Source organism: Rhyacophila brunnea, unplaced genomic scaffold (assembly GCF_057557595.1).
Source record: "Rhyacophila brunnea isolate RB1 unplaced genomic scaffold, BYU_Rbru_1.0 scaffold_6, whole genome shotgun sequence".
NCBI lineage: Eukaryota > Metazoa > Arthropoda > Insecta > Trichoptera > Rhyacophilidae > Rhyacophila > Rhyacophila brunnea.
Window position 1 is genome coordinate 28,877,267 of NW_028233276.1, and position 1,122,734 is coordinate 30,000,000.

General features: G+C 32.3%; 15 protein-coding genes, 2 long non-coding RNA genes, 3 other non-coding genes and 1 pseudogene across 26 annotated transcripts in view; 9 read left to right on the top strand and 12 right to left on the bottom strand.

Moving 5' to 3' along the window:
- Positions 1–58,937: 58,937 nt before the first annotated feature.
- On the bottom strand, positions 58,938–59,053 carry LOC147065497 (5S ribosomal RNA; annotated as a pseudogene).
- Positions 59,054–158,557: 99,504 nt separating this feature from the next.
- Positions 158,558–211,384, bottom strand: LOC147065498 (semaphorin 5c-like). 3 transcript variants are annotated; one of them, XM_085956735.1, is made up of 18 exons: positions 211,168–211,366; positions 202,209–202,346; positions 194,629–194,722; positions 191,048–191,255; positions 183,830–183,981; positions 179,561–179,717; positions 176,733–176,932; positions 173,697–173,849; positions 172,104–172,389; positions 170,608–170,815; positions 169,958–170,110; positions 166,065–166,268; positions 164,811–165,017; positions 163,843–163,919; positions 163,191–163,413; positions 161,927–162,064; positions 160,271–160,443; positions 158,558–159,282 (listed from the first exon to the last, which is right to left on the bottom strand). In XM_085956735.1, exons 2-18 carry the CDS (start codon positions 202,330–202,332, stop codon positions 159,163–159,165), a joined length of 2,877 nt encoding a protein of 958 aa, XP_085812861.1. In that variant the 5' UTR covers positions 202,333–202,346; positions 211,168–211,366; the 3' UTR covers positions 158,558–159,162. The 3 variants fall into 3 exon arrangements, with proteins under 3 accessions (XP_085812861.1, XP_085812859.1, XP_085812862.1); XM_085956733.1 differs by having other exon boundaries at positions 210,885–211,366; XM_085956736.1 differs by lacking the exon at positions 202,209–202,346 and having other exon boundaries at positions 210,885–211,384.
- Positions 211,385–220,413: 9,029 nt separating this feature from the next.
- Positions 220,414–220,851, top strand: LOC147065499 (uncharacterized). Its single transcript, XM_085956997.1, has one exon. It carries the CDS (start codon positions 220,414–220,416, stop codon positions 220,849–220,851), a length of 438 nt encoding a protein of 145 aa, XP_085813123.1.
- A 2,264-nt stretch (positions 220,852–223,115) lies between these two features.
- On the top strand, positions 223,116–239,452 carry RASSF8 (ras association domain-containing protein 8). 3 transcript variants are annotated; one of them, XM_085956561.1, is made up of 12 exons: positions 223,116–223,441; positions 223,754–223,881; positions 224,336–224,446; positions 225,038–225,189; positions 225,285–225,368; positions 226,296–226,499; positions 228,605–228,866; positions 233,642–233,758; positions 235,373–235,572; positions 236,355–236,469; positions 236,596–236,722; positions 238,268–239,452. In XM_085956561.1, exons 2-12 carry the CDS (start codon positions 223,810–223,812, stop codon positions 238,366–238,368), a joined length of 1,545 nt encoding a protein of 514 aa, XP_085812687.1. In that variant the 5' UTR covers positions 223,116–223,441; positions 223,754–223,809; the 3' UTR covers positions 238,369–239,452. The 3 variants fall into 3 exon arrangements, with proteins under 3 accessions (XP_085812687.1, XP_085812688.1, XP_085812686.1); XM_085956562.1 differs by having other exon boundaries at positions 226,299–226,499; XM_085956560.1 differs by having other exon boundaries at positions 223,118–223,441; positions 225,285–225,374.
- A 5,952-nt stretch (positions 239,453–245,404) lies between these two features.
- Positions 245,405–252,258, bottom strand: LOC147065501 (inhibitor of growth protein 2). The gene is made up of 5 exons (XM_085956563.1): positions 251,999–252,258; positions 251,682–251,906; positions 249,996–250,205; positions 248,418–248,681; positions 245,405–248,142 (listed from the first exon to the last, which is right to left on the bottom strand). The coding sequence occupies exons 1-5, from the start codon at positions 252,132–252,134 to the stop codon at positions 247,805–247,807; spliced, it is 1,173 nt and encodes a 390-aa protein (XP_085812689.1). The 5' UTR covers positions 252,135–252,258; the 3' UTR covers positions 245,405–247,804.
- A 3,777-nt stretch (positions 252,259–256,035) lies between these two features.
- On the top strand, positions 256,036–541,342 carry Jupiter (microtubule-associated protein Jupiter). 2 transcript variants are annotated; one of them, XM_085956316.1, is made up of 3 exons: positions 256,036–256,199; positions 535,460–535,785; positions 539,612–541,342. In XM_085956316.1, exons 1-3 carry the CDS (start codon positions 256,144–256,146, stop codon positions 539,746–539,748), a joined length of 519 nt encoding a protein of 172 aa, XP_085812442.1. In that variant the 5' UTR covers positions 256,036–256,143; the 3' UTR covers positions 539,749–541,342. The 2 variants fall into 2 exon arrangements, with proteins under 2 accessions (XP_085812442.1, XP_085812441.1); XM_085956315.1 differs by lacking the exon at positions 256,036–256,199 and adding an exon at positions 491,887–492,333 and having other exon boundaries at positions 539,612–541,341.
- On the top strand, positions 435,021–435,746 carry LOC147065503 (thioredoxin peroxidase-like; the record flags this gene model as incomplete). Its single annotated transcript, XM_085956855.1, has 1 exon — positions 435,021–435,746. A coding segment is annotated over one exon (183 nt), but the record flags the coding sequence as incomplete, so codon positions are not given.
- Dtd (D-aminoacyl-tRNA deacylase) lies at positions 538,516–559,627 on the bottom strand. Its single transcript, XM_085956317.1, has 5 exons — positions 559,434–559,627; positions 557,303–557,393; positions 553,946–554,181; positions 550,113–550,272; positions 538,516–539,919 (listed from the first exon to the last, which is right to left on the bottom strand). Exons 1-4 carry the CDS (start codon positions 559,474–559,476, stop codon positions 550,154–550,156), a joined length of 489 nt encoding a protein of 162 aa, XP_085812443.1. The 5' UTR covers positions 559,477–559,627; the 3' UTR covers positions 538,516–539,919; positions 550,113–550,153.
- Positions 552,862–593,224, top strand: LOC147065505 (trehalose transporter 1-like protein). 2 transcript variants are annotated; one of them, XM_085956313.1, is made up of 7 exons: positions 552,862–553,133; positions 579,871–580,006; positions 582,349–582,577; positions 584,192–584,348; positions 588,272–588,673; positions 589,532–589,827; positions 591,371–593,224. In XM_085956313.1, exons 1-7 carry the CDS (start codon positions 552,993–552,995, stop codon positions 591,768–591,770), a joined length of 1,761 nt encoding a protein of 586 aa, XP_085812439.1. In that variant the 5' UTR covers positions 552,862–552,992; the 3' UTR covers positions 591,771–593,224. The 2 variants fall into 2 exon arrangements, with proteins under 2 accessions (XP_085812439.1, XP_085812440.1); XM_085956314.1 differs by lacking the exon at positions 552,862–553,133 and adding an exon at positions 572,632–573,048.
- Positions 593,225–600,210: 6,986 nt separating this feature from the next.
- On the top strand, positions 600,211–611,295 carry LOC147065506 (facilitated trehalose transporter Tret1-like). Its single transcript, XM_085956998.1, has 5 exons — positions 600,211–600,316; positions 601,719–601,947; positions 604,933–605,089; positions 607,729–608,024; positions 610,938–611,295. The coding sequence occupies exons 1-5, from the start codon at positions 600,226–600,228 to the stop codon at positions 611,293–611,295; spliced, it is 1,131 nt and encodes a 376-aa protein (XP_085813124.1). The 5' UTR covers positions 600,211–600,225.
- Positions 611,296–613,589: 2,294 nt separating this feature from the next.
- Positions 613,590–642,113, top strand: LOC147065507 (facilitated trehalose transporter Tret1-like). The gene is made up of 7 exons (XM_085956999.1): positions 613,590–613,598; positions 621,063–621,198; positions 622,029–622,257; positions 633,603–633,759; positions 635,457–635,595; positions 637,473–637,581; positions 641,732–642,113. Exons 1-7 carry the CDS (start codon positions 613,590–613,592, stop codon positions 642,111–642,113), a joined length of 1,161 nt encoding a protein of 386 aa, XP_085813125.1.
- A 7,797-nt stretch (positions 642,114–649,910) lies between these two features.
- On the top strand, positions 649,911–660,109 carry LOC147065508 (uncharacterized). The gene is made up of 6 exons (XR_015071751.1): positions 649,911–650,039; positions 650,184–650,319; positions 651,977–652,205; positions 657,163–657,319; positions 658,193–658,594; positions 659,972–660,109. It is a non-coding gene; the product is annotated as an uncharacterized LOC147065508 (long non-coding RNA).
- Positions 660,110–671,025: 10,916 nt separating this feature from the next.
- Positions 671,026–785,288, bottom strand: LOC147065509 (neuropeptide SIFamide receptor-like). The gene is made up of 5 exons (XM_085956756.1): positions 785,245–785,288; positions 775,869–776,050; positions 720,217–720,473; positions 672,847–673,038; positions 671,026–671,592 (listed from the first exon to the last, which is right to left on the bottom strand). The coding sequence occupies exons 1-5, from the start codon at positions 785,262–785,264 to the stop codon at positions 671,026–671,028; spliced, it is 1,218 nt and encodes a 405-aa protein (XP_085812882.1). The 5' UTR covers positions 785,265–785,288.
- Positions 785,289–898,486: 113,198 nt separating this feature from the next.
- On the bottom strand, positions 898,487–937,509 carry LOC147065510 (serine protease inhibitor 42Dd-like). Its single transcript, XM_085956833.1, has 7 exons — positions 937,193–937,509; positions 916,121–916,481; positions 914,751–914,930; positions 913,388–913,604; positions 911,856–912,070; positions 901,818–902,003; positions 898,487–900,173 (listed from the first exon to the last, which is right to left on the bottom strand). The coding sequence occupies exons 2-7, from the start codon at positions 916,472–916,474 to the stop codon at positions 899,889–899,891; spliced, it is 1,437 nt and encodes a 478-aa protein (XP_085812959.1). The 5' UTR covers positions 916,475–916,481; positions 937,193–937,509; the 3' UTR covers positions 898,487–899,888.
- On the bottom strand, positions 902,951–903,042 carry TRNAY-GUA (transfer RNA tyrosine (anticodon GUA)). Its single transcript is given in 2 exon segments — positions 902,951–902,986; positions 903,006–903,042. It is a non-coding gene; the product is annotated as a tRNA-Tyr (tRNA).
- A 17,769-nt stretch (positions 937,510–955,278) lies between the features above and the next one.
- Positions 955,279–995,077, bottom strand: Spn100A (Serpin 100A). The gene is made up of 7 exons (XM_085956856.1): positions 994,812–995,077; positions 972,651–972,772; positions 969,349–970,228; positions 968,774–968,973; positions 965,280–965,465; positions 963,930–964,068; positions 955,279–955,841 (listed from the first exon to the last, which is right to left on the bottom strand). The coding sequence occupies exons 1-7, from the start codon at positions 994,828–994,830 to the stop codon at positions 955,654–955,656; spliced, it is 1,734 nt and encodes a 577-aa protein (XP_085812982.1). The 5' UTR covers positions 994,831–995,077; the 3' UTR covers positions 955,279–955,653.
- TRNAY-GUA (transfer RNA tyrosine (anticodon GUA)) lies at positions 962,916–963,010 on the bottom strand. Its single transcript has 2 exons — positions 962,974–963,010; positions 962,916–962,951 (listed from the first exon to the last, which is right to left on the bottom strand). It is a non-coding gene; the product is annotated as a tRNA-Tyr (tRNA).
- On the top strand, positions 963,174–963,267 carry TRNAY-GUA (transfer RNA tyrosine (anticodon GUA)). The gene is made up of 2 exons: positions 963,174–963,210; positions 963,232–963,267. It is a non-coding gene; the product is annotated as a tRNA-Tyr (tRNA).
- Positions 995,078–1,008,757: 13,680 nt separating the features above from the next.
- Positions 1,008,758–1,085,915, bottom strand: LOC147065515 (uncharacterized). Its single transcript, XM_085957164.1, has 14 exons — positions 1,085,473–1,085,915; positions 1,065,377–1,065,483; positions 1,063,052–1,063,234; positions 1,060,341–1,060,557; positions 1,056,495–1,056,706; positions 1,052,111–1,052,296; positions 1,051,506–1,051,656; positions 1,049,804–1,050,007; positions 1,014,495–1,014,808; positions 1,013,079–1,013,292; positions 1,011,741–1,011,952; positions 1,010,989–1,011,174; positions 1,009,999–1,010,620; positions 1,008,758–1,009,762 (listed from the first exon to the last, which is right to left on the bottom strand). Exons 1-14 carry the CDS (start codon positions 1,085,498–1,085,500, stop codon positions 1,009,737–1,009,739), a joined length of 2,862 nt encoding a protein of 953 aa, XP_085813290.1. The 5' UTR covers positions 1,085,501–1,085,915; the 3' UTR covers positions 1,008,758–1,009,736.
- On the bottom strand, positions 1,066,015–1,069,491 carry LOC147065516 (uncharacterized). Its single transcript, XR_015071780.1, has 3 exons — positions 1,068,249–1,069,491; positions 1,067,720–1,068,182; positions 1,066,015–1,066,232 (listed from the first exon to the last, which is right to left on the bottom strand). It is a non-coding gene; the product is annotated as an uncharacterized LOC147065516 (long non-coding RNA).
- A 19,304-nt stretch (positions 1,085,916–1,105,219) lies between the features above and the next one.
- Positions 1,105,220–1,122,734, bottom strand: part of ss (aryl hydrocarbon receptor spineless) — a 313,191-nt gene continuing 295,676 nt past the window's right edge. Inside the window, exons 6-11 of the mRNA XM_085957000.1 lie at positions 1,111,605–1,111,814; positions 1,110,643–1,110,830; positions 1,109,480–1,109,586; positions 1,108,070–1,108,211; positions 1,106,290–1,107,568; positions 1,105,220–1,105,240 (exon numbers count right to left, since the gene is read on the bottom strand). Coding sequence (XP_085813126.1) covers positions 1,105,220–1,105,240; positions 1,106,290–1,107,568; positions 1,108,070–1,108,211; positions 1,109,480–1,109,586; positions 1,110,643–1,110,830; positions 1,111,605–1,111,814 — 1,947 coding nt within the window. The remainder of the gene's footprint in view (positions 1,105,241–1,106,289; positions 1,107,569–1,108,069; positions 1,108,212–1,109,479; positions 1,109,587–1,110,642; positions 1,110,831–1,111,604; positions 1,111,815–1,122,734) is intronic.

A 1,122,734-nucleotide genomic window follows, 5' to 3' on the forward strand; every position in this document is an offset into this window, starting at 1 on the left:
AGATATCTCAGAGACCGCTAACGCAAAAAATTATAATTTTTATAATATTTTTTTATTGATTTTTGAATTAATAACAGATATATAACAATTTCATTGCAAATAAAAAATGTAGATCATGAAAAGTATATTGTTACTTAATTGAAATAATAAAAACCGGTAAGTCAATGAAATCTGCTGCTGCATCTTAGCAGTTGATAATCATAACTTCAGTGCTGTTTCGGAAAGATAAAATACTGCATTGATATCCATTCAGTTTCTCTGTTTCGTTTTTATTACTAACATGGTCGAAAAAATCTTCTCAGATGAATAAGTAGTCGAAAATATGCACGACAATTTAATATCTTTGTAATTAATAATGTCTGTATTTTTTCTCTTTTGATTAACATCTTCCATAAATGGATTCCTTTTTTTTAATAAGGATTTACTTGAAATTTTTGGCATCATATACATGTTAGAATAGAGGACAACTGGGACAACTATTTTCCCGCTATTTATTATTATTATTATTATCTAACTATTTTTTATCAACCCGCGGTTGGGAAACACTACTTTATTCAAAGTTTTGGGAATTTATTCTTAGGATGTCCCCAATATAACTCTTATTTGTGTAAATGCTTCAGAATTTATTACGATTTAACTATGGATTTGGTTTTAAAATATATATTATTAATTTTATTTTCACTATTAATACCCAATGTAAATTTAATAATATGCTAATAAAAATAACATATACTTAAATATGTTTAATAATATTTTATTTACGTAGGTACTTGTTGTCACAAGTACATAAATAAAATATTTCGAAACTTATTGAAGTGTTTAATTATTAATTGTAATAAAGTACGAGTATATTGCTGTAAAAATAGTTTTTTTCCCTTATACTTATATATGTATATATATAATAAAGGACCATGCTTTTGGTCGTATAATCCTTATACGCCTTCACTTTAATTACTAGAATGGTCAATAAAATCGTAGAATTAATCATAGCAAGCTTCCAATCATACCAAATATTGTAAATATTAAGTTTGTATGATACTCCAAGTTAAGATCAACACTGTTCTTGTATTTATTATAAAATTTCAATTTATAAATTGTTTATATTAATATTATTTTTATATTATTATGAAGTTAAATACTTAAATAATACATTAAAATTTAGTCCTTGATTAGAGTGACTGTGGGATCAATATTCTCTGGAAATATTGATAGTTAGAGGTTCAGTAGAAATTGCATTCTACTAAATTATAATTTGATCAAGTTTTCTTTTAAATTACATCTACGTAGGTATTGTGTTACATTAACATTACATAATTGTATGTAATTTTTTGGTATTTCGGGTTGAGTATATGATAGTAACTATAATATATAATTACTACACTATATCAAATTGATGCGTAACATGGCCCTTTAATCATAGTATATATTATGCTATATTTAAAAGCCTAAATATGTATCTATATTTTTGTGAATTCATTTCTCAATATTGTTTAAAAAAATGTAACATACAACCTTGTAATGTAGTAAAACCATTTTTTATATTACTTATAATAATTATAATCTTAAAATCACATTTGAAACACAGGGTTGTGGTTTTAATCTTAAATCGATCTAATAAAAGATCGCTGTGCTTCTAGTAATTTGTCGTAAATTCTAAAAATATTTCAATGCAACATAAATTGAATTATAAATAAAAAAATTCAGTATGACCAAAATCTAATAGAAAATATTAGTTGTAATAATATAATACTGGTTAAATTAATCATCATGACATGCTTGTTCCACTATAAAAGCAACATTTCATGTATTATAATATATTATACTTATTGGCTTTTTTTTGCACATATTTTTCTAATATTGATTTAAAACATAGTTGATGGCACTAAAATACTCTTAGTTTCCTAAAAATACTGTAAAAATGTAAATAGATACATAGTGTACGATATTAACTAATACATTTTAAATGGATCAATTTAAGAGAGTAGGTCTATAGGAATTAATTAAAGTTAAAATTATTAAGACAAATTAAATACTCATGGAGATGTTAAAATTAATAAAATATTTAAATAAAGTTAATAATTATATTCCATTTATATTTTGCCTAGTAGAATTGTTGATATAGTTCGAAAACTGACGCTAACTTATGAAAATATATTTTATTCTTTATAATTTGCCCCAAGAATGTGCCAATAAACAATATTTTATTTTTTATATAATCAATTAGTTATAAAAAAAAAAATATGTTACCAAAGTCTTAATTCTGTGTATTAAAGAATGTATAGTTTTTACTTTTCCAATTTGGTACTTGTCCTATAAAATGTAGAAAACAGCTCTGTTTTGTAAATACATATTTATGTAAACCAATTAGGCACACATAGTCACCTAAAAATATGAAATATAATATACATTATATATATTCACAAGTATATACCCTGGTTTTATTGAATTAACCCCTGTTTAAATGAAGGAGTCTACTGTGTTTTGATTTTTTTTACTTTAAACGCTTTAACGCCCGAATATTAAAGGGGGAAAATATTTTAATTTACAGTATTCTCGGTGTGGACACCATGTTTTTTATATAATATTCTCAATGACTGATAATGTCTCTATCGTTATTTCCCTTCTACTACTACGACACTACTGCCATAATGCTTTATGGCTTGTTGTATTGTTAAAAAGAATACATGTAAGTAATGAAAGTCCTAATAAATGACCCCGCTCTAATATATCAAGATCTATTCATCAAATTTTTTTAACTTGATGAATTTTGTTAGAAAATGAACTTCACCTACATTTCAAAATGGATCATTATTGCAAATTTCATTTTGTACAAATTTATCAAACGCAGCTGCACGTGTATACTTAAATATTGCCACAAATGTACAATGTATTTGTATATACTCTTACCTACTTAGATGAAAACTGAACTCTATCTACGTTGCAATGATGGTGATATTTTCAAATTTGTTTTAAATTATTCTTAAAACGTTTCCAGTTTATTATTTATATTTTGCATCAGAGAGTGTTCTGGTAAACATCAATATTTTTTACCATATCAGATCCTAAGAATATCATATGGGCCTCCGTAGATTGAAGGTTTGTATTAACAGATTTTTTGTTTTTACGAAAAATGGATGTTAGCGACATGCTCAACTTAATAAGTGCATACTCTGACTCCATACATACATTTAAAAACAATATGTGTTTTTCAAGACACAGGATTCGATCGTTGGACCCACAACAACACAATAATTTACACAATAATATAATTATATATATGGCATGTTTATGATACAAGTAATAGAATAATAATTACTTAATAAAAACTTTAGATTTTACAAGTCCTGATCACTTTCGACAGCTTAACATTACTCTCATTAGAGGTCTACGTCCCCTGACTACCTGACCCCCGACCCAAGCACGATAGTTTTTTTTTTTACCTAGCACAAAATCCTAACCTACACAAAAAACTTGACAGAAGAACGTTGCAACTTTTTATATAAACCTTAAAACCATAATATTGTAATTAATATGTCTCAATATAAATTTTATAATTAAGCCCCGTTTTACATTAATCAAATGCTTAGTGGCATTTCAAATTGACTTGATAGCCTGTAGGTATAGCCGATACTTAAGTCATTAAACAAGCCACTCCGAGAGCCTTAAGTATCAAGATCACTTGGCCAGACTTGAGAAAGCCGTCACGTTCTGTATAAGTCCCGAACACAATGCCTAGTAGAAAGTTCAAGGTAAAGGCACCCTTATCATATAATTTTATCGTAATTAATCGTTAATACGGTCTTAGCTAAAACTGCGGATCACTTTGATAACCTCAGAGTCAAACAATGGGGGAAGTTCCGGATAGATTTTAAGTAAGTGTAATGATAGAATATTAATAGAGTTTCATTGAAAAGGGTTTGTCGGTAATAAAATGGATTAACATAAGGTGCATTAATTACTTATAAACAATAATTAAAGTCATTAGCTTATAAATACTAAAATGTAGTATTCATAAACTATCGATTTTATTAATGTTGATTCTTTTGTATCGTTGTCAATATAAAAAGTACTAAGACTTATTATAATTATAAAAAAATTGATTCCTTCGATATACCTATCTAAGTAACAAAAATAAAATAATTACCAGCTTAATCACAGTATTTTCTTGTTTCCTCGGCATTTTGGGCTCGTTGTAGATTTTATTCTGTGGAGACAAATCACATCAAGAGGTTCTGGTATTATGATGATAATTTATAAAATAAGTTTTCAATTGGTATTCACCATAAATATAAAGATTGCTTTACGATTAGTGTTTAGCTCAAATAGGAGACTTTATCGAGTATGAACATCGAACTTTCTTTTTGAGTTTTGTAACGTTTTAATTGTTGTAAATACTGTGTGATTGGGTTAGTAAATGAGCTATGTAATATACAAAAATGGAATAATGAAATAAGAGTGAAAATTGTTAGGAGTGAGAGGTTGTTAGAGTTTAAATATTGGTAATTATTATGATATTAACTGTATATCATGTAACACCAATTAATCAACCAATTAAATGCGCCGATTATCTTATGACATATCATAAACTATGTAGGTATTTTAAGAAAACATTTTTTTTAATAGTGTGAATTTGCTAGAATAGTTGACAACTGTGGTTTTAATGTTGTTTCAGAGATAGGAAATAATGCATTGTCATTTATGTGGGTGCTTTGCTTCATTTTTATAACTGACATGGCTAAAAAAGTCATTTCACATGAACAGGTAATTAAAAATGACAAAAATTAGTTAATGACTTTATAACTTAGAGATGGTTATCCTTCTATTAATAATGGGCGACAACTACTTTTTGGACTGTCAGAAAATATCTGCAGGCCATCAGTTGAAAAACACTGCTATATACTATACTTTTGTATAAGTATCCTACTGGGTTTTAATCGTGTTGCATAAATTTATTATTCCCATCACGCATATATGATGCAGTGTACTGTTAAGTTAGTATAATGTTAGATGTACTTTCTGGAAATGTTGTACTTCACATAGGTAAGTACTTAGATGTGACAGTATATTTTACCAGAAGATACACTTTTCCGAATCATAACATACATCTTTGTTCAAATCAAAACGAATATAACTTTAAGATCAATACTTTTCAGATGAGCCAAAATAATATTAAGTTTTGAAAACTTTGAATGAGAATTTTTATATTATATCTACCTCAAATTCACTAATTGTCTCGTTTATTTTTATACACATATAATAAGGGTAATTTAACGTATTCAATTAAATTTAAAGTGTTGTAGATCTTCTTTGTACTTTGCACACACAAATAATCATGAACATATCAAGCAATATTATGACAAATAAACAAGTTCACAGTACCTACATATTCATTTGGTGAAATTTGACAGCTAATTTTTAAAACTATATACATAAAAGATGAAAGATTTGTATGAATAAGTAACGCCTAAAGTACGATATTAATTATGTGCATTGTAATGATTTTAAATATTCTTTTATCCATAAATTTACCATTGAACCTGAGTTGACTTTTTCAAATTAATTGATATTTTTTAAAGTAAAATTACTTTATAACTATTCTTTATTCAACGAATAATGTAACATTTTTTTATTGAACTTTACATAATTTGGAAACAAAATCAATTGGTAAAGAACTTTGGTCAGAATCCAATAAATGCGGGTTCGCGTTTTATTATAAGATTTATTCTGACGTGTTTTCAAATTATGTATGTAAACTTATTTACATTTTTTTTAAATATAGCATAAAAAAATAATTAAATCACAATATTAAAATTTGAATGCGAGCATGGGGCGATTTTTAAATTATGCTACCGCACAAATAGTCGTTAATTCTGTAATAGTCATTCTGAGTACATCTTTTGGCGGGCTTGATTTATGTACGTACATCTTCAAATGTGTTAATAATTTGTCTCTTTACCTGCTATGCGTTTGGAAACAACAAAATATATTTTTAAATATCATAAAAAAATCCCATCTGTCAGTAATGATTATTTTTTGCTAATTACTCATAGTATACAATTCACAATACAAAATGTAAAAATTATAAAAATATCGACTACGTCTGGAACGATAAAAACGTAAATTCAGCTATGAATCTTAGTCTAGACCAATATACATTATTATCAGCAAAAAAAGTATACAATTTCTATTGTAACATTTCGCCAATACACAAATGCACGTACAAAAACGTTTGTTTGAAACTCAACGCATGTCCAGACCTGCAAGCATTGACATTCAAATTAATTTGTTTGGACAGTTGAAATTTTACACGCTTTAATCAAAACGACATTCTAGAAAAACAAACTCCTGTCCTGCAACAAGACTATTAATGTAGAGAAAATATAATGTATGGTTGTATCCAGAAATCCGGAACGAATGAAATTTTTAACACACAACATTATATTTTTTACCACAAACAATTATTTAAATCTCTATGAAGATGCGTATAACAAAGAGTTGGGACGATGCAAGATGACTATTGAGTGACCGGGATTTTTGTCAACTAAATTACGGATGTGGACTAAAAGTGGTAAGTAAATGACATATTATGTAGGTATATAGTATTGTAGACGTCGGAATCCGGTTGACTCGAAGAACAGGCAAGCTAGGTTGAAGTTCTCTTCTGGCGTCTGCAGCACGTGGCCGAGCCAGATCTAACGTCGCCTCTTCACTCTCACCATGATGAGAAACTGCTTGGTTCGCTCTATAATCTCATCGTTACTCCGAAAATCATACCACCCCACGCACACCCAGTATCCGACAAACATCAGCTGTTCTCAAACCTCAGTATACGATTGCTTTGAGATTTCATAAGGTGCCATGATTCAGTACCGTAAAGCAGCATCACCAGAATACAGTTATAAATCCCAGATACTCCGCATCGAGTTGAATGTTGATCCAGCCATTTCCATTCCGATAGCAAGTTTTTTTTTGCAAAATTGTGTGTGATGTCTACCCCTAAGTATTTGAAGCTTTCGACACTCACGATGTTTTATCTGTCGCTAATTGGTGGGAAATCTGTAAAATGTTAGTTTTATTGTGCATGTAACTATATCTTCGTTCAACGTTATTTTTTATTTCCGGCGCGATCCTATGAATGAATGGCTTTTCATTGACTGCTGTCATTCACAAGAATATTCGTTTATTAAAAATAGTTTGGTCGAATAAGCATACCGATTTTTGAGTAGAGAATAATTAACGAGGTTCAGTGAAGTGCCCGTTAATTGTTTGCAATCAGATGCCTGTACCGACGCCGGTGACGCCGAGCGACGCTCGTTCGTCGCTTGGGCTACGTCACTCTCGCATGACGTCACTGAGCCTCTTCTAAGCTCTCGATTCGAGTTTTTGCTATATACCACGCTTTGGTTGCTATATAAAGCAAACCTTTTTATGTTGCGTTCATAAATTTCAGCTTTTCATCGCATTTAAGTACAAGTAGGAGATTTATCATTTTTTCATATAATAAAATACTTTACTTTATTTATTACACCAAGATGTTTAATATCGTGAAGTTATAAAAGGCCCGCATAAAATTGACATTAAGATGTACCGACGTTGACAACGTTCCGAAAAAATGAATAAATATTTAACGACACTAAATTTATAAACCTTCCTATATTGTTGCCGCCGCCCGGAAAATAATATACACGTATTATTACAATATAGGGTAATAGTGTGGCAAACGGACACTCTAGTGGGTTTTTATGATATATTTAACTCAAACAAAATGATGGATCAAATTATTTTACTTCATTCAGTAGCTCAATCATTAGTTCATAGATTCCGGACAAAAAAACGTGTAAAAATTAAAAACCTTTTAGGAAAATTAAGGAAAAACGACACTAATGTCAAACTATCCATCTGCCCTACATCTGCGGGGAAAAATATATGAAAAATTATGAAATTTTACTCAAGAATAATTCTCACAACGTCACCCTTAATATCACAATAATAACATTTTGAAGCCATTTTATGCATGTAACGCATTGAACCCTTTCCTCACTCAGCTTGTAAATATTTGCATTTCGTGGCATAAGAAATAATTTATATTTATAAAAGTATCGGAATATTGTTTTTTCCACTGCTTCTGTAGTTTAATCCTATTTTCTTCACTCCAGTTACATTTATCCGTTGTTCTAAGTCGGTTTCTTACCATTACTATGTAAGAAAATAGTAATTAATATGTCTGTCCGTTTACCCCCAAGCAATGTGTCCGTATCCTCCGTATAAGTAATAAAAACAAAAATAGTCAGAAATTAAAAAAAAGAGATGTTGCCATAAGCATCAAAGTGTGTGACAGAATGCTGAAATAACGTATTTACATTGAATATCATGTAAAAACTCTATAAGCCTTACCAAAAAAATTTGGTTGCATATGATACACAACATAAATATTATAACACCATATTTCCACATACCTATTCTGTGCACCTCATGCGTTTGAAAAATCATAATACACAAGGATTGCAACGGATTTAACAGATTTATTCATAATTTACACCGCAAGATGTCCGCACTTCATACCAAAGCAAAAAAAAAGAATAAAACATGTGTTGAACAGCTGACGATCACATTTGCTTAGCTCCTGTCCGTTTGACCTACTCTTACCCTACATATAATATTCTTCTTATTCACAGTTATTATTATCACTACTCACGGTTGCTATCTCCACTGACAAAAACAACTACGTCACCCTCGATAATCATCTGCCATTCCTTCCTACATTCCACAACTCGTAGGACAATTATTAAAAAAAAAAGCAGAGGTGGGTTTAAGAAGTTGGAGGCCCGAGGCACTAACTGATTTTCAGATATATCATGAAAAAAATAATTATATACCGACCTACCTAGTATAATATTATTTTCAACGTATCTCTTTCTAAAATCACATCCTGTCTCTAAGAAAAAATATTATTGAAGATAACAGTGATGGCACATAATATAAATATTAGTTGTTCATTTTTTTTGAATATAAGTCCTACGTATAATATGTTTGAGTGGTTATATTATTTGTCTTTGTTTGCTCTAGTTGCAAGAATTTTCGTGTGCTTTGGGTAGTTACATAATATATTTGTATCGATTTGTGATAAATAAGCATCTTTTTAATATGTCGGTAAAATTTAATAATTATGACAGGTTTCAACGGCTTTGACGTCTTTTTTTAAATATTCCAAGGAATTCATTGCGTCAACTGCATCAAAGAAAATCGCCTTTCATCCATATCATCCTTTTCACCTAATCACTTTAGCGCAACGTAAACCTTCCACGTCTTCTTATTCATTCGCCTTTTTCGATACATGCAACCCCCCTCCATATTTTGGGTACTCATGTGACCAATATGGATAAAGACACTGAGAATGCGTCTTACTTGATTAATATGAAACTCTTTCAAGGTAAAGGAATCCATCGTTTGTACATACATGGATCGTCTTACTTCTGAACCACATCTCAAAACTATCTAGTGATAATCATGTCATCGACACACACGGGGAAGACTTAGCCGGCTCGCACATATAAACTCATCTCGTCTGCAACATATCGAATACGTCGATGAGACGTAAACAAACACACGTTATCTTATGGACCTTCGCACACCGCCAGAATGAAAAAAAATAGTTTGAAAAAGAGATGGTGTTGCTGGAAACAAATTGCTTGCAACTAGGCTTGATCGCTGTTTCATCGCATTTTTGTTGGGCGTTTCATTTTTTTGACGATTTTAACGTTTTGAGAGATTTCAATCGTTACTATCGCTAGGTTCATAATATATGCGCGGCCGGTTTTGAAACATTTTCGACTTATACGAGGTATTAATGACAACTCTGCCATTCTGGGCAGTATTGACCTGTGTGTCCGTGATAACTGTCTTAGAAATAGAGATCATCAGTTGTTTATTCTCCCAAGGTGCAGAACCAACCTGCCACTGGTAATGTCAATTGGGAGGGCGATAACTATGTTCAACGAAATTACTTCGGGTGTTGATATATTCCACCTACGTGAGAATGAGTTTAGGTGGACGTTGTTTTACAAATTCGTAAAATAGGGTCTGCTTAACTCATCCGGTGTACTTCCTTGTACCTATCTAATTTATCTACTGATATATCTCTTTTTTTATGTAATACTGTTTTATATATCTTTGTTTCTAAATGTCATGTTGTGAACGTCTTAAACTTATAATTTTTAATGTCCACAATATGACTAGGCGAGTTTAGATGTGCAAGCCCGCTAATAATTGTACAAAGTATTTTTAAGTCCGTATATTCATGTGTTTATTCTATCAAATTCTGTCTAGCCTAGACATGGCAACTTTTGATTTGCCATTCCTATTCTACTGACATCAAAATCATTGCTTACATTTTACGTTAGATATAAGTTGAGATAAACAAAGAAGTAAGTAAAGTAAAGACCGCTTTTTGGCATATCTGTAATTGCCGCTAGCTTGTTCGATTGGTCTATTTTATTTCATAGTCCATCAACCTACTTTATGTTTCGACTTTGTGAAGAAGTTGGACCATTATTTTCTGAACTTGCCCATCAATGTAGTACCATTATCATAAAAGACATTGAAAAGTATTATATTTCTCTATTCCAATAATTATCTAGACTCTATACCATACCACATTATATCCTTCTTAACACATTATATTCTATTATATTCTTATTTTTATTTTTCAATTGCTAATGTTATTTCATTTTAATGTACATGTTCAATATTCATTTACGACATAATTGTAACAATTGGTAGGGGTGCCGGCTGTCTTGGTGCAGTGTATAAAGTGCTAGCTTTCCATCCGGGAGCTTTGCTTTCGATTTCCGGCGACGACATAATATATTTATGTGATTTTCTCAAAGCCTGGGTGTTTGTGATTGCTCAAAATTAATACAACCGCCTTGCACGAAAAAGCAAGGACATGGTTATTAATAATATTAAAAAATGGTAGGTATACGATTTTAGAATACTTATATTATTTTTCAAAATATTATATACAACCTATTATTTATTGTAATATGTTTGTGTAGTTAAAATCAATGTTCAATACCTACTAAACTCGCTTAAATTGATTGATCAGTGATCGTCAATCATTTTAACGGTGAACTACGCCGACGACTTATTATACTACGTTATAATATATACGTTATATATATTATATATATACGCCAAAACAGTACATTATAATATATACCACGTCTTTAGATAAAAATAATTGCTGTATTTTTAAAAAAAAATATATTATACCTACCGCCTGTAAATCTTTTAAGTCTATAAAAAATTATGACATAAATTATCATTTAGTTATGTTTTGTTTTTAATATACTTAAACGACAATATTCAGAGAGAAAATATTAATAATTCTGATATATCCACTGAATTACATAGAGGGTACAATAATATTATGTACGATAGCGCTCCAGGCAAAAATTAAACTCAACTTCCTGACACGTATCGCCATATTACCTCTTTACTTCGTCACTTTTTAAAAGCTGGCAGCTCTAAACAGCTTTTATTCACTACAGATCATTCATTTTTGATAGATATTACGTACCACAAACAACAGTATTATTGATTCAAGCTTTTAGGTTTTCCCATGATTTATCAATCTGTAGTATAGGTATCATTAAGTTTATCAAAATCATTCGAAATAAAAATAAATATTCAAAACATCTTCAGGGTGTTATAAGTCTATAGCTATTTCGATTATAACACCATTATCAAGACAACAAAAATAAATGACTTGTCTACGCTTTATATAATGAGACGGAATAATCTCTCTCCCTTACCCAGAGTTCAGAACAAGAGAGATTCTGTCTCATTCTATAAGTTTTATACTTCAGCATAAAAGACAAGTCATTTATCATAGTCTTGATAATGGTGTTACAACTAAAAAATATATCGGTGAGAAAACATCCTGTAGAATTTAATATAATTTGAAAAAATGGAATTCTACCAAGTAAATGCTGACTCAATGATGAATAACTTCAGATTAGGGTGACATTGTTTATGACACCATTATATATTAAATATTTGTAATAGTAAATTTCTATTTTTTTAACTATTCTGTTTTTAAATACTGTATTTGGAAACAGAAACAGATATGTTAAAAAATTAGAGATTTTTGAATCCTGTTGAATTCAACCCCCTTAAAAATTGCACGCAGGACTAGTTTAATCGATGAAGCAAGTAAATTACAGACTTATGATATTTCTCTGGTATTTTCTAGTTGTGTATCAATAATCTTAAATAAAAAATATTTAATTAATATTCGCTTTTAAATAATATTATGTATAAAATATACTGTGTATAAAATATAATATGCATCAATTTTTGTAAAACAATACTTACATATTTTTGTATGTGGTTTAATAAATATTCACTTTATGAACGATAAGGGTTTAAGGGTGTGTTTAAAGGTATTATCATACTATTGGGTCACCTTCTGGCCCGCATGAAATAAAGTTACCAACTACTCGCTTAGATTGTATCGTATTAAATGTCAAATTCAGTTGACAGTCTCCAAAAGACTATTGTATCCATTTCAAAATATCTACAGAGACACTGGTCCATATACATGTGAATATATGTTTCCATTTTCCTATTCAAGGACATGGCTGTAAATAAATCCAAGCCTTGTGAATTATTGTTCTTGCGAATTCCGCAAAACGAGGCGAACTAATAACAAAATTTAAAGGGCGAATGATTCCAGTCGGATGGGCGATTTTAATGAAGGCAAATTAGCTCATAAAATTCAACGCTGATTTTCAGAGACGAATCATGAATATGCAGATAAGTTTATTGAAAATTTTGAATGAAATTATTTTATATTGTTTATTAATTGAATTGAGTTAAGACTTTAAATAAGATAAAAATAATCTTGTCTTCGTTGTTCGATATCGATTTATTAAAATATTGAAAATCATGGGTCTTTAAAAAAAATCAAAAAATATTATACAACAAAATAAATAAGATTGAGAATAAATTAGTTATATTTATAGATTACTTACTGTACCATCATCAGCTGTGGTCAACCTACTGCTGGATGGAGAAATCCCTTATTTACCTTTACTCTTATTGAAGCCTAGCTCATCGTTGCCACGGACTTAATGGTTAACCCAGCAGATTTTAGGCGTCCCATTGGTCATTTAATTCCCTTCTGATACCACTATATCCATCGATTCATTACCTACAAAGCAATATTTTTGGCTCATTCTAATTTCATAAGCTTGCCAATCTCTATTAAATTGCGTCTGTCTCCTTATCCATTGGTGTTTTTCATTTGCGAAATCGATCATGATGATTATAAAACAATATGAAGTGAGTACTTCATAATATATATTGTATTTTATTTTAATTAAGAAAATGGTGGTGATAAAAAATATCAATATCATCTCAAATTGAACCGCGTGTTAACCGGAATAACGTAGTTGACATCGTGCTAGCCTGTTTATCAAAAATTCATGCGGATATTTTATTTTTCCATTCTCATAATAAATCATTAAACTTTTTCGTCACACATCAATGAAATCCAACCTATGTACCACGCAAAAAAAATCTAATAAACTTCTTAATTTTACAAGCAATAATTAGTAGGATACTTATAAAATTTGCAAAAATGTACATTCATAACATAGTAATTAAAAGTTTGTGATGTTATTTAAAATATACACATTATTTATATTATCAAAGAAGAATTATTAAGAATAATTATTTGCTTAATAATATTGTGTCGTTTCTAAGCATGAATATAATACCAGGGCTTCAAACCGTTATTTTTTTCGTTTTTGTTTTCGTTCCGGTTTAAGTAAAAATACATAAAAAAATAACGGTTACGGTTTTTTCGGTTTTTGGTTCAGCTTCGAGTGATTAATTTTTAAATGTTCATAAGACTTAATACGTAAAACGTGTTGCGTCTACGACAACTGAACGACAACTGAAGTGTGGAGTAAAATCATGTTAACGCGCATATTTGAACATATTATACCAAACCGAAAAAATATATTTTTTTTCGGTTCGGTTCCGTTTTTCGTTCCGATAAAAATAACAATTTTTCCGGTTTTCGGTTCAGTTCCGGTTCGAAGCCCTGTATAATAACGCGCATTGTATTTTCAAGTATAACTAACAGAATCTATATCGAATATATATTTGAACATGACTTGAAACTCAATTAGTATTGTCTAGTTAGTATTAAATGGAATAAACAAAGGGAAATCTTACAACTTCCCTACTGTAAGAAGATTAATTAATCAAGTGAACTGTGTTTTATGTTTAGCAATTAAGATATACTAAACATTGTCGTGGTGTATTAATAATCATGACGTACTTACTACTACTGTTTATACTAATTAGTTAGTTTGCTTTCTGAAATGTAATATTATATAAAATACACTTGATAATTATTATAAACATAAGGATTAGTAAGTACATACTAAACAGAATGTTCTATTCAGTCAGTTTAATATACCGAACTGGAAAATCTTGCATCACTATGAACGTTGATCGTATCATCACATCGTATTATTCATTTATTCACCCATTATCACTATTTTTTCTTCCTCCTCTGATTGCTGGTGCTGGACACCACCATCGCTATTTTATTGCCTTTAAGACGATACATCAGTGAAACGGCAAATAATTTTCAACTATAGGCGCGACGAAATTTTGGACTCGCTGGCATTCGGAGAGAGAACGTCGAGCTGGAAACACGTTAATTTGTTTCGTGATGGCGACGGGGGTATTTATTCTTAAATCGTGTAGAGATGACTAAAAACGTTACCCATTTACTTGAAAAAGAAAACATGTCAATGAATATATTATTATTGTTACTAATAAAACAATAAACAGAACATTAAATGGACCCATTTTGGATTTATATGACAAATTATATTTCGTTTGGCATGCGTCATTTGCACCCGTGACCCGCAATTTTCGCATCGCCTAGCCACGATCTTCTTAGACCGTGCCTCAACTGAGGTATAGCCTTAATGCAATTGAATGCTGTATTTCGAAAACGTTACATGTCACATTTTAAAAAAGAGTGACGTAAGTAGCAAAAATTTTCATATTATATACACAAATGTAAGGCAACTTTTTATCTTTTTTTTAAAACAACACTGCGTAGTAGCACTTTTAAGGCCAATTATAAACTTTTTTTCATCGTTGACCTGAACAATAATCAATCTAAAGTCTTTTACCCTTGTTAAATTCTGTCTATGTATTACCTAATAATAATATGTACATTGTAAATATGTTAATAAATATTAATAAAATAAGACAGTATAATTAGAAATATAAGATTTTTTTTTAATTAAAAACTTTGATTAGAAAAAAATGAAGGACGCTTTTCATAACAAAGGTCAAGATACTAATTCTTTCCAATTCTTTTTTTTTTGTTGTGTAACCAAATACTCGTGTCTCTCAAGAGTAAAATGGAAATAGTACGGATACAAATAAATGTGACAGAATTCACACTAGAATTTTCCTGAATCGAATATTCAACATGAACGAACTGAAGTAGAATCTTTTTGAGTATTGTATCTTTCTTTGAAAATTACTTGAAGCGTTACAAATCAATTTGATATTTATATCTTCACACATATTACAATGTTGTGTTGGATACATTCTTTATGATATATAACGTTTAATATTCATTCTTATCGGTTGAATAGTAATATTTAATATTAGGTATATTTTCCATAATATTATGTAATATACTACATTTTTCCTACGACATGTTATTTCACTTAGTTAAAACGGTTTTTTTTAAATATGTTATATCATCAACTTACTCATTTGAGCAAGAAATTTATAAAACACATGAAAATATTTTTTATTCTATATAGTGTCTATATTCTATTACAGTGATAAGAACTTTATCTACGTATCCTCCCCTCCAATGACAATAATCCATTTGAAAAATATTTTTCTTTTGGTCCCAAACCATTTTCTTTGAATCCTCTGTCACTTGAAATACGCTATCGACAAAGATTTTTTCAAAACATTTAACAAAAATTAATCCAAAAAGCTAAATCAGTAAGTATCTACTGTATAGCGGGTGGTTTACTTACTGAAATCCACAATTTTAGATGGAAGGATGTGCTTTTGTCGACACGTGTATGCACTTGTTATCGTGAAAAAGGACCACGTGTGATATGAGCATTCGATGCATTTCTCTTTGTTATGGTTATATTATATGGATGACCTTCAGGAAAAATACTCTTTTCTCATCTCAGAAGACAGTTTCAATGATGTTTTCATGTAAATTTTCCCATCTTAAAATTTTTAGGAGTAGATATTTTGACCACATATACTCAATTTTCTTAATAATACATCCATATATCGTCTCTAGTTATCAAACGATGAAAAAAAATATTCGTCATCTCTTATCAAGTTATCTAAGGCAGAATTGATGCCTGGTGTCCTTTACTAAGGCTCAGAGTAACCGTATACTGAGTTTCAAGAACATATTATGTTTGCTGCTGATATTGTGTGTGCGGTAGTATAGCTTTCAGAGTAATAAGGAGGTAAAAGAACGGACCAAGTAGCATCGCATCCCGCTGAGAGTGAGGAGGAGATGATAGACCTGATTTGGCCACGTACTGTAAATGCCTCAAGAAAATTTCAACCTGGCTTACCTAGTCCTCAAGCCTTAATTCTGATTTCAAGTTAATGGTTGCGGTTGCCTTATGTACGGCATATAGTAATTTGTTGAAATTACATCTCGTTCATTCGGATCAATGTTAATTATATTTTTAGAAAAAAATCATCGATCATGGTCCGGTAACGATATTCATATACCGTAACGTACGCAACCTCATTTTTGAATAAATAAGGTCCGATAATGCCACCTCCGTGTAAACTGCACCAAGCAGTATTTTTTTCTAAATGTAATGATGTCTGTATAGTATAAGATCTCTTCTAGATTGGTCACAATCCGTATGTGGCAATTTTGCTTATTAAAAAACCCGTTTATCCAAAAATTAGCCTTATCATCAGACGCAATTTTGAGGTAAAACTACGTCTATAAATGCGCGAATCGACGACTAATTTTGAAAGTTTCAAAATTTGGATAGTTTGGTAGCGTTGTTTAAATGCAACTCTACCCATTATAATTTTTCAGACTATACTGATCATACATATCAAGGCAGCATCATAGCTACGTTTGATAGTTAACCCTTTTGTAAGTTCTATCTAAGCAAAAAAATACGCAATATATTATGTAAAATATATTTATATCACTCATGTTGAACTTGTATTTTTCTAACAATAAAGTGAGGTGTTCTTACTTTCTTTATTTTTTCAGCCTTCTGAGTATACTCATGTCAAGTAATTCGTAACAAAAAACCTTTTTTTTTTAGTCTTCATACATATATATGAGCATTGGAAAGAAAAATTTATTGAAAAAAACTGAAATAAAAACTTATGTAATCCAATGAATTACTAATAATTATACAGACGGAGTTATTTAAGGTCATGACCGCTGAGTAATTCAATATGATGATAAAATACCATATGCAAAATAGCGTCAGTTCATCGACATTAGCAGTGGAAGTGTTACGTATTTCCCGGTAAACAAAATCAGTATGATTGATGTTTGTTCCCAGTGGCAACACTGTCACTCAACGCTGTCAATATCTTATAAAAAGTATTTTTAAAACCCTGATGAAAATAAAATAAGTAAGATGAATTGCGTGGTGGTGACATTTGCTGGAAACTCCGTATAATTAAATTTAATTGAAATAGAGCTTTTTATATTGATAAAATGTGTCAGAGTTTAAAAATATATTAAAATACTGTATTGATTTTAATTTATATTATACAACAAAAAATATACCTACATGAAAAATACAATTCAATATGAATTACTTCTAAGGTGCAAAATAAGCTGAACAACTAGTTTTATATTTAACTTTTGATTTTACCTTGTTCCAAAAGATAAAGACAAAAAAGAAATAAACCAACAGAGATGGTTTATTTTTAATTATCAGCTTATTTCGTGTCACTGTGTATTTATCTTTTGTTTTTAATATAATTTAGGGGTGAGAAAGGAAACCAGTAAACCGATGTACGTTTTGGATAAGTAAATGGTTATTTGAAAAAAATCTAATTTGATCGCGTTAAAAAAACTAAGTAAATTAATCTTCTGCAGGAAAATTCATATGCTGAAAGTAATATTATGCACAAAAAAATTGGAGTATTGCCAAATTTAACAAAGAAACCTTGAATGAATTATTATTTTTCTCAATAATAATGACATATTATATCATTTGTAGACCCAGTGACCAAGTCTTCATACTTAGGTGCCACAGTTCCCGACGATGTCAGTCGTGGCCTACACTTCCACAGTCTGTTGCGATGCTAAAAAGGTGATAATAATATTTTGCGGATCGTTTATGTCGGGAGGCGAAGACTCGATAATGTACCGTGTAAAGTAACGCGACCTTGTGCATGTTATATACTTCAACGCTGGAGAATGATGGAATGAGTAAGTAAGAAGTAATGACATTGAAGAAAAAATTCCCTAATATAACAATAATTGCTTAATCACAAGTACCTACATACTTTTCGTTAAATATAAATGCTAATTTAAATTGTACATTTCAGCAAGTTATGTTTGTGAATGGTAATATCTTAAAAGGATTGATTATTTCAACCTACGAAAGCTCTTCTCCTGATAATATTGATATAATTAATGGAACTGCTATCGTTTGTTCACTGTATTGGCAAAAATTGATATCTTCCAATCATAATTACTATAACCATTTAAAATTTTAATTTCATGTATTTTTTCCAATATATATGTAATAAACTATTTTTTTTATTCAACAAATAATTTAATAATCAACAATAATCACAAGATTTAAGGCATTTTTTATTGAACATACATAATTTTCAAAACATTTCTGAGACAATATATAACCAATAGGAAAAAACTTTTTTGAAAAAAATACGACACGGTTCGATTTCTGCTGGGTGTCGTATCTTTTTCAAAAAGGATTTTTTCTGTTGGTTGTATATTTTCTCAGAAATGTTTTCAAAATTATGTATCTACGTAATACTTAATAGTCATAATTATTGTTGGACTAGATTTGACTATAAATGATCATTATTGTTTAAATTATTTCAGAACTTACTTATTTTAGTTGTTTAATGCATTGTTTTTCAACATTTTACACCTGCAGACCACTGAAAATAGGAGAAACATTTTGCGGACCACCAACGCAGAAATAAAAAATATTATTTATATGGTAACGTATAATAACGTCTGACCGCGGTTGATTTCGTCACGTAAAACCAATAATATATTTTTTAAATAAAAATACAAAGTGCAAATACTTGCAGCTCCACGGGTTGTGTAGATTTTATTGGAATTTTTAGCATAGGCATTTGAAACCAAAAATTTGCGGACCACTGACCACTACAAATTTGGAATGATTCTAGAATTTCTTTAAATATAGTATCTTTAAATATCAGTATACTCGTATTTTAATCATACTTAGAAATTACACGTTGTCTTGAAACAATTGAAAAAAATCAGTGAATCCCAATTTTCCTGTGGCGTCCGGCTCAGATCAGTTCAATAGAAGCCTCGGCATGGGCAAGATGCATATTACACAGTCACGTACAGAAATCCAAATTAACATCTTTATATAATCAAATCAAAAATTGTTCACACGTGTTTTACTGGTCACCCAAAACAATCTCACAATAGTGACCCCGACATAATCTAAATATACAATTTTTTGATCTGGAGTCAGACGCTTTATTCTTTTATCGGTATATAATATATATTATGATTGTTTCTAATTCGTTAGGGCATATACTAAGTAACAGTAAATATAATTCATGACTAGATATAGCTTCAAATGATTGTTGTATGCTAGGATCTAATTATAAAGTATTTAAGTGGAAAGAATTTGACGCAAGAAGTCAGGATCCAACCCAGGTTACTCCACCAATGATAATTAAACCATCGTTTCCAAAATATACATTTTATTTACAGGAATGTTTTATTACGTTTTAAACTTGATGGATACCTCTGCGTACTATTTAAATAAAATGTTTTCACACTTTTATAGACATGTGTGTGAAAAACATGTTTATACATTTTCTAGAACACTATTTTGTGACAAAGGTAAATCTTTACATAACATGAATGTTATATTATTCTATGTAATGTGCCTCCTTTGTGTGAAAGAGGCTTTTGTTTCACTTGAAATAGAAATGTGAAAGTTTTTCTACTCATTTTGTGAAAACAATGGTCCCTTGAAACATGTTTAACTTACAATTTCAAAGTCCTGTTTGCCGAGAATATTATTTCATAGAGTAAGTAGAAACTCACTGCACGTATATTTATAATATACTTTAGTTAAGTGCCTTGTATTTATTTTGTTGGAGGGCCACCTTTTAAATAATGGATTTTATGGAGTAGTATTAATAGTCTAATGATCGTAGTTCAGTGTCATTCAAACTAAGTGACGTGGCATACTAGTGTGCCGCGAAGGAAGAATTCTGTGAATTTGTCCGTATTGTATATGACAGTATATTTCTGTCCTGTGATTAATTGTTCGAAGGAGGTTATGAGGACCATAAAAGTTAAGACATCAAAGTTTTATTATTACCCAGGGGGCAGACGCTTCCTCAAATGAATTTATAAAATGTTAGAAGGGCAGCATACAGTAGAAAACCTCTCTGCAAGTATTTTTCATCAATTGACTATCAAATTTACAGATAGGTTATTAATCATTTCACAATACAACATACCTGACGTTATTAGTAGAAACGATAATGGATTCAAAAAAATGATCACGTGATCAAAGCCTCATTTGCTGAGTAAAAATTAGAATTTTAGATTTCAGTTTAAATCAACATATTTATCTTCTGTGAATTAGGTTTCTCAGTTTCTATGAAAATAGGAGTGATTGCAGATGGTATATGAAGATTTAGGTACACGTTTATTTATCTAATCTAGAGCCGCATTTTTCAATTGCTTTCTTCTCACTAATAAAATTGTTATCTATTATGTTGATAAAACAATATTATTTTATTGTTTCTTATACCTAGATTTTATTTATTTTTTATTCACATTAATAAATTAAATTTATTGTTTGGGGGGATTTTCATTTGGTGTGCCATAAAATAAATTTCCTTTCTACGGTGTGCGGTTTGGTTAAAAAGTTTGGCAGACACTATCGTGGATGCCGGTTCAATAGATGCGTTTAAGGAAAAATGCATTTTTCAATTATTATTGTTCAGTTCAGAACAAATACCCAATGGCTAAAATCTTTCCTTATAAAAAAATACTGTTAGTTATCCTACTTAATTTTTCATAAACTTTTATTGAACATACTTAATATGGAAACACCTCAGTAACATATTTATTATAAAAAAATATATGATAAAATATGATGCCGGACGGCGAGAACCCATATCCATCAGATTCCTAGTCGTTAACACTATAATTTGGAGAGAACTTGACCACAGTTGCGTTTTACAGTACCCCTATTGTGATGGTTGTGGGTTCAAGTTCCATTTGGTGAAAATATTCTTCTATTTTTTTTAAACTGATATCCATGCTTCTGATGTGGACAAAAAAAACTATTTATCGTATGTACCAACCTATTCTACTTGATTAATAACAATTCTGACGGATTTCACCCAATTAGTTGGACACTTTCAAATGAAAACTTTCGTTAGTCGATATATACTGAGTATACAAAACTGATCCTGACCGTTGTCCTGAAAGTAGGTAGGTACAATATATATTACAATTATGGTAAAATTATTACATATATTTAATTGTATTTAAGCTTAACAATGTTTCTCCTCTAAGAATTAACATATAGCATTCAATCCCGACTATAATCAGGAGCTGGGACACTAAATTGCGAGTTATGATGGTAGTGCTAGTTATTGATTATCTTCGAATGGAATGAGGAAAACCGCTTACGATAAATGAAGATTTTCGATTAAATATTTCATTCAAGTTAAGTAATCAATATCATTTAAAAGCAATCATCATTTTTTACAAACAGTTAATCAATAACTAACAATACGATCGCCATTTAAAGCATCATGCCCGAGCCTGAATATATTTGGCATTTATAAATACCGTGAAAGAGAAAATTACATGTATGATATTTTAAAATAAACAACGCCAATGAAACAGTCATATTAATGCAAATTTCATGAAAAACACTGTGTTGTATATAAATTTGTTTAAAAATAAAAAATCAGGCTCAGAGAGAAATAAAATATATATAAACACACAGTATTAATTTTTAAGATGAATTATAGATCTAAAGGGTAGCTATATTTTGCCTAGAATTTATTTAACACGTATGTTTGAAGGCTGTTTATTATAGCTATTTGTTATATAGTTTCGATTAAAATTATGTTATATTCTTAAATATACTAATTAAATTAATTATTATCAGCAAGCGCAAAGACATAGTATCTAACATAATTAAATATTTGGATCATTCTATCGATTTAAAATATAAATTTACCTCAAATAACCAATACAATTCCATGTCCGATTCTAATTAAATCATATGGGCATCCACAGAGTTTAAGTTTGTATTAACAGATTTTTGTTTTTACAAAAAATGGATGATAGTGACTTGCTCAATTCATTAGGTCTATACTCTGACTCCGAACATACATTGAAAAACCATCTGTATTTGCCATACCTAGGATTTAAAATCTATGACATTATAAACCGACGCTTTAGCCACTCAGACATCGTCGACCATAGTTAATAGAATAAAACATAGTTATTACCAATTATTTAATATTCATATTGACACTTAACTGTATAATTATTCTTATTTCGACAGTGAAAGATATACTTATACCTAAGTCACACATTAGTTTTATATTTTAGTACATATTTTTATTATTATAATTCTATATACATTAAATCAATATTTTGAATAATGAATAATCTTCAAATATACATTCATGAGCATGTCTTTCGTTGACATACCGACTGAATTTCTCACGTTTTTCAGGGTAATATTCAATATAACGTTGGAGGATTCCACCCCCAGCGATTGAATTCTGCGATTCTGCAACTGACATTTTGAATTGCGTAAAACTCAATGCCTGCCTGCGTCTTGCCGTTATACGTTCTCAAGGCAAATTCTACGTAAACACTTCTGACTCACGGTCAATGTTGTTGAGTTTTCAAGGTTTTTATCCATAGCCGAGGTAAAAGGGACAACTTTCTTACTCGGTTAATTTGACGGCAAAGAAAATTTAATGCGAGAATACTTAAACTTCATCTTTTGTTATTTAAATTACCCGGATAACTTGCGGAAAGTACGAAATTCGTCGTCACCGGTTTTATGACATGGCTATTTTTACAAAACTTGCCAGATTAATAAAGTTTTATGAGTACCTTATCGGATAATACTTATACTTCATAATTGCTTATAATAACTCACGTGGAATATTATTCGATTGCCAGATATCCATGTTAAAAGAACCAGAGTCGTCACCTACTTTTTGGTAGTAGATACTAAGGATTGCAATACCTAAAGAAAATACTGATACCGGTATTTCTTATTAAATACCGGTATTAATGAAATATGTGTGAAATATAGGTGTAATAGGGCGTTAAACGGCCACGGAAGTAACCCAGACATTACGTAACATGACAAAAAATACAGTCATATTATTAAACCGTTTACGTTAATCAATACATTTTGTTTCCACTTTCAATACCGAATATATCGGTATTATCTTATTTTTAAAACCGGTATTTCTATATTGAAAAATACTGGGATACCGATTTTGAAATACCGGTATTGCAATCCCTAGTAGATATTTATACAATTTAATTAAAATTATTTAATTTCAAAAATTAATCACTCATGAAATATTTTTATTTATATTCAGTTGGTAGGTATGTCAATACAAAAGAAAGTTTTGAAACACTGAATTAAATCATTATTATTTTTAATGCCATGATTCCGTGATAACATAATATGTGATTATTTCGTTAATATTACGGTATGTTTTCCCAAACCAATAAAATTGTGAGATTAATAGTATTTTTTGAGTTTTTCTTCTGGACTTGTGATGCGGTTTGTGTATGCTTGATCATTTATACGTGTCATGTAGATTGTAGACGACAAATCGCAGACGTCGATTTTTTATAAATCTAACAACTCACGATTATTATGTAGCGTCGTCAAATGAATGCCATTCTCGCATATTGGGCTAAAGACCCTTTGTCGGGTATTAATTGGCCTCCTCCAGAAACTTTCTCCATCCCGGATGTTCCATCACTACTACTTTTTATATGTTGGCTGATTATTTTCAAATCCCCTACTCATCTCAGCCATGTCAGTCTAGTTTAGTTTAACCCTGAGGTGTTTCATAAATACCCTACCTGGCTAGTAGCTTTGTGTATAAGCTGATCCAGCTCAACCACGTGATCGCTTTTGATCGAATATGTTTCTACCTCCAGATTCCACTTTATTTGACACCCGCAAACCCTTATTATATCTTTCGATGAATCATATTTTTTTATAAAGAGTGATAGCATATTGAAAATATAGTACCTTGAATCCATACAATACATTTTTTTCTGTCTTGAAGGAAATTTCCCAAGCATTGTTAAAATGAATTTATACATACGATACTTTTTTAAATAGGTTATAAATTTTATATTTTTATTCTTACTTCTGGCGTTTTCACTCGTGTCATTTTCTAAATACGCAACAAATAATCGTAGCTTTTTTTAGATTTCACCCGTAACTTGTCTCTTGATGAATATGCCATATATATATATGTATATATTATTGTTGTTGCTTGATATTCTTACTATTGTTCTTGTATCTCTGGTAACTGATTGATTATGGTGGATAACGTTTGTATCTAGTTCTTTTCTTTTCAATATTTTGGTTTCAATATCGAATCTATTCTCAATGTGAATAAGGGTGTGAAGAAATCTCGTAGGTCACTACTTCTGCTCTTGAAATATTTTTGCCTGTTATCGCGTGGGATGGCGTCCAATCCCGATGTCCTACAATTTGAATCCTTGAATTTACATGCGCCTGTCAATTAATTACCTACGTGGTCGCAGACATGATTTATTCTAGATCGGAACCGTTTCCTCGTTTCAAGTCTATCAGGCATCATTATCAGGGGGTGCAAGACTAGTCAATGCGCTCCCCAAAGATGTAAACATTTTTAGTGATGTTATATGTATTTTGTATTCAAAATTTAGTTTTCTATATAAAATTGTATGTTGTTTTGTTTTCAAAATTTTATTTTCCTGTATAAAATTAGTAATTAATTAAGTATGTACTATGTTTTTTTTCATTATCATATAATAAATATTCTCTTCTTCTCTCTTGTGAGGATAATATTCGTTATGATGTAAATCTCATGTTGTGAATATTTTGAATTTAGATTTGTTATGTCCACAATGTTTTGTTTTGTTTTCTTAAATAAATAATTAAATAACATGCAAAGAAAGCTCAATTACTACAAAATTAATCAAGTGTAGTGTATGTTATCAATGTATCACATATTGAAAAAAAACACTTAAAAATAACAGACAGTTATTTTAATGAAATATAAAATAAATTGAATATTGTGTCGCCATGCTAAAGCTCGCAAGCAAAATTTTTCGATCAACTCCCTATCGGTTTATAATAGGCACTCACCTTTTTTCGAAGCCCAATAACATATCGTTTTGCTCCGGTAGAGCGAAAAGGAAAAAACTTCGTTTCTTAGTTTTGGCATAATAATAATATTACTTACTTTTATAATGTCCAAACTTGCCCTTTCCATGAAAATTTTCTGTATTGACTAAGTGATGCTAATAGGCAGGATAACTTTATCAATTTGCATAGTGTGTCAAAAAAAGTTTCGCGGCTACTGAACTGTGTTAGGGAAAAATTTGAATAAAATGAAAGTTAATTCATCACATGGAAACCAATTTGAGGGATTGTAATATAAAACTTAGGCTAATAAATCTATATATCTACTATTTCTCAGGTGATTTTTATATTTAATTTATTTTGTATGATTTTAAATAAATTCTTTATGATTTTTTTATTATGATGATCTCTTTATGATGAAATTTTGACATAAAGTGGCGCATTCATACTAACTCGTAGAATAAACCAATACAGTTGATACTTCGTGGACTAAAAGACTCAAACTGATAAATGCAATGGATTTAGAATTGTCTATATAATTTATGAAGAGTAATTCCAGTATGCACTCGGCTGCCCCTTAGCCACCCTCAAAGAGATTAACGGAAATAATCAAGAAAGGTACAAATTTACTGAGATTTCTGTAGGATGGTTGTGCAGTTGGCCATGAACCAAAATCAATGAAATTTAGTTCTACTCTGATACAATAATAGCATTATGTAGGTAGGGATGTCAAAATGTATTGATACTTTTTTTTCGATAGCGACACTGATTTTGCATTTTTTTTTTAGAAATAAATCTCTCGCGTCCAAGTATCTATCATTTACCAATACCGATACCAGCGCATCTTTTCTATACACAACGCTGCTATCGGTCGCTATCAGCTCTATCAAGGGTAGTTTATCATATTTATGTGTTGAGGTATTATAATTGTTACAATATTACGTAACATAATAAATTTTAAATTTTAATTAATCTCATTTTTGTAATGTTCCATTTCTGATTCAGATTATACATTTTAGCATAATCAAGCTCTGTTCTTTCTATTCCTCTATTGTAAATATATAACAGGCATAAATTATTATAGTCGTGCATAACTTACGTTACATATTATAAGAAAGGAATAACTAATAATTTGTTCAATTCCAACTCATAAATTGAGTAAATAAAAAACAAAAGACTTCTTTTTTTTAAATACACGACACAGTCACAGTTTATTATTATTTCAAAAAATGGTCAAATTAGCTCAGTATACCTCTCAAAACTGTGTCATTATTGATTATATCTATGACCGTATCTCAATATGTAAGTGATGGAGGGAAGTCTTTTTATTTTTGACGTACACAATTTTTACTAAGTAAAGCTGAAGTAAAAATAAGCATCATTTAAAGCATATTATTATGAAATATTGAATATCCAAAAAGTTTAAGTACGTAGACACGTAGGTATTATTATTAAAATAAATACCTCTTATTACATGATCAAACAGCGCGGCAATCCCACGAACTAAATAAAATAAATGACATTTTGAGACAAAATGGCGGCGAACATGACGCGAAACATTTGCGAGACTCATTAATTTCTCTAAATTCACCGTGAGTTAAAGGAGGTCAGCTACATATACAAGGAAATAATATATATATCACGGCTTTTCTTCGCAGTCTCGTTAGCATGAAAACTAACTTTTGGCTGCGGTGAACATTTTCACAATATTTACCGACAACGTTACTTGTTTAGCATTATGGAAAGCCTTAACAGGGTTTAACTACAATACCTACGTTCTAACTCTGGGCTTAAATACCTCTCACACGTGCCTGCGGCTTATTTATGCTGTTTTTTTGTTTTATTATAACTTTCAAGTATTATCATTTTCATCGTATTTTATGGAGATTAATGTTTAGAGTCGGAGGAGGTAATTAAATCATCATCATCATCGTTGGATAATTAATCCTACTATATCCATTTTTTGTAGTGAAACTATTTCAGTCCGAAAATCGAAATGAAATTTAAATCATGCTGCTTGCTTCGGTGGTAAGAAAGGTGAGTAACACTATCTCTTTTACGTTTTAAGCGTCAGCGATCAATGATGCACCAGTTATGTAAACTACGGAGTTTATATAATGGTATATAAACTCCGGTTTGAATGAGGTGGACGCGTTGTTTAAATATATATTTATATTTACCACTAAATCTCAGACTACGATTAACGCAACATTATCTAGATATATATTATAAGTATTACAATCGATCCCATACGTATTAAAATTTAATTGTCATATAAGTACGCCTACGTTGGACGAGCGGCCTATGCGTCTGCTTATAATATCGTGGATCCCAGGTTCGAGTTCTGGGTCTGGTAAATACACATAATGTTTTTCAATTTGCGTTTGGAGTATGGACAAAATAGGTTGAGCAAGTAGCTATTAACCATTTTTCGTAAAAACAAAAAATCCTTAATACAAACCCCCACTCTGTGTAGGCTCATAATAATAATAATATGGTCTTATTAGGATCACACATGGATAAATTATATACTTACTAATTTTCATGATATAAGTTAGTGAATAATATTCGTCTGAAATTGAAAATATAATCTATTCATATAATAATTACAAGATAAAAAGGACTTTTTGTATACAACATTTTTAAATTGTCTGTTGAATTATTATGCTGAATATGCTTAAGTTTTTAGTTGATAATATGAAGTAAATAAAAAACAAAAAAACCAACAAATATAGAATACTGAAATGTCATTTTGACATTTCATTTTGATTTCCATAGTAACGCACGTATATATTAATAAGTTAGTTGCTAGCAGCACCCCCTTAGCAACCAATAATAGTCTTTTACTTTATACGGATTTTTCTGAATTAACTGAAAAGTAATTCAATTCTGCTTAAAGATGGCTAAAAATATTAAAAGAATGCATTGGTATAGTGTTCTGATATATTCTAAATGTTTCAAATATCTAGCTAGTTGGGAAGTTAGTTAACAATCGATTACAAGATTTGTACTAGACAAATAACTACCGGATAAACAAGAATACGATCTAATTAACACGTTGTAAAAATGACTGTAGATCATAGTGTTCGCGATCTTCAGCCATGGAGATAAGACCAAGAAGAAGAATAAATGTATTAATATAACTATAAGACATACGTTCATTTTTAGTAGTGGTACTAGATAATCTAGTCTAACGAGTAAACAAAAACAAATAACCATTTATTTAACACGCGAAAAATATTTTTTTTATATTTAAACGTTGTAAGGAATTTGTAACAAGATACGTTTTTTGTAATACAATTTACATTCATTGTAAAAAGGAATTTGTGTCTCAGGGGGTAGAGGTAAAAATGAGAAAAGGGAAAAGTCCATAATATATTCTTGATCCTTTGGGATCCTATTTCACCGTGTATAAGAATATATCTCTTCCGTTAAACAGTGGAGAAAAAAAATCTATCGAATCGTCTGAGAAAATTTTCTCGGAAGAATGCTTTTTTCGCTAAAAAAATTTTACGAATTGCCTTCGCAATATTTGAAAAGGACGTTACTCGAAGGAAAAATAATATTCCTAAATCAGAGTATTTTTTAACAGTAGAAATTACTAGGAAAGGAGGAAATATTTTTATTTACGATGGGGTTACAATTTTTTTTCATTTTTATGAAGCGATAAATTTTATTGATACATACCTTTTATTAATCCTTTAATTATTAATGTTAAACACTTTAAGCTTGCTTTGATTAATCTCTGTCGTGAGCACAAGACAAGAAATCCTGGAGGTAAGCTGTGGTACAATTATAATACTCTACATAAGGAGAATACAATACCTATTGATAAATAAGAAGATTTTCTAAGATCCTGATTGAAATATTATTGATCTTGAAATTCCAACATCCCTAAATCATTAAATTCTCATTACATTAGATTTATTCTATAATACAAAAAGATAAGCTAAAATCTGCAACGTTTTTTTGTGAAGTTTTTGTGAATGACAAGATATTTTTAGACTCAATGATAGGGACTGGAGTAGGGGGTAGAAACTTTACCTGTGGATTGGTCGATGGAGTCTCCTAATGAAGAATTGGGATGCCAAAGGTGTAAAATATCATTGTTTTTTTTAACTCGTTCTACATTTATTTTCTCACTCCTACGGGTCAGTGATTTTAATAAATGAAAATGTTTTTCTATAGATGATGGCATAATACAAACTAACTTCGCTTAAAAAAATTCAAATCGATTTAAGCTGAATATATTGCTCGAAGAAAAGAAAATCCTATATACTTGATCGACAAAATAGTAGTTATATACTGCGGAAGTCTGTGGCAACAAAACGTATAGGACCAAGAGCAGAAGAATCATCTTCGAGATATTTATTGAGCGATGAATAGATTCAGACAAATTTGCAGCGTCGTATGGGGAGCGGGATAGTCCCGACTCTTCTGTAGACTCATCCATTTTAATTCGTAGTACTCAGTATGCGGGTACACAAAGCGCTTAACGTCAGCGGACAGCAGAGCCAGTCCAAAAAACAAAAAAAAATCTTTCTTAACTTTCTTCTTTAAGCACTACGGTGCATGGTTGCAGCATCAGTCCCGTGCGGCTCCGTCTCGGAACGGAATGAGCATTTAAAATCACTTATTTCAGATACGTTTAAATCGTCATAGAAAGCGGCTGTGCATATAAGACGGGTGGTGGTGGTTTTGTTTAGCTTAGGTTAGGTTAGGTTGGGTTAGGTTAGGTTAGGTTTGGTTAGGTTAACCTAACAAATAATCTAGTTTATCGGCTATTTTCAAAATGCGTTTTCCGCTATATTCCGTGTAACGGAACAGTACCTATTTTTTATATTTAGTGAAAAATATATCAATAAAAGTAAAATATCGTCATATTTTTTGCAACAATTAATATATAAAACAAAAAATAAATAAAACCTACATTTCAACATTCTTGGACTGGAATCGGGATTTTAAATAATACCCTCAAAATTCCACTACTAACATTCCTATATAAAATTACAATCTTTTTAGCCTTGATATTAAAATATTACTTACTGTTTTCTTAAATTCGAATATGAGTACACATTTAATCTTAGAAAACAAATATTATTATTTTGTTGTTCAATGATAATATACAAGATGTTTTGAATTTTACATTACCATCTGAATTATTTATTCAAATTACTTGGGGTAATAAAACACGCTAAAATATATAATATGAGTGAGTCAAGGTCTAGACAAAAGAGTGGTAAGAATCAACTCATTCAATAATAAACATAATAGAAAGAAAATTGAAGGTCCATTGGAAAAAAATAAGGCTAATGTCAGATTATTATGACTTGTTTTTCATTAGGGTAAAAAAATACAATCAATCAATATTGACACTACATCGCTAATAAAATTAAGAACACTTTTGTCTGTTCAATTTATCCAAAACTAGCAGTACTGCATCTTAAAATTTTATTATGCAAATATTATTATCCTTTGCCGAACATATTCACGTCAGATTTTCTTATGAGAACCATTAATCATTTAGATAGATTACCTTTTATTGAAAATCTCAAATGTTGAGCGATGATTTCATCTCCAAAATATATTAAGCCTATTGAATACTTCGTGCCTAAGATAAATCATTTTTGTCCATGCAAAAATATAAAAAAAAAATCTTGTCTCGTACCCTAAGTAGGACCGTATTTTATTTAGGTCACCATGTCATATTAATGACACCCTACTCTTTAAACTATAAATTATAAAATATTATAATTATATTTTTACACACTATTACGTAGGCTTTCAAGATTTGGTTGAATAGATGCATTCTCACAACTGAACTCTTGAACTGACTGGCTAAAATATTGGGGGGTTGCTGCCAAAAGTTGATAATTTTGATATTTTTAGTTAACAACATTATTATGACGTGTACATCTATGTATAAAATATGTATGCTAGAAAAAAAATGTCGACTGAAAAGTCCTGCCTAATATCAAAACCAGAAAACTACAGTACCTCGAACACATTATGGGAGGACAAAAGTACAGCATTATTCAACTTGCTATCCAAGGGAAGATTAATGGTGAACGTAGCAGAGGACGATGCCGAATTCGTGGCTTGATAATGAAGAATTCTGTTATTGGTATGAGTGCAGCTCCACCGAACTATTATTGGAACTAGCAAAGGACGGCGCCGTATTTTGTGGCTTAATAATCTCCATTATTGGTATGAGTGCAGCTCCATCGAACTATTATTAAAGCAGATGATAGATTTTTGATTTATTAGATATAGTTAATTATTTTATATTATATAGAATACTAGCTGAAGTACCCGGCTTCGCACAGGGTCGCTTCGTGGTTATATTTATCTTAGATATTTAAAAAATAATAAGAGGTAATTATTTTTTTAATATTAAAATATCTGTGTAATACAATATATCAATATGAAAATAATTCTAATAGGAGTAAAGGTCAAACAAAAGAACACTAAATTAAAATCGAATCCAAAATACGCAAACGTTATTAATGTTATTAATATGCACTAACAAACCAAAATTGGATTAAACGAACTTTGTATTTTGTATAATACTAATTTAGAAACCTTTGCAGGTGTGCGCACAACAACTTACAAAAATTTCATCGCAATCAGATGAATGGTACAAGAACGCATACGAATAGATGAAAAAGAAGAAGAAATGGTTGCCTCAATTCAGAAACCTTGGCGGGCGTGAGCACAATACTTGATCAAAATTTCATTGCAATCGGATGAATGGTATAGGAACGCATACGAATAGAAGAAGAAGAAGATGGTTGTACTAATTCAAAAACCTTTGCGGGCGTGCGCACAACAACTGGTCAAAATGTCATCGCAATCGGATGAATACTATATGAACGCACACGAATAGAAGAAGATAGAATTGAAGAAAAAGATGAAGAAAATAGTTTTATCAATTCATTAACCTTTGCGGGCGTGAGCACAACACTTGATCAAAATTTCATTGCAATCAGATGAATGGTATAGGAACGCATACGAATAGAAGAAGATAGAATATAAGAAGAAGATGGTTGTACTAATTCAGAAACCTTCGCGGGTGTTGGCACAATTACTGACGAAAGTTTCATCGCAATCGCATGAATGATATAGGGACCATACGAATAAAAGAAGAAATAATGAAGAAGAAGAAGAAGAAGAAGATGGTTGTACTAATTCAGAAACCTTTACGGGTGTTACCACAAAAACTGATAAAGGTTTCATCGCAATCGGATGAATGGAATAGGAACTCATACAAATAGAAGAAGATAGAATATAAGAAGAAGATGGTTGTACTAATTCAGAAACCTTCGCGGGTGTTGGCACAATTACTGACGAAAGTTTCATCGCAATCGCATGAATGATATAGGGACCATACGAATAAAAGAAGAAATAATGAAGAAGAAGAAGAAGAAGAAGATGGTTGTACTAATTCAGAAACCTTTACGGGTGTTACCACAAAAACTGATAAAGGTTTCATCGCAATCGGATGAATGGAATAGGAACTCATACAAATAGAAGAATATAGAATAGAAGAAGAAGATGGTCGTGCTAATTCAGAAACCTTTGCGGGTGTTATCACAACAACTGACGAAGGTTTTATCGCAATCGGATGAATGGTATAGGAACCATACGAATAAAAGAAGATATAATGAAGAAGACGAAGAAAATGTTTGTACAAATTCATAAACCTTTGCGGGTGTTGGCACAACCACTGACGAAAGTTTCATCGCAATCGGATGAATGATATAGGGACCATACGAATAAAAGAAGAAATAATGAAGAAGAAGAAGAAGAAGAAGAAGAAGAAGAAGAAGAAGAAGAAGAAGATGGTTGTACTAATTCAGAAACCTTTACGGGTGTTACCACAAAAACTGATGAAGGTTTCATCGCAATCGGATGAATGATATAGGAACCATACGAATAAAAAAATACATATATAATAAAGAAGAAGAAGAAGATGGTTGTACAAATTCAGAAACCTTCGCGGGTGTTGGCACAACCACTGACGATCGGAATCGGATGAATGATATAGGGACCATACGAATAAAAGAAGATATAATGAAGAAGAAGATGGTTGTACTAATTCAGAAACCTTTACGGGTGTTACCACAACAACTTATGAAGGTTTCATAGCAATCGGATGAATGATATAGGAACCATACGAATAAAAGAAGATAGAATGAAGAAAAAGAAGAAGATGGTTGTACTAATTCAGAAACCTTTACGGGTGTTACCACAACAACCGATGAAAGTTTCATCGCAATCGAATGAATGGTATAGGAACAATACGAACAAAAGAAGATAGAATGAAGAAGAAGAAGAAGATGATGATTTTTCTAATTTAGAAACCTTCATGGGTGTGCATACAACCACTTACCAAAATTTCATCGCAATCGGATGAATGGTATAGGAACCATACGAATAAAAGAAAATAGAATGAAGAAGAAGAAGAAGATGATGATTTTTCTAATTCAGAAACCTTCATGGATATGCATACAACCACTTACCAAAATTTCATCGCAATCGGATGAATGGTATAGGAACGCATACGGGACAGACACACAGACAGACAGACATACAGACAGACAGACATTCATTTTTATATATTAGTATAGCCTATACTCTTCGCGAAAGTGCAAGCAATAAGTTGACAAAGTTTTATCGCAATCGGCTGAACGATATGGCAGTGCATTCAAAACGAACAAACAAACAAACAAACAAACAAACAAACAAACAAACAAACAAACCCACAAACAAATATTATTTTTTATATATTAGATTATTGTATTCCAAGAAAATATGTAGTTAGATATATAAATTTTTTGTAGGTTTAGTTTTACGTCTTAAATATTTATCATGATATATACTTTATAACGTGAGTTATGCTATCTCATAAAATATGTTTTACTCGTACTTGCTAATGGTACTTTCACTACATTCGCCATTTCATTGTTGTATATTTTTTACAAAATGTGCCGCCACATACATATTTCTTTACCGTATGAAAAATATGCGATGTCTACATATATAGGCGTTTTATTGCCACTTTTGAATGTGTCATATACGCTATATTTGTATAACACATATTCGGTGGCGTTTGGGCATAACCTGTTAACTGCAAAATGTTGAATTTACAGGAGAGCCATTTTAAGCTCTGAATTGCCCACATAAATTTCAGTTCATTTTTTTGTTTAAAATTGAAAAAAACATTTTAAAATAAATAACTGAAGAAGAATATGACAATACTTACATTGTCAATTATTTCACTAATTAGGAAAATAAGGTCACTTATCAGTGATGTAACTATGACAAGGTCTTTGGTCATGTTTTGACCAAACTAACCACTGTGTTTGTTCACATATCATCATATTATTACAATAGCGTTTTGAGCATTTTAAGTGAAATATAGATATCGGGTTATTACCAAATAGAAGATAATACTATAGTGACCCAATTTTTACTCTTAACATAAAATGACCAAAAAAGCAGTTATCAGGTTATGCCCAAACGCCACCGAATATATATGTGTAACATATTATATATGAGTAACATATAGGTATGTATAATATGTATTAATATAATTTTGTATCACAAGAATAGTTTAATGTGGAAGAGACATGGGGATATTATTATGTCAGCGTTATTGACAACGACTGATAATGATAAGATAAATAGGATAATATGACAGCGACAACATTTCAAAATTCCTTGGATGAAATAGTATGGTAATTATTTAGCAATATCAACAAACCTATCATACCTACCATACAGTGTTGCCAATTTAGAAATATTTCGTCTCATATACGAGTAGTATTATTGAAAAGCTATCATCAAACAGCTTAAAATTACTTTTAAAACATTATAATTCCACATTTTTGTATCTTAATAATTAGTTTTAACAAAAAACAATTTCCGTTTCCCATATTGCAAGATATATATCACACCAATAAGCATTAACCCAACTTTGTACCATAAACTAATTGGTGGCGCTTTCCACAGTGGACTGTATAATTTTGAAGGTGATGTGGATGCCGGATCTAGGGGTGGTTAACAGAATGCCAGATACGGACCTTTATGATGATTTATGATGGCTCCGTGGTCTGGTTGCACTGTCACTCGCGCGGTATTGTTTGTTTTAGGTCATCCGGTGCGCGACACTTGACGTACACAGTTTATGGATGATAATGAGGTTGAAGAATGATGATGATTTGTATGATTGAAGAGGATGAGAGCCGGTATCACGACTTGACAGGTATTTGGAAGTATTCGACGGTCACACTTATCAAGCTGACGAACTATTTCTGAATCAGTCTGTATTTTCAAATGAATTACTAGCGACGGTAAGCTATCAGAAGCTCGCTTACGTCCGCTATGTGGATGTAACTGAATGTTATATAATTGCTGATACTGATTAGGAAAACCACATTTTTTAAATATCTACCGTTATTTTTAATATTTCCACATTAAAATGTAAAAATGTCCTTTTATTCTCTTGATGCAGACTTATATAAAATATATCTCTCTTTTCTGATCCAGTCGTTTCATAATACCAACGTCTTGAATATTAATCCACTTACGGATATTACGAAACAAATATACGCCATTGCAGCTATATACATTCTCTTCCATGACGAGTTGGAGAGTAACGTCATATTTACTGTTGTTAAGGAGTACGAGATATTTGTGCGCTTGGTGGCAGTTTTAAGCTATCTTGACGCATTTGCTCGTCTTAAGAACTCCGGATTGGTGACGTGATTAGACCAGGAATTAGTCGTCTTACGTTAAGATATTCTTATCTATATAGCTTCTACTTCATTCATTTAATATCCATATTTAGACTCCGTAGACTAATTATTACATCTAACGTCGTCTAAAGCAGGCATGTCCAACGCGTCGATCGCGGAACGGCTTTTGACCGATCGTACCATAAGCACATAAGAATTCATTCGTGGAAATGAAAAAAATATTTTGAAGCGGAATCATTTACTATTCCTATTTTCATTTCCTTAGCCAGCCTATTTAAAAGTCATTTTCAAATTAACCATGATAGACCATGTATCATTTGATTCGTATTTCTTTATGCATGACCTGCCGCAGGAGTAAGAGAAAGTGAGGATGTGAATTCTTATGATTTCAACTGAGTCATAATTTTCTCTTATCATCAAGCAGTAAACTTGTTTCACAGTAGGATAATGGTTTGACAATGAGTGTCCAAAATAAAAACATAACTTATAATTTCCACGACGAATGGGAAATTGAATATTTCTTTGTGATCATTAAACAGATGCCGTTTAATATCATATATCTCAGTTAAGGATAGCAATACCGGCATTTCAAAACCAGTATTCAATTATTTATCGATACCGATATACCGGTCTCCAAAAATCAAAATACCGATATTTTTGGTATTAAGAAAACATATACATGTTTGTCAACATGTTAATACTATTTGCTACTATATTGTATATTAAAATTAGTATATAATCTGTATGCTGCAAAAACGCAAATATATTGACCGAAACCAATAAAAGTTATATAATATTAAAACAAAATCACTCTAATTGTCGCGATGAATTAACATAGGTATTTCGAAAACGAAAACATTCGTTGCAAATATTTCCTATTAGTATATAACTATTGATCCAACGTTGATAGTACATCAAACAAACGCTAAATTTCAGAGAGATTTTACTGTAACCGGACGTACTAAGAGTATTTGTAAAAATTAGCAGTTCAAACATAATTATTATTATGATCTATGTCTGAGTATACATATTTATAAAGGTCAACATAATAAAAATGTAGATAGGTACTTTAGGTTGCTATAAAATGGTGCTTTAAATAGATTTTAATAGTTACATTTATTGATAGGTAATTCTTTCTTTATATAATATGATTTGACGAATACCGATATTAACACCGGTATTCAATAAAAAATACCGAAATATCGGTATTGATATATTCATTTGGTATTGCAATCCCTAATCTCAGCCAAATAGGTATAATATGTTTATTCAAGTTATTGAATGATAATGGGAGTATTTGGCTTGATAGATCACTACTAGTTTTGATACGGATAGTAGATCACAATACTATATACTTAAAGTTGCCTGATCTAAAGGATACAAAAATTTGATAAACTTCATCAATGTAAAACAGTTTCTTAGTTAGTATTTTGGTTTCAGAAAACCTGATACTTATTAATACTAAATAAATAGGTACCTTATTTTATTAATTAAACTAGAAAACATATATATGGCGTATAAGGATAAAATAGATAATGCAAGAATGCTCACTTTTCAAGAGAGCTAAAGGAAGCTTGAAATTTGGTCAACTTTGTATAGGAACTTCTATGTTTCTATGTAAACTTTAATAATTCAGCAACTTCAGTGTGAAAAAAAAAAGAAAGATGATATGTCAGAAATCACTATTTTTCAGTAAAGACCTTTATATGGGAAGATGTTTATTTATGAAATTTAGTAGTCCAGGGAGATTAAGGCCTATGGGTTCATTCGTAAGAATCAAATTTGACGTAAGCGCCTCAACAATTAGCCATAATTAACTATTTCTTTTATTCAAACGAATAATTCACAAGATTTAAGAATATATCATTCTGATTATTGAACATTATATTATTTAGAAAAACACTAACTGAGAGAGTATATCACAACCAATAGAAAAAACTTTTTTGAAAAAAGTAAGCCAACCGGTCGGGAATCGAACCCGGCATCTCCAACGGGTAAACGCCCCAAACTAGTCGCATTCAGCCATTATGCTACGGAAGACATACTAATGACGACAAATATTTAAGCTATTGGCTATTAAATACCTACCACTCAGCGCTCTTCGAAATCATGTTACTTCGGCAATCGATTTTTGTTTATTAAATCAAAGTAGGTAGTTATTTTACTTTTTTCAAAAAAGTTTTTTCTATTGGTTGTGATATACTCTCTCAGTTAGTGTTTTTCTAAATAATATAATGTTCAATTAGCCATAAGCTTCAGCGCATATCAAAGCAAAAAAACAAAAATCGCTTCGCTCCGCGTCTCCGGGAGTAGATACGAAATCAGAGGTTTTAAAAGTGTTGAATTAATAATATTTTTTTTTCTAACATATTTTATAAACATTTTTGTGGTAGGTAGAATAAATTATAATAATAAAAATAGTAGACCTCCAAATAAAAACCTCATATTATTGATATGCTGAATTTGTGAAGTGACACCTTTTCTTGAACTATCATATTGTAGGTTCAAATTCAGTCCAAATATTTTTCAAAAAAAAATCTAATACATAAGTATGTTTCTGAGGGTTTCAAATTGGTATATTATTTATATATATCGGTGTGTACGAATACAAAAGTTATTCATTTTTTCATGAGCTAACATTACAAATTATAAGTTTAAAACATTCACAAGATGGCATAAAAGATGTCTGTTATTATTGCGTTTTTATTGAATTATAAAAACATGACTCATAAAAGAAAGCAATTCAATGAATATTTGTCGAGTACGCAACAATCAAGATTTAAGAAACCATTATTATAAAAACGTGTATTTGACGGCAGTACGTTTTGGTCGCCGCGGAGGATTTCGGAACATTAGTGTATAGAAAATTGATAATTGTATGTATTAACGGTATGTAATGTATTAGAATAACTATTATAAATTATTATTTTTTAAATTTTTTTTCTTCTCTATTGATAGCATCTAATATAATTATTATATTGAGGGTTTCTTATATCCATCAACCGTGTTAGTCTAGGATCAACGAGTTCAGGCAATATACAATTCATATAAATCTTGTCAGTTGTGATGTAAAGAGTAATATTGTTTTTATTATTCAATGAACTAGGTTCTTACCTCATTATATTTTTTACTTGTGTTAAATAATTACTAATAAATGCCTAAGGTGATTCCATTCAATTCAACTCGGCATTAAATATATTAAATTCTAATGGATTTAAGTTTTGTACTATTTCATTTGAGTCGTTTTATGCGATCCTGGTTTCGCCTTTCGACATCGTCAGGCACTATGCGCACTCATCAAATACACACTGACAACGAAAGCAGCTAATTCTCACTTAACAATAAATTAATACAATAAAGTAAGGTAAAAACTTTATCACCTACCTATTAAGTCAAAGATCACTATGAAAAATTTAACAAACAATTAATTATGAATAGTTGAATTGTGGCAGTATGAAAAAAAAGATTTTACCACAAACCATCTGAAAAATACATATATCATAAAACATATACGTGAATTGTGCCCCAAAAGATTTTTTTTATTATTATTTTAACGATTAATAAAATTGTGACACATGTTTCAGTGGCCATTACGATGACAGCATTCGAAAACGTATTTTACTTTAAATTTTCGGTACTGTTCGGTTAAAGCGGATACAGCGGAATACGCATTTTGATAATGCCAATAAACATACTCCTGGATACGTACGTCCCTTTGAAAATAACAAAACATGGCCACCCAGGTACATAAAAACTGTATTAAGTACATGCAAAGTTTTTCAAATCGCTTAAAGCCTAATCAAGTAGGTACATATTTATTAAAACAATTAAAGTCCACCTATATTTTATCTAAACTGCTCAAGACCAAAATATTTTTTTTTTATAAATGGGTCACCGAACGAATACCTTCAGTACTTCCTTGTAGCCATCGTGGTTGTTAGATTCAATTATCTTACAATATCTCACATGCTGCAACCATTTCAATTACAAGATATTAAATAATATAATAAATATAATAAAAACTACATTTTTTTCAGTTTGACATTCAGTGGTGCTATAATGATGTTTGATATTTTAGTCAACACAAATTATAACACCTGGCATGCGTCCTGTGTTCGGAATAGAACGATACAAATAATTGCGACTTGCCAATTTGATTGTTACTGCAAAGAGAGTAGAGGTCATTTTTCCATGAGTCAAATAATATTGCTTCGGACTAAATTTGGGGAAAAAAAAAGACGTCCTTACCCGTTGAAATTCCAGATCGTACTAACCATGTACTAACGTTAGAAATAAGAAATTAGAAAAACTGTATAGATTAATCGATCAAATGGTCTCTTTTTGTTAATTTTGCAAAATAATTATATTTCTAAATTGTCTGAAAACAGGTTAAATACATGAAAATGTACGACGTGTTTTGGTAATATAGCGTCACTAATTGTACCGAATTTATGGAGTTTAATTTATTTTTTTATTATAAATTATTATTTATAGTATTACGGAAATGTTATATTATAATAAAAAAATATTTTTATTGTGCAGTATATATTATTTTGTGAGAAAAAATCATTCAAAATTGGCTGATGTATACTCAAACTAAAATGGCTTTAAAATCTTTATTTTTCTGAAATTAAAAAAAGTACGTGAATTTATCAATGAAATGTATTGTTTTACCCATTTCTCTCATACAATATATACCTGCAAAACTATTATTAAGTTCAACATTCATTGTGGCGTGACAGTCGTTTTGACCAATTTCGAAAACAGGACTTACTATTTGTCATTTATTTTAAAAAGTAAAGCGATTCGAAAAATTTTAATGACACAGAACGTTTTAGTTAAATACTATTTATTAGATTTTAAATAAATAAAGAGTTTATTGTGTATCAATTCGTTTTAAACATGCTTATCATTTCCGCGATTCCGAGAAGACAGGAAAAAACGGGTCCAATGGCCTTAAATTGACTTTTTTTCTCCTGTACTCAAACATTATTATGTATTTTTGTTAATTTGCAATTTTTTTTAATTCAACTGCAGAGATTTTGTCAACAGCTATTAATTGGCAACACTAACCAAATGGCTCATGACGTTAATGTCGAATAGCTGTACCTATACCATGAATGAGGCTTGTGTGGATACATGTTGTACGCATCTTGGAATAATAATGAAAACTGCGACGCTAGTGACGCCGAGGAAACCGACGTGACGTCACGATGAACTTCCCAAGCACAAGATGAGCTAAGCAAATTACGCAAATAATGGGAAATGGCCTTGTAAACTGTTATACGATTCGCATGATCCACATCACGTATCGTGCGGTACTTATTAGTTCATTAGCAATTATTAAACTTACTTTTAATTATTTTATAAATTTATTAATATTATTTCTTGGTGGAAAAACAATCAAACTATACCCGATAAAAAATAATACAATTAAATTAAGTTATCTGATCCAGAATTCACCCTGATTAGCAACGGGCAAATTATGTAAACAGCTTCAAACATCTGAGGGTACACATCATGGAAGATGGCATTTGGAGAACAGAATTCGCTATCCGAATGGAAATAGCTGGAGTAGCATTCAACTCTATACGAATTTTCTGGGACTCGCAAAAATGAAAGTGAAGAGGCGATAAACTGTAGATGCCAGAAACGAACTTACGTAGGCTCGCACATCAGAACTCGCCGCATGCGTCTTACGACGAATTCGTCGATGAGACGTCATCGTAAACCAAGAAACAAACGTTATCAAATGGAGCTTTGCAGATTGGCCGATGCAACTGCAACGCTGCGACGCTCTTGCATGCGACGAATTGCGTTTGATAGAGCCTGCATGTCGATTTCGAAAAATGTCGACTCCGCGCATGCGCACAGCCGCACAATCGGCCATCTTTGTCTACACTGTCATTGCTCGCTCATCTCTGGTCACCGCGTTTGACGTTTGTTCATACAATCAACACAATAAAAATGGCAGACGAGAGACTTCTCCTTTTTCGCGTTTGACGTTTGCCGCTAGGCAGATGTGCGAGGTTGTAGTATGCAACATTCGGCGGCGGTCTCGGAAGTTTTGATTTATGGCCGTCAGGCACACAAGGCGAGTTGTGATGTGCGAGCCGGCTAAGGATTACAGCATCCTGGAAGGCTGCAAAATACTATCTATAGAGTGTATACTTGGAATGACGCAAGAAAACCAGTGAGCAACAGGGATTCTTGGAGGTGCTATGTGGTATCCATACGTACCAGCTATGAGCGGACATGACCGAAGAAGAAGATGTTACATAAATATTTTTGTTATTAGTATCTTTTCCACATTTTATATAATCCTAATTTTGGCATCGTCTTAGGACCACATTGATCTGATTGAATTAAATCTTGTTAATATTTTCTTTTCAACTGCTTTATAATATATTATTTTATTGGGTTCAGGTATGTCATCCACGATGACCGAGCGGCAGCTTATCGGCTTATAACGTGAGTTCGAATCCCGGGTCTAAAAAATTCACATGTTGATTTTAATTGTATGTTTGGACCAGAGTATGGACTTAATTGGATGAGCAAGTGGATAACATCCATTTCTCGTAAAAATAAAAATCTGTTAATACAACCTTCACTCTGTCGAACATTCCTATACTCAGAGCATTTAAAGAGTGCTAAACCAAAAGCGTCAGGCGTGTTCCACAAAAATCAGTACTTTATCGGGTAAGATTGTTTATAATGTCATCTTCAGCGTCCAAAGAGTATGAGCACTTAAAAATCACTTCTTTCGGACACGTTTATAGCGCCATGGAAGGCGGTCGTGTATATTCACGGCTTCACATACATGACGGGTGATAGTGGGAACCTAAGTAATCCGGTGCGTAAGGAGCTGGCCTTTCATCCAGCCCCGAGTTTGATCCCCCTGGTTTGATCTTGGTGAGGGCACAACATAATTATTAAGTATTTGATTTTCTCAAAGCCTGGGTTTTTATGATTATTTCTATTCTATTACTAAATACACTACTGTTTCACTACACTACTGTCATAAGGTCTCATGGCCTATTCAAAAAGAATATTTATATTGTTTTATTATGACAGCAAGAATTATTCTGTGACGATATTATTACGTATTTTTAGCATGCTTCGGAAATAGAAAATATAATAGTATTATGAAACCAATAAAATACCCTTTTCAAATTGCTTTCGTCACTCACGACTTTTTGACTTCACCCCGTTCGTATAATATTGAGCAATAACTGTGTTTAAACAAATTGCTTTGGATATTGACACAATATAGCACCTGTGTAATATTAAACTTAGACAGATGTTATCTTATCAATTGATCAAAAATTCTTTATTCAAACACCTGTAGAATCTGGGAATCCCTGACAGTTACCGTATATGCCTGTGAATCGTAACATAATATTTGCCTCAGCATAGACAGTAAAATCCTTAAAGTTAATATAAATTGACATTATGTACTATATAAATCAGTGGCGTGTGGCCCATAGACGCTGTAAATATGGAGCATTTACAAAAATAATCGATGAATGACTATTAAATAATATTATATAGATATGTATTGTGCAATTTTATGGTAAATTTAACTTTACTTCTTGAAATAATTCTTTACTATTAATGATAATGTAAATGTAGCAATCATATCACTCAGCATTTAAGGGTGACACACTTTAATATGTAAAATTTATTGTCAAAACAAAACAACGTAAAGGAAATGATCGTCAGCATTTTCTCAATCATAATTAATAGGGTTTATAATGATTTGTTAATTGCGACCATGTTTCTTGTAATATATGAACTGCATTTGTATAAATAGCGCAAAGACAATCCATAAATCCTCACTCCACTCGAGTCCATCACTCGGAGCACTATTCACATCGAGTCCGGTCACTCGACACAGTCAACCGTCATTCCATTCGAGTCCAGTCTCTCCGTTATATTAACATCTCGATACATCGCTAGTCAGTTTTTTAATATAATCAATCTCATCAGTAGATCCGTACCCGCGATTAAAACATCACTCTGTCGTCTTTATCATTGTTTTGATTTATTATTGCAACGATAAATAAACTCTCTCTTTACACATCCAAGTAACAACGACCTTGTCTCTCTATACCCCATCATCCCCAAAGTGGTGACCCCGACGTGATCTGAACACGCAACCTTCTTATTTTTAGAATATCGTAAAACTCTCGCTGTTTAATACCAGAGACCACTTTTACCACAACAGCCGCCCGTCAAAGTTCAATTAGTGACAAAACTTTTAGTAGATAATAATATGTAGAAAATATTTACTGCATTCCTACAATAAAAAATCTATCGATATGTGGGAGTGGTCGATGTGAGGGTCGATGGTGTTTTAGATGAAAGACGATCGTGGTTATTTGTGATGATGGCGAAGTGAGAGTTTATTTATGGTTACATAAGTACAAGGGTACAATCGGTACAATAATATAAATAAACTGACAGTACATTTATACTGAGATAGTAACGGATCAGGTACTTAGATTCGAGTGATATCTCCGATGAATTATTATTCGCTATTTATACAATCAAAATAATATTCTTTTCATTGAAATAATCGATTCAGCTATTATCTGGCGGTTGCGTCAATGGATGACTGGCTAAGTGAAAAACGGATATTAAAGAGTTTAGAATTTAGAATTTATTTTTGAGTTCGCTATAATTTAACACTACGAAAAATAGATATTTAATTTGTAAGTCTATATCTCTATAGATATAAAAAATATTTAATTTTAAAATGTGATTTATAATATTTAGGATTTTATTTGTAAGCTTTATATGGTTGTGCATTACTTGACTACGTGGATCACATACGTATTACCACCATCATCATCAACAACATATTCAATTATGTAACTTCCCGAAGTAGGCACTAGCCTACTTCAGTCTTTGTCCCGATTCCCATTTAACCTCCTTCAATCCAAGATGTCAATGGCTTACGTATGTATCTTAGGCCACGTCATCCGAGCACCGCATATTATATCAAAGTCGTCCGTTGAACATTATCATGATCGGTATATTTTAATATCCCCAAAATCAGGGGTTTTTGTTGTGACGTATGCGCCAAAGTCTAAGAATCTTTTATGTTTTCTAATTTCAGTACTGTGGCCTATTTCAGACTTTTCACATCACTATAAAATCATGAATAAAATAATCTCGAAATGGACTAAAGCGCACCGGTTCCGGTTTATAAATTCCCCAAAATTATCGCTCCGTCTCGTGGAAAAAATAATTTGACCATCTGAGCTAGATAGGTCAAAAACAAATAATCTAACACACTTTGTAAAATACGTGTAACATTAAAGAACTAGGTATGTTGATATGTTTGTAAAATTAATAAGCGCTCCGGTTCGTAAAACTTTCCATTTTAAGCGCTGTAATAAAATACAATATTCTACATTCTTGTACTGTACCAAAACACTAATATAAACTACATCTATAATAGCTCAATAAGTTGATTTTTATTTTTTTTTAAATCCGCAATAAATTAAATAAATTCTCACTAAAACATAATATTGTAGCAATCTCTATTACGTTAAGTTTGTCAACCTTCCCAAGGACGTTTAAAGTTAGCGCGGTCTGAGAATTATTATAATATTATTTACTTAGTACGTTTGAGAAGCACCTTTTCTTTAGTTGGCGGCACAATACAATGAATTATGTATATTCGGTGGCGGTTGATCCCCAAGGCAAACTAAAATGTCAGTTAAATTTGCAAGTTTAGGGACCACAAACTTCTTTCTAAGTTAGTAAACTAGACTTCTTAACTGATATGCAAACTAAATGTAATATTTAAATAATAGGAAAATCGAAATTTAGAGGTACAAACAGAATAACAAAGCAAAGTTAACAATAAAAATATAATCTATATTAAGTAACTCAGAATGACCTAACATAGAACATTTAAATGATCTTTTTAAAATTTAAGTATTGTCTGATACTAAAATAATTTTGATAATAAGTGTAGGTGGTACTAAAAATATTCGTTTTAATGAACTAACAAACCGCTTTCTGGGAATCAAATTGAATAAAAGGAGAATAATTATGGGAAAGAGGGAATAAAAAAAATCTGTTTATGACGAGCAGTATCCAAAAGAATACTGGTTTTTACACACCACCGGTTTATTCAAGGCTATACCATAGAAATGACCACAATATAATATATTTTTGTTTTGATTTACCTGTAACGCGTGAGAAAAATATATGTAAATGTGTGGGCGGGAGCGAGATAAAGAAAATACGTTCTGAAAGATATAAGGTGAGAGAAAACATACAATAAGTAAAAAATAAACGTACCTATACGTAAATGAAACAATGGCTTATTTTAATCTTGTCGTCAAAGAAAACAAATTTAATGATCTATACTCTTTTAATAGTTTTACTAAGAATTTTTTTTTTCTAGATGCCTTCATGGATACCTCGCATTTACTATCGAGGTTTCTTAAGGACTTTGGCACGCAAACTACTCTACTTGATGCTAGTCAAATGAAAATTGTGCCGGCTGAGAGAATATGCCTTATTGAAAACTGTTCTTCTACCCGCATCGGGTATTGCTAATTTAAATTCGGAGAATATTGACAGGTGGCCATGTCACCTGGTATTTTTTTCTAGTCGATGAAAGAGTAATTCAGTCGTTAGAATGGGTCTTCATTCTTCGGCTGAAAAGCCAGTGCTCATTTGAAAATAAGATTCTATGTTTGAGTGGGAAATGAATTATAATTTTATACAATATTGCAAATTGTATTCATAATATTATGTCGCCGCTGCACTACAGAATTTTGTTTTATTTGCTCAACGGTCTGTAGTTAATTGGTTTTTGGATCAAACACTTTAACTATTCTCAAATTATAAGTACCATCCATACATAACAGACGGTTTCAATCATCATAAATCTAGAGTTGTTCTTAGACATTGCTAAAGCTTTCGATAAAGTTTGGGTCGAAGGACTCGTAGTTAAACTCTCTGAGGCCGATATCGAACAGCCAATCATTAAAATGCTACACTCGTTCATCACCGACAGACACTTCGCAGTCAAACTGTTTGGAGAAAAATCCTCAATCAGACTCACAAGCGCCGGAGTCCCACAAGGATCCGTGCTCGCCCCGTCTCTGTATAACCTATATACAAGAGACATTCCAATCCCCACAGATACCTCAGCAGATTCCTGCATAATAGCACAATATGCAGACGATACAGCGATCCTCTCCCGATCGATGAACGAAGACAGAGTTACAGAATTAGTCCAAAGGTCGGCCAACCAGGTTTCCGCCTGGTGCGACAAGTGGCGCATAAAAATAAACGCAGACAAAAGTAACGCCATTTGCTTCAAGCGCAACTTTAAAAAACGACCACGAAAACGTGCGCAAATTTCCATACCTGGTAATGCATAATACTAAAATCCCTTGGACCAATACGGTCAAATATCTTGGTCTAACGTTAGACATCGCACTCAACTTTTCTAAACACATTAGCGATAAGAGACGCCAAGCCGACATAGTCTTAGCTAAGCTCAAACCCATGATAGGTCATAGGAGCAAGCTTGCCTATCGCAGCAAGCTGCTATTATCTACAGCTATCGTTCGCCCCATTATGACCTACGCGTGCCCCGTCTGGGCATTTGCAGGCCTAAAATATATCAACAGACTTCAAATCGCACAGAACAAAACTCTCAGAGCAATCACAAACGCTCCCTGGTTCGTCAGGAATACCATACTCTACAGCGATCTTAACTTGGAAACCCTCCAAACCCACATCCTCAAGCTCACGAAGCAATTCTACAGCTCCATCGACAACCATCCCAACACGACAGTTTCAAACTTATTACAATACGACATACACGCTCATTCAGAATTTGACCGGCCCAGGAGGGTACTCCTTCTGATGCCCCCCTAACTTACCACACCCCACATTTTTCTTTTTTTCTTTGTTTTTTTGTTTTTCTTCATTTCAGACCCTTTTCACGCTGCCAAGGCCGATCATCCCTGACGACCGGATAACTAATAAATTATATTCCTTTCAGATTAAAACCACAGCGGAGGGGTTTTTGGCCGGAGGTGGGTTTGCTCACCTCCGGAGTTTTTCCCCCCTCTGCGGCTCAAATTTTGATGAGCAACCGGGCTAAGACCCGGAAGTAACAGATGATAAAGATGCGATTACTGCTGTAATGTTAGATATCGATTGACTACGTGCCTCTCTCCCGGTCTCACTGGGAGCACACGCCTGGATGAAGAAGATGACCCCAGAACTGGAACCAAACTGGACCAAACGCTGGACTCCACGGACTGAACGCTGGATTCCGCGGGGCTGGACGAAGGCGAGGTGGGGGGTGGGGCGACGACGGTGGCCTGTGCTGGTGGCGGTCCTCGTTGTGATGTTTGTTCGTCAGAAACACTTTTTTAAAATACTTACTAGACCTTCCCTTCACCTATACTATCCCTTCACCCAGGCCTCAAACCTGGCCTCGCCAAAGCCGCCGTAGCCGGGTCCTTTCTTTCTCAATCATGCTTCGGGAGTGCCGATAGGTACTACATATAAAGGGGCTAGACTATAAAAATCGTCTAAGTGGCCCAAATATATAAGCACAATACCCTAAGTAAGTAAGTAAGTACCATCCGTCTGATTTAGGGATACCGAATACCAATACCGAACGACAATGTCAATACCGGTTTTTCGGTATTTCTTACTGAATACCGGTATTTCGTAAATATTAAAAAAAAACTGAAGTAGGTGCTTATGAATCAATATAGCTATTAAAATATTTTAAAAATATTATTTTATAGCAAAAACCTACATACCTACATTTATTATGTTGACATTTAAAAATATATATTGATCATAATTGTGGAACTAGTGATTTTTACAAATATTGTGAATATATTGATAATTTTAACTAAAGCCCTCAAAAGTTCATCAAGTGCAAATAAGTCCGGCTGCAGTAAAAGCTTCTTAAATTCAACGTTTGTACAGTCATCAATAATTATGGAATAATTTAACTTTTTATCACGGATGTTTTATATTTTACTTATATACTTTTACAATTACTTATATACTTAAATATATTTGATGAAATTTGTTTTATTATTTTTTCACCTCTGTTGGATTCACTCAATATATTTTCATTTTAGCAGCACATAACTTATAATTCATTTTCAAAAACGTAAATGAGTGCGCTGTCTTAATACCGAAAATTCCGGTATTTTGGATTTTTAAAACCGGTATTTCGGTATTGATAAATACTGGAATACAGGTTTTGAAATACAGGTAATGCAATCCCTAGTCTAATTATCATCACAAAAATAGTGATCGCATCGTCAAATATCAGGAAGAAAAGATCAGTCGGATATCCTCAGTTATTCTTGGAGAAAAATATGAAGAAATATAATATTCCAATATGCTACTCAATTTTAAAACTGGAGAAAGGACTGTTTTGACGAAAGCGCTGGAGAAAAACAAAATAGCAACGCACTTGTTATAATGTACCACATAAGCGTGAAGTTTGATAGTTTTGACAGAAAATAATATGACGTAGTTAGAGCGAAAAAAGATGCTATTTGCTTAAAGTAAGAACAGTCGGAAATATTATTAACAATAATTAAATTTAGCATTTGTAATTGGTGCGCACTAGAAGAAATCGCAATGTGCGAAGTTTAAGTTTTAGCTGTTCCACTATAAGAATCAACGTTTAACTAATTCATTTGGAAATATATATAGTATGAAACTATAATATACCTACATCGTATTATTTTATCATAACTGTGTTTGAAGACTAATACCCCGTTTACAAAAAAACAAGCAAAAAAACTAACTACGAATGATTTTTCAAGTTGACCGATTTTCACTACCTATCGAATAGTACGAAATAATAGTACCATAAAATGACAACATCGCGTCTCGCTCACTCTTAAAGAATGAATTTTATTGGAGAGACAATCAAACAGTTATTGTCACGATAGTTTAAAATACTCACTTTTGCTGCCAGTAAATCCATGCACGTGTACAGGTGCTATAAATGTATTATCATACTAGAAATAACGTAACATTAAACATATTTTCTTTGAATCAGTAAAATAGTATTCATGTCATTGTTATACACAAAGTCCGATGATTCTGAAAATGCCAAACCTGAGTTGTGAAAAACGGGAATTTAAAATAATTGTTAAATTAGATTAATATCTCGATTCATCTTCATCAATTAATAATACGACGTGAAACAGAATCCTTTCTGAATAAAACGGCTTCATTGTTAACTTTCATTATTAATTTTGATTTATATATAAATCCTTTTTTATATACGCGGAGTTTTCAATTAGTGAAATTAAAAAGTTTATTAAAACAAACGGATCGATCAATTAACAAAAAATGTATTGTTCAAAATCAAAAAACAAAAAGCTGAAATACATTTCTCAAACAAAAGAGGCTCAAAAGAAAATCATACCTACGTACTTGCCGTCTTGCTATTTTCTCAGAAGTTCAAGATTGGCTACATAACGTGAAAGCAAACAATAGGCCGCAACATTGAAAATATAATCATTACTAATTAAAACTCGAATGAGTTCTTTTGTTTCCATATCCTTCCAAACAAACAATGCTTTCTGGGATGAGAACATTTGTAATACGAATAAAAAAAAAATATTAAACGAGTAAAATTAATTATATACGCTATTTACCATGGACAACGGGTTTATTATGGGTATTCTTATATAACTCCAGACTATTACCATAATAAATTGTAATTCATATTAAAATAACTGAAGCTAAATCTAGGGCTCAAAATTTACCAGAGCAGACCGGAACGGCACGCCAATTCGTGAAATACTCGAAGATATCGCTCCTTATGATATTGTATAAAATAGCGTTCAGATTTGCGAATTATAAAAAAAAATGGGTTAAACTCGTGCCTGCTCTAAATTTCGGTAGATGTGAATGTTACAGCTCTTATTACATGTTGTCCATGTGAAATAAACATATAAAAAACTAACACACTTGGATATGTTTGGAAAACAATCAAACGTTCCGGTTTTAAAAAAATATATTTCGAGCAACGGCTTAATCACTTATATTAGTGATATTGTCAATGTGGCCTCTGTAGCGATTAATTTTCTGCGCCCTCATTTGACTCACAACTGTTATCTTCAAATGAAAAACTAGCTTTCCTACATTCCTATTCCCCTAATAAGTATTTTAAAATCCGATAAAAAAAATACGATTTTGTGCCTATTGAATGTATTATTAGTGATCAGTTCTAATGATCTATTAGGTACAGTTTTTTATAAACACTCCAACTATTCATGTGTTTGTTATATTTTTTTATTATAATCCTTGACTTATTAGGTAGGTATGTGATAAAGTTTTTACCTATTTTATTATATTAATTTATTATATAAGTTAGAATTAACTGTGCTAGTTGTCAGTGTCTATTTACCGTTGATGAGTGCGCGTAATACCTGATGATGCCAAAAGGTGAGACCCGGGTCGCAAAAAAACGACTTGAATGGATTAGTACAAAACTTAAATCCATTAGAATTTATTTCCTCATAAATTTGTTGGATGTATAGTAGAAAGATACCTCCTCCGGGTCCTATCAGGACTTGTCTCGATATTAGTTGTTTTGTTTCATATAAACAGCTAATATGAAGATATTTTGTACTAATAATGATGCTAGCAGAGGACTTGAATTCATATCGACAACTACAAAGAATACCGAAAAATCACAGTGAATGCAGTACCTAATCAATTCACTATAAAAGCCTTCACACGTCTCAATAATATTTATTTGAACAATGTACATAAAACTAAATTTACAAACATCATATTTATTACCAATTGACAGCAGTAAAAAGTATACAATTATATTTATTTATTATATTTTATATATTATTATATATTATTATTATAATTATATTTATTAATTTTATTATACAGATGGCATTCCTCCATGGCTATTAAAAGGATGCAAAAAACTTTTAAGCGATCCTTTGTTGTATATTTTCAATCTATGTTTAAGTAAATCTACCTTCCCTGAATGTTGGAGCTCAACTCGTATACGACCGGTGTATAAAAATGGCTCGGTATCTGAAATAACTAACTTCCGACCAGTGGCTGTTCTCTCTGCACCGGTCAAACTATTATAGTCCATTTTACATAAATATATATATACACATGTGGATGGTCAGCTGACTGACGCTCAACATGGTTTTCGATCTACTCGATCAACAGTTACCAACCTCATGGAGTACACTGAATACATATCTCGTTCACTAGACAATCATTGTCAAGTTGATGCAATTTATACGGATATGTCAAAGGCTTTCGATCGAGTTGATCATGATATTCTTTTAACTAAACTAAGTGCAGTAGGCGGATCTATTAATTTTGTAAATTTTTTCAAATCTTATTTTTCGCATCGTTGTCAATATGTCGAGTACGCTGGGTGTGCATCTGAAGTCTTTCAAACTCTTTCAGGTGTTCCCCAAGGATCAAATCTTGGACCAATTATGTTCTTCATATTTATCAATGATATAGTTAAAGCCATGGATGGAGTAGAATTTTTACTTTTTGCGGATGATTTGAAATTATATGCACCAATTCGGAATGAGTTGGACTGTTGCATGTTACAGAGAAATCTCTGTTCAATTGAAAGTTGGTCAAAAAAGAATAAATTAGAGTTTAATACTGACAAATGCTTTTGTATTACTTTTTCTAGGTCAAGAACTCCGATTAAATACAATTATATTATGTCAAAAATTTCTTTAAAACGTCAATCTGAGGCGAAAGATCTTGGGATAATTTTTGATTCTTCATTATCCTTTCACTCGCATATAACTTCCACGGCTCTACGTGCGAGTAAGCTTCTAGGATTCATCATGCGACAATCCAAACCATTCAAGAGTCCTAATGTATTACGTACACTCTACGTCTCATTAGTGCGTAGCATTCTTGAATATGGGTCGATTATCTGGTGTCCTTATGAGGTTTCCTATAAGCTTATTTTAGAACGCGTCCAGAAGAAATTTCTTCGATGTCTTTATTTTAAAACATTTAACTATTTTCCTTTCGACAATTCGTCAGATGATTATTTTCCGACTGCCTTTCTACAAGGCATGCTTACTTTTCACTTTCTTGAATCTCGTCGGTCTCTTCTGCTGTTGAAACACTTTTGCCTGTTATCGCGAGGGATGGTTTCCAATCCCGGTGTCCTAATGAATTTGAATTTCCATGCGCCTGTCAATTACCTACGTGGTCGCAGTCATGATTTATTCTGGATTGGAACCGTTTCCTCGCGTCAAGCCTATCAGGCACCATTAGCGAGGGGTGCAAGACTAGTAAATGCGCTCCCTAAAGACATAGACATTTTCAATGATGTACTTTGCATTTTATTTTTGAAACTGTATTTTTCTGTATAAAATTGTATATTTTCCGTTCTCAAAAATTATATTTTTCTGTATTAAATTATACTTAAGTATGTTTTGATTATATATTTTTTTTTGTTATTATTGTTGTTATTATATATATATTTCTTTTTCTATATTCTCTTCTCTCTTGTGAGGGTAATGTTTGGCTTATAATGTAAATCTCATGTTGTGTACGTCTTGAATTTAGATTTGTTATGTCCACAATGTTTTGTATTCTTAAATAAATAAATAAATAAATAAATATAATTATATAATTAGGAACATGTCCGACAGTTCGAAAGAGACAGAGTGAAAGGGTGGCATTTTGTGTGAATTTTGTATTTTTCCCTCCGGACTAGCTATGTACGGGTGCCGCGGGATTGTTTCTAGGGTTCCGCCTTGTAAATAGGGTGAAAATTACTGACCTAACCAATCAGATGTTGTCAAATCCCAAAAATGGTTTCAGTCAGCAGTCAAACGCGGTGATGTCAAAACTTTTTTGTAATTACGGGTGTTTTTTTTTTTGCATAGATAAAACTTACGAAAGTGTTAACTGTCCAACCGAGCTGTGATGTATAATCAATATAGTCTGGAAAATCATCAAAATTAGAGTCACAAAACACGCCAAAAGGCGTATTCAAAAGTTGTGGAATAATATCAAAATTTTTCGATTCGTCGTCGGTCTCAACAATTAGGGCTCTGTCCGTCCACTACGTGGAAAATTTTGCGCAAAATTCTTGACCCACATTCGTACAAAATCGAGCTGGTGCATGAATTAAAAGCCACAAGACCATCATATGCGTTGTTTTTTCACCGATTTGGCTCTAGAGCAATTGGAAACTGACTCGTTGTTTTATAGCAAAATTGCATTCATCAACGAAGTTCATTTTTGACTTAATGAGTTTGTTGATTAGCAAAATTGCCACATACAGACATACATAGATCTAACAGACTCTGTTATATCCACAAAACTACTGCTTGGTGCGGTTTATACGCTGATGGCATCATCGGACTAATATGTCTTCAAAAATGAGGCCGATTATCGCGGTACGGTCAATTAAGATCGTTACAGGTACATGATCAATATTTTTTTTAAATATAAATGACAATGACCTGGACAAGATTTGGTTTCATCAGGATGGCGCTTTTGTGTCGATTGTCGATTTTTGTGAGATTTCATACCTCTTCATTATTTCTGCTTGAATTCACTGATTTATGCTGATAAATCAGCAATAATATAATTGACGTCTTGGAACGTAACATTGTTTGCGTTATTCGTAATATACGACCAGCAGTGCTGGAAAAAGTGACCCAAAATCGTACTTCCAGAATGCGCTTCGACAACACTGCGACGGTAGCCATGTGCCGAAATCTTTTTTTAAATGTTAATACCATGTACTGATCTTTCGAATAGAAACATTATTGAAAAAAAAAATGTGCTATTTTTACATTTGCATGAATAGTGGAAATCGCGTATAAAAATCATTCTTGCTAGATGTTTACATAAGAAGATAAACGTACGTTGTATGTTGTACGGAAGGAACCATTATTTAATTTGCATTTAAACTGTGTTAGCCTCTACTGAAATGGTGTGACCTCTACTTCAGAGTTTCTTTGATATAAAAAGTCATATAATAGAAACTAAAACCTCGTATTGTAGCTAACAAAAGAAGTAATCACCGACTTAAACTTACTCGTAGGTACTTGCAATACAATGCTATTTACAACAATTGAATGCTAAAAAAATAATGTGTACCTCTCTATATACCAGAAGTTTCCAATCTTATTTTCATCAGGACCTCATTTACATTTTTGGTTGCACATTTGTTTCCAATGAAATTTTAAACTTTCAATGATATACATAATTATAAATTTGGAATGTTTTAATTAATAGAAAAATATAAGAAAACAGAATGATATTTTAATTATTCTATGGAATTGGATTTATTTTCTTCAATCAATTTTGAGTTGTTAAGAATGTATGATATTAAAACTCTTAATTCTTTGCGTGTGAAATATGGACCTTAAGTAAAAAAAAGATCCAAAACTTAGAGTAGCATAGCGTGGTATGGAGAGGTGCATGCTGGGCATAACACAAAAGGACAAAAAGTGGAATGATTGTATAACAAAACAGACAAGGGTTTGCATTGTAATAGAGTTCGCCAAAAACCTCAAATGGAAATGGATTAGACACATAACTCGAAGCAGGGACAATCGTTGGACCAATCTAGTCATCCAGTGGTACCCAAGAGGTACAAAACATCCGCAAGGTAGACCTAGAAGCCACTAGAACGATACAATTGTTAAGTTCTGCGGAAGTACGTGGCAACGCAAAGCACAAGACCGAGGGAAGTGGAATCGGTTTGGAGAGGTCTTCATCCAGCAGTGGATAGATTCAGGCTGATGATGATATTCTTAAACAGTCAATCAGATTTGCATCAGTGAGTAGCGATCTGTATTTCGATTGTATTATGCTCACTGTTGAAAATAAAGTACAAATGAGTCCGTGGGCGCACGCAAAAGAGCTCGATAGCACACGTGGGTCTACGGGCAGAGGGTTGAAAATCCCTGATATATGTGATAAACATATACCAAACTACTCACAATAGGTATCTACTAAGGTTTTATTAAATAAAAATATACAGTGTTCCCTCAAGTCCTTCCATCTCGTTAACTGCAAAACATTTCCCATGAAAATGTGGGGGATTTCCCTAAGGTAACAAACGGAACAGGAAACGTAATATAGGACTAGAATAAATAATATCAAAATATTACGTTGCACAATCACAATCATACGGATTCCTACCGCGTACAACTGTTTTTAAAATTAGTTTTCTAGGTTCATTGTCATTCTGTTTTATTACGTCTCAGTTTAATCAGTTTTACTCTAATTAAATGTGTCATATTCATTTGAACATAGAATAATAAAAGCTCATTCTAATGAATTGTCAGCAAGTGACCATTTCACTCACATAAAGGGACAACAATTGAATATTCTATGATCACATGATGTATACAGCTCTATTCATACTTTAAGCTTTGAGGATTAAATAGAACTCACCCCACAATATTCCACAATACTCAGAGATAATAAAATATATAATATAGAGACATTCAAAATATTACATTATTTTTCACTTGTCATGAAAACATAGTTTTAGTGGAATTATTATGTATATCTACCCGTATATTATATAATGAAAACTCCATATTTAAGTCTTCCTGTTTACGGGTTTTCAACCCATGTGTCTCGGTATTTTTTGAGGGGTCGCCAAATAAAACGTAAGCCGATAAAAAAATATATAAGTTTCTTTTTTTTCAAAAACTATATCATCGAAAACCGATAGTCGATTAAATTCGTCGGCCAAATTGATTTTTGAGCGTGGGAACAAGCAGTTTGAGTATACAATTAAGAAAGGTGCAACGAAAGATTTATTTATCTAAACTCAAACACTGTATGTTACCAGTGGAAAAGATAAAATATTGTATTCAAAAGACTCGAAATAGAGCAATGTTTTGACAGTAAACAAACAGAAATTAATGAAGTAAAAGAAAATGTGATGTTATCATAAATAGCATTATGTCTTAAGCTAGAGATGCATTACGATCACGTCACGTGAGCTTACATCAGCTCACGATAAACTCTTGCCACCGGTAAAAAGTGTGCGATGTTATTTTATTTTTAAATGTTATCAGACAGATACTCCCGCGATGTTATAGTATGGTGTGATACGCGTCAGATGTTCAAACTTTTGAGTAGTGTGATTCTGATACATTTTAGCATATTTTGCCAACAAACACTACTCGTATTCAGTTCAAAATTCACTACAAGATAGGATCATCTGTCTGATAACATTTTAAATAACAAGTACAACAAAATTGCACACATTTTTTCCCGTGGCGCGAACTTACAGTGAGGTCACATGCGCTCATGCGAAGTGATCGAAATGTGTATCTAGTACTAATCACTCTATTAAATGAATTAGTATGCAAATGTGGCGGGAGAGCGACAAGAATTATTTGTGTTCTAGTTATATAATATGCTTAGGTTTTTAATAAATTAACTGCCAAGAGCAAAAGTATTTTTCCACGAATTATCAAGTTAACTTTCGCGAATATCATAAGGATATTCCTTCTTCTTTTGATAAGACAAACTGCAAGAATCATTATCCTGGCTTCCATACAATTTTCTATTCTTAGTATGTTTGATTATAAATGATTTTTGTGACAAAACCTAACTATTGTAATATTTTTAACCCCAATATGATATATCCCAGGAATCCGTTTAATAGCAAATCCGGCCCTGACTCAACAGTACCTGGCACTGATACATATAATATAGCGATATATTTGTGTATGAGTTAAAAGTGTCTATGGCCATTTTTCAGAAACAACGTCCCATATAATACATTTATCATCGTTTTTTTAGACAATGGCAGAAAACCATTAATATCTCTCGCTAGGAATAAAAATATATTATTCGCATGTTTATCTTCCTTTAACCGTATGAACATTTCCATAATCACGTAATTATGCTAGAAACACATTACCATTACATCATGTGACCAACACGTGAGTTCACGGTAAGCTCGCGCCACGGTCAAATACTATGTAAAACATTTTTCTTGGTATTTAAAATTTTATCGGACAGATATCCATATCTTGCAGCACATTTTGAGCCGAGAATGAATAGGTATTACCAAAATCTGCCAAATGTATCAAAACTGGATTAAGCCCACCTCACGGGTGTTGGAATTTAATTTTTTTCGGCAATTTTATACATTTTTGAATCCTGTGATCTTTGATTTTAATGGTTTGGAAGAGTGCCACCAATTACAGGTTTTTTAAGTTGTCAGTTTTTATTATTGAATGTTCTGATAGTTCTAGGATATGACCTCACGTGACGTGATATTTCTAGCATTATTGTCACGTCTATTATTTTTAGAAATTAAATATTTATACTAAGCTTAGTATCATTTTTTTTAAAAAATACATTATTTCTGGGTACAGTATTTTTTTTTATCATAAATTATATTTTTAGACATAATGCAAAGGAAAATTAAAAAAAGAAACACGCGGTGTTCCCAAGCGGGCACCCACCTAAGTACTATCCGCGCCCAATGTTGCTTAACTTCGGTGATCGGACGAGAACCGATGCTTTAAACATGGTATGGTCGTTGGGAAACGCTTTGCATGTTTAGAAAGTCAAATTTAAAAAAATGATTGCATACATAAGTACATACCTAGTAAATAATAATAAAATTATAATATTACTAGCTGTATCACCCGGTGCTGCTCGGGAGTGGAATGGTTTAATATTTGAAAATAAAAATTCTAAATTTAATACGTAGTGTAAAGGATTGAATTTAAAAAAGTAAAAAAATATAATATTAGAGTTTTTTATTTTTAACATAATATATAATATATCATCATATTATCTATATGCAATCTGTCAGAACTGAAAAATTGCACCTAGGGTGAGTCTCGCTGAGCCTTTTTGAATTGGATTCATTAGAAAATGTGGCAGCACTGCGTCGCTCGCGCTGCGCCGGCTCGGTTGGCACTTGGCTCCCTGCAGATTAGCGATTCTATTATGTAACATAATTACTTGCATCTAGAGTTGGGAGTTTCGGGAATTTCCCGACGGGAATTCTCAGGAAATTTTCGAGATTTTCCATCCCGAATCTCGAGAATTAAAATTTTTAACATTTCGGGATTTCTTTATTATCAAATATTAATTGAAAAAAATTTTTTTTTGAAGTTGCAGCGGATTCTATTCTCAAATTTTTGTTCACAAAATTGTTCCTATCCAGCCTAAAAAGAAAACTAAACAGATCATAGATCTAGCCTTTTGTTATCTTTAAATACTTGCCCGGTAAACAACTGTTGTGACCGTGAGAAATCTGCGTTCTTCCAGACGTGTTCCATAACAGAATTAATTAAAGAAGCCAAAGCGTACCTGCTCCGTCTTTTTTGCGAAAGCATTGAAGAAAACCTAGCAGTTTTCGATTCTGACGCTGATGCAGTGCCTGTAATTGTGAACAACAGTGGACATGGTATGAAAAAAGTAGACTGAAAACACAAAACGTTCAAACACCGATCGGGGCATTTAACACAATTAAGCCAACGTCGACTCAAAATGCGCAATTTTTAACATCAGGAAATTTTGTGTCTCAAAAGCGTACGCAATTGTCAGACGCAGCCATTGATAGTCTGTGTTTTTAGTAATGTTTTGAATTATTTATGTTTTCCTACTTCTATTTGTTTGGCTTCTTACTTAAAAAAAAATCATATTTTTTTAATTTTAATTCGCCTGTTTTTACAGGTTTTTTTTTAAAATTTTCTCGATATCTCAAGAATTCTCGAGAATTTTTTTCTGGAAATCCCGAATCACGAGAATTCAAAATTTCATCATTTCGGGAAATCCCGAATCTCGAGATTGAGATATTCTCGGGAAAAACTCAACTCTACTTGCATCTAACTTTGCCATTTGACCACCGATCGAGCTGAAATAAACGTCAATGTTTTTTATATACACATTTTAGCGACATTTTTGTGGGGGTTAAAATGGTGGTTTCAGCATTAACTTCCGCGCTTCAAGGCCCTGTACGCGGCGGCCTTTTCCGCAAAAACCGTAAAACTGTCCCCGGGGTACAACGGGTTAAATCTAAAATTCCCCAACCACGCACTTCGGCTCATCGACCTCCGTCTTCTCTCCAAATTTTGTCGAAATCCGACTGCGTATGTGGATTTGTATAAAGAAAAACCGACGCCAGGACGATACATACAAACATCCAAATAATCTCTTCAAATTATAGTATAGATCTACCTATTATTTATTTGTGAACTTTTTGTTTACTTATTATTAAATATTAATACTGTCAATATTACATTTATATCAGTTTATATACGTTGATGAGCTCATTTTATAAATTAATAAAAAAAATATTGGCGATGCTACGATATATGAGTACTTAGGTAAATAAATTTAAACTGACAACAATTTATTTTACTTTGGCTGAATAGCCGAATATATTGATAATAGAGTACTTGAAAAAAAGTAAGAAAAGAATATATGGGCCCCAGCAGAGTGGAGGTTATTAACTTACTTGTTTTGTGAGACAGACGTTTTTAACCATTTTCCCAACATACAGAAACCATGCACTGGATCAAACCCACGTTGAAAAAGAACAACGTGTTTTTTTACCGACCGCGGAATTGAACACATGACCCAATGCTGCAAAGACGTTGGGCACCAACTAGACCATCGGTGCACTAAAAACCATTGAATAATTGAGGAGCAGATGATTACATGAGTACAAGTGGCATATAAGTAAAAAAATATTAGGAACAGTTTTTATATTGTTTGATTACAAATAAATATTAATGAATAATTGTTTGAGAATAATATTATCTTATGATGATATGAAGGAAATATATAACCTTCTTTAGAGAATGTTGAAAATACTACATTTTTTTACAAAGCTTGAAGCCGATTTACTAAACGTATCATATAACAAAATTTTCCGGCTTATATATTGGTATAATACCTATGTATTTTACTTTTAACTAAGTATTTAATTCATAAAACAATAAAGTGATTGAAAATTATATAATTAAATAGAATTATGCCTAAATTCAATGAAATTATTTAAAATTTGGAACAACCACATAAACATAGGTATATATTCGAGAGAAAAAAAATCTGAATGGAATATGAACCCACACCCACCGCAATGTGGACAGAGAAGTTTGCCAATTAAGCTATCCATACAATTGATAATCATGAGTCATTATCATTTAATTACTAAGCATCTGAGATGTTACTACAAATATACAATATACATAATATGTATATATATTATTTTATGGTTATTTCTATCATTTAATTCTAGTTTGACTCTGTTAAACACTGTAGGGAGATTTTTAAAAAGCCAAATTTTTTTGTTTTGTTTGATTTAAAAATCCCGACTTTTCTAAAAAATGTAAATGTGTTTAATTTGAAATTCTTTTTATTTATATAGACATTTTCATTTTATAGAACAGACATTTGTAAATTTAAAAAAAAAAACATTAAAATGGTGCAGTATAAAAAAAATCGGTTCTATACGTTTATCCTGGATACAGCGGCAAACACATTTTGAAAATAGCCGATATATTGGATTATTTGTTAGTTTGAGTTAGGTTAAGTTAGGTTAAGTTAGGTTAGGTTATCCTAACAAATAATGCAGTATATCGGCTATTTTCAAAATGCTTTTGCCGCTATATCCAGGATGACCGACTAGTAGCAAAAAATCTTACTACAGCGTTAGAGAGAACTATTAATCCACATTAATAGAGATTAATAGAGAATTATAAGATCAAATAATTCAACGAACGCACATTTTATAATAGTTTTTGTATTGTTATTCATATTTTAATTTGAAAATATCTTAATGTTTTTAAACACGAACGATTATTTAAAATGAAAATTATTACAGTTTTCGCTAGACGTAGCATTACTCTGACCCTAAATGTATATATATGTATCATTATTTTACAATACCAATTATCCAATGATTTGAATGATAATTTTGTTTAGTTGTATACCTAATATTCGAATTAACGCTCATGTGCGTTTGAAACGAAAACGCAAATTAATCCTTTGCGGGTTTGCTTTAAAATCATTCGCGCCATTCATTACACGTTACAATAATCACTCAAACGGTATTACAGCTACGCGTTCGGAATCCATAATGCAGGATAGTGTTATCTTTTAGGCGCAATCGTTTGGGAATATTAATAAACTCATAATCCATGATTAAAACCCATTTACTTATTTAAAGTATTATTAATCAATCAACCAAATGTAAGTATATTAATGAATAATGAACTCTAATATTTATTAATAATTAAAACCTTTATTTCAAACTCCTCGTTAATCAAGATTAACCGATTAGTTATACAATGTATTAAAATAATAAAGTACACCTGCTTCTGGTGAATGTGACTATATATATATATACATATTATTATATATCCTCACTTCAATACTACAACTAGATAAATTGATTTATACTGTTTTTGAGATAGCTATCGAATATGATTTTACATTTCCTTTTTTGCAAAATGATACAATCAGATAAGTCAGAAGTTAATTGAAACTGTATTCATTTTGTGTTTGAAAATATCAGGTAACTTTAAAACCATAGATGCATTAAATAAATAACGTAATATATTATCTAAGTACAATACTTTTTCGTACAATTGAACATTATTTAATTGTTCCCAATTAGACAAGCACAATTTTCCATTTTTATTTAAAATAATAATTATAGTCTAGATATATGTTAATCAAGTAAAGCTTAAATTTCATTTCCCCAACAATGACCAAATCAAAGTTACCTAGTTGTAGTATTGAGGTGACGATATAATATGGATACTGTGCGGGTTGGTATTGACTTATAAGACCAAATCTGCCCTACAAAGTAAAAAGATAGTGTTTTAAGTTTTAGTGAAATTGTAAAATAGGAGATTTAAACTACCTTTCATCTTATATAATGTGAAAACAATCCTATAATTTTACATAATTAAAACCAACAACACTGTATTTTTTACTTAGCAGGGCAGAAATTGTATAGGACTTTTTCACTGACATCCCTAGGCAAAGTACCGCCCTTAAACAAACATAGTATACTGCTCCCTTTATTTTTTTGTTTCAAATTGTCTGTAAATTCGTTAGGACTTATTTTATTATTTATTTTAGGTTATCTTATACGGACAAATAAACTTAAAATAATAAAAGTATTTCAATTAACATACCTACACACTATTCTTCTTCTTCTTTTGCCATATCCGCCCCTTAACTGGAGCATATGGACACCACGCGGCGCCTCCAAGAATCCCTGTCGCTCGCCAGTCTTCTTGCTTCGTCCCAGGTCAAACCAGCATCCCGTAGCTCCGCCGTATACACTCTGTAGATTGTATTTAGCGGCCTTCCAGGACGCCGGAATCCGGTCGGCTTGAAGAACAGGCAAGCCAGGTTGAATTTCTCTTCTGGCATCCGCAGCACGTGGCCGAGCCAGGTCCAACGTCGCCTCTTCACTTTCAGCGTGATGAGAGGCTGCTTGGTGCGTTGTCTTATCTCCTCGTTGCTCCTAAAGTCATACCACCGCACACCCAGTATTCGTCGCAATCATCTGTTTTCGAAGCTCAGTATACGGTTGCTCTGAGCTTTCGTAAGGTGCCATGATTCACTACCGTAAAGCAGCACCGTCAAAATTCAAGCGTCGAATAGGCGGCATTTGGTTTTGACCGAGTATAATCGTGAGTCCGAGACATTCCGCATCGAGTTGAATGTTGCTCCAGCCATTCTCATTCTGATAGCGAGCTCTTTCTGCAAAATGCCATCTCTCGTGATGTGTACTCCCAGGTACTTGAAGCTGTCGACGCTCTCGATGTTTTGTCCGTCGCTAATCAGAGGGAAATCTGGATCAGGACAGTTGCTATTACACAAGACGTTGGTTTTCTTCGCGTTGATTTTCAAACCAACGCGAGAGGAGTTGTTATGCAACCTGTCGATTGTCTCTTGAATGCCCTCGATTGAGTTGTCGAATAGGACAGCGTCATCGCCGTATTCCAGGTCACATAGCTTCACCGTGGGGGTAACAGGTATGCCTCGGTCGGGTGGTATTGACTTACGTAGTATGAAGTCAAAGAGAATGATGAAGAGAAACGGTGCAAGGACACAACCCTGTCTGACTCCGGTCGTGACCCCGAACCATTCCGTGACAGTGTCTCCAATTCTGACACAGCATTCGCTATTCTCGTGCAGGCTTTTGATTATGGCAATTATCTTGGGAGGGATCCCGTATGCTCCCAGTATCATCCAGAGGGAGGGGCGGTGCGGATTGTCGAAAGCCTTCTCATAATCCACAAAGCAGCAGGCCATCGGACTCTTCAGCTCATGGCTCTGCTGGAGAAGACATTGAAGGTTGTGGATTTGGTCTGCACACGCTCGACCAGGTAGAAACCCGGTTTGGTTTTTCCTGAGGACGTGCATTATTGGGTCCCTTATTCTCATCAAGAGAATGTTTGCCAAAATCTTTCTCGGAACACTGAGTAGCGTAATGCCTCGGTAATTGTCGCAGCTAAAAGGGTCACCTTTTTTATGAAGCGTGATGATTTCACCGTTCACCCAGTCCCTTGGACAGCGCTTTTCTTCCCACACCTTTGTCATCAAATAAAACATAGGATGCAGGATTGCGCTCAGGCTGTACTTGAAGAATTCAGGATGAATCCCGTCTCCCCCCGGTGCCTTTCCGTTCTTGAGCCTTTTCACAACCGATTTTATCTCAGTGTGCGTGGGCGGGCAATCGAAAATGTCGGTCGTTTGGGGAATGTCCAAAAGTAAAGCTTCTGCAGATATGTCAAAGGGATCCAAAGGGGGTGGGCGGTTCAGCACTCCGCAGAAATGATTCTTCCAAATCTTCTTGACATATTCTGCGTCAGACTCTATTGCTCCACTGGGACCACAAATGAGTCCAGGAGTCGGTAGTCACCTGCCGCAGACTTCACGGGTGATTCGGAAGAGTTTCCTGGTGTCATTTCTGCTTGCTACCTCCTCTGCCGCTTCAATTTGCCGGTTCATAAAATTGCGCTTGTCCAACCGCACGGATCGTTTGACTGCCCTGTCTTGGGTTTGGTAGTCAGTTCGGCGGTCCTTGGTTTGGTCGGGGTCTGTCTCCTCGTCTCTCAGGGCTTTCAGCCTGGCTCGTTTTCCAATTTCAGCCCACGTTTTGTCAGACATCCACTTTGGCTGCTCACACTTTCTGGTACCAAGGACGGTACGGGCCGACGACACAATCGCACTCTTTATGAGGCTCCAGTCCGCCTCAATGAGGTCGGATTCAGATGTGTGCCGCTCGTAGATACGATCTACACTATCTCGTACAGCAGTTTTGAATTCGATCCGAATTCTGCGGCATCGGAGCTTCTCAACGTCAATTTGTTCGCGCTTTGGAGGCCTCGCCTGGCGACTGAGTTTTACTCGGATGTTTCCAATGAGTAACTCATGATCGCTATGGATATCGGCGCCTCTGTAAGTACGCACGTCGAGAAGTTCCTTTTGGTGCTTCAAACTGTACAAGAAGTGGTCAATCTGCGTCCTAGTGCGTCCATCAGGAGACGTCCACGTATATTTGTGAATATCTTTGTGGGGAAAAATAGTGCCTCCGATGGCGAGCTCGTTCAGAGTGGCAAACTCTACGAGCCTGTCACCATTATCGTTGGGGTCAGCATTTCTATAGGTCAGAAATGCTGACAGGTTTGGAGACCTTTTGCAAAAAAATAAGCTAAAAACTGCCATTGGGTGTAAAATAAAGCAACAATTGTAATGTTTGCAGAGTATTTTTAAAAAAATCGAAAGAGCATACCGCGTACCAAAATTTAGGGAACACTGTTTTATTTGATAAATAAATTTATAAAACACCATAATAAAAATCTTCCCTGCAAAATAAAGGAGAGAGGCTTAATATTTTTTACTGTTCACTTACTTTGGTCATATTACAAGCTGCTTCGGGCCGCAAGTTGGACATGACTGTATCAAAGTTTAAAATTTATATATATATATCACAATATCAGAAGTATAAAAGTGTGTGACATTTGATTAGGCACTATCCTTGATTGTATGTTACTAATTCCTACATGAGGGTATGTGCGAATCCACGTGATGCTAAAAACTTGAGAAAAGCAGAAGTGATTTGCAATTGACACAATTACTTGGAAGCTACATGTGGTAGGATGTCACTTGTTCCATTTGCAGATATAATATAACCGAATACCAAAAATAACCATTCAATAGGAACGCGACAGTGACTTATTTTAAAATAGTTTAAAATTTATAGATTTTTTAACTCAGTTAATTAAAAATACAAGAAATACTTGAGTTTTAGTTAAAAGCTTTCAACTTAACAGTTTGAATAAAATTACTGAAATGTACTTAAATGTTCTAAATTTAAATTGTTTACTTACATACAGTACATTTTTAATGAAAGTATGTGTAGGATTAATGTCGACTCTTTTATAGCATCCAGTATCATAATCATAAAGTACGTACGCACTTACAAAAGAGCTTTGATATATCTCAAGTTTTGTTCTGTAATACCTACTTAAACTTGAATGATGTTGACATTTTACAAACTTGACATTTTACATTAAATTAGAGTGGGATAAACGGAGGTGGGTATACGAGTTCGCGTATTATCATAAATACACATATAGCGAAAGAAAGGTTCCAGAAGTAAAACTTATATAAAACGTGTTAAAATATTTTTTTTTCTTTTTCTCATGCCATCCCTTATCGAAGGTCTATCGTCTGCTACACAGAGCAGTTCGGTATTGCTACACTCTCAAAAATCACAGTGATTCTTAAGCCGCTAAATTTTGTCGAATTCTGTACTTTTACTCAAATTTTATAGCTACCTAGAACTTTTCGATCCTTTCCTATTCATCTGGAAACGACCACATTTATCACCATATATATCAAATTTTAATACTATATACAGCCACGTCTCGAAAGTCTCAACGCTCTATGGCATCGTTTGGTTTATCATCTATAACTACATAACATTGAAATGAATTAGGAGAACCAGCACTCGAAATGGATCGGAGAGGACCGAAGTGTGGTTCCGTTTTGTTAAATAATCGAGACTATCGTTCCGTCTCATGGAAAAAAAATAAAATTTGTGTTTTGTGAAATCGTTTACTTACTCTGTTGGGAAGATCATGTTTCAATTACTAAAGACACCTATCTACTCAAGAAACTCTTCTTGGATAAAAACCGGAAAGATAGTCAGGAGACCTAGAGTATGGTGGTTCAACTGTTTGTTTAGTTTTGTGTGGGTTTAACACATTATACGAGTTTTCCGGTAAACAAAGAGAAGTAGCGATGTTTTTTAATAGTGGCCAAGACTCATTCTAGTTTGTAATGCTGGTTTACTAACAAATATTTTATAGACAAGTAATTAGTTTTATCTTCTGTCAATATCAATCTAAATTTTCTTTATACCAATAATAAATTATTGCTCCTAGTTTTTTTTATTTCCTTTGTGGAAGTTTATATGTAATTCACTTTAAAAAAATTGAAACATTTTCCTTTTCGTTGGAATTTTGTACTTATGCCGTTTATGGGATAACTTGTTTAATAAAAACTTAAATAACAATTCAGTGAACAAAAAAATCCCTCGCAGTAGATGACTTACCTATGCTTTTACTTGAAACTAAGTTTTGCAATACGTATGCTTTTGACTGCGTAATTTGTATTTCTGTTAGAAAATGGCAGTTTTCATAAAATGTGTACTGTGAAACTTTTAAGTTAATTTTCAAATTTTCTTAAGAAAGAAAGTATTCTTCGCTCAACGGCTTAAGAATAATTTGTTATTCTGAATATTTAAGATTTTCTTAGTAAGCTGAATTCTTAATTAAAATATTACTTCGTAGTCCATACACTCTATGGGCACATACTATATTAATAATATTTACTATGCAATAAATAACTTACTGACTTCCTACACTTTATCACGCCTCAGTTTTAGGGAAAATTGTAAGCACAAGGTTGCGCCACTTCAATCGGTATCCACGTCTCATGTCTCCCGCAATGTGACACCTGCAGCGCGTAGATTGTTTTTTTTAATCACCGCTGCAGAGTGAGAAAGGGTTGACCATGGCAAGGGTGCCACAAGGTTACGGGGTGTTGCACTCTCTGGCGGCATCCGGAATACATTTCTTAACCACGTGAAGCATCACTTCATGATTATTTCATTCAGCGAGGGCTGCCATGTCCACTCACGGACTCGAGTGTCTGTAACACTAATATTAGGCAGAGTCTCAAAGTTTCTCAAACCTCAAACGTCGAAACCTTTGAAGCTTAGGAAGATGCCATGTCTCACAGCCATACATGATCACAGGTAGCACGCACGTATTAAAAAAAGTGGCATTTGGTCCTCACAGAATACTGTTTTGACCTTCATGTAACTCCAAGTTGTCTGAATCATTCGACTCAGCCACACCCATGCAGATTTCATGTTCACTAGAAAGACTTCCATCGTCGGCAACTGTGGCACCAAAGTATTTAAACCTGGTTACCAGCTCAATGAGCTGACCGGAGACCCGCAGAGAAATATCGGCGTCAATGCATGCAGCACTACATATTATGGATTCGGTCTTCGCAGCATTCAGATGAATACCTACACTGTTCAAGTTCGCGGCGAGTCTATTCACGGTTACCTCCTCCAACCATTCGATCGTTGAGTCAAATATGTCTGCGTCATCTTTATTCTCCGAATCGCACGGTCCTGTTATATGGCATCCAAATTGTGGTGGCCTGGCTGGTAAATTCATATGTAGATATTATATATGGAACGCAAGTAATAATTATGTAAAAAGTATAGTATAAATAACGTATTTTTGAATATTTACGGTAAATTTAAAATTTTTGGAATAGAGGGAATATGTATTAAATATATGTACATAGTTATCAACGATGTATTTAAGGCGAAGAATATATTTTTGCTGCAATATTAAAAAATAATGAATGCGCGTTTCGTTTACGTGACTAACTCTAATATATATATATATTGAAAATAACATATTTTTTGATACGTGTTTAAGTTTAGCCCTTATTTAGCCAGCCTCTAAAATTGTAAATGCTTACAGCCAAATCTAGAAGGTAACCCACTTCCCTTGTTTTTGTATTCGCTAAATAAATCTATATAAATATATAATATAAATATAAATTTTATTATATATTATATAAATTAAATTTCTTATTATCAACTATTTTAATAGATTATAAATTTTCCAATCACGAAATGAAATCGAATTTCATAAAAAACACTAACATTTATTTTCTATGTTTTGCATATCAGAGGATGATAAAATCACAAACTTACAATGTTCTATTCAAAAATCAGATGCGACAATGTGTATGCAAAACAAACGAATGTGATTACTTAGAATCCTTGATAACAATAACATGACGTGATAATTTAGTGTTCTGTGTTTCAGTGCCATCTGTACAACTTTGTATTTGCTATTTTCATAATAACATTCGTATTACTGGTTGAGAATATCTAGAGGCCAGGCGCTTTTCATTTGCTTAGACTGAGCAAAATTCCCATGGCGTAGCCCTGCCGTCTCAGTTTCTGGCCGACTAGGTATACTCTTGGTTTCAGGGTATGCGATGACTAATAAGCAAGGATAAAAATATAATAGTACCGAAATCCTTCATATCATTGTTTACATTTCTTTAAAAGTTATTTATTGGGTACATTATTTTAGTTACATATTTTTAAATGTATAGATTATAATCTCATGACTCTGACTATCTAACAAATTCTCCATGACTTTCTTTAAATTATAAATCCATGAATTCAGTAAGGGTTATTAAAGTCAATGCTGATTTGGAGACAATGCTTTCTACATCAAAAGCCTAAAATAGCATTGAACAACTTGCCAAGAAATATCACTGTCTTCATAAAAGAGAAATTTAGGAAACTTTCAAAACACCTTATACACAAAAACACTTGAAACAGTTCTCGAGAATTTTTATAAGAATAAAAGGATTTAATATTATCGATAGATATTTAACACTATTGGTTTAGTTAAGAAATGAATATATCTGTGCTTTTTAATAAAACCACGTAATTCTAAAATATTGTTTCTGATTCAATTATACAAAAATTAAAACGTAATTAAATTCACGCATGTTGAATCCGTAGCGATTTACTTGAAACAGTTATTGCTTTCAAATACCAGTAACATGCAGTGTAATACTACCAAAAATAAAAAAACTTCTCTTTTACACCGCGTATTACTTTGAAAATATATAATATATAGTTAAATAAGTATCTTTTCTAACTTTTAGGCTACAGTATATAACATTATTTAACAGAAGATAAATCAATAGAAAGTATTCGTGTAGTCTAAAGTAAAGGAGGTTCAAAGTTTTCTTTTGAACCTCTCTACTATAGCGCCGTAGTTCGACTGTTGCAAAGCTATCGACAAACTCTCAATAATTTTCTTAGAACTAAGGAATTGCAATATTGTGTCCTATGTAAGTATTTGTAAATTTCGCTCTACTACATAATTCATTGTACAATGCACTTTAAAAAAACTTCCAAAAAATTTTACTAGCGTAGTGAAACGGTGAGTTTATGAACGTAGGACTATTTTACGTGGGCGGTTCTGAGTGAAATTAGCGAATAAAAAAATTGATTTATTTAGTTTTTTGAGTGTGCGAATGGTTTACAAAGTACAATACAAATATCTGAGTCGGTGGACGGGGCGGCTTTACCTTAAGGGTTCAAAGGGACCATCCCCACATCGTTATTATGTCGAAAATGCATAAAAAAGTCCGACATTTTTATCATTGTCATAATATACCTACTTAATTAAATGATTAAATGAATTATTTAATTTATTTCATATATATAAACCCGTCACAATTTTAGAGAGATATTTATTATTATTATACTAATAAATAAAACTATAATTGTAAATTATGTGATAACATAATGATGATAACGCGGTATTAAAATAACTTATTAAATTAAATTCGCCCTATTTCACGGTGACACCTATGTACAAATTAAGAAAGCTATAGCGTCTATTTTTCGCTGATCGGGGTCACTTAGTCCCATCCCGTCGCTGCCGTAAAAATCTCTTTCTACAAAGTATTTGAATGCATTAACGTTACTATACGCATACTAGGGACCGAATCAAATGACCCCATAGGTTAGTAAAAACGCTCGTTGTATGTTGTTGTTCAAAACTGATAATGGTAAATCTATAATAATTATTATTATTAATTAAGTTAATATTTTAAAGCACGATTTTTAGATGTGATTAAGTAACGACTCAGATAATCATATTATTTATTCTGAAAAATTACTCATTTCCTCATTATAAAATCGTATTATTATAAGTTAATGTATAATAATATGAGAATGTAGACAGGTATGTATTTGATAATAATTAATCGCTAAACCCCACCACCTAGAAAGTCATCGAGCCGCCACTGTCAGTCGAGATTTTTCAAATTGACGTGCATAAAATGGAAGCCGGAACGCGGTTATTGAGGTCTATTATCTCCCACTCATTTTACTTTGAGGGTCAACCAATTTAGACCTGATCTTACGGTAAACATTTTTTATATCATTACTGGTTGGCAACTTGCCGAATATAAAGGTGTTGTTCTACGTAAAATAACAATTTTCATTCACTACCTATTCCATACTGTAGCTGTAGCAATTATATTTGTAGCTACAAACGATAATATCATAATTTATTTGTCAAGCACTATGTCATATTTATACCCATATATTACTATTATTACAAGCTTTGTCAGCCTCGTTGATAGTTCTAATACACTGACAATTACCTTTGATTCCATATTGACAGAGACGACCGTGTTTGCTCGATGAATAATGTTTATTTATGATATAGATACAGTACCTCCATTATAAATAGGATTTGTTTTATTATGCAATACTGAATATACAAGACTTAAGAATATTGGATAGAAAAAAACATAATTTTGAAAAACCTCAGATTAAAAATAATTAGACAGAGTGGGAGTCGAACTCACATCGTTCACTTTCCGAGTGAGTGATCTCACCTTTAATGTAATTTTGTATTTCACATAAATTCCACCAATCAGAAGACAATCTGCTTTGTGATAAATTAAAGTAAATGACGATACTAACTTCATCGTAACAGACGTCCGGCGCGACCCAATTTTTCATTGTAGACATTACTTTATTCAATACTGAATATACACAAATAGGGAAATTAATTATCTGCACTATATGCATTATGATCAGGGCTCGAAGTGGGCCGGAGCGCACTGGAGCGCCGTTCCGGTTCGTGAAATCGGTAAAATTATCGCTCCGTCTCATGGAAAAAAAAATTGACGGTGTGAGCTAGATATCCTGTATAACAAAATACCTAACACACTTTTTTTATTACACATAAAATTTCATAACTAATAAATGTTAATAACTTCAGCAAATTGTCGAGTGCTCCGGTTCGTAAACTTTTTTTATTTCGAGTGCTGATTATGACAGTTGACAAAGCATATCAAGTCGTACTGTTAATTTAACTTTGCTGCAAGCGATAAGCTACCTACTTATATTTTATAAACAAGTCATATTTAAATACAAGTTATTCGGTAATTTTAAATAAATATACAACGTAATAAGCAAGCCTTTTCAGTTAACTGTCAATAAAATTTTGGCTGCTTCATCCGGAAACTTCCTAATTAAGGTTATGTTTTATTAAGCTTACAGCTATTTCAGCAAATTTTGTATTTCGCAGTGGCTTGTTACGTCAGAGTTGTTCTATGCAACACGATGCCTTGATGTATCACAACAATGAACCATAGAAACTGAAACAATACAAGTCATTTTGATAAAGAGAATTCATAATAGACTTTTCATTAACATCAAATATTTGGTTTTTCAAACATCAATAATTATGTTATTATTAATTCAAGAAAAGCAGACTTTAAAATAATATACTTTTTTTTAATAGACGCAGTTTTCTAAAAGTGTTATTAAAGTTAATTGTAGTAATTCACCATCCAGAGTTACTAATTTAGCTCGACTTAGTTAAACGTGTCTTGGTCATATTAAAATGATTTCGTTCTGGGCCACTGCCTTTTTCCATAAATTATTTACTAACTGCTATATGACGTATTGTGATGTATGGGTACTTTAGGCGACGCAATCTAAGTTACCGATATTCGCATCTTAAAGATAGATGCATATCTTATGGACATAATCTCTTAGTATGTTTTTGCATCGTGCTCTCAGACCAATTAAGGTGGATGTATGGGATCGAATCTAGAGTAGACATAGTCGAAACCAAATATACCTATGTTGCGAAGCCTAAAATAAGAAACTCATGCATTGTAGAAAAACTCTCAGAATCACATACAAAATAAACAGATCCCAGAAATTTGATAAATTGGGAATATTGTCAGATGGAGAAAACAACGAAGAAAATCCTACAATACACACGTTGATAGGATGAGAATAACTAGGATCTCATAATATATTATCACGCGATTGTTTATTGAAATATTCTGAATAATGATGGTTCGGCGTATTTTACTGTCTATATAATAATGTACAATAATATACGCATTGTATACCTACTTATAGTAGTAGTAACGTGTAGTTATAGTTATATTGAATTATTATTTGAATCCATTGATTCCGGTACAATTTGAACTTGTTTAGTATGTATATAGTAATTAATAAAATAAAACTTTCCATTTCTTACAAATTTTAGCTTTAGAGATTATCTTGATAAAATCAGTACATTTAATAATTTATAACATGAGTCAATCTAAAATTTTCTTGAAATACTTACGACTTATAGACGTATAGCTAATATAATCATTAGTCTTAGTAACATAATTTTTTAATTTAACTTATATATGTCTACTTATGCTCTATATCAGCGGTTTCCAACCTGGGAGGCGCGATCTATTGCCAGGGGAGGCGCCAAAATTTTTTAATAAATTAATTTTTATACCATAATATCTACAAATAAATAAAACTTCATATCTTAACGGAACAGTGAAAATTCAGTGCATGAATGTTTATTTTAATGTATAATACATAATACATATATTTAAATCCTATTAAAAAATATTTGGAGCGGAGAAATTTAAAAATGGCGCTTTTGCAAACGCTCTGTTTTGGTAATGCACAAAACGACCGCTGGTTGCATGAAAACAATAACCTCAGATTTAAATGTCACTCGTAGCTAAAGTGTCAACTAAAGCGTGTAGGCAGGGTGTGATATTGTTTTTTTAAATTGTTTTTGACGTGATTTCTTTAATATAATATAATAATAAAATATTTTTTAGTGGAATGGATACATTTTTGAGTGGTTGTAAGAGAAAAGATGCTGATACTAGTGGGAATAAAACCGAAATAGAACAAGGAAGTAAAGCTCCTAAGAAAAGACAATACAGTTCATCCTATTTATCATTAGGATTCACTAGTGTTAGTATAGATGGCTTGGAAAAACCGATGTGTTTGTTGTGTTCGAAAGTTTTGGCTTCAGATAGTATGAGACCAGTCAAATTAAAACGGCACCATGAAACTCTACATTCTGAATATGTTGATAAGCCCATAGAATTTTTTCAAAGAAAATTAGATGAGCTTAATAACCAAATGCAAACGTTCAAAAAAATATTTTCTGTAACACCAAATGCATTATTATTGGCTTCGTACCATGTCTCTTACCGAATCGCAAAATGTAAGAAACCACATACAATAGGAGAAACTCTAATTTTACCAGCAGCTATTGATATGGTTCGAATAATGTTCGGCGAATCATATGAAAAACAGTTGCGACAAATTCCGCTTGCTGATAATACAGTCGGAAGAAGAATTAATGATATATCTGAAGATATTTGCGATCAATTAGTTTTTCGGCTGCGTACTTCGAAATTCGCCATACAAGTAGATGAGGCGACTGATATAGCTAAAGATGCCCATTTAATTGCATATGTTCGATATGTTGGGGAAAATAATATATTACAAGATATATTATTTTGCAAACCCATTCCTGGAAGGACCACATCCATTGAAATTTTTAATATAATGGACAGTTTTTTTGAAGAAAACGACATAACGTGGAATAATTGCATTGGACTGTGTACTGACGGTGCTCACTCAATGTCCGGACACAAAGCAGGTCTTCAAGCATTAGTTAAAAAGAAAGCACCACATGCTATCTGGACGCACTGTGTGCTTCATAGAGCAGCTCTAGTGTCAAAAAATATGAGCGAGGAACTTAACAACATTTTTACAAAAATTATAAACTACATTAAGAACAGTCCGTTGAGATCTAGGCTGTTTGCAAAGTTGTGTATAGATATGGAAGCTAATTATACCTCACTTCTGTATTATTGTGAAGTTCGCTGGCTATCTTGTGCAAAAGCGATTCAAAGGGTATTTGAACTCAAAGAATAAATAGCAACCTTTCTCGAAGGAAATCACCATGAAGAGGCACATTTGTGGACGAACGATAATTTCCTTGTTAAACTTGCCTATTTGATTGAAATTTTTGGAAAATTGAGCAGTTTGAATAAATCAATGCAGGGATCACAAATGCATCCACTTGTTCAAAAAGACAAAGTAAAAGCTTTCATTAAAAAGTTGAATTTATGGAAGTCAAATTTACAAAAGAATGAGTTGGACATGTTTTCACTGCTAAAAGATTTCACAGCCAATATTGAAACAAGTAAGAATTTTTTTATTGAACACTTGGATGGTTTAGTGCTGCATTTTTCAAATTATTTTAAAGACCTTGATTTTTCAAAGTTTTTGTGGGTACAGAATCTATTTATCGACAATGAAGATGACGAATTTGAGCTGACAACCATTGAAAAGGAAAAGCTGATAGAATTATCATGCGATAGACTACTAAAACAAAAGTTTCAAAATGAAACCTTTATTCAATTTTGGATGAATCTTAGCGGAGAGTATGTATATTTGTATTACAAAGCAATGCAAGTACTTCTACCGTTTGTAACGTCGTATTTATCCGAAACGGGCTTTTCGGCACTGGCTGCAATGAAAACCAAATATCGAGCTAGGATAGTAGTCGAAAAAGAGCTACGAGTGGCACTCTCCACATTGCCCCCAAGATTTGATAAACTTTGTGCCAATAAACAACAACAACCCTCGCATTAAATTTTTATGCGATAGATGTAGTTGGTTTAAATGTTTAAAAATATTTTTTTATAAAAAATAAATCTACACGTATGTGTATGTTATAGTTAAACCTTGTTATTATTCTGTTAATTGTAGTTTTCAGTTTTTTTTTTATAATAAAGTTTTTATTATTTAAAACGTTTCTATATTATTTAATCTATTAAAACAATAAAAGGTAAGGGAGGCGCGGAAAAAATAAATTTTCTTCGGGGAGGCGTAGTAGCATAAAGGTTGGAAACCGCTGCTCTATATAGAAAAGGTTTTCTCCTAAGCTCATATTTAATCAAATTACTTGTGTTATTATTATTGTATTAATTCGATCTAGCTATCACACTATAATATTTTTCTTCATCGGGACTTCATGGTTGGATTTGGTCGTCCAGATTTTCCATCTCAAAGCCTTCTCCACGGGTTGGCTCCATCCTTCTCTGCATCAACGGAACGCAGAGTATGTGTTTGTAGTTTGTTTTCCGTGCTCATCTCACACATGGACACATTTTATTAAAGAAGTCAATTTGACATCAGTTTTAGATAACCGCTCCTAAGACATTATCAGGCTTAAAAACCTGCCGATACTTCACATCCAAACGTAGATTCTCTTTATGGGCTCAGAGAGAGTGGTGCGGGGCGAGTTGGTTTGATGGGTCTATATGTGATTTGACCTTCGACCTAACCGACCGAACCTCGATCTTTTAGTGCGATAATATTATAAGCATAATATTGTAAATTATAAAATGAGTTATCGTATGTTGCACAAAAAAGTAAGTGGACGTTGGCACTAGTTTTTAATTATACAAAATACATTCAATCTGCGAAGAAAATACATAAAATAATAAAAAATATAGTTTCCGAATATTCCGATTCAAATATTTTACAATAATTTATAAGCCGCCAAAACCACTAATACTTAATGTCTTCTCAAATTATTTAATCTACGTTTTTATTCCAATAAATAACAATATTAAGGTGTAATTCAAGATAGGTACATTTTTTTGTAAAAAAAAATACCCCAATCTGTTAAATAAAAACCATTAATCTTTTTCAAATGCAGAGAGCTCTGTATTTTTTGATCTTGTGGCACTTTTCAGATAAAACTGTTTGGACCTAAAACGTGCGGACCTAATCATCTGCTTCGAGCAGATGTTTTCATAAAACAATTCTATTCACTTCACGTTGTGGAGATAGCTGACTTGCTTTTGCTTTGATTATAATTATAATAACCAACACATATATCATATTGTACTATTCCACAAATTCATAATAGTGAAAAATATGTTCTAGTGTGTATTTAATAAAATGCATACCATAAAATTCATAACATTATTATTAAAATAATATTGTGCTTTACGTACCTACGTAATAATGATAAATTTGTAAAATAAAATTTTGTATTTACTGGGTACTTTAGTTGACTAATCGATTTTATAACCTTATTAACACATTTGATTAGTTTTCATATACAAAGTATATAGTACTTAATTCAATTACCTGCAAGGTATGTATTATCACTTATCACTGACTATTTTTAACGGCAAGCATGTGGAAACACTTGAAAAGAATTCCTCTCGCCCGGTCATAAAAATGACGATCAACTGTGACCGTAAACGTATGTGAGAACACGTAAAAAAGTTTGCCACCTCCCCCAAGCAGCTAAACAAATATTTTATATGTTCAATATTATTTACCTTTACATAGTAGACGCGATCTAAGTACATCGATACTCTGTCGTTATAAACGTGTTTTTATAAGGAAATTAATCCCGTATGTTATTTTATTTGATGCCTAATCAACATAAAACAATTCCACCCTTTCCAAAACATCAGGCTTGATACTGACACCAGTGGCGAGAGGTAGAGATAGGATGTTAAGATCCGACATAAATAGTTCATACAAAATTTTATCAGTCAAACGTATTTGTTTTCATTGAACTATTACTGCAATGTGTACCTACATATTATTGTTTGTTGGTTTTTTTTAATTCAATTAAACCCTGCCTAATTCAAGCAAGGTAGATAATAGTCAAAAAATATTCGTCTATCTAAAAAATATCTAAAATTATGCCATTAAATTATACCTGCATCATTTTAGATATTTTATAGAAAGAAGAATATTTTAAATTTATTATGGTTTGATTTAGGCAGGGCTTAATATTTTTTTTAAAAAAAACTAACCTACACCATCTGTAATACGTATTCTTAATTATTCAACGACAACAAATGAGCATGACTGAAAAAGTTTACACTATTTTTGCCGGATCCTCCGTAGCATACCTAAAATATTATGGCTTGGTTAGGCAGAATTTAATTAAAAAAAAAAGCTTACTTGCACCGTCTGCAAATTGTAGTATTATTTCAATGGAAACAAATACGTTTGACTGGCAAAGCTTAGTGTGCACTATTTTTGTCAGATTTCCACAGCCAACCTCCACCATTCGCCACTGACTGATACCAATCCTTCCCTCTACACCATTTCTCCCTAATTCGTCCGAAGAACAGAGAGATGTTTGTTAGTATCATTGAAACGTTTGTTTATTTGTTATGAATATATTGTGTATTTCCATAGAATGTTATAAAAACTTTCACTCTACAACTTGTATCACGAAAGCATAGTCAATTCATGAAAATATCCAATAATAACCAAATAGTTATACAGAATATTTATTATATTCCTGCAAAATAATAACGAGAAATAGCGGTGATCAATCAAATATACATTCTATTTATTTTCGTTTATCAACCGTTCTAATTAACAACTGGGAGTATATGCGTAATCAATTTTACCATACAATTACGGGCTATGTTGTGATATCATTCCATGCTCGTAATTTACATTAATTAATTCCGTGGTATGTTTGGAATTACTAAATTGAAATCGATAATTTTTGGAATGTAATATAAAAATATCATACGTATTTAGAGAATAAACGTACGAAAAGTACGAAAACAGACTATTTGGCAGGAAAAAAACGCCAGATTTCGTGAACATAAAATTGCACGTAGGTAAATTTACTTATTCTACTAAGAACGAAGTCAATACCTTTCTTTTCGCGTATTGAAAAAATGTCTATGCGTGTAAAAGTCACACATTTTAACAGGAATATATTTCAAAATTGACAACAAATGCCTATATTGTGACAACGGCGTTCAAATTTCGTTTCATGTCATTCGGATAATCATCAAATTGATGTCACATACCTAATCAAATCACACATTAAATTATAAGATACCATTTCACTATAAAGCCATGAATGCTCATATTGTTTCAAGTGTTAATATGTTGTTTTATTTTTTACTAAAATATATACCGACCTACTTGCATTAAGTATGTACCTGATAGTCAGAAATTTGATGCGCAATAAATTTAATAAACTAAATATCTAGCGTATTTTCAGCACATTTAAAAGTTGGTGGAGACATCAAAAAATGCTAGTAAAAACGCCACAAGCCAGATGCGTTTTTGCAAGCTAGATGCCTATAAAAAAAACGCTAAATTGGCAACGCTGATCATAATATGTGGTTTAAGCAAATTGTATATCTCGTACGTTTGAATTTTATATTCGATATACTTTTTATCGTATGGTTTAACTATTACATATATATATATGTGTGTCTTAGGACATATTTGCAGTGTCAAACAAGTTTTATTCAAGGATTAAATTAATAAAACCACGATTAACGTTTTATTGTTTCATAATAATTCCAGTTCGTTCGAAGCCAATATGACAGACAGATAATACCGCTGTTTATCCCTCAACGACTATAAAGTCTTACATATTATACGTCTCCTTGAAGCGACCTTCTACATCAAAATAATATGTCAAAACATTTAATCAAAAATCACAAAAGAGATGGCGTTGTATCGAATTAATTATGATGTTGAAAAATGTGTTGTATATTATTACTGAGAAAAGCGCCTTGAGCGAAACGTTTTTTTTTTTTTTAATAAACAACAAACTGACTTTTATGCAATGATTTTTGTCAGACGTATTTCTTATGATATAAATGTTAGTAAATATAACATGACTACTAATATTACTAATATTTTAGGCTATTTCTGACTGTAGAATAAAAAAAACGTTCGTTTGAACAACAGAAATGCCATTACTTTTTAAATCATTATTTATCACTATGAAACTTTTTCAATTTCTCAGTCGCGTTATTTCTCTGTTTTTAATTTAAAGTTTATATACATTAATCTATTTCATAATATTTTCTGTTTCATATCGCATTATGGTAATAGAAACAGGACCATGCCATAGATTATTTTGTTACATAAAATATAATATACCTACGTCTATTGTTGGATGAATCGAAAAATCATATTTTTATTAAAAAAAAATATTAGAAATTTTTAAAAAATGCTGTTTGTTCTTTCGAAATGATTAATATAAATTTATATACTACTATACTAGCATATATACCCAGCTTTGCTTGGGGGTTTTTATTGGTTATTGTGTATTTTTACAATTCCGTATTACTTTACGATACTCAAAATAGTGAATGAGTTGTTAATTCTCTCGAGTGTCAAGACGTTATAGGTTCTGATTGTGGCGTTTGCTTGGTTAGATAACATTATTTTCCTCGAAAATAATCTTTCAGATTTTGACAGAAATAATCTTGTATGGAAATTATTCTCACCTGCCGGTAGGTTTTTGTATTATCCGTTCATTACATTGCAGCATAAAATAGACCAATAATTCATCTTGTAAGTTATTTCTTGTCATATTGAACGATTGTCATAGTTATTATTATGGCAAAAGCAAGACAAATCGAGAATTAGTGCCACCTGAAGTTATATATAGACAAATCGCTTGAAATCAATGGGATTACGAGAATTTTCCTTTGGAACCTCTCGATAATTACCATCGGGTAAGTTTCCATTGATCAGCCTGCTCAAAATCCATGCTGTTCATTTATTGTAAATTTTAGAGAAATTACGCTTTCCTTATGATTATAAATGTCAAGAAGTTTTGCTGGTACAGAGACAACAACTACCAGCCGTAGTTATCTACTAATGACTCTGTAGGTATCACTCTTATGAATTGGAAAAACCTTTGACATCTTCCACTTTTCTGGAAAGGTAGAGGAAAGGTGTTTTATAACTTTGAACATTGTTTGCACTTTTGACTACACTGATACGCCTCTTTGTCTGATTATCTGACATAAAATTAGATCAAATGGTATAAATTTATATTAACATATGTAGTAATAGAAAAATAAACAGTTTATATATGTAAAAAAACATATTTTTAGAATATATTACATCATTTTCATCCTAGAGCCGGAGTGCAAAGCTATGAAGCATATAATATACCCATCGTCAGTTAGATTCCTGGATTTTTGAGAATGTCGTCATCCATTATTACTTGATCGTAAAATTGTGTATACATACTGTTAGTAACTGTCGGTGAATTCTCAATTCAAATCGAGATATTTCGAATATGTCAAATAATGTTTATGGACAATTTTGTTGTTTCCTCACCAAGGATATGGATTATTAAAGAAATATACAATGAAATAATTCAATATTTTGGTAATTTATGTTTGGAAAGCTTTAAATGTTCTGATGTCGTGAATTAAATTATTACACAAACACTCAAAATGCGTGCATTCATCCTAATTTTGGCAAAAAAACCTCCTGTAAAAGTTTCAGCGTTTTATAGCCCGCCGTTTCGAAGTCTAATCTCGAAAAAAACTTTGTGTTTTATAGTCGGTATAGATATGTATAGAGATTCCTATTATCAATCATTAAATTTATTACTTTGCATATTACATAATACTCTTCATGTAAACTGAAATTATATCGTAGTGCTATTATGAAAATCTTAATGCGAGCGGTGAACCATGGTAGATTTTTTGCTAACACTATTGGAAAGATAAATTAGTGATTAGGTAAGTACATACTTAAATTTCTTTTCTAATATATACTTTTTGTCTTTCATTCATTATATGTAGTCTATAGTTTTTTATATCGAATATTATTAACTCAATTTTAACATCAATGGTTTTCCATAGTTGACTGGAAATTTACATCAAAAATTATTTTAATTTATCAATATGTAGCTAAAGTCAATAAAATAAATAAAAATATACTTATTTAATTCAAAGACATACTTTAAATTAAAAAAATCTTATGAAACAAGCGTTAATTAATTATGTACCTTTCTTCTTCTTTCTTTCGACCATGTTCGATCCTAATAGGATCATATGGGCCTCCACAGAGTAGAGGTTTGTATTAATAGATTTTGTTTTTTACGAGAAATGGATGTCAGCCTAGGTACCTTTAACTTATTATTACTTGCAAATTACGAGTATTATATGATTGTTATTACTCGTATTAATGAAAATGTAGTTTGATAATTAATTCTCTCGAATTATTTCTAAGGTTTTATTTCATAACTAATTTATAGCTTTATGTAAAGATTTTTTATTACATTTAAAGGACATATTTTTTTATAATATATAAATGTGTTACAAATTTTTTATATTTCTATAAAACATAATGGAATTAATTACTATGATAATAAATTCCGTGGTTATTATATTATGTTTCCAGTGGTACTATGCTTCCTCTATAAGTTTTCTGTAAATGTAAAAACTAAGCTCAATTGTTATAAAATAATATTATATGAGTCTTTATGTTTCACAGAATGCGGGTTCCAACGGCTGGTGGGAAACAAGGTTTTCTGCTATAAAGTTTCCACTGGTAAAATGTTCCATAAACAAAACCAACGACAATATAATAATATAATAAATAGTGTGAAATGCTTTTGAGTATGCGATAATATTACATTCAGATAACATGCTGCCGAGTGGAAAACGTATTTATATTACAGTTAGTTTGCGAACGCGAGATGACTAAGCTCCATAAAGATTAATGAAAGTTATCTAACCGTATATCTAAATACCTACATCCGTGTAACCAGGCCCGTCCAATGTCAATGCGTCCAAACAAGCATTGCACAAGTGCGGCCGAATTTAGAAGGCGCCCAGAAATCCGTTTTGTTTCCATTTTATATTAAATAATACTTAAGGCTATACTTCAGCTGAGGCATGGTCTAAAAAGATTGTGACTATTCGATGTGCGGATTGTGTAAATGACGCGAGCCGAACGAAATACAATTTGTCATAAAAATTCAACATGCGTCCTTTTAATGTTATGTTTATTATTATATTCGTAATAATAATAGTATATTCATTGACATGTTCTCTTTTTCAAGTACATTCGGAACGCTTTTTAGTCATCTTTAAACGATTTAGAATATATTCCTTCGACGCCATCACAAAACAAATCAGTCTCCGATTGGCGACGACTGCGAAATTTCGTTCCACATACTGTTGAAAATTATTTGCCGTTTCACTTATGTACGTTCTTAAAGTTTTCAACAACTAACTTTCATAAATATAGGGTATATTATCCCATCCGAAATTAAAAATCAACAAGAATCGCCATAAAACAAAATAAATTCATTCATAAATCATCTTTATAAGCGAAGTTCTTTCGTATTAAATGTTATATTCCTTACAGATAGCAATGTCGACTAAGCCAATTTACGTAATATGCCAAACACTATACTTAGATACTTAAATACTTTAAACACAGTGTAGCACAGTTAAATTTAATACTTAGATATTTGGGATATTATTTTCTAATTGGTTTTCTTTGTTCGTGAAAATTTTCATTTTCTTCGGAATCAAGATGTAACAGGGGCGGCCATGTCCCTATGGGTGAGCCTGCTTAGAACCATACTATTATATGTACATACCTATATCATTATTATAATCTATTCAGCAAATATCTGTAAATCATAAATTTTCCATATTATATAAAATATTATAAATAATATACGCTTCTCAATTAATAACTCAATTATATGTAAATGCCTATTTCGATACAAGTGACGTAAATATTGTGTGGGTCTTACATTTGGCAGTGAAATTTATATTACACAAGAGTCAAATAGTATTATCATATATCCATAGATACAATAATCTGTAAATCAAATTTAGCTTGCCCACTCCACACATAAGCAATGACAGCAAATTTATTTTTAAAACCTTTTACCATTGAAAACTAAGTAGATAAAAACGGTAAAATATGCGGCTTCATAAATTTTACATCTCAAAATACCCTTATGATTTTAATATAGTATATAACTACACTACATTAAATTAACTTATAATGAGTGAAATCCATGCTATTTTTTCGATATTTTTAATGTTCATAGATAATTCAACAAAAAGATTATTATATTAATACTATCGACCGAAGGTACTTGATGGAATTTAAATTTAAATAATCTAATCGACTTCAGTTTTGTATTTTTCCATTTGAGTCATTTTTTGCAACTCGGGTTTCGCCTTTCGGCATCTTCTGGCACTCACCAAATGTTAAATACACACTGACAACGAATACAACTTACTATTCATAATTTATTTGTTATATTATTTGTATTGTGACCCTTGACTTAATAGGTGGTGATAAAGTTTTTACCTATTTTATTGTATTAATTTATTATAACTAATTGTATTCTTTGTCATAGTGTCTGAAGATGCCGAAAGGCGAAACTCCGGTCGCAAAAAACGACTCAAATGGATTAGTACAAAACTTAAATCTATTAGAAAAAGACTATTGTTTCTTTAACGAATTTGTTACTGGCATGACTATACTTATACTTGTAATATAATCATAATATTATTCTGATGCTCAAAATCCACATTTACATTAATTTATAACCACGTTATAGTCATGATATGATGTGGTTGAATAATTTTGCTATGATAATATAGACGGCGATGCTATCAACGATGTAATAATCACAACAGAATTTTGTTCGCTCAAATTTTGGAATCAAATTTGCTTTACGAAGCATGCATCTATACTCCGTCCCACTTAAACGTAGAGTTTACGAATGTCAGTCACATACGTAGAAATTAATGTAAAGTGTCATTGGATCCTCTTCCAAAAGTTTAAAATTTTATCATGCATGTATGTAAATATGTTTAATAAAAATAAATGAAAACCAATGTGTAGATTGGCGTAGAATATCACAACGAAAATCTATGGGAATAATACCTGACGACTAGCTACTTGTAGAGATGTGCGATTAAAATTGATTCTTCAGATCGATTTTTTATTCAAAAATTTAATTCATTTTCTTTGAAAAGTAAAAGAATCAAATCGACGTTATCGTTTGTTTTATTTTTCCTTGATTATTTTTTGTCTTCTCTAGACACTGTAAAAGTTGTGAATTAATAAATTATTTATATATATATATATATATATATATATTATATATAATATGTATATTAAAAGTATTGATTTGAAATTTTTGATTCTAATGATTTATTTATATGGGGACTATAAAACTCAGTAAACTGGAGTATTGTGGATAGGTTATGCCCGATAAAAAATACCATACCTATTCCTTTTTATATAATATGGAAGAATTCCTGAAAAAAAGAGTTTCGGGAAGATGATGAAAATATTGGTTGACGAATCTAAAAAGTTGATCTCAGAAGGATATAACATCGTTATTCTGGACCACTTTGATTATTCGGACGGAATGGTCGACAAGATGGCACTTGAAGAAGGAAAACTTTTTGTTTTGTTTTTTTCTTTCAAATCGATTTTCAGATTTTTCGGCAAAAATGGAACATCCTTAACACTGAAACGGTATAATAACATATGATTGCTGATCTTTGGGATCGAGAAATTGCATGAACATGAATTAAAATCGTTTATTTTAGAATATCCCGTTTGATATTTTTACCTTTTTTCATTTTTGGATTTGTTTCTATTATTTTTGTAGCATTTAATATATCAAAGAGGTAGGATTTAATTTTTAATTATGCATTATATTTGATTCCATTATATTATTATGTATTAGTACTATTACGACTATTGTATGATATAATCTCCTGAAATAATCCAAGAATAATGAAAGTTTACCTGACTTAAGATGGATTAAACCTACTGTATCAATAGACAACCATAAATTAGCTTTAACTTCCAAACATATTCTCATGTTTTGAACTATATGTTATTATATTACGTATATAATATACCGACATTTATTACAGTATCTTTGCACATCTGTGTCTGAAGGCGTGGGTCACGAGATTGACTACCTACTGAAAGTTTACGTCAGGTGTGTTAATCTACTAACTCTCAACTGAAATACGGCATACTGATACAGCTATATAAAAAATCAGAATCTGAAATAACAATTTTCGCTAAAATTTGAGATAACATAATCCCATCTAATCTAACCAAATCTCACCAAAAATATAATACACACGACCAGATACAACAAATCACCGATATATAATAATTATTCTACCTATATATCCATATACAAGATATTAAAAAAATTTGGTTAAAAAAATTAAATACTGAGATTTCTGGAATAGTGTTTTTGATCGTGATCTCGATTCCTGTATATATCTTTAATATTTTTTTTTCAAATATTTTTTTATTGTTTTTACCAAACTACATATTATTTAGTGTAAAAATTTGTATAAAGCTTAATAATTTCAAATGTCTTTTTTATTATCGTTGATTATGAAAGATGTGTATTATACAAAAAGTTATCAATCTTGGAACCCCGAGAAAATAAATACATGCACTAGGTATGCATTGATTAAAACTTTTGTAAAAGTTACAACCCCAATTATTATTATAAAATTAATAATAAAAGATAAGAAGGTCAACTCTCTTATTTTTTTAAATATGATAAAGTTATCGTTATTTTGCAATACATATTATTACCAATTTCAATCTCGGCAGTTCATCCAGGATTTCCAACCCTAGTACTCTTGTTATTTTGTGTTCATTTCACTTACGTAGAACTTATGTACAATAAATTCAAAATAGCATAAACGTGGGAAAATGTAAAAGTTTTCATATTATTAAGTACACATAAATCATCATACACATAAACTCAGGTTTTGCTTTTAGTAATAATTACACCTGTAGGTAGAGAGATATAATCTGTAACGATGTGTAAATAATTACTTTGACATTAATGAATGTATCCGCATTAAAATATACATAATACCTGTGGAAAATTAACAAACTTTACTGTTGCTTTTATGGCGACATAATATTGCGTTAGTTCTGTGGATTTTGCAGAATTACAATTCGCACCCCTAGTTTTAAAGTATGACAAGTCAAAAAACAGCATTCTGAGATAATTGGATTTAAAGATTCAAACCCTCTCAACTAAATCTAAAAATGTATGTACCAAACTGATTTTCTTGCTCGATGTGTATCAGGGCTTATATTTTTGTATGAATTTATTATTATATTGAAAAATCATACAGAACACATATTTTTGGTAGTTTTTTTGAAATGTCATAGTCTAAAATTGGACTATTTTGATAAATTTTGAAATAACCCATCATGCACACAATACAAACTAATATGAAACAACATAAAATCTCTTCAATATATTATGCATATCAAGTAAAATAATAAACGAAATGGTTATTTGAAATTTTTATTTCAAAATAAAATAACTGGAACAGGTAAACCATCACATACCTACCGAATTTTTAAAATATATAATTGTATAAGATTATGATTACCTATTCAAGATTCTTGCACATTACGTAATGAAAATTATTATATAATTTAGAATTAATCAGAGTAATTTCCATCACTCTCTTCATGAACCAAGTCATTTCTTGTCACTTGAGTATTTCTAGCGACTTTCAAATTATTGTAAAAATTGTGGTACGTCATCGGTATCAATTTTTTTGCATGTAGTTAAAAGATCTTGCCTTTTCTGCATGGTTATTCCTGGTGGCTCATTATAAGCTTTCTGTAAAATTATCATATTCATGTGAACCGGACGACCCGTCATGCGATGCCTTATATTAATTTACTCGTAGGAAGTATCAATAAAATTGGTTTTAATGAAAAAACTATACGGTGATTCTCTTTTCAAATGCATGACTTTGATTGCTTGCCATGTTACCTTTGTACCTACGGTAGTTATAACATAATTTTGTTCCAGCTCATCGGACAGCAATTTCAGGTCAAATATATCATCAGTTGCCATTGCATTAACTCTATAAGGTTCGCCATTCTTTTCAGCCATGGCTATAATGGGTATCTATATTGAGCTGGTATGAATACTGAAGCACTTTTAGCATTCTCTTTTTTTCTTTTTCAATGAGTGAGTGCATCGCAATCCACTGATCTTGGGTGTGACCCATCAAATATTTTAGCTTTATAGACTTTACATTTTCTGTTTCCAATGATAAATATCGCAACTAAATATTTATTCTTATTCTGTCTAGCACAGTTATCGGACCAAAAATGCACATTCTTATTTAGATTTTTTTCAAGTAATGGTATGTAAATATAACTACCAATTTCATTAGAACCTCTTTTAGCAGTCACTTCGTTCCAGATACAACAAAACCCTTTTTCTCAGCAATATCAAAGATGGTGAAATATGTTGCAAGTTTTCTGGTGTAATAGAAGTTTGAGACTTCACCACAAGGTTATGAGAGAACTGCTTGCAAATAGAAACATGAAACTATCATAATAATATCTGGATCAGGGATAGCTCCATTTTTCACACCATTTTTAGGATATGACATTGAACGAAATTATTTGTTTTGCTTTTTGTGTATCATTTAAATTTGTATATGCTGTGCTGACCATTGATATTTTTTTGACTGAAAGCGCCCAATATTAAATTCTGTATTAAAGATCGTAGAATACTGAGATAACTTCACGAAAGGTCGATCATTTTGTTGACACTTTCCTTTGTATAGCCTATAGTGTTGCTAAATTTAAAGAGCCATCAATAAATTGTCTGGTAGTTAGTCTGGTGTAAGCGTCGTGGATCATAGGTTCAAATCCTGGGTCTGGCAAGTACACATATTGTTTTTCAATTTGTGTATGAGTCAGATTATGGACCTAATAGGTTGAGCAAGTGGCTGATATCCATATCTCGAAAAAAAAACAAAAATCTGTTAATACAAACCACACCGTGGAGGCCCATATTATGATCTTATTAGATCGGACATGGTTGAAAGTTTGAACTCTCAGGAAGTGGGATTCTACCCTAGGAATGCAATTGATGTGATCTCTAAAATATTGTTTTAATTCGGTATCAATTTTCTTATGGTTTTCATGTGTTCCTCTGAGATCCTTTTCTATGATTCCATCACTGTTTGTTTTATATATCATTGTATTTATCAACAAACTACTGTTCAATTTTCAGAATGGCTAGTCAACAGTGTGACCACAACACAAGTTTTATTTACTTTGTCCATTCCTGACCTATGATAATTCAAGATGTCATAGTCTTAAACTCGCTAAAATTTTGAATCCTAATTTAAGACCATAACAACTCAAAATAGCATAGTCTTTAAATATCACACAATACTATTTATAAAAATGATGGACTATTCTTTCTGTCCTGTATTTCGGTAGAATTTATTTAGACTTGTGATAGTCTTTGACCAGATAAATAATGATATTTTCAACCTTTCTGCATTATTAACTCAAAATGTCAGTTTTTTGACTTGTAATAGTTTAAAACTAGGGGTGCGAATTGATTTTACTTCACCATTAATATTTACGTGATATATTTGCAATATTAAAGGAAATTATATTAAACTAATGGCAAGTTATAATATCCAAGGATTCACATTGGAATAAAGCTGGGATAGAATGGTGTTTTCCACTTGAATAGCATCACCTCTCCATTATGCCAAAAATGTTTTCAACCAATGTGTACTTCTCGTAATTACATAATATGCATTCAAAACTTTGACCCTAAAAGTGTAAAAGAGATATTCAGAAACTAAGCATAACGCTAAGGTACAAACAACGGAATGCTTAAATAAGTAAATAAACAAGGATATACAATGTAAAACAGTTTGCCAAAAACCCTAAGTAGAGATGGGATACAAACAAAGATCCCTCAAAACAAATCTGCCCTGCACCATAACTGGTCTTAAACGGATACATCACAAGATCCTACGTTAATGTGTGAACAATTTATAACTTTAAACATCTCAAGAGTTACCCAAGGCTTGAGTCGCCATGCAAGCAAGTGTACTTTGACTGAGTCTACTTTAAGTTTAAAAGAACCGACAAAACTAAATTATAAAATATCATTCAAAAGCTAATATAAAACTTCCAACCGATCTATATGAAGAGATCTTCACGCTTGCAGTATCACGGATTCGAGCGTCTTTTCTCGTTTGGTATACATCTCAAGGCATTTCTAGAGGATGTGATTTGCATCCTGTACCTCTCCTCTATATGAAAATATTGATGAGATAATATATCCAAAACTCATAAAGCTTTCAACAGAAATCACTATGTCCACTCAAAAATCTACTGGTGTAGTAAGTACGTTTATTATAGAAATAGATATGGGCACTACACCTGAATACAATCGCTAAACAAATCTAGTTATCCAGTAATACACAAGAGTTAGAAAACGCCCAAAAAGCATATCTAAATGTCTATATACAGACGAAATATGTAGTTGGAAGTACGTGGCAATGCAAGATACAATATAAGAAAATTGTAAATACTTTTAAGAATTCACAATCTAGCAGTCGATCAAGTCAGGCTTCTGATGATGACGACTATGATGGCACACCTAACATTATGATATAATAATATGTGCATGTGTATCAAAGATTTAAAGTAATGATATATTATAAAATTCCCCTATATAATGTATCGTAAATAATATATTATATTATATATGGCGTATGCGAAAAGTGTTCTCTTTTCTTTGATTTTGTATCTGTTAACACAGCTATTCTCAACACCTGCATATATCCTGAAAATATTATATATTACATGACACTGTCTATATTCAAATACCATGATTTTGGCCATACACCAAGAACCTCTACCACAAATAAATCTCGATATAAGCATACTTTCAACTTATTCATTAAAATTTTAGATTATTCATCATTATCAGCCGGGATCTATCTACTGCTGGGTGGAAGCTCCCCAGTATACTTAGTCTACTTATCTCGATTCCTAGATCTTCCCTGTTACCTACATACTTCTGCTGACCGTCGATCCAACGGGTTTAGAACGTTCTTATAACTGTTTAGTATCTCTCGGATACAAGAAACTATGGTTGAGCCAATTTTCTGTAATACCCTCTGCAAACAGTCTTAAATTATGCTAGTATATGTATACAAATTCAAGAACAAGCAGTTATTAAATATCAAAAGGTAAATTCGTCAAAACTATCTAACATTAAAAATACAAGGCAGCCGCGCGCAATGGAGCATACCCGTGACAGTGTGTCTGTGAGGGATTGTGATTTAAGAGTGCGTGACTCACTCTGCTCACCACCATCAAGGTTAGTTAGTGCCAGAGTCTCCAAGTTTACCCTACACCACCGAACAACCCACCAAATAATACAGTCGATTTAAAGTATCACCATACTACATAAGTGCATTTTTCAGCGGTTATCCATTCACCTATTGCCATTTCATCAACTTCGTTACTTTCATATTACCACGTACTCGTATTACTATAATATTCCTTATCATTAACGCCCACGATGACCGAACGCCTAACGCGTCTGCTTACAATACCATGGCTCTCAGGTTCAAATCCTGGGTCTTGCAAATACAGATATTGTCTTTCAATGTGTATTTGGAGCCAAAGTACGGACCTAATACGTTAAGCACTCATTTTTCGTAAAAACCTCCACCCCGTGGAGGCCCCTAGGATCAGACATGGTCAAATATATATATATTCGATATAAAAATTTGTGGATACTAAAAAAATTGACAACCTCGAAAATATTTATTATAATTATTATCGTTATTTACTTTACCATAAATATTATTATAAAGATTTCTTGTAAATATAACGGTTTCATTCATATTATTTTCTTTCCAAGTATTAAGTGGTAAGCCAAGCCGCGTTCCCGTTTATATGGTGTTGCAACTCCAGTGTGGACGCAACTTAATGGTAGTTAAAATAATCTTACAGCACGTTAAAGTGTAAATTTTTAATTGTCTGCCAATTTATCATTCAAAAATACACATTATAATTAAGGTATTTTATCATATAACAAATTCTTTTGCGTTTAACACAGTGAGATGATACAATTATTTTGATAAATTTTTAAGATAAATAAGACACCCAGAGGGACTCAAACCGCACCCACAGAATACTCGGCGGTGTGTTTTATTAATTGAGTTATGTGCGTTCTACATAAATTACAGTGAAATTAAATAAAAATTAAAAAATTGAAGCGTTCAACAAATTGCATTAATTTCTAACCGACGTCTGGATCTCTCCACATTTTTATTATAACGTACTTGTACTTGTTAATAACATTAATAAACTGTTTTTTTACTCAACGAATAATTTTGAGAATATAGCATTGTTCATATATTTTGCATTTTTAAATCAATTAGATTAATTATAATTACGCGTGAATGATTCTTTTATTTTTATTAGACACTTCTTGGAATTATCGAGAGAAGAAAATGTTGATGTCAACTGTACAAAGTCATAAATTATTAAACGAAATAGCTCACTACGGCCCTTGATAACAGTTCAAAGCGAAAATTACGAGGGTGTATAAAAAATCCCGATCAATACTTTATCGGGTTGTTTATGAGGTGCGTACTCAAATGAGGCCTTGGGGATATTGCTCCATAAATGTTTTATCCCGTAAGATTCCTCCCACGTGTGTATCCAATACTTTACTTGATCAAATACATTCTGCGAAATAATCCACGGTAATGGAAATGGTTTGAATTAAATATCGTATTCTTAAAATATAGTAAACATATGGCTGAGGCTGTATCAAAGGTCAACTGGAAAGGCCGAGTGCCGAGCAACACAAGTACAAAAGTGTATAAGAAATATTCTCAAGTAATGTAGTTCTCAATGAAATGCCGCGTAATATTGTTTACCTATAAAATTCTTTTTTCTTTTCGAGCGCATTTTCTTCGAAGGAAGCGATACCTGTCAAGGTGAAGAAAGCTTCTAAGAAAGCTTTTGTTATGCTGTCATACTGAAATGTATAAGCTTTTATTTCTTATTTAATTATAATGATGAAGGAACCCTTGATTGAATGTTTTCATAATGCAATAGTAGGTAAGCTTTAACAAGCAAGTGTTCATTTCGTATACCGGTATGCGATAGAATTTGCTAAAAACCTGAAATATACATGATTAGTAACTTTTTTTCTCACTATATTTATTCCTTGTGAATCACATGGAATTAATTTATTATATTTTACTATTTACAGATTTGGCAGCGCTCGAAATGGAAAATTTTACAAACCGGAATGCTTGATAATTTTCGAAAAATATTAACATAGTTTTCTATTTAAAAAAAATCTTTTGTATTTTATAAAAATAAATGTCTTATATTTTTTTTTATATGACCCATCTAGCCCAGATGGTCAAATTATTTTTTCTATAAGACGGAGCTTTAATTTTAAGGATTTCGAGCTCCGGTGCGCTGCGGTTCATTTGAAACCCTAAGGATTGGTTAGAAATCATGCAATGAATTATAATTAACTCATATGAGACAATCGGCGCCAATTTGACAATTTGACGCCACTGTTGAACAAATAATTCTGGACAATCGAGGTCAATTTGGCATTTTTGTCCTTAATAATAAAAAAATATATAATATATTTCTTCAAACCTAAATATTTTACACCATTTTCGAGCTTAATGAGCCTCCGTAAAATGGAGATGAGCCACTTGCTTAACCTATTAAGTCCATACTCTGGGTCTAAATACATAATTAAAAATAAATCAGATTTTTTGCCAGACCCGGAATTCGAACCTAGTATCCACGATATTATAAGCCTAACACATAACCGCTCGGCCACCATGGGCGTTACCGCAAAAATACACACATACTTCAATATCTGAACATTTTAAAAATAAATATTCAAATTAAACGCATAGGTAATAAAAATATTGTAGCAGTTTTAAAATTTTCTTGTCAATATACTACAAAATTAAATCTGGCTGTTCATCTTTTTTTCCTTTTTTGTCTTCAATGGTTAAGAAGTCTAGAAAGGAGGTGAGGAAAAGAAAAACATTACAAACATGATAATAACGATAATAAAAAAGCGCAGAATAAATAACATAAAATACATTTTAAGGGACTTCCGTAGCATGAATAAATAGTATACTAGATCAGGGGTTTCCAACCTGTACGCCTGTACCCTCTAAGGGTATTAGATGGCATTGCAGTTAATTCATCAAAGAGGAAAAGTATGTATCGTATACATAATAATAATCCTGTGAGAATATGCATAGGTACATTTATATTCACAGGTACGATCGCTAAAAGCAGAAATAAGGAAGTCATAGAGATTGATAATTATAACTTCGGTCTATAATTTAACGTTCATCATTGGGATTGATAAATGTCGATAGTCTACAATTTTTTTCACGCACGTTAGCTATGTAGCACTGTATGTGGTTAAATGCATATTTTCAAATCTGATAGAGGGTGCTATCAGAAATATTTCCGAAAAGAATGCGGGGTATTCTAAAAGTTGGGAGCTTTTGGATTAGTCATATACGTGTGACGCGTTACGTGTTTTCTATTTTAACATATTACCTAAAATGTATAATATTATGATTATGTATAAGTATATTATTATATTAAACAGATGAACTGTTCACCTGTATAAATGTATTGTTTACCTCAGTTAGTAACGTGTTAATATACTGCACGTGTTTAAACAAGTTGCGATAATATCAGACGAAGGTCGGATCCAGTAAAACTTTTCGCGTTTTAAATGTTTCATATATGGCTTCAAATGGTAATTGTTGTTTTCCTGTTCTCTTCTCAATCCCACCCAACCTTTTCTGGATTTGTTGGCTTCTATCGGGAAAATGCTTTTTAAATAAGTATTTTTCTTTACATTAATGGAGGTTATGCTAAAGTAATGTGAAAAGAATAAAGTGTTTTATACTCTTAAAAAACATTACTTCTCCCAATAATGGAGTAAAACTCTATATATCAGAGTAACCCTATATATTTTAAACTTTCTTTTCAATGTGTAAAACGATTATTTGATGATAATTCATGTCATTCAAAATTTGGTTATCACTATATTATAATTATGTAAGGCATAGTTTTACCCACATGATATGCTTTATCAAATAAACTTAAATTAAAAATAATTTATTTCAAATTTTAGTGGACTGTATGGAAAGGGTCGGGTAGTAATGAAGACGGGAAGTAAAACTAAATTACTTAATTTTAATTTAAGGATTTTCAATTACATAGAGAACAGTAAGAAATCAATTCTTATTTTACTAAATTGCAATATAATTTAATTAGAATTAAATTACATATATTTTATTATTGTTGTACGGCCAGGAACATATTTTTATAAAAGGGAGTTTGAATGTGAGAATTGGCGCAAACAATAATTAAAACTGCTCCTCTCACTATTTTTTCGTTTCTATTAAAGTCATACTACACGGTATTTGTCAAAAGTATTTATTTGCAACCCTCAGCATACAGTTACTCTGAGCTTTTATAACGTACCATGACTCTATACCGTAAATCAGTACTGGCTGAATGCATAAGTAGAATAGGCGGCATTTGGATTTAACCGAGTAGATCCGTGAGTTTTAAGGAGTTTTTGTATTGGGAGTACCAAAAAAATCTCACGCGTTCAAAATCTTTGAATAGTTAGCGATATTTTGCTTCAGTTTCTCAGTTTATTGAGTGAATCTAAAAAATGTTCTAGTAGACAAAAATCATTAATTTCATTAAGTTGTTCTTTTATTCTGATACAGATAGCAGATAACAATGTTTTATTATGATTTATCACCCCTAACATGGAGTACTTTGGATATCTATAAGAGGAAGAAAATATGAAGTCATACATATTATGATATATCAAGGGTACTTATCAAGGGTAGGTGAAGGAACACCCGATAAAAATTCCATAATACATACTCGTACGAGTTACGGAAAATATAACCAGGCTTACTGTGCAATACTGAACAATGGCATAACAACCCCTGACCTCTGCAGGAGGGGTCTTCTTACAATGAAGAAAAAGAATTAAATGATTGTTGTTTTGTATTTGATTCAATTATAATAATATACGTAAGGATAATATGAATATATATCTCTTGAAAACACAAAACCTGTACGGAAAATTTTTATTTTATACGAGAATTATTTCCACATTTAAAATGAAGTAATAATTCCGTTATGTCACACAAATCTGGATTATAAATGGATTTAGACTATCGTATTTTCTGTGTCTACGAAAGATTTGAATATGTTTGGAATTAGCGGGAGTGATATGTTAAATGCCCTCCAGATGTTCCATTCAAAATACATTTTAAAATACATCAACTTATTATATTTCTATGAAGGTGTCTAAAATCTCTGATCTATGACTAATGTACCTATCATGATTGTATTAAAAAATACCGAAAATCATTCTCCCGAAGTCTTGTTATAATTTGTCACTGTCATAATAGAATCATACAAAGCGCTGACTGAATCACCGAGTTATAATGTTTAAAAGAGAAATTTTATTATGAATTTGTTACATACAAAAAAGTCGCCTGCGACACAATTTTGTTTAATTTTTGCGATAAATTATATTTGAGATATAAGTAAGTACCACCTATTTTTAATGTAAGGCATAGCTATATAAATAAATATTATTTGAGCGATTAAAGTGATGTTGAAATAACATAATATTATAAATGCATACTACTTACTGTAATACTTTGCTTTACGGCTATTACACCACCCTTTAATGTTGGTCGTTAAACCATATGCCATAATATATAACAAAATATTTAATTACGTATAAGTCCATACAATTTCCGTAGTATCTGTATGACACCAAGTAACTATCGTAATGTTAATACTGCATACCAAAAAATCTGTAAACGTAAATGTATAGACACGAAAAGATAGCATATTGTATCGAACATTGTCGAATATTAAATTTGAATAATGTATGTATTTTTTCTCAATAGGTTGACCTTAACATAACAATATCTTAGATGAAATCTCTTAACAAACGAATATTCGCAAAAAGACCAACTCGATATCTTACACAAACTCAAATCCGATTATCCATTGTGCGCCATAATACGCTGATAGAAAAGAAATTTTTGATACATGGCAGAGTGACACGAGAGATATTATTTGGTCCCGGGGCTGTGAACAAAATAATTTCCTCTCTCGCAAAATTTCCATGTTTCTTCCTTTCTATCGGTACGTACGTGTAAACGTGGAAACCACATTTTTTTAAACACATTTTCCAGCGGCCGTGTCATGTTTGAACATGAAATGTGATAAAGGTCAACCAGATAGATGAGCCAAACAGGAAAATTTAGATAAAAGGTATAGTTTAAAGATAAAAAACTAAAAAAATGTAAAAACTGTTTATTTTTTTTAAATAAAAGTTTACCGATATATAAATAAACATAATATCTGATATCCGATCCAGGTATATTTGTAACTCAGCAATATGCAGTTTTTTATTTTAATTGACATAACTACAAAAACTTTTTTATTCATCATCATCATTATTACAACCCAATGTAAAATGAAATATTGCTAAACGAGATATTTTCGGAATATTAAATGTTACCTACTACAGCGGTATGTATTCATTATTGTGGGTCTTGGCCGCTTGAGCCAATTGGGGGTAGTTTGGTGTCTTCCATACTTAAGACATGGCCTGCCCAGCAGTTATTCTATTTAACTTTCCAAATGTATGTTTGTTTACGCATTGTATCAATGTCGACTTAACATAGTATGAAGTTGGGTATTTTGGAGATAGAAATTGAATAAATTGTAATTCAATCTATGTCGATAATGTTGATATTATGATGAATTGTATTAAGTATACATCTTTTTATATTATTAAAAATGCACACTAATCTTTATTGAACTAATTTATTCATAACCTCGCTCTATCAATTTAATGAACAATAAATTAATTGAATGAATAAAATATTTTAATTAAAATTTGGAGAGATCCTAGCGTAGTTTAGGAAATAAGGTAAGTAAGTATTGTTAATACTTTGGTTGAAAATCACAAAAATGGTTCAGTGTGATACTGGTAGCTTAGCCGGAATCCGATGGATGCGAACTCCAAGTTCCGGTTGACGATAATATATTTTTCGAAATATTTTTCTGAGGTGTTCCGAATTATTATATTTATATGTCCATTTTTTTCCGACCATTTCCGATCCGAATAAGATCATATGGGCCTCCACGGAGTGGAGGTTTGTAAAAACATATTTTGGTTTTACGAGAAATGGATGTCAGCCACTTGCTCAACCTATTAAGTCTATCATATTCTGACTGGACTATTCATGCACAAATTGAAAAACAATATATGTACTCGCCAGACCCAGGATTCGAACCCGGGACCCAAGACGCTATAGGCCAACGCCAATCTTTAAAAGATGGATTTTTTTGATATGAATAACGAGGGGTGCAAGACTAGTCAATGCACCCCCCCCCCCCCCCCAACAACGTAATTTTCAGTGATGTGGTGTGTATTTTCTTTTTGAAATTTTATTCTACTATATCTAGTGAAGGTGATATTTGTTATAATGTAAATCTCATTTTGTGAACATCCTGAATTTGATTCGTTATATCCACATTTTTTTCTATAAAATAAATGTATTAATAAATGATTATTTTTATATACTTATGAATATCACAATATATTGACTCATTTTCGTAATCCAGTTTTCGCTTTTTGTTCAATGTAGAAGTTTCCAAGTTCCATAAATTTGAATATTTGTACAAATTTCGTTAAGTACACTTAGTCAACGGTATTTTTTTTTATTATAATTAGTCATGAATTCCGATTTCTTCCTATATACTAAAATAAAGTTAGTAAGTAATGAAATCATCGAGAAAAATGTTATTTATTAGATAAATACCTATGACTCACCATCGAAATACATTTTTTTCTTAGAAAAACGTCTGGATTAAAAAATAGATCGGAATATCCAATGAATACTGATAATGTTCTGATGTATATTAATTAATCTTATACTGCGAAGTTTCAATCAATCTCTACGTTAGCAATATACGAATTGAGGGATTGAGCTTTGGAGGAGTACACGTGACATATAAGTCAATAACATCACTACGCCTATTTATACGTGAAAAGTAATTAAAAAATGTAAATAGTTTGATACTAAAAAAAGTTATATTTAGCATTTTATTACGAAATTTATATTATACGCAATAAACTCATGTTTATAAAAAGTTAATATTATTATATGTACAATCAATTCAGAAACATTGTAACAAAGGAACACGAAATCACGTCCATCTTAATACGAAGAGTGAACTTTACTGATTATGATATCGATGTAACTATGCGGAAATTTCCTAATAACTCTATGCACTCTGGTTTTTTTTTCATCTGTATTATTAGTAACCGGATTTGTAATTTTAAATCAAGGTATTCAAATAATACCCATGAAATAACTTAATTTTGAAAAATCTGAGAAACATACATATTTGAAAAAATCTATAAATTTGGACTGAATGGGAGTCGAACTCACTTCTTTCACTTTTTGTGTGAGTGCTTTGACCTCTAAGGTATCGATACGTCTATGATTCATGCGTGTTATTTCTTATATTTACGTTTAAAGTGAGGTACTTTAAATTCCACCAATCAGTAGCCAATCTGCTTTTATCATAGAAGACATAATAAAGACGTGAATTTTCTATAATTTTCAAGTATGTATGTTTCTTTGTTGTTAAGGTTTCTCAAATTTATGTTATTCATATAATAAAGAATCAAACATTCTTAAACCTTGTGTATATTCAATATTTAATAAACAAAATAATACTTACTATGATTATAGTCAGAATCAGTTAAATGTATCATTCAAAATTATGTATTTTTCATCGAATATATATTTTTTTTAAATAAGTACTTATATAAAAAATTGTAATATGAATATGTAACCCAAAACTGTAACACGAAGAACATAATTCGTGGCGCATTAACCCGATTCTTCCAACACTCCTTCGCCCAAACGGCTTCGTATCAAAAAAAATCCAGTTTGGTCACCCTGGTCCATCTCATGATCAACAGATATTAATTGGGAAATTTTGATTGTTTGAATTATGTTGGGTTCTCCAAATGTCTCGTAGATTTCGTGGTTTTGACGTACGCTCTATACTCCATCTTCATTATTTGCTCCAAATATAACACTAAAAATAATTATGAATATTTTAGTTTGCCATAATTATAGTGTATAATTTGAGAATCAGGTCACATTTAAAGAATGTAGAATTTATAATCGCATTAGTTTTTTTTTAAGTCGTCTTACTCAACACGGTTACCTATGCACTTGGAACCTTTTAATCCTCAGCTCCTAAATTACAGTTCACAAATTTATCCCGCTGTTCAAACTACGGAATGCCTGTGACAAGCTTATCACTTTGAACCAAATTATAGGATAGGGGCTTCACAAACTAGTAAGCGAGTATAGAGCTGCTATAAGGCATTATGTGCCTAATAATTATAATGAAAAAGCTCTGCTGAACGTAACAAAAAATACGCTTTGTAATATAAACGTACTTAAAAAAACGTGTGGCCTTGCTCTCGATATCATTGTTATCAGCGTAGCGTATCTGAGCATATGGTTGGATGAATGGATATTTGATTGACAATTTCGATCATCTAAAGGTACCAAAAAGGAACAAAAGCTAGCAAATTGAGAAAAATGGTCATTTAAAGAAAATCTGAAAGTTCATAGCCATCGAAAATATTATGTGTTTTTCTTATATATCGGTGTTTTTCGACATTTTTAACAAAACGACACAGTTAACCTTCTTATTGTAGTTAATTATTTGAAGATACATTTTGTGCAGGCCAAACCAAGTTTTTTTCTTTGAGGGTATTCCAAGGTTATGGGAAACCTAGGCTAAAGCCTTTATCTCCATCAAATCTAGTGGTTAATCTTATGTGTTAGTTAAGTTTTTGCAGTTTTAATAAGATGAGCTGAAAGAGGGTGAAAGTGAACGTGAGATATAGGAGACGAAGAGAAAATAAGGCTTATATGTGCAGGACAGTTATTTGTCGTTTAAAAAAAGTTAACCTTTGTTGCCTTTATTTATAGTAGCTTAAATTTTAACTGAACCAGAAAGGATTACAGGACTGCGAAACATTTCTGGTATGTCTTTATCATCAGTGATTCAACAACGGATGACAATGTTTGACTATAGTATTCTTAGTATTTTTAAATCCAACGCTAGGAATAAGAAATTTTACGAATCGGAGCGCTAAATAAATTTCCGAAAATATTGACGTAGTTATCTAATTGTATGTGTATTTTATAAAAATAAGTGTGTTAGATTTTTTTGTTATTATGCGCTATGGCCAAATTACATTTCTCACGAGACGGATCGATAATTTTGGTAATTTCATAAACCGGAACGGCACTCCGGTCCATTTCAAACAGTGTTTAAATCATACAGTTTATGCCATATCCGCTCTGTAAAATTATATAAAATCAAAATCGTTGGAATATTGCAATATATTTATTGCTAAGTACATCTTATCCAGTTTTTAATAATTATTCTTATTCACGAGGAGGTGTGATATTAGAATTAAAGTTAGAAAATATAAATTAGAAAATTTACAAGTATAATATTATTATATATAATTATTTTTATTAAAATATGTAGGTAATTCATTAAAATGAACCGAATAAACGAGTAGGTAAATAATTACCAGTAAAAACTGCTCATCATAATGGGACTATCTTTGCCATTTTCAAATTTTATTTTAGTGTAAAAAAACTGTACCTATATAATCAAAACTTCTTCTTTGGCCATATCCGCCCTTTAGTTTGAGCATATCACCCACGTCAGACACCGCGTGGCGCCTGCAAGAATCCCTGTTGCTCGCCAGTCTTCTTGCTTCGTTCCCGGTTAATCCAGTAGCTCTGCCGTATACACTCTATAGATAGTATTTAGCGGCCTTCCAGGACGCCGAAATCTGTTCGGCTTGAAGAACAGGCAAGCCAGGTTGAGGTTCTCATCTGGCATCCGCAGCACGTGGCCGAGCCAGCTCCAACGTCGCCCCTTCACTATCAGCGTGATGAGAGGCTGCTTGGTGAGTTCTCTTATCTCCTAAAGTCGTATCACCGAACACCCAGTATCCGTCATAAATACCTGTTTTTGATGCTCAGTATACGGTTTCTCTGAGCCTTCGTAAGGTGCCATGATTACCGTAAAGCAGCACCGTCAGAATACAAATATCGAATATGCAACATTTGGTTTTGACCGAGTAGAATCGTGAGTCCTAGACATTCCGCATCGAGTTTAATGTTACTCCAGCTTTTTCCATTCGGATTGCGAGCTCTCTCTCTGCAAAATGCCATCTCCAGTGATGTGTACCGCCAGGTATTTGAAGCTGTCGACGCTCTCAATGATTTGCCCGTCGCTAATCAGAGGGAAATCTGGATCAGGACCGGTGCTATTACACAAAACGTTGGTTTTCTTCGCATTGATTTTCAAACCAACGCGAGATGAGTTATCAATAATTATCATGCAACCTGTCGATTGTACGAGTATCTTGTTACTTGAATGCCCTCGATCAAAACTCATCAATGTGTATTAATATTAAAAATATTTTTATTACACACCGATTAAATTTAAAACAAATGCGATTTATAATATGTAATAAAAAAATCGAATGAAAAATAATAGGTTTAAATCAACCAACAGTTTATGCATTGCTGTTTTATCGCTGATTAATATCTTTATGTGACATCCAAGTCTGTTTTCCCTTAGTCAAGTCTTAGATGGAAATTAAATTGAAGCACATAGATGTTTATCATTTAGTCGAGAGAAGAATATATATTCTTTTTAAAACTCACGAAAGAATACTCCTTGTTCGCAAATGTATGTGCTTTCAAATGTGACTATTATCTTGTTCGTGAAACTTGTTAAAACCACATTTTATTTTGGAAAGTTTCCAATGAAAATACATCATTTAATGTTTCATTATGTTATTATTTTACACGCGTTCGTTGTTTAAAATGACCATATCTCTAAGTGGCTATAGAAAAGTATTTATTATTACTTTTATTCATATAAAATTATTATATTGAAATAATTCAACATACGGGCCGCATCAACCATTTATATATGTACTGTAAAAATGCACGCATGGCTAGAGCTTCTCGAATCCAAGAATATTTTTTTCGTTGTTAGTTTATTGATTTCTTGAGATATCTCCGTACGGTCCATTTTTTTCGTCCACAAACTGGTTTTTTAGCTCATACGACCCAATTTTAACCGAATTTAACAAATTCCATTTGAGATAAAAGTCGAGATTTTTTTTTAATCTTTTCTTGTGATTTTACTGGTGAGCGAATTCCGATCAAAATTATCTGCAACGTTATTTTTTCTTGTAACAATATCTTTGATTCTCGAGATTCTTAGAGATAATTTATCGAGAAATAAGAATCTAAAAATTGCCAAAAACCAATTTATCTAAATTCGAGAATCATCTTTTATTATTATATCTCGAGAATTCTAGAACCAAGAAATCTCGATCACAACCTCTACGTGTGGGCCGTAGGTTACAAATACATTGGAATATTCTGCTAGCATCTGGCATAGGCATTGACATTCAGTTTGTAAAAAAATCATGTGTTATCTTTTCAATCAATGAAAATGGTTTTTATATCCAGGTCATAAATATTTGTAATCCATTCTTATTAACTCTCTTATTTCTAATTTAAAGTTAAATGATTGGCTTATCACCAATTCTATATTATTTATTGTGCAAGCTTAGGACCTATAATATTATAATGAATGGGTTACTTGCGTCCTTGAGCCGGTTCACCCCTGTATCGATAGGAAGGTTGATGCAAATTAAATGCATTTAGATGCAGTAAATCTCCTCACAAATTGATTGCTTCGCACACTGAAAGCTTAAATTCAAGCAAAACATGCACAAAACTTATTACTCCACTATATCACGTGCGATATTGGTTTAGCATTCAAGCATCGAAAATCAGGAGAGCTTAGTTCTGACGAAGAACTTTCACAAAAGCTCTCCATCATTATGTATCAGCTGAATAATAATTCAATGTTGACGTAGTAAATAAAATACAATTTTTAATGATGATATTTGAATAAAACTAACAAGACCAGACTGTTTAAATAAGTAGTTGTTTCGTAAAATACTACTCGTGAGTTGTTTATTAACTCACTATAGTGATAAATTGATTAATTACATACAGCGATAACGCTGAGAGTTTTAGTTTAATTAACGTTATAATCACAGACAATTAATGTTTAAATATTAGCTGCCTAATTCGTAGTTTTGTTCCATCATAACAAGCTTCTATGTAACATCATGTTTTTATATTTTGTTGGTTTACCAGTATAAAAGTTATTTATAATTTTAATTATTATAAACCAAACTCTTGTTTTTGCTTACAAGGTTCTTGTTTTCATACCTTTTTCTTTCTCATGCCGTTAAACATTTTCATTAAATATACTTTTTACAAGTAATACAAGAAGAGATCTTGAAGATACGATACTATTATTACATAGAGATATGAGATTATTTTTTCATACAAAATATTAAACCAATGCTAGGCGAAGTGGATAATATTAAGATTTTAACTAAAGATTTTTTTGTATGATTTTATGGTGGTTTTTTTATATATCAGAGTAGAGCAGTAATTTATTTAGACTTTAACCTTTTTTATTTAGCAAAACTCTTGAATGAATATGTGAAATATAGGATAATGTCTGGTTGACAAATGCTAAATTACAAATCATATTTAAAAGAGTAACATATTAATTTATATAATAGTACTACCATCACGCAGGCATCAAATGTAGCCCTACTACCTATTTTAATTTAGATTTTTGTGTACATTCTTTTTTTTCAATTATATTTTATTATGTCTCCCTGGATATCTTAAACAGATTCATTCAATGAAAATCTGTATTAAACTTATACTATACACATTTATAAATGCAATGATTGTTAGTGCCGAAAGCGCAACATTTATTATCGTCACCATATTATAAAAATTTAATATAGCTTATGAGTTTTCCCAGTTATCTATAGTATATATCAGTTATATACCAGCAATCCTGGAAAATCAGGCTGACGACCATTGGCTTTAAGAATATGCAGATCAAGCAGTTTATCGGTCAAGTTAAATAGGTATATACATAATATTAACAGCATACTATACAAAATATCGTGAAATAAGACGAAGTATAGTTGGATAGTACCTACCTACTCTATAATACAATATTACGTTTGCATGGTTTAATAACATTCGTGTATACTATCGTCTCAGGTAAATGAATGACAAACGTAACTGCGTCCCGCATAATCTTCTCTTTCGGCCAAATACGCATCACACGGCGCCTCCAAGAATACCTATCCAGTCTTCTTGCGTCATTCTAGTTCATACCAGCAAGTATTTAGCAGCCTTCCAAGACACCGGAATACGGTTGACTTGAAGATCAAGCAAGCCATTTTAAAGTTCTCCTCTGGAATCCGCAGAATGTTCCCGAGCCAGGTCCAAGATCGCCTCTTCACTTGGCGTGATGAGAAACTGCTTGTTTCGCTCTCTTATCTCCTCGTCACTACTAAAGTCAGTATCCATCGCAAACATATGTTCTCGAAACTCATTATATGGTAGCTCTGAGCCTTCGTAAGGTGCCATGATTGGCACCGTCAGAATGCCAACGCCGAATAGGTCCCTCAAATTATATATACCTAACTACTCATTTCACCCGCCTATGATAGCCAAAATTTTATTCATTGAAATACATAAACGAAATAATTTTATTTTGGTGTAGTCAACAGAGGTAAAAACATGGAACGAAATTTTGAGATTGTTTACGTTTCAATATATATATATATATATATATCTATAATATTAATATCTGTTTATCATATTATTAATCATCAAATGTATAATTATCTCAACGCAACATGTAATAATAATAATCAACACATTGGCTGTGTTCGATTTTGTATAATATTATATTATAATGTGTTTGTGTTATCTCAAAATCTACCCATGCAGTCATGCACAAATTCATAGACTAATACACCATAATATGCGAGTAAAGTCGATAGTTAGTTGGTATGTAGACACTATAGTGTGTATTATACAAGTTAGTATCAGTTCCTTGCACGGAAAACTAGTCGAATGTACCTAGGTATAACATTGATGGTTGGGTGTATAATGGGGGATTATGTAACATGTTTTTTCAGTCTCGAGCTTTAAAATACTTATAGGAACTATTCAAATCGGCAGATAGACTTACAGATCTTCCATGTAATGATATGAAAATGTCGCAAAGAAAAAAATTGTAAAGGACGCTGAGCAAAAATTAGGGCTATAGTTTGGAGAAAACCCAATGATATATTATTTTTATGTACCTAGATGCTATTTTGTTTTATTTTCGATTTTGGAATGTTGATCTACAAGTTTGCTGAATTGTATTTCATTTTCATTTTTAAATTAGAAAATATAGAGAGATGTACATCTTAAGATAGTATCAGAAGTTTTATGAAGACCCTTGAGATTATATTTTTAAAATATTTTTTTACATTAAACTATTTTTTAATCAATACGGAAATCAATATCCACACAAGATTTATGAATATAACATTAACACGATATATAACTTGGAACAGTCGCAAAGCCATATAAAATACTTGTATATAAATCATTTGTCTTATTCGGTCTTGAATAAAAAATATAAAAGTACGGAAAAAAAATAATTTTGAGAAATCCTGTCAGAATCATCCTGATACCATCTATGGATCAATGTCGGTATTGTTATAATAATGATTAAAAATGACAAAATACTTAGCCATTATAATATAATGTTTGAGTCTTTCACGGTTGTTTTTTATCGTAGTAGATTATTGGGTTTCCACCGGGTGTCCTTATTCCTTCTTTCCTCGACATGTCGGGCTCATTGCAGATGTCATCATATCATCTCTTGATAATGGTCTCTGCAACGAGCACGAATCGTTGAGGAAAGAAGGAAGAAGGACACACGGTGGAAACCCAAAAATCTACTACGATGCTTAGCCATTATTAACGGAATTCCTAAACACTATGATTTTTAGTTGTAGGGGTCATCACTAAGGGTCATTTTTTTCCTATTTAAAACAATACTACTTCACCATGTTCGATCCTTAGAGGATCATATGGGCCTTCAAAGGGTGGAGGTTGTATTAACAGAATTTGTTTTTACGTGAAATAGATGTTAGCCACTTGCTCAAACTACTATGTCAATACTCTGACTCCAAACACAAATTGAAAAACAATATGTGTATTTGCCAAACCCAAAATTCGAACCTGGGTACTATGAAATTATAAGCCGACGCTTAAGTCGCTCGACCATCGGGGGCGATATAACAATACTAACATATTTAAAGACAATACTGTAATATGTTTGATATTTTTCGTTTTTTGTTATCGTAATTTATTTTTGGGTTTTCACCGCATATTCTTCCTCCTTTTTTCTTCGTCATTTTGAAATTCTTTTGAGAATTGCCTGTATTTCTTTTTTGACTTTTTTGAAACATTCAAGAGAATAGCCAAAACTGAAACAGATAATAATATATTTTTAAAAAAACATGGTCAAAAACAAAAGGGAAAAAGTACTTTCAAAGTTATTATACTTTTGAAACCAAACCATGGTATACCAATAAAATGTTAAATAGGGAAACAATAGTCACAATCAATCGCTGTAGAGCGGACCATTATACCTGCCTCATCCCTGGCCCGCTTGGTTATAATAAATGACCCTAGGTGCCAGTGCGGGAATGAGATTAAAGATGTTAATCACGTTGTTTGGCAATGTCCTCTGTATGATACCCAGAGACAGCGGCTTCTTGAAGATCTAAGTAAACAAAAGTACCAATTGCCACTGGATGTTGCGATATTTTTTGCTCGGCCTAATATCAAGGCGTTCCAGTGTGTCCAAGTGTTTCTGAGTGAGTGTGGCCTACAAGTGTATATTGTTTTTTTTTCTCTCCTGTAAATTTGTATTGTAATAACTGTACGAGTAATTATTGTAATAATATGTATTAATAGTGTATGTTTAAACGTAAGGCTAAATAAGACTCAATTGAGACTTCGTAGCTTAATAAATAAATAAATAAAAAACAAATTGCCTCTATGACAAGCCTACTACGATCGTAATAATATATATGTATAATTAAAATATATGATAAATAAAAATTATATAATATGGTTATAGAAAAATTATAAAATATCAAATTTCACGAATGAAGTACTGCACTAGCTTTATATTATACCCTTTTGACAAATAACGAGGTAAAATTTTCCTGTGCACCGATAAGGGCTGTCAATATTTTGAAGCGAACCGTGGACAGCCTGGCATGTATTTGGAGAGGACTTTCACACACAAGTGGTATATTTATTTTTTGCCTAATAAATTCATCCGAAAATTCGAGCAAACTCTTTCGGCAATATTTATTCAGGACATACTGCCATCCTCGTCGTGTTTACATTTGGGTGAATTGTTTATTGACACGTCGTAAGATTTTTCCCTACTTCCGAGTGTACATCTCAGGAAAACCTTATTTGATCATGTTTTCTAAGCCTACGAATAAGAATACCTCATGCTTATGTTGTTATTATTGAAGTTCGATACACGTATCTAATTATTTTTGTTGTATTACGACATAACCATAGAATCATTTTATCAGAAAACCATTCCATTCAAACCAATGTTCACCATTTTAAAGTTTTTTTTTTTAAATTATTAATACCATTAAATTTGCCATATTATTATTATAAGACAACAATAGTTTTTCGTTTCGATTGTATGTAATTATTAAGTTGTTAAGACGTGCGGATTTTACTTATTCGATTATCGATCGCAATACAGGTACATACATGAATTGAATGCAACTGCTCATCGAATCGTTAGATTTACAATAATTATCTTATTTGGTATCAATATACATTTATTTTAATTCAGCAGTCGTATTAAGCAAATAACAGAAGAACAAACAATTAAACAAAAACGGCAGTTTCAATTCTCATAAAAGCAGGGCTCGAAATGGACTGTAGCGCACCGGAGCGCCGTTCCGGTTCGTGAAATTGCTAAATTATCGCTCCGTCTCGTGGAAAAAATAATTTGACCATCTGAGCTAGATAGACTATATAACAAAAAATCGAATACCTACACTTATTTTTATAAGATAGGTACACATAAAATTTGTTAATATCTTCAAAAAATGTTGAGCGCTCCGGTTCGTAAACTGTTCCATTTCGAGCGCTGCATAAAATCCAGACGAATCAATCTTATTTCTATCTTATCATCATCATCATCAGCTGAGGGTGATCCACTGCTGGATGAAGGCTTTCCTAGCTCTTTCGACTCTTCTCGGTCCTTAGTTCTTTGCTGCCACGTACATCCACTGAACTTTATGAGCTCGTCTATCCAGCGGGTTCCCTGCGGCGTCTCTGTGGGCGTTTAGTGCTTTTTGGGCACCACTTTATGACGGCATTTGTCCAGCGGTTTTCCACTCGCCGAGCGAGATGTCTGGCCTATTGCCATTTCATTTGCTTAGTGACTTCAAATAACATATATTTCTATTTCCGATATTGTTTGTGATACCCAAAAAAACATCAGTTGAACGTCATCCTTGCGAACACGAACAGGCATTCCATTCAAATTAATATAGATAACATTTATATCATGTTAATTATATCTAATGGCCAATTAATGCAAACGCGCCAGTCGCGTTGTCAGCACTAAATGAGTTAAGCTTGTTTTTTTTTTTAAATAAAATCCAATTCCATAACCACCGCATAAATTGTATAATTATCATCTGAATATGATTTGTCAAAATGTGTAATTAATTAATACCGAAATAAATGTGTTTGTTTGAAAATTACTTACCCCTCGATTGGGGATTGTGTCCAGTTTCCTGCCATTCCTCGCAAAGTACCCTAATTCCAAGTATCAAACAAAAATACTTCAATTTGCATAAATTATCACGTGGCAAAAGTACAGGTCATGAAAAAAATACACGATACCTTCTATGTAGTAGGCACTGGTATTTGTTTGTTTTTTCCAGCGGTAAACCAGGAGCAATTGTTTATGACGTCACTCGTCACGCAATAACCGCCGCGGGTAGATGGCTGCCAAAATTCCAGCGGCATTTTTACATTTTTTATGACGTCACAACGCTCCGGAGCCGGCTTGATCTGCGGTTCCAGGTAAAATGTGAAAATCTGATTTAGATGAATAGGCAAAATTAAATCAGTAACCTTTGAGTCAGCATTTTCCTTTGTAAAGGATTTAACATGGAAAATATAAAAACAGATAATAATCAATTAGGTATCACGCTAACAAGATTAGGTAATAAAAACAAAATTTTATTTTCAGTAGCACTGGTAGCATGATGGTATAAATATAAATTTATCGACCGTTATTTTTAGCTAAATTTAATATAGCATATATTATAAAATATAAATCATATAAGGTCAAAGCTCACATAATATCAAACTGTGACGTCAATATTTCTCTCCGGAAGGTAGGTATATATATTGTTTTATACCATATTCAATTAGATTTCTATATATATATTTAGTAACGTCCAGTGGGGGTAGTCATACCATGTGTTGTATAGGAGTAGCACATTATAAAGGGGAACGAATGAATGAACGAATACAAATTTTAACTTTTGAGAACAATAACGGATTTATATAAAGCAGACGATGCGATCGCTTCATTAGAAAGTATTTACATCTAAATTTAAAAAATATATATTGAAGGATAAAAAATCCTGTTCTCAGTTGTTTCTGTAAGCATACAGTACGTTCGAAAAGACAGTATCATACCATTCTCGTTCAAATTCTTAGGAATAGGCAGGATTGGCTACATAATATTTTCCTCAGTCGTGTAAAAACCTCACTAGCCTTCTCGACTCGGCATTTCACCAAGAATGTCACCTAAAAATAATTTATAAGAATTTATTTTTTTTAATAAAATATGCATGAAAAATATGTTTTAACATATTTTTGCAATAACATATTGTGGGTGTCAACAACCCCAGGTCGTGTCAGCAAATAATGCCCCGTGGTTTTAATAATGCAATAATCAGCGAATTTCTCCGTTAACCCATATCATTTCATCTACTGTCACCACATTCTTCAAGTGACGTCAGTAAGGGTCGACAGCCCCAAGCCTTGTCAGAAAAACGCTGCGATGTAGCAGCAATGCGACAGTAATTACCCAATTGTGACAAACATCAATAATAGTTTGCTGCAATTTAACGAATATTCATTTCAATAAATAGGTAGTCACAATTGATGGGATACGTCACTCTACCAACACGCCTCGAACCATCGCCAACGCCAACTAACCTCAGGCTGAGCATCTCTCAACGAGTATTGCATTGAATTTTTCTAACTGTCGTACCTGTTATTGTTCTATGTATCCAGTAAATATTCCTTAATTCACTCAAATAACTTCCAACCAGTTTCATTCATCATCATCATCATCACTCCCAAAGTGGTGACATGATCTATTATTTTAAAACTCCCAAAATCGAATTGATTGGCTGTAAACAAAACTGTGTATTTTCAAAAAAAATATTTAGTAGTCCAATTAACTTTAGTCTTTTAAAATAATATAGGTAAATAAATCATTATCTTGGTAATAAATAAGCTATTATTTCTTAGCTGTGAAATATTTGTTATTTTCTTGTATTAAATAATAATATATTCATATTTCATAACATTTTCATGGCAAAAATTCATGTTTTCATCAATCCCGGGATTCTGGATTAAGTTTGGAAATGCTAATCCCGAAATCCTGGGATAGAAAAATGTCTTTCCTAAATTGCTATCCCTAGTACATACGTATTCACGTGTAAGCAATTTCGTATTTACATACAAGAAAATGCAAATTGTTTTTTTTGGACAGAACTTTATTGTTCTGATTAAAGAAGGTGGGTACAAACATTACGAGAAAACGATTTTTTGAGATTGTGTGTACCCACGCATGCTAAAAAAAATGGTTTGAGACAAGCGCATTAGCCTCAAAAACATCACTCTGTACCCAATTTCGGAAAAAAGGTTCACCGTTCATTGAATTGCTTTTGCTTCCTTTTATATTATAATACAATAATAATAAGATTTGTCAGTATAAATCTTATAAAAGTCTTTTGAAAATATGATATTATTATCGCTCGATGTTCAAGGCGAATAGATTAAACGTTATTCACTGTCAATCATCATTATCCTCTATCATACAATATTTTGCCATCATTTACAACGTATGTACTTCCAACAAGCCTGAAAAACTCTCATGGGCATATCCATGGGAGTTAAATCGATTAATAAAACAATTCCAATTAATTTTTTGTGTTTGTTGTAAGATAATAATTTTTATCGTCGATTTGTGTTTGAGCAATCAACTTAATCTACTTTATAAATGTTTAAAATTGCATAGATTTGGCACTTTTAAAGCACAATCAGCATTGCTGCCGCCTAAAGGGATAACGATGCAGATTTAATCTATTTATAGCTGTACGTGTGCTCGCTTGTCACTATACACTGATTTTTTTCATTTAACACAGTTTCTTGGAATCGTTAAAAAAATTAAGTAATATTTATTTAACATTGGTACATAATTTTATTTAAAATACAAAATATAGAACCACTATATAGAGAAAATCCTGCTGGGTGTCAAAATGATTTGTGTTTTCAAATTACGTATGTTCAATAAAATAATGTTATATTCTTAAATCTTGTGAATTAGTCGTTCAATATAAAAATAGTTTAATATAGCGTGTCTCAGTCTAAGTCGAAGTTCCATGGAATGTTTACTGAAGACACTAAGACACATTATATTTATGCCATGTTGCAGACAAAACACAGAAGGCGAGTACACCATGTTCAGAGAGAGTCACTCGATATGCCTTCGAATTCACCAAGAAGCAAGACCCCAAGAAGGTGACGAAGTGAAACTGTATTGAAGACATTAATTATGCAGTTTTTTTGGTAATTTCGTTTGTACAACAACAAACACTATAATAGCTCGAATTACACGAGGAGATTTTCAGATTGACACAAGTCGATTGTCGTAATCAATCGTCAACCTTAAATAGCAATTAAACACAATGATTCAGTTACCAATTTGATCGTGTGGACGTTTGTTATAATTGATTCCTAAAACACGTTGTATTGCTTGTAATAAAAAATATTATTTAGTTTAATTACGGTACCTACCCAATGGAAGTTTCGTTGGGGGAAAAAATCCTTCATTCCATTTTGGCAATAAATGTGCTCTTGGTGAAAATAAGGATGGGTACTCTCTCTGTAGTATAGGAACCTTAGACTATAGTACATCTAGACGCCACCCATTGCATTGCTAAATGAAGCTACGTGCCGTGCGTTTGGTTTGTGAGCGAGCGAACGCATTCGTATACAAATGTTTAAAACCATAGACCATTTCGCTGGTGTTCGCCCAAAGTGCTCGCACTAGACGCTCAGATTTAAAATATAATTTTCTATTTTTTTACGTTATATAGTATTTTTAAGCGGTCAAAATGCAACCATTAGGTAAAAATATCCATAACTTAAGTTATTTTAAAGAAACACTAGGTCACTTGATATTAAAATATATAATAATATACAAATAAATTATCACGAACATGTATCAACTTACCTATGAAACGTAATACCACCTTCTTGCTTATCAGTACGGCTACCATATTTTAATACAACACACTGAACCATCTTCTCTACTTAATTAACTAAAAATATTTACCACTGACTTTATGTTTAACACAAAAAATTGCAATTTTAGCAACACGCGCTCGCAGGTTATCGACGCTTAGTTAAGCAACAAACTAATATTTGGCGGCGACACCGTAGCAAATCATCTCACATATCTGTAAACCTTTTATCTTACTCTAGCGCGTGTCGCAGGGATTATAAGGGTGCCGAATACTTTCTCACTCGCACTTATGCATCGTTTTTGTTCAGGCCTTGATAGGAACCCATATTATAAAATGTAACGGTAATGTACACATTAATTAACTCAAGAGATATCATATTAACTAATAAACGAACCGTTTTTTGTCTGTGTGTTTGATTTATTACCTAAATTAACTAATATAATCTATCAAAATTATCAGAAATCATAAATCCAGCACCGGATTGAGTCTTAGTTTCCACTTCTATGTCTAGTTATTTCTTAATTAACGGGAGATTTCCTTGTTCAAATTTTATTTAGCCTCTCTCTACCTTTACCTTCGTAATATATTTCAGTAGTCGGTACTTGGACTACGTATGAAATAAATAATGATGGCAATTAATTTTCTTGATTTGGTCGTGGACCATTAGTTATCTTTTCTACACCAAAGATACACAGTATAAATCTTCACCGTTATCTAGCGAAGGCCGATATTAGACTATAAAAGATTTTTGCCAAAGACCTTTTACCTACATATTCTATAACATTTCTTTTAAGAGCATTCTTCAAAAAAAAACACAAGAGACATAAATTAAACTGCGCAAAATATTTTGTAAAAGTTAAGTTGAGAAAATGAACAACCAATGCGCGTTAGTTTCATAGTGGCATCAAGCGGGGGTGTTAGGGATGCGAAACACCCGGGCGGCAGGATTCATGGGGTGTCCGAAGTCCGAAAAAATATTTAAATGATACATATTAAAAATATTTTATTCAAGTAAATACAATGAATTTTATGATGAAAATTTTCTCTTTCTCATTGATAATTTATGTTACCGTACTCCATCGATACATGTCTATTGATTTAAGACGCTTTACATTATATTTTAAAATGCTATAAATGCTATAAAATTATTAACTTAATAGGTAAAATACACTTATCGAAAATTTTGTTAAATATTTTAATGACAATAAAATAATTCTTTGACTTCTTTTATATTTCCGAAAAAATATTTGGAAGGGCGGCAATTTTGGGCCGGCACTTGGGTGGCAGTTACCCTTGGCGCGTCCCTGGTTGGTTTATGCATTTATCTTTCTAGTGATTTATTTCTATTTCTTAACCTCGATGACAAGTATTAATATGTCATCTGACAAAAACCAGGAGCCGCTGCGTTTGACCCCCCACACGCCTGTCGACCCTTCCGCTATAGCAATTGTAGAAGCTAACACAGAAATTAAAGTATATTAAAATACAGAAATTAAAATAATATGTGAGACTAAAATCAATATTTTACTCTGATTAGGTAGTTATGTCACCGCCAATTGCTTAGTACAACCGACGACCTTGTAAATTATCACCTGGACCTTAATATTGTAACGTATCAGCCAACTAGAGGTTGTTTCAAGGGTTCCGTCAAATAAAAAAAGATTGAGAATTATTAGATTATATAGTTAAAACGATCACCAATAAATTGATATTATTGCTTTTGTCTTATTTAGTGAACTACAGAAGCTTTTCTCGTGTGTAAATCTTAAATAAATGTGACTTAAATCGAGCTTATTGTGAGTATGCTAAGCTTTTAGTATATTGATGGCTGTTCACTGAGGTGTTTATAAACACTCTTATGTTAAGCTACTTAACTTCGCTATCGCAAAATGGTGAAACGTTACTTCACTAATCACACTATTTCACGATGTCTTTAACTTAATTTGCCATTAATTTATCGGCAAAATAGTTATTGAGTTTACCAAATTATCGATTCAATATAAGCCGTAGGTATATTATTATATATTAATAATACTATGAATACATACGTAATATTTTTCGAATTAAAATTTAAATATGCATTGCGAGTTATGCGCCCTTTCACAATATGAAAAGAAACTGGTTACGAGTAAATTGTACGTATTACATTTCGCCGTAGCACAGTTCACTGTGAGCTGTCTTACTGGAAAGATATGGCCGTATACCATTGAGATCAAGAATCAACACGTTGTTCGTGAAGCATTACATACACTAATCTTTCAATTTTATTAGATCCAATAAGAATACTTATGAGCACTTACCAGATTTATTTATTATGATATAATTGTTTTCCTAATTTACTGACCTGCCTATTTTCTCTTGTCTTTCCGTTGTATTCCGGTTGTTTTTATTACGATTGTGGCGATCAACGAGTGTCCTGTAAAAACAAGCATTGTCAGCAAACTATTATACTATATCTTATAAAATCTTATACCTTACCTTATAATCTTATCTTCAACCAACGTGAGGATGGATATTATTTTATAGGTGAACGCTGTTTTATAAATTCTTAAAACAGGGTCTACTTAGCTCACTTAGTGTAGGTACCTTATAATTTTTACATTTACTGTTTTACGAATATTGCTTCTTTATATTTGTTTTCATTTCATATTGTGAACGTCTTGAATTTGTAATTTGTAAATTTCATTATATTATTATGATATTAATAATATGTAGATAATTTTTTTGAAATTTGATTTTGAGATAATTCTGCAATTTTTTATTAACCCAGCCGTTACTATAATGTTACTGTATGTAGTTACGTAGGCTCTTTGATTGCAAATATTTAGTTAATATAGTTCATCATCTGAATATTTTAGATATTCCTATAATCGCCCGATTAATACCGGGTGTGGTTTGGTGGGGCCATTAACTTCAATTATATTCCGGTAATCAACAATATTACATCCAATTAAATTATGCTACAAGATTGTATGGAAATACACGTATGATTAAAATTATTAAGTTTTGATGCCTTTTTGGTCGTTTTATAGACAAAATAAATAGCAAATAATGACAAAAAACCTTATTAGTATTGTATAATATGTTGCCAAAATAAATATTTTCTATTGCAATATTATCAATTTCGTACGGTAACCGATGGTGACATTACCGAAACAGACGGAAATTTTTAAGATCGTCAAGGAAAAATTTAATACCACTACACAATATTTCTTTATTTATTTTTTAAGTGTTATTACGACATAATTTTATATTTCTACTTTTTAGTGACGCCTAAAGTTCATATATCAATACATAATCAACATTGCCATCAATCTACTTACTTAAAGAATTAACGGATCAACTATAAAACGGATAGAAATTATGAAACACACGGATTAAATAACATTGACCACAATGTGAAATTTAATATTGCCATTATTTTGAAATGAATTAATAATAATTTATAATAATATATGCATAGAATGTATATTATTCCTTATGAGTTAAGCCAACCGCAAGGCTCTGTTGTAAATGAAAACAAAGACCCTTAAGGCTTTACTCAACCTAGTTGAATCCCTCGATGGAAAACGTTTACGTGAATAAATTAATCTGCTTTGTATTATATTATTTCGAACATTCACTAGCAAATGCTACAAACAATGAGTAGGTACATATTTACAATAAAAATGTGGTATCATTTTCTTAATCAGACTTATGTACACTATGTATATATGTGTGTGTATTTATTTAAAAAAAAAAAAAAAAACATTGTGTATATAATCCCGAATGCAAGACGTTCATAACATGACATTTAAATTTATAAAAAAATGGTTTTGGGTAAGTACGAATAATAAAGTAAGTTAAATAAAAATGTGAAGTAAGGATTAATTTCAGAACAAAAAGGGAAAATTAAAAATATATAATATTAAAAATTAAAATAATTAAAAATAGCCAAATACTTATTTATTATACACAGAACATCACTGAAAATGTTTGTTCTTGGGGAGTGCATTGTCTAATTTTGCAGCCCTCTCCAATGATGTCTGATAAACCTGATAAGAGGAAACAGTTTTTTTTATTTTTAAATTTGTATAGGGTGCATATATCGCACCATGAGTGTAAAACCAAGGCATCTGCAAATTTTTCAATTTCGAGATTAAATGCAAAACAACTGCAAAAGTCGTGAACTTGATAATGTAAAAGTGAAGTAACTGAAAGAACATGCAATATAATGTAGATAGAAACCAAATATTATGGTGTTTTTTTTAGAAACTCTTTTCTCCTAACAAACCGAAGACTTCAAACCCTAATATATCCATAATATGTCTTTTGCAGGTGCCTTGGTTTTACACTCACGGTGCGATATATTTAAAAAATTCAGAACGTCGGGATTGGAAACCTATGAGCTTGCAGAGAGTGAAAAGTGCCTGTGATTTGAAGCAAGACAGTCGGAAAACAGTCGTTTGTAGATTTATCGAAAGTAAAACGGTATTAATAGGAGGACTAAGAAATCAGAATTATTAAAAAGTTTCTAAACCAATCTTTGCTAATTAAATCAATAAGTATGGATAAGTAAGTACAGGTACGTCAACACTACAGTTATACTAACTCTGACATCATTTAATCTAGTTGGTAATGTTATTCCCTGATTTTAATTAGAAAAACGACAGTGATTCGTTATTGACATGATTTTAAAAACAGTTCATATATCGTAGTTATTAAGTAATATCTGCAAGGTTGATATATGGGTTAGTAGTTCAATGGTTATAGTGGCATACAAAAGAAGTGTGTTAAAATCCCTCGGTCGAAGACGTCTTCTAAAACTTTTCCAATTGATATGCAGGTACATAAAATATTAGAGGTCAAGGTAACGTTAAAAACGCGTCGATAAATGAACAATATATTACCTTATTGTTTAACTATGTTATTATTACTGTACTATGTACTATGAGATTAATTTGAATTGACTTATAATTTAACATTTACAAAATATTCAATCAAATGGCACTTTAGTTGTATACTAATCGTATTCATTATCATGAATATACTAGACGCCTACGTAACACTATTATATATTTTATAAAAGAATATTCAAATATTAAAACAGTATTAATTCATATATTATTCATATTCTTATTCTTTCTAACGCTATAACCCTATGTGGGTGTGGGTCTGCCCTAAGCCGCTTTATTCTAGTTTTGGACACCCAATGTTTTTTTAATTTAATTCGACTCTTCCTGGCTGTTATTTATCATGCGAGACCCATCCATTATAATTTACATGGCCAATAGGCAATATAGGCTGTACAATGTGTGAGTATCCTTGATCGGTCCAAACTAAATATTCCCAACACTCTTTCTGTGTTTAGTCATACAACAGGTTTCGGTTCCATACATTATAACTGTTTTATTTGTATTTTGAACAAGTTGCTTTTCAAGTGAAGATTCAATGCCTTAAAACGTAGCACCTTGGTTAGACCTATTTTTTAACATGAAAAAATTTTAGTGCTTAAAAAACTGAGTGGTTTTGTGGTTTTCAAACTTTTCCGTTTCACAGATCTCTCGATGTACACATTTTTTTCGTGGCACCCTAAAACATAATATGTATATAAGCCAATAGTATGGGTGAGTATATCAATTTCTTCACGACGCAGTTTTTCAACTCTTTAAAACACACAGTTACCCAGTGACATACCTAACCACTATTATATGTACCGTCTCCCACTATTTTTCATCTCAAACTGTATGTAAAATTATTATCCACTTATCTTCTTCTTTAGACTGCGATATAGTGTTTTTTTTCATTCATACATATTTACAACATCATGAAATACGAGAGTACACAACTCGTAACTGCATATATGTATATGACGACTAGGTAACTCAAACCATCGTCATCCTTCCTCCCAGTTTCCAACGAGGAACATTTTAATAATAGTGTCTCTGGCATGGCCTACCCAGTTCAGCATCAGAAGTTTTATTTACTCAAGTTTGTACATTTTATTAATATATATATATATACGTACATAATATTTTTAAACATACATAACCTCTTAGCGGAAAAACTCCAACATCCTAATCTACTCTTAAAAGTTTTATTATCATTTCTTACTTCATTTTTAATCCCCGTGGCATGTGCCAAGCAACACATGACTTATCTATCTATATGGGACATCACTACATTTACCCACATTTCTCTCAGTGTGCTTGTGAACTTATTGATATTATTTACTTCAACCTTCTCTTTGCTATGCTAATAAATTACGTCCATTCCAGTGATATAACATTGGGTTACCATACGAGATTGACAATAGTACAGTTAGTAAAAGGGAAATGCCTCTTTTCGCAGCATAAAAAAATATCAAAAGGCATCAAGACGTTATTATAATCGTACGAGTATTTCTATACATTCTTATAGCCTACAAGACAGCCGGTCATAATACAAGACTGCGACGGTTACTTTCAAATCTCTTTCTCACAAGTAAGTAGGAATGTCTCTTTTTGTCACACATGGGTACTTTTAGATCTATTTCTTTTGTTTATAATGGAATGAGATGCTCTATTTACAATGTGTATTTATAATTTATTTTTTTGTTAACAGGTAAATGAAATTTGACGGATATCTATCAATTCTATGTATTTACTGGATAAAGCTATCGATTTTGTTAACAATATTAGTTTAAATATTAGATGTAAATTGAATGGGAATAGCTGAAAGTGGATATTAATTAAATATTTGTAATTTAATGGGCTGGTTAACCTAAGATTACTTACAGTAACGAGAGTGTTAAAATATTTTGTAACCAGTCACTAAGCTAAAATAAACCCGGTTAGAAAACAATTTAAAACATCTTGCGGCGCCCCGGGTGAAGCATCTCACACTTTGAATACCACTAGGCATTGAGTAAACCCCTACCGACTTTAATATACGATATGTTTTTATTAATAAACATTGGAATAAGTACTTATATACTCAAAGGCATTCTGTAATGTTGATAAGATTGTTTTCTGAGAACAAATAATAACAAAACTTAGTTTAGTAAGCATTTTAATATAAGAGATTCATCAGCAAACGGTTTATTGAGCAAAATATATAATTCTGAAGGGATTTATATTATTTTGCTGACAACTCGTGTATTAGAATCTCAGACAGATTTTGTATACAATAGTAATATATCTAAAGATGGAAGAATATTTCTGAAAATTATATTATAGAAGTATAGGTGTAGACTTAAAGATATAACTACAAATATAATATAAACTTTATTACATATCTAGAATAAAAATCATATTCTTGAAATGTATTAGTACATAATTTGCGTTTAATTTGTGTAATTTTGTTTAACCGTGCATGCATTTATTCAACGAATCAATGCATGCACGATGTAGTTTTGAAAGTGAGTATGTATATTATTTGAGGCTTCAATTTCAATTTCAATTTATTTATTTTACATATTGTGGACATTACAAATTATAAGTTTGAGACGTTCACAACATGACATTTAGAAACAAAGAAATATTATTAAAACAGTTTTATGTACATAACACAAGAGATAGATCAGTATTAAGTTATTATACAGTATAAATGTGTAAATACAAAAAAATATTAAGTATATAGGTACAAGGAAGTACACCGGATGAGTTAAGCAGACTCTATTTTAAGAATTTAAAAACCACCTAAATTCACCCTCACGTAAGTGGAATATATCAATATCCGAAGCGATTTCATTAAACATGGTTATTGCCCTCCCAATTGGCATTACTAATGGCAGGTTAGTTCTGCACCGAGGGAGAACAAACAACGGATGCCCTCGATTCCTAAGGTAATTATCAGAGACACACAAGCCAACACCACCAAGAATGGCAGAGTTCACATTTACGCCGCGTATAAGTCTGAAAAAATATGTAGCTAAATAAAGATCCCTTCTAAATTTTAAGCTACAGTATGTAAGCATCCCTAAGAGAAAATCAGTCGGATAGAGCCACGGATAATATCCATTTTAAGGCTTGCATTAGTTAAAGCACGGCTATATGGTAGAGAGGACTCAAACAAATTTTCGGGACATATTTTTACTTGCTGTACGGATACTACCCGTGGCCTTATCTGACTGAATTTCTCTTAGTTATGCTTACATATAACTGTCGTCTAAATTCTAGAAAATATCTATTTTTTACCATGTTAGAAGATCATAATATGGATCTCCATATAGTGGAGGTTATATTAAAAATTGTTTATTTTTACAAGAAATGGATGTTAGCCAATTGCTCGACATATTAGGTCCATACTCTGGACATGTGTTTTTTTCCAGACCCGGGATTCGAACCAAGAACAAGGATATTGTGGGTCGACACATTACCGCTCGGCCTTCATGGGTAAGACTCACAGAAGCGATTAATAAATATAATTCAGATAGGCTATATTCCAATATACTACATTTTGAAGCAGGGTTTTGAATGTGTGTGTGTCATACGAAAATTAAACCTTCAAATACGCCAATAGTGAATGAGCGTGAGTGTATAAACCGTTGTCAAAATGAAGACAAGTTTAGAATGACGTATTATTGATACGTGTTTAAGTTTATCTCATATTCTTCCACACTCGAGATCGGTTGCCTGTAACTCCACACCTGTTTGGTATTTCAGTTCCCATTAATTCTGTGATCCCTGGTAAAACTTATACGCGATATAAACGAGAATTCTGCTAGTCTTGGTAGTAATAACTTATATATCCCTGATAATAAATTATCTTAGAAATTTGATGCATCATCAGTAGTTTTCTGTCTAATCTGCTCTTAGCAATTTAAATTCGGAGGGAAATAATAGTGTTTAACTAAATAGCTTCGGATATTGATATATTCCACTTGCGTGAGGATGAGCTGTAATGGAGTTTGTTTTACACACTCTTTAAATTGAGTCTACTTAGCTCATTCGGTATACCTACTTTCCTGAATTACTCTTCTTTTAATACTATCTTATTGTTAATACTTTTACCTATTTCTATATTTGTCTATGATATATTGTGGATATCTTAATTTTTTATTTTTAATGTGATGGGACTATATAAGCACAGCCTACACGTGGGAATCAAAACAAGAATGATCTTGTCATTCCTAGTATATTGAGTGGAGGCATGTAGACTCACAAAAACAATTCTCAGAAAACGTAAAGCTTTCGAAATGCGATTGTACACACACATGCTCTAAATCAGTTAGAAGGACAATATTATTACTATCAAGGTGAAATCGATAATGAAAAGGGTGAAATAAATAACATAATAAGTTAAAACTAAAAACATCGCATACGTTTGCCACAGCATTTGGCACACCGAGAGATATCAACTTCTGCAAACACAAGAAGATATTTCCCCTGACAATAGACCCGGACAGAAGAAGAAACTTTTGGCTCAAGAATCTCAGTTACTGGTTTGATTTCGGCTTTGTCATCACTGTTTAGAACAGGATAAAGATGGTAAAGATGAAATTATCGCCGAAGTCCGTTAGCAATATGTCACAGAAAGAATAAGTCCGGTCGCACATTGAAAATCGTCTCGACTGAGATATAGTCATGCATCGAAACTGGGCGCCATGTTGCAACTTTCTTCCGTGAGTTTAGCCCAGGACAGTGACAGTGGAAGCAGTTGCTGCACATGTGTCGTTGCAACATTTCCAGTTTTCCCTTTCTTGAGTGAAATTTGTTGCTTCCGATACCAGCTGCTTTGTTAACTAAAATTTCACATTCGAGCTGTGTGCGGAGGTAGGTACATTAAATCATATTTGTTTTGTGAACATCAGCTAAATCACATCGATAATATATTCGACGTGTTGCATTTGAGATGTGCGAAAAAGCTTATACTTTATATGGCAACCGGTAGCGAGTGAGGTCTTTTCACATAGAGGATTGACCGTAATATATTATAACAAAATAGATATCACGTACGCTCTAATACACGCCAACCAAGGTCATGGAAAGTTGCTCCTGGGTACTTCAGCACAATATTGTAACGTTCTAATGGATTTAAATTGTGTACTGACGACAGTGTGTATTTTCTTTTTGGTGAGTGTACATAGTGCCTGAAGATGCCGAAGGGCGAAACCCGGGTCGCAAAAAACGACTCAAATAGAATAGTACAAAACTTACATCTATTAGAATTTAAATTCAAATTCCAGCAAGTACCTTCGGTCGATAGTATTAATATTGTTACTTTCGTTACGCCATATCTGAAAGATACTATATTAATTATTGTTACTGCATCACTTTAAAATTTAAATTATGAATACAAAAATAGTTTGTAATGGTTATAACATAGGTGTTAGCCTGTATGAAAATTGTTCGTGACTAAATCCAAAATTTTAAATGAAAAGTGTGGGGAAACTCTCAAACAACAACTTATTGTCCACAATTTGGCAGTCGGCCGTCATCATGGGAAATCTCTATACGTAAGCTTTTTGAATAAATTATATTAATAGTCCAGCGAGTTGGTATCCCTAGTCAGTTTTATGAACCAAAACAAAAATAGCTTCATGACATAGTTGAATAGAGCAAAGTCTACAATATTGGCCAAATAATAAGTCACATGGGAAATTATATAATTATTATATTCATATTAATTGAAATGACAATTATTTTTAATTCCTCCATAAAAATAAAAAAATCTTTACGTATTGATGAACTTAAAAATTAACAAAAGTCATGTTTCATTGCATTGCGAGAGATCCTCATTAATTGCAATCAACTCAAAAGTGTACTACATCTATCTTGTGTATGGATATAATGAGGTGTCTATTTTCAATAATCGATATACCCATAACTCTATATGTGTGTTAAATAATGTTCTTATGTAGCAAACGTAACTGACTATTTTTTCCATAATAATATAATTTAAAATTAGAACAATAATATGCCCGTTTTTATTAGCTAGTAACCCATATTTTATTGCAATAAATATAAGCATGGCCCCCACACCCTGAAGCGGGCCCCCAGGCTACAATCTTTGGCGGGCCCCCCTACCTATCGCTAAGGATAAAGGCACTGTGATGCTCTACAGTAGCGTAAATGTATATATTTAGTGTTTTTTTGTATATTTTAATACATCCATTTGAATTATGGAATTGCCGAGTATCGATACACAATTAAAAATTATATCGTACAAGCACATAATTTTAAAGAATAAAATTATTGAAGGAAAATAGCGACTTTTTTTACTATTAGAGAAAGGTGTGTTATGTGTGTTTATCTCTTTTATCTGGTCGACTCGCCACACCGGGCCCCTCCTGAGTCCGGGCCCCCAGGCTAGAGCCTTATCACCCCCCCCCCCCTTGTGGGAGCCATAAATATAAGCAGAATAAAATATATATTGACATTTATTTAGTTAGTCGGTTTCTTTGAGTATGTTTTTAACGAGTTTTATAAGTTATATATTATTTTTCGATTTTTAAAATAGACGGCATATTTTTTGATGAAATTGTACCCAGATCAAAGGCAGAAGTGTTTTAGCTGCGTGGATATCTTCAAAAGTTACTTTCAATTGCAACCAAAATTCAAAGCTCTCAACAATGTAATAATATAAAAAGATACATATTATAATATGCATGCAGATTAAACGTTGTGTTGTATGGAGAGGTGAATGCTGAGAATTACGAAAAGAAACTAATAATAGAATATTTCAATAAAGAAACAATCAAATGTATGCGATGTGTTAATGTTTTCTAAAATCCTTTAACGAATTATGCCAGAAATAGATTGAAAAAGAAACAATCTTTTGGTAAATGTAGTCAACCAAATGTTTACAAGAAGAAGAAAACGTTTGAAAGTGATCGACGAAACAGTTTACGGAAGATCGTGGCAACATAATTCACGAAACCGAAAGGAATCGAATCGGCTTGAAGAGGACTTCGTTCAGCAGTGGATTTATCCAGCTTATAATGATAATACTTTTAATAGCTTGATAGCATAGAGAAAGACTTGTGAATACTGAAAGCCATTAACTGGTGATGGAAAGATGAAGACCGATAAGAATGAAGGAGTCCGCTTGAGGCAGTCAAGGTCCACCCCGAGATGTAGCGCCGCAAAAGAACAAGAACTTTTGATAATAAATATTGAAGTAATATTAAGGTGTTCGCTATAAATTTCAATTAAATAATGTTTTCAGAGACACTAGAAAACAATTATAGCAAAATGAAATATGATAAAAAAAAATGTAGGTAAAACAACAAGTTTAATAATTGCGTATGATTTACATTTTGATACTGTGCGCCGTTAAATGGATTTACTTGTACGAACAAACTTTTAGTATATTAATCTTACTCTATATCAGATTTGTGGTTAGGTTACATAATACACCAGATTCAATTTACTAACTCAACACTGTAGATTATTTTCCATTTTTTTTCAGCATTTTGCCAAGGTTATATAACTTATTCCACATTCTATGAGTAGGTACGTGGAATAAGTACTATAATATTGTGATTAATTTAACTAATATAACGGGTGGAGATTTTAGAGGTATAGAATTTTAAAATTAAATAAAACACGTAAAAATCGTGGTAATGGCCATGGTATTGCTCTATTGGGAAGAAAATATATATACCTAGTGTTAATATGATTTCGGGTATATGAGCGCCGCGGCTGGCTCGAAGAAAGCGCAATCTGGAGGTCCAATTTTCAACAACTTTTTGGAACAGCTAAGGCTATATATCGGCAATAACGCGTCGAATGTTGGCTTCTAAGTCGTCTATCATCTATGGTTTATCGGCGTAGACTAGCGATTTTACATATCTCTACATACAATAATCCAAAGATGTTAAATCACACGATCTTTGCGGCCAATTCACAGGTACATAACGCCAAATTATGCGCTCATCGAATGTTTCCTTCAATAAATTGATTGTGGCGCGCCCTCTGTGGCATATTTCACCGTCTTGTTAAAACCATAGCTCTTCCACATTAATGCCATTCAATTTTGGAATGAAAAAGTCAGTAATCATGGATCTATAGCGCTCTCCATTGACTGTAACGTTCTGGCCGGCATCATTTTTGAAGAAATATGGAACAATGATTCCACCAGCCCATAAAGCAGACTAGTGACTTTTTGTGGATGTAACGGCATCTCAATATTGGCTTGTGGATTTTTTTTCCTCCAAATCCGGCAATTTTTTTTATTGACGTAGCCATTCAACCAAAAAAGAGCCTCATCGAAGAACAAAATTTTGTGGACGTAGTGCACGGTAAGTTTCGCGAACTGAACCACGATTTTCGAAATAAATTTGCACAATTTGCAAGAATTGTTCTAGCGTAAGTTTATTCATGGTAAAATAGCAAACCAAACTGACCACAAATCAGCTGTCAGCTGTTAAATTGACTGTCGCTGGAAAAAGTGTTTCCAATTTGAAAAACAAAACTCTAAACGAACACCTTTATATGGTTTTTCTTACTTTTTTATTTATTTCGATGTAACCTTATTTATTTTTGGTACTAGGGCGTACATGCTGCACACCGAGTAGAAAATAACATTACATTGATGGATAAAAGTCACATAGACCCAAGGTATATTAAACGACCATAAGTTCACTGGATCAACGAACTCACGAAGAACTAAGTAACAAAAGAGATGGAAGGAGCCAAGAGTGATCTTCATCTAGCGGTGGATCGACCACGACTTTCGTACATATCGTTTATAAATAATTATAGACGGTACGAGTAACTTAATATATAAAAAATATATTGAAGGCGAAACTTACCAGACCATTCAAACGAAACGGTACAATGCAAGGCTTCAATAATTTTCTCAATTTAAACTTTTGTTAATAGCCTCTTAGTTTATCTTTAATGACGTTACGCAGTGTTCGTTTTTGATTTGTGGCTTTCTAATTTAAATGAAAACTTTCCGAATATTCAATAGTACCTTTGAATATTTCACTAAGGACAGTGAATGAAGATTTAAATTTGATAATATTCAAATTTCAGTCCTTGTAGAGATTTTTCAGTGAAAACTTCAAGCGAGCTTTTTGTATTCGAGGTCAAAGCTTCTTAATCATAAGATAATAATCGTACGTGACAGAGATGAAAATGAAAAAAATGATAAATCAAATATTTCTTCTGGTAGATATGTTTCTCAGTTTGTTTCAAATTATATAATATATTATGTTCTTCAATATTAGTAAGTTAGTTAATAAAACTGTAACATTTTAGTTAGACAGAGAATAATAGTATGTACTTACCAAATATATGTCAAGCATTAATATTGCATATTATAATATCTGTACCTCAGAGGCAGACGGATGCAACTCCGTTTTTGGGGAAAATGAGTTTTTTTAATAATCGTTATGCTAAAGGCTTTATTTATTAGAGGCAGAGAGATGAAAGTCCTAGTTGCTATAATAAAAAAGATATAAAGAATAGCATAAAGATGCAAATGCCATACCTACTTTAGAAGCAGAAAGATGCAAATCCAATAATCTGCAATGTATGTATTAAACGAGAACCAGCCGAGAGAAGAAGCCGGCTTTAGAAGAAAATAGAACTATGGACCATATCCAAGTCATCAGAGAAATCGGAGCGGTAACAGGAATACAAGCTGCGCCATCCATAAGTTTTATAATAGACTATGAGAAAGCGTTCGATTCCATAAAGAAATTTTCAATACTCGATGCACTCAGAATTCAAGGAGTCCCCGGGTGATATATAAATATTTTCAGTAATATATATAGTAGCGGCAAAGGAGTCCGACAAGGTGATACGATCTCACCTAAACTATCTACAGCTACCCTTGAAGACTTATTCAGGCAACTTGACTGGAATGACAGGGATCCCCATAAATGGAGAATACGTGAGTCATCTGCGCTTTGCCGATGATAATACATAGTAGTTTGCAAGACTCAGAAGACCTCCAAAGCAGAATGCAGGAACTCGCTGAAGTAAGCAACAAAGTAGGCTTGAAAATAAATGTATCAAAGAAGAAAGTGATGTTCAACTGCTTTGCGGGCCAAAAATAGATCCTCATCAATGCGATTCAGCTCTAACAGATGAAAAACTACATCTATCTGGCACAACAAGTGTCTATAGATGTATGTATATTTGATAAAATTGTTCGCAAAGTAAAGCTAGGCAGGTGTGGTTTTGGCAGCCTGAATAATGTCTTCAAAAGTGACCTTCTACTGTGCCTAAAGCGCAAAGTTTTCAACCAGTGTGTGCTTCCCATGATCACATATGCGTGTAAAACATGGACCCTAAGTTAAAGAGAGATCCAGAAACTTAGAGTAGCACAACGTGGTATGGAGTGGTGCATCCTGGGCATAACGCGAAATGACAAAAAGAGGAATGAGTGGATAAGGAAGTAGACAAGGGTTTGCGATGTAATAGAGTTTATTAAAAGCTTTAAATGGAGATGGGCTAGACACATAGCTCGAAGAAGAGACAATCGTTGGACAAATCTAGTAATCCAGTGGTATTCAAGAAGTACAAAACGTCCGCAAGGTAGACCAAGAGGCCGCTGGATCGATGAAATGATAAAGTTCTGCAAAAGTACATGGCAACGCAATGCACGGGACCGAGAGAAGTAAAATCAGCTTGGAGATTAGCGAGGCCTTCCTCCAGCAGTGAATAGATTCAGGCTGATGATGATGACATAATAAAATATAAAAAAAAAATATGTTTTGCTTTGTTATATTTATACTTATAAGTTTTTTTAACTTATAAATTGTTTTATTTTGGCTAGGTAACTAAGATACAAGTCCACATTAACAAAATATCTTTAGAGGCAGAAGGATGCAAATCCATACTACGTTTTTTATTTTATTTTTTTAGACATAAAATTGTATTATATTTCTTCCTTTCTTACATATTCCAGAAGTACTTTAATTGAATTAGAAAAATAATGATCATTCTATGTATATTTTCTTGGAAGTTATGAGTAGGGCCCGGATTTATATGCCAGTGCATGTTTTGTTAGGGTGTATGCACAGCTATGAGAGTTGCACAAAAATCTGTTTTGAATAACACAGAATCCAAAAATAAAATTGTATTATGCATATAAATGCATATTTGAGGCGTTAGAGCATATTTGAGACATTAGTACATATTTCATAAATAAATGCATATTTTAGAGCTTTTGAATTTTAATTTTAGTATTTTTAAATTATTTTATCGAAATATAACTAAGTTAGGAAGGTGGATAGTTTAGATGCACTTGCATTTTAATGCCATCTCTGAGCTGTGGATCTATCAGAAAAAGTGAATTAAACTCAGCCACTTTTATTTAAAATTTGCCCAATCACCTCTGTGGACACTGAGAGGTCGTTTTCCGCATATAAACAAAATACTGACAGATACCTATGCGGAAAATTTAATTCCAGAGCATCATAATATTGAAAAAAATATTATTGTACTTAAAAATATTTTTTTTCGGGCGAAAAACAGAAAATAGTATTTAGGATAGGAATAGTTAAGTGTGTCGTTTTTGTTTTCTAAGTTATGTTTGGTTTTTCAATTATTTGTACTTGTAAAAAAACTATTTTGAAAATTGTAATTGATTTACTTTATATTCATTGTTTGTGTTTTTTTGTTCTGCTATCGCATTATGTTGAAAACATATTATTAACTAGTTATTCGATTTTTTGTCAGTAATATGGGTAAAGTGGGTATTTACATATTTTCCCATAAAAAATGAAATTTATTAACTGCATGTTTCTTCGGTTTTAGTGCATATTTTAATGATTTTAAGTGCATACGTGCATGCATACAATCATGTTTTTTGTTGCATATAAATCCGCTCCCTAGTTATAAGTATTCATTTAAAATTAAAATTGTTTTTGTTTGTTTTTTGGCTTTCCTGAACAATTGGGAATTTGGCACTTGCATCTGTCTGCCTCTGAGGTACAGATATTAATATGAATAATATTACAATATTTATAGTATTTGATTCCACCAATCGAATTGATTCCACCAATCGTAAGGATTGATTCCACCAATCGAATTATTATAACAACAAAAACCTTATAACCAAATAGACGGGTCTTGAAGCCCGGTCGCACACACACAATCGTCTCGACTGCGACATGGCCATAAATTATAACTGCCAGTAATGTTGGTTCCGCACCCACAGGCGGGATCATGCCGGGAAAGTGACAAAGCGCAACACCTACGCATGTGCCGCTACAATTTTTTTTAGAAATAACAAAATGTCGTCTGAAATGTGTTGCATGCGACGACTGCTTTTTTTCTACCGAAATGGTGCACATGTTGCAGTGGAGACGAGTTTCAAGCGTACGTCGAGCTATTGAGAGTAAGTACTAATGAAAAAAATACATAATCATAGGTCAACATATACAATTTTAAAGAAGTTTAGATCGAAATACCAAATAAATAAAACATTTTAAGTCCGTTTTATTCGCTTGTTTGTAGTAGATAACATAATGTTAAAATTAAGAAAAAAATACTAAAAACTCAACTTGCATTCTAAAATGGAAGCATTCCAATTAATACAGGCGGACCTCGACTTTCGCACAATTCGCTATTTCGCACATTTTTATAAATATAAATAAAATATTTATATTAATATAAATATAAAGGATTTCAAGTTATACACATTTATATTTTTTATAAAAATCGATGTTTTTTAAAATAGATATAAAAAATAATAAAACTATGAATTTGTCAAAAATCGCTTAAGTGATGCTTAGAAAACTTAATAAACTAAATTTTAATAATAAATATGACCATAAAATATATGTAATAATAGGGTGCGGACCGATAGAACAAATTCACATTTTATTACATTTTTTACAATTGTAAGTTTGTCTTTGACTTAAAATAAAAAATATTTTTATTTTTAATGTTTTCAGATACATATGTATTCATTAATACAGTTGAAATTGTAAATTATCAAAAAAATGTCTCAAATTGCAAGCTTCGTATTTTTCCGCTAGGTGCCTCTTTAAAAAAGGCTCAGTGAAGACTTCGCCTTAAACATCTTATATTTACTTGATACATACATATTTCAAAATACACACAATTTCATTTTTTTTTACTTCCCTCTACTTTCGAACATTCAACATTCGCACACCTTTTCAGGAACCAATTATGTGCGAAAGTCGAGGTCCTCCTGTATTAATCCCAGCACAAAAATAAAGCTATGAAACTACGATTAGTTGGTTTTAGTACACAAAAATTCATTATTTAACACCCCATAATATTATAGCACAGTCTTATATTCATACAATTACATCAGCGGTGTACATATTATTATGGATCATTTCGACACAAATTTTTGATACCCCTTGTATTTTTTATGCACTGTACCTAACTAGGTATAACTTTCCATATTTTAATTATTATTCTTCATTCAAAACTGTTGCTACCTTCGCTACATAATATAATATTTTTATTTCTTATTATGAATTATTTAGTTTAATTATTATTTATATTTCAATTTATATTATAAGAAGTTCATAAAACTAAATATAGATTATAAATAATAATCTCTGTTACATATTCAATTGGACAACATATTATATATATTTACTCTATTAAAGTTCATTACAGAATTAGTTCTGTATGTTTTTTTCTTGAGAAAGATGTCCGTAAAGAAATCTCATAAAACGTGTTTAGATTTTATGTTAGGTAGTACTGTTTGGTTTTTACATAAAATAAAGTCACTAGAGCTTTGAGTCTCTCATACATTATTCAAAGCTTGTTTTTATTTGCCGGCGAGACATAATTAAAAAGTTAACCCGCGAAAACACAAAGCGGTGAAGCTTATTAAATCATCACCTTAACTTACATCATCACCCTCTAACCCGCCCTGTCTTCCAAACGACATACGTACATAATATATGTATATAGGTACGGCCTGGCCTTGACATTTTATATAGATGCTTCTTTAATAACCATTTTATTAATAATTTTCAAATTATTCTCTAATCTCGATTACTCTACTACCGTATAACATTGGCAAACACCTACTTAATTATCAAACGATTACTAAGTGGAGGGATGAGACGATTCTGTTCCATCGACTGGACGACAGACGTCCGGACGCCGCTAGAAATGAATCCAATGCGTAAATAAATTCATCTAGAGTATATTATATGACTAAGCGATAATATAAACCAATAGAATTAATATAAAATAAATATATTATTTTTATTCAAACTCTATCAATCTAAGTAAATTTATTTTAAAATCCCTAATATAAACAGACAGCTTCAAGTACCTGGGGGTACACATCACGGGAGATGGCATTTTGCAGAAAGAGTTCGCTATCCGAATGGGAATGGCTGGAGCAACATTCAACTCTATGCGGAATGTCTGGGACTCACGATTGTACTCGGTCAAAACCAAATGCCGCCTATTCGACGCTTGAATTCTGACGGTGCTGCTTTACGGTAGCGAATCATGGCATCTTATGAAGGCTCAGAGCAACCGTATACCTACTGAGCTTCGAAAACAGATGTTTGAGACGAATGCTGGGTGTGCGGTTGTACGAACGAGGAGATAAGAGAATGCACCAAGCAGCCTTTCATCACGCTGAAAGTGAAGAGGCGACGTTGGACCTGGCTCGGCCACGTACTGCGGATGCCAGAAGAGAACTCCAACCTGACTTGCCTGTTCTTTAAGCCGACCGGATTCCGGCGTCCTGGAAGGCCGCTAAATACAATCTACAGAGTGTATACGGCGGAGCTACCGGATGCTGGTTTGACCTAGAACGAAGCAAGAAGACTGGCGGGCGACAGGGATTCTTGGAGGCGCCGCGTGGTGTCCATATGCTCCAGTTAAGGGGCGGATATGGCAAAAGAAGAAGATATAAAAATATACCAAGCGCATAATGTAAAGCAAATACAACTAGGTTCATATTCATACGACAATAATTCTAGAATAATAATATTTTCTTAGTTTTGCCTTACAATGATTTGCGCTCATTTTGCCTACTATGCATTTATTTGCAAATAAATAACTTGTCTGTAAATAACTTAATAGTGTTTAGCTTGCCCACTTCATACGCGATTTTGTTGGTTGTCAATTGTTCAATCAATGCCGGGCAAAAAAACTGAATAAAAAATTATCACAAGTCGACAAAGAAATACATTTAAAAATTAATGTACGTCCAATGCTCTCCATGCAATGCAATTTATATTTTGCACATTAGAAACAGTATAACATATGCGATGTGCATGCCATACTTATTTCGCACGTGAATCTTTTACCGGATTTTTGTCAATAAAGAGAGTGGGGCTACATTCCTGCCAAATTTCAGCTCACTACACTAGAGGCCCACCCCGCCAATACCTACATGTTTGATAAACTTAACTGGTCAACTCCTGAGTTTAGTGTTACTAACTGTGTACCAAAAGTTATTCAATAAAATTAAAATATAATATTGCTCTGCAATCGCCATGTAATACGATCTAAGCAAATAAAATGTTTATGGTGCTATTTCAAACTATAATACTATAATGATTTGTATACGTTTTAGGACTTCGTCAGTATTGTAACTACACTTTTGAACTATATTATTATACATCTACATGACAATGTTAATTTATTATTATCACTCTGTCGGTTTTTACATCTCATCAAACATGATTGCGTTTTTCAATCGACACTTTTTATTACGCAATAATAAAAAGGCCATAATTGCGGGAAATAATATTATCCAACTTTATTGCATGCATATGAACGGCAATGAAATTTTTAAAGCGACCCGCGCAGATGTCATAAAAGACACGTGGAACGCAATGCAATCTGTCATAACAGCATAATAATGATAATAAAATTCAATAGAGTCGTCTGAAACTGAGTTGTCTGTAGGGTCGTCATATCGAAAGAAAAGTATTGATATTTGGTACCGGTATTGTATCGATGAAAAGTATTGAAACTTTTTATTATTACTACAAAAAAACAGTGTTTTCTTAGGTAATAATAAATTTATATAGTCATGCACGGGGAACTCAGAAATAATCCCAACACTCCCGTTACTGTAATGTCAGATCACCCAGCCCATTAAACTGTAAATAATTCAGTTGATATTATGTACTTCTTCTTATTCATAATTTCGAGTAATCTTAGAATCAACAATATTACATCCAATTAAATTCTTATTATTTTCAAAATCGATAGCATTATCCTGTCAATACACATAAGTTATTGATATATATCCGTCAGATTTCATTTACCTGTCATAAATAATTAGAAATGCACATTACATACAGAGCGTGGTATTCTATTACGAACAAAAAAGATACTTACCTAGATCTAAAAGTACATGCGACAAAGAGAGACATACTCAATTGTGAGAGAAAGATATGAAAATAAGGTGTGAGATCAAGATAGTATTATAACGTGTACATATGTAGGGTGTCAGTTGAGTTTTGATGGATTTTCGATAATTGTATTTTGATAAAACAAATATTTATTGATAACGAAACCTTATTAGACTTACTCATATTTCCAAAATATGCATTTCCTTTTTACCTACTGTAATATTGATTGTCAATCTCATATGGTAACCCTAAGTGACATCACTAAAACGGACGGAATTTATTAGCATCGTCAAGGGAAGATTAAGATATGCATTAATAGTGTAATATAAATGGTTACCAATCATTCGTTAAGTCTATGATCTTGATTCAAGCACATATTGAAATTACAGGTTGTAGCGGCATGACTTCGAAAAGAGATGGATTAGGATTTAACCCTATATTAACTCCGTAATTTTTATCTCACAGTCTTACAGCCAGTTAGCTTAGTCTGATTATCTCTGGCACTTTTAATCATGCAGGTCCTCTATTTTGAAACTAAGCACCTTACACTATCGAGATTCATTTCTAGTATTAAGTGTGGTTATCTAGTTGTCAAATGTGATACCTACCTGAACTGAACTAATTCTTTGACAAGTTCATCTGGTTACTTGGTCGAACGAGTCATCTTATCTTGTTAATCTATTTAAGTTAGTAAAGTATTATCTGTTGTTGTTGATTAATCTCTGTGAACTCTGAATAAATACTAAAACTGGTAGTGTTTCTATTTTATCAATAAAACCAATCTATAAGGTACAATATTTTCAGTCGCGGTATTCGAATCCGCAGTCCACGGAAACAGACATTCTGCCGGTCGACCAAAAAGTGTGTTACCAATATAGATATCATAAATGCCTTTAATAATATTGATAATGTATGTTCAATACAATATAATATTTACCTGTAGCAAGTAAAACGAACCGTGTTAGCGGAAATGGGTTAACTGTCTACCCTTCTGGCAAATTATTGGCTAGTTCTCTGTTAACGTCTCACATAATTTGCGTGCAAACATAATTATCCCCACATGCAATAATACCTATAATACATTCACGTAGAAAATTACATATAATATTAATATAGTGTGGTACTATTTCGGTTAATTCTGAAATTAAAGCAATCATTTTCGCTAATGAAACTGAATATTATAACAGTAGAACTAGTAATCAAATAATAACATTGAGGTCGGGCGCGCACACAAGGGAGAGGTTTTCGGGTTCGAACCCCAACCCCGCCAAATGTTACTTGTCCTTCTAACTCATGGCATTATGACTAAGGATCGTGACCCGGATGATTTGACTGTCGAACAGTCTTCTCAACGGGTTGTGACTACTCCTCGTGGTAATCTACGACACGCAAGGCAAGTGATCACTGGAAAACTTGTGGTATTCATAAATTGATACAACCATCTGGGGCATCCAATGTTTTCTTTAATATTACGATGCGTATGTCCAAATGACAAGATAGCGCAAACGACACGAACGGACATTAACGAAGCGATCCTAAAAAATATGATCGTATGCCACGCGTATTCGATAACTACTAGTGGGTGCAACAGCTCGCAATAACTCGTAAGAAAACACCCTTATTTATACTTGGAGGTCAGGTATTTGGAGCTAGACCCAAAGTCTGGAGTGCCTGGGTATGTGGAATGCAACCGTAAATCGTGGCGGTGTGTGGTTTAAGCGACGAGAAGCTATTTATAAGTAGTCGGTGGAATAAATGTGGAAGTCAGTGGCCCTGAGCTACGGGTATCTTATCTAATTACGCACAGTAAAGCACATTGGCGCGAATCCAGTGGTTACAGGTTCAAGTTCCGTTTGTGTCGTATTTTTTTTCAAAAAATGTTTTTTCTAGTAGGTGCATTACCTGAGGTATTTTTAAATTACGTACGTTCAATATTATTAGGTACATAATCCACTTCATGACTATTTATAATTTCATATTGTACGTAGTTTGTATTTTATTATGTACTAGCTGAAGTACCCGGCTTCGCACGGGGTCGCTTCGTGGTTATATTTATCTTAGATATTTGAAAAATAATAAGAGGTAATTATTTCTTTAATATTAAAATATCTGTGTAATACAATATGGCAATATGAAAATAATTATAATAGGAGTAAAGGTCAAACATAAGAACACTAAATTAAAATCGAATCCAAAATATGAAAACGTTATTAATGTTATAAATATGTAGTAAAAAAAAAATCAAAATTGGATGGAACAAACAAACAACAAACTTTGTATGTTATACAATAATAATTTAGAAACCGCACACAACTGACAAAAGTTTCATCGCAATCGGATGAATGGTATAGGAACGCATACGAATAGTAGAAGAAGATGATTTTCTAATTCAGAAACCTTTGTGGGCATGCGCATGACAACTCACCAAAGTTTCATTGCAATCGGATTAATGGTATAGGAACGCATACGAATAGAAGAAGAAGAAGATGGTTGTACTAATTCAAAAACTTTCGCGGGCTTGCGCACAACAACTGGTCAAAATTTCATCACAATCGAATGAATGGCATAAGAACGCATACAAATAGAAGAAGAAAAAGATGATTGTAGTAATTCAGAAACCTTTGCGGGCAAGGGCACAACAACTCACCAAAGTTTCATTGCAATCGGATGAATGGTATAGGAACGCATACGAATAGAAGAAGAAGAAGATGGTTGTACTAATTCAGAACTCTTCGCGGGCGTGCTCACAACAACTGGTCAAAATTTCATCGCAATCGGATGAATGGTATAAGAACGCATACAAATAGAAGAAGATAGAATAGAAGAAAAAGAAAATAGTTGTAACAATTCAGAGACCTTTGCGGCGTGAGCACAACAGTTGATCAAAATTTCATTGCAATCGGATGAATGGTATAGGAACGCATACGAATAGAAGATAGAATAGAAGAAGAAGATGGTTGTACCAATTCAGAAACCTTCGCGGGTGTTGGCACAATTACTGACGAAAAATTTGTTGCAATCGAATGAATGGAATAGAAACGCATACGAATAGAAGAATATAGAATAGAAGAAGAAGAAGAAGAAGATAGTTGTACTAATTCAAAAACCATTGCGGGTGTTACCACAACAACTGACGAAGGTTTCATCGCAATCGGATAAATGGTATAGGGACCATACGAATAAAAGAAGATAGAATGAAGAAGAAGAAGAAGAAGATGGTTGTACTAATTCAGAAACTTTCGCGGGTGTAGGCACAATTACTAACGAAAATTTTATTGCAATCGGATGAATGGAATAGGAACGCATACGAATAGAAGAATATAGAATAGAAGAAGAAGAAGAAGATGGTTGTACTAATTAAAAAACCATTGCAGGTGTTACCACAACAACTGATGAAGGTTTCATTGCAATCGGATGAATGGTATAGGGACCATACGAATAAAAGAAGATAGAATGAAGAAGAAGAAGAAGATAGTTGTACTAATTCAGAAACCTTTGCGGGTGTTGGCACAATTACTGACGAAAATTTTATTGCAATCGGATGAATGGAATAGGAACGCATACGAATAGAAGAATATAGAATAGAAGAAGAAGAAGAAGAAGAAGATGGTTGTACTAATTCAAAAACCATTGCGGGTGTTACCACAACAACTGATGAAGGTTTCATCGCAATCGGATGAATGGTATAGGGACCATACGAATAAAAAAAGATAGAATGAAGAAGAAGAAGAAGATGATGATTTTTCTAATTCAGAAACCTTTATGGGTGTGCATACAACCACTTGCCAAAATTTCATTGCAATCGGATGAATGGTATAGGAACCATACGAATAAAAGAAGATAGAATGAAGAAGAAGAAGAAGATGATGATTTTTCTAATTCAGAAACCTTTATGGGTGTGCATACAACCATTTACCAAAATTTCATTGCAATCGGATGAATGGTATAGGAACCATACGAATAAAAGAAAATATAATGAAGAAGAAGAAGAAGATGATGATTTTTCTAATTCAGAAACCTTTATGGGTATGCATACAACCACTTACCAAAATTTCATTGCAATCGGATGAATGATATAGGAACGCATACGGGACAGACACACAGACAGACAGACATACAGACATACAGACAGACAGACATTCATTTTTATATATTAGTATAGCCTATACTCTTCCCGCAAGTGCAAGCAATAAGTTTACAAAGTTTTATCGCAATCGGATGAACGGTATGGCTGCGCATTAAATACGAACAAACAAACACACAAATATTAATTTTTATATATTAGATTATGGCACATTGGCCAATAGCTATACTAATATTATTATTATCAAGACATACCAAGCATACGGCACGCTTATATCTTTAAATTGAATTAAATATTTTTTGTAAACGGTGCCGATAAATATTGATTTGAATGACTACATTCAGTTAAAAACTGCGAGCACGTGTTGCTAAAATTAATTGTTTTTGTGTTAAATATAAAGTAATTGGTAATTATTTTTAGTTACTTAAATTTACTATTTGGTAGCCGTACTGAGAAGAACATGATGGTATACGTTTATACGTATAACGTTTCATAGTAAGTTATTAATAATACAATTGTTGAGGTTCTACTGTGCGTTATACGCAAGAAACACGGCTTCATTTTGCCGAACAATAGCCACTTTCTTTGTATTGTTAATTACTCTGAGCATTATACTCTTTTTTCTATATAAATAAATAATTAGAAAAAGCGAATGGCAAAACAAAATCACGTAAAAGTCTTTATTATTTTCAAAGATCGAACAATATAAAAAATGGTGATCGGTATATTATATTCATCGCTTTGCAATCAACATCCGATTTAACTGTTTTGCTAATAAAGGGACCATGATTTTATAGATAATCTATATGCATACGATGTAAAAGTACTTAGAGAACTAGAATCAAGAAAAATATTTGGTTGGGCCAAATATGGTGGCCTTCCTTTTTTCTTACCTACCAAAAATCCCAGTTATTGTCACAAGACCAGGGTGACCAGCAGTCACGGGTCATGAGGCGACCGTGGAAAAAGTTACATTCGGTTACTTCAAGACAGCGGACGCGCCTAGGCTTGTTAAATCTAAGCCGTCGTTAACCACACTGTGACTCATTTAAAACGCATCTGTTCGGCCTTTGCACTAAATCTTATACGGTTTAGTGAACGTCTATCATCCATTCTGAACACTTCATCATCATTTATCCCAAACACCAAGTGCAACCATCAAAGTGACATTCCGAACCAACCGTCCATTTACCAGTGCGTAAGTGCACACCGTAACACCGAACCAGCTCCAGCGCGCCAGCCCTCTCAACATCAAAGTCGGTGCCTGGCATACTGTTTAAACCTCCTCCCCTAGATCCGTATTTTTAGTATTTTTTTAAATGTATGATTTTGGTAAGTTTTTGATAATATTATCAAATTATAGATATGTACGCATTTTTATAAAATTTTGACAATGTAGGTGACTTTTCGGTTTCCCATTGAAAATAGATGTCTCAATATACTGTTGTTAGTATCATGTAGGTTCAATAATACTAATGTTGATTCAGGTATTCTTGATTTGGAACCCATTTCTTTGCATATTGAGCGCTTTCGAAAGGGGACGAAACGTCTAGTCAATAAATAATTGCAAAAGCTCACTGAAGCTTCGTGGAAAGTTTGATCTATGTCACGAAGTCTTGCGGAAAATACCGAAAAGTATAATGCCGTGCCGCCTGGAGCAAAAAATAACAATTTGAATTTTAAATTCACGCAAATGCCTGCGGGAACGCCGCCCTTGGTTAGCGTTAGTGTTTCAGTGTTATATTAATGACAGGTATATCAGTGAAGCCAAAAACTAGTTTCATTAACAAAACTTATTAATGTTGTCAGGCAAATTTATATTCAATTCTTTAATTAAATTATTTTTTATCAGGAAACCTGTCAAAGAAATTCATTGATTTGGACAAATTCAATCATATTATGTTCTCCTTGTTTATACCTACATAGTAGTGTGTTTTGTGAATGTTATTCTTCAATTTAGAAGCTTAACATTATAATCTTCAAAATATATTAGCTCATATTTAGACTTGGACAATATAAGGAGCTAAGTTACACAAAAATAATAGCATATATATCACAACGTTTTCCAAGTATTTTCATATACAGTGATGCAACAGCTAACCTAAAACTATATAAGCAGTTTGGCAGGTTTTCTATTGACAAGGGTATCCGGCAAGGTAACATGATCTTACACAAACTAACACTATTCTGGAAAATCTATTCAGGCGAATTGATTGGAAGAATGGAAGAATTGTGGAATTACCATCAACGGCTTTACAGGCGACATTGATTACTATAATATATATTCTTTTTAACACTTTAAAATACCATGAGATCAATGACAGTAGTGTAGTGAAACAGTAGTGTAATTAGCAATTAATCAGCAGAGATAAAAAATCGAGACATTTTTTTGGCCTTTCTTATGATAAATTTTGTTCTATTAATACTATCGACCGAAGGTACTTGAAAGAATTTGAATTTAAATTCTAATGGATTTAAGTTTTGTTGGAATAGTACAAAACTTAAATCCATTAGAGTTTAAATTTTGATGCGATTTAAAGATGCGAATTTTAAAAAAAATCTGATCAGGTTTGACGAAGCTTTGTTTTCCTTTTTTAACTTTTCTTTTCAAAATAATTCACATGCTAATTTAAGAAATTCTGTTCCGGTTCGAAGTCGTGAGCTTTATGCAATATTGAAACAAACACCGGCAAATTCATGAAATTCGGTTCTTGTTCAAAACTGAAAGCATTTGATTAAGCTTTTCTTGCCATAAAGCTTTTCACCCGCGAATTTAAGAATGTTCCTTTTTTTATTTTTGCCCAGTAACAATTTCTCGCATTCTGAAGATTCTCATTGATAATTTCTCTAGAAATGAGAATTTCTGAAATTTTATTTCTCGAGTTTCGAAATACACTTTTTCTGGTTATTTCTCGAGAATTCTCGATCACAACCTGTAATAATGGATATTATAAAAATTAAAAATAATTAGCACTGGGGATCTCGGCAGTTATACATGAAATTAATAATATCATCAATGATAACTAATTACCTTACCAACGTAAGTTTCCTTACTATTCAATGACAGTTAATTACTTTGTAATTTATAATTTAACTCTGACAAAGTTCTTAATAAATCCTCTTTTTGCGAACGTAATAGGGCTTCAAAAAACTTAGTTTAAGTAGGTACTTTTACTTCATTATTACTTCGCTAAATATTTACAATTTGGTATCTTGTAGAATTCTCATATTATTATTCCCTATTTACTTTGTGCAAATATTGAGAAGTTCCGTGAGTGTGAGTTTGCTTCACAGTTTGAGACAAATAGCGAGGGAAGTTTTAAATTCTGCGGCCCAGAAAATTTCCATATCATTATAGACAGGAAGTCCCGCAGGTGAGGTGTGCGAATAAATAAATGTGCAAGGCGAGGAATAAAACCTACCCCATTCCCACATAATCTTAGGCTATGTCTGATACACATATAGAGGCGTCATTTTTCAACATTTTTATTCATGACTTAACTGTTTGAAAACTTTCTACGATAAAAGATAAGACATTATTTAGACAAGAGCGACTTAATGAACTGGCAATTCGAAATACATATGATTTTTCAGACACTTTTTTGTTAATTAATTAATAATTAAATTTGCTGGTGTTAAGATAGTTTATTAAAAAAATATATACTTATATAAAATAAGCTGAAATAAAAATACCCTCTCTACTCGTACCATATTTTGCTCTATCGTGTGTTACCCATAACAGTTCGGTGTAACTGAACTCGTGCTCATCACGGGAGTTGTTAAGCCATAACATTCGGCGTCCTCGTTTACCAGTGATCTCTCCTTGGATAACGAATTAATAATAATGCTGAGGTACTGGAGTTGTCTCGTTAATCAACTTCTTGGTCCTTTCTAATTCATTTGAGGACGTCAACATTTGTCACTTTATCAGTCCAAGAAATTTTCAGGATACCTACATCCAGCACTCGAAATGGAGAATTTTACGAACCGGAGCGCTCGGTAATTTTATGAAAATATTAATATAGTTATCTAATTTTATGTGTTTTATAAAAAATAAGTGTGTGATTTTTGGATATATTATGGCCATTCTAGCTCAAATGGTAAAATTATTTTTTCCATGAGACGGAACGACAATGTTGCTGATTTTACGACCCGGAACGGCGCTCCGGTACGTTCCGGTCCATTTCGAGCCCTGCCTACATCTATACAGCCATATCTCGATCGTCTTAACTCTTCGTGATATCTCCTGGTGTATATATCGTCCATGCCTCCCATTCAATAGAAACGGATTAATCTCGGGTATATAATTAAAGTCTCGATTGTTAAGGAGGTGCCCAGAGAACATAGAATTAAAATCTGTTCTGTGGAGGCATCTCATTTTGAGAAAGACACTCTTTACTATCTCTTGAAACTGGTCCCAATCTCATCCCATATATGTTCCTTAATATTTATACTGAGTCATAGGCTAAATTCGTTAATAATTTAGTTTTAAATCTAAAATTTTACATTGAATCTGAAGGGGTGACCTTAAAAGAGCGGCTAACCCGGGCGTCACATTTTCTCCGTAAAACCCTGATCACACCATTTCGTATTCACAAGTCATTTTGTAGTCAGCTCGGTCTCACACACAAACTCGTATTGATTGTAATACGTCGAATCTGTTGATATGATTGTATTGTAATTCACAAAACACATATTAGCTACTTAATGTACCGCCGCACATAGCGTCGGTACATGGTTGGTGGAAAAAAAACACCTGTTTATCGCATGTAAAAAAATGCACTAGACGTGGGCCGTAGATAAAATAATAAAATGTTGAAATCAGCCCGTGCGTGAATGCTGCTTTCTCATTCATTTCGGCTAACCACGTGACGTCGCTAACCTGGCATGGTCCTACCTGTGCGTGTAGAAAGGTGTTGCAATATTGCTGGCCGGTTTGATTTATGACCGTGTCTCAGTCGCGACGATTTTGTATGTACGACCGGACTTAAGTTTGAAAAATCGTAGGTATAATATCAATTTTAAATCTTTAAAGCGTTTGTAAAAAACTCTAAAAAACAGTAATACCTGATTCTTTACTTAGGTAATACGAATGGTGAGTGCGCATAGTACCTGAAGATGCCGAAAGACGAAACCCGGGTCGCAAAAAAATACTCAAGTAGAATAGTACTGACACTCGAATCAATTAGAAATTAAATTCAAATTCCAGTACCATCGGTCGATAGTATTAATTTACTATGTTTGTTATTTTTTTAATTAGTGCGTGAATCCGTCTTGCGTAGAATTATCCTGGTACGATAAATCTTATATTTTTAATAATTTAATAATAATATTTATATACTCAATTTTCTCATATTCTCAACCTTTTTTTTCAGCGGTACCGCTGAGACATTTTATAAAATCTCGTGGAATAACTTTAAATTATTAATAATAGAATATGTGTCTAAATATATTACTATAAAATAATTCAAAAGAAAATTTTGAGATTTGAGGTTGTATAGATACTATCTGTGGTTTTATCCAACTGGCTTCCTCTTAGGTATGCTTCCATTCTGTAGCTTGAACACCAGACGATATTTATATTTTTTGGCCATGTATTTTTTCCGACTTATACGCGGTGAAAATGAGAACTCTGCCATTATTGGTAGTATTGACATATGTGTCCCTTATATCTATCTTAGAAATCAGGAGCAACAGTTGTTTGCTCTCCCAAGGTGCAGAACTGACCTGCCATTGGTAATTCCAATTGGGAAGGCAATAACTCTGTTCAACCAAATCACTTCGAATATTGACATATTCTACCTGCGTGAGGATGAGTATTAATAGGTGGGCATTGTTTTATAAATTCTTAAAATAGGGTCCGCTTAGCTCATTCGGTGTACTTCCTTGTATCTATTTAAATTAATAATTTGTAATGATCACTATATAAACTAAAAAATGATTTTAAGAACAACCATAGTATGTAGGTATTTATTTTTTATTTCAGACGTTCTCAAGTGCACAATAATATTAATACCCAACTAAACTAACTTCTTTTTGCAATATTTAGTTAGCCTTGAAGAATAATATATGTCATAATGAGGTTAATTGGCCGGCCGTCTGGGGGAAAAATATCCCTTCTGTTTAATAATCACGGATTGTGCCAAGAAAGTTTTCACAAAGGAGAGAAAAAATAATATTTTCTTAAAGTTTTGCTTTATATATTTGGAAATAATTTAGGTTTGTGGGTCACAAATTGTAAGAAAAGAAATAAAATTTATAATATTATATAAATAAAATCTCGGTTTCGCAAACAACTTTTTCTGGATACAACATTGTAAGTAGATATTACGTGTCATTTTTTGTTTTTAATGTCTTTAGCTTCAGAATTTTATTACTAAGATTTTTTTTTAATAATGAAGGTCATTTCTATAAAATGAGTAAGTATCTAGGTGTATATGTGCACATTTTCAAAACGCCTTCTGCTTGTCAAGTTGTCAGACCAATTTCATTCAATTTCCTTGAAGACTCGGGAGTGAATATAGGATGACCATATTGCGATAATGAATTTGATTAGATACTTGATAAAATGTATAATATTACAAACGTGACAGTATAATAATATTATAATAAGCATGATTAATTCGGTTGGTATGTAATATAATCGAAAATTCACAACAATGTCACATTGAAGATACCCATATAGGGGAGCAAGGGGGAATTGGAGCCTACTAAGAAAATTGTTGAAAAAAAAGTAACAAAATGTTCTATTCGTTTATTATTAAGACTTAAAATGAGTCCTTTGGTTACATAGTAATAATATTACTGCGATTTCCACTCAAAAATTCTATAACTAAGGTACAAAAAAAACGTTTTCCCAAAAAACACATTTGGCTCCAATTACCCCACATGTAGGGTAATGAGAGCCAAAAATTTACCAAATATGTAATGGGAGCTTCATATTTTAATATGCTTACAAACACTTATACACATTATAACAGACATAGGTACAATAAAATGTTAAATATTTACTAATGTAATTCAACAAAAATATGCTCTTGTGCTAAAAATATCAAAAGAATCAACACGTCATGTTATGGAACTAAGGAAAAACACAAATATACTCTTTCTGGTTTCGGAGGGCAATTTCCAACGAAGTCACCGTCCAACCAGCCTTGAAAGTCGTCAGCTTTCTATTTCTGGGCATCTGGAACAATTAAAATCTTTTCTACTAGTAAAAGAGGTGTAAAATTTATGTAGGGGTAATGGGAGCCACCTAGGCTCCAATTACTCGAATGTCAACCACTTTGAAGATTGATAAATAACGTAACCAAACCATTTTAAACCTTGATTCTGAAACTACTAAACAAAAATACATGTATCTGGCTATACAATGGACACAAAATATGATAAAATAAGTAAAATTTTAAGTACTTACGTTGATGTTTATGTATTGTAAATTGATATAAGCACCTAGCCCAAAACACACTTCCACTCGCCACGCGCGTGCACGTGCCACTAAGTAGCCGACGATTGACGAAGATGTTTTGGTTATTTCCGAGTCATTTTAGTGTTAGATGGTACATGTTTTGCAGTCGCTCCCATTACCCCACGCTCCTCTAACACAATCTTGATTCAATATTATTGTATAGAATGAATAAATATTAATATCCTTAACAACTCGGTTCGAATTCAGATATGAACATTCAACATTGGTTCAACAGTAATTTCCAAGACAGTAGCAGTTGAAATACCCCTTGTCACAGATATTTTATAAAATGTACCAACCTCCAAAAATCAATTTTAATCGAAAATAAGCTTTGAAAAATCTAGAATTTGTTTTTTGTTAAGTCAATTCTCAGAACTATTTAAAAAAAAATGCTTCATAAATACATAAAATACCTATAAGTTATTTGTTGAGCACATTGACATTATACGTAGGGCTTGTGATTTCTCGACTTTTGACGTTTCTCAAAAATCTAGAATTCTCTAATTCAAGAATATTTTTGTTTGTTCAAGAATTCGAGATTGGTTTATTGATTTCTCGAAAATTCATGAGAATCTCGAGAAATCAACATTATAATCAATAATTTTGTCTTCCGGCTAATTAATAATTTGAAAATTGTCTTCAGAATCAAGATTGAGGAATTTTTAAACTTTTATGGTTATTTTTAACGGCGATTTTTTTAAATTTTTGTAATAAAAAATTATTGAATTCTCGAAATTGATGATTTCTTGTGAAATGGGAATTAGAGAGTTTCAAATAACTATTTCTCGAGACTTCACGATCACAGCCTACAATTTATTGTACTACTTACTCATTCCAATTTTCCAAATATACAAAATAATAAATTTGGAATAGCATAATATGTATATTATGCAAGCACGAGCGTGCGCAGTTTACCCCAAGCCTCACGAAGTTAGGATCTCAATTTTCAACTCTATTACAAAAAATGCACATATTTTTTTAATAATTTCATTTTCTTTATTTTTTTCAAATAATAATAATAATAAAGTTCTTCAAAATTACCATAAATCACGACTCCCACTCCACAGCCCTTAATTACATCATTTCGTCAACTTGTGTGGTCGCCCCCATGCGGAATACATTTTAATTCAATTTTATGCCACTCCGGGAAGATGCAATTCCGGAATGTGCATCTACGTAGGTGGATACCTACTAAACTTGTCAGGTATAGGTAAGTTGCAGCTACCTAACACTGGTACGGCATATCTACGAGTACCTTATCAAGGTACTTCGCAACACCTGGCTTCAAAAATGTCAAAGTTCAATCGATATACGGCGTGGTTGTTTGTGTTAACTCTTTTTTGTAAAAAAATAAATAAGCCGTATATTTAGACTAAGATGTCCGGTCACGTTGTTAGGAGCGATGGATCTAGAACTATCCATAAGGTTTGTGAAGGAACCCCAGTAAGCACTCGGCTCCTGGACCGCCCCTGGAGGAGTTGGGTGGACAACGTTAAGAGGAATGCAGGGAGGCTGAATGTGACCGACTGGATAGAGATTCTGGAGGATGATTGTACAGTCAGCCATAGACCTGAATGGTCTGTAGCGCCATCTTAAGTAAGTTTGTTTTTCCACCACTAAGAAAATGGTTTAAGATAGATATGCGGCTACCTGTGCTCCTGTATGGCTGTGAGACATGGCATCTTACTAAGCATCAAAGGTCTCGGCTTTTGAGCTTTGAGAATCGATGTCTCCGCCTAATCTTAGGGGTACACTTGTACGACCGCGTAACAAACACCCGAGTTCGTGAGTAGACACAGCAGCCTTCGGTGATTGAGGTGATCACGAAGAGACGTTTTACGTGGCTGGGACACGTATTCCGGATGCCTCCAAGGAGTGCGGCACTTTGTACCGTCGTCGTCGTGGCCGGCCCTCCCTCACCCTGAAGCGGTGCTATGAAAGCGATCTACGCGCTGCAGGTCTGGAATGGCGGGAGGCGCAAGATTTAGCGATGGATCGAGGGAAGTGGCTCAAACTTGTGCTTGCTCTATAATACCCCAATGCTGGGTGGTGACAGGGTGAAAGAAAGAAGAAGAAGACCTATTAACATTACTTCAAATGCCATACCAGATCATACTATTGCTTCGCAATCAAAATAATATTCATATCGATGATAGAACATTAGGTTATCTCTAATAAAATTATATTTGAAGATTACTTAGTTGGAGCATAATGGAGACCGCGTGGTGCCATCCATAATTCTTGGCGCTTCCACGTCTTCTTGGATCTTATGGATAGTATTTAGCGACTTTCTAGCACACCGGAATCCAGGTTGAAACTCTCTTGAGGCATCTGTAGCCGCAGCCGACCCAGGTCCAGTCACATCTTCACTTTCAATATGACAAGAGGCTGCCTTCTTGTCTCCTCGTTAATCATAAAGTTATACGACCACACCGCCGCCGGTATGGTGGTATAACGCCGGTTATAACGTATAACGGTGGTTATCCGCCGCAGGTATCTGTTTCTCAAAGCTCTCTATATGGTTGCTCTGAAGCTTCCGCGAACCAGGGAGAGATCTGGACCGGGAAGGTGATATTGCACAAAATGTTTATTGTCTTCTCATTGATTTTCAAATCTACTCGACGAATTATTATGCAGCCTGTTGATCGACTCTTGAATGCCCTCGATCGAGTTGACGAAATAGGACACAGTCATCGGCGTCCTCCAGGTCACACTTCGCCCCGGTCAGGTGATATTCAGAAGTTGAAAAAGATGATAACGGAAAACGGTACAAGGACACAACCCTAACTATCTAAAACAATCTAGAAAAACGTAATAAAGTAGGAAGGTGCAATGTTTTGTTACGTACTCGTACCTATATCATTTTTTAAATTCCATACATTAAAAGGTGATTAACGATGACTTTTGCAAACACACTGTGATTGTAGTATTATTTTTATTTGACATCGTAAATCAAAAACACCGACATTCTAGAATCATAAAACTGCTGTATAGAGAATAAAAATAAGCTCATAATAAAATAAGTTGACACAAAAACTTCTTCTAACTGCTTTTTCAAGTTATACTTCTTTAAGCCTCAATTACATTGAGCTTATTTACGAGCTGTTTGTTGGCGAATTTATAATCTGCCTGTAAAGTCGCCCAGTGTAATCATCGAACAAATTAACATGTTCGATGATTACACTGGGCGATTTTACAGGCAGATTATAAATTCGCCAACAAACAGCTCGTAAAGAAGCTCAATGTAATTGAGGCTTTAGACGCGTTTGGAAAATCAGATCAGAGTGTATTTTTGGCGTGTGACATGCAACACATAATTATTTTTTTCACATGAAAAAAATCGCACTCCATTGGATTCGAACCACGATTGTTCGGTTATCAACCGAGCGCACTGCCATTACGCCACAGTATGATAATGCAATCGTAACTATTATACAGCATGGCCCCCACATCCTGAAGCGGGCCCCAAGGCCACGATATTTGGCGGGCCTCCCCAACCTATCGCTAAGGTTAAGGGCAGTGTAGTGTTCTATAGTAGTGTTTCCGAAATGATATTCCGTGGAACTCCAGGGTTCCGCGTAAAATAAAGGGTATTCCGTGTATTTTTAAGCGATTTTTTGTATTTTTAAATAAATCAGCTTGAATTATCGGCACTCACCATCATAATATTATGAAGCACTGAGCGCGACCCTCTTTTGTGATAGCCAAGTTACATCTGATCCTTCGCCTTGTTGGATAAATAGTAATTTTCATTAGTCAGGAGACACTAAAAATAATTATAAAATAAAATTCTACTCGTCTTATAGCGCCGCAGGCGACTTTTTTACTATTAGAGCTTATAAATTTACATTAGCTGATCTGCCACGCCGGGCCCCTCCTGACCCCGGGTCCCCAGGCTAGAGGAGCCCTGTCAGCCTCCCCTTTGTGGGGGCCATGTTATACAGTATAATATTATAGTTTAGAATTGTTCCGTTACCTAGGCAGCGAATTTATTAATATATGTACGAAGAATTTATTCCGTTCCCTAGGAAACGAATTTACTATTGTTGGCCAAAATAAAATAAAAGAGAAATAATTAAATAATTTATTTAGTGATATAAGTTAAAGTGTCTAGAAATAAACCAGCGGCACTCCATTAAGCGGCTATGCTTTATTCTAGTTTTTATTGATATGGGGCTATTAAAACGTCAATTCTATCTTATATCATAGTTTATTATTTGACAGATCTGAAACATGACATCTCACGCAATGATATGATCATAGCCGACCATAGTGACCATAGAATAAGGAGTATGGATTTATTTGGTGAAAAATATTCTTCTGCGTTGTGAATAATTGTACCTATGTGATTAGCTGTCAAAACTAAGCTTAATATTTTTAAGCGTGTTAGGTACCTACGTTACTTTTGTTTGGTATTACATATTTAGTTTATGTGAAAACTATTTTCTAACTATTTGAATATTTTTGGTTGATGTGAATTTTGAATAACGCGGTGTGCGATTATTTTATTTTGTTACGCCAAAGAAGTATAACTTCTAACGTGCGTACATAAGTACACACACCGATTTTTTTTTAATAGAGGAAAGGAAATTTATGGACGTCTTCGAAATGTGGTGCTATCAACGGCTGCTGAGAACATGAACAGAATATGAACTAACGTCTGTCTGATGGAATTCAATATCAGTGAAAAACTGTCTTCTGTGTGAGACAAATGTTCCGAAATGTAAACCGAAAGGAAAGAGCTATTCAACCAGCTATCGCTGTGAGCTTTCTATCGGAAAGAGATGACCGTATACTATAGTGTTTTATTTAGACATCAATTTTATGTCAGTACTAGTCTTTAATATACAGCCATCACGCTGTCCGACATGGTCGCCACTGGGCACATTAACGCTTGTTAACTGCTATAAATGTTTACTATTTTCCCATTGGCCTTTTCAATATAAAAAATAATAGTAAAACTACACACGAATATGGGGCCCATTTTCAGCTTTAAAAAACTACATGCGCCTCTCGCCACCTGTTGCGCCTCGTGATACGCATAGGAATGTCAAAAAATATATAAATATTTTTCTTTTGATACATATTTGGTTTTTTATACGACTTTCTTAGATATGAGCGATGAATAGGTACTTACCGGGTATACCACACCCGTGTGGGTTGTATTCGCAGAACAGATTAATAAATATAATTCAGATAAGCTATACCCCAATACCCACGGTGGCCGCGCGACTTAAGCGTTGGCCTATAAAGCCGTGGGTCCCAGGTAAACCCACGGTGACCGCGCGGCTTAAGCGTTGGACTATAAAGCCGTGGGTCCCAGGTTCGAATCCTGGGTCTGGCAAGTACACATATTGTTTTTCAATTTGTGTGTGTCAGGGTATGGACCTAATAGGTTGAGCAAGTGGCTGACATCCATTTCTCGTAAAAAACAAAATCTGTCAATACAAACCTCCACTCTGTGGAGGCCCATATGATCCTATCAGGATCGGACATGGTCGAAAAAAAAATACCCCAATACACTACATTTTGAAGCAGGGTTTTGAATGTGTGTGCCCTACAAAAAACACACATATTGCAACCTTCAAATACACCAATATTGAATGAGCATCAGTCCATAAACCGAGAGCAGTTGTCCGAAGGACATGCTTAGAATGACGTATTCTTGACACGTGTTTAAGTTTATCCCATATTCTTCCACACTCGATATCGGTAGCTTGTTACTCCACACCCGTTAGGCATTTCAGTTCCCATTAATTCTGTGTTCCCTGGTTGCATTATCAATGCCCGGTTGTATTAAATCTTGTGCCTACATCGCATTATGTGATCCTTTGGACATACTATTCGCCGAGATTCAGAAAACCTCGAAATGTCAATTTTTTACCACGAGGGTGACCATAAATAAGGAAGGGAGAAAATAAAAAAGGCAGAATTTATTACATTATATTTTTTGTCATAATATACACATTTTTCATAATAAATACAATGATAAAATAAATATCAATTCTACCAATGCTGGTAGTTACAAATTAAAACTCACCGGTGTATATTCATAAAAATAAGCAATTTTATTAGGTTCATAGCTGTACTTCCAAGATATACAGAAAAAACATTTTAACCTAATATAAAATAATCTGCACAATAAAGTCAATATTGGAAAAATAAATAAAATTTAAAAAATAAAAAATAAATGACAATATTCTGATATATTCATATAAGTATAATATTATTGATTCATCTTATAATTATTATATTATTCAGACTAGTTACCTAATAAATATATAATACCAAAAACACTGCAAAAGCATCTACAGCTCGGAACAATAATTAAGTAGACAGTTCAAGATGAATACTCCACCTACCAAAGGCACCTAGCAAAACAATACGAAGCTTCCAATTTGAGACATATTTTGAGAATTTAAATTTTAAAATAAAGAATATTTTTCTTTTTAATGTTTTCAGATACGTACATACCTACATATTTATTAATTAATAAAGTTGAGATTGTAAATTATTATCAAAAAAATGTCTCAAAGAAAATATGACTATTAACTATTTCCATAATGAATAGTATGTACCAAATTTATTTATAAATAAAATAAATATAACTAAAATAATATTTGACTTTATTTAATTAGGTATCTTGAAAATAATTTAGAAGGCTTGTACCATAGATATAATAATATCATGTAGGATACACCACATTTGATAGTGTTTGACTTTTACGAATAATAATTATTATGACATTACACACAAGGCCGTTTATAGTCTGGATGTGGCACTGAATGTGCGAATCCCGATGGTAGTGCTAGTTATTACATAACTTCAAATGTAATGTGGCAACCTATTCACAGTAATTGAAGATTTTCAATTAGGTACATACCCACCTACATTGTTTATATTAATTAACATATTCACATTTTTTTCAAGATAAAACAATCATCATTTTCCACAAACAGTTTACCATATTGCAATTGAAGTATACCTAAGCAATAACCACCACTACGAATAAAAATCACAGTTTCATGCTGTGGCCGGAATATAGTGGACCTTGGTTTCACAGAAGGCCATTGAGAACATTGATTGGTCGGCACATCGGTATAAGATGGTGTGCAGCTAGAATCACGATAGTAAAAACTACTAGTAGAATCTGCGCGATTTTTGCGTATATGGACATCTTACATAAGCAGCAGCGACAAAACTTCAAACCTCATTGACTCACCGTATTACAAAAAAAAATCTTTTTCACCTTTTATACATAATAAATTAGAATTACACCCGATCCTCTTTTTGCAGGGGGGAAACGTACTAAAGACTACCGTGCAAAACAAAACCGTGTAAAAAAAGATAAGGTACCCATACAAAAATGGTACATAGGTTCCATTACTTAAAATCAACTCAAAACATGAAATTCTTTAACTCAAAAATAAATCGAAGTTATTTATTATTTATACATAAAAATACATAGTTTTCAATTTAAATTACGTTTAGCATGGAGAAATATCGTCATTCAGTGTCGCTACTTGACAATAAACATGCCCATTTAATGCTGTTTTTCGCTGGCGAAAAATCACTCTCATCGCTGGAAATATATAATGATGCTGACGCCGAAGCATGCCTCTCGTATGAAACCGAAGTGACTGACTAGTGGCGCCATGTACGTACGTACATATTATGTATGCACCAGTGTCGTGCGGTTCATTCCAATGTAATTTTTTGATAAATTATGTACATACATACGTATTTTTATATTTTTTGTTTTTTTAAGCCGCGTTAAAGCAAAAAAATCAGTGTAAATAAAAAATAATCGGTATTTTATTTAAACCGTATTATTAACCATGCAAAAAGAGGATCGGGTGTATATTCAAATATACGAATTAGTATAACTTTGCTTAAAAACCGATTTGCTTAGGTAACAATGTGTTTAATAAATTCAAAGGTTCAGAAAAAAAAAGTAAATAAAGTAATTTTAGTGAAAATTTTTAGTCTAAATGAAAGCGGTGGAGGAGGCTAAGGCGAAATAAGTTTGCCTTTTGTTTATTTGGCGAAGAGTATTGATACATAATTTATTACTTTATAACAATTTATTTCATAGCATATTATACGGTATAATAGATCTCTTTTTGCCGATAGCAAAAAAAAAATTACACTGAGTAAATTTTCAGTCTTTCAGTCAATTATTGGCCTCTCGGGTCCAATCTATATTTTTGTTTTTTTTTTATATAATCGTTGACATTTTGGTCTGTTCTTTGTTATTAAAAATACATATTCTACCATGATAATATTATACACGTTTGCTCTCCTGTCATAAATTCATAATGTGAAAAAAATTATTTATTTATTTGTTTGTTAAAAAAAAATATTGTGACATAAAGTTGATTCAAATTCAATTCCATTTCTTTACATTACAGATTAGAAGTTCAGGATGTTGCCATGCCATGAAACATTCTCAGAAAAATAATTAAAACATAATATGTAAAATGCACCAATGCAGTGTGTAATAACTTATAATATCTAAATAATACACGTAAAGAGAAATGAATGGTAATAAATAATATGAAACATGAAAATGAATAATGTATTAATTATGGCAAACTGACATTAAAGCGAAAGTCCGCCCCAATGGAAAAAAACTGCAGTGGCATCCTTTCTACCTATTACAGAATGTAATCAGGCACCCCAAATAACTACACGTAATTATTAGAATAATTTCATTCCACCACTCTCTGGTTAGAGCGCCAAGCTAACTGCAAAGTCTAGTGAACTGTCAGAACTGTGTTGAACAAGCAAGCCGTCACCAGCTGGAGAGAGCAAGCACATGGAATAAATCTTATTAGGTCCTAATTTCGCATATACATACAAGCACGTCAAATGCAGTCATACTCAATACATACTTTATTGTTGATTGGAATATGTAAAATCCGTATGTTGATCAATGTAGAAGCAAAATAAATTAATATTTAAGTACATTTTAACACATATTATAATATTATATAGCGTTAAAAATAATGTCCTAAAGGTTTAAATTAAACTAAAATATACAGGGAACATCTGGGCAAACTTTTCAAGTCTTTTTGAATCACATATTTCCAAATTTATACAAAAATACTGTATACAGTCAGTAAATACAATGAGGAACATTGTTTTTATGTAACGACATAATTTGATTAACATTCGCCAACATCAACTTACCTTTTACTCAGGGTCAGTTGGTGTACAGTGTGTACACCATAAGACAGGTGGGGAGAACTCATATTGGAATAGAAATTTATAATATCTATTAAAAAAAAAACACTTTTAAAACTATAAATGATTATTAATTAAGTGTTGATAGATACGAGAGTACTTATTTTTAGCTATAAATAACATCCTTAATATCACTACAAATGTACGTTCGTCGTATCCATAAAAATCTCATGCGTACTAGTAGTACGAGTACTAACATCCAAATCAGAAAGCTGGGCACTAAACAAATGAGTGAGAAATGTATATCTTTGATGGGAATCTTTGGGAGTTGTTGAGGTAGAATTAGGAGCTCTAGACAATTTATGGAGGCAAAAAGATCACATGGCATATTATAAAGATGCAGAGAAGATACCGGTTCATCCACATGCATAGAATGTGGGATGAGTAACCAGCAAATCAGGCTATGTCCATATCTCCTGAAAGACAAGAAAAAATCTGGATGCCCAAAATTAGATGGCCAAGATACCCCAACAGTAAAGTTCTAGTGACACAAATGATGATATTATACATTTTGCATCACTGTTTAAAAAAAAAAAATTATAAACTACACAGATATCCTCATAATATGTTCACCTAGAAAAGACAGTTGATTAAAAAAAAAAAAAACAATATTACAGACTACATGAAACTCTTTGGTGATTACAAGTATTAACTACTTTGGATAATAATCCCTCCTGTTATCTAAACATAGATTACCAGAGGAGCTACCATCAAAATGGGCTATATAATCAATTAAGGCTAAAAGAAGACCTGGACAACCAAAACCAAGATGGCTGTACCGGGCCACTGAGGATTTGAAGATTATCAGCTAAAAAAATTGGAAAGAGGCAAAGACCCACCGAAGATTGTTGACACATAAATGGTGACAATTAGTGTTTAGACAGAGCAAAATAACTATAATCTTTCAGTCGTGAAAAAAAAGAAATTTGATTACTTGTAAGGTGCTATACTCATACCTTGAGTATACCCACTGACTCATCTCCTTTCAGATATGGAAATAAGATGCCCAATGGTTGCTGTCTAATCACTAACTGCGTAAGACCAGGTTAGTGTAGTACACCAGGCCGCACTACCAGACAAACAATGTTGGCAATAATTTTCAACTGTCAAAACAAGCAAGTCTTTGAAGTCTTTTTCATTTAAACTATTTTTTTATTCAATTGAATGTTTGAAGTTTAAGCACAAAAGAAACCAATGAGTAAGGAAGCAGACAGGACTACAGATGTGATAGAAGTCGCTAAGCAGATGAAATCGCAATGGGCTGAACATGTCACTCGGGACGGACTCGGGTGGACAACCGCTGGACGAATGCAGTCATGCAGTGGTATCAAGGGGCACTACACACCCGCGAGAATGCCTTAAAACCCGCTGGATAGATGAACTCATAAAGTTCGGTGGATGTGCGTGGCAACAAAGAACTAGAGACCGAGAAGAGTTAGGTTAGGGTAGAAGCTAGGGGAGGCCTTTATCCAGCATCGAATCGTATGATGATGAATACAGTATTCTTAAATCTTTTATTGCATTCTTTTAAATAAACAAATAATAGTTTAATAAAAAATCATCAGAAAGCACATGATACATTAAAACTAAAATTAAAAAGAGATCCTGACGCCACCAAGGAATCAAAGTTAGTACATATTGTTAATACCTTGATTCAAAATTAGAAGATGGTCGCCAATGTTAAGAGAATTTATAATAATACCCCCAGTTGCATATTGTTATTCATCATGATCAGAATAAATTGCACCCGTCAGTTAATTAGTAAATCATATTGCCCGAAATACGACGGATGCAGGTTCAAGTCCCGATCGGTACAAATATTTTTAGTAGATATTATATAAAACATAATATTCTATACAGTCTTTTCATTGATATTTTATATCAGTAAAAGAAAATTTTATTCTTAGTTAATTAATACAGTGGAACCCGATCTACTGTCCATGCATAAATCGTTTTCCTGCACGGATCGTTAATTTTTGAAAGTCCCGCCAAACACCCGTAAGAACAATGTTAAATAATCCCGCATTGACCGTTCCCCGATTTATCTTTGTCCTCGATCTATCATCTAAATATTATGGTCCCGTCACAAATATTATCCCAATTAACCATTTTTGTTGAATATTTTTCATTTCGCTTTCCTAGAATTGTTTATGATACATACGGACCTTTCAGTCGTATCGATTTGTTTGCACAGGTTGGTCGGCACGCAGGCTTGCCTTGCATCTCGTATCGTGAATTTTTATATGTCGCAACTAAAATGCCCCCCATAAAAAAAACTAGAACTCTAGCTGAGAAACTGAAAATAGCTCTAAAAATAGCTCTCTAGCTGAGAAGGAGAAAAATGAGTTTTTTTTATATATCCCACATTTATCGTTTCCAGCATTTATCATTTTTTTAGGGTCCCTTGAAAACCGTAGAATCGGGGTTTCACTGTAAAGATATTATATTTTTACTATAGAAAAGGGCACTCCTAATATATTTTTTTAATTATATCAAAACCATGTCTATTTATGATGATGATGTACATTGGACACCATCATATTACGGTAGAAAAAAAACATTAGCATTATTTGTCCATGTACCTACTCTTATATCCCATTTGATGTTTTTAGGTCAAGTAATACATAGTATTCTGGTTAATAATATTTTTCTTTTTTCACATCAACCGTGTCATCTGGGTTCTGTTTCATTGTATAAGTTTCATATCCATCGGTCATGGCTCTAGGATAAACTTTTGAAGTCGCAGCCGATATTTGAGTCATTGTTAATCTTGTTTTTGTTCAACTTGGAAAGAGCGAAATCATCTGTACCGGATATAGATGCGTGATATTTATTCGAATCCTGGAATGAAGAAATACACATCTACAGTTGTAATACAGCTGATGCATTATTGTAATGATGCTAAGAAACCAGTAAAATATACGGTAATTTGATGTCACATGATATCAGGGGGTGTATCTTTCATACAGCTGTCGTGATTGCGTATACTCGGTTATCCAAATAGATGACATTACGGTCACACATGAAGTCTCAATAACTTACACATGGTCAATTCAATGACCAATCAGAGTTTCGAGCTGCCAAATACTATTTATCATTAATGTCATGTCATGTCAATTATACATAGACATCATTCTATAAAACAAAAGCAATCATGCAAAATTTGCGAGTTGAAATTGGTGTAAATAAAATAATATAATACCTATACTAGCGCCTGTACACGTGCATGGATTTACAATACCGTATAAATTAAACTATCGTGACAATAAATGTTTACCTGCAAAAGTGCCGACTGTCATGGCCATAGACTAATATACTATATACTAGTCATGGCAATCAAATTCTACAAAAGTGAGATGCGTTTGTTTTGTCATTGTGTTTTGCTATTTGACAGATTGTGAAAATTGGTAAATTGTCAAAATCAAATTTAGAATCAAATTGGAGGGATTTTTTTAAACTTTTCTCATGTCAATATTGTTTTTTAATATTCACTTATTTAAAGTGACATAAATTATAAACATTGACACGTTCAATTTTATTTTCATTTATTTATTGCAGTTTGTTTTAGTTTGAAAATACTAACATTAATATCAACCAGTTACAATTGACACACAAAAACGTAATTTATGGACTGTGGAATTATTGGAATTGTGGAAAATCTATTGAGCCATCATTGTTCATTAACAATAATGAATTTACTTCGGCAACAGATCATAGTAATTTTTACCAATCGCAGTGCCGCCTGTTTTTTTTATTTTTTTAACTACACATCTCTATACAAAAGGTATGTACCACTATACTTATGCTTGATATAAATTAATAAACTTACTTCTATGAGTGGCGCTTCGGCGTATATATTTGTTTGAGCAGAAACGTGTGTTGGCGCTGACGCAGAACGTTTTTTCTTCACATATCTCTTTTTGATAAACAATATTATCAGACCAATAATTATTCCAACCACTAAGCATATACACACGAAAAGTTCTGGGTTGAAACCGCCAGCTAAAATACAACAGGAAAAATTAATGTCATTAAAAACACACAAGTAATTTATCAAAATAAAATTGCATAAAATACTTAAATTACCCACTACATTCCATAATGTGTGATATGGATGGGTCTATTTTCATGTTGCTGTACTACATAATGTAGTCCAATTCGACTATCCATCTTTATTTATCGAAGCATGGTCCCAGTTGTCTTCTTATGGTGCCAAATGAGAAAATAAGATATTAAAACGACAATTTCTACAGTACCTCTCGCACAATGGTGTGATGTTGTCGCAGATTTCCAGGGACTATTTTGCTTGGTGCAATTACTTTTGGCTTTGTAAATTTCGTCCTTTTTCTATGTTGCAAAATATTTTTGTCAGTGACTAGTTACCAAAATTAAGTTTACTTATATTTTTAAAATGTGATATGCAAGGCCTGAACAAAAACGAATAAATGCGTGTGAGAAAGCATTTGGCACGATTATATCTCCGCATAATGCGATAGAGTAAGATAGAATTTCTACGGCAAAATTAAATATATTTTGTACACATCGATGGTAAATATTAGTCATTTAAAAACTGCGAATATGTGTAGCTGAAGTTTATTGTTTTTGTGTTAAATATAAAATTAGCAGTAATTATTTTTTGTTGATGTAGTATAAATATTATGGTGATGTTGTGTATAAATTCGGTAGCCTAATGTTTCATAGTTAAGTTAATAATAATAAAATTGAGATTCTAATATGCGTTATACGCAACAAACACGGCTTCATTTTGCCGAACAATACCGACTCTCTTTATATTATTACTCTGAGGTGATATGTTAATTTTGTTTGATGTTATTTAATTTGTGTGAGAACTATTTTGTAAATGTTTGAATATTTTCTATTGCTTTGAATTTTGACTAATGCAATGTGCAATTAATTCCCACCCTTTTATAATCAGTATAGATTGTTTTTGGAGATCCTTGGCCGGCCTCTCCATCCAGTCTTTAATATTACTTTATAATTGTTGCTTACATTAATAAATCGTTCGACAATCTGCAATATGTCGTAACCCACAATTCACAAATTTTACAGGAGGCACAAAACACTCTATATAATGCAATGTGTGATGAAGCAGTAAATACTGTATTCTGTACATTTTTGTAGCATATGACACAGACCAAGTAAAAATCTAACATACGAAATGTTCTATATCTCACATATGACATGACACATTGGAGTTATATTTTGGTCTTGTATAGAATAATATCACAATTTGATTTTTTAATTTTTTTAAAGAAAACTATTCATCGAACCTTTCTGATATTTTACACAGATGTGTATATGTACCTACTTACTAAAACTCTTCGATCGAATCGACAAAAATGTTGATTGATCCGAATTGCTGGGTTATGACATATTGCTGTTTGTTGAATGAAATAGTTAATACTGAAGTTTACGCTGTAACTTACATGGATATTTAGGTATCAATGATAAAATATAGTCTTACGTTCGCATGGAGGGCAATTTCTGTATTCCACCGAATCTCCTTTACAGCTAGTTGTTACGCACGTGCGTTGTCTTTCAGATCTTTCTGTGTCACAAGATTCTGAACATAGGGACCAGTCGCTCCAGCAGCCCCATCCATCTGCCAAAAAAGCGTATTTTCTGGTTGACGCTAACATTTATTTTCTAAAATTTACTAAACAAATATGACTAGTATTCAATTCATAAACACAACACACAAGCAATCATATATAAATCAAAGGAGATTGTAACAATAGCGAATGGTGGAGGTAGGCTGTGGAGATTCAACATAAATAGTGCACACTAAACTTTCTCAGTCATACATATTTGTTTTCATTCAACAAAAAATACAAATTGCAGATGGTATCGGTTAGTTTTTATAATTCAGATAAACCATGCCTAAAGCAAACCATAATTCGAGATCACGACCGGAGTCAGACAGGGTTGTGTCCTTGCTCCATTTCTCTTCAACATCGTCTTTGAATGCATACTATGAAAGTCAATACCACCTGACCGTGACAAACCTCTCACCCCCACGATGAGGCTGAGCGGCTAATAACGAATACGCCGTTGACTCTATCCTATTCGACAACTCAATCGAGGGCATTCAAGAAACAATCGATAGGCTGGATAGAAAACCAACTTTTTATGCAATAGCACTTGTCCTGACCCTGAATAGCAACGGGAAAATCATCGAGAATGTCTACTTCAAACACCCGGCGACACACATCACGAGAGATGGCATTTTGCAAAGAAAGTTCCAAATGGAAATGACTGAAGTAACATTTAACTCGATGCGGAGTGTTTGGGAATCATGTCCGTACTCGGTTAAAACCAAATGCCGCCTATTCGACGCTTGATTTTTCGCGGTGCTTTTGCACAGTGATGTCGGATCTTAACAGCCTACCTCCATCCTTCGCCACTGCTATAGAGTGTATACGGCGGTGCTGACATGACCTGGAATGACATAAGAAGACTAGCGAGTGGCAGGGATTTAAAAGGGTAAATTTTCTCTCACTTCTTGTAATCTTTCAAAGTAAGCACTATATTGTTTAAAATATATCATCCTGAACACTTTAAACTATTTGTTTTTGCCAAAAAGGTTTAAAGTTGTTGGCACCAACTTTTTTGTGAAACTTTCGGGAATTTTCGCAGATGATATGCTCGATTTTACGGTGGAAATAGTGATACTTCTTTTTACCATTGTGAATTGTGATTGATAATTTTATGATTATATGTATATTTACCGATGCAAGAATGTGTGTTGCAGACCTGCTGCCTTACAGTTTCTGATTCTTGACATTGACTTTGGAGACATTTCTTTGTCGATGTCTGATAGCCTCCGCCGCAATCAGCACTGCAAGTACTCCACGGTCCCCACTCTGACCCTTCATCAAGCTTCTGCAGAGGGGTTAAGCTGCAAGATTCTGTACTATTGCAATATCTTTCTTCTTCCTTTGAAATGTTCAGCTGAAATCAACAGTACATTCGTCCATATATGACATCACGCTCTAACGGAGAAATCTAATATATTGTCATGATTTATCATGGTGGGGTCAGGGGGAGATTGTGGAAAATATGACATTACAAAACCAAAAAAATATAAAATCATTTTTTTTTGAGAAGTTTTACATGAGAATAAATTATACTTGCTGAAATTGATCATTTTCAATAAATTTCTTTTTTAATGAATAACATAATTTAAATTTAAAATTAAATAATTTGAATCATAAAAATTCTTGGGATAAAATTATTGTAAGAGGAAATCTTAAACTATTTTGTATGACCAGACTTCATAGTGTGATTGATGTGAACAATACTTTTACATTATATATTACTATAGTTCTTATCCACGATAAAATTACATACATTATTTAGTATTAGAGTGATTTTTACTACCTCTATCAAACCAGTCGCCTGTACACTGCATGCTATTTCATATCGTTTTTCAATATAATTTCCATCATTTGAACGCTCTGAAATAATAAACAAATCAATATGGTAAATCTATGACCGTAGGTCGATAAACGTAAAACGATTTTTTTTTTCGGTGCGGTACATGTTCAAACACGCGCGTTAACATGATCTTACTCCCTACTTCACTTATAGTTTGTCAATTTATGACTACGACCGTATATTGTAGCCTAACCACTGGGAAATGCCAATAGAAATGGCGTATTTCAAAAAAATACTACCTTATTCTTAGGTCAATAATTACTATAACACAATCATCATATCACTTTTGAATGGTCAAAGACGTAGCTTACAATCAGTATCTTTAGAATTATCTTCAAATGTGGTAATCTTGCCCATTTTTTGAATAATAAAATGTCTAATTCTTGTCAAATTTGGGATCACAGAGATTATAAATATAATTTTTTATCGTAAATATTTCACTATAATAATGTCAACAAAAATTTTACTAATGGTTTTATAAATGCGTGTAAAAATTAATAAACCTAAAAAATCTTAACACCACTGCACATGGATGTACTGAAATATGACTATTTCTAAGACATTAGATCGAGAGGTTTAAAAGAATACTATTTTATGTAATAAAAATACTTTATGCAGTCATCAAATGTTTAAAATAAATATAAAGGATAAAAAGGCTTCAAAATTATATAAATAGATAACCTACAGCGTTTAAGAAATGTTCAGGCTAATGCTTTGAAAATACCATAAAATATCCATTTTGACCTACGTTGGGCATGTGGGCCGTTAAGTACCATGAGTTTAATTTACAATGAATAAGCATGCCCACTTTTTGCTTGGATTTTTTCATTCAGATGTATGTATGTCAACGATCATATTATTATTATGAAATAGTTGATAGTAATATAATGAAATTATTATAAAAATCTCACCAAATGACATTTTTTGCCATGGCGTCATTTTTGATGTCTGCATTGTTTTACATTGCGGATTGTAACAAAACCCAATTTCGGTTCCGCATCCAGAACAGTATAAGAGAGAATCACAACTCCTAGTGCGCCATTTTGTGCCATTACCGCAAGTTGATGAACAGGGACTCCACGTACTCCATGCTGACCACTTTCTCTCAGGCGGGGGTGCTGAGAATCATTTAAAACAAATAATTTTTTTATAGTATGAAGTGAGTAATATAATAATGTCCAATAAAATGAATTAACTAATCCACTGTAGCCTGTGGCCAGACACATAATAATAAACATATATAATTTAGAAAAACACTTTCTGAGAGAGTATATTATAACCAATAGAAAAAATCTTTTTTGAAAAAAGTAAGCCACCCCGGCCGGGAATTGAACCCTGCATCTCCACGGGTTTAAGCCCCATCCGTCGCATTTAACCAATATGCTACGGCGTGACATACTAATTGCGACAAATTTTAACTATTGGTCAATTTTTAATACCTACTCATCAGCACTCTTGCAAATCAAGCTACTATGGCAATCGATTTTTGTTTCTTAAATCAAAGTAAGTAACTATTTACTATTACTTCGATTACTAACCGACATCGTGGAATTTCTCCAATATTTTTTAGATGTAACTACTTGTACTTGCTAATAATTTATAATTAACTATTTCTTTTATTCAACGGATAATTCACAAGATTTAAGAATATATCATTCTGATTATTGAACATATTATATAATTTAAAAAAACACTTTCTGAGAGAGCATATTGGTTGAATGCGACGGATGGGGCGTAAACCCGTGGAGATGCAGGGTTCGATTCCCGGCCGGGGTGGCTTACTTTTTTCAAAAAAGATTTTTTCTATTGGTTATAATAATATACTCTCTCAGAAAGTGTTTTTCTAAATTATATATGTTCAATAATCAGAATGATATATTCTTAAATCTTGTGAATTATTCGTTGAATAAAAGAAATAGTTAACATAATAATAAATTTATTCTTATTGAATGTAATGTAAAGTTTTTGCATTAAATTTTGACATTGGATTTTATTCTATCGAAACAATCATTGAGACCTTAAATTATTTTGGTTGGGGTTGGTGGTTCGAACCCCCCAGAAGTCATTATGGGAGTCATTGGGATGCTTTTTCATTGCATATCAGTCAGTTTCACCAGATTCAAACACTAAATAAGTCTCACTTCAATGCATCATGATAAACTTACTTGGGCACTGAGGATTCTGTGTACAGTACTCAACCATGCGATCTTCTCCTACACACAGGCGGCCTCCGTTGGCTGGTCTGGGCGCTTCGCAAGTCCGTTTCTTCAATTGAGAGGCGACACCGCATGTTGCACTACAAGGTGAGACACTTGACCATTCAGTCCACCCACCGTGCACTGTACAGTTCGCAACATTGATCATCACCCCTGTGTTTTTAAACATACGAAAAAATTACAACCAGGGGTCGGCAACCTTTTATGGACCACATTCAACATTTAATTTTGATAATCCTATAGAGTTTAACCCATTGAAGATAAATTAACCAGGAAAAAATTGGACCAACAACTAGATCAAATTTTGTAGTAAATTTTACAAGAATTTACTAAAACTTCTACAAATTTTTTATTATAATATTATGTTAATTCAACAGCGGCATCAAATTGGCGCCGACTGTCACCAATGGGTTAATAATGATAGTTCATTGCAAAAATAACTTTTTTTGACCTTTTTTTTCTCCAATGCAAAATGATTTAATTATTAGCTGTGGTAACTTTATTACCAGTGACACTTTCATAATACCATATTTCTTCGATTATAAGACGCATGTCTTTTCCTATTTTGGTGTCTCTGAATTCGGAGTGCGTCTTATAATCAATGTCGTAGTACAATATGATGACCCTACATAACCCACTGAGTATGTTAATTCTTGATGCTTTTCGTGGACATCTAAAGGTGCATTTAGACCAAACGAACAAGAACATAGAGCGAGAGCTAGAGCATTCTCTTCCTGCTCGCCTGATGTAAACTCTTAGTGAACAAAATCCACAAAACAAGCTTAAACTAAAAGAGCTAGAATATAGAACATTGAGAGCGAATGCTCTGGCTCTCTTTCCGTTTTTTTGTTTGTTTGGTTTAAACTATCACATTTGTTTGTTCGTAAGTGCGCGACTTAATCGCGTATTTTCTGGTCAATTTTTATTCCCGCGCAACATGTAACAATATGAAAGTGCATATAGTAATCGTATAGGTAGGTATGGCAGCGAGCGAAGAACACTTTAATGAAACCGCTCTACGAGCTAGCGCGACAGAACGCAAAAGAATGCTCAACGTAACTGTGCTCTCGCTCTAGCATGCGTTTGGATCAAACGAACGAGCATTCTAGTGAAATGCAGTGAATCTTCGTAGAATCCAAAAGAATGCTCGCTCGCTTGACAAAGAGCATTTACATCAAAAGAATTTTGCTGAAGTGGGGGAAGAACAAACATTCGCTCGCTTGGTCTAAATGCTGCTTAACTGAATAGATAAAAAATAATCTTGTTGAAATTCGCAGTAAATTGGTTGTTATTCCCGGTGGCATGACTAGCCAACTGCAACCCTTTGACGATTTAGTCAAAAAACCATTTAAAGATTATTTAAGAAATGAATACGAGTCTTGATTGTGGACTGACAACCATCCGTTGACACCGTCTGGTGAAAAAAACAAAATGAGCTCACTGCGTCATAAATAAGGTCGATAATAGAACCGCTGCAATGACAGGTAGATATTTTTTGATATTTCAGTGTTACCATTGATACCGGAAAGAATGGATGGAGGGACTCACATGTATACTGGCAGAATTCTTCATAAGCATCACTTCGATTGGGAGTGTGACATCACGAGATATAATTATAGATAACACATATTTTTGATTTATCAGCTCTGCGCAGGCTGGATTTATTTACACTAAATTGTACAGACATCGATTACATTACAGGAGGATAAACGTTTTTCAATAGGATGCTGAGAGCTTTCACCTCGCACGGCGCCGACATTCAAGGGCAGGTTGGTTTGTGGCGCGTTACACAGTATTGTTTTCTCCACGGGGACGTATTTACGTATCACTTAATTTAGTTACGCGAACACTTTGACATTCATCGCAATATTTATTGACAATTAAAAATTGATTTCGTAATTGGCTAGAAACACGGTTGATTATACTATTCACGCGGGTGACGCCGCGCGCCGGCATAACACTTGTTTTATGTTATCACTTCATTGTAGGGTAGATCTGAACTGACGCTATTTTAAAAGGCATCTTTTAATTTTGGCGGGGGGTATTCTACGGAGGGGAAGAGAAAGGGGCAGTTCACCGACTAACGGGACAAACATTTGGGACCGGCCGCTTCTATCCTCGGGCCGGCTAATAAAAATGCATCTTTGTGAATGACCGTTTACAAAATGTTATTTGTAATATTTTCGTGTAAGTCAGAGGTTCTAAACATTCTTCAGGGGAGCTGGATATTTTTGTTGTTAAATTGTTGATTTGGAATTTGAAACTTCATCGCACCATAGTCTTTTTTATGTCTGGTAACACCATATAACTAAAAATATTCCAACAGGAAATATATTATCGTCTGGTTTTAATGGAAAAAAGTCACCTAATACTGGCAATCCTTTCACAATATTATATCGCAGCGCCACGACAGCGGCCATGACACTTCAAGTTATAATTTTCGCACTCTATTTTAAAAAAAATTTTATTATGACTGTATGACTTTATTATAATAAAGTTTACATAATGTTTTTATTTTTTATTAGATACAAGCTGAAGTACCTGGCTTCGCACAGGGTCGCTTCGTGGATACATTTATCTCAGATATTTAAAAAAACAATAAGAGGTAATTATTTTTTTAATATTAAAATATCTGTGTAATACAATATGGCAATATGAAAATAATTCTAACAGGAGTAAAGGTCAAACAAAAAAACACTAAATTAAAATCGAATCCAAAATATGCAAACGTTATTAATAGTATCAATATGTAGTAAAAAATTCAAAATTGGATGGAACGAACAAACAACAAACTTTGTATTTTATAATAATAGTAATTTAGAAACCTTCACGGGTGTGCGCACAACAACTTACAAAAGTTTCATCGCAATCGGGTGAATGGTATAGGAACGCATACGAATAGAAGAAGAAGATGGTTTTTCTAATTCAGAAACCTTCGCGGGTGTGCGCACAATAACTCACCAAAGTTTCATTGGAATCGGATGAATGGTATAGGAATGCATACGAATAGAAGAAGAAGATGGTTGTACTAATTCAGAAACCTTCGCGGGCGTGCGCACAACAACTGATCAAAATTCATCATCATCCGAATCATCCAAATGGTATAAGAACGCATACAAATAGAAGAAGATAGAATAGAAGAAAAAGAAGAAGAAAATGGTTGTACCGATTCAGAAACCTTTGCGGGCGTGAGCACAACACCAGATCAAAATTTCATTGCAATCGGATGAATGGTATAGGAACGCATACGAATAGAAGAAGATAGAATAGAAGAAGAAGAAGAATATGGTTATATTAATTCAGAAATTCATTTCGCGGGTGTTGCCACAACAACTGATGAAGGTTTCATCACAATCGGGTGAATGGTATAGGAACCATACGAATAAAAGAAGATATAATGAAGAAGAAGAAGACGGTTTTTCTAATTCAGAAACTTTCGCGGGTGTGCACACAACAACTCACCAAAGTTGCATCGCAATCGGATGAATGGTATAGGAACGCATACGGGACAGACAGACGGACATGCATTTTTATATATAAGACCTACTTACTGTAAGTTACTATGCCTATAACCTTTGCGCAAGTGCAAGCAATAAGTTGACAAAATTTTATCGCAATCGGATGAACGGTATGGCAGTGCATAAAATACGAACAAAGAAACAAACATTGATTTTTATATATTAGATTGATATATTATAAAAATAATGGTGTGTCTTATAATCGAGGAAATAAGGTACACCTATATAGAATTCACCTTCGTAGAAGATTTTTCTTGAGCATTTCTGGGTATTAACATTATTAAATATATAAATCGTACATTATGTATGTGAATGTTTTAATACCTTGACATCCCTTTCCACCATTCCTCGGTACCGGTTTGTTACACTGTCTTGACTGACACCGACAACTATCTTGGCCATCATTATCATATAAGTGTGATCCATTAACTTGACTGCAATCAGACCACTCCGACCATTCAGACCAACCGCCGTCCACTGCAAAATTAACGAATTATTAAATTAATAATTTCCAATTATAATATCAAACCCATAACCAGCCAATGAAATCTTTAATTCCCTAGCCTCTATTGTAAGATGGTCAACTTTCAGTGGTTAGGTCGAATTCACACGTGGTTTTTCAACTAATGTCTGTATTTGGATCTAGCGCAAATATCGGCAAACTTTTCATAATGTGTCATCCAAGTATTTAAGAAAATATTGGAACTGGATTTTATTATTAATCTTTAAAAATGCAAAAATAATTAAAGTACTAGATATGAAACATACATGATTTATAAAAGCAAAGCTCAATAAAAAACATTAAATATACTTACATAATTTAAATACACCTTAGATATTTTTACCTACTAGAAAAAATGGGTCGCAACAAGTACACATTCGGGCTGTTGAATACGCAATCAACCACGAAAACCGTTGTGATTGACATTTTCCTAACCACTGGTATAGATCAACATGATAATTGAACAACTTACATAGTATATTAGTGTCTGGACAAGCCGGAGTATTCTGCTCGAATTGATCTCTCTCGTTCAATGCTACCTGTTCGCATTTCTTGGTTCTTTCAATCCAGCCACACAATGGATCTTGGGCTGCGAGACAACTAGCTCTCGCATCAAAACGGTGGCATCTAGCTATGGCTATTTTTATCACAGAACTGACAGTGCCAATATACAGAGATTTCTGGAATAATCACAAATGATCAATCAAAATTCAAAGACATATAATATTGAAGACAATAATTACATTCACCATATTCTGGTAATTCCTGGTAATACAATCTTGATTTGAAGTTTCTCATGTTGGTAAATGGGTAGATAATTATTATTATAAGATATCTGTCATCAGTTTGAAATAATATATTAACTACTTATATTTGAAAATTGAAAAAGATTTCACTTTCATGAAGTAGAAACATTTTTTAATCTAAAGTATGTACTTATATAATTATATTAGTATTAGGCCATCTGCTCACGTGTATACCCAAAAAAGACAAGACTGAAACTCCAGTATCTAGCTAATGTATTTCAATGGCGGCTCGTTGACGGCAAGACTGGAATCTCTCAGTTTCAAAACGTCCACGGCCGAAACCGAAGAGATGCAGCATGCTAGTCTCCCAGTTTCTCAGTTTCCAGTCACCCATAAAACAGTGGTACCAATATCCGTAGATTCGATGAGAAATCATATTTTCTTACCAAAATTGGTAGCACTGAACTGAACTAAATAAGCAATAACAAGTCAAGACGACAAAATTAAAGATGGTCAAACCGATTTTTAATTTAAAATATGTTGCAGATGTTGAGAAATACTGTCTGTATAACTAGAGGCTGCCAGAATATTCCCGTAAAGATATTATGAAAAAAGCTTAGAATGAAGTAGGAAAGACAATGGGTTTGACAGTTTGAGGTTATGAGATTATTAGGTTTCAGTAGCGCCACGTTTATGAGTTCCATCACCAACCAGTTCGTCAGATTTTAGTTTCTGCGTGAGCAGATGGCTTTAAAGTAAGTTAAAGAAGGTAGTAAGTATAAGTATAGTAACATCTATCAACGTAAAATAGGACAAACGATCTCAGTCGATAGGTAGGTAATGAAGTATTCGTCACAAAAACAGTTGACATATACTAACGTTAAAATATATATATATTATATAGATTATAAAGAATAGTTGATATCAAACCTTTCAATCAAACAGTTCACAAATAATCTCTCAATTGAATAATCATTCCTAGCATACCTACTGTGTTTGTCATAGGTAGTCATAAAACTACCATAATAACAAAGCCATACTATCATGTAATATTAAAATAGACATGAAACAATAAGCAACCATAAAGTACCATAAACAATTCTGTGTTTCTTAATCAAATATGTATCCATATAAAAAAAACTAAACTTAGCAGTTAGGCGTAATACCAAATAAAAATATAATTTAAGTAACCAAGAGCTACAGTGGTGATTTCATTATTTACCGTGTAATCAAGATATCTCATCGTTTTAATCGGCGACTGTATGTTTTCCAAAACTGGCTTCCAAATCTCTATCAAGCAGATTGTATTGGTCTTTGGACTAAAAGATAACTTCTTGATAACTCCAGCGTCGTTTACGACAAAGAGAAGATGCATCTGGGAGAAATCTGTCACTGGAGCAACTGTAATTTGAGAATACCGCTCTAGGACTGCAGTGTGAAGGGGTTTAGTAGTAGTTGGCTGGATTTCCGAATCCATAATCTGATATAAATCTGAACGATCAACTGAACTGAAATTGAATAATATTTATTAGATAATATGAAAAATTTGATTCAAAATAAGAGACACCAACATAATAACAGTAAACTAAAGAAAGGCTGCAGAGTCGCATTTATTGTGAGCATTATGTTAAAATTTTGAAACTATACTAACACCATTCTGCCCTGTCCAAAAATCACATGGTCAAACCCATAAAATTTGTGAGGGAATCAAATATATTGAGGAAGTCTCGTTTGGCATTTCAATAAACTGTTCTTTTCATAACTTGAGCATGCATAATAAAAATTACAATTTGGCAATTATTTATATAATAGTTTTCAATAGATACTTAGGGCGTTGGTCTACAATAAATGACGAAGGTTGTGTTCAGCATGATGCCGTACGTGGTCGGTGAATGCTTACTATAAAAATGAACTAATGTGATCAGTTTCTCTCACACTTAACGCGGTATATAATATGGTTACATGTAAATTGTACATAAAATTTTTCACCATGGCACAGTGAGCTTTCTTATCGGAATGAGATGATTGTACACTATACGGACTCCAATTTTATTAGATTCAATATGAACATTAATTCAATTTTCATAGCTGATTTTGGCAAAATTCATGAATTCAAGAATGAAAACCTAACCTAACCTAACAAATAATCCAGTATATCGGCTATTCTCAAAATTTGTTTGCTGCTGGCTTCTTGTAAAGTGTAAACCAACAAGAACCGTGTTTTATTCAGACATGAATTTTATGTCAGTACTATATGACCCAAATAGGTTGGACGGTCTTTAATATACAGCCATATATTTCCGATACAACATTTCATGGTGAAGTGTCATACGGCGAACTGCATATGTACAAGTTTCCAGGCACGGTATAATATATCATTATTTTTCAATACTTTACCCACTGCGGTCCGTGAAAAATTAGAAAATGGATAAATTGGCCCTTCTTTCAAATAGGTTGTGCACCACTATTGTAGACCAACGCCTCAGCAAATATTATGATATTATGATATGTTTTATTAAATTTTAATTAGTTGAATTTTTTGGAGGCCCCAATAAGTATTATCCCAGGGGCCCTTGAAGTGTAAATTCGCCAATTTAGTGACTTGAAAAAATTCACGGATAATGCATCAAGGATAAAAATTTCAAACAATCATCGTCGCTTCAAAAGTGTACCAAATATGATGACAAGAAAATGAGATCTGATAATTAATTTCTCTGCTTCAGCCCACTTTATATTCAAAACATTATGATTAATATGGTTTCTGAAATAATAGTCCTACATTACATTTCCAATTAGATAACATAATAATATTTACCCTGATCCGCACCCTACATGATAATTGAAATCCTTTTCATTGCGACTTTCCCAGCAAGAGGTTCTGGGAAGATTATACTTAAAAGATCCCAAAAATGCTTCATTAATTGCTGAAATATTGAAAGCACAGATGGCTGACCCAGCTATGCTATTCCTGCAAAAAAATAAATCCAAAAAATATATGAAAATTAATAAAAAATTAAATATTAACAGACTTTACAGACAATAATTTATTTAGTTGGCATTATTTTCTTGGCCTTCGTGCTATTTATTGATATGTTTGCATTTCCATAGGATTTGGTCTCAAATTATTTTCTATTGTCATTTTAATCTCAAGGTGCACTGGTGGCAGAGTCAAATTCATCATAAGGCGAAATCACATATTGTTTTTTCAATGTGTGTTGCACGACATTCGCTCAATTATTAGATTCATCCTAAAGCCGGGTACTCATTAAACTCTCACTGACTGCGCACAGTAATGCATTGTTTGTCGGTGTTTGCATAGAATCAAAAGGAGGCTCGCACTCGATCGTGGACGTAGGTCGTAGAATGTGACGCCAGTTTCTCGCCGCGAACATTAAAAATACTCCAGTACTGTTGTACATTTTTACACCTTTGGAAACTATAATTATTACTCCCCTTGTAGTATGTAGTCGGATATAAATATATATGATTTGGTTTGATGTATTTTTTAGTAAATAAGTATAGGTATATTACCATGTTCTTTCAATCCATCGATGATCGCCTGACAGACTTCCGGGATAATAGTGCTGATGGCCTGTTTAGATATGAGAAAAAGATACTGCAAACTTGTGAAAGAATCCCCAGTAGTCAAATATCTTAAGGATACAGCTAATCTATCATGCATTGATCTTCTCGAAACCTAGTGTTTCTCTCTCAATCTTAGGTCCAATCAAATTAATTACATACTCAAAATCTATACGACTTATTCATGTTACATTCTTGTAAAGACCAATGATATGTTAATATTTTAAAACAGTAAGTAAAGAAGAACTCCCTCTTTTATAGATGTCATGACTTCACCAACGTCATCGACAACATTTGTTTTTATCACGTAAAAAATCTATAAAACGCTTACACGCTGCACTAGTTATCAATTCGTACATGTTTCAGCTCAGCACAAACGATACGGCAGCTTGCCATCGGTTACATGCAGAGCATTGACGTCGCGTCCACATCTAGAGTTGGTTAAAATATCTAGAATGGTTACAGTTATGACTCGCTAATGAGCATCCGGCTTAATATGTTGAGCAAATGTCTAACAGCCATTTCTTAATAAAAAAATCTGTGAAGAAACCTTGTCGGGAGGTTAAAATTCTATAGCCAACCAAATATGATGCAATTTGCATAGAAATATAATGTTATTAAAAATTTTCTTATCCAATTTGTCCATCATAAACCAACTTTTCATTGTTATCAAAATGAAGATTTATGAGAACATTTGCATAATTTTAATATTATAATAATGTCTTTTATGGTGTAAACTGTCAATTTTTGATGAAAATGCATTGTATTAATTAAAATAAAACATTATGTAGTACTAGCTCCGCTTATTTTAATATTACAGAGGGCCCTCGACTTTCGTACAATTCGCTATTTCATACACTTCTTAAAATTTAGATCTTTGTTGACAATGCAAAAATTGTGCGCATCCAAGCAGTCGCTCCCTCTCCACAAAGAAAAAATCTCTTAATAATAAAGGAAACACCCATCTGTTATAATATGCCTCGTTAACTTTATTATACCCATTGATAAATAAATATTTTAAAGTACACTTTTTAATGTTTTTTTACGTTACTCTACTATCGTACATTCAACATTTGTACACATTTTCAGGAACCAATTACATATGAAAGTCGAGGGCCGCCTGTAGTCAGGATCGGTTTAACCATTTCAAATTCAACTGAGGGGTCGTGAACATATGACGTCACACGATTTTATCTATTTTTACCCCCCATCGTCACATTTCATCACATAACCTTTTACCCCCTTGTATACATTTATTGTCCAATTTGCAGAGTGTATAAAAAGACAATCCGTCATGAGTAGATAAGCAGTCAATACTAAAAATTAGTATAATAGTGCCTATGGATTTACTGGCAGCAATAGTGTGTATTTTAAACTATTGTGACAATAACAGTTTACACGTAAAAGTGCTGATTGTCTCTCCAATTTCATAATTCAAGAGTAAGCGAGACGTGATGTTGTCATTTTATGGTACTATTTGACAAGTCGTAAAAGTCAGTTAACCTCAAAATAAGTCTCTCCGCGGTGTAGTTCGTTTGCTTGCCGGCAGGTTCGCCATAATCGTTCTACTGCACAGGCGCAGATCAAAAAAATCCCAACTGTCGCGTAAAAATTCAGAAGCTTCCGTACTTTTTTGATTCATGCATGCAATCTTGCAACTGCAGGATATTACATGTTTACACGTACATTTTCTTGTTATGGCCGCAATAATACATACTGTCAACAGTAAAACCATGCACGTGTAAACGGGGTATAAAACCGAAACAGCACTCGAATAAGTAAACACAATGAAAATAAAAAATGTCATGAGTAACAAAGAAAATCGGAATGACAACTGAGCGATGTTAATATTTGTCGAGTTTACCCACTTAACCAATACAGAAATAATGTATAAGGCTCCTTCTATTTACAGTCCAGGTTTAGTCCAGGTTTAGACAGTAAATAAAGGAGTAAAAATAAATATTTAGTATTTTTTTATACTTGATAGTAGGATTCGTATTGTTAGATGCAAAGGATCTAAAGTTTTCCATCAAGTTTTTTAATGAACCCCTGTATTCACTAAGCCCCTGGAGGCGATGAGCCGATCTGGAAGACGGTTATGCAGTCAGTCCTGAACTCGAAAGGTCTGTTTGCGCCAGTTTAAATAAGTAAGTATTTTTAAAAGACAATTAAACACCTTTAATTTTCTGAATGTCAGTATTTCCTATTATTTCTTACTGAATAATGATTATATTTAAATTTAATTTAATTAAAAATCCAAAATACTCACGGTGATGTAGTGAATGCAGCATAAAGAACTTTTGTCTCTGGAATATATTGCATTCCCTGGATTTCATCATAAAAGAAAGGATAGTCTCCTTGTACTGAGCAGCTTAACCGGGCCTTCACGAAGGTCGACCAAATCTTTTCTGTCTTTCCTGACTGCCCCATGTCATTTTTACATATTCGTGCAATACGAGAATGTATCATCTGAGATAATATTGCAAAAGTCGTATTTAATATGATAGAAAAAATAGCAAGTCGATTAAAAATTATTGAACAAGTAAACACCAATCATCGTTTCAGTGTGAATAACAATATAAAATATACAATAAATATTATACAGTACACCATCAGTAATCCGCCGCTCGATTATCCGACAACTACTATAATCCGCCGTTAATTTTACTAGTTGAAAGCACAAAATCAAGCTCTTTAATTCGCCAGTATTCGATTGTCAAATTCACAAGGTCCACCGCGTACAAGTATACAACGCAGATGAGACGGGTTTATTTTGGAAACTTTTCCTACGTAAAACGTATGTTCATCGCGAAAAAAGTAATGTACCAGGGAGGAAAGTGCCCAAGGACCGCATCACAATTATTATGCCGTGCTCCAATGCAACCGGGACACACAAACTGAATCTTTTGGTCATAGGGAAAGCCAGGAATCCTAAGCCATTCAAGAATATCTGCCTCACTGAACAACTGGTTGTGTCAAGTGATTTACCGTTTAATATTTAGTTAATAAACATAGTTTATAAAACTGTAATTTGCTGGTAAAAATTTTTACGAAAAACCTGTTTTAATTTTTCCATATTTTGTATAGATGCAGTATAATCCGCCGCTTTCACTAATTGGACACTTGTCTAGTTGTTTGAGTGGCGGATTACTGAGAGAGTACTGTATATTAATTATTAAAATGGTAAAATCGGAGCTTTTTCCATGTTTTTATCACATTGGATTAATTCTATATGCACCGTGTTGTACACGTTGAATCATGTGTAAACATCCCATGTTCACATAAGATTATTTTAATACTTATATATTGCAGCGGACACTCACATGGGATTAATTATGGTGCATGAATTTAATATCGATTTTATTTTTTATTTGAACTTTCCATTCGTGATATAATAAATGGTAGAGAAAAAAAAATGCGCATCACGTGGTAACAATAACTCATTTTTGACAAAATCACCACAATAGAGGTATTTAATAATATACAGCGACGAATGTATTATATTAATATGAATGACTATATTGATTACTGGTCATTGTACGAGGGTGGGTCAATAATTCCTTAGAAAAAAGCATTAAAACAGTTTTTATTTTTGTATTTTTTTTTTATTTCTCAACATAATCTCCTTGGAGCTCAATACACTTGGTTAGACGTTTCTCAATTTTTTTAAACCGTCAGAAAAATAAGTTTTCGGAAGGTCCTCAAAATAAGCATTTGTCCGATCGATGACTTCTTCATTTGAAAAAAAACGTTGTCCACTTAGCCATTTTTTTAAGTTTGGGAAAAGGAAAAAGTCACTGGGGGCTAAATCTGGCGAATACGGTGGGTGGTCGACCAATTCGAACTTCAATTCTTCAATTTTAGCCATTGATCGTAAACATGTGTGAACACGGGCATTGTCCTGATGAAAGAGGATTTTTTTCCTGTTTAAATGAGGCCGTTTTTCTTCAATTTTGTTTTTTAGCTGGTCCAATAAAGATGCATAATAATCCCCTGTTATTGTTTTTCCTTTTTCCAAATAGTCAACAAAAATAATTTCACGTGCATCCCAAAATACAGTAGCCATAACCTTACCAGCTGATTTTACGGTTTTCGCCTTCTTTGGACATGGTTTGCCTTCGCAATCCACTGCTTTGACTGTTCTTTCGTCTCGGGAGTATAGTGGTGTATCCATGTTTCATCCACAGTCACAAAGCGACGAAAAAATTCATCCGGATTGCGTTGCATGAGCGACAACAGGGCTTTAGAGGCCACCACCCTATTGCGTTTATTGTCGACTGTGAGCAAACGCGGCACCCATCTTGCAGAAATATTTTTCATGCCCAATTTGTCATGTAAAATAGAAATGACGCTACCTTTTGAGATCCCTATAACCTCAATTATCTCACTCAACTTTAATCTTCGGTCACTTAACACCATATCGTGGATTTTATTGATCATTTCTGGTGTAGTCACCTCTACAGGACGTCCTGAGCGTGGTTCATCCTTTGTTGATGTACGACCACGTTTAAATTCATTTAACCAGTTATAAATAGTTGCAAGTGAAGGAGCAGATATGCCGTGAACTAAATCCAACTCATTTTTTATTTCCTTTGCTGTTAACCCTTTTATATTAAAATGTTTAATAACAGCTCTAAACTCAATTTTCTCCATTTTCCATTTTTCCATTTTCCACAAGCAAATTTTTTTTTTAAATGTACGAGAAACACACAACAACCCGACCAATCTGATTGAAACTTCGCAGCATACTGAATCGGTGGTGCCGCTGCATGAAAACAAACCGCTTACAGTACTAGTCGCGCCACCTGTCGGCTTTTCTAAGGACTTATTGACCCACCCTCGTATGAACGTTTTTACATTTTTGTTTGGAAACTGACAACGAAGAATCGAATGGTAAAAATTTGAGATTAATATGACCGATTAAGTAAAAGATGGACAAGTGGCATGGGTGGCGTCGTCGTTTAAACTATAGGTAAGTATATCATTTACGATTATTTATTTCAATTATCTCAAAATATGACTCAAACCACATAGGAGGTATTTAAAATACAACGACGACATATAAATAGGTATAATATAATATAAATAAGAACCTACCTTTCCAAAACTGGAGTACTCAAGGGTGATTTCTCGAAATACGAAATAAACAAATTTATCATCCTCAAATGATCCTACAAACTGAGGTTCGTTAAGTCCTTTTTCAATAAATTTGTTTGTTCTCATATATTCTGGTCTTTCTTCAAGCGTCTTGAATCTATAATGAATAAAGATATTATTTTACATTTTTTATACAACTTCTTAATGACAAATATTAGTGCATTTACTTATCGACTGCTTAATCCGCAAACCAGCTAATTGCACTTTTGACCAAAAATGAGATTTTGATGGCATTTTGTTACAAAGCGTATTTTCTACGCTCACACAAAATTTCAAATACCTAAACCTATAAATAAATGCTATGAATAAAAAAACAGCCAACTGCAGGTGTCAAATTTCCAATATCATGGAATATAATGGAACAACTCCGCTCTTTATATAAATTTTCTTTATATAATATAAAAGGGAAACTAAAATAGTGTATTAATTCATCTTTTTTCTTCTTTGGCCATATCCGCCCCTTAACTGGAGCATATGGACACCACGCGGCGCCTCCAAGAATCCCTGTCGCTCGCCAGTCTTCTTGCTTCGTTCCAGGTCAAACCAGCATCCTGTAGCTCCGCCGTATACACTCTGTAGATTGTATTTAGCGGCCTTCCAGGTCGCCGGAATCCGGTCGGCTTGAAGAACAGGCAAGGCTGGTTAAAGTTCTTTTCTGGCATCCGCAGCACGTGGCCGAGCCAGGTCCAACGTCACCTCTTCACTTTCAGCGTGATGAGAGGCTGCTTGGTGCGTTCTCCTATCTCCTCGTTGCTCCTAAAGTCATACCACTGCACACCCAGTATTTGTCGCAAACATCTGTTTTCGAAGCTCAGTATACGCTTGCTCTGGGCCTTCGTAAGGTGCCATGATTCGCTACCGTAAAGCAGCACCGTCAGAATGCAAGCGTCGAATAGGCGGCATTTGGTTTTGACCGAGTACAATCGTGAGTCCCAGACATTTCGCATCGAGTTTAATGTTGCTCCAGCCATTCCCATTCGGATAACGAGCTCTTTCTGCAAAATGCCATCTCCCGTGATGTGTACCCCCAGGTACTTGAAGCTGTCGACGCTCTCGATGTTTTGTCCATCGCTAATCAGAGGGAAATCAGGACAGGTGCTATTGCACAAGACGTTGATTTTCTTCGCGTTGATTTTCAAACCAACGCGAGAGGAGCTGTTATGCAACCTGTCGATTGTCTCTTGAATGCCCTCGATTGAGTTGTCGAATTGGACAGCATCATCAGCGTATTCCAGGTCGCATAGCTTCACCGTGGGGGTAACAGGTATGCCTCGGTCGGGTGGTATTGACTTCCGTAGTATGAAGTCAAAGAGAATGATAAAGAGAAACGGTGCAAGGACACAGCCCTGTCTGACTCCGGTCGTGACCCCGAACCATTCCGTGACAGTGTCTCCAATTCTGACACAGCATTCGTTATTCTCGTGCAGGCTTTTGATTATGGCAATGATCTTGGGAGGGATCCCGTATGCTCCCAGTATCATCCAGAGGGAGGGGCGGTGCGGACTGTCGAAAGCCTTCTCATAATCCACAAAGCAGCAAGCCATCGGACTGTTCAGCTCATGGCTCTGCTGGAGAAGACATCGAAGGTTATGGATTTGGTCTGCACACGCTCGACCAAGTAGAAACCCGGCTTGGTTTTTCCTGAAGACGTGTATTATTGGGTCCCTTATTCTCATCAAAATGATGTTTGCCAAAATCTTTCCCGGAACACTGAATAGCGTAATGCCTCGGTAATTGTCGCAGCTTAGAGAGTCACCTTTTTTAGGAAATTCATAGTGCAGCTTATTTGTAAAAAAAAAAAAAATCTAAGCGTATTTTTGAAATTGTTAAATTCCGCTCAATAGTTACATTATTAAGTTTTTTCTGCTTCCTGAACAATTTGCCAAATTTGGAGTTAGCCGGTTTGCAGATTAGGCAATCGATATGTATTAATTATTGTAACACACATTTTTTTTAAGTATAGGGTAATTTTTATCTATTTCCACATAATAAGCGAAACCTATCTTTTGTATCCACCCATTTGCTCATTTATGCTCTTTTCTACCTAAAATATATGTTAATTTGAAATAAGTACCTAGGTAATTGATTATTGTTTCCAAAAAAATATATACATACCTAATACAGTTTAATACAAAGCCAACATTGCATAATTATATTAAGTGTAATTATAGTTATTTGTTAAACAACAATAAACGCATAGTGTTACTTTTTATCCTGTACATCCTTGACTACTGACATTTCATATAAAATTCCCGTTTCCCATATGCATGATTTATCGATGATGTCAAAAAGCTTAAAATATTATCAAATTAAAATGTTACATTCTGTCTAACCAACTATCAGTGTTATCACGTCATATCACTTTCAAATAAACCAGACAATCGGGAATATCCCATCCAGCCTTCAAACAAAATCATGACTAATACTTAATTTTAGCAAGCTAGCATACACTGTAGGGTCGACAACAGTGTTGCCATCTTTTTCTTTCCTGAGTATTTATAGTACAAAAGTGTAAATGAATAAAAAAAAATATAATACGAGGGTGGGTCAATAAGTCCTTAGAAAAGCCGACAGGTGGCGCGACTAGTACTGTAAGCGGTTTGTTTTCATGCAGCGGCACTACCGATTCAGTATGCTGCGAAGTTTCAATCAGATTGGTCGGGTTGTTGTGTGTTTCTCGTACATTTTAAAAAAAAAAATTGCTTGTTTACAAAAATGGAGAAAATTGAGTTTAGAGCTGTTATTAAACATTTTAATATAAATGGGTTAACAGCAAAGGAAATAAAAAATGAGTTGGATTTAGTTCACGGCATATCTGCTCCTTCACTTGCAACTATTTATAACTGGTTAAATGAATTTAAACGTGGTCGTACATCAACAAAGGATGAACCACGCTCAGGACGTCCTGTAGAGGTGACTACACCAGAAATGATCAATAAAATCCACGATATGGTGTTAAGTGACCGAAGATTAAAGTTGAGTGAGATAATTGAGGTTACAGGGATCTCAAAAGGTAGCGTCATTTCTATTTTACATGACAAATTGGGGATGAAAAAAATTTCTGCAAGATAGGTGCCGCGTTTGCTCACAGTCGACAATAAACGCAATAGGGTGGTGGCCTCTAAAGCCCTGTTGTCGCTCATGCAACGCAATCCGGATGAATTTTTTCGTCGCTTTGTGACTGTAGATGAAACATGGATACACCACTATACTCCCGAGACGAAAGAACAGTCAAAGCAGTGGATTGCGAAAGGCGAACCATGTCCAAAGAAGGCGAAAACCGTAAAATCAGCTGGTAAGGTTATGGCTACTGTATTTTGGGATGCACGTGGAATTATTTTCGTTGACTATTTGGAAAAAGAAAAAACAATAACAGGGGATTATTATGCATCTTTATTGGACCAGCTAAAAAACAAAATTGAAGAAAAACGGCCTCATTTAAACAGGAAAAAAATCCTCTTTCATCAGGACAATGCCCGTGTTCACACATGTTTACGATCAATGGCTAAAATTGAAGAATTGAAGTTCGAATTGGTCGACCACCCACCGTATTCGCCAGATTTAGCCCCCAGTGACTTTTCCCTTTTCCCAAACTTAAAAAAATGGCCAAGTGGACAACGTTTTTTTTCAAATGAAGAAGTCATCGATCGGACAAATGCTTATTTTGAGGACCTTCCGAAAACTTATTTTTCTGACGGTTTAAAAAAAATTGAGAAACGTCTAACCAAGTGTATTGAGCTCCAAGGAGATTATGTTGAGAAATAAAAAAAAAATACAAAAATAAAAACTGTTTTAATGCTTTTTTCTAAGGAATTATTGACCCACCCTCGTATATTGTTTGATAAAACCGTGACACCCTCATGTGGTTGATACCTCTCCTCAGCATTACGATTTTTCGAGCCAGGTCCTATCAATAAATGTATTGTACGTTAAAATGTACATCAAGTATTTTTTTTTTGATCCTGTCTGATCCCAAAAAGATCATATGGGTCTCCAGAGAGTGGAAGTTTATATTAACAGATTTTTGTTGATTGACATTGAAAATGGATGTCAGCCTATTTGGTCCATACTCTGACTCCAAACACACATTCAAAAACAATACGTGTATTTGCAAGACCCAGGATTCGAACCTGGGACCCACGACATTATAAGCCGACGCGTTACCCGTAAAATGGATGGGTACATCAAGTATAAACATGTAATACTAACCTATGAATGCCGGAATCCGATTCAGAAAAGTCGGTTGCTGTCCCCACATAGTACTCCCCAGTTGGTGTCAATAACGATGTGATGTTTGCTTTGGGATTGACTGGACATTTTGAGTCACCAGCCATAAACTTTTCTATTTCCAAGTTGTCTAACTGAAACATTCAACATATATAATATTATTAGACATATTCTATTCTGATAAATAATTATTATCTTTCTCTTTTAAATAAATAGCGATTTATTCCTCAGTTGCATGAGTAAAAGTACTCAGGAAAATCATGTGACTGGATTTTTCTTTTAATTGTTACAGATTAAGTAACCGGGAAGAAAACCTGCAATACTATTTTTTTGATCACTAATTAGTCAATGTTAAAAAGGAGCCTTAATATTCAAGGCGTCCAAATGCCTTACACCACCACTGGTCATATAAGTATGTTAATATGTAGTTATCTATGTCATAAACATATATTAATAAAGGATCCTGGACACCGTCATGGCTATTTTTCAAAATAATGAAGGAAATTTCATAAACTAAATCGTTAAACAGTTATCCTGAAATCACTATTGAGAAACGTGTAACAAGTTTCTGTTGAAATTCCATTGTCTCTAAAATAGGCAAAGTAATAAACACAGAAGAGAGGGAGGCAACTTTTGTAGGGGGTAAGCTTGATAATATATCATCAATTAACCCCAGTACCATTTTCATATCTCATATTTGATAATAGTTGATTAACATTGGATGTGCAAAACTTGGCAATTGTAAGTATTCTAAAAATATGTAATCACTATAATCCCCACACAATATGTTTTATAAGTCATAATGTATACGGTAACAGCAGGTAGTATTTAAGTTAATAGGTACGTACTATACGTGACGGTACGAGCCAAGTTTCATCTTACAGGTAAAATATACATGGCAAAATCTGGGTCACTAAAATTGATTATAATGGAAAAATTGGGTAGGTAAGTGTTTTAATAGCTCAAATTTATGTATCTCCTACTAGAGCTAGGCGATGTGCGGTTGCGTGAAGTCAGAATAAATTATGATTTTATTTTTAATCTGGTTCTGATTATTTTTAGGTTTCCAATATTCAGGCATTTCTTTCATATCGTAAATTTGGTATCAGTAAGTAGCTACCTACTAATCATTTTGTTTATACAATAAATCTATTTATATACCTACTTGATACTGATATTGTTTATCTTATACTGATATTATGTGGTTGATTTATGAAAGTAAATATTTGTGCAATGAAATTTTTGATATTTATAAAATATCAATGTATAAATAATTGTATTTCATTTTGCATATATATTTATTCTACTTTGCAAAATAATATTGTGATTATATTGTGAAATAATAAGTGACCATACGAAAATTTGATTTTATACAAATAAAAAAGATTTCAAGTTATACTGTCACATTTATATTTACTAGCTGAGCCAGCTGGCTCTCGCCAGTCTGTCTCGCTAGGTCTTGCAGACAGCTTTTCGTCATGATGACATGGTGTTGGATTTTAATATAATTTTAAAGTATGTATATATGGCGCCATAGTTTTCCCTTCGGGATGGATTTTCATTCACGTCAGACAGTTTGACATTTCGCTGATTTGTCAGTTTTACGATTTGCATGTCGTCACTGCCAATACAAATTTGGAGTCATATGCGTAGTCTATTCTAGAGTCTGGCCTTCACAATATCATCTGACACCACTTCAGGCTGCTAGGCCTAGCAGAACAGCTGACAATCGCCGATTGCTACCAATGACATTTTAATTTTAATACAATATATGTGTAGGTATGTGCATTTAAATATGATAAATAATTATACATCTCATTCATTCGAATATACAGCAATATTGTGATTATCATAAAAAACGAACCAATATATCCAAATATTAATCTCTTTCGGGACCCATTTGCATAATAAAAAAAGGTTAGCAGCACATTGATTTGTTTCATTGTCTATAAAAAATAAATGCTTGCAGCCATAGAATAATATTTAAAAAATCTAATTTTGAATTCAAAATTAACCTTAACCAATATAGTTTCCCGGTGCGGGACATTCATATCGAGACAAATGTTGATAAATAATAAAGCAATACATATTATATCTGAGAGGAATAGACCAATTCTGATAAGAATAGGAATTTATAACACCTAAAAACGTGGAATCAGCTTAAAGTGGCCTTCATCCAGCAGTGGATTGATACAGGTTGATGACGATAATGACGATATAAATGGGTAGGTATATAAAATCACAAATTTAAAAAAATATGGCAGTTTATATGACTAAGAAGAGTAGAATTAGGTTGGGATAACCTTCATCCAGCAGTGGGTTGATTTTGGTTGATAATGATAATGACGATATTATGAATGGGTAAATATAATATCAGCAATTTTGATAAATATATAAATTCATATGACCGACAGAAATACAAACAACTTAGAGAGGCCTTCATCCACCAGTGGATTGATTCAGGCTCATGACGATAATGGCAATATAAATAGATATAATATAATATCACCGATTTTGATAAATACAGCAATTCATATGACATAAAGGAGTAGAATCAGGCTAGGGAGGCATTTATCCAGCAGTGGATTGGTTCAGGTCGATGATGATAAGGACGATAGAAATAGGTATAATATCACAAATTCGTTAAACCTATAGTAGTAGAATCAGGTTGCGGAACCCTTCATACAGCAGTGGATTGATCGTGGTTGATGATGATGGCGATATGAATATGTAGATATTTATAATATCCCCGATTTTGATACATACAGCATTTCATATGACAGAAAGGAGTATAATCAGGCTATGGGAGGCCTTTATCCAGCAGTGGATTGGTTCAGGTCGATGATGATAAGGATGATAGAAATAGGTATAATATCACAAATTCGTTAAACCGATAGTAGTAGAATCACGTTGCGGAACCTTTCATCCAGCAGTGGATTGATGATGATGATGAAATTCAAGACTGTCAAGAATACAATCAACGTAGAGAGGCCATTATCCAGCAGTGGATTTATTGAGGCTCGAGATAATAATGGCATTATAATAATATAGATAGGTAGATAGTATAATATTACTGATTTTGATAAATATAATAATTCATGTGTAAGTAAGGAGTAGAATAAGGCTGAGGAGGCCTTCATCCAGCCATGGATAGGTCCAGATTGATGATGCTAAGGATGATAAAAATAGGTAGATATTATATAATATCACAAATTTTGTTAACTATAACAATTCGTATTAATTTATTTCATTGTTTGCAATGGCAACTTAATATGACTATATTATAATCTATGGAAATTAGTAGCCTACGTAATTATTCAATTAAAAAGAGCGCATGAACAGCCACAAAGAAGTATTAAAAAAAAAAACAAATTTGGAATACAATTACGTTATCTATGGAATAATTGCATATCATCATACCATATAATCAATAAAATTCTCTATGATTATTAATTAATAGAAAACTCATCTTACAATAAAAATGACTTGATTGAAATTGATTATTTAATATGCTAATAGAAATGTCACATTTTTTCGATTATTTCTGCAAATTCTAAATTTGAATTCTGATACGTCAAATGAACTTGTTTATATCACAAAAGAAAACAATTGAAAATCAAGCATCTATTATTTCAGTTTGACAGATAAATAGCAGTGACATAGTTTTAGATTATATTTTCGTAGTAATTAGTGAGGAAATATGTATTTATTTCTTGTTCGTACGCATTGGCTATTTGAATAGTTTTATGGAATATTAATTTAGATATTTTGCAATATTGATTATATATAAAGAATTAAGCGACATTATAATCGATTTGCGGTAGACGAAAGGCAAGATGCGAAAATGTATGGTGACAGATATAAAACGCGATTTAAAAATGATATTATCTGTGATTGTGTCGAGTTTTATCAGATTGTGCCGGATTCAAATTGAAGTAGATTCGGGAATCCAAAAATTGAAGTGAATTCCTTTAATAATCAACAAAGTGGTATTTAAATAAAAAAATTGACGTATTTTCCAAAATCTCTTAGGATAATAATATATAGGAGACTAGCTGACCCAGCTGGCTCTCGCCAGTCTGTCTCGCTAGGTCTTGCAGACGGCTTGGCGGTATTGGATATTAATATAATTGTGAAGTATGCATAGGCGGCGCCATAATTTTCCCTTCGTCATAGATTTTCATTCACCTCAGACAGTTTGATATTTCGCTGATTTGTCAGTTTTACGATTTGCAAGTCGTCACTGCCAATATAAATTCGGGGTCATATGCGTAGTCTATTTTGGAGTCTGGCCTTTACAATATCGTCTGACACCACTTCAGACTTATAGGCCTAGCAAAACAGCTGGCAATCGCCGATTGCTACTACTGACATTTTAATAGAATATACCTAATATGTTTATATATTGCACTTTCTCATTCATTCTTATTTATTTTCGTTAAACTAAGAACATACATTACACGTCATGTTGTTGGTTAGTTTTTTATAATTCATTGAACCCTGCCTAAACCAAACAATAGTAGTTAAAATATTATTCTATCTATTAAATATCCAAAATGATGTATGATTTAATGGCATAATTTTAAATATTTTATAGACAGATGCGTATTATGGCTTGGTTTCCCAGGGTTTAATTGAATTTAAAAAACTAACCAACAACATGACGTGTAATGTATGTTCATAGTTTAACGAAAATAAATATGAATGAATGAGAACACTATCTGTAAATTGTAGTCTTAGTTCAATGTAAATAAATACGTATAACTAACAACGTTTAGTCTGTACTATCTATGGTGGATCCACCCTACCTCCACCCATCGCCACTGCAGGATAGTCTTATTTTTCATACATTTAGATTATTGCGATATAATACGTTTTATTTATTCAATGGGATCACCTTAGATTGCACCCACTATTTCTTATAATAAGTCTTTTAAGATACTCGTAATTACCACTCTGAAGAGGTGTGTCCATATGCTTTGCTTAGGAGCAAAAATGGTACTTTATTTTAAAATTCGTAAGTTCTTAATATACTAATGAATAAATTTCAACATGCTAAAATTATTATTTAACAAATTATCTTTGTGGGGAAATAAAAAAAATATTATTTTTATCATGTACAAAAATGGAAAAAGAAACAGGTAGGTATTTACTTATTGTACCTAATTGTGTCGTATAAAGGTCATAATCGACTATATTTGACTATAAGTATATATTTCACTTAAAAGAAATAAAAGATGAAAATAAATAGCAAACAACATGCATAATATCATTATCAAAAGAAACATTATTGCAATTTAATTTTTATTAATATTAATAGTTACTAATGATATAAAATAAGAAGAAAGGTTACTGTAATTTTATATGTAATTATTATTATAAAATATATACCTAAACATTATTAATGTTTAATTACTTGTATTAAACGTCACATGAATTTCATTTACCAACGAAATGTAAAAATAATACAATTATTACTGAATCACGATAACTACCTATCTATTTTATATGGAAGTGTGTGATACTTCGACGTTGATCTGACAATAGTATATATCTGACATTTATAGTCAATTTTTCAGGGGGTTCAAAAAACTGTTTTTGTCGGTATCAGTATTATTTTTATTTTTCAAATGAAATGATTTAATATTAGTACTAAAACAGTAATTTAAAGATGTATGAAAATTGTAATGTCATAATAAAATAAATCACGCAGATAGATAATATTTCTTTTTAGTTTCTAGACACTTCGATGCAGATAGACACTATTTTCCACGTCAAATTTGAGCATTTTAGGATTTTTTTCGTAGAACAATAATATTTCCATTCGATCCGTCACCATTTTGTACAAAATACACCAATAACCTAGAATTTGCCAAAACTGCAGATAGATACTATTGTCAGATCACAGTCGACTTACTATAATATTGAGAAGAGCGTAATATGTACCTATATAATGTAGTTTCTTATTTATTATGTCTGAAATTATTCAATTTATTGATGGAATTATTAAAATTATCTTCATCTTACAATAAATGTCTTGATTGAAATTGATTATTTATGGGTGCTAATAGAAATGTCACATTTTTTCGATTACTTATTCCTGCAAATTCTAAATTTGAAATCTGATACGTCAAATGAACTTGTTTTGCGAAAGAAAACAAATGACAATCTAAGTCTTTTAGTTTGACAGATAAAAAGCAGTGACGTGGTTTTAGATTATATTTTCGTAGTTATTAGTGAGGAAATATGTATTTATTTTGTGTTAAAACTCAAGAATACGCCAATGTGCTACTTACAGATTTGAATAATTTTGTGGAATATTAATTTAGATATTTTGCAATATTGATTATATAAAAAGTATTAAACGACATTATAATCAATTTGAGGTACACGGACTGCAAGATGCGAAAATGTATGGTGACGGATATAAAACGCGATTTAAAAACGATAGTATCTGTGATTGTGTCGAGTTTTATCAGATTGTGCTCGATTCAAATGGAAGTAGATTCGGGACTCTAAAAATTGAAGTGAATTCCTTTAATAATCAACAAAACGGTGTTTAAATAAAAAAGTTGATGTATTTTCCAAAATTTCTTAGGATAATAATAGATAGGAGATAATAAAAATCAATGTTTTTTTAAAAATATACTTATTTAAAAAATTAAAGCTATGAATTAGTCAAAAGTCGTTTCGTGAAAACTTAATAAACTTAATATTAATAATAAACATGACATACTTTAATGTTTTTACATTTTATAACAGTCATATTATCAAAAAATGTCCTAAGTTATAAGCTTCATAATTTTCCGTTAGCTGCCCCTGGCAGGTGGTGCATTCACCTTAAGCCTCAAAAATGGTTAAACAGCCATCCCGGATGATTATATAAATTTAGAAAGTATATTATAATAATTAAGTACTGCTTTTCAGAAAAATACTCAATATTTGGCATATTTCGGCATCGGGTACCAAATATTGATATTTTTTCTTTCAATATGACGACCCTAATAACGTCAGGTCTCAAATTTGCTAACTAGTTGAAACCTTCGATCTGAAAACATAGATCGAAGTAGTATTGCATTGATCGAAAACTTTGGACAGTGACCGGTGAAGAGTTGTTGAAGGAAACCAGAACTTACCCAGGGTCATGTTTCTAATGTTGAAGATAGTAAATAATAAATTATTATTGATGAAGTCACGTACCTTTCTCCACGAGCATATTGGTGAAAACGCATATGTTCCACAGACAAAAAGCCTCTTCCCATCTGATTGTAAAACTTTTACATAGTTATGGCAATCTTTTTCTGACTTCCCTTTTATCATACATGTATTCATAGATGCATTACTAGGAATCCAAGACTCTCTATTTAGCTGCTTGAGTTTATCCGAAGAGAGACGGTAGATATTGTCCCTTGAAACGAAAAAAACAAAATGTTATAGAATAAATTATTGATTTAATGAAACAAATGAACACAGTAAAACACAGGCACAAGGGGCAATTTTCGGGTCTGGCCAGAAACAGAAAAAAATACAAATTATTTAGGAAAAGGTAGGTTAAGACTTCAGAGTTTTTTGGCGAATACCATCTATCTGTAAGGGATATTGGCATTACGTTTGAGAGTAAACTGTCATTAAGGGCCCACATGCCCAACGTAGGTCAAAATGGAGATTTTATCGTATTTTCGGATATATAACTGAAGTAGGGAGTAAGATCATGTTTACGCAAGTGTTTGAACATGTACCTATAAAAATTGTTTTTTTTTTAAAACGACAGAATTCTGAAAGACATTCTGAAGATATTCTGAAAATACAGTACAGGAACATTAAATGTTCACAAAAAATGTGAACAAAATTTTTTTGTCGCGAATCCTTCAAAATTATAGTATTTTTGGCATATTTGCATAAAATTATAGTATTTTACATTTTTCGCGAATTCAAAATTATAGTATTGTACTATAATTATAGTACGGTTGGCAGCACTATTTGGAACCCCCGATGTAGAGTATACGCATTATAACTTTGCACTTTTTTGCACTTTTTACTATACTGATACTGATACGCCTCTTTGCCTGATTACCTCGCATAAAATTAGATCAAATGATATTCATTTGTAAATATAATAATGTAATACCTACATAAAAAAAGGATAATTTATGTAAAAAATATTTTTTTAGAATACCTATTATAATTAGGTAGGTACATTTTCATTCTATAAAGTTATAAAGTGACACTCTACCTACGATATAAAAAAGGGATAGTAACTAACTCAAGCAGTCTTTTTGTCACCGAATTTATAGTACGCGGTCTAAAAAATAAAATTATAGTATTTCGGTAAAAATTATAGTACGCGTTGGAATTTGTTGAAAATGTGTAGGTGTTTTGTTTCTCAGAAAAAAAAATAACGGAGAATTTGAGAAATTTCCAATGACCTTTTCATTTGGGCACCTCTTCCGACCAAAAATTCTTATCGGCGAATTCAAGAAATTTCATTTTAAATCATCACAGTGCAGTGGCGCACCCGTGATTTAATATTGGGGGGGGGCAAGGAGGAGAATGTAAATTAGTCCCATAGGATCTTTTTCTTCTTCACAGCCTAATTTCTCGTTTATCGGCCTTTTGTCTATTGCACTTGTCTATTATCGGTGTACCTACACCATGGTCCCCACATCATGAAACGGGCCCTCAGGCTAGGATATTTGGTGGGCCCCCTACCTACCGCTAAGATTAAAGGCAGTGTGAAACACTACATTAACGTTTTTCAAATTGTGTTTTAGTTCAAATTAAGGGTACTCATACAGTGATGAGTGAATTATTGGCGATTTTTAATACATCTACTTTAATGAGTGGACACCGAGAAATTTTTGACAGTTCCATTAGGGATTGGGTTTCTGAAAAAACCTGACATTAGTGTTTCGAAATATTTGTGTTAGAAATTAAAATCTAAGAAATTTTTCTAAAAAGGGTGCTGGAGAATTACAAATCATTTTGTGTCGTGTTTTTATTTGTCTAAGCCCAAAGGTATAGTTTATCGGCTTTGAATTTCAATGTTTAAAATCATTCTGATAATTTTGGGGAGTGCCAGGGCCCCTTGCCCCCCCCCCCCCCCCCTGGGTGCGCCACTGTCACAGTGAAGAGCTTCTTTTTTCCTATTTGGAGCAACTTTTTTATCGTCTCGCCAAATTTCCTTCTATTACGAAATCATGCACCATTTTTAAGGCCATACATTAGTTGAGGCACGGTCTAAAAAGATCGTTGCTAGGCGATGTGCGGATTGCGGGTCGCGGGTGAAAATGACGCCTGTCAAACGAAATATTATTTCTCATATAAATCCAACATACGTCCATTTTATGTTCTGTTTATTATTCTATTAGTAACAATAATAATATATTCATTGACATGTTTTCTTTTTAAAGTAAATGGGTAAAGTTTTTAGTCATCTTTACACGATTTTAGAATTAATTGGCTCGTCGCCATCACGCAGCAATGTGACGTGTGTCTGACTCCACGTTCTCTCAATGAATGCGAAGCAAGTACAAAATTTCGTCGCGCGTACAGTTGACAATTATTTGGCGTTTCACTGATGCGTCACCTTAATACGGAAATTGTAGTACTTTTAGCGTATTTTTTAATATCGAAATTAAATCTTTAAGATAAAAATATTTATTTTTCCGATTTATAAAATTATAGTATTTAGGGCGTAAAATTATAATACAAATAGGTACTATAATATTATAGTACGGTTGTCAACACTGGTCTCAAGTAAGCTCAGTACTCAGTCAGAACGAATCAGGGAATGTAATTGAGACAGACAATTTGCATGAATAATAATTATCTCGCCGCCAATAGTCATTGACTAAATAAATACACACTACATACACGTACATACTTATATAAAATACGAATGATTAGAATGAGTAATGAAATTGATAATTTAATATCAGACATCAGACCGTGTACTGTGCTCGAATCCGTATACATAATTAGGAAGACGCAATTGCATTCGTGATGCATCTACACAAGACGATAGTAGATATACCTACACGAAAAGTCGTTGTGCCAGGCTCAGAAGTGGGTGTGGCTAGAGTTGGATTTCGGGAATTTGCCGACGGGAATTCTCGAGAAATTTTCGAGATTTTCCATCCCGAATCTCGAGAATTGAAATTTTTAACATTTCGGGAAATCCCGTATCTCGGTATTCGGGATTTCTTTATTATCAAATATTAATTGAAAAAACGATTTTCTATATGAAAAAAGTGGACAGAAAAACAAAACGTTCAAAGACTGATCGGGGCATTTAACACAATTAAGCCAACGTCGACTCAAAATGAGCGCAAATTTTGCAACATCACGGAATGTTGTGTTTCAAAAGCGTACGCGATTGACAGTCTATTTTTTTAAATTCTATATTAATAAGTAATGTTTTGAATTATTTTTGTTTTCCTACTTCTATTTCGTTTGTCTTCTCATATAAATAAAAAAAAATCATATTTTTTGGAATTTGTCTGTTTTTACACTGATTTTCGGATTTTTACAGGTTTTTTTTAAATTTCCCGATATCTCAAGATTTCTCGAGAATTATTTTCCGGAAATCCCGAATCTCGAGAATTCAAAATTTCATCATTTCGGGAAATCCCGAATCTTGAGATTGAGATTTTCTCGGGAAATACCCAACTCTAGGTGTGGCTTCCGCTCCTCACCATCGTAATGTTCAGAGTGCTGCCTGGAGCCAAGTCGTGGAGTGCATAAGGTTAATACTATTAAACAGACATTATTATTAAGCATACCTTGCTCCAACGAATACATATTTCCCTTCTGTGTCAAATAACATTTCGCTGAAAGAGGTGACTTCCGTGAATTCTTCGATGTCATTTTTAAGTTCTGAAAAAAAAGAGAAATAAATTTAATTGGTGCAGTTAATGAAATCAAATAAACAAAAAACAAACCGCAGGTACTTATCTAAGAGAGGGCTACGCAGTAGCGGTGCTACAATTACGCAAGAACCTACAGTGCAGGTGGGACGCGGTCATGGGGGGGCACTTATCGCAAGTATTGCAAGAATATTTAATGAACCTTACATTGTTTGAGATAACTTAAATTTTTCTTATAAGTACATTTATTGTAAAACGTCACAACACAATATGATACTTACCTAAAACATTTTCAAGATCTCATCAGCAAATCTTGGTACTTTTTCTTATAAATTGTATGCTATGTTCATACTCAAAAAAATTGTCACAAAAAACGCAAACGATATAAGCGGTACTATATATTATGTAGGTAAACATTTTTACGTTTTAAGCTTTTCAGCAGTTTTAATATATTATATTTATATCGTTCTGGAGAAAGTGTTTATAACCATTGATTTACCATATTATAGGATAGGCTTTTCACTACCCGCCTACATCACTTTCGAAATTTCCAAAATCAATCACGCCCGTTCATTGGTCGACCTGATTAGACGGTATATAACTATATAAGTCGTCTGATTGGTATGGAACAGTTTGCAGCCAATGAGGTTTTATATCTACTTTTGCTATACGGTTACTATATAACACCAAAATAATATCAAAAATATGGACAGGGGAAAATGTGCTAAACGAATAGAACCTCTGAATTACACGCCCTACTCATAAAAATGAGACCCCGTCGACTGTACAAATTTTAGAGGTATAACTCTTCCGAATACCTACGGTCTTCAAAATACTCTTGAACCTGATATATGAGCACCTCACCCAGTATACTACCAGTACACAGAATTTATATGTCTTTAAGTTAAGAGTACCATGGGAGAAATGAGAACGTAGAAGCAAATTGTAGTAAGTAACAAAAGCTAATACAAAACTGCCGAGCATTCTAAGTGAAGAGATCTTCACGTTGGCAATATCACGCCGTAAATTTTCTAAATGCAACAAAATTAGACTTTGTGGCGACCGCGTCAGACGGTCCGATAGGCCCACAGCTGGTTGGACCGACTTAAGCATATCTTCCGTCTTGGAGCACATTCTCGGACATTCTCAGAGGATGTTGTTTGCATCATGTAGTTCTCAGCCACATGGACAGATCAACCAACCAAATTTTCACCCTGAGACAAATTTTGGAAAAAAAACATAATATAGTTTATTATCCAAACCCATCAGCTGTTTATAGATTTTATAGCCGCATAAGATACATTAAACAGAAACCAATTATAAATGGCGCCATGAGGGAGCTAAATATACCCCACAAACTTGTGAATATGGTAAAATTAAACATGTCAAGTGGTGAGTCAAGTGTGAAACTGGATGTGATTACTGGCAACTAATGAAACGTTTTTCAAAATGTCAATGCACGCATTACGCCAATGCTTCTCAAATTGAAGGACGCGATCCACTACGCGTCCGTAAAGGTTTTTCCAGATAGCCGCAATATATTTCAGAACTTGATGATTAGTGTAACTGTAGGTAGCTACTTACCTACATGAAAAATTAAGATTTAAAAAATCATATTTTATCGTGCATTCGATAGCCATACGTTTTAGTCGCCAGTGGATTGCAGTGATCATATCGTGACTAGTAGTCGTAAATATAAAACACAATATAACCTGTTAAGTCATTTAAAATTGTTGAATCAAATCTGAAAATTTTAAATTGTTATCCATTTTTTTGGCTTTTCTGTGTTCAAAGTTTTCCAACACCGTGAGCTTATCATCGGCCCATACAAGAAGAAGAAGAAGACAGTGCGGACAGTTACAAGGAGAGGTAGGTATATAAATGGTGGGTGCGTGAAAACCAAAACGGCGTGGTCAGTGATCGGACATATGAGATAGGTGTTCGCCGTTCTTGAAATAATTCTCCTGATATGGCGATTTCATTGTTAAGCCGACAACTTCCACAGTGACGTCCCGTGGGGGCAGGCAGGCCATGCGTTGCATAGGGGCGGCACAATTTATAGGGCGGTGAATAAAGAAACGAATTCAAATATTTGACGTTTACCTAAATAGCAATGGTGATTTTTAATGAAGCAGACGATGCGGTCGCTTCATTAGAAAGTATCGACATCTTAGTTAACAAATTATCGAAGAATAAAAAATCCTGGCAACATATCCTAATTTTATATTTTAATGCCCAAGCTAACTTCTCACGAGGGGGACTCCAAACCTGTCAGCGCCTCAGACCCTCACGTACCTAAATCGCCACTGATTGAGAATATGATTTTTTGGAAATGCTCTAATCCTGGTGTGTATGTCATGTTTAGAAAGATTTATGTTGCATTTATTTGTTTAAGATAATATACTTATGTAGGTACAAAACAAATCTGTATACAACTGAGACTAAAAATTAAACACGATGGCATTCTAAGTCATACATGGGGGAGGGGCGGCTCTTTGTTTGGGGACGTCATTGAACTTCCACGTCAATCGCAATTAGCTACTTTTATAAGCCAATTAACCAAGTTACGCATGCGGCAAACCCGAGACAGACGCCGCGCTGAACACGACACGACGGTCATACGTCAAACCGCGTCTATATTATCAAAAGAACATTGCATTTCGGGTGCTCAATGACATGTGACAGCTCATATGCGTCTTAGATGACAACTATGACTAGATTCACGGTGTGGTGGGCTAGTGGAGCGAAAGACCCAGCGCTCGAAATGCAAAATTTTACAAACCGGAGCGCTCGATCATTTTACGAAAATATTAACATAATTATCTAATTTTATGTGTATTTCTAAAAAGAGTGTGTTTGATTTTTTGTTAATATAATATGGCCTATCTAGCTCAATCGGTGAAATTAATTTTTCCTTGAGAAGGAGCGATAATTTTGGGAATTTTATGAAACGGAACGGCGCTCCGGTGCGCTCCAGTCCATTTCGAGCCCTGGAAAGACCGTCACCTACAACCGTATAGGATCCAACTCACGCAATAACTAAATTCAATGGATCACTGGTGGTGCAGATCCGCCGATTGGGTCTTGGAAGAGCAGGCAACCGATGATATTTCAATCTCGAGATTCGGGATTTCCCGAAATGATGAAATTTTGAATTTTCGAGATGATTGAAGGAAAATCATCTTCTGTGATAAAGCATATTTTGCCTCCAATTAGTAGGTACGTTAGTCGTTAATAAGCAAACTGCCGCATTGGGGGGAGTGACGTCCCGTGGGGGTAGACAGATTGAGCGTCACTTGGGGGCGGCAATAACTCGAAGGGCGGCAAATGAGGAGATTCATTTGATATATATAGAAATAGCTACCTAAACTTAGTATATACCTAATAACGATAAATTCAGCTCACTGGTTGGAAACAGAATGTATTAATTAACATTACAGGTCTGTAATTTTTTGTCGGGTTCGCGATGTCTAGTTTACTTCCGCGACACGTGCAGATTTGTGAATATTTAGATTAACCCGTGCGCACAGAAGTTGCGTTGGCTGTCTAAAATAAAGATACACCCCCCCCCCCCCCTTTTACAGAGCGTCCCACCTACCGTTCATTGTTCACGATTAAAGTCTGTATCGAAGCGTCGCGCTGTCTTTTTATCGATTATCGATTTAATAATGCCTAAAATTTTGCGATATCCGGCTAAAAATATTTCTACAAATGTTGCCAAAAATGTTCTAAAAATAATGTATCGCAAAAATTACATATAAGAAGGTACTGTGTTACCAACGTCAAAAAAAATCCCGCTTTTGGGGAAAAAATATTTATAATTTTAATTTTGTCTATTTTAGTGGTATCTATATATTATATTGTTAGTAATGTATGCAAACAACACATTTTTTTTATATATTGGAGTGATGAAAAGGTGATGAAAAGACAAAAAATGGGGCGGCATTTTGTCTAGGGACGTAAATGGGGGGGGGGGGGGGGTAGTGATACAAGCAGTGATGCCAACCGTACTATAATTATAGTACAATACTATAATATACCAAAATACTATAATTTTTAAGGATTAAAGACGAAAAATGTTGCTGTACTATACATTTATCAGAAATACTATAATTTTTACACCTTTGTACTATAATCAGCATAGAAAAAGATGGCAACACTGGATACAAGAGAGGCCGTTTGGTGGTCAATGTTTGACACGGTTTTTGGGCTGGAGGCGTCACAGGCCCGTATTTCTTAAATAATGATGAAAGAGCGACCAATGAAGAGAGGCAAATGATAACTGATTTTTTGTGATCGGAATTGGAAGGTTTCGATTTGGAAAACATGTGGTTCCCAACAGGATGGAGTCAAATAATGCCATACAGCATGCGAAACACTGGCTTTAAGTACATAATATGTACATATCATAAGATATTATTATGAATCATTGATGACACAGCACGATAATATTAGGTATGCGGCGAGCGACATAGTACAGCATCCCAAATTTGGAAGTAAAATCTCAAAGGCTATTTTTAGAGGCGGAATTTGGGTTTGAAAGCTTTTTTGCTCGTTACCGCCGTTTTTTAAGTGAATTTCATTGTTGGTCTCGACAATGTCTCGAAATGACTTTTTGATTAGCTGTTTGTTATAAATCCAGTGGCAGATTAATAATTTAGCCACTCATTGATGTTGATGTGAACGCATAAAAATACAATATATGGACCTAGCAGGAGGATGAATCCTGGAGCACAAGATATACGGAATATTTTTGAAGATCGTGACCTACATGATTAAATTGTCTGTCAAGTCTGTTGCTTGTGACACCAGTGGTTATTTTTCAAAATAAAATCAATGCATATGAAATTAGTTGCTTGCAACACGAACTGTTTTTTTTTATACGAAAATGTCGCATTCGATATGTGTGCGGAGGTACATTATATTATATTTTGTGAATACCAAGTTGTGTTGCAGTAGAGACGAGTGTGTATGTGAGACCCAGTTAATTCGAATTTACCAATATTTTGTAATCAGATGAGATAAGTTAACAAAAGTGCTGCCGCCAAATGTTAAAATGGGGAACTACAAATTGAGAGAATACAATTTATAACAAATAGTTGATATTATGTAGGTAGTATTTTGCCTAATAAAAACCCGATTAAATATAATTCGGCCACAATGGACCCAAGCCAGTGTTGCCAACCCTACTATAATTATAGTACAATACTATAATTTTGATTCTGCGAAAAACGTAAAATACCATAATTTTACGCCAAATATGCCAAAATACTATAATTTTAAGGGATTCAAGACGAAAAATGTTCCTATACTATATTTTTTTCAGACATACTATAATTTTTACGTCTTTGTACTATAATCAGCACATGAAAAGATGGCAACACTGACCCAAGCTCAAGTGCGTAGGTACACACACAATCACAAAACTAATATTGAAGAAAAATAATTATCGCCAACAAAGACTAATAAAATTTTCGGTTCTCTACATATTATTACGTTGGAGCAGAGGACTTGTTCATAAATTTAAAAAATATATAATTTAAATTCTTTACAATAAGTTACTTTAGTATAACCACATCCTTTGGTTTCGGGAAATTTGAATTGTATTAATGCAGAGAGAGCTAGAAATTTTTGCCTTGATAAGTAGTGCACTTCCGTCCGATTACTTATAGGCATAATCACTAATCATCATCAAACATTAACCAAAACAATAAAACTCACCTAATTCCCATAGAACCTGAAGGACTCCCGAACCAGTATCGAGCTACATAATAGCAAAAATGATCAGAGTTGGCTGAAAATTTTGTATAAATAGCATTTTATATAATTTTGAATATTAAAAGTCTAATATAACGCGGCTATGCGGCTCAATTTACATAACATTCAAAGAATTACATAGTTTATACTGACTTACTTGCCAAATTAAACGAAATTAATTTGAAGCTACAAGGTGATCAATTAAATTTAATCAAAACTAAAAGTATATCAGAGGTTATTTTTCAAAACTGGACATGTCCACTATTCACTCCTCGAGATAAATGAACTTTTGAAATAAAAACACAGAACGAAAACACGCACGCGACAAAAACGAAACAGTCAGATTGTATGACAACATACTTGGTCACGTGACTCTATACAGTCGCGCCATTAGCTGAAAGTGACATGTCTCATTTCGAATGTTAATAACGTTGGACGTCTCCCTATTTGAATGCCAACCTACTTTTTGAAACCTCTTTTCAATATGAAATTGGTGTTTTGTGGCTATTTTTGAAAGTCATCAAAGTGTGTATGAAGTTATAGAATGATATTCCGATAATAACTCATTTTCGGCATATATGGGACATGTCCAATTTTGAAAGTTAACCACTGATGTGTCTGCGTTTGTTGCGGAAAAAAATCTATACAAACAAAACTTGGGGAGAGGAAAATGCTCTCAGTTTCCAAATATTTCAAAAATGCAAAAACGAGATGATGATTTGCTAGCTTATTGTCAACACTTAACAGCTCTTCATTCTGACCTCAGCTAAAGATTTGAAGACTTTGTTCACTTGGTTATCCCAGATTGAGTGTTGGACCTTTTTGCAAGCAGAACCACAAACTCAGGTGATACCATACTAATACAGCGGTAGTCATATGCCATCTGCAAATTTTTCTGTTTTTAAATTTTGTTCTAGAAAAGCTTTGAAATGCATTAATCTTCAATGTAATATCGATTTCCAAAAAATATGTAGCATTGATCTATGCATTACATTTGTAGAAGGTGTGTTAATGCTAGTGTATTATTTATCACGTAACGTATCCATTCAAATCAAACCTTTACCTGTGTGAACACGACAGACGCGTCAGTATGAGCACTCTATAAAACAATAACAGGCAATGACAGTTCACACATAGACAAAAACGGGAGAGGCGGAAAAAGTAGGACCAGTCGTTGTGAATGCATCGGCTTTCTACTTGAGTCGGCAATGGGTGAAGGCATTGTTTTGCTCTAATTTGTGTGTTCACGTTTTCCAATAATAATGTGATTAAGGCTTAATTAAAGGTAAATCGATCAATTTAGGGTGCATTGGGGGAAAATGCGAAAATACAATTTGCATCAATTAAAAAAAACTAAAACTTTGAATTACTCAAAAATATACATTAGAAAAACTTACTAATAAACTAAATTTAAAAAAAACATTACAATAAAAAAATGTAATAAGATGGGATCCTTTAACGAATTCACATTCTATAACGTTTTTTTAATTGTAACTTTGACTTTAATTGATATAAGTATATTTTTTTCTTTTAATGTTTTTAAATAGGTACACACTATAAATAAGCACTATAATAAAAATAAAAAAGTAAGTACTTAATTATCAAAAAAAAAAAAATCATAATCTCAAATTACAGACATTGTATTTTTTACATTCGGTGTCTCTTGTAGGCGGAGTATTCGCCTTAATTACTTGCACTAAATTCAGCGATATAATGTACTTATATTTATAAATATTTACCTTGGTATGATACATATCGGATATCGTCCTGGATATTTTGTGGCAACGGATCTTCGCATGACGACAAATTAATGAAAAACAATCCAGCAATGATTACTAATCCATAGTTTTTTCTCAGTAGCATCTCTGCTAGTTAATCTGCAAATAAAAAAAAATGAAGGTACTGTTCGGTTATACGGAATACAGCGGAAAACGCATTTTGAAAATACCCGATAAACTGGATTATTTGTTAGGTTAACCCAACCAAAAATAACCTAACCTAACCTAACCTAACCTTGAATATTACAACATTAAATGTATCATTTTCAGTGGACATGCAATAACGGGAAAATGTAAATATATTATTGTATAGGTACTGAGGAATTAAAAAATCATTGAGATTGTTTTGTTGCATATTTTGGCTTGCTTAAAAGTTTGATTTTTTAACATTCTTTGAAAAAAACGTAAAAATGATGTAGGTAAACAATAAGAACGAAAAATGCAACTGTAATATTTGACCCACACCAAAAAATAACAAAAAATAGATTGTACACACAGTTGACTAAAGTAAAAAAAAAAGTAAAAGATCACCCACCAGGGAACACAGAATGAATGGCAACTGAAATACCTAACGGGTGTCGAGTAACCGGCAATCGATCTCGAGTGTGGAAGAATATGGGATAACTTTAAACACGTGTCAAGAATACGTCATTCTAAGCTTGTCCTGTGTTCTGACAACTGCTCTCGGTTTATACACTGATGCTCATTCAATATTGGTGTATTTGAAGATTGCAAAAAAACAGTGTGTTTCATTTTCGTAGGACACGAACACATTCAAAACCCTGCTTCAAAATGTAGTGTATTGGGTGATATCTGAATTATATTACTTATTAATTTATTAATCTATTCTGTGACACCCACTAACTACATTTCGTATAAACTTAGCCTTGTACACTACAATATATGTGTATTTATAAAAATAAATGCAGTGTCCACAACTTAAAATGTCAATTATTATTGCCCCCCTATATTGTACATGCATACGCAATTATTATTGAATGTGTTAAAATAAATTTAATTCTTATAATAATTGGAATTTTGAATATGTATTTCAGACGTAAAATGCTGGAAATAAAAGTCAAATTTTCTCAAATAAGACCACACGCAAATAGCGGGATAACATGAATTCGGGGCACGTAAAATCGAAGATCAACTTTACTGTATGTAGGTTGTGTTTACATTTATTTTACATTTCGATTGATTATTTTATGCTAATTGATTTTTACACCCAGATTGTGGAAAATATGCATATTTTTAAGATTGTTATACGTTGTTGTGACTCATCTGGTTCACGGAAAATCGCCGCTAACTAGTAAAGCATGGTTATGACTAGGGCCAGGATTTATATTATGCTAGTGCATGTTTTGTTAGGGTGTATGCACAGCTATGGGAGTTGCACAGAAATCCGTTTCGAATGACGCAGAATCCATAAATAAAATTTTATTGTGCATATAAATGCATATTTGAGACGTTAGAGCATATTTGAGAAATTGGTGCATATTTCATTAATGAACGCATATTTTAGGGCTTTTGCATTTATAATTGTATCGAAACATAACTAAATCAGGTAGATGCACTTGCATTTTTAATGGCATCCCCAAGCATTTCACTAATTTATCAGAAAAGGTGAAGTCAAATCGGGCACCTTTATTTAAATTTTGCGCTATCACCTCTGTGGACGTTGAGAGATCATTTTCCGCATATAAACAAAATACTGACAGATATGCGGATAATTTAATGCCAGAGAATATTGAAAAAAATATTGTAACTTATTTTTTCGGACAAAAAAACAGCAAATAGTATTTAGGAATAGTTAAGTGTGTCGTTTTTGTTTTTTTAAATTGTGTTTAGTTTCCATAGTTAACATTAACATTTTGCATGTCTTGTTCAATTTTGAAAATTGTAATTGATTAACTTTATATTGATTATTTGTGTTTTTTTGTTATTGTATTATATTGCTTAGGATTATTAATTTGTTATTCGATTTTTTATTTGTAAAATTGGGTGAAGTGGGTATTTACAATATCTCTATATACGAGGGTGGGTCAATAATTCCTTAGAAAAAAGCATTAAAACAGTTTTTATTTTTGTATTTTTTTTTTATTTCTCAACATAATCTCCTTGGAGCTCAATACACTTGGTAAGACGTTTCTCAATTTTTTTTAAACCGTCAGAAAAATAAGTTTTCGGAAGGTCCTCAAAATAAGCATTTGTCCGATCGATGACTTCTTCATTTGAAAAAAAACGTTGTCCACTTAGCCATTTTTTTAAGTTTGGGAAAAGGAAAAAGTCACTGGGGGCTAAATCTGGCGAATACGGTGGGTGGTCGACCAATTCGAACTTCAATTCTTCAATTTTAGCCATTGATCGTAAACATGTGTGAACACGGGCATTGTTCTGATGAAAGAGGATTTTTTTCCTGTTTAAATGAGGCCATTTTTCTTCAATTTCGTTTTTTAGCTGGTCCAATAAAGATGCATAATAATCCCCTGTTATTGTTTTTCCTTTTTCCAAATAGTCAACGAAAATAATTTCACGTGCATCCCAAAATACAGTAGCCATAACCTTACCAGCTGATTTTACGGTTTTCGCCTTCTTTGGACATGGTTTGTCTTCGCAATCCACTGCTTTGACTGTTCTTTCGTCTCGGGAGTATAGTGGTGTATCCATGTTTCATCTACAGTCACAAAGCGACGAAAAAATTCATCCGGATTGCGTTGCATGAGCGACAACAGGGCTTTATGGGCCACCACCCTATTGCGTTTATTGTCGACTGTGAGCAAACGCGGCACCCATCTTGCAGAAATATTTTTCATGCCCAATTTGTCATGTAAAATAGAAATGACGCTACCTTTTGAGATCCCTGTAACCTCAATTATCTCACTCAACTTTAATCTTCGGTCACTTAACACCATATCGTGGATTTTATTGATCATTTCTGGTGTAGTCACCTCTACAGGACGTCCTGAGCGTGGTTCATCCTTTGTTGATGTACGACCACGTTTAAATTCATTTAACCAGTTATAAATAGTTGCAAGTGAAGGAGCAGGAGTGAACTAAATCCAACTCATTTTTTATTTCCTTTGCTGTTAACACTTTTATATTAAAATGTTTAATAACAGCTCTAAACTCAATTTTCTCCATTTTCCATTTTTCCATTTTCCACAAGCAAATTTTTTTTTTAAATGTACGAAAAACACACAACAACCCGACCAATCTGATTGAAACTTCGCAGCATACTGAATCGGTAGTGCCGCTGTATGAAAACAAACCGCTTACAGTACTAGTCGCGCCACTTGTCGGCTTTTCTAAGGACTTATTGACCCACCCTCGTATATAAAAATCTCGTGTCACGATGTTTGTGGTCGAACTCCTCCGAAATGGCTCGACCGATTTTTATGATTTTTTATGTATATTTGTTAGGTATGAGAATAGGTCAACAAGTATATTTCATACCGCTAGGTGATTAGGGTATCTCTATCCAGAAAATTTTTCTTTTATTTTTTTGACAATTTTTTTAAAATATTTTTTTTATTATTTGGCATAAAAAATACATATAACCCCAAATTTTCACCCTCCTACCTCCACCTTCCCATTTTTTAATCGCGATTTTATTATTTTTGTATGAACAAATTTAACCGTCGTTCGTATTTCAAACAGAACGAAATTATTTATGTTGTTGAATGACAGATGGCGCTACGTCCGAGAAGAATTCAAGAGAAGCGTCGCGTCATTTTGACATTTCATTCGGCATATCACAACGCAGTGCATGCAAAATTTTGTACGATTTATTTTAATTTATCTATTTTTATGTACGTGTATTACAGTGCACAATGCCAGCAAGACGCAAGGGGGGGCATTTGGGCCGTCGAACGAATAAAGCAACAAACATGCGAAATAGTAGAGCAGAAAGAACAGACGAACAAATCCAACAAGATAACAAAAACGTGCGTGTAAGCATGTCGCAATTGCGTGCATCTCAATCACAAGAGGCACGAGCTGAACGAAATCAACAACAACAATTGGAACGGAGCCAAGCGCGCCGGTTCGTAGTTAACACACGCAGAGCAAATGACCGACAACGCCAACAAGTACATCGAGCATTTACATCCGCTTCGTTCCTTCGTCTCGCATTCGAGTATGAGCCAGATATTGAATATTCCGCTCATCCGAAAGTGCTGATTGGTGCTATGGACAAAGAATGTCCCCATTGTCATGCGCTCAAATTCAAACATGAGTCAGCCGGGATGTGTTGCGCATCAGGAAAAGTGCAACTACCAGAAATTGAGATACCACCAGAACCATTGAACGGCTTGCTCATCGGCACGGTTCCAGATTCAAACCTGTTCCTGAAGTCCATTCGCACATTCAATTCATGCTTCCAAATGACTTCGTCCGGAGCAATAGAAATAGTTCACAATACTGCGGCAAATGGTCAACAATTCCATTATACGTTCAAAATCAAAGGCCAAGTATACCACAAAGTAGGCTCATTGCTGCCAATGCCAAACGAACCACATACATTTTTACAAATCTACTTCATGGGCGCGGCGGCGGTGAGGACATCAATCATGTTGCGGCTACAATAGCCTCAATTCGCGTAATGCCAGGCGCATCGTCAGCGAATTGGACGCCCTGTTGAATGAGCACAATGAATTATTGAAATTCTTCAAAGCACACATGCACGAATTGCAAAGTGACAATCACGCTATTGTCATCAATCCTGATAAAACACCAGCTGGAGAGCACGTACGTCGATTCAATGCGACTGCTGTTGACGACATTACTGGAGTCATGGTTGGCGACCGCACATCGACGCGAGAAATCGTGATTCGAAGAAGAAACAATAATCTGGAGTTCATCGCTGACACACACCGTTCATACGACGCTCTCCAATATCCGCTAATTTTCTGGAAGGGACAAGACGGATATTGCATAAACAGTAAACAACGAGATCCTGTCACAGGTAATTCATTCATTATGAACATCATTACTCATTTTGAATTGAGAAAATGAATGGTTGATGTTTTTTTGTTTTTATCGGCGGTCATCGTCTACAGCGCTTTATTCCTCTTTCTGTCATAGATCCCATCCCCACACACTTACGATACATTCGTTATTTTTTATTTAACAACCAAAATATTCACTAGAAATAATTTATATGGCAGAACAACGTATGCCGGGTCAGCTAGTTTTTCCATAAAAATGTAAATTTTTAACTGCATATTTCTTTGGTTTTAGTGCATATTTCAATGATTTTAAGTGCACATGTGCATGCATAATATAATCATGTTTTTGTTGCATATAAATCCACTTCCTAGTTATATTTTTTTATACCTACTGTCCACGCAAAATTAGCTCGCAATACAGAATTCTCATCAACATTATCTAATTATACTTAATACATAATAATATAACATTATGAATGTATTTTGATGAGCTGACGCACGCAAAATCATCATTCAAAGTTGCAAAATACAGCAGTATACATTAAAATAGCAGGATTATCGTTATCGCCTATACTTCAAATAGTTGCCTACGCCGTTCTGTGAAAATGCTTCAAATTCAGGGCTGGAAATACACCGGAGCGCACTGGAACGCCGTTCCATTTCTTGAAATCCCCAAAATTAACGCTCCGTCTCGTGGAATAATTAATTTGACCATCTGAGCTAGATAAGCCATATATTAAAAAATCTAGCACACATGTATTTTTATAAAATATACTTACATAAAACTAAAGAACTACAATATTATGCTAATATTTTCTGTTCGTAAAATTTTCCATTTCGAGCGCTGGACTCAAATTCGTTGCGACCGATCATGCGTGTCGCTTTCGGGTGTAGTTACGTTACAGTTAGTAGGCAATGCCGATAACCAGCAAACGTAATTTAACTTTTTTGTACAGGATAACCCAGGCAAGGTGGGATGGTAGTGTGATGTTTTACAGCACCGTTTCCCAACAGATATTCTACAAATTAAGAGTATTCTGTCTATTTTTAGAGATTTTTTTGTATTTGTAAATAAACCCACGTGAATTATTTTATTGCGTTGCTGCACTCAGCATCATAATATTATGAAGCACTGGTCGCAACCCCCTTTTATAGTAGACAAGTAACCTGCCTCATATTTTTAGTATATATTATCAGTTTGACGATCCAGTAAGATTGAAGAGACCACAAAACAACAATGAGCACGGGAACATACAAGAAAAATTATTCCAGCCAAATGCTGTAACCCTCCCTAAACGTAAGCAACAGGGTACGTACATTGTAAGCCACTCAATTTGTAATAAAATAATATGTATACAATAATAAATAAATCCAATGGCCACGGTTTTTTTCACTTCGTGAACAATTTGATATTTGAGGGTTACGCTACTTGGCCTGTACAGTGACGAATAGTATTATAATACTCAATTAATTTCATTGGCAGTGAATCTAGCCCAGTGTTTTCCAAACACCCACAAGTTATATAGTTTTTTGGCGTTATATAGTATTTAACTACCTACTTATTTAAGTTTATTTAACAACAAAAAAATATGCGTATTGATTATTTAAATTGAAATAAGTTATCAGGAAAATGTATGACACTGCTTTTTGCTAAAAACGTTACTCATACCCTCAATGCTTACGACCTAGAGGCGGCAGGTTATATGAAAGTATGGTGAAGCAGGCTGGTATGGTGAGGCGGGCTGGTATGGTGAGGCGGGCTGGTATGGTGAGGCGGGCTGGTAATCAAGTTGCTTATAATGACCAAAGTAAATCCTCCATGATGCCCTGATTTTTTTTTGATCGCGGCGCTATTTCTCGTAAGTTGTCGGCTATTAATTGTTGGCCTGTTTCATTCACTTGTATGAGAAAGCCGATTTTCTGCTCCTTTATTTATTTAATATCTCTATGCTTACGAATATGCCATCTCAAAACATATTCAATTTAAAATACATATAGGTACGGAGGAAACCACATGAATGGGATGGGATATATGCTCATTTACATTCTCACAAATATCTAATCAGTAAAATAATACACACCATCCGGTAAAATTAACTATACTAATGCAATGTTTGCTCATTTAAATGCTCGCATCTCGGTGATTTTAAAGGGGAAAAAATAACATAATATGAAGGAACACCATATCAGTGCGATCTTTGGTCATTCAGGTATTATTATGCGAATTTGGGATGTACCTAACTCGCGACTACTTTTTGTTGCAAAAAGTAGATCAAAACAACAAACAAATTGGCCGACCTTGGTATATGAGGCGCCCAGTATCAAAGTGAGCCAAAGGTACCTTGATGTGTTTTACAGAAAGGCCGAAAAACTGTAGTTTTACTATTATATTTTTCTTAACACAATGCTTACGGGCCCTTTTAATTAATTTTGTAATTAACGTGTCAATTTGCATTTGAAAAGTAATTAGCAAAAACACAATTTTGTGCGGTAAGCTATGGGTTAACTCATAGGTAGGTTATTTTACAACCTTTCCTAAATACTAAATTTAAGTGTAACTTTATTAACAAACCTCAATTCGACATCTAAAATATGCTTTGATACTGACTATTCAGTTTGGCCGTTTTTGATGATAAGTGATGATCTTTTGGCCGAGTTTGAAACTAATTATGCAGATGGCCGTATTTTTTTACCGAAACTTATTGGAGTATGTATTAATATTTTTTTTATTAAAAACTTGAATAAAACACGGTTAAAAATAATTTCCATCTTCAATTATTGAAACATGACAGGTCTTGCAGACGAAAGATGTGTTATGGCGGCCATAATTATATTTTGTATATTTTTAGGCCTGTGATTAGCTCGTCAATCCTTTTGCCGTTTTTGATATACGTGAACATTTTAAAAGTCGATTTAGCATAGGTTCTGGCAAATTATGATGCATGAAAATTATAGAAGTGGTAGATATTGATATAAAGAAATTGTTGGCATTAAAATGTAAAAAAAACGCTGAAAAGTGCCTTTGGCCCACTTTTATACTGGGTGCCTCATATTATTATGTATCTACTATATACCTATTAGGACTTAAAATACAACGTTGTAAAACTCCATGATAATAATATCATAAACTTTTTTTTTATTCAACTAATAATTCACAAGATTTAATAATGTAACATTCTTTATTGAATATACATAATTCAGAAAGACCTCAGAAACATACATAGGTACCTATTAGAAAAATATTGAAAAAATATCAAATCACAAAAGCCGGTCGCCAATGTTAAAGGAATTTGAGAAACGCGTCAGTCACGTGGATCTTAGTTTATTTAGTCGTAATTAGGTATGGGGTAGGTATATATGCGGAAGCTAAATTCATAAAACATGTTGACCGGAATCCAATAGATATGTGGGTTTGAGTCCCACCCGGAATCATATTTTTTCTAATATTATGTATGTGCCTAAGGTGTCCGAATTATGTATGTTCAATGCTATCAAACTATACTCAATAAATGACCTAACAAACTACCATGCAAAATAACAAAAAGAAAAAAACAAATCAATAAATTTTCGAACGGTAGGTAAGTAGGTAGGTACATCCATTGTGACTCACCAGGAAAATTAAAATCCTAATTTCTTATTTATTTCTAATTTCAATATCAAAATCACTTCGGTTTAAATAGGTACTTACCTTATAAAAGTAATCACGAAGTTTTGGAGCGAAATATTTTGATGCGGCCCTGTTAAAGCCCCTATTAGTAGTCCTATAACTTTTATTGTCACAAGGTAGGTATATTATCTGTAGTTCATATCGACAACATTGAATACAATATAACTGTCGATGTACCTATGTGAAAAGTTTCTATAGACATTATTTTGCTGTCTTTTTTCCACAAAACTTTTTATGAACTCTTTATGAATGGTGTTATTATTATTACGTTATTAGCCTTGGCAATAAGTAGGTACATACCTACCTAGTAAGGAGTAGATAATAACATTATTAACTTTTATCACGAAACACGGTTTTATCACTTCACACGACTACGTTCAGTAATCATTTGCGATTTTACCACACAATGTAAACAACGTAGGTAGGTACGGAAAAATATAAACAAAATGCACAACCCACAACACATTGAACCGACTCAGCATGGACTCAGCCATAGACAGACTAATATACCAATCAGTGTTGCCATCTTTTCAAAGTGGAATTATAGTACAGAGCCCAGTGTTGCCATATTTTTCTATGCTGATTATAGTACAAAGGCGTAAAAATTATAGTATTTCTGAAAAATATGTATTACAGGAACATTTTTCGTCTTGAATTCTTTAAAATTATAGTATTTTGGTATATTTGGGGTAAAATTATAGTATTTCACATTTTTCGCGAAATCAAAATTATAGTATTGCACTATAATTATAGTACGGTTGGCATCACTGACAGAGCCTCCAAAATTAAAGTAATTGGGGAGAAAATATAGTACGCGTTGTTATCTGTTGAAAATGTTTAAGTTTTTTGTTTCTCAGAAAAAAAAATAACGGAGAATTTGAGAAACTCCGAGACCCCTTTTATTTAGGTACCTCTTCCGACCAAAAATGCTTACCGAAGAATTCAAGAAATTTCATTTTATACCAGTCAAGGGATTTTTTTACGTTTTTCGAGCAATTTTTTTTCCGAATTTTCCAAATCTTATATTGCAAAATTATAGTACTTTGCACGGCTCTATGTTACGACCGTACTCCCTGGATAAACGTCAGATTTTTAATGTCAATACTTGAAATTCGCAGGTGATGAATAAAATTATTCACGGTAATACAGCGCCACCACGGAGCGTACGGGAAACGAGTGTAAAATGTTAAAAGAAAACAGTAAAATTTAGAATAACAAATACTTAATTATATTAATTATTTTTTTAAACTTATTATCACAATCATATTTGTAATAAATGAGCATACTTGAGTGTGTCCTAACGACAAACCAGTCATGGAACTAGTTTAGTGCCATCTATCGGTGCACTTTGTATTAAATTAATGATATTTATTCTTGTATGAATATTCACCCTCGAAATTAAAATATTCTATGCCAAAACGTCATGCGAATAATTCTGATTCTCAAAATAAATATTACAATTATACTAGGTATATTGTAATTACATCAATTTAAGTTGAAGAGATTTAAATTTAATGATATAATATATTTTCTGACTACTGTTCGGAATAATGAGGGCAACAGAATCGAATGAAAACGTCCTTTTTCAGAACTTGACACGGATGTCAAAGGCAAAATGGATGTCAGCCACTTGCTCAAACTATTAGGTCTTACCCTGACTCACACACAAATTGAAAAACAATATGTGTACTTGCCAGACCCAGGATTGGAACCTGGGACCCACGGCATAATAGTCTAACGCTTAAGCCGTGCGGCCACCGTGGGCGTTATACATAATACGACACATCAATACTACAATATGTCATTAAATAGGTAGGTACCTACAATAACTAGATAATAATATTATATTCGATACAACACAACAGTGACTCGTATAAGAACCACGAGGGTTCATTTTTGCTGTAGCCCCAGCTCAACTCATTGTTGTTTCCTTAGCCTTGTGGAGCTCTTTTGAAAAATACGAACTCAAGCTCTCAATTTTATTTTTAACCCCTATTATCGACATGCCATTTGACTCATGTCTCATATGCAAACCACGAGGGTTCATGCTTGTTGTCAGCCACAGCGCCACTCTTTGTTTCCTTTGTTTTATGGTACTCCTTGGAAAAGTAGAACCGTAAACATTTTATTTTTACCCCTAAAACTGACATTCCAAATTTTCCTGCCAATAACATGTAGGTAGGCATCATTGCGCTTCAGTTTGTTCGTATAGTCTTTATGGTTATATGCCATAATGCGCAATGTGCCCCTACTCTCAATAAAATCTATTGTAATCATTTCAGTCGACATTTTGCAAAAAATCGTAATATTCCAATACTAAAATGCATCCAATATGATCAAATAGACTGAAATAAATACATTTATTGGCAACGCAACTGACAGCCAAATGCACGAACGACCCGAATCTTACCGAAAAAATACGAAGCTGCTGGGGTGTTGAATAGAAATCCAAGCCGATCGGATCGCAGTGCGTTAGTACTTTCATCACAAAATGGCGGCCATTTTCGAACCGATTTCAAGGTCGACGACGCATGCCCTGAGTTCAATTCGTGAGACGTATGGAAAAGTCCCGAGTGTAGACCCGGCTAATGGGAGCTTTCGCAACAGGCTATGAGCATATGTTTACAATCATCACGCCATGTATGCGCGATATGTAGCGACATCGAATTACATATTATCAACATTAATTATGTCTTAATTATCTTAATTATTTTAATTACTACATATTACTAACGCCCGTCTATACATCTCGCTTTATTATTCGACTAATCCATTGCCTTTCTATATTACATTTACCCACTATATTACAATTTATATTACATATTACCATTACAAATAAATCATATTTTACATTTAATTTAATTTAATAACCCCTTTACCTAAGCATATATTTAATTACTATTTAATCCTATAACCTTATTACCTTATATTTACATGGTGCTAACACTCGACAAGGCAAACTGTGGGACTTCTGCATATATTAATATTGTTCAGCTTTGTCGAGGGTCGTAATCATTTCACCGGTGGCACATTGACTACCAGGGTCAGACCGAGCGGCTGGGAGGCACTACTCCTTATGGGAGCGCCCCCCACAGGGGCGGAAAATTCAGTGTGCGACAGTAGGTTAGGTTGGGTTAGGTTAGGTTAGGTTAGGTCAGGTCAGGTCTGATTAGGTTAGGTTAGGTTCAAAAAATACAGTTATACAATCTTATGACGGCATCTGCGCCACATTTACCAAAATTTATATCGATGAACCGAAAAAGATATACCGAGGTGGTGTTATTTGGTTGTAGATTTACATCAAATAATATATGAACGATAGCAGCACGAATATATACCTATTTATATAACTGCGTTAAACATTAAATATATTGACACCTTAGCATCATTTTTGCGATTGCCTTCTAATAAATTGTATTATTCGCTACAGTGCTCGAAATGGACAATTCTACGAACCGGAGCGCTGCATAATCTTCAAAGAATATCAAAGAGTGTTCGATTTTTTGTTGCAATCTTAAACCGATGAAAGAAATAAAAACAATCTTTGAATTTTTGACATTCACAGCATTATAATCAAGTTATGAGTATGAATACTTAAATTTTTTCCACGTGGTAACTTTGATAATTGTATCTATTTATATCATTTATTTTCCGCCCCTTAATAAAATGGCACTATTGAACAGTGCCATTATCTGCATACTTTTTTATCATACGTATGGCATCACAAGTCCTGAAATTTTGTTATACCATATTAATTTAAATATCTAACTTAACCGTTTTATGGGTAAAGAAATTACAAGACCATAGATAAATTCTTTTTTTATCGACCATGTCCGATCCTAATAAAATCATATGGGCCTCCACAGAGTAGATGTTTGTATTAACAGATTTTTTTGTTTTTACGAGAAATGGATCTCAACCACTTGCCCTACCTATTAGGTACATACTCTGATACACAATATGTGTACTTGCCAGACCCAGGATTCGAACCTGGGACCAACGACACTATAGGCCGATACTTAAGCCACGCGACCATCGTGGGTGTTGTATATTTAAGATTTTGTAAATATGATATAAAAGATATTAAGTAAATTCTCTCCTAAAAATACACTAACTAAAAGTATCATATATTTAAAATTAATAATCATTATACATAAATACATTTGTAACCAGTGTAACATGCAAGAAAGCTTCTCTTTGTCAATATTGTCAATTGTTATTGTAATTGAACATGTGCTAAGCGAAATAATTTGTTCCCGAATTTCAAGGTATGATAAATTTTAATACGTTGGAACGTCATTCATACAGTATATTTTTATATTGGATTAATCTTGAACAACAAACAAATTAATTCACAACTTAACATTACCTGTTGTATTAACTGTTGTACTGTATTTTGTAAATAATACACATATTTTAAAATCTTGGCTTTATTGAATTTATACAATGCAATGAAACCGAGATTTTGAGCCGAGTTATAGACTAATTGTTTTCAATAAAAAATGAACAATACTGTCCAGATTGACCACGTGGAGGTGTAAGCATATTCCTTACCAGGAAAGGAATACTTTAGGATAAGGGCGTTAGTGGAGAGAGGAGGGATCCAAGCAATACATTATTAATTAATACAATTACATATTATTATGTGTGTGCATTCATAATTATTATACATATTTATATATAGATAGATAGTATGTATACATTTATATATTTACTACAAGGTTTACGTAGTGACACGTTGATAAACAATCATTATGAAAAATAAGAAATGCATATCCGCATTGGTTTGTTTAATTTTTACAATAATTTCCACAGGAGGTCGTACGTTTTGTCATATTTCAATTCTCTTTTTCGACTTGCCGTGTCATCCGCTGAATGCCGACCTTTAGCTAACCATGACCGAACATATTTTTCAGGATTAAATTGCCTCAATGGCGGACATACACTATTTATAAATAACAACGTAGTACACGTTTTAATATTAAGACATGATCTTGGTGGTGTCATTATCTCATTTAAAGCGCTAAAATTTCTTTCGCATTCAGCTGTTGATATTGGGATCGTCGCTATAGCTTTAAGAAGAGGTTTCAAATCTTCTGGAGTTTTATTAGAATCATCACACATTTAAAAAAAATCTAAAACCGCGCCTAATATCCAATTCATTTAAATGAAATTGATGGCATAATCTGATAATGTTATCCTCTCCATATCGTACCACGCCGTCATCATCTGATTTGCGATAATTATTACGATCCAGTACTTGTATACTCTCTAATAAATTGTTATATAGATTAATGTTTTCTTGGTGAATGTTTGCGTTTCGACTGACATGCGATGAACTTGTTGTAATCATTCGATTTCTTAAGTTATTGGCAATACTTCTATATAATTGAGAAACATTAATGGCTTTAACCTTACCTTCCTGAATAATTAGTCCTTTGTATATCTTTTCATCTATGGCTCTAAGAGCGTCTAATAATTTTGGACCGGGATCATTTGCCATCGAATCAAGGACACGAATGGTGGTTTTAATCGCTTTATCAGCATCAACTAGTGTAATATTACGCCTTTGAAGATAATTCGATAAGAAACCTAATTCATCTAGTGCATCTGACATTGTATTTAAATTTCGAACAAATTCCACACTTGTTAACATTTTTCTAAGGCCACTATATTTGCATCGTTCTGATTCATCCCTAGTATTATCTTCGGATGCTTTATTAAAATGATCGTATAGTGCCGAATAATTATTAATAACGGCATTTACTGTAAGCATACTTGAAACCACCCACCGCACTGATAAAACTCTTCCAATTTTTAATAACTGGGTTTCTAGTGAATTGGCCGCTTGTCTCTTGGGAATATTTTTAAATAGTTTCGGTTGGAACTTTTCGATCATATAATTTTTTTTTATGTGCAGATATATTAGTTTCTTGTGTAATGTTATTGCCTGCTGGTATTTTTAATCAAATTTTTAAGAGAACCCATTTTCTTTAAAATGTAACTTACATATATATAAAACAGTTAACATTTTAAATTGAAACACAAAACTTACCAGAATGTAGCGACGTCAGCATAAAAATAATTATTATAAACTTATAAACAATCAAATAAAATGACCTACTTTTAGTTAAATTGAAGTAGGTATGCAAGTACCTATACAAAATACATACAAAAAAGGTATAACATGACATATGGTATATAATTTAATAGATAATCACACGACACAACACTTAAATATAGGTATTACCTATAACCGCAATGAATAATTTAAATTATAAAATAAAATTAATGTTTTTGTCTAGAAATTTATTAATTGGTGAATTATTAAAAGTGGTATGAACTCGCCAAAGGGAAAAAACAAAACTTTATTAACAATTACATATTTAATTTTTCTATAATCTAAGCATATTTAATTTGAAATATTTCAACCCCTTAAAAACATAAAGGTTATTTAGGGAAAACTTTTTACTATTTACTACAAAGGCTTTTGTCAGGGCACACATTTTGTCGGTAATAAAATAATTTAGCGAACTCATCTGCGAAGGTCTAACTACCTAGTTAGGTTTTTTCATGTATGCAATATTTATTTAGTTTACACTTTACAGCTTTATGTCTTCAGACAATGCATTTCGGCCGGTCGCCCGGAAGAATACGTAGAAGGTGAACACAAAATTTATGACATGCATTTGTTTTTATTTCGGTGCGTACCAAATTCTTCTTAAAAATGCAATGTTTTTTCTGTGACTATAAATGGAAACAATTGAGAGAAATTATACAATTCTCTCCAGTACATATGTTCGTGTTTTAAAACAATCTTTTTTGAAGTCCAGTTTCATATTGTCTTGAAAAAATAATATTTTGTAGTTTACCCACCGTTTAAAACAATTTCGGACATTCTTAAGTACGTAATATGTACGGGTCATAGAAAATTCAGTGGTTCTAAACCAGTAAAATTATTTTTTAATAAAAATTAATTTTCGTCAATTTTAAATCTGACCCGGAACGTAATAATATTAAGTATGACGCTTGAGGATTTTACTAGACGACTCGCTGTCCGTCGGATATTTTACGAACCGGTACGCCATTTTCGAATTTTTAATGAACAGGAACGCCATCCTCGGAAATCCCACGAACAGGAACGGCGCTCCGGGGCGTTCCGCTCCATTCCGAGCGCTGATTCGCTATTGACTCTGAAGTCCGTCGAGATGTTGATCGTATTTTTTGCCTTGTGTTCTTCTGTGCTGGTCCCTTTTTTACCCCCTTTTCTTCTCGATTACTTATCTCTCTGGTTGCTCATTTTGTTTTACCGGCTGGCAGGACTGACGCTTCTATCGTAGCGTGCTTTGTCTTTGGTTCTTCCATAGTTGATTTTTTTCCCTTTGTTCAGAAGCGAAAAAAATTTTGTCAAACGTTTAAGTGCAGTTAAATTGTGAAATTTGTGCAATAATGGAGCCTAATGAAGCCAGCAACGTCGCGGAGGGACTAGCGATGGAGACCGACTCGAATGAGTCGGAATTGCTGTTGGACGATCCAGTGGGTGAACTGAGGGCAACAGTAATCTCTCTGGATAACAAGATATCACAGATTTTTTCAATCTTGACCCAACAGGGTCTGCCTGCAGTGGTGCCTACTCGGCAGAGACCGACGGTAAACATCGACTCTCCGGTAAGTTTTTACGGCCACCCGCAAGGGCTGAAACAGCGGAAAAACCCAACAGGATTCCGTTGCCTGTATTTAGTGCCATAGTTCAGGAGCCTGCTTTTCCGACGCCAGACAAAGCTCGGGTAGCGGAACTTACCAGGCTCCAACTGTTCGACACAGATAATTGGGCGGGGGTTCGCTACGCTGAAACCCAAAAACAATATTTCCTGGCCCCGTCCTTCGTTGAGTTGGGACTCAACGATGAGTTACGCCCCTACGATCGTTCATCGCAAACGATACATCTAATGGAGCGTACGATCGCCGGCCTCCAAAATGCGATGCTCGCTCAAAAGGAGTGTATTCGGGACGCGTTACAGCGAGTAGTCGACTCTGTCAGCGACCACACCATCGGTACGGCTCTTTTTGAGACGGTCGTAAAGGAGTTCGGGCCCTCTTCTGCACTCAACAAGTGACTGAGGACGTCACCCGAATCCGTTGTGGAAAACGGGCAGAGTTGGTTCAGACGAGGCGGAAGAAAATCCTCTCCGGTATAAAAGACACCTTCACCCGAGAGGCTCTTAACAAGATCCCACCTAGCGCCGAATATATCTTCAATAAAGGTAAACTGGCGGGGTTCCTAGAAAGAGGTGGGGGTAGTGAGAAGGTCTTCGATCAGACCACCAAAGTGGTTGACCAGGGCAAGAAGAGTCAACCTAGCACTTCGCCAGGTGGACACAAGAACACCTTTCGGAGGCAGGGATACACGAGGAAGATACCAGACCAGGTTAGGGGTGGCTTGCCGAGAGGCCCATGTCCATCCAACCGAGGTTTTCCCAGAGATAACCGAGGTGGTGCGAGGGGCACTTACCCTAGACGCAGGTGACCGGGTCTCCTTCACCACGTTCAAAGGGGGACGCCTCCAGCATTTCCAGGAAATCTGGCAGGCCAAGGGTGCACTACCACCATTATTAAAAATAATAACGGGAACCCGTATTCCGTTTATAAAGAAACCCCCTCTAATAATGCTTTCCGTACAATTCCAGAAGGATTTCAAAACGCGACAATCGCCGGAGATCACTTCACAAATCACGTAACTGAAGAAATCGGAAGTATTGGAATTGGCAGAACCATCTCCGAGCTTCCTCTCAACCCTCTTCCTAGTAAGGAAGAAAAACGGCAGTCAACGACCCGTCTTCAACCTAAAACGCCTAAACGATTTCCTACAACCAAGGCCGTTCAAACTGTTCCACCATTTCAAGGTCCCAACATTCCTGCAAAGGGAAGACTGGTTAGTAAAAATAGACCTAATCCAAGCGTACCTACATGTACCTATAGCTATACAACATCGCCGATTTCTTCGGCTAGTTTACCAAGGAGAACTCCCTCAATTCACGTGCCTTCCGTTCGGACTGTCGGCAGCACCAAGACTGTTTGCCTCATTAACAAACTGGATGGCCGAACACCTCCGGGAAAAGGGTATGAGAATCGTCACTTACTTAGACGACTTTCTGATGGCAAATCAGTCCAGAGATATTCTTCTGTCGCAACTGACTTATATGAGAGATTTCATGCAGGCACTAGGCTGGATAATCAACAAGAAAAAATCCTGTCTGATTCCAAGCCAACAGCGGGAGTTCTTGGGTATCACGTGGGATACTCACAACAATCGGAAATATCTATCAACAGAGAAGTGCACATCACTTCGTCACCACCTGCAATTGCAGATCGAAAAAGGCAGTTGGTCGCTCAGGCAGGCCCAACGCCTCCTCGGGCGACTCAACTTTGCAACCTTCGTCACTCCACAGGGGAGTTGCATTGCCGACGTCTACAACGTACGAGCGCTCAATTATTAAGGAGCCACCCTCACAAATCAACATCGATTCAACCACAAGCTCGAGAGGACATCATGTGGTGGATTCGAGCGGTGGGCTCCTCAGGAAAGATTCACAGGGCAACCTACAATCATTTCCTTACCACAGACGCAGCCGATTCAGGCTGGGGAGCGCAGTTAGACGAGTGCCACCTATCAGGTACATGGACAAAACGCCAATCCACGTGGCACTCCAACCGAAAAGAGCTGTATGCAGTACTCTCAGCCATACAACTCCGGGAGCAAACGCTCAGGGGATCAGAATTACTCCTACAAACCGACAACAAAACAGTGGTGGCCTACATCAACAACGAAGGAGGCACAAAGTCTGCAACCCTACTAAGTCTTTGCCGACAGATCCTGGAAATCGCCAACCAGGCCAGTATATCATTGACTGCACAATACCTTCCAGGAAAATACAACTCCGTGGCAGACCATCTCTCACGCAGCAAATTATCCCAGAATGGCACCTAGTTATGGCGGCTACAGCTCCCCTATTTTAAAGATGGGGACTCCCAGACGTAGACCTGTTCGCGTCCAACACATCCCATGTTGTCGCACCGTATGTCTCACGAAATCCGAACGATGCCCTTGCACTGTTCCACGATGCCTTCAGTCGACAGTGGGACTTCAAACTAGCCTGGATATTCCCGCCACCGAATCTAATTCCACAAGTATTGGCACACCTGAACATGGCAAGGGGAAAATATTTACTAGTGGCCCCATGGTGGAAGAAGTGTTTTTGGAGCGCAGACCTACAGCAGAGATCACTGGAACCCCCCTACCCGATCCCGCACTTGGAGTCATTTCTAGTGGATACGGTGACAAACCATCCACCTCCACAAGTCCGGGACCTATCACTCCAGTTATGGATAATTTTGGGTGGACAGAATTAGTTTCTAGCTGGTCGGTAGAGGACAGATCACTTCTCACTTCCGGCTGGCGACCATCCACTTTGAAGACTTATAGACCTGCATGGGACAAATGGAAGACATGGTGCATGGACAACACGATAAGCTATAATACCCCCGAGCCGATTGAAGTGGCTAGATACCTGGGTCACTTATAGAATAAGGAAGGTCTTTCATATAACACTATTCTTGTACATAAGTCAGCCATAGCTACTTTTTGCAAACCTATGATCAGTAAAGACATCAGCAGTAACATAGTAGTGCCTCATATCTTAAAAGCCATATCCACCCGCAAGACTAGACCTACAAAACCACCGATTTGGGATCCAAGAATAATCGTGGACTACCTCAAGAAAACAACACCACTAGTATAATACAACCTATATTAAGTTTCACGCAGAACAGCTATATTATTATAACTCACATCGGGACGACGGGTTCATGACCTTACCCTACTCAGTGTAGCGGATAATGGCCTAGTCGATAATGGCGACCATATAATTCTATGGCCAGTGTTTGGTTCCAAGACAGACACATCAAGGCACCGCCAATCTGGATGGAAATTAAGCGCTTCCAGCTGCCAAAACATCGATCCAGTATTTTGGCTACGAAAACTTATCTGCGTTTCCAATGAGAGAAGAGAAGAGGGTGGTAATATTCCGGCATTATTTATCTCGTCAAGAAGCCCCCCAAAACCTGCGACTCGAGCAGTCATCGGAAATTGGGTGAAGTCAGTACTCGCTGATGCAGGGGTACGGGAATCACCAGACAGTACTCGATCAGCAGTCGCCTCTCTACATTGGTTAGAGAACTACCCCCTAGATGACATCCTGCAGAGAGTTATTGGCGCCAAGAAGCTACTTTTAAAACATTTGACCAGAGACCGACAGACACACAGACTTCTACAGCGGGGGAACAAAATATGATGACCTTTCTGTTCAGCCCGGTGCACTGAGCCTAAAAGCAAGGAGATGTTATACCTAATTCTCATGTTAGGTTCATCCACCTTATCTTGCATGATCTATCTTGCTTTACCAGGTGATAACAAACAGATATCTCAAGGGACTTCAGAGTCAATAGCGAATAATGAAAGGAGTTTTACCTACCTACCATTAAAACTCTTATTAATCTTGTTGACTCTGAAGTCCAGAGAACACCTACCTGGTTTCCTTGAGACATATCAAATTGAAGAACCAGAGACAAAGCACGCTACGATAGAAGCGTCAGTCCTGCCAGCCGGTAAAACAAGATGAGTAACCAGAGAGATATGTAATCGAGAAGAAAAGGGGATAAAAAAGGGGCCAGCACATAAGAACACAAGGCAAAAAATACGATCAACATCTCGAGGGATTTAATAGTCAACAAGAATAATAAGAGTTTTAATGGTAGGTAAAACTCCTTTCATTGCTGCTACAATTATTAGTTTGACATTTGTGAATTTCTACATTTTCTTTGTGCGATATATTATTTATTTTATCGGTGAAAACAATTTTACAAATGTGTGCAGTTGTCAAAATTGAGTGAATTTATATTTACAATGAGTGATTCATGATTTTTGTTTTGTGAAACCAACTATTTTATGTGATTTCATCTATTTATTTGTGAAATCATTTAATATGTGTGAAAACTACTTTCCATAAGTTAAAGTTATTTTTTTTTTGTGAATATTGATTATTGCAATGTGCGATTAATTCCCACCTTTATTTATAAAATAAAAGTATCCCCATTATAACGAGTATTATTGCATTAAAAATATTCCATCTTAGGAATTTACGCAGAAAAATTAATATGTGAACTGTAACATATTTATTTAATAAATTTAAGTATATTGTATTAGATGTAACGAGAAGACTTATGAAATTGATGATATCAATATATTAAAATATTTTTTAAGTTCAAGTTCGCCGTTTACGTGGCCTTCTAATTTTAAACGTCAAAACCATAAATGGCCGACTAGTGACATTTGCTAGCAAACATAAACGCTTGAAATACATTTTCAATAAAATATATCACCAGTTCTTTGACACGACCAATATGTTAACGCAGTGGTGGTTTATTTAATTTTAAACTATACTTAGTTTAAGAAATGTCGCACGCGGAAGTTATACCGTTGCTGTAGAGATTTTTATTTGGCGTAACCTCCATTAAATTTGGTAAATAGTACACATAATACAGTTTACCATTTGACCTTATTTTAAAGTCTTTTGTCCAGTCTTGAAACGAACTAAATTAGGGTTTTCTAAGCACTCATAATTACATTGACATTTGCATAAAATTTCGATGAAATCTATTTTTATATTGAATTTGCCTTGATCTGTTTACGTTGTATCCATTTTTTTGTTGTTGATACTCTTATTATTGATGCTTTTCTGCAATAGAATTTCGTTAATTATAATGCCAATCAATTTAATACCATTATACGGTTTTAATCTAATGTCTAGTATACTTGATATTTATAATTTTAGCTCTGTGTGAAATGTACTGATGACATACATTTAACAATCATTTTGAGAAGAATTAAATGGAGCTGAAAGTCTGGGTGGAAGGTATTCAGAGGATCGTTTGTGGTGTTACTGAACTAACAACATGCCAGGTATCTAATATGGCACAAAATGATTTGAAATATATACTAAACAGAGTTGTTTTGATTGATTTTTAAGTAGGTTATGACTGACACATATTTTGTGCTCATGCGAATTCCCTGCCAATTATTTATTTACTTCATATGAATTATGCCTATTCCATTAAAAATCTAAAGAAAGAAAAAAAAATCCAAGGTTTATGAAGTCCGTAGGTACCTACCAGCGTTCATTACAATAAACAACTTCTTTTGTAGTTTATGAAGGCCTTGCTTGTTTCAGGGATTTTTACGAGGATTTTCAGATTTTTTATTTTCGACTTTTTTGTTATATGACCGCTCATTTAAATATACCTATTCTCTGATATAATGAGTACCGCTTATAGTGAGCAAATTCAGTCGGTCCCATCTTCCTCGTAATAACCAAGTTGACTGTATTATTATTATATCGATTTTATATTTCCCACAGGATGTGGTGTTTGCGTTAGCCCATGCCACAGGTAAAGTCGGCCGCTTTACCCTCATCGAAAGATGGAGGAGTAACGAGCGATTACTAGCTCCACACGAATTTCCATTGAAGGTAATAAATACAATTTTTAACATAAATCGTAAATTAATTAACCTTCTTCTACGCCTAATTTTACATCAGACATTGCGCTCACTAAATTCAAAACTAAATTTAACACCATCCGAAAACCACAGGAGTTACTAAACAGTTGTGTTCATTAACCTCAATACATTGGTAATTCAATCTATGCCTATATTTGCCAGTCGTTAGAGAAGGATTGGCCCAACGGGACATTGGGAGAAATCGTGATAAGCCAATAAATCATCAATCTAGTGTTTGTTTTACTAAACTTTTTGATTCATAATCTTGAATGTGTATTTAAATTTTATGATATTGCTGAAATTTTAAACTATTAAATCAAATCATAGGTACTCTATAATTCCCGCCACCTTTTTTTATTAGGTTTATTACATTTTTATCGCCCTCTCAGCTGTCCGACAATAGGATTCATACGTTATCATGCTAACACTTTGTTTTGAAAAACAACTTTTTCCGGTATTGTTAGTATGACTTAATTTTTGATCGAATGCCTAGGAAATTTCCCGGGTCGGTCTCATTTATTATTAATATATATCTTATATAAATAATATCTTGTATTTACAGATTCTTATGAAATGGGGAGAGTATTCCAATGATGTTCAGTTCATTCTTCAACGATCTGACTCTATAAGCCAAAAAACTCTTCAACAGCAAGGCATCGGACCACCTATTATTAACACTCTCGGACTGAAGCAGTCGAATCTTATTTCTAACAGGTAGATAACTAAACAAAACTGTTGATTTATCTCGAGAATAACAGGTTTTCTTTTGTATATGAAACGTGTGATAATATTATGATTTATAAAATTAGATCAGCTAGCAGTCAATCTGGCGGGAGTAATGATGCATCACCTCTTGGATTGGATAGACTGAAAGATGTCAGAAAGAGTCTTACGTATGGGTAATTGATATTATTTCATTAATTTATGTATACGTAATTCAACGCTTAGTGTGTATGGTTATGTATAGTATGGTATCCATAAGACCAATAAATGATTAATACCGTTTTATTAAAAGTCCGTGAAAATGACCAAATATTGTTATAAAGTCATATAGAAAAAATCTGTAGATACTATACCTAAATATTTTCTATATTTTTTCATTGCGATTGATGTGTCTAAAGCCTAGTTTGACAACTCATGATTTTGCCTGATACTTCAGCTACGCGCATGTTCAAAAATACGTAGCATATTATAATGCTTATCAATAACAATAACACATATTTCTCCATTAAAAAAACCTATATGCCACCTACAAACCGGCATGCGTGAAAGAATTTATGCACTACAATATTTTGCAAAATCTAGCCGGTTCCAATACATTGTGTCGTGCATGTAATTTTTTGTGTTAAGTTATTCATTTCGCTCGCGTCGGCTTCATTTCTTTAAACAACTAAATGTAAAACTATATTTATATATTATTTCTACTTTATTTTATACATACCTAATCAAAATAGTTTACTGATAAAAAATCCAAATAATTTTTGTAGGTAACAAATTAATTTTGCCTAGTTAAAAATAAATTGCTATGTAGGTACTCTATATTGTTTTACAAAATATCTACTTTCCGCATAAAGTTATATCGATTGCAATTTCAAGTTGGAAATATTTTTAATAGATAACTAATATGTATGGCTGTAATAATTGTAACCGATAATTTATTCAAAGTCCTTATTTTAAAGATCATCCCTAATGTCACAAGGCATCACACATCACACGCCACCCGTATAATTGGAATAGATTAAAATACTGAGCAGATTTGTTGAAACCACAGGAATCATAAATTGCTTTAAAAATAAGACTGGGTTTTAAAATATTTCTAGCAGTGGCAACAGTGCTTCCAATCCAAACATTCTAGAAGGATCAAGTGCCTTGCAACCTGACAACAGTCGCAATTTGAGTCCTCCAATGGGGCTGAGTAATGTCCTACATAGTGGAAATCACCCAATCGGAGTTGTCAGGGGTGTGCCCCAGAGTAAAACGTCCCCCCCAGTGCATCAAACACGGAAAGATGTCCCACCTTATAGGCAAGTGTTTACACTGAAACATAATATTTCTTTTTTTCTTCTATGGAGTCCTTGTTATGTTTGAATTGTGGCATAGTATATATTTTGCATCATACATTATGATTATCCGTTTGACTTTTGTTGTTATCCAAAATGATAATATAAATTATATTAAATTCTCCTATATGTTTTCATTGTATTGTATTGTAAAATAGAATTCTACAAAGTTAATGATGACTTAATACAGAATCATAACATGCCAACATATTCACAAAATGAAATGAAATATGTTAATTATGAGAGATGGTTTTAAGATGCAGTTTTTTGGAAGTCAGTGGTGTAGCGGAATAATTTGGATACTTTTCTAATACTAGGATTTTCTTGAAGAATCAGTCGATAAATAAATTTGCAGCAACATTGCAAGACGTCTTCGCAATTTAGACATATAATTAATCAGTATTTATTATAAAAAACAGGGTTTTAAATCCATCCGTAAGATAAACTAACCAGGCTTTCCGACACAAAGTTTGGAAATCTTATAGATATTACGAGGGTGGGTCAATAATTCCTTAGAAAAAAGCATTAAAACAGTTTTTATTTTTGTATTTTTTTTTTATTTCTCAACATAATCTCCTTGGAGCTCAATACACTTGGTTAGACGTTTCTCAATTTTTTTTAAACCGTCAGAAAAATAAGTTTTCGGAAGGTCCTCAAAATAAGCATTTGTCCGATCGATGACTTTTTCATTTGAAAAAAAACGTTGTCCACTTAGCCATTTTTTTAAGTTTGGGAAAAGGAAAAAGTCACTGGGGGCTAAATCTGGCGAATAAGGTGGGTGGTCGACCAATTCGAACTTCAATTCTTCAATTTTAGCCATTGATCGTAAACATGTGTGAACACGGGCATTGTCCTGATGAAAGAGGATTTTTTTCCTGTTTAAATGAGGCCGTTTTTCTTCAATTTTGTTTTTTAGCTGGTCCAATAAAGATGCATAATAATCCCCTGTTATTTTTTTTCCTTTTTCCAAATAGTCAACGAAAATAATTTCACGTGCATCCCAAAATACAGTAGCCATAACCTTACCAGCTGATTTTACGGTTTTCGCCTTCTTTGGACATGGTTTGCCTTCGCAATCCACTGCTTTGACTGTTCTTTCGTCTCGGGAGTATAGTGGTGTATCCATGTTTCATCTACAGTCACAAAGCGACGAAAAAATTCATCCGGATTGCGTTGCATGAGCGACAACAGGCTTTAGAGGCCACCACCCTATTGCGTTTATTGTCGACTGTGAGCAAACGCGGCACTCATCTTGCAGAAATATTTTTCATGCCCAATTTGTCATGTAAAATAGAAATGACGCTACCTTTTGAGATCCCTGTAACCTCAATTATCTCACTCAACTTTAATCTTCGGTCACTTAACACCATATCGTGGATTTTATTGATCATTTCTGGTGTAGTCACCTCTACAGGACGTCCTGAGCGTGGTTCATCCTTTGTTGATGTACGACCACGTTTAAATTCATTTAACCAGTTATAAATAGTTGCAAGTGAAGGAGCAGATATGCCGTGAACTAAATCCAACTCATTTTTTATTTCCTTTGCTGTTAACCCTTTTATATTAAAATGTTTAATAACAGCTCTAAACTCAATTTTCTCCATTTTTGTAAACAAGCAATTTTTTTTTTAAATGTACGAAAATAAAAAACAACAACCCGACCAATCTGATTGAAACTTCGCAGCATACTGAATCGGTAGTGCCGCTGCATGAAAACAAACCGCTTACAGTACTAGTCGCGCCACCTGTCGGCTTTTCTAAGGACTTATTGACCCACCCTCGTACTTCTGACTGTCTGTCAACAACAACAAAAATTTAGAGAAGTTTCTCGTATTGCTTTCTTGGGTGATTAACGGAAGAGGACAAAATGTGTTGGACGTTAGATCTTGAACCGAGATTTTTTTTCACCTGCCGCTTTTTTTTGCTATGCTAAAAATATTTAAGGAGTTCTGTTATGTTTTACAAAATATACAATAGTTCTGTTACTAAATTAAATTGGGAAACGCTGGTATGTGGCATAACAGCTGTATCAGAATTGACAATAACATTCATTGATATTGCATTTTCAGAGATCCTCCTCCGCCTTATCGATCACCGCCACCACCGACCACCTCACCTGCAAATATAAAACCCTCTTCGGATATTTCACAACCCAATCAGCCAATCAGAAACATTCAAATGGCTGGCATTATGACAAACAACATAACACAAGATAGTAACTCACATATGTCCACGGAAGCTGTCGCCTACAATCATCAATACAGAGAATTGATATCATTAGTAAACTACCAAAGGGAAAAACTTTCCAATCAACAAGCTGATCTCACAAAGGTAAACAGTTCATAATCATTAGTTCGTAAATTAAGGTTCACAATAAAAGATTTTTACAGTAAAACCCTGATAATACGAACACGCTTAATTCTAAATTCACTGTAAATCAAAATTTTCGCAAAAATTCGTGAAATTTATTTGTAGTGATTTCAAATAATGTTATAAAATGTGAACAAAAAAGTTTTCTAGTTTTATGGGTTTTTTTTGCCATATTTCGTAATTCTATTTTTTGATTTTCTGTCTCGTTGATTTCAAATCAACAATCATCATGTACAAATTGTATAACAATAAGATTCATTTTTTAGACGCTAAATTACTTGAGCAGAGCAGAAACAGAGAAACTCTTGTACAGTCGGCCCACCTCGTAAACTGTGCAACACCAGATATGCTTGATGCATAAGAGATACTGAAAGTGTTTCAAATGTCACCCCACTACTTTGTTTACAAGATCAAAGCCCTTTCTTTACTGGTGTATTATCATCATCAGCCGGGGTCGATCCACTGCTGGATGATGTCCTCCCCTAACTCTGTCCACTCTTCTCGGTCACTAGCTCTTCACTGTGTGTTCGTCTATCTAGCGGGTGTTTAGGGGGTCCCTGTGGTCGTTTAGTGTCCATTGGGTATCATTGTATGACGCAGTGGTGAAGGGTGACTTTTGGAAAGAGGTAAGCTGTGGAGATCAGAGAAAAAGAGCACACTTGTCAGGTAAATTACGGGAAATAAGAAGATAATACTTACGATATTACTACTGATGAATAGGTGCACACTAATGACAACGACACACTGGTCATAGGTTTCACCGCTGAATTTGTCAAATTATTTAAATCACTTATGGCAGTAGAATTCCACGCATACTTTCTTTACCAAACAATACGCATCGCCAACAAAAAAGTTTGTTTAATGTATAACTGCCAGTTAAAAACAAATATTTATCATTTATAAATTGTTGTGAAAATGTCTAATATAAGTTTTTTTGCTGTATTCAAATCTAAATGAACCCTTGGAAGGTCAAGCTTTGATAATTTTTAAATGCAATCGTTCGCACATTTTCTACCGGGACACTACACAATTTAATAAATACTTATATATTTAAAGCACTGGCGAATGATTTCGGTACAATATGAGATAATTTATCCACATTCACAGTAACACAATGAATTTTGTATTATAAAATAAACCTTTACCACCGCTTTGACATGTCAAAATGACATAAACTGTGAATAGCATGTTATGTTTGTCTATGACTGAAGTAACCTAAATAATAATCGCGAATTAATACAATATTTATTTTTAATAACAATTTATAAATTATATGTGATCGAACACAATAGTTATTATTTTTTTTAATCATCCTTATTATTTATTATTTGCTTTTAAAGATAAGCGAAGACAATAAACAATTCAACATTTCGAATAAGCTTGTCTGTTAACGCTTCTGAGTCTCGAACAAAAACCCAGACATGCATGAAGTTGGCAACTGAATTTCGGTAGAAAATTCGGCTTGGATTATCGTTGAAATAATTCTAAAAATAGCACTCACGTTGGACGTTCCGTCATTTATTTTTGATTCGAAACATGACTAAATTAAAAGCTCTACTTATAAATAACGACGATAGATGGCAATCAATATTTTTATTATAACCTACAATGTCCTACAATATAGATATTTATTTATATAAATTAAATACTTGAAAATAGAAGGTAAGCTTTAAATAATCGCTTAGTATGGAGCCTTCGCCACTGGTATGACGGCACTTGTCCAATCGCCGAGCGACATATCCAGCCCATCACCATTTCATCTGCTTACTGACCTTTATCACATCGCTTTCTTTTGTGGTCTTTTCGTGTGATGCCCAACATGCACCTTTCCATACCGCGATGTGCTACTTGTAATTTACTTGTAAATAATGTATGATTGTATTATATTTTTATTAATATTTTTACCAACATATTAAATTTGTATTTTTTTTTATATACGTATTGTACTTTTTTGTAGTATAGGTGTATTATAACATATTATCTGTACCTCAGAGGCAGACGGGTGCAACTCCATTTTTGGGGAAAATGATTTTTTTAAAGAATCATCATGCTAAAGGCTTTATTTATTAGAGGCAGAGAAATGGAAGTCCTAGTCCAAGATATGCATAGAATAAAGATGCAAGTGCCATACCTACCTTAGAGGCAGAAGGATGCAAATCCAATAATCCACTAAGATAAAATTCTCTCAAACCGTCTGCAATATGTACTAGACGAGAACCAGCCATGAGGAGGATTTAGAGGAGGATACAGCACTATGGACCATATTATCCAAGTCATCAGAGAAATCAGAGCGGTAACAGGAATACAAGCTGCCGCTATCCATGGGTTTTATAGACTATGAGAAAGCGTTCGATTCCATAAAGAAATTTTCAATACTCGATGCACTCAGAAATCAAGGAATCCCCGGGCGCTATATAAATATTTTCAATAATATATACAGTAGCGCAACAACATCTCCATAAACCATCGCGCATTTCCTATCAGCAAAGGAGTCCGACAAGGTGATACAATCTCACCTAAACTATTTACAGCTACATTTGAAGACTTATTTAGACAACTTGACTGGAACGACACGGGTCCCCATAAATGGAGAATACGTGAGTCATCTACGCTTTGCCGATAACAATAAATAGTAGTTTGCAAGACTCAGAAGGCCTCCAAAGCAGAATAAGCTGGAGTAAGCAACAAAGTAGGCTTGAAAATAAATGTATCAAAGAATAAAGTCATGTTCAACTGCTTTGCGGGCCAAAAAGAGATCCTCATCAATGACATTCAGCTCGAACAGGTGAAAAACTACATCTATCTGGCACAATAAGTGTCTATAGATGGATGTATATTTGATGAAATTGTTCGTAGAGTAAAGCTAGGCTGGAGTGCTTTTGGCCGCCTGAATAATTTCTTCGAAAATGCCTAAAGTGCAAAGTGTTTAACCAGTGTGTACTTCCCGTAACCACATGCGTGTGAAACATTGAGCGTAAGTAAAATAGAGATCCAGAAACTTAGAGTAGCACAACGTGGTATGGAAAGGTGCATGCTGGGCATAACGCAAAAGGACAAAAAAGGAATGGGTGGATAAGGGAACAGACAAGGATTAATGATGTGATAGAGTTTGCTAAAAACCTCAAATGGAAATGGGCTGGAACATGGCTCGAAGAAAGGACAATCGTTGGACAAATTTAGTTATCCAGTGGTATCCAAGAGGTAAAAAACATCCGCAAGGTAGACCTAGAGGCCGCTGGATCGATGAAATGATAAAGTTCTGAAAAACTTGGCAACGCAACGCACAGGAACGAGAGAAGTGGAATCAGCTTGGAGATTAGCGAGGCCTTCATCCAGCAGTGAATAGATTCAGGCTGGTGATGATGATGATGACATAATAAAAATTTAAAAAAAAATGTGTTTTGCTTTGTTATATTTATACCTATAAATTTTTTTAACTTATAAATTGTTTTATTTTGGCTAGGTAAATAAGATACAAATCCACATTAGCAAAATATCTTTAGAGGCAGAAGGATGCAAATCCACACTACGTTTTTTATTTTATTTTTTTTAGATATAAAATTGTATTATATTTATTCCTTTCTTACATATTCCAAAAGTTCTTTAATTGAATTAGAATAAAAAAAATAATGATCATTCTATGTATATTTTCTTAGAAGTTATGAGTATTCGTTTAAAATAAAAATTGTTTTTTGGCTCTCCTGAACAATTGGGTATTTGGATTTGCATCCGTCTGCCTTTGAGGTACAGATATGTATCATCATAAATATACCACATTATTAGTAAGGTTCGATAGTTTGGATAGAAAACAAGACCTGCGGCGCTAATTTCCTTCAGGCGTATTAACATTTTAAAATATGTGGTTGAGTAATTGCATTTTTTGGTTAATGTTTGTGGATACACTGAATACCCTTCATTTTACCTCAAACACCATTTGAAAAATGCTACTATAGAGCGTCACACTGCCTTTAACATTGGTGATAGGTAGGGGCCCGCCAAAGATCCTGGACTGGGGGCCCCCTTTAGGCCACCCATGGAAATCACTATATAATTTTATTTAAATATATGTTTTTAAATTTTATTTTTTACAACTTTTGTAGGTACCTAGTTTATTTGTATTTGTTTGTTTGCTTAATTTTGTATGCGCTTCGTGGCATAGGAAAAGTTGTTTTGAAATGATATTTGAATATAATTTTCTTTAGTAGGTAAGAAGACAGAACAGATAATAAATAGAATACCGATAGGCAATATTCAATACACCGGATGGTGAAGCAGGCTTTTGAATGTGTGAGTGTCCTACGAAAATGAAGCACGCATTATGCACGTGCAATAGTGTGTGTAATACACTAACATTAAATGAGCGTAAATGCATAAACCGAGAGCAGTTTTTAGTATTCGACGTAAAACGTATTCTTAACACGTGTGAAAGTTTAACCCGGATTCATCCTTACTCGAGTCGGTTACCTGCTATCGCCTTACCCGTTGTGTATTTCAGTTCCCATTATTTCTGAGTTCCCTGGTAAGAAGTTTGGCAGGAAGTGAGTTCCGGCACCTATATTTTTTTTAAAAAAGCCCTGAATATACCTATACAATAATATGATTGTATTTCTAATTTACTTACCTACCTATTTTCTTCTATCTTTTTGTTATACAGCCGTTGGTTTCTGATACAACATGTCACTTTGCTTACTGTGCATGCGATGGTTGTGTACTACAGTCACTTTATTTTCTTTTAGTATGATGCAGAAATCGGGTTTTGGGAAGCGAAAGGAAGAGAACAACAGCATCAAGTACAAATGATTCAGCAACAGATCAATACTAGTGATTCACAACTGAGAATCAGTACTGAGCAGGTACAGACTCACATTATTTTGTATACATTGGAACCCCGATTTTACGCGTTCGGAATTTACATTGTACCGATAATTGCGTGTAGTTTCTGCAGTCCCGTTTCATTTTAGTATTGAAATTAAAAATCCAATTTATTTGAACACATTCAAAATTCAACGTACGGCATTAATTGAAATGAATTCCAGACGCATGTGTGCATTTCTATTTATAGACATGTCTACAGTGCCCAAGAACAAGGTTACATAATGCGATTGTATAAGTTTTTCGTTTACACCCGTTCAAATTTCGTCTCAGCAAAGAATAACACTGTCGGTGCAAGAGAAAAGGAACATTCTCTAAAAGGTGAAAGAACACGTTGACATAATATGCTCCAAACTATCTGGCACATCAGTATGCGTATTCGAATTGAAGACATAGGCCTAGGCAATTAAATACTTTACTGTTACTGTTTACAGCAAGCACTTGATAAACTTGCGTATTTTAACATACATTGACATTTCGTAAATTTACAGCAAATGGGGCTACATAGACCGGAGGTTATATTGCCACCCTTTTACGAATAATGGTTGTTAGCCATTCGCCTAACTCATTGGGTTCATACTCTGGAAAAACAACATGTAATTTGCCAGATGTGGTATTTCAATCTGCAACCCATGGTTTTAGATGGAGATACTACTCGACTGTGAAGTTAAGAGTCATGTATATCTGCGGTGTAAACAGAATATTTCATTGATAAACATCCTTTTAATATCAGATACATACCTATTAGAAAAATCTCACATTTATTTGGATTCTATATTTTTGTTAATAACATGTCATATTCCTTAAACCACTAGAAAGTTCTAAAATATTTTTGGCATAAGACCATTTTTGCCTGTTAATCTTCAATTGGAAAAGGTTACACTACCTATGAATGGTAAATGATAAAAGCAAGTGTAAAATACAAGGCCGACTATATTCAGGCTGTGTCACTGAATTGCTAATTACGATGGTAATGCTAGTTTTTGATTATCTTCGAACTCAATGCGGTAACCCAGTTAACTTGTTCACAATAAATGAAGATTTTTGATACATAGCATATTATTTCCTACAAATTATTACCATTTACTTTAATGTGAAACAATCATCATTTTCTACATACAGTTTATCATAATGTATTCAAGTGTGTCTTACTATAATAGTCATTTATAAGCTTTTTTAAAAATAAAATGGTTAATAACACTTTAATCCTTTCTATGCCGCAATTAGTTAATTGATAGTAATTAACGTAAGAATCGGTGTAATTAAGGCGTCCAAAGACGCTCTGGGCACTTAACCGGTTAATTATTGCTTGGAATATACATGTTTTCTTCAAAAAAAGCAGGAAAAAAGAGAGAATTGCCTTTGCATAATTTGTTTAAACGTCATAAAGTGTAGTTATTAGGAAATATTCACAAGAAAGACACTTGGGTCGAGCGAAAGATATGTGTCGGAATTACCATTTTCCCCAGGATTTTTTTTTAGTTTTTCAATGAAAAGAAAGAAGATGCATAGTTAAATCTAATCTGATTTAGATAAAAAATAGTTTGATTTAGTCTTTCATATTAAATTGAAATCTAATATATTGTTAATTTTAGGTGCAAGCATTGTCATATATCGAGGATGAAAATGAAATTGCAAAACAAGCCGAGAAGACGCTGAAGTCTGAACTCACTCTTGTACGATCCAAATTGGCAAACTGTGAAACTGAGCTTTTGCAGTGCAAGAACAAGATACTGAAATTAGTTGACGATATACAATACGAACAAAGGGCTTCCAATAGAAACCAAGATACCAGGTATGTTGCTTAATTAAAACAAAGTCAGTGAGACTTACATTAATTTGACATGAGTAATTTCACTTCACTACTTTTAACAATGCACAACTAATTGAATTTGGTTTAGTGAAACTTTTTTTATCCTGCGTAAATTCACTGACTGACTGACTAATTTGACCAATCTTTTTACTGTTCATGACGAACCAAGTCTGTGATTCATTCCGTTTTGTGATTCAGTAGTAATTTTAGATTATGAAAACAATTTCTCATGGATTTATTTCATTGGATAGATAAATAGTTCAAAGGTTAATTTGTACAGTATAAAAGCCAGTACTGACGGTCTGATATCATAATCAATGATTTTCATTGACAAAGTCCCGCCCTTAAAAAGACTCAAATTGCTGTTCTTATCATCTTACTTTTAATTTGATGTAAATTCTATAACAATACGTGTAATACATTTTATTATTTCTCATTGGCTATCTAAAACTGTTGACTTATTATAATAATACAATGGACATTGCATTACACACTGTGTGACACGTTGGCAGAATATGATAGTAAACCATCTCTTCTCCTTTATGGATAATTTGCCATCATTATTCAGTGACCAAGTAGAAGTGCACAAGTTACGAAAGAATGAAAGAATTGATTGCAATGATAAAAAACACATCTCCACCTACTCTCAAAAATATAGTATTTGCATTAATTTATCGCCCATTATATCCGGCCCCTAAGCAGTGTATGGCTTGCCTAGTCCCATGAGACATTGCTATATTAAATGTGTAACCTATTTTTTCCAGGCAACAGTTGGAGCGTTCGCTTTTAGCTGAAGTAGAAAGATTGCAGAGTGAAATACAGCAAGCCAAACATGCTACCGAAATGAATCATCTAACAGCTGATACTCTGAAGAGAGAGGTTAGCACTTGTATATAAATTCCCAAGATGTGCCAAATAACATTCATCATATTATATTTCACTTGATATCAAACCTTGTACTACTTGTACATATATATATTGTACAATGATTTCTCTTTGTCGTAGGTTGGTATGCTAGAAGCTGCAATATTAGACAAGAAACGACAGGTAGAGCAACTGGTGAATGAAATGAAAGAAGCAAACCTACAAAGCCTGTCGGGAACTACTGACGAAATCAGACATCTGTTGGAAGGTAAAGTCATAGACCTCAATATTTATCTTTTCAATAGATTCTGTGTCAACTTCAGCCCTGAACAAATAAATTACGGTTATGTATTTGTGCTGGGATTATTGAGTTATTTCATAATATTATTATTGATGTATTTGTGAATTACACAATTTTTTCCATCATAAACAAAGCAATACAGGCTAACAATATTGATAGCTAAAGAATGCATTGATTTGAATACGTGAAATGTAATAATACGAGGGTGGGTCAATAATTCCTTAGAAAAAAGCATTAAAACAGTTTTTATTTTTGTATTTTTTTTTATTTCTCAACATAATCTCCTTGGAGCTCAATACACTTGGTTAGACGTTTCTCAATTTTTTTTAAACCGTCAGAAAAATAAGTTTTCGGAAGGTCCTCAAAATAAGCATTTGTCCGATCGATGACTTCTTCATTTGAAAAAAAACGTTGTCCACTTAGCCATTTTTTTAAGTTTGGGAAAAGGAAAAAGTCACTGGGGGCTAAATCTGGCGAATACGGTGGGTGGTCGACCAATTCGAACTTCAATTCTTCAATTTTAGCCATTGATCGTAAACATGTGTGAACACGGGCATTGTCCTGATGAAAGAGGATTTTTTTCCTGTTTAAATGAGGCCGTTTTTCTTCAATTTTGTTTTTTAGCTGGTCCAATAAAGATGCATAATAATCCCCTGTTATTGTTTTTCCTTTTTCCAAATAGTCAACGAAAATAATTCCATGTGCATCCCAAAATACAGTAGCCATAACCTTACCAGCTGATTTTACGGTTTTCGCCTTCTTTGGACATGGTTCGCCTTTCGCAATCCACTGCTTTGACTGTTCTTTCGTCTCGGGAGTATAGTGGTGTATCCATGTTTCATCTACAGTCACAAAGCGACGAAAAAATTCATCCGGATTGCGTTGCATGAGCGACAACAGGGCTTTAGAGGCCACCACCCTATTGCGTTTATTGTCGACTGTGAGCAAACGCGGCACCCATCTTGCAGAAATTTTTTTCATGCCCAATTTGTCATGTAAAATAGAAATGACGCTACCTTTTGAGATCCCTGTAACCTCAATTATCTCACTCAACTTTAATCTTCGGTCACTTAACACCATATCGTGGATTTTATTGATCATTTCTGGTGTAGTCACCTCTACAGGACGTCCTGAGCGTGGTTCATCCTTTGTTGATGTACGACCACGTTTAAATTCATTTAACCAGTTATAAATAGTTGCAAGTGAAGGAGCAGGAGTGAACTAAATCCAACTCATTTTTTATTTCCTTTGCTGTTAACACTTTTATATTAAAATGTTTAATAACAGCTCTAAACTCAATTTTCTCCATTTTTGTAAACAAGCAAATTTTTTTTTAAATGTACGAGAAACACACAACAACCCGACCAATCTGATTGAAACTTCGCAGCATACTGAATCGGTAGTGCCGCTGCATGAAAACAAACCGCTTACAGTACTAGTCGCGCCACCTGTCGGCTTTTCTAAGGACTTATTGACCCACCCTCGTAATATAATGTATTGTTTATATTCTAGGGTCGAGTAAACCTGGAAGTACCCGTCGCATTATTGGTTCCCCAAGGCAACTGGAAAACGCTGTGCCGACCAATAAGAATCCGCACGGCGTGTGGGTCTGATTGGGAGAGGCAGTAAACAAACTAACAACCTATTTATTTTATTAACCACATTTTTATGAAAGACTTTTACTTTAGACATTTTTATCAAATAATTATTATAATATCTGCTGCAATTAGAAATTCTGTACACTCCGAGAGTGCGTTGATTTCTTAGTTTGTTTAGAAGATAAGCTGCCAATATATTGATAGGTTGCATATATACCAATGAGTACATTTAGCTTTAGTATTATGAGTTAGTATTACAATCAAATTAATATTTTCATTATTTGTGTTTGTTAGGTTTAGTTGGATATTTTCCAATGTTTCTATAGAAACTTCCGAATATTATTATGTAATAATATATAGTTCAAAACATGAATGGTAATTCATACATTCTTAATAAAAAGTTATTTTTTCTGATGTTTCAATTAAGTAATACAATTTGGAACTTGTTAATTTAAATACAACTTTCTTTAGAGTTCATTCTCAATATCAAAATAACTTACTATTGGCACAGTAAAAAAAGCATCATACATAATAACATGTATATTATTTTGTTGATATAGTTCGCTACGATGTGGGCAATTGTGTGGCATTTACAGTATTGCATATTAAATGTATTGTGCCATTTCCAAATTCTTTATATCGACAAATTTTAATACATCCATATTAATTTATCACATGCATGAAGAATATTTTATTTAATAATGAAATTATTAGAATATTAGTATATATATGGGCATTTTTAGCCACATGAAAATTTTTGAAGCATGCAGTAATATAGTACACCTGATTATTTAGGCGCGGTAGGTGTCATTGCCTAGAAAGTATTATCGGTAGGGTTGCCGACTACATTTATTTAAAATAATTCCGGGACACGAATATTACGTACCAGACTATTTGAAACCGGACTCTTTAATGTATTCCTTCCTTTTTCCGAAACGGTAAATTCTATATGCTGGACTGTTTGAAATCACAAACTGCAACCTCAGAGAATCCGGTTTCAAACAATCCAGCATGTGGAATTCGTGTTACTTTTTACCATACCGGTCTATTCGGCCCATACTCTGGAGTATAATGAATTGTAAATTGCCAACTCGGTTTAGGTAGCAGTAGTTAAGACTGCATGTAATATAGGTATGTTAACTGGCGGGCAGGAGATTTTTTTCTTCCACAAATTGTAACTGTACCTAATCTTCGACAGGGACTTTCCATTCCCGAACAGTTGGCAACCCTAATTATTGTAGTGTATTATCATCCTTAAAAATACATTTGTTTTGTTTATTGATTAGAGTAAGCATGTATCTTATTGTAATTCAATTTATTTGATAACTATTACGAAATATTCATAAATTATTGTTCTAAGGTTTTTTACCTTGTGTATTTGTCTGAAAATTTAACCATATTATGTAAATAGTAACATGTTTCTAGTCCAATACATTTTGCCATTTACACTAATACTAATTAATTAGAAAAGCCATCAATCACCAATTTACTTTTATCAAAAATTATTGTGCTTTTCACTGTGAATAGGTACAGTAGATGTGTGATGTGTGTATATCAGTGAAATATCGGGATCAAAATTTATTATAAAATGTCATTTGAAATTCTATTATAGAATGTTATGGATCATATTTTTACACTTATGTATTTATTAAATTTGAATTCTCTGACCTACACCGAGATGTTTAATGTTGCGTACAAGCATGTATAATATTTTATTCCCGAAAGTTAACATTTCCCGATTATTATTATCTTATAAGGCACAAAAAATATTGAATCTGTAAAAGATTATGAGTATTTAATATATAATTGATAAAATGAGGCTGTAGTTTCAAAATAATATTCATACATAATAAAACAGAAATCCTAATATATTTAATGCTTTGATTTGTGGTGGAATGTTAATAATATGTTCTTCATCCGGTCAATACCTACTGCAGATTATATTTGATGAGATTAACATTATGTATTGTATTATATCACTATTACCATAATAATTTGATGCCCTGCATTTCTGAAAATATGATCTCCTTTAATTTTAAATGTTATTTTTGTTATAAATATTTTTATTGTGTGTTTAATGCATCTCGCAAAATGGAATATATAAGGAGGCGTCATGAGCTGCTTAGTTATTAAAAATATACTATTTAAGAAAAATATAAATTAAATTGTACCCATAGTACAATTAAATAAAACAAATGAATGATTAAAGTGGCTTTCAATCATAAAATATAAGTACACCTGAAGACATTGAAAAAACATTTTCAAGAAGGTACCTAAATATAAAATGAAAGTGAAGATAAAAAAATGTATTATGTAATAGGACTAACATTTAAATTAAATATGACTTATTTTGCATCACAGATTGATTTGTAGCAAATTTCAGTTTTTGTCTGCGTCCCCCAAAAACTGCAACCGTTTCAATACAATCTTAAATTCACTCAGTTAATTACGTAAACTATTAACAATATACAGATGCTGTAAAGATATACTCTGAACATAAATGGACGGTTACTGCATACATTGAACATGTCGAATACGGAATATTATGTCAGCTGAATGCAGAACTATTCTAACTAACATTTGAAATATTTTACAGAAGTGTTCTTTGAAACGCCCTATTTAAGTTAGTTATTTATTATTTATTTAGACACAATATGTATGTATACATCATTATTTTCATCAATAGGCATAAAGCCCACCAAAGCGGCGCTCGGTGCGCTCTCTACGGAGTAGGCCCCCTCCCACCCGCGCATTACCCTTCACCTATGTAATAAGGGGCTCAAGGAGCACAAAATAATTATTATTATCAGCGTCTCTCATAACAAAGCAATAAAAATATTATTAAATTTCTCGGGGCTTGTAATTAATATTCACGATGACATCATTCTACCAGCGAAATATCGGACACGCAATAACTAAACAAAGAGTTCACTGTTATTAAATAATGCCTTCTCGCCCGTCTATCGACGACGCTTCCAGGAGCGGACAGAAATGAATGGACTACGTTGTATTTTCGTTAATTCGTGCCGCTGAGAAGCCACACAACGATGACTCATGGGGCGAGCGGGCACAATGCGTCGTCAAATCCAGTGTGCGCTGGCGTATTTGATTACGTTGTATTTTCTATGATTCACATAGAATATGCGCGAGCGCCCCGCAAGCCCGCTTCAGTGGACTTTATGCCTTAGATCTACTAAAACACAATGTATACATTTATCTATACAAATAATAAATAATTTAAGTAGGTTGTTCCAAAAAACTCCCTTTTAAAATACCCACCTCAAATATGTGAGTTAGTTACCGTATGTTTGTACCGGAACTTAAGACATTTACATCGTAATGCATATTATATAGTTTATATTGTCTATAATAGAACTGACTGTATCAATTACCGTACATTTGTATGTACCTTTATTTTATTTAAATAAACAATCATAAAACTGCACAAACCATACTTAAATAAAAACGAAACATACATGGCGGGGTATTTGAGATTTTACAGTTAACATTTTTTAATACGCCGCCAACAGAATATTAATTTTCAACAACGGGTGACAGATCAGATGTGCCGTGTGAAATACAAATAAATAATACATGAAACAGACGCACACATACGTATATCTTTTTAGGCGAATTAAAATAATAGTAGGAGAGCCTCGAAATTAGTTATCACCTGTACTCCACATACTTTAACCCCCACCGCATATAGATCTTAATCTAGCAGTGGATCAAAGGTTACACTGCTATAATATTGCAACTAGAGCGCAGTTTTTTAATCTTGGAACTATGACTTGGCTCACCAGGCTTCAGTTTTAGCACCCCAAGCAACTTAAACGAATGTCGGCTGAGGATAATCACAAAAACAACCATATTATATAATATGCTCATAAATTTCCTCTTCTTTATCCATGTCCACTATTTAAGTCGAGCATGTAAACACAGTGCTACCATACCAGTTAGAATGCAAACATTTAACATCAGCATTTGGTTTTTGTGGAGTATAGCCATGAATGTAGACATTTGGCACACACAGGCGGGGTGGGGTGGTGGTTGCTGCTCGGGTACCAACTCAATATTGCCCCTCCCCTTAAATAAAATTAATATAGAGAATGGTTTTCGGTATTTTCTGTACACCTGTGATGCATTAGTCATTTTATACTCCTTAATAGGAATATATTCTTGTACCTATAGTGTGAATATCGATACCCTAGTTCTATAAGGAAACAACTCAAAATTTTGCAGTTTTGAGTTAATAATGCCATTTGATAAAGAATCGTGACAGCTACACAATACAATTTTTAAAAAAATTCTAAAAAATCTCAATCATTAATAAAAGCAAATAATTCCATATGGAATTTCTTTGTATTCTACATGTTCACAGTTCTATAAGGAAACATTTAATGTGGTTCCTTATTGAACTAAAAAATTTGAACCACATTGAGCTTGTCATAGTTCTATAAGGAAACAATTTTAAAAAAATCAAACCAGTGACAGTCTATTCATTAACGCAATTATTATTCAGGAACCATGAGGCTATTTTTTAAATAGATAATTAATTTATCGTAGTTTTAAATAATTTATTTAACATTATTCTATCGGACGAGTAATAAATTCATGATTTAAAACAGAAATTACTTGAATTATTATTATTAAAAAGTAGGTATCAGGTAAGAATATTATTGAAAATTTTTGGGTTAACTAATAACTTTTTAAAGACTAATATCATAGATATATTACCATTGTTCCAAGAAGGTGATAAGTTGTTTTACGGGTAATTAAGTAAGGGGTTTTTACAAACACTTCAACTAGGTATTCATAATTTTTGTTTGTAATATTCTTATTGTGATCCTTGACTCAATAGGTATGTATATGTTTGTTAAGTATATAATAATATGATAGAATTAACTATATGTGCACATCAGTGGAGAAGGGTGGAGATGGGCTGTTAAAATCCAACATAAATAGTATACATCAACTTTGCCAGTCTTTTGTATTTGTTTTTATTGAACTACATATGACTAAAATAATTTACAGATAGTGTTGGTTAGTTTTTAAAATCAATTAAACACTGTCTAAGTCAAACCATAATAATTTTGATATACTTTGTGTGATACGACAAAACGGTGCACACTTTTTCATTCATACTTTTTGTTTTCGTTGGATTAAGAATACATATTACCCACACATATTGTTGGTTAGTTTTTTTTTTACTTCATTAAGCCCTGCCTAAACCAAACTAGATAGAAAAATATTGCACTATCCATAAAATATCCAAATTTTTCTATAATTTAACTACATAATCTTAGAAAATTTATAGATAAACAAGTATTTTTGACTATGATCTATTATGGCTTAATTTTCGCAGGGCTTAATTGAATTTTAAAAACTAACCAACACCGTCTATAATTTTTTGTCTTATTTCCATGAAAACAAATACGTTTGACTGACAAAGGGTAGTGTGCACTATTTATGGCGGATCCAGTGACGTCCTGTGGGGGTAGGCAGATTGAGTGTCGCTTGGGGGCGGCAGTTACTCGAAGGGCGGCAAATAGAGGAGAATCATTTAGTATATTTTATTATTTCGTTATTATTAACTAAATTTAATAATAACGAAAATAACCTTCCATTAAAAATCAGCTCACTGGTTGGAAACAAAGTGTATTAATTAACATAAAAGGTTAAACAGGACTGTAATTTTTTGTTGTGTTCGCGATGTCTAGTTTATTTCCGTTGCCCTTTGATGTCGTTGGTGACAATAAACGACATGTTCAGTTTTGTGAATAATTAAAATCTGACTTATTAACTTATAATTAAAAATATTTATAAATTTAATTTGGTATGTTTTGTCGTATATATTTTGTTAATAGTGTATCCATACCACTCATTTCTTATATAATGGAGTCATGAAAGGATGATAAATAATACTATATACAAAATGGAGCGGCATTTTGGCACTGCCTAGGAGCGGCATTCTGTCTTGGGACGTCACTGGACTGATCTGAACAGCCTACCTCCACTCTTCGCCACTGGTGCACATAGCGCCTGAAGATGCCGAAAGGCGAAACCCGGGTTGCAAAAATCGACTCAAATAGACAAAACGTAAATCCATTACAATTGGAATCATATTTTGTTAGTGTATTATGACATTATTACTCTGTAATAGGGTCCTTCTTTTTGGTATGTGAATAAAAATATATAAAAAATTTTAGCAACGTTTAGTAAACAATAAAAATGACATAAGAATTATTATAAAAATATTTATACTTAAAAAAAGATTTAGATACTATTCAAGTGTATCAATCTGCCTTAAGATTTTCGTAAAAATCCCAATGGATCATAGGAATAACATTGCTATCGCATAATAAAATTAAGTCCTTCTTTTTTGTTGCTGATATTTTTGGGAGTTTTTGGGGATATTTTTGTTTAATGTTTCTATAGGCAAGCAGCATTCAAACAAGTTTGCACAGGCAAACATATTTCTATAAGGAACCATTTGACTTGTTTCCTTATAGAACTATGAATGTAGAGGATTTATTTGTTGTCACTGGAAACAAGTCGAATAGTCTTTAATTTTTATTTAAGTATTAATAATATTATGAAAAAATTAAACCTTAATAAATTACAATATTATATCTATCACTATTTAATAATGCTTTCACTAAAAAAATCTTCGGAACTAAAGGAACCATTTTATGTAAAACTTCAAATGCGATTTACTCAGAACAAGGATTTTTGAGTTGTTTCCTTATGGAACAAGGGTATCGATATGTTGGCATGTCGAAAAATATTATTTCCCAGGGCAGCTATTTTTAAGTTAGGTTTTTTGTGATAAATCAGGGATGTTTCAAATTAAGTACGCAACATAAACATAAAGCGTTCAATATATTTTTAATATTACCATTAAAAATGTGTTCAAGCATTTTTCTGCCCCCTGAATCCTGCTGCCCGGGTGTTGCATACCCTGAAGGCCCCCATTTGATGCGGGCCTGCATACAGGCTTCTCAATATCGATATCAAAGATTGAAAAAAAATAAAGACATTGTTTTTATTTACATACTTTATTGTTACAACTAAAATGAAAATGTTAGAACTAATACCAAATGTTTTAGTCACACAAATAAAACAAAAATTCGCATCTTATCTTATATATAACTCTACAGCAGCAGGTTAGAAGAAATTACTATATTTTAAACAATATACAGTTAAAAAACAATCTCCTAACAACTTGTTATTTTGTACTCATTAATATAATTAGAAATACCATAAAAAATGTTACACAAATGATATTCAAAGTTTTTAAAAACTCAAAAATAAAAATACACCCCTTTAAAACAAATACTATAATTGGGTGCAGCCCTTGGATGCAATCCAAGAAATGCTGATGATGAGATGCCGATTCTAGTACGGTAGGTATGATCGGGGAATCCGAAATAGAAGTTTCCAATGAAAAAAAATGAGATCGACAAACCTGTACACATTTTCATTATATATTTTGGAATCGTACAACCTTAATTCTTGATATGTAATCATTGTACAAGCAGTTATGCAGAATAATAACATGTATGTACTTGAGAATGAACAATTGAATAATATATCGGACAATATTTTTATCAAGATGTCATACCAACCAGAATAATTCAAACAATATGAGGAAAGTGAATATTTACCCTGTTGAAAATTTTAAATAAAAAGAAGAATAAAAATATTAGCAGTTCTAAACGGACTTATCCTGAATATTCAATAAAATTTGTTCATGCGAAGGAAATACTGACAATACATTAAGGCTCCCCTAGACCAAGCACCAATTAGCAAAAAACACCCAGTTCAGTCTTCCAGCAGTCTACAAATTACAATTCACTTTTTGGTTGATAAAAACTAAGTAAGACAGTACGCTCTTGTGTCCGCAATTGAGTTTTGTTGGTCTGTGGGAAACTTTTTATTAAGCGTTACATTGCCTGTGGGAGAAAAAAGAGAAAGGTGACAATGAACAAAGAAGAAAGTGAAGAAAAGTAAACATTGAGATAACGAAAATAAAAATACATAACTAATAGAGTTTTAAAAATATGAATCTTTGTAATATTGAGACAGAAATCAACACCGACAAAACAGTATTTATGTTAACATGTTAAGTATGAACTTTAAGTCCAAAGAGAGCAATAAAAATACAAGCAATTTTATTTTTTTATTCAATACGTCATACTGAATATACAGAGTTTATAAAAATGTTGGATTCCTTATTACATATTAAAAAAACAAAATTTTGAAAAGCCTTAATTCATATACGGAATAGAAAAAAATCTTAGAAAAAAAGTTGATCCGAATGTGATTCAAACTCACATCTTTCACTAGAAGGGTGAGTACTCTCTTTAAGCTATGATTCATGTAAATTACTTCTTATAACTACGTATACGTTCCTATAACTGAGGTAGAATGGTGTCAGATTCTTGTAGCAGTGTAGGCGACTCATGTGGGTGTATCGTTACTTTCAAATGACATCAACACCGTTTCAAAGTAATTTTTTCGGCTGCAATGCCAGAAGAATCTATCCTCCCTCTGCTTCAAATTTCGCCAGACAGCTTTGTAATCAGTAAATGACATTATTAACTTAAATCATAACCGACGTCCAGTGTTCACTATTGACGTTCATGTACTTACAAAGCGAGACCACTCACCCGGCAAGTAAAAATGTGACTTTGAGTCCCACTCGGCCAAACTTTTTTTCTAGGATTTTTCTAATAGGTATGGTTTCTGAGTTTTTACAATTTATGTTTTTTCTGTAATAAAAAATACAGGCAGTATGATTGTCACATTGCACCACTAGACTTGTTTTATGAAGTGATGCCTTTGAAACTTTTTTTGTTACGCGGAGAACCTACTATATTTTAAATTAAAATCGTCTCAAAGAATCTTTTTGTACATTCGAACATTTTTTATTCTTTAAAATTTCAGTCTTACTTTATGCATTTTGGTAAGATACCATTGTTTAAATTGAGTATATATATTACATATTATATAGTATGTAAAAAATCACTCGCTCAGCAAATGATAAATCCAATTTGTCCTAAGGTTTACTTAATCGGTATGTTTCTGGAGCTTTTCTGAGTTATGGGTTTATTATGTTGTTTTTTTCTCTGATCTTTTCTTGTGTTCAATATGCCAAACGAAAATTCTGTCATTTTGGTAAAGTTGAAAACTCCATTTCAATTGACTGATAGGGTGAGTTAATATGAGCAGGGTTTGGTATTAGTTCTACTTTAAGAATTGCCTGAGTTTTTATCGCTTTACTATTTAGGACACTGACTTCATACTTAGTGTGAAAACACAATGTAGATATAGAAGAAATAATTTTTTAAATTTATTAATTTTACAAATATTTTGCACAGTATTGAAATTCCATTATATTAATCAGACTTCTGACAAATGTTTACTCGATCCGACGAGAGATTCAGTGTTATGCTTTTTCTTCTTTTTCTTTATTGTATCTTTCTAATTCCTTCAAAAATTGCACTTTGGGCTTCATAACATTGGGCCGGTCACCCCTACACTTGGGACAGAACCACTTGCCCTTGGGTTTAGTGGAGAGGGAGACACAAGAGAAGTGGAACCATTCAATGGGACAAAGGTCATTGTCACAGAGGATCATTTCACCAAAAGAAATCTGATCACAGAGGCAATACGTTGGCTCATCTGGGTCGATGGTGTCCGGATCTTCAGGAGGAGGCGTTTCGTCCCGTTGAGATGGCTGAGCTGCCGTTTGGCGACATTTCCGCTTCTTCTTTTTGCCAGTACCTTTGAATAAAAATAAAATTTCAGTTACAGTAGCCGAACAACTCGTATCTGTATATTTTCTTTTCATTTAAAATTCCAAACAATTTGATTTGTCTCAGAAAATAATGCAATCATTATATTATAAACATACAAACTTTTATAGAGCAATTTATAACATTCAACAGCTTAGGTTAACGATGAAAATTTGTAACTACGATAAAAACAAAATTCTTTTGAATGTACATTTTATCTTATCATGCTAATTTTCCACATGATTATGAGGATAAAATTCTGACCGATTTTTCCAGCCCCAGTTTTCTTGTGTGAGGAATTATTGGAGTTGGCAGTGGTGCGTTGGGGTGGATCGGGTGCGGGCGAGATGGCAGGAAGAGCGGCCGTCTCTCTTTCTGCTGAGGCGGCTCCCGATGCCACACTGACACTGCCACTGGCCCCGCCACCGCCGGTCGTGCTCACTCCAACACCGCTCACTCTTTCGTTTACATCATTGCCAGAAATAGTGTCCGTTCGGCTGCGTCTAGCGCGCTTCGAGGCTCGTTCTCCTATAAGATAATAGAAATCAACATATTATAACATCCTCTTTCTACCAATTATTATTAACTATTATAACTTTTATTATTTCTTATTAAGAATCTTTTCTCGACATAGGCTTGTCTAATACAAAGAAACCATCCCTATCTTCATCAGCACAATGTATATGGTTTTCTTACTTGGCTTTACCTGGATACTTGTAAAATTACAAAAATTATAGGATTATCAAACAGAACTGTTAGAACACAACACTTTTAGTTCCAGTGGCAAAATCGAATAAGGGCTGTTTCCGGTTCTTTAAAAAACCACTAGACTTACCTATTTATACCTAATAATAGACGGATATTTTATAAATGTTAATTTAAAAACTCAATAAGTATGTAGTGAAACCAATGACATTATTAATGGACGACGCACTCAATACAGTAGCTAGCAAGTAAATTCGTGCATTCGCATGTATAGGTAGACGTCACGCAATTTCGATTATGCGATATCACGCATCGGGAATTTATAGCAATGTGACCTTTATTGTAATGGCGTTAGAGCAGTGTTTCTAATGCCAATGTTCATTTGAGCGAACCCGTTCGAACCAAACCATTCGGCAGACCCAACAAAAGGCATCAGGAATTTATAGCAATATCACCTTTATTGTAATGGCGTTAGAACAGATTATGCCATTCGGCAGACCCGACAATAAAGTGAGTGTCATTTTCTTTTCCAGATGATTTGTCCATATTAATGTCATTGAGTGAAACCCTCCGAAATTCGTCCACACTTGAACCTGATAACATCTCATCGCGGTCGCTCAGATAGCGGCTGTCGATCTTTATAACGCTGTAATTTTTTAATATAAAACAATGTAATCACCGCAATAAATATCTCATCGTCTCGTTGTCTTGTCACAATCCGATGTTCTTCTTTATTACCCGAAGTATCCAAACAGCAGCAGACGACCATTCTTTCAACCATAAACACCATGCCCCCAAGCAAGAAAGAGCCCAACTCTCCACTATTTTCTAGAGATAATAAATATCTCTGCATATTATCGACACCACAATTTTTATGCACCCAACCAATCAGTAAAAATATTTCTAAAAATGTTAATAATTTACATATTATGTATAATAGGTATGTAAATTAATATTTTTTTTCTAATAACTGGCTCCAGCATGAATCAATGATAACCAAAAATATATATTAGTATGAAAATATCACAAAATGATAAAAACAATGAAACCTCTAGAGCTCCGACATCTTCGTAAGTGTCGTAAGATATGGAAATGAGGGCTCCAGATTAATTTTCAGGTTTATTCACGAGTTATTACCTGTTCTGTCCTTGTCGTTCCGGTCCCTGTCTCTGTCTTGGTTGTGTGGTGGGGTAGGTGGTCGCCCGGCTGTTGCGCCACCGTTAGCTCCACTCTGCTGCTGAGGAGTGGTGACTGCGCTGTTCAGGTTTGACTCTTTGTTTGTATTGGAGTTTTCCACAGAAGACAGCTCTTCTTTTATTCCACCATTGCCGCATTCTAAACACGAAGCTGCAGAAACGACATTTAATTAGCACATAATTAAAACTGTCGAACTCATACGTTTTTTGAATGTTTGGATCAGGATACTATCCCATAATACGTTCAAACTTTTCATGATTAAATTAAGAAATTATTTTCTCAACTTATTAATAGTTTGTAAGTACTAGTAGTTTAATAAGTATTTTACAGAATTCAGAAACAAAATATATGTAAAGTAGAATCTTATTAATCTGGCAGCATAATATATAGAACCTGATGGTGCTGGATTATTAGAATTCTTGGATTAGGTACTAGATTGTATGCAAAACTGAAAAAATTTATATACAGGCAATGTGTAAGTGCATATTTCAAATGTTACTAAAAGCGTCATAGCGAGTCGTGAGACAAGATCACCTGCCTCGCTTTAGCTCAGATAGTGCTGGATTACTGAACGCACCGGACCTCGTTAAATGTCACATTAGTGAGATTCTACTGTATAGACGGTGGAATTCTGATTTTTCATGGATGGAATGCACGTTCACCTGATATTTACGTGTATTTTCTGCAGTCCCATTACATTTAGATAGGCACATTAAATTCCTAGTTTTACGTTTTTATTTCCCGCAGTTTACGTCTAAAGAAATAAAATTTAATTTCAATTTCAGATTAAAATTTCAATTTATTTTAACACATTCAATTACATGCATTGAAATGGATTGTAAATACACGTCTGTAGTGCCCAAGGCTAAGGTTATAGAACAAGGTAGGTGGGCGATCCTTTATTTTGGCCAATTAGCAGTGGTTATTGCTTGCCATTTTGTGTCTTGGCTATGTTAAGGTCGCTTGTTTTGTCATTCTTATTGAAAGATACTTAATTTTCATCTTTTGTTTGTTAAATTTTTAGTTATGTGTTATTTTTTTTCTCACTATGTCTCAGCAAAGAAAAAATTTAATGAATTGTATTTAAACTCACTGCACGAACTTACATATATACATCATCTGGCGTGTGTTTTGAAGTTACATTAGGGGTCATTCATACATGACACCTGATATAATGTGATGATTTATGAGGTCAACAAAATGTACTCATTTTTCCGGAGAATAACATAGGTGTTCTGTAGGAACATTATATTGAAAAACAATCATTTTCAATGAGATTTGTTTATTGATGAATGGGGGGAGGGAAGGTGAAAAATGTCACATAATTGAAGCAGGGGTAAAAGATTTATGGCAAAGTGTGAAGATGGGGAGAGTTGATAAAAATTACCTTGTGAAGATCTTGTGATGTAATTTATGATGTATTAGAAAGACTAATTTACTTACAAATATACCTATAGAATTTTAAATTGTATGTAAAGCAATGTTGAGGGTTAAATAAAATTGACAGCAAAGATTAAGAAATAGGTTAAAAAGGTGATAAAAACGTACCTACCGAATCCATCAAGAAATTGTACATAAATAAAGATTTTTTAATAGTTTATTTAGCAAGGAAAACTGACAACATACCTAATTTTCTGTAATCTCCATCCAGTTGACGTGAAGTGTTATCGATGATGTCTTGGATTACTTGAACAACCTGAAGTTTTTCATCGCCAAGCTCTTGGGCCGCTATCAAAGATTGCTGAATCCTAGCAATGGCCCGCGTTCGTTTGTTGGATTGGATATGAGATGTATCTGATTCTTTCGCAGTAAAGCAATTGCCTAAATTGTTTTCCACATCTCGGAGACATGCTGAAAATATTAATATTTTGAGTAAATGAGTATACATAACAGTAAATCAAACATTAGTTGCCAAAAATAAACAAAAGCAATGGTAAACATACCTCTATAACTAACGTCCAATTCTCGCATACGCGTCAAATGCCGCTGGAGTGCATCTGGTAGGTTTTCAACGCAATCCAAGTAATTTTCTACATAAGTCGCAGAATACAATGCCTCAAACGGCACTTGATTTAGCATTGTGTCTTCAATTCATACTATTTTAATATTTTGAAGAAAATTCAATCGTTTTTGAAAGTCGCAAATGAATACAAGATTTAACAAGCCCGCTGACAGTTCTACATTATTTGCTGCTGTTGCCAATGTATTGCCATTATCGATACATTATTTTACCAAATTTACCATGGCAACATTGGTGATTGGCAACTCAAGGTAAAACAGGGATGTAAGCAGGCGTTAGAATACACATTCAAATTGGATCGCGGATTGTGAATTATTTCAAAGAGATCCAGCTTATCAATCCACCTACCTACTAAATAAACGTTCAATCTAGATCACTGATTCGACCGAAAAACTCATGATATGAATGAAAATTACTCCGTAAACTACTTTTTTTACTATCCATGAAACAAACTCATGAGACAAATTGCTCTTTCTTCAAAAAAATTGTAGCTTTATCATTATTTGCTGGCGCCCTTTTTCATTATAAAGAATTATATTTTTTCAAAAATGTTTTATGTATCTACCTATATTAATTATATTACATTCTATGACATTGAACCATCCTACTGAGACACGATATAATAATTATTTTATCACAAAATTTAGTTAAATACCCACCTAGGAATGTTAAATTAGTTATGACTAACTAGGTACCTACTTATGCCTTTTTATGAAACGTAATTATTTATATAGGTCATCCAAGAATCAACTCTCGCAAGACTTCCAAGACCTTACAGACTCACAATTCCCCATATCCATCATTGCTGGTGACTTCAATGGTAAACACTCCGCATGGAACAGCACTACCACCACAGCAAGAGGAAAATTGATTCACCAATACGCAGAGGACTCAGACTCAGTAATAGTAGCCCCATCCAAAGCCACCATCCACACCCCAGGCCGTCAATCAAACATCATAGACTTTGCACTTTTAAGAAACACTAGCTACATCCCGATAATTATAGTTACAGACGAGCTTAACTCAGACCACAAACCCATCCTACTGTATTTGGGAGACCCAGTAGATCCTCTCGCCACACTCCCGGACAACACCAGATATAAAACATCTTGGGAAGATTTCGGAGCATACTTGGAGGAACACCTCACACCACACACTCTACTCACAAACGAACTAGACATAGACACCGCGATTATGGATCTAACCCACAAAATCCAAGAAGCAATTAAGACAGCTTCAATACCCGCAAACCCAATCACTAAACATCGATTAGATTTACCCAAACACATCAAACTTCTCATTACAGAAAAAACCGACGCAGAAAACTAGGACAGCGCACAAGCGACCCAGGAATTCGCACGAGCCAAACAGCTCAAAACGAAAATCGACCACGAAATCCTAGACCACGTCCGTAGTAGATGGATTAGCAAACTACAAGATTTAGTTAAAAGCAGCCAACCCTTCTGGTCTCTCACCAAACTACTAAGACTTAAAAAAATGCCCAATAACACCACTAACTGGACCCAGAGGGCCAGTATTCACAAACACAGACAAAGGAACACTATTCGCGGACAGCATTCAAGAACAATTCTCACCAAACCCCATAGATCACTCGGACACTGAAACCAGAAGACACGTAAACTCAATTATTAGATAAGCCGGTGCCATTCTCAACTCAACACCTAGTCCTCCCCCAACACTACTAATAGCTGTTACCAAAGATGAAACAGACTATCTGATTAAGCGACTAAAGAATCGCAAAGCACCAGGCAACGACGGGATCAGTAATCTCATCTTAAAAAAACTCCCAGATAAAGGCACTGAGGCTCTAACAAACATCCTAAATGCTTGTTTAGACCTACAGTATTTCCCAGATGCCTGGAAATCAGCCGACGTAATACCTCTGCCTAAACCAGGCAAGAATCTCAAGCTCCCTCAGCTTCCTCACCACGGAATACATCACAGATGCCCTCAACCACCGCACATTCACGATAGGACTATTATTTCTAGACATAGCCAAGACTTTCGACAAAGTCTGGATTGACGGCCTCATAGTTAAACTAGCCAGAGCAGAGGTCGATCTCCCCATGATTAAAATCCTAAATTCATTCCTCACAGACAGACAATTTTCGGTCAAGTACCACGGTACCAGATCAACCACACGGACTCCCACCGCTGGAGTTCCCCAAGGTTCAGTACTTGCCCCAACTCTCTACAATTTATATACTAGAGATATTCCCATTCCACACAACTCCACAGCAAGATCCTGCATAGTAGCCCAATACGCCGATGATACCGCAATTCTAGCCAAGTCCATTAACAGAAACGACGCCACAAAAATAGTACAGGAAGCAGCAGATAACATCCCCACGTAGTGCAAGAGATGGCGCATCAAAGTCAACGCTGAAAAAGTGCGGCAATCGTATTATCACACCGCACTGACCTACACAGTAGACAAGCAAAATCTCTGCGCATGAACAACACGACCAACCCCTGGACCGACACAGTTAAATTCTTAGGCTTCCACTTGGATAAACATCTTACATTCTTCAAACACATCCATATAAAAGATAAACAAGCTAGAATAGCCAGGGCATGACTCAACCCAGTGATAGGTAAACGCAGCAAGCTCTCCCTCAGAGGAAAACGCTTCCTATACACGGCAATTATATAAAACCAATAATGACTTACGCCTGCCCCATATGGGCTTACGGAAACCTAAACTTAATAAAAAAAACTACAGACAGTACAAAATGTAGCTTTACGCTCGATCACCGGTGCCCCTAGATACGTCAAAGTAAAGACCCTTCACAACGACCTAGAAGTAGAACCCTTAGCAGACCACATACAAAAGTTAGCAATAAAATTCAACTCCTCCATGACAAACCACCCCAATCTATCAATCAGGAACATAAACGACATCACTGACTTCAACAGACCACGAACCATACTAAGACGCAACCCCCCAGAACCACCGTAAAATCAAAACGAACCACTAAAAATCTTCTCTAATTACAGATCTACAGACCCGAAGCAGCAGCAGACGCCAACAACCAGGACCTTCCGACACTTCTTATGCTTTCAGACCCCCAGCAGACAATGACGACACACCCAACCAGGGATCACCTACAACCAGGACGCTCCAACAACACTACCTCTGCAATCAGAGCCAAGCAGCCCAAGGCGACCAACACAACCAAGGACCACTAATGTCAGTTCCTTTTCAGAAAAAATCACAGCGGTGGGGTTTTTGGCCGAGAGTATTGCACACCCCACTCTCGGAGTTTTTCATCCCACCGCGGTTCAGTTTTTAATGAACGAACAGGTTTTAACTGGTTACCTGACAAAGTGTTTCTTTTCTTTTTCTCATCGGTCTTCACTTCGAGCTGGTGATTGGTGCACGCCTGAACTCCAAAACTCGCAACCTTCTCATCCCTCATGTCGAAGAAAAAAGAACCCAGATGCATCCTTTAGAGCCCGGTCGGGCGGCGTGACGATCGTCACGATGGGAACAAAAGCGGCAGCGCGGTCGGTGCGGTGTGGGCCGGAGGGTGGCCCGAGACGCCGAGGATGTGAAATAAAATTAGCGTATAAAATCAATTATCATAAAACAACACCCTTGCATTTGGAGGTATAAACCTCTCCCGGTCCTCATCAAGAACCGGGGAAAACAAAACTAAAATCGCACACGTAAATTCATACAAACCTTATATTTCAGATAAAAATACAGATGAAGGGGATGTGGGACTAGCCCGGGTGCCCTGAAACCGAGGAATATAAAAAAAAATAAGTCATATTGTATCAGTTCTCTCACCACGAACGCAATCGAAAATTTATTATTTCATTTATGTTTTTTTTACACTAATCTGTGAGAATGGCAACATTTAGTTTGTTGTGAACCCTACCGGAGATATTTTGAATTAAAATTTGACCAATAAAATTTGTTGCCCGCATAACAACACACTGTTTGATTTTACGGTTAATGTACGATCGTTATTCGTTATTGTTTCGCGATACGTGAAATTATTGTGTTGTTTATACTTTGAAATATCTGTTTTTATCGTGAAAATGACTTCCACAAATATCTACGTTGGATTGGCTGAGGGAGGCAAGAGTTCAATCAAGTAAGCATACGTTTATCTTTTTGGTTGTAGGCATTATTAATTTAACATGACAGTTGAAAAGTTAGACCAACTTTTGTTTTTTTTTCAAAATGAAGTCCAGTAAAACATTTTGTAAATCTTGATATTATATTATTTTCATTAAAGATATTGAAGTGTAACAATAATCTTATATTACCCGCTCCTCCAATTGCAAACATTATTATTTAATGACCAGCTACTTATTGTTTTATTTATAATTATTAATTATAATGAAAGTAACTATAGGTACCTAGGGTATGTACTTGTAATTTTGATATTGTTGTTGAATGTCAACATAGTAATTTTTGTTTATCATTTTGTAGACATTATATTATTGTTTTATCTCGACAGAATCGTGCATGGCAATTAATTAATGATCGAAAGTATTCCGAGATGGATGTTATGGACTTTTTATAGTACCCACATATGCGTCGTATCAGCTCTACTTACATTTATTTTTTCTCTGAAAAGTCATCTTTTTATTACACAAAAATCTGAATTCGGATGCAATAATGTTAATATTGTAGCTGTCGCATATTTTGTTTTATTGCATTGTGTACATTGTACAATAGAGTATAATGTACACAAGTACTTTTGGTAGAATTCGCCGGCTAGAATAATTATTGATCAACACTAATTTTATTTCTCGCTCCTTACCTTCTAGAATAATCTATTACGAATTGGTTTGGAACATCTGCCCACATAAAATACCCCCTATTATTTCGTATTGTATGTATTCCATTGCTATTATTAATATGCGACGAGATATTAAAAAACACACGATTTGCACGCGTAAAGACTGATTTTGTTGATTCTCTGATACGTTCACTTCGATTTATTCACGTCCGCGAGAGTTTTCCATTCACTAGCACATCTTTTAAAAGAAATTAACACATTCAAACATATCGTGTTTTAATCGTCTTAATAATATTATTATGCAACTCCATGCTTTTTTCTGGAGCTTTGTATTCATGTCAAAAAATCATTCGAACAAAGCCATTCTAAACAAATATTCAAATTATGTACCTAGGTATAGAAGTACGTATTATCGAATTCTTGATTTCATTACTCCAATGCGATTTAATTTGAAACATGTACCTATCTAGTGCTTTATAGTATTGCTATTTATGTATGCCTAATATCCTAATAAATAACTCTTAGCAATACATAATGCCTGGTCCACACCGGCAACAAGTCGCGCGACAACTCGTTAAATTTTACGATAATTATCATGCTTATCGTAAAATTTAACGAGTTGTCGCGCGACTTGTTTTCGGTGTGGACCCGGCATAAGGGTCGCGTAGTCTAATCGTATTTAGGTCCTATGTCATAATAATTTTGTCATATGATCGAATTAAAGCCTGTCTTGTATGTATATAACTGCTTATGTATATATTATAAATTAATAATAGTATTTATATTATACCTCCATCCTGATGATGATATTGTGCCTAAAATACACTGAAACATTTAATTCTGATCAAAAAAATAAAAAAAATGTAAGTACTCTGTAGTACTTTAAATACCATGGCTTCACATCTTGAATCGGGGCCCTAGGTCAGGGTCTTTGGCGTACCCCCCTACCCATCGGCAGAGTTAGGCATAAGGCATAAAGTCCACCAAAAAAGCGTTCGGTGCGCTCACTACTGAGTAGGCCCCCTCCCACCCGCGCATTACCCTTCACCTATGTAATAAGGGGCTCAAGAAGCACAAAATAATTATTATTATCAGCGTCTCTCATAACAAAGCAATAAAAATATTATTAAATTTCTCGGGGCTTGTAATTAATATCGGACACGCAATAACTAAACAAAGAGGTCACTGTTCTTAAATAATAGCTTCTCGCCCGTCTATCGACGACACTTCGAGGAGCGTGATTTTGCTTGCCGTGCTCAATGAATGGACTACGTTGTATTTTCGTTAATTCGTATCGCTGAGAAGCCAAAAACGATGACTCATGGGGCAGGCGGGCACAGTGCGTCGTCAAATCCAGTGTGCGCTGGCGTATTTAATTACGTTGTATTTTCGATGATTCACATAGAAAATGCGCGAGCGCCCCATAAGCCTGCTTTAGTGGACTTTATGCCTAAAGCCCACCAAAAGTGTCGGATCAGGGCGAGCGGGGCGCAGTCGGCATGCGAAGCGTAAATACATAACCATAATCACACGCCTCTTGCCGCGCATTACCTCTCACGTATGTAAAAAGCGGCGCCGATCACATTTCGCCTCGTGTTTCTTTGCAAAGCTATAAAATTTATTAATTTATTTGTCGGCTCTAAATTCATTTTCACAATGATGTCATTGTGCTAGCGTAGTAAGTTATTATTTGCAATAAACGATGTAAGCGCACGGTGTAGAATAAATTATAATATGTATGCGGAATAAGCGCGCGCCTGTACGACGACGCTCCCGCCACCGAGTAAATTAGAGACCGTCGCGACCCTTTCGCTGGTCACATCCAATGGGCCCTGACGTATTTGAATACATGGATGGTATTTTCGTTTTATTGTCGTGCTATGACGTCAAAGGACGCCGCGCTCAATTCTGTGTGCGTTGAAATATAAGGCGTGCGAGGCGTTATGTTCGGCATACGCCGTGTACCTTCTATTGTATTCCTGGTGATTCACCGCCCAAATTGCAAAAATGAGCGAGCACCTCGCACGCCCGATTCTATATGCCCGGCGCCTTAAAGGCAGCGGGACGCCCTACACTCTACAGAATCGTTTTCTAAATGTTGTTTCTAGTAAAAATTAAGGGTACCTATTTGGTGCAACGTTCCCTCTAATTTTTCTATTGTGTGTGCGGATCATCAACGCATCTGTGCAGGGTTGGTGTCATCCGGTGCGATAAATTTACACCCCTCCCCCCCAAAACACACACATACAATTTCTTTTTTAATGACAAAGTTTAAAATTTAAGTCAAAGTTCGACGAATTCGAACGCATAATATTCGGGAATATTTGTGAATTTAGACATGATTATGAATATCTTGTACAGAAAGCGTAGAAGCTTATAGTAGTACATTATCGATTTTTGCGCTCAGCGATCTCAATCCTATTCTTTCGTTCTAGTCTACCTCTTTTCAAATTTTTCAATTTCGTAACAGCATCCCGGTTCCGAATAAACAAAATATCACCAATTTTTACATTTTGCGAATGCATTGAAGATGGCATTTCTGTTTCGACGATCTCAGAGAGCCATTCCAATTTAAATTTATCGCAGGATTTCTTCTTAATGATCGCATTTTTGAAATATCACATCCACTCATTTTTGACATTTTAGGGGATAAGTTTTCTATAATTAATAAGAATAATAATAATTGTACTATATATTATGTAACTGTGCAAGCAATCGTATTGTTCACTTGAATTGTTAAACACACCCGTAGTTATTTATTACAAAAATTGATTATTAGTTTTGTATTAAAAATATTTTATGTAAAAAACACTACTTTTTGGCACGAACACTTTTACCGTTAAAAAATATTGTAAGAACTGTGATATTTTCACAATAAGGACTACTATGAGACTGTACTGACAATGTTTCTTGCAAAGTTGAAACATGTCAAAGACTAAGGAATGTAGAGGACCCAGCCCATAAGTGGTCATTACTAAAATACGTATCTTTTTTCGTATGCTTTGGTATGCGATAGAACGGGACGGATATGGTGAATCCTTCTTGAAACTTTCTTTTAGAATATTTTTGTGTGAGGATGTACGGGGGATGAAAACATGTGTGCGGACATATTTTGGTAGGTGTGCGCGCGCACACCTTAAGGCGAATTCTTTGCCTCAATTTACGATCAAATGTGACTTCAACGCCATCTAAAGGCATCTACCATGAATTTCTAAAAATGTGTTACTAAAAACTTTCGTCGATCGCAACCAGATGGCAATAAAATATAAAATAAAATATTGTGTGTCGCCACATATTAAAAATCATAAGCTTGATAAAAATGCATTTAAATTTATTATATATTTACTTACCTATGTAAAAATATTTACAATTAATATTTTCCTCATAAAATATTTAGAATTCTAACATGTCTATTTGATTTGATTTAAAGTGTTTATGATTTTTACATTTTGTTTACCGTAGTTTTTTTTACAGTGGCAATACAAGGGTATCCTGTCCAGTCAATGAACCAGATTTTTTTACGTTGTCAATACGAATTAATATAAATATTTTTCTACAGTAAAATTCATTTATAGTAGTAAATGAACATTTAAGTACAAATGTTTATAAGATTGAGTTTAATCTTGTACAATTGACAATTACATCGAATTTCTACTAGAGGTGGAATAAAAGAATGATATGAAATGAATAGCAAAACAAATGCCATTCGAATTATTATTAAGGGGGGACATGCTCGTCGAAGGTCAAAATTGAGTTTTTATTGTATTTTCAAACCATGATCCTGGACACTCCTTAAACGTTGTATATAATCTATTTATATAATTTTAAAGCCTTATTATCCTTTATACTTATTTTAAACATTTGATGACTGCATGAAGTATTTTTGTTACATAAAATAGTATTCTTTTAAACCTCTCGCTCTAATGTTTTAGAATATAGTCATATTTCGGTACATAACTGTGCAGTGGTGTTAAAATTTTTTACATTTATTAATTTTTAAACGCATTTATAAAACCATTAGCATAATTTATTACGAGATAATTTTTGTAAAATATTCACGATAAAAAATTATATTGATAATCTCTGTGATCCCAAATTTGACAAGAATTAGACATTTTACTATTCAAAAAATCGGCAATATTAAACATTTGAAGATGATTCTAAAGATACGTATTATAAGCTATATCTTTGACCATTCAAGTGTGATAAACATCTTATGAATAATGATTGCTTTATAATAATTATTGACCTAAGAATAAGGTAGTGTTTTTTTGAAATACGCCATTTCTTTTGTCATTCCCTAGTAGTTAAGCTACAACATACGGCCGTAGCCATAAATTGACAAACTCTAATTAAAGTAGGGAGTAAAATTATGTTAACGCGCGTGTTTGAACATGTACTTAACTGAATTTTTTGAATTTTTTTTTTTAAACGGTACATGTTCAAACACGCGCGTCAATATCATTTTACTCCCTACTTTAATTATAGTTTGTCAATTTATGGCTACGGCCGTATGTTGTAGCTTAACTACTGGGGAATGACAAAAGAAATGGCGTATTTCAAAAAAACACTACCTTATTCTTAGGTCAATAATTATTATAAAGCAATCATTATTCATAAGTTGTTTATCACACTTGAATCGTCAAAGACATAGCTTATAATAAGTATCTTTAGAATCATCTTCAAATGTGTTAATCTTGCCGATTTTTTGAATAATAAAATGCCTAATTCTTGTCAAATTTGGGATCACAGAGATTATCAATATAATTTTTTATCGTGAATATTTTACAAAAATTATCTCGTAATAAATTATGCTAATGGTTTTATAAATGCGTTTAAAAATTAATAAATGTAAAAAATCTTAACACCACTGCACAGTTATGTACCGAAATATGACTATATTCTAAAACATTAGAGCGAGAGGTTTGAAAGAATACTATTTTATGTAACAAAAATACTTCATGCAGTCATCAAATGTTTAAAATAAGTATAAAGGATAATAAGGCTTTAAAATTATATAAATAGATTATCTACAACGTTTAAGGAGTGTCCAGGATCATGGTTTGAAAATACAATAAAAACTCAATTTTGACCTTCGACGAGCATGTCCCCCCTTAAACAAAATAAGGAATATACAGTTGTACTTGGTTATTACTAGGAAGGTTGGACCGGCTGAATGTGCTCGTTATAAGCGGTACTCGTTATATCAGAGAATAGGTATTTTTATTGTCGGCGAAAACAACAATTAGACACTTAACTAGTGTCATAAACGTAATCTGTCCCCGGCGGCATCCTGTCCGATCGGATTTTATTGCTTAGGGTCGAAATGTCTTTAAACGATCAACACATTACCAGTATTTTAGCTCGGAATATCCGATAAGTATCTCGTTATAACAGTGAATAAAAATGTACGGAGAAAATCATATACCAAATGTCAACGACTGTTTCTTCATTACATCCGAGATCTCGCTATGTCCGAGATTGTAATAACCGAGTTCGACTGTAGTTATAATTATGACAATGTCGATATTATATAGACATCCCAATTCATTTCGTTTCAACCATGTCCGATCCTAATGGGTTCATATGGGCCTCCACAGAGTGGACGGTTTGTATTAACTAACTAACTATATCTGAGATAAGAATAAAGTAAGACACGCAACGAATTGAATAAAAAAGAAGTTGGAGGTAAGAAAAAACGTAAATAAACATGCGAACAAATCTTGATAAGCAAACCCAAGGACAAAATAAGTGACAAATTAAAAAAAAAATTGTAAAACGTAAGAAAAAAATTTAGAATTTGAAGTAAGTGCACCACTGATTACATAATATTCTAAGAAAAAGACAGAACGTTATTTATTTGAAAAAATCTAATGTCGATTTTAAAGAACAGTGCAAAATAAAATAAAAGATAGTTTTATTTATTTTACCTATAAATGTGTAAGTGAAATGGATTTGGAGATATAAAAAGAAACCTTATTGGCCCAGTGGTTTCTAGGTGTGGACTTTTGTAATTCTCTGAAGATCTCGAATAAATAATTAAAAATTATCAACACCTATACCATATTCCTAGGTATCTACTATGATTGAAAAGTAGATCTTAATTTTTTGTATTTATGATTGCTTCATAAAAAAACAATATTTACGACTTTATGATGTAGCAGATAAATGAGCAACTAAATAGTGATCCAAATATTATGAAAAGTTCAACTATCAAAGCATCACGGCATAAAATTAGTAATACCACGGTTATACACAATTTATTGTACCTACCTATTGTTATAATTTTCTTAGTTCATTTAATCGTTTTTAATTTAATTTATTTTCAAATTCACCTCTTATGTGTTCATTCACTGAATTGTTTACCCTATATTTTATGGAGACTAATAATAACTTAACCTCCACTTTTTGACAGGACGGCATACAGTTATATAGGCACGTAGATAATAATTTTAAGGCCGTAGACAGGAATGAACGTTTGATGGCCCAAATATAGTACAATAGTATGTATGTAATTAAAGTTAGGGTACAAGTCGGTTATCCTGGATACAGCGGCAAAGACATTTTGAAAATAGCCTATATACTGGATTATTTGTTAGGATTACCTAATCTAACTTAAACTAACCCAAACTAACAAATAATCCAGTATATCGGCTATTTTCAAAATGTGTTTGCCGCTGTATCCAGGATAAACATATAGAACAAAAGTTAGTGAAGTGGAAGTTTGTCGAGGCTGTTTTGATCGGGTTAATTTGTCTTTGAATAATATTGTGACTAGAAATTTTAACAATTCTTATTATTTTTAACATTGTATATTGTTCATAATTTTCGCGACTACCACGTGAATAGACGATTTTTTTTTTACTTATAACATTTTAAACACTTAACATAAATATGGATAAATTGTACAGTTACTAGACAAAGATTAAATTTGATTTGTGTCAGAAGTATCTTAGGCATTTTCGCTCGTATGCTTTCTTTATATTATTATGAAACTATATATATTTTAAAATCGCTTTATAAAAGGTAGGTACGTCAAAAAAGGTAATAAATATCTGAAATAATTACACAACACTATTTCAGAAAGTGGAGGTTGATATATGTAGTCCATTGACATATGCTCCAATATCGCAAACAAAAATTATTGACAGCAGAATTAACACAGTTTTTGTCTTCGTACCTGGCGAACCTTTATTTTCAATGTATGTGTGTGTGTATGTATTTTTTAATCTATGCAAGTACTGTTTCAAAAATAGTTCGATTTATTTCCGCGTTAGCAGCATATGTCGATAAAGTCTTGTCAAATATTCATTTTATTTACAATCGATTCGTTAATATACAAAAATACAAGATTAAATTTAAATAACTAGCCTAAAAATTATTAAATAATATTTTTAATAGAAACGCTAAGCGTTTATTGCGATAAATTACATCTGAACCGAGATGTTTCGATTTTAATTGCATGCTTTCTAACCTCTAAATCGATGTTTTTTAAATTTGAAAAAAAAAGATATAAGGATATAATAAATTACAATTAACGTTTAGCGTTTCCCTAGGTAATAGATTTACGTACATTTTTATCGTAATTTTGATAATAAATCTTATGTCATTCATCCATACCACCCGATAGAAATGTACCGAATTTGACACGTATTTTTGGTATATAGAACTCCACGATACATCTTAATTTTTTATTTTATTTTTCTCATTACTTTTGAATATATATTTACCGATTAATAAACTTTTCTAGCTATTTTTCGATAATAACTTTACCTAGAGACATCACCTTAAAGGGAACATTGATTTTTTGTATTATTAGCGATTTTTTTGTATTGTTGAATAAATCCACTTGAATTACGGAGTTGTCGAATACACAATAATCAAAAATTGAATCACACAACTAGATATTTTAAAATGTTAATATTTTTTAAGTAAAATAGCGACGCAGGCGACTTTTCCCCCAAATTTGTGATGTGTGTTTACCTCACAGGTTGACCCACCAATCACCATGCCGGGCCCCCTAGAGCCCGGGCCCCCAGGCTAGAGCCCTGTCAGCCCCCCCCCCATAACTCTCCCATAGTGAAAGATAATTTTCTAACTATTTTGCTGACTTTCATTGTTTAATTAATTGAATACAGAATATTATACAATGGAATAATTAATATTGTTAAATTGAATTATTATATTATGTTATATTATTGGTATATTATAAATTATATCCCCAGTTTTTAATTTACTTCTTTTGCGAATCTATGCATGGGTCTTACGAGTCTTTCGGATAAGTCTGAAGACGAAGGCATTTCTTATAGTAGGTACCCACCTACTTATGAATATGATTCATGATGAGATGACATACATTAATCTTGTGAAATCATAATAAACAATACATAAAATCATTATCTAATCTCCATTATTACACCTATGTACCTAGTACCTATTCGACTTTGAGTGAGTTATTTAAAAAAATGCGTATTATTTTCACCTATTTATAGGTAGGTACTTATTTATTTTATAATGAATGAAAATCAAGATAGGTACCTATGTAAGTAGTTATCTAATACAGACTGCAATCGATCATAATAATATGGATTTCTACCGACAATGCAGAATGTAGATGGTATCTAGATTTTACGAGAATTGCTTGTTAGTCATTCGCTCTCTGTACTCGATACTCGGCGCACTCAATCCATGGGTTTACGTGTCATAATTTTATGTAGGGTTTAATGGATTCAGCAGCTAGGACAGACGTTGGAAAACTTTTGACGCGTAAAAACTAAATAATGTGAAGTACGAAAAGGGGCTTAAAAATATCTCTAAGAATGTATTACGAAAATATTTTCATGAAACTTGTTTACGTTATCAGTAGTAGTTGTCGTTGATCCATTCCTGGGTAAAGACCTCCCCAAGTTTTTTTACTTCATTATTGATTCATGGTCTACCGTTGGTATATCCTTTAAACATTGGCAATATATAAATGCATCGGAGTATCGCAAACGATCAGAAAAAACAATGATTTAACAACCAATGTTCAATGACAGTAGGTCGTCGAGTACCTACCTATACAGACCTCGATTATCCAGTTCCAGATTACGGATTATCCGGATATAATTCCCGACCGGCTGTATAATATTATATTATCTCGACAATATTCTCTCTCTTATTATTCTTCTGATACCATTCTGCTATTGTTTCGAGAACGAGATGGCGATACAAATGAAGCATTTCAGCCAAATTCCTCATTTCTGGGTTGGATTAATTTATTTTCTTTGACTAAGTTGGTACTTACTGCTCCCGAAATAAACGTATATGTCACTTTTGTAAACACAATTAGGTATCTGTGAGAATATTCATGCCACTTCAGATACGTTTCTCGACAAATTTGTGAATGTTCGGTTATGAGAAATGGCTGAATGACAAATAAATGTTTTGTAGCAGAAGATATTTTTCATCTGTCAATCATTATTTACAATTTACATCTATGTAAACCTCAACCGAAATAAAGCCAGAAGTAGGTACATTTTATATAGGTATTGTGTGTATACGAAGTTATTATGTAGCTAACTAAACATAATTTAAATTCATTGAAAACGTGATGATTAGTTTTGGAAGTTTATAATATGAATTGAATTGAATAACATTGCTTAGCCTGCCTAGGCCATAATGCGCCCCTAGACACTTGAGCCCCAATCGATGGTATCTGTAAAATAATATAAGTAGATAGAGTAAGACCCGAATGGGTCAACGGGAGTGGTACACTTCTGGGGAGTAAATTTCCCGCTTGATTACATTTTTCTAATTTATTAGTAGGTATGCCTAGTTATCTTTCAGTAGATAGGACTGCACATGTCGGAAATATTCGTCAATCACGATACTAAAGTTCTTTGGCTCATCTGCGATTTGCATAAAGCTCCGGGTAGGTACATGCATTGCGTCAGGGCATGCATCCGATGCAGATCCGAGTTTCTGCTGGTTTATGAAATTGTCCCTGCAAGTGCCTATGCCTTATTGGATATTTGTGCGTCGCCCACGCTTGCATCAAAATGCGAGCACAGCATGCACTTGTAAACGAATATTAATAAGTGGTTTCTGAAACGAGTTCTTGGCATGGCATATATAGTGATATTAAGATACCTTTCGGTTAGAGCCTTTGAATGTCTCTCGAATGCTGGAAGGGCATCAACATGCACAACGTGCTGTACTTTTACAGGTGTAATTATCATTTCTGATTCGATACACACGAAACCACTCGTATCGAGCTGTCAATTCCGTGTAGGGTAAGGTAAGGTAATGTGGGGATACAGGTAATTTGGTGATAGTTTGTATTATTACGTGTATTCAAATAACCTGCCGTCCAAAAACTTTCAAGAATAAGTCATAGATGTATATACTATTCTTTGACATGGAAAAATTATTTTCAAAGTGTTATCAGTTATAAGTTGACGTACACGTGTTTGTATAGAACGCTTTTCGGAGAATTGAGACATTTTTCAAATAAAATCTTTCTTTTTCCAACATTTAAGCTATATTAAGGTAATATTTATACTATTTATGTTTTTATAATGGTTTTTCATAGTGCATGGCCTATTATATTTTTCCATTAATACGGTTTTGTTATTATTTAGTGAATTTAAACATTACAGGCTTACAAATATCATAGAAATTTTAGGAGGTTTGTCATTTTTAGGCCACTATTAGGTGTTTTAAAAATGAATAAACCAGTGAAAAAAATTACAACAAATAATTTTATATTGTCTTACGGGTGTTTAATTATGTTTTAAAAAATAATTCCAGGTTATATAGACTATCACCAAATTACCTACCACATTTTTGTTTGCACCTAAATGAGGAAAGAGAAGTGAAGGTGACAACAAATGTTACAGAATGTATTCATTTGTTGATATACAAAAAGCGGCAGACCTGGTGAGGGATCAAAAATTGACATTATATAAAGCGGCAAAAGCAATGGGTATTCCATGGTCGTCTTTAAAACAACATATTTCTAAGAACGAGGGAGAAGACAGAAATTCAACGAATAATTTTTTTAAAATAATTCCATTGACAGTAGAAAATGAGCAAAAAATGGTCACATATATAAATAACATGCAGGTGTTGGGCTTCGGATTGACCGTTTTGGAGATAAGGGAGATGGCTCATAAAAATTCCAAGTCTGTCGGTCGCGATCCTTTGTTAAGCTCGGAAAGTGATTCAGCCAGTAAGTGGTGGTGGAGTCAATTTTAAGCTAGATATAGTTTATCAGTGCGTGTGCCTGTAAAAAAGAAAAGATATTCTTCGGCAAAATGTCTTACTCCAGTTGGAGAGGAGCAACCAGAGACGTAGCTGCAGAAGAACGAATAGTTGTGGTAAAACAACATGGATGCTCTCGAGTTTCTTCACTTCCTCCGCAAGCGACTTCAAAAAACCAATCACAACAAAGTGACCACGAATGGATTTGTGGAATATCTGAGAAAACAAATTCTCATGACACTAAGAAAATGGAGCAAAATGGATTGAATGTTGTTTTTGTATGGAAAAATATCATGAAAAATATCAAACTGGTGCCTTTGACAACGTATTCATGTGCGATTTTGTGCAACTTATGATGCTGCTTTATAAATAGGTAGATAGTTAGTCAAATCTTCAAAAAAACTCAAAATCATACAATATCACCAAATTAAATACCCACCATCACCAAATTACCTATGCTATCACCAAATTACTTATACTGTTCTTAACTAATTAAACTATAAAAAAATCGTGTATTTCCCTGGCTTTTGTGTAATATGTATTTATTGTAAGGATTTAATAATATAGGTATTGTCCTGATATTTCGACCTCTTTTATTTTTCTATACAAAAAAATAAGATTGTAAATTGAGCTTTTTTAAAAATTATCACCAAATAACCTTACTTCACACCACTAGGTACCTATTGATATTACAATATAAGGATAAGACATCCATTTTTATGAATTGTGTCGATAACATCGATGCAAGGCTTACTATAGTATAGTCAGGCAGTGACACGATACTGTGAATTTTGATGGTAGTACTAGTTTTTTTTTTTTGTGATTTTACCGAGGCTTTGACTGCGACTCGCTGTCATATCGCCTCTACTAGTTATTGCTCATATTTTGACTACAAACGACTATAAACTGTTTGTAGAAAATGATAATTGTGTCTTATTGAAATAAGTAGTAATACACCTACGTCAATAAATTTGAACGAATTAATATGCAATAGAAAATCTTCATTTACAGAAAACAGATTATCATAATTTAGCACTACCACCGTAATTCGCAATTCAGTCCCACGGCCAGATTATAGTATGGGTTCTGGTCTGCATGAATCCTTGTCCCGGCCAGTTTTCTATTCCCTGTGAGTTGAGGTCGCGATTGACATTATCCATCCATTTTTCACGTAATCGGATAATACTTACTTTCTTCCGAAATGTCGTTGTTTATCCGTACATGTCCCGTTCATACTGTCTACATGACTCAACTATCTGATACTTTGATGATATGCGGGTCCTTGTATAAAACATTGAGTTTTTCGTTGTAATCTATCTATCCTGACTGACTTGTTAATCTTGTTATTGATTGATATGCTCGAAGATAACACGGAACACTATCTGTTCAGAAGTTTCCAGAATGGTATCTATGATTTTGGTCATGCATTAGATTAGGTTTCCGAGCCCTATACGACAACTGACCCTATCAGTGTCTTATACAAGATGCAGTTCAAATGGCGGCTCAACGCTGTGCAACTTAGAAATTTAGGAGGACATCTTTATTGTCAAGCATTGATCGACCTAAAGTTGAAATTAATTTTTATTATGCGGTACTTAGTCACAAATGTTGACGTAAGCCCCGTAGATATTATGACACGTTGTTGGTGTTTCATCTCATCTCAATTGGTTGCAAAGTGCCTCAGTGGGTATAAAAAGCACCACGTTTAAGTGTGGTCCTCGTCTAATGATCACGGATACTCTGTAGTTCGTTCACAATGAATAGCTCTCTTCATGTCGACTTAGATCTGGAAACTACCCACGGGTCTAGTTATGAAGTTATGAACAAATCTATATCATGGCTCATGACAGCGGACTCACCCTATCAGTTGAACGAATATTACGATCCGATCATCCCAACCAATTCCAAGGATGCTGCTCCTATGCGGGGGCCCCTATGAAGGCAATTGTCCATTTTTTGTCTGCTGCTTGAGACAGACTAACATTTCGTTCCATCTTTATTCTTATTCTTCTCGCCCTTCGTCGTGTCTTTACTCGCAATCAGAAGTGTGAAGTACATACTTACTACATTTTCCCCCTCCTTGCATTCCACCTTATGCAATTTATTTGTACCTATAGTGTAAATAATTTATTTAGAAAAAGAGTATTACGGCATTACAGCGATTGGCCAATGCGCCATAATACATAATAAATACAAAATTATAAAAATGTCTTAATAACAACTAATATAACAAGAAAATAGAAAAGACAGCATGTGTTTATGTAAATATTAAGAAACATGATATACCTATACAATTATAAATTTAACCTATTTAACACGTCCACAAACATATAGATAGTTAATAAACAATAAATCAACCTTTATGGTGCCATCAAATAAGTTAATCGCGCGATACACAGCATCATGAAACCTAACATCTGTTCTGCTACAAGGTATCATGAAGACAGTGGAGTTACGGGTGATATTGGTAGGAACATGAAAATTAATATTTGCCAGTATACCTATACGGATTGTAAATGAACCCACGAAGAAGTAAAAAGAAATGCTTTAAGAGCAATCACTCTTCGGGTGGACAGGGATTGCATTGATAGCATACCCAGAAGAAAACGAGTCGGGAAATTAATTTTATTATCATTATCATAATGTAAACTGTAAAGGGCACCGAGGTCTTCACCAATGGGTATGCAAACGTATTATTGGATAATATAAAGTAATTTAGCTTTGGTTTCTCACACAATGCTTAAATATAACCATAACCAAATCGAAATGTTTTATTTTTACTTTACTTAGATACCTACCTATCTACAAATAGGATAATACAACAGTGATGCGTTATAGAATATATATCGAAATCATGGTGATAAAATGATGTTCGTAAATAATCGATCACAGAACAGAAATTCTGTGTTCCCTCTTATCCTAATCGATACTTACCAAAGAGATCCAATCTTTTTGATACTTACCATAATATATTTTAATCTTGCCACTCCGTTTCGCGAGAATTATATAGCAGCACTGCTACATAGTCGCCAATATTATTTTATGAAGATTAGCCGGCGTATTAGTCTTTTTTGTTGTTGTTTTTGATAATGTGAAGTGATACTTGCGAGTGACATCTGTCACGCCTGCGCTAGTGTGCATGTCTCTTTTATAAGTGCATTTCTAATTTTAGGATTCTACATACTCTCGAATTTGATCTTGATGCACATTAGTGATTTCTCGGCAGAAGAATTTATTTTTCTTTTATTCAGCGGCCGACGATATCACGTTTATTAACATTGGCGCCTACTTTAAATTCAAGTCGTTGCTGAGATGTAAAATATTTGCATTCAACTATTGTTTAGCTGTAAAAACATGATTAGGTAGATGCAAGTCTTTACTTGGTATTGTTATATGATTCATGTGGTTAATACCTACATAATAAAAAAATATACGACGTCATGTTCGTTCAAAGAACAAAGCCTTTTGCAATAGGCACAATATTTATATTTTTGCCAATATCCTACGCCTGTACTTGACTAAAAATGTGCGATTTTATTAACCTTTAAACTACGTGGCAAAGTGAATTATATATTATTAATACTATCGACCGAAGGTACTTGATGGAGTTTGAATTTAAATCCATTAGAATTTTAATTCTATATAATACCCATTTACTTTTACTCGCCAATTTTCCAAATGCAAATTTAATAAGATAGATACATACTTAAATCTGAGATCTATTTAGATCTGCCACTGGTTCACTATGCTCTCTCAATCCATTTCTATGGTCTGGACTCTGAAGGTATGGTCTCAAAATCAGATGTCACGTTGAGGTTTTCGAGATGTATTTTCAAAATGTCATAGACAGACCGGGTGACAAAACGTTCTCAATCGAATGGGAAATGACCAAGAAGTTTTGCATAGTATCAAAACCATAAAATTACAGTACCTACCTTATTCAAACAACACAAAAGTACAAATTGTAATCCAAGGAAAGATCCATGGTACACGTACCAGAGGACGCTGCATTTCGTGGCTTTCGTGATTGGCGAACTGTTCCGAGTGGCAGATGATGGCTGACCTCCGTCAGGGGATGGTAAAATAAGAAGAATACTCATACAGATAAAATACAATTTCGAATAATCACAATGGTTTATTATTGAGTATTATAATTGTTGACTAATTTCAATCAATGATTGCACATGTCCTTAGTAAAACATCGAATGAGATAAGATTTACTCGTACTTGCTTGTATACCGTACACCTTTCTACACCCACAAGACGTGTTCTCCTTTCGACTTTATTGAATGCGTATGCACGATCATAGACCCATATCAATACCTGACTCATTGTTATAAGACGAGAACGAAAGATATAACCTGTATAGTGCATATTATGTAGAGATAAAGTACCCAGAAGATGAATACGAGACTTTCCACGTGTCTAAATATTCTAATGCGGATGAGTAATAATTTATTTACATTTTGCATATTAAGTACCTACTTGCCTTCCTGTAAGTAATCAATAATACATTCGAAGCATTCCCTTTTCTTTTAGAACTTAGCAATTTAATTATTGGATGCTAAGTTTCACTCGCACATAAGTACCTGCGTACTGTTGGCCATCTTTTTTGTAAGGTAACTTGTTAGATGACTTCTCTATAAATATTGCTCACGCCCAGGCCAATGCACTCTTCTGTTGCAGCGGAATTCTAGAGACAGCAAAGCAAACATTGCAACTAAAATTTAATATAAATGCATGAATATTATTATTATTTAAGTGAGTAGGTATGCAGTTTGTCATGTCGTGTGCTTAAAATATTGAGGCGACTGGCCTTTTAACTTGACCAATGTACTTCATTATTCATATTGTATAAAGCTGCATTTGAATTATCTTCTAAATATATTTTTGGAATTTTGAAACCTGATTGATGTAAAGCCGTGGCAAAAACTCTTCGTATATGGAGAATTGACTTGAAACCGAGAAAGGTTTACTAAGGCTAATGATTAAATTACTTGCAAGTTGTTTCCATTGAAGATTCTTCTTCTGTGATATTTAATTGCCAAGAGTGCAACGAGATATCTAAAACGCTATGCTACAAAACGGACTGAACAATTACCTACCGATTATCCTGAGCGGAAGAGGAAGGAAGTCAGATGATGCTAAGTGATTAATAGAATTTAATTTACTAATGAACATAAATCATTTAATATCATACACCCAGTATTGGCACCGTATTTCAACGATATATAGAAAGGTTAGAATAAATGATTTATGTACTTATATTGTTTAGTATTTTAGTTATCAGTGTTATCACTCATCAGTAAACACCGGCCAGCTCACGTTTTTAACCGTCAACCCATAAAAAAACACATTAAAATGGTGGACGAATCCAATATCCTAAGGAGACTTTTGCCCAAATGATTCTTAGTATGGATTTCTACAATTTGTCAGTTGTTTTTTCTGCCAGCTCAGGTGCGAAGGTACTTATCATAATTATCTTGCGAAAATAATTTTAGCTGAGCGGCGTATTGCAAACAATTAATAATAATATGAACCAATTAAGATTCTCGAGTTACCGCTTTTATTGTTCTTTTTATCGCAGCAAATTTATTGTAAGCAATAGTGAACCATTTTATACAATGCGTATAAAAATACATGTTTTAATAATTATATTTCTAAGAACTTTTTCGTAGGTACGTACAACTACTATGCATACAAATACCAATTAATTGATACCTACAAATATTGAAAGTTTTTGTGCGTGGACCTTGAAATATTCTAAAAGTATCATATTGATACCATTACCAAGTATGTGTATAGTATCAAAACAATAGGTTTTCTGGAAATATTCGTTTGAATAATTATTATATAAGTAATTATAATATATTATGTTATTATATATTGTGTATTGCGTCAGCCGTAATTGCATTCTTCTAAAGGTTTTGCACTTATGTTCATTATAAATATTACGTTAATACATTTAGATTTAGAATATTACAGAGCTACTAATCCGCAATGCCACACATTTTACTACTTACCGTGATTAAATTAGTTATAAAACCTTAAGTAGATAAAATGTAGGTTACCGTTAATTTAAAAAAAAAGTCACCGCCCGTCCCATTTAAGGTTACATGTAAATTGTACGTAATGCATTTCACCGTGGCACAGTTTGCGCTGAGCTTTCTATCGGAAAGAGATGACCGTATACTATAAGATAAGGTATCCAATTTTATTAGATTCAATATGAATATTAATTCAATTATCATAGCCGATTGTGGCAAAATTCATAAATTCAATAATGAAAACCTAACCTAACAAAAAATTATCCAGTAATCGGCTATTTCCAAAATTTGTTTGCCACTGGCTTCCTGTAAACCGACAAGAACCGTGTTTTATTTGGACATGAATTTTATCTCAGTACTATACGACCTAAACAGGTTGAACAGTCTTTAATATACGACCATATATTATTACCCATACAATATTTCGGATACGGCGAACTGTGTATGTACCTACAGATTTCCAGACACGCCCATTTATTCATGTATTTAGGTATTATTATTTGATTTAAATGCACATAAAGAGTAAAAAAAACTATTCATGATATAAAACGACAGGTACCTAGACACATATTACTTTAATAAACACTTAATATGAAAGTTTTAATTTTTTTTCAACTTTTGTAATTTTGATATACTTACAACATATTTTATCGTAACAGACATTTTCAATTGAATAACACAATAATAACGAAATATATGTGCATATTGTTGCGTACATAAAAATTAACTTTAATAAAAAACTAACTGGTTGGTGATATTTGTACTTATTTATTAAATGACTGATTTATATAGATAAGTACGTTATGAGATGGGTAACTTTATCACTGAAAAATTTGCTATGTTTAAAATTCATCAACTGTAGGTGTCAAAAAAGGTTCTCTATCGATGACAAATTTTGAATTGCTTGTGATCGCTTCATAAATGAAGGAAGTGAACAACTTTAAAATGAATTATTTTCAATACAATATTATTTATCATCATCAGCTGTGGTATACACCAATATAGTATATATTTTTTATCGAAATACAAGATTTTGTACACACGGCGGCTGATGTAGCGTAGCCATCTATGAAACTGTGGGTTGCGGGTTCAATCCGGCAGATGGGAAAAATAATGCATATTGTTTTTTCAGCGTGTACCTACTCGATCTACTGAATGAAGTTAGTGGGTTGGGCGAATGACTAAATAATAATTATTCCTCGTAAAGAATGGTACGTTAATAGGTGGGTATAACTTGCACTTCGTAGAGATATGTTTTCAAATTAGGACTGAAAATTGTATCCATCTAACTATCATTATTTTATGTATGCGTATTGTTCTTAAATCAGTTGTTTAAGACAATTCAGTGGCGTAACAGAATATAGAAAGCTCCATAAAGACAATGTTTTACTTAACTCCCTTTTTATTTAAAGGATATTGTGTACATATAGAATTATTAATCCACGACGTTCACAAATGATATGTTATTTAAATAAGGGTAAGTGAAGCAATTTATAAGAATACCTAATAAAAAGCAACATGTATACGTCTCTAGTCAGAGTATTGATAAGTTGCGCAGCCCTTGTTATCGGTAGGTACTTGAAGTGATATAATATATATTATAAGCGATGATGGCATCGCATGCACAAGTAAAATCACTGCCATTTGAATTCACACATTCAGTTCGGATGCGATGATCTCTGGAAGTTCTCACATACTTGTTATTTTTTTCTCCGCCGTAGATCACATTAAATAGTTAATGAACTACTGTGACTGTATTCTTCAATAATTTGTCTAAATAAGTAGGTACTAAGCTATACTAATACCATCGCTTCTACATAATGAAAATTCCTCGGTATTCATAAAGATACTATAACAATAATATTTATTTCATAATAATTCAATGTACCTACTACATCGTACACCTTATTTTTCTGAAAAACATAGGTTCCATAAATTATTAACGCATTTTTTAATTAAAAAATGTTGTAATATTAGAGTCCGTCCCCAAAAAAAAAGAACTCCGGCTGGCCGGAGTCTACTCATCAGTTATCGGTGTTATCACACTGACTATTTCTGGAATTCAATCTGATATTATTATGGACATAATATCTTGTCTCGGAAGTCTCACCTTTATTAGGGCGCGTACACACATACACCCATTTTGGACCATCAATATGTAGGTACAATGAAATTTAGATTAACCGTAAACAAAACGTCAAACAAGTCGCTATCTTTCAATGTGCCAACGCTAAAAACGTTCTGGAAGTGTTGTAATATTATAAAGGTTCATATAGGTAGGTAGGTAATATGATAAACATGTTGTTTTAGGTATAGTTCAAACTCTTGAAAATAGCGATACACTATTTGAAATATAATTAAGATCACTCAATATTGTTTTATGTACCTAGACGTCATAAATTTGACACTACTATATCAACGTTATGGTAATATTGATATAATCGAGTCATTTTCAAATTATTTTGTATGAAATTAGTTGTCATTTTATTAAACATCTCCACGTTTGTCATGCTACTGTGGAGTCGTGTAGTTAATTTACTTCAAGTTATAAAAGGTATCTACATATTATACAATTTAATGAATAATTACTTAATAACCTATTGAATAATATACTCTTGGAGCGCGATGCAGGACATACGTAGGCGCCCAAGTCCCTAAAATACTCGCATCTTTAGGAGGCCAATAGCGGCAACTTAGATTGCGTCGCCTACAGTATCCATACATAATAATACGTCATAGCAGGTAGTAAATCTACGGAAAAGGGCAGTGGCACAGAATGGAACCATTTAAAATACGGCCAAGACACGCCTAACTAATTCGAGTTAAATTAGGGACTCTGGGTGGTATTTATCGCCAAGTTAATACTGATGGTTTTGCATCGCGCCCTTATTATTCTCAAAATTGTTCCTTTCTTGGATGGTTCTATTAATTGTAAAGAATATTAACTCATTTTGTTTTCATTGATGTATTTGTTATATTGTTGTGTTCTCCTTGTAATAAAATACCCGACACAGAATAGCATAGTAAGTAGTTGGCTAATTCATTTGATATTGTGAGATATTATACACCCACTTGCCTTTGGAATGGCGACGTTGTTTTAAAAGTAGCGGTGTAAATACATTGTACCTATTCGTTAGTTACCTACACGTTGTCAGGCCATAATATGCATTCCGAATATTCACCGATTTGCTTTTAGGAAATCGGAATCAAAGTGTCTAATTATATGAAAATACTATTAATGCACTCATTCATTTTTTTCAAAGCCGATATGAATAAAGCACGCTTCGTCGTGAAGCGGGGTTAATTAAGAAAAGAAAAAAATGTTCAGATCACAACAGAGTAACAGCATAGAATTTCAATGCTGATCAGTCTTTACTATCTTAATGTATAAATCTCTTTAGGTAGGTAATATATATGTTTGTCTGTGCTGTATAGGGGAAGAAAAACACCTGTGCACATATGACATCAAAATATGTAGGTATATAACTAGTTTGGTTTTATAGTTCAGACCCATTATAATGTAATAATTAATACTTACAACTAAATTTTATGCGCATATGTTAAAATATAGCCTACTCTCTCATCCGGATACGCTATACCTATTATAGAATTATTCACGATTGTAAAGAAGATAGAGATTATTGTTTTTCAAAATTTTAATAAAGACTTGTCTGTGGATATGAAATAATTTAAGCTCTCTGGGTAAGGTATGGGTAACTAGCAGAAAGTTTACGATTTACGACATGCACAGGCAAAACACAAATTTTCTTGGACTCATGGGCTATTTTAGCTCAAAATAAATTCGACGGAAATGAGCAATGTCAGTGAAATTTATAAATTCCGGAATGAATCCTTTCTTAAAGTATTTCGGGAATATTTATAATGTGGTAAAACCAGAAACGAATGCTTTCAAAATACAAATACATTGCATGATTTCGATCAGTATTATACCTAGGTACCTACTCAAGGAGTAATTAAAATATCAGGTGACAACAGCTTCTACTTAGTATCACCATAGGTACAAGGCACTGAAAAATATTTTTTTGACAAAAGATAAATTTCACACCTAAATGCCTTCTCCCATTTACCACGTGCTACTGCACCATTAAATAAATCAATCACACCGTAGCTATTATTATTTGATCAGTTCGCCAAAGTTGCACCGTTAATTGCAGCTGTCTACGTACGAAAATACACTTATATTTTTTTGCTTTCCATGCTATGTTTTTATAGTAGCTCCTACCCACAACGCAGCATTCAAACATTAATATTTCAATGCTTGCTAATTGTTCGTCTGGCACAAAGAGCAATTCTTGACCTCTGATGATTGACCATTCTCCTTGTTGACCCAACATCTTCAATATAATTTACGTATATAAGTACCTACGTATGTAGAAGAATAATACTCAGACAGGGAATGTTGAACCTTCCCCTGTGCATAAAACAAGGCATTGCGTATAATATCATTGATTTACTATTACTTTTCATGCACAATATAAAAAAATCTGTTGACATTTGCATATAGCAGACTAAAAATCTTCTCTGAAAAAACTTCTTTGTTTTTCATCCGAATTATAAAAAAATACGTGGTAATAAAATAGTTCAATCATAGTTTGGTATAATACAAACAGTATTAACTAAAAATAATTAACTGATAATAACATAAAAATGAAGGAAACTCTTGAACCTAAACTACACCTCTATAAAAATATTAATTATTTTTTCTTTCTTTCTTTCTTTCTTTGTATACATATGTTTTTATGGATTTAAGTAAGAAATGTTTTTAACATTGTTTCACACGAATTACGTCCAAAGTTTTATTTTTTAATATGTTTTAAGTAAATACATATAGGTACTTAATATTTACTATTTATTATATTGTATAACCCAACCTATCCTGTAATTGAATTTTTAAAATTTATTATTTAAGAGGCATCACAAGTATTTTTTTTAGATTATGAATTAATTTAAAAGACGGTAATTAAATTTATAGTGGTGTACCTATAATATAATAATTTATTATTTAAATGCTTTATAGCTATTACACTTCATCTTTCACATGTTTTTCGAATAGCAAAACTCTTCTTCTCACCGAAATTGTAAATTTCGATCTTTCATTTCAATAAACCAGTACAATTTTTATGTCAATAAAATACAACTATTTCACTATTCATGAAGTAGTTACGCTTATATGGGGCCGTCCCACCATGCGACGTCTTGAACACCGATGCTTTGAATATCGTTCACGTCGTAGACTATCGAATATTTTTATGATAAGGTTTTTATTTAATCTATGCATATGATTAAATTCCACTTTGTGAGAGATTCTACACTTTGACTGGATCAAGTGCATCCTGTGCATCTGTCATTTTTTCTACTATATTTCTCAGACTCCTGGCAAATATTTTTGCAACTCATCTGATGAGGCAAAGAGTTCATGATCTCTCTTTAATCTCCCTAGCTACCGAAACCCTCCAGTTTTTCGACGATTTACTCTGATACGAAATGTATCATTTATGTACCTACCTACTTTATTTAACATTGCCAATCCTTTTTATTACAAATAAATTATTGAATCGAGTTTTTGAAAACAACACATTAAGCATCCTATTTATAGTTTATACTACGCATAACATGAATGTTGTTTACTATTCATCCTTGATGAAGTGTGATAATTTCAAAACACATATTATTATCATAATATCATATAAATGCCGGTTATTTTGTTATCACAGAAAGTATTTATTTTGCAACCATTTTTTACTGAAAATCGTCGTTTATTTATACTAATGAATACTTATTATTAAGACCTTGCTACTGGTTTCTTTTGGTTTGTTTTCTCTGACACGCCCGATGGGTTCCACCAAATATTGTACATCATTTTTGTTCATCAAATTTTGTATGCGACATCTTTACCCAACAAAAACGCCGCTATTATGTAATAAAAATATAACCACCTAGTTGCGATCCGTTCGTTTGATATTACAGGTACCGCGAAATCCTACGCTCTGGAAACTACAATGAATTTTATAGGATCATTTTTTGCATGTAAGCCTGATTGAAACAAAACTTTTACCCAGGCATTATTAAATCAAATAACAGGCGCGTGGGTGAGAGTAAGCTTTTGTTCGACTCAAGGAAACATATTCTTTGTCTACAAAACCTCTGATTAGGTATATTAAAAATACTTGATTAAGTACTGATTTTTGTATATGAACTTCGTTTATCCAGTATATTTTTAATTTACTGTATACTTAGTTCATGGATATTTTAATGTTAACGTTTACTTAATTGTTGGTTTTCGAATAGATTATACGATATCTGATTGCTTGTATTAAATTTCTTGGTATGAATTCGTGTCCGTGGGTAGAAAATATACATAATGCAGCTACGCTACATCGTAAGTTGCTCGGCTTGTACGTGCGCGCTTTCAGCAGGCAACAAACCCGACCTTTCCCACATGTATCTTTCTTTTCATGTAAACTTCATGAAGCCTCATTGTGAGTGCCTGTGCAAAATTGAGCTTTATTTAAAACGGAAATCAATGTTTTGGTTTTGAATGCATCTTTTCGCCAACCTATTTCATATCAACAATTACACTATAGAATAAAATATATGTACAAAAAATGCGTAGATCGTACAAAAGATATGAAAATATCACGATAAAAAGACGTGACGCAGCTCTACAATATAAACGCGCAAGTCAGATTAAAGACAAATCAACGTAATAGTGCCTGTACACGTGCATGGATTTACTTGCAGCAATAGTGTGTATTTTAAACCATCGCGATAATAACTGTTTACACGTAAAAGTGCTGACTGTCTCGCCAATCTTATTCTTCAAGAGTTAGCGACACACGATGTTGTCATTCTATCTATTTGACAGGTCGTGAAAATCGGTTAACCTCAAAATGAGTCTGCGCGGCGTAGTTCGTTTTTTTACCGGTAGGTTCGCCACTATCGTTCTACTGCGCATGCGCATATATAGAACAAACCCCAACTGTCGCGTGGAAATTACGAAGCTTCCGAATTTTTTGATTCATGCATGGAATCTTGCAACTTGCATGTAATATATGTTTACACGTGCATTATCTTATAGTCGCGATAATACGTACTGTCAGCAGTAAATCCATGCACGTGTAAACGGGGTATAATACTGGAAGGATGTAATTTCGCGGATACTGATGATGGTGATCAACGGACCGGTAGTTTACAACCAAAATATTATCTACGTGACTTTAAGTAGGTACCTACTATCATGATGATCCTAGTACTTATAATATAATTTGACATACCTAGTCCTATGACATGACCCGGCTCACGGCTAGCTCAATAATGCTACCGGGCCGTCACTGAGGAGACTAGTGATGAACTAGGAGAGGTGGATCTCCTTTGTAGTATCACAACTTTTGAATTCCCGAATAAAACTCTCAGCTGGTGTGGTGCCGAATTTATTCAGGTACTAGAGTTCACGGTCACACAATAAGGTTAACTGTCATTGTTCCCGTAATTAAATCTCATTAAAGTATCAGCAAACTATTTATTTGTTCACTATAGGATCTCTGTGAAACCTTTCACGAGTTCCCAAAAAGTCACACCTAATTCAGAGAATGTATACGCCGATATTCTTTGGATATTTTTAATTCGAGAAATATTTTCCCATAAGAAAGAAAATATAAATTATTCTTTGGTCACACAGTATTAGGTTTATAAAAAAGAATAGAAATTATTTTATTGTTGTTTATAAAGTTTATTTATGTTCACAGTACATTTACAAATATTTATTTGTGTTTACAGACTTGTTTACAAAAGGTTTGCTTAATGTTTACAAATTTATTTACTAAAATTTGTTTTTATGTTTATGAATTTGTTTACTAAAATTTATTTTATGATTATGTTTACTTAATAAAGTTTCAAAAATTTATTTTATAATTCCGAAAAAAGATTTGTAAAATTTATTATTACAAACTGAGTTTATTAATTTGTTTTTATAAAACAAATCCGATCACGTAATTTATCCCGATTACGTCACCTCGTATGATGAGTAATGAAAAATGAAATTACTCCGCGAGCGCGTTACTATCGACAGATACGTGGTATTCGAGCTACGTTTTAGCGGCCGACGTCACTACCGACAGATACGTGTTATTCGCGCTACGTTTTGCGGCACACGTCACGACCGGCAGATACGAGATATTCGCGTTACTTTTTGCCCGTCGATGGGGACTTATTGTAGGTAAATTTCACGAATGTTACTGAGAACCGTATCTCGTATCCGCGGAAGGACTGCTGCTTAGTAGGAGATCGCTGGTGAGAAGTGTAGAAACTAATGATTTTACGGGAAAAGTGGTCGCCTTTTATACCCTTCGGATAGAGGTTTAACAGGAAACAGTCCGTAAGGGATAGCAGATGTATATCTTTCTCTCACGGGATAAATTTACGTATATCTCCCGTTCCTGGCAACTTTCTAATAGAGATATCTTCTAATTAAATCGGGTTAAAATTACTCTACCTTATTTTCACAAAATAAAGTTTCAATAGGGGTGTTTCAAGTACCCTCTAGAACGAGTCCCTTAAATACGCCGTTGCGATGACGTAAGCAAAATAGTTAATTTTATATGATTTTTCGTGTTCAAACGAAGGGGAAAGTTTCTAGCTTTCCATCGAGGTATCGGAATAAGTATTCGGGTACCAAATAAGGGAATGGCAGTCTTTAAATTTAAAATGTCAAAGCGAAAGGTTGACACCCACGTACTAGTCCTTTCCACCACTCTTGGCCTTTTTAGGCCAATAGAATTTTACTAAGTTTTAATAAAACTATTTGGAGCCGCAGAAAACGTTTCATTCGATATTTACCTTTCGGACGAACATTATTACGTGAAAATACTATAATATTATACTTAACATTTCAACTTAAATATATAAATGCTTAATCCTAACAAGATATTATTTACAAGCGACTACAAATTTATTTAGTCTTTAATAGTGGCTTTTCCATAGTAATCTAAACGTAACCTTGAATCTATTTTTATCTGGCAACTCAACACAGCCGGGCCGTAAATTCTAGTCGAACAGAATTCAGTTAAAGTTCAAGGTCACACGTCAATTTGTGTTTTTAGTTGTAGTATTTGATTCTTTTATTACTTAGGAGGCAATTAAGATTTATTATTGTTTATGGGTAGAAACCCATCTATACCAGAATCTTAAGTTTTTCCAATTGTTACTTTTACAATATTCATTATAGTTAGCGAGTTATAGCATTAACAAAATCTATAATTATAATTACGCGTCTATAGATATAGATACGCGTTTACAATATTTTTATAACGGTAGTTAACTTCTATCTTGTATTGATAAAATTAGTATTAAAATTCTTTATTTACAATTATACAGTATATAAATTTATAAATATTCAATTTTCTTTTCCAATTTTCATACACTTCCATTATTGCTATAAAAGTTATTGAAGCATGTACTTGCTAAATTTTACGTAAACAATCTCTCCCATAACTTATTTTCTAAGTTTAATGGAGATTTCCCGGAAATTATTTTCAAATGAGATCGCGCCCAAATCTACGCGACGTGTCATCTCGAGGCCTGTGGTCACAGCGTTCCAATTACACTGGAGCACTCTTGATTTTCGGAGGCGAAAAATTTTTTTCGTAAAATTTTATTACATTTACAAAGAAAAGGTAAACAACATACATTTTACTTCCTAATACTAAACGATTACGCTACTGGTTACCTGTTCATGGTCTTTTTCGACCATTTCTTCTCTGCTTCTTCCATAGTTTAGGACCATGGGACTTATATATTCTGTTTGTACCTTGTCGTGAGGTTGTCGCACGGCTATTGAGAAGTAGAATTGACTACACGGCTAGATTTGTATAGTTATGTCGTTAAACCATACTCTGCCATAAACACTAACTGAAGGTCGGCGTTTTTGTTCGTGTCAAATGCCCACCCTTAATAAAGACATAACTGTATATGTCTAGTCTCAATTCACCATTGCCACACCTCAGGACTCAGTAATATGCAAAGCGATAAAGCAACAGTAAAGCATATTCAAAATAAAATACACAAAATCTGCGCATGCACACAAAGTTTTTCTTTTACTTTTTGTAATTAATATTCGCCCAGATTCGGGTCTTAAAATTCTAATTAATAAAAGAAAATTATATAATTCAATAATTCTGAAGTTAAAAATTTTATTTCGAGGACGGTGAGTGCTGTATGGGACGACTACTGCTTTTCCTGCCGAGGGACAACCGCAAGGAAGAGGGCTCACGGAGACGCTCCCTTTACGACCCATGGACAGAAGTAGAGTTCGACTTCCCGTCGCGAATCACGTTCCCGCTTACTAGAAAATACGGCATAGTACCATGATATGCCAGGGAGACTCCCCTGACAATACCTTTAATATTAAATTACATAGGGTCATTTAAACCTATTTAATCTAACGCTCAATACTCCTAGCTATATATTACATTCTACAGAATTTGAAATCAATCCCAATCAAGAGACTTATTTTTCGCAGCTCCGAATACTAATAAGGACTTAGCGTGAAAGTTACGAACTTCCCCACGCCTAAATTAGCAACGCTCTCTTCATTTCGCAGCTCCGAATACTAATAAGGACTTAGCGTGAAAGTTACGAACTTCCCCACGCCTAGATTAGCAACACGTCTTCATTTCGCAGCTCCGAATACTATTAGGGGCTTAGCGTGAAAGTCACGGACTTCCCCACGCCTTAATTAGCAACACGTTCTTCGTTTCGCTCTCCCCGAAGACTTATTTCTCTTTCGCTTCGAGAAAAGACTTGTTTTTCGCTTCGATCAGAGACTTATTTCTTTATCGCTCCTCTCGAAGTCTTATCGCTCGCTTCGATAATAGACTTATTTCTTTATCGCTCCTCTCGAAGACTTATAGCTCGGTTTAGTTAGAGACTTAGCTTACAGGCGATGGCGGTAGCGATCGCTTTGAGCGACGCTTACCTGATCCCCATGCCCTAATTAGCAACACTTTCTTCGTTTCGCTCTCCCCGAAGACTTATTTCTTTCTCGCTTCGAGAAAAGACTTGTTTGCTTCGATAATAGACTTATTTCTTTATCGCTCCTCTCGAAGGCTTGTGGTTTGCTTCGATAATAGACTTATTTCTTTATCGCTCCTCTCGAAGACTTGTGGTTTGCTTCGATAATAGACTTATTTCTTTATCGCTCCTCTCGAAGACTTGTTGTTTGCTTCGATAATAGACTTATTTCTTTATCGCTCCTCTCGAAGACTTGTTGTTTGCTTCGATAATAGACTTATTTCTTTATCGCTCCTCTCGAAGACTTGTTTGTTTCGCAGCTCCGAATACTAATAAGGACTTAGCGTGAAAGTCACGGACTTCCCCACGCCTTAATTAGCAACACGTTCTTCGTTTCGCTCTCCCCGAAGACTTATTTCTCTTTCGCTTCGAGAAAAGACTTGTTGTTTGCTTCGATAATAGACTTATTTCTTTATCGCTCCTCTCGAAGACTTGTTTGTTTCGCAGCTCCGAATACTAATAAGGACTTAGCGTGAAAGTCACGGACTTCCCCACGCCTTAATTAGCAACACGTTCTTCGTTTCGCTCTCCCCGAAGACTTATTTCTCTTTCGCTTCGAGAAAAGACTTGTTTTTCGCTTCGATCAGAGACTTATTTCTTTATCGCTCCTCTCGAAGACTTATAGCTCGGTTTAGTTAGAGACTTAGCTTACAGGCGATGGCGGTAGCGATCGCTTTGAGCGACGCTTACCTGATCGGCCTATACGCTGATACTGACGTTTGGGGGGCGCATTCCGGATGGGGGCGTCTCGTAAGACAGCGTCCAAGGCATCCCGCCACTCGCCAAAGGTAGTACCTTGATCTTTGCTCCAGGGCGTCGGGAGGTCGGTCCGCGCAGGGCGCCGCCCTCCCAACCGTCCTACTCTCCTAAATTCTCTCTTGGGGGGCGCTATCTTGATAGGGGCGTCTTGTAAGACTGCGTCCAACGCATCCAGCCTCTCGCCAAGGATCCTCTCTTCATTAGATATTGTCGAGTCAACAATTCTTTCCACTTCAGCTTCCCGATCGCTAAGTTCGGAATCTGTTCCTGAACTCGCCAGTGGTTCTTCCCGCGCACATTCCTGCGCATCCATACGACGTTCTGACAGGGCGTGCACTCCCTCGTCTCTGTCGTTGGTAGCTTTGGAAAGCGGCGTAGGTGATACCACCGGGTCGTCTGCTCTTTCATTAGCCAGATTCTTCTCAAACTATTTCGCACCGCAGCTCCGAATACTAGTAAAGGACTTAGCGTGGAAGCCATGCGCTTCCCCATGCCTTAACTAGCAACACTCTTTCCGCTATTAATTTAAAATATATTACACTTATCACTGATATGTATATCACGCTTATCATAATCATGTATATCAATTTAACACTAGTATTTAAAACACTTTTAACACTAACATTTTTATCAAGTATAATATTTAAATCTTTATGAGGTAAACTATTTTTATTACGGGCAATTGCAGTAGTTGGTAATTTCTCTTCACCCGACGCATCCAACGTACTACCTACAATTGTCCACGTACTTCTGACTACGCTATTTGGACGGTCTGCAGTCGTTACAGATGGTAGTGTCTTTTGACACGCCGCAAAATTCTGTCCCCGACTACACCTGTCCCTAGGATCTAAAATATTTACAGAACCGAGAAAATCCGTAGATATTTTGCTTTGTTGGTTATGGGCAGCCGTAGCTGAGTCCCACAACTCTTGTTCTCCGTCATTGAGTATATCACCGCCTTTGAGACGATGATCATACACAACAACTCTCCCGTCACTATATCTAGCTTTATCTATATACATTAAGTTCATATTTCTTAGTTCAAACTTAACACTATCAAAATTGATCTTATTAAGCTTACATAACTTATTTTTAACATTTTTAATACTAAAGGACTTACATTTACTTGATTTTTGCTTAAGATACCGATTATAGTCATCTAATGCTATGAGCTCTTCTTCATTAAGTTTATTTCGCCTTAATTTACCGAAGGTATTAATGTTTTGTAGTCGACGATTAGTTCGACTTTTCCTAATAATATTCTTAACGTCAGCCTCGGGGGGTCTGTTCGCTAATTTAAAAGGTAAGTCCCTTCCTAAAGTTTCGTTGCTGGATTGCAACGACGATCGACTATCTAAACTACATACATCGCTATTAATTTCAAGTAAACTGCCAGCTTCGGCTTTAGTATAGTTAGTACTATTAATATTTTTACACAAATGGTTAGCGGAAGCACAATAATTCGTTAAATCATTTGTTACAAGAGATCTGTCGTTAGTATCGACGAGACTACAGTTACTTACGTTTGCCGATGTTCTCAGCACACCAAGAGCGCCACTGCTTACGCCTTCGCCGCATCCACTGCTAGCTGTCTTTAATTGTTTATCTTGATAACCTTCTTCCTTGCCGCCAACATTTATTTCATAACTCCCTAATTCTAATTTATCTAAAAACTTTTTATATTCAAATTCGCCGCCGGTAAAAGGATTAAAATTTTCTACTATTTTACTAGCAGAATTCTTAATATCGTGTTTGCGATATTTCTCCGGTCTTACGCTATTATCCTTTACAAGAGGACCTGTACAAAGATTAACTTGGTTACTGGGGCCAGCTTCGACCTCACAGTGAACCTTAGGGTTAAATGATTTCACCGGAAGGGCGTCCTTCAGTCCACTTTCACAGTTAACCCTATTTGCCAGAAGAGCGTCTATGTCACTAGCTAGAACTCGGCTGAACGGCGTTCGAGGAACGTTCGTGTCACCTTCTTGAGTCTTCTCTTCGGCGGTCCGCCAGTGTTCGTCGTCTTGGAGCCATCGACGATCAACCCGGTCCGCGAGCCGTCTTCATGGCTCCTTTCTGGTCTGCTGAGCTGCTTGCCTGTCTGGGCAATCCTTGTTTTCATGGAAGCCAGGACAATGTTGACAACGCCTTTGTCTGGCACTGCCTCGCTCTTCAACGCGAGGACGTGGGCGGTACGCAGGTCTTTCTGAATCGTTTTGCTGGTCTGATTGCCGTGGAGGCCTTTTATCAACAGCCTCCGTGGTCTTATCAGATTTCGCGTTAGTCTCTTGTACCGAACGCGGCTTCTCGCGCCAAGTATTTTGCTGAGCGGGCCTCTTTTCATTGTTCGCCTTGACGGCATTTGCTGGAGATGGCACGGAAGCCAATGCCGATTTCAATGGTCGAAGTGTATGAGCTACTTCAAGCAGCTCGTCCATCGTCTTCCATTTCTCTTGATTAACCCTTATCTGATCGCTCACAGTGAGTAGGTCATAAAAGGTCGAAGCCAGGGTTTCCGACTTCATCTCTGGAAGGAGTACCTCGGCTAACTCCATCTTCTTCAGGAGGAAACCATAAGCTCCCTCTTGAGGTCCTTGCTCTTTATGTTCGAGCTCCGTTCGTTGAGCACGACGTCTTGAAGGCGATTCGAAGTGCTCTTTCAGGTCGTTACTAAACGACCGCCAACTGTCTGATGTGTCAATATTTTTGGCCCAAGTCTTGGCCTCTCCTCTGAGCTGACGCATAGCCAACTCTGTCCAATTCTCAGCTGGGTACTTCACAGCTTCGCAATATTCTTTGCAGCGTCGGAGAAAAAGCTCAACGCTCTGCTTTGGGCTACCCTCATAGGTGGAATGGAGTTCCGGCTTAACATGGCACGGGGTACATACGGCCGGTTCTGGTGGTGCCATTTTTTGTTTGGGATCCGACGTGCTTACTTGCAAAAATGAATCCTCTTCGGGGAATACTTGCGCGTTTTGCAAGCCTTCTTCCAATATGAAGTCTTCTTCTACACTCGGACCCGGAACAGGGTTCGGCATAATTTCTTCGAATTCCTCCGTCCCCTGGAGTTGGAAGAAGCGGACCTTCGACCGTAAATTCATATAAAAATTCAGCTATCGATTGCGCCGGTTTTCAGCTTCCTACGACCACCCGTTCGTCCGCAATCGACGTTTAAAGTTTTTGGAGGGCATGCGCTGCTTGTCGCTGATAACCCTGAAGGCTTGCAGCTCCTGTTACAAGCGTCCAATCTTCTCCGTTTAAAATCTTATATTGTAATAGGTACAGGCCTTCATGTACCTACACCCATGACGTCACGGTAGTTATGATAATTATCGAGATTTTAATATACAAAGTAGTATCAATTTATTTTTTTCAAAATTTTTTTTCTTTGTCTGGGTTCTTGTACCTATACTTGTATGGTACTCAACTTTAATTTAGAAAAAAGCTTAAAAATTCACACGAAATTTTTATTGTGCATTTTATTCTTAATTCTATTATTTCTGTTACGGTGAGTAACACAATTTATTTTTATACTTTCTTTATGGCTTAAAAGGGTCAGAGAGATCCTTTGGATAGTCTCATCGACATACTTTTGCTTAATGTCGGTATCTGACTCTAATAAATTACCAAAAGTATTTATTTTATTTATTCTTTCCTTTTCCAAGTAAATCAAGAAAAGTATTCTATATACAGTCGCCTTTACGTATATATTCTTCTCCAAATTATATTTTTAAAAAGTATTCATCACTGGTTCCTCGTTAATGCGAGTTACACTTTATTTCATTGTACTCACATTTATAAAGTTGAGGTAGATCGCTCTTGTAGCTCCGGTATAAGGTTCTTAAAACCTCTCAGGTAACCACAATTCATTGATACACTTCACAATATATTGTTTTTAAAATCTTTTAGTAGATCTTAGTTGTAGGATCGTTCAGGTTTTCGCAACCTGAAGATGCCGCACGCATTTGGGCGCCATAATGACATGACCCGGCTCACGGCTAGCTCAATAATGCTACCGGGCCGTCACTGAGGAGACTAGTGATGAACTAGGAGAGGTGGATCTCCTTTGTAGTATCACAACTTTTGAATTCCCGAATAAAACTCTCAGCTGGTGTGGTGCCGAATTTATTCAGGTACTAGAGTTCACGGTCACACAATAAGGTTAACTGTCATTGTTCCCGTAATTAAATCTCATTAAAGTATCAGCAAACTATTTATTTGTTCACTATAGGATCTCTGTGAAACCTTTCACGAGTTCCCAAAAAGTCACACCTAATTCAGAGAATGTATACGCCGATATTCTTTGGATATTTTTAATTCGAGAAATATTTTCCCATAAGAAAGAAAATATAAATTATTCTTTGGTCACACAGTATTAGGTTTATAAAAAAGAATAGAAATTATTTTATTGTTGTTTATAAAGTTTATTTATGTTCACAGTACATTTACAAATATTTATTTGTGTTTACAGACTTGTTTACAAAAGGTTTGCTTAATGTTTACAAATTTATTTACTAAAATTTGTTTTTATGTTTATGAATTTGTTTACTAAAATTTATTTTATGATTATGTTTACTTAATAAAGTTTCAAAAATTTATTTTATAATTCCGAAAAAAGATTTGTAAAATTTATTATTACAAACTGAGTTTATTAATTTGTTTTTATAAAACAAATCCGATCACGTAATTTATCCCGATTACGTCACCTCGTATGATGAGTAATGAAAAATGAAATTACTCCGCGAGCGCGTTACTATCGACAGATACGTGGTATTCGAGCTACGTTTTAGCGGCCGACGTCACTACCGACAGATACGTGTTATTCGCGCTACGTTTTGCGGCACACGTCACGACCGGCAGATACGAGATATTCGCGTTACTTTTTGCCCGTCGATGGGGACTTATTGTAGGTAAATTTCACGAATGTTACTGAGAACCGTATCTCGTATCCGCGGAAGGACTGCTGCTTAGTAGGAGATCGCTGGTGAGAAGTGTAGAAACTAATGATTTTACGGGAAAAGTGGTCGCCTTTTATACCCTTCGGATAGAGGTTTAACAGGAAACAGTCCGTAAGGGATAGCAGATGTATATCTTTCTCTCACGGGATAAATTTACGTATATCTCCCGTTCCTGGCAACTTTCTAATAGAGATATCTTCTAATTAAATCGGGTTAAAATTACTCTACCTTATTTTCACAAAATAAAGTTTCAATAGGGGTGTTTCAAGTACCCTCTAGAACGAGTCCCTTAAATACGCCGTTGCGATGACGTAAGCAAAATAGTTAATTTTATATGATTTTTCGTGTTCAAACGAAGGGGAAAGTTTCTAGCTTTCCATCGAGGTATCGGAATAAGTATTCGGGTACCAAATAAGGGAATGGCAGTCTTTAAATTTAAAATGTCAAAGCGAAAGGTTGACACCCACGTACTAGTCCTTTCCACCACTCTTGGCCTTTTTAGGCCAATAGAATTTTACTAAGTTTTAATAAAACTATTTGGAGCCGCAGAAAACGTTTCATTCGATATTTACCTTTCGGACGAACATTATTACGTGAAAATACTATAATATTATACTTAACATTTCAACTTAAATATATAAATGCTTAATCCTAACAAGATATTATTTACAAGCGACTACAAATTTATTTAGTCTTTAATAGTGGCTTTTCCATAGTAATCTAAACGTAACCTTGAATCTATTTTTATCTGGCAACTCAACACAGCCGGGCCGTAAATTCTAGTCGAACAGAATTCAGTTAAAGTTCAAGGTCACACGTCAATTTGTGTTTTTAGTTGTAGTATTTGATTCTTTTATTACTTAGGAGGCAATTAAGATTTATTATTGTTTATGGGTAGAAACCCATCTATACCAGAATCTTAAGTTTTTCCAATTGTTACTTTTACAATATTCATTATAGTTAGCGAGTTATAGCATTAACAAAATCTATAATTATAATTACGCGTCTATAGATATAGATACGCGTTTACAATATTTTTATAACGGTAGTTAACTTCTATCTTGTATTGATAAAATTAGTATTAAAATTCTTTATTTACAATTATACAGTATATAAATTTATAAATATTCAATTTTCTTTTCCAATTTTCATACACTTCCATTATTGCTATAAAAGTTATTGAAGCATGTACTTGCTAAATTTTACGTAAACAATCTCTCCCATAACTTATTTTCTAAGTTTAATGGAGATTTCCCGGAAATTATTTTCAAATGAGATCGCGCCCAAATCTACGCGACGTGTCATCTCGAGGCCTGTGGTCACAGCGTTCCAATTACACTGGAGCACTCTTGATTTTCGGAGGCGAAAAATTTTTTTCGTAAAATTTTATTACATTTACAAAGAAAAGGTAAACAACATACATTTTACTTCCTAATACTAAACGATTACGCTACTGGTTACCTGTTCATGGTCTTTTTCGACCATTTCTTCTCTGCTTCTTCCATAGTTTAGGACCATGGGACTTATATATTCTGTTTGTACCTTGTCGTGAGGTTGTCGCACGGCTATTGAGAAGTAGAATTGACTACACGGCTAGATTTGTATAGTTATGTCGTTAAACCATACTCTGCCATAAACACTAACTGAAGGTCGGCGTTTTTGTTCGTGTCACCTACCTAATATTATATGACGTGTAGTCATGTATTTTTCTATTATGGGTAATATTATTATAGCGCTACGTACATACGTAATATAAATATTATTATGTACATACATAATATAAATATTATTATCCTTCACAAACTGGCGAAAAATGCGATTAGGGCAAGAAAACAAAATATATTAAGTATGTTGAATTGATATATATGTAAACATCACCCACTCGCTTCTTTTCACCATATTGGCCTTGAATAATATCGGTGTCAATGACAAATAATTGCTTCTAGAATACTGAATACCTTCGAACTACGGTTGAGCGAGGCGTTTTGAATAGGTGATTGAGCAAAATTTCCTGTCGGCAAATAAATAATCGATAAGTAAAGTAAGTAATCGACGAATTGGTTTTCGCTTTCGCTTTCGACCAACTCCGACAACAAAGAGACTATTTATTATTACTTTGCAACGGTGCAATGCTTGCTGCCGAAGACGGTGATCAGACCACCGTTTGCGCATTATATTTCTTCATCGGTGGCCGATCAAAATATACGTTTTTATTATGTAATTAAATAAAACTAAGAATAATAAATTATCATCGAACTCCTGCTTTATTAGTAATTGTGGGAAGTGTAAGACGTGGGCATACGGCATCTTTTCTTTTAGATAAGCAAGTGATTCCCAATATTTTTCGTAAGGAGAAACCCCCTGATATCTTTTCTCGAAGTAACAGCCTACTTAGCTGTAACAGTATTATTGGAGTTTGACACGTACGTGATTGTACAAGCAAATTTTTTTTAGAAGAAAATCTCTCTCATGACAGCACCAAACTTTGAATATTTCATGTCCAAATCCATTATCAACATTTATGAAAGCGAGCTACCTGCAATTTATCCCTTCCACAAAATTACGGTAAATTTTCAATTGTTTTAATAGTATGTACCTACCTACTTACTAAAGTTTTGTGTTTTGGGTGATTCTGAGTTTCAAAAGTCTCAAAACGTTGTTAGGAATCCAAAGGACGAGATATCCAGCATAGTGACCGAATTGGCCGCATTGTGATATAATAAATTATGATGTCACTTGTTTTTTAATCTTTTTCGTTTTATACGAAAAGTTTACAATCTTTTTTTGTAAATTTTAAGTTGTCTGAAGGCGAGAGTGCTTCTGCTGTTCACATTCGACATGCAATTATTGGGATTGCAGATTTATTTGGTTCTCTTAAATAAAATTATGAATGAAAATCATTGCAGATTTTTAGGTAGGTACTTACTTACGTGTGATGCCATTGTGTGTATGGTGGAGATGTGTGACGCATATCTTTGGATAAGGCCCGTTTCAGACGGGACACCGGTGTCGCGCTCGTATATAATAAGGAGGCCTTTGTATTCGGATAAAAGGGCCTTTGTATTATGTTTATGAACGCCCCGAGCTAATGAGTCAAATCGTGTCCGGTACACTTTTCCGGCGGGCGCTACATTCTCAAGCCGCCGATACACATGTTTTTACGACCGCAGCCAGTTTTATGTTCTAATTTATATCGCGAAATTATGCGTTGACTCATTAGCTCTGGGCGTTCATAAACATAATAAAAAGGCCCCTTTATTCGAATACAAAGGCCTCCTTATTATATACGAGCGCGACACCGGTGTCCCGTCTGAAACGGGGTAAGACTTCGCTTGGTAATTTCGTCAGGGCATTGTTGAATGTATACAAACGTTTCTGCTAAAAAGTTTATCACGGTTTGATAAAGTTGACAACAAAAACACAGCAGTGTGCTGTCGGCGGGAGCAAACAAGCTTTTTCAATTTCTCGCGTTGCCAGGTTTGGAATCACTGTTATAAGCTGATGTTAATTTATTATGGTCAATGTTTTTTCAGCTGAGTTGCTTCAATTAAGAGAAACTTAAGTTTTATTTTTGTATTGTTAAATTAATTTCCATACAATGAATGATCCAATCGGATTGGTATCAGATCAATGTTTTCGAGAGAGATAACTTACTGTTGGCCACCGAATACGATTTTTTGATGAAACAACTTCAAACCGAACAATCGAAACGTTGATTCATCAATCAATCGTGTACCTTACTCACAACATTCACAACTCACAAGTAGATGACATTTTAGATGGAATCTTGACGCGTGCTAAATTTTATGATCTGTTCTTGAGAATCAACTTGGTCATTAGTAATTTTATTATAATTATAAAAATACAATAAGTAGTATTTAGGTAAATATTATTAAGTGCCTAATTGAGTTGGTTTTTACATGGTAGTCCAATTATTATTGTTAATTACGATATTTGGTATGCACATATTGTAGAACGAACAAAAAAGGATTTTGAAATCATTATAAAATAGTATGTTATAAATTTAATGATTATCAATGGTTATTGTTATTTCTTATTACCTACTTATTATAATATTATATTTCGTAGTGTATTCTTCCGTCAGCTTAACTTAAAACTATGTTAAAGTACCTACCTAATTACACTGAAGCCTTTAATTTCATTTTTAATAATTATTAATTCGTGTAAAATTGTTATCATTGTTATTATTGTGTGGTAAGAAATATACATACAAGTAATTGTATTTATTTTTGAGGGATGCAAGAAAATAAACATTCATGAGAAAGATATTCTTGACATCAGATTAAATACAAATTTACTGATTAACTATAACTTTTAATGTCTGATAATCTATTGAACTTCATATTGCTGGCAAAAGCAGTCATCTGGTATTTTCGTTTGTTCTAAAAATATTATTTGAGAAATTATAAAATAATTTTCTGTAAAAATCTTTTTCGTGGTATCTATATTATGGAAATGTCTCCAATTTTTTTTTGTATCTGTCGAGACATGTTATTTTTGATGTGCATCTCAGACTGCCGCGTTCTCCCGTTGCTATTTTCAGTACCTACCTAAGATGTCAAAATAATTTTCTTAATAATGTTTATTTGACATGGGTTTTTACACTTACTAACCATATAAATAATATCTGGTAAACACATAAATCTAAAATAATTCATAATAGTTTAGAATAGATGAAACCCAACTTTGTGGAGGCCCACAATATGATCTTATTAGGATCGGACGTGGTATTTTATATTCAGTTTATTTACGCTCTCTGCAAAGTATCGAAATCGGCATATTTTGTGAAATTCCCTATTTTACTATATATGTGTCGCTACATTTCAAAATCAACCAAGTCCGCCTTTAGGTATTTTTGACTTTTTTGTGAATTGCTGAAGAACTACTGCTTTCTAACATTTCTGCATTATCAAAATGTGGAGTTTATTAATTTTAAATATTATATACTCAAAATAATATAAACGTTCACCCTTGTGACTGTATATTTGAGAAGACAAAAAGCTAATTTTCTCCTATTCATATATTATGGACTTGGCTGATTTTGAAATCTAGGACACTATTATAGTGTATGTACCTATAATATAACGATATGAAAACAGTAACTTATATTGTGAGCAATGTTTCTTCTATATTTTTTTTACTTGTTACTTATGCGGAATAAAATATTTTTGGCCGAAAGGTTTTGGTTTTAACCATTTTTTTGGCATGCTCCAAGATTATTCAATAAACCAGACTTGGGGAGGATGTTTTAATGGTTATTGATCATAATGAAACGCGAAGAATTCAACAACACAAAGTTGAGTGGCCGCGCAGCTTAGAGTGAACTATACCTAGTGGTTAAGTATAATGACATACTATAATTCACTTTAGTCGCAAATACCACTCGATATATTGAATGTTTCATTTTTAAGTAGGTGCACATGATAGATAATTTATTTCCTCTGTAATATAATAATTATGTCTCGCTAAGAATCTACAGCGGCATTTTTTTTGTTAAAAGTGTGAAATGGTGTGAACGACCATTTTTTACATTTTCCAAATCGGCACAAAATCATTCACTGAAATATTACGAACATCAATGTTCATTTGTGGAAATCAATAAGTAAATAAATCTAAAAAATGTTCCGCCGTTTGATGGCAATAATTATTCAAATGAAATATCGTTTTAAGTTTCATTTTAAACGCTTAAATCCGAAAAAAAATATTTCGCAAAATCATTCAATCGTAATATTATGTAAACTCATTCTGTAAAGGTTGAGTAAATAAATTATACCCGTGTAGTTTTGTTCATTATTCAATAAACGTCAACACCAAAATTTCGATGATAATATTATTATAGCATAAGTATCCAGTTTGAAGATGGTAGTTTTTGGTCAAAATGGCGCTCCTCTGTTTCGCGCATACCGCGGGAGTTTGATTAAAACATTATTATTTAAAAAACAAGTAAAACCGGATGAGGATGATAAGATTACTACCAACTACGAGATATTATTGGGACAATGGCCTCGTGACCGCCGCAACATGCCCTCTCGTAAATAATATTAGCCACAGCTGATACGTTGAATGATGATAAATAAAGTTGTTAATGAAATCAAATACACATATAGTGACACTCGTGTACCTACGAGTTTTATATGTAATCCTTAATAAAATACTCTTTACCCTATTCCGTTCATCGCCAGATCTTGTGCTTTTTGCCACGTAACACTTGCATACCATAGAATGCCATAGATCGATGTTGTAGCTTTACTGTATGGTGAGACAAGATCTGCCAAGGCGACGGAATATATGCGATTGTGTCACTAGGGTTTGTGGTGTGTTTGCTCGCGAAGTCGTCTTTTTGTCCACGGAATTAACCAGTCTGCCTCCAAGGTTCGGCGGAGGCACCGATTCTCAAAACTGGAGACCATGGAGTTATGCTCAGATGCCGTCTCACAGCCATACGGGAGGTTAAACTTTAATTTGCGTCTGACTGTGTTCATTTAGTAGGTGTGTCAGTAACTCGAACATACTCCTGCACAGAGAGCAAATACATGATTTCATAAACAAGCAGTAACTTTATTAGATGTGATAAATTCTCATCGCGGTGGTTTCTGTATTACCAAAGAAAATGTGAGTTATAATGATACATCGGTTCCCCTAGTAGACACGTAAATACCGTTAGCAAAAACTGCATAAGAGAAAGTATAATGCATTGCATATTTAATCAATCTTTCAATGTAAATAATTTGTCGTATTGTAAATCCCTCGTCTTATGGATTTTATAGAGATAGAGAGATATAATATCTACGATAATAGATACTCATGAATAGAGTTGGGTATTTACCAAGAAAATCTCAATCGCGAGATTCGGGATTTCCAGAAAAGAATTCTCGGGAATTCTCGAGATATCGGGAAATTTTAAAAAACCTGTAAAAATCCTAAAATCAGTATAAAACTGACAAATTCCAAAAAAATATGATTTATTTTTATTTATGTAAGAAGACAAACAAAATAGAAGTAGGAAAACAAAAATAATTAAAAACATTACTTATTAAAATCCAATTTCAAAAAACACAGACTGTCAATCGCTGCGTCTGGCAATCGCGTAGACTTTTGACACACAAAATTCCCTGATGTTGCACAAATTGCGCTCATTTGGGAGTCGACGTTGGCTCATTTGTGTTTAATCCCCATCAGTCTTTGAACGTTTTGTGTTTTCTGTCCACTTATTTTATATAGAAAATCGTTTTTTCAAATAATATTTGATAACAAGGAATTCCCGAATCCTGAGAAAAAATTCTCGAGATCCGGGATTTCCCGAAATATAAAAATTCTCGAGATTCGGGATGAAAAATTTCGAAAATTTCTCGAGAATTCCCGGATCTCCAGAATATTTTCTCGGAATTCGGGATTTCTTTATTATCAAATATTAATTGAAAAAACGATTTTCTATATGAAAAAAGTGGACAGAAAACACAAAACTTTCAAGGACTGATTGTGGGGCATTTAACACAATTAAGCCAACGTCGACTCAAAATAAGCGCTATCTTTGCAACATCAGGTAATTTTGTGTCTGAAAAGCGTACGCGATTGTCAGACGCAGCGATTGACAGTCTGTGTTTTTTGAAATTCTATTTTAATAAGTAATGTTTTGAACTATTTTTGTTTTCCTACTTCTGTTTTGTTTGTGTTCTTACATAAATAAAAAAAAATCATATTTTTTTAGAAATTGTCTCTTTTTACACTGATTGTAGGATTTTTAGAGGTTTTTTGTAAATTTCCCGATTTCTCAGGAATTCTCGAGAATTTTTTTCCGGAAATCCCGAATCTCGAGAATTCAAAATTTCATCATTTCGGGAAATCTCGAGATTGAGATTTTCTCGGGAAATACCTAACTCTACTCATGTATACATATAATTTATCTTATACGCTAGTCATAAATAGTGGACTAACAGTGGTCTCCGGCCATAAATTTTAGACAGAGTGTAAGTTAATTATCAATATTGACAATATGAGAGAGAATTAATTAATATTCATAATCACCTAAATACAATACGTTACATGTGCATATCAGGTTTGACAAGAACTGTTTATGCTTGATGTAAATCTCTGGAAGGATGCGCTGTGATAAAATAATCCTAGTCCAAGTTCCCATACGTTACATTTTTAAGTAAAATTGTTTAGTGTCTCTATGAATTGTAAAAAAAAATATGGTTATCTTTTGATCCCCTATTTCCGACCAATGCGGCTTTTCAAAATACAAGATCGTTTCCCAAGCCTTTATAACATAACAAATGAATTTCAGAGAACGGGTTATAAATCATCGATTTATTATGGGCGACGAATATATTTTCAATCCTACGCCTAGCGTTAAATATTAATGTCTATGGACATTTATTTTATATATTTGGTGTAAAACAGATCGTTTGATATGTAAATTACTGGATCAAGAAGAACAATGTATTTAGAAAGAATATAATCCGATTATACGGTATCACAATATTCACATCTTGTTGGTTTACTGTCATTTCAGTGATATGGGTGAAAACTTCACTCAATAACATTGGTAAGATGTTTATAATCGCATAATAAGTTTTTTTTAAAATTCGAATGTTCGTCACTAGACTTATTATTGTCTGTATATACTATATTGTATTACATTTATTAGGGTATGACGTGTCAACCACGAGTTTTGTTTAGCAACTTTAGCTTACTTTCTTAAATTAACTTATTCACAGCCTTACAAGATCTAGAACAGTCTCAAAGTAAACATTGTATTGGCACCGCATGCGACAAATTTGACGGGATAGTTATTTTAACATACGCTTTGTCAGAGATAAAATTAACAGTGCGTAGTAGGCGGTGACCTTTCTTACTTACTGACATCTATAATCCTCAATTTTTACTTTAAACTTTAAAATACTTCATTGTTTAAAAATGATAAATCCTTTTTTACTCTATTAGGTACCTACAAAAAGTTTTTTTGCGAATTCTCGCGGAGCTCTGCGGAAACTCGGCTGGGTTATCACTGGCTTAATGTGACAAAAAAATATGTATAAATTAAAAGCCGTTTTTATTTACATTCAATAAACGTAATGAATACACCGATATTATTCCGAAGTTTGATTTAAGTCTATCTATAGCTGAAGACTTAACCCTTAAGTTGTTGGTGTTCTTTCTTCACATTACCTAGGTACCTATACTGTATGTATGATCCTTTTGAGATATACCTTCTGTAGATGATTTATTTTTTCATATTAAAACATATGCAGTAGTCCCAATTATTAAAATTGGTGTCTTTGTAATAAGCGAAAGTACAATAGCGCAATATTCGCCTACGTCGTTTGGAATATTTGGATAAATCAAAGAATCATGGCCCCCGTAAACACTCAATCTTTCAAAGACGTTAAGGATTGTAATAAGTACTTACTGGCTTATATTATCTTCTATTCCAGTCTGTGTAATTTTATCCTATAGAATGTTTTACGAATTTACTATGCTAATAGGTACATCAAGTTGTTTCGTAGTAAAAACTAAGATGTCATGTCAAATTGGTTTTCGAACCTGTGTATAGGTAGGTATTTGGTTATTAAAATGGTCTTCAGCGTATTCATTCACATATTGTTTGTAATAATTGATATTATAGTGCAGTTACCTATATTAGGTCAAAATGACCCCTTACCTGAAAATCATTCGCCCAAAGGTGAGACTTTGCATTTATGCATAATGTTAGTACACACAGTAGGTACGCGTACACGCTGTGCTATGGCCGTCATCTGGGAAAATAAATTACAATTTTTAGTTTCTCTTAGTAGGTATATTAATGGCAGAAAATATCGAAAAATGTTTCATATAAAAGTTGAGAATATTAAAAACAATATTTAAGTTTAGTCGTCCTACATAATCTGCAAAGTTACCGAGCTATACTATACGATATGAATTATAACGTAAACATATAATTTGAATTTTGGATCTAATCTTTGAATGTATTGACGTGATGATTTGTATTTTAATTCACTTTGCATTTCATGCAATATTTAAAAAAAATAGTTGAACTTTTTAAATTGGCCGCAGCTTTTCAAAATTGCGGCAGTAGAATACTGGAAACTAATGCTATGCATATTGATCGAGTGTTGGTTTTCGTACTGTACATTAGCACTATGCCTAACATGCAACGTATCGCGTTTAGGGGAATTATTTCCAGGTAAACCCTTAACATGGTTGGACTACACTCGTATTGTAATTTTTGTTATTTTTGTTTTCTGGGCGGGTATTAATAATTCAAGAATTCTTACATGAACAAGACTAATAATTATTTAAATTACGAGAATTTGACGAGGAATTTTCTCAAGATTTTAGATTGTTTAATTGTATATTTTTGCTGATATGTATATAATATGAAATATGTACGAACGCATTGACTTCGTGAAGCTGCACGCTTGTTCAAGAGTTATAAAGCAGCTGCCTTCGTAATCAATCATAATAGTTAAAAACTACACATTATAGTAGATGCTTGAGCACTAGTAGGTGGAAGCATGCCACTATAAACTATTAATTTCTTCTTCAAACTAGACAGGTCAGAACACTTGAGGTTGAAACAATACGTCAAGTGGGTTTTTAGTTCATTTCAAATCAAGAGATGGCCATAAAGAGAGCGCTTTTTATCTGAGCACGCACTCCAATAATTACTAATTACTTACATAAAGTCTTTTAAAGCGGTGGTAGTAATTTCAAGCACTTTTATATTGTTGCATCCGTTTTGTTGTCGGTAATTGAAAACGCATTTCAAATCTTGTGGTTTTTCAAGCGTCAATTACCCATTATGATTCCTGCATTATCTTCCGTCTACATTCCACACTGAGTGTTACTGAAGTCGTTGATAGCATACTCTTGATAGCAATACCATTCCAAACAATATGTAGGCATACCTATAACTTCTGGCTATTTTAGTTTCTAAACAATCTGAACCAATTTGTATAACATAACCACAGCCCAGTTAAGAATGTATTATGTATATACAATATAATTTATATTTATGGCAGACACAATGCATTGAAGCAAAGGCCAATTACATACAGGCCGCGGCACGAAACTCTGAATATCGATCGCTGTACCAGTTATTATTGCTTATACTTGAACTGAACTGAGCTAGACTGAACTGTTTGTAGGAATGAAAATGATGATTGTTTTAGATTGCAAGAAATGGTAATATTTACATTAATTTATATTAACGAAATTACTATGAACATGACATTACCGCATTGCATTCGAAGGTGAAGCACACTACCATTGGAATTTTGTGCCGTGGTCTGATTTTAGTTCGCTGGTTTTTAATGGTAGACACCTAATTAATAAAACGGGAGTGCAAGAGTGCATGTTGTACATACACGAAGCGTATATCTGAGAAGTGGCCATGACATCTGCCGAACTCCGAACGTAGATTTTCAACCGTCTGGGCACGGCTTTACTGATTCGGAAAGTTAGTTTACGTATGTATTTATAGGTATCGGTGAACCTCACAAGACTATTTTTTATGAGGGTATGACATAAATAATGGTTTAATATGTGTATTGAAGAACCACATGATTGCATAGGTAGGTACATTTTTCTTTGTTTATGATTGGTTTATACCAGCGTTTCCCAATTAATTCTAGTAAATGAACTATTTTGTACCCTTTCATTATTTTTGCGTAGTATTTTTGCATAAACTGCAAATTTCTTGGTCAAAATCCATGTGTTAAAAAAATAATCTTATTGTATACCACAGATGGGGTCGAAAATTCTAACATATTGTTATTAGACAGTGAAAATACAAATTTTATGTAGGTATCATAGTATTTTGTTTTTACGTTTTTTTCTTGGAGTTTGCTGGAGTATTTTTAACTTTGTTATGTGAATAATATGTCGGCAAGATAATATATAATTTTACATAACCACGAAATGTTTTTTTTATCCAAGTCTATGATTCAGAAAATATTCCTATAACTCTTAATCTCGAGATACCACCAGACTTCACATAATATGATTAAAAATAATCGTGACTGTAATGGTCGACTTTTGTTTTGTGGGCCATAGTTAAAATGGTGATTTAATATTTTTTTGCAAGTCTTCTTCAATCATATTATCATAGCAACCCTCGTGGGGGAACCCTATTTGGAAAATGCTGTCGTTTACGGTTTTGAATGGCATGTCATGTCATTCATAATCAGAATAAACTTAGTCAACAAAAGTTGGAGTCGGAGCCGAACGATTTACTAGGAATATCATTGAGCGATGAAGACCTAATTGTCACGTTATTTATTTTATAACAATAATACTATTATACCTAAGACAAAACATACATATTATTTTTTCTACAATGGTATATAATATACAATATGAGTTGTCGTAAGCGACTATAATAATGACATGCAGATTGGTAGGTATTATTATCAACATCCCACCAGTTTTCTTGTAACTGTCATCGTCCATCATTTGCTAGACTCCGAGCGTTTGCTGTTGTGTGCTTTCAAGTAGGTAAATAATATAGCAAACACTCGAGATAATAGTAAATATTACATCCATAGTTTTTTTTATATATTTTTTAAGTAATTATATTAATTTACTACCTATAGTAGAAAGTACTACAACTGAACTAAGCTTCATTTCTGTGAACTTTAGTTACCGCTGAATTAAAACAGAAAAATTACATATTCTATGGTAAACTTAAATCACTATTCTCCCGCATTTTGTGACGTGCAGCGCGTAGATCGCTTTTGTAGCACCGCTGCTGGGTGAGTCAGGCGACGGAATCCACGAGGCTGTACATTGGTGTGCGGAGTGTCTCAATTTATTGTCATGTGAAGCAAGAATAAGCTGAAATTAATAGTTTTTTTTTTTAAAGTTAAATCGCCTTTACAAAACTCATATTAAATTAATTAAAGTCAATTGTTTGCTCTGCAACATGATCCAAGTCGTTCATAATAATAACTTACACAATGTGGAATAGCTCAGAGAACCTTGTCCAGTATATTTTTTTTATAGTTTCTACTATTGTATCGTCGTTTTTTGACCTTGGTTATTCCGTTTTGGTTCACTTCACAAGTTAAAAATCCCTGACCTATGTGTTAACTCTTGACGCTGTTTCAGGGGACGATAAATGCAAACAGATTAGGCACTCTCTCTCTCCAGCTGCAAATTGAGATAATATGTGGATTGTGGATACAACTAATTACCTACACAGTTTTATTTTTTTCCCGGCAGAAACGATAAATAGTGAACATGCCAAAGAAACAAAATTAATGTTAACAATTCCGTCCACAATTACCACAGAAAGCCAAACGCACAAAAATAGCTGCCCTGAGAATTTATGTTTTTAGACTTATGAATATATTCACGCCATACACGGAATTAAGATTTATTAATCCTCCTTTCCTTTCGCACACATATATTATATTAATAAAAAAAATCTTAGATTATTGTGTAATCTAAATTTTACAGCGTTGAGCTTAATTTGGACTTTATTAGATAAACCATGTGTTTTTCTGTGACTAATTTTAATATCAGAAATCTTTTCCTCGAGGCGTAAAGCCTACCGCCAGGAGAATCGTATCAAATTCTCAGCACGTTATTTATGTGCATGCGGTTTGAAAGATCAATGGGATGTGAGATGCAATTGTTTATTAGAAGAATAAAATCCTGTATTCAGTGATGCACGACTCATACCTATACCTTCCGAAATCAGATGCCACTGGTCGGATTCACTTTTCTAATATTTTGAAATGTAAACGGTTTACTGACACTGTACTGTGGCATTGCAGGCTTATCATCTCGGTGTAACGAATATTATTAATTTAATAAAAAAATTTGCTCCACGTTTCAAGCTCCCAGATTTATTTTATGGATAGCGTTGGAGTTGTTAAATTCTTATTTATTGTTATTTTAATTTCGTCGAATAAGACTGAAGAGATTTATGACTTCATTGAAGCATATCATTTCAATATCTCGCTCGACAAAAAAAAAACTATTAATTGTAATTTTGTTTATTAAGTCTGTGAAATTGGTCCCAATCCAAATATATTTTTTTGAATATATTATCACCCTTTTACGGCTACTTGGTATTACTCCGTGCGACCTTGCCATCTATCAGCATGCAATATATTTTAATAAAACAGTGGATAGTATGCCAAAGGTGATTTTTTTTGTTATTTTTTTGTCATTTCTGTGTACAAAAATAAAGATTTCCCATTATATAGCGAACAGTTATGTAAAGATAGGCAGGCGTTCGCCAACGACCATACCATGTTGAAAGCACCGGTTCTCGTCCGATCACCGAACATTGGGCGCGGATAGTAGGTACTTGGATGGGTGGCCGCTTGGGAACACCGCGCGCCGTTGGCTTTTCTTTTTTTACTTTCCTGTACATATTATTTCCTACTAATTAATCATAGGTTTTCCAACATTTTAATTTATAACCACGCATTGTTAATAGTAAAATTGACGCGGATTTTTTAAACCTACTTTTGTGAATAATGGGTTGTATTGTAAGGTGCAATATTGGAATAGCCTGTCTCCAATGAAAATTGAAGCACCCAAGAAAATACGTATTCACACAAGGTTTATAAATTATTGTCGTGGTAGATATAAAGTCAGCTGTTTACGTTGGCGTCGCATCCGTCGTCCACAACTCCTTATATGACATTCAGCAAAACCGATGCCCAACACACAGGCATCGTACTTACATATCGATACCTACAATAATTATTTGTTGTTTGCTTCGATTAATTCGCGTCTCCGCTCGAGACTATGACACACGAATGAGTCTTTCTTATATCTAATACACGTCGTATTATAAGTAAATATACTTATTTTTAATATAAACCAGTTATATCCAAACTTTTCTCTTCATCGGAAGTTAGACACTGTTTCTCACACCCTTTTTGGAGAACCACTGTCTTGTTCAAAGTTTTAACTATTCTAACAACAATATAATGTCATGACCGGGGCCGAATTTACCATAGGACTAAAGGGTAGGGTCCCCGGAGCCTGAAAAATTCCGTGAACAAATCTTGAGGCTGAACAGCCTCCCGCGCTAATCTCGTCAAAAGTTGGAAGGTAATTTCATTTAAATATAGCATTGAAATCAATAACTCCTAATCGTACAAATACAAAATACTTACATACCTACAATTTGTGAGTGAATCAGATAATTATTATTTAAAATATTATTTGAGAAAGGCTTGTGCTGCATTTCAGTTTGCTATTTTTGCAACGTGAGGATGCATTCTATCACTAGAGTAATAAAGTTCACACGTTGCAAAAAAATATTCAAATGTTATAAGTTTAGTTTTTGGGCCCCTCGGCTGAAAAGTAAATCCATCACTGATCGTGACTGAGATTCCAGTACGGTATGTAACAATATATGAAAGTGGCTGTCAGGGTTTAGATATCTACGTTAAAGGGCAGGAAATTTGTAGTTCCACAGGTCTCCGTTAAGGTGGCCACAGCACAGCCATGATATAACGGTAAAGTTTCCTACACATAAAGATTCACAATCAGGGCTCGAATTGGACCGGAGCGCCGTTCCGGTTCATGAAGTCGAAAAAATTTCCGCTCCCTCTCGTGGAAAAAATATTTTAGCAATCTGAGCTCATATAACGAAAAATCTAACACACTTATTGTTATAAAATATACATAAAATTAGATAACTGTCTTAATATTTTTAGAAAATTATTTAGCGCTCCGGTTCGTAAAATTTTTCATTCCGAGCGCTGTATCATAATAATAATACACCCTGATTTTCAAAATAAGTTTGACCGGTTACATATTCTATTGACTGGAGAGGGAAACGTCAAATTAAGATGAGAAATTGTTTACGGAAATGGACATTCAGACATTAAGGTATCAGTGCTCGTCATCATACTCGATGCACGGTGATTTAATTTAAATTTCAACTACATGCCGACGATTTGTAAATGTTGTCAACCTCCAACAACTACTTAAAGTTAAAACTCGGAAAGGTTTAAGCTGTGCCTTAATGCGTAGGTGATGTCGTTTAACACCTGATGGACTGAGTATTAAGTAATAATCGAAAACATAACTTTAGAAAATAGTAGATATTAGGTCTTTGGAAAATAATTCACATATTACGATATTACTTAAACTTAGATTTTGACATCCTACTCATAATCTGTTGATAATGTATCACATGCTATTAATCATGTCATTGAGCGATTATGAATCACAAAATAATACTTTTTCACCTTTGTGTCATGTGTGTAATGTAAACAAAAACTGCGTCGTGACTCGTGATGATGACGTTTTTTTATCACAATTTTGTTTGGACTAGATTACTAGATTACCTGTCAATCTTTTTATAATAATATTATGATCTTGATTACAATGATCACACTAACTATTTATCCTTGTTTTTAAATGCAATTAACCACCATTTTAGATTAAATAAATTATTGCATGTTAGTAAGTAACCTGTTTACTAAGATATCTTAATTTTCTATTCCACGTGGGAAGGTTGCCGAATAATAATATGTTTCCAGTGACGTGCGTTAATTAGAATAAAACATAATATTAGATCGCTTCGAATTAGTGGAAGCATATTTAATAACAGTGACAGAGATTTATACTTTGGAATGGCAGGACGGCGATTCCTGAATGAAGCAGTGCAAAAAACGTCACCGAACCGCTTCAACTGAAGCTCATAAAATTTTTAGGTTTACAGTAGATATTATGTGTATAGAGCTTCGAGTGAAACGGTTAAACGGCATATAAGTGCGAGTGAGAAAGCATTCAACATGCTTATACCTCATGTCCATGCGTTAGAGTAAGATAGAAAGTAAACATGTCAAGACGGCACTATTGTCAATGTCATGAAATTAAATAACATTTTTATCCATTTTGGCAATGACTTCATATTTAATCAGTACTTACCGTTAACGTTGCATGATTAAATCATTCATTGTTGAAGTACGTAACCAATTAATCTTTAAACACGCTAGTTACGTCTCCAATATAACAATATTACAACAAGATTACAACACGGAATTTCCGTTGTATTTTGCAAACAAACATGTGTGTTTCTGTATTACAAAATCACAATAAATACATCCTTAAATGAGAATTGAAACACGAAATAATAATTTTAGCGGTAATATGTGGTAATAAGTGGTAAATGTAAAACAATAGATCAACAGCTTTCTCCAATATTACGTACGATACGAAATCTGACGTTTATTATGTCAAACGGAGAGTTGCGAGCGCCTCTACCGTCAAAGTATGTGTACTACCAAAGCCTGGCCTAGTGACACCCAGCGGTTGACTTTTAATATGCTACAGTTGAAGTATGTTGTGTAAATGTTTGCGCAACTGGTCACTTGTGCTTCATAATGCTTCAGTCGGGAATCGCCCTCCAGGGGTACAACGGTGCAACGCGAGACATGCAATGCTTTTACGAGTAGAGATTGTCATATTTTCTTTCGCAACATTTTTATATTCTGAAGATTTCCATTTTCTTAGAATTGGATTTCAAAAATTCTATTTTTGTGTATCTTGTAAACCATTGTTTTCTAGAATGTCTAAAAAAGTGAAAGCCTTTTTCGGACTTCAAAGTAAAATATAATCGTCAAATTGCAACTTGTCAAGTTTTATCATTTTGGAGAGCTTTCATTTTTCGTGTCTTCTGGGAAAAAACTTTTCAATAATATTCCTCTGCATATTTAGGTATCACGGGAAGATTAATTTATTCAGCTAGAATGGGGAATATCAGTGCATATCTAGAACCTCGAACCATTTTCAAAACAATATTCTTGAAATTGCATAATAAAATTATTTCTAATTTATTGGGAATTCTCGTACCAGCAAGATGGAAGCACCGTGAGTCCAACACCATAGTAAGTGCAATTTTCGTTTTCGAGATTCAAATGTTATTTTGAACAATTTTGAAAAGTCACATACAAAAATATGGATAATATTATAAACGAATATGGCATAGTGTCGGTGCCTATAAACCAAATATTGTCGTTTTATTTTGAAACTCTAATTTTATTGTATATATTACATTTTTAAACCATGATATCTCTAGTGTCTAGTCTAAACTATGTAATTTGCACTATGGGTTTACACGCACGGTGAAAATCCTCTATGATGGATGTCATGGGATGAGACATTTGTGCTAACTATAAATAGCATTTGATTGCAGAGACAAACGAAGCCAAATCTTCACCATTAATAATTAGTGAATTTAGAAACTACATAGTATTCTCGCTATTAGTGACATTATGTACAGTAAGTTTTACTTTTTTCGGGTCATCGTAAGACGTAAACGATCCATTTATGCTTCATGTTCCATCATGCATCTCTTTCATTTTCAAAAGTCAGAAGTATTTTTCGTACAAGTTGGTTTACGAGAATCCAGACGGGAACCGTGCCAATTTTCGTAGCCAATTTTGTCAAAATTCATGAATTCAAGAATGAAAATCTAACCCAACCTAACTTAAGCTAACCGAACCCAACTAATAATCCAGTAGGTATATCGGCTATTTTCAAAATTTGTTTGCCGCTGGCTTCCCTTAAACCGATAAGAACCGTATTTTTACACACTTTCCCTATGCACGCCTTGGCCGTGAAATGGTGGCATCGGTCATAGGATGTGACATATGGACAGGTCCTCGGTTTCTGCAATGCACAGAGTTTGTGGGATCAGTAACCCCCAGCACCCTTGTATTAATTATGACAATAACTATTACCCAATATTAAAATAGTATGTGGTATAGACGTCACTGCTTCTGTCTGCCCGGTTTCTACCGAAGACTTATTATCGTTGTAACATAATGAATCGGCCGTGGTTGCGGCCTTCTACACCCACATTTTGTTTTGCCATTTTGTTTTCACTGGAAGGAAAAAGAGATAGCCAAGTGTAAGTGAAATTGACGCCTTGGAAGTGAAAAAAAATGCAAATTGACAATTAAAATGCCTGGTTGATTCAGTTTATTCAGCGATAAGGTCAAAAGGAGGTGTTGAAGGACCCAAAAGTCCCTTCCTTGTCAAACTATTTCAGTAAATAAAGATGAGAGCTTTTAGATCGCTATGCGTCTCAGTTTGTGTGTATAAAAAATGTTATCGATACAAAACGCATACATAATATTATAACATGTTCAAGTGCTGTCAAATATATTGTCTATGCTATTTGGTAGATACCTACATACATGCTCATGCTATTTCAAAGGATCAGTACTTACAATGTATTATAAGTGGCCACTTAAGATCTACGTACTCTTTGTGATTTAATCATTTTGATGTTTTATTTATCTTTCTGCTGAAAGTTGTCCTTAAATGCATGGCATGAGAACTTCCATTTATGTGCAGTGTATCGGGGTTTGCTTAGCACCTACGTACTTATCCTCTTAAGAGTACTGAGTATAAAATTATTTGAATGCATTATTTGCACACTGCATTATTTTATGTTATTTATCCCATTTCTATGAGGTATATTTTTAAGGTGGACTCTTGCTTTCATTGGTTGCGTATAATATAATAAATATTGTTGATGTTTTTAATTTTTCACACAACAGCCGTTCAAACCTCTTTATGGTGATGCGTGTCAAGGATTTTTGATTTAGGTATAGCACATTTTTATATCGATTATCGAGAGACTTACATATCTGTGTTTGAAATATTGTATGGAAAAGCTTTCGATTATTTCGACATTTAAAAGAATACATTTTAAACGAATAAACTATGTGCCTAAATAATAATGACTAATAAGGTTTTATTCTGGAGTTAGTACTCACCCACTTTAAATATTGACCAATAGATGCTATTACTTACTAATTTACAGTCTAAATTTCTATTGTAGTGTATCCGGCTGAAATACTGACCATTAAAAGTTTAGCATATATTTTTTTTCTTTGACCATGATAGATCGGATCTAACAAGATGTAGTATGGACCTCCAGATAGGAGAGGATTGTATTAACGAATTTTTGTTTTTACGAGAAATCTCAACCTATTTCGTCCATACTCTGGCTTCAACACACATTGAAAAATGGTATATGTTGCGTCAGCCGCTCGGTCATCGTGGGTTATATAGCGAAATATAAACTCTATTCGGTTTATTATCTCAATAAATATATATCGGTATTTATGAATGTTAATTTCTTGGTAACTTATCTGTAAGCCTTGTGGAATTCAATCATTTTTATGGTATGGATCATAGATTCGCTACCCAATTCAATCAGCGAATAATTATTCCGACTATAATAAATAATAAAATAAAATAATAACAATGCTGACTGGTAGTTCCCTACGATTATCACCTGTCAGACCATATCATTTTAGAGTTGAACGTCCGATTAAAACATTCCGATATGAATAGGGCCCAAAAAACTCGCCCGCTGGATGATTGTTTTGACCGACTGGTTTTCATGGCACTCTTAAATTTATTTTATATGTGTTGCAGAACGTCCGATGGGTCAATGTCATTTAAAGTTGTCAGACGGCTTATCAGTGGTTGGGTAACAAGTGTTGACTGTTATTCTTGTTGATTCTTCCAGGAAGTATCTTCTTCGATCATCGGTGTGCCGTTAGAAGAACGTTTACAGTTTTTCCTTGTTTTGTTAGACACCAATAATAATAAATTAAACGCAAATGGTCTTTAGCTTTAGGTCTCGCCACTAGGCTAAAGATTATATTTTTAACGGAACTTGCAATGGTGCGAATATATGAATATTTGACACAGAGGTGAAGCTATAGGTGTGGTGTCATTATTATATACATTCTGTTAAATGACTGCTGATTTTACCTACTTGGTATTATATACTTCATAAGAAAATTTCAGTAGTTTCAAATTTCTATCGCTAAAACTGTTATTGAAAGTTTACGGATAAACAGGGATTTGAGCCTGGTTTGTTGTTGTTTCAAATTTTTCGGCTATCACGAGTCTGTGGAGGGGGTCGTATTAAAATAAGCAGGACTCATGCAATTTTTGTTAAACCCATTAAAATATGACGCTGGGACCACATATTAATTATTTATTAATTGATAACAACTGAACTAAATATAATCTAAAACTAATTTGTAGAGGGTTTTAATCAAATTACAAGAAGATTTATTATTATAGTTGAATTAAAGAAAAAAACACCGTCCTTGTCATTTATGTTCCTGAGTAGGTACTTACATGGATAATTCTTGTAAGAATCAAACTCATTAAAGAAATTAAGTTGCCTTCGTCATGGCATTGCTAGCACCTAATTTGTATCCAACAAGGATTTTGAAAGCAACTTTATTTTAACGGATTTGGATTTTCTATAATTATTGTATTGCACTGTGCCAAACGGACCGCGGTGTGCAATAAAATAGTGACTACATAAAGTGACGTATCCATAAAAGATATCAGTGACAGTCCAATAATCCCACCATTTATCTAATCTCGTATCGATACATGGTTTCAATCGGGCGTATCCAGAGGCGCAACAAATGAGAACGTCTGCAGTTTTATTTTACGTCAGGAGCATTCCCCCAAGACACACTTTAGCCTTAGAGTATACATTTTTATAACTTTGCACTTTTTACTACACTGATACGCTAGTTTACCTGATTACCTCGCATTAATTTAGATCAAATGATATTCACTTATATTAATATTTGTAGTATCTAATCAATAAATAAATATATAATATATGTAAAATAAATATTTTTAGAATATACCTCATATTATGTAGGTACACCATTCTCATCCTAGAGCCGGAAGCTAAGTATATATCGTCACCGTTTTAGCAAAACCATCTATGTGCACTTTCTCAAATTGTGCAGGAGAAGGATAAAACTGAATAAAAAAATAGTGTTACATTTAAACATTAAAATTATGAAGAATGCTTTATTATAATCAGAAAATGGTCTAAGATTATTATTTTGTTTACAAAAATCTTTTATTTTTAATACAAAAATAATAAATATACAGTTTGTGATGTCACATAAGTTGTTTTGACCGTTTTGTAAATACACATAGTTTAATTTATTCATCAAAATGTGAATAATAATAAATTCATGAAAAACTGTTACATAAATAATAGTTGAAATATACATAGTGCGTTAGTGATAAATTGCAATATCATTTTATTAATTATTAATGCAATAGTGAGATGATATTATATTTATAAGTTCGTTTACTTTCTATTAGCAGCTTTAAATGTTAGGTTATCGTAGAAATAGTGGTGATCTTTCTCTATTACACTTTTTAATTCCTGAAGATGTATGTATTTCGACTGCGATGTTGGAAATGATTCATTATATATATTACAAAGGCAGTCAAACGGTTGCACTGATAAAGTTGAGTTTGTAAAAGATTGTTCCATCTGGTAGATACTGTAACATTTTAATATCATATACAACAGGATCTCCGATTCGTTTTCCTGGTCTGATTGAACTTAATCCAGATTTAATCTTATCCATAATTCTTAAAAATTTAAAATCAATGACATTAATTTTATAAGGTTGTTTTGGTCTTGCTAGCCGCATATGTGCTATATAATCAGATGGTGAATATATTGGAGGCTTAAAATACTTTTCTTAGGTGGCATGTGCACTATCGGCCTCTATCATGGTGTGGCCTTTTTCCTGAAAAAGCTGTTGAATCTCGATGTTTTTTCTCTCTAAAGATATAACTTAGAGCAGTAGCGAATAATTTATTTCGGTTTTGATGTCCACACCCATCCGATATTAGAATTATTTCATTGTATTGTCCTGCTTTCGATGAGATGAGACAAATTCATTAGAAGATACATTATGAAGAATGTATATGGTGAAATTGTGTAGTTGCAGCTTTTGTTTATAATACATGTGTGCCTGTGTTTTAGACATAGCAGCATACTTTGGAGATCCATTGTGATTACTAACCGTCCAGTAATACTTCTGGTACTCTCCTTCATTTCATTTTTGGTCTTCTAGCATCTTTTTTTTTTTTAATAATGTGGCTATTGTATTTCATTTCTGAAAAATTCTTCATTTTATAACTACAGCAGATGGCAGTGATGGCACACTGATCTTTACGTGGTTGGTGGATACTGATTTTTTGGTGGTAAATATACTGGAGTATATTCTGCTGCTTTATGACCATTTTCCAGAGACCATTTTTTATATTCATCATGCATTTGTATTTTGGATCGGAAACACGATTCCACATACACCCTGGAGGTATTTTCTATGCAATAATGGCTGGGAACTTTGGAATTAGATCCAACCATAATGTAACATTTTTCCACAAATCTCTCCGTTTTGATTTTTGGTTGCACTACCAATTATTTATCTTCAGTCAGATTCTTATTACCTGTCATTGTTGCTTTCAATTGGCCACTGTCATCGAGACGTTTGTAGTTTTTTATCCAACTTTTAAATTAATTCTCGCCTATACCCTATTGACCATGTAGGCATCTTCCAGAAATTGTTGAATATTTCCTGTCTCTCTTTTTGAGAAAGCATCTTTCAAACCGTCGTGCAATAGCATATGCGTATGCATAGCATATAACATAGAAACAAACTATGTGTAGCCAAACTGTAAAAAAACATTACACTCTCGATATCAAAATACCATCTATATGTTACTTTAATATACACATAGTTGTTTTTGTGAACCGTGGTTTTTGAACCTTACACATAGCTGTTTTTTATTTTTTGAAATAACTTCGGAGCGAGTTTACCCAACACATAGATCATTTTACTGGCCTATAGAGAAAAAAATAAGGAATGACTTGGTATTTAAAAGTCATTTTTGATAAAAGTGACACATAGATGGTTTTGCTAAAACGGTGACGATATAGTGAACCTGAAGATAGGTTACTACGGCAAATGATTAAATAACTTGTAAGTAATTTCGAGTTGAAGATTCATTTGTAACAAGCATTACATTTATATCGTCTGATACCTACTTATTTGCTAAAATCGGGTAAAATGCATTGCTTATTTCGTACAATGATCGTTAGAATATTTTGTTGGACAACTTATTTATCTCACCAATGCTGCCGAGGAATAGATTTTTTAGATGCCTACAACACAGTCATACTAATCTTCTAGAATGGCAATAAAATATTTTAATACAAACATCACACGAATCACTCTAGGTATAATTCAAACCCATGGCGCCTACTGAATTTGCTATAAATTCTGTCGGATTTCACTATGCTAATAGCGAAGAAAATAGAATTGCAAGTATGGAGAAAATTAAAAGTGACGGGATCTTCTAAGTGTGATGAATTGTGTAGTGAATGGCGAATAATATGCAGTAAAACATTTAAATAATCTAATAAAATTATTAATAACATGTGAATTGTATCAGTGAAAATGTTTTTTTTACTGTTACTTATCTTTTCGCAGCTGATTACAGCGTATTACATACCTACCTATTAAGTTAAAATAAATCTCGAATGTTATTCTAAAGAAAAAAATTTCAATTGGCTGCTCAGAATAATATATTCTTTTTTAGGGCGTCGTAAAACGAGAATGTTTGAAAACCATTGGATTAATCTATACACAATATAGTTTAACGCGGTTCAATTAATAGTTGTAGGTTTAGTCTGGATTGTAGTTAACTCTTACGGTTATTCCGTCTAAAAGTAGATAATACCGTATGATTATCAATACAATATTAAGATTATTTCTTGTATGTATACCTCCTCACTGTTTTGTTCATTATGCAAATTTGTTATTTCATCAAAACTCGCATCACTGCTTTATTAAATTATTGATTTATTATTGGCAGTACCACTATCTCGAATTCCATTCGCAAATACAGTTAATCGGTAGTGAAGTTGTTAATTTCTAATTTGCATAACAAAACGACCAATTATCAAGTCCACTGGGCCGACATCATGACCTTAGAGATTTATAGCGCTGACCCAAGATTTCTCTCGACAACGAAATCATTATAATATTTTCTATAACAGTCAAATAATTCAAAAAAATCTTCATTCTAATTTGATGGAATGATTCTATTATCAATTTAAATAAAACGCGATTGTATAGTACTAATTCCACTTTTATTAAATATTAACTGTACCCGTTTCGTCCGCCTCAGAGGAACATTGATTGTCATTGCGTTTTATTAAAATTAATTATATAATGCATTTCCACCATGAATACTTGACAGTTAACATCATAAAAAAAGGAATGATTCTATCTATTTACATTTCACAAAAACGCAAAGCAGTTAGGTACTCCAATTATGAATAGTATAATAATTATTTTATTATATCCACTTCATTAGCATTATTTTCTTCTTCCTTTTGTGCACTATCGGTTTCGAGTTTTTGTGCAATCTTTCACTTGTTTGCTGATTTTCTGTACTTGGTAGGGTTGGGATGCTTAGTTCAAACCAGTCGCCAAAATTTCTGAGCCCAAGATGTTCTTGGTATACGTACGTACATACTTCTCTGGATGTCACATCATTTATATCCTAAGAAAACATCCATATACCGAAACCGTATGCGGTTTAGAACCGTGTGCTATACTAAACTTATAAAATTATATTAGAAATCGAAGTTTAATATTGCAGACGGTTCTAAACCGCATACGGTTTCAGTCTATGGATGGCCTCTAAGTAAGTACCTACGCTTAGTTTTTCCAAAGCATAATTTTGTGATACTGTGATAGGTACTGGGCATATTGTATAATATTATTATGTATGTTAAGAATTGTCTTCAACGGAGCACTCTCTCGGATTCCATTAATATAAAATAGTAAGGGCCGGGGTAATGTTGGATGTTTATAATAATATATTTTTTTCATAATAATCGTGAAACGAAAAAGTGGCACGACTGCAGTAGGTATCTACCACGATAATATGAAGCTCTGCGGGACAATAAATAAACCTATGATGAAATGTAATATAATAATTAATAATATACTGTCTGATGTTACAATATTGATTGAGATAAGCGGCGATCAATTGTAGGGAATATCTAATATTGACTTCCTGATATTATTTAAAAATTTGGGATGTGAATTGATTTTTTTTTTAATGCCTGACGTGGACATTGTCACTTTTAAGCCGTCGATCAGAAGTTTAACAAGGCTACGACGCATTTTATATTCCTATTCTGTTACTTACAGATTTTTATTGTAATACTAGTTGTATGGTTATAATATCGTTCAATATATTTATTATATCCATAGCATGTCAGTATTCTAATGATAAATATATTATGGAAAGCGTTTTTAATGTATTTTAGGTGATTGTGGATAACTCCATTTAGTCGGAGTAGATAATTGATACAATAACTAACTATTGCTAACGTATTATGTGTTTAAATATTGACATTATCATTAATGACAATAGTATTGTTTGTTGTAATGTAATATATATATATAATAAAAATGAATTAACTAAAAAGTTTTCAGAAAAGCCCGGAAATGAATCATGGTATCGAATGAAGTTTCAGAATTTCCCGGACAGAGGTCGCTAAAACAGATTTGTATCAACCAACGATAGCGTTATTTTTAATACAATATTCTGTGGTTTGACTTCTATACCGACGTTTCCACTGTACAGCTTACTGAAATATCCGCTGTGAACATTCACAGTAGAAGTAACAGATGTCGCTAATGTGAGTTTTTTCCACTTGAAGAAACAAAATAATATTATTTAAATAATTATAAAATAATACTATAATTATGAATTATTAAAGTACGTAAGTGGGTACACATTCATAATTTGGAACACAAAATAAAACATTTAATTTAATTTAAAAAATATAATTATAATATACCTAATCATGTTTTTTTTAAACGACTAGAATTAAATAAATTTTATTCTATCGATTACGTACCTACGAGATAATTACTTACATTAACTTTATATATTTTTTAAAAGTCTCATTTATATTTAACAACATTTTATTATACATCATTAAAGATTTTACAGAATGCAAAAGTATCTTTAGTCATCAATTTGCAGATTCATATTCGTCGTCATGGTGGATCAATCGAATATCTGTTTAAATAATGGGGTTTTCACAAAAATACTTATTGCTGAAAAATAAGGAAACACTTTTGAACATGTTTGTGAATTTTCAACGACTTTCGTATTGTCGTTATTTTATGACGTTTTCCGCGCTATTTATTCAAAATTTAATTGATATTCTTGCTGATGATATTAAATAATAAAAGAATTGGCCATAGTGACGAAAACATCTCGATTTAGGTACGTACTACCGACGTCCAGTTGTCTTACTTCTGACACTTCCATTCAGGCGAGTTTTTTCCCTTCATTATTTACCTGTTACCACCTGCATTCTTCAACGTATTTGATCGGCTGCGCTGAATCGGCTTTGCCAATCGACTGTGACGTTTTAAACTTGCACCAATACAATCAATGCATTTCTTACACACTTAGATGTACAATAATTAAGGTATCTATTTTTATTGGCATTAATAATTTAGTATTCTAGTAGGCACTACATGGTAAATTTCACATAACCGCATTTTAATAATGTTTGGATTTATAACTATATAATAATAATATGTACTACTATGGAGATCCATAATATGCTCTATATTGTTGTGGTACTGATAACATATTAGATCTTTTATTTTGTAGAGTAGTTCGACAATATAAAGACATACATAATTTTTATAGTCGAGCTGTAATAACTTGTGATATTAAGACATCAGTGATTAGTATTAACTTTCCCGGAAACTGAGATTTCACAAAGATAATAAAATAGCCAATTGGGTATATATAGTAGGAATTATTGATTATTTCCACGACAAGCCTAGGTTATATCTAGGTACCGATTTTGTGCAAAACCCGTATAAAAACAAATGAACACGAAATTGAATTGAAAATAACATACTTACATAATTATATTATAATCAGTTCAGAACTTAACTTGTGAAAGGTCGACTTGTGTCAAAAAGATTTTCTGGATTATAAAAAGACGCCAGGAAAACCTCTATGAAACTCTAATAATTTAGTAAAGAGTTACCTAGTCTATTTATATAGGTACATTTATTTATTTTTATATAGGTACCTGTTTATATGGAAAGATTTTCGGCTGTTGGTAATAAAAGCGAATAAGAGCAGCTAAAATGAATGTCAACGCTGCGATTCGTCTCCCCGAAACTATACCCAAGCCACGGTTATCTACTATTCTACCAAATATGTGGCAGCATATATCGCAACAATCGGTACTGATCGGTTTCTGATTATTTCAATAATTGTAATTACAATAATTGTCATGTTATATTTTTTGTATTTGCAATCAGACTATTATGTCTGTTATAATGAGTTTCAAAAGTATGAAACAAAATATTGTTTCATACTTTCGGGTCGGCGCTCTGTGAAATATTTAACCGGAGGCATGAAAAGGTTGGGAAAACTGATATTAGAGTATATTTAGTAGTGTACGATATTTACTGGTATAAAAAAATGACTAATCAGTTTACTTTTAGCTAAGAATAACTGATTTTTCATACGATTTGAATGGCTTCGTAATCACGTCTACGTTTGCGGGTGAGAGGGATATTCCCTGTCCCTCGGGACAATGGATTATGTGGTCAATCACCCTACTCTATAGGTAATGATTGTTTGTTTCGTGGGGACTTACTTCCATTGAATATATCCCCCCATTTCGACTGGTCAAGCGTGACTTCGTAAAACACCTGTTTGGCTTCTCGCTTTACTTTAAGTCAAAATATGAACATAATTTTTAATATTCTGTAACAAAACTACTTATTATGCTTACGCTAGATTTTACTAGGTAACTATTATACAAACTAGCAAGAGAGTTTACTCTGACATTAATTAGCACATTTATGATTTCTTTGATTTCGTTAGACCAAAGTTCACGACTCTTATTATACCGAATTATTGTCTACCGAAGTAGGTACCTGTCTACCTGTCCACTTATATTTTCATATTCTCACAACAGTATTATTAATCGACATTAAATCATAATATATAGGATGATAACAATTGATTGGTAGGTGTTAAGTATGTACAGTACATGGTACTCCGCAGTCCGCATATACATTTGTGATTTAGGTAGTAGGTATAATCTCCCTCCATAAACATAAAATTAGTAATAATTATAGAATATAATTTATTCCGTTTTATTGGTAGGTGTTAAGTATGTACAGTACATGGTACTCCGCAGTCCGCATATACATTTGTGATTTAGGTAGTAGGTATAATCTCCCTCCATAAACATAAAATTAGTAATAATTATAGAATATAATTTATTCCGTTTTAGTACCCCAGTACATGAATATTTGTAATGTTTTATCACTTATGCAAATCATATATTAGGCATAGACGGTAGGTATCTTTCATATAATATTATAATGTATATCTAATTGTCCATCAAGAGTTACTGTCTTTATTATTTTTGAGAGATTCTATAATATGTCGGTTAGATACTGTCAGTGTTAATAGGTATAACGTCAATAATCACATATTATGCATACCTATCATGTTTAAAAGTTAGTGTACGCTACCTTTGTATTTATTCGCTTATTATGAATAAACTATTTTTTATTCAATGAATAATTTACAAGTTTTCATTGTATGCTCTTATTATTAAATTGAATATTTTTACTCTTACGAAATATTTAGCTATATTCCAAATAAACATAATCAGTTTAATCAGATACGTTATTCTCCTCTGGAAAGAGAGGTGAAAAATATATTGTGTCTCACATAATACTATTATGTAAAAAAAATGTGTCTAAATATAGCAACATTGACACTAGATATCATTCAAATTAAATACTTATCTATACTAGCAGAGCCAGCTGGCGGTCGCCAGTCTGTCTCGCTAGGTCTTGCAGACGGCTTGGCGGTGTTTAAATTAATATAATTGTGAAGTGTGCATAGACGGCGTCATAGTTTTCCCTTCGGGATGGATTTACACTCACCTCAGACAGTTTGACATTTCGCTAACTTGTCAGTTTTACGATTTGCAAGTCGTCACTACCAATATAAATTTGGGGTCATATGCATAGTCTATTCTGGAGTCTGGCCTTCACAACAGCACCTGACACCACTTCAGACTGATGGGTCTAGCAGAACAGCTGGCAATCGCCGATTGATGCCACTGACATTTTAATAGAATATAATATGTTTATAATATATTGCACTTTTTCATTCATACTTATTTGTTTTCATTGAACTAAGAATACATATTATTACACTTATGTTGTTGGTTATTTTTTATAATTCATTAAACCCTGTCTAACTAAACAATTAAAAGTAGTAAACAATATTTTTCTATCTATTAAATATCTAAAATGATCTATGGTTTAATGGCATAATTTGAAATATTTTATAGACAGATGCGTATTATGGCTTGGTTTCCCAGGGTTTAATTGAATTTTAAAAACTAACTAACACCATATTATTATGTAAATTGTAGTCTTAGTTCAATGTAAACAAATACGTGTAACTGACAAAGTTTAGTCTGTACTATCTATGGTGAATCTACCCTACCTCCACCCATCGCCACTGCAGGATAGTCTAATTTTACATACATTTAGATTATTGCGTTATATTACGTTTTATTTATTCAATGGGGGAAGATCCCATTAGATTGAAAAAATGTAAAAACTATTTTTCATGTCTTTTAACATACTCGTAATTAACACCCTGAAGGGCTGTGTCCATATGCTTTGCTTAGGAGCAAAAATGGTAATTTATTTTAAAATTCGTAAGTACTTAATATACTAATGAATAAATTCCAATATGCTAAATTCATTATTTAATAAATTATCTACGTGGGGAAATAAAACAAATATTATATTTATCATGTTCAAAAATGGAAAATGTAGCAGGTACTTACTTATTGTACTAAATTATGTCGTAAAAAGGTCATAATTGTCTATATTTGGCTATAAGTATATTATATTTCACTTAGAAGTTTAGTGATCAAAGAAAAAACACATGCATAATGTCATTATTAAAAGAAAAATTATTGGAATTTAATTTTTATTGAGTATTAATAGTTACTTATCTAATATATAAAAAATATTATTTGTTTGTGTGTTTGTTTGTTTGTTTGTTCGTATTGAATGCACTGCCATACCGTTCATCCGATTGCGATAAAACTTTGTTAACTTATTGCTTGCACTTTCGTGAAGAGTATAGGCTATATCTTATATATAAAAATGAATGTCTGTCTGTCTGTATGCCTGTTTGTCTGTCTGTCTTTCTGTCTGTCCCGTATGCGTTCCTATACCATTCATCGGATTACGATGAAATTTTGGTAAGTGGTTGTATGTACACCCGCAAAGGTTTCTGAATTAGAAAAATCATCATCTTCTTCTTCTTCATCATTCTATTTTCTTTTATTCGTATGGTTCCTATACCATTCATCCGATTGCAACGAAACTTTCGTCAGTTATTGTACACACACCCGCAAAGGTTTCTAAATTAGAAAAACCATCTTCTTCTACTCCTTCTTCATTATATCTTCTTTTATTCGTATGGTTCCTGTACCATTCATCCGATTGCGATGAAACCTTCGTCAGTTGTTGTGGTAACGCCCGCAAAGGTTTCTCAATAAGTACAACTATCTTCTTCTTCTTCATCATTATATCTTATGGTTCCTATACCATTCATCCGATTGCGATGGAACCTTCGTCAGTTGTTGTGGTAACATCCGCAAAGGTTTCTGAATAAGTACAACCATCTTCTTCATTATATCTTATGGTTACTATACTTTATACATTATTCTTTATACTTTATACATTATTCGTATGGTTCCTATACCATTCATCCGATTGCGATGAAACCTTCGTCAGTTGTTGTGGTAACACCCGCAAAGGTTTCTGAATAAGTACAACCATCTCCGTCTTCTTCTTCTTCTTCATCATTCTATCTTCTTTTATTTGTATGTTCCCTATACCAATCTTTCGATTGCGATGAAACTTTCGTTAGTGGTTGTGCCAACACCTGCAAAGGTTTCTGAATTAGTACAACCATCTTCTTCTTCTTCTTCATTATATCTTCTTTTATTCGTATGGTTCCTACACTAATCATCCGATTGCGATGAAACCTTCGTCAGTTGTTGTGGTAACACCCGCAAAGGTTTCTGAATTAATACAACCATCTTCTTCTTTTATTTTATATTCTTCCATTCATCCGATAGCAATAAAACTTTCGTCAATAATTGTGCCAAAACCTGCAAAGGTTTCTGAATTAGAATAACCATCTCCTTCTTCTTCTATTCGCAATGAAACTTTGGTGAGTTGTCGTGCGCATGCCCACGAAGATTTCTGAATTAGAAAATCATCTACTTCTTCTATTCGTATGCGTTCCTATAACATTCAACCGATTGCGATGAAACTTTTGTGAGTTGTTGTGCGTACACCTGCGAAGGTTTCTAAATTAGTATTATATAAAATACAACGTTTATTGTTTGTTTGTTCCATGCAATTTTGATTTTTTTTACTAGGTACATATTAATAACGTTTGCATCATAGACTATAGATACACCTAGACACCACCCGTTGCATTGCTAAATGAAGCTGCGTGCCATGCGTTTGGTTTGTGAGCGAGCGAACGCATTCGTCTACAAATGTTCGAGACCATAGACCATTTCGGTAGTGCTCGCCCAAAGTGCTCGCACTAGACGCTCAGAATTAAAATATAATTTTCTATTTTTTTACGTTATATAGTATTTTTAAGCGGTCAAAATGCAACCATTAGGTAAAGATATCCATAATTTAAGTTATTTTAAAGAAACACTAGGTCACTGATAATATATATAATAATATACAAATAAATTATCATGAACATGTATCAACTTACCTATGAAACGTAATACCATATTCTTGCTTATCAGTACGGCTACCATATTTTAATACAACACACAGAACCATCTTTCCTACTTAATTAACAAAAAATATTTACCATTGACTTTATGTCTAACACAAAAAATAGCAATTTAGCAACACGAGCTACGATGCTACGTGAAGCGATTCTCCACGATTTGTTGGGGATACTTTTGGAAACTAACGAAAACATATGTAGACCTTTTATCTTACTCTAGCGCGTGTCGCAGAGATTATAAGGGTGCCAAATACTTTCTCACCCGCACTCATGCATCGTTTTTGTTCAGGCCTTGGTTTGCATACTTTGGATTCGATTTTAATTTAGTGGTCTTTTGTTTGACCTATACTCCTATTAGAATTATTTTCATATTGCCATATTGTATAACACAGATATGTTAATATTAAAAAAAAATTACCTCTTATTATTTTTTAAATATCTAAGATAAATATAACCACGAAGCGACCCTGTGCGAAGCCGGGTACTTCAGCTAGTGATATATAAAAGAAGATGAAAGGTTGCTGTAATTTTATATATAATTATTATTATAAAATATATAAACATCATTCATTTTTAATTCATTGTATTAAACGTTACATGAATTTCATTTACCTACCTAAATGTAAAAATAATACAATTATTACTGAATCAGGATAGTATGTGATACTTACTATAATATTGAGAAGAACGTAATATGTACCTATATAATGTAGTTTCTTATTTATTGAGTCTGAAATTATTCAATTTATTGATAGCAGTATTAAAATTCTCTAGGATTATTAATTAATAGAAAACTCATTAATAAAATACAATAAAAATGTCATGATTGAAATTGATTATTTATGGGTGCTAATAGAAATGTCACATTTTTTCGATTATTCCTGCAAATTCTAAATTTGAATTCTGGCACGTTAAATGAACTTGTTATAGGCGAAAACTATTGACAATCATTAGTCTATTAGTTTGACAGATAAAAAGCAGTGTCGTGTTTTTAGATTATATTTTAGTAGTAATTAGTGAAGAAATATGCATTTAATTCTTGTTAAAACCAATAGTACGCCAATGTGCCTCTTACAGATTTCAATAGTTTTGTGGAATATTAATTTAGATTTGTGAAATATCGATTATATAGAAAGTTTTAAGCGACATTATAATTAATTTGCGGAAGTTAGACAGTAAAGTAGCGAAAATGTATGGTGACGGATATAAAACGCGTTTTAAAAATGATATTATCTGTGATTGTGTCGAGTTATATCAGATTTGTGCCCGATTCAAATTGAAGTAAATTCGGGACTCTAAAAATTGAATTGAAATAGTTTAAAAATCAACAAAATGGTATTTAAATAAAAAAAATTGTGCGTTTTCCAAAATCTCTTAAGATAATAATATATAGGAGATTATTTTTGTATCTGATCGGGTAGATACCGGCCATAGATAATGTAATGAGTAATGACTAATGAATAATGATAATATTATTGCCATTTTAAATTCGTGCTAATTTTATTAACATTAATTACTGAGATATTATTTTGACACTTATGTCAGTTAGATAATTGAACACCGGATATGTAATGCATGATCAATCAATCATTTTAATTGACTCACCAACACTTCTAAATAATGCCATAAACGTAGACAGTGAACACCTTACTGTAGATGGATATTGCAAGTCAAGGCGTTTTTACACGCTGAGATAAATACACACTTTTCCCACTGTCACGCCTAGCAATATACTTACATTGAATCTAGCTTTACACGGCACAGTAATAAGTTTATGCAAAATACCTGCAGATGATCTGCGTACCGCTCCAGTTTTTATCTACGTTTACTGCCGAATAATTGCAGCCCTTGCCGTAATTTTCTATCGTACGTTTAGATTTTATAATGGTCTTGTAATTTTGCTTAGTAATGTACGGACTAGGGATTGCACTCTCGTACAGAATTTTCATTCTCGGGATTAATGGATTTGTATTTTGCTTCCACATATTACATAAAATGAAGATACATACTACCAATGACATTATTAATGGACGACGCACTCAATACAGTAGCTAGCAAGTAAATTCGCGCATTCGCATGTATAGGTAGACGTCACGCAATTTCCATTATGCGATATCACGCATCGGAAATTTATAGCAATATAACCTTTATTGTAATGGCGTTAGAGCAGTGTTTCTAATGTCAATGTTCATTTGAGCGAACCCGTTCGAACCGAATCATTCGGCAGACCCAACAAAAAGCATCAGGAATTTATAGCAATATCACCTTTATTGTAATGGCGTTAGAACAGATTATGCCATTCGGCAGACCCGACAATAAAGTGAGTCTCATTTTCTTTTCCAGATGATTCGTCCATATTAATGTCATTGCATACTACGCATAAAACTTGTTTTAGTGTAGTATCCTAGGGGCGGCAGGTTATAATGAAAGTATGCTGAAAAAGTATGGTGAGGCGGGCTGGTAATCAATTTGTGGCACAATTTCCACGTTAACATTATATTATAATATGGGTACGTTATAATGACCAAAGTAAATCCTGATTTTTTTTATCGCGTTGCAATTTCTCGTAAGTTGTCGGCTATTGTTGGCCTGCCTCATTCAGTTGTTTGAGAAAGCAGATTCCTTGCCCATTTTTTATTTAATACCTCTATGGTAGTATCTGTTGCCGACATAATCTGGTTACGATCCTATTATAAAAAAACCTACTTTCAATCTCACATTTAGTGGCACTCAAGCCATAAACTTAATTGATTAATTAAAATAAAACACAGTATAAAAGATTTGTCCCACAAAATTCACTTACTTAAATAATTATGTTGAATAATTATTATACGAGGGTAGTCCCAGAAGTACCCGACCTAACAAAGAAAACACGAAAAAATTGGGAAAAAATATTTTTATTTCTCTACATAGTCTCCTTTTAGGTCGATACTCTTTTCCCAGCGATGTTCAATAGCTTCGATACCCTGTTTATAGTGAAAATCGTCGAGCTCCTCAAAATAGCCATCAACCCCAGACTCCTCCTCTTCATTGTTGGCAAATCTTTTACCACCGAGCTATTTTTTCATGTTTGGAAACAGAAAATAATCCGAGGGGGCTAAATCTGGCGAATAGGGTGCGTGAGGAAGCAATTCGAACTTTAACTCATTGATTTTGGCCATCGCGATAACGGATGTGTGAACTGATGAATTGTTCTGATGAAATGAAACTTTCTTTTTCGCCAAATGCGGTTGTTTTTTCTTGATTTCATCACTCAAACGCTGCAATAAGTTTGCATAATACACGCCGTTGATTGATTTTCCTTTCTGAAGATAATCAATGAAAATTACCCCACGGGCATCCCAAAAAACTGACGCCATGACCTTTCCTGCAGATGGAACTGTCTTCGCCTTCTTTGGAGCCGATTCTCCCTTTTAAGTCGATTGTTTTGACCGTTCTTTCGTCTCAGGTGTGAAGTGATGGACCCATGTTTCATCCATGTTTATGAATATACGCAAAAAATCTGCTTTATTGCTGTGAAACTTCGCCAAACACTCGATTGTAACATCCTCACGATACTGTTTTTGTTCCATTGTGAGTAATCGCGGCAGCCACATTGCGCACAGCTTTCTCATGTCCAAATTTTCAGTCAATACGTGATGTACAGCACTTTTTGAAATGCCTACCAATTAGCTCGCACAATTTCAGTCAACGTTCATCCAATACCATTTTGTGGATTTTCATCACCATATCTGGCGTGGTCACCTCATTTGGTCGACCACTGCGATGTTCGTCTTGGCAGCTCGTCCGAGCTCGTTTAAACTCAGCCACCCAATATGATACTGTTGTAAACAAAGGAGCAGACACCGCCAGAGTAGAATCTAGCGCCGCTTTGATATTGGTTGGACTGAAGTCTTTCAAATGAAAGTATTGTATCACATAACTATGACCAATTTTGTCCATGTTTACAAATTCACTAAGAGCGTTCACTGTTGATTGCTGACAAATAATTACTGAACAACGTAGCGTCGCCAAACTTCAAACTTATGCTTTATAAGGTTGGTCTATCATGGTCATTATTTTCAAACAACAACTGCTATCTATACGTCAGGTCGGGTACTTCTGGGACTACCGGTATTATCAGTTATCATCATCAACCTGAATCGATCTACTACTGGAGCAATGCTTTTCAAAGTTAATTCCATTCCTTTTGGGTCCCTTGAGTAGTGGTGCCACATATTTCCACAAAAAAAAAACTGGCTAGTCAAAACAAAAATAAAACTGAGTGATTGGATAAGGGGATCAACAATAAAAGTACCGATACGAAATCTGAAATGGTAACGGGCAGGACATAATTATAGCTCAAAGAGGAGATAATCGCTGAGAAAATCTAATCATCTAAAATTCTAAAAGGCAAACCTAGATGACGGCTAGATCAACGAAATAGTCATTACGTATTAAATATTGTTATATTTTAATTAATACAATGTCAATGTCCTCCCATTGCGTTTAAACGAAGTGTTATACTTATGTAGATATATGTATAACTTCAGTTCCCGTAATCTTAATGGAATAGTATAGTTATTATTTATGTAATTTAAATATATTTAAAATTATTTAGTAATTAATCAAAAAGACAAAACAATGCATTGTTTGTTAAATATCATCAACAGCATTGTCAATCTCGGGATTTCGAATGCCAGCCCTGATACAGACAGATTCTCTTATATCGAGATTTGTTATCGGGCCGCATGGGAGATCCGCTCCGGGGATATCATTATAATAAACGCTAATTCTCGTTTTTATAATCTTATTTGTACTGCCCGCCCCGAGGTGATCTGCTCTGTTTTATTAGTAAAGTATTTCGAAAGTCACGTTTTCCACCCATTGTAATATAATATGTTAGATGGCGTACCTCTCTCTGTACGGATCCCGCCGGTTATGTGCACTATAAACAATGAACTCGCCTCTTTTTATATGGCCAGCCGAACGGTATCTTTTTACTAACCTTGTATTAACTTCACTTGTTATTAATTTGAAAATGTTATACATAATGATAATAAGATGTACCGTTTACTTCTTCAAAGTTTACAATAATGAGCATGCATATATGCATTCGTATATAAATAATAATGCGCGAGTTGTTTCGCCGTGACCAATTAGATTTTTAATGATGTTTTTTTTCAAAAACCCCCAATGAAATGTCTTACGATTTACATTTTCTCGAGATCAATGTTTCTGCGACTAGCAAAAATCATTATAATTGCACCTTTATTGACGTTCGCAAACGGTTAATATTAATTTTATTGGCTTCTGCACAAGATTCCGGCCGAATTTTAAGTGGAAACACAAAATATCGTAGGGTTTCGAGACACAATATGTTAGCATCGCATACGAATAATGAATAAAACGTAATCTGAATATTTTTAAATATGGGTATATTTCCGTGATATTTTTTGAGTTTTCATTTTTACATGTGCAACGAAATATCAATAGTATGCCTCAAAATATTAAGGAAATGAAAGCGGTACATAATCAAATTTTATTTGTACTCACTATATCGTAATTCGTAATAATATGAATTCTAGGTATCTTGTTTGATTCATTTAAAAAATAAATCGATGCGACATTCATAATTGCAATTTGACGATAGGTACTACTATTTTCTCGGCGGAATTATTACGTACCAATGGGACAACATCTGTGCTAAAAAAATCGTTGTAATAGGTAGATGTCGCAGCTCGAAAGTAGTGATAGAATAGTATATATGTTTAATAATATTGTAGATACAGCAAAAATGATTATTTGGGAGATCAACAACACAGTGCCAAAATTCTTGCATTCGTGCTTTTACGTTGACGGGGTATTACGATAATTTTTTGACTAGTGGACAGCATTGTAAGGAATACATAAAGCGATCATTTTGTTTTATGTCATTTCACGGTAATTCATTACTTTTAAACTTCTATCTGATTTATTACTGCTTCTAAACAGTATAACGATTTATGATTTTTTTTACGCAGTTAATCATTGTCATAAAAGTTTATCAAGCGACCCATTTACAATTTTCGTGAAAAGTTATAGCAGTAGTATTTTTGTTGGATCAATTTGAAGCACAATTTTCTGAAATTAATCATTTAATATAATAATAATACGTGTACCTACGTACGTCGACAATCTTAGCTCTCAATCTTAAATCAGGGTGCGCTGAATAATTATGCGAAGTTAAAACAAATTAAACGTAGTTCAGTGCCAATGAAGCCGCCAAACCTTGACGTAAATTGTCATCAATCGATTTATTCAATGTTATAGGGGGCTGGCCATCGTTTCACCCGTTATTTTATTATTGTTTGTCTTGAATGGAAAGCGGTCAGTGCAGCGGAATGGGCTCTTGATTTAATTGCAGTGTCCGGTAGTACATTGTTTGCCGTCCGGTCCCATTATTCATAAACCTATTTATCTATCAGCCACTCGGCGTAATAATTAATTAAGATTAATTTAGACGACGAGGTAAACCACGCTCTCTTTTTCACCACCGTCAGAGATAGTTACTAAATAAACTAAACTATTATAAAAATTAGGATGTGACCGCGTGTTAAGGCCATTGGACCCGTTTTTTCCTGTCTTCTCAGAATCGTGGAAATGGCAAGGACGTTTAACACGAATTGACACATAATAAACACTTTATTTATTTAAAATCTAATAAATAATATTCAAATAACACTTTTTGTGTCATTAAAATTTTCTGATTCGCTTTACTTTTTAAAATAAATGACAAATAGTCGGTCCTGTTTTCGAATTTGGCCAAAACGACTGTCACGCCACAGTGAATTTTTGAACTTAATAATAGTTTTGCAGGTATATATTGTATTAAAGAAATAGGTAAAACAATACATTTCATTGATTAACTCACGTACTTTTTTTAATTTCAGAAAAATAAAGATTTTAATCCATTTTAGTTTGAGTATACATCAGCCAATTTTGAATGATTTTTTCTCACAAAATAATATATACTGCACAATAAAAATATTTTTTTATTATAATATAACATTTCCGTAATACTATAAATAATAATTAACAATGAAAAAATAAATAAAACCCTATAAATTCGGTACAATTAGTGACGCTATATTACCAAAACACGTCGTACGTTTTCATGTATTTATCCTATTTTCAGACAATTTAGATATATAATTATTTTGCAAAATTAACAAAAAGAGACCATTTGATCGATTAATCCATATAGTTTTTCTAATTTCTCATTTCTAACCTTAGTAGGCTTCTAAATTTCAACGGGTGAGGACGTCTTTTTTTTCCAAATTTTTATCCGTCGCGAACAGTATTATAACTCATAGAAAAATGACCTTTACTCGCATTGCAGTAACAATCAAATTGGCAAGACCACATGACGTAGACCAGGTGTTATAATTTGTGTTGACAAATCAAACATCATAAAATACCAGTGAATGTCAAACTGAGAAAAATGTAGTTATATTATATTATTTATTATCTTGTAATACAAATGGTTGCAGCATGTGAGATATTGTAATTTAATTGAATCTTATAACCACGATGGCTACAAAGAAGTCCTAAAGGTATTCGTTCGGTGCAACATTTATAAAAAAAAATATTTTGGACTTGAGCAGTTTAGATAAAATATAGGTGGACTTTAATTATTTTGATAAATACCTACTTGGTTGGGCTTTAAACGATTTGAAAAACTTTGCATGTACTTAATACAGTTTTTATGTACCTGGGTCGCCATGTTTTGTTATTTTCAAAGGGACGTATCCAGGAGTATGTTTATTGGCATTATCAATAGAAACAAAATAATATTATTTTTAAAGGTCTATTTATTATCGATCTTAAGTGGTTTATGTCACAAATAGTAAATTTGTAGAAAATTTAAAGTAAAATACGTTTTCGAATGCTGTCATAGTAATGGCCACTGAAACATGTGTCATAATTTTCCTAATCGTCAAAATAATAATAAAATAAGTGTTTTGGGGCAGAAAATCACGTATATGTTTTATGATGTATGTATTTTTCAGATGGTTTGTGGTAAAATCTTTTTTTTTCATACTGCCACAATTCAACTATTCATAATTAATTGTTTGTTAAATTTTTCATTGTGCACTTTGACTTAATAGGTAGGTGATAAAGTTTTTACCTTACTTTATTGTATTAATTTATTGTTAAGTGAGAATTAGCTGCTTTCGTTGTCAGTGTGTATTTGATGAGTGCGCATAGTGCCTGACGATGTCGAAAGGCGAAACCAGGATCGCATAAAACGACTCAAATGAAATAGTACAAAACTTAAATCCATTAGAATTTAATATATTTAATGCCGAGTTGAATTGAATGGAATCACCTTAGGCATTTATTAGTAATTATTTAACACAAGTAAAAAATATATTGAGGTAAGAACCTAGTTCATTGAATAATAAAAACAATATTACTCTTTACATCACAACTGACAAGATTTATATGAATTGTATATTGCCTGAACTCATTGATCCTAGACTAACACGGTCGATGGATATAAGAAACCCTCAATATCATAATTATATTAGATGCTATCAATAGAAAAGAAAAAAAAATTAAAAATAATAATTTATAATAGTTATTCTAATACATTACATACCGTTAAGCCTGTACACTAATTAGAGAACCAATTATTAATTTTCTATACACACTAATGTTCCGAAATCCTCCGCGGCGACCAAAACGTACTGCCGTCAAATACACGTTATTATAATAATGGTTTCTTAAATCTTGATTGTTGCGTAATAAATTTAAAAAAAATTGTACCTCGACAAATATTCATTGAATTGCTTTCTTTTATGAGTCATGTTTTTATAATTCAATAAAAACGCAATAATAACAGAAATCTTTTATGCATCTTGTGAATGTTTTAAACTTATAATTTGTAATGTGAGCTCATGAAAAAATGAATAACTTTTGTATTCATACACACCGATATATATAAATAATATACCAATTTGAAACACCTCAGAAACATACATAAGTATTAGATTTTTTTTTGAAAAATATTTGAATTTGAACCCACAATATGATAGGTTCAAGAAAAGGTGTCACTTCACAAATTCAGCATATCAATAATATGAGGTTCTTATTTGGAGGTCTACTTTTTTTATTCTTATAATTTATTCTACCTACCACAAAAATGTTTATAAAATTTGTTAGGAAAAAAAATATTATTAATTCAACACTTTTAAAACCTCTGATTTCGTATCTACTCCCAGAGACGCCGAGCGAAGCGTTTTTGTTTTTTTATGCGCGCTCCGCGTATTGCTATTTTGTTGTGGCGCTTACGTCAAATTTGATTCTTACGAATGATGAACCCATAGGCCTTAAGGTTGCTCTGCCTTCATCCGTTAGAGATCGGATGGAAATATAATTATAATTTCGGTCGCCTTATGCTGCAAGTCGCAACGACTAGTAGGTGTGCCCAATAAGTAGTTGTAGTTAACCAGATGTCTTTCGTTAGGGTAAAAGCGTAGTGTCTGGGCATGGAGAATGTAGGCGGGAAAAGTGCGGGAGTGTTGAAGATGGGGTAAGAGGGGTCTTCAGTCGCAATGACTAGGCGTGGATTTGCTTCTGTCGCATGCTAATATGCATGCTAGCGTGTGATGACGTTCCGTCAGTGTTGCTAACCGTACTGTAATTATAGTATTTGTGCTATAAGTAAAATACTATAATTTTGAATATCGGAAAAAATACGCAAAATGTCCTAAAATTTCGATATTTCCATACTATAAATGGGTGCAAAGTACCTACTATAATTTTGCAATATCATAAAGGTAAAAAGACTTCGGCTTAAAATAAAAATTTATTGAATTCGCCGGTAAGTATTTTTGGTCTGAAGAGGTACCTAAATAAAAAAAGCATTGAAATTTTTCAAATTCTCCGTTTTTTTGGTGAAAAACAAAAATCATGTACTTTTACTGTAGGTACAAGGTACAACATAATGACAAGCGTTCTATAATTTTTGCGGAAATACTATAATTTCTTGAACCGCGTAGGTACCATAATTCGGTGACAAAAAGATGGGAACACCATCAACATATCATTAATTAATTTGACATACTTACACTAGGTTACATATTATTTGCTATGATTTTTAAGTGAGGTCGCGTAATGTTTCCATTTTCCCGGATTAAAAGTGAAGATACGCAAGCCGCAGAACTAAATAAATTGCTTTATCTAGTGCTACCTACCCAAGATATGCTAACATACCTAAAGTGCAACCACAAGATAAGATAAACCAGTTTTGCTGGAGTTGGTATGTGGCAATGTAACACCGAGTAGAATGGATACAGCAAGGAGATGCCTTCATATGATCGTGTTTGCGATTATGATGATGACTAATTTATTGTTATTCTTGTGACGTTGAGAGAATATTCCATCAGATTTTTAGTTTTTCCCTCTCTATTTTTCTCGGAAGAGGCGTGGAAATGCGAAGCGAATTGCCAATGTTGTGGTCAACGATTTTAATTGCTTTATTGTTCATCCACCCGGAAGCCAAGACTCGATTGATCGACAATTATTTTTATACGGTGAAATGTTTTTCTTCTTCTTTCAATTTCGTCAATCCACAACGGTATATGACATTTGACGGGTTAAAACTGTTCACATCAAAATAATAGAACTTGTCAATGCCAAGCTGATTTATTATTGTTTTTATATTTGCACCTACGCTGATCTAGTTGGTAAAGCGAGTGTTTATGAAGTCGTGGCTTGCCAGTTGGATCCCGTGGCTGGGTATAAAATAAAATTCATGTTGTTTTTGATCATGTGTAAGGATGCAAGGGGTTGTGCGAATGTCTAAGAACATAACCTCGACGCTGTGGAGGCTCAGTGAAAATAATTATGTTCTAGAATCTAGGTTGTTTAAAAGAAAATGTAATTGTTTCATTCTCAATATCCCTTAACATCTCAGATTAATACTTACGAGTAAATAGCTTCTTATTATTTATTTGCGTCAGTTATTTGTGAATGGCCCATTGTTATTTTATAATGGGGCTTCTCTCAAGGATTGTTTACGTACCTATTATAAGCTGAGGTATGTATCTTCAACATAGTAGCGAATTCTGTACCCTGGGCTATCGACAGCGAAGTAGTGGTGAAAAGTTATTTTTTATCTCTGCATACTTCAGCCCTCAACTAGATTGTCACTTGAATTCCTAGAACAATTTTCTCTCGATCATCGTGTAATGTCCGATAAGGCCACTTATAAATGCTGGCTCCGATTTGATTGCAGCGGGACAACTTTTTGCCAATCGGAGTTATAATTACACCGACATCAAATACTACTTACCTACTCTTGTGTCTTCAGTGACTACTTACGGAAATGAATTATAATACAATTATTATGTCTCCTAAATTGTCAAATCGACTTGGTCCAGTGCCTTGGTTGGATTAAAAATTAATAACCATTCTTGATTTCATTCGAGATTTTGCTAAACATTATGTGTTCTTATGAGTAATGAAAATAATTATAACGTGTAAAATCGGCGACTTCTTTCAATGTTACGGAATAATAATTATCGGTCTCTAACTAAACTAATTATACGTAGGAAAATCACTATCGCCACGCTTTGGCGAAATACAAGAGTTTCAAGATGTTATAAGTATTATATTTTTTTTTAAATTCAGTAAAATAAACTGAACATAATATTCAACTTACTTTGATAATTTAATGCTATGACGAATATGTCAGAATAAATAGCCCTGGATCACTTTTCGTTGTTATAATACTGTTACAGCTGTAGGTATATTATTTATGACACAATGGGAACTGTATAAGAGCTGTTTTTATTTTAGTTAGTTCTAATCGTTTACCTCCATCCAACAGACAGCATTTGGTACTGATATTATGTGATGAAATCAACCACCCTCTGTGGGTAATATTGAGTAAGTATTATCGAAGCTTCACGGTAAAATAGGCGTGATAAATTAAATAAGCAATAGCTTCTGCCATAATAATATAATGACTGAAGTTTTCCGTTTAAATTCATTGTTTTCAAATCGCTCGCACTTCTTCAATTTTCAATATTCTAGTAATGCAAGCGTTAGTGTAAGAAAAATATATTTACACAATAATAATATATATATATGTAAAAAATACTAAAAACCGTAAACGTTGAATATTCGAAGTATCAATTTCTCACAGTTAAAAGTTTTGGTTAAATATCTAAATACTAACTATTCCATTTTGGATTTTCTGGGTTTCTGCGTATTTTTTTTAAAGGTTCGATATCTTAAAAATGACCCATAGGACATAATATGCCCATTGATCGGGGTCTAGGACGATTCGGCGCCAGGACAACTGCGCACCACGCAATCGAATGAAATTCGAAAATAAATAGACGTTCGTGAATTATAATATGTACTTTTAAAATATATAATTAATATTAATATTTATATAATTATTTAATACTTGGTGAAAATTTAAATATGCACACGTAAATAATGATTTAATTGTGCATATTATGTTTAAGTTCCAACGAGAAGAGTCCTTTTATTTTTATATAAAGCCTCAGGCATGGTGCTTCTTAATCCGCAATAAGAAACATAATGTTAAGAGCAAAATTAATTAAAACTAAGTACTAAGTAGTGGATAAAATCTGATAAAATTTTCTAGTCTACTTTTTGTATAAAATCGTAACGAACGTCTATTTATTTAATTCGATAGTGCGGCGCCCAGTTACGTCCCATACCCTATTGATCATGCGAAAGTTTATGCTTTTATAAAAAAGCACACAAATTTTTAGCTGTCGTTAAACTTTTATTATCATCACTGTTTCTTCAGGACTTCAACACAATTATAAAATGAGTCACCCAGAACCAGTATCACTACCCAATTTAGTCTTCACTTTTCATAGTAATTATCAATTAGAATTATAAGATGGTGATCAGTTGATCACTGATAAACTAAGTATGTATCACTATCACAGTATCACCAATTGCTTACGGCGTTTATTTTCTTCCTATGTAGGTATGTGTGTGATACACGCTATATTATAGTGATGTTAAGCGCCTTTTGTTTAGGTACCTACTATTTCCTATTTACCAGATGTGGTGAATGGTACCTGGTGAATTTTATCTCGCGTGAAATTTACTTAACTACTGATTCTATATTTAAACTTTTTTCTAATTAGTCTTCGCTGGCAGGAATGTGTATCGATATGTGGATACTTTCACACCACATTGCCTTTATGCCTTTGACGGCAAGTAAACAAACAGTACGGTTCACCGAATTGCAGCACCCTTCGCTAATGATCGTTAGCATTGCTGCCGATGAGAGCTCACCGAATCTAGTGTGTAGTTTTTTTTATGGAAGTTTTGTGATTACAGTGCGACTTTATATTTTGGGGGATACGTCACGATCGCTGTAGATATATAAGGAGTGGGAGACGGGGTGTGTACTTAAAAATGGGGATTTTAGTACCCGAGAAGGCCGTGATGAGATATCGCTCAAAATATAAGTCGCAATTGCAGAAATAGTTAAGCTGTAGTTACATGTTCACATACAGATATATACTCGGGTTTTCTGGAAGTCTTTCAATAGGTATTAAAAGCCACGCCAATTTATCACGATCATGATGTTGGTTATTATTGCCATAATATTTAGTTATTTCGTGGAAGAATGCCATTCGATTTAATCCAGCTTAACAGTTTTGAAATAAGGATTTATGTTAGTTGTGCGATATTATTTATTATTAATCACAACTTTAAACATCATTATAATAAAGTTCTGCTTCTTAAAATAATGAATCTATCTTGTTAACCATTGCTAAGTAGGTACCTACATATTTTAGGCATGATAAAACAATGGTAATTAAATGGTAGTTCAGTGTGTGAGCCACTAGCTTCTCACCCGTGGGGTTCGGAGACGATCCCGGTGAGTTCACACTATATTTATGTAATTTTCTCAAAGCTGGGTGATTATGTGATCCTTTAACTTTAACTTCTACTACTACACTATTGTCATTGGGCCCCATGGCCCGTTGTAGTGTTAAATATTTCCATACCTATGTGCAGTTATTCAGATTAGAATGGTACTTTTGATAAATTGCTTTTTTTATCTAGATTCTAAAAAAATGATTTGATGTGGGTATATCATTTTTTATAATAATATAGGTTCAAACAATATAAGTAATTTCTTAATTTATTTCTTTCATTATTTATTTTTTACATTGATTTTGTAGATACATAGAAATAGTTTTGTCTCCATAAAATTGACAATCGAAACTAGATATTAAAATATTGAGTTGAATTTATAAATTGTATCTATAATATATAATTTTATTACATATTATACATTTATAATAACAGTTTTGTCTTGTTATATTCATAATAATTTTCAGTTACGGCTTTAAACTGTTATATAAATAATACATTTTACCATCCTTTTATGTTTACTTAATTTATTTTATGGTTTTGTTTTCAGATATCAATGCACAGCTAGATATTGCTTTTACAGGTGTGTTCTAGTAGGGTTTATGTACCCCCATTACCATAAATAAACCCGTCCACAAACAATTTCGGTTTTAATGCCTTACCTGTGTCAACATTTAAAAAAATATTTGTCTAACTAAGATGCATCGCGTGTTGAGAATATCTTTACACGAAGAGGAAGATCGTAATATTATGTAGTATGTGTATTATAATATTAATGGCGTTTGAAAATATATCAATGTACACATATATCAATGCAGGGGATTGTTGTTTTAATGTTTTTAACCTCCACCTACCCACCCCATTCATGTCAATGAACTCTCAATAACGTTTTGAAGAGGAAAGCTCGTTTCGATGTTATCTTTCACTATTATGGTATACCAATTGTTATAAGTGTCTTAATCGGAAAGCTTTTACACTTTCTATTAAAATATATTATTCGTACATAATATGTCGATTTTTGCGATCTCGGTTTTGCCTTTCGTCACGTCTTTTTATTTATATCTACACCGGCGGGTCTAGGATGATTTGGCACCGGACAACTGGACGCCACGGAATTCGAAAATAAATAGACTTTAGGTACTTATAGGTACTTAAAAAAAATTCAATATTATTATTTATACTTCAATGATTATATTATGATTTAATTGTAGGTAAGAATGTAAATATGCAGACGTAAACAATGATTTAATCGTGCATATGTTTAAGTTCCAACGAAAAAAGAGTTTTTTATTTTATATAAAGCCTTAGGCATGGTAATTCTCAATCCGCGATAAAGAATACATTATGTTAAGAGTAAAATGAATTCAAACTACTAAGCAGTAGATAGAAACTGATTAAAATACCTCGTCTACACGTGTCTACGACAGTGTGGCGTCCAATTGTCCGGAGGCCAGTCGTCCCATTCCCACACCGGCACAACAGTATGGCTGTGACCAAGACATTATATAATTGACGTAGAAATGAAAAAATCTGATTTGGAAAATATCTAAGGTATCTAAGAACGATCGACATGGATATTAATAAATTTCCAATAATTTTGAATATAAATGAGACTTCAATCAGGTACATATCGCCATATTTTCAGTAGATAGTATATTTTTAAATATACGTAGGTACCTATCACTTCATTACGTTATAACTTCATAATATTAAGTTATTATAGATCTACCATCATAAATTGGCATTTCAGCGAGGGCGCTAGTATGACATTGAGAATATTACAATAACTAACAAAAAAATGGTAATTTATAATTTTTTATTGATAGTAGATTTCTGTACAAATACTATGCAATCCATAATTCGAGAAACATGTTGTAAAATTAAATGGCATTTGTAACAAATTTATCTTCGATAGACAATTTTAGTTTCAAATTCGACCGGCTGCCAACTTATGATGGTAGATCTTTACGTTATAAGTCATCTACTTAGACGATGCAATTCGGTATAAATGTTATAAATCATTCATATACTCGTATTATCGCGAATTATCAATTTCCGTTGCAATTTAGTTCTGTTGCTACTGTTAGTATTTGCATCTCCTTGGTGTCAGTTAAAGTTAATTTAAGTAAAGTTAAATTAAATTAAGTTATTGGAGAGACGTTGTTTTGTACATACGTACCCGTTTCGTAATATTATATTGCTTCATGCTACTTAAGATGATGCACTTGCATATTATTATTGCCACTTTTCTATATATGAAGGGTCCACTGCAAGACCGGTGAATGGCCGAGTAGTGATTTTGAGATATCAGCATTTAAAGGTTTAAAACGGTTTCAAAAAATATAGGTGTCGAGAAATAAATGAATGTATTTTTTTTACGCATATAAGGGTATCAATTGTTATCAATCGTAGTTGACATTCTTGTCACATTCGTATCAGAAAAAAACATAAAAAAATACAAAAATACCTTCTAGGTGTCCTATTTCTACCTTGTAGGTTTTCTATTTCTATAAAACGATTTGCACGCGTTCGTTGGTAAATATTATTAGTTTACTACCCTTCTATAATAAATAATTATCAAAAGACACTTCCTTAACTGGCACTTTCTTTTATGAATTTAGCTTCTGTTTTCCCTGTCATGCGATGTATGGGACGTAGGTACTGAAGATAACACACTATTACTGTGTTGGGAATTTGAGCCCCGTTGGGGGCTTTGCCTCGACTGAGGAAACAGTGCAGTATTTGAAATGAAGTTTCGTGTTATTCGATCGATGATTGGTCAAATCGACTCCTGGTACAAAAACCGTGCGGGCGTCTGAGTAAGAATGGCTTCCATTATCACGAATACCCTGTCACGGTTTAGGTGGATATTCTCCTCTTATCTTTTCCTCTTGAGAGATTGCCAATTTCGATTGTGGTATTAATATTCGAACGGAAAAAATATTAATATCGGTAGAGAGCGCTGGGATCTTGTTCTGCTGTCAAAAGGGGAAATTATAGATTTATCAGTTTTGTTGTAATTTCTACTCGTTCGATAATTATGCGCACCGGTCAGAAGGTAAGTACTTCCCAAATAAACTGCATCCAGGTCATCTCATATTTTTAAAACGCCGTATTACGTTTTGGTACAAAGGTATCTACCATTACAAGAGGCTTTTTAACTATGGTTAAAATTTACGAAGCCAACTAATTATACGGTTTCGTATTGTACTTATTCGTTATATTAATAATATTAATCTTATCCATCTTAAATCTTAATTTTCTTAATCTTAACAATATACTATGTAATTGTGCATGTTCCAAAATTTGAAGTTTGCAGTGCCCATAGGTATTCTGCGCCAATATAAAAAAATATATTATTTTGAAGTCGATGACAGATGATCAAAACAAATAAAAATAGCGTTGCTGCCATTTGCATTACGCACTGAAAACATAGCCAAATATTTTTTTTTTTTGCTATGTATGAAAAAGATTTATGTGTAGGTTATAGAAGATATTCTGACCACTTGGATGATTTCGTTTATTATTAATTATTGTAGAAATGTTACGTTTACATATGCAAGACATTTTCCTTGGTAGTGGTAAAAAAATGACGAAGCGATTAAGTAGAATGCTGTCAGATTATTCTGGCAGTGCAGGCGATTCGTTTCGGTGTTGGTATCGTTACTTTCAACTGATAGTAATACCGTTGCAAAGTGATTTCGTTGTGGTCGCAAAGAATCTGTCCTTCCTCTATTAACTGCATAGGGGACTTGACGCCACCCTTTTCTGTATATATTGTAGATGCTAGCATAAAGTTTCTATGATTGACAAGAATTTATATATTGTTTCGTACATCCCCAGATGGGCGTCCCATCTAGTTTATTATAAATACGTAGGTAATTACTAGTTACTTTATTCGAGGCATCATTTTAATGGGGTCAATAAAATTTCAACTTACAAGAACTCTCAGTCCAGATGAGTTAGTGTATGTTTTACGAACTGGCGTTTATTTTTGTAGATAGCGCAATAAAAGTAATTTTAGATTTATACAATATATTAATGGTTACATTTTAGGTGACAATGGTTTTCCAGCAATGATATTATGTAGTTGCTGATGCGAGTCGGGAAAGTGAAGTGCGGTAGATGCCATTTCTAATTTGTCGAAGCGTTGTGATTCGAATTACGACTTCTGGCTCGCCCCTTGGACCTACTAACAACGCGTGATTTGACGATGGTCGTGCTATTTATATACTAGGCATATTACAAACTTTGTTGGATTATTGATTAAAAAAATGCATAGGTAAAAAATTGGCGAAATATTTTAAAGCTGGTAGTAACATTTTAATTCAGAATTTCATTGAGGGCATTCACTTGTTTTCGAATAGTCTTGTCGATGTAATTGTGGACCCGCTTGGGAAAATACACAGATACTGTCAGAATAAAATATGTTATCAGTCTCACGGAAAAAGATTTATTATTATTTGGACCACCAACGTCCCCGCCTTTTCATTATTCCTTGCAATAGTAAAGTTGCAACATATCTGTAGACGTTTTAAGTTTTACCATAATACCTAAATAATAAATCAATTATATAGTATTTTTTCAGTTCACATAGTAAAAAGTGTCAACGTTCGTTCTTGGATACAGTTTTAGGGCTTAGGTGATGCTAGAAAAAATATTTTATCGATATTATAATAAGTATATTTTTCGGAATGGCTACTTTTGAAAAATAGTTTACTTTGCTGCAATCTCTGATGTCGTTTTTCTTTGAACATCTAACTTTCTCTCAATAATATCGCATCCTGGACATATTGTGCATGAGGTTGCAAACAGCCTGCTACAACCGACGCTAATCGATCTTAATTCGTATCTATTATTGTATAAAGATATAGCCAATCTACAATATAATATCATTACCACTCTTTTATTATGTCATTTCATTCGTGTAATAAACATTTTTTTTTGCTTGATTACTGAGAATTTGGATCGCACACCTTTCCACAAGCTTCCTCACTCCGTTATGTTTCTGTGTTGATGTACATTGTACACTGTACAGTGCTCAATTTTCCGTCGTTTCATCATTTAGCCTTTTATCATGATCGTTCTTTTAATACCCACGTGGAATACGATTTGAATTAATATCTTAATTTTCTCAAAAAAATACATTGCTGTTTGTTTGTTTGTTCGTTTGCTGTGCAGTTAAAAACTAAACGCTTCTAAACAGTATAATTCAAAACTAATCGTATAACTTGATAACTATTACTACAGGTACGATATTTCTCGTGGCTTTAAGTTATGTACTATTCCATTTCATCATTCCATCCACTCAAATGGAATAGTTCAAAACTTTAATCCACTAGAATTTAAAGTCAAATTCCACCAAGTACCTTCGGTCGATAGTATTAATATACGATATTTGTTTTGTTTCTACGTGTAGGTATAAGTAAAAAAATAAAATAACACTTTCGGGATTCCAGAAATGGACTAATGCCACATATTTCTAGTGGTATAAACCATGTCCATACATACAGTGTTTCTTAACCTTTTTACATCCGCAGACCACAAAAAAATCAAAAAATGTTTTGCGGACCGCCAACATTCGAATAAAATAATAATTATTTATATTTACAATATTTTTGAAACAATTGTCGAAATAAAATACAACCCCACTTCAAATGTTAGGTTTTTAGGTAACGCTTCTTCTGCACAAAATTTTTGCGGCTCACTCAAAAATCTTCTCTCACCACCAGAAGGGCAATTCACGAACGAAGCAGTGAAAAACATCGCTTTAATTGAAGCTCGTAAAATTTTTAGTTTTACAGGAGATATTGTGTGTATAGAGCTTCGAACGAAATGGATACGTGCGAGTGAGAAAGCATTCAGCATGCTTATACCTCATGTCCATGCGTTAGAGTAAGATAGAAAGTAAACATGCCAAAACGGATCGTTTGTGAATTTCATAGAAATTAAATAACATTTTTATCCATTTTGGTAATGACTTCATATTTAATCAGTACTTACCGTTAACGTTGCATGATTAAATCATTCATTGTTGAAGTACGTAGCCAATTAATCTTTAAACAAGCTAGTTACGTCTACAATATAACAATATTACAACACGGAATTTCCGTTGTATTTTCCAAACAAACATGTGTGTTTGTACAAAATCACAATAAATATTTAAGTGAGAATTTAAACACAAACTAATACTTTCAGCGGTAATAGTTATGTAAAAGATAGAAAAAAATAGAATAACAGCCTGTTCACTACGTACGAATTTTTGACGTTTAATAATATGTCAAACGGAGAGTTGCTAGCGCCTCTACCGGCAAAGCGTGTATAGTTAAATTGCATACTGTACTCGACACCACCGGTCGACTTTTAATATACTTCGTTGTAGTAGGTTTGCGCTTAGGTTGCGCAACCGGTAATACTTCTTCATTCGTGAATCGCCCTCCAGTGGTCTGCGGACCACCGGTTATGAAACTATGCTCTAATAGTCATTTTTAAAAGCGGGATTCACGAAACCCACCCCTGACGTTTATTAATTGCGGCATTGTCAAAGACGAATACACGAATGAATACATCTTTGTTCGCCATTACGCTCTTTGTCTGGTCAGTTTGGGTGCAAAACATTGTTTTGTTTTGTGCATCCGGTTTCCTTTTGAATCGTCGGTAAACAAATCGATGACAAAATAATTAATGAGAGATTTGTGCTTTGGACGAAATTAACCATCTGTGAATATTGTCGATTGATCAATGAAATATGCATTGCATTCACACAATTTATGGGATGCATTGTGTCCGAATGCATCCAATTTCAATACAAAATTTAAATAACGATATCTACCAAAACAATATATCAGTCAGTGATGCCAACCGTACTATAATTATAGTACAATACTATAATTTTAATTTCGCGAAAAATGTAAAATACTATAATTTTACGCCAAATATACCAAAATACTATAATTTTAAACGATTCAAGACGAAAAATGTTCCTGTACTATATATTTTTCAGAAATACTATAATTTTTACGTTCTAATTACATTTTCTTTGTCCTCTCCCATACAAGTCATTGGGGCTTTGAAGTATTAAAGAATATTTTCCTTTAATGGGCGGCTAATTACTTTTATCACGTACTTCCTTTCTGCTTATGATTCTATTTAATGACTACAGTTTTTATAGGTAGCTGCGGGTTCAGTAGTTTTTGGTTACGGAAAAAAAATGTATACTTATGTCCAATGCTACCCTTTCAATGCTGACATGAATTCATAAATGGGAAGATATTATTTAGCCTCGTTTTTATTATATCGCTTAAATAGGCACACACGTCATAATTATATTCTATAGGAACTTGTAATTTGTAGTGTCCGCTCATGTAGATGCAGGTATACATAAATAAATATGAATTAAATTTGGTCCTTTTTATATAAAAAAATACAAGTTTTCTTATATCAGGTAAACGATTAAATATTATTTTACCCGTATTTATAATATCTATGTTATTTTTGGCACGCTTTCAATCATCTGGCGAAAGTGGCCGTATCCACTTTGCATTAATTTGCCACTGCATAATACGGTCGTGACGTCTCTTATCAATGACGTGAGGTGTTTGTTCATCATGATGCAGTTTGCTAGGATGCAACGATAATGCACCGAGACACTTATGCAATTTATTTGACCCATTGCTTTAACAGCAGGTAGGTAGTAAGTACTACTCACAATATTATTTAGTCTTCGAGTATAACATAGCAGTTCCTGGTATGTAAATCGACTTCAATGAAATTACATATTATGTACTGTATTTTGCTATTAGGTTAAAAAAGCTCTATACACGTGCATATGAACAATACAATGGTATTTATTACACGGATGACCATTAGATTCTCTGTGCATTTTAATGTTGGTCAGAATTTATTATCTATACAGTAAAGGTACGTCTTTTTGCCGTTTAATCCTCCGATATAACATTGTTGTCATTATATTTTTTTTTAAATATTGGACCGTATAGTTTATGTAATTATGTAATACAAATTTGAAAATGTGAGAACCGGACATTTTCAATGGGAATGTTTTTTCTAAACCACCTAGTCTAGTTATACTAGTAGTATTACTGGCGTCTCTGTGAATGGGTAATAATAAAAAAATGTGTTTTTCAAATCATTAAATATTTTATTTTACAAAATGGAACAGTATTTTTTTAGATTTTAGTCATACAAGATTGTATTTTTTTGCAATTGTGGAATTAATATTGTTTTGAATATCAAAAATTAATATGTTTGCTGTCTTAAGCTGAAGACACACGGCATTGCAGTAGACATGCGTAGACAGTTGGAGAAAATATTAAGAAACGGGACATGTCCCGTAAATGTGGACGTAAGCCTGGCCACGAAAAAATAATATAATTAATTACTTATATAAATCTCTGACGTAACATATCTCATTTTAATAAAACCGTAATACCAACAATGCATTTAGTTATCAGTGTTATCACATTGGAACTATTGCAAACTCGATGATGACGAGCTCCTCATTACCTGTACCGTTACCTTTTCAGATACAGTTTTTTTGCCTCTTCTGTTTAACTTCAATTTTACATCTTGGGTTTTAGGTAATAGTTACATATAAGTAGCATTAAAAAGAAAGGTCGTTTATATCGTATTTATTTCAAGCCAAAGTTTTTTTCATGTCCACCTAACCCTACATCTTAAATTAAAAAAATGTGATAAAAATGTATGAAGCTCTATTAATCTAAGCATATTTTTTTGAAAATGACTAGGTACGCACGTTCTGCATTTATAGTAAAGACAACAGACTGAAATCAATATTTCTTGTACAATATTTCACGTTCTTAATATTCTTTCTTAATTATTTTTATCATTAAATTTAGTGTAGCCTGTACTCACGTTTGTCCAATTTTCTCTTCGCAATAATCATTTGACTCAGGGTGTGCTTTGAATGTTTTGATAGGTGTGTGAAAGAATACTGGTTGCAGTTTGCCTCATCGAATTGGATAATGCACCTGGTTTTTTCGAATGCGGTAGCGTTGGCAGTCAGTGAGCACGCTCGCCTCAAATTTGACATTCGTTCAGTGTGCAGTTATGCCAATTTATGATTGAAGCCTCTTGGCAACTGCTTCCAACTTGCTCGTTCGATTTAACCAGGCATAAGTCACGTATTTTGACAGCTCGCTCACGAAGCATCGCATTTTATGTTGCCAGCCGATAAAGTCTTGTGGAGCATTTATTTATGTTTTGTAGATGTGTCAGAAAGATGAGTTTTCAGTCCAATCTAAAGAATAATACTAACCGACATAAATCACGGAAGATCTTATTGAGGTGTCATAAAAGATCATAAATACGCTACCAAGAGTTAGGGTAGAAATGTGAAAATTTATTTTGCTGTATGGGCCACGGCTCTAACATCTAACTGTATTGATTTTTAAGTCAGCAAAATGAGTCAATCACAGAATAAATAATTCTGTGTTTCCTGGAGCCAATGTATCAATAGTATTTCTAGACATTGATAGACAAAAATAATCAAAATAATAAATGAAACCAAATTGCCAACAATAATAATTTTGTCATAGCAGAAAACACTAGAAAAGCGTAATACAAGACATACAAAAAAAATAATATTGCCTGATATAAATGTGTTTACCGATGGAATAGTAGTTGCTTAATACTAGCTATTACCCAGAAAATAACATAATTTAACATGTGTGTAATAAACGAGAAAATTAATTACTTAGAGAAAATAAATTATGCATAGAAACTGCTGTCCCTGTCAGATTAGTATAAATCGTTTCTCTCTGCTTCCATATGAACATTAATTAAGTGTCGAGTTGTGGATTGACATTATTAATAGATTCAATCAGCGTACTAGACAAATGGTACTTACTATGTAGGTAGCCGTTATACATATTATAATATATTATACAAAACTTGAGGTTCGTGGAAATGACAGTGGACTGCAATGACCAGATAGCCCGATAGTACTGACATACCTATGTATGTAAGACTAAATTGCGAATTCACGATGCAGTCGCATGTTTTGTTGATAGCATCCCCAACTGTTATTAGAATCAATTTGAATGTGATTTAGCATTCATGTATTCATATAGATATCTCCGTGATAGTAATAATTGCACCCACTTCGAAAGCTCGTTTCTCTACGACGTTTTTGTATTACTAAAAATACCCCGTGGTTTCGAGAGATATGAGTTAAATTCTCGAAGAAAGTTTGCAAGATGCGAGGGACGTCCTAAAAAATTAACAGTCAGTTATTTCTGTATTCAAAATAAATGATGCATGAAACATTGTATAGAACTGTTTCTTCGTTGGCTTATATTATTGTGTTGTTAAATAATTAATAAAATCATAGTAATTGCATTGACATTTCAACTAATTATTGATTGGTGAGTAATCGATAGAGCCAATGAATTAATAATATCTTTTTTAAATCCAATTTTTTTCATTATTGTTGCCTTTTCACCGAAGCGTGAATCTATAGGTAACTGCTGTGCATCTCCGTGAAGCGATGTCTTTATAGCTATCATAAACAAGACTGACAAATAAGAATATATCATTTATAGAGAAGAATAATAATTCATAACTTATAGGCGCTCAGGGTAACATATTATAATAATTATTCGTTTCAAAAATCGAATAAATCGAGACCAAAAACTCAATGTCATTAAATTTATGTAGGTATGTTAGCTGGTTTACCTGAAGGAACATTATGATACAATTTAATACGGCAGTGTACCTAGCGTCGTCATAAAATAATAAAAGTATCAATACTCTCAAGAATCGGTATCTTAACCATGTATAATATATATTACTTTTCTCATTGATTACATTTAATGTTTATTTAATAGTGATTAATTGATTGTGACACCTGTGAATGAAAACTATAACAATTTTAGCAGGACACTTTGTCCACTGCAAAGAACTGATAGTTGTTAAATAAAATTTCATTCACATAAAAATATAAAGTATAATACAGTTTGTTGCTGAAAGGCAACATCATGCCCCAGTGTACCTGGGAAAATAGTGTACATTCGACTTGGAAAATCTTACATTCATATTATTACGGTAACAGCAAAAATGAAAACGTTTGGGTCGGTATGTACATACTTCTAAGTGGATATTATCCATTGACCATTTCTCTGTTTATGAGTAATTATTATTGGAATATTCTTCAGACACAATATTAAACGCCCCTCGTATGGGAGCAAAACGTGATGTGATACATTTCCCCGATAATTGAGTGCGCATTAAATCTGGATGCACCGGCAGTTAGCGCTACACACAATTATTCTGAATAAATTTTCTCATTTCACAGTGCGCGATTCGCGTTCGTTCGCCAAACAGTTAGCCGATTGCGAACGGACATTGCATTTTGAACTTTTTCGCATCAGCTTTGCAACGGCTAAAGTATCTACAATTTTATTGCCACTTTCGTGCTACACGGTGCTAATATATCATACTATACCTATTATCTAGAAGGAAAGCGTACCGCTATTTGACAATATTTTATTGCAATCATCGCAAACACGAGAACTCAACTATTTATTGGTTTCGATTTACTAGTCACTAATGGGTAAACTTATATTCAGTACATGGTAGAATCAATGTACTCGTAAGCACATTATTATTTGTTAATCATTATTATACAACAATTAGGAGATTAGGACCCGTTCAAGTAATGTTTTGCTGTCTCACCATGAGCCTTGTCAACTTGGCCTAATAGCTGTATGTCGGTTGAAAGAGATGAACTTCTCAAGTCGGTCCGATTCTCAGTTGGACCTACCGACTTGGTTTGTTTGAGGGAAAAAATCAAAATTTACAATGTTTCTTCTCATCAACGTTTGGCCGTAATAGTTCAATCAGAATTGTAATCATACACGGTGTGATGCACGCCAACCAAAGTCATGGGACGCCGTAGGTGTGACATTCTCATCCCATCGTTGAATAACGGGTATGGGGACGTGACACGTTGTTAAGGGAAAAAATAATGTGTAGTGCTGAAGTAATTTTCTTGTAATGTTAGAATTTCTGCACTATGTGGCAGTAGCATAGAATACATTATGTGGACGAGTTAAAATACTGCGGTATAAAGTTCGTCAGATTACAAACGTGTTATGAGAAACGCACGTGTGTGTGTTGTTGACAATAAATTAATATACGTATATCGGCCATTCGTTTCCTCATCTTCCTAATTCCTTTTTGGAGATATGAATATAAACATAAAAAATGCGAGACTTAATCAATGGGTTGTGGGGAAATAATTTGTCTACAGTCATTATCTTGTAGTAGTCGATAAACGTGTTTTCGCAAGCTTTTCAGTATACTCAGTGTGTGTGATTATATTGTAGAATGCAGGTGGTTGTGATTTCTAGTGAATGAGTGACATAGTCACTAACCATTCTACAATTTTATCTGCCCTTCCCATTTGGCGGCCATAGACGGACAGTTTTCGTAGCAGTTTGAACATGGCACAGACAATAACTGTTCAATAACTGTACGTTAGTCGACACACCACAGATCAGTTTAACTACCCCATTTAAATCTGTCGAACTGTCAACAGACTTGCCCATATACGTACAGTTATTGTCTGTGGCAGATCAAGTGTCAAAAACTATAAAGGTTATGTTCGCCGAGATCATACACAGGGGTACCATGTGTTAAATTAGTTTTAAGTAGGGTATACTTGAACGAACGATTGATCTACGAATATTTTTACTTTGTTAGATTTATTATGATTACAATTTATTGTTTGTGTAAATATATGTCCAGATTCTTTTATTTTGAATAAATTATTCATAGTATACTAATTGTTGTTTTAATAAAATTTAATTAAGATAAAATACATACGTATTGTTTTATTTAAATCAGGGTTATATACATTAAATTTATGTAATATGTTTTATTCAATCACCAAAACAATTTACTTATTGGTTTTGAATAATATAATATATTAATTTGGTACAGACATATTAACAACACACAATAAATATTGTTTGCGGTACCTAGTTGACACTTCACAATATTCGTAATTATATAATATGAGTAGCAAAAGAATACGCAACAAAAATAATATACTTCTTATCGAACGAACTTAGAAGATTATGACAGAACTGTCAAAATTTGCCGCCAAATCGCGCCAGCTACTCCTACTTTACGACACAGCTAGCTAACGTCACCCGAAAACTTTCGGTGAGTTGAAATTCCAACAGTTTTACAAAAACACGGGAGTGGGAGGTCGCTGGCAGTTTGAACATGGCACACATCTGAAAGGTCGAAAAGTGTCCGTCTATGGGCGCAGCAGATTATCTACCAAAGATAACTGTATGGTTATTAACTGGCATGTTCAACCTGTTACGAGAACTGTCCGTCTGTGGCCGGCAATTGCCTCGACCATTAGTAAATTGTATGGCTTCGCATACTTTTCCTGCTTGCCTATGCATAATGCAATTATACGAACATTACTCATGATTTATGGTCTCGGCGAAAGCTTCAGCTTTTAACCCATCACAAACCAAAATTGGATTTTTCTTTTACCGGGTACGAGACAATTTCAACGGTTTCTGGAACGAGACAATACAGTCATAACAAGATTTTTTGCATTTGAATAAATCAGGTACCTACTTACTTTAATAATAATTCATTTTGTTGCCGACTTCATTTATAAACTGCATAGGTATCTTTTCAAGAGATTCAGTGTTTATTTTATGGTAATTCATAATAATTTATAAATAATACATTCACAATCACTGCTGAAGTTTTAAGTACATTTTAATTACCACATTTAAATAACACGTTAATTATATCGAATGGCCAACTGCTCCAAACCGCGCCAGTCGCGGTGTTAGCACTAAATGAGTTAATAAACACCATTTTAAACCCTAATTGCTCCCCACTCCCTGCGATTTTCCCATAAAACTTTTCTACCCCTTCCATTCAATTATGACTTCGAATTATACAATATCCCTTTACTACAACACATTACCTCTCTTTCTACCCCCGCCACACAGTGTTGGCAATAGTATAACTCTACACAACCTCAAATGTAATTTTCGCTACCGACATTAAAAAAAGCTCACCTAGTGAGCGAAACACGTGTCGTAGAAACAATGTCTATATGCGGTGAATATCAAGTGATCATCCATTTATATAAATAACTTATAGGTAGTTGGTGTAGGTACTACAGTTAGATACAATTAATGAATATAATTTTCCACATTTTTAATTTACGTTCCTGTTATTTTACACTGATCTCTGCAATAATAATTATGATAGTGCAAAGATATCTTTGGCAATTACCCAGCGTAGTTGTAAAATTTACTATACGTTATAAACTTAACACACATGCAATTAAGTTTAATGGTTAAATGATAATATATTGTTATACATTATCAAATGATATGATAATTACAAACCCATTCATGAATTTTCGTAAGGATATAAAAGGTGAATTTTATTGTTTTAGTGGTGTCTTCAACTCATAATAAGTACATTATATGTACCTACCTACCGAGATGCTAATAATTGATTATGAGCTATATTGAAGTAACAATTTTAATGATAGGTACATTTTATGATTGTAATACATATATATATATGTTTTCTATTTATTTAAAAGTCGACATTATTGTAATATATTGTGTTTTTTTTGTTTCAGGTAAGTGCCCTCCCCCCGATCGCTATCAGTGCTTCATTCAAAACAGGAATTTATATGTTAAAATATGTTGTATTTTGAAATATTTACTTAGGCAGGGATCGGTAAACTTTTCCGCGGCGTGAACGGTAGGAAAAAGAAGAAGAACACCCGATTGTTGAAAATCTTTGCATATATATTTTGTAGCAGCATCGCATGCTCTGTGAAAACAGATTGCTTTTTTGTTTCTCTGAGTTTTCATATTCAGTACCTATACGTACCTACAATTAATGTAGAGTTCTATACTATGCATTTGGTAATTATTATTACAGTTGCATTTTGATAATGCCCCTATAAATACGTATACAATAGAGAAAAACTGTCTTATTGATTGATATTTGCTTTGCGACGATTTGTAAGAAAATATAAGATCTCTATATTCATGAATTCCAGAAACGTTCACAAATAAGATTATTTTCGGCTTTAAATAACCGTTCAGAAATAATAAACGTTAATGGCAAGACAAGTTTTAGAAATTGTAGTTTTATTTTCATATTAAATAGTAGGTAGGTATATGCCCGCGAGTCGAGATTTTCCGATCACTAAGGTAAGGTTTCATTATCCAAAATGGCATATTAAATGGTTACTTTTTGCAATTACTCAACATTTATAATTATTATAACACGTGAAAGTTTCGAATATAAAATCATTAAACTGATTGGTGGTTCACTCAGGAGTGAAATGCGATAATAATCTTCCTTTTAAATCGTATAAACGTTTTCTCATGTGTAGCTGATCTGTGAAATTTCATTACACGCTCAATAATAACCGTAACTTAACAGACCTATGATTGATTTAATGTCAGTTATGTTATAATATAATTGATTAATTGAAAATGATTTATTTTTATGTAAGTGGATGGTTAGTTAAAAAAATAATCAGAAACATACGCCTAATTTATTGCTCATTTAAAAACTGTACTCCATTTCGTATTTAATCAGAAATATGTTATCTACTTACATCTATCTGTTTCACAAAGATCGTCATTAAAACTTTTTTCTTTCAATTTATTTCAACTCAAATAAATCTTATGGCAATTTTATTAGTTAGTTGATCGACTGTGGAGTAAGTTATTTTTAACACTATTTATATTAAATTAAATAAGAATCAAATCTCACCGCGCCTCTATCATAATATGCATGGGACGAAGCAGATAGGTTTAAGGTTTGAGAGGACACACTGTCCACAATGACAAGATTTTCAAAAAGCGACTCTACGTTCACTGCTTAACAGTGTTGCCATCTTTTTCTATGCTTAATATAGTACAAAGTTGTAAAAATTATAGTATTTCTGAAAAATATATAGTACAGGAACATTTTACGTCTTGAATCTTTTAAAATTATAGTATTTTGGCATATTTGGCATAAAACTATAGTATTTAACATTTTTCGTGAAATTAAAATTATAGTATTGTACTATAATTATGGTACGGTTGGCATCACTGCTGCTTAACTTTAGTTATAACATCGTTAACTCAAATATTGTGAATTTTCTAATAAAATCTTTCTTTTCGAACTGTTGTAATATGTTGCGTAACCGTTTGCCGAATAAGCCTTCAAACAATACTATCTGTATACTTAATTTACTTTTAAATTTAATTTCCCATTATGTCTAGTAATAGTTAATAGATTCGGCGTATTTTTTTTATATTTATAGAAAGTACTATCAACTTGGATTATTCTTGTAATTCGGCCTAGTGAAATTTATTTTGTAGAAGTAGGTATCCACCATATTTTTTATACTACAATGGACTAAATATGTAACTATTATTTTGTACTCGGTGCTCAGTTGGCCTCATTGATTCTTGAAAACATATTGCTATTTCCACGTTACTCGGAAATAATTTTATCATTTGCTGGTAGCATAAAATTATAATTCGATTTTTGTGAATGTTATTTATATTTGCGAATTCCTCGACTGTGCAAACTTTATCATTACTCTCGAAAAAATATATAAAATGTGAGATTATCGTTTTTTATTTGTTTTTCTCTTATTATGTTATCATTCAGAATTTTTTAGATTATTCCCAAAAAAAAGTTAATCAACATAATAAATAGACCAGAGAATGATGTATGTACAGAAATATTCACAACAAAATGGATTATTGATATTCTGCCCTATATCAGGATAGCAAAACATTATTTTTTTAAATATAATTGTTTTTAGTAACAATCTAGTTAGTGGTCCTATTACAGTTACACTATTGTTATAACATTTTTTACATTCATAACATCATCAATTCCTCTTTATAAATTATTATACACGTAAATTAAGGCATATCATGTAAAACGGTGGAGACTTATCAATTTATTTCAAATACAAATAAATAAAAATAGTTAGTAACCCTTGGTGCAGTTTTCAAAATATATGAATATTGTAGTGAAACGCAGGATAAAACCGCTCAATCAAAATCAGATTGAGTTGATCCATAAACACCTACGAGTGATGAATATAAATATGTCACCATTGTTAGAAGTGTACAGTATTTGTGTTAATGATCATTTCTCCTTATAAATTAATATTCAGAATGACTTTTATATTTTCTATTTAGAATAGTTGTAGCAATTATATAAAACCATCTTACTTACAATTGATTCGTAATACCAAAAAGAACACAAAAACATAAATTGTAATATTATAGTAAAAATAGGCGGAGTAACTCAATTTGACAGTAGGTACCTATGTTAAAAGATAATGAATACTTTCTTTGTAATAGCTATTGTGAAGATTAGGCGGATGCCCTATGGTCCATTCTCACAAGACACTTGTTTTTAATATTTTTTTAATATAATTTACTATTAATAATTATTTGTATTCATAGTAACTGTGTGTAGTATTCATAAAATAAGCTTAACAGTTTCATCACGTCGCTGTGCTGGGTGAAATTCGAGAAAGTATCTTACACAGTTATCGTTATTGCCAAGTTTTGTTGAAAACTCATAAAGCATTCACGTGAAGCGTCTCGGAGTGCTAATCTCCTTCAATTTTTAATAATGGTAAAGACTTGTGCTTTGGCCACCCGCCAAGTTTTCGCTCTTATCGTGTTGTACTAGTTTTCCACAGCGTAAAATAAGTCAAACCAACCCCCCCAGGAAATTTTGATGATGATGATTTTTATAATGTTTACTTAAATGTCGTTTATTAGCAATGATAAAATGGTATTCACCACATAAATTATTCATTGACACCTGTTTCGCTCATACAGTAAGCTTCATCAAGTATTAACACCAGCATTTGACGTTCTAGGTTAAGTTTATACATACCTAATATATTTGTATAATTAATTACAAAACTTTGAGGTGTGGGACATGAAGGAGCTATAATATCATTTAAGAAAGGGAATAAGTACTGATAAATTTTCCGAGATATAATAATTGTGGTGGGTATTTTTAATGGGAGTATCGTAAGCTGTCGTCCCCAACTAGGTGATAGAAATTTTATTTAATTGTTTTTAATTATTTGTTGGAATTATAAACAATTAATTTTAAGCTTAGGTGCTTTAATTTGTGCAATGAAGAGTTTAAAATTACTATCGTAAATGTATAATTATTTCTGATGGTGGTTTCAAAATCTGGTTAATTGTTACTTCTAATAAATTTAGGTTTTTCTAATTTGAATTTTATTCGGCCAACGCGATTTGAACTCTTCACCGACCAACTGAGAGTGCAGCGCAATAACCTATGCTCCAGAAAATAATGATAATCAATTGTAATTATTAATTGAGTTAGCATTTATTTGGTAGAATTTCATTTTCCAAATGATATCTGTATTATAATAATCCTACAGGCTGGAGTGTAGTTACAATATTTAAGCAGAAACAAAGCGTTTTTAGTCTTGATAATGGTGTGAAAATCGAAATAACTATGGACTAATTATAATTAATCAATCTGTAGAATTATATTACCATTTTGCAATATAAATTTCTTATTTATCCTACGCATTCATTTCTTCAAGTTCTTTTAGTGATATGAGTTTTGATAGATGCAAATTAATTTTTCTTTCTGAAGCGACCGAATAATGTGGGTAGTTCAATAAAAATCAGGTCCTAGGGGGCGCTAGAGAGTCATTTTGTTATAAATAACTTTACCGAAAAACATGTTTAAACTACATATTTATAATCTATATTCTGTTACGTTACAATTTAGTATTCGATTAAATACCCACGTACTTGGTTAAACCACTTAGGTATTTTATGATTTTACCTATTACATTCTGGAGTTGCTTTTTCGATTGAAATTTTCTGTTCTTATTCCTACTTTGTATAATATTTCCCATATTTGAGAAGCTCTGTAATAATCAAAGGTTCATCTTTACTATATCGATTTCATTGCAAAGGGAGCTTTCATTTTATCGCTGTTATTAAATTTTAATTATTGTGGAGGTAACTATTTCGCACATGTATGGTAATTGAAGATCTTTAACATGTTTAATACAATCTGTCTGTTTAGATAATATTATAGAGTGCGCAGTTGAATGCAGCTGATACTTATACAATGTGATAGCGGTACATACTTATCATAATTTATATGGATATTTTATAAGACACATCCATCATTTTTGGTCTCATGATTTCGCTAAGATTCAAATCACGATTCATTATTTAAATATAGTTTTTTCGTCTCTATGTTCATACTGTCAAGACGTCTACGTAAAAACGACTTACGAAAGTTTGTTATTTTTATGAACGCGCGTGTTGTATTTTTTCAATGCAAAAAAACCTGAGCGCCGCTTAACTGTTCGCTGTAAGAAAAGTTTTAACCTTCTTGAACCCAGTTTATCTGTATTATATTTATTATTATTTTAATTACTTACCACTTAATATTTACAATCGTATCTTATATCATGTGGAAAAACAGCTTCTCGTGCTCCAACTATGTTATTGTTTTATAACAATTATATAATTTTAGGTTATCAGTCATATCGTATTTTCTCTCATTTTAAATTACAATACGTATCTACCGTACGATGGTAATCTTTGTGGGTACTGACATGACCCGGCTCACGGCTAGCTCAATAATACTACCGGGCCGTCACTGAGGAGACTAGTGATGAATTAGGAGAGGTGGATCTCCTTTGTAGTATCACAACTTTTGAATTCCCGAATAAAACTCTCAGCTGGTGTGGTGCCGAATTTATTCAGGTACTAGAGTTCACGGTCACACAATAAGGTTAACTGTCATTGTTCCCGTAATTAAATCTCATTAAAGTATCAGCAAACTATTTATTTGTTCACTATAGGATCTCTGTGAAATCTTTCACAAATTCCCAAAAAGTCACACCTAATTCAGAGAATGTATACGCCGATATTCTTTGGATATTTTTAATTCGAGAAATATTTTCCCATAAGAAAGAAAATATAAATTATTCTTTGGTCACACAGTATTAGGTTTATATAAAAAAAAAATAGAAATTATTTTATTGTTGTTTATAAAGTTTATTTATGTTCACAGTACATTTACAAATATTTATTTGTGTTTACAGACTTGTTTACAAAAGGTTTGCTTAATGTTTACAAATTTATTTACTAAAATTTATTTTTATGTTTATGAATTTGTTTACTAAAATTTGTTTTATAATTATGTTTACTTAATAAAGTTTCAAAAATTTATTTTATAATTCCGAAAAAAGATTTGTAAAATTTATTATTACAAATTGAGTTTATTAATTTGTTTTTATAAAACAAATCCGATCGCGTAATTTATCCCGATTACGTCACCTCGTATGATGAGTAATGAAAAATGAAATTACTCCGCGAGCGCGTTACTATCGACAGATACGTGGTATTCGAGCTACGTTTTAGCGGCCGACGTCACTACCGACAGATACGTGTTATTCGCGCTACGTTTTGCGGTACACGTCACGACCGACAGATACGAGATATTCGCGTTACTTTTTGCCCGTCGATGGGGACTTATTGTAGGTAAATTTCACGAATGTTACTGAGAACCGTGTCTCGTATCCGCGGAAGGACTGCTGCTTAGTAGGAGATCGCTGGTGAGAAGTGTAGAAACTAATGATTTTACGGGAAAAGTGGTCACCTTTTATACCCTTCGGATAGAGGTTTAACAGGAAACAGTCCGTAAGGGATAGCAGATGTATATCCTTCTCTCACGGGATAAATTTACATATATCTCCCGTTCCTGGCAACTTTCTAATAGAGATATCTTCTAATTAAATCGAGTTAAAATTACTCTACCTTATTTTCACAAAATAAAGTTTCAATAGGGGTGTTTCAAGCACCCTCTAGAACAAGTCCCTTAAATACGCCGTAGCGGTGACGTAAGCAAAATAGTTGATTTTATATGATTTTTCGTGTTCGAACGAAGGGGAAAGTTTCTAGCTTTCCATCGAGGTATCGGAATAAGTATTCGGGTACTAAATAAGGGAATGGCAGTCTTTAAACTTAAAATGTCAAAACGAAAGGTTGACACCCACGTACTAGTCCTTTCCACCACTCTTGGCCTTTTTAGGCCAATAGAATTTTACTAAGTTTTAATAAAACTATTTGGAGCCGCAGAAAACGTTTCATTCGATATTTACCTTTCGGACGAACATTATTACGTGAAAACACTATAATATTATACTTAACATTTCAACTTAAATATATAAATGCTTAATCCTAACAAGATGTTATTCACGAGTAGTTACTAACTTATTTAATCTTGCATAGTGACTTTTATATAGTAATATGGATGTAACCTTGAATCTATTTTTACCTCGCGAGCCAGTACAGCTGGTCCGTAAATTCTAGTCGAACAGAATTCAGTTAAGGTTCAAGGTCACGCGTCAATTTATGTTTTTAGTCGCAGTATTTGATTCTTTTATTTATCCAAGACGCGATTAAGATTTATTATTGTTTATGGGTAGAAACCCATCTGTACCAGAATCTTAAGTTTTTCCAATTGTTACTTTTACAATATTCATTATAGTTAGCGAGTTATAGCATTAACAAAATCTATAATTATAATTACGCGTCTATAGATATAGATACGCGTTTACAGTATTTTTATAACGGTAGTTCGCCTCTACCTTGTGCTGATAAAATTAATATTAAAATTCTTTATTCATAATTATACAGTATATAAATTTATAAATATTCAATTTTCTTTTTCAATTTTCATACATTTCCATTATTGCTATAAAAATTATTGAAGCATGTACTTGCTAAATTTTACGTAAACAATCTCTCCCATAACTTATTTTCTAAGTTTAATGGAGATTTCCCGGAAATTATTTCCAAAATAACATCGCGCCAAATCTACGCGACGTGTCATTTCGAGGCCTGTGGTCACAGCGTTCCAATTACACTTGAGCAGTCTCGATCCTTGGGGGCGAAATTTTCTACGTAAAATTTTATTACATTTATAAAGAAAAGGTAAACAACATACATTTTACTTCCTAATACTAAACGATTACGCTAGTGGTTACCTGTTCATAGTCTTTTTGACCATTTCATTCTTGATTCTTCCATAGTTTAGAACCATGGGACTTATATATTCTGTTTGTACCTTGTCGTGAGGTTGTCGCACGGCTATTGAGAAGTAGAATTGACTACAAGGCTAGATTTGTATAGTTATGTCGTTAAACCATACTCTGCCATAAACACTAACTGAAGGTCGGCGTTTTTGTTCGTGTCAAATGCCCACCCTTAATAAAGACATAACTGTATATGTCTAGTCTCAATTCACCATTGCCACACCTCAGGACTCAGTAAAAATGCAAAGCGATAAAGCAACAGTAAAGCATATTCAAAATAAAATACACAAAATCTGCGCATGCACACAAAGTTTTTCTTTTACTTTTTATAATTAATATTCGCCCAGATTCAGGTCTTAAAATTCTAATTAATAAAAGAAAAATTATATAATTCAATAATTCTGAAGTTAAAAATTTTATTTTGAGGACGGTGAGTGCCGTATGGGACGACTACTGCTTTTCCTGCCGAGGGACAACCGCAAAGAAGAGGACTCACGGAGACGCTCCGTTTACGACCCATGGACAGAAGTAGAGTTCGACTTCCCGTCGCGAATCACGTTCCCGCTTACTAGAAAATACGGCATAGTACCATGATATGCCAGGGAGACTCCCCTGACAATACCTTTAATATTAAATTACATAGGGTCATTTAAACCTATTTAATCTAACGCTCAATACTCCTAGCTATATATTACATTCTACAGAATTTGAAATCAATCCCAATCAAGAGACTTATTTTTCGCAACTCCGAATACTAATAAGGACTTAGCGTGAAAGTTACGGACTTCCCCACGCCTAGATTAGCAACACGTCTTCATTTCGCAGCTCCGAATACTAATAAGGACTTAGCGTGAAAGTTACGAACTTCCCCACGCCTAGATTAGCAACACGTCTTCATTTCGCAGCTCCGAATACTATTAGGGGCTTAGCGTGGAAGTCAAGGACTTCCCCATGCCCTAATTAGCAACACTTTCTTCGTTTCGCTCTCCCCGAAGACTTATTTCTTTCTCGCTTCGAGAAAAGGCTTGTTTGCTTCGATAATAGACTTATTTCTTTATCGCTCCTCTCGAAGACTTGTGGTTTGCTCCGATAATAGACTTATTTCTTTATCGCTCCTCTCGAAGACTTGTTGTTTGCTTCGATAATAGACTTATTTCTTTATCGCTCCTCTCGAAGACTTGTGGTTTGCTTCGATAATAGACTTATTTCTTTATCGCTCCTCTCGAAGACTTGTTGTTTGCTCCGATAATAGACTTATTTCTTTATCGCTCCTCTCGAAGACTTGTTGTTTGCTCCGATAATAGACTTATTTCTTTATCGCTCCTCTCGAAGACTTGTGGTTTGCTCCGATAATAGACTTATTTCTTTATCGCTCCTCTCGAAGACTTGTTTGTTTCGCAGCTCCGAATACTAATAAGGACTTAGCGTGAAAGTCACGGACTTCCCCACGCCTTAATTAGCAACACGTTCTTCGTTTCGCTCTCCCCGAAGACTTATTTCTCTTTCGCTTCGAGAAAAGACTTGTTTTTCGCTTCGATCAGAGACTTATTTCTTTATCGCTCCTCTCGAAGACTTGTTTGTTTCGCAGCTCCGAATACTAATAAGGACTTAGCGTGAAAGTCACGGACTTCCCCACGCCTTAATTAGCAACACGTTCTTCGTTTCGCTCTCCCCGAAGACTTATTTCTCTTTCGCTTCGAGAAAAGACTTGTTTTTTTTTCGCTTCGATCAGAGACTTATTTCTTTATCGCTCCTCTCGAAGTCTTATCGCTCGCTTCGATAATAGACTTATTTCTTTATCGCTCCTCTCGAAGACTTATAGCTCGGTTTAGTTAGAGACTTAGCTTACAGGCGATGGCGGTAGCGATCGCTTTGAGCGACGCTTACCTGATCGGCCTATACGCTGATACTGACGTTTGGGGGGCGCATTCTGGATGGGGGCGTCTCGTAAGACAGCGTCCAACGCATCCCGCCACTCGCCAAAGGTAGTACCTTGATCTTTGCTCCCGGACGTCGGGAAGTCGGTCCTCGCAGGGCGCCGCCCTCCCGATCGTCCCATCCTCCTAAATTCTCTCTTGGGGGGCGCTATCTTGATGGGGGCGTCTCGTAAGACTGCGTCCAACGCATCCAGCCTCTCGCCAAGGATCCTCTCTTCATTAGATATTATCGAGTCAACAATTCTTTCCACTTCAGCTTCTCCACCGCTAAGTTCGGAATCTGTTCCTGAACTCGCCAGTAGTTCTTCCCGCGCACATTCCTGCGCATCCATACGACGTTCTGACAGGGCGTGCACTCCCTCGTCTCTGTCGTTGGTAGCTGTGGAAAGCGGCGTAGGTGATACCACCGGGTCGTCTGCTCTTTCATTAGCCAGATTCTTCTCAAACTATTTCGCACCGCGGCTCCGAATACTAGTAAAGGACTTAGCGTGGAAGCCATGCGCTTCCCCACGCCTTAACTAGCAACACTCTCTTCGCTATTAATTTAAAATATATCACACTTATCACCGATATGTATATCACGCTTATCATAATCATGTATATCAATTTAACACTAATATTTAATACACTCTTATTACTAACATTTTTATCAAGTTTAATATTTAAATCTTTAGGAGGTAAACTATTTTTATTACGTGCAATTGCAGTAGTTGGCAATTTCTCTTCACCCGACGCATCCAACGTACTACCTACAATTGTCCACGTACTTCTGACTACGCTATTTGGACGGTCTGCAGTCGTTACAGATGGTAGTGTCTTTTGACACGCCGCAAAATTCTGTCCCCGACTACACCTGTCCCTAGGATCTAAAATATTTACAGAACCGAGAAAATCCGTAGATATTTTGCTTTGTTGGTTATGGGCAGCCGTAGCTGAGTCCCACAACTCTTGTTCTCCGTCATTGAGTATATCACCGCCTTTGAGACGATGATCATACACAACAACTCTCCCGTCACTATATCTAGCTTGATCTATATACATTAAGTTCATACTTCTTAATTCAAACTTAACGCTATCAAAATTAATCTTATTAAGCTTACGTAACTTATTTTTAATAATCTTAATACTAAAGGACTTACATTTACTTGATTTTTGCTTAAGATAACAATTATAGTTATCTAATGCTTTGAGCTCTTCTTCATTAAGTTTATTTCGCCTTAATTTACCGAAGGTATTAATGTTTTGTAGTCGACGATTAGTTCGACTTTTCCTAATAATATTCTTAACGTCAGCCTCGTGGGGTCTGTTCGCTAATTTAAAAGGTAAGTCCCTTCCTAAAGTTTTGTTGCTCGATTGCAACGACGGTCGACTATCTAAACTACATACATCGCTATTAATTTCAAGTAAACTGCCAGCTTCGGCTTTAGTATAGTTAGTACTATTAATATTTTTACACAAATGGTTAGCGGAAGCACAATAATTCGTTAAATTATTTGTTACAAGAGATCTGTCGTCAGTATCGACGAGACTACAGTTACTTACGTTTGCCGATGTTCTCAGCACACCAAGAGCGCCACTGCTTACGCCTTCGCCGCATCCACTGCTAGCTGTCTTTAACTGCTTATCTTGATAACCTTCTTCCTTGTTGCCAACATTTATTTCATAACTTCCTAATTCTAATTTATCTAAAAACTTTTTATATTCTATTTCGCCGCCGGTAAAAGAATTATTAGCTCGCGAAGTCTCAACATTGGACAACGTCTTACCGCTATTCTTTTTATTAAGATTTTCTACTATTTTACTAGCAGAATTATTAATATCGCGTTTGCGATAATTCTCCGGTACAAAGATTAACTTGGTTACTGGGGCCAGCTTCGACCTCACAGTGAACCTTAGGGTTAAATGATTTCACCGGAAGGGTGTCCTTCAGTTCACTTTCACAGTTAACCCTATTCGCCAGAAGAGCGTCTATGTCACTAGCTAGAACTCGGCTGAACGGCGTTCGAGGAACGTTCGTGTCACCTTCTTGAGTCTTCTCTTCGGCGGTCCGCCAGTGTTCGTCGTCTTGGAGCCATCGACGATCAACCCGGCCCGCGAGCCGTCTTCATGGCTCCTTTCTGGTCTGCTGAGCTGCTTGCCTGTCTGGGCAATCCTTGTTTTCATGGAAGCCAGGACAATGTTGACAACGCCTTTGTCTGGCACTGCCTCGCTCTTCAACGCGAGGACGTGGGCGGTACGCAGGTCTTTCTGAATCGTTTTGCTGGTCTGATTGCCGTGGAGGCCTTTTATCAACAGCCTCCGTGGTCTTATCAGATTTCGCGTTAGTCTCTTGTACCGAACGCGGCTTCTCGCGCCAAGTATTTTGCTGAGCGGGCCTCTTTTCATTATTCGCCTTGACGGCATTTGCTGGAGATGGCACGGAAGCCAATGCCGATTTCAATGGTCGAAGTGTATGAGCTACTTCAAGCAGCTCGTCCATCGTCTTCCATTTCTCTTGATTAACCCTTATTTGATCGCTCACGGTGAGTAGGTCATAAAAGGTTGAAGCCAGGGTTTCCGACTTCATTTCCGGAAGGAGTACCTCGGCTAATTCCATCTTCTTCAGGAGGAAACCATAAGCTCCCTCTTGAGATCCTTGCTCTTTATGTTCGAGCTCCGTTCGTTGAGCACGACGTCTTGAAGGCGATTCGAAGTGCTCTTTCAGATCGTTACTAAACGACCGCCAACTGTCCGATGTGTCAATATTCTTGGCCCAAGTCTTGGCCTCTCCTCTGAGCTGACGCATAGCCAACTCTGTCCAATTCTCAGCTGGGTACTTCACAGCTTCGCAATATTCTCTGCAGCGTCGAAGAAAAAGTTCAACGCTCTGCTTCGGGCTACCCTCGTAAGTGGAATGGAGTTCCGGCTTAACATGGCACGGGGTACATACGGCTGGTTCTGGTGGTGCCATTTTTTGTTTGGGATCCGACGTGCTTACTTGCAAAAATGAATCCTCTTCGGGGAATACTTGCGCGTTTTGCAAGCCTTCTTCCAATATGAAGTCTTCTTCTACACTCGGACCCGGAACAGGGTTCGGCATAATTTCTTCGAATTCCTCCGTCCCCTGGAGTTGGAAGAAACGGACCTTCGACCGTAAATTCATATAAAAATTCAGCTATCGATTGCGCCGGTTTTCAGCTTCCTACGACCACCCGTTCGTCCGCAATCGACGTTTAAAGTATTTTGAGGGCATGCGCTGCTTGTCGCTGATAACCCTGAAGGCTTGCAACTCCTGTTACAAGCGTCCAATCTTCTCCGTTTAAAATCTTATATTGTAATAGGTACAGGCCTTCATGTACCTATACCCATGACGTCACGGTAGTTATGATAATTATCGAGATTTTAATATACAAAGTAGTATAAATTTATTTTTTTCAAAAAATTTTTTCTTTGTCTGGGTTCTTGTACCTATACTTGTATGGTACTCAACTTTAATTTAGAAAAAAGCTTAAAAATTCACACGAAATTTTTATTGTGCATTTTATTCTTAATTCTATTATTTCTGTTACGGTGAGTAACACAATTTATTTTTATACTTTCTTTATGGTTTAAAAGGGTCAGAGAGATCCTTTGGATAGTCTCATCGACATACTTTTGCTTAATGTCGGTATCTGACTCTAATAAATTACCAAAAGTATTTATTTTATTTATTCTTTCCTTTTCCAAGTATATCAAGAAAAGTATTCTATATATAGTTGCCTTTACGTATATATTCTTCTCCAAATTATATTTTTCAAAAGTATTCATCACTGGTTCCTCGTTAATGCGAGTTACACTTTATTTCATTGTACTCACATTTATAAAGTTGAGGTAGATCGCTCTTGTAGCTCCGGTATAAGGTTCTTAAAACCTCTCAGGTAACCACAATTCATTGATACACTTCACAATATATTGTTTTTAAAATCTTTTAGTAGATCTTAGTTGTAGGATCGTTCAGGTTTTCGCAACCTGAAGATGCCGCACGCATTTGGGCGCCATAATGACATGACCCGGCTCACGGCTAGCTCAATAATACTACCGGGCCGTCACTGAGGAGACTAGTGATGAATTAGGAGAGGTGGATCTCCTTTGTAGTATCACAACTTTTGAATTCCCGAATAAAACTCTCAGCTGGTGTGGTGCCGAATTTATTCAGGTACTAGAGTTCACGGTCACACAATAAGGTTAACTGTCATTGTTCCCGTAATTAAATCTCATTAAAGTATCAGCAAACTATTTATTTGTTCACTATAGGATCTCTGTGAAATCTTTCACAAATTCCCAAAAAGTCACACCTAATTCAGAGAATGTATACGCCGATATTCTTTGGATATTTTTAATTCGAGAAATATTTTCCCATAAGAAAGAAAATATAAATTATTCTTTGGTCACACAGTATTAGGTTTATATAAAAAAAAAAAATAGAAATTATTTTATTGTTGTTTATAAAGTTTATTTATGTTCACAGTACATTTACAAATATTTATTTGTGTTTACAGACTTGTTTACAAAAGGTTTGCTTAATGTTTACAAATTTATTTACTAAAATTTATTTTTATGTTTTTTTTACTAAATTTTTACTAGAATTACTAGAATTTGTTTACTAAAATTTGTTTTATAATTATGTTTACTTAATAAAGTTTCAAAAATTTATTTTATAATTCCGAAAAAAGATTTGTAAAATTTATTATTACAAACTGAGTTTATTAATTTGTTTTTATAAAACAAATCCGATCGCGTAATTTATCCCGATTACGTCACCTCGTATGATGAGTAATGAAAAATGAAATTACTCCGCGAGCGCGTTACTATCGACAGATACGTGGTATTCGAGCTACGTTTTAGCGGCCGACGTCACTACCGACAGATACGTGTTATTCGCGCTACGTTTTGCGGTACACGTCACGACCGACAGATACGAGATATTCGCGTTACTTTTTGCCCGTCGATGGGGACTTATTGTAGGTAAATTTCACGAATGTTACTGAGAACCGTGTCTCGTATCCGCGGAAGGACTGCTGCTTAGTAGGAGATCGCTGGTGAGAAGTGTAGAAACTAATGATTTTACGGGAAAAGTGGTCACCTTTTATACCCTTCGGATAGAGGTTTAACAGGAAACAGTCCGTAAGGGATAGCAGATGTATATCCTTCTCTCACGGGATAAATTTACATATATCTCCCGTTCCTGGCAACTTTCTAATAGAGATATCTTCTAATTAAATCGAGTTAAAATTACTCTACCTTATTTTCACAAAATAAAGTTTCAATAGGGGTGTTTCAAGCACCCTCTAGAACAAGTCCCTTAAATACGCCGTAGCGGTGACGTAAGCAAAATAGTTGATTTTATATGATTTTTCGTGTTCGAACGAAGGGGAAAGTTTCTAGCTTTCCATCGAGGTATCGGAATAAGTATTCGGGTACTAAATAAGGGAATGGCAGTCTTTAAACTTAAAATGTCAAAACGAAAGGTTGACACCCACGTACTAGTCCTTTCCACCACTCTTGGCCTTTTTAGGCCAATAGAATTTTACTAAGTTTTAATAAAACTATTTGGAGCCGCAGAAAACGTTTCATTCGATATTTACCTTTCGGACGAACATTATTACGTGAAAACACTATAATATTATACTTAACATTTCAACTTAAATATATAAATGCTTAATCCTAACAAGATGTTATTCACGAGTAGTTACTAACTTATTTAATCTTGCATAGTGACTTTTATATAGTAATATGGATGTAACCTTGAATCTATTTTTACCTCGCGAGCCAGTACAGCTGGTCCGTAAATTCTAGTCGAACAGAATTCAGTTAAGGTTCAAGGTCACGCGTCAATTTATGTTTTTAGTCGCAGTATTTGATTCTTTTATTTATCCAAGACGCGATTAAGATTTATTATTGTTTATGGGTAGAAACCCATCTGTACCAGAATCTTAAGTTTTTCCAATTGTTACTTTTACAATATTCATTATAGTTAGCGAGTTATAGCATTAACAAAATCTATAATTATAATTACGCGTCTATAGATATAGATACGCGTTTACAGTATTTTTATAACGGTAGTTCGCCTCTACCTTGTGCTGATAAAATTAATATTAAAATTCTTTATTCATAATTATACAGTATATAAATTTATAAATATTCAATTTTCTTTTTCAATTTTCATACATTTCCATTATTGCTATAAAAATTATTGAAGCATGTACTTGCTAAATTTTACGTAAACAATCTCTCCCATAACTTATTTTCTAAGTTTAATGGAGATTTCCCGGAAATTATTTCCAAAATAACATCGCGCCAAATCTACGCGACGTGTCATTTCGAGGCCTGTGGTCACAGCGTTCCAATTACACTTGAGCAGTCTCGATCCTTGGGGGCGAAATTTTCTACGTAAAATTTTATTACATTTATAAAGAAAAGGTAAACAACATACATTTTACTTCCTAATACTAAACGATTACGCTAGTGGTTACCTGTTCATAGTCTTTTTGACCATTTCATTCTTGATTCTTCCATAGTTTAGAACCATGGGACTTATATATTCTGTTTGTACCTTGTCGTGAGGTTGTCGCACGGCTATTGAGAAGTAGAATTGACTACAAGGCTAGATTTGTATAGTTATGTCGTTAAACCATACTCTGCCATAAACACTAACTGAAGGTCGGCGTTTTTGTTCGTGTCAGTACCTTTGGTGATCATAAGGCGCAAAGCCCACTGGAAGCGGCGCGCGTGTTTTTAATGGCGCCGAAAGCTCTACCCGGATTTTTTCTGCGCACAACAAACACGTCGTTTCCAGCGCGTTTTGAGCATGATACCATTTCTGTTATTCCTTCCTGAATTTTCTGAAGACCATTTGTCGATATAAGTCTATGGCGTTCTTCGCCTGGTCATTCTAGCGAGCTGGTACCTATTAACTTCCGCTTTTCCTTTAAAATTTGGCTAGTGACAACTGACTACTAGACTCTCCAAACTAGTAGCTCCGAATTATAGAGGTGTTCATACACGTATTGGTCGTGCATGAAATTCTCTTGCCCCGAGTGCTGTCTATGTTATCAAGCTACGAGTATGAAAGCATACGGAGACAGTTTTTGCCATTTATTTATTTACTTTTTATTCGTCGAATAGCTCACAACTCCAATTTACAGTTACCTACACTTACACTTATAATATCTGATATTCGGTTATATTTTGTCATGCGACGTATTAGTAGTAAGTACCTACCTACTTACTTTCTTTTTTTCTTTTATTTTGTTAACTTACCTAGCTACCCACTTTCATTTAAATCTTGAACATTTTCTAATCACGATTATTCACTAGGTTTCAAGATGTTAATAAGTACTTACATAGTTTTTTAAACAAATTATGCATGTAAGTTCTCTGATTTTCTTCTAATTTTGATGTTGCCATTGAGATCAATGTGAAGAACAGCGGGGGTCCAGCTATTTCTTATCAAACTCACGTCTTATATTGAATCATTCAAATTTAGTTTCGGTACAATGTTTTTAGAAAGTCAGCCAAAAGCTCTCTTTTACATTTCGTAATAATTAATCGTTTCAATAGTTGTGATTGACTATTAGCTTAGATTTATTTGTTAAGACGCCAAAGAAAGGCTAACCCTTTTTTTAGTTTTTATTAATTTCACCTTGTCTTTCATTCCCCGGTGCTATATTGAGATGTTCTTTGACGCTTAATTAATATTATCGCGATGACTGAGAGATTAATCGCGATCATTTTGCGATCAATCACGATTCTTGATTATTAGATTTGATCGTCTGACTGACATAGTATTCATGTTTTTGATGTTGTATCTACATGACCGCGGGTCATTTTTTATTTATTTAATCGACCGCTAATTTAATTTACGTGTGTTTTGATAGTATATTGAAGATAGTTAATTATTTATATCCGATGAATAAATGATTGATCTTATGAATTATGATCTTCAATTTCTATTATGTTTTGTTATAATCGACGTGGTTTCGATTGCCATCTTGGAGAAGTCTGTATACACAATTAGTTGATTTACTATAGATCCACCAGTATAAGTTAACTGCTGAGTGAGGGCGCCACATGCTAACATTTTACATACCATTCAATTTTTTATACTGTAGTGAGCTTAGTTCTAAATTCGAACACCTGACGATTTATGATGGTTTACTCGTATCTATATATCGTTTCAAAGCGTAAAGCTAAGCGATAGACAAGTCTAGATGATTTTGAAATCTGGTGCTGAAGGTGGCTCTTGGAGTTTCGTCAACAGCCAAACGAGATCGTCGTCAGCGGGCTTGAATATTTGTCCAGGTTATGACGAGGAAGGGTTATTTGATGAACGAATCAAATAAAAAATCCCACATGTTTTCCACGACCGGCTTCACTTGCCGCTGAATGCCAAGAGCGGTGGATCCGAGTCACGGAGAAAGCTGCTGTCCTATGGCTGAATCATGACTCGTGGGCTACCGACGAAGAAGAAGAGTATCTTATATGCTTCTATAATTCGTTAAATTTCCCATATTATAATCTATTAACTTATCACTGAACGCTTTCGCTGTCGGTTCGTATTATAATAATAGAATGCAGGTTAATTTTGTTGACTTGATCAGTTCTGGGCAGGCGGTGAAAGCTTCTACAAACCGCAAAATAATCCCAAGAAACCTCCTATGCAGGTACATTGGATCGCGTCTCATGACCCTCATCATTTCTCGGAAAATGCATTACTTGTCGTATTTCATATCAATGGCCCGATTTGCATTGATTTGTTGACCGCAGAAATCGCATAAACCAACTATGCTAGAAGTACCTATCTTTGCATCAATGATGGTGTATGAGCTTTCTAAGATTATGCAAACTGTTGATATCCATTATCCATACATAGTATGTTAAGTATTATATAAGTATTAATAATTACAAATTTGACGCACACAGAAATAACAATATCTGTCATACTTTTACTATCGACTAATGTTTAGTCATGTAATCATAACCATCAATTAACTTTTTAAATTGAAAACTGTCTTCAAACTAGAATGCAATTATTATTATTTATTATACGTAGGTACTTATTTTATGGTTAACGTTTTAATTATTGCTGGAACCTGTTCAAAGTAAGTTAATGCAGAACTTATTAAGGCTTTGTTGATAATGACTAGTATGTTAAAGATGTACCTACCTGAGTTAATATTTATATATCGATCCGGACCGTTCTCACTCTTAGAAGGCTAATAGGTATACCAAAACAATGATTATGGAACCGTACCTAATTGAAAATACAATTAATTGTTTATTTTAATAATCTTGTTTAAAAATCACGGTATTTAACCAAAATATACTAATTTTCTATATACATTGTCGTTGCTGACCAATGTTATTAGCTATATGATAATAATTAATTAATCGCAGTCTGGAGATTTTTTTCCTTGGCAATTAATTTCTCGACGCCCGAGAAGTTGCATGGAGGCTTATAAAGTCGTGGTTCTCGGGTTCGAATGACGATTCTAATAATTCATATGTTGTTTTTTTCAATGTGTGTTTGAATTCAGAGCATGGACCTAATAGGTTGAGCAAGTTGCCAACGTACATTTCTTGTAAAAACAAAAAAAAACTGTTGATACATCCTCCACTCTGTGGAGGTCCATATTTTGCTTAGGATCATTATGGTACCTTACCCTTTAAGACATTTGTACTAAATTCAGACCTGATATTAAATATCCATAGTAAATGCTTCAGCTCTTTGGATTCATCATATTATTCTAAGAGTAGGCTATTGCGACAATGACATGAATGGAATCTAATCTTCATTCAATGTTATTTCATTGCATTATAATTCAACTATAATCGCTTCAAAATAATAAAACAAAAAACATGTGGATGTCTCAATTACTAGCAGCTTTGTGCTGGGTTATTCGATTGTGTGTATAATTTCTTGAGCAACAAAATGGTAAGAATAAAGAAAAAGATGCTGCTTTGCTATTATATTATATAATATTATACCTACATGTTTGTTTTTAGTAGTCTGGCGTCTTTATTATGAAGTCTGTAGGTACTTCGTGTAATGTCTTTGCATTTCCTGGCCGCAATAGCAGTTCTGTGACAATCGACGAGCAATGCGAGTATTAATGAGAAACCCATCCTCGGCTGAAAATCACGTTCCTAGTTAGCAAAATGTTGCCGGTTTTCCTGGCGGGTCATTCATCCGGATAATATTTCTTCCATGTATAAATAAACGATTCAACTAACGAACTGGGTACCCTAAAGATATCAATATATTATGCATTGTGGCCAAAACGATGTAGCGATGTGTGTGGGAAACGATTTTCGGAATTGCATTTATCCTGTTTTCTTTTCCCAAACTGCTAGTAGGTATACATTTTCTATTAGGGTGTTTCTTTTCACTTGAATATTTTGACATTGGGTCAAGGAAAAAAAATATAGCCACCTACATATTAAAACAAATAGGTGACTAGTTACGTCGCAGTACCACCTTTAGAGCAATCAAAATGTTAATATTATAATTATCTACGCAATATTGCGTTTGTTACGATTCTAACCATTGTTTCATATACCTACAACAGATTCATATTGATACATTTTTATACGTTTATTTATTCGTAATTTATTAATATGATATTTTAAAATAAAATTGTTGCTTTCAAATACAATATAATTAGTTATTTAAAAAAAAAACCTTCTCATGAATAATTATTGTATCGATACCAAGGTCGTATATTAATAGTAGTGTATATATGCCGTATAGGGCCTTGTAACTAGGGATTGCAATACCGAATGAATATATCAATACCGGTATTCGTCAAAAAATATTATAGTAAAAAATAAGTAATTACCTATGAACAAATGTAACCATTAAAATCTATTTCAAACACTATTATCTTCACTTCTATTATCATGCTTATCGTAAAATTGAACGAGTTGTCGCGCGACTTGTTTTCGGTGTGGACCAGGCATTATGTTGACCTTTATGCATATGTATAGATCATAATATTTTAGAACTGATAATTTTTACAAATACTAGTCAGGGTACAGGAAAATCTCTCTCAAATTTAACTTGTTGGATGTGTGCTATCAACGTTTGATCAATAGTTGTAGAATAATTGGAAATATTTTTTTGTAATATAGATTAGATAGAGTTAATTAATCACGACAATTCTGTAAGTATATATTAGAGGGATTTTGTTTTAATATTATTTAACATTTGTTAAATAATATTATTTAAATAATAATAATGTTTAATATTATTTAACAATATATTTGCGTTTTGGCAGCATAAAACTTATACATTATAATTATATTTAATATACAATATAACATTAAATTCATATTCGATAAATATAAACGTATATGCTTTCACAATACTGAAAAATACCGATATATTGGATTTTTGAAACCTGTATTTCAGTATCGATAAATAATTATTTAATACCGGTATTGCAATTCCTACGTGTGACGATATTATGTTATATCGTACCCGGTTTCTAACTTGTTACAAGAGGAATAGTACTCGGTCGCTATCCGTTCCTATAAAAATGTTTGTGTGGTTTTGGCCTCTCCTTACTAGGTGTCATCATAATAATATGTAATCAATCGGGTTAAGCCCCGGAATTCCACTTTGCTCGGATCCTCTATTTCGATTCAGTCTTCAAATTCGGTTAATTAATAAAGGCACACACATTTTTTAGTGTTGTTTTGTATTGTTTTTATTATTATTAGGAGATTGATAATAAATCGCTAGATTTGAACTTCATTGGCTGGTATTTTGTCGTCAGACTTCATTGGTTCCAATTATCGCAATTTGGTTGCCTCCTACGCGATATGCTCCTTCATTTGTCACCAGAACATTAACAGCTAACGACAATTTGATGAAATTTCATCACGCGCCTTGTTATTGTTAATTAATAAAATACTTCAATTCGACCCTTATATAACTTACTTTAACATAACGAATATAATATCAATTTATATTATTATTATGAAATTATTATGTTATTCTTTTCATTTCTGGCGCTACACCCCCAACGTGGGTCTTGCCGTCCTCCAGCGTACGGCTTCACCCAAGCCAATTAGAAGCTGATTGCTTCCTGTTTTGACTCCCAATGTCTTCAAATCCAACCTATCCTAACCTAACCTATATTCTTCGCATCTTACCTATACTGGTGATGTAGAAAAATAGGCTGGAAATATATATGCGTATGTGCAATTTTAATGAGATTTATTGAAGATAATAATATAACCTATATTATAATATGTGTGATTAAATCCATAGTTTTTAATTCTTGTTCTACTCTATCGTCGGTCGGGTTCCATCAGGGCGATCTTTGATTTGTCGTCTGCTATCCGAGACAGTTCAGTCGATCTGCACTCAAAGCAATCACGGCGCTTCTTAAAGTACGTAATGCACCGTCTGTCTCTGATACGTATGTATAACGTTGATCTTTCCTTGGACAGTGAGTTGGGGAATACTGTATTTTTGTCCTCTCACAATGTATACTATAGATTTCTCGTTCTGGTCCTTTCCAATTAGTTGATGACGTCTCGAAAGCCTCAAATCATTTTTAATTACATGTAATTAGGTACCTACTTATTACATGATTCTAAAATATTTGTTATTATTTCTAATCCAGGTTCGGTTACTATATGTAAAATTAATCTGATATGGTAATTCACGAACTGTCCTAAAATATCTTTTAAATATTATTCTCGATATATTGCGGGATTCACTTTAAAATTCATTCTATAATAATGTTGTCTGAGGGTTAGAAATTAATGTTAGAACACTTACCATTCTTCGATGAAGTGTAGATTATAATAATATGTACTGCAGTCTTATTGAGTTGGACGTCATTAGATTAATTGGTAAGACAAATTGCTCCTAGCTTCTATTAATTGTTGGCTATGTCGTTTGTTTAACTAAGTCTATTTCTATCTGATGATTTGTTTCACATTCTTCAAGCTTTTTGTATTAAATTCCTTTGAGTTTCCTTCTTGTGTATTTTTATAATGTGAAATGTGACAGCTGACTTTCTTGTTTTGATGTGGGTATTTACTCATATAATATGTATACGATTTTGAGTAAGAAAAATGAATGTTGTGAAAGTAATATTACTTAGTAACCGATCAAAACTGAATGTTTAAATATTACCATTGTAAAAATACCTTTGTGTGCATATACCCTAACCGGCGTAACCAATGAAAGTGCAATGCAGATACATTTTTGGGTAGCTTTGCAGACACATAAATATTTCGGGGCATAATATAAAATAATATCCATACTAATGGTTCAAACAAAGCTTTTTTTCGAAATCATTATAGGTACATATTATAATGGAGTTCTACCACGTAAACGTCAAATCAATTAATATGTAGTATGCATACATTGTTGTCCAGGTACCCACGTATTGATAAAATTAATTGTGTAGACTGGGCGATACGAGGAGTTGAGTACATACATACATACATACATACCAGTGGCGAAGGGTGGAGGTAGGCTGTTAAGATCTGACATAAATAGTGCACATTAAACTTTATTAGTCATGCGTATTTGTTTTTATTAAACTAAGACTACAATTTACAGATGGTGTTGGTTAGTTTTTAAAAATCAATTCAATCCTGTCTAAACCAAATCATAATAGTTTTTGTCTATTTTGGGCTATCAGACAAAATTGTGCACACTTTTTCATTCATACTTATTTGTTTTCGTTGAATTAGAAATACATATTACACATATTGTTAGTGATTATTTTTAGGTTCATTAAGCCCTGCCTAAACCAAACTATAATAGATAATAAATATTATTCTATCTATAAAGTATCCCAAATGATGTATGATTTAATGGCATAAATTTTAGATATTTTATAGATAAACAAATATTTTTTACTATTATCTATTATGATTTGGTTTCGCAGGGTTTAATTGAATTTTAAAAACTAACCAACACCATCTGTAAAGTGTAGTCTTAGTTAAATGAAAACAAATATGTATGACTGACAAAGTTTAGTGTGCACTATTAAGAAAAAAAAAAATAGCCTACCTCCACCCTTTGCCACTAATACATACATACATACATAACAATATGAGAGACGTAATTTATTTTGTCATTCATCTTTCTGAGATGATATTATACACTAAGAATCATGTTGCCAGCTCCGGAAGTGGCCGTGGCTCCTAATCCCCACCACTAAATTTAGTACGTCTCAGGTAGACGAATCATAAAAAAAACTATGTCACTCATATTATATTATGTATAATCAATTCTAGTATCTACAAGTGTAGAGTTTAGCAGGCTTAGCTTAAAGACGACATCGGTTCTACTGGAACAATATTTATGAATCTTAGGAATTTCAACAGGTAAATATACCAATTGCCATTTCCTCGCCAGGTTAGCGAATAGTATAGATAGACAATATCCACAATGTGGAGTTATTGGTTCAATCACCTGCTTGCTACCGCAAAAATAATATTTTACTCGACTTAACATATTATTATTTCAATATAAACGAAATTATTTTTTACCCCATAATTCTATCCATATTTAGAATTTAATGTTTTTTGTTGGTTTACTTTTTTTTGCGTGGAGAGCAAAAAAAATTGCCAGACTGTAATAGGTATAATGACTAATTGAAGATTGGATTGATTATAATGTTTTTGTTCACCATCTACCCGGAAGCTCGTGAATCAGGCTCAGAAGCACTCGAGGAGAACCATCACACCGATAGACATGCCCAATCATTTCAATTTTCGATGCTGTTTCAAAGAATCCATACTTGTTATTCAGCTGTCTCTAATTCGACAATGATTGCTCTGCTTGTAATAATTCATAACATTTTGAATCATTATTGTCAATCGCGTGGTTTTGGCCGTCTGCGTAAACGTTCGTCATAGTTTTAGTCGGAATATTAAAAAAATATCACCGTAGTCATTGTTTACATCAAAGTATGTAATCATTGTTATTATTTACGAAAGAAGTGACTGGAGATTCACGAAGCGTGGATTTAAACAATTTCATAGCAGTGATAATGCGTTGATTCTCGGTACACAATTGAATGAAATGAAAAATGACTAATGTGTATGTATGTATCAACTGTGATTTGAGGACCCAAAATGGTGTAAAAAAGGTAAATCATCATTTACGCGCTGTCAAGCAAGGAGATTGTGTGCCGCCATATAGTAGCTGATGTTATTTCTGTTGTTAGACTTTTTACGAGAAACAATTATTAGCCAAATTAAACAAAAACAACATTATAATTATTTACCAGACGCATGATTCAATTCGGGATCCAAGGATTTAGAGACAGTCACTGCCATTAGTTTAAAATATAAAATACAAATTACATTTATTACACATTTCGTAAAAACACACTCGAGTAATGTACTAATGTAGGTACCAAATTAAAAATTAAAAGTGGTGAAATATTGGTTTCAAAACCTTTTATATTTTTTTTTTATTATAGCGTAGGGTAGTTAAGTTATTCTATTACCTGAATTGGCGTTTACGTGGTAGAACTCCATTATAATGGTTTTTTGTAATGTTATCCAATCATTGTTATGAAGATGCCTGAAACAGATTTCATTCAAAATAACCCAAATAGGTTTGATAGACGTAACAGAAAAAGTCTTTTTCAACCGAGATACATACAGAGTAATCCGGCTGAAAAGTGAACTCTATATTCCAGTAAGGCTGATCAATGAAAACCGCGTTCATGTCTTTACAACGCTGTTGTCCTATTCTGCTAACGTGTTTGCACGTGTCCGCAATTTGTAGGTAGGTACTGCACAAGCATATTGTATATTTGTAGGTTGAAAAATTAACACTATCCACACATTTCACTAAGGGTGAGACTAGGTGGGATCTATTCTGCTAACGTGTCCACTTTAATATTGAGATTTTCAATGCAGTGAAATAACGCGATAATAAATTTATTGAAGCCAAATGAACGAGTATCGCAGTCGGATTTTTTAAAGATTTTATTTATATATTATGTGTTGGTTTGGTACAACAATAAAATACAGTTTTGTTTCGCATTGATAGTGAATAATATCTATTATTTTGGCGATCGTTATCACTTATCACTATTATCAGTGCTGGCGAAGTGCTATTTTCACAGATTTTTTTTACTGGACCACTTTCGTAATGACAAATCACCTCAACACTACGTCGCTCAATTCGTGACACATCATTTAAAACTTTTTTTCTTCCATCTCATTCAATTATGTATTCAATTTCAATTTTGTGCTTGCATGCAATAGCACGTCTCTCGCTGCATTAAACTTTAAACGTCAGTGTAATTGTTTTTTTTTGTGCTCAGCGGAACATTCAAAATGGCTGCGTGAGTACCGTTTTACAAAATGCATCTCCACTTTTTATATGCGCGTAAAAATATGAACTTCGACACTGGGGTCCAACTTGCGCGCTTTTTGCAAGCTTTGTGCGAGACTACGTTGCCTTTGTAATCAGGTGCATTGCTGGTCGGTCGGTATTCTTCGTCTCCTGAAATCTTTTCGTTAAACCTCTGACTCTTCATACGTTTATTAAATATTCCATCATTCCAATACCCATAATGACACGACGTTTTAAGAAGTTTTATTTGCCCTTTTTCATGTACTTAGTTGAATATTTCCTCGGATGTATCAATTAGAACAAAAATGTCTGCGATAAAGTTTGACAAAGATAATGCGAAATCATACCGTGCGCGTATTATCAAACGTAACTAAGGTAAAGTGTGTATGAACATGGAACAACACAGACTGAACGAAATAAATCCGATCATAAAAAAGTCATAAAACAACATCCTCCTGTCCCGAACTCACCCTCGTGTAAGTGGAGTAGGTATATCAATATCCGATTTAATTGTACACAGTTATTGCCTTCCTCCCCAATTGCCATTAGAGTATCCTCCACGTGACTTTGTAATTGTACACAGTGACAAGATTTGTGTGTAATACTCACTGCGTATTAGTGTATTAGTAAATGCCAGGCGCCTGATTGGCTGATTTCATCAAATAATTCAAAATAATTTAAAAAAATCTATTCCAAATTCTAAGGTTACGTGGAGTGTAGTCTACGAATGGCAGTTTATTCATTATACAACGGGTGTACTAGGTAGAAGTATCGATTAGAAATGCGTCTCAATCTTGCGGTCGCAGGGCAAATACCGAATCTGATGAACATTGTTCAAATGGGTAGCGTGAACTTTGTGCATCTGGGGTGCATCGTAAACCTAAAATTAGTGGCGAATCGGCTTTACGAGCGACAGCGGGACTAGAATTGCGTAATATGGGTGCCGTTCTAAAAAGGCGGTGTCACTACTTACAAAAATCAACGCGAGAAAATTTTCTACCTGTCCACATTAAATAAAAACACACATAAATATAATATATCAGTTATGTGCTTTTTAATTTATGTGGATTTATCATTCATCGGAGTGATGGTATTGAAATCCAATATTTATGGTTTCATATATCGTGCATTGCAGTTAAGGGTAAAATAATTCTTCCTCTCATTCGCAATTCTTACAACCGCAAATATGCAGTTATGTGAATAAACCAATCGTACCGCAGTTAAACCGCATGCGCTATAACATTGTCCGTTTGTAAACCGAGCTTCTGGACACATCGCGGTTTTAATTTACAGTTTCATCTCATCGCATATTCATCGAGCTGTCTCCGTGAACACGCGCCGTCTCGCTATCCAGCTTGCATTTCACACTGCTGATACAATGGAGCCCATAAAATATATTTTGTACCATTGACTTTGCAGTATTTTATTAATTATTATTTTGCTTTTTAATTTCTATCAATAGTGAGTTAGTTGCCTTGTAATGAATTTCATTACTGTTATGAATAAGGCGTCGTAAAGATATTTTATTGATATTGCTGGACTGTCAGGTAGAGTAGGTATACGCTTTATAACTTTGAACTTTTTACTACACGGGTAAGTCTCTTTGCCCGATTACCTCGCATAAAATTAGATCACATACTTAATGATATTCATTTGTATTGATATAAGTAAGTAGTAATAAGAAAATAAAACAAATATTTTTAGAATATGTATTCATCCTAGAGCCGGAGTCCAAAGGTATTAGGTGGCAACTCTTATCTGGTGTGTAGCCAGCATAATTCAAGTATATGTAGCTAGTAGTTTCCCCCTGGACCTGGTATTTTCAATAATATGATTATTGTCGTCCACGGAGTTTGATTATTTTCCCAAAATGTCATGCATTGCCACGAGTCGCGACCATAAAATATACCCATTATTAGATTAAATGGACACAGCCCAATTTATTATTTTCGTCACAATATGAACGGAAAAATCCGTATCTTCATTATTTTTAAACATTATTGTTCAACATACATAATTTTGAAAAACACTTCTGAGTAAATATGTATACCAATAGAAAACATCTTTTTGAAAAAAATAAAACACCCCGGCAGGGAATCGAACCCTGCATCTCCCATCTACTTTGATTTAATAAACAAAAACCGATTGCCAAAGTAGCTTGATTTAGAAGAGCGCTGATGAGTGGGTATTAAAAAGGCCAATAGTTAAAATTTTTCGCAATTAGTATGTCACCTTGTAGCATAGAGGATAATGCACGGACGGGGCGTAAACCCAGGAGATGCAGGGTTCGATTCCCTGCCGGGGTGTCTTACTTTTTTCAAAAAGATTTTTTCTATTCGTTATAGGGGCAAGTTGTGTTCTTCTGGACAGTATTGTTCCTCTGGACAGCACATAATCAATCATTTTTAACTTAGGAATAACCTATATATATAAAACGATATTATTTTGTTACTCAGAGGAACATACATGGACATGTTCCTCTGGACAGTTTAGGGGTTTTTATAAAAGTGTTTATATCTCGCTTGTTGAAAAACATTCACTGAAACAAAAAATAAAAAGTGATGCATCATTTATCTGAGCTCGAAATAGTTTAATCTTTTTTTTAAATTTTTTTTTTAAATAGTTTTTGAGAAAAAAATCAGGAAAGCTTAAAACTGGAGATTGTCCAGAGGAACACAACTTGCCCCTAATATATTTTCTCAGAAATGTTTTTCAAAATTATGTATTTTCAATAATTAGAATGGTACATTCTTAAATCTCGTGAATTATTCTTTGAATAAAAGAATTAGTTAATTATAAATTATTGTTCAGTTTATCATTTATATATTTACAAGCATACATTACAATAAGTATATAGGTTGTATTATATTATCGTCCCAACCATGTCATAGTCACCAATGTGCAAAATGACACTCCTGAGATGATCAAGTAATTTTTAGGAATTCATTACCTTATCCTAGGATTACTATGAGCTTTACAATTTTGATGTAAGTATATAATAATATTACTTATATTGTTTAAGTAATTTCGTTTATTTTTTCATACACGAATGTGTCACATTAGTGCATTTGGCAATTTTGTACTACATATCGTCGTTGTTTTGTAAAAAGGGCGAATCAACCATTTTGGCGAAATCGAGTTTTTAATGAAAATACAATATGTACCCCACTAGCTTTGTTGTGTAAAAACGGCGAATTTTTATCTCCACAGGAAAGTACTTCAAAACGATAATCGACTAAAATTAAATTAATTAAAATTACGAAATAAAAAGCAAATGTGACATATTAGGCCATTTAAAATATTATATAATAATACCTATTATAATGACAGTATTCTTTCTTAGCTTTATTATATACTTGTTAGATATTTATAATCATCTACACGTAAAAAACAAATAAATGTCAAAAGTTAAAAACCCTCCTCCTGTAAAGTAGCATTTTGGTTGATTCGCCCTTTTAACAAAACACCGACGATATTTAGGTGCGCAGTAGCGCAGTTTAGTGAAAAGTAAGCTCATTATTTCGCTCATTTCTAGAGACAGTAAGCACTTATGGTTTTTGGCATAATAAAATTTGGTCAATTTCTAGCATATCCATGCACTTAGGTCCAATTAGCCGAAAAGGCACATGGCCATTGGGACTATATAACACTGGTTGCACATATAATTTTATGATATTGTAGTAATAGGCAGTGGCGGCTCGTCCATATGCACTGCGGTACTGCAGCACCCCCAAGCAAATTGAGATAAATGTAATATTATAATACACATACATTTATGTATATTGTATGAAATTATATTTATTTATATATATTATATGATTTCAGTACATATTTCTCCGCTTCTGCGTCGCGCGTGAGCACACGCGCCACAACGAGGAAAGAAATATAGCTACAATGATTTATTAACATTGTTAAAATTTATTTCTGCAAGCAGTTTATGCATAGTTCTTTATTGTAACTATTAATATAATTCATTATTTATATTTAATTTTGATGTTAATAGTAAAATATAATCGAAATAAACATTTATTTTTAATCAACCGCAGCACCCCCAAATATCTTATCATAAATATTCAATGTTTTATTTATTTGAGTTAAAAATAACCGAGTTTCAAAAATGTGTAATGTTTGTAGTTTGCAACCAAGCATCTCTTTTTTCATCCAGAATAAGGTTTGACAATAACAAATTGTTATTGAGATACGGTCTACATCAGAGGGGGGCAAACTTTTTGGATGGAGGGCCAAATTCAAGATATCAAAATGAGCGGCGGGCCGCAAGTAAAATACCATTTTTAGATATACACTATTTATTATCACGAAAAATAAACATTACAAAAAAATTAATGAGAAGAATGAAACTGTTGTACATTTTTTTTTAAATTCAGGTGTTAATTTTGTAGTTGATATTCTCAAAACTGCTTGTAAATGGGCATCGGAGATATTTGATCGTAAAGAATTTTTATTGAGGTTCATGATCGAAAATGTTTGTTCACATATATAGGTTGATCCAAAAATAACGAACATTTTTCTTTCATAATCTTTAAGTTGGTCGAATTTGTCTCAATTAAGGGCATTGTAAAATTTGTAGATTTCTTCACGACGATGCAATTCTCTTAAATCAGTGTCACTGCAGATCAGTAATCTCAAGTTGTAGCTCTGTCGGTATACTATCAACAGCTATTGAAAATGGATCGCGTACTATTGCTAAACTTGTCTCAATTTTTCGGATGTCGCCAAATCGTTGTGAAAAATCGTCATTCAGGGCTTTAATAATTTTACCATATTCTTCAAATTTATATTCTGGTATATTTATAAGTGGTCCACGTTGTTATTCGATATTTGTCGAAGGAATAACTTGAGTTTTAATTGAAATCCATTCAAACTTTTTACCATATCATGGGCATATATTTTTTTTCATACAACGCGGAGTTAAAAGTATTTAAATGTGTCACGATGTTCAACGTAGAAAATAGTGGTTACATAGTGTGAGATGAGACGCAAGGAAGACGTACTGAGATAATACATTTACGAAACAACAAATTCTTCAAATTTTAATCTATTGTCAAAAGTTATTCGTAATCAGAAGTACAATTAATGATGGCGGGCCGCAAAAAAATACCCGGCGGGCCACATGCGGCCCGCGGGCCGCAGTTTGCCCTCCCCTGGTCTACATTTACATGGCAAGCAGTTATTTTTTTTTAGAGGCGTTTGTGTCTCTTGAAAGTCTTATCATCGTAGCTATCTACATTTATATTATGCTAACTCTCTCTGAATGTGAAAATATGGATACGCAATCTAGAACAAGTGTGTTCTATTATCCCAGTGATAGACAATAACAAGTAATATATGGACGCTTCTGGTCATACAACACTATGTAAATGTCCCGATCGTTGATAAGGGATATATCTCTCTCTGATTGATAAAGTAAGTGTGGCGAATACGACGATGATGATGATGATATATCGACGAAATCGATTTGACTGGTGTCACTATCAGTGTCAGCAATCGCCTTCCAGCATGCTTCTTCTTCTTCTTCATTTTAACGCGCTTTTACCCATTTAGCGTGTCGCGACGAGATTTATCAAGTGATCAAGGCGACCAAACACGTTTCGCAGTGTCGCCGGTGGTTTATCGCACACGAATCTCAGTCTACTTTGCCTTGCCTCCACCTCGTGGCGTCCGTTGTTGTTTTTATTGCGCTCTTATCACAGCGCACCTACAGCGCATGCGTGCCAAGGCATGGTCATTCAGTTTGTGTCTACAGCAGAGTTTCCCAAATATCATGCTTCTGTTGTAGTCCTTATAAAAACGTAGACGCTGGTTTTCGATTCACATGCTATAAAATTGGCTAAAACAAGGGTACCTACTAATATCCACTAAATTGATCCCCCATTCGGGGTCTGGGCCGGAACTGGCTTCTGACGGTCTTATAACAAGAATTGGCGGCACTGTCCATATATTATTTTTGCCTGTTTTCACGAGGGATGGTTTCCAATCCTGTTATCCTAAAGAATTTGAATTTACATGCACCTGTCAATTACCTAAGTGATAGTAGCCATGATCTAATCTGGGTCGGAACCGTTTCCTCGTGTCAAGCCTAGCAGGCACCATTAGGGAGGGGTGCAAGACTAGTCAATGTGCTCCCCAAATACATAGACATTTTCAGTTAGATGTTATGTATTTTGTTTTCGAAATTAAATTTTTTCAGTATAAAATTGTATGTTTTTTGTTTTCAAAATTTTATTTTTCTGTATAAAGCTGTACCTACTTTAATTATATATACATATTTTCTTCTCTCTTGTGAGGGTTGTAAATCTCATGTTGTAAACGTCTTGAATTTAGATTTGTTATGTCCACAATGTTTTGTTCTCTTAAATAAATAAAATAAACGCGAATAGCAAACGAGTGCTTCGTCCCTTTCAGAGGAGGGCACTTGATTTGAATTTTCGAAAATTAACATTGATATTTCATAGAAAAAATGTATAAATTGAGGAAAACATACTTTTACATAATTATTGTTACTACATATTATCAGTAGGTATATTATATTGATCATTGTGGTCAGTGGCACCAGCGGTCCACTATCACCAAAATTATCATTGGGGTGGCACCAACGATGGTTTAGTTGTCAAACCGCACTGCGTTTCTGAAGCCGTGGGATGTTGTTTTATTAATTATCGCAATTGATTTGGCGAATAGCTAACAATCATTTCTCATATAAAGTTTAACCTTCACTCTGTAGTGACCAATTTGCTAAGCCTATGAGAAAAATGGTAATATGTATACCCTGTTCACTACCTAAGTTGATAGTGCCCTTCGATGGAGTAATGCCAGAAGACGGTGGGTGAGGGTTTTTTTTATAGAATTATTAATAACCATATCCTTGCTTTTTCGCACAAGGTGGTTAGTAATTTTGAACAATCACAAACACCCAGGCTTTGAGAAAAACACATAAATATTGTGTGTCCTGACCGGGAATCGAACCCAGGAACTCTCGGGTGGAAGCCAAACGCCTTACGCATTGCACCACGAGAGCCGCCTAAGTGGGTGAGGGTTCCAATTCGACGGTCGCTCTGGGTTATCGAATAATTCGGATTTATATCTCAATAGTAGTGTTTTGGCAGTGACGTCCCGTGGGGGTAGGCAGATTGAGCGTCGCTTGGGGGCGGCAGTTACTCGAAGGGCGGCAAATCGAGGAGAATCATTTGGTATATACAGACATAGTTGAAATTATTTTGTTTACATGCTTACAATAATAGCATAGTAAAAATGGTGTGTAAATAATAAATCTGTGTATTGCTAAATTTAATGGTACAAACCAAATGTGTATAAAATATGACCACATAGAACCTTAGACTGATGATTTGGGTATATTTATTCACTTTTTATATCTAAATTTAATTTTGTATGTTTTAGTGGTACCTACCTATATATTTTATTACTAATGTATCCATACAACAGATTTATTAGATATTGGAATCATGAAAGGATGATAAAAGATACTGTATACAAATGGGGCGGCGTTTTGGCGCTCCCTAGGGGCGGCAATTTGTCTAGGGACGTCACTGTGTTTTGGGAAATGTTTTACCTGCCACATTCTGAAGACATTATTTCGTTAAAGTTTTAACATCTTTGAAAGGTTGCAGGTCTAGGTAATTGTGGCATCATACTAAGTGACAGTTTTCCGAAATCTTTACAGTAAATATTTGAATTTTCTAATATACTGTACTGTCAATATTGAAAACATATCTAAAAACACAAGTGCTTAATAGAACTAGATCCTATATACCCATAAGATTTTATTGTCGCCGGTTTTTAAATATAATATAGATAAACTTGCTAATTTGAATGCATATCTCCGATTTCTTCGCTTATTAATTAGCTATTGTATGAAGGTTGTGAAATATTTTCTGAAGTTAGTCGAACGACTGGTATAATATTACTCTCACCATGATGTTCATTTTCACTGGTAACTGCTACATTCCTACAATACTTTAACCACATGATGATATGCGTCTCCGTAGATCTTTCTCTTCGGGGCTGACATGCCATTAGTAGTCTGCGGAGAGAATTAGTAATGATGCTTACTGCCTTGATGACATGTTATTATCTTCAATAATATTATTATTATCTGGTCGTTTTACTGGCTGGGGGAGACTTGACAGATGTGTGCGTTGTCTCGCTGCAGCGAAAATGTAAATTGAACTTCAGCGTTTGAAACGTTATGTTTTATTTTATAGTGATTTTCAGATATTATGTTTGGTTTTACTACTAATCGCAAGGCTTTGAATGAAAATGCTAAATCAGAAATTCAGATTGTTGTATGATGTCCATATCACTTTAATAAGCCGGTAAGTGTATACGTAATAATTGGATTGTTTCATAACTCAATACTTGCAATTATCTTCATTCGTGATTAGCGATTTGATTACTGATTATGATTATTGATTACATACTAATAAGATCAACACACCTTATCGCTCGCAACTAAATAATTGGTTCCGTGCCTACCTGGGTAGGTACGCAATAGTGATTGCTGTTTCCATAATAATAGCGTGGCGATACGTGGGAGATTTTCCGAATCTTTTTCCTTCTCGGTAATAAGGTATATAGGTACGTAATTTATGAATTGTAAATATATTAGGGAAACAAACTTACGTGTGTAGTGAAAAATCATGTTTTATATTGTTTTTTTTTTATTATTTGTACTTATTGTGTGCCATATCAGATAGTTACTCGACTCTTATACCTAATTCCATTATAATGGTGAAGTTTCCTCAGCATGGATGTTAGTCAGGTACCAGGTTCTTGTGTCCCTTCATTTTCCCCTTCAGTATGCCCTGTAGAAGATAGTAGTTATTTTTCGCTTGCAAATTGATCACCCATCATGCACCTTTTCAATAGTACATAATTATCAATTATTTTTCACATCAGCTCTTTGAAAAACTTCTGTCGTGGTGACTATACCTGGTCATAGCACCTTTTCAATAGTACATAATTATCAATTATTTTTCACATCAGCTCTTTGAAAAACTTCTGTCGTGGTGACTATACCTGGTCATAGGGGTACGCAACAATCTTAAATGCAACCATATATCAATGCATCCAGACTGTTTAACATTATTTGTCTCTTAGGCATAAAGCCCACCAAAAAAGCGCTCGGTGCGCTCACTACTGAGTAGGCCCCCTCCCACCCGCGCACCTATGTAATAAGGAGCCCAAAAAGCACAAAATAATTATTATTTCAGCGTCTCTCATAACAAAGCAATATAAATATTATATTATTTCTCGGGGCTTGTAATTAATATTCACGATGACATCATTCTACCAGCGAAATATTGGACACGCAGCAAACTAAATAATGGGTTCACTGTTATTAAATAATGGCTTCTCGCCCGTCTATCGACGATGCTTCAAGGAGCGTGATTTTGCTTGCCGTGTTCAATGAATGGACTACGTTGTATTTTCGTTAATTCGTATCGCTGAGAAGCCAAAAAACGATGAATCATGGGGCACACGGGCACAATGCGTCGTCAAATCCAGTGTGCGCTGGAGTATTTGATTACGTTGTATTTTCGATGATTCACATAGAATATGCGCTTTAGTGGACTTTATGCCTTAGGCATAAAACCCACCAACGCGGCGCTCGGTGCGCTCTCTACGAAGTAGGCCCCCTCCCACCCGCGCATTACCCTTCACCTATGTAATAAGGGGCTCAAGGAGCACAAAATATTTATTATTATCAGCGTCTCTCATAACAAAGCAATAAAAATATTATTAAATTTCTCGGGGCTTGTAATTAATATTCACGATGACATCATTATACCAGCGAAATATCGGCACGCAATAACTAAACAAAGAGTTCACTGTTATTAAATAATGGCTTCTCGCCCGTCTATCGACGACGCTGCCAGGAGCGTGATTTTGCTTGCCGTGTTCAATGAATGGACTACGTTGTATTTTCGTTAATTCGTATCGCTGAGAAGCCACACGACGGTGACTCATGGGGCAGGCGGACACAATGCGTCGTCAAATCCAGTGTGCGCTGGCGTATTTGATTACGTTGTATTTTCGATGATTTACGCGCCACTTGTGAAATTTTGCGCGAGAGCCCCACTTGCTGCGTTAAGTGGGCTTTACGCCTTAGGATCATGTTTGCTCCACAAAGCAACCTAGACAAGACGTAGCGTTGTTCATTTCATGTCTCAGTTTTAAATTCACATTGTGTACAACTTCAGGTAGTATTTTTAATGTATTTATTTGTGCAAATTGTTGTTGACGTAATATGTGTCCACCGCAAGCAAAGCGTGCAGTACTGGTTTGATTGCTAGTAGCCAGCATTGTTTTAAGTTGTGATCGAACGCCAAGTAAGGTTAGGCCATCTGTCTCGGTGAACTGGAATGGAACGACGCGGTGTCGGCTGACAATCTAAAATATTTTATTGGCCGATTTATAGGCGATTGAAACAATGACAAATTACGGACGACTTCCGCTTCCTATCGGGCCGGTCACGTGACATCCTCGCCGGAATATCCAGGCCACTTCCTCAACGCATTCTGCCGCGTCATTCTCGCATTGTGCTGTTGATAGTAATTTAAATTTACCTATGTACTAATATACGTCGTGACCTTGAGTAATAATTTACTAATCAGTATCACCAATCAATCACTGTCGTCTAACATTACCTTACTACGTACATTACCTACTATCTTGCACTATTGGTACAAGCATGCTATAGCAGAAGTATGGTGTAAATACTGTAAATGTAAAACATTTATCAATCCTTTGAGCCTTGATAATCTCTTGAGCATTTTGTAGAACTAATCAAGAGATCAACTTTACTGATCTGCATAGAGTAAGTTTTCCTAAGATCATGGTAAAAAAAGTTTTCTTATTCTTTAGGTGTTTTCGAAAGCTTTCTCGCATGGTGCTGCAGCCACTCACCACATTAACGAATGACATCGTATTATTTATCTTCTAAAATCTAAAATTAACCAATATTGGTAATAAAGTCATCGAAATAATTTTTATTGATTTTTTGACATTTTGCTAAATCACATTTGACATTTTGCTACTCACTAACAATAAAAATGGAATGTATGGCTATAGATTGACTATAGTATAGATTGTATTGTTGATACGTCATAATTTGTAGACTTTCTTCTCATTTCTTGTCTTCTCGAAAATAACGCACTTGCAACAACATGTGGTGAGATGCAGGTTGAACAGCGCGCAACTAGATATCGAACAATTAATGTTACAAGTTGGTCTATTTCTTCATTGTGCATATTGTTATAAAATATTAGATATAAGACATTAATAATTAATCAATAAGTAAATTTATGATCGACCGAATTCCAGCGGTATTGTGTTATATTGTAAAATATTATATTACCTATGGGATGTTTGAAGTAAATTAATAAGGGATACCTTTTAGATTAAGTACTGATTATAGAACAGATTTATTACGGAATTTTAAGAACTAACTATGTTTCCACAATGTTGTGGAGGTTGTAATAATATAGTCGCATCATGGGGTCGATAGTCATGACGTTTTTGTGGAACATCTGGTGTTTAGAGCACCAACATATTCTCCCCTTAACCCTTGTCCATGGGAATATCGCAAGTCCGGTAAATCTTTATCCAGTGTCCAAACTATATATCGCACATGTAGCCAATATAGCAGAAATTGTTGTTTCAGACGTCCATACTGTTAAGTATGTTAAATACCTGATTATACAATTATCTAATAAATGGATCCAATAAAGTGAATAAAGTATTTTTATAAATTAAATCGTTAATTACTAATAATGATGGCAGCCTGGTCAAACTGTGCTATAACAATATAGGTAAGCCTACTTTTTCTTTTTATATTTCACGCTGACGAAGTCGCGTGCGATCGTTAGTAATGACTAATAAACATATGATGATGTGTTGAGTAAATTAGAAATTCTAAACTTGAAGATTATGACGGGTCTTCTTATAAGTTATAAACTGTGACGACAGCACTTTTGTGTAGTCGTTAATAATGCTCCTTTGTCAATACTTACATTGAATTGAATTGAATTGTGTTTCATGCCTAATCATGGACATTGTCAATAATCGATAGAAAAAACTACGCGAGACAATAGGTACAAGGTGAAAGTGTTAACACTGTTAACTAACAAGTAAATATAATTTTACGATTGCGCAATCCGGCGACGTCCGATGTCATGCCGGGGTATTGATGTGCTACGTGCATTATGTCCGTAGTTATAAATAGCGTTTAGATTTGACCATTCTTGTTGCCAGTTGCTAGTATGCATTGACTTATTATCTAGTTAAATTCTAGTATGTGACTTGTAATATCGCGACTCACGTGACCTTTGCCATCTCAGGTAATCTCAGAAGTAATTGATGTTTGCCTTCCTGTATCCGTCCGTATGATGGTGGATGCATTATCTGTCTGCCATCTGCCGAGATATTGTAACGCTTTATTCGAAGTTTACTTACTTACGGTAAATTATTAGATTTTGAACATATCACTTCGATATTTATCTGTGCATGTTCAACGATTCATCGGCGTGGAAGTAGATAATATATGCACATAATGCAAACAAACCGAGGGAGTAAGTAGGTGCGGTGTATTGATGTTATATTCAGTCCTGCCAATTATCCCGAAAAATTACCTCAGCTATTGTTTTTTGCTGACGAAAAAATGTCAAAGGAATAGAATGTCCTTTATAGTTTCGTCTTCTGGGGCGAAATCGACATTGCAACCTAACGTTTTTCTTCAGAGAAAGAAATCCGGATCGAGGTCGAAACCTTTTTTTAGCAGCATTTTTATCACGATTTTATATCATCAGTCAACTCACACTACAACATTGTACCTACCTATCAAACTATCCCTTCTATGACTGTTGACACGAGAAAAATGTTTCATCTTATGTCTCTAGACATTATATCAGATTACTTAATAAAGATGTGTTATCTCTATAATGTGTTATCTTTACCGCGTTATCACTTTATCGAACTGCGTAAGGAATATACCGTTAATATTCGTGATAGCAATGAGTGTGATAAAACCTATTTAGTTACATAGCCTCTTTATTATCGCTGCATTGGACAACATCTTCGACTTAGATTACATCTATTATGATTGCTCTTTATTGATAGAGATGCAAAAGCAGGTTACTGGCTGAATTGAAATGTATCAAAGCTTCGACTGCTAGCCGGTTCGGTAAATGAGAATATAAACTTTATGTTGCCAATACCTGATTACAATCTTATCTACTTATTATTGCAACATTTGTAACGCAGTATGGTCAAGATCAGGCCTGGGCAAACTACGGCCCGCCAAGTATTTCTGTGGGGCTCGCGATCTTTAATCGTATTTTTGAAAAAAAGTTACTGTTTTCTACAGTTTAACGCTTTTTTTTTTAAATTTGAATAGGTGGTATACATGAATTTATTATTCCACTGTCGAGAAGAAATCTGCAAATTTTACAACACTTTTAATTCGGACTAATTCGAACAACTTAGAGATTCTGCTCGAAAAATGTTATTTTTGGGTCAACATACATAATATTATGTGAACAAACATTTTCAATAATGAATATCAATACAAACTCTTTACGATCAATCATCACCGAGAAGGTAGTTTTAAGAATCTCAACTACAAAATTAACACCTGAAACTAAAAAAAATTTGAAAAATGTTGAACCGTTCTTCTTATTAAATTAATGGTTATTAGAGAATCATTTATTCTTTCATGTTTAAATTACTTTTCATGATAATGAATAATGTAGGTATGTCTAAAAATAGTAATTTACTTGCGGGGCCCGCAGTTCATTTTATATTCCAAATGTGGCCCTTCATCCAAAAAGTTTGCCCAGGCCTGGAAGGTCTATCCGAATGACCATAACAGTAATTTTCAAGAAAAATCCTGAATAAAATTTTAGCGCAGTATCGTTTAAGACGTTTAAGTGATGAGTTCAATTATTATCGTACATCAATATTATAATGACGTGTTCTTATTGTATGTAAACAAAATTACTATCTTTTCCCTTACGCCAACCGTGCCGTTTCCAACCGTTTTAAGCTGACGTATATTGTGATGTAATAAACGGAGAGTGTCTTTAAAAGTTGTGCTGGGAGCGTCATGAGCTTGCTTGTAATCGGCGTGCAATTGAGTATGGAGGATCAACAATGCCATTTGCAGAATGAACATAAGTTTTTTCTCGCTATTGCTCTTGATTTTTTTTTTAAATATACTTGACTAGGGAACACAAAAATAATTGAAAGTGGGTTGCCTTAATCTGCGTGAGAATATGCGATAAACATGGGCACGTGTAAAGAATATGTTATTTTCAATAGTTACGTCTGTATCCATAATACGTACGCATATGTCACGTAAACGAAGCGCGCATTCAATTCTGGTAGTAATATTTGAGGACATCCGGAGGCTTTGTATTTCTTGAATTTGATGGCTGACTTAATGACTGTCATTAAGTTATAAAGGAAATCTCGTTTCCAATTCTTGGTCTATGGCGACTGGCTTTACATTTCAATTTATTAATAATCTGTTCTGCGCATTTGACATATTCCCCAACTATATAGAAGATTTTTGACTGCAGATCTACCTCTACCAGTATAAGTTGCTTGCTAACTAAGGGTGCCACATGCTAACATTTGACATATCATTCAATACTTTTATACTCTGATGAGCTTAGTTATAAATTCGAATACCGGACGATTAATGATTGTACCAAAAAACAAACATTTTCTTTCTTAACTTTCTTCTTTAAGCACTACGGTGCATGGTTGCAGCATCAGTCCCGTGCGGCTCCGTCTCGGGATGGAATGAGCACTTACAATCACTTCTTTCAGACACGTTTAAAGCGTGCATATCCACGGTTGTGCATATATGACGGGTGGTGGTGGGCACTTTAACGTATGTACCTATATCTCTATACCTTACCTACGCCAAAATATTTGGTATTATTATTGTCTGGAATTAAATAATTCACCCTTCGTTGTATGCCCATGTTATAGAAAATAATACAACTGAACAACACAAATTTTACAACTAGATAAGTCATTTTTAATTCATGATTGAAAAAATTAATTCACGTAGGTACCTACCTAAATACGCTATTTAAACAAAAGAAAAAACAATAAACATTTTTGATCTTAAGGGTTATATTGACAGAATATTAGCCATTCGCCCAAGCCAATTGGTTGTAGACCTGCTTCAAAGTCTAATCACACACTAAACATGTATAGTAGCAGACGCAGGACTGAATACGCATAATCGGCTTTAGAGACGGGGGGCTCTACCAACTACGTCACCATGGGTAAAATACATTATTTCGATACATACCTACCTGTTATTGTATTTATCATATTATTTCGGACTACCACAGTGCATTCTTTTATTGTTTGCGTTCATGATTTTTAACTATGAAAATGTAATGTATCCGTGCGTAATTTCCACGTATGTAGTAATTATGAATATCGACTTAAGTAATTAGATTACCGCGATCGTTTCTTTGCCTTTCTCCGCGATCCGAGCGCCATCCGCAGTATACGTGTCAGACTAATTATTTATCGAATAGCTTATAGAATGCGCTGCGTATCGATCGATTTATAATCGATTAAAGTCGTCATCGTGATCTTATTATCTTTGCCGCTGCCGACGAGCAAAATTCTGCTCCAGCAGTGGTTTTACAAAAGAAAATATGCGGTCGATTGGAATCGATGCATTTGCCAATTCATTTAAAGCAACCTTTGAAATTTGATTTAACCGTTGGACCTACATATTTTTGGATAACATTAAATTTGCTTGCAAATATTATGTGAAATATGTGAATGAATTTCTTATCAAGGAGCTTTGATATCATATATCGCACCATCGCAACTAAACTGCCACAATCCAAAATTCGTCAAACAGAGAAAATCAGCTTTGAAGTTTTTAGCTTTCGCATTTTTGTACTGTGTTTTTGAAATATGTTTAGATATTGAATGAAGTTTTGACTTGAATTTGATGACTTAGAGATATGAACATCTTAGAAGATATGAACAACTTAGAGATATGGACGGTACATATACTATGAACGATAGACAATGAAACGTAGTAATTAACTCAAAACACGTAAATTTGGACTTGTGGCGGTTTAGTTGCGAGGGTGCGATATATTTCCTGACTCAGTTCTGTGAATAATTGCGAATTCTGTATATATCTTGGTCGACACGTCATCATGACCATTTAAGCCGCGTTGACACGATCCAAATACGATCCAAATACCATCCAAAAACCATCCAAGTTGACTTGGACCGAGCGCACTTGGATCGTATTTGGATCGGACGCCGTCATCCAAGTGCGCATTCGAGTAATTTGTATGAAGCTGTCTCATACAAATGCGTTTGGATGGCACTCTGTCCAAGTGTACTTGAATGGTATTTGGATCGTGTCAACGCGGCTTTAGGGAAATAAAAATCTTCCCCCATCCCCGCGCTTTCAATTAGATATATTTCAATACCCATGACTATCCGCTTCATTGCACATACAGAACAGATTAATACGTATAATTCCGATAGGTTATACCCCACCCCAATACACTACATTTTCACGCAGGTTTTTGAATGTGTCATACGAAAATGAACCACAAGTGAACCACACATTATATGCAATAGTGTATGTTGCAACCTTCAAATATGCAAATATTGAATGAGCGTCAATGCATAAACCGAGAGTAGTTGTTAGAACGAAGGCCAAGCGTATTCTTGACACGTGTGAAGTTTATCCCATATTCTTCCACACTCGAGATCGGTTGCCTGTTATTCCACACCCGTTAGGTATTTCATTTCCCATTATTTCCGAGTTCCCTCATTGCACACCATAATAATATTATGTACTTCCATACAGCGCTCTGACGTATCGGGAAAAATATAGGAGTCACAGTTTCATTCTTAATCACCATAAACCTTAAGCCTATTATTATTTATCAACTTCTAATTTTGTGTATGTACCTACTTACTTTAGGTTTTCCCACAACATGAATCCGTTTTTTTTATTTTTAATTAAACCATGTCCTTGCTTTTTCGTACAAGGTGGTTGTTTGTAATTTAGTAATTTGAGATAAACACATAAATTTTTGTGTCGTCACCGGGTCGAACCCAGAATTCTCGGTTGGAAGGCCAGCGCCTTGTGCACTGCACCACGAGAGCCGCCAGCATGAATCAGTTCACCAGCACTTCCAATGAATATATCAGATCTGTAGTTTTTATCCGTCTTATTAATTGCGAATCGAAATGATAACATTTTATCACAAGCGTAAAACAATGAAACATATTTCGATTTGTAGGTATTTTTATTATCAAAATGTCATTAATAACTTTTAGACACATGAAAGCCTACTATATTGAAACGGAACCCGGCTGCTATACCTACTGTACATTTTCTCGAATTATTTTGATCTGTAAATGATATTAGTTAGTATGGATTATTTACGATCAAGTAACGGTACCTTCCTATATTCAATAATATATATTGAATTCATAAAAAAGTGAATCAATTCAATTCACTATTACAATACCATAATATGATTCTTACATAACGTTCTGTCATAATCAAATCATCTTCAAGTCAATTCCTATTGCATTATTATTTGTTTTGGAATCATTGAATCAGCGACCTGTAATAATTTAATTACTACTGCGGTTTGGATTTCATTTCGCTCCCTCTTGTATGCGAAAACGCTATCTAATCGCATCGCATTATCAGATTCATTATTTATATTATTTGATGCATTCTTTCTAAGCGGAGCTTTCGCCTCGGGCAAACTACACAAAGTGCCGAGAGAAAGCCGCCTTGCTTCAGTTCTCTTCGGACCACACCCTTTGGGCCCTTCTCTCGTAATTCAAAACACAACGCGACGTGTGAATACACTTTTATTGTTGTTACTGTTATTACAACAGATTTCTCATTCCGAATGGGATTATAATTTATCGTCTTCGCTTTTCGGATGCGATAGGCCCCGCCATGTTATTATTTCGTCGGTGAAACAACAATAATTGATTTAAACAATCGAGACAATTGCCGAGAAACACGGCCCGGAAAAAGTACCCCATGCTGCTGACACCGCTGTCGATATTTTACAATTTTTAAATTAATATGTTGCTTGCAGAGCCGGCCAGATTTGATTTGTGATCGATATAGTGTTCCATCGTATCTGCGTACAATCTCAATCATTGATATCATCGGTTATTCACAAAACATTGACAGATAGTGTAAAATGCTAGATTTTCTCAATATTTTTTTTTCCGTTAAATTTCATTTCAAAACAATACGTCATAATAATTATTTTCACAGGAATAAGTATTGAAGAAACAATTTATATATTCTTTCGGAACTACTAAAGATCTACCATCGTAAGTTGGCAGCCGGTCGAATTTGAAACTAAAATTGTTTATCGAGGATAAATTTGTTATAAATGCCATTTAATTTTACAACATGTTTCTCGAATTATGGATTGCATAATATTTGTACAGAAATCTACTACCAATAATAAATTATAAATTACTATTTTTTTGTTAGTTATGGTAAAATTCTCAATGTCATACTAGCGCCCTCGCTGAAACGCCAATTTATGATGGTAGATCTATAAAGCATTACAACTATAAATGCAAACATAACATTTTGTCATGACTCAATTATTGTACCTAGGTTACATTTAGTTTATTGGTAAGATGTAAGATATTAAGTACAACAGACAAGCATGTTGATTTCCAAACAAATCTGGAGCAATATTCTATCTAGCTTTTCATTGGAAATTTGAAGCTGTTTGCGGTATAAAAAAGATTAGATTTAACGCGATACGCCAGATGCGTATTTTGCAAGTTAGATGCCTATTCCATAATGATAGATCTGGCTAGAAAAGCACAAAGTTAGTAACGCTGATCTCAATCGAGTTGGATGTGTTGAAATATACCTATATAATATATGCGTTGTGGATATCTATAATTTCTTATTCTTCTCCCACGATAGCGTTGACACTAATATGACCAAATTTAAGGTCACATAATACAATTTATTGACGAAATGTTGTTAAATACAAATTTAAATTATAACTTCAAACTGGTAGGTGTCTAGTAGGTGCCTACGTTTGTTTTTTTAGATATGTATTTCGATTCTGGAATATGCCTAATTCTTTTTCTTCTGATCTGGTTTGGTAGCTTCACTAGGACGTTCGTTTATTAACTTGGTTTTTAAAACGAGAAATTCCGTGTTCTATCTTTTGGATTCAAATACCGACACGTTGAAATTTACCAGACGCGGGATTTAAACCTGCGCGCCCCATGTTGCCAAAAGCGTCGACTCTGCCCTTCATCCATGGCGGCGCATTTTTACATAAAACAACGTTTTATTGCATTCAAAATTATGTAGTTAGGTTACATTATTTTGTAAAATTATATATAAATTACGGAAATGCATAACGGAAGAGTTGTATTTTTTTTCCGATAATTTTCATGCCTAAAGTCCGAAAATGAGGAATTATATTTGAGATAATTTTGTATTTGACATTAATTAATAGTTTTAATGTTATTTTATAACCCCCGTTTCAGACGGGACACCGGTGTCGCGCTCGTATATAATAAGGAGGCCTTTGTATTCGAATAAAGGGGCCTTTGTATTATGTTTATGAACGCCCATAGCTGATGAGTCAACGCATAATTTCGCGATATAAATTAGAACATAAAACTGGCTGCGGTCATAAAAACATGTGTATCAGCGGCTTGAGAATGTACAGGCCGACGGAAAAGTGTACCGGACACGCTTTGACTCATTAGCTCGGGGCGTTCATAAACATAATACAAAGGCCCTTTTATTCGAATACAAAGACCTCCTTATTATATACGAGCGCGACACCGGTGTCCCGTCTGAAACGGGCCTTAGACACTGTTCGTTCAGCGACGTTCGGACGCCGCTATCCAATGTGCATGAAACGCATTCAAACGCATCGCGGGCCATTAGGCCGGATCGCCGCACGTCCGCATCGCCTCACTGGCGGTTCCGATTAGAGCTTTCTTTCATTTCTATCATTATTATCGATTCCTAATGCTTTTTGTTGTCTTTGTGGAGCTTTTCTCGCCGCAGACGTGTCCGTCGGTTGGCCGCTTTCTCCGCCGTCACGGGTTTATGTAGAATCCTGCACGTCCGCACTAAATTTGGGAGTATCCACTTTAACCCATTACTCTCCTGTTTTCTACTTGAGATGTTGGTACCTTACACCTTACTATTGTATGTTAAGTACGCTAAATCTTTTAACTATGTATGTATAATACAAGAAATAATCATCTGTCACACGTAAAACAGTCAGACTACTAATAGCAATAACATTATCACGTATTTTGGTGGAAATTCACACCAGCACAAAACGATAGAGTGTATACTTTATTCTATTCTGTTTTTCTTTGCACGTACGTAAATAACTGCAGTGAAGGTAAGGTTTCACTATCGCACATGCACGTGAACATGGTATTTAGCGGCTTTCTAAGATGTTGGTATTCAAATTTAAGTTCACCCAATTCATATAATATGTGATAAGAATTTCCCTTCTATAGTCACATGGACCACCCGTGTTCCTTAAAATTTCGAGACATGCTGTCTTGCATTGTTATACCACTGACCATGAATTATGTGAATAACATAAATCATGAAGAAAGCTACAGTGTGCCTTCTGGGACTGTCATGATTAACCTTTTCTTAATTATTTCATCTTGATTTTGGGCCTTGACATAATATTTATAGTAAAAACAAATGGTTCGAGGCGTGTTTGTATTTTTTGCAATATCTAATATTATTGATGTTATGTGATGACATTTTTATCATGTTATTTGGTTTGGTTTTATATCCTAATACTATTTTGTACGGCGTTATAATATCATCCAACCGGGGGCGAATTTAACCAATTTGGCCCTGCTCGCAATATGAATGGGGCGGAGCATAGAAAAATATTTATTGTGTATAATATACATTTTTTCGTATTTTGTTATGAAATATATTGGGTCCGAAGAGAGGAGGTAACATCGATTATAAGATAATTATTGTGTTATTGTGTCATTATATTATTTTCGTGACAATTCTCTCGATTTAGTGTGGTCGAGTGTGTGTGCTTCACAGCCGAACGAAACCTCCACCGATGTCTTTGTCACCGTCACCTTGGCGTAGACAGACGACAATGGACGACAGTGGTCAACCAAGAATTAGTCTTCTGTCTCGTCACGGTGCGGTTACCACATAAATTATTTTACTTAATGTTATTTTCTGAACTGATTTTCTATTACTATCTACAATGTTCTGATTTCAAAATTATTTAGGCCATCACTTTGAGTTTTCACAATTCTTTGAGGTTAATTGTGAATTGATTATTTAATTCAAGAGTTAACTTTGGGTGTTGGTAATATTTTATGATTATTTTTTACGTCAATACTTACTATCGAGTTTTGAAACCAATTATACAAAATTTTCCAAACATTAATTTTTATACATTTATAAACTTCATTAAAAATAGATATACTTAGGTAACTGTCTTGCAGCAAAAAAATACTTTCACGTCTTCAAACAAACGATTTATGGTTTCAACACCACCAAGAAAATTATTATTTTTGATAATTTTTCGGCTGCCGTTCTGGAGTTTGTGATTTTATTGTATTTGTACAATTTGAGGCATCCGTGCTGCTCTAACTTAAAAACAATCTTATTATACGGTGTACATAAATAATAATTACCTCTGGACCATTTTTGTTCCGCTCAACGGTCACCGGGCGAAGAAATTGGAGAGAAATAGTTTTTTCTTTCTCCCCTCTACAATCGCGCCGACTCATTTGATCGGCCGCCAGTTTTTACCTTTTTTCACTGATCCGTCTGTAGGTTCTTCTTAAACATAGTGGCTACCTACTCAAAACAGTAATTGTAAATTAATACTATAATTTAGAAATCATTATATCGAATTTACCTACATTAAATGGTTTTATCGCCATATGAATTAACTAGTTATGTAAAAACTTCGTTTAAAATTATTCTTTCAATAGGTATATAAAAGTATTTACATACTTACAAATAAACAGACATTGATAATGAATGTTCTTATTTTCGTCGCGTCATCTCTTTCAAGTTGCATTTGCTTCGTATGCAACATAATATGACTTTTTTGACACGTGCTTGTAATTTAAGTTGTTTGGCATTATTTCTTTTTGTCAATTAAAAAATATGGCTGCTGCAATTCTAAATAAAAATTTAAATGGGTCTCGGTTTATGTACGTACCTACATTCTATCTATTATGCATAAATAAGTAGTATCTACTGTTATGTTAAATCTTAGCAATCTCTTTTACAGCAATATATGAATTATAAAATATTTAGGCCAGCTATTAGAATTGGTGGCAGATTCTCGACGCTTGCTTCGTTTTATTTAGTCAAAATTTGTTAATTAAAGATTTAAAATTTCTCACATTTTCAAAGGTAGAAAAACTTGAAGTTCTCGGAAGACTTGAATGACTGTCGCATTTTTGATCGAGCTTAGGTGTGCTTTATTTTTTAAAGTTTTTTTTTCCATTTCCGGGAAATGTTTTCAGAGCGTGACTCTCTTTTCACCGGCACTCTTGACTTTTTTGTGCTCGCTCCCTTGACCCAAATGCGATGCCATGCAGAGGTGAATGATGCATCGAAGAATATGGATAGGTACAGCAGTATGCCTTCAAATAAAATGTCACAAAGCATTGCTCTGATTTTAGGTGGCAACGTTTTTTTTCATTGTAGCTGTTAGGTTTTGTAATGATATTTTAACGATTTTAATAATTTTATAATCACAGCTCAGGATTGCTCCCCTCGTCTTTGTAACACTGTTGACACTTTGTGATTAATGATGACATTAGATGTTATACAACTTGGAATAATGGTCGATAATTGTTGACTTATTCCATCCTAAAGAAATCTTCAGTTTTCTAATGCACTGTACGCCTGGTACATATAAGTAAATGGCTCCATCAAACTACACCCGGTCTTTATCAGACGTATCACGGGACTCTGCGTTTGGCATGAAGCATCAATTTTGGGAATGCTTCAGGAGAAGTTACCCAAGACTGAGTTCGTCATGCACTTAAGAGCATACTTCAGTGAAACGGCAAATAATTGTCAACTATAGGTGCGACGAAATTTCGGACTCGCTGCCAATCGCAGAGCGAAAGTAGAGCTGTGAACACGTAAATTTGTTTTGTGATGGCGTCGGGTAAAGGGTCGGGTAAATCGTGTAAAGATGACTAAAAAACGTTACCCATTTACTTGAAAAAGAAAACATGTCAATGAATATATTATTATTATTACTTAAATAACAATAAACATAATATTAAATGGACGCATGTTGAATTTTTATGACAAATTATGTTTTGTTCTGCACGCGTCGTTTGCACAATCTTCGCGTCGCGTAGTCACGATCGTTTTAGACCGTGCCCCAGATGAAGTATAGCCTTAAGTGTCGTTAACTGAATTTACATGACTTTAAATGAAGGGGTGCCCCATGGGAGAGAGGAGTACAAAGAAGCAATTTTTTTATTAATGACAAAAGCTAATACAAAACTGACGAACAATCTGAGTAAAGAGATCTTCACGTTGACAATATGACAACAAAATTAGCCTTTGCGGCGACCTGATCGGACGGGCCGATGGGTCCAAAAGGTGGTTGAACCGACTTAAGCAACTCTTCTCCTCCCCCCACACATTATCCTATGAGGATGTGGTAGCGTAGATACAGTACAATTGTATGTTCTTTATGACGAATTTACCTGTCTAAAGCATTTCATAATATGACTCTAACATGACATGTCTTTACAATGTTGCCAACCGTACTCTAATTATAGTAATTGTACTATAATTTCCGGCTGCTTACTATGTACGATATAAAACAGGTAAGTATAGTACCTACGCCCAAAATACTATCATTTTCAAAAATTAGAAAAATGGTTGGCAATAGATAATAAATAGCTCTAAAGCTGTTCCAACAAACTAAAATACGTACCTTTTGAAATTTTGTCTAAAAAAACGAGACGTTAATCACCATACATTTGAACTTTTGTCTAAAAAAAACGAGATGTTAATTACTTTACACTTGAATTTTTGTCTAAAAAAAGGTGACGTTAATTACTTTACGCACAATTTTTTGATAATGCAAAAAAGTATTGGTCATTCAACGCGTGCTATATTTTTTGCCGAAATACTATAATTTTGGGGGCTCGGTACTAGAGGTGGGAAAACTGGTCGATTTTGAAGACTAAGTATACTTACTACCAGTATAAAAAAATACTTGGTATCTAAACTTGTTCCAAAATACTTACTAGTATTTGAAATATCAGCTTTAATAGAATCGTTAAAAATACGTCGGCTTTTTGAAATGTCCCATTTTCGAGACAGGTACAGCTAGAACTGTGGCGCTAGTCACTCATGTTTCAGTAGTTATCCATTTATACAATCACGCATATAATTTGAATTCAGTTTATGTTTACAAATTACAATTATAACACTAAAAAATCGAGAAACTTGACGTGACGAAACCAGATAAACGCGTAGTCAGTTAACGTTATCAGAACTCCTTTATTCCGGCTTGCGACTGACGTCAATTCGATGTAAATGTCTTACTCAACTAAAACTAAAATTAAAACCCGTCGCATACTAAGCATACGCGAGTCGCGACGCCGAAGCGATGATTTCATACGTGGCAAAACTGCGAACTAGCTAGCGGTCGGCGAGATCTCATACCATGTGTCGAACTCCTGGACTCGATAAAGTTTCATACTCAACTAAAACCAAAAACCAAAAACTCTTTTAAACCTAAAACCCTAAGGCGAACTCAAAAGTATCCTATAAAACGAACACGTGACCATTTCTGTCCTTCACTATACCAACTTTACAACAGAGGAGAAAGGGAGAACAATGACAGTTGAGTATAATATCACGGCTAGACATACGTGTATCATGATATCTCGCTCGCGCGCATTTAATATCAATAGCGCTGAATAGCGAGTCACGGCGCATATATTAGCGAATGCGTTCGAATTCGAACATCTAATACGTTTCAAGTTTCTTGAAACAAGTTTATTGGGCAACAAATACTTAGTATGGGTATTTTCATCCGAAACTTAAGTACACAAACTTGTGACAGTATTTCCAACTCACCTCTACTCGGTACTATAATTCCACTTTGGAAATATGGCAACACTGTTAAGTCTTTATGGTTTCAGTAATTAAAGAGACCTTGGGTGTGCCGTGTTTCATTTCATGAATTTGAATATGTGCTACACTTTGACTCGAATTTGATGAAATTGCTGCAAATTGGGTGTTGTTGTTTCTGTTCAGTGATTTTCCGGGCGTCGGAATCGACGTCGCTCCGGTCGATTGCGCCGCGTGTTCATAATTCACACAACTCTAGCGTATTCCTTGAACTGTGACTTCAAACATGTAATGGTACATAGTCATCATCTAGAAATATTAAGAAGCCTCAAACGCTGTGTGTCGAATCGATATTAATTAATCATCAACATAAACTAACTAAAGAAATCATAAGGTTATATAGAAAATTAATATCTACATTTAGCCGCAATAATTATTCATCTCTAATCGGACGCAAGAAATCTTCTATGAATTATTCTCAATTCCTCCACTCAGATATTGTATTTCAATTATTACTCGTAGTTTCTCCTGATGTCCCCATGGTTGTGTTAGTTTTCTTCTTCTGTATCCATGGCCGCTATGCAGGTGGAGCACATGTGCACCACGCGGCGCCTTAAGAGTAGTAAGAATCCTTGTCACTCGACAGTCTTCTTACGCTTTCCTAGACCATGTCAGCATCCAGTAGCTCCGTAGTATATACACCCAGTACCTAGATGATATTTAGCTGTCTTCCAGATCGATAGCATCCGTTGCAAGTGAATGAATCGTGACTCATGACCGACTTTGCATACTCAGTTATTACTACCTGTTGTCAAATTATGAAAATGATGCGCGATACAATTTTGTAAACACTTGAATTATCTTCCAGTATGATTTAGGTACACTATTTATTAACGTCTTGTTGTTTGTATGTGGTTACTCATGTAGTCTACACGTATTATTTAAAATGCATGTGTCAGAATCACTGTGACTATCGATAGATTAATCACAACCACAACCCAGCAAAAAAAGTAAAAACAACAGAATGTGTTCCGTGTATTTATAACGCAGTCTACGTTGACAGTTAGTTACACGCGGGACTTTTTTCCGGTTTCGGTTCGATCGCAATCGGAACTCGTTCCATCCCAAGACACCGTCACCGTCTCATCACACGACATTTAATATCTCATCTCTTTTCATCTCTTCTCGTATAATTCATTCTCGTCTCATCGCCGCCTGTCTTCGCATTATTATATTGCCATTCATAAACGGTCGCCGCCTCGTCTGACCGGCTCCACGAGGAATCTGACTTAGCCTACTGCAGGAAAAACTTCGGCATCGTACATTACCTGTTTTGTTAGCTTGTCTCGTGAACTTGTCGCGTATTTTATCAAAGATTTATTGCACGTCTCTGGCTGTAAATTAAATGACGTTGATAATAATCGATCCGTTTTGATATTGTACATTGAATTAAAGTTGATAAATTAAGACGATACGCAAATGTACGGAAGTAAAAATGACCACGTGACTTCGTTTATTACATCCGAAAGAATCGCAGTTTCTTATCGTTATTTTCGTGCTGAAGAACATATTCATTGGCTTCCTTTCTTTTTCGAGTGCATCCCTTAGGTTTTAGTCATGTTTTTGTATTTTTTTTTGTTGTATTTACAATCAAACGCGTGAAAATATTGGACATAGGGTTTGCATCTTGCCTCTAAACCGATCGTCTGTCAAAGTCAAAATCTGTCAAAATCTCGTATTCTCATCGGGAAAATTTAAACAATGTTATTGGTGTACATATTTGCAATCTTATGTTTTATTATATTTAAAAAAATCGTTAGATAGTTTAAAACATGTTATTTCCGCATTCAATATAAAATTTTAATATTTCGGTTGACATGAATGAAAATGCAAATAAATATTTAATCGATATTACTCGAAAGAATATATAGAATATATATAGAATATAGGTATTGAAATAGTTATGTATTAGGTACATGTAGTTAGCTATCTTATAGGATGTATTTTTTGCATGTCTAATTGTACAAAGCAATTCTTAGAAGTGTTACGATACTATGATTGCTTTCGCATAAAATTGTTAAAGAAAAAAAATGTTGCCAGAAATGTCGATAGTGATTTCCAAGTATGCCGAGGTTCGGATTCTCGCACTAAAGCGTTTGAAAAATCGAGTTTTATGCTCGTAGAAAATTCCTTTCCGTCGTTTTATGTTTATTAAATTAAACCGAACGTTTCCTTGTGTCGATAGAGAAGTACAGGTTATCGAACGTACCAATTTTTTGTTAGACGATCATTGTTTTAGTTCGGTAAGTTTCCGCGTTTTATTATCGCTAATGATGTTACGTAAGATACTATTTACCTACGTATCTATTATCCAATATCATTACACAAAAATCACGTAAACTTAAACTTAGTTTAATTTTTTAATGAAAACTTCTTATTAACTAAGCAAAAATATTTTTGTTATTGGCAGTTGGCTATTAAATGGTCATTTATTTGACTCTTATTTTCTTGTACTTATTGTATTGTGTGTTTATCTGTCTCTATATATTATATATACGTCTATAAATTATATATACGTATCTGTCTTATGTTTAATATTACATGTTCGTATACTTTCCTAAACCTACCAAGTTATGGGTTTGAGAATAGTGTGAGGTATTCTTACACCGTGACTTAGTAGGTATGCTGTGAAATGTCTCATTAAAGTTTCTAAGTTGTTTTCCCTCAACGCTTAGCAAGTATTTATTGCCAGCCTTTCTAGTACTTAAGCACTATGTAGGTACACAAATCGTAGGGAATTTGTTCAGTTAAGTGTGAGTAGGTTTAGATTTTGTTAGATTGACCGAAAGCACTATTGCATATAGATCGGGAATTTTAGTAAACAGTTAGACGTGTTATAGGCAGTCGCAGCTGCTATCTCCTATTTGTTATTCCGATATATACAATTAATTGTGTTAGTAGATACTGAATTGATGGTGAAAAATAAAAGCTAATTCATTTTCACAGATTCGTACTTCCTGATATGTATAGAAATTGAAAATACATTTGAATGCATTCGATATTTTTTGATTATATTGTGTCACTGGACTTTCAGTGTGTTAAATCAAATTTAATTGGTTAAAAGGGGAATACAATTTAAATAGCCACACAGAAAATGAAAAATACATCGATGGGTTAGTGAGATAAAATCTTCTGTGACCTAGGTACAGCATTTTTAAATGATACAGCCATGATGTAGACGGACGTTATTTTGTATAATAATTCGATGTTGGTAAATACTGGGCAATATACATACAATATGTATATTCTGTGAAATCACATATTTACATGTAATTATTAATGGTACTGTTATTGCATTTTCCAGTCTGTTTATTATTTTATTTCATCATATATTAAAATATCACAAAAATGTTTACGGTTAGATACCTACCTGCAGGTAGGTATTAATTTTATTGTGTTCATTTTCAAAGCGCAAAGTGGATGATGAAAGAAGCTTAGATGAAGGTTATTTTCGGTATTGAGACGTTTGAGTACTTCTGTAGTTCAAGTTTAACATACCTTTCATTGGTCCTTGAAAATTGCTGCTCGTTTCCTTTAAAATAAATCTCTCCTCCATGGAGTACCTATACCAGGAAGTGCCTGCATGTTGAGTCTGTCAGGCGTAGCAAGTAGCATTATCTTCATTATCCAGGTGTGTTCCTTACTCGTGGTGCGATAATGAGTTCGTGATCAAATTAAAGAAAAGTGCCCTAGCCTTGCGTGAAAATTATTTCGCCCACGGATATCCACAGTTAGTCGCTATTAGCGTAGGTTTGCTTTTATATCATTACACTCCGCACTTTTTTTTATTCAACTGTATTATTTTCCGTAATGAGGCTTTACATTTCTTCAACTTAAATGATTGTTGTTGCTCTCTTTTTATATGTGTTGAATTTATATTGAATTTCAATTTTAAAGATTTATGAAACTTTTATTATGTTTGAGCTCGTTGTAATCGATACTATGAAATATTGATGAATGCATATATTATTTGAATGTAGTTAGTAATAATGTATTGTGCAATTAAAATTAATCTTATCCAATCTTGAGCAACCTCAAGTCGGTCCAATCAGCTGTTGGGTCCGTCGGGCCACCTGACCTGGTCGCCACAACGGCCAATTGTATAAAATGCCAATGTAAAAAAATGTGGTGTCTACCGCAGACATTCATAAACTGTTGATGGTTAATAGCCAAACGTAGGGCCTCGTGAGTCGTGATAACTCATAACGCTCGATTAAGACCGACCATGGTGTGGGGCGGGTTGGTTTGGTGGTACATGTTAAATCTGTCTATAATCGGGACATCAGTTTCAAAATCACTTAATTTTCTTGCATTATCAGAGTGTTATTTTATTATTAGTTTTAGTTGTTTTCTTGAGCTTGACTAGACTATGCTATCGAACAAAACATCACATCGATATTGATATTAACATTTATCTGAACAATTAGATAGATTGCTTTGTTATTTTTGGGAGTACCTTTTCTCTCAACTCAATCTTCTCACGAATGCTTCAGTTTTTGCGAAGGTTTGTACTTACTTTTTTACGAATGACGGCATAGAGAGCGTGGTGGAAAAGCGTAATCACATTATTTGCGGTGTAATCCCGAAGCTACTTCTCTATTTCCGTTGCGATCGGTTACGTCTAATTTTCCTCGTTTTATACGATTCTAACTTACTATTTTCCGATTATTGAACGGAAATAATTTGGAACCAACCTAGTAGAAAAAAATGTACATAATTTGTTTTGAACCCATAATTAGTATCTTTTGCAATTCGGTATATTTTTTATTTCTCTTAAATAGGTATGTACGTTTCTGAGTTATCTATGTTCAACAAACAGTGTTAAATTCAATGTGAAATTGTATTATGTATATACATATAGGTACAGATAAAACAAATCATTCATTTATTAAAATACTGACATTTTCCTATTATTTTTTTGTGTTTGGTACCTAATTGCCGAAACTTTGCATGGAATACCTGTGGTCCTTAAAACGGATAATGAGAAATAGTTTATTTTTATATATCTACTAACATATTGTGGTTGTTTTATTGTTTGTCTTTGATACAATATAGGAAATTTTCTTTATCTGAATCAACCGTGGTGTACCTACAGCATTGTCTGCCTCTAAAGGTCCTATTATATTATTTTCTATTGGAAAACATTGCGGTTTGAGTGAGGCCTGCGAGTACGATGTTATGCGGTATGTCGCAGACTGTATACGTTTGAAATCGACTTCGATTATGCTGCGATTTCTACCATCATCATCATGATCATGGTTGCTGTGGCATTTGGTGGGCGGGTCCGCCAGACCCGTGACCCAGCCACGTGCTGCCTGCACGCCGCGTGCACGCGTGATTCAATTCGCAAGTAGCAGCGACGTTAGATTTAATCTTGCGGAACGGAGGGGTGCAAGATTCGATTTACCATTCGAGAAAATGATGCCGAAATATTATTGAGCAATCGAACCGTATGAACATATTAAATATTGTCAGTTTGTTTTTCTCTTTGTCGAAATAGTTTGTGTAGGTAATTTTTAATTAGTATGTCGCCTAAATTACTATAGGTGATTAGTTCGTACTTTGAAAACATACTAAGTATATTACTCTACACTTCTACTGTCTACAGCTGGCCGGAATCCCGAATGTGGTATATATATTATATATACCATCATAAACCTTCCGGTGCTCGAATTTAGAAATAACCTCATCACTGTAAAACAAATATTGAATGATAATGTCAAATATTAGCATGTGGCGCTCTCACTTAGCAGACAACTTATATACTGGTGGATATATAGTAGAAATCCCGAAAGCCGTAATCCTGAAAAATGAAATTTTATGTATCTTTAAATCGGTAAAATGCATTCGCACTACTTAATTTATTACAAAATCTCTATAATATTTTATATTGATACCAATTTTTGAAACATCCTAGATTTTTGCGTTATTTTATTCGAGTATTGTGTCTGCAGTTGATTATTATTTGTAGCCTATGTCAATATATAATATACTTATATGGTTCATAAATTATTTATTTGCCATACCGAAACCGTGGGTGCTCGATTGATCCCTCACCCGCGGTTTGCTAAAAATAATATAGGTATGCGTCTAGTATGTATCCAATTTTAACTTAAATAACTTAATTACTACGAAAATTACTTAAAAGAATAGATCAAACAGAACACATGTTTTTTACAAGCAGGTAAAATTAAATCTAGCTATTCGTTATTATAAAATTGATTTATACATGTCAGCACCAACGCAATGTTAATGTGAAAAAAATACCATGCTAAAAATAGTAAAGATATTGCTATACATTATTTCCATCAAAATCGCATCTGTCCAGGATAATGAGTTCAACTCTTTTTAATACGAGTGACATCTTTTCATTCTCACGGTTGCGATTATTATGTATTCGCCCCAAATTAATACGATATTAATGTATTTTTGACAAAGGTTGTTAATTTTCCATTAGCGTTTTTGATTGTACGTTTGAGAAAATCTAATTTACTTGTCGTTATGTGTTAGCAAGATATACACGATATTAGGGTCATAACATTACAATAGAAACCTGTTTCATTGACAGTGTAATTATATTGTTATCTATATATATCTCGATAAAAATATTTCCTTATATTAGGTATCTGCCTACTCCAATGTGGTCTAGAATTCACGTTTCCTTTTGAATTTGTATTATTTATTTTTCCGATACAATTATTTTGCCGTCCCATTCATTCTCGTTATTGTTGTATTTCAGCTTTGATAATAATAATAATATACCCAATCACAATATTAAAAGGTTGTTGACCATTTGATCGACCCCTATTCGAGGGGTGAACAATTGAACAATATTCGAGTACAGCAAAAGCTCATTCTCTTCGTAATGACGACACTTCGTGCGATATAAGCAAATCGGTGGTAGATTGAATCCTGGTGATGCGTGACGATAAAACGTCATGACTATCTCGGAAACCGAAAAATGACGTATAGTCAGCGGTCGGGATCGAATCTGAGACCTTCCGATTTGCAGACGCACGTAATTATTTACGCTATTTCGACCATCGCGCGCTTTATAATTAAATATTTTATTTATTCATTGGTTATTCATAATAAATAACGTTTCCCATGTTATTTAAAATATTTATTACAACTCTGAATAAAGAGTACATTTTTTTCGGTGCAGGGCCATCGTTTCTGTGGTGCAATGGCTGGTACTTTTTTTTACTTTGAAATCGGTGCAGCAATTCTAATTCAAATCCCGATGTTTTCTTACTAAATAATGCGATTCTTAGATCTATTTTCTATGTAATGAATAATGAAAATTGTAATAAATACCTACAGGTCTTTTGAAAATAGGAAAATGGTTTTTTTTTTAAATTAAATGATGTAAAAAATATTTGCATTTCCTATCGCTTATACCTATTAATAATCTTTATTATCTCCGATTATAGAGAGCAATACAAAAAGTTTTACTTCCTTCGCGTGTCCTCACCAAACAATAAAGATTTATAACATATAAGCAGTTATCACTTGTCACAGAATCGCTGTGACACTGGGGACACGACGACATTACATTCAATTTAGGTTTTTTATTGTACGAAAATCGTAAAATTACAATATCAAGATGTATTTTGGTCGCTTAGACCCCCCCTACTCCCCTGTGTCGTCGAATTGAAGCCTTACTTTCCTTGTTGGATGGTCGAGCTGCGGAAGTGGGAGGATTTTTTTGCATTTTTCCGCTCGGACTTCTCATGCCTCTAACGACCCGTGAAACTATTCGAAACTATTATAGCGACGATCCCGCGGCCCACTTATAAATTCTCTTTGTGACTGACAGTGTACAGTGTACATGATAAAGATGTTTTAAATTGCGATTGACAGTCTGTGATTATCCTGGAAACATTTGCGTAAAGAATGTGTGTGTTAACGCGTCATTTGATTATGATACTATGTCTTCTATGTCGAATGTTTTCCCTGAATAACTTATACACACTTACACAACCACTAACGGCAGCCAATGGTGGCAACCACACTCTGCGGACTGCATCCATTACACATACGTTATTATACATACGTTGTGTAGTGAATGTTGGGAAAATCCGACTTCCTATAGGTACAGCTAGCCGACTCGTACTTTGTCTACTACCTTACCATGCCTCGTCGCTTCCACCGTGAATCCTCGCGCTTTATCACTTACATTTCCCATTTTCAGATAATCTGCGCCTTGATGTATCGATAAACACCTGACCTCCAGCTATAACCACTGGTTTGACACACACCTCCCAGTCACTGCGGCTTGACACACCCGTACGTAGTTATCGTTTGTGCGTGAACTTACCTAGAAGGGGAAGGCACATCGACATAATAATGTGTTTCAACAGTTTTCATATTGAATGGCTTTTTGCCATATTTATTATTGTTTCAATCCTTGGGTATTCTGGAATAGTATGTTTCTATTCAGTCTATCTATGTTGTATTCATTTATTTGACCAGTTAATAAAATTACAGCCTCTTCCACATTCATTCCATTAAAAACAAATAAATAATGTTTTTTGATTTTGTCATTATTGTTTTGGTCGTTTTTTTTTATCTAAACCTGAACGGAACCACTCGCCCCGAAGATATTTGAATACACTTGAAATGTTGTCGATCTTTATTGATAAACTGATTGCAAAATCGTTTAGTTTATTGACATGTAGTCATCAATCGGTATTATACAAATGTATTATGTTACAATATAAAGCACTGCCTCATATATCTGATCGCGACTGATTCTTGTGCTTTCGTTTGTTATGAACTTTCGTAAATGTCATTTTGGTTAGATATATCTTTCGAATAGTTCGATGTACGATTCGAATAGTAGAATATAATATATTACATATATTTAACAACAGTAATGACATTTTATAATAACAGTTACTATTTATAAACAGTATTTGCCATTATGTTGTCATATTTTTTTGTTTACATTTTAAGATAGAATTAAGTCTGCCAAACTGAATGGAAGAAATTCTATGTTTAACGAACTTTTCTCCCATAAGATAAATCACCACAGTTCTGTGATCTTGACGTTTTGACTAAATTAAATTATACAGATCAATACATCGCGCATTTTGATATACTAAGCCAGGGATGGCGAACCTTTTTACGTACGCGTGCCAAAATTTCCCAAATAATATTTTTCGACTGTCTGACGTGCCAAGCAGTTTTTTATGGCGACAATTTTTTTTAAGTTTTCTAAAAAAATAGTTTTTAAGAATTCTATTAAAAAGGTTTCAAAATTACAACTGAGTTGTTGGTATTCTCTCTTTCACCGTATTTCTAGCCGAAGGCTATTCTTTGGATATCTTTTTCATTTTCAAATTACTCAAAGAGATCGTGGAAGCATTTAAACCACTTTTCTTTCATATTATATTCTCCCATCATTGAGCGGTATTCCATTTTTAGAGATTATGTTTGAGGTAAAGTAAAAAACAGTTAATATATTTGAATGGCTGCCGATAATTAATTTCATAAGGTTTGTTGATTGAATATTTTTATTTTCAATTCCCCGATCCTAAGGACCTGCCTATGCAGTCGTATATTTACATTAAATGTAATGATTATTCTTCAAAATGATTTACCTGCAATTTTTCATTGTCATTATTTTGTAATATTATATATAAGTAAGTACTTAAATAGGTATAAGTATATTTATTTGTAAAACATTTTTATTAAAAAAAACATTTTTTTGAATATGTGACTTAGTAATTTCTTTTCTCTTCAAGATGAAGCATTCGCGTGCCATGCAAAATCATCTTGCGTGCCACTGGTGGCACGCGTGCCATAGGTTCGCCATCCCTGTACTAAGCGCTCGTCCAGCGTACGCGCGTTCGGCTGAGCGTTGAGCGGCGCGCGCAACTCAAACGTAAACCGTATAACCAAAAAAAGACATTGTCTACGAACATTTTCCCACACGGTTATACGTTTAAGTTGCGCGTGCCGCTCAACGCTCAACGGGGCGCATAAAGTGTTGTATGTATATGAATAACGTTAAATAACGTAACTTATTTATATAATATTATGTTACGCATTAGATACTATCTGCCATATTAGAAGCAATGTGCATCAATCGCAAATCATTGCATGGGGTATACAATATGTATCACATTGAAAAAGTCAATCCGAACGCAAATTTGCCTGGCCGCGGTCACTTTTTGCGGTGTTATTTCTCACGAAGCTTTCTGTGAACGTTTAGTGTCTTTTTACCGCATTATGCTTACTTTTTTAACGTACCTACTTACGTTATTGTGAACTTATTATGTAGGTTGGTACATACTATAAACTGCGCACAAATAAAACGTTAATTGATTTAAATAAAAGTAGAACAATAGGCAATTTTGCGAATCATCCATTGTGAAGACATCATAGCAAACATTTTGCTGCGCTTAGTCGTTGGACATTCCAACGTAGCATGACGTATATTTTTCGTACTTCATAGATTTTCTCTCTAAGTCAGGTTTTCAATTTATTTAAAGCAGTGTTAAATTCGAATTTACTAGGTTCATTTATTGATTTTAGTGGGTAGTGTATAAAATAATCATTTTTGTAGGATTCCGGCGAGTCATCAATTTATTTAGTGCTCATTATATTAAATTTTTTTCTGTGCCTAGAAATTGGGTTACTTTTCAAATCAGTTATTGCTACCATTAATTGTCAGTACAAATAGCATCTGGCCTGCAACCGTTCCTACTTAAAGATTTCAATCGAGGTTATTAATAGTAATTAATTGGTAACAATCATCGGGCGATATCGTCTCATCTGCTATAGTTACATAGACAGTATTGTATGTATGCATCTCAAACACGGCAACGTTTTTTTGCTATAGTTAATTCTGAAAATAATATATATGCAGCACTACCATCTATTTCTATCTCAAGCAAATGTTATCTATGTGAAAACATGATGATATGTAATTTGCACATCACATACATTAGTTATTTATAAGTATCTGACAATAAATAAAATGATGGCAGTTAGTCCGGCAGCATATTGTTTAGTTAATTGTGCACTTTGTTTAAAAGCATGAACTTTGGCAATATAAATAGCAGTGGCGAAGGCTCCATACTAAGCGATTATTTAAAGCCTACCTCCAAGAAAACTATATCTTCAAGTATTTATTTCAAATTTAAACACATTAATAAAACGAGGATTATTTTAAAATATTGAGTCATTTATGGTCAGAATTTGCATTTAGAATGGCGACTGTTTATTAGTCAAGTTTAGAATCAAACAAAAAATTACGCGCGAGTAGCGACATCTGTTTTTGTTCTTTGAATGACGATTATTGACATCATAATCGAAAATTGTTTTCTATACTTATGATGACTCATCTCTTCAGGCAAGTCTACAAATTTTGTCTCGTTTGGTAAGCGCTCCAGACACCGCTTATAACTCTTTATGCAAATTTTATTGTCTATGCCTGCCGCTTTAAGCAAATAATAAATAAATAAGATGATCTAAAAAAATAATGTCTATTGGGTTCAATCAGATATAATTATTAATTGTTTTTAAAAATAACAAATAATTGTATATCTTGATTATTATTTAGATTAGTTCAGTCATAGATAAACAAATTATATCATTTTAATTCAGTCAGATTGTTGTTCGAAACACGGAGGTAAAGTTTTATTTTGTTAGACAAAATTCAGTGATTTATTGTGTTCTGAATGTGGATAGATTATCTTATTTTGTACCCTAAGTTATTTGTCAGTGCTTTAAATATATAAGTATTTATTAAATATCTAGTTTTCAGATTGATTTTGAAAATTGTTTTAAGTACGACAGACCAAATTTTAAGAATATCATTCTCGAGTTTGACGTTTGTTAAAAAATCATATATTATCAAAGCTGGAAGGTCAAGGGTTCATTTAGATTTGCACACAGCAAAAAAACTTAATATTAGATATTATCACAACAATTTATATGACAAATATTCTTTTTTAACTGACAGTTGTAAAATGATTCAGTGTATCGTTGTCATTTTAGTGTGCACCTATTCATCAGTAGTAATATCGTAGGTAAGTATTATCTTCTTATCTCCCGTAAGTATACCTGACAAGTATGCTCTTTTTCTCTGATCTCCACAGCCTACCTCTTTCCAAAAGTCACCCTTCGTCACTGAATTAAATAGACATATTCTAAGAGAGATATATTGATTCGTTTCAAAATTTACCCGGGCGCCCCTAAATTCTAAAACAGCGAAAATAATTTAATTTCCTATAAATTACTGTCTGATTTGATTGATTTTCAGTTTGGACATGTATTTTGTGCTATTGAAGTTAAATTTGATATTTTGCAATTCGAAAGGCGATAAAATACCAAGATTGTGGTCATAATTTAAATTTTATTAACTGTTGTGTGAGTTTGATAGATTCTTAGTTTAGACATGTATTTTATCATGCTAATTACTAATGCGAAAAACTTACTATTTTGTAATTGGTCCCTACCCTATAAAATCAAGCTGGCCAAAAAGTCTGTTTGTGTGTAATTTCTGATTCGATTATTTTTCATATAAATATAATATTTATTGTATTAAAAGGTTTTATACTTTTTAAATCGTATCATTTATCAAAGGACATATTATAAAGGATTAAAAAAAAAATACTCTGCAGTTGGTCACTTTTCATCAAAGGATTTTTCCATTAACTCTTAGGCATAAAGCCCATTGACGCAGCGAGTGCGGCGCTCGCGCAAAATTTCTACAAGTGGCGCGTAAATCATCAAAAATACAACGTAATCAAATACGCCAGCGCCCACTGGACTTAACGATGCCTTGCGCGCCGCCTGCCGCATGAGTCACCGTTTTTCGCTTCTCGGCGATACGATTTAATGAAAATACAAATAAGTCCATTCATTGAACACGGCTACCAAAATTACGCTGCTTGAGGCTTCGTCGATCGACGGGCCAAAAGCAATTATTTAATAACAGAGAACCCATTGTTTTATTTTATTCCGTGTCATTATATTTCGCTGGTTGAATAATGTCGTCGTAAATATTTATTACAAGCCCCGAAATAATATAATATTTTTATTGCTTTGTTATGAGAGACGCTGTAAAAATAATTGTTTTGTGCTGCTTGGGCCGCTTATTACATAGGTGAAGGGTAATGCGCGGCGAGAGACGCGTGATTATGAATACGCCGACTTCGCCCGCTCGACGCGTTCTGTGGGCACCATCGCTTAAAGCTATATCGGCAACAAACAAATGTCTCGTTTCATTGGCATTTAATTTTGTTCATTATACTTTTATTGGTGTAACCGTAACCAATTGATCCGCATAACCTTCTCCTTCTACGGCCATGTCCGCCCCTTAGCTGAAGCACATGGACACCACACGGCGCCTCCATGAATCCCTGTCGCTCGCCAGTCTTCTTGCGTCGTTCCAGGTCATACCAGCATCCCGTAACTCCGCCGTATACACTCGATTATCGAAGATCGCATGGTCTTCGTGAAATTCCATCAGCAACATACTACAAATTTATAAACAAAAGTTTCTTTAGTGAAATTATTGCTGGATATAGAGAAAGTCTAAAAGTAATTCCAGTCAATAAAAGCAATGATAAAATCTATCAATTTCTAAAGGTGCCTGCGCCTCAGATATCGACGGTTTTATTTGCAGATCACAGTCGCCCATCTATCTGTTCACGTCCATGACACCTGAACCCCCTTTCAGGTGTGCGGTGCGTTGATGATGATCAGGTTATCCCACTTTCTCCAGTCCATTTATAATTCAATTCAAATACTTACTCATTGGTTTTTTTGCTCACTGTCAGCGAATCAATCCGCAGCAGGCCGGCAGATTGGATGGAATTGTTGAATTGCAATCAGATTATAGCATTTCTATACAATAACATACAATGTCATTTCTAATCTTTAATCTCGAGTAGAATATTTCTATTATCTTTTTTTTCACCGACCACTTTAAATATTTGATTAGTCCGTCTGAAACACCTAGGCATATAAACGAATCGTATAATGCTATTCAATGGCACCATTTATAGATAAATAATTATATTCTATTTTTTAGGCTCATTCCTAAAGCGAAAAGTGTTTTCTATTGTTGGTCTTTTTATTGTTGATGAGTTTTAATTTTAATAACTCGTTTTTTGCTAATGTTATACTTATTTAGTGGTTGATTTATTTACAACAATCACCTACCAGCTTTTATTTTTATAAAATACCGCCTGTCAGCGCTTTCTGTATTGTGAGTACGCTACTGCCTATTCTACTTGGTTCATGTGGGTACTATAACTATGATAATGATTGTTTTCTTTTTCTTTTTCAGGTAAGTGACCATATACCTACATCACATTACCTATAAGCGATAAAGCACACTGCAAGTGGCCGTTCGATTCGCGCATGGCGCGAGAGACGTAAAAAGCACTTGCTCGCAAGTGTCGTTTAGGGGCCCTGCTCCGTGCGCGCATCGCTCGGCTGCTTGCAGTGTGCTCCGCCAATAAGGATTTTAAGGTACGAAACAGAAAACCGCTTTAACACTAAACGAATCTCATGGTGACTTCCTGGCTAAACTTCACGGTGTTCGATTAGATTTAGAACTGGCTAAAATAATGCACATACTGGCACGATTATCAAGATGTTGATCACGCCGACTTTATATCGACCATGGCTTCATCACTTTAAACCTTCGATTGCTGTGTTTTGAAGAGTTTGAGAAAATCGGGTACAAAGGGCGGCAGAGCAGGTCACAATATATTTTTATAAATGTAAATTATTTCTTTAAGCACTGCGATGCACGGTGATACATCAGTCCCGTGGGGGTTCGTTTTCAAACACATTCGGTATAATATTTTTTTAAATGTTTTATATTCAAACAAAAAACGTCCGTCTGTGGCGCCCCTAGCATTATAATTCGGTTGTTCCGTAACGACTGATATGGTACTTCGGTATTATAATTTATCTACGTTTCACATCCATCAGCTTTATGGCTCAATCCCCGTCGAGCTCCGCCTAGATCCAGTTGCCATTTCCCGCGTCTTCTGATCGTTATTATAATAATTCTCTTCATTGTAATTCAGAAGTATCTGAATAATAATCGTTCAGCATTTTTATGACGGCGCCTGATCAGTTACGATTATAATCGCCTGAATGGATCTCTGCATCATAGAATTTTATTTTTAATCTAATGTTGTATGCATCATCGATTTCTAGGGTATATTGAATACATGTAAGTTCCCTGGTAAATATCGATATTTTTTTGTTTAGTCGTAAGGTGTATCCTCACTGATAGGTTTTCTTAGTCGTATGCTCAGATTCACGGTTATTGTCGTCTAAGGAGGTTTTTTTTAATACTTTAAATATATGTTATATATTATACCTAATTACTGCCCCCGCATCAGTGCATCTCGCAAGCTCAAGCTCGCGCATTTTCCTTGGTCATGTAAGACCTGCAGCCTGCAGCACGTAGATCGTTCAGAACTGACGTATCTTGTTAGCAGTGTGTTCAGATTCGTAACAGATCGATTTTGTAACATCGTTACAGGGTAAGGGAGGTCGGTCACGGTGACGCTATCCTTGCAGTTATGACACAAGGATACGGAGCTCCACGCTCTTGGGCGGCATTCGAAGCACACGGTGACTGACGTGCCAGTTTACGAAACTGAAAAATTATAAGGCGGTCGTCCGGTATATGTACTTCTAAGATTCTCAAAGCTCATAATATATAGGTATTTATATCATTTGAAAACTTATAATTTTGAACAATCTTCATTCTATATTCTTCTGGATGAAGTTGACCCCTATCCTTTTCCATTCTTCTGAGTCCCTAGTTCTTCGCTACCACGTACGTCCATTGAACATTATGTGTTCGTCTATCCAACGGGTTTCAGGGCGTCTTTATGGTCATTTAGTACCCCTTGGGTACCACTGTATGATGCCATTTGTCCAGTTGTTGTTTTCTTGCCGAGTGACATGTCCAGCCCATTTCATCCGCTCTCTCTCTATACTTATATACTGTACTATTATGTGCGTAACTGTGCTCACTCAATATATAGGATTATTTATCAAGAAACCCATCTCTTTCGTTGTTTTTCTTCATTTTTGTATCCCTAACTGTTGAGGATCGTTACTCCTTTTAAATGTCCTAGTTATATCTCTATCGATTTTTCATTCCTGCATTCCGCCATCCACATACATGAAGGTATGTATCTGTAACCCGCAACGTCCTTCACTTAGTAGGTGTCCCCTCTCGCGTTGCCCCTTGATTTTTACGCTGACGAAGTCTTTTATAATTTTCCATTTGCCATTTTCTCTGTGACAAAGAACTGCACTCTAGGATACATATTTTAGAGAGCTGGTCTTTTACTTTTATTTCTCCTAGAACTGAAATATCCATCCTCTTTACCATCCATTGAATTCTTAGTATCCGCCTCTGACACTAATTCAAAGGCATCATTTTTGAGACATTATTAAGACAACGTTGATATATGAAAGATATATTATACATGTATGGGTTTCTAAGTCTATAAGTAAGATGGGTGACTATGTAACTATTTGAGTTAACTTTACTGTACTTTTAAAAATGAAAATATCACTGTAAGCAGGTACTAACCCAAAGTTCTGTTGTATCACTATCTTAATTTACATCTAACTTTATATGAGTTTGAATATTTATAATGAATGGATCGGCATGACATATTTCAATTGAATGAAATCAATTCTATCAATCAAAAACGATTCGTTATTTTCACTAGGTAAAATGATTGATTTATTATTTAGTTAAATTAATTGAAGCCTTTTCTTTTATGGAATATATTTGACGTAGGTATTTACTTACACTGTAGGTACACACTATAATTTTATGACAGTGTAATTATATTTATATTTTTTTAATCACAATATAAACATACAGCAGAATTATATACCTACTTGATACCTGTATGCATTTACAAATGATTGAATAATAGTAATTTAACTGATAACATGCGATTACAGTTATTGAAGCACCATTTGATATTTCTTTCATTTACTTTTAATTAAAATTATACATGCATTCGCTCATCTCTAATCACATTAATACTATGTTTATGAAGTCGATGAATTCGTACAATGTTCGTGGCATCTTACACATTTAACATCGATTCGTTCATATTGCATCGCATACACATCTTTTAACGATTAATGGTGACCGAAATTATCATACCGATATGTATACTTAGGCGATTAATTAAATAAAATCGTGCAAATCCATTAATAATGCTTGTCAGATTGTAAAGAATCAGGAGGGGTTGGTCGTGTTTAGAATCGATACAGCAGCCATCCGGGTTGCACGGCGCTAGCTTTGCATCCACCCCTTCTGCGCCTCCCACTTTGCTCTACTTCTCTTCCTACCCCACTAAACCATTAATGGGGATGCAGTTTTGCCGAGGGAGGGAAACTTTTATTCATCTCTTACTTTTTGGGCTAGGATATGTCTTAAATATCGTGAATTTTTGTTTTACATACGTCCCACAAAATCAACTAATTTCAAACTATTGAATTAATTCATGGTTAAATTGTCTGGCTCATGTTTATTTTTGTTCAATTAAATATTGCAAAAACACTGTCGACATCTATACGATTTTACCTACTGGAACTAGATCGACTAACTGTCAATATTCATTGGGGTACTACAACCTCATGTCTGCCGCCTCCGTTGTGCGTCTTCACTGTTTAGCCTGAAGGATGCTGCGTGTCATCCTATACTTTCCATGTCTCCAGACCATTATTATCCCTTGCGGTAATTTAAAAGGAACCTCTTGGGTGATTGGGTATCTTCCATACATAAGACATGGGTTGCCCAACGGAATGGCCCCACTTTGTATTTTAGTTCAAGTTGCACAAGTAAGTCCTGTAACTGGACATTGTCATACGTATCGTTTTAATGGCGATGATTTTGGCTTACTCCGTTGAATAGATTTTTGAAAATATGCGCATGCCCATATACAAATACAGTAGGGGAGGATTGTGGAGGGTGACGTCATCGTTCAATCGGGAGGGAGAGGACTGCACGACCTTGAAATCTGCGTAGGTCAGTACCTACTGGATATTTTTTCGCTGGGGTATTGTGGATCGCATTACAATATGATCTGACAGGAAATGGTCGTATAATTTTGTATTTAAATCATTGTGACAACGGTAAGCAGAATTAATGGGATTCACTACACCCTCAATGTAGGGATATCTATCGGTGGATTTTTATTGCATGGCTTTTCTCCCTATATTTTTTACCCTCAAACTAAGATTTACTGTTAATATTTTTCGTTGTGTGGCATAATTGAATTAATGTGTTTTTTGTATGTAGCATCAAAATGTATTGTCTGGAAAATTAAATTGTGAAAAAATATGATACAATGGGCCTACAATAATTCATTGAAATCTAAATGCGTGATCAAGAAAAAAATCAACAATATATCTTTGTCTGTTTTTTTATATTACGTTCAGTGAATAATTAATTGATGTGTCGATTAGGGTTAATTAACCTATACTCATTAATTCATATATGGAATAGAAATCTGTTTATATGACTTTAAATTTGTAACTAGATTATTTTGTCTCTATTATTGAATGAATCTAATTAATAATACTTATGTTTTCAGTAAGTAGGCATTTATTTAGTAAGTACTTATGTCTAGTTCCATTTTTCGTTTATTTTTTTGAGAAACACTAAACTTATTCTTATGAAGCAATTGCACGCAAAGCATTTAATTTATGAGTCCATTTGGGCTGTACGTTTATATAATAACTTTTGGCCCATTATGACCAGTTGCCAAACGATCCAGCCAGGAGCCTTTGTAACTCTTACAATTTCATTATTTTGAAGTGACACAAGACACTTTATACTCGACTTCTGCTCGTGGGTTTGTTTCTATTGAATCTTGTTTAAATGGGTAGCTTGCCTAGATCACAACACAGGTGGAAAGATCTAAACCATTGCGACAGGTGTGATAACAGATAATAGAACCGAGAGTGCTGCTATTTCAAATTGACTCTCGCGTATTGCATTGTTATATTTGAGCGTTCTTGGAAACTGTCATATTGTACTAAATATGAAAGTAAAACTCAAGTAGGTATAAGGCCTTTCTTGATCTCTTTGTTTAATGTAAGCAAGATGAAAAAGGCTCTGAAACTTTTATAATCATTCTTATTTTACAAGCATCTAGTAGCCAATCGAATTTTATTGTTATCAAGCTTTTAAAATAATTGTATCTGTTGATTTAACATTTATAGAGAGTTATTGGTAGTTCCGTTCTCCATTTTTTCTTTCTAATTGATTGTTCTAGTTAGACTAATAATAATAAAATGTAATTGATACTATCAATAAATTCCAACTCGCTGTGAATAATAAAATCAAGTTAACATTGATGTCTTTCAATGTTTAAAGTAACTTTATTTTACGTGAACTGTTGTAAAATAATTGACTGACTTATTGCTACCAGTAGAAAGATTTGATAGTAAAAATATATTGTATAAGTAGAAGTGAAGGTGAGCACAATTAAAAAAAAATGAGGAACTAAGAATTGGACGTAGGTATACAAGTGCATCAGATTATGTATATCTACTTCATAGTTATATACAAAATAATTAATTCTACATAATTCTTTTCAACATTCAATTAATGAAGTGTTGTTTTTAAATCGTTCATTAATGTCTATATATATTTCATTTGTGCTAATGTTTGATGGATGATAAGATTGACAAGTCAAACCGAAACATTCAAATTACATACTTGCTATGAAAATAATAACATAATTTTATTTGTACATTTTATTATATTATTATCCAACGTTAGCAATACAATTATAATTACTTTTCATGCACCGCACTTATTATATATTTGCATTATGATTCGCGCATAATATCTATAATATATGAATGATGTGAAAATTGCTCCTAATTCATATTGTATGTCACTTCAGAATCGTTTAATCCTCTCACTCAAACTCAATTATTCTTGAATATGGATCGTTTTTGGTAAAACCTACTAAAATAAAGCGAATCTATTTTTGTTTTAGTATGCTCATGTCTTATGTATTATTTATTAATAATAAATCATTCTATCCTTTATACATGACTTATTAAAATCATTAGTCTGCAGTACTTATGTTAATTAACGAGTATCTACAAAACATACATTTTGTCGTTTTATAACTAAAGTAGAAGTTTTGAGATCGTGAATGGGCAATTTGGTAAACTTACTGTTAGTTATTTGTTTTTTTTCTTTTCTTTCAAAATAAACCGCTTGAAAAACACGGCTTCACGATAATAAATAAACACACTCTGTTGGCTCTCTTAATAGCTCTCCACGTAGGAGCACTTGTTTCACGGGCCTGGACTAATTGCATCTAGGATGCACTAATTGCCGCATCCGCTTGCCATAGCCACTTTTCCTTCAATAATGTTTTTCTGCACCAACTTCTTATCTTTTTTTCTGCACTTGAATCGTTTTATTACAGTAAAATTGTACACCTAGACCTGATTACTTACTAGCGTCAAATCTTCAGCAGTTAGTGATTTTTTCATTTCCATTACGAAAAACTTAATCGTACTCATCAGGAATGTCCAACTTCACGTAGGTTGTGATATACTGTCAGGCACCCCGACAAAACCGCCCGGATATTGCCGCTAAACCAAATCCGCCCGTACCAGTGCTCGTCAATACCGCCCGGACAAATCCGCCTAGACAAAACCGCCCGCAAAAAATACAAAATTATATTAAACAAGTGCTTTTTTCGTTTTTCGAATTGCGTACCGATACATATTTACATACTTAATCAGTGTAATTTTAGATTTAATCCGTTGCAGCTGTTGGTAGAGTAATAACTTAAAAACATCAGCTTTTAACACTTTGTACTAAAAACAAAAAAAATGTCGATAATACGTGTTTAATCCAATGCAGCTGCATAGCTTGTGCCGGAGTTCACTAATGGAATACCTGGAATATCTAATATTTTTTTACATCTTTATTCGTATGTTTTTTTATTTGTATACTTACCTAAAATATACTGTGTTATGTAAAAATAAAAATTGTACATTTCAAAATTGTTTTCTCGAATTTCCCAAAATTTCCCATTCGATGTGAAAACAATAATTCTTGGTCATCTTTTGGGCGTTCCACTCACCGTAAAACTATTCTCATACCGTACAGAGTCTACTGCGCGACCGTACCTACTGCTTAATTTAAAGCGTGTGGATTCACTATCTTTTACGGTAGGCCATGACTGATGCAATACACATAAAGTGATACGATGAGGTCACGTGGGCTTCTTCGTGGTTAATTTGAAAACTTTCTCATAAGTTGGTTAATGAAATAAAAATAGGAATGGTTAATGCTGCATCTTCGAATTCTCAACGGAATCATATAAAGCCGGGTACTTATTAGCGAGCCGTATCTGTGACCGTTGCAGATACAGTAACTAGTAAGGACGACAAATAATTAGTTCGTATCCAGAGTTGATTTCAGTATCTTGAACGGTTACAGTTACGACTCGCTAATGAGTACCCGGCTTTATATTACAACTGAACGCTTTTTTATATTTTCACTACTCAATTTTCGTGGCATATGGTGCGATCGACCAAATCCATCCCGCGATCGACGCGTTGGACATGCCTGGCATACATCGTGAAACATTATAACTGAAATAGCAACCGACTGTAGGTATACGTTAAATGTGAAATTAATATTATTAATATTATAAAATGGAATTATACCTACTGCCCAGTAAATTTTACGTAATATAAATAATAATTATGCAGGTACGATATTACATATTGCAGCAGTAAATGCATATGCATTGTTTCCAAAAATATGTTCTGTTCTAAATTTAATTAAAACATAATACCTAACCTGTTTTTGGATTACTTAAACGAAATGCATAGACCAAAATAATAAGAACACAATCCATTATTATTGAATTTTTTTAAACGGTGTCCGATAATAAGATCATAATATGAGCCTCAACAGAATGGAGAGGGGTTATATCAACAAATTTTTGGCTTTACGAGAAATGGATGTTAGCCACTCTCTCAACCTATTAGGTCCATACTCTTGACTCCAAAAACATATGTATTTTGCCTGACGTATGATTCGAACCAGGGTTATTATTGCTTTACAGGTAATATTAATTATTAATCGGCATTCCGTTGTGTGGGTTAAGTATTTTTTAAATATATTTTCTTATATGCTGTGTGATATAACCTAATTACATTTTGATTTCACAGTTTAAGGTAGGTATATAGGTAATTTTTTTCATTACTTGAGAAAGTTGTTGAACTATATTTTTCAATTATATACTGAATATTAGGTAGGTACTATTAAATTCCAGAGATTTAGTTTTATAGTCGATAGATATTTAGATTGTTATGCCATTATTAAGACTATCAATGTTCAGGTAGTCTTTATAATGACGTAACAACGAAAATATCTTTCGACGAAAAAACTAAATTTGTGGATTTAATTATTATTAATAGTAGGTGGGTATACCTACTATTGTAGTTTCTTCCTACATAATGTTTCGTAGGCTTGGGTTTAGATGACCGTTGTCAACATCAATGAGGATTAAAAAAACTGAATTGGGGTCATTCAACAGTAGACAACAATGGTGGGAAGACGCACTGTAAAACAAAAATGTCGCATTGAAGAGAAAGTAGTGCCTTCCCAAAACTAATTTTTCATGCTCACAGTTTTCCGCAGTCATTTATCTTTGTTCGTATATTTTTTTCTCCCAACATTTTCCTTACTAAAGGGTAGGTTTGAAAGATAACACTTACAATAGCTAAAATGAAAGGTAAAATATATCTGAGTTATGTATGATTAATTTGTTCGCATAGCTTTACCTTATGGTTACTTCTAAACTTAATGACTATTGTATCTTATTTGGAGAGCTCTAATCGACAATTTCCGTGAAATGGCCATCATGAAGCGACCACCTAGATTCTACACTAAATCTAATAATGGTCACAGGAAACATTTTAGCCGGCTCGCATTTTGATATTGAGATTAACTCGTACACATATTCAATGATAATGGTTCGCCGTATCAGCGTATCATTTGATGACAATTTACTAATACCAGTATGTATGCTAATGATTCAAACCCAGCCTTAAAATTTATTAGACATTACTGAAGATGTTGACAAAATTTATTCTACAGAGACGGAGTTCAAATGTATAATATTGAAGCAAAAAAGGTCTCCTGGTTTACTGATTAAGTTAGCTACAAGTGATTTCGTACTACAGGTAAATTTGAAGAGAACTTTAGACTACTACTCTCACATGTGGCCATCGTAGTCCTTTGCGTAAGGCATTGGACTTCCATCCCGGGGCTCCGGGTTCGATTACTGGTGAGGTCACAATATTTATGTGATTTTCTTAAACTCTGGGTGTTTGTTTCATTTCTATTACTAATTGCATTACTGTTTCAATACACTACTATCATTGGGTCTCATGGCGTGTTGTAGTGTTATGTATTATATTATAAAAATAAAAAAAGAATGAAAAACCACTATAATTTCAGATTCACCAAATTAAACAATTACGTAAGTTCATGATTATATATGCAGATTTTGACAAAATAAACCTTAAATACGTTAATTATAGAATTGGATAGTGTATAATTAAATGGATATCAATTTCACATTTCACGCATCCGACATATTATTTTCATATCGAAGCAGACTGTAGTACAGGGATGGCGAACCTATTACACGCGTGCCACCAACGCGAGATGATTTTGCATGGCACGTGAATGTTTCATTTTGAAGAGAAAAGAAATATTACTATTTTATAATATATTTAATTTTTTTTTTTAAATTAGTTAATAGTTTTGTAAATAAAATATATAAGTACCTACTTGTACTTATATAATACAATATTAAAAAAAAATAATGACGACATAGCCATGCGTATTTTCTTCGGTTTTTCATTATATGTTTAGGTACCAATCGATGCGCAAACGGAAACGATTCATGCATAAATTATGACAAATCGCATTGTGTAAAAAATTGCAGGCAAATCATTACGTTTAATGTAATCATACGATTGCATAGGTCAGTCTTTAGGATTGGGGAATTAAATATAAAAATATACAATCAACAAACCTTATGAAATTAATTATCCGCAGCCATTCAAATATATTAACTGCTTGTTATTTTACCTCAACCATAATCTCTAAAAATGAAAAACCGCTCAGTGATGGAGAATATAACATGAAAGAAGTGCGGCTAGAAATACGGTGAAAAGATAGAATATCAATAACTCAATTGTAATTTTAATAGAATTATTAACTAATTTTTTATAAAACTTATTAAAAAAAATTTTTCGCCTTAAAAATCTGCTGGTACGTCGGACAGTTGAAAAATAATATTTGGGAAAATTTGGCACCCGTACGTAAAAAAGGTTCGCCATCCCTGCTATAGTATATACAATCTAACTATAGGTACAATAATACTGTGGAAAGATACTTCCTAGTCGATTGTAGGTATGTAGGCAGCCAAAACAATGCATATTATTTTTGAGATGAATTCACGTTAAATACCGAGAAATGCTTAAACAAAGCGACAGACTTCAAACTAGAACGCGAACCGCCGTTTTCTTTTTGGGGCTGCCAACAAAAGTAGAAACTAATGAACTTGTTACTAATACTATTACTAATCGTAATAACTAATACTACTAATCGTTCGGTTTGAAAATCGAACTACTTTCAGAATTCATAATGCCTTATATAATGCGCACAAGGCTCCGTCTATCTAGAATCAAATTTTCACGAACATTACTTATAATTAAGTTAATGTTTCATTTTGCTGATGTCGTTGGCCCGAGAACACAACCGAGTCTAGAGTTTAATCACTCCTAATATTACGCTTTGCGATTTTTCACCACTTTTGTATTGCATTTCCACCGTGGCCGTACTAAATAAAGATTGCATCGTCTCTCCGCGTACCTATCTACTCTGTTCGCTTCGTGCGCCCTGTGCAGTAATTTTCTTTCTTCTAATGATGTTTTATGTACTACCTCTAATTATAGGTATTTTGTATATTGTGCATCTGTAAGTTTATCGTAAAATCAGTTTTACTCTCGGAATAGTAGGTATGCCCTATGGATAGCGTTTTGCAATGATTGCCGTAATTATCTACTTAACGATTCTACAGTATCGTAACACAAGATAGGTAGTATATTTGTGACAGGTGAAAATATGTCAATTTAATCCATCTAATAATATTTAATTAATTTATTACATGACACTTCCGTTATAAATTGAGTCTGCATTAATTGATGGAATTCTATTTTACAAATTATAATATAAGTTTCTCCGTTTTATAATTACGCGCTTGAGATTGGTTTAATTATTAATTTGTTGGCCTCACTGAGTTGTCGGCATTGTACTGGTAAGTGTAAAGTGTAACCAATATTTAGGCGAATAAATATGTCAATTTTTCATAGAAATGCACAATCGTGTTTCGGATATCCTACATATTTTTCTACGCGATCCAGACGCAATGAGAACCATTCATTCTCTTCAGTACATGTATCTCTTCCATGCGATGCTCATGACTTGCTCAGTTCAGCCTTATGGATTTTGTGAAGGTGGAGAGTTGGAGAGTTTTGTATGCGGCAGGTGCGGAGACAGGGGGGGGGGGGGTACAAATTATTTAGGTAAATGGAATATTACTTTTACGTTATGACTTGCATGTCTTAGGATCGTGACCCGGATGATGCGACTGTCTAAAAAATAAGACAGCGCGTACGACAAAAACTGACAACAAGGATTTTTAATCCCGCCGTTTTAAAAACCAATTAAAAAATATTATGGGTTTTATTTCAATATGAACTCCCCCAAAAAAAATATATTTGCGCTCATGGGCTATGCGGCATATCATTCTACCAGAATCTCCACACATCCGCCACACATGTGACCATTTTTCGCGTCATGCCGACGAAAAATGTCCAACTATAATAAATAAAAAAAAATGAAAACACATTTAATTCAGGGCTCGTTTCAAATTCACCGAACGTAAAATATATTGGGTAGGTATGTACCCTGTAATAGATTTTTCAATGTATAATATCATAGTGAATGCTATAGTTTTATTTATGTTTTTATTTCAAAAACTTCTATTCACTGATATGGTACCACAGTAGACAGGTGTTTGTTTTTGCTATGCAAATACTTTACAACAGCATCAGACTGCGTGGCGACCACTTACTGGGATACAGTGAGTAACTGGGTAGTCTTCTCAATTCTCGCTGACAATGTACACACTAAAAATAAGTACATTATATACATACTAGTACTCACTTAAACCCCGCCAAACTTGATTTCATTTTCATGACTTCATAGCCGTATTAATAAATAATTAAGTACCTACTCATCTTTAAAAAAAATATGTTCTACTAGCATTTGTTACTTTACTTTTAAAAACTTTAGTTTGTATCACTGAGTTACGTTATACTTACCTATACATACTTACAATTGATTATTATAATTTTGATATTGACAATTACTATTACAGAATTTGTTTTTATTTCCAATTCTTTAATGATAGGAACGATTTCCATCTCGATTGTTTTCGATTATGTCATCGCGTGAATTGATTACGAGAAGATCGTGATCGTTCATCATCCTCATGCTAATTCGCCGTTTTCTCGGCGAAGAAAATCGCTCGTATCTCTCCAATTGAAAGTAAGTCAAACAATTATAAAATTGAATAATCAGTCATAATAGGAAACACGATATAAAATAAACATCACAGACAACTCTGCAATCGTGCCCTTTCTCTTGTTAATCGCAAAATCTTAACTGACTTGTTTAAAGTAAGGTTTTGACACCCTCAAATCAGAATGTTGCAATAATGTTTAGAGTGAACAAACTACGTGTAAAAAATACAGTAACATTAACATTATATATTAGGTACAACGTAACCTATGTAAACTTACTCTTCTTTGTTTAGTATTTAATTAAGCTTGTTCTTAATAACTTGCTGTATTTGTAATGACATTATTTTTATTTATTAAATTTATCTGTCACTTGTTATTCTCCACATATAAAACTTAAAAAATATACCTGGTCTTGACAGAGCAGAATTCAGACTTTTGAAAACAATTTTGATAAAATGCGACACCACTTCTGCCATCGAGACATGTCTGGGTACCTACTCGATTAAGGGCGATCAGATATATCGGTATTGGTATACGGAGTAGAAACCTGGACTTTAAAGAAATAAACCTTCAGAGGATTGGATGCTTTCGATGTGTTGCTGTAGTGATACATGGCGAACGATTAAGATTTTTGGGGTCTAATTATATCACCGGTGCGAAGGTTTTAAGACGAACCAAGATCACTAAAACCTACCATCATGCGCATAAAGGTTGCTTTTTTCCGCAGTGAAAGGTATGATTTATTTCAGCTCATAAATGCAGGGAAGGTAGAGGGTTTCAAAGATATATATTAGAATATTAAGGTGACTCAATGTCCATGGTGTTTGTGACCCAGAATAGGCAAATTTACTGAAAGTTGGCCAACAATCTTTGATGGAGACGGTACCTATCAAGGAACTTGATTATTTAGTGAATGTCAAATAATAATATTAAATTAGTTCATTTTAATAAATCTCCATGATTTATTAGGTACCACTCAAACGCCGCATATCTTCCAAAAATTATGATAATCTTCATTGGGAATAATAAGAATCGTCTACCATTTCTCTATCGTTCAATGCTTTCTTATTGAAATAAAAATGTTCTTTTACGGAACATTCTATTTGCTTTCTTTCTTTGTCTCTTTGACCATCATATAATTTTATGGATAAATAATAATATGTCGTCATGTGAGAGTTTCACAGAAAATTAAGATTTTCCTTTCGTTTGTTTTCTTTTTAAATCGTGGCCACGTTAATTTGTTTGTTCTCTATTAAAAAAAACAATTTTACGTTAATGTCTTTCTTCTGCATATTTAAAACAAAAATGATAATTATAATAATCTCTATACTTTCTTGTGTGCGGAAGCGTATCCAAGAGACTGTACAGTCCGAATGAAAATTGTCGCCGTTGATTTTCACCACTGTGCAGTCATTGTTTATCTTAATAAACGTGAATCCAAATCGGTACTTAAATAAATTAGTTTTATTGGTCAATATGCATAGTAAGCGTACAATTGTATTATATTATGTATGAAACTGTTTTATTTTAAAACTATCGAGCACCGTTTGAGCGTTGTAATGAATATATGCACCAAGCCAACCACAGCTCTGTTAATGTTAGTAAATTAATCGTATTTTAATTATTAAATTCTGCTGCGTTAATCATTCGATTATTTTATTGGTTTAGACATGTTTAGAGTATGGATACATAATAATTATCTTTATTAATTTATATTGCAGATAGTTGTCGGAAAATCCAGTAAAAGTATCGTAAAAAAGCGATCGTTTGGAAAATTGATAAATTGGTAGGTATCTACTTACAATATCTTATAGATATTTTGTGTGATACATAATTTATTATACCGTGTATTGCAGTTTTAGTTTCTAAAACTACTTACCTACCTACATATTTGTGTGTGAATGTTAAATAAATATAGAGTAAAAACTTTCTAGAAATGCATTCCATGTAGGTATAATATTATATAAAAAAATAATCGTAACAAATAATAGCGCCTTGGAAAGAAAGTCTTTTGTCCGCGCGTTCGTGTTTTTATGCAAGTAGACAGATAATAGGGCTCAACAATATACCTACCTAGTATACATTGACTATTTCATTAACCACAACAACTACTGTTTGATACCAGTTTTCTCCAGTGAATCAGCCTTTTTGATATACTTACTTATTTTTAAGTAAAGAATATTATAATCTATCAGGAAAGCACGATGTGCGAGGAGTTATTTGAGTGTAAGGTAAACGTACTTGAAAAAAATAAGACAAATTTCAAATATATACTATTCAAACAATTGAATAGAATTTTATTGTTTGATCAATGAATTAATTATAAGAAAAAAACATAATTTTGAAAACCTCTGAACCGAGTGGGTCTCGACTCACGTTTTTCGCATTCCGGATGAGTGCTTTCGCCATTTTTTTCAATCAAGATTTTTTTCTAACATGTAGGTATGTTTCTGAGGTTTTTATAATAAGTAGGTATATTATATTTTTTTTATTATAATAATATGCAGGCATGTAATTGATTGAAGTTGGTTTAATGCTTCTGATCTATGTATCCCTTGCACAAAATAACGAACTCATTTCAACCATTGCTGAGTGGAGAATTATGCAACATTTCGTATCCATGTTTTCCAAGTAATCCTATTTCCATACATTAATAATGCAAATAAGAGCCATTGCTCCGATGCTCGTCCCGCTATTATCAAACCAGGCCATACGGCACCAGATTTTTATGAAGATTTGAATTTCATATCTTGATTGCTGATATTACTATATTTTTATTTTACAGACTTTATACTGCTTATTTTCCCTCTTTGCTTGTGCATTACTGTACATAAATAATTTCAGTTGAAATTTTATTCGAAATATTATACTTACATGGCAACAGAATTTTATTTCATGGAAATTTCCATAAAGCTTCTCAATATCAAATTTCATTTTCAATAATGAATTTGTTTTTAAATCAATCAGTTCCATTTGTATGTTACTAGGCATCTGCATTAAATTTAATAACAAATATATTATTTAAGGTTTAAAAGAATACTATTTTATGTAATAAAAATACTTTATGCAGTCATCAAATGTTTAAAATAAATATAAAGCATAATAAGGCTTCAAAATTATATAAATAGATTATCTACAACGTTTAAGGAATGTCCAGGCTTATGCTCTGAAAATACCACAAAAGCTCAATTTTGACCTACGTGGCGCACGTGGGCCGTTAAGTGAAAATGGGTTTATAAATGCGAGCATGCAGTTTTCTTCTTCAGCAAAATCTTGAAAACGACTTTCAAATTAATGACCCTTGCAATATCTTGATTTTTTTTCAATATATTTGGTCAAATTGCTATTATCCGCAGCACATTTATCCTGCTCTTTCAAGTGTGAAAATTGACTCAAATCCTCATTTTCTAACTGAGAGATGAACGGTTTTAATTTCATTTTATTCCTACAATTGTAAACTGTCAAAAAAAATGGTACGAACTGATGAGTAAGAAGGCTATATGACTTGAACTGAGAGCACTCAGGTATTAAAAATATGAAGATGGATTCAGTAATGGCGCCCACTTCAAAAGAATAAGTAGGAACAAAGATGCAATCCACCACTTGTAATCATCCAATGCGCCACGGTTTGGCCACCCCTGCTGTAGACTGTAGGTAGAGGACCACACTGCCCTTAACCTTAGCGATAGGTAGGGGCCCCCGGCATACATCGTGGTCTGGAGGCCCACTTCAGGGTGGGGACCATGCAAATAATGCACTTACTTAAACACACTTACGACAAAATGAAATAATAGTACAAATCGGTAAGTTTTTTCTTTGTGTATGGTACCCATTAGTCTCCTAGTTCTTTTCGGGTTTAACGTGGACGAAAAGTCGTGGACAATCGCTATCTACTACATACCATGATGGTCTGATTTTGCTGTGTAAATTTAATGATTCTTTCTAAGTGTTTGGTGGCTCTCGTGGTGCAGTGCGAAGGCGCTTGCCTTCCATCCCGGAGTTCTGGGTTCGATCCCGGTGAGGTCAAAATATATACATAATCTAATATGTAAATTCCTCAAACCTGGGAGTTTTACCACTATTATTGGGTTTCACGGCCTGTTGTGTTTAATAAAGAAACAAATAATAATAATAAAAAATATATCCATAAACTGAATACCTATCAAATTAAACGACAACTATGGGAAAATTGAAATTTGGGTTTGCATCTTGTTTTATATCGTTGCAGTTTGCGAATTTAAAATTTTTGAATAATGTATATGTATGTAAGATGTAATATTTTCGTGCTTCTAAATAGTCATTTATTGATTAAATAAGTCGAGCTTCTGAAATAAATTCTCGCATTTCACTGAATATTGGATTACCCATTGAATGAATAATGGCCCTACAAATATAACCTATCGTGATCATGTTTTCCTGATGTTAGTTACTGATAGAACGAGCATCGATATTGCGCCGTCGATTTATCATATGATATTTAAGACGGCATTCGTTTTTTTCTGGGATTATCATTTTCACACGATGGAGAAAAGTTGTGTGTATGTCTAGATTAATATACTGACAAATTTTACGATTGTCTTGAAATATAACGGTTTCTGGTTGGCAGTGGATCTGTGCATCACGTTGTATAACATCTAGGAATGGATTGAATAATGAGCCATCGTTAGAGTGTAACGGATTCATTGTATAATTTCTTCTGGACAAGGAGATATTGATGATTGAAATATATACAGCTCTCAGATACTAAACCTTCCTTGTAAATTGGCGCATAGTCATGGGATTGGCAATCAATGTTAATAAATATATTGCTATCTCTCAAAAATTAGTGTGCATATGTACCTAGTACTTCGTATAGGACTTACATAGCTGATGACATATTATATTATGTAGTTAGGCAAACAATCCAATGTATTAACAATAGGTAGGTAGGTACTACGCCAGATCACCGTCAACGATTTACCAGTCGGCAGGGACGTGGACGAAACCTTGCGACTGGTCCAGGCCTTTCAATTCACCGACACGCACGGCGAAGTGTGCCCGGCCGGATGGAGGCCCGGCCAGAAGACCATGAAGGCCGATCCCAAGGGAGCCAAGGAGTACTTCGAGTCCTCCAACTAGCTCGACCGTCTCGATATAGTTCTCGACTTTTGAAATCCTTCGTTTGTTTGCACCGCAGTCTTGAGTGATCGGATCGACAAATAACTGAACAGTGTGATGTAACACGGGCGAGAAAATTTCCACATTCAGCTCATTCGTCATATTAGTCAAATCATGTCTTTTTTTCTGTCATTCTTATTTAAAAAAATCATTTTCACATTAGTTAGTTAGTATGTAGTTTTCGTACGATTTATTTTTGATTTGAATCTTATGTTTTCTATAATTGAATCTGATTTCTGTTTAATACTCTTATAATATAAATGTAACGTAACACGCGAATGGTTTAAACTTTTCTTTTCGTCCTCTGAAGAGCACAGTATTTCATGACAATAATTCATGACATATCCCAGGACTGCGAGTTTGCAAATGGTATAAAAAAAATCTCATTTTTCTTTCGTGTTTGTTTAAAGTGTAATGCAGCTTTAGTTTGGTCATATTAGCTAGAAATTATACCCCTAAAGACAATACTGCATAGTGCTAGAAACCAGTAATAATAAGTAACCTCTTTAAGAGAATTATTTGCAGGTAACCCTCTAATAAGACTGGATTTCTTTTAATTTGTTTTTAATTTTAATTAATCTGGCTATCAAAATTTTTACATTGTCTCAATTGAATTGAAACGAGGTTCTCATTTTTACGTTGTGAGATTTTGTTGATGTTACAACTTGCACGTATACGTATCTTACCTTTGATGAAGTAATCTCATTTTAAATTCTTTTAATGATATTGTTTTACGTTATTGTTATTCTATAGTTTAGTGAAAATATCCTAAACGTTTCTCCCACGCTGGCCGAGTGGCTTAAATGCCGGCCTATAGAGTCGAGGGTCCCAGGTTCGAATCCTGGGTCTGGCAAGTAAACATATTGTTTTTCAATTTGTGTATGAGTCAGAGTATGGACCTAATAGGTTGAGCAAGTGGCTGACATCCATTTCTCGTAAAAACAAAAATCTGTCAATACAAACCTCCACTTTGTGGAGGCCCATATGATCCTATTAGGATCGGACATGGTCGAAAGAAAAAAGAAGGTAGGTACATGCAACTAGCGATATCTTCAGTTAACGTTCGAGTTAGGCTGCGCGTTGATTTAAGTTAGGTACTAAAAGATTAAATTTGTTACCAATCATTTTCTTAACACACATTCAAGGAAAGAAAAGAAAAGAAATGTAACTGATGCCATCACAAATATGTCTGCCATATATTGTAGTTTTGCAATTTTACCCATATCCTCTATTATAATATAATTTATGTACTGATTCTACTTAGATAAAAACAAGTTTTCACTGATTTGGTAAACAAATTTTAAATTAATTATAATAATAAGTAGGCAGGAATTGTACGAGTATGTAGCAGTGTTGTAGTATGAGATGACTGGCTTTGCTTTTTTATAACATTTCGCCAAATTGGAATCCTATGTTAGTACCTACTCCCCACCAAAATTGATTGCAACCTACTGTACATCTATTAATGTTGACATATTGTGTCAACATTTGACGTATTTTATCATTGGAAACGTCTTTGCACACAGATCTGTGCTGCTATATTGGTATAAATAAATACTCCAGCATAATATACTCTTAATTGATCATAGTCATCGCTTTGAAGACGTTTATAGAATTCAGTTAGATTCATCTCTTCAATTGCTTTTTACGTGTTATTATCACACTGCAGATTTATTACTTTTAATAATTAAGGATTAGGTGGAAGCTCTTCCAGTTATTGTGTAGAGTGCTCAGTCTGGTAATGATGAAGTTCAAAAGACTCCATTCTTGGCTTCCGGGTCGTACAAAAAGATGCGGGGCCGAATTTGGCCCGTGGGCCGTAGTTTGCCGATGTAGTATTAATTTAATAACTTTATACCAGCATGCAATATTTTTTTTAATAAATGCTAAAAATATTATATTTTCTATTACTAAAATTGTCGCTGTGGATATCAGCTGTGCGCATCTCAGCTGTAAATTTAAATACAATTCAAAATACGATACGTCAGGCAGATCCTTCGAGTGATCGCTTTCGGATGCAGCAAGAAGATTCCGTGCGGGAAACGCCTCACGACTCCAGCATCCCACACCGACCGATCCATTTCTCACGGGACGTGTCTATCGAATCGCGCATTCATCGGTTTTAATGGAAAACATTATTGGCATTATGAGGTCGTAACTCGCGTTGCGTTTCGTTTCGCCCGGCGAGTGAAAAAGTACACTTTTCCGTCCGCCATATATTTTATGGCCGCTGCAACAGTTTAACCTTACGTCAAAATGCACGAAAGCGAAATGAGAAAGTTTCCCTTTAAGTGTTACAGATATTTTTTTTATCGTGACGAGTTAGACTCGTGTGTCTTGCTGTTATGAAATCACAGAATCACGCATTTTAATGCATGAAATTAAATTGACCAAAATAATTATTGTATTTTTATTTATGACTGTTACTTAGAATGTAATAGACTTTCTCTGTAATTTAACGTTCCTAACCGTTTTGAGAAAGAAAATCAGATATGATTAATAAATGGCTCGTTGCTGTAATTTTACGATTACAGAGTAACGGTTGTATTTTGATTATTAACAAATTACGCAGTGCAACTGTATTTATTCGATATTTCGTATATTTTATTATTTTGCTATTGTAAATTCACCAATATACCTAACGAAACGTTTACAATCGGTAATAGTTGCGGTTAATTTTTATCCCGCTATTATGGTCGCTGATTGGTTGAATACTCCTCATAATATATTTTTTTTCATGTGTTTGAACTGTTTGAAGTTTGTCGACTGTCTTTTATTGTTAGCTACCGTCTTACGCTGAGCGATGTAATTGTTTTAAATTATTGTGGACTCTGTTTTTGTCTGCGATTCAAGCTAAACGAGTTTTAAATTTGTAACTGCAATACGGAAGATTTTAATCACACACGACAGTAATTTAGTTATTGACGACAATTATTGCCAGTAAAACTTCAAATTAGATAATGCATATTTGAGACATTTGATTAAAAAAATCATTGCGATGATTATAAACTTACATAACAAGAAAATATATTTTTATTGTTGATAGTCATATAATATTAAGAGGTTTTCAAATTGTGCGTCTCCGCCCCTGGGTAATTTTAATGCAAATGACACACTGATAGATTTGTATCTAAAAAGTGAAAAGCACGTATCCTCAAATTATTTAATTAGCTATTGATTGATATGGTTAGAATAACCTCACTGGATTCAATACCTATTTATTCTTCTTCTTCTTCGATGGCGCTACAGCTCAAGTCGAGCCCTGGCCTCCTCCACCGCTGTCCTCCAGCCGGAACGGTCCTCCGCACGTCTTTTCCAGTTCCTGATTTTTAGTATCTGGTTGGCATCTTTTGTAACATTATCACCCCATCGTGTGCGTGGGTTTCCCACTGGCCTTTTCCCTCCTGGGTTTCCTTCGAGGATCTTCTTCGGTATCCGTGACTCAGGCATGCGCTGGACATGGCCTGCCCAGTTTAGCCTCTGGAGTTTTATGAAGTTGGAGAGTTTTGAATCTTGGTATAAGCGGTATAGTTCCATGTTGTACCTAATTCTCCACTCCCCACCATCATTCATGGGTCCGTATATCCGCCTAAGGATCTTTCTCTCAAAGCAATCCACCATTTCAGCTGCTTTCACATTTAGCGTCCATGACTCGCACCCGTATGCAACGACTGTGCGTATGACGGTTTTATAGAGCCGCGTCTTAGTTTTTCTGTGGACATTTCTGGATTTGAATATGGTCAGCAATGAGAAGTACGATTTATTTGCAGCGGTTATTCGGGCTTGTATTTCTTCCAGTTCCTCGTTCTCTTTTGTAATATTGGAACCCAGGTATGTGAACCGGTTGACAACCTCAAATTGATGGTTTCCAAAACTGGAACTTTGGCCCAGCCTACTCTGATTTTGTCGGCTCTATTTACGGCACAATTTCCATCTAACCTATACGTTGACAGAGGAAGATACTAGTCTGATTGAGTTGTCTCAGTATACTAAAAACAACATTTGTAGATAAGTAACTGTTCGACTGTTCGAGTCTATGTTATGTTAAAGAATATAATACTCTTTGCTAAGTCAGCTAATCCTGGTAATATGTATATTTTTATATGTTAAAAATGATGTAAAAACTTTATATACACTCTGAGAGTGTTATCATTCGAAGAAGTTCTGAAACCGTCGTGTTAATGCATAATATATCAGTCCATTTATGTGTCTTTTGTTGGTTTTGCCTCAAGCACCGTTAATTGATACTCAATTCTTTCAACCGAATAATCCTCTACATCTGACAACATAATTTAAATTTAAGGGGTAGGTGGGTAAGAGTATTTTTTTGATATTTTTTATTGTTTATAATATAATATATCAATAAAAAATCTACCAATTACCTACTTATAGTTAATCTTTTAACTTGCACTTATTAACGTATTACATGTCTAGCTTTTAGATTGTCGTTATTACGCTGCTTGTTAATTTAAGAAGACAAGGAATCGTGTAAAATCGTGATGACGAAGGATCGTCAATTATTGTTCCATCATTTTAATTTCTATCTAATTATTATTATCATTGGTACTTTGGCTACCTTTTCAAGAAGTCCAACCCTCTTATTCTTGTATTAGTAGTAATAATTTTGTGTATTTATATAACATTGTTATTAGTGACTACTTTAGTGAGTATCCTATCGCTTCATTATCTATTATCACCAATAAACTTTCCTATTATTTGTTAAGAATTTGTTTTGTGCTATTTTTGTTGGCATGTGGCCAAAATACGAAATTCGGTTACTCAAGTTGCCAATGGAGTGAATAATTAATTATTATTATTCCATCAGTGATTTCAATAACTGCGATATCAAGGAATTTGGTGATGTTATTGAGTGACACTTGAAAAAACAATTTCCTGCTTGACTAGTTTCATCCGAAGGGAAATGTAAATATTGCTTTGAAAATTTTGTAGCCACCCTTCGTAAAAAAATGTGAGAGATTGGCGTCAAAATATACGTAAGTAATTCTGTTTGTGCTTTGCAATGAACATGCTTAGATATCTACTGAGAGTGATCTAGGTATTGATAGTATATTTGCCATATTCTTATGTTAGTAGATACTGGCAAATGGGTACCTAGGTACTATATTATTATTTTGGTAGTAGATGGACACTCAATTTTTATTGTATATTTTAGAATACTAAATCACCGAATGTCTAATTAATTTAAACTTAAATTATACATTCTTATATAGTAGGTACACTAGAAAAATCACCGGGTGGCAGTACCACCTGACAACATTCTTGTCGATGCGTTGAACGCGTTCAATACGATGACGTAATAGTTTGTGTGCCATAGATTAAAGTAAAAACTGTGTGTGCTGTATTGCGCTGTGTTATAGACAGATGAATCAAGACATATGATGTACATAATACCTACCTACTAGTAAGATTGGCAACCCCGCTCGATTTATCGTTCCTGAAATCCCGGGATGTCATAATTATTTTTTATATGGTTTGAATATAAATAACATATTTTCTCAAATAAATAAATGTACCAATATTTATAATATCTATTTTTCAATAAAGTGCATTTGTAAATTAAATAAATGTTTAAATCAACATACATTGCAATTTAAATTCACACAATACTGGCAAAATATCGTCTACGTCAGCGATGTCTAACCTTTTTGAGCTTACGTGGCAAAAAATAAATAAAAAATATTTTGTAATAATGTGTGGCGTGCTAACGGCAGATATTGCAAAAAACATAAATTAGGACCAGCGTTATGTACCTATTAGTGGTATTAATGTATTTTTAAGTGGGTCAATTCGATGTGTATCTTTGCCGCCCCACGAAAATGTCTATTAAGTCATTTAGTGCTGACAATGCGACTGGCGCGTTTGCGTTACCTGGCCATTCGATATAATTAACATGATATTTAAATGTGGTAATTAAAAATTAATTAACAGCTCAGCAGTGATTGTGTTAACTGATTTTTTAAACCATAAAGATTAGCTATTTGCTCTATTTATTAAATCCATCCTGAAATAGTATAAATGCGACATCCGTTCACATATTATGCCATCCGATTATTTGAATACTTAAAACACATAAACTGGTAAAAAACCATTTATATCATCAGATGTTTGTTCACAATACTTAGGTATAATGACGACCTTTCCGCCAGCTCTGAAAAAAATGCGGTAGATAGGTACCTAGTCAAAGTGTGTTGAAAAATAACCAATACTGTCTTAATAAATATATCTATTTTTAAAATGGATTTTACCTGCCATTTCGCGTACCATCCGTTCGCAACCGCTGCTCTGTGTATCGTAATTTAAAGTTATACATTGCAGTTTTAATTATCATTTGTTATCTCAGGATTAGGTTCAGAATAAGTAACCCTTTTTTATAAAACTATAAAATTCTTCCGTAGATACCTATTATTAATCATAATAAAACGATGGTATAAAATGCGTAAATTTCTGTACAAATACTGAATATATATGGGTATTGTGTACAATTTCATGTGTTTGCCAATCCTGTAATCTTGGGGTTAAGATCGAGGATACTAATCCCGAAATTCTGAGATTGGTAATGATGGGCGCATCCAATCTCTGCGTTATATCCGAGGAATATTAGAATAACTACTTGATGAGATTTTAGCAAAGTGTGGCAAACCTGGTAATGTTGCAAAAAATGAGCACGTATTAAAACGAGATTTACCGGCCTCCTCATCAGAGCATTATAAACGTTTACGGTTATACATTATTATTCTTGACAAAAACATGAAAACATATTGTTAAAAATATAAGACGTAACTGATTCGATGGTTGGCATTCTTGAAATAAATGTTGACAGTTATCTCTTTAACCTGCATGTTTGCTGTCACACCTAATTAATTTTTGTTTCGGTTGCAAATCTCGAACCAACAATAATGACTTCTTTTTGCGTTGAAATGACTTAGATGTTTAAAAAGGCGAGAGAAAGAACACTAAACAATGTGTTGTTTTTTCACGATAAATTGTACAGAATTAAGTTTTTTCCCCCGTAATAAGTGGGTTATATATAATATGCAGTATTTTTTTTCTAAATCAAGTCTACGTAAATAACTTCACAATTATTTTTACTACAATCATAGTCTCTTCCTTCATATTTTTATTTAGGTACCTATATATTGTATACTATGAATCTTATCGAATAAAACAATTTGTAAAATAGTTTCCTATGTATAAAGTAATTAATTTAACTTTACTAGTAAAATAAGGTTCGGTGTGGATACTGAATACATATATGGCCTTTATAACAAAAATATAATTATATTAGTCAAATAGGAGAGGAAATAAATTTTTCCAAAGTTTTATTAGATTAGACCCTCAAAAATTAATTGTTCTAGGTCAAATTTTACAAAGTCTGTAAGTACAGCTAATGGGGTACGGGGATGATATTGTGACCGGCCACGTGACACATGCATCGACAAAACACCTAACGTTTTCCGTACAACACTCGCCGAGACTATCCGCGCGAGAGTGTAGTAGGCGCGTTCGACCCCCTACGGCCTACGTAATCAAATACCTAGTATCAGAGGACGTCTCGCCGAGTGGTACGGCGAAATGTCTCGGCGATAGTGTGGGTACGATATAATAGTCCAGAAGGACAACGGGAGTGTGGGAAGACCACGTCTTGAATGGTTTGATGGCCTATAGTACATATATTTGCGAACGATCTACTCGAGAAGGAGAACGGATAACCAGGTAGAGTGAATGAGTCTGCTTAAGGCGGCCAAGGTTCAACCCTGGCTGTAAGGCCAGGGAAGAAGACAAAATATTCATTATAAATTAATCTTATTTCGTGATGGGATAAACTATATTAAGTAAAATAAAACACAACAGGTATTTATATAGGTACAAAACATCAGTACCAGCTTCGTTTACTTACAAGGGCATCGCCAACAACACAACGTTTTCGAAATCTTTACTGTATTTTGACATCAATACGGTAGGTATCTACATTGAATATGAATGGAATAAAAAGTTCATATCAACTTGCCCAAATTTCGACAGTACTGAACGGTACTTACTTTTATAACCTTTCAAAAATTCTCATTTCATATCTGTCATCTTGCGATCGATTGATAACAATACCGCTATTATTGCATCATTTCATTTTATTAGTTTCTCACATATGTCAGATTTTAATTTCACGCTCACTATCTGTACAATGATAAAACATCGATCTGATAGGAACTAGAAAGTCTGCTCTGTTTAATGACTCCGAGATTTGACCATTTTATTATCTATATATAAAATAGCTATTTGCCCGTGTAGTACCCGCGTAGCTTTGTTGTCGCTAGCAGCTAAGCTTCTTTTTGGAAAAGCCAATTAATAAATGTGAATAGATAGATTGATCAGATGTGTTCAACCGAAAGTTCATCGGCGCTGCCTTAGGAATTGGAAAGCTTTGAACTGTTAGTAAGAATAATTTCTAAATTAATTACAGGTGAATGCAGCGATTGAGTTCCCTATAAATTTTTTGTGATGTGTTAATTGCACTTTTGTACGCATATATTTTATTTAATAAACTGAACATAATGCAATGTACACCGAGCCCTTTCTTTACGACGCATAAATTATCTTAGCAAATGCCAAGGGTCAGACTGTCTAATTTAAATATTTCTTTTTTATGTTGAATGAAGTGTGAGAAGCAGATTATTATCGGATTCGACAACTGCCAACCTTAAAATTTGTTTGCTCAATACCACAATATAGCATTTAATGTTATCATGTTATATCCATTTGCACTTTCTTTTAGTAAGTTCGACTTCTTAGTTTTTATTTAATGTTCCGTCACGACAAAATATTATTAAAACTAACTGAGATACACTGTAATGTATTACGCTACAATTAAGCATTAATTAAAGATTGTAATTCACTTCGTAACACATTAAGTTAGACAATTTATCTATGTATCAAAACTGTTAACTAGATCATTATAGTATTGTGTGTCGTTTCTGATAGATTGATGTAAATAGTTCAATATAATATTGTGTTTGATAAAACACAATCCAAAGTACATCGCTTCTTCGTGGCATGTTGTATAACTCGTAATGTAGAGTGAGATACTGTTAAGGGGGGACATGCTCAGCGTAGGTCAAAATGTAGATTTTATTCTATTTTAAAAGCATGATCCTGTACATTCCTTAAGGGCGGACGTGCTCAGCGTGGGTCAAAATGGAGCTTTTTTTCTATTTTCAAAGCATGATTCTGGACATACCTTAAACGTTGTAGATAATCTATTTATATAATTTTGAAGCCTTATTATCCTTTATATTTATTTTAAACATTTGATGACTGCATAAAGTATTTTTGTTACATAAAATAGTATTCTTTTAAACCTCTCGCTCTAATGTTTTAGCATATAGTCATATTTCAGTACATAAATGTGCAGTGGTGTTAAGATTTTTTACATTTATTAATTTTTAAACGCATTTATAAAACCATCAGTATAATTTATATCGACATTATTATAGTGAAATATTTACGATTAAAAATTATATTGATAATCTCTGTGATCATAAATTTGACAAGAATTAGGCATTTTATTATTCAAAAAATGGGCAAGATTAACGCATTTGAAGATAATTCGAAAGATACTCATTATAACCTAACCGATTTTTTTTTAAACGGTAGGGGAACTGTACCGAATACTGGATACTTTTTGTTGAAAAATAATTAAAAATAGTAGTAGATATTATTAAGGGGGGACATGCTCGTCGAAGGTCAAAATTGAGTTTTTATTGTATTTTCAAACCATGATCCTGGACACTCCTTAAACGTTGTAGATAATCTATTTATATAATTTTGAAGCCTTATTATCCTTTATAGTTATTTTAAACATTTATTGACTGCATGAAGTATTTTTATTACATAAAATAGTATTCTTTTAAACCTCTCGCTCTAATGTTTCAGAATATAGTCATATTTCGGTACATAACTGTGCAGTGGTGTTAAGATTTTTTACATTTATTAATTTTTAAACGCATTTATAAAACTATTTGTATAATTTATTACGAGACAATTTTTGTAAAATATTCACGATAAAAAATTATATTGATAATCTCTGTGATCCCAAATTTGACAAGAATTAGGCATTTTATTATTCAAAAAATCGGCAAGATTAACACATTTGAAGATAATTCTAAAGATACTCATTATAAGCTATGTTTTTGACCATTCAAGTGTGATAAACATCTTATGAATAATGATTGCTTTATAATAATTATTGACCTTTGAATAAGGTAGTGTTTTTTTGAAATAAGCCATTTCTTTTGTCATTCCCCAGTAGTTAAGCTACAACATACGGCCGTAGCCATAAATTGACAAACTATAATTGAAGTAGGGAGTAAAATGATATTGACGCGCGTGTTTGAACATGTACCGTTTAAAAAAATAATAAAAAAAAATCAGTTAGGTACATGTTCAAACACGCGCGTTAACATAATTTTACTCCCTATTTTAATTATAGTTTGTCAATTTATGGCTATGGCCGTATGTTGTAGATTAACCACTGGGGAATGACAAAAGAAATGGCTTATTTCAAAAAAACACTACCTTATTCTTAGGTCAATAATTAATATAAAGCAATCATTATTCATAAGATGTTTATCACACTTGAATGGTCAAAGACATAGCTTATAATAATTATCTTTAAAATCATCTTAAAATGTGTTTATCTTGCCGATTTTTTGAATAATAAAATGCCTAATTCTTGTCAAATTTGGGATCACAGATATTATCAATATAATTTTTTATCGTGAATATTTTACAAAAATTATCTCATAATAAATTATACTAATGGTTTTATAAATGCGTTTAAAAATTAATAAATATAAAAAATCTTAACACCACTGCACAGTTATGTACCGAAATATGACTATATTCTGAAACATTAGAGCGAGAGGTTTAAAAGAATACTATTTTATGTAACAAAAATACTTTATGCAGTCATAAAATGTTTAAAATAACTATAAAGGATAATAAGGCTTCAAAATTATATAAATAGATTATCTACAACGTTTAAGGAGTGTCCAGGATCATGGTTTGAAAATACAATAAAAACTCAATTTTGACCTTCGACGAGCATGTCCCCCCTTAAGCCTTGAATTTTTGCATACATGTTAGGAATTTAATCTATAATCACATGTTACATTAATCAAAGTGTTAATAAGAGGCTTAGATTTATTGTTATTTATTTAAGGCATTTGTAGGATAAAATTGTCAGAAAAAAATGTGTCCCAATATTGGATATCCAGTATTGGGGAGCTGTGTTCCTAATACTGGATATCCAATATTAGGAAACAACTTTTTCGCAAAAATAAGAAAACATGTTACTATATTTATTTATTTATTTATCGGAGAAAATGTTTATATACACAATATGTCTTATAATAATGATTTGGTGATAAAACAATAAAAATGCTTACTGGATCAGGCATATTTCACAAATGAAGTCAATCACATTGTTGTCTACGACATCACATATGACACTCATGACACCATCTAAAACAAGCAATGCATCGTATCCATTTCTCTCCGGCAACGTCACTTGAGTACGAACTACTACAAAAAATAGATTCAACGTCCTCATCATTAGTGTCTTCGTCACCACTGTCGAGAAAAATCAGTTCTTCATCTTGACTTTCTGATGAGCTTGAGTCTGCACGTTTTCGTTTAGGTTTTTTAATAGCTTCCCTCTTAGAGGCTTTTCTTTTTATATCTTCACTGGAGCTTGTTTTTTTTGTTATTTGTATTTCAAGTTCATGTTTGTATGGTGAACTCAAGGTTGCTAGTGTCTATCTGGATCTGCCTGCTGCAGTATGGGATTTGAGTTGAGGCACTGGACTGATATCTGCAGGAGTAATGAAAGGCGAAAAGGGTCCTCGTGGTAATAATTTAGGTGATGCTACTGTTGCTCCTTCGATTTGTTTTTCTTCTAAGTCTGAGCTGGCTGAACCAGCATCAATTGCATCGTCCACATCAAGATTGCTCGTGCCCAAATTATATTGGTTTTGAAACTCTTGCACGGTGAAGTCAGAATCATTTATACAACGTTCCACGAGCAAAGCCTCTAGCTCTGCGTTGAACGTTGGTTTACGTCCCAACTTTGCGTTTATCAATTGATTAACAGTCATTGTTTTCTTTTTAACATAACTTTTTAATGTGAAGTGAGGTACAGCGATGTTTTTAGATAGCCCATTTCCTTTTTTTAATGAAATTATACGCGTTTTCCATTGCCTCAGTGCTCCACTTTTTCTTTGGTTTGGAAACAAACAACAACAAAAAATAAGCTTTGTAGACCAAACTAAATCCCCATAATGCTGTATCCCAATACTGGATATCCAATATTAGGACGCACCTAGTATCCAATATTGAGAACCAAGTACACCTAAATGCAACTGTCATTGTTTTTTTTTTATGAATACGTTTCCATACTTATAACATACCCTAAATCCATCCAACATATGTAGGTATATTATAGCAACAAAATCATAATATATATATATATATAATAATATCAAATCGTATCTAAAAGGCCACTATTTCAAAAACTCTGATGACGACAAAAATCTGTAAATCACCTTGTGTCACCATTTCTCACAAATACTTCGATATATCTCAGCAAGTCGTGCTATTTACCAAGTAGCAAACGTTATGTAAACTTTTCGCTAGATGATACTGCTTACTTCTCCAGGAAGTCTGGTATCCAGTTTTAGGAACGTATCCCATATTCGGTACAGTTCCCCTATATGTTCAAACACGCGCGTTAACATAATTTTCATTTCTTCTCATTGCATCACTTCAATTATAGTTTGTCAATTAATGGCTACGGCCGTATGTTGTAGCTTAACCACTGGGGAGCGCCAAAAGAAATGGCGTATTTCAAAAAAACACTACCTTATTCTTAGGTCAATAATTATCATAAAGCAATCATTATTCATAGGATGTTTATCACACTTGAATGGTCAAAGACATAGCTTATAATGAGTATCTTTAGAATTATCTTCAAATGTGTTAATCTTGCCCATTTTTTGAATAATAAAATGCCTAATTCTTGTCAAATTTGGGATCACAGAGATTATCAATATAATTTTTTATCGTAAATATCTCTATATCACGATGTTTGTGGTCGCACTTCTCCGAAATGGCTCCACCGATTTTTATGATTTTTTTTATGTATATTTGTTAGGTATGAGAATAGGTCAACAAGTATATTTCATACCACTAAGTGATTAGGGTATCTCTGTCCAGAATTTTTTTTCTTAAATTTACTTGACATTTTTTTTGTATTTTTTTTATTATTTGCCATTAAAAAATACCTATAACCCAGGGGGGGCAAACTTTTTGGATGGAGGGCCAAATTCAAGAATTCAAAATGAGCGGCGGGCCGCAAGTAAAATACCATTTTTAGATAAACGCTATTTATTATCACGAAAAATAAACATTACAAAAAATGAATGAGAAGAATGAAACTGTTGTACATTTTTTAACATTTTTTTTAAAATTCAGGTGTAGTTGATATTCTCAAAACTGCTTGTAAATGGGCATCGGAGATATTTGATCGCAAAGAATTTTTATTGAGGTTCATGATCGAAAATGTTTGTTCACATATATAGGTTGATCCAAAAATAACGAACATGTTTCTTGTGTAATCTTTAAGTTGGTTGAATTTGTCTGAATTAATGGCATTGTAAAATTTGGAGATTTCTCCATGACGATGCAATTCTCTTAAACCAGTGTCACACTGCAGAACAATAATCTCAAGTTGTAGCTCTGTCGGTGCACCATCAATATCTATTGAAAATGGATCGCGTACTATTGCTAAACTTGTCTCAATTTTTCGGAAGTCACTAAATCTTTGTGAAAAATCGTCATTCAGAGCTTTAATAATTTTACCATATTCTTCAAATTTATATTCTGGTATATTCAGCAACTTCAAAGTTGGAAAGTGGTCCACGTTGTTATTCGATATTTGTCGAAGGAATAACTTGAGTTTTAATGGAAATCCATTCAAACTTTTTACCATATCCTACTATTCCAACCAAGAGCAATGTGACATCACGAGGCCCCGATTGTTCATAAGTTTCAGCCTATTGTGGCATCGAGTAATGGCGAGTGTTGACAGGTCAGAAAATGCGATAAGTATTAGAAAATAAGTTCACGCCATGGTTCATCACTGATGTGTTCCGAAATGTACATCCAGAGCGAGATTACAATCCAAAATGTCTTTCCATTCATTCCCAATCGATGGTCAACGTAAAAAAATAGTGGTTACATAGTGTGAACGAGACGCAAGGAAGACGTACTGAGATAATACATTTACGAAACAACAAATTCTTCAAATTTTAATCTTTTGTCAATATTTTTTAAAAAATTATAAAAAATTTATTCGCAATCCGAAGTACAATTAATGGTGGCGGGCCGCAAAAAAATACCCGGCGGGCCACATGCGGCCCGCGGGCCGCAGTTTGCCCTCCCCTGCTATTACCCCAAATTTTCACCCTCCTACTCCCATTCTCCCATTTTTTATTCGCGATTTTCGCGATTTTATCATGGTTGGCGACCGCACATCGACGCGAGAAATCGTGATTCGAAGAAGAAACAATAATCTGGAGTTCATCGCTGACACATACCGTTCATACAACGCTCTCCAATATCCGCTAATTTTCTGGAAGGGACAAGACGGATATTGCATAAACATTAAACAACGAGATCCTGTCATAGGTAATTCATTCATTATGAACAACATTACTCATTTTGAATTGAGAAAATGAATGGTTGGTGTTTTTTTTGTTTTTATCGGCGGTCATAGTCTACAGCGCTCCATTCCTCTTTCTGTCATAGATCCCATCCCCACACACTTACGATACATTCGTTATTTTTTATTTAACAACCAAAATATTCACTAGAAATAATTTATATGGCAGAACAACGTTTGCCGGGTCAGCTAGTTTCACTATAATAATTTCGATATAAATTATACTGATGGTTTTATAAATGCGTTTAAAAATTAATAAACGTAAAAAATTTAACACTGCACATTTATGTACTGAAATATGACTATATTCAAAACATTAGAGCGAGAGGTTTAAAAGAATACTATTTTATGTAATAAAAATACTTTATGCAGTCATCAAATGTTTAAAATAAATATAAAGGATAAAAAGGCTTCAAAATTATATAAATAGATTGTCTACAACGTTTAAGGAATGTCCAGGATCATGCTTTGAAAATAGAATAAAAGCTCCATTTTGACCCACGCTGAGCACGTCCGCCCATAATAACGAACAGAAGTGTGCATTATGATTATTTGGTATTATTGTTCTTGCAGGAAGGGGATGTTTGCTTTATTGTGGTTTCCAAGTAGATAATGATTCTAGGAACGACATAAACAATAATGAAGATTTGTCAAAGTTTGGTAACATTGGCCGGTATATTGCATATGATTTAAATACTAAACTAGTGATAGGTAAGTGAAATAAATGAATATGCAAATATTACAAATCATTGTGTACTCATTTCATTGTATGCCATCTATCTACGACAGACGATGGAAATGGGTCACATACTATTATTTTTAGGATACCTAAATATTTCTGGTTTATTAAATTAATATCCTACAATATTTATACATGGGCAAAAAGAAAATTGTGGACCCCACAGGTAAATGTGTCAGCTGCGGCATTGTCATTCTGTGATCTGATTGTAGGTACCTACTGCATTGTTTCTTTGTTTAACAAATAGTTTTATTTATATAAAAAATTGAATCAGATAAAATCTCTGAATTCTTCTCGGTAGTTAATCAGTAATGTTTAGGAAGATAGCTAAACTGTTGTATGTGTTGTGCCGCTTCGTTCTGTTTGCCAAACCACATATTATTCGTCTGAGAAAATAATCATAACATTACAATAAAATGATTATGATAACGGCTACCTCCATGTCTACCAGTTTTAGAATGTAGCAGAACGCGTGCTTACTTCTCAACGCATCACATATTGTGATATGTGCGCTAAACACCAACTAAAGCTATCGCCACACTAACTGGCGTTAGATATATGAGAAAAAAACATTATTTACATGTGACATCAATCTAGAGCAGGGGGGGGCAAACTTTTTGGGTGGAGGGCCAAATTTAAGAATTCAAAATGAGCGGCGGACCGCAAGTAAAATACCATTTTTAGATATACACTATTTATTATCACGAAAAATAAACATTACAAAAAAATTAATGAGAAGAATGAAACTGTTGTACATTTTTTTAAATTTAGGTGTTAATTTTGTCGTTGATATTCTCAAAACTGCTTGTAAATGGGCATCGGAGATATTTGATCGTTAAGAATTTTTATTGAGGTTTATGATCGAAAATGTTTGTTCACATGTATAGGTTGATCCAAAAATAACGAACATTTTTCTTGCATAATCTTTAAGTTGGTCGAATTTGTCTGAATTAAGGGCATTGTAAAATTTGGAGATTTCTTCACGACGATGCAATTCTCTTAAATCAGTGTCAAACTGCAGATCAATAATCTCAAGTTGTAGCTCTGTCGGTACACTATCAATATCTATTGATAATGGATCGCGTACTATTGCTAAAATATAATAAATCTATATCAATATATATTTTTTTTAATTATAAAAAAGTTATTCGTAATCAAAAGTACAATTAATGATGGCGGGCCGCAAAAAAATACCCGGCGGGCACATGCGGCCCGCGGGCTGCAGTTTGCCCCCCTCTGATCTAGAGTAATTATTCAACTGGCATTGGATCATGATTCTCAATCTAGGGTCGTTCTGGTCACTGAAGCCAAGGCCTTTCCATCCATTTTCATATCATAAACCGAAAACTTTTGTGGTTTTCCTTGTCCCGGTGTTTTATACCCGTCATGTTTTCCTCTACGAGGGTATATTGTATTGACGTACAAATTATATTGAAATTTAAGCGATGACTTACGTCAGGACATACGCTCTCATAAGTAATCTTACATTGAAGTAGATACAATATATCAGAATAATATTATGTCAAACATATGAACATGGATTTTTAATAATTACTCTTATTGCAATGTAGGTGGAAAACAAACTTTATATCAGCAGAACCAGATGTCTATGAATACGGTCGTTTAAGAGAGTTTTTCTGTTTTTCAGTTGCAATATCCATTTGGCAGTGAATACATTTAGGCGATACTTTTAGAAACAACCTATATCTATAGATACTGAAACATAGTTCTACACACACTGTATTACGAATATATAATATATTTGTTTTGACTTTTTAAAGATTGTCCATGACAGCATTGCCGACTACCGTATTATAATAAATTATGGTACCTATTGTATTGTATGTTTGAGAATATGTACCTAAGTAAAACTATAATAATTGCAATTCAACATGAAAAATACTTTGTATATTTTCAAAATTACTATATTTTTTTATAAATTTTTAATATTTTGTGTAAAAGGTATGGCGCCGGTGTTGCCATGATAATATGTATAAATTGTACCACAGTTTTGATTAATTTTAACGTTATATGTAACACTGACGTCGTATAGTGGATGGAATGCATCAACTACACTGAGGTCTGTGATAATGCCCATAATAAACAGACTGCTGGTAAAGTTTTGTGTGCACGTACATTTTGCAGCTAGCGAATGGATCCGCTACACCTGGGTGAAACGCATCGTACATTATTTTCAGCAATTAATAAAGCCAGCTCAGCTTCGTGAACTTAATATTAAATAGAGTAACATGAAAACACGAAATGATTTAAATGCGACTGAACATCTTGTATCTAGGCAAGTCACCTACATCGACCTCTTCATAATTAAGTGTGTAGATAAGCATCTTATTCATTAACTGAATGGTATCTACATAATTCAACAACATAAATTCGAAAGTAAGTAAGTTTATGAGATATAAACGTGCGCCATAATAAAATTATTAATGCTTGTGATGTTTGGATGATATTGGTAAGGCAGTAGTGGCGTGCGGTTCATAGATGCTGTGGATAGGGCGCACCCCTCAAGTATTCCAAGATTGTTATATAAAAATACTATTTTTAGTAAAAACAGTAGATATAAGCGGATTATTATCCTAATTATGAAAAAAATATTAAATATATCTATATAATATACTAAAGATCAGTGCGTTGCTTACTTTGTTATGTTGTGATCAGACATGCATAAAACCCGTCGTGATGATCGTTTGTAAATAATATTATTTTACAAAATATAACTAACTATCAGTATTTATTTTCTGCACAAATTCCGTAGATTTAGACACCCAGTTCAAATAAGGAATAATAAATTGATATTTGATAGATAAAACCTCTTTATAAAGAAGAGCATTTCCGATCTCCAAAGTTACCGCACGCCACTGTTGGGCGGCGTACTCTTATTTCTTACTCGACCAGCGCAACGTTGCGAAAAATAATTTTATTGTCTCATTGAATTTCTACGTTATTTTGTAGTCGGATTAGGTAAACTATGTACCTACCGACCTATTACCCTCACTATTGGCAGTGCATTACTACTATTATAAGTTAATAGGTTTGCCTTAGAGTCGGCATTAATTACGTTGGTACCAAGGTACCTAATATTTAAACTCGAAATCAATCACTTTGCTATCAATTGGAAAGTTATTTTGAAGTATATTACGAAAAATTATTACGATACGGAAACAATCCTTTCACCGATAAACAAAAAATTGTGACCATTTCCTTTCTGGTTAAACATTGTAATTAATTGTATAAAAGTACATTTTTATATCTTTCATAATATCAAAAATATAGTCAACCAAACTTAAAGTATAACGCGGCCTCCAAATTAAAAATGCTTTCTCCGTCTCTTGTTTGATGAGCATATTACTCAAATTCAATTAATTTAATTATGCTTTTGGCGTTGTTAATTAAAAATAGGCGCATTCTGATTTAATTTGTTTTGCGAATCGCTTTTGAAAGTATGCTTCTTTATCAGTCTCTTGTTAAATCTGATAAAAGCAAGTTGAACCAAATATCCGTTCGGGAGGAAAATACTCATATCGTAATTGTTATTTTATTTTAATGTAATTGTGTATGTATTTGTAATTCTACAAGTTTCGAAATATTAAAAAAAAAACATTATTATAGGTACTTATACTAATTATGTATAACATTTCCATACTAACAAAATCATAGAAACTAGGATGCTGGCGGCAGAGCAGTTACGAAAACATAGAATTCGATAAATATGTAGGTACGAGTAGGTGTGAAAACTTAAAACATTGAGAATTATTATAAAACCATCAATATCAACCCTACGCATACAACCTCCATAATGTAGTCATAATCATGCTGCAATATGCAGACAGCCGAGTCTCCCCATACAGATTTCAATCTTCCGTAAACAGATAAATTCTTATGAGTTTGGTGGAAAAATAAATTCAATTGTCGATTGTAAACCAGTGCTAATTTTTTTAATTACTTTATTGTTGTCAAAATCTGCTAACGTGGCCGTGTAGGTGCACGATTAAATTGTTAATGTCACATATAAATATAGTGCATCTTTATATATTAATTTCAGAATGAACTCTTCATATCTTGCAATAACGGTGTTTATTGCCAATTTAAGGATATGAATGTTAATTATTAACCTTCATATCTTTAACTTATTCTGCTAACGTGTCCATTTTAATATTGATAAGTACCTATATATTATATCGATGACGATATAAATGCAATACAATTTCATTTCCGGCTATAAAATTGTTTTAAGTATTTTCCAATTAAATGCACATAAAACACGAACATTATACCATAACCAAAGACAACCTTTTAAATAATATAAGTGCTGGAAAATCTAATTGTGACTTTTATGATTAAAATACAATCGTATTAAAATCTGATTGGAGATAATGTAGTTATTTAACGATTAAGTCGAGAGTATTTTGCCGCTCGGTATTTTCACAGTTTATTTATATTGAGGTATTTACTTCTTTAGATATTCCGGTACGGTATCTATAACATGACTTTCACGGCTATGTAAACATTTTAAAACAAACTCTTTCAACTGTAGCCAAAGCTCCCGAAAAGTAGAGAGCGCAGTTATCTTAGCTTACTATGGTGGTATACATTTAACTTACCAGTTATTTAGAGTAGGTACCTAGCTGTTCTGGCGAGAATGACTGCGAACGCAAAGTGTGTTGTAAACAAACAACACGTAGATAAGAATGCTCAGGTGTAATAATTAAGATCCGTTGATTATCTCTACATACCCATCTCGGAAACACTTCTCGAAATTTCTGGTACTTACTCATTTTGTTATGCTGGATTCCGTGAATTGAGTTTAGTGGTCATGGTCGTCTCCAATAAATAGCCTGAGTTGCATATAAAATTATTTTTTCATTACTATTCTTACGCATAACGTTAAAACTTGCTTTATTTTCTACATTTGGTTATTTGTAAAGACTAGCAAGGCCCACTGGAATTTGGAATGCTTGGCGTTTGTCCAAATAACAGCTTTAAACGACTTTAGTTTCGTTGACAAGACAAAAAGAGCTTTTCTTTATATACACATTTACCTACAACTTTCAATTATGTAATACATTGTAATTTAATATAATATGTATGGGCGTATTCTTATGTTTAAAATTGAATATTTTTAAAGAAAACGAAATAATTGGATATGAGATAAATATGGGTGGGTACCTATTGTAGGCCTCCGAATTCCTGGCTAGCTCTTATACCGGAAGTGGAGGTACATCAATTCAGGAGGAACAGGCCGTGGTCTCCTGGATGTGGAGTAACCAAGAGTCACAGGACACAAAGTCAATTAAACACAGATGGAATCTTCAGAACTAGTATTTTATTGTTATTAGAATATGTTTAGCCTTATGACATTCCTTCATCAAGGATTATAGTCCAAAGGTATCGTTCACATTAGTATCGTTAGTACTCGAAAGTTATAATAATTAAAAGAAACTCAATTTATAGTTATTATCCATACACCACAATTATTAAGAAAAGTTAGTTTTATTATTATCCAAAAGTTTACAAATATTAGAAAAAGTTGGATTTATTAATATTTAGAAGTTCACAAAATATTATAAAAGTTGGATTTATTAATACTTAGAGGTTCACAAAATATTATAAAAGTTGGATTTATTAATACTTAGGAGTTCACGAAATAACCACTTTATTATTAATTAATTAAAATTTAATTCGACTATTATTAATTAGTTATTTTAAAATTAACTTAGTTATTATTAACTAGTTATTTATAATTAAACTATTTATAGTTATTATTAGGTAGATGAAGTTACACGAGTCCCGGGGCACTAGAGCGAAAGGTTGGGAGCCAGGTCCAAAAAAAATTCTAAACGTCAAAGTAGTTTGTTATACTGAGCACGGGCGCGAACTGTCAGAGTGACAAGTAGGTACCTAGCGGCGGTAGGTATTGCGTCTCCACCGAGATGTACGAATCGGTAGGTATCTGAGCTTCAGCGGGTGGCTCAGGGGGAGTGACTCCAGATCGGCTGGATCTACCCCTCAAGTTTTTCGGACTTGTATGAAAAATCGATGAATAAATTATGCTCCCGAGTGTCGCAGACACAGGGTCGGGAAGCACGAAAAAGACTGATACAGGAATCGAAAATCGGGACTTTTTATTCAAATCGGGATGATTTCATTTCTTCGGCCAACGTTTAAGGGATGCAAAAATCTCGTAACGGTTTCATTATGCAAATTAGAGTAAATTGGTCAGTGGTTAATTACATGTAGAATTTACGTACAGAACCGTTATACTAAATTATAGGTACCCGACTCCGCTTTTGAACGGGCGGTTACTGTTCTTACGTGACTTGTATATTTCGTGTACCTCCCTGTACTGAGAGTAATTGCTCGATGAAGCAGTTGTATCTTGTTTCTGACCCAGCCAAGCGAAAAACGCACGTACGATAAAGTATCTGGTATCAATAGATTTGTTTTCAAATTTCCCATCGATACAGCATACTCCCCGCGTGGTGACGTTCCTCATGGCTGAGGGAGAGCCGTTTACAGGGGCGGCCGGGCCGTGGGCCCTGGTGGCATGAAGGTACCACTTACCCAAAAACAAGAATGCTTACGAGCTAGCCTGGATGGTAAGGTATCATATCCCAGTGGTCAAATTGGAATATCTGTGGCACCAGGCCTACAATAGCGCATACCAATCCTTCGGCCAACTCCCGCCAGAGGGCCGACTTTGAAGCCCTCTGACGGCCTGAATACCTCTCGGACGTTGGTCTCCGAATATGAAATCTGTAGGTTACTAACCCCCCTATCGAACGAAAGCATAATATTTACAATTGTCAACCGGGAACGTTGATCAATATGGATTTACATTTGTGCCCGTCGCGTAACCTTTTCTACATTTATACTTATTTTAGATCGATATCGCCACAGGCCGCATACTTACGTCCGGTTGACGGATGTTATTCCGTCAACCAAACATCTAGGCATTAACAATTGCTTAGTACACACTCATATTCCATCAATCAAGGATTTCTCGTACCTTATTGTGGCACTCGATCGCCTTGAACAACAGGTACCATCGATCCGATTTCCCGCCTCGTCGCTTGGCGTGTGTGAACGTGATGCGGTCATACGCGCGAGCGAGAGGGACTCTGTTTCTGTAGAGGGGGTATTTTGCGCTCGCGAAATCAAGTTCGACACACACGACAGAGACGCCATCGTATGCCAGAGCAGGAAAGCTGCCGCAATATCGATTTGAAAACGCCGCTCGCAGAACGGCCACGGATTGTAGACGCGCTTTCGAATAATTCGATTACGCTGGTAATCACGATTAAAATCGGTTCGATGGTTGCCTATGTGTTGGTATGCTTTGTGATTGCACAAAAATGTGCAAATGGGAGCCTTCGCAACAGGCTATGAGCATATATTTACAATTATCACGCCGTTTATATGCGACATGTAGCGACATCGATTTACATCTTGTTAATGCTAATTATCCCTTAAATACCTTAATCACTACATACCATTAAAGCCCGTCCATATGTCCCACTTTAATATTTCGCTAACCCATTGCATATTACATTTCATTAATCATTATATTACAATTATACATTACCAATTACCTTACAACCAAATCATATTTTATATTTAATCTATCTTAATTAACCCTTTACCTAAGCATATTATATTTAAACAAAATTTAATCCTATTATCTTATTACCTCTATGTACATGGTCTGTGACCGACTTATCTCTTCCACAGTTCACTCTGAAAAGTGGTGGGACTTGCCAGAGCAAACTGCGGGACTTCTACATATATTAAATATTGTTCTGCTTTGTCGAGGGTCGTAATCATCTAACCGGTGGTACATTGACTACCAGGATCAGACCGAGCGGCTGGGAGGCACTACTCCTTATGGGAGCGCCCCCCACAGGGGCGGAAAATTAAGTGTGCGTCACTATGCTATGTTAGAGATAGCTAAAAACCTAAAATATAAAATGGGCGGTGAAATATAGGTATAATGGGTCACACAATATAGGTGAATTAATTCGAAGAAAAGACAGTCGTTGGAAAAATTTATTCATAGAGTGGTGGTACCTAAAGGTATCGCTAGACGTGGGCAAATGCGGCTCTTCGTTAGGTTAAGTGCGGCTCCCAATATCTCTTGATAAAAATATAGGTATTTTCTATACCTGTATTTTCGCGAGTTTTAATATTTAGTATAATTATTATAGCAATTAAGATTTGTGTAGAAATGTAATTAAATTTGAATTTGTGTATTTAATACTACGTGAGGTGACCATGGTGTGGCTCTTTATATAATATATGAAAATCAAGAATGTGGCTCTCGTTGACCTCGTGTATGCCCATCCCTGCTCTAGGCTATAGCTCAGGCCCCCAAAATTGGTAGCCCCCCCCTAGTCTGAAAAATAAAGTTTGAAAGCATCTGTGAAAAATTCTTTACGCGGACAAAGCGGTTGCCCCCGCGCAATTTATCTGCATGATTCAAAAACTCGAAAAAAGTAGGTAGCTACTTTCAATGGAATGTGCTATCATTGAAATCAATTGCAAAAAATTAGCCACCTTCAGAAATGTTTACTATGGACAAATTTGCATTTTAAAAGCCACCGTGTATTCAGGTGTAAAAATCATAAATTGTACATTCAGGTGTAGAAATCATCAATTTTGTACACATCAGCGAAAACTTTCGCGTTTGAAAGACGTGCTATATCACAAATAAAGCATTAAAATAGGCAAGAAGCGTTTTAAGTAAAATTCGTTATTTTTTTTCGGTGGGGGGCATTTGTAATTAGCTCAGAGCCCTTTTAATAAATACAGTCCTGTACCAAGGGCTATAAATCGTACGAACGATATTAGAAGCCGCTGGATTGACGACTTAGTTAAAATCTACGGAAGTCTGTGGTTAACACAACCAACTGGACTGAGATATATGAAATCAAATTGGAGAGGCCTTCATCATGACTTGACTTTGATATATTTTTCACATCTATATCAGATCACTTTTCCATAAATATAAGTAAACGAAAACTATAGTGAACATTATAGCTAAGATTGAAAGATATTTTAAATGTTAATTAATATAGGTAGGTACCTAAATAAAACAATTTGAGATAAGTACCTATGCTTCTTAGTAGGTATTTACTGTAAATTATCATAATAAAAAATACGTTTTAAATAATATACAAACTATTCATTGCTTCAAAAAACTAGCAGTAACGTTTTCATATGAATATATTGTTAATATTTTTTGTATTTCAATCGTCCTTATCCCTGACCGTGTTGACGGACTTAAGTTTACTACTCTCACTTGATGGACATTCTCAAGAACAGAATTAGATTGCGGAAGAAGTCGGATCGCATTTCCGTCTGGATCAGCAAAAGTAACTAACTCCACAAATCTATATTCTCCAGGCGCGCCTCCATATTTAGACGCCTAGCCCCCTCATACTGCATAATCGCCTGGAACCAATCTCAATTTCCTGCCTAGGGTTTACGATAGTCCGAGGAGCTTTATACATTGCGTGGCCGTGATTTTGTTCGCTGTTTGGTGACTACGTCTCTTGATGAGTTTTCTCGCATGCCAAGAATATAATATATCGATTGATTCGAACAATTATTATGTAGCTACTCACTTCAGTCATATAAGTACATAACCACAAACTAACTGTTTCCTATTGCCATTATTGATATTTAAATAAGTGAAATTATTTAATGTATCTTATTATATTTATATAGTACCTAGTAGGTATTTCCTAACATATATGTTGGTATCCTTTTAGAGACGTAGATTTTACAATTGTTAGTTTATGATGTTTACAAAGTATTATGAATCCTAAATACAGCCCCTCAAAACTTTGTTGTCTCCTTAGGGGTGGGTACATATATTACAATTTGGGAAACACCAGTCTATTATTCGGAGAGCACACTACTTATATACCTACTTATGTTATAATAGTACAATGTGGTAGAAACTATGTATATTCATCATCATCAACCAGGGTCGACCCACTGCTGGACGAAGGCATCTCCATAGCACCTTCCACTCTGCGCAGTCCTTAGTTCTCGCTGCCCCTAGAGTGCGAAAATTATAAGTTGAAGTGTCATGGCCGCCGTCGTGGCGCTGCGATATACCTATTAAGAGAGGATTGTCAGTATTGTAGTTCTCGAAACGGCCACGCTTTACGTTAATCTTGCCGCAGTTTAAGCGAGTTCGTCAATCCAGCGGGTTTAAGGTAACTCTATAACCGTTTAATGTCCCTTGGGTACCACCTTATGTTTCTTTTATTTTGTTAACTGTCAATTCATGGTGGAACTGCATTGTATCGTTGTTTTTATTTAATAAAACGCAATTTTTTGTAGTACTTATTCCACTTTTAATTAAGAGATTAGCACCGGTTTCGTCCGCCTCAGAGGGACATTTTTTTAAAAACAATATTTATCAAACAAAATTCAAAGCGATAGAAATAATAAATAACAATAGGTACATAAATAATTATCCGTCCAATATTACCTTCCCAATAACAAATTAATTTAAAACTAATGAGGTTGGACATTAATATTTCATACTACGTCAGGGGCATTAAACAAATTATTTTAAATATTAATAAACCACAAAATATGAAACAATCTACACTTACAATAACATTTATATCAACAAATAATTATGCTAGTCAAAATTTACAATAAAAATTTATAAAAAATAATAAAATAAACAATATTATCAATTGAGTCAAAATTAAATAAAAATAAAAATAATAAATAATGTACAATATATTATAAAGTTATACAGGGTATAATAATGGAGAAGACACTACATATAATTGATCATTTAACAAATTAGAATTGGGCAAAACTTTATACCTATTAATTTCTAGGATTTCCTGTTTATCTAATTTTATAGATTTCTCATTCAAATACAGGACTTTAAAATTTTTACTGATATTAAAAGAGTGATTATTTAAACTTAAATGATTTCCAAAAGATGAAGATTCTTTAGGATCAAAGAACATTTAGCTTGTGCCAAAAATGGTAATGGTAAAACAACAATACCACCTTATGAATGAATTTATCTAGCACTTGTCCGTTTGCTGACCGACATGCGTGGTCTATTGTCATTTCATCAGCTTGGCGACCTCTATCACATAGCGTACCCTCGTCTTCCTCCTTATCCACTGGGTTTTTATGCAGTTATGCCGAACATGTATCTTTCCGCACGCTATCCGTAGTTTTTTGATTTCTCTTACATTAAGGATCCATGCTTCACATCTATATGCGAGCACTGATAATACATATATTGAACAGTTTACGCGTAAGGCACATTGGAAGGTTACGTTTGAGGATACTTTTCAAGCGACCAAATGCGCTTCATGCCAGTTATGGTGTGCGTGATGGATGTAGTTGTTGACCCGATATATTTGATTGTAGTTTTAAAAAAATAGGTACATTAAAAGCACATAAGGCTACATACATGACCGTAATTGTACATGGAATTCTCGTTATTATAATAATTATTCGTAAAAATGAATATACAAGTGATGAATATACAAAACATGAACTATACAGTTTCTCTAACTAACCGTCTTTGGTAAATTATTGTGAACTATATGTACCTATCACATGTTATCGAAGTACATACCTACATAACGCTCTATCTATATCTATATGTATTTTGATTCCTCTGTCTGTATTTTACTTATTATATTATTAAATTAAATGAATAATTCGAAATGTACATATTTAGCGATAATATTTATTATACTTTCGTGTATTGTATGTACTTTTGCTAACATACAATGTCGAAGCGCAAAAAATACTTTGTTTTCCGTTCAGGCGAATAACAAAATTAAAATGACCATAAAACAAGCCAACACGGCTTTTCGCGCGGAGCGAATAATATATTATCACGACTCGCTCTTTCCGCGTTATTTTGAAAATCATTAACCTTTATTGTTTGCGAGGGGTCCGCGCCGTCTGTGCGCTTTCGTAGTTAGTTATGCTTTCATGGAAAACTGGCGCTTCGATTTGTTGGGGCAATTCACTTCCTTTGTGGTTATGGCATTTGCGCGTGGCAACAGGCAGAGCTTTCTTAGCTTTTGTCGATTGGCTTAATGTTGATTTTGTCTACCGCGAACTTTTAATTACACTGCAGGGCATATATTATTTTTGTTTTTAACGTTGCACATCTGAACTAAATGATCATGTAAATTTTATATTCAGAAAATATAAAATACTATCTTTGTTAGTATGTAGATAATTTATAGATTCAAAAAAAATATAATTTAACTAGCTGACCCGGCAAACGTTGTTCTGCCATATAAATTATTTCTAGTGAATATTTTGGTTGTTAAATAAAAAATAACGAATGTATCGTAAGTGTGTGGGGATGGGATCTATGACAGAAAGAGGAATGGAGCGCTGTAGACGATGACACCTACACCTACCTACATATTGTACCGACCGCTTCGTTGTAACAACGTCTTTTTTGCGCTCTCAGCATTTTTAAAGAATACGTATTATCATTTGTTGGTATTAACAGTCAGTCAACAATGCCAACTAATGACAAATATGTTCAGTGTGAGGATGTGTCGGTTCCTGAGAGAACATTGCTTTTGGTGGAATTATTAATGAAAAAAGTGGAACAGCTGGAAGAAAAAATTAATAATTATTCGTGTTTGTGTCAGTGCGTACGTCTTCCCCCGCTACCGCCTGCCACTCCGCAGTTAAAACCGAAGCCACTAATTGCACCGACGCTAATCGGCGTAATCGACGTTAATGCAGCTGTTAATGAGCCCAAACCACTGACAGCTCAAAAACACTCAAAGACCCGTGCAACAACTATAATAACAAGATCACAAAAAATTGCCGGAGATTTGAAGGACACAACTCGTGCAAAGGAGACTTCAGCGGGAAAGCGAGATGTCACTCCCAAGGCCTCGACGTCTCAGAAATCTGATGGGACACCGGTATCAGCAAATGATGTGTCTCTTGGAAACTCCACTACCGGTGAAGAATGGTCAACGGTAGTGAAGAGGAAGAGGGCAGCCATTGCGATTCGTGGTAGCTTTGGTGGGGCGGTGAGGGGGGCGGAGGTGGTTAAAAATTACCACTTCTACCCCTTTCATCGCGACACCACAGTTGCGAACTTGAACGACTATATTAAAAAAATTACTAATTGTACTGCTGATTTCACAGTAGTTAAACTGAAGTCAAAAGGTGATTACGCTTCATTTAAGGTAGGGATCCCTACTAAGCTAAGTACGTTGGTTTTGAAGGCGGAAAATTGGCCCCGCCATTCATTTATTAAAGAATGGGTTGCCAGGATGGAAACACCACGGCTACCGAGTAGCTGACTTAATAATAACAATAAAAATAAGAATTGCCCTAAGCAATTATTATTCTACTACCAGAATGTTCGGGGCTTGAAAACAAAATCTGTCGATTTTTTGAGCAATGTTTTGGCTGATGACTATGACATCATAGGGTTAACTGAAACATGGCTCAATGATAGTGTTTTTAGTCGTGAATATTTTGGAAGTGAGTACTCAGTCTTTAGGAGGGATCGAGACTCCGGCGCAGGCCACAGGCAGGGTGGGGGTTGTCTTTTGGGGGTTAGAAGTATGGAAGGGTTACAGGCCGAACGTTTCCGTGCTTTGGAGACTCAAAATGAGGACCTTTGGGTGAAACTGACCTACGACGGAGACACTATTTACGTTTGCGTCATTTATTTTCCACCAGCAAGTGACTTGGAGGTGTATAAGTGTTTTATTGAGAGTATGCTATCTAATATCAACTTAATTGGAGATAGAAAGATTATTGTAATGGGAGATTTTAATCTAAACTCAGCACGTAGTGGTAAAAGAGTCAGCGATGACCTTGAATTTCTATCTTCTGTTTTTGGATTTTCTCAGCACAATGATGTCTCTAACTCTAGCAATGGACTTTTGGATAGGGTATTTAGCAATATCGACTTATCGCTTTCACGATGCATATCTCCTCTTGTACGCGAAGATGTGTATCATCCAACTTTAGTTTTTCTGCTCAGGTTTCGGTCGACTCGTCCGCTTCAGACCCCAATTCCCTCTTACAAAACCAACCAATTCGGCGGGTGGAGGTTTGAAGGCGGAAACTTCAAGCTACTTTACTCATTGATGAGTGAAGTGGACTGGAGTGAGTTGCTCGAAATTTGTGATGTGAATGAGGCGGTACAATGTTTTTACAATATTGTGTATAATATTTTTGATCAATGTTTTTCGAGGAAGTCGCCATGTCGTGGTGGAAGGCGATACCCGAGGTGGTTTTCTCGGGAGATTATTGGGGACATTAAGGTCAAGCATAAATATCATACAGTATGGAAGGCTGGGCATGATCAGACTGACTATATCATGTTTAGCATCTATCGTTCGAAAGTGAGACAAGCTGTTCGACGGGCCTATCGAACATATATGGAAACGGTAGGAGATTCCATTCGCGAAAATCCTAAATTGTTTTGGAATTACGTAAAATCGTTAAGAAGAGATGGTGGGTTTACTGATAGGATGAGTTGGAAAGGCGAAGAGGTGACCGGACATGGAGTGGCAGAAGCATTTGCTGGTCATTTCAAGTCTGTCTACGCAAGTAGTATTCCAAATCTGGATGTTGCCTCAACGTCAGGAAAACCGTCATGTGGTGCCCAATCCGTCGATATTTTTTCAATTAATGAGGGCTATGTACTTCAGTTTATTAAAAAACTGAAGAATACTCGCTCTTTGGGACCTGATTATGTTCCTACATTTTTTTTAAAGGGTTGTATTGACTTCGTTAAAGGCCCGCTTTCATATATATTTAATCTCGCAATGGAGACAGGTATCTTCCCGGAAACGTGGAAGATGTCGAAGGTTACTCCAATCCATAAGAGTGGTACAGAGTCATCAGTGGAGAATTACAGGCCGGTAGCTGTTCTCTCTGCACCAGCAAAAGTTCTTGAGATGATTATGCACAACATGATTTATCCAAAAATTGAGTCATTCATAATAAATGAACAGCATGGATTTAGAGCAGGCCGATCAACGGAAACTAACCTGATGGTATTTACCGATTATGTGTCATCGGCTCTGGATAGAGGCCACCAGGTTGACTGTTCTTACAATGACTTCTCGAAAGCATTTGACAAGGTCGATCATGACATCCTGATGGAAAAACTCCAACTTATTGGATTGTCGGATCGATTTTTGAAACTATTCGGGAGTTATTTTAGGAACCGTCAACAATACGTATCGTACGGCCTTTATCAGTCACAGACCTTTTACACATTTTCTGGTGTCCCCCAGGGCTCAAACTTAGGGCCGTTGCTGTTCACGATTTTTATAAATGACATAGCATTGGTAATAAAAAATGCTATGTTTTTGTTGTTCGCTGATGACTTGAAACTCTTTTTGGAAGTTGTCACCTTGGACGATTGTCGTCAGCTCCAACTTGATATAGATAATGTATTAAATTGGGGCAGGCGTAACAAACTAGAATTCAATATTGATAAATGCAATCTTTTATCGTTTACCAGAGCCTCAAAAGTGTTGTTTTTCCAATACTCGATGCATGGCAGAGTTCTGTCACGAATATCATCTGTAAGGGATCTTGGCATTACGTTTGAGAGTAAACTGACATTTATTAGCCATATAGTTACCATTTGTAACAAAGCGCTTAAAATGTTGGGCTTCGTCATGCGTACTTCCCGGGTCTTTTCAGATGTTACGGTATTAAAACTTTTATTTAATTCTTTAGTTCGAAGCAGACTTGAGAGTGGGTCTATTGTTTGGGCACCGCACCAGTTGAAGTATGGCCTTATGGTGGAGAGGGTACAGAAGAAATTCTTGAGACTCCTTTACTTGAGGTTGTATGGATACTATCCGTGGCTTTATCCAACTGACTTTCTCTTAGGCATGCTTACATACTGCAGTCTGCAATTTAGAAGAAATCTTTATTTAGCTACGTATTTTTTTCGACTTATACAAGGTATAAATGAGAACTCTGCCATTCTGGGCAGTGTTGACCTGTGTGTCCCTGATAACTATCTTAGAAATAGAGACCACCAGTTGTTTATTCTCCCAAGGTGCAGAACCAACCTGCCACTGGTAATGCCAATTGGGAGAGTGATAACTATGTTCAACGAAATTGCTTCGGGTGTTGATATATTCCACCTACGTGAGAATGAGTTTAGGTGGATGTTGTTTTATAAAATCTTAAAATAGGGTCTGCTTAGCTCATCCGGTGTACTTCCTTGTACCTATCTAATTCATCTACTGATATATCTCTTTTTTTATGTAATACTGTTATATTTATATATCTTTGTTTCTAAATGTCATGTTGTGAACGTCTTAAACTTATAATTTGTAATGTCCACAATATGTTAAAAAATAAATGAATTGAATTGAATTGAATGACCGCCGATAAAAACAAAAAAACACCAACCATTCATTTTCTCAATTCAAAATGAGTAATGATGTTCATAATGAATGAATTACCTGTGATAGGATCTCGTTGTTTAATTTTTATGCAATATCCGTCTTGTCCCTTCCAGAAAATTAGCGGATATTGGAGAGCGTCGTATGAACGGTGTGTGTCAGCGATGAACTCCAGATTATTGTTTCTTCTTCGAATCACGATTTCTCGCATCGATGTGCGGTCGCCAACCATAATTCCAGCAATGTCGTTAATAACAGGCGCATTGAATCGACGCACGTGCTCTCCAGCTGGTGTTTTATCAGGATTGACGACAATAGCGTGATTGTCACTTTGCAATTCGTGCATGTGTGCTTTGAAGAATTTCAATAATTCATTGTGCTCATTCAATAGGGCGTCAAGTTCGCCGACGATGCGCTTGGCATTAGGCGAATTGAGGTTATTGTAGCCGCAACGTGCATCCACACGATTGATGTCCTCACCGCCCATGAAGTAGATTTGTAAAAATTTATGTGGTTCGTTTGGCATTGGCAGCAATGAGCCTACATTGCGGTATACTACCTTTGATTTTGAACGTAGAATGGAATTGTTGACCATTGCCACACTTTTGTGAACTATTTCTGTTGCTCCGAACGAAGTCATTTGGAAGCATGAATTGAATGTGCGAATGGACTTCAGGAACAGGTTTGAATCTGGAACCGTGCCGATAAGCAAGCCGTTCAATGGTTCTGGTGGTATCTCAATTTCTGGAAGTTGCACTTTTCCTGATGCGCAACACATCCCGGCTGACTCTGTTTGAATTTGAGCGCATGACAATGGGGACATTCTTTGTCCATAGCACCAATCAGCACTTTCGGATGAGCGGAATGTTCAATATCTGGCTCGTACTCGAATGCGAGACGAAGGAACGAAGCGGATGTAAATGCTCGATGTACTTGTTGGCGTTGTCAGTCATTTGCTCCGCGTGTATTAACTACGAACCGGCGCGCTTGGCTCCGTTCCAATTGTCGTTGTTGATTTCGTTCAGCTCGTGCTTCTTGTGATTGAGATGCACGCAATTGCGACATCCTCACACGCACGTTTTTGTTATCTTGTTGGATTTGTTGGTCTGTTCTTTCTGCTCTACTATTTCGCATGTTTGTTGCTTTATTCGTTCGACGGCCCAAATGGCCCCCCTTGCGTCTTGCTGGCATTGTGCACTGTAATACACGCACACAAAAATAGATAAATTAAAATAAATCGTACAAAATTTTGCACGCACTGCGTTGTGATATGCCGAATGAAATGTCAAAATGACGCGACGCTTCTCTTGAATTCTTCTCGGACGTAGCGCCATCTGTCATTCAACAACATAATTAATTCGTTCTGTTTGAAATACGAACGACGGTTAAATTTGTTCATACAAAAATAATAAAATCGCGATTAAAAAATGGGAGGGTGGGGGTAGGAGGGTGAAAATTTGGGGTAATAGGTATTTTTTGATGAGAAATAATAAAAAAAATACAAAAAAAAATGTCAAAAAAATAAAAGAAAAAATTTTCTGGATAGAGATACCCTAATCACCTAGCGGTATGAAATATACTTGTTGACCTATTCTCATACCTAAGAAATATACATTTAAAAAATCATAAAAATCGTTTGAGCCATTTCGGAGGAGTGCGACCACAAACATCGTGACACGAGATTTTTATATATATAGAGATTATTATCTATGCTTTGATTCCTTTTGCTGACTTTGTATTATGTAGGTATATTATGATTTGAATAAATTTGTATTTGTCATCCATGTATCCTTAACATCTATCAACATACACGGTTCTGTCTATCAATCAATTATTTATCCACATATTAAAAAAATAACTTAGTAGTTAAACAACTACAAATTGTAACCCCTTAAACGAATACACAACTACACATGTATCTATGTAGTGTTATTACGCGATTTAAATTACAAAAACGGTGACCATTATTGATGGGATTTGAAATACATTAAAATAGAATAGTTATTACGAAGTAACTGCAAGATGCTTACTAATGGTATTTGGCTCGGTAACCTAGTAAATATAGTCCAAGTTTAGCAAGTTAAAAAAAGGATTTTTATGATACCTAGGTATGTTTCTCAGTTGTTTCAAATATGTGTCTTTTCATTCTCCCACGTCGAATTTATTACGTTCAATGCATTTTAAATTAAAAATGTTTATCTTAAGGGGGGCGTGCTCAGCGTATGTCAAAATGGAGCTTTTGTTCTATTTTCAAAGCATGATCCTGGACATACCTTAAACGTTGTAGATAATCTATTTATATAATTTTGAAGCCTTATTATCCTTTATATTTATTTTAAACATTTGATGACTGCATAAAGTATTTTTATTACATAAAATAGTATTCTTTTAAACCTCAAGCTCTAATGTTTTAGAATATAGTCATATTTCAGTACATAAATGTGTAGTGGTGTTAAGATTTTTTACATGTATTAATTTTGAAACGCATTTATAAAACCATCAGTATAATTTATATCGACATTATTATAGTGAAATATTTACGATAAAAAAATATATTGATAATCTCTGTGATCCCAAATTTGACAAGAATTAGGCATTTTATTATTCAAAAAATGGGCAAGATTAACACATTTGAAGATAATTCTAAAGATACTCATTATAAGCTATGTCTTTGACCATTCAAGTGTGATAAACATCCTACGAATAATGATTGCTTTATAATAATTATTGACCTAAGAATAAGGTAGTGTTTTTTTGAAATACGCCATTTCTTTTGGCATTACACAGTGGTTAAGCTACAACATACGGCCGTAGCCATAAATTGACAAACTATAATTGAAGTAGGGAGTAAAATGATGTTAACGCGCGTGTTTGAACATGTACCTAACCGAAAAACGGTAAAAATATATATTTTTTAAACGGAAAGAATGCTATTTTATGTAATAAAAATACTTTCTGCTGTCATCAAATGTTTAAAATAAATATAAAGGATAATAAGGCTTCAAAAGTATATAAATAGATTATCTACAACGTTTAAGGTATGTCCAGGATCATGCTTTGAACATAGAAATAAGCTCAATTTTGACCCACGCTGAGCACGTCCGCCCTTAAGCACATTTGCAGCACTATTTTAATTACGAATTAAACCTATTTTTACTCTCAATCCGATACTGTGTTTAACTATACCATCTGCAATAAATTCACATCCTCTCTGGAGGAGTTTTCTACCGCAAAGTGATTGCTTAATAGGATTGTTATTATTATAGATATCAGGAATCAGCTGACCTATATTTACCACACGTTCGTAGGGGTCAAAGACCTTATTGCTTCTCCAGGAATATCTTTTCCTGTCTTTCCCTGTTACGAAAGCGCTCGAGTTAATTACACACTTTTACTGTGTAGCCGGTATTAGTGCTTTCAAGCTTTATTTAGAATTTAATTGTATTAGTTTCATGATTAATGACTACACTGGTAGTATTTTCTATGGCGGACATTGCAATTATTTAATAAATTCTAGCGATTTTCGGTGTTTTTTTTGGGTATAATTTACAGTTTTTTACAGTGTAAACTTTACACCATACAATTAGCTAAGATAATATTTATAATTCATTTGTGTGTCAAATGGTTTACCTACATATTGCTCGGTGGCGAGCAGTGACTTTTGGTTGAGGGCTGTTGAAAAAGTATATATATCCAATATTTTTGATATATACATTATCCAATTGGAGATTCTAATTGGATGCATTCGGACTCAAGTAAGACCTGCGTCGACGCGCTCGAATTGCAGTGCCGTGTGTCTTCGCCCTTAGCGTGCGGGTGTGAGTGTAGTACCTATAGTGCGTGGTATTGCAGAGTCGTAAGTCTGGCGATGTTATTTAAATATTAACGTTATATCTATTCTGTAATAGAGAATATTTAGAGAAAGTTTATTTAAATTTAACTCAGCATACAAATTATACACCAGATACATGATATTATTACACAGTACTTTATCGACTATTTCTGGGGATGCTCCGCTTCTGCAGCATCTGTAGACCGTACGCCACTGACCCATGTTAGAATGATATCTTATCACCCAATTACTAAAAAAAAACTTAACGATGCGGGTAGTAGTACCTACGTTGCATCGTAAGATTGTCTAACGAGGGTCTACTCAATACAATATTATGCATTACCTGTTATGTTTTTTTTGTCAAATGTAGAATGCACCCTAATCGTATAATTTTCCTCCTTAGCATTAATATCTTTTTAACACGAAATTCATGTCGTATATCATATTTTGTTTTGATTCATTAAGCATTTGTTTACCAATGAACACACATTTGTGTATTTATAATTGACATGTTCATAACCATAAGTATCAACTGCATTTAAACAGGTGTCGACAAGAATATCTCTATTTTATTTATTTGCGAATGTACGGACTCGGGCACGGGGAGATGCATTTTTTTCTTGTTTTCCGAGCGTAGTCTTCCGTCGTTGGCTGGCGTCGTAATTTGTATCTCGCCGACGTCTATTTGAGTCGACGCTTGCAACTGTTTTAATTGTGCCGAACGGTATAATATTATGCTCTAACTAAGAGATGCAACTGATTTCTGACTGAAAAGAAGCATGGAAAGTTCAAAATATGTGTTTTTTTAACACCACATTGCTTCGTAACGGCATTACCTCTAGCTAGGGAATCCAATCCCAGGATCCCGGACAATAATTTTCGATACCTATGAATCCCGGGATTAGTAAACATAATCCCGAAGCCTTCGGGATTGATTTTTTATCAATCACAATCAATTAGTAAGTGTACAAAATTATGTTAAGCCTCAATTACATTGAGCTTCTTTACGAGCTGTTTATTGGCGAATTTACAATCTGCCTGTAAAGTCGCCCAGTGTAATCATCGAATAAGCTAATAAGCAGGTTGTAAACACTCTACCGAGAAAAGTTGAAAGCCGGTCAACTTTACACGCTACACGCCGGCGTGTGGGCCTACTGCGTCTGCGCAGTAGAGCGCAGTACCAACCTCCCGGTAAAAAAAACGAACTACGTTCCGTCAAAATAGTCGCTGGCTTGTGGCTTCTCAGCGAATGGAAAGTTTTGTGTGTAATCATCAAATCGCAGTAGCTGAATCGCCCGCTTTTAAATTCGCCAATAAACAGCTCGTAAAGAAGCTCAATGTAATTGAGGCTTTAGTGAAGTGTATATTATGTACTTGCACATGTCACAGTGGGAATCGCTGGATTCTCACGGATAGTAAATAACCAATTTTGTTGTCATACGCAATCGTAAGAACGTAATAAATTCGTTCATTTAACCAGCTAGACTGCCAACTGATGTTATGGCACGCGAACGGCGTCTAACCGCCAGTGCTACGGACGTGCGGACTTGTTTCTACGCCGAATTTTATGAATGTTATCTTTTCAATAAATAAAAAAAACTGTTTTACTTTCACATTATTTATTACAAACAATATTATTTACTACATTAAACCTATGTATTTCCAAGATTGAACGTACACAATATTAACATTAAATGTCTTAAATAGTATAAATTATACTTGACATTTTTGACCGATTTTATCAATGCTATTTGTATAAAAAAAAATAACATTATCTATCGAAAAAACGCCAATCCCGGGATCGCCAAATTGTTATCCCGAAATCCGCTTTAAAATACAGAATATTCTATGTAGGAGTCTCTTAGCGGTAATAATCACTATAATTTAATGAAATGAACTATCTTTTATGGAAAGTTCCATATTTAACGGTTTTGTAATTGAAATAGCTAAGTTTTATATCTGATTGATTAGTCTACGTCTAATGAATGCATCGATGACATTTTATAAACGTAATGTCATCATTATACAACTCGCAATAAAGAAATTATATAATATTTTGTTTAAAGTGTTGTGTAAATCTTTTTTTTTTTCAAACACTACGCAATCTGTGCCCAACTGGTTGGGGAAATAGATTATCGAAATGACATTCAGTGATCCGGTTCATTTTAAAAGCGGAAACCGTAAAATGTTCTGTTTATATAAAACATTTCCCTGCGCAGATGAGCTGTAATTGAATTTTCACGCATTTCTCGGTCATCAGGCGCGCCGAAAATTAAATTATCAATTTAAGGTAAGTGCATAATCACGGAACCAAATGAAAAACGCGATATATACAATATTTCAAATTACTATTAAGTAAGTTGTTATAAATAACATCATGATATCATCATTATAGTATATTTACCGCACAGATATAGGTATATATGCAGCTCTTGAATATCGTTTCAATTAAGTTTATTTCACTTGATTTTTGTGCTGTCGCCATGTGTTTTTCCTGTTTTCCTCGACTTTCAAGAGATTTTCAGGAAAGAAAATGGAAGAACATACGCTGACAGCCCAACAAACCAAATACAATAATAAGCAAAATATGTAAGTTTACTATTAAACTTTGGATGAATACTATTATTTGAAAATCGGATATAGATTTACCACTCGGTATAAGTTTTCAGGTATAAGTGATGGCGATACATGCCATTATATTTTCTTCGGTATGATTTATTCTGTGATGAGCTTACTTCCAAATTCCAACAGCGGACGATTTATTGGTGAAGGTATTCCATAGGTAGATAGGTAATTACCTTGTGGTGTCGTTTTAATAATTGTCTTCGTGTTATCGTGCCATCGCCTAAAAGAGATCGGCCTCCGTTAAGGCGATCTTTCTTTTATTATCTGCTGCCCGGAACAGTTCGGTGAAGCTGCACTCGTACCAATCGCGGAGGTTCTTAAGCCACGAAACGCGGAATCGTTCTCCGCTACGTTTACCATTGATATTTTTTGGGTGACAACTTGGAGAATGCTGTACTTTTGTCTTCTAATATTGTGGCCGAGGTACTGTAGTTTTCTGGTATTGATACTACGTAGAACATCTCGGTCCTTCCCCATTAGATTGGGAACGTCAACATATGTCACTCGGGTCAGTTGAAGGAATCAAGTAATCAATCGGTCAAGGAAAGCCACATCTGAAAAGCCTCAAGTCTTCATGACGTCTCCTGATATAGCATATATACCTCCATTAAAAGGATTGAGAGAACATAACAGCGAACCCAAGCATAGCAGAACATAACAGCGAGTAAGTCTCAGATCTAGGCTAAGGTCTCAATTGGTTGTTTTTATTCCCTGTAACTGATCCCATTTCTCATCCTCGATCCTATTTAATGGGTCACACGTTCAATCGGTTCACTGTTAATAAATAAAATTTGTGTTGGTGTTTTGTATCGCTATTTTTGATCCTGTTACTTCCTTTCCTGGGGTTTTATTTTCAAACCACAATAATTTCTAGCGTCGGTTGTTACATCAAGCTTCTTTGCCGTAAATTATTTGAAAACAAACGAGGAAGTAATATAGAAGTTTGATATTATTTATTTAGTTTAGTAACCCTGCTGTCTTACATGCTTCAATCGTTATCAAAGCAATCCACTTTTGAGATTTTTCTATTTTTTTTCTTCAATATTTCCGTTTCGGGCGTGACCCGCTGACCGGGGACCAAGACTAATAAGAGTCGTCTTAGCAAGAAAGCTCGCGACCGCCGCCGACTCACCTGTCGCGCCAAGTGGTCCGTGAAACCGACCCCCGGTTAAGTTCACTCGCCCGGCAACCCGCCCACGGATGCAGAGAAGAAACAATAATCCGGATTAACCGACGGAGCCTGATTTTTTCGGTAACCGCTGCGGTCGCACTGCGGGAGCTGTTTCCTCATTGATCTCCCGCCCGACCAAGTGTGTATTACGAATAAACAATAGCGTTCTTAACCGGTTATAATAATATGTTAATTATTGTGTTTCTATTGAATTAACCTTTTATAAAATATATCAGAACAATTATATCATAATTTCATTTCGTTGGTATTTCGCGATTTGAAGTAAAAATCCATTGTGATTCTGATTAGTGATTAGGCACATCTAGGCTACTCTCTGTTGGTTGTAGTGTTGACATATATTCATTGACAAATAAAGCAACGATAATATTATGTTAAAACTTTTGCGATGTTTCGTGAATTTTCCTTCGAAAAAGGCACAAGGAAAAAATCAAACACTTTGTTTGATTTTTTCCGGACTATTTATCGCCGAAAGCTCCTCGCCGATCTGACTAATAGCGCCAATTATCGGTGCATCGCTTTCTCACGACCGTCGGCCACCCATCCACGACACCGGACTCAGGACTGTGACAACGGGTCTCGGACTGTGCAGTCTTGTTGTAAACGTCAGTCGATAATCGATAACGGAACCGATTTTCGCCCAGTCATTATCGACCGGCCTCGTGACGGTATCGTACCTATCTATTAGATTCTTGCCATTTTTTTTGCTATGTGGCAAAATACTGCATTACACCGAAAGATGCGATTCGATTTCAGTTTATGGTGGAAGATAAAAATCACTAAACGTGCGCATATTTCTAATCAAACTCTTTGATTGTAATTCACAATAAACTGATGCAGTAATGATTTAAGAAATATGATAATAATTCTAAATATGAAAATATAAAATGTCATGTTTCTGCCATTTTCACTAATTTCGTGACACTAAAGAACCAATTATTTTAGGCGTCAACTTGTGTTTAATGTTTAATTTCTCGATGGTCGTCTCATTCATACTGATTAAGAATAAATTCTATAATCACGTGGGTTTTCGATCATAGCTAAAATTGAGATCGCGGATTATCTGCGGGTTAGGCTTATTTGAATTTGGTTTTTTGGTGTAATATTGTTATTGTAACTATGCAAACTGCAAATGACTGAGATTTATGCTACTTACCGCTACTTGGCAAAAAGTAAAAAAATCTAAACTCACTCACAATTTTTTCACTTTTTGTCAGTAAAAAATGAAGTGCCTCTAGTGTTACAAATTGATTAGTTTTGTCGGCCGTAGGCATGTATAAATCGAATCGATTAATTTACGTCGCGCAAAAGAATCTAATTCAATGCATTTATTGATTGAAAAGCTTTATTTCTTATAGGTACTGAATTATATTGCTTGGTGGTATCAGCAATCTAATTTGAATTGCGTGGTGCAATTTTATTATATTAAAGTTTCACTTAATAATACCTTAATTTAGTAGAAAATACTTAAAGAATACACATTTTTCATTCTTTATGTATGTATGATAATAATATAATATATTTATACGACTTAATATAAATAGTTTGATTTATATTTGCACCTAGGTATCTTTATTTGTTTCTCTTCGCACTACTTTAACACTATGTTAAAACAAAAATCTAGTAGATTTTATTTTAGACCTGCTGACGTGAATGGAAAATACATATTTTGTTGTGAGTACTTATGCAGTTGCTCCATGATACGCATACCACTACTTCTTTCCGCCAATAGGTACTCAACACTAACACTAGTAAATGTGTTTCTTCAATTCTCGATTTTCACTAAAATTCGTGATGTTTTACACAATCGTCAAATAATTCAATTACGCGGATAGATGGCTTAATTAACTATCAATGTCAGTGAAATTGAGCAAAGATGTTTTAATTGTTAATTGGTGAGCTCTAACTCTCTAAATACATAACCGCATCGAAACTTATTCTTAATTGTCGTACATGCATACCCGTATATATCTATATTTATCTATGCGTAGATGACCATGTCTTTTAATAACATTAATTTTAAAGTAAGCACTAAATACCTACTATGTCAATTAAATCTGAATTTATGTTATAAACGAAAATTAAATGTAACAGGACTAACACTTAATTTTACGAAATAAAAAACTAAAGACTTATTTCTGATGAAGGAACGTATATATTGTGTCTTTTCATTTTACACTTTAATACAGTTTAACTTTTAATTATCTGGCAACTGCCAATTCATAATATATTTTACGACGTCGGCAATAAAGATGTTTTGCAGTGAATTTTACTAAATGCATTAAAAACACAGTTATGTATATTAATACTGTTTTATTGCAATAGTCCATTCACCGTAAACAACAATAATTTATTTCCCCAATTTGTTTATTATTTAGAGATAGATGTCTGTAATAAATTTATTTTTTTCGAGAATAGTATAATACAACTCTTGTACAAGCACCTAATTAGGTTGTTATAATAAAATTTAAAATACGTATATACCTATTACTTATCGAAATGTATCTAGATCCACGCACCGATTTTACGAAAACTACGCTTCTGACGTTCTGAAGTGTTTTGAACTTTTGATCGTCGGTTAAAGTAGTGGTACGAAGAGACTTGAGAAGGCAATGTCTCATGGATAGACACCTTATCGCAACATATTTTTCTATACGGTAGGGCAAGGTATGCTCGAGAAAGCTGAGTGGACAAGGAAATTAAATTCTTAGGGGCAAGGCAGCGACGAAAAAAAGACGAAAGCAGAATGGGCAGTGATTGGAGATGCTTCCTGAAAACGGTCAAAATCACCCATTTGGTTGTGGTACCGATAATATTATTAGAAACTGCTGTTGGTGTAATGTTTGATTAATTTGTTGCTATAAGTCTGAGGAAGAAAGAATATTTTATAATTTGGTTTCATCAAATTTACATAGGTAGGTACTTATATTATATTATGTACCTATATGTAAATCGGGAACAAGATAATGGATTCAAACAATTAGTAGGTAAGTATAATGTTTGTTTCTCTCTGTGCAATAAATAAGATGCTTTAGTTAGGTGTATGCGATATACCTATCTTCAAATTGTAAGTTTGTTGATTTACATTACAATCTTCTTTTTATAATATGATGTTAACAATGCTTTCCTAATGTAATCTTGTAAGTTTTGTATCGCGGAAAATCTGTTGTGCATGCGTCACGTTTCTGCTTACCATATTGGTAAAGAATGATTATAACGTGCATGTGATCATAACAATATGCTGCTCTTGACCCTATTGTTGTAATAACAAGCCTTTTGTGATGTGTCATGATCGCAGGAAAGGCGTGTATTATTTCAAATGCACCATCCCAGCTGAATCACGCAATCCGCCAGCTACTAAATTTCATGAATATCACACCTGAAGATCAGTCAGCTATTGGGGTCGTCGACCCAGTATGCTGTTTTTTTCATTATCACTTATTTCGCGTCCGTACGAATGTAATTAAAAAAAACTTAAATGCATTTTATTGGTTATAATTTCGGACTACCTACCTTTTTGTACATTTTTACCTGATGGCATTTTTAGGCTTTAGTACTTACAAGTGTTTTGTATTTTAAAAATACCTGAAGATGCTAAAGTTGCGATGGCATACATTTACAATGTTGTGTGGTTAAAAAAATTAGTCATGTGTCCCCGGAATAATTATTTCGTATATTCGCATTTGTGTTGGCATTGTTTGCCACAATGTCGGTTTCAATGCTATATAATTATAGCAAACAATACCATTAAAACTGCATATCGCCTTTGCCGTAGAAGAAAAACAGATTCTTCTGGCATTACGGCCACGATCACTTTGGAACGGTGTAAGTGTCATTTGAAAGTAGCAACTACATCAACACCTAACTGAGACGCCTATACTGCCAGAAGAATCTGACACCATTCTACTCATGGTGCCACTGTATAATGATTGACTTATACTTACAGTAGGCGTAGAGGGAGAATGAATTTCGAAACGAAATCCGATAGCATCCACTACAAGGTTTACAGGGGATAGAGAAAGGTGCAAAATATTCATCCAGAGTGATCACGATCCTCACTCACGAGGGCTACAACAATAATAATATAATATACTTAATATAAATATTGTCAAATAGAATTCTACGGAGTGAATGCAATATATTAATTAATGGTAGAGTTGACATAAACGCATCTGCCTACGTGAAGTTAAGTAATATTCCCCTGGGTTACTGGCATGAATAATTGCGAGAAATATCAATTTGTACTAAAAAAACGTTGTCCCTTTTCGATATTTTTATACAATATTCATAGAAGTTTTTATAACCTATCTTTGCAAAATTAATAATATTACCATTGCAGCTAAAACTAAATTGCCACGTTCGCTCATATGGGATTCTAAATGGTCGAGGATTAATTATTAACACACTTGTTTTTTTACGAAAAATATTTTTTGGCCATTCTTTCTACCCATTCGGTCGTTGCACTGATCAACACACACTGAAAAACACATTACCGACGTTAGTATGCATTTTTGTCAGCTGGCCACTGAACCTGCTAGGCTACCGTTGGTAGGGTCTTCAAATCGAAAGAAAAATTATCGTCGCCAAAGTAAATTGATCAAAGGGCATCAATGAGGTTTTTTTTCGAAATTGAATCTCAAAGTATTGAAGTATCGGTTTTTGACTGCTCTAAGCGTGGGTTGGTAGGTACCTACATAACTATGGTATCTCTAAAATAATAATTGAAAAACAAAAAAAAACAATTGAATTCGTTAAACCCTCTCTACAATAGCCTAAAAATATATAAAATCAAGACAATAATTGTCATAGGTATAATATAATGTTATTCAAAACGTTTCGATGATGATGGTAAGGTACAATAAAATTGACCGAACAGCAGATCGATGTCTATCACATTTCCGCATGTAATCCAACAGCCTCCCACATTTGCCGGTAGTCAGCGGTGAGCGCCCCTCGTTAGTGTCGGCTGTCTTGCCGCTTCGCTCAAATCGTGACCGGGGTTCGAATCCCTCTATCGTAAAATAGCCAGGCTGCCAATGAAATATTTCCGCGGACCAACCCATGGTTGTTATTATTATTACGGGTATTGTTTATTCAGCGTCAGTCGTGAGGGGTCGTGAAATTAGACTTCACATTCATATCGATTGAGCAATTATTATACATTTACTTTATAACATACATTTACAGTTAAGTTTCCAGCATCAATGCCAATAAATATATAAATCATACTTAATGGGACACATTTTGACTTGTTACTTCAGTCATATACAATTATAATGTGTTATGTTTGATCATGATCACACAATGGCCCAAGACAGATAAATGTTTGCCGTCTATTTAGTGTCTGTATTTCAGCACGCATCAATGGGCGCCAGCATTTGCTTAGCTTTGGCCATTGTGAAGGGGGGATTAGAATTTTCACGGTAGAATCTTATTTTACAATCGTTTAATTTATTCTTCTTATCTTGATGCCACTTTCTATCGAAGGTTGACGATCAAATTGCAGTACATCTTCATATCCTGGAGCAGTCGTTTCAGATCACGAACGCTTTGTGTGTCGCATACGAATGTTGCGTAGCAAGAGAGTATCTCTTTGAATAAGTCATATTGTTCATTTTGAAAAATATGGCTGAAGTATACTTACAGCTAGCTAACAGGCCTATCAGATTTTGATAGTTAACTATGAATTCTTAAGTATGTTTTATTAGTTTGTTTTTTCAAACTCTCCACTGGTAATAAATATCATCAATTTACAGTTTAATAAATTGTATATATGTACGAATATTTCCTAGTCGTTATATTATATTTTACCATATGAACGATTTGTCGTTGTCAAGTGCCTATATATTATACACACATCGAAAAGATATGTTAATAAAATTTATTGACTGCAACATTTAAAAAATATTGGTATAAAACAAACCTGGCAGCTTTCATAAAACAAAGACGGCAGTTATGCATAGTGGGTAACAAAGGTGGAAGTTTTCATGATTAAAATGGATATATTTCAAAAACTATTTCACAGAATGATGTAAAATATATTGAAATAATAAGATAATACTAATAAGAATAACATTTGACATTCCTTTTTTCAGAAGTAGGTACTACCGATAAAAAATAAATAAAACGTTTTTATGGATTTGCCAACATTTTAGGATTATGCAAACTGCCGCCATTGTTGAGCCCTCAAATCATCCACCCCACACGGCCTAGTTATTAATTCACTAAGTAATACAGTTAAGTCATTAAGGCCAAATAACCATACAAATTGTAGAAATTAAGGCGCAGTGCAAAAATCTAAGTATTTTTGTCGAAAAACTATTAAAAACATTTAAGTCGACGGTCATCCGTTCTAAGACAAAAATATCGATAGTTTGGCGTTTGTACGTAGAAAGTGTCCTTATCTATAAAGTAGGTACCTATCCATTGATTATTTTTTGACATCTCTACGTTTGGTATTTATCAAGCTAATAATATGTAGGTACCTACATTCGTAATTGTTTACTTAATTTTTAAACATTGAAAATAAAGCCAGTCTGCCTTTCAAGCTATTTTATGTACGTCTACGAAAGGGGAGACAACAAACAAAAAAAAAATAATTGCATAATTGAGAATTGACTTATTATCATGGATAGCAATGTTAGATTGCTTTTGTATTTCATTTGAAGTCATAGGGCGTGGCACTACAATTATTATTGAATTATTATAGATCTCATTGAAGAGACTAATAAGAGCATTAATAAACATGGGTGTGGTTATTATCCCATGATTGATTAGCGTTTATAATAAATCAATAATGATACTATAGTATATACCTATTATTATTATTATTATTAATAATAAATATAATAACATGCTGATATTTTCAAATATAAATACCTACTTGCCAACATTTTTTGAGACACTAATAAAATAACTAATAAGTAGTAATTAATATAGTGGTAGAATCTCACACAATAATTTCTTCCACGGGGATAACGTTATTTAATCGTCATGTTTAGGCAGTGTGGTGATGGTAAGTAAATTTAACAGTAGGTACCGTAACTGGTTTACATTGTGGAAGCCAAGTATCGATAGGTAGTTTCTTTGTATTTTTAAGTATGAGGAGGTTTTACAATATTATATTATGATCATGTCCCCCACATCCTAAAGCGGCCCCCCAGGCTAGAATCTTCGGCGGGCCCCCCTACCTATCGCTAAGGATAAAGGCAGTGTGACGCTATACAGTAGCATTTTCAAAATGGTGTATGCGGTAAAATGAATGTGTATATTTAGTGTTTTTTTGTATATATATGTACATCCATTTGAATTATGAAGTTGTCGGGTCATGATACACAATTAAAAATTGTATTTTTAATAATAATAATATTATTGAAAGGAAAATAGCGCCGCAGGCGACTTTTTTACTATTAAAGCAAATTGGTGATGTGTGTTTATCTCAGTTATCTAGCCGACTCGTCTCGCCGGGCCCCTCCTGAGCCCGGGCCCCCAGGCTAGAGCCCTGTCAGTCCCCCCTTGTGGGGGCCATGATTATGACGCTGCGTATTATGCACACATTAATAATAGCAACATTGTAAGTTTTTTTTGAGATTCATATAATATTGACAGTCATTGTAATAATAATAATACCACATTCTATAAGAAACATTAGAGCAATTAATTGCTTTAAACTGCGATAAAATATTGTATTATTACCAGCTAAGAAGATTAACAATACTTATTTGTGTTTTTCGTTTAACTCGTAAATTATGTAACTCGCATTATTTTATGATCCGAATAATACTTATTTAACTGCATAATAATGTCTATAGTATAATAATCCTCCAGTTCACTGGTGTACAACAAAGTCGAGTTAGAATATGTAAGCGTCATATGTATTGCTTTGCAAAATAATTTATTACTCCTATAGTAAAACTAACGTTTAAAATACCAATAGACAACTTACCTGATATAAAAGGATGTCGTAAATTTAATAAGCATCAAAATAACTAATTTAGTTGAATTGTACTGAGTACAATGTACGAGTAACTCAGTAACTGAATCATATTTTGTGTAACTCTATCTTCGTCAGCGTATTTTTTCTTATCAATGTTTTTTTCTGTTTGTTTCAGGTAAGTGTCCGAGCGTCATGCGGTGTTACCTTGGTGACAGTTCTTTCTTATTCATTCCATGATTCATCATCTTCTCTGATCTGCACCACTTCTTCAGTAACCTGGTTAACAACGGACTGCAAAAAACAGATGATTGCTGTTCATTTTTTTTTATCTACTGTGTATTTGGTAGCTGTACGATTATACGGTGAAATATTAAAAAAATATCGTCATTCGGCTCTTAATAGTATAGAATTATATTATTTTTAGACGTATTTATTTACGTACCTATATACTTGGGCTGGCTGGGAGACGAAGGAATCTTCAATATGATTCGTTCTTATTTTTAAATAAGACTACCTAGTCAACAGCTTTAATAGACCACGCATATCAATGGTTTCCTTAAACACCATCTATCACAGAGGCGGGCCGCATGTGGCCCGCCGGGTATTTTTTTGCGGCCCGCCATCATTAATTGTACTTCTGATTACGAATAACTTTTTTATAATTTTTAAATAAAATATTGACAGATATCGGCGATCCATTTTCAATAGATATTGATAGTGTACAGACAGGGCTACAACTTGAGATTATTTAACTGCAGTGTGTCACTGTTACTGAGAATTGCGTCGTCGTGAAGAAATCTCCAAATTTTACAATGCCCTTAATTCAGACAAATTCGACCAACTTAATGATTATGCAAGAAAAATGTTCGTTATTTTTGGATGAACCTATATATGTGAACAGGCATTTTCGATCATGAACCTCAATAAAAATTCTTTACGATCAAATATATCCGATGCCCATTTGCAAGCAGTTTTGAAAATATCAACTACAAAATTAACACCTGAATTAAAAAAAATGTACAACAGTTTCATTTTTCTCATTATTTTTTTTGTAATGTTTATTTTTCGTGATAATAAATAGTGTATATCTAAAAATGGTATTTTGCTTGCGGCCCGCCGCTCATTTTGAATTCTTGAATTTGGCCCTCCATCCAAAAAGTTTGCCCCCCCCTGATCTATCAGGTGAGTATTTTTAAAATATATGAATCTTCAGCAATATTAATTTAACTACAATTTACAAATAATTAAAAAAAATACGACACATTGAGAGTATTTACAATTTTTCAGAACAGCAAATAACATTACAACCTTTGTTTTAAGTGATTATGCGTTATTTGGTGGAAATTACAATTACATTGTATTATAATTATAGACAGTACCATGATTGGGATAAAAAAGAAGCTATTTAATGTGGAATAGGGTTAGTTAATCAAATTTAAAGTTATGATTGAGTAGAGGACGGTTAATGGAAAAATCGTGAAGAGTGAGGAGTAATTATTAGTGTTACGACATTATATAAACTCGGGATGTAAATTTCGGTACTTATACTTGATAAAGTTCACAGCGAAACAGGTGTCGTAAAACAATCCTGATGTATGGTGTAGTACCAAGTGATATAATCGTTATTATAAATTAGTCTACAGCATTAATTACGCATAAAGAGATGCTGTAAGTACAATTATTAAAGGATAGATATTTTACTATGGATATTTATACTTATAACTATATTTCGGTATTAGGTACCTATATTAGTAGACTTAATATTTTTTTCCATTAAGTACGTATAGTTTTATATATGTAAAAAAATTCAATTACTTACTAACAAACCACGCGGAGGTTGTCATTTTTCACACTGGTTTCCGTTTTCGCACACTAATCCGCTTTTAATCGCTTGTTTAGGAATAGGTTATAATATTTTATAGCTAAGTATAATTGCAAAGTTTCCGGTCATACTATAATGTATCTGATATTAAACTTTAAAGTGAAATAAGTACCTACTTCAATTATTATTTACACATGCCAATTTACGACAATTATACGAATGTCTGGCTATGGTTATATCGATAGATTCTATCTTTTTTAACCGATTAGTTTGAGGTAGGCATATGATAATAAATAAAATTAGTTTGTAGATAGTTGACACACAATATTGTATTTCGCTAAGTCAACGTTAATATTCTATATATATCTATGTAATTATTTATATTCAGTGTTTTTCAACTTATTCACTAAAGCGAATCACTTGGCCATTTGCTGAACTCCCATGACACACAAAGTATTGACATACTAATAATTAGACATGACGCTTCGTATGAACAACGTGCAACTCGTCAATTTGATCACATGTTTCGTGCACCCCTAACAATGTGAGTTGATATCATTACCTTTTTTGAAATTCTCAAAAGTTAAAGAATTGGTAGATCTAAAATTTCTATTGAATGTGCGTTTTTATTTCGTTATTAGTAAATTTGATGTTATATGCTTTTAGAAAAATTGGCGGCCCACTGGTTGAAATACACGCATATACCTTTACATAGTTCATTGAATTCGTATAACGATAATATAACACTATCGAGTTAGTTTTACTAAGGTAGCGGGGGCACATTTTATGGGATTTTAATTGACACTCAAGAAGGATAATTGGTCAGAAGCTTCACTAATCGCGTGAACATCATTTTAATTAACGGCTGTCTAATAACCAAATTAAAAATCATTGGCACACTTATTTTTTATGCCTTCAAATTGGTTTTGTGTTCAGTAAACTAAAGCGAACCATTTACGTTTGGTTTGGCTAATTCTACTTTATTTTGTTGTTTGTTTGGTGACACTTTCTTAACCTACAATTTTATTGTATTATTACACTTGCGATTATTGTTTTATTGTAGAAGTCAGTTATTTCTTTGAAAATACTTATATTTATCATGTCTATTTTTACTATTTTATGATACGTTTTCTTTTGTGATGTCTTTATTGACACCGCCATTATAAGAAACAAACGAATGATGTACTTCCATGTTACCGTTAGTTTAGTTACCTAGTCAACATATTAAAAAAAACAAGTCCACGTCAAACGATATTCAAGATGGAAAACAGAACTTCAGTAACGTTCTGTTTTTTATTATTATAGTCCAGCCTAATATTAATATTTTGAAGGTTACTTGACTCGTAGGCTTTTACTTTTTTTTAATAAAAAATATATAAGAATGTGCTCTAGAAAGTACCTATCTACCAGTGTACGAGACGTAAACCCGTTGCTTGTGATAGCCGCGCGTACCCATTCATTATCTCGTTAATATTGCCCAGAATATTTATATATTTTCCGTGATTGAGTATTTTTTTATGTATTCCGGCCGTCTTTTCGTTTTTTTATCGCAAAATCACGAGGGTCGAGGCTAACACACTCCACTTTCTTTTATGTTGTGTCTGCACACATAGGGCACCTAATTTTAATTTTTCCATCGGAAATTACACCCGTTACTCGAAACAATCACTTTTGAATACATATTTAATCGGGGTGAATGGTTTGTCAAGCTATTTCCACGCATTTATCGATCTAATAATCATACAACACACATGTCATTGATTCGTACTCAATAATTCAAGCTGATATGACGGCGCTGATGTGTTAAAATTCAACCTTTTTTTTATATAATATAGTTTCTGTTATCTATGATCGCTGTTAGTTTTCGTTAAATAAGACAATTCTTTTGCACCATTTTATAATATGTTATATGCACTTCTAAATTTATATTAAATCAGATCGATATTCTAATCTTCAAATACACATTTTCTTTTACATCTCCCTGCAGTTCTATTGACTGCATCGCGGATTCAATTCGCGTCGACTTATAATATACGAGAAAATGTTAATATAGCCATAACAGTTAACGCGATAAGCTTACTTCTGTGCCTTCACATTTTTCGCTGAATCAACAATAATAATTTTTGCATAGCAATGCACAATAAACTCATTACACAAGCATTTAAAACCGTATGCATAAGAATATATTGTTGTGCTTTTGAATTATTCACGAATATATTCTTTAATAACGATGCTCAATCTAATTTGAATGACAATATTATTTTTCCAGAAGGTGAAAACTGGACGGAAGGGGAGATGAGGTTATTAATATAGCTGAAAAGACTTAATAGTTAACATGAAAGAAAATACATGCCGTGTTCTTCGACACACATACCTAATTTTCCCTGGATGGGACATCAAGCGGTGGAACCGATTGATAGACATCGATCAAAACACTATGATGGCATCCATTTATACAAGACACATCCCATACTCTTCATATCCCGATCAATAATATTTGTATATTCCAGTTGAAAAAAACATGTTTAAATCATCACCTTGTTGACACCTCAATGTTGTTCCACCAAGGATCTGGTAATGTAATTAAAGTCTTCTGTTTATTGATTTATTTTCAATAACATTTATTGACAAACTCTTCTATTACACCTACTACTTAACAAATAGCTAACGATTAATTGTCATAATGACGATTAACATATTCTTAATGTGGATTATTTGTATGGATCTGATTTTAATGTAATGTGTAAAACACGTAGTAGCATGAATTAAACGTATCACCATATTGTATTGGGCAGTGACAATGATCCTATTATTGTTAAATAAAAAAATGTGTAAGTATTTAATTAACGCATACTCACTACCTAATACATTTTTTTACAAGATAAAATAACACTTCACCAATAACTGAAGTGATGGAAATGGGTTTGGGTCGAAATCCCGAAGGCCGAAATCCCGAATGGCCAAAATCCCGAAAGCCAAAATCCCGAAGGCCGAAATCCCGAAAGCCGAAATCCCGAATGGCCAAAATCCCGAATGGCCGGAATCCCAAAGGCCGAAATCCCGAAAAATAAAAAAAAATAGAAACTAATAATTGCGCAATTTTTACAAGAGTGACAAAACCCATTTTTGTGGAAAATGGGTTTTTGTCTCTCTTATAAAATTTGCGCAAATCAAGATAAGTGTTAAGATTGAGCAATTTTTTGCAGGAGAGACCAAAACCCATTTTTTCGTAGAGCAAATTCGGGATTTCAGCATTCGGGATTTCGGCCTTCGGGATTTTGGCTTTCGGGATTTAGGCTTTCGGGATTTCGGCCATTTGGGATTTTGGCCATTCGGGATTTCGTCCGGCACCCGATGGAAATAGGTATCTGGAGAAATTTATAGTAAACCCGTCGCAGGTAGGTAGTACCTACATATTATTATGAATTGACAAATATAAGATTATTTTTTTCGATATCTGCTTCGGTTATTACACAATTTCCTGACCAAACGGTCTCACAGTAAATTATGTCAGAATTGTTAAAAACATCAACATAATAAATTAATTTATTTCTCGTTGATTATGTATCTATTTTAACATAAATTTACAGTTTAAAAAACTGCATTGGCTCTGTTGAAATTTAGATTTTCTTTCAGACAAGAATGCTCGTTTTTTGAAACAATCCTACTAATAATATGTTTGTTTACATGGGCTTTTTATAATGCGAACATTTATTATTAAACTGATGCAATTTCATAACTATCTGCATTACAATATTGATATTATCACAGTACCTATATTGTCTTATTTATTATTTTTTCTTGTGAAGATGCCAAATAAATTTTCTATGATACTATTCTGCTGTCGTAAAATGAATGCACTTAACTCACATTTTTTTTGAAGTTGTTTTTTTTCTATATTTCATTGAAAGAAACATTTAATAATTATTGTATCTTATTCCATCAGTATTTTAATCTATGAATATAAGGAATTATGTTTGAATTTTATAGTCACTTATCTCAGTGCTCCGGAACCTTTTCTCACCCATGGCACACCAAAGGTCTTCCCAGAATTCCGCGGCATACCACACGTAAAACAAGTTATACATCAAAACATGGACCCTCACATCCTGAAGCGGGCCCCCAGGCCAGGATCGTTGGTGGGCTCCCCTACCAATCGTTAAGGTTAAAGACAGTGTGATACTTTAAAGTAGCGTTTTTAAATGGCGCTCGAGGTCAAACTGTGTCAAAAATGTTTAGCGCATATCCCACAATCGCATATTTAAATATATTAGTACCAACGCAGTAAAATAGCCTAGCAGGCGACTTTTTTTACGATTCGAGCGACACCCTTCAAGCACGACTGCTTATCATTTTTAATTATAGCCTGAATTGAAAAAGGTTGCTCATCTAGATAATAATGTCGTATAAAATGGGAGATGAACTGCGATAGCCTTGTCGGAAATCCGAGGATATTCTTTATTAACCGAAATCCAGAAAATAACCAATGGGACATCAGCGAAATTCATTTTTACCGTCCCGTCGTTCCTTAATTCAACAAAATTCCTCTCGAATTTATACGGAAAGAGCTTCTATAGAATTGTTGGCATTGGTTGCAAAAGGGTTTCGAATCCAGTCGTATTGATTGTATGAAAGAAATGATGAAATTTCTTTTGCAGCAAAGTTAATTTGAGCCGGATCCAAAATTCATTGCTTGTTTTCAATGGTGATCTGGTAGGTCCTTTGGGACATTTGTAGAGATCTTTGTCTTAACTCCTGCCAAATTTCGAGTTTATTTGTGAAACCTTTTAATTTATCAGAGCATGTCAATATTGTCAATATATTTTCATTCTGACCTTGCAATGTTTTATTAAGTTCATTCAGGTACTCAAATATATTACCAGCCATGTACGAAAAATTGACAATTGAGTAAGTATTGTATAATATACAAAATTATTTGCGCTTTTTTAACCAATGCACCGCGGCATACCTAGTATCGTCTCGCGGCACACCGGTTGCGGAGCACTTTATCTCGTAAGTAATAGTCTAATGTGACGTTATTATTAATTATTTTAACATGGCAGCATTGAATAATATTCCAACACATGTTTTGATCATAATAACATAGGGGTGTTTTACGTCTACACTATCTCTACCTACACCGTCACCTGGCAATGTAAGGTAGGCACTGAACTCAGAGTAAAACACCATTCAAATAGTTCTTAAGTTATTGAATTTTGTTTTCTACTTTGAAATAAATACATAATATAGAGACCATTGGCGTGGGGTGACTTTCGCTTGTAAAGATGCTGTTGAAACATATAGGTAATCTGCTACACACCACGTTGGATTTTGTAACTACATACTTGCATCTTGCGGATGGTGTATGCCGTATATGGTATTACAGAGTGATTGCTTTGCAATATTTTAAACACTTTTACGTAATATTCTCAATACAAAACATGGACAAAAACAGTGAATGTTTTAAGTAAAATGTAATTTTTAAAAACTTTGAAAGAAGAAGGTATAAATTAAATAAAATTCACCATCAAGTTTCTCAAAAAATACATTATAATATTACAAAGAAAATTATAAAATATTAATGGGGATGCTCTGCATCTACAGCATCCATGGACGGCACGCCACTGGTCGGTACATAACATGAAATATTAAAAAAGTACTTAGTCATTTTAATACGTTTATCCGTTTCAAATATTGCGCAATTTAGTTTTGACGAATACAACATGGTAAGTTTTTATCAATTTCATTGAGTCAGTTCTGGAAAATAGCTATTATAATAAGGATTTGTGGCCTAGGTTACAGCATCATAGTACTAGTATATTATAAGTAAATCCTTATAATAAGAGGATGTTCAGTCGGAGCCTTATCGGAAGTCTGTTCCGGTCATGTCGGAGGTATCGCAGCAGTCAGCTCAGTGGCGGCAGGTGAGAAGAAAAGGGGCTGGAAGGTTCGCCGTGATTTTATCCTTCCGTCAATACATTAGGAGAGGCGTGTGCCGGCAATATACTGATAGTTGCCCTACCTGTCGATATTTCTATCATATTATTTCCTTTGTGTGGAATGAACAAAATAAATATAGGTATCTGAGTTCGCCTCGTCCTACCCACGACTGCGGTTTCCTTGTTTACTATTTCGTTATCTGATTAGAAAATGATAGCCACAATGGGCAGTATAATTTGGATTTACTGTTTAATAATTAAATAGGTACCCACACATATTATATAATAATATGTAGATATTTTTTTCGTGTTTAACATAATTATAAGAAGGTATGTACATACATATTTTAGAACAGCCCCGGAAACATACATATTTTAAAAAAATGTACTCCCGGCGATGACATTTATTGATTTACCGGCAAAATTGTAACTATTATTTCAAATTCCGTTAATAATAGATACAAGATGGTAATATAAATTATATTAAATTTCATAATATTTTAAAGACTACAAAAATAAACGATTTGTTTTCGGTGAGTAATTCAATTCACAGAAAGAGACAGGATCCGTTACTATTGGCGACCATCTTTTGTAATATTTAATCAAGGATTCTTGACGGCGTCGGGATCTGTCAAATATCAGTTTCAACTTAGATACTTGCACTTGCCAACACTTGTTTTCAAATAAGTTATATGTTCAATAAACAACGTTGCAGTCTGTCTTGTAATATTGTAGATAATAAACTATTTCTTTTATTCGACGAATAATTCACAAGATTTGAGAATGTATCTATAATATATTGAACATACATAATTTGAAAACATCTCATGCGTATTACACACTAGAAAAAAAACCTTTTTTAGACAAAAAATACGACACCCGACGGGACTTGAACCTGTAACCGCTTGGATTCGCGCAAGCGTACTTTCCCAATTGATAGATTCAATTGTATTCCCAATATTTAATATAAAAAGTGATGTCTCTTGAAATGCTCACCACATCCAACCTCACTTAGGGGTCTACTTGAGTACGAAACGAGAATGCTGTCGGCCACTAAAGTCACAATTACCGAATTAATGATGCGTTACTGGAGAAAATTTATAAGAAAATTCATGCCGCGAGCATGTTAATTTTCATCGGACATTATTTTGTATACGGATACATGAATACGCACACTTGAAAACCTGTCGCCATCCGTAGCGTTAGTAGCATGGTAGGTGAATCCGAGGGGCAAGGAGGGGGAGGCGCGTCACGCTCCAGGCCTCCCCGGGGGAGACCTCCTAACCCCACTTCCCCGCTCTCTGCCAGCGGGCGCCGTACATAGGCACTGCGCCGCCGGCTCTCTCGTCAGTCAGCTGTTGGCAGCTTTATCCCCAAGTCGTCTGTAGACCATTGAAAACACAACAACAAAAACCTCCCCATCTCAGTGACATTATAATAAAGTCATAAAAAATCGTAAGAGTTTTTGTCTGAAGAAAATTCGAATCGATCGTATCGCTAGACAACGCCCGTCGTCTGCAAAGAAAATAAACCGTGAAAAAATAACTTTTGTAAAATTTATCTCGATAAATTTTTCTTTGAGATTTTTCTTTCAGCATCTCCTAAAAGAAATCAGTTTTCGGTGATTGTTTACTGATCGCACAGGCGTTCGTGTTGGACTTTTGTTATTTTTTTGTTGTTTTTTTGTGTTCCCGTATTGATCTGTGTGGAAATGGCGACCTACGCCGCCTTCAAGCACGTCGAACTTCACAAAGTGGGCTACGGCAAAAACAGGTACGTGTCCCAATTAACAAATGCCTGTCGACGTGTGTAGGGGAATCCGCCCCAATTAAAAGCGCCGCGACGTCCTGGCAATGGACGTCGCCCCGCGCGCCGAACGCGGCGGGTGAAAATCTGACGCGACATAATTTTCGACACGTGGGTGGTTTACCTACGGAGCTTTGAACCCTGGAAATTCACTTAGTATTACTTATTGACAATATTGTGGCAATAGATTTGTATAACTAGAGTATTATTTTCACAAAAGCATCATGCTTTGTTATATTTGAGTTAGATATAATAGATTCGTTGGAATATGTGTATATAAATATGGAAATATATTTTTTCAGTTGATGTATAAAATAAATACATTGAACTGTGTATAAATACTTGATAATATTTATATTCGGTTTTTCGACTAATGCATTGTAAATAATTGTAGAATCCATATATTTTGGGTCCATTTATGTCAAATTATGACAGAGTACTACTATAATTTTTTTGTAACCAGAAAATAGATTTTCCAATTTTCCTTTGTTCTGCTTTTGTAATTTCAAACACCTTTTATGAATATATAATTCAAGTATATACATATATCTTGTATTTGTTCTGTTAGTTATTTATTTAATTGTCGATTAAAAAATGCATTGTACCTGATATTTTATTTGGCAATTTGTAATTACATAATGTGGTTTTATATATGAGTAGAATTGGTCATTATTAGATTAATTAAGGTATATTATCATATACGTATCACTAAGTCTATATTTATTTATGATACATATTGAGTTCAAGACCAATTTAGTTTTGTAAGCATTCGATTTGCAAAGGTTTCCTAGCTAAACAGGATTAAAATCAAACATACGTGTCGTGGAATTAGCGAATAAAGCATGCATTTTTCTTCTTATTTCATTTAAGTAAACATAGCTATTTTTCTAACTATTCATTCCGTTGCGTTGTCTATCGTTTTAATGAAAAATGAATATTGCTACCTACCATTTGTGTATTGAGTAATGTAACTACAATTTAACTTTACGAAAGTCAGTGAATTCTACTTATTTAAATATCATAACGTGTCAGTTTTATGTTTAAAAAGTATTAAAAGTTTAGTTTCTGTTTTATCGATCATAATATTTCATGCCAAGCCTTTGTACTCATATTTGAAACGGAGTTTTTCGTTCTTGGTCGACAATTTTAATATATTTTATGCACTTTAGTTTTATCTAAATCAATATGTATAATTCTGTGCTCGAATTTGGAACTAAGCTTATCACAATATAAAAAATAAAGACGTCGATAAGTTAGCTACCTATATATTTGTTTTATATTTTTTCCACAATTAATTTACAATTTTCTGTAATCATTGAGACCTGACGCACATTTTTTAATTGGTTATTGCAATAAGAAGCTTCAATACCAATTGAAAATGGCTGCCAGGATGAAACTGGTAGGATTGTGTTAATATTATAAATGGATTCTGGAAAAAACAAAAAAAATATAACTTACATACCTATCAGATTGTTTTTTTATATACCTACTTACTTCAAAAACATCATTTTGTAATGGCATAATAACGCCGTCACTCATCGGACAACTTATATCTGCTGATTGGTATATATAATTTATTTTCTGAAAAGGTATGTTAATTCCTACTTTAAAATTAAAATATAACTGACACAGGGACATGTCATGTAGAATGACTTCAGATTGATTGCATTCAATTTATAAGCCCAAATCAATTTATGCATTTTGACTATACGGGCACAAAGAAAGCTTTTTGTTATTCTATCTATAAGTAGGTGAATGTTATTATTCATAATTCGATCTAGGCTGCTTGATAGCGCACTCCATTATAATAACAATGTTACAACAGAGATTTAGATAGTGTGCTTCCAAATATAATTCTCCGCTTCTATACATTTTGGATTTAGGCATCAATCATTGCGCTTCTTGTGGCGTTCAAAATGCTCTTCTGCGATGTTGTTATTATTGAAGCTGCTCCAATAGAGAAACTATTTTCCGATTGCATTTGATTGAGTAATGTATCTAGTTAAATATATGCACCCAGACATTAATCTCACCGTTTCTTTCCATATCATACGGTCCGCTGTCGTATTATCTGCGGATTGGATTGGAAATATCTACACCATTTTATCATATGATTTATTTATAATCTCAACCCTTTTCGTAGGGCGGAAGCCCTAGACCTATTTGTAAAATCTGGCGGATCCTCTACCGAAAATTACAAAATACGCTCGTATGCCACCTTTAACAATTGAAGGGTTGAAAATCTATAGGTCTAAGTGCCAAAAATGTAAAGCTGAGATATATCAAAAAAAATAATGAAACCACCATACATATATGAAAACTTTTTATTTTTACAAAGTTACAGAAGACCATCAGTAGTAGGTATGATAAGTTTACATGATTCTAAAGATAAAATAAACAAAGGAAGAATAAAATATTTAAACATGGACAATATTCAAACGTTCTTCGTAGAGGGCTATGTAGGGGCGCATAGACCGCCCATATTGCAATATATTTGTGTGGCAAAATTGGTAGAGTTAGGAACTTAGACCCTTCAGAATATCATTAGGCTTGGCATATAGATTGTATTGAAGTAAAAAACTTGTTATAGAATTTTTTGGCACTAAGTCCCTATAGACTTTCACCCCTTCAATTATTAATATCATAATCAAAATTAGTATGTAAATGAATTGTCACCAATACGGAATATATAAAATATTTGTATGTTCATACTTTGAAACTTATCAGAAACATAGGAACCTATTACATTTTTTGGAAAAATATTTTTACTTAATGTGAACCCACAGTGCTTGTATAAAGTGTGTAATATTTTTCTGAAAATTGTGATGGGTGAAGGTATCAGTGGTGAAGGGTTAAGGTAAGCTGTAGGGATTCGACATAAATCGAGCACACTACACTTTGTCAGTGTAAAATTCAATCAAAATCTGGCTAGACCAAACCATATTACATAATAGAGGTTGGCTGTGGAGATCTGACAAAAATTATACACACTTTTCCAGTCATACTTCTTTGTTTCATTGAACTAAGAATACAAATTACAAATGGTTTTTAAAATTTGATTACCTAAACCTTGTCTAAATCAAAACATAATAGATAAAAATATTTTTCTATCTATAAAATATCTGAAGTTATGTATGATTTAATGACGTTTATGTACTTTTATATTTTATAGATAGCATAATATTTTTATCTAATATCTATTATGATTTGTTTAATTTGTTTAATTGGTTTGATTGGTTTAATTGAATATAAAAAAAACTCATCAACACCATCTGCAATTTGTATTATTTATTTTGATAAATGAATACAAATAAGTATGACTGATAAAGTTTAGTGTTTCCTATTTATGTCGAATTTCTACAGCCTACCTCCACCCTTCCCCACTGGTAGGAAGTATAATATGTTCCTGGGGAAATTTAATTAGTATGTACGTTTCCGGGGTTCTTAAAATAATGCTACATTATTAAATGTTGTGTTTATTTTTAAAGCAATGAGAAAAGTGTATTATTCCAATTCTTAGGGTTTGATTTGGTAGGTATCTATTTGTGGATTCAAGCGTTCTAGAAATTCATATGACCGATATCAACATACAATTCATTTAAGCTTTATGTTAAACACACCATACCGTGACGCGAATAGGTATTGATCTATTCCTCTGAACGATGTTAATAAATTACCTCTATTTACTCCTATTTTCGTCTTTTATACGAGGCGCACATTCTGTAGCTGTTAGTTCATACACAGGCTGAGAACATTGTTCAAATGCTTCGGGGTGTTCACATCTTGTCGTGGAACCGTCGAAGTCCCCTAAACTGTCGCGGGGGTGAGAATTCCTTTGCTATTTTGGTATTATGTCATTCATTATGTCTAAATAACTAGAGCGCATTATTGAAAACCTTGCGTTAACATTTTTGTGTAAGTAAATTAATCATTCGTGACGTTAGTGATTTTTTTAAAATTTCACTTAAGCACTCGAACATCTTTGCTTAGAGAGAAACTTTTAAAGCTTACAACGAAATCTCATTACGGAAACATACTCAGAAACCGACAGAGAAATTATTTAGTTTTCTCAAAAGCTTCAGAATCCAGTTACGACGGTAAAATAAATTGAAATGCCAGCAAACTTCTTCCCAAATAAACTCTGTAATAAATTCGTAATACCTTTTCCTATTTTAGTGTCCGATTTCTGTAATATTCTATTTTCAAGCTGTTTAAATTATATACGTGCATATATTTGTAGATGGAATTTTAATGGTATGGGTTCATAGCGTTCCGTGATATTTGTGTTAAATTTCGTGCTGAGTACTGTCACCAATGCGTTGGCAACGTTGGCGTGGGAATTGAAGAATGACCTTTGAATTTTATCACACACAAAAAGTCCTCTTATAAAAAAAAATATAATATTTTCCAACTCCCTTTTCTGTCAGATAGAAATATAGCTATCTAGGGACAAATGCATAGTTATATTGTCTAAGTGGCCTTAGGCAACGCTTAGCCTTAACCTTACGCCGCTGAAATCAGTGTCTTGGTGGAAGTGAGAAAATGAATTCTTGTTATTATTCGTATTAAAATGTATTTTGCATATTCCAGACCAAACATACGTATTGTCAGGTGAGAATGTAAAAAAAATGTGCGGTCATATTTAGCCTACGCATGTCGTGGGTCCCAGGTTCGAATCCCGGTCTCTCTAACTAACTCAAATACCGTTTTTCAATGTGGGTATGTTTGTTGTCAGAATATGGAACTAATAAGTTGAGCCAACAACTTTTTCTCGTAAAAAAACAAAACTGTTCTTATAATTATTATATCCTAGGATCGAAAATAGTGATGCAATGTAATATTTAAGATTTTTTTACCATTTAATCGGAAGTAGCGACGCATAGTCTTGCAGGACGTTGTTTTGAAAACTCATAAAGCTCTTTACATTGTTTTTGTTTCTTCTGTAATTGGTTAATGTCATACTATTGAATTAGCGAACGGCACAACGTGTGATAATTACTTGCAATTCGACCAATCGTTTTACGAAAACGTGTAAGAGAGTCAAGCCTATCGATTTACCTTTATAGAAGTTAGAATCTTACATTTCTCCAGGTATGTAGATCACGGATTGCGGATCCAAAGCGGGACCGTAGAGTAAATAATTATCTGCGACAAGGAAACAGTCGGAGCAATTTTCTCGTCACTCATCATTATAAAGCCGCGTCGTTATGTTGTTTTCGCATGCCGACCGCATTTGGTCGCTTCAAAAGGAAGCAAAAGCTATCTGATACTCAGAAGTGGATATCTACTACTGGGAAGTGCTTTTAAAGGAATGCACTTGTAGGGAATACATCAATCAGTTTATCAGTGGATTCCACAAATTTTGCACCTACTTACTTTTTCATAATATCCTCTGTTATAGGTCATTCATTATCGACATTGGTGCATACCAATTTGTGCACTCAGTAATCGATGCAGTTCTATAATAGTTATAAGTACTTATTACACAAATTACTGAAGTGTTAGTAATCCATAAAAAACGTATTTCGCCTGTATTTACGTTAAAAGTGTTTTAAAATGTTATATGTATGCTGTAGTTACAGTATAATTTTATTTATGAGTATATTGGTCCAATGCAAATCATCTATTTTACATCATATCTTCCCCAGACAGAATATGGAGACCACAGTTTATAGCTATTGGAATGCATACAACTGCAAAAAATGAAACGTTTAATTTTATATAATATATATTCTATGCCTAGCTACTTTAAAATAAAAATGCATACAACTGCAAAAAATGAAACATTTAATTTTATATAATATATATTCTATGCTCTAGCTAGTTTAAAATAAAAATATAATCGGTAAAATATGAAATTAACCTGCCCATTATAATTCAGTTGTCCAAATATAACACATCAAAATAAAATAGATTTTTGAGGATATGTACCTACGTGCGAAATAAATTAATAGATCATTTTTAATAATATATCCCTAGTGAAATACCTAATTACATATTATTTGCTATTATTATATTATGTACAATATAAATTATCATAAGTTTTTGATTGATAATTAATATGTACATCTGGACGATAGTAACCTTTTTATAGACAACGATAAACTAATATGTTTATTTAATTTAATAATAGATTTCATATTTTCATCATCAATCCGCAAGTTAAATAAACCGATGGTCCGGTGGTCAATCACAAAAATATGTAGCCTATCTTAAAAAGTGATTGTTTTCGATATTATGTGCACACGATCATTCTTACGGTATTATCATCATTCAATGCGTCTACTGCTTCAAAATTTAGCTTTGTATATTTGGAACGATAATCCAGCGTATCGGACTTATTCTCTCCTACAGACTTATTTTATAAATTGGAACATTATCACGCGTCATTTATTTTAAGAAATACCAGCGCGTATGAATGTATAGCTCCTTAAGTTATGGGCAGGAATATAAAGTAGACAGTCTCACTACTTCGCTATAGTGTATCTTTACAACGTAGGCACATGTATTACTTTTTACGTAGCATTTTCATCGGTCGATATTTTCTTGGACGAGCTTTTATTTTAAGTAGGCAACGTCTAGGCCTGTAAGATTTTTTCATTTTAATGTGTTCTTATTATTGTTCTTATATATGTATTTGAGTGCCTAGTGATGAGAAATGGAAGTAATAACGCAATTAATACTATCATAACATAAATTAACTTCATACCGCAAGCTTACAGTTAATTTATTACTGGTGTATATATATTATTATGTATACTTTAATATCGAATAATAAATAAGCTGTTTGCCTACTTCTAGGATTACATTTATTTTTCAGTGTAACAAAACATTGAATTAATTAACTACCATTTCTTGCGATGTCACTGGGTATGAGAGACATGAATCAAACTGGAAATATATAAATGGTATAAATAGTGTTGTAAGTAAAGTTGTAAGTAGGCATCCAGTTTCTTCCTGAAACCGATAACCGGATAGATTACGAGCCAATAGGTTAATCGCTACTTACTCCAACAGATGGACTCTTCATTCCATGCCGGTTTCATTTAACAGATTCTCAGAGATATTGGTACTATTTCATTTTAATAGAAATTCTTAGTATCTACATCCATGAATATTCACACTGAATTAAGCATTCAGTTAATTGTATTAATAATAATTGGTGATCCACGAAATATCGTGAACGAGGATATTCTGTATTTTATGGGTAATACACAATGACCATTATTAATGGACAACGCACTCAATACAGTAGCTAGCAAGTAAATTCGCGCATAGCGACATTCGCACATGTATAGGTAGACGTCACGCAATTTCCATTATGCGATATCACGCATCGGGAATTTATAGCAATATCACCTTTATTGTAATGGCGTTAGAACAGTGTTTCTAGTGTCAATGTTCATTTTAGCGAACCCGTTCGAACCGAACCATTCGGCAGACCCGACAAAAAGCATCGGGAATTTATAGCAATATCACCTTTATTTTAATTGCGTTAGAACAGATTATGCCATTCGACAGACCCGACAAACAAGTGAGTCATTTTTTTCCAGGTGCTTCGTCCATATTAATGTCATTGGTAATACAGTATTGAGTGTATGTATCTATAGACAGATCGGGGCAATGGATTGCGAGCTACGATGGTAGTGCTAGTTATTGATTATTTTAGAATGCAATGGAGTGACCTGTTCTTGGTAAATGAAGATTTTCGATTGTAGGTGTATTTCGTTCAAATCGATTAATGTATTACCGTGTATTGAAATAAATCATCTTTTTCTACAAATAGTTTATTTAGTTCAGTTTACTTTTATACTGTAATCGAAGTATGAGCAATAACTAGGACTTCAATCGAAATTTACCGTGTCGTGTCATGCCCTACTATTAGTGACCACTATGTAGGTATATTTCAAGATACTGAACATTTTGTATAATATTGTCGGTGTTCTATCAGTAAAAAAATATTATGTAGTATGTAGCTTATGTCTCTTATTACAAATCGTGTCGTGATACCTCTAAACATTTTAAATAATTCTACCACCATTAAAGTAGGTACTTGTGTGAGAAAGTGAAACCACCCATATATTTTTTTTATCTATCCTTCACACCGTATATACATCGTGTGAGGAAGAAGCTGTCGCCACAGATATTTATATATTTGCAATGCATTGCTAAAGAAATACACATTTCAATAATGATTTCAATCTCCGCTAACCGGAAGCAAATGAAATGCAATGATCCATAAGTGCAGCGGCATTATGCAACCGCGCGTTGCATTGTTGCGTGCGACGCTGCATTGTTGCGTGCGACGCTGCCTCGTTGCCTCACAAACGGTAGCGACCGTTTTATCTAAGGATTCACATCTTACGAACACTGGGCCTGTCGTCTCACCAACATTATAGTTCCTGTATGTATTTTGTGGTATAATCCTATTTATTCTATACGAGACTTCATTTATTTTTTCGTTGGGAGGGCTGTTCAATTTTTGAACCGTTTGCCGAAACAGAATAATTGAATTGCAATATGATTAACCATGGTGCTTGTATACCAATGTCTCTTTAATGGTATTAACTGGCAATTGTTGGTAGGAAGATATTGTATTAAGTAAAACAAAACACAGTGTAATCCTAGAAATAAATTACTGACTTAATAAAATCAACACTAGGTAGGTGTAGGTATCGGTTTCATTCGCTTCAATGAGACTTCTTTGTTGACAATTATTATCGAAGCTGACAAAATTGGCTCTGTTGATTATTAAATTGTATTTTATTTATTGCGTTAATTTTATTGTGGCCTGTGTTTGCACGATTTTCTTTGCATTAATTTGGTAATTTTTACATGAGCGTACAAACTTTTAGTTAACATTACTTTATGTATTTAAATTAATTATATGAATTATTATTACGTGCAACTAATCCCGTTCGTTATCTTCTTATGATACGGACACTTTAGATTTGTTCAGGCAATCCGTACTGTAATACAAATGTAGCGGAATTTCAGCTGTAGGTACTGTGGGTACTGCCTTTATACCGTGGAATGTAATGCCGGGTCCACACTGGCAACATGTCGCGCGACAACATCGTTAAATTTTACGATAATTATCATACTTATCGTAAAATTTAACGAGGTTGTCGCGCGACATGTTGCCAGTGTGGACCCGGCATAAGAGCCGCTCTGTTCCCGTCTGTTTAATAGGAAATGACTCACCGCATTATTTTTACCCCTCGCTATTATATCGAGTTGTCCGCTTCTCGGGGTTAGTATTTAGTTTTTTAAAATATGATAGCGAATTGCGCATATCCTACTGCCACACAACTGTATCGCATTCTACGGTGAAATTTCTGTACTAATGGGTACTTTACTCTTTACATGGTCATTTTATTTAAGTTACGTATTACGCGTTTTGCTATGTATTATATTAATTGGTTTCAGCTATCAAAATTATATTCATATATTTCCTAAAAGCCAGTGTGTCGTATGTCCAAAAAGAAACTTCCGGGAAAACGCAATTTAAGATTTTTCAACCGCTCCATGTCTACGGACTTTCGGCTTTTTGGTATTACGAATATCGGTTACATGTTAATTGTACGTATTACATTTTGCATCACAATTCACCTTGAGCTGTCGTATTAATTCAATATCGAGAACATTAATTAGGTATCAAATTCTGATAATAACGCTGTAATTATTATCAAATATTTCATAGGTACGACTTGATAATTACGAGCACCTAATTGCTCACCCACTTTTGAAACATTCATATTTTTTTATAAATATACGTTTGTATTTCTAATTTACTTACCTACCTATCTGTCTTTCCGCTGTACTTCGGTGGTTTTTATTACGTATGATACAGCAGCCCACGGTGAACTGCCATTCTGCCTAATACAAAGAACGCATAATTTTCCGGACACGATGAATTTCAGGCTTGGTGTATGAATTGGATCAAATAATGATGAATTAGCTCTTAAAAATATGATCTTTCGGTAAAACAATCTGTAGGTACTTCTCTGACGTACATATACCTATATATATAATAGGCTGTCGTACTAAGATCTAAGAGCGAGTATAGGTTGGTATCAAAGACGTTAAAGAAAGTATCTTCCAAGCCGCTTGATATAATGCTTATGGAGTCAGGTGCAGTATCGTATAATTACCGAACATAGATGATTTGGGGGGATGGACGAATGGACCCGATAATAATATGTGTTGATATATATCACAATATGTTACAATCCTCCCAAATTACGAGTCAATTGAAAACTCCAATACAAAGTTTCCCCGAATATAATTCACGATATAACGTTCAGTGAACATTTCAGTAGTTAAATGAAGTTTTCCTATTATTAAGGCTTACATCCCTAACAAACCCTTTCCAAATTGTTATTGTTCAAGTGCAAAGCTTTATAAAATTCGTATTGAACATACTCTTTACATAGTTTCTGAAAGTCATACTATTTATATTATAGTAGATATTATCTTTTCGGTAGTAACTAGGGAGTAGGGACAAATTTGTAACGAGCAATCACATAATTTATTAACATGTAGGAACTATGTTTATTATTACCCTACAACGGTCATATTTATTTTTCCAATTCTAAATTTTGATTCTGGATTAATACTAAGCTGTTTTAAATTCGTTGACATCCCATGTCTCCCTTGTGACAAAGTCGTTCACTCGATAGTTTAAGATCTGAATTAAATTAACACATTAGGTCGATTATTAGTTCAAATCATTCTGTTTGCCCCCTATCAAATATAGTAGCGGCAAACGAGACGATTCTATTAAAACAAATTGACGTAAACTTTACCCTTCATTGCAGTGATTGGTTGATCGATCACATTGTCTAGGAAATTATTGGAGCAGTCATTTTTTTCTATTGTATGGCATCGATTTTTGATGGATTCATTAATAACCATGATCAGACATTTGAAGATGCTTAATAATAAATTATCCATTTTACTCATGCATAAATACAGTTCTTCTCTCGAGATACCTAATTGTTGTTAAATTGCCGTATGTTCAATTATGATCCGTTACTTATTGAATCTGATTAGTGATTAATTTTAATAATATTAATTATGCTTCGCTTAACGTATGTCGAGTATGCTGCTGCGTTTTGTTGATTTTTCACTTTTTATCTTCGGTTTCTTTGAATTTATTAAACTTGGATTACGATTACTGCTGTATCATATTTGAAAAAAAACTGGTAGGCTCCCAACAACTATTAATTAATATGAGCTTCTTTGAGTGTAAACAGAATGAAAACTTATCTATGTTGTATTGAGCTCATGTCCGAAATAAAATAATTCATACAGTGATGCAAGTAGGTGACCTGTTGACACGTCGAGGAATGTTTGATAAATCCAAATAATGCATCATGGCCCTAAAATACATGACGTATACAATTGTATACGTATCAGAGAGAGCTGTGTCGAATTTTGCGATTCTTATTATTAGTAGGATTAATTATTGTTATGGAGGGTGAACATCGTTGGCGTGGAGTTATCAAGTGAAGGAATTAATTAGAAAACCGACATCATCCACCACAAGGCTTCGCAGAGGATATGGAACAATTGGGAAAACCAGAAGGTCATATTATTACCTATACCGGTGGCTACAACGAGGGGGTTAGTAATTATTGTGTATCGAAATTAAGCAGTAATGCCGATAGATTTACAGGTATATTAATTATATTTCTGCTAAATCATGCAGATAACGGATGCATACGTAGGTACCTACTGGGCGTCATACTATGAATATAGTAAAGTTGTTCTTCAATCAAAAATCAAATCACGTAGAAAACATCTAATGCACAAAATAAAATAGGCTGAAGGATAGATATACTTCTGAATATTTTTTCGTTTAATTATCAAATGTTCAGAGTTACGTCAAAAGTCGTCAAACGAAATATTTACATACGATATTTGGGTTATGTGAGTGGACGGCTGTTTCGGGCTTGAAGCCTATCCTTGAAACAGTTTACGATTATTATTATGATTGTAAGTAACGGAAAAGATGACTATAAGGCAATGCTTGAAAAAGAATACGTTCCGTTGGTTATTAGTCCCAGCACGAAAATAATATCAAGAAATTGAGTAATATGGTGTCGTCCATTTAATTTGCATTGCCGGGAATTGCGTACCTTTTTGCGACTAATATATTATAAACTATAAACGATTTTGGTAGGTTTAATGTTCACTGAACATTTTTTTTCCGTGTTAATGATGTACCTATCTCCTCGATCACTTTTGTGCATACCCTCTATAAATATACCTACCCTCTTTATCTTTATGTGCCATAAAACATAAGCGATGAGAAATGATAGTAGAATATTTTGATACTTAATTTATACTTGAGGGAAATGTGTTTGTTTATACACACATTTTATTATCTATATCAATAAATAGCAGGTCTTTTATCAGTTGTTTTTGTAAACGTATCGGAAGCTGTGGTATAAATCTTTATGCAAGATATAATACCGCCTGGTATTGGATGTCCATATCGCAGTTAGAATTTAAAAACGCATCAGCTCTTCCTTGCGGTCATGCCATGGCTCATGACGTCTCCCCGTTGTAAAATAATCGCTCTATTCTCACGGTCCTAGATCCTCGGGCCTGTGAGACGTGACCTGTTTCATCTGACAGACCAGAATGCATATGAATTCTAATGATGATTCTTTTCATTTTAATTCATTCATATTATTATTTAATTCATGCTGATGTTATCAATTTGTACATCGTACTCGGGCGATATCATTTAAATTTAAGATGTCTTCACGATGTCCCAAATGAAAAGCAACCATTAATTAAAATAAACACAGTATAATATAGAGCTTACTACTGATCCTGATATTGGTTATTACTTATTATATTATGTGAGTTAAGTACAATAATTTTTATTTTTATTATTAAATGCCGTTCAAGAGTAAATTGACAGTTTAATTTAATGATTTAGTAATTATCGATAGTTAAATTTATGTATTTTTCTACGAAAACTATAATACACAATAATCTGATCACATCATAATAATTAATTTTCTGTATTACGAGTATATACTTATTTCTCCTAATATTAAATTCTGAGTTAACCGTGAAAGTCAAATAGTGAAACTCCATTTCTTTATCCATACAAGCATTAATAACTGTTATAAATAAATAGTAGGTATATTTTTATACTGTTGATAAATCGCTCTTCATGATACTGGACTATCTACTAATATCATCAATTATTTTTTAACCGTACCCACAATAATTGTTTTTCGTATCTCTCTGTACTTCAGTGAAGATCGTTAATCATAGAATCATTTTCATTAAGTGCATTTACTGATATTGTTTCTTCTAACAGTCGGTAGTTTATGGTTAATTGTTTGATAAAAGGTAAGTCTATCTCGTTTTGACCCGATATAATAATACACAATAGATCCAAAGTGATTTTACCTAATCAATAGAAAGTAACACTAGATGGAAAACTATCATAATAATATTTAAATTAATCTCGATTTTTTTTCATTTGCACTGTTTCAGTTACCGTTTAGTTTTATCATTTATGTTTGGAGAAAAGTCCATTTCGTTTTTTGATCGGAGATTTCACATTGATTGGTTATGATGATCGTTGTTTAAATTACAGCTATTGAATCGCAGAATCTTTAACACGGTAATCATTTTTATTATAACAGCACACTTCGGTGCACTCGTAATATAAGATGCCGGCTAGTGGTATAATAATTTCTTTTGTACAGGTACGACATTGTTAATATTTTGTGTATATAGGTCAGACGTTCTTGTCAATTTATAACTGGTTCTCTTTACGTGATTTTATTTTCAAGTTACCATATTCATAATAGCATTATACTTCTTACCAGCGATCTACTTCTGTTGATAGTGTAAAGTCATCTACACTGTTTATTAACCATCGCGCATTATGTATTTATATTGAATACAATTTTACGATTTGTATATTAATTAGGTACTGAATAATCTATACGTAAGTTGTCGGGGAATAGAATTCATAAAACATCTTATCATAATTTTGTGTAATAACAAACTTCAACACAACGGCAATAACTTAATTGTTTTGCTTTTTTCCGAAATTGAATGAACTAATAAAATAATAAAATTGAGTCTTGTTGCCGATTCTATGATATCAACACCAGTCAGGCCACTACTTTCGACTATTCCTTATGATTGATAATAGGTACCGTATAATTTTACCATGTATCAGTATCAGTCTTTTATTATAATTCGTATCAATTAATACCAAGTAAAACACTACATCGTAACTATTAATCCGTATCAGATAGATAACCGTGATAAAATCGTTAATTTTTCATTTAAGCGTGGCAATTATTGTCTATTTACTATTTGATATTTAGCCGGCGTTAAAAAATAGAGAATAATTAATTATTATATTTTGTTTTATGAGTAGGCTTGCTATATTTCATAGGATTGCAATAATTAGTACTCTAAAATATAGTCGTTCGATAACATTAATCCAATTTTTATTTTATTCAGTGTGTTTAATTGTTAATTAGGTACCTGTGTCAATAGCCACGGGACGGTGATTACTGATTAATGTTTAGTATGTACCTAAATATCTTGGCTACCTCAACAAATTGTCATCGGTCGTAAACTTTAAGCTTTCATTCGATGAGCCCATAATAATATGGTGTATAATTAATAGGTACTTTGCCCTTTAGTACTTACATATTTGTTTTATAACTAAATGGGATGCGGTGAAAGAATTTAAGGTCGAACGATCTTTTTGCTTTTATTCAGGGCTTGCTTAGAGCGATGTCCGCTTTATCGGCCAAAAAACTAATTTAACAATTTCAATTTACTGGGCGATCGCATAAACTCATAAAGTGTACGTGGGATTCAATGAATTTTAGTGATTCATTGCGAGAATGATACATATTTGCAAATTCGTTTAACTTTTCATGACAAATAAGTACCTACCTACACAAGCACAAAAGATGTCTGTTATATTTTTTTGCAAATTTAAACCAAATTTAAACATTGAAAAGCTAAAGTTTTCACGAAAACTAATCATTTGGTAATGAGTGGGGAGAGTACTATTTGTATGTTGTTATTCAACACCTTCATTCAAATATATCAAGGTTCTAACATATTGTCTGTTTCCCGTAAGGGTTAAAAATGTATTTTGAATTACCACAAGTGTGTGTAGTTTTAGTTTATCCAATGTAGTAATTGCCATATTTTAGCAATCGGTATATTGAAGTCTGCCCTCAGTGAGTTTTATTTTATCATTCATATATTTGAAATTGCATGTATATTTGAATTCAACTTTCAAACGCGATTACTTAACTATTAAATCGCACATACAAGACGTTTAAACTGGGGTAACGATATACCTCATAATTATAGGTAATTGAAGTTGGCAAGCTATGTAAAAACCTCTAGGTATTATAAATATTTTTTGTCGTTTATTTAGGTTACATAAACTAGTTTACCTACATTTTTTATCAATAGAGTAATTCATTTACTGGAATCTTCGTGACAAAGGCTTTTTTGTCTATATGGCAGAACAATAATTTGAACGTTGTCATATTATTTGATGAATTATTATCGTGTCTTCGAAGTTTCGGAATTCGAACAGTGGACTCGTGTGCCGCTTCGCGACATTCCCTTGCGCGGCAGGGCATCTATTTTCATTTATTTAATATTTAATACAATATTATTTTTCCCGTCCTTCCAATTTCACAGATGATCTTATTATGTCTCGGCACGAAGAATATACCTGCTTGTGTGCCGAGCTCACTCACTCCGATGGGACATAATTATTACTAGTCATTCATTTAAAACACTGAAAAATGTTGTAAACGTTAAATTACTAACCAGTAATTCCATCTCATCGTCATCTCTGTCGTAAGTCTTGGCTCTACAACCTTCACCATTCAGAAGCCATCTTCATCCAGGACAATCCAGCCTTGTCGTTTTTCAATTCTTTCGGCCTAGCATCTTAGATTTAACTGGGGCCTATTCCATATATCTTAGTCCCGGACGTGGACATAGCATGTCTCGCATGTATCTTCTTCGACTTCCTATGTACGTGGAAGATCCTACGTAGTCCTTTAGAATTTCCTGACATTATAAAACCTATGAAGTTTTATTTTATTATTCTCACGGGAGTAATTAAATAAAACCGGATATAATCCAAAGTATTTATAATAAAGTATAATCGTGGAGTTTAATTCAATTTAAATATTAGCCAATTTAATAATATTGTATTTACTGTCTTCTGGATTGCGATTAAACTCGTAAGCAACAAGCACTTCAGAAGAATGAGCATTTTATCTTTTAAGTTCCAATCTCCATTTCGTCTCGATTTGGCAAACAATCTATCCACGCTATCTACGTACAGTCGAAAATGTCTTGTCTAGACTAAAAGCATGGCATAAGTATGGCGTTGCTTCGAAGAGTTATTATTGACTTTCTTTGTGTTTCCATCTCATAAGAAAATATGGTATTTTTATCTACTTTGTCTAAGAATTTGTACAAAAGAATTATCAGTGGCTACTGCATAATACACGACGGGTGGATATATTATGATATTTTGATAACGAAATACATTTTGTCATATTTAATTCCCTGCCATACTCAGATTAATCCTTATCTTCATCAGTATGAATATTTACTTAGTCGATTGACAACGTAAATATATCACGCCCATACTGTGAAAGTATATTAATATAAATCAAGTAATTATTTTTGCAACTTGAATACAACATAATCTAACTGAAATTTTTAATTCCGAGAAATTATGCCGGGTCCACACTGGCAACATGTCGCCGGCAACCTCGTTAAATTTTACGATAATTATCATAATTCCTTAAGAAATTTTACGATAATTATCATACTTATCGTAAAATTTAACGAGGTTGCCGGCGACATGTTGCCAGTGTGGACCCGGCATTACACACATATTACCAACTGCTTCGTATCTATCTTAGGTCACAATTTATATGTACATATACGTATTTATATAATACCGATATTTTGCATAGAAGAGTTTTCCGTTTTAATTTCTCTCTGTAAACCGAGAAAAGAAATTGCAATCGTGCATCATATTAAACCAACTGTCAAATACTTTTAATTAACCCATTTGAAAACCTCAGTAAACTAAATGAAATTGTACCTATCTTTGTCAAAATTACCGACACCGCTTATCATACTCGTGTAGTGTCGTGGGTACAGTAAAATATTAACGTTTTTGGTATCTTTATCTATTGATTTTTACATTTAATTCTGCAGTCATTGCAATGTTTGACCGCGACAAAATCTGACTTTCAAGTTCAACAATCACGTCCAACTTGATATCGCCTCGCTCAGCGTTTAACGTGGTGCCGGGACTTTTTGCTACGTGACGAATTTTTCTGTACTGTCACCATATAAATTTGCTATTGATAACTACGGATCGGGATGCTATGGCTGAATCGAACGGTACTTTTCATATCGATAATCCGTAAAATTATTATGAGACATGAATTTTTTATGATTTCTTTGTTGTTTTTCGACATCATATCATGTGAATGTTTAGTTATTGGCGACACAAATAGATTCTAGATATAAAATGTGGGATGAGTTGGATTTGGACATATTTATTTAACTAATAATGTTTTCAAATGTAAACTAAGTTAATAACATTACTAACTTTTATATTTTTTACTATGTATATTTTTATATGAAAATACTGTTATTCCTCAGTGGTGAAGAGGTTCTGTAGTAAATAGGCAACTATCTATCAGCTTAGGAATGTAAATTTATATTTACAACAATGGCCTTTGACATTATTTTCACATTTTTCGTAGCGATAAAATTTCATTCGCTGGACAATTAATCTTCCCTGGTAGGTACTATTATAACCTTGGACGGGTGTTGGCCTCCTCAAGAGGTTTTAAAATTATACATTTACAGTATGTATGTATACTTCTTATTTGGTTTTATTATTTTAGTTGTTATTTTTTTTGAGAAATATTTTCTCGTAGCGTAATTTGGCGGTCATTTTTTTACGCAACAAATATCATTTTATTATTTAATACTTGATTAAATAGTTATGTTATATTTTTTTGTTGTGAAGCAAATCAAATCAATTATTTTTTTCTTTTATTGCCTACAATAAAAATACTTTATTACTCACAGTAATCAGAAAACAACCACTTGGCAAAAGTGCACTCACCGAACCATAAAGCACTGACTGACGGTCGAATAAATTCTCTGGCTTCTTTTTTATAATATTAATTTAGTTTTTAATCACATCTGAATTGGTGCTGTTTGCGGAAACTGATGTTTAGTAGTTAACGGGCTTTAATTGCTATTAATTCTGCTATTCTCTTTGTGTCGCCTAGACTCGGTCGGACGAGTGCAGTCTGGGTACAACGATCTCTGAATAATGCGCTCGAAAAGCTATTTAACAATGATGAAGTTCTTTAATAAGCTACTCCTACGTAAATTACTTACGCTCGGAAAGTTTACAAATTAATGCGAATTAAGAAAATGTTTTGGTTAACATGAATATTATTGCTTTTTAAGTGACAGTTTTACATATTGTAATTTATTGCTGTTTATATTTTAGTCTTATGATTAATTTAATCATTATAATCTTCAAATCTCGTATAAATTGTTTAGGGCTTTATATATGTGGAATACTCGCCTCGAAATAGCCGTCAGCCATGTCTCGTCTAGCTGGTCTATCATGCTTGGCTGATTAAAATAAATATACGACAATGTTTATTAATTTGTATGTATTTGAATCCAGTTATCGCTTTTATGCTATATATTCTCAGTCCTAAATTTAGGTTGAGCGAATGGCTTATAATCAATTCTTGTAACAGAGATGTCTCTTAAATAGGTATATATTGTTTTGTGATGAATGACTGATAATACATAATATGCTTAGTAATATGTACATCTTAACTGTTTTTCATGTTTCCTGTTAAAAATATGAAAATGTAGGGTTGATAGCGGACCAAATGGTATTTTTTAAGATTATGGTATGGTAAATACAATAGCCATTAAAAACCACTGTCTATACTTAAAATAATGTATATTTATAAAACTAAAATTTGTATTGTTATCAAGTTTCTTCGCCTACGTGAATTACCGTTACTAAGGTTAGTTTTTTGGCAATATTTTTTTTTTCAAGAAAGCAACCTCATTTTTTATGCTTACTCTGATACTGTATAATTTGTATTTTCTGACGTTTATCGTCCGTGGAGCGTTTCTTGTTGCCTCTTGATTTAGATAGCGGCCGCAATTTACCTAAAGAATGACAACCGTAACACTCCGGTTAGATTAGAGTCTAGTCTAGTTACTGGCTACCTATATTATTATCTGCTAAGGTTCACGCACTACCTACTACATACATTGTTTGAGTGACGTTTTTTTTACACGCAGGAATTCAGTCGCAATATTATGGATTGCGATCAGTAGATAATTGACGTTTGCATTTTGATTTATCTCTTAGTTTACAATCGTAGGTTTTTGTTTAAGCCTGTCATTCATCATGCCAATCTGCCTTGTCTTTTGAAAAAAATACTATTGACTGAGAGTAGGTATTGAAGGAAATTTAATCTGTCATATCGATCGGTTTTGCGAACGTAGATTCGTCTCTCGGTGCCTGAAATGCCGAAAGATAAAACCCTGTCTCGTAAAAATCGACCAATATGAAAGCCTACAAAATTGATAGACATTTGAATATCTTGTAACTTTATCCAATCATCATCATTGTATATTTGGAAGGCTGCTACACTGAACACAAACTTTATGTTGAGAAGTAACTTTAATATTCTGATTTGGAGTCTACTCTGCGTGGTGAATTTAATGTAAACTCAATATATCAAAATGATCTCGACGAAGATGGACTGGTCAGTTCGACCATTGTAAAGTTGCGATGGTGTGTTGGATTAATTTGTCATATTTTAATATATACATTTTTAAATCATAGTCTTAACTTAAAGGAATTTATAAATTATTCACACCAAGTTCATTTCATTGGAAACGGGCACCTGTTAGTGATACGGTTAGCGTGCAAAGCGGTTATTAGTGCTGTGTTAAAATTTCTGTCTTGAGGACGGTATGGCTCATTATTAAATTATTATTCTAGGCTCATGGCGTGAAGTCATAATTAGTAACACTTAAATAGTTTGATTGTTGTAAATTCTGCACGTTTAAAAGGATTTCTTAACTTCCATAATTTAATAGCATTTTATTATCTAACATTGATTCCGTGCATATAATTTGAACAATTACCTCTGAAAACAATGAATCTGTTTACATAGTTTTTGTTAAATGACAATACACAAGATGCCGGGAAATCCCAAATCGACCTTTTTTTATTTTTGTGTCAACGTCCGTGGTAATTGCAGAGTGTCGGTTCTTGACATGCCAGCCGTTCCAGAAGAGTGTTGCAATATTATTGTTTTTCGCCGAGTTAACTGTACAAGTTTTGGCGTATCATTATTTTGTCGCGTTTTTCACAATATTCTTGTTAGATTTTATAAATTTACCGGTTTTGGCCGTTTTCACGTCTCTCGTAGCGTTAAATTTCTTCATTACATCGATCCATTTATTTTTATCTCACCGCCCAAGCACCATATTGCAATTTCGTTCTGATTAATATAAAATTAAATAATAAATACACCAAAGTCAACAACCGTGAATGTGACATTTATTTTTATTTAAACATTGCAACGTACTCCCGTTTTTGTTTATTTAATATTCTGTTCCAACACTATGTCTATATCGTTCAGACAGGTAAACTCGATCACCGTATTAAATATCCAAATAGTTGGTATAATAAATTAATCTTGAGCATTATGTTTCTTCTGTTTTACTGTTAAAAGCAATTTTAATTTGACTGTAATTTTATGTAGACTTTGTAAACCATCATATAATTATTAATCAACTCTGTTTCGAAATAATAAAACTATTTTTTATTATTGTTTTATTTGGCATCATGTCCACCGCTGTCCATTTACTGCCCGTTTCTCATATAGGATATCTTTTGATTGAATAACTTTTATGCTTCATAATATACGGGTGATATTCAATTTGATAGGTTATAAGTATCGTTTTTATATATAATAATATGTTACAAATATGTGCATTACACAATAAAATATTGTATCAGACATTATTAGATACTAGAGCGACAAAATACTTCGATAAGTTTATTTCCGATAATGAATTAACTAGAAGGGCTTCTGCGACCCTCCCGTTTAATTATGAAAGTAATAATCGAGGACCGTGGAACAATGTGTCCTTCGGAGAACTGGCTTGATACACTTCCGATCACCCCCAGCCGGATGGAATGATCGCCTCCTCAAATTCCATTAGTAGATGCACATATGTATGCGTCATGTGCTGTTGTGCTACGCAATGTTGGTATGTAATTTCATCGCAGGGGAGGAAACATTTCATTTCAACCCCCCTGCTTCTCATATCGGAAGCTATGGGACATTCGATTTCCCCAAGTCATATAAGTTTCGGTACATCAGTGTACTTCGAAAGCTTTGGTCAGTATATTGTATCCACTCGTTTGTTGACTCATACACATATCTACTTATATTTAGGCTGTTTTTTTTAATATATTATCGACTAACAAAGAGTCTTAGGATATGCGTAATATCTTAGTTGATTCGATACCACTCAAATTGCATTTTTCCCACCACCGGCGAAGGGTGCCTGTTGAAGGTAGGCTGTGGTAGGTAAATGAACAAAAGTTCATACTACAGCAATATTTACGGGACTTAAATTTTGTTTAATGTTCAGTATTTTATTGATACAATTTACTGAATATAAAATATTATTTTACCTTTTTATAAAATATATTTTACTTACTAAAAATACAACATGCACTAAAATAGATATTTTACAAAAAAGTGATACCCAACCGGGAATTGGAATTCTACGACCTTCTCATCCAGTAGGCTACTGGAAACTCCGATCACAATGTGTAAAATAAGAGCCGTTGCATAATATGCGCAAAGGTAGGTAAGCTTTGTCGTTGGAAGCTTGCGTCGTTTCATATGGTGAAATAGACATATCTGAGAACTCAAGGACAAATCGGTTCAAATCCCATACAAAAAAAAAATGGATTATCCTAAGCCGACTTGGATACAGTATATCTATGTGTGTAAGTTTTAAATGCAATACTTGAAGACATAATATGGTTCTGTTGGTTTTTTTTGTGATTCTATAAGTAACGATAAATTTATAAGCTAGTAGTACCTACTTACTTATTTTAATGGAGTTATGGAGTTAGAAAAACTTAAAATGGTTCGTGAAACCAGAGATGGGTTTTGGTTGCAAGTCTGTAACTTCGCTGCCAGCTATCGATTAACGTTTATCTACTGAAGTTGCACAAATACTGTGATAGTTTAAAGTAGTTTATCTTAGAACGGAACCTTTCTTCCCAGTCAGTTGTTGAATTGAATTCATAATGAATGAGCGTCCAAATTAACGTCGAAGATATTAGGCTTAGATAATATTTTATCATTTTTTTTTTGAGTGGGTATGTATATTGTTTTGCGTATGCGATTCTATATAATATGTATTACTTAATATTATGTGTGGTTACATACTTACTATTTTATTGAATATAGTTTCTGCTGGCGTTAGTGACTTTAATGTCTCGTAAAACGTGGCAGAAATATGATTGATGTTTAAAGTCCGAATGTTATCGGGCATGCTATAACAGGCTAACATTTTTAGCTCAGGTTGTATTTACATACTCCAGTGTTATTAAATTGATGTTTTGTGCTTTGCAACCTTACATAAATAATGCAAAATGTATTTCAGTATGTCGGGGTTTTCCTCCCACACACATAAAATGCTTTCCCCCTCGTTGAACTATTCACACATGAGGGGTGAAGGTCCACTTTCGATTCCTGATAGCGTTTGCCATCCACGTAAGATATAAAACGACTGACATGCGCTCGTGATTCATTACTTTTTTCTCCCTACAGATTAAAATCACAGCGGAGGGGTTTTTGGCCGGTCGTGGGCTTGCTCACCTCCGGAGTTTTTCCCCCCTCTGCGGCTCAAATTTTGATGAGCAAACGGGCAAGACCCGAAGTAACACACGATAAAGATGCGATTATGGATGCCAATCTTGCTTTGGCCTTCTCTCAGTCTTCTTGGGAGCACCGGCTGGTGCGGAAGAAGATGACCCCGACTCTGGATTCGGATTGGACGAACGCCAGACCCCATGACTGAATGCTGGTATCCGCAGAACCGGACAGAAGCGTGACGTGGGGTGGGGAGATGCTGGAGGCCTGTGCGGCGGCGGTCCTTGTTGATTGCTTTCTTTTTTCTTATTACATACTTACTAGAGATTCCCTCACCCAGATCCCAAACCTGGTCTCGACTGGTCGCGAAGCCACCGAGGCCGGGTCCTTTCAACCACAAATCATGCTTCACTCCCGATAGGCACCACATATAAAGGGGATAGACTATAAAATCGTCTAGGTGGCCCAAATATAAAAGCACATTACCCTAAGCGCGTGTTTCATTAATGGCATTTCCACAAGGACCTTCGACTCCTCTGCTCCCTACGTCGAAGCATGCATTACTACTACTTCTACTCACTACTGCATAATAATGATGCAATTACTTGTCACACTCTTTGTTCACTGCTAGTATCTACTATGCGGTAACAATAATCATAGGCAATTTTAAAGTGCCATTGCATTTGATAACGGCACAGATATAATATAATTATGTATATAACAATAATTTATTATAATAGCATTAATAATACTCTGCTACTGTATGAACATTTTGAACGTCGAAATTTCGCCATGATTGAATATTTATATTTACAATATTTTGATAACCATGTGGATAATATTATGACGAATTTATGCATTTAACAACTATTAGGTATGCAGTAGATTTCACATTGCTACTTTATAAACAGTTTGAACTTCGAACTCCATTGAGTTTGAATATAATATATTTTCATTTAATAATCATATATAATAATATGACGTAGGTATTTATGTAGGCTATGTTTTAAATTTTTTTCTTGTATTTTACCTGCTTTATCGAACTCTAGGCAAGATTGGATATTGTACAGATGTTGCATTTGAGGCATTTAAATGTGGTATAGGTAGGTATGCATTAAACGTAAGCCTTGAGCTTAAAGTTTCATATACCTATATTATATTAACTGGATTGGCTGATAATCTAATACCTACTGAGAACAGAAAGATAACCGGGAACATCATACAGAAGTACGCCCTTACTATACCTAAATGTGCACACTACGAAATAAGATTAGCAGTTAACTAATTATTGTGCAAATCACTAGCTACCAAATTATCTCACTGGCTCGTTTGGATATATTACTTTACTACAATGTATTAGGATTAGATAAAGATCTTGCAAAATTAATTCACGGACTCGTTTCATCTATTAAACATTAATTTTGCATGAAAGTAGGCGCTGCTTAGTTGGCCTTACGATCGCTTATACCTCGTATTTTTTGGTGATAAGAAAATGGTAAGAGCTTTTTATGGTGACCTAAACCCAAATTTTAACCTACATAATAACTTTGGACGCTCCGTTACCCGCGGGACACCAGTTCCATGCGTTTCGGAGAATATTACTTCGTTCGCGTGTTGAACATTTCCGCTTGTACGTCCATTTTGAGAATAATTTCAATCGGGGCGGAGAAATTATTTTTTGGCGATGTGCCACTTTGTTCGGACTGGACGGTCGATTTTCTTCATTATTTGTATGTTTTTCATTTTTGGAGGCTTTATAACAACACTAGGTAGGTATCTACTGCCTAAAAACGTACAACGTCGAAGGATGTCGTATATTATCTTGAATTAATCCCTTGTATTGCAGATTTTTTCTTCTTGTTTGCTGTTGCCCATCTCGACGAGTTTTTCTTTATATTATCTTGCATTAATCCCTTGTATTGCAGATTTTTTCTTCTTGTTTGCTGTCGCCTATCTCGACTAGGGAGTCCAATCCCGGGATCCCGGGATCCCGAGCTATTTTCGATACCTATGAATCCCGGGATTGATAAACATAATCCCGGGATTTCGGGATTGATTTTTTTATCAATTTTTATGGAAAATAAAATAAAAGCGAAAATATAACAGAAAAAATACTTTAAAATAAAAAATAACTACATTAGAAATAAACTGAGTTTGAATGAAGTTTGATTTATACCCATGTGTAGGTTGCCGATTCATTTTATTTTTTCACATAAATTATTAAAAATGGAAAGATTGGAAAAAAACAATGCTTCGCACTTTTAACAAAGTAATTCCACCATGATATCATACGTTTTACGGCAGTTTCATATTTGTCTGACTAATTAGATTTATGAAGCGGAAAGGCCATAAGTACGCAATGATTATTTGCTTTACTATTTTAAATCTCGCTAATCCATTTATTAAGTCTTTACTATCAGAAGCAGCAATCTCCTATTAAATTCACATTATTATTTAAATTACAATATTATTTACTCCGTTAAACTTGTGTATTTCCAAGATTGAACGTATACAATATTAACAATAAATTTCTTAAATAGTATAAATTATACTAGATTTATTTTTGACCGATTTTATCAATGTTATTTGTAAATATAAAAATTTATATTAACAATGGAAAAAATGCCAATCCCGGGACCAGTCCCGGGATCCCGAGATTGTCAAATTGTAATCCCGAAATCCCGGGATCAGAATTTTGGCTCGGGATTGGATTCCCTAATCTCGACGAGTTTTTCTTTATATGAAACTGTGGGTATATTGTATGTTTTGGCATCTTCATAATCAAGCATATGTGTCAATATATAATACGGCTCTCAGAACCTGGAGCTCTCTTGATTTTGTCTGTCAATCTGAAATTAATTCTTTCTCGTCCTCCCCGACCTTCGACCTAAGCAAATACCAAATTTATATGCTGTCATTTTCTGCTTGTCAATATTATTTAGCTGTTCAAAATGATAATTTATTATGAATTAGTAACATTGAAATGGAAATTCAATCCATTGTTTTTAACATGTTATCATTATTGAACTAGTATATACAGAGTTTTACATGTAACAGTGCACCGAACATTTTGATGCTATTTATTTGCAAATAATTGTAACTTAGTACGGAAAATAGTTGCGTAAACGTCATAGTTTATTATAACTAATTTATAATCAATTATCCGTTCAAGGTAATCGATAGCCAGTATTTATGTTTGGAAATGGAGATAGGTATTTTCTGATATAATAGTCCAAATTTTCTTAGTATGACCTCAAACGGTGTGAAGGAAATTCCTTTGAATAGACTTATAGTTATGCGAAAAGAATTATTGCCCAAAACCCTGATAGAGGTAATCGATATATTGCGGTTTCGAGTCCCGCCCGGCGTTGTTTTTATTCAAAGATTTTACCTTGCATGTATGTTTCTTAGGTGTTTGTAAGACTAAGGTCCCCTATAGTCAGGCCGTGACACGAGACTGTATACTTCGATGGTAGTGCTATTTTTTATTGCTAACACTTCGAGTGCAATATGGACAACAGTTTGTAGAAAATAATGTTTGTTGCATATTGAAATAAATTTGAACGAAATATGCGATCGAAAATCTTCATTTATTATCAGGTTACCTCATTACATACGAAGATAATTAATAACTAGCACTATCATCGTAATTCGCAATTCACTGCCTCTGCCTGAATATGGTCGGCCTTGTATTCACACCTATCTCAACCAACATGTATGGATAAATGATAACCTGAATGTTGCCAGCCTTTTAAAATTAAAGTTACCTGCTGAAATGTGTTATTTTATTTGCCTTGAATGTGCTATCGAAAGTAAGGATCAGGGCCATGCCGTGTGTTGCAATAAGGTTACGTATTTAACAGTGGCGAAGGGTGGAGGTAGGCTGTTAAGATCCGCCATAAACAGTGCACATTAAACTTTTTCAGACATACATATTTGTTTTCATTGAAATAAGACCACAATTTACAGATAGTGTTGGTTAGTTTTTAAAATTCAATTAAACCCTGAGAAACCAAGCAATAATAGATAATAGTCAAAAAATACATGTCTATCTATAAAATATCTAAAATTATGCAATTAAATCATACATAACTTGGAATATTTTATAAATATAATATAATTTTTTATTTATTATACTTTGGTTTAGTCAGGGCTTAATGAATTAAAAAAATTAACCAACAATATGTGTAATATGTATTTTTAATCCAACGAAAACAAATAACTATGAATGAAAAAGTATGCACAATTTTGTCGTATTGCCCAAATTAGACCAAAACTATTATGGTTTCGTTTAGGCATGGTTTAATTGATTTTTAAAAACTAACTAACACCATCTGTAAATTGTAGTCTTAGTTCAATAAAAACAAATACATATGACTAAAAAAGTTTAGTGTGCACTATTTATAGCGAATCTTAACAGCCTACCTCCACCCTTCGCCACTGGTATTTAAGGTTCTACTTATGTTGAGTATGTCGTTGTTTATAAAGCTGTTGGAATCGCAAACATAAACAAACTACTTTGTGTACGGTCGGCGGTAGTGTTTGGAAGAAGCGAAGTGAACGTCTCGGACGCTGAAAGTTTCAGGAGGGAAGCAATTATCCGGGTGTCGCGCGCGTCGCCTCGGTCACGCGATGTCGACCATCGCCGCTTGCATGGTGTGTGGGTTGCCGACGCGAATGCTGCCTGCCGCCCGGCTGTTGCCCGGTCACTCTGAAAGTTCACTGACTGCCGCTCGTCCATTCATTCATCAGTTCGCCTGTTTCCATTTTCTCCGAGCCGTGCGCCGTCAAACCGTTTTACAGCCATTGTTTTTCGATAGAAATTTTCGTACAAATCAACCTGAAACATTGATTAAGTACCTATAAGTATTTATATTTTGTTCCAAGTGCAAATGTTGTTTCTTTACATTCGAGGGTTCCATTAGGTACTACTATTTAACAAAATATGTATTTTTGCCATTGGTTCATAATAGTATTAAAGATCAGCTCAGTAATTAATTAGCATAATTAGTTTTTTTACGATACTTAAGTCATTTATGTTGACAGCTGTATCGGGATCTGAACCCATCTTTGAAACTGTTGACTATGACTCGGCTATTGTCGACTGTTCCTAAGATGGGTTTATAGCCCGAAATCGCTGTCACAATTAATAACTCAAATATCGTAGAATTGATCAAAAAAACTTTTTACAAAACCATTTTAATGGAGCCCAACAACGTACACTAAACGCCAATTCAATCAATAAATATTTACTGACTTTTGATTAAATAAAACACGTAATAAGGATTTTATATAAATTGTCAATTGGTACGATGTCTTTCCACCAAAATTTATGCACCTACAAGTACAGTTTATCATTAACACCAGTATCAAGTATGACTTTAAAATTCACGTTTTCATTTTTATTCAACAAAATATGCTAATGGATTTCATGTTCTTAATGTTCTGATATCAAGCAGATTTAATTTTTTTTTATTAGATCAATAATAGGCACATTAAATTTGATATTTTAACGTTTTGAGAAACGTGGAGCATTTTGCGCAGCGCCGTATCGTTTGTTGGCACTTCGTTTGCCGGTGCATGAGCGATTAAAGATCCAACTCAAGTTCAGTGTTACGACCGTTCTTGCGTTGTTGGCCTTAGCTTATTAGATTTCATAAGCAAAAGTATTGCTTACTTTTTTTAGTATCTACCTTAGTAGTTTCTTTCACCACGAATAGGTTTCATCTTATGATTTTTTTGTCAAATTTCGATGTAAGTATAAATGAGATGGTGTGATAGAAATATTATAATATTAATCTAATGTTGTAGGGAAGTCATGCTTACAGTCAGTTACGAATAGGTATGTGTGTAGGAATAATTTGTAATTAAAAATTATCAAATATATATTATGCGCTTCTTCATTGTGTGCCCAGTTGTAAAAGTAAATAATTACATTGGAAATGATTCGAAAGTCACGTTTTTGTGTTGGCCCATTATACATCGGCTCGTTGGTATTTTTTGTTAGAAAATATAATCATCTGTGTTTTCGGACAATTAAAATCACATACAATTAAATCTTGTACGTAATGCATAAATAATTGTAGTTTAATAGCATTTTCCGGTACGTAACGAGTACGTGCTTTCTTCGAAACGTTTGTGTATTGTAGTGTGCATTTATATTGTGTCAGGTTTGGAGCCCTTTATTGGCTGATGTAGGCGTGCCCTAATCGTCTCCATCCGTCGCTTTTATAGGAATAATGTCACAGAAAACACTTGTGGAAAGCCGTAATATGGGCACCAGTTTAACCATTACCATGATTTATCGTTCAGCATTTAGGTAGTACTTATGATGTTATGATATTCAGCCTGTTAGTGTTGTGTTTTTTTTTTTTTTTTACTTATTTTAGGATTAGTATTTTATTGCTTCCAGTTAGTTTGCGGAAGCACTTTGACGATATAATGTAAATTTATTAAAATACAACTAAACTCATGTAATATTACTCTAGTCTACATGCTATTAGGAAACTATCCTCGGTATTGTTATTTGTTTTATTGATGCGAACGGTAAGGTGAAATATTTGGTTTGTTATAAAAATATTCATGTAATATAACCACCCTTTCGTGCACATCTGTCATATTTCACGCCGAAAATTTATTGAAAATGCAAACGTTTTATGCAGAGAGTTTGCTTGTTTTTGATAAAGCTTGGGAAACTCAATTGTTTGATTGATATACAGAATAAATATACACCAAGCTTTGTTGTCGTTTCAACCCGGAAGCTCATTTAAACTCTGCCGGCGGCTTTCACATGGCTGGCCTATTTTTCGTCCGTTTACAGGAGAATCGTTAATATGCAATAATTACAACAAACTATTCACGAAACTCCTATTCATGCAGTCGTTTTTGCTTTCCAGTTCTAGAACTCGATACGTGCTGTTCTAAACATACTCTTTTTTCATATATGTACATTTTAAGCGAATCAAACATAACTGGGTAGTGTAAATTAAATGCCAAATTATAATGCTAAAAACATTCCAAAAATAGTTTTACGCAAGTATACTTATTTCAAATGAGATGGGTGATTGAAGATTTTTAACATACACTACAGAAAAGAAGCTTTCTAGAAATCGTAATATTTGTAACAATGATAGTTGGTTTTAAATAATTTTATTCACTGATGTCAATTCTTGGTGGAAAGACGATGAACAAAAGGCCATCAGAATTCTATTATAGTCAGTTTGCGGCACGAAACTGTGAATTTCGATCGTATTGCTAGTTATTGTTTACTTCGAACATAATTTGGCAAACTGTTCGTTGAAAATCATGATTATTTCATGTTGAAAAAAAATGGTAATACGGTGATTAAAGTGAACGAAATATGCAATCGAAACTAATCGTTTACTGCGAACAGGTTACCGTACTGTATTCGAAGTTTAGCAATAATTAGCACTAACATCGAAACTCGCAATTTAGTACCCTCCGTCTTACTATAACACTGTTTTTGGTTATTGCACAAAACTAATAGGTATGTTAATAACGTGATGTGTTTTTGGTATACGTTTGTTCAGAAATAAAATTGTAAAATAATAGTGTGGGTATTTTACACACTTCTATATAACTAGGGATTCCAATCCCGGGATCCCGAATTATTTTCGATACCTATGAATCCCGGGATTGGTAAAAATAATCCCGAAACTTTCGGGATTGATTTATTTTATCAATTTTTATGGAAAATAAAATAAAAACGAAAATATAACAGAAAAAATACCTTTAATAACATATAAATACATTAGAAATAATCTTATTATATTATCTTTTCATAAATAAATAAAACTGTTTTACTTTCACATTATTATTTTATTATTTACTCCATTAAACCTACGTATTTCCAAGATTGAAATCTTTTCTTCTTTCGATCATGTCCGATCCTAATAGGATCACATCGGCCTCCACAGAGTAGAGGTTTGTATTGACAGATTTTGTATTTTGACGAGAAATGGATGTCAGCCACTTGGACTATAACGCCGTGGGTCCCAGGTTCGAATCCTGGGTCTGGCAAGTACACATAGATTGAACTTACACAATATTAATAATACATGTCTTAAATAGTATAAATTATACTAGATTTATTTTTGACCGATTTAATCAACGTTATTTGTGTATACCTATTAAAATTTTATATTAACTATTGAAAAAAAGCCAATCCCGCGATCGTTAAATTGTAATCCCGAAATCCCGGGATCAAGATTTTGGCTCGGGATTGGATTCCCCATTATGGGCAATTAATGGGCAATTAACCATTCCGTCGATATTATATTGTCATGCTATTTTTATGACTTGAATTTTAAACGATCGTTCGATTACACGCTGCACTGGAGTAACTATACAAGTCCAGCTAAAATGTATTGTTTGGTTTCGTGTTCAAAGGATTGTCTGTCAAAAATAATGTTTTGTTGGGCTGAACGGAAGCGGTGCGGCAGAGCCCATTATTCATTCCACTTTCTATGTTTGGCTAAATTGTTTACATTCACTGCAGGCTGATGAGAATTTTCATCCATTTTCAAAGGGACACTATTTAAATTTAGTCTGAACCCATACTTTCAGAATTTTATTTTGATATTCGTGACGTTTTTGTTTATTTCCTGGATTAGTAATTCATGCATATTTAAAATTAGAACTCTGTTGGTATAAACCAATTTGTTTAAAAAATGCACTGGATCAATAAACTGACTACAAACATATCAAAGTTTTATGTAAACGGTTGTCGTATTATTTTGTCGGATACTGTTTGTAAGTATAATTTATTGTATGACAGCGATTGTGTTTGATATAACGCATTTACATCAATAGGAAAGTTTCATTGTCAGCTCAAATTTGAATTTGTCCATCCTAAAAATCCAACATAAAAATGAAAGTAATGTTGTCGTTTTGTTATGAATTCTAAAAAAATGATTTATTTCTTAGCGAAACCTTTCTAATGGTTCATTCAAACGGCACGCTTAGAAATAATTCACGACCAAAGATCGTCTCGGGTCATAAATCGCGGGTCACGAATTCATCAAAAATAACCTTATTAACAGCAATCTATCATCGCAATCGGAAGAAGCTGTCACGGCGACCGACGAAACGCATACAGAGTGTTGTTGGCTTAATCATTAATATTTCTGTACCTATGGCTGTGGGCCACTTCCATATTATCATGATCTTGCATCTTGCAAACTAACTCGCGCCGTATAATATCGAAGTTCTTATTTTAGCGTTGTCTAATTCAAAACAGATGTGCCCTTTTTGATCTGTCAATACGATGATCAAGCTATTTTAGTTCTATTGAAGTCACCTATCATAATATTTATCTTTCGCATGCGTATTGTAAGTTTCTTTACTGACAGCGTAGTGGAAATAACTGTGTTATTTAATTTTAAATATAACTAATTTATAACAGTATTGTGTAAATCTTCTCTTTCTCGTTGGAGCGTTTTCGTTATACATACATATTTTTGAACGACATGCCAAACTGTCATTAAGCTTTGTAGAGTTCATAGTTAAATGTATGAGAAGCCACGATATACCTAATAATATTGTACACACGCTTTCGTCTGAAGTTTCCCGAATTTAAAATAAAATTAAAGGTTACTTCTCATTTAATCGGCGTTACATGGTGTTTATAATTAAGTATGACGTGTAATAATGCACGCCTTAAACACCCCATCTAGATCGTAATCTGTAGAGCTTTATTTGTCCTTGAAATCAGTATGAATTATGGATGTATGAGTTTCCAGACCGTAATACAATAATTTTGTTAATCATACTTACCATGCATATAAATTTCACTAGTTTGCATTACTATTATAGTGAACGCCAATCTAATTGAGATCCTTTTGTATCATATTTTTTATATATCATTTCCATAATTCCATGACATGGCATGATTAAGAACTCCTCATCAATGAATTTTATCTTGCACGCTTTGTAACACAGCTAGGGCTATATGCGGTGTGTGGCGGCCGCAGATTTCCTGTATCGATAGTGTGGCACAAACCTAAAACCATATTCCACGTACAATTCGTATGCCGTTTTAAAGCCTCGTATAAAATAGTTGATCACGCGTCCATCATACTGTATTATACTGTGAGATATAATATGACTAACGATGCATGGGAATAAATACATAGTAAACATATCTGCATGCACACTGTACTGTGTTTGAATCTAGGATTATCCAGAATGCTTTGTTTCGTCGTTTAATAATATGTTACTTTGTATTGATTCTAAGGATCTGTGTGTTGCCATTGTATATTATTGTATTATCAGTCAGATGCACCCATCTTAACATATTGAAACACAAACTATCAAAATGTGCACATTTATTTTATATGAATGCTAATTATATAATTTATATACATCATAAAATATATATTGGAGTATTTTGGTAACATGTGCGTTTTATTATTCAGTTAATTATTATGTAGAGTATATAAATTATAACAAATTTCTGTAATGTTATATTTTTGGCAATTTATCAACGTCCGTCTGTTTGATAAAAATTTACGGAATAAATCATTTTATTTTATTTTTTGCAGATAGCGCATTCGTTCTGACCTATGAAAAATGCTATTAATATATTTTTTGTACCCAACGGTTACGTGCACGAAGAAAGCATTTTGTTAAGCCATTTGCATTCTTTGCACTTTGATAAGTCATCGAGATAAAATCTCACGTAGCCTATCGCCGCAGACCCACGCCTACGTGTCATGGAGCTTTTCACACGTTCGCCACTCAATTCAGCACATGCCAATTGCCGATTTCGAATTGAACATTGCTCCTTTGCATTGCCAATCTAATGAATATAATATACATTGACCCCTGGACGAAAAGTGTGACCCTCAGTATAATATGACCCTAGAAATTTTATAATAATATGTGATGAACGTACCTAATTGTGATTGATTTATTTGAAACATATATAATATTATATACACACCATAATATATTGTGGATTGTTCTCTATTAGGAATGGATGAATATTAAGTATGCTATTGATTAATATTTCAAGAAAATTTTCTGTATACAACTCTAAAGTGTAACTTTCAATTTAGACACAACAAGCTATGTAAATCGGGAATAGATTCAATTATAAACAAAAATGTGCTTTTATGGAGAAAAGAAACCGGTAGGTCTCTAATTAAGTAGTCTCAAGTAATAACGATAAAGTAGCAATGTTAACCAAGTGGAAACTATTGAGATTACCTAATTCGAGGAAATGGTTGATGGAGCCAATGTTTAATTCTGACTATTATAGGCACTATCCAAAAAATATTAATTTTAAGTACATAGCACAACCAAATGGGTACCTATAATAAATTATAATTAAATAGAATACACTATCAACAGTAAACAGGAAACTTGATATAGGTATTTTAATAGGAAATACTTACCTCGAATGTTACAAATTCAATTTAATTTTGATATTGGTCTATATATTGGCTTAGCCGTAGAATTATGAATTCTGATTATAATTAAATGTTTATAGATTTTCAATTTTACCGTGACCAAGAGGTATTCATATGACCATCGTCATAACATAACATAACGTAATTGCAAACTGTAAATAGTCTTTATTGTTTTTACTATTCCATATAATTCCTATGGACGTGCTTCGTGGGCCGTTCAATTCAGACGTGATCTTTAACCATAGAAAGAAGTGCACAAGAATTAGAATTGTAATTACGTGCTTCTGTAGTGTTTAATTTTGAGTTATGCCAATTATGTAATAGTGGATTTCTAAAAGCTATTATAATAATGTATTATATAATTAGATTAGAGCAAATTTGATAATGTACTTATTTGGGATTCATTTTAGTGTTTCACATGGGGACCATGGTTTTCACTTGGACCACATTTTATTGGAACGTATTATATAAATGTGACGTTAAAAAAACGTGGCCATCTCCAGTCAATGACTTTTTTGAGATTTTTGGTTGGTATGATTGCTTGTGTTGTTTTAAATAATAATATTCAGTTAAGACATGGCTATCTCCTCAATTTCTGCTTCAAAAATTCAAATAAAAGATGTGATTTTTTTCAAACTTAGTCGTATCCATTGATTTTTTATATCAAACGTGGTCACATTCGTATTGGCCAATAACGACATAGCACTTTTTCAAAATGGCCAATCATGTCGTGGCATTTTATTAATACTACTATTTTAATTCTTCTTCTTCGATGGCGCTACAGCTCAAGTCGAGCCCTGGCCTCCTCCACCGCTGTCCTCCAGCCAGAACGGTCCTCCGCACGTCTTTTCCAGTTCCTGATTTTTAGTATCTGGTTGGCATCTTTTGTAACATTATCACCCCATCGTGTGCGTGGCTTTCCCACTGGCCTTTTCCCTCCTGGGTTTCCTTCGAGGATCTTCTTCGGTATCCGTGACTCAGGCATGCGCTGGACATGGCCTGCCCAGTTTAGCCTCTGGAGTTTTATGAAGTTGGAGAGTTTTGAATCTTGGTATAAGCGGTATAGTTCCGTGTTGTACCTAATTCTCCACTCCCCACCATCATTCATGGGTCCGTATATCCGCCTAAGGATCTTTCTCTCAAAGCAATCCACCATTTCAGCTGCTTTCACATTTAGCGTCCATGACTCGCACCCGTATGCAACGACTGTGCGTATGACGGTTTTGACTATTTTAATTATCTAGTTAAATTATACAATCGAGAAAAAGCGCCCCCTTTTGGGGTGCCGCTGGTTGAAAATTATTTTGTTACTTGATTCCATAATTATGAATAGTTTTTATTATAACTATTTTAATTATCTTGTTAAATTACACACTCAAGAAAAAGCGCCGCCTATTGGGGTACCGCTGGTTGAAAATAATTTTTTTGCTTCATTCCATAATTAATAAGAGTTTTTAATACTATTATTTTAATTATCTAGATGAATAATTATACAATCGAGAAAAAGCGCCGCCTTTTGGGGTGCCGCTTGTTGAAAATTATTTTGTTGCTTCATTCCATAATTAATAATAGTTTTTATATAACTATTTTAATTATTTTGTTAAATTACACACCCAAGAAAAAGCACACGTATTGGGGAACCGCTGGTTGAAAATTAATACTGTTTATATTTTTTTTATATTCTGTTAATATTATTTCGGCATTCGGGATTTCAGCATTCGGGATTTCGGCCGTTCGGGATTTCGGCCATTCGGGATTTTGACATTCGGGATTTCGTCCGGCACCCATTTTAACACAACCCTGTTTGTTAGAATACAAAACAAACCGATCGAATACAAAACAAAACTGTCCATCTCCAGTAGTATTTATTTCAAACCTGGTCAAATCCAGATGATACAAAACAAACATAGCCATCTCCAACATAAAATCGTAAATATCTTGTTTGTTAAGGATTCGCGATTATTGAGCATTGTTTAAATCGTATTTTTTAAATAAAATATAATCATTAATTAGGAAATTACTAACTCACGGGTTCAAATTAACCACAAAAACAAAAAAGTTGATTTACTCAGTTTCACTTGTGATGGAGATGGCCACGTTTGTTTTTTAGCGTCACATATAGTATTGCATATTATATAAATAGTATATAAACCAATCGTTTAGACCGATTTAATTTTCTTATAGTACAAATGATTATTTATTAAATAGTTGAATTTTTAGGATGTGTTTAAAGATACAGTAAAATCTACGTATGTAAGATAATTAATAATAGACAGTCATTTATCACGATTATAAAGTAACGCTTATTTCGTTCCAAATTATCTATGTTTTTATGACGTATTTAACCATTTATATTTTTCGTTGAAGAATTTGGTCCGTTTTTTATTCACGCTGTAACTGCAGTTGATGTGATGCATGAGAAATATGTTGACCACGACTGTTTTATGTAACTGTATAATATTACGGTGTTGGGTCATCCATTCATTCTTTCGCACGCGTGAGTTGATGCGTGCATGTCCATGCAATTAGAGCCTTTAGAATTAAAGAAATGATGTCGAAATTGTGTGCATCGAAACTAATAAAAACAACATAATGATACGTTTGCCTTGAAAGGTTTCATTACTAAGTTCGGCTTGCTCCAATTATCGTTTTCTATCTAAAATATAGATACAGCATTGTGCAACCACTATCATTCTAAACTGGTGTGTATTTTTTCACCACTTATGACTGTAGAACAGTTAACACTGTAATGTAGTATTATTGTCGAGTTGAAGGTATTTATTTCGTAATATTATTAAATAATATAGTTTTGGCATTAAATAACTACTTTGCTTATTCTTGGTTGTCTGTCTTTTCGTTTACGACTTGTCTTTTTTCGTTATATTGAAATAATACGTTGTCTTCCTTGTCTGTGAAAATATTATGTATTTCGAATGGAAGAGCGGGTTAAATCGGTTCTCGGTGATATCCCATAGTGGTATTGCCTTTTGGGGCATGAGGTACCTGCTGGAACGTACTATATACCCAATAAAATCGGTCCGTGCTGTTAATATTCAATTTTATATACTATACTTGCAATGTGTATTTGATATTATTTTGTCAACTTGTAATACTGAAAATTGCTTAGGTATGCACTTTTCTACCACTTTTATTTGTGTGACTGTATTCCTAATCCTAAGTTTGTGCTGTTTATAATAGGAAAATATTTGATCGGCTTTTCTATACTTATTTCATGTATGAATGAGTACTTTCATTCGTCATTCATTCAACATTTAGGTAGATAAACATAACTTTAGTCACTGAAAAATGTATATACAATGAAAACTATACAATATGCCTGAGATATTTAATACCTAGTGAATATGGAGATTTAAAAATATTATTTAGTACCTATATTGTTTCTTATAGAGTAGCATGATCGCATAGAAAGCCCCGAAAAGTGCCAGGCTGTCGTATCTGATAAATGGGCATTTTAGGCGCATAATTTTCTCTTACCGATAAACTTTTTGACATAATATATTATTTTATAACGTACAAATTGGGCATTCAAAGTTATATTTTGAACAAAAGTTTATTCCTTCTTACATGATTGGACTGTTAAATAGCTTTGTGACTGAGTGCTGTAAAACTATCATTATTTAAACTTTGGCAAAATTCTAGTTCTGCTTATCAAGCACGCGTCTCTCCCGGCATATCGCGGGGTCGTTGTATTTGAGAAAACCCCATCTAAATTCATTATGACATAATAGTCGTTGTATTTCGGTAAATTTTCAAGGCCGGTCGGCCAACTTGACAAATTTAGTGGGCAAGTTACGATACCGTATCGGGAAATGGGCAATAATGGCGTAGTAAGGCGTAGGCAGTCGTAGACGTTCAACGATACCGGCTTGCTTTTACACTGCCAACCTGTAAAACCTGATTTTTTTGTGTACACATTTTAGATTATTATGCCTATGTTAAAACTTTATTAATTAATTTATCTATTAGGTACTGATGTGCCTTTTAAAATGCCATGCCCGTTTCTGATGTACAAAACTAATTAATTTAAATTGCTTAATATATGAGAAATAATCAGTTTTTAAATTAATGCGCATTCATTTTAAAGATGTATTTTATTTACTCGTAACTTATTAAAAACCTTCTACAAAAAAGCAAGGGCAAGATTATTAAAAAAAACTTATTAATGCAAATCTGAGAGTAAAGTATTCTTACCTTTCTCCTCAAAATTAATAGATACGTTGAGTATATAATTATGCTGTTATTGATTTCTATCGTACGTTTTTCTGCTAACATCTTCATATTTCACTATTTTGTTTAATACTCTGGATTATTTATTATGTAGTGTGTATGACAATGTGTATACATATATTCTGTATCTACTTTTTAACACTACGTTTGGTTTAGACTCAGTAAATAATAATGATTCATTGTTGCTCTAAAATTACGTATGAAATATTTTGTAAAAATATTTATGGAGTTAGATTGTTTAGAATGCCTAATTCGGCTTCCCAAAAATGGGTCAGATTCAGGAAGAGTTATTCCGTGGTAAAGTTATGAAAAATATGACAAAAATCAACAAAACTATATTTCTGAAATGGCTCTTCTGTTAAATTGCAAATTGTCACTTGGCCCTTTGGCTTAGCAAACTTGAATGTTATCTTTTAGTCATGTAGTCATTGTCAATATAACCAGGTAGTTTAGAATTTCATTACCGTACGTACCACTTCTGTTACGTACCGATTACCGACCACTACCTAAGTGGTTCGCTTAAAATAAACAGTAGCAATTTTTTAGCATGCGGTGTCATTAAAGCTTTTTTGTGAACTTACGAATGGCCGCAGTTAATGCGAATTAATGTCGGTAAGCGGCTCATTATGTCTCATTAAAAAAGAAAACCTTTCCATAGCAACATTCTATTTTGTTACATTAATAATAATTCGTATGATTATTGCAATCTCAAAATTCTTTATTATGAAAGCGTTTCAAATTCGAATCTTCCGACGTTTGAAATTTACATTTTTTTGTATCAACGAGAGATATTTTCTTGTCTTTTATATTGATTATTCATAAGTTTGCGACCCAACTTTATAGGGACTACTAGTTTTAAAATCATCTGTATAGCCGTTATTGTAATTTCTGTAGTTTAGTCGCTAGGTATATTATTGTCAACGGATATTTACTTAATTAATCGTGATTGTATATTATTCGATATCATAAAATACAAGTTTTTTATTATTCTCTCTAACTCTCTAACTTTGTATAACTTAAGATAATTCTATAAATTTACGTATTTGGGAGGATTGGCGAGATTTATAACTAAACTCTCGGTTTTGGATTAGGAGATAAATTAATAGCGCCCTAACTAATTTGCTAACGCGAATATGATTACTGTTAATTTAAATAAAAATTAGATTAGTATCGCTTTTACCGTTGCATTATAACACTAATAAACATTAAGCATGTGTGTCAAATTGAAAATTCGCAAAATTTTATTACATTTTAATGAACGTTTTCTGAATTTATTTATATTATGATGGCCGGTTCGGCCGAGCGATGAATCTCGGAGATACGCAACGCTGCCTTTCGGTTTCTAAAGTAAAAAAGTATAATTTTGTTATTTGGATTTAACATTAATCTTCATACGTTTGTACGCCCAAGATATCAATAACAAAAAGAAAATACGTTTTTTATTATAACATTTTAAGTAACGTACATAAGCCTTTCGTATACAATGACACGTACGAATCTACCGTATTAAATTGTAAACGGATTTGATTAGATAATGTAAATTTGATATCAGTCATTACGAATTACCCGATTGAAATTTTGCACATTTATTTTTCATTATGTTTTTACTAAGACCTCGTATAATAACGTCATTTAGTAGCATTTTTATAAATAACGGTTTAGTTTTAGTACTTATGTACTTACTAAGTTTTACACCGAGATATTGTATTATTATATATTTGCCAATCATTTTATTCATTGATTTTAATTTTTTTTTTCATTTAAATTCAAACTTTATTTTTCAAGTTATTCTTTTTTCTTCAAATTACGACATTTTGACAAAAAAAACTTAAATACCTACATGCTTGATAATAATGGCGCTCTATTAGCAAGCGCTTTTACGTTGTTTTCTTTAAATCGATATCTTATTGTATAAGTATGATTACTGTCAAAAGTAGGTATATATAGATCATACGCATACATTCACTTTAATGCACAAGTTATAATAATTAGATATTCATCCGTATAGGTCATTAATATGCGAAGTATTGTCATCTGATCGTAATAGTGTTTACAGAGAAATAATATATTACTGATTCTTATTTTATATATAAATGGTATCATACATAATTATAGAAGAATATTGTATTAAAAATTTCCTGTGACTCATTTTTTTGCTAAAAAAATGCATGTTTTATCATTTTATGAAATGTTAAAACATTATTTGCATATTCGTATACATATTGCAAATTGAATACTACTTACTTGTAGATATGTAAAAACATTCTAAAGACATAATTTACTGTTTATTTATTTAGCCACAGCTTTCTCCGCATTTACTCATTGCTTTTCAAGTTTAATGGATGAAAACTAATTAAGTTTTCCATTTCGCTTCACGCATAAAGGTTTCGTTTGTAGTGGAGATGCAAATGCCACTTATGTATGCTAAGTAACACATTGATACGATATGCATTTTTAGTGGTGTTAATTACTTTTTAGTTGTATAATGTAAAATCTTATTGTATGTCGCATGGTAAGCAATCGAACTTGCAAGCTGTTTCAAATATATATTAATCTTAAATTAGGTATCTTCCTACCTACATCATTGTTTTGTTGTCGATTTTTAGCGGTAGGTATATGTTTCAAGACATGGTTCATGCTAATGTTATATCTTTAAACATATGTAGGTACCTACTACCATAATAGTTTTTGGTCATTACCCTGAAGTTGCAATGTTATAATTTATAATATATATAATTAAAGATGATGACATTGTCTATGTAGGTATTATTACATCGATACATTTCAAGTTTCATCTCGCAAGTACCCGTGGCGTGCTATACATAAATAGCCGCACAATATGATGTCGAGATTAGATATCGATTATTTTATCGGTCCATCTGTCTGGCTGTGTGTACAAAAAAGCTTCCAGACCTTTGCCGATTTTCTTTCGGCGGTGTTGCGTGACAAAGCTCCGATATCGCGGGAATCCCCACCGACTGTTGGACCGACATCATAGTGGCAATACCACCCGTGAGAAAACGGTCATTGGCGATAACCCATCTAATTAAGAAACTATTACATTTATTATTTTCTTTTCTTTTTCGCTTTCTCATCTATCCTCTTATGATTACTGCCCGTTCACTGTTTTTTGATAGAAAATAATATTAATAGTAATACTTACAATTAAAAACTAATAATAATCATTTAATATGTTTTATACAAATATTTTTCGGCCGCCGATGAGATATGGCTGGAAACCTAAAGTTGTTCGCTATTTTCCAAGACGGTGGCCACTATGACGGTATCATCTACGAGTGTTGACTCTTGTTGTGTTACTGTTCAGTAGCGTTATGCATAATATGAAAAGCCTACCCTTTAGGGGAATTATTTCCAGGTAATACTCCAATATGACTGAACTTGGACTATAATTATATGTTTTGATCACCAAGAATTGAGAAATTCGAACTCGTACGATTTTAAACACTCATCCATCGTCCACCTACCAATATTAAACAACGTAATATAATATAATTATTATTTTATGTTTAAACTGCATCTATAATACTGCCATGAATTGTGAGAATATCTAATGCTTAGGGTCTGTTAATAAAATCATTTTTGTAGTTTTACCCAATTTTCATACAAGACACCAGCTATAAAACGTTTACAAACATTTTCACAGTTCCATAATAATGTTTCAGCAATAGCAGTGTGGTACTTATCATAAAATATTTACGATTTACTGTGAACGACTTGTGTTGTAAACGAATTACAGTTTTCGTCGAATTTCGCTTTGATTTCACACTATTATCAAGCATAAAATCAAATCGGCGCAAACAGCACAATACTGCCAAGTCGAGAACTCATCGGTCGTCATACTTAGGTTCTTCTGAATTCTGCTATGAACTTATGCTTATCAATACTTATTCCCATTGTCTACCACACCGCCCCAGTTCTAATCGAATCGACGGAAAAATTTGGAGTAAATACTTGGAATAAATAAATAGTAATTCAAGGGTTTTTAATCAAATACTTACACAAATCGAATCGTTATGGTATGTATTTGATAATGATTGTAAGCATAATATTTCAAGATTTACAATACAATATAGGTACCAAACTCCCATTTATTGGAAATTCCTGAATATATTCCTGAAATATTGTTCGTGAATCTAAAATCCGTATAACGAGTTTGGCTATATATTGCTCCAGTCATGGTTCAGAGACACGAAGAAAACTAGTGAGAAATCCACCCAAATCCATGATATTAAAATTAGAATTAAGAATACTATTGCATAACAAAATTGCGGCTCATTCAATCAAGTTTTGCTATGTGAAATCTAGAAGTTGCTATTGCATCATTATTAAATCAACTTACTAAATATAAAATTTCGCTATTTCCAGAGTACCAAACGCGCCCCGCGGATGCATCGGTGAGATCTTCGGAGGGGAAGCGAACGCAAACGGCAAGTCCGCGAATGGCGGTCCAGACACCGCCGGCCGCCCCAAGGATACGCACTCCCGCCTGTTCGGCGTGCCCAACAGGGCCTCGGCCTCCGCCAGGGACGCACAGAGAGGCACCATCAACCTCTCAGAGGATCGCACCGACTCCCACACGCCCGCCACCGGAAACGGCAATGGCAACGGAAATGGAAACCACCACGGGCACTCTGCCAATGGACACGCTGAATCTCAGTCTAATGGACACACCGCTGCTGCTTTGGCTAAAGGTACATTTTAAAACATTATACACCCCTTAATAATCATATATAACTCCATATGAGACGGCATATTATGGTAAAGAATAAACTATACATATTTTACAATCCCAATGTGAGCGTTAGTACATTGGATTGTATTAGGTATTATGAAATTATATTTTGAAGTGTCAACAGATTATTTTTTTTACAAAGATCAGTTTTTGGCCATTTGCTCAAGCACTATTTATCTGGGTAGGAGGAGGTAAGGGTATGGTGCCTGGACACAAGTACATTTACATTTTGACAAAAAAAATAACATTTTTGACGTGATTACTATTGTCCCAGCTCTTATTTGTACCCGAGGCCTTACTTGCCCTTTTTGCCATTCTGCCAACTAGTCTCCGCAATCAACCATTTTTTTTAACATTGAATAACATGCTGCTTTACTAATACACCTCATCTATACAACTTAACATCTTGTACATTCAACGATATTTTATCCTAAAGATAGATGAAAATTTCCAGGTTGTAGGTATACTTAGAATGAATATATTCTAATATGTAACTCTACAAATAATACATACATACATTGTTAGCTTGAACCTTACAATCTATAATGCTCATTATTTTTTGAGTCCTATCATCTAATTCTATTATTGGTCACGGAACCTCAATAATTTTGATCTCATAGTTGGCATCTATACATTTATCTTTTCATATTACTAAGCTTGATTTGTATGGGTGTTGTTTTGTCTTAATAAAATGTAGGAGTTCTGTAAGAATGGATGTTGGGTAACGCTGCTTTAATTGCAACATAGATTTTCATAATGTCAATATTCAAAGATTTAATAATAATCCATACTTATATTATAATTATTAATGCTTTATATTATTTTATTCTATCAATAGTTTGATTTAATCAATCGTCATTAACAGGATTAATATAATTACAAAAGAAACTAATCTAAGTATAAAACTTTTCTGATGGAAGAGATATGCGCTTGTCCAATCTACGTGTAAACGTTTCATTGTTTTAAGTCAGAGGTTGCAAAGAAAAATTGGATATGTATGAATGAAATGATGCTAGAAAGTTTTGATTGGCAAATTGCAGTGATCTATGCCATGAGGCGAAACCCCGTCACAGGCGTCGGCATCGGAGAGCCCCCACGCACCTTTTGGAGGCCCCGCTCGCGCAGAGGTGCCCTCTTTTACACCAAGAAACCCCCCCACCCCCCAATTCACCGTCTCATCGTTATTTATTGTAGACTCTGATTCCATTACTTGGTAGAAAATATAAGCCAATTTTTTTTTTTCGTAATTCTTTTATTGATTTAATTTTTTAAACCAATTTTAAACTAGCTATTACGTTACTATTATAAAGCAAATGGATGAACACTTTTATTTGACTGGTCTCATAACAATTTATTAATTTGATTATAAACCTTAGTTTGCCTTTATTATTGTGACTGCTTACATGCCGTGGATTGGTTTATCATTCTCTTTTGAAACCGCCCTTATAATATCCGAGATCATTTCATCAATAACTAACGAGGTGAGTTGACCTTTTCTTATTGGCCCGGAGATTTCAAAAATAAAATTGGGTAAACTGAGAAGGTGGTTGATTGCTTCTTACTAACAAGGTGAAGAAAGAAATCTCTACAATTCATACTAATTTCATAACATTTCACTAACCGGCCAGGATAGAGGACTTAACTATAATTTTAATAATTTTCGTGGATGTGTCATAATATGTTTTGTGGGCGTCTATCCGTTTGTTTACTTTCTTGTAAAGGTTCAGTAAAATACTTTTAGTTTTCCCAAAACCGGTAACTTTCTGCCAAGTGGACTCGGAATCTATAATACATACTTACTGATGTCTATATCAATCATTCTCATCAAAATTTATGATCTTAGTTATCAATCATTATGATAAGTAGTTCATTCGTGACTTTAACCAAATATATACGTATGTATATTTGTGAATTTACATTGGAAATGGCAACCTTTTCAGAAAACTTGGATGTTTTAGGATATTGTATCTCCAGTAAGATGGCAAAATACAATATGTCCGATTTTCTAAATTGTTCAGGAGAGCAATAATTTTAAACTTGGAAAGATATTCAAACAATGAACATATCACATATTGATACAGCTTATTTCTCCCAACCTATAAGACCTAGACATACCATATTTTGATATCTTGTAGATCTCACTGAGACGAGTCTAAGGTATAACCCAATTTGCCTTAAAACGGACATATCATGTTTTGCCATCTTACTACAGGTATTATTATGAAACATGCATTAAACGAGACTGTGATGAATGAATTACTTATCATAATAATATTATTTATTGATAGATTTTTCATTTTATAGCTCCCAACTTGGTGCCCTGAAGTTTATACCTGTAATGTTGCTTGAATAAATTATTATGTTTACAGCTTTAGCAGTATATTCTTTCTCTTACAAAATTTCTTCATTAATCAATGAAATTTATTATATTTTCTTACTTTGAAATGAATTGTCTATAAATTATTGCTGTTTTGTTTTTCTTTATCAAGAATGTTTTATAAGATTTGTTTTTTAGAGAAAAAAATATTTTAATTTGCATTTCTGCGGAGTTTTTATTTTTCAAAAATATGCTTTACGCATTGGTTATGTAACTACCCTACATAATTTGTAATTTTACCATGACACTGCGCTGTCATGGTAATGTAATATTGTAATATTTTAATTTTTAGTTTATTAAAAGATTTTTTTTTGTAAAAACTAGTTTTTATTAGATAACATGACACACAAAATATTTTATTAATCTCACGTAATTAAAAATATACAGCAAAGTTTTCAGAATTTGTAATTATTTGATAAATTAATGTAATTCTAGTAGGTATAAAAATATTATGAAAATAGTTCAACATGACATAATTGTTTTTTTTTACTTTGAAATGACACATTTTTATTTATGTTTTTAGGATGGTATGTATCTAAACTAGCGATTAGGACTATTATTAGCAACCACACAATTAATAAATACCTAGTTCATTCTTATATTTAGTACGTATCATTAAAATACTTCTTGCACTGATGATAAATTTCTGAAAACAGTATGATCCAATGTACAAATAAATTAGTTAAAAATAAACAAGCCAGTGAACTTGTAAGTAGTATGAAAAGAAAACGTTTTTGTATTAAAAATAGACATGGATTTATAAGAACAATCTCATACAAAAATTCAACATTTACTATGGATATTGAATGTATAAGTAGATTTTAATTGTATTATTGACTGCATGATCAGACTCAATAATAAAACCAATATTTTTGGAGCATGGGAAACCTAATGTATTTCTTTCATCATATTTTCTTCTATATATGTGAGCTTCTTCTCTGTTGTCTGTCGATTGTCAATGATAAATGTTTTTGTATCATAATTCTTTAGTTAGCTCAAAAACTGTCTTTTTTAATATAGTTTTGTATCTATGTTAGCTACTTAACGAAGTTTCACAATGTCAAATGTACTTATTAACAGTGAATTTATCTAATATTAATATAAATCTAAATATCAGTTAATGGAGTCAATTGTATATTCTAGTTTTTGCTTGTATATTGAAAAAAGTGTCCTGTACAAAGCCGGTAATTTCTGGACTCTTATGTCAAATTTAATAACCGTTACATTCTGCTGTTTGTTATTTTTAACTTTCAATAATGAGTATAGCACATAAAGATAATGTAAATCTTTTAGTATTCTCGATTTTTAGATGTTGTACTTCTATAATAGCTATTCAATTTATTAATTCTTTTTCTTCTCACTTTTATTTATTACATTGTTATTAATTTGGATTGCGTGTGTTTTCCAGATGGCAACCCGATCACTGGCGACGGTTACAAGTCTATGAACGGCGAGATCAACACGGTGATATCTCTCAACGGCAACGCCAACCCCATCAACCACAATCGCGTTCCACCAGGCGGATACTCTTCAGGCCTCTGGTAGAAGTTTCACCCGGATAACTTCGACTGCTCACCAACGTTTCTCCATCACCACCGACCGCAGAACAACATCCCTCAACTGACTGATAAGCAATATTCACACTCATTCTGCAAAACACTCGCAGATGTCATTCATTTCATTTATGTCGTCATCCATCGCGTGTGAATATTCTTCCTGTAAAAAACAAAATTCATCCTTTAAAGGTGAACTAAAATTAATGTGCTCGAAATAAAACAAGATCGTCAGTGCGGTACATAACACTAAATTATTAAAAACCTACTAACATACATACATATTATTATCATTTTATTTGATTCATTTTCAAAAATTTTCCTTTCGTCATTAATGCGAAATTTTCAATCACCGTATGATCGATTGCTCGTTTAAGTTGCTATGCTATCTATTAGTGAGTTATCCTAATAACTATCGTGATATCATTTGGATGTGTCTTGACAAATAAAACTAGTGCATTCTCACTAAATTAACGTACAAATGAATGTTTTGTATATTTTATTGCGTTCCTATTCCTGAAATAGGTATTACGTTTCGATTGATATAGAAAACCAGTATGTATTACAATAATTGTGTATACGAACGAGCAATAATATCATGCAAACTCTTTTGATACTCGACGGTGCACCGTGGCACCCATTTTTTTTTCGTCCAATCGTAGATTTTAGTATTTAGCAATTAGTTTTTGAATGCTAACATATTTTTCCTACATTGTTTAGCGATACTAATCACTTAATATATAAAATTTACTATTTCATAACTATATTCAACTTCATTTAATCCTTGCGTATGTTATGCGTATATTATGTGTTTATAAAATGGTATATATATAATTTTATATTGTCTTTATATTTATAGCGAACGATTTAAATGCTGCTCTGAGAATAAAAACAACTTTTATTACAAATGCAAGCAAAAAAGATATATGAACAAAAAGGTTTGGAGTCATTTGCGAAAATGATTTATAAGCAAATAACGGTCCAGTTACATTGGTGCTAGTTGGGCCAAAATCAGAGTATATTTCGGTCAATGATTAATAATGGTTTAGACGAGGAATTCTCAGAGGTGATGCATCGTGGATCAAAGATTATTAATACTGATTCAGCATTGTCCCAAATTGTTAGAATAGTGCCTTTGTAGCAATTGAAATGAAGAGAGAATATAGACATGTTACACCGATAGTATACAAAGATTACGTTTCATTTAATTGTCTCTTCTATAGAAATATCTCTTATCATTTCGGGTGTAAAAGAAAATGTTTTTATACTTTTTTATACTTGCCTTGCGTGTTTTTTTTGTTTCAAGATAGTGCTGTAAAAACCAGCATTATCATGGTTTAAATTATATTATGGTTATTAATAAATTATCTCCCATGTGTTTTTCACCCCATTTTTTTCAAAATGTACTGTATTATTTATAAAAATTAGCCTATTTTATTTTGATGCAATTAAATTCATTTATAAATGATTTTTTGTTTGGTTTGAATAAATTGTATCATTACTTACACTCATAAGGTTATTACTTATGTATATTCATGTAAGAATTTATAAAGATATTCAATAAATTAGAATAAAAGATTTTTCGTATATCAGTCTTTACATTTCATCACATCCCTACCTCATGAGAAAATTATTTTATACACTTCCTATGAAATTTAAAAAAATATCAATTGTTTCATGTAAATTTAATTATCCTACTTAATTAACCTACAGTGTTAAATTCCAAAGTCTCAATCATGAGTTACACCTTATGATGCAGTGGCTGGCTTTCAATAATTTTTGTTTCGTGACACCGTTACGAATATAAAAATTCTTTTACGGTGCATTAAATAATATATTTTGAGCAGAAATGTATTCTTAAAAGGATTAGTAGTCAAACCAATTATTGTTAATAAAATTAACTCAGTAAGCCATGTGCCAAGTTTACGAATAAGGTGAGTTAGGGTAAGTGCGTCTACGGGGTAAGAGCGTCTATAGTCAATAACTTTTTAGTGTTTTAAATATAAGTTGTGACATCTGTGGGTATCTATTACACATGTAAATACACACACACCATCCAAAGATGGCAGTATAATAGCATTGTTTAAGGTCAGTATGACATTTCAAATATTGTCAGTTATTTGAAGTCAACGGCCGAGATCGACATGTTTTTTTAATCGATCTGTATCTCGACAATCTTTCGTCCTAAACAAGTGATTTTTGGTAAGTACCTTTACCTTAAATGGTATTTTGTTGTCTAAATTTAATATTTGCAATTATTGCCAATGATTATGTTTTAGTAGACTAGACACACTTCCCCCACCAAAAAATATCATTGGGGTAAGAGCGTCCGACGCTCTTCCCCCATGCACTGTTATATTTTTGTATGGGTAAGTTTTAGCTAGTGATGTGCCAAGCAATCATAAAATATTAATTTTTGTAACTAATGTGTAGCATTTTTTCACAACTTCTAATTTGAGGCGTAGACCCGCTCCAGAGACTTTTTTGAGTTTTAAGTAAATCACGAAAAACTGTTTTGGGGATATTATGATAATTTAAGTGTAATTTTAGATGTTATATTTCTTCCGTTACATACGGTATAAGTATAATAAAATGTCAAATCCAATGTATAAGCCGTATTTATTTAAATAAATGCATTTTAATTATTCCAAGAGCGGTCTTTGTCAGTCGCTACCTGACAGAGCGGCGTTCGACGCGGAATTTTTAAAAAAGAGCCCTGTTTGGTGCACAGTGGTACATTGTCGACAGGAAATGATAGTTCAGTAGAGGTCCGTATTTATTTTAATTACGTATGTAATATATTTTAGAATTTACTTTATCTAGAAAATATTTTGTAGCCATCCTTACCTACTGGCAGCTGTATAATTTTCGCATTGCACCTACATATTTGGCTGCTGTATTGGTACGTAATATTTTTTTTAAATAGTAGTAGGTATGTACTTGTCTTGGAAATAAAATGCTTTGTGTTGATATAAAGCATTATTATTTATTTAGAATAACAATAACACATTTAATAATATCAATAGCATAAATGAAAAAACCCAGCGGAATTAAGTACCTGCCTTTAAATAATTAATCACCCCATTACATGTCACTCAAATTCCATGAATGTGGGAAACCTACCTTACCTACCAACCTATTTATTAAATGTAAAAATAAAAAGATAATATTTTTAAGCAATATTATTTATAATCTACTTAGGTATATTAGTTATTTTATAGTATTAAATTCATAAAACCAAATCCGACAAATAAAGTCTACTTTTTATATACAAATAGGTAATAGTGGGATTTTTTAAATTTATTGTTAAAACGTATTATAAATGTAACGGAATTTCTACAAGATAGCACAGCATTGTTAACTATGTATCATTATTACAGCTAAGCTAATCTACAAGTACGATATATTAATAAACATAGGTAATTGAATTAAAATTTATTGTCATTCATATTGTCATTCATATAGAATGATATAATTTCAAAACTATTTTTTTAAATGGCCCAGAGCGGGTTTTGTAACTCTACGCCTCATTTTATTTAGTACTTATTATTTATTTCAAATTATAGCCTATACCTACGTACAATACTATAAGTAATAATGTACATAACCGATTTCAGTGGGTATATACAATTTTTTTTATTTTGTGGGGCCGAGATATTTTTTATCACATTGATTTCCTCGACATGTAATAAATGAATTTAATTTCGCATATAGTCACTATATTTTATATTGACAAATTCACTTTTATCAATATTTTAGTTAAATTGGAGAATAATTTGTTTCAGATTCCAAATTCCCAGGAAATTATGTTCGGAAGACAAAAGGGGGTGCTTCTTATACAAAGAACGAACTCTTTGAAGCAGTTAAAGAAGTAAAAAGTGGTCGTCTAAATGGTTACCAAGCTTCCAAACAATATAAAATACCGAGGATGACCATTATGTCTCACATAATTGGGAGGCGAGGTGCAAAGTCAAAAACTATGGGACGAACATCAGCTCTATCACATGAAATTGAAGGAAAAATTGCAGAGAATTTACACGTTATGGAGAAATATGGATTTGCTTTAACGAAAAAAGAAGTGATTGAACTAGTTTCGCAATATGTTGTAAAAAAATAATTTGAAAACACCATTCAAAAATGGAATTCCCGAAAAAAACCTCAAGCCGTCGAATATGCAAGGAAGAAAATTTGTGATCCCTTTATTATCAACGAATACTATGATCTACTTGAAGGTATACTTACAAACCTGTGCCTTCAAAATAGACCAGAAAATATATATAATATTGATGAAACTAGTTTTTCAAAAGACCCAAGTAGAACCAAAGTTCTGGGTGAAATTGGATTTCCTTCCACAAGGACGATCAGTTCTGCAGGAAAAGAGAATACGACAGTATTATTAGGATGCAATGCGAAAGGGGATAAAATTTCACCCCTGATCGTATTTAAGGGGAAGTATGTATGGGATGAATGGACTGATAAAACCTAAACCCAAGATTTTTCAAAACTATTTTTATCGATTATGGTAAATTTTATATGTGTTCCAATTACAATTAATGAATAAGTAATTGTAAACGATTTTACGTTGTATGTAACTTATTCAAATCTTTGACATGTGATTTTTCAAAACTATTTTTATCGATTTTGGTAAATTTTATACGAAGTGTTTTCGTATTACAATTAAATAATAATCAACTTATAAGGATTTTATGTTGTACCTACACATACAACTTTCCGGCAAATAAAATATCAAAAAAATATTTGTTCTTTTTATTTTACCACAGTCACATCCCTAGTACTAAGTATGCCGCACTTACCCAACTTTTTTGATTTCATTAAATATATTCTATTTCTTAATGAAATTTACATGCATGAACTATCAAAATATTGTACTTCAAACATTCGATAATACTTATGTTTTCATATTTCGTTTATTGACAATATTTTGAGAGATAATGTAACTAGACGCTCTTACCCCAACTGGGGGGGTAAGAGCGTCTATTCGCCTTGTTACATTAAAACGTTTGAATTATGATTAACCATTAAATATTTTAATGTAATGGTTACAGTGATTGAAAAAGGGATAAATTGTTTAGAAGTCAACAAAAATTTCAAAGAGATATTACAATCCGTTAAGAATCACCATCCACTTAAAGTTCATCTAATCGATTTTTATGCCGCACTTACCCTAACTCACCTTATATTAAATTCAATAAACGAGACTACCTATGTCTTATTTTGTTAAACTAAATATTCAGGAACCTATCTAATATTATTATGAAATTTAAGAAGCAAATGCTTTATTTTACCAAAGTTTTTAAAAGTACAGTATAATTGTATATTAAATAGGAGAAATATCTATAGTTAAGGGGCCGCTGAAAGGCTCGACATTCAAATATAATTTAGTATGAAAATGACCTCGGCGTCGTAAGTACGTTAATTTAAATCTACCTTTTCGCAAAAATCACTAATCATCGGAGATTTTATTTCAAGAAACATTATTATTTTTGATATTGTCTGCCGCTGAACATTATTATTATTTTACCTGCAAGATATACGCCGATCAGAAAACAGAGCTGTCAAAATAATATTATGAATTAATAATTTTAAAATGTTAATTTCATCATAGTTTTTAATCAAACCTGTGCAAGTACGTACTGATAACTTGGGTGGATTTTGTAGCAAACATACTATTGATATATATACGGGTATATTATTATTATAACCCAATTCAAATTGAACATAGGTTGATACTCAAATACTATTATAGTATGTTTATGATTTCAAGAATAATTAATTAATCCATATCAATTATTTGAAAACATTACATTCGCACTTTGCAAGATAACATCGAAATGTGTACATACTTATCTAAATGACGAATGACATTCATGAGTGAGCATGCTGAAAGCTTGGAAATGTGTTTTTTTCTATTTCAAAATCTTTTAATTGTGTATTATTTTATTACAGATTCAAGGCCAACTTCATATAAATAATAAAAAATACTGTTTGTTTCTATGAATAAAAAAAGACAGGAAGGAAGATGTGTACAAATCACGGCAATCGGAAAGGCCGGCAAATATGGCCGACAATGCGTGATACACAAACATAAAATACATAAAATACACAAAATTACAAACACATTCGAAGTTTGCCGCACACGTACAGACCACGTGATATTTGTTTACGCAAAATCGTCACTTTTCAAAATGGCGAATTTGATTGCCAGATTTTACTGCGATGAATCAGTATGTTCCTTCTTGTCTTTTTTTATTCGTAGGTTTGTTTACTATGTACACCGAGAAATTTCCATTTATAAAATCGGAAACGATTTTTACACAAGAGTTTTGGAATAGAATGCAACCAAAACTGGAAAAAATTCTATCATGTGTGTTGACTTCCTGAATTAGTTAACCCCCGGTCCATGCCACTACGTGAACCACAGTGGACATTAAGCCATTTCCACACTGGCAACCTCATTAAATTTTACGATACTTACCATAATTGTTTAAGAAATTTTACGATAATTATCATAATTATCGTAAAATCTAACGAGGTTGCCAGCAACATGTTGCCAGTGTGGACCCGGCATTAGATGCACAAAAATTAAATAATGTATAATATAAATAAAAATTTAAAATTATGACAGACAGCCCTGATGAAATTAATATGAAATATGAGTCGATCGAGTCGTCGAGCAAGTTTGATGACACAAACAACTTGGACGCGACCTTTTTTATATTAACTAGTGGACCAGATATTATGGACCACACGTTAAAAAATCATATTTTCAATTCTCAAGGCCAATTCTGTAGAATATCCCCTTAAGTAAAGAGGGTAAGAAGAACTATTTATGTTAATTTTGAATAAATTTTCTGATACTAAAGATTTCTATTTATCAAATACATTGCTGTGCAATCGCAAATTATTTATTTACTTTTAGAGAGTAAGAAGCATTATATTTTGTACCTACTGCAATAATGGTCAATACATATTTGGAACATATACATTCAATCAGATATATGATTTTACCATTTTTTACCGTTTGTAAAGTCTAACAAGAAATCCCTTACGCTAAACTGGCTAAACAGTATCACACACAGAGGAAAAAAATCAACAAATGTTGCTGCTGTTTTCAAGTTACGATGTAAATCAAACTCAATGTTGGTAGTGGAAGTGGAGGTTCACTCTCAAACAGTAGAGAGAGCTTCGTCAGAATTACCCGCTTGAATGCCTCATCCTATGTCCTGCTTAATAAAGAGAGATTGGGCAATAGGTCTTGCCATCCACAGTAGGTTTATGCGGCGTATATAATATCTTTGTTCTTTTCCGTACTTTTCACAGAATCTCAGTTTCTAAAATATTAGTAGGTATTTAATAATTTTGTCACTAACACAAATTATTTTGACAGCCATATGCAGGGCAGGTATGATGTTCAATTTTTTTTTCAAAAATTCCATTAAGACCAGCAGCTTTTGTTTTTTTAGCACTTTAACAATTTCGTCTTCCCTAACTGGGTAACATGAAACGTTTACAGGTCATTTATAGCGCTCTCTTTTCATCAATTTTTACGTTTGTTGTTGAATTTTCCACAATTTGGAAAACTAATCTCATAACTCATAACCGGTGGAGACATAGGTTGATTGAACCATTTCTAGCAAGCAGCCTGTTCCACGCTTTGTGGCCTTAATGTTGGAAATTTATTGGCTATTGGGAGCTACAACATACGGCCGTAACCATAAATTGACAAATTAAAATTGAAGTAGGGAGTAAGATCATGTTAATGCGCGTGTTTGAAGATGTACCTAACAGAAAAAAAAATCTTTTTTTTAAACGGTACATGTTCAAACACGCGCGCGTTAACATCATTTTACTCCCTACTTCAATTATAGTTTGTCAATTTATGGCTACGACCATATGTTGTAGCTTAACCACTGGGGAATGCCAAAAGAAACGGCGTATTTCAAAAAAACAGTACCTTATTCTTAGGTCAATAATTATTATAAAGCAATCATTATTCGTAGGATGTTTATCACACTTGAATGGTCAAAGACATAGCTTATAATGAGTATCTTTAGAATTATCTTCAAACGTGTTAATCTTGCCCATTTTTTGAATAATAAAATGCCTAATTCTTGTCAAATTTGGGATCACAGAGATTATCAATATAATTTTTTATCGTAAATATTTTACAAAAATAATCTCGTCATAAATTATACTAATGGTTTTATAAATGCGTTTAAAAATTAATAAATGTAAAAAATCTTAACACCACTGCACAGTTATGTACTGAAATATGACTATATTCTAAAACATTAGAGCGAGAGGTTTAAAAGAATACTATTTTATGTAATAAAAATACTTTATGCAGTCATCAAATGTTTAAAATAAATATAAAGGATAATAAGGCTTCAAAATTATATAAATAGATTATCTACAACGTTTAAGGGGGAGAGGCACACTAGCAGAGAACCTAGCGGAAAACTACGAAGCTTGCAATTTGAGATTTTTTTTGTTAATTTACAATTTCAACTGTACTAATTAATAAATATGTATCTGAAAACATTAAAAAGATTTTTTATTTATTTTTAAATTTAAAGATAAACTGGCAATTGTAAAAAAATGTAATAAAATGTGAATTCGTTGCAGGGTCAAATCTTATTATTACATTATATTTTATGGCCATATTTATTATCAAAATTTAGTTTATTAAGTGTTAGATTTTTTGTCGTTTAGATTTTTGACTAATTCATCGTTTTAATATTTTTTTATATTTATTTAAAAAAACATTGATTTTTATAAAAATATAAATGTGTATAACTTGAAATCCTTATTATTTATATCAAATCGAGCTTCAATATTGGGACCATGCCTAAAATAAAATTTGATATAAATAAAAAGTATTTCAAGTTATACACATTTATATTTTTATAAAAATCGATGTTTTTTAAAATATATATAAAAAATATTAAAACGATGAATTAGTCAAAAATCTAAGCGACAAAAAATCTAAAGCTTAATAAACTAAATTTTAATAATAAATATGGCCATAAAATATAATGTAATAATAAGATTTGACCATGCAACGAATTCACATTTTTTTACAATTGTCAGTTTATTTTTAAATTTAAAAAAAAATAAAAAATCTTTTTAGTGTTTTCAGATACACATTTATTAATTACTACAGTTGAAATTGTAAATTATCAAAAAAAAATCTCAAATTTCAAGCTTCGTATTTTTCCGTTAGGTGCCTCTTTTCGCCTCTGATACCCCTTAAGGTATGTCCACTGCACAGTTATGTACTGAAATATGACTATATTCTAAAACATTAGAGCGAGAGGTTTAAAAGAATACTATTTTATATAATAAAAATACTTTATGCAGTCATCAAATGTTTAAAATAAATATCTACAACGTTTAAGGTATGTCCAGGATCATGCTTTGAAAATAGAAAAAAAGCTCCATTTTGACCCACGCTGAGCACGTCCGCCCTTAAGGGTTGTGTTTCAAAGAACACGCAAAAAAATGTCATGAAATATAAATATTTATAATCGGCTAATTATTGCGCAACTTACATTTAAATAATTACTTCCTTGTTAGGTACGTATTTTTTTCGCAGCATAATAATTTGACAAGTTCATTAAGGTGACACATCAGTGAAACGGCAAATAATTTTCAACTGTAGGCGCGACGAAATTTTGGACTCGCTCGCATTCAGTGAGAGAACGTCGAGCTGGAAACACGTCACTTTGCTTCGTGATGGCGACGGGCCAATTAATTCTTAAATCGTGTAAAGATGACTAAAAACGTTACCCATTTACTTTAAAAAGAAAACATGTCAATGAATATATTATTATTGTTACCAATAGAACAATAAACAGAACATAAAATGGACGTATGTTGGATTTATATGAAAAATTATATTTCGTTTGACAGGCGTCATTTGCACCCGCGCATCGCCCAGCCACGATCTTTTTAGACCGTGCCTCAACTGATGTACGGCCTTAACCTACACAAAAAAATGGTGCATAATTTTGTATAAGATTTATTACTGGAATTACTGGAATACACAATAGACGCGTTAAAAGGAAACTTTGGTACTGATCTGTAGGTCAAAATGTATAATATTTTTTCAGTCAATAAGTGAGGTCGGAATGTGTAAATCTTGGGATAGTTATTTGATGGGGTATAAATTAAATGGTTAACATAATATTGTTAGAAAAATCTTTTTAGATAGATACTTTTGCATTCCATATGTTCAATTATGAGTTGGAAATAGTGATTTCCCTAAATATAAATGTATTGAATATTTTATAAAATAGAATAATAAATTAAGACACATGATAATAAAAAGCTAACCAGTCAGTTTACTGGCATGGATGGCTGGTAATTGTCCTGCCCTACTGATCGCTGCATTGTACCGATGGGACTGGAGCAACCTTAGTAGGAGATTCTAATTCTATTGTAACTGGACCATCGTTCTGTATACAGACTTGCATGTATGCACCAAATACCCCATCTGAAAGTAAAGTGGACGAATTATAGTGGGCAATATTCATTTAGACGAGTAGGTACGGCGGAAGAGATCATAGATTATTCACTTTTTATTCAATTAGATGTCTTTGTGTTCAGTTGTCCCATATTAAAAAGAGTTGTGAATGCAAATTATTGATTGCAATATTGTGTTTTTAATTTAACGCATTAACACAAGAATTGTCGTGTTTGAAATTCGATTATATTCCTTATACAAACATGTAAAATTCTCATAGTAGATGAAGTATCTGGCAAAGATGTTGAATGTTCTTCCAGATGGAGCATTCACCGTGTCACTTAAAAATAGAAATAATTAATACTGTCTATCTTTTTAGAGTTTGCATGAAAATTAGTGGTTATTTTTTGCCTTCACTTTCATACGTTTACGCTCCATATTTTATACAAGGTTTTTTTCAACATCTTTGGTTTGTACTTGTTTACAATTTTTTAGTGTTGTTCCAGGTAATCTGTCAAAAAAGTTTTGAATTACATTTGAAGGGTAGCGTTGTGTTACTATGGAAATCTACGTACACGACAGCACACAAATTTTACTTAAGGTTGTTGTAATAAATTGGTCAATACATAATTTATATTGTATCTCAATATATTAGAAAGAAAAATATTTAATTTCTTTTGGTTTCAAAATTTATAATTTAAAAAAACCTCATTAACGCTTTCGCTGCTGAAGAGATAATGAGATTTTAATTGCCCCCTTTAAAATGCACGTTAATTACATCGATCGGCCGCCTGGTCATTACGCACCGTGTGCGTCTTCCGCGTCCAAAGTATTAAGTATATTTTATTTTTTATGATTATTTTTATCACTGAAAAATAGATTGATAAGTTCTCTAGAAAGTGTAAAGGTCTAATTCGAGGGCTTAGTGTCAAACAACACTATCTACAAAAGTGCAACTTTACAGGAGAGCCAAAAATCGTTATTTTAGATTCTTGTAACTCAACAAGGGAAATGTTTATTTAAAACCTAATGTTAATATTTTATAATTTATTGTGTATTGTACATTTATCTTGCTTATGATGATGTTAAAATTTATAGGGATAGTTTTAAAAAAATATGAAAACAAGGGTAACTTATGTAATTAGCGTTAAACTTTACTGACAATTTAATAAGAAATTAGAAAAGATTCACATAACGTTGTTTGACTATCATGTAGCCGTAAATGTTAAATAATGTTATCTCAAAAAAAAAAAAAAACACTTTTTTGTAGATAACGTTGTCTGACTTTAAGCACTCGAATTACACTAGCAGACTCGCAGACTGATCCACATTAGAGTGTTAAGAGTGTTAACATTAAAAATAGCAATTGCACCAACCAGGGGCGGCTCTTCCTTTGGGTGTACCTAGGGGACAGACCCCGGTCCCCTCATCATTCTATAGTCAATATTCAATTGAATATTCATGTTATACGTTCCTACCATAATACATTGATTTTGTATAAAATTAATTAAGTATATATTTTATTTGTACTGTTTGCCCATCCTTGATTCTTGTTTCTTGGCCCATCCCTAATGCTCTATGTGAGTTTTGGCTCTACCTACATAGTACAATACAACAATACTTCTGGGGTCGAAATTTGGTGGCCCCTGTTATTCTCAATATTCATTCATAAGGAAGCTGAACAATGCGTACGTCTGTAGGTGTGTAGGTCTGTGTTCTGCACGTGCTATGCACATTTTACCTGCATGTACCGATGCTGGACCGGGGACACTGTAGTAAATACCTGGTCTTGCATAAGTGTGAGTTTATAATATATTATGAAGTTATTTTGTCGGTCGGGTGTAAATTCATATCCCATGACCCACCGGTTTAGTTTATTAGTTAGTCGCCAGTGAGTGATCAAATATGTCATATTATATCTCCTTAAGTTTTAAAATATATTTGTTAATACATACTATAATAATTTATAATATTATCTTGAATGATAATGACAAAGAGTAGGTATGTGCTATTACAGTTAATTAAATCAATATTAATTTGTATTACCTACCTACCTAAATATTAATTATTGTAATATACTAGTTGTGGATAGCTGAATTTCACATTAGTAAAATAATTTTGATAAATAATATTAGGTATTATGATGAATGAGGTGGTTCATGTATTGAAATATAAGTTCAGTACATTGACATTTGAAGACAAACTAAAAGTGAAACGATTAGGACCTCACCAACCAGTCACCAACAGATTTAGTTATTGTGTATGAACTAATCAAAACAAAAAAAGCATTAACCTCCGAACAGTTTACCAAAAAACATGGTTGACGGCGAGTGTATCCTTGAAAAGACTATTTTTTTTCTTGTAGCAATAAGGTTCTTTCGAACGCAGGAGGCATATGACGATGAAGTATTAGCTAAAAAAGATATGTTTTTTACGCTTTGATTAATATTGATTAGGTAGGTACTTATTAGATATTTCACGCCATCTGACCCCACTTATTAAAAGATGCTAGAGCCGCCACTGGCACCAACGATTCAGCTACCAACCCAAACATGTTGATGTTTGATTTAATCGGTTCATAATAACGATCTGTTGCTAGTATTAATAATTATTATTATAAGTAAATCAAAAAATATCTATAGTTCAGCAACACTAATCAGTCTTCCCTCATATATTGTTACTAATTACCAGTGATAATTATTAGAGATTACATTTACGCAAGTAACAAGTTGCTGATTGTATTTAGTAGGATGTTATTTTTATTTTGTACTATTATGTCGATTAACATAATCAATAAAGTGAAGCAACATTCATTATATAAATGTCAAATATGCGTTATGTCAAAATCAAGACAGGACATGCCACGTGCGGCTCTTATTGGAAGCTCATGGGTAAGTCAGATATTTTTGTACGTGCTCAATAATCTTCGACCCAACTGTCATCAATTGGCGAGTAAATCGGGCACTAAAAATATGCATTATTCTATTTTGACCATGACTCCAGAGAAGGATCCAAAGCAGTGTTGCCAACCGTACTATAATTAGGTATAGTATTTGTGCTATAATTTTGGTCCGCGTACTATATACGATTATTATAAAGGTATAGTACGCCCAAAATACTATAATTTTGAATATCGGAAAAAATATGCAAAAAGTACTAAAATTTCGATTTTTCTGTCATATAAATTGGTGCAAAGTACTGTAATTTTGCGGTAGACGAAAATTTGGAGAACTATGAAAAAAATTGGTAAAAAAAAAAGCCTTTAACTTCGGTTTAAAATGAAAGTTATTGAATTGGCCGGAAAGCATTTTTGGTTAGAAGAGGTACCTAAATAAAAAAAGCCTCACGAGTTTCACGAATTCTGTTATTTTTTTTGGTACTTATATATTTTATTTATACTGAAAATAGTTTTGTGTAAATTTTCAGTGAATTGTAATAATTTGAATGTTTTGTAATTTTGTTCTTTACTAGGTCCATAATATGAAAAATAAATTGCTTTCCGTGGAACAACAAAATAAAAGTGGTAGATATATCAATAGCAGTGGCGAAGGGTGGAGGTAGGTAGACTGTTAATATTTGATATAAATAGTGCACACTAAACTTTATCAGTTATATTATGTATTTGTTTTCATTCTAAAAAAAACAAATGTGTAAATCTGAAAAAATGCAAGACTTTGAAAATTAAAAAAAAAATTGAATCTACCTTTTATTTTGTCACTGCTGTATAATTTTCCCAATTCCCCAAGAAATTCATTATACAGTTCTTGGGATTTGCTACCTTCCATCGCATTATGGAAATCGGGTTTTCTTCCTTTGAGCGTGCTGTACAATGTGAACTGACTTACACACAATATTTCGAATTTTTTATCCATTATACCGTGAGACCATCTTTTTCCGGTTTCATCATCAAACAGCCTCAGATTGACTATCTTTTTAGCTCTGAAACAGATAAATCGATCGGTGAGTTTTTGTTAAGCAAGTCAGAATAGATAACACAAGAATTTCTTGCATTATTCGCTCAGAATGCCATTCAGTTTTTACAATTGAGGAGCTGAGGAGGTGACCAAGTAGAGTAAAATGGCTTCAAAGGTAAAATGCAATTGTAAATTCCACATGAACATTCTGTAAAAAGAGAATACTATAAAAGAAAATATTGATATTTGTTTATGTTTACTATTTGAAAGAGGACAAGTCAGTTTAAATATTTCAATTACTTAGTTATACAACCAATTTGTAATTTTATAATATTACAACATATTTATCGATGTAATCCATTGTTATTAATAAAATGCTTAATATTCAATATTTAGGGAATACTTAGAAAGACTTTTTCACTGCACACACGTGACCAATTTGACACGATTGTATAGAGAATTTAAAGTATGTTTAAAATCAGTATTTGAATGGCAGCGTCTGATTGGTCGGTTATGAAGAGAAAATTTAGCGACTCGTTATTTTTTCAAAGAATGCGCTTGGCGACTTACTTCAATATTCATTTTGATTTTTTGACGAAATTGGAAGGAATTTGAAACTCTCAACTGGACAACAAGTTGATAGATCTATCAATAGAGCACATATGTACATTGAAAACTAATTTTATCGAAAAAACAGCGCCTCAGTCCATTTAGATAGGTACAAATAAACTTTCCTCATTATTCAAAAAATCACTATATACCTACATTATAAATGCATAACGCAACCAAACTGGGTGAAATAATAATAGAAAGCATCATTATTCTTCCTCTATTTATTTTGACTATCAATACAAATACTTATTTTGGAAATTGATTTGAGTAAAAAATGGACCCCTGTACTTAACATTTTTTACGTGAAAATACTACGAAACTTATGGATAAAACATAATTATTATGACTGTCACAGAAAATATTTTTCTATGTATGTATAAAATATCTAAAATTATGTTTGATTTGAGTAATAAAATAATTTTAGATATTTTATAAATCTATTATAGCTTGGGTTAGGCAGGGTTTAATTGAATTTTAAAAACTAACCATCACCATCTGCAATTTGTATTCTTAGTTCAATGAAAACAAATAACAAAGTGTGCACTACAGGCGGACCTCGACATTCGAACGTTTGACTTTCGCACAATTCGCTATTTCGCACATTTAAAAAAAATCACTTTTTTAAAACGTTGCTCTGTGGGGTAAAGATATCCCCCTCTCGCTCGCTCACAAGCAAGTGCATTTCTTGCATCACTTGCATCCTGCTCACACCCGTCACTTTGCTTGTGAGCTAGCTTGGATAGGTTTAGCGAGTGAGAAATGGAAAAACTGCAGTGTTGATACGAACAAAAATAAATCAAGGACTCATAAACTTCACACGATCGAGACAAAGATAGAAATTATTAGACGTTCTGATAGCGGTGAATCTTTTGCATCAATCAGACGTTCGTATGATACAAACAGTTCTACGATATGTTGTGATAATTGTGGAAATATATCTTTAAAGATTGTTTCCAAAAGACACGGCATAGTTATGGATGGAATGGAAAAATCTTTGTCATCGATGTGGATTGTGGATCGGTGACCAACATCACAAACATGTCCCTCTGAGTATTTCAATTATTCAAGCGAAGGCTCTTAGTTTGCACAGAGATTGCGGTGACCAACATCACAAACATGTCCCTCTGAGTATTTCAATTATTCAAGCGAAGGCTCTTAGTTTGCACAGAGATTGGAAGGCTAGATTAAAAGAAGATTCTAACACGATTTTTCAAGCAAGTAACGGTTGGTTTATATTAAATTCACTGGAGAATAGGCTGATGCGGATGAAGATGCTGCAAATGAATTTATTTCCTTATTATCCAAAATTATTGAAGATGGAGAACATTCCTCTAGCCAAATATTTAATGTAGATGAGACAGGTTTATTTTAGAAAAAATGCCTAGTCGTACATTCTTATCTAAGGAAGAATCAGTTGCCCCTGGGCATAAACCTTCTAAAAATCGATTGACATTGCTTCTTAGTGGAAACTTAGCTGGTGATTTAAAATTGACGCCAATGTTAATTTGTCAACCAGAAAATCCCAAAGCATTGAAAGGGAAAGATAAAGAATTGCTTCCAGTCATTTGGTAATCAAATAAAAAAGCCTGGGTCACCACTGCGTTAATATTTAAAGATTGGTTAACTTGAAAAAAAGAAGAGTGGCAAACAGTTAACTCTTGATAACTTTTTAAGGGAAACACCCGCAAACCTCACTTAAACATGTCTCTTAAACGCCTCTTAGGCATAAAGTCCACCAAAGCGGCGCTCGACGCACTCTCTACGAAGTAGGCCCCCTCCCACCCGCGCATTACCCTTCACCTATGTAATAAGGGGCACAAGAAGCACAAAATAATTATTATTATCAGCGTCTCTCATAACAAAGCAATAAAAATATTATATTATTTCTCGGGGCTTGTAATTAATATGACATCATTCTACCAGCGAAATATCGGACACGCAATAACTAAACAATGAGTTCACTGTTATTAAATAATGCCTTCTCGCCCATCTATCGACGACGCTTCTAGAAGCGTGATTTTGCTTGCCGTGTTTAATGAATGGACTACGTTGTATTTTCGTTAATTCGTGCCGCTGAGAAGCCACACATTGGTGAATCATGGGGCGGGCGGGCACAATGCGTCGTCAAATCCAGTGTGCGCTGGTGTATTTGATTACGTTGTATTTTCGATGATTTACGCGCCACTTGTGAAATTTTGCGCGAGTGCCCCACTCGCTGTGTTATTTGGGTTTTACGCCTTAAACATCCTATATTTACTTGATAAATAAATATTTTAAAATACACACAATTTAAATATTATTTTACTTCCCTCTACTTTCGAACATTTAACATTCGCACACACTTTCAGGAACCAATTATGTGCGAAAGTCGAGGTCCTCCTGTATTTTCGTTGGATCTCCACAGTCTAGTCTACCTCTACCCTTCTCCACTGCTATGCGCTAAGGCTAAGTGATACTTTGACTTTAAAACTGATATGACGAACATTCGCTTGTATTCATGTATTCGCTTGAAATTTTACCATTAAGAGACTAACAAGTATTCAGCGTCAGCTCTTCTGTCATCTCTGCAAATTCCAACTAGGATGCAAAAACCTGCACCAATGCTGCTGATTAGTTCATCGCCAACTGGAAAAAATAAGTTTTTGTATTATCCTAGTTTATTTGAATGAAAATATACATAATATACCTATATAAAATAGATCATTATTTTGTTTGCCCCTTGGAGTTGAAAATTACATATCTTTATCGCCAAACAAGGTTAAAAATTACCTGAAACAATTATCTTCCACAATTACTAACTATAGATCTACCATCGTAAGTCGGCAGCCGGTCGAATTTGAAACTAAAATTGTCTATCGAGGATAAATTTGTCACAAACGCCATTTAATTTTACAACATGTTTCTCGAGTTATGGATTGCGCTTGCGTTTATCTAGCTCTCATGGCGTCAAAATATCAAAAACACATTATGTTTAGTGTTGATAAATAAAATATACCTATTAAAAAAAGAGATCAACATGTAAAAAAAGCTTTTTCCTTTTAAATAAGGAATGTACCTAATACATAATTTTATATATTATTCTATAATCGAACGAGTGTTTGCTGTTAATTTAGGTGCGCTGATTTTCTTGCTCGCAAGATTTTTATTGTTTGTACATATGAAAACATAAAGAGCATTTTAGATTATTAATAAACGAATGTGACCTTTTAATATTTGACATTATTCGATAGCTACTTAGCACCAATTATTTGGTATTTAAAGTAAGCTATATTTTAATATAATCAACAACGAATTATGTCTCCACGAAGAAATGAATGAGACGAAACGCAATCCGAAAATAACTCCGCAGTAGTGTTTACTGATTGGGCGTTATGACAAATTTATTCCAGACTGAGTCAAATGTTTACATTGTGAAACGTCAGCGTGCAGAATTCGGTATTATTGAAAATACATAAGAAATAAGTATAGTGCATAATGGCAAGTAGCTCTAAAACAGTTTGTGGGAATGCCAGAGACATCATTCTAAAACTATGGCAATTCTGCGATGACGAAAAAGGACAAAAATAATTGATTATTTCTATCGATAATGGAATACAACGGCCAGCCGCCATGACATGTGTTCAGTGTTACCAAGTTGCTTTTATATTACAACACAAGTAATTTCTTGTTTTTTTTATGATATAAAAAAAATATTAATGTTGGATAGCAATATAAATTAATACTTACTTATTATTTGTGTAAGTAAACGGATTTATAAAGAAATTTAGTATATTAATTAAACTGACATTTACAAGTTTGAATTCCATAATATGACCTCGACTGGTTTTATTTTTACCGTAAATGGTCCTGAGAGTGACACAGAATCGGATGATAGTCTATCTGGAATTGAACCATTATAGTAGTTATATAATTTCTACATTGTTCGTGTAATTTATAGTTATCGTGTTTTATTTAAAATTCCATTGATGTTGATACTATTTTACTGTCTTTAGAGTTAATTTAATTTATTTTCACTTTTTTTATTATATTTTTTTCCATGACTAAAATATACACAATACTTACTACTTTATATTTTCCAATTTCTGATTTTTCCAACTATGCATTTCTTTCTCGTGGTTATAAAAAAAGTAACGCGTTTTTATTTTGATTGTGTTAATTTTTTATATTAATAATATTTGTACATAAATCTACTACCAATAAAAATTTATAAATAACCATTTTTTTGTTAGTTATGGCAACATTCTCAATATCATACTAGCGCCCTCGCTTAAATGCCAATTTATGATGGTAGATCTATTATAACATACTTATTTTTGGGTTACAGTAAGTTATGTTAGGTTTTGGTTTGGTTATTAGTCTCAAAAAACCTCAATCACAAAAGCGATACGCAGTACTGTATCTTTACCTTATTATAGTAGAAGGGTTTATAAGGATTATAAGGTACTGATTTCTAATCCGGGGGTTACGGATTCTATCCGGTGACGTCGCAATATATTTGTGATTTTCTCAAAGCCTGGGTCTTTATTTTGCGGGGATGGCCGCTGTGTATGGTGGACATTATTATATGACTGGATTCAAATATGCCGTAATAATTAATTAAAATAGTAAACAGGATTAAAATTCCTTCCCTCACCTAAAAGTAAAATACACAATATAAATACCAACCTAGAACACTTGCCTTCGTAACTCGTTGGATGATGGCCTTCATTTTGTAAAGATTAAATAAATTATTTAGAAGATGGACTATATGTTTAATGTTGTGTTATGTATAATGTTGAGATCGGCAACTTATTCGTAATCACTTCTAACCTAAAAACACTCGTATTTCGACAGACGTCAAAGTGACATGAACGAACAGTGTTGCTTACATTCAAAATCCTTCATTCGAAAAATCAATTTGACGCACTGCATAAAATACGTTTCAAGTCCAATCTCTTTGTACGTGGTTCATTGTATCGTCAAAACTCAAAAAAGTTCTTATGAGAATAACAAAATGATTATCGCCTATTTTAATGAAATTTGAGGCTATGCAGTCTGATTGCATTTAATGTCGAAGTATGCCCAATCAACATAAATTAATAACAATATTGTGATGCCTCCAAAAATACAAAAATTGTGAGTGTAAATTAATAATAGTAGGTACAGACCTACAAACTTATCTAAAGAATGGATGGGGGAGCCACTGTCGAAAACTACCAAATCAAGACTCACAATTGGACAGAATCTGACATTTGAATAACGTTTTCAAAATGGCGTCCATATGGTAGTTTTATAGTTCCATTTTTGGCCATTCTACAGATAAGTTTGTAGGGCTGCACTTAACTTTTTGTACAATTAAGTACACAATACTTACACATTATTGTCATTGATTTATTACAAGGGTAACTTTAATTTTATCCACGCATTGGGATAACATCATGCGGATGAAAATAATTAGGTTTACTAATACTGGTAATACTGTTTTGAGAGGTTTTTAGGGACATAGCAAGTTGTATTAATACTTACTGATAAAGTTAATACTTAATCCGTAGGTATTAAAATTAAATTTGAGCATTACCTACAGAGAGTGATAGTATCCCTTTTGCTCCCTTTCACAATGGCCCAAGCAACGCTGACGCTCTTCGGTGCGTGTTGAAATACCGACACTATGTCGAAGTACAGCGGACATTTGCCAGCCATGGACCACACAACGCGACCGTTGCTCTTCACAATGGTGACCACGTACATTCGCCTTGCTTGGGTCATTGTGAAAGGAACATAGGGATAGGGTTTCATCTAAATTCATATATTACTAGCTGAGCCAGCTGGCGGTCGCCAGCCTGTCTCGCTAGGTCTTGCAGATGGCATGGCGGTGTTGGATTTTAATATAATTGGTATGCATAGATGTGCGCCACGGGATGGGTTTTTTTTCACGTCAGACAGTTTGACATTTCGCTGATTTGTCATTTTTACGATTTGCAAATCGTCACTGCCAATATAAATTTGGACTCATATGCGTAGTCTATTCAGGAGTCTGGCCTTTACAATATCGTCTAACACCGCCTTAGGCTGCTATGCCTAGCAGAACAGCTGGCAATGAATCGCCGATTGCTACCACTGACATTTTAATTTTAATACAATATATGTGTGGGTATGTGCAGTTAAATATGATAAATAATTATACATCTCAATCATTCGAATATAAAGCAATATATTATGTCATTATCATAATTAGCGATTCAATATAACGTGGTATTAATCTCCTTCGGGTCCCATTCAGATAATAGAAGAAAGTTAGCAGTGTAAAAAATAAATTTAAACATTATTTTGTTTCATTGTCTATAAAAAATAAATGCTTGCACCATAGAATAATATTGTAAAATCAAAATTTGAATTAAAAATTAACCTTCAACAATATAGTTTCCCGGTGCGGGACATTCATATCGAGACAAATGTTGATAAATAATGAAGCAATACATATTATTATATCTGAAAGGAATAGAACAATTCTGATAAGAATAGGAATTTATAAGACCTAAAGATGTGGAATCAGCTTAAAGAGGCCTTCATCCAGCAGTGGATTGATACAGGTTGATGACGATAAGTAATGACGATATAAATGCGTAGGTATGTAAAATCACAAATTTAAAAAATATAGCAATTTATATGACCAAGTAGAGTAGAATTAGGTTGGGATAACCTTCATCCAGCAGTGGATTGATCTTGGTTGATGATGATAATGACGATATTATGAATGGGTAAATATAATATCAACAATTTTGATAAATATAGCAATCGTTTAATCGCTAGTAGTAGAATCAGGTTGCGGAACCCTTCATCCAGGAGTGGATTGATCCTGGTTGATGATGATGGTGATTATGATGACGATATGAATATGTAGATAAATAACATTACCTAGCATTTTTAATAAATATAGAAATTCAATACTGTCAAGAATACAATCAACGTAGAGAGGCCTTCATCCAGCAGTGGATTTATTGAGGCTCGTGATAATAATGGCATTATATATAGATAGGAAGATAATAATGTCACTGATAAATATAGCAATTCAAATGACAGAAAGGAATAGGATCAGGCTATGGAGGCCTTTATCCAGCAGTGGATTGGTTCAGGTCGATGATGATGATGACGATATGATTATGTAGATAAATATAATATCACCGATTTTGATACATACAGCAATTCAAACGACAGAAAGGAATAGAATCAGGCTAGGGAACCCTTCATCCAGCAGTGGATTGATCCTGGTTAATGATGATGATGATAACGATATGAATATGTAGATAAATATAGTATCACCGATTTTGATAAATACAGCAATTCACATGACAGAAAGGTATAGAATCAGGCTAGGGAGGCCTTTATCCAGTAGTGGGATTGATCCTGGTTGATGATGGTGATGACGATATGAATATGTAGATAAATATAATATCACCGATTTTGATAAATACAGCAATTCAAATGACAGAAAGGAATAGAATCAGGCTAGGGAACCCTTCATCCAGCAGTGGATTGGTTAACGTCGATGTTGATAACGATGATAGAAATAGGCATAATATCACAAAATTGTTTAAACGGTAGTAATAGAATCAGGTGGCGGAACCCTTCATCCAGCAGTGGATTGATCCTGGTTAATGATGATGATGATGATAACGATATCAATATATAGATAAATATAATATCACCGATTTTGATAAATACAGCAATTCACATGACAAAAAGGAATAGAATCATGCTAGGGAGGCCTTTATCCAGCAGTGGATTGATCCTGGTTGATGATGATGATGACGGTATGATTATGTAGATAAATATAATATCACCGATTTTGATAAATACAGCAATTCAAATGACAGAAAGGAATAGAATCAGGCTAGGGAATCCTTCATCCAGCAGTGGATTGGTTAACGTCGATGTTGATAACGATGATAGAAATAGGCATAATATCACAAATTTGTTTAAACGGTAGTAATAGAATCAGGTGGCGGAACCCTTCATCCAGCAGTGGATTGATCCTGGTTAATGATGATGATGATGATAACGATATCAATATATAGATAAATATAATATCACCGATTTTGATAAATACAGCAATTCACATGACAAAAAGGAATAGAATCATGCTAAGGAGGCCTTTATCCAGCAGTGGATTGATCCTGGTTGATGATAGTGATGACGATATGAATATGTAGATAAATATAATATCACCTATTTTGATAAATACAGCAATTCAAATGACAGAAAGGAGTAGAATCAGGCTAGGGAGGCCTTTATCCAGCAGTGGATTGATCCTGGTTAATGATGATGATGATGATAACGATATGAATATGTAGATAAATATAATATCACCGATTTTGATAAATACAGCAATTCAAATGACAGAAAGGAGTAGAATCAGGCTAGGGAGGCCTTTATCCAGCAGTGGATTGGTTCAGGTCGATGTTGATAAGGATGATAGAAATAAGTATAATATCACAAATTAGTTTGACCTTTAGTAGTAGAATCAGGTTGCGGAACCCTTCATCCAGCAGTGGATTGATCCTAGTTGATGATGATGATGATAACGATATCAATATATAGATAAATATAATATCACCGATTTTGATAAATACAGCAATTCACATGACAGAAAGGAATAGAATCATGCTAGGGAGGCCTTTATCCAGCAGTGGATTGATCCTGGTTGATGATAGTGATGACGATATGAATATATGTAGATAAATATAATATCACCTATTTTGATAAATACAGCAATTCAACTCTCTTTTTCTTCTTCATAGCTTAATTTCTCGTTTATCGGTCTTTTGTCTATTGCACTCGGTAACCTATACCATGGATATTTGGCGGGCCCCCTACCTACCGCTAAGATTAAATGCAGTGTGAAACACTACATTAACGTTTTTCAAATTGTGTTATAGTTCAAATTAAGGGTTCTTATACAGTGAATTATTGGCGATTTTTAATACATCTACTTTAATAATGGAGCTGTCGAGTATCGACCTAATAATCAAAAAATATATTGCCATGTTCATGGCCATGAAGTGTAATAGCGCCGCAGGCGACTTTTTTACTATTAAAGCTAATTTATGATGTGTGTTTATCTCACATATCTGGTCAACCCGACACGCCGGGCCCCAGAGCTAGAGCCCTGTCAGCCCTCCCCAGCCATGACATGCACCACTCCGGAATTCGGGTGGACACCGAGAATTTTTTGACATTTCCATTAGAGATTGAGTTTCTAAAAAAACCCGACATTAGTGTTCGATATTTTTGTGTTAGAAATTAAAATCTAAGAAATTTTTCTAAAGAGGGTGCTGGAGAATTTCAAATCATTTTTTTGCCGTGTTTTCATTTGTCTAATCTATTGGCTTTCAATTTCAATGTTTTGGGGGGGGGGGGCAAGGCCCCTTGTCCCCCCCCCCTGGGTGCGCCACTGTATTATATAGTGCTGTGCATCTTTAATAAGACATTATAAAACGTAAATAATCTCAGCTACAAATTTGTAATGATGCGATACGGATGTTAGTTTTGGGACTGTGTTGAGTTTTATAAAATTGTGCTCGCTTCAAATTATAGCCACTCGAATGCATCCGATAAGTGAATATGTGGTGGGTAAATTGAAATAATGGAGTTTAGTATACATAGCGTGATAAATACATAGTGTCAAAAGACTATCTTTCCGTCAGAGGTGTAGAAACTTAACTTAAAACAATGAACTTAATTCATAAAAATTTAAATAAATCAGTTCTAATATGTTTATCGGTTAATCTTATTATGATTAGTTTGTGAATATTGATTGTATATATCGGTTAAAACGCATTTTAAATTTAAAGCGGTCATCTTTGGTGAGTTGGTTTGAGTGTTGCAAACATTGTGAAAAAATAAATTCCCGACATAATCAGTTGTCAATAAAGTCGCGTGTCGCTGGAAAATGTATCGGGAAATGAACAAAAATCACCGACTTCGAGTGGAATTTAATCACGCGGCTGTCAACTATGGAAAACCCATTTTAAACGATCCGAGAACCGATTTTTTTTTTAACCAATCGGACATGACGAATAAGGCACACAATCGCTCGCCTAAATCCGGGAAAGCTGTAGGATAATAATATATAGGAGATACTGATGTGCAGGTAGGTATCTAATTTCTGACAGCTCTTAAGTTAATCGGGGCACTTTGTTGGTCGGTGTGTTGGTATTGAGCCAATGAGGTGTCGGATTATTAGTATGGAGTGCGATATTTCCAGCCAATGATATTTTCATATTGCTATGATGCAAGTGAGCCTAAACTGAATTTCAATTCAGTAAATTTTTAAATTAAGTTGATAAAATAATGAGAGTTATTGAGAAATAATACTTTACAATAAGATAATATCGTCGCCCCAAAAGCAAAAGGGCACTTGTGCATAAATTGAGTTTTGAGAAAAACGCATTTAAAGCGTTTTTGTGAAGTGAGTGAAAAAAAAATCGTGGAGAGGTTATTACTTAATATTTTGAAATGACATTTGGAACACAGGTGACCTAATTACTCAAAATTTAAATGCAATTTTTTTTTTTTATAATTTGTCAATTTTTTCCTATATGCATTTATGAATAGTTGCACATAATTTGAAACAGTTATTCATTCATCTCAATTTCTTGGCTGTATTTTGGCGATAGAAAGTTTTCAGGCTGTGTTGATAATGCATGCCTTCCTCTCTTTTTTGGAGTACGTGCTGGAATCTCGATTAAGTCTATTTCGTTAAACGACATCTTACTGAATATTTTCAGCGGTTCGTTTTTCAGACATCGTATCCATTTTATTTTCATCCAAGATACGTTGTCCATGTTACCTTGGATGGTTTCCATCTTCCTTCCTTCATCAGAACCACGATGACCGTGACTCTAATTCCAAATGTAGCAAAATCCCTCTTTTAATGCTTGGTCATGATTGTACCAAACTTTCTCGTGTAATAAAAACTCGATACTTGTGAGCATGGAGTATAGAGGACCGCCTGTAAAACAAAAGTGAAAGATTTAAAGCTGTCATCTAATAACGCTCTAGCTTTATCTTCATCTTTTGATTTGCGAGCGTCCACTTTACGCTTATTGTGATCTTCCAAAATATTTATTTGGGCTTCTTTGTCCACTGCCAACATGTTTTTAAATTTTTCACAAATTTTATAAGTGCCCCTTTTATGCAACGAAATTATTTTTTTGTACAGAGGCCCAAGGACTCACTTTTACATAATTACACTTGTCACCCTTTTCCTATATTATTTTTGTAAACATTGCACATAGTTCCTGAAATCGTGTAGGTACATGTTACCTTTTTCGTATACATTAAATGAAGATCAGTTTACAAATACACAAGTAACCTTTATTTTCTTTGTTCAATTGTAAATTCATGGTCTTTGCTTCACAAATGCCGTTTTGCCCATAATGTAGAGAACAAATTACGAAGAAAACTGTATTCATAACTCAAAACCGTCAAAATTGCACATGTGCCCTTTTGCTTTTGGGGCGAAGATATCAGCTCTCCCCATATTTGTTGAATAATGAGAAAATAGTGTTAGTTTTATTCGGGTAGTACCTAGGTGGTATGTAGGAAAGCAGATTAGCTCACTAAGCATGACGAAGTCGTATAATATAACAAAAAATATTGTGTTTTTTACTAAGTAGCTGACTTAGCTGCAGTCTTGCATAATACCTGTATAATAAATAATATATTGAATTACATTGGGGTGGGATGAGGAAACTAAGTCCTTGCGATCCCTATTATCAGAACATTTTATTTCAAATTTATTTCAAGAAATTGTTGGATGATTTTGTGTGTAACGGCTCGAAATATTAGATGCCATAATTCCATTGCAATTGATATTAATTATATTATATTTTATTACCCCACTTACTTCTTTCGAGCTTTTGAATCCCCTAAACTTATTGACGCTGAGGCCACTGCTTTATCTGGGTAAAGATTTTTCAATTTATTTTTCAGACCGCGTGATCCCAATGACATTATTAATGGACAACGCACTCAATACAGTAGCTAGCAAGTAAATTAGCGCATATCGACATTCGCACATGTATAGGTAGACGTCACGCAATTTCCATTATGTGATATCAAGCATCGGGAATTTATAGCAATATCACCTTTATTGTAATGGCGTTAGAACAGTGTTTCGAGTGTCAATGTTCATTTGAGCGAACCCGTTCGAACCGAACCATTCGGCAGACCGACAAAAAGCATCGGGAATTTATAGCAATATCACCTTTATTGTAATGGGATTAGAACAGATTATGCCATTCGGCAGATCCGACAAAAAAGTGAGTGTCATTTTTTTCCAGATGCTTCGTCCATATTAATGTCATTGCGTAACCCCAACGAATTTTGACGCCCTGGCCCATGGCCACCACATTCCGAAGCGAATCCCTACACCAGAATCTTTGGCAGGCCCTCTACTTATCGCAAATGTTAAGGGCGATGTGATACTCTACAGCAGGGTTTCCCAAACTTTTTCTGCAATGGAACACTTCGCAAACCCGGAAATTTTAACGGAACACTACCCAATCTTTTTCATGCACACTAGAATAGATGGTCCACCGTCTGTACCTAGATCATGGCCCCCACATCCCGAAGCGGGCCCCTAGGCTAGGATCTTTGGCGGGACCCTGACGATCTACAATTGCACATTCCAAATGGTGTTCTAGGTAAAATTAAGGGTATTTTTTAGCGATTTTTTGTATTTTTAATACACCCATGTTGATAAGCACAATTATGAACAACTGTGGCAAAACTATATATTATTAAATGTTAGTGTGCTTGATGTGAAACAGCGCCGCTGGCGACATGTTTTTACTATTAGTGCATGTTTGTGATGTGTGTTTATCTCACTTGGCTGGTCGATCTCTTACGCCAGGCCCCCCGTAAGCCCAGCCCCCCTTGTGGTAGCCATGACCTATCTAGATACTTGACGTCATAAACATCAATTTAGATTGATCATCACTCGCCTTTCAATATGAAGTAGATTCTTTAATTATTTTAGTTTTACTTATTTTACTTCTACTTAGTAGAAGATCTTTAAATGTGTTGCAGTGTAGGTATACAACATTTCCAAATGATCGCGGAACACCTATTCAGGTTCGGCAGAACATAGTTTGGGAAACCCTGTCTACAGTCTATACCTACAGCAGCGTTTCCCAAATGGTATTCCGCAGAGCTCCAGGGTTCCTCAAGCTCAAATTGAGGGTATTCCGTTTATTTTGAGTGTTTTTTTTTAATAAATCCACATACTTAATATAATATTGAGTTGTCGATACTCGGCATCTTGTGAAGCACTGATCGCCACGACCTTTTGTGGTAGCCAAGTAGCAAGCGATCCCTCGCTATATTGGATAAATAGCTATTATTATTAGTTAGGCTGGGACATGTGTTCCGGATACCGCCAAAGAGTGCGACACTTTGTACCCTTGTGGGACAGCCTCAACGAAGCGATCTACGTACTGCAGGTCTGACATGGCGGGAGGCGCAAGAGTTGGCGATGGACTTAGGGAAGTGGCGCGAACTTGTGATTGCCCTATGCCCCAATGCCGGGTCGTGACAGGGTGAAAAATGAAGAATGTTAGACTAAAAATTCTACACGTGAATTATCATTTAATTGTTTCATATTATCATCTTCTTCTGCTTCTTCCACGGCGCTACATCCCGGGGTGGGATTTGGCCTCCTCCACAACCGCTCTCCACTCACTCCGGTCTCTCGTCACACTTCTCCAGTATCATAGTACCTGAGTATCATAGTACCTACATCAAAAATAGTATCGCACAATCACATAATTTAAAATGTTTTTAGATCCCAAAAAAATAATATAAATAAATAAAGAAACATTTTTTTCATAGATTATTTGAGAACTTTGAAGTCGATTTTCTTAATTTGGTTACGCTTGGTTGCGGACTTGTCGTCCTTTTATTCTCAGCTCCCCAAATATTATTAGAATATTATATAGTTAGGTAGGTACAGAAAGATATAGAGTTAGGCTCGGATAATGACATTAATGATTTGTAGGTTAAGGTTCTGTGTACAGTGGAGCGAAGCGGCGAAGGTAAGCGATGCGCGGGCCTCGCTCGTTGATGAGCATGGAACTAAACAAATATTGCATTCAGTCGAGCGGAGATTTTTAAAAATCGTAGATGCATTAATTGGATGCTTATGCTATTGATTTTTCGTCTTAGGTCGTATTGATACGTTAACACTACAGCGCTCGAAATAGACCGGAGCGCATCGGAATGCAGCTCCGGTTCCTGAAGTCCCTGAAATTATCGCTCTGTCTCGTGGAAAAATTAAATATTATGTACCGGTTCTTGAATTATTAAAAAGTAATTAAATTTATCTACCATAATATAGTTATATTAGATATATTCATAGTTTATGGTAAAACATTGGCATTCCACAAGTTTAAGGACTGTTATACTATATGACCGTCTGAGTTATCTACGTATGTGACAAAAAAATCACATATTTGAATATAAAACCACCTATTTGTATATAACTGCATAAAATTGATAAATATTATTATTTTCTTAAAATTACCGAGCGCTCCGGTTCGTATAAATTTCCATTTCAAGCGCTGACATTATAAGACAAACAATCAACAGCTGAGGTGTGTGATTCCGTTGTTGTGTAAGAGATTTTTGAACAAGGAGACACCTGTATATTATTTATACATAAAACATGTGCTTAGTTGTGTCGTTGCTCTAAATTCTTGAAAACCTTACCCTTTGAAATTATATTTTTATTATTCGTACTATTTATTATTCTGACAGCATTATCGGATCTAAAAATTGGTGAGGTGGGATTCAGTTGGCGCTATAGTTGACATTTTTATTAGGTATAGAAAGTTTAGTTTATGAGGAGCAGCATTTTTTCACAGATAACGCAATCGATTCGTCTGAAGATTTGGGTTACAAAACATTTAAAACCAGTTGTATAATTTATTAAATTATACCAAGATCTTAAAAATATGCGTTATTCTCACAATTTGAATAGGTATTAAATATTATCCAAAGCATAACATCAAAGGGCATATAACTTGATCACTGAAAAATAAACATATTTTAACCAAAGATGCAACTTATCATGACGAGATAAAAATAACAATTTAAATTGTTTATTATGCGGACGAAACAGGTCCAAATTGTTAAATAATTGGAATTTGTACTAAATATTGTGTTTTATTTTAAATAATACAATGCATTTCCACCATGAATTGACAGTTAACTTCATAAACGATATTACATACCACACACATTATAATAATATGTGCCATCATAATCATCAGCCAGAGTTATTGCAATGCTAAAAGAATACTTCTCTAAGCTGATTCCATTCCTCTCGATCCTATGTGGTGTGTTTCCATTCACCTTTATCCGGAGAACAACTATCTCGTCGATCCACCGACGTCACGGTTTCTTGTATCATACAATGCTATGCCTTTTGTGTTTCTAGAAACTCTTATTCGTTGAGCGTCCATGCTCTATTTTATAGAACAGTAGGTATCGGTTCAGGTTTTGTGGACCTCCTGACATTAATTTAAGTTAAGTTATTAAAAATGGGCGTAATAGCATTCATAAATATGTACCTAGTTACTAAATCATACGTATAGCATTGAGATAAAAAAAATAACGCGTTGTTCGTGTAATATTAATTTAAAACAGTAATGTTCCAATTTTATTGAATTAGTAACATACCTACATCTGATAATAACGCCGTAATTATTATCAGAAGTTTGACAGATTTGACTTGATACTTACGAGAATCTACCAAAATTTTATAAGTATAAATATGTACGATATAATTATTGTATTTCTAATTTACTTACCTACATATTTTCTTCCGTCTTTCCGTCTTCTTTATTAGTACGCAATGTTAAGTGTTTTATTTAGAGCTCGTTCGACTTCCGAAATGCCGTTCTGGTGTATCCTGGCTGAGGCATCCAATAATTTGCCTAATAATTTATATTTTATAGATTTCATAAATCCTGTTAAAATTATTCATCATATAGTCATATGATGATTTTATCATACCTGTCAATATAACACGATGTGTGCGTTTCGCCAACCAAACACGTGACAAAACACCTTTCACTTTGTTATTGACGAAATTGTGCACGCGTACATATTATTGTTATAAATTATGTTATGTAAAAATCTACGTTGAAATATGGAAATTATTTTATAGTTGGTAGGGCAACATAACAAGAAAGCTGAGAGCTCTAGACCCAAGTATTCGCAATCGGCAATGCGCAACTTATTTCTGTATGTAGAAATTGAAACCGAATGTTCAATTTGGGTAGGCAATTATTTAAAAAACCAAATAACAACACAATATCCCTGCATTAAAAAAATAAGTATTTAATCTACTTATATTCAAACATAATACTAAACTCAACGCAAAAAGAAACAACTATTAATTTTGATCATGACAAAAATATTTTATCAATCTACTGTGTTTAGTTTAATTTGTGATTAGTGAATACGCGGGTTCATCATCATTGTTATAAATCCTGAGATTGTAGGATGTTGGATTATCGGATTGGAAATCCCAATTGGTACCCGGTACCGCGATTTATAGTGGTATTGTAAATTGTAAGATGGTTATATTGAATATAAAATGAGATTTATTCGCTGACAATAGCTGGGTATATTACAATACAATACAAAATATAATTTTTTTAGTGAGTTATTAATGAATGAACAAAACACGAATAAATCCAGAGTCTGCTGCTTGAGAGTTTATGCAGGCATTATAAATTTGATACTTAGGTACAACTGATAGTCAAAGATATAAAGTATATAATATAATTTAAAAAAAATATTTAGGTATTAGGTACGTTGTTCGTATTAACTTAATCATCATCAGCCGGGGTCAATCCACTGCTGGGTGAAGACCTCCCCAAGCTTTCTCCAACTCACTCGATCCTGTGTCGTTCGCTGCCACGTATTTCCGCCGAACTTTACCAGTTCGTCGATCCAGCGGCTTTTAGGGCGGCCCTGTGGCCGTTTCATGCCCCTTGGGTACCACTGGATGACGGCATTTGTCCAGCGGCCGTCGTTTCGGCGAGCAATGTGCCCCGCCCATCTCCATTTCAGCTGTTTGGCAACGTCTATTACATCGCGTACTCCTGTCTGCTTCCTAACCCATTCGTTTCTCTTACGGTCCTTTCGCGTGATGCCCAACATACACCTCTCCATGCCTCGCTGTGTGACTCTTAGTCTTTGGACATCTCTCGTGTTGAGGGTCTACGTCTCGCAGCCATACGTGAGCACACATTGGTTGAACACCCTATGCTAAAGACATAATGGTAGGTCACTCTTGAAGATACTATTCAGACGTCCAAAAGCACTTCATCTCAGCTTTGTTCTTCGAACTTAATAATATTATTTTATAACAGAGTTGTTGGAACCGACAACTTTTTAAAGGTTCGGTTCCATCAAATCAAAACTTAAATCCCTCGTTCCGAGCCCGGTCCTTGTTTTTTATTTATTTTTATAAAAAAAAACAGTATACTAATACTGATAATAATTTTACACAAATTCAAGATTAAAAAACAATGGAATCTCCGGAACCCCGATAGCATTAAGTTGGTACCAGTTGCAGTTTAATTAAGAAGTTTTCAAGGTTCTAGGGTTTCGTTTCCGGTTAAATTTCCATCTCTGATTTATAGTCATGCACATGTGTAGAGTATCTATGTATGTTGTATGGTTGACCAATTATTTAAATAATATTTTAATGTTTCCATATATGTAAAAATCTACTGACGTAACTGTCACCGGCTACATTTTCATATACAAACTGCAGGTGCGAGTTGCATGTTGAGTAAAAATGTCCATCATTCATTACGCGAACGTCAACAAATACAGTTGTGGTTAAGAACAATAACTAAACTGCATGATAACTATATTTCAAACTCGATTCAACTGTGTTATGAAATCTAAAAATAAACATTACAAACAGTAATCATTAGCTAAATCGCCGGAAAAAAAAACAACGTTATTACCGACAAAATGATTTCAAATTAAATTGATTAATAGTTAGGTTTAGTTTACTTTCATTATGCTGTTATATTCAAGTGCATAGATACGAATTTCTATTTATTAAAGTGAAAATAAATTCAGTAAGTATATTAATATTTATTGCTTGTCAAATAATTATTGTGACAGTTGTCATTCGGAATTCAAAAAAATGTCAAAGAAAAATGGTGAACCTGAAAATAAAACTTCTTTATCAGCCAAATCAATTCTGTCTCAGGTGAGTGATTAACCAAAATTAATTTCTGTTTATTTAAACAAGTGTGTCTATTTAGACATACTTTCTTATTAATCGTCACAGTTTTTTCTAAAAAAACATATTTAAATTTATGTCAAATTGTCTAGTTACTACTAAGTATGTAGCTACGTACCTATAATACTGGTGCATACTTTCCTCATTTTGTTTTTAAGATAGACAAGTTCTATATTTAAATAACTCATTTTTATTCGATTTATTAGTGTTACAATGAGAAAATTTGAAATTAATTTATTCCATATTAAATATGTAATTGAATGAAAGTAATAGATATTATTATTATTCCTGCACGTTAGATTTGCGTCTATTTCCTGCGGATTCAGATTTTTCCGAACTACACGTCTACAATAAAACGAGATGGATGGATTGAGAAATTGAGAACATTTTTTACATTTATTTTTTACATTTATTGTCATTATCACTTATATTTCTATGTGTTATATTTTAAAAATATTTACTAAATAAATAATTTTTAAGTTGCATTTCATGTATCAACTACTGATTTAAATCGTCGTAATTTAGTAATGTGCCCGCAGCTTAACTGGAAAAGCATACTAGCGCAAATCTAGCAGACACAAGTTCAAGTTCCGTCGGGTGTTGTATTTTTCTTCTTCTAAAAAATGATTTTTCTTATTGTGTATATGCATGAGATGTTTTCAAATTATGTAAGTATGTTCAATATATATAATCTTACATTCTTAAATCTTGTGTCATATTCGTTTAAGAAAAGAAATAATTTATTAAATGCTCATTAAACTATGTTTTTTAGATTGATTATATATTATTTACCTACCTTACAAAGTGAATAAGGTGTTTCGTTAAAATTTCAGGATTTGCAAAGTGTTCCATTGCAGGAAAAAATTGGGATACACTGTACTAGAGAACCAGACTATATTATATAAAAAATAACATTTTTGAGAAAAAGCAATTTAAGATTTTTCACACCCTTAATATTAATGTAATCCAATTAATAAAATTAATTGGATTACATTAATTAATATAAATTTAATTATATAATAAAATCCAATAATTACATTTAATATTGTGTAATTTGGATGTTATATTAAATACTTATCATATAAAATGTTTTGAAGGTAAATGTCATATTATTAAATAAACGTTCAGTAACGAGTCTTCGCCACTGATAATTGTGTATATTACGAATAATGATAGAGATTATCGTCATTTGGGCGGTTGTTCCGATGATTAATGACCATTTTAGTCAATCTGATTTCGTAGTTAGATAACGCATTTATCGTACGTACATGTGACATGAAAAGTGGAAAATTATGTACTTTGTTATGCAGCTAATGACATTTTTTTAAAGTTGTTTTGTTCATTGTTGTATATAACATCTTTAGAGAGGTTACCCGTGAACTGAAAATTTGTTTTTTCTCTAAAAATAATTTGGACCAATCGATCAACTTTTTTAAAAGTTAAATCAAGGTTAAGTAAATATCAACAAATAATTTTAATCGCGAATCATCGAATAAAAGATTAACCACGGTAATATTAGACTTGTTTTGGTAATATAACTACAGCAAATTTATAGGTTTTTATTTATTTATCTATTATGACGTACAATAAAAAATGCCAAATAACAATTGATGAGAAAGAAATCATTCAAACTTAGTCAATTGCAATGAAATTAAAACGACTGCAAAATCTTTACTTATGTAAAGTAAGCGAATCAATTATTTAGGCATATTATTTTCCACATTTTTTCCTTGCCACATATTATATCTCTAATACTATTGTCAAGCTCTACAGTCAATGTTTCACTTTAATCAGGAAACAATTATTGTATCAATTAAACGCTGCAGGGATGATCACTAGAATATTGCAGCATTCCTAGTGTGTTTAGGTATAATAATTAATGATCTTAAAAAATGTCAAAGTTACAATGAAGATATAAATCACGTTGTTTGGCAACATCAGCTTTATGGTGGCCAAAGACAAACGATCATTTAAAATTTAAGAAGTTAAAATTATCGATTTTAACTATATCTTGAGATATTTATAGCTCAGCCAAATATCAAATCGTTATTTGTCAATCCGAATATTTCTGAGATTATGTAACATATTGTAAATATAATATTATAATAATTAATGTAAATGTAATATAACAACACTATAAATAAATCTACTGCTAAATAAGCCTCAGTTGAGATGTATTAGCAATAATAATTTAATAACAATAAAAAAGATTCGACCGTTTAATTTTAAAAGTTACCTACATAGTTATTGGTCGCAAATGAGTACCATTTATAAAGTTTTAATTAATATATTAAGTATTTCTAACGTATTGGTTCGTTGTAAACGTGCATTAAAAATACATGTTTTAGATAAGACGAGAACAATCGAGCGCAACGGCCCATTATCTATCTTGCTACCTATTAAGAGTCTAATGTCGATCACTACTCAACAACACAAGAGCAATTATTTCATATTATAAACTGTGATATGTACCTAATTGTTGAATTAAAAATGTATTTTATGTTTTTGGCATAATTATGTACTTATATTTAATTCCTAAAAATGAAAAATAAATCCTGATCATAGTCTATGATCCTGATCATTGAAAGGGGGTTTCCGCATGATTTGTTCTCTATACCTTAGCTAAATCAACAAACCGATGGTGGACGAGCTTCATGATACTATTACCTACATTTTTTTGTAATAGATTACAATGTTGAGACCTGTACTCTGATATTAAGCGAATATTTAACGTTTACCTTGACTAGTAAACTTATTTTAAATCCCTAAGAGAATTTTCTGACAGCATGTAATTGCACGACTATTCAGAATAGATTTATTATTCCCGCAATTAATGAAATTATAACATGAGCAACATAGATAGCTCTATGATATTATTGTATCTGTTATCGTAATTAATATACAATTTGTATGAAGGTATTTTAATTAGCTTCGCACTTTGTAAAATAACAAAAAATCTACATTCAAATTATCTAGGTATCATGAAATGAGAAAATGAAATTCCTACTAACCAATCGAAACCCGAACGAATGGTTCATTTCGAGGTGTGGCTGTATCATTGATATAACTACAGACGTATCGATTTACATTATGTATTGTACTATAATAACTAGTAATAACTATGTTTTCTGAGATGTTTTGAATTCCTCCGCTACATGCTAAATGGCAAAAAAAATTGTAATTTAAATCAAGGTAATGACATGATATTAATAATATGAATTTATAGTTAGCGTCAGGAGTAAAGATGTATTATTCCAGTTGTTAATAATTATTACATAATAATTAAATTTTCTTTCTATTCAATACTGCGTATCCACATGACGTAAGAACGTGTGAAAATACACTTTACGAGTTTTTTCAAAATCATGTGTTTTCAATAAAAAGTATCTTGTGTATTCAGTTTTGAATATAAAACAATATCCCAAAAATCCGCCCAGAATCAAAGTAGAGAGTTTTTTTTAGCTTTCCTTTTCCAAGTTTTTTTATTGCCCAATTTCTTTTAAAGCCTGAACCTATCAGATTTACCACTTTTACGAGTGCTACATATCGTTTCGAGCTGCCTATAAATAAAAATCGGGTCCGTCTTGGTTGTAGTCCAATCGGGATCTGGGACAGAGATTTTTATTTAGGACGATCCTACTTATATAATTATTTCTGTATGGCATAGGTGGCACGCGTGCCATACGTTCACTGCCGCTGTACTAGGTACACGATGAAAGCCGAATAACTACAACTAAAATATTTCTCATTACCAATTCGTAACTTACAAATTAACTACAAGTTAAGTACAAAGTCACATTATTACTTTTATTTAGTAATAACTTGTGGGTATACATACTTCCTTATTTTGTTAACGGTGTAATTCGCGTAGGAAAAATCAGAATTAAACAGTAGTCACAAAATTTGTTCGTTGTGTGAACATGGCCCACGATATAATTATATAATTCCAAGCTAAAAATAAACTGATTTAACAACATTTATCCTGTTCAGAGCCGGCCCTCAGGTACGGTGAATCGGGCAACCACTTGGAGTTCTGAGATTATAGAGGCGTTAAATTATGAAATAATGCAGTCAGTTAAACAGTGTATTAGTGTGGTTGTAGCTGCAATTTATTTATGAGGAAATTCACACATTTTCCACTATATTATTTTCCAGTAACTGTTGATTAATTACCGATCAAAAACTCATAATTAATAAGATTTATGTAACTATTACAATTTATTATATACTGCTAAGTATACTCATTCTTAATTTAATTAATCAATATACCTATTGTAATAACGAAAAATATTCTTAGAACAATATTTAAAAATAAGTCACCTAATTAAGTAAATAATGAATTTTAAACTGTTAAACTATTATTAATTTAAATCGCACATTTATTTTGATCAATGAATAGTGATATTTAACTGTCTTAAACTATGTATATACAATGAATTTTACGTCGGGGTTACCAATTTGTAATTGTTTGTTTTTTATGGTTATGTGGAGTCAGAATTAATTAACTGATACACATAACTATTTTTGATGGATGTTTATTGATTGAATTCTGTGACGGGACTGAATTACAATGTTAAATCAGCGAGTCTTTTCTGCACTGTGCTGTATTATCGACTGCGAGTTTTAGTAGCTATACATTTTTTATAGTAGTATTTATACATTTTTTTTTGTATTGTCGAAGACTCTTAGTAGAAACAACCACAAACAAGACATCTAGATATAAACACAAACGTTCAAAAAATATTATTTAATATTATGAAACCATTGAAAGGAATTCAGCGCTCGATATGGACCGGTACGCACTCGCAATCGCTCCGTCTTGTGGATAAATAAACATTGCTCTCCGGTTCGTGAATTATTAAAAAGTAATAAAATTAATTAATTTCAGTATATATATTTTTTTAAATTTATCACGAGATGTAAACCTAAATGTATGTCCATGGAACAGACACCACCATGTTCTAATATTGCATGCGACAGGTTTAAAGACTACTAGGTATTCCATTTAACCGTCTGAGCTTGGCAGGTATATAACAAAAAACCAATACACGCATTTTTATATAATACATAAAAAATAACTACCTACATACATATGTTAATATCTTCGGAAAATATACGAGTGCTCCGGTTCGTAAAATTTTCCATTTCGAGCGCTGAGGGGATTTTTTTTATTTAATGAAACATGTACATCACCAAAATGCATAAAACTGTAATCTGGTGGTCCAAAATTTTTGTGTATTACCCAATTATAAAAGGATGTATACATAATCAATGGAAGGAGTTAGGGTGGAGGTCCAAAAATCATTGGCCCGTTGTGTTAACGATTCCAGGGCCGGCCCTGGTCTTATTCAGGACCCATCCGATTGTAGCAATAGTAGTGAACTATATAAGTGCTTATCGGTCGCCATGTTGCAAACATTATGATTGTTATTTAATAGTTTGTGCATACATATATCATTGTCACTACTTGACCCATTTCAACTGTCTTACTCGATGGTACATATTTAAAATCTTGTGTTATCACAAACACATATTTATACGTCAAAGCTGCTATCAAAAATCAACCTCTAACGATTTCAAACCATGCAAATAAACATCTTGAATTGCGTCGTATACCTACATACAATATTAGTAGTTTTTCGGATACGGTAAAAAGAAAAATTACTGAGATCTTGAAGGATATTTACAATAGGTACCAAAAGATGAAAATGAAAATGATGCCATTACTATCTATATGCATAATACTCAAATTTTCGAAAATGAGTCTTCATACCCATGCATCGTATCAGCTGGACAAATGCATATGTTACAAACGTCGAGGTGATAAAAAAATAATTAACCCTTAATTGCATGACGCAGCAACAAACTATTCTTAATATTTTTTTGTGAGAATGAAATTTTAAAATAACTATTATTTTTATTTTTATTCAACGAATAATTCACAATATAAGAATGTAACATTCTAAATAATGAACATACATAATTTGAAAAACACTTATGAGAAAAAATGATACTCGTATTAATATAAAAAAAACAATAAGTAAGAAATAAATAAATAAATAAGAAAAAATCTTTTTGAAAAAAGTAATGGTAAAAGGTCTATATGCGTGGGCGCGATACCCGAGAGATGCAGGTTCGATTCCTGCAGGGTGTCTTACTTTTTTCATTTTTTTTCTATTGGTTATACCTACTCATAATGTATTTTCTCAGACGTGTTTTCAAAATTATGTACGTTCAATAAAATTTTATTTAGAAACTTGCAGCTCTGCAGTGGACAAAATGTGCTGATAAAATATATGTAGTTTTTATTCACAGTTGCCACTGCTCATTTATGATAATTAAAAATATTACATGTGATCGATCAGAAAAGTAATATATACATTAAAGTGTTGCAATAATGCTATCAAGGGTCAAACACTGTTCACTAGCTAGAACACTAGAAAGTTTTTTTAAAAGTTTGTAACACAACGAGACATCACGAGAAGTATCAAAGTTTGCTTCATATCAATCAAAACCAAACGAATAAAGATGGCCAAAATCATCACCGACGTCTGATGACGGATATGGAATAAAAAGAAGAAGACAAAATAGCAATAATTCATTAACAATATGGTCTGTAATAAAAATACTGGTTTACTCATAATCCAAATATTCCACGCCCTGAATTCATACGCCAGAAAGTCATCATTTATTAGTTACTGTCCGCTACTTGTGATCATGACAATGGTATTGTAAACAAAAAATATTTATACAATGTGTAAGTATTCAATGTCGTTCTATCAATTCCAGGTCTTGGCTGGGTCAGCACAGAATATGCTCCTTCTCGATCTTGGTATGGCAATCAGCTTTTCGACGTTGGTGATACCAGCTCTACTTGGTGCAAAAGAAGGACTGTCCTTTACAGTTTTAGAAGCGTCCTGGTTTGGTAGGTATAATATATATATTTATGATTCACCATTAACATCCGCGTTTTTGGATAGGCTGATTATCTAAAAACGCCGAAGAAATCTTCTCTACTATAAATAGTACCCACAGCATAGCTTGACACATCCAAAATATTTGTTTCTTTCCGTCTACGGATTTTGCGACATAGCGTAAAACTTTATGTCGCACCATCGGTACTCTGCGGATAGGCGAAGTCTAAAAACATATTCATATGAAGATAAAGCTGAAAAAAGACTTGTGGACTAACGTTTAAAATACAGTAATACCCCGACTTACGTGAACTTGGAGTTACGCTTTTATCCAATACGTTAGACCCAGTTCCACCAGAAAAGCACATGACAATTGCAAGATTGAAGGAAGGCCTCAGCTTAATTGAACAATGCTTACAAATTTTAGGAAACATACTAACGAAAAACGCGTTATATCTACAAAGCAAGGAATAAAAAATATTAGCTTCCTACGAAGAAATTCTGCGTCAAAAAAAGAAGGCATTGTGTCGTTAGAGTCATTAATTTGTTTAATATTTTGTAGATATTTTTATGTACAACTATTTGTGCAATAAATTAAACAAAATTTGTATGTATTTATAATATGCAAAGGGTTGTGCCCCGACATACGCGAATTCGACTTTAGCGATTTTCGTCGAACCCATCTATCGCGTAACTTCAGGGTATTAACTGTATCTGCAATTTCGATTTTTTTTATACCGCAATCATTTAATCATAATTTTAGATTCACTCACACAGTCCATAAATTATTAAATGTACAGTAGTATTGACAAAATAAACCCTGAAACATGCATTTTGTTTTGAATGGATGTTCTTGTTGGATTATTTACCACACACGTTGACCATTTCGAATACGAAATATTATATTTTATTTGTGGCGGGACTAAACTAAATTATATTATAGATTTAGCTTATTGAAAGAACTGACCTCGTCATTTATTGTAGGTACATAAGGTAATCAGCGAAAATATACTATTATTATTTAGAATGTTTAAATAAACCATCGTCAGATCGCATATTATGTCATAGGTACATACGAAACGTCAATTTATTGCCGGTAATAGACAATGATGGGAGCTATAACTGTAGCCATTTATGTGTATATGCGCCAAGTTACAAAATATTTTTTTTTGTAGTTACCTATATATAAGTCAACCATATTAACATTCCATAAATGCTATCAATAGCGGTGATAAGGCTCCTTCTGCTTCTAGTATATACCAAGCTCCGTGGCTACTGATTTATGCATAGGCATTCAATAAGTTTATTATTATCCAGTATCATAATATTTTGTTCACTAATTTTAAAATTGCAGTTTTATTTATATAACATGTAGCCCCACGCAAACGTAGTTAGTAGAGCGCTCGTCTTTGTAGCGGGTTCGAATCCGGTGTCTGGTAAAATTTTATTTTTTCTCCAATGTGTTTGATCCAGACCAAGATCCTGATAAATCCTAATAGAGAGCACGATGGGAAAATTTTACGAACCGGGGAGCTCAATAATTTTCCGGCAGTATTAACAGGGTTATCAATTTTATTTATAGTTTATAAAAATAAATGCGTTAGATGTTTTTAATATATATGACCTATCTAACTCACATGGTCAAAATATTTTTTCCACGAGACAGAGCGATAATTTTGGTGATTTCATGAACCGAAACAGCGCTCCGGTCTAATAGCTAACGACTATTTCTCATAAATAGAATGTTCACATATTACCGATATTGAATGGGCGCTGCGTTTAAGTAACATTTTTAATGCATATTATTATGATACAGACGTATTGAAAATAACATACTATTCTTTAACACGTGTTTTATATTTATCTCATATTTCTCCATATTAGAAAATCGTACTTTCATACAACCACACCCATAAGGTACCGCACTTAACATTATTTTTGTATTCTCTAATTAAAATACATGTAGGTACACTGTTGCGTCATGCTCCATTATTGCAATGATTCTTAATCTTTTCCATTCGCGACCCAGAATATGGCGTATTTGGCGGCTCTCGTGGTGCAGTGCGTAAGGGGCTTGCCTTCCATCTGAGAGTTCTGGGTTCGATTCCCGGTCAGGACACAATATTTATGTGTTTTACTCAAAGCCTGGGTGTTTGTGATTGTTCAAAATTACTAACAATCACCTTGTGCGAAAAAACAAGGACATGGTTATTAATAATCCTAAAAAAAAATGTCGTATTTAGTCTATTTTACTTCATTTGGATATCTACTTTCATATATTATTCTTCTTCATTCACTATAACATTTCCTACATGCGATTAACGATTTTAATTAATAGTTTTCTTTTTTTAAGGCAGTATCAACTTCATACTACAACCTATTGGAAGCGTTTTGTCCGGATTATTGCTGGAGCCACTCGGACGAAAGAGAGCATTGCTTGTGGTCAACATCCCTCACATAATCGCTTGGCTGATGCTTTATTTTGGTCAAAATGTCGCCACACTCTTCTGCGCTAATGCTCTCCTCGGGTTAGGAACTGGTTTCATGGAAGCCCCAATATTGACATACATCGGGGAAATCAGGTAAGCAGTGGAAGTCAACTAATCTTGTAGTTGTCATTAATACAATAATTCTTTTTCAGAGAAAGCACCCTCATAACTATTTTAGGAGATTTTGTTTGGGTACCGAAATGAAACACAGTAACTGGAACTACTGGAAGGAAGATCAAGAGGAAGTGGGGATAGATTCTATCGCTACGTGGCGTGCGATCGCTTCTGGGTTGTCGAATGCTCAGTGTGGTGTAATGCGAAAATCATTAGTTATCTTCTTCTTTCGTGTCCGTGCGAGTGATCTGCCTAAATTCTTCAAGACCATGCCTTGACCACCTGGATGGCCGCGTCATTTGCTTTAAACATATCATCAATGGTGCAGCTGGTTGATACATCGCATGTTCCGCAGTTTCCTGGGCGAAACATTTACAGTTTGAAGGATCATCGGAGAATCCTCACTTCTTCATATTGTCCTCGGTCCTGGTTACTCCGGTTCGTATTTGATTTATTGTCCACCAAACTGTGTAGTCCCGCGTGCTTCCAGGTGGCATCTTGAAGTTGGTTTGCGTAGTCGTATCTCTCGTTACATCTCTCTATTCTTTCCACAGCAAGCGCCTCTAAAATCCCCTTGGACGACTTAATGTAGCTCTTTCTAGATATTAGGCGTAATTGCGCTAGCGTATGTCCATATAAGTACTGAGTGTATTTCATCAGAAATTTGTACTGTGCGATATACATCGACGTCTACTTCTCTAAAATATATCCGTTGGTGCGATTTCAGTCAGAATGTGCACTTTTACCACAAAGTCGGTTTCAAGCACCACGCTAGTATGCGGCAGGCATAATTCAAGGCTATATCCATCATTCTCACATGATGTGAACGGCTCCATATTGGACATGCATATTCACCAGCTGAAAAAGACATTGACAAAGTAGTCATTCTTAGGACATGGGGTCTGGCACCCTAACCACTTCCAACAAACTTTTAAAATTATTATCATCCAACTTGACACACTATAATTCAATAAATACACTATGCTAGTACCTATGTACACATTATAATATTATTCTATTATCTTAGAAATGAGACGCCTATATTATATTTAGTAAAATTGTAAAGTAGACACGACTGCGAAGACCAACCTTATCGCAACACATAATGTCCGATATTAAAATAAACAGACTTATTTTAATATTCCGTTTATTTTTCTTCTTGTTCATTACCTCGAGACTAAGGATCGTGTCCATTATGATATTCATGCGTCATCTTTTAGATCTACGTAGCCTTTCCATCTGTCAAGAGCATCTGCTCCTTTTAAGAAGCCTTCGCTATTCCTTTGCTTCGTTTCCCTCCAAAGCCACTAAAACTCCCTGTTGTCAAAAAAATGCGAAATGTGTCGTAATATTGTCGATAGCTGTTCATGATTAGTTGCCAGTTGCCATGACTGCTTGTTCATTTTACAAAATCTTTCACAAGATATAATATGTGAATTCAATCGCTAGAGACTAATAATTTGTAGCGGGGTTTGATTTATGACTTAATGATGGTCAGGCCACAAAATCGATAAAAATACATTTTCCGGAATGTCTTCAAATATTAGCAATATTTTTTAAAATTAATGAATGTTATTATTTGTTCTATTTCAGTCATCCGTCAGTAAGAGGGACATTGACAGCCTATTCTCAGCTCTTCTCGAACACAGGAATATTTGCAGCGTATTTCTTTGGTCTTATCATGGATTGGAGGACAGCGGCTGCAAGTTGCTTGGCAGTGCCCTTAGCAACTTTTGTTGCGGTATTGTTTGTAAGTAATTTTCCAATACAATACACATTATTATACTAAACATTTGCGAGGAATAAACGATCAGGCAGTTAACGTTATCGTTGTTACGTAAAAACAATAATTATGAGAATTTTTATAATCACGTTTTAAAACGAATTATCTACAGTAGTGGCAGCCAAAGAGTGATAGCAACTTGGTAATTTATTGTCAATAAAGGGGTCAAAAAAACATACTTACCTATCAAATACCAGATTCCTACTTCGAATATCATTTACTACACAAACATAGACCCCTCCAAACCAACCCGCCCCGCACCACACTCGGTCTTAATCGAGCGTATCACGAGACCCTACGTTTTTTGTGAAGCATCAGCAATTTTTTTACGCCTGTGAATGTCTCAGGAGCAGATGCCCAAGACTGAGATCGCCACGCTCTCAAGTGAGCTTTGACTGACTTTACTGAAAGACGTAATTTAATAAAAAAAAGTGGCATGGGAGAGAAAGGCACGGAGACATAACAGAAATAAATGAATTTAATGATATAATATAAGATACAAAAAACACAGCTAAAACAATAAGGACTGACAAAATTTAAAACAAAATATCATTTACTACCTACTTAATAATATGTATTTTACTATATTTCTGTGTAAACAATGTACTTACTTATGAAAATACGTTATATAGGAAGGGTGGTTGCCGTCCGGGAGTCAACCCAAAATTGCCGCCCCCCACAAATATAAAAATATGTTTATGGAAATTTACCTAGGTACTTACAACAAATAAAAATAGTTCAAATCATTATTTTATTCTCATCAAAATATTTATATATAAAGACAAGCGGCGCCAAATTGGCGACAGATGTCTAGAATCATTTGGTCAACAGCGGCGTTACATTGGCACCGATTGCATCCAATTCCCAGTAAAAGGTTCTTGTGGAACTACGGAAAAAGCGAATTACAACGAATTGTTAATGTTTTATTCTTCTCGCGGTAATCAGTGGATTATCTCAGATAAGTGGTAGTACTTATTGTGTAACTACAAAATGAAGTAAGAATTAATTACGCTGTCATTAAAATTACACAGTTAACAAGTCTGTTATGTTATGATTACAAAGCTTTCCGGAATTGATTCTAAAAATGACATATACCTATTATGTATTGTCAAAGAAAAACGATTCATATTACTTTGATTTTATAAATAATAACATAGCGCTACATTCTAAGCGTAGTGATTCACTTAGCTAGTACATACTTGATCACGTGTGGGTATAAAGTAATAATAGCACACTATGTAATTTCATACAAATTGTAATGAAAATTATTTGCGAAGTAGTATATTTTGGTACTTACCTGTTTATAATAATTTATGTTAAACTTGTTTTTATTCATAAAATAACATTTTCGTTACCAAGTTTTCATTACAATCTTTATTTATAGGTAAGTAGGTATTCAGTTTTTATGACATTTAGGTATACATTTTATTCCGAGACTAATTATGAGTAGCTAGGCAGGCACGTAGGTATACTAACTTATTTTAATGATTTATGCAACATTGTTATTTTATGGATATTTTAAAAATAGAGTCGTCTTAGCTTATTCGGTTTAGGTACTTCCATTTATGTATACATACCTATTATAATTTTTGTACCTAGTTACTCTTTATACTTATAATACATACTGTATTTATTTCTTGGTTCTTTATCTTGTTTTAATAAAGTTTCTTTGTTTTTTGAAATGTCATGTTGTGAACTTCTTAAATTTATAATTTAAAAAGTTCACTATAATATGTAAAAAATAAGGAAATTTGAATTTGATTTTTTTTTCAATGAAAAAATAATGTATCATTATGCATATACTTACATCAGGGATGGCGAACTTATGGCACGCGAGATGATTTTACATAGCACGCTGATGTTTCATTTTGAAGAGAAAAGAAATAACTATTTTATATATATTTAAAAATAATGACGACATAGCCATGTATATTTTCTTCAGTTTTACATATCGTCACTGTTCTGGCAGAAGACACTAATTCGAAAAAATGACATATTGAGTTAGTTATACCAAAATGTTCCTTATTTCAAACTTTACCGTCTGGAAACCTTCTTAATAAATAAACAGTCTTTATTTTAAAGTCATCCTTTTTACGATTACTTAATAAACTCACATGGTAGACCATTTCAAACATTTTAATAACTTGAAAGTCAAATTACTAAAAACTAGTATTCTCCAGTTAGTGTGTTCTGCCAGAACAGAGACTATATTATGTTTACCAATCGATGCGCAAACGGAAATGACAAAATTCACTGTAAAAAAAATTGCAGGCAAATCCTTTTAAATATACAATTGCATAATGTCGGTCCTTAGGATCGAGGAATTAAAAATAAAACTATGCAATCAACAAACCTTATGAAATTAATTATTGACAGTCATTTAATATAATAACTGCTTGTTATTTTGCCTCAAACAATCTCTGGAAATGGAAAACCGTTCAGATATGGAGAATATAATATAAAAGCAGAGTGGTTAAATGCTTCCACGATCTCTTTGACTAATTTGAAAACAAGGAAAAAGAACAAAGAACAAAACATGTGCCTTCGGCTAGAAATACGGTGAAAGATAGAATATCAAAAACTTGTAATTGTATTTTTTAAACTTTTTAATAGCATTCTTAAGAACCATTTTTTTTAGAAAACTTTAAAAAAACTTTTTTCTCGCCATGAAAAACTGCTTGGCACGTCACAGTCGAAAAATATTATTTGGGAAATTTTAGCACGCGCACGTAAAAAGGTTCGCCAACCCTGACTTACATGTATTAATGTACTTATGAAGTATTACTTTGTAAAATCTTCCAGGTTTTTGACGAAAGTGGCACTATTTCTTCTTTTTTAACCATATTCGCCCCTTAGTTGATGCATATGAATACCACACGGTGCCTCCACGAATATCTGTCGCTCTTCAGTCTTCTTTCATCTTCCCAGGTCATGCCAGCATCCCGTAGCTCCGACTTATACATTTGTGGATGGTATTTAGTGGTCTTCCAGGATGCCGTAATCCAAAGAGAAGGCAAGCTGGATTAGGTATCCGCAACATGTGGTCAAACCAAGTTCAACGTCCGCGCTTTTACCTCATCGTTACTCCTAAAGATATACCACCGCAAACCTAGTGTCAGTAGTATCTGCCGCAAACGTATATTCTCGAAGCTCGGTATACGGTTGCTCTCTAAGCCTTCGTAGGGTACTATGTGTCGTTACCATAAAGAAGCACCGTCAGAATGCAAGCGAGTGAGTCCCAGACATTCCGTATCAAGTTGAATGTTGCTCCAGCTAATTATTTCAATGTCCATGGTATTTACAGAATTAAAAGACCTACAATAATCTATGAAGCAAAAAATCTTTGACAGTCTGATTCTGTCAAAATTCAAAACTAATTATCAGAAGTCACAAAACTACAGTGGGTAGGTAGGCAATGTTAAGCAATGACCAACAAGAGGACATCCAACATTCTATTGTCTCACCCAACATGTGTCAATCTGACAGGGGTTACCCGAGATTTCACTAAATGTTGCAAGTGTTCCTCCAACTAAAAAATGTTGGAGGAATAATAGAGGTTAGAGGAAAAGATCAAATTATGTGCCAAATAAGACATAAGTGAACAGCATAGAGTAAGGTTGGAGCCGCATAGGAAGACATACACAGCGAGAGAGTAACGAGAAACAAGGATCAATGTAGAGCTGTTGTGGTGAAGCTGAATTACGCCCCAGAATGTAACGTTGTCGACGAGAAGAGAAAAACACGTTTTGGCAAAAATTTGAAATATTCTTCTTGTAGTCGATTGAAAAATAGATATTTCTTTAATTTTAATATTATAATTAGAATAATGGATATAAATAATACTATATTTATTTATGATATCTAATATTTTATTAATATTTTTTTTACAGATACCTGAAACGCCAATCTGGCTCCTGTCGAAAGGTCGAAAAGAAGACGCTTTGAAAGCTTTGTGTTGGGTGAGAGGATGGACGGAACCGTCCAATGTTCAAGAAGAATTCGACGAATTGGTAATTTACCAACAAAAAAGCGTGAAATGTCACCATTGTGACGAGCTACAGTCAAATGGGCAAGATATTAATATCACGAATTGTACCCATCGGAAAAGAGGAATTGCAAACGCAATCAAAAAACATTTTGATGATATATTTAGAAAGGAAATTATGCGTCCTCTATCGATTGTTATTCTGATGTTCTTATTCCAACAAACTACCGGATTATGGGGAATAAGACCAAACATGGTTAACGTTTTCAATTCTTTTGGGATGGCAATCGATGGACATGTTGCAGCTGTAAGTAGCATATTATTATATATTTTATTTCTTGTATTATATGTATTTGGGTCCATTTATTCATTATGAAAAGGGTGTTGATTATGTATCAATTTTACCCGTAATATTTTTCAAGTGTTTTATTATGAATAAACACCTCAGATAATATATAGGTACCTACTAGAAAAAATCATTTTGAAAATAATACGAACCTCGACGGGACTTGAGCCTGTAACCACTGGATTTGCGACAATGTACTTTACCAATTATTAAGCTATGGGCATTCTACTTAATTACGACGATGTTTAACTAGTACTTACTAAGTACTAAATACTTATCAATTTACGTTAATGTGGTCTATCGGTTGTTGTGTTTTAAATCAAGGCATCAATTAAATGCCTAATACTAAGCGATGCCTGGATCACTCAAAATTTCCGTTACAACGTACTTGCACTTGCTAATAATTTTATAACAATTATATTTATTTTATATACTTATATTAAATATACATAATTTGAAAACACTCTAGATATACCTATACCTACTAGAAAAACCTTTAGCCTTGCGTGTCGTAGATTGTAATGTGTCGGGAGGAGAGGGACCAACCCGTTAACCCGAGAACCAACTTATCCGGGTCACGATCCTCAGTCATGAGGTCCTGATGAAGATGAATAAGAATTAATTTTCCATTCGCCTAAATATTTAGGATTTATTTTTCGGTCTTGGGGGGAGGGGGGGGGGTGAAAACTGCCCCTTGTATGCGCGCCTGTATTGTGTCATTTACCAAAATAAATTATTGAATACTAAAATTATCGGTAGGCATTTGGAAATAGATGGCTCATATAAGGGATGATTATAATTATAATACAATTGTTGCAGGTGGCATCTGGTGCATTAGGAATTCTTGGAGCATTTCTCGCAATGAGCTTAGTGAAACAATTAGGGAAAAGGTTTTTAACGATATCGAGTCTCTTCCTTTGTGCAATCTGCACGATATTCCTGGGTATATTTGCGTATATTAATATCCCATATGCAAGCTCCTACGATGGGATAACAACACCCTCAGGATCCATGTCTTGGTTACCAATGTTACTCTTTGGATCGCTGAACTTGTTTGCCGCCATTGGGATTAACAGTATGGCGTGGCTAATGATTTCAGAGATATTTCCACTAAGGTAAAATATTATACATATTATTCTAATGTTATTAATACACGCCAATAAGATAATTATTTTTAGAATACAATTTTCCAGATTGACCAAAGAAATACTTTTAGTGTTGTTATTAGGTAAGTATATTAATAATTGAAAGCGACTGAAAATCTATCATTTTTGGTCCATAAATTAAAGTTTAATTTATAATAATAAATACCTGAAGTAGGTACCGGGCAAGGTCGCTTCGTTAATACTTACAACAAAATAATAATTGTATTACATTTTCAATGTCAAAATAACTGTAGGTACCTATACAATAATAATATGACAGCAGTAAAAGTCAAATAAAAGAACAACAAATTAAAAGTGAATCCAAAATATGCAAAATTTATCTAAATCTGTTGTAAAAATTCAAATTTGGAAGGAACAAACAAACGAAGACACAATTATATATATTTATCACTAGCTTGGTTGATCGATTTACATTTTTCTCACTTTTCAAAATCAAAATGACCTTTTTATCTAGGACTGCAATATATCAGAATGAAGTATTTTTAACGGCAGTAAATCGACCCGTGAGAATAACATGGTCCCCATCTAGCACTGAAATTGTTTTGAGATAATTAACTCCAAAGATTCAAACCGTTATACTATATCCTAAAATCATTATAATGTATTTTTTATTATTTAAATATGATAAATGTATAATTTATGTATAATTTAGAATCAATTAATGTTTCAAATATGAAATCCATGAATTTGATAAAATCACACGGAACCTTGTTACTCTACATTGAAAACGATATTGTGTCTAACATCACACTTTGCTAAAGTTGCTAAAGATTTTTATATTATTTTATCTAGAGAATTGAGTAGAAAATATTATGACACGACGTCATAATTATTAACTCTAAGCAATCTCTATCTCCGTATTTAAACGCTAGATGGCATTGGTATGTAGAAATAAATTAATGAATACTGTATTAAATTTGGAACCTTTTCCACCAAGAAAGTAGATTTGTTGGATTTGCACAAAATTGGTGAATAGAACCTTGTTATTCTCAGGGGTCTAAATGTCAAACAAAAGAACAATAAATTAAAATATGCAAACTTTCAACAAACATACTTTGTATTTTATATACCTACCTGTATATTAATTATTACCAGATTCGATTCATTTTGTTTTCACGTGATAAGTTTTCTTCAAAACATTGATATGCCTATTGTAATAGTATGCACGATGATGTTATGATAAATTACCAGTTGTGTAAACATTGTAATTTTTATTTATAAATTAACATTTATTTGATTATAATTAAATGATCATTATCTATATCGATTTCTAATTAATATTATATTACAAAAGTTTCACAATATTATGCGCTACCACGACAACAGGCATCATAACATAATACATTTTCTTTTGGAGACACTTGTATATTGCCATCTATTGCCACATATTTTAGCCAAGTAAGTAAATTACGTTTTTCAAAATTTCGTCACCAGATGTTATTTTTATTAGTAGTACTACATACACATTGAATTAATTTGTTTTTGTTTATAGAGGACGTGGAATGGCCTGCGGTATAGGGGCAGCATTTTCTTATATTATTGGCACAGTTGTAGCGAAGACATACTACGATTTGGAAGTAACGGTTCGGATCTACGGAGCCATGTGGTTATATTCCTGCTGCAGTGTGATCGGAGTCATCACATTGTACTTTCTAATGCCGGAAACAGAAGGAAAATCTTTAGAGAAAATTGAGAGCTACTTCGCCGGTGAACGAATACCTATCTTTGCCAATGACAGAATATCAAAGAGGATATTCAAAAAATGGAAAGGTTATAAAAATAGCCCACATCAGAATTTGTCTGGACGTGATAATAAATCAATTGATGTGGCTACTATTGATGGAGAAATCGGTGTTTATAAAGGGCCAATCAAATCAGACAGTGGATTGTGAAAAACGTTAAACTAATCCCAACAGTTAATACTTGTATTACAATATTTTATATTGTATCGTCAATATAATAACGTAAAGAATATGGTGCAGAATGGCTTCATCATTATTTTGAAGATATAAATCAGTTATTCCTAACCGCGGTTTCATGAAACGTATCCTGATGCTAAACTTGAAACAAATTTGTAGGTAATATAGAAAAAATTTTTTAAAGTGACCTATTTTTAAACAATGCAGTATTTAAGGTTTGAATTACAAATTGAGGAATCTAAATTTTAGTAATAAACGTCACTGTCTGATATTGTTCAGCGACGTTCTAGAAAATGTCTCAACGGTTCTGCTAAATTAAGAAGGTTGGGAATCACTGCTTTAGGTATTGCATTGTTAATAAAATTGTAAAATTATCTACATACCGTATTAATTAATGATATTATTATTAATGACAATGGTAGATATTAATTAACCTACTATACTAGTTAGGGGACTTAATAGAAGCGAGATGAGGTCATCGAAGGAGGTTATCGAAAAGAAAGTCACACTTGAATAGTCATGTTTACAGGATATGGTGGAAATTTGTTTAATCTAAACCAGTAGTTCCCAACCGGAGTTTCACGGAATTTCGCGAGAATTCGTAAAAGCAGGTGAAAAATGTTTAACGTGAAGTTTTTCAAAATGTTGGATGTTGGCAAGCAGGTCAGTGACTGCACGGTAGATAACGAAACTTGTGAAAAAAGATTCTATGAAGATAACAGATGTTTTGCCTGCGGCCCTAACTAATGCAAAACTAATTATAAGCACTAAAACATGTCCAAAATTCTGTTAATGTGTAAATTTATGTTTATTCATGAAAAATGGTTAATGGAATGGTCTAATGGAAAAATACACATTCATAAAATATACATTTTATGAATGTGTATGACTCGGTTCATGTATGCAGATTCTTAATGAAAAATCCTCGGAGTTTACGAATATTTTATATTTATTTTATATTTATTTAAAGAATGATATACAAAACCACATCTGATTAGAAAGATTAATGATAAGGTTAAAGGCAGGTATGTCCAACATCAAGTAACCTGTGTTTTATTATTCAGTATCAAAACTAGCAGAGATCTACTACACTATCATATTGTCATTCCCCATATTGAACAAATGTATTATATTTAACTGAATATACTGAGGCATTATCAACTAAGCTTCACTTGTCTCTCATCACCACAAATAAATACTTAATTTCAAAATTTCGATTTTTTTTTCGAAAATCAATTTTTTAGGGCACTCATTGCACTCATCGTCAAAGTATTCTCTCACAGTACAAAGAACATACCGCGTGACGGTGACGGAAAAGTGAAGTGTTAATTTAAAGCACCGGATTCACATCTTCCCTTTCTCTCACTTTTGCAGCAGGCCTACAATATCAGGTTAGATTTTATTACATATTTGTCGATGTGTACATGAAAATTAAAAAAAATAAACCATTTAAAATATTGAAATAATAAAAGTGGGTACTTACCTCTAGCCATCTAATGAGTTTATATACAATTTGAGACTAAAAACGGTTAGGGTCTGTTCAACACTGTCGGTCTGTGTAACACTGTCTAAATTTTAGTTGAATATAACATTTGAGATACTGATCATGTGAACAACATAACTCATTCTTCCCACCAACTGGTATCAGGGCGCCTTGGAATAATATTTATACACTAAGCGCCGTGAAACGAAAATGTTGAAAACCACTGTTTTAAGGTTTAACAAGTTGTGCCATAAAATTATGAAATAGTATCCATGAAATATTTAATTTATCAGTTGTGCAACTGTGTTAAGCTGATTTTGTTTAATGTGAAGAAAAAAATATAGGGCACTATAATTTTCTTTTTTATTTTTGTTCGTTAAGAAATAAAATGCACGTTAGACTGAATGACAATTCTCACGCATACTAAAGGCGAATCCTCTACCTACCAGAGGCACCTAGCGGAAAAATACGAAGCTTGCAATTTGAGACATTTTTTTGATAATTTACAATAATTTAAGCTATATTAATTAATAAATATGTATCTGAAAACATTAAAAAGAAAAATATTTGTCATTTGAAGTCAAAGATAAACTACTTACAATAAATTAAAAAAATAAAATGTGAATTTGTTAAATGATCTCAACTTATTATTAGATATTATTTTATGGTTATATTTATTACTCAAATTTAGTTTATCAAGTTTTCTATGTTGTAACGAAGAGATTTCTGACTAATTCATAGTTTCATTATTTTTTATTTTATTTTAAAAACATCGATTTTCATATACATGCGTAGGTATAACTTAAATCATTTTTTTTATATCAAGTCGAGCTCTGAGGTGAGAAAAAAATGTTTCAAATTGAAAATTTCGTATTTTTCCGCTTGGTGTACCTGGTAGGTAGAGAATTCGCTTTAATCACGTAACAAAATTAATACAAATAATAACAAGTTGTTTGGTATACATACCTACAACCTAAATCAATATTTTGAAAATAAATACAGTTCAATTTTATTCTTAAATGAAATAGGGTGGAATGCGGTGAAAATGCAGATAGTTTTATATAAATGAGCGTCCCGCTAAACTGCATTAAAACTAACGAAAAGTAAACGTCGATTTTTAACGAAAATGTGCTTGAAAAACCATTTGATAGCATTTTGTCTGAAAATCTTGAAAATCCATCTGAAATAATAGTAACTACCCAGTAAAATATAATAAACTTCACGATTGACATAACTTGGCTCAAGACTATTATATCCATTCAAATTAAGTAACTAAAAATATTAAATTTATGAATTTGTAATGTCATGTAGTTTTATTTATGCACAATTGCATCTATCACGAATATTAAATTTAAAAGACACTTGTTTTTAAAAAGTTGTTTCCCGCGATGTTGATATTTTTGGCTGTAATGGTACGAATATGACACTAGTATAGAAAAATACTTTCATTATTATTGATGTGTGGAATTCTTATTATGTTAATGCCAATAAGTACTTAATATTTTTATAAGCAGATTATTTGACTTTAGAAAATTTATATAATAATATAATATTATTATACTATAACTCAGTTGCTAAAATTGTGCTATCCTTTTAAAGAGGTAAGCATTTTTATTTAATGATATTAGTGCCTAATATCGAAAATAAAACTATTTTCTTGACACCCATATTAATTGTATTATTTATTGATGAATAAAATAGTTATAAGTATTTATTTTTAGTTGTACAAAATAATATGATATTGTAATAGCCTTGTTACAATACAAATATTTTCATAGCAATTTCATTATTACTGACAATGACTATTGCGTAATGACTATTTACCATAATTTAAATATCGAATGAAAGTGGTTGTTGTTGACCCACGAAAATTAATTAAAATGTAAATTTTTGATCCGATAATTAATAATTTTATATCAGACCGAAAGTTCTAAGATTTGTGGTGCCTACAGTGTAAGTTTATTTACCAACAAAGCCTTGTTTGTCTACCTCTTACATATTATTAATATTTTTTGAATAAAAAGCACTGAGAGGTAAAAGAATAGCGGTAAAACATTAATATATGAAATATTTTATTTATATTGAATGTGTGATTTATGAAAAAAATAAATACGTAATTCAAATAAAGTGGTTTTAATTAATGGCATTACTATCTTTTTGCATACATACCATGAATACTCACCGATGACTAGGTTAAAAAGCACGCAATGGGTTGGCGATTGCCGGGTTGCCGGACAGGGGAAAAACTGCAGTATTTAGATTTTAGTGACTGATATAGCAAAATAATTCTACAGTGGCACCTATGGAGAGTATTAGGTACTTACACATATCGTATTTTAATCCATTGGCGTAAATCTTTGTTACCCAGAATTATTCCGTATGTCGGTACTAGCTTTTCATATAAACTAATATTATTATGCACTGAGACCTGAATCTTGATCAAAAGTAGTAAATCGCACCATAAAATAATAGTTCTGGGATGGTGAATTACCTTATAATGTATACTTATTTTTCTTAATTTATCTGTAACGCATGAGAAAAAACATGTGAGTTCGACAGAGCGAGATAAGGAGAAGCCGTATTAAATGGGGTAAGATAAAAGAAAAGATACACGTATACGCAGATTCTGAATTTGGAAAATAAAGTGACACGAAAATAAAGGAATCGTAAAAGAAAACAAATGTAAAGATTCTCTCATAATAGTTTGACAGACACCTACAGTGGAGTACTATGCTTATCGAGTATATAGAAAGTATTAAACGACATCACAATTTATATATGACATATTAACGGATAGGTAAGGCAGTAATAAAGTCTAAATGTAATAATTGTAATCAAAATGTTTTCAATGCAGAACTAAGAATGTTGACAGGTGGTACTGCCATCTGGTAATTGTGTGGTAATTAGTTTCATATCGGTTATCTCCATAATCCGCCATGTTGAGATAATCGCAAAAAAATATCAAGCACATTTAGGACTAGGTACAAATAGAGTATTGTATTTTTGTAAAGGTATTAGTAAATAATTAGAAAAGCCAAAGGAGAAAAAAATAAATTAATATATTTATAATATATAGTAAAGTCGGTGAAAAATAGCGGCTGATGAACCAACTTAGCAATCAACATTGGGTCTATTCTATACTTATCGACCGCTAAAGTGATAAAGTGATAGCTATTATCAAACTTAGTGTAGGTTCGTGTCAAAGTATTAGCACTTGGTGTAACAATTACAATAAGTTGGTTCTAATTGTTATAAGTCATATATTTTATTTCGATAAGCATAGAATAGACCCGCTGGGTATTGTTTTACTAATGTAGCTGGACGTTATAGTCTACCTACTTGGAGAATCAGAATTTAGAAAAATATTATAAAAATAAATATTAAAGTAACCTACTTTGAAACCAATAGCCTCATGACAAGTGACACGTTTGCCCAAGACTTAATAAAATTAAAAATTATACTGGATACTGGTAATTTCATAACATTTGGTGAGCGATGCCTACGTTGAATTCATTATTAATTGCAAATAATATATATTATTTCGTAATAGAAATACGTTTTACTAAAAGCAAGTGCTGCCAGATGATTTTTTCAAAATTCATACTCGGTGAAGTGTTTTTTTAACTCATAAATATTAGTAGAAAATATAATGTTGTCATTCAAATGGAATGTACCTATATTATTTTTTATGATGATTGAAAAAATAGCGTTTCAAACATGTATGTCCTTAATATAATATCATATAAAAGTAATTGTAGGTATAATAGCACTTTTCGAACAGTAAAAATACTAGTTAATTCGATGTTTTTTATCTGAAATATTAGTAGACGTAATACCTCGGTAGATATGGCAACACTGCATGTGTTTACTTTCTCTTGAATACTTTTTTTTGCAAATACTTATGGTATAAGTATATCTATCCATCTCCACCAGATCAGTCACAATGTTAACACCAATGAGAGTGGTCGTGATTATGAATATTACATTAAACTGACTACGCGTACTTATGTCTTATGTCTTATCGGTTGGACATTTCTATTGACGTTTTAGTATAGATAATGATTACCTTTGAAGCACCTTTTATTACGTCCTGACTATATTGTGTTTAGCTTAGCAACACAACTACTGTGCATTAGAACTATGACAGAGTTAGTAATCGATTTTAAACTGTGTAAAATAAAAATTATTTGATAGTAATTTTAAAGTGTTTTTGATATTGGATTTAAAAAAATGGTGAAAACATTGGATGGAGGGAAAACTTCACTATCTGCTAAATCGATTTTTTCTCAGGTAGGTATTTCTATTTACTTAGTATTTGACAAATAGGTTAATACATTGTTCAAATCCACGGCGCCACAGGCTACGATTAATATTGGGGTAATGTTATTGATTTTAGATCCCGGATTTTTCCCCGAATTTTGTTTTTAAATTTAAAAATAAGTTTTTTATTAATTAACAACTCACATAAAATTATTTAATCAAAATAATACAACATTTTAGATAAATTGACTTTAGAGAAAGTTACGATTACTCGATGTTACTTGTACTTCAATATTGGGAACATACCTAGACAAGATTTGATATAAATAAAAAGATTTCAAGCTATACAAATTTATATTTTTATAAAAATCTATGTTTTTTTTAAATAAATATAAAAAATATTAAAACTATGAATTAGTCAACAATCTCTTAGACACAACATAGAAAACTTAATAAAATAACTTTTAATAATATGATGTCATCCTTTAACAAATGCACATTTTATAACATTTTTTTTACAATTATAAGTAATTTATCTATTTTTTAATAAAAAATAATGAAACAGAAATCTCTTCGTTACAACATAGAAAACTTGATAAACTAAATTTGAATAATAAATATAACCATAAAATAATATGTAATAATAAGTTGGGATCATTTAACAAATTCACATTTTATTTTTAAATTTATTGTAAGTACTTAGTTTATCTTTGACTTCAAATAAAAAATATATTTCTTTTTAATGTTTTCAGATACATATTTATTAATTAATACAGTTTAAATTGTAAATTATCAAAAAAATGTCTCAAATTGCAAGCTTCGTATTTGTCAGAATTTTCTATTAAAAAACTATTGCCTAAAAATCATAAAAACGTCCATGAAGTCATTCATACTGGTATACATTTTATCTATCTAATCTTAAACAAAACTTTATGTTATCTATAAAGTGAAAAATAAGAAATCAGCTGTTTCAATGATTGAATATATATTTTCTTCATAATATGTTTCCTGGAAAATTATTAACATTGTCGATAATAAAATCATACTATAATTATGAGATAAAGACAATACATAGTTAATGTACCTAATATTTAATCTTCCATCATTTTTTAAATATTCATTTCATTGTAACATTCTTTTTTTATTTCATCATCAGCAACCAGAATGATTTTATCAATTGGAAAAAAAAGTAAATTTAAATTTCTAATACACTTTAAAACCATCTGACATCTTTATCTGCTAATGTAATTAGTCATTATATTATAATAATGAGGTATTAATTAGTTAATAAATAATGTATTAATTATTATTGTTTCAAGTTTGCAAACTAACAAAAAATATTATTATACATTATTATTTATTGAAATATTTACAGCCATAAGTACAATTCATGAAAGCGTAATGGTACTAGCGGTGTCTAGCAACAAAATACGTGGCATGAAATTTATTAGAATTTTCCGATAATTTTCATTTTAAGGTATGTTAAGTAATCATTACGAATATAATCTAAAAACATTACCAATGAATATATTTATAGTTCGACGATTTACTTATATGATCACTAAATACAATAATTGGAATATATCATTACCTTATAATACATAATAATACAATATATTTTAAGTTACGGAAGTAATTTGAACTAAATGTAGGTAATTAGTTTTAAGTAAATTGAATTAAAAAAACAAATACCTTCATCTGTGTTGTCTTTTTCTTTGACACGTGTGCTAACGTCGTAGTGAATAGTTATATATTTAAAACAATGCTTAAATCAGGTTTAGAAATTGCAAAATTTTATTTTTAGTCAAGATATAAATAATATATATCTTCATTTTAATAGAGAGTGCTATTCCAGATTTTCTTACTATAAGTTAGAATTTTTAATTTAAATCAATACAATTCAAATTTCAATTGAATCCTCTCTGAATAGATAATATAAAGCCGTGCATAAGGTGTGATTGTCTAAAACGTTTAAAATATACCTATGTAGGTGGAGAATATTTTTGTATATTAAAAATATTTACATGATGTCATATTTTATTTTGGAAACAGCAACGATAGAAAATGTGTGTATTTATAGGTTTTATTTCAAAGTCTAGCCTTGGCGTCACACTTGTTTCTATGGTAACCAGCACTCGAAATGAACAGTTTTACGAACCGGAGCGCTCAATATTTATTTCGAAAATATTAACTTGTTATTATTATCAGTTATTTAATTATATGTAGGTATATTGTAAAAAAATATGTGTGTTAGAGTTTTATTATATTGCATATATAGTCAAAATAACGAGACGGAGCGATAATTTTAGGTTATTTCATGAAGCGGAACGAAGCTCCGGTCCATTTAGAGCCCTGATGGTAACATACCAAAAGAAAACATTAGTGATACAGTCATACTATAAAGATACGACATCGTTTGCTATAATTATTACTGAGTTAATAAGTAAGTATCACGCCAAGCGGCTTCAGATCAATTGGACCTGAAGGTATTCGTATGGATTTTTTAGGTCCAGAAATTATCGGTGGCTGTGGGCGGTATATAACAATACTAATATGTATTATGTAAGTACTAAAGTAGGCAAGGAATTATTATTGAATTCACTTCAGAGATACTGTGATAAATATAATGTTACATTGCAGATATTAGCTGGGTCAGCACAAAATCTGATCCTCCTTGACCTGGGAATGGCAATCAGCATTCCAACATTGGTGATACCAGCTCTCCTTGGTGCGAAAGAGGGACTATCTTTGACCGTATTAGAAGCATCATGGTTTGGTAGGTTGATTTTTTAACTTTCATACTCTTATTAACTCAATATCAATTGTTGTTATTTTAACCACTTTTATTTCTATAGCATAAGAGAATTTATGAAGAAAAAGATTACATGACAAAAAACTGTTGAAAATGGTTATTATTAGGATGGAAAGATACATGTTTATTGCCTACGTATTATAAAAGAAGGTTGCAAACCGACCGTATTAGAAGCATCATGGTTTGGTAGGTTGATATTTTAACTTGCCGCATTGTCAATTTATGAAGAAAAAGATTACACGACAAAAAACTGTGAAAATGGTTATTTTTAGGATGGAAATTCATTGGAAAATCAGAGAATTTGGTTGAAAGTAATATTTTCGGTATACTATTAAAGTTGCAATAAAAACAATAGTAAAGTTAAATGTATTGTCGTGAAAGCATAGACACAAGTGAGAGAAAATGTGATGATTTATAATTCAGATGTAATTTGTAATGTCATGTATATTTCAATGTGCTGTCTTCACTATAATATATAGCTATTTTATGAAGATCACATATTTATTGGCTACGTATTATAAAAGAAGATCGCAAATCGAATATGATCGAGAACCCGTGGAAAGAGATACCGATTAAATTATATCGTTTAAGTAGACGCTACATTTATTATTATATTTGTGTTAGAAAAGTAATACTATTGACCGAGGGCACTTGATGGAGTTTGAATTTAAATTATAATAGATTAAGTTTCAGGCATTCAGTGTGCATTTATCGTTGGTAAGTGCGCATAGTGCCTTAAGATAGCAAAAGGTGAAATCCAGGTCGCAAAAAACGACACAAATGAAATAATACAAGACTTAAATCAATTAAAATATCTGTATTATACAGGTTCGAATCCTGGGTCTGGCAAGTACACATATAGTTTTTCAGTTTGTGTGTGAGTCAGGGTATGGACCTAATAGGTTGAGCAAGTGACTAACATCCATTTCTCGTAAAGACAAAATCTGTTAAATACAAACCTCCACTCTGTGGAGGCCCATATGATCTGATTAGGATCGGACATGGTCGAATTGAAAATAAATGTGTAATATTTTCTACCGAGAGTTGACAGTTAAATATGTCTTCCTACATCATGTAGCAGATATTAAAGATTGTAACAAAAAACAAACTGGTTTTTTATCAGTCATATTATTGGAATAAATTATATATTAAAACAGTTTTCTCAAATCCAAAAACATTGACACGAATATTTAGAATCAATGTACCATATAGCGATAGTAATACATATGGTTAGATTTACTGGGATACAGTGATATGTAAGATAAATAGCCACAAACATTCGAGAAAATAAATCAGGTAAAAGATTGAAATTTATTTATACGAGCTGTATTAATTTTTGTTTTAATTTTATTTTTTATATTAAAAGGTAGTATCAATCTTATTCTCCAGCCGATTGGAAGCATTTTGTCAGGACTGATATTGGAACCACTTGGCCGAAAGAGATCATTACTTGTGGTTAACATTCCTCACATAATTGCTTGGTTGATGCTGTACTTTGCCCAAAATGTCGCCACTCTCTTCTGTGCCAATGCACTCCTTGGATTGGGAAACGGGTTTATGGAAGCGCCAACGTTGACGTATGTTGGTGAAATGAGGTAAATAACTTGACATGGTTTTAAGACTTATATTTTAGCCATTAAGTGAACGGTGTTGTATTTTTATATTAAATTATACTATTTTTGTGTAAATGAAAATTTATTTGATGCGTCCAGTAGAAAAAGTGTAATTACAAATTAATAATTATAGGTTAAGTACCGTTGATAATTTTATTGATAATAATTATTATAAAACGTCACATTTTTTCTTAGAAATGGCAGCTATGAATAAAAAAACATAAATACTTTGTAAACAATTTTTTTTTAAATACAATTTTATTCACACAAAAAATATTATGAATAACATAGTTTTTTACAGAAATGTACCATCATGCATATAAAGATTTTAAAGTTATGGTATTAATAATCAAGTATATGAGGTAATCGTAGAATATAAATTGATTTGACAGCTATATATATATATATATATGTACAATCAATTACGATTTAGTTGTTCTCTAATATCCAATGGGTACTACCTAAACTATTATATCTTCTTCTTCGACCATGTCCGATCCTAATAGGATCATATGGGCCTCCACAGAGTGGAGGTTTGTATTAACAGATTTTGTTTTTACGAGAAATGGATGTCAGCTACTTGCTCAACCTATACGGTCCATACTCTGACTCATACACAATTTGATAAACAATATGTGTACTTGCCAGACGCAGAATTCGAACCTGGGACCCACGATGCAATATATTGTGGACATTTGTAATAACTAGTATTAGTGCCTACCTATAATACGGATTACGGTCACAATATTATTGCATTCATTAGATTTAAAAAAATAAGAAGTTATGAATTAAACAGTGAATTACTATAAGATAAATAATTACTATTCCAGAGTACCTACCTACGTACTTCATCATAAATTATAACGAAAAAAAACATTGTCAGGAAAACGAAATTTTAGATTTTTAGCGCATGATGTCAATATACTTTGGCTTCTTGGTTCACTTAAAATATGCATTGCTTCTGAAAATAATATGATGATACTTTAGATGCAATATCATATATAATTAATGTTATGCCCAGCGGTACTGTTTATAAATTAAGAATAGTGAAAATACAATAAGAATAGTGGAGGTTTTTCAAAAGAGTTAGACAAGTCGTATTTTATAATACATAAACATTATTGGAAATAATTTATTTGTTTTAAATTAATAAGGTTTCCATGTAATTAAGTAACATTATTGAATACTCCCAAGGTGAAGGAAAGAGATAATTTCGTCTCATTCTATAGGTTTTTTACTTATAGTGTAAATAAGTCACGTCACAGGCATAGTCTTGAAAATTTACTAAAAATCCTGTAGAATTTAATATAATTTATATTATTATTTTGAAAATAAAATTTATCTAGTTTCAGTCCACGTAAATGTAATATATCGATAATCGAAGCAGTTTTGTTGAATATATTGATTGTCCTCCCAAGACTTATTTTCCAAACAAAAAGTATACATGTACAGATAGGTACTCAAAAAAACCATGAAACATATTCTCACATGATAATTATTTGTAAATAAAATACAATTAGGTACATCATATTAATAAAAAAAATATTTTACATCATACAACAAACTTAATCATTTCTATAAAAATAAGGTTGATTATTTTGTAAAAAACCATTGATGTGTAAAACCCCATGAATAACAAACACAAATTTCATCAATAATTCATTGAAGTCCTGTTTAGTCACGTATTTAGGTAAATATTCAAGAAAACTTTATTTATAAAATTATAATCACAGCTAGCTTTATTACATATTTATATAGGTACCTTACCTAGAATAGTAGTATATCATTACAAATATAATGCGCTGTTCACATGTCTTTATCGGTGGCAAGAGTGTTTTTTTTATAGCCAGATCTTGAGAAATGTATGTTTAAAAGAAAATCAAATGTCAGGTAATTTTCATTGGATCATTACCGGCAGCCGATAAACCACGCGAATGGACAAGGTCGCGTATTAATATGTTTTGATGTGACAGAATAATGTTTATATTAATAATATATTACATATAATTGCGGACAGAACAATACAATGTTGTTAAGTAGTTAGCATGTATTGTTTTTATTTTGTACAAACTGAAATACCCGGTTTGACACGAGGTCGCTTCATTGATCGATATACATTTATCTTACATAACAAAACAATAATTATTACATTCAATATTACAATGCCGGCATCTAGGCATAAGAACAAAATGTCAAAATGAAAATAATTCTGACAGTTAAGTCAAAAAAACAAAAGTGGAATCCAAAATAAGTAAATTTTATGCTGATCTGTCGTGAAAATTCAAAATTGGAATTGGCAGGAAAGGTTATTTGAACAAACAAGATCTTTAATTCTTTTTATATTAATAAGTAGATATCAGTTGGGGCCACGTAATAAAAAAGAAGGCACGGCATATATCTATATCTACCATCTGGAGTATTCTCTCTCCTGATGGACACAATAATCCTGTATGCATCATTATGCTACGTCTGTCCATTTTTCCGTGTGCGGTACAGAGCTTCAGTAGTAATCGGAGCTCCCTCGTAAACTCTAAGCCGATCACATCTTCGCCCGGCCGCACATTGAAAATCATCTCGACTGGGAAATGATCATAAATCAAAATCGGACGCAGTGTTGCAACTGTCTTCCACGCGCACAAGCGAGGGCACGCTGGGACATTGATAACGAATGAAAAAGCAGCTTCTGCATATTATGTGCCGATGTGACATTTTGATATTATACCTGCGCCCTATGTCGAGTGGTTGCTTTGAAGTTTCGATACTAAAACGTCGCATTCGAGCTGTGTGGTGAGGTACATAAAGATACATATTGTGTACTGTGAATACCAAAAAAATTACATCGACATATTTGACGTCTTGCGGCCGAGACGAGTTTAGATGTGTGACACGGCCTACAATACAATATGACAGTTCCTAATTTTTTTTTAAATTAATTACCCCCTATATGTTTTGTAATATATATTTCAGTCATCCATCACTAAGAGGAATATTGACAGCATACTCTCAACTGTTCACAAATGCGGGAATGTTTGTAGTATACTTCTTTGGGCTCGTAATGGATTGGAGGACAGCGACAGCATGTTGCTTGGCCATGCCTTTAGCAACATTTGTTGCTGTATTATTTGTAAGTCATCATTAAAGAATATTTAACATTATTTTATACATACATAATTTGAAAATATCCCAGAAACATACCAACTACATTCAATAAACAATAATACATTCTCAAAAAAGTTGTGAATTACTCGTCGAATAAAAAATAAAAATAAAATTATTTTATTTTATACATTTAACGATGTTCAAAATGTGAACATATTACAGTGTAGTTTGGATAAAGATGCACGTCAGAAATAAAATGAAAGGAATTACGTACATCATAAAAATACTATATTATACCTATTCACTGAACGAATCTATGATCTGCTTTCTCTCAAGTATTAAACCAAATGACAGATCAAAGTCCGTTAGGTTGACGAGATAATGGGATATATTTAAAGTACCTACTTACTTTATAATATTATAGTATGGAAAAGGTTGAGAAGCTTGCAAATAGTGATTGGAAGAATCCTGAAGATACTGTAACAGTATTCATCATATGAATTAATGTATAAACAGTAATGATGGCTTTAAATAATATGGCACGGAAACGGTGGATGCTGGCCATGATGCACTTATACATAATTTTGTAATACCCCAGAAAAACACACATTAGAAAATATTATAAAAAAATTATTGGTATGGAGCGGGACACAAACCCGCATCCATTGTATTCCGGGCAACATGCTTTTATAGTTAAACCTTTCATGCCATACGTAATCACGGTGAAATTAACCAACATCTATATGAGTGGCCCACATGTCGGATTATATTATCGTGGATTCGAATCTTGTATCTGGCAAATACACATATTGTTTTTCAATCTGTGTTTGCAGTTAAAGTATAGATCTAATAAGTTGAGCAAGTAGCTTAATTCCATTTCTCGTAAAATCAAAAATCTGTTAATACAAACTTCCACTTGGTGTAGTCCTATAATATGATCCTGGATATGGTCAAATGACAAAAAAAATATAATTTAAGTATTATCAAACTTAGTATATTGGTTTCTTCAATTATCAATTTCTAACAGTGATAAATTCATTTCTCTGTTCAAAATTTCTTCTAAAGTATGTATTCAAAATATTTTATGATAACGTATTCTAGTAGGTATCTATTTTATAACTTAAGCCATAATAATAATAATATTATATACCCGAAGTTCCTACTATATTTGTGTATTAATCGATTGATTAATACTTTCATTGTATAATACAATTATTTTAATTGTATTAAATTCCACAAAATAAGCCTAATGTATTACTTACTTATTTGCTGAATATAACAAAATATATTATGTGCATATTAAAATATATTTTATTGTATATTTTCATTACGAATAGTATTTATCTTTATAGTATAGTATTTATCTTCAAATGTGTTAATCTTGCCGATTTTTTGAATAATAAAATGCCTAATTCTTGTCAAATTTGGGATCACAGAGATTATCAATATAATTTTTTATCGTAAATATTTTACTAAAATTATCTCGTCATAAATTATACTAATAGTTTTATAAATGCGTTTAAAAATTAATAAATGTAAGAAATCTTAACACCACTGCACAGTAATGTACCGAAATATGACTATATTCTAAAACATTAGAGCGAGAGGTTTAAAAGAATACTATTTTATGTTATAAAAATACTTTATGCAGTCATCAAATGTTTAAAATAAATATAAAGGATAATAGGCTTCAAAATTATATAAATAGATTATCTACAACGTTTAAAGTATGTCCAGGATCATGCTTTGAAAATAGAAAAAAAGCTCAATTTTGACCCACGCCGAGCACGTCCGCCCTTAAGTACTTACTTTGTAATACTATATTTTAGTAACCCAACTTTTTTCAAGTCACGGCCGCATTTTGTAGTAACCAAGTAACCTGCGACTAAGGCCGTCATATCGAAAGAAACAGTATCAATCAATACCTTGTATCAGTATCGATAGAAAAGTAACGATAGTTTATTAACGGCCCTAACCGTGACCACGGCCACAATGAAATAAACATGCATTTTAATAGAATGTTAAAATAAAACAAACTTTTATGCGTGGCAGATGCACTTTTGCGACGGTGAAAATAATATTCTAAGTAATATACTTATACCTCGTTTACACGTGCACGGATTTACTTTTGACAGTAGGTATTAGCGCAGCCATTACAAGAAAATGCACTATCAAAAAAGTTCAGAAGCTTCGCAATTTTCACGCAATAATTGGCATGCTCAGTAGAACGTTAGTGGCGAACCTTCCGGAGGAAATATGAACTACACCGCATAGAATACTTTGAAATTTTCCGATTAACTACGAACTTGTCTGAATCTGTCAGAACCTGTCTGAATCTGTCAGAACCTGTCTGAATCTGTCAAATAGCATCATATGATGACAACAACGCGTCTCTCTTATGCTTGAAGAATGAGATTGGAGAGACAGGCAACAATTTTACGTGTAAACAGCTATTTTCGCGATAGTTCAAAATATATAGTATTGGTGCAAGTAAATCCATGTACGTGTACAGGTACTATTAATCCCATTTTTTTTTCACAAATGTCACCTACGCCGTTTTTGATTACTAACATCGACACTATTGATAGATGTATTTTTTATAAGAATGTATTCAATTTGCTAAACGATAAGAACTAACTATGTAATCATATATAACTGTTTTAGGTTGCTACTGGTGCTATAGGACTTATTGGAGTAATCGTGGCTATGATCTTAGTAAAAAAATTAGGAAAAAGATTTTTATGTCTAGTCTCTCAATTGATTGCTGCAATCTGTACTCTTATTTTGGGAGTATATGCGTACATCAAACTACCAAACGAGAGTTCTTTCGAAAAGACTAAAATTATCGCAGGATCCTCTGCTTGGTTACCAATGTTGTTATTTGGATGCTGGAATCTAGCAGCCACCGTTGGTCTCAATACTATACCCTGGTTGATGCTTTCGGAGATATTTCCACTACGGTAATGAAATTGATACAATATTTTTCAAAAATAATTGACTGAAAACTTTCTGTAATATTCTTATATTTTTTTTATTAGATCATAATATTGGAGCAACTGATTTAAGGTGACGCATCAGTGAAACGCCAAATAATTTTCAACTGTACGCGCGACGAAATTTTGGACTCGCTGCCATTCACTGAGAGAATGTTGACCCGGGAACACGTCACTTTGCTGCGTGATGGCGACGGGTCAATTAATTCTAAAATCGTGTAAAGATGACTAAAAACGTTACCCATTTACTTTAAAAAGAAAACATGTCAATGAATATATTATTATTGTTACTAGTAGAACAATAAACAGAACATAAAATGGACGTATGTTGGATTTATATGACAATTAATATTTCGTTTGACAGGCGTCATTTTCACCCGCCACCCGCAATCCGCGCATCGCCTAGCGACGATCTTTTAAGACCGTGCCTCAACTAATGCATGGCCTTAAACGAAGAAGTATTCTAGATTAATTAAAATAAAATACTTTTTACTGTCTGCTGTGTCTATAATTATATTATATATTTTTTTGTTTATATTTAATATTTATTTCAACTAAAAACATTGCCATCTGTTGACGTGAATAATAGATAATATTATAGTATAACCTACAATATAAATGAATTATTATCAGTATATTGTAGATAGTGTTATATTGAAAAAAAAATGTAATTGCATCAAAAGGTATAAATATTGCTATGATTGGTAGTCAATAAATTGATTATTCCTTGACCATATTATACAGTCCAACTTATACACTAATATTTTTTCTAGTAAAAGTATTAAAACAAATTGAATCAGTCTAAATATCGTCTATCACTGATCTGTAACAAACTGAAAGAACAATATTTTTTATTTTAAGATAAACTTTTAAATAAATTTAGATATAATAATATAGATAGAATAATTTTAGATAAATTAAAAAAAATGAAAATAAATAAAAAGAATTTCAAGATAAATTTATAGTTTTATAAAAATCGATGTTTTTTAAAATAAATATAAAAAATAATAAAACTATGAATTGGTCAAAAATCTCCTAATGAAATTATAGAAAACGTAATGAACTAATATAATGTTCGAGGCTTTCACGGTTATTTTTTTTTATTGTAGTAGATTTTTGGGTTTCCATTGTGTGTCCTTCTTCCTTCTTTCCTCGACGTTTCGGGCTTGTTGCAGAGGCCATTATCATCTCTTGCATACATCTCTTGGCCTCTGCTATGAGCCCGAAACGTCGAGGAAAGAAGAAAGAAGGACACACGGTGGAAACCCAAAAATCTACTACGATGAATGAACTAAATTTTAATAATAAACATGACGATATTTATGTAGGACGCGATGTAATACAAATACTTTTTCATTAGATAATTAAAGAAGCGTATTATTTTTCATGAAATTATAGATAAATTAGTTTTGCATTCTTGAGAATGATTTCTATAATGTGTTCGATTGAACCATATTCAACAAATGTATGTAAATAAAATACAACTTTGTTGAATTTGAAGGTTATTTGAAACCATTGAAATATACTGGAATCCCGATAATGTCAATAGGGGCGATTGAAAAACGTTTGCTGTCACATAAGCATATTTCGCTACACACGTGTCTAAGAGCAGTTGTCCGCCACATTTTTCGATTAATAGTTACTTTATCAAGAAATAATATCTAATTTATGAATAACGACAGCTATTTAAATTATTTTTATGCAGAATCATTAGATTTATTCTATCGCTATTTACTTCTACCTCAAAAAGTATTAAGCTTTCAAAAAATTAATAAAAAATATTAAGTAGGTACCTTTTCGGCTAGAAACATTTTTTCTTAATATACAATCATTATAATAACATTTTAATAAAAAAATATCTCTATAGCTACATAGTTAACATGTAAATGAATTAAAACTACTAGTAGTTAATAATAAGTAAAATATTCTTAAGGGAATCTTTATTTATGTTGTTTAATTTTTCACAATGAGAAAACTTCTGTATAATATATGCGTGTATTTTCAATGGTAAACATATTATTTTGAAAATTTACTGAGGTTGGAGTAGCGTTCAATGTGTAAAGTTTTAATGATCTAGATGGCAAAGCAGAGAATTAAAAAAATCCCTTCGAAGCCGTATTAAATTATTCTGTTTGTATTACAATCTACATTCGTGTCATTAATTTAATTTTAATTAAACGCAAATGGATTATGCAATATTTTTTTTGAAATTTAAAAGAGTGCTACCCAAAAAGACTCAATATCCATCCATTGTCTTAGAGTAGGCATATCCTATGTATTGATCGCGCAATGGATTTTGTAAAATAGTAAAAAGCGTATTATATTCAGTTGCAATATATGACTTTTGAAGGAAAGCATTATCCACTCCTATTTTATTTTCTTAAACAACCTACTTGCAAGTCGTTTAAAAATTAACTTTCCTCTTTCATCATGGAATCCCGTATGACCTCATCGTATCACTTGATTCGTTGGCGTAGTTTCCCCATACAGTTGAAGAATAGTTTGACGATGACTACAATTATTGCTAAAAGGAAGTTGAAAATCTTTAATTTTCACAATGAATGACAAATTGAATGTTGTGGTGGTGAAAAAAAGTATTGCCATTGAATTTGTAATACCCCAGTGTTGTCAGCCAAATATAGTAATATTGACAATATGCGAGAATGGTAAAACATTTCCAATTTTGAACTTGTACACTCCTGTACATAGAGGAATGGGAATTCATACACCAAATAGTTATTACTGAGAATTATGTCTTCAACGACTCCGAAATATCAAGAAAATAGTATAAATGAAGAATGAACGGTGATAGTCACTAAAACAACATCATATAATACTGTATAATCATTGAACAATTACGTGTTTTATTTTAATTTACAGTGGACGCGGTATGGCGTGTGGAATAGGTGCAGCTTTTTCCTACGTTTTCGCAACAATCGTGACGAAAACATACTACGATTTAGAAGTAGGAGTTGGTATTCATGGAGCTATGTGGTTTTACACATGCTGCAGTATACTTGGAGCCATCATTTTGTATTTCCTTATGCCGGAAACTGAAGGAAAACCTCTGCAAGAAATTGAGAATTACTTCGCAGGTGCACGCATTCCAATTTTCGCCAATGATAGATTATCGAATAAGATATTCAAAAAATGGAAGCCAATTAAAAACGATTCCACAAAACATCTCTCCGGATATGATAATAATTCCATCAATATATCTACCATTGACGATAAATGAAATAATGCAAAAAGTCAAGAGTGATCTGTAAATTCACAATTATTTGTTATTTTCTCACGGCAGTATATTATTTATTAGACCTTTTGTGTAATGTTTCAACATAAAAATATTTTAATATTTATTATTATATACAATATTATTATTAAAATATTTTATATAATATATATTATGGTTATATTTTACTCATAGAAATAGTCATTAATCGTCCCACTCAAAAGTAGTGTTATAAAAATAATAGCAACAATAATTATTATACTCTATGAAAAAAGACATTTATATATATTACCTATTATTATTTAACAATGTTTTCTATTATAAGATTTTTAAATACCTGGTTAGGTTGAGAAAATAATATTATACACTTACTGGAAAATTTTAATATTTATACAAAAAAAATAATTAAGAAACTAGCCTACTCAATTTTAATTGTTTTCATACTAAGGTTTGAACAAAATCGAAATTTGAGTGAGACAGCAAGTTTTAAGAAGTACTTAGTAGCAAAAATATGCGTTTGAAGATTTAGTCAAAGTAATATAGAATATATATATTGGAAAAGAGTGTTCAGTTCACTGATGTAAAGAGACTAAATTGACTGTTGACTTAGTATATATTCAGATGCTTAAAAATTAGTGGCACGCAGTCATAGATATTCCATAATATTTTTTTTATATATAAATAAAGTATTATGATAACTTTGTGATATATTTCACTAATAGTGCACATATTTCAAAACTCATTAAAACTAAGGTATTATTTACACTCACTGCTAAAGTTAAATTCACGAAGAGTAATGCTGATAATCTATATTTTTCTGTCTGGAAACTACGATTTATTTTAATATCAATCCATGTTGTTAGACAAGCGAGCACGGAAAGGGCTAGTATCCACGATATAGAAACCGGTTTTTTAAATCGTGTATAAGGGATTGTGAAAAGGGTAGACGTTTCTGGTGTTGGCGTCTGATAAAAATATTATTTATTTATGTAAATCAGATGAATACACTTACATAATATTGTGTGGGTGCTTTACGTGTAGAAAGATTAAAAAAGTATAATAAACATAAATTTATGCAAATACACGTCGAATTTTTTTCTGGGTTTCCACCAAAGACGATGAGAAAAATCTTCTTCTTTAGAAGGCGTCTAAATGTATGAGAGTTATGTTAAATAAAAGTTTACTATTTACCAATACCCAATTTGTTTTTTTTTTACATTCCTTTTTGTCTCGATGAACTACTATCTCCCATGGGAACTTGTAACTTCAAAGTCTAGTAAACTTAGTCAAACCACACGTGAGTGAGTTGGTGACCTTAGTCTTGAGACATTGCTAGCCATAAACATCTTATAATGCTTGACATCACATCCTGGGACCCGGGCAATATGTCCGATTTAGACAGTGTGAGGAATTGGGCGGATGGTTTGGATGAGTTTATGTTTGAATCGTCTATCGAAAGTAAATTTCAAAAATCAAATTTGGAGTTTTATGCCCATAAAAATAATCGGAAAAGTAAACTAATTTTAAAACAGTTCATTGTGTACCCGATATTCTATTCAGAAAGTTTGTCAGTTATATGTTTATTGTGATGACACAAACTCTATTTACGATATAAATATTATAAGGCATTCTTTAATTAGTAATTATTAATTTCGCACTGAAGTTTATTTTTCAGGACTCTACTGTAAAATTAGTATTTTTAATTGAGCCATCATTATTTATAATCGGCTTCTTGGTCGTTCACTTACGGTTAAGGATCGTGATCACCTTGGAATTTTTTCGTATTTCGGGCAATCAAGACTTTTCACCCCTATCAGTCCTCTGCTTTTCTCAATGTTTTGTCCTCTGCTTTTCTCAATTTCGTCGCTCCAATGTGCCGACGCTTTTTGTTTTTCGCCTTCCCCGGAGGCTATCCAAAACCAGCAGTCTCTCCAGGTTATCCGGTTTACGCCGAAGTAATTTATATTCAGAGTATTGGAGCGGAGCCGGAGCATCGAACATCTGTAGTGCTCCACTGCTCCGGATGTTTTTTTTATTATTATTAAATTTTCGTCATAAAATTCAATGAAAATATTATATTTGACGCGTTGCAACACTAACAAGCGATAAAAAAACTTGAATTTATTTGACAGAAGAGGCAGATAATGAAAGACGATTTGCTGTCGGTCTGTTTCACAGAATTAATAATGAAAAGAACGAATAATAAACCTTATTTCAGCACTACTTATTTTTAATATATTTTGTAAACATAATATCTATTAAAACTTTTTACCCGGAGCAGAGCAGACCATGGAGCGGAGATGGAGCAAGTAATAGGTCCCGGAAGCGGAGCTACTCAAAAAATGTCCGCTCCAAACTTATGTTTATTTATGTCACACTGACATAATTTATATTTTTTATTAAAATATTACTAATGCATCGTACATACAGTGATCCACCATACATACTTTTTCTTTTGTTTGTTTGCAAGAGAGATTTAATAATATTTAATAAAATTATACAATACATATCACATAAAATACGATTTTTGATACATCATTATTCATACAAAGTACCTATTTTATAAGAATTCAGATACCCAATACAACCTCATATTATCATGATAACCTGAACTTCTTACATAGTATTAATATTTTTTGAATAAAAAGTACTGAGAGGTAAAAGAATAGCAGTAAAAAATTAATGTATGAAATATTTTATTTATATCGAATGTCTGATTTCTGTAAAAAAATAAATACGTAATTCAAATAAAGTGGTTTAAATAATTAATGTCAGCATTATCTTTTTCATACATACTATGAATGCTCACCGATGACTAGGTTAAAAAGCATGCAATAGGTTGCCGATTCTTTTTAATGCGCCATCGGAAAATCGTAATAGAAAATGGACAGGGAAAAAACTGAAGTATTTAGACGCTGCTATAGAAAAAAAAATCTATATTGACACCTATGGAGAATATAAGGTACCTACATATATTTTAATCCATCGGCGTAAATCTATGCTACCCAGAATTCAGTTATTCCGTATATAGGTAGGTAGGTACTGGTTTTTCATATAAACTAATATTAATATGCATTGAGACGTGAATCTCAATCAAAAGTAATATATCGCACTTTACAATAATAGTTCTGGGATGATGAATTACCTTATAATATATACTACTTATTACCACGTTTTCATTAGCTCGTAATCTTGTTTGTCCGGTACAGATTTTTTCTTGTGTGTCCATTATAAATTTTTTCATGTTTGTCCAAGATTTGCATTGGACGATTGAAGATTTTTAACTAACTTCCCGACTAGGTAGACATTTGAAACGTTTAGAATATATCAGAACACGATGCCAATGAATTTTTTATATACTTTTAAATATCTTTAAGTAGAATTGAATTCATGTTCAGTTAATTCTGTTTTGTATGAAAAGTTATTTCGACACCATTATTGGTTCCTAGGAGTCTGGGGTCCTTGCAACTAAATTATTAATATATACGTGCGTTACTATGGAAATTAATATGACATTTCAGTATTATTTCTATCAAGTACAATTTTTTTTGATCGTTTAAGCTAGTCAAGTCAAGTTTATATGATTCAACAGAAAATTTAAAAATGTTGTATATAAAAAGTTCTTTTTATCTTATAATTATATTTTATTAATCCTTTTTTATGTCTTCTTGTGAACGTCTCGAATTTGTAAAATTCTGTGTATGTAAGTAAATATGTTTGAATATTATTAAAACTCAAATCCAATTACACTTAATATTGTGTAATTTAGATGTTATATTAAATACTTATCATATAAAATATTTTGAAGGTAAATGTCATATTATTAAATAAACGTTTAGTAACGGGTCTTCGCCACTGATAATTGTGTATATTACGAATAATGATAGGGATTACCGTCACTTGGGCAGTTGTTCCGATGATTAATGACCATTTTAGTCAATCTGATTTCGTAGTTAGAAAACCCACGATTGTCACGTAATTAATAACGCATTTATCGTACGTAGATGTCAGAACACGACGTTCTTTTAATACTTTTAGCCATTTTTAAGCAGAATTGAATTCATTTTCAGTTAATTCTGTTTTGTATGGAAAGTTATTATTGTTGGTTGCTAAGGGGGTCCTAGCAACAAAATTATTAATATATACGTGTGTTACTATGGAAATGAATATGAAATGTTTAAATGACATTTCATTATTCTATATTTATTCAGTATTTCTATCAAGTACAATAAAAAGTTTTTATAATTACACAGAATTCTCAACTTTATATGATTCAACAGACAATTTTAGAACGTGGTATATAAAAAGTTCTTTTTATCTTGATTTATCTGTAACGCATGAGAGAAAACACGTGAGTTGGACAGAGCGAGATGAGGAGAAGCCGTATTAAATGGGGTGAGATAAAAGAAAATATACACGTAGGTATACGTAGATTCTGAATTTGGAAAATAAACTGACACGAAAATAAAGGAATCGTAAAAGAAAACAAATGTAAAGATACTCTCATAATAGTTTGACAGACACCTACAGTCTTGGCCCCCACAAGGGGGAGGGGGCTGACAGGGCTCTAGCCTAGGGGCCCGGAATAAATGAAATAAACACACATCTTAAATTTGCTCTAATAAGTCGTAAAAACGCTATTTCACTTCAGGCTTATTCAGATTTTAAAATATATGGTTGTGGAACGCAATTTTTGCTTGTGTGTTAGAAAATCTGCACTGAATTTTATTTGACCTCGAAAACCATTATTTGGAAAACGCCACTGTAGAACATCAGACTGCATTTAACCTTAGCGATAGGTAGGGGGGCCCGCCAAAGATTCTGACCTGTGGGCCCGCTTTAGGATGTGGGGGCCATGTCTACAGTAGAGTACTATGCTTATCGAGTATATAGTATTAAACGACATAACAATTTATCTATGACAGATTAACGGAAAGGTAAGGCAGTAATAAAGTCTAAATGTAATTGTAATCATAATGTTATCATTGCAGAACTAAGACTGTTGACAGGTGGCACTACCATCTGGTAATTGTGGGGTAGTTAGTTTCATATCGGTTATCTCCATAATCCACCATGATGAGATAATCGCAAAAAATATCAAGCACATTTAGGACTACAAATAGAGTATTGTATTTTTGTAAAAGTATTAGTAAATAATTAAAAAAGCCAAAGGAGAAATAAATTAATATATTTATAATATATAGTAAAGTCGGTAATAATATATTTATAATATATAGTAAAGTGATAGATATTATCAATCTTAGGGTAGCTTCGTGTCAAAGTATTAGCACTTATTGTAACAATTACAATAAGTTGGTTCTATTTGTTGCAATAAGTGCTATATTTTAACAGCACCTCTGTTGCTGCTGTTAAAATATAGGACTTATTGCAACAATTAGAACCAACTTATTGTAATTGTTACACTAAGTGCTAATATTTTGATACAAACCTACCCTAAGTTTGATAATATCTATCGCTTTATCACTTTAGCGGTCGCTAAGTATAGAATAGACCCGCTGGGTATTGTTTTACTAACGGAGCTGGACGTTATAGTCTACTATACCTACTTGGAGAATCAGAATTAAGAAAAATATTATAAAAATAAATATTAAGGTAACCTACTTTGAAACCAATAGCTTCATGACATGTGACACGTTTGCCAAATACCAAATAAAAATAAAATTTATAGTGGATACTGGTAATTTTATAACATTTGGTGAGCGATGCCTACGTTGAATGCATTATTAATTATATTTCGTAATAGAAATACGTTTTACTAAAAGGAAGTGCCCCGCCAGATGATTTCTTCAAAATCCAATAGTCGGTGAAATGATATGAATACGGTGAAGGTAATGATAATATAATGTATGTAATTCAAATGGAATGCATATTATTTTCTATGACGACTGAAGTAGCGTCTCAAACATTTATGTCCTTAACGGCCCACATGCTCGTCGTAGGTCAAAATTGAGTTTTTATTGTATTTTAAAACCATGATCCTGGACACTCCTTAAACGTTGTAGATAATCTATTTATATAATTTTGAAGCCTTATTATCCTTTATATTTATTTTAAACATTTGATGACTGCATGAAGTATTTTTGTTACATAAAATAGTATTCTTTTAAACCTCTCGCTCTAATGTTTTAGAACATAGTCATATTTTGGTACATGAATGTGCAGTGCTGTTAAGATTTTTTACATTTATTAATTTTTAAACGCATTTATAAAACCATTAATATAATTTATGACGAGATAATTTTAGTTCAAACACGCGCGTTAACATAATTTTACTCCCTACTTTAATTATAGTTTGTCAATTTATGGCTACGGCCGTATGTTGTAGCTTAACCACTGGGGAATGCCAAAAGAAATGTTGTATTTCAAAAAAACACTACCTTATTCTTAGGTCAATAATTATTATAAAGCAATCATTATTCGTAGGATGTTTATCACAATTGAATGGTTAAAGACATAGCTTATAACTTATATCTTTAGAATTATCTTCAAATGTGTTAATCTTGCCGATTTTTTGAATAATAAAATGCCTAATTCTTGTCAAATTTGGGATCACAGAGATTATCAATATAATTTTTTATCGTGAATATTTTACTAAAATTATCTCGTCATAAATTATACTAATGGTTTTATAAATGCGTTTAAAAATTAATAAATGTAAAAAATCTGAACACCACTGCACATTCATGTACTGAAATATGACTATATTCTAAAACATTAGAGTGAGAGGTTTAAAAGAATACTATTTTATGTAACAAAAATACTTTATGCAGTCATCAAAATGTTTAAAATAAATATAAAGGTTAATAACGCTTCAAAATAATATAAATAGATTATCTACAACGTTTAAGGAGTGTCCAGGATCATGGTTTGAAAATACAATAAAAACTCAATTTTGACCTACGACGAGCATGTCCCCCCTTAATATAATATCATATAAAATAATTGTATAAGAGCACTTTTCGAACAGTAAAAATAATAGTTAATTCGATGTTTTTTTATCTGAAATATTAGTAGACGTAATACCTCGGTAGATATGGAAACATTGCATGTGTTTACTTTCACTCGAATACTTATTTTTGTAAATACTTATCGTATAAGTATATTACTATCTATCTCCACTAGATCAGTCACAATGTTAACACCAATGAGAGTGGTCGTGATTATGAATATTACATTAAACTGACTACGCGTACTTATATCTTATCGGTTGGACATTTCTATTGACGCTTTAGTATAGATAATGATTACCTTTGAAGCACCTTTTTATTACGTGTTGACTATATTGTGTTTAGCTTAGCAACACAACTACTGTGCATTAGAACTATGACAGAGTTAGTAATCGATTTTAAACTGTGTACATTTTAAGTTATCTGATAGTAATTTAAAAGTGTTTTTGATATTGGTTTTAAAAAAATGACGAAAACATTGGAAGGAGGGAAAACTTCACTATCTGCTAAATCGATTTTTTCTCAGGTATGTACTTCTATATACTTTGACAAATATATTCCACGGCGCCACACGCTACAATTAATATTAGAGTCATTTTATTGCTTTTTTACAGCCCGGATTTATCCCCGAATACAATCTAGGCTTTAAAATTTTTGTTTTTCAAACGAATGTAATTTACAAAACTATTTTTTAGTAATTCTCTTCTTTGTTTTTTATTAACAACTCACATTATAAAAAAAATAATACAACATTGACTGTGTTGACGTTAGAGAAAGCGACGATTACTTATGATGTTAGATACTTGTACTTCAATATGGGACCATACCTAGATAAGATTTGATATAAATAAAATGGATTTCAAGCTATAAAAATTTACATTTTTATAAAAGTCGATGTTTTTTAAAATAAATATAAAAAATATTAAAACCATGAATTAGTCAACAATCTCTTAGATACAACATAGAGACCTTAATAAAATAACTATTATTAATAAGATGTGATCCTTTAACAAATTCACATTTTATAACATTTTTTTACAATTATTATAAGTAACTTATCTTTGACTTTAAAAAAAAAAATTTTTTTCTTTTTAATGTTTTCAGATACATATGTATTAATTAATACAGTTTAAATTGTAAATTATCAAAAATCAAATTGCAAGCTTCGTATTTTTCCGCTAGGTGCCTCCAGTAGGTAGGGAGGTATCGCCTTAAGTACCGATATTATGAAATAATACGTCAGAATTTTCTATTAAAAAAACTAATATTCTTTATTGCCTAAAAATCATAATATCGTTCATGAAGTCATTCATACTAGTATACATTTTGTCTATCTAATCTAAATCAAAACGTTATGTTATCTATAAAGTGAAAAGTAAGAAATCAGCTGTGATGAAATGATTCAATATATTATATTTTCTTCATAATAAATGTTTTCTTGGAAAATTGTTAACATTGTCGTTAGTAAAATAATACTATAAATATGAGATAAAGACCATAATTAATGTACCTAATATTTAATCCTCCATCATTTTTTAAATATTCATTTCATTGTAATATTCTTTTTTTGTTTCATCATCAGCAACCAGAATGATTTTATCAATTAGAAGAAAAATTGTATTAGAAATTTAGATGTCTAATACGCTTTAATACCATCTGACATTTTTATCTGCTAATGTAAATAATCATTATATTATAATAATGAGGTATTAATTTGTTAATAAATAATGTATTAATAATTATTGGTTCATGTTTACAAACTAACAAAAAATATTATTATACATTATTATTTATTGAAATATTTACAGCCATAAGTATAATTAATAAAAGAGTAAAGGCACTAGCGGTGTCGAGCAACAAGACACGTAGCATGAAATTTATTACAATTTTTCGATAATTTTCATTTTAAAGTATGTTAAGTAATCATTACGAAGATATCTAAAAACATTACACAATAAATATATTTATAATTCGACGATTTACTTTATTATTAAATATTAATATATAAGTATTATTAAATTCAATAATTGGAATATATCATTATCTTATAATACGTAATAATACAATATATTTTAAGTTACGGAAGTAATTTGAACTGAATGTTATTAGTTTTATGTAAATTAAATTAAAAACAAATACCTTTATTTATGTCGTATTTTCTTTTGACACAGGTGCTAACGACGTAATGAATAGTTATATATTTAAAACAATGCTTAAATCAGGCTTAGAAATTGCAAAATTTTATTGATGCTATCTTTTTAGTCAAGATATAAATAATATGTATCTTCATTTTAATAGAGAATGCTATTCCAGATTTTCTTACTACAAGTTAGAATTTTTAATTTATGTCAATACAATTAAAATTTCAATTCAATCTTCTCTGAATAGATAATAGAAAGCTGTATGTAAGGTGTGAGTGTCTAAAACGTTTAAAATATACCTATGTCAAAATAATTTTTCCACGAGACGGAGCGATAATTTTAGGTTATTTCATGAAGCGGAACGGCGCTCCGGTCCATTTAGAGCCCTGATAGTAACATACTAAAAGAAAACATTAGTAATACAGTCATACTATAAACATACGACATCGTTTGCTATAATTATTACTGAGTTAATAAGTAAGTATCACGCCAAACGGCTTCAGATCAATTGGACCTGAAGGTATTCGTATGGATTTTTTAGGTCCAGAAATTATTGGTGGCTGAGGGCAGTATATAACAATAATAATATGTATTCTGTGCAGGCAATGAATTATTATTGAATTCACTTCAAAGATACTGTGATACATATAATGTTACATTGCAGATATTAGCTGGGTCAGCACAAAATCTGATCCTCCTTGACCTGGGAATGGCAATCAGCATTCCAACATTGGTGATACCAGCTCTCCTTGGTGCGAAAGAGGGACTATCTTTGACCGTATTAGAAGCATCATGGTTTGGTAGGTTGATTTTTTAACTTTCATACTCTTATTAACTCAATATCAATTGTTGTTATTTTAACCACTTTTATTTCTATGGCATAAGAGAATTTATGAAGGAAAAGGTTGCATGACAAAAAACTGTTGAAAATGGTTATTTTTAGGATGGAAAGTTACATGTTTATTGCCTACGTATTATAAAAGAAGGTTGCAAATCGAAAATGATTGGGAACCCGTGGAAAGAGATACCGATTAAATTATATGGTTTAAGTAGACACTTACTACATATATTATTATATCTGTATTAGAAAATTAATACTGACGGATGAAGGCACTTAATGGAATTAGAATTTAAATTCTAATTGATTTAGTTTTGTGCATTCAGTGTGCATTTACCATTGGTGAGTGCGCATAGTGCTTTAAGATACCAAAAGGTGAAATCCGGGTCGCAAAAAACCTCATCAAAGAAATAATACAAAGCTTATATTTTATTATTATTATATGTAGGTATACGATTTTCCACCGGGAGCCTTCTTACATCATGTAGCAGATAGTAAAGATTGTAACAAAAAAACACACTGGTTTTTTATCAGTCATACATATTATTGAGATAAATTATATACGAGTATTATAATAGTTTTCTCAAATCCAAAAACATTGACATAAATATTTAGAATTAATGTACCATATAGCGATAGTAATCTATTTGGTAAAATTTACTGGGATACAGTGATATTATGTAAAATAAATAGCCACAAACATTACAGAAAATAAATAATCTCGTAGAAGGCTAAATTTATTTATACGAGCTGTATTAATTTTTGTTTTAATTTTATTTTTTATATTTAAAGGTAGTATCAACCTTATTCTCCAGCCGATTGGAAGCATTTTGTCAGGACTGATATTGGAACCACTTGGCCGAAAGAGATCACTGCTTGTGGTCAATATTCCTCACGTAATTGCTTGGTTGATGCTGTACTTTGCCCAAAATGTCACCACGCTCTTCTGTGCCAATGCACTCCTTGGATTGGGAAACGGGTTTATGGAAGCGCCAACGTTGACGTATGTTGGTGAAATGAGGTAAATAAAGTGACATGGTTTTAACACTTATATTTTAGCCATTAAGTAAACGGTGTTGTATTTTTGTATTAAATTATATTATTTTTGTGTGAATGAAAATTTATTTGATGTGTGTTGCTCTCTGCAGTAGAAAAGTTGTACTTACAAATAATTAATTATAGGTTAAGTACCGTTGTTAATTTTATTGATAATAGTATAAAACATCACATTTTTACTTAGCAATTGCAGCTATGAATGAAAACCATTAATACTTTGTAATAAAAGTTTTTAGATAAAGTTTTATTCACACAAAAAATTTATAAATATCATAGTTTTCTGCAGAAATGTATCACCATGCATGTAAAGATTTTAAAGTTATGGTATTAAATAATCAAGTATATGAGCTAATCGTACAATATAAATTCATTTGTCAACTACACACACATATATGGACGTAGTTAAGTAGAAGCCATCCAACCCACATTTTTGCAAAAATGAGATATTCATATTATATTCAAGATAGTCACACTGAAATTTCAATTTGCTGAAGACATCCAACCTCAACGAATATCACAAAAAAAAAATTATGGTCATTTTTTATAACCCACAACCATGTAATTGTTCAAAAAAAACACGCTTAAACCATCCATGTGGGTTGAGCGCTTTCAGCTCTTTTTGACATTAAATTAATTACCATACAAATTCATTTGTAGAATAAATCCATGTGGGTTGAATGTCTTTACATTTGAATAAAAGACACAAATTTTGTTTTGCTGAAAAAGTTCAAGTGGGTTAAATGTTTTCTACAATTCTACAATGATACATTGAATGTCGCTTTCAAATTTTGCTGAACACATCCCAACCACATGGATGTATACTGCAAAATTGTTTAAGCTCGATTATTTTGTTTGTTTGTTGTCCAAGCGTATGAAAAGTGAGGTTATGTTGTTATTTTCAATACGGCGCTGATCTTGTTTGTATTTGTTTAATTTACTTATTTAACATGTATCATCATCATCATCAGCCGGGGTCAATCCACTGCTGGATGAAGGCCTCCCCAAGCTCTCTCCAACTCTCTCGGTCCTGTGTCGGTCGCTGCCACGTATTTCCGCCGAACTTTACCAGTTCGTCAATCCAGCGGCTTTTAGGGCGACCCTGTGGCCGTTTCGTACCCCTTGGGTACCATTGGATGACGGCATTTGTCCAGCGGCCGTCCTTTCGGCGAGCAATGTGCCCCGCCCATCTCCATTTCAGCTGTTTGGCAACGTCTATTACATCGCGTACTCTTGTCTGCTTCCTAACCCATTCGTTTCTCTTACGGTCCTTTCGCGTGATGCCCAACATGCACCTCTCCATGCCTCGCTGTGTGATTCTTAGCCTTTGGACATCTCTCGTGTTGAGGGTCCACGTCTCGCAGTCATACGTGAGCACGGGTAGCACACATTGGTTGAACACCCTACGCTTAAGACAATGATAGGTTACTCTTGAAGATACTATTCAGACGTCCGAAAGCACTCCATCCCAACTTTGTTCTTCGAGCAATTTCATCGTGCATGCTTCCGTCTATGGACACCTGCTGTCCGAGATAGACGTAGCTGCTGACTTGCTTGAGTTGGGTGCCAGAAATACAGATAATCGCAGGGTTCGAAAACCAGTTCCTCATCACTTTTGTCTTTGAGATATTTATCTTTAGACTGACCGTTTGACTGACATCCGCGAGTTCTTGCATTCTACCTCGGAGGTCTTTCGGGTCTTGTGAGAGTATAACAATATCATCTGCAAAGCGCAGGTGAGTGAGGTGCTCTCCATTAATTGGAACACCTTTTTCCTCCCAATCGAGTTTCCTAAATAAGTCCTCAAGAGTAGCGGTGAATAGTTTAGGTGAAATGGTATCACCTTGCCGGACACCTTTGTTAATGGGGAATTTACACGACCGTTTGTGGAGTTTCACGCATGCTGTGGCATCACTGTATATACTGTTCAATATGTTAATGTAGCGTCTGGAAATTCCTTGGTTGCTAAGGGCGTCTATAATTGAGATTTTTTTGATGGAATCAAACGCCTTTTCATAGTCTATAAAACCAAGATATAATGGCAGTTTGTATTCTTGGTAGCGCTCTATGATTTCTCTGACGACCTGTATATGATCCATAGTACTGTAGCCTCTTCTGAATCCGGCTTGCTCTCTTGGTTGGTTCTCATCTAGAACTGTTAAGAGACGGTTTGAGAGTATTTATATAGATCCAAACTGATGCAGAAGCCCAGAGTCCGCAGAGGCTTGAGAAGCAGAGTCGAATTCCAACAAGAGCTGGAGAACAGGCTAGCGGCTTTCCAGGCTGAAAATGACCCCAGCTCCCTACAAAACACCGAGGCAATAACAAAAATCATTATAGAATCTTCAGAAGAGACAGTTGCTGCTGTGGTTGAACGAGTAAGCAAACTTTCAAAGGAAACGTTGTATCTTATGAAACTCCGTAGGAGTACGAAAAGCGAGCAACAAGTTTCAAATGATCTCGAATATTCCACGCTGTGCAAAACTCTACATAAAAACATACGAGAAGATCTTCGTAAGTTCAATATGAACCTTGTTGAATCAATTGTTGCATCAGGAAGGAGCTAACATAAGAACAAGCAACATCTGTCAATAGGGAGACGGAAGATCACGACACTAAAAGCGCAAGATGGAAGTATCGTGCGTAACTGGGATCATCTACTGGACACTGTTGTAGAGTTTTACAGCGCTCTATACAAAGATGACACTGACATCAATTCAGATCTTCCGGTGAACGGAGAATATGGAGATCCTCTTCCCGAGGTTACTACCACAAAGGTGGAATATGCTATAATGTACATGAAGAGTGGAAAAGCCCCGGGAGAAGATGGGCTGACTATCGATGTTCTCAAACGGGCCGGGAGGACGGTGAGCGAAGTGCTCGAACGTCTGTTCACGTCTTGTCTGCACGAAGAGAACATCCCAGAGTCATGGAAAAATGCCTCCATTATCTCCATAAGAAAGGAGACACTGAAGATCTGAAAAACTATCGACCAATTAGTCTACTGCCAATTCTGTATAAGGTTTTCACGAAAATACTCTCATTTAATATGTATAGCAGAGGAAAATAAATTATTTTTAGTTTAGTGTATAGTGATAAAACAAATTAAATAATGACAGCCACAATGGTAATAATTCTATTGCAATCGACATTAATCAGATTCAATGGCTGGGTGAAAAAACCGGATAATTGATTTTTATGCCTACCGATGATGGAAATCAGGTAAATATATTTTTGTACAATTTGTACATAACAATAAATATATATTTTATACTAATTACTGTTATCTCAACTTTTTTTTTCAGAGCAGCATTACGTCTCAGGGTGTCTTAATACAGATGACAAAATAATTTCTATGGACAACATAGAAAATCAGGCAAATTATGTTAATTATTTGTACATATTAGACAATTGGCGATAAATGTGCCATAATAATATGTAGATACTTTATCCGCAATGAATAATTTCAGAGTACTTATATATAAAAGCGATGTTGATGCAGATTCCGGTGATGATTATATGCCTTGCTGCGGTTCGCACACATCGTCATCAGCTGATGATGCTGACATAGGTTTGAATCAAATGAATTTTCAAACGATATCCGAAGACATCCAAACGAGACGAAATTATTTTATTACTGGCCATCCTAAAAAGGGAAGAAGGAAGAAATCTTTGCAAAGCTGTTCTGGAGCAACAACTAATCGAAATCGTAACGAAGTATACGTCAAGTATAAGGGTGTTTTGAAATCTGCTAAAAAATTAACGACTTCAAATGTAATTTCATACTCAGATGTGATTACATTCTCAGGGAAGAAGAAAAGAGTAGTAAATTCGAGCTTTTTTGGAATCAGGGTTCATATAATTTACAGACACTTTATATTGCTCGTCAGGTATAAGAGTAGCTCAAGAAACGCCTATACGCAAGAAACACGAAAAAAGGAAATTTACGAGAATGTATTCACTCGCAAATAGAAGAATTTGTCGCATGATGTACTGCAAGACGTTAAATATTAGCCTGTATAGAATAACTACAGCACTGAGCAAAAACAAAACAAGTAGCGTTCCATTATTAGATCAGAAGGGTCAAAACCAAGGTAGAATGAATAAAATCCCCGTAGAGGATGTTCAAAAAGTTTCCATCAAATTGAAAAACCACTGAAATATATCTCGCATTATTGCCGAAGCGAGACAAATGCTAATTTTCTACCTCCAGATATGACATTATCAAAAATGTATGATGTGTATAAATCGGAAGTAATACGACCAGTAACTTTTGCAATTTACAAAAGTATTTTTTACAAAAAAATCAATTTTTCAATCAATTTGTGACGCATTTGAAGTAAAAATTTATAATGAAGTTTTGAAAAAATAACATACTGAATCTTGAATAATGCACACATGGATTCGGTAAAAAAATCCCAAAGCCTTATACGAGAAGATTAAATTTAATGTTCGCAAAAATATTCCGAAAACTGAATGCATAACATACAACATGCAAAAAATACTTACACTACTTCGTATTGCCACTAATATTTGTTTTACAAACGTCAACTATGGCTTTATAATGTAGGTGTTCACAGTGGCAAAATTAATAAAAGTTTTGGCTATGTTTGGATAGAAGGAATTGCTGGAAGAGGTGCCTAAGAGGTGGGATCTTGCCTCCTCAAACATATAACAGCAGAACTTTCCCCAATGTGAAGAACTTAGTATTGTGGTCCGACTCTTGCAGCAGTCAAAACCGCAATACAAACTCAACTCTAATGTTAATGGCAATATTACAATCAAATTCATCATTGGAGAAAATATCACTTTAGTTTCTATATTCTGGGCATAGTTACCTGCCAAATTATATGACAGTTCCTAAAATGGAGTTCCTAACATGCTTAACTACGTCCATATATATATATATGTACAATCAATTACGATTTAGTTGTTCTCTAATATCCAGTGGGTACTACCTAAACTATTATATCTTCTTCTTCGACCATGTCCGATCCTAATAGGATCATATGGGCCTCCACAGAGTGGAGGTTTGTATTGACAGATTTTTTTAAAGAGAAATGGATGTCAGCCACTTGCTCAACCTATTAGGCTCATACTGGAACCGAACCTGGGACCCACGACGCAATATATTGTGGACATTTGTAATAACTAGTATTAGTGCCTACCTATAATACGGTCACAATATTATTGCATTCATTAGATTTTAAAAAACGAAGAAGTTATGAATTAAACAGTGAAATACTATAAGATAAATAACCACTGTTCCAAAATACCTACTTACTTACTTATCACATTACGGCGAAAAAAAACATTGTCAGGAAAACGAAATTTAAGATTTTTAGCCGCATGATGTCAATATACTTTGGCTTCTTGGTTCACTTAAAATATCGATTGGTTCTGAAAAATAAAATGATGATACTTTAGATGCAATATCATATATAATTAATGTTATGCTCAGCGGTACTGATTTATAAATTAAGAATAGTGAAAATACAATAAGAGTGGTGGAGGTTTTTCAAAAAAGTTAGACAGGTCGTATTTTATAATACATAAACAATATTGGAAACAATTTCTTTGTTTTAAATTAATAAGGTTGGTACTGTTCGGTTATACGGAATACAGCGGAAAACACATTTTGAAAATACCCGATATACTGGATTATTTTTTAGTTTGGGTTAGGTTAGGATGGGTTGGGTTAGGTTAGGATGGGTTGGGTTAGGTTAGGTTAGGTTAGGTTAGGTTAGGTTAACCTAACAAATAATCCAGTTTATCGGCTATTTTCAAAATGTGTTCTCCACTGTATTCCGTATAACCGAACAGTACCATTAGTTTCCATGTAAGTAGGTAGCATTATTGAATACTCCCAGGGTGAAGTATAGTATTCTTTTTTCTTTATTTGGAAGCAGTTCAGCTCTTCTCTGAATGGAAGGCTATTCTGCTTTACAATGGTTTACAAAAGTATACATACATTTTTTTAACTACAGGCATAAATAGTTACATTATTAATAATACAGAATTACATTTTTGTTACACTATACACTAGACATTTACGTTACATTTTAGGAAAAATTCATGTACAATTTTCATAACTGAAATATTTGGTTTTGCCAGGAACGAATTAATCGTAAAAGGAGGGTATAACCTGCATTTTCCCAACTTATTCAATAACACTTCTCTCTCCTGGTCATAGGCATCACATTGCCAGACAATGTGGTTAAGATCTTGAGTGGGATGTCCACACTGTCACTGAGGGCTATCTACCACTTTAATTTTGTACAATGATTCGTTGAGACTGTAATGCCCTGTCCTGCTTCTAGCTATTGTCACTATTACATCTCGCTTTATTTTACAATGTTTACTAAACCAAGTTTTAGGAGATCTACTATAAAAGTTTTGATAGTAGTGTGTTCCCTTTTCTTTCCCAAGATTTTCTAAATATTTACCGTTGTTTTCGCTCATTGTTTGTTTAAACTGGGCTTTAAAATCTGTGTATGGAATTCTTATATTTTCTGATGGGTATTTTACAGATTTTTTTGCCAATTGATCAGCAATTTCATTGCCATTAATTCCTTTATGTGCTGGAATCCAGTATATCTGTATATTCGTACCGTGTTCGTTACTATTGCTAATTTTGGAAATGTTGGTTCTAATATTAAGAATGTAGTCATTAGTTTTGATGTTGAAATTTGGATTTTCGAGCGAGTGAATCAGACTTAAGGAGTCAGTGAAACTGTTGATATTTTTATTTTTGTAATTAAGTGCAATTTTAGTGGTTTCGCATAAGGCTAAGCACTCTGCTGTATATATGAAAGTGAATCTGTGGACACTTTTGGTAACCGACGTGTTGGATTGGGGGAAGAACACTGCTACACCTACTGAAGGTGAATCGGGAATTTTGCTTCCATCCGTAAAAATTTTGACTACATTTTGATTGCTAAATTTGGACTTGAATAATAAGTCGGGAGAGTCGGAGTGCGATAGCTCCATTCCTATTTTCGTATTAGTTAAAACGTTATATATAATATCTTCATAGGTATAATTTAAAAAGTTGTAGAAGTCTCTTTTTAAAATCAGATGATCAATACAATTTATAGCTTGAATACTTTCTTTTAAAATTTGAAATCTCTTCGGAGTACGATCTCGCGTTATAGTTGTTTGTATAAATCTGTTGACATTGCATCTCGTATTAGAAGTACGATTTGACAAGAAGTTTTTACATAGAAATTTAGATCTTTCTTCTAGTAATGTTATCTTAGCTTCGGCAAGTAGTATGTTAGTAGGGGTACTTTTCCTTAGGCCAAGAGCCAATCTGATAGCTTGGTTCTGTAGTCGTTCTAACTGTAGCTTTGCTCCTTTATTTTTTGGGAAGTAAATATAGCTTCCATAGTCCATTATGGATCTGATGTAGCTTTTATAGAAGGTTATTAGAGTGGAAGGGTGTGATCCCCACCAAGTACCTCTGAGGAACTTTATAATGTTGGTGGCTCTATTGACTTTCTGGGCAATGTAATTGACATGTTTATCAATAGAAAGCTTGAAGTCAAAATAAATACCTAGAAATTTGGCTAAGTAAGTTGATTTAATCATCATATCATTCAATTTAATTTGAAGTTCTCCCGGCAGTATTTTGTTTTTGTTGAAATGTACAAATACCGTTTTCTCCGGAGATAGATCCAAACCCAGTTTAAATAGATTATTTCTAATTGTTTCTAGTGCACATTCCATTATATTTTTATCCTGATTGGGGTCTTTAGTTTTAAGGAACAAAGATATATCGTCTGCAAATTGGGAGACTGTTATAGATTTCGGTATATTGCGAACAATGTGGCTAACGTATATAATGTAAAACAGCGGACTTAAAATTCCTCCTTGAGGAACGTCTTTATATAGCGTCCTCGGGAGATCTATGTTTGAATTAGTATAGATTAATCTCTCGTAGACAAGAAAAAAACAGAATTTAACGAGTGTAATGGGGAACCCTATTTGTGCCAATATTTCAACGAGAATATCTGATTGAACGTTATTGAAGGCTCCAATCACGTCCAAAAAAATACCTAGCGTATGTTTTTTTTCATTAAAAGATTCTTCAATATACATTGCAACATTTGTTAGGTTATCCGCACAGGAAAAACCTTTCCTGAATCCGGTTTGTGTATCTGGAATAATTTTTTCTCTTTCCAGCCACCAGCGAAATCTATTTGCAACCATGATTTCTAAGATTTTGCAGACACATGAGGTCAGTGCAATAGGTCTTAAGCTATCCGAATTAGGTTTATTACTAAAATGTATTAGTATGCTTTTCCATTCATCAGGGAATTCCATGCTATGAAACATGAGGTTAAAAATGTCAAGGAATATATGTTTTATTGGAGTGGGAAGCATATCAATGACTTCATACGTTATCCCGTCCGTTCCAGGTGCGGAATTATGTTGACGAGAATTTAATGCTATGCTGAATTCTATGAAACTAAAGTGAGTGTGGAATAGCGTGTTATTTTTGGTAACAGGGAAAATGTTAGGGTTCCTTGGAACCCACGGTGGGCATAGTTTTTCAAGAGTAGCTTCAATTTTCTCTTTATTTTGCATATTTTGTTTAATACTATCGGGTCTAATTTTTATCCATTTGTTTTTAAAAAATTTTGCTTTTTCCCATGTATACTTAAGGTCTGTGCTAAAATTGATGGTCTCTGCAAATTTTCGAAAGCAGTCACTCTTTTTCTTTTTAAAAGTTTATTTAGCTATGGCAGCATTCTTTTTGTATTGAATTAAGTCTTTAAATTCTAAGGTAAATTCCCATTTTTTTAAGGCAGCTTTTATTTTTCTCTTTACCTTATCACACTCTGAATCCCACCATTCTACTGGATTGCTATGGCGAAATTGGGGATTATTCCATTTTTGGGGTGCAGTCTGTGACTGCTTGTGTCATTTTTTTAATGAGGAATTTATACTGCGAGACTGAACTTAAACTGAGAAAAGAATCTGATTTGAATTCATTAATATTTTCCGCCATTGTATTTTTAAATTTAACCCAATTGGTTTTTTTGGTCTGCAACTTGAAAAACTTTTTGAAATAAATTGCTTTTTGTACAGATAAGTTAATACGCACTGGTTATTGATCCGATCCCCGGGGGTCTTCATCTATATTTAATACAATCTGTTGTAGAAGATTAGGAGAAGCAAAAACTAAATCAATATTTGATTTTGTACCTCGTCGCAGATCAATACGGGTTTAAGTATTATTATTTATTAAAATTAAGTCGTAATCAGGTAAAGTGTAGATGATTCTAGAACCATTAATATCATTTCTATTGCAGTTTCACGCGACATTGTGGGCATTGAAGTTTCCCACCAATATGGTTTTATCATCTAATAGAGTATTACTAAAAACTTGATCCCATTCTTGAAGCGACAAATTTGTATTATTTCCGCTATTGCTGGGGGGGGGGGGGGGGCTATAAACTGCAATGATATTAATTTTATCTTTAAAGTTAAACAGTGTAATGCCCAAAACTTCAGTGGATATGTTCGGAATGATGAGGTTGGTAATAGCTTTGTAAGCTATAGTATTTTTAATAATGAAAATTATACCTCCTCCTCTGGCGTACGTCTTGTCTCGCCGAAGCACCATAAAACCTGGGAAGCTAATAACTATGTGAGAAATGGTGTCGTTTAACCATGTTTCCACGCCTATAAAAATATCAATTTCATCTAGCATCACTCTAAGCTCCTCTAGTCTATTAAGAATACTTCTTGTATTCCAGAAAACAATACGTATATCAGATTGAATAAATTGGTTATCTTTGTTGCTGGAATTATGCATTATGTAATTGTTCTTCTTGTCCTTCCAACGAACTAACGTCTTCACTGGAAACTTTCAAAAGTGGATTACTGAGTCTTTTCTTGATTCTTGTTATGCGACTTTTAATGCTGCGTTCTTTTAAATAACTAAATTTCCGTGAGCATGTTATTAAGAGCTTCTATATCACTAGTAAATTCATTTGAAATCATTTCGGTATTGGGATTTCCATGTGTTTTCACAAGGAAACTGAGAAATGTTTCATAGTCCATTTGAAATCTATGACGGTTACTTTCGACATGTTCCTTGGCAGGTAGCAACAGTTCATTTGTATCCTCAGTGGATACTTTTTTCGATTTTTTGGATGTCTGTTGGAGTGCAGAAATGCGTGTGATTGCATTCCTTTTCACTGTATCTTCAAATTCAAATTCTACGCTGCTGATATCAGTTGGACTGGTCAACGGCCTTTTTGAACCGATTGGCGTATCCTTGTTGATAATAGAGTTGTCCGACTATATATCTGCGGCAAGTTCATCCTCCTGGAGTGTATTTTCTCTCTCTAACGAAAGAGAGGTTAACACCTTTGGTACATTGAGAGAGTCAGGCAATTGTACAGTGTGAGGTTCATTATTTCCAGTTGTTTTACAATATTTGGCCAGATGGCCCTCTTCTTTGCATATAAAGCATGTCAATTTTTCGGTGGAGAAGTAAATCCAGTACAGGGTATTATCAAAATTTATTTGCATTGACTCTGGCAGTTTTATTGTGTCTTCTGGGTTTACATAAACCTGTCTCCGGAAACTTAAAATATGTGCATAACCCAGTTCGTTAATACCAGCTCTGATGCTTGTGATACGTGATGTAGTTTTTATCTTTAATTCATTGAGTTTTGATTCCAAAACGCTGTGTGGGATTATAGGACACACGTTTGATATTATTATCCTCTTTGATTTGGTGATCAGCGGCCCTAGTATGTGGTTTCTAATTTTAACTGTTTCCTCATTTTCTGTTAATTTATCTGCTTGTTCTTCACTACTCAAGTATATACATATTCTTCCCTGGGAAATCTTAGATACATATCTTATATGACATGGACCTACCTTATTCCCGATCGATAGTGTGTATTCTCGTATAGAGATGCCATCGATAGCATCTAGAACAATGGCTTGCTCCTTCTTCGGAAATTGCATTTTTTGTGCAACTGATGCATACGACATTGTTTGTTGGGTTTCTTTTTGGTGATCCATTGCAGGCAACGTTGTATTTTTTTGATTTTTAATAAGCGCCCCTGTAGTCAGAGACACTTAAATGTAAACAACTTTGTAACAATAATTTATTATTACGCCGCACGCTCGACTGGTTATTATTAATTTGTAAACACTCGCTATCTCGTTAGTGGAGACGTCCGACTGTTGTCGATCACACGGAACAACTGTGAAGGATAGTATAATATGACAGTTCCTAAAAAAACTTTAATTAATCACCCCCTATATGTTTTGTGACATATATTTCAGTCATCCATCACTAAGAGGAATATTGACAGCATACTCTCAACTGTTCACAAATACGGGAATGTTTGCGGTATACTTCTTTGGGCTCGTAATGGATTGGAGGACAGCGACAGCATGTTGCTTGGCCATGCCTTTAGCAACATTTGTTGCTGTATTATTTGTAAGTCATTAATAAAGAATATTTAACATTATTTTATACATACATATTTTGAAAATATCCCAGAAACATACGAACATTATTCAATAAAGAATAATACATTCTCAAATGTTGTCAATTATTCGTTGAATAAAAAATAAAAACAAAATACATTTTGATGTGCACGAAGTTCAAAATGTCAAAATACTGCAACGTCAGAAATAAAATTAAAGAAATTATGTACTTCATAACGTATGCTATAATACCTATATGTAGATATAAATGCAATATTATACCTATTCACTGAATGAATCCATGATCGGCTTTATCTAAGTATTAAACCAAAGGACGGATCAAAGTCCGGTAGGTTGACGAGATAATGAGATTTATTTAAAGTACTCACTTTATAATAATAAAGTATGGTAAATGTTGAGAAGCTTGCATATTATAATAGTGATTGTAAGAAGTCTGAAAATAATGTTTATAATTCGAATTAATATATATACAGTAATGTTGGTTTCAAATAATATGCACTTATACATAAATTTGTAATACCCCAGAAAAACACACATTAGAAAAATATTAAAAAGACAATATTGGTATGGAGCGGGACACGAACTCGCATCCATTGTATTCCAGAAAACATGCTTTTATAGTTAAACCTTTCATGACATACGTAACCACGGTGAAATTAACCAACATCTATATGCGCGGCCTACGTGTCGGATTATATTGTCGTGGATCCTAGGTTCAAATCTTGTATCTGGAAAATACACATATTGTTTTTCAATCTGTGTTTGCAGTTAAAGTATTGATCTAATAGGTTGACCAAGTAGCTTAATTCCATTTCTCGTAAAATCAAAAATCTGTTAATACAAACATCCACTCGATGGAGTTCTATAATATGATTCTATTAGGATCGTACATGGTCAAAAGACAAAAAAAATATAATTACAGTATTATCAAGTTTAGTATATTTGTTTCATCAATTATCAATTTCCAACAGTGATCAATTCATTTCTCCGTTTAAAATTTCTTCTGAAGTAAGTATTCAATATATTTTATGATAACGTAATCTAGTAGGTATCTATTTTATAATATCTTAATAATAATAATATTGTATACCAGAAATTCCTGCTATATTTGTGTATTAATCGATTGATTAATACTTCCATTTTATAATACAATTATTTTAATTGTATTAAATTCCACAAAATAAGCCCAATGCATTACTTACTTATTTGCTGAATATAACAAAATATATTATGTGCATATTAAAAAATATTTTATTGTATATTTTCATTGCGAATATGCAGTGAGTTGGTGAATTCAATTGCTTCGTATAATATGAAAATATCAGACATGGATGATATAATATGTAAGGTTGTTTAGGTACCAAAAAAAAATTGTAACTACTTACCTTGAACTAAATATAAACCATTACATATATGATTACTTCGATATAATGTAATTTTATATGTAAAATAGGTACATCTTACATGGTTTTTCCCGATTCTCATCTAAAAACACATTTACTTTTCCTCTGATTTATTAATATTGCTGCAGAGATTTGTTCTTGAGCAGACATGAAGTGTTTTAATTTACATTTGTAAATAATTGGAGTTGTAAAAAAATGAGATCATTTGTATATAACAATATTGGTTATTTAGTTATTAGTTTGACGATATAAATATAAATGTTTATTATTTTTTAATCTATAGATTCCAGAAACACCAATTTGGCTTTTGTCTAAAGGTCGAAAACATGAAGCTCTCAGAGCATTGTGCTGGTTGAGAGGATGGACGCAACCGTCTAACGTAAAGGAAGAATTCGATGATCTGGTGTTATACCGAGAAAGAAGTCTGAAATGTGATCATTGCGCTGAATTGAAGTCAAAAGGGCACGATATTAGTATACTTGAATGTACTCATAAACGCATTAGATCTACAAAAGAAATTAAAAACCATTTTAAGGATATTTTAAGGAAGGAAGTCATGAGGCCACTCTTTATAATTATACTAATGTTCCTATTTCAACAAACAACCGGATTGTGGGGAATAGCACCGAACATGGTCAATATATTCAATTGTTTTGGTATGGCAATTGACGGAAATGCAGCACTTGTAAGTAAAATTATTACCTATATAATAGAATAATCTTCATATATTTTTAATGAAAAATAAATAATTATTAAAAAGTAAACTAATCTTAACTATGAGGTCACCTATACCTTGACCGCGCGCGAGAAGTGACACGCGGTAAGTACATGTAGATGGCTCAATCAGGTCACATGTACCTGGAATGCGCACTAGTTTTTACGCGCGAGTCAAATCGCGCCATCTGGTCAAGGCCTTAGATATGCATATTTATGAATCATAATACATTATATAAGAAGAATGGGGACGACTAGAATTAACACTGCTCATCTAGTAAATTATACACGGAAAAATAAAAAGTTTCCGAACAATGTGGTCCCGTTTAATTTGGCTAGAAAATACTGTTTTTAAAATTATCTTACTTCACATTTCGCATACAAATAATATTATATTGCGTACCTACCGAATAATTATATTATATTTTAAATTTGAACAGTATATTTTTTGATCGACTATTTGCAATACCTTCACTTTGTGAGGGCCACTATTTTCCGGTTAAGATCGAACATGGTAATTACTTACTTACTTTGTAATACTTACTATATTTTAGTGGTTCCCAACTTTTTTCAAGTCACGTCCGCATTTTGTAGTAACCAAGTAACCTGCAACTAGGGCCGTCATATTGAAAGAAACAGTATCAATCAATACCATGTGTCAGTATCGATAGAAAAGTACTGACCGCCCTAACCGCGACCACTGCCACAATAGAATAAACATGCAATTTAATTTAATGTAAAAATAAAACAAACTTTTGTGCGTGGCAGACGCACTTCTGCGACGGTGAAAATGAAATTCTAAGTAATATACTTATATCCCGTTTAGACGTGCATTAACTCTTCCATAATCATGTAACAAGAAAATGCACGTGTAAAGTGTGTACGTGTTGCAAGTTGCAAGATTGCATGCATATATCAAAAAAGTTCAGAAGCTTCTGAATTTTCACGCAATAATTGTTATGCTCAGTAGAACGATAGTGGCGAACCTACCGGAAGAAATACGAACTACACCGTACAAAATATTTTGACGTTTACCGATTATCTACGAACTTGTCTGAACCTGTCCGAACCTCTCTGAATCTGTGAAATAGCATCAATAAGATGACAACATCGCGTCTCGCGTTTGCTTGAAGAATGATATTGGAGAGACAGACAATAATTTTACGATAAAACAGTTATTTTCGCGATAGTTTAAAATACACACTATTCGTGCAAGTAAATCTATGCACGTGTACAGGTACTATTAATTACATAAATTTCATTTTTTTTTGACACAATGTCATTTACGCTGTTTTTGATTAGTAACATCGACACTATTGATAGATGTATTTTTATTAGAATGTATCCAATTGGTTAAACGATAAGAAATAACTATGTAATCATTTATAACTGTTTTAGGTTGCTACTGGTGGTATAGGATTTATTGGAGTAATCGTGGCTATGATCTTAGTAAAAAAATTAGGAAAAAGATTTTTATGTCTAGTATCTCAATTGATCGTTGCAATCTGTACTCTAATTTTGGGAGTATATGCGTACATCAAACTACCAAACGAGAGTTCTTTCGAAAAGACTAAAATTATCGCAGGATCCTCTGCTTGGTTACCAATGCTGTTATTTGGATGCTGGAATCTAGCAGCCTCTGTTGGCCTCAATACTATACCCTGGTTGATGATTTCGGAAATATTTCCACTACGGTAATGATATTTTTTCAAAAATAATTGACTGAATACTTTATTTAATATTCTGATATATTTTTATTACACCGGAGTATTCGAGTAACTGATTTAAATGGAGAAATATTTTAGATTAGTTAAAATAAATTACTTTTTAATGTCTGCTGTGTCTATATTATATATTTTTTTGTTTATATTTAATATTTATTTCAACTAAAAACATTGCCATCTGTTGACGTGAATAATAGATAATACTATAGTACCTACAATATAAATGAAATAATATCAGTATATTGTAGATAGTGTTAAATTGATAAAAAATGTAATTGCATCAAAAGTCATACAGATTGATTATACCTTGACCATTTTAGATTGATTCAATTTGTTTTAATACTGTTACTGCATTGCATATTATGCATTGCATATTATGCATTCCAACTTACACACAAATATTTTTTTCTAGTAATTATATTAAGGGGGGGCTGAAGAGCTCGATATTCAATCATAATTTAGTATAAAAAGGACCTCGGCGTCGTAAGCACGTTAATTTAAATCGATCTTTTCGCAAAAATCACTAATCATCGGAGATTTTATTTCAAGAAACATTATTATTATTATTGATATTGTCGGCCGCCAAACATTATTATTTTAAAAACACCTGCACGTTGTCCGTCTGCCGATCAGAAAATAGGGCTGTCAAAGTAATAAATATGAATTAATATTTTTAAAATGTTAATTTCATCATAGTTTTTAATCAAACCTGTGCAAGTACATACTGATAACTTGGGTGGATTTTGTAGCAAACATACTATTGATATTTATACGGGTATATTATTATTATAACCTAATTCAAATTGAACATAGGTTGAATTATAGTATGTTTATGATTTCGAGAAAATAATACGATGGTATATAATCCATATCAATTATTTGAAAACATTACATTCACATGTACATATATAGTGTAAAGATCAGATAACTGTTTACTTTGCAAGATAACAACAAAAAGTGTATATAATTATCTAAATGACGAATGACATTCATGAGTGAGCACGGCTGAAAGCTTGGAAATGTGTTTTTTTATATTTCAAAATCTTTTAATTGTGTATTATTTTATTATAGATTCAAGGCCAACTTCATATAACTAATAAAAAATACTGTTTGTTTCTACGAATAAAAAAAGACAGGAACAAACAAATCACGGCAATCAGAAAGGCCGGCAAATATGGCCGACAATGCGTGATACACAAACATAAAATACACAAAATTACAAACACATTCGAAGTTTGCCGCACACGTACAGACCACGTGATATTTGTTTACGCAAAATCGTCGCTTTTAAAAATGGCGAATTTGATTGCCAGATTTTACTGCAATGAATCAGTATGTTCCTTTTTGTCTTTTTTTATTCGTAGGTTTGTTTACTATGTACACCGAGAAATTTCCATTTATAAAATTGGAAACGATTTTTACAGAAGAGTTTTGGAATATAATGCAACCAAAACTGGAAAAAATTCTATCATGGGTGTTGACTTCCTGAATTAGTTAACCCCAGGTCTATGCCACTACGTGAACCACAGTGGATATTAAGCCATTTCCACACTGGCAACAAGTTGCTGGCAACCTCATTAAATTTTACGATACTTACCATAATTGCTTAAGAAATTTTACGCTAATTATCGTAAAATCTAACGAGGTTGCCAGCAATTTGTTGCCAGTGTGGACCCGGCATTAGATGCACAAAACTTAAATAATATATATTATAAATAAAAATTTTAAATTATAAATATTTATGATTTATGTCTTCCATGACAGCCCTGATGAAATAAATATGAAAAATGAGTCGATCGAGTCGTGTAGCAAGTTTATTGACACAAACAACTTTGACGCGACCTTTTTATATTAACTAGTAGACCAGATATTATGGACCACATGTAAAAAAATCATATTTTCAAATCTCAAGGCCAATTCTGTAGAACGTCCCCTTAAAACAAATTGAATCAATCTAAATATCGTCTATCACTGATCTGTAAGAAACTGAAAGAACAATATTTTTTATTTTAAGATAAACTTTTAAATAAATTTAGATAGACTAATTTTAGATAAATTAAAAAAAACGAAAATTAAATAAAAAGAATTAAAAGTTATACACATTTATATTTTTATAAAAATCGATGTTTTTTAAAATAAATATAAAAAATATTAAAACTATGAATTAGTCAAAAATCTCCTCATGAAATTATAGAAAACTTAATGAACTAATATAATGTTTGAGGCTTTCACGGTTGTTTTTTTTATCATAGTAGATCTTTGGGTGTCCACCGTGTGTCCTTCTTCCTTTTTTCATCGACGTTTCGGGCTCGTTGCAGAGGCCATTATCATCTCTTATGTATTATGATCTCTGTCATACATCTCTTACATATATCATCTCTTGATAATGGCCTCTGCGACGAGCCCGAAACGTCGAGGAAAGAAGGAAGAAGGATACACGGTGGAAATCCAAAAATCTACTACGATTAATGAACTAAATTTTAATAATGAGTATGACCATAATAATATGTATGCGATCCCTAAAAAAATCACATTTTAAATTATTTTTAAAATTGCAAGTTTATCTTTGACTTAAAATAAGAAATATTTTTCTTTTTAATGTTTTCAGATACATATTTTATTAATTAATACAGTTCAAATTGTAAATTATCCAAAAATGTCTCAAATTGCAAACTTCGTATTTTTCCACGATGTGCCTCTGGAAGGTAGAGGATTCGCCTTAACAATACGGTGTAATATAAAGTAACAGAAAATATAAATTACTTTGAAGAAATTGACAAATTTAGGTGTTGACAGATGGAAGACGATATTTGTGTACGCTGTATTATTTTTCATGAAACTATAGATAAATAAAATTATTCTTATATTAGTTTGGCATTCTTGAGAATGATTTTTGTAATGTATTCGATTGAACCATATTACACAAATGTATGTAAATAAAATACAACTTTGTTGAATTTGAAGGTTATTTGAAACCATTGAAATATACTGGAATCCCGACAATGTCAATAAGGGCGATTGAAAAACGTTTGCTGTCACATAAGCATATTTCGCTACACACGTATCTAAGAGCAGTTGTCCGCCACATTTTTCGATTAATAGTTACTTTATCAAGAAATAATATCTAATTTATGAATAACGAAAGCTATTTAAATTATTTTTATGTAGAATCATTAGATTTATTCTATCGCTATTTACTTCTATCTCAAAAAGTACCTACCTTTTCGGCTAGAAACATTTTTTCTTAAAATAAAATCATTATAATAATATTTTAATAAAAAAATATCTCTCTACATAGTTAACTTGTGAATGAATCAAAACTACTAGTAGGTAATAATAAGTAAAATATTCTTAAGGGAATCTTTGTTTTACGTTGTTTAATTTTTCACAATGAGAAAACTTGTGCATATATATTGCGTGCATTTACAATGGTGAACTTACTATTTTGAAAATTTACTGAGATTGGAGTAGCTTTCAATGTGAAATGTTTTAATAGTCTAGATGGCAAAGCAGAGAATTGTAGTCTTACATTCATGTCTTTAATTTAGACTTCATATCGGTCCATTGTATTATATGTAATATAATACGCTCATTAAGATTTTGAAGGAAAGCATTATCCATTTCTATTTTTATTTTCTGAAACAACTTACATGTAAGTCGTTTTTAAATTAACCTTCTTCATTCATCATGAAAGCCCGTGTGACCTTATCGCATCACTTGTTTCGTAGGTGTAGTTTCACCCTACAGTCGCGTAGTGGAAGAATAGTAAGATTAATTTCATTTCAATGAATGAAAAATTGAATATTAAATTTATTTGTGGTGGTGAAATGTAAATGTTCCCATTAAATTTGTAACACCTCAGTATCTTCAGCCAAATATAATAATAATGACAATATGCAAAAATGGTAAAACACTGTCAATTTTGAACTTGTACACTCCTGTGTAAGAGGAATAGGAATTCATACACTAAATAGTTTTTACTGAAAATTATGTCTTCGATGAGTCGAAATATCAAGGTAATCGTGAGAAAGAAAAATGCACGATGATGGTCATTATTTAACAGATATCTTATAATACTGTATAATTATTGAATTATTACGTGTCTTATTTTAATTTACAGTGGACGCGGTATGGCGTGTGGAATAGGTGCAGCTTTTTCCTACGTTTTCGCCACGATCGTGACGAAAACATACTACGATTTAGAAGTAGGAGTTGGTATTCATGGAGCTATGTGGTTTTACACATGCTGCAGTATACTCGGAGCCATCATTTTGTATTTCCTAATGCCGGAAACTGAAGGAAAACCTCTGCAAGAAATTGAGAATTACTTTACCGGTGCACGCATGCCTATTTTCGCCAATGATAGATTATCGAATAAGATATTAAAAAAATGGAATCCAATTAAAAACGATTCCACAAAACACCTCTCTGGATATGACAATAATTCCATCAATATATCTACCATTGACGGTAAAAGAAATAATGCAAAAAGTCAAGAGTGATCTGTAAATTCACAATTATTTGTTATTTTCTCAGGGCATTATATTATTTATTAACCTTTTGTGTAATATTTTAACATAAAAATAATTTAATATTTATTATTAAGTATATACAATATTATTATTAAAATTATTTATATAATATTATATATTATATGGTTATATTTTACTCATAGAAATACTCATTAATCGTCCCACTCAAAAGTAGTGTTATAAAAATAATAGCAACAATTATTATACTCTATGAAAAAAGACATTTATATATATTATCTATTATTATTTAACAATGTTTTCTATTATAAGATTTTTAAATACCTGGTTAGGTTGAGAAAATATTATACACTTATTGGAAAATTTTAATATTTATACAAAAAAAATAATTAAGAAACTAGCATACTCAATTTTAATTGGTTTCATACTAAGGTTTGAACAAAATCGAAATTTGAGTGAGACAGCAAGTTTTAAGAAGTATTTAGTAGCAAAAATATGCGTTTGAAGATTTAGTCAAAGTAATATAGAATATAATGTATCGGAAAAGAGTGTTCAGTTCACTGATGTAAAGCGACTAAATTGACTGTTGACTTAGTATTATATTCAGACGCATAAAAATTAGTGGCACGCAGTCATAGATATTTTATATAATATTTTTTTATATATAAATAAATAAAGTATTTATGATAACTTTGTGATATATTTCACTAATAGTGCACATATTTCAAAACTCTTTAAACTTGAAGTATTATTTACACTCACTGCTAAAGTAAAATTAACGAAGAGTAATGCTGATAATCTATATTTTTATGTCTGGAAACTACGATTTATTTTAATATCAATCCATGTTGTTAGACAAGCGAGCACGGAAAGGGCTAGTATCCTCGATATAGAAGCCGGTTTTTTTTTAAATCGTGTATGAGGGATTGTGAAAAGGGTAGACGTTTCTGGTGTTGGCGTCTGATAAAAATATTATTTTTAAATTAGTAATTATTAATTTCGCACTGAAGTTTATTTTTCAGTCATCGTTATTAATAATCTTCTTCTTGGTCGTTTACTTACGGTCAAGGATCGTGATCACCTTGGAATTTTTTCGTATTTTGGGCAATCAAGACTTTCCAACCCTATCGGTACTCTGCTTTTCTCAGAGCAGGGTGAATGCTGCTCCCAGTCAGGTTTTTCACTTGGTCGCTCCAACGTGGCGACGCTTTTTGTCGGCTTCGTCTTCCCCGGAGGCTATCCAAAACCAGTAGTCTCTTCAGGTTATCCGGTTTACGCCAAAGTAATTTATATTCAGAGTATTGGAGCGGAGCCGGAGCATCGAACATTTTTAGTGCTCCACTGCTCCGGATGTTTTTTTTATTATTATTAAATTTTAGTCATAAAATTCAATGAAAATATTATATTTGACGCTTTGGAACACTAACAAGCGATAAAAAAACTTCAATTTATTTGACAGAAGAGGCAGATAATGAAAGACGATTTTCTGTCGGTTCTGTTTCATAGAATTAACAATGAAAAGAACGAATAATAAACCTTATTTCAGCACTACTTATTTTTAATATATTTTGTAAACATAATATCTATTAAAACTTTTTACCCGGAGCAGAGCAGACCATGGAGCGGAGCTACTCAAAAAATGTCCGCTCCAAACCTATGTTTATTTATGTCACACTATTAAGCTGACATAATTTATATTTTTTATTAAAATATTACTAATGCATCGTACATACAGTGATCCACCATACATACTTTTTCTTTTGTTTGTTTGCAAGAGAGATTTAATAATATTTAATAAAATTATATAATACATATCACATAAAATACGATTTTTAATACTTCATTATTCATACAAAGTACCTATTTTATAAGAATTCAGATAGCCAATACAACCTCATATCATGATAACCTGAACTTATTACATATTATTAATATTTTTTGAATAAAAAGTACTGATAGGTAAAAGAATAGCAGTAAAAAATTAATGTATGAAATATTTTATTTATATTGAATGTGTGATTTCTGTAAAAAAATAAATACGTAATTCAAATAAAGTGGTTTGAATAATTAATGTCAGCATTATCTTTTTGCATACATACTATGAATGCTCACCGATGACTAGGTTAAAAAGCATGCAATGGGTTGCCGATTCTTTTCAGTGCGCCATCGGAAAATCGTAATAGAAAATGGACAGGGAAAAAACTGAAGTATTTAGACGCTGCTATAGCAAAAAAAGTCTACATTGGCACCTATGGAGAATATTAGGTACCTACATACATTTTAACCCATCGGCGTAAATCTATGCTACCCAGAATTCAGTTATTCCGTATATAGGTAGGTAGGTACTGGTTTTTCATATAAACTAATATTAATATGCATTGAGACGTGAATCTCAATCAAAAGTAATATATCGCACTTTACAATAATAGTTCTGGGATAATGAATTACCTTATAATATATACTACTTATTACCACGTTTTCATTAGCTTGTATTCTTGTTTGTCCGGTACAGATTTTTTCTTGTGTGTCCAGTATAATTTTTATCTTGTTTGTCCAAGATTTGCATTGGACGATCGAAGATTTTTAACTAACTTCCCGACTAGGTAGACATTTGATACTTTTAGAATATATCAGAACACGATGCCAATGCATTTTTTAAATACTTTTAGTTATCTTTAGGTAGAATTGAATTCATTTTCAGTTAATTCTGTTTTGTATGAAAAGTTATTTCGACACCATTATTGGTTGCTAGGAGTCTGGGGTCCTAGCAACTAAATTATTAATATATAAATCAATATGACATTTCAGTATTATTTCTATCAAGTACATTTTTTTTGATCGTTTAAGCTAGTCAAGTCAAGTTTATATGATTCAACAGAAAATTTAAAAACGTTGTGTATAAAAAGTTCTTTTTATCTTGTAATTATTTTTTATTAATCCTTTTTTTATGTCTTCTTGTGAACGTCTCGAATTTGTAAAATTCTGTGTTTGAATGTAATTAAAACTCAAATTCAATTACGCTTAATATTGTGCAATTTGGATGTTATATTAAATACTTATCATATAAAATATTTTGAAGGTAAATGTCATATTATTAAATAAACGTTTAGTAACGAGTCTTCGCCACTGATAATAATTGTGTATATTACGAATAATGATAGGGATTAGCATCACTTGGGCAGTTGTTCCGATGATAAATGACCATTTTAGTCAATCTGATTTCGTAGTTAGAAAACCCACGATTGCCACGTAATTAATAACGCATTTATCGTACGTAGATGTCAGAACACGACGTTCTTTTAATACTTTTAGCCATTTTTAAGCAGAATTGAATTAATTTTCAGTTAATTTTGTTTTGTATGGAAAGTTATTATTGTTGGTTGCTAAGGGGGTCCTAGCAACAAAATTATTAATAAATACGTGTGTTACTATGGAAATGAATATGAAATGTCAAAATGACATTTCATTATTCAATATTTATTCAGTATTTCTATCAAGTACAATAAAAAGTTTTTATTATTACACAGAATTCTCAACTTTATATGATTCAACAGACAATTTAAAAACGTGGTATATAAAAACTTGTTTTTATCTTGATTTATCTGTAACGCATGAGAGAAAACACGTGAGTAGGACAGAGCGAGATGAGGAGAAGCCGTATTAAATGGGGTGAGATAAAAGAAAATATACACGTAGGTATAGGTACGTAGATTCTGAATTTGGAAAATAAACTGACACGAAAATAAAGGAATCGAAAAAGAAAACAAATGTTAAGATACTCTCATAATAGTTTGACAGACACCTACAGTCTTGGCCCCCACAAAGGGGAGGGGGCTGACAGGGCTCTAGCCTAGGGGCCTAGGGTCGCCAGATAAATGAGTTAAACACACATCTTAAATTTGCTCTAATAAGTCGTAAAAATTTCGCCTGCGGTGCTATTTTACTCCAGGCTTCTTTATATTTTAAAATATATAGTTGTGCGACGCAATTTTTGGTTGTGTGTTAGAAAATCTGCACTGAATTTTATTTGACCTCGAAAACCATTATTTGGAAAACGCCACTGTAGAACATCAGACTGCCTTTAACCTTAGCGATAAGTAGGGGGCCCGCCAAAGATTCTGACCTGTGGGCCCGCTTTAGGATGTGGGGGCCATGCTTATCGAGTATATAGTATTAAACGACATAACAATTTATCTATGACAGAATAACGGAAAGGTGAGGCAGTAATAAAGTCTAAATGAAATTGTAATCATAATATTACCATTGCAGAACTAAGACTGTTGACAGGTGGCACTACCATCTGGTAATTGTGATACGTAATACCTCGGTAGATATGGCAATACTGCATGTGTTTACTTTCACTTAAATACTTATTTTTGCAAATACTTATTGTATAAGTATATTACTATCCATCTCCACCAGATCAGTCACAATGTTAACACCAATGAGAGTGGTCGTGATTATGAATATTAAATTAAGCTGACTACGCGTACTTATGTCTTATCGGTTGGACATTTCTATTGACGTTTTAGTATATATAATGATTAACTTTGAAGCACCTTTTTATTACGTGTTGACTATATTGTGTTTAGCTTAGCAACACAACTACTGTGCATTAGAACTATGACAGAGTTAGTAATCGATTTTAAACTGTGTACATTTTAAGTTATCTGATAGTAATTTAAAAGTGTTTTTGATATTGGTTTTAAAAAAATGACGAAAACATTGGAAGGAGGGAAAACTTCACTATCTGCTAAATCAATTTTTTCTCAGGTATGTACTTCTATATACTTTGACAAATAAATTAATACATTGTTCGATTCCACGGCGCCACATGCTACAATTAATATTAGAGTAATTTTATTGCTTTTTTACAGCCCGGATTTATCCCCGAATACAATCTAGGCTATAAAATTTTTGTTTTTCAAACAAATGCAATTTACAAAACTATTTTTAAGTAATTCTCTTCTTTGTTTTTTATTAACAACTCACATTATAAAAAATAATACAACATTGACTATGTTGACGTTAGAGAAAGCGACGATTACTTATGATGCTAGATACTTGTACTTCAATATGGGACCATACCTAGATAAGATTTGATATAAATAAAATGGATTTCAAGCTATACAAATTTATATTTTTATAAAAGTCGATGTTTTTAAAATAAATATAAAAAATATTAAAACCATGAATTAGTCAACAATCTCTTAGATACAACATAGAGACCTTAATAAAATAACTTTTATTAATAAGATGTGATCCTTTAACAAATTCACATTTTATAACATTTTTTTACAATTATTATAAGTAACTTATCTTTGACTTTAAATAAAAAAAATATTTTTCTTTTTAATGTTTTCAGATACATATGTATTAATTAATACAGTTTAAATTGTAAATTATCAAAAATCAAATTGCAAGCTTCGTATTTTTCCGCTAGGTGCCTCCAGTAGGTAGGGAGGTATCGCCTTAAGTACCGATATTATGAAATAATACGTCAGAATTTTCTATTAAAAAAACTAATATTCTTTATTGCCTAAAAATCATAATATCGTTCATGAAGTCATTCATACTAGTATACATTTTGTCTATCTAATCTAAATCAAAACGTTATGTTATCTATAAAGTGAAAAAGCTAAAGAAATCAGCTGTTATGAAATGATTGAATATATATTTTCTTCATAATATGTTTTCCTGGAAAATTGTTAAAAAAAATAATACTATAAATATGAGATGAATACCATAATTAATGTTATATTTAATCTTCCATCATTTTTTAAATATTCATTTCATTGTAACATTCTTTTTTTATTTCATCATCAGCAACCAGAATGATTTTATCAATTGGAAAAAAAGTGTATTAGAAATTTAGATTTCTAATACACTTTAATACCATTTGACATGTTTATTTGCTAATGTCGTTAATCATTATATTATAACAATGAGGTATTAATTTGTTAATAAATAATGTATTAATAATAATTATTGGTTCATGTTTACAAACTAACAAAAATTATTATTATACATTATTATTTATTGAAATATTTACAGCCATAAATATAATTAATAAAAGAGTAATGGTACTAGCGGTATTTAGCAACAAAATACGTAGCATGAAATTTATTACAATTTTCCGATAGTTTTCATTTTAAAGTATGTGAAGTAATCATTACGAAGATATCTAAAAACATTACCAATAAATATATTTATAATTCGACGATTTACTTTATTATTAAATATTAATATATAAGTATTATTAAATTCAATAATTGGAATATATCATTATCTTATAATACATAATAAAACAATATATTTTAAGTTACGGAAGTAATTTGAACTGAAGGTTTTAAGTAAATTAAATTAAAAACAAATACCTTTATCTATGTCGTATTTTCTTTTGACACGGGTGCTAACGACGTAATGAATAGTTATATATTTAAAACAATGCTTAAATCAGGCTTAGAAATTCCAAAATTTTATTGATGCTATCTTTTTAGTCAAGATATAAATAATATGTATCTTCATTTTAATAGAGAATGCTATTCCAGATTTTCTTACTACAAGTTAGAATTTTTAATTTAAGTTAATACTATTCAAATTTCAATTGAATCTTCTCTGAATATATAATACATAGAAAGCCGTGCATAAGGTGTGAGTGTTTAAAACCTTTAAAATATATCTATGTCAAAATGATTTTTCCACGAGACGGAGCGATAATTTTAGGTTATTTCATGAAGCGGAACGGCGCTCCGGTACATTTATAGCCCTGATAGTAACATACTAAAAGACAACATAAGTAATACAGTCACACTATAAACATGCGAAATCGTTTGCTATAATTATTACTGAGTTAATAAGTAATACCCTGTTTATGCAATATTTTCGAATGCGATTTTAAGCATCTCGCCGAATCCGTACTATCCAATTGCTAAATATGGCACAGTCGATGTTTGACAGATTGCAACTGACAGCCCGCGTTTGTTGATAATAATTGTCATACGTACTTGTTTTGGTATTAACTATTTTACAATTAATCCTATAATTGGTCCTTCATTCTATTCAATCATGATTGCTTTCTTTATTACTAAAACTTTGCTTTCGTGGATGAAACTAATCTACAACGCCGTAAATTTCGTAAAAGCGATAATGCTTTCGGATTTAAAAGTTTCGTTAGTAAGTACATATCAGACGCAGATGAATGAAAATCTAATTAATATATATATATATATATATATATATTAATAACTCAATTCATATTATAATTGTGCTGGAAACGATTTAGGCATAATACATGGTATACTATCACCATCAGCATTTACTTTTATTTGTTTAAATAGGTACCTACCTTCCGCGATGGTAAACATGTACTTACTTCTCAAGAGTATTATATTTGATTATGATGATGATATAATGATTATATTTACTCAATAACGTTTATTCGGCATTCGGATTATCCGGCCATAATGTAATATAAATCAATAAATATAAGAAATAATGAGTATGTAAATGACGTAGCGATTTTAACATCTTTCATTTTCAATATTGGCATTGTATTACTACTAGAGGTATCTCGCGGCAAAATGCAAAAAATACGTCCTGTGTCGTTTTTGTTTGACGTTTAAGCGTCCATAGACATCAAAATTGTTAAAAAGTGACCATAGAGAAAGATATTCTTCTGATTTTGGTAGAATGAATACTTGATCCAAATATGCGAGCATACCCGAACACTATGATTTGAGTGAAGCATAACGGAACACGAAGCGATATCTGTATACAGTTTCGCAAGCACTTCCATGAACACTCGACTAGTTAGTAAATGGTTGTAAACGGGAACAGCGTAAGTTTGGAGGGTAATAAACGATTCGGGTTGGCTTATTCCATGGATAGGGTATAAGTATCACGCCAAGCGACTTCAGATCAATTGGACACCTGAAGGTATTCGTATGGATTTTTTAGGTCCAGAAATTATTGGTGGCTGAGGGCAGTATATAACAATAATAATATGTATTCTGTGCAGGCAATGAATTATTATTGAATTCACTTCAGAGATACTGTGATACATATAATGTTACATTGCAGATATTAGCTGGGTCAGCACAAAATCTCATCCTCCTTGACCTGGGAATGGCAATCAGCATTCCAACATTGGTGATACCAGCTCTCCTTGGTGCGAAAGAGGGACTATCTTTGACCGTATTAGAAGCATCATGGTTTGGTAGGTTGATTTTTTAACTTTCATACTCTAATTAAGGCATTGTTAATTTATGAAGAAAAAGATTATTTACTTATTAACTCAATATTATTTGTTGTTATTTTAACCACTTTTATTTCTATAGCATAAGAGAATTTATGAAGAAAAAGGTTACATGACAAAAAACTGTTGACAATGGTTATTTTTAGGATGGAAAGTTACATGTATATTGCCTACGTATTATAAAAGAAGTTTGCAAATAGAAAATGATTGGGAATCCGTGGAAAGAGATTCCGATTAAATGATATGGTTTAAGTAGACACTTACTACATATATTATTATTATATCTGTATTAGAAAATTAATACTGACGGCTGAAGGCACTTAATGGAATTAGAATTTAAATTCTAATTGATTTAGTTTTGTGCATTCAGTGTGTATTTACCATTGGTGAGTGCGTATAGTGCTTTAAGATACGAATACGGTGGGTGGTCAACCAATTCGAACTTCAATTCTTCAATTTTAGCCATTGATCGTAAACATGTGTGAACACGGGCATTGTCCTGATGAAAGAGGATTTTTTTCCTGTTTAAATGAGGCCGTTTTTCTTCAATTTTTTTTTAGCTGGTCCAATAAAGATGCATAATAATCCCCTGTTATTGTTTTTCCTTTTTCCAAATAGTCAACGAAAATAATTTCACGTGCATCCCAAAATACAGTAGCCATAACCTTACCAGCTGATTTTACGGTTTTCGCCTTCTTTGGACATGGTTTGCCTTCGCAATCCACTGCTTTGACTGTTCTTTCGTCTCGGGAGTATAGTGGTGTATCCATGTTTTATCTACAGTCACAAAGCGACGAAAAAATTTATCCGGATTGCGTTGCATGAGCGACAACAGGGCTTTAGAGGCCACCACCCTATTGCGTTTATTGTCGACTGTGAGCAAACGCGGCACCCATCTTGCAGAAATATTTTTCATGCCCAATTTGTCATGTAAAATAGAAATGACGCCACCTTTTGAGATCCCTGTAACCTCAATTATCTCACTCAACTTTAATCTTCGGTCACTTAACACCATATCGTGGATTTTATTGATCATTTCTGGTGTAGTCACCTCTACAGGACGTCCTGAGCGTGGTTCATCCTTTGTTGATGTACGACCACGTTTAAATTCATTTAACCAGTTATAAATAGTTGCAAGTGAAGGAGCAGATATGCCGTGAACTAAATCCAACTCATTTTTTATTTCCTTTGCTGTTAACCCTTTTATATTAAAATGTTTAATAACAACTCTAAACTCAATTTTCTCCATTTTCCATTTTTCCATTTTCCACAAGCAAATTTTTTTTTAAATGTACGAGAAACACACAACAACCCGAGCGATCTAATTGAAACTTCGCAGCATACTGAATCGGTAGTGCCGCTGCATGAAAACAAACCGCTTACAGTACACTTCGCGCCACCTGTCGGCTTTTCTAAGGACTTATTGACCCACCCTCGTACCATATAGCGATAGTAATCTATTTGGTAAGATTTACTGGGAGACAGTGATATTATGTAAAATAAATAGCCACAAACATTACAGAAAATAAATAATCTCGTAGTAAGTAGAAGGTAAAAAGAAGGTTAAAATTATTTATACGAGCTGTATTAATTTTAATTTTATTGTTTATATCAAAAGGTAGTATCAATCTTATTCTCCAGCCGATTGGAAGCATTTTGTCAGGGCTGATATTGGAACCACTTGGCCGAAAGAGATCATTGCTTGTGGTCAACATTCCTCACATAATTGCTTGGTTGATGATGTACTTTGCCCAAAATGTCACCACGCTCTTCTGTGCCAATGCACTCCTTGGATTGGGAAACGGGTTTATGGAAGCGCCAACGTTGACGTATGTTGGTGAAATGAGGTAAATAAAGTGACATGGTTTTAAGACTTATATTTTAGCCATTAAGTGAACGGTGTTGTATTTTTATATTAAATTATACTATTTTTGTGTAAATGAAAATTTATTTGATGCGTCCAGTAGAAAAAGTGTAATTACAAATTATTAATTATTGGTTAAGTACCGTTGTTAATTTTATTGATAATATTATTATAAAACATCACATTTTTACTTAGAAATGGCAGCTATGAATAAAAACCATAAATACGTTGTAAAAAAAGTTTTTAAGTAAAATTTAATTCACACAAAAAATATTATAAATATCATAGTTTTCTGCAGAAATGTATCACCATGCATATAAAGATTTTAAAGTTATGGTAAAATAATCAATTATATGAGCAAATCGTACACTATAAATTCATTTGACAACTACACACATATATATATGTACAATCAATTACGATTTAGTTGTTCTCTAATATCCAGTGGGTACTACCTAAACTATATATTCTTCGACCATGTCCGATCCTAATAGGATCATATGGGCCTCCACAGAGTGGAGGTTTGTATTGACAGATTTTTTTTACGAGAAACGGATGTCAGCCACTTGCTCAACCTATTAGGCCCATACTCTGACTCATACGCAAATCGAAAAACAATATGTGTACTTGCCAGACCCAGGATTCGAAGCTGGGACCCACGACGCAATATATTGTGGACATTTGTAATAACTAGTATTAGTGCCAACCTATAATACGGTCAAAATATTATGCACTCATTACATTTTAAAAAAGAAGAAATTATGAATTAAACAGTGAAATACTATAAGATAAATAATTACATCACGTTACGTAGAAAAAAAACATTGTAAGGAAAACGAAATTTAAGATTTTTAGCCACATGATGTCAATATACTTTGGCTTCTTGGTTCACTTAAAATATGCATTGCTTCTGAAAAATAATATGATGATATTTTAGATGCAATATCATATATAATTAATGTTATGCTCAGCGGTTCTGATTTATAAATTAAGAATAGTGAAAATACAATAAGAGTGGTGGAGGTTTTTCAAAAAAGTTAGAAAGGTCGTATTTTATAATTTAGACTCAAGTTCAAAAAGACAATCAACAAAGCTAAGAAGATGCACTGGAGGGAGCTAGTCACTGAAATGGGTGGCAATGATCCGTGGGGGCCCCCCCTTCCGCGTGATGAAGCTGGGTTCACGGCCCGGAAAAGTCATGTCGGCGGTACGGCGCCCCGACGGATCGTTCACCAATAGCTCTGAAGAGTCCGCCACAGTGCTGTTGGATGCTCCTATCCCGCAGGACAACGAGTTGCTCGACATTGACAACGACTGATTTCAGCAGCTTTGCGTCTATGCGCTGCTCCCTTTAAACAGTCCGAACTAGGTATCCTTTTTGCCAGCCACCCGGCCGGCAAAGCCCCGGGGCTTGTCTATATAGATAACGCGCTAGCGAGAAGGGCGTGGTCTCTTGCCTCACACGAGATCACGCAACTCTACAAAGAATGCATGAGAAGTGGCATATTCCCCGACTGCTGGAAGAAGGGCCACCTAACGGTGATCCCCAAAGCCGGCAGTCACCTTCCTTGTGACCCGAAAGAGTATAGACCGATTACGCTCCTTCCCGTCTTCGGGAAGATATTGGAAAGATTGATAAACAGCAGGATTGAGTCCCACCTGTCGGAAAACTGTCCAATCTCGTAAAGACAATTTGGGTTTAGACCCGGAAAGTCCACCGAGGATGCGATTCGCTTTGTGATCGATTCTGTGGAGAGCTCTGGCAAGGACCTCGTTGCCGAAATTTTTCTCGACATCGCGGGCGCGTTTGATACTGCGTGGTGGCCCTTGGTTCTGGCAAAGCTTCGGCTGAGACAGATCCCCGGGGACCTCTTTGCCTTGGTTCAAAGCTACTTCAGCAATAGGGAGATAACCTACGACTCCGGCCCCAGCCTGATTCACAGGAGGACCACCATGGGGTGTCCCCAGGGCTCCGTCCTGGATCCTCTTTTGTGGAACATACTGTTTGACGATGTTCTGTCCCTGCCACTGCCTCCGGGCTGCACGCGCGTTGCCTACGCCGACGACTTGCTCCTGCTTGTTGGGGTGACAAGCCGACCGGAACTTGAGCGTGCAGCCACGGACGTCTTGGGCAGAATCCTTAGTTGGGGGTTGCTGAACAAACTGACCTTTGCCCCAAGTAAAACGGAAGCTGTCCTCCTCAGGGGTAGTTTTCGGGTCAACATAACTCGACGGCCGCCCACGGTTCGTTTTGGCCAGACCTCAGTGCGTTTCTCCGAAAGGGTTACGTATCTGGGAGTAATTCTTGATGACAAGCTGTCTTTCGTTCACCATGCCAAGACGGCCGTCTCTAAGGCCAATTTGGCTTATCAGAGAATGGCCCAAATGGCGGGCAGCAATTTGGGACTTAAATCTAGAGCCCTTAAGGTTGCATACGGCGCAATTTTCATGGGAATTGCCGGTTACGCTTTCAGCATTTGGCATTCCCGAGTAAACTCCTTAACTCACGTGAGACAAGCACTACTAAGTGGGCAGCGGCTTGCGCTGATCTCGCTTACCAAAGCCTACCGCACAACTTTTACTGACGCGCTTGCCGTACTCGCGGAGGTGCTACCCCTCGATCTGCACGTCCAAGTAGAGAATCGATCCCCCTCCTCTTGAGGGGGATCAGCACAACACTCGCCAGTGTCCATCTGACACCGCCGCAGAGATCCGAAAACGTTCCTTACAGGAAAATTGTAAGCGACATTGTGTACAAGACCGCATTTGCGGCATGGCAGGTGAGGTGGACCGCTTCCCCCAAGGGGCGGCACACTTACCGTTTTTTTCCAGACGTATTCTGCAGGCACCAAACTAGATGACTCCAACCTTCGCACTGAATTAGCCAGTTCCTCACCGGCCATGGCAACTTCGCCGCCACACTTTTTTGGCTTGATAGTAGATGGGTCGGGTTGTACCTGCGGGCTTGACCACCAAGATGTTGAACACATCCTCTGGGATTGCCCGCTTATGGAACTCAAACGAGCGGAGCTGTTTGCCTGGGTCTGTCCTCACACGGGCCCAATTGGTCATGGAGATTTGATTGCAACCGAGGCCAACTTTGCGGCATTCAAGAAATTTGCAGCGTCGTATGGATATCTCCTCTGTAGACTCATCCATTTCAATTCGTGACACTCAGTATGCGGGTACATAGAGCGCTTAACGTCAGCGGACAGCAGAGCCAGTCCAAAAAAAAAATATATTTCTTACCTTTCTACGGTGCATGGTTGCAGCATCAGTCCCATGCGGCTCCATCTCGGAACAGAATGAGCACTTAAAATCACTTCTTTCAGACACGTTTACAGCGTCATAGAAAGCGGCCGTGCATATCCACGGCTGTGCATATATGACGGGTGGTGGTGGGAACTTTAATACATAAATATTATTGGAAACAATTTATTTGTTTTAAATTAATAAGATTTCCGTGTAAGTAGGTAGCATTATTGAATACTCCCAGAGTGAGGGAAAGAGATAATTTCGTCTCATTCTATAGGTTTTCTACTTAGGTGTAAACAAGTCGCGTTACACACATAGTCTTGAAAATTTACTTAACACCTGTAGAAGTTAATATAATAGGTTCAGTCCACGTAAATGGAATATATCGATAATCGAAGCAGTTTTGTTGAATATAGTGATTGTCGTGCCAACAAAAAGTATACATGTACAGGTAGGTACTTAAAAAACCCAGAAAAAATATTCTCACATGATAATAATTTGAAAAAAAAATACAATTAGGTACATCATAATATTAAAAAAAAGTATTTTACATCATACAACAAACTTAATCATTTCTATAGATAAGGTTGATTATTCTGTAAAAAACAATTGATGTGTAAAAACCCATGAAAAACAAACACAAACTTCATCAGTAATTCGTCACGCACTTAGGCAAATATTCAAGAAAACATTATTTATAAAACTATAATCACAGCTAGCTTTATTACATATTATTTATATACGTACCTTACCTAGAATAGTAGTATATCATTACAAATGTAATGCGCTGTTGACACGTCTTTATCGGTGGCAAGAGTGTTTTTTTTATAGCCAAATCTTGAGAAATGTATGTTTAAAAGAAAATCAAATGTCAGGTATTTTTCATTGGATCATTACCGGCAGCCGATAAACCACGCGAATGGATAAGGTCGCGTATTAATATGTTTTGATGTGACAGAATAATGTTTATATTAATAATATATTACATATAATTGCGGACAGAACAATACAATGTTGTTAAGTAGTTGGCATGTATTGTTTTTACTTTGTACAAACTGAAGTACCCGGTTTGACACGACGCTTCATTGATTGATATACATTTATATTACTAGATTACAATGCCGGCATCTAGGCATAGGTACAACATGTCGAAATCAAAATAATTCTGACAGTTAAGTCAAAAAGATTAAAGTCGAATCCAAAATATGCAACAGCGGTACAGGAGGTTTGGTACTAATCGGAGCTCCCTCGTAAAACTGTAAGCCGATCACATCTTCGCCCGGCCGCATTGAAAATCGTCTCGACTGGGAAATGATCATAAATCAAAATCGGACGCAGTGTTGCAACTTTCTTCCACGCGCACAAGCGAGTATACGCTGGGACATTGAAACGAATGAAAAAGCAGCTTCTGCATATGTGCCGATGCGACGTTTTCGCATTATACCTGCCCCATATCGAGTGGTTGCTTTCAAGTTTCGATAATAAAACGTCGCATTCGAGCTGTGTGGTGAGGTACATAAAGATGCATATTGTGTTCCGTGAATACCAAAAAAATTACATCGACATATTTGACGTGTTGCAGTCGGACGAGTTTAGATGTGTGACACGGCCTACAATATAATATGACAGCTCCTAAAAAAACCTTAATTAATTACCCCGTATATGTTTTGTAATATATATTTCAGTCATCCATCACTAAGAGGAATATTGACAGCATACTCTCAACTGTTCACAAATACGGGAATATTTGTAGTATACTTCTTTGGGCTCGTAATGGATTGGAGGACAGCGACAGCATGTTGCTTGGCCATGCCTTTAGCAACATTTGTTGCTGTATTATTCGTAAGTCATTATTAAAGAATATTTAACATTATTTTATGCATACATAATTTGAAAATATCCCAGAAACATACCAACTACATTCAATATACAATAATACATTCTCAAGTGTTGTGACAGTAATGTTGGTTTCAAATAATATGGTATGGAAACGGTGAATGCTGGCCATGTTGCACTTATGTACGTATGTATTCAAAATATTTTATCATAACGTAATCTAGTAGGTATCTATTTTATATCTTAAGCCATGTTAATAATAATATAATATACCCAAAGTTCTACTATATTTGTGTATTGATTAATACTTCCATTTTATAATACAATTATTTTAATTGTATAAAATTCCACAAAATAAGCCTACTGTATTACTTACTTATTTGCTGAATATATAAAAATATATTATGTGCATATTAAAAAATATTTTATTGTATATTTTCATTGCGAATAGTATTATGCAGTGAGTTGGTGACTAATTCAATTGATTCACATATGCTAATATCTCCGGAAAATATTAGACTTGGATGAAATAATGTGTACGGTTGTTTAGGTACCAAAGAAAATTTATAATTACTTACCTTGAACTAAATATAAACCTTTACATATATGATTACTTCGATATAATGTAATTAGGTATATCTTACATGGTTTTTCCCGATTCTCATCTCAAACACATTTACTTTTCGTCTGATTTATTGATATTGTTGTAGAGATTTGTCCTTGAGCAGATATTACTATGAAGTGTTTTAATCTACGTTTGTAAATAATTGGAGTTATAAAAAAAATGAGATCATTTGTATGGAACAATATTGGTTATTTAGTTATTAGTCTAACGATATAAATATAAATGTTAATTTTGTATTATTTGTTAATCTATAGATTCCAGAAACACCAATTTGGCTTTTGTCTAAAGGTCGAAAACATGAAGCTCTCAGGGCATTGTGCTGGTTGAGAGGATGGACGCAACCGTCTAACGTAAAGGAAGAATTCGATGATCTGGTGTTATACCGAGAAAGAAGTCTGAACTGTGATCATTGCGCTGAATTGAAGTCAAAAGGACACGATATTAGTATACTTGAATGTACTCATAAACGCATTAGATCTATAAAAGAAATTAAAAACCATTTTAAGGATATTTTAAGGAAGGAAGTCATGAGGCCACTCTTTATAATTATACTAATGTTCCTATTTCAACAAACAACCGGATTATGGGGAATAGCACCGAACATGGTCAATATATTCAATTGTTTTGGTATGGCAATTGACGGAAATGCAGCAGTTGTAAGTACAATTATCATATAATAGAATAATCTTCATATATGTTTAATTAATAATAATTAATAAAAAGTAAATTAATCTTAACTATGAGGTCACCTATACCTTGACCGCGCGCGAGAAGTGAAACGCGGTGAGTACATGTGGACAGCTCAATGAAGTCACATGCCCCTGGAATGCGGACTAGTTTTTACGCGCGAGTCAAATCGCGCCATCTGGTCAAGGCCTTAGATATGCATATTTATTAATCATAATACATAATATAAGAAGAATGGGGACGACTAGAATTAACACTGCTTATCTAATAAATTGTACACGGAAAAATAAAAAGTTTCCGAACAATGTGTCTCGTTTAATTTGGCTAGAAAATACTGATTTTAAAATTATCTTACTTCACATTTCGCATACAAATAATATTATATTGCGTACCTTCCGAATAATTATATTATATTTTAAAATTTGAACAGTATATTTTTTGATCAACTTTTTGCAATACCTTTGTGAAGGCCACTATTCTGCGGTTAAGATCGAACATGGTAATTACTTACTTACTTTATAATACTTACTATATTTTAGTGGCTCCCAACTTTTTTCAAGTCACGATCGCATTTTGTAGTAACCAAGTAACCTGCATTTAGGGCCGCATATCGAAAGAAACAGTATCAATCAATATCAGTATCGATAGAAAAGTAATGATAGTTTTTTGACGGCTCTAACCGTGACCACTGCCACAATAGAATAATCATGCATTTTAATAGAATGTAAAAATAAAAATAAACTTTTATGCGTGGCAGACGCACTTCTGCGACGGTGAACATGTAATTTTAAGTATTATACTTATATCCCGTTTACACGTGCATTAACTCGTCCATAATCGTGGCCATAACAAAAAAATGCACTTGTAAAGTGTGCATGTGTTGCAAGTTGCAAGATTGCATGCAAGTATCAAAAAAGTTCAGAAGCTTCGCAATTTTCACGCAATAATTGGCATGTGCAGTAAAAGGATAGTGGTGAGCCTACCAGAAGAAATACGAACTACACCGTACAAAATATTTTGACGTTTACCGATTATCTACGATCTTGTCTGAGCCTGTCTGAATCTGTCAAATAGCATCATACGATGACAACATCGCGTCTCGCTTATGCTTGAAGATTGAGATTGGATAGACAGTCAACAATTTTACGTGTAAATAGTTATTTTTGCGATAGTTTAAAATACACACTATTCGTGCAAGTAAATCCATGCACGTTTTTTGACAAAATGTCATCTAGGCCGTTTTTGATTAGTAACGTCGACACTATTGATAGATGTATTTTTATTAGAATGTATCCAATTGGTTAAACGATAAGAACTAACTATGCAATTATTTATAACTGTTTTAGGTTGCTACTGGTGCTATAGGACTTATTGGAGTAATCGTGGCTATGATATTAGTAAAAAAAATAGGAAAAAGATTTTTATGTCTAGTATCTCAATTGATCGCTGCAGTCTGTACTCTTATTTTGGGAGTATATGCGTACATCAAACTACGAAACGAGAGTTCTTTTGAAAAGACTAAAATTATCGCAGGATCCTCTGCTTGGTTACCAATGCTGTTATTTGGATGCTGGAATCTAGCAGCCTCCGTTGGCATCAATACTATACCCTGGTTGATGATTTCGGAAATATTTCCACTACGGTAATGATATTTTTCAAAAATAATTGACTGAATACTTTATTTAATATTCTGATATATTTTTATTACATCAGAGTATTGTAGTAACTGATTTAAATCAAGAAATATTCTAGATTAGTTAAAATAAAATACTTTTTAATGTCTGCTGTGTCTATATTATATAATTTTTTATTTGTATTTATTATGTATTTCAACTAAAAACATTGACATATGTTGACGTGAATAATAGATAATATTGTAGTATAACCTACAATATAAATGAAATAATATCAGTATATTGTAGATAGTGTTATATTGATAAAAAATGTAATTGCATCAAAAGGCATAAATATTGTTATGATTGGTAGTCAATAAATTGATTATTCCTTGACCATTTTAGATTGATTCAATTTGTTTTAATACTGTTACTAGAAAAAAACATTAGTGTGTAAGTTGGAATGCATAATATGCATTCCAACTTACACAATGATACTTTTTTCTAGGAACAGTATTAAAACAAATTGAATCAATCTAAATATCGTCTATCACTGATCTGTAAGAAACTGAAAGAACAATATTTTTTATTTTAAGATAAACTTTGAAATAAAATTAGATATAATAACATAGATAGAATAATTTTAGATAAATTATTAAAAAAAATGAAAATTAAATAAAAAGAATTTCAAGTTATATACATTATTTCATAGTTTTATAAAAATCGATGTTTTTTAAAATAAATATAAACAATATTAAAACTATGAATCAGTCAAAAATCTCCTCATGAAATTATAGAAAACTTAATAAACTAATGTAATGTTTGAGGCTTTTCTGGTTGTTTTTTTTATCATAGTAGATTGTTGGGTGTCCACCGTGTGTCCTTCTTCCTTCTTTCCTCGACGTTTCGGGCTTGTTGTAGAGACCATTATCATCTCTGACGTACATCTCTTGCATACATCTCTCACATATATAATGATAATGGCTTCTGCAACGAGCCCGAAACGTCGAGGAAAGAAGGAAGAAGAACACACGGTGGAAATTCAAAAATCTACTACGATTAATGAACTAAATTTTAATAATGAATATGACCATAATAATATGTATGGGATCCTTAAAAAAATCACATTTTATAATATTTTTTATAATTGCAAGTTTATCTTTGACTTAAAATAAGAAATATTTTAATTTTAAATGTTTTCAGATACATATTTTATTTATTAATACAGTTTAAACTGTAAATTATCAAAACATGTCTCAAATTGCAAACTTCGTATTTTTCCACGATGTGCCTCTGGAAGGTAGAGCATTCGCCTTAACAATACGGTGTAATATAAAGTAACATAAAATATAAATTACTTTGAAGAAATTGACAAATTTAGGTGTTAACAGTGATGGAAAACGGTATTTATTTACGCTGTATTATTTTTCATAAAACTATAGATAACTAAAATTATTTTTATATTAGTTTGGCATTCTTGAGAATGATTTTTGTAATGTATTCGATTGAACCATATTCAACAAATGTATGTAAATAAAATATAACTTTGTTGAATTTGAACGTTATTTGAAACCATTGAAATATACTGGAATCCCGACAATGTCAATAGGGGCGATTGAAAAACGTTTGCTGTCACATAACGCACCCCCAGTAAGATACTGTCGTAAGTCTGAAATGGGCGTTTTCGAGTTATGGGTGTGGTTGGATTCGTATTTTTTTTTGCTATTTTAATAAAATACTGTCGTATCTCAAACTCAAATAATGTCGGAGAGAAAGCACTTAATACAGTACATTACTTTCCGAAAACTGTTAAATAGATAATAAAATAGTGTTGTTACTAAGTTACGACAGTATTTTACAAGAAGCTTTCTAAAAAACTAAAACAATACTTTTCAAAAAAATACTGTTGTAACTCTGTTACTACAGGAAAATCTTGAGATACAGCGTAATTTTCTCACTAATTGCATGGATATTATTGTTCTAAAGTATTCAAACAAAAAAAACTGGAAGCAGCAGAGGCAACAATTTTTGTTATCAACAATTAAATGGAAGTAAAATACAAAAAGTACGCAAAAAATACTTTATCAACACATTTGGGGTGAGTGAAAGGTACTGCTTCACTGCGTGGAAAACAAGAGATTTTCTTCCCGGAACGCCAATTCCAGAACAAAGAGATCACAAAAAATCACAAAATTGGTGATGATTAAAAAAATCATATAAGAGCTCACATTAAGTCTTTCCCAGTGATCGAGTAACATTATTTGCGTGCACAGACGTCTAAATTGTATTTAGATGGTAAATTAACAATTGCTGAAATGTATCGGTGATACAAAAAACAACAAGCTGACAGCAATATGCCATTTGGAAAAGAACACTATTATACGCATTCATATTTAATGACGAATTTAATATTGGCTTCTTTAAGCCTAAAATAGATTTGTGCGTTGAATGCGACCTACACAATAATTCTTCACCACCAGATGAAAAAAAACAACTTCAAAAAAAATATGAGACACATCAACCTGGAAAAAAGAGGCAAAGGATGAAGAGATCAAAGACGTAGCAGAGTACCGAACTAATTGCCAAAATAACTTCAATAATGTAGCTGTATATGATTTGCAGGCTGTTTTACCGCTTCCTTGCGGAAATGTGTCAACTTTCTATTATAAACGAAAGTTTGGCAATGTACAATCGTACAGTCTATAATATCACTGAAAATATTGCGAACTGATACATGTGGGACGAGAGTCAAGGTGCACGAGGATCCAATAAAATTGGTAGCTGTGTACTCGATTACAATGCATGTGAAAAATATCACCACAATGAGCATTTTATTTTTTACAGTGACAATTGTGCCGGGCTGAATAAAAATAAATACATTGCTGCAATGTATTTATATGCCACCGGAAATTCACAAAAAAATACAGCGATCTCTTATAAGTTTTTGGTCACCGGGCATAAACAAAATGAAGGCGATATCGTCCATTCTACAATTGAGCAGCAGAAGACTAGGGGTCTAAAAAAAGGACCAATATTTGTGCCCAGCCAAATGATTACCATTGTACAAACAAGTAAGAAAACAGGATAACCATACATAGTTAAACCCATGACGACAAATAATTTTCTCAACATGAAAAAACTAGCAGATGAAATCGGTAAAAATTACAACACGGATGAAAATAGAGAAAAAAATTTATGGCAGAAGATTAAAGTTATAAAAGTAGACAGAGACTATCCATACATTATTTTTTTTAAAACCAGTTATCATGAAGAATGTAGGAAATTGAATGTTCGACAACAGCAAATAGGTAAACCGTTACCAATGGATGGTCTCAATTTATCCAAAGTATATCAAGAGTGGCCAAAAACAATGACAATTAAAAAGAAGGATTTGCTTTCCTCTGCACCGCTAAACATCGTGAATTTTATTATGATATTTTTGCTTCTCTTCCAAGTGATGTTTAAAAATTAAAAATCGTTTGTAAAAATTTTATTTTCCCATTAAATTAAATAATTAAGTATTTTATTGTTGTTTTGAACTAATAATTGTATTTTTTTTTCAATAAATCTTTAAAGATTGTACCATAACTTAATATTTTGAAAACCTTCCTTTACAGTGCCCAACAAATTAGTTGAAATCATTAGAGTGATGGTAGGGAAATTTACATAGAAAGTATTAAGTTGATTCAAATTTTACCATGAAATTGTCAAATATCCTAATAAAATACAGTCGTAACTCAGAAATATTCAGATATCTCCGTTTGTATATGTTTTAGAGAAAAATTATGAATACAGTTGAAAATAGATCATGTTTTTCCATAAAAATGAGTAATAATTTTTACATTCAGACTTTTCCTGTATTGTAGAATCATTAGATCTATTTCAAAAAGTATTAAGCTTTCAAAAAATGAATAAAAAATATTAAGTAGGTAGGTACCTACCTTTTCGGCTAGAAACATTTTTCTTAGTATACAATCATTATAATAATATTTTAATAAAAAAATATCTCTCTACATAGTTAACTTGTAAATGAATCAAAACTACTAGTAGGTAATAATAAGTAAAATATTCTTAAGGGAATCTTTATTTTACGTTGTTTAATTTTTCACAATGAGAAAACTTGTGCATAGATATGCGTGCATTTACAATGGTGAACTTACTATTTTGAAAATTTACTGAGGTTGGAGTAGCTTCTAATGTGAAATGTTTTAGTAGTCTAGATGGCAAAGCAGAGAATTGTAGTCTTACATTCATGTCTTTAATTTAGACTTCATATCGGTCCATTGTATTATATGTAATATAATGCGCTCATTAAGATTTTAAAGGAAAGCGTTATCCATTTCTATTTTTATTTTCTGAAACAACTTACATGTAAGTCGTTTTTAAATTAACCTTCTTCATTCATCATGAAAGCCCGTGTGACCTTATCGCATCACTTGTTTCGTAGGTGTAGTTTCACCCTACAGTCGCGTAGTGGAAGAATAGTAAGATTAATATCATTTTAATGAATGAAAAATTGAATATTAAATTTATTTGTGGTGGTGAAAAGCAAATGTTCCCATTAAATTTGTAACACCTCAGTATCTTCAGCCAAATATAATAATAATGACAATATGCGAAAATGGTAAAACACTGCCAATTTTGAACTTGTACACTCCTGTGTAAGAGGAATGGGAATTCATACACTAAATAGTTTTTACTGAAAATGATGTCATCGACGAGTTGGAAATATCAAGGTAATCGTGAGAAAGAAAAATGCACGGCGATGATCATTAACAAATATCTTATAATACTGTATAATCATTGAAAAATTATGTGTTTTATTTTCATTTACAGAGGCCGTGGTATGGCATGTGGAATAGGTGCAGCTTTTTCCTACGTTTTCGCCACGATCGTGACGAAAACATACTACGATTTAGAAGTGGGAGTTGGTATTCATGGAGCTATGTGGTTTTACACATGCTGCAGTATACTCGGAGCCATCATTTTGTATTTCCTAATGCCGGAAACTGAAGGAAAACCTCTGCAAGAAATTGAGAATTACTTTACCGGTGCACGCATGCCTATTTTCGCCAATGATAGATTATCGAATAAGATATTCAAAAAATGGAATCCAATTAAAAACGATTCCACAAAACACCTCTCTGGATATGACAATAATTCCATCAATATATCTACCATTGACGATAAATGAAATAATGCAAAAAGTCAAGAGTGATCTGTAAATTCACAATTATTTGTTATTTTCTCAGGGCAGTATATTATTTATTAGACCTTTTGTGTAATATTTTAACATAAAAAGAATTTAATATTTATTATTAGGTATATACAATATTATTATTAAAATAATTTATATGATATTATATATTATATGGTTATATTTTACTCATAGAAATACTCATTAATCGTCCCACTCAAAAGTAGTGTTATAAAAATAATAGCAACAATTATTATACTCTATGAAAAAAGACATTTATATATATTATCTATTATTATTTAACAATGTTTTCTATTATAAGATTTTTAAATACCTGGTTAGGTTGAGAAAATATTATACACTTACTGGAAAATTTTAATATTTATACAAAAAAAATAATTAAGAAACTAGCCTACTCAATTTTAATTGTTTTCATACTAAGGTTTGAACAAAATCGAAATTTGAGTGAGACAGCAAGTTTTAAGAAGTACTTAGTAGCAAAAATATGCATTTGAAGATTTAGTCAAAGTAATATAGAATATATATATTGGAAAAGAGTGTTTAGTTCACTGATGTAAAGAGACTAAATTGACTGTTGACTTAGTATATATTCAGATGCTTAAAAATTAGTGGTACGCAGTCATAGATATTCTATAATATTTTTTTATATATAAATAAATAAAGTATTTATGATAACTTTGTGATTATATTTCACTAATAGTGCACATATTTCAAAACTCTTTAAACTTGAAGTATTATTTACACTCACTGCTAAAGTTAAATTCACGAAGAGTAATGCTGATAATCTATATTTTTATGTCTGGAAACTACGATTTATTTCAATATCAATCCATGTTGTTAGACAAGCGAGCACGGAAAGGGCTAGTATCCTCGATATAGAAGCCGGTTTTTTTAAAAATCGTGTATAAGGGATTGTGAAAAGGGTGGACGTTTCTGGTGTTGGCGTTTGGTAAAAATATTATTTATTTATGTAAATCAGATGAATACACTTACATAATATTGTGTGGGTGCTATACGTGTAGAAAGATTAAAAAAGTATGATAAACATAAATTTATGCAAATACACGTCGAATTTTTTTCTGGGTTTCCACCAAAGACGATGAGAAAAATCTTCTTCTTTAGAAGGCGTGTCTAAATGTATGAGAGTTATGCTAAATAAAAGTTTACTATTTACCAATAACCAATTTGTTTTTTTGTTCAATGTTTTTTTTACATTCCTTTTTGTCTCCATGAACTACTATCTCCCATGGGAACTTGTAACTTTAAATTCTAGTAAACTTAGTCGAACCACAAGTGAGTGAGTGACCTTAGTGTTGAGACATTGCTAGCCATAAACATCTTATAATGCTTGACATTACATCCCAGGACCTAGGCAATACGTCCGATTTAGGCAGTGTGAGGAATTGGGCGGATGGTTTGGATGAATTTATCTTTGAATCGTCTATCGAAAGGAATTTTGTCACAAATATATTTTTTTCAAAATCAAAATCAAAATCAAATTTTGAGTTTTATATTATTATTATATTTACCTACAATATTAAGGAGACCGAGCCAACTGGTTGGCTACGCAGACGACCTAAACATGGTGGGCAGATCCATACAGATTGTGAAGAAAGAATTTGACCATCTCCAAAGGGCCGCACTAGAGATTGGATTAAGAGTAAATGAAAACAAAACTAAAGTCATGGTACAAAGCCGACAAAATCAGAGTAGGCTGCGCCAAAGTTCCAGTTTTGGAAACCATCAATTTGAGGTTGTCAATTTACATACCTGGGTTCCAATATTACAAAAGAGAACGAGGAACTGGAAGAAATAAAAGCCCGAATAACCGCTGCAAATAAATCGTACTTCTCATTGCTGCCCATATTCAAATCCAGAAATATCCACAGAAAAACCAAGACCCGGCTTTATAAAACCGTCATACGCACAGTCGTTGCATACGGGTGCGAGTCATGGACGCTAAATATAAAAGCAGATGAAATGGTTGACCGCTTTGAAAGAAAGATCCTGAGGTAGATATACGGACCCATGAATGATGGTGAGGAGTGGAGAAGTAGGTTCAACACGGAACTATACCGCTTATACCAAGATTCAAAACTATCCATCTTCATAAAACTCTAGAGGCTAAACTGGGCAGGCCATGTCCAGCGCATGCCGGAGTCACGGATACCGAAGAAGATTCTCGAAGGAAACCCAGGGGGGAAAACCACGCACTCGATGGGGTGATAACATTGCAAAAGATGCCAACCAGCTGCAAAAAATCAGAAAGTGGAAAACACGTGCGGAGGACCGTTCCTGCTGGAGGACGGCGGTGGAGGAGGCCAAAGCTCGACTTGAGCTGTAGCGCCACCGAAGAAGAAGATTCAAAAAAATAGTCGGAAAAGTAAACTACTTCCAAACAGTTCATTGGAATGCCTGATATGCTATTCAGAAAGTTTGAAAATTCTACGTTTATTGTGATGATAAAATTTCTATTAACGATCTTAATATTATAAGTCATATATTTAACATACGTTATTTTGAAAAACACTTTCTGAGAAAATATATTATAACCAATAGAAAAAATCTTTTTGAAAAAAGTAAGCCACCCAATAGTTAAAATTTGTCGCAATTAGTACGCCACCTTGTAGCATAGAGGTAATGCACGATTCCCTGCCGGGGTGGCTTACTTTTTTCAAAAAGATTTTTTCTATTGGTTATAATATATTTTCTCAGAAAGTGTTTTTCAAAATTATGCATGTTCAATAATTAGAATGGTACATTCTTAAATCTTGTGAATTATTCGTTGAATAAAAGAAATAGTTAATCATATATTTAAATTAGTTACTATTAATTTCGCACAGAATCTTATTTTTCAAGACTGTAAAATTACTATTTTTAAATGAACCAGTAAGGTTAAGGATCGTGACCACTTTGGAATTTTTTGATATTTTGGGCAATCAAGACTTTCCATCCCCATCGGTTCTCTACTTTTCTCAGGGCAGAGTGAATGTTGACCCCAGTCAACTCCTTCACTTGGTGGCTCCAGCGTGCCGACGCTCATCATCTTCTTTGTATTCCCTGAAGCCTACCCAAAAACCACCAGTCTCTCTAAGTTATCCGGTTCGCGCCGAAATTATTTATAATGCTTAGGTGGAAAATTATATAATTTATAATTTTTATTCAAATATTACCAATACGTCGTACCTGATCTTTATACAGTGATCCATTGAACGTACCTTTTTTTTGGTTGATTGCAAGAGAGATTTAATGAAATAATACAATACATATGACAAAAATACGAGTTTTAATACTTCATATATAAGTATTTTATAATAATTGTGATACCTCTTATCATAATAACCTGAACTTTTCAAGAAACTTTGGAAACACTGTAATGTCTTTTTTGAACGTTGTTTGGTGAAATTTATTAGTATGTTGAAATGAATACATCTAGATTGATGGTAACTAGCACTGGACACCAATTTCAAAATCTTTAAGAACAACATAAACATATTATTCTCCTATCAAATAAGTGTTTTCACTTCGTAAAAGTTTCTTGCTTTGTTGTAGTTTGAAGGGGTTTATAAACTCCAATATTGAAAAGGAAATAAAAAACGCTGTAAAAATGAACTTCAAATTTATTATATTTTTATACATTTAAATATTACATGAAAATATTTTACGGTATAAAATTATAATATTTTTAATTTGTTATCAATTTTGTTGAAGGAGAATCATTTCATTTTAATTATGTAAGATGTTAATGTGTTTGTACACTAGGGATGAGCGATTAAAATCGGTTCTTTAGTAAACCAATATTATCATGACGATTTGAAAAAAATAAAATACCAGTTATTCAATATATTTTAAATTATACACTATAAGAGTTACGCATGCTGATTATATACTTATAATATTAGTTTGTTCATGTTATTCAGTATTGCCAGGTATAATGGTTTGAAAAAAATCGAAATGAGAATCTTAAATTATGAAAATGATTTCAATGGCAACTATTCAGGAATCGATATTTTATTTACCATTTTTTTGTGGAATCGATCTTATATTATTTGAATCAAATTGATTCCAACAATCAAACCACGATAATGTATATACAAGCAGTATTAACAAATGAAAGTATCACAATTTTTTTTTTAAATAATGGTTGTTCGAATGTGTTTTTTATTTGCAATGTCAATCGAAGTCCGATATGCATATATATATTACACACCGCATGAATATGGATAAAACTAAATTTTTATTTCGTAGTAGGTACACTTTTTTTACATACTAATAAATATCCCTCTTGGGATTCTGGACGAGATGTACCTATATATCTTCCTTTTGAATTTTATTTCGGATAAAAATACATAACAATATATTTGGGATCATTTCTTTACTCTGCGAACAGTGGACAGTGTTTTTCATTATAAAAAAAAAATTATCATTCTCTCAAAGAATATAATATTATTCCTAGACTTTGGTTTAAACCTGATTTATTTTTATTAAAAATATTGGAATCATGTATATAAAAATGTTTATTTAAATCTATAAAAACAGGTACTTACTTAGATTTATAGCGGTTTAAAAACATCTACTGAATACTTTTCACATATTTTATTATTTTACTGTGATATTTAATTTAACACAGTTTTTTTGGGATTAATTCATATTATTTTTGATAATTTGTCGGAGGTAGGTTATTGGTTCTTGGTCAAAAAGAATTGTACTATTTAATGATTTTATTTTGTAAATAAAAGATAGAACCAGATCTGATATTAATTAAAGTAATTAAAGTAATAAAACTCTTTGAAGAGATTGTAATGGCAATGAAATTAAAATGCAATATTTCATTTGATTTATAATTTTAAACGACGAAGTTTCATTCTTTCAAAAAGATTTTTTAAAATATATTAGGTAGTTACATTGAACAATACAATAAATCACAAGAATAATAATTATAGAAAATTCTTATCTACAATATCTTATCTAATAATATATTGGTAAAATTATATGTACAATAAAATAATATCATAATCATCAATATTTAATAAGCGAATCATTTATTAAAAGTCAAAGTGAATTAAGTATTAGGCCAATACATAAAATAAATCATGATAATACGATTAGGTATCTAATTTAATATTAGATTTGGTTATTTTTTTTATTAGAAAAAATAAATATTTTAAAATCCAACACAAAAATATTTTATCCATGGCTCAACGTAAGTAGGTAATTTTTTTTTATCTCTTTCAGCATACTAATCTTCTGGTTTTATCACAGTCGTATTATAAATACTCTCCGATGCATTCTGTCCCACAATACTATTATAATAATTAGAGTAAGATGTCTATGGGAGTAAAATACGCTAGACATAGAAAAATAATCATTCATAGGCCGATCACATTACTATAAATCTTTTAAAGTCTTCATTCTCTTTGTAAAGAATGCTTGAAAACTGTACTAATTGACAATCACTCTTTATGAAGTAATAACTCAAATCTTCCTTTACCGTGTAATATCATTGAATTTCGAAGATGTTGTATTAATTAATGAAAATGGTAATGTTTAATTAAGTATTAATTACAGTTTACACCCTTGTCGCGCCGTTTGCTTTTACTTCGTATTCTTGGAGCTCGACACTTTTCATTGGTAAATCTATACCTTCAGCTAGAGCTAAAGACTCCTTCCGTTGTCTCATATGGTACGAATCTCTATTGTGCAAAGTGACACTTCTTGATCGAATAATTTCACTCTTTACCGACTCCACACTGTTACTGCAAATATATCTCTGAGTATATCTTTCTCTCTTCATCGCAGCGATGTTAACACTTTTCATTCTGTTCTCATCACCTCTATACGAATAAGCGTAGCAAGAGTTGTACTTCTCATACCGCAAAGGGCTGCAGCAAGACTTGGACGTGATGATCGCTTTGAACCCTGCGCGAAATTTACGGTTGAAAAAGGCGTAGATGATTGGATTTATGCAAGAGTTAGACGCTCCCAGCCATTGAGTGACTGGGATAAGGGTCGTGATGATGCTGTCGGCACTGCCCCAATCTGAAGACACGCTGAACTTTATGATGCAGAAGAGGACGTAGAGAGGCAGCCAGGAGAGGGCGAACGTTACCACTACTACGAACAGCATCTTTAGGACCTGAAATGAAAGACACATTTAAAATCGTGACTGAAGAAAATAATAGCTTACCGATGGCGAACTTTTGATATTGGCATGCCAAAAAATGATACTCGTATTCATAATAATGGTTTGCGTGATATATCGATTATTTCGTTAAAATTTATAAATTAGACCATAATCTTAATATTTAATTAAAATTTACATATATATTATATAATATGTATATATATATGTTTAATTGGCACCCCTCAGGGTCTCAAGTCTTGCACTGTATAACTCAGTAGCCGAATACACCTACCAGGCATAGTTCAAGTTAGCATATATCAAACACGTTGACGGCGCTCAACTGGACTGTGTGCCCGAAGCCAACCACAATCAAAAAAAATCGAGTTCTCTCTGGAATCATTCCTTCTTGTGTTCAATGTCAAACGGTGGTAGTCCACGTTGAGAAGAAGGTGACTAGCAACACGTCATGTGTGGGTACAGATTCAAACAACAAGGCTTAAATCCAGGAGGAGCTTTAAGGTAAAAACGAAAACGCTTAACACCACACACGAAGATAACCGACTGTCAAGATGGGAAACTGTTGAGTGTAAAAAAACGCACTATAATAAAATTAACCTTCTTTTAAAATATTTTAGGCAGTAGGTAATCTTTAAATTACCCTAAACATATTATTTTATACTCTTTTAAAGGTGTATATTATTTAATGTGTGCCATAGGTTCACCATTACTTTAATAGATATTAGAAATTTGTATATGTCGGAGTTACTAAAAATGAAATTTAAAAACAGTTAAAATGTTTCTTTTAATACATCATTAATAAATTATATAATGTAATTGGTTTTATAAAATAAAAATTGGCATTTATTAAATATTAATAAATGGATAGTATTCACTATTCTATACGATTTTAATATGGAATCGTTATATTAATTAAGAACTGTACCAAAAATTACAAAAAAAAATATTGACTCAATAGCGCTGCATAATTGAATATGAATAAAAAAGATTATAAGTAAAAACATGTTCTTCTTTCAATAATAGTTTTTTTTTTAAATAAAATATCGCTACGGTATTAAAAAAATGTGGTACATGGTGAACGCAAAATACGTCATTAAATGCAGTTTTAAAATTAAAATTAAAATTAGGGTCACTATTAACTAAGAAAAATAATAAAGCCAAAAAAGATCCGCTTTTTTGAGGATTTGAGACATCATAATTGGTATTACATAATATGAATACTACGTTAAAATTTAAAAAAAATCAAACCTTCACTTTACTCCTATTAATGATTAACTGTCCGCACATTTCTCCCGGCATTCGCCTTAGCGCCACCCTCCTCCAAATTTGGATGTAGCAAGCCGAAATGACTGCAAGGGGCAGCAAATAGCACACGACCAGGTTCGCCAGGACGAAATATAATTTCTCGCTCTGCTGGCTGGGCCACAGCTCAGTGCAAATCTGGAATAATCAAGTGAAAATTAATTAGCATCTACTCTTTCTTCATTGATGAATAAAATAGTGGGGGACCACATTAAAATTAAGCGTCAGTTCATATACCTTGTAGAAGCGAAATATAATTAAACCGACTCTAATCGAATAGGTTGTTGTTGTTTTAAAAATTCAAATTTATTTTATCTACCAGTCAGTGTAGATATATAATATAAAGATGGATTCTTTTGAATGGTTATTGTAAAATATTTATTGCTAAGTATATTATATTAAATAATTAACCATTCATATAAAGAATACAACTTCATGTTAATTCTATAAAATAATTACATATAATATTTTCTTAAATTTTTTCATGGTATTAGATACAGTACTTAATAGTTAGTTAATTTTTAAGTCATCCTTTATAAATAGTAGATTCTAGCTTCTTAACTGAGCATATGGTTTTCCATAGAGCTGACGTATAATTAAAAGAATTTTTATGGGAAATAGTTGATAATTAATTGCCTAACTCATTCAGATTCAGAATTTATCTCAGGGCCAAACATACATTGAATAGGACCCAAGTTATTTTGCTCTACCAACTCATTAGTTGTGATCTCGAGCCCCTACTTATATGTCCTGCCAAATAAATGTGTTGGATATTTTCTTAAAACAACAAAGTACCAAAAGTGATAGTGTAACAGTATACATATAAGAAAGCTTCATAATATCAGACAAAATTAAAATATTTCTTCTAATCAATACTAATTTAAACATTTCTATGGATGAAAAAAGAATATTTTTCGAATAATCTAGCGTGTGATATTATGCAAAAGGTTTGTACTCATGTAGGAAAAATTACTTATATATACGTAAGATGTTTTCAGTAAATTTTCACGAAGACACTTAAGCTCAATTCTGAAAAAAATGAACACAATAGAAGCGCCATGCATTTCACTGTGACATTTTGTCAAGAGCAATTTTATTGTTAGGCAAATTTATTACATTTCAAGTGGAAAAGTTCAAAGTTTTACACACCAAGTTGAGAAAATAAATTCAACGACAACAAATAGTGCTGACTCTTTTTTGACTACAAAAAAATGCATTATTTCTTATAAAATAATATCTACAGGCGCTTAATGCTTTTACGATAGTCTATTGAGAAATTGATCGTTATTATTCGACTTATATGTATTATTACGTTGGTACATATTGAAAAAGTTCATAGACTTTTGATACTCGCCATCATAAAATCTATAAGTGTCTTTAATACTTTATTTTTATTTTGTGAAGCCTTAATTTCAAGCTCGAATGGGTACCAAAAATGTCAAGTACAGATAAATTGGGTATAGTATTTTTGAACAAAAGCTTTTAGTTTTCTTCAGATTAAAAGGTGAGTAACTCTTATAGAATAATATATATATTATGTGGTGTTCTACCGGTGTTTACTTATTCTGCTGATCAAAGATTAAATAAAAAAAATGTGAATAACTGTTTTCTTCTTAAAATTATTTATTTAAATATAGCAAACGTTACAAATTACAAATTCAAGACATTCACAACATGACATGAAAAAATAGAGAAATGTGTTAAGACAATTTACAAAAAACATAATTGGAAGCAGTATTAGAAAAGCGTTAGGTGAACATGGAAGTGCACGTAGTATAACCCTTTTCTAAGGATTTATCAAGCAACGCCCACCTATACTTATCCTCACGTATGTGGAATATATCAACATCCGAAGCGATTTGATTGAAAAGAGTTATCGCCTTCCCAAATTGGTATCACCAATAGCCGGTTAGTTCTGCACTTTGTAAGAACAAAAAACTGATGCTCCTGATTTCTAAGATAGTTATCAGGGACACACAAGTAAAATGGTGCAAACCGGCAAACCACGGCACCAAACGCGAATATTCTGCCACTATTCCACCGTGAGTGTCAGTTAATACCATGCTGTAATAAATACGTCTGTAAAATATCCTTGTATTTCATATTCTGCTTATCAATTTAGTAGGTATACTGATTTTAAATTCATGTGCCTAATTGAATACACGTGTAGTTTTTAATGGATCTTTTATAATATGTACTTGGTTTAATTTAAAAAAAATGATTTTAAAATAATGTATAAAGATATGACAGATAATAATATTTAAAGAGTAATACTCGTCTACCATTACTAGATTGTATAATAGATACGTCTCAAAATTATGATGTAATTATTTTATATACTTAGTCTAAAAGTTTTAACAAATATTTGCAATATTATAATAAATAGGGGATACAGAGAATTTTTAGAACAGTTTTAAGTTTCGACTTAATTCTTATTTATGAAAATTAAAAATATTAAAAAATGATTATTTTTCAATATGAAAGGATCAACTTATTTGCAAAATACATTTTTTTCATAAGACAGTAACAGTTTTATTATAGTGTGGATTCTGTTAGAGCACGCGAATGAGACGGGTTACATATTGATAGTCTATATAGAAATTATAGAAATCACATAGACAAAGTTTTAATAAAATCTTTTCGTTTTCTCTAAAACAAATGTATAATTGCAAATATGTATTTCGATATGGTTCTGGAATTATTGAACGATACGAAATGAGAATTTTTTTATGCTGGCATATAACAAATTGAAACTTTAATGAGTTCAATAGGTATCATTTGGGCCAATATTTATTGTATTCCCTTAGAGTAAAATTAGATAAAACATAAAAAAATACATATATTAATAAACATACCGATTAAATCTTCTGAGAGTAATCAACTTCTTGAGATAGATAGTATTTTGTAAGTATATACCATTTCGCAACAGAAGCTTGCGAAGATCGATCAAATATTATTAAATCAGAATGCGGAAAAGTAATAAGTTGTCATATCGCGCGTATAGTTTAATTATGATCGAGTCCAGTTATGTGGGTCTATTCTATGCTTATCGACCGCTAAAGTGATAAAGTGAAAAATATTATCAAACTTAGGGTAGGTTTGTATCAAAATATTAGCACTTATTGTAACAATTACACGAAGCCGGTTTTTATTGTTGCAATAAGTGCTATATTTTAACAGCACCTATCTTGCTGCTGTTAAAATATCGCACTTATTGCAACAATAAAAACCGGCTTCGTGTAATTGTTACAATAAGTGCTAATATTTTGATACAAACCTACCCTAAGTTTGATACTATTTATCAATTTAGTGTTCGATAAGTATAGAATAGACCCATTGAAGTCTTGAAAATCGAAACAAGTTCAGCGTGACATGTACTATATTTAAATAGCTGGGAACAATTTTATTGTAGCGGGTGATTGTGTTTAATGTACAAACGATCCACAGTCTCCCCTATTTGTTAAAACTAACATTTGAATATCGTGAAATATGTAAAATATATTAAAGATACACCTTTATGTTAGCTTTGACACGTTCAAATAAGTTCTCATTTAATAAGAATAAAACTTATTATCGAAAAGAAAAACGTATTACTCGACACGTTAAAGTGGTATTATTTTATAGGTGGGTACTAACAGTTAAAATAAGACACTGTCAACTTGAAAAACATTAATATGCCAATCGACTTGAGTCTATATTTGAGTGCCATGAATAATATTGGGATTTAAACATGATGATTATGACATTAGAAAAAAATGAATAATTTCAATTACAATAATATTTACAATTTACTGGCAATTATTTTGAAAGGCTCAATGTCAAGGATAGGGAGATCAAGAATGGGACAACTGGACGCCAGGACAATTGGACGCCGCACTGTCGTAGACACGTATACAGAACGTAGACGAGGAATTTTAATCAGTTTCTATCTACTACTTAGTAGTTTTAATTCATTTTACTCATAACATAATGTTTTTTTATTGCGGATTGAGAATTACCATGCCTAAGGCTTTATATAAAATAAAAAACTCTTTTTTCGTTGGAACTTAAACATATGCACGATTTAATCATTATTTACATGTGCGTATTTAAATTCTTACCAACTATTAAATCATAATATACTAATTTATATATAAATAATATTATTAAATATTTTTTTTAAAACCTATAAGTACCTACCTAACGTCTATTTAATTTTGAACTCCATGGCGTCTAGTTGTTCTGGTGCCAAATCGTCCTAGACCCGGGAGATCTGGCCAATTGAAGGATGCAACGGGCCTCTCAATACCTTAAGTTATGCGGGTGGCGAAATGCAGAGATCGTTGAAGAGATAATTATAACTAAGGCAATTAAAAAGTGTGTTAAATATATAAATAAATACATAGAGTGCGACTACATGAACCACCGAACGGTGTGTTCGAACCCCGCTTGCCTGTCGAGCCTTCCGCCGTAGTAAATAATAGCGAATGTAGTCAGCGCGGTATGCCTGCGCGGAACATGTAAGGGGCATACATACAAACGCAACTATACATGGCGTTAATGGGCGCGTAGGCTTAGTCCGCAACAGTAAGAAACACGAAAACGAAGTAATTACAATTCGATCATTCGTCAAGCGACTTTTCTCAGTGGAGGTTGAGAATCACCGCATATATTTTCTCTCTACTACATAACCCGTCTTTAGAATATTTCCAATATATACGATACCTGGACTGTAGATTAATAAAAATCATTATTGTGAATAGCATCCAGTATTGTGTCCAAAATTTTTAGTTTAACTGATCTAACTTTTACATAATGTATCGATTCTATATGAGAAAAAAACCTTCTCTATTACTATATGACACCAAAAATTTACAATTCTAAGACATTTCCCAGCTCAGAAAGATTAATTAATATAATATGTGATATAGCAGAGAAAGATACCGCATTTCATGACTTAATAACCTCATTGATTAGTCCGAGTGTAGCTCCATTCATGGTCTGTTTCAGGTAACAGAAGATGAAGTAAAGATTGCCCTGATAGTAGACCTACCTCTAATAGAGAATAGTATAATAAGAATAACTGCTTAATACATATGGAAAAGTCGCAATGGTCAATCGGTTTAACTGAAAGCTGGACAAACTTGAGTAGTTTTTTCCTATCAGCCGACACACAAGAAGACTTCCAGATGATGTGATTGGTAGCCTGAGATTTACCATATAAGCATTATCAGACCTTTGTTAGAAATGTGTGCAAAAGAATAATGGCCAAATCCTAACCTTTCAATCTTTTAAAACCGAGATTAAATTTTTCTGGTGATGTAAATTGGTATTTTTTAACGTGTTTTTGAGTGAAATAGATTGAGAGCGTTTCTTACGACTATTCGTTGTTAGAAATGTCTGTTAATGAAGAAAGAAAGGAGAAGAAAGGAATAAGAATAAGTATTAGTACAGATATTTTTCGTTTACCTTCGTTTGACGCCCTACCTAATAAGCAGAGGTTATTAACACCTGTAAAAGGTCATAAATTACTGTAAAAGGCAGTCCTTGATAATCTCAAACCCTGTGTTCAGAATTCGGCGCCACTTTATTTTTCAGATTGCTTCACGCTTGACCAAATTGAGGAACGTCTTTATGGCTTTCACTTAGAAATTTTCCCAACGATTGTGTAACATTTCCATTTTATATATATGTAGTAGAGCAATACTTTACTTCGTGACTTATCTTTCAGGAGTCGTTTAAATAATAAATTATATTGAAAGGTTTTCGCGGAGACAGTGAAAATGTTAAGGTAATTTGTCGGAAAATTTTTTCGTCAAAAAATATTACATTTAAAAAATATTAATTATATTTGCATTAATCGGTATGATATTAAATAATTACGAGATAAAAAGAACTTTTTATATACCACGCTTTTAATTTTTTTGTTCCTTTTTAAACTTTTTATTGTTGATTTGGCTTGATAGAAATACTGAATAAATATAGAATACTGAAATGTCTTAGCAACCAACAATAATAACTTTCCATACAAAGCAGAATTAACTGAAAATGAATTCAATTCTGCTTAAAACTGGCTGAAAGTAATAAAATAATGCATTGTCGTCGTGTTCTGATATATTCTAAAAGTTTCAAATGTCTAGCTAGTCGGGAAGTTAGTTAAAAATCTTCAATCATCCAATACAAATCTTGGACAAACAAGGAAAAATATGTACTGGACACGCAAGAAAAAAATAGTACCTACTGGATAAACAAGAATACGAGCTAATAAAAAAGTGGTAAAATAGTATTTATTTCCATATCGGTATTATACTGTAATCGTCAAAAAATTCATTGATTTCCCATAATTCTTAATTTAGTTTTACGAATTTTATTTTAAACCTGAGAGCCAATTAATTACGATTAAGATTTTTTCACTTGTGTCATGGATATTATATAGTACCTATCTACAGTAGTATGGGACAAGTTATTAAGGGGGAGGGGCATGCCAGCAGAGGCACCTAGCGGAAAAATACGAAGCTTGCAATTTGAGACATTTTTTTGATAATTCACAATTTCAACTGTATTAATTAATAAATATGTATCTGGAAACATTAAAAAGAATTTTTTTAAGTCAAAGATAAACTTAAAATTGTAAAAAAATGTAATAAAATGTGAATTTGTTGCAGCGTCTTATCATATTATTACAATATATTTTATAAACATATTTATTATTAAAATTTAGTTTATTAGGTTTTAAATTTATTAACGTTTAGATTTTTGACTAATTCATCGTTTTAATATTTTTAATATTTTTTTAAAATATAAATGTGTATAACTTAAAATCCTTTTTATTATGAGTTTTATTGTATTATTAATTAACAAAACATCCACTTATATAAAATTTAAAATGTGTGTAAATTGAAATCTATTTTATTTATTTCGAATCTAATATCGGTATGGTCACAAAGGTCACAACAATAATATATCAATAAATATTTCCACGTGCTATAATCGAGTACCATAGTAAACTTGAATTAGCGTTGTAACATTGGTAGAGCTCCATTATAATGGTTTTGATACAAATACAGTACAATTAAAAAAGTAAAGTAAAAGTAAAAATTAAAAGTTCACCACAAAACTTACATCAATAATTATAATCTACAATTATTATAGTATTTAGTCTTTTTGTAATAAATCTTAATACATTTTGTTTTCTATAATGGTAAGATTAATTAGAGTCATTCATATGCCATTGGGTACCCTCAATCTCCTGTTTTGAATGAATTATATTGTCTACCTTTAGATCTGTACTAGGCAAATAAAAACGACGAATAAAAATAATGAGTTCCACATAAAGTAATGGCTTCATCGTAGGCACAAAGAAATTCTATAGAGAAGAAATATACATCTTACACATTTGTTCGCATATTATTAATATGCAAGAAAAAATGTGAATTAATATGAGAATACTACGCGAGAGACAGCACCCCAATTATTATGGTGGATATTCTACACTTCTCGTGAAAAATTTTAGTCATTGTTTTTTTCTCTGTTACGATTTTTACGGTTGAGGACCCTACCGTAATGAACGCGTACAAATTTTTTGAAATAAAAAAATGTGAAATGCTTCGTCATTTTACAATTTCCTTTGTTCGGTGATTATAAGCCTTATTTTTCTATAAAAAAGACCTTTGCATTTTCACGAGTTTACCAAGTTCAAATTTCAGATGAAACAGAATGCAAACTCAATTACTTTTGAATTCTTCATCTAGTCAAATTGGATAATGAACCATACTAATGATAATACTCACTTTAAAACAAAAATTATTAAAATAACACAAATCATTGAAAAGGTCTAACTGAATGAGGTGAATATTTTACCAGTGTTGTTTGAAATGCAATATAATTTCAATAAAGTTAGTGGATTACCCTACTTTTTCGTCAAGGTCTCTAGCCCCCACTGAGGACACCGCTATTGAGGTCACCCTCAAAAACCTCTCCCAGGATATGGAGACGGAATTTCCGGAACTTCAGATTCCCAAATTTCCTTTTAAGTGGCAGACAGTCACTGCAAAGGCCCCAAAACGGCCGCTCTCGACTTCCCCAACATTTGTGCCAACAGCGAACAAATTTATGGCACTTAACCCAGAGGAAATACTCCCAACTGCCCCACCAAAACTCCCCCCCTCTTCTGCAAATCCTCCCAAGGCTCGCAAAACCCGAGTCCCTCCTGTCATTCTCTCAGTAATGGGAGAAAACCATAAGACGGTAATAGACCGTCTCAATACATTCCTGGGTGAAAATAAATGCTCCATCCAAATTAGAGGACCAAACTACTCCGTGCAAACGGAATCAGTAGTTGCGCACAAACTTCTTGTTAACGGTCTACGAGATTCTGGAGCCGTTTTTCACACATTCACCCTTGCAGAGGATAGAACCTGCAAGGTAGTTATAAAGGGACTTCCCAACATAGAACCGAGAGAGATCTCAGAGGACCTCAGAGCGAGAGGCTTTGAGGTAATATCAGTCTCTTTAATGAGATCCAAAAATCCGACCACCACCAGAAATCCCCTCTTCCTGGTGCAAATGCCCCCTGGCTCCGACATGCAGTTTATGTCAAACAAGGTTAGAGAAATTTTTCATGTCAAGGTGTCCCTGGAGAAATTCAGGGGCAAATCAAACAATGGTGGCACTCAGTGCTATAGATGCCAACAGTTCGGTCATTCGGCCCATAACTGCAATAGAGACGCAAGGTGCGTCAAATGTATGGATGCTCATGCATCAAAGGAATGCCCCCGCCCTAAAGGTAGTGCCATAGGTTCCCCAGGAGTCAGGTGCTGCAACTGCGGCGGGGACCACCCAGCCAATTTCAGGCAATGCCCTAAGCGTATTGCCTACGCTAAGGCAATAGCAGCTCGCAGAGCAGCCTCAGCGACTCCTAAGACCAAAGCCATGCCGCACAAATCAGTCTCCCGAGCGGCAGACCCCCAAATACTATCATACACGGCAGCTCTCACGGGACCGCAAACATCTGCTTCCGCAGCAGCCAATCAGTCAAGCCCCCACAGTAGGACCATTCCTTCAACTCTGGTAGAAGCACTGAATTCACTCCTTCATGGAGGGGATGGTGTCACCATTGATGACATTCCAGCCATACTGGAATGTATCAAAATGACTCGTTCTATCCGAGCAGAGCCTACCCTGTCCATGGAGGAAAGGCTTGACAGAGCCGAATCTCTGCTTATTAAATGCGGCATGTTGCCCTAAATGGCTAACACACGCCCACTAAAAATAATCTCCTGGAACGCCCGCAGCATTGCTCAGCGCGATAAGCGACCGGAGTTGACTGACCTACTCCGGGTGCTAGACGTGGACATTGCTTTAATTCAGGAGACATTCCTTAAACCAAAAGACCGTTTCTCCGTTCCCGGTTTTGACTGTTATCGTGAGGACCGCCCTCTCCCAGCGAAGGGTGGGGGTGTCATGATACTAGTCAATCAAGACTTAAAACATGCTCACATCCCAATTAAGCCTCTCATTGGATTTGAAGCCACGGCAGTTGAAGTAAACTTAAATGGACGCCTACATGCCATAATTTCGGTATATGGGCATGCCAAAGAAAAAATGAGCGAGGCAGAGGTGGTCTACCTTGCCAACCTCAGAGGCTCAGTCATCCTAGCAGGTGATTTTAATGCACATAATAAGATTTGGAACTGCCATTCCAACAACGCCCGTGGCAATGCCCTCTTAAAGATTACAGAGAAATACGATTTCTCAATCTCACATCCTGACGAGCCGACTCGTGTCCAAGCTCGTTGCAACCCAGCAGTTTTAGATTTTGTGATAGCAAACAACTCCCCAGAAACCGGTGTCCCAAGAGTTGTTAATGCTCTGAAGTCGGATCACCTGCCAATTAATTTCGAAGTTGGAGGCGAATACGATAAAGAAAGTAAAATCCAATTTGACTACTCTAAAGCCAAATGGCACCTATTCAAGAGGCATATTAATCGATGCATTGATCTCACGCCTAGAACCTTTCAAACGGAGGTAGAGATAGAGACAGCGGCCGTCGAACTCACTGAGACTATTCTCACAGCGAGACGTCGCTATATTCCGAAAATCAAGAAAAATCCCATCAGGGTGGATCTTAATGATGAGGCCAGAGAGCTCATCAATACTAGAAACCAGCTACGCAAGGACTGGAACAAAGCTAGACGCACAAATCACTTCATCAAACGTGAGATCAATACTTTGCAAGGTAAAATCAAGAAGATAGTATCAGAACTACAAGCCGAGCATTGGGACAATAAACTCAAGGACTGCAGAATTTATACAGACGACCCGCGGAACTCGCTCTGGGCACTATCCAGGGCGATTAAAACGGGCCCGTCTGTTATAAAGCCCCTCAGAGAGAATGCGACTAGTCGAAATTTCGTGTACTCAGATCTCGAAAAAGCAGACGCACTTGCCGATGCGTTCGTCAATAATACTAAAATCCAGTCGGACACCGATTCAGCTACTAAAGCCTTGGTGAACAACTCAATTCTTGCACTTGCGAAAGAAGACATCGATCCCGATGATGTTAAAATTGTTGAACCGCGCGAGATCTCTAGATCTATCAATACCTTGATCGCCAGAAAGGCACCCGGACGAGACAATATCACAAATTACATGTTGAAACGACTTCCCGAGAAGGCGCGGATACTTATTGCTAAGATCTTCAATGCATGTCTGCTGCGCGGATACTTTCCAAAGACCTGGAAAACGGCTCACGTTGTCGCTATAGCAAAACCCAAGAAAGACCACTCTTTGGCTGTAAACTACAGACCTATAAGTCTACTAGATGGCATAAGCAAACTTTTCGAGAAAGTGATCCTTCGACGCTTTCTCCCATCCTACAATCAAGTCCTCCCGGACACCCAATATGGTTTCAGGAAGCGTCTATCAACGACCCTACAACTCTCCAGAATTACCGGGATTGTGATGGCCGATATGAGGCAACGCAAGACCACTGGTATGGTTCTGTTGGACCTCGAAAAGGCATTTGATACGGTCTGGCATGACGGTCTAATCCACAAACTTTTTACCACAAACATGCCCGTGTACATCACAAAAATCATCCAGAACTACTTGAGCGGTCGAGCGCTTTTTGCAGTGGTCAAACGGGAGAATTCATTTCACCGCACTATCGATGCAGGGGTACCACAGGGCAGTTTGATGGGGCCTAGGCTCTTCAATCATTTCATAAGTGATATGCCAAATCCCGCCAACTGCACACTGGCGCTATACGCAGATGACACAGCCATCCTTTCCACCAGCCGCCAGACTGACACGGCGATTAGGAACTTAGAAAAGGGCACTCGACAGATAACTGATTATTTCAGTCGCTGGAGACTTAAAGTTAACGCGGAGAAGACGGAGGCGATTCTCTTCTCGCGGAGCCAAAAATCCTATAAAGGAAAAATTACTGTTTGTGACATCCCCTGTTCATTCAGTAACACTGTGAAATACCTCGGGGTATACCTTCACCATAGATTGAACTAGACACCTCACCTATTAGAAGCCAGGCGAAAAGCCTTTATGGCGATGGGGGTTCTTAGACCCATCTTCAACCGTAGAAGTTGTCTCTCAGAAGAAAACAAAAAGGCACTATATAGCATGGTTATTAAACCAACCATGCTGTATGCATCCCCAATTTGGACTACTGACATCACCAAATCCAATTTAAAGATGCTGCAAACAATAGAGAACAGATGCCTTCGAATCGTCTACGAACTCAAGCCTCACCATAGCATCAAACGCATCAATGCTAAACACGATGGAATCGACATTGCCGAAACCATAACTAAATACAGAGAGACCTTCTTGAATAGACTGACAGAAGGGCCTCATAAGAAACCTACACTATTTGCCAACAAAATTCAAAATTTTAAGCACAAGCGCAAGGAAGCTAGGCTCCGTCATAAGATGATGCCCCCTGACTCTCCAAATCCTGATGATCCACCCCCTCCTCACTCAATTACAGGTACCTCTTCCACAGCGGATGCGGCCGGCAGTACTCTGACCCCGCCGGATCCCTTCCAGGGTCTAGCGGTAGAGGTAAAAGAATGTTTGGAAGCCCTAAGAGTTAAACTAGGTAGCTTTAGAATGTACATCAGAATGAGACTCGGGCTCAAAGCCCAGGTGAGAGCTAAACTTGTGGAAAACAGAAAACGGGGTATACCCCCTAGGGACTGGGCGAACATCTTTGATGTTATAAAATGATCCACACAAGATCATAATCTCAAGCCGAACATCCCGCTAAAGGATGAACTTTTTGTTTGTTGGACCCATAAGGACAATATTCGGAAGAGGGTTTTTCTTAACTGTTTTCCCTCGAAAGACTTGTTTGAAAAGCGAAGGTAAATGTAAATTCAACAGCTCAATACTTAGCTAGATTACATGCGGGAAAAGGCATTAATGTACTTACAAGACCCAACCCTAGAAATAATAGTCAGGAAACCGAGGTCTGCCTCTCAGACCTCACAAGGTTTCAGTTAGAAGAAAAGGTAGGAAAAAAAAAACCCCCCCTCGCCAGAGGATCCGGCTCATTCCAAATTTTCACCTCAAACCTAACGGAACTATGACAAATAATATGACCAAATTACCAAATCTAATTTATAGATGCTGCAAACAATAGAGAACAGATGCCTTCGAATCGTCTACGAACTCAAGCCTCACCATAGCATCAAACGCATCAATGCAAAACACGATGGAATCGACATTGCCGAAACCATAACTAAATACAGAGAGACCTTCTTGAATAGACTGACAGAAGGGCCTCATAAGAAACCTACACTATTTGCCAACAAAATTCAAAATTTTTAAGCACAAGCGCAAGGAAGCTAGGCTCCGTCATAAGATGATGCCCCCTGACTCTCCAAATCCTGATGATCCACCCCCTCCTCACTCAATTACAGGTACCTCTTCCACAGCGGATGCGGCCGGCAGTACTCTGACCCCGCCGGATCCCTTCCAGGGTCTAGCGGTAGAGGTTAAAGAATGTCTGGAAGCCCTAAGAGTTAAACTAGGTAGCTTTAGAATGTACATCAGATTGAGACTCGGGCTCAAAGCCCAGGTGAGAGCTAAACTTGTGGAAAACAGAAAACGGGGTATACCCCCTAGGGACTGGGCGAACATCTTTGATGTTATAAAATGATCCACACAAGATCATAATCTCAAGCCGAACATCCCGCTAAAGGATGAACTTTTTGTTTGTTGGACCCATAAGGACAATATTCGGAAGAGGGTTTTTCTTAACTGTTTTCCCTCGAAAGACTTGTTTGAAGAGCGAAGGTAAATGTAAATTCAACAGCTCAATACTTAGCTAGATTACATGCGGGAAAGGGCATTAATGTACTTACAAGACCCAACCCTAGAAATAATAGTCAGGAAACCGAGGTCTGCCTCTCAGACCTCACAAGGTTTCAGTTAGAAGAAAAGGTAGGAAAAAAAAAATTTGAAAATGACTTTAGTTTGAACGAATTGTGACAGGAATACAGTAATTTCCTACAAACGAAATTTGTAATGACGTTGCCATCATGATTTTGGCAATTTTATTAATTTGCTTAAAATTTCTTCATCATCGATGCATACCACAAATATTTTTTTTTTGAATAATATATTTATTTGGTTTTCTCAATGCCTGATCGATAATAATTTCCCATTTTCTAATGCACTACTGTCATTGAACTACATGGCCTGTTGTAGTGTTAAAAAATATTTGTATACCGAATATATTTAAATCGTTTTTCGTCAGAAACAAAAATCTGTTAAAGCCTATTAAAAATAAATATAATATTGAGGCCACATGTGTGTGTACTGTACAGTTGGAGTGCAAATACATACAGAAAATAATACTTCATCGGTATACGCAAGGCAGTCATAATTTTCAATATGGCATTAACTGGTACTAGGAAGCAATGGTCTCCTAAACCAGTCCTCCGCAACCTTTTCCCACCCACGACACACCAAAGGTCTTCCCAGAATTCCGCGGCACACCACACGTAAAACAATTTATACACCAAAACATGGACCCCACATCCTGAAGGGGGACCCCAGGATAAGATCTTTGACAGGCCTCCCTACCTATAGCTAAGGTTGATGACAGCGTGATACTCTAAAATAGCATTTTTAAAATAGTGTTCGAGGTAAAATTAATGATATTGATTTTGTGTTTAGCAATTTTTCGTAAGGTTATATTAATATAATTATGGTTAGTTGTCGGATTAGGAACAATTATTTGTCGAGTATTGACACAATAATAATAAATTGTATCCTACAAGAAGATGTTTTAAAATATCAATACTAGCGTAGTAAAATAGCGCCCCAGGCGACTTTTTTTGACTCGCAAATGGGAGCTGAACTCTCGAATTTATAGGAAAAGCGCTTCTATAGAATTTTCGGCATTGGTTGCAAAAGGGCTTCGTATCCAGTCGCATTGATTGTATGAAAGTACTGATGAAATTTCTTTTGCAGCAAAGTTAAATGTTTTTGAGACGGATCCAAAATTGATTGCTTGTTTTCAATGGTGGGGTGGGGTTTTCAATGGGAACACTTGTAGAGATCCTTGTCCTAACTCCTTCTGCCAAAGTTCGAGTTTATTTTTGAATTCTGCTAATTTATCAGAGCACGTCAATATATTTTCATTCTGACCTTGCATTGTTTTATTAAGTTCATGCAGGTGCTCAAATATATTACCAGATATGTACGCAAATTTGGCTATTGCACCGCGGCAAACCTAGCATCGTCTCACGGCACACCTGTTGCGGAGCACTGTCCTAAACAATTGCCTCCATATGGTTATTTCATATTTAAGCTATCGATCCATTTATGATCCATGCTATTTCTTATAACTACGTTTTAACTGAGGTACTTCAAATTTCAGGTGGCAATCTGGTTTGTGATCAATTAGGGTAAATTAGATTACTAACATAATCGTATCAGATATCCAGTACCAGAGAATTTTCGTATACCTACTCAATAATGAATAGATATACGGTTATTAAGATTTTTCAAAATAATGTTTTTTTTTCTATAATAAAGAATATAACAATTTCAAACCTTATGCATATTCAATATTAAATAAAAATATATTAATTTTAGTTATTTTTACAATAAGCTTTAAACCCATGATTCCACATTATTTGTACTGCAATGGAAGAAATCGATTATCTGGTCTTTTCATAATGCAATTGAAATTCATTGAAACTCTTAACTAAAAACATCCTAAAATGTTATATAAGCTGTCATGGATAAAGTCTAGTCTTTTCCTTGACGTTAGCTTACTTTGAGTGTTCTCTTAACAAATAGCGAAGTTTATTGCTCTTAGAAAGCTCGAGACATTGTATTGTTGGAAATACCTACTACGTGTACTCTGAAATTGAAACTCTTCCCCTGTGAAGTGGGTTTAATGTTGAGGAATTAAAGCTACTTTTAGAAACAGTCAAGCATATCTTCCATCTATGTAAGTAAACAAGATGAGAAGCCATATGGGAAATGCTGAATATAGTATGCGAACTTCTATATTTATGGCAAAACTTCTTATCATAAAAAATGGGGTTTTGATGACACTGAATTCGTATTTTATACCAGGAGATAAAGACTTATACACCATCGTGTAGGTATAATAGAATTATATGTAGTATTTTCTGCCAGGCAAGATTATTTTTACTTGTATTTCTACTGAATACTGGGTTGGGGGGATTCGAGTAATGACATAAAATGAAATAAAATGAACACGGTTTAGAGTGTTTAAATCTTTATTTTTGTATGTACTTGTGGAAGTCCTAAGTAAACCTTTAGTTCATGTAGAGCAGGTCACAAAAATGTTATAATTTGTATATTGATTTTGCCAATATGTCCAAACTCTTACCCAAAATCCTTCCAAAGTTGTTCTATTTCCCGGGGCCTTTAAATTCAGTACAAAATCGATCGCCATCAGATCAATCAATTACAAAACAAATAAATAACAAAGTTATACAATGTGACCACGCGCGAGTGAATAAGTGATTTAACCATGTAACCATATAACCAAAAGGTATGCGAGTGAGAGTCCCGAGATCCAGGACTGCTTCAAGAGTCCAGGAGGACGACCTCTGCCTAACCAAACTGTAAAGGTTAGTGTCCGGAGTTCCTCAGTCTATCCTACCTATATAAACTCAACGTCAAAATATACAGTCCCCAAAAAATAAAAATCTTCAATATTTGGTAAAAAAAAGTATTTTAAAAATAATGTTTTAATTAAATACGAGATGTAAGATATTTAAAACATATGAAATAGTACGGTTATTAAACAATATTTACATACCCACATACTGGAATAAGGGTATTTTAATTAAGCGTATGTTTATTGGATTTATATTCGCTAGAATATTATTGTAAGCAAAGAACAATAGAATTGAGTTTTCAATATGTAAATTTTAACAAAACATTATTGAGTTAGTAAGCCATATTTCGCACAAGATATAAACAATGCACGGCTAGCTTTGCATGTAAGATATTTTATCATTCTGAATGTAAAATAGAGACGAGCACAAATTGATTGAATTGGCTGTTTTTGTTTACCAATTTATTGATATTTTCGAGCGGCGGGACCAACGACCTAAAATCTAATGCTGGCCCATTATTCGAATCTCTAGAGCTTTAATGTTTTATGAAATCTACCGGTTAACTTTGCTGGAGTTTTTACAAATTCGCCTCATCTTATTGTGCTTTACGGATAGACACTGGTACATATTAACCTCAGAAACGTTTAGGCGCCTTTATTAAAATATACCACATATTTTATGGATTATTAAAACATATTATATTGACGATTGAGTTAAAATATTATATTATTTATTTATTGGACTATTATTTACGTGGTAAAACTCAATTATTATTTATAGTGACTTATGAAAGAACGTTTCGTTATTTATAATAACAGCTATCTCGGGCTATAAACTACGTACATACTGTTAGAGTATATTTTATAATATCATAAAACAGTTATCAATACAAAATATTAAAATACCGTAGAGTTAACAAAAACTTTGTAACACAATCGCTATGTTCTTATATAATATATACAATTTTCTGTTGATATTCACTTGCAGTCAATAATCATTACTTTGTTCATTATTTACTAACACTAATACATTTTCCTTTACGCATAAATTAACATAGGTATATTTTTTTTGGAGCAAATGGCCAGTTTTAAATTTATTAATATTCAAAGCCAAACTGCGCCTCTTATACACATACGAAACTAAGACGCTCACACAGTGTCATTATAATTTCAAGTTAGAGGATGAAGAGTTGGATGGACACCATGATTATTCGTATATATTATTATCTCAGGTAGACGAATCACAAAATGAACCATGTCTATCATATTATGCAGTGAATCCAAAGCGCGCGCACGGTGCCCATCAAGAATCAAGTTACAGAGATTTATTTTTTTATTTAAAATACATTGATCAAACAACAAATTATTAATTAAAGACATTCGAAACAAGACGTTAAGAAAAAAAAGTATACGTAAGTTAAATTAGTAGAGAAAAAAAACAAACAAAAAATTTTACAACAAAAGAAATAAAATAATAAAAAAACAACAATAATTCAAGAAAATACAAATTAAACAATAAAATAGAATGAATAAAAATACACAGCATATCACTAAAAATGTCTACATACGAGTATCTAAGGAGTGCATTGAGCCTGACGTAAGGAAATAGTTTCACATTTTAATTAGCGGGTGCATAGAAATTCAAATTTTCCAGAAAATCAGGACTGGAAACTATACCACGTGAGAGCAGGGAAAAATGCTTTCAGAGCAGAAAGTGACCTACTGGCTTCGAAGCGAAAGATGAGGATTGGAAACCACGATGGTTTCCTGGCATGGCACCATGACTTTCCCTCTATAATATCGTATCTGTTAAACGAATCACAAATGAAAGCATGTCTCCCCGATTATGTAAACAGATTTGATCCCATCACCCGGTCTATTATATTATTTAATGGAAAAAGTTATAAAATCATAATAATATATTCAATGTGATACTAAGAAAATGAACACTTTGCATTTGACAGGTCTTTGGCAGTGTCACGTATCGATATAGATATATTATTATTATTATATTGAATCAATAGAAGTTTATTTCTTTGTGTGGGTATTACGTATAATTGACGTTTCAGTAAGTGATTAGTTTATGTATTCAGCCTAAAGCATTTCTTGTGATATTATAACTGGATATTGTAACTTTGGAACTAATAATATTAAATACCTACCTACTATACAGAATTTAATATCAAACAAATCTCCAACTCGTTATTTCTGAGAATCTATTTAAATTCCAAAAAGCAACACAGTAATTATAAAATTATGTACTAATTATAATTATAATTATGGTTTACGACATTTTATTGCTTTACAATCAATGACATTTGTTTACAATTAAGTAATTCTCAAATATCCCTCAATTATTCTACACTGATACCATGGCAACGGAAAAAAACTATTTAAAGTTGTAGTAATATTGTTCGCTAGCATTGAAACAGGCATTGTACCAAATAATGAAAATATACCAGAGTGCCATTGTTGTATGATTTACCTTTACGTACATATATTATGGTATTAGAATAGATTGTAATATAATATTATATAGATGTAGGTTGTGATGGTTACATATAAATTTTACGTACGCAGTTTGGCGTCACTGTAAGCTGTCGTATAGAAAACTGATTGCCGTATTTCGTTGAGAGAACGTTTTTTTAGAATTATTATATAACCATATCCTTGCTCTTTCGTACAATCGCTGATCAAATTTAGTCATCTAATGGTACCCAAGAGGTACAAAAAGTCCGCAAGGTAGTAGTTCTGCGGAAGTACGTGGCAATGCAACGCACATAATCGAGAGAAGTGGAATCTGCATGGAGTGGCCTTCATCCAGCAGTGGATAGATTCAGGCTGATGATAACTTGATTGTCATTAAAGTGCACGACATATTTTTTATAAAAATTTCCAATTTACTACCTACGCATACAAATCGTATTATTTAGAGTTTTGTAACTTAGGAATCACTTACTTCACGGTAAAAGGCTTCACAAACAATACGATCTCGATGCTATACGGCAATCTATTTCCAGCACAACAGCTCACGGTGAACTATATATGAACAATTAAACCTTTTATTTTAAAATACGTTCAAATACTAGGAGCAACGAAAAGCGATATTATTATATAGAGAGATAAGACAAAATTATTAGTTCAAATATTACTAAGTAGAAAGACCTTGAAGTGGAAATAAGCAAGCGTGATCGCTTGTAGAATAGATCATCATTGTATAAATCATCCAGTGGTACCAACGATATATTAAAAACCTACTAAAAGATGACGAAAAGCCCGCTGAATCTGTGAAATAATTAGGTTTTGGTGGAAGCACGCTGAAACGAGAGATTAAGGACTGAATAGAGTGGAGACAGCAAGGCGAAAGCGTCATTCATGCATGAATGGGGAGTAACTAAAATTCGGATCATTAAAGTATTATGACATTACATTACATTACCATGTTAGATTTTAAAAGGATTATATCATGAGCCTCCACAGGGTGGAGATTGTTTAAACATATTTTTGTTTTTAGGGGAAATGGATATTAGCCACTTGATCAACCTATTAAGTCTATAAATACTTTTACTCCAAATATACGTTGCGAAACAATGTGTGAATTTTGCAATGGAATTCAAACGCGAGACCCACGACACTATAAATTGATACGTTACCGCTCGGCTATCGTGTTTGTTATGGTTTTATGGAATATACTAATTAATATTCGAATTACCTGAAAAAAGTAAAGTTACTTATTTTAAGGTTATTTAGAGAAATTCATGACATTGAAATTAACTACAAAAAGTATGTCTACTGATATAAGGGTGATTATAGAAAATTTCCTGATATTCACGGTGAAGAGTATTGGTAATTATTAAAGTTGACATTTTAACATGCCATGTAGCAATTAGTATATAATTGTAAAACACATAATTATATATATCCACATATGTAAGTAGTACGATACCTATCTATCACTTAAGTCATTTACGAGTATAAAGTCTGCCTGAGCATGGTAAGAAAACGGTTAAAGTTTAAACTCATTGCTAAGTACCTAATTCCGGTCGCAACTTAGTTAATTGGAAAATGTATAAATATAGCTTGTATAAGATAAAATTGAAATTTCTTATAACTTCGGGTTAGATAAGCAAGTTTTGCCGTAATTCAATATTTTTTTGGAGAGAAATAAAACATTAAAAAATATGATGATGAAACCGACTTCTTAATTTATTAATTAAGTAATTTTTAAGTTGCAAATAAAATTATATTTATAGCTTTGAAAATCTACATAAATAATATATAATATAAATTATAGGAAAATGTTGAAAAAAAACTGGTGTTTGTTGTATAATATGTTTTTGATTTATTATGTTGTTTGCGACACCGGATATATTTTCAGAAACAAACTTATTATCATCATTCTTATTTTGAAGAATCAGACAGACTCCTTATTGTGTAATATTATGTATTTTTTAGAGTAACATGATAACTTGGAAGAAACTTTTACTACGTTTACCAGTGTCTGTAAAAGTTTCTTAACTGACGGCACATTGGGCAAGAAGAATTTCTTTAGAGGGACACCGAATAAAAATTCACCAAAAATTAAACATACTTATTATGTGACATAATATTAATATATAAAAATAAATATATATTGATGTATCAACATATTACAATATATATACTTAGGAAGATGGGTAATAAGGATTATAATTTTATTAGTGAGAAGGATGGAATTAATTTTGAGAAAGAATTATTTCAAAACGTGGCTCTAAATTAGATAAGTACATAAATAAATATGTTATTCATCGTAAACATCTATTCCCGCTTTTTATTTTATTTCCATGAGCGCTTACGGGCCGTCAAATTTTGAGGAAGCGTCTACGCCTGGGATTCAATCGAGCTGTGTTTGATTAACTTTTCTGGTCCACATCTCTAACTTGCCAGCAAAAGAATTCCATTTGCCCTAAATTTGCAAGCAACGGACACCAAGCGATGATTCTCTTAAATAAATGGAGTGGAGTGTACAATACGAACGGATTCACAGACTTCTTCTTTCGCTGCAAACAGTTTGGCAGACACTGTCCTATATCATGAATGATATACTAATAATAATAGGGAAGATTACTTTTGTATTTATTATGTAATATTATTTTTATAGTATATATTATAGTATTTATTATGTAATATTATTCTATTTATTACGAAGAAATAAAATGTATTTCTCTTTAAATAATTTCGAATTTTAGAGCCAAATCAATCATTAATATATTTTTTGTTCTTAAATAAGATAAGTACGTTTTTTTCATTTTTTCAAAAAAATAAACAAAAAACTGTACATATTGATTGAAGTGTGTAGACATCTAAATTGTTCTACCGTTTTTTCTTCTTCAGCTCATGTATTAAATTAAACAACTATACATTATCGCGTATGTACGCACTCCAAAATCATTACAATATTTAAATTGTACATATGCAGTTCATAGTAGCACAATACTGCCCCCATACGCAAAAAGGCAACTATTTGCCAAAGTCATAATTTGAGATAATGAGACATTAACGGTTTTTCAACTTTTCCTAATAAATTTTTAAAAAATGTGGATGAATCATTTGATATATGGTATAAGCAAAAACCAGTATATTTTCAATGGATGCTGTGTTTTTGCTTATGAAACTCGTTATAATGTCTTTTTGTTTAAAATAACTACCGTTTTTGTGAAAAAAAAACGAAAAACAATATGTCGATTATTATATTGAAATAAATTTTATACTGCTTTTGACTTGATGTCAAATGGTTCAGAATTTTAAGTAAAGCATTATCTGTACAATGTACACTACTAACTCAATTTGTGATTTTTGCCGAAAAGCTGCCCTTTTCCTTATGAGGGAAGAATAATAATTCACCATGAACTGAGAGAAATGGCCATATAGCATTAAGAGCATTTCACCGTGAAGTTGTACATTTGTTCATTTAGATGCGACGCTAATTGCAGACAGTAATGTTTCAATTTTATTACATTCAACAAGAACATGAATTTGTCATTTGATATGACGCATGACATGATACTTACGAGTAACTACTTGCTAACCTTCTTTTAAATCATTCTCAATTCTATAAATATAAATATATATTTGATCCTAAGAAGCTCTCAACGGCGTGGAAGTTGTATTAAAAGATTTTTGTTTTTATGAGAAATGCAATTTGCTCAACCGATTAATTAGTACCATACTCTGAATCTAAAACGCACATTGAAAAGCAACATGTTAATATTCCAGACCCGTTATTAGAACCGGGAACCCACGATATTATTAGCCTGACGTGTAACATCTTGAATATATATATTATATTCTTTGAATATATACGATATGATTCTATTTATAATTTATTAATCTTCATTTTTTCTGTCTTTCCTTTGTATTCCGTTGGTTTTTATTATGTATTTTTTAGCTATTTAAATAGCTATGAATTTGATCTCAATGCTGTATTGTCATCTGTTTCCGATACATACAAAAATTCACAGTGAACTGTGATACGGTGAACTGTTTTTTTTTTTTAAATATAATATTCTCTTTTCTTACATTTTTTGCTATATAAATAATACAATAGAAAACTGTATTATAATAGTTCATATGAGTACATTTGATATACACTGTATTTGCATAAATATTGTAAACATATAAAAATGACCTAGAATTTGTGAAATAATTAAACCTCAGACTTTTTATGGAATGAATTGCAACCCGCTAGGTTTATATTTCGTAGTAAAATAAAATATGACAAAAGAATTTTATTTTCCGAGCGAACACGCATGAAAAGATATTCTTCACAATGGTATTTTACGAGGATTAGATATCACCAAATTTATTTAGTGATTCCGGTAGCAATTCAAAATATTTTACCTTAATTAAATTATATAGGTATACATTTTTTATTTATTCATTAGCATACTAATAATAGAAGAGAACACTTTGAAGGAATCGCGCGAGTTTGTACATGTATTTAGATTGCTTACTGTTTAGAGTTTCATCATCAGCCGTTATCGATCCACTGGACGAGGGTCTCATATAGCTTCTTACAATATTGATGCTTTTTGCGCTATTACGTACATCCAACTAATTTAATATTGTATTCGTCGATCCAGTGGATTTGATGGTTTCTCAGTAGTCATTTAGTGTCCGTTAAGTACAAATATATTGGGATTGCAATACCAGTATTCAATTATTATTCATCGATATCGAAATACCGGTTTTAACAATCCAAAATACTGGTATTTTCGGTATTAAGAATGCACACAATATGTATGTTTTTCAAAAAAGAATTCAATGTTATTTTTTCATTACTAACTACTGAATTGTAATAAGTATATTATTAAATTTAGGAAAATCAAAATATGTGAGCTTAAACCAACAAAAGGTAAATAATATTTAAAAAAAAATCCCTCATATAAACTTATAGAATTGTCGCGATGAATTAACATAGTTCGAAAAAGAAAACATTCGTTACAAAATATTTCCAATTATTCTATAACACTATTGACCCAACGTTCATAGTACATCCAACATTACTCCTTTACATCAACTGTACCCGGACCTATAGATTTAATTGACTATTTTTTTATTCAATGGGTAATTCATAAGAGTTAAGAATGTATTATTCTAATTATTGAACATAAATAATTTTGATAAGATTTTTCTATTGGTTATAATATACTTTCCCAGAAATGTTTTCAAAATTATAGTATTTTGTAAAAATTGATAAAATATTATGATCTATAGATATATATTATTTGCAAAAGCCAACATAATAAATGTAGGTAGGTACTTTAGGTTGCTATAAATAGTGTTTTAAATGTATTTTAATGGTCATGTTTATTGATAGGTATCTACTTCTTTTTTTTCTACTACTACGTTCGTCCTTGCAATAAAAGTTTATAGTACCTATAACAATAATCTTAGAATTTTATATTTATATTCATTTGAATAAATGTAAAACAATAGCATTTTGGTGTTCTGCCAAATCTGTAATGTAAATTCTATTTCGTGAATGTTTGTAATTGAATTCTAACTCGAACGTTTCATGCTATCATGTCTTGCATTTTTATTTATACTATGTTTCTTCACCCACACCGACGGTGGCCGCGCGGCTTAAGCGTTGGACTATCACGCCGTGGATCTCAGGTTCGAATCATGGGTCTGGCAAGTACACATATTGTTTTTCAATTTGTGTGTGAGTTAGGGTATGGACTTAATACGTTGAGCGAGTGGCTGACATCCATTTCTCGTAAAAAACAAAATCTGTTAATACAAACCTCTACTCTGTGGAGGCCCATATGAACCTATTAGGATTGGACATTGTCGAAAAAAAAAGTTTCTTCAATGCCACCCTACGATAAAACGTCGGTATTATTTGTAGATATCTGACTTTGACTACTCGCAAATGATAGACAACAATAAAAAAGTTGGCTCAGTTAAAAAAAAATCCTGCTTGAAGTATTATGACATTTAAATTATACGTAAAATTAAACGCATTTAGCAACTGCATGATTTGGAAATAACTTGATTCCTCAAAAGATACGTACCCATTTTTTTTTGAATAATTCCAACGCATCTATTCTATACACAGGGCTGCTATCGATGGTGGTTTATCATATTTACGTATACTTATGAATTGTTAAAAAGTGCTATGTTTTAACACCGCCTCTATTGGCTGTGTTAACTTTTAGAGTGAGACAGACAGTTTTGACAGTTTGAACGGCTAATTTATTGTAACAATTATAATACCTCAATAGATAGATATGATTAACTACACTCGATAGTCGCCGACAGTCGCCAATATCAGCACTGTGCATATAATAGATACGCAGGTAAATATTTTAAAATAAAAAACATTATACAAAAACTTACTATTATTTTGATGTTTCAACATATTATTATGAATAAGATTTATTTTATTTTTATATTATAAGGATATAGAAACATCATTGAAGAAGTGAGGTGTTCGTCATATGCCATCCTGTCCATGGAGTCAATACGTAAAAGAATCTTCCAGTAGTAAACATAAAAATAATTATGGATGAATAAGTGAGCGGAAGCTCTTAATTAAAGAATCTTTACGAACTGTGCGTGACTCAAACAAGCCTTTAATTTTTTTTTTTGAAAATGGTCAATTTTATGGGCCACAAATTAAATGGACACGTGGGAAGGCAGTTAGTCCACGGAAAAAGAGTTTTAATTGCCTATATAAAACGAAAATATCTATAATCAAACTTTATGACACATATTAAAATCTGTCAAATTGAGCGAAAATTAACCCCATAAAATATTTTTCAATAATAAAAGTGGCTTCAAACGACGAGTCGAAGTTCAGAAACGTCATTTATAATATAATTCGATATTTAGTTTTTGAGCTGACACCGTGTATTATTTCTTTGACGTCTCAGACTGTACTACAGAGACAATTTCCAGGACATAATAGTAAATCATACTATTCTAAGAGGTGTCAAGAAATGTTAGGGTTACCAGGTTGTCAGCGAATGTTGTTCAAAACAATTATGACATTTTTATATCACTTCATCGTGGTGTGCATATTTGCTGTTGCTTCTGAAAATCTAACGTTTTTGAAGCATTTGACATTAGGTACGTTCTTAGAGTTATCTTTTGTCATACCACATACAACAAGAAATAAATACATACCATATAGATATTACTAATTATTAAATTGCTCTAAGCGAAACATGGCTCGACGACACCATATCGGCCAATGAGCTGTTCGGAAGTGAATATTCTGTGCATAGAACAGACCGTCGAAATGGTAGACGAGGTGGGGGCGTTTTGCTGGCAATTAGAAATGGGGTAGCATTATCCACACAAACTTTATATCCAACCAGATCAAATTTAACTGAATATGATTTTGATTTTAATTTGTGTAAAGTTAATTTTAACTTTTGTTCACTGTACTTGGCCGCTGTATACTTCCCTCCCGGCAGCTCAGCGACTACATACAGTGATTTTTTTCACATAATAGAAAATTTGGTACTGCCCAACAAAAAAATAATTATTTTGGGAGATTTTAATTTGTATTCCGCTGGTATAATTGAATCTGATTATACCAGCTTTAATAATTTATTTAATTTAAAACAATTTTCTTCTGTGAAAAATAGTCTCGGTCGGACGCTTGATTTGGTGCTATCTAACGTTGGTTGCACGGTGGTCAGCGCGTGTGATGAGCCTCTCGTTCCTGAAGATGTCTATCATCCCTCTACTTGCACAATTTTATCTTTTAAGCATGTATCGCACAGAAATGATTCGTCGATTCCTCCACTGAATAGGCATAATCCGCAATGGAATTTTTCAAATGGAAATTTTATAGCGCTGTATAATTCTTTGAGTACTACAGATTGGACCTCTTTATATGGACAAATTGATGTAAACACGGCATTAGCTATTTTTTATAATAAATTTTATAATAGTCTGGACTCCTGTTTCCCTCGCCGGCTCGTTCATCTACCGAAGTACTCATATCCTAAGTGGTTTACGCCAGAAATTATTTATAATCTAAGGTCAAAGGCATATTATCATGCACTGTGGAAAAAACATAGACGGACTGCAGATTATAGTAAATTTTCCTGTCTTAGAAACTCATTGAAGTGTGACATCTCTTCGGCTCACAAATCATATCTAACGTCGATTGGTCGAAATATTGTCTCAGATCCTAATTGTTTTTGGAAATATATTCATTCGCTTAGTTCCAGTAGTACTACAAAAAACAATGCCATGATGACGTTGAATAATGATTCTATAGAGAACCATGTTATATCTGATGCATTTGCTAAGCATTTTGAATCACTTTATAGCTCAATAGAACCGCTACTTGACCCCGATTCTGCTGGTCCTTCGTCTGCAACGCAAGATATTCAAATCTCAGCTTTTGACGAGAAAGATATGGAATATGGGTTTTCAAATTTGTCTCCCAAAAGTTCATTTGGTCCAGATGGCTTGCCACCTTATGTGGTTAAGGGCTGTTACGAACATATATCCTTTCCGCTTAAACATATATTTAATTTAATCATAGCATCCAGCACTTTTCCTGATGCATGGAAAATAACCCGCCTAAGGCCGCTTCATAAAAAGGGATCTAGATCAGAGATCTCTAACTATAGGCCAATAGCAGTTCTTTCGGCTCCATGTAAATTATTTGAATCGATATTACATATAAACATCAACCGTCAAATAGACTCTCGCCTCTCCGATTCGCAGCATGGTTTTCGACTTAGGCGGTCCACAGTAACAAATCTTATAGTGTATAATAATTTTATTTCAAATTCTATGGATAAGTCAATTCAAGTTGATTCTGTGTACACAGATATTTCCAAGGCATTTGATCGTGTTGATCACGATATTTTATTACAAAAGCTTTGTACATTTGGCGCGTCATATAGTATAATATGTTTTTTTGCTTCTTATTTGAAAAATCGCCGTCAATTTGTTGATTACCATGGGAATGAATCGCGGATTTTTAGAACAAACTCTGGTGTTCCTCAAGGTTCAAATCTTGGCCCAATTTTGTTTTTAATATTTTTTGATGATATTGTCAAAGTTATAACCAATTCTTCTTGTTTGCTATTCGCAGATGATCTTAAACTTTTTCGAACTATTGAAACCCCATTATGCTGTGCGATGTTGCAGTCTGACCTAGATGCTATCTCGCAATGGTCTATCTTAAATAAACTTGAATTCGCTACCTCCAAATGTAATATTATTTCATTCAATCGTTCAAGGCACACCTTATTGTTCCCATACACATTGTCTGGTATAATATTGAGTAGGGTAACGGAGATAAAAGATTTGGGAGTATTGTATGATACAAAGTTCACTTTCAATCAGCATATTCTTAACATCAGTACTAGATCTAGCAAAATGCTTGGTTTTGTTATGAGGGTTTCAAAATCATTCGAAAACGTCCGAGTGCTACGTACATTATACGTATCATTTGTGTTGAGTATTCTTGAATATGCCAGCATTATTTGGAGTCCTAATAGGTTCATGCACACAATTAAGCTGGATCGAGTCCACAATAGATTTCTTAGATTTCTCTACTTAAGAACATACGGGTTCTTTCCTTATGATAATGACAATAAAATGAATTTCCCGACTCGTTTTCTTCTGGGTATGTTATCAATGCAATCCCTGTCTACCCGAAGAGTGATTGTTCTTTTAAAGCATTTCTTTTTACTTCTTCGTGGGTTCATTTACAATCCGCATATACTGGCAAATATTAATTTTCATGTTCCCACCAATATCACTCGCAGCTCCACGGTCTTCAAGATACCTCGTCGCAGGACAGATGTTATGTTTCATGATGCTGTGTATCGTGCAATTAGCTTATTTGATGGCACCATAAAGGTTGATTTGTTTTTTATTAATTATATAATGTTTGTAGACGTTTTAAATAGGATAAATTTATAATTGTATATATTATCATATTTCTTTAATATTTACACATGCTGTCTTTTCCACTTTCTTGTCATATTAGTTGTTATTTGTAATTAAGATATTTTTATATATTTGTATGTATTATGTATTATGGCGCATTGGCCAAAAGCTGTAATGCCGTAATACTCTTTTTTATAAATAAATAAATAAATAAATAAATAAATAAATAAATTAAGGTTAATTTAATTGACAAAAACCGATAGTGAACATTGTAACGCAATTTCATGTAAGTACTACTAGTTAAAATTATCGTGATTAAGTAAGATGTCCATAGCTTAATTGGAGAAGCACACTGACGCGAATCCATCAAGTGTCATATTTTTTTTTCTAAAATGGATTTTTTCTAGTATGTATATGCATGAGATATTTTCAAAACATGTATGTTCAAAACATTAGAATCCTTAATCGAACTCTTTTGTGTTAATGGCGTGAAATCTATTCAAATAAAACATGCATTGTTCAATATTATTTAATCTTATTTGAAGGTTAATAGCTATTTTCATTTCATTACATACTTATTGAAATTTTCATATATAATTGTGTTTAACAATGCGATTACTTATTTGGTTGTATTTACTGAAGTGAAAATTTCCAAAGGATGTCTAGCCAAATATATTTTATCACGAACACTCGTACTCTTTGGTTGAGACCGTTTTCCGGTGTGAACGGCATTGTAATGAAAAATCGATGAAAACATCTAACGGACTTACAATGTAACTTATTAGATATCATTTTATTTTGATCTTTCATACATAACGTCACTCGTCAGTAGCTATATTTAAATAGTTAAGCAGTTTCGGTATAAATAAATTAACTTTCAAATTAGGGCTCTAATCATCCCATTCTGACCATTCTGCCAAACCTGAAGGTGGCGATTAAATTGCATGTACATACTTCTATCTTGAACCAGTATTATCATATCATCAATGCCATAGACATCAAAGTCACGAGAATTTTACTATAGTTCTGCTGCTCACTATAATTTACATGATTATCAGTTCTATCTTGGACCAGTATTATCATATCATCAATGCCATAGACATCAAAGTCACGAGAATTTTACTATACATCTGCTGCTCATTATCATTTACATGATTATCAGTTCTATCTTGGACCAGTATTATCATATCATCAATGCCATAGACATCAAAGTCACGAGAATTTTACTATATTTCTGCTGCTCACTATCATTTACATGATTATCAGTTCTATCTTGGACCAGTATTATCATATCATCAATGCCATAGACATCAAAGTCAAGAGAATTTTACTATACTTCTGCTGCTCATTATCATTTCCATGATTATCAGTTAGAGAATCATAAAATTTACCGAACCACCTTGATTTGAGAATGTAACATTTTACATGAAATGCTTGTCAAATCACGTAAAAAATGTTGGCTATCGGTTTTTGTATATTAAATCAAGATGGGTATCAATTAAATGTCGTAGTTATTAACCTACGTGACGGATTACTATAAGTATTTAATTTTGCACGTACTTGCACTTATTAATAATTTAATAAACCATTTTTTTATATTCGACGAATAACTCACAAGATAATGTAACATTCAATATATTAAAACTTTCTCATTAGTAACGTAATTAGAACAAAAAACCTAATCGTTTAGCCATATTTAACTTGAAAGCTTCCAATTTTTTAATGGTCCATTTTTTAACGGCCAGACTTCAAATTCGTTAGCCAAATAACCCAATAAAGTAACTAAATTCTCGTCGACATACAACATAATGTTGTAAATATAGTTAATAAATGCTGTATGGTGGTTTAATCTATGGTATATGCTTAAACGTTTAAAATGTCTTTTGACTTACATTTGGTTCATTTTGAGGTCGTATTCGTGCATATTGATTCAATGAGTGAAATGAATTTGACGAATCGAATCATGGATCTTGAGAACAAAGGAGCGAAATGCAATTGATACCTTTGAAATGTGGTGTTGTGCCGAATAATTCGTATTACTTGGAAAGAGCACAAGATGAACCAATCAAAAATCCATAAACTCCAGATAAAGGAACGGCTCTCGAAAATATGTTTGAGATGCATTCTACAGTTTTGTAGACATATTATTCGGTACGGATCGGATAACCTGGAGAGATTATGTGGTTTGGGTAGCCTTCAGGGAAGGCAAAGTAGAGGAAGGGCATCGATGCGCTGGAGCGACAAAAAACAAGAAAGAGCTTACTGGGAGAAGAGATGCCCCGAGAGAAGCATATGATTGAGAGAGGTGGAGAGTCTTGGTTGTTAAGAAGACCGATCGAAGAACGACCAAGAATAGACCGGATATAAATATTATATCAACCAATTTAAAAATAATCCAATCGATGCGGGTTCGAGTACCGCAGGCGTTGACTTAGAATTTTTTTAGTCGATTTATATCTAAGGTATTTTCAAATTATGTATAGTCCATGTTGTAAATGGTTTTATAACAAGGTTATTCAAGATAAGCTTGAAAATATAACCGTCAATAAATATATAAAAATTATCGATTTCCATATTTTTTATGTTAGAACAAGAACGGCATATCAAATTAAAATATATTTGTTATGGTAAAGACTTCAATAGGTTTAATTTAGTAAATTGATTCCATTGATGGATTTGTAATTAAAAATTTAAATTTAAACGAATTAAATGACATCGTTATTAAAACTGGAAACAAAATGTGGTGATAAAAAGGATGTTCTGATACCGATTTTATTTGAAAATTTTTGCGATGCGAATAATTAAAATGCTACGTAAGGCGTAAATTAAAAAAAGTCTTATCTGTTTGAAAGAAGGAAATTAAACAACTCGGTAAAAAAGCACCAACAGAAAAGTTTAAAATGATGTTTAAAGTATTTTGTAATTAAAGTCAAGATGGTTGTGGTTATATTATTTAAATTTTCATATCGACCCTTCTCTTCATTTTATATACCAATCAATAGTGTATTAAAACTAATCTTAATATTTATTATATGTATGAGCATAAAATTCGTATTATTAAAAGATTATTTTACCAACTGCAGAATGTTATTTAATAAGGTAAATTGCAATCCTGGTCAGATTTTTCGAACCTGAGATTAGGGGTTGTGCACATGTCAACAAGCCCTAAGGAATATGTGCAATGATGCGATATAACAAGGCACAGTGGGTCCAGCAAGGTATTAATCCACGCGATAGCTTTGTTTAGACTACGGTGAGGTTAGGTTAGGCTAGGTTAGGTTAGATTAGATTAGGTTAGAAACTGAAACTCCTTCGGAGAAGGAATGCTGGCTGTACGACGCCACGATATGCTCCGTGGTCTGTATCTCACCACACTCGCAAAGGGGATTCATGATTATTTCAAGCCCCGCTATACTATGCGACGATTTATGAAGAAAGAATTTAAGGAGTAAGTGATACAATTAAATAATAATAATATTTATTGTTTTTAATAATACAACACTCTAGTTATTAATATAAGTGAAACGATCACAAGCACCGAGACCAAGAAAATTACAAAAATATATTGTGACCTAACCGGAAATCAAACCAGAGAACATGAAAAGCCAGCGCTTTACGCACTGGATTGCGGAGCCGATTAGATAATATGACGTAACAAAACCAACAAAATATTTTTTTTTGAATTTTGCGATCCGTTTACCGAAATCGATAATTTTCAACGAAAATCAAAAAATAGACACGTATTCGACACATCATGGTAAAAAACTGTGAATGGATAACATCTTTGTATTTTGGAAATATAAATCTCTATAATTAACAAAAATCAGCGAGTTCAATCATTTTTAATCCAGGGATTGTGTATTCCTTATACCAAACATTAACTTAGTAATAGAATAAGACGTCTTAATCTGGTAACAGATTTGAGTATGTATCTGTAATTTAACGTTTAAGTGGATGTGACATTATAGACAAAATGCTCACTAAGCTGATACATTTAACCGACCATTTTCCCGCTCCGTTGTTTTCATCGGTTTATATGCGCCGAGATGTCGAAACGGATCCGGAAGTTGATAGTGGTGGATTTAATTTGTACTTACTAAGTCATGTTTTTAAAATATATAAAAATCATAACCCAGAATAATGTTTAACCAATTTCATTGATTGACTTGACGGTTGGCTTTTACAGTAATTACTGTCTACGCTTTTAACACTCAAAAAGATTCGCCAGAAAATCGATAACTCAGTAAAACGCGGCGAGCGTTCGATGCCAGTGTTACTTGGCTCGTCAAACCTGTACATATTAAATTAGAGCAACGTTTCCCACATGGGTACGCTAGGTAAAATAAATGGTACCATAAAAAATTAAATATTAAAATAATCTAGCAGTATTTTGGTCGGTTCATCTTTAATGCACATCTTGCGTACTAACTAAATTGAATTTGTAATTTTACCTGATCTATAAACTCAAATAAAATAGTTGTTCGTGATGATGGAGGAGGCGAGAATTTATTTACTGATTCAAATAACTACAAGGGTACAATCGATGCAATATAATAAATATAACGGTAATTCAGTGCGATGTGTCTTTAACGGAAAGTTGTTATTGAGTGACTTGTCCAATCGATTCTGATCCGCTATTAATAATTGACCGGTGCATTATGGAAAAATATGTTGAAATGATTATGAAATAATATTAATTCGTAATGTTATGAAATTTCGGATCCGCTATCTCATCATAACATTACGAAACATAACATAACATTACGATAACATATTATATATAGATAATGACTGGTTGTACGTGAAAAATGAATACTTAATAAATAATATTATACATGAGATCTGAGTCACAGAAATCTGATGCTAGCCACAAATCTATCATTAGCTCGGACAATGGTTAAAATAATGAGATTTAAAGAAAAAAAATCCTACTACTTCCTTGAAATTCTTCAGAATTGACAAAAACAGAGAACAAATATCATCTTCTGCATTTTACAAAGGTTTATTTTTCAGTAGTTTCCATCCTTAAATGCAATTACCGGGATAAAAATTCATTAGTACATGATAGAGCAGTTTAGTTAATTAAAGTAGATTTTTAAAATCTTAAGAAGTACACATTTACAAATAAGGTACCAAAGAAATTAATTAACTTTAAAAATACTTTTTATAAGAGGATTATTATTTTTCTAATCTACTACGCTTAAAATACTTTCTATGCTAAAAAGTTTCATTGTGGTGTAAAAATTATAAAAGGGTACTATGATTTAATTTAATTGGGAAACTCTTATGTTTTGTTGGAAAAAATGCTCTAAACTGTCAGCAAATTAATAAATCACATTGACTGCTGACTAGATAATTACTTTTTAATTACCATATTTAAATAGCATGTTAATTATATCGATTGGCCACCTTAATCGTTACGTCTTCGTAACTAACGTAATTCGTTCTTCTTTTCATTCCAATGTATTTTAAGATACAAAATCTCAATGTCAGAAAGAATACGTTAGAAAAATAAATAAGCCAAGGAAATGGAAATGACAATATGCACAGTGAGTGATTTTTTTTCATCCATATATAATATCTATAGAATATATGTCATATAATTAATTTTTAGGCCACACCAATCTGTAGTATTTGTTTACGATGGCGGCCATATTGTGCAGATTCTGTGTTGTACTTAAAGTAATTTCTTTTATTGTGTTAACTCTTAATTCACGGTGGAACTGCATTGTATTATTGATTAATTTAATAAAACGCAGAATTTTTAGTACTTATTCAACTTTTATTATTTAATAAATTTGGACCGGTTTCCTCCGCCTCAAAGGGACATTTTCAGTTAAAATAAAAGTAGAATAAGTACTAAAAGTTGTGCGTTTTATTAAATTAATAAATAGTACTTAAAGTAAGTCAAGTATACCAAAATTTAAGCGCCTGGTATCTAGTAAAATTATATTTTCTTATTTAAATATAATTATCTATTAGTAGTTTAAATAAAAATAAATATTATCGCGTTTTTGAGTAATTTTTGCCAGTCATGAATACTAATTTTCAAAAGTTTAAATTTTTAAAGCTTCTTGTTTAATTATTTATTTCTTATCGACGGTGTTCAGCTGAAATTTTGTCACCCCAGTTTTAACTTAAAGTACGGTGCGATTTATTAGTTTTGAGTTAATCGAAATTCAAGATTGCATGAACTACGGTGTCTGTGTGTATTATATAGAAATTTAGGTACCAAATAATTAAGCAGGTGGATCAACATTTATAGAATTGAAGAGAGACAAAAAGGTTGAATTTTAAACGAATGCATTAATCTGAGTTGTTAAAACCCTCATTTTAAAAAAGGTTTGGTTTCAGGTTCAGACCCAGTAAAAAATATACTTAACAACTTAAATGTCTACCAACTTGGGTATAATATATTATTATGTAGGTATAATGGATATATTATTTAAATTATAAAACTCAAATGTAGGTAAGTATTTTAAATATTTTTTTAATCGTATTATATGGTTGCAAGGTGAAACATATAGATAGTTAATTATTTAGGTATTTGACTATGTATTAGTATTGTTTTTTTAATAAAATAATTAGTAGAAATTTAAAGGTATATATTTATCAATATTTTTTTGGCTCTAGATTGAGTGAACAAAGATAAAAAATAATTGAATAAAAAATATTATAAAACAATGGAAACTCTGGATCTCTGATGCTTTTTATCGTCTTCTGGCTTTGTGTTTATGGATCTTAAAATTGGAAGTAAAGGGGTTCTAAAATAATTTAGGGTTTTTTCAGGATTCCAGGTTTCAGTTCCAGTTCTAGTATTTATTATATGATGGTAATTCAAAATTTTTCCCTCACGGAAAGATAGAAATAGTGTTTTTTACTACTGAACAAAATGTCAAGTATATAAAGTAGATAGGTATTTAATCTTACATAAGATACCAGATACGTTGTCTTTTATAGCAAAATAAAAGGTGTTTTTCTCGGATGTATTGTTATGTAAATTGTCACCAGATATTTCACTATATAACTTCAACAAACTAGAATTTATTCGTACGAGACAGTCTCACAAAGAAATTCTTGGTGATAAAACTGTAGTAAGGCAGTCAGTATCTTCAGTGTTGCCCTAATTTTGAAAACTCGCTCGCCAATTTAGTAGCTACATTAAATGACAAGTATTCGCTGAGTAACACAATGAGAAGAAAGCTTTCCAGACGGGCTTTTAGGTGGAGTGGAAATAAAGCTGGCGTGAAGGTTTGATGTCGCCTGAAAGCTCTCTCTAGTATACGATGGTTATCCTATGATTTGAACACGAAAGGGTTTTACTGGAAAGAGTAGAATATTTACCATATAATAAATTGGTGTCATCATACGAGTATTACAATGTAGTGCTTCTTTTATTCAATGTTAGGTCATTTTATCATCATTATTATCAACATAAGTCAAACCACTGTGCGTGAAAGCGTCTCCAAGCTGAGTCTATTTCTTGTATATATCAGTCTTTTGCAGACGGCTTGAGAGAATTTTTGTAAACGTCTATAGATGGATGTATATTTGATGAAATTGTTCGCCGAGTAAAGCTAGGCTGGAGTGCTTTTGGCCGCCTGAATAATATCTTTAAAAGTGACCTTCCACTGTGCCTAAAACGCAAAGTGTTCAACCAGTGTGTGCTTCCCGTGATCACATATGCGTGTGAAACATGGACCCTAAGTAAAAGAGAAATCCAGAAACTTAGAGTAGCACTACGTGGTATGGAGACGTGCATGCTGGGCATAACGCGAAAGGACAAAAAGAGGAATGAGTGCATAAGGAAGCAGACAAGGGTTTGCGATGTAATAGAGTTTATTAAAAGCCTTAAATGGAGATGGGCTGGACACATAGCTCGAAGAAGAGACAATCGTTGGATAAATCTAGTCATCCAGTGGTATCCAAGAAATACAAAACGTCCGCAAGGTAGACCTAGAGGCCTCTGGATCGATGAAATTATAAAGTTCTGCGGAAGTACGTGGCAATGCAATGCACATGACCGAGAGAAGTGGAAGCAGCTTGAAGAGGCCTTCATCCAGCAGTGAATAGATTCAGGCTGATAATGATGATGATGCCATCAGTCTTGTGCGCTTAGATTTGCATTTAAAATGTACGTAAATAATTATTAGACATTATATTCTAAACTTACATATTAATTCAATGAACAATGGATACTCTTAGTTTGACATTTTTCTATTTTCCAACACTGTAGTCACTGTTCAGTGAGCTTCGTTTTTTTTTTATTAATTTAACGAATAAATACCAACCTATTTTGGAATACGTACTAAGTCGCTAATTTAAACTGTAAGCATGCATCGCAAAATTAGAACAACCCTTTATTCTGATGTTGTCGGTGTGAAATTTGTTCAATTTGGTTCCTTGTCGACGATATATAATTACAGATAAATTACAGTTTACTGTAATTTTTTGTACTCGAAAGAGATGGGAGTAAAGTATTGAGATAAAAATGACGAGTTTTTCTAGAGAATTGTAGATAGCATGGTTTCAATTCAGTAAGATTCATAATAATTGCAGGTTGCCTTCAGTTTGCTCAGAGAGAGAGAGGTGAAGAGTCTTTATCATTTAGATTTAAAAAATAATATGACTTATTCAAAGGTGGTCACAATCATCAGTCACGATGAAGCGAGCAAGAAGAGAAGAACATTAATTTGTCATTGATTCGTATCAAATATAATATGATTATAACTCTGTGATATTTGAGGGACGAGCACCTACATGCTAACCTACTTTTGAATCATGCAGAGTATTACATAAATATAAATTAATAAAAGCAGAATTGAATTCATTTTCATTTAATTCTGTTTTGTATGTAAAGTTATTTCAGAAAAATCCGTAAAAAGTAAAAAAACTATTATTGCTTGCTAAGGTGTGGTCCTAGCAACAATATTATTAATATATACGTGCATTACTATGGAAATCAAAATGAAATGTCAAAATGACATTTACGTATTCTATATTTGTTTGTTTGCTTTTTATTTACTTCATATCAAGTACAAGTTTGAGCATATTGAGCATAATAATTCAACAAAAAAATTAAAAACTTTGTATATAAAAAGTTCTTTTTACCTTGTAATTATTTTCCATCTCTCCTGTATTCCGGTGGTTTTTATTAGATATTTTTATGTATTTTATTTAGATATGAATTTCATCTCAATTCTATAATACGGTCGTCGGTTTTCAATACAACATCTCATTGTGAAATGTGATACAGCCAATTGCAAATATAAAACATGGATGTTGTCGATCTACTTTCGGAGTTAATTTTGGTGAACGCTATTACTGCAAATACATTAGGTACCATATTTTAAGATGCCCAACACGAATCCCTTTAACGTTTAAAAGTGCGAGGGAGTTAAACGAAAAGGGTGTTAGGGAAGATATGGCAACAATGAGTTATGTATGGAGTTAGACTATTCAGAAATCATCTTCAGCGACCCGAAAGTGTATAAGCAAGAGTCATTCCGTGACGAAGTTACAACTAGTTTTAGAAAGGTAGTTAGTGAATAATATACCTAAGATGAAACGAATAAATTTTTTTTTTTTTAAATTATTCTTGTGTAATGTTGTATTTTTTTTTTGCTCAGCAAAGGTGATATTATGTATTAAAACTGTCTTTATTACAACGTTCTTATTAGCTCGTATTCTTGTTTATCCGGTGTTTGTTTGTCCAATACAAATCTTGCAATCGATTTTTAACTAACTTCCCGACTAGCTGGACATTTGAAACTTTTAGAATATATCAGAACACGATGCCAATACAGTCTTTTAATACTTTTAGCCATCTTTAAGCAGAATTGAATTCATTTTCAGTTAATTCTGTTTTGTATGAAAAGTTATTTCGGAAGAAGTCTGTAATCCAATCCACTATTATTGGTTGCTAAGTGGGTGGTCCTAGCAACTAAATTATTAATATATACGTGCATTACTATGGAAATCAAAATGACATTTCAATATTTGTTTGTTTGTTTTTTATTTACTTCATTTCAAGTACAAGTTGGAGCATATTGAGTATAATAATTGAACAGAAAATTTAAAAACGTTGTATATAAAAAGTTATTTTTATCTTGTTATTATTTTTTCGTTATTTTCCATTTCACCAGAGACTCGATAAATTAAGACGTGTAAATAAATAACACATGATTATATTTTATCAACCTTGATATTTTAAGTTTGGAGTAGGTATATTTAAATCTTAATTTAACTTACTCTTAGATTTAATTGTACCTCTTGGTTCACGAATCGAAGATGTCTCCTAACGTAGAAACCTTTAAGTTTCTGATCGCCAGTCCCTATTCAAAGTAAGTGGTTTGACAACTTGTTTTGATTAATTTTGTTAGACTACAATTACATCCTTCTTTAATAAATGCCTTGCTAAATTATTCTTAAATGTTCTTATACGAGTGTCTATAATTAAAACGCAAAATCCAGTTAAGCAATACAATTGTATGTCAACTAAATCAGTTACTATTCAAAAAAAAATAAGCTGCATTACGCTCGGATATTTTTGATAGGTGATAAATATGTGACCATTAGCTATACCGCGAGCTGCGTGCGGTCTTTGGAAAAAAACAGTGAATTATTTCTGAAAAAATATACCAAATTCATTCATAACCCAAGCACACGATCGTCCACAGAGTGTAGGAGTTTTTTTATGAATAGTGGATATTAGTCATTCATAGTTTGATTATAATATGTCATGGTTAGGTAATTTTGCTTTGAGCCTGCTGCCCGTGGCTGGTCAAAGTACCTACGTGTTGGTTTTTTATTGCTTATTTTATCCAGTGAAAAGATTCATGCTCGTCCAATCATAGTGCAAGGTTGGACTAGTAATCATTCCTAATAAAAATAAGTATGAATGGCAAGCACACGTGACTGAAGTTAGACCTTTTGTTTTTTTTCATCTCAGATTCCGTCTACTTTTAGGAGTTTTTCATCATTAAAATGTGTATTTGCATCTTTCATAATAATCTTTCGATCGTTGTGCGACTGATTTCGCTTTAACTGTGTGCTGAGACTCAATAGTAAATACAACAAATGTAATTTTAGTGACGTATAATTAAGTTGTCAAAGTTTTATACCTACTATATATATATATTATAATGTAAAAAAAACTACGTTAAAATGCATGCAGACAGTTTTTAGTTGTCCAAGACTGCCCTGTTTATTCGTGCGAATTGTGCGTTGCACGAGGGCAGCCAATTTCGTTTTCATTTTCATTTCATGTTACGTTGAAAAGTTACCAGACGATCAAAATTGATACCATACAACTATTAGGTATACAATGGAATATACAAATTGTAAAACATCCTGTTATAGCGAAATACATTTGCGGAAAATATTATATCAAGTTTGTCGAGTTAATTTTTACATTTTGAATGGCCCATATTATCCATCTTTGAGCGATCATGGTCATTTTTAGTTACTTTATTTAAAAAAATGTAGAGCAATAATTGCGTTGTTATTTCGTGTATTGATTAATTCGCTGCTGACTATATAATGAGATTTTAATTGCCCCCTTTAAAATGAACGTTAGTTACATCGATCGGCCACCTGGTCACTACGCGCCGTGTGCGTCTTCCGCGTCCAAAGTATTAATAAAAAATATTATAGAAAGCAATGCATATACAAATTATAATATAGTTGATGTGAATATTCAAATTTGAATGTGGTGTGCCATTATAATATACTCTCAAAATATATTTCACTTTAAATAAATTTGTAAATGCAAAGTTTTCATATATAGGATTTCTATCGTGTTATGATTTAGTTATAATGGCATACTTTGATCTTTACAAATCATTAAAAAACTGTATATATACATCAATCTTTATGTTACGATGAAAATGATCCAGTCGCTAAATATTATATCTCGATATCACTGTAAAACACACGTACAAATTCGTTAACGGTGCTCATCAAACTTTACGGGTCATAAACATTGAATTTCTCTTAAAAAAGCTCTCGTACTGTCTTGTAGAGGTGTCAAAAACGATCGTGTTTGACTTCGCGTGAAATACTTAATCCTCAGAATGTCTGTTCGGGGCTTAACGACATTTTCGAATAACTTTAGTGTTTCTCCGGCACTCGAAAGTTTCTGCTTATATATTATTAAGTATTTTCAGTGGCGCTTCAGGGTGGCAGTAATAAAAACTTTTATTGTGAAGCCGAGCCGTAAAATATTGTACTTAATAATTAGTGCGTGCTGTAATAAAGCATACGGTGATTACACCTATAAATTTAATAATTTGATTATACTTTGGATTGCGTAATCGATGAAATACCGACGCGGGTTCGTGATTTAAGTGGGTATTTATGGTGTTAAGTTATGAGTTATATAATATTATATTTAAGCATTTGAAAAAAGTGTAGATACTTCACGCAGTATGATCAACATTGAATATGCTATTTTGCACATTCAATTTTGAATCTTTCTATATCATTTATTATTATATCAACATCCTATGCTTAACATAACGCACTCTCACCGAGCTACCTGAGCGCGAAAGTGTAGTAGTCGCGCTTGCCCCCCCCCCCCTTGTGTGCAGAGAAAGATATTATATTATTAGGAAGGAACAAGTTTTCGTATTATGACAATTAATACCAATAGTTGTCAATTAAAAAATCCGAAGGTGATATTTGTAAGCTTTTTTTTTAGATTTTTCAACTTGCTAATAGAAAGTGTTCTTTTGAGAATCAGATTTAGTTTTTTTGTTAGTCGGTATTTATCTTCTGTATTTTCAAAGTTTTGATGGAAAGAATATACTGATTTAAAAATTTGTGGAAAATTACAAATTTGCGTTTCTGAACGAAGAAAAGGACAAAAACGCCGACAAAATACTTCGATGTCTTGCAATCGAGATGAGTTTGTATGTATAACATGTAAATTTTACTGTTATGCTGCGTATGCTGTTATTACCGGAAAGATAAGTTCGAATAACATTGAGATCATACAATGATGTACACAATAATGTTCTAATTTTATTAGATTCACTAAGAACATTAATTTATTGGTATCAAATATCTGATAATAAATGATTTGACACTTACGAGCACCCACCAGAATTTTGCATAATAAACGATTGTATTTATAATTTATTTACTTACCTATATTTTTCGTTTTCCTTTGTATTCCGGTGGTCTTTATTACGTATTTTTTTACATATAAATTTGATGCCAGTGCTATAATATGGCCATCTATTGTCGATAAAACATCTCACTGTGGACTATGAGAACGACCGGGCTAATCATCCGTTTAATAATTATTTTAAATTCGCATTATTTGAAAAAATATATAAACTGATTATAGCGTAATATTTCAGATGTGTGATTTTCCGTACATCACTGAATGAATTTTCAACAAGAGTGGGAATATTTTAGTGCTAGCTTTTGAATGTTTGCCCCGCTTGTTGGCTAAATTTGCATAACTGACAACGCGCATTATTTATATCACAAGTACATTATAAAATATATTGTTATTGTTTTGATTTCTTCAACTTAGTATGGTATTTGCTCATAAAACAATTACAATTATTACGAATTCATAAGCTTCATATTAATCATTAAATACAGGGATTGTATTTTATATTTTTCCTGCTGTGCTTAATTAAATAATATTATGTTGGTACCATCACGGTGAGAACAAAATAAGTCTCCATTTATTGTTTCTTGTGTTGTTAATGCTTTTGCATTTGCTAACTTTTAATCGTCAATGTCTATACCGCAGATTTTCAATAGGAGTACTCTGCGGTTCTGCGAGCTGTTCCAGGGGTTTCGAAAGAATGCAAAAAAGTAAAACTTGAAACCATTTTGGTAATAGAGAAAAAAATGTATAGCGTGACTTATCTTCAGAATGAAGCATTTTCAGAATATGGTTTGGTTAGATAATTATAGTATCATAAATTCTATTGCAATAGCGAAAGTTTTCTTTGGGAGGGAAAATTGTTGTTTGCCAGCTAAGAATCAAAGATTCAGTTTTCAGTATGTAATGAATGTCTCCATCTTACTACACACTATTTCTATCAAGGTACCTATTTAAAACTTACACGCTTATATTTAAATTACTGCACAACATATTATGTATTGCTATATTATTTATAAATAAATGTGTTATATCGGCCCGTCCATGATGTTTTTGATACATATACCTATAAAGATAACTCGTTTATCGAAATTTTTAATTCTACCATGTAAAGAAGGTTGGGAATCACTAGTTGGAGTATACTATGACTGATTAAATTAAAATATTCACTTATTTTGCCTAACCGTTATAATTACATACTTGTGGATCATATCCCTCCGCCCACAACTCACCTCACCACTTCACCGCTGTTATTTGACCACTTTTCTACTCGTGATAAATTTCTGAAAGTGTTTTAAGAAGATGTTCTTGTAACTTCGCAGCCTTATAAGTTATTGAGTTGTAATATTAGACAGACAGACTGGCGAAAAAAACTACTTATATTTGTTCTTGGATATCATGAAAGTAGTCAAAACACTCATAAAAAGGCAAATATTTCGAAATCACCGACATACACTTTTTAAATATTTTAATTCATTACTGACAGACAAGATTTAAGAATGTTAGATTCTTCCAGACAAAGCCGATCATCGCCGTAATAAAAGTAATAATATGCAGAAACTTATCGCGAGTAGAAAAATGGTCAAATAGCTGCGGTGGAGTGGGGAGGCGAGATATGGGCAGATGCATATGATACACAAGTATATAATTATATCATAGCTTTAAGGCTAGATTATACACTCACCCAGGAAGTCAAAGTTGTGAGTTCAAGACCACTCAGCCCAATATTTTTTTGAGGATTTTTATCTACATGTATGTTTATGAGGTTTTTCAAAATTTTGTATTTTATACACTTTTATATTAATTAGTAGCCACCGGCTATAGATATGGATACGTATAAAATCGTAAAAAATAATCTTGCATATTACTAGTATGTTAATAATACAATTCTCTATAAAGCTTTTGAAAATAATTTTAATAGTTTTGAAAATATTCAAGGTAGAGATGGTATGACAAATTTATAATCTTTTAAGAATGTACGTAAATCACGAAAATTTGGAATATAATTTTATGTAGCGGTTATTTAAGCTTCTCATTATTATTTATTATAAAATAGAAAGCTGCATTATTGTGTAAATTTACTGATTTATTTATTTGAAAAGTTTCTTTTTAAACGACTTAAATGTGTCGTCTGACTTGAAATATATTTCGAACAATTAATTTTCAATTCTACCAAGTACTACAGCAGTGAGACGAAAACTGGAGAACTTTTAGAGTGACAAGAATATTTAATGAAATTTAATGAAACAAAAGACAGAATTATATTAAATAATATTACCTAAGAATGTCTGACAAAGTCAGGTAAAATAGATAGATAGGTGTCTCGCAAAGTAATTGAGAAGTCTACAGGTGTTTCAAGCAATCTTTAGTCGGCTCCACATTCGTTACAAATTAATGCTTGCCAACCATTATAAGTAGGCCGACAAATATGTATGGTCTTATCTCGTATCAATGTTTCTTACGTGTAAGAGATAACAGAGCAAGACGGAAAACTAATAATTAATAAGTTTTCTGGTTTGGAAAACTGAGCGATTAAAATAATTAATTGACAGTATATAATATTTTAGTGTCATTCAAAGAGATTTCACTTACATAATATATACATACATTATAATTTTTATTATGAAATAATATATCGGTAGTTTTTGGGAAATATTAATCATAAAGTTCATTTCAACATAATTATTTTCATCGTTCTAAAGAAGGTAACATAATATATTTATAATATAAAATGTTCAAAAAATATGTAAACCTTTTGACGATGCAATAAAAACTAAAGATTTTCCAAAGCTTTGAAGAAGATAAATAAATTATTAAAAGTAGGTATACACTATAATTATGATTGTCGTATTATAAATAATATATAAAATAACTAAATCGATGGATGTAAAGTCACCAAAAAAATTGGGGAACGAAAGTGAAAGAAGCCTAGGGAGGATCGACTTCCGCTGATGATTAAATTATTACACTTACATTAATAAAATCTCCTGTGTCATTAATTTTATTATATTCTAAACATGTCACTTTAGTGGTGTTAACTGTCAATAATTGGTGGATATTGTATTATTTAAAATAAAATATAAAATATAATATTTAACACATCATTCACTATAAGTATACAAAATGATGATGCGTACAAATCATGTACAAATAATGCAATGTTTAAGTTTCATTATCAAGTTATCGAAGTAGATTTTCATGTGTAAACCATCCATGAGAAATCGATTAATAAGGGTTTTAGATTGATAATATCATTGAAAAAGATGTTAGTTTTTACCGTTATATCGTTATATCGTGAACCCATGTTAGAAGCACCGGACCGCCCCAAATTTTAATAGAATATATTATCCCATCATTAACATTGGTGTGGTAGATTTTTAAGTCTCTGCATATATGGAAAGTAGGCGAAAATTAAATCATAAGAAACTAAAAAAATATATAGTCATTGTGTTAGAAATTTTTACCTTTTTCATCTCATTTTCAAAAAAATCTTACTATGTATTATGTGGCATTGTTATTAGCTATAATAAAAATGTGTTTATAAAATATTATTATTTATTTTATTAGTGAATATGTTGGTCTCAGAAAAAACGAAATGAAAATGCCAACTTTAGGTTATTATTTTGTAAATCGGTAACGACAGAGTCGTGATGATATTCAATCTGAAGGGATACGAAGAAGTGATTTGATCGATTACATGAAAAACAACAGAAAATGTTAAATTGAAACGAGTTTAATACAATACATATTTTTTTTGTTAAGTCGAATAATATCATATTATATTTGAGTTTTTTTTATTTATTTAAAATAATTTTTTACCTAGTAATTCTTTATACATTAAAAAATAAATGTATACAATATATTGGTTGGGACAATTATGATCCCAATCATATCCTTAAACCCGAAAAAATATGTCACACCTACCATACTTATTTATTATTGTAATCCAGGCACTTAACAATCACGGGTTATCAGTAGACCGTGACTTGATAACAGTCAGTTATTTGTAGACCACGGCCAATTCAACTTGATACAGGGTGACCGTCATCCAATCGAACTAATCTGATGTATGTTTAATTTTGAACACTTGGTAAGCCGTGATATCGGCTTTTGTGATTCATTAACCTCCTTCATCAAAAGTGAATCGTCAAGTGCCGCTCAACGGGTAACCCAATAAACAATATCGCGCGAGTGCTAGTGCCACCAAACCATGGAGCCCACTCGAACAACACCAAGGTTAGTACCTGGATCAACCCCCCCCCCCTAGATCCATAATCCACACAAGCATCCCAAAACTACAGTACACTGCGAAAAGCGCAACCATATATATATATATATTGTCATGTTACATTTCACGTGACATGTCTACATTTCAAACGCAGACTTAAATAAATAATGTTAATTTAATTAACAATAAATTTGGCACAACCTTGTTAAAAGTATGTGTCAACCTTGTTTCTAAAATAATGACGGTTAAAAATGAGCCAATGAGGTTTCTTCTCGCCTTTTTGAAAGCGTCATATCAACAAATAACTTATTTCCGCCCAGAAGATTGGACTCCAAGATTAGATTCAGTACAGATCGGACGTGTTCGTTTAACATAATAGAGACAGTTTCAACGCAGGATGACGCTTCTTCTTTCGGACGAGAAGGTAGAAGACAAGGCGGCAGATTCCAGCCATCACACATTAAACAAAGCTAAGTAATTATTACCATCTTAAAGGAAATAATACTCTAATGTACCGTACCAAGTGAACGCTTCTCAAATTTGTACCTATTTGTTTTCGTATCATTTTAAATTTCAATGTAAATTGGTTGTGTGTAATTAAATAACACTTTTAACGATTAGTTGTGTTCTTATTTTTATACTGTTATATTTAATTTGTAAATACACATATTTTAAGGCGCCCAAAAATTATAATTTATTATTTCAACGAGTTTACAAATGACATTTTATTTGAGGTAGATAAATGAATTATAAAATATTCTTTACGGAAGGTTAAGTTGGCAGAAAGCCGAATCTTATACGCTGTGAGATTAATAGTACTAAATATTTCATGTTTTATTGATTGAATTAGTTGGCACTCCATGTTTAATAATTGTGCATTACAATTATTAAAATTCTTTTACTATCATTCATACTATTTACATTTTACACACTTTTCCAATTTTTTTTAATATGACAATATATATATATATATATATAATCAGTTGAGTAATACAAGAAGATTTTCAAAAAACTGAATTAATTGCCTGTAAGGTTGTTCACTATTTTGAAAAATTCGTGTAGTTTTCAAGCATGACTAAAGTAATCTAATATAATATTATTAGCCACCTCTAACATTATTAGCCATCTCAATTTAATAAATATTATTGTTTGATAAATGCATTTTTAATTTTGTTTTATCAAAATATATAGTTTTTTTAGTATAATTTAATTCTAATTAAATGCAATGGTTACTATAATTCGTCATGTATTATTTAATCTATAAAACATATACCTACCACATAAACTTCATCATAAAGATTACATTTGGATTGCAAAAGAAAATTTCTCATTTAAATTACACATTTACATGCGTCTAAGAATTCAATAAAGATAAAAATTTCACGCACACGACGAAGTAATAATAATTAGTTTACTTAATAATAATTATACACAATTGTGAAAGCTTACCTGTGCCTTACTTCCAAGGATCCCAATTGGTTCCAACGTGAATACCACGATCCACGGCATATTGATACTGAGAGCAAATGCCCAAATAAGGGTCACGACAACTCTGCAAGATCTCGAAGTCATGGATCCACTCAGCGGCGAACTGATCGCTTTACATCTCTCCAATGAGATTGCCATGAGAGTGTTGACTGATGCGGACACCGAAACACCCTGGAGATATGCCACGCCTTTGCAGATGGCACCACCAAGCACCCATGCTGAAAAATAAAATACGGAATAATTTATTTTTTATTAATATTACTAACAAATTAATTACAATATACTTGTCTTTACTATATTATCATTTAAGGTTTTTATTCTGTAAGATAGTTTTCTAACGATATACTTAAAATTACGAATAAATTAATTGAGGAGCCTATTTCCAAAGACTGACAAGTCCAGTTATGATTAAATTCTCTCGAAAAAATTGTTTGCATGTAATTTCCCGCAATATGTAATTATATAACAGTGATAAACAATCTTTATTTTCATAAGTGCTAAATTAAATATCAAACCCTTTTTGGGGGGCGCGTTTATATATATATATATAATATAATAATATTACAATACGTCAAATCTCGAAAAAGATCATATGGGCTTCCATTGAATAGAGGTTGTATTAACAGATTTTTATTTTTACGATACATTGATGTTAGCTACTTGTTCAACCCATTAGGTCCATACCCTGAGTCCAAATATAATAACATGTTTTTTTTCGTTAGACCCGAGATTCGAACCCGAGACTCACGATATTACAGACCGACACGTTACCCGCACGGCCATCGTGTACGTATATATTGCATATCAACAAAACAAATCTTATTCATTCGTTGAAAATTAAAAGTAGTAACAGTTTTGTGGCCGATTTAGGAGAACAAATACTTGTGTGGATAGTTCATGAGTAATCTCTTAATATATTATTATAATAAGGACATCTTTATATACATTATCGACTTTCTTATTCAATTAAGTTATTAAAAGATATATCATCAGCGAATCAATTTTTTTTTAATATTACATTTCATAATTAATGTAGTTTTTTAGATTCCAGCTATTTTGGTTATAACACCATTATCAAGATTATGACTTAATTAGTAGCTATTTATAATCATATTAAATTACTAAGTAACCGACTTGGATATTACGAGTATTATCGTTAGACATACATAATTATTGCTATATTAAGTTTATAAATTATTAATATACGTAAGCAGTTTAAAATGTTATTGTGCGAAGTAAGTAGGGACCTAGGTACATTTTCCGCGTAAAATGAGCAATTTTTCTAAAATGTTTAAGTTATAATGTCTGAAAAAGAAAATTTTGATAGTTTCCTTGGCGAAGAATAATAGAAAAGTTCAGATAGGTAAAGAAAATGAAAACCTTTAAAGTTAACTGGATACCAAACAATGTTGATAATGATATAACGAAAATGAGCTTCTAATAATAATAATCTTATAAGTTTCATTTAGTATGCGTGTAAACTACCCAGATTTAGCCTTTTTGCTGTTGAAGTTAGTTAAACATACTTTTAGTTTTCTCAATAAACAATGAAATTAAATCTTATTTAGAAACTCAACCAAACAGATTGAAACAAATTAAAATAAACAGTTTGTAACTTTTTACGAAGTGTATTAAAAGAAAATCTGTTTTATCGTAATGTTTAATCAAATTACTTTGAATGAATTTAACTGCTTTGGTCGCTTTTGTTACAAATTCGCAATGTTTTTAAAGTTTCGTTAATTGCAAGCTTTTGTGTTTTTATGTTGTTGATTTTTTTTCAAAACACGAAAATGCTTTTACGGTGCACCGTTTATCTGGCGGCATAGCATTTAATTGTAGGTATATACATATTTGATTATAAAGTTTATTTTGAGTTTATTTGTTGACAAAGACGTTAAACAAAAAAAAATATTTCAACGTGGTTGGAAAGCTTTAAACAAATGTTCAAATTACAATAGTGGAAATACTTGGATAAACAAAAACTATTTATTATTGGAAGAGAATGATAGTAAACATGCATTTATTATTCATATCCATTTTATTTTCATAAATTTAAAAAAATAATTTTAGTATTGATTGATGTTTTATTCTTTTTTTATATGATGTTGTAAGTAACTGAGACATAGTTCTTCGATAGCCATTTACGGGACTTGTTTTTGAATTTTGTTTCATCTTCTGTATTTTACTGATTGAACATAAAATATTAAGATCTTACTTTTTTATAACATATATTTCATTAAAAAAAACAACATTCCCTAAAATAGATATTTAACAAAAAAAAAAATCGAATTTCGTTAGTTGGACTTCTTGTCCGGTAAGCCACCTGGAGTATGCTTATTGTGCGTAAAGATAGGTAAGCGTTGCCATGTACGCATGTGTGTGTGAATCGTTATTAATTAGAGATCGATAGTTCTGTTGCAGAATAAATACAACTCTGTTGGTATTTTTATACCTCTGATATGTATTTAGGTTATTTACATTTATATTCATTGAAAAGTAAAATAAATAATCGCCTAATACGGAGTCTTCACCACTGACATGAATAGCGACAAGCGTACAAATATTTTTAATATTTCGTTTGATAGGGTATTGTAAGACCACAATAAAACCCAAAAAATAACCGATATTTTTGTTCAGGAACACATTTTATTATTTTATATCGATTCACAAAAGCAAGGTTATAAATTATACCGATAATTATATTGCTTCATGTAGCAGTGTCAAATTATTAAATAGATCAAAAGCAATATCGCTTTATCTAACCAAGCAAGTAATGTCAATTAATAGAAAAGCGAATATTAATTTTGTAATTACCAATTTGAAGAGACCTTTCCTCAATAGTAAATTTTGAATATTCGGTGTTGGAATAATCATTATAAAATGACACTACGTAGTATCTAACTATGTATGTTTATTCTATATTCAAACGTAATGTGGTTTGACAGTGTTCATATATACAATGGGTATGAGATAGGGAATAGGTAGAAATGTAGCAAACCTCGAATAAAATTTTAGTGACTGGATTATATGGGCTTGTAAATTCTGCGTGACCGTCATTTCTCTTGACGCGTACCAATTTGGACGAACATAATGAACAGAGGCTCTCCTCTCCAAGCGACCCCTGTTCGTAAACTTTCCTCTGAGGAATTTTGATTTACAAGAGTCTGCCAGAGACAAGGTGAAATAATGCCGATTGACGATAAAAAATACCCCGTTTAAAATAAAATTAATATTCGTTTCGAATAACTAGTTCAATGATAAATTATTTTATTTTAGAGATCATAAAATATAGTCATAAAACATTCTAGGAGTATATTTTTCTAGTATAAAGTTTACGTATTTATATAGTAATTTTTCAATAATTGTTAACGATTAATTTTTTTATGGAATAAAAAAAGTTTTCCGAGTAAAATCCACATTTTTATACACAAACTTTCAGAATATATATTTTTGTGGTTCTTCAATCGGCAGTGAATCTTTGGCGCCACACGAAAAGGTTTCACAACAGATTTTTTTACGAGAAATGTAGGTTAGCTACTTGCATAATCTATTATTTATATGTTGTAGGTTCAAACAAACGTTGAAAAACAACATGTGAATTTTTCCGGACCCAGTATTTGAACCAAAGGCCCTTGACTTACCAAATGTATACTACTCTTTCAAGGAAGAAGGCAGTAACTGACTCTCACACTTTCGAGATAAATGATATAATGTGTTTTTTTTCAAATTTTAGTAATGTGAATTAATAAAATACGGTGATATTTTTTATTGGTAGAATGTTAAAATACAAACAAAGTAATACTAAGCAAGCAGTAAATGCAATATATGGGTGCAATGAGTGGTTTTTTGATAAGAAATGTGTATCATTTTAGCAGATGTCCATTTTTTCACTAATGATTTGAACGGTATTTTAGTGATAATACTGATTTTAAAGTGAACATAATATATAGCTTTCAGGTTTCAAAATTACCTAACAGATGGCATTCATAACTCAACTTCACGAATTTTACGAGTTACCGCCTTCTTCCATGGAAGGGCAGTATTACGTAACTACTCGGTTATCAAGGGTAGTAGGAATACAGCATTCAAAACACATCAAAAATATGATTTTATTGAAAAATGTTTAGTACCGGACGGAACTCAAACTCTTATTCATCAGATTCCAGCCAATATTAACAAAAATTGATATCAATCACTACGGAAGTATTTTTTTCCTGATAGGGATGTTTCTGAGGCGTTATGATTATGTGTATAAAATTGATATTGTTAATAATATAATTATAATAGTATGGTCCTTGTACTGTCATCATTATAAATTTCGTAGGGTTTGTTTTGATATCCATTAAATGAACATGGATTCGGGACAATTCAATATTAGGTACTATATTTTACTTTTCACACAAGATATAGGCCATAGATGCTAATGGATGTAACAAAAACATGGTAAAAGTTTATGTGATAATTGTTAAGATGATTTTTAGTCGAGGTTTAATATATTAATTTAAATTATTTAATATCTGCTGGTAGGTACGCGTATTTTGAAGTGAAAAGATGGCGTATTAGGTAAGGACGCGGCTAGATATTCAAGGGCTAGTTGTCGACTGACCGTTATCTTTTTCTACATGCAACGTGAGGGTGAAAGTAAATTACTGTAGTTAAAAAAAAAATCGTGAAAATCTTTGTTATATTAGACAGCCCAGAAAGAATTACTCGTTTGTTATTACAAATATTTTTACAAGTGAAATATTTATTCCACTAATTCTGTTGATTACAAGATTTTGATTATTTATCAAGTTAATTGGTCTCAGCTACCCTATTTTGTTATATCTGATAATTTTCACAATATGTATGCGTCTATATTAATTTTCAAGTGAATAAATCATGGGATGAAACCATACAATACGTGCAATCTCATTTCGCAAATAGCAAGTATTGTTATTAATTTATGTTTAATATGTATTTAGGCTCATGATTTGTTTAATTGATTTGCCATTAGCTCGGGCCGCTAAACAATCAATTATTGTGAGAACGGTTTTCGACAATACAATAGATATTGGTTATCTTAACAACCTATTCTGAATTTAGTATCACTAAAGGGACTGAAATGCCAGACAGAAAGCCAAACTTATGTCTACGCTTTAGATACGTGATGAGGTTTATCCATTCCGTGATTAGATCGAAGCTTGGAAATGTTTATGATGGTAAATATTTTAATAATATTATTCTCATATTTATTTAGCTTGGTCGTTTTCTGATTTGTTTAGAAATTACAATGCTTTACGTAAATCATTACATTTTTTTGAGACCACTTACACTTAAAATATCAAATATTGAATTTAATGGCCTCACCAAACCACACCGCTCCGTGACACACCTGGTTTTAATCAGGCGTATCACGGGATTCTACGTTTGATGTGATGCAAAACTATCTAATTTACTGAAAATATCGCAGGAGCAGTTACTCAAGATTGATGTTACCATGTACTCAAGTGTGCTTTAACTGAATTTACATCATAGTGCCCATTCGATAGACCAGCACATAGAAGTATAATTTTTAAAAAATGTAGTAAATAACAAAAGCTAATGCAAAACTGCCAAACAATCTAAGTAAACAGATCGTCACGTTGACGGTATGACGCCGCAAGTTTTCTAAATACAATAAAATTGGCTTTTGTGGCGACCAGGTTGTACATTCTGATGGGTCCAATAGCTGGTTGAACCGATTTGAGCAACTGTTCCCTTCCCATAAACATTTTTTGGACATTTTCAGAGGATGTAGTTTGCATCCTGTATCTCTCCGCCATATGGATATGGTGAATGTATAACAAGACCAAGCTCATATAGCTTCATATGAGCAGCCAATAAGTCAGAACTGTTAACCATATTTGCCATTTGATAATTGGAAAAAATGTGTGCCTGCCATTGGTGGACACATCTCACTTTTTCTTACATGTTTTCATCGCCGTATTCAGTATTATTAGACGAATAATATAATATGGACAAGTTTGAATTTAGTATATGAAAAAATTAAGATTTATCAAAATGGTTATCATATTTTGGAACTACTACATATTTTAATATTTATTGATCATAATTTATTTAAATAATGATGGAAGAAAATGATGTGTTATGTATCCTTTGTGAATACTTGATTTAGGTTATGTTACGGTACTAAAAATCTCTATAACTCCTTAGTTAGAAGCACACTTGAGAGTGGGTTTATCGTTTGGGCCCCGCATTAGTTGAAGTACGGCCTTATGGTGGAGAGAGTCCAAAATAAATTTATGAGGCTCCTTTACTTTCTGTTGTATGGATATTATCCGTGGCTCTATCCGAGGCTCTATCCGACTGACGTTCTCTTATGTATGCTTACATAGTGTAGCTTAAAACTTAGAAAGGATCTTTATTTAGCTACATATTTTTTCCGACTTAGACGTGGCGTAAATGTGAACTCTGCTATTCTTGGTGGTGTTGGATTGTGTGTCTCTGATAATTACCTTAGGAATCGAGGGCATCCGTTGTTTGTTCTCCCAAGGTGCAGAATCAACCTGCCATTAGTGATGCCAATTGGGAGGGCAATAACCATGTTTAATGAAATCGCTTCGGATATTGATATATTCCACTTACGTGAGGGTGAATTTAAGTGGACGTTGTTTTATAGGTTTTTAAGATAGGGTCTATCCGTAGTTCACTCTGTGTGCTTCCATCTACTTTTATTTTTGTTGCTTTACTTTTATTTCTTTTCTTATTTTATTTCTTATTGTATTATTAAGTCACATTTCTCTGTATTTTTATATTAAAAATTGTTAACACTTATTTTATGTCATGTCATGAATGCTTTGAATTAGTATTTTTTTATGTTCATTATATGTAAAATAAATACATTTGATTTGATTTAAATTTGTTAGAAGATGCGATTAATGAAAACGATTTTTTTTTACTTACGTCATTTTAGATTGTTAATAATATAACTACGGCCACAAATATGTTGACGGTTAAAATAGTTGAAGTATTATTACGTCGTCTGGTAGGCCAAATGAATACATTTAAACAATAATATTATTCTAGCATATTTCGTAACTATGACAGAGTTGTCATAATTATTTTCATAAATTTGATGAATAAAGCAACACCTGACAAATATTAGTTGTATGCTCATGAATAATTAAGGAAAATATTATTTAACATACAATATAAAAAAAATAATAGGCAATTTTAATTTGAAAACTAAGCTTTAAATGTATTGCCAAAGAGTTTTACATTATAATTACGTCGTAAAAAATATTTTTATATAAAAAGAAAGTCTACAATATGAAATCCACTAAATTGAATTGAATATTGAAAAAATTTGTGTAGTAAAACAATTTTTCAACGATATTGAATAACGACAGACGTTATAATTCAGCGCTTACAAAAAACGTTAATATTCATTTCAATATTGAACATTTTCATGATTAAAAACTCTGAAAATATTACACCTCTAAGTTTTTATTATTCATAAAAAACTAAGCCGTTCGTATTTTATGGAACTATAAAGGATTCGTGACTTTATCTATGTAGTAAGTATTCAATTAGTTATTTGTACGTGGCACCAGATAAAAGCGGATTAATATTATAATATTCGTATCGTCGGTATTAATCACCATAATGTAATATTCTTGGAAACATAAAATTATCTTTGAGTTTAGAGTTAAGCTTTGAGTTTAAATATCACAGACAAAGATAAAAATACATTTGAACTCTATATATTTCTATGAGACGATTTCAAGTATCTAAGATATTCTGAATGTAATATTCTAGTTAAAACATACATAACATATGTTATTTTACTGAACGACAGGACTATCTTCAGTTCACACATATTGATTCTTGGCTTTTCACCGTCAACCCATCAATCGAAAGATCTTTTTTAGATCTATATTTTTTATTCAGGACTGAACATACGTTCACAAGATTTTAGAATATAGAATTTTTGTTTTTGAAAATACGTCATAATTAGAAGCCTTATAAATAAATACACATGTGGAAAAAACTTAGGTCTGCAGCTTAATTTATAAAAACACACATAACAGTCTCCACACTGAAAGGTATGTGTTCGAATATACCACTCAGTGCAAGATTTTTCAAATATTTTGTATACTTCTACGGTTATCTTATTTTTTTTACTCGAATGTCCAAATTCAAATCTATATTTTTTGAAAATATCCTTTTTTATAGGTTTTATTAAAGTGACTATTTGGTAACCGTTTCATTGTAATATGCCTGGAAGATACACGTAATCGTCAGACAAGAGCAATCCCCTTAAATAATGGTAGAGTAACAGGATAATTTAATGAATTTAATTAAATTTGATAACCATATTGTAAAATATGTCGGTAGTTGGTATTAGAGACAAACGCACCTGTGTAGGTGTAGTGTATCATAATATTACTCAAACTATATCATAATATTTTTCTTGGTCCATTATGTTTCACTGGCACTTATGTCGACTGTCGTTTAGCGCTTACATTTTATTGCTGAGTTATCGTATTTCAAGCGATTATCCAGTGAATTTTTCCGAAACGTTTGTTAATTCTAATTTATATATATGTCAGTATTTTTTAAACATTATATTCATGAGAAAAGCAAATTCATAAAACATAATTTAATATTTAGAGCATAATCGAGTGGTTGTAAGGGGTATCCTATATGCCAACGGAGAACCTAGCGCTAACCTAAGCTTCGTATTTTTCAGCTTGCAATTTGAGATTTTTTTTTAATAATTTTAACTTTTTATGTAATGTATGTATTTGATATAAATAAAAAGGATAAAGGAAAAAATACTAAAACTATGAATTAGTCAAAAATCTCTTGGGCGATGCTTAGAAAACTTAATAAACTAAATTTTTATTTTAAATATGACCATTAAATATATGTAATAATAAGATGCGGTCTGATTCAACAAATTCACATTTTTTACAATTGTAAGTTTATCTTTGACTTAAAATAAAAAATATTTTTCTTTTTATTGTTTTCAGATACATTAATTACAGGTCAAATTGTAAATTATCAAAAAAAAAATCTCAAGTTGCAAACTTCGTATTTTTCCGCTAGGTGCCTCTTTAAAAACGGCTCAGTAAAGGGTTTACCTTAAAGTCGTAGTTCAGTGAATAAATGTACTTGATTAAAAGCAACATCAAACATATGAAATACATATGCCTATTAAATTTATTGTTAGTCAATATTTTGTTTCTGAACCAAACAAACGCATTAGTAATTTTATAAAGCAGGTAAACTAACAACCGGCGTTGTTAAAGGTACTTAAATTAAATTTTGTAAGCAACCAATGTTTAAAATAAATTACACCTAGATATCTTAAGTTTATTATTAAAAGAGTATATTTATTATGGTTAAAGTATTGTTAACTATATCAATATACAATTACTATTCATGGTTGTTGGTGGGTAGGGGTAGGGAGACGGAAATGATGGATGCATAAATTAAAAAAAAATGTGCTTAAGGTTTTTTTATGGATTTTTCGGTTCGTCCCTAATAAGCTGGGTATATTAAGGAAGGATTAGAAGATATCATGAGGATGTAAGGCGATTCAGTAATTAGGATATCTGGATCATGGAAAAACTGGCCGCCGGATAACTAAAAAATGAAATACAGATGGATGAAATGAAGAAATAAATAAAATTACGATTAATACAACTTGAAACACCGACGAAACTACAATAATATTATAATACCATATTCTCAAGTCGACGTAATTATAGTAATATTAAAAAAATGCGCTTAGTATATTTTTTATATCAGGTTGAGCAATTATTGTGCCTAACGCTGTTTACGTCCAGTCGGCGGCGCCAAATCGTCCCATTCCATTTTCGTGGACATGAAAATTATTTTCGTCTGCTGCGCTCAGGGGGTGTCCCTACTTCTAACGTAACTGGATGTGTATTTTTATTTAATTTCTCCCCTTAGGATAGCCGAGAACAAAAATAATAAAATATGGTACGTACGTAATGAATTTACATAAATTTTGAGGCAAAAAATGGATGGAGCGGCAGTTTTGAAAAACAGAATGCCATTCAGGATTACAACCAGAGTTCGAAATGGACTAGAACGCACCTGAGCGTAGGAGTCTCGTGGAGAAATAAATATTGCATTCTGGTTTGATAATTATTAAAAAGTAATAAAATTCACTTAAGTACTTGAAATACATTTTTAAAAAAATATACGAAACATCTAGTAAATATCACTTTGATTTTTGCCTGCGGCGCCGACGTAACTTGGATAACTTAATCTTGTATGCCACAATTTTAAAGATTGTTATTTCATTTGACCGTCCGCTTTAACATGTATATATCACAAAAATAATGAATACACTTGTTTTTATAATATAATATACTTACATTCTATTACGTCAATATATTAGATAATAATTTCGGAAACTTATTGTGTATTTTTTTTAATTTCGAGCGTGACTATAACCATTAAAATACTTAAATCACTTTAAAACATGTTAAAAAATTCATTAATGTTGCATAAAATAGTAACTTTAAAACGATAGACACGTTATCATCATTAATATACTAAATAAACATATTTGCAAAGAAACCGTATTCATAATTCGTGAGTATAATCACAGAAAGAAATGAGTCTTCAAGTAAATAAATACACGAAAACCGTATATATGTTAGAAATAAAATAGGTACTTCATGGCCATAAAGAAATTTCATTATTTTGGTATCTTGGTTTATTTCTTAATCTTTTGAAATAAACAAACTTCCCATTATTTGCCGAGACATCAAGCCAGTTTATTTTGTTGAAAATCTCATTGAAAGATTTATAATATTACTTATATATACGGAATAAATATTATCAGCATATTATTATTTTATGTTATGGAAAAAATATGAGCAGATTTTTCCCATATAAAAATGACAGATCTCGATTAAAAAAAAGGCATAGCTATTTTCATTATCATATCGAAAGTGACGTGTTGTGATACTGATTATTTATCGGAGATGCCTGCCTACTGAATACGAAAGATGAAATATAATGAAATTGACAGATGTTTTAAAGTATTTAAAATATTTAATTCATCATTCAGATTTTTTTAAATTCAAATATAAACCAGAAAAAAATAAAAAAATAAAGTACCTACACAATTATTATTTTATGGGTATTTTAATCATAAAAATACAATTTTATAAGTTCTATTGGACGCAACATTACGTCAATATTTTTATATAATTCATTATTTTGAATATTATTGAATAAAACTTCAATATTATCACAAGCCCGAAACTAAATACATTTTATATTTATAATTGAATTAAATATATGTACCTATACTACTAAAAGTCTAGAGTATTTAAAAGAAACTTGCTTCATTCGAGAGAACTGCACGTTAATTATATAAATTACTTAATAATATGATGTAAATAATAATATGAAATGAGAATTAAAAAAAAATCATACAATTTTTTGGTAGATTTAAATTTAAATTTGCCCAAGTGTAAATTATAAGTAAAAGGTATTCAAATACTAGATACCCTAGTAGAACTACACTTAAGAATAATATTTTTATAATAATTTGTAAACTAAAAGATTTTTTTATGAAACAATAACTTGAAAAATCAGACCTCAAAAAAGGGGTTCAATAATTAAGCTGTCAATCCAAGTATATATTATGTTTTCGTGCAAATATTTTCATTATACACAGAAAAAATGGGGATGTTTTCAATGTCTGGCAATAAATGTGTGCCATCTTACATTTATATTAAAGTTGTCAAAACAAGGTAATACTCATTACTATTACTATACACATATATCAAATCAAGCATTTCACTTTAATATCATAAGTAAGTTAATATTATTCTTTCTTACACATTATATCAAGTATATTATATAATATTATTTCGTAATTTTTAGTTATATGAAAATATTTATAAACCTTTTTGTATAATATATCAAGGAAATTAATTCAGATGTACTGAAGTGTACCGTATTAATGATATTGTTGCCTTCCGATATGTTTGCATCGCAAGCGTATTTTCAAACTCTGTTTTTCTGGTGAAATCCTATTTTTGTCGGGATAAAGATCTTTTCTATTTTTATTGAAAAATAGACTTATTTATTGATATTTTTGAAAATATTTTTACTCTAATTTTCGGATACGGATACGCACATAGAGAAATTGGATTTTTTTTAAAATATATAAATTTGGTAAATAGTTGTATTTTTAAAGAAATAAACATTAAACAAATAAAAATATAAAAATATGTTATATATTATTTAAAAAAATTAGGCTATCTACTGAAAGTACTTGATGGAAAATGAATTTAATTAAACTAATAATTGATTCGATACATTGGATTAAGATCGCGAGTTCTCTTTGCAAAATGCCATCGCCCGTGATGTGTAACCTCAGGTATTTGAAACTATTGATACATTTTTCCCGTCCCTAATCAACAGTATGTAATATACGGAAAACAATAGTAACGACCTAGTGTCCATATTATATACTTAATGGGCACACATGGACAAAGAAGAAGAAGAGAAATAAACTTTTATCGTAGTGTTTTCGTTGAAATCAATATTAGCCATCAAATCAGAATTTTGTTCACGTAAAAGGTTGTCAAGTACTTGCGGTGTCTTGAATAGTGTTTTGTTGTAATATCACGGGCCTCTGTGGGATGCTTGAAAAGGGTTTATGTACATTTATACAGGACTAATGGCGCCAGAAGGTCGTGGCAAAGTGTTTTCCAGTGAGTTCTTTTACCATTTTGATTTCCGCTGTCTAAAAATCTTACGTGCCATCAGAACACGGTGGCAATCTGGACAACCGTAACGTGCCAACAACTATTATTATATTATTTCTCTACATTAATGTTTAACATTTACCAACAAGCTGCGTTAAGTATGGATAAAATTACTTCGCACGTATTTCTACGTAAATGTATTTTTAACTTTACTTATGTTCTATATTTGAATATTTTTGTTCCTCATCGTAACCCTGAACATAGTGACACAGTGATAATTCCAGAATATATATTGCAGAACTCTATATCAGCCTTCTTTTCTTCAGCGTTTTCCAGTGAATTCTTTCAGTCCACCTCATTGGTGTTCCTCTATCTGTTTTTAGGCACATGGCCTAAAATAATTAATCGTGCAAAGCTCTATGGGATAACGGCGCACACTATTGTCCAAAGAATCGTAATATACGACGGTGTAAAATTGGGTTTCGGGAATTTCCCGACGGGAATTCTCGAGAAATTTTCGAGATTTTCAATCCCGAATCTCGAGAATTGAGATTTTTAACATTTCGGGAAATCCCGGATCCCGAGAATCTTTTCTCGAGATTCGAGATTTCTTTATTATCAAATATTAATTGAAAAAAAAAACGATTTTTCCATATGAAAAAAGTACACAGAAAACATAAAATGTTCAAAGACTGATCGGGGCATTTTACACAATAAAGCCAACTTAAACTCAAAATGAGTGCAATTATTCAACATCGGTGAATTTTGTGTCTCAAAAATGTACGCGATTGTCAGACGCAGCGATTCACAGTCATTGTTTTTTGAAATTCTATTTTAATAAGTAATTTTTTGAATTATCTTTGTTTCCCTACTTCTATTTGTTGGTCTTACATAAATTAAAAAAAACATATTTTTTGAAATTTGTCTGTTTTTACGCTGATTTTAGGATTTTTTAAATTTCCCGAAATCTAGAGAATTCTCGAGAATCTTTTCTGGAAATCCCAAATCTCGAGATTGAGATTTTCTCGGGAAATACCCAACTCTAGACGCATGCACACAAATGACACCCTCGCTGATGAGTAACTCGTGCGGTATTGACGCATTAATGTATATATATTTATATTGAAACTGTCAACAGCTTTATCGCCTATTTTCCGTTTACCCAAATACTTTTAATTCGGCACACATGTGTAAATACGGTGATGACGGTGACAATACATTTAAATTGCAGCAATAAGTGCATAAATTATAATATGGAGTTTAGTATTTTTTTCGAATTTAATTTCAAAAATTCAATGCGCAAATCAAACCCCTTATCAATAATCATGAAGTTTTTTTAACTTTATTGAATATATTGTAGTAATAATCGAAACAATGGTAACGTTCGGTTAAATATATTATATATTTTATTTTATGATGTTTTTTTTTAATTTCATAAGGATAGTGTTTTGAAACTTATCTTTATTTTTAAATAACTTATTTTTTATTCAACGAATAATTCTTAAGAATGTTTAAGAATGTGACATTATAATTATTGAACATACTAAATTTTAAAAACACTTCTGAGAAAATATATTATAACCAATAGAAAAAAATCTCAATTTGGAAAACACTTTAGAGAGTATTAAAAATCATTAGTTAAAGTTTGTCGCAATTAAGTATAACGCCTTTAGAATAGTGGTCTATGTACATGAGGCGCGATACCCAAGAGATGCAGGTTCGATTCCATCGGGGTTTCTTACCTTTTTGAAAAAGATTTATTCTATTGGTTATAATATATTTTCTCAAAATTGTTTTCATAATTATGTAAGTAGGTTTATCTTTATTTATTTTTTTATTCAACAATATATAACAAAAGTAATAAAGTTTATATTCGAAGAGTTGAAATAAAAGTATTATTAATTTGATCGAATTTAGATAATAACAATTTTAAGCGTGAGAATATAATTAATAAAAATGATTGGATTGAAACTGTTTTTTTTTGTATCAGTATAACCAAACGATGCAGAAACGGAACTGTGACTAAGAGAGAAAATTCATGCGGTTTTCCGTTGGGATTTATTTATTTTATGAACAAAAGAAAAACATATATTCTGCAACCAGTATGCACCAATGTAGGTATATTTAAGTAATTTTTACTGTAATGATATTATAAATATGTATATATACTTACATAAAGATTTATATTGGAAGAAATTGAGATTTTTAAATTGACTGAAGAATGAATTTTGTGGAAACAATTAATACTGCAATTGGTATATATATTCAAAATAAAAATAAACTGTTGTCTTCGTGGCTTACATAAATTTTTTTAAAGTATCCAACATAAATGCAGGACTCCTTTCCTTGTTAATAAAACTGTGAATTAACTTGAAGGCTTTGTAGGTTAATGTCTTTTTCGTGGTCCCCTGAACACCAAGGTCCTATATAATTCTTTCTGAACTGTTTGCAGTTCACTGCAGTCCACTTAAGACATATTGTACCAAATAACAGTCAAAACAGACTTCTTATTTTACGTACATTGTCCCTGTTACGCAATATTTGGGTTAGAAATAATTCCTTGTAACAATGGAATACATATCATGTTTCACTGACGTTTCTATGGTAACTGATAGTTATCATGAAACATTTGTTTATTTGACCCAGATTTTTTTTTGCGACCGATATAAATAATATTTAGTATACAGAAATAACTGCATGCGTATAAATCACAGAATCTAGATTCTAGACTATAGATAAAAGGAGTCTTCTACGACTTCCGTATCAGAAATATTGAAGGCAGTAAATAGTTATAGTAGTTCGATTTTCAAATCAAACTATTGTAACTGTTCTAAGTACATTGGTAACGAGTATATTATTTTCTTCTTATATTAGTAGCACCAAAAATAAAATGGCTGCTCGCGTTCTAGTTTGAAATTTCTTGCTTTGTTTACATAATATACGTATGCATTTTTCAGTGTTTTGTGTAATTATTCATCTTTAAAATAATGGTTAATATATTGCTTTTATCTGTCTACATGATATTTATGAGGGAGTATCTTGCCACATGTATGTATAGTTAAATTATATATTTAAATGTCTGCTGTGATGCAGCAATGTGGAGGATGCGTGAAATAACAGATTGAAGTATATTTTAATTATACACTAATCAATCCTATTAATTTCAGTATTCAAGGCTTATTAAGGTTTATTTAGGTCTGATGACGGTCGTGCGATAACGTGTATGACTATTAATGTTATGGGCAACGGGTTCGAATCCCGGTTGTGACAAAAAAAATACATTTTAGTTTTTTCGGTGTGTATTACACAGAGTATGAACTAGGGAATCCAATCCCGAGCCAAAATTCTGATCCCGGGATTTCGGGATTACAATTTGACAATCCCGGGATTGGGATTTTTTTCCATTGTTAATATAAATTTTTTATATTTACAAATAACATTGATAAAATCGGTCAAAAATAAATCTAGTATAATTTATACTATTTAAGACATTTATTGTTAATATTGTATACGTTAAATCTTGGAAATACACAAGTTTAATGGAGTAAATAATATTGTAATATAAATAATAATGTGAATTTAATATGAGATTGCTATTTCTGATAGTAAAGACATATTGAATAGATCAGCGAGATTGAAAATAGTAAAGCAAATAATCATGGTGTACTTATGGCCTTTCCGCTTCATAAATCTAATTAGTCAGCCAAATATGAAACTGCCGTAAAACGTATGATATCATGGTGGAATTAGGTACTTTGTTAAAAGTGCGAAGCATTTTTTTTTACCAATCTTTCTCATTTTTAATAATCTATGTGAAAAAATAAAATGAATCGGCAACCTACACATCAAACTTCATTCAAACTCAGTTTATTTCTAATGTAGTTATTTTGTATTAAAAGTATTTTTTCTGTTATATTTTCCATAAAAATTGATAAAAAAATCAATCCCTAAATCCCGGGATTATGTTTATCAATCCCGGGATTCATAGGTATCAAAAATAGCTCGGGATCCCGGGATTGGATTCCCTAGTATGGACCTAACAGGTTGAGCAAGTGGCTAGCACCCATGTTTTGTATAAACATAAATCTGTTAATAAGCCTCTTCGTGAGGCGGCCAAGATCCACATCAAATTATAGAGGCAGTTAACGGCTCACGTGCTCCGCGTAGGTCAAAATGAAGATTTTAAAGTATTTTCAAAGCATGATGAAGAATGATGGATATTTTTTAAACGTTGTAGATAATCTATTTATATAATTTTGAAGCTTTATTATCATTTATATTTATTTTAAACATTTGATGACTGCATAAAGTATTTTTATTACATAAAATAGTATTCTTTTGAACCTCTCGATCTAATGTTTTAGAATATAGACATATTTAAGTAAAATCGTAAAACATAATAATATTCAATTATATAATGACTTAAAAATACATTTTTATTTTTATATTCATTCAACATTTAACCATTTCATTTATTCAAGCGTAGTAAAAGAATTAATGGAATTACAAAATACTACCCTATAAATACAAATTATGTACCTCTATATTTTTAGAATTATAATGTCATGCCTACTACTCTATTTAAATAAAATCCTTAATGGAATTAACGTTTTATTTTTAGAGAAAGGTAATCCTCAGTAGATTAAAAGTAGCATTGAATTGAAAAATATCCATTATTGTAGAAATAAATTACAGATTAAGTACCTATTCTGATTTTTCTCCGAAGTTCGCGCATGATTTATTTTTATACAGATGAAATAATTGCTTTGCTAGTATCTCTTTCTGTACAATTAATTCAACATAATTTATCTCTTTCAATTTTATATCAAGTGTATTATTTACACAGACTTTAATAATAGTAACCGAATAGAGTTTTAGAGAATATCTATTTACCAAAAATGTTATTTATATATTTTATTTTCCATTGCGGCTAATACTGGAATGGTTTATTTCCAATTTATTATAGTTTGAAATCTTCCAAAAAGTTATTTTGATATTGCATCTGACTTTTTTAATTATTTGTAAGTATATATTTTTTATGTGATTACTATTTTTATGTGAAGCATATCAGTAAATCAACGTTAGGTGTAAATAGGAATATATTTAATATTTTAAATAGTACACAGCTTTAAAATACAACGTAATTTGCTAAAGTGATTTTATGTTTCTGATATTATATTGCAGTATTTCATTTGAAAACCTATTTACTCAGAAATATTATTACTTAAGTAAGTGATCAAAAGAAGACGTCAACAGAAATCTGCTCATTTTCTTTCTAGTTTACAAAATATGTAAGGTTACCAACGATATATTTTATTTCTATATTATTTTATTTAAATTTATATTGTTTATCTGAGGTTAACCTAATAATATTTCATAAAAACATTTATTTTTGAATGGTTTGTTATAATTTAAATTAATAAGCATTTATTTGATTTTTGGAAATATTATACTACAAAGAATTATTGTTCTATACTTGATCTTATATTATTCATTGATTATTTCATATTTAGATTACATTATAATACTTATATATTTTTTATTATTTGCTGATACCTGAAAATATCTTCTGTTTTTTCCGTAATATATTATTTAAATATTACTAATTTCTGTTTTCTGTGCTTGGCTTGCATATTATTTGTATCTACTTAGTATTTTTGTATACACATATATTTTGACATATTAATTAAACGCTATAATGTCATAATATTAATTATGTAGTGAATTAATAAATAAACAAATTTAATATCAAATATATAACAATTTAAAAAAGTAAAAGTAGCCATATTCTTCATTATATACCTAAAAGGACTAAAGCCATCAAAAGTTCATCACGCTGTCTTAAGGTTAAGATACTGGTTTTCTCTTATTTCAGTATTATTCTTTCGGAATTATTTCATAATGAAATGTAGCGTAAGAAAATTCATCCACTTGAATGCAAAAGTTTTGAAGAGGCGAGACGAGATCGTTTTGTTTGACATAAAAACAAAGAAATTGTGTTTAAGGTGGAGATAATTTTGCATTATAATAGGAAATTTTCTCTCCAATTCTTGGTATTACAATAATAAAGATTGCAGAAGTTATTTTTTTGCATAAGTGGATAATAAATCGTCGTGATAATCTCCATATATTTTCATATAGTAAGTGTCTTTTAGTTACTTTTCGTTTTTTTAAGAAAAAGTGAACTACCACGTTTGCTTTTAAGCGGAGAATAATATGGACGTCCAAAGACTGGAGATTATAAACGGCAATTAATACTGATTATTGACCATTTTCCTAACACATTGGGTCCCAGCACTAGATTCTTCTTCTTCTTCGTTCAGCCTGTCACGCCCATAGCATATTATGGGGCATAGGGCAAGCACAAGTTTGCGTCACTTCCCTCGGTCCATCGCCAACTCTCTCGCCTCCCGTTATGCCAGACCTGCAGCTCATAGATAACTTTTGTAGCATCGCTGCAGGGTGAATAAGAGCCGACCACTGCGTCGGTACCCTTGAGGCTGTGCCATAAAGGTACGAAGTGTCGTAATCTCTGGCGGTATCCGGAACACATGTCTCATCCACGTAAAGCGTCTCTTCGTAATTACAGCAATCGCAGAGGGTTGCTGTGCTTGCTTAAGAACTTGAGTGTTTGTAACAAGGTCGTACCAATGTAGTCCTAAGATTCGGTGGACACATCGATTCTCAAAGCTCAAAAGCTACATTAAATTAAACATACATAAAAACAACGCAAGTACATTTGTTTTTCAAAGCTATTTATTACCCGCGGCTTTATATTGACTCATAAAAGGCCACTCTATCAACTGGGCTGAATTCGTCTTTTTACTTTTGAAAAAATAACCAAGATATTTATTATAATTTTTAAATATATTATAAAAATTTAAAAATATATTTGAGAATAATATTACCATTTCCATTTCAAATAAAGGATATGTGATATGAAACATTACGAATTCATTACATTTTAAAAATATTTTATAAAACAATAAGTTTGAATGTTATATGAGTAGCCATATTATACTTTAAGATTACAGAATCACTAATAGCCTATTGACTTCTATGTTTAAATCTTACCAAGTCATTTATAAATTTAATAAACACAGTAATTTGGTATTCTGTAAATAAACTACAGAAAAAAATATCGCAATTGATCGCCTTCATTCGTTACAAGACGACATCGCAAGAAAAATAAGTAACCTCTTCTACAAAATTTCAAAATATTAGTTAGGTAGTAATACAGAAAAACGTTACAATTAAAATAAACATCAGAGTGCTGTATTTGTATAATATAAGATAATAATACATATTTTGAAGAAATATCAATTGCTGGGCACATCGAGTTATCCAGTATTTTCCAATAGACAGAAAACGTTAGAGTATACATATTATATGCCTCTGTACAAGGACTGAAAGCATAGAGATATGATTCGAGCTGATGATACGTGTTACATGAGCAGGTGTATTTTTTTTTAATTTCTAGATATTTTACAATACCTACCATAACTTGAGATAAGTGGATACAAAATCAACATTTTAATTTAGAAAATTTAAGTAATTATTTATATTTATTTTAATTCTCAGCAAAGTGCCCGGATTTTTATCAAATTGTTTTCAACAATCCCGTACCTTTCAAAGGACATTGTCGCGCGAAAAATAAAATCCCCCAGATTAGAGCAGATCCAACAATTTCTGAACTGTTGAGTAAAATGCCTTTGTTATGGGATCAATTCTCTTCTGAAGAATAGGTTTTCTTTATTTTTTGATCCCAAGTTTAAACACGATTATTTTTACAATTTATATTCCAACGATCTAGCATGAACAAAGTTTTAACATCAAACTTTGACGGTCTATTTTCATTACTTTTTTCATTCTTTATTTCGCTTAATATTAGGGGTCTGTGTTTTATACATTGTTTAATACATCCTACGATTGACTAATAATCATATAACGGATGCTTAATGTACAACCACAATATAATACATAAAGACTATATAATAATATCTGAAAGTTTCCTTCAAGGTTATTTTTTTGTACATTGAGGAAAAAACTATTGCTGAAAAGGAAACGAAACAGTTTTAGGGAAGCTACAAAATTTATCTTTTTTATAAGTATAAAGTTAGAAGAAAGAAATGGTTTCTATAACATCCGATAATATTATTTTATAAGTTTTCACAACAAAATTACGAACTTTATTTTCTGTATTATATAGCAGTGCTTTCCAAACTGGGAGACGCGGACCCCTAGGGGGTCGTGAAACTCTTTCAGCCGACCGTGAAATATTGAAGTACTTCGAAAAAATAATCTACTAATATTTATAAATAATGAAAAATTGTCGCAGAATTAAATAAGACGATACCTAACCATGCTTATAGTTACATACACACACATATATATATATATATATATATATATATATTCGTAAATTGTAACAAATAAAATAAAATATAAGTCAAGTGTTGGCGTCCATGAATATTAAACATAGTCTACATCTTAAGTGAAAACAATATCAATTATTACAGAGTTTTATATTAGTACGCGACTGATAATGATGCCCACTCTCCATTCAAAGATTTTCCCCCATTCACAATTTTAATATAAATCAAAACTCTCTCACCAAACATTAGTGTAGTGATCCCAGATTGTAGTTTTATGAGAAGAAAGTAAAAATAGGAGTGCAAAATTTCATCCTGCAATTCCCAAATACTTAGAAAAAACAAACCCTCATATTTTTTGTTGGGGAATAAAGTGGGCACTTGAAAAGTGTTGTGTTTTTGATAAAAAATATAGTTTTAGCAAATTTAGATGTTATTTTTTGATCTGTATTTATACTCCATAGCATGGACCTAATTTGCAATTGACTAACATAAATTATTTCTTGTAAAAAAATCCAAAGGAAAGATTATAAAAAAATAATATGTTAATATGCACAATTTTCTCATTGACGTGGTTCATGCATTCAAAAATAGATAATATTCGGCGTAATTCCATTTGGTTGTTGTTAAAATAAAATTAAATAAACCATGTAAACCGTGTTCTCAAATAAAGATAGTTAAGTATCGATTTTTTTTCAGAGTAAGGGGAACGAATAATAAAACAGTGTGAAAGCACTGCTCTACAAAAATCAACAACATTATCAATATAAAAGACAAATCTAAGTATTAAAAGATAGTATCAAAATTATTATTATCATAATATGTAATAGTATAATATGTATGAATATAGAAGATTTATGAACGTTATCATACAGTAAGTTATTTACACGACAATACTAATGCCGTATCACACTCTCGCCAAACCTGAGATTTTTTCTGATACTACTTGGTACACGAGGCGGGCCGAGTGGATCTACTATACTCTCGCGCTTGCTCGGCGACATCATTTTTTTAATGGGATAGACTGGCCTTTTTTATTTATGTAAATTTTTAAAATTATGTAAAATTTAAATCCTTAATTATGTAAAATGGTTATATCTCTATATATATATATATATAAATCTCGTGTCACGATGTTTGTGGTCGAACTCCTCCGAAATGGCTCGACCGATTTTTATGATTTTTTTAATGGATATTTTTTAGGTATGAGAATAGGTCAACAAGTATATTTCATACTGGTAGGTGATTAGGGTATCTCTATCCAGAAAAATTTTCTTTTATTTTTTTGACAATTTTTTTTTTGTATTTTTTTATTATTTGGCATAAAAAATACCTATAACTCCAAATTTTCACCCTCCTACCCCAACCCTCCCATTTTTTAATCGCGATTATATTATTTTTGTATGAACAAACTTAACCGTCGTTCGTATTTCAAACAGAACGAAATTATTTATGTTGTTGAATGACAGATGGCGCTGCGTCCGAGAAGAATTCAAGAGAAGCGTTGCGTCATTTTGACATTTCATTCGGCATAATATCACAACGCAGTGCGTGCAAAATTTTGTACGATTTATTTTAATTTATCTATTTTTATGTGCGTGTATCAAAGTCACAATGCCAGCAAGACGCAAGGGGGGCCATTTGGGCCGTCGAACGAATAAAGCAACAAACATGCGAAATAGTAAAGCAGAAAGAACAGACGAACAAATCCAACAAGATAACAAAAAGGTGCGTGTAAGCATGTCACAATTGCGTGCATTTCAATTACAAGAGGCACGAGCTGAACGAAATCAACAACGAAAATTGGAACGGAGCCAAGCGCGCCGGTTCGTAGTTAACGCACGCAGAGCAAATGACCGACAACGCCAACAAGTACATCGAACATTTATATCCGCTTCGTTCCTTCGTCTCGCATTCGAGTACGAGCCAGATATTGAATATTCCGCTCATCCGAAAGTGCTGATTGGTGCTATGGACAAAGAATGTCCCCATTATCATGCGCTCAAATTCAAACATGAGCTGGGATGTGTTGCGCATCAGGAAAAGTGCAACTACCAGAAATTGAGATACCACCAGAACCATTGAACGGCTTGCTCATCGGCACGGTTCCAGATTCAAACCTGTTCCTGAAGTCCATTCGCAATTCATGCTTCCAAATGACTTAGTTCGGAGCAACAGAAATAGTTCACAATACTGCGGCAAATGGTCAACAATTCCATTCTACGTTCAAAATCAAAGGCCAAGTATACCACAAAGTAGGCTCATTGCTGCCAATGCCAAACGAACCACATAAATTTTTACAAATCTACTTCATGGGCGGTGAGGACATCAATCATGTGGATGCACGTTGCGGCTACAATAGCCTCAATTCGCCTAATGCCAGGCGCATCGAACTGGACGCCCTGTTGAATGAGCATAATGAATTATTGAAATTCTTCAAAGCAAAGAATTCAAAGAATTGCAAAGTGACAATCACGCTATTGTCATCAATATTGATAAAACACCAGCTGGAGAGCACGTGCGTCGATTCAATGTGCCTGTTGTTGACGACATTGCTGGAATCATGGTTGGCGACCGCACATCGACGCGAGAAATCGTGATTCGAAGAAGAAACAATAATCTGGAGTTCATCGATGACACACACCGTTCATACGACGGTCTCCAATATCCGCTAATTTTCTGGTAGGGACAAGACGGATATTGCATAAACATTAAATAACGAGATCCTGTCACAGGTAATTCATTCATTATGAACACCATTACTTATTTTGAATTGAGAAAATGAATGGTTGATGTTTTTATCGGCGGTCATCGTCTACAGCACTCTATTCCTCTTTCTGTCATAGATTCCATCCCCACACACTTACGATACATTCGTTATTTTTTATTTAACAACCAAAATATTCACTAGAAATAATTTATATGGCAGAACAACGTTTGCCGGGTCAGCTAGTATAATATAATATACATATACATATACATAATGACGTTTACAACAATACCTTTTGTGGTATTATTATATTGTATTTGGTCATTAAATGTTTATTTGTAAGAAAAACAAGGTATCATAATGACATACTTACTTTTACGAAGTTTATTATATAAATTAAGCTCTCAAAGATACTCCAAATTATAACCCAAATATACACAGCACTGCGACCCTTAATAAAAAAATATTTTAATAAAATTCACACACTTTGGTCCCGCACTGAAAATTGTGGAAAATATATTATTAGTTTATGTATTTTACATCGATTGCAGAATATAATAGTTTATAGATAATTTTATTATTGAAATACTCGTATTATTACTAATTTCGGGTGCATTATGAGTAAAATTTTCATTTTGCCAGCAAAATATTAACAGCGTGAACATTTTGTATACGAATTTTAATTTACTGTCACTCTGAGTGTAATTAAATTTACTTTAGAAGCAACAACTCAATTATTTCAGAAATATTAAATTCACAGTATGACATTTTACAATATATCTTTTAACATGATCTAGTTTAAAAAAAATTCTAGCGCTTGATAAAATAATTATTACCAAAATATATTATCAGATATCGAGTACTAAATTTATTTATTTTCTAGAAATAAAAACACGTTCTTGTGCTATTTAGCTAAGAAATATAGAGCTAAAGAACGCGTCGATTTGAATATCAATTTGTAGGTATCTTTTGCGATAACACCGGTGTATTTAACGTGGGTTTCATTCAAAGTAACAGTAAAGCGGACTTGATTACACTATGAAATGTAATTTTACTGCTCAGTGGGTATATTCTATATACACATGGTGGCTATAGACGGCTAAAGTGATAACTATTGTCACTTTATCATATTTATTTTATTTATTGAGACGGTTAATTGTTACAATAATTTAACCGACTAAACTGTCAAAACTTTACTTTCTATCTTGCTCTAAAAGTTAATAAAGTCAAGAGAGTGGTTATTAAAACATATTTTGACAATTTAGACCAGCGATACTCAACCTGCGGCCCTTTAAGCTTTTATGTGTGGCCCGAAACACATTTATTATCAGGAACATGATTTTTTTAAATCTGGCTTTCTAAATTTCGTATATCTTGAGATTCGTTTCGACTTTGACGCACAGATAGTGACACCCGAAGAGGATTATCATTATAGTCCACATCAGTGGGTCTATTCTACGCTTATCGACCGCTAAAGTGATAAAGTGATAAATATTATCAAACTTAGGGTAGGTTGTTGCTGTTAAAATATCGCACTTATTGCAACAATAAAAACCAGCTTCGTGTAATTGTTACAATAAACGCTAATATTTTGATACAAACCTACCCTAAGTTTGATACTATTTATCAATTTAGTGTTCGATAAGTATAGAATAGACCCACAGATCTGGTATAAGAGTGTTGCTATTGCACACGCTAGATTAATTATTCCCAAAAAACAAATATTTGACAGACAAGAATGCGCGCAAATAATTTTGCTTGTGGCAACACATAAATGTTTGACAGCTCTAAAGTTGAACGCATCACAGTGTTGTGGCTTTATCTCAAGTAAACATTAATCGGAACACAGATACAACAGTATTTTTTGCTGTCTTATATAGTATTGTTTTCGTATAATTTAATTACCCATAATGGCGGGAGTGTCTTCAAAATGCAATAAATGTTGCAATAAATAGAGAACCAATATATAGAGAACCAAGTATTCCATAACTTTACAACTGTAATAAAAGGTAAACAAGATGGAATATAATATGTTTCTGAGGAAAACTATACGATATTTTTAAATTATTTAGCTGCCTTAGATAAGGAATTTAAGAGCAGATTTCAGGACTTACGTTTTATTAAGAATTGTTTGTTACTTATAGAAAATCCCTGGCACCTAGAAACAGCAACTATAACAAAATTAGCTGCATTGGGATATGATTATGCAGAGATTTTTAATGAATTTATCAAACTTAAGAACGATGCTAATCTGAAAGCTATTTTTGAAGAAAAAAGAGAGAGAAAGGAGTACATTGATTTTTGGAAATTAGTTACTGAAAAATACAAGACTACAAAATTGTGCCTTCCTACTCCTCATATTGTTTGCATCAACATATCTTTGTGAATCATCGTATTCTAAAATGAAATATGCAAAAAACGTATACAGGAATCGACTTACTGATTCTCACCTTGATGACGAATTGAGGGTAGCATGCAGCAATTATAAACCCGATTTGTCTAAAATTGGTTATTTATTTCAATGTCAAAAATCACATTAATTTTGAAATAAACGCTTGGATACACATTACTTTTGAGTTTTACTTGTTTCACTATTGTAATTTTTGAGGAACAGATATGTAGGTATATTATTAAGTACTCTGTTTTAGTTTATAATTTTTTAAGTCTCAAAAATGTTTTGTAAAAAAAAAAGAGGGGGGGGGGGGTTCATGTTTTTTTTCGTCACACCAGTACCTAGTGATGCGGCCCGCGTTACTTTACACATATATATATATATATTTCCTGAAGAAAAAAAAAGGTTGAGTATCATTGATTTAGACGGTTAACTTATTGTAACAATTAACTGCTTTAATATGTATATGATAATATGGTAATATGATAAACTACCTTCAATAGTCGTCTTGTGTATAAAATTTGCGTTGCTGGTGCAGTGTGTATGTGTGTGTGTGTTGCGCTCCATTACAAATAGATTAACAGCAGATAAACAAAGACAAATATAATTTAATTAATTTAAGATGTATGTGCCCGCTAGAGTAGGTATACGTTTTATAACTTTACCACACTGATACGCCTATTTGCCTGATGACCTCGTATAAAATTAGATCAAATGATATTCACGTGTATTAATATATGTAGTAATAAATAAATGAATAGATAATATGTAAAAAATATATTTTTAGAATATATTACATCATTTTCATCCTAGAGCTGGAGTGCATGAACCATATACTCTACGTATATAACACATTTTTTTATTCAACATCACATTCAGTATAAAAAGGATATACCTACACATATATATCTAATAAAGGAAGTTACATTCAAAATACAAAGCAAAAATCTATATTAGAAGAATTTTATTTTTAAACAAAATATGAGTCTTTAGGGTATGCATTGATTAGTCTTGCAACCATCGCTATTGGCGCCTAATAATTTTGATACAAACCTTTGACTCAGAAGGGGAACAGGAAAAATGAATTCTATCCACGATAATCACAATGTCATTAAAAAAATATATAAATAATCGTTGTGTAGACATTTAATTTCAATTATTCAGGTGTTACATGAATGAGTTTTAAAAACACTAGATACACACTCAGTACATTCCACAGTATATGCTACTAGAGACTTCTAGCGAAAGAATAAAAAATATCCAATTTAATATTATACTTTTACAGATAATTTATATATTTTTTTTTTATAAAATGGACGTCCGTTGAAGACATTCATCTTATTAATATATTATATTAGCTGAAGTACACGGCTTTGCACGTGGTCACTTTATTGATCGATATACATTTTTATTTTACTTAACAAAATAATAATAATTACACTCTCAATATTAAAATATCGGTATCAGGACAAATAACATGTTAAATTAAAAACAATTCTGACAGTAACGTAGTATAAACGTAGTTAAAGTTCTCTCAGAAGTAATTACTGGTGAAATTTTTGGATTGTTTCTGGTTTTAATGCACCTAGTTTGTTTTTAATCAAACAGATTGATATTTCCAAAACTAAAAATGTATTTTTTACTTGGAATCCTTTTCGTTTATATCAGATTGAGGTTTATTATTGTAAGTATTGTAACAATACCAAAAAATATTGATTTTTCAGACTTCTATAATGATACTATAAAGTGTGTGTAACTTTAACCGTTTAAGTGCCCAAAGCGTCTTTGGACGCCCTAATTACACCAATTCCTATGTTAATTACTATCAATTAACTAATTGCGGCATAGAAAAGATTAATGAAAAAGAAAAGGTTGTTCAAAGACAATTTAGGTCAAATATTTTACAAGTCTTCCTACTTAGTTTTTTTTTTTTTTTTTAGAATTTTTAATAACCATGTCCTTGCTTTTTCGTACAAGGTGGTTGTTAGTAATTTTGAACAATCACAAAACACCCAGGCTTTGAGAAAAACACATAAACGTTTTTGTCGTGACCGGGAATCGAATCCAGAACTCTCGGGTGGAAGGCCAGCGCCTTACCCACTGCACCACGAGAGCCGCCTCTTCCTACTTAGTTACCAGTAAAAACTAAGATTTATGAACAGTAATCCACGAGATATACTTCTTGATTTCGCAATTTTCTTGAAAGCAAATACGGCCAAAGGGACAGTGTTCCAGATTTATTGATATCAGTAAGAACTCAAAATAATAAAATTGTGTTTACTCCGCATTTCGATGGTCAACATTTTACAATGCGTTAAAAACAAATAAAAAACCCGTTTACTAATTAGTTTTCTATACTCGGTAATCGTCAAGCAGAAGTAGCGTATTGCGCTCTTAATATGAGGGATCTGGATTTGAATAGCTATAGTTAAAGAGTTCATATTTTTTTAATAACTACATAGTATTATACCTATATGTATTTGTAATATTCTGGCGTACGTTAAAAGTTTTACGAATCGTCTATGCAATCAAAACCTGAATGTTAAAGGAATGGACCACCAGCAACTTAAATGGTTTAATGTTGGTGGCATTAAAGATCACCCGAACCGATCACATTATCAATAAGAACGTTATACATACATGCAGCGCAGAAAAGCGACATACTTCGGAAATATTACGGAAAAATCACTATCTGCTAACGCAGTTCCAAAAAGGCATCCTTTCACTCAAACGGGCTCGATCCCTTCTATAGAGGCTCAGGTTTGCATACTATGTCACTCCATAAGGAAGGTTGAAGGAAGGACCTATGTAAGGGCAATTCAATGAGATTATGTGGTGGTTCCAGGCGATAGAATCTTTAGGATTGATACACTGCTACTGTGGATAAATTTGAATGGGCTGACTGACTCTCAATAGATCTAAGAACCTTAAATCAATAACCTAAGATCTAAGGACCCGAACCCTTCCCTCCTTTGTGTGCGCGCATGGTTCATATGATTATGAATATCGCAGGTAGGTAGCTAATTTATTATCAATTCAAGATATAAAATACTATATGTAAAATATATGATTTTACTCCTCGCCTAAATTATAATTTTATGAAATACTACAATGTTTTATGTATCCCAAAAATGAAATATCTTTATTAAAAAATATGTTAAATTGAATGGCTAATAATAAACATTTCAGTATAAATATTTCAATAAGTGTAATTTGAAACATTTTTTCAGCTGAAGCTGGTAATGTTTCATTTGAATATATTTTAGAAGCTATATACTTCAATAGTACCTACCTACATACTTTAAACGATGGTTGAATTAGAATTTTCAGTGAAATAGTTTAGTTTTGGAGTTGAATTCCGATACCTGTTTTACTTCATGGAATTTTGCGTTGCACGGGACGGGTTAGAAGTTTTTATATCAACGATATTGAATATTGATGTTTTGGCAACTAGAAGTTACTTATCTATTAAAATGGCAAGGTAGACATAGTTTATAAAGTGAGGTTAGTTTTCCGCGATGTTAAAATTTCACACACTAGTAGCGGCGAACAAGTTTTAGTTTTGATTTATTATACTAAAACAGAAGGTGACAGTTAGGTAACTGTTTGTAATTTAATTAGAGTCATAAATCTTTTATCTAGTTATTATATTGAATATGTCAATTTGATACTATTAGTAGTGAATTAATTATCAATTGATTATTTACTCATTTTATGACAGTTAAAAGATAACTTATTATTTTCTACTAATCAATTAACCTGTACATGTATTTACGTTTTAGATGTTTGATTATCATATTATTAATAACGTCGCTTACAATTATCACAGAGAAATCAACATCGTCAACCAGTGCTATTTTGAAATCTAAAAGCTTTTAAAGAACATGGTCTTCTTGAAGAAAAGGAAAACTATTATTTTTAAAACTCTTTGTCCACTCCAAAACTCTACCTAACAGAGGCATCGAGCGGAAAATTACGAGGCGTGCAATTTGAGATTTATTTTTTGAGATTTTACATTTTAATTATGAATAAATACGTACCTATCTAAAAACATTAAAATAAAAATGTGTTTTTATAAACGACAGTGTAGCTGTTGTTTGGTAAATAACCACAGTTTTGAAACGGGATAGTATATAACAGACATGCCTGACGTAAACTTAAACTATTACTTGAGGCAGGTTTCAAATATTTTTGTATTTCACATTTGGTATTTCACATATTTTTGAACTTGATTTTTTTTTGCTGTCGCGGTTTATTTACGCATCCAGAATATATAATGTCTGGCGGAATGTTTTTTTTAAGAAGCCTAATATGATATTACCCTAATTAATTTCCCTTAGCTGAGTTCTCCTAATTAGCATCTTCCTACACGGTTATTTTAACTTTGTTTAGAAAGGTTATGTAGTAAGAATTTAAACAACGCAAACTTAACACAAATTAAATTCCGCTTTAAATAATTGTACATGAGCTTACATGGGCTTTCAACAACATTAAAGCAATGTAAAAGAAGAGTTGAGTATCAAAGACATACATAGCTTAGTTGAATAAATCGACTTCACAATCAAACATGAGATTGTAAATTCTACATAATTAACAATATTCAGTTTTCAATATTCTGGAAATGAACATGTATTCTCAAACAATCCATTATTATTATTCCAAGAAAAATATTATAATAGTATATTCAATTATAAAAATCTTGATATTAAATATCGAATAATAATTTAATTTATATTTATTTGAACAAATGAAAATTGGATAATACTTGACGCCAGCCATGAATCATATTATTGATATAATTACCCTCGCTTAAATTATAAAGCTCCTTGCCTTTCCTTGGCAGATATTTAAATACTTCGATAGTATAGTTATAAGGAATAATTCACACGAGTCATAATAGGACCGATAGCTTAACATATAAATTCTAATGGATTTAAATTAAAATTCCATCAAGTACCTTCGGTCGATAGTATTAATATTAAAATATAAGATCACTCATCCAGATAGAGAATTATATGTGTCAGAATCCTACTAGGTCCAACCTTTTTTTAATCGATATGTTTCAAAGGTACTTCATATTGGCCATACGCATGATAGCCGAGTGCGTTTAGCTAAAGTTTCAAGTTCAAATCCGGGGTCTCGAAAAAAAATATATGATAGTTTTCAATGTGTGTTTGGATGCAGAGTATGAACCCAATTGGTATAACTCGTAAAACAATCAGTTACAGAACGTTTTCGTGAGGTGGCCAATATTTACACCGGATCGTAGAGCCAACAAAATATATATATATATATAATATACAGATAAAATGCAAGTAAATAATTATTATAAAAATGTAGTAAATAATTTATTAGATATTTAATTTTATTAAGTGGTTTTTTATAGGTCCTCTTATGTAATCGTACTTATAGGTATTTTAAAAGTATGATGTTAACCAAACAGTGGGAATGGTGTCAGAGGAAATCGAGGTCAAATCTGTTCAATTTCGATCGCACCGGAGAAACTATTCACCGTGCATCTCTTTAACCCATTTTCTGTGTTTTGTTTAAAATTCAAATGAGATCGACTATTGAATTGCTCCCTTTAGACTATAAAGGGCATGGTTTATAGCAGAGGAACTAGGAAATCTGACATCAGCTATTTGACCGACTGGAAATCAGCGGCTGTGAGATGTCCCAAATTTGAATACAGCCATGTGTTTTTAAATATTTAAATACATGTTTGAACCAATGCACTGACTGAATGAGTTAAGCTAATGATCAATGCCTATACTACTTAAAAAAGCATAAATATAATATTCATTCTTCGGAAGCCCAGATTATTATACTCCTCTTAAGAGCGAACATGGTTTAAAAAAACCATAATATAAACTATTTTTATTCAGACGAATTAAACACTACGAAAAGCGATGAAAGCGGTTTTAAGTACCATTCGGTACAAATTTAAAAAATAATTATGCATATTTCTGAGGTGCCATGAAAAATTCTCTATATTTAAAATCATTTAAGTCTGGCTTTGTTGTTTTTTACGATTATATTTGAGAAAGAAAGGGGTCGATACAATTTTTTAACATAAAAAATTGTGTGAAATATACCAAATTAATTATAATACAAAGTTGTCCAAATTCAATTTTGTTTTGACTCATTTGAAAAGTAGTGATTTTATACATTTTACTTTTGATTTGATATGCACGATTATTAATGCATTTTTAATTAATTATAATGAAATACATATATTTTTATTAAAATACATAATATTATGATACATGCAAAGTTGTGAAATGAAAGTGAAAAGTGTAATAATACAAGTATTTTACTTCATCTTAAAGATATTTAAAAAAATATAGTTGAGTAGTTTTCAGTTATTAAACTGTTTTTTTTATTTTAGAATTTATTATTTTCAATGTTTTTATGAATAATATGGTTTAATTACAAGCAAAGTTCTTGCCAAAAACATTGATGTATTGTATACACAATTATAATTCTGTTATAATTTTTGTTGTAGGTACGTGAGTAATACACTATTTTAAGCTTTCCTTTACTATGCATAATTGCCACTGAAAACTATGTTGGTATACAGTTTGTCTTCCGTTATACATCTTTCATCCAACTCACGAACGATTATAACTCTTGTAACAGCTGAAAAGCACGACTTGTTTTAAATTAAATCCACGCTCGCTAAATTTGAACAAAGTAATTATTATATTATTATACTTGTAATAGATGTCCGCGTATAACGCTGTACAAAGATATCATTATATTACAAGTAACTAATATATTCTACACAACGTATTATTATTAGTAGAATTTTTGCTGCCAAAATATATATGCAGTAGAAATTGTACCTATTTTAATATAAAAGATTTTTTTAGAACATAATTTTTCAATTACTTGTATAGCAATGAATGGAAAACGATTAAAATGGTAAGGAAAAAGATAAATCAATACAATTATTATTGTATATATATATTTTTTTTGCTAATATATTGAAGTTACTATAAATAAAAAAAAAATATATTATACAGAGGATTGGTGCGCGCCCTATTTTGAGTTGCTTTGCTACAGCTCTAATCCGGGATCTAATATTTGCTCCAGTTTTGCTCCAGATGCTTACGGCGTTGTGGTTTTAAGAGTTTTAGGATTTTTTTATGAATACAATCAAAACATAAGTGGACTATATGATAATTTATGTACAAAATATATAGGTACTTATATCATTTTCAGCAAGGACCAGATAATATATACATTATAAAATCCAAGTAAAGTTATTAACAAGTAATAATGATACGGTGTTGCATTAAAATATACTTCATACAAATTATGCATAGACAAAATTACTTACCAATATTGACGTTGGGAATTCAATATTAACGATTCTAAGAATTTTCGTAACTGCGTTTGTTTAAAGGTCTTATATTTTGTGCAAATATTTACCTGTAAATAGTACTTAAATAAAAATAAAAGTATCTGTCGTCATTATTACGCCGTAGGCCAAATGTAAGGTACAAAGCTTTTAAAAGCTTTTTAGGCTAACAGAACTACTACGAAAGGCTACATAATATAAAATAAGTTTAATGCATATGTATGTCTACCATAATGACATAAGATTTGTCATTTAAAACTTTTCAAAAACCATTAATTAAAGCACAAATTCGTATCACTCAAATTATTCTCAGACAGAAGCGTTTACTTACAATTTATTCTATGTAATAAAGTTGTAAAGTTGTCTTATTAATAATTTGCATTTTAACATGACTTGCTGTTATGTTTTATAAGTGTTATGGGCTTTTCTGTTCAAAGATTTCTGAAGTTGAATTGTTTCAAAGCGAAATGTTTCAAGTGAAACAAAACGTTGTGGCATGTAATATTATTTACTCATACAAAACTTCTAACGATAACTCAACATCCACCCACTTGACACTATATTAATATAAAAGGCTTTAGTTTATTGTGGAATCATATAACATTCAATAGGTACGTAGTTATTTTTGTTATAATATTAGAAATAATATTATAATACACTTCAAGATGTTTAGTTGTAATGTATATTGTTTTATTTAACGTAATTCCACAATCATATGAATACGTTCAAGTTATTGATTATTGTTCATCGTGTGCACACAGCTTGCGAAGAATGTAATGACACGTCTTACCACTATATGGAAAGATCGGAGAATTTTAATTGCCACAAAAATGGTATTGTGTAAACATTACTGTTCTCCATATTTTTGTACGGTGTTGAGTCATGGACCCCAAAGGCAAGGGAGCGAAAGGAAATTGAAGACTACGAAATGTGGTGTTGGCGCTGAATACTTTGTATTTCTTGGATAGAGCACATGACAAACCAGTGAATGTAGATAAATGAACGGCTCTCGATAATATATTTGAGATAAATTCTGCATAATATTGTTCGGCGTGGACAGGGTAACCTGGAAAGACTGGTGGTTTTGTGTAGCCTCCATAAAGGAGAAGCAAAGGAAGAGCGTCGGCGCACTGAAGCTGATTATGGCAGCCTTCTCTCTGCCCTGAGAGAAAAAGAGAATCGAGATAGATGGAAAGTTATGGTTGCTCAAAAGATGACAGAATTCCAAGGTGGTTACGATGCTCAGCCATGAGGAAACGGCTAAGAGAAGATTCCACAATAATTATTATACTACAACCAGTACCGGTATTATTGTAAAAGATATTTTGAATTGATACATCACACAACTTTATAAATTTTAAACATCCCACAAATAATATAACTTAACCAACGTCTAGGTCGTGACTCGTGACACTGAATTGAGAATTACGATGGTGGTGCTAGTTATTGATTATGTTCGAATGCAATACGGTAACTTTTTCACAATAAATGAAGATTTTAGATTGCATAATAGGTTCAAATTATTACCATTTATTGTAATATGAAACAATCACAAGTTTTTAAATTAGTTTACCATATTGTATAGATAAATAATTAGCACTATCGAAGTTTACAGTTTTGTGTCATGGTTTGACTATAGTGGGTTTCGAACCAATATTATAGACACCGCTTAAAGTATATTTTGTTGTCTCTAAAAACTATAAAACCTCTCGCTAACGTAGTATGTTTGTAAAAGGTTGTTATAATTTATTTATTAAGTACACATTATTGTTATTTTATATTATTTAATCCATAAAATACCATACATTTTTACAGTAACTCCTATTTAATATAATATTATAGTATATATAATTTACGACTACTAGTATAACCTGTTATATTATATTGTGCTAACTAAAGTGTGCACATTGTTATGTTGGTGGTGAAAGTAACATTTCTGACGACACAAAAATGACAGCGTACGCATTAATCTTTTTCTGATAGCGTAAAATATAATATGTTATGAGAAGCTTTCTCATACCTTAATTCCATTTAAGCGTCAATTACATTGAGCTTTTTTACGAGCTGTTTATTGGCGAATTTAAAAGCGGGCGGTTCAGCTACTGCGATTTGATGATTACACACAAAACTTTCCATTCGCTGATAAGCCACAAGCCAGCGAGCGATTTTGACGGAACGTAGTTCGTTTTTTTACCGGGAGGTCGCTACGCTCCATAACAATGTTTCCATTAAACGTCAAAAAGGTAAATTTCAAAATGAGTAGTTCGTTTTTCCACCACCATCGCTCTACTGCGGAGACGCAGTAAGCCCACACGCCGGCGTGTAGTGTGAAAAGTTTACCGGCTTTCAACTTTTCTCGGTGGAGTGTTTACAACCTGCTTATTAGCTTATTCGATGATTACACTGGGCGAATTTACAGGCAGATTATAAATTTGCCAATAATCAGCTCGTAAAAAAGCTCAATGTAATTGACGCTTTACTAAGTATTTTTTTTATCATCCATTCACTCTGGAAATCAAAAAATTTCCCCCCATTTTTTGTTAGTTTTAAACTTAATAGAGAATAGTTAAACATATAAATAGCTTTGTGATATATATTATCGAGATAACATTCGTTTATATATTATATTATAATTAAGAGAGTTAAAAATAGGTTTTAACTTATTCTAATAGAATCATAGAACAGCTCTATGATATTTGATCTTTTTTTTATTTATAAGACGAGAGAAGATAGAAATAAAGAGATAGAACGACAAAAATTCTTTCCTACAAAGTTTACGGAGGTGTAAATCAATAATTTATAGAAAAATTTATGTAGAGCACGTCTCCTGTTCAATTATTATACTGTGGCAGCTAATTGATAAAAAATGATTGAATTGATATTGATTTTAGTAATAATATTTCAGTAAATATATGCAAAAATGCGGCCAAATATTATATACTTTTTGTAATGTCATATCAATGAAATAAAAAAAAACATTGATTGTTTAATTAACAGATTTATCAGAACAGACTTTCAAACTTTCATATTTATATTCCACGTACCTACATATGTTTTTGTAATATCCGGTGGCTGTATATTATTAAATTACTATTTACACGCATAAACAAAGCAAATGGGTCTCCACGGAGCTTAGGATATCATATTAACAGATATTTTATGAGGAATGATTGTTAGTAACTTGCCTAAATAATTGAGTTATTGCATTAGAAAGGCATTTTTTATCTAGCCACGAGTTCAAATCAGAGAAATATACCTTCATAAACGGAAGCTCTATTTACTCGGTTACCATGGTTGCCAAACGCTGCTTTTGTCGGTGTTCAATTTACCTGTTATAAAATATTAATACCTAATTTGCAAATACAATCAAAAGCTTACACAATACCTACTAATAATATGTGAATAAATTCGTCACCTGCATAATACTACTACTAATAAACTAGATAACATGATTTTTACTGTTTTTGAGATAGCTATTGAATATGATTCTACATTTCCTTCTCTACAAAATGATAAAACTATGTAAGTCAGAAGTTAATGGGAACTGTATTAATTTTATGTTTGAAAATATTAGATAACCTTAAAACCATAAATGCAGTAAATAAATAAAATTATAAATTTACCATATTTGTTCATGTAATTGAACGTTATTTAATTGTTCCCAAATAGACAAGCGCAATTTTTTCATTTTTATTTTAAATAAAAATTATATTATTCTAGATTTATGTTAATCAAGTAAAGTTTAAATTTCATTTTCCCAACAATGACCAAATCAGAGTTATCTAGTTGTAGTATTGAGGTGACGAATTATAATGCGTACATGTATATTTTATTCGGTCCTGTTAATATTTTTTTAATTAAAAAAAACTACATCTACTTCATCTGTTCTTTATGTCTAATGGTCTTTAATTTAATTGTACGATTAAAACTTAATCATTAAACATATTCTATGATTATAATACTATATAAATAATCTAAATAATTGAATCTATGGCTGAAACAATCAGTCTTTTTGCCTTTTTTAATGCTTACAATTTCACCAGTTTACTGAAATTCACAGTGAATCTCCAAAGGAAGGTCTGGAAATAAAAACACAATGAAATTTATCTCTAGCATAGTACGTGGACATACAATTTTCTGTCAGGATAATGCCTGTTCTAAAATACATGTACGCAGAATAATAAATTTTCCCAAACAATGGTATAATATAATGTAAATTCATGGAAGTCTTACAATATATTTTACAATTTTAGGTATGTAACATTTAGGTAACCGTGTAAAAAAATGTATCGCATTATTTCATTGAAAAACAAGGTAGAATAAAGTATGTAAAAAAATAATTAGTTTGAAATTAATTGTACAGTACTAAATTTATGGTGCTGTAAATTAGTATTAATGTGTTTTTTCAGTACTAATTTGTAGATAAATATTTTTTAGTAATAAATAACGAAAAAAAGCTAGTCCTAGATTCAAAAAATAGAAATAATTATCAAAACTTTTAGAGTAAATGTTACACACATTTTATTTGGAAAATTATACTTGACCAGTAGTGCTCCACCACTTGGACATTTTCGTAAGGTCGACCTTCAATTTGAATTAGAGGGTTTCATTCACTGGCTGGTTTTGTCCTCCGCCCTCATGCCCCGATGCTCAAAACGACAACATGTTATTAAAAAAAATATCATTATTCCGAAAAGGATATTGACGTCACATATGTCTAATTTACATGGGAACCGTCTACAAGTAGTTTATAAGCGAATATATCAGATCGATAGGATCATTAATATATGTATATTTTTAACAATGTTGTATAGAAATGTTTGGAGTACTGGACCACCCCTAAATATGAACATAATATATTATCACATAGAATAGAATTTAAAGTCTTTAGGCATAGCGACGAGAAGTAGCGACATTTAAGAGTGACACAAAAATTACATATTGCAGATTTTAGCTGAATAGTCATCGAGTTGCAAAACCTGCTCTGGAAAATTTGATAGTCCGCTTTGGACATTTTAAAAACGTTTTTTTATAAATAACATTATATGTATTTATATGTATTTGTAATTACCATTTTATGCCAGTGAATATAAGATCAGAAAATAATAAATATGTATTTATATAATATTAGGTATGAATTGAAAACCATTTTTGTGACTTTTTCTTAAGTAGAAAAAGTCGCCTGAGCAGATTTTGTCACTCTACGACTTTTACTTTTTTATACTATATATTATAGACAAATGAACCAACGACTAAAAATAATAATTTATAACTGTTTTGATATACGAAACACTCTGTATAACAAAATCATTGACTCAAATAAAGCTGTCAAATGTAGGAAACGTTAGAAGATGACAGACGTTTCATTTATAATCATGATGAGAAATCCAAATAATGATATCATTTACGAGACTTGTATAAAGTTTATAAAAGGAAAACGCAAGCTTTCCTATAAACTGTGCTGATGGATTGGCGAATCGATTTGGAAAGAGTAAAGGTTACAAAATAATAAGGGCGACTCACGCATACGAAATGTGAATATTATGATAACAAGAGATTTTTTCATCATAGATTTCAATTCATATTACTCTTACCGATATCAATCTTGTGATAAAAAAGGATTCGCTCGAGCATCTGTCGTATTCAATAAGTATACACCGATCGGACTTTCTGGTAGCATCATCTATTATAATAGATTCCTTATTTTATCTTGAAAATATTTGTATAATTAATACATAATAAAAAGAAAAACATTTTTATGCATTATTAGCATGATAGGAAACACATATTTCTGTATGCGAGAGGTAAATAATGATAAAGGACTAATTATCTACGATACGATCTACGTCGACTGTCAGGAACAATACTAGTCGACTATATTAATTACATGGAAAGATTTAGCTACCAATCTAATAATGTTAACGCTTGATTTGATTTGTGCATAATATACGCTCAGTTGCTAGTCAATAATTACAAATAAAATAGAAAATATTTATTGGCCAGTTTGGTTGTAACACTAAATAGTGTTCTATTATAAATGTTGTAACTATTGAAGATTACATTCAGATACGTAAAAGTTGCTAATTGTACAAATAATATGTACATTTTTTTTTACGTAAATAAATCAACTTGTCAATTATTATGCCGCGAAACAAGTTACATGTCTAACAAAAAGTAATTATTTTTAGGTTAATTACACAATATTCTTACATGGTAAATTAAGTTACCTACTATGTATGTTCAGTAAAGAATGCTACATTATTAAATCTTATTTCATCATCATTATCATCAGGGGTGCGACAATCCGGTGTGGGTCTTGGCCTCCTTCAACAGCTCCCTCCACTTGTCCCTACCCAGTGTGGCTGCTTTCCAATTCGGTACCCCCAGAATACGGCAGTCACGGGCAGCTCCATCCAACCAGTAAATCTTTGGCCTCTGGACATCACTCTCTTTGCCGGTTCATTGTCATTCATACGGTTCACATGACCTTGCCATCGCAGTCTCCCAATCTTAGTTGATTGATCTGGGCTACAATGTTCGTACAGCCCGTAGAGATCAGTATTATATCTTCTCCTCCAATTGGTGCCGTTCCTGATCGGTACATATATACGGCGGAGAATTTTTATTTCAAAAATGTTCAGTGCTCGTTCATTTCGCAGAGCTATTGTCCAGGTTTCCGATGCGTAAGTGAGCACTGGCTTTACAAAGTGTCTTGTAAAGAGTGCTTTTAGTTCGGCGAGATAGTATGCGGAGATAGGATGAATAACTCTTATTTATTACTCATTAAATAAATAGATAACATATTTAAATTAAAATGTAACGACTTATGTTAGAAAGAAAACTAGTATGTTATATTTAGATCGAGGAGAATATTATATTAACTGTGGAATCAATTTTTAAGTATAAAGTTTGACACGATAAAAAGGTGATCAGTCAATCAAAAAAACCCAACATAGACATCATAATTTTTTTGACCGATTATAACTTTCAAACAACGTTTGATATCACTATACTTAAGTAAAAATGCGTGAATAATATTGGTTTGCAAAGAAATCGTTTCGATAAATTTACACAAAGTTATTCCATTACAAAGTCCGTTCCATAAACACAAATTTTTAGGCTCACTTTATCTTCTGTCAAAATTTCCCTACAGTTTAAAAAAATTGATCGAAAACATTATGAAAATTTAAATAAAATGATTAACTTTTAAAACGTGACATTTGTTTATGGAATTTATACTCCGGTTGAAAGAATATTCTCGCGGATAACAGTTTTTATAGAAAAATAATCAAATAATGCAAATTAGTAAAAAAAAAATCTTTCAATGCCCTTTAAATGAAGAGTTTTAATTTTTATTGTAGACAAACAAAATGTCACCGCAGTCTGTCGGTCTTTTTACTTCGGTAAACTTTTAAAAGCAGTCTCGCACACACAAACTTAATGCAATCACAACTTTATCTATGTAATTTTGTTGTCATAAAAACTTCTTACTTTTCAATTGCCTTAACACTGTTGATTGGAAAAATGATTGAAGATTGCAACTCATTTGTAAGCATTACAGCATGCTTGTCACTTTTGTCTATAGTTGCCATCATCGCCCGACATGAAATCTATTCCGACCATGTCCGATCCTAATAGGATCATATGGCCTCCACAGAGTAGAGGTTTAGTAGAGGTGGCTCGGCTACGTCCTGCGAATGCCAGAAGAAAACCTCAACCTAGCTTGCCTGTTCTTCAAGCCAGCTGGATTTCGGCGTCCTGGAAAGCTAAATACTATCTATAGAGTGTATACGATGAAGCTACTGGATGCTAGTATGACTTGGAACGATGTTAAAAGACTGGCTAGCGACACAAATTCTTGGAGGCGTCGCATGGTGCCCATATTATGCTCCAACTAAGGGAAGGATATGATCAAAAATAAGAAGACTCCTTCCTAACATTGCTACGATGTCCACAAGATCTCGCGAGTTAATACGCTTATGGCCTGACGGTACATAAAAACTTCGGCGAATAAACTCACTCACACACGTAAAAGGGTATAATGATGATAAATACTACTTGGTTGGTATATTTTCAATTGATTGATACCTTAATTTTCTTTGACTTCCTATTTATGAAATAAATTATCTTACATTTTGTTTAGCCGGTTTGACAACCCGCAACATATCCTCTCATAATGGATTCTCATGCATATTTTCAGTTATGTTTGTTTTGGAAGTAAAGAACATTCATAATAATTGTGACACTTTCTTATTGTAGGGAGATTAAAAATATTAATTACGAAGTTAAACGAAAACTAATAGATTATCGGGTCTAGAATAGTTTGGTGCCATCGCTGGACGACGAAATATGAATGCTAGGAAAACTGGGCAACGGTATACCGTAATGAAAAACGTACAATACGGTAAGTCAAGCGATGAATAAAAGTCTAACATGGAGTACTTATACAACACAGAATAAATTGACGAGGAAATTATCGTGCGAAACAAAGCAAAATATAATTGAGTGTATGGTTGTTAAATGTGTTAAAGATGTATGCAGTATTATGATGCAATTAAAAAATCGTTAAATATATTGCGCTAAGTCATCCCGTTTAAATGAATATATCTACCAACTTATGTATGCTTGCATTGATACTTGAAAAATCTTCTTGTGATACATCATTCCTTAAACATTTTAAAGGTGTCCTTTATGAATTTCTCATTGATCCTATCGAGGAGAAGGATTTATTACAGAGATACTATTATGTAATATCTTTTGACAGAAATTCTCATTTAATAGTTTATCAGAATTCAGACACCCTAATATTTTGAGGTTCATTTTGAATCACCTACGGCACAACGGTTGGAAAACTTTGACTTAAACGATAATATATAGTTAATTATTTTTTTATTCAACGAATAATTTACAAGATTTAAGAATGTAACATTCTAATTATTGAACAAACATGATTTTGAAAATAGTCAAAGTCAGAGAAAAAACCTTTTTGAAAAAATTACTGTTAAATAATTAAAATATGTCACAATTAAGTATGGTTCCTTCAGCATAGTGGTCTATGTGCGTGAGATGTAGGTTTGATTCCTGCGGGGTGTCTTATTTTTTTCAAAAAGATTTTTCTATTAATTGGTTATGTTATAATATATTTTCTCACAAGAATTTTCAAAATTATGTATGTTCGATAATCTATAAAGATAAATTTAGAAACTTTGTATTTGTATATATATCAAAAGTATATAATCTATATGCATTTTTGTTACGTTACTAGTATAAATAATAATTTAATGCGAACATTTCAGTCATTTAAATTAACGAAATTAATGTAATTAGTAATATAACATATAAATATAAAGATTGTTTGAGCTCAATATTACGTAAGTAAGTTCATATTAGGATTATAATATTTATGCATTTAACAGAATTTTTCAATACAAATCTTCTTTTCTCTTTTACGGCATTTTCTATAACAGTGTTTTCTACGAAAGAGCATGACTTTGACTTTTTGGATAATATGGTAAAATAATATTATTATGTTATGGTATTATTAGCTTATATATAAGTATATAGGCTTTATTTTAAACAATTGATTTAAGAATTTCAATTATACGAGACGTAAACTAGGTATAGAAATACTGGTATTTTAAAACCGGTATCCCAGTATTTTTCGATACCAAAATAAAACCGGTTTTAAAAATCAGACAATACCGATATATTCGGTATTGGAAGTGGAAACAAAATGTATTAATTAACATAAAAAGTTTAACATGAGTATATTTTTTGTCGGGCTACGCGATGTCTGATTTACCTCCGTTGCCTTTCGACTTTTTTAGTGACCAGCAATGGTACGTGCATTTTTTGATTTCAATTAAAGGGACATATGTACCTACTTCTGTAAATTTATACAAATATTTTCGCCAGTCGCTTGAGGGTTTTAGAAGTTGTCAGGTGTGTTTTTAAGTAAATATATCTGAAATCTCGGTTAAATACTGTTCGTTTGCATTATCGTAAAAAAAGTGACAATAGTTCAACTACTAGGTATTTGTAAACATCAGTATACTTACCATATCTTACCTTTACCTATTTTTAAAAGTTTACATTTAAAATATTTACCTATTTAGATATGTTTGCTATAAAATATTTAAATTTAAAGAGATTTTAATATTTATATTTTTATCCGTAGATAATTTTGTTTTTTTTTCCATTTATTCCACGAATACCGGTATATGTACTTTCATTCGGTATTGCAATCCCTAACGTAAATGATCTGAAATTAATATATTATAATTAAATGCTATGATAACATTCTTATGATAATGCTTTATAAAAGCAATACTGTAAGTAAATTATGTAAAATTATGGATTTATAATGAAAATTGTTTCATCCTACGTATATTTGTATATAGAATATTTTATGAATGAACTTCTTAAGATAAATATAAGTATAAGCTCTACCCACAACATTATAATATCTCTCAATATTAAATAATAAGGTATTATTTTTCAACTAATTTACAGAATATTATAATATAGAAAATAAATTATCTTCGAAATTCGACAATATTTTAGATACAAGCATCATTGAACATACATATTTTGAAAACAACTCATGTATATACCTACTAGATAACAATCCATTTTAGAAAAAAAAAATACGACACGCGACGGGACTAAGACCTGTATAAGCGTTGAATTCGCGCCAGTGTGTTTTTCCAATTAAGCTACTGGCATCCTACTTAATTAGGTTTTTTTTTAAACTAGTAATCGGTTTTTATATATTAAATTAAAGTAGGTATTAAGTTGTTACTACGTACTCGCACTTGCTAATAATTTAATAAACCAAGTCTTTTATTCGCATCATTATTTATTGTGATACCAAATACCCAAACTATTCTGAACACACACACAGACATACAAACAAATACTATTTAATTAGATACATTGACCAGTTTTAATTATTTATAATAAAAGTTATAAAAGTTACGTAGGTATATATTAGTGTAATTTGTAATATATTAAGCAGCCGAGTATAAAAAAACCATAGAAAGGTATGGAAATTAGATTTAGAATGACACGCGCCTCATCATTGTGATTTTGTAACAACCAAATTTTATTATCATTATATTTTATATATGAAAAAAACATCATTAAATTTTACAGATTTTTTCAAAATTAAAGAAAACATTCTTCTTTTACCATAAAGTAGAACCAAATCAAGGATAACATCCTAGTCATATACATTATTTTATAGCATACTTCCCAATGTCTCGTGGCAGACCAATGAGGGGCCACACACCGATTTGAAAACTTTGCTATAAAGTACCCAATTTTTATCATATTATGTAGGTACAATATAAATGTCAAAAACATTTATATGTCTTATAACCTCTAACAATTTATATATTCTTCAACATAAAATTTTCTGAAAAATGATCTGCAAAAACGCCAACCGTCTGAGAAAAATGGAATTGGACTACAAAAAAGCGGATGTTTCTTTTAGAAAAAGTGATAGGTAAGTACATTTATTATATTCAGAAAATATTTTATTTCCATATAATATTTAGTTTTGGCAATATTATCTGGGTGAAACCTTTCTATTTGAAAGATATATATGCACAGTGTTAATCAAAATCCCCTTTTATAATACGCCATATAATATATTTCTTTTCGGAATAACAATTCATTGTATCGAATATTATATTGGAAACCTTATCAAAAAAAAAATGAATAGAATATCTTTCGACTAGATATGCCATACCTATATCGTAGATAATTAGTTTTATAGGCTACTGGATTTGGATAAAGCATGTTTTATGACAATACATTTATCTATATAATAATTTCTTTAATTTGAATTGTTTGTATAATAAATAAAGTTACTAGATGGTGATTAGATGAATATTACTGACATAATAAACTATACAGAATCTAGTATCTTAAGGCGAGGTGTAGTGTTACTGTCGAGTGTGGATCTAATAAAGCTCAATTCGATACAAATAAAAGGGATTTATAGTGATTTTTTGATATTTTTACTTTATGAAAAAATCAAAATAAAATAAAAAATACATCGAAAGAATGAAACTATAGTGATATATGAGGTATATTATGGTAATCATAAAGAGAAAAATTAAAAAAAAAACCTAATATTATACCTTCTTAAAGCCTGACATTTTGGTGCCGTTACCTATTATGAATTTTACTATATTATTGTTTACATGTTTTTTATATAGTGTGTAGATATGCAAGAGACATTAACACGTTACCTAGTTCCATTGTTTATAAGGGATAACAGTTTAATGTGCTTATCGAATGTTTTTACTACAGGTTTTTATAAATTTTGAAATACTTTTGAAATTTGTATTTATACTAATTGTTCTTTTTTAGGAAGTTTAATTCTATGAATTTGTTATAATATAAACGAGAATTAATTATATATGTTGCCGGTGTCCATTTACTATTTGTGAGTAGGTACGCCTAATGCATAAAGGTGCCGAAAAATGAAACCCGGACCGTAAAAAAATGACTCAAATGGAATAGTACAAAAAATAATAGAATTTATATAATATTTTATTCTTATTTCCAATAAATGGTCAGTAATTATTATGGAAATCTTGACTTTACTGTCTGTTACCCAGCACAAATCGGTGGAGATCCACTCCTACAAACAACGTAGTGTTGTGTAATAGATTCGGTGACCGGATAAAACAGAACATGACAAAAAAGAACGGTGACAAAACAGAACATGAAAGAACAGAACAGTGACAAAACAGAACAGCGATACATAGAATTATGACCTTTCAGGAAAAATATAACATTTAATATTGAAATTGTTTTATCTCTATATTATGTAGTAATTATAGATTTTTAGTAACACATGTTTTCAATACGCCGTAAACAATCAAAGCCTCAAGTAAAGGGGACTCAACTCGGTGTTGCCGGCAAGCTAGGTATATCTCGTCTTAATCAATTTAATTTCGTGTTCATTTTCTGTTTTGTCATGGAACCAGTAGATTCATACCCAGTACCTACAATTAATAATTTTACGTCTTGTATAAATATAATTGTCAAGTAATATAAGAAAACAAGTAGGTAGTGTAGGCAGATAATTCACTTTACGACGGAAATGTTTATTTATCTTGAAGGAGGAAATAATAATGCGAATGTGTTTACAGACTTCTCCACGTTGCTTACATGGGCTTCAATCAATGTATGTAAATTATTTAATCAAATTAACATATTGCGTAGAACGGCGTATATACACTGCTTGTTTGACAATTAACACGTTAAAAATCACCTGTCTACCAAGTACATATTATTATGTTTATCGTAGGGATACTAGAATATACAAATATAACTATTAACCGACACTGGGTCGTGCGGGGCTGTATAGAGTTTCTGGAATATTCCAACACCTGTGAAAGATTTTAGTGTCAAATATGACAATATATAATTTTTAATAGGCTCTATCATCCCGTGTCAGGAAATATGTACATATGCAATTGGCCGTATCGCAGTTCATATTGAGCTTTTGTATCGGAAATATAGAATAGTATTGAGATCAAAATCATGTCTAAATAAAACAATTAAGCATACATGATAAAATTCATAGGTAGATCGGTAGGTCGGTAGGTCAGTAGGTCGATGGGTAGGTAAGTAAATTAGAAATACGATCATATCGTGTATATTTTGTATAGAATTCTGGGAAGTACTCGTAAATATCAAGCGTCACATCGTTAATATCATATTAATGTTCATAATTAATCTAATAAAATTGAAAAATTACTGTCTGCAATGCTCCATGGACAAGGAATTATTTTTTTATATAAATGCTATACTGCCATCTCTTTCCGGTATGATAGTTAAAGGTGAACTGTGGTACAGCGAAATGAAATACGTACAATTTAAATGTAACCATATACTCCGATGTGGATATTGGATGCCTCACGAAAAGACTGGTTGACAACCATTTCTCGTAAAACACACCTCTTAATAACCCTAATCGCTATACCAAAACATCGTTTTTGACATTTTTTAAAAATAAAATATAATTAAATAAAGAATAAATAATATATTAAAAATAAGGTTTCCTATTTTTTTGTTTTTTGGCGAATTAAATGAATAATGATATATTTTTTAATTTTTGTTTCAAAGTCTATACATCTGAATTTGCCCGCCTGAAATATGGATATAATATTGAAGAAATATACTGATATTTAATTTGAATATAATTTAAACACCTCTGTATAAACAATAGTTGGATTTAGCTATTCGTACCTCACCTCTACACTCCACAGATGCTATCTGGCTGTTTATTTACTTGTGATGCGTTTTTGACGCGAGCACGTTTTTCGACATCGGTTGGATGTAGACGTAGTTCTATATAGGACATATTAACATACTTTTTAACGGCTATGATTGTTAGTCATTCGCTCAACCTATCGGAAGCACTAGATTAAACAGATATTGAAAAAACAACATACTTTTTGTCCAGTCATGAGATCGAAACCGCAACCCATAGCTTCAGCGATAGCGCTCTACGAACCAAGCTATCATGTGTATTTATATAAAATACAGAACTACAAAATATAGTGCGGTGTATATAACAGATTGAGTATTGTGATTAACACTGCTCTATTTAATATCGAGTAATAAACTAATAGAAAAAATCTATTTAATATAGGGTACTATAAAACACCAATTTCAAGTTAACTTGTAAGTTTTGGATACAAAATAATATTAAACTATTTTCAACAAAATAATATATAGGTACCAACTTAATACGGACTCCATTATTTTGCAGAATCATAAAGTAAAAGGGAAGAGAAATGCAAATAGGTCAAACCATAAATTAGGCCAAGAATTCGTCCTGAAGGTCTTTTAAACTATTTGGGAACTTTGTAACTCAATTTTCTCCCGAAATGATATTATTAAACATCTAGAATTGCAGTTAATGCTTTATTTGTAAGGTTCAGAATTTTTCACAACGTTTTATTTATGTCATTATAATAAACCTTAATTATTGTTAAAAATTCCTAATGTCTCAAAAAATAATGTTTAAAATGTCAACAGCAGTCTAGGTTGAATAAATCAAATACTATGAAATTATTAATAAAGAAAAATTTTATTCCACACAATTTGACGACATTTAGAAAAATACCTTTTATCGTTAAATTTTATGGACTTAACTTTTACATTAAATTTAAAGTTTTATTACCTTAACTATAAAAACTGTTCAATATTAACTTTTAAGTTTCTTTATATTATATTATATATATTCAACGCTATGTCTAAATATCATACTAAATTATATTTGTTTGCACTTTGGATGTTTGTTAAGAAGTTAAAATGATAAAATTGAATTGAATTATCGAGTGGATAAGGCTTTACAGCAGCTTGCACATGATTTAGGAAAATGTTTTTACGTAGATATGTAACGATTCTGTCCTACTTACTATACAGATAAAAAGCGTGGACGCCCAGAGAAATAATGATTATAATATTTGAAACTTTTAAAATGTAACGTATGTTGCGAGAAAGATAATATTGCTACAAATGTCGAAGTAACGTAGATGACAGAATATACCAAAGAATTAAGAAATCAACACTGGAAAGTTGGCTTATTATCATCTCATGGTATAGAAGTATCTATTTCCGCGCAATTAGTTAAGGGAAGTTTTCTGTTAACCAAAGTAAAGAAGAATGATAACATTTCGACTCAAGAATTTCAAAACTGGTTTGAGCTTACTTAGAGTAGTACTAGGCCAAAAAATATATTTTTTCTTTTTTTTTGGTCAATTCATGGTGGAACTGCATTGTATTATTGTTTTTATTTAATAAAACGCAATTTTTTTTGTAGTACTTATTCCACTTTTAATCAATAGATTAGGACCGGTTTCGTCCGCCTCAGAGGGACATTTTCAACTGAGGCGGACGAAACCGGTCCTAATCTATTGATTAAAAGTGGAATAAGTACTACAAAAAAAAATTGCGTTTTATTAAATAAAAACAACAAAACAAAAAATATATGCTCAAAATCATCGACGATGTCCATACATGTCATAATACAAAGAAGATTTAAAGTTATCAGGAACATTCCGATAAGAAAGTAGTCATCCAGTGGTATCTAAGATATAGTAAATGTTCGAAATGAAATAGTACGTGACATAGTAATGGAAAGGCTGTCATCCAGCAGTGGATTACTTCAGGTATGATGAAATACCAAATATTATTAGGTTTGGATATTACTTACTTCACATTATATTCATCACATTAAGTTTTAATTGTATGTACCTACACACTTTTAATATTGATTTTTTCATAATCCTGCCATATAAATACTATTAGAAGTATTGTGCCGTATATAAAGATTCTTCTGTAAGTTAAACTTTAATCAATAATAAGGGGTCAATGCGCGAATTGCTTTCACTCAATAATTTTAATGGTTATTTTTCAAAAAAAGCCACTTTTCGAGACTAATGGAAAACGTGAAGATTTTTCATTTTCAGTGATACGCATAAGTGTAGGCTTTCTTAGAAAATAAAAATATCACAGTGGATTAAAGACAAAAGGTATTTGACGCCTCCAAAAAAAGAAAAACAATCGTAAGATTGAATCAAAGAAAAACAAAGTTACAACAAGACTATATTTTATTAACTCTGTCTGCGTAAATATTGTATAAAAACTAATCAAATAACTTTAATTTAAAATTACGAGTAAATTCTTTATAAGTATAGTATCATATAATTATATAATATATAGCTATAATATTTTGGAAAGTGTGTATTGTTATTATGAATATTATAATTTTGTTAAGTTTTTAATATATGCCACGAAAATGTATTTGTTAAGCGCGTATAAATTTAACTTAAAAGTATTCTCTCTGACTTGTGGATTACTTGCGTTTGTAATTAGGTAAGTGGAAGGAATTATTCTAGAATACTACGGCTGAAAATTTGGTAGATAATATGCAAAAGAAAGGATGCAAATGTTGTTATTTAATAACACTTCTTTTGTATTTAGAAATCATCATCATTATCAGTTGAGGTCGATCCACTGCTGGATAATGGCCTCTTCTAGCTCCATCCACTATTCTTGATCACAAGTTCTTCATTTCCAGTATATTAACAAAACTTTATGAACTATTTGTTTATTCAACGAATAATTATTTTGTTGAACACATATACTTTGAAAACACCTCAAAGATTTTTTTTAAAGACCATGTTCGATCTTAATAAGATCATATGGGTCTCTACGGAGTAGAGGTTTGTATTTACAGATTTTTTAGTTTTTACGAAAGATGTATATCAGCCACTTAGTCAACCTATTAGGTCCATACTCTGACTCATTGATTAATTGAAAAACAATATGTGTACTTGCCAGATCCAGTATTCGAACCTGTGACCCACGGCGCTTAGCCACGCGGCCATCGTGGGAGTATAAATAAAACCGACAAGAAAAATCTTCTATTGCGCCAATGTGCTTTAATAAATTAAGCTACAAGCATCCTACTTAATTAGAAAGTTTTTTTTTATTAGAATTATGATGTGTTGAAAAAACCTTTTTTTGTAACCGATTTGATAATTTTATAATAATATGTACTGCTGCGAATTTGTCTTTGTGTTATTCAAGCTAATAGTAATAATAATAAGCTTGTATGAATAAATAAATGGTAACTGCTCCAGAATAATTTTCATTTTAGTCACGTGTACAACCCTGATTTACCTATTTACTACTTGTTTCTTCGGGCGTATAGGTTACAAAATTTTCATACACGTAGCCCTTGTATACTCTGAAATTTATAAAATCACGGCTAGAGATGAAACTACGAACTCATTTACAAATCATAATTATTGTCTGTATAGTATAAATTGTTGGCAGAATATTAACTTGTTCCAGTGTGGAATATATGGGTTAATTTCAAAAGTGTCTTTGAAATGCTGACACTGTTCGCATAATATTATAGTTAAGGTATAATATAATGTTATTCAAGAGTCTCCTAATCTAAATCTTATATATTAAACTACTGTGTGATGTAGTTCCAATAAAATATGCAAGATTCTATAAAGGCTAAATTACACTTGTAGACTCTCACGCTAATTGTCTGCCGTGGTCGTCTCTCCGATTGTCTGCACCGATTGATCCCAATTATGAAATGTCATTTTTGATTGTTCACTGGAATCAACTGAAATAATGGAAGTTGGCCGTCCAACCTGGTCTCCACACAGGCCAACTTTGAAGCTTTAAGAAAAATGCGGCGTCTTATTGCGGACGTGAAGACACCTTCACATAGTTTTTTATCGTCCGTATTATTTAGCTTTGTTTTTGTATTATATTTATAGTTAAATTCAATTTTCTTTATGTTAGTTCTCCATGTCTTTAATTCTCATGGAAATTTTTATTAACTTAAGTCAACTCAGTCAAAGCTCACTTGAGAGCGTGGCGATTGGGTATCTACTCCTGAGACATTACCAGGCGTAAAAAACTGCTGATGCTTAATACCAAACATAGGGCCTCGTGATACGCTCGATTAAAACCAAATATGGTGTGGGGTGGGTTGGTTTGGAGGGTCATCGTTTGTTTTGTTCACTGGAGCCGTGGCCAAAATAGAATAATTCCTATTTTTTGCTTACGACTCAATTGACAAGGTCAGTGACAGTTGGGTCAACGATGTTCTTAGTAATCGTAAAATAGGAATTATTAAATTTTTGCTTATTATATTATATTATTGATTCTAAGAAACAATTCAAAATGACATTCCATTATCGGGAGGGTGATCAGAAGGCCAATTCTTGAATGAAGCAGTAAAAAATACCGCTTTAATGAAGCATTAATGAAGCACGTAAAATTTTTAGTTTTACAGGAGATATTGTGTGTATAAAGCTTCGAACGAAATGCATTCGTGCGAGTGAGAAAGCATTCAGCATGCTTATACCTTATATCCATGCGTTAGAGTAAGATAGAAAGTAAACATGCCAAAACGAACCGTTTGTGAATTGTTGAAGTACGTAGCCAATTAATCAGTTACGTCTCCAATATAACAATATTACAACACGGAATTTCCGTTGTAGTTTGCAAACAAACATGTGTGTTTCTGTATTACAAAATCACAATAAATATTTAAGTGAGAATTTAAACACAAACTAATACTTTCAGCGGTAATAGTTGTGTAAAAGATAGAAAAAATAGAATAACAGCCTGCTCACTACGTACAAATTTTTGACGTTTAATAATATGTCAAAGTCAAATGGAGAGTTACTAGCGCCCCTATCAGCAAAGCATGTATAATTAAATTGCATACTGTACTCGACACCACCGGTCGACATTTTATATACTTCGTTGTAGCAGGTTTGCGCTTAGGTTGCGCAACCGGTAATACTGCTTCATTCAAGAATTGGCCTTCTGGGCGGACGATCGGTTTGTGAGTCTGCCGGTGTAATTTTAGCTTACACGTGAAAACGTAGACGGCTTGATTCTAAATATATCCAATTGATATACACCTGGTTAATCATATTATTTACTTTAAGTATATACATTTTAAAATAACGAGCAAGTTCTACATCTTTATAAAACTAATTACATATTTCATTTATTACATTTCAATCAAAACACAAACATAAAATAGTTAGTTAATGGTATTATAAAGGGACCGACAAGAAACCCACTATAATTAAGCACTGTTCTTTCAGTTGAGTTTGTGATCGTACGTGATCGGGTAAACATCTTCGTAACATTATTATTGGTTAACGTTATTTTTTATTGTTAAGGGTAAAATATCACCGATTGAAATTCGCGACGGATACTGTTATTGTATGCTGACATGCTGTTTTTATAATCATTGAATGTACCTATTGTAAAATTTAAATAAAAGTTGGGAAATAATTTATTCAATAATAAAAGTTACGCCAATGAAATAAATAATATTGTACACTAATACTATTATATATATATATATTTATATTATTTAAGACTGAGTAATGTGAATGAAACATTATTCGTTTAATATGTATAATCTGTAGCAAATAGGACTTAAATCTACATCTATCGCACTCCGGTCGAGAAGTTTTATCATTAAATCGGCTGACTCAAAATCATTTTTCTACTTACTGGTACCTACTAGAGCAGGGTTGGCGAACCTTTTTACGTACGCGTGCCGAAATATTATTAAAAATTGAAGAAATCACTCGCGGTTATGTCGTCATTATTTTTTATTATCAGTTAATATCCTTAAGTAAGTATATTTATTTGTAAAACTTTTTTGTAAAAAAAATATTTTTTTTAATTACTGTAGGTATCTAATTGGTTTTCTCTTCAACATAAAACATTGGCGTTACATGCGAAATCATCTCGCGTGCCACTAGTGAGAGACATTTTATTGATATTTTTTTATTTTACATTGTTTTAATTAATCAATACATTAATCAATAATTAATTATTAAATACTAGTAGGTGGGTATATTAATCATTTGAAAATTGTTTACAAATTTTTCTCTTTAGGTCTAAAATTATTTAAAAATAATTTGTAATGTATTTCATATTTAATGTATAACTTGAAATCTTTTTATTTATATTGAATCTAATTTCAGTATAGTCACAATATTGAAGTTTGATTTCGCATAGGCATTACAGTCACCCTTAATAAAATTAGTAAGTATAGGTTTTCGCACAGATTGTAATGGATTTACTCTCAAGCGTCAAGGATTTATATACGAAATAATACAAATACAAATATTCACAAAATAAAAATAAAAAACCAAGTACTTATAATAATCTCTACTCCGTTGAGGCTCATGTGATCCGCTTTTTAGCGAAGTAATAAATTAATTTTTTTACCTCTTGTAAATGAGTTTCCAAAATGATTTCTTATAAACCTATTTTCCTCTGTTACTGTTTTTATATTCACAACTGAAAGACGTTTTCTTCTTTAATAATAATTTTCATAATAAGTCACAAAACCTTATTAAAATTAAAATTTATTGTCAACAGGTAGGTAAGCGTCTCCAAAAACGTTATTTCACTTAATTAAAATTATCAATCTTCTTTGTATATATATGTATGTAGGAATACAACATTTTGGACCAAAACGAAATGAACATTAAAAACCACGGGAGGAAGCTTGCGGTCTCGTTAGTTAAAAATTATTAACTTTCTAAAACACTGGTTGATTACAGCTTATAGTTATGCAGTATGACTGAATTGTTTATGTTTTCACTCTTACGTCTGACATTTTAAACTATCGTGAATATTAAGAATTTTTAATTAGACAAATTTTTATTCAATAACTAATACACAAGATTCAGGAATGTAGAATTTTTTATTGAAAATATCTACATAATTTGGAATACATCGAAAACATGTAAATTATAACAGAAGTAATAAAAATATTTTAATAATTATTTATATGTTTCTGAGATGTTCGAACATAATTTTATGTTCCAATCAATGTAGGTATAGCGCAGTTATAAAAGTACAGAGTGTTTATGATTACATATATTACACTATGAAGTATAGTTTTATACCTGATTTCATTAATTAAAACTACGTGTGTATAATAATGTATTTGTTAATGTTATTCCTCGGTATAAAGCCAAAAATAAATGACAAAATATGTATTTTATACATATTTATTACATTTTAATACATTACCAGTGAAGAAGAAACACGAGAAATTATTTTGCTAATGGGTGAAAAAATTTTTTGGGTTAAATATTGTGTTTGGAGACAATCACGATATTATATATATGGTGTTGATGATAACAATTTACGAATTACTAAACCTTGCAATCATTACGACATTCATTTTGATTTTGCCAATTGAACCATCATCCCCCATGCGTAATACTTATAGTTTTATGATTATCAATTTATAATAACTTGTAAATGTTAAAATCTACTTAGGCACAATTTTTAACACGCTGAAATACTTACAAGATAATTTTTTTATGTATTATTTTACCATCATTTTAATAGTATTCGCATATAATAGTAATACGAATATAAATTATAAATAGAAATTTTAATATCGAATTTGCCTTACCAGGTATCAGATTAGCCATGAAGGTAAATGGAAGACAAAGAACGTTCACGAGAAGATCAGCGCAAGCCAAGTTGACGATGAAGAGGTTAGTTGGAGAGCGCATCCGAGGAGATCTGGCAACCACCGCTACTACAAATCCATTTCCCACTAGGCCCAAGCAAAACACTGCGCTGTAGGCCAAGCTGAAAATTAAAACAAAAAAAGTATATGCATATAACTTAATAACTGTATAACTTATAGAATATGAGTATATCGGTTAAAATAAGATAGTGTTAGTACTAAAATTCACACTCCTTAAATCGCCACGTCATTGTCTATGCTCATGTTAAGGGCATAGACAATGGTGAGTCGGAAATGGCAGTTGTTTAGAGACCTTAAATCTATATAGAGGTTGCAAAGGCGTTCAGCCCTTCCCAAATTATCAAGTTAAAAGAGTCATGACACTTTTACACTCAAAAAATAGTAATTATAAATTAATGCTATCTACCGCGTAATAACCATTAAAGTATTTGTGCCGTATTATAAACGATACAAATATCAACTCGTGTTTTTCTTCAACATGTCACATATATAAGCAACCGTCTGAATATAAGAATATAACGGGGGTAGTTGAATAAATAAATAACAACTACACCCCTTATAGGTCAATAACAATCTTAAATAAACAATATTGTAATCAGCGAAAAAATCACCTCCCTGCTGAAATAAAATGTGTCTATTTATTTTAAGACGTGTCTACATGTAAAACTCACTATGTTTTACTTATACTGTCATTAAGTCTTCAACAAATCATGATGCCCCATTAAAATGTATTTAGAGATAATTAAACGTTTAAGCTGCGTCTGCATACACCAAAGAAAAATCTTATACGATTCAATTAGTTTTATGACATAAATGTTTCCCATAAAACTTCATGATCGTTAGAAATTGCAAGCTTAAATTGGTTGGTTTTAATTGGAATTTACTTGAACTATGAAAAAAGTCGAGTTAGAAGCGTCCCCAGTGAATTTTAACCGCCAGATAAATAATAAGATATTCTAGTCAGCTGAATATCATTATCATTTACAGAATAGTAATAAGTATGTAAAAGTACTCTTTTTAGAATATTCATAGTGTTAGTATTGATCTTTGTACAAATTTCATTTGTTGAAAACACAAAATATATTGGACGTGTTTTAAAAATATTATTATATTAATTTAATAGATTAGCTTATTAATCGATAAATAAATACATAAAAAGAAAATAGCAATGCAAAGCCAGCCGTCATAGACCAAGACTTTGAAGACGGATATTGTTTATGAATTAATACCGACCGTGCCTTAAAATGCAAGAAATTCAAATCGTGTGAAATGTTTTTTAATATTACTAATATGGTATACACGTTTAGTTTGCGTGATGCACTTTAATTCATAAAGACGTAACTATTAAAAATAAGGTTTTCTTCTTACTGTCACACTTGGAAAGACTTTTCATTATTTTTGTGTTACCTGATTGTTAGCTATAACAACAAACTTATCAAACTACTGATAATATAAAGTATATAAAAATTTACAGGTTGGTTAATTAATCAATTACGGAATTAAATCATTATAAAGATAATGGTCAATTAGTAGAATTTTAAATATTTATTTATATTATTATTTTGTAAAATGGAATTCTCAATTAAATGTAAATTCACTTAATATTTATTTAAAAGTTAATAATGGTAGTGGTGTATTAATCAAAATGACTATCGCTTAATAAATTAACTTATACGATTTAAATAAGTACCTAATTCATATAATGATTAATTCAGGCCTCGAAATGGATCAGAGCGCACCGGAGCGCCGTTACCGTTTTAAAATTCCCAAAATTATCGCTCTGTTATTTGGAAAAACTAATTAGACCGTTTGAGGTAGACAAGCTATATAAATAATTTTTATAAAATACATATAAAATAAAAAAAAAATATATGTTTATCCATGCAAATATGTTCGTAAAATTATTGAGCGCTCCGGTTCGTAAAATTTTCTATTTCGAGTGCTGGATTAATTTATAAAATATAATTCTCCAAAATAAATTCTCATATATTTGATCCAATACTGTACTTACTTATTTTACTTATTTTAAAATGTAAATCATTTTTCGTCCTAAGGCAAATGATAAAAACTTCCACAAAGTAGCTATTGGTATCTCAAGAAATTTTTCTAAAAATACTGATTATTTTCCATTTCTTGGCATTTTGAAAACTTGAATATCTTTAAAAATTCCTTCTATTATACTTATTAATAGAATAATGTTATGTGGCAAGCTTTTTGGAGATATTTGCTTATTTTGCGATAATATAAATATATTTTTTGTCTGTGAATTCTATTAACGTGAAATAACTATAAAAAACTAAAACAAAAACTTTATTAGACAGACAAGATCATTAATAACATTTATTTATAATTATTTTCTGTTAGTTACGATATAGTCACAGTAAAAATATTTTATTACTGGTTTATGAATACAAGTGATTAAATGAAAACATATTTTGATAAAACAAAAGAAATACAATAAATAGAAATAAAAATAAATATAAGACAAGCAGAATATAAATATTAACTATAAACAAAATTCTTGTAAATCTTTTTAAAAAGGAATTTATGCAAAAGGGAAGACGTATTTGTGAAGAAATAATATCACACAGGTAACTAAGTAATAAAAATCTACCAAAATTCAATAATATTATACCGTTGGACAAAAAAGATAATACTTGAACATACAAAAACTTTTCCTATATCACTTAGCGAAGCGACTGAAAAGTTTGTTTTTGACAGCACTCAACTCTTACACTTAATAATAATAAATAATAAACAGGGCAAACTTTCAAAACAGCATTTTTTTTTTCAAAATAAAATAGTCTTAAATTGGTTTATTTAATTTATTTAATACACTTCTCTGTTTTAGCCATAGTTAATTGAGCGTCCGTGTATAAAGCCGTGGATGTGGATCCGATCCCACGTCTGGTCAAAAAATACATTTTTCAATCTTTTGATCTAGAAAAAAGATTTCTAAAAATCATTCCTCGTAAAGTGTTAATATAAACTCTGCTCCTTCAAGGTCTATTTATTTACTTATATTCTTACTTAGATATATTTAAACTTTTGAAAGAATTATCTCTCTAGATATTTATTAAAAACATATCATTCTATCTACAGTCTACACTATAAATAAGTATACTGTGTGCTTACAGTGAATTAGTAAGTATTAATATAAGTTAAAATTATATTATCGTCACTGTTCTGGCAGAAGACACTAATTCGAAAAAATGACATATTGAGTTAGTTATATCAAAATGTTCCTTATTTCAAACATTACCGTCTGAAAACCTTCTTAATAAATAAACAGTCTTTATTTTAAAGTCATCCTTTTTAGAATTACTTAATAAACTCACATGATAGACCATTTCAAACATTTTAACAACTTCAAAGTCAAATAATTACTCAAAACTAGTATTCTCCAGTTAGTGTGTTCTGCCAGAACAGAGACGTTATCATGATCGTAAGGAGTGGTATGACCCAGAATGGGCTCTGGATTCTTCCAATCTCTTTTACATATTGTTCCTACCCAAAACGGTCGTTTTTTTATTCGATAACCCATTCACCCAGTCTGTAGTCTTTTGTAGTTTTATATAGAGCTAGTGAATCTTTCTACGTCTTTTTCTGCAACCTATTAAATTACCAAACATACTATTATTGTCAGTTTATTTATCTTCATGAGTTAGCCAGTATGAATTCTCAATCTAATGGTTACCCTGGAATCTATGTATTTTATACTATCGAGCTCAACATTATTGCTCTACAATTATTGTTATACCAATTGGTATATATATATGTTAGAGATTTTTTCTTTGAAACATGTAATAGGTTGCTTCATTTTGCAAAGTAAATGTCAAGGATTCCGAGATTTCGGTAAATACACTAAAATAGTATAAGTTAATTCCAGACATGGTCAGGCAGCAGAACTGCGCCAATCGATATCAGAGAACATTGATGCAGTTTTGGTCCGCACTGCCCTCGAGGTGATATTATTCAAAATTAAAAGCACGTCCTTTGGAATTGTCCTATCGACCTATCATATCGATTAAAAGTGACTCATTTGTATGGATACTCGTATATTATGTCAAATTGTGATGGTCAGATAAAAACTATTCAAAAGTTAACTTTTAATAACTATTTGTTGACAAATTGTAATAATGCCGATAATAAGTCAATTAGGTAACAGATAATTAGTCAAATTAGGGTACCACTGCACACAATATGCACGTCGCACGCTCCGAGACGCAAAACGCTGTCACCGACGCCTTACACTAAGTGTTCTTAAGTGCATTACTGAAGAGGTTTTATGTTTTCCTTAGAATGCCTATCAGCCATATATAAAGAAGACGGGACTTAAAATATATTGATACGTCAAAGTAGCATTTTTTGTTCACCGACACAATTTTCTTGATATTTTTTTTATAATATTATACAAGTAAAAAATAAACTACGTAAAAATACAAATAACATTAATCGATAATTTTTACCTTGGTAATAATTTTGCTTAGAATGAGTAATAATTCTAAGTAATGGTGGAGGGACTGAATATTTTACATTTTGAAAAAATAATAATATAAATCTGCATGAAAAGTACTATGTCTCTTATTGAATTCATTCAACAAAAATTCTATACATCCCACTCCGTATAATCAATTTTAAATGAAATACTTCTAATGTGATATAATAATATGTAATGTTCAAAAATATAAAAATGATAACACTAACTCATCTTTGTCTATACATAAAAGAATGAAGGGTGGACGTACCAATAATATTATTAAGCTAAAATTATGTTTTTCGAAGAAGTATGTATACTTTAATAGTAGTTACAAAAGTTTTTTTTTTAATTAAATAGCAATAGAAATTACTGATGTGACAAATTTGTTACAGCCACTTTCCCTACGAAATCCAAAACCACATATAAAATAGAAAAGTCTGATGCCCAGTTAATTCTCTACTCCCTGCGGTGTGAAACCTTTGACCTATCTCCATCCTGTGTATATAAATAATAGGTAGATGAAATTGGTCGGCTAAGTTAGAAAATTGGTAACTGGGGGCAACAGATTAGTTTATAAATCCAAAAATCCAAACTTCTGATAAACATTTTGAGGATAATGATTATGTATTAATAATTCGCTGAACCCAAAGTCCTAGTTTGGATAACTTACACACATCAATAACAAACACCATGTGACTTTTATCAGAAGCCGATCATTGTAGGATTCGAATTCTTTACAGACTGTTTTGGCGAAGGACTTCTCTACCATGGTTGATATGCAAAACATGAACAACTTTACTATCGAAAATATATCTGAGACCCATTCTAGAGTTATGTAGATAAATTATTCGGCGTGGATCAGAAAACTTGAAGAGATGGTGGTTTTGGGTAGCCTCCAGATAAAGAAAAGCAGAAGAAAGGTGTCGGTATGATGGAGCGAGCAAAAGAAAGAGCTTACTGAGGATAGTTTTTAGTCCGCAAAGGGAGAACCAGAAAACTATGAGAGGTGGGAGAGTCTTGGTCGCTTAAAAAATGACATTTCAAAGTGGTCACGATCTCAAGCCACGAAGGAACAAACGAGAAGAAGAGATACAAGACTGACGTATTATTTTGTAGGTCTTATAAAACCAACACACCTATATATACATATTGTGATGAATGAAAAGGAAACATGATTATGCCAAACTGTCAGAATGTTTGCTAGGTAAAAACATATATTTAAAATAATTTACAAAGGCAGGCTAAATAATTCGTTGCCTCAAAATAAAAGGACATTCAAGTAGAATTGAATATAATATACGTTATTATCTTTCAATGTAATCTGTTTAAAACCTTGAAAAAGCGAAGTTTTTATAATGAAAATTCGTCTTTTATAAAAGGATTCGTCAAGAGTTTCAAATAACTGTCTAATAGTTGCTGTGACAGTATTGTTCAAATATTTTTTCCTGACTGAATTATGTTTTAGGATGATGAAAGTTGTTGATGTCTAACGAGACCATGTCTTGTGTCAATAAAAAACTAGTAAAATGCAGCGAAACAATTTCATCTGCCTTTTATTGAACATAATATGCATTGTATCGTGAAAGATGTTTCCATATCAGCAGGTACTTTTACGACAAAAACTTAGTTAGTCAATCATTATATTTATTTTATACTACGACAGGCCACAGGGATACTAATTACAGAGTAGTCCTCTCATATCAAAAGGCAGTGGTAAATACTTTGTATTTTGTCAGCCGCCATGATAATTCTCTTAAAATCCTAAAAAACTGATGCTTCACCTTACCGTGATAGAACTGAATTGGCATTCTTTAAAAGCGGTAAATTACTTTGCCAGTAATGTTTAAAGTGTTGTTTGGATTTTGGTTTGTAGTAGTTCCTCCATCATTCATCTCGATTATAGTCAGTGATTTCAGTGGAGTTTGGGCATAAGCACTGAGAATAAAGTTTCAATGTCAAAGATATGATATATTTTACTCATTCAGATGACACTTTAAGATATTATCTCATCTCAAGAGCTATTAGGCTTCTTTGATAATGTAAAATCAAAACCATGCTTTTATTAACGTTTTCTGAAGTTATAGGTCTTTAGTACCCTTCCGTACGCTCTTAATCTTGGCTTCCTAACCCAATGCATTAAATGAAAAATACTTTGAAAAATACTAAAATTATCTCTACAATAACTTGCTGTGGTGTAAAATAACAATTGATTTGAATACTATCAATTTTAACAAAAATGACAAATAATACACTAATTTTAAAAAGCTTTTAAAAGTGAACAAAAAATCTGCGTGATATCAGATGTTGCTTGAAGTAATAAAAAGGTTTAAATTGTCGATAAAATACACTGAGACCGGCTGGTACTTATTTTTTTGAGACTGTAAATTTTTCAGCCGACCCTAGTAGGTTCTTATTCAACCCTCCGGCAGTTTTTAGAAGCATGAATAAAAATAAAGCGAGCAAAATCTACGCCCGCAAACTTTTCTTGATAAGTCAAAGCGTCGAAAATTTGTGTAGGAGTATTTTTTAAAGTATTTATCAAAACACATCATGTACGCGAGGAAAACAATATTAAGGTAGCTTTCTCAATAAGTCAGTTTTGTCAAAAATAAACAACACGATTCGATAGCGATTATTAAAACGTGTGTGTTTTTATGTAGACAAAATTAGGCTCTTAAAATAACCTAACAGTAATTATTATTGTTCTGACAAGATGAAGAACTACAAGACCATTGGTAATGCCAATTGGGAGAGCTATAACTTTGTTCAAGCAAATCACTTCGAATATCGACATATTCCATCTGCGTGAGGATGATTATATGTGGCATTGTTTTATAATTTTTTAAAATAGGGTCTACTTAGCTCATTCGGTGTACCTACTTTTTTGTATCTAATTTATATTGTTTTTGTATTTACACTTTTCTACTGTTTAATAACTTTTATATAATACTGTTTACTAATATTTATTTGTTTCTAAATGTCATGGTGTGAACGTTTTAAAATAATAATTTATAATGTTCACTATAAGTATGCAAAAAATAAATAAAATTTAAAATTAAATAAATTGAAATAATATGTTTTCTAATATCCCTTGTACGAAGCTTTGTTCACTTAATACGTATAAACTTTATAGGAAAAAAAACCTTTGAAAAAGTTGTACTTATACCCATAAGCTCGACAAAGCTATTAATGATATTACAAACGATTTTAAAAACTAAAAACCGTAGCAAAAAATACATTGTACGTAGATTTTAAATCTACAAAATATAAGCCTGAATTGACCAGTGACGTCCCTAGACAAAGTACCGCACTGCCCTTAGGCAGAATTAAAGCGCCGTCCCCTTTCAATTTTAGTTTAAATTGTTTGTTCGTTTAATGTTTATTTACCTTAATATCTATTTTATTATTTATTTTTCGCGATCTTAATCGGACGAATACGCCAAATATTTTTTAATTGATATATACACCATCTACTAATAATTAGAGCATTTTCACCAAAATAATTATTCTTAAACAATGATGGTTTTAGGTATATAGAGGTATTTTTCATTGAAAGGTTAGTGGCACTCCTGTAAAAAAAATCGAATACGATAAACCGTCATTACAATGTGTATTAGAATGCAATAATAATAAATTGGCAGGATTTTTTATGCTTCGATTATTTTTTAAACATTGAAGTTAATCCCTCCAAATTAAAACCTGCCCCACACCAAACTCGGTCTTAATCGAGCGTATTATGGGACCCTACAGTGGCGATATGAAGCATCTATTTCAATTTTGCCTGGGAATACCCTGGGAGAAAATACCCAAGACTGAGGTTGCTTCGCTCAAAGTGAGCTCTGACTGACTTTAAAGAATTTACTCTAATGCAAGGTGCCAGGGAGAGAAAAGCACTAATTTCATTCTAAAGAAAAGAAGGCGTCCTCTGCTTCGCGAAAAGTCTCAAAAGTTGTCATCTTTGTATTCATTTCTTCACTCGCCGCCCTTTATAAAACAAAATAGAGTAATACATCACTGAAATACAGTATTACTAAAACAAATAGTTATTCGTTGTTATTTTTTTGTAATGAATAAAATCGCAGATAAATTTATTTGAATATTACATCCGTTTTATAAAAATTATATTTTTATCGTTTTTGATATAGGTACTTATTACTTAATTATTATTAAAGAACTGGGGAAGGTTTTCATAATATGGCAGTGGATTGACTTCGATTGATGATAGTAATGATTAAAAATTAATTCTGTCGCTGAGTTTCAAAATCCGCTATAAGACTTTTTCATTATATTAAGAAAATCAACAAAAACTTTTTGAACTAAAAAGGTTTTTGAATGTTTCAGTAGTGTTATAGCGAGATTTGATAGACACATTGATTTTGTTTCACAAATGACAGTTAGTCGTAGCGTTTTTTGAAAGAGGCGATACAATTTTCATGTAGAGATTTTAATAAAGAATCCAACGATATATATATCTTAATTATTTCAAAAAAGTGTTAAAGCGGATTTTGAAACTTATCGACACAATTATTATATGAGACTAATGTTTTCAAATTCCAATTTATTACCTAATTCTGAGTTAATCAAGGTTGAAGATCCAAATAAATGTTTTATTATTATATACAGCAGAATAGAGCTCTGGGTAAAACTTAAACCGATTGATAAAATATGGCAATGTCTATCGAATATTGATCAAAACTATTCACAGTTGTAATAAGTTGACGGCAATTCTATCTTCATTCAAAGTGTCTATATTATTGTATAAATAGGCACAAATGAATGATAACTATAAAAACACAAGGGTATCATAAGACTCACCTTAAAATGGTAGTGGTCATAAGTCCATGGCGGAGCACAAATCCTGGATCTCCGTCGACCCCGAAGTCATAACTGAAGTTGTTCGGAATGTAATCAAAGTACGGCCAGTCTGTTGAAGTCGAGTTGTTGCCCATTTTAAAAACTTTTCTTATTTAAACTTATTACGAAACACTCAAACCACCACATCTTTTTCACAAATCTTTATTTTAACACAAATTTACAACAGCATATTTTTAATATATATTCTTATTATGACATGTTTGTAATGAAAAATATTACGCGGGTATTGAATATATTAATATTGTAACGGATATTCTTTCAGAAGATATTTTTTTAATGTTATTTTTTAAATCATCTGTTCTGCATCTGGAAAAAAATAAAGAATTTTGGTCAAAAGAAAATTTATAATTTTTACATTAAAAAAAATAATATCAAATAAAAGACATTTTTACTACATAGGAAAACTTTAAAAGTAAATTTTTGTCGAAAGGTATTTTTGAGATAGGGAATTTATTTTATCATAAATTCTTGGTTAGACATATTTTTTTATCATGACAAAATGCTGAAGACAAGTATCTAGTTCATGAGAGTGATGGCTGTGATAAAAAAAGCTTCTTCGCCATTTTCTATGTTGATTTTTTCTTTAAAAATAAAAAATGTATTTTGATAAATACTCGTAGAGACAAACTTAGTATATATTTTTGGTAATAATCAACATTACTATACCATTTTAAAGCAACATAATATTATTATTTCTAGAAACTATTAAAAGCAAATTAATAAATATTATCGGCCATTGAATTCTTTAAATGAATTAGATAAATATCATTAATTTTATTGTAAACCTACTAGATTATTCCAAAATATAATGGAAATGACTTGGCGGTAGCATTTCGATTTGAAATTGGATCACCCAAAAGTCAAGACAACTGAACCAGAACCGTTAAAAATTGTGGTTCCCATAAGATACTAAGTTTTAAATATAAAATATCTTTCTAGATACTAATATGAAGTATGAAGTAAAATGAAAATAATATGATGAATTGTTGTTATATAATTTTTGTTATCGTACAAACTTGCAAACACTGCAATATATAACTTAATATACGAGTATATTATATTTTTTAAAGTTGTGAAATCCAATTAATTTTGCGTAATAAAAGCGTTCTGTCTCTGATAGTGTATTGAATTAATAACTTACTGTTATTTATCTCCTAATTAATATCATATGAAACAATTTATTTATTTGGATTAAAAATATCATATTACTGTAATTTTAATTAAAAATCGACTATTTTTTTTAATTTTGATACAGTAAATGCATCATAACATAAATAATTGTTATAAAATAATAAATTATATTTATTTACTTAAGAAAACAAAACATTTTATACACAATTTAAGACGTTCACAAAATGATATTTACATTATAACATATAATATAATATAGTATACGTCTTTTGGGTGGTATGGATGAGAACTATTCTATCCTTGGTATGTGATATGAGTGTTCCTGATAACAAAGTATGACTTTATAATGGTGAGGGTTCAAAATATTTTTTGAGAGTTCTTCAGTTGAGGCTGGATGTCTTACTATCAGTGGGTTTATCAAAGTATCTATCTCGTGGGAATGCTTATATACTGTACTGTAATTGAAGCTATTTCTGTTTGGTTTCGTATTTTTTCGTGGCGGTAAATAATATATAAGATAATATAAAATAACTGTATAATTAAATTGCTTCAAATACGAGTATCAATATATTTCACTTTAAGTGAACGAATTAATTCACTTCATATTATACTTATTTGTGTAATTTTTGATGATATTGATTTATCTGTAGCATTCCACTGTTTTAATTGTAATATTAATATAATTTTATTCACATTTTCCATGTGATGTTTTCAACTCCTTCAACTAATTTTGTGGTGTTTTATCGAGTTAGTACTAAATGAACATGACATTAATTAAAATGGTTTACCTAATAAATAATATATAATACCTATTGTGATACCTATAATTTTATTTATCACGTTCGATTGTAACAAAATCGTTAAAAAGAGCGTCCACAGAGTGGAGGTTGTATTAAAAGTTTTTGTTTTACGAGAAATGAATATTAGCCAGTTGCCCAACCTATTAGGTGCATACTGTGCGTCAAAATAAAACATTTTTACAAACTGCCTTTTACGTTATCTGCTACTTGAACTGTTAACGGGCCAAAATATCCAACCCGGCCAAGATGTCCATATGGCGGAGAACTACATGATGCAAATCACATCCTCTGGGAATGTCCGAGAATATGATCCGAAAGGGAAGAGATGCTTAAGTCGGTCTAACCAGCTGTTTGGTCAATCGGGGCGTCCGATCTGATCACCACAAAGGCCAATTATATTGCATTTAAAAAAATGCGGACGTGAAGATACTTTTTGTATGTGCGTATTATTTAGCTTGGTTTTTGTGTTATATTTATAATTAAATTGATTTTCTTTTATGTTAGTTCTCCGTGCTTTTCTCTCCTATGACACTTTTTATTAACTTAAGTCAACTCAGTAAACTCAGTCAAAGCTCACTGAAGTGCATGTAGACCTCAGTTTTGGGTATCTGCTCTTGAAACATTACCAGGCGTAAAAAACTGCTGATGCTTCACATCAAATGTAGGGCCTCATGATACGCTCGATTAAGACCGAGAGTGGTGCCGGGTGGGTTGGTTTGAAGGGATCTATGTTTGTATTGTTAAGGGATTTTTAGCATATTTCTCGTATACCTACCAAGAGACTTGAAATTTTGACAACATATGCGAATGCTGTAAAAATACATTATATAAAAATTGAAAAGCTGTTTAATACTCTGAGCGGGAAGTTTCCATACAACGTTCTTAAAATTATATATTTAACTCTCAAATTAACCACAGCGCTCCAACTTTATATAATATTTAATTGACATTCATGCAATGGGCAAAGAAAATTTTCTCATCTACGAAAATGTCGTATTTACCATATATTTAATATATATATAACTACTTTGAAAGCACATATTTAATGTAGTTACTATTCCAAATAGTTTCAGTAATATGTAATATTTTATAATGATATGTAATATTAATACAATAATTTCGAGTTTTTAAAGTTATTTTAATTGATTAAAAATATATTATTTAACAATGGGTAGTATATTCTAAAGTTTATTTATATGCCATAGTATAATATGTAGATCATGCATATGTATGGTGTACCATCAAATATTATATATACGTTTTCGCATATAATATCTTATAGGCTTTCAACGTGCAAGGTTCTAATCCTACCCTCCACAATTTTGATAGGTAATAAATTTTCGGATCATCTTGTTTGCGGGTATCTTCAACTAAATTTTAATTTCTTTTTATTTGGATTGAAATTAATTTTTTACGACGAATTTTTTTATTGTATTGGGAAAACATAAATAATTTTAACTCGTTATTATTTGACGAACTGTGAAAATTAATTTCAAAACGATTCATAGGCTTATTATAAAAAATGTTGGTATTTCAGGAATATTAACGTAATAATAAAAAAATCAATAATATAGTGAAGTATTGGAATTTTAAAAATATCAGTGGATTCATATACTTACATCTAATTTAACACTATCACAGAGCTTGAGAACTACTATAAGTACTACAAAAAATAATATTACGTCAACGTGCTAAGGGCGTAGAGGAATTTGGGAAAAAAGTTATTTACGGGTATGGATTTTTTAGGATGTTATCTATAGTGTCCTTAAAGTTTGTCAGCAAGAGTCTTTAGAATATTGCATTTGATAAAATTTTGATTGTATTATTATTTTGTATCGGGAAAGATAGTTGTTAAAATTACATTTTGTACCATGGCGAAACAGGTCCTGATCTTTATTAAATTTTGAAGACTATTTACCCACGATGGACTGGAAGGTGATAAAGTGTCCGCCTATGAAGTTATTGGTCGTTTGTGCATGAGCATGGCACCTAATAAGTCATATATTTCTCGTAAAAAATCTATTTACAAACTTCTTTGTGATCCGGCTGATATTAACATCATATTATATGGCCAATGGAATGGTCTTGTGTACTTACTGTATATATATAATTTTAATTATGCCACGCATACGTTTAATCTCCGTCGTGAACTTATAAAAAAAAGACACATTATTCTTTTTTATTTATGATAGTTACTTTCACATAACTTTAGATTTGAGAAAACTAATGATGTAAACAAAATAATAATAAACATAACATACTTCCTAATAACTTCCCAAAATATTTTATTTTTTTTTATCTCAGGAGACAACATCAATTTTCAGTTTATGAAAGACCTACATTTTTAGTCAGTGCTTTAAAACGTTTTTCACATAAGCATAAGTATATCTCGCCATGCCGATTTTATCTTTCACGAAATTGTTATTTTAAAGCCCACTAAAAAGCTTTTATATAAAAGCTAGACATGCCATATTTACGTACCCAAGGAGCATATGAGTATGCTGTTAGGGTAGGACGCAGCGTCTTATTAAATATGCGCATTTTTAATAGAAAAAATATACATAATGTTCTATAAAGTATTTATAGAACATTACTCATCATTTTCAATAAGATAAAATATATTATGGTGGTTTATAAGTTTTTATATTATGACGGACATTTTACTAGAAAAATATCAATTCTTATACAATTATCTATGTCCTTTTTTGTTTGATAATCATTAGATATATAAAAGCTTCCATACAACAAAATATATAGATACTTAGATTAAAGTAATGAAATTTAAAAATTATAACTTACACTTTCTTTACAGATATACCATGATGATATGTGCATATTTATTCCTAAGTTAAGAGTAATTAATTTCTATAAATATTTATCTTTAATCTATCTATATTTATTTATTTATTAATTAAGATTACAAATTTAGATACATAGCGCATCACTAAAAATGTCTAGATCAGAAGCGCATTGACAATGAGTTATTGGTGCCTGATAAGCTTGATATTAGGAAACAGTTTTCATCTAAAAGAAGTCGCGACCATGCATGAAATTGACGAGTGCATACAAATTCAAAATGTCCAGAACATCTGGATTTGAAACTATATCACGTGAACGCAAAAAACATTTCTTTAAGAGTATAAGTAACCTAGGATAAAGAAAATGAAAAGCGAGCATATCTTGAAGAAAGATAGTCAGGAAATAAGAAATTATTGGTAAACAAACAGGTAGATAGTAAGGATACCTAGAATAATATTTGGATTCCTAAATGGCAAAAGCTTGCTTATACACCGAGCTGTAAAGTGGTGCATGAAATAAAACATATTGTTAAGTCAAATAATATGCCAAGATCTCTGACCTCGGATTAATGCTTCAGTAAGCTATTTGGCATAATATATCCATTTGTTGAATATTATTATAATTTATAATAATTATTTAAAAAAATATAAGCATACTGTCACCCTCGTTTTAACATACGGTGAGTGTACTTTATTAGTTTTAAATTAATCAAGCTTGAATATTTAATTAAAATATTACATGCTATGTTGGTATTAACGGAAAATACACACAGATTAATAAAATATGACAATGAACATAATACTGAAGAGAGTAAAAATAACACACATTATTTGTGATAATTGAATTCAAAAGGGCTCTTGACTTTATTAGCCAAAAATAGGGTGAAAATAATATGTCATTTTTGTCTGTAGTATCAAATTAAAGATTGTTGCAAGTCTAATAATTATTGTTTCAATCAGAAGATTTTAAGTTGATCAAGAAACAGACCTAGCTCGTTAATTTTCTCGTGACATTCTCTATTTGTAGTCAGGTATCAATAAGAAAATCATCGTACTACCCAGACCAGTTCAGTGAAGCTGCACTCATACTGCTACGAAATATAGCGTCATAATTACTATATTTGCGTTGTTTTTTCCTTCGATACTGAGTTGGAGAATGTTGTACGTTTGTCCTATCATAATATGACCAATGTAATATGATTTTTATCGATTTTGATACTACGCATAACTTCCTAAGTCTTTTTAAATTTATTTAAGGACGTTATTACATGGCCCCTTGTCAGCCCAAGGAGTTTTGAGGATAGTGATATACCCAATTCTCACATTTAACCAGCAAACGAATGCAATAAAAGATTCGGTAGGTAATATTTTAATATATTTTTTTCATCATGTACTTATATTGAAAAGTTTTATTGGTGTCATGATACATTTACTATTAAACCTTGCTTTAAAACATCTGTATTATTCACATAGTGGATTTACAATTGAAAATGCAGCAACGTTTACTTTTCAAGCACAGAGCAAAGGTAATTTATGAATAAAAATTGAATCACTATTTATTTTTCTAAATCAGATATTGGTGCAGAGCCAACACCGACCGGACATTCCAATTTTGAACTGAAAGGATGGTAATATTTGCATGCCGACAGGAAGCGCGCGAACGCCATTCTTCTCGTTAATACGTCACTTCCTGTCGAGTACACATTGGATAGATTGAAATCAACTACGTAGAATGAGTTTTATATAAAAAGATAAGCATAGCATCACGTTTATGTCAACATGACATAATATAGTTCAACTTTTATAAATTTTCATTAGACTCTTGTTTACCTTAAACAGGTCACCAGAAGGGTGAAAACATCGTTACGTAAGCATAAGTTTGACCTATCGATTTCGCTTTCACTTAGTAAGTTTAGTTGACCGTATGAATTGACTTTGTAAAGGAATTATACCTAAGTATATTTAATCTATATTTACTGTCGACTTGACCTAATAACTACTTCCAAACTGTGTACAATCTTTATATTAAACAAACAAATTTATAGAGTTAAATTTGCGCATTATTATTATATATACTATGCTAAACATTATTTTATATCGTATGTATGTAAAATATTCGACTGTAAGGAAAAAGTAGTTAACTCTTAGTTTTTTCAAAATAGGTTTTATTGGATCATTGCACACGAATAAATGCACGCTGTGCCAAAGGATACAATCTGATAGCATTTCCGGAAATAAAAGGAGCTTAGATTAAATCACATATGAATATTAATTCTCTTTCAAGGCTCGCAATTATTTTTTTTTCACCAATACGTAGGCTTAAAATACATAAATATTCATATTATCAATACGCATTTTTCATCATTTATGATGAATAAAATATAAGAATATATTAAGTAGATATTGGTTTCGTATAACACAGTAATAATTTATTATTGTTCACGGAAAATTGACCCCATGACCGTATATAACAAATCAAGTTAAATTTTAATTCCAGAATTATTTACCATTTTAATTATAATTTGATTGTTTGTTATATTTTTCAAGAGTTATTAAAAATAAAATTCCAGTGGTGTAACGCATTGAAGGGTATCAAGTAACACAATGCATGTAATTTAATATAATTTTGTGAACGTTTATATTTTAAAGTATCAATACGTACAAAACATTAATGTGTCATAAGTGTTGGTTGGTTGGTAAAACTAGGTTATTTACACACACACATATATATATAGTATGGCCTTACTGAGGATCGAACCCAGAGCCTCCGGGTGAGAGACCTATGAGGACTACAAAGTTCGACTTACACGAAGTTTCAAACGGTGAATTATTATTTCCTGTCATTGACTGGAAAGGAGAACGGAGGACCGAATTGAGTGGAGGAATCTCCTTAAGGCGGCTGCGATTCATCCCAGGCTGTAGTGGTAGAGAAGAAATTTTGAAAGCTCAACAAAATCTACAAATCAACAGATCGTTTTATTAATATTTGAAACTTTCGTGGACAAGTTAATGACCTTGAAAAATACTTAGTTAAGTGAACTCACGGAGTTGAAATCATTAATTTTAATAACCGGTTTGCAAACTTTTCGCAAAATTCATTTAAAATTTCCCTATTTTCTATATCTGGGGTAGAGGTAAAACCATTATAAAGACGTAATCATTTCTCGGGATAGAGTGAAATATTATACCAAAAGGATATTTCGTTACCGCAATATTCAGATAGGAATAATTATATAATTAAGTTTTCCATTTCACTCAAAGTCATTTTGAGATTATGGTAGTCTATGGTAAAGCTTGATGGATACTAGGGTAAGGTTATATAATTTTGTATAATTTAATTAATATTATTTACCCATTACTTAGAAAACCCTCAGAAAAAAATCTTGGACCGACCCAATGGGATCAAATATAATATTCATATATTTTATTTGGCAGGATACCGACCCAAGTTTAGCTTTCATTGTGATTTTTTCAATATACACGATCTGGAGTCGTCTCAAATTTATCAAAATATGACTACTACCTTTGTTATTTGAGTTAAGGTAATAATAATATTACTTTAATTAAGGAGGCGTATAATGTTACTTAACAAATCTAACCATAGAATGCGTAAAATGGAATTTAATTCAACTTAGTGTTTCTTTACACTTTTTAATTGATTTTATTTGAATTGAATTTAAAATGATTAATATTATACTTATTAAAAATAAATATTGTTAATTTTTCGTTTAAAAAAATATAAATGTTCGTTTGTTCAACAGTCTCGTAGTTTTAATGTATATACTATGTATATTATATACAATAGGTACTATTTGAAAAAAATCAGAAATATATATTGGAAAAAATTTGAAGCAAGTGGTATACGAGCCCACATCTTTTACTGCCCTGATGACTGCTCTTATTAGTTAAGCAATTGACCTGTCTATGACTATTAATCCTAACAACTACGTTATCAGAAATTCAATGAAAAGGCATCAAACTTTGTAATAAAACTAATCAAGGCAATTATGATACTACCAAGATTTTAGATGACGTCAAGTTTTACAGAAATTTATTAATGGCGTCCTAGTACACACAAATAATTATTATTAAATCGTTGTTGTTTTTTTTTTTTTTTAATTTTTATCGGTAAATGTACTCAAGAATCGTTATAATGAATCAAATATTTTTAATAGACTCTTTACAATAACGTAAAAACTATTATTGTAAAAAAATGTGCAACAAAACAAATGGTAATAATTCAATTTAGATCCCTGAAGAGTTATGTCATAAAAATTACTCAATGAAAACTTATCTAAAGGGTGGAAAGAAATTTGAAGTGATAGTAATCGAAACGCTGCTATTGTGAAGAGAGTATGGGCAGAATATTGATTTCTCGGTAATTCGTAGCAAAGGTGAGAGTGGGTTGGACTTGTCTTCGATTCATGTTTACTTATAGTTGTGTAACCGAGCCGTGCACTACATAAATAATAAAAGTGTACGCTCAAAAGGTTGCACTGAAATAACATCATTATGTTAAATTATGTACACCTTTCAAATAGGTAGTATAATTATGTCTAGTATCGATAAAATTCCATAAAAAAAAATATAAATAAACATTGTATAGAAATATTTGAAAGGTTTTTTGTATTCCAAAAAGCATATATACTGACAAATAGGCAAGTGTGGCCAATTATTAGGAGGATAATTTGGACAGAAATAGCAACACATGGTCTTGTAAAATGTTGTATTTATTTCATCGCTCAAAGATATACCTACAATGTGAACAGTACAAACGAAATTAAATTAAAATAATATATTGTTTGTTAGGTTTTAATGAAATGATTTTTCCCATATGTGGCAGTCAACAATCACAAGCTAAGACAGCGTATCGCAACGGCACGTTAATCAGATAATTGCACATGTATCTAGGGTCAGCATATTACAGGTGTGGCATACTTCTATGAGGGTCGACTACCTCAGGCCATGTCAGTGCAATTGCGGCAATGCGCTAATCAGAAAGTTATACAGGCATATTATACGGGTGCGGCGTACATCGATGGTGGTCAACTACCTCAGGCTTTGTCAGTGATACACCTCAAAGTGCCAGCAGTGCAACAACAGCAGGAAACCCAATGATGACTCATATCAACAATCACTTGCTGCATGTATTGAATATCCATTTCAATAAAATAAATAGCAAAGGGCGATTGATGAAATATCAGATTCAATCTCAGTATCTCAGTAGCAGTACACTCTATCATCGTGCTTCGGACTGAGCCTATCTCACCGAACATCACTTGATCGTAACATCTCCGACTAAGCATATCTCACCGCGGGTACCTTGCACTGTTAACTTTGCCCTTGTCATTATGTTTACCAAAAATCAATAAAGTCGCAGCCTTCTGCTCATCTACTACCAAAACAAATCTTCTTTATCATCCAACTCCTTCACCCCAAAGTGATTCTCGTACCTCTAAACAACGCGACTCCAAGCATGCATTTGCGTAGAGGTAAAGATTTTAAAACCGCTGTCTAATTTGTTTGCGGGAATAATCGTGTTGATTAGGACTAGGTTTTAGTTTTCCCATACTATCTTTTATAATAAAAGTATGTGGAATATTATTTTTGATTCATTGTTCCAAATTATGAATTTTCAATCAAGAATGCGAAATTATTAAATAATTAGTATTTCCAGCATCGTTTAAAAAACAATATTAATCTATATAAATTCCAGTACGTATAATAATATTATGTCGAGAGTGACAAGCCAAAAGATAATTACGCATCTTATGTTATTTATAGGGTTATTTAGAATGTCATCTTTATTTTATCAAAAGTGCGTCAATAAGAGTAATTCCATGACGTAGATATAACTACATTTTGGCAGTGTGGTTAGTAAAAAATATATGACGATACCAATGAAAATTGTTTTTCAAATTGTTCTCCTGTAAAATTGCAAATTTCTTACATACAATTTGATGGATTAGCAGTGACGATTTGTATTATAAATTACAATAGTCGAATAAAAAAATCATTCCATTATCAGTGTTCAAATGTATAAAAATAGAGCCTTATAACATAACCTATTAAAGAAAATTTCAGAAAGCTCTTATGAAATCAGTGCGTCGTGCTTATTCCTAAATCTCCTTTCAGACGAAAGTAATAAATTGATGAAAAAAACATTGGCATACGAATATTAATTCTAATAATGATTATGAGAAATATGAAAAATCCATTAAAAACTTCTCAGTTTTAGTAGAATCGTAAATAATATAAATGTTTTTCGGTATATTCCCACGAAACCTTTGCTGTCTCAACACCTACGCGTTAGAAAATCAACAAAATTATTTGAACATGGAATTCAATTATTGAACAATGAAGTTTAAAAATATTAAAATTTATATTTTATTATTACATCGCATCATTTCGTCGTTTTAAGCAAAAAAAAAATATAATAACATTGAACAAGAAAAGAAGTAAATAAAATAAATCAGTCTGTGTACTTATGTACGCGCGTTAGAGGTTATACTTCTTTGGCGTAACAAAATAAAAACAAAACTTGTGATAACCTAGATTCTTCGACTAGTTCTTAATTATCTTGTTAAATTACACACTCAAGAAAAAGGACCGCTCATTGGAAGGCCGTTGGTTTATTTCTTTACACTTTAACTTATATTACTAAATTATATAATTATTTATCCTTGTTTTTATTTTTAAAGTAACAACTGCCACTATGATTTTTAATAGTTTGTTTACGTAAGGAACAATTCATAACTATAATATTATACTGTATAATCGTTACGATTGCATTATCATACTGTAGCGTAAAGGCAGTGCGTTCGGCTGATAACCGAATAATCATGGTTCTAATTCAATCGAGTGCGATAATTTTCGTGTGAAAAAATAAATTATGTGTTACATGTCACACGCCAAAAATACACTCTGATCTGATTTTCCAAACGCGCCTAAAGAAGTATAACTTCAAAAATGTTACATGTAAGGCAGTAATTTTTAAACTTTTCGTTTCACAGCGCCTTGTCTTAAAATATTTGTTATAGTTCCCTAAAAACAACAGGAAGTAAGCAGAAGAGAATCCGTATTGTTTATCATAGTTCCTCTAACATATAAATCAAACTAGAGATAACTACTATTATTTGCAGTTCCACGGTGAGTTCTGAGATATTTTTGGTTTGTATTATCGATACCACCGAAAATTCATTTTCAGTTTATCATTCAGTAGTCGAAAAACAATAGTCATGCATAGCCATATATTATTATGTTTGAAGGCTATTCGGTCAAGAATGAGATATAGTGAAGTAATGACGTGATGCACGTTAAAATGCGAAAATATGTATATATGATTTTATCTCCATACGTGTTGTATGTGATAAGGGAAGAGCAGTATGTTGTTTTATAATAATATCATGAAGACAATAACTAAGTTAGCATATTATGACTATTATTATTATGAGTGTGTATCATCGCATTAAATTGAAATTGTCTTAATTTATATAATTTAATAATAAAAACACCATTTTACACTCCAGGGCACTGAGGCATACACTTTGAAAATCTCTAATACTATTAGGTGTATAACATTAAAATTTAATGAAGACTTTTGCGGACCGTGTTCGTAATTATGTCATATACTACGATAATTGAGATGATGAGAACAAATTGGAGACAGGTACCTAAATCAATGATTATTAAATCTTTTACTCTCTGGGTGAGTGCACTAGCCTTTAAGCTATTGGTCTGTCTAAAATTTAGTAAATATAAAAAATCTTAACACCACTGCACATTTATGTACTGAAATATGACTATATTCTAAAACATTAGAGCGAGAGGTTTAAAAGAATACTATTTTATGTAATAAAAATACTTTATGCAGTCATAAAATGTTTAAAATAAATATAACGGATAATAAGACTTCAAAATTATATAAATAGATTATCTACAACGTTTAAGGTATGTCCAAGATCATGCTTTGAAACTAGAAAAAAAGCTCCATTTTGACTCACGCTGAGCACGTCCGCCCTTAAGGTAAATGACATTACTAACATTTTTTTTTTATTGACACGTGATTGTAGAACCGCATTTGCCTGCTTTAGTTAATTAATCCCTATTCGATTATTATTAATTATTGTAAGTTATTAAAATACTTATGTTGGGCTAGTAAGTGGAGCAACCGTTTTTCTATAACTGTTGTTTTTTCGATGTATATTTGATCCAGTCCATGGACCAATTGACAAATAGTTAACATATAAGTATTATTCGTATGGAACTCTGTGACAGCCCTCGTAGTTCAGCGTTTAAGGTGCTGGCTTTTCATCGCGGGGCTCCGGGTTTGATTTCTGGTGAGGTAACAATATATGTTTGTGTTTTTTCAAAGTCTAAGTGTTTGTGATTGTTTTACTTATATCACCATACTACTGTTATTGAGTATCATGGTCTGTTGTAGTAATAAAAAGAATAAATTAATTGCGCAAATCAATTATTAGACAATATTCGCAAACTGCCTACGAAATAACGTATATTAAATTATGCTCCGCTTAGAAGCAAACATGGCAATTTACTTTATTAAATTATATTTGTCTCATGACATCGTGAACATAATATTATACTATGAGATATGTAAACAATATTTTAAAGTACTTTGTAAAAAATGTAAAATTTACAAACCCCAATCACAGCAAAGATAATGTTGTGAAGGCTCTTCCATCTTTTTGGGAAAATGAATGAGGATCGCTATATTTTCATGATATTATTATTGTATAATAAAGAAATTGATTACACGGAAATGTTCTGAGAATTAGTTTACGAGCAAGAAATGTTGGGATATTCAGACGAAACACGCTTAAAACTATACTCAAAACACTTTGAGTGAATGCTACAATCAGTAATTCATTTTGATTTAATTGTTATCTCTACAATATGATTTAAAAATTTCTTTATTTACTTTCAATTGCATGTAACTATTGAAATCTTGATATCCGAAAAGATCAATATTCAAATATATGAATTCCATAACCTGATATATGAGTGTATTTAAGATTGTCAATTAACATAATATTATCGTCGTTTACGTATGATAATAATATAATGGAGAGGATTGCCACTATGATCTCTATTTTTCTGTCTAATCATAAGTATACAGATTCACTTAGTCAAAAAAAAATTCTAGAGAGGTAACAGTACAGCTCAGTGGTTTTGATTTATCCTCACTCGCATAAATAATACTTATTTATATAATATGCATGGCATTTTCAAAACAGTTGTGTCCGAAGTATTTGAGGCTTAGGACTATAATGTATTTACGTGGGGTACCTAATGGTATAAATACGAGAAAGGTATGAAAATTGGTAACATGTTAATTGTACGAATTACATTTTTACCGTTGCACAATTCGACGTGAGCTTTCTTATTGGAAAGTGATGACCGTATACTATACGGCGTTGTTCTGTATGTCCAATTTAATTATAAACCTATTTTCTACTGTCTTTTCCATGTATTTCGGTAGTTTTGCTTACGTATTTTGTAAGTGTTTTAGGTAAAAGTCGGTTCACAGAAAGCCAGGCGGCAACCGCGCTAGTTTTTGTGACTGAAAATTTAACGTAACCTAACATAAAAAATAATCCAGTATATTGGATATTTTCAAAATTTGTTTGCCGCTGGCTTCCTGTAAACCGATAAGAACCCTGTTTTATTTAGACTTGAATTTGATCTCAGTACTATACGACTCAAGGTGGTTGAACGGTATTTAATCTTCCATATATTTTCTATACAAGTGTGATACGGCAAACTGCATACGTACAAATTTTCGGACACGATGAAAATGGCCAAATGTGATATGAAATAAGTACCTACATAATACAATTATTGCATTTTAAGCTTATATTTTCAAAAACGGATAAGTGCACATTTGGTCTAAATCTAATTATTTATTAAAAAATGTCATATGTAATTTCTTATATGTACCTACTTAAAATATAATAATTTATATCTTGTAAAACTCAATCATTTAAGAACCTTTACATTTTTATTTGATATTTACTCGAATAAAGGTATGTTGGCTGATAAACATTGACATATTATTAATTTAAAAAAATGGCGTTACAATACGCTTGAATACACAAAAATACTGTTTACCACATATTATGTTGAATGGTGTACTTAGCGGTTTTTGAAAATAAAAGCTTTATTTACTTTAACTTATGTGGGTTTAGTGAAGCTTACGTCTTGCATCTTATTTCCAACTAAAAATCGCGCCAAGAAAGGAAAGCTATTAATTAGTTACTTAATTAATTTCTCATTACTCTATTTCTGTATGTATTATGTATTAAACAAAAATTATTTAATATAACTACGCAATCTTCTATATTACATCACTAATTGATTTCTAAAACTTTTACAGTTTGATTAATTTCAAATAAAAATTTTATACGTTTTAAGTTAACACTGAATAAAAAAATATTCAGAAATTTAAGTAACTGCCGAAATTAATCAATAGATTTTTTGAAAACAAATATTTTTCTAAATATCTAGGTTAATATTTTTTATTTCCTTTTTAGGCACTCATGTAGTAAAATCCTACCGACATGTGTATTTTCAAATAAAATCTGTAATCAATTGGACCATAAAAACGAGCAATTAAACGCGAAGCATAAAAAAGGGTCCCGGTTCAATCTCTCAGCACTGGTGGTAAATTCTCATTGGGTTATTTTTTTTTGCTAAAACAAGACCTATATAGGCACTAAAACCAGACTGACACAATTACATTTTGCGTTCAAAGAAAATGAATAAATTACAACTCTTTTATTTATATTTCGTCCTAATGAAGCGCGAAAATTTGAGGAATTCTTTTGTCTGTTTTTTTATTTGTATAGAAAAGTTTTTTTTATTATTCTTGAAACAAACAATATGTTGGTGTATTTAAATAACTACCCCTTTGTTCTGATTCCAGATAAATTAAAAACATTTTATTAAAGCCAGGTAAGGTATGCTATACTATAATTATTTAATGAACCTGAGTTATTAAATGAAGGGCCACGTGCCATATTGTGAGCGTCTAAAATTAATAATGTGTAATTATTTGTTATATATTTGCGAGGCAAGTTCATAATAATAAATAATAATAATAATCTATCGACTTTGTAAGAAAGATGTATATGTCATTAATATGATCCATCTTTTCTCATCTTTGATTATCCCTCCGCCATCCACCACGTCTCCACATCCCTTATGCAAGCGTATACCGTGACATAACGAATGTTTGCCACCGTTAAAAGTTGTGGTGAGAGTGTCCCAGGAGCAACTTAACTTGGTATGTACTAGTAGAGTGTGCTTGATTCCTATTTTGATATAATAAATTACGGTCAATTAAGAAAAGACCTCGAAAACTGAGAAACTTTTCCTGTTAGATACCAAATTGCAAAGACCTCTTTTCTCGTCTTAGCAATTAGGTACCATGGTCATAATATTATATAAATGATATTAATACTATACGATGGGTAATATTGTAAACGTCGTTGTGATTATTGACTGATTTTGACCCCCCCTATGAAAATTAAAAAAAAAAACTATAAAAAGCCCATGCTCGGCTTATAACGTCGTGGGTCCCAGGTTCGAATCCTGGGTCTGGCAAATACACACCCTACTCATTGTTTTTCAAATTGTGTTTGGTGAAAAAGTATGGACCTAATAGGAACAAATGGCTAACTTTCATTTCTCGTAAAAACAAAAATCTGTTAATGCAAACTCTACTCATTGGAGCCCCATATTATGATTGGACATGGTAAAAATATATCTCTTCTTGGTCGTGCACTCATGGCTGAGGATCGTGACCACATTTAAATTTCGCCATCCTTTGAGCGACCAAGACTTTCCATCCTTCTCGATCTTCCGCTTCTCTCAGGGCAGAATGGATGGTGCCCCCAGTCAGCTCTTTCACTTGGTCGCTCCATCGCGCAGACGCTCTTCATCTGCTTCGCCTTCCCTGGAGGCTACCCAAAACTACCAGGTTGCTAGGTTGTCCGGTCCGTGCCTGACAATATGTCCAAAAAACAGCAGAATTCTTCTCAGACATATCTTCGAGAGCCGTTCTTTTATCTTCAGTCTCTGGATGATTGACTGGTTCGTCCTGTGCTCCGTCCAAGAAATGCGAAGCATTCGGCGCCAACACCACATCTCAAAGGCATCAATTGCCTTCCGTTCTCTTGCCTTCAGGGTCCACGACTCGACTCCGTATAGAAATATCGAGAACACTAATGTTTGCAAAAACATCATTTTTGTGGCAATCGAAATTCCCCGATCCTTCCATATTATAGTGGTAAGGCGTGTCATCGCATTTTTTGCAATCTGTGTGCGCCTTCTTATTTCCGCTTCGCATCCGCCCTTTTCACTGATGGTCGATCCAAGATATACAAACTCATCGACTGTTTCGAGGTTTTGGAGTGTACTTGGTGTTGGTAGAAGGTTGGCCCGATCAACAACCATTAACTTAGTCTTATTCCTATTAATAAGGAGGCCGTATTTGCGACTCTATAAAAAATATATATATTATTTTTAGAATGAAACAATAACGGCTACTAAAAAATAAATCCTTGGATTTTCATATAGATATAAAATATACCTTATAACAGAAAAAAATTGATTGTTAAGCTTTTGTAATACAATATATGGACTAACAAAAAATCGTCTGACACGCGGGAACAATCCAAAAGAGCTCATAAGCTTATACCTGTCATCTGAAATGAGAGAAATGGCTTTTCTTCTATTATGTCATAGGTACCTACAATTTTTTTATTCATAAAATAAAATGAAAAAGGTTTAAACTGTATTCTTTCAAAGACCTCGGCCCCAGAGGAAATACATATATTACTTTCTGCATATTTTTTCATTCGTTGTTCAAAGTATTTTCAACACTGTAAAGAGTTTCTAGAAAACAAACTTATAATTAATTTATTGTAACACATATTTACTTTACTGGCAAGAGTGGCAAGTAAGAAAGAGTAGGTGTTTGTATAAAGTATATATAATTTTCATAATTTGTGGCGAAACAGCCTTCGTTGGACCCTGGCCTCGTTAAGTCATCTTTCTCAGTCTAGCTGATTACAATCTGACCACAATCTTCCTCTGGTTGGTCGACTCAGATTCATTATTTTAGGATGACCTGCCCAGTTTATTTGGGAAATTTTGATGGCTTGGATTATATTGGGTTTCCCAAAATCTATGAATATTGCGCCGTGGAATTTTTATAAAATGTGACCTGAAACTTTCACTACGAATAAAATGGAGATGTGAAACACGTGAGCAACGCCGATAAACTTTTCGAGATAATGGATCTTTAACACTTAATTAGTGCATACTATATAATTTTTTATGTGCTGAAGGGATATTAGGAGTTCTCACTGGTCGCTAAAGATGCTCAGAGGGGCTACTATCAGTATTTAATATATTTCTCATCTAACCATCCATATATGTCACGCCCTAAGGGGAAAGGTTTATTATAATGACGTGCTGATTTGTAGCGAATGTATGAAATATATTTTTTCTGACGACAAACTATTCCGTGAAAATGTTATATTAATGAAATTGATGATTTTCAAAGAATTTGTTTTACAGCGAATGGAGTCTAGGGAGGGTTAACGATATTATATAATTCAGACATGGACTTGTGTTGGTTTGACAATGGTTTTGTGGTGAAGTGTTGATGATCAAAATATACAAAAAATAATGTGTGACGTAATTTTTGATGACCCCTAACAACACAAATCGACATTTTAATAAAAAAATATAATTTTCAGTCAGTAATAATTGAATTACTTTCAATATAGATATTCAATTTGTTAGTCATATGCTACAGTAACATATTTTTTTGAAATGTTATGTTGAAAAAAAGAAGAGAAGAAACCCATTCGTACGACGCGATTTAACAAAAAAATACATACAAGCAAAATACAAACATTTTTTCACAATAATGTTTTTTCTTTACACTGATGTTGCCACCCCTAGGGACATTTTATGAGTAGATTTATTTTTAAAATTTAAGATGATGTACCACTTGTGATTCGTGCTACAGAAATGGAATAAATTCAGTTATTATACAGTTCAACGACTGCTTATGGTAGTTGTTTTCAAACTTTTTCTGTTAACGGCGCTTGTTAGGATAATTTTAACAGCGCCCTAAAAAATACCAATTATTAGCGAAATGGATGTGCATGTGTTTCACCGCAATGTTTCACAAATCTTGGAACTAAATTAGGTGTAGCTACTAAGTAGATGTTATTTCCCGTTTAATTATGCGTGATATTTGGTTTTATTATGGCTATCATTAAAAAACCAGCTTAACAACGGCATGTCGTTGCAAATGGAACCAGAATTTGGTGAAATTTAACATTTAGCAATCCAAAAGTCGACTAGTTCCCTGTATTTTTTTAAAATTAATTTATTGCAAACCATGCCTTTGCTTTTCGGTACAAAGTGGTTCATGGAGATACTTATGTAACCGCATTTGTGAAAACTTAAGATATCAAAAATTTGCTAGATTACAGCGTTAGTGAAGTATGTTCTCTAGTGTCTAGTGAGTCTAGTGAGTTATGTTCTTCGATTTAAAAAAAATAATGGGCAGAATTAAATATTTTGTTTAGTGTTCTTGTGTTGTTTTATTGTTGAGTATTTATTGAGATGTTTGAACGTAAATTTCGTAATTATGTTGTTTGAAAAAAGCTCAGAGAGTCCAACGCTCCTTTTCTAATGTTGGGCAGTCGTTAATGACATACCACACTGTTTGAGACGTGTATCCGTCACATTTACATCAGTCATAGTCCCTAAATTTGAATCTGTTTATATAGGCTAACAGTGATCTGGCTAGATGAAAACATCAAACAAAGCAAAGCAGAGATTATATTTGAAATAACTTTGCGTTGTACAAATCATATGGCGAGTGTTGTGTGTGCTGTTCTATAGTCATATTGTGTCTTCGCTTAGTTATCTAGTTCCATAGTGACAAAATTTGTTTTTTTATGTATTGTCGTAAAACACCCCAATCAGACTCTCTCTCCCCCCCCCCCCTCTCTCCCGCCCCGCTCTCTCTTCTTACGTGAAATAATATATAGACATTAGGCCGGGAATTGGTTTTAAGTCCATATAAATATATTATCCATATTATTTTTTGTAAAGTATTTAAGAAAGATGGTTTTCAAAAACCATTTATATGGTCAGAGAAGACACCTCCATTGAAAGTCACCAATTGTAATATCTAGATATAATAAGGGATGAGAAATATGCCGAGTTAAAATTAATATGGTGGTCCCATGGAAATAAACAACCACTATTGACTAAAGTATACGAGTCTATCTATCATTGAGACCATGCATCAGAGCATTTTTGTGGGGCCCTAGAATGACAAAGTACACATTCACACTTAATCAATGACAATATAATATATAATTTGAAACATCTTAGAAACATATAAATATTTTGAAAAATTATAGTACCGAGCTTGCACTGGCTTCCATCGGATGACCAATGTGATTAATCGATTAAGTGAAAAATTCTTAACGACTTTGTGCTCTCAAATTATGTAAATATTGGCAATCAGATTTTGTAATTTTCAATCAATGTATTACACGGAATTGATAAAATGTTAGTTTTAACATACCTACTTGTACTTAATAAACTGTAATTGAATCAGTTTTCATTAAGTAAATAATACATACACGTTTTTAGAATATTAGTATTCGTTATAATTTAGAACACATCGGAAACATAAATATAGAAAAAAAATATATAACTGAACCCGTAATCATTGTAATAATTTAATTAAAAGTGTAATTTTAACTTGAAGCTATTAACAAACTGTCAAATGTCTCCGTCATTATATTATTGAGTAAATGACAAAACTACTATGTTAATAATTACAACCAATAACGTCTCGTTATTCACTATATAAAGATTTAATAATAATTAATTATATCCATATTTCGCTAAGCCCAATTGATGATACACAAAAAACTATTACTCATAGACTGAAAAATAATGGCTAGATTTATAATTGCCATTGATGAATAATAACAGGCATATAAACTTTTTTTTAACCTGATTTCATTAGATTTATTAAAATCCAACGCTTGCGATAAGCCGAAAACATGGCACCTATGGATTATCAAGCATAGACGAAAAGCCTCACGTTCAATGGATTAAAAAAAACGGTGTGTAGAAAGTCCACAAGCTTGATGGTATCAAAAAGACGAAAGTGGATGATCCAGCTTAATAGGGGTTTTATTGAGGCAGCCAAGGTACACGTCACGGCGCGCCAGTCTGTGGCACCAAGAAGAAAGGAAAATATATTTCAATAAAATACTAACATTTTAAAAATAAGTAAAATACAACGTATTGTTAGAATAATATGTGTGCCTATTTACTATACTAAATTGAATCGAAATGGTAAAAATAATACAAAGAGAATTTTTATTCCTTGAATCAGTAAATCTCTATTATATTATTTTAAAATATAATAAATCTATTTTTCATACAATGCAATAAATAAATGAATTACCTATCTATTAATGTTTTTATTATTACGACAAAAGATTTGTAAGACTAATTACGATACCTATAATATATATATATATACCATATAAAATATAGCATTCTAACTTCAAAAATATTATACCAAAAGTTTGTAACTATACATATAAGTATTTTTATGAAATAAATTTTTTTTTTCACTACATTTTGTTATCCCTGGAAAACATACATTACTAGCTCTATCAATGTGGATAAATTTAACAATTATAATACGGTTGATCTAAGTTTTATTAATATATTCACTAACAACAGGACAATAGCGATAAGACATTCGATGATTGTATTCTTTGATTCATGAATACACAATATGATGCTAAATACAAATGCATAATGAAATGTAGCATTATGTTATCAGAGAGCTATATATACTATACTTTATATTACTCATATATTTTTTTGTCAATAATAATTATTAACACTTATTAATTTTTTAATTATTATAGTAATCATTAGCCCCACAGTCCAATGTGAAACTTGACCGCCTATCGAGCAGGTTTTTAAATAGTTTATTTTACAAATAATGGTTGTTAACTGTTCGCTTCAACCATGCTTTGGATTCAAAAACACGGTGGAATAAAAGATCTAAACCAATTTTATACGCCTTTGGAAGACGGCATTATGTCACTTTTTCTATTATGGGTGGTATATTATAATAATAATAATATCATAAATGATATGCATAATTTATTTATGTCTTAAAAGGTACGCCACGCAATTATCCTAATTAAATATTTTCTTCATACGTTTTGTAATACCAAGATGTCACATGGGATAACTTTGTCGAGCATTTAAATATCTCAATAAGCCATATAAAAGGATTTATTGACCCACATTTTGATTAGGGTCTCCCAATTAATTGGAAAACTTTCAGCCTAATATGCGCCATGCGTGTGTCTGAACAGAGAACCATTTCTTTGACAACTTATTTGTTCATATTATTATTATACAATTTAATATAACCAGCTTAATTTCAATTAATTTTATGTTCTTATAATAAACTATTTTTTATTCAACGTATAATTCTATATATAGTTTTACAAATATTTTTTGTATCAGTATGTTTTTAAGATAATTTAAAAATACGTATATTATTATGGTTAAATAATATTTAGTAGGTACTCCTTTTTATTTAGGGTCAACAGTCTAATAGCACGCTTAATAATACAATTTAATAGCAAATACATAATAACCTTTTTAGATTATTAAATCGGCTCGATTACAACCAAATTCCAAGTCAAAAAAATATACTTTATATAAATAGAACAATAAATCATAAAGTTTTATGTGTTAGTGGTGTTAACTGTGATTTCCATGGAAAGTTATTATATTAATTAAAATAAAATACAATATGTAGTATTCATCTACGTAGTCCACATTATTTAATAAACATTAGAACCAATTATATCCGCTTAAAGCGGATATTGTCAATTGTCAATTAGGAGATTTTTTGCACATTAAATCGATAAGTGCGCGATCAGAAGTGAAATCAAAAATATAATAGGTACATTTAAAATATAAAACAATGATAAACACATCGTAAATACATCATAGTTTAAAATCTAGATAAACACTTTGACTTACCTTACGATAGGTCAAAGGCACTTTGTCACGAAGCAGAAACTAGCGCATTTAATTTTTATCGGTAGGTTATGTATTTAAATTTTTCATAAGTAAATTAACATTCTGTAATAAGTATAATCAGCTCCCGCCTACGGTGTCCGATCGGGGCCGATCGTGAGTGTCACTTTCTGGAGTTCGAATCCTGGGTTTGGAAAATTCATATGTTGTATTTTTTTCAATGTATCCACACTCGGTTAATATAACCTCCATTCTATGAAGACCACTATTATGCTGCAGTGCAGGATCAAACATGGTATTTTATATATACGTTTACGTTGTTTATCAGCAAACACCGAGATCATTTGGATTCTGGAACGGACAATTAAAATACATCAATTAACACTCTGTGTCCGCAGTATTAACTTTGTATGTACTTGCGTTTGTCTCCCTTCGATTACTTACTTGCGTATTATTGTTTGCGCTTTTTGTGATTTTTTGTCTAAGTGTTCTAAATATTGATGGATCCATAGTATAAAAAATACGCTTGTAACACTAATGCAAGGTAAAATTATCTCAGTACAGGCCTGACAAACGATTCTCTGACTTGTTATTTATTATCAGGGGAGAGGGGATCATAAAAATTAACAAAACCGATAATAATCAAATTAATAACATTAATGGTAGAATTTGTATCATAACATCGATTGTGACTATTCACAGTTGGACATTTTATATAGGTGCCGCATAATAATAATATTATGTTATATCAAAATTGGTGTAAAATAAACCTAAAGACACTAAATGAAGATCAAAAATGTACTACTAAATTTCAATTAAAAGGGGTTAATCCTATCACATCTGCATGTTAAATATTAATTAATACACAGAGAATATGGGATTACATTAACCTTACTATTGTTGTATATTATCTATTGTATCTAGTTAAAATGCCTCGTAACTATGAATCTAATTAAAATCACAAAAATATACGTCACCATCTTAGTTAAACTCTAGTTTATGATTGCGATGTATTAGTTTTTGAATCAATGGAGTTTGAGGATTGTAACAAAATATATTGTGAAATGTAGTTTATTCATGGAAGAGTAGAAGTTGGGGTAACAAATACAAACTGATTGATAAAATATTGTGCCTAATAGCTTACTGGACAGAGGTTAAGACTATTATATGCAATATAATATATTTTGTGATAATTAATCAAAATGAAAATAGTAAATTTTCTCTATCGATATTCTAGTACCTATTGGTCTAGAGAATTTTTGAGCCGCCAACTGGATGACACCAACTGGGCCACAGCTCAACTGGATGACAGAAATATTGGACGATGGACATGCGGATGCCGCACAGATGAAGAAATTACGTGAAAAAAATACATATACGTTACATTGAAATGCATTGAGAAATTAGCAGAATGTTGATTAGTTTCTATGTGTCATAACGTAATATCAATGTGTGCAATGTTTGAATGTAAAAATACGCCATCAACATGAATTTTTGTAATAATTATAAACCTCGCTTTATTATAGATATATAAATTATATAAGACTTGGTAATTTACTTTATGGTTCAAGTAATAATGGATGTGATTTTTTATACAATTTATTCATATGTAGCGATGTGCCACATTGTCGTTTAGTGGTCCTACATACTTATAGTTGGCGTCGTCCAGTTATTAGCGCCTAGTTGGCGGCGCCGAATAGTCACAGTCTTTCTTTTAGGAACGGGGTGATCGTTGATAGCACATTGTAAGATATTAATAATTAATACACTTGCTAACAAAAATGTTCCTATTAAAATAAGTTCATTAACAAAAACTTTATAGTTAAGGTAACCATAAAAACTCTTTCATCAACACAGAAACAGCTTATCAATTATTTTATAATGCGCATAAAATACTATATAAGCCAAAGTCAACATAAATAATAAGTAGACTAATGAATTTACTATACTTACCTAAATTTTGTAAGAATAATTTTACGAGGGTTTTATCTTGGCTTAGTAGTAAAATGCGAAATGTGTGCTAAATAAGGAATTAAAAAGAGACTTATCTCAGGTTATACGCCATTAACTAATTATGTGTGTAGTATCCGGTAGCCACCATTTCCGCCATTACTTTTTCACTGCGTGAGTATTACTTTTAGTGTTATCCTCAGGTAAATTTTATTAGGTTTACCAGATTTTACCAGGCTAACGAGATCTTCCTCGAGGGATGAGTTATCTCAGATTGGACTCATGTCCAAAAATAATAATTTAAGCCCGTTCTGCTTATAGTCCTTGACTACACACAGACCGGAAGTCATTAGTATTATGTGATATTAAATACGTGATATATGGTTTCAGCAAACACCATTAAAGATACACTAATTAGTATTGTTTTAACAATTGTTGTTATAAATATGTTTGCTGTTAATTACAATGATAAATAAAAATAACCATATTATATAAAATAAACACAACATAGATGAGACACATAATTTACAACTATTCCTAGTATAAAAAGTCTGATAATATAACCTCCATATGTGGCCCATAACGTCTACAGGTTACAAGGTATTTTTTTTTGCTTTACTTAGAAAATTAAAAACTAAATAGGTAACATTTTCAAGTGTTGATATCGACGTCCTCCAGAAAAAACGCCATAAGTCTAAAATTACAAATATTATCTACTCAATATGTTTTTTAGCCAAGTAAGCACGATGGCCGCGTGGCTTAAGCTCCGGCCTATATCATCGTGGGTCCCAGGTTCGAATCTTGGGACTGGCAAGTACACATTGTTTTTCAATTTGTGTATGAGTTAGAGTATGGACCTGGGCTGCGAGCACACGTGTAAGCAACTATCGAAAAATACCGTCTGTCCGAACCCAAACGGCGTATGCGGCAACGCACCGGTTCAAATGCGTTTTCTCTGCGTCGATCGTATCTGAAACATCTGGACATAGAAGAAGCTTGATTTGATATAAATAAAAAGGATTTCAAGTTATACACATTTATATTTTTATAAAAATCGACATTTTTTTTAAATAAATATAAAAAATATTAAAACTATGAATTAGTCAAAAATCTAAACGTTAAAAAATTGAAAACTTAATAAACTAAATTTTAATAATAAATATGACCATAAAATATAATATAATAATAAGATGTGACCCTGCAACAAATTCACATTTTATTACATTTTTTTACAATTGTAAGTTTGTCTTAAACTTACAAAAAAATCTTTTTAATGTTTTCAAATACATAATATTTATTAATTAAAACAGTTGAAATTGTAAATGATCAAAAATCTCAAATTGCAAGCTTCGTATTTTGCCGCTAGGTTTTCTGTTGGCATAAGGATCCCCCTTAACAACTAGGTACGCCTATTTCAAACTGCATGATAGTAAGTATATTTATTGATAAAAAAAACATATGTTCAAGGAGATTGCTCGTGGAACCAAACTGTTATGGAGTATATTTGATATATCTATTGGATAGTAAGTACCTTCTAATGTGAACTCACATTACGCGCACTACGTAAAGTGTTCAATTATTGAATGTTACCAACGCTCATGTATGCATATGAGAAATATGTATCCTCAACGAAAAATAATTAATCCAAAAAACTATAGTATGTAGTGCAACGTACATGTTGGGAATAATACGGAAAGACGTCAAAATAAACCATCAAATAATAAGGCAGACAAGATCCAAGTTGATGAAATGGAAATGGATCGGACGTGTTGTTTGGCATGTGTGGGCAACCGTTGGACAGATGTAGAAATATAGTAGTACCCAAGGGACACCAAGTTTTGCAGATTTAGGTGCATGGCAGGTGATAACTGTTAGTCATAAAGCCCACCAAAGCGGCGCTCGGTGCGCTCTCTACGAAGTAGGCCCCCTCCCACCCGCGCATTACCCTTCACCTATGTAATAAGGGACTCAAGGAGCACAACATAATTATTATTATCAGCGTCTCTCATAACAAAGCAATAAAAATATTATTAAATTTCTCGGGGCTTGTAATTAAAATTCACGATGACATCATTCTACCAGCGAAATATCGGACACGCAATAACTAAACAAAGAGTTCACTATTATTAAATAATGCCTTCTCGCCCGTCTATCGACGACGCTTCCAGAAGCGTGATTTTGTTTGCCGTGTTCAATGAATGGACTACGTTGTGTTTTCGTTAATTCGTACCGCTGAGAAGCCACACAACGGTGACTCATGGGGCGGGCGGGCACAATGCGTCGTCAAATCCAGTGTGCGCTGGCGTATTTGATTACATTGTATTTTCGATGATTCACATAGAATATGCGCGAGCGCCCCGCAAGCCCGCTTTAGTGGACTTAATGCCTTAACCAAGACAACCCCAGTAACTGGTTTAAAAAAAACAGTAAGATAATTTATTGTGGAGAAGTTCGCATGGATTCAAGATCTGAGGAAAATACAGGTTGCTGCAGTAACATTTCGTGTTGTTAGGAGGTCATGCGTTGCTTGGGGGTGGACAATTAAGGAAGAAATGAAAATAATACAACTTGTGAGAGTAAATTCCGTAGAATCAATAAATATGTCGCCTGCGGTGCCAAAATCTATATGTGTAAAATATGTATAAATATATAATGTAGTAAATGGCTTTATATTAACATTTGAGACTAAAAATAACACATGCCACTTTGTCTATGTAGGTTACTGGATAGCTGTGTTTAGTATGATTCCAAAATTTGGTAACTTGCGTGTGGAATACCCATTTTACTAACTGGATTTTTTTGGGTGACGTGATTTTTTTTTGTTAAACGAAGGTCAGGACGAAAATGTTTGAAAGCTACTGAGCTAAAACTAGCCTTCATCCCAGCAGCGGATCAACTTGGGCTGATCGTGGTGACGATAGCTACATTAATTTCTTTTTAAAATCAGAGTATAGTTATGTCATGAGTTTAAGGATATTTTGAGCTGGCTTGATTACTCTATTAAAAACTAAAAATAATCTTTCGAACCGAGCCCACGATTTAATCGCTGCCTATTATATTGCTTATCTTGTGGTTGAAATTGGATTACATAAACCTCTGGATATTTCCTTTGCGTGTTTAAAGGCTATTATACTATTTAGTATCAGCTTTTCCTCTGAGTTTATATTGATGGAAAATTTATTTTATAATGCAACTTTATACTACACAGGTAACTTAAAATATGTGATTAATTGCCGTTTGAATCACTTTGAAATCTAGCGTTCACAACTCCAACTGTCTATACAATAATATTACTTAAGTTATTCTTAAGTAATGGCACTGTAATGTACCACGTTTCCATGGTCTTTTGGGCATACATATAATATAAAAGCGGTACTAGGGTTGCGGCAGAACAAAACTTTACAAGGCGAGATGAGTCCTTGTCTTTAAAATTGAATAAAAATTAAATATTTAATACTAGTGGAAACCAGATCGCAATAGTCTATCGGTCTAACTAAACGTCGGATAGACTTGAGTATCTCATTACTTTCAATGTGCCTACATAATTTGGGGATTCTTCCAGAAAATGTGATTAGCACACTAAGTACGTTCAGGCGGACAACACTTGCTTAAGTGAAATGTCAGCGGAATAGCATCGTACATAACTTAGTCATTAAATACATGTTGCCTGTTCTGGATAACATGTCCAGTGCATCTATTCTATACACAAGGCTGCTATCGGTGGCTATCGAGGGTAGTTTATAATATTTATGTATTGAAGTGGTTAATTATTGTAACAATAAGTTAACCGTCTGAACTGTCAAAAAATGTTATGTTTTAACACCACCTCTTTTAACTTTTAGAGCGAGATAGACAGTTTTGACAGTTTAGACGGCTAACTTATTGTAATTATTATAATACCTACTTCAATACATAAATATGATAAACTACCTTCTGTACCCACCGATAGCCATCGATAGCAGCCATGCGTATAGCATAGATGCGCAGGAGACACTCTTCTACAAAGGAATAGTTCAAAATTTTCCATATCACTTAACCCATGTGATCGCAATTAGAATTCAATTCGCCCATACAGTCTTCTTACATCATACATATTGGAATTGCTGCCTTTATGTGATATAACATTTGAAAAATTATTTATAATTTATTATAAAATATCATGACGATAATAGTAAATACACTAGTTAGTGGATACAGGCTGAATTAAAAATGAACTAACGTTCAATTGAGAATACTCATACAAACTTTACAAAATTTGTACGCTGTTTGTAGATTCCCACTATATCTAGCCATATCCCACTATAACAATAAAAATCTGGTACAGGCTTATATATTGTGTTGAAAGCTTTTCTGACAATACAAATCAATTAAATATAATATTTATTTAAATATTATGACGTAATATAAAATGTTGGACTTCAACTGAAAATTATTAGATGTTTAAGCGGACAAACATGTGAACGTACTTCTAAAAAAATAGTTTGATTGTAATTTTTGATCGGAGAAAATATTCGTTTTACAATTTTATTGTTACCTGCTTCAATATTTTTATTGTACGAGTCTTTTCAGTCTGTCCGCTTGTATTTATTGAATAACAATACGAAAAATTGGCCAATTTGAGAAAAGTGGCCGTACAAAAGAACGGATTTTCTGTTTATCTTAAGTGACGTTGACAAAAAAAGGAAAAGGTTGATAAATAAAAGACAAGAATCACGTTTCCACACATGTTCAAAAATATATTTCCAAACATGTGTGTTGAAAAAACTTTTACATTTTAAATCTATAATATCACACAGTAGTGTATTTGAGGGTGTCTAAAAATATATAGACATTTCGTACAAAGGGTTGCAAATATATATACGTAGTTATTAAAAATGTGTTCTGTATTTTTAAAATGTAATTAAAATTTTTAGTTATATGTGCTGCATATAAAGCTACACAGAGTAGAAATTATCTGAAAGCATTTTTTATGAGAGATGATTGCACTAGATTTGCTAAACATACTGGGGTTTTACGCTGGATCAAATCCACATTTTCAAACAATGTTTTACTTAAAAACATCATTAGGATTTATATTCCAATTTTATCACTACTGAAATTAATTTATATTAATATTCTACTATGTCTTATCCAAAAAACAGACATGCTATATGTAATTTTTGTATAATAATTTATAAGTTGTTTTTTTTCAAAACCAATACAATATGACGTGGTTTGTAGGACTATTAATTGGTATTAGTAAAAAAGCGTACATTTTTTAAACAGTATTACCCTAATTTTTACTTTTATATTTTTTTCAATTTTAAAACGTAAAAATAATTGTCCCATGTCTTCGTAATTATTTGCAAATAGTATATCAGATATAACATTAAGTTATTATTATTTTTCACATATCAAATAGTTATAACATTTCTATCGGCCAGATATTTTTTTTATTAAAAAAAAATCGGTGTGTGTACTTATGTACGCGCGTTAGAAGTTATACTTCTTTGGCGTAACAAAACAAAAACAAAACTTGTGATAACCTAGATTCTTCGACTAGTTCTTAATTATCTTGTTAAATTACACACTCAAGAAAAAGGACCGCTCATTGGAAGGCCGTTGGTTTATTTCTATACACTTTAACTTATATTACTAAATTATATAATTATTTATCATTGTTTTTATTTTTAAAGTAACAACTGCCACTATGATTTTTAATAGTTTGTTTACGTTAGGAATTGCAAATGGCCGACAATAATAAATTCGCTGCCTAGGCAACGGAAGAATTATAAACTATTATTATAATATTATACTGTATAATCGTCACAATTGCAGTGACGTGTAGTGCGTTCGGCTGATAACCGAACAATCGTGGTTTGATTTTTTTTCGTGTTAAAAAATAAATTATGTGTTACATGTCACACGCCAAAAATACAATCTGATTTGATTTTCCAAACGCGCCTAAAGAAGTATAACTTTAAAAAAAACATGTTATAATAAGGTGGACATTGTTAGAGTGGTTTCAGTTTACCATATTATATTTTTACGAGGAAAATCATCACCAAATTTGTTTTAAAGATAGGAATAATATTCTATAAAACTAACTAACTATCAAAAAAATATTTAACGTCTAATTTTGTAATCTAATATGTAACATACAAATTATTATACTATAACGTAAAGTTAAATAATAATATTAATGATATTGTTAGTAAGCATTGTCGTGACTGGGTTAGGTCTAAATTCAGGAAGGCATCACTCTACATTAAATTACTCTTTGCAGACAGTAAACTATTATAATAATATACAAGAAAACCAACAATGCCTGAAAAGCGCTTTTCAAAGCTCGACTCCTATCTATTTCAACTTTGGAAGTAAAATTTTGCAACTTTTTAAAGGCCTTGGGGACGGATTAGACTGGATAAAATGACAAAAGTCTCAAAGGGTTTGTTTGAAGTGTAACAACATATTTTTGTTAAAAATGCTGTTTGTATTTTTTTCAAAGTTTTTCAAAACTGATTTTTTAGGGTCTCTGATTTTTTGTGTATATCTATTACATAATTAAAATATGTTCATGACAACAACCGTGGCTTTATACAACAGGATTTCTCTTTGGTATGCTTACATACTGTAGTTTAAATGCTAGCCAGATTATATTAATATCTGGCTACGTATTTTTTTTTACTTATACGTGGTGTAAATGAGAACTCTCCCATTCTTAGTAGTATTGACTTGTATATATGTGAGATAGTAACTATCTCATAAATTAGGAACAGCAGTTATTTGTTCTCGGATGGATGCAGAGCTAACCTATCATTGGTGATGCCAATTGGGAGGGCAATTACTCTGTTTAACCAAATCGCTTCGGATTTTGATATATTCCACCTACGTGAGAATGAGTATATACTAGGTTGGTAGGTTTTATAAATTTTTAAAATGGGGTCCACTTAGATCATTCGATGTGCTTCTATGCTTTAAAAATTTTTAAATCCTTGTATCTATTTACCTTTTATACTGTTTTTGTGATACTGCATATTATATTTATTTCTTCTTTACACTGTTTTAATACTATTACTTTGTTTTTAAATGACGTGGTATGAACGTCTTAAATTTAAATTTTAATTGAATTGAATTGTACAAAATAAAAAAATATATTACAATAATATCGTCTCTGTTCTGGCAGAACATACTAACTGGAGAATACTAGTTTTGAGTAATTTGACTTTGAAGTTGATAAAATATTTTAAATGGTCTATAATGTGAGTTTATTAAGTAATCGTAAAAAGGATGTCTTTAAAATAAAGACTGTTTATTTATTAAGAAGGTTTCTAGACGGTAAAGTTTGTAATAAGGAACATTTTGGTATAACTAACTCAAATATCATTTTTTCGAATTAGTGTCTTCTGCCGGAACAGTGACGATATGATCATGATGATGCCATGGGTGGCTAATTAATTTGAAATTTAAGTAAGTATGTGTTTTTTTTTTACTATAATATTATATTCTTACTATGCCGAGTCAATTAATAGTATGCATTAAATTTACACTTATTTGTTCTTATCCCGGGATTTAAAAAATACTGATTTCGTAATTTTGGGAAAGAAAAAAATCCGGGAGAGTAATCCCTCGTACCTACTTACGTCCACCATATATGGAATTCATGTTTTTATATAGATATTTAAATGAAAAAAATTTTCAGAGAAAGGGATAAAAGTGGGAACAAGTATTTAAAATAAGCCGAGAATAAAATTATTATCCCTTTTAACATTCCACAACTTTAGGTATGTACGTGGGAAGGATTCTCCATTCAAACATTTTATGAATGTGTTTGGACGTTTCTACTACAATATAAATTTTAAATGAAATATTCTTTTCCTTAATCTTTTTGAATTAGGTATATAATATAAAGAGATAAAGAATTTTCGCGTGTTTGAAAATAATAGAAAAATCCAGATTTTATCATTATGTAATATTCAAATTTCTTTTTTATTGTGTTAAATGAAATCCATTCTGAGTATTTGCATTTTTAAATGTTCAGAAAGCGTCAATAAAATTGAATATTCATAACGTGACCGTGAATTTATAGACGCTAATGAAAAGATTTTTTAAAACAATGTATTTTTATGGCGGTGGCGTGTATTATCTATATTCGACTAAATCACTTTGACATGCAGTGCAATAAATAAAAAAAAAAATACCCTATCTTTTGTTACTGTGTATCTATACTCATATGATACCGAGGTTGCTAAGGCTTAATGGATAATTTTCAATTTTACTGAAGAGTAAAATAAAATAATATTAAATAACTTTCAAACGTCCTATCAACAAAAAGTATAAAACTAGTTTAGCCCCATAATTAATGTATTTGACCAAACATGTATATTATTCTTTCTTTATAGCTTAGCAACATTAATATAGTATTATTGTAAAAAAGAAAAAAAAGAAAATAAAAATATGAATGAAAATATAAACACATACAAGGAAAACATGTTACATCCTCTAAATTTATCTCCTTTGGGGATTCGGCCGGGTCTGGTTTCTGACAGTCTTATAAGAAGGATTGCCTCGGCCCACATGCCCAACCTAGGTCAAAATGGAGATTTTATGGTATTTTCAAAGCATTAGCCTGAACATTCCTTAAACATTGTAGATAATATATTTATATAATTTTAAAGCCTTATTATCCCTTATATTTATTTTAAACATTTGATTACTGCATGAAATATTTTTATTACTTACATAAAATAGTATTCTTTTAAGCTTCTCGATGTAATGTTTTAGAATATAGTCATATTTCAGTACATCTACGTCCAGTAGTGTTAGGTTTTGTTTTTTGGATTTATTAATTTTTAAACGCATTTATAAAACCATTAGTAAAATTTATTTATGTTAACATTTTATTATAGTGAAATATTTACGATAAAAAAATATATTTTATAATCTCTGTGATCCCAAATTTGACAAGAATTAGGCATTTTATTATTCAAAAAATGGCCACAATTAACACATTTGAAGATAATTCTAAACATATTGATTATAAGCTATGTTTTTGACCATTTACATTTGATAAACAAACATCCTACGGATAATAATTGTTTTATAATAATTATTGACATAAGAATAAGGTACCTAGTATTTTTTTGAAATACGCCATTTCAATTGACATTTCCCAGTGGTTAAGCTACAACATACGGCCGTAGCCATAAATTGACAAACGATACATAGAATATGGAGTAAGATCATGTTAACGCGCGTGTTTGAACATGTGCCTAACCGAAAAAAAATCGTTTTTTTAAAACAGTATACGAACGGTACCTCGAAGAGTACGAAACCAGTACAAAATTTAATTAATAAAGTAGAATAAGTACTATAAAATTGTGTTTTATTTAATTAAAAAAATAATTAATCAAACAATACAATGCAGTTCCACCACGAATTGACAGTTAACACTATAAAAGATCATTTTCATTGGGTACTTCTGGATATAAGCTTCATCATATTATTTATAAAAATTAACTAAATTCGCTTCTTCAATGTAATAATTCAATATAACGGATTATCTAAAAGGCCTAATTGCAACCATGTAGCTTAAAATTTTATCTAGAAAACTAAGGTTGATCAAATTTCAAACTTCTCTTGATTATTTAATCGTTTGAGTACATAATATTAAAATTTCAAACGTCCCCACTACGTGTATAAATAATGCAATCTAGCCACTGTATTAACTAACTATGTAGGTAAGTACTTCTACTAAAGAACAACTGCTCACTTAATTTAATTTGTATCATTTACTTAATTTACGCTGATTTTTGCTTAACAAAATTTCATTGAGTGAAGTATTATCTAATTTTATATTTTAACACAGTGGTTATCAAACTTTTTCGTTCCCTTGGTATATTAAAGTGGCGCCCTAGAATATTACCAATTAGTGGAATGGGTTAACTACGAAGTTTCTCAAATCTTGAAATTAAATAACCGGCCAATTATTAAATTCCACGTTATCTTTTGTGCAATATTTTTTTTTTATTGTATCTACTACCGAATAGCTAAATAAGTAGAGGCAAGTTATTACAAAGTGAACAAGGATTTAAGATTGTTTAAAATAATTCTTATTATTTGTCTTCAAATTAAATCCAATTTTATATACGTTCCATTTTCCATTGGAGTTTAAAATTAATTCTCGTCTGCCTTTAAATTTTCAATTCTTGGGTGTCAAATTCTTTCGGTTTTGGGCTGAAAAATAAATTAAACTTCATTCGGACAATAATTATCTTCTGTACTAAATAATTGTTTCCCATTAATTAATATTGTGATTTTGAGGACGATATAATCTGTTCTGACGACAATATATCAGAACAATATAGTGCATGTATTATGGGGTCAGCTAAAACAATCAATTGAAGAAAACAGACCAACCCTGGACAATAGAAGAGGTGACGTTTTTCATCACGATAACGCCAGACCCCATATGGTAAAAAAGGTCCTCCGAAAACTGAGACAGTGGAATATCTACCATAGTCTCTTGCAGTGGCGCACCCAGGATGGGGGCAAGGTTTTCTGGCACCCCCCAAACATGAAAATTATCAGAATGATTTTAAACATTGAAATTGAAGCCAATAAACTATATCTTTGGGCTTAGACAAATAAAAACACGGCAAAAAAATGATTTGCAATTTTCCAGCACCTTTTTTAGAAAAAAATCTTAGATATTAATTTCTAACACAAAATTTCGAAACACTAATGTCAGGTTTTTTTAGAAACCCAATTCCTAATGGAACTGTTAAAAAATTCTCGGTGTCCACCCGAGAATTACGGAGTGGTGTAGGTCATGGCTGGGGAGGGCTGACAGGGCTCTATTCTGGGGGCCCGGCGTGTCGGGTTGACCAGATAAGTGAGATAAACACACATCATAAATTAGCTTTATTAGAAAAAAAGTCACCTGCAGCGCTATTATACTTCATGGCCATGGACATTTTCAATTACCTATATAATTGTGCAATATATTTTTTGATTATTATGTGTCGATACTCGACAGGTCCATTATTAAAGTAGATGTATTGAAAATCGCCAATAATTCACTGTATAAGTACCCTTAATTTGAACTAAAACACAATTTGAAAAACGTTAATGTAGTGTTTCACACTGCCTTTAATCTTAGTGGTAGCCCGCCAAATATCCTAGCCTGAGGGCCCGTTTCAGGATGTGGGGACCATGGAGTAGGTACACCGAGTGCAATAGACAAAAGGCTGATAAACGATAAATTAGGCTGTGAAGAAGAAACAGAGCCTATGGGACTAATTTACATTCTCCTCCTTGCCTCCCCCCAATATTAAATCCTGGATGCGCCACTGGTCTTTTGACCTAGTACCATCAGATTACCATATTTTTCTACGTGTTTTACTAATACCTAAAGCTCAGTTAAAACCAATTCAAATGTAATAATTAACTTCTTTTAAATAATCATTAAGACTCTTTTCTTGTGCATTATATGAAGATTTTGTATTAAATGGGTCTTGAATCCATGTGGACTTCTCCATCGTTTTTTATTGAATTTATTTTTAAAACGAATTACTGAATTGAGCTCATGTATGTGTTTTTGATAATTAGCGTGTTATGTTGTCATTTTTTTTATCGCCTAAAGAAAATAAGTATCGAAACAAACCACACGAATCTATCACTATGACCGTGAATAATAATTAAATTAGCATAACAGAATTATTATAACCTTCGAATATATTGAGGTATCCTTGGAAATTAATCGCGGTGCCCCAGGACGCAGAGGTGCACACGTTTAAAACCTTTGGATTAACTTATAGAGATATTCATAAACATTATTTAATTACGTTATTAAGGCTTAAAGCTGAGTTTTAGGTGTGATCATTTGCATTGTTGAGATTCTAAGTGGCAATACTTTCACAGCTTACAAATTTGCTTAGTATATATATTTTGGGTGAAATTATTTTGGTACCTACCTCTTGTATAATTTTATGTTACCGTAAAAAGTTTGTAATATTGCTATCTCTATCCCTATGTAATATGTTGATATTATAAAACTTAACTTTGCCTGATATATTTTATTATTGTAATCAAAATGTTATAGTCGGTTTCGTGTTTTCAATTTTATCGATGTAATAAAAATTACTGGCATAAAAAATATTGCCGTTCATATTATTAATGTAGGTATTGGGTATTTTTATTGTTAATAAAAATCGTCCAAGCTGTATTTTGTTTTCAACGTATTCTGAATAATTGGTTTTAAAATTTTATTTAAACCAAAATGTGTTTGATATTTGGTTTGTCACTGTGTATTCATCCTTCTTCTTTGACCTTTTCAAAATAATACCCTTCGGCCTTCGATGCCAAAACGCTAAAGAAAGAAGGAAACACAAGAAACCGATGAGTCTATAAAAACTAAATACAATAATTATTAACTATTATATATGTACACGTCACATACTTTGAAAACACCTGTGAGAAATATATGACCACTAAAAATATTTTTTAAAAAAATAGGATACCCGGTAGGATGTGAAACCATGCCATCTGGGAAAGCCTTGAAATTGAGATTCTTCCAACACATTAATAGTGTGTAAAAAACATTAAATTTACTCAATTAAATTTATTTCAAAACTAAAGAAAAACTATTTTAAAATAAATAGTGCATTGTTGGTGATGTTTTTATAATCTATTTAATCTATTTCATAATATTTTCAATCCAGTTATGGAATAAATAAGATTTATCCAAAATAGTTAAAAAAGGTTAAGATCTGTCATACATAGTGCACACTAAACTTTGTCAGGCAACTAATAATACAATTTGCAGATGGTGCTAATTAGTTTTTAAAATTCAATTATACCTTGCCTAAACCAAACCATAATCGTCTTCTTCTATCTATAAAATATCTAAAATTATGTATGACTTAATGACATAAATTTGGATATTTTATAGTTAAACGAATGCACTATTTATGTCGGATTTTTACGGTCTATCTCTACCCTTGGCCACTGATGTTTATATTATGTATTGCGTATTAGATGAAAAATTATATTATATGATTTAATTTGTATATTATATAGTTGGTATTTTATTCAAGATATAATCAAAATATCATAATATATTACTTTTGCTAAATGTGTATAAGATGCTTTAATCAAAAAGCAATTTGTACTTTTATTGCTTCGATTCATGATTAGTAAATAATCTTTCAGTAATTAGATATTGACAGATAACTTAGTACTCTCATTCGTTCAATTTTAGATTGTTTCCATAGTTATATGGACCTGTATTGTTCATTTCAAGGTTGACAATTTTATTCAGGGCAGTTCTATTATTTTTGGTGGCTTCTCATTGAAATCAAAATATCCAATTTGCTTTTGCAATCGTAGGTACTGAACCAATAGTAAATTAACAACAACAAAAAAATCGAAGACTTTGTTAAAGTCGTAATATTTAAAGTTTTGATAATCGATAATAGTTATAATACCACAATACTTCTGCATCTTGGGGATAGAATGTCTTTGAAGATGGGTTTATAGCTTGAAATAGCTGTCAATATAAATAACTAAATTAATATAGCGTTGTAGCGTTAAGGCTAAACCTCAGTTGAGGCATAGTCTAAAAAGATTGTGGCTAGGCGATGCGCGGATTGTGCAAATGACGCGTGCCGAACGAAATATAATTTGTCATATAAATCCAACATGCGTTCATTTAATGTTCTGTTTATTGTTCTATTAGTAAAAATAATAATATATTCATTGACATGTTTTCTTTTTCAAGTAAATGGGTAACGTTTTTCAGTAATCTTTACACGATTTAAGAATTAATATCCCCGTTGCCATCACGAAACAAATTGACGTGTTCACAGCTCGACTTTCGCTCTCCGATTAACAAAAACTTAAAAGACCAACGATAGGACTGGGCGCCGAAACAATATGGCATCACACAGTAATAGTTGCAATACATTTTTCGTTTGATATGTTTTTATGTATAGTACGATAACATCTTTTTGGCTACGTGTTAAAACTGTGAACTAACATGCTCCGCCCATTTTTACCCGCAATTCCATTATAAACTAACAAGCTCCTCCCATTTAGTAGACAACAGCGCGTAGAAGTGTAGCCAAGAAGATGTTGTCCTACAATAATAATTATGCCTTTCGCTGTTTATAAATTAGTTCTTTTTTTTCTAAACAGCATCAGGCATAGTGATTTTCAATTCAAGCGCAAAATATATTACAATTACAGATAGACATTTATCGAATTGTAACGTATGTCCATTTCATTCGACTGCGTGGCGCCTACTTATCCCATCGGCCATGTGTTCTGACGCTCGTTTGTCTCGGCGCCCACTTGTCCTGGCGACCAATCGTTCTAGTGCCCAGTTATCTTGGAGCTCACGTAGCGGCGCCGAATCGTCCTAGACTTATTGATAAATCATTAAATACAGAGAATCAAGATACTATCGATCTATAAGATTGGAATGTGTTGAAGGAGCTGTTGATCTAATAATAAGAAATTAGTATTACTTAATATTCTATTGTATCGTATTTTTATTTTATTTTAATATGTCCAAATAATTTTCATTTGACGACATCTTTATAGAATGGGGCGTTATTATTTTTGTTTTGTCGTTTAATTATTTGAGTTTAATTAACAAGGGAAGGTAAATAATCAGATTTTGTTCTCTACTAAAACAAATAAATCAAAAAATAATATTTAAATTTTAAGCAATCGTGTATTTTGTTTGCGAAAGGAATAGGACAGTAAGTCTAATATTACTAGTTTTCGGGACAACTAAAAAGATATTGAGTTTTACAAAAAAAAAATGGAAACTTCTATGTTTCTGTATTAAATTTACTTATTCATTATAATAATGATTAATTAGGCATATTATTTAACTGATATTTTAATTTGAAAAAATATCTCCCTTTTTTTGCATATCCTACTATTTGAATTAGGCATTCAATACATTATATATTTTGAGAAACTTAAAAAATAAGCGATACAATCAAAAACACGGATAATGAATTATTAATACGTACATAAATTATACATATTTGTTTCTATATTTTGATGATTAAAATGTTGATAAAAATAACAATATTTAATTGATAGGTAGTTCATATAATATTATTGTATGACCACAGATTAAAATAAAACGTCAAAGCGTTTTTTTTGTTCAACCGATAATTTTTAGAATATGATAGGAATACAAGGGATTATTGCTGTATTATTGATTCCGAAAAATTTAACTGAATTCTCGATAGATGGTATGTATTTTTAGATACATGATTTTAAAGATAATTATACATTTAAAAAAATGGGATATTTTATACAATAATACTTAATTATTTACAGCAAAGTTTGATTAAGTATTTGATTACTTTATATGAATATTCAATGAAAATAATATGAATTTCATAAAAACAAAACAAAAATGGATATTCGCTTGATTCTGAATCTTTTACTGCCATTGACATATAGTAAGTTATATATTCAAGTGTATTGTAATTCCTTGTATATTTATTTGTACATACAAAAAGAAAACAATTCTGTCAGGAATATTCATGAATAAAAAATATTTCTTTTATATTATGACAAGATTGTTTTTCCCCAACGTGCTTAAGGCATTTCGAATTGACTTCAAAGAAATGAGACATATTTATGTCAGAAAGATAAAAACATTTTATGTTTTCCAAAAAATGTTTTTCGAAGCTCTCATAAAATTAATATTCTCTGAAATTGATTCTTAAAATCAAAAAGTATCGGCTTGCCTTTTATGTTGATACTTAAAGAGTTTTTACAAAAAAAAATGGTAGTAGTCTTAGTACCCACATATTATAAGCAGTTGAAAATGAAAATTATGTGACTTACTTAAAATTACGGCATACCCACTTGTTTTATAATAAATAATATCTTTAAGTAAGATTTTACTTGAATAAAATTATTGTGTAGAAATTAGCATAATTTTTGATTTGTCAATTTTTATTTAGATTCACAAATAGACAAATCCTAATTTATATCTAATAAAATAGAAAATAGTGGCAAGTTTTGACATCTTGATATAGTTACTTCCTTGCGTACCTACATAATCCTATTTGTGGTTTTACGTGATTGTTCGTCAAAATACGAATGTATTATGATGTATAAAAATATTTTTTGGCTCAACAATATTTATTCAAAGTATTTTTATGTGAGTTTGAACTTGGCAAGTAAATCCCAGAAATGCAGATTGTTATAAAATAAATCTAATAATATAAACTAATTAATTCACGTTCTAACAAAAAATATGGTGGTGCATATTATAGGTACCTTTGTCTAATTTTAGATAATAATAGAATATATTTATAAAAATAGTCAAAAAGATTGGAGTTGTTTTTTAATTTTAATTTAAACCTAAAATGATACAATAAAATAGGTAAGTATAGATAAATCCAAATTTATTTTGTTTATATTTATCGCAAGAGAGGGTTAATTGTACTGTTATAAAAATGGGCATAGTGATCACATTTAAAAATACTATACAATGAAAAAAAAAACTAATATTAAAACCAACCATAGATGTATTTAAATACCTGAATACATAAATCGTCAGGTGTTCGAATTTAAAACTAAGCTCATCACTGCACAATAAGATAAGTATTGAGTGAATTGTCAAATATTAGGATATTGTGGCACCCTCACTCAGCAGACAACATACTGGTAGATCTATAGTGATGCTTGACATATAAAAACCCCATGTACTACAAATATTTAATTATAGTTTTATCAGTTTTCAAAAATACCCTCAATTGTATAATATTGTCTTTATAAAAACATCAAAAATGTACGCTTATAATATTTATATGATGATATTATATATATAATTATACATGTTTATTAAATCTTACCAAATATTTCGTAAAAGTTTTCCATATCACTTAGAAAGTTTTGAAGAAAATTTCCAGACAAAATAAAAAATATATTAACTGCTGGCAATTTGCATAATATGAAAGTAAAGCGAAAAGCTTAAGTACAGTATTTTCACGTGTAGTATAAGAAAAAGAAGCCGTACTTTTTTCAGTAATTATGTAAACGAAATAGACATTTGCTCTTAAAAATGTCATTAAATTTTCTAGATAGCTACTTATGATATGAATGCTTACTCTATTGTATATTAAGACATATTATTTTAATAATGTGAAATAAAATGTACAATGAACTTGTAATTAATGACGTATAATAGAAAAAAATATCCACGATGAAAAAGCGTTAAATAAAAACATTTTTTATTACTTATTTTTATTTACTTGAGTTGTACTGTATGTAACAAAAGCGACGAATAAAATAATTGTTATATACATATTATGAACTAATAAAACTTTTTAGTGTGATAATATCAATTCCACATAATATGGGTGTCCAAGTTCAAAAGTTTTTGAAAAACAGAGATATTCCCATTTTAAGATTTCATTTGGGTCTTGAAATACTGCATGAAGATATATAAAAAAATACAACATATAAAATATAGGCAGTTAAATATACTATAATATGTTGTATTTAAAAAAATTTTTTTTTTGGATTTAATATAATCTTATTTCATATTATTAGAGCCTAAATTATTAACGATATATAACACATGCCCAACGTAGGTCAAAAGGTCGAAGGGTTTTGGTTACGTACATGTTCAAAAAACACGCGCGTTTACTTGATCTTACTCCCTACTTAAGTTATCGTTTGTCAACTTATGGCTACAACCGTATGTTGTAGCATAACCACTGGGAAATGCCAATAGAAATGGCTTATTTTTTAAATAAATACTACCTTATTCTTGGGTCAATAATTATTATAAAACAATCACTATTCGTAAGATGTTTTATCATATTTGAATGGTCAAAGATATAGCTTACAATCAGTATCTTTAGAATTATCTTCAAATGTAGTAATCTTGCCCATTTTTTAAATAATAAAATGCCTAATGCTTGTCAAATTTGGGATCACAGAGATTCTAAAAATATTTTTTATCGTAATTATTTCAGTATAATAATGTCAACATAAATTTTACTAATGGTTTTATAAATGCGTTTAAAAATTGATAAATCTAAAAAATATTAACTCCACTGCACATGGATGTACTGAAATATGACTATATTCTAAAACATTAGAGCGAGAGGTTTAAAAGAATACTATTTTATGTAATCACAATACTTTATGCAGTCATCAAATGTTTAAAATAAATGTTAAGGATAATAAGGCTTCAAAATTATATAAATAGATTATTTACAACGTTTAAGGAATGTTCAGGCTAATGCTTTGAAAATACCATAAAATCTCCATTTTGACCTATGTTGGGCATGTGGGCCGTTAATGTATGGAATGATAATATTTCCATGGCAACCAATTCGTCTAAGTATTATAATAAAAAACGTACATAATATATTATGAACTTTAGTCTAAACTTTTTGATTGAGAATTAGTAGCATAATTATTAGAATATAATATATTGCATGATAGAGTGAGATGGAAATCGTTTTCATTAATTTTATTTATGGTTATTTTATTTTGCTAAAATATTCACTCACCCTAATTATAACATATTTATTTCCGGGCTTAGTAAAATCACGCCTTTTGGTTGTTCTCTTTTTACTTCTCAGTGGCTCTTATATATTCTTTTATAATAATTCAAATCCAGCTATATCTTCCCTTTATTGTTTTATAATAAAAACTAATTTAGTAATTTATTATTAAACAGGCAGAGCTTGAATAAATATTATGTTCTCTTTAGATTTAAGTATTGTGAAATTAAGATTTTGTGTTATCTGCCAAATTTTTCGGAAAAGGTCGCGGCGTGGGTTGCGATATAAATTATTAACACGATGCGAAGTCAAACGTTTATGACTAGCTTTAGAGACTTCTGGCATAATTAATATTAATACCGTATCGTATTATTGGGAATTATTCAAAAGCATTATTTTTTTGTAAGTGAAATCATAATGTTGCGACCAAGGCGTCAAACCGAAACCGAACCGAAAAAACGATATATTTTTTTCATGTACATGTTCAAACACGCGCGTTACTTCCCACTTAAATTGTCGTTCAATTGTCGTAGGTAAGTCATAATATGTGTGTCAAATTTAAGGCGCAAAAAATCATTCACGATCGTGTGACGCATCTCGACGTAAGTACATTATTTTTTTAAATTATGGCTACGCTAGTGCTGTGCAGTATAATCATTTGTTTCCGTGCGTGGAGCCGGACTATCATACAAGTACCGTAAATGTTCTAAATTTTGGTAGAAAATATATTTTTAATACAAATAAAAATATTTAAAAATCAATCACTTGGAGCTGAATCGAAAACCGGAAAAAATCGTTTTTTTTTTAACTTGAACCGGAACGAAAAACATAACGGCTTTAATCCCTGGTTGCTACAATTAAGCATTACCTTGCATGATACTCACTTTTGGGTGCAAAAGATTATAGCGACTTGATTTTGAATATAACACTAGTAGTTTTATTGTCAGACCGGGTGCTTATTAATTGCATGTATTTTAATCAGGGCTCCAAGTTCAATTTCCGGTGGTGTCAAAATATATTTATGTGATTTTATGAAAATGTGTGTGTTTGTGATTGTTTCACTTCTTAATACATATTACACTACTATCATTGAGCCTCCTGCCCTGTCGTAGTGTTAAAAATAATATATGCAAAAAATATAGAAGGATATAATAAGAAACAAGGAATGGACTGTATAAGCATGGGTACTGCATATGTGATAATACGGTAGCCCAGGGGTCGGCAAACTCTTGAACCAAAAGAGCCAAATATGAGTGGCACAACGGTTAAAAAAGGTTTCGAGAGCCATACGTATATTTTTTATAAATATGATTTATTTAAATGAATTAATTACATTTTATAATTGTTTATTTATTAAGTGAAGAAGATTTCCTGAATAAAACTAACGTAAATACTTAATATTATATGATTTTATTGTTGAAATTATAAATATATTTTTTACAAAATATGAATTACATACAATTTTTACGCATTCCTTAAAACTAATGTGAACAATGACCTTCCGTGCATTTCTTTGGAGAGTGTGTATGTTTGGTATGTAAATTGTAGTTTTTAATTTCAGACGCGACTCCAAAAAATTTTCATCGGTTATTTACCTTCTCTAAATGCTATTTATATTGTTCATGTTTGACAATGATTATTCACATACGTATTATCATGTAGACTCGAATATGAGTTCGGAAAGCTATTCCATAATATGTATTAAAAATCGTAGCATCTACTTTATGTTGGTCTTTTAGGCCGCCCCAATTGTGTTAAATTGCATTTTTCTCTCTCCAAATCTTCAATTTTGGTGGCAAGACTTACAAATTTTGAGCTCTATAACTATTTAAATCCACCAATAAAATTGTATTTCAAAAGTGCTAGTGTCAATATCAAATGGAGAAAAATTTGATTTGTCGACTTTTGCAATGGGCGGATTTAAAACAACAACAATCATACCTTTTTGCATCAACCATCACGGAGGAAAAATTAGGCTCACGATAATGTCATTATATAATAAAATAAGTGTACAAATCAATGACAAAAAATAAAAAACTGTGAATTTTGCAAAAGTTTTTGTGAAAATTAGGAATTTGGCAAAGAGCCGCCCACCAATACCCAAAGAGCCACATGCGGCTCGCGAGCCGTGGTTTGTCGACCACTGCGTAGCCTATAGCAGAAGCTACGAGACGTGGTAAAAGAGGCGGTCACGCGCGTGCAGTGAAAAAAAAACCACACGGGGAATGTGAAATACCACGCCACATTGTACGTGTTTGCAGAAAGCCTAAAGCTATGGTATTCACATTGCCCACAGTTAATCGTTGAAGGTTTGCGACTACACTGTTGACTAATTGCTGATTACCATACAGTGCCTCGTCGCTTCCATCGCGGATTCGCGTACGTTTCTCATTTACACATCTAGCGATGAAAATCTATCCTGAAGATATACCCCGGTATTGTCTGATTTTTACAACCGGTATTTCGGTATCGAAAAATACTGGCATACCGGATTTGAAATGCCGGCGGTATTGAAATCCCTACCCCGGTAGTACACTGAACTACGAGTCGTTGGAATATGTGTGCGTGAGTCCTAAGTATAATTATCATTTATATTATCGAATTGATGAATCCACGATAATATCAAAAAATGTATGTTAACAAAATATCCTTATATTATAGTATTTAAATTATCTATCTCATTGTAATGAATATATTAGTTATCAATTCAACATTTTTTGAATATGTAAGTAAAAATAAAAAATGATAATATCACAAAATAAATAAACATAGGTACTTTTATTTTACTTTTTCAATTATTGAAGCTCAGTCATTTTTATTGGTATAATATATGGACATATCAATTTGATATTGATAAGTTCAATAAGTTGCATTCACACTTTGTAGCAGTCTAACAATTCCAACTATTTTCAATCTAAAACTCAATGCCAGACAGTGGGTTGAAAATAATTTACAGAATCTCTTTTACATTGTCACTGCCATCATATAATTGAAATCAAATCAAATCAAATCAAAAACATGTCAAAATGTCAATTTCACTTAAAATATTATTGTTTAAACTATGAATGATCAAAAAAGGTTTCGATACTGAACCGATAAAATATATTTTTAAATAAATTATTGTTCTATTTGAATTTTATTATTTGAAAATGTATATGTTTTATACTGTACAATCTACATATACAATCAAAAACTATCAGTATTAAATTATACTTATTCTGTGTTACTCTACCCATAAGCTGTTTAAATAGATACTAGATATTTTTTTATTCAACGAAAAATTCAATATTTAAAAAGGTAACATTATTTATTGAATAAATTTATGGAAAAAAAATTCAAAACATTCATATTCAATAAAAATGCTATATTCTCAAATCTTGTGAATTGAATAAAGAAAATAATTTATTAAATTATTAACAAAAGTAAGTACGTTAAAACTAAAATTTGGCGGGATCCTGATTTTATTGATACCCTTATCCAAATCACAAAAGCCGATTGCCAAAATTAACAGAAAAAATCAAATTAACACACAATTTAATTTCGTACGCCGTAGCTCAATTAATTGGTAAATCACATTGATGCAAATCCAGTTTTAAAAAAATCTAGTGAGTATGTTACCATCGTAATAATAAATCGATGACACGTCATGTGAATCTATTTACTATTGTAGATGTGATCGATTACTTAAGCAGAGCCGGTTCAATTGTATTTGAAATTGTAGGGTTTTTACCAAGACGCGCGCTCCTTGTGGCGAAAATAATTAATAATATAGTCTTTGATTTCCGACATTTTGTTTGATATATGAATGAAGGTACTCGTAAGTTGCAAATACGGACGGTCATTTCAATAAAAATGTAACTTTCCTATGCCTGTTTTATATCGAGCTTCGAGAGAATGTATTATCTCAATAAGAAAATAAAAAACAATTCCATAGCTTCTTATATTGTATAATTATCATATTGTAAATGTCCTTTGTCAAATGTGTAATTAATTAGTATCTAGATAAACGTGTTTGTTTGAAAATAATATGCCGGTTGTCAATTACTTACACCTCGATTCGCGATTGTTGTGTCTAGTATCCTGTCATTCACCACAAAGAACCTTAACACCAAGTATCACAGTATATATAATTAATTATCTGATGTGTTCTCAAATTATGTATGCTTAATAAAGTAACAAGTGTGAGGGCTTTTCATTATCCCGAAAGAATCACCAAAAATATCTTCAAATTATTCAAGTATTATTTTCAACTAGTATAATATTATTCACGGTAAGAATAGTCCAGCTTTTATACGTAATAACCTTCGTGAAGGCAAAACAAGATCACCATGTCTGTGAAAAGTGTCCAGTGTGGGAAATGTAATTTAGCTGGCTGTCATTGTATCCCTGTTCGCATGTTTTGATAGAGTTGCCAGCGCTGTCGTGAACAAAACCACTCAAATTCAAGACTATTTGGCAAAAGCTATATGCATTATTCATACATTTTGTTGACTCTTCCTGGACTGTATTAAAACAGAGTGTCCACGAAATCGGCCACCTGCCAAATATGTACATATTTTAGCCAAAAATGAAGCGACGATTTTTATTTAAAAATAAAAAATATCTTTTAAAAGCAGATATTAAACATTTCAAACTCTACCTGTCATCACAGTTTTTCAATCTTTTTTAACTCAACGTCTCTATTAAAGATTTATTTATATCTCAACTTATTAATACAATGTTAGGTGTTGTTTTTAAGTTTTCAAAAACCAGCTTAGAAATAAAATAATTTGGAACTTAAATTTTAAAACATTTATTAATAAAACTAATAGAATCTCAGCAGATGTTGTGTTACATCCTACGTATAATCACAGCATGAGAGTTGTACAAGGGTTCGCAGAAAAAGTAAATCAAAATATTGTATACCTTTCGAGTATATAATTCTGTTGTATATTGTTAACTAGTGGAATAATAATATATATATCGATAAGAAAATATGTATGACCAGTATGTAGAAACAGTTGGGTATCCTAATTATCGAGATGGAAAAGGTATTGTATTGATTATGAGAATGGAATAAATGTTTTGGTTAAAAAAGAGGGCACCTACTTTCTTAGAAAACCGATAGATGGCTCCACTGTATGAAAATATGTAATTTAATACTAAATTAGTTAATGTTACCGACAGCTAAATTTTAAAATTTAGAATATGTGTTGCAATGAATAATATAAAACAACAGACACACGGTTTTATTTCTTATCATTATTTCGGGAAAAAAATGTTTATGAGGAGACTGATTATTGTAGCTGCTGTTAAACGATCAGTGTTACTGTCCAATCAGTCTCCGTTTCAGACGAGCTGACAGTTATACTGACGTGTAAATAATGCAAGACTTAAGCGGCCAACTGAAACTAAAACAGAGACGAGATAGGATGGATTTTCCATCCGTTATCGTTTCCGCTTTTGGAATTGCTAGTTAAAATGATGTGTAAATTACAATATTGCCGTATTGTTCATACTACTTTCTAATTTCGATTGAAATATTATTATTTTATCAAATAAACGTAAATATATATCGCTGTTTTCCAACTGAACTGTCAATTGAGACTGAAAAGATAACTAAACTGATCGTCGAAATACACCACCAATTCAAAATTGAATGGACCAAAACGGAAACCTCCACTGAACGGACTACAGAATTGACGTTTAAAACGACCTTAACTGTATTTTCATCTTGGAACAAGTGGGATTTGAATACACACCTGTCACTTACCAGGTTTATGCGTTAGCCATTACATTCCCCAGTCTAATATCATTTACGTGGATGTCTACGTAATAGTCTTTATATTATAAAGTCCGTACAGTCCGTACTACCATCATCGTTGCTGAGATTTTTATAATTCTAACAAAACTTCCACTTTTGAAACTATTGACATCAACGGAATCAAATATAAGTAAGTAAAATAATTATAAAAAAATAATCTTAAAAATACACAAAATAAATAATCATATAGTTATAAAAATCGATTGTAAAGCATGTTAAAAAAATATTTTATATAAATGTAAAATTTATTCTTTACTACGTGTTTTTATGCCGGAGTATTATATAATATATTATTGTTGAATATAAAGTTAGTATTGTATTTATATCTTTGTGTTGGTATTGAACATTTGATTAACAATTATTTGTATTGATGAAAGTGCAAAAGGTTTTTGGGTAGTTTATCTCTATTTCGGAAATTCTAAAAGTAATAAACATCTGTATTATATAAATTCCGGACAAGTCAGTGACGTGAACATTGTAAGCCAATTGTATTCACGGTATTTTCCCGCAATACCAAGGTACATTTATAAATCATTACGATTCAGTGGAGTAGTTTTTATTTGATAAAGGTGTTACGGCTTTCGGTAAGTAAGTATTTTGCTTCAACTAAGGTTGAAAAACGTTTGAAAATCGTTACCCTAATTTAAATGGCTTTATTTAAAATGAAAGTAAATAGAAACATGACATATATAAACAATAATGTATAGTCACTAAGTACCATGCGCCAATATACATTTTTTGTGGCAGCCAATTTGTTCATCCACACGAAAGACCTTGCAAAATCGCCAAAAGTTTTTTTTGATGTATACTAAACATTTGTATTATGAGGTATTTTTTAAATGAAAAAAAATGCATTCCTTCTTGAATTTTCTGGTAGAAGAATGTGACATAAACCAGTGTCTTATGTGTATACCCTCACGTGACGTCAATGCGTTTAGGTAAACTCCAAAAAAGGGATAGTACTACTAAACTGGATGATGGAATTTAATCAAAAAGTAAAACGTCTATTGTTTTGATTTTCTATCAAAAGGTTTCAATATAAAGTACCTGTTGGATAGTGGTGTTTTAAAACGATTTTTCGGTCTCTCTCATCTCAAACAAAAAAAAAATAATATACCACATTCTTCTCCTACTATAAATACTATACAAACCGATACAAATCTTTTCACGAACAAATACAATTTGATTTTAAACCTTTTCCGTTATAACATTGCATGTGTACACACACAATGCATGTCGATGTTTGCAAATATTGATATTGAATTAAATGTAGTTTGTAATTCTACATCGCAATGTAGTGCGATCTAATCAAAACAATACTTTACAAGACAACGCGTCGCTATTTCCGTTAAAAGAGTAAACATATTCTAATGAATATGTTCACAGTTACTTGTCTGTCAGTGCATTCATTACTCATATTTTCCGTCCACGCAAAGGTATATTAAATGCTTTTAATAAAGAAGTTTTATAATAGTTTTAATATCTACAATCTTCGGACAGTCGTTATAATTCATTAGTTTATTCACTAACATAGAAATAAGCATAATAATGTTTATACGTTGCGTTATTTAACTGAAATTTTTTATGTGTACTAATCACCTAACCTAAATGAAAAAAAAGCCATTTAAGGTATTCCTTATCAGTTTTTTGATTCCTCACACCTATAGGTACGTAGTCTAATATAAATATTGCTACCAATAATAATATCATAAGTTACGAGATTATCTAATTAGCTCCAGTAGACATACCTTTGAATTCAAACTAATAATAGATTAAATTCTAATTAGAATTTAAATTCAAATTTCAAGTACCTTCGGTCGATAATATTAATAATATTAGATTAGTATTAAATTGAGTATCATATTGGCAGATGGCTTTGAAACATTTTTTATTGTGGTGTAAAGTTACCTCCACTGGGGTAAAGTAACCTCAGTTTACGGTATATAAAATTGACAAAGGGACTACACTTTAATTTCGGGAGCATTATCAAAATAATTGTATTTTGTTTAGGAGTTTAACAAGAAATTTAAACTTTTTGATTAACCGCTAATCTACTTTAGTACATTTAGAATAAATAATATGTCGTCTCATTTCCGTTACCTACATACTAGGTCGACAATACAATCGTTTAGTAAATACGATTGTGTGAGCTCCTTCATACCCACTCTGTGGGTACTTCAGAAGTGCTGAAACTTTTTTTTATATTAATATTAAATTTTCAAAGGTCGAGTGTCGAAACTTTTCTGTAAAAAAATATTTCAATGTTATTATAGTAAATACCCTTTGAAGCTAACTTTTTGGCTATAATATAAAACAGGATATTAAAATGTGAACTTGAATAACCTTTCCGAGAAAAATAAATACGAGTATAAACTTATACTTAATACATTTTTATAAAATATTTCATGACAGATTAGAAAAACTTTGTAGACTGGTAACATAAGAATTTAATATATTATAACATTTAGAATTCTTGAGATATGGTATTTTAAAATTGGTTTTTGATACAAGTCGTCGAATATAAAAGTAACAGTTTAGAAAATCTTATTAAGATACATTCCTGCATTTGAGGATTAATAAAACATCACCCCCACCCTTGAAATTTATGTTTGAATCTAGCATCTGTAAAATTCAAGTATATTTTTTTAGCAATATAGATACGTAGAACAATTTTTACCAAATTACAATATTCGTTAAATATGAGATGATTAAATCATTTTTTCAATCTTCTGACAATACAATAAAAAATCCTCCCTACAGAGTCAATTTGAGTAATTGTATAGCCTCTGATGATTCATATTATATTTACGATTTACAAAATCATTGTATTTTTGATAATTTTGGCTATACATGGGTAATAATTATTGGTAACATAGCTTGAAATATTTTTACGAAAAAAAAGTGTATCCCTTCAAATTTTAAACACAGTTTAGAAAATACTGATCTTGAGAAATTAATTAATAGTTTGAACGAAAGATAATTTTATTCACGACTGAGGATCGTGATCTGGATGATTTGAATAACCTTCTCCATGGTTGGTTTTATTTCACATTGTCAGTGCAATATCCGTGATATTCTTGATTTGGTCCATCCATCTGGCGACAACTATTCCTAATGTGTACCTATAACCGTTATACAGTAAGATTCTACAAAGTAAACCAAGTTACATGTTAATATATGTCTCAGATAATAAAATAAATAGGCATCGTAAGGTAAAACAAGAAAATGTTTTGTTATTTAACTTTAGTCATTTCAGTCACGTTGTAAACCGATTATATCATTTTTTATATCTCCATATATATAATAATAATATATTATATTGGAGATCAAATGAGAATGTATTATTGTATTACTGCTCCATGGAAGAAAATAACAAAAACGCGTAAAAATGACCTATAAAAATAAATTTTCTTTTCAGGCACAGGCCAATACCCATTTCACGTAAATAAGTCATAAAATGGTGGACCGTTTCTTATATTAAGGCTTTAAAATATCGTTTTTCTCATAAAATTTCAATTACTTAAATATCTATGAACAAATGCTGCTTAGTCGATCTTATTGGATGATTGTGAAAGATTAAAAATGGAGACGACAAATTCTGTAGACGTTTAAAAATAATTTTGATAGCCTTGATGATATTTTATGTAAAAGTGTATTGTAAGAGCACGTTTTCTTTACCTCTTGCAGTGTGTATAGTAAAACAAACGTAGAAAGAGTGCGTAATAATAATAAGCCAGTAGCATAGTCAAAAAAATGTACAAATGAATTTTGACATGATAAGCTTATTATAATAATATGTACTAATAGCGCCTGCATACATACATGGATCTATTGGCACCAATAGTATACAAATTACACTATTGCGATAATAACTGCTTACACGCAAAAGTGCTTCCTGTTTCGTTAACCCATTTTTCAAGCGTAAGTGAGACGCATTATTTTCATTGTATGGTGCTATTTGACAGGTTGTGAAAATTTGTGATTGTAAAAATGGTCTACGCGGTGTAGTTCGTATTTTTCTCGGCATGTTTGCCTCTATTGTTCTACTGCGAATGCGCATATGCAGTGACGTCCCAAGACAAAATGCCGCCCAATTTTTTATACCGTATTTTATATCATCCTTTCATGACACCAATATCTAATAAATGTATTGTATGGATACATAACGAAAAGAGATATATACCTACCACTAAACCTAATTTAAATGCCATCTCTGCTTCAATAGACAATATTGCGAGTCCACGGTTTCAGATACATTTAAAAATACACCTGACAACTTCCAAAACTCGAGAGTGACTCTCAAAAATATTTGGATAAATTTTAAATTAAGTAAGTATGCACCTACCTATAATTCAATTGTAATTCGCAAATCTCCACGTATCATTGCTGATCACCAAGGAAGCGACGTCCAAGGATAATGGAAGTAAACTAGACATCGCGAACTCGACAAAAAATTACAGTCCTGTTAAACCTTTTATAGTAATTAATACATTTTGGTTGCAACCAAGCCTAAAAATGATGGCCAAAATTTACATTTTATATAATTAACATCTGACTTGTCTAATTTTTATTGTTATCCTAATTATAAATTAAACTTCATATTCTGACATTGTAAGCAAGACGAAGTACAAAGATAACAACTAAAAAAATGGGGTAATTTTAATTATTGGGCGGGACGGACTATAACTGCTAAATACAGTTTCAATCCAAGAATTCCAGTTGATGTATCGATCTCGAAATTTTGTGTATTTAAAATGTCGGAATCCCAGGGTTTTTGGGAATATTTTAAAATTACCTACGAGAAAAATAGTGTATTTTTATGATCTAAAAAGGAATAAATTAAATTACGTGACAGTTTCTAAAAAATAATAAAATTCACGAAAACGCGATTTAAATTTTTATTTATGACAAACTAACGTCGACTTAATCATATTTTAAAATTTATGAGACTATTCTTCTAATTAATATTGTTTTTTTCTTATAAAATTTAGCACATTTTTTAATTCATTATAATAAAGATTGTGCCTTGAAGGTTGTTTTAAGATTTTCCAAATAAAGTCTAAAACGAAGCATCAGTATGTATATATATATATATATATATATATTACACGTACTTGTTTACTTGATATTTGGGTTTGCAATTTATTTAACATTACTATACAGTTTCTTTCCTACTCAATCATAGTAAATGTGAAAAAATATACGGATTTTTATATTACCTATTTTGGTTGGGAAATATTTCAGTATTGCAATCCCTAATATAAACTCATATTTATAGAACCTAGGGGAAAAATATTATTTTATGTTATCAATTTATTTAGTCCAATATTGAAAATAAGGCCACGCTCACACATAACCACTTGTGGATGTGACTGGTTGCAGCGACTGGTATCTACCAGTCATACATTCCTTACCGATGTGATCCGCAATCCTTCTCCAATCTGGAATTACGATTGCTCGCGCCTCCTGGTCCACACTATCTGGCCAGCGCAATTTGGGTCACATGATACTTATCCACCCAGACGGCTTCGCATCAAAAACTTTCTGGACTGGTAGACCCAATTCCACTCGTTGAATATGACTAAATATGTAGATTTAAGATGTATAGATGAAAGACGTATTCCAAAGTAACTTTGTTGATTGTACTTTGTTTTTGTATGTTAAGTAAATCTATTGAGAAACTAATAAAATAGTGTTTATATGAAAAATTAACAAATTATTCACCAAAACCTCTATATCTCAGATTCAACTTTTTGGTACTGAGTGCGTATTTTATTTCGTGTATTCAAGTTTGTGACTAGTTTGAACGCATTGGAGGCCACTTTTAAAATTTTCTGTCGAATCGCTTGCGTCATTTGCGACGAGTCAAATAAAGAGGTGGTTGCGGTTTCGTGCAGTGTAAGTTAAACTGGGTACATACTAAATGAATGCAAAGCAGGTTGTTAAGGCCTGTAGTAATTAAAATCGATTACTTAAATGGTATTACATTTATCAAAAACGATTATCATAGTTGATAACCCCTCAGAAGGGTACATATTCTAAGAGAATTACCATAAATGGCAGCCTATCTACATTTCCAGTTGACACCTTTTCAGTGTTCACACAAAACATCCCCTCGTGTCGTCAGTGGAGTGATACGACGTGACGTTGTGACGTGTCACTTGTTGGGACTTCGCCTAGATTAAGGTTTGCCAGCATTTGAATATATAGTTTAGCTTTACAAACGACTCACTAAAAGTAAATAAAATTAAATGTCGTTTGGATAACAGTTCTATCCCAAACGGTTGAACATATCCTCAATAAAGTTTAATGAAAACAATGGAACCATTCTCTGTAGTCCATAGTATAATAAATAACATTGTTTATTAATGTATTATTTACTAATACAATTAAAAATGTCATTACATTTTTATTCGTGCCCTACGGTCAAAAAGTGTACTTAACGCCCATCTACAAGTATATGTGAACCGATTTTTAATCCCATCAATAGATAAATTTCAGACGTTATTTTTATAAGTATCTGATTGAATTTTTTGAATGGAATAAAAATGATCTGAGAAAAAAGCTGCCATTTCTTACAAAAATCTTAAAGATAATTTACACACCATATTCTGTAGTTGCATTTTTATGTGTGTATACCCCTCTATACCCCGCGCAAGCATATCGCGTAGACTGGCTTCTACATTTTGAAGCGGGGATAGAACGCAGCGTTTGGTGGTTCATATTTCCGGACAGACTTGGTGATGATTCATGCCACGGAAATACATTAAACTATTTTCAGTCTTCATTAAGCTGTGTGGCAAAATAATAATTATTTATGAATAAAAAACAATCGATTTATTAATAATTATGCGTAGGAATAATGCCCACAATGGCTGAGCGGTTACCACATCGGCTTATAATGTCGTGGATCCCGGATTTGAATCTCGTGTCTGGAAAATTCACATGGTGTTTTAGTTGTAATAGGTTGAGCAAGTGGCTAACATCCATTTCTCGTGAAAACAAAAATCTGTGAATTCAAATTCCACCCTGTGTAGGTCTATAACTCATATACTCAAAAAAATTAGCATATTACGTACAATTGAAGAAGATTGTGGGTATTTTATTATTTTATAAAAAATAATCTTATAATATATTAATTTATGATTATAATGTTTTGGTAGGTACTTGTATTATAAAATCAATATTTTTGCAAAGAATGACTTTTGAAAGTAAGTAGGCTATTGGATTGCTTGCATAGGTAGATATTTGTCAGTCATACCAACGGAACTTACGAAGATAATAATAATAATATATTACAATTGATGAAGTTTATTTAAATATTATAATTAAATCCTGCATCAAAAAATCATACGACATAAAAAATATTTAAATTTAAATATGATATAACGGCGTAGAAAAAACCTTTTTTGAAATGATTCAATTTTTAATTTACTGCTTTATGGCTGACAATGAAAAGTCTTCAACGTAAATGAATTTAGGTTCCCCATCTCTACCCATCATGTATACACAGACATGGATATGCAAGGTCGCCTTCCATGATGCTTAAAACGTCCCTGAAAGAAAAGATTCTACATGCTCATTCTACTATCCCGATAATAAGTTGCATGGGACTGATGTAACAACCATGGACGATAGAAAGAATTTAGAGAGAAAATAAAAGTGTTGGACTAAATTAGCTCATCTCGGTTATATTTTAAGTTTCTTCTGTATACACATACTAAATATTGATATTATAGTTCGATGATGATTCTACGGAAGAATCGGGATTAATCCGATTAACCTGTTCTCCGTACGAAGCTGCAAATCTTTCAAATGCTTCAAAGTGAGCCCCGCTTGATATCAAGTCTGCTTGGCCAATAATTGGGAGTGTGATGTACGGATCCTGGCAAACACCTCCGCTTGTTAAGAATCCCTAAGCGGGCAATCCCAGATAACGTGTTCAACGTCATGATAGTCATTGCCGCAGGTGCAATCCGGCCCATTATCTGTCAAACGAAACCCGTGGAGTTTCGCGGCGAAATTGATATGGCCGATAAGTAACTGGCTAGCCAGTGTGTGGGCCGAAGTATCTTTGTTTGATACCTGCAAAATACGTCTAGTCTTCAACGTAAGTACAATTTACCGATCTGTTAATTTCAGATAATTTACCATCAGCTATTGCAATATTCGATACAAAAATATGGTAGTACGAGATTATTACAGCCTTTGAACGCAAGAGTATCAGTAATGAATATAAGTATAAGTGGATGTATTTTGATAACTATTACATTTTATTACGTATTAATACTTCTCTTTGTCCGTTACTGATGTAATAACTGTAATATATGAATTTTTAATTAAGGTAGGTTTTAAATAATTGCTTAGTAAGCAGACTCGCACATAAAAACTTGTCTCGTCTGCAACGTGTTGAATGTGACGTCATCGTTATTCCCAAAACGCACGTTGCCAAATGCAGTTCCGTATATTGGTGGAATACGACCTTTTAGTTTGAAAAAAAACATCTGGTGCTTCTAGCAACAAATCGCATGCATCTCGGGCTGCGAGACGAAGCCGCCAGAACGCACATGCACGCTTGTGAATTTGTCACACCTATACCGGCTCGCCGGTAGCCCCATCCCAATATATCCACGTTTGAGAAGTTACGCGCGACTATCGCTATGTGCGCGGTCTTGATATGCAACATCGGAGCGACGTTCCTAGAAGGTTTGATTTATGGCTGTGCGGCAGACGAGGCTAGTTTAAATGTGAGAGCCAGTTAAGTGGTCTTCGCCACTGTAATATATACTTGTACTTGGATCAACCCGGGAAGTTTAAAAACGTCTAGTTGGAGAAGTGTTTGGAGGTCCAAGTATCAGTAATTCGATGCGCATGCAATCGTCATCTTGTATTGGAGAATCAGAATGGGGACGATATTTAGAGAAAGCCAAGAGCCACGAATGATGATGAATATTAATGAATATAAAATATTACGTCATTTACCTATTTTATTTTAATGAATGTTCGATGAAATATATAAAAAAGTGTGTCTTTAAGTTCTTTATAATTTTTTTGTTGGTTTTTTGTGTTACAAGCTGTAAAAAATAAATGAAATAGGTATTTAGTTTTCTAATAAATCATCTTCATAGATTTATGCCAGAATTATGATTTATCTATTTTGTTGAAATGTCTAAAAATATTATATTTTGATAAAAACCTATTATCACCATACCTACATGGAAAGTATTTTTTGCAATATTATTACCTTTGTGATATAATCAATCATATCATGATATTATACGAACTATTTTCACCTGTAGCATTTAGTGATACGTTTAATCCACGAATTCGAATGACGTCAATGCTTATTCTTTGCATAAAGATAGCAAAAAAAAATGTAAAACCTTTTATTGCATTGATATGACCAGTAAAAGAATGAATTCGCATTCAATAATATATACCTAGATGGCAAGATATTTCATCTTTCACTTACGTATAAATGGATGTAAAATGTACTTAGTTATGAACCTATATGCATTGCTTAATTGCGTGCATTCAATAGCATTACTATATGTTCTTTTTAATTATTATATTATCTTTAATGTAATATAATATAATTAATATAATATACTTATTAATCTTGATGAATATTTTGGTTGTCATAACATTATTGTCATTGATTAAATTTAATACTAACTTATTTCACAGAAATCAACGAGATTCTCCATCTTTTTTTAGAAACATTGCTTTAGTTAGGTGTTATAATTGGGTGACTATTAATTTACATACATAATTTGAAAAAAATTCTGAGAAATATATGACCAATAGTATATTTTTTTTTCAATATGACACCCACCAGGATTCGGACCTGCGTCTTTCGGGATTTGCGCCACCGTGCATTGACCACTATGCTATAGGAATCTTATCTAATTGTGACGAATTTTTATCAAAAAAGATTTTTTCTATTGGTTATAAATATATTTCTCAGAAGTATTTTCAAATGATATATCTTCAATAAAAATAATGTTACATTCTTAAATCTTGTGAATTATTCGTTTAAATAAAAAAAATAGTCATATAAATATGACGTAGTTGGAGCAAAGTCACGCGAGAGAAAACGATGCAATAAGATTAATATTATAATATTGCTCAGTTTATTTATTTTTTCCATATAAACCGAAAGGTTTTTCTATATTTTTAAAAACGTTATAGAACGAAATATCTAAAAAAATATATGATTATTTGATAATATTCTTGAAAAGAGAAATATTATGTGCAATTTATTGTCAAATTAATTTACCAATTTATCCTTGATGCTTAAAGCTCATGATCCGTCTGTTTCAAATTCCACCTCTGGTCGTTTTCCTAAGTCTAGCAGTTCTAGATATCTTCATTCCGACAATGTGAACAGAAACAAGAAATACGGATTTCTAGTCTAACTAAATCCCAGCTTTCTCTGCGAACTAATATTACACCGAATATGGTATGTAGGTAACTTCAATTGTTTTTCAGACGGTTGAAATTTGCCTTATCTTAACAAGCAGAGCAAACTTACTGGCTGGCTACTATTATCGTAAATTAAACGCAAACACTACGTTTTTTATTATATTACATCTGATCAAATATTTCGATGAATAAAAAGTGTTACTTCTCCTGATTTAGAACTTTGATAGTAGTAATAAAATTTCCTCTATTATTCTGTATAAAGTACTTGTTAAATGTAGGGATTGCAATACGGAATGAATGTATCAATGCCGGTATTCATTAAAACACATAGAAAAAAGAAGTACCAATCAATAAACATAGCTTTTAAAATCTATTTAAAATATTATGTTCTAGCAATCTAAAGTATCTACCTAAATGTATTATGTTGACCTTCATAAATATGTATATATAATATTGTGGAACTGATATTTTTTACAAATAATTTATAATTAATACCAATAAGTCCGAGTGCAGGAAAATCTCTCTCAAATATAACGTTTAGTTATAGAATAATTGAAAATATTTGCTAAAAATGTTTTATTTTTCTATGTAGGTACCTATGTTCTATTCTATATGTATATTTGAGGGATTTTGTATTATTTTTATTTAACTTTTGTTAGTTTTAGTCAATATACTTGCATTTTGGCAGCATACAATATATTATACAATATAGTAGTAAGTAATCGAAAAATACCATTAAATTCATTTTCTAAAACAAATTGTAAGATTTCTAAAATACTGAAAATACCGGTATTTTGATTTTATGAAACCGGTATTTCGGTATCGGGAAATAATTTAATACCGGTTTTGAAATACCGGTATTATAATTTACCTGGCTAAATGTATGGTTTTATGTCTCATCTCTTATATGAAATAAGTATTTTAATATTAATTTGATTCCTGTAACCAAATTATCAGAATTTTATTATTATACTCGTATTATACCTAGCCAAAATTTATATTTAGTTTTCATCATATTATAATTATTATATTATGTCACATCTTATCACCTATTTCACGTATTCGTAGCGACTTACAATTTAATAGATATTAATGCTATTGTAGTGAAAATATATACTTAGACTTTTATAAAAGCGATCTTTTTTGAGATAAACCAATCGATCTGAAATCGTATTAATAATAAGTTCCTTATGAACAGGTTCTAGATAGGTTTTTAAAATAGTTTGCATATCGTCGATTTATTTTTGAAGATAATTGAATATAATGATTGCATTCGAGAGCGTCGTAATTATTCGAGTTTAATGAAGGGAATGTCGGTAGGATATGATGGGGTAGGGGTTAATTATTGAAAGATATTAAACTCTATTAAATTTGATATATGAATGAAGTTTTAGGTGTATACATGATTTTACATAAACTAGTATTGTATTCTGAGAAAAATGGACAACTATTATTTTATAATTTGTCTTATTTATCAATGATTATAATGAATATAAGAATAAAAAATACCACAGCCATAAATAATAATTTACCACTCAACATTTTTAATATTTTCTGTCGCAAAATTTACGTTTTAATTAAATATTCCACGATTCGTTTAAATTTAAACCTTTGGTGCGAAATGTAATTCATCAAATTTACTTTAACCTTGTAATTAATAAATGAATCAAATCTACGGAATATGGTGATTATCATATTATAATTATTTATTTACATATTTTTTACATTTTTCAGTTATTTATTTCAGCGGCATTTAAAAACATAATATTATAGGTACTTAGATTGTTTTTAATATTGTGATTATTTCTAACATATAGTATTAATAATTTGTTTATTTTGTTAACAAAATCCACGTTGGCGTAGTGCACCTACGTAACGGGATAGTCGATAGAGCGACTCTATATAAATATGAAGCCGTGGGTTGGTAGTTCCAACTTGTAAATTATGAAAAAATCGAGGTTGTTTTTTAATGTGTATTTGATCCTGTGTAAGAACGCAATGAGTTGGATGAATGAATTCTCTGAAAAAGGCTATTACTTAATTATTACATAAGTTACTTTCACTTTATTATAAAATATCGCCATATTATTTATTAGTTCAGTTAGTAGGTACCTAGATATAATTAATAATTTGATTTATATTATTTTTTTTAAACATACGTCGAATATTATTCTATTTTTATTAAACATTCTTTATATAACAAACATAATTTAAAAATACCTCAACGACAAACCTATTCGAAAAAATCTCAAAAATTATTTGTGAAAGTTGGTCAAATCCTGATGCTGGCCAGTCTCAACTCGAACAAGAACGAGTCAAAACTACAAAAGCCAGTATTAGCGATATTTGTGAAGCTCTTCATTGTTGATTAGTTAATTTCTATCATTATTTGATAGATTGTAGTTGCTTAAATTGGTAAATCACATTGTCGGGAATCCGATCATATCAAGACTTTAGTGTTCAAGTGTTTTGGAATTGTGTAATTCACCCACGTTTTCAAGTTTAAATAATTATTATTTTGAAATAATATTCAATTATAAAATAACAAGTTTGTTGCAATACTGCATTTTTTTATGGACAAACATTTAAATATTTACAGTATTTTTTTACTATGGCATAATAATTAATATTTCCATTACTATACGTGGTAACGTAATTTAAATTGATCAATAATATTTGATTATCGATAAGTAGATTTATTTTTCATTAATAAATATTACTCGATAATATTCATGTTTTATTATGCATACATTTTAATAGATATGTATGACATAACCGTTAGTACATGTACATGTACTAACGGTTATCATTAATGACAAAAAACATAAGTAATTTTAAAAATAATGACGCAGACTATCGCTTTATGTTAAATTACGTAAGTATATTAAAATGATTTTTCACACAAAATTTAAAACAATCTACTAAGCTTTTTTATTATAAAAAAATACATTTTTATTCAATCCTAACAAGTTTCCATGCATATGAATATTATGAGAAAAGAGTTCACATAAATTTCACCGAAACTGGTTCTTGCGTTATCAGTATCTCACAGTAAAATTACACTTGGGAATACATTATGACGTGTTACACTATTATTTTATATTGGTGCTTTTAAAACGCCTATTTTCATGATTTAAGGCATGAATCACTTACGTAGGGGAAGGAAAAAAATCAAAAAGGTGTACTATTTTTTTTTAATACTTCATATTATTTTTCAACTTAAAGTATACGTTTTGTCCAGTGGCGGGCTTAGTGACATTGATGCCCAACGCACTGACTATTTTTGAGCACCCCACGATTAAAAAAAAAATCATAAATTAAATTAAAATATTCTATTATTAAGGATGACAGTGATGCCATATAATATTAATAGTGATTATATGAGTGGTTATGTTATGTCCCTTTTGTTATTAGTTGCAAGAATTTTGTTATGCTTTGGGTAACACTCTATACTCAATTTGTGAGTTTTAAGATGTTATTATAATTTCATAATTGCATGACAGATTTGATCGGTGACAAAGTCCCCTTTTAATTCTTCTGATGAATCGATTGCGTTATTGCATATTACAAATATAAAGAATGCCATAGTTATTTTATAGTAGGAGATTATATCGATAATAATATTACTAACATATTAAATTATTGCTGTATATCATCATCCCTTGGGTCATCGCAATCCTGTGCGTATGGTGCTTCCTTATATACGGGGATTCCGGGTTTGATACTAAGTAAGGTCACAATTTATTTATGTATTTTTCCCAAAGCCTGTGTGTTCGTGATTGTTTATTATTGTACTCTTTTTATTATTAATTATATTACTGTTTCGCCACACTACTGTCATTGAGCCTCATGGATTGTTGTAGTGTTAAAAAGAATACATATATTTTTATTAATTCATTAATCATTGGCACTTGTTTACACAACAAATATTTTATGCATAAAATGAAATACGATTGTTGCGAATGTCTATGGTAATACTATTATTAAGTATTTTTTAAATATAGTATGTTTGTTTATCCAATCTTCAGAGGATATTTTATTACATATTGCAAAAAAAATATTAAGAGTTTGTACTGAAATATCGAAATAATAAAAGCGATAATAATATTTATTTTTATACTTACTACGATTATAATATGGTAATAATATTTAAGAATTTATATATTAGGTAGCAATATTGTTTATTGATTTACTTCGAAATGATATCGATATTACATTTATTATTAATTATTGAATTATTCATCATCATCATACGCTGGGGTAGATCCACTGCTGAATGAAGGCCTTCCCAGCTCCCTAGTCCCGAAACTCTATGAGATTGTCTATCCAGCTTGTTTAACGCTTGCATGTGGGCGTTTAATGCTCTTTGGGTGGCTTTGTAACCACTCACCGAACGATATGTCTAGCCCATTGCCATTTCATCTGTTTAGCAACCTCTATTACGTCACGTGGTCTTGTCTGCTTTCATATACATAGAATCGAGCAAGCCCCCCCCCCATTTTCGGCTTTACTATCTGTAACGTTTGACAGAGCATATATTATATTGCACGAAATATGCATAATATGTAATTAAGTATTTAATTGACATTGTCATTGTAAAATTACAAAAACATAACTTTAAATGTCTATATTTTCACTTGAAAACTAAAGCATTCTAAAGAATATTTGTCCCAGTACGAAAAAAATACAATTGTTAACACCTACACACAAATTTTCATTAAAAAAAAAAGTTATATCGTGCATTTGGCGACAGTTGATAAAGTCACCGTGGAGAAAATCAGACTATTCTACGATTATATTGCATAGCCGTTAAGATTTTAAAGGGGGTCGGAGGTTTAGATTTAACTTAAAGTGCAGGAGATCCGTAGTTACACTGATCGCTTAGGCTTAGGCGTTCGCAGCCACGATTTAATAGTAAGACTATAGTCGTAACATCTAACGTAATCGTAACAGACCGTGGGCCATCTCCCAAGGTGATGTACTCGTATAAACATTTTTTTTTTTTTTTTAAATAAGAGGTATTAATTTTCACATCTTATTGAGTCGAAACATGAAGTAGGATTCGAACGCATGACCATGGCTTCAGAGGAAGATTTATCGATAGATCGTTTACACGTGCAGCTTTGCACCACTTAAATATTTTAAAAGTAATAGGTATCTAATATGTAGAAGAGATATTATAATAGAATAATAAATGAATTAGCTATTTAACAATTTTGTTCACGTTTCACAATAGCTGTTTTACCTTTCAAATTCTTTGGGTAATTATGGCTACGAGAACTACTACCCAGGACAATGGGTATCAAATTATAATATTAAGCGTACAAAACGAAACTTATTGCAATATAACTTTTTAGTATTTTACCTACCTATCATAATATTATAGTCTGGCCCGTGCACAGACGAGGGTGTTTGCAGCGGCATGACTCAGAGAGGGCTGCAAAATACTCGAAAAATCATTTAAAATTTTATTACATAAAGTGAATCTTATGTTGCAATATTTATAAAGTATCTACATATTATGCTACGGAGCACCAAAAAGGGCGACACTCTTCAGGGGGCGAAAAATCTAAGAATAAACGTAAAATATGTAAATAGGTACATAATATTATATTCCTTGATCTTCTTCTTATTGTGCCATCCCCTAGCGGAGGTCGGCCACCATCAAGGCGATCTTATATTTGTCGTCTGCTACCCGGAACAGTTCGGTGGAGCTGCACTCGTACCAATCACGGAGGTTCTTAAGCCACGAAATGCGGCGCCGTCCTCTGCTTTACGCAACGCAAGTTGGGGAATGCTGTATTTTTGTCCTCTCATAATGTGGCCGAAGTATTAATTGTAATTTCCTGGTTTTGATACTACGTAGAACTTCTCGGTTCTTCCCCATTCGATTGAGAACTTCAACATTTGTCACCTGGTCAGTCCAAGGAATTTTGAGGATGCGTCTATACAGCCACATCTCGAAAGCTTCAAGTCTCCGTGACCATACTTCCATACCATAGAAAAGAATTGAGAGCATATAACAACGTACCATACGCAGTCTCAGACCTAGGTTAAGATCTCGATTGCTAAGGAAGCGTCTCATTTTGAGAAAGGCGCTCCTTGCGATCTCAATTCTAGTTTTTATTTTCTGAGACTGGTCCCATTTCTCATTGACCCATGTACCTAAATATTTATAATGGGTCACACGTTCGATTGGTTTGCTGTTAATGACAAAATTTGTGTTGGTGTCTGGTGTCGCTGTTTTTGATGCTAGTAATAGTTTTGTTTTCTTGAGGCTTATTTTTAAACCATAAGAATTACTGACCTCATTAACCTTTTCTACCAGTTGATGTAAACTCTTTAAACTATCAGCAATCAGCACAGTATCATCGGCATATCGTATATTGTTAATATGTTTGCCATTAACCATAACCCACCGATTCACCTTGTCCTTACAAGGTGAAAATAGCTTCCGAGTACATATTAAATAGCAAACGTGACAATATACAACCCTGTCTTACACCGCGACTAATTTTTACCTCTCCACTGATTTCGTTTTCAATCTTTATATTCGCTGTTTGATTCCAATATAAGTTAGCTATCAGTTAAATGTCTCTTGCATCGATGCCTTTTTCCTGTAAGAGTTCGAGAAGTTTAGGATGTCTAACAGTATCGAATGCTTTCTCGTAATCGATGAAACACATATAAACACCAACATTAACATCTAGGCATCTTTGCACTAGAACATTCAAGCTGAAGAGTGCTTCGCGAGTGCTCAAACCACTTCTGAAGCCAAATTGTGTGTCATCCATGTCTTCTTCGCATTTTCGAAAAATCCTATTATGGATGATTTTTAATAAGACTTTTAACATGTGGCTCATCAAACTTATTGTTGAAATGCCAATAATAGAAATATCTATGTCTAGTATGTAAAATACCGGAAAGCATTTTACTGAAATCTCAAGAGAATAAGTGTATTAACATAAATGAGACATTTTCATAAATGTTTCTGCAGAAATGTAATACCTGCCTCCATGCCAAATGATACCAGTAAATAGACTAAGTCAAAGAAATTGTTCCATGTATAGTAAAAAAATATCGCCTGCAGTTCAATTGTCTTTCATCCCCTGTGTTATTTTTTGTAATAATAAAAATGTATAATTTTTAATATTTCCACTAAAAATATATTTTTATACGTGGGATGCAGCAATTTTGAATTAATATATGAATGTGTAGAAGGTTATTAGAATAAATCTGGGTTAGGTAAAAATAGTTACTAAGTAATTAGTGCACTTAATTGATACCTTGATTTAAAACATAGAAACCGATAGCCGAAATTAACGCAATTTGATAAGAATTTCTTTAAAAGACTGCTAGTTAATTTCATCGTAATTAGATATGTTGCCAATAGCTGAATTGGTAAATCATTTTATCGAGAATCTGGTGGTTACAGGTTCAAGTCGCGCTGGGTGACGTGTTTTTTCGAAAAAGTATTGAATTATTAAAAAAATAAATACAATGCATTAAGGACCGAATCCAGGGAATATAAAGTTAACGGGAACTGGCTTACCCTACCGGGTGTAGTATGGCAAATTACGGACCTCGAGAGTGTAACATATGGGTTAAACTTAAGCAGGTGTTAAAGAATATTTTGGAATAATGAAAGTAGGGCGATAGCGTCGTTGTTGATGGATGTTGTGAGACAAGAATTTATTTATCGTTGCAAGAATGCAATAAATGAGATTATAATCGCGGGTAATTGTGTACTGGTAAGATCGATGCGATCAAGAGATTGATTAAGTATATTAATGAACCGAGAGACTCGATTCGCGTGAAGTGATGATGACTATGTCGAGTGAAGGACTCGTGACAATAGTAGTGGATCTCATGACGGACTCGATGAGTTGAGTGAGGATTCATGCATTGTCTTTCCAATTTATACAAATATGCAGTCCACACATTACAAGAAATATTTTCGCAATTAACAAATCATAACATACCCTGATCTAGTAATGATTGAGGAAATGCTTACGATTATTATCGCTCTATAGTTTTGATTTGACAACAAAACATACATAACATTAAAGTGTATCACTCATTTAATTCTGATTGGTACGATTGCTACAAATATGTTATTTTCAATATTATAATTTAATCAATACTTTCTCATGATATGAATTAAAGTTTATTACGACAACGAATTTTACGGTTAGCACGATTTGTGTATCTCGAGTTGTATGGCCTAAAATAATAAAGCGAACCCTATTTTAAAACCTTGCTCCATAGCAACTTTCTTTAACGTTTATATCTTATGAATCTGTTCTGTGACAGAATGTTATAAAAGGATCTAGAAGACTCCTTCGCATAACTTATTTTAAAGGATTATCAGTTGTTATATATTAGCAGTGCACTCTGCAAAGTGCCGTAATTCAGCAGAATTAGAACGCGTCCCTTATCATTTTTAGCTTCAAGTTTTCCGTTCATTAAGTGCCTATTTACTTACCTACTTACATTATTCTATTATTATTTTTGGCGATCTTAAACACACAAATATACAAAACATCTTTAAATTCACATACTTAGGTTAATTTAAGCATATTCACGAAACCTGCTCTCAAACAGTGATGGTTAAGGTATGTGAAGGTTTGTGGAACTGATAGGTTTAGAAGCATACCTGTGAATATTTTGGTATTATGATAAACCGCCATTACAATGTATATTACAGTACAATTATAGTTATGTTGCCAGGATTTTTTATGCTTCGATTATTTTTTAGACACTGATGTCTTTTTAATGAAGCGTTGAATTTGTATTCGTTCCTTCAATCGCTGTATTTTATAATGTGCCACCCCTGTGCAACGCATGGCCTGCCTACTCTTACGGGACGTCATTTCTTATTGGTAGCAATATAAATAATGATTGGATTCATACAATTAGTTTATTATAGTGATTTATTTCTCTTATATTTGACATCTAATTTAAGGGAATCTTTGCCATTTTCAATATAATGATCATATTATTAGTATGGATATAAAAAATATATTTTGATATAAAAGGGACACCATATCCATTTCGACAAAGATAAACCGATTATCGAAAATGAAAAATTCTGTTGACTATACAACAAAATAATTTACGCCGAGCAATTCAAGATTTAATTTAATTTCAAGTCAAAGATTTCTCTCACTGAAACCTTGAAATTTTCAAGTTTGCTTTGAAAAGCAATTTTATTCTCGCTTGGAATATTTTTTGAAGCTAAAGTAAATTCGTTTATTAAGTATGTTTATTATTAACAATCATTTCGATTGTCTATTTTTTGTGATAATTAAACATAAACCAATTCCGCACCAAGCGATAATTAATCATTTTTTATATCCAACATATTGGCCACGGAATTAAATTTTCTACAAAGTACCTACATAAGATTGATTAAACCGATTTATGTAGGCCAGATAATACAAAAAATGTTTAAAAGATGATCTTATTTAGGTAGCTAATAATATTACAAAATTAATATTTTTAGTGTGACCAGACAAATATGCTTTTTTCTTTGATATCCATAGCCTACATATTTTCAAAAGTCACCCTTTGCACACTGATATATTATAGACTAGAGAAGAAAATTAATTTTCACAAGAATATTGTACATTTTATTCTATTCATGTATGTAGTATCTAGGTGAGTACCCCTGAAACTGACTTAGAGATAGCCAGAGTTGGATCGACTGTATGGTGGAGGAAAAGACCAGAAGAGAAAGGCCGGAAGTGGAGATCATTGGCCGGAGGAATAGGAGACAGTGGCAGACACTTCTTCAAATATTACTTTTATCTTGAAAAAAAAATCGAAAATTAAAAAAAAAATATGTATGTACCTACCCAGTAAACAGAAGGTAAAAAAATGTCATCAAAGCAATTCGTCAGTCCAATTCCTAAGTGATTATAAGAAAATCTTTTATTCATAATTTCATTTATTCGGACGTAGATATATTAAATACGGTAGAAAGTAATATTTGAGCTGGGTGCAAGGGGGGTTATTAGGATTTAAAATTATTGATTTGGCACTATGGGCCGTATGTATGAGATTCCGAAATTCTTTATAAGCTATTTAACCAATTTTCCACCATATAGCGTATAGCACTGTTTGTAACGTAAGCAATCTGACGTCACACGTTATTCAAAATGGCTGCTTTATATGTCACTTTCAAATGTCATTTTAATAATGCATTCATTACAACAAACGTTTGCTTGAGGCCTTCGTTCATTTTGTAGACTCTGTAAAACATTTGCGAACTTTAAAAACAGTTTCTAGTCGTGCTGTTTATTCATTTCATGCATTCATTTATTCTTATTCCGTTTTGACATCTCATAATAGAAGTGATTGAAGTGAAGTTAGTCATAAGATAACTGTATGTATTGTCACCAAATGGAAATGTTTACTAGGAATACTCCTTTCGTACAGTAGAATTATAAAATAAATGTGATAACATAACTGATAAATTATTTCAATTTCATAATAATTACTCATTTATAATTATTAAACTTATATGGTACCGTTCGCACACTTTCAAACATATTTACAATTTCAAAATTTTAAATTAATGATCGGGGAACGAAATTTAATAAGTTTGCCATGATGTGGACGCCATGACACATTATGACGTCACATCGTGACATCGCTAACCATCGGATTACATTAATTTGCACTCATGTATACAAATGAACAATATTTAGCCTATAAAGTATTTGGGAATCTCATGCATACGACCCTATATATATAACGCATAGGAAGAGGAAGAAAAGTGTAAGTTGCTATATTTATTTTTAAAATACTTTCATAAACATTACACTTTAAACGGAATTGTTATTTAAATAGAAGATAAAAACAGAATTAAAATCAGGAATTCATTAATAGGCATTTATTTATAATCGTAACTGTGCATGTAATATGACGAATAATAAATCAAACAATTGTGGTATGACAATTATCTCTCACCATGTATATATTTGTTACCTATGCTTTATGGACGATCTTTTTAATTAGAAAATTTTTCTGTAATAGCTTTCATATCTTTTGACCTTGAAATACTTATAACGGACCAGTTAAAAAACGCAATTTTGACCCAGTTCAATAAATATTTTGATCGGAATGCCGATATTCGACCTGTAATAAATAGGCTGTACGTATCACTAATATGCAATTTTTGACAATACGACGGACGATATTAATTTTTGTTCCTTTTTGTTTAAACATTTTTCTCGCAACGACATGTCAGATAGCGCATTCCGCACGAAGTTGACGAACAATATATATTGAATTTTGTAAGCACCGTTCGGCTTAGCGAAAGTATTTCATTTAAAAATTTATCATTTTGAGCATTTAATTTTTGCCAAGGTCCTCAAAAGTAAAATTGTACATACAAACTTAAAGTAATTTTGCATGTCGGTATTATCCCTAAAACACAATACTTAATACTTGTGTACTCTTAATGATCACAAATACATGGGAAAAATGAACCCTTCAAAATAGGGTTATAAACTTGAAAAAGTGAAAGAAGGCATTTATACAATTAACTCTTAGCTTACGGGCCGCACAAAATTGTGTTTTTGCTAATTACTTTTCAAATGCAAATTAACACGTTAATTACAAAATTAATTAAAAGGGCCCGTAAGCATTGTGTTAACATAAATGTTTAATTGAACATATTAATGCACCAACTGATAAGTAAGGTTTTTGTTAATTATCATTATGTATCATTTAAAAAAATAGTACTGTTGACCGAGACTACTCGATGGAAAAATTTAATTTATGATTTGAGTTTTGTACTATTAATTCTATTTAGAGTAATTTTTTGCGACCCGAATTTTGCCTTTCGACACCTTCGGGCACTATGTGAATTGAATTAAATTGCTAATTGTTATTAATTGCTATTGCTACTAATCAATAAAAGATACATTTATATAATATGACGTAACAATCATACCACTCAGCATTAAATGAATGACACTCTTTAATATGGCCCGTTTCAGAACGGACACCGGTGTCGCGCTCTATATAATGTATTCGAATAAAAGAGCCTTTGTATTACGTTTATGAACGCCCCAGAGCTAATAAGTCAACGCGTGTCCGGTGTACTTTTCCGTCGGCCGCTACATTCTCAAGCCGCCGATATACTTGTTTTTATTACCGCAGCCAGTTTTATGTTCTAATTTATAACGCGAAATTTTGCGTTGACTCATTAGCTTTGGCGCGTTCATAAGCATAATACAAAGGCCCTTTTATTCGAATACAAAGGCTTCCTATATTATATTGAGCATGACACCGATGTCCCGTCTGAAACGGGCCTATGTATGTTTTGTTGTCAAAAATAAACAATAGAACGATAATATTAGTCAGCATTTCCATAACCATAATCATAACCAGATCAGTGAGGTCAGTTATGATTGGTAATTGCGAGTTTGCGACAATATCTCTTGTAATATATATATATATATATAGGTACTGCATTTGTATAAATTTGAAAGACAATGCAGGAATCCTCACTCAACTTATCGAATCCGCCACGAGATGCACTACTATTGTCACGAGTTATGAGAAAACTAGAATAAGTTTAGGAACCTTTGTCCAGTAGAGGAATGATGATGATCGCTAACGATAAATATTAAAGTACCTACCAATCAATGAGAGATACATTTAAATAATATAACATAGCAAGCATACCACTCAGCATTAAATGAGTGACACATTTTAATATGCATGTTTTGTTGTCAAAACAAAACAATATAGTGATAATATTCGACAGCATTTCCATAACCATAATCATAACCAGATCAGTGAGGTCTGTTATGATTGGTAATTGCCATAATATCTCTTGTAATATATATAGGTACTGCATTTGTATAAATTGGAAGAACAATGCAGGAATCCTCACTTAACTTATCCAGTCTGTCACGAGATGCACTACTATTGTCACGAGTTCTTCACTCGACATAGTCAATATCACTATTGTATTATTATATTCAGTGTATTCTTGTAACGATCTTCCAAACATCTACGCAACAACGACCTCATATCTCCTCCACCGCATCCACCACCAAAATAATGCAAGAAGAAAAGGAAAATTAAAAAGTATTAATTTTTTCATTTTCCATCGTTGCTAACCTCTTATCTTCATCAAAGACGAAATATATCGTCATGCCAACAAAGAAAATCTATTCAGTGTGACGGTACATTATTTCGTGAAAACGTTTCTAAAATTATACTTAAACGGGCAAGACGAGTTATCGCATTATAATGTCAAAATATCTAGAGTAAATGTCAAGAGACAAGATAGCAACGTCTTATCTCGAAAGTTCTTTAAGTAATTAAAATATTTAAAAAATATCTTCATAAAATATGACATTATTGTAATAGGTAGTTATTAATATTTTTTAAGATATACATAAGTATATAAAGCCAATAACAAGACTTATAATTCTTATAATAATATTATAGCTTTACATAAAACAAAAATAATATAGAATACATACGAGGAATTATCATGTTATATTATATATTTATTTAAGTGGGTTTCCCACATTAATATTTGTTTAATTTTCATAAATGACAAACATAATACAGATAATGAATGAAAATGAAAATGACTAAGTCAAACATAATAATATCTCAAATATCTTTGTTGTTTCAGGGACTATCAAAATGTTTGTGCAAGTTTGTTAAAGGAGAGTTTATTACGTTAAATTAATTTGATTACCGAGTTTGCAGCAAGAATTAAATTTACTCCCATTAAGTTTCAAGCAACTACATATAAGGAACGAAGGTTTTGTCAAGTACGTAATATAAACACACCATAAAGGTAATATCATAATTAAATTACTGTATATTTCCTATATCAGGGATGGCGAACCTTTTTACGAACGCGTGCCAAAATTTCCCAAATATTATTTTATCATTTTTAATTGCCTGATTAGTCTCAACCATTGCAAATCAATCAAAATCAGAAGTTCACGAGACGGCTTCTCCCACCGCCTCATGAGGTCAGTGCGATACCATTGTGTGTGACGCATAAGGTCTAAGGACCGACCTATAAAATTATATATTTACATTAATTTTACAAACGTAATGCTTATTCTTGAAATTTGTAGTATTTGCATGCTATTTTTTATACAATGCGATATGTAATTTACGCATTTCGTTGTTTCCGTTTGCGCATCGTAAGGTGAATATTATTCATAAAAATAATATATAAACCGAAGAAACTACGCATGACTATGTCATCATTATTTTAAAATTTATTTGTAAAACTCTTGTATTTTTTTCTCTTCAAAATAAAACACTGGAGTGCCATGCAAAATCATCTCGCGTGCCATAGGTTCGCCATCCCTGTCCTATATAATTCAAACTGTATTAGATACTTGACATTTAAAATATTATTATTATTATACAACAGTATTTTAAAGACATAATACGAATAATTGATAATTATGCAATAACGTTGTGTAGTAATAAAACAATAGAAACAAATTAAAACAAACAGTTAAAGCTCAATAATAAAAATACATACTTAATTTTGAAATATGCTTTTAGTAGGCATAGGTATTAAGCATTTTTATGATATTATTATATTACCAATATGATTTAATTTATAATATTAAATTATGTCGTCACTACATCATCAAATATATTATTTTGTAAAACGTTAGAATCATAAATACATAGTGGAATTCGATCAAACATCTTTCATTATCCATATGAGAGATCTAATTAATTGGTAAGTATATAAACATATTTGCCGTAATTTAAACAAATACCTATTATGCTAACTGATAAAGTTAGATAAAATAAATATTAGTCCCTATATAATTTTTAAAAAGTTATTTATAATATTTTTTACCATATATTCGAGTATATTAAGTACCTAAGCATTGAAAAGTGTAAATTATTAGAAACACATTTATTTTTCATTAAACATAAATATAGTTTTGATTTACACGTTTATTAAAGCGAAGCAAATAGTGTTAAGTATTTAAATAATTAATGTAACAGCGCATGAATTTAACTGGAAATCATTACTATTTCGAAATATTATTTATTTCTATTTTTTTCTTATCGTGTCGTCTTGTATCGGCAACTATCAGGACTATCTTTGCCTCATCATCTACTACCAGAAACAGTTTGGAGGAGTTGCACTCGAACTAATCATGGAGGTTCTTAAGCCACGAAATGCGTTGGGGAATGTTGTCCTTATGTCCTCTCACAATGTGGCTGAGATACTATAGTTTTCTGGTTTTGGTACTACGCAGATTTTCTCTGTTCTTTTCCCATTCAACCATTAACGTCATCGTTTGTCACCAAAGAATTTTGAGTATGAAACCACTCGAAAGCATCAATTCTCCGTGACATGTCCTGATTTATCGTCCATACCTCTACCATACCATAGAAAAAGATTGGCATAACTATATATATATTTAAAATCAGTACATCGACGTAGAGTCACAATAAAAATTGTATTGTTAAAACTTAATTAAAAATAAAATAATACTTGTAGTGGTTTATTCGAAAAAATACTCAGTCGTGTTTCTTGATAAAAAAACATCCGTTCATATTACACGTAAATTATCTCTCAAAATATTTGAACTGGAGAAAGAAAAGCATCCAATTATATTGAAGTATGTATTAAGTTTCATATTACTGTTTGTTTATTATTCTTTGTATCCATTTCAAAGATAAAAATTTACACATAAAAGCTCATAGTATTATGGATCAACAAGTGAAACATTTATATTTTTTACGAAAGAGGAAATTAGGAAAAATAAGCACTTGTATTTTAAAAGTCGATTCAGTTAAAAAATGACTTTGTTGAAATAAACGTGGCAATTTTTTCAACATTCAACTAATTATAATAAAAATAATTCATAACGATTAATAATTTTCATAATATATAAAGACATATTATAATAAGGGCATGATAAACCAAACGTTAAAAAAATCTATTCAAATCCTAATAAGGAAAATATTAGAAAATAGTAATTAACTAGTCACTACTGAGATATCAAATTCCGGCTTAGTAATTAATGCATATTCATTGATAATATGGACATACAGAAAAAAAAACTATACGACTAGGGAATTAAATCCCGAGGCAAATTTTTGATCCCGGGATTTCGGAATTACAATTTGACGATCCCGGGATCGTCATTTTTTCGATAGTTAATATAAAATTTTTATATATCCAAAAAACATTGATAAAATCTGTCAAAAATAAATCTAGTATAATTAAATTTATACTATTGAAGACATTATTTATTGTTAATATTGTGCACGTTAAATCTTGGAAATACATAGGTTTAATGGAGTATATATTATTGAAATATAAATAATAATGTGAGAATAAAACAGTTTTATTTATTTATGAATCTTTTCCATTTTTATTAATTTATGTGATAAAATAAAATGAATTGGCAACACACGGGTAATAAATCAAACTTCATTCAAACTCAGTTTATTTCTAATGTAATTATATGTCATTAAAAGTATTTTTTCTGTTATATTTTATTTTCAATAAAAAATAATTAATCCCGGGATTCATAGGTATCGAAAATAGTCCGGGATCCCTATATACGACGTACTCGTACAAATATGTTAAACTTACAACTGTTATATTCTTTTTAAAACTTAATATAATTACATCATTTGAAAACACCTCGTATTTAAAAAAATCTTTTTTATTGAAAAAAAATATGATGACAGGTCTTGAACGTATAACCACTGGATTTGCGCCAATGTGCCTTACCTAAGGGCATCCTTCTTACTTATAACGAATATAACTAATACATAGTTCTTTCATGAAATGTTTATCAACTTGCGTTAATGTTGGTTATCGATTTATGCAGCGCTCAAAATGGAAAAGTTTACGAACCGGAGCATTCGGCAGTTTTCTCAAGATATTTACATAGTTATCAAATTTTATGTGTATTTCATAAAAATAAGTGTGTTAGATTTTCTATTATATGGCCTATCTAGCTCAGACGGTCAAATTATTTTTTCACGAGACGGAGCGATAATCTTACAGATTTTACGAACGAAGTTCACGACAACAGGAACGAAGCTCCGGTACGCTCCGGTCCATTTCGAGCCCTGGGTTTTTTGTATTTTAATTAATGTATCAATTAAGTGACCTAATTTCTAACTGACGCTCGGATCACTCAAAATTTTAGTTATAACGTACTTGAACTTGCTAATAATTTAATAAACCATTTTTTTATTCAACGAATAATTCACAAGATTTGAGAATGTAACATTCTATACATTGAATATACACAAGTAGTAGGTAATAGGCATTTCATGAGGCTCTACGTTTGTGTGTGTAGCATCAGCAGTTGTTTATGCCTGGGAATGTATCAGGAGCAGATTCTCAATATTGAGGTCACCACTCCGTCACGTGTGGTTTGACTGGATTTACAGAGAATTATTTTAATAAAAGTGTTGTCTTTATCTACAAAATAAAATATAAAATGATCCTTCCATCAAGTTCTTTCTTATTGGATTTTATTATCCCCCAGCCATAATGTGGAAGCAACCAAGGGGTAGACAACGAAAGGGGTGGATTGAATGTATAGATGAAGCTTAGAGTAAGACGGAAATGCTATATAAATCGTAGAATATTGGCAATTTTCTCCGTATATTATTAGGAAAGAAGAGATTAAAGAAATTTTAATGATAATTTTGTTTGACAATAACTATGATCTATTTTTGTTAGTACGAGGTGGGTCAATAATTCCTTAGAAAAAAGCATTAAAACAGTTTTTATTTTTGTATTTTTTTTTTATTTCTCAACATAATCTTCTTGGAGCTCAATACACTTGGTTAGACGTTTCTCAATTTTTTTTAAACCGTCAGAAAAATAAGTTTTCGGAAGGTCCTCAAAATAAGCATTTGTCCGATCGATGACTTCTTCATTTGAAAAAAAACGTTGTCCACTTAGCCATTTTTTTAAGTTTGGGAAAAGGAAAAAGTCACTGGGGGCTAAATCTGGCGAATACGGTGGGTGGTCGACCAATTCGAACTTCAATTCTTCAATTTTAGCCATTGATCGTAAACATGTGTGAACACGGGCATTGTCCTGATGAAAGAGGATTTTTTTCCTGTTTAAATGAGGCCGTTTTTCTTCAATTTTGTTTTTTAGCTGGTCCAATAAAGATGCATAATAATCCCCTGTTATTGTTTTTCCTTTTTCCAAATAGTCAACGAAAATAATTCCACGTGCATCCCAAAATACAGTAGCCATAACCTTACCAGCTGATTTTACGGTTTTCGCCTTCTTTGGACATGGTTCGCCTTTCGCAATCCACTGCTTTGACTGTTCTTTCGTCTCGAGAGTATAGTGGTGTATCCATGTTTCATCTACAGTCACAAAGCGACGAAAAAATTCATCCGGATTGCGTTGCATGAGCGACAACAGGGCTTTAGAGGCCACCACTCTATTGCGTTTATTGTCGACTGTGAGCAAACGCGGCAACCATCTTGCAGAAATTTTTTTCATGCCCAATTTGTCATGTAAAATAGAAATGACGCTACCTTTTGAGATCCCTGTAACCTCAATTATCTCACTCAACTTTAATCTTCGGTCACTTAACACCATATCGTGGATTTTATTGATCATTTCTGGTGTAGTCACCTCTACAGGACGTCCTGAGCGTGGTTCATTCTTTGTTGATGTACGACCACGTTTAAATTCATTTAACCAGTTATAAATAGTTGCAAGTGAAGGAGCAGATATGCCGTGAACTAAATCCAACTCATTTTTTATTTCCTTTGCTGTTAACCCTTTTATATTAAAATGTTTAATAACAGCTCTAAACTCAATTTTCTCCATTTTTGTAAACAAGCAAATTTTTTTTTTAAATGTACGAGAAACACACAACAACCCGACCAATCTGATTGAAACTTCGCAGCATACTGAATCGGTAGTGCCGCTGCATGAAAACAAACCGCTTACAGTACTAGTCGCGCCACCTGTAGGCTTTTCTAAGGACTTATTGACCCACCCTCGTATATAGTCAAACTTAGTTCGTGATAAAATTCGAGTATATAATAAATTCATTCAACACAGTATTAATGTCTACTTTTATTAGACTGAATTTTAATACCGAGTTATAATATGATAACCGAGAAAATTGTAAATGATTCTCCCACGATGTTATGCAAATGTAATTTTGAATCATCTAATAAAAGTATCGCTTGAACAGGGGTTTGCTCTTTGAATCTGTTTTAATGCCGCCTTAAATTTATTCAAGGTCAATTTTAATGAAAAAATATTACGATTTTGTAAAAATATTTACCAAGTTAAACAGTGTAGATACCTGTGCTTAAACATGGAATTTTGCTTTTTCATTATTACCTGGCACAAGTTATATGTTTGTAATCTACCTAGTTAATGCTATCTTAAAAATAATTATAATTAATTTAATATCGTGATTAGAAAATAAATGGGTGTAAATTTTTTGAATTAAAATTTCTTATAGATTTATGAAATAAAAAGAGTAATTAAAGTTTTTATTAATTAAATAAAATACAATACACATTAATTTTATTTTTAGATAATTTATTAATGCTCAGGGCTGATTTTTCTAAATTAGAAGGATATTGCTAACAGTTCAATAAGTAATCGGTTCACTACTCATTTTCACGATGCGTAGCGTACATTAGTACGTAGAAAGAATATAAAACCGTTATTATAGAGACAAATTAATATTGATAATGCGATAACAACCGCATATTTAGGAGACATTGTTCTAGTATATTGATGTAGTTTTGTTTATTTGCATGTTTTTATACTTTAGGAATGCACACCATGTTACCATATGAGAAGAAAAAGGTGCCAATAAATATTCATACACAGACTGCTTTAATTTTTTTTTTTTGTGAAAATTTCCTTCTGGTAATATTTTGGGATTTTAGGAATAACTCTCTATTTTGATAATACTATGAGTGGAGACTCTTATGAGGATTGTACAATTTTTGACTACTTAGGTAAAACCAACATTTAGAAAATATTATTTTTAGTTTTCTTTATTATAACAGTTTCCAGGCATTCATTATCAATAGAATGGTGGTAGAACGTCTACGTTGTAATCTCTGGGTCATTGATTCGAACCTCATTTCTTGAAAATTCAAATGTGGTTCTAGCTATGTGTATTTGGATTCTGGCCAAATACTTGTTAGGTTGGTTGAATGATTGATAACTATGTATTGTAGAATATTTTCATGGCTGAGATAAATACAGGATTATAGTGAAGCTGAAAATATTTTACTTTATTTAATACAAAACCTCAAAAAAGTTGATAAGAAAGTGTATTAGTTTGGGATTGACGGTAAGTGACTACGAATAGGTACGAGAAAGAAATAAAACGTAGAGCGACAAAGGTAAAATTCACTATGGACTGCCTGATTCCTATGTGGAGAGATCGTAATATATTAATCAATAAAAAGAATTGGCTGGTGCCAGCTGGTGCAGACTTTGGTGTTTTTTTTTATTATTTTAGTCTATTGGGCGAAACCTTAGCCTTTTCAAACATACTAATCACTATGGTCGAGAAAGCCTCGAAAAGTTAATTGTTTTGTACATTGTGAACGCCGATGACCAAGAAAGCTGACAGAGGTAAGGAAAAAGTTGAGAAAGTTCATCTAGAATTATTACCTATGTATTTCAGAAAGAGCATAATCCTAACTCATAAAAATCGATGAGAAAAAGATATATTTTATAACTTTCTTCCATGATATTTGGATTTTCTGTTGAAAATTTTTATGAATTAGTTCGACAGAAATCCCTATTTGTAGTGCCACATAATACCAATCACCCTTTGACATATCATCCCCTATTCTATAGGCATCGAATTTATTTTATCCCATATTTCATCCGCTCTTATTACACAGTAGGTTAGAATACGTCTTCGTATTTATTTACCATTTATCAAAGAATCCGGTTCCGGGATGGACCCTAAGGGTGAATAAATAGTAAATATTTGTTTGCGAATAAAAAAGTAAATTTAGTTTATCATACATGGAAACTTTCTCTATTTTTGCTAAAATGAAATCATAAATTTCAAAAGCTCTTTTTCATATGTTATACGCAAATTAACCTACGTTTTACCATCTTTATTATAAGTTGTAAGTGTGGCAGATTCCAATTTCTCGTCGGGAAAATATACAGGTTAATTATTCAATGCTTATTTGAATTTATAGTATGGATTTAGTAGGTTGTACAAATGAATAACCGCCATTAAGACAATCATAACAAAATTTCTTCTAGAGGTGATGAGACAGAGGACAATTATTGGATAAATGAAGCTGATGTAAAGCGACATAATCACCTATATCCTGTCTACTTAAAATGTTGATTAATTTCTTACTTCTCAGTAGATAAACATTGGTACCAATACAAGTGGATACAAATTAGCTAAAATTTGTCGATGCAGGTTCGATTCGACAAATATTAACTAATTTAAAATACAAAAGCCGATCGCCAATAGTATCAGAATTTGGAAAGCGCTTAATATAGTATTAAGAACCATTAGTATAAATGTGTCGCAATTAAGTATGACGTCTATAGCATAGTGGTCTATGTCCATGGGTGTGAAATCGAGAGATGCAGGTTCGATTCCTACTGGGTATCTTACTTTTTTAAAAAAGGATTTTTCTATTGGTTATAATATATTTTCTCAGAAATGTTTTAAAAATTATGTATGTTCAATAATTAAAATGTTACATTCTTAAATCTTGTGAATTATTCGTTGAAAAAAAAAATTAATTAAATATTATTTAATCCGCGACGTGTAAGTTTATTCAATAACCATTGATAAAGCTGCCAATTATTTTTATTAAGTTTATACTATTAAATATTATTAATTTATATTTTTTAATTTATACTTGGCGTACTTTCATCAAGTAAAGTAAAAATAGTTTTATTTTAGAATGTCAAAAATCAGCTACATTTATGATTGCGTAACGCAAGTTAATTAACACAATCAATGCATGGCTAACGAAGTTATTTATATTTAACGTATTGTAGGTATTTTATATAAGCATTTGTATTACTAAATATATGATGTAAAATACATGAGTTCAACATAAAATCTTCTAAATATACACTAAACTAAGTTGCGCCTATTAGTTTTAGCGGCTAGATCAAAATGTAAAGTGACGTAAGTAGTATGTTTTATGTCGTAGCCATTAACAAAACAAACCTTTTTAACGGTGACTGCTCACTTTTCATGGGACACGTACTCATGATGAAGTGGTGTCACATTCTATCCGTTAACCTTAAAATTCAATCTGCGCGCCCTTAATGGCTGTCTCAAACCGACAGACTCGCTATAAGTATTTATTGATAGATAAAAAATAAATTTTAAAATAAACTAATTTACTGTTACTATCATTTTACCTTATCTCATCCTTTCTGAGTTCCCTGGTTCCCATCTTTTGACATATATATGAATATATGTAACATTATATCAACGTATATTTGACGTAATATGTAATATAACATCCATTGGGTAAGGCGCTGGCCTTCCACCCGAGAGTTCGGGTTCGATTCCCGGTCATGACAAAAACATTTATGTGTTTTTCTCAAAGCCTGTGTGTTTGTGATTGTTCAAAATTATTAACAACCACCTTGTACGAAAAAGCAAGGATATGGTTATTAATAATTCTAAAAAAAAAAAAAAAATATAACATCCATAAATCAATTACGTAGTTTAACCATGAATTCACGACACTACTTAATAACTTGTTTATTTGAAATAAACCATTTATTTTATTCAACGAATAATTCACAAGAATTGAGAATGTAACATTCTATATATTGAACATACATAACTTGAAAACACCTCAGATATACCCACTAGAAAAAATCACATTTGTAAAAAAATACGATGCTCGACGGGATTCGAACCCGTATATCCACTAGTATCGCGCCAATATGCTTTAACCAATTAAGCTACGAGCCTCATACATAATTGCAATGATTTAAACTAGTAGGTCATACATGAAATAATGCTTATCAAATTGCGTTATTATTGACTATCGGTTTTTGTGTTTTACATCAAGGGTTATTAATTACCTTAATTACTAACCAACGTCATTTAATCCCATTATCAGAACATATCTCAAGAACTATAAATTAAAAATATAAACCATTACAATTAAAATGCCATTGACGCTTGTAAAATGCTACTCTGTATTGACAAATGTTGATATTAGATACACATTTGAAAGAACTTAAACTATTTACTATTTTTCTTGTAAAATCTTGTAAAAAATATGGTGGCAGATGGTTTCCAAATTATATATGTCCATTAAACAATGTTACATTCCTAAATATTATAAACTATTGATTTGTACACTCTACGTCTCATTAACGCGTAGCATTCTTGAATATGGGTTGATTATCTGATGTACTTATGAGGTTTCCTATAAGATTATTTTAGAACGCGTCCAGAAGAACTTTCATCGATGTCTTTATTTTAAGACTATTTTCCTTTCAATAATTCGTCAAATGATTATTTTGCGAATGTCTTCCTACAACGCATGCTTACTTTTCACTCTCTTGAATCTCGTAGGGCACATCTGCTTTTGAGATATTTTTGCCTGTTATCGCGAGTGATGGTTTCTAATCCTGGTGTCCTAACAAATTTGAAGTTACATGCGGTTCTCAATTACCGACGTGGTCACAGATATGATCTATTCTAGGTCTGAACCATTTTTCATGTCAACCTTATTAAGCACCATTAGCACCGAGGGGTGCTAGACTAGTCAATGCGCTCCCCAAAGACAGACATTTTCAGTGACGTGATATTTATTTTGTTTTTGAAATTTATTTTTCTGTATAAAATTCTACATTGTTTTTTTATTATATATAGTTTCTTTTTCTCTCTTGTGAGGGTAATATTCATTATAATGTATAATCTCATGTTGTGAACGTCTTTAATTTAGAATTGTTATGTCCACAACATTCTGTTTTTTTCGATAAAAACTAACCATAAATAATATAAAATAGCCAAAAATACCAGTTTTTATCAAATACGTTAACATATCTTTGAATAAAAAAAAAATATTATTTTTTCATTTTAATGTTTTTAAATATAGTGCTGATTTTTTTAAATTCTTTGAATTGTAATTTATCGGTAAATTGTATTAAATAACATACTTCAATTTGGTCGCTAGATGACGTTATTTAAAGTAATAGCGATATATTACATCTTGCCAAAGGATTCAATGAGCCTAAGGTAGTTTTTAGTAAATAATATTATATATTGTGATAAATGAAAAATTTGTCATTTTATGATAGATAAATTTGATCATCACCCAGAATTTAGGTTCAGGTTGTTCAATGTAATATGGTGATACAACCCTCCAAATTTCCACCCTCCGTGCGGCTGATTGATTTTAAAATACGGGGATTTCAACGTCAAAGAGTTAACGATATTTTTAGGCTCGTCTCAATGTGACCGGAATAATAAACGAATATTGTAATTAATGAAATCTAACGAGGTATACCTACTTGCCATAAATTTGACTAAGTGATTTCAAAAGACCCAAGATGTATTATTTCACTGCCTCCATTTGACATTTTTTTTACCATATCCAATCCTAAAAAGATCATATGGGCCTCCACAGAGTGGAGGTTTTTTATTATACAGAATTATTGTTTTTACGTGAAATGGATTTCAGCCACTTGCTCAACCTATTAGGTCCATACTCTGACTCAAATTGAAAAACAACATGTGTACTTGCTAGACCCAGAATTCGAACATGGGACCCACGACGCTATAGGCTGTATTCTTTCACAATTAGTTACATTTTTTTTTAAGTTATTGTTATTATTTAAAATTGGAATAAAGATTAAGTTCTGCCATGTTACAATAACGCTAATAGAAAATTAATTTCTCAAAAACCCTTTTCTCGGCTGTCTACAATATTTAAGCTGCAACGGTACGTCCTATATCAATGAAGCTCATTCGCTTTACGCTTTGTGACAAAGGGCTTTTAAGCCTTTTTAGAGGTTTTATATTGAGTCCCTGAGAAAGCATCAAAGTGACTTGATATCGACTCACCGTGCTTTTATTACTTTATGAAACATGTGGACGTACTCTGTGACATAGAATAAAAATAAAAACAGGATTTTAAACGATAAAATTATCCGAAACACCGCAGGCTCTTAACGGATAAGTGAATTTAGCTAGACGTAAACTAGGTGTCGTATGTCGTAAATCGTCAGATAAAAAGAAGGTTACATTTTTGACAGAGTAACGTATGACAAAAATGTAATGTGACGGAAAGAAATTTGTGTCAGACTCGCTATTGTGTCGCGCACAATATTAAATGTAAAACTCGCATGCGGCGTCAGTAATAAATTATTGTCAAATACAAGTATGCAGACATCATTTTCTTAGTTTCAAACTGACTAGAAGCTGTAAAAAAGTTAAATGACTCTTTTTGATGCTACGCGAAATATTAAGGCATCCACACAATGGAGAATATTGTAGAGGTTTTACTCAACTCTACAACTGGCACATTATTGTCTATGCTCATTTTTAGAACATGAGCATATACAATAGCGAATCGAAAATGACAGTTGTTTAGACACCTTTAATATATGTAGAGGTTACTAGAGTACTCAGCCCTTTTCCAGATTATCAAGTTAAAAGAATCAAGATAAACCTTTACACTCAAAAACATAGTTTAATATAACTTCATGCTATCTGTCGTGTAATACTACTAATGTATCTGTGCCATATAAGCGATATAAAATGCCAACGCGTATTTTCCTTCAACACTGCCCATACAACATCACATGTCACATACAAAAGCAACCGTCTGAATATAAAATAATAACGGGGGTAGTTGACTAACCGAATAAAAACGACTCCACTTATAATATTAATAGTATTATATTAACGGAATTTTTACAATCACTCCTTGCTCTGGACCAAATATACATTGAAAACACAATATATAGTTCTGCCAAACGCGTGATCGAAGTCGAACCCACAAATTCAAAAAAGGCGAATAACCAACTATGACACTGTGCGGCTAGTGGCTATATGCTTTGATTTTGAAAGCAATGATTATCACGCCATATTAAGGGTAGCCGTTGTAGTCTAGTCACTAGTGCATAAGGCATTGACCTTTCATCCAGGGGTTATGGATTCAATTTTCAATGAGGTCACAATACTATATTTACGTGTTTGTGAATATTTCAATTATATTACTACTCTACTGTTTCACTTCACTATTATTATTGGTTCTCAGTGGCGAACTGTGGAGGTCGGCTATTGAGATCCGATATAAATAATGCATTCTAAAATTTGTCAGTCATATTTATTTATTTTCATTGAACGAATGATGCAAATTGTAGATGGTATTGCTTAGTTTTTTTTTTAAATTTAATTATACCCTGCCTCAACCAATAATTCATTGTAGATAGATGAATATTTTTTTATTAAATATCTATTATCTTTTGTCTTAGGCAGGGTTTATTTGAATTTTAAGAAATATCAAATACAATCTGCAATTTGTTTTTTTATTTCAATCAAAACAAAGAAGTATGACTGATAAAGTTGAGTGTGCACTATTTATGTATGTTTGATCTCATCAGCCTGCCTCCACTCTTCGCCATTGTTGCCTCTATGGCGTGCTGTAGTGTCAAAAAGAATATTTAAAAAATACCTATGTGTTTTTTTTATAAAGTTTTAAAATATGTTATGGATCTTAGAAACCCCCTTAGGAAGATTTTAAGAAAATATATGATTATAAGATGCTGCATTGAATAATAATTATTTCTTTTATTTTATTGTAAAATCAAGTCATTTTTTTCATTTTGAGACCGCAATAGAAATTACCAATTCTTCAGAGAGTTTTTTTATAGGGCCATTTTTATAATGTTTATTGTTCAAGTCTTTTGGTCATTTATTTTTATCTCTCAACTTTTCGAATTCGTATATCCTCACCCCATTACGTTTAATGGTGTTACATTAATCAATGGAGTTGGTTGAATGATTGACATAGCTAGTTATTCATTTGAAAAAGTTTTACGATTACGGATATCAGTTGTAAAATGAATAGCAGCAAAAATGTTTCACGTAAAAGTTTCTAACTTATTCTTTTGTAAGTGAGATGAGAAAACTTTTAGATTATGAATAGATAAATGCAATTTAAATTTTTATTTTGATATTTTCTTGAAAAAAATATTACTTATCTCAAATTGAAAAGTTCTTATAATATTAAAGCAAAATTGTTTTAATAAGCTTATCGAAAGTGAGCGAAAATTTATGAATATTTTGTCATGCATATTTTCATTTGGTAATAAATTCTACGTGGGGATACGAGTAATAAAAATATTCTATTTAATGAATAATCAACTTTCTGCACGATACCTATGAAACCCACCGAAACTAGATAAAACTTTATAAAGACGTAATAATATGCTAATGCTGTAATAATTTAACATTATTTACATGAATGAAGTTGTAAATATAAGTTAATTATTAATAATTAATCAGTTTTAGCATAGTAATTATTACTTTGTTGATTATTAAATATTAGCAAAGTTTTGGTATATTGTTTCTCAACAAAGATGGGTGAAATGTTTATTCGTTGTAGTCTGACATAGAAAAACGGATAGGGGGAGTTGATCTATTTTGATATATTATCCGTTACAATAGTGTTTTATTGATTTTTTATGAAAGCAATGAGGGAAACTATTTGTCTACTAACATGCCGTCAATTTCGGCACATTATAGGTATATTTCCAATGCCCACCTGGTCTACGACATTAATAATTATTGAGGATTCGTAGCATGTTGCACCCATAAGTAGTTATATTGTGCGTAGCTTAAACGCCCTAAGTTTCAGACGGTGTTCATTTGTATTGTCTACTCCGCGTTGACTCGGATTTTTGACAAACCGCATGGTAATTATCAAACCCACACAATGATTTATTTTAACGCTTGGACCAATCATTTTGATTTTAGCATTATTTAAAACTTTTTAAAAATATAGTTTTTGATTACACAAGATTTTTTTTTTTTAATGAAAACTCATTAGTCTATCAAAAATATCAATTCACCGAATTCATGAAAAAAATTCGGGGGAATGAGATTTGAATACATCTTTCGCTTACTGGGCTAGTTCTCTCAACCAATTAACCTACCGTAAATAGGTATATTTTATATTTCATTGTTTAATTTAAAATAAACGTAGTATCACAAACTTCATTTACGGATACCATCAGAAATACTTTAGAAGAAAAATTAGAAAAAATTTAGTTTTTGCATCTATGCGCTTGTCCTCGCGCCCATGATGGCCGAGTGGTAACGGATCTGCTTGATAATTTAACGATCTCGGGTTCGAATCTCAGGTTAGCCAAAATTCACATGTCGCTTTTCAATGTGTGTTTGGACCCCAGAGCATGGACATGTTGAGCTAGTTACTATCATCCATTTATCTTTAAAAAAAATCTGTTACAAAACCTCTTCCTAAGGCGGTCTAGATCCGCAAAGGATCGTAAAAAGTCAAATGAAAACAAATGCATTTTATAATATTTTAAAAGTTGAATTGAATTATTTTTATTTAAAACTGAATGTACATAATAATATTATATGAAAATTTAGCATATTTTTTTTAAAATTAAAAATACACAATTTTGAAAAATCTTACAATATAGGTCGAACTAACTCTCTATCCATCTAACCTACCTGCTGAAATGCTTAGATAATATTTTTGGACCGAAGAATTTGAACACACATCGTTTTATCTTTCAGGCGAATACCCTTAATAAATTAAGATAGTATACAACGTTTTTGGTTTTTTTTTTAAATGATGTATTTCATATTAATGAAACTATTGTTGCTTAAATAAGCATTTGGTTAGGTTCACCGTTACTTTAAGAGCTATTTTTCCTTCGCAAAGTGATTCACGGAAACAACCCCAGAACAAAATTTTCATATTGTAAAAGTTTTCCATTTCAACACACGGTGGCAAATAAAGTCAACCCATATTGTGTTTTCCCCGAGCATAAAAATGTAATACGTTCAGTTTTTCTCCGTCTTGCTACTTCTATGCTTAACTTAAACGCAATATGACTTGAAAGAAAAGAAAATAATAATAAAAACACTATATACTAAAAAAAGCAATTACGTCTTTGACCTGTGCACTCTTGTATACAATCAAATGTCTAAAAATGCTGTGCAATAGTTTACAGTGTTCTCATAATATGCTTACACAATAAATTAAGTTATTATATTTTTAGAGAATTTATACTAATTCCATAGAAATCGGTTTTAGCGCCCTCCTTCCATCTTTCAGCATATTCACATTATATCTAAGTACCTGAACATATTTTGAACATTTGATTGCTCTTTATTTTTATATGTCAATTAATTATCTAACATTAAGCATAATATAATATAATACATTTATCCTAATACTCTCAACGGAATGTTTTCATATTTCTTGTGTTAGTAGAGTATAAGTTTCATAACTTTGTACTCCGGCTCTGGGATGAAAATGATAATGTAATATATTCTAAAAATATTTGATACAAGTGAATATAATTTGATCTAATTTTATGCGAGGTAATCAGTAAAAGAGGCGTATCACCATAGTAAAAATTGCAAAAAAGTGCATAGTTATAAAACATGTACTTTAGTTACCCAGAGAATGCGCTAAGCATACATCATATAATTTAATCGACCATGATGTGGTTAGTAATTTAAAATTTTCATCCATATTATTATAATTTTGAAAACGCATTATAAACCCAATTTAATTTATTATGAGAACCTAATTGTATCGACCGGTTAACTAAGTAAAGAATTATCTTTTAACTTTATCATTTTTTGTCTGAATATAATATGGTTATTTTGTAGTAATTGATTGTGTATTGTACCCGCGATGGCATGACGGAAACGTGTTGGTGTAGATTTATCAAATGGTTAACATCTATTTCTCGTAACAAAGTCTGTTAACACGACCTCTGTGGAGGCTCAAACCATCCCGAATATATTATATGCTATCGCCTTACAAAGTTTATATTTTCTAAATAATTCATAATTATTTAAATATTATCATTGTTTACCAATGGAAACTGCTATGAATTTAAATTAATTATTGGCAAATGAAAACTACCTATAAATGTCTAAAAAACTGTTCCAAAGCTATAGCTAAACAAAATTGAATTCAAGAACCCAAATTAACTACTAAAGTGATAACTTTCCTTACATAAATTATCTAGGTCCGCATATGTTACCCTAATTAAAACTACCCGCAAACTTTGTCCCAATAAATTGAGTTAATAAAGCAAAAACCGTTGAAACTGGTAAAATTACCTGTTTCATAATAGAAAATTGTTTTTAATATGAATTATCATGTAATTTCTGCCGTGAGCAAACAAATTTTTGCAGCGATCATTATATTAAAGTGATTATAATATAAATCATTCGTGTAATCAAAGACGTTGAAGATAAAAATACATGAAAGTAAAGTTGGAAAAAGAACTAAGTACAAAGATTAACTTTATAAAATAAACTTACCAAGATGTCATCTTGATAAGTGATTAAGGTGATTGTAAGGTGATTCAATGTGCCAACGTACCTAAAATGAATTAATAAACTCATATATTCAAACAGATTAGGTGCTGTAAAAATCTTTTATAATATACTTAGCTCAATTGTGTTCAAATCCAAACATTTTGAATGCACATATCTTTTTTAAATATTTAAATAATAATAATAATTTAGTATAATTAAAATTTGAATCGTTACAACATAGGCGAAACCAAAAACAATAATTCGGAGAGGGGTATTGTCCCGCTATATTATGATGCCGTTTTTTGTGTATGACGCACAGTCAGAAAACTCAATACAGTTAAACATTTTATCTACTAAATTAACTGAAAATAATATTAAATAGTAACTTTATATTTCGTATAAAAAATTATATATTAATTCAGAAACACGTCTAGTCTACTCCCGGTTTTACTCTAAATATATAAGTCAAACCAATATTTACCGGCTTCACTTCTAGCTACATAAAGGGCCGTATGTATGAGATTCCCAAATTCTTTATAAGCTATTTAATCAATTTTCCACCATATAGCGTATAGCACTGTTTGTGAAGTAGCAATCTGGCGTCACACGTCATTCAAAATGGCTGCTTCATCTGTCACTTTCAAATGTCATTTTAATAATGCATTCATTACAACAAACGTTTGTTTGTTCCCTCGTTAATTTAAATAAAACATTTGCGACTTTTAAAAACAGTTCCTAGTCGTGTTGTTTACAAAATACGTATAATTTTGATGCATAGTCTATAATCTAGACAGTAGGTAGCTGATACAATGGTCTCGTATTTCGCTTACATCAAAAACGCAGTACTAGTTAATTGTAATACAACTGTAATTAACAAGGTAAAACTCTCAAAGACACTGATAATATCAATAGCGTCATACGATGATTGGTATAAATGATAATATTATACAGAGATCATTACATAAATTATTATCTAAATCCATTTTCATTTCTGTCATTTAATTCTTATTCCGTTTTGACATCTCATAATAGAAGTGATTGAAGTGAAATTAGTCATAATATAACTGTATGTATTGCCACCAAATGGAAATATTTACTGAGAATACTCTATCCTTTCGTACAGTAGAGTAGAATTATAAAATAAATGTGATAAAATAACTGATAAATTATTTAAAGTTCATTATAATTATTCATTTATAATTATTAAATTTATATGGTACAGTTCATATTTAGACACATTTACAATTTCAAAATTTTAAATTAATGATTGGTGAATGAAATTTTATAAGTTTGCCATTATATGGACGCAATGACACATTATGACGTCACATCGTGACGTCGCTAAACAGTGGATTACATTTGCACTCATGCATACAAATGAGCAATATTTAGCCCATAAAGCATTTGGGAATCTCATGCATACGACCCTAAGTCGATTATTCATATAAATCCTATATCTTACTCTAACGCATGTTGTGGATATTATACACGTATCGAATGCTTTCTCACTCGCGCTTATGGATAGTTTTTATTCAGGTCTTGTACAAAACATTTATTATAGTTAAATGTAATGTAGTTACGCAGGTACACAATAAATTATGATATGATACTCGTATTTTATAAATTTAGGTAAAGGTATTATATTCTATTTTCAATCATAATTTTATGTTAAATCAATAATCGAAAATATGTCTCATATTTGAGAAGTATCTAGGTGTTTACTAAATTATTTGAACTGGAGTTAAGACCATAAATCATTTTTTTATATATGGTTGACAGAAGATAAATTCAAAAAAAAATAATGACAAAATTCAAATCATCATTCAATTGAATCACCAATATCGGTTTTTTAAAAGAGATGATTCGAATATATTGTATGAAAAATACATTTGTGACTATTCTTGTTTTTTTTTCAAACCTACCTACTTTGTAATATTATAGGCACTTTAATATTTTATCCATAGTTTGGAAGTATCTTAACATATTTTTTTTAATATAAATATTCGCTATTGGATCGCGTTGGCTTAAAGCACACTTAAATAAAAAAAATAACACTGATCTGATCCGACTGTATTATTCAGACCCAGATAAAGGATTATCCTTTAACGTCTATTTTACATATAAATGTTTTAAATATCGCCAATAAACTAAAAGTATATTATTTTCCTCAATGAATATAAAAAAATAATATTTCATTATTGGAATAAATTAATAATATTTAAAAATCAATTACAAGTTAAAATCAAATTTCATCAAGTATCTTCACTCGATAGTATTATTATTCTAATATGGGTGTCTGCGAAGCTAATCTATACACAAGGCGGCTATCAGCAGTCATCGACAGTAGTTTATCATATTTATGTATTGAGGCGGTTAATTTTTTACAATAAGTTAACCGTCCACTCTAAACTGTCAAAAGTGCTATGTTTTAATAGCCCCTCTCTTTGATGTGTTAATTTAGAGAGCGAGACAGTTTTGACGGTTAACTTATTACTGTAACAATTTTAATACCTCTATATAAATATGATAAACCACCGTCGATTGCCGCCTTGTGTATATAATAGATCCCCTGACGTGTTTCCAAATTATGCATTATAACGGTGCTACGTACCATTATAATATTAGATTGATTTTTATACATATATACCATTGTGTCCAAATCGCACTGATTATTTGAAAATATTCTATTAAAGTAGAGGTTTATTTTGTCATATCAGTTGAATAACTTTTTCAATACTCATTATCTGTAAATCGGGCATTAAATTTCTTTTCACGCATCTTGGTGAGTTACACGCGTTCAGCCTTTAGCAGTTAAAAATGAAAATATTTTCTCAATATCCGGAGCGGATAAAATCTGAAGTGGAGGATATTTGTATCTTTTTTTGTTACAATTTTCCTTCAATGTGACGTGATTGATTGCAAGATCTTAGCGGTTCGTAGTGAACACAAAATAACTTAAACGCTTACATACTGAATATATTTATGTTCACTAGAAGATCAAAATGAACATCGATTGGTTTAATTTACTGACTTTTTAAACCATTATCAATAAAAATATCAGCAGTTAGGTTCGAGTTGAGTTGAATTTCGCAATTAAACTATGTGGTGAATAGAAAAATATTATACAGTTGGTTGGTATGAGTTGGTTTTCAATATGAGTGACTTTATTTGTGTTTGAATTGAAAATATTTATTAAGTACCTATACCTAAATATTTATTATACCTGGATATAGAAAAAATCACAAATTGTTTTTCAATGTGTGTTTCGACTCGTAGTATATACCTAATTAGTTGAGCAAGTGGCTAACATTCATTTCTCGTAAGCACAAAAATCTATTAATACAATTTCCGCTATGTAGAGGCCAATATTATCTTTTTAGTATCGAAAATGTTAAAAAAAAAATAGGTAAGTTATTTTAGTTTTTTGTTTTAACGTATCATTATTTTTTTATTTTGAAATCCAACCTTAAAATACATTTTTTTTCTTTTTGTTTCTTTATTTAAATCATGCAAATAAAGTTATCTTGAAAATTTTAATAAAGATAAATAGGTATTTACGTAATATTATTTTGTATTTATTAAACTTCAAAGCTATGTGTGTTCATGCATCATTCGTTATCAAGAACTTTCGTAATATCGAAAATACGACATCACGACCATCTTAGAAAATGAGTTTAGTTAAAGCCTTAATACTCGTAAGTTAGACTTAATTTGTAATTTCTGAAAACAACTTTGTTTAAAATGAAAACATTAATTCTCGGCTAATTACGGCCATATTAAATCTATGCACCAATATGCAAATATAACAGATTAGTCTGAAAAATACCAACTACTTATATCTAAGTTTAAAATATTTTCAGTTTGTTATGATTAATAGCTTGCATTTTGTGTATTCAATCTTTGTTTTATCTTAGTTTTTAAATTATGTATTCATAAGTATTTTTTAAAACTTTTCGAAATTCAAGACATTAGGGTAATGATTTATAAATTAAAAATAATAATATCAAGTAGTAAGTCTGTCTGCACCATATAAAAGACAATGTTTTATATGTATTTAAATATGTTTCTTGAGAATGCCATGTATCGAACTAAATACATATAATACAATATATCGTATAAAATATTATTTGCTCATTAAAAATTGTCCGTAAAATTTGTTTGGCTGTCAATTAAATTATACATTCGTTTTGAATTATTATTTGTCTGTAACATAACCTACACACTATCGCCCTGCAAATATACACTTTCCCTTTCTCTCTCTCTCTCGCTCTCTCCCTGTGTCTGTTAAATGTATACACATACAATAAGCTGCGAAAGAGTTCACGTCTTTGTTGCGCGATCGGCTAAATAGAACACTCACGTTACGTTCCCACTTAATTCCCTTAGTTTCCCATTAAATTGGATAACCAATATGGTAACCATATTACGAATATGGATTTCGCTCACACACTTCTTAACCCATTCAATGTATTGTTTTCTGTTATTTTTATAAATTAAAAAAACTATTTTGACACAATACTAAATAAAAATGCGTATAATACACCTGCTTTATCGAAATAGATATCTATATTACTATCATTCAAATCGACGCGTTCTTTAGCCATGAATATTGCTACCCTATATTGCTTTGCGTATGATATAAAAATAGTATTATGGTAAGCTCAATAGTAATATTGAGAGCATCGAAAATAATTTTGACAAGTGGCGCTGCCATCTTGTATTTTTTTCTACTTAGAAATATTACAATGGTATGCCATTGAAGAAATACGTAAGGTACTAATTCATTGCAATAAAAACACAATATGCATCGAAAAACTATGATTGCACGCCGATATGCAACGCATGAAAAAGTTCTCGGCACATCAGACAGTCGTAAAATAATATTTGGGAAATTTTGGCAGGCCTACGTAAAAAGGTTTGCCAACCCTGTTATATAGTATAGGTATTCTGCGTATCAATTACTTTACCTATTCATATGTTGAATGCTTATAATATTATAAAAAGGAAACATCTTTACATGAAACTATTTCTTACTAAGGTAATTACCGACAACACAGTTTAAAATTTGCTTTATTTTCAGTTTTTTTTTTTTAATTTATTAATACAAAGTAAAAATTACTGCGCTGTGTAATAAAAGGAAACGATTTAGCGCGCAAGTCAAGTTTTTCAATTTCCGATATTGCTGTGTAAATATTTTACCTTGAACTTTATGATAACCAGAACAACCAATGCGGCCAAAATTTATGAAGCATAATAAAAGGGGTTCATTTGAAACGCGATTTACGAACCCCTGTCAAAAGCGCGCGCCATAAGAAGATTTGCGGAAAGTCCCGGAAAAATCGCCAAGTTTTTTCACAGCGCGGAACTTTATTTGTGTTTAATAGTTTTCAGCCTAAATGATGGCGCGATAAACTGATAATACTCGAAAGCGAAAAGGTGGAGCCATGTTTAGTTCGCCGACTTTTATTTGACGTTAAGTATGGCGATTTTTACAAGCACTACAATATAACGTTATTACTTCTTATGAAATACGGCGATATAAGGACATGTTAACATTGACATTTAGTACTTTCAATAAACCGTGCTTTTAAGGTTGTAATATAACACGAATGTTTGTTTGTAAATAATGTGTGTTTTAATTTATATAAATCTTACATAATTCAGAGGAAGGGTTGACTGGTTCCAGGAACCAGCCAATTACTAAATCCAATCTAAGATATTACATACAAAACTATGATTTTTTAAGTAGGTGCTGTGGGTCTATTCTATACTTATTGACCGCTAAAGTGATAAATACTATCAAGCTTAGGGTAGGTTTGTATCAAAGTATTAGCAGTTATTGTAACAATTACAATAAAATGTTTGTAATTGTTACAATAAGTGCTATATTTTAACAGCACCTCTCTTGCTGTTGTTAAAATATAGCACTTATTGCAACAATTATACACATCTTATTATAATTGTTAAAATAACTGCTAATACTTTGATACAAACCTACTCTAAGTTTGACAATATTTATCACTTTATCACTTTAGCGGTCGATAAGTATAAAATAGACACACTGATGTTTAATTTGTATCTGCAAATGCGAGGTACACTACAACTAATATAATACAGCACTCGAAATGAAAAGAAGCGCTCAATAATTTTCAGAAAATATTAACTTTACTCATTTATCTAATTGTGTGTATATTACGTACAAATAAGTGGTTAAGATTCTTTCTTTATATACCTACCTGGCTCAGACAGTTTATTATAGAATAACAGTCTTTAAACTTATGACATGTAAAAACTGTCAGTGCTGCAGGCGAAAAACTACTAAATTTTAAATATGTGTATACAGAGAAAGTGAATTCAATTTTTTTTAATAATTCATGAACCGGGACCCAAAATTCAAATTTTCTACTAGATTGAGTGATAATTTCGGTGATTTCTCAAACTGGAGCGTTAACGGCCACCTTTTTTCCAGTAAGACAGTTTACAATGAAGTGTACTATGGCCAAATATAATACTTACGTACAATTTACATGTAACCACGTTTACAAAAATTATTATCATATCGTCACTGTTCTGGCAGAAGACACTAATTTGAAAAAATGACATATTGAGTTAGTTATACCGAAATGTTCCTTATTTCAAACTTTACCGTCTGGAAACCTTCTTAATAAATAAACAGTCTTTATTTTAAAGTCATCCTTTTTACGATTACTTAATAAACTCACATGATAGACCATTTCAAACATTTTAACAACTTCATAGTCAAATTACTCAAAACTAGTAGTCTGCAGTTAGTGTGTTCTGTCAGAACAGAGACGATATATAACTATTGTATATTAAAATATTAAATACGTACATAATATTAATCAAAATTAAAATATAAAATTTATAGAAAATTCAAACTAGTTTAAATAATACAGTGGCACTCATGTATATGTATATTATTATGACCTTAATTCAGAGTTAAATAGGAATCAATCAATTGGTAATGTAATAAATATCAAACAACTGCTGTAAAATTACATTTTTACTTATTTCCTTATTAAATTTATAGATACCATTGAATATTTCCTACGGTTTCCCAGAAGTCCTACGGTAAGGTCTTTTTCTACTTGATAAGAAAATTCTTAGTAAGGTGTTTTATCGTTTCTCATTTATGTTGATGTATTGAATGGCTTCAATATTGCTAATGGAAAATACCACACATTTTCTATATATATTTGTGAACGATTTATTGAATACGCATTTATCTCAGCGAGTAAGTTACGTGCCTGAAATAATAATTATTGACCGTAAAATTTTGATGCTATCTTGTTTTTAATATCATAAACGAATCAAATAATTAAAAGTCTATTTATTACTCGTTGATTGGAATACTCTATTTCAGACAAATATGGTTTACAATAAACGTATATTATAATATTTCCATACATGGAGTACAATTACTAAAGCTAATTAAACACGTACATACTATATTAAGTAGGTATATTAATTTATGTTTTTCAATTAATATTTTATTAAGATATCAGTTGTATTTTTTTATATAAATTACATCCATAAATAATTTTCTTTAGATATGTCGCTTAAGGGCGGACGTGCTCAGCGTAGGTCAAAATGGAACTTTTATTGTATTTTCAATGCATGATTCTGGACATTCCTTAAACGTTATAGATAATCTATTTATATAATTTTGAAGCCTTATTATCCATTATATTTATTTTACACATTTGATGACTGCATAATGTATTTTTATTACATAAAATAGTATTCTTTTAAACCTCTCGCTCTAGTGTTTTAGAATGTAGTCATATTTCAGTACATGCATGTGCAGTAGTGTTAAGATTTTTTACGTTTATTAATTTTTAAACGCATTTATAAAACCATTAGTATAATTTATGTTGACATTATTATAGTGAAATATTTACGATAAAAAATTATATTGATAATCTCTGTGATCCCAAATTTGACAAGAATTAGGTATTTTATTATTCAAAAAATGGGCAAGATTAACACATTTGAAGATAATTCTAAAGATACTAATTATAAGCTATTTCTTTGATGTGTGATAAGTGTGATAAATTGCTCCATTTTGACCTACGCTGAGCATGTCCCCCCTTAAGGGGGATTCTTATACCAGCAGAATCACATAGCAGAAAAATACGAAGCTTGCAATTTGAGACATTTTTTTTTAATAATTTACTATTTCAACTGTAATAACATAATCCTTGCTAACCCTTTAATTACCTTTTAATTACAACATTTAAATAACACGTTAATTATATCTAATGGCCATCGACTCCGATCGCGCCAGTTGCGGTGTTAGCAATAAATGAGTTAATTAATAAATATGTATCTGAAAACATTAAAAAGATTTTATTTAAGTCAAAGATAAACTTACAATTGTAAAATTACTTATTAATTCATCGCTTTAATATTTTTTATATTGATTTTTAAAAACATTGATTTTTATAAAAATATACAAATGAAATCCTTTTTGCGAGAGAATGCCCCATCTGATCGAAGCAACTCTCGGCCTCAATTTGTGCGCACAGAACCATGGCCGATATGGGCCTCCACAGAGTAGAGGTTTGAATACAATTTATTGTAAATTATCAAAAAAAATGTATCAAGTTGCAAGCTTCATATTTTTCCGCTAGGTGCCTCTGGTACGTAGAGGATTCGGCTAAAAACATTCGCGTGCCATGCAAAATCATCCCGCGTACCACTGGTAGAACGCGTGTCATAGGTTCGCCATCACTGTTATGAGGCGTCTCTTTCCGGTAATGTAATACGTACAATTTATATGTAACCATATCAAACATATTGGTAATGAATATCTGAAAGGCTCTTATCGACGAGTACCTACATACATATTTTACAATAAAATAAGTTAACCGTCTGGAAAATGTACCTCTCCAAAAGAGCTAGACTCACTCTGCTAGAACCATGTGCGAAAAAAAACACGGAGAAAAGATCAATAAAGTATCAAAATAATTGGAAAAGTCAAGAAGAGGGGAGAAGATCAAAGCGAATATAAGGAATAAAAAAAAGATTTGTCGGTTCATAAAATACGGCCTTCAGTTTTATGGTCCTGTTTCGAAAAGATAGAGTGCTAAGTGCTAGGTATTTAAATGGTGAGCCTTTTATGGCATCTCTAATTACAAATGTATTATATTGCCCATTTCGAGTTTTATTGTTTATAAATTTTCATCACGAGAAAATAGCAAAGACTATTTTTTTACGTTAATTCGAGAGTGTTTTTGTATTTAAACGAATTATACGCCTAAAAACATAATTTTAAATAAGCGTTATTGTTTGGTTCCTTTCATGTACTGTTGGAAGGTAGCTGTTTTTACATTAGAAACACCTGTTTGCTTTGTGATGGTAGTGGAGTATTAGTTGTTTGTTTTTTGAAGGTGCAAAACTAATCTATTTATTGATGATGCCAATTTGGGAGAGCAACTGTTAGTTGTGTTTAGGGATTGCAATACCGGTATTTCAAAACCAGTATCTCAGTATTTTTTGATTCCAAAATACCGGTTATAAAAATCAGACAATACCGATATATTCGGTATTGAAAGTGGAAACAAAATGTATTAACTGACATAAAAGGTTTAACAGGACTGTATTTTTTTTGTCGGGTAAAGCGATGTCTGGTTTACTTCCATTGCTATTCGATGTGTAAGTGTAAAACGTACAATAAACTAACAGAATATTAGGTGGCATTATCAGTGGGCATATACACATCTAAGATCACTGCATAATATAAATTTATTGAAAGATCTTTCGAAGAAGAAAGTGACGATCATTCAACTACCAAGTATTTGTAAACATCAACATATCTACCTCATCATACCTTTACCTACTTTTAAAGGTTTACATATAATATGTACGTATTTAGATATTTTTTCTATGAAATATTAATGTTTTAAAGAGATTTTATATCTATATTTATTGATAGATAGATACTTCTATTTTTTGACGAATACCGGTATTCAATAGGAGTAGCACAGCGTGGTATGGAGAGGTGCATGCTGGGTATAACGCGAAAGGATAAAAGTGGAACGATTGGATAAGAAACAGATTGGAATAAAGGTTTACGATGTAATAGAGTTCATTAAAAACCACAAATGGAAATGAGTTGGACACAATCGCTGGAAAAATCTGAAAGAAAAAACCCAAGAGCTATTAAACGACCGCGAAAAAGATAGACCTAGAGGCCGCTGGTTAATGGTTACGTTCTGCGGAAGTATGTGGAAATGCAACACACAGAACCGTGAGAAGTGGAATCAACTTGGAGAGGCCTTCATCCAGCCGTGGATAGATTCAGGTTGATGATGGTACATTTTATAGACAAATGCATTTTGTTACACTAAATTTTCACTGAACTTGTAAGTTATAATAACTTACTATGTCCAACTGAAGGTAACGAAGAGTCAAAAATGTTAAAAATTTATCGATAAATATTTTTAAGGTTTTTGCTCAAACTATATCGAGTTGGTGGAGAGAAACATAATATAGTATACATACTTATCATTTGCGAACAGATACGGAAACTGATTTAAAAAAATGTACATACGTATTATGTTGGATTGAATAATTTGTGTAAAGGTATATCGTAGTTAATTAATGATATCAATTACAGAGATCAAGGTAAACGTGTAGGTATTGATCAATTGTGAACATAAATTAGTCTTTAGTAACTGATACGAAAGCTAAAAAGGCAATAATTTAATACAAATATATTAAAGTTTTAATAAAAAATCGTTACAAGGAAAAACTAAGTGATACCGTCTGTCCCCTGGTTTCCGAGTAATTTGGACATAGGAAACTCCGCTCTGATGACCGTGGCAGAAATCGGTTTTCCAAATAAAAGTGGTAATGCGGTCGCTATTTTAGGTAGGTTATCCAAGAGATTGGATGAAATATTTCACATAATTATATGGGGATTTTTACAAATATTTATATGGGCACATGGGTAGGTATATTTATTTTTATTATCAGTGACTGGCATGTTATGCATCATTATTCGAAAAGTTAAATTTGAAAGAATATTTATTACAACGTGGGTAGTTTGTTGATTTGATAGTGCTAAAAATGGGACTGTAGATAATGGATATCTCTGGTTTCAAAATCAATTTCAAATGGTATCAAAATACTACCAACTGTATAATAAATAATATATACCTATGTAATACTCGAGAATCTTGAGAATTCTTGAGAAATAACTTTATTTCTTTTTAAACTCTTTCAGTAAAGAAAAATTGTCGGTTTAATCCGTGATTTGATCAAATTCGAGAACTTGTTTAAAGTTACTTACTAAAAAATTTTCAATGGCGAATTTACACAATTTTGTTCCGGCTCAAAATCTAGAACTTTTTTTCGCTTTTCTTGCAAAAAAAAGTCAATGGCAAATTTCACAGATTCTGTTCCGGTTGAAAATCGAGAGCAATTTTATGCGTTTTTGCCCAAACACATATAACTAGTAACAATTTATAGAATTCTCCAAATTATCATTAATGATTTGTTGTAATACAAGAATTTTAAAAATTTCGGAAAAAATAGTTCTCGAGAATTCTAGGGACGATAAAATATATCCCTAACGGATACGGAGTCCATAAACTTTGCAAAGAAAAAAATAAATAAATAAACGTCGTGATAAATATAAATAATATACTGTATTTATTATTCAACATTTTTAAAATCATATACTATATAAAAATATTAAATATAAAATCATATACTATATAAAAAAGGGTAGGGGTACATATTTTTGAAAATATAAAATAAAATTTCGGATATTTTTTCAATAAAATATAAGTAAGTATATGAACAGTATCCATGAAAAAATAATATACACACCTTTTTCTGTTGGTTGTGTTCGCCAGATAGATTTATGCAAAATAGTGTTTACTTTTTGCTCGCTTTCCTTTAGGCTTAAATAATAATATTACCTCTGCTTGTTTTATAAGTAGCGTTCATACAAACGACTGATCCGATATCCATTCATCTAAGCTAGCATGCCTAATCTGGGCTAAAATTGTAATATAAGAGTGCTTAAGCACTCGCGCACGCTAAAATTCTCAATGCATGCGAATAAATAATTAACACATGGCTATGAATAAGCAATTCTATTCAAGAAAGGAAGGACACTTTATATTGACTACATTCTAAGTTGGCATAAACAGTTAGTTGACAAGTCTGTTTAAAGACAGTTTAAAAACCTATTTGAATACTAAATTTAGTGCTATATTAATAGCATAGCGTTTCGATGATAAAGTAAGTAATTATCTACTGCGAATCTACTCTAAAAATTATTCAGCGATATTTTTTTCCGTCACCTCTTTCGATCGTGTTATTTACCGTATACGCAATATATAGTTAGGATTATATAAAATGGTGTTAACTCGGTGACAATACATTATTTTATTTTGAGGGCGGTCCGATCCTCCCAACATGGGTCTGAATATTATAATGTTCTTAAAAAAACTACTTTTTTAAATTAATAATCACGTCGATATGAAATTTTATACATTGATGCTTTCCGGATAGTAATATAAAAAAAATATCGTGTCGTCAATTTACTTTTCAAGATAATAAACTTAAATATTGTATTAAGAGGCGTCGTTAGTACGCCTATATCAAAGATAGACTATGGTTTCTGTCTCTCTGGCGTTGGGTCGGGGCGCAGAGTTGAAGACAGTTGGGGGAGCGGAGCTCCACTGTCTAGTAAATAGGTAAGTACGTAAAATTATTTTCTTTAGAATGAATAAAATAATTATATTTTAAGCTTCATACCAAATAAGTACGCTACATATACGAGGTGCCTTAATTTATAAAATCAGTTTTTTCAATATAAAAAATCCAAAGTAAACTGACTCTTCAATGATGATTTTCACCCAATAATAAAATTAATAGACGTCGTTATTTTACGCCTATATCAAAGGAAGAGTATGGTCTCTGGCGTTGGGTCGGGGTGTAGAGTTGAAAGCAGTTGGGGGAGCGGAGCTTCACTGTCTAGTAAATACGTAAAATTATTTTCTTTAGAATGAATAAAATAAGTATATTTTAAGCTTCATACCAAATAAGTATGCTACATATACGAGGTGCCTAAATTTATTAAATCAATTTTTGAAATATAAAAAATTCAAGCCAAACAGACTTTTTAATGATGATTTTTACCAAATAAATCCTGTATTTCATAAGAAAAAATACAGGTATAAGTATGTTTATTTATATTCCAATGTTTACTATACATAATTATGTTCATTTTCATAGGTACTTACCTGTAGTAGGTAAAAAAGTTCTACAGTGCTGACAATACACAAATGACGATATGTGATATTATGGAATATTGGTAATGAAATTAGTTGGAGTTTTTTTTTCAGCCGAATCAATATTTCTGCAAAAGAATGAAACTTCCATAAGCAGACAAATCTAAATAATCATTAATGAAAGCCTTTTGATTCTTCAGCTGCAATATCTACACGTAAGGAAATAATGTTATTGCAATATATCTGACAGAGGAAAATGTACGACGATGTATGTTTTACCAATATGTATATTATTTCTGGAATTTTCCAAATTATGCATGTTCAATAGTACCGTTTGCTACGTTCTTAAATCGTGTGTATTTTCATTGAATAAATAATATTTTAATTGTATTACATTTTATAAAAAAATTAACTGATTTTCGTGAACATAATATTATTATATTTCAAAACGAACTCTCTAATTTTATCGAAAAGATATTTCCTTAATGGAAATAATTATTATTAACACTATGAATCACAATTTTCACGTTCATGGAAAACAGAGGTAAATGCTATTTGCTAAGTGGCTCTCATAATGGGAAACATTAGTACCTACAGTTTACGATAAATTTATTACATTTTTGCCGAATTCTAGCTACGCGAAATGTTTGTAAAGCATATTAAATTAGCCAATAAGTAAAAACGTCTCATAAATAAATGGTATATATTGTAACTAAAACTATATATTTTATAATATAGGAATATAACATGAATCGAATAAACGAATTTTGTAAAAAAAAAAAAACAATAAATATTTTTATACTAGCCTGTTTAGATTAAATATTGTACGTTAGATAAATATAATTATCTGATTTCTATATTTGGTGGTAGTGATTTATAGTAGCGAACCATGAAATCTAACGAAGGCTTAATGCAACCGTATACTGATCTTTGAGAACAGGATATATTTTCGGTGGATACTGGGTATAAATTAAGGAGTAATGAGAACATAAGAGAGCATACCATACAGCCTCTCATCATGTGATGTTGGACCAGGCTCCTGGGTGGCCGATAATTATCATTCACAAACTGTATATTATGGAGCTATAAGATGCTGCCATGAGCAGTTAGGAAGATACAAGAAAACTGGTGAGCAATAGGGAATAGTAATGTCGAAATTGGTCCAAATTAATATGAATTAAGTACAAAGTGTAAATTGTGTATTATTTTAATTATTAATCTATCACTTGTGTATATATTATCATAATCACTTTGTACGGACTCAAGGTTACTTCGTCAAAAAAAATATTTCAGTATATTATTATTGTATTATGTTCACAATGCTTGATTGCCCACTTAGTGCTACGTTATAGATAATTAATTACTTTCGCAGGATCGTTTTTGTCTTTATTTTTTTACCGAAAAAATAAAATGTACTAATTAGCAAAATCTTCGTCGTTCAAAGGGGGAAAAATAAAGCAGCTTCCAGAAAAAAGTCAAATTATAATATAAAAGGTTGTTTTTGAGATTTTTCTTTCAGATTCCTGGTTCAAATAATTTCAAAAAAATATTGTTTTTAAGACGGAGCTTTCACGTTAGAATATTCATATAAAATCTGATATGAACTCTTTACACTGGATAGATACACTGGATTTTAGAGCCAATAATAATAATAATAATGATTTATTTTATTGGACCACGTTTTGTATGTATACAATCAACTGATATCTTTACGAATCTTAGGTAGGTAGGTGATGTTTCAACATAGCATACGTTTACTGGTAGGACCTTGAGGACTCCACACAGCCGTGATTTGTGCACGGCCGCCTTCCATGACACTATAAACGTGTCAGAATAAAAAGATTTTAGTGTTACACTTTCTTTTCCCGAAAGAAACTGCACGGGACTGATGGAGAAACCTTGGTTTTTTAATCATAAATATGACCATAAAATATATTGTAATAATAAGATGGCATCCTTTGATAAATTCACATTTTTGTACAATAATTATTGTAAGTTTATTTTTGACTTAAAATAAAAAAAATCTCCTTTAAATGTTTTCAGATACATATTTATTAATTAATACAGTTTAAATTATAAATTATCGAAAAAATGTCTCAAATTGCAAGCTTCATATTTTTCCGCTAGGTGCTTCTGGTAGATAGAGGTATCGCCTTAAATAAAAAAAATATTAAAAATGAACGATGCGATGCACTGGAAAACCAATCAAATAGAGTTAATCATTCGAAGGTAATGTAAGTCGTATTAAAAGAATTCTAGACGTGACGACATCAAATATTTTGGCCAGTGACCTAAAGGCAAATTGCAAATAGTTAAATAGAGGAAAGTAGAATAATGGTAAGAAGATTGTAGAAGGCTGGACAGGTAGGCAAATCGGAGGATATTAGTGAGGGACAGAAATCCGATGAACACATTTGTGGAGGAGGTCAAATTACGCACTGGGACATAGCTCCGAGAAAGAGGAATAATGAATAAATAACCAAATTATGACAATATTATAATATAATCAGGTTTATAATATGGTGTGGATCTGCCTCACGGAGAAGTTCCTTAGCCTTTTATATGCCTCACGTTATTACTTACACGTTTAATGTAGAGCAAAGCTCTTACTAAAATCGCTGTGATATCGATAATTCGTGGATTAGTATTTCATAATTATTCAAACAGATGTCACTGTGTGTTAATATTTTAGATTATGCAAATCAAACGACAGTGGCTGTTGAAACTTTGAGTTTAAGGGGGAGAGGCATGCTAGCAGAGAACCTAGCGGAAAAATACGAAGCTTGCAATTTGAAATTTTTTTTTGATAATTTACAATTTCAACTGTATTAATTAATAAATATGTATCTGAAAACAATAAAAAGGTTTTTTATTTATTTTTTAATTTAAAGATAAATAATTGTAAAAAAATGTAATATAATGTGAATTCGTTGCAGGTTCACATCTTATTATTACATTATATTTTATGGTCATTTTTAATATTAAAATTTAGTTTATTAAGTTTTCAATTTTTCGTCGTTTAGATTTTTGACTAATTCATCGTTTTAATATTTTTTATATTTATTTTAAAAAAACATCGATTTTTATAAAAATATAAATACCTATGTATAACTTGAAATCCTTTTGATTTATATAAAATTTTATTGTAGGTATGGTCCCAATATTGAAGCTCGATTTGATATAAATAAAAAGGATTTCAAGTTACACATATTTATATTTTTATAAAAATCGATGTTTTTTAAAATAAATATAAAAAATATTAAAACGATGAATTAGTCAAAAATCTAAACGACAAAAAATTGAAAACTTAATAGACTAAATTTTAATAATGAATAAAGCCCTTAAAGTCGGACGAGATAACTCGCAAAATTTTTATGTGCTGAACTTGAAGCTGAAAACTTGCTGAAGGTATAGAATCGGTTAATTATTTTTATTTTTATGAGAAATAACATTAACCATTTGCTCAATCCATTACGGCTATGCTCTGGGTTCATTGAATATGCTGTAAATACTCCGCATCAACATAGATAATTGATATAATACAAAATAATAATTATGCAAATCGTACGATAAAAGTTGACAAAATGTTCTAAATAATAATAATAATATGTAATTAATTAATTTCAAAATAAATCTTATCGAAAAACTACCAGTCTGCAACACCACTCATAACATACCTACTTACTTAATTGGCCACCCGTCAATATTTTAACAGTGACAACCTTTCAGCGGATAATGTAGCAAATAATATTACATATAATACTTATTTGCATTTTTTTTATCATCCTTACAATAAAAAGTCAGCGCACGCTATAATATATATATATATATATGTTTTTTTGTGTAATAACCTCGTTTCAATAATGAGTATTTGAAATATTCTACGAAAGCAGTCTACGGGAGAATTCATAACGAAAATTCTGCCTGCCGTTATTAATAAAATAATTTAAATTCTCAAAAAAATGTTTATTTAAAATTAAAAGTAAACAAAAATTCTGTTCGTGCATTTAAATTATTCTAAATTGCCAAATACGGATAATAAAGTCAAAGTTTATTTTCAATCAAATTTCGCAAGCACACTAAAAACAAACAAAATACTGCAGGCTTAGCGAAGCAACTGAAAACCCACGACGGCAAACAATAATATTGTTTCAGAATAAATGAGATTTTTTGACATTGAAAGATTAAAGGTTTAAACGAGCATGTCTCTCATCTGCATTTGATTTGTTATCGAACACTACGTATGGCTATTCAGCAGCGCTCGAAATGAACCGTAGCGCACCGGAGCCCAGGTCCAGCTCTTCAAACCCTCGAGACTACCACTACGTCTCATGAAAAAAATATTATTAAACTAAATAGCGTTCTGGATCGAAAATTCTTAGAAAATTATTTAATTAGCATCTCAGGTCATCAAGAATATTTTTAATATCTGTTATTTATTATATTGTGTTATTAAGTACCAACTAGACCTTTAGAAAATTGTTAAGCACTCCGGTTTATAGAATATTTTATTTCGAGCACTGTTTTATTGATATTTTGATGAGATATGTAATAAAAATAATCCGATAATATGATAGGGATGATGGAATCCGTTGAACGGTTAAGTTTGTTGTTTTATCAATTTAACTTACTATGATTTTTTTATTATTATTTATGCAGAGCACGCTCCGATACTTCTTCAAATAGTTCTCATTAATAATACCATGGTAGACTTAATACGTTCAATCACTTGAATATAGAAAATTATGTCGTAAATAATTTTAACTTGGTTAAAATCGAGAATTGAAATATTTAGACTACGACAAGTTTAACTTGAGGTTTGGCAGCGGCGTTTGTGTTGTTATTAAATTATTGCGAGAGTATTGCCAGAATTATGAAGATATTATTCCTCACTTCCTTGATAAAACATAAACATAAAATAATGACATTCAGCATTTTTCCCTCATTGAATTGTGATATTTTTACTTGTATGACTACGATATGTCAAACGATTTGTCTTGTCATCGCCGCATTTATGGTAATAATATAATATTTGATGTGATAAAGATTGAAGTTGGTTTTTAGAGCATTAAATGACATAATATTCATATTTCCTACAAAGACTACATGTTGATTATGATTAGATCTAGCCCCCAAGGATATCTCTTATTATTCTTCTGTTTATGGGACCTGGGCCATTAAGCATTTATTTACCTATTTTCATTATTTTTTTTATAAGAATCAAATCACTGTAGTTTTTGGTACATATGGTTAAGTATAACGTTGGTAGTCTCCACAATAACTACCCATACAGTATTAGGTTATGTTCTCTCAGTTCTTCCATTTGATTAATCTAAAATATTCAAAACTAATAATACTACTGCTTCTATATTTTTTGATGGTATTAAATAATCTTTATATGCCAACTTTTTTTTACGATTTATGTTTTATAGAAAACCAAATATATTATATACTTTTAACACATTGGCTGCTGACTAGATAATTGCCTTTTAATTACCAAATTTTAATAGCATGCTAATTATATCGATTGGCCACCTAATCGTTACGCGCTTCATGCGTCTTTAGCGTCCAATGTATTAATAATGATATCATTAATTCTTAAAAAGTAAAAAAGTGACTAGTGATTAGTTTTAGATTGCAGTTATTCACCAATTATAAATTTACCAGAGATCACAAACATTTAAGTAAAATAGAAATTATTTACATATTATATTATGTATGTTTTGTAAAAAAATACGCGATAATTTTCTTTGTACTCGTAGGTATACAGCTACAACAAAATATAATATTACACAGTTACTAGAGAGATTAATATTATTTAAATTAAGTACCTACGTATTAATCTCATATTAAAAATTCAAAAAAAATATATATTCGTCGTGGTTTTAATCAAAAAACATTTAAAAATAGCCACGGTCAAGCATTGGTGAAAATGTAAAATTTATGACTCGGAATTTTGTCTGAAATGCTAATCCATTAGTGATATTTTCTTAATTAAACGGATTGTAATCAAATCCAAAAATCGTACCAAGAATAATGAAATAAAATTTGGTGCTTTAATTATTTTTATTATTTTAAAATTAATAATGTAGATTAATCATTTTAGTACAAAATAAACTCTAAAACTCCACCAGTATATACCTATAATATTATTAATTTTTATTCATTTAACATGACTAGACTAGAGTTTTTAATTCATTATCATTAAAGAGAAAATCGAGAATATTATATATCTATACTCACATCTTGTTGTCACATTATTGTTTCACGTACTACTTAACTATATACGAATTTTACTGAAACAAAACTTCTTTAATGCTAATCTCAATATCTTGAAAAAATAATGCGAAATTTTTTTTTTTTTTTCCTTATAAAATTAATTAAATATTTGTATATTCAAATTGAACATACAAAAGGTTTAAAAATATAAGTTTGAAAATATATTACCAATTTTGAAAATTTTTAAATATATACATAACTACCTTATTATCAAAAATGCTACTAACCAAATTGTTGGGAGATGGAAAAAAGGGGTTTAGGTTTATTAATTAAAAAAATTAGATACCTTTAAATGCATGAATGAACAAATATTTATAATTACTATCATGATTTTAAAGTGGAAGCAACCTTGAAAAGATTATTAGATGTCTAAAAATGTACTTGGTGTGTGTGTTTTAGTATATTTTGATATTTTGATATTTTGAACGTGAATCATGTGGTATCCTGTGTATAATGATTTTTACTTCTTTTGTCTTTTTTTATTCGATGTCATTGGTTGTATCTTCGCTTTATGCAAAATTTAACCGTTTTGGACTTTGGTAGGTTTTGTAACTAAATACAATCTCTGTATTTAGAGCGGTTACAAAAGTGAATGAATGTTTATCACGTACATATTATTAAAACATAGAACAGTTTGACGATTGTTAGGTCGGTTTTGAAGCTAAGGTGATCACATATTATGCACTCATTAGAAAAATATACTTATAAATAAGTTGCCAACTATTTTTTCTTGACAGAATTTTAACCACATCAAATTACGTAGTTTTAATAATTATTTTTAAGAACGATAGGTGGATTGATAGTTTAGTAGATAAAAGTACTCTACTACTAGATGTGAGTTCGAATCCCAGTCGATCCAATTTGTTTAAGAATATTTTCTAGTAGATATGTCTCTGGTAAAATTTTGTGATTTTGACAATACCCTTTTTTTAGATGACTCGAATCCAAAATATGTTTTTGAAATTGCAATATTGATTTCAAAAAAAAAATCATCATTTGAGTCGCTTAGAATCATAACTCACATATTGCAATTTTGTCGTTTTTTAGTTAAATATGCCAAGTGATTCTAAATGAATTAATCTATATACCGAAAAATAGTTGAGTATTAAAAGCCAATTTAAACCATGTGAAAATCGTTGACAAAGTTCATTGTTGGTGTAATATGTCGTATATTTCAAAGAATAGAGTTTTGTCACCAACGCCTTCCTAACCAATCGGGGAGCTCTATTTCTCATAGTATGCTGTATGTCTGCAACGTTAGGAGTATTAGATATATATATTTAAAAAAAAAAGTTATTCGACTCTCTCACTCATTAATATTCTAGGGAGTTCAATACTGTTCTTCTAATTATAAAAAATAGTGCTCTGTTGGTTTTTAGCGATTATCTCAAAACTTGATTTTTGGAATATGTGAGTTATGATTCTAAGCGACTCATTTTATCTATTTTTATTGATTAAATATAAAATTAATGTATCTGAAAATAAATATTTAATTCAGCATTTCCTTATATATGTATATTTATGTTTTATAATAAATTCTTATCATGTACCTAAACAACAGTTCAATTAATAAATAAACCAAGAAAAAAATGTACTTACCTATGTAATTATAGACTTCTTGTTTCCAATTCATATAATGAGTTATCGTATTGACATTTAAATTTTCAATTTCCTGTACACAAAAATATTTAGTGTTCAATTTAACTCAAATATAAATTTATTAAATTTACAAAAAAGGACTAACAATTTTAAAATTTCTCATTATCCAATGATTCAGCGCACAAATTTGTTTCGGTAAACTAATTCAGGAAATTGTGAAAATTAAAAAAAAAAAACACAAATCGGAAATTAATAACAGGGGTGCGAAGATGCCTCGTGATCTAATTACACCCAAAGTGTGTTGGTTATCAATGATTGAAATGGTTTCCGCAAAAACGCGTTTCTCTTTTGAAAGTTGTTAAATTGGATGACGGCTATTTTAATTGTAATTTTAGAGACAACCTATCATTGTACGAGACGCGCGGCAACTGAACGATGCAAAAAGTGAACCGAAAGCTCCAAACTGAAACTTGTGAAAGCTGTCACAAAGCGCGGGAAATTTCTACGGCGCATGCGCTTTAAAAAGCTTTCGCATCTTTGGGCAGACGAAGGTCAAGTTCGCGCCAACAAATCCTCACGATCTAAAATTGTTATTATCGGCTTTATCTCGTTTTTATATGTTTTACATTCAATTCTTCTAGAATTTTCTCGTAAGAGAATATGTATTTTTTTCATAAAAAAGATCTTTAGTGTCAGACAACTAAATGAATGTTTTCCGATGTACAATTTACTGTAATAGTACCATTTTTAATATATTATACGAACTTCAAAAAAGCTTTCTCAGGATAGATCCTTTGCAAAACCTCTAACGTTTTCTTAATAGAAAGTAGTTTCTAATAAAAGCGAATTCATTCGATTTATATTTGGTAGGCCCTTTTTAAGATTGAAAAAACTTCGTGTTCTATCCGAGTCTGAAATGAAATTTGTATTCAGTTAAGGTTTTTTACGTGACTTATCAACCTGAAAAGCTAACAACTCCAGAGATTGAACTTAATCGAACAAGGAAATAAACAAGATTACTTCTGTATAATACATTTTCTATAAGTACTTCCAATTACATTTATCCAAGTCTCAGAGCAAGAATACTAAGATGAGTCAAGGTGGGTTTATTTTTTTCCCGCTACACTAAAAATGGTGAAAAGCTCACTTTCATTTTTGATATAAGCCGGCGGATATAAGCCACATCTAAACTTACCTCGTATACCGCACAGCCATAAATTAAATCTTCCATGAACGTCGATTCGGTGTTGCATATTAAGACCGCACACATATACCTAGCGACAGTCGCACGTAATCTTTGAAACGTATAGATATTTGGATGCGGCGATCGGCGAGCCGGTATACGAATGATCAATTCGTAGATTTCGTATGTGTCCTGGCGTCTTCGACTTGCAGCCCGAGAAGCGTGTGATTTGTCGATTGCAACAGTAGATGTTTTTTTCAAACTAAAAGTCTCATTCGACCAATCTGCGGAGCTCTATTTGGCAACGTGTGTTTTGTGAATAACGATTACGTCACATCTACGTATTCTACACGTTGCAGGCGAGACGAGTTTTGATGTGAGAGTCAGCTAAATGCACCGTGCGATATAAAACCGTATTGGTTGAAACATCTCGTTGGCTACATACTATCTAATACGAATGGATTGGCTAATTAACGCCACCGATTATCCTGAAAACTATGAATGCGTCAGCCATATACGAATCTAGCTAAAAGCCTATAATAATGATATGAAATATTACTGACTAGAGTATCATTTGCTTAGAATTAGTATTATTTTAAAATATTGAAAATACGACTCAAGTAGAGTGTTATCAAAGAAAATGCTGGTTATTTGGAAAGAAAATAAAGTAACATTTATTTTGTTTAAACAATTTATTGTCCGTCACACTAAAATATTACATTTTATAATTATTATTATAGGACGCTATTTTTTTATAAATTATTACTAGGCAAAATATGGGTATATAGGTAGATACTTTTAATTATTATTGTTTAAATTGAAATCAATAATCATATTATAATTATCAAATGAACAGCCACTTTATTAGATAAATAGTTCATGTCGACATCTCAATAACTGAACATTAAATTTCAAAAAAAAAAATCATTAGCTTTTCGAATTCCAGTGAATCATTTCTTATTTGAAATCAGTGAAAGTGTTTTAGATTAGATTTTGTTTGTACGAAGTCTTTTTGAAACTAGAACAAGGAACGAAATTTTTTCGATCAAAAAACTTAATTCGTCACAAATTATATTTACCAGAAAGACCAAACCAGTTTAATTTGAGTTTTGTTAAGTATAAAAAAACTTACACGTTATGGTTTATGTACACATTTAGTTAAATTATCAAGATTTTCTATACTATATACCTACATAGATAGTGTGACACCAATTATGTTTAATATTTTTTATGAATAAAATAATCAATTTTTAATAAAAATTTATTATAGGTCTGCGAATAGATATACATAATTCGTGGGGTTACTGTCAAAATCTGGTAAGTCTCGAAATCATGTTATGGGATAATTGCAATTTGAAGTTGAACTCAAAGCATTGCTTTATGTGCATGTTCTATATATCGGAAGACCTTGTTTTTTTTCTATCATACATATTTATATTATATATATACACGGAATTCGTTATTAATTCTAAATACCTAAATTATTAACTTACCAACTTTTGGCAGCAACCGCATGATATTATGTACGTAATCTTACATAACGATGTGTCATATAAAATTAATATTATAGGTATATGTATATGTATATCAATGCAATTTTAATAATAATTTTATCGTTTTTAAGGTAATAAGATATACAACTTAGTTGAACTTATTTTGATTTCAAAGTGAAAAATTCACTATACTTACCTATATGTTTGGTAGGTACTTGCATTGATTTCAAATAACACTTAATTTATGAAATTATTATGTTTTAGAATTTAAAGATATGATGCTTAATACAGGTGACCAAATAGTGTGAATCAATATCAATGTTAGTATTTTATAGCTAATTTTCATGTGAGCTTTTTTTATTACAATCTTATAACTTTTCATACAAAGCATTACATGTGTGAATCATTAGTTATGCTCCTCCTCGTGGTATAAATTGTTCTCTTTTATAATTGTTGTATATCAATGTAACACTTTTTTGCACAACGTAATTCGTATTTCAGAATTTACTATGGTATACACAAAACAACCATCTCCTTAATTAGGCAGTTTGTTTTGATATCAGATACCTTAACTTATTGTTTACCGTGCGTATGAAGTATTTATATATTTGGATTTGAAATTCTCGCAATGAATAGCGGTACCGATTGGACTTTGTCAACTACAATTGCCAAGAAAGGTTGGTTCGCTGTGAAGTAGTACTCGTCCAGAATGCTGGACAATGAAAGAGTGTTCACGGCCAAGGCTGTCACTACTGCAGCAACGCTCCCTTGTTCGTCAATTGATATGGACGACTTTTGGATCGCTTGGGTTATAGTCAATGGTCGATTTCCTGCTGAAATATTTGTAAGACCCGATCTAGGCGTGAAAATATCCTGAACTCCCATCTGAAAGTACAGAACAATATTAAAGATGTATAACAACATAATAAAATATACTTTCTTTTTCTTCAAAATACGATAAGTACCCACATTTTATTTGTAAGATTGTATAATATTAATGAATATTTTCAAACCTATGGAGATTGGAGACAGGTGATATAAAAAAGAAATTTTACGTGTGAAACAGATATTAAATTTGTCAATTTATTGAACCTTCTTTACTCAATTACAACATGGGAATTGTATAGGCTGACCTTCTCTCAATATGTACTTCCTCTAACTTCTAACGTTATTTTTATTTATATATTAAAAAAAAACAAATATTGTGGACATAACAAATCATAATTTAAGACGTTTACAATAGTATGATATTTAAATTGAAAAAAAAAAACTGGTTAAGTATATTCAAACTAATATGTAGGAAATATTACCCTCACAAGAAAGAATAAAAAACAAAACACATCACTGAAGTTTGTATCTTTGGGGAGCGAATTGACTGTTATCGCACCATTGATAATGGTTGACACGAGGAAACGGTTCTGACCAAGAAGAGGTCATGGCTACGACTACGTAGGTAATTGACGGGTGCATGTAAATTTAAATTCTTTAGAATGTCAGGATTGGCAACCATCCCTCGTGCGCGCAGAAGTGACATACGAGATTTAAGAGAGTGAAAGGCGAACATGCCTTGTAGAAAGGCAGTCGGAAAATAATCGTTTGATGAAATCTGAGAAATTTCTTCTACTAAATAAGCTTGTAGGAAACATTATAAGGACTCTAGAGATAATATATCCATATTTAAGAATACTATGAGAATTGTACGTATAACATTTGGATTCATGAATAGTTTAGCTTATCGCATGATACATGAATCCTAGAGAGGTTATAGACATTTTTGTCACTAGTATTATCTATGTAGTAAAATATATTGTTACATGTGGTAAATGCCTACTAAGTGATATATATATTACATAAATAAAATTAATGCATTCATTCTATTATTAGAGCTTATATTGTGATTTTTCAGTGAACTTCCATTTTCTCTAATATTATTTATTTAAGCATAATCATAATAATATTATATAAACATTCAATTTAAATGCTATTTATAATTAACTATATCTTTTATTCAAACGAATAACTCACAAGATTTAAGAATATATCATTCTGATTATTGAACATTATAAAATTTAGAAAAACACTTTCTGAGAGAGTATCTTATAACCAATAGAAAAAATCTAATCAAATCGAAAAAGTAGGTAACTATTTACTATTGCTTTAGATTACTAACCGACGTCGTGGAGTTTCTCCAATATTTTTAGAAGTAACTACTTGCACTTGCTAATAATTTATAATTAACTATTTCTTTTATTCAAACAAATAATTCACAAGATAAGTGCAAGTAGTTACTTCTAAAAATATTGGAGAAATTCCACGACGTCGGTTAGTAATCTAAAGTAATATAATATAATTTAATATATAAGTAATATAATAGCTATATATAATATAATTTATTATCTATTCAAAATATTGAACATATATATTTTAACACTGTATCCTATGAGAATAGGATGTAAGAGATCTTTTTGGAATCATATTTTTATTATAGATGATATTTATTATTATATAAGAAATAATTAGTCTACTTACACTTCTCAATGTTCCAAGCAAAGCTGTTTCATAACTGATGTTGAACTTGGGGATTCCAAGGGTCACTTTAATGTGGTTTCTCGTGTTGAGGATAGTGTTCAAGTCTGAAGGCAGAAGACGTTCAATAAGGTTGTCCAAGCCATGTTGTTCAATAGGTAGCACAAAAACCATAGAAAAGTCTGTACCCTGAAAGTAAATATATGAAAATATGTAAATAAAAATGTTTTATAGCATGGAATGTATACAGGTATATTAAAAATTCTGCTGGTGCCATACGTCCCTTCATTGCATTCTGGGGACTAGGAAAAATGATAGAAGAAATATGAGGACATCAAGAATTAATTAAGGCTACAGAACTATTGTTAGAAAAATAAGTGTATACGGACTTTCTTCAAGACATGGTTATAAAATATTTGTTTTATTGATTAAGTACCACTTAAATTTCGTATGTTTAATTTATTTGATGAAACGTTAATAATTCATATCCTACCATTTAGAAATAATGCTGCTAAATATATATTTACTGTTAACATTGAAAAACAAACAATGTTAATTTTATATTCATTTACATAGGTATGAATTACGCTAAACATTCTCCGTATAATCATAAAATTAAACCGGTAAAAAGATAATGGGTACTTTAAAGAAAAGTTTTGGACACCGGGTCGAATAAAATTAAGTTTTTAATCACCCCGTGTCTATTAAAATTTTATTACAAGAAAACATGAGACTTTATTTATTGTATAATACCTATTTTGTATTTAATATTTTTTGATATATATAAAAAAATGATGCTATAAAAATTCAAACTTTCAGCTATTCACCTAGTTTAGTATTTTTTTTTTAGTGAAATCAAAAATGTTTTTTTAACCATAATATTTTTCGTAAATAATTGCTCCTGCTTACATAATATATTTAATTATTAGAACGATATAACATACAATAACTGGTATTAGTAGATAGTGTAATACAAAAGGTGTCGTAATACATTTATTTAGTGCTTGATTTGTGTAATTTTCTGGTGTAAGAAACAAACAGCTTCTAATTGACGGCTATTATAGATATTTCTGATAAACATGTTATTTTTGTTTACTGTTTATCTACTAGTGTTTCAGCAATAAAATAAAAACAATTCCTTCGAGCCGGATTTGAACCAGCGACCTATGGATAACAATATTACATTTCCGACTACAGTCCACCGCTCTACCAACTGAGCTATCGAAGGTATCTGAGAATCCGTTAAAAAGCAAAATCCGATAACCACAAAAAATTTGGGAAAACTGGATCAGTTATTTTCATTTTTGGGTTACCAAAAATGTTACACATAAAAATGAAAATAACAGAAAAAGTGAAACTTTAAAATATGGTTCGATGAACGTTTTTTATACTATATAATAAGTATAATTCTTTTACAGTGTAAACTTTATGATACGTTAATAAATTTTATTTATATTTACTCTTAAAATAAAATATGCCCATGACTTTTAACATATTACGTAATTTGAAATGTAATAATAATCAATATTGATTTTTTTTATTAATTATAAATATTTATGTTTAGTTAATGATCATATTAACTATTTTGGGATTTAGTCTTCCATATATATATTAATATTATTTGTATAATAGTGTAATAATATATGTATAAATATTAATATTCTTACCAGTGACGAAGGGTGAAGGTAGGCTGTTAAGATATCACATAAATAGTGCATATTAGTCATTGTCAGTTAATCGTTGTTCTTTTTTTGTTGTTCAATGAACATGTTATTGTTCAATAAACCAATACTACAATGTGTAGATAGTGTTTGTCAGTTATTAAAATTTAATTAAACCCTGCCTAATCCAAGCCACAGTAATAATCAAAAATTGAACGTTTATCTATAAAATATCTAAAACTCTACCATTAAACCATACATCATTTTAGATATTTTATAGATAGAAGAATAATTTTTAACGATTATGGTTTGGTTAGGCAGGGCTTAATGAATTTTAAAAAATTAACCAACTCCACGTGTAATTCTTAATTCATCGAAAACAAATAAATATGTCTGAAAAAGTTTGTCTGAAAAAATCGCCGATAGCATACCTATACTATTATGGTTTGTTTAGGCAGGGTTTAATTGTATTCTAAAAACTAACCAGCACCATCTGGAAATTGTATTCTTAGTTCAATGAAAACAAATAAGTATGACTGACAAAGTTTAGTGTGCACTATTTATGTCAAATCATAATAGCCTACCTCCACCCTTCGCCACTGATATATAAGAATAGTAAGAAACAGCTCTTAGCATTTTAGTAAATCCAATCAAAAAAGTATAAAATTTTCTCACCATTATTACTGTGTTTTATGTACCTAAATGCCTGTTGATTTAATCAAAATGTTCTATTCCTTGTATCAATATATTAATACATCGTCGAAGAATAATAATATGGTAAAATAATATAGTATCGTGTTCGAGCAGTAATTAATCAAAATAGTTTTCTTGATTTTTATTTAATTATTCCGAATGTATTTATTAAAAAAACACACCACCATATCATGTAAAAGTTAGTGTCTAGGTACTCTTATAAAATAATTTTCAGTTATTATAAATGTTAGTTTTCAGTTCGATATTCATTATTCATAATACGTAATCGATAAACTATCAAAAACAGATCAACCATTTGGCAGCGGCTTATTGATTTTATTACTCCGGCAATAAAGTCAGTTAAATGAACGATTATCATAGAAGTGGGTGGTGAAATATGCAAATATATAATAATTTCAAAGTCAAACTGGCCATAAAATAAAATAATAGCTTCCTAACGTATCATCATACCTAAGTATTAGTTACAGTAAAATATTACGGTAATTCCGTGGTATTCGGATGAAACTATGTAGGTAGAATGTCAACTTTACAAAAAAACACTTTTTAAAAATAAGTATAATTTAAAAAAAAAACTATTAAATACTCATATTGGATGCAATTTTACATAAATGAAACTAAGTATAAGTATATAATTTCATAAAACGCTACATTAAACGTATTAGTTATCTCTAATCAACAAAAGCACGCAAGTCATTGTATGTTAAACTGGAAATTATTTATATTTTTCTTGTGCTGTAGGTATTGTAGAATTATTTTTTAACAAGTATAAATTTATTGATGACATTATATTTGCGACAAAATTTGATTTATCAACCTTCCCTTTACGACACTAATGAATTCCGTCCGTTCCGGTGATGTCACCTTTAATTACATTACAGTACAATATTAACAATATTACAGTAATTCAGAAGTAAATGCTTATTCTGGCAACACACACACGTCTTATAAGGATTTTTTGTCATTATTTTCTATTTGTTTTATCTATAAAATCAATAAAAAGGCATCAAAGCTTAATTTTATACATTTTTTTAAACATATTGTAGACATTACAAATTATTAGTTTAAGACGTTCAAAGCATGATATGAAACATAATATGAGTATTTCCATACAATCTTGTAGCCAACAATAAAGTATTTGATAACTCCAACTGCAATTTGACGGATATTTATCAACTAGGTATGTATTTACTGGATATTTGTATCGATTTTGAGAATATTAACATTTTAATTAGCCGATGTAATATTGATGTTTTTAGGAATAGCTAAAATATGAAGTTAACGAAGTGCACATTAATATAAATATTTACAATCAAAAAGGCAAAGTCATCTTAAGTAACATTACAGCAACGGCTGGGTTAATATCCAGTTCTGGGTACTCTGTACTGAGGTTGTATGCTGATTAAAATTAATATTAGGCTCTCTGCACATTTGGTGTAAGTGTGACCTGCGATTTGCGATTATATCTAGCCATCGTAGTATAAGGAGCATTAGAATTTAAATTTATATTAAAGTGAGATTTTTCATGTTGTTATGAAAATCTGATTTATGTTCAATTTTTTTAGACTACATTGCGGTCGTATACATCGCATGTAAACTTATAGATTCGATATTATGCCTGGCTTGATATTTTATCTTCAATGTGTGTTTGTTTTTGAACAATAAAATCAATAAGTTGAGTAAACGATGAACAATTATTCGCGTAAAATAAATCTGATAAAGATATTTCAGATCTATGAAAGTCCATAATGCAGCTGAAACGGCAATTTAACGTATAAATTATGATATGTTTGTAGGAATAAAACACATTTGCTCATAATTAAAATAAAGTTAACTTTTCGTCTTTTGGAATATTATTTCAGTCATGTCCCAAACCGTGTCATTTTTTGAAAATAGTTCAATAATATTGATAGATCAGTTATGAGTTTACTTAATAAATGAAATAAAAATAGTCTCTTATAATTATTAGTGACATAATGGTTGGTTATTTTATTATTCTCAGTGATTTTTAACCATTAATATTATAATTATTTAAAGTATTTTTAACTTTATTATGAAATGGCAAAAAGATCTTTTGAAAAAAAAATAATATGGAGACATATTATCACAATCAATATCACATATACACAATCGAGAAATTACAGAGATATAGAAGAAAAACATGTAGATACCCTAAATGCACGAAGCACGGTGACTGGAGGCTTTTCAGATGTGGCTATCTTCGTATCCGGAAATTTGTACGTAAACAGTTCACCGCAGGACACTTATTCGTGCACCACAGTACGTGAAACATGAGTTCGTGTAACATTTAATCAAATGACGAGTTCTTCGTTGAACATTTCACCGTGGAGTATATTTGTACGTATGCTACAACATGTGGCAAATTTTATGAGATGTGTTTACTAGGTTAGGTTAGGTTAGGTTAGGGTTAATCTAATTGGAACAGTACTATTTGCAAACTATCGCCACATTTTGTAAGATACGTACAAATGTATTCCACGGTGAAATGTTCAACGAAGAACTCGTCATTTGATAAAATGTTATACGAACTCATGTTTTACGTACTGCGGCGCACGAATAAGTGTCCCACGATGAACTGCATACGTACAACTTACATGTAACCGGCTATCTTGGCGTATAATGGGAATTTTCTGAGCTAATAAGAACCAATGACGAGGTTTTGAGACGAAATATCAAATGCATGTAACCATATGGGTAAGAAATATGACTTTTTTCACTCATTGTTAGAATTAGCTATATATCGTTAAATTAGAAGACGTACGGCTTCTTACCTGCAAATTTTCGATAGCTACAGAACCAACAGAAGAAGAATTTAAATACAAGAAAACGATGAATTACATAAAATAATGTTGTAAGAATGTATATTATGTAGACAAAATTAGGCATACGTATTAAGCCTTTAGGTCCCTTACGTACTGTTCACAAATCGTCATAAATCACGAGGCATACGAAGGGAAATCAGAATTTACGCACGTGGTTGGGATAATCAGCCACAATTTCTGGTTGCTGGCAACCATGGTTTTCGAAGATCAATTGATAGTGCGTAATAGGGCCGTATGTATGAGATTCCCAAATTTTTTATAAGCTATTTAACTGATTTTCCATCATATAGCGTATATCACTATTTGTGACGTAAGCAATCTGACGTCATGCGCCATTCAAAATGGTTGCTTCATCTGTCACTTTCAAATGTCATTTTAATTTTGTATTCATTACAAAAAACGTTTGCTTGAGGCCTTTGTTCATTTTGTAGACTCTGTAAAACATTTGCGAACTTTTAAAACAGTTCCTAGTCGTGCTGTTTACAAAATACGTATAATTTTGATCCCTAGTCTATAATCTAGATAGTAGGTAACTGATACAGTGCCTCGTACCTATTTCGCTTGCAATATCTTTCATGGAGAGATAATATGGACTTACGTAAGATTAGGATAAAATATCTCCGCTAAACGACAGCAAAAATATGTACCTACTGCTGTATCTGGCATTAAAATATTCAATTGAAAGCATTCTGCATTATTCAAAATAGTATGGTACCTACCTACCTAGTTAATTATTGTAAGATAACTGTAATAAACAAGGCACAACTCTCAAATACACTGGAAACATCAATAGTGTCATACGGTGATTGGTATAAATGATAATATTATACAGAGATCATTACATATTATTATCTAAATCTATTTGCATTTCTGTCATTTATTCTTATTCTGTTTTGACATCTCATAATTGAAGTGAAGTTAGTCACAATAATATGTATGTATTCAATATTGCCACCAAATGGAAAAGTTTACTGGCAATACTTTATCCTTTCGTACAGTAGAGTTATAAAATAAATGTGATATAATAACTGATCAATTATTTAAAGTTCATAATAATTATTCATGTATAATTATTAAATTTATATGGTACCGTTCGCACACTTTCAGACACATTTACAATTTCAAAATTTTAAATTAATGGTCGGGGAATGAAATTTTATAAGCTTGCAATTATTTGTACGCCATGACACATTATGACTTCACATTGTGACGTCGCTAACCAACAAATAACATTTGCACTTATGCATACAAACGAGCAGTATATAGCCTATAACGTATTTGGGAATCTCATGCATACGACCCATAGGCTCTAATACTTTGTTACGAAAAGTATTTCATAGACATCGCTAACATTATCAAGTGTTGCAATGTATTATATGATCAGTAGAATATATATTTTACAAAATATTTTTACTGTAATTTCTTGGCTTTTTGTTAATTTCATCTCATGGTGTTTTTATAATGACAACTAATATTGTATCAGAGAAAATTCTTCGTAGTACAACATGCATTATTATTGTGTTATTAACGGTAAATTTAAAGTATTAAGTTGAATTATTGCACAGTGAGACTACTGTATACCAAAACTAGTTTTGCAATATTTGTGGAAAAAATGTTTTACTATTCTGATTTCTGTTGTGAGTAATGCTCACTCAATCTGGGCCGACGTTTTTCCGATAACCGAATTTCATTATTCGAATTTTCGACTACAACTTCGTTTATATACATATTTGTTTTCATTTCTGTCTGAAGAGATCATATATTTTTGCAGCTAAAATATTGTACAATCAAGGGATTAACCTCGACAATGATTATTAAATTTGTATCGAATACTTTCAATGGGAATATTAATTTGTCATTAAAGTATTTTTTTTACAGTTTTACAGTATTGTTCTACATTTATAATAGTAGGTACCTAATATTTAAGTCGTATACTGTACCCTATATACTACCTATATTATATATTTATTTAAAAAAAATAAACACCTAATATACACACGTATTTTATAGTAAGAATATTAATATTTCAGTATAAAACCCTCAATGACATTGAATTACTTTCAAGCTGTTTGCTATCAGCTGTTGTTGTCAACTAGTTCGATTGTGATGATGACACACAAGACTTTCCACTCGCTTAGAAGCCAACAAACTAGCGAGTTGAAACCGTCATTTTTGGTACAATTTTGACAGAACGTATTAAGTAGTTCGTTTTTTTACCGGGAGGTCGCTACTATCGCTCTACTGCGCAGACGCAGTAGGCCCACACGCCAGCGTGTAGCGTGTACAGTTGACGGGCTTTCAACTTTTCTCTGTAGATTGTTTACAATCTGCTTGTTAGCTTGTTCGATGATGACAATGGGCGAGTTTACAAGCAGATTGTAAATTCGCCAACAAGCAGCTTGTAAAGTAGCTCAATGAGGATCCTGGCATCTAAATGTGCGTTGCTATGGAAATCAATATTACGAAATTTCACTCTGACATTTCAGTTTTCCGATGAAAATTAGTGGCAGGCCCGAATTCAGATTTATAGATGCCAATTTATCAGTACTTTTTATAAAAAACATATAAGTACAAATATATCGGTGTTATATATTATTTTTAAACATATAAAATTTAACGTAGGTAATATTTACTGTTTTATTTTACATGAAAATAAAAATGTATTTAATTAAAAAAAATGCGATTACAAAATAGGATTTTCAGAACCTACCAACATATTTGCACTAACATCTACCTATTCACACAAATAAAAAAATGGTTCACTAGTGGCATTATTAAAAACGTTTTTCCTCTGATTTATACACTTCTATAAAGATCGGTTTCGGTGAGCCAGGTATTGATTTTCGAAATATTCAGGCTATACTTAAATATTATACAGGCACAATAGATAGGTATAAAATTCCAAGGTGCCGAAAGGTGAAACTCAGTTCAATGAAAGCAATATTTATAAAAAAAATATTTGTTCATAAATTCCGGTGTTGTTTAGGCATAACCTGATAATTGCTTTTTTGGTGATTTATCTTACGTTTTGTTAATAGCCTGCCATCTGTATTTCATTTGAAAATTCTCAAAACTCTACCTTAATAATTATGATGATATGTAAACAAACACAGCGGTTAGTTTGGTCAAAACATGATCAAAAACCTTCACATTAATTTCCTAGTGTTAATTGAAAATATATTTTTTGTCATATTCTTCTTCGTTTATTTATTTTAAAATGTATTCTCAAAAATAGACAACAAAAAATAACGGAGATTTATGGGGATAATTCAAAGTATAAAATTGCTCTCCTGTATATGTAACATTTTGCAGTTAACAGGTTATGCCCACACAAGACAGATTAATTTCCATCAAATGCATCGTCATCAAACCTTTAGACTATGCTATTATTATTTTTGAGATACATATTTTACTCAAAGATAAAATATCATAAAATTTTTTAATTATTTTTATATATTTTTTTAAATAAACTAAAATATTTGTTATTTGGATAAATTTTATTTTTCCCATAAAAAAATATTTTTCTTTTTAACACACTAAATCAAAGAGTTATCTCAGAAAAAATACTTTATTCAGGATTACAAAATGTTGGCAAGTCATAGGCTTTTTATGTCCAAGAGCGGCTCTGTTTGGAAAAACATGATGTAGGTACTTGGGGGTGAAAACTTGTCATCTAGCAGATGTGACCATATGGTGACAAGTAATCACATAAGTGCCACCTATCATCTAGTGATACATTATAATTCACGAAACCCATTGGATCATTATTTGTCACAGTGGGAAAACTATTGGATATCCCTCAGTAATACTATATAAAAAGTGAGTAATATTGAGGGCTTAGTTTTCTTTCAAAATAAGACATTCACATAAGACCCATATATTGATGAATTAATCAGTGTGTTGGACAGTAAAAAAAAGTCAAATGTGATCTAAATTAAATATATACATATTATAATATAAATACTGAGAAGAGTCTTCGAAGTCGTATATGAAAATGGTGTGTAGCGAAGAATATTTAACAGCGATCCGTTTCCTTCGTTTAATGATTGTCTCAGATGTGAACGAAGAGTGACTTGCTTGTGCTTGTCATATCTTAGGAATAGAAGACACCCACCTATCCAAGTATCTGCTTTTTAATATAGATAGCTACAGAAAGAGACAATGGGAGTCGGGGATATACATTGAAGTCGTCGGTCTATGTAAAAAATATACATTATCCTACGACTTAGTCAGTGAAGGGAGGTTTTGCAGACACAACGTCATAATCAGTATTGTCAACTGGCATTAACAAAAATAAGTCATATTTATTATACGAGAGCAAAGTTGAAGTTTGTTGAGCATAACTATGAAATAAATTATTCAACTATATTGATGCATGTATATAAACAAGATATTGACTCTTTTTCTAGATGGATTCTTGTGAAGGTTCCCTAGAAAAATCACTGAAGGAAATTTCAATACGAGTGGCATAAACAACAAATTGTATGAAAATTAGTGTTTTTTTTATATTAGTAAGATTATAAGGTGCAGAAAGTCGACATGCTAATTTTCAAGCAAATCTGGTGTATTGTTTTAGTTCTTTTTATGAAAAGTTTTAATCTATTAGCGGTGTCAAAAAAAAATAACAAAGTTAACGCAGTGAGCCTGATGCAATGTTTTCAAGCCTATTAAAAAATATAGATCTGGCAAAATACACTAAATTGACAACTCTACACAAGACAATATAGGCGTTTTATTAAGAAGGCCAATATCGTTATTTGGTTTAAGTGCCGATAATAAAGATAATCTTGATAGTGGACTAAATAATATTATAAACACAATCTTACGTCGAATGGTAGTTCAAGCCACTTGGCGCCCATTTGCTTGTCTTCTCCTGCAGGGAACCTCCCGCTCTGGTGCATAAAAGTTGCACTGACTTCTCTTCCAGGAATTGGCTCGAATGGAAGCGTCAAGGTTCTGTCAACGCTGAACATTGACTTCCAGATTCCCTTGAAGTATACGGCGTTGGCCATTAAACAGTCGGTATTTCTGTCGACATTATCTATAAAGAAAACAAAACATATCATTTATACACGTTGAAGGTAGTAGAAACTAAAATTAAACAACACCAATGAGTAATGAGGATTTTGGTCAGAAGAACAATGCAAGGAAGTTTATAATTGAATAATATTGTTATGTATTACAAATAATAAATTAATTATAATTGGACTTCGTTTCATATAAATTATTTATAATTAATATACGAACAATAGTTTCATTTTTTACATATATTTTTAGAACATCGTATTCAGTGATCGGAAACCGGCGGCCAATAAATGGTTCAGAATACTAATCAATTACGTTATTACATAATTTAAAATTTTGTAAATTTGGATCTACAATTGGTTAGCAAAATGGCACTTTCGGTTTTATAAAAAAAAGTAAAATAAAACTTTTTTAACATTACTATTTTTTTACAAGGTCTAGCCTTCACTTAAACATTTGCGGTTATCTTATTAAAACAAAAAGTTTAATGCGGCCAATGGATCTGGAAAGGTTGCCGAACCCCACCTTATTTTGAATATTGTGTTACGCATTGTGATATTGCCTTCATTCATCCTGTAATATCATTACAATATATTGTTATTAATATATTTTGTATTATTGAAAAGTATTAATGAAAATAGAAAAGATGCTCTTGCTAAAACTATTATTCCTCCAATATTGATTTAATTATTTAGAAAATGGGTGGGTATCAGTTTATTTATTTTTTTAACTTGATTATAGTTCACTAAAAATAAGGAATATTTTTACAGCATGAAAATACATAAATATTTATTCTTGTATAGTATATACTGTAGGCTACATTTTATTATTTCGTTATGTATCGAAAATAAGTTAACAAGTATTGGCTTATGCCTGTGGCATACCTATGTATTAAAAGAATACTCCGTGGGATTTTGAAAGAAATTCAATGGCCATCTGAAATACATGCCATAATGATATGTACTCTATGTACAGACATGGTTTACTGGGTGGCTTGCTTTAAAGTTTAAATTGTGGCAAACAGCCTGGATCATTTTGAATCTACGACATTGATTAGAAAAATCAATCATAACTTAATTAATTTTGTACTAAATCTTTTTTTTTTGCAATAAAAAATAACAAAACAAAACCATTATGTATTTTTTCATATATTTATCGTTAAATAATTATAGTCAGCAAACTTTTATTGAACCTATAACGGATTTTAAAACATTGGTTACGCTCATGGTCTAAAATGAATTTACTATTCAAGTATATTTGGTAGCTAATTGGATAATTTGTATATCATGTACGTAAGATAATAATATAATATATGTATTGTTATTTTGCTTACTTGGTGAGAAAATGTATGGTATAAATCCTCTGGTGGCAGTATTAGCCCAATTGTTGATTTGAGAAGCTGCAAGATTAGGATTTTTGAAATTAACTGGTTGCACTCCTACTTTGAAGTCGTTTACTGCAGTTGTTTGGAAGGCTTCCTTTATGGGTAGGTCTTTATTTACGAACAAAGCATTGCTAAAGCCCAAGCTGTTTTTCGAATACCCACGATTCTGAAATAAATAAAAATACTCATTAAGCTCTACCATGCCGCCTATGGCTCCGCTCATATAGTAGAACAGAAAAGACATCTTACCAATCTCGTTCTGATTCTTAAGTTTATGTGGTGGCTAAATAGTATTTTTCTTAGTAGTTTAAAAACCGCCATTGCCTTCTCGGAATTAATAAATTAATTATACTATGCAGTCTTAATTATAATATTCAAATCAAACATATATACAGCCATAAATACATGAGAGATATGATATAAAACTTTAGGCTATAGGTATTTTTTTATTATATTTTTTTTTAAATATGCGAAAGCTGTATTACATTATATTTTTTTTTTGTTTATCTGGCTGCAATCCAACACACACACACACGCACACACACACACACACACACACACACACATATACTTTCTTTGTAATATACATACTCTATCTGCACATTGAATACATTCTTGTATAATTATTGAGAAAAATACGTATAATATATTATTTTTAATATTGTACCCCGTTTACACGTGCATGGATTTACCGCTGGCAGTACGTATTATCGCGGCCATAAAAAGAAAATCCACGGGTATACATGTATTATCATACAAGTTGCAAGATTTCATGCATGAATAAAAAAAGTTCGGAAGCTTCTGAATTTTCACGCAACAGGTGGGATTTGTTCGATATCTATGCCTGCGCGATAGAACGATAGTGGCAAACCTGCCGGTAAAAAAACAAATTACACCGCGTAGACTAATTTTGAGGTTAACCGATTTTCACGATCTGTCAACTAGTACTATAAAATAACAACATCGCGTCTCGCTTACTCTTGAAGAATGAGATGGTGAGACAGTCAGCACTTTTACGTGTAAACAGTTATTATCACGATAGTTTAAAATACACACTATTACTGCAAATAAAATGCACGTGTACAGACGCTATTACGAAAGGTAATGATGCCTAATGACAGTAGTGTAGTGAACCGGTAGTATAATTAGTGATATGAAAATTCCGAAAGGCAAAACCCGGGTCGTAAAAAATACTCAAATGAAATGAATGAAATAATATGTAATACAAAACATAAATCATAATATAAATTCAAATTCTATCTAGTATCCTCGGTCGATAATATTATTTTTTAAGCATAGATAAGATAAATACCACAAGACTATTCAAGATGGAAATGTAAGCATTTCTGGTTTCATCTTTGGACATTTCAAGGGCACTCTCCAGTTCCTGTAGTGACGATCCTTGTGCCCCTTGTTCCAACAGTGCCAACAATGTTGACAGCGATAATGGTGACATCACAATGTTATTGTCTGACTGTGACCTCGATAAGTGCTGAAAAATAAAAAAAAGATACATAAGTTATAGTTCTTAGAAATCTGACATTTAACATTTTTTATCGATTATATTACACAAAATGTGTGAAATGTATTAAACTGTGGTCGTAGGCAGCATTCGAAGAGATTTGCTAGAGTCTGGCGGCGAAGTTGCCATGGCCGGTGAGGAACTGGCTAATCCAGTGCGAAGGTTGGAGTCTTCTAGTTTGGTGCATGCAGAATACGTCTGGAAAAAAACGGTAAGTGTGCCGCCCCTTGGAGGAGGCGGTCCACCTCGCCTGCCATGCCGCAAATGCGGTCTTGTACACAATGTCACTTACAGTATTCCTGTAAGGAACGTCCTCGGATCTATGGAGTGGTGTCAGATGGACACCGGCGAGTGTTGTGCTGATCCCCCTCAAGAGAAGGGTGATCGATCCTCTAACCGTAAAATATATATATTTTAAGACAATAATATTTTATAAGACAAAGACAATTTTGATCTAGGAATCAACGTTACTGCGTTAGGGCGCAGACACATGACACTGCAGTTATCGTACACTGGTGTAGGTCTGCAATTGTTTTTTTTTTTATCCATTTGGAGATTTTTATCAGATGCATTTGGAATCAAGTAAAATATGTGTCGATGCTCACTTACTACAGTGTCATGTGTCTTACCCCTTACTCGCAGTATTGGTATATGTAAAATAAATTTTAGAACAGTAAAAATTATGATCAGAACTGTAAGAACCCCAATTCCGGTTCCGGTTTTTTAAAGCACCAATATTCTCATCTAACTATACCGACGCACGTAGTCATCGCTATATAATCGATATTTTACTTTAAATTTTAAAATATAGATGCCATTAGTATTTTTCAAGATATTTTTACTTGCACGTGGAGAATATGACATTTGGACAGCACAATTTGTAAGTATCCAATAAAATTAGGAAAAAAAATAGTAAAATATTATTACACTAGAATCTATCATAACATATTATTTAGTATTTTTTTTATTACTTGGGTACAGCATGAGTAAATTGTGACCAAAAATTAGGCAGAATGTAACATCTGAAACTCAATAATGTAATTTTCAAGAGGTTTCGGTTACTATTTGGTTTTCGGTTTGGAATCAAGGGTTCTTCTAATTTACGTCATATTTATAATTCTGATTATGGTAGAAAAATAATTATATTCAATACAGCATACCTTGAGCATTTTTAAAGAGAATGTATTTACTGCCGTTGAAATAATTTTTGGGCTAACAGGTCGGCTTGAACTCTGCTGTTTTTCTGTAGAAAAACGATTAGCGGCGTAAGCGTCATAGGGATCAGGCCTATTATTTTCCTTGAAGACAATTCGTTCGTCTACAGGGGTATCCACGACTGGATTGTATCTGTTGGTATTGACAGCAGGCGTTTGCTGCCGATTACGAATTTGGGGAACATACTGTTGTATTACGGCCGGTGTGTAATAATTTGGATTTTGGTTGAACTGCGACTGGCTATTTGGTACAGAGAGGACGAAAAATAGAACAGCCACCGAATTCGTTAAGTTCGCCATAATTTATCTGAAACAAAAAAAACATAATTATGTTAAATTCAATGAATAACTAAATGTACACTCACAGTGACAGTTTAACCGTTAAATGCATGATGGCAATCCAATTACTTTTATCATTGAGCATATTTTTTAGTGTTATTATAGTTATTGCAACATGGTTCTATCTGTTGTTGCCTTTTGAGAGCATTTGAAAGCAGCAAGGTTCTATTCTATACTTATCGACCGCTTAAGTGATAAATATTATCAAACTTGGGGTAGATTTGTATATGTTAGCACTTATTGTAACAATTACAATTACATAAGTTGGTTGCAATTGTTGCAATACGTGCTATATTTTAACAGCACCTCTCTTAAATGTGATAAAATTTAGAGCGAGATAGACAGTTTTGACTGTTTAGACGGCTAACTTGTTGTAACAAATACAAATATAATACCTCAATACAAATATATAATACGTACTATCACTTTATCACTTTAGCGGTTGATAGTCGTCTTGTGTATAGAATAGACCCGCTGTTAAATTGTTATATGTTTTGATTATTATTTTTTTCGCATGTAACGTGTTTCGTTATTGCTATTCTTTTGCTATAATTATGAATAAATATATGTTAAATATACAATAACGCCGGTAAAATTATGAAATTTGATAGAGGGCACAAAACATAAGAAATCGTATGCAGAGTTGCCAGATATGTTACTCTATTAGTGGACAACTGCTGGGCAAATACAATTATACAGCCGTACCTAAGGGACACTTAACAGCGCCGCACTCTAGAATCAAGTGAATCGACCGACTCAATTAGTTCAGCGTTAGGTACGTGGTAGCGCAAATCTAAAATGGTGGATAAATTATTAAGATGGATGCCTTTATTCAGAAGTGATCGATCTTGGCAGATGATGATACCACCAAACCAACGTTTGGTTTCTCTCTATTATTTTTCTGTTTATATGGACACTGGATATTTTTGCTTGAAAAATATTCCCGATATAAACCACCGTACACCATAACACGACAAACATCAATATACTTTATATTATGGATGTGACACACAGCAGTTTTCGGCGCAACCATGTTTTAAAATTAAATGATTCCAGACTGCCTATGCCCTATAGCAGTGGTTTCCAAACTCAACAAGGATATGAGTTACTTTCAGAAATTGAAATTGATGAGCTATTTATACATATTCCTTCTTTATATTTTTTATATATATATATTTTATATATTATATTTTATATATGTTATATTACTTATTAAAAATAAGTAATGGAAAAAATGGCATTCACTTTTCTCCACATTTTTTTTTAATTTTCGGTGACTGCCTTGTCACTCCCATCCAAATGCAATTATCAAGATGTACATCTGTGAGTCTGTTTCTATATTTACTTTTAACTACCTTCATAGTGGAAAACGTTGATTCACATAAGTAGGTAGAATAAAATAATGCCTTCAATTTTAGCAATAAAATTTGAGAGGCAAGCTTATAAATATGATAAAATATCCTACGCGATCTACCGGTAGCTCGCGAGCGACGTTTGGCGATCACCGCCCTATAGTATTTACCTTGAGGGTTCATTTTTTGATACCGTCTCTGGCAACCAGGGTCGTATTCGATCTCAATGCAGCCCATCAACTAAATTAACTAAATATATGAGAATAATCTTAGCATTTCCTAATAACTATTTAAACTAAGATACTATGATAAAATGCTTTCATCCGTTGATTATAACGTTTTGCTTATCGTACTGCAAGTAAGGTAAATTACCATTTTTGCCCCTAAAGAGGACCATATGAATCTCCATAGATTATTATTTTTACGAGTAATTGTTGTTAGCCATTTGCCCAACCCAATGGTCATTCACAGATTAAATTCATTTAGAAAAAATGAATAGTTATTTGGTTTGTGGCCAATTGCGGGTGAAGTAGAATATTGCATGGTGTTTTATCACAGACAGAACAGGTAAATGGTGTTTTCGCGAATTCGATTATCACATAGTAGATAATAATCGATATGCATCTCACAAGTTAAATACTGCCATTGTATGTACATTTAATTCGGTTGCGATTATCGCATAAATAAAATCACACCATTATCATAAGCAAAATTTGGTTGGAATATACTTCTCAGTTTTAGAGGCCTTTACAATGCTGATATAAACAGTTCTTCGATATTAGCATTTGTCAACAATTTCACTAGCGTTTATTTAGGTACATTACTAGACTATGTGAATATTTAATTTTGAATAGTAACTTTTTCCTATATTAAAATATACTATAACAATTTCATTGTGAGTACGTATTACAACGTTAAGATGTTGACCTACATTGCCTATTTCACGTGAGTGTCTTTCTTCAGCACACATGGTGGGAAATATTTCTAAATTTGATAATAAATTTGGATCCGTGTTCATCAATTTTGATCGGCAGGTCGGAAAATTTGAATCACGACAAACTACCCGTTTCATATTATATGATATGCTTACGTATACACCTGTATACTTACACTACGTTTTCATTCTAAATGGTTAACGCAGTATATTATATTGTATCCACTTAGAGCTTCACTTTTAGCATTCTAAGTTGAAAACGTGTATTATATTTTATGATGAAAAGTTTCTTAAGTGATATGAAAATTAGTTATTTACATAGTTACTAAAATTGTCAAAATCATTCATAAAAATCGATGTGTTTTTTTTTAATTTTACACTATATACATTAAAACCATGAATTTTTCAAAAATAGCTTTATAATTTTATAAAAAACCTATATATCTAATAAATATTAATTTTGATCAAAGTCACCAAAACACAAAAAAACTATTCTTTCAAGGTGCTAAACAACGACGGTAATTAGTCAGCTGATCGTAATAAAAACGTCGCACTTTTATGCTACGTATGTAGGTATAAGTATAATAATATAATATATATGTAGTATATTATTGAACAAACTTAGTTTGACAACATCTCATGCATATTATAACTACCAGAAAAAATCTTTTTTGAAAAAAAAATGAGACGTTTTCAAATAACGTATGCCCAAGAGAGGCGAAGGGTGGAGGTAAGCTATTAGGATCCGATATAAATAGTACACACTTAACTTTTTCAGTCAAACGTATTTGTTTTCATCGAACTAAGACTACAATGTGTAGATAGGATTTGTTACTTTTTAAAATTAAACCCTATCTAATCCAAGCCATATAATAGTCAAAAAATATTCGTTTATCTATAAAATTTCTAAAATTATTCCATTAAACCATACATCATTTTAGATTTTTTATAGATATAATAATATTAGTTCGGTTTTGGCAGGGTTTACTGAATTAAAAAAAAACTAACCAACACCATCTGTAATATGTATTCTTAATTCAACGAAATGAAATAAGTATGACTGAAAAGGTGTGCACTATTTTTGTCGGATTGCCCATCATAGCATACCTAGCCTATTATGGCTTGGTTAGACAGGATTCAATTGATTTTTTTTTTAATTAACCAGTACCATCTGAAAATTGTAATATTAGTTCAATGAAAACAAATAGGTATGATTGACAAAGTTCAGTGTGCAATATTTATGTCGAATCTTAACAGCCTACCTCGGCCCCTCGCCACTGATGTCCAATACATAGAATATTACATTCTCAAATCTTGGGAATTAATCGTTGAATAAAAGAAAGAGTTTATTAAAGTATTTTATTTATTATTATCATTAATATTTTTTTATTACAAAATGTAAGACCGTTGTCTTGGGTTAAGCTGTAAAGTCGTATATTTTGTGTGAATGATAAAATAGAAAATGAATTATATTTTGTGGAGAGTTTCAATAAATTAATCAAATATATTTATATTATATTGAATCAAACTCCTCCACGTATAACAATAATAATAAAAAACACATTCATTTTAAATTCCATATCATATATTATAAACATTGGTTAAACCTGGTGATTCATTTTTCAAACATTTTTCCTTTTAGTCCCATGCATTAATTGCTATTTATATTTTCACATATTTTACAAAATACCCTTCTCAATCTACCTGTTAGAAGGATATAAACAACAGGCTAACGAAAATATATATTAATAAGGTACCAATATTATATACCATTGGACATTCACAGTGACAAGCGATACAATCGATCGGATTTATTTAGCAGTAGTTTCTAATAGTAAAATTTCAAGAATAAATCGATTTACGTCATGTGTGGTAATCATAGCATAATAATGTAATAACGTTTAACAAATTCCCGTGCAAACAGATATTTATTTAGTCAAAAAATCGTTTTTTAAAAACTTTATAAAAACGATGTTATTTAAAATAAATATAAAGTATATTCAAGTATGTAATAATAAAATGGTGTCCTTTAACGAATTTACATTTTATAATCAATTAACAATTATTTTTTGAGTTTAAATAAAAAATATATATTTTTAAAATTTTAAATGGTATTAGTATTAAAAATTTCTCCTCAATCGCAAGCTACGCCTTTTATTGCATTAAAATAATGCTTGTGAAAATGACAGTGCTATCCATATTTTTGTAGGGTGTCAAGTCATAGACCCTGAGGGCAAAGAAGCAGAAGGCAATTGATGCCTTGTTGCCGAATTCTTCTTATTTCTTGTACAGAGCAAAGACTAACCAGTCAATTATCCAGAGACTACAGATAAAGGAACGGCTCTTGACAATATGTGTGAGACGGATTCTGCAATTTTATGAACATATTATTTGGCATAGACCGAATAACCTAGAGAGGCTAGAGAGACTGGTGGTTTTGGGTAGCTTCTGGGAAAGGCAAAGCAGAGGAAAGCATCGGTACGACTACTTGAAGGAGCTGACTGGCGGCAACCCTAAGAGAAGCAGAGGATCGAGAAATATGACAGAATTTTAAAGTGGTGATGATCCTCAGCTATGAGGAACGACCAAGAAGAAGAAGCCTCTGGTAAGTATTATTTCTTAATAGTCTACGTTATAATATCCTGTTGGGAATTGTGGATTGTTTTGAGGATCGTAAATAAGCAACGTAGTTTTAATATACGATTAACTTTATTTATATTAATCTGCATGAATATTATTATACAGAAGGATCACATTTTATATGCGCGTGTGCTCTAAATAACCGATGATAACTATCACGCCACACACAGGTGCGACATAAGAGGGGAAAGAAGAATCTGTCTCCCTCTTACAAACAATAGTCGATATCTAGCTTCGGCGGAGCGAGCGCTAGATGTCGACACGTACTTCTTTATTCTATTATAATATTATTCTATTAGACGGCTGTATCTCAACATATCCAATAAAGGAATAATCGTCACCCCTCTTCTAGTTTGTTGTAAGGTGTATCAGTTTTGAGCTAATTGAGTTTAAAAATTGAATCAAAATATAATATTCGATCGTAGTATGTACGGTAAAGTAAAATTACACGTAGAAAAGACACAATATGGTGGATGATAAAACATAGCAACGCTTACTGAAAAGAGATCGAATTTAAAACGATCATTTTACCTTAACTACACGTTAGAAACATTTGACTTAATAAGCAAAAAAAATCTGTTCTATTTTAATATTATAAGGTAAGCTCATTGTATTTTAAAATACCTAGGTAGCCAAATTATTATAGTAATAAAAACCATATACGATGTGTACTTACTTCCTATATTTTGATGTTTGTTATGTTTATAATATTATAATATGTCAGTAGCTTAGTAATTTTACCTTTCGTTTTGTAAATCCACCAAATATAAAAATGATTTCTTTTTTATTTTTAAGTAACTGCTAAATTTTACACGACTGTGTTCAATGCTGATTTTATTGATTAAATAAAGATCTTCGAAGAAATTTCATTGATGCACAGGAAAATCCATAAGTGGGATGACGTCAAAATTAAATGTTGCACACGCCTAAAGTAAATGTTTTTTTTTCCAAAATAAACAAGTGGTATTCAGAATTTATAATAATATATTATAATATATTTATAAATATTTTCGATAGGTACTCATCAACATGGTAGCTTTAGATATAACTAGTTTTTACTTCGAAGAAAAACATGACTAAATTCTTCTATCGACTAAACTTATTCTAAACATACTCTTTTTCGATATAGTTAGAGCGACGTTCACGTCCATACACTTATCAGTACACTTCAGTGCATATTTTATCATATTATATACTATTCATATAATATAATGGAAATTCATAAAAAGTAAAAAAAGTAGAAAAATAAGCAAAACCACGATAGAAAAATAATTAACCTTCTCTGTGCTATGATGCCAAGTTAGATACACAGGTAATGAATTATTATATTTTATATTTCAATCAATAAGTCTATGTAACTTAAAATTTTAGCTAAGCCGTGCCCACATCGTAACACAAAATAATTTATGGTCAAACAAATTTTGATAATTATCTTGAAATTTAATGAGATTGCCAGCAATTTGTTGCCAGTGTGGATACGGCATTTAGAATCATTGAAGAAACAATACATAAACAAAAAAAGTTAAATTAAAAATAAATAAAAACATACATTTGTTGCTGAAACTGACATTTTCGTAACAATATAACGCAATGTGACGGCATAGAACGAAACAATTTTTCAGCACAATATGAAATAAGTTAAACAATTTTTTGAGATATCTATGGAATATTTCTTTACTATGAATATCATAGAAAGAAAGTCACTAATCAGGAAGTCTTGAACCTCATGAGAAAACAGATAGAAGTAGTAATTACTATAAAAAGCAGAACATTCAGATACTTCATATATCTATTGAATAAGTACGTTAAAAATGTCAAGCGCTGTAGTTGAGGATTCAAGGTAAAATATAAGAACTTTGAGTGCTAGTAGAAGAACAACTTCCTGCCTGGACAACCTTTGAGAATTTTTCAGTAATCATATCAGAGAACCACTGTTGAGAGCAGAATCACCAAGAGACCAAAGAGTTATGATGGTTATCCGGTGGAAATTATTATATAGTAAATATTTCCTAAGAAATCAAGATATCGACCGTACCGCAGAGATCTCCATGCTAAGTTAGCAATGATGATGATGGTGATAATGCTGATCATAATAATACGTAGATTTGTTTTCTATCTCTTACAACGTCACCGATTTTGGCAGTGTAAGTAAGTTAGGTGTCTAATTTTTAAAAATTCGAGCTATAAGTATGACTATGCATTACGCTCGATTTTTGAATATATTGTGGTAAAACATTATCATAAGTAATGGAAATTTACGACAAACATTTCCAAATCTATATCATTACGATATATTAACAATTGCAATAGGTATAATTAATAGTACATGTTCTTCACATGATTGTAAAATGAGTCATTAAAGTTAGTAGGTACATGTGTGGTTAGGTTAGGTTAGGTTAGGTTCAATAATAACTATTGTTAAAATAATCATGTACAAACCGTTTATGTACAGTTTTCACAGTGTACATAATTTAAGCACAGAATCAAACAATGGATTCTAAAACATGTTAAAAATTATCGTTTAGGTATTCATACTATAATTTAGACCAGTGATGCACAAACCGCAGCCCAAAATAGCATTTGATGTGGCCCAAAATAACAAGTACCTATTTCATCACCAAACGACAAATTTCTAATTTCCTATATACTCGTAAATACTCAGTTCTATCGTGCAAATACATATATACGTAATTCAGAGTGGGGTGTGATTAGAGTAGCTGATATGTAACTATAAAATTTTACCAACCGCGGCCCGTGAAAAATTAGAAAATGGATAAATTGGCCCTTCTTCCGAATAGGTTGTGTACCACTGGTTTCGACCTACCTCAGCAAAATACCTATTAGGGCTAAGGTATATGACGCTGCAATTAACAGCAAATGTTTGGTCAGTTTTGCGCATTGGGCATCGCAGTTTACATTGATTTGGAACGCCGTGTGTATACGCCCTTATTAACTCTTAGATATTTCTTACATAATGTGGCTTGAGCCCAAATCTACAGAAAATATCTATGAATTTGTATGGTTTATTTAAAATTCTGTAAATGTCGCGACCATCTTTTGTAGTTTTAAATCAAAATAATATTAACAATGCTTACTTCAATTTCTAGACGGCATCCAAATCTCTCCAAAATTTAGTTTTAACGTATTTAAACTATTTCTAAGAAAAATAAGTATATATTTTTTTGTTTACTAATTCAATGAATTACATAGGTACATCAAGAATGCATCATTATTTATTGACCATATATAATTAGGTTGTACTATTCATTGGATATTATATTTTTTTAATTATAAAGTTTAGTTGTAAATATACCTACTGATCAAATAATTTAGACAAGTCAACTAAATGATCTTGTCTTGTTTTTATTGATTAGGTCAATTGAGCCGCGATTAACACAAATTGTCATCGAAAGCAACCACGAAGAATACTCGGTATAGCTTCTGTCTTCAGAACGTTCACTGTGTACCATCTGACTCATTCCTGCCTTCTTAGCATTTCTGACGTTCACAGAATTCTCTGATTCACATGTTTCTAGTCAATCGTGCGTCTAGTTTGAACTAGTACTAAAAGGAGTCATAATAATATTAGTTTTTTTTTGTATTACAATGAAACAGTTGATAAAAACAGTGTGTGAAAATAAAAGGACAGGATGCAAACGATCTTTCTCGTATACATCTGTGTCTGCCTGGAATGAAAAATGATTTTTTTAGAAATGAACCAAATTGCAATTATGGCCAATGTTGAAAAGCGTATTCATTTTAGTATTGAGATTTTGTATGTGAAGATCTGAATCCTGATATATTAAAGATATAATATATAAATATTCAGTATGTTAGCGCATTGAAAACCGAATAAATTCTTTGGTATTTGGTTACGTATAATATTATCTCACGTTGCTTTTTTGAGATCTGAATATTCTCTAAATGAGTAAACTGTATACGTTTTCAAATTTTCTGTTGAATTATTATGCTCAATATGCTTTCAAAATAACTTTTACTTGAAATGAAGTAAATAAAAAACAAACAAACAAACAAATATAGAATACTGAAATGTCATTTTGACATTTCATTTTGATTTCCATAATAACGCACGTATATATTAATAATTTAGTCGCTAGGACCACCCTCTTAGCAACCAATAGTAGTCTTTTACTTTTACGGATTTTTCTGAAATAACTTTCCATACAAAACAGAATTAATTGAAAATGAATTCAATTCTGCAAGATGGCTAAAAGTATTAAAAGAATGCAATGACATCGTGTTCTGATATATTCTAAATGTTTCAAATGTCTAGCTAGTTGGGAAATTAGTTAAAAATCGATTGCATTGCAATCGATAGCTAATAAAAACGTTGTAAAAAATAGAAGTTTCAATGCAATAAATATTACAATATTTTCTAATCGGCGTATAATTATGATTTGTACAAAGAATGAAGACTGCATAATATAAATTAAATATTTGAAATTATTATTTAATATTATAAACTTAAAATATGTAATTTAATATTTGTTTTATCCGTGGTTATAATATCTAAATTAGGGTCTTTATCAGACTGATAGATATTATTAGTATTACATAATTGGTTGTATTGACAATGCAATGAAAGTTTGTTTATTATTAAAATGACGTCTGCCTATATAGTGTCGACACAATATCATCATGTAGACAGTTTGATTAATATATCAATATGTATTTTATATTAAACGAAGTGTCATGTGTCGGTCTAATTTATTTTGTAGGAGACAAGAAAATGACAGTATAATCGTGTGTTTGATTTCTGGTTAAACTACGGCATCATATTATTATTATTTATGTCAGCTGTCAGATTTGTTTCACCCTTTTGCTGTTGAAGATGATAGTAATGTCACATATAAGTGGTTTATTTTTTAGTGCACAAATAGTGTTGTCAATTATTTGTCATTCACAAAAAATTTCCCGATATGATAAGAAAATATATCAGACTGCAAAAAATAATGCTAGATATTCTCAAAATTAAATAAAAATCTCTAGATACTAGCGTTTAAAAAAATTTAATTATAATTATTAATTTCATGAGTAATCGTTGAACAAGAATTTATTATTTCACAAATCACAATTTATACATATTATGTAATACAGCTAATATTTAATGCGAGTACGAAATTTGGTTATCACTTAAATATTATACGTAAAAGTAATGTTATTGGTTAGATAATAATAATATATAGCTACATAAGGACAGCATGTTGATTTTCAAGTAAATCTATTGTAATATTTTAGCTTTCACGAGAAGTTTTAAGCTTTTTGCTGTGCTAGATGTCATGCCGGATGTGAATTTGCAAGCCAGATTCGTACCCAAAGATGCTAGGATCTGGTAAGAAAAACGATAAGTTGGCAACGGTGTGTACATATACCAACGTATCTGTTTAAGTGTTTATGTTATTTTATGCGAGAGGTGCGAGACTAATCAATGCGCTCATCAGAGATATTGTCATTTTCAGTAATATGCGGATTTTTTAATTTTTGAAATTTAATTTTATTGTTTAACAATATTTTTGTTTTTTTTCTTTTCCCTTCTAAGAGGAATATTTGCTATGTATTTTTATATACCACCTTTAACTAGAACCAGTTTTTTTTAAAATTTAAATATTGTATTGTGAATGTCATGAATTTACTAGTTTAAAGTGTTCCAAGAGCCCATTTTAAATTTTCTGACAAATCGATTGCGTCATCTGCGTTAGAAAAAATCGCCGCAGCGAAAATGGGAGAGAGTTACACGATTATATGTATATTGAATATTGCAGTAATAAATGTATGTATTTTCTATGTTATACTTTCCTTTTTTCTAAGTTAATCAAACAATAATAAAGCTATAAATATTAATATGTAGCAATCATACCACTCAGCATTATAACTCTACTAAGCATACTTTAATATAATGTTTTGTTGTCAAAACAAAACAATGGGGCGGAAGCGATCGTCACCATTTCCTCAATCATAACTAGACCAGTAGCTAGGGTTTATTATGGTTTGTTTAATTGCGACAATGTCTCTTGTAATAATATATGAACTGCATTTGTATAAATAGCAAGAACAATCCATAATTTTTTCACTCACATCGAGCCCGTCACTCGGCGCACCACTCATTTCAAGTCTTATATTAACATCTCGGTACAACACCAGTCAATTCAATAATATAACCAATCTCACCAGTAAAACTGTACCCGCGATTATAACACCACTCTGTCACCTTTACCATAGTATTCATGTATTCTTGTAACAATAATATAACCATCTTTCCTCTTTACACATCTCATCAAACCCAAAGTGGTGACCCAGACGTGATATATCAAACCCAAAAATAGTTTAATATTGTTACAATATTATAGTAGATGAAAACATCTCTTTAGATTGGATCAATATACAAATATATATTTAAATTAATAACATTTATTTTGAAAAAAACCCTTAAACAAAAAAATATAGTACCTACTTACATAACTTGCCTTTCAGAACATAATATTATGTCGTACAGTTAGCAGACTAAATATATGTAATTATGTTAAAGTTATAAATACATCTCGAGTATAAAATGTTTTAATGTAATTGCGACCTTGTTAATCCAATGCATATTATGCAAACTCATTTTTAACATCCTACGAATAGGTGTATTATCTTATATATTATCTATTATATCTATGTTAGTTACTTATATTTATTTCAGTAAAGTTACGTTAAAAATATGAATATAAAAGTTTTAATAATGAATCTGAATCTGAAGGAATCTGATATTATATTACAACGTTTTTCTTAGCTCGTATTCTTATTTGTCCGGCACAAATCTTGCAATCGATACTTAACTAACTTCCCGACTAGCTAGACATTTGAAACTTTTATAATATATCAGAACACGATGTCAATGCATTTTTTAAATACTTTTAGCCATCTTTAAGTAGAATTGAATTCATTATCAGTTAATTCTGTATTGTATGAAAAGTTATTTCGACTCCATTATTGTTTGCTAGGGGTCTGGGGTCCTCGCAACTAAATTATTAATATATACGTGCGTTACTATGGAAATCAATATGATATGTCAAAATGACACTTTGGTATTATTTCTATCAAGTACAAATTTTTAAGGTAGTCAAGTCAAGTTTATATGATTCAACAGAAAATTTAAAAACGTTGCATTTAAAAAAATTCTTTTTATCTTGTAATTATTTTTACGGGAGGTCAGAATCTGATAGTCTGTAGCCAAGGTTATGTTTCAAAAATGGAAGACATGCAGTCACCCAAGAAACTCCTAAAAGAGAGAAAAGAAGAGTGAAGATACTTAAAATGTGGTGGCCTAACTGTGTAGAAATAAAAACAACATCATTGTGGTGAACGGAATGGAGTTCAACCCACAATTATTGCCCCGCATGCCGCATCCCACATACAAAAATAAATATATGTTAATGAGAAAAACTTGGATATATGAGAAATCAAGGAAAAAAATATCTCCTGGGTAATTTGATAAATAATAATTTTTAATAACACTAGGGAAGCTTTATTGCCTATCCATGAAACAAATACGTATGAAAATGTTACTTTAAAATTGTACAACCTTATGGCTAAGTTCATCAAAAAATTAATAAATCACATTTTTGCAGAAACGGTGTATACGTATTATGTATAGTGCTGACTTACTCGTTCTATCGAGACTTTGAGAGAATGCTTTTCAGTACTTTTATATGCTGTGTTAACTGTATCGGAGATGTTAAACTCGTAAATAGAATTAGTACCTATTATGTATTTTTAGATATATTTTTCGTTTATTCTACGATCTCACCATTTGGTAAGTAGGTATCGCTCTTCGTTGGTACGTAACATACATAATATCGTGGGCGTACAGGCAGAAGTCACTAACTCCAGTTTTGACGAAATTGAGATTTTAATGTCATTATATAGAAAAAGTAATGCTGCAAGAATATTGAACATATGAAAAAATAAAAGTAATGAATAACTCAAAAAATAAAGATTTTACAACCATTTTAACAATACCAAAAACACAAAACATTGATTATCTCAGAACTGTGTATTTGGAGTTAGTGACTTCTGCCTGTATGCCCACGATATGTAAATATTTCAACATAAGATAAAGTTCAATTACATGGTGGTTATATAATTATTTAAATAATGTTATATATGTTATAATGAAATATTTTCCGGCTACTTTCTACTCCCTAAAAGCTGCCACCCCGATGCGTATCTTCAACACCCCCACTTGGTGCAGTCCAGGTGAAGACGTTTCGTGTAGGTGGTCAATACCCACTTGATTTGTAGCACGGATGATGTTGATATTATATATATATATATATATAATTGAATTTCCGTTAAAATTATATTTAAAATAACCAACTATAGATACAATAATAATATAATATTTTTGTTATAAATCATTAATATACCTAAGTGAATTTTTAAATTAAAATGGGTCTAGCTTAGCGTGTTATTATTATCAATATTCTGAACGAGTCACATTTGATAACCTCTTTCGTCATTTTGCGAAGTCATACTACTAGAAATTACTTATATTGACTTGGAAAAACCCGAGTCTGTATCTTGAGAATTCCTAACATGTCAACATATTAATTATTTATGTCATGAGATATTAATTGAATTGACAAGTATTTTAAATGATGATATTTTTTGTGAGCACATGATTTAAAAAAAACTACATAAAAACTAGACCCATAATTATATACCTATGACTAATTTTGTATATAATATCGTCACTATACAGGCCAAGTAGCGTAACCCTCAAATATCAAATTGTTCGGGAAGTGAAAAAAACTGTGGGCATTAGATTTACTTATTATTTTATATAATATTTATTTATTATTTTATTACATATTGAGTACCTTACTCTGTACGTACCATATGGCGTACGTTTAGAGAGGGTTACTGTATTTGACTGGATAATTTTTTGTCAACTTACAAATGGCTTAAAAAATAGTATTGAATTATTTTGATATGAAATATTTTTTTGGGATTTATGATAGTTAGATTTAGGCCAGTTCGTGTAAGAGTATTCAATAAGTCCATTACCATCAAAATGTCACTTTGGTGAAAAGTGAGGGTTGCGCTACTTGGCCTGTACAGTGACGATATGTACATTGATTTACGATATATAATAAGTTAGTAGTATAGCACATAGGTACTAAGGCATACGAAGCCGTTATAAATAACTTTAAAGGACACCAAAGATACGTAGCACCTGTCAAAAGTGAGAAATCGTCTCGGATTGTGAACAAATATTTTACATTGAACAGAAAACATCTTTTTAAGTTAAGTAGAAAAAATTCTTGACTTTTATTCTGGAATGAATTGTATATCTTTGTCCGGAAAATTTTGTTGTAAGACTCAAAAAAGCTATATTCTTCTTTCTGGAATGTATTTTCAACATCCGTCAGAACACTGGATGCACTAAATGTATTGCATGTATTGGCAACAAGGGCTTAAAAAACACTGGGAGGAATTTACAATCTTCGTTGGAATACTGGACTGGGCCGATGTTTTTTAGGAAAAATTTTCTTTCAGTAAAATATTCATATTATAATTGTACTCGGCCGAAGCTAAAATTTTTTTTTCCCATTTTTTTTTAAATATATTGGCATGTCATCTATTATTATAAATATTTTTTTATTTTTTGTGTATTAGCATAATAAAATGGTTTGCCAGTTATGGATTTGGCTTTATTGTAAAAATTGCATTGATTTGACGTAATATTTAGTAATGCAGATGGGGTCTTTTATTATTCGGCCTTTGGTATGGGAGTATGTAGCCAATGAGGTGTTAATTGATTAGTATCAATCGGTTTGCAGAAAATGACGTTTTATAACGGTAAATTGTAGGTGCTGAAAATTGACTATGAAATTGAAAATTGACTATGTATATTTCGTCTTCAGTATTCAGTAAATCACAAGGATTCAATAAAATATTAAGTAGTTGAGTGACAGTTGAAACGACAACGAATACCTACCTATTAAAATTATTATTACTGTAACATAAATATAGTGTATACATCGTAATAACTAATAATAGTGCGAAAGTTCACTGGTCATACGATAATGTTAAAATAACCTAAAATTTCTATATTTCGAAATAAACGTACTCATACAATTTCTATTACATACTTATCACGATTTGAAGTAAACCAATAATCACTGTGCCATTGCAAAATAGTGATTATGTTTTTACTTAACCAGTTTGTTTCACTGCAAGCAATGTTTAATATTACGAATTGCAGTGCTGCATTTGGATCCTTAAAGTATTTAAATATACAGCCGATTGAACGAGTAGGTATACGCAAATAAATTGATTGCTCAAAAAATCTGTAATTATTTAAAATATAGGACTGTTTTTCATCTGTAGTAAATTTTTCGTAAATTTGAGATAGGTACTGATACATATTATATTTTGGGTAGACCTCAAAAACTAAGCCATAACTGACAATTTACGATCAAATTAAATAAGTGAAAGTAGTTGCAACACCTTTAATATTAAGTTTTGTTTCTGTAAGTATATCAAATATCTTTAAAAATTTTAACTGATTCCAATATTCGGGATGACAAGACAGTGTCGAGCCACACCGGGCGACTCTGGTCTCGAGACCAGTCGCGCAACTGGTCTCTTCGGGCGATTTACTCGGGCGACTTGCCGGCGACCAGAGAGGCAGCCAATAATAATAATAATAATTAATGTACACGCAAGTTTGCAAAAATACGTTCTATCCGCGGCGTGGCTGCCGGCGACTGGTCGCCTAGTGTGGCAGCGCTCAATACATAGTTATATGTTTTCATACATCGCTACCGATCTCCCGACCAGAGAGACCAGAGAGACCGGGAGACCAGACCGAGCGCACGAACGAGATTTTACTGGTCGCCCGACTTTATTGCTTGCGCGACTACTGGGCGACCAGGTGTGGCATGCTCCATATAACTGTATGCATCGGTCTGGTCTCGGCGACTGGTCTCGAGACCAGAGTCGCCCGGTGTGGCTCGGCTCTTAAACACCATTCCGTGTTATTTTACGAAGCGCCGGGAACTAGGAACATTCATCATTTGGGTCAGTTACTTGGACTACGTCACTCAGATTTTAACTCTCAGTCAGTAAATATCAAATGGATTTCATTTTAATTGTACACGTCATATATTCTTAAATAAAAATCGCAAGACGTTATGATAAATGATCCCTGAACTCGCCGTACGCTGCATCCTGATAAGAAATAGAGGTCGGTATATGACTGTGTTCCATAAACGTATAGATAAATCTGTATACAGTAGCATCATATGCAATTCGCGGGTGTATTGAAATCGTTTTCTGCAATGCCTATTTAAATACTAGTGAAAAATATCACTACAGCTGCAAGCCGTTTTTTGCGTGTCAATGGTGCTACTATATACTGATTTACCTATGTCAATACCTACTCCAAATGCAAAGAAATAGACTTTGAAATTTATATAACAGATCATTTAGTGTGACAAATACGCCTACATACTGGTAAACTAATAATATGGTACGTAGACAATATAATGTAACTTCATATCTATATTTTCCTTTCTATTGTCATTTTTTCTAATGATAGATATTTGGTTTTTACATATTATACTGAAATATACCACGTAGTTTTTCCTGATTTGTTTAAAATTAGTGTAATTTAGTTTTATGCTATTGCCAATTATTCACATTTTGTCTTGGTGTTTATCGTTTGTTGATTTTAGGTAGATATAAAAAAACTGATTAGAATTTTATGTACTAATTATACAGTGTCACTCAGTGGTTTTAGTTTTACTTGTGTTATTATTTGTTATTAGTGTGCATGTTAATTCTGTCTGTAATCAATGTAATCATATTGTTATCCATATTCCATACTATCTATCTATCATTACCAATTTTCCTATAAAACAGAAAAAAATAAAAAGAAAGCTGATTGAATATCATTAGAATCATCAAGGTAATAATAAAAATATTGTAGCCAATAGATAAAACCGATTAATAAAATTTAAAAAAATACTCATAACATTTATAAAAAAGTAGGTAAGTAAGTATATACAAATTTAAGTATTTTTGCTACTAAGCAAATATGATTTTATAAATAAATATAGCGATCATTATTTTATATTTTCAATATTGTCTAACAAAACATTAAATGTTTTATTTATTAATTGAACTGACGTTCTCGTAGTGGAACTCTAGTTTTTAGATAAAAGTTATTATTGTTTTATTATATAATTGGTATTTATTTATATTAATAAATCTTTTTAACCACAAGTAAAACTGCACCTACGATAAAAGATTCTAATTTACATGTGGTTTCTATAATCAGAAATTGATAACATAATAATATAAACGTATTTATAATGTAAATATGTTGAAATTCAATTGAAATTATCAAATCATCATCATCATTAGAACAGCTACAGTCTGGGACGTGACTTGTTCCAACGATTCCTTCCTTCCTTTACCAATTCACAATCATTCATACATTGCACATGATACGGAATGTGCAGTCTTCTAACCTTGACTAATAATAATAATAATAAGGTGATAAAGCTAAACATTGTACTATCTTTTTATCCAATTGCCGCTGTCTCTGGACAATTCGTCTAATGACGCTGGATGCAGCTTTAGACCTGGCAGCAATAGTAGGATGCATTAAACAAAAGCAGGCACACACATTTGTTTTTCCATAATGTTTAATGGTAATTGGAGACTGACTACTACACCAGTCTATTTTTCCTTTTTCACAGTAAATTCGCTGCCAATCTCTATGAGCTTCGACTTGTTACCCAACCAAAATTTCCATGTGACGGAAAAATGTAGGATGTAAATAAAATTTTCTGGAAATATCCCGAAAAGATTATCAAATGGGTTCTATTCGTCATCCGATCTGATCGCCACAGTGGTCAATTTTATTGCATTTATAAAAAAATGCGTCGTGTTTTTGTGGACGTGAAAATCTCTTAAGCTAGATAGAATGTACGTCAGTTTTGAATTAGCTTTGTATTGTATTATATTTAATATTTATTTTAATTTTACTTTTATTTCAGTCAAATCACACTACGGGCGTGTTGACCTCAATCTTGAGTATTTGGTCCTGAAACATTCCCAGGCATAAACAACTATTGATGCTTCACACCCAAACGTAGGGCTTCGTAATACGCTCGATTAATCATGTTTCTTTTGTCGTTATCTTCGATTAGTCTAATAAATAATTATGTACATATTATTTATAGTCAGATAAAATAAAGATATTCCAAAGCACGAATTTTGCTTTATGTATTTATACAAGTCAGAACTAGTGGTATTCTTATTATTTCTTGATAACATCATCGTAGTTAACTGGAGTCAATCTACTGCTTGATGAATGCCTGACGTAGGTCATCACTTTCATCCCCTGAACTTATTGGATGCGTCGATCCAGTGGGTTTTAGAGCGGCCCTGTGGTCGGTTAATGCCTCCTGTCATGGTTAATGTCATGATTACCTTAAATTTATCCAGTGGTTGTCCACTCACTGACCTTTTGCCATTTTATCAGCTAAATAATTTTTATCACATCACATACTCTCGTCTGACTCCTTATCCATTGGTTAATTTTATAGTCTCGCCCAACATCCAATTTCCAATTCCACATTGCTTATATTATGAGCTTTGGTAATACCTACACATCGGTAACATTGTATGCTTTAAACACAATGGAAGGTCAATTTTTAGGATCATAATATTCAGGTCATCATATATACTTCCACCAATATACATTTTTGTTGTAGATAGACGTAGTTGTTGATACGTTTGATTTGAGTACCATTGACGAAGGTCGTTTGTGGGTCAGCAATTACTTTTATATTTCTAATTATATTCAAAAAATCAATTTCGTGCTGACTGGTATCTTTAAAATTCCATAAATAATAACCGAAATTAAATGTTTTCGTGGCTTTTAGAATACAGAATAAATTAAACTCGTAATTACGTCGTACACTTTATAAATTAATTTTGATATTATTTTATTTAAATAAACTTATAGAGTTTCATTGAGTAAATTTATATAAAATACCTATATTAATAATACAATTTGCTAACAGTCGGTCTCTCCGTTTATCTGGTAACAACTCAAAAACTACTCGACGAATATTGATGAAACTTACACAGCAGTGGCGTGCGGTTCATTGATGCTATATGTACCTATACCGCATCCACAGAATTAATCAATCTAGTAATATGTCCTTACTCATTAGTCCCTGGGGGGAGGCACAAGGGTTAGCGATGAGATCTGAGAGAAGTGGCGAAAACTTATACTTTCCCTATGCCCAAATATCAGACTCTTTCATATCTGTGACAAATCTCTAAGCAGATAATATGTAGCAAATAGTATGAATATTGGTATCTATTTTTAACGGTATTTCTAAAAAAAATTCACCGCACGCAACTGTTATACAGCCTATAGATTATTTAGTTTAGTACTAAATTATATGACTTTCATCTCGATTTTCGATATCTCAAAAGAAACTTTTTGAAAAGAACGCGCTTGCAACAATATTAGATGATGCAAGGCACGTACAGGTGAACGCCTGCCTTTCTGTATTTCACGCGGATGAATCTGTAAGTGATTGTTAGTTAACAATATACGTAATAAAATGCATTGTGTCGTGTATGAAATAGAATAATAGTCAGTTTTGTACCAACCAGCTTATAATATTTACTTATGGGCATGTATTAGCATTTAAAAAAACCTGTTTCTATCATAATAACTGTGGTTATCCTTCGTACAACTGATGCTGTGTTTTATGGAAATACCCGTTTATTAATTGAGATTGACTGACCACCAACATAAAAACTTGTACTGAAATATTATGCATATAAATAAAATGTGCATATTATCATTATAATATGCTCTTGATTAAATAGTTAAATGATGCAAACATGGTAGTTGCACATAGATTGTTATCGTATTAATTGAGTAAAATGCATACTTAATTATAATAATATAGGTATGCAGTACCAAGGAAACCAGAGACAAACAGTTACATGTAACAACGACCTTTTGATTTAATTTATAAAGGAGAAGGGTGATGCTATGTTAATCGCCAGTAGGATATTAAGTATATTTTATATTTTAGTTGTATTTGAAAAAAAAATATTATTCTGACCTATTCGGTATTAATTGTCAACAGGTATGTTTGGTACATACGTCTTGATAAAAAAATAACCTTTTTTTCTTCTTTTAATTAAAACGTAATTTATGCGTAAGTAAGTTAATGTATTATTGTTTATCGTATTTTATTATATTCTGAGATAATTATTCAGTCAGAAAAAATATAATTGAATAAGTAGGTATGTACGTAGTGATATTTAAAAAAACAATCCGAAATAAATGATTTTTTATGATATTCTTAACGTATATTACAATCGAATTGGTATTGACTTTTACGTTGTATGTTTTCCATACTAATATTACGTAGTAGGTTTGTAAGAAAGATTTGCACACTCTGATTTTTACGTTTCATTACTAATAGGTTCGACTGTGTTTTAAAAAAAATTATCCTCATCAAGTTATCAGAATATAGACGTTAACATAGTGTGATCACAGGCGACACTATACTGATGACGATGCAAAAATAATAAAACAAACATAGTCTATCGTTGCAGCGAATGAAACTAATATCAATAGAAAACACATTAACAATAAGATAATTGTATTATAATTGTTATATATAAATAAATTATACACACCTTTATATTATTTTCGTTTGTTTTTTTGTAGTTAGTGGTGTGTTAAAAAATACGTTGAGTGTTGCACTTAACTTGATAAAATATTCGAATTATTTTACACCGTATCACAATAATAATATGGAATCACAAATTGTTATTCACTTCACAACATTGTTTTAGCTCGCGAAGGCGGGCAGAATGAGCTGTTATCACGTTGGTATGTATTGTAAGTTCGTCCACTAATGAACTTGGCCGACAGTTTTACGAAATAACACTAAATGTCAAGAGTTGCGGCAATTTGAATAACATGTTTAAACGTCGCTTCTTCGACTCGGATTGACTGCTCGGTACAAAATTTCCGGTTGATACGTCTCAATGCTGCTAACACTGTGAGACCGCGACTAGCCGAGCCAAGGTTCGAATCTGTTTACCTTGTTTTTGTGTACACGGTCATTATTAATAATTTTATTATTTATTATAAACTAGCTACGAATACCCGGCGTGGCACGGGTTGTTGGTGCGGTGATGACTGGATAATGTGATTCAGAAGTCGCTGCCATAGAGAAATATAAAATCATAGAAAAGAAGTGCAGTTTCTTTATTAGGCGCGCATACAGAAAATTTTTTTGAGGATCTATTTCGAAAAAAAATGTAGATTTGAACATACATAATTTTATTCTGAAATATTTTTCGAAAAAACTAAGACGTACCTAACTCAATTTGTAGAGCACTTATGAGCAGGTATTAAAAAGGCCAATAGTTAAAATTTGTCGTAATTAAGCATGGCAGTTGTAGCATAGTGGTAATGTACAGGGCGCGATACCCAAGAGACACAGATTCGATTCCTGCCGGGTGTCTTACTTTTTTCGAAAAAGATTTTTTCTATTGGCTACATTTTCTCATGAGTGTTTTCAGAATTATGTACGTTCAATAATTAGAATAGAATGGAGCATTCTTAAATCTTGTAAATTATTCGTTGAATAAAAGAAATGGTTTATTAAAAAATATTGTTAATTTTTTAAAGCGGAAAGGGAGTGCAGGGTTATCAAAATCTAACAAATGGTATTGACTTCCACATTTATTCCACCTTATATTTTTAAAGATGCTTGTCACTTCTACCATGGACCTTCGAATTTTTATCAATCTAAGTAAAAAAAATGTATGAATTACGTTGGTATTTACCATAGGTAGGTAGGGACTACCAAATCGCAAACGAGGCCCAACTGGACAAGGGGTCCCAAATCTCAGTCCGATAGTAGGGTATTTATATCGTTCACAAAAAATATAGATTAAAAATAAACGCATGAATGCTGAAATTTAAAGAAAAAGCTAAAGCAGAAAGGTCTCAACGTTGATTTTGAATACATTTTTTTTTAAAGTGTAGGGGGTTTCATGATATTTACACCTAATATTTCCTCTAAGTCACTGAGGTAGATCCCCTAGGTCAGGGATGGTGAACCTTTTTACGATCGCGTGCCGAAATTTCCCAAATAATATTTTTCGACTGTCTGACGTGCCAAGCAGTTTTTCTTGGCGAAGTTTTCTAAAAAAGTAGTTTTTAAGATTTCCATTAAAAAAAGTTTAAAAATTACAATGGAATTCTTGATATTCAATCTTCCGCCGTATTTCTAGCCGAAGGCATATCTTTTATTCTTTGATTGTCTTGTTTTCAAAATTCTCAATGAGATCGTGGAAGCATTTGAATCACTCTTCATTCATATTATATTATTCTCCATCACTGAACGGTTTTCCAATTTTAGAGATTATATTTGAGTCAAAATAATAAGCAGTTATTATATTTGAATGACTGCCGATAATTAATTTCATAATGTTTGTTGATTAAATATTGTTATTTTTAATTGCCCGATCCAAAGGACCGACCTATACAATTGTATATCGATGCACATCGATTGGTAAACATAGCATGAAAAACCGAAAAAAACACACATGGCTATGTCGTCATTATTTTTTAATATTATATAAGAAAGTAGGTACTTAAGTAAGTATATTATATTTTATTTTATATGTAAAACTTTTTAAAAAAAAAACCTTTTTAAATAAATATAATACATAAAAATAATTAGTACTTAATTTATTTTCTTTTCATTCAAAATGAAACATTCGCGTGCCATGCAAAATCATCTCGCGTGCTATAGGTTTGCCATCCCTGTCCTAGGTTGATACTTACCTACTAGACTAGACATAATACAGTTGCCTTAATTTGATGGTACTAAAATAGATTGTTTCGCGTTATTATTTTTACTTTAACATTGGTTACTGATTAATTTGGTGTTGGATTAAGTAGGGATGACACTTTTATACACAAGAAAAAATATTTCTTATTGTAAAATTAACTTTTTAAGTATAATAATAATTCGGATCATTATATGAAAAAAATATGGAGTTTTTCCCAATTTCTCGGTGGAAGCTGCCATATACTAAAATAATGAATTAGGTAAGAAATAATTTTATGACTTGTGCATGAGATAATAATATGTAAGGATATTGACACCTGACACAATATGATCTCCAATAAACTGCTGGGAATATTTTATCAAATTATTACCTTTGATATAATATTTACCTGCAAAAAAACAATATTTAAAAAAATATTTTTTCCACTAATAGCAATCACGAACAAAACACTAACGAACAAACAATAATAACGATATATTAAAACAAATATTCAGAATGGTATTTCCTTAACTTTTATGGTGAGGGTGATAAATGCAGAAATAAAATAATGCTGGTATATCAAATCAACTGTATATATTTTTATATGAAACCATAACCGTATAACAAATAAAGGGAATTGGACAACTCGAAGCCAAAACAATTGGGCGCTGTACTGTCGAATGAAATAAATAAACCTTCGTTACGATTTTATACAGAAAGTAGACAAATTTTAATCAGTTTATATCTAATAATTAGTAGTTTTAATTCATTTTGCTTTTAACATATTGTTTTTTATTGCGGATTGAGAATAATTATCATGCCTGACGCTTTATATAAAAATGCGAGAACTCTCTTCTCGTTGAAACTTAAACATATGCACAATTAAATCATTGTTTACGTGTGCATATTTAAGTTCTCAATAAGTATTAAATATAAATATAATAATTTAAATATAAATAATAATATTAAATATATATTTTAAAAGTACCTATAATTCACGAACGTCTATTTATTTTCAAATGTTATTTGATTGCGTGGCCTATTTGGCACGGCGCTAAATCATCCTAAACCTCAAATGAACTAAGTATGCCACAATTTTAGTGTCAAATTTGACACCCTAATCTCTTATTAAATGCATTTTGTGAGTAAAGAGAGGTACCAAAAACGAATACTTCAACAACATCTAGTGACTGGTGAAGACATTAAGTGAATTTTGGCGAATTATCCCATTTGGCATCTACCCCGGCCTCCTTATATACTATATACTTAGTATCTTCCTATATTGGAGTGCTATGGCATATTTACTTAAATGAAAAACGATACTATTTATACAGTTTGCAACTATGTTTATCGGAATAATAGATTTTTTTTACTTTGCGTTACATAAGTTAAGTTTAATACAATACTACTCACGCATTGATAATAATATTTCTCATTTTAAAAAATCACGATTTAAAAAAATCAATTTCTTCTCAAATTAAAAAATATACTTCGTGTATTAGGTATGTCGCTCAAAAACTGTTTTGCGGCACCCATTGATATGCGAAACTCAGTTTGAATATCGCTGGTATATTTGTTAGTTTATATGAGTTAAATTGAATGAACTCACAATATTGTTGACTTCAACATTTAATTTGCACTTATGATTATGTATAAAGCCTATGCATTGCCACGCGACAATGTGACTTGCACACAATAATTAACATGATACTATGCATTATCAAGAGCAGTGTACTCGTGTCACTTATGACCGTATAATACTGAACAGAAGATTCTATATTGCGGTTAACGCATTAAATCTAGGTATGTACCTACAGAATTTTATAGAAGTATTCTGATTTATTTGTATTGTGTTTAACCCAAAACTTTAAACTTTGACGTCCGGATCCGGTAGAAAATTTTCCCTGTTATTTTTCAATAATGTTTTCTGGATGGTGACATACTTGCGGTAATTATTTCCTGAGAATTTTCATGTTAGGATGAGTTTTATTGTGTCATCAAAATTATTGAAAGTCACGGTTGATTTTTTTTTTTGTTATACGAATCCTACAAAATTATCATTGTATTCGATTGATATTTTAAAATTACAAGTTTGGGGTTACACCATCTTAATAATATAGTATCTTAACTCAATAACAATGAGTAGGTATATATGTATGCAGTGGCTGTTTTAGGGATTTAGAGTGATTTTCTGGAACCCACGACGTTATAGGTCGACGCTTAAGCCGCGCGGCCATCTTTATACATTGGGCTATATTTTATACTCAATTAGTGAGTAATACTGCATGTCTAAACAAAATGGTATGAACTGTTTCGAGACCCCTTTTTAAATCTTTTAACAAATTGATTTCGTAGGTAACGATATGTTTAGAAAACGTACGCGATGTAAGTGAAGCTCGTTGTCAACTGCCATTCACAAAATTTTCCAGATAAAGCAGGAAAAAATCTTCATTTTCACAAAGTCAAAAAAGTAGCATTAAAACTAGCATTAAAAAAAACTAATCACAATATTTTTCATAGTTTTTAGCAGAGTTAACAAATAATAGATTTTTTTTTGTTTTATAACTTACTAATAGATAAGGATTATAAGTACACGTTATTGCAGTTACGAAATATAGTAATTAGTTAAATATTTTACATACAATTTATTTCAATGGTCATATTATATACTATATAATAGAATGCCAGTATGTTGATTTTGAAACCAATCTGGTGTTTAAGTTTTTTGTGAGAAGTTTTAAGCTGTATATGGTGCAGAAAACGCTAGATTTAACGAGATACGCTGGATGTAATTTTGAATTTACTTATTCTTATGAAATGCATTTACACAATAGAATATCACAATAAATACATAATCTCATTGTATATCGAGGGAATCTTCAGCGTGTCTAAATTATTTATAGACCGCACGCCACTGCTCAGGATCTTTCTCTCATCATTTTGTGAGTGCCATATATTTTGAATCATAGATTAGAATACGTTACTAAGGATATTATATAGAAACTATAGAGCATAAACGACACTGCCTCTTTCCTAAGGAGTGCCTTGTCATTTGGAAGCTAGGTATAATAATACTATATTTATTGCCATTTATTTAGTCCAACATTTTTTATTATTTCATAAAAAGTCTAAGGAATTATTTTTCATAATACACCACTGTGGGACTTATTTACATACTCTAATAAATCAATTATATATTTAACATACTCGTATTTTGTAATCGCTTCTTTCTATTCATAATATACGAGGGTGGGTCAATAAGTCCTTAGAAAAGCCGACAGGTGGCGCGACTAGTACTGTAAGCGGTTTGTTTTCATGCAGCGGCACTACCGATTCAGTATGCTGCGAAGTTTCAATCAGATTGGTCGGGTTTTTGTGTGTTTCTCGTACATTTAAAAAAAAAATTTGCTTGTGGAAAATGGAAAAATGGAAAATGGAGAAAATTGAGTTTAGATCTGTTATTAAACATTTTAATATAAAAGGGTTAACAGCAAAGGAAATAAAAAATGAGTTGGATTTAGTTCACGGCATATCTGCTCCTTCACTTGCAACTATTTATAACTGGTTAAATGAATTTAAACGTGGTCGTACATCGACAAAGGATGAACCACGCTCAGGACGTCCTGTAGAGGTGACTACACCAGAAATGATCAATAAAATCCACGATATGGTGTTAAGTGACCGAAGATTAAAGTTGAGTGAGATAATTGAGGTTACAGGGATCTCAAAAGGTAGCGTCATTTCTATTTTACATGACAAATTGGGCATGAAAAATATTTCTGCAAGATGGGTGCCGCGTTTGCTCACAGTCGACAATAAACGCAATAGGGTGGTGGCCTCTAAAGCCCTGTTGTCGCTCATGCAACGCAATCCGGATGAATTTTTTCGTCGCTTTGTGACTGTGGATGAAACATGGATACACCACTATACTCCCGAGACGAAAGAACAGTCAAAGTATTGGATTGCGAAGGCAAACCATGTCCAAAGAAGGCGAAAACCGTAAAATCAGCTGGTAAGGTTATGGCTACTGTATTTTGGGATGCACGTGAAATTATTTTCGTTGACTATTTGGAAAAAGGAAAAACAATAACAGGGGATTATTATGCATCTTGATTGGACCAGCTAAAAAACAAAATTGAAGAAAAACGGCCTCATTTAAACAGGAAAAAAATCCTCTTTCATCAGGACAATGCCCGTGTTCACACATGTTTACGATCAATGGCTAAAATTGAAGAATTGAAGTTCGAATTGGTCGACCACCCACCGTATTCGCCAGATTTAGCCCCCAGTGACTTTTTCCTTTTCCCAAACTTAAAAAAATGGCTAAGTGGACAACGTTTTTTTTCAAATGAAGAAGTCATCGATCGGAAAAATGCTTATTTTGAGGACCTTCCGAAAACTTATTTTTCTGACGGTTTAAAAAAAATTGAGAAACGTCTTACCAAGTATATTGAGCTCCAAGGAGATTATGTTGAGAAATAAAAAAAAAATACAAAAATAAAAACTGTTTTAATGCTTTTTTCTAAGGAATTATTGACCCAACCTCGTACCTTCGTAATGATATAGAGAAATATAACATTATTATAAAAATAATAAATTAATTCTTACAAAAAATATAGCTTTGGATATATGTGTCTCTAGATTTCAAAATCAGCCAAGTCCATAATGGATGAATAGCGTTTATATTATTTCGATTATAGAATATTTAAAATTTATAAGTTCCACATTTTAATAATGCAGAAATGTTAAAAAGCAGTAGTTCTTCAACAATTCACAAAAGAGTCAAAAATACCTAAAGCGTACTTGGCTGATTTAGAAATCTAGTGACACATATTATAATATTATCATATTTGATAGTATTGCATTTGTAGGTGAAATTGTATCTGCCTAGGAAATTGCAAATTTCTGAAACATAGTATCAATAAGGAAAAAAATGGTTTACATACAATACATATATTTAGATGATATTTTATATCAATAGGTAAATGCAAAGTATAATGTTAAGTTATTTTACTGTTATGTTAATGTATTTTTATTTAATAAAAAAAAAACAAAAAATTGTATTTCCGTCTTTTATATTGTTGTATGAAATCAATATTTCGCATTATGACGATATTATTCTTGTGAATTTTTCTCACAGATTACTAAATTTAATAATAATTGAGTTTTACATTTAAAAAAATAATTTTATGCAACAGGCATGTCCAATGCGTCAATCGCTGAATAATGAATTTTGAAAATCGCACCATAGAGAAAATAAATAGAATGTAACAATCGTATACATTGTTGTAATATAATATGATTTCATTGTCATGTTGAAGGTGAAACATTTACGATTCCTGAGTAATATTTTTGTTAATTTAATGAGAATGTAACATTCTTTATTGAACATACATAATTTTAAAACACCTCAGAGAAATATACAACTACTAGAAAAAAACTTTAAAAAAAGGTTATTAAATTATTAGCAATTAGTTAAAATTTGGAGTAAAACTGACACCGGTTAGTAATAATTATGGTAATTTAATAAGTTTACTAGTAGTGTGAGGTCGTAAACATGGAACCAACTCCAGCACGCCAACCATCCCAATATCAAATGTTAGTGCCTGGATTGAATCCCTATGTAACCGCCCTCCCCCAGCATCGGTAATCTACCCCGATTATAGTCCACTGAAAAGCGCCGCCAGATACATTGATTTAAAATACAAATACCGACTGCCAAAATTAACGCATTATGAGAAACGCTTCAAAAATGTGAAAACTATAATATAGTTATTCAACTCGTGATATTAATTTCAGTCCAGGCGCGTATTTTTGATATATCGTCAGTGGAAAGTTTATCATTTAACACAATTGATACACAATCATACTACGAAAATGGCAAATCCTCGAAGGTCTTACTACTCTAAGAACAGAATTCGGTAGAAATTATCGCCTAACTCTAACTGATAGCTGTATTCGCAACCTGATTAAAATTTTTGAAGACTGGTAGTGTTTTGCGTTGCCTGATAGCTGTACATGTTTATCCAGCCCGTTTACGCGAAAACATTGCTGCTAAACGTGAAAGTATGGGCGAAGACACACAGCGCTCGAAATGGAAAAGTTTACGAACCGGAGCGCTCGACAAATTTTCTGAAGATATTTACATAGTCATCAAATTGTATGTGTATTTTATAAAAATAAGTGTATCAGATTTTCTATTCTATGGTCTATCTAGCTCAGATGGTCAACATATTTTTTCCAAGAGACGGAGCGATAATTTTACAAATTTCACGAGCCGGAACGGCGCTCCGGTGCGTTCCGTTCCATTTCGAGCCCTGAAGACACAGAAATGTCGATTCTAGGAAAATCGAAGCAACTTGGCCTCTCATTATAGCAAATTCTACATGAATACACCCATATAGAATCCAGCTCACGCGATAACTAAAGCCAATGGACCACGGGCAGCGTCGTAGATTCGCCGACAAGTCTTTGAAGAGCAGGCAACCGCTGATGATTTTTCAAGTAAAGGCATCTTCAGTGATGCGGTACATTTGCACCTCAATGGATTCGTTAATAAGTAAAACTGTCGTATTTAGGGCGAGGAATCCGACAAATGATTCAAGAGAGGCTGCCACATGCTGCGAAAGTTACTGTTTGGTGCGATTTTTGAGATGGAGACGTCATCGGGCTGTGATGATAATAATGATAAAAGAGCGACCATTAGGCCTCGTCCAGGGTAGGTGCGTTTGGCGGAGCGTTGAGCGGCGCGCGCAACTTAAACGTATTTATAACCGTGTGTGAAAATGTTCGTAGACAATGTCTTTTTTTGGTTATACTTTTATAAGTTGCGCTCGCCGCTCAACGCTCTGCCGAATGCGCCTATCCTGGACGGGGCCTTGCGGTCAATGGCATTTGCTATTGGCAAAATGCTCTACTCTTTGTTGCCGAAATTGGAAGATTTTGAATTGGAAAACATCTGGTTCCAACTGGATGGGGTCACATGTCATAAACGTAGTGATACACTGGCTTTATTGCGTGTAAAAACAAATTAGAACCAGAACTTTAAGGGGGAGACGCATGCCAGCAGAGAACCTAGCGGAAATATACTAAGCTTGCAATTTGAATTTTTTTTTTGATAATTTACAATTTCAACTATATTAATTAATAAATATGTATCCGAAAACATTAAAAAGATTTTTAATTTTTTTTTAAACTTAAAGATAAACTTACAGTTGTAAAAAAATGTAATAAAATGTGAATTCGTTGCAGGGTCAAATCTTATTATTGCATTATATTTTATGGTCATAATTATCATTAAAATTTAGTTTATTAAGTTTTAGATTTTCTGTCGTTTAGATTTTTGACTAATTCATCGTTTTAATATTTTTTATATTTATTTTTAAAAACATTGATTTTTATAAAAATATAAATGTGTATAACTTGAAATCCTTTTTATTTATATCAACTCGAGCTTCATTATTGTGACCATGCCTAAAATAAAATTTGATATAAATAAAAAGGGTTTCAAGTTATACACATTTATATTTTTATAAAAATCGATGTTTTTTAAAATATATATAAAAAATATTAAAACGATAAATTAGTCAAAAATCTAAACGACAAAAAATCTAAAACTTAATAAACTAAATTTTAATAATAAATATGGCCATAAAATATAATGTAATAATAAGATTTGACCCTGCAACGAATTCATATTTTATTACATTTTTTTACAATTGCCAGTTTATCTTTAAATTTAAAAAAAAATAAAAAATCTTTTTAGTGTTTTCAGATACATATTTATTAATTACTACAGTTGAAATTATAAATTATCAAAAAAAAATCTCAAATTGCAAGCTTCGTATTTTTCCGTTAGGTGCCTCTTTTCACCTCTGATACTATAAGCATCCCCCTTAATAACCATTTGTTAGCTAATTTCTTTGTAATTAGATAGGTCCTAAGGACATATATAGAATAGTTGGTAGAGCACACTGGTGTAACGCGGGTTTAAGTTTTGCTGCGCGTCGTATTTTTTTCAAAAAGATTTTTTTAGTAGTTAAATTATATACCTACATTTCTTTGTTTATTAATATATTACCATATACCACATTGCACAAGATGTAGATCGAATTAAAAATCTCTAGGTATACGGGATTTCGACGACAATGATTGGACGTGACAGATTTTTTTATAGAAAAACTTTGCAAATTTTAGCTTTCATCTTTTAGATATATAAGTTATTATGTTTTTCTTACAAGACTCACAAAATCTGTTACATTGTAATAACTCTGGAGACATCATAATTTTATAAATAAATATTTGAACAAGGCGAACTATTAAGCCAGTTTAATTTTAGAATACTATTGATCAAAAAACATAATTCGAAACTATGACATGCTAAAAAGGTTCTATGTAGTTTATATAAAGAGGCCATTGAACTTATATATGACGCATGGAAAATAACTGACAACAAAACACGCTGATCTCATCTGGAGCCTGCAAAGAATTCAATTATCTAGACCACATCCTTTTAATAATTACGGTATTGTCTTACTTTAAGCCAGTGGTCGGCAAACTGCGGCTCGCAAGCCGCATGTGGCTCTTTGGCCCCTTGAGTCTGGCTCTACCACAAATGACCACGTACGGACTAAAATAGTGAAATGCTTGGGGTAATGTGCTTATCAATTTGGGACTCCTAGGCGAACTTTTTGGCCTATTCCCGCCTTATCTAGTTCCTGTCTGTAGGTGAAGCATGTTATTCAGTTTGGTGAACCTGGCCTCGGTGGCTTCGCGACCGACCGAGGCCAGGTTGGAGATCTCTGTGATTTGATCGTGTAGTAATTTGTAAAAGTTTGCTGTGAACATACAGCATGAGGGCATCCGTCGACTCGAGACCGAGTTGCACCGATTTTTCAGCTTCTCCTCTTCACTCCTTGGATCCGTTGTGTCCGGCTGGCTGGCGTTTCTTCCGGAGGGGTTCAGTGCTTCATGAAGTCGCTTCCGGTGTTTGGCGGTGGTTTGGTCATCTTTTTGGATTTTTTCGTCCATGAGGGGGTTTCCGTGATGGTAGGAGCCTCCTTTTGGTCAGTCTGATCTGTGTGTTTGTCTCGCTCAAGCATGAACATAAGATCATTGTAGTCTGAAGGATTGTCTGACTTGGTTATGTCCGGGCGGGGTTTGAGAGTTTCCAGTGGTACCTCTTCGGTTTGTGTTTGTGTTGTATATTGTTCCGGTCTGTGCGTCAAGTCAGTCAGTTGCTGTATTGTTTCGCTCGATTTTTGAATGTCTTGTTGCTGTTCTGGGTTGCAGCGTGCGGGAGGTGCAGTTTGATCTCGGCGGGATGGATGGGCAGTGCAATTCTGAGTTGTGTGATTGAATTTTTGGCATCTGGTGCATTGGATCCCGCTGTTGGTGCTACGTCTAGGTGTTTCAATTTTCAGTCTGTGGTAAAATGTGTGTTGTAGTGAGAAGATCTGCCTCCCTCTATCGTTGTCTAGGAGTCTGACCAGGACAAGAGGCATCGGTTGTTGGCTCCTGCCCCGGGTCATCCTCTGGACGCTGACAATAGGGAGGCCTCTGCGTAGTAGTTCGTTCGTGATGTCTTCAGTATGCACGCCAAACGGAAAGCCCCTTATGACGACTGTTATCCGGTAGTTAACGTGTCTTGTGGGTGCGGGAGGTAGTCTGCTTCTTTGGCGGGCGTGACTGGAGGTGTTTGGTGTGTGTGTTTCCGGTTGGTCCATGAGTGTATAGTGTTTCGTGGTGGCGGTTTGGAGTTGAGCGCCATCTGTCTGAGGGTTGTCAGTTCGTCGTCATCGTGCTGGATAATCTTTTTACATGTGTGTTCCGGTTGCGCGGTACGGATTGTTTGCGCAATTGGGCATCATGAAGGCTGTCAGTAGTAGGGTGTGCAGGTTCAGGCAGTCACGCAATATGAGATTCCTGATCCATGCGAGGCTGTCAAGTTCTTGTGATAATTTAGCTAGGGTTGTTTCCGTTGGCTCAAACTTCATGGTGGCAGTCTTGAGGTGTCTTGGGCGGAGGAAACAATTTGGTACTTGGAGAGTTTTAATTATTTCGGCTCTTTGGTCTTCTATGTGTGGCATGCGGACGACGATGGACAGCAGTAGATAATTCGTAGGAATTATGTCTGTATCTGATAGTAAATTCGGAGTGTAGAATTACTGATCGGAACGGAGCGATTGGCAGGTGACCGTACGCGTTGGGTGTCAGTCCGCAAGTGGTTCCAATAGTGAAATATAGAACAGTTCGAATATAACAAACCAGCAAGTCGAAGATCTTAAATTGGTTTCAGCTTTATCAATAGCAGTTGACAAGTCTTGTGACATAAATGATACAGCACAAATTTCTACGATTTATTTCACCTACTGGTCTTAAAGAAGAACTTTTAGGATTATTGCCACTCAAAGGTCAAGCACGTGCGGAGAATATTGCAAATGCTGTAGTTGAGTGCATGGAAAAACATAATAATTCCTCTCAATAAATTTATGTCAATTTCAACAGACAGGGCGAAAAGTATGACCGGCGTAAGAAAGGGGGTTGTTACTATTTTGAAAGAAAAAAATAATCACGAGATACTTGCTTACCATTGATCATTCGTCAAGAAACGCTTTGTGAGCAGACATTTTAAGAAGAAATTTGCATTATCAACTCCATTACAGCTAAAGTTCTTAATCATCGTCAATTTAAAGATTTTTTTAGTTGAAATGGAGAGTGAGTACGCAGATCTTCCGCTACATAACAATGTACGTTGGTTATCAAGAGGAAACGTTTTAAATGTTTTGCTTCCTTATTAACAGAAATTAAAGCATTTCTCCTTGAGAAGGGTGTTCACTATCCAGAAATAACGGGCGATCAGTTGATCCAAAAATTTCATTTCGTGGTAGACGTTACGTCTCATCTAAATCAGCTTAATTTTAAACTGCGAGGGGATGGAAACACATTTTTTTCAATGCTAGAAGTTATTTCATTCGAAAAGAAATTATCCCTTTTTGCTCAAGATTTTGAAGAGAATATTTGCTAACTAAGCCTGCTGAAACATCGCCAAGAAAATAATTTTGATATTGACATTTGCTATTTCAAAACAACAATTTTAAATAAGAGGGAAGCTTTTCTCAACAGGTTTCAGGAATTCGGAAACAGCAAAGCGACGTCAGTCTTTTTTTAAAAAAAAACCTCTTAATCCTGCGGTAAAAGAATTAATTTTTTCTCCCCTTAATGTAATTGCAATTGCTGGATTAAAAAATAAAGAATTATGGAACTCTAAATTTGAACGTCTCTGTGCTGATATGGACATATTGGAGAAAAACAAATATGAACATGGTTCACAGCACAAGTAATCTGCTTTGAAAGACCTGGAGAGGGAAGACAAGATGATTTTTAACACCAAGCAAAGTCCTGGTTGACTTAATCCAAGATAGAGGGATAGTGTCGAGTTGAATTTGAAAAGTTTATTTCAAGTATAAAATATTTAAAATTAATAAGTTCCACATTTCGATAATACAGACATGTTAGAAAGCAGTAATTCTTCAGCAATTCACAAAAAAGTCAAAAATACCTCAAGGTGTCTTGGATGGAAGCAGATGTTGGAGGAAATCACGACACACACATGGTTGTTGCGCCAGGAAGAAGAAGAAAAATCATTATTTTATTGAGCGTACATAATTTGAAAATACATCAGATATAATTATATCTACTAGAAAAAAGCAACACCGTGAACTTTAAACTGTACCGATCTCCATTTCGAAGCAATTAAACACAGTCTAGATGTGTAGGTACTCCGAAACATTCACCGTACACCCGTTGTGTAAAGAAAATATTGTATTGCAATTATCTTGTAATTTCTAATGTGCCTCAATAAATCAGTAGTTATAACTAAACAGCGTTCATCCTGACCATATTCTTTACAAAAAAACATTCCACAACCTCTCTTTCGCGATTCCCTTTTCAATTCGTTCGGAGTCAATAAGGCGGTTTGATACAACCTACGTCATTAGGTGTATATTTTTTCCTCTAATCGGTTCAACTAATAATGATTCCAGTCATAATACGTTCAAAATATGATTCTATAATAAACATTCTTTAGGTTAGTTTTTAAATATAATATTTTATTTATCAATAAATTAGTTCCGTTCCGGTAACTTACCTATACACTGGCAATGTTCATAATGCCATTTTGATACACATCACTTTAACGATTGGGAATTCCACAAAGTAAAACGATTTTAATTATTACATTCTGATAAAACCGGTATAGCTGGATATTATTTGTTATTGGTTCCTACTTTGTGATCGCGAACGCATATTAATCATTTATCCATTTATTTTTAGAACAAATATTTATATACGCGAATTTGAAATAGGTAAGTTGCGCACATAGAAAAAAACAGTAATCAAAATCAACACACGACTCACAATCTATTTTTGTTCCACAGTGTTACATGTCATAATCATCATCAATAGTGTGGCAACTCAGTTAAGCCTATGGCTTTCTTCAACAACTCTCTCCATCTATTTATGCCAAGTGGCCATATTCCAACGTTTCACCACAAGCATATCACAATCTCGGTTGATCCATATAATCATCGATCGTTGACGTGTCTCTTCCCTATTAGATCGCCATTACACTTTGCTGATTCATTGCGGTGAATTTCCACGAAACGGTTACACGTCTTCTTCGTCGTCTCGGGTCTTCAATAGCTACAATGTGTCGCTCCAGAAGTTGGCGAAGGCAACATCATTTTCCTCGGCTTGTTGGATCTCGTCGAAATTGCAGCTTACTGGGCAAGCCTTGCATGAAAAAAGATGCTCCATGCTTTGCATTTCACCGCACTCGCAGGTTTGGTCATCAGAGAACCCCCACTTCACCATGTTGTCTCGAGCGCGCCCTACCATGGTTCTCAGTTTGTCTAGGGCTTTCCATGTACGGTTCCCGAGACCGGCTACGGGTAGGAGATGCTCTGCTGGCTTTATCCAATCTTCGAGACCCTCAGAGGCTACATGTAAATTGTACGTAAAACATTTCACCGTAGCACAGTTCGCCGTGAACTTTCTATCGGAAAGAGATGACCGTATACTATACGATCTCTAATTTTATTATGCCGTTGGCGTCCTGTAAACTGACAAGAAGCGTGTTTTATTTAGATATGAATAATTTTATCTCAGTAAGTACTATACAACCCAAAGAGGCTTGACGGTCTTTAATATACGACTATATATTTCCGATACAACATTTCACGGTGAAGTCTGATACGGTGAACGTGCATACGTACAAATTTCCGGACACGCCACGAAACAGGTGAGGCGCTAATATTTATTTTACAAAAAAGATAATATTTGTGATTATATAACACTCAATAATTATGGTTTGTCAAAGAGACAAAAATATCACAAGGGAGCACCAAACCTGTAAACGCCGAGGAATAATAATTTAGCCGTCTCTTACGCCTATTCCTATCCTATATTTTTCTACATCCCATGCCTTCTCATACGGCGATCACGATTGATCAAAATAAATATTAATTTTTGACATATTGTCTCCTTTTATGTACCCTTTTGGATTGTTCATCATTGTACTTTGCCGATTCATTGCGGTTTATATGGTCATAGTATGATAGGTCAAGTAAAAGATCTTGGCACAATAATTAATATTGACGTATTTTTAACACTCACAGAGGCGAAAAATCACAAGAGGGCCTCTAAATCTGTCAGCACTTTTGAGCTCAACTACTCTAATATTCTACTGTCTACATTTTTTTGCCGTCATTCTTGGTTATCTCCTTTGTCCTAGCCAGTAAGTATTTTCTAGTTCCTAGGCTTTCCCATACGACTTTTATTTTACTCTATAAATACTGTTAGTAAATTTTCCTTTTAAGTTGCTCCTTGATCTTTTCATATGATATTTTCACTTCCCACTATTTTCAGTTTCCTATTTTTTTTACCATTTATTCAATATGGCACACCTAGTATAGTTGTTGTAACGTTAATCTGACAACGGATTGCTGTTGAGATAAATGTTCAATTTCCCCCCTAGTCAATAGAATTTTAGAGAATGAGGCCAAAATTTTCGTATGATGAATTTCTTTAAGATGAAGCCATCTGTGATTTCCCTATAACGTCGCTGAAGGCAATCCCAGTGTGACGTGGTGCTACTTTTGTATGCAAATGTTAGTAACTACATTAGTATTTTATCGGGGCTTGTATGTGATTTTTTCCCATCACTGTAATATATTTGGGCCCCATATCTATAGAAAAAGGTTTTTTATCATCTTCTTCAATCTGATTATGTATTTTCTTGTTTTATATGGTTCACAAAACACAGTGTACAAGGATACATCCTTGGTTTTATTTATTCTTTCATAATAATTATATCAGAATTTTGATTATTCTAGCGAATTTTTTCGACAACTAGTTTCAGTAACTCAGTCATATCTAGGGATTGCAATACCAAATGAAAATGTCAATACCGGTTTTTCGGTATTTCTTGTTGAATACCAGTATTTCTTATACATTAAAAACAGAAGTAGGTTATCAATAAATATAGCTATTAAAATCTTTTTAAAATATTATTTTATAACAAAATCCTACATACTTACATTTATTATATTGACATTTAAAAATATGTATTGATCATAATTGTAGAACTAGTGATTTTTTACAAATAATTTGAATATATTGATAATTTTAACTAAAGCCCTCAAAAGTTCATCAAGTGCAAATAAGTCCGGCTACAGGAAAAGCTTCTTAAATTCAACGCTTGTACTAACAGTCATCAATAATTATAGAATAATTGAACATTTTTGTCACGGATGTTTTCTATTTCGAAATAATCTTATGATAATTTGTAAAACATATTTGATGAAATTTGTTTTATTTTTTACCTCTGTTGGATTCACTCAATATGTTTGCATTTTAGCAGCACATAGCTTATAATTCATTTTCAAAAACGTAAACGAGTATGCTTTCTTAATACCGAAAATTCTGGTATTTTGGATTTTTAAAACCGGTATTTCGGTATTGATAAATACTGGAATACCGGTTTTGAAATACCGGTATTGCAATCCCTAGTCACATCCCCAATCTATTGTAACATAAAAATGTTAATAAGAAAAAATATCTAGCGAAGACCTTCATAAAGCAATAAGTTAATACAAGTCATGAAGAAATAATTGTTTTCAATATATTCCATGACAACAATATTAATTTTTGAAAGTATTATATCAAAGGAAATTTCTATAATTTTCCTAAGTTAGTATACTATGTATGAAAATATTGCGTTTTTATTATAGCCAATTAATTTATAAGACTATGATCGTGACAGTTTATTAAATTGTAATTATTTGTACACAATTTGAATATGATATATTTTTAATTTACCAATATGTAAATAAGGGGTAAATAGTCACAACAATAAATTAAAAAAATATATATTATTTTATTTCACTAGGTGTTTTTATTATAAAATATAGGTACATAATATATATAGGTACTTAAAATAACTAAGATATTTCATATGATTGTAATAAATCTAATTAATAATTTAAAATAAATTATTTGTGTACTTTTTCAATATCAAATGCCTCTGAATTATACCTACATACTTTTCTAATCACATTATTCAAGTATCGTTAACCACCTACTTCAAATGACTGAAGGCATACTCTTAAAGTAATTAAAATGTAATAAAATCTCAAATTATTATGCAATGTTTCTAACTAATTACCTAACCTTTTAAAAGAATGGCTACAAAGTTAATACGACATAACAAATAACAATACATATTTATTAACGATCAACATGAAACTCACCTACCGACTCGTTTGTCAGGCATGATTAGATATAGAAACAAAAGAAACTGGAATAATTACGACACTTGCATAAATAAATATTGTATTATTAATGATTTTAAAAGACTCCATAATTTAATTTTTATAAAATTAATGATGTATAATAATGAATGGATCAATCAATCAATCGTTTTAATAATAAAAAATATGCGGAATCGATTTAATGCAACATAATTATTTCCATTCATTATAATACAAATTTATAACTATCCATCAATGATTGGACAAATTTAAGTATATCGTTAAAAATAACAAATAAATAAATAACATCTTTCACTGTATTTTTAATATTTTAACTAAAGATAGTATATTTTTTGATTGTCCAATATAATATTTATTAGATTAAATTAATTTCAGCTACTTGAGCAGTGATCTGTTGGCTTTCTATTGCTTTACAAAGTAATTCAAAAGAAACGTTTCAAGACTGATCGTTAGATGGTGTGATTGTATTCAATCAAATCACAGCGATCCGAATGGCGCCATTGTTCCAGGATCTGTCACTTTTCCCGCCACAACGACAATGTTGTCGATTACATCGCGGACGAAAAACAGGAAAGGCCGATCGAGGACGAATTCTTCGGAGTCGACCGGTGTTTCGGCATCCTCCTTTATTGGTATGCTGCGTTCCAGAAGCGAAGGGTTGGATGCTGGAAATATTTAATTTCATAATTAAATTCCTGGATGAGACCACAAATTGTTTTCCTCTAATAATATTATTATCGACGATAGTTTTATTTCACCAGTAGAATGCATTCTAATATATTAAGAGAAAATTTTACGTAAGAAATCGTGGCATTTTGTCCCCGTTTTTCATATATATTAAATCGAATGAATTTAGCAAAATATTGTTTATTCCAATGATCGACATATTTCTGCGAATTGTAAAGAATTATTTTTAGTGTTTTTTTCTTCTAAAAGTCATCTTCAAATGAAATATCAAGTTTTCGTGTAAAAAAATAAGGCGAGACTCGTTTGTTTTTATGCCTACTAGGTATATTGTACTAAATGGTTTTAACTACATAGTTGGTTTATTGATTGATTCAGAAAAAAATACTAATGCATAAATTTACAAACCTACGTTAACATCCTAAAAACATATATATTAGAAAAAATCTGGACCTGGACAAGGCCCTTATCCATCGTATTACGGTCAATGTGGTTAGGTTGGAATGTAAAATTATTCAAATTATAATAAATTATTCGATGAATAAAAAAAATCGTCAAATAAATAAACGATTGCAGTTTTCCGGCAAAACTTACATTTAAAATTTGACTCTCCGAGAAATCTATTAAATTCGTCGACTCTGTATAATTTTTGTTTTCACACGCTTCATTGTGATTATAATAGTGAATTTTCAAAAGAATGACTTAAAAGGCAATTTATTCGAAAAATAAATCAAATGAATATCTCTCATAGTAAAAAAAAAAACGATAAAAACAGCAATCATTTTGAATTTAGTAGACGAAAAATTAAGTTTAATTTAAGAATACATAATATAATGGTAATAATGTAGGTTTGCGTCGCCGTACTGGTGAATTCAAAACCATTCTTCGACCGGTGGATGGGAAAACACTAGGGCTGGTAACACATTTACAGAATTGTAGCTAACATTTTTATTACCTACATTAAATGTAGTTGATGTTATTGATTACTCGGAGAATAATCATTCGGTTAACAATTAACCAAACCCTGTGCCAGGGAGAATTATCATAACCTTAGGTACTAAAAAATTACAATACTTTACGTATTTTTTTTGTAAATGAGTAAAAAATAAACTATTAATATTTAACGTGACCTAATCATTTTTTGATTTAACTTAAAATTTAATGGTAACACATTTGTTTGCTGGTTATTTTCAGAGCAGGGTATTTTCTTACCAGATGCAAGTTACACATCTCACCAGATGAAATCGGCCTACATTTGAATTAACGTATAGGTACTTACAGGTAAAGTATTATTCAATAATGGATTTCTACCAGAAACAACATAATATTATTGATTTTATTACAACGTTTTTCTTAGCTCGTATTCTTATTTGTCCGGTGATTCTTTGTCCGGTACAAATCTTGCAATCGATTTTTAACTAACTTCCCGACTATCTAGACATTTGAAACGTTTAGAATATATCAGAACACGATGCCAATGCATTTTTTATTACTTTTAGCCACCTTTAAGTAGAATTGAATTTATTTTCAGTTAATGCTGTTTTGTATGAAAAGTTATTTCGACACCATTATTGGTTGCTAGACGTTCGTTACTATGGAAATCAATATACCATGTCAAGTACATTTTTTTTGATCGTTTAAGCTAGTCAAGTCAAGTTTATATGTTTCAACGGAAAATTTAAAAACGTTGTAGGTATATAAAAAGTTCTTTTTATCTTGTTATAATTTAAATTATAGACAAAAAACAAAAAACAACAAAATCATTAGAAGAGCATCTATATATATAAAACAAAGTCGGGTTAGTTACACCATTTATAACTCAAGAACAGCTGGACCAATTTTTATGATCTTTGATTTAGTGGATTTGTCTCCGCCCCGAATAGCAGAATAACTATTAAAATATCGGATAAATCACGGAAAAAATTAATTAGGAAGAAAATTAATTTTCTCATACATTTTGTATGGAAAGGCTTTTGACTGACATTGATTAATTTGAACGATGAAAACCTCGCGCATTCTAAAATAAAAGAAAATCACAAAAAAAAAAATCCGTATACAACGCCATCTCTGATACATGACAGAAACAATAAAGAAGAAGCAAACAAACAAAAGAAAGAATGATAGTCGAAATGTCTAACTGTCAATGATGTAGTGTGCCCAACATTTCGTGCTTCATGTCAACAGCTCAATTTGCTTGAAAAAGATACTCATTGGGATATGACAATCGCTGAAGCAATTGTTTCTGCATCTCCAAGTCAGATACGCACATTTTTTGATATCATTATTTCGACATGCTTCCCATCGAATACACCTGAGCTGTGGAACAAGTAAAAGGATGACATGTCAGAAGACATTTTACATCGAATTTGTGTCAGTTCAGCGAATCCCGATCTCGAGGTGAATGAGTAGATACATAACCAGGCTTTGTTTTTGATCGAATACATGTGTTACCTCATGTGCGGCAGTTTTTTAGTCAAGTAAGGAATGCCAACGTCACATCGTGGAATGAACGACGCTTTCAATCGAGAATTGGAACGTGATCGTGAATATGATCGAGATGCATTGAACCAATCAGTTCAAACGAATGTACCGCTGTTGAACCCTCAACAGAAGGAAGTGTACGATACGTTAATGAAGGCAATTGATTATGGAAATGGTGGCTTATTTTTCCTCGACGCGGCCGATGGAACTGGGAAGACATTCCTCATGTCATTGATTTTGGCTACTGTTCGTGCGAGATCCAAAAATGCTGTAGCAGTTGCTTCTTCTGGAATAGCGGCCACGTTGTTAGAAGGATGCCGAACGCCTCATTCAACGTTGAAATTTCCGACTGAAAAACCGACATGCAACATTGCGAAATACTCAGCAATGGCCAAAGTTTTGTTAGCAAGTAAAATAATTACCTGGGATAAATGCACAATGGCGCACAAACGCGCATTGAAAGCACTCAATCGAACTATGAAAGATCTGCACAATGACTCGAGAAGTTTTGGAGGCGCAATGATTCTACTATCTGGCGATTTTCGCCAAACACTACCGTCATTCCAAGATCGACCGCTGCTGATGAAATAAATGCTTGCCTCAAATCATCGACTCTGTGGTGCTATGTAAAGACACTTCAGCTGACGACAAACATGCGAGTTGCATTGCTAAATGATCCATCTGCCGAAGATTTCTCCAAGCAATTGCTGACTATCGGTAACGGCCGTGTTCCTGTAGATGAATCGAGCGGATTAATTTCGTTTCCGCTGAATTTTTCCAATTTCGACTCAACTAAGGACGAACTCATCAACAAAGTGTTACCGAACATCATTGCTAATCACAAACATGACAATTGGTTGAGTGAACGAGCATTCTCTCGGTAAAGAACAAATATGTGGATCACTTAAACTTCACAATTCAAAATCAAATCGTTGGTCCACTGCATTCCTTCAAATCTATAGACTGTGTAAAAAACGAAGACGAAGCAACCAACTATCCAACTGAATTTTGAAACTCATTGGATCTGCCTGGCTTGCCACCGCACAATTAACGACTGAAGGTTGGCTCGGTAGTCATCATTGAATTGAAATTGAATTACAATATGTGAACTTACCAGACCCAGGATTCGAACATGGGACCCTCGACACTATATACCGGCGCTTAATCCACGTGGTCATCGTGTGTGTACAGTTCAATATAATTAAAATACTTTTCATTTTGATTTAATTTTTGCACATTTATTGAACTTATTCATTTTGAGTATTCATTTTAACTTAATAAAAAACTGAATTTAATTCAGCTAATAAGTTAACACAAGATTATTGATTCTGAGGCGGTACGAAGTTTGCCGGGTCAGCTAGTATTTAAATAAACCAAGAGCTACTAGTGAAAACACTGATGTCATTAAGAATTAAGATGCTGATCTTAGATTATATAAAATAATATATTTTTAACTCATTAGGTCGCCACGACCGTATTATTATGTCCCCCAAAACAAAACAAACCCGACTGCTAAATGTAATGAATGTGCAAAATTATGAAAAGAAACTATGTTAGGTATCGTAGTATATAATTAATAGCATATTGTATCATGTTTTTATTATGTAATTTTAATGTGGCGTCTCCAATTTTTTTTTGGAAAATCTAAAAAATTTAAAATCTTTTATGTTTTTTTTTGTCAGTCAAGTCGTACACATTGAAATAACATTTTTTTTATATATTAGTTATATTAATAATCTATCGTCGCTATAGGATTTGTTTCCCGAATAGACCAAATGTCAATTTTTCAGGAGACGAAAAACAAATTTCATTGTCGTATATTGAAATATCAGTAGATGTATCAATCATTCTTTCTACACTGTATGATTGCAACATTATCTAAGAATAGATTCCAAGAATAATATAGTGGTATAAATCAGTAAATGCACAGAAAATGCGTTTTATTTACAAGTACTCGTTGTGGATATTCGGGAAATTTTTAGCGCTCTCTCAGAATAATGGATATTCGGGACAAAACAAGGACGTTCGGGACTTAAGACCGTAGCGTATTGCTGCACGGCCCACGGATTACTGAGTGGTCAAAAAGTACGTACCTCAAATGTTATATTTATTTACACGATAATCGTTAATGATTACTTTTACTATTTAAATACCTAATGATCGTAATAACCCAAGTTCGTAGGTAATAATAACATGCGGTATTCGCTTTTTTCGGTTTTTTTCGTAATAAGTAATAAAATAGTTTTTAATAATCTTTTTTTTATTCAACGAATAATTCACAAGATTAAGAATTTACCATTTTAATTATTAAACATACATAATTTTGAAAATCACTTCTGAGAAAATATATTATAACCAATAGAAAAAATATTTTTGAAAAAAGTACGACACCCGGCAGGAATCGTCCCTGCATCTCCTGGGTTTACGAACCAGTCCACGAATTATCCACTAAGCTACGAGGTGACATACTTATGACGACAAACTTTAACTATCGGCCTTTTAATACCTGCTCATCAGTATTCTTCAAAATCAAGCGACTATCGGCGATCGGTTTTTGTTTATTAGATAAAAGTAGGTATCTACTACTTCAATTACTAACCGACGTCACGGATTTCTCCAATATTTTATGATGGTACTTACTCGTACTTGCTAACAATTTTATATTAATACTTTTTCCAAAAAAAAAAAAAAATCTATGTATATCTGTATATTATTATATCTATATATTTCTATAATTAGCAATTAAACTTATAACAAACCACCAAATAAATATTATATATTTACTGTTGGAATGACAACACAAAATAATAGCATCTATAAATTAATTACCATTGTCTGCTAATATTAGGTAGGTACCAAAGAGATTGAAAGAGTCCAATCTCTTTGGTAGGTACCAATATCCTAAGTATATAATATTCACCAAATAAATAGTTACTAACATACATATTAAATTAAATTAGCTATCAGCGCATTCAAAAATAAATAATAGCATCGCCTTTATTTTCATAGAAATACCTAGATTAAAAGTAAAATAAAGACAAACAATGTTTGATTAATAATAATTTAAAATAATAATTATTTTTTACGTCATAGTAGTTGCCGGGTCATACTGTAGAATTCATATAACCGTTGGGATTTTGTGTCATTTATCAAAACAAAATGCAGTTATTTAGGTTAAAACACTCATTTCCATAACTTTACTATAAGTTCAGGGCGAACTGGTGATGTATCAGCTATAAATGATATCTTCAAATTTGATGAATTCACTATTAAAACAATAGTAACTTTAAAAACAAGTTCAATAAGACGAAATTTGAAAGAGCACTCCAGACGGCCGAAAAATATGAAAGTGGGCGTGATTGTTTTAGAGCTAGACAGCGTGAATGTGGGAGCGAGATGCACGGCGTCAGCGCGGTTTGATTGGCTAAAAGTCATATTCGGGAAATAAAAACTCAGCCAGAGATTTATTTCGACCGAAATTAACTTGGATATAAAGGTACGAATAGTTGGACATTCGGGAGAACAACACGGATTAATTGTAACTTAACATGGCGTATTCGGGTTTTTTTTTTAAAATATCTCTGTTCCTAGATAAAAATATATTATTTTTATAAATGATTTCGGTAGAGTTCGATAAAAGAAATTGAACTGCATTAAAATCTCGATTTCGACAAAAATGGATATTCGGGAAACAAATCCTATAGCGACGCTATGTCATAAACCAGTGTTTTTAAAATACGTTAGTAGCTTTTAGAGATATAAATTTTATCATACTTGGAAATTTACTTTTCAGATTCAGATACTATAATTAAAATATTTTTTCTAACGATAGTCAAAGTGTATTATTGTAACGTACGTACTATACACATTTATTGTGGTACAGATACACGGACGAAAGTTTTATTTTAAATAATACTGTAATTATTTCAGTTTGATTGGCGATACTACGAAGTCAAATAATATTTGTTGGTACGATTTTTTGTTTACCGTAACGGCTTATAATAAAAGTTCGTATAAGGTTATTTAATGTTAACTTTTTTATATAGCCAAGTTGACACATGGATATAAATAGCCAGATGTGTCAATTAATGTCAGGGGCAGTGTTGTACAATCAGTGCATAATGTACTTAATATAGATCGCTAAAACGTCAAATGAAAATGGGCTGGGCATACATATTGAAAAGGGACGATTATTAGACAATCTAATCATCCAATGGTAATTGAAAATGCAGAAAGTTATCGAAAGGTGGACCTCAATTGAATTAAAGAAATAGTTAAGTCATGTAAAGTACACGAAGTACGCAACACGCAGTATCAATAAGAAAAGAGCTTAGAAAGGCCTACACCCAGCTGTAGATAAATTCTAGCTAATTATTGGCCATCAATATAATTGGAACCAACTATTTAAAACATTACAGGTTTATTATTATAATAGGTACGTCTATAATATTTATGTTATTTACCTGTACACTCCTAAATTGTCAAGCTTTGCATTTTTATATCATTTAGCATTTTCCCTGTTTACACATTTGCATTTCTTATTAATTTTTATTTATTAAAAAAAGTAAAAATATTCCTTCGAACCGGATTTGAACCAGTGACCTATGGATAACAGTTTGAATAATTTAACATCTACAGTCCACCGCTCTACCAACTGAGCTATCGAAGGTATGAAAAATGCACGCAAACAGATATTTAATACACCAAGAAATAATGATGAAATCAGAGCAAAGAGAAAGTCAGCAAATAGCACCAAGGCGATTATAAAAGTGATCCAATTATATTTAAATTAAAACTGATACCGCATTGAAATTTTCTTGCAGGTATATAAGCCTTCGATAGCTCAGTTGGTAGAGCGGTGGACTGTAGATGTTATACATATAAACTGTTATCCATAGGTCACTGGTTCAAATCCGGTTCGAAGGAATATTTTTTTTAGGTAGATGAGGTCAAAAATAGTGAAAAACTTGCAGGTTTACTCTCTAGTAGTTATTTCTTCTGCATTTTTTATACTATGTTGTTTTTATTTAAATAACATGAAATAATTTTATTTAAATAACAGAGGATGCAATTGATAATACCTATTATAATATCACTTGTTTTAAAAATATATTTATATTATAGACTTTACCTACACTAAACGAATAGTGGTTTAGTGGAATTGGGTGTACAGTTTATTCGTATGCACCGATGTTAAAGGCGACTAAAAATCCTTTCGTTGTTTGTAAGAAAGTACAGGATGGATGTATGAAAACATTCCTGTACATACATACTGTGGATTACAGTACTGTATAGATTTGTCCATCTGTGAATCCGGGAATTTGAGAGAAGTACCTCATTAGAAAAATGTCATATAAACATTACGCATGTCATTTAATAAGACGTCTACTATTTGAAAAACGGCAATCCCCTAATAAAATTATTAAGGACCGATATAAAATTTAATCTTGAAATCTGACCGTTCCAGCATTTTTAGTCTCAGACATTTTGGTTTTTAATCTTTACTATATAATAGGTATTAGGTAAAGTGTTGATTGCTGGTTTATTTTTTTCATACAACAAAAAATAGTTATCCCAAATAATCATACCTGTAATTTGAGCATGTGAGCTTCCACCATTGTCCACCTTAACTGAAACGTGTTGTACCATTTCTTGAACAAAAAGTCCATCGACTGGTGAAATTCCTGAAAGATCCGCTTCCGGTCCAAATATACTGCTCACTCCAAACTGCAATGTACAAGAGCAATATTAACTATGAATAATTCATGTATCCAGGGTTTGGAATAATTCTTTCCAAGTGACCTAACTCTATTTGCATCAAAAATTGCAATTATAACCTGTCCTTTAGGACGAAACTGGTCTTGTTTCTAATGAAATAATTATTGTGGGAACAAGTACGAAAAACAAAATATAATTAAGATAATATTATTGTGTATTACTGCAGTATTTATTGTTTATAATACTATAATAATTATAGTATTATATATAATTATTATATTTCAGTAAAAATAAATAATATTTAAATAAGATTAGTTTTGACTGAAGTCTTTGAGTGAAGAAATCTCATTATCTGAATATTGCTAAGAAAATCATAATCTATATTATTTTCTCCATTAATTAATTGCTTAATAATACTAATCAATATTTTTCTTATTTGATATTATAAGAGCAATACGAACAAGACAACCATATTGTATTATAATATCTTATGATATTATATTTGACATAATATTCCGCTGACTAATTGGTGGCTGTTTTAAATACAATAATGTTAATATTTTAATTCACGCGACAATATTAATTATTTAGAATTACCATTCTCAAAATGATTTTTGAATGAAAATTGATCATAATCTAACTGAGTGAGCACTAAATTAAATTTGGTATTAAGTTGCTAATGGGAGAACTGTACGCTATCTTCTTCTTCTTCGTTAGCACGACAGCCCAAATCAAATCTAGCCATCTCCAATCTTCTGCTGCTCTACTATGTACTTGTTGCATGTAACGAATTTTACTCGACACTGGGCTCAGGTACAATAGAAAAATGTCGCATCGTTTTTCATTCGTTTCAGCTAGCCGCATGGCCTCACCTGTTTGCATGGAAGAGAACTGCAACACTGTGCCCAATTTTGATTTATGACCATATCCCAGTCGGACGATTTTAAATGTGCGACCGGGTTTAGTGTGATAGTTTATAGAGCATCATTATTGATTTTCTGTGGAAACTTTTGGATTTTAGGATCGGTAGCAGTGAATTAAACCTAACTACGAAATGTTTGTAGTGGATATTTGCTGTTATATGTCTTCTAACTTGTTTTCTTCTATAATGTTCAAACCCAGGCGGGTTTGTCGTTCTCTTGTTGAAAATTGACATTTTGTAAGAAGGACCCAATCCTTTAGTAAAATGAAATAATATTATTAATGCTTTATACCATTACCTTAGCAAGAGCGGCAAGTGGTTTAGTGGTGACCTCTATGTAGAACGCTGGCATGCGTATGGTCAGCGATTTCTCTTGAAGAAGGGCTGGAAGCTTTGAAGGGGGAAGACCTGGCAGATCAGCAGCTAAGCGTCGGAGACCATCGCGAGCACGTGGAACTACCAAAAGAAGCGCGTATCTGTCGCCCTAAAACATTACGGTTTAAATGTCATTATAATGATATAACCATATAGATGAGTCCATTATTTTTTACTTCTGATATTTACCTTATCTAGGTTATTTATCTAGGTAATTACTTATTTTAATACAGATATAACTTAATACCTCGTTTACAAGTGCATGGATTTACTGCTGACAGTGCGTATTATTGTGGCCATAACCATAAAATGCACGTGTAAACACGTATTATAGTGCAAGTTGCAAGAATGCATGCATGTATCAAAAAACTTCTGAAGCTTCTGAATATTTTCTGAATACTTGGTACTTGCATACCGGTGCGCATGCGCAGTAGAACGATAGTGGCGAGCCTGCCTTAATAAATACGAACTGCACCGCACAGAATACTCTGATGTTTAAGATTATCTATAAACCTGTCTAAATCTGTCAAATAGCACCATACAATGACAACATTGCGTCTCGCTTACGCTTGAAAAATGAGATTGGAGAGACAGTCAGTACTTTTATGTGTAAATAGTTATTATCGCGATAGTTTAAAATACACACTATTGATGCAGATAAATTCATGTACATGTACAGGTGCTATTGTTTGTATTTTTCCATTATTAAAATGTAGTATGTAACATTATTTTAACTAATAACTGTGATTACTTATTTAAAAGCATGATGTAATTGTATTATAATCCAATTAAATTGAACGAAGTTGCAATGATGCTTTTTATTAATTTTGTCAATACAAAAGAAATAAAAAATATTTTACCATATATTTTACGTTTAAATACTAATTAAATAATATCTGAAGTAGTAAGAATTAATTTTCCAATATAAATTATCTTAATTTTACTTAATGTAACTACATATTATCAATAATCAGTTTTGTTGTCATTTATTTAATTATGGCAAAATGAAGATTTACTGGAGGCATCTAGCGAGAGAACATGAAATGTGCAATTTAAAACAATTTACTGATATCTATTTTACAATTTAAAAAAAGACAAAAATAGATTTATTTTCATTCGATAAACAAATATATTATGCCCTCTTTAAAGTCATTCACATTTTTATTAGATATCATTGTATTTTATTTATATCATTAAAACTAAATTGTAATAATTTTGATATTTCTTATAAGTACTGTATTTAAATGGACTCAGTAAGCATCACATCCATAAATGTTTAATTTTACTCAAAGCTATAGTCGGGCACTTATACCTTCCTTGTACCCAGGTCCTCAATAAAATTATAGAACCAATTTGGATGTCACTTAAATTTAAAAAAAAATCGATAAATTATTATAATATACATTTGTATTCTTTCTTTGTGTTAAAATCATTTAATCTAATCGGCTGCAACTTGCAACAGATTATTCGAAGCCATTGTGTTAGTCAGGTACGAATTGCAAAGTGGAGTAAGTTCAAGTAACTGTTTTCGCCAAGTCGTGCTGCCGTCAGCAGTTCTCAATTTTAACGACATGATAATATCTGAATGTATTTACATATCATTTTAATATTGATCAGAGTATGTTATGAATCAATGAATTAAACGTGTTATCAAATATGTTATATGGACATAGACACGACTGAGTTTTTGTAACTTTATATGTTTCCTTGTTATAAAAAAGATACATACATAAAGATACTTTATGATGTGTTTACCATTCATTGTGTTAAAATCTGTTTTCTGGTAAAATACATATGTATTATTATCTATCTTAAAATTTAAAATGATGATAAATACAAAATTAATTATTTGATAAAACTATTTCATATAACGGCATACAATCCCGTGTTATATCCGTATAGAGAATATAATGAATAAAGAAGTACCTATTGATTTATAATAGTTAAGTGCATAACAATATTATAAATTTTGAAATTTTATCTACTAGGTACGCAGGGCTCGAAATGGACCGGAACGCACCGGAGCGCCGTTCCTGTTCGTCAAATTGGTGAATTGGTGAATTCACAAAATTTGATAACTGTGTAAATATATTCAGAAAACTGTCGAGCGCTCCGGTTCATAAACTTTTCCATTTCGAGCGCTGTAGGTACGTAAGTATCTAAGTAATTTTCTAATGGTTAGCGACTTATCATTTTTACTGAAAAATATTCACCTTTTATACCCCAATATGGCTGCAACTATTAGGTGCTGTTGGCATCTTAGATTTTTCAATAAATCAAAATTTACTTGATATATTTTTGAATGCATACAAATAGTAGATACAAATACTACAAACTAGATTTTTTTTTATTCAACGAGTAATTCAAATGATTTGAGAATCTAACATTATTTTTGTTGAATGCAGATGATTTTAAAATACCCTAACAAAATTTTTTGAAAAAAAATCTTACACCAAAACGGGACTCGAACCCGTATTCACTAGACTTGTGCCAATGTGCTTTACCAATTGGGTCACGTGTATACTATATAATTACAATGAGATTAACTAGCGTATTATACATCTTGAAGCGCTTAAGAAATTACATAAATTTTTGGCAATCGGTTTTTGTGTTTTAATTAAGGTATCAATTATCTTAATTACTAACTGGTATCAGGTTCTCTCGAAATTTTAGTCATAACATACCTACATGTACTTGCTAATAATTTAATAAAAAAAGATATTTAACGAATAATTCACATGATTTGAAAATGTTACATTCTTGGTAATGAACATAGATAATTTGCACCTAATATCATTGAACTACATTGTTTATCCTGAGAATAGTATAAGAAAAAAAATCTTCATGTATAAGTTCAGATAATATTATACAATATGTAGTATTAGATTCCCGTGATCTTTGGTCAATCTACGACAATGCATAATAATTAGTAATTGCAAAAGATAAGTTTGTTTTGTAAGTTCTTTCATTCAGTCAATTACAACTATTAGTAAACTAATGATTTAATGATCGGATTGTGATGACTGATTTTATTTCTCGGTTAACAGGAAAAAATGAAAGGTTCAAATCCTTTTAATGCAAACTCTTAATTTTAATAAATACTTATCATAATTTTAATCAAGACTACATATCTATAACTACGGACCAACTGTTTTTTCAACTTACTTGAATATAGAATAATCTATCCTGCCTTTGCTCTATAAGACGGTAACACTGTTTTAAGTGAAAGGAAGAAAAACTATACTCGAAGTACTCGGCCTTAGCAGATTGAAGGACATTCATTGTATGTAAACAATAATCTACGATTAGAATTACCTTGGATCTTTAGTAACCGGTAGTGAACAACTCTGCTTAATAATATAGCAGTAGGTAACCTGCATATTACAATTAATCGGTTTTGTATCAAGTTATTTTTACCGCATATGGGATCTCAACAGCAACACTGTCGAGTCCTGGTAGTGATCCTGTTTTGAATTTTCCTTTAGTAGTCATCATGTCGACAGTTTTCTTTTCAGTGGCTGATTTGTAGAAAGTTTCTTCTGGGATGTTCTCGAAAGGAGTTTTCCATGAACCACGGAAATAAAGACCGTTGAATAAGATCATCAGAGAATTGGGATCTAGAAAGGAGAAGAGAAAATATATTCATATTTATTTTGAATCATCCAAGCTATTGTGTAGATAATTAGTAGGACTTATTTTTAATTCAAAAACATATTCTTATTAAAACTATGACACATTATTTCATGGTCAAAGAATAACAAGCTTATAAGTATTATGATTTTTCTAAAAAAAATGTGCTTATTTACAATATTATTTTTTTAATAATAATAATAATTCCCAATGATATTCGGTCAACTCAGATGTAAATTTTAATTACCAGGCTTTATAGTTATTTATATAAACGACAAATTGTATAGATAATCTTAAAAGTATGCAAAATATGGTAATTGAAAAATAGTTTATGCTACATACTAAATAGTTTTATAAAATACCTTTGCTGTTTTTGCTTCCAACGCGATTAGTAGATAAACTGTTGGTCACGTCATCCTTTCCAAACAGTGCCTTTGTGGTTCTGGCATGATTTCTTGCTTCCACAGCCTCCATAATCTCATAGTCGTTTCCAAGCTCATGCGTCTTCTTTGAGAAAGTATTTGCAAGCTTAATCTTTTCCTTGATATTCTTACCGGGCTTGATATCTTGTTTATCATAAATCTCAGAAGTTAAAGCCTTTTCTGGTTTATCTTCCATTGCAAAACTAATAATTTTTTCATCGTCAATTTTGGGTGACTTTTCTTCTTTTTGGGGTTTTACGACTTCCTTTTTATCAGTGTCAACACTTTCTCCCACTTTTTTATCCGGAACCTTCTCATTTTGAGCAGCCTCTTCTTGTAATTTTTCAAAATTTTGAACATCTTTACTATTGTCTTTTGTAACAGCAATATTTTTTACAACCGGATCTTTAATTTCTATTGACGGTAATGGATCAATTTGTTCAACACTATCTTCCACTTCTGACTTAACAGATTCTTTCTTGATTTGGAAGAAACTCGAGTCATATTTTTCAACACTCTTAACCTCCGTCAAATAAAAGGTTTCGAGAATTTTTCTATAGTCCTCGTTGACTGTATAGTTCTTATACACGTAGAACCAATTCTTAAATTCTGGGGTATTGACTTTGTATTCATTTGTATTGTTTAGTCTCCTCATAATGCCTTGGTACATTTCTCTGACTACTTTAATATCATCAGGTAATTTTAATGCTGATGATAACTGAGTTTTAGTGACTCCATGAGCACCTTCAGTCAGGATAGCTAAGATCACAGAATAGCCGAGTGGAGAAAATGCCAGATTGGATTCATCGTCGACGTAACTCTGAAAACAAATTATTATACCATTATAAATCAATGAAATCTTTAATAGATCTATGACAATTGGATCTGCAAAAAAAGGCTGTAATTTCAACTACAAGCTTGTATCTAATGAAAGAGCCACGAAGTTTCCATTCTTTTGCCGATAAATATGGTTACCTGTCTGAAGAAATAAAGATACAAACAATCTCTGATGAAAAACTAATACAGAAAATAATATTATGTTTGTTATAAATTATTATAAATTTTAGTAGGTAGATAAAAATCATCAGGATTTTTTTAGAATTGTATATATTTATTATTGTAATAATAATATGGCACGATTGCCTTATTCAAAAACCCGTTTTGTCAAAACGGAGATATTTTTTACTTTAAAAACTTGTTTAAGAATATTTTTTTTTTTTGTATCCAATTGTGGGATCTGCATCGTTCGCGAAAAAATATTTTTGACTCACAAAAATCTTCATTTCAAATGTCTCAGGAGTCTTAAGTTTTTTTATTAAATTGAATTCGTCACTTAAAGAATTTATATTTGAAGAAATGTCTATTTTAGAAGATGTTTTTACTCATTATTGTACTTCAGCATGTGTGTAATTTTGACTCTTAATGATACGTGATCTCGTACAAAACGTTTTCTTTAGTTTCATAAAAATATAAGTAGGTAGGTACTTACATATAAAAACTCTGTTTTCGTTATAGGTATACTAAATATAAGTAAATTTTTATTACGGAACGTTCTATTTTAATGTTTATTTGACATTTCAAATTTAAAAAAAAAACACAGACACAAAACGGCATTCCTTCATTTATTATGCGCGTCATTATCCTAATAAATCGGTACTTAAATTTCATATTCATTATGAATATGTTTTTCTTTTTATTTATGTATGCCGCAGTGATTTTCAACTAGAGAACATCAAGGATACAAAAAAAATGCTAAAAACTACAACTTTAAATTTAATAATTTCAGTAACAGTGCTGAAAAGTGATATAGTTTCAGAACATTATTGCAATATGTACCTAAACAAAAATATAGACGATAAATAATGCTTCATTCATAATTATTATTATGACAGTGACGTTTTGTGCGTAATTCTAATGGGGTTGTAAATTATTAAGGAATGAATACAAATAATATAACTTGTCAGAGTATATTTTATGAAGATAACAAAATGTTCGCCTGCGGCGCTAACAATTGATAAATATTTGTCTGTAAATATCAAACATTTTATTTTTTTCTTTGTATTAATGCACATGCAAATTCCCCATTAACAAAGGTGTCCGGCAAGGTGATACCATTTCACCTAAACTATTCACCGCTACTCTTGAGGACTTATTTAGGAAACTTGATTGGGAGGAAAAAGGTGTTCCAATTAATGGGGAGCACCTCAGTCACCTGCGCTTTGCAGATGATATTGTTATACTCTCACAAGACCCGAAAGACCTCCAAAGTAGAATGCAAGAACTCGCGGATGTCAGTCAAACGGTCGGTCTAAAGATAAATGTCTCAAAGACAAAAGTGATGAGGAACTATATTTCGGACCCTGCGATTATCTGTATTTCTGGCACCCAACTCGAGCAAGTCAGCAGCTACGTCTATCTCGGACAGCAGGTGTCCATAGACGGAAGCATGCACGATGAAATTGCTCGAAGAACAAAGCTCGGATGGAGTGCTTTCGGACGTCTGAATATTATCTTCAAGAGTGACCTACCATTATGTCTTAAGCGTAAGGTGTTCAACCAATGTGTGCTACCCGTGCTCACGTATGGCTGCGAGACGTGGACTTTCAACACGAGAGATGTCCAAAGGCTAAGAGTCACACAGCGAGGCATGGAGAGGTGCATGTTGGGCATCACGCGAAAGGACCGTAAGAGGAACGAATGGGTTAGGAAGCAGACAAGAGTACGCGATGTAATAGACGTTGCCAAACAGCTGAAATGGAGATGGGCGGGACACATTGCTCGCCAAAAGGACGGCCGCTGGACAAATGCCGTCATCCAGTGGTACCCAAGGGGTACGAAACGGCCACAGGGTCGCCCCAAAAGCCGCTGGATTGACGAACTGGTAAAGTTCGGCGGAAATACGTGGCAGCGAACGACACAGGACCGAGAGAGTTGGAGAAAGCTTGGGGAGGCCTTCATCCAGCAGTGGATTGACCCCGGCTGATGATGATTAATGCACATGCGATATCCGACTAAAATAGATAGTATGGGTACGTTTTTGGGCCTGGTTACCTGTAGCAAGCTGCCGATGCATGTCACTGTCTATAATAATTACAATATATGAATATTTCGTAATTTATTATTGTCAGGTATGGATTCCTTGAGATCTCAAAAAATACCTTAAAGCTACGTGAAAGAAAAAATGTTGGAAATCACTGATATTTGGTATACCTTCTCATAAATTAACATAAATAGCTGTTTACCTGCAGAATTGCTGTTGACAATTCATTAGTAGCTTCCCCAACAAAGTTGCTAGGCAATTCGTTGGATCGAGCTTTTCGCGGCCAAGCACTCGATAGAGATAGCACTGCCGCAAGCGCCACCACTGAAACAAAATAAATATTTTTTCATAAAAAGAATACAAACCAGTTCAAAAAATATAACCAAGAAATTTGAATCACGAAAACAACAATAATAATTATTCAGTACTGATTTATTTGTCACGAATTGTTTCAATAAAACTAAACGTAAAAGTACCTACTTAGTAGGTAATTTATTTTAAGTAAAATAGTAGATATATTATTTTTATTGTTATTAAATTAATAGATAATATTATTATCTCCAAATAAACGTTAATATTTCATATTTTTCTTAAATAATTTATAATAATTTCATTGTATTTCATATTTTAGCTTGCTATTTTTATTATTTCCAACATTTTCGCGAATAAAATGTGCAAAAAATGTCAAAACTCATTACTAAATGATTATTAATTTATGCTAAATAAAATACAATGCAAATTATGACGAAGAGTGCGTATTGCCATAAACTAACGACATATTTAAGGAATACGAAACTAATCGTCTGTAATAATAATTGTTGTCAATATTTATATGATTTATATGAGACAGTTATCACCGCACTGTAAAGAAAGGAAGAAGTTTCAGAAGTTTACATTAAAACAATAATATTTAAACTAACTGGGGATGTTCGGTTCACTGTGAAAATTTTGATTTAAACCAAATATATGTCAGTTTCCGAGTTCAAAGTGCCGACCATTACTTGACGTTACAATCCACTGTAGGAATATTATAACAGTGATTATTTTGGCTCGTTATTTTATCATTCCTACACCACTTACATAATTATTTCGTAGTAAATAAATTTATTGAAATTGACCCCGACGGACGGATATTAAAGTGTATGCTTATAAAATCGGATAAAATGGATTGGATTTAAATCCTGAGCCTGCAAAATTTATATGTTATTTTTGAACAGGTTGAGAAAGTGGTTTATATCCATTTCTTGTGACAAAAAATGTGTCAAGGCACCTCTTCGTTATGTGACCAAGATCCGTCTTAGATTTCAGAGCCGATTAAAATAATATTGGGTACCTACCTAACACACAAGTGACAACCTTATTTAACTAAACAACTGTAGATGTTAATGTGTTCAATGAATATCTGTGACTCAAAGGCAGTGTGTCTCAAGTGCGATATTGTTGAAAATATATTTATATATCTTCTAATTTTTAAAGAGGATTTTGCACGTTAATTATCATTTTTTTCAAAATAAATTTATCCTTTGTTTGCATTCATAACAGAAATCTGAAATTTAGAAAACAATAACGACGTACAAGTATTTCCATTAACATTATAAAATATTAAATTACGATTTCCTGAAAAAATGAGATAAGATACATTGACTCTCGGATAAGTACATATTATTATTATAGAATATTAGTAAAAAAAATTGAAGATAACCTCATGTAAGTCTAAACATTTGAAAGTAATGAAAAAAAGACTACTAATTTTCATACAAATTCTAACCACGTTCTAGGTCCTATCTACAGCCATTTGTATAGAGGATTCTACATCTTAGAGAATTACACTACACTATAAAATATTACCAGGCGACAGTACCACCTGTCCCCATTATCATAAGTCTTCTCCCTGTCTCCCTCTCTTTCATACGTTTAAGATAATGTTCTGTCTTACTGTCATTGTTCTTATGTTGCAGACTCAATTATTTATATGTGAGCTGCTGCATCAGGGTAGCGGTGTCTCCCGATTTTTCCGAGCATGACTTCGTTGAACTGGTTCATTTGTCAAAATGGCGACGCTTAACTGATGGCGTTTTCTCATGCATAATTTTTCTATTTCTTAATAATTGATTGTGTATGGTAAGTTTTCTAAGGTTACAGTAGGTTACAACACCGTATCTGTGTAATATGCTTACCCTTAAATCTCTTGAATAACAAACTAATTCATCGATACTCTGATCACACTATATGCTATTACCGCACTGTAATGAGAGTATCATTTGTTTATTTTTCACGACCCGATTGAAATAAGCAATTCCTCCGATTTTTCAAATTTAGAATTTTTGTCTATACGTGTATGTGTAATATGTCTTATCCCTCCCTGTCTTGCTTTCTCTTACACATTTTCATAATATATTTTCTCTCATACGTTACAGATAATTGAAGATAAATATATATAAGGTAGTTAATGATAAGGATTAGTACTGAATTTTAAAAGAATTATATATTATTGATGTTACTGTATGTTACTAATGTATTGATTTTTATTTCTATTTAAAATAGAACGTTTTAAAAATAGTTATTCCCCAATAACTAAAAGGAAATCATTATTTTATTTTAAATCGATTCATTTATGTTTCAAAATAGATAGCCTTATATAAAAATAACCGTTCAATGAATCTGATGAAAATAAATACTCCGTAATTTTATTATATCCAGGTAGATATATATAAATGTTACAGAATAACTACATTTCATTTTATTACACCTACGCAAAGAAAATATCATAAAAGTAAATGACATCGCCGTCGAGTTGGTTCATCAAATAATATTATTTTCTATAATAAAATGCTGTCGTATGAACTTAGTGAGAGCTCATCGTAACCAAACGACTCGGAGAAATAATGATACGAAAATAGCCGAATGAAAAAGCGACAAAAACCGTGTATTTTTTTACGGCCGCCAAAGTTTTTTTAAATCACTACTTACTAATTCTGGGTCAGTAGGCCAAAAAAACTTGACAAAACTGCAATATCAAGATAACAAAGCGATTTTTTTACATCGTCCATTTGGCCCATGAGAAAATAACAGAATTCGCGTCCCGTATTAAAGACAGCACTTACGAGAAATGAGCTCTATTTAAGACAATATAAAAAGTGATTCTGGGGATCACTAAATTTCACGTCGAGTTTACTGTGATAGATCTGCATGGATTAACTCCTCTTTCGTTGAATCAAATACTTCATGGCCACTGGGCGAAAAATGGATAATTACTAAAATGATGTATGTATTGAAGAATATAATTTTAAAATTCGGTCAAGCTTGACATTTAGATTTTTTAGATCTAACGAAGAAAAAGATTATAATATTAATATTATCATCGGCCGGGGTTGATCCACTGCTAGATGAAAGCCTTCCCATAGCTCTTTTTATTATTTTAGATCACTAGTTCTTTGTTGCCACATAAATCTACCAAACTTTATGATCTCGTCTATCTAGCGCATTTTAAGGCGTCCCTGTGGGCGTTTGTTGCCCTGATTGTATACCACTGTATGACGGCATTTGTACAGCGATTATCCACTCGTCGAGCGACATGTCCATCTCACTCATAATCGGTTAAGCAAACTCTATCCCATCGCATATTATTGTCTGCTTCCTTATCGATTGGTTCCTTTTGTGATCTTTTCGCGCATGCGCCTTTCCATGCTGCGTTGCGCTACTCGTAACTTTAAATTTATCTTACATTAAGATGCTATATTTCACATGGATACGTGGGCGTTGGTAGCACATATTGGTTGAACACTTTACGCTTAACACACAGTGGGAGGTCACTTTTGAAGATGCTATTCAGGCGCACAAATGCACTTTATGCCAGTTTGAATATATGGAACCAAACATAATGCAATAATTGAAAATGTCCGTTAGGACATTGGTGAGTACGAGATCATTATGTTGGCACTGATTGATTTTGAGATTCTCCATGAGAAAAAAATAAATAAAAGCAATAAGTCTACCTACTGAATATATCATTGTATCTTATTCCTGGAATCACATTCAGTGACTAAAATAATTATTATTTATAAAGATGAAAGATGATGACACATATTAGTGGTTTATTTGTCATGTAGATGCCACGCCCAGCTCACGGTGGCCGCGCGGCATAAGCGTTGGACTATCATGCCGTGGGTCCCAGGTTCGAATCCTGGGTCTGGCAAGTACACATATTGTTTTCCAATATGTGTGTGAGTCAAGGTATGGACCTAATAGGTTGAGCGAGTGGCTGACATCCATTTCTCGTAAAAAAAAATCTGTTAATACAAACCTCTACTCTGTGGAGGCCCATATGATCGTATTAGGATTGGACATGGTCGGGGGAGATACAAGTAGGTACACATCCGTTTTAGTGGTTATGCTATAGGCCTCTTTGATTTTAGTCGCAGGGTTTTTGTTATACTTTGAGTAACATATACCTACTCAATTTGTGAGAAATGCGTATCTTTATTTTAATTTTTGGTGTAATTATATATTTATACGATTAATTTTAACTGTTTCAAGGCCCCTTTTAAATATATTGACAAAACGATTGCGCCATTTGTGTCAAAGAAACTCGCCGTTCTGTTACGATGATATAGTAAATGCCAAATAAATACTTAATAATTTAAATAATATTGAAGTGAGTGTTTTTTATAAAAAACAAATCATTAAATAAATATCGACTATGATGGTTGTTCATGTCCAAATAATAAACTTGGATCGATCGCCCCGGGAAGTATTTCATGCGAAGGCATCTGGTCGGAGGAAACTCACGTTGGATGGCGTCGTTCAAGCGAAGAGCTAAATGAAAGGTGTCCATTGTGGGTGAAAATTAGGACGGATTTTTTTTGTGAAGATAACACCAAAAAATAAGTGGTTTCAATATTTATACTATTTTGGAAGATCTAAAAAACAACTTATATGTAGCCCAACATAATTATTATTATTCAGTCAATGTGACCCAGCAAATTAAAAAGGTTGAAGAACTATGATTGTTATCGTCTTTTCACCAACAATTACATTGAAAGTTAACTATGCATGCTATGTTATTTCAGTTAGACTTCGCAAATAAATGTTACTAGTACCTATAATAATTGTTTAATTATTATTATTATTGTATAATTATTTATAAAATATTATTAATCGTGACATTATTATTTTTTATACTACCTACAAGTTATGTTACATGTTACAGAGGCATCGATAATTAATATAATTAATAATTTGTGCATTCAAAGGCTGTAATAATCCGTAAGTAAACATATAATATTTTTTATAGAATATCGTTACATCTACCGGCAAATTGCACTAGAGTTTAAAGACTTGTCAAACAAATAACTCTAAAAAATACGCGTTTCTTTTCTAAATTCGATCATGTTAATCTGTATTGACATTACCTATTCACCAGTAGTAATATCATATTATTAGTATCCCTATGACTGACAAAAGTAACAACCTACGAACGATGTCCCGCTTAGTCTACCTTCTTCAGAAAGTCGCTTTTCGCATTATTCAATTTCTATTAAATAACAAAATTCGTAAACCAAATATAATCACTTTGCGGTTCATAAATTTATGCAACAAAGTGAGATGTTAAAAAATGGGAAGCGTCGCTATGAACGGTATTTCAGTCTCAATTTGTCAGCTGTTGGCTATATTAACGGTACACGTTCGGCGCTCAAAAGTATTGTGATAGTCATATAGTCAGACTCGCCAATTAATTCCATTCAAAAGATTTTCCATTGTTTTATACAATATTTAAAAAAAAACAACAGTTAGCCTCAGAACATCACTGACACAGAAAATGAATTAAGTTAGACAATATAACATCTTAAGTAAATATTTTATGATAAATTTATACCTACTACATTCTATGCATTATATGGAATATATTATAATAATATATTACTTAAGAAGTACTCGTATATAGTACTTTTATAATAAAATATTGTATATAAATTTAGGTATCTAATTTTTCGTCGTCAAACCTTACATACTTAACATATTTAAAGTGGAGCATATGAAGCTTCACAGAGTGGAGGTTGTATTAAAATTAAACGAATTTTACGAAGAATAGTTGTAACTCATCGACCCAATTCACTGGAGAAAATGCATATTGAAAAAAACAACACGCATTTATTTTGACCAGCCATAGGTTAGAACCAACGATTGACCACTTCGTGTTTTACGAAGACGGCCGCTCTACGGACTAGGCTAACGTGTCTGCAATTATTTTACACGAAAATCAATAATAGTATCTACAAACTAAGATGTTAGTAGAAAAATTGAGTATTGAGGTATCGCTAGTATTGTCACAGACAATACTATTTATTATTTATATAATATCTTATATGTATTTAAATAAAATAATTTACTGTAGGTATATAATTAGTGAAAATCATCACAAAAGCTAATTTAATTATTCATATCAGTAAATCCCAACAGTATACAACATTACACAACCATAAACATCTTTAATCCCTCTATCTTACATACGTGCATATTATGTTATTAAATTTATAGATATTTTTTCCGAAATCCTTTTAAAAAAATTTCCTTCGCTGAATCGAAATAATAGCGAGTAGCAAAACGCATTTTCTTTATATTTTCTATGAATAATAAAACAATAATCAGATATTATGTATTATTGCATAGGGAAATACAAAAAACAGGAAATTTGGTCCTGTTACGCTGTGTAAAACAATGTTATGATTTTTCCCGGAGAATTCAATAGCAAAAAAATATTTTTTACCAGAAACTGTTTACTCTAGATGATATAATATCAATTTTTCTACAAAAAAACAAACGCAAATAAAAGATTTTTAATACTATTTTACATATTTTTTTTTGGAATACCCAAACATTTTTTTGTTTTTAATCTCAAAATAAATAATAAAAAATACTGCATTTCTATGCTTTATTCAAAGATTTCATAAATAAATTAGGAGTACTAAAACATATTACATTTTCTAGCTAACGAATTATATTAATTTGTATATACAACGTATGAATAATAGACGAAAATAGTAGCATTGTGCAGTGTTTATAGAGACATAAACCATATAATTAATTAGTTTTTGACTATGATAATAATTTTTGTCAATATTAGCAATCGTTATTTTCATAGAAGAATACCGGAAAAATTGTTTTACTTTGTAAATGAAATATCTGTTCATAGATTAATATAGACTATCGTCTATGGAATTTAACATCATTACATTTTTTTCTTTTTCTTTTTAATCGCTCAACAATACGAACCGTATCCTTAGCAGCCTACTATAAAGGTTGTAAACTTTTTAAAATCTTAATTGGAGTTAATTAGATTTTCATCTTTTTAACCTTTATCTGGGTTAAAGTAAATATTTTTTCTTTTGATATCAGATAAAAACAGTCTTCACTGACAATCATTCAATATTATTATTAGTAATCCATTTATTTAAAAAAAAAATATTATAATCAGCTGATTGTTGTACTTATAAAAGTGTATATTTTTTTAAATTATATTTAATGGTATTAATATTATGTATATAATATAGAAAATTAATACATTTACATTGAGGTGACAATGCAAAATCTCAACACGAAAATTCGACAACTTGCAGTGTACAGGTAATCACCATTTTTTAAGTCATCTCAAGTAAGTACGCAATGGAGTATAAAAAATTAAGCACCGGCGTACGGTAATGTCTTGCGCGGAACTCGAGCAGGTCAGGAGAGGCCATTCACTCGTCTGCAAAGCGAGGCACTTAGCCACTCGACCACGCATTTCCGCGGTGCATGCTGAGATAAAAAAAGTACATGAAGGCGAATCTTTGCGGTAACAAAACCGATAATGGTGCAGCGCAAATTGTTTTAACCGACGAAAGTTAACGTTATGTTATTATCGCGTTCAGAATTTCGGCCATTTATCAAGTTGACATGCGATTTTTAAGTAACTACTAGCATACATTTTTTTATTTATTTACACACACAAACAATACTGTATGGTATTGCAGCTTATAGTTACAACATAATGTTTTATAATAAACATTAAATATTTATTATAATATATATAATATATACATATACGTACACTAGAAAAAAATACTAATTTGCAGTGCCACCTGTCAACACTCTTCGATGTGGTGATATGTCAGTACTGCACTGCAAACATCTGTCAAACTATTATGAGAGTATCCTATCATCTGTTTTCTTTCGTGGCCCAATTAAAATAAAATATTCCTTAAAATATTCTCTCAACATACCTCTTTTAATACGGCTTCTCCCTGACTCGCTCTCGCTTATACATTTGTATATTATGTTTTCACTCATGTGTTACAAGACAGATAGATAAATGAAGACAAATCTATATTTTTTTGGTGATTTTACCGAGGCTTTGACTGCGACTCGCTGTCATATCGCGTCTTCCCTTCTAGAAGGGGATCCATCGATCAGGTCGTCACTCCTATTCTGTTAAATGTGTACAATTTTGCTCAGCTCTTCCGTCTTACCCACCGTAAGGACACCCTTCAATTCTTCGACATTCTCATAGATATCCGCAATTCGCAGCTTTACTCTGTGAAGTTCATATTTAGGGCATTGTAGTGCTATATGTACAATGTCCTCTAAAACATGACATTCATCGCAGAGTTGCGATTCACTTCTTCCCATGAGGACATCAAATTTTTGCCCATTGTGTGCTCTGTTCTTAGCCTCAGTATTAACTTAAGCTCATTCCTCGTCAAAGGAGACTCTACAAACCAGGGCACCTCTCGTGGTGATGGTAGAATAGACTTACTCCATTTCCTCTTTTCTAATGATGCCCTATGGTGAAAATCTATCCACATACTTTGGCCCATTTTCTTTATATCTATTTTTATATATTGACAATAGAATATGTGAATGAAAAATACAGAAAACAAAAAATCAGAAACAATAAATATTACTGAATATATCTATATATTCGGATAGTGCGTTGATGTGTCGAACAACGTTTATAACTAGCTGCTCGTGTGGAAACAATTTAACGTTTGATGACAGAACAACATTATCCTTAAAGGCAACTAGAAAAGTCTCTAACGTCAAAATGACTTCCGGTATATTAGGGAGAAAAAGTACACATTATTATATTAAAAAATAATATACTAAATTTAGTATTACAATAACCTATTGATAATTTTACATAAAAGCATTGATTGCGAGGGTCGAAAATGTAAGACATTATTATTATATTAGAGATGAATGTGGATGACCATAAAAATAATAACAATTGCAAAAAACGTGCAACCAATTTAAGAAAGCAAAAACATTACCCAAATGACTAAATCATGTCTGACAAGAACTCTTGTTATCCCAATTTTAAGAATAGACGGATTTACGAAATAGACGGACGGGTATTGAAGGTAAATTTTGAGAGCTTCGTGAACGGTGAAATGGAAAAAATGAGTTGAAAATTAGCAAACTGCACATTTGAGACAGTGTGCAGAATTACAACCTAAAAAAACTTGTAGTATTTGGTCAGATTGAAACTCCATGAGAACGAGGAAGACAAGAGAAATCAAAACTAGGTCATGTTTTTCACTGCAGGATATGCGTGCTGCCGAATGATAAGATTTCATCCTAGTGACAATTTTCACAATCAGACACGAGATACAGAAGCAAATTCACTCATAACATGCAGTATATTTTTAAAATGAATATAATATTATGACTCGTTAAGAATCTTGCAATTTTAAAGAATTGGTTTATTATTAGGTCAGTGTTATTATGTAAATGTTTTCAAGTAAATAACTCGTAATCAGTGTTGCCAACAAGTAAAATAACCTAGAATTTTGCATGATGGCAGAAAAAATGCTAGATTTACTCAAACCCCATTTTTCTTTCATCATGTTTGTGCATTACGTCCATATATGTTGATACTGGATACATAAGAGTTTTATTTGATTTTTTGTGAGAGTATTTTGTATTTCAGGTACATTTGGAGACCAAAATTGGTTGATTTGGTGATTTATTTAGTCGATTTTATTATGTATGTTTATGGCAAAGAACCCGAAATAACCAAACGACTCCACTGTTTCAAAAAACATCGCTGTCAACGATAAGGCAGCTATTATAATTTGGTGATATACTGTTTATAATAGTGTTGTTTTATTTTACAAATAAATGCCTCTTTGAGGGTTTCTAGAAACTAGCCAATATCAATATCAATAATAGAATCAATTCATCAAATATTGTTTTACAATATAATTGATAATTTTAACATTTCCTAGTCAAAAAGATTTAGGTACATTGTTAATTGATTTTCTCAATTAAGCCACTATTTATTGGTAGCATTACTCAATATGCCCCACCCCACCCATAGTATTTTTACCACGTTATTTTTCTAACATAACGTCGCTGTAGGATTGGTTTCCCGAATAGACCAAATGATCAGGAGACGAAAAACAAATTTCATAATCCTATATTTGAATACATGGAGATATTTAAATTGTTGTTTTTACAGCATATGAATGATGTATTCATTACCATTACTAAGTAATTTTAATAAAAGGATGGTTCTGGTTCATTTAGATACAACAAAAAAATCTGAATTAAAAGGTCGATTTCGACAAAAACGGATATTCGGCAAACCAATCCTATGGCGACGATAATATATTATAAGATCACCGTCAAACTTATCTCAACATAGATATATTGAATTACATACATAGTAGGTATGTACGTCCGTAATGACTTACTTGCGCAAAATCAGACAAGTGGTTACCATTGACTTAGAAAAACTATTGTGGCTATTTATTATTGATTAAACAGACCTTAAGGTTTAGTTAGATTTATCATTCATTATAGATTATCTACTATTATAATGAGCGTGTTATGCATAATTCAAAGGTTTTATATACAAAAAACATACCTACAATATTATATTAGTCTAATAAGCAATGACTGTGTTATCGCGGTCAATGAAAACTGCACATATCATAAGACCGTGTTTGTTAAGGTGACGCATCAGTGAAACGCCAAATAATTTTCAACTGTACGCGCGACGAAATTTTGTACTCGCTTCGCATTCATTGAGAGATCGTCGAGTCGGACATACGTCACTTTGCTGCGTGATGGCGACGGGCCAATTAATTCTAAAATCGTGTAAAGATGACTAAAAACGTTACCCATTTACTTTAAAAAGAAAACATGTCAATGAATATATTATTATTGTTACTAATAGAATAATAAACAGAACATAAAATGGACGTATGTTGGATTTATATGAGAAATAATATTTCGTTTGACAGGCGTCTTTTGCACCCGCGACCCGCAATCCGCACATCGCCTAGCAACGATCTTTTTAGACCGTGCCTCAACTAATGCATGGCCTTAAGTCAGGTCGAAAATATTAATTTAAATCAACGGTAGTCATGATTAATACCTACTATTAGAAAACGTTTGATATTTTTGTAATACAAATTATATTATATACTTTAGTCGGCTCGGCTCATACATCTAAACTGGCCTCCTCTGCCACATAGCCATAAATCAAACCTTCTAGGAAAGTCGCACCGATGAATAACGTATGAACATCATATGAAGACCGTGCACAAGGGCGCTGAGCGACAGTCGCGCGTAATCTCTCGAAACGTGGATATATGAAATGCGGCGACCGGCGAGCTGGTATAGGAATGACCAATTCGTAGGGTATACTTTTGCCTTCTAGCGGGTTCGACTCGCATCCCGAGACGCATACGATTTGTTGCTAGCACTAAAAAGTCGCATTCCATCAATGTGCGGAGCTCCATTTGACAACGTGTGTTTTGTGAATAACGATGACGTCACATCGACGTATTCGATGCGTTGCGAATGAGACGAGTTTATATGTGCGAGCCGGCTTACACGACATATGTTTCGTTCACATCGGTTATTCGGATATACGATTCAATGGGGCACTATGCTACTAAAGCGGGGCACATAATTATTATTTTTTTTTCACACATATAAATACGTACAGATTAACCATACATATTGCGTTTTGAAACCATGCGGCGATTATACACGTAAAATAATACAAATATCATTTAAATGTTCTTCCACCAGTATGTGTTATTTTATGCAGGTATACTTATTATTAGGGCTGATTTCAAAAGAAAAAACACCGTATTTTAAATAATTCTTTTTAGATGTCATTTCAAATTTATAATTTTTAATGAAATGTGAACTCCGGTTTACATGATAGATTTTACGTATATACATCATAAAAATACACTTAAAATTAACCAACTAAACATAAATTAAAAGTCTCATAAATTGAGTCAAAGTGGTGACTAAATTTCACCTTTAGTCTAAAACAACTATCCCTGATTCAGTGGGTCTTTTTTGTTGTGAACTTTCTCCTTGTTAATAGATTTAGGATTTGCGAATTTTAAATGTCGATGTCTAATATAAGCAAACACAAGACATAAAAAAACTAACCTGATCAATCACTCTTGACACAAATGCAGACGTCATTATAAACCAGAAATGAACACAAATAATAATTTCCCCAGACAAAAACAAGTTGGCAAATATATTTATCTTTTAACAATGACCGATATTTTATGAACTCTCACATTTTTTCTAAAATATATTCTAATTCAAATGAGATTTAACAAATATTATAATAGTAAAAGGGGCTTCATTGTGTTATTATCTACCGTAGCTAAAAAAATAAGCACAAATCAACTTATTTTATACGTACGAGGGTGGTCCCAGAAGTACCCGACCTAACAAAAAACACAAAAAATTTGGGAAAAAATATTTTTATTTCTCTACGTAGTCTTCTTTTAGGTCGATACACTTTTCCCAGCGATGTTCAATAGCTTCGATACCCTGTTTATAGTGAAAATCGTCAAGTTCCTCAAAATAGCCATCTACCGCAGACTCCATCTCTTCACTTTTGGCAAATCTCTTACCACCGAGCCATTTTTTCAAGTTTGGAAACAGAAAATAATCCGAGGGGGCTAAATTTGGCGAATAAGGTTTGTGAGGAAGCAATTCTAACTTTAACTCATTGATTTTGGCCATCGCGATAATGGATGTGTGAACTGATGAATTGTCCTGATGAAACGAAACTTTCTTTTTCGCCAAATGCGGTTGTTTTTTCTTTATTTCATCACTCAAACGCTGCAATAAGTTTGCGCAATACACGCTGTTGACTGATTTTCCTTTCTGAAGATAATCAATGAAAATTACCCCACGCGCGTCCCAAAAAACTGACGCCATGACCTTGCCTGCAGATGGAACTGTATTAGCCTTCTTTGGAGCCGATTCTCCCCTTCCAGTCGATTGTTTCGACTGTTCCTTTGTCTCAGATGTGAAGTGATGGACCCATGTTTCATCCATGGTTATAAATAGATGCAAAAACTCTGCTTTATTGTTGTGAAACTTCACCAAACACTCGATTGAAACATCCTCACGATGCTGTTTTTGTTCCATTGTGAGTAATCGCGGCACACACCTTGCGCACAGCTATTTCATGTCCAAATTTTCAGTCAATATGTGATATACAGCACTTTTTGAAATTCCTACCATGTCTGCTAGCTCGCGCAATTTCAGTCGACGTTCATCCAATACCATTTTGTGGATTTTCGTCACCATTTTGGCGTGGTCACCTCATTTGGTCGTCCACTGCGATGCTCGTCCGAGCTCGTTTAAATTCAGCAACCCAATATGTTACTGTTGTAAACAAAGGAACAGACACCCCCAGAGTAGAATCTAGTGCAGCTTTGATATTGGTTGGACTGAAGCTTTTCAAATGAAAGTACATATTGTATCACATAACTATGACCAATTTTTTCCATGTTTACAAATTCACTAAGTGCGTTCACTGTTGATGGCTGACAAATAATTACTGAACAACGTGGCGTCGTCAAACTTTAAACTTAGGATTTATAAGGTTGGTACTTTCTATCATAGTCATTATTTTTAAACAACAACTGCTATCTATAAGTCAGGTCGGGTACTTTTGGGACTACCGGTATATATTTTTGATATAGTCTATTGATAGTTAAATACATTTAACTTTATCGACTTCTCTTGCAACGACGTTAACGTTTTGAAAAAAATATATTTATAATATTAATACTATCGACCGAAGGTACTTGATGGAATTTAAATTTAAATTCTAATACAGAGATATTTTATCAAAACTTGGAACAATAAATAATCCGTGGAAGCCAGGTCAAAACTATATATCGTGTGATTCAGCTGATGGAGTCCTCGACCAGCAACTAAAAGTTCTTGGCAGATTTTTCGATTACTTTCAATATGGAGTATGCAATTGTAGAACATTAAAATTGTAGAAGAAATACAGAACAATAAACCAGGTTTCACACGCAGCGAATATTATCGCGCGACCATTGTTCGCCAACGTATACCTATATGACAAATAGATGCGGAACTTTATATCACGCGATAATATTTCGTCGCTGTAGGATTGGTTTCCCGAATAGACCAAATGTTCAGGAGACGAAAAACAAATTTGATAATCCTATATTTAAATACATGGAGATATTTAAATTGTTGTTTTTACAGCATATGAATGATGTATTCATTACCATTACTAAGTAATTTAAATAAAAGGATGGTTCTGGTTCATTTAAATACAAAAAAAATCTGAATTAAAAGGTCGATTTCAACAAAAACGGATATTCGGCAAACCAATCCTATAGCGACGATTTGCTGCATATGAAATTGAAGCTAAATATGCGCCTAACTTATGAAGTCTAAATTGGCTATAATATGTTTGAATAAAAATGGATATTATATACCATTGCTAGAAAAGAACAAAAAACTGTCTAAAAATTGAATTATTCTCCGATCTTTCTGCCATCAAAACATTATTATATAGTCACCCTTTATCTTTAGAAGTTTAATGGGAAAATACTTTATGTTAATTTGATTACAAAAAACTAAATATTCAAAAACTTATGTTTATAGCGGAAATTAAAAAAATATTAACCGAATTTTTGACCATGAGATAGGTACGATGAAATTCTTTGAATCTTGTAAACTCACATAAATATTATACGTGGAAATCTTGAATGTTTTTGTACATACACTGCATAAACAAGACACGTTACAAATCATATTAGCTATAAGAGTTGTAAAATTATTTATATTGGATTCATTAAAAGTGAGAAGTACATATAATATACGACTAGGTAATATATAAAAATCAATCGGTTTCATATACGTACCATAATTATATTGTATAATACCGACATAATATATTAGGATTCGATTAACCTGAAACTAATAAATCTCACGTAAAACAAGATAGAACCGGGGTGACAATATGTATGTATTATTTATTTACGATGTATTAAAGATATTTTAAAAAATCAATTATGACAACAGTGTTTTAAACGATAAATTTAATTAATCAATATTTTATTTAGTTATTAGTTTTCATGGTAATATTCCGTTTTACAAACAATATACTCGTAACATTATCTTTTATTATGTATTTTTAATTTTTATATCTATATTATACATCGACTGTTACACTACTGTCAATATAAGATAATGGTGATAATAGATTCTCGTATATTTGTCATATTATTATAATGGTATGATAACTGAAATACTATCGACTAAATAAACTGATTGGTGGAATTTAAAATATCCAATAAATATTATACTATATCAGAGACGTTACACTTTAATGCTGGTATGCGTATAGATGAATTGAGTAAAATTAAATTAAATAAAATAAAACATTATAATATAGTAGTTTTGATAATAAACATAACCGCCATCAATCTTTATTGAACATAATACACAACTAAATTAAAATACAACTTGGAAACGTCTAATAAACATATTACAATATATTATTATGTATTAGAAACATTCTATAAAAAAATATAGGTCGCGGAACATTTGAACACATATCTAAAATAATACCTAGTTATATATTTTCAATAAAAATACTACCTTTTTGAATGTAGAAATAACTATCGACAAAAACTTTTTTGTGTAGTTTAATATTTTTACGCGGTTTTTAATTTCAACCGTTTTAAAATTTTTGTTTTCAACCAAAGTATGAACCCAATACGTTGAGAAAGTGACTACCATCAATTTCTCGTAAAAAAACTGTTAATACAACATTAGGATCGAACATGGTAAAAAAAAACTATTTCCTGATTACGATAGCCATTATTTGTTTGATTTTAATTTTAAATTCTGTACCTCAGAGTCAGTCTAATTTGGCCGAAAAAGATTGTTTACTCACTTATATTATCATATTTGACAAGCTCAATTCATTATAAAAGTTGAATGTATTAAAAATAAAATCATAAAATTATTTAAATAATAAAACATTAACCTTAAAAAATCTTAAATTATTGTGTTTTAATGAGAGTGTTGTTTTTGGACTTTTATTTTTAAAAAAATAGTACATATTATTAATATTAAATTAAACTGCATTAAATTAAGCAGTTATTATTTTTCCAATTAATATGCAAAATACCAGGTACAGTCCTATGTAGATCGTATTTAGCGTTACTCTAAAATATAGAATACACATAAATGTATTATAGTATGTTTTTTAAATTTATATTTAGTACTATAGATCTACCATCATAAATTGGCATTTCAGCGAGGGCGCTAGTATGACATTGAGAATATTACCATAACTAACAAAAAAATGGTAATTTATAATTTTTTATTGGTAGTAGATTTCTGTACAAATATTATGCAATCCGTAATTCGAGAAACATGTTGAAAAATTAAATGGCATTTGTAACAAATTTATCCTCGATAGACAATTTTAGTTTCAAATTCGACCGGCTGCCAACTTACGATGGTAGATCTTTACGAAAAGCCACGATATCAATCACAGTAGTTCAAGTAGATCACAATCACAGAACTATCTGTTTTTGTGAAAAATACAGAGATATAATGACGTATCAAAATTTATCAGGGAAACATATTTTCAACAGTAAAGTTCTAATCAACTTTTCAAAACAATATTATCTTTCATATCAAACACCACTGAGCTCGTCACATTGGTAATATTAAAACAAACTGAGAAAGTTTCTATCAGATAAAAGAACAATCTTCGGACATCTTTAAATTGAGAAATCCTGAGTAAACATGCCCCTCGTCAGTCGAAATAATAATTTTATTTGAGAAAGGAAATTTTCTTTGTCTCTTATGTTTAAATATTTTCTCAATGGAGTCAATGAAATCACGTTTACTTGTCAAACGATTTGTATTATTTTGTTCATAGAAAACGTCACGTACCGGGTGTCTGCTGAACTTAATCTAAATTTTGATGTTTTTATTTACTAGACTGGAGTCATACTACAATGATGTTTGGTGTCTTGAGAAAATCGTGGTACGAATATCATAAAGTTTTCACACTCATTTTAGTATTCCAGTCTTAGGTGTTAACAAAACTATATGTTTTACTTTCAAATCCAATATTATTTTCAACCGATCGCAATTAATGTATATTTTATGATAAATAAAAAAAACAATAATGGTAATCAGTACTTCCGCTCCAGGGTAGAATAGTTTACAAATTAAAATTGCGGGCATATTTTAACGGAACTCCTGTGAGAGTAACTGGTTATTAGCTGTATCACTTGGGAATAATATCAATAATAGAACAATTTATCATAATTAAATAATCTACTTTATAGAAAAATATTATTGGCGATGCATTATGTAAAATTTTATGGCAAAATTGATATTTTTAACATACTGACATCTAAAAGAAAATCAAATGTGTTTTCTTATAAGTTTTCACATTCTTATACAAAATACAATATAGCTACACGTAGGAGGCGATATTATTTGAAATTTGTTCTGATTTATGTGTATCATGTATCATTGAATTGAATCTTTTTCACAAGATACACATACCTACATACTTTTTATTTCATCCATTACTGTGTGACTGTATAATAATATTTTTTTATCGGATGAAGATCAAGATTATTTCCTTTGACGAAACGCGGCGTTATTCCAAAAATATTTTCTCCTTCCGATAGTTAAGCATTTGCAATATCAAGATAAATTACACAGTAATATTTATTTATACAGGCACATTTTAATTAATAAATACAATATATTTGTAGCCTTAAAAGTCCACGTGTGGTACGAGTATCTTTGTAAGCTGTCTGTAAGCTTTAGGGGAAATGTGTAAAAGTCAAAAACTCTAACATTATAGTAGGTACAGTGAAACATATTCGTCAAACTTTTCATTGAAGTTTACAATTGACTTGTAATTTGGGAGAAATTGCAACATTTTGCGTTCTGTATTTATACTTATTTCGAAGCCTATTCTTTCTCACTCAATTAAAACCTACCAAAATGCAAGTTTTGTCAATTCAGATATTTTCATATGAGTAATGTCATAACAGATGCAACCGTTATTTGAAATTCTTTTACAGCTATAACTATAAATTAAAAAAAATGTTAACCTGGAATAACGAGTAGCTCTTTCGAGTATCGACACATATATTTATAAAGTTTAGACCTTTTAAAGAAATCCGCATATTTAATAGAAATATTTTATCACCTATCTGCTTACCTATATAAATAATCTTATAATCATTTTAAAAGCTGTCTAATAAAACACGTTATTCTCAAATTAAGCCATGTTATCTTTTACTATCAAAATAAACTAATAAAGTTTATTTATATAATCCATAATACCACTTTTAAATATTATAAAATATGTCTCTTGATATCAAAATTTGTTGGAAAGAACTAAAATGTATTACTTGTTAACAAAAATAAAATATTCTGTATTATAATAATATATAGATATTACGTGCTTTCTTACATACGTACGTATTATATTCATTGAATATACTATAATTATAGTATTAGAAAAATATGTATATATATATAGTATCTATATTATATTCATCAGAATTCTTATGGAGAACTGTTCTGAATAAACTGCTAAGACAATTTCTAATAACGCGGAAATTATCTAACCTCATATATTATATGTTATTTTTATATATATTAATATTGGTAGTCATCTTTTGTAACTGTAAATAAAGGTGTTATTAATATCTAGTAACTTTGATTTCTAAACGGCATCCATTCCCTTGAAATTTTTGTTTTAATAACGACTCTACTTGCTTTGACTTTTTTTATTCAATGAATACTACAATATATAATTATGTATGTCAGCGGTGAAGGGTGGAGGTAGGCTGTTAAGATCCGACATAAAAATTGCACATAAAAGTATATTAGTCATATGTATTTGTTTTTATTGAACCAAAACTAGAATAAAATTTACAGATGGTGTTGGTTAGTTTTCAAAAATCAATTAAACACCGCCTAATTTTTTTTTTTTAAAGTTATGGGCGATCCGACAAACTAGTGCTTACTTTTTCAGTAAAACTTATTTATTTTCATTAAATTAAGAATACATATTGCACATGGTGTTGGTTAGTTTTTTTTAAATTCATTAAGCCCTCCTTGCCTCTACCAAACTATAATCGATAAAAAAATATTATTCTTCCTAAAAAAAAATATCCAAAATTATGTATGATTTAATGGCATAAAAAGTAAGATAGGTATATGATTGACTATTATCTAATATGGCTTCGTTTTTTCAGGGTTTCATTGGTTTTTAAAAACTAACCAACACAATTTTCAATTCGTAGCTTAGTTTAATGGAAACAAATATGTATGACTTACAAAGTTTAGTATGAACTATTTATATCGGATATTAACAGCCTACCTCCACCCTTCGCCACTGATATATTATGTTCAATATAGAATATTGTATTCTAAAATATTGCATATTATTTCCAAGAAATATGTTCAAGTTATTACTTAATATTATTTGGTGATCGCTGTTTTGGTATATCGCATTAACACAATATATTATATTTTATATGAAAAAGACAGCGATTTATTTTGTTGCATTTGTGCAAAACTCTTTTGAGTTGTAAAAATATTATTATTGCTTTGTAATATCAGAGGACTGGTAAAGGTCTGAAGTTCCCATCATGTCCCCTCGCAGTTGGTTGATTCGCAAATCACTAAAGCGTAAATTTAAGAGACAGCTGCGCCTTAAAAACCGGTTAGGCCCTAAAATAATGATACAATAAATGCTTCAGATTTAAAAGATTAGCAATATAATATACGAAGTGCACTATATAATATATTTTCTTATATTTATATTATTGCACGAACCGCCAACGCGATGAACAGTCAGATTAAAGTGAGTGTTTTTATCGTCGCATTAAAAGAAAATGTTTATTAAGAAGGGAATACATAAATATAATATATACATTAGGATGATCTTGGGTTTTAAAATGTTCGCTTTATTATCTTTTGTTCGGTATATGGGTGCTTAGGAAAGTACCTACCTACTTTTATATCAATTATTAACAACAGTGACGTCCCGTGGGGGTAGACAGGCCATGTGTTGCTTAGAGGTAGCAAATTATAAAGAGCGGCAAGTGAAGGAACAGATACAGCTTGTTCCAGGCAATATTCCACAAAGCGGAGAATGCAATCACTTCGTTAGAGAGTACTAACATCTCAATTTTAAATTTCACAAGGGAGCCTCCAAACTTGTCAGTTCCTCAGACTTCTACGTATCTTAAACCACTCAGTGTAGGTTTCATGGAAATACTTTAATCCTCAGTAGATATGTATCTATTTTTTTCAAGATTTTGGTTGGATTTGTCATATTTAGGATAATTAAATTAGTGGGTGTGCACATTTTTGCTTAGAATTTGAGACTAAAAAAAAAAGGACGGCATTCTAGGACTATGGACATCACTGATTGATTACCAATATATTGAAAATGATTTTTCAAATGCCACGTTAATTAATATTATTTTTTGGCTGTATTTCATGTATCAGTAATAATTATTATATTATATTTTCAATATTTTCATTAAACCTTAGTAGTATTTTCTATGATAAATACTTATTATGTATTTTACAATGGTTTTTCATTTAAAAAATGGTAGAATTGAAATATCAATTTATATTACAAAATGATACGATGATACTTGACGTCTGCTTTGAAATTAGTATTCTAATTAGCGATAGATTGCCTATGAAAATTTGTATTATAAAATCATATTAAAAGTAGTATTGCCATTTTGTCAACGCAAGAAACGGCGACTTTTACACTAATATATACCTACCCTTCTATGGTATTAGATGAAAAACAAAAGGGCATAATCTACATAATCTACACCTTTCCTAAAAAATTCTTTATTGTGTACTTTTAAACGGCACGTGGCCCGTTGAAATACCCAAATTAAATAATAATATAATATGTGATTCAAAATCACAAAACAATCAATTTGAGTGATTATTATAACATTTAATCTTTCTTTTTGTAAAACAGCTTCGTTTAATTTGGTTGCTTTAAATATAATAAAATATTAAATAAAATGGGCCACTCCCGCAATTGCCGAATGGTAAATTGTTGGCTTATAAATTCATGTGTCTCGGGTTCAAACTGACAAAATTCAATGTTGTTTTTTTCAATGTGTGTTTGACGCCAGATCACAAACCTTTTAGTTTGAGCAAGTAGCCAACATCAATTTCACGTAAAACAAAAACCTCTTTGTGACGCAAAATATCTTCGTCCACTTACTCACAAAATTTTATGAACAATTGGTAAATTACCAAATTATTTTCTCTAAAAATGACCATATAAATAGTATAATGAATGACAATTATGTATGTGGAGTAGTCATTTGTAATTCTCTTAACCGATCAAGTCTATATTTCGGATCCAAGCACACAAAGAAAAACCACATGTGACTTTGAACCCTTGACCCGCTGTTTTAGAAGCGTATGTTCCGCCACTACTCTACTGCAAACATTCATAGAATAACTACGAAAATATATTATGTGTTATATAGTAAGTAGACGTGTATATATTTAGTAGATAAATTGAGAATAAATCGTTCTATTGTTGACAAAGAAAGTTTGACCGATTATATTTTAATTTGACACTTTCTATTCTTTATTTTTAAACAATGCTATTGTAGCGTCTTATACAGTAGTCATTTTCGTGAATACATTTTGATATTGACCTTAGCAAATGATCAAACCTAGGAGTGCTATAAAATCTTAAGAAAAATACTTTATTAAAAAATCTTATTGTCATTATTCCGTCATACTTATTTTGAATGCTATGCTGTAACATATTATAATGTAAACAAAACAGAACCTTGTAGCGATATACGTAAGTACGCATCTAGGTACTTCATAACTGAATGGAAATTTAAAATAGCTCGTTGACCACTTTTAATGCAACAGAGAAATATTAAATAATTAAATAGTTTTCGTGAATATTTAAATCTATTGTTAAATAAATTAAATTTTGTCATCTCACCTGTCGTAATTACGCCCATTGCTTCGACCACACACCTTTTTATTTGCGATGTTCAATCAATATTCAAATAAGATTCTTTTATGAACACACATTAATTTACAGATAAAGTTATATTCTATCTGTTCTGTTTTTAAATTTGACAGTCAATCGGTTGTTCTTTTATTTATTTTTACGATGTTATTTTTACGTTCGAATTTAGGTTAGGTTTCGCGCTTTTATCAACGCGTCGAAGTTACCTGCGCGCGCAGTTTGCTTCTACGAGTGGCAAAGTTCTGGCAATACGAGTTGGTTTTATATGACAGAGTGAGAATCAAAGTGAGGCGATGTTCAGGAAGAAAGGTGATCACAGATCTCTTCTTCGTAATTATATCATTACTCCGCATTAACGCAATGTTTTTCTATTGTTCAAAGTTTGTGTGGGAACTGACACATTGTTGTTTTATATAATAATATCTAATGCCAAGTTCACGGTTGTTATTTATAAATAATTAATTTAAATAATAAATGAGTACATATGCACTATGTATATAATATTATTATTATTTATATAATCATATATTTATTTTATTGAAAGAAAATTAGTCTAAATGATCTTTAAAATATAATGTAATATTATGATATTATCGTCGTTTAAATGCTAGTCAAAGTTTCGACCCACAGTACGAACCTAATTATAGGTCTACCAAGTGTCTAACATCCATTTCTCGTAAAATCCCTGAACCTCATTTTCATTTTTGAAAAGGAGCCACTTTGGTTGTTGGGTGTCATAAATCCTGGAGACATGACATTACTTTTCACAGAAAAAAACAAAACGTAATAATTTTAGTGAGGAAGAAAATGCTCTGGCAACAGTTATGTCTGCCGGTGCGTAGTGAAAACTATTTTTTCACGATATGATTTTGTGTTGGTGATTGTGGTGCTATTATTTATTTTATATATTTCTTTCTTATTATCTACATCATGCCGCCATACGAGTGATTGAAATTTAATTTTAACGTATTTATCTACTTCAAATATAAGTAAAGTTAGTGTGTTATTTTGGGTAAGTTGTGGTTATTCCGTGATGCTAAGAATTTTAGGGATTTCAATAGGAAAATGTAGCTTTTTTTATACAACTTTAATAATTATTGATTAATTTAATAAAACGCATTTTTTAGTACTTATTCCACTTTAATTAAATAAATCTGAACCTGTTTCGTCAGTTGAAAATATCCTTCTGAAGCCGACGAAACAGATCCAGATTTATTTATTAAAAGTGGAATTAGTACTAAAAAAATCGTTTTATTAAATTAATCAATAATACAATGTAGTTCCACCATTAATAATTATCTTGATGCCAAGAAAATTTAAATTAATATATTTAGCAACAGAGATATTGAGATATAAAAATATTGACTACCGGGATTCCGTTATAATCACGAAGTGGGAACATTTTCAAGCCACACTTATGCTTCATATAAGAACATATGGAATGGCCACACAGGATTCGATTCAGATCCACGCCATTCTTACGTGGGAGCCTAAAGCCTTGAAGCTAGTCTTGTTCGTGTTTGAATCTTGATAACCAGGTATTCAGGTATATCGCCAGACATTATCCTACTCGCTCTCAGTATGAAGCAGCTCCTTTCCTGTAATCCAGAAAGGTTCATTCAAGCGAAGATGTTTCTTTGGTTGGGACGTTATGTTAATGTAGAGCGATTGTTGAAAATTCTCTTATATTTTCACAATGTGTCCATGTTTCACCTTATCTTTAGTGGAAACAGCACAAATAGTCATGATAGCGGCATCGACACTTTTTTTTAACATATTACCGACACACCATATACACCCTGATAGGTGTCCAATTGAAGCATTAAAAGATGAATTAAAATGTTAATAGGTATACATATTACATATATAGAAGCGTTTGGTAAGCACAATGTGAGGTAATTCTCCAGTATAACAGAACTCCGTGCATCAGTTTGGCAGCTTAGTATAGTTTACCAAACCAAGTAAACCATGACCGATCCTAATAAAATCATATGGGCATCCACAAGGTGGTGGTTTGCATTAACATACTTTTGTTTTTACGAGAAATGGATGTTATTCACTCTTGATCAACCTACTAGGTCCATACACTGACTCAAACACAAATTAAAAAACAATAAGTATATGTATTTGTCAGACGCAGGATTCGAACCTAGGACGCACGACGTTATAGGCCAAAATTACACTATTATTATTTGAACCAAAATGGTTGATCAGTGGAAAAGTGTTTTAACGCGAATAAAAAACTGTCTTTAATCCCCTGCCTAGTTTTAAATCGTGGATTTATTTTTATTTATTGTACCGCTATATCACACCTAATGATTATTTTAATTGTAATATACTCACTTAGAAATTAAATAATCCATGTACCTAAGTAGGTAAGTAGAGAATAATAGATTATTACAGAAATATTGGAAAATGTTATCACTTTAAAATTTAAAATAACTGTGATGTATTTTTGCTAACGGCACGGTCTCGAAGATGAACTTTGCATACCTTGTAGGTAATTAAAACATGCATTTAATTAACGGCACGTATACTTGCAAACGTATTTGATTAATACAATGAAAATTTACATTATCGTTATTTTAAATTCACTAAAAATATAACTATTTACAACAAAAGTAAAAATATATCTACTTACAACAAAAGTATCGGTTGGAAAAGGAATAAAAAAAATATTATACTTAATGTGTTTGTTTCTTGTTGTTGTATGTGGCTTAAGATGGTACTTCAGTGAAACGGCAAATAATTTTCAACTATGGGTGCGACAAAATTTTGAACTCGCCGGCAATCGGAGAGCGAACGTCGAGCTGTGAACACGTAAATTTGTTTCGTGATGGCGACGGGGGTATTAATTCTTAAATCATGTAAAGATGACTAAAAAACGTTACCCATTTACTTGAAAAATAAAACATGTCAATGAATATATTATTATTGTTACTAACGAAACAATAAACAGAACAATAAATGGACGCATTTTGGATTTAAATGACAAATTATATTTCGTTCGGCACGCGTCATTTGCACAATCCACGCATCGCCTAGCCACGATCTTTTTAGACCATGCCTCAACTGAGGTATAACAGCCTTAACACAATTTTACTACCAACTACTATTATATTCGGAGAGTTATTTTATAAGGTCAATATTATTGAAATTCATAAGGTTAAGTAATAGCGCCTTCGTGCATGGATTTACTTGCACCAATTGTATGTATGACTTTCGCGATAATAACTTTACTGTGTACACGTAAAAGTGCTAAATATCTTGCCAATCTCATTCTTCGAGAGTAAGCGGTGTAGTGTTTTTTTTTACCGGCAGGTTCGCTACTATCGTTCCACTGCGATATTGCACGGTCTAATTGTCGCGTGAAAATTCATAAGCTTCTGAACTTTTTTCACACATGCATGCAATCTTGCAATTTGAACGATAATACGTGTTTACACGTGCATTGTTATGGCCGCTATAATACGTACTGTCAGCAGTTAATCCAAGCACGTGTAAACGGGGCATAATGTATAAAACTGATTTGAGACGGATGTTAGCTTAAAAAATATATTATAGGGCAGTGGTTTCCAAACTTTATGTTACTACGCCTCTCTTTTAAAAAAATCTAATCTTGGCGCCTCCCCCCCCCTTTATTTCATTTAATAATACTGACACCTTTTTAAATAGTCAACAATGTCAAAAATGAAGAAAATATATAAAAATAAACAAGGTTTTAACTACTTTAAAAAAAAAATTTTTCATGCGACGAATGTGCTTGTTTATTAGCATAATCCATTTCAACAGTAGTCAATCCAAATTCATCATCATTCTTTGACAAATGGATTCTTATCATGGGGCCCACATCCTGAAGCGGTCCCCCAGGCCAGGATCTTTCAACCACATATTTAAAACATTTAATAGTTCTGAAACCATGCAGCGCCTTTTTTTACTGTTAATAAAATAATTTAAAATGTGCATTAGCAAACTAACAAAGAACATAAGAAATAGATTTTTGTATCTGGCGTAGAAATCATTTAAAAGTGGAGACATGGCTAAGTTTTTTTTGTAATGTTGATGTCCAAAGCTCCAATTTTTTATGAATGTCTTCACTTTGTCTTTTAAAATCAGTGAATGCATTAGTGGTCCTTGCATTGATTTATTCAGTCAGTGTTTTTAAAATTTCAACCAAATAGATAAGCTTAACAACAAAATTATCGTTTCTAAGCAAAAATGCCTCAAATTTCAACATTATGATTTGACCGTTTTATTTCATTTTTTTGCGAGATAGCCAGCGCAATAGTATTGAAGTGAGGTATTATAAAATTAGTCTCCATATTTCAGACAGTTTTGCAAACAACCTTTTATATGACTGTTTATTGTGTAGTTTATAACTAGCAGCCGTTTTATAAATTATGCATTTGCAAATTGCAAACCTGTGGCTACATTAACTGTGTTAAACTTTTCGCGCCTCCCTTTGCAACACTCTGCGCCTCCCTGTTTGGAAATCGCTGCTGTAGGGGATTCATTTAGAAAAAAACCATATAATGATAATTTATTGTTGATTACCTACCTATCTAACAGGTATAAATTTTATTTTGATTATAATGCGATTTTGTTATGTCGAATGCAAATTGCTACGCAGTACGGAAAGACAACAGCCAGCCGTTGCCACTGACTTCCGTGGGCTCTTGCATCTTGGACGGATACATTATCCAGTATGTCCAGACATTCCTCGTTTTAATCCTAGTAATTAACACATACCCTGCAGCTATAACTATTGATGGGATGTTCGTTTCCTACACGTGGTAATTATATGCTCGTGGCGTAATGGCTCTAAAGAATTATTAAGTTATTATAAAGATATCCCTTGATTTTAGTGTTCCTTGTGACATGCCGTTGAACCATCACTGTACTGTGGTCAATTTTATTCCATTCAACTATTTTTATATTTTTTCGTTCCTCCTGGGGTGTCAGCACCCGATAACCCACTTCTTCCACCCCGCTGTTGTGCGGTATATGAAAGTAAGGACAAGACGATGACGGTACCTTATGATAATCAGGAATCCAGTTGTATCTTCTGACTGTAAATGCTGTGATTTATATAATAAAAAATATCAGTTACCTATCCGCTTGGGCGACAGGTCAAAATTGCCGTCCCCCAAATAAAAACTATTTTTTATTGGAAACTTGACAGAAGTCAAACAAAAGTAGAAACAATTATTTTATTGTCTGAGTTATAATATCATAAAGGGTCTTAAATCTATAATAGACATATATCAACGGAGATAGGGTTCATTTTATATAATCGAATAATGTATATTTTTTCGTAATTAAAAATATTTTGTCGGACCGCTGCCCCCTGAATCCTGCCGCCCGGGTGTTTTGCCACCTGTAATACCCCTGCCTGGCTCATCCCTGCTCGTATATACATATATATTACTTACAGAATAAAAAACGACGAGGAACTAGAACACAATCAAGATCATTAGTGAAATTCTGAAATCATATAAAATAATTAGGTACTAATATAATAATATTATAATTAAATAATTAAAACAATGGGAATTTTTCGGTGTAACTGTGAAGCTATTCAACGGTGCTAAGGGTAGTGTTTAATATTATAAATATAACATATATATTACCTAATTTGTATTTGTTTTGATATATCAGAAATCCAGAAATGTCCACAGAAAAACTAAGACCCGGCTCTATAAAGCCGTCATACGCACAGTCGTTGCATACGGGTGCGAGTCATGGACCCTAAACGTGAAAGCAGCTGAAATGGTGGATTGCTTTGAGAGAAAGATCCTGAGGCGGATATACGGACCCATGAATGATGGTGGGGAGTGGAGAATTAGGTACAACATGGAACTATAATAATTACCAAGATTCAAATTTTCCACCTTCATAAAACTCCAGAGGCTAAACTGGGCAGGCCATGTCCAGCGCATGCCTGAGTCACGGATACCGAAGGAAACCCAGAGGGGAAAGGCCAGTGGGAAAGCCACGCACACGATGGGGTGTCAACATTACAAAAGATGCCAACCAGCTGCTAAAAATCATGAACTGGAAAAGACGTGCGGAGGACCGTTCCGGCTGGAGGACGGCGGTGGAGGTGGCCAGCGCTCGACTTGAGCTGTAGCGCCATCGAAGAAGAAGAAGTTGATATATCAGGCCAATGCAGATAAACCTACATGCAACAACGATAAATAAAGTACTTACCTAAAGCGGGTTACATGCATATTATAGTTCATATACATGAATACGAACACAGTATCGCCGTAAGTTTTTGTACTGATGATAGAATACCATTGACGCCAAATGATGCGTTCTTTGTTTAGCATTTATGGAGATAATGAAATCGTATAACTTATATAATGTGTACAGTAATACCCCGACTTACGCGTACTCAGAGTTATGCAGTTTATTATTGTTTTGCTTGACAACACTTCAGACCCAGTTCTACCAGAAAAGCACATGGCAATTGGAAGCTTGACAGAAGATCTCAGCTCAATTGAAAAGGGCTTAATTTTGTTAGAAAACAGACTCCAATGAAGAACGCGTTATAGCTACAAAGCAAAGAATACAAAAATATTAGCTTTGAAGAAATTCTGTGTAAAAAAAGAAGATATTGTGTCATTAGACGAAATTGTTAGATTTTATGAAGATATCGACATCATAATAATTTTCTTACGTAGGTATCTAACTCATATATATTTTTTTCATATTTTTTACATACAGGTACTACATATTAATATGTACAAAGATCTGCAATTTTATTTCATATTTTTCTTCTAAACTATTGTTTTTGTTAGTCCTTGGTCCCAATCAAATAAAAATTATATGTATTTATATGGAAAGTTGCACCCCGACTTACGCGAATTCGACTTTCGCGATTTTCGTCGGATCCACCTATCGCGTAACTTTGCGGTATTACTGTACGTACAATTTACCGGACACACCTAAAGTGCTGGGAATATTACCATATGATTTAAAGTGATGTCTTTACCTACCAGAGGCATCTAGTGGAAAAATACGAAGCTTACAATTTGAGATATTTTTTTGATAATTTACAATTTCAGCTGTATTAATTAATAAATATGTATCTGAAAATATTAAAAAGAAAAATATTTTTTATTTTAAGTCAAAGATTAACTTACAATTATTGTAAAAACATGTTATAAAATGTGAATTTGTCACAGGGGTACCCCATCTTATACATATATTTTATGGTAATATTTATTAATAAAATTAATCTAAAAAATCTTATTTAGGTATGGCCCCAATATTGAAGCTCGATTTGATATAAATAAAAAGGATTTCCAGTTATACACATTTATATTTTTATAAAAATCGATGTTTTTTTTAAATACTTAAATATAAAAAATATTAAAACTATGAATTAGTCAAAAATCACTAATTGCCAGCATAGAAAACTTAATAAACAAAATTTTAATAACAAATATGATCATAAAATATATGTAATAATAAGATGGGATCCTGTGACAAATTCACACATTTTTACAATTGTAAGCTATCTTTGACTTTAAATTGTAAATTATAAAAAAAAATGTCTCAAATTGCAAGCTTCGTAGTTTTCCGCTAGGTACCTCTGTAGGTAAAGACATCGCCTTAATGTATAATAGAACCCTTGCATAAATGTCAATGATGGGGACAGTCTGTTGTACCTATAGAATTAATATATTACATACTACGAAATGATAAAAATAACAATATACACTTAATATACCTGCAGATTTTGGAACGTTTGTACATAAAAATTACATAAATAATACGTATTGAATAATTAATATGATAAATAAACATAATCAGCATTTTGTATTGACTGATTCGCATGTTGATGGTAGATGTATTTAGTATAATTTCAGTATCACTCTAGATACTTTGCATAATGTATTATAATTATAATCAAATATAATAATTGAAAATTAAATCTACTTTATTGTATGTTTGTAATTATTATTTGTGATTATTTGATTAGTTTATTTCATATCTAAGTCAATTTTGCCTGTTGATTTTTCCTCAACTTTAAATAATATAAAACAAAACATTTTTTTGTGGACTCTCAAAGAGTAGACAGATTATTACAAATTTGCATAAAGAAAAACTGCCATCAATTAGGTGCATCGTCGATAAAAAATATTGCTTTTTGGATGTTTTCACAATCTTTCAGTACACGGAAATCTCTCGAAAAAATATAAAAGTTTTTTTGTGTGGATACCGTTGATTTTAGTTCCAACTTCTACCGGAAGAAGTTTTATTTAGCTCGAATTCGAAATATTGAATTTTAATAAAAAATATCAATTTTGGTTATCTAAAATGTGGGTCGCGATAGGTTATAAATAATTATAAACGAAAAATAATATTTATCAATGAACTCTTATTTTATTTGCAATAAAATACAATAATGTATCGAACAGTGACATCTAGCGGCGTTTTTAGAAATAAATCTTCCGGTACTATAGGAACGTTCCCATGTATGTGAAATTATTGAAAAATTATCAGAACCTCAGAGCAATAATACTAGAAATACTACATACTAAATAGAGCTACTACTATTATCAGGCATTGCTAATCAGTAGCGAAGGGTGGAGGTACGCTGTTAAGATCCACCATAAATAGTGCACATTAAACTTTGTTAGTCATACATATTTGTTTTTATTTAACTAAGTCTACAATAATTTACAGATGGTATTGGTTAGTTTTTAAAAATCAATTAAACCCTGCCTAACCAAACCATAATAGTGTTGGTATATTTTGGGCAATACGACATACGGCGATACGTTGGATTAAAAATACATTTATATTGTTGGTTCATTTTTTTTTTAATTCATTAAGCCCTCCCTAAACCAAACTCTAGATATTACATCTATAACCCTAAAACTACTACATATATTATTCAGTTCACATTTTTTTACATCAAATTTCTTATAAAAACAAAATATGTTAATACAAACCTCCACCCTATGGAGACCCAAATGATCCTATTAGGATCAGACATGGTCGGATTGCCTAGTACAGTGGTCGGCAAACCGCGGCTCGCGAGCCACATGTGACTATTTGGCATCTTAAGTGTGGCTCTGCCACAAATGACCACGTACGGGCTAAATCAGTGAAAGATAGAACAGTCAAAATGTCTTCGAATATAACCAACCAGCAAGTCGAAGATCTGAAATCGGTTTCAGCTTTATCAATAGCAGTTGACGAGTCTTGTGACATAAATAATAAAGCACAAATTTGTACGATTTATTTCATCTACAAATGTCCTAAAGAATAACTTTTAGGATAGATAGAAACACGTGGAGAGGATATTGCAAATAATGCTGTAATTGAGTACATGGAAAAACATCATAATATATTCCACTCGATTAAATTGTGTTAATTTCAACAAACAGGGCGAAAAGTATGACCAGTGTAAGAAAAGGGTTTGTTACTATTTTGAAAGAAAAAATTTCGCCAAGAAGCGCTTCGTGTGCAGACATTTCCAGAAGAAATTTACAAAGTTATGGAATTTGTGATTTAGATTATCTTCAAAGATTATATTTCAAGATTATTATCTCTCAAAGCTCTTAATCATCGGCAATTTAAAGATTTTGTAGTTGAAATGGAGAGTGAGTACGCAAATCTTCTGCTGGGTACCAATGTACATCGGTTATCAAGAGGAAACGTTTTAAAACGTTTCGCTTCTTTATTAACAGAAAATAAAGAATGTAAGGGTGTTCACTATCCAGAAATAACGGACGATCAGTTGATCCAAAAAAAATATTTTATAGTAGACGTTACGTCTCATCTAAATCAGCTTAATCGTAAACTGCAGGGGGAAGGAAACACATTTTTTTCGATGTAGAAGTTATTTCATTCGAAAAGATATTATTTCATTTTGCTCAAAATTCGGAAAGAAAAATCTTCCATTCACTTTCTAAGCTTGCAGAAACATCGCCAAGAACATAATTCTGAAATAAACATTCGCTATTTCAAAACAATAAATTTAAATATGACTTGACTTGAGATAATCCTCGGTTTCAGGGCACCCGAGCTATTCCCACATCCCCTTTATCTGAATTAATTATCTGTACTATTGGATTGTATGCTTCTACGTGGTGATGTTAGTTTTTCCGGGTTCTTGAGGAGGGCCTGGAGAGGCTGTATGCCTCCAAGGTCAAGTGTTGTTGATTTTGGCTGCTTCTACGTGATGATGTTATGCGGTCATTCTTGAAGAGGGCCCGAGGCTGCTCGCCTCCAAGGTCAATGTTGTTGTTTCAATTGAAGTTAATTTAATTTAGTCTCGGCACTTGCGATCTCGACAATCCATTCGGACCTCGATCTCGACAATCCATTCGGCCACCGCTACGCTCGTTTCTTTCTTCTTTGCATCGCGTCCTCTTCTGTATCGGTCGTCCATCTTCTTTTCGTTCTTCTTAGTTTCCTGGTTGCAGAGTGAAGATCCGGATCAGCGTCTATTTCTGGATCCGAATCTGGGTTGGTAGGTATGTCGTTTATTTCCATGGTCAGTTGTGGTATGGGCGGGGATTATGAGCTTCGTTGTTATGTCTGGTTATCGTCGATTTTTCTTAGCGCTTCTTCTTGGTTTTCTTTTTCGTGTCGGAGTGCTCGGTTCGGTGTTGGTCGAGATGTTAAATTGAGTTGCCATGGTTGCATATTGTTGTTGGTATTGTTGTTGGAGGGAACCTCTTCTCAACAGGTTTCAGGAATTCAGAAACAGCAAAGTGACGTAAGTCTTTGTTAAAAAAAAAACTCTTAATGTTACGGTAACAGAATTAATTTTTTCTTCCCTTAATGTTGACATTAGCATCTTTGAAATGCAATTGCTGGCTTTAAAAAAAAAAGAATTATGCAGCTCTAAATTTGAACGTATCTGTGCTGATATGGACATGGTTCACAGCACAAGTAGTCTTTGAAAAACCTGGAGAAGGAAGGCGTGATGATTTTAAACACCTGGAATAGTATTCTTGACTAATATGAAAAGTTAAAAAAAAAGCGTTTGCTGTTATTTCCTTTTCTGGTTTTACATATTCATGCGAACAATCTTTTTCAAGCACAAACCTTATCAAGATTAAATTGAGAAAACGTCTTATTGGTGAGAACCTGGAATCATGCCTAACATTAAAAACAACATACAAACCTGACTTACACAAACTTTTCAAGGATATGGAAGGCCATTGTCCATATTAAGTGTTTGTCATGATTTAATTTTATGGATACCTTACTAACAATTTAATTTTTATCAATAAATAAGATCATTATTAAGTATGGCATCAAGTTTTATTCAGTGTACCTATCGTTTAATAATTAAGACTTAAAACTTTAATTAAAGTTTATTAAGTTTAAGGAGTGTACCTACAACCTACAAAGTTTAAGTTTAAGAAATTTGGCTCTTAAAAGAAATCTCAATCGTTGTACTGTGGATATTTGGCTCTATTGACTAATGAGTTTGCCGACCACTGGCCTAGTAAAACAGTTGTATCACCGGTGCCCGTGCATTGCATTACGTGAGTAATAAATTTTTAATACTACTATAAAGTAAAATAGAATCATTATGATAGTTCTTTACACAATATAGTAGTACCTAACAGGTAGGCTTACAATAATAATTATATCTCAATTTGATAGGGATTGTTCTGGTAAGGTCCATCCAAAAGTATCCCGACTGATCTATGTATCATTTTGTTCCGGTTTAATTGAAGTTATACTTCTTTTGGCGCGTTTGGGAAATCAGATCAGAGTGTATTTTTGGCGTGTGACATGTAACACATAATTTATTTTTTCACACGAAAAAAAACGCACTCGATTGGATTCGAACCACCGATTGTTCGGTTATCACCCGAACGTACTACCTTTACGCCACAGTATGATAATGCAATCGTGACGATCATACAGTATAATATTATAGTTTAGAATTTTTCCGTTGCCTAGGCAGCGAATTTATTATTGTCGGCCATTTGCAATTCCTTACGTAAACAAACGATTAAACGTCAGAGTGACAGTGGGTACTTTAAAAATAAAAACAACGATAAACCATTATATAATTTAGTAATATAAGTTAAAATGTATAGAAATAAACCAACGATGTTCCAATAAGCGGTCCTTTTTCTTGAGTGTGTAATTTAACAAGATAATTAAGAGCTAGTCAAAGAATCTAGTTTATCACAAGTTTTGTTTTTGTTTAGTTACGCCAAAGAAGTATAACTTCTAACGCGCGTACAAGTACACACACCGATTTTTTTGTACGCATTTCAATCAATTATTTTTTAAAGGTACAAAATATTTGAATACTTACCAAATTGAAGTCGAGTTATGAAGTAAATCTTCTATCTACCATCCACTTTCGGAAAGAGTGTTCAAAGCTCTGAGCAATGTTTGTTTGGTAGTTCAGACGGAAAACTTTTTTTAAACGGAAATCTTAAAAACAAATTAAAATAACATTATTTTTTAAATAAAATAGTAATATTTTATTTTATTTCCGGCGTAGAAAAGATTACCTTTTCGTGCAGGGCAACCGAAAACCGGAACCGAACCGATAAAACCGATATTTTGAGTAACATGTTCAAACAAGTTACTCCCACTTCAGCGCATCTATTCTATACGCAAGACTGCTTTCGGCCTCTACGGCAGTTATCTAGAGTAGGAAAGTATCAAAATATTAACCGTATGAACTGTCAAAATTATCTCACTCTAAAATTTATCACAGCCAAGAGAGGTGCTGTTAAAACATAGCACTTATTGTAACAATTAAAACTAACTTATTGTAATTGTTACAATAATTAGTGTTATTCGATACTTGGATTCTTGGATACTTTCCTACCTTAGATAGCGGCCGAAAGCAGTTTTGCGTGCAGATGCGCAGTTATCGTTCAGTTTTGTAGTTTAGTCATATTATTATGTGTGTCAAATTCAAGGCGCAAAGAAATTCTCATAATTTATATTATATATATTTTTAAGTTATGGCTACGGCCATGCGGTGCGGCATAACCATTGGCTTCAGATAGTGGCGTCGGGCTATCATACAAGTAGGAACCTACCATAAAATGTTAGTAAATGTATTTTAAATACGAATAAAAACATTCAAAAATTAATCACTCTAACTTAAACCGAAAACCGGAATTTTTCGGAAAAAAACCGGAACCGAATGATAATACATAATTATGAACCGGAACGAAAAAAATAACGGCTCAAACTCCCCCCCCCCCCCCCCCTCTACTCTCGTGCATTTATGCTAATAATTATGGTAAAAACAATGGAATTTTAATAACTAACCAAGTTTACATTACGTTTTTAAAAGTTATTTTTGACTTAATATTTTTCAGTGTTTGATATGCAATAGTGCTGTATATATTATATATTATTATATATGTATTTTTTTTTAATTCGGTTCTGTAATGTAAATTTGCCATATATATTCATTTAAGAATTTTATTGTACATGTTGCTTAATATTAATTTAAATACTAATTATTATTGAATCATTATACTTAAATAAAATTACAATTATTATTATCATTATCATAATTCAGTACTTTACGTTACCACATTATGACATTTCCTGCAGATAACAAGGAATATTGTGTGCATACGTCATGAATATAAAAATACACTGAGTCAATTTTAATTCGACGTGTATTTTGTGCATAATTTTCATTTTATCTATGTAAGTAGGTATATATTAAAATTGTTATAACAATGTTTATACCACATCATTTTAATCTGGAAGATGTGTCGCAAAAGGACTGTCATCTTTTTATAGATACAAATTATATTATATCTTACGTAATTATCAATTTACCTGAAAATTATGAGATTTTGATATAGTATGTGTAATATTACATATTTGCTACCTACTTATCATTGTGAATGCATTGAATCTGATATGTGGAAATAAAAATCAAGGTGTTGTTTTTAACATTTATTCAAACATGATACAAAATATTTATTTTATAGATCACAGGGAAAAGTTTGCTGAAGAATTTACAAAACAATTTAAATGTTTTACCATCTTCAAAAAAATATTGCAATTAAATTTCACAAGAGATAATAAACATATTTTTGATTCTCTCGGAAGGATTTTCTTGCAATATTCATTTTGTCTATTGGCTTTGCAAACCCTTTCCAGCGATTGCAAAAAGCTTGCATATAAATTCGACACACAAATGTCAAAATTCATTTTTGTCTGATATAAAAATTAAATTAAAATTAATGAATCCTCGTCATTCGGTTAAAAAACATAAAAAATCAACTATTTGCTTATAAGATCAAAATATTCACCATACATTCATCAAATTGCACTCAGATAACATTTGTTAGGTAAAAAACATTAGACAACGTTAAAAGTGTCTTCAACACCTTCACAACTTCTGTTCCTTACCATATAAATATCACAAACTAAACACTAAACCATGGAAAATTATATTTACATCAGACTATAATATTGTATAATAATTAACATTATACAAACACTGGGCCACATAAGGCGAACACTCCTGGAATACGACACATACGTTTATCTAAATTAGGCTAAAATCAAGTCATCCAACCAATATACAAACATTTATTGAAAGCTCAGAAAAAAATATAAAAGAATTTGATCTACAGACCAAATAAATGTAGAATTTAAAAAAATCTAAGTGATGTTTTGGTATATATTCAAGGTATTGCATGTCTTTCACTTCAATTGCCAATCACACATTACTGGCATCACACGATTATCTTACTAAGTATAACAGTCATGGAAACTTATATCAGAAACTAATGTGAAACAAACTATGTATTCTATAACGTGAATCTTATTCCATCATTGTCCTCGGGAAGTGGCCTCTGGAAATTCGTTTCCACGCGTTTAGTTGCAGTTCGCGATAAGAGGTTTTGGGCGCTATCACTGGCTGCGCTGGCTATACCCGTCTGGAAATCAGATGCGAGATTATTAGTCGCGTCTACCCCCATATTATTGGGATTCATCGAATATACTATAGCCCCCTTTACCGGAATAGCATGAGTTTTGACTGAAGTAAACTTTAAAGTAGATGGAATGTGCGATGATGGTTGTGGAGGTGCCTGATTTATGAATGTTTGACCTGAAGATGATAACGAGATGGAACGTGCGATGGGCATGCGATTTGAGTCAGTCAATCGCTTACCGTTGTTTGAACTCCATCGTTGGTTTGCATACGGCCGGCTGTTGGTTGGTGCCTGTGGTTGTTGGTATCTTACTTGTTGGTTGTTAACATTTTCAGGTTGATTAAACCTACTAGCGGTTGTAACGGATTGTTGCGGCTGAGGATTTCTGTTTAAATAGCTCTGTGCTACTGGTGTTGTTCGAGTTGCAGGATTGGAAACAGGCTCAAATTGGATGCCATCTCTATTTTGGTTAGTCGGTGGTTGGCGAGATCCTTGATATGGTACAGCAGGTTGGTTGTTTCCAGAATTTTCGAAGATGGATAATTCATCAGTATTCAAAGAGGTTTGATACGTATTATCTGTAGCTAGATCTGGTTCATCTACTCTTCCTTCGAATAGAACTGATCCAGTTGTCATGTCTCTGATGAAGAAGAAGAATGGATGGTCGATGATCATTCTATCAGTGGTACTGCTCATCAATGGAACTACCATTGCTCCGGTGGCTGCGGCTGCTATGGATCCTTGTTCGTTGACTTCGATGCGTGTTTTGTGGAAGAAGTTATTTATTTGAGGATTGGATACACCACCTTCGACTATTCCGGAAAGGTTAGCTGCGTTTGAGAATACTTCACGAATGCCAACCTGAAAGTAAAAAGGTGCATAATGTAAATATTGAAATACTATAAAACAACAATATAACATTCAATAACGTTTATGATGTAGCAGTACATATAGAGGATTTACAATTAAATCTGCAAGTTATGGTAATAATAATATTATTTGATTTGAGAATTAATTTAATATCACTTGAAACCTTCATGGTTTTGTGTTATCGTATAATATAGTTCTTTTACTGTCACCATATAACATTCTCACCCCTCCGTCTTTCCTTGTCGCATATGCAGCAAATCAGAAACGTCGAATAAATGTGAAGATGAAAGAATAGAAGGTGCTTGCCAAAAAAATATGTAATAAATAAAATTAAATATTGAAAAATAAACTGTACTTACGTTACGTAAAACCGATACCAAATCAATTGAGAAGTCGATAGTAAATCTTGGCATAGAGACTTGCACGTCAGTCTTCTCCATTTGAGATAAAATTCGATGAAGTGGTACTGCAGGCAAATCTTTGATCAGCAAGTTCAGTCCTTTTTTATCTACTGGTAAAATAATCAGCATGGAGTATCTGTTTCCCTGAAGAAGAAAAAATAAAAAATAAAACTGTTACTATTATGAAGAATGAACATAATTATGTTTCATTTGAATTAAATGGCACTATTCTATTATTGTATAATAATAATATACTTGAGTATTAGTATTAGCGATTTCATCTTATATATAGGTAGCTGGTACATTATACATAATATATAACATTGAGTGCAGTTAGAGTGAAGACGCTGATTTTTTTTATTACCATACATCTTGTCTTCAGTTGAGCGACTTAGAAACAAAAACGCCGGTTTCCATTTTCGTAAATTGTTTGCGAGTCATTTTATATCTTTCTAATATGTACAATTTACGAAAAAACCTATTTTTAAATGTTGTATGTTTTAGAAAATATGCATATAAAAGAGATTTTATTAACATTTTTCAAAAATGGAAACTGCCGTTTTTGTTTTAGAGTCCTCAATTAATTATTTTAATTGAGGAAATACATGTAGGTATAATAAAATTAAAGATTATTTAAACAAGTACCGTACGTTGGTAGGAATAAAAGAAATATTGAAGGATAAAAAAACAATATTGTAGTCGTGTCTCACCTTGTATGGAAGCTCGATCGCCTGTGCAGCTAGGTCGGTGATTTGTCCATAGTTGAACTCTGCCTGGTTCTCCATCATTGGTGTATTTTGGCATCCTCCGCTGTTTGTGAAGCATTTTGTTGAAGTCATTTTTTCATCAAAAGCATTTTCCCAAAGTCCTTTGAAGTAGAGTGCGTTTGCGATAAGCATCACGGTATCAGGCGCAAAGTTGTCTGAAAATAAAAATACAAGCTATTTGAAACAATCACTTTTAGCTAAATGAAATTTTCTCATGGCCATATATATTATTATCCAAATAACTAGATACCTATGTTGAAACAAATAATTAATTCATATTATTACAAAAATGATAATTAATTCGGCATCAGAAAACTCATGAATAGGTAACAAAACCTTGTTGGCAAAATTATGTACATATTCAACAGCACCGCAATATTCCATACAAAGCAAGATTTAATAAATTATATAGCCATTTTTTTGTGAATTCAGAGTAGCATAAAATCCCGTTACTGGTAAAATGCACATTTCTTTCAACGTCATGAGCCCAATGAGTCGGGTGAGCAGCTAACAAGCAATCCTCATAAAGTGTCTGTAATATAAGTGTCTACATAATATAACGCCCGTATGCTCCGCTTAAGAGCAAATATGGTAATCTATCTATGTTATATATTGACGCAGATGACGGTTATAAAATAGGGTCTCGAAAGAGTTCAAACCAGTCACAAAAATTGAATTACACTAAAATATTTAAAACTCCCACGATGACTGCGCGGCTTAAGCGTCGGCCTATAACGTCGTGGGTCCCAGGTTTGAATCCTGAGTATGGCAAGTAAACATTTTGTATTTGAATTTGTGTATGAGTCAGAGTATGAACCTATTAATATGTTGAGCAAGTGGCTAACATCTATTTCTCGTAAAAACAAAAATCTGTTACCTAATTCAAACCTCTACTCTGTGGAGGCCCATAATATGATCTTATTAGGATCGGGCATGGTCAAAAAAAAATCTTTAAAATATGCGTATGTGTTTCTTACAATTTGAATATACAAGAGTATTCAAAGTGTGACAAAAAACCACGTCATCACTATCATATTACTATTCAAAAGTATTTTTTTGTTACAGGACGTGATTCTAAGAATGAGATTTTATCGTGGTGGACTTTCATGTTCCTAAACCCGCAACCGCATGTAGGTACCATAACAATGATTGCCAAATGCGAGTTATCTACATTCATTAAATTTCCAAAAAAAAAAACTTAAACGGAACAATAATTTTAAAAGTAATATTACATGTACTATTTGCATATACTGATAGAGTATTATAAATTATGTATCTTACTTGGCTCCACCAGTGTCGGAATCAATCCTCTGGTGCTGGTATTAATCCATTTGTTGACTTCCTTTGCAGTATTCTGGGCTTGAGAGAAATCGACCAGTTGCAATTCAGAGAAATATGCGTCGTTCAACAGGTTGACATAGTCTTGCTTGGGAGTCAGTTTGTGTGACAGGAAGATCTTGTTGGCACTCGCCAAGGTTATCCCCGGTGTGCGCACCTGGAAAAAATACCGATTGTTTTTATTAGTTATCTTCTCAACCTTTAACTGACAACTAAACCCAGTATTAAAATATTTGTCTTAAACATCTCGTTCGTGATTTATATTATTAGCGAATAAATAAAAACTATATTTTATACTCTTGTAAAAGATACATTATATATAATTGTTTTAATTCAATAGTAAGTTAAGTAGTTATCAGTTATCCGATGTGCCGTCAAATTAATTTATTTGATGTTTCATTACGACAAGCTTCTTATTCTCTACAGCCTAGTATATATTTTGATACCATATTTAAATAGTAGAAATTCTCATTTTAATTTTGAAGCCTTAATTTTGACGAACATGTATGTTTTTTTTCATATTTGGTTTAGTGGAATTCATCAATGCCAGCGCTCGATTTGGTCAATTTTACGAACCGGAGCGCTCGATAATTTTACGAAAATACTAACATAGTTATTGAAGTGTATTTTATAAAAAAATAAGTGCGTTCGATTTTTATTATATGGCATATATAGCTCAGACGGTCAAAGCGATAATCTTGAAGATTTTATGAACCGGAACGGCGCTCCGGTCCATTTCGAGCCTTGAGAAATTCACAATGAATTTTTACAATTTAACTATAAATTAACCCAGAAATTGCAGTATACGAGTATAACTGAATTAATGATTAATCTCAGAAAGCGTTTATCGATTTTGTGACATATTAAAGAAATTTTTGACTCTTTTTTAAACTGAAATGTAAAGGACGACCTTTTTACGTCGAATAGCATTATAAACTCAAAACCCTTTAAATTTAGAATTGTTTCCTTATTGAAATAGGGTATCGATTTGTAAAAAAAGTGTTCACTGTAAGTGAAGTGAGTCTACCTACCTATAAAAGTTTAGTTATATAAAGGAGTACATATTGCAATAGTTGGTATCCTATAACCCTGCGACTTTTGTGATGTCAATAATTTATAAATATTTAATAGTGGAAAGCAAAACTTAGGTAAATATTTTAATATGTACAATATATTGTAATTCAAAACCACTGAAATATTCTTAATTATTATAAATAACGCATTGAAGGTTGTTATAGTTGTATTATAAAGATATAATATTTTATTAGCAATGTTTAAGCGTCCAATATTAATAAATTTGTAGATGTGTGTACCTACATTTCAAGTTCAAAAAGTTTGTGATAAATTAATAAATCATACCTGTAGTTCTGACAAAAATCCAGTCAGTTGTTCTCTGGCCTCTTTTTCGTTTGGCGATAATCTCAAGTTCCTTCTTAATTCCTCCGCACAGCTTCCCTTAGCGCCTTCTAGGATCATCCCAAGAGACGACTTAACGCTGGCTGGTGAGATCATGAAGTTTCCAGTCAAGAGTTCAGCTGTCTGTTTTAACAACTCGAGATCGATGAAGTTGAAACGTGTGTTAACAACCGGCGCAGGAGCAAATGATTGCGGTGAGAGGTTCAATGGTCTGTTATTTTGTGGTGCAGCACTCGAGTCGTATACTCCCTCCATAACTGTAATAAAAATATATAAATATAGTAGGATTTATATAGTAAAATAACGTGATTATAAACCATCTTTAGTATTTTACATACAGTATGTACCTGAAAGCCGGTGTAAGATTTTTACAATGTGGGATTTTTCATGCGCTAATGTCTATATGCTTTATGGTTTTAAGCATTTCAGGAGGCTGTTCTAATATATCACTTACTTAACTCCAAAAGCAACAAAAAAACGATAAATGTGTTAAATTGTGTCAAATTATTTTTTCCACGTGACGGAGCGGTAATTTTACCGATTTCACGAACAAGAACGGCGCTCCAGTGCGCTCCGGCCCATTTCGATCCCTGTTTAGAATAGTCTCAAAGGGTGAATTGGTTCTCAAAGATATAGTATTTTATGAACAAAATACATAGGTAGGTAAGTATTTCACAAAATCGGAATTAATAATAATAAATACTGTGTACGAAAGAAAAAGGGAGAAAGGTTTGTAAAATTGAAAAACGAGCTAAATATAACGTTGTCTTAAATTTTTTTTAGATTTATCTCTTTTCACTTATTGTTATTCAACTATCTAGAAAAAATGAGGAAAATGTTAAAATTAAAAAATATAGTTGTTATTATATTCAACATGCACATATGAAGCATATATGAACATATGAACGTCTGTAATATAGTAAAATTTGGCTACAATATGACGATTTAGCAAAAAAATCCTCTTGCTGATTTAATTTGAATTGCAAACATAATAAAAGAATATGAACTGGCTACTGATTTAATTTTAGTTGTAATGCTTTTTATGTAAAAAAAACACTATTTTTCTTGGAAAAGTTTTTAAGAGCGGTTAACGCAAAACCACAAACTTGTCGTTAGTTTGTCATGTTTTTGTCGACTTAAAAGCGAGATATTTTTAAATTTGGTTTAATATTTTTTTAACGAATGTTTCTTGTGATAAAGGTTTATTATGAGAATGAATTTAGCGTAAAATCTTCGACGTGAATAATACAATTTATTTAGCAGGTTTTAATCGATTCAACTTGGCAGTCAAGTATCCTTGAATCTATGTAAAATTATTAATACCTATTCAAGATCAAATTACTACAAACTTCAATTAAGCTACAGTTTAGATTGTTTAGCATAAGGTTTTAAAAAGTTTCATTATTATGCATATGTTTCATAGATGTATTTTAATCAATAGTTGATGGTATCTTGCATTTATTTATATGGCATACAATCTAGATTACTTAACAAAAAACAATTGGGTAAAATATTAACGTCATGGTTAGATACTTCCAAAATTTATATAATGGTTTTTTGTGATACAGTAAAATTACTGATTTAACAGAATGAACTTCTTACGATAAAAATAAAAGTATCTTTAGCGAATGATAAAATTGCAAGGTCATTGATTATACAATACATTTTTTATTCTTATTTAAAAAATAAAAAAAGTATAATAATGCAGCATGACAGACTATTCTACGATTTTATTTAATGTATAAGCATTGTGTAATTAAAAAGATTACTAATATTTTCGACTTATTAGCCAAAATATGGAAGTTATATTATTATATTACAAATAAACCAGTTTTTGTGACAGACATTTTCAACTGAAATAAATTTCACACCATTTGACGGGGTTGCAAAACAGAATTATATATTTATTTCTGATCAGGCTGTGAATTGGTAGAAACATTTTGTGAATTCAGTAATTCATATTCTAATCTGAAATAAACTCTAAACTAAAAATAGATTTGTGTATTTATTTGTTTATAACCTAATTTATGTTAAAATATTCATGCTAACATGTCATATAAAATAAAATCACTGCAAATAATACAATAAATTTGCCTCGAGTCAAACATCCTTTTATTAAATATTTTCACCCCATTTTTAATATTAATATGGTTTTTTTTACTACCATCAGTTGAGTTATCAAAAATAATACTAGTATTGTATTGATTTCTCTTCAGTGGATTATATCATTGCTAACACGATTATACTCTGCTACCAAGTCGACATGTTACGTTAAATTGCTGAATCTTTATAGAATTGTACAGCAAAAGGTTTGTAAGACCAGTTACGGTATTCTTATATAAAAATTGGTGTTACGTTATAATTTAAAAATCGTACCAAAAGTTTATAACTAAACTCACAAAGTGTTTTAATGTAATATGCGTTCCAGTACATTTCGAGCCCTGTAATGAAATATTACAGTAAAGTCCATATAACTGCTCTAACTATTACTGAAATTTACACTGTCGATAATTTTCTTCCATCATTCCAATAAGAATGTACAGTAAACTATCAAAATATGTAGATATGGCAAATCTTATCTACTAAAGCTAAAGTCTACTAAATATGTATGATCGTTTCTTAATACGTAGACTTTATTTATAATTCTTAGATAATATAGACTATTTAACATTCGTAAATAATAGAATATACCCAAATACATTAAGAAAATCTTAGGTTCAGTCTTAGACTAATTTTATGGAAGATGTCAAACTTTAAAATGGCTATAAGACCTCACATGTTTTTGAGACTTACAAACTCTTTGCGGTAACCATACGATATATAATGTAATATACCTATAACAGGATTGTATATAATTGGGTTCAACCTCCAACTATGCGTTAATTTGTGATGACGATATTACAGATTTGTGCATTATGCAAATTAATTATTCAAATTCCGGAATTTGGCCATGATTTTAATGTAATTTTCAATATTCTCGTCTGTCAGACTTTGTTATTTTGCTAGTCGAAATAATTACAAAGACTGGAAAAGACAGTGCTAAACTTATAATCAAGACCTCGAACCTAACCAAGGTTATCATATTAACAAGATAATTAAAAACTAGTTTCCTACATAATATTGTGCTGAGTGAAAACAACGAATTCGCTCGAAGCAACTGCCAGCGTGTTTGTTTCATAATCATTATTCTGTCTCATGCAAATTGAATATAAAATTAACACGATGCACTGGAATAACATGAGTAAATGTCAGTATACAATAAAATATGGTAATCTTATCGGTAGGTTTTGAGAGAGAAGATTTTGATATTAGTAATATTTCCTAAACACAAAAACATTTTCCCCACAGTCGTTAATCAATAATTATTACTATATAACCTGCGTTTTCATAAAAGAAAAAAGGATATTGCGTGAAACTCGGTATTTACAAAATTTTGGTCTGTGCTTTACAATGTCGGAACTATGTGTCCAGAATATTTGTTATCTGTCTTTGAGATATTTAATTACCTACGTATACTTAATACCAAATTAATGTTACAGTCTTAAATATTCAGTAAGTATAAAAGAATCCTTAATATAATAATAGGTATAGTAAACTGCTCTATTTCGTTTATGGTCTAAACTTTCTCATTTATTCTTCGACGTTTCTCAATAATTGAGGCATCTAATATTAATCAATGTGGTCAAAATATATTAAAAAATACGTCTATATTCTATATCCAATTTCACACAATATTATTTAACAGTCTATAAGTGATATAAATAGATGTTGACACATCTGATTTCATTTCTAATGGATATATTGCAAATAGGGGTTAATCAGCTGATAGGCATAATGCATATTGTTCTAGATTGAATATAAAATACGATAGAAAAATGAAACTAACTAGTTACGCCCGACATACAAAACTGTAATTTTCCACTAATATTGAATTGTGAATTTATCGGTTTTTGTTATTAGACGCTTCTTAATTATTACACGGTAATTGAACCTAACCTATACAACAAATACCTAACCAAAGCTGTTTCAAGTACTAACAATAATCTAGTCTATATTATAAAATACCTATATATTAGGCATGACTGTTAAAAATCTATCGTTTTTTGGTAATGGGTCCCTGTGTTACACATATGTTCTTTTTATACAGCATTTAGTGTTAGTTACATAGACCATTCTCATGATATTACTTGAGAATGGGCTCTGCAATGAGCTCAAAATGAGCAAGAAGAAAGAATACCACAGGGTGATCAATAATCATAATAACAGTATTAAGTAATGTGATTTTGTATGTATGCAAACTTACATACAGAGATGAAAAAAACCACAAATTAACATAATGATACTAATCTCCATAATCAATTGATTATTATAATGAAGTGATGACCAAACTTTCAATTATATATTCAATAATGAAAAATAGTAGGTATAATTATGATCATAATATATAGTATAAAAAATGGAATTCTACCGAGTTAATAATAACTAAATTAATATTATTAACAGTCCACCTATTTTCGATTTGAATTAATTATGTAGCTACCTACTGCATAATCGTAAAATTAAATTAGCATAATATTGCTTCGTCTTTTGCGAGTGATTTGTTTTATAATGTATTCACTGGGAAATCCAAGATGTTAAAGCAGCCAACAAGTAAATCACATGGTAATTTATAATTATTCTACAATGTTGAATTTAACGAGAATAACTAGTATACTATTAATTCCATTTCAATTATGTCAATAAAATTACTTACAATTAATAACATTATAACAATAACCAATCTGAAAAGTCAAATAGTGTCTATCTACTAGTAAATAAAAGTAAACAAATTTATTTACCCGCCAATATCGTAAACACCACTGTCATCTTGTGATAAATCATTTTAAATTAGGAATGTTGCTTCACTACACAAACAAATACACTAAAATATTGTTCCAAAACTTAGATAACACACACAAAGTTCACTCAATGTTTTTGTTTTAATAGAGATTGCTTTGATTTGATCATTAGAGTATAATATTATGTATTTCATCAATGTATGAAAATACAAAAAGCACCTTCCCTGCGAGCTATGAGCTGATTACTGTGTTCTGTGGATACAGGGTCACTCGCTATATGTGTTTGTGACTCGATTTCACGGCGCCGGAGTGGGGATCGCGTACGGAAAACCCCACATTATTGAATTATTATAGTAGTTATCCTGCAAAATAGAGACTGCCAAGTAAAGGTGCGCGCCATACGAATAATTTCTCACTTTATTACTTATGGCGAATACTCTTTGTATAGTTTAATTTAATTTTATAATTTAAAAAACAACGATTTTAATTTTTTTTAAAAACTTGAAATCCTTTTTATTAACTAAAATACTTTAAAATGTCTCAAATTGCAGGCTTCACATTTTTATGATAGGTATCTCTGGTAGGTGAAGTATTCACCTTAAAATGCAATGAAACGAATTTATATAGTTATTAATCTTTAAATCAACTACATTATTATTCGAAGAATCGACATTGATACTAAATAAGTATAGTTTTAAAATGATAGGTTATAAAAATTCTAAATCCATCAAATACCCTCGGTCGATAGTATTAATGTGATAGGTTATTAGTTGCATTTACTTGCTTTGAGTTGTTTTAAGGTTCAAATCCCACGACTGGTTCAAGCCTATGTGTTTTTAATCAATAATCACGTGTGTGTATTTCGACTAAACACACTAATCCGATTGGTTGATCGAACGATTATGTCAAGATATCTGCATAATAGTTGAGGTTTATATTTTCTCTCTTATAACTGAAATGATGGTGATTTATTTCTTTATTATTCATAATGTAATCTACCGTAAATTAAGTTTGTCACTATGACCAGGGTCAATATAAGATTCACTAATATGATAAATATGACAAATGAGACGCTACTTAGCAATCGAGACCTTAACCGAAGCCTGAGACTGCGTATGGTTCGTTGTCATGTTTTCTCAATCATTTTCCATGATATGGAGGTTTGGACGCTTAACCGAGAGATGTCACGGACAGTTGAGACTAGAAATGTGGCTGTATAAACGCATCCTCAAATATCGTAATTGACTCACCGGGTGACAAATTTTCATGTTCTCAATCGAATAGAAAAGAACCGAAAAGTTCTGCGTAGTAAAGTAAACAAACTACAGTACCAGCCACATTATGAGAGGACTAAAGTACCTACAGCATTCTCCAAAGTGTCATCCAAGGAGAGATTAACGATACGCGTAGCAGAAGACGATGCCGCGTTTTGTGGCTTAAGAACATCCATGATTGATATGAGTGCAGCTGCATCGAACTGTTCCGGGTAGAAGATGATTAAGCAAAAGATTAAGCTGATAATAAAAATATGATAAAAGAGCAATTTTACTTTGGAGAGCAATTTATTAAAATCTCATTACAATACTATATTATAGTTGCATTAATATTCGGATATTCTTATTTCTTGTCTTTACATAATTACTATATTAAAGCCACATAGCCATTAATATGCGCAGATGCATTTTTTATTATGCGCGAAAATCAGGTACGACTGACGAGAATATTGTTGAAGTATAACTATAAGTTAAGCTATTGTCGACTATAATTTTATTGGATTAAACCTACTGCATAACTCTTTCTCGCTGTGCCCTTATCCGAAACTGTATTCTTTCGTGCCAAAACTATCGTATGTACATGACGGTAATTTTTATTTAGAGAAATATAGAATATTCGAGTGACTTTACTATAACAATTATTACTATAGATTTGCGGTCTTTTTATACTACATCAGGTCTAGGTGTCCAATTAAATTAGTGAAAAAAGGAACACCCAGGCATGTGAAAATCACAATATTATATCTTTGTACTTATTGCCAATAAACCAAATGCAGTCTTTTAGACGATATTTTGATAGTTTACGGTAGCGATTCACCGCGCCCTATGAAGGCTTAGAGCAGTCATAAACATACCTTCAAAGATTCTTGCAGCGGATACTGGGCGTTCAGTCTCACGAATTTAAGATGGCTTCTCATTGCATCAGCGGTGGTGGCCACGAGCTACGGATATCTTAAGAGACTATCAACCTATCATGTTTTTTCTTCCAACCAATTAGATTCCAGCGACCCGGGATGCCGATAAATAGCATCCACCCGGTAAATTTGGGATGATCTAGCTAGAAATATGCATCTGCATTGTCGTATGTCTCGGCCTTTAAACACATTGAGAAGGTAGTGGCCATATGCTCTAATTAAGAAACGGGCATGGACTGAGAAGAATAAATATTTTGACCTCACCGGAAATTTAACCAGGATCTCATCCCATGATAAGCGAGTGCCTTATACATTCTTGGCCTACGAGGGCCGCAATATATAACTATATAATTATATATTGATCTAAAATGGCAGAGGAAGAAGTTATTATAAAATAATAATGCTCTACATGAATATAAATTACGTAAAAATATGTAACTAATTTTATTAATATGACCTTTATTATTTTTAAATTTTATTTTGATTATATTAAAATTAAAATGTATTAACAATTATTTAAAATTATTTATTGACTTGTCAATTCCGTCGTATAATACCATTATACTTATCATTCTAACCCCGATTGTAGTTTGAATGATACCTACACATACTGTTTATCAATATAAAATTATTATAGTTGAAAAAAATAATTAAGGATAGATAAACAGCCGATAAATAATTTATGTTCATCGATTATTTCACGATATGAAAAAAGATGTAATATTATAAGAATGAAGAAATATTTTTTATTGAAACTTTATTTGATTGAGAACTGCAATGTGTAGAACATACTCAGGAAAGTTGAGAAAATCCACATACGTAGCTATGTAAAATAATTAATTACTACCGTACGATTTCCTTCAAACAATTCAGTAGAAATGACGCAAATAAAATCTACTCATTATAACTATTTTATACTAGACTTATAATATTATATTTAAAACATATGATAGCCTACAAAATAAAAAAAATACATTTTATTGGTTCGCTGAAAATAATTTTAAATGTAGTTGTGTCTTTCATTATTCGTGTGAATTTTTAGATGAGCGTCAATGGATTTTCTTGCCATTCATAATTTCAATTCTTAGTAATAAAAAAATACTGTCCAAAGTTTGTACCGGTAGGTATAATAAGCGGCCACATCACAAAAAAATGAATCACGTAGGTATACAAACAAAAAAATATTAAGTAAGTGTCAAGGTGTCTATCATAATACTATTACTATATTGGTCACGATCAAGTCAAATATTTATTCACCACATTTTGTCTAGTATAAGCTCGAATGAAAATGATTATTTCTAAGAACAAATTCAATAAAGGGTAATGTATCATAATATATTATGTATTCATATTGTTATGACTTGAAATTGCTGAATAATGTCATGATTACTTTGTGGAAATCGTTTTCCTCAACAAGTCGGTATTTTTTCGGCGGTTAAACGAAATGATATCAATTTTCACCTATCTAGGTATAAAGTTCACAGGTAAAAACGTTATTGTCATGCATGTATTTCTTTGTTGACATCAAAATATTACTCATATCAAAGTCAGTTTCAAGTAATATCATAGGCACACTTTCTTCCATCTAAGTAAATACGTTTTCTTTCAATTGCATACCTTGCACCAAAAAAGATTCAGCTCTATATTTCGTCATATTTGCGATTTCGATGGAGATTTTTAACAAAAATTATGTTATATTTCCAGATGAAGATAGAGCTAGATATTTATATTAGTTTGAGCAACAAAGATCTAACTCCTGGATCTAGATCTTTCTTGTAGGAATCATCTAGCGGTAAATATCGCAATAGATCAAAATAGAGTACCGGAAAATGTAGTAAATCAAATTTCCGACCACATTAATATTTTTCCCTGCCGAGCGTCCCACTACATTAGACACGTTAGCAGTCGTTATTCAATACAGCCTATCATCCGATTCCAATATTACAATAATGCACGAATTTTATATACCTTAAAAGACATTAGGCTGATATGTACACCAAATTAAAATCAGGAGTAAAAGCGGGCTATAAACTTCAGATGCTGATGAAGATACCTCAATCACCGAAGATGAATAAAAATAATCAGGACATTTTTTGAAGTTATACTTCTTTTGGGGCGTTTGGTAGGGAGTGAAATTGACGCGTACACCATTACGAAAGTGAACGACAGTATGAAGTTAGCTGCGAATCAGTCAGATGTATAAAAACTTAAGTTTGATAGAAGAATTGTTCCGTCTTGCCGTCGGCCATTTGCAATTCCTTACGTAAACAAACGATTAAACGTCAGTGATAGTTGTTACTTTAAAAATAAAAACAACGAGAAATAATTATATAATTTAGTAACATACGCTAAATTGTATAGAAAAAACCAACGGCGCTCCAATAAACGGCTCTTTTTCTTGAGTGTATAATTTAACAAGATAATTAATAGCTAGTCGAAGAATCTAGGTTATCACAAGTTTTGTTTTTGTTTCGTTACGCTAAAGAAGTATAACTTCTAACGCGCGTACATCAGTTCACACACCGATTAGTTTATGATTTCTGAGCAATATATAATATTATATAGATTCACTTCTTTTCCGTATTCTAATTTAAAATTTTGGAATCTTTTATATTCCCACCACGTATCTCTTAGTTATTCAATAAAACAGAAATAAATACGTTTTTATTGATTTCCAGACAAACGTAAAAAAGGAGCTACTTAGATCTCTTTTGATACAAGGTCTTCAAATAGGTATTATTGTTGAAGTAAATAAGTCTACAACTATTTGCTATATATTTACGTATCAATTATTAAAAACGTCAAAAGCAGTGTCGTTTCTCATTACAATTGTTAATTTTACTTCAAAAATCATTATTTAGGAAGACACACATACATATATTCTGATCATTATGTATCTACTTAAAGTTTTCTAAAAATCAGCAGATCATTGTTTAGGTACATTACAACTATTATATATTTATAACGTTTAGTGTATGTTACGGGTTATAATTATAATCTTATAATTTATAAAATATATTACTTTAACATAAATATAATATATCAATTGAAATTTGTTGTGTCTAATTCTTAGCTATATAACATTGTTCAGTGATTGTAGATTCAGTTGCCTCTGTCGTCTATTTTTATAATATAATATAAAGAAATCACAATCCTAAAATACAAAATGAAAATATAGATACTTACCAGATTGAACCAAAAATACCGGTTTCTTGCATAAACCATTATTAGGAAAACTATTATTTTATTTATATTTGGAAATGTTATATTTTTTACACTCTAAGCATTAACAAAATTGTTTTTCTTCAGTTTTTTATTGTGTCAATTTATTATAGGACAAGCTTTTAGGTATTTTTTTCCATAATATATTTATAAATGAAAATGTCAGTATGGTGACACTATATTTTATATATTTATTTTGATAGAAAAACTAGTTTTTATGTAATAAATAAAACATTTATAATACAAAATAAGTAAATAAAATCATGTAACTTACTTATCTTAATCCGAAACATTGGTAGTTTTAAATACACTTCTGTGAGTGAAAAAATAACATGCACATATTATTATATACTATTTTTCCATTGTGGGTATTTCATGTGTTGCACTCCAAACTGAGCATATATTATTTTAGGATACAAGTTAATTGTAAGTATTACATTTCGCCGTATCACAATTCATCGTGAACTATCGTACCGAAAAGAGATGGTCGTAAAGCATTAAGATTTTTTTAAACGGCGCGTTGTTCGTGGAGCATTGCAGACAGAAATGTTCAAATTTTCTTAGAATCAATGATTTGATATTGACTAGCATCAAATATCTGATAATAACGCTATCATTTTTACCAGATGTTTGATAGGTACCTACGTATTGATACTTACGAGCACTGACTTGCTAACCTACTTTTGAATCATTCAAAATTTTATATAAATATAAATACCATATTATTATGTTTCTATATATGTTTGTATATATGTTTCTCTTGGATTCCGGTGGTTTTTAATACTTTTATGTGTTTTATTTAGACATGAGTTTGATCTCAGTGCTATACAGCCATATATTTTTTATACAAAACATCACGATGAACTGTAACATGTTCAGCTGCATACATAAAATTTTCCAGACACGAATGGACCGTCTAAAATAAAGGACATAACTTAACATATATTTTACAAGGATAGGTTGTAAATTATTTAGTGAAACCCCTGTTTATTGATTTGGAATGGACGGTTTAGAAAGTGAATTTAACCATATTATTTAATACTACTGAGGAGATTTGTATCCAATCCATAGCATTATAAGAAATAGTAATCAACGTTGATAGAATAAAATAGTGACATAATGGGGAGTGATTGTTTTTAAAGTAATTACTTACACTTTACCTTATTTAAAATATTATAATGAAGTTGTTATCAATTTAATAAAAATGATAACTACAGAAATGTTTATAAAGGTAATTATTTTGCTTACCACAAACAATAATAATCAACGTTGGATGATATTCTATATTAAATTAAAAATTGTCATCATATCAACCAGGGGACCTTTTGAATTATGAAATATTAAATATACGCTCGTTAAATTTTCTTGGAAAATTCATAAAAAAATACCTACCTATCTGTTCAATATAATATAGAAAATATACTCTTTTATATACGCAATGATTCATATTAGCTTATCAAGTAAAAAATACGCATTTTATTGAATGGTTCCCATCTGGGCATACGGGAACTACCAAGTGTAAATTATATTTCACGCATTTCTTAGGATTTTCTTCATCATTAAAAAAATGAATATGTACACAGATGTGATTGTATATCACATATGTGATTGTATATTATAAATTATGTAGGTATTAATAAAATACGTATACACATTATAATATAACACTATGGACAATTAATGATTCATTAGGCAAACAGGTTTCTTCACATCTACGTATGTGTTCGGATGTATGCACAGTATTTTGATGAGAAACATGTTATTATTATTATGAATTCAGTAAATGAAGCGACATATTAAAAAGAATTTATTATCTTCCGTTCGCATGGCGTGACGTCAGACTTAATTAAGTATAGAGATAAATGCAACGTCAAATAAAAGCATGAAATCCGTTGAAATTTTTCAAAATTCTACGTAAACGTATTTAACATTGCAGGAAGTCGGGAAAATTCTATTAGATCCGCTTACGGCCGTGGAAAGTTATGTACATACATACATATCTTATTACCTAATGTAATCTAAAAAAATAAAACAAAACTTGAGATACCTCCCGCAAACAAATAACCTTTGTATAAAAGAAATTACAAATATCTGAGTAAAAATAATACATATTAAAAATACTCATTTTTATATTTCACCGCAGATGAAAACTATGTTAAAGTTCACTAACAAACATGCAAGGTGGTCATGTTTTTTTTTACTCTATCATCGGAAGTAGCTACGCGTGGTGACATAATAATTATAATGAATACTATTTATTTTGATAAACCAATTCTTTTATTCAACGAATAATACACAAGATTTCAGAATGTCATATTCTATATATTGAATATACACAATTTGAAAACATCAACAAACATCATGCATCTAGACACTAGAAAAAATCGTTTTTGTAGAAAAAAATACGACGCCTGACGGGACTTGAACCTGTATCAGATATAGATTCTGCTGAATTCGTACCAGCATGTTTTACCAACGGGCGCCTCACATAATTACTACGATGTTAACTAGTAGTTGTTACATGAAATGCTTATCGAATTGCGTTATAATAACGCAACAACTACTAGTTAAAATTGTCGTACAAATAGCGTTAATAATGTTGGGAATCGGTTTTTGTGTTTATCAATGCATCAATTACTAAATAAACCACGTTAATAAATGAATTTCAAAATATATTACCCAAAACATGAACATGGATATATATTCTATATTATTTTTGACATTTGTATTCTCACTTATAACAAATAGCTAATGCATTTATTTTTACTTTTGAGTTATTAAAGTGAATTTTTTTTAAAGTATATAAATCCTAATACGTTCCTATCAAAGTGATAATGGTTATCAAAAAAGTTATCATATTTGTTAATATCTTATTTTTTTTTCAATTTTGTGGTCGTATGTATACTATACAATATACACGTTGTCTACAGTAAAAATTTAATTCCAATACAATAACAATTGATAATTTAACTAGCTTATATTACATTAGATTTTGTATTTTAAAATATTATTATATTGTCGTCGGTTCCTAATTCAAACCTTGGGTCCAGAAAATACAGATATTGTTTTTTAATATGTATTTCTACTCAGAGTATGGACCTAATAGAGGTTGAGCAAGTGGCTAACATCCATTTTTAGTAAAAACATAAATCTGATAAAACAAACCTCCACTCTGTGGATGCTCATATAACCTTCTTAAAATCGGATAGGGTCAAAAAAGTATGTAGGCATTTAATGAAAAGATATAGAAATATAATATCATCGATTGAGTTTACTTGGCAAAATTTTACTTTAAATTCCAATTGAAGGGAGTTTTATACTATTCCACAATGAATATGCTGTAGTGATCCAGGTTGCATATTATAATTATATAATATATATTATGCAACTGATATATTTTACTGTTTATATACAAAGTAAATTAGTAAAACCGTAAAGTATTATATAAACTGTAAAAGAAATCGAAATCGTGTTCGTGTTCGTGAAAACTGAATCTTATGGAATAGTACAAATCTCTTTGAGATAAACTAGGCATGAGAGATATTCCCTAGTACATCACGATACCTACTCTTCAATATGGCTTCAATGTTTAATAGGATAGTACACTAGTAAACAAATATTCTTATGTCGATACAACATAATCAACCGTATGGGGTTGAATCGTGGACCATATCGGCGGTGAATTCTGACGTATTGAATAGATTCATAAGAATTATCTTGCGGTGAATATATTATGGACTTGTAAACGATGTATACATATGGAGAGTTTGGCAAAATTACAAATTGTATAATATATATAAGAATTCGTAGCTCTATGAAGTATGTACATATAAAAATGCACAAACATTTGCAACGCATGAAATAATTTTGCACTCGGAAAAAGATATTCGACGAATTCACAAAAGTAAGAGAACCGGGAAAACCGAGGCTTTGCTAGAGATTCTGAAAGATGACAGGGACCTGATATTAAACTATAGGATAGCAGTGAAAGGCCGAGTATCGTGAAGGTGGAAAATTGTATAAACTAGTGATCGATTTGTGCTGGAGCGCCATCGAAAAGAAGAAGTACCAACTCTTGTCATTTAGTAAAAAGAGTTTGTAGGTAGCCACAAAGAACTAGTAGAAAAACTTATTTATTTACTAGTTTTTGTTTTTCTGTAAACTACGCAAAACGTAGATACCTACATATATTATTATGATACTAAAATATCATTGATATGTATTTTTCATAGAAAACTACGTAAGTAATTGAAAAATCCATAGTAGGACGATGACATGTTTTAATAAATTATTAAACCTATGTATCAACAATGCTGTAAACTTCCAGTATAATGTGTTAATATATTATTATCAAAAGCAAAGGGTAGATTTATAAATTAAAGGCCCGACTGACTAAGTTTAATGGATTTGTCTAAAAATTAGATTTTAATCATTCTGGTTTTCCTAGTATAAATACCCAAGATCAGCAATAATAATAGTGGGCATGGTTTTTTTTTACTCAAAATTGGATTATTATAATATTGTAGGATATTTAACACTCGTAACGTTGTAAAACAGATCATGACCAGACAACACAAACCTGTCCTGAATAAAATAATAATAGACTGAATACCTATTATATTACTAAAAACAATATGTCAAACTATAAAATTATAACTTAATTAAATAAAAAGCAACAATAAAATCACTAAACGAGATCAAACTGTCTGAAAATATTTTAAACCGCATTTTATTTAATAATATTCATTTTGGACAATGACAAAGTTTATCAGTGACATTAAAATTTTTCGAATATAATTAAATAATCAGCTTATTTACACAAAAAAAAACATACGTAATCAATAAAATATTAATATGAATAATGTACGTTGCTGAATTACTTAATAATGATATCTTGGTAGGTAATAATATTATAATTGCACAGCTTAGTTTATATTTTCTGTTCTAATTAAAAAATAAGTAGGTAATATGCATGTTGTCGAAAATAAATTCATTTTAAGAGACTTCTTAGGTATCCAGATTAAATTTCCGGATTTCTATGAACGAAATTCCCAGCAATAATAATATTATTAGCTATTACCGCGGTCTGTCATATTTTTTAAAGGTTTCCCAGTAAAAATAACCCACTGAAATTCCTGCAACTGAAAAACGTAAAAGTTGTATTGGTCAATACATATTAGTCGAAGCTAATGCGTTCCCACATTAAAGAAATAAAAATAGTTTATTTACGAAGCGTAATTAAATTTAATCTCCAAATGATCACAATAAGTATTTTATTCTCGCCACATAAAACCCAATGGAGGTATTTTCACAGGGTATTTTATTCACGTGCACCAAAATTAGTAAATAGGTAGGTAGACGGAGTAGGTTAATACTATCATACCTATTTATATGATTTACTATAAACGCGCACATACAAAATACCTACTAATTAAAAATATATTTAATACAATATAATTAAAAATAAAATTTAGATTATAATGAAATTATTAAATAGTAGACGTACAATATTCAAGTGCTTCGTAGGAATCTAGTATCTACATGGGTAGAACAAATAGCTCAAATAAGTTGAAATCTAGTCTTCCAGTGATACTCAAGAAGTATAAAATATTTGAAAGGTTGGTAAACGTTAAATTAGCTGCGTTGCCAAAAATAGTTCTGTGAAATTACATGCCAATAAATGCACAACTCTAAGAGAAATATAATCAGCTTATAGAGAAGCCTTCATCCAGCGAATATTGTTTGAACCGTCACCGTCAGCGAACCAAATTTTGGATATTTCGGGTAGGCGTCGAAGTTCATAATTTGCAGCCTTCTCATCCCTGCTCCATCGACATTTTACTTGCTATATAGGTACCGCTTAAGCGGCTAGTAATTCATACCTTAACAATAACAACCAAGAATATTTCGTTCATCACAGTCGGTACATTTTACATTGACATGTATTTCCTGAAATAATGTAATTTTTAACAAAAATATACAAATTATTTCTGCTACCTATGCATAGGCGCCGGCAGCATTGTCTACGTACGAAGTATATGTAGGTATGTGTGTGAGTAATTATCAATGAAACGCTAAACTATAATTTAGATAAATATCTATAAAAAAAATTGAACCACTTTGCAATTGCACCACCTTGCACCACGCTGTCGGCGCCCATGGATGGATTGATCCAGGCTAATATGATGATAATTATATATACCTACGTATTTATATGGGTATTAAATATAAACGAATTATTATTGTACACATTCAATGTTTTAAAACATACGTTGTGCCCAATAACAACGTATAGTTTAGTAGGTAGGTAGTGTAGGTGTGCCTTTTTTTTAAATCACAACAGGCAAAAATATTTTAAACTGATAAAATGTATATTGTTGTACAAAATAACAATATGTTAATGAATAAATTATAATAGCTATTAAAAGCGGCAAACAATTAAAATGCACAATATTGCCCACTGATAAGATCTATTTTTCCATTATATTTTATGATTGCTTATAAGTCATTAATTCAATAAAAAAATCTGGGAAAAACTTCCATTAAGGAAACGGAAATGAATAATGGGGCTGCGACATTTGAACAAAGATACGATACCAACTTACAACGTAAAATCTAATAAATGTAATTATTATTTAATGGGAGTATTTATATATGACTTCCTTTAGTTTTCATTTAAAAAAAAAATCATTAGTAATGGGTTTTATTCAGATATAATATAAATTCATATGTCCGACTGCGTATTTGAATCATGTATCAGCTTTATCTATTCTATAATGGTAATATAAAAAGATAAATTAAAGTCTTCAACGTTTTCCGTTACGTTTTTCAATCCCGCTCAAAATGCCTTTTCGCATATTTTTCGTATAGGCACCAAGAGATTTTAAATTTTATACACATGTGTCAATATGGTAACAATATATTCTTGAAGCATGATATCTCAATACAATGTTAATAAGAACCTAAATTTTTCATCAATTGAGTTGATAGCGTTATCAATCTTAAACCCTTACGAAGAGGTAGATTCTAAATAGAAGGTTTCCAGATAGAAGGAAAACTCGATAGATACGCTGATCTAATGAGCAAATAAATTACCCTCACTTAATATTTTTATGATAATGTATCTGCGATAGTTTTTTTTACAATGTATGTTAATTTAATTTATTATGAGATCATTCAGAAACCTACCGATTAAATTACTTTCGATTAGAACTTTCGATATTTTTTTAACAAAATACATAGCTGGTGGCAAAAATCAAGTCGACATTTTAGGTATTTTGGAATTAATGATCATTTATGTATATTTAGGTAAATATATATTCCTAAACAAATTGGTTCTAATCCAAACTATACTAATTTTAAAATTATGATTTTAAAGCTTAATTATTATAACATAAAGGATCTATGAAGTACTTAGCCAATGAAATAATTACATCATAAATAAAATAGGTAAGTAAATATCGGCGGCAAAGGGTGGGAGGGGAGGTATGCTGTTAAGATCAGCCATACATAGTGCACATTAAACTTTGTCAGTCATACATATTTGTTTTCATTGAAATAGGACTAGGTACAATTTACAGATGGTTGGTTAGTTTTTAAAAATCAATTAATAAACCCTGCAAAATCAAGTCATGATAATTATAATTAATAATAGTCAAAAAATACTCGTCTATCTATAAAATTTCTAAAATTATGCAATTAAATCATACATAACTTTGGATATTTTATAGATAGAATAATATTTTGTATCTATAACCGTTTGGTTTAGGCAGGCTTAATGAATTTTAAAAATTGAACAAACAATATGTGTAATATGTATTATTAATCCAACGAAAAGAAATAAGTATGAATGAAAAAGTATCCACAGTTTTGTCGTATAGCCCAAAGTATACCAAAACTATTATGTTTTGGTTTAGGCAGGGTTTAATTAATTTTTAAAAACTAACCAACACCATGTGTTAATTTGCAGTCTTAGTTCAATAAAAACAAATACGTATAAGCTTTAATATGCACTATTTTTGACGAATCTTAACAGCCTACCTCCACCCTTTGCTACTGGTAAATATAGTAACTTGTGTATAGTACGCTAAAATCACTTATTTATTTAAATACAGATTAATTCTTATTACACACCAATCAATATTTATTTTATAATATTCAAAATATATCATATTCAATAATTGTATTATAATATTTGATTAATAATAGGTATTTGTATCATAAACAGTCAATAGTCGATAGTTAATAATATAAATACAATTATGCACGTGTCTTGGATTTTCCAATAAGTAGTGTATTCATTTATAATAATCACAAGTTTGGCCCGGCAAAGAAACCAAATCTCAAACAGACGCTAAAATTTGGAAAAATACGATTTCCAAACGGTTTTTAATGATTTTTATTTAATCATCTTGTTTTTGAGTAGGTACTTACAACAGTGATGAGGGGTGGAGGTAGGCTGTTAAGATTCGTCATAAGTAGTGCACACTAAACTTGGTCAGGCATACTTATTTGTTTTCATTGAACTAAGAACACAATTTTCAGATGGTGCTGGTTAGTTTTTAAAATTTCAATTAATTCCTGCTTAAACCAAACCATAATAGTTTAGGTATGCTATTATGGGCGATCCGATAAAATAGTGCACACTTTTTCAGTCATACTTATTTGTTTTCGAATACATATAACAAACGGTGTTGAATTTTAAAATCCATTTAATCGATAAAAAATATTCTTCTATCTATGAAATATATGTATAGTTTAATACCATAATTTCAGATATTTTATAAATAGGTACTCGTAAACGAATATTTTTTTTACTATTATCTACTGCGGCTAGGATTAGGCAGGGTTTAAATTGAATTTTAAAGACTAACAAACACTATCTACACACTGCAGTATTAGTTCAATGGAAATAAATACGGCTGACTGACAAAGTTTAGGCATTTACTATGTACTATTTATGCCGGATCTTAACAGCCTACCTTCACCCTTCACCACTGATAGGTACATACATTTTTTTTTAAATTTGAAATTCTATAAAGTTACTAGGCAGATAAAGGAACGAATACACATAGTACAACTTTTAAAAGTATCAACATCTTAGTTTAAAAGAAGATCTAATGAAAAAAGATCCTGGCAACACAACAATTTCTGTATTATAATACCCATTGTACATATTATAATAGCGGTTTGTCACATAGGCATTTTTATAAGAGTACCTGTCAGATCCACAGACCTTTATGTACCTAAAACCATCACTGTTTGAGAGTGAGTTTCATGGATTTACTCTTTTTCTCAGTGGATGCTGTTTAAAGATTTTTTTTATTTATTAGTCTCTTTAAGACAGCAAAAAAAAAATAGGCAAGAAAGTAACCTAACCAAACAACTATATAGACTATTTGAATTTAAAAATGAAAGGAGATAGCATTTCAAGTTTGCTTAAGGCTATACTTCAGCTGGGGCACGGTCTAAAACGATCATGACTACGCGACGCGAAGATTGTGCAAACGACGCGTACAGAACAAAACATAATTTTTCATAAAAATCCAACATACGCCCATTTAATGTTATGTTTATTGTTCTATTAGCAATAATACAAATGGATTCATTGACATGTTTTCTTTTTAAAGTCAATGGGTAACGTTTTTTAGTCATCTTTACACCATTTAAGAATTAATTCCCCGACGCCATCACAAAGCAAATTGACTTGTTCACAGCTCGACTATCGCTCTTCGATAGGCAGCGAGTCTGAAATTTCGTCGCACCTATAGTTAAAAATTATTTGCCGTTTCACTGAAGTGAACTCTTAAGGGCGGCACTACACCTATGGACGTCACTGATTTGGCCAGATCTGACGTTCGGAGAAGATGGACGAATAACCTCAAGAGAGGTGCAGTGAAGCTAATTGTGAGCGACTGAAAGAGAAAGCTTAAGATAGAGATTCCTGTAGTATTCGTTGTGCAGTCTGCCATGGAAATTGAATGATCTGTAACGCCAGCTTAGCTAACTAACTAAAGTGATTTTTACTTGCATAATATATAATGATTAACCTACCTAGAGTAAATATAAGAAATAGTGAAATAATTGTCGCAATGAAACATAAAGCAAAAAAGACATAATATCATCGATGCCTTTGATGTGTAGTGCTAGAAGTGCATTCTAAGGATTATTAAAAAAAAATACTAATATTTAGCGGAAAAATTGGGGTTCCTCGTAGTCTTCCACTCGAGAAGACCAACCAAATAAAGGACGAAGTGTTTGCGAGAAGGAAAGAACGGTATGCTGGGTTAAATTTTGTTGAGGTGGTTTGATTGGGTGAATGACTCTTCGGGGCTCTCATCGCCGACAAATTTTGCAGATGCCGGAATGCAGGGATCGCTGAAGATATATACAGCGAGGATATGTTAAAAGAGTCGGATTAAAACGAAAAATATTTTAATAAATTAATTGATTAAGAAAATATTTAAGTACATTTTACTAGTTTTGGCACAAAGCAATAATTTAAAAAAAAAAAGTTCAAATAACAACCTCCTAATAAATCATAAAATTACATAGGTGAGTAGCACAAGTAAAGTTATATTGATGGTAGATACATCGAAATTCGTTGAATTAATAAAGTTAAATTATACACCAATTCAATAAAATAATATAATCAAATGAGGGTATTAATTGAAATAAAGTTTTAATTAATGAAGGTTTTGTAAATGTTAATCGGTTTTCTCAACCGCTTTTTAAATGCAAGTTAATCTTTGACTTTAAATAAAAAATATGTGTCGTTTTATGTTTTAGATACGTATTCATTACATAATTAAAATACTTTAAAATATAAATTATCAAAAAAATGTCTCAAATTGCAAGCTTCGTATTTTTCCGCTATGTGTTTCTGGTAAATAGTATTCAGGAAGTCACCCGAATACTTAAGCGGCCCCTTTTTAATATACTGGGAAGCGGGAAAAAGGTTCAAAAAATTTAAACTGAGGTTGTTGAACTGTGTAAAATGAGGCGCAATATTTTAGAGGTTTAATCAGTGGATAGACCCTGCTCGCAGCGGTGAGGATCCACATTTCCACCTTCCAGTTAGAGTTGCTAACCGCCTTGAATTGGCCCTTATATCTTTTTGCACAAGCATATTTCTCAAACGAGCTTCTCTCTTCGGCTATCAAAATCAGATCCCAGATCGGTTGACATATTGATTTGCAAAACCACTTAATTATAAACCTTTTCTCGTTTCAAATTGAATTATAAAAATTCCGCAAATCAAGTAACCTTTTGGCCACCTGAATAATTTCTTCAAAAGTGACCTTCCATTGTGCCTAAAGCGTAAAATGCTTATAGTAGTACAACGTGGTATGGAGAGGTGCATGCTAGACATAGCGCGAAAGGACAACAAGAGGAATGAGTGGATAAGGAAGCAGACAAGGCTTAGCGATGTAATAGAGTTCATTAAAAGCCTCAAATAGAGATGGGTTGGACATATAGCTCGAAGAAGAGACAATCGTTGGACGAATTTAGTCATCCAGTGGTATCCAAGAGGTACAAAACGTCCGCAAGGTAGACCGCTGGATCGATGAAATGATAAAGTTCTGCGGAAGTACCTACGTGGCAGCGCAACGCACAGGACCAAGAAAAGTGGAAGCATCTTAAAGAGGCCTTCACCCAGTAGTTGATAGATTCAGGCTGATGATGATTTTCAGTATTATTTATAAATTGCTGCCTGATTTCCAGGTTGTTTTATTTCAATTTTTTAAGCAAAATGACTTTTTAATGCCATTTTGCTCTATTTCCAGAACTTTGTTTAACCTATTAGTCAGAATACAAAAATTATGAACAGATTTGTCGATAATGTCAAAAATAAGTTATTCTTTTATATGCAGAGCTCAGTTTTTAATATATAGATTGTGTAATTGTTTCAATGTGAACTATCAAATTGCTCTCCTGGCAATTTTACTGAAAGAACAACCTGAAAATCAGGCAGCAAAATATAGGTACATTCCTGTTATTCGTCAAAGTCAAACTATTCCTTAATACAAAAACCGATGGTAGTAATATCGATTTCGAATAAATGTCTTATGCGGCATTGAGTTATTATAATAGATACCTTGCGTTCATGACTAGTGTATTATTTATAATGTTACTCATCAAAATCAAACCATTCCTTATGTCAAGACAGCTGGAAATATCGATTTTTTTAAATTCGTATTTTGTACACTAAATCAGATGAACTCTGATGTCTCCAAGATACTTAAAAATAATCTCTTTTTAACGGAAATAATAAAAAATGCTCCTACAAGTGAACATGTCACTAACGACACTCTATATTATAATAATGATAGGATATCCATCATAGACAGCAGCAGGATGACCAGGAGAGGTAGGACCAATCATTGTCGGCAAGTTTCCATAAGTATCGGCTTGTATCTGTAGTAGGAAATGATTGGCCAGAACCCGGAATGTAACTCCACATTCAGGATAGGTACTGATTTGATCACATCCGGAACGTATAATATTCCGTATTTATTAACAAAGCCACCGAAAAATATTAACAAGAACTTTTATAACTATTAATTTGTGTGCTCGATGTTCAGCCCACACACCGGAATATAATGGATTTCAACTTAGTAAATGTAGATCATTGGTGTAGTTAATTTTCATATTCACGGTTGTAATAGGTTGAGCATTTAGGTTACACCATTAATTCATAAAGAATGTCTATTAGTGCATGTGCCGTTTATAAATAAATAATTAATTGCCATTCGTGGGTTTGTTGAGATTGCAGAATTTGTAATTTTAATAGAATCTCACTAGTGGTGTAATTATGGAAGACAGCAAAGAACGAGAATATATATTATTGGAAAAACCTCTATTATGAGACTCTAATATTTTTTGTTCAGTTATCTATTAACAATAGTTTTACCTTTTTGTGAACTAATCAAGTCACTAAAGTAAAATATTCCTAAACACACGAAAGTTTTCTCAACAACACAGGTATAATTTGATAATCAGTGTTTTAAATGAAATTGTATCATAATAATTGTACCTTAAAACGTCAGATACTTAATCGTATGACTAACAATAATAAGATTAAAAAATAAAACGACAACAATAGGTAAGGTTACTGTAATAGTGAATAAGACTAACATAATATCTAAAAAAAAGCTAACTGATATAATAGGTAAAATGTAAACACTACTATAATACGCTAAATGGTATGTTTAGACAATAGCAAGTAACGGTGAACTAAACTCAGTACTTTCATAATCTTTTTATGTGTACTCACTATTATTAATTTGTGTATCAAGCTTCCATATAATATCGAAATTTTAATATTGTTGCATAAAAAATATACGTAAAGAGCTCATTAAATTAAAGCTTTCAATAACTAAGTTTTACCATTTTGTCAGTTGATTCACTTCAATTTTCATGGGCTCATATACCTATTATGTATATAGGGATCTATTTAAATTTCTGTTACAAGTCACAGTCTGGAACTATCCAAAAAATTGTTGGCAACCCTATTTGTAGAGTCGATTATTTTGCTAAATTAATTATAACCATATTAAAAATAATCAGGGGTGGGAATGTAATTTCATATTAAAATCAAACAATATTCATTATAGATCGCCATGTTTTATTAGAGTAAAATACAAAATATCACTTAATTCATGTTTTGAAATAATACATATTGTAATAGAAAATTATTTATTTTATGGATATTATTATATTATATTATAAAATATAAATTAGAAATGTTTCCACGTATTGTTTATTAAATTGTCTTCTCACCCTCTTTGACCTCGCTGACTTGAATCTGTAATAATAGAAAAGGTGTAATACAATATAATTGTAATAATAAAAATAAGCAACGCAATTCTAAATTATTTTGCAATCAGAAAAATAATATGATCTTGTCTAACAATAAAAATATAAATGAATTTTACACATTAAATTAGTTATCGCAAATTTAGAGTAGCAATTTGGTTTTTTTAATCCTAACAATTTATACAAAAAGCAGTAAATTGTGTTATCTCAAGCAATCTTTAAAAATGTAATCTACCGTCTTCTCGTAGGAACGATTTTATGTTGTTATTCACAAGACAATTAGAATAAACAACATAATTTTATATAGCACACTTTAATTACTTCAATATAGCAATAAAATTATTAAATTTGGAATTGTATTTTATAGATATTGTGATTTAATGAGATTTTATTGAATATGAATCATTCGAATGTGTGTATCCCTCTTTTGGTGAAAAAAAACCCTTTCGCATATTTTGGAAGGTTTATAGCCAATTTTCAGTATGCCTGGGGTAAAAGTGGCTATCAAAACTCCAGTCCTATTTCGTAGCTGATAATATTAAAATTCACTTAATTGAAAGTAAATTATTAAACTAAGTATTTTAAGCCAGATTATACAAATTCTACTTGCTTACGTATCCTGCTTTTCAAATAAATTTGTTTTCAAACATCTAATAACAAAACGGTATTTTTCCGATCATGTCCGATCCTAATAAGATCATATGGGCTTCCACGGAGTGGAGGTTTGTATTAACAGATTTGGTTTTTACGAGAAATGGATATCAGCCACTTGCTCAACCTATTAGGTCCATACTCTGGCTCATATACAAATTGAAAAAACAATATGACGCACTTGCTAGACCCAGGATTCGATGCGGCTATCGTGGATGGTGTGGATGGTGTGGATGGTATACAAAACGGTATAGGAAAGTAATATTTTCCTAAAACCGGGGAATGGCATAGGTATAATTGTGTATATTGAAATATAAGATGTGTCCCAATTGTATTATAAAATATTTTGTTATTGTGCGTTAAACTGGTATATTTTTGTGTATACATTGTAATCTGGATCATACTAAGTATAAAATGATTAGTTTTTGAGGTAATTTCATAAAGGTATTATTGATTTGTAATTGTATGGTCATACTAAAATACGAGCATATTATAATATTTGTTATAACTTTTTAGAGACATTATACGTATAACTAATATAACTTTAAATTAAATACATTTTTTGTATTAACCGACAAAATAGAACCACCAAATGTCGCCAAATAAGTCCACATTATTATGCTTCGCCTGATGTCGAAAAATTTCCACCGAATAATTTATATTATTCGTGGTCGTGGTTTGACCAATGTTTATCGTTTATCAAAAACATATTTCTCTAAATATAATATGTTGGGACGTTATGTATTACTATCATGCGGTTTTCCTTAAACATGGTTATATGGTACTATTGTTGATTTTTTTTGCCAACTTCCCATTTGGTGTGGTTTTAAATCTGTCGAGACAAGTTTAGTTGCTTTGCGATGTTACGTAACTAAGATAATTAGAAGTATGGAAAATATGTAAGTATTGATCATAATTCAGTTCGGTTATCAAGACATTGAAAGTATTTATTTTTTGAAATCCACATATTATAATATATATAAGTAATATTGTGGTTTTATCCGGTTTGTTTTTTTTATAAATGATTATTTTATCAATAAATTAATTAAAGTTTTATCAAAATGAATTTAACTACCCACCTGTGTCAATACTAACAAATTCAATAATTTTACCACAGAAATAAATTTTGCTGAAGTTTTTTGAAACATCCAAATACATTGAAAGTAATAATTGTGTTATAAGTTAAATATGTGCATAGCTATATAAAATGTACGTAGAGGCCCGACGCACTGATTTTGAGGTCCAAATTAAATATATTAAAAATAAATACTTACACACATTAGCCACGAAAATTATATCTACAGCAATATTTGAAATTGCATTTATTGGTCGAAAGTGACTTCACAATTGACAATTGACCGACCAAATATTTAATAAAACAAGACTACAAATCCATTTACATAAGTATTTAGTAAAAATATCAATATACCGTATTCCTAAACTCATATTGTTAGGTGCGAGGGAATTTGATAATATTTTATATGAAAATTGTGAGAAACACCTACGCATCTTTTTAAGATGTCGGTATAATATAATAAACATTGTTGACTGTGTAATGGCCCCCCTTTTAAGTATTCTGATGAATCTATGGCAACATTTGCGTCATTAAAAATAGCCGCTGTTGCAATGGTATTCAAAGATATCTTCCATAGACAAACAAAAATACTTTTAACCAACCGCTGTGAGGACAGTGGCAAAGATCAGTTTTCTTTTGGCTGACAAAACAGGTGAATGCCGTTGATCTGAGTACTCGAGACAGCGAATAAGTGTAATAATCTAAAAAGGTAACGCGTTCGTTATTTTGGGTGATCTTGACGTAATATGAAGGGGACTGAAAGCTATATTTACTACCCTAGATATACTAGATAATTTTTTATGTTATATTAAAATTTTACATTGTTATTATTGTTCACTTATCCTGTATAATTTTTCATTTTTTTTTTTTCAATATCAATAAAATTGATCGATTACTTCTACAGCTGCGGTAAGGACGAAATAAATATTTCCTTTATTTTATGGTATTTCTCAGAAACCTAAAAGGGTTTAAAAAGTTATTCTTTTACACCGGAAGTTTGATTGCATTGATAAATCGTTTTAAATATATCTTCCGTTTGGAAATTCAATATTATTATGTAAAGTACCTACATATTAAGTAACTCATCAGTTTTTTCTATCCGCCAGGATATAATAAACAAATAATCATAAAAAAACAATACATTACGTATCAAACTTACATGAAATAAGGTAAATTTTGTATGCAATACTTTTTATTAATTGTGTATTTACCTAGTAAATTATCTGAAGCTGAGCTTAACATTTTAGTTGGACCGACAACTAACTATTGTTTTATAAATAAATCATCAATATGCTACTTTAAATTTTGAGCTATATTCTAATCGAATTACATTAAGTATATATTATTGTAATGATTTGTCTTTCTGTCGATCTGTCACGTTTGAGAGCATACATTTGTAAATGTGTAGGAGTGAGCGAGACATATTAAAATATGTAAGGTGAGAGAAAAAAATATACACGTAAACAAAAACTCTTAATTTAAAAAATAATCTTACAAGCAAATAAAAAAAAGTAGTATATTTTGATCGGGTCATGAAAGGAAACACAATATGATCTAATATTCTCATAAAAATTTACAATACTATCATATCAAGTAGGTATATTGAAAGTATTAAACGACATTAAAATAAATTAAGTTATAAATACGTAGGTATGGTGTCGGATAGGAAAATGGTTTTGAAAATGATATGTCTCTGAAAATGTGATTTTCTATAAGAATATGCTCGATTGAAATTGAAGATTTTTTAAATGAATAAATCGAAGTCAATGTGTTCTAAAATCAAAAAAAGTGGCGTTTAGATAAGAACTTGTGTTATTCAATGCACAATCAATATAAAATAGAAACATAACATTGTGGATGACTATCAGATACCTCTCGCCGCTTGACAAATGAACGAGTTTGAACCACATTCAAGAATGTTGATAGGTGGTACTGCCACCTATTATTTTTTTAGTAGAGTATTGAAGGTAATACCTTCAGTGTCTTTATAGTAAAATCAAAATATCTAGTCCAAATCAAGATACATCTGCCAGTAAACTCTGGATACGAACATTTTTGTATAAAAGCAATTTAAATATTTTTTTTATACAAATTTGACCATATTCGTAGTATTCCTTTTCGGACGGAAAATATTAACTAATACAGTGACAGACAAGCAAGTGGTCGTATTTGGGGGAAATTTACTTTATCATCGGTAGTATTGACGCGTGGTCTTGTGGTATGTTACTTTATTGAAAGCTTGCCAATTTGTACGGTGTCGACTGTCCAAATTACATTTAATTACATATAAATATCTACAGGCGTAAATGCAAATGTGTACACGCATAAATGATTGCACACGTGCATTTTTCTAGCGGTAAAAGTTTACAAACAATTTTATAATAAATTTGTGTAAAAGTATAAAATTAATATTATATAATTATTTTTGTCTAGTCTAGTATTAATTGAGTCTAGGTTACTAAAGTTATAAATGTTCATAGAATGAGTACTCGATACCATTTAAATTCAAAAAGTATATAAAAAAAATGTTAGATGATAATGTATCAATTATTTGGAATCAATAAAAGGATATAGGTAAGTACCTATCTACATCAGTGGCGAAGTGTGTAGGTAGGCTGTAGATATCTGAATAAATAGTGCACGTTACATTTTGTCAGTCATACTTATTTTATACGCAGAAGAATATTTTTTTACCTATTATGGTTTGGCTTAGGCAGGATTTATTCGAATTTTGCAATTTGTATTATCAGTTCAATAAAACAAATAATTATATTTGAAAAAGTGTTTATTATTTTTGTCAGATCTCCACAACCCACTTTTTTATTGTGGTTTGGTCTAGGCAGGGTTTAATTGAAATTTAAAAACAAACCGATTCCATCTGCAATTTGTATGCTTAGTTGAATGAAAACAAATAAGTATGACTGATATATAGAAAGTATAGTGTGATACTCGATATATTAAAATCACATTTGAACCCCTGCCTCATTCGTTTTAAAAGAAAATAATCGATTTCAGAATAATATTTTATTCTCGGGAATATTTTTAATCTGTTGGCTTTGTGACGTTAAATTTCCTATATAATCCCCCCCCTCCCGACTCCTTCGTCACAAATCATCACATTATGTCAGACGCTTTTCTCCCATATAATTTAGACGACACCTCATTTACTTTATCAAAAAATTCTCTACTTATGATTGCTCTTGATTACTTCTTATATTTATTTACGAATAATTAGCGAAATGGTATTGGAAACATTTTTACAAAATTTATAAATAGCGTTCATTAATTTTTAATATTTTTTTGTCAATTATTTAAAAGTAAGTATTGTAATTTATTCAGTGTTTACCGTACATATTTGAATAATTTATGCAACGCCATTCGGAATAACTATCAATTATAATTATCATGATGATACTATTACGACATTTTTATATTAAATAATGTACACTGTTTGGAAAATACGTGTAGGTATCGAATTACAGAATCAAAGTGTATAAATTTATTATATTAAATTATTCAAGGAAAACTATACTTACCGCATTTTCAAACCACGTAAAAAGAAACTTTCAATGATTTGCAGAAAATAGTAATATGTATGATGTAATTTTATTGCTAAAATATAGGTACATAAACTGACTAATTGTTGACTTACACGTGGTATCAGAGCTGGAAATAGAACCTTTAAACTCCATATTTATTTTGAAACCAAAACCCTTGATACTAGAAACGCGAATAGGCCTTTGAATTTCATGGTTCCAAATATGACTTTTTAAAATTCAAAGCTTTGTAATATTTTTGATCATGCTGAAAAACTACAAAGACTAATATTTTCTATATTGTTTTTTTAGTAATATGGTTAAATATCGATAAATTAATTTATTATGATGTCTATATGACCCACATTGTAAGGATATCCTAAAAAATTGTACCTAAGTACCTACTTATATTATCTATAAAATACTGTATGTATATACAAACATATTGAGTTTTTAATTAAAATTAAATATCTTTAATATTTGTATGTATATTTTATGTATATTCCAAAGTATCCTTCGTGATTATTCCATTAAATTCTAATTTTAAAATAAAAGAATTCAGATATTCTATTATTAAAACAATAATGTCCATATTCTTATCGATGGCTGGCGCCCTAATTTGGTATTTTTTATCCTCGCATACATATTTCTTTGAAATTCAATCCCAAAAAAAGTGGCTGAATAAGTGATATTTTTATCATTCATTTCAGCTACAGTCTACAAGGTAAATATACTGCATATCATAATTTGTCAATTTCAATGACGCAGGTTTTGCTTCTAAGATTATTGTGATATAAGGTTACATAATATTTCAATGACAAAAATTATACGTTGTTCTAGTTTTAACTGTTATATTTTAATTTAGCTGATTTTATTATTTTAGTAACAAAATAAATGTCCCTTTATTATTACCATATTTTATTAGAATAAAATTCTCTGAATTATCATTTAATTTAATTATATTAGATAACATTGGCATTTTTTGGTAAAAAATCAACATTATACTCTGTTCGTTTTATAATGACTTGGAACCTAAATCCATAACCAAATCCCTAATAAAATAGACGTTCTAATTTACAATTGGCATTGTTTATATTATTATTATGTTGACATATTTGAATTGAAAATATATTAGCTTTGTTTATTTTTACTGTTTTTATTGCGCTGAGGATATGGCCAAAACTGAATTTACCAGGCGTGCTTCCTGGTCGCGTTTTTTTCCAATTCACAAGAGACAAAAGAAAAAAACTATTTCACACAAACGACCTGACTTGTGATTTGTGACCCTGCTATAAAACCACGGATATTACCTCATAACGGCGATGAATTATCAACTGTTTTAATCAAATGACGTAAACAGTGATAAATTAATTTTGAAAAAGCCACGTGACAGGTTTTTATATGTCTAATCAATCAGCAGAGAAGGCACTGAATAATTCTGGACACACTAAGTAAGTAACAATCAGCATATTATTTATGGAAAGCCAAATGACAATAATTAATAAATTGAATCAATGTGGGTAACATTATGAAGTAGTACTTGTGTAGCGATGACATTAACCTGTGAATTAGAACGAAAATGATTAGGTAGGTATTATCACTTTAATAACATTAATCTATTGTAATTTGATTCTAAATACACACTGTCACTTCCTAATTATATACAAATACGGTATTAAAAAACGTACATTTTATGGCATTTCTGTATAAATTTTCAGTAAGATTTTAGTTAAATAAAAACATGCTCTTTCTTTTAGTCCAGAGAAAATTCCGAATATTGACTAAAGGAGATTAATAAAATAAAGTTAAGTTATTTTAATAATTAATTGATTTATACTATAGAATGTCAATTAATTTTAATATATAGTCGCTATTACAAAACCACACATATTCAACAACAGGACACCAAACTTTGAAAAAATATAATTAGTTATTTTACACAAATTAAATTTTAGATTTAGGGCATACCGTTCCTTCGTTATTGCACAATATAATATGAATTTTGTCCTTTTTATGTAGCTAATCTATGTCAAGTTGAATATTTTTAATTGTATGTGTTAATGGTTTTTTAATCATTTCAGCTCAAATCCAAATAATGTTATATTGTATTTTTAGTTAAATTACTTGTCGTGTTTTGTATGACTGCTAGATTATGCAGGATTTTCATAAGCAAATAATAAACGTTGTTTTTTTTTGTTAATTAATCTTGGCGATCGTAAAACACAAATATACCCACGAAGCGTTTCTGATGTTATATTGAGTATAATATTATGGTGTGATTGATTACATAAAAATTAGTTAAAATAATATTAAGATACATTTTTGGTGATGAATATATTTTGCCGTGCAATATTAGAAGATAAAGCAGTTAGTAAACAAGAAGATAATTGAAGAATAAAAAATCCAAATTACATAGACCTACCAGTGTAGCATTCCTTTAAGACAGCAGATGTAGTCGACCAACACAATATGATGCCACGACACATGTTTGTAACACACCCCAAAGCAAAAAAAAGCATACTGAAGACAGAAAATATGAGAAAATTTAAGACTATGGTGCTTTTGGTGCAACACGCTTTTAGCTAAACATGAATCACAAATTAATGAAACTTTCTAAGAATAAAACTGCGAGATAAATCTCGGCAATTTTTTCTACGTTTCAACGATCAAAATATAAATCTTTGACATTATGTAACATAATTTGGATATTGTGAAAATATTAGTTAATTTTAACAGCGAATCCATTTTATATTTATTGGATCATCGATGAAGAAAAAAATATACCTACCAAATATATGAAATATATTTTGTAAGTGTATTGTGCCGTAGTAGGTATGTACCCATAATAAATCATTGATTTTTAATCTAATAAAATCTAGATGAGTAATGTTGCCAACCGTACTGTATTAGTACAAATAATTTTGATTCCACGGATAAAATAAAATACTACAATTTTACGTCATATACTTCAAAATACTATACTTTTGAAAAATTGTAGACGAAAAATGTTCCCGTACTATGGTTTTTTTTTAGAAATACTTATTACAGCATACAGACTCACGCGATTGCATTTTTTTATCCGAGCTGTAATTAGGTAGGTATAAGTATGTATTTTAACATAACCAATACCATATAGTATTGAACGATATTTTTATTTGACAATATATAATTAATATCAAGCCGTTTCCTATAAAAAATATCAGCAATTTATATATAGGTAACCGAATAAAAAACGAATAAATTCTCTTTGCTTAAATTTTGAAACACCTACTAGGTAGCTACTGCGCCAATAATAATATTCTAATTATTATGAAGATAAAATTAGGTACAGAAAAGAAAAAAAAGTATAGATATAAAAATAAAGCTTATTTTTTTTTTATAAAGAAGTACTGTAAAGAAAATTAATAGTCACTGTCTAATTGATTTATTCGGAGCGCATTAACATAATGGTAATATATTTACCATCTCCATTGGGGACAATGTGTACACTTCTACCACAGTTGAGTATTATTAAGAATTATAGATTTTTCACGCTCTTTAGGCATTACAAATATAAACATTAAGTTACTTTAAAATATATAATAAAATATTGAAAATCGAATTAAAAATTAATATGAATTACACAATCTCTGTCAATTTTTAATGCATTATAATTGACAATAACACATTATGTTCGCAACAATTTTAATAAATACCAAATTTGATTCATATTTTAAAACATAAATTTCAAAGTAGGTAGTGACTGACCACTCACTACATACGTTCAGACGAAATTATGATTGGAAGTAAATACCCAATGACAATGTTAATTTTCACAATGTCATTTGCCGAAACGAATGTTCTATCTCTCGTTTACGATGAGAGCATCTATAAATAATAAAATACTATAGGTGCTTTCAAATAATATAGTATCCTATGTTTACGTCCGTAAAATATTATGTCGTATAGTCAGTGGAGGAAAACCACAATGATATTCGTGTTCACGAAGTGACAAGATATGTTGTGGGTACTACAACAAGTTTATAACGGGTGCACTGAAAATTTAAATAGGTGTGTAATTATTTGAGAAAAAATTAGTTTTAAAATCGTTCTGCTTATATGTTCCATGAATTATTTCAGTTTTTTTATACATATTTAAAAAATATCGAGTACTTATAAGTAAGTAAAAATTATTATTATTATATTCATTTAAATGAACAAAAATATATAGAAAGGAAAGAATGTCCGTACTATGTTTTAACCATTTTCTAAACTTAATCTTTATAATAAATTACAGTTTTCTCTATTACAAGTGCAAGGAAAAAAACGAGCACACAATGACAACTCACACACAATGACAACTCAAAAATCAAATACGATAAGTTTAGTCTATGTATAAACCGTAGAATATAAGAAATTATGCAATAAAGGTGAAAACGATCTATGAAAAAATATATTATGAGGTTTATTCTGTTAATTTTCGATAACCAATATGAACGTACAACATGCGTCCGTCACAAGGAGTCTAATAGTTATTTGAGACATCTATTGCCGGAAATATGAGACATGCAAAGTACCGTCAGTATTGAGTAGCTAATGTTTTTATTTTCGACTATTTTAGTAACTAATAATAATTATATTACATTTTATAACAATTTTATTATATTTGGAAAATCATGTCAAAATTTACTGTAGAGGCTCAACTTTATATAAAACATACTTAAGGCGAAGTCTTCATTGAGCCTTTTTTAAAGAGGCACCTAGCGGAAAAATACGAAGCTTGCAATTTGAGACATTTTTTTGATAATTTACAATTTCAACTATATTAATGAATAAATATGTATCTGAAAACATTAAAAATAAAAATATTTTTTATTTTAAGTCAAAGACAAACTTACAATTGTAAAAAATGTAATAAAATGTGAATTTGTTCTATCGATCCGCACCCTATTATTACATATACTTTATGGTCATATTTATTATTAAAATTTAGTTTATTAAGTTTTCTAAGCATCACCTAAGCGATTTTTGACAAATTCATAGTTTTAATATTTTTTATATCTATTTTAAAAAACATCGATTTTCATAAAAAATATAAATGTGTATAACTTGAAATCCTTTTTATTTATATCAAATCAATTATTTTTATAAATATAAATAAAATATTTATAATAATATAAATAAAAAGGATTTCAAGTTATACACATTTATATTTTTTATAAAAATCGATGTTTTTTAAAATAGATATAAAAAATATTAAAACTATGAATTTGTCAAAAATCGCTTAGGTGATGCTTAGAAAACTTAATAAACTAAATTTTAATAATAAATATGACCATAAAGTATATGTAATAATAGGGTGCGGATCGATAGAACAAATTCACATTTTATTACATTTTTTACAATTGTAAGTTTGTCTTTGACTTAAAATAAAAAATATTTTTATTTTTAATGTTTTCAGATACATATTTATTCATTAATATAGTTGAAATTGTAAATTATCAAAAAAATGTCTCAAATTGCAAGCTTCGTATTTTTCCGCTAGGTGCCTCTTTAAAAAAGGCTCAGTGAAGACTTCGCCTTAATATAGAATAAAACAAATGTTTATTTTCTTCACAAGTTGAAGTTTTTTTAATTAAAAAACACATTGTAACAACGAATAATTATTAGTTTTTTCTATACCGCTTAGAGAATTCACAGATAAAAATCATCATAAAAAATATATGAAATAATAAACAAATTGGATTCAACAAAAGTTTATTATTACAGTTTTTATAAAATTGTAAGTAAGTATATGAGTTTCCCATTATCTTATTGTCTTGAAATTGGTACTATTTCAGTAAATTCTAATATTTAACTGCATACTTCGTAGCCCCATTACTAGATGTCCCTAGGTATTACCTTTTTAAAATAAAACTTATAATAATACAAAGCAGGCAACTTACTTGGATTTTGCTGGGTGTTTCCTGCATTTGTATTTGATGATGGCAGAGGATCATCACTAAGGATTGAAGGATCACCAACTTTTCCCATAAATAGAATCTGTTTCGTGGTGCTGTCTTCAATCATGAAGAGGAACGGTTTTGTTGCAATGAATTCTTCGGTCTCGGCCTCTTCATCTTCGCCGAATTTGTTGACAAGTGTAACCTCTGAAAAGAAAAATATTAATTTTATACATTTAAAAAAAACTGTGTAGTTGTCAGAAAAACACTCATTTATTATTTTATTTATGACATAGGTACATTTGATCAGTTCGAAAAATATTAGAGAGTAATAGGTGCATATATTTAAGGTCAATTAAAGGGAATCATATATGCCAACAGAGAACCTAGCGGGAAAAAAACGAAGCTTGCAATTTGAGATTTTTTTTTTTGATAATTTACAATTTCAACTGTATTAATTAATAAATATATATCTGAAAACAGTAAAAAGATTTTTTTAAGTCAAAGATAAACCTACAATTGTAAAAAAAATGTGAATTTGTCACATATTTGGTACATATGTTACGTTATCATTACATTATTTTCGTGGTTATATTTATTATTAAAATTTAGTTTATTAAGTTTTCTATTTTTTACCATTTAGATTTTTGACTAAATAATAGTTTTAATATTTCTTATATCTATTTTAAAAATATCGAATTTATAAAAAAGATAAATGTGTATAACTTGAAATCCTTTTTATTTATATCTATTATTTATATTATTTGATATAAATGAAATGGATTTCAAGTTATACACATTCTTATAAAATCTTTTTAATGTTTTCAGATACATATTTATTAATTAATACAGTTGAAATTGTAAATTATCAAAAAAAAAAATCTCAAATTGCAAGCTTAGTTTTTTTTCCGCTAGGTTCTCTGTTGGCATATATGATTCCCTTTAATTGACCTTAAATATATGTACCTATTAATCTCTAATATTTTTCGAACTGATCAAATGTACCTAAAACAATTCTCAAATTGCAAGCTTCGTATTTTTCCGCTAGGTTCTCTGTTGGCATATAGGATCCCCTTAAGGTGAATGCTCCGTCTACCAGAACCACTAAGCGGAAAATTTAAAGCTTGTAATTTGAAACAATTTATTTATGATTAAAAAATGTCAATACATATCTAAAAACATTTAGAAGAAAAGGTGTGTTTTAATAAAAGTTAAAAATCGAGTTCGAAAATACTTTTGGTATAATAAGAAAAAAACTAATGATACACAAAAATATTAAATAATAATATGTAGGTAATAATAAAAAGATTCAAATTTAATATGTTTTAACACATTTAGCAAAGTTAATCTTTGACTTGTATATTATATTATATTATATTATACTATATATTTTTCTCCTAATATTTTCTTACATATATTTTTAATTTTTTTACATATTAAGTATTGATTAATTAAACCACGTTTAAAAGTAAAACTAATAAGTTTCATATTTTTTTGCTAGTTGCCTATGCAGCCAAACTTAATATTTTGTTATGTTAGAATATGACATGGAATAAACATTGGATGTCTTCAGATACATATTGATTTTTAAAAAATATGTAAATTTCACCCATCTGCGTGTTCGAGTCCGACAACAATGACTCCCTGACGACAACCTGAATATCATAGTTGAATATACATAATAATATAATATGGCAATCCTTACCAGTGGCAGCAAATGCTGTACTTCCGAGTTCGTTGACTTCAATACCAGCTCTTTGAAGTACATTTGAAACGGAAACTTTCTTCTGTAGTCCTCCACCGCGTGCCAACAGTGGTAAAGATGCAGTAATTTCAAAGATGTCGTTAATTCCCATCTAAAGTTAAATAGAATATAACATTAAAATGGAAAGTGGTTTGCCTTTTGGGTGAAGCTGTAAGAAGTTTTAGTTATCGAACTTTAGAAATATGGGATAAACTTAAGTACCTACGTGTAAAAGAATACTATGTATATTGTCTTCAATAGCTACGTCTGTATCATAATATACAAACAAACAAACGCAGGTAAACAAACGTAAAATAAAGAAAACTCATATTCTTTATTGGTAATTGGCAATTAATTGTTACAATAAGTTAACCGTCTAAACTTAAACTGTCAAAAAGTGCTATGTTTTAACAGCCGCTCTCTTGGCTGTGTTAATAACATTTAGAACGAACTAGATAGTAAACTTATTGTAACAATTATAATATCTCAATACATAAATATAATAAACTACCGTCGATAGCCACCTTGTATATAAAATAGACCCCCTGAGTATCATATTTACTTACCTTCTGCAGTATGGGTTTGAAGTGAGATTGGTAGTCAAATCTGAATTTCGGGAAGGACACTTTGACATTTCTATTATCCATGATATTTATCTCGTTGTACAGTTTTGTAGGATTTAGCTTTCTAATCACATCATTCAATCCATTTATACTGTTTGGTAGAATAACCAACATGGACAGCTTATCACCCTGAAATACAAAAAAAAAACATAAATCAATATAATAGCTTTATCATCGAGTATCAATTCTCCACTACATTATAGCCTACCCACTGTAGGTACACACTCTTCACCACGTACTTGCGTCAAACTTAATGACTTCTACCCTACCTAAACTATTCACAAGATATTATATTCAGGTGACTTCACTGGGTTAATAGAGGAATCGCTATAAACAACAAATATGTGATTTGCAGACTACACAGTCATGAAATCTTCAATAATGATTATTAATTATAATAAAAAAAGAATGCTGATCTCAGAGTAATAATATAAAAAAGTGGCTATTTTTCGGAAAAATAAAGCCGTGTTTGTCGCGTATAACGCACATTAGAACCTCAATTTTATTATTATTATAGTATCCTCCACGTAACTTTACAATTGCACACAGTGACAAGATTTATGTGTAATACGCACTGCGTATTATTGTATTAATACATGCCAGGCGCCTGATTGGCTGATTTCATTAAATAATTCAAAGTAATTCAAAAACGTATACTCCAAATTGCAAGGCCACGTGCAGGGTGGTGATGTATCTATGGTCTAAGAGGGTGATCTTTTAACTATGAAACGTTATACCATAATGCTGCTTCTCATTACGGCTACCAAATTTAAACACTACCTACATAATTAAACATAGTTTCTACTAAATTAACTAAAAATTATTACCATAAACTTTATATTTAACACAAAAACAATAAATTTCAGCAACACGTGCTCGCAGTTTTTAAATGAATGTAATCATTCAAATCAATATTTACCGACGACGTTTCCAAAAAATTATATCTTACTCCAACGCATCTTGCGGAGATATAAGCGTGCCAAATGCTTTCTCATTCGCACTTATGGTTCGTTTTTGCCGAGGCCTTGATGCTGATAGAAAGATACTCATCAATGATACTTAAATAAAACGTACGTCTTGGACAAGTATCGGCAGATTCAAGGGAGTGACCATGGGCGGTACGAATGACAGTAAATGCTATATTAATTTGTTTTGATATATAATAGTATGATAATTGAATACATATTATGTTTGAAGTATTTATCCAAATTAACGTATAATTGCTAATATAATTATTTATGGTAATCCAATTGCGTTAGTTTTTTTTCCGAAAATGCCGACATGTGTAACTATTATTGAACCCTACGTAATTATAAGAGTAGCATATTTTTTTTTAAATTAGAGCACCTAAATTAGAGTAAGGCGTCCTCGTTCGTTTAAAAAATAATTAAACGTCTATGTAATGTTAACCTTGTGTATGTGCGTAATATGCTTTATTAATCTGCACTTCAGAATATTTGAAAAACCGTCGCTCCGTCTTGTGGGTACAAAAATTATATCAAAAATAATGACTTGATTAATTCCAAACAAGAGTTTTTGAACGTATATTTAAATTGTAAACTTGCCACCGCAAACTTTATTTCAGAAATATATCACGTATATTTAAGTATACTTATGTTAGCTTTTATAATTTCATCAATGTTGGTCAATCAAGGTTTAATACTATTTATATCCTTCTAATTTTTCTCCACTCGTATAAAAAGGGGAAGATTGTAATACAAAGGGATAATAAAAACTCTGTTATGTAAGTACGTGATATTGTTTCTTCAATTTACGTCATAATAAATACCTGTTAATATACTTACAATAAATTATATTTAGTACGCCCATTGACATGTTCAATACCTCCGTTCAGCACTGAAGCATTGCAGTGAATACACTTTTATGTCTGTGATTTTTTAATAATTTTATGTTTGTTTTTTGTACCTTTTCTGTTTTTATTCAAATGATAACTCTTATTTTGTATGTTATATTTCAATTTTAATATCATAATTATTATTATACTGTGTATTTTTCTTTTTATTGAAAGTCACTGTCATTAATATGAGTTTGTGTATGGAATCAAAATTAATTATGTATCTGAATTATCTATAACTAATTTTTCATTATAAGGTATTTACATTATAAGGTACCTATTTAAAAATAAATTTATAATATTATTAAAGTTTAGTCAGCGTTAGCAGTTTTTGTATAATATTCACCTGTACGTAAGAGCAATTAACTTATAATTCTGAGACAATGAATATATTTTCAATGTCTACATATTAAAAAAAGTGATGCAAACATTGTCAAAGTTATGCTAGAAAAGTGCACAATACTACAACTGAGAACAACGTGTAAAACCGGTATTAATTTATTTTAAAAAAATCAAAATTTTCCATCAACATTTTAAATGATACCATTTATAATAGGTACCTATCTAACGGGAAAACACCAAGCATTTTTAATACCACAACGCTAGTAAGAAGGAAATTCGTCATCGTCCATAAAGGATAAAATACACTGAAAAAATATGAGACTGCAGTGTTTTTATATTATTTTTTTCAAGGACAATAGGCTCTTGTAAAAAAAAATAATTTTTATATTATCCCAACGATATTAAATGCGATTAATGTGTATTCAAGATAATATAATGTATTGATATAAATATAAAATGTAAACATTGTATATTATATTACGTATATATTTAAATGGCACAAATTAATAAAAATATCCAATGCAATGCTTTATGGCAGTACTTTTCAACTGGTGTATCGTATGATTTTGTTCCATTTCCTTCATAAGTAGTGTAATTTCTGGTAATTGTATCTATTTATATTATGTAAGTGAATGAAAACAGTCGCCTGCGGTGCAATTTTCTTTGCTGTTTGTTGGTTTAAATAAAATGCTTTTATGATAACAATGATCTATTTCAAGGCGATAACCGATAACAATCCACCACCATGGTTACAAGGTATATTCGGATTTCATTTTGAAAACCGAACAATTTCCATTTTCAAAATTGTGCGTAGGTAATCAAAAAGTATTTAAAAACTAAATGCGCCGTGAAACAAAAAAATGTTGCACTTGTAGCAATAAGAATATATATAAGATTCCTAATTTTCATTTACAATGGACATCCATAATATGGTGTCATGTCCCAGGAATGATACGGGTAGCTTATAGAGATGCTACGTCACAAAAACAACAAAATATTTTTTTTTAATAAAATATTCCGTAATTAGTAGAGTATACTTATGATTAATAACGTTGCACTCTGGCTGTAAGGTGAAAATGATCTATGCAATATATTCTAAAAATATATATATTTTTAAATATAATACTGATTATCTATTTATTTATTTATTAATAAAGTCATATTATATTAATACAACTGAATATCATTTAATCTAATTTTATGCGAGGTAATTAAATTAGGCAAAGGGGCGTATCAGTGTAGTAAAAAGTGCAAATAATTACAAGATAAAAAGAACTTTTTATATACAATGTTTTTAAATTTTCTGTTGAATTATTATGCTCAATAGGCTCAAACTTGTACTTGATATGAAGTAAATAAAAAACAAACAAATAAATATAGAATATTGAAATGTCATTTTGACATTTCATTTTGATTTCCATAGTAACGCACGTATATATTAATAATTTAGTTGCTAGGACCACCGGCTTAGCAACCAATAATAGTCTTTTACTTTTGTCGGATTTTTCTGAAATAACTTTCCATACAAAACAGAATTAACTGAAAATGAATTCAATTCTGCTTAAAGATGGCTAAAAGTATTCAAAGAATGCATTGGCATCGTGTTCTGATATATTCTAAAAGTTTCAAATGTCTAGCTAGTCGGAAAGTTAGTTAAAAATCGATTGCAAGACTTGTACTGGACAAACAACCACTGGACAAATAAGAATACGAGCTAATAAAGACGTTGTAAAAATAGTGCAAAGTTATAAAATGTATATTGGAATTGATAATTTTCTTGAAATGTTTTGAGCGTTCATAATTTTACAAAATCACGTGACCAATAATCATATAGCCAAATAATGATGCGTAGAGTAAAAAGAGTTTGTAAAAAAAACGTTACTCAATCTACATTCTACATTGTATAAATAACAATGATCTTTCTCTATAATGTATAACATCTAAAGTTGCCAACCGGTCTGACCGCTATTGTCCCGGAATTTATGCTATGATCCCGGCTGGCTCTAACTCGGAATGCACGATATCATAGATATATTTATATCGATAAACGGTAATTCTTTAATCTGGACATAAACCCTTAAATATAAACCCTTAAGCCCTGATGTTTTTCTAACTCTAATAACATCTCACCTTGTAAGGCATCCTTAAGATTTTTGAGTCGAAATATTTCGATTTGACGAAATCGAATTTCTCAGTTTGGGACATCATCGTCGCTTGGACAGTTTTTGTTGAATTGATGAAGAATGAAGCGCTGTATGTCTCGTTTAAGTAAAACTGTTTGTCCCATGTTCCTTTGAAGTACACCGTTGTCAATAACAAAACGACTGCATCAGCAAGATCACCTGACAATAAAAAAAAATCAGTTAATAATTAATCAAATCAAAACTAAACTTAATCTTAACTTAAAAAACCCAATCCATTGCTTAATATAATATAAAATCTCAATGTTTTATTAGACACGTTAGTAGACTATAGTGCAGGGCTCAAAATATGAAATTCTACGAACCGGGGCGCTTGATTAATTTCCAAAAATATTAACATAGGTAGCGTATAATATGCTTCATAACTTTGCACTCCGGCGCTAGGATGAAAATAATGTAATATAATTCTAAAAATATTTTTTTTACGTAATATAATATCCATTTATTTATTTATTACTAGATATATTAATACAATTGAATATAATTTTATCCAATTGTATGCGAGGTAATCAAGCAAAGAGGCGTATCAGGGTAGTAAAAAGAGCAAAATTATAAAACGTCTCTGTTTATTTAATTTTGTGTATATTTTATAAAAATAAATATGTTTGATTTTATGTTATATATTATGCCAAGCTAGCTCAGATAATCAAATTATTTTTTCTGTGAGACGGAGTCTTAATTTTAAACCGGACTGTGCTCCGGTGCGCTCCGGTTCATTACGATCCCTGATACTGCAGCTGTTTTTAATTAAACAAATCAGGTGGTTATTTAGTCAAAATGTTCTTAAATCTTAAAGAGATGCATTTTGGTTAAGGGTAAAAAAATCAGATAAATAATTATAAAAAAACCAGTGAAACATAACTATTTATTTTTATTATTAAGCTCTCTACGTGGGTACCTGAAACCGATACTAGTAGTGTCAGAGACATTTACACAGAAAATTTGCAATACTTACCCTTATTGCAGTATACGTAGGTATTTTAAACGCATTCGTCGTTACAGTTAAATCGTTCTATAGTGGCACCATTGGTAAATTGCAAGTGTTTTAGTATCATTTGCTACAATCCTTGTTTTGATGCTAGTAAGGCAAGTTATACAAATACAGGAGATACTAAGTATAATCAAAAAAATTTGCGAAATCCCATTAAATGTTTCTAATTTTTCTAATTAAATTCATTAACAATTATGTTAAAGATGATCGTGATATTGGATTATTAATATTACAATAATCTTCTTTATTAACAATTAATTTGAATGGTTGTATTCCAAGGTTTGATTTTGTTGATTCTACAATTTATATGGCAGTGGTGAAGGGTGGAGGTAGGCTGTTAAGATCCGACATAAACAGTGCACACTAAACTTTGTTAGTTACACGTAGGTATTTGTTGTTAGTGAACTAAGATTTCAATTTACAGATGGTGTTGGTTAGTTTATAATAATTACAAGATAAAACTTTTTATATACAATGTTTTTAAATTTTCTGTTGAATCATATAAACTTGACTTGACTAGCTTAAACAATCATAGAATAATGAAATGTCATATTGACATTTCATTTTGATTTCCATAGTAACGCACGTATATAATAATTTAGTTGCTAGGACAATCCGCTTAGCAACCAATAATAGTGTCGAAATAACTTTTCATACAAAACAGAATTAACTGAAAATGAATTCAATTATACTTAAAGATGGCTAAAAGTATTTTTAAAAAAATACATTGGCATCGTGTTCTGATATATTCTAAAAGTTTCAAATGTCTAGCTAGTCGGGAAGTTAGTTATAAATCGATTGCAAGATTTGTACCGGACAAAGAACCACCGGACAAATAGGAATACGAGCTAAGAAAAACGTTTTAAAATTTAATTAAACCCTGCCTAACCAAATCATAATAGTTTTGGTATACTTTTGGAGATAAGACAAAATTTTGCACACTTTCTGATTGATACTTATTCGATTTCGTTGGATTAAGAATACATATCACACATATTGTTGGTTCATTTTATTAACATTCATTAAGACGTACCTAAACCAAACTATTCTATGTATGAAATCTATATAAAACTATCTATAAAATATTCAAAGCTATGTATAATTTAATTGCATAATTTTAAATATTTTATAGATAAATGAGTATTTTTTCACTATTATGGCATGGTTTTCGAACGGTTTAATTGAATTCTATAAAATAACCAACTCCATCTGTAATTAATTGTAGTCTTATTTCAATGAAAACGAATAAGTATGACTAAAAAAGTTTAGTGTGCACTATTTATGGCGTATATTAACAGTCTACCTCTACCCTTCGCCACTGTTATATGGTGTTATTAAACAGCAAAAATACATAGAAAATATATTTAAAAAAAAATTTCAATGCCTCCTATTAATATTAAAATAAAATAGAGATATGCAAGTATCAGGTTGAGAATCACTAATTTTGAATCAGACTATGCATATCGACACGTTGGACATGCCTGGTTTAGTGATACTGTGACGACTGACAGTTAACACAAGTCATGAACTCATCATTATCAAAATGACCTTAGCATTTCTAATCGAATAAATGCTGGTTTTTCCACAAGACAATAATAACTTATGAATGTTGCTCATTTTAGTACTCGTTTGATGTGACTCGAAAACAAAATTCATCTGCATCGCAAGTAATAGTGACAGGATAGGAGTATTTTGCCATCCCTTATTTTTTTAACATTGTCATTTTTTTTATAAAATATCGTAACATGAAACTAAACTTAGAAATAAATTAATGCAAGCATTTTATTCTTCCCATTTTATAATATCAATACCATATTCACATGATCACTCTATATTTAACTATATATCTATATTCTACAGTATTCTCGGTACCCAAATTAATGTCAATTATTGAAAGTTATCAAATAAGTCATGATGTAATTATTATTACAAAGTTGATTTAACTATAAAAAGATATTCTAACCGTCGAGTTTTCGGGTTGCTGAGTTTTACAAAGAATTTTCAATGATGCTCATATAAATATTTCATTAGACACTTTTAAGAGTGTAAGATATTATGGCGATTCAAATTATTACTTTCGAGCTCTAGGTTTAAACAACTGATCTTAGTTATTGTTTTAAATCAAAATTTAAATGACCACTATTTAAATGTCAGTTTTCCTACTCTAAAATGTAACTGGTGCTTTGATCACACTACTGATGCAGATTCTTTAGTCGATTAAAATATCTTCTTCCTATTTTTCTTTAATTTGTACTCTATATTTATCTATATAATTAGTTAAAGTAACGCGTGTTTGATATTTTGCAAAATGTGGCCAAATAAGTCTAGTTCTCATCTCTTTACAATGAATAAATAAGATTTATGTGTGCTTTTCGACCCCACTTTTTAGAGTAGGTACTACATACTTCCATATTATGTTTTTGCTTCCATGATATCCTACGAACTATCCAGTAAACACATAGGTACGTTGAAAGCTTTAATTGTGTACCTATGACTCTGCTTATACAAAAGAAATAGAATAATGCAAAACAGTGATTTTCTAATTAAATGCCTTCAATTTGTGAAACATAAATAGGTGCATACTCATTCTTAGAGAACATTGAAGAATATTTGTTAATAAGGCAAAAAATTATCTGTGACTTTGTATTACTTTCATCAGTCAATGTTATTTATACAGCAGATGAGTTACTCACGTGTCATATTTTACGCTAACCAAATTAACGAATGAAATTTTATTTAAATGTAATATAACAATGAAATTATGAATGAAACACTTTGACCAACCTTCACTCAAAAGTTCTTTAATATTTCCATGCGTCACGTCTCTAACCCAATCATTGGCGTCCTTGACAGTATTTTGAGGAGATTGCGAATCGATCGTCTTGATTTCAGTCTGATAGAAATCTTCAAGTTTTGATCCGAACTGCTGGGTTACTGACAAAGCCTTATCCAAATACATTCTACTTCCAATATCTAAGATATAAACATTCGAAGCTGGCGTCTGAAAACAATAACAAATAACTTATAACACCTAATACTATGGCACAACATAAACAAACTTAAACATAATATAAACTATATAAAAAGGCGAAAAAATTGTTTTCTTTAGATAATATAAATTTCCTTATTTATAAATTCCAATAGCTTCTTATAATAACAACTCCCTATTATGCATTATATATAAACATTGACTATTATAATTTATAAATTTAATAGTATTTTTAACTCTGTAATTATACAGGATAAACACATTATAATAATCAATGAAGGCAATATTTCAAGTATTTTTTTTAAATATGCATTTATTATATAATAAGTAGGTACATGCAGGGTATGTCAATACATTTTAATTTAAAATCATCTCATAGTTTACAATTTTCATAAATCATCATGTTCAATCCTAAGAGGCCTACACAATATAGTGGGGGCTACACAGATATTTTTGTTTTTACGAGAAATGAATGTTAACCACTTGCTCAACCTATTGGGCACAATATACTCTGGGTTCTAACCCACATTAAGTTAACTTACTAATAAATTTTGATATTCTCTTAATGATTTTAAAATAAATACATAGAAAATAAATGCAAATAGTTTTATTCTCAACTGGGTGGGTATACTGCCATTTTATTCAATGTAAAAAATATATTTATATAATTAGCCAAATATTATGTTACATTAAAATGCTATCTAAATCTATGCTGAAATATAAACGACCAATTGTAACACCTGGAGGACATTTGGCGTCACCGGATGTTTCTATTTTCAGGGATCACATTCGTTATAGTTAGGTGCGTTAAAAATGTTGACGGAAAAATAATGAATTTATTATCTTGTTTACGCAACCTACCATTTTAATTTCAATTGTTAAACTATAATACTAGTCTACATAGTATGTTGTCAAAACATTGTATATAACACGCATCAAAAACCTATGGTATCTTTTTTGTTTTAAATAACAATACTTAGTCTTTAGAATATCCACAACAAGCGAAACTAAATTAACATACAAGGTCTTGGGATCGGTATACAAAAAAATAGTAACCAGACAAAATAAAACATGATAATATAACAGAATGGTGACAAAACAGAAGATGAAAAAAACAGAACAGTGACAAAACAGAAGAGTCAAGGGAAAAATAAAACATAAATTTTTGTCGTATATATTTATCAATTAAATATCTAAGTTTATAAAATAAATATATATATATAAATATTTAATATAATCATTGCATGTTGGCGATTCGGCTTAAAACCTCAATTTTGATTGCTTGATTTTGATAATCATACACAACTTCACAGAATTTTTAACCTCATTATTTCGTTCCAGCGATTATATAATTTGATTTTTTACGGCATATTGAAAACATGTGTTATTAAAAATCTATACAACATAATATAGAGACAGGTACTACAATTTTAATATTAAACGTTATATTTTTCCTGAAAAGTCCATAGTTCTATTTATCACTGTTCCGTTTTGTCACTGTTCTGTTTTTTCATGTTCTGTTTTGTCATCGTTCTGTTTATTCATGGATCCCAAAAAATTAAACCAATCAATCTAGACGCAACATAAAATAAATCGTAAACATTTCAATACTCAAATTTTATATTTGTTATTTTTAATCTAAGTTGAAACGTTATACACTTTATTTTATAGGATTGAAAACTATCCAGCTCTCATATAATGAATACATGGAAAGCCTCAACTAACATTTTTGCCAGTCGGTCTCAAGTATGTACCTACTAAATATGGAAAAATCCCAATAGACTGATGACTGATAACAGTGATAACCACGGAAAGGCGAAATATGACATAAAATATGTTGGTAAATTTTGGAGCGATGCTCTGTTGTAGCTACGTGTAGCCAATGAATACGTGATACAATGATATAAGAAGAAAAGATGTCAAAATAAATTTAAGTGTGGGAGGCTGTTTGTTATACTTATATAGTTTTACAATAGTGCTTGGCAAAACATTTATATTGTAAGTACACATTATTTCTATATGATAGCAATATCATCGAAGTGGATGAAATTGGTTTCAATCATTATTAATTTTTAATATGAATTAGTAAGTATACTTATATTATAAGAATACTATTTTTCAAACAACATATTAATTATAATCTCGACGACGTTAAATTTATCTCATAATCATTTAAGGGTGAATATACACGGCAACACTGACGACGCTGCGTGAATGCAGGTCCTAATCGATTCCAAAAATATATAAGTACAATTATTTGGAATTAAGAAACATCACACCAAATAGATACATCAACTTGCGCTAACGCAGCGCCGTCTGAGTTGTCTTGTATCTTGGCCCATGATAGATGGCATAATTATTCTACTTTTAGTGTACTTATCCATTTTAATATCAGTATTTTGATGACAACTGATTTTAAAAATACAACTTTACCATCAAAACTAAAATATAGCCTGCATATTCTGAAAAGAATTCATTAGCATAGTAAGTGAATGGTTAATCTCACCTTCAACGATTGCTGTGTTGCCAGAAGCCTGTTTGAAGCTACGGTGACATTTTTCGGAAACTCCAAAATTTTTTCCAGTTCAACTTTTGTATTTCCACTAGATGCCAGATACAAAATTGATAATGCCATTTTCAGACTGAATGGAGAGAATACGACATTTTCTGCTTCAGACGAATCCATATTCTGAAAAAATAACGATTGATAACACTGTAATAATATTATTAGATACATATAATTACAATCTTAGGGCTAAGACACATGGCGCTCTATGTTGCCGTGGGCTCGCCGCATTGACAAGAATACTAGGTCGGTGTGGATTTATCAAACGTGCATTGCATTTTGGTCTTTGCATAGATAACGCAAACCCTAAAAGTTTAAATAAGTACAATATTTTTTTCAGGCTATAATCCACACGCGTTTCGCTGTATTATGATCAAAAACAGAATATGAATAATATTTGACATTGTACAAAGAGATTATAGGTATATAGATCTTTAACATTTTTTTTATCAATTATACCGAATACAAACAAGACGCGAAATGGACTGGAGCGCCGTTCTGACTCATAAAATCCTCATAATTATTATTGATCGTCAGAGCTAGACATGTCATTTAATAAAAAAATATTATATATTTTTTTTTGTATAATACACATAAAATTAGATAGCTATGCAAATATTTTCCTAAAATTATTAACCGCTCCGGTTCGTAAAATTTTCCATTTCGAGCACAGCAAACAAAATATAGTTAAAATGTATAGTATCTGCAGACAATCACATCTGCGTGCCGGCACATATAAAGCATTTTTCTCTAGAATATTATTAGAGCACGATACATGTATGTAGATGCCGATATGTCTTCATTACCTAAATGCCAAGGCACACGGCAATGCAGACGGCGATGCATCAACGCAGGTCTTATTTGATTCCAAATATATCCCATTGTAATCAAGCAAGACCTGAATCGACGTAGCGCCGACTACGTTGCCGTATATCTTCGCCCTTAGATATGAATGCGCTCATAAATAATGTAGAAATTTTCATTTAATTAAAATATAAAATCCGATTGGCAATTAATAAGTAACGCCATTTAAAAAGCGCTTCATAGAGTATTGTAAGAACCACTAGTTGGCTCTATCGCAATTGGATAGTACATATATGGCTTAGTGGTCAGAGCACATCGGCGCAAATGGTTATATTATATTATTTCTCAAAAGTGTTTCCAAATTACGTATGTACAATTACAGATAAAAATATTTTTTTTTACTATAGCTAGAGTTATCCATGGTATAAGTTTGCGTAACCATGTCAATTTTAGTAGGTAAAATCATTTTCTTTCTATGCCATCAATCACAAACGTTTTTCATTTTGATTGATTGCCAATTACCTACCTTAACTAAATTATATTAAATAAATAGATACTTAGCTTAAACACTTTGGTAACCTCAGAAATATGATATTATAAAATATAATACGTATTCATTTTCAGTAGATTGAAATAATTATTGTAAAGGTACGATTTTACCAAATTGTAAAAAAAATACATAGAACATCACGGTCATTCATAACAATCGTAACTGTTTTACGAAAACTCCATGTATGAGAGTAAAATGACTTCGTTGTTACATAAAAGTAACAAAGTGAAATTGCAATTAAAGTAATTATTCTTACTTATAAAACCAATTTCTGTAAAATTATGTTTGTTAAACTTTACATATTATTTTTTCATCACAATATACCTGGTTGGGCCAATTATGGTGGCCGTCATTCCATATTTTCCCACCTACCTCGATTCATTATGTATTATTGTCGCAAGACCAGGGAGACCAGCAGTTACGGGTCATGAGTTGACCGTAATTGCAAGGTATATTCAGTTATGTCAAGACAACGGGTGCGTATAGGCGTGTTATAGCTAAACCACCATTTTAATGATTAATTCGATTACACACACTGATTCAAAAGTTACCTCTAGTGACATCTAGACAGCTGACGTGCATAGGTTTGTTAAAGCAGAGCTATCATTAACCACAGAGTGACTCAGACAAAACACATCTGTTTGACCTTCGTTGCGCTGAATCTGACATGGTTTGAGAGAACGTCGCGTCTATCATCCATCCTAAGCTTTTAATCAACATTCATCCCAAAACGGTAGAAATAAGAAAGGGTAGTAGGTAATTGACATACTACGTTATATTTAAATACTATTTTTATATAAATTTATAAAACAATCCTAGATTGTAATCGTTATTTTTTCGTTATAACATTAAATTTTATACAAATAAATGTTCATACTAATCTATTGTAAGGTACCTATGAGATTTCTTACCCTCAAAAGATCCGTGTCAAATTTGTCATGATATTGACTGAAGACGCTTTCTTCCTCGACTGCATCTTGATATTTACTGGACACAAGTGTCACAGCATACAGCACACCTGAAAATTTAATAACAATAACATGATTAGTGACTAGAATAGTAAGTATTTTATTATATGTTGTGGCATTTTGTATATTAAATTAAATTTAAGACATCACAATATTTAGTATATTAATACAGTACTTTTAGAAAATTAAAATTTTTAAGTCATTGATCTAAACTTTTTTTACGTACACGCAGCTTCCAATAATAATTAATAAACAGAATACGGAACAAAATTACTTAATGTGTAAATATTGAGTAGGTACTTAATAGTAGGTGTGAAAATTCAAATAAACTTAAAATTATTTCAGTTTCTAGATAGAATAATATTATTGTGATTTTAGTGGCCTAGTAAAATGTACGATTACATATTTATAATTCATCTATTTTCCTATATTGTAGGTAAATTATATTCATTTGGGTTCGTACTAGGGGCATCTATTTACGAAATTACGATTTAAACCAGTGGTTTCCAAACTTTATGTTACTACGCCTCTCTTTTAAAAAACTAATTTTGGCGCCTTTATGTCATTAAATATTTTTTTTTACAAGGTTTTACTAAGTACTTATATATTCATTTTTTAATTAATTTGTTTTTCGTGCGATGAACGTGCTTTTTTATTGGCACAATCAATTTCAATAGTAGTCAATCCAAATTTATCATTGTTCATTGACAAATGGATTTTATCATAGGCCCCACATCCTGAAGCGGGACCCGAGATCAGGATCTTTCAATCACACATTAAAAATATTTAATAGTATATGCTATAATGTGCATGAAGAGTGGGAAAGCCCCGGGAGAAGATGGGCTGACTATCGATGTTCTCAAACGGGCCGGGAGGACGGTGAGCGAAGTGCTCGCACGTCTGTTCACGTCTTGTCTGCACGAAGAGAACATCCCAGAGTCATGGAAAAATGCCTCCATTATTATTCTCCATAAGAAAGGAGACACTGAAGATCTGAAAAACTATCGACCAATTAGTCTACTGCCAATTCTGTATAAGGTTTTCACGAAAATACTCTCAAACCGTCTCGAAACAGTTCTAGACGAGAACCAACCAAGAGAGCAAGCCGGATTCAGAAGAGGCTACAGTACTATGGATCATATACAGGTCGTCAGGGAAATCATAGAGCGCTACCAGGAATACAAACTGCCATTATATCTTGGTTTTATAGACTATGAAAAGGCATTTGATTCCATCAAAAAATTCTCAATTATAGACGCCCTTAGCAACCAAGGAATTTCCAGACGCTACATAAACATATTGAACAGTATATACAGTGATGCCACAGCATGCGTGAAACTCCACAAACGGTCGTGTAAATTCCCCATAAACAAAGGTGTCCGGCAAGGTGATACCATTTCACCTAAACTATTCACCGCTACTCTTGAGGACTTATTTAGGAAACTTGATTGGGAGGAAAAAGGTGTTCCAATTAATGGGGGCACCTCAGTCACCTGCGCTCTGCAGATGATATTGTTATACTCTCACAAGACCCGAAAGACCTCCAAAGTAGAATGCAAGAACTCGCGGATGTCAGTCAAACGGTCGGTCTAAAGATAAATGTCTCAAAGACAAAAGTGATGAGGAACTGTATTTCGGACCCTGCGATTATCTGTATTTCTGGCACCCAACTCGAGCAAGTCAGCAGCTACGTCTATCTCGGACAGCAGGTGTCCATAGACGGAAGCATGCACGATGAAATTGCTCGAAGAACAAAGCTCGGATGGAGTGCTTTCGGACGTCTGAATATTATCTTCAAGAGTGACCTACCATTATGTCTTAAGCGTAAGGTGTTCAACCAATGTGTGCTACCCGTGCTCACGTATGGCTGCGAGACGTGGACCCTCAACACGAGAGATGTCCAAAGGCTAAGAGTCACACAGCGAGGCATGGAGAGGTGCATGTTGGACATCACGCGAAAGGACCGTAAGAGGAACGAATGGGTTAGGAAGCAGACAAGAGTACGCGATGTAATAGACGTTGCCAAACAGCTGAAATGGAGATGGGCGGGACACATTGCTCGCCGAAAGGACGGCCGCTGGACAAATGCCGTCATCCAGTGGTACCCAAGGGGTACGAAACGGCCACAGGGTCGCCCTAAAAGCCGCTGGATTGACGAACTGGTAAAGTTCGGCGGAAATACGTGGCAGCGAACGACACAAGACCGAGAGAGTTGGAGAAAGCTTGGGGAGGCCTTCATCCAGCAGTGGATTGACCCCGGCTGATGATGATGAATAGTCATGAAACAGAACAGCGCTGCAGGCGACTTTTTTACTATTAATAAAATAATATTAACTAACCAAGAACCCAGTAAATAGACTTTGGTTTGCTTCAATATATATCTGGCGTAGAAATAATTTAAATGCGGATACATAGCGAACTTATTTTTTTGTAATTTTGATTTCCATAGCTCCAAATTTTTATGACTGCCGTCACTTTGTCTTTTTAAGTCAGTGAATGCATTAGTGGTCCTTGCATTGGTTTATTCACTCATTTTTTTTTAATTTTAACCAAATACAACAAAATTATCGTTCCTAAAAAAAACCTGCATCAAATTATTCAGACTTAATTTTTTCACGAGATAGAAAGCGCGCTTCATAATAGTGTAGAAGTGAGGTATTATAAAATCTGTCTTCATAGACAGGTTTGCAAACAACCTTTTATAGGACTGTTTTTTTGTATAGTTTATAACTAGCGGCCGTTTTATAAACTATGCATTTGCAAACTGCAAACCCGTGGCTACATTAATTTTTCTTCAATTTTAAATAAATTCAACATCTACATATTCAAATAAATATTTGTCACGTCACTTTCACTGTATGAAAATACGGATTCTGGTTTTAAGTGGATTGTGTTAAACTTTTTGCGCCTCCAGTTTGGAAATCGCTGATTTAGACAATTAAATAAAATTTACTGAATAAATAATAAATTTAGGACGAGTCGTAACAAAGGAAAATACTTGTTATACAACTAATTTCTATGACCTTACAATTGTTTTAAAAATCCAATATAAATTGATCATTTGTTGAGTTATGTTATATATACCAATATATAAGTATATGTTAATAAAGTTTTTCCACTATAGCAAAAAAATCTTTAACAATAAGCATAGTAGTTATTAATATATTTTTATCAAATCGAGCCTAGATACCTTATCTATAAAATTTTACTAAATGTAATAATGAAGATTTTAGAAAATATGAATGATTATATTATTAAAATCATGGAAATCGTCTGGAAGTTGTAACAAAAATCCGTCTACCAACGCAACTCTGGTGTAAAAAGATTATAATCTTTAGTTTATAAAGCAATTTATATAATTTTCTCTAGATCATTAATGTCATAGGTAATTTTACAATAAATTACGTCTCATTATTCCGTCACTAGGTGCTATTAATACATATTGAAGTTATTTTGAGCGGTGCCTTTTTACCTCCTGATATTTTATTGACATTGAAACGTGTTATTAAAATAATTTTTGTTTAATTCAAACAAAATTAAGTGTTTTTGGTTTTAAAACGTTAACAATGAATTAATTCATAACACTGTATTGCAGTCATAATAAGTAAAATATTACGAATATTAAAATTACAATTTATCTTTGAACATTTTTGGTTTTAAATATATTACGACCTTTATCAAATTGATTAAAATTTGTTTTATCTATTTTTTTCTTCTGGTATACCGCAGTAATAGTATCATCCACAATGCCTTGGATATTATTACTAATAGGGGTTACGTTGCCAAGAAAATCTCCTTCTATATAGGTATGCTTCTGTTGTCCTCTACCTTTCCATGTATTATGAGTTGGAATATGTAAATATGACCGAAGAATGCAGTTTTTCTGCGCTTGATTTACTTGGCTTATTGATTGACGTCTTCATTGGTAATTCTTCTTATTATTATACCATCTCCTAGCGGAGGTCAGCCACCATCAAGGCGATCTTAGATTTGTTATCGCTACCCGGAACAGTTCAGTGGAGCTGCACTCGTACCAATCAAGAAAGTTCTTAAACCACTAAATGCGGCGTCGCCCTCTACTACGCTTACCATTGATCTTTCCTTGAATGACAATGCCCTCTCATAATGTGGCCGACGTACTGTATTTTCCTGGTTTTGATAATACGCAGAAATTCTCGGTCCTTTCCCATTCGATTTAGAACTGCAACATTTGTCACCCGGCCAGTCCAAGGAATTTTGAGGATGCGTCTATACAGCTACATCTCGAAAGCTTCAACTCTCCGCAACATCTCTTGGTTTAGCGTCCATACTTCCATACCATAGAAAATAATTGAGAGAACATAACAACGTACCATAAACAGTCTCAGACCTAGGTTAAGGTCTCGATTGCTAAGGAGGCGTCTCATTTTGAGATAGGCACTCCTTGCGATTGTTATAAAATCTTTATAGTACGCCGATATAGCTACATCTCAAAAGCATCCAGTCGTCTTATGGTCCATTCCAGGTTTCGACTCCGTAGACGAGTAGATGCGAGTATGAAATTTCACCTGATCCTCCATTGCACAAAGGTGCTTCAAGCAATCTCAATGCTGATCTTAATCTCATAAAATCTCTTCATATAGATGACAACCAGCAAACACAAAATTAATGGAAACTGGCTTACTCTACTGGGTGTGGTATAACAGGCTACGGATCTCGAGTGTGAAAAAATATGATATACCTGCTTAAACACGTGTAAAAAAATATGTTATTTTGAATGCTTACGTCTGTATCATAATATGCATAATAATTTGTCAAGTAGGTACCTAAATGTAACATGCATTCAATAATTGAGGGCAGTCGGCGTGCTTTATTGTACTTATTTTTATGGCTTGATCGACATAAAGTATCCTGCCTTGGTCCATCAATGTATTTTACATGCTCCACATTCTCACAGGTTTGCAATGTGCAAACGATCATTTCCGATCCTTTCTTGATTGACGACTATAAATACAGTTTTTCGCAGATTCAAAGTATATGTGTCTTAATTATATATTTAGAAATAAAATATTAATTTATTGAACCCGTAAATTGTTCGTTTAGTACTTAGGTATTGTATTTTTAATGATCATAATTAGTTGTAAGTATAAATAATATCTCAGTATTCATATACCTATTTAATAAACGTTATAAAACCAATTTGTGGTATTTTTAATACCTCTGAAATTAACTTAAATATTATGTGGTTTTCATTTTTATCTGATATATTCCGGTGGTATTTAAAATTATTTGGATAAGCGATAAGCCAAATACCCCGGTCTTTGGTATTCCCCCGAAATCATTTGGGTTACCTTAGGTTGATAATTTATTAATTATGTATCCATATATAAATAAAAACCGTAATTAAATGCATCTAGAGGATGACACGAGAAATGGTGTCCATTAAAAAAACGATTTCTTTAATGACTTTATTGACTTTAATTTTAAATCTATATAAGTCTTCCGTAATATTCTTCATTCCATGTCATTTGTTTTCCATTCATAATTTTTATCTGGTAACACTATCTATGGCCTTAACGCCGTTAATGGTCCAGTGGTAAGTTTCTTTGATGCAAATGACGCAACCGATTTGTCCGAAGATATAAAAGAGGACCTCCAAACAGTTCAAATCAGTCATAAAGTACACATGTATCTTATGAGTAATCTGTTAAAAAAATAATAATAAATTGAGGAATACGTGGATTTATTTGAACAATTCAAATTCGATTGTTATTTTTTTTCATCATACGAAACCTCAAAATTAGTCAGTGCGTCGAACCTGGACGTCTCTAAACGAGCGCACTATAAGCGCTGACGTCAAATGCATGAAATTGTGGTTATTCGATATCCGCTTCATGCAAGCTATGGTCCAGGCCAGCAGTCGTCAACCAACACACATGGAATTGCCACATATTTATTTCAGTGTAGTAAGATTTTTTTTAAATTCTACTCGTTGTTAATTCTATAATATTGAGATATTTATATTGACAACAATACAAGAAACGAATATAAAATTAAATATTATACTCGTTTGATTATAATATATACATATAAATATATATATCAATGGTCTGAATATCCTGTAGTGCAATAATGGTTAACACGTTTCCATTAAATTTATTGCTCCTCGGAGCAATTAAACAAAAAAAAACGCTGAATTTTAGATTCTAATAGGATACATTTGGAATCAAGTAAGACGTGCTAGTTATGTTATACTCGACGATATTTTTTGACAGCTCGCGGTTATGCATGGGCGACCGTGTTAAAAAATATCACGTCTGACAGTTAACTTCCCGGGATAATTAAGTGACTGAATACGACATAATATATTTATCACGTTGTTTACTATGTTATAATAGCGAATAGGAATTGAGTTTTTCAATCTCGGGATTTCGGGTTAAAAAATTTTCAAACTAGATACTGAGGATGTAATTCCCAGTTCGTATGTTTGATAACAATGTTATATTCATTTCGCTAACGAATGTTATTATAGACATACATATTTATAATTTATTAAAATGTACTATGGCTGGAAGAGTATCGGGGCTTACCTGTAATTAATTTAATATTTTTGATCAAAATTTTCTGGTGGTTGAAAATTCTGTATGAAAGGCAGCGTTTTCATTTTTCTTCTTTCCCATTTGTCATATCTAGCACTTTCTATTTGTGTAATTTTACTTATGCGATGATTACGACCGAATTGAATGAATACTTGCTACGCGATCATCGCATAAGAGAAGTTATCACTTTTAATACAGGTACATACTCGCTTTGCATTTTTGTTTTTACGATAAATCCATACTCTGACTCAAAACACACATTCAAAAATAATAAGTATATGTATTTACCAAACTCAGTATTCTAACTTGCGACCCACGACAATTTATATCAACGCGTAAGCCGCTAAGCCACCATGGGCGTCATTATATGATGCTATTTATGTATGATTAAATTAAACTCTGATAGCACAATTTGTAATCAACCACATATTACTTGAGAAGTTATGACCGTTTTTTTACAATATTTTTTTTTTGTTGAAATATGTGCCATTTTGATAAAATCCATAATGACCAGTGGTGGGCTTAGAGACGTAGAGTCCCTACGTTCTGACTGATTTTGAGCCCCCTCCTACGATAATAAAAACCATAAACCGCAACCTTTAACCAACAAAAGATATTATAATAGAAGTAGTAGAAGTACGTAATTACTTATCTGCTCGAGTGTTTGTGTAATGGGTCCCTTTGATATTAGTTACAGAATATGAATAATAATATAAATACACTCAATTTGTGAAAATACGTATATTTTTAAGATTATAGCGTAATTAAATAATTTGCATGGCTGGTGTGAACTATTTCGACGCCCCGTTTTACATCTTGAACAAATCGACCGTGTTATCTGCCTAAAAGAAAATTGCCGCTGGTATTGATAATATAGAATATATAATGACATAATATATAATACGAGTAACAGTTTATGAAGGTACTTACATAAATAAATGTCCAAAGATTTACACTTCCTTATGCAGCGTAATATAATATTATTTTATAGGGCTTGATAAATATATAATTCATAATCCGTAATTAGCATTAAAAAATCCTTATCAATTTATATTTGTTTTCCTGTTTTAGATGGTAAACCTATATGAATCACCAGTGCATTCTTGTAAACAAAGTTAATATTACATTATAATATATTTTGCCACACCATTTCAGTTGTCACTCCTCTATGTAAGTATGTCATAATAACTAAATCTATGTCATAATAACTAAATGTCATCCTCTCTCTCAAATGTCACCTCTATGTCATAATAACTAAATATATATATTTCAGTTTAATTTATTATGAAAATGTTAATATTATATTTAATTTTTAACACTAAACGTTGTTTCAATTCAACATTGTTTTATTGTCATTCATTTGACAATGAGGATGACCTTATAACAATTTAAAAGCGATTTTTATCAGTCAAACTAACAAATCCTTGGATAAAAAATGAATTTGTCACACTATCCAACCATTGTTACTAATTTTATTACATCTACCTACTCAGGTAGTGTACGTTATATACATCAAAATATTCATTTTATGGCGCTGGTAACTGGTGTGGAGTAACAGGCAACCGATCTTGAGTGTGGAAGAATATGGGATAAACTTAATCACGTGTCAAGAATACGCTTGTCCTTCATTCTGACAACTGCTCTCGCTTTATGCACTGACGCTCATTTAATATTGGTGTATTTGAAGATTGCAATACACACTATTGCACATCTATAAAGTATGGTTCATTTTTGTAAGATACTCACACATTTAAAACGCTGCGTCTAAACATAGTGTAAACTGAAACCTTCTATTGGTGCGATTGCAAAAAATTGGAAAGACTCAGCTACACAAAAATGGCACCAGTTATTCAAGTTTTTCCCGGAAAGGGAGACTAAAAAGATTTTTGAGCTAATTTAATTTATTTTAAACATACCAACATCTAATTGCTATACCGAACGGGTATTTTCTCAGATGATTTTAAAATAGTCAGATGCAAGAAACAAAATAATATGTTAAATTGAGTTGATGAAATCGTAAGTACTTGTTCATTCAACATGATAATATTCGTGTGCTGTAGAAAGAAACTCTTCAAGAAGTAAAACCTTCAGTCAAGTGCAAATACGTGAGTTTCGGTAAAAATATTGTTTAATATTATTGTTTTGATAGTTAAAGAGTTTTATAATTTGTGTTGTGTGATTTATGATTTATATTATAGAAATAAACATTATACATATATTGAACTAAGTATGTGCTTTTTAAGTTTTCCAGCTTTTTGCTCCTTAATACTGATTTTTTTAATTTCATTATGGTAAAAATGCCAATTTGGTAAAATAATTATCTGGCAACGCTGACAACTACACTCAGTTACGTCATAAAATAAATTCCAAAAAGAATGTTTTTTATGGGTTACTTAATGCAAAAATTTTGAGAAATACACATCTATTATCCAATTTATAAAACATAGTCGTTATATACCTTTTTTATATTGAAAATAAATAATATATTATGTAGATAATAATGTATTTTATTTGTAAAAAGTCAATGCTAACCTCTTAACCAGTTAATCAACTTTTTATAGCCGTGAATAAAACAATGATAGACAACTTTGCAAATGTTGACTGTTCGGATTCATGATACTGTGAAAATATTTTTTCCATAAACAGGATGAGTGCCGCGAATTCAATATTCAATGCAAAAAAATATATAAAAGCAATAGTTATCACGTCGATATCTATAATTTATATTTATTAATTCAGTAATAGGTCAAATCCAAATTTAAGCTTATTTATTTAAATTTAAATGCATTTAAAAAAAAATATTTTTATGAACCATCCGTTGAATAAAAATATATTTTATTTATTAAAATATTGTGTTATATGTTAAGACTAAAATTTGGAGAGGTCTATAGGTCAATTAGGAATCCAGGTAAGTTAGTACCTATTATTGACAGTATTGACACCATGATTAAAACTACAAAAGTCAGTCTTCAATATTAGCGAAATATGAAAAACGATTCAATCGCGTGACTATTAGTTAATTTCATCGTAATAAGGTAACATACAAGTGACTAAATTGGTAAATCACATTGGTCAGAATCCGATATGTGCAGGTTCGAGTCCTGCTTGTGAAATATTAATATGTATTTCAAGATATTATGTTTCTGAAGTGTATCTGAATTATGTATGTTCAGAATGTTATATTCTTATATTTTGTGAATTATTCGTTACATAATAAATAGTTTATTAAATCCTTCATTCAACTGTATTCCAAGGACAGCCATATATCTAGTGTATGAATTATTATGCTCTTCGATAATGCTACCATAACAATATGCCACTGGCTAATTACGAATACGAGTATTAATACAATGATGTATATTGTATATAATATATTATAATGATGACAAAAATGTTATTAGATGATTTGAATATGCCATAATATCCCTTGACCTAACTACTTAACTACACGTAAAAATAATTAGCAGGATGATTTCCCATTAGTAATATTATTACAGCATAAGCCTTGGTCTGATTTACCAATATTTATTTTAATATACTATGGAAATAATATGATATTACATCAACGACCTGTTTGGTAATGTTTACTTTCTGGGGCTGAATTCTGAAAGAATAACGCGGCATATACAATAATTTCTTATGGCCTTATAATGTATAAGAGAGCTATGAGAGATACGCGTCAACTTATAATGTCGTGTGTCCCAGGTTCGAATCCGAGGTAGAGGTAATAGGTTGTGTAAAGTAGTTAACATCCATGTTCTTGTAAAAACAAAAATCTATTAATACAAACCTCCACTATGGCCATATAACCTCCATATAACAGGGTTGGCGAACCTTTTTACATACGCGTGCCAAAATTTCCCAAATAATATTTTTCGACTGTCTGACGTGCCAAGCAGTTTTTCATGGCGATTTTTTCCCTTGTTTTAAAATTCGTCAAAGAGATCGTGGAAGCACTTCTTTCATATTATATTCTCCATCACTGCACGGTTTTCCATTTTTAGAGATTATGCTTGACGCAAAATAACAAGCAGTTATTATATTTGAATGACTGCCGATACCTAATTAATTTCATAAACTTTGTTGATTGAATATTTTTAATTGCCAGATCCTAAGGACCAACCTATGCAATTAATTGTATATTTGTAATGAATGATTATTCTTAAAAAAGGATTTGCCTGCAATTTTTTATACAATGCGATTTGTTATTTACGCATGAATTTCGTTGTTTCAATTTGCACATCGATTGGTAAACATAATATGAAAAACCGAAGAAAATACGCTGGGCTATGTCGTCATTATTTTTAAATATTATATAAGTAAGTACTTACATATATATTATGTATTTGTAAAACTTAAAAAAAAAACATTTTTTTAATACTATACTCTATATAAAATAATAATTTATTTTCTCTTAAAAATGAAACATTCGCGTGCCATGCAAAATCACCTCGCGTGCCATAGGTTCGCCATCCCTGCCATATAATCTTCTTAAGATCGGACATGGTCAAAAATAATTAAATAAGCACTTAATATATAACAAAATAATATCATCGATTGGGTTTACTTGGTAAAATTTGACTTTAAATTCCAATTGACGAGAGTTTTATACTATTCCACAACGAATATTGTGTTGTAGTGACCCGGGATGCATATTATATCGTCTCTGTTCTAGCAGAACACACTAACTGGGGAATACTAGCTTTGAGTAATTTGACTTTGAAGTTGTTACAATGTTTGAAATGGTCTATCATGTAAGTTTATTAAGTAATCGTAAAAAGGATGACTTTAAAATAAAGACTGTTTATTTATTAAGAAGGTTTCCAGACAGTAAAGTTTGACATAAGGAACATTTTGGTATAACTAACTCAATATGTCATTTTTTCGAATTAGTGTCTTCTGCCAGAACAGTGACGATATATTATGCAACTGATATTTTTTACGGTTTATATACAAAGTAAATTAATAAAACCAAGTATGTATTATTATAAACGGTAACAAAAATCAAAATTCTGTCGTGAAAACTGATTCTTATGAAATATGTCATATTTAAAAAAGGACTATTATGATTAAACTGATATTGTGAATGAAATTTTATAATACGAATTCGCGTTTCTTTTACATAAAATTGTATGATAATGTCATGTTTTCTTTCCTACAATAACCAGAGATGACACACATATTTCCAGTATTTCGACACGTATATATATACTTAATGATAATAGGTCTCATTATTATAATTGAATTTAGTGATGTCAACAAAAGAAGGTCACCAATATTGGAAAAATAGATAGATTATCAAATTTGAATCACGTGCAATGGAATGACACAAACTTGAAACAAATCCAGTCATTTTTAATAGTAGTTCTCGAATAGAAAATACTAAATATATAACTAAAATAAATATTTTCAATCATGTGTAATGTATTTCAAATATTTGTTCATTTTTGTCTCATTATAGTTATATTATTGTGGTGACGGATTGGTCAGTAAGTACTGATATCATTAATAGATAATAAATTTTTAGTTAGTTTATGTTTAATTTAGTTAGTATAATTTACTGCTACCTAAAAATATTAAAATACATTTATCACTTTCCGGATGAGTGAAAGACCCACTGAAAAAGTCGCTCAAGAATCACTTGGTTAAACCTTGATTTTTGTATGTTTCTAAGGTTTTTCAAAATTATGTTTTTCCTATAATAAAGAATCTACAATTTTTAAATTTAAAATACATAATATCTTGATACGCTAATAAAATAATTATTGTTTATTCATAGCCGCTATGATTATGCCACCATCCATTTCTCGTAAATAAAACTCTTCTTGCAGAGGCCGGGAACCACATTAGATTGTAGACTCAATGAAATGAATGATTATCCTAATACAAATCAGGGGTGGCGATTTTATGATTAAGCTACAGGCAATATAACAAATATTTCCGTCAAGAATTAGGGTCGAAAGCTTTTTTTGATGAATTACAAGTTTTTCTCCTTAACAAAGCATACATGTGTCCATATTTATAGTCGAGGTTATTTTAATATATACATAAGATGAATGCTTGTTCGTCATTCTCCGTAACAATTATCTCCTTGATCTGGGCGTGTCTGGAAAGCATTTTTCCAGATTTTGGATTGGACCCACACCCACGGTGTCAGAGAAGGACTCTCTATAAACTACGCTACTATGGCCACTTCAACAAGAAGGAGATTATAATCCTGGTTTTATAAAGAAAAAGAAAATATATGTGCCTACTATTTTTCTAGTTTAATTATGTCAATGGTTACATTATTTCAATGCATGCCTCGCCTTACCATCGATAGATGTCGCTTATAGTATTATAATATATTCTAATTAATCTTAATAATTTTGATAATTATTTATGAAAATCATACTTTTCAGCCTCAAATCATAGAATTAAAAATAAAATCAATTAAAAAAAATCTTTAACGTCGTTGTATTATTTTAGGTACATAATTAATATTAAATATTTAAAAAAAAATAAATTGAAATTTTATCTCATAGGGGTTTGTCTGAGGTTTAAATAAATTAAAAAAAAAAACTAACTAATATACCTAAGTATATTATGTTAATTCTACAATAGTAATAAATTATTTTTATCTTCTTAAGTCTCGTAAGTATGACTGACAACTATAATAATCAAGTCAATATAAATGACTATCAAAAATTAACACTAATGAATGACACGTGTATCTTAGTATCTTACTCGAGCATCAGTGTTGCCAACCGTACTATAATTATAGTACAATACTATAATTTTGATTCGTCGAAAAATGTAAAATACTATAATTTTACGTCAAACATGCCAAAATACTATAATTTTAAGGGATTCAAAACGAAAAATGTTCCTGTACTATATTTTTATCAGAAATACTATAATTTTTACGCCTTTGTACTATAATCAGCATACAACTATGGCAACACTGTCGAGCATACAAAAAATACTATGAGATAGGTACAGCTGTTTTACATGTACGCCCCTGAAGGCAGAGGCCTCAAAATCTAACAATAGCCTCGCTGAATAAATCCGATTTCATTGTCTCGTAAATGTGTGACCACAGTAATTACTAATGACGCGATATTTTGTGACACGAACATGGAAATAGTCACATCAGACAAAATGCTTTCTTTTATTCTTTTTTGTGCCCATTAAATCAACTTTCTATCAACTTTTGCAAGATGACTTTTGATACGACTACAAAAAGTCGGAAATTTTGGTAAAATAGAAATTTTAATAAGGTTAAAAAAACAGATTTAATAATATAAATATGCATCGATCGAAAATTCAGGCTGATGTATTTATTGATGCACCCTTCACTAAAATATTAATATGGCTAACATTCTTATTAAACAAAAATAACTAAAAAATAAACATAAAAAGTGTTCTGTACACATGAAATTTCAAAAATTCCAGAGACAAATAAAATATTAGTAGTAAAACAAATTGATTTAAAAGGCTATACATAGTGTATTGTAGATACGCGTTCATATTATTTAGTTATCTTGCCAAGGTATCAATTATTTGTAAATAATATATTATTTTATATATAAGGGAGTCAATTACGTTCCCAGTGAAAGTAAAAGTGAAATAGAATCAAAAGTTTTTTTATATTTAAATAATTTCTTCTGAACTAGCTGCAGCCACAATAAAAAAAAATATGACAGCTGAAGTAAAAAAAAAAATGAAACAATTATTTTATTATCATCAAAAAATATGATACTAATAATTGTATAATATCAAATAAAGCACGATAGCAATATTTATAAAATAATATTTTAATAACATGGGAAAAAATGACTTTTTTCAACATAAAGTTCATTTTATATAATTGAATAATATAGGTAGACACTATATTTTTTTAATAATATCATAAATGTTTTTTCGTACTTTTGCCGCTCGCTAAATGCTGCCGCTCGGATGTTTCGCACCCCTAGCATTGGAAAAAAGTTCGCTTTGTTTAGAAAACTACGTATTTCTCAAAATTGTATTTTTAATCTTCCATCCTTTATTTGACGGCTCCTTGTAATGCCTCTGCTAAATCTAATGGTACGTCAATTCAATAATATTCAATAAATCAATGAAAATGACCTTACCATGACCATGAATAATTCCACTGAGGATTGGAGCATTTCCAAGAAACCCTCTCTCAATAAGCGATGGGTTTTAGGTATGTGTAGGTACAATAAACCATAACTAAATATATTACAATACAACTATAGTTATATATTCAGGAATTTGTAGGATTCTTTGATTATTTTTAAACTAACCGACCTCATCTTCATGGAAAACCGTAGCGATTGGTTTGTTGACATAACCGATCCATCAGAAAATTTAAAAGAAGCCTCCGAAGAGTTGAAAGCAATCACAAAGTTATTTAATTATGTCTAAATTAAACAATATAATATGCGCATTTCCCACTAACTGAGTGTAAAATATTATTACACAACGTATAACGTAATTCCTGCATTTATTATTTGGAAAATTTTAAAATTATTGTTATTTTTTATTGTATGGGCCCTCTAACTTAATCAGTCCGTTGGGTTTCTACATCACTAAACGCGCCACTGTTCTCAGTAGATGTACCAGGTGTACCCTCAGAGTAATAACATTATTGTTCGGCAAAATGAAGCCGTGTCTCTTGTATATATCGTACAGTAGAACCTCGATTTTATTATTATCACTTAACTATGAAACGTTATATCATAATGTTGCCTCTCAGTACGGCTACCAAATTTAAACACAATAATATAGTTAACCATATTCCCTGCTAAAATAACTACCACTAACTTTAAATTTAACACAAAAACAATAAATTTCACCAACACGTGCTCGCAGTTTTTAATTGAATGTAATCATTCAAATCCATATTTACTGGCGACGTTTACAAAAAATATTTAATTCAGCCGTAGAAATTCTATCTTACTCTAACGCATGGTGCGGAGATATATGCGTGCCGAATGCCTACTCACTCGCACTTATGGTTCGTTTTTGTTCAGGCCTTGGGTGTACCTCATAGAGGTATTAAATAAAGTGTACCTAATATTTGTATTCATTCCTTTATTCGCCGCCCTAAGCCATGCATAACCTACTTACCCCCACGGGACATCACTGTTATCTTATCATCAATGTTACCGCAATAATTATTGTTATCTCTATAAAATCGTATTAAGCTTAGAATTACTTATATTCCAAATGCTATGCGCGCAGTAGGTACCAAATTATCTATAACTAGGTCTGTGTATTCCTATGTACATGTTGAAAAATTATCAATATTATTTCTAATATTTTCATGATATATTAGAATCATTTTTGAGGCATTAATAAAATATCTGTCTCTCTCTGTACTCGTCACAAACGTCTCTTATTAAGATAAACTAAATATCAAAGCAATTTAGATAACCCCGGATACATATATGGAATATGTTCTCACTGTGAATACTCACTGCCACATACATACAAATATTATGAAGATAATGTTGAAAAACCGGTCGGTATGATGAGATTTTTTCACCCGAAAAAATAAGAAGCTCAAAATAATTGTACTGAATTTAATTTAATATGCAACGTATCCGTGAATATTATAATAATAATAAAAAACACGTATGAAATATGAAAATCGAACAGGTCGCAAAACGAGGTCGAAACCGACCAAAAAATACCACCATTATCAGCTGTAGAGTTATTTTCATATTAGTTTGTCTTATATTGCGGTTATGGTTATATGATGTAGATATTATATGTCATCACGAAAATTCTACCCAATCTTTCATATATATAATATACATATCTTCACAGCATCACACTACATAGTATAGCAATTTGGCGAGTCGGTCAGAATATAGTAGACACACTGTAGCGAGTCTACGATGGTTTTGATCAGTTTGACCAATGACATGCAAATGACCACGAATCATAGACTATAGATACATCTAGACACCACCCGTTGCATTGCTAAATGAAGCTACGTGCCGTGCGTTTGGTTTGTGGGCGAGCGAACGCATTCGCCTACAAATGTTTGAGACCATAGACCATTTCGCTAGTGCTCGCCCAAAGTGCTCGCACTAGACGCTCAGAATTAAAATATAATTTTCTATTTTTTTACGTTATATAGTATTTTTAAGCGGCCAAAATGCAACCATTAGGTAAAGATATCTATAATTTAAGTTATTTTAAAGAAACACTAGGTCACTGATATTAAAATAAATAATAATATACAAATAAATTGTCACGAACATGTATCAACTTACCTATGAAACGTAATACCATCTTCTTGCTTATCAGTACGGCTACCATATTTTAATACAACACGCATAACCACCTTTCCTACTTAATTAACTAAAAATATATACCACTGACTTTGTGTTTAACACAAAAAAAAACAAATTTAGCAACACGAACTCGCAGATTATCGATGCTACGTGAAGCGATTCACCACGATTTGCTAGCGATACTTTTGGAAACTGACTCTAAAATATGTAAACCTTTTATCTTACTCTAGCGCGTGTCGCAGAGATTATAAGGGTGCCCAATACTTTCTCACTCGCACTCATGCATCGTTTTTGTTCAGGCCTTGCCACGAATATTATATTACGTCAGGCGCGTCTCGTCCATACATGCGAAATGTGCATTTCACGCGGGGAGCGCAACTTAGAAGGCGGCCGAAATTGCTTTCCATTTTTGTTGTAATTTGTATTTTAAGTTTCAAATTACCATAAGTACAATATTAATTAATTAATATTATAAAGAAATACGCCAACCTAAAGCATCTGTTTTAGCAAGAGAAATCCGTAGTAAATATTACATTCGTTACAAATTTTAAATCGAAGGTTTCGAATTATACTAAAATCATTCTACAATGACACAATGAACGATTCGCGGAAGTTTTTGAATTGTTTGCTACAGTACTTTTAGACCCTTTCTACATGCTAACAAACAAAACTAATACAGCTGAGAATGGCTTTTGCGTACCCATAATGTCACTGTAGAATGATCTCACTATATGTATATCAATATATTAAGCTAATTTTTGTGGTCTTCCATTATGAAACATTTGTCTAATTATGTTTGAAAATACACTTAATACTACTAAATTATAATACTTATCGAACTCTTTAATTAAATCTCATTTTTGTTTAAATGTTTATATCTTTCCTATGTTATATAAGTGAATATATTAAACACAATAGAAAACTTCGAAATGTTTTTCAAGCACATTATGCAGTGTTATCCTATATCATTTAAATATAATTTGTTATTAATCTTACAATAAGTAGTCATATTATTAATATAAAGTGTAAAGCATTGCGGTGTACTAAATAAGAAAATCGCATTTCGAATGAATATTGCAGAAAAACCTGAGTTTTAGTTAAACTACGGAGAGGCACAAAGGAACGAGAGGTTGGAAAGAGGAGTAGGTACCAGACATATTTTATTTTGATTCAGTGAATATTATAGACTTGTAAGTTTATAATACAATATGTAGATCTGGAGATAAGTTTAAAGTCCAAATTATATTTTACAGCATCAGACAGCTCAAAGAAAATTCTACAAATAAAATTATTTTATCATCCAGGGATTGAAGGGGAAATCGTAGAACGAGTCGTAAACGTTTTATTGTAAGAATAAAATTTCTACTGAAAATTTCATCATAAATTAACCAAATTATGAGAGAACGAACCTTATTATGATTATAATAAAAAGTAATGTTTTATCGTAAAAAATCGCATGGTGCGCAAATATTTTTTCGTGTTTATTGCCTTTAAAAAAGTGTTTATATAATATTAATTGGACATAGTAATGCAGAAAGTAGCCAGTCCACAAAAAATAAAAAAAATGCGATATGATATAAATCAGATTCGAGAAGGTTTTCTCTACGTTCTGCTGAAAATAGCCAAGCCGCAAAAAAATATTCTTGAAATAAAATACTATTTACAATTTTAAATTTTACATACATTTTTAATATCATGTTGTTGCTAAAGTGCCATTATCTCAGATCGACATTATTGTGGATTAGCTACATTCTACATAACTACGTTCAATCGCTACATTTTCGATTATCGTTAATCGATTGTTTAGTCTTCCTTCTGATTAATTAGATCCTCTATAATAAAAACATCGGGAATTTTGAATATTTTGTCAGTTTTAGGTGGCCTTACATTTTTGAAAATACATGTACCTATTAATTGTTTAATCCATATTATTAATTAATTCTGTCAATGATAGGTATCTGGATACCATTAAACTTAGTATGTATTTATAGGATGGTAGTAAGTGTGCATAAGTTTTATATCTACAAGTTTTGTATTACGTAAGCGGAGCATTTTTCGTTACTGCCCCGGGCGCTAAAACACCTCGCTACGCCCCTAGTAAACCGTGTAAACTACAGTAACCTATTATGCATTACAATTCATTTCAACACATTGTTTTATTTTTTTTCAATTATCATTGTTGTTTATAATAATTAATAATGTTAGTAAACACGTAGTTACGTTTAATTAAATTTCGGATCGATTGATCAATTTCACCGGCCGGTCTCTGGGCCTAGCAATCCGCCTCTGTATTAATTTCTTTTATGGTATAATCTGTCAATTATTCATGGCTGAAATTCATTGTACCTATTTGTTCGGGATGTATATATATTATTCGTAACAAGGAAAAGTAGATGCCTACATAATATTTGTTTACAAAATTATTTTAAAAAATATCAATAATGTGTTACTTATACCAATTCGCATATCCATTTGAAGTAGGTACACTTTAATTTAAAAAAAAAAATATTCTTATACACATATCTCCAGAATCACTTTTTAACCGAAATTCGTTTTAATTGATCAAGGTTAATGATTTTATGTAAAACTATCACAATCGGTAATAAAAATAGTTATCTACATGTACAAAACATTTTTATAACAAGCTGTCTTAATTAAAAACATCTGAGTCTTGTAGTAATATATAAATTATGTAGGTATAACGTGTTAACATAATTGTGACATTGAAAATAATTAAGTATGCAATTCAAGCAATAGTAATTCTGCAATAAATTACAAACTTATCTGTATAATATGCAACATAAAAATGACTTTAACTGACACATCTATAATAACAGATTGAGTATTTATAATTGTGATGTCTAAATTTGGGATTGTTCTACAAAGCTACAATATTACACAAATAAAAATATAATATTTGAATTACCTAGATAATATAAGAAAATAATATAATAAACTCATTTACCTACAAATAATATAAAAAGGGTCAAACTATCATATCTCTGAGTGGGTAATTATTTTGAATATTTTTTTTTGTCAATATTGGGTTGGGCAACAAAGAGACTGTCACAGTAATCAATATAGAATTGATATTTTAAATAAAATATGACTAAGGTACTATATAATATAAGATAATTAGTGTACTGATTATTGTTATATTTAGAATTCTTACCGAGCCCACACAGTATTGTCCTAAACATCGTCACTGTTATCGGTGACCAAACAGGAAAAAATGTCTACGGAGATTATTTTTTTAAAACCGGTAATGACAACCTCTTGAAACTCTTATACGAGAATAATTTAGGCATGCGATATGTCCGAGACCGAAACACAAACTGACGGCAGGCGAAAATCCACTACGAATATTATTATGCCTTGGCAATTTACTACTCAGTCAGAATAATATTATAAATATTCTACGACCGATCTTTTCAAAAACCTGCGGTTGATTTTACACTTTATCTTGCACACATTTGTTACACACATCCGTTTCGAATTTCCTTGTTCTTCAATAAATAGTTTGTGGCAGAAAAAAATATGTTTTTATTATTGAATGATAATATTATTATTATTGGGAAAGAGAACGCGATGGCGGTGTATTCTCGCATCGAATTCAAATGAGATTTTAATGACGGACTGGCGAAGCTACAACAATCATGGCCTGGGGTCGACAATAACCTGTTTGGTTTGGTTTATAAACCTTTTGTGTGCCGAGAACTGGAAAGAAGAATATTATACTGTTATAATATTAGTTTCGTATTAATATTCATATTAAATGGATATATGGTCTCGATTCAATCTCTGTCTACTTGACGATCAATTTATTATTAAAATTTTCTTATATCTACCTTATTCTTTTTTATTCATCTCGAACTAATTTGAAGATATTTCGATTTAAATAATTAACACGTTTCCGTTACCTATTTTTACTGCACCAAAATAACACGGACAATCACTCGAAGCAATTCTATAAACAAGGTGGTTATCTACAATAATTGTTAACATATGGGACTACGTCTTACTTGATTTCAAATGCATCTGATTAGAATAAAGTAAGACGTTTTAGTGGCGGAGCATACTGCAAGAAGCCTTTCGCGCCGCGCGTGCATCGCACGGCCACTCGCAGTGTGCTTTGTCGTTTAGATGTGCTACTCACCGACATTATTTGACAGCTCGTGGTTAATAGTAACAGTAAGTACACACGCAGTTCTTACTCGATGGTTTTATGCTGATTCCAACATGTCTCAACGTGTGTACCATCTGGCTCGATGGTTTTTTGTTCGGCATCGAACAAATTGCGCTATCCGAAAAAGATTGAAGGTCCGTAATTCTTGCGCGATGTAATTTGATTGAGGGAGTGAGGACGCACCGACAAGGCTAGTGTGTCCTCGCTCTCACTCGTTGTCGAAATCATGGCGGTGCGACGGTGGCCTCACAGCGTATTGTGTCGAGTTGCTCGACTGTGTGGACGCAACGACGAGCATGTTTCCAAGTCAACATGCTCGATCGAGCAAAACCGTAGAGCAAGAACGTGCGTGGATACTAGGCTTAACGCAGCCATGAGCGGCAATGTTAAAAAATCTTACACCTGACAGTTAACTTCCCGAAATAATTAACTACCTGCCTACCTGAATACTACATAATATATCATATTTATCATTTTTTTTTGAATTAAATGATATGTTAGAATAGCCCTAATAGTCCTAAGCAATAATTACTAAGGTATGTATTCCATTTAGAATCTGGCACAAATTCTTAAAGTGGCATAAATGTGTGAAGTAACAAGTTACATAACAATGATTAATTGAAACATCAATGAGAAACATCAATTAAATTGTATATAATACGTCATGACTTTACAAAATATTTTTTTTTTATTTAAAAGTATACCTACTTAATAAAATACTTTAATAGATTTTGGACAGCCTGAATTTTCTACTAGATTTAACTAGGTCCTATTATAATGTTTTTGGGCCAGACTGTCTAACATGTTGCACTGTGGTCGCTTTTTCAAAGATATTTATTATAATATATTAAAATCTGGCACAACATTTAATTAATTATTATTTGATGAATAAATAACAATACTATATTAAATCAATGTATGAATACTCACTATTAATGTATGTTAATGTATGGATATTTCCTGCTTTTTACTTTCATACTTTCGGCTCACTTGTCAAAGCTGAAGGTTTTCTGAATTCGGCAAACATAGTCGATGATCCGGGACTATTCGTACTACCTTTACATTGATTTCTAAATATATTAAGGATATACCTCAGTTGAGGCATGGTCTAAAAAGATCGTGGCTAGGCGATGCGCGGATTGTGCAAATGACGCATGCCCAACGAAATATAATTTGTCATATAAATCCAACATGCGTCCATTTAATGTTCTGTTTATTGTTATTCTATTAGTAACAATAATAATATATTCATTGACATGTTTTCTTTTTCAATTAAATAGGTAACATTTTTAGTCATCTTTACATGATTTAAGAATTAATACTCCCGTCGCCATAACGAAACAAATTGACGTGTTCACACCTCGTCGTTTGCTCTCCGATTGCCTGCGAGCCCAAATTTTGTCGCACCTATAGTTGAAATTTATTTGCCGTTTCACTGAAGTATCGTCTTAATATTCCATTCTCTACGTGTCACTCGAAAATCTAAATAAAATTAATTATCAACATGTCAATTAAAATCATCGCAAATAAGATTATCAGCAGTACAAGCACGCAATAGGTTACTTGTTGTATACAGACGTAGGTACCTATGTGCTAATAAAATAAGTAATAACAAATTGATGTTTATTTCAATGAAAAGATTTCGTGGGTTTTTTGCAGATGCCACATACTAACAAAATAATATTATACATAAATTTATATTACGTATGTATTAGCTGCATAGGTATATAAAAATACCACATGTTTAAAGAAAAGTGTATAACTATTTGATGAGCTAAAAAATTGCTAATTTAATACGTTTTATTATATACATCTGTGACGGATTTTCAATAGGTATATACTGTACTGACATCCACTATATTCAGTCAAGAATTATGACAGCTAGGCGTCAGCTTAAATTTACTACATAGGTATATTAAGAATAAATTGTTGGAATTTTATGTTTTATTTATTTTTTTAATTATAGAAGCTCAATAGAATGCTGACGTACCTGAAATTCTAAGAAAGCATACGACAAATTAAAGTGGCGAGACGGCTTTGGGTAAAAAACGATTAGTGAGATGGGAAGATAATTACATTGTCGTCACTTGCCGCTCACCTGATATTTCGCAAGTAAGAAGTCAGTTGGTTCTTGTCCTTTTTATGACATTATTAGCATCTTCATACAATTCAAATTATATAATAATAAATAATATATTTATACTGGCATACTCTATCGTCTTTTTCCATACACATCAGCGATAAGATATAATTGTATTGAAAAGAACGAGATAGATTTTTTTAGTAGGTCTGATCAGACTCACACCAAGGTACTCAGCCGCCCGTTATTCTAATGCATTTTTGTTGAGACACTGTGGAACGTTTTAGTTTATTGAGATATACGTAGGTAAGTAATTGAGTTGTTTGACTTCAAAATTTACAGAAATATAAAATTAATTTCCTTTTCAATTTTGAAATCATCAACAATTTCCACATCTCGTGAATGAACTTATACAACGATCCCAAACTTATTCTCCAGTAAAAAATTCCGCGCTCTAAAGTCTGCCGTTTTGCGTTTTTGTATACAGTGACGTCCATAGGCAAAGTGCCGCCCTTAAGCAGACTTAGAATACCATCCCTCTTAATTTGTAGACTAAAATTGAATGCAAATTTGTTGAGTACCTACCTATCGACCTCATATGTTATTGTTATTAGTCATCGTCACAGGTTCTCAAACTTATTTGGACCACCGCCCACTTTGAGATTTAAAAAAAATCTAGTGCCCCCCATATTTTTTTAACTTACCTTTTTACATTACCATCTGTTACGTATCTTAAAAACAGTTATTGCAAATATAATTTTTAAACAAGCATTATTAAATGGATAGGATAGATAGACCCATATCCCATTTTTGAGAACAAAGAATAATGTACCTTGTAGAATCATATTTAGAAGTATTTTTATTAGCATTTTGAATTTAAAATTTATCTAATGTGAAGGATGAATCTGATGCATTTGGATGAGTTTGTTAATATCAAGCCCGAATTCACTTAAAAACAGCCGTAAGTCGTCGCCGCGTTCAGTAATTTGCAGCCGATTTCTGTTTTTAGTAAGCAGCGCCATTCTGTGTCTTTGTTTTCCAGGAAGTTTTTTGGAAGGAAAGAGTTTAACAGATCAAAACGCCATTTTGGTCAACTTCCGGAGATGCCAGATTCATGAAATAAAAAACGGAAACGAGACTAGTGCATGCGCAAGTTTTTTCGTCTATATGGGTCTCAAAGCATTCAATATTACGCATTATACGCATCTCAAGAATTTCGGATAGGGATGGGATCGCCGCGATCGACCGAAAATTTTTGTATGAAAAAAAATATCGGAAATCACAGACAATTTTATTTAGTTAACTTAGCCATGGACTACGTACATGAAAGTTTATAAAGCTACATCCACATTATTACATGCGTAAGCGACTCTAATTTAACCGTATGTGTATACGGGACTAAAAGCATTCGAGTAGTAAATCGCATCTCAAGTGGTATCATGTCTAGATTCCGTCGGATTTTTATAGATAGAATTTGTCTGCCGTCGCCCCTCTAGATTTCCTTAACGCGCTCTAATTTTTTTTGAGCTATCTACTACCACCCTGAAAGCCTCCAGCGCCCACAAGGGGGCGTTATCGCCCACTTTGAGAAAGACTGATCTACTGAGTATTAGGGCATTTCCATGAAACAGTCTCAAACAGCGATGGTTTTAGATACGTGTAGAGTTGAAGCCCTGACAGGTTTGGAGCCCCCCTGTGAATATTTCTCGTATGCGATAAACCGTCATTGGGTACAATACTAAATTTGAATAATAGAATACGTCATCAAGATTTTGAATGCTTCCATTATTTTTTAAACAAATACAACAAAAAATTTTGAATATTGATATCTACATCATACACATACTGAGAATTAGAGCAAAACCACGGAACTATCTCTCAAACAGTAGTGGTTTTAAATACGTAGAGATCTGTGACAAGCTTGGAGACACCGTTGCGAAAATTTTGCTTGTGAGATAAGCCGCCATTCCAATAATTGGGTATTATAATACAACAATAGTTAAGTTGTCAGGATTTTTTATGCTTCGATTATTAAACAAAAACGTCGGCACTTTTCGACTGCATCGTTTGCGCCACTGCTCTCAAAAGTTGTAATTTTCGCTCCATCGTGTGCCGCCCTTTATAATGTGCCGCCCCTTAGCAACGCATGACCTGCCTTCCCCCATGGGACGTCGCTTTTTGGATAATATATTATAATATATATGTACTGGCAAATTTTGAGCCTTATAGTATAGGACATAGGGTAATAATATGTCGTAGGTATGGTAGTTTTTGTTAATATTTGTACGATTGGGAGATTATCTTTGGTTCACTGTCCTTTGAACATGTGGACTGGAAAGGCAAAAGGAGTTAATCCACACTAATCAAATTTTACAGGAGGCACAAAAAACGTTTTGACAATGATTTTGGGCCAAAGTCTATATATAAAATAGACACAAACTTGAAGTGCATGATGATTAATAATTTGGTGTTTTTTTCCCCAATCTATAATTAAATAATGAAGTTATTGAAGAAAAACTAATAAAAATGAGGGTTAAGTCATGAATCATTAATTATTTATATTTTATTTAGTTTCGACTTACGACTCGATTTTTCTTTACCTGTAATCATCATAAATTGCATTTAAAAATCAAGTATTTTGATATTTCGTGCCAACCTATCAATAATCTTAGAATATATAATCAGCATATTCATGTTCAGAATAGGTACATACATACCTATGGATATCTATTAAAATTATGAGGCTAAATTATTCAATTATATTCAACAACTTTACTAGCAGATGGGGAAATCCTAAGTCTGTAGTCTCATCACATTTTTATTATGTATATTAATTAATATTGCAGCTGTGTTCAAACATATTTGTAAACAAAAAACACAATCATATAAGAAATAATTCTTTGGGCTATCACAATAATTATATTTTTCCTTCTTCTTTCCTTGACGCTTCGGGCGTCTTGCCGAGGTCATTTATTATGAAGAAATATGTGATAAACTGTTAAAACCAGTCCTACAATATTATTCAATAACATCAAAATTTTAAATAATAAATTCACAAATTGAGTATGTACCTATAAAATATTATCCAATGCATAACAAAATCTCTGCAATTGGCATCAAAGGGACCCGTAGCATAATCTCTCAAGCTGAGTCTTCAATAATAATAATAGTTTATAGTTACACTAGTTACAGGATAGGATTCTTGGAAAGAGATGCATTGATATTTGTATTAAGTCAGCGCCATCGATTAATAAAGCCTGAGCGTATCTTTTTGCACAAGCAACGAGTGGTCCACTGTTCACCTGTCAAACGCAGATCCCAGATTGCTTGACATATTGATTCACCCTGTCTCGTTTCAAATTAAATTAGAAAAAATTCTCAAATCAAATATACATTAACTATCAGTGCTATTTATAAATAATATACATTTCTGTTAGTCATCAGCTGTCAAATTCAGACTAGTCCTTCACACAAAAACCGGCGGTAATATCGATTTCTAAAAAATATGTAGCATTGATCTATGCATTACAGTTGTAGAAGGTGTGTTAATGCTAGTGAATTATTTATCATGTAACTCATCGATCCAAATCAAACCATTCCCTGTGTGAACACGACAGACGCATCAGTACGAGCACTCTATGGAACAATGACAGGTCATCCATAGACAACTACGGGAGAGGCGGAAAAAGTAGGACCAGTCGTTGTGAATGTATCGGCTTTCTACTTGAGTCGGCAATGATTAAGTACGTTGTAGTTGGAATTTATGGTTTTATTTATTTTCATCGCATGGCTTCAAAATCAGTCAGTGCCTCGGGCCTCCAATTCCTTAATCCGCCACTGGTAAAGTGTACTGTTATGCGTGATAATCGCATTTCGAAATAACATATTCTTTAACAAACTTTTATTCCATATATCCCGAAATCCGAATCATGTTATAAAATAAATACCACACCCGGTAGAATAAACCAGTTCCTGTATTTTCTTTGTTCTCTCAGAGGTAGGTCCTGCCAAGAACTCGAAGCGTTGTGGTCCTCTACTAACTACTTAGTTTGGCAAAACGTAACAGCCGATCCAGGAGCGGATGGCTCGGGATTTCGCCTACTCAATCGGCCCACAATTATAAAAGTATGCGTCGGTGGAAGACGATATAAATGTAATAGACATAAGAAGACAAAGCGGTAAGAATTATTGTGAATGATCTCATTCAACACCTGTTTCAAATTTTTATGATATCATATTATTGTAATCATTCAGGGGTGGCCCTAGCAAAATTTCTAAGTGGTACAAATTATTTAGATTAGAAATGTTTGTGTAAAAAATATTACGTAATTCGGGTTATCTTTTTTATTATTCTTCCTAAAAAAATTCATCCATCCAGTCGCAGTGGCGTAGTTAGAAATATTAGGCACATATGCCATATAGTCCATGAATGGGCTCAGAATTTAAAAAAAAAACCGCCCAAAATAAAATTTGATTGGTTTTAAGTCCTTTCTTCTCATTTTCCCCTCCATTTCAATTGGTTTTCTGCTCAATTTTTCTCCGTCCGAAATCAATGTCGAGAGGTTTTTTTAGTTCTTTTTCCAAATAAAGTTCAGATATCCCTACGATTTATTTATTTAACGAACTCTAGTCAAATAGGTAGTTAAACAAAACAACCATTAACAGTATGACTGAGATTTAGGGTCCCTTGTCCTGCTGGTATGATTTGCATACTATTGTGATGAGAACTTACTGAATGAGAAACAACATAGAGGCGCACACATAGAAAATGGTTAGGGGAGGGGCGGTCCATTTCGGAAAAATGTCTATAATAGTTTATATAATAATATAATATTTTTTGATTTTTTTGAGGCAGCGGAGTCATCACTAACTTCTGCATAACACCCTGTCAATGGCCCCTTAAACTAAACAAAAATTGAAAGATCTCCGTTTAATTGTTAATATAAAAATCATCACTCTGATCATTAAATTTCTACTTTTTTCATCATAAAAATTGATATGCTAACCAGAAAAAGTGCTAAACAATCATAACACAATAATCAAAATCTGTGTTTTTTAAACATTATTAACACCAAAGACATTTTTGAAGCAATGGTAAGTGTATCATAATTTTTTTTAAGTGAATGCTCCGCCTACAGAGGCACCTAGAGGAAAATAAATACGAAGCTGAGGTTTTGGAAGGATTTATGGATAATTTTTACTTTATTAGAGCGTAACGAGATTAGATTCGATATAATTATATTATTAATAAATAAATAAATTATATTAGTGGCCATCGTAAAAAAAAATTGACAATTACTTTTGCATGTTCGACGAAACTCCGCTTTTGCACCCCAACCCCTTGCTACGCTACTGTTCAGTGCAATATTTTAACAGTTATATATTATGGAAGTTTTTTTATCGATTTGCAGAAGAGGTTCAGTAGAAAAGACAGCGTTTATAAATAATTGTGGGTGGAATTCATCAGATTTCCAAAATTTGTCTTTTCAGACAAAATAAGCATACCTATTTCGCAAAAACGGCAAATTTATGACATTCAAGATTATAAAAAGATAAAAACTACTAAATAATCGATAAATAATAATCGAAAACTCAAAAATTAGTCGGAATTAGAGGTCGATCCACTGCTGGATGAAGGCTTCCCCTAACTCTCTCAACTCTTCTAGGACCCTAGTTCTTCTAGAAAAAACTCCACTAAACTACTACTAAATTTTCATTTTTCTAAGTGAAGAAGCAGTGATATAATAGAGTGGAGATATTTACTTACCAGGAATAGTTATTAGCCACTCGTCTAATATTGAAAGAATAACGTACGTCATTTTCTTGGCCAGCTGCAGGGACGGAACCGTCTTAATTTACCACCCTTAAGCAATACATGACTTGCCCACCCCTACCAAATATTATTGAGTAAGATCAATGATTAGTCCACCACCCACATTTAATACGTCATGCCATACTAGATGAGAATTGTTTCTTTGTCCGCAACATTCATGACAAAATTATGATAATTATTATAAGTACATAATAATTTATCACTACCTACCCATTCAATTCTAAATAATGCCACAATTGTGTGGTAAGTCACACATGCAAAGAAACTATCATCAGCTATGTATTTGCAATATACGGGTGAGTTAGATTATAGTTAATTCATTTTTTCTCACTTCAAGTTACTTACCATCCATTAGTTGATCCAATCTTTCAATTTATTAAATTATTTTCAATTTCCCCTGATTGTTTTAAAATTTGATCATAGATGGTAATAAAATACTAAACACAATTTGTAGTAGAGTCCTCTATTGGTGATACTCATAAGCAGTTTTGCATTATTAAAAGTGTATACTTATTTGGTAAACGTATCTACAATGCAATCACAGATGGCATTATACACAATATTAATTTAATTATTCATAAAAAATAATATAAAAACGAAGAATCAGCTACGTTATATCAAAATTATGTATCTTTTAAAAATATATTATTTAATTATAGGGGGAATGAGAAAGTCTTTTATTGTTACGCACTTTGTTTTAGTTGAGCTTGTGACAGTACGCTGTTGGGCAAAGATCTATCCTATATGCCAACAGAGAACCTAGCGCAAAAATACGAAGCTTGCAATTTGAGAATTCTTTTTGATAATTTACAATTTTATTTCAATTGTATTAATCAGGGCTCGAAATGGACGGGAACGCACCGGAGCGCCGTTCCGGTTCGTGAAATCTGTAAAGTTATCGCTCCGTCTCGTGGACAAAATAATTTGACCATCTGAGCTAGATATGGCATATATTTCGAGCGCTCCGGTTCGTAAACTTTTCCATTTCGAGCGCTGGTATTAATTAATAAATATGTATCATGACGTATCATGTAATAAATTATTTTGTTTACATGTTGTACAATAATAGCATAGTAAAAATAATAAATCTGTGTATTTCTAAATGGTACAAACCAAATGACGTGTCAGAAATATCAATCAAATGGGACCTCAGACTCTGGTGACTTAGATAAGTGTCTAACTATTATATTTATTCGATTTTTATATCAAACTTTTAGTGGTATTTATATATTTTGTTAGTACGTTATCCATATAATACATTTCTTAGATATCGGAGTCATGAAAAGATGATAAAAAATACTGCTACAGTTGGTAAATAATTTAAACAATGGTATGTTGTAAATTTACAATATTTAGACACTTCATACATAAAAATACATATTTTTACGGTTTATGATAATATTTTGTCGTATATCCCATGTCAATTTATTTATTAGCGGTTTATAATAATTGAAGACAATAATAATTATTATGTTTCATCACAAAAGCCGATATCACGTTTCAGTTAAACCATTAAATAGGCTATGTTTTACTTTTGATTTGTTATAAATTATTATTGCTAACGAAAATAGTTGTACAGTCATCTGTTTAAGCAAAGATGGTCGAAATAGCGGTTTGCTAAATTTTTCAAACACAATTTTGAGATTATTTTTTCCAAAGTAGGTACATTCTGCAATAATATTTTGTTTTGTTATTTTTTGTTTTGTTACGCCAAAGAAGTATAACTTCTAATGCGCGTACATAAGTACACACACAGATTTTTTTTGATAATTGACATTTTAACGTAATTATCTAAAAACATTAAAAAGATAAACTTACAATTAAAAAGAAACCTTATAAAATATGAATTCGTTAAAGATATTATATGGTCATGTTTATTTTTAAAAGTTAGATTAGGTACCTACTTATAAAGTTTTCTCTAACGCACAGAAAAGATTTTTGACAAATTCATAGTTTTAATGTTTTTAATATGTATTTAAAATAGCATTGATTTTTATGAAAAATATAATTGAATATAAATAACATAAAATCATTTTTGTCTATATCAAATCGACCTTCAATATTTTGACCATACCAAAATTAAAGTCCTAAAATATATCAATATTAAGTAGGTCTTTATTATATTTCACTGATTCTTTGATTTGCCGTCCTATCATAAGTGCCACCTTTTGGCAATAGGCAACGTATATAAATGTAGGTAGGTACTTCATATTATATTATAACATTATACGGTTCACGTACATATATTTTTAAATTAAATTATTGAAAAATATATATTTTTTTTGATTTCTACCCCACCCTCAATCCTACCGCCCGGGTATGTCGCACCCCTAATACCCCTAATACCCCTTCTATGCAGACATGTATTTTTCTTGAATTATTTTTTGAAACGGTCCCCGTTGACAATTTATGGATTTTCTTGTGTTCTAGATGTGTATTGATAGATATTACAGAATACAATTAATTAAAATTATTATTAGTAAGTAAATAAAAGAGGTAATTGCAGAATAATAATTATATTTATTCATAGATTAATCTGATGTAGGTATCCCATAGCAGACATTATGACAAAGCGGGACGATAGTAGGTTTTCATTGACAGAATATTAAATTTATTAGGTACTTAAATTTACATGTTTCATTTAAATTTATATAATACAAAATACACTACAGTTTTAGTCATTAATTAAAAATATATAATTACAATACGTAAACAAACTAATACATTTATTCTTTGGACTAGAACAGTTCTTATAATTCAATTAGTAAAAATGAAAGTGGGAAGTGTTTATACAAATGTGAATAATAATAATAATTAAATTACGTATACCTAATAAATGTTTAAGATCACCATAATAAAATAACTTTAGGTAATAATTAAATTTACTGTGTCCGCTTGGGGTAGGCAAGTGATGCACTGCAGTGATACTTTGTATTCACTGAAGACATCCGATTCTAGCGACAAAATGCGCAATTTAATACAATTTACCGATATATAAATTTAAATAATCAATACGTATTTAAAAACGTTAACAAAGTTTTTTCAATAAAAATAAAACTCATTGGTTATTTTCTGTATATTCGTATTATTATTGTCGCTAGAGGCGCTAGTAGCATTGCACTTCCCCTACGGCGAAAATTCTAAGATAATGAAGAATAGGAAATTTTAAAACTTTCGATTTTTTTTCGCCTGTGTTAGAACAAGCTATTCGAGGTCTAGAGTCAACGGGTGTATAAGTACCTATGTCAAAAGTATACAGATTTTTATTGCATTGATGGCTGAGGTTAAACAATAGATATTAAAAAAAACTGTAGGTAAAGAATTTACATATAAAATGGAGGGAAGCGGATGTCCCAGGGACATTACTGTAATTTTATCATTTTGATCAGGGAACGCAAAAATAATGAGAACTAAAATGTGGTGTGGAAGAATATGGGATACACTTAAACACATGTCATGAATACATCATTCTAAACTTGTATTTTCTGACAATTGCTCTCAATTTATGCACTGACGATCATTCAATATTGGTGTATTTGAAAGTTGCAACACACACTATTGCACGTCTATAATGTTTGTTTCATTTTCGTAGGACACTCACACATTCAAAACCCTGCGTCAAAATTTAGAGTATCGGAATTCTATTTATTAATATATTCTGTGAGTTTGGTATTTCAAGCAGGTATTTAAAATACTGACTGCGTTTTATCATTACAATAGGATTAGTACCCAATGACATATTCATTTGACAAAATTATTATCTTATTTTGTATATAATATGCGTATATAAATAAACATTTTTATTGATTATTCATAAATAATTATTTTAGTATGATGATCTTATTAGACGATTTTATTTCAATGAATCCAACTGAATCCGCTCTCACACTCTTTTTACTTTCATCTTTTATTGTTATTTCAAACAAAACATATCACAGAAACACAATAAACAAATTCATGAGCAAATAAAATAGAGTCGAAATTATCTTACAAAAGAAATAACATTAAATGAAAAATTAAATGTACACTCACACAATAAAAAACGTTTTTAATTAATTATTCTAAATATTCAATAAAAGGAATAATATTAAAAACTACCTAGTTCTATTTTTAATCAATACAGATAACACAATAATTATTACACAAGTGATTTTTTAAAATTCATTTTTGAAACAGTACCTATGACTTTTTTTCAACCTTTGGAATAGAATGTAGAAAAAATGTTTTTGTTGATTATTATCATTTCAATGTTTAAATAAGGTATTATATTTTCATGATATTAATTAAAGCATATTTTTAAGCTCATTTAAATTTATGACAGGTTGCATTCACTATTATCTTACATAAAATTCACTTGTCAAGTTAGAAGTCAGCTTGGGTTCATATTATAATTTCACACTGTCATATCAGACCTGTCTGCATAAAAAATATAATATAGTCATATTATAACAAAGAATAATGAAAATGTTAAAACAATATGGATTTTTTTAAATATATAAATTTCAATTAAATGAATATAATAATGTATTTATTTTATCTTGAAATATTGCGTCTATAAAGAATTATATGACTATGAATGAAGTTAATAAATAATTTAAATCAAGCCAGTCACAATTATGTTTACAGCAATAATTGAATGCTGCATGCTGAACATGGTATGAAAACTGTTACCAATTTTATTGGTAATAAACAAAGAATGAATAATTATTGAATTTAACATCAAGGTGAGGTAAAGTGCTTCTGCATATTTACTGGAGGCATCTAGCAACATAATACGAGAAATGCAATTTAATATATTATTTCACTGATTATTTACATTATAAAATAAGCCAAAATATTGTAAAATGTACACAAGTAGAAGAACTCTTCGTTTTATTAGATATCATTTTATGATTATTTTAAAAAAAAGTTAGTAAGAAGTTCTCCCAAATGCACCAGAGAAAATTTTAAAAAAAATCGTGTTTTCTATTTGTTTCAAATATGGTAATAGTGGGGAAATAGACACTCCCAAATGAGTTTTAATAATGTATGTATTACGAATAAAATTATTTTACTTTATTTTATGAAATTTATATAAAATTTTAACTTTCAATAAGACACACAAATAAATTAGAACGAAAATAAAAATGTGTTTAACTTCAATAATTTTTAATTATATCTAATCAACCACCAGTATTGTGACCATATTATAATGTCTTTAAGATTAAAAAGTTCAACAAATACACATTTTTTAAAAATGCAATTTCATCTTTTAACTATTATTTTCCTTTTTATTAAAATGTGAATTATCTGCAAAATGTATGAAAGTATTACTTCTTTCGTATTATGTCGCTAGATGCAACTAATATTACTATACTCACTCTTAAAAATGAAATATAATTGTAATTACAAAGTAACATATTATTTAGTTGGTAAACGATAATTGAAATGTCGATATTTATGATTGAAAAATCGCAGAAGTTTTGTATTTCGAGTAGCTACGAGTATGTCAATTCAACAACAAGAATCCTTCATAATATACGATTCACAATCTTTTTTTCACTTTTTTTTTCGTTGGAGTTCACAGTGAAATAGAATTATTACAACTATTAATATATATTATGTACAAAATATAATTTGTTAATAAATTATTATAAAAGGAACTTCTCGAAAAATTTGAAGCTGTGATGACAGTACCTACTTAGATTCGAAGTTAGATTCGAAGTGGTGGAATTAAATATGTATTTTGAATTATTCAATAATAAAATTTCCAAAATTTAGCATATTATTTGGAATCTTCACATTGATACGACACAAATAAAGTACGTGATTGAATGTAGGTATTGGAAAAATAAATAATAATAATAATAATATAAAACTTTGAGCTTTATGGAATGGGTATTATTAATAAAATGTCTTAAAGTGGAAAAACTATTTTAATTCTCCCTAACTTACCCAATCAAGTTATATGAATTCTTTCACATACAATGATATGTATTTTATTACCTTATTTCAATATTTGGATAGTATTCAATATTTACATAATAATCTTATAACAATAATGAATATTAAATACTTACATTATTTAAATATAATTTTTGTTCAATAAAAATTATTATTATTTGCATTTAAAAACTACTTTACATGCGATTTGGAAGTCATGTAATATTTAAATAGTTTAAATACAATTAATATGTATAGGTGGCATGACTTATGGATCAATCTTCTGTCGCTTCGTGGATAATAGTTAGGTAATTATAATATCTGGAATTTTTTATCTTCAGACCAACAGGATATCAAAGGCATTGATATGTCCAATCTGCAACAACAATAAATAAAAATATATTTTAAAAATAATTACATATTATTAATGAAAACGCAGAACAGTTATGTATACAAGAAATTATTGATAATTTTGTGTATTATCGACACGTTGTCATAATATACTTCGTTACTTTTGCTTTGATGCATTTTAATTAATAATTATTTTATAATTTTTGCAGTAGGCACTTTTTTCCACCGACGAACGACAAGGAGAGACCACCGCATAAATTTATATTAAAAATAGCGTTCTGGTTCGCGAATTATTACAAAAATAATTCAATAATTAATTTAGTTACTTTATACATTTTTTTATTAAAAAATAATACACACCTAATCAGATACGTGTTAAAAATAATATTTACATGTCGTAACCCCATATTTCTACAGACAATAATGAGATTTTGTGTTATTTTGGTACAAAGATTGTACCTATGTTAATACTAAATTAAACTACCGTTAATAATACATTATTTATAGATAGAAAGTAGTGACTTTCTGTGGGATGATACAGACCTGCGTTGCTTATGGGCGACAGATACACAAAGGTATAAAAGATAATGATGAACTCAGTATATTTCGTAGAGTTTTGCATGGGACTCTGAAAGACATTATCTGCCTTAATCTTCGGTATATAATGAGTATGTATATATGCGTGTCAGATATTTAAATACTGTTATTTAATTTGCCTGGTTAAGACTCTAAGATACCTACACTTTGATATTTATGGAAATTATCGGGCGCTCCGATTTGTAAAATTTTCCATTTCAAGTGCTGCATCTGTATTTATTTTCTCTTTAAACCTATAACCAAGATATGTGAGCTCTGTGTAAATAGGTATATGACCACCATAATAGTGAAATACCATATTATCTTCTCAATATCTCAAACAATACATAAACCTAATTAAAATTGAACTGGTAAGAAGGTTTCCTATAGATGACCTCAAAAGGTTTCGATGTAGATTTTGAGAAGATTTTTTTTGTGGAATAATGTAGGTAATCTATTGTAGTGTAGGTGTGGGTAGGTAGTAGTATATGTGGTGGTAGAGCGGGATGATTTTTCAAATTTATTTACTCTTCAATAATAAAATATTATTCGCGTCATTCAAATTTTTTTAATAAATCATCGAAATAACTTATGAATTGCAATATGCCTATTCATTAATTTTTAAAGGAATGGAATACTGAAAAGATAATCAAAATAGATATCTTACACCGCTCGAAATGTACCTACCAGAACGGACTGAAACGAAGCTCCGTCTCGTGAAACAAATAAAGCGTCCCGGTTCATGAAATATTTAAAAAAATAATTATATTTCTTACTTATTTTTTCTTTACAAAATATAATTTTTGTGATGTAGTATTCCTTGGTTCGGCGGAGGATAGGTATTGCAGATGAGATATTGTAGTAGTCGTTCGTGATGATGGAGTAGGCGAGAATTTATGTTCTGTTTCAATTACAAGGTTACAGTACAGACCGGCCGCATTATGAAATAATATTTTGAAATTAATATGAAACAATATTAATTCGCAATGTTGTGAAATTGCAGAATTCTAATATGCTATCTTATAACGAAATAATATTATATACAGGAACTGACAGAGTGTACACGAAAAATGAATATTTAATAAATAATATTATACAGTCGTACTTGGTTATTACGAGGAAGATGGGACCGACAGAATTAGCTCGTTATAAGCGTTACTCGTTATATCATAGAATATGTATTTTTAAATGAGCGGTCACATTACACAAAAAGTCGAAAAATAGTCGAAAATAAAAAGTCTGAAAACCATCGTAAAAATCCCCGAAACAAGCATGGCATTCATAAATACAAAAGAAGTTGTTTATTGTAATGAACGCTGGTAGGTACCTACGGGCTTCACAAACCTTGGATTTTTCAACCATATACGTGGATACTTTTTTATTATTGTCGGCGAAACACCGATTAAGTAGGTACTTAGACACATAACTAGTGTCATAAACGTAATCCGACCCTGGCGGCATCCTGTCCGATCGGATTTTATTGCTTAGGGTTGAAATGTTTTTAAACTATCGACACATATCGTATATCCGATAAGTTGCTCGTTATAACCGTGAATGTATGGAGAAAATCATAAACCAAAATGTCAACGAATGTTTCCTCATTACACCCGAGATCTCGCTATGTCCGAAAACGTAATAACCGAGTTCGACTATAATTGAGATCTAGGTTACAGGAATCCAATGACAGCCACAATGACATGTTCTAAATCATTTTTTCTACAAGAAATAATGAACTTTTTCGTTTATGATTAATAGTAATATATGCATTTTTTATAATTAAATACAATGTAGTAACGTTCCATAGTGGTGGGTAGACAATGCATTGCTTGTGGGCAGCAGATAATGGAAGAAAAGTGAATTATACAAAATTTGTGTATTTTGTAGAATTTATATAGTTTTACTTGCGATAATAATAAGACTTACATAGTAAAAGGTTTAGTAGATACGCATGTCAGAAGTATAAAGACTATAAATTATTGTATTTGTGGTTTCAAGATAATGAATAAATCTAGAAAAATTATATATTTTCCGAAAATTATCAAGCCCACCGATTTGTAAAATTTTCCATTTCGAGCGCAGGTTTTCAATTGAAGTCCGCTGAATAAATTCAAATTTTAACCTGCACCATTTTATTTTGTCAAATATTTAAGGTTGTATCGAACCTGGTGCTGGGGGCACGCTGCTATTGGTTGAGGAGTGTGTTGGTCACCTCAGAGATGGACAGCAGAGGACTCCGGTCCGGCCGATCGATGCGTGCGAGTGAGAGCCTCCGTTGCCCGCCGCAATACTGCAATCAGTTGACCCAAACCAAAACAATCAATAATTACACTTCCAGATTAATGAATTGAAAACATGCATACTGAAGACGTGATTCTCGTCATTCGCCAACAAGATCACTAGCTAAAAATACAACAGCGCGTTTCAAACACAGATAATATGAACGACGGCCAGAACCGCGCCCCCACAAATGCAATAAGTGCATTGTACGAGGGCGGCCGAATTTATACGTTGGCCAAAAGATCTTACATTTTCAGATATTTCTTTTCTTTGAATATTCTATGAATATGAAATACAACTTGTTGTTTGATAATGGCCACCAAATTAACCAACCAGAGAATCTCAAAATAAATGACAGAAATATTGTTACTAACACCGCAGATTTGGCTGTGTTTGTAAAATGGTGTAAATCAGTGGTCGGTAAATTTTTCAGGCATTTGAGTAAAAAAAAATTAGGTCGCATAATCGACTACAATTAATTAAATTGGTCATATTTTAAATTATATTATTACACATACTGAGGCAGGTTTATTATATAGTTTAATCGAAGGAGTTTTTTTTTAATACCATAGTTATAAAATGGTCAGGAATGATGTCGTCCATTATAAAAGAACATTATCAATTAACCATTTTCAATGTTCTATTGAAGCAAACGATACCATCTCTACCCATTAATAAATGTATTATGAGGAATAAGTATTGCGTTTTATTTTTATTAACATAATTACTTCCAACAAGAAAAAATGAAAGCAAACACAATTATTAAAGATGTTTATATTTTGTTAAATAATGCCATGATCTTTTTCGTAATATTCTTAAATTTCCGAAAAGTATATTTTTATGAACTCAAAATACCGTTTAATTTTATTTAATGTAATTCATAAGCTACATCGGTTGAAAACTTTTAGCGTGCCAAGCATAAAACGAAAACAGTATTTAGAATGATATAATCAGGTTGAATTTTCTGGTAAGCTATGAAATAAATTTTAAGTATAGAAACATTCCTTCTGTTTATTTACTACATTTTGCGTGACATCCTGCTACCACGTTACACAAGTTGTACCTATATTCGTTCCTTAACTTGCCGCCCCTAAGCAATGCGTGATCTGCCTACTCCCACGCGACGTCACTGTATTTGTTCTATAATAATGCATTAATTTATTACATCCTATACAATAATTTTATATTGATATCTGATGGAAGTTGTAGGTATGTTAAGTATCTGCTCTACAGAATAAACTTACACTGGCCAAAAATCACTAACCAGTTAATAGGTATATAACGTGCGACTAATAAATATATATTATATTTTAATAATATTTAAGTATATTCATGACATGCATAAGTATAAAAAATGTGCATTGACGTGCTATCAAATAGAATGGTAACTAACAATCAGTCATTCTAAATACCTGCATCTAATATTTATCAAATGCTTTTGTGTAAATTATTTTTACCTATTATATTGTGCATTTATTGATGATAGTGCAATCCACAACATAAAAAATAATAGATTCCTACAAATTTTATAATTAAAATATTTTTAATCTATATGTTTTTGCTTTTTATCTATATGTTGTAACTTGTTTTACAAAATATTTCAGTAATTTATTCAACTAAGCCCCGCCCCTACTTCTTCATTAGATTATTCAATTATTGCTACCGTAATAATGATATTTCAAATTGGCTTTTGATCATGGCTTTTTTGTGGAGGTCTAAAATTTAAAAAAAAAATGGTATCTTTAGGTGCTAAGTCTGAGCAATCTGTTGACCTATCTGATGAATATGTCATTCATTAGTATCCATTATTTTTTCTTAACTTAGGCATTTTTAATGGGGAAAATTAAATGTTTAGATAATTATATAACAAACCATAATATAATGTAAAATATTGTATTTCCTCCAAAATGATGTGTCAATTGGAAAATTTTCCGCATAAATTGCACTATGTAAAGCTATTTTTAACATTACGTTATACAAGTAAAACTATCATACACGAATTGACAAAAGAAAATGTTAAATTAATGTTATGGCCACGGACAAACCGTTTGTTAGTTAATAATATATTTTTATAGGCATGTCGATTTTTATAATAAGAAAAAATAGAGCACTATAATGTCATATAAGTACATTTTTCTTAGAATGCTTACAGATTATTGAAATTTCCCAAAGATACCATAAATTATTAATTTTCGACGTTATACGGCACCTGGGACCATTAATGATTTATGCAACATGCATATTAGGAGTTGCAGTCCCGGAATTTCACAAATATCTTGTGTATTTATGATCTTTGTCAAAATATTATATTTGAATAATGCGGTTAGTTTTATATGACAAAAAAATATGATTTTAAAAAAATCCGTTTTTTGCTCATTTACTGGGATTATGGAATTGATAAAAATATATTATTTCATTACAAAACTTTTGACTTGTTAATTTCTGATATTAAAGTATTAAAACATAAGATTTGAGATAAAATATTTCTTGTACTAAAAAAATGTTTTAATAGTTTTTATTATGAGAATATATCTATTATTATTACAGTAATTCCGGAGTTGAAAATGATTCCAAGGATTGCAATTCCTAATACTGATGTTAAGCCACTCATAAATTTACTGAATTATCTTCAATGTAACATATCATACAGAAACAATAAAGGTATATAAAAATAAAAGAAATAGTGTTTGGTGACTCACTGGGAGGCAGTGTGGTGGTAGGGTTGATAATACTGGTGGTTGTGGTGGTGCGATGGTGGCCATACCTCTGGCGGGTCTGGCGGAAGCAGAGGAGGATGCGAAGGCATCGACGAAGCTTGCGGTAAGAGCGGCAACGGACTGGACGCTGGCGGAGGAGAAGTACTCCATCTGCACTGCCCTCCAACGCTTCTTCGCTGACCCTCAGCTTCACAACTCGTCCCTCCCGGAGACCTCGCTGAAGTCCCCCACATCATCAGAACCGTTTGTCTAGGCGCGTCTCCAAACTGCTGCGGACTACCGCCAGCCAAACCATCCCCTTTCAACTCTTCAATCTTAGGAGTCACCATGCCATTCACATTCACCGGTGATTGCCCTTCTGAATTTGATGAACTGATCCCACCTTCGTTATGCGGTGATAATTTACTATTTTTCCCTTGTGTCAGTTTATGAGTCATGTCTCCCATTTGTGAATTAGGAGTCATCGGTTGTGTGGGATGTGTCACACCTGATCCAGGACTTACAGAATATGGTGAAGTCACCGCTACGTTGGCTACAACATACCCTCTAGAGCTGTCCACATACGTTGGATATTTTCCAGGTGACGAAGGGTCTACTAATTGTTGGCAGGAATACATTTTATCATCGCTCATTTGCATTACGGAAGGTTTACTGGCTATTGGATATCCATGATGCGCTGTTGAACCTCCAGAATCATACGTTGGTAACGAACAACCTGTTCCTCTTGGTGACATATCAAGGAAACCATTAGAAACATATGGAGAAGTAGCAGCTGTATGATGATACTCCGGGTAATACGTTCCTAGTGGTCGATATTGGTGGAATAAATTATCTGTGGTTAAAAATCGATTGTCTATTGCTGCAGTAGGGTAGAGAGAATGTTGGAAGTTTGCAGAATGCCCCATGTATGAGAGACCGTTATCAGCCGGTCCAGGTACGGCTGGGGTAGCATAAGGCGCTGGGTATATCGTGTTCAGATTTGAATAGGCTGCCGCGACGGCTGCTGCTGCACTGGAAGAATCTGGACACATGTAATCGGCAGTCATGGGGTTCAGATTTGGTGGCGGTGCTGGGGGTGGGGGAGCCGGTGCAAGTTTACGCTTCGTTCTGCAGGTCGAGAGGAAGTCGCGGAGTTGTGTCTTGTATCTTCGATTGACTCGCTGTGGTGGGGCTCCGCTGGGTGATGGACCTGGCGTGGCACCCAAGGGGTTCGTACTGACTAACTGGTCGGCATCGGTGAAATAAGAATTTGAAAGGCCAGCATCTAAGTAGCTGACTTTAAAGTCCATTGTTCTTTTGCCAAGAAGATCTCGACCCTCTTCTTCCCTGAAAATATATACAATAATTACATTAATTGTAAAGATTTCTACAGTAGATATAGGAATTTTAATGCAGTCGTGTATCTATAATACCATATTAATTACCGACAGTTTACCATTGATTAAAAAATGATATATAGCTTTCATAATACGGAGGCGTTTTTCTAAATGTGATTAAATAAGGCCCTCTACAGTCAGGCAATGGCGAGAAATTGCAAATTTCGATCTTATGCTGATTATTTATTGAAAAACCACTAAAAACCCACAAAAATCATAATATTTTCAGGCCAATTCTAAACCTCTCGGTCTTGTGAGTTGTGCTACCACGTGCGTCTACACAACTTAATGATTTCGTCGATCCATCTGCCCTTAGCACCTTTCGGAGATTTCTTACTCTGTGTGACTCAACTTATGCACCTGAGTAGGTTCTTGCTAACATTTTTATGTATTTCCTTAATTACTTAAGTACTATTTTAATTATTGTAATTTATTATTATTGTTAACTTACATCAAAGGCCTATGTGTGCTTATGACGAAGTCTGGTTTGGAATTTTTGTACACCAATCTTGAGGAAGTCTGAAGCCACTGCCATTGGCCTTCTTTGGTTTGGAAGCGATATGCTATCATGCCGGAAGCACCCGTTTTTAATACTGCAAAATAATGAGTACAATATGTTGTTTCATTGAATTCAATACAAGGAGAAAATATACACACACATTGATATACACCACAATAATAATTATTAGTTCATTATCACAAGTAAGTATTATTTAAAAATTATGGACATTTTAAAAATTCCTGAGACGAATTGAATCGAATTTAAAAATATAATAAATACCAATTGTTCTACTACGAATATAATTTTATAATAACGAAATACGAAGCATACAAGTTAATGAAAATAAGAAGAAAAATCAGATATATATACATAAAAAATATATATTGTAACATTGCAGTAAACGTATTATGTTTGGTTACAATACCGAAACTTAATTCAATATACTTAAGTAAATAACAAAGATATCAAGTAGTTGATACACATTTTATTTCCTATAAAATTCGATTTTTTTTTAATTAAATGAAAAATATATTTTAAAATATTTTATACGAAATGAGAAAACTTAAAAAATTACATGATGATAAAGATAATAATTATAAAAAGTTTGTTAGAGTATATTAATATGCTCATTTTTTTATTTTTTATAATTAATAATTTATAATATGACATCAATAAAACTGTCATCCCTTAGTAAAATCTACTCTAGAACCCTAAAGAGGCCGGAATCGTTATCGAAATGACTCATAAAGATATTAGCAAGGTTGATTACGACGCAAAGTACGAGTGTATAAAAAAAATGTATTTGTTTAGATATAGATTTTACTATAATAATATTGTCTGAGTCAGACATCATTCTAAGAAATTTAGTGAAGCAAATATGCAATACCCGCCATTATAATGAAATGGGATGAGGTACCCCAGACTGCAGGTAGAGAATATAGAATACATAGTTACTCATATCGCATTCCGCGGCAAAAGTCGCATTTATTATTTTTGTTCGCAGATTTATCTATAGAGATGCTTAACAAACTTTAGTTCTGTCTTTTGGCACATTGGCTAACTAAAATCACAAAATTACAAGTATTTATATTGTATATACGGCAACTTGCACTTAAGTATTCTTGAAAATAAATTAAGTACACCTATTCTCTCTGCAAACGTTCGTTGTTGTCAATATGTTTCTGAACGAGAATCCAGCACGACGATAGAAGTCTACTAACTGACAATCAAGAGGGAGTACCTAAAGCTGTCTTATTTCCTTTCAGAGGTGACAACTTATTGATTAAAATCACCACTTATGTATTATACATAATAAATAATCAAAAAAGATGCCTTCTATTCCAAGGAGTTTTTACTTACATTCTTGATGTGCGCTAGCAACATAGGCGAGGTCATCGTAATGTACCAGATCATACCCTCCCATGTTTGCCAATTCTGAATCTGAATATCCAAGCAGCAATTTCCCTCTGAAACATTAAATAAATCATAGTATTAACCAGACATGTTTAAATTTATTTAACAAAAATAAAAAGCCTCGAATATCATCATCAATGAGTATTCAAAATGTGCTCCGCGATTAAACGATCTGGTTGTTTGAAAAAAAAATCTAGACAAACCGAATTTAATCCGTCGACTCACGATCATTAGGATAAAACCCAATGTTTCACTAGTTTGTGATCTTCAATGTTTTCTCTCATGACATAAAAAATAATTTTGATCAGCACCCACCTCAGTTAATCCACTTCAAGAAGATAATATCAAGAAGTCCATATTGATTCGTCTGCGAGAAATGAGAGTAGCTGCAGTGACGTATATATAAGTCAAGCATTGCTTGGAGTTAGCATATTAAATGGGAGTGGTAAATTAATCAACTAATACAACTTTTGAGTAAAATCCGTGGAACTTTTGCCTTGGATGCTATCGGAATATATATTATGTTTGTCAGAATTGAAAAAAATATATTATTTGTTTATTTTTTCTAGTAGGTATATGCATGAGATGTTTTCAAATTATGAATGTTCAATATATAGAATGTTACATTCTCAAATCAAATCAGTGAATTATTCGTTGAATAAAAGAAATTGTTTATTATATTAATTTATGATGACAAAATTGTACAGTGTAGTAAAACTATGTAATGAATTGACTGGACATTTGAGACTTAAAATAATAAGGGGTGGCATTTTTATTCTGCTAACGGACGGTATTTTGACCAAGTATAACACTGAGAAGTTGCGTTTCACTTAATTCAAAGGTTTAAGGAACTGCGTAGCGAAGTACATGCATGTCTATCATACCAAACTTGTATTTTTGGGTGGCGCGAAATATCTTTAGACACTAAGGGCGCCGTGAAACAAAGAAGTTTGAGACTAACATTGGAATGTATTTTTAAAGTTCAATAGTAAACGGTTTGATATTAAAATGTTGTATTGAATAAAGTTTTGGTATTTATTCTAATTTTTGTTTATTATCTAAAACTGTTTATTTTGGAATAAATGTCATAATAATTATTATTTAGGTACCTTTGGTCCATTGAAACCAGCGCTAAGTCCAGCTTGTGTTTGCTCTTGAACATCACTTCTTTCTGAGGAATTTCTAGTAAGGAGGGAGGTCCAAAAGGCGTACAAATTGCAAACAAAGCTAGCGGAGGTTCTTCTGTTTTTCTGTTCTGTCCATGTAGTACTTTGACTCGCCCCCTGATGTCCAGTCTCTGTAAAATAATTTAAGTTTCATCAAAATTTATTCTGGTGGAGAAGGACTTATATCTAAGTTTAATGAATATGGCAATTACTCATGTAATCTAAAGTATGATAAATTTAAATACATCTGTATGTTCTATTTATTTTATTTTAATTACATTTTATTGGCAAAAGTAAGTATATCTGTTTTATTATATATAATATTCACAGAGATCTTATAACCTGGGATTCCAACACCAACCCTAAGATTATAGAATTACGAAATCGAGTGAAATTCCGGGAATGTGAACCCTACATAGGTAGCGTAACCGGAAACTTTTACGTATGCAGTTCACCGTGAAATGTTTATCGGAAATATTTGGCCGTCCAACCTCTTTGGGTTATATAGTACTGACATAAAATTCAAATCTAAATAAAACACGGTTCTTGTCGGTTTACACTTTACATGTAGCTAGCAGCAAACAAATTTTAAAAATAGCTGATGTATTGGATTATTTGTTAGGTTAGGTTTTCATTCTTGAATTCATGATTTTTCCCAAAATCAGCTATGAAAATTGAATTAATTATCATATTTAATCTAATAAAATTGGAGACCGTATAGTATACGGTCATCTCTTTCTGATTGAAAGCTCACGGCGAACGGTGCCACGATGAAATGTTTTACGTACAATTTACATGTAACCACGTAGGTAGAACACAATGACTATTTGAATGAAGTTATATCAATTAGCTCTGCTTTATTATGAATTATTCACAGTATAGCAGAGTTATGATTTCATACTAACCAGAAATCCTGAAGTATTATCTAGCAAACAGCGGAAGCGGACAGTAAAGGACCTCTCGAGCAACTGACAGCAATCTGGCCTGAGAGCTTCTGCAAGCGTCGCAGCCTGCCGCTCTGCAGGAAGGAAAGAGTTCCACATCAGCTGTCTCTGGAGCTCTTCACGGTCTTCAGAGTGAACCAACTCGTACACAGATTGATGGACTATATCGGACTGAAATGAAAATAATGAATTAAAATATTAGTTAAGTACTTACAAAAACAAATAAAATATATTATAACTGAGTATATTATTTTACGCCCGTGATGGTCGCACAGCTTAGGCGTCGTTATAATGTCGTGGGGTCCCAGGTTCAAATCCCGGGTCTGGCAATTACACATATTATTTTGTAATTTGTGTAGAGTCAGAGATGAACCTAATAGGTTGAGCAAGTAGTAAAAAAATATATATTTTGAAAAACTGATTTAGAAACATGATTTAAATACAGATTTATACAGTCAGTAAGTTCTACTTAATAATTTGAACATATCTGAAACCTAAATTTGAGGAAACCCCAGATATACAAAATACAGCTGAAACTAGTTCTCACACATAGATCAGAATATCAGATTAACGTCGTAAAATCGTGTATGCCAATATTTGAAAACATATTCTGACAGCAATATTTAGACACAAAAATAAAAGTGGTGTGTAGCGCATACGACACATACATGATTTAATCATGTCATATTGGTGACTGCAACGAAATCCAATATGAGCTCCAACGAATGGATTTGTATCGACCAGTCTGAAAATTGTGTGATGGCACACCGTCTAGTTTGTAAAGAGTTTGGAGGCCTAAAATTGTGACTAATTTAGATGGCGTTAACCTAGGATGCACGAGAAATATAACATGTCGAATTGAAAGATGATAGCATAAGATAAATAAGAATTGTGGCGGCAATTAGAACCCCGGAACCAACCCTAAGCTATTGATGTTGATGATAATGTTGATGATGAGGTATGATGGTATATGAGGTTGATATGTCAAATATCCGGTTCGATCTTATAGCCGTAAATACTTAAATAAAATAATAATTGTACAATATTGGTAAAATAATTGTGTCTAAATTCCCAAGATTTTCATTATATTACATCTCGGAGAATTTGTCTGAGAAAATGAGGTTTTGATTTTTGTCTTTGTGGCCTGGAGACGCTCTTACAAACTGAATTCATGTAAAGTCCATTTACACCTCATATTATGGGCTCAAAATGGATCATAGAGCTGTTTCGGTTCATAAAATCCCCAAAATTATCGCACGGTCTCGTGGAAATATTAATTTGACTGTCTGAGCTAGATATGCCATATAATTAAAATCTAACACACTTATTTTTATAAAACACACATACAATTAGATAACAATGTTAATATGTTCATAAATTGGCGATAGCCGCGCGTCTGAAGCATCGGTCTATAGCGTTGTGGGTCCCGGGTTCGAATCCTGGGTCTGGCAAGTACACATATTGTTTTTCAATTTGTGTATGAGTCAGAGTATGGACCTAATAGGTTGAGCAATTGGCTGACATCCATTTCTTGTAAAAACAAAATATATTAATACAAACCTCCACACTCTGGAGGCCCATATGATACTATTAGGATCGGACATGTTCGAAAGAAAGAAGAAATTTATCGAGCGCCCCGGTTCGTAAAATATTCCATTTCGAGCGCTACTCATATTATAACGCCCTATTGGATGCATTCCACATAATATGAATCACCCTCGATCAATTTAACCATATCTTCGATATAAACAAATAATATTAAAAAATATATGTGATTGTTGGGAATAAAATAACCGATTTTAAAGATTTTTTAATGTTTTTTCCCCACTGTTGTTAATAATTATTATACCACAATCGTTGTTTATAACTCAAGTGAAAAGAGAAACAGAATGTATTAATCTGGTCCTCAACCCCGATATTGTGTTGTGCTTAAAATCAAATTATTATATATATAAAAAAGGAACAAATTTTAATACTTATATCATCTAAAAATACGCCGGTGTGCAAATACAAGTTACGCCGTAATTTAAAAAAATACATGACCCTGTAAAAAAACTCACACATAGGGTTGTAATAGTTGTAACCATATTATTAACACTCTAATAGCATTTTAGCATACCGAGTTGATTTATCAGTGGCAATAAAAGTGACAGACTTAAATTGATTATATAAAAAATAAAATGTAGGTTTGCTCTGGCCACCCGAAAGCTTCGGCCGTATTTCAAAAAGATTGACAAGAGCGAATTGACGAAGAATGATTGAGTTCACTTTCGATTACCAAGTCACGTGTTAACTGTTTACTGAGGCTAATACAGCACGCGATAACTAACTTGAAATATTGTTCCCACTCAGACCTGTTGGTGAACTTACAGGATGATTCGTAGCCAGTATGTGAACACAAAATTTTATTAATTCACTTAAATTAGATTCCATGACAAAAATACCCCCTCTTTCGGACTAAAACCCCCTATATCAAAAACCCCCCAGAAATTAACCCTGATGACAATAAAAACTCTTTAACTACAATTTCATGAACACAACAAACAATGGATGCAAAAGTTCATTTGTCAAAATAATTATTTTAAAACGAATTCGACAAAATAAAAAATATTTAGCACAGAAAACAATGGACAAGGGAAATGGGTTGCCTTCTAGAAAAAATAATTCTGAAGTATGGAGAAATATAGCATATACTTAAACACGCGTTGAATTTTAAAAGGTGGTATTTTACATGATGACGTCTGTTGTATCATAAAATGTATAAAAGTTTATCACTTAAAAGTCACTTTCAAGACACTCTGCAGTCTTTGTATTTCTTGATTTTTATAGGCTGGCCGTAATAAACCAATAGTAGCTTCAAAGCATTGGTTCATTGCGACTGGCTTTCGCATATTTTTTGACTTATTAATCTGTTCTATGTTTAAAATTATGATCAGTCAGAAAACGTTCACCAGCGCACCAGAAACTTGTAGGTAGCAGAATTTCATAAATCCGAAATTCTCTCACTTTATTGTTTTTATTCATTATTTTTATCATAAATTTAATTTAGGTAACCAAATGAGATTGCGGATTCAAATTGGTTGAGTAAATTATTATCTAGGAAATATGTGTCCAGACGGTAATTGTCATGTTACCTTATTATTATTGCGAGACAGTCAAACTACTTTCTACACAGGAAAATCGCAAATTGTAATTTGATTTTGTAGTATTTTTTTTTGTAAAGTTATAGTAATAATGTTTGAATATACTCGCCTATTAGCTATGAAAGTTTATACAAAAAGTTAAATAAAAATGCGACAAAATAATATGAATATTTTTATTTTGATCATACTGTAGGCCTTACGTGTAGAGCTTTCTTGCTAGCGCTTTTAGAAGCTTAATTGAAAACGTATAAGTTTTATCGCAACCATTTTTTTTTGTAAATATTTGATTGAAGGTTAGAACTCAGTTTACATAACATCAAATTCATCGATTTTATTATATCCCATTTAATGTTTACCATACATCTACTTATTATTTTGCATCGTTAATAAATTAAAGATATTCTTTAGCAGCTATAATAATATCATACTAATAGCTAGTGCCTACTATTTTTTCTACACATTATATCTGATATGTATTGTATAATTATTATTCTGATAATAAACTAATATTACCTTCCCTTATTTAAGTTTTTTATGAACTGACCCGTGCAATATTATTTTATAAAAGGTATTATCGTTGACGGTTTTCATTAGCTGTTATGTTATTGTAGGTAATGTGTGGGGGTTGAACCATAAATAAAAATAGGGGTATTGTTTCTTCAACTGTAACGTACTGGATCATTTTGATTTGAATACAAAAAAAAATCTAGTATAAACTTAATAACAATATTTTTTTTCTATAAATGAGATATAATTTACTTCGTAGAATTCAATTTTACGTTAGTAGGTATATATTATTAATAATTACTTCATTAAATTCAAATGATTAATTTTTAATTTATTTCGTTTATTCAAGACTAAATTAAATGTAGACAAAATGTAGCATAAAACATACAAAATTTATACAAACTAGGAGTTGTTTGGTTCCGACTATTTGAAGTGTTTTAATCAGGTGTTTAGTTTTTATGTCGATATTCACGATTATTACACCGTTATAGAAGGCTAAAGAATAATTAAATTTATTATATAAGACTTCATACATGGGTGCTCTATCCACCGAGGACTGGTGTCTAGAAAAATTACATTATGTTTTTTACAATGTGCGCTTAATCCACAGGGATCCAAAATGCCTAACAAACCCCCTCCCCCCACATGAGGCGCTTGCCTTTTATACAGGGATCCGAGTTTGATTCCCGGTGAGATCATAATGTATTTATAAGATTTTCTCAAAGTTTGAATGTTTGTGATTATGTCATTTTTATAGTTAACTAAAATACCTGTGTTAGAATAATTTAAACGTACTTATATTTTTTTCTTTTTTCAATGTCTCTCAATGAAGTGACTCTTATAATCGACAACCTCTTTCGACTATTTCGACGACATTAAAAAATTAGTTACGTAGATAACAAAGCAAGAGACTTCAAACCAGAATACGAGGCACCATTTTTTTTTCGGGATTTCAATAGAAAAGGAAACAATATAACCATATTACCAATATACCAATACAACCACACATTATAATCGTTCCATTCTAAACCGGACTACCTTAAAAAATCCCTTATACAGAATGGGTATTAAGGCTCCTTCCATCTACAGTCCCAATTCCTTGGTTGAAGCTCACATGCTTCGCCTGGGAGCAAAAATTACTTGTTATTTACTTTTTTTTCTACTGGACTATTTGATTATTTTTAAGAATCTCAGACACTAACATATCTACGAAGTGTAAAAACATTTCTATAGAAATCGCAATGTAATATATTATAATAGGGACACGGCCCTGTTTGATAGTATTATGTTTTGTTTTTTTCTGGAAGACATTTTTTATCCACTAAATTCATAATGATCGAAAAGAACATTGGTTAATAAAGATCAATTTGAAGCGATGCTATCACGTATGGTTAAATTTAGCTCGCTGCTTTTTTCTACTAAACACACCCTTCTCCATCCGCTATTCATCAATGACCGGAATTATTTACATAGCGTATCTGATAGATGGAGGCTTCGAAAAAATGTATTGTTTAATAATATTCATGTTTATTTCTTAAATTCAAATTTAAAAAGTTTGCATACTTGTATAATTTATTGCTTTCTAAAGATTTTTTTATGATTTTCATATCAGTGACTTGTCAGAAAAATTGTACTTAGTTCGTTTTATAGCTGAACACCCCATCTAAAGACTTATTTCTGTATGTATATTATGTTTAGTATTTACATACAAATACGTCCTGCCAACATATTATGGGAAAATGAATTTGTATTGATCCTTTGGACACAATAGGAATTGATTGTTACGCGTTCATTCTAACCATCAATCAGTGAGATTAAAAGAAGACATTGTAGAAAAGTACAATAATAATAATTATGTACATTACCTGCGCATCTATTCTACACACAAGAACGGCGGCTATCGGCAGCTATCGACGGTAGTTTTGTATCGAAGTATTAGCACTTATTGAAACAATTAAAATAAGTTAGTTGTAATTGTTACTAATAAGTGCTATGTTTTAACAGCACCTCTCTTGGGTGTGCTAAATTGTAGAGCGAGATAGGCAGCTTTGACTAGACGGCTAACGTATTGTAACAATTATAATACTTCGATACAAATATATGAAAAACTACCCTATACCAGTATTGTGTATATATTAGATGCGCTGGAATATATAAAGACTTTAATTTTAAATTAACATAATAGTTTTATAAGTATGTAACAATTTGTCACCTTAATAGTATCAATCGAATTGTTAATGTATTTTAAATAAATTATTGCATATTTTATTTATATGTATTATCTGTCATTTAGTTTCACGTTAATGACTCCACTTTGTATTCAAATCATAAATTCGCCACGGGGTGACCACTTTAAAACCTTATAATACTAAGCTTTTAATAGGTCACCATAAACGATCAAAACTTTCGACGGATACATTCCGTCATAACAAAAAGGGGTTATCATATGAATTTATTATAATTGGGGGACTAAGAATACGATATTCATTCATCACTTGTTATTTTATTTAAATTTAAATCCACAGACGGAGCAACAGGCTTTGATTACAATGCACGTAGAGTTTATTTTTCAATTACTTGTATTTGTACATATTTACGAAAGAAAAAAATGTATGAGCCGACTCTGTAAAACTAAAAATGTGTGGAACATTGTACATTTTTCTATACATACACTTCACATATTAGAAAAATAAAATAAACTAGCATTTTGATTAACATTAAAAAGTGATATATACTGTATTTACTGAAAAGCTGTAAGTATACAACATACTTTCTTATTCTAATGACTGTTAAATGGCTGATTTCGACCACTTAACTAAACCTCTGCTATGCAGAGTATCAACGATATGTATGACAAAATAGTGAAGAACGCTATGCATATGTAAAAGCGGAATGACAAATATACAAAATAATGCCTAACATGGCAACATCGCTTTTAGCGATTTGAAGTGTTTTCGTTGTCATTTTTTTAAATTAAAATATTCCGTCAATTATTTTTAAAAGTATGAAAACTGTACAATATAAAAAATCAAATACTTATAAATTAATAGTTATTATAAAAATTCAACAATTGAATGGTTTTATTAACTATTGAAATGGGAATACGTTGTCCATGTTTAGTAATATTATCCACAAGTATTTCTATTGGTTAATAATAATACTTGTAAATTATCCAGTTATTTTTACTAGTGTTTAAGCAGATAATCTGTAACAATACAACCTTGTTTTATCTTAAACTATATTCAGTATTTCTATTTACCAATTGTTAATATTTGACAGCAGTTGATAGTTTTGCTTCAATATTTTGCTTTCAGCAGTGCACTATTTAAATAAGTACTACTATGCATAGGGTCCCAAGTATGACAAAGCATCTGGTACTTAATTCTCATAATACATCCGCCAACGTATGTCAACACGCGTAGTTAAGGGCAGCGTAAGCTTCCACCCCCGGTGTTTGCATCACTTTGGCCGCAAAGCTGCTCTGGCGTTACGCAGGCCGCGCACGCCGGATTTCCTGTCGGCCGTGCGCCTGCGCCGTTAAGCGGAAATAAATAAACCTCCCGTTACCGAATGCCAATCTGGAATACGTCGCGGCGACAGAAAAAAAAACTAAAACAGCGCGGAATGAGTCAATCTCTGTTGCGCTGGTTTTCAAACTCTGAAGTGTTAGCAGAAAGTTGAGATTTCTCGAAAAGGTGAAAAATCAAGATATTGAAAAATGTGCTATTGGAAATATGGGGGAAGGTGGGGGGAGGATATTATTTGGAATTTGAAAAAAAACTAGTCATCCGGCACATTTTTTGTACTATAACATTGGTCATTAGAACATATCCCCAACTAAATAGTGTATTTCTCATAATTCTCTTTTAATTACCCTCATTCTACGTTTCACGTTTTATTTTGAACGATATTTTGATTTTAATCATATTAATGACGCACTATACAAAGATATTTAAATTTCAAAAGAAGCCATATCTGACTTCCACTCCATGCGTAGTGTCTGCAATAAAGAAGGAGCAGTATTCTTATATTGAAGAAAAATTATTACTTAAAGGACAGCCTACTGTACCCAGCACATGAATCCCTTAAAATTATTAATATTTTCGAACATCATGCGGCGCCCCTAAGAACCAATCGCCGCCCTCTATAAATCTATAACACCGAGGCACACACTTTTACAACCTCTTCTCTAATGTATACAATAGTTATTTATTCCGTGTCATGACTGTTAATTCCATTGATGTCGTTTAGCGTATTTTATTTTTGAATTAACTTTTTTATAAAAGGGGGTTTGCTTTAAATGTATCACAAGATTATGTTCATTTTTACTTAAAACTAAAAACTATTCTTCATTAATTTGTGCATTAAAATTCAAATATGCGTCAACTGTCCCGTTAAAAGCTTTCGTATTTATACTAATCCTAATTGAATACAATTGTTTTAGAATTTATTAGACGTCTCGTTATGAAATTCAACGCTACGTTTAATATTTTATTGTATGGATAGAATAATGTGTTAAAGAACAAAATTATAATATGTAGTTATAGCATTATCATTATTGTTTACAATATGTAAATTGAACGAATTACATTTATCGGTGAGCTTTCGTACGAGAAAGAGATAACCGTATAGCATTGAGATCAAAAAATAACGCGCCGCTCGTGGAGCATTGCAGACAGTAATGTTTCAATTTTATTATATTTAATTAATCATCATCCAGGGTCAATTCACGGCTGGGTACCTAGCTGTTTCCATTCTATACCCACCACAATTATAACTTTGTGAGTTTGTCTATCTAGCGGTTTCAGTTTTCGTCCCTGTGGGCGTTTAGTAGAACTGTATGACTTCTTTTGTCCGGCACATTGCCATTTCACCTGCTTAGTGACCTCTGTCACATTGGTTTCTTTTTATCTTTACGCGTTATGCCCAACACACCATCCTATGCTACTCGTATTTTTTAAACTTTCTCTTAATCAATGATAACAATAATTTGATATTTATATTTATATAAGTATCAAATATCTGATAATAAAGCTTTCATCATTATCAGATATTTGATAAATACGGCTTTATATACTTACGAGCTTACATATTTTTGAATCATTCAGAATTTTAAATAAATATATAAATACGAAATGATAATATTTCTAATTTGCTTACCTGTCTATTTTTTCTGTCTTTTTCTTGTATTCTGGTGGTTTTTATTACGTATTTTTAAGATGTGTATGTTCTTATTTTGAATGCGAAATCCGATAAGTGCACGCTTTTATATAAAATATTATTATTTTTAAATCAAAGACAAAAGAGATATTATCTATGTAAGTATTTCTAATTTAATTTTTTTTTACAAATTAAGTTTTATAAATAATACTAAGATGTATCTATTTAAATTTGTAATGTGTTTGTTTCTTTTATTGAGTTTTCTAAATAAAAATATATACCCGACTAATCAAAATAGTAACACCTATGTTACCAAAATAGTTTTTTTTATTATAATTGAATCTTAAAATCCCCTAAATGTGTCTTTGTAAAATTGATCGAGCGCCATTAATATGATACAAATGCTAGGCAAACCAGTGTGTAATATCATTAAATAAATGTTGACTGTGGTTTTTGTAAAATAATTTAAAGGCAAGCATCTTGTTCTCGCCACCCACTCATTCTTTTGAACAAAATCATTTCGAAGCGATACATTTTAAAGGAGCTACGCCAAGAAATACCTTCACAAGTTACACGCAATTTAGTATAGCGGAACATTCTTTCTCGGACTTCTGATCATACGGTAGGTAGAAGCGCCCACGTCCCTTGGCATTACAATAAAACATAATATTATTGTGTCGACGATTTTGTTTTATTCAATACAACAATAATTGACGGTGGCTTTATACTCTTAATAGACTTATGTGATACTTTAATTTAAAGTAAGTAAAGTTACGCCGGTTCCCAACCTTTTGGACCTCATGGACGACTAAACTCAAACTCTTGAATCCTGCGGACCACTACCACGTATTTTTTTACCACACTTGTTAAAAATTCGATATGTCAATATACCTAATGATAAAAGAATTATAACAATTAATAAACTTATTAACACAGATATTCATTAGGAAAAATGCAAAAAAAAACATTTTAAATTTCATTTTATTAATAGTATCAACACAATTGTTAAATTAATATGAATTCTACGTCGACATAGAGGTGCATAAAAGATTAATTACACGTAACAGAAAGATAATCAGTGTGACCATTGTTGCTGCTTTTTTTAAAGAAGCTGGTGGATTATTGGTTCCAATAACGTTACTGTAACACGGAGAGTCATTTCTATTTTAAGCCGACTGCGGTACTTAGTTTTTAAGGATATACTGAAACTTTTTAATACGAGGGTGGGTCAATAAGTCCTTAGAAAAGCCGACAGGTGGCGCGACTAGTACTGTAAGCGGTTTGTTTTCATGCAGCGGCACTACCGATTCAGTATGCTGCGAAGTTTCAATCAGATTGGTCGGGTTGTTGTGTGTTTCTCGTACATTTAAAAAAAAATTTTGCTTGTGGAAAATGGAAAAATGGAAAATGGAGAAAATTGAGTTTAGAGCTGTTATTAAACATTTTAATATAAAAGGGTTAACAGCAAAGGAAATAAAAAATGAGTTGGATTTAGTTCACGGCATATCTGCTCCTTCACTTGCAACTATTTATAACTGGTTAAATGAATTTAAACGTGGTCGTACATCAACAAAGGATGAACCACGCTCAGGACGTCCTGTAGAGGTGACTACACCAGAAATGATCAATAAAATCCACGATATGGTGTTAAGTGACCGAAGATTAAAGTTGAGTGAGATAATTGAGGTTACAGGGATCTCAAAAGGTAGCGTCATTTCTATTTTACATGACAAATTGGGCATGAAAAATATTTCTGCAAGATGGGTGCCGCGTTTGCTCACAGTCGACAATAAACGCAATAGGGTGGTGGCCTCTAAAGCCCTGTTGTCGCTCATGCAACGCAATCCGGATAAATTTTTTCGTCGCTTTGTGACTGTAGATGAAACATGGATACACCACTATACTCCCGAGACTAAAGAACAGTCAAAGCAGTGGATTGCGAAGGCAAACCATGTCCAAAGAAGGCGAAAACCGTAAAATCAGCTGGTAAGGTTATGGCTACTGTATTTTGGGATGCACGTGAAATTATTTTCGTTGACTATTTGGAAAAAGGAAAAACAATAACAGGGGATTATTATGCACCTTTATTGGACCAGCTAAAAAACAAAATTGAAGAAAAACGGCCTCATTTAAACAGGAAAAAAATCCTCTTTCATCAGGACAATGCCCGTGTTCACACATGTTTACGATCAATGGCTAAAATTGAAGAATTGAAGTTCGAATTGGTCGACCACTCACCGTATTCGCCAGATTTAGCCCCCAGTGACTTTTTCCTTTTCCC

Coding starts and splice junctions, on each gene's coding strand:
- LOC147065498 (XM_085956735.1), bottom strand. CDS start 202,332: ATGCTACTGAGAAAAAACTATGGATTAGTAATCATTGCTGGATTGTTT. Junction 166,269..169,957: donor TGGTGGAAAGGGATGTCAAG/GTATTAAAACAT, acceptor TTAAAAACACAG/GGGTGATGATCAATGTTGCG. Junction 163,414..163,842: donor AGGCGACTGGTTTGATAGAG/GTAGTAAAAATC, acceptor TGTTGATTTCAG/CTGAACATTTCAAAGGAAGA.
- LOC147065499 (XM_085956997.1), top strand. CDS start 220,414: ATGTGGTGGATTCGAGCGGTGGGCTCCTCAGGAAAGATTCACAGGGCA.
- RASSF8 (XM_085956560.1), top strand. CDS start 223,810: ATGGAGCTGAAAGTCTGGGTGGAAGGTATTCAGAGGATCGTTTGTGGT. Junction 224,447..225,037: donor CACACGAATTTCCATTGAAG/GTAATAAATACA, acceptor TTGTATTTACAG/ATTCTTATGAAATGGGGAGA. Junction 228,867..233,641: donor AACAAGCTGATCTCACAAAG/GTAAACAGTTCA, acceptor ATTTTCTTTTAG/TATGATGCAGAAATCGGGTT.
- LOC147065501 (XM_085956563.1), bottom strand. CDS start 252,134: ATGCTAAATCAAGTGCCGTTTGAGGCATTGTATTCTGCGACTTATGTA. Junction 250,206..251,681: donor TGGAGATTACAGAAAATTAG/GTATGTTGTCAG, acceptor TCGTTTCTGCAG/CTTCGTGTTTAGAATGCGGC. Junction 248,682..249,995: donor GAACGACAAGGACAGAACAG/GTAATAACTCGT, acceptor ATTATCTTATAG/GAGAACGAGCCTCGAAGCGC.
- Jupiter (XM_085956315.1), top strand. CDS start 492,272: ATGGCGACCTACGCCGCCTTCAAGCACGTCGAACTTCACAAAGTGGGC. Junction 492,334..535,459: donor GTGGGCTACGGCAAAAACAG/GTACGTGTCCCA, acceptor CGCTATTTCCAG/AGTACCAAACGCGCCCCGCG. Junction 535,786..539,611: donor CGCTGCTGCTTTGGCTAAAG/GTACATTTTAAA, acceptor TGTGTTTTCCAG/ATGGCAACCCGATCACTGGC.
- LOC147065505 (XM_085956313.1), top strand. CDS start 552,993: ATGTTATTTTTATTTTGTACTATTATGTCGATTAACATAATCAATAAA. Junction 553,134..579,870: donor CTCTTATTGGAAGCTCATGG/GTAAGTCAGATA, acceptor TATCAATTCCAG/GTCTTGGCTGGGTCAGCACA. Junction 589,828..591,370: donor TCAGAGATATTTCCACTAAG/GTAAAATATTAT, acceptor TTTTGTTTATAG/AGGACGTGGAATGGCCTGCG.
- Dtd (XM_085956317.1), bottom strand. CDS start 559,476: ATGAAGGCCATCATCCAACGAGTTACGAAGGCAAGTGTTCTAG. Junction 557,394..559,433: donor TACGAAGGCAAGTGTTCTAG/GTTGGTATTTAT, acceptor TATTTTTTCCAG/TTGGCGATGAACTAATCAGC. Junction 554,182..557,302: donor AGAGCTGACGCTGAATACTT/GTTAGTCTCTTA, acceptor TATCTGTTTCAG/AGCTAAAAAGATAGTCAATC.
- LOC147065506 (XM_085956998.1), top strand. CDS start 600,226: ATGGCAATCAGCATTCCAACATTGGTGATACCAGCTCTCCTTGGTGCG. Junction 601,948..604,932: donor ACGTATGTTGGTGAAATGAG/GTAAATAACTTG, acceptor TATATATTTCAG/TCATCCATCACTAAGAGGAA. Junction 605,090..607,728: donor CATTTGTTGCTGTATTATTT/GTAAGTCATCAT, acceptor TAACTGTTTTAG/GTTGCTACTGGTGCTATAGG.
- LOC147065507 (XM_085956999.1), top strand. Junction 633,760..635,456: donor CATTTGTTGCTGTATTATTT/GTAAGTCATTAA, acceptor TTTAATCTATAG/ATTCCAGAAACACCAATTTG. Junction 635,596..637,472: donor GGTGTTATACCGAGAAAGAA/GTCTGAAATGTG, acceptor AAATTATCGCAG/GATCCTCTGCTTGGTTACCA.
- LOC147065509 (XM_085956756.1), bottom strand. CDS start 785,264: ATGACCACTACCATTTTAAG. Junction 776,051..785,244: donor ATGACCACTACCATTTTAAG/GTGAGTCTTATG, acceptor TTTAATTTTCAG/CTTGGCCTACAGCGCAGTGT. Junction 671,593..672,846: donor TTAATAGGAGTAAAGTGAAG/GTTTGATTTTTT, acceptor CTTTCATTTCAG/GTCCTAAAGATGCTGTTCGT.
- LOC147065510 (XM_085956833.1), bottom strand. CDS start 916,474: ATGGCGAACTTAACGAATTCGGTGGCTGTTCTATTTTTCGTCCTCTCT. Junction 914,931..916,120: donor TCTCTTTAAAAATGCTCAAG/GTATGCTGTATT, acceptor TTTATTTTTCAG/CACTTATCGAGGTCACAGTC. Junction 913,605..914,750: donor CCATCTTGAATAGTCTTGTG/GTATTTATCTTA, acceptor TATTTATTTCAG/AATCGTGGGTATTCGAAAAA.
- Spn100A (XM_085956856.1), bottom strand. Junction 968,974..969,348: donor TGGAAGCAAAAACAGCAAAG/GTATTTTATAAA, acceptor TCTCCTTTCTAG/ATCCCAATTCTCTGATGATC. Junction 964,069..965,279: donor CACTTGCCGCTCTTGCTAAG/GTAATGGTATAA, acceptor TGTACATTGCAG/TTTGGAGTGAGCAGTATATT.
- LOC147065515 (XM_085957164.1), bottom strand. CDS start 1,085,500: ATGTTTAGGACAATACTGTGTGGGCTCG. Junction 1,052,297..1,056,494: donor TCTTAAGGATGCCTTACAAG/GTGAGATGTTAT, acceptor TTTGTATTTCAG/GGTGATAAGCTGTCCATGTT. Junction 1,013,293..1,014,494: donor GATTTTTGTCAGAACTACAG/GTATGATTTATT, acceptor TATTTTTTCCAG/GTGCGCACACCGGGGATAAC.